This window comes from Vicugna pacos, chromosome 10 (genome assembly GCF_048564905.1).
Source record: "Vicugna pacos chromosome 10, VicPac4, whole genome shotgun sequence".
In the NCBI taxonomy this organism is placed as follows: domain Eukaryota; kingdom Metazoa; phylum Chordata; class Mammalia; order Artiodactyla; family Camelidae; genus Vicugna; species Vicugna pacos.
In genome coordinates this window covers 52970436-53992692 of record NC_132996.1, presented here as the reverse complement: position 1 = coordinate 53992692, position 1022257 = coordinate 52970436, and the positions used below count along the sequence as shown (strand labels likewise).

Here is a 1022257-nt window from a genome sequence, read left to right as displayed (position 1 = left end):
AAGCAATCTCCAGCCAACAGCCAGCAAAAACTTGGGCCCTCAGACACTCAACCACAACGGAATGAATTCTGCCAACAGTCTAAATCAGCTTGGAACTAGATCCTTTCCCAGTTGAGAGCACAGCCAGCCATCATCCTGACGGTATGCATGCGAGACAATGAGCTGAGAGCCCCAATGGGCCTGCCCAAACTCCTGACCCATTAAGAAGATATGTGTTGTTTTAGGTTAGCATGTTTGGATAATGCGTTATAAGGCAACAGAAAACTAGAAGAGTTATCATAGATAATTCCTATCAGTATCATACACCTAATCTCAAATCCCACCTTCTTCAACAGGAACCCCAAAATGATCCCTCCCACTATTTACGCCCCTAGTATTTTGTACCATAATATAGTATTTAGCACTTTTTAATCTAGGCAGCTGTTAATTTTTATGTGCTCTTTCTATCTTTTGCATTTCTGCTACCTGGGACAGTGCTTTTCATTTTTCCCAGTCCAAACACATTATTTTTAAATGAAATGTGCTCTAATTAAATAATTCAGTTAATTTAAAAGTATGTAAATATTTCAACAATCATAATTTTTGGCAGCCATTGATATTAAATAAATATAAATATTTAAAGAAAGGAAAATAAACCTTTAAGAAAAGATAATCCATATTCCTTTTCGTTATTTTAAACTAATCCCCCTTTAGGTTGAATGTGCAGTTTTCTTATAAATAAAAGAAAACTACTTTAAGTTCTTATTGCAATTGAGTAAATGATTAATTGTGTAGCTTCCTTAAGGTGATTATGTATCGACCTGGGAGGCTTTTCCACTTGGTTATAGTTTCTCATTAAACTTGCATGTCCTGGTTACTGTATATTTTCCACATTGTACAGGCCACTATGATTGAACACACCCCACATAACTGTGGAATAATAGGCCAGTCAGGAGCAGTGTAGAAACATATACTCATGGAATCTCTGTAGGCGCTGGCATAAGTAACCGATTCCCAGAATTAGTGAATCCTGCAGCACACCTGAGGGGAGATATGTGCCAAGGCACTGAAGTCCTTACAGGTGTGCTGACATCAGAGCTTTGGACTTGAAACTGATTCAAAAAAAAATATATTTAAGAATAGGCTAGAAGTATGGGAGTCATAAATATTTTGTGAAGTCCAGAGAGCATGAAAGTTCTGATAGAGTCCGTATATTTAAACATTAATTGGCTTATCATTCATCTCTCCTCACGAGAAACTAAGCTCCATGTGGGCAGGCAATTTCATTGCTCACTTATTCACTTAAAAAGTCTTAGTTGAAGTAATGAACAATTTCACATTGTCTTGGCAATGAAAAAAAACTTAGAGTAAATTACAGCAGATATGTCTTCTAGAAAAGATACCATAATATAATTTTGGTCCTCTTTTCCTTCACCATTTTACATACAGGGATTTTTTTTTTTAATCCACAGGTAGCACCGATCAATATAACCTGTATCAATGTGGACACCATGTAAATAAGCACACAACTGAACAGTTATTTTTTGCATAAGTTGATTGGGCATGTTTTTATGATTTTATATGATTTTCTGTTCTCAGGGTGTTATTGTTTGTGTGTGTGTGTGTGTGTTTCTCATGACAATCAGGGCAACTGAGGACTGAATGGACTCTTGCCTCTAAGGAAATTCAAATGATGAGTTCTTTTTCATGTGACCTTTCAGGCCAGGTCAAAGCAAGTCTTCCTCCATGAGGGAAGCAGAAGAGAAAATTCACTCAGATCCATGAAGCCCTGCCGTCATCACAGACAGGGAAGAACTTCAGCTGGACAAACACCTCTGCTTTTCTTATTAGTGAGTCTCTAAAGATTTGAGGGAGTAAGGGTGTCAGACCTACACTGGTTATCATAGTCTCCTGTTACATCAGTCTCTTAGGTCAAGGGCTCTGGTGTGGGAAATTACAACTCACTATCCTCAGATGTATATAATACCCTCTAAAGGAGTCATCGGTTTAAAGGAGCAAAAATGCCAGGAGTTTGTGACTTATAATCAACACAATGCCACTGCAGTTCCTGGCATGTTTGATAATGATAAACGGTATTTTTCCATAGTTTAACAAAATGCAAGGCAGACAGTTGCCGGATATGTAAATTACTCTCAGAATATGTTACTTCCCTCTTACAATAAATGGCTACTTTAGTAATGAGCCCGGGAGAGGAAGTGATGACTGTTCGTTTTTGCTTTCCCCATCTAGTAAACTCTTCTTGAACAAAAACATACCATCTACAGCTATTGAAGTAAGTACAATTGATGTCTGAGCTACAAAGAAGAGATAATCTATTTTTTTCTAACAAAACCAGAGCTCTCAGAAAAAAAATGGAAATACATAGGAATTACAATAGAAAACAGTAAGAAGAATAACATTTCTGAACTCCAACTTAAGATTCATCATTGAATATAGAGGAAGTCACCATGAGGAATATTTGTCTGTTGATACGACTTTTCTCTATTTATGTCAGCAAAGATAAGATTAAATATTAAAATCTTTTTTAAAGTACAGTAGCTATTCTAAGCAATTCTCGCCCAGGCTCCACCATTTCAATACTTACTGATGCTTAATTAACAAGAGCACCACAAAAACCATGCAAAGATCGTGTGAAAAGGTGACCACATTTGTTGGTGGACACTGACATTATTTCTCTCTCCTCAGCTTGGATAAGTAAAGAATTAACAAGGAAATGCAATGAGCTGGATGACTCTTAAGCACAACAGAGGGTGGTACACAGTATCTAGGGTTATCCAATGTCATATCCTTTGGGTTACGAACTGATGACGGATTACTGCATAGACTTCCTTGGAACCACCGAGCAGATTACAATTCTGAAAAGATGTGATGTTCCGTTAAGAGAAAACAGTAGATGAGTTTACTTATAAGGCAAAAACTCGAAGCTGGGTAGACATGTCTTAGATAGGAGTAAGAAAACACAATGCTCCCTCTTTGCCTGGGCAGAGCATGCTTCTTTTGACCAGATGCCCTAAGAGGAAAAGTGACCAAAAACCTCTCGTGTGCTTGTGTGTAGGAACGTGCCTGTGTGCACGTGCCTGGGGGCTGAGAGCTGATTGGTCTGTGGCTGTGGGGGTGTCGTGAAAGCATTTTCTTCACAGTTTTTCTTATTATATTCTTCAGTGTTCCATGGAAAAGAGGATTTGTAATACTCAACTTGGAGGCAGTTAAGGTGGAATTCTGACCTCTAGTCGGGACTAGAATGAAATGAGGACAACTGAGGAACTTCATGTGCTTTGCTGAATGAAGAAAAGCGTAAAAGTTTGAAGGCATGCTGAATCAATCACTGCAGAGCCATTCCTGGGTGCTGAGTGGCCCTAGAGTGCAAACCAGCTGCCTTTCCTACAAATGCCCTTGGCTAGCCATCCCTGTATGGGCTACATTATGCTATATTAGCATATATAGAGCATTCTATATATGCTAATATATATATTAGGCTATACTGAAACCTAAAGGCAAGAGAGTACAGACTACCAGAGCTACAAAGCACCTTAGAAATCATTTATTTTTAACCTGAGTTCACTGAACTGCTTTGAGCCCAAAAAGGTGTAAGGGGGATAGAGAAGCTACTTTCAGTCTTTCAGGAAGCTTAACGGAAATCATAAATTGGCGCGATCATAAGGCCTAACAGGATAAGTATACCCATTAGCGTCTTAGCAGGATGTTACGACTGGTTACTCCCTGGTTATCCAAAGCTCTGAATGTGTCAACAATGACTAAAATACATTTTTAAGAGATTCAAATGAAGAAAACGACAACAAACTGTTTCCTAATCGACGTAACGTGACAGCTGTATCTTTCAAATCAAAAGCACAATAATGAAGAAGAGATTGAACAATGTTGGCAACCGTTCATCTGCTTAAACCGCACCCTCCTTCCGCCTTGTTTTCCCCGCCATGTGACAGATCAGAAATCTCAGACTAGGAGTCTTTTGTCAACTTACCCGATGTAACAGATTCACTAATGTTAGAAGTGTGCGTCCCATTAATGTCAATATTTATTCTACAATACAATATAGGATATATGTACACATTTGAGTTGTGAAAATATAGTTTTCAGAAATAATACAAATTCTCATATTGTTACATGGTTTTATCTGTTCTCTCTCCATTAATTAAACATTTTGTTCTATGATACATGTCTTCTCTATTTTAAACAAAAGTCAAACATACTAACGAAAAAAACACAGACACACATTCCTGTGAATGGATGATGAAATGGATAAATGAGAAACTGGTGAGAAAGATACAAGTAAACATGAAAAAATAACTCATCAACTGAACACGCATATATGTGTGTATATATACTGAAGTATATACATATATATATACACATGTATACGGCTATAGAGCTACATGGCTTACACAGATATCTGTTGTTCATTGCAGTAGAACGTATTGTTTGATGCTGGATTTATGACAGTAATTAGCTTCAGGCTGTGCTGTTTTATATAGATATTTTATATAATATTTCTCTCTAACTTACTCATAGATCATATTTCTCCATTTGCTTTGTTTTACACGTCTTTATTAAAGTTTTTACATTTTAACATTGTCTGTAAATGTAAAAACATGTTGGAATACTTATACTGTTTTTCTATTATTGCATTTAATTCTCCTGAGAAAAACACTTTTTTTTCCTGCAATTTACATTCATCGTGTACTTACTCAATCACTGTTTTTCCTAAAGCGGAAGTCAATATCAACTTTTACTAGCAAAACACTTAACGTATGTGTTTACTAGGGGTTTTGAAAAGACTAAAGGGGGTTGGCTACTTTCACATTTTATGGCACAGATCGATGGTTCCTTAACGGTACTTCCACCAAGAAGTAAAGAACATGCCTAGAATGGCCAGCAAGTACATTGTCCTTGTTTACACGTTTCTATATGTTTTGCAATCAAGCAACTGCTTTTGTATCTTGTTCACAAACTGTTTAGAATAAAAATATGGAAGACTTCAGACTGGCCTTTTCTTAAGTGTCCAGGTCCTCTGTGAATCTGTTGGAGTTCTGTTTCTCACTACCTCCTTATCAAGAGTAGCCTTTTCCTACAGAGTAGGACCAGGTGGCCTTACGTGATCCTAGTCAAATCTGTATGACATCCTATTGGTTTATCCATTAAAAAAAAATTGAGTCTTTACTAAATGCTCAAGCAGAAAATTGACAAAACACCCAATCTTTACTAAAAGTTTAAGCAGAAAATGTACAGGGAGATCGGTTTCCAGCCTGGTTAGTCATATGTTCATTTCACCCATGTGAAATGCAGAAGCCACAGTCCTCTGTCTCGACATTAAATAGATGGGTTTCCAAAACTAGAGGTATTATGGCACTGAGGAAGAAAAGGATCTGGGAGGGGCAGACACAGACCCACGTGCTAAGTTGTAAATCACTCAGCACAGATTTAGGCACAGTTTTGTGTCTCGGTGAGTCATATGCCTATTGAAATCATTTGCTATACAGTTTATGTATATTTGCTATATAGTTAATGGTATATAGTTTACATACCACTTAGTTAACCAGGGTTCTATGAAGCTCTTTTTCAAACAAAAAACATATCTAATTTGGACTTGCCAAATTTTAAATCATTTTTATTTATTAAATAAATAATTACTTTAGCTACAAAATACGTAAAGATATAAGCAAGTAAAATTATACATTCAACAAAATTAAATTACAATCATTGAAGTGTTTGTAAAAGGGCTTATTCTTGTAAAATTATCATGCCAAATATTCAAAGGTTAGTTTTTCTTCCTCAACAATTTTTATAATTTTTAAAAAATTTAAATATTATCTTTCAGATAAATTTTTATTAAAGGTAACAAAAGAATTCCTAATAGTAAGAGCTACTTATCATTGTATAATTTTAAATAGTGCTTAGGACCACTCTTATCCTTAGTCATTTTTCTCTGGTGTTCACAGTTTGTCTGTGCTGATACATTTTTGATACAAATTATTTCATATTCAGGACCTAGATTCATAACTGTTAAAACATCTTTCTACACTTCAGCTGTCTGTGGGTTTTGTGATGAAGCCACTGGGTCACACAGAATATCAGTTCCCTCATCTTATAAAAACAGGAATGCTTGACATAATTTGGTATTTCAGGCACTTTCCAGATTAATAATTTGTTCAGCATTATTACAAGAGCTGCTCTATTTAGCAGGCACATATTGTGAAAAACAATTTTGTCCCTGAAGGAGAAGCTCAGCTTTCCTCAGTTGATAATGTATTACAAAGGTTATTAGTAAGAATGTGTGTATATTTTAAATTATATAGGAGCACAATCATGTCCCTGTACAAAGTTCTGTACACAGGACTTTGGCACAATATCTTTTTATACCAATATACTTTTGCACAATATCTGTCAACAAATGGATTCCATATTAGCATATGATGATATAGTGATATGGAGATAGCTACATAACTTCAAATTTAAAATGCCTTCACAGGCAGAAGGTACAGCTCTGTGGTAGAGTGCATGCATGAGGTCCTGGGTTCAATCCCCAGTGCCTCTGTTAAAAAAATAAATTAGCCTGAAATACGTACCCCCATCTAAAAATAAATTTTTAAAAATCGAAATTATTTTTAAAATGCCTTCACATTTGTATAAGTAAAGCTGGTCCAAAAATCCCATTAAATTAATAATTATATTTCAGAAAAAAAAAAAACTCTAAACAAATGTTTTTGGCCAAATCTATGCTTTAAGGGCAGATTTTTGGCTACAGAGAAAAGCCATGGAAACAAAACTGACACCTTGACCTTGCTGCTACTAATGAAGAAACATGGTCTATGACTCATGGGATCCTAGATTATAGGTGGTAATGAAGGTCACTTGATGGCAGCCCATAAAATCGATAAACAACAGGGATCTCAAAGAACAAGGGTATTGTTACATTGCTGGTCGTGCAGACAAAGTCTGTTAGAAGTGAATTGGATGGTTCTGGTTCCTGATCATTGTTTCACAGGGAGAAAAAGCCGTCCTGCCCCAGAAATACGCCAAACTTACAAGGTCTAATCTCGCCCTAGTTCAGGCTTCCTAAATAAATGAACCTGAAGAATTTACTTCAAGTTTGACGCTCTAGCAAAGTTCAGAAAGAATCCGTCCTCCTTATTAACAAATTGTATTTTGATAAACCAGGTTTTTAATTATTACGGTGCTAGAAATAGGTATCTATGAATGGGACAAAATCTCTACTTGCAAAAGAGTATGCTTTCCAGGAACTGAAAATTACAATGAAATATTTCTGGCCCATAAAGTAAAGGACACTCCTTGAACAGATCATGGTCTCTAAATAGCATTTCCCATTAAAAAATCGAAGGGCTCCTGGAAGAAACAGCTCATTTTGACTGTGGGGTAGGATAAAGTGGGATATGTACAAGCCCAGCCCTGTAATATCAGACAACAAGGACTTTTCAAAGACAATAAAGGTCAAATCAGGACGTTTCGGGTAAACTTACAGAAGCTACCATGGGGAAGACAATTTCCTACAGCTATGACAATTTGAATATCAATAAAAATAATAATTGCGATGGATTCATACAAATCACTGTAACATATACAGAACCCAGTTTAAATCACGGTATCAGTGCAGTCTGATCTGAATTGACTTATGAGTAGATTCGCACTTATTATCCAAATTGCGTGTTATTCAGCATCACTAAAAGCAAGTTTTGGCCTTTCTGTATGAATGTCCTCAAAGCAGTTTTAGAATCTCAGTTTTTTTTTTTTTTACGTTTTTTATGAGTAACCACTGTGCCCGATATATTTTGCCTCTAAACTATTTATTTTTACCATCCTGCTTGTTGGTGGGTGGGGCCTCTCTCTGAGATCAGTACTCTTACCGGAGGATGAGACAAAGAATAGAGAGAATAAGTCAAAATCTGTCATTTTAAAGTTTTCTCACTCTTAAAGAAAATACACTCGGAGTCTAATCTAAGGAATCAGAGCTAAACAAATTAATAAAATAATAAAAGCCAACCTTGAAACACCAATATATAGACAAATATTCATGATTGTAATAAAAAGAATTAACCTGAGGAAATAAATATGCCAATGTCTTTCCCAAATTGCTGTGACTGCCAGTGTATTTTCAATCATTCCTACAGCAGTTCATATTTTATCTGAAGTCTTTGCTCATGACATACCTTAGGAAAATAAAAGCTCCTCAAAAAGGAAATGAAATTATACTGAAATGCTGCTAGAGAAAAGGCTTTTAAAAGTACCAAAATGTAATCACATTTGACTAAGTCTTTATGAAATCTAAAAGTAGATACTTCAAAGAGAACATACATTTGAGAGAAAAACTTATCAAAATCTCCAAATGTCTTTTCATCCTACCATTTGTCAACAGATTTGGATTGTCAAAAATATCCCCAAACTTTAAATAAATTAAGTAAAATGGATTTGTCCTTGTCCCTTTGTTGGGTACTAGTGACTGTCATTGCCAATTTAGTTCCCTTCCTTTTCACCCTCAATTAAACCATTAATCCTGTTTTTTGTTATACTTCCTAAATTTTCTCTGAGGAGGAAGCCCTTCTTCATACACTACACACGGCCTGCTGATTTCCTATCAGGATACAGAAGTATAGCAACAAATGACCAGTGACGGGGTGCCACACACACCCTCTGCCAAAGTGGCGCACTGGGAAAGACAAAGACAGTCCACAAGCCAGGACAATCCTACCTGGTTCTGTGAATTTTGTTTGCTAGTCCAGTTTATTAGTTCCAACTCCCACTTGCAATCTTGGTCTACCCACTGCCTCAGCGAAAACAGGCAGCTTTGATATTTGGCTATTGAAGCATTATCAGATTTGCCAAAGGCCTAAAGTTCTTGCAAGCCAGAGGCTGAGCAGGAGAATGGAGCCAGTTCAGAGGAATGGAAGCTGAGAAATCTTGGTGTCGCCATTTGGGTTCATAAGTCAAGCTGTGTTTGAGGCCAGAAGCCCCGAGTACCTTAGAGATTACAGTCTGAGTGACATCACATTCTTCTCTTGTTGTTGGGACTGTGAGGGTTTGATGAATTGAATTGTGTCCACCCCCCAAATTCATAGGTTGAAGTCTTAACCCCTAGTAACTCAGAATGTGATTTTTTTTTTGTAATTAAAAAAAAATATATAGTCAATTTACAATGTTGTATTAGTTTATGGTGTACAGCATAGTGATTCAGTTATACACACATGCCGTGTATCTATCTACCTATCTATCTATCTATCTATCTATCTATCTATCTATCTATCTATCTATCTTCTTTTTCATTATAGGTTATTACAAGATACTGAACATAGTTCCCTGTGCTATACAGTGGGACCTTATTGTTTATCTATTTCATATATAGTGGTTAATATCTGAAAACTCCGGCTATCAGAATGTGACTTTATTTGTAGTAAGGCTTTTGCAGGGATAATCAGGTTGAGAGGAGATCATCAGCATGGGCACTAATGCAATATGACTGGGGCCCTCATAAGAAGAGAACATTTTGTAAACAGACACCATAGACGGAAGATGACATAGACATAGGGAGAACCCAGCCATCTACGAATCAAAGCAAGAGACCTGGAACAGATATCTTCCTCACAGTCCTCAGAAGCAGCCAACCCTGCCAACACCTTGATTTTGGATTTCTAACTTCCAGAACTGTGAGACAATACATTTCTTAGTTCAAGCCTCCGAATTTGTGGAATTTTGCTACAACAGACTTAGAATACAAAGCGAAAATGTGGAAAATCTCTCATCGACAGGTGTCACACCCTCAAATTAAGCACAAGGTATTTTTATGCAGAGGAGTCGAAATCAAGCATTAACAAACGATGCAGGCCTCCATCACCACTACAGAGCCCTGAAGACAGCACAGTCTCCTTCTTTCAATATGTTGTATTTACGAGTATATCCTTCAGAAAGGAAGCCAATCAATTATTTCGTTTACATAGGCATTTGAGATTGGACTTTCTGTCAATGAACAAAACGTTCTGACTGAGATACACAAGTTCTGAACGTGGTACTTCTGAAATCACTTTGACCTTCCAACTGTCTAGATTTTCTTTGTTTAGGGCAGCATAAAATAAATCAACATATTTCATGACCTAAGTAGGAGACACTTTATGAAAGTGTTTCTCTCTCGCTGTGATCACAAGAAAAATCCAAAGCAATGAAGGAAAGGCGCAATTTGGACAGTACAGATCTTGGCATCATCACACACAGTTGTGTCCTTAGCTGTCAATAACTCAGTGTGTCCCACGTCTCCCTTGACAGTCAAACCTGGTCGTTCCCTTGGCTAGAACCTTTATGGAGTGTGAGCACTTCGTGTCTGCCTGCTGAGACTTTCAACCCTCCACCTAAGGAGATAAAGTTCTAATCTCAACCCTTTGCTTAAATCCACTGCAGAGCAAAATCACTGCTGACTCTGGTGATAAATCACTATATTACAACCATCAGGGCATTTCATTTATGCCTAAAATCAATTGAGGACTTGCTGATGCCAAAAAGTAATATATCGTCAGTTAAAAAAAAATAACCCTGGATATTACACTTCAGTGCAAGGTGGACTGCCAGCCGCCTTGATGACCAAACAACAATTTATAGTTTATAAAAATCCAAACAGACAAACTGCAAGAAAAATGCACTTTGACTTTAACATCGCCATTTGTGGGATTTCGCTGGAGTTAAAAAACAAATGGCTTTGCGGAAAAAGGGAGGACTAGATGGTGGTGCTGAGGTTTGTTATAGAAGGAAGTGTGTTTGTTGGGGGTGGGGGAGGAAGGGGTATAATTTTTTGACTAAAGATTTTTAGTTAGAAAATAATGTTTTACTAATATTACCAAGTTATAGCTTATTAACTGATCATATATTCATTAATCAAATATCAGCACACTGAATACCACAAAGGAAGATGCACTTACTACTTCCAGAGGCTGTATGTTAGTAGATGCTGAAGTCCCTCAACTCCAGGTATCCTGGGAGGCTGTGGTAACTGGTAGAACATTGGAAGCATACTATGTGCTGTTGGCTAGAGAGATATTTGTCCAAAGGATGAAGGAAAGTTCTAGTTTCTGCCAGGATGTATATATAGAGTAGTAATCTTTTCCATCACAATTAAGACCAGAATTAGTGCAAAGAAGTGATTTAAATAATAAAAAGAGAGATTTATAGTAACCATGATGAAGAAGGCACCTGGCATTTAAATGCTTATTTTGTGGCTGGTGTCGTAGAAGGCAGATTATATTTTTATATTTCATCCTCCCTACCTTATGGAGAGAGATATTATTAAAACCACTTTTATTAATTGAGAAAAAATAAGGTTTGTAGTTGAAGAATCTGCCTAAGGTCACACAGCTATTAAGAGGAAAGCTGCTCTTTGAACCTGGGTCTCCTTTACTGAAAACGCTGCTCTTAACTTCTCTGATTTAGGAGAGCGCATAAAAAGGAAAAGAATGGATAGCGACTGCCAGTGAACAAAGCCAGCAAATGACCCTTCTGCCCATTAACAGTGGAACTGCCACTAACAATGGAAATGCTTTTCCTGTATAATGTTGTGATGTGTAAAAAGCTGGGACGTTTTTTGCAGCCAGACAGACATGCTTGGAATCATACTTACCATGTATGTGACTTTGGGCAAGTTACTTAAGTACTTTGAGCTCATGGATTTATTCTGAAAATATTTATTATGCAATATAACAATTTAATTTTATTTAAATATTTATTACCCACAAGCACAAAATACTATGGTAATCAAGACACATGTCTCCTGGCATTGGAAGCTAATACAACTGGGCAGGCGAGGGGAAAAACGAATGAATTAGTTCATTTCAAATTGTGTTAAGTGCTATAAAATTATCATTATTACTACTACTGTAAATAGGTAAGTAGTGAGTAAGAGAGGAAAAAGCTCATTTTAAATAGGGCAGCCAGGAAATGCCTTGCAATAGCACTGATAGTTGCTTGAGATCTGAATAATGAGAAGAAGCCAGCCAGATGATAATCCTAAGGAAATACATTACATAGACAGACTAAGAAAAATAAAAATCATAAGGTGGTATTAACCTTGGCACATTTGGGAAAGGTTATGAAAGTCAATGTTACCAGAGTAGAGTGAAGCCGAGGTTAAGTCAGAAAGGATATTTGAGGCCCAATCACATAGGGCCTTAGACGTCATGGTATGAAATTTGGAACTTCCTAGGAGTGCTATGAGAAAGCATAAGAAGACATTAAGATAATTATGACTTGAACTAATTTTTCCTTTACTTTAGCGTCCCTCTAAGTGCTGTATGAAGAGTGGACCAAACTCAGGGAAGTATAAAATCAAGGAAAGCAATTAGGAGTCTACTGTACTATTTTCAATGGGAGATGATGGTGCCTTGGTTCTGGGAAGTCAGTGAACTGTGATCGTAGAACTTGAAATATACTTTGGGGCAAAGCCAACAAGGATTGGGGGACAGACGGAATGTGGGTTGAAAGGCAAAGAAGAATTAAGGATTACTTGTAAGATTCTTTTAGCCAAAATAACTGTGTGGTTAGGAGAGGAAGATGTTGGAGTGGAGGGTGGGGGATATTAGCAAATACTTTTATTTTGATCAAATTATCTTTGTGAAACCCATGAGATATTCCAATGGAGATGTGAGAGAGCATGAGGATGTATTTCTGTGGAGGGCTGGGAAGAAAGTATGAGATGAGTAAGTAGGAAACATTTTTACAGACATAGAACTGGGCAAAATAAGTAGGAAAAAATGAAGACAGAGAACAGAAGGTCAATGTTTGAGCACTGGCATAGAAACATTTAAAGTGCAGATAGAAGAGGAAAAAACAGTCAGAGGAAACCAGAAGACAAAAGCCTGAAAGTGCAAAGAAAACTAGAAAAATGTAGTGTTATTGAAGACTGCAGAGGCAGAGAATGGACAGCTATTGAAAACAGTATGGAGAACTTAAATAAAATGAGGGCAGGAAACTGGCTACATGTCAAGAGAAATTGTTGGCGGTATCCATCAGTTGTGCCCACAATAACAACCTGAGGGACTCACGTTCAGATTAAATGAGCTGAAATATAGAATATGACTATTTTATGTATCTAATGCTACATAAGAAATTCCCCTGAAATCAGTGGCATAAAACAATCATTTATTACGCCCATGAAGCCTGTGGGTCAGAAATTCAAGAAAGGCTCAGCTGGGCAATTTTTGCTTGAGGTTTCTCATGTGGTTACATGAAGAATTCACTCAGAGTGTAGTCACCTAAAAACCTGATGAGGCTGAAGGATTCAACTCCAAGATGGATCAGTCACATTTAGAGCAGGGTGGTTTGGCAACTGGACCACAACTCTAGCTCCTTTCCATCCGGGTTTCTCTCCGAGGCTGCTTTAGTGTCTCTATGTCCTGACAGATGGCTGTGCTCAGAGTAAGTGATTTAGGAAATCAAAAGAGAAGCAGAAACCTTAGAAGTTACACATCTTCAGTTCTGCCATCCTCTATTGGACATAAAGGTCAGTTCTAAGGCAATATAAGAAGGGGCCACACAAGTGAGTAAGTACTAAAAGGTACTTTTAGTACCTTTTGGGAGCCATCTTGGTGACTGGCTACCACAGTAACGTTTATTTTAAATTATTAAATACATCGCCTGTTATATAGCAGACATGCAGTAAGTATTCATGCCCAAGTTAACTTGAGGTAAAGGGTATGATTCTTCAGACAACCAAGTCTGTCCAAGACTCCAGATGTTAGCCACAAGTTCAGGGACCCCTCAGGCAGCCTCACTTCCGACCACCTGACTACAAATTTGGGGGTTACCATGACCATCCTTAGGTTTGGTAATTTGTTAGAAAGATTTATAGAACTCAGGGAAGTATTATATGTATGGTTATAGTTTTATCATAGCAAAAGGATACAAATCAGAATGGGCCAAAGGAAGAGATTTGTAAAGAAGAATCTGGAACTGGAAGGGTTCCAAATCTGAAGCTTCTGTATCCTCTGGGAAGCATTATCCTCCAGGCATCAACATACAGCAATATGCATGTTATTGTCAACCCAAAAGGTTGAGCTTCAGTGTCTGGTTTTCATTAAGTCTTCATTATGTTGGTATGACTGGCTGAATCTTCCTTTGCCATCTGTGGAGGTCAAGCTGATTTCCTATGGTCCAAAGCCTCAACTCTCTAATCACATGGTTGGTCTTCCTGTCATGGCCAACTCCCATCTTGAGTCATCTCTGTTAGCATTCAGCTACAGTTGTGAACCAAGGAGCCCACCATGAATAATAAAGACACTCCTGGCACTCAGGAAATCCCAAGGGTCCAGAGGCTGTCACCCAAGAACATAGACAAAAGCCAGATCTGGGTAAGCTAATTCTTCACTGTACAGGTAGATATTTTTATTGCCTTTCCAGCTGAGTTCATAAATAGAATTACTGGAGGAAATGACTTAAGATTTCTGATTCCCTGAAATGACAGAGACTGGGATAGGAATTAAAATCTAACATCTGCTCTTTATGGTTTCTTACTGCTAATTTCTAGTTTTTAGATTTTACCCTATGTCAATAACCATTAAACACTGATACTGAGCGGCTTCCCCAAGTCAGGAAGCCAGAATATACGTGGGACCCGAGTTAGTTTCCTTGCATCTCTGTGCTTTAGTCAAGATGACTGTCATCCCGAGTTCAATGACGTTCATGTAATTATCACCAAAGCAAATGGGGGAGATCAGAACCGGTGAACGTGGAGGTGGAGGGTAAGAACGGAAGATTACAGATCTGACATTAACACTTAACACGTTTTCTATTTTCTGACCTCTGTGACACCCACTGTTCATAGTTGATCACTGTCCTCCCCTTTCCTCGTTGTATTCCCCTCTTCATGTCAGTCAACTGTTAAATTCTTTCATCTCTGATACTAGGTACACCTCCATTATGATGCCTCTGTCATGAGACCAGGGCCTTATTTTCAGAAAACATTCACCTCATTTTAGATCTAAACAGAATTTACTGGTATAGTAAATCCATTATATATGGTGCTGGAAGAATCACAGGAAAGTGGTAAATCACCACTTATAGCTCTTTACACCAATTTATTGTGACGGTATGGATGAGTTACTGAAAGTAAGGCAGGGAGCATGTAGGAGTCAGTAAAATGAAGGCAGCACCTTGAGTCATCTTTTTTGGTTGCCTTGTGGATTTAACATTCACATGTCACTTCTCACTCTTAATACATTCTGCAACTTCTCATCTCAGCCTCATTCATGCATGAAACTTTTATTTAGCACCAACTACATCTTTACAAAAGAATAAGCCACATCCTACAAAAGATCATTGTGTGTACAGCATGGATCTTGGCCAAGAAAGGACCTATGGTCTAAGTTGTGCATCTTCCTCGCTCTAGAATTTCCTCCTCTTCTCTGTATTTCTATGCTTCCTTCTAGAACCATGTGTCCTCATTCCTGTTATTGAGCTCTCATAAACTTAGACACACTAAGTTACTAAGCAATTACTGTACTCCAGCTCCCTGGATATTTGGATTTAAAGGAGAATACAAATTTCAGACATTTGGGAGAGATAATTTTGAACAAACCCTCCCCTTGATCATTTTCGAATTACAGTAACATAGATAGTCCGCTGAAATGCAAGGCAAATTTGACCAACTGAATCCCAAAGGCATGGAAATGACTTTGTAAACACATGTAATTAATAGTAATAATGTAGTAATAGAATTAGTCTAGTGATAGTAGTCTTCATCTTTAGCCATTCCTATGTTATCCCATGGTGAGGAGCTGGGGAGGTAGGGGAGAAGTTCTAAATTCTCAGAACTCAGTAGAAGATAATATAGAAAAATATAGAAGAAAAGAAAATTTAATGAAATCTTCAGATTTCTTTTTTTTTAAATTGAAGTACAGTCAGTTTACAATGTTGTGTCAGTTTCTGGTGTACAGCATAATGTTTCAGTCATACATATACATACATATATTCCTTTTCATATTCTTTTTCATTATAGGTTATGCAAGATATTGAATATAGTTCCCTGTGTTATACAGTAGAAACTTATTGTTTATCTATTTTTATATAGTAGTATCTGCAAATTTTGAACTCCCAATTTATCCCCTCCCACTTCCTTTCCCCCTGGTAACCATAAGTTTGTTTTCTATGTCTGTGAGTCTGTTTCTGTTTTGTAAATAAGTTCTTTTGGGTCTTTGTTTTCCCTCAGATTCCACATATGAATGACATCATAAAGTATTTTTCTTTCTCTTTCTGTCTTACTTCACTTAGAATGACCATCTCTGGGTCTCTCCATGTTGCTGCAAATGGGATTATTTTATTCTTTTTCATGGCTGAATAGTATTCCCTTGTACAAATAAACCACAGCTTCTTTATCCAGTCATCTGTTGATGGGCATTTGGGTTGCTTTCAATAGCTTCTTGGCCATTGTAAATAGTGCTGCTGTGAACATTGGGTGCATGTATCTTCCCCAGTTTCCTCTGGATATATGCCCAGGAGTGGGATTGCAGGATTATATGGTAAGTCTTTTACTAGTCTTTTGAGGAATCTCCAAACTGTTTTCCATAACAGCTGCAACAAACTCATTCCCACCAACAGTGTAGGAGGGTTCCCTTGTAACCATACCCTCTCCAGCATTTATCGTTTGTGGACTTTGTAATGATGGCCATTCTGACTCATCCACATTCCTTAATCTTGTGGATTTGGCCCAACCTTGCTTCAAGCTGAGCAGATGCTATGGTAAAACACTAGTTTCATATTTTCTTCAGTTATAGTAATTCTATTTAAACAATTATGGATATTTTAAGAAGTCACTTTAGTCTGAATAATAAGGCTAAAAAATCTCCATGTTAACTTATAAACATTATTCAGTAAAATACTGTAATTCTTCAACTCAGTTTCAGAGCTAATCCACTCAGAACAAATAAAATCTATATCTCACCAGTCATTTACTTTGCCTCTTGGTTATCTCCTTTTGAATTCGTATAACAAATAGATAAATGTTAAATTGTAGGAGGAAAGTGGACTTCTAGCCATGGAAATAAGAGATGCCTAAAATATATATTTTTTTCAGATTATATTGAGATTTATATGTTTTACTTTATATAAACTCAAATTCATATGCTTTTGTTCACTTGCTTCTCTGAAGCTTATAAAATGTGGATATAAATGCAATGTCAAAAGTAAAATATGCCTGCCATTATTTTATAATAACCTTGAACAGTTTTTGAATTCTAAAGGAAGAAAAATAAACTGGAAAAAAACTTTGGTAATGGTAACTATGTGGGAGTAAAGTTACCTTATTATAGCCCTGCATTCAGCTATAATTCTTACTTGGATGACATATTTGCACATATAGTTTATTATTTTTTGCCATCTAAGATACTTTACATATTAAAGATTTGTTTTATTTCTTTCTCTGTGAATTTTTGTGGTTGTGACAAATAATAGGTTCATGTGTTTTGAATCATGATTTCATTTTTTTTAATCTTCTTATCTAATTTAAAAAAGGTCCTTTCTGTCCTAGACAGGCAGCCTCCTCCAAACAGGATACATCACTACTTAATTTGTACTTCCGCTACAACACAATGCATTCCATTTTACTGGTTTTTGTATTTGCTTTCTGGACTATTCATAGCAACATGATGTCATAGAAAGGAATAAATGAGCATAATGGAAATATATGATTTTGGAGTTGAAGTGACTAGATAAATTCTGGCCACTCTGGTGACCAAGGACATGATTGTTCACATTCTTGTTGCTCAGAAATAAAATTAGGAACACTAGTCATTATGCTTCTGCAAAGGCACATTTGTTAATGTCAAGCATATTTGTAAAACATCTGTAATATTTTATTTATACCCAACTAACAATAGCTTCTATTATTTATAACCACAAATTCTTCTTGATATTCTTTAATTTTGCTTGATTATCTAGCAGAAAATTGACAAATAGAAAGCACTCAGATATACACGAAGCTGAACTGAGCTGTTGTAGTTGTTCATTAATGCCAATCTATCTGTTTCCTCCTACTATGGACAGATCCTCGATCTGCAAACCCTGAGCCCCAGGAGGGCTCATCTCACCCATAACAGGTATTCACAGTACCCTGGGATTCAGGCGCTGGTGCCTGACCCTGAGATGGGCTCATTATCCAAACACGTTTAGAGCCTTTACCTGTGATTTCATATACTGGAGGAGGGGTGAGGTGTGGATCTCTCCTCTCGGGTTTCTCAACTTGATTTAACTAAATTTAATGTTCCTTCCAGAACGAGATTTTTACTTATAAAATGTGTAACTGTGAGTGAAATAAAAAGAGGAAAAAATGAAAAATGACTAGGTTTTGTGCCTGTATATTTCATATGTGGAGAGGTAAAATTAGGGGAGGAGAGAGAGGAGGGGACGGAGAGGGACGGAGAGATACAGAGAGAGACAGAGACACAGAGAGAGAGATAAACAGTAAGCGGCAACATTGGTAACCAAGAGAATTAAGTGTCTAGATCTACTCATCTCAAATCCCCCTTACTGCTTGGACATCATTGCTTGAAATTTAAAGATTCCCGAAGAATAACTATAGGAAAGAATGGGCGTTTTCAAATTGAGTAAATCTGACTTCAATTATTTTTTAAAACCCTGAATACACCTAAGTCACCCACGATGGTAGGGTAATATATTTCTGATCAGCTTTTATTTGGGAATAAAGTAGGTAAGATATAGTCCATAGTCTGTTTTATATATTTATAAATGATTTTCTATACCTTTTATTTCACAATGCTTATCACGTTAAAAATACATGAAGAATTTGATGTTTATTACTTTCTAATAAGTTTCTAAATTTAAAGTAGGCAAAATTTCATGAGGCATGTAATAAAAATGTTATTCAAAGCAAAAATTGCATATTGGCCACCATCTTTATTTAAAGTACACTGATACATATTAACAGTGAAAGGGAAAACTATGCTACTTGACTTTTCCTATTACATATCATGAAAGATTTCAAGTTACATGAATTATTTTTCTAATATTTTGTGAAGTATTTCACATCTAGTTTATTTTTCAGTTATTTTAATTTTTCTATTTACTCAGCACTGATGTATTTTTAAAAATTCTGCACATGGCAAAATAAAAATCTGGCAACCACACAACCATATCCTCTCTCTCTCTCACTCACATGTGGGAGTGTGTGCGCGCGCACACACACACACACACACACATACACTTTATAAATACTCATCTAGCTACCTACCAACCTACATAACCTGTCTATTTGTGGTATCTAAATATCATAAAATTACCTCCCACATATATTAGAAGACCACTACGAGTCGATTTCAGAGACTGGTAAGACATACACTCAAAGATGCTTGTGAATTTCTGTATTCTAAATATTAAATCTGAAATTACCAAGGGTATACAAAAGATTTATTTTTATTATATTTATATTTATTTTTATTTTTAAGTTAATGTTCAGTACCTCTTATTTGTTTATAAAAGCATATATCAATATATAATCCAGAATTTTATTGAACTATGAAATCAGATGTCAAAATATATAATGAGCAAAACTGTCCCAAATGCCTAAATTTTCAGATTTAGAACTGTAAGAGGCCTCCTATGTTAACTAAGACAGTTAAGAGCTGGTTATCATTGAAGAAGTGAGTGGAACAAATTCCTTCGGACATGTATATTTCGTTTACATTTAGAATAATTTCATTCTTTTTTCAAAGTATTCCTGTTTGCACTTAACATTTAATTTTAGCTGGACAGTTGTATTCAATAGAAACAATTTAAAAAATCCTTTTTATTTCCTTTAAGGCAATGTAATTGCTCCAACTATGCAGACATCATAGAATTAACTAAACAGTGACCTTATGGGAAGAAAAGCTCTTACTCAGAAAATATTTCTCTGTTATGCAAATGCTCTACCAAGTAGTAATAACGATATCTCTATGCTATCCAAGTGATCATATTCATTGGTGTTGACTTGACAGCCTCACCAAATGTAATCTGTACCCCACAGTACCCTTCCCCAAGCAATGCTTCCGTGAGGATGGACGAATGAATGAAATAATCCGTCCTTTAAATCAAGAGGCTAAATGATTTAGCAAGATTGGGAAACTTCATGTTTTCCATTCTAAAAAATGCAAAAACAGGAATGGAGACTCCATGCTCGAGCAGAGCAAGAAAGCGGGGCTTTTGAAATATGTATTGTTGTTTTTTTCCTGAAATGTGGTTTCCAGAGTTTACCCTCTTCATTTCTCACTTCTTAAACAGGACCACTTCCTGAATCACCGCCCGAATACTGTCTCCGTGCATTTTGAAATATTTCATTGATTTTCCTCAGTTCTCTAGAAACTTCTTTCCTGACTTCCAAGGTAAATGTCACTACAATATAAACATGTGTTTTCCTGTTAGAAATTCCACTAAAATCGAAGGCAGCTGTTCATCCTCCTTCTTGAAAGAACTTTTCATATACTCTGAGGCGTCTCATATCCACACGAAACAAATGAACTGTTTTCACCTTTCTTACAGACGCTGCTTCCAACTCTGTCCTTATTCATACCTCCTCTCCGACCGATCTTCAATTTCCTCTGCGTAGTTCTCTCTGAAAATGAAGAGTCCCAGCCTGCGCAAATGAATCTAATATGATTATTAATCATTTTGAAAATAACTTGCTTTTTCTTCTCAGGTTGATCCATTCTCAGAACATGCTTGGATAGTGTATAAACACTCCATCTTAACTACTGTTCTTTTACAGAATGAGGTCAATTGCTTCACTCCAATGAACAACATACAAAAATCTCCTTTTTTCCCCTAACAGTTGGACAAAGCTGTTAACATTGTTCGTCTCACAAGAAGCAGCACCTGGTTGGGCGAGGCATATCACAATAAATGCCAAAGGAGGGAGATGAGATTATGTTGAAAGCAAATTGAATGTGTGATTATTTTTCTCTTCACCTTGGGTGGAGTTTGGCAGAAAAATTATAGGAGTTACTGAAAACAGAATATTATTTTCTTCCATTTTAAAAAATGACACAAATGAATTTGTTTACAAAATAAAACAAACTCAGACACAGAAAACAAACTTACGGTTACCAAAGGGGAAAGTGGGGGAAGGATAAATTAGGAGTTTGCGGTTTGCAGATACAAACTACTATGTATAAAGTAGATAAACAACAAAGTCCTACTGTATAGCACAGGGAACTATATTCAGTATCTTGTAATAACCTGGAATGAAAAAGAGTATACACACACACACACACACACAGACACACACACACACACACACACACAAGTGTAAAATTGAATCACTCTGTTGTTCACCAGAACCTAACACAACATTGTAAATCAATAATACTTCAATAAAAATTTTGCAAATGAAATATAGAAATAAAATTTTCCTTACAGCCTTAGTAAGATTAAAATATCATTGAGTCAAAATCCTCATTATTTGCCTTTGAATTTATGTTTTTTCTATTTTATGTGTTTTTCTCCATCCCAAGATTATGAGAAAAATGCCCTCTTCTGTTTTCACCTAATAATTTTAGAATTTTCTTTACATTTAGAACTTTAATTCATTACAAAGTTTATATCATTGTAATAAAAGTCTACTTTTTTCAAAATGGATAATCAATTTGACTGATTTTTAAGACCATCTCGGTTTCCCAGCTTACTGAAATCACTACTTTCCATAATTGTGATAGCTTTTTATTGTGGTAATTTAGCTAAACTGAAACTATGCTCCCCAGAATCCCCTCTCCTGTAGGGCTGCAAGGTAGAGCTGGGTAAAAGAAAAAAATGGGCAGGAACTGAAAAGAAGACATGAAATACTGATAGTTATGTTCTGAAGGTCTCTGTAGCTAGAGACATTAAGACGTAGAGGCAGAGACGCCTGCAAGTTTCCAAATGTCCTTATTTCTCTTCCTTACTCACTTTTTCTTTCTGATTTTAGCCCATCAAAATGTAGTTAATACTCCAAAACAGGAACCGATGCATTTTCTTATTTTTCCGATGCTCCACATTAACGGTCCAAGAATCAAGGTGCAAAAGAAATTGGAGTGGCTCCTGTATTAATCCCAGTGCTCCAGCAGTGAAATGTTTTCTTCCTTTTTGCACAACCTGGGGAGCTGCTCCTCTAGAGCTCTTAATTCCAAAGGAGCAATGTTTCCACCAGGGGACACAACGTTCAGCTAGCAGTTAAGTCTGCTATTTTGCTATGCTGGGCTCCTCAGCAAGTGAACCACTAGGAAAAGGAGGGACTACTGTACTGGCTGGTTTATTTAATCGCATCAGTCGTGGGGAGTTAGGTTGCTAGTAGACAATGGAGGTAAGGAGGATTAGGTGTGGAATACGGGAAATCCTCTGCAGCATCTCCTAACGCTTCCACGCCCTGTCATAAACGTCACTGAAAAACTCCAATGATTCATTACAGATAGGACTCCTAATGGCCCAGAATCTTCAGGAATGTAGGTTTGGGTCACCCTTTCACTCAGGAAAGGGGCCAGCTGAAGAGCTTGGGGCAAAGGGAATATAAAAGGATGTTATAAATGCCACCTGTGACCACATGACCAGGGACAGAAATCAAGACTGTAGTAGTTATGAGTATTTCTTTCTTAGATTGATATGAGTAAAATTAGTAAGTATATTAAATAATTAGGTTTCTCTTCTTTCTTTGCCATTCTCCTGTGATCTAACATAGAAATCTGTTAATATGGATTAATTTTATATTTCACTACTGAAGTTACAGGAAAACACAATCACAGTGTGGTTCAACCACAAGTAGAAGGAAGCATGATTTTGCTATTATCTTTATTTGGAAGGGAACTGTGGGCCAAAGAGGTGTGCATGGATGGCACGTGGATATGGAACAGACCAGAGTGACTGCGACTGACATCTGGCTAGCCAACGCGGTGCTAGGTCCACCATCACCAGCAGTATCTACAAAGAGACAACAGGTTTCTATTGATTGCTATACCAACCCTACTTTGGAGTCTCACTCCACTGGCTGGATACAAATAGCTTCAAGATTTGCTCAACATTTCTAGATTATTAATCCACGCCAACACTTCAGGAGACTTGGAGGTGGGGGGATGCAGTATGAAGAAGAGGCAGAGATTGGAGTGATGTGGCTTTAAAGCCAAGGAGTGCCCAGGATGGTCCACAACTGTCAGAAGCTAGGAGAAAAACGGTGAAACAATTCCCTGTCAGACTTTCAGTGCGAACAACCTGCTGACACTTTGATTTTGATATTCTAGCCTCCAGAACTGCAAGAGGCTACATTTCTGTTGTTCAAAATCACCCAGTTTGTGGTAGTTTTGTCCAGCAGCTCTGAGAATCCAGTATACTAATTCATACCAACTGTGTGATTTACGATCATAAGGGTTTATTTCGTTTGTCTTTTCTATAGATATTTGTGGCTTCTAAAAGTTATAATTAAGTGGAAACTATAGATTTCCTCCTGGAACCTCAGATTAAAATTAAACAAGATCATCTATCAAAACATTTCCTTGCAAGCAGTCATCAAAATAATCATATCTTCTATTTTAAAACTTGACAATGAAATACTAGTTCTGTGTGCTTTGAATGAAAGGTATACTTTAAACAGAGACAATATTCTAAAACCAGAGTTTAGCTCCATGTGAGGACAAATGATTCAAATGTCCCTGAATTCAGTGCTGATTAGAATCCTACTCATAAGGTGATACTCTAACATGCATAAACTATTGGGATATTGTGCAAGGACAGTGTAACCTGCCAATCCATGCATCTACAATATCATTCATTTTGCCCATGTATTGTCTTTTTTTAAAAAAATAAATTACTTTCATTGAAGCACCAGCTATTAACAGAGTGAGTTTCCAGTTAAAGTCTTTATAAAGTGTATATTCTTCATTAGGGGATATCCTGGAAAAAAGGGATATCCTGGAAATTAACTAAGTCTCTCTGGCATAAAGACAAAGTTAACAGATACACTAGTCTGTTTGGAGCAAAATAATTTAAATTAAATATAATAAAATCACTTGTCCTAGAGCCTTGATAATGTTTGTTTTAAGAATTGCTCTTATTCACAATAATTGGGCACCAATCCTAGACCTCGAGATGCACCAGGCTAACCAGTCAGGGTATGTCACTCCCGGGCCACAATGGTGACTTACAGGAAAAGTTATATATATTAGTTTCCTATTATTGCTCTACCAATGGTCACACTTAGGGGGTTACAATAACATTGTTTTATTATCTTACAGTTCTGGAGATCATACATGGGTTTCACTTGGTTAAAACCAAAGTGTCCTTAGGAGGCATTACTTTCTGAAGTCTCTAGAAGAGAATCTGCCTTCTTATCTTTTGAGCCCCTCGTGGCTGCCCACATTCCCTGGCTCCTGGCTCTGCCTGTCTTCAAAGTGAGCTATGGAGTCTAGTACACATTGCATTGCCCTGACACTGAGTCTTCTGACTCCCACTTCCACATTTAAGGATCCTGGTGATGACATTGGGCACATCGCTATAACCAGGATACCATCCCTATTTTAAGGTCAGATGCTTGGCTCCCTTAATTCCATCTATTACCTTTATCTCTTCACAGTGTAATGTCACAGAGTCACAGATTTCAGGCATGAGGAGGTGGACATCTTTGGGACGTCACTATTCTGCCTACTAAATTGGTCCAGTTAGACCTTTGATAGGAATGCTGAGAAAAAGACATTCATCTTTTTTTCTGGACAGAATGGGGAAGCATTTAGCCCCAGAATTTGTTGACATCCATCTAGGTGGCAAAAGAGGAAGTAGTGTTAGGATCAAGATGATATAAAGAAAATAAAGGATAGAGAAGCATAAACAAACACTTTGTTAAGGTAATAGCACCACTGGGTTAAGCTTCATCTGAAGTTCATCTTAACTCCAGTGTTTTCAATTATTTTAAACAATACTTTGTCCTTCACAAATAAGGCACTTGGGTCAGGTTTCTGTAATCTTCAGGCAAAACTGTCCTATCAGACATATTTGCTATTTTTATAGCTTAATATTGATGGCTGCTGAGATGTGTGTGTTCTGAAATTATTCTTCCTGTTTGCTCACTGCTGACATATGGGAAATTAGTAATTTCTGACTGATTATTCTACTTAATTCTTCTTTTAATTCTAAATAATGTATAATTTTATTTCTTTGAAATTTTTTCTTTTTTATAAGCTTTAAGCAATAATTCTGCCTCTTTCTTCTCAATATTTTTATCTCGTTTTTCTTGTATGACCTAAGACTTTCAAGTCTATATTTTAAAAATAGCATTTCACATTTAGTTCTGAGTCCACAAGTTGAACCTGTGCATTGTGTCTAAGTACAAATAAAAATCCCAACTTTCAAAAAATGTCTTTTTTGAAAACTAAAGGAAATTAACCACATCTATTCTGTCATATAGAATAAAATGTTTGTTAACATTTGGTAACATTCCAAAATCTAGAAACTTTGGACCTTATACATAAATCATCAAATTATCCAACCTGAAAACAAATTATTTCATGACTATATGGGTCAACATTCAGGTTGGAAGAACTACAAGTTCTATATTGAGTGCTGAATGAGGCAGTCAGAAAGTGCACTAGGATTTCTGTGGATGAACTGGGGCTTATGACAATAAATAATTACTGGGATGGTGTCCATGACAATTAACTCACCATTATTCAATCTTTTAATTATGAAGGAAAAGCCTATTATTGACTGCTTTCTAAACTTGGTGTGAAATTTGAAACCAGGAGAAACTTGTTTGTACCAGAGGAACAGAAGGCATTTATTTTTGCCTTAGAGCTTTACTCACTTCAGAATCGTATTTTTGGCTGATTTTATTCTTAAACCACAAACTCTCAGGTCCTTTATTCCTCACTTGTGTTTATTTAAAATTTTTAAATAAGCCCTTGTCCCATGACAGTTTAAAGCAATCTGCCTTATTTTTTAAAAATAACAATATAAAACACAGATTCTAAATGGGAGATTTTATGCTATTTATTTTGTTTTTTTCTGAGTCAAACAAAGAGAATGACTTTTTCCTGGGATACTGTAAAAGCTCTCAGATGAGTTTTTCTCTCAATTCAGATTTCTTTCAGCTTAGTAGTTCACACACAGACTCACGGAGAACTCTACTTAACGTCTTGTTCTGATTCCCCTGGTGAAGTGAAGCCGAACACCAAAGACCAGAAGACATTTTCCCAGTGAACAGCCAATCATGCCTGCCTGACTTCCGGTTGCTTCTTCGATTTCTCAGACAGATATTTCATTCCAGCACTGCTATGTATTCCATAAGTCTGACCTAGCCACATTCTGATTTTCCGTCTGCTCTCCTGAAGGGCAATGTAGAACATCTTTCAAAATTACTCTGTAGAATGCCAGAAGCACCGTTATTTCAAAGGCAACTCTGCCTTCCTGCCACAGCCCTGAAAATCAGTTTTGCTTGTTAGGAAACTTTCATTGTCAGAGCTTCAGAAAGAAGCGTCCAAGTGGTGTAATGGGAAGTTACATTGATTTTTATTAGTAACTAAAAATGCTTAAGTCCCCAGACATCCTTCTATTCCCCATTATTTTAAATATGTCTGTTTACAAAAGTAAACCAATTCACTGTGAACAGCTATCGAATTTGAGATTGGAATCAGCTATGAGGGAGTCGGTATAGATCTGTTTAGGTCTATGCAAAATTTTTAATAATCTTATTTCAAAGAAATAGGATCATTGATTAATCCTTAAGCTCACTGTCCAGTGAAAGCTTGCTGAGTCACTCAAGAGAGGGTAGAACAAAATCTTGCTCTATGGAGACCACTTTTTGTGCTATATTTTTAGAGGTTTCATCTTGATTGCTAAACATGGCCATTTGGAAATGCCCACTTTGGATCTGGGAGGGGAGTAAAGGCATGAGAGCTATGTATTTGCCATCTTTGGTAAGAAAAAGGAAATAAACACTGGGAGTCAGGGTAATAAATTAACTAGATTTGTGCCCATGGATAAATGGATTTCCCTCTCTTCCTTCATCTGTAAAATAAGGATACTGAGTGAGGCAGTGGCTTAATCTTTCTTGCTGCTTAATCCTCTGGCTTTCAACATTTGGAGAAAAACATTTACTAAACCTCGAGTACTATGACACAGCTTTGTGCATTCATCTGTGTCATTTCATGCTTAGTTCAAATACTTGTTGCTATGTGATTAGAGGTAACATATTTATTTACTTAATTCATTTAGTAAAATTTAACTATTAGTCATGAAGAACCCTCTATACTAATGGAACTCCTTTGGCCCTCCATTTTGTGATGCTCACAGCCTCTAATTTTAGGTCAGCTGCGAATGTGCACACACAGTATTATCATTTCATTCTGTTTTCAAATGGCACAATCCATTCAAACGTTTTAAAAGTGTAATGTGAGTGTGTGTGTACATGAGTGTGTGTTTACGTAAGTGCGTGTGTCCATGTGCACATGCCAACTATTAGTGCTAGAAAGAACATGCCTGACTAATGATCAAGTTTTTTTTTTTCTTTTCTTTTTGGTGTCATGGTGTCACAGGGTCCACTTTCATAGGAACAGGCATGATTACTATCCTCTGCCAAGTTTAGTACTAAGTTTATTTTCCTAAGTTTCTCCCAGAACCATTAATAGAACATTAAACAACAGCTCTGATCACACCTGAGCACAACTGGCTTGAATTTGCATTTACAACGTTTAAATAAATACATCACTGAATGTTTCCTGAGACTCCACCTGTCCCCTCTCCTGTTTTTCTACAGAATTATTAGATGACTACAAATCATTCTACTATGCATTGCCCTTTAGTGTTTCATGTTGCTTCATAATCATCCTTACAGATGCCTTTCTCAATGAGAGATGTATTCTTGTTTTCCAAAGTGATATAGAAAACAGTGAAATACTCAGAAGATAATTTCAAGACAGGTCTAACACAAAAAGCAAAATTGGAGCTAATACTTTTTCCCATTTGGTACTCATAAGGGTAAAAAATATCTAATTCAAAATCCTTAAAAGTATAGATTCAGTTTTAATGCTAATTTAGTATGCTTACTAGCAGTCTTAAAACACTAAATTGATAATGAAACATGGTTTAGTTTTTTATTTTTAATTTGAAATTACTATATTAAAATAACCACAGTTAGTTTTGTTCATAATTAGTTTTAGAGGTAAAGGCAAGAAAATATCGGTTTATTGAGTACATTTATTTAGACCGTAGCCTTGGTGAAATATGATGTTCTTATAGTGGCAACTTTAATACTCAACTTATAACAACAATGAACTAAATATGGTTTTAAAAATAAATTAAAAAATTTAAAGCCACATGTTCTATTTAAGTTCTATTATTTTAATAATCCATTTTAATTTAAAAAAAAGTGGGCCTGGAGGATTTTCTAGATATTGCACTATAGCACCACTAAGACTTTTCAGGGTTACTAACCCATCTATCCAAATAATTCATTGCCCACTTTGCAGTGCCATGACTCCGAGCTTATGTTATCAACATTTATGGCATGGAAGGCCAATGATTTTCTCATTTTTCTGTCAACTTGTAGTTTTTCTGGCAATTTCATTCATTTTGCACCTTGACAAAAGCAGAATTCTGATATTACATTCTGTTTAAAAACAACCACCCTACCATCAAAAACTTGCAGCGAAATGTGAATTTACTCCAGCAGTAAATCCACATCTTTTGGGGGAAGCTTACACTGTTTGGAGGGTCCTCTTCAAGAAAAAGAATATAAATTTAGAAATAAAAAATCAGATACAAATGTAAATACATCATTTTTTTAAAAGAAGCAGGAAGTCACAATTATTGATTCAAAAGAACTTGAAAAATATCACAAATTTCACAAAATATATGTATTTATTCATAAACTGACACAAAGCTATGGTATTGATTTTCCAACATTCATGGACTAGATACTCTTCGTTTGCTCTTTCACTTGACAAAGATTTCATTATATCAATTTCCATAGAGAGATTAGAAAGATATTTAATCCTTTAGTGTAAATTTTCAGCAGGATTTTGCAGAGGGAGGACAACACACATCTGGTAGGGTCAGAGGCCATCCGGCTATGTAAAGACGTCATCATGCCCAGCAATAGCAGTAGACAGGCAACGGAAGTGATACACACTTAACAGCGTATCAGGATTACACACACACACACACACACACACGCACATGCATGTGCACGTGAACATACAGAATTTAAAATAAATATATCCCCAACTCGATTTCCTTTCATTTCGATCTCAGAAGTCCCTATGGCAACTCCACCAACACAGAACATAACAGGAACTGTGACAGAGGGGAAATCAGAGTGGAAAGAGTTTACTCTTTTAACCAACTGCTATTAAAGGTCTTACCTTTGTAAATTGATAACAACAACCACCCACACAATTTTGTGAACATATTACTAGGGTCCCTTCCAGGCCTTGGCAGGCATCAGGGTGGCTGAGGTGTCCTGAGTCTAAACCTTCATTCTCCATTATGGAAAATCCATCTCTGAATGTCTGTGTATTGTCAACAGTTTCAACTCTTTTATCATCTTCTCTGTTTACAATAGGGCCTCCCACAAAACTTTCCAGACTCTTCCAATATTCCACTTCATACGTTAATATTCCTTCCCCCTCTCCCCACACAAAAAACATGTACTGATCTTTAAATGTGCTAACTACTCTCAAATATCTCTCTGATTGTCAATGCTGTTTCCTTTAACTGATTCTGCCCTAGTCTTCAAGGACTGTTTCCATAAAATCTATTTTATTCATTATAGTATGAAGTAATGTCTTTATCCCTTTGACACAGAGATTAAACCCTTATCAAATATTATATTGTTATTTAGACCACATTTATTAGAGTGACTGTCATACATATATTATTTAAACTCTCCCAGACTGGTTTTGAAACTGATTATTCTTTAAATTCCTCTAAAAGACTTAGGAGACAGTGAACAAAGTTTTGATTCAATGAACATGATAAATTTGCCAGTCTAGTTAATTCAGAGTGAAAAATATTTTATGTCCTGCAAATTCTGGTTTGTGTGTATTGTCTTTAACAAAAAAAGAAAGAAAGAAAGAAAAATAGATAAATGGACATTATCTGTCTACATCTGGAACTAATAGTCAAAAACGTATTTTATTTCTGTGCACCTTCTCCTAGTTGTCCCAAATTGGAAATAAGGTCTTTTGAAAATCAAATGGGAAGAAGCATTTGTGCACTTCTGGGGTTTCTAATGTATTTCACATATCTGGGCAATTACTAGTCATTCAAATAGAAAATAAAATGCACACAGATGAGAGGAGAATTGGTTTCTGTGTGTTTCTAATGCTTTACAGAGCATGACATATCAGAGAGACCACAGTTAGATTTTATTTCCATACTTTTCTGCACAATTTCTTCAGATCCCAAGAAAGTGAGCTGTAGGGTGGAAAAGCAGATGGAAGGGGAGGACTGTGCTGCCAGGTGTGGTGGAGAGGTGCGGCCAGCACAGCAGAATCCACTCTCCCCAGGGCCTTTTCTCCTAACATTTTCATTTTCACTTGAAGGACAGCAAAGCTGAACAGCGACTTTAGTCTAGGATGCCTTCAACCAAGATGTGGGAGCCTTTATTAGCATTTTTATAGCTACCCACTAGATGTTTGCATGAATATAAAGTTAAAGGATGTTGAAGTCAAATTTTCTCCCAAGAAACCAGACACGTACTTTGAACCAGTACCCTAACGGCTTAGCTAGGAACATTTGACGTTGTAAAGAATGCGTATTTACTTCTAGCTGAGTATCTGAATTGCATGGTTACTTTTTGTTCTTATTTGAAAGAAACAATTTTATAAGGGCACAGCACAATTTAAAGGTGCTTACCTTTATCAAAATAGAGCCAATACACAGTCTGAGAACCCCATAGAATAACATGCCCTCATATGTATCTTTTTTATAAAAAATAAGAGCTCCATCTGAAATAGTGTATATTAAATGATCTGTGCCTTCCAAGCTGTGCTGGATCAGCTTAAAATACTTCCACACATTACTTTTCCTCTCCACTACTTAGGTTAGACCTTTTGCTTCACCACAGAACTAGCGGTCTGTAACAAATGACAAACAGAGAAGAGGAAAAGGCCCAGAATGTCTCAGATATAAAGGAGAATGATTGGTTTCACTGCCCTTCTCCCAGCTTTGGTAGAGAGAGTCTGTCTCCAATACAAATTTCATTGTCTAAGCTAGTTTCTGTTTCCCCTTCCCTATTCACTGACAAATCTATGCTCTTTGAATCTTGTTACTTAGGGCTACCAATTATGGCTTTTCACATAGGTCTTTTATCTTTAAAGAGTCTTATTGTCTAATAATTTCCTATTTCTATCTCTATATTTTTAGCAAGAATCAGGCTGGTACAGGCAATTTAAGCACTTACCTGGATGTGGCTGATTCAGCCTTCTAGTCCACTGAGATGGGAAGGAATTTCAGCCAACTTCGGTCAACCTGGATTAGGATTTAGGGATTTGGGTGGTGATGGTGGTGGAGGGGGGACATGATGGGAGTGACTCCAGCATGTTTTTAGTGAAAAAAGTGCAGAACCAAGGATAATTCACGTATCTTGTTATTGGCAAACCTTAGTCTACATAAAGCTCACCACATATGAGAATATGTTGAAATGTTTTAAAAATAGGCACCTCCTATTACTGAAGCATAATTACTGAAATGTAATAGGAGGTGCACATTTTTCTGAAGATTTCAAGGTAGAGCATAAATAAGGAAATAATATTTTATAGGGAACAAATTAATTTTATAAAATATCTGCTTTATTGTCTTATCATCACCTAAGAAAAAGTTATGCTTTGTGGAAAACTAATTATATAGGATGCTGAGAGTGGCTGAGTTAAAGAACAAACAAACAAACAAAAACCAAAATGAAGATGTTGCTGCATTCAGGAAATGATAGCAAGAAGAGGTGAGTAAATCCTTTCCCCCCTCATACAAGTATAAAACAGGACAAAATTCTCAAAGACAGCAAATGTAGGGCTCTGGAAATCAGCCAAAAGAAAGCAGCCAATGGAGGAGCATTTATTAATGGAAAACTTCTAGAAATGTGAGTAAGAACAATGAGAATTTATAGCTTTCTTGCCTAGGTATGATCCAAACCCCACCCCTTAGCTTGTTGGCAGAAATGGTGGTTTTGCCAGAGCAAGTCTGGCTATGAAAACCAAAACATCTGCTGCCAGAGTGGGCAGTGTAGACTGGGTGTAGTAAGAGAAAAAACGGAAGAAAAATATTTGAAGAAATAATGACCTAAGGCTTCCCAATTATGATAAAAAAATAGCAATCCAAGATAAACAGGCAGAAGGAATTCCAAGAAGGATAAACACAAAGAGACACCCACCTAGACACATCATCATCAAAGTACTGAACGCTGAAGACCAAGAAGTCCTGAAAGTAATGAGTCAAAAACAAGCCGTCACTACAGGAGATTAACAACGTGGTTAGCAACTGACTTCTCAACACAAACAAGGGTGGCTAGATGGCAGTAGAACGACATATTCAAACTGCTGAAAGGAAAAACAAAACTTGTCAATAAACTATTCTATGTTTATCAAAACTATCCATCAAAATCAAAGGCCGAATTAAGACATTCCCAGAAATACAAAAGCTGAGAGAATTTATTGCCAGTACACGTGCTCTACAAGTAATACTGAAGAAGGGCTTCAGGTTAAAAGAAATTGATACCACAGAATAAATTAAATGTATAGGAAGAAATGAAGAGTGGAAATAATTGTAAAGATATGGGCTTTAATAAGTCTGCATTAATATATATGTATCTTTTCTTCTCTTAGTTTCTTTAAAAACATAGGAATGTATAAAATAACAAAATGAATATAAAACTATAGTATTTAGTTTTACCATAAGTGTTCTATATATGGCAATCATAAACAGTGGGGGGGGGGAATGGACTTATTTAGGAGAAAAATTCCTATTTTTTATAAAATTTAAGTCAGTAGAAACATGAAGTAGATTATGATAAATTAAAATGTATTTTATAGGTACTGGAATGACCAGAAGAAAAATAACTAAAACATTTAAATATCAAAAAAAAAAAAAAAGAATAGCAAAATGGTATTACGTAAATAATAACTTTTTGTGTGACTGGACCAGACTCTCCAATCAAAATGTAGAGACTGTCAGACTGGATGAAAAACAAAATCCAGCAACATGATGGCTATAAGGAAAACTCTAGATCCAAAGGCATAAACAGGTAGAAAGTAACAGTACTGAAAGAAAAACACCAAGCAAACAATATCCATAAAGAGCATGGATGGGTCAGCTAACTCAAATCTGTGGTTGAGCCTGTCCAGTGAATTTTTAATCTCCCATTCAAGTAATTGTAATTTTCAACCTCAGAATTTCCACTTCGTTCTTGATTCGTCTGTCTCTTTATTAATGCTTCCGATTTGCTGTCATACTTCTCCTTAATTTCTTAAACACAGTTTATTTTTGTTCTTTGAACATGTTTATAATAGATACTTTGAAATACTTCTCTGCCAAATCATGCTTTAACACTTGCTCAATGGGTAGATTTAATGAAACTCAGTTCCCTTCACTGTAAAATGGAGAAAAAGCAGACACTTTCTTATGAAGTTGCCATGTCATGAAGTCACTGAATGAATGTAAAATGTTTGGCACATAATATCCTCAGTAAAATATTAACTATTAGCTATTACCACTCATCACTAACACCTACACACTAATACCACTTACCGCACGTGTTTGTTAATAACATTTAAGACTCTCAAGAGTCTTTATATTGTAAATGGAAATTTTAAGATGGATGAAATAAAATGCAGTCCTGCTTCTTCTCACATAACTTCCAGCATATGTGTTTGTACCGCTCTACTTACTGAAAAAAGCACACCGACAAAATTACACCCAAAACCCTTTTATATTAAGCATTCAAGAAAGAAATTACTGAGTGGGAAGCCTGTAATTATCTCTACTAAGAAAGCCACTTGAAATTTCTCTAACTGAAATTTTCTCTCCCAGCGTCAGCTTTAAAAATGTCGATGAAGAATTTTCATTTGTTGGCAATATAACCCAATTAAGATACAACATTAATAATTACGAAAAATTGTCACAATTGGAAAACTTTCTCGCCTGAATTACAAATACCTTCCTGAAATGTGTCATTTCATTTCCAGTATATAATACAGTGAAAGGCGAAAGCTTTTTCATTTTTGTGCTTTGCATGAAATAATAAGCATTAACAAATGAGAGAGATCTTGAAAACTAGTGAGCTCACAAAAAGCAACATTTGAGGTTTAGATAACAGAAAATTTTGTGTTTGATCCAGCCTGGTATCTATTTCCAACAGACTTAAAGAAAAGCAAGGGCATCAAAGGTCGAAGTGGTCTCCCTCAAGGAGCCTATGACTCATGCATCTGAAAGCACATAGTGGGACCTTTCCACCCACCAAAGGATATTCTGTTTCCAAAAGGGATGCCACATTTTGCTGCCCTTCCCATACAAAGCAAAGTGTAAAGATGGTAAGATAATGGAAAGGAAACTAAACTCAAGAGGCATCTTACTCCTCATCTCTTCTATGACCAGTATCATAATTATCAGAGCATCACTTCAACTCTCTATAAAATATACCAGGGGGGCTGCTTTAGAGCAAGTTTTGTGTTTATTTTGTCTGTCTTTTGCTGTTATTGTTTTAAAGCTATACATTGAAATTATAAATGGAATATTTTAATATAATATTTTAGGAACACAGGCATAGCCTTGGCAGGGGAGAAGGAGGGATGAATAGGTGGGGCACACAGGGTTTTTAGGGCAGTGAAGCTCTTGTATATGATACTATAATGGTGAGTACATGTCATTATAAATCCATCAAAACCTATAGAATGTAAAACACCAAGAGTGAACCCTAAGGTGAACTATGGACATTGGATAATAACGATATGTTAATGTAGTTCATCCATGGTAACAAATGTACCACTCTGGTGCAGGATGCTGATAGAGGAGAAGGCTGTGCCTGTTTAGGAACAAGGAATTTACGGAAACTCTCTGTACTTTCTGCTCAATGTTGCTGTGAACCTAAAACTGCTCTAGAAAATAAAGTTCATTTAAAAGGCAGAAACATCTTAAACTTTAAAATGTGATCAGAGGTTTCAGCAAGTAAGTGCCAATAAAAGGGACTGTTGAGTTTCTTGGGCTTTTTGCAAAATACCTCACAAGCAGGCAAATATAGCAAATGTGTTAGGTATAAAAAGACTAAAGCATAAAGAAGAAAACAAACTGACATAATGAAACTTGAAAGAAAGGCTGCTATAAACAACCCGTATTCCCCTGAGTTGTGTCCCATGTTATAATTAAAGCAACATAAAAATTCTCTGTGAATATGGACGAGGACCAGGAAAACGGAGGGATGTTACAGGACTGGCATGTTTAGATGTGGTGAACTTGAAGCACGCCACTCTTAATTCCTACTTGGCTACTAAAACGCTGTACGCTCTCACACAGGACTCTGCACTTCTTTGGGGCTCAATTTCCTTATCTGCAAAAATGAGGGAGTTGAAAGCTTGAATAAAATTAATGTTCCTTCCAAGGCTCCAATAAAACAGTAAATACATGTGTCCCCACGCTCAGAGCTGGGTAGCCTGAAGCACCCATTATAAATCCAAAACTTTTTGAAGTCTCAAATTTTTGTCATAAAGTTCCATGTCCTCGTATATGAATTCTGTATCAATAAAGCTGTTTAGAGAAAAACAGCCCTGGTAGCACCAACCAGAAGCGTGTTTTTTTTTTACCCTGCTCTGCCACTAAAAAGTAGGTTACAAGATGCTCAGTGCCTTAGCTTCCCCATTAGTAAAAGGATGATAAATAATAGTACCTACCTCATGAGTGACTCTTGACAATACAGAGGAAGCACTAAAACCGACAGCCATTGTTATTCATTGTTACCCTTTTATGACAGATCATGATTTTGCAGCTTTTTATGAACTGCCTTATTTTCTCCTTGTTGTCAAGACCCCTTATCAAAAGTGTTCACCACTCTTGTTTGCTCAAACAATATTTTAAAAAATTCTAACAATAAATATTTGAAGACTATTGTGCATGTTTATATTACTCACATACAGTACACACAAAAGATTTGCACACTATAAATATGTATTTGCTTCCAAAATAGCATTTTTGTGTTGGAGACAAGGTTAAATTTGTTCTTCATTAAAAAAAAAAAGTAATTACAAAACATCTGGAAAAAGGAATCCATGCAGTATTGTTAAAAGACAGGAAAAATCAACCTTTTTAGTAGAAGCTCAGATTTCCTAACCTATATACCAGTTTGTCAAATGTTTTGTATCAGTTAACACTACCAATAATAAGCATTAAACATATAACATTAATTTTTCTGGGTTTTTGTATTGCATATATCTAGCAAATTAAACAATTGTGTATTTACTATGTATACACTAGGAGATAGGATTAGAATGCATCTAGCATATAATACTGGAATTGTAGACAGAAATTATGATAAACTTCATGACTTTTAAAATGCTGCCTTTGCTGTGGCTTTTTTCTTTTTCTTTTCTTCTTTATAAAGCTCATTTCACCTTATGGCTCGACTAGTCTCTTTGGAAATATAGACTCAACATCTAAAAGAAAAACAATTAAGAGTATTTATTCTAGAAAGCAGAGTCTAGAAAGGGAAACATTTTTTCTGCTCTAACTTTTAGCTCTTAGGGTTTTCTTATGATTGATTTACACCTGAATATTTGAAAAATTGATTGTGTGGATAATTTAAGAGGATGAAAAGCATGAAATTTCTAGTAAGGTGAGGTCAATCCATCTTGAGCGCTTTTTAAAGAAGAAGTAGAAATATTTGCAGCAAAATTTTAAAATGACAGCCTTTTGTGTTTTTTTTTCTTTTTAAAGAATAGAGATGAAACTAAAAATTAAAATTGAGTTTCGTATCATAATTCAGGCAAATGGAAAAAGAGATTATAGTTACATGTTTAAATTATTTATTTTTTTTAAATGAACCACTATTTTTATGAACTATCCCTCTGTATGCCTAATAAACAAATTTTATCTGAGAACGGCCACGGAAGTCCAAGTTGGAGTGCAGGAAAATATAATACAGTGAAGCTTCAGGGAGGGAAAGCAAAGTCAATGAGCCTTGCAATCATCTCAGGTGATTCCAGGCTACAGTGTGTGGTGGGAGAAGCCAGACAAAGCCTGGTGATCTCCAGAAGTCAAAGGTGGATCTGGGAATTTGGAGAACCAGGATATCTACTAGCGACAGCTTGCAGAGCATGGTGCAAATGGGGAGAGCGCTGCAGAAAGAGAGAACACTGGGCATTGGCAGAGAAATCTTGTTGCTTTTTCAGATGAGTACATGCTGTCACGGGCATGAGAGAAAATCATCTACAAAGTTCACACACCAGCCCTGTTTCCACTAGCCACAGCAAATCACCTTGTAATTCTTGGGGCACAAAACAAGAGTAGTGGGGAAAAATCAGTCCTAGACTAAAAGTCTATGACTAAAAGTCATTCAGATCTTGTCTAAGAAAGTACAAGAATAAGCCTTGAAAGAATCAAACTATTTCTACTTCACTATGTCCCACAATACAGTTTAAGATATTTATAGGAATGTAAAAAAGTCCAGCACCTAACAAGATAAAATCATGTCTTACATTTAATTAAAACTTTCCAGGTATGCAAAAAAGAAGGTACTACGGATCATTTGTAGGAGAAAATTCAGTAAATAGAATGACACAGATGACAGAATTTGTGGACGAAGATTTTGAAAAAGTTATTATAACTACCTTTTAGATAGAGACACAGTGCCTTCTGATGGAGCAAAAGATGGGCATGCTTACTGCTCATGAGAAGAGACCCAAGCTCCCTTAGATCAGTGCCTCCTCTATGATGCATCTTACTGCATGCACGCATCCATTTGGCCCCATCTGCATCACTCTTATGGGACTGAGGGGCGAGGAGAACTGACACAAATATGCCAACATTCATGCTGCCTCTATCTTTGACCCGGCAGTCTCTATCTATTGCCAGCCTTCATGAAAACTTGGACATCCTGACTTGCTAGCTTGTAAGTGAGGTAAAGTCTCAGACTCTTTCATCGGTCTCCATATAATTTTCTATATTCTAAAAAAAAAAAAATCATAGCAATGAGTCTATAAATCTTCTGTGTTTTAGCTTGTGGGCTTTGTCAGTCTGGGGGTGTTCATCTTTTTTATACTGGAAAATATACCTCCATTAACTTTGTAAACACTTCCTTCTATCCGTATTTATTTTCCTATATGCTACAACTATTATTATTCAGATATTTGCAATCCTATCTCTCTCCTTCCTATCTGTTACATTTTCTTTTATATTTTATATTTTACCCTTAAGTGCTACTTTATAGAACTTTTCAAAATAGTCTCCTAATCTACTAATTCACCCTTTCGTCACATCTTTTTACTCTGCATTCCATGTTTTGTGTTCTTTATATCAACTTGTATGTTCCATGCATAATATTTTTATTTGGTTTCATCATAATGGCATCTTGCTTTTGTTTTCTATTACAAATAGCTTCCTTTACTTTTGTACTGGAGTTCTCCAAATATTCTGACTGGATCTGGAAATTCCAAAATACATACGGCAGGACAGCAGGCTGGAAATTTTCCTAAGAGTTGATGCTGCACTGTTGAGTCCAAAGGTGGTCTGGAGGCAGAATCCTCTCCCCTTGAGGAACCTTGGTCATTTCTCTTAAGACCTTCAACTGACTGAGATCCACTCAATTGTAAAGGGTAATATGGTTAATTCAAAGTCTACTGATCAAAATATTAATGACAGCTAAAACCAATACCATTACATGTAGACTGCTTATGACCAAACAACTGGGCACCACAGCCTAGCCATACTGATGCATGAAATTAACCATCATAATTCCTTTTGATACATTATTCATGCTTATCCATATGTCCTGTTGAAGTGATTGACAGTTATTGACATGTTTTATATTTTAAAACTTTTTGAACTGCTGTAGTAACACAAATAAAGAAATCAGTCTAAGAGATATGCGCAACTGAATGAGTTTTAAGGGAAACACTCTTGTAACCTTCAAAACTGAAAGTTGAATGGTCCTTGTTGGTCACCCTACAAGTTCTCCACATGCCCCCTCTCAAATATCACTTATCTCACTCTTCCAAAGTGAGGGTAAACCCATAATCACTCTTATTTTTATTGTAATAATCTCCCTACTTTCCTATATAGTTTTAAAATTCAAGGTTGCATTTCTAAACACTATAGTTTAGCTTTCCCTACTTTTAAATGACATTATTACCTTGAAATGTCTCCTTTCTCTCTCTAGCTTAGTAAATTATTTTAAGTCAGGGACCTATGTAAACATTTCCAAGTCAGGAAATAGAACTTCTCCAGGCCAACTAGAAGCCCTTCATTTACCTGATCTCAATGACAGTCACTTCCTTTCCTGCAAAATAACTCAACATTGACTTTTAATCATTTATTTGCATTTCCTTATTATTTCTTCTTTCAAGTGGTGTGACACAGGGCATTAATCTAAACACTATAATATAGTCAAATCTGATTTATAAATTTTATGTGATGTATCTTTTAAATCACAAAAAGTCCCTAGATTTCTCCTTCATCTTTTTGTGTTCTTTAAGATATATTTGTTTAGGGATCTAGACCACTTATCTATAGCACTTGCCACAGCCTGAATTTAGTTGATTGCATCCTTGTTTTGCAGTAAATTCCTCTGTGTTTCCTGAAAATTGGCATTCATCAATAAGCTTATTGAAAATCAGGTTTTATAACTTTGGCAGAACCATAGACGGCATATTAAAGGACACATAAATTGTGGTCATTTCTTGACACATGACGTTAGCAGCTCTTGGTGAGCATCAGCAACTTTGATCTGCATGTTGCTAACTCTCTAGTCATTTTAATTGAGGTTAATTCTCTGCTAGATTTTTCAAGCAGCACTAAGAGGAAGAACATTCTTGGAGTTCTAACTTGTTAATTACTGGTTTGTGACCTTTATAACCAAATATCAGTTTTGATGAATATACAATCTTTGGTTCATATTTCTTTCCCTTGGCTCATTAAGTACATTTCTCCATTTTTCATCTGGCATAAAGCATTTCTGTTAAAATGTCTTATAATATTGTCACTTATTTTCTTACAATTCCCTAGATTTTTTTTTTTTGTCAAGATGCCCAAGGAATTTTTCCTTAAAGTCCAGTCATTTCACCCAAATATATCTTCATAAGTGTTCTGGGTTGACAATCTCCCTCTCTCTCTCTCTCTCTCTCTCTCTATCTTGCACGTGGTATACTTCTTCACTATGTAGTTTCAAAGTTTAAATTTTTAAATTAGTTTCACAAAAATATTTCTGAATTACAGTCTTTTCCATTTGTTCTGTTCTCTTGCCTCTGTTTTCTTCCATAAGGAGGCCAGTTATTCACGTTTGGTCTCTGCTCTCTCTTTGTTGTCTGTCTTCAGTATCTTTCAGTTGCTCTTGTTTCTTCACTTCCCTTTCATTTCCAAAATACTCCTCCATTAATCTTCTGCTTCTCATAGGACATTATTTATTCTATGCATTTGCCCTTGTGTCTCTCTTAGTTCTTTTCTTTGTGTTTTACTTTTTTTCTTATTATGCCTAATTCTTTCCTGAGTTCCATCATCTCATTTTGGAGTTTTCTTTCTTTTTTTTAATATTTTTATTGAAGTATAGTTTACGATGTGTGAATTTCTGGTGTACAGCACAATGCTTCAGTCATATAGGAACATACATATATTCATTTTCATATTCTTTTTCACCAGAAGTTACTGCAAGATATTGGATATAGTCCCCTGTGCTATACAGTATGAACTTGTTGCTTACCTATTTTAGATATAGTAGTTAGTATCTATAAATCTTGAACTCCCAATTTATCCCTTCCCATCTCCTTCCCACCCTGGTAACTATAAGTTTGTTTTGTATGTCTGTGAGTCTGTTTTTGTTCTGTAAATAAGTTTGTCTTTTTTTTTTTTAAGATATAAGTGATATCATATGGTATTTTTATTTCTTTCTTATTTACTTCACTTAGAATGACAATCTCCAGGACCATCCATGTTGCTGCAAATGGCAGAGTTTTCATTTTAAATTCTCAGTCATTACTTTTCTTTTATATTTTGTCATCTTGTTTTAAAATAGTTTTTTTTTTTAAATTGTTTAGTCTTTTCCTAGTGTGCTTTTATTGTCTCCAGGGATATTTTCAACACTTTAGTCTCTCTTTTTTCTTATGATAATTTTGTGTGAGATTTGACCTTGATCTTTTGCTTTTACTTTGGTTTATGTGAACTTGTTTTCCCGAAATTTTAAAATGAGTTGTTCAATTAGAATCCATAGTTCAAAAGTTAGAAAACATAACTTCACAAAGCTTTTAAATTTTCTGGTGTTCATGTAGCATTAAAAAATACAGTATCTTCATTTCTGGAACTCCCTGGTTCTCTTTCCTTCCCTCACTTACTTAAGACCCTTCTCTGTCTTTTCCTCTCAATTTTGATTCTACTCCCTTCAATTTTTCCGTAGTGTGAGGTACTGTCCTGGAAGGGAGCCCTGGATGGTAAATTTTGAGAATTCACATTTTGCATTTACCTGGTATTGGATTGGGCAAAGTCTTTCCAAAGTTCAACTGATGCTCTCAAATTGGCCTGTGATACTTTCCCATGAATTCTTTTTGTCTGGTACAGAATTTTTCTTCTGTCAGGTCCGATACAATTTCCCCCTTTGGGTTCTTCTCACAAAGATGCTGATAAAATGCAGGTGTTTGGGTTCTTGGTGGTTAATCCCTACCCATTTGTATTTTGAATTTTGTGAGGATACTTGGTCACATAGTTTTATTATACACATTGTGGTGAGTATCTGTGTGTTTTGCCACCTAGTTAAGCTGCATGATTTTTCAAGATCAATCTAGGAAAATGTCCTTACGGGGTATTTGAGGAACAAAGTCAGAAACAGAAAGCAGGACAGGGAGATCTCCACCTTAAAGTCTGAATTACATGAGCTGTGGGAAGAAAAATGTTTCCCACTTAATGGTGCTGCAAGGAAGTCTGTATACGCAGGAAAAAACAAAGTATTATTTTCATGAAGATGAAAGGAAAGTTCAGATCACTGATTTTGTAGGAGAACTTCTGTGATTCTGAGTTCCTAACAGCAGACCATTTATGAAAGCAGGAGAGATTGGGAAAGGAGTGAGAATATAGAATGTACAGAATAATATGAAGGTAAGCATTGATGCAATGATAGATTTTTTGAAATAACTGGACGTCTTCTATTGACTAAAACTGATGAACATACACGGTCATATAGATTTCTTTCTGGATCTCAAAACACAAGGCTACTAAAGGTTTCATCTTGTGGTACTATGACAGCTGTGAGGTTCAAAATGAAGACTCTGGGTCTATTGTTATTAATTACCATTAGTTAGATGCATCTGCAAATATCAGAATCCTTGCTATTCATTCAGTCTAGCATAGTCAGAGGAATTCTTAAACTCTACAGGTGTGAGAAATGCAGGCGTTCATCTTCTACACAGTTTCCATGAGTGTCCACTTTCTTATGTAATGAATAATTCAAACCTTTTACAATTACTCATTATACAGAATAGGCTTCTGATATAAATAGTTCACATTTTTAATACTGAATTTAAATTCATGTTAAGTACTGATATGTTATAGATTAATTTCCACATAAGCTTTGTTTGCTTCCAATTCATTCTATAACCATCGAGACAATACTTAATTTATTAAAAAAATTTTTTTTGGTCTATTTTCTTGGATCTAATTCTCTTCTCCAGAAACCTGAGTTCTAGGTCCTGCATACATTTTTGTTTTCATGAACCACGTTTTCAACTTCAGGACTAGAATGGGGGAAATTACACACCCTATTCCTTTTGGTGAGAATAGAACCTTCCTGATTGGAACCAGAATTAGACTTTACAATGACATGACTGTTCCTTTATAATGTCATCAGATCACACCAGCAGACTCTGCTCGTGTACATGTTGGTTTTATTGTTTAGTCTTGTCTCACTCAATAGCATGTAAGCTACAAACAAGCGTTTCAAACACTACCAGTGATCCCTATATATTGTTCAGAGTTTAATGGTTCCTCAAACCCAAGATTTCTTTTAGAGTGCAAGTTTTTAAAGCACCTTCCTGAAGATTAACTCTGAACACTATTTTCAACAGTGAAGAAACACTTTTTTTGTCAATAAGACTGATTAGTGGAGATGACCTATATACCTCATAGGAGGAACAGTTTTGTGGCTGTCTTTTCCTGGTATGAATCAGAGTCTTATGTGTATATTTTTCTGTTTTGTTGTTGTCATGGTCAATACTGTTGTTTGTAACCCCCTCCCTTGATTATTTGAAGAACAGAAAATACACTCACATACCAGTGCTCTTGGTCCGTAACTGATTTACTGGCGTTCATTTATCACTGCATTGCAACCGAGTGCTGGTAGCACAAGACAAATAGAGCTATTCAGTCTTTTTCTTTTCTGTACTTGCTTGTCAGCCACTCCAAGGGGAAGGAGTGGTGGTGGCAAAATTAAGCAGTGGGAACTCAATACAGAAAGGCCTTCCAGGTCAAGTTCAAGTTACAATAACTTAATCATCAGGGAACTCTCCCATATTCTGTTCTGTTGAAACTTTAAATCCAAGTCAAATAGCTAATGGTAAATTCTGAAAGCATAGCGCAGAACTGAGTGAACTTTGGAATGCGTGTACCTGGACTGAATTTAAGATCCTTTTTTTTCCTTTTTTTTTTTTTCGCTCTCCTGAAATGACTGTAACGTATACAATATGGAAAATTTTTCTGCATAAGAAGAAAGTTTTCTACCTCTGATAGCTTGCTTGCCTAATGCTGTATTGAAGGCTTATTAAAAAAAATTATATTAAGATGCCCACAATTTGCATTAGAAACATCAGATGCCTAAGGAAAGGAAGTCTTTTTGAAAAATGAGTGAACTCTGATGAAATCTAGTTACTTGCAGTTGAAGAAATTTTAATGACTCTTCATTGTCTAGTTTTAAGAGAAAAAGAGACTAGAAATGGATGAGTGTGAAACCCTTCTTGCTTTATTTCAGACAATCCTATCATGAAATCAGATCATGTGATCCCCAATTTGAATTTAAATAAGTGAAAAATTAAGTTCCTTACATTATACAGTTGACATTTGAACAATGCAGGGGGGTGGGCACCAACCCTCTGAACAGTTAGAAATCCATGTGTAAATTATAGCCCCCTCTTTGTAGACTTGGTTCCTCAGTATCCCTGGTTCTGCATCCACAGATTCACCAGTTGGGATCATATAGTACTGTAGGAGATTTTTACTGAAAAAAATCCGTGTATAACTGGACCCACGCAATTCAAACCCAGTTAATCAAGGATCAATAGCATTCTAATTTTTCACTTTGCCTATGGTTGCCCTGCATCTTATTTTTCTTCCTTTTACCCAATGAAATCACAATGAAGAGTGCATTTTTAGGGAAATATTTTGAGACTAATAGCTTCATATCAAATCATAAAAACTAAAACTTTGAATGGAAACTTAGGGACAAAAATTTAAATATATTTGCTTCCCTTTCTTCTTCTGTCTCAATTACTTTTATTTATTAAATAGGCTAAGACTATGATATTTCCCTGATAATAATGAAATATAGGACATCTTGCTGTCATTCAGAATAATTCAATCATCTCTGATACCAGTAATCTGCCAAAAGATAATTCCTGAGAAATCATAGAGAAATCTTTCTGCTTTGTTTTCTTTTTGAAAGTGACAACATTTATTTGGTAGATCATAAGAAGCACCAGCCCACAAGCACTCATCTGTGTTTGAACCACATTAGACATGAGTACAAAAACTAAAACTTTCATGATGAGAAATAAAATGATTTTTGATAAATTGAGGGCTCTCTCAACATTTATATTGAGTGCCTACTACGTTCTAGGCACTCATCTAAGTGCTAGATACATAAAAGTATACATAATAGACAAAAGTCCCTGGCTTCATGGAGCTGATGTTCTAGAAAAATACGAAGTATTTTATATGTAAATCTTGTAGATGAAGTCTGATGCCAATACCTAACAGCAATAACTTTCTGTATTTTTGGTAATATCTGAAGTATTATAAATAAGACTATGGACCTTATGTTTCATTCAGTTATTCAGTTATTCAGCTTACATTTATGGTGGTGACATGTGGCAAGCACAATACTAGAAAGAAAGAGGGTGTGAAAATGAACAAGTTTGGCCTGGTGCTCACCCTCCATCCACCACAGAAAATACATACTAAATAAATAGTTAGAATATGAAGCATCAAGAGAAATGTGGAGGGTGCTCCAGGAGACGTAACAGGTGGACTTATCTTAGAAGAAAGTTCAGAAAATCTCCATCAACTTAATTACCTTTAATCAGAGATCTGTTGGACAGGGTAGAGATATCCCAGTAAAGAAAGGAGGTTACTAAGGGCATGGACAATGAGGTATGTCTGGCATGGAAATTTGTGAAGAAAGAGGAGTTATTCAAGGTATGTAACTTTTCAATAATAATAAAGCGATATAAAATCATTTTCGGTTGCATAATTGTAGATTATTCCCACACTAGCATCCCAAACTGTTAACACTTAGTCCTTTTCCTATGTTCAAAGATATGAAGCATGGCTTGCAAGATATGTAAGGAAAGCTTGGATCATAAAGGAAAATGACAAGGTAAAAATATCTACTAACTCACCTCAGTGGAAACAGAAAACTAAAATGAAAAAAAAAAAAACAGAAAAAAATTTAAAAAAAATTCTAACAATTCGTTCTCTTAAATATTCACAAGGTTATTTTATCTGTAAAATAAGGCCATATAATAAAAAGGAAAATCAAAGAATAAGAAAAAAATTTCTGGAAGATTAACTACAGAATTTTAAAGTTTAAAGTTTAAAGTTTTAAACTTTAAAATTCTGTAGTTCAATGAAAAAATGCACGAAAACGCAGTGTACAGATTTTAACACCAAGCTAGTGATCTAGAAGTTAAAGATAATTTTAAGGTTCTTTCTCATAGTACAGATAAGATTGAGGATAAATTCAAGTGGTCCGTCTGTCCATTTGTATGATATAAACTGTAAACTCAAAGAACATGAATAAGAATATATTATAAAATATATAGTAGAAGATATAATAGAAGAAACTTTACTCAAACTGAAGAATTCATATTGAATAGCACCACTACATTCTAAGAACATGAATTAAAAATAATTCATACACTCTAGTGGAATTTAAAGACAATTACGATGATGCCAAAAATCACAAGAACTTCCTGAAAAAAAAAAAGGATTCTTACTAGGAATAAATAGGCAAGAGGTACATGATTTATTACCTTGTCAAGCTCAACTGTTTCATTATATGTATGAATCAAATGAGGCCCAGAGTCACAAAGGCTGTTCTGGCAGATCTGAAATGTACCAGTAGTGCCTTTGCATATTGAAAAGCTTTATGTATCCAGGGAGGTATCAGACCATTTTTATTACCATCACCAAATACCACATTGAATTCAACTGATGACACCAACAAACAAATTTAATTCATGGACAAATTTAGTAAATAAACACTAAGGAGTCAAAGAGTTTTCATGATTCCAAAGACTCTCTACTCTTTAACACAAACACTGTGTTCAAATAAGTAGTACTTCATGCAGACACTTAATTCACCAAAATTACATAAGCTATTTATTACTGCATAAAAAGAAAGTATACCTTTTACCTTTGTTTGCAAATAGTTATTTCATGTCAAATAATGGTAGCCCTCAGAGAATAAACTGTATCTTAGTACAACGTGGATTTTAAAATAGTACACACATTGTTAATACACCATTATGCACATTTAGAATAAAACCAGGTATTATCTTAGAGAAAGAATGATACTGTAACTTTGTTATAATTTAATATGACATTAGCCAAATAACTATATATGGAGATAACATGAGCTTGCCTCAAGCATTTAATGAGCAAATATATATAATGATGAACAGGGTATTCATACTGTGAGCCTCTGAGATACGCTAAACAAAATTAGTTAAAAGATGTCTGAAATCAAGAAATCATTATTTGAGGGAGAAAATATTCATTAGGAATTTGATTCTGATTGAAACTTACCAAATGACAAATATAATTTCTTTCTCTCCCATGCGAGAATTCAAGGCTACTGAAGTGTTGCTTCTTACATATACTAAAAGGTGAAATTAATCAAATCCATTATCTGCCTCACTGTCACTGCTCACAACAAAATCTGAGCTATATTGAGAAGCTTACCGTGGAGTATGGTTTTAATTAACATTTTATTTTCAAAAGAAGCAATTTTTGATGTAAAGCATTCTTTTTTATTGAAGAATAGACTTACAATATTACATCAGTTTCAGGCAGAAAACATAGTGATTTGATATGTTTATAGATTAGACACCATACAAAGCTACTGTAACATTATTGACTATGTACCTATGCTGTACATTATATCTTCGTGAAATTTATTTTTTATAACTGGTAATTTGTTCTTTTTGACCTATAATTGGTGAGATATTTTATTTAAAAAAAAGAAAATAGAAAATATTCTTCCTTAAGTATGAATGAATAATACATAACTCACTAATGTCTTCCTTATCATATACCATCCTCTAGTGCACAGTTTTTTCTGAACGGAGTTTTCCTTATTATTAGAGAGGTTATTTTTATTAAAGGGAGTAAAAAAAGTTAAAAGAGCTGCTTGAATCAAATTAGATCCTCTATTTTCTATTGTGTTTCTAATGATGAGTATATACTGACTGTGTTCTTTAAATATCCTCAAGGAATTTCAAAAATAATCCATAATGTGTTTGATATCTCACACCTTGCCTCTTCATTTGTTCATATATATGGCTATTTCAATTTTTTTCCTTTACAGATCTCTAGTATTCTTAGGAAAAAAATAAAGAAGAGAAAATTACAGGTCTGTGGAAAGTTTTCATAGTTCTGTCTCTTCTAATTCTTTCACAACATTATGGGCTTTATGTCTGAGCCTGGGTGTTCAGTTAATGGATTCAAATCCATTTACTCCTTTATATATTTTTCAGTTTTTACAATCTGAGAAATCTAGGAAAGAGTCTCATTTTTTTCCTTATCTAAATGATAAAAGACATAGTGGGCATCTTTCTTTGAATAGTCTTAGTTTGTTCAGAAGAAGTGGATAGAAAAATGTAGAGAAGTAGGCTGCTTCACACTTCTAATACCAGTTCCTCAAAGGAAATAGAATTGCCTCGATGTCTGTGCTTCTGTATAATGAAAATGTGCATTCTCCAACTTAATGAAATGGAGGAAACATATATTAAATGAATGTGACAAATCTGCTACTTATAGAGAGGGGAATTAAAAAAATCTGTCTTCCCACGAGTAATTCAGATTTTGTAGATTTATTACGCTTCTTATCCTTATGAAAATCCCTACTTAAATAGGGAAGGCAAATTCACTGTATCTACACATTGATTACCACAGCTTGACTGGTTACTGCACATCAAAAACAGACTAACATTAGAAAACATCCATAAATGGGTAATTTAAAGCCCAAGGGAACAGCATGATTCCCAGGCAGTAGAAACTTAGTTTTACTGGAAAATTAACAGTTACATACCTCGGTCGAAGTTTATGAGATCAACCGTGAAAGAAGAATCTACCCGTATTTATCCACCACCTGGAAACACCAGGTATCACATATTCCTGCTTTAAATAGGTTGCTTAGCAGCATAATTAATATTTATTATTATTTTTTATTAATGTTTAGTATTATTAAATGTGTAGTTGAATATACCAAACGATATACAACTACAGTACATAGCAGTAAAACGTATTTTGTCCTCTAAATTCATGTACTCATAGTGGCTACTACAGGGACGACACAAATTTTAGAGTCTCCTCTAAAGTTTTGAGGTTAGCTTTCTAAAATGAAGTTTGCCTAGCTCTCTCTCTCCCAAAATATCTTTAATGGCATTATCCGAAAGAACACTGGAATATTGGGTTACTGTCTTACTTGGCTGAATATATCTTCTGCTCTTATTTGTGGTCCAGTCAGCTGTTTCTTTTTTTTTTTTTTTACCTCTCCTATACAGAAGAGATTGGAAGTGACAAAGATGTCAGGTGACCAAATCGTCTTATCTTCAGCTATACTAGCACGCTTAATAATGTGCTTAGAGATCTTAAGCACTGTCCATATCTAAGTTCATGTAAAACTCTTTTAACCTGAAAGACTTTGATGTTTCATGAAAATGGACGTCTGTCTATTTTGGAAAATTGATGAAAGGGTGTGAGGACGTGCAGTGTGTCTTAAAGACCTAGCTCCCTTATTATATTAAGAAAAGAATTTCTCTACAGTCCAAGATTTGATTTGGGGATAATTTGATTCATTTATCCTTCTTCTCTTCCTCTTCCTTTACTCCCTTTATCAGTTCTATATTTCAAGTATGTGATTGTTTTAACTTTTTACTGTTTGGTAATGTCCCCTCCCTTAATTTCTGTTATTTAAGAGTCATTTGGCAAATAATTTTTCACAAGAGTTTTCACAAGTTTTCAAAGAGAGACTAAACAATTCATTGGAAGGTTCTAAATAAAAACAGGCACATTTTCTAAAAGTAGGTCATGTGATTTCCAATACAAATGCTTTCTTATCGAAACTGGGAAATCTTAGCCAAGGATAGAAATTTAGGATTTGAAGACAAATGTGTAGAGCATTCTGCATCATGATACTAACACTGAGGACTTAATTTTTTTTTTCTTTATCTGAAACAAATGGAAATTGTAGCTCAGGCTTAACAATTTGTTAGAAAACCTCACAGAACTCACTGAAAACCATTATACTCACAATATGGTTTACAGAGAAAAAGGATATATTAAAATTACCCAAGACAAGAGATATGAAAGGCAGAGTCCAGGAAGGCTGCAAGAAGCTTCTACAGTCCTCAGGATGTATTACTCTCTGGGCACTGATGTCTGACAATAGTAAGGCGCACTGACAACTAGTGAAGCTCACACAAACGTCAGTGTCTAACAGAGTTTTTGCTGGGGCTTTACCTCACAATCATGACGGACTGATTGATTTTCCTTGTGCTTGAACTCAGTCTCCAGCATCCCTTTCTCCAGAAATCTGGCTGATATCTCCTGGCTCAAAGGGCCCACCCTGAGTCACCTCATCCACATAAACTCACAGGTGTGGTGCAAGGGGTCCACGATGAGTAACAAAGGTACTCCTGGCACTTAGGAAATTCCAAGTATTTAGAAAAAATGTCCCAGGAGTCAGTGATAAAAGACAGACCTCACTTCAGGCACACCATCCCTAAAAATATCAACTGATTTCAACTAAATGAGGATTTATTGTTAACTTATTAAGAGTATAGGGCCCTCATTGCTCTTTTCTCTCTCTTTTATTGTTGGAGGGGGAGGGTAATGAGGCAGGTGATTATAATCTGAACTAGAAGCTGACATATTTTTATGCTGGACGGTATTTGTCAATGATGCTTTTCTGTGTGTTGAATGAAGAGAGTGGAATGAGGACTGTATCTCTCTCCCATAAATTGGATGTTCCAGTCTCAGATCTCTGCTAATATCACTTCTCCAATATATGCCTAGAGAAAATAATACAGTACTTAAGAATACACTTCAATAACTCTAAGGAGGTTTTGTGTCCTGCAAAGAACCTAATTTTGGAGACACTAATGTGAAGATGTACCCCAAATTTCTGGTTCTTGGCAATACTGAACCTAAGGAGGAAAGAAAAGCAGTAATGGGGTAGACTATGAGACAGGAAGGAATGGGGCAGAGCACAACTATTAAAGGAATGACACAGCAATTAAGGACAGGACAAACTGGTTACAACCAAGATGGCAGAAGGTTTGACTTCTAGACCTTGAGCCTCATGGCACACCCACGGGTACCATGACAGTTCCCAGGGTGTCCTTAAAAGTTCAAAAAAGTGGGTGGGGGGCCCAAATCCTAGAAATCTCCACGCCTTTCTCCAAAATAGTTGGAATAATTTTCTTATTCATTAACATATGAAATTACCGAGCCCATAAAAACGAACAACTCTGAACCTCGTGGTTGCTCTCTCTCTCTCTCGCCTTCTGAGACGGCTGGCACTCTGTCTATGGAATGTGTATCTACTTTTAGTTTAAACGAACCATCTCTACACCTCTCAGTCTCTCTCCTTCTCATCTTTCTGTGATGGCCCCAATTCCGCCTATGGAGTGCATATCTCCCTAGCCACTCTCCCTTCTGAGTGTGTAAAGATGAGTGGGGAGAAAATGTTTCAGAGTAGCTGAAGATAGAGATTTTGGAAACTGAGTGAAAGACAGATTCTGCTTCCTTTCAAATGTTCATTCAGTGCTAGCATTGGTTTTGCCAACTGAACTTAAGTAACATGGCCTTGTTTTACCTGTTTTGGGTTGTAATTTAGAAGAAATGGAAAATTCAAAGATTTTGAAACATCATTTACACTCTTTTCTGCAGTTGACAATCAGTTGGGAGACCATTGTGATAATTCAGCTCTGGAGCCGTATCAGGTCATTTGCAAATATATACAGTGTAAAAATACATTAAGAAGGGAAAGGAGAAGAAAGGGTGGAAGGAAGGGAGGAAGATAGTAAGGAAGGGGGAAAAGAAGGAAGGAAGGAAGGAAGGAAGGATCATTTAAGTAGATGATGTGTTGGTGAAAAAAATGGTCCAAAAAGAAGGGTGTCAGCTTGAGAGAAAATATTCACTAGGGAAGAAAGTACATGCATGTTTCTTGTCTGGCTTCTTCTTAAAAAAATAAGTGATGTCATTCATTTAGAGACCAATAGGGAATGAGCAGAATTTTGATGTGTCAAACCCATCCATCTCCTTCTTCCTGATCTCTCTCTGTTTGAAGTTCACTTTTATTTTCTAAAATAATAGATTTCAAATATCACATTTTGTTGCCAGTGCTCTCAGGCTTCACTTCCAACTATTGACTGATCACTGTCATTTGTCACTTTTTGTACAAAACATGTTTTTTGAGAATCTGCAGAACTGTTTTTTCTACTTATGATACACTCTGTTTTCTAAGGAAAGCCCCATTTCTCATATAACTGTGATATTTTGGTGTTTCATTCCCTAGTTAACATAAATTATAATATCATAAAAATAGGAGACAAAATATCATTGGAGATCAGCTAATTCTACCTTGTTCTACAAATGGGAAAAATATCCCAAGATGTTAGCCGACTTGTTAGGGTCATGCAGCTCATTAATGGAAATTCAACATTCCTTTTTTTTTAATTCATAAAAAAAAAGCTTAGTTTATTTTTGTTTTGTTTTCAGCCCTGATTTTTCGTTGTTTATGTACATATGCAATCTCCACTTATTTCATTTATTTATTTATTCATTTATTTAATATTTTTATTGAAGTATAGTCAATTTACAATGTTGTATCAATTTCTGGTGTATAGCACAATGCTTCAGTCATATAGGAACATATGTATATTCATTTTCATATTATTTTTCACCATAAGTTATTACAAGATATTGAATATAGTTCCCTGTGCTGTACAATATGCACTTGTTGTTTTCCATTTATTTTAATGTGGATTTCAAATCGTAGAGTTTAGTTTTCAGTCCCTGTAAAGAAATACTGGCTGAAAAGTCAACACACAGTCAGACTATTAGGTAATCAAAACTTTTCATTTTCAATTGACTCCATTTCTCACTATAACCTGAAATTTCAAAACGTAGTCAAGCAGTGATCTTTGCCACTCACATCTGAGATCCAAATGGCCCTGCAGATGTGAAACTGTCTGTTGCTATGGAATAACGGCTGGAATCAGTTAATGAGTCAAGTCAGTATGAGCTCAAGTACTAGAGACGAGAAAGCTTCATCTCTTGTTGTAGGGAACTCTAGGAAAGGAAGCAGGGAGCCAGACTGCTGCAGGAGTGGTCCCACGAGTAACACAGCTGTGAGCATAATTAGGCTTATCTCCTACAGACAAATGGAAGTGTTGTTTACCCTTGTTCATATGAAACTTAGCCATCAGCAGACCAGTTTTTAATCCTGTCCCCTCTGTGACAGAGCACCAAACTGTTCACGTCGGGTATCCAGATAGATTAAAAAAATGTGGCCTTTGTCTAGAGAATGCAAGAAACACTTAAGGCAGTCCTGAGACTTGAGAGAAACAAAGGAATTTTCTTGGTGATCTTTTCTTTTCTTTTCTTATATGATCAGTAATTTGTCTGTATTTTGAGAGATGAAGAACGGGAGGCATTTCTCACCTTACACTAGTTTCCCATAAAAGGGAAGAATTAGGCTAAGTTGGCGAGCGTGATGTCATGGTTTAGTAACATGACACAAATGAGATAAGACATTTAATCAAACTGGAGCACCAGTTTAATATTAGTTTATGGGTTTAAAATCTTGATCTTAAACACAGAAGTGTTGCTCTAACTATTATAAAATAGAGGAGTTAGAAAATAAAATTCATTCTTAGAATTGTTTCAAAATGTCATAAATTAAACATACTAGGATTCATTATTCAAGGGTGGAATTTATACTTCTCAGAATTGTTCATTTGGCCAGGTTCTCACTACTACCCGGGAGATAAGTAAAAAGTGATAATATAGTTGGTGATAAAATGGGAAAATTAGGAACACAAAGCAGTGGCATGAGGAATTAAACATACACATACCAAGTAAAGGAGATAATGGTGCATTTATTCATTTGACAATTATTTACTGAACACCTCTTCTGTTCCAGGCACTCTTTTTGGTGCTGAGAGATGTAAAGATGGATAGCACCATCCAGGTGTCCCTGCCCTCTCTGCCCCCAACCTTCTCTCTCTCTTCTCCCTCTCTCATCTACATATACCAATATACACACATAGGATTATGGACGCACAGGAAAAAACTGTATATAATAACACGGCTGTCATCAGAGGAAATAAACATTCCTTGAGGAATACAAATATCTTTGCATTTTGAATACAGAGCCTGACACGGTAACATCGTTACCATCACTGCTGCTCCTCTCACCACTGTTATTGCTACGGCTCCAGCTGTGAACAGGCTCTTTCCATCTGTGCCAGGCCTTGTGCCCAGCAACTAAAGTGCACTGAATCCAAACCATAGCACGAAAATATTACTATTGACATCACTATTTTATAGATGGAAAATAAAGGCACCGAGAAATTAAGCCACTTATCAAAAGTGACATATCTAAGATGTGTAGCTATAAAGAAAACACAAACAGTCCAATTCCAGAGTCTATGTTCTGACTCACTCTATTCTCTTGGGTCAACAGATTTGTGCTGATATTTCAATGAAAGAAAGAAAGAAAGAAAGAAAGAAAGAAAGAAAGAAAGAAAGAAAGAAAGAAAGAAAGAAAGGAAGGAAGGAAGGAAGGAAGGAAGGAAGGAAGGAAGGAAGGAAGGAAGGAAGGAAGGAAGAAAGAAAGAAAGAAAGAAAGAAAGAAAGAAAGAAAAGGGAGGAAGGAAGAAAGAAAGGGAGGAAGGAAGGAAGGAAGGAAGGAAGGAAGGAAGGAAGAAAGAAAGAAAGAAAGAAAGAAAGAAAGAAAGAAAGAAAGAAAAGAAAAGAAAAGAAAAAAGAAAGAAAGAAAGAAAGAAAGAAAGAAAGAAAGAAAGAAAGAAAGAAAGAAAGAAAGAAAGAAAAGGGAGGAAGGAAGGAAGAAAAGGGAGGAAGGAAAGAAGGAATGAACGTAGGGGAGAAAGGAAATGTCCCAACTAAACATCTAACTCTCTAAATGTGAATCGATTGCTCCTTTTCATATGTTAGAAAATATTATTATGTTTAGACCTCTTAAAATCTCTAGATACAAATCTCAATTTGCAACCATCATTTGATCAGGCTGAAGATGCATAACTCTAGGGTATTTAAGCCTGTGAAGACAGATTTTAATATTGGAATAAGACTAAGAACAAATGGAATTAACATTTGGTTCAAAGAAGCTGTCAAAGATACTTTTCCATAGAGACTCTCCAAATATATGTAAGGGTGCTCTCACTGTCTCTCACTCCTCGTGGGTGGGAATTTTGTAAATCTAGGAATAGTTCTCTAGAGGACAGACTAATAGGGTTGCAGATTAACTGCACTGGGTAAATAACAATACAAAGTGGAATTCATTGACTTTACTGGAATTACAGCTCATTTTGCTCAACGAATTCGATAAACTTATCACTTGGTGTTAATTCCCTCATCTTAAGTGAAGATAAGACCAAAGCTGATATTGAGTGGATGTGTGAACATCCACCTGGGCTCACTTTCAACCAGATTCACACCCACTGCAGAAAGGACAAAGGAACTATGCACTTGAACGGGTATGTTGACATGTCTGAACTGACAGAAGGCAGCAGTTAAAAAGCATATTTTACAAAAAGCAATAGAAAAATTTCCAACTGTCAAAATATTTCAAGAAACGATCACTAGCAAAATTTGGCTAAAGTTTGGTTCCATTTATTTGCTTCACCCAGCATGTACTCGCTCTTCACATGAAGCATACTTTAAAAAAAAAAAAAAAAGACGATTTAACCTTCTTTCACTACTATGGCCCCTTTGGCTTTCTGGGTATTTCAAGGCTTCTCTCCATGATGCTTTGAAACTCTACAGAGAATAAAAGTTGGAGATGGGACCTCCTGCTTATCAGGAGTTCTCTTATGAGGTGTACAACCATTCTATCCATAATTTCAGCTACCGTTCATGAATTATGAGTAGATTGTGGTTACACGTCTCCTCTGATCTGTGTTCTCTTTTATCTGCATCAAAATTGTGTACGTCTTATCAGAAGCTTGGTTTGCCTTTGTTCTGTAAAGGACCACACATACTTTAGGAAATGTTGTGTCTTACACAATGATATTTAGTTATAGAGCATTATTTCTAAAATAAAATGCTTCATTGAGTGACTGGAATAAAGAAGATAACTGAAAATTATATTGCACATCCAAGGACTGACCAGACAATAATAGTGCAGTTTGTTTCAAAAGGACACTAGGAGAAAACAGAATAATTCTGAGTCTATCTGAATCTAGAATCTTTGCCTATATATTAAGTGACCTCCAATTTTTCCCATTTTGTTTTCAACTCGTGTATGTTATTTTAGTGAAAAGAAGTAAAATATCTTATATTTCCATAATGATTAGCACCTTCGTATCTTAACAAATATCAGTTCATCACTTACAAGCATAAAATAAGCAACTTTTAACCTGGTAAAGTATTTTTATTTTAGTCAACTAGCAGGAAAGGCAACATGCCTTTATATGGGAGGAGGTTTGTATAGGAGGAAAAAAAAATACATAAACCATGCACATGAATCCAAATGCACTAAGACAGGTTGCCAGTACATAAATAACATTTTTTTTCTTAAGGACTGAAAAATATTAAGAACAAGTATTTTAAAATTGGTATCTGAGTGCTGCTTTACTTGGCAAATGTACATACAGAGTTCAAAGCAGAAAGAATATGTGCTCTCCAAACTTAGCCAGTCATGGAAATTAAGATGTAAGACATAATATTTCTATGTCTTAAAGAAGATATAAAAGGATGTTTCTTTAAATTAACATTTTTTTTATATGTACAAGATCATCCCACATGCATTTGCTTATCTGATGCTAAGAACAGGAGTGTGAAGTAGCCCATCAAATCACTACTCCGTGTTACCAGTGAGAAACATGCAGCTATGGAGGTTGTGACTTGCCAAACGTGATGTAAGTAGTGGTGACGTGAAAATTTGAATTTGGATTTTCTGATCCGTGTCCAGTGCCCTCCCAGGTTTGTTTCAACTGCCAACTCTGATTGGCAGGAATGTTTGGGATGCTATGTACAAAGGAGTTTGAGACCCCACATGTACTGAGTGAGAAAGGGTGCTGTGATGAACACAGATGTGAGTATGGACTCAGGGTTTCAATGGCAGCATAAGTGTCATGACTTTTCTATGGCTTTTCTACACATCTCATTTCTTCACTTCAGCTTGCAAACCACTGCAGGGAAATCTCTCTGTAACACTGCTGCCTGTCAACACATATGCATTTCTCACACTCTTTTCTTTCATTTGCATTAGTACTAATGAGACTGAGCATCTTGATTTGCCATCAGTACAACACAGTTCTGTTTGGGTTTTGGATTTTATATATTTTCTTCTCACCAAGGTTGCCTCCTTGTCCTTTCTGGTTATAACACATTTGTCCGTTTCTCAAAACCCAGATTGAAGCCTACCTCCCCGTCAAGCACTTTCCTTTTTTTCCTCCAAAACGTGTAGTTCTCTCTCCCCCTCCCTCTCTTTGTCTCTTCCTCTCTCTGATAATCTTAGCGTTATCATCCTTTATTACTGACTGTTCGGTGTACACGTAACTCCTGACTTTCCAGTTAGGTTCAAACATGTTAAAGTCAATTTTGTATTTCTATATTGTCTGCAACTGCCAGAACAGTGGTGAGATAATCAGTCACTGCTATAAGTAATCAACTAGTCAAAATTATTCAAGAGATACTGATTTCTTTTTAAACATCAAATAAAAAACCAGACAGTTGACTTTGGAAATATGGGAGAATTATAAAATCATGGAAATTTATCCTATGTCACTACAGATATTCTTAGAAATATTTAAAGACCACATTTGCTCATGAATAAAAATTTAAAATTCAGAGTCAAGAAGAAATTATTGTGAAAATTAAAATGATATATAGGGTGCCAACCATATGTGAAGATGGACAAAACCCATATGGTGAGAATTACAAATGGCCAAACTCTACAGAAGCTTGGAGATTGGTGGTAGTAAAACAGAAGTAGCAATAAAAGGTTTCTGGGGAAAATATATTTATTCACTTTATCCAGAAGACTAGCTCTGGTTATTTTCATGTCGCAGAATACAGATGAAATAGAAAGGTCTGTTTAGATCAGGAGTTCTATGAATTAGCTGTTCTCCCTAAGTATGAATAAAGCATATGAAGAATCAGCTAATTGTCATGCTCATTCATTTAAATTATCAAAAAAGATGACCATCAGTGATTCAGTAATTATTTATTGACTTAATGAATGAACATATACATGAATGAATAAAATGAATATGCATGCTGCTTAGTGAAATGTTTTTGATAATCTTATTTTGTAAATTATAAATGTTATTACACTTGTTTCCCCCAGAGAAAACAAAGTTTATATACTTATTTAACAAACATGACAAATTTCTTTGAGTCTGAAATGTACATTTTGTCATATTAAATTCAGGATGTGATTGTAATCAATGACATGTTATAGTTAATTTACAGTCTTTTTTAAAATTTCTTAATTGCATGTTAAAGGGTTGTTTTTCTTACAAATAATAATCACTTCAATACATAGTGGTTATCTTACCATAAGCTAGGCACAGAGTATTTTATATAATATATTAATTATATATAATATTATACATGTGTTATATTTTAATATACTATGTAACACTGCTTATATTATATTATATTATATTATATTATATTATATTATATTATGTTATTATTATAGTAATCCTTATAAGTTTCATGTGGCAGAAACTATTAGTGTTCCCACTGTGCAGATTAGGAGTTGAAGCACAGAAAGATTAGGTAACTTGTCCATATTTACATAGCTAGTAAGATGATTTGGCCAGAATTCAAATCCGGACATCCTGGCTCCCGGGTTTACATACGTAATCATTAGGTATTGCTGAGTTTCTACTACATTTCCACTGAATGTCTCAATCTTTTGCCAAGGGTGTCTCTTTGACTTACTTTCCTCTAATGAGGCATTTAAACTTTTTTTTTTTCATTCTAGATTTCTTTCCAACATATTTTTCAGATTTGGTTAAGTCCAGAGAACAATATACATATATTAACTATTGCAAATCAAATCTAAAATTTCCAGTGGTGCAATTTTAAAGATATCCAAGGTAGCTAATGAAAAACGAGTAATCCTCAGATACTAAAAATAAATTTTCATCCTAAAACATCCTGGAAAATAACTCTAAGAAACCTTTGAACAATGGAAATTGCTTTTTAAAAACTATCTCAATGTAAGAAGCATTTGTTTTCATAACAACAGAAATTACACCTGAATCTGAAGAAACTAGAAAAAGTATTATAAAGTGTAGCAGAAAATGCATATTTCAAAGTGATTACAGCAGTCACGGATTCACTCACACATTTAAATATAAAACCATACAACACAGAGCAAAAAGGGACCTGGGAGGCTTTGAATCATTCATTTTGCTCTTAAGGAAACTGAAGCTCTAAAGAGGAGATTCAGCAAATATCACATGCCTTTTTCTTTATAAGTTATCAAGTCATGAACTATGTAGGGGAGCTCCAAGTTAAAATCCACGTAATATCAGAATTTTAATATTAGGGATCCACATGTGAGGAAATGCAAACCCCAAGCTCTAAGCCTTGGGATTTGAGATCTAGAAAGTAAAACAGGGCCCTAGGCCATTCATCAGCTTGGTTAAATCAGCATTGCATTGAAAACACTGAAGGCAGTTTATTTCTCTAATGTTTGCCCAGAAGCTATATCACTGAGAAATTTCAAGGTGTCAGGTTCATAGCAGTTCCTGGAGAAGAGGGCTGAGAAAACCTTACTCAGCCAGACAGAACTATGAGACATAAAGAAAAGAAACCAAACAACCTCACAGACTAAACATTAATAAAAATAACATTTTAGTAGGATATCATAAAGTTAAAAAAGAAACAGGGAGAAAATATTTGTAACAGGTGGTATTCGTCTGGGCAGACTCTTTCCCATTACAATCTCAATAACTCGGTGTTTAACCCAATGACATTTCCCTTCTTGCTCGTGTAAGCACCCAACCACGTCCAATTAGGAGAGCACCACTCCATGCAGCCATTCAGAAAGGACGTTCTTTCCAACAAGTGCCTTGGGCATCTTTCAGTGCCCTTGAGTCCTATGCTAGATTCTCTGCCTGTATTTGCTACTGCTTCTCAAGCATATCATCTGTCCCTCTATTTCTTTATTTTTTAAATTGAATCTTATATTCTGGGGACTTATTCTCATGCTACTAATTTCAGGTAGGATTTTGATCACAGTAGCTGGGATTTTATCTGAGCCCTGAGTGGTAATGATCCCCTTGGAAGTCCCTGGCCTTTGGCCAAAATGATTAGTGTAGACAGGTCAGATTTATCCCCAGGAATTTGTTGTGTTTTGTTTTTCCCCCAGAGTTACTGGGAAAGACTGTCACTTCTTCTCCTCTACCTAGCCCAGGGCCCCAAAGCAGAGCTGAAAAAATTTCAAGTCAAAAATTCTTGACATCCATATGACTTAACTGCATGATCAACTTGCCTTCAGCAGGAGATGGAGAATCCAAGCGCAAAAACAAGAGAGGCTATCAGATACAAAAGATGGAGAAAAGAAAGGATTCCTGACAGCTCAGAAAGATTTCTGACAACACAGCCTGAGCTGCTGAATTCAGCCTGCTTCTCCTCTGGCTTTTTATCCAGATAAGCCCATTGATTCAATTCTTTTCTTCCCCCCTTAAGTTATTTTAAATTAGGCCTCAACAGCAACTACATAGACCTTCCTAAACTGTCTGCTTCTGTATTATGGTAGTTCTTCCGTGACCTCCCTTAACTTGGTAGACTTCTACTAATAACCTAATTCTGGTAGATGAACCCAAATCCTAACACAGCTAGAACAGTCAGAATATACATCTGATAATTCAAAGTCATCTATTCAAATTTTTTACCAACTTTAAAGAGTCTTGAAGGAATCTTTTATGTTAAAAAACACTTCTTTAAAAGACCAATTATTTAATGCCCTCATTAGCCACAAGTTTCCATCTACTCTGAAATATGTCAGAATCAATTGTTACGCAAATGCTTTCTGTCTTAATTACTTAATGTGACTTGTGTGCATACGAAAAGTTATGTGTACATGAAAAGTAGAAACATTATGTTGTCTGTTTCTGATTTAGACAGAGAGAGAGGTATTGAGAAGAGAGACTGAGTAAAACTAGTGGAAGGTCTAGATTTCAAAGACAGTATCATTTCCTTCCATTCACACACAACATGAATTCTAGTACCCTGGAAGCAGGTAACTTACCTGGTTTCATATGCTGACAGCTGAAGCAGACCTTTGCCTCAGGCAGGATGAATCACACCTCAGGTCTCACCAATACCTGATTTCTAGATGATAGTTAAATGTTTTAGACTTAGAGTTGATGCTGGAATGGGTTAAAAATGTTAGGCCTGTTGGGATGGGGTAAATTTGTTTCATATATAAGAAAGACATAATTTGGGGGAGACCAGAAGGAAAGTTAAATTGTATCCTCCTCAAAATTCACATTGAAATTACAATTCCCAGGAATTTAGAATGCAACCAGTTTTGGACATGGGCCTTTCCTGAGATAATTAAATTAAAATAAGGTTACTAAGGTGAGCCCTACTACTTATAAGAGGAAATTTGGACACAGACATGGGTGAGGGAAGACATTATAGAGTGCCATCAGTATTTGCAAGGAACGATGCAATCAGACCTGGCCCCTTCCTTTATAGAACATATGGTCTAGGTTGAAAGAAAAAAAATGGTCTTATTGAGCGGAAAGACAGGGAAGAAAGCAAGGTGGCAGGAAGGGATATAGATGAGATGCCCAATCAGCTCTAGAAAAACAGGCATGACTGCTACCACTCAAAGGAGGGGTGTGATTTGAGTCACCTGGAAAACAGAAAATTATGCTGAAGTTCTTACAGCAGATTGCAAAAACTTTCACCATATTCCTCTGATGAAAAATGGAATTTATCCATCCCTTGAATTGTGGCTGGCTTTCTAGCTCGTTCTGACAAATCAATGTGGAGAAGGAAGTTCTCAGCCAAGCCCCATAAGGCCTTGCAGCTTCACTTGGAACATGCCACGTGACCAGACCTGGAAGGGGGTAACCAACTGAAGGACCAGAGACCCCACAGAAAAGAGCAGAGGTGTCCCAGCCAAACCCCAGAAACTCTATCCCCTCCCAGACTGAGAACTGAATCCCAGACTCACGAGTGAGCTCAACCCAGAGAGCTGCTAGGAGGATGAGTCCAGCCCAAACTGCTGGTCCACCAAATCATGAGCTAAGTAAGTAATTGTTTCTTTAAGCCTCAAATTTTGAGGTGGTCTATTATGCTGCAAAATTAACTGATAACAGTTCCCCAGGATGAAAGAAAAATCTTAATTGAAGATAGCAGGATTTTTAATATTTTTAACAAATATACTTGACGTACAGCATTGTGTAAATTTAAGGTGTATGTGTTGATTTGACACATTTATATATTTTAATATGATGGCTGCTGTTATGAGAGTTAGTATTCTAACTAACATAATCATCTTTTCTTTTTGTGGTGGAAATAATTGAGATTTAGTCTTTTAGCAAGTTTGATGATTCTATACAATATTCTTTTCTGCATTCCCTATACTGTGCATTAGATCTCCAGGACTTATTTACCAACTAGTTACAAGTTTGTACCTTTAAACAACATCTCTCCTATTGCCCACCCTTCAGTCCTTGGAACCACCATTTGCTTTTTTCAGATTCCACATATAAGTGATATCATACATTTTTTTGTCTTTCTCTAACTTATCTCACTTAGTATAATGTCCTCAAGATCCATCCATGTTGTCACAAAGCACAGGATTTCCTTATAACTCTTGGCACCATAACATATAAATTCATTCAGCCACTATGGAAAGCAATACAGAGGGTTCACAAAAAAATTAAAAATAGAACTACCATATGATCCAGCAATTCCACTGCTACATGTGTGCCCAAAGGAAATGAAAACAGGATATCAGATACACACTCCCATGGCTTTTGCAGCATTGATCACAAGAGCCAAGATATGGAAACAACCTAAGGGCCTGTCAATCAATGACTGGATAAAGAAGATGTTCCTACACACAGACACACACACACACACACACACACACACACACACACACACACGGTGGAATATTATTCACCTATGAGAAAGAAGAACTTCTGATTACAGAGGATAAGGAAGATAATGATGGAAGATGAAGGTGGAGGGGTCCAGATGATGCAGGGCTTAAAAAGACATGTGAACATTAGCATGTTATCCTGAGTGCAATGTGAAACCATTGAGAAGATTAAAAAAAAATTCTGATTTGGTGCTGATACAGACTAGAGGAACATAAAAGCAGGTATAAAGTGATGGTTAGAAGGCATCTGTGGTAGTCTGAACAAGACTGCACTGACAATGGAGGTGTCAGGCAAAGGAACCAACTATGACGTCCAGGTGTTGATACCCATTACTGTGACAATGATCACAGGATGGTAAAGAAGCTTGCATATATATGGAGGAGAGGGGTTCTGTTTTCAGGATATTGAACTTAATGGGCCTCCAAAACAGCCTAGTGCCATCAGGTAACTGGACATACGTCAAACTCAGGAGAGAGTGATCAGGGCTAGAGAAAGATGCTCACCAATTAGAATATAATTATGGTGGTGGAAATTAATAATAATATAATATCATTAACAAGCATATATATATACACACACACACATATATAAATGGGTTTCTCAACTTTCTAAAATTTATTTTTAAACTGCATAGATTTTTGCCAGTTTCGTACTGCCTAAAGACTCTTATCATATGAATGCTTTAAATACAATAAATATAATACATTGGATTATAAAGCAAGCCAACTGCATTGATATATGTACTATCAATATGACTAATGTATGTACTTCTTTATTAAAACATTAAATATCAAGATTTATTTGAAATCTAATAACAAGATTTCAAATTGGATAAACAAATAATATTCCTGCAACAACTATAAGGTGCTATGAAATGATCAGTTTTCTCTGCTTTCTGCTCAAGACAAAGTTTGGGATATTGCTCATGATAATGTATTCTGTAGTCTACATTTAGAACTAAAGGAAAAGATGCATTTCAGTTGAAGGCTAGTAAAAATAAAAATGTCATCCCCCCGCCCCCCCACCACATCCATCCAAGGTGACGGTAAAGAAGGAGGTCTACAGCAGACTGCTGAGATGATCTGTACCTAGTCTAATGATTAAGGGCTAGGGGCAGGTGAGAGAATCAGCAGAGGACGCACGCCTAATCACTAGTGGGTTCACAGTAGGAGCCAAGGAAGTTGTGTTATGGAAGACAAGGGGAGAGAGACTTTTTAATGGAAAGAAAAGTCCAAATGTATCATTGGCTTGCAGCTCTGGAATCTGACAATCCTTGGTTTGAATTCTGGCTCTGCACTGCACTAGGTGTATGAACTTGGGACAATTTATTTAAATCCTTTGAGCCTCAGTTTCTTCTTAGGAGGAGGTGAATCAATTTTATTGACATTTTCAATTTTTCACTCTCCCTCTAAGCATGATCTTTGACATCTGATTTCGTAGTTCTCACCACAAAAGAGGTAAGGCCTATCCTCCCCAAACCGTGAATCTGAGCTTGGCCGTGTTGTTTTGGCTAAAAAAAGAAGACATTATGCCTGAAGAGGCGTAACATGGATCATTTACTCTCTTGCACCACTGTCATCATCATGAAAATATGCCTGGATTAATGTGCTGGAGGATGAAAGATTTATGGGCAGAACCATGTTCTTTTGGTTGCCCCAGCCAGCGTGAGTCTAGATGTTCCAATAGCCAGTGGACCTCTTAGACATGAAGAAGTCCAGACACGATCAGTCCAACTGTGCTTCAGTTTACCCCAGGTGCTTGAGCAATGAATGCTTACTGGTGAGCAATGAATGAAGTTTTGTATTGTTTTATAGAATTATCATAGTGATAGATAACTGATACAACCTAAAAAAAAAAAACCAGGAATAGTTGCATTTTATTGCTTTGCAGGGAGTTGTGAAGAAAAGAGAAAACAATTATGTATAACATTTTAGTGGCCACTGAGAAATCATCCACTTTACAAAAACAGGTAGATGGGTCATTGTAATAAATGCTGTTTAGATTACAAGTAAAAGAACAATCAGTATATCAATCTGATCAATTCTACCTCTCTTAGAACAGTATCAATGGAGCAGTGATATCAAACAAGAAAATCAAAAGCAAACTGGAAGGTTGAAGAATAAATAGAAAGAGAATAAAGGCAGAAGGCTAATAATGATCACAGCTAATGTTTACCTAGCACTTACTGGTATTCTGGGCACAGTATTAAGTGTATATATTTTTTCCTTATTTCAGTCTTAAAAACTACATGAGGTTATGTGGTTACCAACCTACTTTATACGGAGTATGAGGAAAGCAGAGATTATGATTATGATTTGTAAGGGCCACTTTCTCTAACTTTCAAACTGAAAAGCCTGTTTGGACTCAATATATTTTTTCAAGAGGCATCGTTTATGTAGACATGACCTAATCTGATGGATTTTGTTATATTGCCTTGAAGGTTTTCTCAAGAAAATTCTGTGGAGCATTGCATTTGTGCAACCCTGACATACAGCAGCATATATTTTTCTAATGTTTTTATAGGAACTTGAATTCATAGCTTGAACTACTTGGCAGAGAATCTAGAGAATGACATTTGAAATAAAGCAGGTAAAAAGCCAAAGGGGTAAACTGCAGGCATAAGAAGGTGTGTTAGAATCTCTGTACCAATTCTAGACATGTGGTTTCAGAAACTTTTTTTACCTTTTCCCTGAACTTTAGTTTCTCCATCTTTAAACTCAAATATTAGTAGTATTTCTGAATAAAGTTTTTGTGAGGATGAAATGAAATGGTACACACGAAGGCTTAACAAAGTGTCTTGTCCACTGATAATTATTTTTTGAAGAATAATCATGGCAGTGATGATGAATGTCATTGTAAATGAGTGGTAAAATAGGATTAATACTCCATTTACTGTTTACTATTTAATGGTGTGTGTTTAGGCAATGTTGCCAGAAAAATAATATGAGGAGTGGATGTACATGCATTAGTTCCATATTAAAGCCTAACTTCTTAATAATAGTGAGGTAATAATGCAGACGCATGAATACAGTATTAGGACTCAAGGGTAAATTGTCAGGTTTGCTACTATCTTTGTGACCTTGAGGATGTCTTAATATTTTTATGACCAAGACTCAACTTCCTCTTCTATAGTATGAAGCAGTTAGGTAGCTCTTAGAACTCTAAGGGTTTTTTTTTTAAGAGCTAACATTCTGTGAATGTGGTCAAATTTTAATTTAGTTCTCAGAAAGAATACCAGTCATTCTCCTCTGTACCCAGCAGAGAGGAATAAACAAGAATGCATGACTTAAAGGAGCCAAGGTGCCTCCCTTTGACATTGTCAGCCCATTGGCTCTGGTTTGGTTCACATGCTGCCTGATGTATAGCCAAGGCGATACAGGAACTCCATGAAAGAAACTGCAGATTTTCCAAGGATTGTTGCTGAGTGCCCCAGTTATTTCCAAATCTATTATAGGAAGAGAAATAAAGCATGAAAATGGGCAACTTCTTCTCCAATAGTTCTCAAACAGAAAAACGTAGAAACTTTAGAAAGGCCCCAGGCTCTTGTGTTCCACAGATTAAATTCTGCAAATTAATGTAGTGCCAACACAATGAGGGGGTGGTGGTGGCGTGGAGGCTTAAGGGCAGTGCCAGCAGCAGTCCTGTAATCTGCTGCCAAGAGATCTTCTGCACAAGGCGATCTTCTTCTAGCCCTGGGCACTTTCTGCACTGAAATCCTGCCTAACTGGCAGTAAGGACTTCGATGGACATGGACTAAGAGGCAAGAATTCCAGCAGTAACCCTCTGTGGTCTCGTCTGCTCTGGACAAGTTCACAGTGCTCTCATATAGGGTCCGTAGGTGGCTAGCAGGATGCTGGTGTCTTCTTGATGGGCTCAGAACGGATCAAGACATCTGTGGATTAAAACATCTGTGGATCAAAACATCTGCCATTATGTGTGTGTGAGTGTGTGTCTAAAACTTGTATACTCTACACATTTCCAGGCATATTAGTGGTGACTTATACACACACACACACACATATATATAAATATGTAAAGTTGGTAAGACAATGTTACTCCATTGTGAAAATTTACTAAAGCTTACCATTGAGGGTCTATCACAAATTCTAAATTCTTAGCTAAAGAAAGCCACACTGTAAAGACCAAATGGCACACGTGTGTACAGATGCTTGGAAATCACATCATGTTCAAGAGGGATGCTTTAAGATCAGTGATGTTTCATAGTCATAGGTTTTGGATGTGGTTCCCCTTCATTTAATTGATATATTTAAAAAAAATACTATTAGGTTTGTCAGTCATTTGCTCTTTTGCCACTTGTATAGTTACCATTTTTGTTACTTTGTTCCTCCATATCCCTCTATGATTTCCCTTAAGTGGATCTAAATCTCAGTTTTCAGAACCACTGTGTTAGCCGTATACTTCTGCCCCATTCCCTTCTCCAGGCTTACATGTCTTTCCGATTGTCACTGGGAGAAAAACGGAAGTCTTTCTGAAACTTCACGGGAGTCATTCTTGAAAGAACTATTGTTTGGTTGCACTGCATTACTGAATTCTTTGGGTTGGTTGGTTGTTTCTGTCACCACTGCTGCATAACAAAGTACCCTAAACTTATTAGCATAAACAACAATCATTTTGCTATGCTCAGAGATGATCCTGGATCCCAGACTTCAGAAAGGATGCAGCAGGGATGCTGTCTCCCTTCAGGATTTCTGGAGCCATGGCTGAGAAAACCTGAAAGTTGAGGATGACAACACATGGGGCCACTGAAATCATCTGAAGCCTCCTTGATTCACACCTCTATAGATTGTTCTGGGTGTTTTCACCTCTAGATTTCAGTTTTCTCTTCAGTGATATGGGGGTCATTTTAGTATCTAATTCATAGGTTTGTTGTAGATGTTATATTTTGTTGGTCAGTAGGTAGGTGTATTACAAAATTATTTAAACACGTAGTCAAGAATTTATTTTATTCACTTATATAACCATTAAGTATCTTGACAGAACTAAATATTTTCAAATATTTTATGTGAAAGAATGCAGAAAAAGTTCTTATCAAAGCTTCCAATATAAAATAAAAGCACAAAAATAGATTTTGTATAAAAAAATTATTTCTCAGGCTCTATTCATTAGGGCATAATGGTTTTAAGCACTGTCACTGAAAAGAATCTAAATTCTAATCCCAGCTCCACAACTTGTGGCCTCAGTTTCTTTATTTGTAAAATAGTAATGATGAAAAAAAATTGCCATTTCATGGGGTTATTGTGAGGTGTAAACACATCCAGGAAGTTGACAATGTATAAACCACTAGACTAGATTTGGAACCATCTCTAAATCTCTTCTTGGGTGTTCTTATAGTGCAGATCAGGGATCAGGACAAGGGATTCTGTGTGAAAAGGAGTAAATTCTGGGAACTCCAGAGAGCAAGGAAGTTTGTATCAGTACCTAGAAGATTATAAATCAGATGTTTAAAATATTCGTTTCTCTACTCTGCACATACTGCTCTTAAATTTTTCCACTGTATTATTAAGGGACTCTTTATAAAGACCTGTCTCTCTCAACTCTGCTCTTGGAAATGAAAGAGACTGAATTTCAAGTGTTTAAAGGGGAAACGCCCTCTACACGTTTTCTCTTTTACTCCATTTACACTAAGCATGTTGGGATAAGAAGAGAACCCCAGAAAGTGACAGCTCACACGGAACAGAACCGGAAGTAAACAGATCAACTACTAATTCCCATTTGAAAATTCATTTTCAAGGGTTAACTTTGAGAATTCTGAATTCTTTTAAGCTAGATAAAATTTCTTTCTCCATCTGCACATTGAAGTTGCAATCCACGATCCCTATAAAAACTCTGCTTTCCATATTGTAGTAGATGTTGGAGGTTGAGTTTAGATAGAGGCATAAAGTAATCTAATTAAACTAATTTGAAAACATAAAAATCTTAACCTTCCCAGAGACATTTAAATTTTAAATGAGGTGGTTTATTAATAGCAATGAACCTCTAGTTGATGAAATTTCAGGCTGTGTGATAAAAGAAAAATGGAGAATCTAATATTTATTGAAAGTCCACTATGTACTTATGAATATATATATTTATATATATACATGCAAATATATATATATTTGTTGTTTGAAAGATTTTTTAAAGGCTCAGAGCAGTTAAAATATTTGTGTTAAGTCACACAGATAATATAGCAAAGAACTTAGAAAAAAACCCTCATTTGAGCAAATGATTTCTCTGGTACCATGTGCCAACAGTCATAGCACCAGCTACTGGTTCCTTATCCTGAGTCCCGGGATGAGGAACTGGAATGACGCCAAGTAAAAAGTACATCTAAACTAATTGAGAATATATTTTAATTGACAAAGGCATAATATTGTTTTAGCAAATACAGAGATATGTAGAATTTTTAATGATAATGAGTATGCTAAATGATAGAAAATTGAATCATTTTCATTGGTTCATAGAATAAGTTCCATGTTGTTGGTCTTCTTGTCCTGAATAGGTCTCTTCCTATTTTTTAGGGAGGGAGGGGACAATTTGCTAACATTCCTTCAAAGACAGTAACTAGTAGATATATCTTCTTATCTCTGGAAACCTGTTGTCATCTCATATTCTATAATTACAGGGCAGAACATATGTGGCAATATTCTTTCTCAGGATTTTCAAAGATATCTTTGCATTACTGCCTTTGTTGCTATGGAAATAATTTCTTGAGTGATCAACATTGCTTTTTGTGCTTCTTGGAATCCATGTATATTTCCCCTGACAGCCTCCTTCAGCATCAAAATGTGATTTCTGTAACCACAAAGCATTTCCACATTTCCAGTATGTAACAATCAAATACCTGAATATGCAGCTGTACATAGACACTATGGAATGTTTAGCTTCATGTCATCTGATAGACATTTATTTCTTGGTTGTCAAAAGCTTTCATTTTCATTTCAAACATTGTGGTATTCAGTGGTAGGAGCCAAGAGAAAAATAAAGTTCTTTCCTCAAGAATGTTTCGTCATTAAGAAGAAGGTCTTTCTAATGATGGTCATCTGACTGGTGTGAGGTGATACCTCAATGTAGTTTTGATTTGCGTTTGTCTGATAATTAGCAATATTGAGCATTTTTTCACATGCCTATTGGCCACTGGATGGGCTTCAACAGAGAATTACTTGTTTAGGGCTTCTGCGCATTTTTGGATTGGGTTGTTTGGTTTTCTCTTATTAAGTTGTACAAGCTGCTAATATATTCTGGAAGTTAAGACCTTGTCAGTTGCATCATTTGCAAATATTTTCTCCCATTCTGTAGGATGTCTTTTTTTTTGCTTAGTTTCCTTTGCTGTGCAAAAGCTTATAAGCTTAATCAGGTCCCATTTGTTTACTTTTGCTTTTATTTCTATTGCCTGGGTAGACTGCCAATATTCTAGGAGAATATTGCTAAAATTTATGTTAGAAAATGTTTTGCCTATGTTTTCTTCTAAGAGGTTTATAGTGTCTTGTCTTATGTTTAAGTCTTTAAGCCATTTGAGTTTATTTTTGTGTATGGTGTGAGGGAGTGTTCTAACTTCATTGATTTACATGTCACTCTCCAGTTTTCCCAACACCACTTGTTGAAGAGACTATCTTTTCTTCATTGTATATTCTTGGCTCCTTTGTCAAAGATTAGTTGATCATAGGTGTGTGGGTTTATTTCTGGGCTCTCTATTCTGTTCCATTGATCCGTATATCTGTTTTTGTACCAATACTACACTGTTTTGATTACTGTAGCTCTGTAGTATTGTCTGAAGTCTGGGAAGGTTATTCCTCCAGCTTTGTTCTTTTTCTTCAGTACTGCTTTGGCAATTCTGGTCTTTTGTGATTCCATATAAATTTCAGGATTATTTGTTCTAGTTCTGTGAAAAATGTCCTGGGTAATTTGATAGGGATTGTATTAAATCTGCAGATTGCTTTGGTTAGTATGGCCATTTTAACAATATTAATTCTGCCAATCCAAGAGTTTGGAATATCTTTCCATTTCTGTAAATCATCTTTAATTTCTTTAATCAGTGTTTTGTAATTCTCCATGTATAAGTCTTTCATCTCCTTAGTCAGGTTTATTCCTAGGTATTTTATTATTTTTTATGTGATTTGAAAAGGGATTATTTCTTTACTTTCTTTTTCTGAAATTTCATTGTCAGTGTAAAGAAATGTAAATGATTACTGTATATTAACCTTGTATCCTGCTACCTTGCTGAATTCTTTGATCAGCTCTAGTAGTTGTTATGTGGCACCTATAGGGTTTTCTATATATAGTATCATGTCATCTGCATGTGGTGACAATTTTATCTCTTCTCTTCCAATGTGGATCCCTTTTATTCCTTCTTGTTTTCTGATTGCTGTGGCTAAAACTTCCAATACTATGTTGAAGTGGTGAGAGTGGGCATCCTTGTCTTGTATCAGATTTAGTGGGGAGGCTTTCAACTTTTCACTGTTGAATATTACGTTGGCTGTGGGTTTATCATAAATAGCTTTTATTATATTGAGATATGTTCCTTCTATAACCACTTTGGTAAGAGATTTTATCATAAATGGGTGTTGAATTTTGTCAAATGCTTTTTCTGCACCTATTGAGATGATCATGTGATTTTTGTCCTGTCTTTTGTTGATGTGGTGTATCACCTTGATTGATTTGTGGATGTTGAACCATCCCTGTGTCCCTGGGATAAATCCAACTTGATCATACTGTACAGTCTTTTTTTGTTTTCTTGAAGTCTGTTTGCTAATATTTTGTTCAGGATTTTTGCATCTATGTTCATCAATGATACTGGCCTGTAATTTTCTTTTTTGATAGTGTCTTTGTCTGGTTTTGGTATCAGGGTGATGGAAGCTTCACAGAATGAGTTTGGGAATGTTCTCTCCTCTTCAACCTTTTGGAAGAGTTTGAGAATGATCAGTATGAGTTCTTTGTATGTTTGGTAGAATTCCCCAGTGAAGCCATCTGGTCCTGGACTTCTGTTTGCAGCAAGGCTTTTTACTGTTGATTCTGTTTCACTTCTAGTGATCGGTCTGTTCAAATGATCTGTTTCTTCTTGATTCAGTTTTGGTGGACTGTATGTTTCTAGAAACTGGTCCATTTCTTCTAAGTTGCCCAATTTTGTCATATGGTTGTTTACAGTATTCTCTTATTTTTTATTTTATTTTTTTTGGCATTTCTGTGGTGTTGACACAACATTGTAAACTGACTGTACTTCAATTAAAAAGAAGAAGAAGGAGGAGAAGAAGAAGTTCTTTCAGAAAACTTCTCAGACTAGGAGAAGCCAAGAAAGTCTAGTAGTATATTGAATAATTACAGGGATTTCTGTCAAAGAAGACACTGCATAATAACTATCATTTTAAAAATACCAAACTGAAACTTTTCCTTCATCTTTCAATCAAAACAATGTGAAATTTTCTTGAAAATGCTATGTTCTCTTGTTTTCAGGGTTTTTAAGAAGGGACAGAGACGTTGGTAGAGCACAAGATCCACAGGTAACATTTTCTGCTTCTGGTGTTTGGTATTTCCCTAAAAGGAACGTTCATTGACATTTACCAAATCTATGGTGATGTTCTACCTACCTCGTTCACTTTCCTATGGACTTGTTTACTTTGGGCTTACAGCTGTAAAATTACAACATTGATTTATTGATCTTCCACATCGATATGCTGAAATTCCATATGGGGCAGTTTCACTGAGAAAAATTTAGAGTATCTGAACTCAGTTTCAGCTGTGGTACTTCCCACCAATTTACAGAAAACAGAGGAAAATAGACTTTGTTCCTTTGGGAGGTTTCTCTTCCTCATTTGGTGTATAGTGTTTAACATTATTTCAACGTTCAATTGAATAATTTATTTTGCCTCTAGAATAAGTTATTTTATTGTATTTATTATTATTTCTAGTTGGGGAAAGGCCTTGGCTCTTTTATGAATCTGAGGCCACACTGGTACATTTTCCAGGCCCCAAAGCTTAAACATAACAGCATCCACGTTTTAGCATCTGTGTTTGTCACCTGGAATCTGTGCTTACTGTGCCATCTACCCTCAAAGAGAGTTTCTCAAACATCTGTCTCATTTTTATTGATTTTATGGAACTCAAGGGAGAAATCAACTATTGCTTTGTGTGGCCTTTACCAGAAATGGATTTATGGTATTGCTCACAGCAAAGAGACTCAGACAGCTGAATGTTCGAATTTAGTTTTATTTTTTCTGGGTTTTATAATTTTTTGTATTTCATAAGGAAGCAAGGATTGTTTTGTTTTGTTTTTTCTTTTTCAGTAGAGCTACCAGACCTGCCTGAAGACACAACAAATTCCAAAGTACAGTTATTCTCTGACTCATTGTCAATAGATTGGGGCCATTTTACCTGTTTTGACAGTGGAATGAACTCAGACAAAAAGATTTATCTCCTTGGACTAACTTGTCATATTGATTAATTTATCTGATCACTTCTATCAAAATAATCCAACCAGCCAAGTGTCTAAACATATAAAGGCATGGGATAATTCTAAAACTCTGACACCTGTAATAACAGTTGATTGAATTTAAAAGCTAAACTCTATAGACACAAAAGAAAGACATCTTCTAAAGATAAGAATATTATCTAATAAATTACTTTTATTAAAGAAGGTATTTCTGGATTGTTCATTGTACAGTGACTAATAAATTACTACAAAGGTCATCACACATGATGATAGCTATCTAACCAGTAACCTGAGATGGTATTGAAATATTAAGTCAGAGAGGGGACTGGTATCTGTCTGGTGTAAGTGCCATTAATTCTGGATATTATCTTTAACTAAGAGTGCTGAAAGTCTTATAGTTTCTGGTCTTCTTGAACATTCACTGAAAACATTATGTTATAATATGATTACTAAAATCTTTAGAATATAGATGATTTAATATTTTAAATTGTCATTACTTTGAATGGTTGATTAGAAGGTAAATATATATAATAATGAACAATACTGCACAGAAATTACACTTCTAACTTTTCATTGTATTAAATTGTATTTTTGACATAGAATGATATCAAAAAAAAAAAAAGAGCAGAGCAAGGAAAAATTAAAGTTTTGGAAAGCAGTATAATTTTACCTCTAAGATTCTAAGATTATTTTTTCTATTATATGCCCTTAAATCTATTCTGACTGTGGTTTAATAAAAACTGTATATCATTTGAACTGACTTTCATTACAAGGCCATTTAAATATACAATTATATGCCAATGAAAATACCACATAATGCATGTCTATTCAACTCAAATATTTTTTTCAGCTTATTCTTTCATATTTTTATTTAATGACTTTTGTAAATACAATGTATAACAAACAAAGTGACCTAAGTAGATCATGTTTATTGCAAGTGATCTGAGTGCTTGTGTCTCCTTAAAACTCATATGTTGAAGCCCTAGCTTTTAGTATGATTGCATGAGAAGATTCGGTCTCTAGGAGGTAATAAAGGTTAAATGAGGTCATAAGGGAGGGGCCCTTATCAGACAGGATTAGTGTCCTTAAAAGAAAAGGCACTAGAGAACTAGAATCCCCCCTGCCCTCTGCCTCTCTTGTCCCTGTCTCTGCCTCCCTGTCTCTCTCCAGGGTTTTATACTGTGGAGAGCCCATGTGAGTACACAGCAGAAGGTGGCTGCCTACAAGCAAGGAAGAGTCCTCTAGCTGGAAACCAAAACCTGCTGGACCTTGATCTTGAAATTTCCAGCCTCCAAATCTGTGAAAAAGTAAATTGCTTATGTCATTCAATCTGTGTTATTTTGTTATAGCAATCTGAGCAGACTAAGATGGCATATTTACAAGTAGCATAGTTCATGACATATAGCAGGGAAATAAGAAACACTACAAATGCTATTTTGATTAGTGAATGAAACAACAATAATTATGAATTAAATATTCAAAATGGAGAACCAGCATGTTGATATTTCTGGAACTGATGTTAAACTTCCCTATACATCACAAAGAGTATATAATACTTGATATCTGAATTACCTTTTTCTTGACTAGTACATCCCGTAAAGAAACATTTGTATCTTTGTTTTTTCTAATATAAAAACATTGCATTATTTCTGAAATGCAGCAATCTTGCTTTGTTGTTTCAGAATAAGGAATGGCACCATCTGTTTCAAGAGATCTGTAGCTTATTTTATTTGAATGAACAGACTGAATCAAAATTTTGTGCTGGGGGCTGGGGAAATGGATGTTACAATGGTTTCACAGTGTTGTTGTAATGAAAGTTGTAAGTCCCCATTATTATGAAATAAATGGTGCCCAAATTGTCTAAATATTTAAGATAAACGAAGAAGAGGCATTTTCTCTGGGGTTATTTCTCTATCTATGGAATTAGCTGTACAGAAACACAGTAGATTCCTAGTTACATATGGAAAGTTGATTCTTCCATCAGCAGATATAAGCACATTTTAATACTAACTCAAGTGGAAATTTCAGGAAAGTCTGTCCAGTAAAAAATAAACATCATTAAACGCATTATAAAATTAAATGAAAACAGTATTTCAAATTTGTAAACTCTTCCTTCTGTCTAACTATTGTGCAACTACTCTTGGGACCAAGACTTAAGAGTTGACTGTTTATAACTTTGTGCATACACACAAGTCTGCCTGAATATTCATGTTTAGTTTTTAGGCACATAGACTGAATTAGATGGCTTGTCGCTGTAGTGCAAACACCAGCAGTGACAATATTGTCCTTAAATCAAGTTCTAATGGAGGGATGCTTCTTTTCTTAAAATAGGAGAAAGGTAAACTTAAAAAAGAGTGCAGAAAGAATTTAGTGGCAAGCAAGTCTTCTCTTATAATACAGGTGGAAGAAAAACAATAATAAGAAGCCTGGTAAAATATTTAGATATTCACATTTTAAATAAAAATTCATCTAGAAATTAGAAATAAAAATAAATGGAATAAAATCTACCTAAATGAATCAAGAAATTACATTTTTGCCTAACTTACAAAGAGGAAAATGTATTTAATATATAGTTTGGTGATTTAAGAAAAGGTAGAAAAAACTGAGTAAGAAAATTTTAAAAGGACTAAAAAGAAAATATATGTGGCTTTGTTTGCTAGAGATTCTGATGATAGTTTCCTGTGAAAGACTGATAATTAATTCATAAAGTACTGTCTAAGACCCAGAATTAATTCAGATAATGCTTGGAAAGCGATACTGAACTAATAATTATAGTATCTTTAAAATGCCTCTTACCCGGAGTTACTGGGTAATATACTGCCTCTAGTACATATTCTAGTTACATGTAATTAGAATATGTCATATATTCACATACAATTAAATATAAGCTAGATATAAACAATAAATCTCTCATATTAATAATTTTTAAAATAAGAAAGTTAAAAATATTCATGTGCTCAATTATATGCAAAATATAACAATGACAAGTTTTATTACTGTAATTTATAAAGCAGCATTATGTTGCAAATATTACATATATCAGCTCTAATCCTTACAACAATTCCACTTGAAATTATGTAATTATCTTCATTTTAAGACAAGAATACATCTCGGAATATTTAAGAAATCTACTTAAAATTAAATGCTTCCTAAGTGGCAGACCTTCATTTTAGACTATATGTATCCAAACTCCAACTCCAACTTATTTCCTGTCCCTTTAAATAAATTCTTTCTAAATAAATTTGACTTGTGAACTTGTAACTTCAGATACTTGTGCATAGAGAATATAACTAGTGATCATGCCCCCAGGAATGTTTCTTAAGCACGGTATTTCAGACAAGACTACTATCTAAAGGAAATAGCTGTGAAATTGTTCCTGTTTGGAAATAATATTTGTTTTACTTTTCCTCTAGGAACTGCTTTGAAAAGCAAGAAGAGTCACATTGATGAGAGAACTGAAATTTGGCTTTCTTGTCAAGTGTGGGTGATGGTTGGAGGATGCTGGAACTTAATTTCATAAAGGTCACAATACATGGGTAAAGAGATGGTCTTTTTTTTTTTTTAATTCCTCTGGAATGAAAATAAAATGTCTATAAATAAGAACTATAATAAGGAGCTATTATTTGAGAAAATAACGTTGCTATACAGAGATCTATTTCTTATTTTCTATGCTCTCATGTAAGTATGTGGGTACACACACACACATACACACATAGACAGGCACACACCCCCAAACTGCATGTCTTTTGATATCTCCAATTCTTTTTTTCCCATTTGCATTTTTGTAGAGATATATGAATCTCTCATCTGCCTTCATATAGAGTTCTTTGGCATATATGTTAATTTATTCTGTTTCTGTCTCCAGAATTCTCGTTCCCTACTTTAACTCTCATAGTATTAAAAAAACACATTTTAGAGATTATATACTTTCTGTGTATAAATAATCATTCCATTTGCTTTTCTTTAATTTAGAAGAGGAGAAATGGATTGCTTGTAAGCTATGTTATATACTTGTGCAGCTTTCCATTGATTTATTTATTGATCTGTGGATCAATGGGTCCTTAATAGGAAACGGTCCCCTGCGGAGTAACACAGATTGTGCTTTTATAACATCAAGTTGACAGATCAATTCTGATAATCAATTTTTTAAAACAACTATTTCAGTGGCAAAAGATAATCATTGTCATCATCAAACTGGTTGGGTAATATTGTAGAAATACTGTCACCTAATTACATTGTATGGACCTCTGCTGGGGCCCGAGCCTGGCTGCCCTGCCTCAGGGTTAAAGGGTTTTCATTCAGGGTCATGCAACTGGAAAAAAAAAAAAAAAAATTGAGATCTCAGTGAAGGGCAAGCTTTATTCAATGTTCATTGGCCAAAGAATGGAAAACCTAGTTTACAGATCAACTTCTCACCCATGCGGTGTGAGATGTGAGAGATCTGATTTTAGAGTAAGAACAATGGGGGGAGCAGTGAGGAAGGATGGGGAGGCACATGCATTAGTCTACGGGGAAAGGGCAGGGCTTTCCGAGGGAATGGGGTACCATCCTTTTTGTCCTTTTTTGGTCTATGACTTCCGGTCATCGGGTGGGTAGGTGTGTCATTAACATGCTAATGTAATAAATCGGTGTATAATGAGGTTCAGGGTCTGTGGGAAGTCAGGTTCCTTGCCATCCTGGTTCTCGCTGGTTCTATCTGGTTTTTGCTTTTCTTTTCCTTGAGCTTCCTTTCTTTGTCTCTGGACTTTTAGCTTCAAGTTATATGTTACTTCCTGTTCAAGGTGGGGGTTGGCAGGTTTTGAGCAAGGATCTGGGGTCCGCTTTGACAACAAAGTAAATAACTCATTGCTTTTAACACTTTCAAAGTTGTTATTTTTTAAGACTCAGAAATAATTATTTTATGCACATTATATTCTCTATTCTCTTCTTAGTTATATAAGATAACCTCAAGTATTAAATGCTGCCAGTCAGTTATCAGAGATTAAAGAATACAAGTTTTCTAATTATGTTTGAAGGTAAGCAGTATCAAATTGATTGAAGAATTAAATCTGTAACCATTTGGGATAGATTTTAGTGACAAGACTTGAAATGATGAAATGGTTTATAGCAACAATTGCAGGAGAGGGCTTTTCATGAGTGCATTGGTGTACAAACTGGAATTCTCTGAAGTAGGAAACTTCATTTTATGTAGGAAGCTCAGAGTGGTTAAGAAAGCTGCCTAAATCATTGGCAGCTGGGTGACAGAGCTGAGAATAGAGCCTGAATTTTTACACGCTGAAGAGAGAGCTGTTACAGACATACTGGCTCTTCCGAGAAACGTCATATGCATGTGATTTCATGTTTAAATACACAAGGTTTCACAAGACACCCTTGACATCCAACCAAATCCTCTTCTATATTTGTCGAATACAGTGACATCGAATGGGATATTTGCAACCTTTTTTTAGAAAATACTTTATAAACAGGTACTTCCTCATGAAAACCAGGATTGAGCTATACAAATAGGATAGGAACTTTACAGAGCAATTTGGGAGCATATATGATTATACCCATTCATACAGATGTCCCTACTTTGCAATAAACAAAGTGTCTTCATTTTGACACATTTACATAAATCATAGTCTGGATTTGATTTGCCTACCTGTCTATAATTCATCATTATTAAAAGGAATCATATTATCTACAAATGGGAGCAGAAATAATCCAGCACTCTTAACGTAATCTCATGTGGCATTGATCAGGCACAGAAGATTCAGTGGAGATATAACTGACTTGGCAGGTGCAATCAAAAAGAAATCTTATTTTTTCTTATAACTTCCCTAGATGAAATCCCAGGCAGTTCTCATAGCTTTTCTTGTCACTTCTGAGTCATTCAGTAATTAAAAACCACCCCCAGTATAAAATGAAATCTGTCTCTCTATCCAATATAGTTTTTTTTTCCCCCTCCAACAGTTTGTCCCTTCTTCATGGTGGAAAACCAACAGGGAGGCAGAGGAAATGATCAGCCTCTACTTCTCTGTATCCCCTCCCACCTACTTCCCAGTTGCTGTTTGTGACTTATCAGAGTTTAAGTTGATCAGAAAGGAGTTTATATATATATATATATACACACACACACACACACACACACATATATATATATAGAAGTATAATGAGTTTACAATGTCAAAATTGAAGTATAATGAATTTACAACATCAATTTCTGGTATACAGCACAATACTTCAGTCAATATAGGAAGGTACATATATTCGTTTTCCTTTTCTTTTTCACCTAAGTTGCTACAATATATTGAATATGGTTCCCTGTGCTATACAGTGTAAACTTGTTGTTTATCTATTTTATATATAGTAGTTAGGATTTGCAAATCTGAAACTCCCAATTTCTCTCTTCCCACCCCACCCCCCCATCTCTGGTTACCATAAGTTTGTTTACTGTGTCTATGATTCTGTTTCTGTTTTGTAAATAAGTTCATTTGTGTCTTTTTTTAAGATATATGGTATTTTCTTTCTCTTTCGGGCTTACTTCACTTAGAATGACATTCTCCAGGTTCATCCATGTTGCTGCAAATGACATTATTTTGTTATTTTTTATGACTGAGTAGTATTCCATTGTATATTAAAAAAAATACCAAAGGAAAGAAAAGAGGGGAGAAGGAAGGGGATTTCGTTGACTTCACATGAACTGTAGTCTAGTTTGGGTGCTGTCTAGATTTGGTTGATGCACAAGAGCTGGCCCTTTCTGAGTTCCCCCAAGACCCTCAGGAGTAGCATCAATAGTAATCCCTTTAATGAAGACAATGTCTTCCCTGGTAGGCTGCTTTTCAACACCCCCTACCCCGCCAACCCCCTTACATTTGCAATGGTTGCCTCTTTCAGTGCTGTGCTGGATCTAGCTCATACTGGCTAGAGAGAGCTGACTACTATTCATAGCCTGAAATTGGCTATGGTGGGATCATTTATACCACAGAAACTGGAAAATGCCACAAATTAGTGTTTTTCTTTCTCAAATTATCAGTTTACCAGCACATCGCTACAAGTAGTCTTTGGTAGTAGATTTCTTTTTAAAATGATTTCAGGCTGATCCCCTTTTTTAAAACCCAGGTATGGTTGCAAAAAATCATACTCTTGTTTCACCTACTGTGAAAACGTAGATTCCTCTCCCATCATATCTCTTTCTGTTCTCTCTTTCTGTTTTCTGTCTCTCTCTCCCCGCCCCCCATCCTTCTCCCTCCCTTCCTCACCTCTTCTCATTCATTTTCTCTTCTGCCTTTGCCAGGTAGAACCAGCCTTTTATATTTTTTCCAACGTATGCTTGCAGCAGGAGTGGGCAGACCTCTTCCACTGGGAAAGAAGACTCATCAGAATTTAAGGGCTCAGTGTCATCAGAATCAGAATCTTCCTACACATCCTCACCCCAGTTTATAGAATCCCATTCTTTCCCAACCAGTAACCTCACTTTAAGAGCGGATACCCTGCGAGGCTAGGAGTTAAACTTGCATTGTAATTCAGCCAGTCACTGGATCAGGTTCTGCATTTGATTTCCAGCAATTTCAGCCCTGAGGCTGCAGGAGGGAACTCTTTCCTTCAGGGCACGCATAGGAGCTCTTAGGTCATTTATGGGTGCTTGAGCTGGGAACTGGAATTCCTGAGCTCATCCTTTCCTTTCACCATTTTATGCAGCAACATTAGGAGCAACCAACCAATGTCACTATATTCATTAGTTTTCCAAAACTGAAAGTATAAGATAAAAAGTCACCTAGCTCGTACGTGGGATTGAGGCAGATATTTTGCGTATCACTGTAAACAGATCATAACATGCACGCTAAGTGCCCTCTTCACTACTGGAAATGGAATCATTAGATTCCTTAATCAGACTAGAGAGCCAATTCCAGAAACTCCAAAACCAGTTCAGAAAACTCATCTTTAATATCCTGTTCCTCCATAAACACTCTAAGTATCAAAATCTGTATGAGGACCTGACTTAATGGACAATGGAGGCTGAGGCATCCCACCATCTGCTGTATGTAAGCTGGAGGCTCAGGAAAGCCAGTGCTATAATTCAGTTCAAGTTCAAAGGCCTGAGAACCAGGGAAGCTGATGGTGCAAATCCCAGTCCAAAGGCAGGAAAAGAGATGAGGTGTCATAGCACAGCAGTGAGGTAGAGAAAAGGGGTAACTTCCTCCTCCCTCTGCCTTTTATTCTAGTGAAGCCTTCAATGAATTGGATGATGCTCACCCACATTTTACTGAGTCCACTGATTCAGCTGCTGATCTCATCTGGAAACACCCTCAGGGCCACATCCAGAAATAATGTTAAATCTGGGTGCCCCCTGGCCAGTCCAGGAGACACATAAAATTACCCATCACAGCCAGCAAATATTAGATACAAGTCACTGCATGACTCAGACCCCAGGGGATACAGGTATAGCTCACAGATAATTCTTTAAAGAAGTCCTCATTAATAGACTCATAAACTACCCTCACACTGACCCAGAGAGGCTAACGGCATAAGTCATCAGTGGTAGCAAAATCAGTTTTACATACTCTCTGCATGTCTTGTACAAACAGTCGAGAAACTTTTCATACAATATGGCAGTACTAGGTACTTAGAATTGCTCCCAGATCCCCACCCACCCTCACCGCCCCCACAACATATTTAGAGTAGAAGTATTAAAAAGCTGCATAATCAAGCAGTTAAAAGTATTGCTTGCGGTATTACACAGAGCATAATGATAGCTAACACCTATACTACGTACTGCTTACTGTATCCCAGACGCAACCGTCTGAAGAAGGTAATACTAATCTTGCACTTTTAATGATGAGGCATCGGACGTATGGAGAAGTCAAGTCACTCACTCCAAATTCTGATTAGGAAAAGTCACACGTAGTGGCTAAGAGCAGAACACAGATAACTTCAGCTACTCTACGTGGCTTCAAATCCCAGTTCTGAGATTTACTAGCTATATGCTTTGGGGAAGTGACTTGACTTTAAAATCCAGGATATGAAATAGTACTTCCCTTATCCTGTGGGTTTTAAAGAGAAATAGAGGGTGTCTACAACATTGTAAGTATACAAGAAATGCTTGCTCATCTAATGAAGGTTAAGAAGAGAAAGGTGATCATATGCTAAACATATTTCTGGTCAGTTCAACTAAAAGTCACCATTTGGTGTTTTGTAATAGGACGCATGGGTTATAGATTCCAAAGAGATCAGGTGTTGATTTTTGTCTTTGGCTTGAATTCTTCCCTAGAAAATCCACATATATGAAAACCAAGTGTGCTTTGGAAGGGATTTAAGAAGGCCCATTAATCCTTAGTAAGATTATCAAAATAATTTGTAGCCAAATACATAAAGAACGTTCTACTTAATTTATAGTTGTTTTTTTAAAGGTCAGTTCAAGTATATTTTGTTTTTTCTTAAAATATGCTTTATTGCTCACAAAAAAATGGACTCTAATCCCACTATAAGTCCAAGGTTAAATGTAAATTAAAACATAGGTAAAATAATTCTCAATCATTATAGCTTTTTCCTAATATTTAGAAAAGAGTTTTCTGATTAATTACATGTGTTATCTCAGGCTTCATGGCCAACGATGGGGCCTTTTATTTAGGCTGTATTTATCCCTATTGTATTGCTAAGAGTTCAGCTGTGGAAATAAACTACATGACTCATGAAAAACAAATATCATATAATTTTAAATTAACATTTAGCTGGCCTATGGCTAAAAAAAATAGCCAGAGTCTCATTAAAAAAATATAGGCAAACTATTTTTTCTTTTTGTAACTTATCTTCTTGCACAGGGAGTAATACAAGCCTAAATATACTTCTGTCTATCCCTTCCAAATTTTGCAGTGAGCTATTTTTAAAATAATAATTTTGTTTTATTTATTTGTATCCAGAAATACAAATACAAATAAAAAGCTGTTTGGTCTTAAAATGCATACCAGCTGTGGGCACAGTTTGGGGGCTTGTAACTAGATCCCACATGGCAAGTCTCCAAGGAAGGAAGTTTGCAACTTTCACAATGGTAATTTAGAAGCTGGCTCACTCTTTGTGCCTGTGCTGCATTGATGCTAGATTCTGATTTACATTACTTGATTCTCCTCTCCAGTGACTGAGTTTTTAAGGACATAGAATGTCTCCATGTTTAAAATTCAGTGACAAATACAAATTAGTTACCATTATCAAACATCTTTACACCCAAAAGATTTAAATCTCACACAGTCTTGTGAAAGAAGTTATTTCAAACAAAAGAACTAAAATTAAGAAAATTTAATATGACAGGTTAAAGGTTACAGAGCTAAATAATTGCAGAACAAGCCGTAAAACTCAGATCCATTATATTACAGACTTCATGGTCCTTCTCTTACCTTTTACTGACCTACATATAGATTCACTCAACACACACATATTAAATAGATTGATATGTTCCTAAGGAAATAATAATCAAAACCATGACTAACAACATCCTGATGAAATAAGCTCAATTTCTTTTAATACAGAGCAGAGAGCCAAGAAAAAAAACCCCACAAACTCAATTAAGTATAAATTAATACCTTTCTAATCAATCAAAACCTATAACCATAGAACTAGCCTATGAATTTAAATACATTATGCATCACTTTGTTGTTTATACCTCTTATTTATACTGAAGAAGAAGAGTCGAAAACAGAGATTCTTAACATGCAGTGCACATTACAATGGCATGCAGAGGTGGACACTCTATAACAATGGCTGGATTGATTTTTCTGACATCAAATAATTATTTTGTGTGAGTCATTATTTACACAATTCATAAAATGTTAACATTCTTTTCTAAATCTCGATGAATCGTTTCTTGTTTTGCATTTTCCCCCAGAATCTGTAGTTGGTCTCTTTACAGGGAATTTTGCCAAAATGGACGCTAGGTTGAAAAAAATGTAGACACTAGTATCCGGAAGGGTCCAAATAACTTGTAATTCTCTCATGATGTCTTTAACATCGTTCTTTGATGAAACGTCAAGTGGCCCATAACTGTGATATTAAAACATTGGCTGGATATCAAAATTGCTCGTGATGAATCAAGTGATTATCTAGCGTCTCTTAATCTCATTTTTTCTCATCTGAAAAATGAAACTGGCTCACATGAACTCTAAGTACTCTGTAAATCCATATTTTCATGATGGTCATGGCCCTTAAAATATACTCCTGAATTTAAATAATATTAATTGGCATTTAAATATGTGCTGATTGTCCCACAGTCGTTGGTGGAGAATAACAAACTAATTTCATCATTACCATGTTTCTGATCCTTCTAAATTTTGTTTTGTTTTGTTTTGGTGGTACATTTGAAAGCTGAAAATACTCTTAGTTCCATGTTTTAAAGACTTTACCCTAAAAAGAGTTTTTTTAAAAAGTTGAAAAAAATTGTATCTACATAGTAATTACCTACCATTCTTGCATTAATCTATTTTTCCAACAGCTTATCTCTGCCTACTACCCTCACCCCTGCATCAGACAACTTAAGAAGAGTGGGCTTCTGCAGTATTTTCTCTTTCAGACTGCAAAATCATGAAATCCTGCATCAAAAGCCGACATCCTTTTTTCTCCTTCTTTTTTGTTTCTTTTTATAAATTAGAAGTTATTCACTTCTGTTTTATTTCTCTTTTAGCTGGAGCTAGTGAGACATTATTTATATTGAAGAATTAATCATCATCAAATTTGCTTAATGTCCTTGAGCTACTCCATCCCTCTTAGTAATGTGACCTTGAGGAAAACTTCAGTCTTTTGGTGTCAGATTCCTCATCTGTAAAATACTCAGGTTAGACTAAATAATCTACTTTGTTTCCAAAATGGAATACAATGAAAACAAACTGATAGCACAAGTATAAAAAGATATTTAGTAAATATTTATTGAATATCTATTATGCACTGGATACATAGGAGGCTAGGTATTTCCTGAGATAACACATGATATCTGTCCTTTAAGGGTTCAAAGTGCATTGAAGGCGATAAGAGCACACAAAAATACTTGAGTATTTTATTTCTTCTTTCAGCTGGAGCTAGTGAGACATTATATTGAATAATTAATCATCATCAAATATGGAATAGTATTCTTATGGAAGTGTGTAATTAATCTTAGAGACCATTATAGTGAAGTGGCTAATAGATGCTAGGGATGTAATGGTAAATGGGGTGTCTCAGCTGTGTCTGGAAAGAAGAGAACCAAACAGAGAAGACATGGAGCAGCATTTCAGGAAAAGATTAGGGAGCTAAAAAAGTAAAATGCATACTGAAGAAGGCTCACATTGCCACAGAGAAGACAGAAAGAAAATAGCAGATGTGACTAAAAAGTACGTAAAGCTAATATTGAGAAGGGCTTTGTAAATCCTTCTAAGGTATATGGACTTCCTAGGGAGTGAGAATTCCTGACGCTTTTAAAGCAGGGGGATGACGTCATTCTTTTAGATTGCTTTTAGAAAGACAGCTCTTTCAGTGCTGTGAATGATTTTGGAGCATGGAAACACCAAAGGAAGTAGTTGTCAATGTCAGACACCTATAAAAATTATTATCCTATGCATGTTACTTTGCAGATGGCTAAGGTGGAAGCACTGACCTTTAGTGGACAATGAGTATGACATTCAGAGCTTAGATTTCATCAGCATGTCGAATTACTGCATGTGAAATCTGATGATTAGATGTGTTCTCTGCAGAGCAATAAATCTCAGCTCTGGACATGATGGAAAATTCTCTAGAAATTAGCCTCAGGGAATTTTTTTTGCAGAAAATTGATTGCATTGGCAGTCATTATGCAGCCATTTCTTAAAACTAAATTAATTTTTTTTTCACCTTTGGAGCATGTTTGTTTTCCCTGCAAATGTTTTTCTTTTCTTTTTCCTTTTTGCTCTTTCCAATGGAATTTCCATGCTGATAGAATGTTACAAACATGCTATCCAATGTGGTAGCTACTAGTAATATGTTATTGAGCACTTAAAATGTGGCTATTGTGGCTGAGGATTTGAAACTTCAATGTTATTTAATTTTAGCCTAATATAAATATTCACATATGGCCAGTGGCTAACAAATTGGATGGCCTGCTCCAACTAACATGTATATAAACATGGCTACTTTTGAGACGGGAGAAACTTTTATTATAAATAATTACTTGGTACAATGTTATCTTTTATATGTGCTTCCATCAAAGTTGATTAACTCAAAACACTGGAATTTCGGAGGGTAAAAACTGCAAGAAAATATGTCAGTAGCAGGAAGAAGATAAAATACTTCAGCTTTTTATCAAAAGAAGATAGAATATGAGAAGCTATTAATTGATAACTATTTTTGACTATATATTAAGCCATATCTTGGCACTTATACAATCTCAAATAATATTCATAAAAACCCTCAGTGATTAATTCTCCATTAAAGCCCATTTGATGAATTAGAAAACTATAGAAACAAAAATGCATTATTTTCCAGGACACATATAGTTTGTTACAGTCCAATTTCTAATAATAGTAATGATAATAACAGTAATAATAATAACAACAAAAAATTAATACTATGTAACAGATCAAATCTATCTGAATAGGCTGAACTACAATGAACACATTATATTGCTTCTTTTTTGCTCAAATAAACATCCTAAGAATTTTCAGTTGTGTTCATTTTCATTCAGTATTAGTTTTCATTGGTTGCACATGTCAGAAAACTAGATCCAAAATAGCTTAAGCAAGAAAGTGATTTTTAAAAACCAGTTCTCCCTTTAAATTATAAGAAATTTACATTCAATGCTTGCAGAAGATGCTGTCCTGATTGATATGAAGTCTGTTCCTCTAAATTTACATCGCACTAAATTACCAAGCATGTTCACGTAAATTAATTAGGTATTTTTTATTAACATATCTCTCAAATGTAACGTACTGACAACTAAACTGTAGTGCTTCCCAACAAAACAAAGTGCTGTCTTCAGATTCCTTTATCCCAGTTAATTGGCTACTCTAATCTTCTAACTGCTTAGGTTCAAAATTGGCTTCATTACTTCATTTCTCTCTCACCACACAATGAATTTGTTAGGCAATTACAAATGTATGTTCCATCTTCAAAACTTTGCCCAGAATCTGATGACTTTTTTTAACCATCTTCACCACTTCCACACACTCACTGCTCAAGCTACCACTGGTTCTTGCATGGATTATTATTATCAGAGCCTCCTAATAGGTTTTCCTGGTTCCAGCTTTTTCACCTTCAGCTGAAGTTCAACACCTTTGCTAGAGAGCTCCTTCTTAAACATAAGTTAGATCATGGCAGTCCTGTGCTTTATGGCTCACTCTGAATAAAAAAGAAAGTTCTTACAAAGGCCTACTTGCCCATAAAGGTCTTTTTCAGTACCTACCATATCTTCCCCACTCACTGCGACAAAAACTCTGATCTCCTTGTTACTCCTGCCATGTGCTGGGCACACACCGTGGAGCTTATGCTCCCGCTGGTCTTCTGCTAGCTCTTCTACCATAAATCCCCATGGTTTGTTCTTTCACCTCCTTCCAGCCACCATTTGATGTCACTCTTTTAGTGAAGTCCCTGGTGATCCTACCTCATGACTTAAGTCCACTTCCTACCACTCTCTATTCCTCTCTCTGATTGATGTGTCTTCTTGGTGTTTATCTCCATCTGGCAGAAGAAGCACTTACGATGGTTAATTTTAATGTATCAACTTGGCGAGGCCAGGATACCCAGATATTTGATCAAACATCATTCTAGATGTTTTGTGAACTTTTTAAAAAATAATGTTAATATATATATTTTAAAGAAATGATCGCAATAGGGGAAGAGAGGCTCTATATAGAATTGGGCTCAATCCTGAACGTAACCAGAACAAGTGTGGATTTTCATATAGCCCAGGAGCAGATTTGGGGGAAGGGGAAATGATGGATGGAAAATTACTAAGAGAGGGCACTGAGTCTGGGGAATTCTGGCTGAACCAACCCGAAAGGAGTCTTGCTGAAGACAGACCAGGGTGTTCGAATATCTCCTGGAGGAATTCAGGGATGAAGAGTTTCACTGGATATCAAGGGTGGGGAATTCTCACTCAACTGACACAGTAGGATTCTTGCCCAAACTGGATTCCACAAGGAAGTACACAGATAAGCCTTGTTGATGGGAGAGTTCAGGGAAGCTTAACTAAAGCCTGGTCAACGTGAGAGGGTAACAGCTTGGTGGTAGAGCACATGCTTAGCATGCACGAGGTCTTGGTTCAATCCCCAATATTTCCATTTTAAAAAAGCAAATAAATTTTATTAAAAAAATATAAAGCTTGATCAAGCAAAGGATCTTTGCCACCTCCCAGAGAAAGAAAAAATTCTGTTGGCAGCCTGCCCTTGGACCCAAACTGCAATTCTTCTGGGATCCAGTCTGCTCACCTACTCTGTAGATTTTGAACTTGTCAGCCTCCACAGTCACAAGCGCTAATTCCTTAAAATAAATCCCTCTCTCTACACACACACACACACACACACCCCACACCACCACCACCACTGGCTGCTTCTCTGGAGAACCCTGACTAATACAACATCACATTTGTTTACTTTATTTATTGCCTAACTGGGTCTGCCCTGTATGTGTGCAGATGTGGAGAAATGCTAAGCAGGGTAGAATGTAAACTCCATGTGGGTCAGGGCTTTTGTCTTTTTCATTCCAGAGCAAATATTTATTAGGTGAAAGAACAAACAAAAAAGTTGATTCCTTTCTTGACAAAGTCTCTTGAGTCAGACAGACCAGGTATTCTCATTCCCATTTTAAATTTGAGGAGACAGGTCCCGGCATGGTGAGTAGCTGCACTCACTCATTCACATAATTTAGGAGAGAGCCAGCACAGCAGTTGTGCTGTTAATTCTTAGCTTTTTTGTTGCACATATAAAACCTTGGTAACATATAGCAGGAGGTGACAAAGCACATATCACTTCTGGCAGGGAGTGAATTAAATACTTCTAGATCTGTCCCCTAGTAACTGGTCATCCAGCCATGATCCCAAACTGGCGTGATTTTGCTTATCCGAACACATTCTTCCTGAATGTGATGCCCTATTCCATTTTCTCTGAAATGAGCTCAAGCCACCTCACACCTAATCTCTTTTGTAAAGCCTTTCCTCAACTGCAGTTGGGTAAAAAACTCCGGAATTGAGAAAAGAGGTTAATGCTGGAAGTATCAATTGAGGGTTATAGGAAGCAGATACCATTTAAAGCTTTGCAACTGAGATGATCTGAAAGTGAGTGCAGGAATAAAGGTGTCCAAGGACTAAGCTCTGGGGTACTCTAATGTTTAGAAGTCAGAAAGAAGATGCAGTGTTGTGCTGGTAAATGTTTAACAACCAGGTCTCAGGAGTCAGTTCTAGTGTTTTATTTTCACGGTGTAAATACTCTTGGTGGCTGATTCTAAGTTTCAACGTGACATCAGCCAGCTTGCAAAAGTCAGGAAAATTTGACAACCATCTCTTGCCAATTGGTAGGATCATTTCTGGGTCACCACTCAAAGAGGAGAATCTGGCTATAAAAACAAACAAAAAGAGCCCCTGGTGAGGTATGAGAAATGTGTGACATGTCAGAAGTTAAGGCAATAAAGTGTTTTAGGAGGGTAGGAGTGATCAAAGGCTGCTGAGAGTTCAAGTCCAATGAAGACAGAGAATTGGTCAATGGAACTGCCAATTTGGAGACTGGCCTTTATAGAGGGGACTTCCATGGAGTGGTGGCTCCCAAAATATGACAAGTATAGGTTCAAGAGACACTGTGGTGAGGAATTGCGGTACGAAGTACAGACGATTCTTTTCTCTAAAGGGGAACAGAGAAGGGTTCAGAATGCCTTGGATTAATTTTATCCATTTTCTGGGGAAGCACGGCAGCAGGGTCCACTTTGATATTCAGCTTCTTTCAGCTGCAAACAGTGGAAAAAATTGGCCCAAATAAGGTCTCACTCTCTCTCTCTCTTTTTTTAATTCATGCTTATCAAATTGTTCCAATAATTCAGCCAAGTCCGGGGAATTATTTGGGGTGAGTAGTGTCAGCATTGAAAATAAACTAACTCAAAAATATTAATGGCTGAACGGCAGTTAGAGGGGTGGAGATTTGAGGGAGGTTTGTGGTTCTACTCCACGCAAAAATTCAGTGAACCAAAAGATGGAAGCTTGGCGTCTTTAATATATATTGTCACCATATCCTAGGGCCTTGAATTTCTGGATCCTCTGCAGTGAGAAATATAGTCTGTCTGTGTGCCACAGAGAAAGAAAATGGTTTATTAGACAATTAGCTAGTCAGTCTATGCCATATTTTAAATCACTGGACTCATGGCATTATAGATTGTTAATAATAAAAAAATCAACTTCTGATATATACGGGAGAAGTGAAGTTGTCTGATCTTTGCCCAGACATTGCCTAGCTCTGGCAATAACCAATTATGTGATTTGGAGCAATTAACTTTTCTAAGATTCAATCTCCTTATTTCTAAAATGGTGGGGGCCCAATAAATCAGACAGTCCATATGAATTAGGTATACTAAAATAAGATATGCAATACCCTATTTTATTTCTTTAATTCATCTCTGAAATTAATAATGTTAGTGGACATTTGGTAGATCCAGTAAATCCACTTTAGCCAGCGGTTCATTAATAAGTAGTCATTGAAAGTTTCGGTCACCTTTTGTCAGACTGTCCCTTCACCAACACCAGGTCAAAGAGAATACCACATGGCTTTAGAATGTTAGAATCACTGTGACTCAATGAAAACTTGGCCATTTTTAGACTTACTGATTAAGACTTGCTTACTAAACACTGAGCTGTATAAAATTATTCTGGATTCTGAAAGGGTCTAGTATTTCAGGAAATACAATCATAAATTCCATGTATGGTAGCAGTTGTCTCCAATGAATGACCCCGTGTACTGATGTCATCTAGCAGTTTCCAGAAGTGCCACAACCCAGCTCCCTCAATCTTAATGCAAGGCTGTGTCCAGCCCACGGTTTCACCAGCTAGAGCCAGATGATTTTTCTCCCCAAACTGTTTATCAGTAGACATAAGCATTAATCAGATGAAAAATTACAACTTAAAAATGATTTATTTATCCTCTTCTCAGCCAGAGATACTGATTGGGCCATCAAGATTATGCCAAGTGCAAATACATCACGGGCTACGCTGTCAACAGTATAGCGAGTTAACTTGGCGGCCAGGTGCCAACGTGATTATGCAAATACCAGTGCTACTGGCTTATCGGTCAAACCCACTGCCAGGACGCCTGGGAGATACATTTCAGTAAATGGAGACAGAATGTATCTCTGTCCCACTGACATTAATAATTTATGATTAATCAGTTTATGAAGGCTTGCTAACAGCAGAAGGAAACAGAGAGGAAGATGGATTCTCTGTCTTTGGATTTAACCTTACTTTTCTCTCAGGCTAAATCTAATCATTTCCTTTCTGAAGACTAGATAATTGACTAACCATTTACTTAAACTTTCTTAAAGGGCATCAATAATCCTCCTCAGGGTCCATCTTTGATCAGGGGAGGTTAAGTTAAGTTGACTCCTGATCAGGCAATTTAGGGAGCAGCAACCAGGAGGCAGCCACCCGGAACTGAGCTGGCCTCATTCTGAGAGAGCCCTGGCAGCTTTGTGAAGGGAGTTCAGGGCAGACTGATGTGGCCCCATTATTTTGCACAGTCATAAACTTGATGAAATAGGAATGGCAGAAAATAGAAGAAATAGCTGTGACAGTACTTTGATTTGCAGCAATGATAAACTACACATTTTTTTATCTTCAAAGTCTTAACGTTTTATTCTAAATCTTTCATGATTTAAGTCATGAATTCTATTTTCATTTTCAAATATAGGAAAAATGTAGGAAAGAGTCTGCATAGTTGGAAACATTTTAATTTTTACTATGCCTTTCTGCGGCAGTGATAAATGACAGTGAAAAATTTTAAAGGAACAGAAATTAGTATCCAAAAATTTTACTTTTTTTCATCAATCATTATTTTCATTTAGTGCATTTCTTGTCATATTTTTTTGAGAATTATTTTTGGTGGGGGAATTACTTACAAGCTCTAGCCATAAGAAAAATGTTTGTCTTCTTTGACCTCAGTTTTCTCCTCTGTTAAATGGAGATTGCATGGGTGTTTATAAAATAGTTGACCAAATTAAGTAAAAACACATTAATCAATGCTTTTTATGTGGCTCACTTCAATGAATTTATTTTCAGTGACTTCCTCTGTCCATTTTAATGAACTATGCATTTAAGTGTTATTCCAAACATTTCTAATGTGATAATGTAGCTCTCAGAGTCTAATGCTGCATGGCATTCAATCCATTGGCTTAATTATCAGTGTCCTACCAGAGGGCTTTTATCAGTCTTGAGGTGTGTCTTCATTTGTCTGAGGAAAGGTCAGACATTCCTAAATCTCCACTTTTAAAAGAACTCTTGAAGACAACTAAACACGAATCAGATTGTTTAATTCCATTCCAGTAGGATAATTAAAATCTTCACAGTAAAGACACATATACGAAATAGAATCTGCCTGATGACACCTTCAACCAACCTAAATGACTCTGATATAAAATGAAAACGTACTGGAAAAATCCAAGAACGTCTCACTGAACTCGGCAGGAAGTGCATGGGGACCATATTAGAGACTGAAATAAATAAATAAATGACTCAGGGAGAGATTCTCTCCATCTCATTCTCTCTCAGAGACACGTGGTCTCTCACCATGTCCTCGATTCCCCTGATTCTTTATGGAAGAGCTTTGTCTGCATCATTTTCAGAGGGGCCAAGACAGACCACCCCAGTAACAGTATTTCTGAGCTCAAGAGCTTGACAGAGATGCACTGCAGCCTTCTTTCTCTAAGGAGAAAACCTGGTTGGCTTAGCCAGGGAATGGTAATAACTTGCATTCAACCATATTGGACCAGAGAAGCCCAGTCCCACAATTCAGTGTTCATATTGAAGGGACCATGAGAGCAGCCTCTCTGAAAAGGGATGAGAGAAGGAAGCAAAACATTATTTAATGCTTCGTACATAACTCTACCACTGATTGTCTTAGACTGTTCTCCTGAACACTGGCATTTCAAAAGGCATAGGAAGGAAACCAAAATGTGATGTCTAAATAATGCTTTGACTCTATTTTTGGGTAAACGGCAGTGTCCAAATTATGAACTGACAATGCATTTTAGTTCTGTTAAAGAAAAGAACAGACCCACCTTGACCATCCATTAGAGAAAAATTATATATCTAGGGAAAAGAACTCTTTTTTGCTGAGCTATTTTAGACTTCTAATACTAAAGTGCAAAGAAAGTGGGTTGATATTCCAGGGTCAACTTTCTTAAACCTCAGAGATCCAACATAGTACCAGAAGAGTCTAAACTTTTCATTCATGATTTTGTGCATTAGGTAGAGGTCCCACTGATGTGTGTGTGTGTGTGTGTGTGTGTGTGTGTGTGTGTGTGTGTGTGTGCATGCTTAAATAAAATGGTCAGCCAAAACTGCCCTAATATTTTTATACTTTAAGAAGAAAACAAATTATGTGAGTCAGAGAAGCATGAATTTGTAAACACATTTTTGGTGTGTTTCCTTTGTCAGCCCAGTTCCAAAACAGTTCATCCCTATTAATTATCAAGATGAATGGGGCTCAGATAAACAAGTTCAGACTGTATAGCACAGGGAACTGTATTCAATATCTTGTAGTAACTTACAGTGGAAAAGAATATGAAAACAAATATATGTATGTTCCTATATGGCTGAAGCATTATGCTGTATACCAGAAATTGATACAACATTGTAAACTGACTATACTTCAATTAAAAATATATATATTGTATATATTAAAAAAAGGTGAATGAGGCTCATTTTTCCTACTGTGTTAGAGGATGCTTCTGGGAAATATTATAAAATCTGAATGTAGTTGATTGTAAAAGATAGTACAGCTTGCAGTCCTAACCATCCAGGCTTGATTTTTCACATCAAAAGACACTCTTCTCTAATACAGAATATGAAGACAAAGAATCTGTTATCTTCGGTGCTTAAGGGAGGGGGACAACAAAGTGGTGAGTTCAGCTGATCTCTTCTGCAAGATCCAGGTTAAATGCAAATGAGTTAGTTCAGACACGCTCTCTTGTGCCTCATCCAGTTGTCCTTTGCTTTGGGTTCCTATGGATTTTCAGGTGCCTCAGTTCACCTGTGTTCCTTGATTCTCTGTTGCTTATCTAACTGGTTCTCAATCCTGCATAAGCACTGAAATCCTGATGCCTGAGTCCCACCCCTGAACTTCTGTTTAACTGTTAAGGTGGACCTGGGCATCAAGATGTTTAAAAGCTCCCCAGATGTTTCCAGTAGCAGCACTGTTTAACAAGACCGACTTAGACCATCTTCACTGATAACTCGTTTTGGATCCATTGATCTGGCTTTGACTCTAATAACACCTCTAGGCTTGACCTTTAGTATTATCCATCTGGGTTCCTGCTCATTACTCATTCAATCACATATTCAGTCTTTCAGCAAATACGTACAAGTGTTGAGGAGACGGTAAGTACACAGCAAACAGTGCATCTTCCCTCAGAGAACTTGTAAGCTACTGTTAGTAACAGGCATTAAAAACTACATAAACGATAGTTGAAACTGTTAGATTCTCTTCTTACCCAGGTCTTTAAGTTGCCTATTACTTGGCCTCATCACTGTTACATGTTCTCCTCATGATATAGTCCTCAGTCACACTAATCTTGCAGTTCTAACAAAAAATGCGTCATTTCTGCCTTCAGTCAGGGTTTGCACAAATTCCATTTTCTCTGCAGAGGACACTTTCTTCTCCCACTTCTGTAAACTCATGTAGTTTGTATTCATGCTACTGCAATTAATGCAGCTGTAACACACTCACAAAGGTCTCCACTAACGTCTCTTAGCTCACACTGCCACCCCATAACACAGTCATAAACTACCCTGTGATTGACTTTTAAGCCTGCATCTCCAAACAGATTCTAATACAGGAAGGATCTACCTTCTACAAGCTGACCCATAGTAATTGGATCCCCAATTTGTTCTGTGAATAGAATGGACATTTTACAGCATCTCTCTCTTCACAGATCTGGAGATGAGAAGGTATGACATATATCCATTAATTCATAAGATAAAGTATAAAATAAGTCTATAAATTCCATGTGTCTTAGTCAGCTCAGGCTGTCCTAACAAAATGTCATCGACTGGGTGGTTTAAACAACAGATATCTTGTAGCTCACAGTTCTGGGAGTGGGAAGTCTGAAACTGGGGTGCCAACACAGCCAAGCTCTGGTGAAGACATGCTCTCCCTGGTGCACTTGGCCTTCTTGCCGTGTCCTCACATGGTGGAGAGACAGAGCTCAGGTCTCTTCCTTTTCTTATAAGGACACTAATTCCATCATGAGGCCTCACCCTCACGGGCTCATCTAAACCTACTTACTTCCAAAGGCTCCACCTTGAAATACTATCCCATTGTGGGTCAGGCCTTCAACATATGGCTTTTAGGGGAACACAAACACTCAGGCCATGACACCAGTATGTGGACCAGTGATACACGATTGGTATAACTACAAGATTCTGGAGGGGAGACTCTTTGTGTACCAGGATATCAAGAAAGACACTGCAGTGAACCTAAGTCCTAAGAAAGACCTGGAAGGCCAGGTAGGTATTCCCCCAACATCTCTCTTTGTAGGCTGTACTAAGATTTTCCTTGATGTAAACTGCGATGAACCCTCTCATTTAGTATAAATTTCTGAAGGCAGAGTTTTTAATCTTATTAACCCAACAAATGCTAGAAAGAAATGAGCTAGGAGATACACAGTAGAATAAGCAAAAGATGACATTTGGTTCGGGGGGGTGGTTTAAGCAAGAATGAAGGCGCAAAACTGGTATCAAGCAACATTTTAGGAATAAAATTAACAAGACTCAATAACCAATTAAATATGGGGAATAAAAACAGGAAGAGATAAGAGGACTGTAAAATGCTCTGCCCATTTACAATTCCATTTACAATGGGCAGACATCAAAGTTTCAGCCCCTTTATAGAGACGAGACCAGTGCATCTTTTTTAATGTCCTGAAGCTATAGTTTTAAAGGTATGATGGGCAGACAACATAAAATAACGATTTCAGCCAATCCCTCATTCCTGAGTTTCTCAGCCTTTATCAGAGATTCTCGTTACAGCCATCTATTCACAATGCCTCCACGTAACTGGAGCCCTGTGTCTGTAGAAATCAAGCTGGGCCGTCCTGCCATGTTGGCTAGATCCAATTTGAAACTTTTTGAGGAAAGTCTTAAAAGGAAGTGACCATGACTAAGCAGTCTGATGAAACAATTTGGTCTTCTAAAGTCAATCTTACCTTGATTTACAATGCTTTACAATTTGTACACTCCTAACCCAAAGAGAAGTATTATGCCAAGTGTATCATTTGATAAGAAGCATAAAGACCAGCCTCAGCCTTATGGAAATCATCTTTACAACTTTTTTTTCAAAAAAAATTTTTGTCATAGAATAGCTTTTTCAGGTGTTGGAGGTACAAACAATCACTCAAAACTCTGCATGGAGAAAGTGTCTTTGGTCTACACATTCTCTGTTTTTATCACCAGAAGCAACCCAACAATGCCACAGGAATTTGAAGGTAAAAAATGATTGCAGAAGAGGTAGGAGGTGATTTCCATCGATAGGACCATTCTTCCTATAAATATGAACAATTTTTCTGCCTTGCCACTATTAAATTAATGCTCCAGGCTTCATAATAGTTAAATATCAACATACTTTACTGTTATTTAACCCTCTAGCATTTTAAAAATGCTTTTAATAGCCTGTGCTGTAATTAAATTCTGCCACATTGCAATGCATGGTGATTCCAGAACTATCAGTTGTACTGCTAATTTATAAATCAGACCCTAATTGAGATAATGAAGCGGGTCTTGGCCATCATTGAGATGGTCACCTCATTAGCTTCTTAATGTCTGTTTCCTAGTTGAGTGGACAGTAGACCCAGGGTGAGGACAGTGCAGTAAAATTAATACGAGAGGAAATACCAGCGGTGAAATGGATCAGAGTGTGGACAGGGCTGCCTACTAATAAGCCACTGTAGTGGTTGAGAGCTTAAAAAGAAATAGCCCATATTCCCTTCCCTCTTTCTACCCTAAACAAGGTGCAGTGTGAGAGTCCATCCCGTAATACATGATCCATAAATGCTGGCTGCTCTCAATTAGCAGTTATAGGATGAAGGGAACTGCCATTACTAAGCTTTATGTGGCGGAGGTGAGGGATTTAGACTTTATGTTCACACAGCAATCCTGTGCTATATTACTGCACAATGTCGACACCGGGCTTTGCATGTATGAAAAAAAAGACTGCTTTTACTGCCTTCATTGAAGATTCCAATAATGATTAATATAATCACAATGAGAGCAGTTAGCTGACTTTTAGGAAGAATCTTCTTTGTGTCAAACACTGAGCTAAGTGCTTTGTATACAGTACCATTAAATTCTTACAACAACCAAATTAGGTGGCACTGTTAATGTGTAAATGAGGTTTACAAAGAGGTTAAATGAGTTGTCTAGGTTCACCGAGCTAGAAAGTAAGAGAGCTTGCATGGAAACCAAATCCTTTAAGCTAAATATGATAAATCCACCACAGCCCTCTAGTGCCTCTGTTTATTGAGATGGACCACAAGCAAAGCTCTGACTTAACCAGCTTACTACGTGAAGGAAATTTAGTGCAGTCAACTAAATTGTTCCAACAGGATACAGCTTGTTTATCACAGTTCTATTTGAACTCAGGCCTGTTACACCATATGGTCCTGTTCTTTCTTCTACACCAGATTTCTATGCAGAACACAAAATACTTTTTTATGACAGAATACAAATGATATTAAGAGCATTACTGTAGCCATTTCTCACCTTGCCTTCCCAAATCTTTGGGCTCCATTATAACTCAGAGTATCTGGGGATTACAAAACATCAGGTTTTAATGCAGGGCTTGCTAAATTGCTACTAGTATTTTAGTAGGTCTAATCCAAACCAGGGAGACCAGAATCTTCCTTTTGGAGAACCAACAAATTGGTGGCTCTAACTTCATACAGGTCTTTAGGGCTGACTGACAATCTTTCCTTTATTCTTGGCTGGACACTTCATTCATCTACCTCAACAATTCTTGCAAATGTTCCTCATACCTTTGAGCTTTCCTTCCAATCCACGTTCTATCTATTATCTGCAAACTTGACTTCCCTTATTAGATACTTCTCCTCTTGCCAACGTATATCTACATTACACTCATCCTTTCATTGACTTTCTGGCCATCTCAGAGGATGACCTGTTGCTCTTCCTTTTCACCATAAAACATTAATTTGATACCATCCCCTGTCCCTCTGTTAGGGTATCAGTCTCCTCTTCTCTCTCTTTCTGCCTCCCTCTCTCATGCTAATTCCTAAAAATATTAGCTTATATTTGTTTCAAAAAGTTCAGTCTGTCCATCCCTCAAACAATTGCATTACACCCTCTGCTTTCACTGCTGGACCACAACCTTCTCATCAAGGTAATTAATGGCCTCTATTTTCCATAATCAATTGACCCCTCTGAAGCCAATCTTTCTGAATCTCTCTTCTGTGTTTTACAAGTCATTCTCCATGAAGCTCTCATTTCTTTGATTTTCAAGGTGCCATCTTCTGTTGGTCACCTCTTTTTCATCTAGAGCTGTCCCACTGTGAGCTCTCTTACTCTTCCTTCTCATAGATGGAGGTGTACTGAGCTCAGCCCGCAGTGATTCTTACTCTACACAATCTCCCTTGATGACACCATATTATTTCACCCTTTTACTCCTTCAATCAATCACCCATTCAACAAATACTTGTGGAGCTCTCACTATGTATTTCGCAGTATTCCAGACTCTGGTTATAGAATGGAGAGTTGAACAAAATTTCTGTTCACCAATGTGTTTGGATGATACGCAAATAAACAATTAAAAACACTTGGTCAGGTGGTAACAATTCCTATATCAAAGAAAAAAGCAGGGCAGGGAACCAACGGTGATAGAGCATGCCCTCTGCTAAGGTGACATTTCCACAATAACATGAGTAAAATGAAGAACACTTCAGACAAATGAAACAGCAGCTTTAAAAGCTCAAGATGGAAGTATGCTTGGCACATTCTAGAAACTGGAAGGAGAGCAGTGTGGTTGAGGTGGAGTAAGCAAGGAGGAGGACAGTAAGAGCTGAGTTCAGAGATGTGGAGACATAAAGATCATGTCAGCTTTGCAGGATGTATGAGTTAGGGTGGAATGCCCAGCTGCTGTAACAAGAACCAAATTTTAACAGTGGCTTGAATAAAATAGAAGTGCACTTGTCCCTCCCTTGAAAGTCTAACTTTAAACCCTGGAGAAACAGTTAGCTGGCTCCATGATGCAAGGTTACTGGATCATCTGACCTTGCTGTGCTGTATTCTTAAACACAGGGCTTTCAAAAATGCAACTACGATGGCTACTTCATCATCCTGCAGCACATCCCTACTGCAGCTAGTGATAAATAGAAAGTAGAAGGTGACGGCAAATGTCTTTTATTTTGAAAACATGGTGAAGAGGCTAAACATATCATTTTTATTAGTGTTGTTTCCAACAGGACGGAATCACACCACCAACATTAAACCCAAGAGAGCTGGGAAATGTACTGTTAACTGCACGTCTGTGTCACCAGCTACATTTTCTATTGTTGTAGAAGAAACAGGGGCTAAACTATCCTTTCTCCACCAAATTACCTTTTTTTCCTTTGTAAGAGATTAACCATAGTCTAATTCTGGGCTCTATTCTGTTCCATTGATCTATGTGTATATTCACTGACCACTACTGCCCTGTTTTGATGGCTGTAGTTTTATGGTTAGTCTTTTAGTCGAGTAGTGTCAATCCTTCAGTTTTGTTCTTCTTCAGTATTGCGTGGGCTCTTCTGGGTCTTCTGCCTCTCCATACAAACTTTAAAATAATCGCATCAATATCTATAAAATAGCTTGCTGGGGTTTGGACTTGGACTGCACTGAATCTATCATCGAGCTGTTTATCTCTTGTTGTATCCTAATCTGATTTCTCTCAATATTTACTGCTATTACTGCTGCCACTCTGGCTGCTGCCCTAATGTGGCCTTTTATTATGTCTTTCTTGGAATAACAAAAGTTTCCTGAAGAATCTCCGGTCTCCAGTCCTGCCCTCTTCAATTACATTCTTCATAGAAGGTTCTAATGGAAACAAACTTGGCTCATTTAAATCTTTGTAATGACATTTCACACATAGGATAAATTCTCTATCCCTAAACATGTGCTACAATGTCCCCTATAGGTTAGCTTCTCCCTCTAAGTTAATGTGTTAATTAATCCCTCTCCGCCTCACTCTCGATGTTCTAACAACTATGAACTTTTCAAAGTTCTCCACAATCCATGTTGCTACTCTTACGTCTGTATAATAATACTGCTTCCCTTTCATGAAACTCCGTTCTCTTCTCCTTTAGCTTAGAGAAATTCAGTCTTCACTTTCTCCAGGACTTACTTTTTTCTGAACACATACACACTCACTCATACATTTCCTACTTTCTTAACTGTCTGCACATTTTTGTATCCTTGTGTCTAACTAGTACATCACAATTTTCTATTTATGTCTCGATATACTCCTTGAGAATAAAGACTGAATTTTTTTACTTTGGGGTTTTTTTTTTGGATTAAAAGATTTTTTTAAATTGAAGTACAGTTGATTTATAATGTTGTGTCAGTTTCTGGTGTACAATGTTGTGTTAGTTTCTGGTGTACAGCATAGCGATTTCGTTGTATATATATATTGCTTTTCATATTCTTCTTCATTATAGGCTATTACAAGGTATTGAATATAGTTCTCTGTGCGATACAGTAAAGACTGGCTTTTATTCAACATTATTCCTGGTGCACTTAGCACAATGATTGGCACATTTTGAGTACTCAGTGTATGTTTGTTGAGTGAATAATGGAACAAATAAATGCATAAAGGTATGAGCTCTCTATTCAAGGATCAGTAGAATTTCTATTACACGTTATTTTTCTCGATTATAAGTCACTGCTCTGTAAACAGCTGTTCTCTTATGTGGAGTCCTCAGGTTTGTGGCCAACCATCTTCCTTCCTCTGTGTTAATCATGGGATCTGTTCCTCTTCCCAGGCCAACTGTTTCCTGCCACATTCAGTCTAATCCATTTAATCTCTATGAGCACATTCCCAAACTACACTTTCAAACATTTTAGTTAACAAGTTATATATTTCTTTTTAACTTCAATTTGACTCCTATCTAAAAATCTACCATCTCCCTTCTTCTGGCTTTTATCCTGCATTTCTGACTAGGACTATGCAAAGGTAAAAATCTGTTTCAGAGTAGTAGATAAAATGGCTTAGAATAGATATAAAAATAACTCATTATTTCACACCCAAACAAGTCATATTTCTCCCCTCCTTTGATTGTGGGTTCCTTTGGGAATTTAGCTGAAGAGGTTTGTCTCTATGAAATTTAGAACACACTGGAAAGAGACTAAAATAAATGTTGAAAATAGTTTATTTCAGCATTCCCAAACTTCTCATCTTAAACGATTCCTTTCTATTCTGAGTAAGCTGCATGGAGGAGTTTGTATCTCATATTTCTCCTTGCTTTTATCTTCCAAAGTGAACGTTTGTTTTCTGTCAGTAGTTTATATTGATACAGATAGATATGTGAACATTAATCCCACAATATTTACCTTATTGGGATGAGAGGAAATTGACATAGCTTTTTGTTCCTTAAGATAAATCTCACAGCTGCTAACCTTTGTTTAAATTTCAGAATTATTGATATGATAGAATCATCTGGATTATGATCAATGTAGAGTTCTGGTTCCTAGACCCAGACAGCCTTATCAGAGAGACCGTATCCTGAGAATGAGTGATTCAACTTTCTAGCACTCAGAAGCCAGTAAAAGCTACAGATCTGAATCACTCTTAAAGCTCTTGTCAGAAATGAGCCAAAGAGAAAACTCCAAGATGGTTTTCTGTGTTCAGGAACATAATGACAGATATATAGGCACAGATATAATTACAGATATTGTTATGCATATATGTTACTGTATATAGTATCACTATATACAAAATATAACATAATATTACTATATTGATACAGTAATAATTTGTCAATGCTCAGGTAGATCATTTTGATATATATATATATACAATTGCATGTGTGTATATACACACAAATTTCTAAATTTATAATTAAACTGTCTGATGTTAATTAAGTTTTTGCTCAGCCCTATATTTTATATAAAGGAGCACTTTAACAGTATCATTCACTTAGAAACCAATTAACTTCTATGTCATTCAATATGGCTTTTTTCCCAAGAGAAAGACTGTTCTAATTAGAGTTATGAGATATGAACATGTGCACAGTAGTAAAATATAGACATATCATTATTACATTTAATGCATAAAATACTTGAGGGAAAAGCATTTTAGACACATAACAATTTAAAGTCAATGAAATAGTTTTCTACATAGAATTCTTCAGAGGGAGAGTGTTTTCAAAGATGCTCAAAAAGTATTGCATCAGAATAGATAAACAAGATTATACTGTATAGCACAGGGAAATTTATACAAGATCTTATGGTAGCTCACAGAGAAAAAAATGTGACAATGAATATATATATATGTTCATGTATAACTGAAAAATTGTGCTCTACACTGGAATTTGACACAACATTGTAAAATGATTATAAATCAATAAAAAATGTTTTAAAAAAATAACACTGTAATAAAATCTTTCAGAATATCTGCTCATAAAACTTGTTAAGTTTTCTTTTCAAAAATAAGTTGTTTAATACACAGTGGGGAGAACTGTAGACCTTTTAAGTGGGGGCACAGATGATATCCAGAAGTCATTTATAATCTCATGTCCCAGAGGAGCCAAAACCTCTAGTTATGTTTTATATTAGATTTAACGAATACAGTCCAGTTAATTTAAGTCATTTACTCAGAAGCTGTGAAAGGCCCTCATTAGGCAACTGAGTGGGTTGTTTTATTCTAACACTTGGATAGAAAGAATCGGTCTGCCACTAGGTATAACTGATACAGATGGTTTTGTGACTTATATGTATATCATGAATAAACAATATGTTGTTAAGACGGCTTCTTATTGATTTGAAGGCAAGAGAATGAGATGGATTTTCTCATTTTAAGAGTATATACAAACGAAATTCAGAGAAACCACTGACAGATAAGAAGGGTCACCCAGAGGAACTGCTGATGACAAATTGTATTAAACCTCAGGTTGCTGACCCAGTTAGGAAGGACTTCACCCTAAACGTGGAATTCGCATGGTAATTCTGGGAGGGTGGCAGAGCAGGGAGCACAAGACGTGTCTTTCTACCTAGATGAAACGTTACATGCCACAATATGTCTCACCTATTTCAGAACTCTGCTGTCTTCTGAAGGCTCCCAACTTCCAGGGAAATAATTGGATGATAAGATGTGGTTAATTTCACTCAATTTCAGCTCTCAGTCAACTTCAGCTCTTAGAAAAGTTGTAGCTACCCACCCTCACCTCTCAGCCCCACGGCAGGCAGCTGTGTACAGGTTCCTGAAGCAGCTGAAACACAACTTGCAGAAGCTTCTTGGGTGGGCAAAAAAGACCCTGCATTCCAAATTTCAGGGACTTGCATCCTGATAGCGTATTGTTACTTCTGATCAAAGAGGTGTGGTTCCTCAAAAAATTAAAAATAAAAGTACCATATCATCCAGCAGACCCACTTCTGGGTCTAGTCAGCCCTTCTTGTCTGTGGGTTGTGTATTCATAGATTCAACCAACCATGGATTGAAAATATTAAGAAAAAAAAATTCCAGAAAGTTCCAGAAAACAAAATTTGAATTTGCAGCAAGCCAGCAACTATATACATAGCATTTACATTGTATTTACAACGATTTACATAGCATTTACATTGTAAGTAATCTAGAGTTGATTTAAAGTATACAGAATGATGTGTGTAGGTTATATGCAAATACTATATCATCTTATATAAGGGAATTAAGCTTCTGAGGATTTTGGCAGCCACAGGGGGTCCTGGAACTAATGTCCCACTGATACTGAGGGACAACTGCATATACACCAAATAATTGAAAGCAAGTTCTCAAAGAGATATTTATTTGTGCATCATGTTCCTAACGGCATTATTCACAAAAGCTAAAATGTGGAAGCCACCCAAGTGTCCATCATTTGATGAATGGATAAGCAAAATGTGGTGTGTGTGTATATATATACACATATATGTACATATATGTATGCAAAATGTGGTGGGTGTATATATAAACACACCCATACACACACACCCCTACCCACACACACATACATACACACAATGGAGTATTATTCAGCCTTAAGAAGAGAGAAGATTCTGACATATCCTACAACATGGATGAACTTTGCGGGCAAAAACTCTGATTCCACTTACACGAGGAACTTGGAGAACAAAGCCATACAGACAGAAAGTAGAATGGTGCTTGTCAGGAGCTGGGGGAGGGGAGAGTGGCCAGTTACTGTTTAATGGGTATGGAGTTTCAGGTCTGCACTGTAAGAAGCGTTCTGGAGATGGCTGGTGGTAATGGTTGCACAACAATATGAGCATCCTCCATGCCACCTGACAATCGACCATTTCCAGGCTTGGCGACTAAGAACTGCACTGTTTCGTTACGGCCTGCCCACCTTGGTCATCGCAAACGTCAGCGGAAAACAATGGGGGGGGCATAATGACTGAAAGGGATTGTACTTTTGCCTGGACCTTCCATACTCCGGCTAGTCAGCTTAGTGTGAACAGGTGATCATCAAATGTAACTCCTAACAGAATCCTCTGGGGAGAAATCTTCAGGGTTAATTCACAGAGTATTTATACTGTCATTCTAGAGGGACCGGTTCTCACGTCTAGGAGAGACGTTTTAGAGGTTCCTGAAGTAGTAGAAGCCACTGAATAAGATACCAAATACCTTACAGATATTTTTGAGTGGGGCAAGACTCTCATATAAATATATTTGCTTCCATTCTAAACATGAAAGCAAGTAGAACCATATAAATGTCAGTCAGAGAAAGTTGAACACAGTCTACTGGTTTAAGAAATACTGCAAGATTACCTAATTCTTTATGACATCTATATGAACTGAATGGTTCATCTTGGTGCATAGCAAAGTATAGCTTCTTGAAAAATAAATACTTATTAATAAAAAAACCACAATCAAAGGGGCAATGAGAATGGGGGGATTTGTTTCTGAAACATTCAGTTAAAGTTTCCCAAGGATTTATAATGACATCTACAAAGCATTCCAGAAGTTTACTTCCAACCCAGTTCAACCGGAACAACTTGAAATGGGTTCCCTATGTTGATACTATTTTCATTAATTTAGAACAAAAAAGATGTATTTTTGTACCATAAAAATTTCAACTGTGGTCTGCAAAAAAAGCTGTCCATCATAAATATGTAAAAAGTATGTGTCCATTTAGGAGAAAATCACTTATGTTAAACTAAAATAACCTTAAAACATTTTTGACCAATTCAAATTTTGTATTATTTCAGGAATTCTGAGTTTTCTCCATCAACAAGGCTGAAGTGCCCCAGATCATATATGTAGCTACTTTTCCCTATAGCTCTCACATCTGTTCTGTTAGCAAAAGCTAATAAATCTGTTGGAATATCTCATCTCCTCTCTGCATTTGCATCCTCTCTCCACCTAGCTCAGCCTGCTTCTCATTTATAATATTACAGATTTCAACACAATATGAAACAATATCTAAGTCACCACTGTGTGCCAAACACTGGTCATGTGACAGGCAGGTCTTCTAAATGGTCTCCTTACATACATCAATTTTTTTCCTTTCAACAAATTCTGCCAAGTTCTAATCACGTAACTCCATTTATAAAAGCCTTCAACATATAACAAATTAAACAAAAACTCCTTATTTGGGCTTTTAAGGCTTTGAGCAAAATAGCTCTAAAATATTGTACAACCCCTCATTCCTCACTTCTCCATTTTATTGCTTGCTTTATTCAAACAATAAATTTCTCATTGTCACTAGAATGTTCTAGATAGATAGATAGATAGGTAAAACTTTATTTTTTTTCTCACAGGGATATACTCTCTTCTATTCTTCCTTGGTCTCATCTTTATGGGAAATCTCTCAATATCCATCCTTATGCAGTATCTCCTAGGAACACTTAATGGATATCTCTTTTATGGTATTAATATTTCCCTGTTCTGTGGTTTTCCTTGAAAGTTCTGGGGATGCTTCTTATTAGTGGTAAGCAACAGAAGCCTAACTCAAAGTTACTTAAGTCAAGACGGCAAGTTATTGATTTGCAGTAATAGAATAGCCAAAGGAGACTAGATCCAGGGGTTCAGATAAAGTCAGCAGGATATGATTTTTTTCCTCCATTTCTTTCTGTCTCTTGAGTGTTTTCTTCAGTGTTGGTTGGTTTCATCCTCAGGCTTGCATCATCGATATGTTATCCCCAGCAATCACAGGATTATATAATCCTTAGAGCTAGGAAACCTAGTGGGAGGAGAGTTTATTTTGTCCTAATAATTACAAAATGTCACTGAATTGATTTGAAAGATCTGGGAATGCTGATTAGCTTATTTAGAAATTAATCACCAAATTGAAGAGAACTGAATACACTGAGAGAACAAATTTAGATCAGATGATCAATGTTGGAACTTATGGTTATTATAGTTCTATCCTAATCAGGTGGACAGAAAGTGGATGAGAATATAAATCATTCTTACTGCCCTGACTCCGTAACTCAATGGCATAACTGTAAACATTAATCCTTCATCATCTACAGGGTTCAGCTGATCTTGACAAGGTTGATCCTGGTTCTCCAAATCAGTGCTGCTGCACATATTTCTCATTTCCTCTTGGGACCAGTGGACTAATCAAGCAATGTCCAAGGTCCAAGAAACCAAGCCTTCCTGGGCAAGACCACGCCAAGCTACTATCTGAATCACGTCTGCTAATATCAATCAGCCAAGCAAATGAAATGGCAGAATCAAGGAACACGAAGATTACCGTGCTTACAGTACTAGGTATGCCACAAGCATGCTACAGGAAAAGATGAAGAATTACAGCTAGAAATTCAATCTACCACAGGGAGAGATGTTCTCAGAGGAAAGTACAAGATTCTCATTAAAACTGAAGCAAATGGATTCAGGGAAGCAAAAATAACAGTAGCAGAAACCATCAATTTTTATCTTACTCCTTAGTATGTTATAAGGATCTTAATGGCACAGATTATATTTAATTTGATTTTGAAAACATTGTAGTTCCTCAAAGAATATATTCATTCATTCAGTTAATATTTATCAAGTGTAAAATTTCCAATTCCTTTTTGCAACAAATACTGTAATATTTCCTACAGGGAGGCATAGAATTTTCATTTCTTGTTATATCAATTAGGAACATTTTCAGCTTCAATGAACAGTTTACTTGATTAACAGTGGATTTAATCAAACAAGAGTTTTGGGGGTTTTTTAATTTAAGAATGAGGAGCTATGCAGCTGTTTTTTCAACAGTTCATTATTATCTGAGACTGCATCCTTGTGATTTTCTTTCCTTTACCATATGGGTGTAAGATGGCTACCACAGCTCCAAGCATCACATCAGCATTCATGGTAAGAAGACAAAGCGAAAGACTGGTGCCAGCTATATCTATACCTACAGCAGAAAAAAATTTTTTTTTCCAAATTGCCCAGGATTCCTCTACCTATATTTAATGGCTAGAAGTGTGTCACCTGCTCACATTTTTGTTGCAGGAGGTACTACCCATCTTCCCACCTGCACAAAAAGCTACATTAGACAACACTGAACATTAAATGTTATTATTATTCAACAGGATTCATTAGTCATCAAATATGCAAGTGAATAGTGATTTTAGAGTAAAAACCGAGGTGTGAAAAATGGCTAATTAATAGTCCTGTGGGCTTGGAAAAGTCATTTAACTTCTCTGAGCCTCTGTTTCCTGATCACTACAATAGGAAAGATGATACACACTTTGAAGGGTTATGGTGAAAATTCAGAAAATTGGTGGGCATCACATGGCATTCAATACAACAGTGATCATCTAAAACTTATATCATTAGTATATAGCATATATATTGATAAAGATTAGTAAGTGCAGACTATTCCATTTCACACAGAACAAGATGCTAGAGAAACAGGATTCCAATTGCAAGGATTTTTCTTCTTCTTTTGCAGAAATGATTTTAAAATTTTACCAGGATGGGAGAAAAGAAAGAGACAACCTACATCTTTTTTCTTTTTTTTTTCCTGAAAATCTTATATTAATATTTAAATGGTGTCTAGAATCACTTTGGCCTCCACTTTTTTAGGATTCTGTTAATGATGGTGGGTTCTACAGTATTTTTAAGCTGAATATATTCAGTCTAGTTCTATTATGCAAGACAGATTAATGTAACCAAAAAGAGAGTATTATCATAGTAAAGAAAATCTTTTTTAAAAAGGTGTTTTATGCCTATTCTGAAAAATTATATGTTGTATGCTGCTTGGAAAAAAATTTCCAACATATAAAAGTATTATAATTTTTCCTTGGGAAATGACTGGAAGTAATGGGCCTCACCCTCCTACAGAAAGCTGTGGGTGGTTCAAGGGATTTTGATGTGGCATTACTGGTAACACCATGAGTCTGCACAGTGCTTTACAGTTTACATAGCCATTTCATGTCAGATCTCATTTGATGCTTATGGAAGAGTTGGGGGATACATAATATGCTTTTAACTTTTTTCCAATGAGAAATACAAAGTTCGGGAAGTTTAAACAACTTGTTAAAACTCACAAAAAGAGTCAGGGTAGATGAAGGCAGTCAAAAGGTACCAGCTTCCAGTTTTAAGGTAAATAACTACTAGGGATATAATGTACAACATGGCAAATATAATTAACACTGCTGTATGTTATATATAAAAGATTGTTAAGAGAGTAAATCCTAAGAGTTACCATCACAAGGAAAATTTTTTTTCTATTCTTTAATTTTGTATCTACGTGAAATGATGCATGTTCGCTAAACTTATCGTGATCATCATTTCGTCAAATCATTATGCTGTACACCTTAAACTCCCACAGTGTTTTATGCCAATTATATCTCAATAAAAATGGGAGAAAGATAAACAATCAGGATACAAACGAGACTAAAATCCAGGATTTTGGACCCTAACTTCAGAACCCGGAGCACCAGAGATTGCGTTATTCAATCCACGATTAACCAGCTGTGTGACTTAACAGCACTGCGCCTCAGTCTCCTCCCTGATAAAATGAGGGTTGCATCAGCACCTACTTCGTAAGGTTGCCATGAGGATTACGTGAGACCACACCTTAGAGAGATGACTGGCATTTAATAAGCTGGCTTAAAAACACTAGATACTATGTTTACCAGCATCCTCAGTGTGTTTCACTTTCTAGTATCATCTAAGTAGCACAGAGAGTTAAAGTAGAAACGATCTGAAGGTTTCCAATAAGCTAGATACATATGGTGTCAAACTAACTCACTGGTAGTAGGTTGGATATCCTGGGAGTCATCAAATCCTGTGGACTCACTGGAGAGTTGCTGCTCTCAAGGTCAAAGCGTATACTGGGAAACTCAAGTGTAAGGCCACATTGCTAGTATCTAAGTCTCAGGTAGCAGATGGCTTTCTTCCTGGTAGATTTCCTCCCAGTTTGCCTCCAGTAACAGAGAAATCTGAAATCTCCCTTAACGTTCCTCCTTTATTCTATCAGGGCTGATTCTGCTTAAGGGTCCTACTTGTTCTGGTGTTTAGCTCAAGCAAATGATTTTGCATAACATAATCTCAAAATTGGAACCACATTTCTTATTAAACAAAGAGGAAAATCTATTTACTTGAATAATTTGTTGAGCCAAGGATGGCATTAGGTACTCATTCTACAAAGATGAACCCGGAGAGTTCCATTTCTTAGGAAATTGTATAGAGTAAGTGGAGGCACGCATGAAAAGAAGGATGTTCCATGCAATTTCATGAGCGCTATAATGAAATGTGTGGAAATGTTGGTGACTACAGATGGAGTGACCAGCAGCCTGGAGAGAGTGGGTCGAGTGTTCAGGTTACAGGAGTCACAGATTGGCAGCTGCTGGCTAAGTCAAGCCACAGGCAGATCAGATGGAATCTGAATAACTTTAACAGGCATAAACTCTCCATGTAAGTTTCTGCAAATTTGACTTTTACTTTCAACAAAATGTGATAACAAATGTGCATACACCTAACAGTCCTTATCATGGAGCAGACAAGCAGTACACATAGCTTAAATATAAGATAGGAAGTTCCCAAAAGCTATCGAAGTGCAAAGATAATTGCTCAGTGGGAGATATATACGAAAGCATAGATGAATTCCATTTGAAGTTAGAAATGACGTCTTCATAAACAAGCGATCACCAGATGCAATACATGTCTTAATATTTCTTGTAGATATGCAATGTAAAGATAACAGGCATGAAGGATTCTCCCTAAACAGTTCAAAGCATGATCATTTCTATGAGAATCACCCTTACCGTATGCGGGGCCCTGGACGAAAAAGGTTTTTCCAGGGCCCCATTGCTCTATGTACAATTTGATTTTTAAAATTATTCCAAAATATATTGGCCCATGTGAGGTTAAGCATCTGTCAACGAATATTTGGAAAAACTGGTAGAGAAGATGTGCTAACATATCTGTTTATCACCTTACTAAGTGCTTGAGAAGATTCTTTACAGATTCTCCGCACCATCTCTTTTTTTTCAGAGCCAGGAACCATCTTTTGTGCTCTTTATCATCATGTGCATTATTATTCCCAGATAATTTTAAATCTGTCACTATAAAAATGTAAATTTAAAAAATCTACAATAAAGATACTAAACATTGGGTTAAACAAAGTTAGGAATGCTTCTTTAAGGGTGGGATTCCCTATGCGCGTTTCATTCAGCATCCTTGGAGTTCTCTAGAAGGCAGTATATCCTCAGAAGTTATCTGCTACATGGCAGATTACTCAATAATGTGTTTAAATAAACACAAAGTAAAGCAATAAAGGAATGAAAAAGCATCCAGACTGTTGGTATAGTGGGTGATGAAGAGCTCGAGCCTGGGGATTATAGTATCTGGGCACAATTCCAGCTCCAGTCTTACCAGACATGTGCCAATGAAACAGGTACTAAACTTCTCTGTGCCTCAGTTTCCTCATTTTAAAAATGAAGGTAATAATCCAAGTGTCACGGGTGCTGTGATGAAATTATGGATAATCGAGCACATGCCTGGTCCATGGTAGAGAGTCAATATATTTTCCTGACATCATTCCCCTTATGAGAATGTTGTATGGACAAAGATTGTATGAAATGGGTAAGCACTTTGTAAAAGGCTGGTACACATAAAGTGCTCAAAGATGTGAGTGATTATTGCCACCTCTTCTTCTGTCCCTCCATTCAATGTGGACATGTTTTCAACAAAGAATGATACAAGTTCAGTCTGAACATCTCTGTTTATTAGAAATTTCACTCCCTTTATTGTTTCTTGTATCAGTTTTTGAAATCTAGCCTTTTTCTAGTTTTATTTGTCATTGTTTCTAAATACAGATTTTTGGAGGAACAGTAGTCTCTCGGACAAGCTGATGATCACTATTTCTATTTTTTTTTTCTGCTAGAGTTCAAAATACCTGGCATGCACACCAGTGTATGTAGCAGTATATGCACTCTCAGGAAGCCCACAAGAAATTAAGAGGGCAGATTTCCCGAGTTAACTAAAGAACACACCACCCCGCCCCTGAAAGCTGGAGCGTTATATAGATGGCTTTAGGTGACTAAAACATTCTCCCATATTTGGCTAATATCTATAGAGCAAAAAATGTTCTTATGAAAAAATAAACTGGAAAACTTCTGTAAGGTCTCTTTCTTTTTAAGGTCCTCCACATTTTTTAAAGGAAGTCATCCTAACCTTACCTCTAACATTCACATATCTCCTTACAATGACTGAGTTAATACAAAACTGAACCAAATTGAGAGTTTATCCCCTATCTCTTCGATGATTCTTCATATCTTGTTTCTTATGGTCAAAATTTTAGAAACTTGTGATAAAATTCAAAAAATTAAATTTCATTCCAATTCACAAAGTTTCACACATGTGTATGATGTTATTCACATGGTTCTATGGGAGAAGATGTGTACAGGTTCTTATTTTATGCACTGGAGGTTCAAAGCTGAAGAATTATTTTATGGATTAATCACTTGTTTGAGACAAATCCTCATACTGAATTCCAACTCATGGTCCTACCAGACAGATGGTTCTCATTGTTATCACTTCATCAAATGATTTTCAAACCATCTTATTTCTTTTTCCGGTAACTCTCAAGATTGAGAGACAACCTGGTTGACAGTTTCCTTAGTGGTGAATTCTTATTATTTCTATTAGAAATCATTTGAGGGCAGGAAGAGGGGAATCATTTAGTATATTGTGGGATGGAATTTCACACGCATTTAAAAAGAACTGTTTTCATCAACCACAAAAATAAATCTATACAGGTATGTAAATGTGTCAAAGGCATGCCTCATTCCATGTACACACCGTACAAAATGAAGGTACTATTGTTAAAAGGGCCAGAAGGTTACCTGCCCTTCTGCACTCGGTGTGATATGGAGCAATAAGGGCCCAGACTTCATGCAAGGCCAGAATCACCCCGTGCCATTGAAAGTGACTAAGGTTCCCCATAGTTTGACAACTTTAGATAGGTTTCTCACTGATGACGGGTCCCTGACTTCTCTTGTCTTAGAACATTTACTTGAGAAAACTTGAGATTATAGGTTCTTTCTCTGCCTCTAAAAGTGGGCAGAAAACAAAAACAGAATCCAAGAAAGAACTGAGAAAAGCATTTTCTCCCCAGCTTTCTAGAACTGAGTTGCAGTAAAGAGGATGCCTCCCTCAGAGATATCTTTCTTTGGTGATACATTTTTCAAGTTAGTGTAATTGGTCATCTTTTGCAGTGCAATTATATAGTATGAGAACATCTATCTAATCAAGCCCCGGAAATTAAGTGTAAATATTGATATTATGAATATTTCTTTTCATATATGATCCATATCTTTCACAAAATGTTTAAAGGCGTTCATTAAAGAACCACTGATTCAAAGCAGACCTGCTTGTTAGTATAGCAAATACATGTTTACAGCATCTCCATGTACATAATCACATTTGATGATTCTGCAAAATTTGTGAAACAGTACAGATAGAGCAACTGCATTTTAAGGAAAGATAATAACAAACTATAAAACAAATAAAATTAAAGGTGACTTATTTACAGACAGAAGCTAGTTTGTGGCAGAATCAAATAAACATCAAAGTTCTATTCCCAAATTATTTATACTGTTCTGTATTATTGTTTATCATTAAGGATTTCAAATACCTGCAGAACACATAGTGGTATGGGGTTGAAAATCTACATTTTTATCAGAGTACAAATCAGATGAAATTCTAACTACATTTGCTGTGGGCAAATGGCAAAGTCTTTCAATGATTTCAGAGGCTGCCAATTTGGAACAATTAGATTGCTGCTCATTTAATCTTCTATGATACCTTTAAAATAGATAAGAGTGTGTCTTTCACATGAAGTAACCACACCTTGGCCAACATCTTGGATACATGGAAAGGTGCCTAGGGCACAAATCCATCTAAGGATTTCCTTCTCCTGTGTTGATAAATTAGGCAGCACTGTTTTTTAGGGACAGTGAACACAGTAGGAGGAATTCCAAACAGCAGAACTGGAGGCTCAGATCATAGTTCTGCCCATTGTTCCCTTTAAAAAGTCTCTTCAATCACTCCTATTTTTAGCTTTATAAACCCCTTTGTAATGTTGTAGTTTCCTATTCTATAGTAAGAGGAATTTCATGAGAATTAATGAAAAGATCAATGTGGCTCTAGGCTTTGGAACATACCCAGGAATGGTGTTCATTCTCATCCCAGAATCAGAGCATGTGCCCTTTACAGGATGGGATCTCCAACTGAGCCCTTACAAACACATTGAGGCAAGAACAAGAACTTCAAAACCAATGCTGTACTTAATTTTAGATAGTGCAATATTAGCTAAAACATATTTATTAATAGAGTTGTATGCTAAAATGCTGCACTAGGTTTAATGGGAATCATTTCAAGAGGATAAAGTAGTGGTAACAATCTAAACTGACTGCTTACCATTGATCACTTCAATCAAAGGTTAATGTCACTGTCAGTTTGACTAAAGCAAAAGGAAGAAAGGTGGGGTGGAGAGAAAATCAACAGGAAGACAGGATGGCGAAAAGTGAACATTTCCCATCAGTGTTGGAAATCAAAGATCATCAGTTGATCTGTTTGAGAAAATCAGAGACAAAACCGACTATGACTTTATTTGCACTCTTACTTGTCCCCCCTGCTCATGTCTCAACCTCCAAGACACACATTTGAGGAGAGGATGAGATCCAGGGTTACGTGATGGGGAGAAGGTACGGCTCAGGTATCAGAGGTAATGGCAGATGAAAATAGTTTTGGTTTTGAAAGGACAGCTTCAGAAAAATGAGTTAACAGTGACTATAATTAACACTGACCAAGGGTTTTGGTAAGCGGCAGGCTGATTACACTCATCAGGTTGTTTCTTTCTCACAATTGCCCTATGAGATAGATATGGCCATGGACCCCTTTTTCCGTGTGAATGTACAAAGTTCAACAAATATCACTCGTTTATTTCATAAAATTTATTAAACGGATAGGAGAAAAATCCAAACGAGGCCTTTTCAAATCTAGAGCTTGGAATAGTAAGCCCAATGCTGTTAACAATACATTTTGGGTATGACTGAAGTCTATGAAGAAGATAGTGCTTTTAAAGAGTTTAATATGATTGTCCAATGGTGGCTGTTTTCTAAGAATGAATATATGTTTAGAAGCTTTAATTCTCTTTGATCTTCAAACTTTCATTACTTTTTTCCTGATTACATAAGTAATACAGGCTTATCATAGCAGACATCCCAGAAATGTCTTCTATTGAAAATAGACGTTTTCAGTAATCCTTAATCACTGAAAATATTCACCTCTACCTGAAGGCTAAGTATTTCTCCTGAAACTTTTGGAAGCAGATGTACCTACAGAGTCTGGGGGGCTAATTTAGAGTTCAGAAAAGTAAGATGATAAGACATCATACTTGATGAAATATTAGTGTGGACTCGGGCACCACCCTATTATCTATTATAGCAATATTTTTTCAGCAAATCATGTGTACATTTGCAATAATTAGAAAAAAACAGCAACTCAACTCACCTCATGTCAATTTAGGTCAAAATTTGCTGCCAGCTAAGGTCAAAATCGATTAGGTTTTGTCACCAAATATATTACGAAAAAGATTTAGAGCTCTGTATTTTTCAGAATTGCAGATAAGTGATTATAGACATGCATTGTACATGTTTTTTCCCCTATAACTTGATCTTTTTCACTTAATCACCTTTATTAAGATACATTTTTGTGTGATTACATAGAGGCCCACATTACTTATTTTAATAGCTGCATATTATTCTATTTTATGGATGTACCATAGTTTATTGCTGGTGATAAAAATTAATTTTGGTTATTTGTCAAACTAATTTTGACCTCTTTCCTCTTTCACATGGCTGTCATCACCTGTCATGAACTGAATGGCCCGTGATTCAAATTCCTTTTATTAGGCCACTTTTCCGGACATGCTTCTTGTATAATAATTCAAAAATGAATATTCATCCTAAAGTGCTACATGATTTCACATCTTTGTGGCCAAAATGCAAGCCATTTTATTAAAGAGTGCAATATACTACAAAAACTTAAAAACAGGGGATCTTGGATATTGACTGATTTTCTTTCTAGCCTAAAATAGGCGTGTGTCTTTGGGCAACTTCTTAGTCTATCTGGGAATAAATGAATTCATCTTTGAAATGGCACAGGTTGAAATAAATGGTTTCTGAAAGTGTCTGACCATAATGCAATGCTTTCCAAACATTTTCATAATATAGGGCACAGAGAAAACAATATTTTATCTTTGAGGCATTTTGGGATAAAAAGTAGCCAACCAGCTTGATTGCTCTACCTGCCCCAGGACCCATATGGACACCCTAAAGATTTACAGATGCCTGTATTAATTATGTAATACTTATAAAGTATTGATGAAATCTAAGGACTGTCATGCAAATGATCTCACTATTGGAGCCAAGTTATAGGCTTCTAGAATCAAACAGCTTTTTACTTTCCCAGGAGTATGTGATCTTTGAAAGCTGATTTTTCAAACTAGGGCATTTGGACCTGAAGTAGGTAGAACAAAAGTCTATGGTGGTTCAACAAACTTGTTTGGTATCTAGGCTTTTCCTGTCATCTTGCTGTATCATCCTCAATTTATCACTTTACCGTGTTGTCTAAGATGTTCCACTTTTAGCTACTTTGCCCAAACTCCAGCCAGAAGAAGGCAAAGAGTGGAGAAAGGGTATATCTATTTCCTTTAAAGGGTACATTTCAGAATTCACAAATGAAAGTTCTTCTTACATTTCATTAGTTAGAAGTTATCTATGACCATACTTTACAAGAAAGGCAAGGAAATGCAGTCTTTATTCCACATGGCCATGTGCCCAGATGAAGTTTACAGATTCTATTTTTAAGAAAACTGGGAGAGCAGGTAATATAGAATAAGTAAATGTCTCATTATTATGTATATCATTAGCACATGTGGCCCCAAAAGAAAAAGAATGGGGTCTTGACTATTCTTCAATACCAATTGACTTATAGATTTTACTACACTCATTATAAATTGAGCCAGGAGTCTATGCACTGGACATAATCAGGAGATTTATATTTAATCCATCATTCTTGCACCTAAGTGCTGGGTGAACTTCATCAAGTCACCTTGTCTGAATTTCTATTCTATCATTTGTAAAGGGACTGGATTAAACTAAATGAACTTTATTGACTCCTCTCACTCTAGAATACTGGAGTTCGGGCAATAGAATGTAGACGTCACCAACTAAAATAAAATACCCGTAGATTACTTTTTAGGATTTTTTTTCTCTAATTGTAATTTACCATGCAGAGTTGGTTAGAAAAACTTTCTTGAACAGGTAATGGCATTTGAAAGAAAGACATTATTTTGAGTGTTCTATATATAAGTAGACGAATAGCTTTTTCATCTTCTATAAGCCACTTGAATATACAATGTCAAAAGCCTGAAATTTGTTAAAAGGCAATGTGAATAAAAAATGCCAAAAACAGCAATTCTCTTAGTTTCCAAAATATGTTTCCCACCTCAAATATTCAGCACTAGGCACATTTAATAGAAGTTACATAAGAAAACAAAGCTAAAATCTATATAAAAACAAAATGTTTCATGCTACGTTCAAAGTGATTCAGATCTAACACCCATCATAAAAATCAACCCCAAGTGGATCATAGACCAAAATGTAAAACATAAAACTACAAAATTCCTAGAATATAACATAGGAGGCAAACTAAATGACTAGTAAATGGTGATGACTTTTCAGATACAATACGAAAAGCACAATCTATGAAATAAGTAATTGATAAGCTGGATTTCATTACCATGAAAAATTCTGCTCTGCAAAAGACAACGTCCAGAGAATGAGAAGACAAGCCACTGACCGAGAGAAAACATTTTCAAAAGACATACCTGATAAAGAACTGTTATTGACACCATACAAATAATTCTTAAAACTCAACAAAAAGAAAATGAACAATCCAATTAAAAAATGAGCCAAATACCTTAAGAGACATCCCATAAAAGATGACACGGAGATGACAAATAAGCACGTGAAAAGATGCTCCATAGCATATCTCATCAGGGAAATGCAAATGAAATGAGATGCCGCTGCTCAGTATTTAGAATCGTCAAACCCAGAACACTGACAACACCAAATGCTGACCAGGACGTGGAGCAACAGGAACTCTCATTCATTGCTTCTGGGAATGCAAAATGGTACACTTTGGAAGCAGATTGGCGGTTTCTTACAAAATGAAACACACTTTTACAATACAATCCAGGAAACACAGTCCTTGGTATTTACTCAAAGGAATTAAAGACTTATGCCCATACAAGGACCTGCACACAGATGTTTATAAAGATTTACTCATAATTGCCAAAATCTGGAAGCAACCAAGATGTCATTTCACAGGTGAATACATAAATAAATTGTGGTAGATTGAAACAGTAGACTATTATTCACTGCTAAAAAGAAGTAACATAATAAGCCTTGAAAATACATTAAGGAATCTTAAATGCATGTTACTAAGTGAAAAAAGCCAATCTGAAAAGGCTTAATACTGTATGATTCCAAATATACGACATTCCAGAAAAGGCAAAACTATGGAGACAGTAAAAAGATCAGGGATTAGAAGGGGGTGGGGGATGAACAGGCAGAACACGGAGGAGTTTTAGGGGAATGAAACTCTTGCATATGAAACCGTAATGATGGGTTCATGTTTTTATACAACTGTTCAAACACGCAGAATGTACCTCGCCAAGTGTGAACGCTAATGGAAACTAAGGACTTTGGGTGATGATAATGTGTCAGTGTAGGTTCATCTACTGTAACAAAAGTACCATACTGGTGATGGATGCTGATAGCTGGGGAGGCTATGAGGACAGGAAGTATATGGTATATCTTTTGTACTTTGGCTTTAATTTTGCTTTGAACCTAATACTATTCTAAAAATGAAGTCTTTTGGAAAAGAAAAAAATCAAGCATAAGTTACATAACATGCTGATATTAGGGAACACTGGGTTATGAATGTACAGAAATTCTTTGTATTATCCTTGCAAATCGTGTTTAAAATTACTATTTCAAAATGAAAGTTAAAAAATTTGAACAGATGCTGACCATATGATCCCTAGTTATTTGCACATGAAATGTAAATGAATATATTCCTACAAAGACTAGTCAGTGCACAAATACTCTTGGCAGCTTTATTTGTAAAAGTTAATGCCTGGAAATAACCCAAATGTCCATTACAGGTGAATAAAACAATTCTGGTGTATACATTCAATACAACTATTCAGCAGTGAGAAGGAATGGACTATTGATACCCACAAAAATATGGATGAATCTCAAAATAATTATGAGTACAAGAACGAGTATACATTCTATGATTTTATTCATATAATTTCTAGTAAATACAATCTAATCTATAGTGACAGAAAGCGTTTGCCTTGAGAGGTACAAGGAGCCTGATAGAGAAGGTGGGAGGGAAGGATTACAAAAGGGCAGGAGAAAACCTTTTCATGGATGGATATGTTCATTATATTGATTTGAAAATGAATTCAAATATATATATATTTATAGTCATAAATATATATGATCAGTTATACATATTTTTATATATTTAATGTTACATACATATTTTTATACATTTGATAAGCTATATATAAATATACATTTGATAATCTGATGGTTTTATACATATATACATCAAATCTACATGAAAACTTACCAAGTTGCACATTTCATATACATGCAATTTTCTATATATCAATTATATCTCAATTAAGCTGTTCAAAATAAATTGAGAAAATGTTCACTTAACTGCCGTTTTGAAAGAGTTCATTCCTACATTTTCAAATTTGGTAAATCTAGTTCTAATTTTGTATATCTTGAGATGAGTATGGACAGTGTATTACTCACATGAATCAGCCATTATACTTTAAAAATAGAGTAGTTTGTGAGTACAGAAAGGGTTGTTTCTTTATTTCAGTTTCCCCAAATGAATTTGGAGCTGGCCTTAGAGGTTTTAGCTATTTTCACGATTTAGCAAATTGCTTTCAAACTCTGTTATTTTTATACAAGATCTTCCTGAGGATCATCCGGATATAAAATTTATAGATGTTTTGTCTCTTATCAGCCACCAGCCATGCATCGATCTAATTAGCTTTTGGAAAGTGTTAAAAGGGGTCCAATGAGCATTTCAAGTATAATTTTGTTTTAACAAAGTGCTATTTGCATATCCTTAATCTTTAGAGAAGTGATTTTTTACTGTAACCTACACTTTCCCAGGTCTTTGCAAAACCATCTGTTAGCCCAAATCAAAGCATCAGGTAAAGCGGTTTCACAAATTAATTTTTTTTGGTTATGCAAAATGCAAATAGTGACATTAGCTGGCTAAATGGGTATGTGTGAGTGTTTACTGTGATCTTTTATTCTAATTTCTTTCTGATAAATTTAAAATGAGAGAGGCACACTGAAAAAGTCCCTCAGAATTTGATTTTGATATGTCAAGGAGATTATTCATCAACCAATAAGTTAACATTTGTAAAGTGTTCAGAAAATTGCCTGGCATATAGAAGACTACATAAAAGTGTCTGTTAAAAATGAATAAATAAATAAATACTTTTTTAAAAGCATAATGATTAATCATGTTTCCCCTGTTTCATAAAAATTATATAAAATTTTGGTCCTCTAAATATAGCAAATCTTCATGCTCTGCTCTTTATGGATGTAAGTGGATTACTGGATTTCAAGATCTGAATTTTATCCTCCTCACCACTGGCTTCTTCACCTCAGTGGTCTGTTTCTCCTCTCCCACTCACTAGGCTGTCCTGGGCTCTGACTCCTTCAAAGGGAGGGTGACATAGAAGATGCAAAAAAAACGACTGACTTGGTAGATACATTTAACCTGCTGTTGGCACCGTTTGGTACTGAAAGATGCCCATGGGCTGATCCTTTCTCTCAGGGGTTGTATTTTGGGGTTACCCTTCCCCGTCTCCTTCAGCCACCATTCCCTCTCAAGCACCTGGACGGAGTCCCTCACACCTTCATTTCTGGTGTGGATTCTACAGTTTTCTGGGGTGTAGAGGATATGATCTCTGGGTAGAAGAAAAGTTGATCCAAACCCAAATCTCTCCTGGGAGAGATTCATTTCTCCACCTCTTTTTGGGATACATTACCAGCATGTGATAAAATGCTTTAGTGATTTTTCTGCTGAACTTTATTTGAATTAATGCTTATTCTAGGAAACTAGTCACTTATCTGCCCCTATGAACATCAGTGGATATTAGCTGATTACCATTCAAGTCTAGCGGCTTTAGCCAGATATTCTTTCCTTTTGTTTTTAATAACTACTGTCTTATAATTCTCTTTTTTTCATTAAATGATTCCACCAAGACTAAGTCTTCAAAGTAGCCTGGTAGAGGTCTTTCCCATTGATTTGTCACTTTGAAATGGGCCCATAACTCAATTATTTAAAATGTTTTCTTTAGCATACCATATGATTCCCCAACTCCATGTGTGTTCCTGGCCCTACATTCCATGCAGATTCTTTCCGGTGCGGTCCCCAGACAGAACCCCTGAGCAGAGTCCCTTCATGGAGATGCACACTTGGTCACCTTTGGCCACCTTTGGCAGAGTCCACTCTGGACAAGGAAATATTTGCTTTGCCTCATGACTATCAGTGGACAGGCAGTTCAGTCTCAGTCTCACCTTTGGACTCTTCCAGGCAAAGGGCATATACTTGTTTCTCCCCGCTTCTTATTCCAGATAACGCATGAGAAGTTTTGTAAAGGAATATACTGAAGGCCCATTCCTTGGCTTAAGATGGACACTACCTGTTCCCAACCTGACAGAGAAAGGAGGACTTGACAGTCATTCAATATTGCTCTCCCAAGAAATCCTCAACTTGGGTCTCTCTCATAATCAGTCTTGCCTCAGCCAGATCATCATGTTTGGCTTAAGTCTGGGTGATGAGCTAGAGGTCCAAAAAGTCAAGAGTCACCCTGTTGGCAAGTTTAGCATCGATAGTCAAACATATCTACTTTAAAAGAAAGCATATTGACACTTAATTGTACTTAATTTGGGGACTTCAGCCCAAACCAAGATATCAAAACCAATTCTTTTAAACATTCAATTAAACTTTCAAATAATCTAATATCATCAGTGTTACCCAACGATGCTTCTTTTAGGCATCCCAGAAGTAAGTTCAATGGATTCTTTGATAATCGGCTTCAATGGATTCTTATAAATGATTTTGAAATAAAAGTCCCTGACAAAGATTGCTCATCAAAGAAGAAAACATCTTGCTATTTATCATCAAAAAAGCAAAAGAATGAAAATTTGTTATTTACATATGACATGCTAAGATGAAACCATTCTTTACTGTGGAAAGATGAAAGTTTGGGGCCAGATTTTATAAACAAGAAGAGTCTGAAAGACAAATGTTTAGAACTGAAAATTCATCTGTTTTTGTCATAAGAAATGGAAAATCATTGCATTTGTACTGAATCCTCCTTAGCTCATTACTTCTGAGCATTTTTCTTATGACTAGCTCTGGAACTCCTTTTTGGGAAATAACTTATAGGTAAGGAAACATGCATCTCTTATTCTTGAGAGTCCTTTTGTTGTCCTAATAAACTGCCCCAAATTTCCAAATATGGAAATTTAAAATATCTTCATATTTGAGCTACAGCTCCTACCTGAATCTTGTACTAAAATCCTTTGTCAGATGGCCTCTGATTGTTTATTTGTAATATACAGTCCCTGTATTAATAATTCACTCTTACTTTGAGTGGTACCAGTAGAGCAAACCTTTAATTTTCTGCTGTGTCTAAATAATCAGCATAATTATTGCATTAGACATGAACACAGATCTTTCTGGTCTATTTTCTGAAAGGTTTTGTGTCATTTTATCCGTTTTAAGCGTTCACAGTGTTTCATGCCCAAGCATCTAGTAACAGTGTGCAAGTTTTAAATCATTTCTTATCACTTTTGCAAAGAAATGAGGAGATACTTACTTTAACTCAGCATTAATCTTTTCATACTTTTCCCCGTGAACTTATTTAATTTGATTACTGAAATCCATGTTTAGTCTAACTTAGGCCTTCCCACCATATTTTGGAAAAAAACACTGTCATTAGTATTGCCTTGAGTAGCAAATCAATGAAAGCATGAAATCATATTTACACACTCCAAATGAAGTCTGTAAGACATGCAAGTTCTAAGTCCTGTTGAACATGCTTTCGTGCCAGTGGCATTAGTTCTAAATTACACAACTTTCTTATCAAACATTTTTACTCATTGAATGAAGCTGAAAATTTCTCAGTTTTTCTAGTCATGTTATATAAGCCCCAGATTAATCTCTTGAAGACATCCAAAAAATGCTGAGAGCACTTATATCAGACTTAACAAAGCTTACTGCATTTAAAAAAACATAAAATGAAGATTCTTGCACAGGCTTTGGTCAGACATTTCTGGATTCAAATTCTGGCACATTCTTTCCCACATTTCATCCTAATTTACTTGCTGTATGACCTTGAGAAAGTTTAAATTAAAATTTTCTGAGCCAGATTTCCCATCCTTAGAGCGGGATTAATAATACTTATTTACATGGAAATACCGTGTAGGGGATTATATACAACAAGGTAGCTAAAGTCCACTATGGTTTTCAGAACAGTATTCCTCAAACTTTAACATGCTACTCATCCATCAAAAATGATAAAATAACACCATTTGCAGCCACATGGATGGACCTGGAGATTGTCATTCTAAGTGAAGTAAGCCAAAAAGAGAAAGAAAAATACCATATAATATTACTTATATGTGGAATCTAAAAAAAAAAAAAATACAAACGAACTTATTTGCAAAACAGAAACAGACTCTCAGACACAGAGAACAAACTTGTGGTTACCTGGTGGAGAGGAGGGTGGGAGGGAATAAACTGGGAGTCAGAAATTTGCATATACTAATGGACATATATAGAATAGATAAACAATAAGTTCATGCTGTCTAGCGCGGGGAACTATATTTGATATCTTGTAGTAACTTACGGTGAAAAAGAATATGAAAACAAACATATGTATGTTCCTATATGACTGAAGCATTATGCTGTACACCAGGAATTGACATGACATTGTAAACTGACTATACTCCAGTAAAATATATATACACAAAAAAGTAGTAATAATAAAAATTAGAAAAGTATATGAAAGACTATAATCCAAGAACAAAAGTATAGTGACTAAAGCAAAAAAAAAAATCATCCAAATCACCTGGGAATTTTGGTTAAATGTAGATTCTGATTCAGTGGGTCTAAGGTAGGACTCACTTTCTGCATTCCTTAAAAGCTCCCTGGTGGTCCTCAGAATGCCCACTGAGTAGCAAGGTCCTAGAAGTTTCCCATGAAGTAGTATCCATTCTATCTTTATAATAATTGCTTTCTAGACAGGCCAAAATATTCTCATTCTACACAGAAAATAACAAACCCCTCCATTTTTATATCAGTAATCCATTACTCTCAGTAGTGTAGTTTAGATCTCACAAAGAAGTTGACATGTGCCAAGAATCAAACATGGAGAAGAAATACAAATGTTAGGAAGAACTTTTGCTACCTGTGACTCAAGTTCTAAACAAAAGAGAAAACTTTTTTTTTTTTTCAAAGAGCTTAAATAAGGTTGACAAAAGTATGAGACACAAACACAGAGATCTGATTTTGGTTTAATGTCGTCAGTCGCTGGAAGGCTTTACAGACCTTAGGAGATTCTGCGAAGAGGCAAAGACAGATTGACATTGTTTCTGTTGTTCAAATCTTTCCTGTTTATTTTAAGATACTGTCTGCATAAAACAGTGTCCTAAACAATGGGGAAACTGACAGAACATCAAATCTCCTTTAGAAGAAAAGTGATGAGCTACAGGCAGAGGAATGCTGAGAGACAGACGAGAGGGACTTTAGGCAATCAGAGTAAAAATTGCTGCCTGATGGAATCCAAGCAGCAAGAACCTCATTTTGCAAAATACTTGATGACTTTTTATAGCGTTATAGCATTTGAGCTTGATGCTGTATGATATTCACCCAGTGACAACCTGACCCTCTTCTTCCCTGAGAAGTTATCAGTCCTCTGTACAAAAGTAATTCTGTGGCTGTCTTGCCAAAGATGAACTCATGAATCAGTGATGTGGGCAGAGGTGGCATCCCAGATAGCATTCTGAAAAATCCATAAATTCTTTAAGAAAGGCTGTTTCTCTACTGCTGTCAGGTGCTATTATGCCTAAATCATGCAATTCTATTTGGAAACTCGAGGTGGTCTGGAAAAGTGCCCCAAGGAGCTAAAAGAAGAGAAAACTATGAAAGTAAAAATGCCAGGGAGACAAGATGTTTTATTATTGCACAAAGGTCAAGAAGAAGAATGTAGGGCATGTCATTGTTCAGTAACAGCTTAAAACGCTGCAATTTAATTTAGACCTGGTCTGTATTACGCTGTCAATGAGATATGAAATTTTAGGATCAATAAGCAATATGTTCTCAGTCAAATTTTAAGAACCAACAAACAAAGGGCCTCACACTGGGAAAATTGATGTCTAAGAGTTCCAATATTCTGGAAAACTGAACAGCGTGCATATGTAAGTTATCTCATCAGGTAACTTGCTCTATATTACTTAATCAGACTCACTCCGTAAGTCTTTTATATCTGATATACACTAAAGGCAAGAATTTACCCATAAACTAACCATGCTTGGTACTTAGTCTAGTCCACAAGCACATGACAGTTGGTCAGTAGTTGGAATATATACCAATTATATTAGAAAGAAAGAATCAATGATTTTTAAGCATAGGGTGGAGTTTGGGAAGATGAATCATAAGGAGAATTAAAAAGAAATACTATTTTGTGGAAGCTTTCGTTTTCTTTCATGTTTACCTTTCTCACGTATAATTTTTTTTCTTTTTTAGTCTGTGGTGGCTCATACCTAGTTGTCCTCTTTCAACTTCTTTTTCAAATGCTGAACCAAACACTATAGTCTTGGCCATAAAGAAAGGAAAACTAAGGATATCAGCATAGAATTACCAATCTCTTGGATGTTTTACCCTAATTACTACACATACAGGCTGTAAATCCAGTTAAGGTCAATCATTTGCAAGAGCAACATGAACAAATTAATTATATCTCATTTACTACTTTTTTCTTTAGGAATTCTGTCAGTCAACAAATATAACCAAATGCTAAGTTGGTGATAAAATTATGATGAGCTGAGGTGATACAGATTCTGTTCTCATAGAACTCAAAGACAGAAAGAAAATCAGAGAATGACAGTTAAAAAAGAGAACACTGGCGGTATTGGAAGAGACTCTGGGAGCTACCAGGATGTCATAAGAACGCAAAAATGTCAAAAGCTAACCTAAATAGTTTTCTGAACAAACAACTAAATAAACACATTAAGTACAATATTTAACAGTGAAATTAACTAGAAGCACCTGCACTGATATGAAGAAAAGAAGAATGTATAACATAATCACAGTGTCACAAATCTGGGGGGAATTCTGGACATTTCACAAAGGTTAAAAAAAAATAAAGATTTAAATACTGTAAAGTATGTCATTATTTGTCAATACTTATTATCCAAACTGAAAATTTAAAGAAAATGGATTGAAAATTTTAAATCTATTAAGAGTCCTCAGCAATATTAGTGACAAAATAAATTACAAAAGCTATCATTGTGAATGTGACACAAAATATCAAATAAAAATATACCCTTTTTGTTACAATGGAGTAATAGAAACCCTAGGAAAAAACTTCACAGCTATACACACACACACACACACACACAAATTATATAAAGAAAACTGCACCATTTTAATGAGTGACATAAAAAAATAAGACATACAGAATGAATCATTATTTGGCAAAGAGAGGCAGGAGTGAGAAAGTGAAGGGAGAGGAAACCAGAATTCTTCCTGATGGTTCTACTCAATCCCTATTTAAGCAACAGGTGACATTTAAAAGCTTTTCCCAGTTTTTGCACCTCAAAAAGGTATCTACTTTTTGGCATTTGCTGATGACAGAAGTACTTTCCCACTCCTTTACTTTAGCTACAATAGCTAAAAACACTTTGTCAATGAAACACTAATATTCAAAATAGTTGAAATTTCCAGGGTGCCTTTTGCAGGAGATGGGACAATGGCAAACATCTGCCGTTCTCCCTGGATTCCCAGAGACAAGTTGAATATAATATTATGCTGATGACTATCAATAGCATTTTGAGTTTGCTTTTCCTGGTCCTTCCTCTACCCCTCCCCAGACATTTTTATTCAGAGACAATCAATGCTGCCTGGAACTGGATGTCTCCTTTCCAAACATTAGAGACTAACTGACACAAAGCCACTGGACTAATGTGCCTACTAAAGCTGAAATGGGATGAAGGGGTTAGACTAAAGGATGAAGCTGGTAGGGAGAGTGATTTAGTAACTCATAGTTGATATGGTCAGTTGGACCATCTTCTCTGACCATATCAGTCATGAGAAACTAGTTTTCTGGTTTTATGTTGCCTCAATCGGATGAAAGTATGAGCAATACCTACAGCGTCTAAGAGACCAGAGACAAGAGTCGGACAAGTGGATGATTTCACGCTCATGCTAACAGTAAAGAGATTAAAAAAAAAATTCTGGCTAGGACCAATCTAAGCACAGGGAAATTCATAGCTGAGGTCCAGGAGTCAAAAACACACCCCTCCTTTGTATGAGAATTTATATAGGAAATGCTTAATTTCATTTCATTCAAGAGAGCTGTAGAGCCTAAAAGCATTTTATAACACAAATTCAGCAATTCAGCACAAATTCTTAGACTGCCAATTTGAGTTTTAGGTAACATAGTCTACTCTTTTAGAAGGCCTTGGGCATGATTAATTTAATTTGGGGATGATAAACATAGTAGAAGAATGGCAGTTCCCATGACCAAGTGACTGAAGAGCAGCATTTATACATGGTTCAGAGAGGCTGCGCTCTGGCATCCAGGGGCAACAAATGTGGTTTGGCCATCAACCCTGTTGACAGTGGTCTACTTTTTACTACAAATGTGGCTGTAGTTCCTACATTTACATTGATCTTTTAATGACCAAAAGTATTCCCAACACGTTTTTTTCCTGTTTAATATATTCAAAGTTAGTTTCTATTTCTGGCAGCCAAGAAACCAGGCTGCACAATAAAAATACAATTATGTTCAAATCCTACATTTGTTCTAGTTACAAATCACAAATAAAGCAACACTATGGTTGTCAATATTATTAACTATTATTCTGGACATGTGGGCCCATGTAAGAAGATTTAATATGAAAGGACAATTTTTGAGGAAATGCATACCAACTATCATTATTTCTATATGATATGATTATAAAATTAGAAAGTCCAGAGAATCACTTAAAAATTTCTATAATGAAAAATTCAGAAGTATGATTGGATAGGTATCAATAAATATGTAAAAAAAATCAAATAATGAATAAGCCAATCAGAGGACAAAATAGAAAGAAATATCCCACATACGAAAAAGAAACAAATATTTTAACATACAATAAAACACATACAGATTTTCCCAGTCATAAATATAGAAGCCTAAACAAATTAAATACAGTGAAAGAAAACAAATCAAAACATAAACTACTAAACTTTGCTGATACACATTTAAGATCTGGCAAAACAATGACAGATGTAACATGGCTGTTATAAAGGTTACTGGTCATATGTTCCGCAGTATGTCTTTTGATTTGGATTCGTATGATGTTTCTCTCATGAATGATCTGTGGTTATAGGATTTGGAGAGGAAGACCTCAGTGGTGAAGTGCCATTTTCACCATGTCATGAAAAGGGTATAGAAACTCTTGATGTTAACATTGATTATCTGTCTAAGGCAGCGCCTGCCAAGATTCTCCACTGCAGTTACTCTCTTCCTGACCCTTTCACATCATGCTGTTTCGAAGCGAATTGATATGAGCAGCTCACACTTGAGGAGTGGAATTACACTCCACCCCACTGAGGGCAAGGTATCTTCACATGTTAGTTGAATTGATTTAACATAGGAGATGTGTCTAGTTTCCCCTGCTTATTTATTCAATCACTTATTTACATCAAGTATGGACTCACAGGTATTTATTTGATATTTTGGGTTACAATCCAATACTATCTTACTTGTCGCTCAATTTTTCCCAGTTTGGGGCACTGGGAGTTCTTTCACTGGGCTTCTGGGTCCCTCGAGCATGTCCCTATCACTGTGAAACATTCTGAACACTTTTCTACTTTCTGGCACGACAAGATGCTACCTATCATTTTGTTTATTTGTTGCTTCAGATCTAGATTCAGTCATTTACCTAAGTAGTCCTGGACTCTTTTTTTGGAGAATAGTATTGGAAACCAAAATCTGACTGCTAGGCCATTTTCTACATAAGAAAATGTAACAATAACACAGAGCTCCTGCGGACCTCTCATAAAACCTCCCCCAGTAGTAACATACTAGAAAACTATGGAATGATACTACATCCAGAAAGCTATATTGTTAGTACTTTTTATTTTAATTACATAGAAAAATTAATTCCATTTGGTTTATTCAAGATTCTATTTATATTCACTTGATCAAGTATGAGCTGAAATGTGAACATACCTAGAATCATCTCTTGGCACCCAGGTCAGATAAAGCTTGATCACCTATAAAATAGATGAGTTTCAGTCCCCAGAATGCTGTGAGGAACAAAGGATGCTACCAAATGAGAAATCCTGCATTCTCTATGCAGGTTCATAGGAATTATCCTCTCCACTTTATCTCTGTATTTGTTTCATTTCTTTACCTCTCTGTAGATAGATAGATAGATAGATAGATAGATAGATAGATAGATAGACAGACAGACAGACACATACATACATACATACATACATACATACATACATAGATTGATTTTATATAAATTTCCCCTGGATGATTGACTGAATTCATAGTTCTCATTAAACTGCCTTGTTATTCACCAATATTCCTTGATATTGATGACATTGATTATCCTATTCCTCTCTGATAAATTTTCTGAACTGTCAATATCAAGGAAGTGCTGGAGATTGTAAGAACCTTCCCTTCCAGCACTCCTTATGATTCTTTTATTAATTGACCTACCGTTTGCCTAGAACCTTTAAATATCTTCATATGAACAATTTTCTCTATAAGGAAAAATAAAACAAGCAAATCAAAAACATTTTAAAACCATAAAACTGTGTCTGTATGTGCCCTATGTGTACCTATGAGACGATGCCAGCCTTACCCTTGTGGCCATTGCTTTACTCAGTTCTAATTTTCTATCTGAGGAACACTCTTCTTCCTCAAGTAAATAGCAAGGTTGTGACAGCATCTTTCAGGTTCTCCTTGCATACAGGTCCTTGGCTTAGTCTCAAGCTGATGAGACTGCATTAATCACATAGTTTCACCCAGATAATAAAAACTGCACATGAACTTTGATAAAGAACCGACTACAATGGTAAAGGGACAGTAAATTTCACTAGCTTTAAAACCTACACAAACAGGTTGTAGTCTATCTCTAAAGCAATCAAATACTTCACTCAAATTATCTTAGTGAATAGAAATATCCATAATAATTACTGTTAAATAATATGTATTAAAATAATTATTCATACTAGTGTTTTTACTTTCCAAATTTATTCAAGGGGACAGAATAAAAATCATTCTTGTATAAATTTAGATGCATTTTTCTTTCAAGACAGTGTGGCATTTGACAGATTTGAAATCAACTCTTTATCACTGCCTAGAGTAACTAAGTTATAAATAGCTAATGATGGAGTTAGAAAAGATAATGGAACTCCCATATTTCCATTTTAATTAGATTTTAACTTAGTCACTCCTTGTCTTCCTTATCCACAACACTTAGGGTTTGAAGAGCAGCCCTGCTAAATAAATGAAGAGCAAAATCAAATGAGAACTCCAAAGCCTTGTGTTTCCATTCCTGGCTGTGATATGTCATCATGCATTACAGCCATAATTTATGAGTCAATATTAAATTAAACGCTAGAGAATGAAATCATGATGGTTTATTAATGATTTACAATATCCATCAGATAGACTCAAAAGCTTCAAAAACAAGGTAAAAATCTCTCTCCTTTTGCTGACAAGAAGAATGAACTGAAATCAACTGCAGAAGGAAAAACACGAATAAGCGCATATCCCTTTTATTTGTGATACAGTCAGTTCTGCAGCCACACTGAAACAGAGATAAGACATGACAGGTAATGACAAAATCAGTAACGCTTCTCTAAAGGGGGACGTTTACCTATGATCTGAATCTCATGAAAAATAAAATGGTGTATTTGAGGATGATTTTGCAACTGAAAAAAATAAACACACAGTTGCTTGGTTTCTTTTTTTAAACGTGACTGTGAAATACTTCTACCAACTAGTTTTGCACTTTTTTTCTTTTCCTTTTTTAGTTGAAGTATAGTCAGTTTATAATGATGTGTCGATTTCTGGTGTACAGCAAACTGTTTCGGTCACACATATACATACACATATTCCTCTTCATATTATTTTTCATTACAGGTTACTAAAAGAATTGATCTACAAAAATGTCACAAGTAAATTTATTTATAAAAAGAAATAGACTCACAGACAGAAAACACACGTATGGTTACCAGGGAGTCAAGGGGGTGGGAAGGGATAAATGGAGAATTTGAGATTTGCAGATACTAAGTACTACACACAAAATAGATAAAACTAGTTTATACTTTCATCACCTCTAGTCTATCCCTAAAGGTATGCAAAGCAAACAGCTTCCATTGCTCGATAGCCTCCATTTGCTCTTCTGAAACACAAGTTACTAAAACAGCTGCCCAGGGTGGGAAAATGTCACGATTCAATTAAAACAACACCACCAACAAGACTCCTGACTTTTATACCACAACAGACTGACTCTCTTTCCTTTTCTTTTGCCCTTGAATCTGTGTATGTGAAATTCTGTGTTCATGTTTCATGGAAATCTCAGTAGAATGGAAATCTGAAGACTTACGTTTTAGACTCCTAATACTCTCTGGCATTTCTACTGGGGCAGTCTTCTCTTGCTTAAGCTTTTCTCCTTGTCAAATTACTTTGAGTTTCTAAATTTCTGATTCTATCCATGAAAAATACAAACAATTCATCTAGCCATTAACTATAACTTCTCCAAAAGAATAACCACTCTTCCAAGCACATGCAAGAGCAGGTGGGAGATGGTGGGTGATTCTTTTTTTCCCGTTGGTGGTACAAAGTGCACAATTGAAACACTGTTTGGAAGAAGGTGTAGAAATTGCGTATCTCCAACTATGAGCATGACTTAACTGAATTTCAATCAGAGGAATAAAGGTAACAAACTCAAAAGTACAGTAATAGGAAACTTCAAATTCTCTTCCTCAATATACTAACTCTACTTCTCTATTTCTACATTTTATTTCCTCCTATAAAAATGGAAGTTGTTCTCAACATACAACTTTAGGTTCATCAATTGAAACACCAAAAGCATTCTGTTTCTCCACAAAACACTGAACCCTGAATCTGCAGTTTGGACAGTGTTGCCACCAATTGACAATACAATCTAAAGTCACATGGTCCATTTATATAGCATTCTTGACATGGCAAAAATTATAGAAATGGAGAATGGACTGGTCTTTGCCTGAGTCTAAGGAGGAGGTAGGATCGAATAGGAAGGAGGTGGGAGTGGGCACAAAAGGACAGCACAAGGGACCCTTGTGGAGAAGGAGCTGTTCTGCATTTTCCTGTGTCAATGTCAATATGCTGATTGTGATATTGTACTGGAGTTTCGTAAGATGTTACCCTTGGAGGAAATTGAGAGAAGACTATATGGATGTTTCTGTACCATTTCTCGCAACTGTGTGTAAATCTACAGTTACCTTATAATAAAAATGGATTTAAAACACCAAAAAATAAAAAATAAATAAAGTCACATGGTTCAAATGAGAAGGCACCAATATGGCCAAATATCTAAATGGAATTATAATTTATATAATTATAAATTATCCATAAAATATAATATGAATTACCAAAAATAAAATGAAAATATCAAAATGAAATATAATATAAATGAGCAAAGCACAGAGAATGTTACACACTCGTTACAGAGTAGCTCTGACACTGAGAGGGATGTGGTAGTTCCCCAATTTCCCCAGTATCATGTGGACTTCATCTTCTCAGTTGGCTGAGTGTGTCCCTCTCTCCCAGGGATGAAGTCACACCTTTCCTGTTCACAGGGGCCTGCTGCGCAAAGTCTTGACCCAACAAGCCTGACAGCCACATTTGCTCCAAGCAGGCAAAGCTCTATGGATTACAGAGAAACGATTTCTTAGTCAAAGTATGAACATATTAATGAGAGCTAGCTGATCACAGTGAGAGCCCTATCACAGAAAGGATAAACATAAGCCAGTCTTTTAAGTGACACCAAGAAGGGATGACAACCTATGACCACCCAGAGGTTATAAAAAATAAATCCAAAATGAGTCGAGAGCTTTCAAAGTTATCTGAGCCTGACATGAAATCTTATTGTGGCTTCTTTCTTCATCACTATGATTATTTTAAAAAAATAGCATTAAAACAAGAGATACAATGAGTGAATTCCCGCAAAGCACTTGGAAGAACGTCTGGGCTACAGTACACCCTTACTAAGTGCTACCTATGACTCTCCAACTCCCCTTATGCCAGAGCAACGTGTATAGACAACAAACCCTACGGCTGTCTTCAGGTTTCAACTCATGAAAAAGTGCGTCCCTGTACTCAACATTGTATAGGACATGAAAAGACTAACTGCAGGTACCCTCTGCGGAATCACTGCCCCACAGTTACTTCGACAACATCGATGACTTTGGAAGGAAGGCGCGATTAGGCATAACTCCGCCAAAATAACATGCAGCGAAACTGATTATCTGGAAGTTCTGATTCCAGTAGTGGGAGTCAGACACTGACAGAAACAGTATTCATTCTGACAGCACGATGCGTTTTGCTAAGGAGACGAGCACATCATAAACCCATTTCCTTAATGCACACAAATTCCATTTTGAGCTAAATGTGCTTTTATGTGCCCTGCTTTATTCACAAATACAAAGAAGACTTCTTGTTTAGACACTGAATGTCTCTCTTTTTCTTTTTTACTTTTTTTTAAATGATTTTGTTCCACATTGCCAATAGAAAAGTTATGCACAAATGCCTTCAAAAAGACCTGAGTGACTTAAAAAAAAAACAACAAAAAACAAACCTCTTTCTTTTAGGAAAAAAGATATCTTTCAAGTGAAATGAATGGATATAGAACTTTAGCATTCAGCTGATGCAAGACAGAGTGAAGGAGCCCTGCTTTGCTCAGGGAAGAGAACAGAGACCCAGGAGACAGCCTCAGAAGCCACAGCAGATGGCCCTGTTAAACCAGAGCAGGCCAATTAGGTTGTATCTGGAGCACTCTGTTCCCCCCCGGAGGACAGAGAGAAAAAAGAAAGTAGGAGGCCCTGCATTTAGTGGCTGTTCAGACGGCAAAGTGCTGAGAAGCGTGTCCCTGGGAACGAGAGGCTTTTCGGTTGGCCCGTGCCTTTTATTTTATGCATTGTGAACTGCAGTCAGGGATTCCTGACTCTGCTGGGTGTTATTTTTACGTTTCAAAGGAGCACAAATGAAGCCTGGTTCCCTGTTGCTGTGTTTTTATTTAGTTCACATTTACTCCCCAGGACACATGTCTTTTTAGCAGCCCTGATACTAGGGCTCCTGTAAATCAACTCCACAAGAAAGGGACAGAGCAAGTCACCGAAGAGTTTTAAGATTCTTCTTAGGGTTGGGTTGAATTGATCTTGGGGAAAAAACACCGTTTTCAAATAGCAAATGCTTCTTTAAGCTACCCAGGTGGCTCTACCTGTTTCCTAAAAGTAGTTGTATATGAGGAAAAGGAAATAATCCAACAATATGCTTGGAAGTTATTCTGAATGTGCCTTATATACAATTATGGACAGATGTAAATAGACTGACTTTATTCTGTGGGGGAGGCAAGGTACAATTTTGCAAATATTGCTAGTGTCCACTGAAATAAATGTGCAGCCTAAAAGTTGAGAGTTATGCTTTATTTGGCGGGAGGACTCGAGCTGGGATGACAGCCTCTCAGATGGCTCTGAGGGACTGCTCCCAAGAGGTAGGGCAGGAGCTAGGATATACAGGAGCTTTACAACAGGGACCACGTAGTTGGAACAACAAAAGATTACTTGTTAACTAAAGAAAACCAGGCATCTCAAGTTGAAGAATTTAGCCCTTTTCTGTGTATGGGAGGAAGCAAACATTTGGGCTCATTGAATTCATTCCTTTGACAAGCACCTCGCTTTCCAGGGCCAGTATCCTGTCCTTTCTTTCTTATCCTGAGTCCCCTCAGGGTGCACCATTGCGAGTGGCTGCAGAGGCTGGGCTGCAGGCCTGTCCTCACTGGGGAGTGGCGGCAGCCGCTGATGACTTGGTTTCAGCATTCTTTGTTTACTGATATGGTTGCAGTATTTTCATTCACACTGCAGTATTTTTGTTCACAATAGTCGAAGTTAACGCCCTGCTCAGGTACAATTTCAGAGAAAACAAGTTGCTCGTTTAACTTCTCCAATCTAATTCTTTGGAAGTGACTAAAATTCTCATACACTTAGTCCTGTGACTTAAGGCACTAATGGCGATTACTAAAATTCAACTGTCATTTGAGAGGGATGTTTCAAATTGATTAGCTCAGGGAGAAGGGATGGTATTTGTTTACCTCTGTTTGTCAGCATATTAGATACCTTCAAAGTTACCTCCTTTGATTCTAATGATTCATATATGAAGCAGATAGTGAGACAGGAAGCAGGCAGGGCACAGCTATTCAAGGAATGCTACAGCAAGTAACACCAAAATGGTGGAGGATTCAACCCCCAGTAGGCCTCAAGGCTCAAGATGGTGGGAGATTTGACTTCTAGTCGACCTTGAGCTTCAATATACACCCATTGTAATATATTAACATGGTGCCCACAGGCACCATGGCAGTCCCAAAGCTAGCCACAAGAGGTCAAAGAGAGGGAAATGACCCTTTTCCTGGGAATCCCAGCCCCTTCCCCTTAGACTGGTCCTTCCACTTATTAGCATATGAAGCCACTAAGCCCATAAAAACCAGCAACACGGCACCTCTTGGCCGCCCCTCTCTCTCCCTCTTTGGAGACGGTCCCACACTCTGTCTATGGAATGCGTACCTACTTTTAATCTGAGCACCCAACCCCCACACCTTGTGGCCTTTCTCTTGCCTTTCAATGTATCTCTCTGAATATATCTACCTTTATTCAACTGTGGCTCGCTCTTGAATTCTTTCCTGCATGAAGCCAAGGACCCACACTTGGCGGGACACGTCCCAGGGGCTCAACTGAAGCCTGGGACACGGCCCTCCTCACACCCCACATCCGTTTCTCCTGCATCAATAGTATCATTTCCATTTTGAGTATGAGGAAGCTGAGGCTTGGTGAAGTTAAACAATGGGCTTAAATCTGCACTGCTAGTGGATTAATCCAAGAACTAGTCATTTTAAGTCCACACATATCTCCTTTTTACCACATCGCCTCCTTAACAGGGTACTTGGGAAAAAATGATTGAGGCTACTATGTTTCAATAGCGGTGGGGCTGCAGGTGTTAAGAAATGCTGGCAATCACTGTTATGGGGAACTGTTTCAGTAGTTTTTAATTAATGAGGAAACCATTAATAGTCTTCATGGAAGGGGCAGAAGAATGTTCGGCAGAGACACTGATGTGCACATGTGTGCATGGGGTGGGGTGTGGTTTCACAGACTTTCCCCCACCCCCTCAAATGTTGCTACTCTTCAATGAGTTTAGGGTACAGCAATGTAATTAAGGCTTCATGCTTCCAACCGAGAACCATTAACACATCAGCCCAAGCTCCTGAAGTCTGGCTGGAGGATATCGTCTCAGAAAATATGTTCTAAATATATGTCAAAAGTTCTTGTTCCTAGATTTCTGGTTATAGGACAGAATCCAATCCCTCTAAACAAATTCCTTATAAACCAGATGACAGGGCAGATATCTTTACTTTTTTTGGCCTGTGTTTGCTCCTCTACAAAGCAAACTGATTATGTTTAAAACAGTCCCTAAAATTATTTTCTTTTTTCCGAGAGTGAAATCTTTAAGATACGTGCATCCTCACCACACAGAAACCACACGTATAGTTGGACTTGTTCTGACTGATGAATGGGTTTAGGCAGAGTGACAGAGCCATGTCCGTAAATACCAAGGATTCTCTGGACCAGACTTTACACATCACTGGATACCTGACGCCACATTCAGTTCTAGAAAACACACTACACAACCACAGAATGTCTCGTTGAAGTCTAGTAACCCTTCAGTATTCTCCAAAACAGAAATGAGCTCAGTCTAGCCTGACATGTTCTTTTGTAATTAAAATAGTTCACAAGGGATCAGCCTCTGATTTAAGATTCAAAATTGGTCTGAGCACATGAGGGAAGAAGGCGAATGAAGAGACGTCTCTTCAGCTCTAGCGTGTTGGTGCTTGGCAGTAACGGGGACTGAGCTTTGTAATTTTTCCAGGTGTTTCTAGAAAGTCTCCTTAGTTTTAAATACTGATTAACTCACTAATTATCTTTCACATTCTATCTGGAGCAAACAAAACATGTCTGAAACCTAGACGCAATCCCGGGGTTTCCAATTTGTGACTGTCGCGTGTCAAGCTTGTTTCAAACAATGAGAGTATGGTACAAAATAGGAGCGATTCGGATGACTATTTTCGTAGGTTGTAATATATAATTTCCACTTAGGCACTGGGTGGCAGGCAGAACAGACCTTCGTCTGATTGCAAGTAAGTATGACTGCCATACAGTTTTTAGATGGCGACTGGGGATGGGTGACTCCTCCGGTGACTGGACTCTTAAGTTTTAATGGGGTCCCGAGAGACCTCCAGTCCTTTCACCTGGAGATGGCTGCTCTAACCTAAGTCAATCGTGCAGCCTAAGTCCGCGGCAGCTGCTGCTGCTGCAGGAAGTGTCATGAGAAAACATGTTCTCTCCCCTCCTCTGCTCCCTCCCCTCTTTGCTAGTTCTGCAAATCCACTCTATGCTGTGCCAAGAAAATGCCATCTGCCTCCTACGCCAAAAGGCAACGGGTTCCAACAGAAGTAAGCAGTTTTACAACTCTGCGCTAGGCATTTGCGGAAGTGAAGCTGCAGTGAGAGGGGAAGAATCCATAGCTTATGTCCTGACACACCTTTTTAATGGATGCTTTGGTGTATCCCTGCTTTCTTAAAACCATTTCCTACTAAGCAAATGGGAAATTAAGGATCATCATCTCTCCATGAGAGAGAAAATGAGGGCTGAAAATTAAATGGGTCACAAGCACTGATATTTACTCTAAATGACCAGGGCAAAACAAGTGGGCTCATGAAACAACAAATGTCTTCAAATTTCAGGTTCTTAATTACTTTCTTACATGTTAAAAAAAAAAAAAGGGTATTTTTGTAACAAGAGTTAACCTCTTAGAGAAGCTTGCAAGGAATTTTTCCGAACTGTGGCAAGTCATTCGTAAGTGGGCTAAAGCTTTCACGGAGTTTGAAAAGCAGATGGTGCCAAAGGTAAAATCTATCAGTCAGCAATGCTGTGATCGTATGTGAATTATATGACCTCTGTGAGCCTCTTCTATAAAATGAGTGGTTTCACCAATTAGATGATGTAACTCATACCGCAGGGTGGGTCTTCCATGTGGTAGTTTTGCAGATTAGATGACATAACTCAAGTACAGTTCTATGTACATAATAAACACCCAAATCTCTGTATTTTACCACTTCACTCAGGTGCCACTGAACTGATCTGTGGTCCCAGACCGAATAATGTATTTGTCCTACTTTGCTCACCTGTAAAATGATGGCTGTGATGATATACAGTTTTCCCATGGAATGGGTTTCTTTAAGAATCTTATAGTAAGGTCACAGATGTGAAAACAACATGAAAGTTGCAAAACAATCTTTAATTGTAGGGTATTAGTTCTTATCTGTCATAATCAAATAAATGAGAGTTGGAAGTGGAAGATGATGATGGAGGTGTCAAGCAGAGGCCATATCATAAAGGGTTTGATAAACCATGATAAAAAAATTAGAAGGTGGGTGGATGGTATCAATACCAATTTCCTAATTGTGCTGATGTGCTTATTGTTATACAATAAGTTGCCAACGGGGGGAATCTGGAGTAAAGATACACAGGCTCTCTGTTATTTCTTGTGACTGTATGTAGATATACAATTATCTTAAATTTTTTAAAATGGACATAGAGAATTATATTCTTTATGCTGAGGTAAATGGATAGCCATTGGAGGATTTTATACAGGTGACTGAAAAGATCAGGTTGTTTTTAGAAAGAGTCTTTTGGAGGCAAAGGGAAAGGGAGGAAGGAAAAAAGAATGGGGGACACAAAGGAAGGAAATTTGAATTTCCAAGGAGGGCTTTCAAGTGTTTTCCACTAAATATTAAAATGTAAAAGGGAAATGATAGAGTGTAGAAAAAAATTGGTGTTTGAGACACATGTAGGGTGAGGAATGCATATGAATTTATAGCTAATTAGACTTGACTATAAGGCAGAGGGAGTGGTCAAGAAAAATGTTCACATTTCTAACTTGAACAGTTAGATGATGGTGGCTTCTTTTACTCCAGTGGATAACAGTGAAGGACAAAAAGGTAGGGAGGGGAAGGTAAAGGATACTGGACTAGGAAGCACTGGGTTTAAATATTTGGGAGATAAAAAGAGGTGTTCAGCAGGCAGCTGGGTATATATTTCAGAATTCCAGGAGAAAGGTCTAGGTCAGTTTCAGGTGCATATACACAGTGAACAAAGCCTTGAGAGTAAACAAACTCCCCAAGAAGTGCACATAGAGTAATTAAGAGCATCCAGGACAGAATGATGCATTTGTGCCCCCTTATTTCGGTCAAGTAAGGAACGAACTTGTCCTAATAGACGTTTACAATATCTCAGTCACCACATAAACGTAATGATTCCAGAGAGGCCACAAATACCAAAAGAGTGTACGATATATGCTCTACAACGTCTCCACCAGTAACATAAATTGTACACAACATGGTTGAAAGAATTAAACAGGATCCACTTAATGCAGCTTAGAGAATAGTTTCTCCCAGTTGCTCTTAGTAACTGTTATGATTTTTATTCCTGTTTTGCTGAGTTCTCGCCTCCTTCCTTCGTTTCAAAAAGTTTAAGTTCTAGTACAAGTCAACAGATGAGGGAAATTTGACTGTGAAGTGTTGAATTCATAATGTGCTACGTTTAATGCTGATTACTAATTTTTTTCTCACAGTTCCTTTCTTGTCATTAATTTTCCTTTTCCATCTAACTCACATTTTTCTTTATCATTACCTTGAAACTCATTAACAACTTGTCTTCTGAAAACATCTCAGGTGTTATTTTTTTTCTTTACATCCCTGATTTGCTACAAATAATTTTATCATTATTTACTCAAACGCAGTTTTTAAGAATTTACTTTTCAGAGCAATTTAAAGTTCCCAGAAATATTGAAAGGAAGGTGCAGAGATTTCCCTGCCCCCACACTTGCATAGCATCCCCCATTCTCAAAATCCCCCAACTATATGGGTGCATTTGTTACAATCGTTGAACCTACATTGACATATTATAATCATCCCAAATCCATAATTTACTTTAGAGTTAACTCTTCCTATTGTACATTCCATGAATTTGGACAAATGTATAATGGCACATATCCATCATTATAGTATCATACAGAGTATTTTCACTGCTGTAAAATCTTCTGCACTCTGTGTATTCATTCTTCAACATCTATTCTCCAAAACCCCTGGCAACCACTGATCTTTCTACTGTCTCCATAGTTTTGCCTTTTCTAGAACATCATATAGTTAGAATCCTGCAATACATAGTCTTCTCCAACTGGCTTCTTTCCCTTAGTAATATGAATTTAAGTTTCCTCCCTGTCTTTTGACAGCTTTGTAGCTCATCTCTTTTTAGCACTGAGTAATATTCCATTACATGGATATACCACAGTTTATCTGTCCATCCACCTACTGATGGACATGTTAGTTGCTTTCAAGTTTTGGCAAGGAAGACTAAAGCTGTTATAGACATCCATGTGCAGGTTTTTGCTTGAAGTTTTCAATTCCTTTGGGTAAATACACGGAGAATGATTGTTGGATTGTAAGGTAAGAGTCTGCTTAGTTTTGTAAGAAACAGCCAAACTATTCCAAAGTTGCTGTACCATTTTGCATTCTCACCAGGAATGAATGAGAGTTCCCATTGTTCTATATTCTCAAAAACATTTAGTGTTGTTAGTGCTGTGGATTTTGGCCATTCTTACAGATGTGTAGTAATATCTCGTTTTAATTTGCACTTCCTGATGATGTATGACAGAAAGTATCATTTTCTCTACTTATTTTCCATCTGTATGTATTCTTTGGTGAGATGTATGTTAAAGCCCATTTTTAAATTAGGTTGTTTGATTTCTTATTTTCTTGAGGTGTAATTGACAAACATTGTATTTGATCCCCAGAAGTCTAGTTAACATCCATCACCATTCACAGTGACAGGATTCTTTTCTTGCTGTGAGAACTTTTTAGAGTTCCTCTCTTAGCAGCTTTCAAATATGCAAAACAGATTTTGGTCCTCAACTTACTATGGTTCAACTTTATGACAGCACAAAAGTGATATGCACTCAGCAGAAACTATACTTTGAATTTTGAATTTTAATCTTTCCTGAGCTAGTGATATACGGCACAACACTCTGGTGATGCTGGGCAGTGGCAATAAGCAGTAGCACCCAGTTAGCCATGCAATCGGGAGGGTGAACAGCTGATACACTTACAACCATCCTGTATCTGCACAACTATTCTGTTTTGCACTTCCAGTAACAAGAGTCGATAAACTAGACTAGAGACTCAAAATTTTCTTATAAAACAGGCTTTGTGTTAGATGACTTTGCCCTGATACGAGCTAACATAAGTGTTCTGAGCATGTTTAAAGTAGGCTGGCCTAAGCTTCGATGTTTTATAGGTCTGGTGTATTAAATGCATTTTTGACTTAACTATATTTTCACCTTTCACTGGGTTTATCAGGACATAACCCCAATGTAAATGGAGGAAAATGTGTACAGTATTATTAACTATAGCCACCATGCTGTACATTACATTCTTGTGATTTATTCATTTTATCACTGGAAGTTTGTACCTTTTGACTCTCTTTACCCATTCTGCCCACCCCAACCCTTGCCTCTGGCAATCACCGATCTATTTTCTTTACCTATGAGGTTTTTCTAAATCTTAGTTTTAGATTCCACATGTACACTATTTCTGGGTGCTTTATTCTGTTCCATTGATCTATTTGTCTATTTTTGCCTCTAATACCATGCAGTCTTGATTGCTTTAGCTTTATAGTACTCAAAGGCATTAAAAATTGTTTCATAGAATTCCCAAGCCACTATGTTTATCAATTAATGCCAAACTGTAATTCCTTTATGAAAATATATTCTATGATACACCAATGACGGATGTAAGGTAAGGTATATAGAAGCAATTCTGTAGAAGGCCCATCTGTTCTTTATGCCCCATGGAATCCCACTGCATTAGATACAGTCACTCCTGACCATCCTCCTCACATACATAGCTGACCTGGTGAGTGGTCCATTAGTTCTGCCATTTAGATGATGGGAGTGATAAAGCCAAGATAATAAGTATATTTATGCCCAAAGAATGTCTTAAAGCTGTTTTAAGTGTCTGCATCCTAAACCTTAAAGACATCTTCTATCACACAACTTCATTCACTCATTCAAGAAACTTTGCTGAACTAGGCACAATTAAATAGAAATAGAAAGCTCAATTTTTCCCCAGAGTAACATCTAACTTAGTCAATAAAACTTCAGTATCAAGTTAGAGGACCAAAGTCGGATAAAGCTCAAGTAAAGATGTTCAGATTCCAATGAAGTGCCTTTAAAAAGTATCGGTATATTTGCAATCAAGGACTAACTGCAGGTGAATGACTTTGAGGTTTGTCTTTGTGAGAACACAGGGCTTGGTGCTTCTTAATATACATTCTTTATAACCACTGTCACTCAGTTTAGTAGCAAGAGAGTTGAGATTGACCACCTGGGTTCCTGACTCCGGAGACAATGTCTCTGAGACATAGGAAGATGACAAAGAACACTTTTAAAACAAATAGCAGCAAGAAAAAAAATCCGGTATTACGTGATAAGGTGGGAAAGTGATGACCACTGAAAAGTTTATCACCAGCAATGATATGAAGGTGGAATGCTGTGTGTGGAAGTTACCTTACACAAAGCACAAAGGATATATGTGAAGCTGATGAGACAAAAAGAGGGTTTTTTGGTATATGACTATTCCCATCAAAGGTAATCTATTGCAACAGATAAACTCCTGATTGGGTCCCAAGTCACTGGTTAAAGTTTAGAAGAGAGCTGTGTTGTTGAGCCAAATCCAATCAAAAGCCTATGAGGACAAGTCAGAAATGGAATCAGAATCATGAAAAATGATCTGAGACTGTTTCTGGAACAGCTGCTTCTCCTCTAAGGGAAATTGCCCGGGCTGAGCATTGGAAGCTATCTCATGCCATGTACAAGGGAGAGGTGTGGGGCAAAGAATGCCAAGTTGACCCAGTTGTGAGTACGGATATTCTAGTGTATTGAGCAAAAAGACAGCAGAATGAAAACCACTAATTAAAAAGACACTGATGGCTTTAGGAAGTGTGATCTGTGCTAGTTTAGAGATCACGGTCAGGCAGAAAAAAGAATCATACGTGCCTGTTCACACATTTGTTTATGCAGTAAGCTGCTACTCTGTCCCAGGAACTGTGCTTCCTTCCCATTGGGTACAACGTAGTGAACGCACTGATAGAGTCCTTGGTTGCATGGAACTTCTATTTTGTGGAGAAAGAGATAATAAATAAATATGTAAATAGCATTCAGTTGATAACCTATGATAAAGAGAAAAATAGCAGAATAAGAGGGATAAATAGTTTTGGAGCCAAGTGGGTGGAGGTACTACTTTTATAAGAGTAATCAAGAAAGCTCTTTCTTAAGAGTTGATATTTGAGCATAGCATCTAGGTAACCCTTGAGTAGGCCTCATAGAAGAAGCCACTGTCAGCTCTATGAATCCATAAGAATACACCAGATGAAAAAAAATATATATCTTATGGATAGAATCCAAAAGATTAAAAAAAAATCTATTTTGGATTCATAGACATAGAATACAAACTTGCGGTCGCCAGGGGAAAGGGCGGGTGGGAAGGGACAGACTGGGAGTTCGAAATTTGTAGATACTGACAGGCATATGTAGAGTAGATAAACAAGATTACACTGTGTAGCACAGGGAAATATATACAAGTTCTGGTGGTAGCTCACAGGGAAAAAGAATGCGATAATGAATATATGTATTTTCATGTATAACTGAAAAATTGTGTTCTACGCTGGAAATTCACACAACATTGTACACTGATTATAACTCAATAAAATACAATAAACTTTTCTGAAACAGGAACAAAAACAAAAATCTGTTTTGAAGGCTAAACTTTTCACTTCCACACAGTGATGTGAAAATTTCTCCCTTGGGTCCTTATAAATGTGATACTAAATGGTATTGCAAAAAATGTCTTTCCATGAGATCATTTTAATAAAAATGTTTCTTGCAACACATCTTATTGTAAGGCAGCAGTACAACACCATTGTTTCTAACATCCTTAAGTTCAAAACAATGAGGTTCAAATACATACTGTGTATTATTTTAACTTGATCCAAGGTGAAATTGAAAAACGTGAAGCTTACAGATAATAATCGTTACCCATAATCATGACACTAGCACAGCCTGTGAACCGTTATCCTAATGAGAGAAGTAGAGAAAACGTGTGACCATTTTCTCAGTCCAGATGGCATCTCCACTCGGTAGGATATTTTGTCTGAATTAGACAACAACTCATGGGCAGTCAGGATTAGGCGAGAAATTATTTTTTTTAAAAAAAGGAAAAAAAAAAAAAGAAAAAGCATTTTCGATTTCACTCCTGCCATGGAACGAAGTAAATTATAAATCTACTTCAACCAAAAAGAGCGTTGTTCTTTCCATTGATATCTGCTATTTTAGATTTCTTTATTTAAGAAAGCTTGGATTCCCATCAATGAGTAGAAAATATTGTAGCTGACACTAGAAAAATGTCTGAAGTGAACTCCCTCTGATGTGACTAAACTAATCTCTCACAATAATTATCCTCTGACCTAAAGATACTGTCAGTTTTTAACATTTTCACCCTAGAACTTTTGTCAAACAAATTGGTTTGAATAAGAACTCAATGTTATTATTCTTGCCATTCTGGCTATTATATGAAAACACACACACACACACACACACACACACACACAGTCCCTAAGAGAGAGGGCAGTGGTCTGTGGTACCAGTGTGTATTCAGGAAAGGACATGCAAGATGCGTCTTGCAAATTGCCACCATTTCACCTGGTTAATGAAAAGATCACAGAGCAATTTGCAGAATCAGGCTGAACTGGGTTAAAGCCCTGGACCTGCCACTTAACAATCTATGTGAACTTGGGCAAATGATTCATCTTCTCTAAACCTATTTCTTCATCTGTTAAATAAGATTATTAATGACATATTTCTCTTAGGATATTGATAATCAAACTGATGCAACGCTCCTGGCTTATATAGGCAATATGTGCTGATCTCCCTTCTCTCATCTAAATCACTTCAGTAGGCACGTGAATGAACATTGGGCCAAAAAATGCATGAAAATATAATAAAACTGGGGAAGTATTTGCATGAGAAATTAAAATCCAGATGACTGTGCTTTCGATATTCTAAAACTTAACATTATTTCTACATTTAGCATTTTCTGAAATCATTGTGCTTCTTTATTAAATACACTTAATGTGAACTGCTTCTTTTTGTAAACTGTTGTTAAATGTATGATGAATTGTGAAACAAGGACATCTTAGAATAAAGGAAACACTGCAGTTAGAATGCAGTGAAATCTCCACGGTAGCAGCCTAATTATAATTATATATGTTATAGCATAAGCATGTTACATTATACTGTATGTTGATTTCATATCAGAACTGTGTAAGACAGAACTTCCTAACTTCCCATTCTTCTATCTTTTGCTTATTTTTGGTTTCCAGGCCTAAGTGTGTATAGAAGCTTTTCATATTAAGTTCCTAATTATTGAATGCCACACACTATTAGCCAATAAAAAATAAATGTCAGAATTGACCCAGTCACAGGGGGCAGGTGACTCATTCTCATCTCAAAGCACATACGTCCAAGCAAAAGGGAAGAATCCAGATGCTGCTAAGTGTCAGGGCCAGGAGAAAAACACAGACTGGCAGCTATTTCAGACTATCCCTAATACAGTCCTATGCTGTGAACAGAAAAAAGAAAAATCAAACATATTTATTAAAATTCAGACATTTTTGTTTGCAAAACATCAAGACTGGTACCAGATCAAATTTGGATCTGGTCTTTGTCTTCTGAATGTGACAATTTGAAAGACACTGTTAGATAACAGTTAATCATCAAAATACCACATATGATACCACCGCTATCCGATCTCCTCTACTTCTTGGAAACATGGAAGAACATACTTCCTACATCCTTTGAGGGGAGGAAAGCCTCCATGGCTTGTTCTGCCAAATGGTCTGAGAGTGGAAGAGACAGGTGTCACTTGCAGGACTAGCACTTAACTGTAGCAGTGTCACCTCCCCTCTCTCTTCCCCTTCCATAGGAATTGTGGGAAAGTCCCCATGTTGCCTTAGCAACGCCTTAATTACCAAGCCAGCCCAGAGAACCACGTACCTTGGAGAGCTCCTCAGACTCAACAGAATCCTGGGCTTGAAACAGAAATGTTGGCACTCATTGTTACGGTGGCCTGACCTGTCCTATCGAGACCAACACCTCATATGATGAGTGGAAGTACTAACTCTGCCAACAGTGTCCCTAGGGTTGCACAGGCAACGGGCTCAGCTACCTGGTTATCACAAAACAGCACTTCACAGTCTGTGCTTCCTCTATCATTAATGACATAGAATGCTCAGGGAACAAATTATTTAATGGTCATAGAGGGTGAGACACAATGCAGCCAAGGCACCATGCTAGAAATTCATAGCACCAAGGAGCACATTACAGCTGCTGAGGTTCCTACCTACAGGGACGCACATGCACTGGAGGGCTGGGGAAAGTGTCCTTGAGGAAGCAGCACAGAACTCAGCTCCAAGACACAAGCAGACTGGCGGTAAATCTGCACTGAAATAAACTTTTGATTTCTACTGAGTCCTTTACAAAATCCAACCAATGGGAGAAAAAGGACCATGTCTATATTGTGACTACACATGATCCAGTACTTTTAAAACTCTCCTCCCTCTTTTGTGGAGGAAGATTTGCTTTCTTGTAGGCAGAGAAGGGGTCCCTTAGGTCAAAAGTCCTTGTCATATTATCCATTGCCTCTATTTTTCAAAAGTAAAATTTTTTGGTTCTGCCTGGAGACATTATCTATTTAACTTGGTTTCAAACACTGGGGAGGAAACAGAAGGCACATGTGTGTCTGAGAGCCAGAAGAAACAGTATGTATGTATACCGTAACCCGAAAAGAAACATGTATCTTCAAACAGCCAAGAGAAGGCCACTGAGTCTGGGGAGGGAATTAAGCTTGGATCTGGTCTTTGTCTTCTGAATTTGATAGTTTAAAGGACACTGCTGGATAACAGCTAATCATTCAAATAACATATATGACACCACTACTATCCAGTCTCATCGACTTCTTGGAGACATGGAAGAGCATACTTCCCACATCCCCTTGAGGAGAGGAAAGACGAATCTATTGAAGTCGGCAGGGGAAGTATGAAGTGGGGATGTGAAGTGAATAGAAGCATGTGAGTGTGAAGGACTTGGGGGCCATGTGATGCATTTTGTAATGTTTTCCAAACAAAATGGCTAGTTATTAAAATATTTAAATAAGAGAATGGCATTTTTAAATTTACATTTGAAATATAAATGATGGAAGAGAGCAGGCGCTGGGAGAGCATTTGAAGATCCCAATTATGCTTGTTCAGGGAACAAAAATAAAATGCAGACTAGGATGATGGCAACACGCATAAGGAGAGGAGGACAGATTCTGTGATCTCTGGATGAGGGTGGGTCCTTCCTAGAATGGGCTTTGATAGCTAAGTTGAAGGAGGTGTATCCACTAATCTGTTCTTGAGGTGTTTCCATTAAAATAGTCATTTAACCTGCCTATCTGATGTATACAGACATCCTACATTGAAAATAATACCTTCCTGCCCTGTTTTACACAACTTACCACTTACGCACAAGGCATTAAGGTACGTTAAGTGCACTGTACCATTAAGTGGCTTGCCTAACTCCACCCATCAAATTAGACTGAGATGTGTGCTACACCCTAGAACTCCTGAATGCCAGTCTTCGGCTCCTTGTCATATACACAAAGCACATCTTTGACTATGTCCACTTTTTCTTCTTAAAAAACTTCAAGGACTGACATTTCCTTCCCAATTAGAATCCAAAGTCTTTAGAAAAGAATTTTAGGCTCATTTTAATCTCTCTTTAACCTCCTTTTCTGCCCTTAATACTAATGATTTTATTATATTTCAATAATAATTTCTTGACTTTGCTTTCTTTACCTTACTGGGATTTCTAATTTATGTTATCCACCTTAAAATGCTTTCTGCCTTTATTTTTAATTTGTAAAATATCCAGTCCACATATTATAGTTATTTCTTCCCATGAATTTCTTTTATGAAATTACCCAACAAGATGAAGTCTCTTCTTTCTAAGTTCAGTAGTATTTCCTTTGTTCATCCCAACAGCTCTCCTCAAATAGAGTCTGGTTACTGATGACTTAATGGCCACATCTTATTTCCATTATTAGATTGGATGAATAATAACTTGCTTATAATTAATCCATCTTACATGTATTACATGTCTTAGAAAGTTTGTAAATGTTCTTAATCAAATACAAATAAGAATTAATTCTTGAACACAAGCTTCCAGAAAGCGTTGTGCTGTGGAAAGCAGAAGTGAAAACCTTTTAGGCAAGATAATTTAACCAAAGATTGAAGAAACAGGAAGTCTCTGAGATTATAGTAAGAGAGGTTACTTATTTATTATTACCTCACTCTCAAACATATACCAGGTTTTTCCCCTATTTGTCCTCACCTTTTTCAAGATATTAAATTCTTTGCCATTGTTATCTCTTATGGTAATGAGAGTACAAAGTTTATGAGTAGTTTGAGATCTGGGGAGAAGAAAATGACTTATCCAGTCAATCCTGAGTATCAATTCAATGGTCCAATGATGGGCTAACTCCATATCAATCACTAAGGTTATCAATTCTGCACGTATCACAAGCAATGCATGAATTTCTTTAACGGCATAGAAAGACAGTTACTGAGAAATCTGAGAAGAAATGTGCAAAATTCTATCACAGTATTAGCTGGCGATGACTACCGGCTGACAGTATTAATAGCTGTATATTCTAATACATTGGCAACATGTAATTAACAGTTTTGCATATTAGTTTAAAGGAGTACAATGCCTTTGTGTCAAAATAAAATATAACTGAGAGTTAACCTGCAAAAAAGGAACAAAACTTGTAATTAACACATTTCATATCTTCTATATATTTGATATCTTTAGCAATTATCTGCTAAAGGGAAAGCATGGTAGGGGGAAAAAAGCCCTTTTATTATTGTGAATTTATCAGTTTGACAGATGAAGATTTTTACATAGTTCTGAATACAAAGTAGGGTTTTGTGATTCTGACAGGAAATAGCTTTGACTATGATATTGGGTAGTAAATAAGGGGATACGTGGAAAAGATGAAATGATGGCTAATGGAAGGAAAGTAATGTAGCTAAATAAAGCGGTATCTTAAAAATCAAAGTTTCTGAACCAGGAAAAAAAAACTTGCAGACAGATAAATATTCAGTAGAGTTTTCCTTATTCTGCTTTATAAATAGAAATCATGCAGTTAAACTAGATGTGTCAGTAGTATCTTCTCACGAAGATCTTAAATCACCTTATAGAAGCATATTGCATTTTCTGCTCTATTAGAAGCATGATGGTAAGGAGAGGCATTTGCTATTTTATTCTCAAATAGTTTAATTTGCATTTTTGAAAAAAGTTAGAGCCATAGCAAAGGATTAAAGCATGTTTGTCCTATGTCTTTATTGATGTGAGACAGCCTGATAATGTGGAAAAACACTGAATACAGGTGGTTCCAAGACCTTGGTCACTCTCTGACTCTTTAACAAATTCAAGCAGGGACTTTGGACAAAATTACTTTATCCCTCAGAGCTCAGTTTCCAAAGTTGTATAATGGATTCAATAAAATGTAATGTCTGTTTATTTCTAAAATCGTAAGTCATGACACAGAATGATTAAATATATAACTAAGCAACCACTCTTTGAGCATATATTTAAAATCTCTTTCCAAGCACCAACCTCAAGCATTTTACAATTTAGTGGGAGATAAAGAATGTGAACATTTAATTATATTACATGGTTATTAGTTAAACAACAGAGTAAGTAGAGAGTGTTATGAGGGTGACCAGAAACTACAGGTGAGTGTTTCATAGAACCGCAAAGAAGGTGTCTTGGGGGCTGCAGTTTTTCAACTGAGACCAGATGGACAAGTAGAAAATAACCAGATGAAGGGAAGAGAGCACCCCAGCCGAGGTAACAGCACTGGAAAGGCCAGATGTGGAAGTAAGCATGTGACATTCATAATGAAAACTGGAATCATTGTCCCAGTTCACCAGATTGCCCTAGGCGTATTATAAGTAGCAACAGTTCACACAGGTTTTTAACATCCTGGGGTCAGAAGTTAAATGACCCTAGCGGAACCTGGCACCTGTGTGAATCAATGCAATGGGGCTGCCTAGAAGCTGACTGGGTGTGATCCATCACCCTGCCCTGCCCTGGCTATGCTACGGCAACCAGTGCTCATCTGTGGCAGGCAACCGCAAACTATACTGCCGTGGTGCCTTCTGTTTCTCTGTTTTCCTGATGGACAAATTACTTGTTTCCACTTCGAAATGACCCAAGTAGCTAAATGTAACCATCGCTTCCCAGACTACACGATCTCCTTGTTTAAGCAGTCTTCAGGATACCGAGCCGAAATCCACTAAGCATGCTCCCAGCTCAGAGCTCCTGTGTTCGTCCTTCTATCAGTTAACTACGTGGTTTATAGCATCACTTTTTTCAGGTCTCTGCTCAGCTGTCACCTCATCTGCATCCTCCTCCTGAGTCACCAGACATAAAATATCCCTCTGCCACCATCATTCACTAGCCCTTTTTCCAGCTACGTACAATTTCACAACTATCACTAGTTTTTATACATTCTGTACTCTACCTATATGTGTGTGCGTATTATCCACTTTTGGTGTCCCTCACTAGAATGCAGGTTCAAAGAGGTCATGGAATTTGTGTATTTTATTATCTTCTGTTTCTCCAGGATAGAGAACAGTGTCTAGCTCATAGGAATCATTCAACGCAAATTTGTTGAATAAGTTCACTTCTCTATCCTATGGGAAGGAATTATTAGATAGCTGCAAGTTTTTATTAAAGAGCTTATTACATTTTTTTATCCAAGAATATGTCACAAGGATACTTCTTAGCTGAAAGTAACATCAAAATATATTTTTGGAAGTGAGGTTTGGCGATAACCCTTCCTCTGATATTTTCCATTCACTGATTTTCATTATGGGTACTTAATGGAAAAACAACGCAAATCAGAAGATAGAAGTACTTTTGGAAGCCTGTGGAAAAGATCCCAGAAGTGGAAAGTCTGCCGAGAGGACTAGGAATGAAGGAGTCTGGTATCATGACTCTAAGAGAACCTCCACAGCAGTGCTTCTCAAACTTCTTCATCTCAGGACTGTTTGAGACTCTTAAAAATTACTGAAGACATGGAAGACCCTCCGTTTCTGAGGTTTTCAGTCAGCACTATGTTGGACCTGACCTATATCAAGCAAAAAGGGTCAGTCATTCATTGGGTGCCTCTCTTCTCAAATTTTCAGTTCACTTTCGTTACTTGGGAGCTTGAAATCAGCCATGCGGGAATATTCACATAATGGAATTGAATTGAAAATGCTAAAAATTGGGACTTTCTTTGAGAGCCAGTTTATAAACCTATCACTGGTGTCTTTCCCTATATTTAATAAAGAATTTAAACAGGAATTTAAAAGCAAAAAAACATATATTGTGTACACAATAGGAAGAAAAAGGTTAGCAACTTCTTAGTGTTATTATGAAAACAGTTTTAACCATGTGGACCCCGGAAGGGTTTGGGGGACTCCCTGTGGTCCCCAGTCTACATATTTGGAACCACTGTTCAATATCATGGTAGCTGGAATCTGAGTCGACCCCAAACATTCCATCTGAAGCCTGTGCACACAGAACAAAGTATGTAAACATAAGCTAAAACATGCCATCATTTCTTGCAACTTAATACCCAAGGGAGTTAGCTTGTGGGACTTCCTCACCTGACTATAACAACACAGAGTCATCTTGCTTCATATGTAATGAGAGATTGCTTGTTTCTTACACCTCAAGTTAGAAAACATGCATCAGAAAGGAGCTGTAGTCCTCAGTGATCTTCACGTTGAAACAGCAAAGACCACTGGTTATAGTCCCAGCATCGCTCAGATTAGTAAAGACCAGCTGAGATGACCGAAGTGTTTGAACTGAAGAATGCTTTAACGGCAGGAAAAGTCATAGAACTTCAGGCAACAGGGATCAGTGAAAAGGAACAGCCAGGATTGTTGATACATGGACTATTGGAAGACAATCATGAGGGATGCCAAGAAATACTTAGATACACATGGTTTTGTGAACTGCTGAAGTGTTTACATAATCAGTAGATAAAGACTGAACATTAGTGAAACTGACTTTGCTCTACAGAAGATTTCACTGCTATTGAGGAACACGGTTTGCCAATGGGCAACTAGGATCTATCTACAGACATTCCTTCCAGTTATTCACAACATGACTATATTAGTTTTCTATTGCTATGTAGAAAAATTACCACAGACTTATTTTAATACACCAGGCATTTATCATCTCACAGTCAGCCTAGCCAGGTCCTCTGCTTGGGTTCTCATACACTGTATTCTCATCTGTAGTCTCAAGTGAAGAAGAATCTGCTTCCAGTGTTGTTAGCAGAATTTCCTTCTGTCTGCAGTATGGAAGGCCTGGATTCTTAATGCTCGTCAGCTGGAAGCCACCCTCAGCTCCTAGACATTTCCTAGAAGACACCTCAGCTCTCAGAGACTGTTCGCAGTTCCCAGGGGCTACTTAGGATTACTTGCCTCACGGGCCTCTGCAACATGTCTGCTTACCTCATCAAGCCAGAAAAGAAATCTCTAGCTCGAGCCCACTAGCAAGATGGATTCAACTATCACATCACAGAATTGCAAGAGTGGCATCCCATCACTTTTGCCAAATGATGCAACAGAACTATGAAAGTGGTATATTTTGACATGGTCTGTTGGTTAGAAGCAACCCACAGGTCCTGCCTCCATTCAAGGGGAGAGGATTTATCAAAAATGTGAATACCAGAAGTGGGAGTTATTACAGAGGTCACCTCATGGTGTGTCTGCGAATTCGCTGCAATGATACTTGGAGAAAATGATAATGTTTGTAAAGATCCCGGAGAAAATGCAAGAAAATGTGGGGCTTTCACGTGGGATTTGCAGAAAGTTCTTATCAACTATAATAAGAAAATAATCATGAACTATTTGGAATATTAAAAATATTTGTATCAAACTTACAAATAAAATACTTAAATGAGAAATTGAAAGCATGCTTCAGTTCACATAAAATTTTAATGGAAGGTTTTATATTTGAAATGTTCACAGGAATTTCTAAATCAAGATTTTTAATGACAATCCCTTCTGATTCTTGAAAGTTACCATCAAGGAGAAAATCTGCTCAAACAGAAAAGTGATAAAATATTTAACACCCTTTTCATAGCCACTGAAAAATTTAGATCATTAGAAATTATTTTTAAAGAATCTAACAGCTCTGCCTTTTCTTTCATGATACATATAATGTGAAAGTTCTTGTGATAATGCAAATTGATTTAAAATTCAATGGAAAATTGTATATCAAATACATCAAACCCATTAATAAAGTTCCAATTTGCAGAACTTTTGTGTATGTTATTAGAGAGCCACCCGGAAGCTGGCTTCCATGCCAATAGGATGTCACATCAAACAGAATGGATAGATGTACTTGATGCATGAGAAGACACCCATTTGGGTCAGTCTCTGAATTTACCCACCAGGAGCCCCTGCCCAGAGGTGTGTGAAATGGAAATGATCTGGTATCTCCACAGATCCCTTTTCCACCAAGGTGTGTTCCACAGTCCACCACTGGGGGGAGAAAAAAGCTTATAACACATTAAACTCTTCCCTAGTTATCTTTCAAACACAATATTTGAGCATCACGTGCTGATATTTCCTTCCTGAAAAGACCTCAGTGGGTAGCATTAGACCTTATGTTGTCTGGCCTGCACTCCGAGAGCTTCTGATGAAGGTTGGCCTCATAGGACCACGTCAGTGGCTCTAGCCAGCCTGGGACAAGTCAGTCCTCCCGCAGCTGACCCCCAAACTGGAGGAATCTGCATATTTGAGCATAATTCAGTATTTGTGACCCAATACTGTTCTGGTCTATTCTAATGTATGCAAATGCCATTTAAATGAGCAAAGCAACAGCATAGATCGATACATATTATCTTTGGACAAGTGATGCGTATATCAGCAAAACTTTGAACACGGCAGAGAAGTCATTCCAAAGAAACATCAGTGGACGTGACCACGAAATCTTGGCGATAACCCCTAGGATACTTTAAGTGACTGTAATCGTAGGTATTTCACTCCGGGTAAAAGCAGAAGTGGGCAGGTACATAGATAGATATGGTGAGAGCAAATATTTACACTGATGGAATCATGCCAGACACGCTCTTGCAATGGGGCTTTCCACCCATGAGTATGTTGTAAGCGGTCTGTCCATTTCTTTAAATGGGCATTTCAATCACCACGTCAAAAAGATTAGAGAATTTATACATGTATCATAAATTGACTGCTCAGCTCTCAATTGAAGAACACTTCACTATTCTACCTTCTCAGGGTAAAAATTCTCTGAAGTTGTTCAGAGACTGGATGTGCTGCTGTAAATTTTGACATATACTGCCAGACTGCTCACCAGAGGAGTTGTATTAACACTTCTACCAAGAGAGTGTGAAAGTTCCTGTTTTAGCTTACCTGCTCAAATACCAGGTTTTATCTATCGTTTTAATCTTGGTCAGTCAGACATGTCTCCTTCTAAGCCCTACTGAAGTGTTAATAGTAATAGTAAATGGTAATCACTTTAAATAATGTATCAGATCTTTCAACATTGTTTATGGAACCGCTTATGTTTCTCACATAATTTGAAATATTATTTTGGCCAAGATTGGTAAATATCCTCCAAAAGTAATGGTCTTCAGTTCATACTGAGCACATAACACAGCTACCCTAGGAAACGTATACTTGTCTCCCAAGCAGTTGGATGACATCACGTAACTCAGTTCTAGCCAATGGCATGTAAGTGGAAGTGATGTCTACCGTGTCAGGGCGAGAGTTTTTAATAGCTATGTTCATTGACTAGGGGTCTGTAACAAATTACCATAAATGTGGTGGCTTAAAACAAGAGAAATGTATCCACTCACAGTTCTGGGAGCTGGACATCTGAAATCAAGACATCAGCAGGGCCATGCTTCTTCTGAGGCTACGGGCTCTTCCTGCTCCGGTGGCTCCTAGCAAACCTTGGTTTGTGTGGCTCGCAACCTTATCCCTCCAATCTCCACTTTACTTTCCACAAGTCAGTCTTCTCAGTGTGTCTCTTTTGTCCTCTTCTCTTCTCATAAAGACACCAGTCATTGGATTTAGGGCTCACTCTAAAGCCAGAGTAGTTCATCTTAATATCCTTAACTAATTGCATCTGCCAAGACCTTTTCCAAATGAGGTCATATTCTGAGGCTCCAGGTGGACTTGAATTTGTGGGGACACTATTCAACCCACTATAAAATAGCCATGTCCCCTTCTACAGCCAGTGTAGTTGATAACAAGTCCCTGGGGTAGATCTCAGACATCATCATGCATCAGAATTACCTGGAGAGTTTGCTAAAACAAACAGAATGCTGATCCCTACCGCCCCATTCCTGATTCAGTAAGACTGAGAGGGGACCAATATTTGCTTTTCTAATAAGGTCCACTGGTGCCACTGATGCTGCCATTCTGATACCAGACTTTGAGAACTAGAGACCCAAAATAAAAGGAAGTGACAACACAGAAGTGCCTGAAGGAAAGCCCTCTCTCTGTTGACACACAAAAAATCCTTCTTTGGATTTTTACATTAGAAAGAAGTAAATATCTTTGAGCTGTTCCTTTTTTAACCAAAATAAACCACCTTTTCTTTCATGTAATACTGAATTTTTATAAATGCCTGGTATGTTTCTTAACTGCCAACTCTACCTCATTAAACTGTCCCTTCATGCATAATTACAGCATATTCTAAATTGCTCCAGCTTCATAAAATGTTTTAATTCTGGTAGAGGGAATAATCTTTCATTATTCTTAGGTTTTTCTAAGTTTTCTATTCTTCTTTTATACTTAGGCTTACAGATACCATTCAAATGCTTTTATCAGATCCAAATGTTTTAAAAATCCATTAGGTTTTCAAATGGGCTTGCAATACAATTAAACGGCAATTTGGGGGAATATTGGTCTCGGCTACAGTATTGAGTCTTCTAACAACAAACATACTTCTACATTTAAGTGGAATTCTCAGATATGTCAGTAGATTTCTGTTTTCTTTACACTGGTAACATGCATTTCTTAAGTTCGTCCCTGGTGATTTTACATACTTGTTGTCTTATGAATGGAGCTTTTTCAAAGCATTTTCTTTTCCAAATGGTTTTTGTTGTTATAGAGCAAAATTATTGCATTATCTTTGCATTATATTTTCTTTTACAAGCAACCTTCAGATGCTTTTTACATGCTCTCAAGCTTTCAGCTGATTCTGACGTTCAAATATATGACTTTATCAGTAAATAATGATAATTTTGTTTCATTTTTGCCAATATTTATATCCCCTATTTATTCTTACCCATTTGCTCAGTACTTCTAGGATAATGTCAAGTAACTGTGGTGATTATTGATTAAACTGCCTCGCCTTTGCAAGACTGAGATGACTTAGTAAAACGTGAATTTCCCCCCCGCCATGTATTTTAGGACCACAAAGTCCTAGTGTGAAGTTCTATCCTTACTAAATCCACATCGAACAGTAGCTTTCACACTGAGGTACATATATCCAAGGGTTCCTAAATGATTCATGGCTTATAGGAAGAAAACTCATAATTGAATTTTGCTGTATATATTTTATGTTACATTTTAAACTTTCGTTCCGAATGCTTTATAGTAACAAAATACCTAGCATTTATTGGGCACTCATTATGTTATCAATATTATTCCAGGAGATTTACCTATATTTTCACACCAAGTGTTCAAGTGAGGCATATTTTTATCTCCATTTTAAAAGCAGTGAAACCAAAGCATAGAAAATTTATTTAATTTTCCCAAGAGAGGATGAACCTCTCCAGACTGGGTCTAGAGATTACACTCTGAACTTTTGCACCATTTGTCTCTTTGCATGAAATCTTAGTATACAAAACCCCCTATAAATAAACACATTTCTGCATATTGGATGCATGCTCAAAATCTGTCTCAATCCTTTGACACCTCTTCCAGATCTCTGCTCCCACAGTCATTGACTGTTGACTGTCGGTCGTGTGCATCAGAGCACACCTGCTCCCCTTTCAGGTTACAAGATGGTAAGGACACCATCACTGACATAATAGAGTCTTGACCCTTCTTCCTACTTCTCTGTCTGGTGAACTTGAATTGCCAGTGTCTTCCCTCTTGAGAATCTTAATCTAAAAATGACCCCTATATACTTAAATTTCTACCGATTGCTTACAGTAATAAGTAATAAAGTAGTAATAAAATATTTAACACTCTCTATGTAAAGGCCCTCTCTTTTATTGTCATTGGTGCTATTAACAGCCCACCTTGGATGCTAATCTCATCCTCTTTCCAGTATGTTCTATATGAATTATTTTGCATGGATGCTAATTTTGAATATTATGCACACCACAGTAATTCTTTACTCATCAAAGGTCCCAATAATTGAAGACCATTTGTTCTTTTTTTTTTCTTTCCGACTTTCTTCAGTCAAGGCTAGGTTTTTCAATCACAGAGTTTATATTTTTTACATCCAACTTGAAGCTCACTTTAAATACATACACACATACACACAGCATTGATATCTAGTTCTCAAAATTATTGCCAGAGTTAAGAGAAAGTGTTTAATGTATCTAGTCTAATCCTTGGAATATGGAATGTATTCAGTAAATGTGTTGGCTTCCATCTATATTCTCCTTGTTATAAATATTAGGGTATTGGAGTGAGGTCCATGTACAATGTTAAGCACAGTATCTGGCACACATGAAGGACATAAATATCACCTGTCATCCTCCCCACCATTACATATGCCAGTAGGGTGGCTGACATTCAGAGGAAAATATTTAAATCCTTCCTTCTTTCTCTCCAACTTCTGATTTTTCATCCTTTAACTTAGGGTCCCACTCAGCTCAAATACATAAGTAACTCATTCACTAATTCTGGATCATTTTGAGACATAGCAGCAAAATCTAAAGCAAATCTCAAAGGAAGCATTTGGGAAGACTCCATTGTAAGAGAGAAAGGAAGTAAAACCACGAAGCTCTGCGAGTCAAAGTTAGTGTCTGTTTTCTCTTTTTGAGCTTCTGGGAACGTGTTTTGCTAATGCAGGTGAACTTCAATCTTTCTGTAACTTTAGACAACTCCTGAAGGCCCTCTACATCCCTGCCTTTTATACAACATAATATAAAACACCTTTCATTGAATATGTGGAAATATTTTATTTTTAACCTGCGCAAACCAGTTTACTTCTGCAAGCCAGTGTGAATCAGCTCCAGGCACCACCAGATACCTACTCAGCCCTTGTCGACAGTCCCAGAGTTGTGCCGGGCCGCCCAGAAAGCGCTCCCTGGAAATGATCGTAATGAAAGGCGTAATGGAAGGCGTGTTCAGCAGGGGGCTGATTAAGTGGATTCTATTTTATTTCTGAGATTTACATTTCTCATGCCTTTCTCTTCTGAAAAATAATCCTTTCTTTAAGCACTTGTTTATGATATATAATGAGTAACTACCAGTTTTGTAATATTGGAAGAGAGCAGAGCCAACTTTATTCTTTGAAATTCCTTCACTCTGAGATAGCTTTGATTTGTAGATATAAAACTGTTTGAGTGTGTCATTGGGGAGGGGGGGTAATACTGACTCCCTGATAAAACAGAGTAGTCTCGAAAACTGTGCCCTGATAAGTCCTGATCAAAATATACTAGAATAGGCCTCAGGAAGTGCTTCATTATGACTTTTAGGAGAGTATCAGTGAGTTACTTCTGCATAACAAGCATGCAAAAAAAAAAAAAATCTCAGTACCATACAATAAAAGGCATTTATTTGGTTTAGAGTGAGCTCAGCTGGGCAGTTCTAAGCTGACTGCTTCTGTGTCTACTTCATTTGTTTTTCATCCTCCTTTGATAAACAGGCTCCCTGAGGCATGCTCATCTCACAGTATGGGCAGGGGCAAAAGAGGGCAAGTAAAAAATTGTGTTGCCTGTTCATGCCTGGGCTCGCAGTGTACATTATCACTTCCACTGGGAAAGCAGCGCACCTCACTGGGCACAGTCTAAAGCCACAAAGAAGTACACAGAGCTTCTAGAAGGAGAGACAAAAAGTAACACGGCAAAGGGTACAGGTACAAGAGAAAGGTTAAAAAAAAAAACAAAACACAGGCCAATAATCCAATCTACTTCAGAGAACAACTGCCAACTAGTTGGAATCTCTTTTATTTTTACCATGTTCTATTTTCTTAAGAATCTGTTCTGAGTTCTGAGATGAAATTCAAATTCCCTGTTGTGGTTTATGCTGAGTATAACTGAATGTCTGATCACCCATTTCAGATTTACTTCGCCCAGGAAGTGTGACTTGACAAACCAACCTGTGATGTGGCCGTCATCTGTGTACTTAGAGTTCTCTGCCCTTCTCTAATCTAATACTTACATTAATGAAGGTAATAAGAAATAATTATGGATAAAATTGCATTGAGCCCTTAATATTAACTGGAAATTTTGCTATACTTCCTTGGCACAATTTCATTTTATTCTCTGAACAAAACTGTGAGGTAGGTGTTATTAATATTCCTATCTTATACATGAAGAATCAAAGGCAGAGAGGTTAAGGAAGTTTCCCAACCTCTCACAGTTAGAAAAAAATAAAGCTCAGATTCAAGTCTATGTCTATCAAAACACTGAACTTACATCTTGCATCACCCGTACGCATAAGTGCACTTCATTATAATGGTCCACTGACTTCCCTTTTATTAAAACTCAAGCACCAAACACCTCAGGAAATGGGACTAACTGTGTGGTTGGGTGAATAATGGCTGTCCACATCCTAACCCTCATCTAGAATGTCTGAATACTTGATCTTACATGCTATAAAGATGTGAATAAGCAAAGGACCTTGAGATGGAGATTATCATGGATTATCTGGGTGATCCATGATGTTGCCATGGCCCTTATAAGAGGGTAAGGGGAGCATAAGAGTTAGGAGCAGCAGATGTGATGACGGAAGAAAGAGGTTCCATCCTCTAAGTGATGTGAGGAAGCAGCCATGGACCAAGGAAGGCAAGCCGTCTCTAGGAACTGAAAAAGGTAAGGAAAAGGACTAGCCTCTGAAGCTTCTAGAAGAAATGGAGCCCTCTCAACGCTTTGGTCTTCTGACCTCCAGAGCCGTAATAAATGTGTGGTGTAAAGCCACTACCCTTGTGGTAATTTGTCACAGCAGCAATAAAAAACTAATACAAACGAAATGATAGTAGAGATTTTGTGTATTTTATTCACTGTTATATTATGAGTGGGGCAATCCTTCTAAATCTGTTGAACAGATAAATGAATGAAAAAAAACAAATGTTAGTGATGACACAGAGAACAGAATCATCAGGTTCCCAGTTGGAAAAGAAACCTAAAATGGTGTTGATGAGAATTTAGTATGTGCCAGTTTTTTTTGAGAGAAAGTCTCTTCATATTCAAAACTGTCAAAAATCTTCTGTGAAGTTGTACTATAGTTTATAACTCTATAATAAAAGTTCAATTCTTACACACCCCCTAAAAACTTCCATTTCTTGCAGAGCTTTGCAATAGTTTTTCACTAAGTGGGCCCAGATGGGTTAAGTTATGTGACAGGACTTTTAGTTTTAATGTTTAGATTGCTCTAATTTGGAATGAAGGGGGAAACACATTTGCATAAAAAAGAAAATAATGTGTTGTTTTGAGGAATTCTGGCCAAGTAAATCAACACTCAGATTGCATTAAAAAAACAAACAAACAAACAAGATTCAGATTCAGAGAAAGAAAATATGGTATAGGTTCCTGGGCTTTTTTTGTTTCATCTTGTGGGATTTTAAAAAACCTTTTACAGGTTAACACTGGAAACAGCTACACAGAAAACACCCATCACACTGCTACAAGAAGCAAATCAATGACTGCAAATATATTGAATTTTGGAAAACACAAATTCACATTCACTATTAATTTCGTTATTTGGGTTAGAAATCTACTGATGTTCCTGTTCTACATCATATGTTTGTTTACACATTTTTCCAAAAGTTGTTTTTACATTACCCACAATAGACATGAAATTCTGTGCCAAGTCCAGGACTTTCTTTGAATAATTTAATCTCCTCTCTTCCCCTTTGCTGCCTTCCCCTCTTCTCTTCCTATCTCCGTCTCTGTCTCTCTCTCCCTCTTCCACACTTCCATACACAAACACACACACACACAAAGACATGAATGTTGGAGCAGTTACCTAATGTGCCAAGGACATATAATAACACATGGTTAGTATGCCTCTATATGTTGACTTCGCGTCATTTTCTTGCAGTTAGCACTGCCCCCCTCTCTACTTTGTACAAATTGGAGAGACAAGAACCAGCTACGTAACTAAAAACAAAAACAAAAAACAAAAAGCAAAAAACCCCATAGCATTATTATCCCAATTTGCATGAAATGATCTCTTATAAGACTGAGTTGGTCTCTAAAGGTCATGTCTAGAGGGTTCAGTGCAGATTCAGTCATGATGTAAATGTCACAAATTCCTGTTTTCCAACCTGACATATATAAAAGCAGAATGGAATGAAATTTAAGTCTGAGAAACTCTTACATTTCATTTACTATCAGCCAAATTAGGCATTAAACCCCATGACCATAAAGATTATGGCACATCTGTTTCTATCTCCCTCCCACATTTTTACATAGGCAGTCATGTCACTTCCGTGCTACATTCTGCTTTGCGCTTAACATATCACAAGCTCTTAAAACTATGGATGTCTTCATCACTATTTTTAATGGTCCTGTAATCCGTTACGTAATTGTGCTAGACTAAACACTTCCCTTATTATAAGACCACAGATATCTTCCAATCCATTACTCCTAATGAACACTGCATGCATTCAGACTGCTTTTATCTGTAGCTGGTTGTGCTATCTTGCGTTCTTTGGAGATGGAGGACTGCCTGCTAAAAGTTGTTATCTGGGGCCAAAGGACATGAAATTTTGATGGTGCTTTGCTCTTGTTGCCAAACTGTTTTCTCTTTTAATTGGTCCAATTGATACAGTCACTAGCAATAAGTGAACATTGCATTTTTCAGCACTTTTTATAGCTGGGGATATTAATCTTTGCTAATTTGATAGGTGAAAAACAGCACCTCCTAATTTATTTGATTGCTTGCAAGGGCAACTGTTTGCCTATAGTCTACTTTTATTATAAATTCAATACACATCAATGAGAGAAAAACTTGAAGGTGTAGAGAATTAAGGCAGAGATAATTAAACATCCCATAATCCTATCACACACAAGTTACTACTGTTAATATTTTAGGTTGTATCCTTCCCCTTAACTCACCACCTATTATGTATATCTAGACTTACCTATATTTAGATTTATATATTTAAAAATATAAACACATATAATTTTAAAATATACTACTGGAATTGCACTTTACATATTTACATAAATACTGGAAACTACTCACGTAGTTTCTCTAAAACTTTTCTCCTATGAAATGCATACAGCTGATTGGGGTTTCTATGAGCATAAGCAGAGTATTTCAACAGACTGTCTTTCCTCAATAACACAGTAGTGAGTGGTAGGTAATTGTGACCAGTTTAAACAGTATGCAGAATATTCACCATATGTGCATACTCGCTCACCCTCTCTCTCTTAAACATAGATACTGAGAGCGAGCGATATAAGTAGCTATTAAAAAGAGAAGGATATATTCTATCGCAGGGTTTTAATTTTTATATTATTCAAGTATTCTCTGAAACTGGTAAAATATAATATGATATGATATGTATGACGTGATGTGATATGATATGACATGACATGATGTAGCATGGCATGTATGTTTATGCCTTGGACATTTCGGGAAGGATAGTTAGTAGTGAAGTATCTCCAGAAAATGCGGCCAGGCAGATAAGTAACTGTTACATACTGTTTTCACAGCACTTATTGGAAAACATGCTATAATCTCCTTTGAGCCTCAAATTAGTTTTATCACACTAGTTGATCCAATACACTCTATTACAACTGGCCCATAATGAGGTATGTTATTTATTAATCTGTTTTAAAATATAGTGAATACAGAGCCCCTGACACTTAGTAAAGGAACAGACTGTTACTCAACAATCATATCCACCTGTGTGCTTTTCCCGAACAGAAAATCATCCTTAACCTCAGCCTCCCGAACCCAGGCCACCATTCTTTTGAATTTTATATTACATATTCCATTGATTTTATAAGAGTAAAATTGCTTTTGTTTGCGTGTTTCTGAATTTTTTGAATTGAATTAAGGGGTATCATACTAGGGGTAGTTTCCTGAATTCTTTCACAATATTATGTTATTTATGATTCACCCTGCTATTGCGTGTTTTCATTGCACTACAATAATCTGGGGGTTTTTGCTGAAATACTGTTTACTTGCCCATCCTTCTAAAAATCAGCTTTTTAATGCCTTTAATTTTTCTAATTGAAAATGATGCTGCTTTGAACATTCACAGTTATGTCTTCTGGGAAACATGGCCATGAGTTTTTCTTAGGGATATGCTGGGAGTACAATTACTGTTTCTTAAGGTATTCAAATGTTCACCTTTACAAGATACTAACATATTCTCCAGGGCAGCTGCACAAATACACGTGGCCAGTATCAATGTATAAGAGATACTATTAATCCATATTTGAGCCAACTCTTGGTAATGTAAAAATTCTTAACTTGTGCCAACTATATCAATGTTAAATAGCATCTCTTTGAATTGTTTTGAATTATCCTGATTTTTAAGAAGCATAAATAAGCAGAGGGCAGATACGATTTAAACAACAACAACAAAAAATAAGGACACTAAAAACGTAAGAAAAAAACTAATAAATTCAGTTACCTTATAGCTTAGGTTTAATTTAGGGTTTAGGTTGATGAAAAAAAAATACTCTGGTGAAAAAGTGAGAACACAAGTCACAAATGGATAAAACATCTGTAAAACCTAATAAAACCCAAATTAATGTAATTCAATATGAATCAATTAGAAAAAGATAAACAACCTACTAGAAAATATGGGCATAAATATATGAGCAAAGATTTTACAGAAGAAACACAAGTGTCCAATAAACAATGAAATTTATTTTAGAATGATCAAAAATTACAAACTGTCAATTAACATACAAAGAAGACAATGAAACAATTGAGAAGAAAAAGATGTGCTGTCTATGCAACTTTAAGGAGAATGGTCTCAAGCTTCAGTCAATGCTCCAAAAAGATTTTGCCTTACGAAATATAGACACCTACTGAGGAAGGATAAACACGCAGTTCCTAATTCCAAAACTTCTCAGGGCCTAACCCTCTTCCCTCCTCACACTTCTTACCCTCCTCCATTTGAATTTTTGAAATATGCAGGTCACTCCTAACAACCGTGGGCCTCTTCATTGAAGTAAACACTCCTAACTGGCTTGATTTCAATGAGCCAAGTTTTCAAAGCTTTGCATCAAAGACCTCTGGCATTCAGCACTGGTGAAAGCAGAAGAAAGCCTGCATGACCGTCTTCCCCAAAGCTCTGTGGATAAGCAGGCCCACACTTTGAGTGAAGCAAGAGCTTGTGAACATGTCACTTTGAGGCAGGCAAAGAGGCCACCATCAGGAGAAAACCAAAGGACAAAGAAAGAACTGGATACCGGCCTTGCTTTTTGATCATTAATGCTACTGCCTTTTTTCTCCCTTTTAAATAATGATCTTTGTGGAAACAGGATTTGATGGTATACCATATTCTTTGAGACTGTATTTATACCATTTTGTCATTGACACTTTCTGTTCTGCTTAAGAAAGGTAAATGTTACCCAGGGGAGAATTATTCTAAATTGAGGTTCTTTTCTATCTGAGGAAGAAACCTATTATTGAAGTTCTAAGAGCCTGAAAAATACCATTTAACTAGTGAATTTCAGAGTAATTCACTTTTTTCTTTTTTGCACTGCAGTTACCCCTAGTATGAATAACTTTAGGTGAAATTTTCTCACTAACTTTAAAGTGATTATTTTTCTTAAATACTTTGGAGGAGACAGGTGTCATTTATTAAATATGATGATAAATATATAAAACAAATAATTTCCTAAGTGCTTTGTTAAGTCCTAGCTCAGTGAATGTTCCTGATTTTTGTGGAGCAATCCCCTTTCTATATATTCTCATAGCAAAATATAACTTGTAACTGTAGTCTATATTAGGGTGAAAATTTCATAATTTTATTAAAATTTTTCTATTTGTCCTATTAAAAATTCAAGCTTCTTTAGATAAATAGATAAATTTAAAATTCTGAGTGAAGTAAGCCAGGAAGAGAAAGAAAAATACTATATGATATTACTTATATGTGGAATCTAAAAAAAAAAATTAAAAAAAAAACTTATTTACAAAACAGAAACAGACTCACAGACATAGAAAACAAACTTATGGTTACCTGGGGGGAGCGGTGGGAAGGGATAAACTGGAAGTTTGAGATTTGCAGATACTACTATATATAAAACAGGTAAGTTTATACTGTATAGCACAGGGAACTATATTCAGTATCTTATAACTTATGGTGAAAAAGAATATGAGAATGAATATATGTATGTTCCTATGTGACTGAAGTATTGTTCTGTACACCAGAAACTGATGCATTGTAAACTGACTATACTTCAATAAAAATATATTTTAAAAAATATGTCTGCAACTGCACCAGCTTCTCTTGAGAGTGTACTCATTTCTATCAGGCACTTAGTACATAATTAGCCATTCAGTAAACATTCATTCAATGAATATATAAAGTAAATACAATTATTTTAATCCCTCTTCAAAATGTCAGGTCTTGAACATTTTCATAGGGCCTTTGTGTTTTCTCAAAATTCTCTTAGCCAGTGAAACAGTTCTACTGCCTTCAAACCTTACATACACAGTATTTTTCAAGTCTCTACCCTACACTGGCATTTATTGAAGGATATGAATGAAACAACTGGAGCCCAGTTATTTTCGAGTAATATCCTGCCTACACTTCTCAGTTTGATGTTGGCCACCTATGTGATTACCATGCCCTTAATGTCTTTCTACCATGCCCTTAATGTCTTTCTGGAAACCATTGAAAAGTGAAATGAGGTCATACCCGCTGCCCAATTAGGCATACAATTTAATCTGTATTTGTGTTATGAGAAGTCTTTTAACTGATTACATTACACCTAAGTATATTGTGACACACATAACATTTATCAAACACTTTACTGAAACTCTATAGCTTTTTCCCAATGGACCCATTTGATGACATTGTGCAAGACGGAAGAAAAAAAAAAACTGTTGGAATCAGTTTTCACTGATTCATTCTGAGTTCTAGAGATCTCTGTTTCTCTTTTTATTTTAACAACTTAATCTTTAAAAATTGTTTCTGTTAACCAAATTCATCAAACCATGATCAGAAAAGCCCACAATTTCTCTCTCTTAAGGAGTCAGGAGATCTTATCGTATACACTATTTTATTCTTATTCTATCACCGAATGGTTTTTAGATTATTAAATGACTAAACTCAGCCTTTAGTCTCTTTCATGTGTTATAAGCAACACAGTACTCGCGACCCTAAGTTATATTACTATAACCAACCTCTTTATATACCATTGTCTTAAATTTCTCCCTTTCAATATCTTCCTACCTTTCAAAGTTAGAAAATAATTCTACTTAACGATAATCTGGAAGCATAATAGGAAAAAAAGAAAGAAGTTGTGCTCTAAGATGAATTATATCCAGAGGTTGCCTCATACCTGTTTAGGTTTCTTAGATGATGAAATGTGGAACTTTTGGGCTTGTAAGATTTAGATAATATTTTGTATAATTCATTGAGATTCCGGAGGGGTTCTCGGAACAAAGTAAATGTACTTTGTAAGTGGGCTGGATAGGAATCCTTGGGAGGCAAGTGTTGTAATGTTAAGTACAACAATAACCCCCCTCCCCAAAGACGACCACATCCTAATTCCTGGAACATGTAAATAGGTATAGAGCAGAGGGAAATCAAGGTTGCAGATAGAATTAAGGCTGCTCACCAGCTGACCTTGGAATGGGATATTGTCTTAGATTATCCAAGTAGGGTCCATGCAATCACAAGGGTCCTTACAAATAGAAGCGGGAGACAAAGGATAGAGAACCAGAAAGAATGCAGTGTGAGAAAGATCCGGCCAGATGTTGCTGGCTCTGAAACTGGAGGAGCTGGACCTTAAACCAAGGGATGGGAGCCATCTCTAGAAGCTGGAAAAGATAAGGAAACAGATTCTCCCCTAGGGCCTTCAGAGGAACTCAGCCCTCACGGCGTGATGACTTCAGTCCAGTGAGACCAATTTTGAACTTCTGATCCCCAGAACTGTACAATAATAAATTTGTGTTGTTTTATGACATCAAGTCTCTGGGAATTTTTTACAGCAGTAGTAGAAATTAATACATCCATTATTTTCCAACATTTAAAACCTTTTCTTTAACTTTGCCCCTTTAAACTCACTCCTGATTTTTTGTCATGCCGATACTATTCTCAGGGACTTCTTAGAAGCCTGTTATACTATTTTCTACAGATTCCGTATTATTTGACAAATTTTAATTTCCTAGCCCTTCCTCTTGTCTTAAATCAGGTTATAAAAATAACAAAATGAACAAGAAGAACAAAATGTGGAAGAGTAGAAAGAGAAATGAGGACAGTATAATTTATTTTTCAGGTCTGAAATATATTTTCTATCAAGCATGTTTTTAAAGACATCTATAGAAAATGCTTCACTTATAATAAGTGTATAGGATATTTCACATAATTGAGAACTATTTTATTTTAAATTATAATAAGTTCATCTAATGCAATTTCAGGGGAAAATGTACAGGGGAAAGGGGAACTCTTCATACTTTCTGCTCAATTTTTCTGCAAAACCTAAAACAGCAGTAAAAATAAAATTGATTTAAAATAAATTAAAATTTAAAAAAAGTTACTTGTGCAGTAGGTTTTCATGAATCCAGTTTTTATCTATCACACTCTTGAGCACGTGTCTTACCAAGACCTCCTATATACCAGCCACTCCCCCAATTCAAGTAGCATGATATCATCAAGTATAATGAACCAGTATGATAGTCTGTAAAATGCCCGGCTGTCCCAAAGGTCTTTAAATAATCTCACATCTCAGCAAGAATATAAATAGAGACCTGGAATTAGATAGATGGTCAGTTTATATTTTTGTCTTTTCCAACTAAGTACAAACAGTTTTGGATTCTTTATTCTGAGAGGGATGGATAAGAATACATTTGCCAGATTAACAGCTACATACCATTCACCTGAGGCCGTCTTAACCTGCTCTATCAAAAAGACCACATCTGGCAGAGCAGCTGCAATTAGAAGTGTTCCTTAGTTAGATTTGCATCAATCCTCTGATATCCTTTAATATCTGTACTGTTTGCGAAGCCCCAGATTGGTGAACTAGTTAGAAATAAGATGTGGACCAACACACATGCATCCTTTAGTTCTTGACGGGCAGCACTAATTATGCCAGTTTCCCAGGGAAGGGAGCAGTTTCATAGTCTTCCTTTGTCCTTTTCCACTATGACGGCTCTTACTCCGTAGGCTAAAAACCAATATAAGGGTTGTGCCAGCTACAAAGTATGTCTATTCCAACTCTACATTCAGATCATACGGAAATTGACACTTTAAGACATTGGGAACTGTCCCTAGACCAGGACTCCCTCTTTCCCTACTTCTAAGGGCACATACAAATGATTCCTCAGGCCCCTGATTACCACACCTACACAGACCCAAGTCCAGGCGTTTGGATATTCCCGTGTCCACAGCGTATGGACAATCACAGACCTCTTCAGGGTTCCAAACTATCTTAAAATTGGAAACTGGGCAGGGGATTGTGACATTTTATTGGGGCAGCTCTTCTCACTCTCCTGATTGCACGTATTAGTTAACTGTGATTGCATTAATTGAGCAGTACTCCTAATGTCTGCCTGTCTTTTGTTTTGCCCTAGGAGTACAGTGTTTTATGAACCATCTCTGTAACTCTCTCAAGGTCAGCCCACTCCACCTCAGATGGCATTCTGACCTTGACACTCATTCGAAAACTACCTCCACTTACTTTTTAATTGCAGAGAACTACACAGCCACTGGCCTACCTTCTTTCAGAGTCCTATCATGTCCATATTGGGAGCATTAATACAGATGTCCCCACCCTGTATGTGCTGCATTCTTGCTTCCAATTAAACTTCTAAGTAGTCTAAGCGACCTCATTATCTCTCAACCAGACTGTTCTGTCTTCTTTAAAGTTCTTATACCTTCCCAACCACTCTAGCCTCTTCTGTTTTATTCAGAACGTAATATCTAGGATGGTCTTTTGAAGATCCAAATCAGTGTTGTTTATGTTTAAAAACTTCAAAGCTTTTTCAGTGTTCTTAGAGAGGAAACCCTTAATATGAACTCAAAAGTCTGAGTGGTTGGAACATATTCTATATCTTTCCAGCCTCATCTCTTGTCACTTATCACTTTCCTCTCTGGCCTTCAGCAAAATTAGCTTATTTTTATTCCTTCTCCATTCCTCCAGTTTGCAGGTTTTTGAAAATGCTGTTTACATTGCATAATGTTCTCCATCCATTTGTAGTCAAATTCTACTCATTTGTCAGATCTCAGTTCAAATACCTACAATGCAGTGGGATTATTCCCTGAGATCTCAGACTATGACAAATCCTCTTGCTGCATATTCTCAAAGAGTTCTAACTGTATCTGTCCAATTGGGGTAGGGGAGAGTAATTACATTGTTAAATGTGTCTACCTTGTTACACTTTAAGATCCAAGAAGGTAAATGCTGCATCAGTCATCTCTAATACTCTTACTCAGAGTGACTAACAGTAAATAGTCAATAAAGCACCTGTTGATTGAAAGGTATTCTTTTTGGTTATTAAATAACTCTCTGTCTCTCTGTCTCTTCCATCACTATCCTCCCCACCACAGCCCTCCCAGTAGGGTATGTGTGTGTGTGCGCATAGGGGAAAAGAGAGAGAGACAGAAATAGAGAAACAGAGAGACAAAGATGGAGGGAGGTGACTAAAAAGTGATTTTCATCATATTCAAGATTCTTATTTATTCTAAAGTTCTGAGCCTGTCATTTGATTATCAATGATTTCATTCAACATTTTCCATACTTCATTTAATTTAAAAATATTGCAGGAAAAAAGTATTAGTATCTTTTCCTTCTTTGGGGAGTCCCACAATACTTAATTACTTTCACATATTTGAACTTTACTCTCAGAGTAAAACCTTGTGAAATCAGAGCTTATAAATAGTAGCCCCCATGAAAATGGCCTTTATCTAGCTCTACAATATACTCTTCTCAACATTAAAAATCTGTCTTGCAGTTAAGGAAAATATCTCCAAAAATACCACTGCGATGAAACAACGATGCAGTGCTACCAAGATGCATTATACCATGAAAAGCAGCTCCTTAATTTGTATTTATGAGGTTCTGAAATTATTCCTCCACTGAAGATAACGTTTCAGCAAATTACAAGGTCGCTTGTTATTTATGTTTTCAGGCGTGGAATTGCTCTCTCACTAGAAATGGCAGTCTGCAGACCCCAAAGTTATACTTTCATCACATTTGTTAAAACTAATTTTGATAGACTCCAACTTTTTGACCCTAGGAATGTATTATTGTTCTTCCTGTAAATGAATTCTGTCAAGCTAGAAAGTTCAAATTACACCCAAATCTGAGGGTTGGGGCACAACAGGAGGAAAAAAAGAAGTGAAATTATGGGGCCACATGCAGCAGAGCACAACCTGGAATATCGGGGGCCTTCAGTTAGTCCAGCCAGAATCTCCTACCTGCTGGGCTGTTCATGGGTGCAACAGTTCTCAGGTCAGCTGCTCACAACTGGGTTACTCCCCTCTTTCCTAACTGCTCTTCTAGGAGTGTGATGCAGATAAGATCAGAAATATTCTAATTTAGAATACAGTTTGGTTTAGAAAGCATAGCTCTAACTCTCAGTCCCCATTACAAATTAAATTCATTTACCACTTTGACTTTCTTTTTATAGAAGTTGCTGAGTTCTTGGGATCACAAGCCAAAGCTTTGAGTGTATTTCCCAAACATTCGTTTTATCAAAATATATTTTTTAAAAATATGCTCTCTCGATATGTAGCTAATTGGTTAAAAAAAAACTCACCTAACTTACCTCCACTCCCTGATATACTTATATATCAAAGTAAGTGTTTCTGCGGTTGATTGACACTGCTACTGGGTCTACTATTATTCCTATTTTTATCACTACTATTACTTTTTATTACCACAACTGTTATTGTTGCTCTTATTGTGTATTTCCATCTTCTGATTATTTTATAGTGAATAACTGTTATTCCCAACTCTAAAACAATGCTTTAAAAAATACTAATTTTCTGTTTTACTGATGAGAATACTGACTTAGAGTTGCTAAGTTTGCTGATCAAAGTTATTCAACTAATTAATGCTGGAACAGGGAGTAGAACTCATACAATTCAAATTCCTAAACCTGAGTTGTTCTAACTAGCATTCTATACTGTTTGCCTGATTTGGACATGCACATAGTATCCCGCATAGACTAAAGTTCATTTAGAAACAAAAACAAGAAAATCATTCGACGGCAGTATTTTATTTCTTATGGGGATGGACAAGATGTTTCCTTTAACTCCTGTGATTTGAATTGTTCCAGCCCAAGACTGATGTTATAAAATCTCAGGTAAGAAAAAGGGCCTTTATTTCATTTCTCTGATACGTTCTCGGGGAGGCAACTCTATATGTGCTTGACCTTTTCAAGGTTCTGCAGTTTGATTGGATGGCTGCCTCCGTTATCACCTTTTACAACCTCTGCTTCATGTGAGAAATCAGAGTGGACTGGGGAGCCAATCAAATATGGAATATTGAAAAGGTTACAGCAGTGCTGCAGACTACAAGCTCTCCTGGACCACAATGGTTATTAACATTCCGGAGCCTCATTCCAATGACAAAGATTGTAATAAGAACAGATGAGGCCGAGGAGTGAATTTTATCCTTTTGACAATGATCAGATGGGAGATGGTTGAATCTGGAGGTCTGCCGGAGCCATTCTTCCATTACCGCACTGCCTGTTTATAATCCTGTGCATCGACTTCAGTGTCGTGAACGGGGGGTCATGTTGACATAAATCAGGACCAGGGGTGCATCTTCTTGCACATTGCTCTGGGCCCTGCTTTACTATTATAATTGCCTTTTTCTGTGCTTTCTCTCCCTTGTCCTATTTCTACGTGGCATTTAAAAGTGAAATTGGCTTTTGAAATATTGGCTCCTTTATTTTTCATTAGGACACAGACTCCCTAAAAGAGTCAACCAGAAATGCCATGAAGTGTTTAGTAGAAGAGTATCTTAAAGTTTTATTAAATACATAATCAACTTTACTATTGAAAGTAATATATGGTATTCAATTCAAATGGCAGGGCTAGGACCTGAACTGTTACATGAAGTCTAACTTTATTACTGGTAAATTTACTGCATTTATTTATTTTGGACAAAGCCTATCACTGGGGCTATTTTTATATTATAGATTTCCTAATAAACTTTGTTAAAGGAGTCTTCTGTTTGCTTGCTTTCACTTTTTAGCTCCTTTTATATTTCCAAATACTTTAGAAAATGCCAGGGGACCAGCATTTCATGAACATATGGAATTATATTGGCATTGTTGTATATTTGTTAAATGGAGATGACAAAATACATATATTTTTAGACATTAAATAAAACTCTAACACAATATATTAGGGTTACCTACATATTCCAATGGATGTGGATATTTAGATGTTTGATTAAAAGGAGAAGAACCAAAGATTTCACAACGTTCAGGAAAACAACAGGGCTTGGAAATAAGCAACTGTGCACAGGAGTGTTTTTTCTCCATATAACAAAACAATTTACTGCATCCCTAGGAAAGAAAACATGTTTTTCTGATTAAATTCTTGATGCAATAAATCTTGCATCTGTCATCTATTCACAGCAGCTTTGAAAAAGAAGAAAAATAAAAAGGTACTTTCTTTCCTTCCCTTACAGCTTTAATTAAAGGTCAGTTCAGATTTTTCACAAGCAACTCTCTCTGATGTTTTCTCATCTTGGTGGATATATGAATGTCCCACCGCTATGCCACAAAACCTGCTGCCTGGGGCTTGGATCTGCCCTGTTGTCATCTTCACATCACTGGGAATCTCCTTTTAAATCGATGGCATCCTAGTGTGTGGATGGTACACAGAACTATGCAAGGCAGAGCAAGAGCTAAGCCATCTGGCTGTGAGAGCTGCTTTCATAAAATAAGAAGGAAAAAATAACTGACCATTAAATAGGAATATTTCACCTTCAGAAGTCCTAATAAGAAAAGAAAAAAGTTTTATGCTTGTCTCTACTTACACTATTAATCCCGATTAATTCACTGAACTCTTCACAATAAATTCAGTGATAGGGTTGACTCAATCATTCCTCTTTCAGTTGGTTTGTATTCCTCCCTAAAACATGTTTCACGCTACTCTAGACATTTTAATTTAATTCTATCTGATAGAAGTTTATCCACAATATTTAGTAAGGGTCTACTGAACCATATATATGCATAGCATCTCTGTTGGGCAGCTTGACACAGCTGCTAAACTACTACACCCAGCCCTGCCACACCAAGAGGCCATCCCATAAAAGAACATCCAGGGTTATGCACAGAATGTCCGAAAGCTCACAATCACTGGCCCTTGTGTAGTGTTAATAATTCTCTTGATCACCAGTTTTTCCACATTTGTTTCCACCCACTGAGGCAAAACTTTGTTTTCTCAACTTGATCTGTTTTTTCCTTTTACCTATGATTCAGATAATCCACCAGAATTGTATATACACTGTATGATTTAAGTGGCTAAAAACAGCTCAAATTGACAGGAAAAAAAAAAAAAAGGAAATTGGGGTTATTAGTTTCTTTGTTGAGCTCTGAAAAATGACACCAGAATTTTTTTTTTCCCTGTCTCCACCTCTCACCAGAGTTTTCCTCTGTTTCACTTTGTTCTCTAGTAAGAGCCTTCCATACGGGGGAAAATATGGCTATCAATTACTCAAGCATCATATCTCATAAACTTAGTAAGTCCAGGAGTAAGAGCGTCTAAAACATTGTTCTGACAAAAGCAATGAGAATTTATCCTACTTGTTTAGTTTGGTCACAGATTCCCTCCAGGACTTACTACTATGGTCAGCAAGCCGGATATCTCTAACTTCTCAGTCTGTGTTACACGTTTGATCCACAGATTAGGGTTATAAGCATAGAGCCAGCCACACTACATGACTAAACTGGGAAAGGATGACGTGACAGACTGAAGAGCGACCTCCCCCTTTACAGAGATGTCCACGTTCTAATCTCCCCAAATCTGTGAATGTTTCTTACCTTACATGAGAAAGGGGACTTTGCAGATGTGATCAAGCTAAGGCTCTTGGAATGGAGACATTATCCTGGATCATCTGGATGGGTCCAACATAACCAGTCCGTGTCCAGTATAAAAGGGAAGTAGGAGGGTCAGATTCACAGAAGGAAACCTGATCATGGACGCAGTAGTCAGAGTGATGCCATGGCTGGAAAGGGTCTGGGAGTCAAGGAAGGGATGGCGCCTCTATGACTGAAGAAGCAAGGAATGAATTTTCCCCTCGAGTCTTCAGAAGGAACTCAGCCCAATGCAGACTTGGATTTTAGCCCACTGAAACTTACATTGCACTCTAGAAGTGCAAGATAACATTCGTTTTAAGCTATTAGGTTTGTTGTAATTGCTTACAACGGCAATAAAAACCTAAAGATGCTGGGCAGAAACAAACATGCATTCATTAAGTTGGGGGAGTATCTCTTGTGCTGACTGTTTGACAAAATGATTCTAACTTTAAATTGTCCTTAATACCAGATAAATTATAAACCCTTTAAGAGTTGGCACTATATCCAGATCATGACTGTATCTCTCCCAGCAACTTAGCCCCTGGTCCAGCACATAAAATGCTCATTGAATATCTACTGAAATGAATTTATTTGACATCACATAATCGCATCTGCAGTAAAAATGACAGTAATACTTCTTGAGTTTGTTTTCAGCATAGTGGGGAACAGGTGTCAAACACCGAGTTTGAAAGATATGTCTGACAAAGAAACCAGCAGAGCGTGAGACAAACAAAAGTTAGGTAGTATAAAAGATCATGCCCTGAAAGCAAATCGGACCAGGATTCAAGACAGAGTCTGGTACCCAGCGCCATGTAAGCATCCCTGAGCATCCTTGGGTTGGCTTCTTCACAGTTAAGAGTAAGACAGAATTACATTTAGACAGACAGCCAAGAAGCACACACAACGTCGTGGTGGAGTGCAAGGAAGGCTGTATGAAGCTGGTTCTCAGTGTGGGTGGCTATTTCAGAGCACACATTTCAGATGACAGAGAACCACCTACAGACATTACACTTCAGAGGAGTCCCTGGAATCTGCATTTTAACAAGGATCTCAGCAGCTTTTGATCCAAGTGATCGCTGGATGACTTCTATGAAACAGTGCCATGAGGCCATGGCAGGGAGTGAGAGGAAGATCACACAAGGAGGTTTGTCCCAAACACGGAAACCGATCCAAGTGATCGATTCAGTGATCTAGATGAGAACTCCAAGCTGGTGGGGCAACTGGGGCTGTGAAAACGAGGTCATGATGCTGAGGCCACTAACCTTCTGCCCAACCCCCAAATTTGAGATTCTCTTTCCACCCCAATAGGACAGACCCAAGGACAGAAGTTAAACTTCTAATCAGGAATTCATGACAGTAAAAACTTTGCTGATGGCGTAATCCACGGATCGGTTTCATGAGTATCATTTGGGAGCTTATTAGAAATGCAGAATCTCAAGCCACACCCCAGCCATACGAAACGGAATTTACACTTTAACCAGCAGTATAAGTGATCCATATGCACATAAAAATTTGAGAGACACAGATTAGTAAGCTGCTCAGCTCCTTCCATTATTCAGGCAGCACAGTTCATCAGCCACTCTCCTGATTGTTGACAGGGTGAGTGAACGAGATCTCTAATACAAAAAGGGAATTGACAAGGCTTATTAACTATTTATTAGGATTATGAATATTAAATATTAAATAGAATGAAATACACAACTCAGGAAAGCATAGTAATTGTAGGATCCTGCTCCCCACGCCCAATCATGTTTAGCACGTATCAGAATGAATAGGTTGAAGGTCCATACATCTAAAGGAGTCTCTTCCTACATTAATGCCATAAGTCTGGCTAATTGCTTTAGGACAACCCAGCTCTTTCTCCGTATCTTCCTTGCAAATATTAATCTTTTACTCCTCAGAGGAATTCACATTCTCCTCTTGTCTGTAAAAGTTTGATAACCTGAAATTTCCAATAACTAGATCTTGCAGCCCCTCTCCAAGTGTGAAATGTTAAAAAGACCTCCAGGGATGTCATTTGGTCTGAATGTCGTAAAGAATATATATACTTTAGAAAGACAGATATCAAAACACCTGCTGTACACTGGGAAGAAAAGGCTTCTGTGATCTATCTACCCATCTGTCTATCTCTATACCTGGGTCAAATTATAGTCCTTTGAAGAATCTGAGATATTGCCTTGCTCTGTCTGAGAATCATGCCTTCAGGATGATAATAAAAATTCATTAGCTACTGTGAATTGACTTTGTTTCTGCCTTTTCTAGGTAGCTTTGGACCCGTGGGAATGGACAACTACTACGACGAAACATCCCAAACTATAACAACTCTTTAGTTTAATTTCATAAAACGGCTCAGTGAGTTCTAAGGAAAATGTCCTGAAAAGTCTTGATAATGAGATAAAGGTAAATGTGAGGTGAAATATTGCTGCAAGAAAGATGTTTCATTTTGACTCATGAAGTGAACACTGGGATGGGGAAAACTGGGGAGAGGATCAACACGTGAAGATAAAAATAATAGTCTTGGCCTCAAGACAGCAGCAATGTAAAAACAAACAAACAAAAAACCCTAAATATTTAAATACAACAGAAGGCAGAATCAGAATGAACTTGATACTACAGAGAGTATTCTTTTAAAGAATTACTCTGGCAAAATAATGAAGGGAAAGATTAGTTTGTAAAAGACATCTTATAAGGCTTCACAGACATAGAATTTATAACCCAATATAAATTCAAACAGGTAGAAAATGGAAGAACAAACAACACAAGAGAAAACTCCAAGACATGAATGTCCCTGCCTGTTTGGAAAATGTATGGAGAATGTATGTATCTATAACTGTATACAGAAGCTAAATATAATGAGAAGTTACATGAAAGAACTTCTGTTAATCAATTATATGATGTATTATTAGTAATGAGATGTAATAATTATATTTATTCAATGAAATTAATGTTTGGACTCTTAAATGGTACAAATGTCTTGAAAAGCTGTTTGGTTATATCTTGAAGTTAAACTTTCACCTGTCACAGGACCCAGACATTATATTTCTAGATATTCTCCCAAGAGAAATAAAGGCATTTGTACATAGGAAGACTTTTATGTGTATGTTCATATCCAGAGTAAGTAGAGAGACACCTGTTATATGCTGAATTGTATCCATTAAAAATTCATATGTAGAAGTCCTAGCTCCCAGTACCTCAAAATGTGACTGTTTTATTGAAGATAGGGTTTTGCTTTGGTTTTTTTTTAAGATATAATAAGGTTTAGTGAGGTCACTGGAGTGAGCCTTAATCCAGTATTACTAGTGCCCTTATAAGAGGAGATTTGGACACACAGGCACAGAGGGAAGACCATGTGAAGGCACAGAGAGAAAACGGCTACACACAAGCCAAGGAGAGAAACCTCGTTTGACACCAAGCCGAGTGATACCTTGCTCTCTGACCTCTAGACTCCAGAACTGCGAGAGAACAAATTTCCATTGTTCAATACACTCAGTCTCTGGTACTTTTGTTACGGCCACCTTAACAAACTAAAACAAACCTATTAACAGGCGAATGGCTAAACACATTTTGACGTGCCACTGCACTGGAATACTACTCAGCAATAAAATGGAATAAGCCGTTGATACATGCAACACCATAGATGGATGTAGCTGTAAGTAATTCTCTTGAGGGAAAGAAGCCAACAGTTTGTCCAAAAAAATAAAAGATTACGTTGCTTATGATTCTATTCATATCAAATTCTAGAAAGTACAAACTACCTTACATTGACAATAAACTGGTAACTGTGGGGACTGAGAAAGGCAAAGAAAGACAGGGTGAAGCAGTAACAAAGATGTACAAGTTTTATAGATGCATATATATGTCAAAGTATCAAACTGCACACTTCTAACATTTGTAGTATTATTACAATAAAGTTCTTTAAAATAAAAAAAAAAACAATGTTGCATGGTAAGTGGTACATTAAATATAGTTTTTAAAGTTTCCAGGTTGTTTTCAGAGTGTTACATTAAAATCAATAGCACTGTTCCATGCACTGTTTATAAAAAGATGGGTTATTTCCAATCTCAGAGATGATTTGTTATGATTTACCCAATATACCTGTTTAACTACATGTTGATATTTCTTTTTCCACAAATAGGCCCAAATTGATCTGCTTGGGAAAGACCAAAAAAAAAAGAGAGAGAGAGAGAGAAAAGAAAACTATTGTCTGTTTGTCCATACGCAACTAGAAAACCCTTGTCCGTTTTGAGATCAAGCAGAAAGTTTGTTAACTTTGAAAAAGATAGTTGACCTCATTTCCTCTTTCTGTTCATTTTTTTCCAACCAGCCCTACGTGGTATAAGAGGCAATGTATTTTAATATGGAAAAACGACGGTTACCAAGTAGGACAAAATGAAGAGAACTATTCCTAAATTGTCAGAACTAGTTAGAGAGAAAATTTTTTTTAAACAATATGAAAGTTAGAAAAGTAAATCCAGCTTTATCCCTCCAGAGAGCTCATGTTCCTTTGCAAACATTATATGAGTGCCTTGAAATTAGCTGATTTAAATGAATCTTCTTCTAGAAGGTTATTACAAAGAACTGTACCACCCTGCTTACCTGCTTTCTTATCCATATGCACTGAGATTCTGCACTGTATTTTAAACTGTCTTGCTACTAGATTTTGATATGGCCACACAAGTCAACAGAAAGTACCAAATTAAGATGCAAACAATTATATTAAGGATATTTTAAGTACAGTAAAATTCATATACTTAAACTACTCAGCCCTGCAATTTATGTTTGATCAAATCAGAAGATCTGTATCATTAGATAATCAAGATGGCTGGAATATGCTGATTTAATGAAATCTTCGTATGTACTCTGGGTGAAATTATGCTTAGTTACCAGAAGGGTGAAAAGAAGGAATTTATAACACTGAAGAAAATTGAGATTTGGGGGGGAAAAAAAAACCTTCAATATCTGTTCCCACCTAACTTTTTATTGTGACTTTTCTGTTTCCACTTTTTATACACAGCATCAGCATCGAATGTCCCTGGACAAGTTATGTTTTGTACTTTAGAAAAAGTTCTTCTGTCTTTTTGGCTTCCTCCTCCCATTAATTCCTTTCTACTTAATATTGCCTTATCTTTCAAATTAAAGTTCAAATACCAAATATTCCTTTTCTAGGGAATCCGAAATCTCCCACACCATCCCACCTTGAGAGAATTAATCACTCATCTATACGTATGCCCATGACTGTATGAAAGCATTTAAATGCAGTATGTATCATTTAATGAGAATTTATTTTGTATCTGGAATTTTTTTTGTTTTCTCTATGCATATACATTTTCTCAGTACAAGATTGAAAGCTTGTGAAAGCTAAGGAGGATCCCATCCTTTTCTGTATTCATGACACTTAGCACAGGGCCTGGAATTTAGTGCCAATAAACACTTGCTGAATTAATCCATTTACATGACCTTTGAAATATTGCCATCCTGGAGTGCGAACATCATCCTACACAGATAACTTATGGGTCCAATCACCAGGCTTCTTTGTAACATTTCTTAGTTACAATCATTAGCTTTCATTGTAACAAGTTATCACATAACAATCTCTAAAAGGATGTATTTTCCTCAAGGGGAGAAAGGATGAGTAAATCATATTTCCTGTATATCATAAGAAATTTGACCTCTACTTATGGATGGTTTCACAAGCTTTCCATTATCTTTTAGGAAACACTCATCTTACAAGGAATCATTACAGCATATTGGCTTAGAATACAAAGTTCAAGTCAGAGAAAGATGTGTCCAAACTCCAGTTCTGTGACTTGTGCTCTGTCTTTGTTGTGTAAACATGTTTATGAATTATTTCAGCTGTCTCGACTTAAGTTCACTTGTCAGGAAAAAAGGGATAATACAGCTTGTTTATAATGTGTATTGACACATACATACACTAGTAGAGAAGTTCCCTGTAGTAAGTACTCAAAATACTTTAAAAGATCTAATCACAGCCACTACCTGCCCAGCACAAAGCTGAGAGTATTCATGAGATCTAATAAGATAAAAATTACAGTTATACGTGTTATTTTTCCTCAAGAAATTTATAGTCTAGCTAGAGAACTAAAATTTGCCCAAAGGAAACCATTAAATAAAAATATGACACAGGATTTAATTACAAAATATGCTTGTTGATTCAGAATGTGGTATTACAGTAATTCAGAGGAAGCAAAGAAAATTGTGAGTTACAGAAATCCTTCTGTCTTTCTATAGAAGGTAATGTGAAAGAATGGAAGATGAGCGTTGATGCACCCCAGAGATTTGGCAGGAAGATGGAAACATAGGTTGGATCTACTGAAATACGACTTGAAAATAAAATAACTCATACAACCCTTCTTTTTTCGTCCTTCTCTGAATTTACTAGAGATACTGTGATTTTAAGCACATTAGACCAACCACACTTGGAAAGTGCCTTTGTTGTGTTGGCTCAAGTCCTGACAGTCAATGTAGGTAAATATCACTACAACCAACTTCAGAAGTATTTACTAGCTACAGTCTCAGAGAGTCATTTATTACTTTTTGATTTAGGGTCACTGATTTTGAGCCATGTTCTGAAAGACTTTCTAAAGGAAACCCAAAACACTATTTACTATAAAAGAAGATGAACAGATCACAGTCATTTTCATATGTTCTCAAATTGTGACTTGTTGATCGAAAAGGAATTGAGGTTGATGACACATATACAATTGAAGTTGCCTGTTTATTGTTAGATAGTCAATGTAATATTCAAAGTACATGGAATATCCTGCAGGTGTTTCTCAGAATGCTTATGAAGTGCATGGCTGTGCAAAAGAAAATCACACTGGGATGCAGGGGAGAGTGCTGATGCAATGTGTGACTGACGTTACGTGTGAATTTTAATTTTACTGATTTCCACTAATTACGAATACTCCTGGAGATATCACCACCCAGATTTGGCCTCACAAAGTTTGGAACATCAATCTGCATGTTTCTCTTTGTATTTTATCGTTTCCCTTCCGTCTTTAGGTGGCTTGCTATCTATCTACTTGCTAGCTTGCTTCAGGAGACTGATGGGAAAAGTGACATTAAATACATGACCTATTCCTGCCTGGTTGTTGTTTCTAAACGCCAAGCCCATTATGAAGAGCACGCCCCCACCCCACGCACTGAGACGTTTAAGGATAAACACAGGCATGTAGAGGAGCAGAGAAGAAAACAATAAATATTATTCCAGGACAGTGCCCTCAAGAGGAGGCCAACCCTGGCCTGGAGGGCTGGGTGATGAATGTAGAGAGAACAAATCTTGGGCACTGGGATTCACAACCTCACGTGGACCATGAGCAGTACAAAAGCAGTAGATCCAGTGGACATCAAGAAGACCAGTCCAAATTAGGGCAATAAAAGGGTCTCTCCAATGCTTCAAAAAAATTTTTTTTTTTTACTTTCAGGATGCTGGAGCTCCAAGAATGGCTGAGGTTGAATCCTCCATAAGTCCAGGATTATGAAGACTCGGAGTCAAAATTAACCAATGAAAGATTTAAACATACATATTTTTGTGAACTGAGCTGCAAAGTGTTACACGTGGACTGCCTCCAGGGATGGTCATTGTGCACCCTCACAATAAAGGTTTTCAGCATCCTCAAAGTTTCCTCATGGAAATGCCCAAGGACACTGAAGTTCTGTTGCTCTACGTGGAAAACTGAGAAAGAAGTGGTGCCTACCTGCCACCTACAGAGTTAATGTCTAACTTCCCATTTAGAGAAATCAAAAGGGACTTTTCCACAGATATGTGGTAGATTGAGTCGAATAGTAGGCTAGAAGATTCAGGCATTTTTCAAGGATAAATAGTGGGCCCTGCAGTTAATGAGCGTGGAACAGTTGATCCTTGGACAAATCAGGGGTTAGGAGTGGCGAGCCTCCAAGTCGTCAAACACCCAAGTATAATTTACAGCCAGCACCCCGAATCCGTGCTTCCTCTCCATCTGTAGTCCCTCCCAATCCACAGGTTCACCCCACAGCAGATCATGCAGTACTATGATATTTACTATTGAAAAAAATTTCACGTCCAAGTGGACCCAGGCAGTTGAAACCCATGTTGTTCAAAAGTCAACTGTAGTTTGAAAGTAACAAACGCCAGCGTGGGGAAAAAAAAAAAAAAACGTGCATGAGGCAGTTACACATGCTTCCTGAGAACTTCTATGTGCCTGAACTGTGCAGATCATTTCAGCAAACGCATCTCTACAACTCTCCCAACCCCTGCCAGGGATGCTCGTCTCTGAGTTGTTGGCCTGTCCTGCTGTTGCACCTTCTACATGTTATCACAGAAATGTCGCCCTGCAGGGAGGCCTTTCCTTGCTACCTTCTCTAAAATTGCAACCTCCCAGTTCTTCCTATGCCTCCTCTGCAGTCATTTTTTTCTCCTTATCACTTATCACTACCTCACATACTGCACAGTTCATCCATCTGGTTTACTAAATGCTCTCTGCTTCCGGAGGCAGGGAGCTTGACTCTTTTGTGAATCCCTGTCTCCCCGACCCCAGAGTCACGTCTCACATGTGACACAAGCTACCTTAAGTATTTGCTGAGAAATGGCTTAATATTTGAATGCCTCCCTGAAGGAAGAGCAGCTCTTTATCCTCATTTTGCCAGAGGAGGAAATCAAGGCTCCTGCAGATTCCGTCATTTACTCAAAGTCACTGAAATTAGAATATAGATTTATCTGGCTCGAATGCTTCTGCTCTTTTCACTATGGCATCCTTTCATTCACCTAAAATAAAGTCATTTGTGCATGCACTTACACACCAAGCTAGCTGAAAAACAGGAGACAGACAGATGACTAAGTCACCACTTCCTACACTCAGCTTGCACTCCAGTGAAGGGGACAGGGTCACACCGAGCACATTTCAATAAAGAGACAAGCGTCTCTTAGCCTGCTGAATGCTTGCTGAAGTAAGTGGAGAAACCCTTAGGCTAGTTTCAGGTGGTTATAGAGAGCTCCTCAGAATAAGTGGTTGTTGAAGCTGACAAGTGAAGAACGGATCAGAGAGTGAAGATGTTAATGAGAAAGTAAACAAGTCGCAAAGCAGGTGCAAGAGGAAGGAAGGCTAGTCCACCGATGTCCCCGTGACCAGAAGAACTCCATGAGAGTTTAGTAAAGCTCAAAGATAGAGTTTGGTATAAAGTGGAGAAAAAGGGGAAAAAAATGACCGTAATCAGGCTGTGAAATAAACAGAAACCAGGTTATTAAGTTTTGCTAGAAGGAACTCATCTAATAGGACAACACGTTTTTTAAAAAGTATGGCAACTCCTTTGGTTTATTGCTGCTTTAGTAATTATTCAAACCTCCCATGTTTTGAAAAGAGGAAGCTGACTTACCAAATGTCTTTAACTTTCCAGCCCCTTCATTAATTATCCAGTAATTAATGGGACTCAGTTACTCACAGAGAATGAACTCCTTGTCAAAGATCTCTGTTGAGGAATCAACTTTCTACACAAATCAGTGATTCACCGAGGTGTATTAATTATATATTGCTACGTAACAAAATTACCACTCACTTAGTAGCTTAAAACAACACGCATTTAGTATCTCATAGGGGAGGTTGCAGTCCAGAAATGATTTACCCAAGTCCTCAGCTTAGGGTGTCCTAAGGCTGCAATTAAGCTGCTGTCCATGACTGCAATTTCAGCTAAGCCTCCACTGGGAGGAACCTGCTGGTCATTCACTCACTGGGGGCAGAATTCAGTCCCTTGCAAGCTGCTGAATGGAAGGCTTCAGGTTCCTGGACATAGGTTGGGGTAGCCCTCAGCCCCTGGCCATGTGGCTGTCCCCACACACGGAAGCCCACATCAGATCACATCACATCACATCACATCACAGAAGCTTGTTTGTCAAGCTTTCCCTGTAGGACGAACATTATGATTTTATGTACTGTAATCACATACGTGTAATCTTGTGCATCTCATCACCTTTGTCGTATGTGGCTGCTTAGAAGCAGGTTACAGGTCTAGCACACACTTACCTAGAGGACAATACACAAGGCGGGACTACAAGGGGATGGCACTCCTGGGGACCACCAAAGAGTCTGTCTGCCTTGTGACGTCTTTCTGCTAGCCTGCAACGCAGAGATTTTCCAATCATTCTCCTTCACTGAAATGAGCCCACGAAAGGCTTCTGCCTGAAACAGCTCAGGCTGCGATAACAGATTCCCATAGACTGAGTGGCTTTGGCAACATTTATTTCTCACAGTTGAGGGGGCTGAAACATCCAAGATCAAGGCACCAGCAGGTCTGGTGTCAAATGATGGCACTCTTCCTGGTTGGCAGATGGCCCTCTTACTGCATCCTTTCATGACAAAGAGAAGGGAGAGGAAGGAAGCTCTTTCAAATCTCCTCTTTAAAGGGCACTAATTCCGTTCATTGGGGCCCCACCCACATGACTAATTACCTCCCAAAGGCCCCACCTCCTAATATCATCATATTGGCGGGGGAGATTAAGAGCTCAACATACCAGTTTGAGGGAGGGTGATGGGAGAACACAGCATGCAGTCCAAACACCATCATATAGTGGACTTGCTGTTTCAGAAAGTCTGTAGTAAATCTCTGGACAAAATTTCACAACGCCTTCTCCCCACATACAGCTGAGGCTGGTATGTCTGAACAATCTCTAGAGAAGAGGTTAGTCCCCTTTCACAATTGATTAGGATCACCCATGCTCAGCAGGGGTTGTTAATTGCAGCAGGGTTAATAAACGACACCAGCCTTCATGCTTTTTCTGGCTCCTCCATTTGAAGCTTTTCTTCCTGGATAATTAGACTTTCTTTAGGCAGACAAGAGTTTGGCAGATCTGGAGACCAACTGTTCTATGTAGCTATGTAAAAAAAAAAAAATCTAGGGAGAGGGGGTCAGAATGGAGGGCAGGCAGCCAGATTCCCCCCAATTTACGTGAAAACTTAAATCCACGCAGACCTCATAGGCACTTGTTTGGAGAATGACATCCAAACAGCTTTAACTGCCCACAGCTATTTTATTCTTGACATCAATTTCTGAAAGCATCACCTGTGAAAAGTTCAACATTTAGCATTTCCTGTTGTTTTCTTTCTCCCTGGGGTAGACATCAAGTTCACGTGAAAAGAGCCATTTGGGGAAGAGAACAAATACTAATGACCCCCAGATGAGTAAAAGGGACACAGGGGACATAGCAGGCAAGAGTGGCTACTGGAGTCAGAAGACCTTTGCAGTACCTTGGGCAAACTGTGATTCCCAGAAGAGCAATTAACCTCTCTGGGCTGCTGTTTCTGATGTGTAACATGAGAGAAATAGGTACTCCTACCTAGTCCTTTAGATAGTTTATGACGAGAAATTAGGCAGTAGTTAAAAGTAAGAGTTTTACCACAATCCCTAGATCTAATTCTTTTTGATTGTCTTGGAGGAAGAAAGAGAAAGGACTGGATGTTTCCAGAATGGAATCTCATCATAATGCTTGACACTGTGTGTCATTTCTTCAATCAGATACAGTAAAAAATTTGGAAAATAAATTGGTTTAATTTAGCAAATCGCAAACTACTTGTATTGTCTGTAAGAACCACCTGGCTGTTTGCTTAGAAGGTGGTTGCCAGATTCCACTTCCAGATGCTCTCAATCAGGAGGTCATGAGTGGATCTCAGTAATCTTCATTTTTAGCTAATGCAGTCTGATGCAGCTTTTCGCTAGACCTAATTTTGCAATGACACCCTTTTTAAATTATAATAATTCTGCTCATTACCTCCTTGTTTTCCTGCCTGCCCAGGTATTCTCCAAAAGGGCCTGTACGCAGGCTACTTCATCTACCCTGAACACTCTCCCCTCTTTCTCTTGGTTCACTTAGATCACCTTTCAGGTTTCACTTTAACATCACTTTCTGCAATGAAGTCCATCCTACTGCCACAGACTAATTTAATTAGGTTTCTCTTATGCATTTTGTAACACTAGGCACTTCCCCTTCATAGCAATTACCATAATTATATTTAATTAAATCTGTATAATTATTTATGTACTGTTTCTCTCCTCACCAGGATACGAGATTCCTGAGGCTAGAGACTGGTTAATTTGCTTCACTAGGGCCTGGAAGATGCCTTTAACATAGTAGGTGTATAATAAGTATTTGCTGAACGAAGGACGGGGTGGGGAGGGGGGAGGGAAAGAGAAGATACCATAACCAACTAACCAACCCTCTCTGTAAGAGTTTGAATAGGAGAAGCCCAGGGAGAAATGAAAGGGCAAATTATTTAAATTGTAACTGAGCAGGACGCTATGGGACCTTCCTGGGACAGACCCCTCCCCATATCCTGTGTTGTGGCTCCTCTGTTAAGTACCCAGATAACAGTGTCTCACGAATAGTTCCTGAGTTTTTCAGATGCTCATTTCTTCCATCAAATGGAAGAAATTAACTACTTGATGATCATGATGATCATGAGCATGTATTTCCCAGAACTTCTGGCGGCTAGAGATTGAGCACCATCGACCCATCAGAGAATTGTTCACAGCGGATCACTGACCCTGGGATGCCCCTCCCTCAGCCAGCTTTTAAAAACAATCAGCTGAAGCCCTTCAGGACGTTCGGGACTTTTTGGACATAAGCCACCTTCTTCGTGAGTTCTCCTTGCGGGCCCTGCAATAAACCTTTCTCAGCTCCGAACTCTGACATTTCGGTATTGTTTGACCTCACTGTGAGTCAAGCACACGAACTTGTGGTCAGTAACAAAACTAACGTGCTGGGTTCAAGCCTATACAAACACACCGCAGAACAATCTTTGACCGCAAAGACTGAAAACATCTCCTCTGCCCTCTGAAAGTTTCAGCTCAAACCATTTTTGCAAAAAGAATAGATTCCATCAGGATTCTTCCATATAATAGCTTGGGCGTTTTTCATACTGCCAGCATAAAGGTACCTTTAGACTTACATTGTTTTATTTTTGTTATTAGTAATAATGATAGTTATTGTTATTTATTATTACTTAGGGGTCACAAAGCATAGGAAAACATTTCTGAGTATCAACATAAACTCTTTGGGAATGGTTACTTCCTAAACTGGAATGGCAAACAAGCATCATAGAAAAATGGACAAAATGCTCAGTATTGACCCAGTTAAAATCCATTTCCAGTGACTGGGCATTTGCACCTCTGTACAGTAGGAGATTTTTCACCTGACAAGATCAGAACCAATAGTACGTAAGTTATTAGAAAAATCAGTTGATGCCAAGAGTCATAAAAAATTATATATGTACCTAAATGTTTTTTTAGCCTAAAACATAAAAAAGTATATTCATTATGTAATCTGTTGATGCAGATCCTTGAATGAATCAGCTAGTGGAAGTGTGTACAGCTTTTATTGCCAAAACTCCACCTCATTAGCATATCTTCCACTATTTCCAGTGTGGGTCCTCTTAAGGTGAAGTTGAAATTTTAAAACACCTGTAAACAAATCTCAGTACAAAATGTTTCTAGACTTTTATGACTTCTGTTCCTCAATCTTTTATACTCACCTCTTCCACATTTATTTGGATAGTAATTTTATTTTAGTGGCTTACTTTCATGAAGTCAAAGCTTTTATCTAAGTTTGCATAGAAACCAAAGCTCTTTTTCTTTATGCATTCATATTTAATCAGAGTAAGTACTGTATCGATTACAATATTGAGTGCAACACATCTGGGGACACAAGGGACTCTGAGTTAGCGCACAACTTAACTGGTGATCCTGAAATTGTCCATGTGGATTTGAAGGCAGCCTTCTAGGCTCTGACTCCATTGGGAAAGGAGAATGAATTCACTGAACTGGTGAATTAAATAGATGTCAGCTAAGAAAATCCCTAATTTTTGTAGCTTAGACTTCTACTGCAGTGACTGTTGGGATGTAAATAATGAGAATACCCCTAAATGCAAAATATTTCTCTCATCTTTACCAAACCACAGTGTCTCTAAATAAAAATCTAGAATCTTCTCTATGTCATATGACTATGTTTGGCTCAAAACCAGGTCACCTAATATTTATTCATTCAAAAGTAACAGTTTTGAGACACCCTTGAGAGGCACCCTTGAGAGACATGGCCATTTTGGGTAGGTAAGAAGTGGGGTTTTTAATTTGATAGACATGGATTTATAGCTCTGATCTGCCGCTAAGAAAATTTTCACATATACTGAGTATCTCCTGAGCTTCTGCTGGACAGGTGATATTCATACTATGCTGATTCAGAGCTAGTCAACCCAAACTAGCATGCTTTCTAGGGAATCCTGAGTAGTTTTCTTACTTCTTTCAAGCCTCAATTGGGGCATCCGTGAAATCATTGAAATAAATGACAGGATTCTATGTGAAGAGCTTTGTAATGGTTGGATGATTGTTTCAAAAGTTACCTTTGATCCCATGAAATTCCTTCCTCTGAATCAAGAAACAAAAGATTTGCATTGAAAAATGCTATTACATTTTTGGTCTTTAAGCCAAACAGACAAACAAAAACCATCTAGAGTCAGTGGACAAGTCAAAATGATACTGGTGTGGGGTAATAAAAATGTTCCGGAATTAGAAGTGATGGCTGCACAACACTGTTAATACACCAAAGGCCCCTGAGTTGTACACTTGGCAATGGCTAAAATGGTAAGTTTTATGTTATGTATATTTGTTGGAGGAGGTCACGGAGGGGACGTGGCTGCTGCTCGACTTGCGAGCGGGACCCAGGCAATCAGAAGCTCCTCACCCACTCCCAGTCCTTGGAATGTGCATTTTGCACTAGCCTTCCCCACAGCAGGAGCTGCTCAAGGTCACAGCCTTGAGATAGCAATGTGTTCTTGAGACCACCTAGACGATATACGTGACTGAGCCCAGTTAAGGGCTCTATCTAAACTTTTAAGAGTCTGGCAGGTGGGTTGGATCTGTTTGCCTCGCCGCCACCTAAGACAAGCCTCATAAATAAGTTAGTTCCTTTGCTTATTAAAACTGCCATCTACCAACCTGGAGTGTCCACCTCTTTCTTCGGTCTCTGCTTGCCCTCCAAGTACAAATGACCAGGGTGTGACCCAACAGTATTCATCACACACACATGATATGAGAAGATGATAATGCTATGGGGAAAATACTTGCTGGGTTATATAATGAGTTTAAGCCTAAAAAGAGTATAATTGAGGTGTCCAGTGGAAAGAGAGATGAATGGTGCATTTAAGTTTTAGAAAGGTAAAGACAATTATATTTTTGGGTATCTGAGCATGGGATCTATGAAAATACTAATAACACTATATCAGAATTAAATAACATGATATATGTGAAGCATATGCAGTATTTTCAACGTAAGCTTCTCTGCCATTAACATCTTTGCTGTGTACGTAACTAATTGTCCGCAAGGCAATTTTGGAGTAAAAGATAAACTTACTGGTTGATGGTTTGGTTTGACAGCTTGGTTTCACCTGGATGAATTTGGCTTTATGGAGCTGACAGATGACAGTCTGCCTCAAGTCGGTTGCTTATTTTGAAACACAGTACATTGGAGGAGAAAAAGGCTGAGGGCCTCAAAGGTACAGAGCTAAACTCACATTTCCCACAGAATTTTGGAATGTCTATCAAAGGACATGCGACGACATGCAGTTAACAAACAACAGTGCAGATACTTTCATGATGCAGAACAAAGCTCATTTACAAATGTAGGCACCCCAGTATTTGGAAACTGATACCTCTCTTAATGAAGGAAAACATCCTAGCAACAAAGAGAAGAGCACGGTGCTGGATGAGGAGATGGCTGAACAAGCCCAAAAATGTATAATTCTACGAATGAAGGACTTCAACAAAGAGTCCTTAGTTCAGCCCACAAAGTGAAGTCAGCTATTTGGGCTGTATTGCCATGAACCTACACAATTTTAAATGTAATCAGGTATTTTATACGTTGCAATAAATTCTTCATTTTGCTCTTCATTTTTCAAGTTTCATTATGTCCTTTTTAATGTTCTTCCTTTAATTTTTTTTTCAATTTTATCTTTTACGGCAAAATTGCCTTAGGGCCAATTAGTTACGTGGCAAAAATGTGTGCAGCAAAAGTGCTTGCAGCAAAGAAACTTATGGTAAAAATACCAAGAACCTTGTGTGAAGGGTCTGGAACAAGGATCACCTCTAAGTGGTATTTTCTCCCCTTTATAACCACTAATTGACCGTGGACAACTAGCAGGTCATTTAACTGCTCCGAGTTTCATACTCACTTTACCAGCACTTACAATAAGGGGTTTAAACTTGACGACCTTTAACCAACTTCCTACCTCTTTCATATTAGCTTCTTCATATGACAAACACTGTCCCTCCCAGGATAATAAATCTATGGCCCCTGATACAGAGCCAGTAACTACACATGAAGCTAATTAATGGTGAATCTATTACTAAATTATTACTATTACTATAAATAGAAATGTGTGCATAAGTGAAATAACTTCTCAAATTAGTAATCTGGTTTTTAAGTTTAACAGATGATGCACTGTTGATCAGACATAGACAATTAGAGAGCTCAGCATTCTTCACAGAATGATATTTAATGACCAAACACTGTGTATGATTTTCCAATTATAACTATTACCATAAAGTCCTCCAAAATAAGGAAACTGAAATCTCCAAAACAGGTAGTGAGAAGAGACTTTAAAATCGTGGGGCGAGATCTTTGTTTTGGGCACCAGAAAACTGAGGCACTAACAATTGAAGAAACATTCCAAAGGTTATCCAGAGACTAAGGAAGAACCTTGACAACATTTCAGTATTTATTCCACCACACCATTAATTTAGAACCCAAATAACTAAGTGTTGTTTGGATGAGTGGATGGCACTACTTTGGGAGATTCATAATGTGCCATGGATATCTTTGGCAAAGGGGAGTCAAAGATGCATGAAGCAAAGCACTTTCATTCAAAAAGTGGCCAAACCAGTTAAGGGGCCAAAGAAGTAAACAGGGGAGAAAATACACTGCAGGAAATGCTTTGGGAGGTAAGTATAGACTTTTACGAGAGCCTGAAGAGAGACAGTTAACTCATAATGGTAAGGTGTGGGAGCTGCTAATGATGGTTTCCTACTAAAAGGACATTTGAGTTGAGTTTTGAAAGTTTTACTGAAATTTGTGTGTGTGTGAAAGTTTTATAGGCATCACCAAGATTAGGGATTATTGATGTGATTGTAGAAGCAGGGGCTAGAGACATGCTGCATCGCTGGGCTTGAAGACGAATGGAGGAGGGGGGCCACAAGCCAAGAAATGCGAGTGGCCTCTAGAAGCTGGAAAAGGAAGGAAAAGGATTCCACCTAGAGCCTCTGGAAGGAACCCGCCCTCTGCCAACACCCTACTTAGCCCAGCGAGACCCATGTCAGACTTGTAACCTACAGAACTGTAAAAGGGTCCACTTGTGTGGTTTAAGCCTATATATTTGTATATATGTGCGTGCGTGTGTGTGTGTGTGTGTGTACTTGTGTGCTTTTAAGCCTCTCTCTCTATATATATATATGTGTGTGTGTGAGTGTGTATGTAAAATAGATTACTAAGTGAGGAAATGAAGGAATAAAAGGGATAAAGGAGTGACAGATGGATGAATGGCCTGATGGATAAAGAGAATGGAAATAAAGCATTAATGAAAAAAAATCCTACCTTTTTACATGTTATTAATTCTAGGATCTACTTTTCCCCTAACCGCTCCTAGCTCTTGATTTATGTTTGTTGATTTCCTAAAAAGAGGTGAATAACTAAAAAACACCTAATATAAGAATACTCTTTCAAAATATAAACATAAAATTTAAAAGTCGAGCCTTTTTTGGGTCCCGTTACATTAAAAGAAACATGAATGAACTGATGGTGGACAACAAGCTAGTCATTTAACTACTCTTGAGTCTCATGTTCACGTTACCAGTACTTACAATAGGGGGTTTAAACTAGATGACCTTTAACTTACTTCCTATTCTTTGATATTATCTTTTTTATATTAAAAATACTGAAGAAAAGGAAAGTGTGCTGGTAATTCTCCCTCAGCCACCCCTCAGGTCAACCCCTTGGCCTCGTGTGCATTGCTCTATATTCAGGGACTCTGAACCCCACAGACTGCACCACACAGGCTCCCTGGCTTCATGTCTTCCAAGAATTCAGGGACACCCCATTGTATTGCACTTTGCTTTAGTGCACTTCACAGATACTGAGTTTTTTTTTTGTTTGTTTGTTTTTTTTAACAAATTGAAGGTTTATGGCAATCCTATATTGAGCAAGTCTATCAGAGCCATTTTTCCAACAGCATCTGCTCATTTCCTGTCTCTGCATCACATTTTGATAATTCTTGCAATATTTCAAACTGTTTCATTAATTTTATATTTGTTATGATGATCTGTGATCAGTGACCTTTGATATTTCTACTATGACTTGTGGAACATCCCGAGGATGATTTGCATTTTTAGCAATAATTTTTACTTAAGATATGTACATTGTTTTCTTAGACATAATGCCATTGCATACTTAATAGAATACAGTATAGCATAAACACACCTTTTATATGTACTGGGAAACCAAAACATTTGTGTGACTCATTTTATTGCCATATTCACTGCACTGCAGAGGTCTGGAACTGAGCCCACGACATCTCCGAGGTGTGCCTGCACAGATACTGGGAGGCTCAGGCAGGAGATCAGACGATATGGGGAGAAAAGAGAAAACCTCTTGCCCTTTCTCCCTTTGGCTGTGGTTCCCTCACATCTGTATCTACCCCAGAGCAGCCTCTTCTCCTTAGCTTCAGCTCTCACTGGCCTTTGGTAATATTCTCTCCTGGTCCCTTCAGCCTCAGATTTGGCTACGGTTATTGCTGGAACTTGTCTCACTACCCCACACTTGTCTGCTTAACCCTGTCCACACCTCTTCCACATTACATTCCCTTTATTTGCCCCATGTGTTTCCTGATAGGACCCTGACAAAGAGCATAAATATATTAGAATATGCATTCATGAAAGAGTTTAGAAGCCACTGACAGCATCCAGTGGAGTGATTATGACATTAATGTACAACCACTTGTACATTAACATCCTCCAAATTTTCCACTGTGGGGGATCCATGTGTTCAAAGTGTTGGTCAGGATGCCCCAGGCTTGGCCCTCTCTTTGATCGTGGTGACACTGCCATTCATTGTTCTGACCATATTAACAAAAGAGTGATCTTTTCCAAAGTAACAGGTTACTTTTGTATTTAAAATGATGGTTAGAGCCTTTCACTCTTGCCTATCCTGGGAGCCTGTATTTGTGATTTGTTGGCAGTTGCAGCCATTTTTTTTTTTCTGAAGGTGTGAAAACAAAAGCAAAAACAACAAAAATACTTAAACTCCAAACATACAATCTTATACTCTGTAGACTAGGGTGCTAGAAGGAAATTATTTTGCATCAGGATGTGAACTGTGTCCATTAGAATGTTTACCAGAAAGCACTCCTGATACACACCACTACTTAATACCAAAACCTTTTGCACACAGTAGGTCAAATTTGTTACTCTGAAATTAGTATGTATGGACATTTTAAGAAGACTTAAGTTTTCCATTTTTTCCCCAAAACAACAGTCAGTTATTTTTAAAATGATATACAATGTATTAGTCTCTTAGGGCCGCCACTGCAAATTACCATGACCTAGGTGGCTTAAAACAAAAGGTACTTATTCTCCAATAAATGTGAGGGCCAGGAATCCGAAAATTAAGGTGTTAACAGGATTGGTTCCTTCTGGGAGGCTCTAAAGGAGAAACCATTCACGCCTCTCTCCTAGCATCAGGTGACTGCCAGCAACCTCTGGCTTTTATCTCCACAGCTCTAACCTTTGCCTCTCTTTTCACATGGCTTTCCCCACTGGATGCTTCTGTGTCTCAAGTCTCACTCTCCTTTCCCTTGTAATGACGCCAATAATCACATTCAGAACTAATCCTAAATCCAGGATGATCTAACCTCAAGATCCTTAACTTCATTTATCCACAAAGACCCCATTCTCAAATAAGATCACATTCACAGGAATGGGGGTTAGTACTGGATATACCACTTGGTGGTGGGGTAGGGGGACATTGTTCAACCCACTATATATTCTGCTGTACATGGTTGTATGTTGTAGCATCCTCCGGGATCTCACTGTTATAAAGAATTGAGCCTATGAAATGATAATCAGATTTGATTATGCTAGGAGACTAATTTCTGAAAATTCTAAAAGCTTTCTCTTAGTGGAACAGATTTTTGCCTTGATGCACGAACATCTGCTCATGTCTCATAAAATAATTTGTACTCTTACAAATGGAAAATGATCATGAACTCAGACAGGTGGCTCTTCTTGTGGGAAAAGATCCAGAACTCCCTAAATTTCCCTTTAAAACCCAAGTGATGTTGAAGGATATCACAGTCTGTCTTTAGATTGACACACTGTCTCAGAAAAACAATGTGTGTGCCAGCTATGGGTTTTAAGGTCGTTCATTCTTATATGTTTTCTTCCCTTTGTGTTTCCAGGTTATCAATCTTCTAGATTCAGGAGCCATCTATTTCTATTATAGCACAACTCAATTTCTTCTGACCTCCTGGTTACAGTTAAAATTCTCTGATCTGTATCTCAGGAAATGAGTTTATCAATGACTATATACCTAACACCTTTCCATTCCTTGTGTCTCTCAGTGACATTAAAAGTAAAATTTCTTAAAAAATGGATATTTACTCTTAACTCTTCTTCTGTCAAGACCAGAAGGTGATGGAAATTGAGACTGACTGAAAAATATTTACTTATTTTAAACCCAGAGTTGATATTTAAGTGAATAAGTGACTGACTGAATGAAGAGAATAAATGAATACAAGGAAACAAAATAAAAGAAAATTTAACATAATAAATATTTATTGTGTGCATAGGATATGTGATACTTGTGGGAAAAGTAATAAAATTTAGCATCTGTGGAAAATTAACTACACATTGATCTAGAGTTACAAGGACTATGGTTTAATATTTCATCATTAATTTCAGCGTGACCTTGAGCAAACCTCTCTACCTCATTAAATCACAACACTTCTTAATTATAAAATGATGGGTTTGTACTAGATCACTTCGAGACCCTTTTAGCTTTTGAAAGCTTATGGTCAGATATTAACAAATATGTTAGAAATAGAACACACAGAAAATGTTCATCTGAGGCTTCTGACGCTATCACCGGAAATGAATATTTTCTAGGTTATGATTTTCATAGTATTACTCTATCCTCAATGATATGCAAGTCTACCTGAGCCTAGCTTATCCCTTCAAAGCGTTATATTACTAGAGAGACTGGATTTGGTTCTACTGACATAAAGAATAATTGCTGGCTCCTCTGGCTGTACTGAGTGACTTACGTGACAAGAGAGAAGAGCTGTTGCAGATACTCCATATTGTTCCCCACTGTAAACATCAGGTACATAAGACAGTCAACATTTTCATGTGTATTTGTGCAGATTCTTCCCACTTAAATGAATTGTAATCTACATATTAAGTAAATATTTTGTTTGTTTTAGAATTTGCTATAATTCCTGATTACACATTTGAATAAATCCAGAGGCAATTTTTTTTTAAATTTGCTTACAACAAGCAGTTCAGGATTAAGTGATTTATACCATTGGAAGGAATCAAGAGTGACAAAAAACTGGAAATATACACCTTCTTTCAAAACTGAAGCCCTGACTCTCTCCCTCCAGATCGCCCTTAAATGACTATTTGGCACCAACTCTTAGCATCTTTTTGCAGCTAGAGATGTTTTGGGGGAAATGTCATTGTTTTCCTCACTTTAAACAAATACTCAGCATCTAGACAATTAAATTATTGGCACTGAATTTAACAAAACATTTTTGTGCACAGTGTTCTCCTAGCTTCTATAAGGTATACAAACATAGCAGATTTCTGACCTCCCATGATTTATAGATAGCAGCTTGAATAAAAGATTAACGTAATACAAGCAATAATCATACAAATATTATCTACAGAGGAGGAACAGATAAAGTTTCGAGGGCCTTAAAGAAAGAAGAGATGACTATTGAGAAATATTCAGAAAAGAATAATGGGAAAGGTGTCAGATTTTCTACGCCTTGAAAAATGAGTGGATTCCAACAGACAGCAGTGAGAAGAGGTACAACCTTGATGTGACTGAAGTATGACAGATGGAACGTGTATTGAAAAATAAGACTAAAATGATAGATTGGGATGAACAAGTAGATGGCCTTGAACGTCATGCTAAGCCTGAGAAAATGACTTTGGTAGCATGTTGGAAGGTGAGTTAATATAGATGCTCAAAGACTAAGGGTTTGTGGAATTAGAAATGGAAAGGGGGAAAATTCAAGAAGAAACTACTGCAGAAGCAAAATTAAAATTTGCAGTCATATATCTTGTCACATACATTTGCATAACAATATAACAATACTTTGCACTCTATTATTACCCCAAATAATGTTTTTCATCACTAAGTGCTTAATAAGCACTCATTAGGATTATTAAGTCAGACAGAGACGATATGCCAATTGCAAGTTTTCAGGTGCTTTGCATAAATATAATTTGCCCTGCTGCGTAAATGTTCTAGACACTCTCTGCACTTTCTGTATTTAGAAGAGGCTTGTCATTTCTTGTCATTGTTATTTAATCTCTCTGTTGTCTGACAGTTTTCCAAGATGACTTATCTGCCATGTTTCAAGGCATCTGTGCCTGACAGATCAAGAACTGGGGAGTGTTTATAGTAATATCCCTTTTTTTCCCCCATCATAACATGTCCTACATCTTGGGTCATCATCCAGGATATCAATAGCATCGCTTTTGTGTATTTGCTTATTTTCTCTTGACAGTGTTCCCAGACTTGATAAATGGTCCCACCTTGGGTGTGGAAGGAAAGTACGTATTTTTAAGCTTGTATGGACGTTTATAAAACGTTCACTTGCTACAACGACTTAAATAGGAAACAAGGGTTACTGGTCTCAAATTTGCGATTTGAGACCAAGACTTTTAAGATTTCCTTCTCAGACTCTCTTTTATTCTTTTGCAATCCTTTGTTGCTGCTGGTTAGCTTAGCTTTACCCCTGGGAATTTCTTGTTGTTGATGTATCAGAAATAACTCACACAGAATTATTAATGTGTCAAATATTCTCAGACCTAAGATTTACCCCTTTTCTCTTTCAGGGTTCTGTTTGATAGAATACCCATCTCCCCAAAATAATACCTAAAACAAGACCATTTATTAATACTCTAACAATTGCCTAATAAGTTTAAAATGCATGTTTTGATAAAAATTCACTTACAAAGCATGGATTAAGGTTTATGGTGAAAGTAGGATCTCTTATTTTCCTGCCCTGAAATTAAAAACAATCTACAGTTTAAGGCTGACCTGCCTTATTCAGTTGTAGGCAGAAGAGCCTGTAAATAGTCAAAGTATATGAAGTTTCCCTCTGTGGGGACGTCCCGTCTGGTCTTCTCAATATAAAAACACAGGAAGTTCAAGGACATTCAAAAGGGCAAGAACAGAACACCTGCTGTCCCAGTGCACAGATCAAAGAGACAGGAGTTGACTTCTTGGTCTGAGAAGCATAAGCTTATACCCCAATGAAACGAGAACCCATACATACTTGTCATGCTCAAAACAAGGAGGTTGGCTATTTCCCCACAGAGTTAGAATATGAAGTGAAGATTCAGTAGTTCCCCTCCTAGCCGCTTCTTCCAAAAGAAGAGAGGATGCAAGTCTCATCTTCCATGAGCTAACATACGGCATATAATGTGTTTCTTCTTACAAAATTAAGTACCAATTGACAAATTTAAACTTTTGTTTAAGAATTAAATAGAAGGAGGCATACCTAACTGATAACACGTTTGCTGTTGGAGGATAATTTTCCCTAAGTCTCTCATGTTTCTACATACACAGATATTAACAGTTAATTTGTTTCAGACTATCTTTTAAAAAATGATTGCGTGAGCAAATCACTTTGGAAAGAGGGAGACAGTGATCCCCTCTGGATCACATTTACTTAAATTCCAGGCTAATAAAGATAGATGTCTCCCTCCCTTGGAAGCATTACAGACAGTAAAGATAGAGACATCTCTCTCTCCTCTCCAGAGCCGATTCGCTTGCATTCCAGGTGAGCAAGGTAATATCTCCCTCCCAGCAGACTGGCCAGCAGCTCCTGCGTGAGACCGGAGCTTTCTAATCTCAGGGTTCTTCTTCAATAATGCACCCTCACTGCAGGCGCAGACAAGATCTTGCTTTCACTGCATTGCCCTGTGGGAACTGGGGCTCGAGGAACAAGCACCACGATGATACTCTGGCTAGGGCTATGGCTTGAGTAATAATCTGTCTTTGTCTTTCTGCCAGTAACTATGAACCTGCAACAGGCTAACTGGTTGGCTTTGGCGCAGTGTCAACTCAGACCGTTTAGAGTTCCCGGCACAACAGTTTAACGGATTTCTCTTTAATAATGTAAGGAAGAACACAAAATATTAATTTGAAGATAAAAAAATCGAAGTTGATGTTTACTGAAGTCACATACATTCTATTTCTTAATCTTCACAATGACTTAAACATTTTGTCTGTAAAAGCAGGGAATTTCTCTTTTATTCTGCCCATTTCCTCCAGTATCGAGAGCAGAGTCTGGTACAAAACAGATGCTCAGTAAGTACCTGTTCCATGAAAAAAAAGTGAATGGATAAACATGAGGGATAAAGCACTTTTTTTTAAAGATGGTAGATAACTGTTCAGAGAGGAGAAATGATTTTTCTTGAGCCACACAGCTAATAATTAGCAGATCTGGAATTGGTGACCAAATCAATTAAACTGCATAGTTAGATCTGAATCATGTAGTTGATGCTGCTAGCCCCTCATTTCATGCAAGTTTCTTCAACTAAACTGAATCAAGTAACTGTATACTGAACTACTGGAATAACAAAATACAAAATGAAATAAATTATTTTCACCATACACATGTATTTACACCCTACATGCAGAAATCATAGTTAACTTTCACACCTGTACCTTGAAATTGTACTTAATGTACCTAATTACATGTAAACATTTTAGGTAATATATCTCTGTATTAGACTAGTCAACATACACAAAAAAGAACATTCCCTTAACCCATGCAGAATATTTCTTTTAAAAAAAATTGTACATAGATTAACCAGGAATTTCCCTGTGGCACTCATTTATATGGTAATAAGCTCTTTTTCAGAAAGACTCGGAGCTTACTTGTAACATTATTTAAACAACCCTCAAATCACAGTTGAATAGAAAACGCATCTACAAATTTTTCATGAAAGAAGGGTCACATTAATCAGGTGTACTCATAATTTCATGATAAAAGACTGAAAGTCCTCATAAATTTAGCTTGGGAAAAAGAATTTAAAGTAGTCTGTCTACCATCCATTTTTCTCGCAATTACTGGGGACCCTCTAGGGACAGAAACAAGGTAGACAATCTAGTCTAATCTCCTTGTGAACATTCTGCCAACTGAACCTTCTAGTAAATAAAACAGAGAGAATACGTCTTTATGGAGTGTTCTTCGAGGCATCACAAATTTAGGATTGCTTATGGTGAAGAAACCTGGAAGCTATGATACAAAGAGTCATGGCTACCTGGAGAGTGTTGAGTAAGCGCTACAATTATAGCTTATGTTAATAACCGAAGTGCTTCCCACTGTGTGAGGCATATGTCTGAAGTTAACGAAGAACGAAAGGACATGGATCTGCCCTGAATGTCTGAGACCTCTCTCTGTTTTGCCTGTGCTTTAAAAAAAAAAAAGAAAAAGAAAAAACTTTTCTTTAAGTTGAAGTATAGTTGGTTTACAATATTTCATGAGTTTCAGGTGTACAGCAATGCCTGTGCCTCTTGACTGTTTTCGTCTTTACAATGATTCATAAAGCTTGTCCTGAGTAAGAACTCTAGTTTGTGTGATTCTTATTCAACTGTCTGGTCTTTTGCGGTAGCTACATTTATTTTTCTTTATTTTTAAGTTAGAGTAAAAAAGAACTCAATGATACATACATTATTTAGCAAAACGCATTATATGAATGTGATTTCATCCCTGGAACCTACAGGGAATGCTGCCAAGTCTCAACCCACCAATGGGTTTAACCCGTAATTGCTTATGTCATATACTTAGAGCATTCCAGATAAACAGTGTCCTGAATGTTCTGCTGGCTGTTTACACTATTTTTTTTTGGCTATTGATCCAGAAGCATCTCTGAAACATTTTTGTACCACAGTGACTCTCCTGACCCTCTGTTTACAGAGATCAACCAAGCTGTTGTAGACTGACAGTGCTCCTTGGTGGGCAGGAACACAATTCTGTCTTAACCCAGCATCACTTTTCACTTACACCTGTTTTCTCCCTTGTGTTCTTCTTTGGGCAGATTTTATTTATCACCTCAGATTTCTTCTTCTCAAAAATAAGCACAGGACTTCTTGTTATTAAATTGAAATTAATGTCATCATGCATAGGAAAGCACAATTTGTAAACAAGTGTGGGTGGTTTTTGAACTCTCAGAAGTATGAACTGTTTCCCAGCTATGGGCTCTGGGAGGACAGAGTTTCCCTTTTGCCTGGCTACACCTGCAGTAATGTCAGATTGCTTCATTTCCTCTCTCTCTCATCCGTCTATCTGATAAACGTTTAAAACAGAATGAAAGAGTGATGTAGATTTTCTTAAATGATTACATACCTATAGAAATATGTTAAAATATTAATGACATTAACATTTCAGAATTTTCCTTACCACATTCGTACCCCTTATATTTGTTATGTAAATAGTGGCTTGGAGCACATTTCCAAACTATTGCAAAACTGAGTGCATCAGTTCAAATGGAGATTTATTTTTATTTGTGCATCACTTTAATATATTCAATTAGTGTGGTTCCATACCATATGGATACCCAGGGAGATGTTATAAGTATAAGAAACTATGTGGTGTTAAGTCCCTTTAACGAAGTAAATAAATCGAAATAACACTGGTAAATAAATGGCTATCATTTGACAAGTCACATAAATTGCTTTACCCAGGAAGAACAAGTTTGACCGAGATTAAGTGTCACAAAATAGTGAGACCGTTGCCTTGCAAAAGTCCCCTAAGAGAAATACAAGTATTTCAATTATGTCTGAACCCTCAATTACTTGAGAAATATTTAGAGGCTCTACCATACTAAGGGTGATGGGATAATACTCTGATTAAGTTCTAGCCAATTATCAAGAGTAAGTCAGAATCATTTTAGAACCCAAACTAGTTGGTTGGATAATTCATTTCCAACAGCCCACCGTGGCATAATCCTGCTGCAGCCATCTGTATCATAAGATAACTTGATTCCCAGGTTTATTACTGAAACACCATAGCAATGTGAGTAAATTTGCCAGAGTGATTTCCCTGCGGTCACGCGTTTATTTAGCCAAACAAATGGCTCTGCTTGCAGTAGGCAGCAGATGTCGCTGGTGGCAGGGTACAACATCGTCTGAAGCATCTTTTCTCTGATTGCAACTGAGAGGGAGTGGCAATGTGAAAGGAGCTGAGTAATTTAAACTTTACAAGGACTATCCGTTTGTTCCTTAAATTCTCCTGTGATTCCCGTTAAATTGTGTCCCCAGATTTCCCCTGAATAGGGATACAGTCCTGTTGTTATCCATTTGGAACGGTGCCTAGTAGCACTGAATAATTCAAACAAATATAATACTGGGGTTTTGCTGAGGGCTTCTCTCAACATGACTACCCGTGTGTGCCCGGGGTGGCCCTCACACCCTCACTGATTCTTCCCTGTCCCTATGGTACGAAGCACATTCCATATGTTAAATATGTGTCTCTGAAGAATAGTTTTCTGAGCTAGCCGAAAGTTCTCAGTTATATCTAGTGTCAAGAGCTTCTTCCTATATTTGAATTTATTTCTCTATGCACCATCACCACCTCCAGCTTGTGATATTCTTGCTTCCCAAGGAAGAAACTTAAGGCTGATACTGTACTTTAGTTCATACAATGCCCCCAAAACAACTCTTTTTGTTTGAGAGTTACAGTATGAAGGCTAGAAAGCTTATCTTGCAGCCAGGAGTGGCTAAGTGATGTAGTTCTGTCCAAGCAAATATAATTAGAGATATGCTGGAGTCACCCTACCCCTGCCTCTTTCTTTTTGCCTGGAATCTCGTACATGGTCACACCGCAGCGGCCATTTGTGACCATGAGGGAAAGGAAAAGAGAAATCCAGAGTCTCAAACCGGTATCAGCGGACATTTGCCTTCAGGTTTCTTGCTATTTGAAGAATGAGGTCCCCATTTTCAAATGAATGTAAATTTATCTGTTATTTGCAGTAAAAGCATTCTTAAATAAAACAAAATCCTTCTTGAACAAGGGGAACAATTAGGACTGGAAGTGATTCTCCCCCAATCTGGAGAAACGTTTCTCCAAGCTGATTGAGAGGACTGGGAAAAGCACCTGGAGTTCCTTAGAGCCCAGTCACTGAGAATAGGGAGGACTCTGGAAAGGCTGGCAGGAGGGCTGACAGTGCAGGTGCCTAAAGTGTTTAAATTTGTAACCATCTCTTCTCCAGTGCCCTGGCTGTTTGCAATAATAGCAGAAACTAGAAGGCTTTTGGATTTGTTTAGGAGCCTTCATTTGCTGGAGTTGTAGATGAACGATTTGGGTGGTCTTCCTCCTACGTGACTCATCTTCAGTGCGCAAGAGCTGGTTTTTGCCACACTAAGTCTGGAGTGGATGTAGTTTCCCATCCCATCCTGGTCCTTTTTCCTAGAAGGGAAAGGTTCCAGTTCAGCCCATTAATAAACAGAGTTCAAAACTACCTGGCGGAAACATCTGAAGGAAAGCCAGTATTTTCTTTAAAAACAATATGAGGTTGGTTGTAACAGTCATGAACAGGTTCACCAGATTTTTGTGTGCAAGCTTGAATTGCGTTCCAATCAACAAGATTTGGAAAAACCTTAGGAATTACTCTATAAACTCACCAAGCAATTGCCCGAGCCTGATTACATAATAAGTTAGTGGGCTGGTTTCTCAGGTGTCATTCTAGAGACCTTTCAGAATTTTCCTAATTAGCAGTCTTCATCCAGTACTGGGCCTGGCCGTCACCAATAAAGACATGACTAGCTGATACAATTCAGAGAATCTGGGTGGATAAGTTTGAATGACTCTATTACATTCCTCAGCAAATCTGTGAGGATCTTGAGTTACCTGGGAAAAATCCTTGACCATGGCTCATTGTCTAGCTTTAGTCCAGGGAATATATGAAATTAAGAGAAACAATCCCTTTTAAAATCATATCCAAAAATCAATAAAATACTTAGGAATAAATCTGACCAAAGAGGTGAAAGACTAACACACGGAGAACTACAAAGCACTGATTAAGGAAATTAAGGATGGCTTAAAAAAATAGAAAGATAGCCCATGCTCTTGGATTAGAAGAATCAATATTGTTAAAATGGCCATACTGCCCAAGGCAATCTACAGATTTAATGCGATCCCTATCAAATTACCCAGGACATTTTTCACAGAACTAGAACAAATAACCCTAAAATTTAAATGGAATCACAGAAGACCCAGAATTGCCAAAGCAATGTTGAAGAAAAAGAACGAAGCTGGAGATTTCAAGATGTAGAATAGATAAACAAGATTATCCTGTATAGCACAAGGAACTATATACAAGATCTTATGGTAGCTCACAGTGAAAAAAAAATGTGACAATGAATATATGTAAGTTCATGTATAACTGAAAAATTGTGCCCTACACTGGAATTTGACACAACATTGTAAAATGACTATAACTCAATAAAAAAAATGTTAAAAAAAAAAAAAAAGAACGAAGCTGGGGGAATAACCCTCCCAGCAGAGCTACGGTAATCAAAACAGCATGGTATTGACATAAAAACAGACATATGGACCAATGGACCAGAATAGAGAGCCCAGAAATAAAACCCACAGACCTATGGTCAATTATTCTTCAACAAAGGAGGCAAGAATACACAGTGGAGAAAAGACAGTCTCTTCAGCAAATGGTGTTGGGAAAACTGGACAGCAGCACGTAAGTCAATGAAATTATGACATTCCCTCACACTATACACAAAAATAAACTCAAAATGGCTTAAGGACTTAAATATAAGACAAGACATGATAAACTTCCTAGAAGAAAACATAGGCAAAACACTCTCTGACATCAATCTTAGCAAGGTTCTCATAGGGCAGTCTACTCAGGCAATAGAAATAAAGGCAAAAATTAACAAACGAGACCTAATTAGCTGTGTAGATAAGGAAACGAAAGTCAATGCAAATAATGAGATCTGTCCAATCCTTTTACTTATCCAACTTTCTCATAAGATTAAACCAGGAAGCTCAAGAGGTGCTCTTGTTCCTTAAAAAAAAAAAGAAGAAGTATTTGAGTAAGAAATACGAGAATAAGAGAGAAGGAACGAAAACTTGAATCTGGGATTTTAAGATTAAATTATCAGGCTTTTGCCATTGAAAGCTACAATTGCTACTTTGTTATAAACATTATTTATAATAGGTGATTGAAAACTAGAGTGCACAAGATGTAAAAGGAAAGATGTATTATACAAATTCATCTTGAGTTGCTTTTCTATACTCTCTTGTTATATTAACATTAATAGAAATACACTCTAATGATATCTTAGTAAAGTGGATTTTACTGCCCAGTACTTCTTTCATCTCTGCAAACTGAAGATGGCATAACTTTTCTCAAAGGGTTTTTATAACAAACACTTGCAGTAATTATGCAACACTTTAAGGAGTGTCTCTCAATTAGTAGATACTCATTAAACATTTGATGAATAACAGCAACTTTGCCCGCTCAGTCCTTTCTTCTTTTCCTTTTAACAGTGCAGTTTTTGTGTGTTTTGTTGTTATTTTGTTGCTTTTGTTGCTTTTAATTCTGAATATAGTTTTACTCTTGCAGTCAAAAAGTCTAACATTGCTCTCGCACCTCCACACCCACCTTCTCTGAAATCACTATCTGCAATCTGTAGTGTGACAATGTAGATGGGCCAGCAAATACTGCTAGAAAGGTCTGTCGTGGGAAATTAGGCTTTAAGCTCTTAGGCTGCAGCTGTGAAATGTGAATTTAAGAGTTTTCTAAACGAATTTTCATTTTGTCATTGAGAATGGACATTTATTATCTTTTTTTTTTCCAACAGAGGACTTAAATGCTGCCTCAAAAATTAAACACAGCACTTGAAAACATTTTTTCAAAATCCAATGTGTCAGGAAAAATTCTACTGATCAAATTTATGGACAGTTTTACTTCCCTCACTGGCTTCCTTTGCTCAGAACAGCAGGGTCTCTCTTTATCCAGGTCTTCATCTGTGCTTGGGTTTTGGTTTGGATATGACAGGAGTTTTTTTTTTTTCTTCTTCTTCTTTAATTATACTTAATCTTTAGGGTGTCTGTTTATATGTCAAAATTTACATATATTCTATACCTTTTATAGCAGCTCATCGTGTACTTGATATGGATAAGATGATCTTAATCACTAGAAAACAGGTACTTCGCATTTTTCATTACATATCCACATTATTTTCCTTCTAAACAGTCATTATGGTGCTACAGATTTCTCTCTGGATTCATTTATCATGGGCAGATCTTGAAAAAGTTTTCAATTTGCACATTTCTCTCTCTTTATTTTCTTTATAAACCAGTGGATTACATATTCCATCATATTTTATTGTCTGGAATAGCTGCTGAACAAGAAAATATATAATTTGCACTCCTGCACCTACAGATGAAATTGATTACTTTAGTACAGTTTCATCTGAGGTAAAACCCAGAAAGTTTTTTTTCCTTATAGACATACTCATTTTATTTTCTGCAAAGCAGATACATTTAATATGGTAATTAAAACACTACATTAGGACTCCATTCAATTCCATCTCTGACTATGCTGAATACTGACTGGCTCTAGTTCTGTTTCACAAATAATCTGTAACTATCTCTCATCTGTTACAAACTGTTTTCTTTCATTGTTAACATGAAACTGACCCTGGTTATTTATTCAATCCTATGTGAGTGGTTAGAGGATGGCTGTGAATGTGACTGTTCTTTTTAGAAAATATACTTGGTATTGACAGCCTGCAAACATTAGCTGCCATTTTTCTCCAGAAAAAACAAGGAAAAAATTAGCAATTCTCCAGATACTACAAAGAACCATGCCTTGATGTAATCTACATAAATAAGAACATTTTAAACAAATTCTCATAATGTGATTTCTTCTACATATATGTCAATAATAGGTATGCTAGACAGTAAAATTTTTAAAAAGACACTATGGTAATAATGGAAAGCTACAGTGGTTAAATGCGGTACATAGAACCAAACTGAGTCTGAACTGACTTTGCCACTTATGAAGTATGTAACCATGATCAAATTACTTACTTGATATCTCTATGACTCAGTTTCTTCATCTGCAAAATAGGCATAACAGTAAAACCTATATCACTGAGTTGTCACGAGGGTTAAAGGAGTTAATATAAAGTGCTCAGAGGCACACCTTGTATGCACTAGTGATACATACTATTATGAGCGATCACTGTTAACCAACATCATGGGGATGACCTCATTTACTTCTCAGAATACAACTATAAAATTGATTCTGGTTTTGTTCTTATTTCACTGAGAGTGGCCAAATCCTTTGCCTGAGGTCACATGGACAGTGAGGGTCGAACTGAGACTTTCATCCAGACCACTGGGCTCTCAGGACCACTCCCTCATCTGTCACAACACCCCCTCCCACCTCTTACAAGTGGATTAAGTTGATGAAAATCAGAATAACTGAATGGATTCGGGATGAAGTCATAAACTGATTCCATAAAATATTTGGTGGGATTTTATTTTCAGCTGTCGTATTGAATAGTAAGCTAGTAATACTAAGAAATTACAGTTTTCTGGAGGCCTCTTCTGAGAACTCAGTCAAAAAGTCGACATTGTAGACATTTATTAACTTGCTTAATATTTAAACTTGTTTGTATTTAATAATTTCGAGAGTCAAGAACCTTAATGTTTCAGAGCCAAGGACCTTAGAAGAACCTGTCGAAAGGTAGCAACACTCCCCCTAGAATGGCACACATACACGTATGATTTAGAAAATAATTTTAGGTGTTTCTGGGCCCCGTGAGACCTGTCCATGCACTCCAGGTAAGAAGCCCTGACTATGGGAAGGACCGTCTCACATCCTTGCTGTATCTTATCTGAGAACTCAAAGTATCAAGACCGACACAAAGATTTATCTACTTGCAAATTTAAGATAGCACCCATCTTTCAGAAATTAAGCCTGAAAAAATGATTTAAGCATTTACCAGCTGATTTAAACCAACCAACCAACCAACCAGCTTTCCTTTAACTATAGCCTTATCATACAACTTTTAGAATTTTGAAATCAAAATATGCTCACTTGGGGACAGTGTTCTTTTTTTTTAAATAAATTTTTAAAAGAATAACCAAGGGAAGCAACTTATTTTCTATGATTTTTGAAAAACTGGCAGGTTTCCTACTTCCATTTGGGTTTATTTTCGGAGCTTAGTGTATAACTCCCTGAAGAAGTAAGCTACATTAGCCTCTGCATTACCCCTCTCAGGGTCCAGTGTCTTCAGATGCAGATCCTTATTTCATTTTAATGATGACTAAGGCTCTGTAAATTCCAAAGGGTCTTACAACCACCAGCATTTCAGAAATAAAGCCTGGCATCTCTCTTCAGCAGAACAAGCAATGTTTTTCACATATACTAGGCAAAGAATATCACCCTAGAAATTTTAAGACAGAAAATTAGTTTCTCCTAGTAAAAAATATGTAAGTGATTGCCATAGTTTGTGGAAAATATATATTTATCCAATAGGGGGCCCTATTCTAAACTTTGGGATATTTTACATAAAAACAAAGATTTAGGGATTTTGATTTTTTTTTTTATAAAGGATAATGTAGGTCTAAGTTGCCGATAATTTGTTGCTGGCTAACTCTATGCTTACCCATTAGAAAAGCAATAACAATTCAATGTTTCTGAGCTTCAATATTAAATATACATACACATATATGCATATATTACATATTTATTTATTTGCATTTAGTGTAGTATTTGTACCCTCGAAAGTTAATTATGAAGATTTAATTGTTTCTCTTGCTTTCATTTTTTCCCCAACCATTCATTGTGAACATTTCAAACTTAAAGCAAAAGCAAAAGAATCATCTATTTTTTAATTAACAGTTTTTACTGTGTTCCCATTAAATTCAAGGCAAAATATTTACTTTGAATCTGCTTGAACAGATGTGACATTTTCACAGGAAATGATAACTATAAATAGAATCAGAAAATGTACCTCGCCTAACGCCTAACACTAAGCTTTATAAAGGGATCCCCAGCGGAAGGTGGCCAGAATTCTGTTAATATGATCCGTATCAGTTACAGCTGTGAAACAGATTCAAGTGAATCGTTTTGGACCATTTCAGAGATGCGATTTCATAGTACTGGCACATGTAGGAAAAGCCATTAGTACGCACGCACACTCACATGGCAACACACACACACACACACATGCACACCCTGGATTTGATAGTACACTCTGTTCTTACACACACACACAAAAAAATAATAATAATAAAAAAATAAGGAACATAGCAAAGTTTTTCTTCCACTGTATAGGGGTAAATTACTCTAAATAAATATTATTCTCACTATGCCAAAACACGTTTATTTTTAAAATGCCATTGATTAGGAAAGCAAATTTGGAATTCTATAACTACTAAAAAATTAAGTGTATAAGGAAAAGAATAAGATCGCCAGCTATCTGAATTGGAGTCGCCTCAAACAAAAATGTGGACTGGCATTGTTATATACAGAATGCTGAAAGAGATGTTCACTTGAAGGCAATGCATTAAATTGAGAACTCTGTTATTATGTTTTCTGTGAAGCAGCCGGCTGAATTTGGAGGCTCTGACATAGTATTCTTTAGTTTTAGCACTGATTCAATATAAAGACTACTGTTTTTAAAAATCTTTTCTGATAGAAAATTAAGAGAGCCTAGTAAGCATGAGTGAATTTAGTCTCACTCCCTTTAGTGAAACAATTACTAAAATAACATAATCAAATTCTGAGTTCTTTTTTGTTATTTTCACCAGACATAAGAGTTGCAGACTTAGCTATTTTCCTTCTATGGTGTTTATTATATTATTTCTGAGGGAACAGGGACATATAAAAGCAGCGGGACCAATTATAGTGGCATCTCGATGAAAATCTTACCTGACCCTTCAGCTGACCACTGTTAAAAGCATACAGCAACGTTGAACCATGATATGTTGTACTTATTTTTACACAGCTTTAAGGAATACACTTTATTCCTAAGGAAAACTACCTAATAATGGTAGGACAATTGATTAGTCAAAGGTCTCATTATTGACAATTCACAAAAACTGAATGTGCCTTGTATCGTCACACAGGCTCTGGAGTATGAGACTGGGTTTAAGCTCACCCTCGCACCTACAAACTAGATGGCTCTGGGCAAATTAACCTCTCAAAGAATCATGTCATTTGTGGATTAGACACACAGACCGAGAACAGCATTTATTTCAAAAGTTTGTGATAGGGAATAAATGAGAAACTATAAAAACGTGCTAGTGCAGTAGCTGTCATGCAGTAACTACTCAGTAAATACTGCATTATTGCTATTAGGCACGTCTAACTTGGGACTTTTCCCATTTAACGATAACCAGCGATTTCCAGGTCTTTCCTGGCCACTGTAATTTATTTAACCATAAGAATGAATAATGAAGTCACTAGGCTGGAATGTACTCAGTGCCATTCCCTAGAAAGAGATTAGCACAGCAACTGTATCTAGAGACACAAACTCTGTAACCAGACTCTGTATTTAAGTCCCAGCTCTGCTGCACATAAACTGTGTGACTCGGGATAAGTTAACAACTGACATCTCAGTTTCCTTACCTTCGTAACAGTGATAACAGTGCAACCAACCGTTTATACGCGTTATAAAGGTTAGAGGCATTATTATTTGAACAACCCTTAGGATAGTGCCTGACATTTGGGAAACATAACAAATGTTTGGTAAATAAATGTAAGCAACTGTAGTATTTTGTGGGTCTTTTCCTATATTAAATATTTTTATGTCTAGGTTTCAAATATATTCAATACAAATATATTATATGTGCATGGAGGGAGGGTATAGCTCAGTGGTAGAGTGCATGCCTCACGTGCATGAGGTCCTGGGTTCAACCCCCAGTACCTCCACTAAAAATAAGTAATTAAATCTAATTATCCCCCACCCCAAACAAAACAAAATAAATCTATTACAAGTACATGAATCAGACTAGAAATTCAACGTGTAGCCAGCCTGAATCATACCCTTTGGGGCACCCAAGGAGAGATCTGAAGCTCCAGTGCAGAAAGACTAGGACTGACCCAATTCTATAGATGGCTTCGTTTGACACTGACTCTGTGATGCCTTAGGACCATATTCATCATGATGAACTACCCTACTATGCTTCTCTGGCTCAAAGAGTATCACTGTTTATTTAAACAATAAATGAAAGAAGTTAAAGAGAGAAAGCTCGTATTCTTTCTTTCAATACACCCTCAACAAAAAGCCAACTAAATCAGCCTCTACATAGTTATCAAATGTACTCTGAGTATTATTCAGACCTGTAAGTGAGGACTACATCTTCAGAACACCCTCTCCTGTAATGGGAGAATTTGCTTCAGGGTACTGGGTCTCTGCTACTGACAGATCTCCCTGCGTCTGTTTTGTAGTTTATAATTAGATCTTAGATCTTACATAGCAACTGTTTTGTCTGTAGGTGATGTAACTTCAGGCCCTGTATCGTTCATGTTCACTAAATTCCTCTCCAAATCACATAAAACATTACCATTTAAAAATACATTGATAAAATGCTAGGGAAGGAAAAGATATAGGTTTCAAAATTTTTGAAAAACTCATCACTATTTCCATGTCTATGATAGTTTTCCAATAAATGGTCCTGATATAATCACGTAAGATGGATTAGCTAAGTTAAAGCCTTTCAGGAAAACGTGTGTGTGTGTGTGTGTGTGTGTGTGTTTCATGACACATGATTGTCTACCATATTTCAGTGCAAGAAATTAGTTTTCTAGGATCCTTCATATTTTATTTTCTCTTCTTCCAAAGCACTGGAGAATTCTTTAAGTCTCTGAAGATGTTGAGGGATCATTACTTTTATGAAAGATAAATTGCTGATTGAAGTTTAAGAGCTACTTTGGTCTAAAACAATACCTAAAGCGGTCAATGCCTGTCATTACCCTGATTAAAGAAACTCATGAACTGGCCACTACAGAGGTTTCTTTCTTGTCCATACACTTGTTCATAATATTTTTAAATGGAAAAATTGATAAAACTACTCTTGGGAACAGTTGATAGCCAGGCAAAATTACAATTTCTCAAGATAGTTGAACATTCTCAAAAGAGCCATCCAATAAAATTGGAAAGTTCAATCAAAGGTTGTTAACTCTATTTGCAACTGATAAAAAAAAACACTCTCATACACATATATAATTAGTAGTTATCACATAATCTACTGAATAATTTACTGTGAATATTTATTGAACACAAAATACATGACAAGTGTTGGAGTTTGAAAAAGAAATAGGGACCATCTCTTCTCAAGAAATTGAGTTGGATGTTAATTCCTGACACTGAGTTTCTAATTACGTGGGGAAAAAAGTTACTTCAAATTTTAACCAAGTACTTGAAAGTTGAAGAACTTTTCACATCATGTCCTTGGCTATGACCCCTGCGCACTTAAAAGGGGTTGAACCGTTCATATAACAGCACGTTCAGGGCTTCACAAAATGTCCTGTTAACATAGGATGTATTTGCCAGCTTTGCACCTATCTGGATTTTCTGTTCCCTTCTACTCTAAGCTCCATGGAGTCAGGGATGTTTGCTGTATGTCAGTATACTCTAATGCTTGAAGACTGCGTGGTACGTGCAGGCACTCAGAGAAACGTGAGTGATAAAATGAAACCCTCTCTCTTTTTTCAGTATCTGTGCAGCTTCACCGCTTTCCAGACTTGCCTTTAATTCTTTAGTGGCGATAGAGCACAGTGACTGGGAGTGCCTATCTGGAGTCAGCCTACTGAGCTGCAATCCCAGATCTGCCAGCCACTGACTGACTGTGATATTGTGTTCAGTTTCCCTATCGATAAAAGGCAGATAATATTACCTCTTCCCAGGGCTCCTTGTGAGGATTAAATAGACAGTGCATATAATTTTTTTTTATATAGAAACTGGCACATTGTAAGTTCCCAATAAATGTAACCTGTTGTTTTTATTACTTTTCCAGTCTAATATTTGATCTGTAACATTATACTACAAGATACAACTTATACTCACAGTCTGGCTTTTCCTGTAACTTGATCACCCTCTGTCCCTGGAACACCACTAGAAACAGGGTAGACAAGCCTATTTCGATGCCTTCAAATGAAGACAGAATTAGATATTTTAAGGTTGTGAATCGAAGCATGTAAAAAGCTGCTCAACTGATCTGATTTAAGTGGAGGGGCTATGCTGAGGCAGAAGCAGATACATATCTGCAGAAGTTCAACAGAACTGGATTATAAAATGTACATGATACTAGTATATCATGACTCACGGAAAGGTACAGAAAAGGGATGACATATGAGTGCAGATATGTAAGGAAGCTTACTGTAGCTTCTTCTCCAGGGTGCATTAGTATGAAATGTCTGCGGCTAAGAGTGCAGAGGAGTGAGTCTGTGAAACAAGATATTTTGGGAAGGTAGCTTTCACAAGTTTAAGATGATTTAGCCAGTAAGGCTTCACAAATTCAACTGCCTCAACAGGTCTCACTTATACACAACCACACAGGGATAACAAAGAACTTAATGAGGGAGCTAACTCTCCTACTTAAAAACATTTACATTCAATTAAAGGCACAGTTTCGGTCTCAGAAAATCAACATTCATATAGTCTAAGACAGGAAGATGGTGACTGTAAAATGAAGAGGAAGAAATAGATACAAAGGATATTTATAGAGGATAAATAAATGTGAACTGATGTCTGGCCATATAAGGAGGAATGAGGATGAGGTAACTGTCAATGATAATAGCAACATTCCAAACATGGATTGCAGGAAAATGATGGATTTGGAGGATGAAGCCTTAAAAGGAAGTCTACTTTAAGAGTTTTTGTTTGGTTTCTTGTTTCCTTCCAGTTCACCAGTTCACCACCAGGACATACACTCCAGCCAAGGTTTCTAATTGAGATGGTGCTTCATTATTCAGCCAAGGTTTTTAATTGAGATGGTGCTTCATTATTATAGTTAACATCCCAAATAGGAACTATTTTTTACTAAATAGAAGCTTCTCTAAACGAGACATATTGCCAGCATATATACATATTTTTTTAAAATTTTTAAAATCTATGCAACTCATTCCAGTGTTAGCACCCTCTTTCATCCGGGAGTTATCACTGAGTCAACATCATATTTTTCCTTTTCTAAGGCAGTTTTACTGAGGCTTCACATTTGATGTCACTAAATGAAAATGATACACGACTCATACCAAAATGGAAAAAAAAAAAATCTCCAAACTCCATTTTAAATAAATAGAACTTACAAACCCCTGGCGAGATGAATAAGCCTTTTCACTTTGTTGGCTTCTGACAAAGTTGTAGATACAAACGAGGATTGGCTGATGCAGCAGAAATTCTGCAGTTTAGAACTTCTAAGATTATTATATGGCACTTGCTAAAATACACACACAACATCTAACATTCTTTGATGAAATTAAATGCGCCCTGTAATTTTCAATGAAATGCTAAAAGATGCATTTCTCTATGCAGATTCTCTTTCAGAGAAATTTTACCTGGCTAAACATCCATGAAGAAGTTTTATTCTCTCATGATTCCTCATTATGAAGACATTTCTTGTATAAATAGATACTACCTTTTCCCAACCTAAATCATCCAATAAAATGTAACTTGATATTTGCATCTACAGTGAAAAATTCGGCTAGGAGAGCTAGATCATCCCAAATAGGTGTTTAAATGATTTTTATAAGAGAGGCATTTTATGTCTAGAGTATAATGGTAAATGGAAAAGCAGAACACAAAATAGTATACACAGGGTATGATTTTAGAACACAGCTTCAAATTCTTTAATATTTTTGCCACCAGGAGGGAAGGTCTAAGTACCCATCCTCTTAAGTCTGGATAAGCTTGTAAGTGCTTCAACCAATAGAATGTGGAGGAAGTAATGCCATCTGAGTTCCGAAAAGCCACGCTCCTGAGCCGCCAGCTCAGAAGTCAGATTAACCTGTGTCAGGATGGAGACGCCACAGGAAGGCACTCTGACTGACAGCCCCAGCTGGGTCCAGCCCCCCTGACAGACAGGAGAGGGAAGAAGCCATCTTAGAATTGGACCCTTCACCCAAGCTGTTCTGGTTTTCTGCTGTTTGAGGTCCCTCACTGAGGACCTAGAAAAAGTCCAACACAGAAAAGCTGACCCACCCCTGTCCTTCTGAATTTCTGAACAAGATGCTTTTGCACAATAAAATGGCTGTTGTACATGTTGCTGGTGTGCTGAAAACTGACCACGTCAGCTTTGGAGAAATGACTGTTACATTTTCAGGAACTGTGCAAGCAAACTGTGGGACAGCCATTTAAAAACATAACAGTTTAACAAATTATATTTTTAAAGAGTTAATGCTCAAAACTCACTACATCTTATTTATTTTACTACTTCAAAGTAGAGATTATGTCTTGAACTTTCTGTTTTTGGTAATCCCTACCAAATGTATCATATTTCCATATAACTTACTCTGTTTTTATGGTTATAATCTATTAGAAAAGAACTCCTGATTATTACTCAATCATAATGAGACATAATAATTTGCCAATCTATTATCAAAAGATGAAATACTTTTAGGTATATGTGCAGTGTTAGAATATGGAAGGAGGAATAAAGTGGTAGTGGTAGAGAAAAATACAATTTTTTTCTACTTCATAAGACTTTAGACCAGCTGGTACTCATTTAAATCAGTAATGTCTGTCAGATGGAATACTATTTGGCCATAAAAAAGAACAAATTAATGCCATCTGCAGCAACATAGATGCACCTGGAGATTGTCAAACTAAGCCAGAATACCATTTCACTTTTATGAGGAATCTAAATAAAGGCCACAAATGAACTTATTTACAAAACAAAAACAGACTTATAGACATGTAAAAAAAACTTATGGTTACCAAGGGGAAAAGAGGGTGGAGAAGGTTAAATTGGGAGTTCAGGATTTGCAGATACTAACTACTATGTATAAAATAAACAACAAGGTCCTACTATATAGCACAGAGAACTATATTAAATATCTTATAATAGCCTATAATAAATATCTCATAATGAAAAAGAATATGAAGATATATGTATAAATATATATATATAAATAACTGAATCACTATGCTGTACACCACAAATTAACACAATATTGCAACTCAACTATACATCAATAAAAATTAGTAATATCTGTTAATATCTAGTGAGTGTTTTCATGAACACATGCAAATAAATTTTTATTTAAAATTCTTCATACTATACATTAGTTACATTCATTTAAAAATCCATACATTTCTTGTAAATGACCTGATAGCCCTGATGAAAAAGACTTTGCTAAACTAGACCCATGTGAAATTTAATTTCATTTGAGCTTCTTATGAAATTAATTTTAATGCCTAATCATACAGCCTTCATACTGACAAAATCCATACTGAAGTTAATGAGACAGGTGTCTCCAAGGAATATCTGAAATTTTTATTCTATTCAAACAGCAGAAGTTCAAAGATCTTGATGTTAATACTTTCTCCTCCAACAACCTTCATAAAAAAATTTTAAAACCCTCAAATATGTTAAAACTAAATCTATATTAAAGATTAGGTGAAGAGTTACGGTTAGATTTCCAAATATTAAAAAGAATTCCCTAACAAAATGCACATATTTCATTTTTTTATAAATAATTATCATTAATTCAAATATTTCTAAAAACATATTTTATCTGTTTTCTCATCTCAAAAATGTTGGAGTCCCTCATCCTAATGTAGGACAAACTCTGTTTACTAACAGTGGATTTAAGATATTTACTATAATTTTCTGGCCAGTCATCTCATAGTTGATTTTAAATACCAAGGTCAGTGATTTTATTATCTATTGTCTGTGGAATCATAGGATCTCACCAAGATAGTTCAAAGAGTACTCAAAACTTATCATTCAAATTTTATTTTTAAGTGCATAAAAATAAACTTTTAATTGCTTAATTGATGAAAAGTTTGTGTCTTTACTTCTGGACTCTCTATTCTGTTCCATTGATCCATGTCTATTTTTGTACCAATACCACACTGTTTTGATTACTGTAGCTCGGTAGTATTGTCAGAAGTCTGGGAGGGTTATTCCTCCAGCTTTGTTCTTTATCTTCCATATTGCTTTGGCAGTTCTGGGTCCTTTGGTAATTCCATATAAATTTTAGGATTATTTATTCTAGTTCTGTGAAAAATGTCCTGGGTGGAGGAAAGAACACACAATGGAGTAGACAGTCTCTTCAGGAAATGATGTTGGGAAAATTGGTCAGCTGCATATAAATCAATGAAGTTAGAATATTCCCTCACACCATGCATAAAAATAAACTCAAAATGGCTGAAAGACTTAAACATAAGACAAGACACTATAAACCTCTTAGAAAAAAAACACAGGCAAAACATTATCCGACATAAATCTCAGCAATGTTCTCCTCTGGCAGTCTACCCAGGCAATAGAAATAAAAGCAAAAATAAACAAATGGGACCTAATTAAACTTATAAGCTTTTGCACAACAAATGAAACCATAAGCAAAACAAAGACAACCTACAGAATGGGAGAAAATATTTGCAAAAGATGAGACTGACAAGGGCTTAATTTCCAGAATATATAAACAGCTCATACAACTTAAGAACAACAACAACAAAACCCAATCCAAAAATGGGCAGAAGACCTAAACAAGCAGTTCTCCAATGAAGACACAGAAATGGCCAACAGGCACATGAGAAAATGCTCAATATTGCTAATTATCAGAGAAATACAAATCAAAACTACAATGAGATATCACCTCACACGTGTCAGAATGGCCATCATTCAAAAGTCCACAGGCAATAAGTGCTGGAGAGGATGTGGAGAAAAGGGAACCCTCCTACACTGCTGGGAATGTAGTTTGGTGCAGCCATTATGGAAAACAGTTTGGAGATTCCTCAAAAGACTGAAAATAGACTTACCATGTGATCCAGCAATCCCACTCCTGCACATATATCCAGTGGCAATCTTAATTCAAAAAGATACATGCCCCTCAACATTCATAGCTACACTATCCACAATAGCCAAGACATGGAAACAACCTGGATGTCCATCAACAGATGACTGGATAAAGAAGTTGTGGTATATTTTTATAATGGAATACACTACTCAGCCATAAAAAATAATAAAATCATGCCAGAAAGAGAAAGAAAAATACCATATCATATCACTTATATGTGGAATATAAAAAAAAAGACAAATGAACTTATTTACAAAACAGAAACAGACTCACAGACATAGAAAACAAACTTATGGTTACTAGCGGGGAAGGGAGTGGGAAGGGATAAATTGGGAATTTGAGATTTGCAGAAACCAACTAATATATATAAAATAGATAAGCAACAAGTCCATACTGTATAGCACAGGTGACTATAATCAATATGTTATAGTGATTTACGGTGAAAAAGAATATGAAAGCAAATATATGTACGTTCATGTATGATTGAAAATTATGCTGTACACCAGAAATTGACATAACATTGTAAACTGACTAGACTTCTATCTATACACACACACACAAAATAAAATTAATTGAAAAAATGCACACATGTCTCTGCAAACACTGGATGAAATATTTCATTTCATTTAATAATCAAGCTTAAGAATTAACCTTCTCATGCTATGTCTGTGTTTACATTTAAACTTGGTATAAATATCTGTTAGTCTAAGATGTCCTTTTAAAATGAATGATCGTATGTAACAATTATGGTAAAAAATGTTTAGGAGATGCTATATTATTGCAGGATTCAGATATATCTTTTCAGTGCTTGTGAAGCCTTAGTAGTTGTGCTGCTATCACACAAGGGATACTGAGGACTTTTTTAAATAATCTGAGGGTGCAAAGAGTATTAGAGTTTGAATTTACATTTATGAAAAAGTTATAAATGTGTGGCCTTTAATTATTTTAATATTTTACTTGTAAAATCATACTACAGAAGAAATGACTAATCAGAAAATACCATCTGCAATCACCATCTGAACTCATCTTTAAATCAGAAACAGTATTGAAATATTAAGTCAAAAATGCTCACAAAATGTCCAAAAGATGGTGCTAGGACTTAACATGGTTTTGTACATAGTTCTGCAAAAACAGTTCTATATTTCCTACAAATCAAGGAATCATCTTGAAATAAAACACAGTTAACTAAAAGATAAGACTTTTTATATCTTCAGCAAAAAGTTATACCTGAATGTGTAGTTGAAATTCTTCTCATAAAGAGAACTCTAGACTCAAATGGCTTTCCTGATCAACCCTAACCATCATTAGGTAAGAAATAACATTAACTCTATTCAAACTCTTCCAGAAAATTCAAAGGGAGAGAATATTTCCCCCCTTGTTTTATCAGTCCTACATTGTCCTAAAACAAAAGACAGAGACTGGAAAACTACATTTCTTTTTTTAATTTTTAAAATCTTTTAAAAAAAAATTGAAGTGTAGTTGACTTACAATATTAGTTTCAGGTGTACGACACAGTAATTTGATATTTTTACTGAATATATTCCATATACAGTTATTATAAAATATTGGCTAAATACCATGTATTGTAGGCAAATATCTCTTATGAATATAGATGCAAAAATCCTCAACAAAATATTAGTAAACTGAATTCATTAATACATTAAAAGGATCATACATCATAATCAAGTGAGATTTATTCCATGGATGCAAAGATGCTTCAATATCTGCAAATCAATCATCCTGATACACCATACTAACAAAAGGAAGAATAAAAATCAAATGCTCATCTCAATATATGCAGAAAAAGTATCTGACAAAATTCAACATCCATTTATGATAAAAACTCTCAACAAAGTTGGTATAGAGGGACCATACCTCAACCTAATAAAGGCCTTTTACGAGAAACCCATAGTTAATATCATACTCAATGGTGAAAAGCTGAAAAATCACACCTGGGTAGAGTTATAGTTCTACACAGACCAAGTGGAAATTAACATTTTTCAAGTCACTGAATTCATCCTTCGTAAGTCTATATTAAGGTGGGTACACGTGTAGTCATAACAAATCACTGCAAATTTAGTGACTTACAGCAATTCGAATTTCTTCTTTTATAGTTCTGAAGGCCAAAAGCCAATTCAAGGTGTCACCAGAATGGCATTCCCTCCAGGAGATTCAGGGGAGAACACATTTGCTTGCCTTTTCCAGCATATAGAAATGACCTGAATCCCTTGGCTTTGGCCACTTCCTCTGTCCTCAAAGCCAGCAGCATAGCATTTTCCAAACTCTCTCTCTTCCTGCTTCCATCATCACTTTGCCTTTTCTCTGTTTCTGACCCTCCTGCCTCCCTCTTACAAAGAGCCTTATGATTACCCTGGGCCCACCTGGATAATCCAGGCTCCTCTCCTTTGTCTGGAGCCAAAATTTAATTACATCTGCAGAATCCCTGTTACCTTTTAAGGGAACATTCACAGGTTCCAAGGATTAGAAGGTGGGTATCTTTTGGGGGTTAGGCATTACTTAGCAGGTAAGGAAAAATAAGTTCCTTGCTAGGTATCTTTGTAAGGAAACCTGGAAAATTTTTAGTTGTTGACTTTTCTGGACAGATACTTCTAATTATGTTTTAGATCACAGCATCTTCAGCACTGAAAGGGCACTAGAGCTGAAGCATCCCATTTTAAAGACAAAAGACTGAAGCTTTTAGAAATTGCATCCTTTCAAATACTGCACTGCTATCTTGCATCATAGATCCGATTTTTGGTCTCCTTACTCTCAGCTGTTCCCCTGGTCGTGCTTATAACTCTAAAGGAAAATGGTATTTTGACCAATATATTTTCCCTTTCTTCTTCTTCTTCTTCATCATCATCATCATCATCATCATTTACTCACAAATGGACAATAGGCATACTTTGGAGAAATTTAGAAATATTGTTAGAATGAAACATCTGCAGGCATCTGGATAAGAAGCTGATCATGTCTGATTTTTGGCAAAGTAACTCGTGCACAGGTCGCCTTGAAATGGAAAATAGTAAGATCAACCTGGTCACTTTCATCTTTCTATCATTCTGGCTCTATCGGCTCCTGGGAAATGTTCAGTCCTTCCCTAGGTCTTTGAAGTTTCTAATTGCTATGGAAACTGCAAAGGTTTTTCTTATCATTGAAAACAAAAACTACAATGTGTGATTCATAAATAAGAATTTTAAAATGACTGTAATGATTAAATATGCTTTGCAGAAATTCCTAAAGAACTTCTAGAGAAATACCTAAATTATTATGCAGGAAGAGTCAAGGATTTTACAAATAATTAGCATAAAATTTTAATAAGCAATCATAGCATAACATAAGTGATACACTTTGAACCTTAGGTTCTTTACTGAAAGATGTGAAATCAATTAATATTCTTTTATTGAAAGCAGGAAGAGCTTTTGATTCTTCCACATTCATATTATTATTCATACTCATGATTTATGTGTATCGTATAATTTTACTTTCAAGATAACATATTTACTGTAGAAAATGTAATTAGACAACATCATTAGAACAAAAGTATTTTTAATTCTAATTATGTGCATCTTTTCTTGGAACCAGAAGTTTTGAAATCAGACATGGATTATGAGTAAGACTGACCTAAAAATCAGTAACTTACATATCTCTTAAGACACTAGTTTTGGTGGAATTTTTATAAATTACAGTATGAAATAGTAATTTTCCTTGCAATACCATCAGTTGGATAACGAGTATTGTCCTTTTCAACCTATGGACACAGAAACTGAGGTTCAACAAAAAGAATTTTTTCTGAGCTCAAGTCACAGGTTTTCAAGACGTATGAGGCAATCTAAAACAGTAGTTGAAAAAAACAGCATTGTTAGCAATCAAAGATGAAATTCAGAGTCCTTTTCAATCTTAGGTGACTCTCTTGGTCTCAGTTTTCTCATCCATAAACTAGGATTAAAATATTTCCTATCTCACCTGCCAATCTTTAATAGGTGAGAGAAAGATTAGAAATAAAGGATCACTTTAAAATGTCCATGAAACTGTTACTTTCTCCTGAGATGGATGCATGCACAGTTTTATAATATTTGAGAATGTGTATTTTGGCTTATAACATATATATTAATTATGTACATTGTACTTTTTAATTTATTGAATTGTTCAATTAATAAATCATGACTGAGGTAATTACCACATATTGCAACTATATGAGATTCCAGCTCTTTCTACAGGCACCTGTTTTTTTCTTTACGTGCTGATCAACAAGACGTTTTAAAACATAGATTCCTGATTAATGATCTTGTTAACAAACTCATCTAAATGCACGCTTCTGGGCATCTCATAAGGAAAAGAAGGTTTTGAGAAAGCCAGCAGAAGAGAAAAACAGTTTATGAATAATTCATGTATTTGTTCACTTCTATCTCCCTGCCTTTTGCTTGTAATGATATGTTTTGATAGCTGTAAATAGCAGGGATTTGTGGATGAAAGATACTGCCTACATGCAGGTATTTTACCATTCCAGAGATTTGACAAACCATTAAATCACCCCAATAGCAAAATCAGTAAATGCTGCTTAACCTTAAGCTGTGAAATGGTAATAATTATACAGTAGTTTTATTAGCAATGATAAACATTTTGCAAAATTATGATTGTATTAATAATTTTCAGTGGTAATATGTTCCAATGAGATACATGGAATTTGTGGAAAGTAGATGTTAGAAAAGCATTACTTCTTTATGAGGGACGGAGCATTGGTCAAAATATATATGCTTGATGTTGTGAGCCTTACAAGGATTCAGACAAAATTTTCATGTTGGAGCCTGCTCAACAGTCTTCAGAGTCTGATTGACTCTTTCCCCTTGGAACTAATATTGATAGCTATCATCACAGGAGACCCAGGCAATGGGCTAGGCATTTTGTAAGTATTAGGTCTGTGACTACACAAAAACCATGCTGTTTCCAGAAATATACTACAGGATCATGGTGATGATAGTGACCAATAGTACACTTAATATTGTACATTAATTTAGATTTCTTAAAGCTGTTCAGAAGCCAGTCCAAATCGTGAAATCATTTTTACCTAAAAACAATATTTTTAATGCCATGAATTCACAATTGTGTTTAACAGAGTGGTGAGGAACCAAAGTCTAAAGAAGTTAAGTCATTTTTTCCAAGGTCAAAAAACATGTTAGTGCCATGGCTATGACTACACTTACCCTTCTTGGATTTATCATCCCCTTCTTACCCTCTACGTTGTCTATGCTGTATAATAAATTATCATACAATCAGCAGCTTAAGACAACACATAGTTTTGTTTCACTGTTTCTCTGGGTCACAATTCCAGGCACAGCTGAGCTGGGTCTTCAGGATTTTGCACATGCCTACAATCAAGATGTCAGCTGCCTCATCTCAAGTCATGACGGGGAAGAGTTGACTTCCAAGATTACGTGGTTGTTGGCAAAATTCAGTTCCTTACTGACCACAGACCAAAGGTCTTAGTTTCTTGCTGGTTGCTGGCCAGAGACCACTCTCACTTCCTTGCCACATGAACCTCTCTATACAGCAGCTCAAAGGGAGGCAGTTTGCATCAACAAAGCCAGCCCATGAGATGCTAGCAAAAGCATGTGATAAGCTTGTGTCACTTAATCATGGAAGAGACATCCCATCACCTTTGTTGTATTCTCTTGGTTAGAAACAAGTCACAGGTTGTACCAACACTCAAGGTAAAGGGAATGCACAAGGGTGTGAGTGAGGTGGAGATAACTGGGGGTCACCTTTAGAGTTTATGTACCACATCTTCCTTACTGAAGTCTTTGGAAAAAGGTACATCTTCACCCTAGTTACTGCCATTATCCTGGGTTTTCATGGCCCCCATGAATCAACCATCCAAAGACCTGCCCTTCCGCTCATTTCATCCACTTCTCAGATCATAGCCTAGATTGTGCCATTGCTTATAATTGAAATACCTTCCAGTCCCCCTTCGACTTAGGGACTCCATTCTCATCAATCAAATTTCAGCTCTTAGGTGATATTTTCACAGATTTATATGCCCATCTCACAGGAGTATAGGACCTATGTCAAATCCTTTCACACAAAGATTGTGAACCTGGTCCACAACCTTTTTTGTCATTTTTGTCATTTTTTTGGTCATTTTGTCATTTTTTTTGTCATTTGTCATACTTGAAATCCTTATTTGAATTAAAAAAATAATAATATCTACTATTTTTAGGTTCTAACGTCCATGATACAGTTTCCCCCACTGTTAGCCTAAGACTTGCCAGGCACTGAGATGCAGTTGATATTGGTGGCTAAATGGTTGAGAGATTTATGGTTAGAACTAAAATTCACCATTGATCTTCCACTTCATCTCCTTCATTTGTATTCACCTCTGAGCTCTTGAAATAAATCTTACAAACTCAATATGTGAAATTCCTTATGATCACCAATTCTGCCTTCTGTTTGTTTCCATATACCTGTTTTTCACTAGCTAACATTATTTTCCAAAGCCTAAATGAAAAAAGATGCTCCTTAAAAGAAATACTCTAAACTTTATGAAAAATTTTTTGTTATTAAGGAAACCATTTTCTGTATTTTAAAGATACCATGTTTCTTATGATAATTTATACTTAAATGATTTTATAAGAAAAAATAGAAGTTTTTTCTTAAAATAAGCAGTACAGAAAAAAATAAAACAATGTTCAATGTTATTCCAATGATATTTAGTAAAAATCAGAGTTTATTATGTGCTAATTTACATCTATTAGAGATAGGAGATTTAGGCAAAATCATTGACATAGAAACAAGAAAAAAACAGAGGAATCCTAACTTAAAGCTATGCTAGTTACCTGGTAACCACATGTTGACTAGAATTCAAAGGCCATAGGGCTGATAGGGGAAGAAAGCAGAATTTATCAGATACTAACACTTTCTCTCAATTATGTTAAATGGAAAGCAACTTCATATTAAACCACTCTGCTGAACCCACCCTTTCTAAGCATAGTCAAAGACAATAGATTAGAAAATAATGAAATGAAGAAAAGTTAAGTCAGTGAGGGACAAAGAATTTAAGCTTCTCACTGACAAGTAATGGTTGGCAAATACTGTAAAGGAGCTCAGACTTCTTGTAAATGTTGAGATTCTTAAGGTAAAGTTTAGGGTCCAAAGAGACTTTAAAAGTTCAACCCCCTTCCGAAATTTTATGCCAGGAGATGCTTATTATTATTATTTTGTTGTTGTTACTCATGCAGTGTTTCAGACTCAGGTGCTGGAGTCAGTAGGATTTAAATCCATACTATAACACTTAGACACTGATCCTGATATGTTATTAAACTCTCTGTAGCTCTTTTTTATTTTTTAACTTTTTTTATGGAGTTATAGTCATTTTACAATGTTGTGTCGAATTCCAGTGTACAGCACAACTTTTCAGTTATACATGAACAAACATATATTCATTGTCACATTTTTTTTTTTGCTGTGAGCTACCACAAGATCTTGTATATGTTTCCCTGTGCTCTACAGTATAATCTTGGAGACGCTTATTTATTTCAGGACAGGACCTACTTTTAAAAAAAAAATTTATCAGATCCATAAATGAATCCTTGACCAAAGTAACCCACGACTGAAAAACGTTAAGAACTCTGTATTAAATGCTGAAATCACACCACCCGACTCTACCTATTCAGCAGGACTACAGTGCAGTCAGACCTAGCCACACATCTAAGAGGGACGCATTGCAATCTGAATCACAGATGCCACTGACCTGCCCTCAGTCCTGGTTACACTTGCCTCATGCTCTAAGCAGGAGAAGGGGGGAATAGCCATATTAGAAATTCATCAGGAATAGTTATACTTCAGAAAAAATTTCCTGGAGACCTCAACCAGAACCCTGCCCTAGGCCCTTCACCTCAGTAACCCCACACTTTGGACAGCCTTGCTCAAAATTTTCTGCCTCCTTTCAGCGCCTGATTTGAGTTGAGGCTGGGCCTGCCATTTAAACTGGATGATCCAAACACAGACCAGCACCACATGGACCCTAGTCACCATTTCAGTCCTTGAGAACTCTCTCCAAGCCTCTTCATCCCCCAATGCCACATGTGAAGTTGACCAGATGCTCTAACAAGCTCTGGGACTCATGCCTACGAGGTCATCCTGGGACCCCAGGCCATGCTCTGTTCTAAGAGGGCAGCCTGGCAAGTGAATAATTTCCACTGGCTTATCGAGCACTTCTTTTATACGGCTGCACAGAACTGGCCTGCCAGAATGGTGCGTCATGCTGGTTTTGGTTGACTCTCACTGATACTGGACACCAGCTGAGTTTCAGGCTCTGGGCTACCAACTGTCCACTGTATCTCGGGCTTGAGCTGGAGTATGAGCCCGTGCATTAAGTTCTGAGTTCTGCTGGTCTGTCGATGCTCAGCTGTCAGTCACCACTGCAGTACCCACTTTGAACGACAGCACTCAAGGGCTGCAGAATTGGTGGTAAGAGGCCTCTAGCTTCCGTGTCCTCTGGCTCCGGACAGAGGCCTGTCACCACATCCCGAAAGGCTCTAGAGCACGTGGTAGGCAGCCCTCCGGGGTGGCTGTGCCCACCTCTTTGGAGGGTGTAGAGGGTTCCAAGTGACGGCGACTCTCATCCCCAGCGGATACGGAGGCATCACACCCTGCCGGGTCAAATACAGGTCCGGCCAGATGAGAGAGGGATGTCCTCTGTCTAAATGTAACTATTCTTCTCAGTTGGCCAACAGTCCCTCCTTGGCCTTCTATCAGATGATAGTGTTTGGAAGACTAGAGAATGGTTAATATTGGGAAACGTTCACATTCTCTGATGCAGAGCTTAGGGTCTAAAGTGTTCTGTACAAGACACAGGCGGAACACGTGTTGTTTTGTATTTATGGTGTGAAATTCCAAATGGTAAATATAATGTGACCAGAAAACAAATCACTGCTTACATGTTCCTGCATGCTTTGAGTGAGATGTATACTTTTGGTCATCACCAGAAGAGCCAAGTCACAACCTCAAACAGAATGACTTGAAGTCCATACCTGCAGGTGGCAGCAGGGATGATTCAGCACCACAAATAATGATGTGAAGGGCGTGAAATAAATGGTATTAAGGAACAGCAGAGAGAGAAAATCAGAATTGCTGCAATAAAAACAGGTTCCTAAGAGACATGACCTTGCGAGAAATAAGAGAATTGCTACCTTTTTTCTCATCTCCTGAGAGATATGAAATAAGCCAGGAATAGTACATTTGACAATAAAGAACTTAAAGAGATGAATACTAGACCCAAGAGGGAAAGATATGACCTAATACTATAAAAAATCTTCATGTACACTGATTAAATAACACATAAATAGGTAACACTTATCTACCAATTATGCTAAATTTTCGTTAATTAATCACTACACCTCATATGGGGCCATGGATCCTAGATTTAAAAAAAAAACAGCTTTCATTCAATAAATAATTGAATAAATAATTCTTCAGGCTCATGTATTTTTTCAATATTAAATATAATGTGTACCTTATAAAAATAATAATTGCATTCATTTATTTTAACTAGCATACTTAGAATATCTAAGTTAGAGCATACTATCCCAACTTAGAACTAACAACAACCTTCTTGTGCATCAAGGTTGATAATGCATTTCCTAATCAGTCACCTTTATTTAATTGTGCACTCTTATCTTTTAAGCAACTGTACGTAATTCAGTTCCTACTTAATCAATGTGAAATGGACCATTGAGCTGTCTCATTTCTCTTGATAAATGTTGCTCTATTTTATTTTCCTTCTAAATAAACAACTATTGAGCTGGTCTGAAAACCCTTCTCTTCTTCTAGGATCTAATGTGTAAGACCTGACACTTACATTCTGTTCTGTGTAAATTCAAAGTAAAAGCATCTTTCTTACAAGAGAATGAATACTTAATTTTCTTATATTCTTAAATTATCAATAAACACTTTTTAAACATTCTATATGCTTTTTAAAAGTTGTTTGTTTCATGAAAAATTATTACCAAACGTGCACAATTCAGTTATTTTCATAAACAAAACAAATTCATGTAACCAGCACCAATACTGAGAATAGTTAACACTAGCACAGAGCACCCCTTTCTGTACTATCTTCCACTGATACTACTCCAACCAAGGGAAGCCACATTTCTGGCTTCCAAATTCATCAACAGGTTACTCCTGGTTCTGTAATTTATTTGGATGAATTATATTATATGTACATGTTTGAGTCTGGTTTCTTTCACTCAACATATTAGTGAGAATCATCCATGTAGTATATTTATCCTTATCGCTGTATAGAATTCCACTTGTGAACATGCTACAGTCTATCCATTCTACTGCTGATGGGCACATGGTTATTGTATTTTGTTAACAGTTGAGCTTAAGAATATCCTAGAGTATAGCTTTTGGTTAACATAGGTATGCAGTTATTTTTTAATGTACAAAACAAGGATTTTAAAGAATATTATATGTCATTTCAAGAAGTATAAGTGCCATTAATAGTTAAAAGGATTTAACAGCCAGTGATGCTGAATTAGTTATCCATTTGACTAAACCCATTTGGCATTTCACTTTTATGGGTTTACATCATTCAGAACACATTCATATTCTCTTCTCACTAATGAAGAATTACATTGAAACAGATTTTACATCGTTTTCTGCAAGTTATTTTACCTTGTTTAATAGACAAGAGTTCACATGCATAGAGTAGAGATGACCAGACTAAGGAGAATTAAAGAACAAGGCAAAAGACCTGGTTATCTAAAGAGATGCTGGCCACTAGATGGATGGAAAATGTTACGCATCACAGAGAAGAAAGTTAAACTTATAACTAATAAGACCATTAAACATGCAAACTTAATATGTTATATTGTGAGAGTATTTCACTAGTATTGACCACCGGGCATACTCATACCCCAAATTCTTTATTTTTTAAAATGCTGATTTTGCCAACCTGAACTGCTGTCTTGCCATGTCTTATCACATTATCATCTACTATCGAGGGAGGGGCTAGGCTAGCTCACGATCTAGGTGTGACTACTCTTCTGTCCCTCTCTCCTTATTAACTGCCCCGCCAGCACCACACCTAAGTAAATTGGAGAATTATGCGTGAATTTGTTCATTTAAGTGATTTTACTTATGAGAAATCATACTTCCTAGTGATAACCATAATCATGTATTTTAAATAAGCAAATACTTAAGATTAAAAAAAGTTCAAATTCAGTTTAGAGTTATATTAGGCATATCCTTCCAAAATTTCACGGAAATCATCCTCTACCAGATGGCTGGGACCGGCGTCCTGAACAACCACACTCTGATGCTCTTTCACCAGACAATGGGCTTTCATTCTTCCATTCCTTATGAGCTACTCTTCTCTTCATCTAAAATAATTATGATTCTTTTCTTCAGTAAAGTTCTACCCATTCTCCAAGACCAAGGTCAAATGATCCCTTTTGGGTGAAGTACTTGCTCAGTTACTGTATTAATTAGGATAGGCTATGTTGCAGTAGCAGAGGAAATTCCCAAAATTACATTTTCAAGTTCAGTAGTTCCAATCTGACAGTGGAAGCCACCTTGTAACTACATTATCTGGAGCACACAGCCCCCAGGATCACCTTGACAAGGAAATACAGAGATACAGGAGATACGACAACACTTGGCCATCTCTGCCTGACGGTGACACTTGCCACTTCTACTAACAATCCTCTGGCAGAACTCATCAGATGCCCACAACCCGTCTGCAAGAGAGTGGAATACCAAAGCTAAAATTTAAGACTTCCCCTAACCCCATCAATTAATCAATCAATAAGAAAAGCCTTTGAGGGTAGTAGTCTTCGGTTCTGACTTGCCCCAAATAATACTTCTTGTTAGTGGATATCTTACATTAAATCTTTTGATTCATTATTTTATTTATTTAAATGTCTGACATGCCCTAGCTAATGGGGACATAACCTTAAAAGAAGATGCAGACTCGTCCTCCAAAGGTCTCAGAGCCAAGAAAAGGTGACATAAATATAACCGGCAATTTTAACTCAGTGTTTTAAGGACAAGCAACTTCAATCCAACTCCCTAGCTCCCAGAAATCTAAAACAATATATTTTTAAGAAAGCTGCATTCTATGCATCAATACAACACTTCCTAGAGAGAAAGAGAGCAGGAGGCACAAGGCGACAAAGGCCAGGCCAGGCCAGGACTCGGGCTGTCTGGGTCCCATTATAAGACTTGTTTACCTAGCACCTTCTCCATCAAAACACTTGTAGCACTTCTCTCCACCGGCAGCATTACAAACACTTTCCTATAATGAACATTTCCTTCCCATCTCACACTCTCTTTTCAGAGAATTTATTTCCGTGCCTTTACAAGAAAAAAATAAAATCCTGCTCTGTGCTCATTGGATTAAATGTGGAAATGATGAAGCCTTAGCCAATCAGACTTTCTCTTCTTTCATCCAGAAACCTGGATGTAGAATTAATCGATCTCCACCGGCCTCCTGAACAAAAGTATCAAGTAAGGCTGGAGGTAGGGCTCTTCTGGTTGGACTGTGGATGTGTGAAATCCACTCTATAAAGATAAGAGGAGTGTACAAAGAACAGAGCAGACTTACAGAGAAGAGCATGTGTCCTGGGGTGAAAACTATGAAAAAGATAACTACACTGGCTCCTCAACGGTTTCCAGAGCTTTCGTTCCAGCCTGTGTGAGCCCCAAATACACCCCTAGGCTGAAAGTTTTGTATCCTTTCTAACATTTCTCCTTTGACTACAGACTGATCAAAGCAATCTTTCTCTGGCAACCAAATACTCCCTGAGAATGTGTCCAATGGTAACACAAATTCGACTCCCTCGATCAGGGAGCCCCAAAAGCCTTTTGACTCAATCTGATAACATTTCACTCCATTCTGGTTCTTTGGAAGCCGTCAGCAGCCTGGGCCATCTCTTGCTCCTCCTTGACACAGTCATCAAGTGCTTTCACCTGGAAGTGTCCAGTCTCCATCAAGCGCCTACGGCCTTCAGCTGGGGAAACCACAGCTGTCTTTCCGCAGAAGGCAGAGTGTCTGCACACAGAAGCCTGAGAGCGAGGAAGCGCACCCACAGAGTGAGGGCTTCCTCTTACTCTGCATAGTCGTAGCCTAGTCTAGCTGGGCATTTCCAGCGGCCTCCACTGGCCATGCTGCCTAGGTCCCGAAGTCAGATCTCTTACTTCCCGAACACTTCTCTGAGCTCCCCCTGTGAAACGCACTGATAATAACAGAAAACAGAACAAGGACTGATGCAAATGTCTCTCATAGATTAACTCACCTCGTACTTATAAAATGCCTAAAAAACACAGAAATGTTAGTGATGTGCTTAGTCATACAGCTATCCGGGGTAGGATGCAAACCCCAAACTGTCCAGGGAGTTCCCTCAGCCACCCCATGTCAGTAACTGGGACCTGGGAAGCTCCTGTCGCTCTGACTTTGAACTACACTCTGCCAGGGCTCTGGCCGTAGCCCGGTGTTTGAAGCAATGCAGTTCTCCAGATCTTCCTGTCTGTGCTGAAACCACGCTCACCACCAGCTCCTGGGGAAATGAGTCCTGAAGGCCAGGGCCCCCACGGCGGAGGCCGCGAAGCTTCAGTTAGGCAGCTCTCCGTTTCTATCCCTTCGCTAACAAGCAGCAGGATGTGCACGTTCTGATTCTTGCACTTGCTACTGCTACGTCCTTACACAAGGTCCTTTGCCTCTCCACCACTCACAATTCATCAGAGAAAACCAACCAGCTAATCAGAGTTTCAGGACAAATTAAATGACATGGTGTAAATAAAACATGGCTCTCGAAAACCTGTCGGCTCTTTTTCCCACCCATGTCCTGCGCTCTTTACTAGGAAATATCAAACACTTGTTCCATGCTGCCTCTCATCCATGGTCTCCTGCTCAGTTTGGTTGGTCATTATTTGTTTCGATGTTTTCAAGAAACTTTGCCAATTAATTAGCAGACTGCTGCATTGGAAATTCCATTTTTCTTCTCATTTTTCTTCTGAATGTTTTTCTCTCCCACTTGAGAGTGAAACTAGATCATTAAATTCTATCACTGTCTGATTACTCCTCACCTTAGAAGCTGGCATCTGAGGTTTCTTCTGGAGACACGGATTCTGCAAAGGGCAGTTTTATTACTCGTCTTGGGTAAGCAAGGATTAGGGAGATAATCAAAGGTCACAGTGAAAGCTGTGCTGAATTACTTTACCGACTCCGAGAACACGAGCAAGCAAGTTCTTACCAACGTGCCTGTGGAATCAGACTTCCTGCGAAAGAAACTGCCTCGCCTGCTTTATGACTTTGTATCCCAGCCCCTTTCACAACTGACAGTCTGCTCCTGACAGAGTGAGAATTGTTTGCTGTTTTTAAAGGGCCACTGCCCTTCCTCTGGCTCTCTCACGAGACGAGCCACACTGCCCCTTGAATTCCATGAACTAGTTTGGGATGTTGAAGCAGCAGTTCTGGGCAGCACTGGGTCAGCAGCTGTATCTCCCCACACTGGGCCATGACTCACCCCTTCTGCTGTCTTCGGATCACTGATTCGGACTAAGCAACAGCTTGGCAGGAACCCTCGGAGACACTTTCTGCTTATTTTCCAAAGCCCCTCAAGATATTTACTCTCTTCAGGACCCAAATGAGTATCATAAATTAATTAAACATGACTCTGAGATCCATATATATTTTGGCACTGCAGTGTTTAAAAACATCACAGAACTTATCTACAAAACAGCAGCAGACTCACAGACATAGAGAATCAACGCATGGTTACCAGGGAGTAAAGGGGGTGGGAAGGGATAAATCGGGAACTTGAAAATTGCACCTCCTGGGGAGTGATGGAAATGTTAGCTATCTTGATTGTGGTGGTGGTTTCATACATCTATATATCAAAATTCATCAAATTGTACATCTGAAATACGTGTAGTTTACTGTAAAGGAAGCATATCCCAATAAGGGTGTTAAAAAAAGTTTTTTTTAATCATGGAAAATCACCATCAACAGCCTAGTGTTTCCGTCTTCCTCTCTCACGGTTTCCCCTCCCAGCCAGGATGCCTGTACACGGAGCCCAGGCTGGAGCGCAGTTACTGCAGTGGGACAGAAGCCAGCTGTGAGAGAGACTCTCCGGCAGGCATCTCCGCACCGCTCGGGGGAGGCTGCCTCGGAGGGAGGCGTCCCCAGCTGCGAGCTGTCACGTAAAAGGCTTTCATGGGTTAAGTAACTTTGACGAAGCAGAATTCTGTTGTCCAGTTTTACTGGTCTCTGAGTCTGATTGCAAGGACTGCTCTTCATTACAGACCTGCCTACTGGTGCTTACAAAGTCACCGCCCTTTGGATTAATCTAGACCACGGGCCATTATGAACTTTAGTTCTGGAGGAAGATACAATGTACTTGGTGGCAGGAAAGAGATGTTCTCATGGTTTCCTTTCTTCTAGCTTTTAAACTTGAGCTCTTTTCATAACCTCTGAGGCTTGGGGGTGATGTAGGGAAGGTGTCTGGCAACCATCAGAATTAATACCTTATACGTTTAAGTTGAAGGAAGTAGGACTGAACGTTAACATAAAAGTATATGCAGACGTTTTTTCTATAAAGTAAATAATTTAATATATGCAGTGCTGGATAAGGAAACACTGTATTTTGCACCTCTGATGCTAATACACATGTGTATAAAACCTGAACACATAATTCCATTTTCTATCATTCCCTCAATGAAAATTTCTTAGAACTACTTTTGAATTTTAAAATTTAATTTACAGGTTTGTAGTTTGTGTTACACATCTGGAAAGAGGATGAGATAAGGGGGAAAGTGTCACAAATGTACATCTTACCCTCAACAAAATAAACCACTTGGCTTTGTGCCCCAGGTCACAAGTGAGTCTGAGTACTACAAACTGTCTTAGAGCATAATCTTTAAAAGTTAAAGTCCTTCCCGGATATCATACAAAATCTATGATACCATTCTATAATACTAATATGAGGCTGTTAAAATCCTATGCCTAGATTGATAAACTCCAGCAAAAATATAAGTATTGCATCACCTACTCTTGAGGCTTATAGAACAGAGAAAGGAATCAGCAAGATGAATTTGCATTTTAACTGTCACCTCCTACTAAGTGACTCTTGCCAAGTTACTTAACAATTTTGCTCTTTATTTTGTCACTTCTTAAACCAATCATACTGCCACCACATCATGATATTGTTAAGAAGGTTAAATGAGAAAATATAATTAAAGCCACTAGAAACATCTACCTTATAATCGTATTCAACAATATTGACATCAACATTCTTCTGTTAGCATATACAGTCCTATGTGAAATATTCACTGCCTTTATGAAATTTGACAATACAAGGGGTGCAGAATTCTCCACTAACCTTTCATCTTATGGTTTAAGAACCACTTGATCACTCTTGAGTCAATATTTCAAAATGATGAGTTTCACAATGTATCATTTCTTCAATTCATTTAAGCTGGCATTCTTCAGTAGAGTTTCTAGTCATCAACTAAGATCAATTGGCTACCCAATAATTTCATTCTTCGATGAAGTTAGATAGTATATGGTAACTCTCTTCTATTAATAACCAATTTTGAAAACAAGTGTTTGGTTTATTAACCACCAAGAATAATGGCAAGTATAATTCTTCTGGCTTTCTCTTTTTGTTGTTATTATTATAGACTCATGAGATTTCCTTTGATATGTTTCTATACTCTACAATAATTTTTCTCCATGACACACTAAGAGTCGACATTTGGCCAATGTGAATTTCTTCAAGCTGAGTCCTGCCCTTTTGAATTGATCTCTTATTTATTGGAAGCTTTCCTGCTTTCTGTCATAACAAAATATCTGAACTCAACAATATTTTCTAATCTTCTCCACAACAATGACCTAGAAACAATGTCATTCTATGAACAATGAATATTCCTAGTAACCAGATTTGACTTCTAATGTAATTCCCTATATTTGCTACTTAAGAGGAATGAGGTTGAAGAAATGGTTGATTCTATGTCTCAGATAGGGACATTCCAAGATCAGCTAAACAGTTTTTGAAATACCCAATTATTAATCATACACAGACAGCCAAGGGTTATCAGACTTACGAGAAAAGATAGAAGTAAAATACTAAAAAAAAATCAATTTATGAAAAATATTTAAGTTTAAATATATATTTTTAACACATATATATATATATACATATGAAGTATACTTAGAGAACTAAAAAGGTAAGGCATATATGCATATGTGAAGCAAGAATAGAATACTAAAATAGAGGTATATTTGACAACAGAAATCAATTCTTGGGAATTAAGTGTATGATAGGAATTTAAATCTCCATAAAAACTAATTAAAGGAATTTCACTTAAAGAGTAAAATTAAAGACAGAGAGAGAGATTAAAATGAGCATAGAAAATGTAAGTAAATTGGAGCACCACTCCAGTACCAAATTGGTTATCTGAATTGAAAATAACAGAATTCCAGAGAGATGGAATAAAGACAATGGATAAAAATCATTAAAATCTTTTGTAGAAGTCCCAGAACATAAAAACCAATGTTACCAAACTGAACAGGCCTGTAGAGCTCACAAAACAGTGGCTGTGAACCAACACCCTTGCCCATCATTAAGAAATTATATATCACTCAAGTGCTAAGGGTAGAGAGCCACACACAGAGAATCAAGAGCAGAAAAGGGTCTTCATACTTCGAAACAATAAAGCTGGAAGCAAAACCTTCATTATGCTGAAGGAGAATCAGTTCCCACCCAGTGAAATTATCTGCCAGAAAAGACAGCAGAGTAGGTGGGTCTCAAAATTTGCCTCCCAGAGTCTTTCTCAAGATGCTCTAGGAGACCAAGTTCTAAGAGCAGGAGTTAATAAACTAAGAAAGAGGAAGTCATGTGGAGGGACTCAAGAGAAACACACATGGAAAGCTACCATTAAATCATTTTTAGCCTGAACTGAGAATATCCTGGTTAGCTGGGTCCAGAATCTTACCTACATTTGGTTTGTTTTGACCACGTGCAAATGAAGTTCTCCTCTTCCCTCTGTGACCTGTTTTCTAGAAGAGCTGAAAACACTCATTTTACTTATTCCCCAGGGGTGTTTTGCTTTGACTTTCTTCTGGAAGGTACAGATGCACTATACCTGAGCAGGCGATCAGAAGGTAATGAAGCATTTGTGTATTAGGCTGGACTCCTGTCCTTGCACACTGGTTTCTCCAAGAAAGGCTTCTGTATACTTTCAAGGTAGTGTCATCATGACACAGAGGCTCTGCTCATCTACCTTATCTTTTCCTGCTTCCCTTCATTGAATGCTACTGCCACTGCCCTTCTCAACCCACTCAGATTTGTGTTAGCACCTGTCTTTTCAAAACTAACAATATATTGTTTATTGGCATATGCATAGATAGTGAACTTACAAAGATGTACAGGGTGTAATCAGCACAAAAATTAGGATAATGGCTACTCTGGTGGAATGAGATAGATGTGACTAAAAGTGAAATATTTAGAGACCTCTAAACTATGGAAAGTGATTTCTTCCTATAACTAGATGGCATTTATAAAAATGTTATTACTTTTACTATTATTTTTCTCTAAATTACACATATAGCCTTTTTTCTAGAGGTAGGATACATTTGTTACACACACACACACACACACACACAATTTCTTTCCTGACTTAATTTCTGGATTAGAAATTTGGATCAAGTCCCTCACACGATGAACAGTAATTTACTCAAGGTACTTCATCACAAAGAAATAAAGACCTCAGCATGTCTATAAAGCAGAAGAAAAACAAACGATCAGGACTCCAAATGGCATCAGACTTCTTATCAGCAAGTTTGGAATATTTCAGATAAAAAGGAAATGGCTTCAAAATTCTAAAGAAAAAGTACTTTGAATTTGGTCGAGGAGTCCAACCATCAGTCAGGTGTGACAGTAGGAACATACAGTTTTTTAAAAGTTGAAATGAACTCTTTTTTTCATTTCATTCTTAGGAGCTATTGAGGATTCGCTCAAGAAAAATTATCACGCAACAAAAAACATAATATGGAACCAAGGGAAAAGGAGATTCAATACAGAAAAGAAGTGTAAATGAAGAAAATTTCCAGTTCAGAAAGTGGGCGATAGGTTCAGAGAGTTGTTTACCTTGGAGCAGGTTCACAGAGTACTCTGGATCCAATCCAATCAAGAAAATCAATCAATTAATTGATTTTCCTATTTATTCAAGAATTTGGAAAATCACATTGCAATATGTTCAACAGGTTGAATATAGTGTTTGGTAATGTAGATAGAAAAAAAACCCAAGGTGATTGTTAAGTCTGAGAAAAAGAAAAAATTATTGTGTGCTACCTACTTTGCAGTGAGCAATACACACATAACATAATAAACTAAACAAAAATATTTAACTGACCTCAACTTTATGATATAACTTATCTGCAGGTTTGGAGGAGGGAAAGTAGAGATGGAATATAAAGAGAAATCTCATTTATGAAAATACAAAGTCAATAGAAATTATATATAATCATATATATCTTTTGTTTTTATTAAGGCAACTTTGGACCAAGCATACTACTATTATTTAGAATTAGAAAGCTTAATCTAGTAGAAACAACTGAAAGAGATGGTTTGAAAACTCCATTTCTTCCCTTTGGTTATATATCGGTAGAATTTCTGTATTTTGGGGCAATTTCATTTTTAATGATTGGTGCACACTACTTTGATTAAAATAAAACTTACAATAAATAATTATATATACCACCAAAATGAAAACTTTTAATCTCTCTAAATTACGAAAACCAAGAACACAAAACTCAAATTAATGCATTTTTTGATGATGACTCATTGTGGAACATAATTAAATGGGGAGTTTTTCCTGACTTCCACTGACTCTGAATGAATATCCATTATTCCACAGCAGAAAACTGATTCTTACAATTAAGATTCTTGATAATCATGTGGAATATATATATATTTTTAAAGCAGACAAAATTTATAACCTGAACATCAGATTGTTCTTCTGCTATGGAAACTCTTGAACCAGTCTGTTAAAGATTCAGAAATGGATTAAAGTCCTTTATTTCCTGGGAAAACTAAACGACTTCACATCTCTTCTCTACTTTCAAGCGCTAACTATGCTTTATTACTCCATAGGGTCTATTTCACCAGGAAAGGCTAACCCTTTTGAAGAAGCAGTTCCCTCTGTATTTAGAATTTATTAATGATTAGGCAATGTGTGGTATTCGAGGTAAAATCCGGTCAATTACACCCATTGCTTTATTTTCATCACCTGTGTAAACTGATGAACTTAGAACTAAATAAAACATCATTCGTATCTACCATTTCATAGCACTGAACGAACGTGCTTGCCCTGGTGGAGGGGGAGATTACGTACACACTCAGCTGCAGTCCCAACAGCTATTTAGAGCACGTAATGTGACAGTCAACGTAGGTGATCCCCCAAACAAGTAAGGGAACGGCCCTGTGCTCTCAGGGCTGGCATTGTTCTCCAGGATACATAGGTACGATAACCACAACCCAAGACAGACTTGACAGGTGCTCTGGCAAAACTATAAACAAGTGCTGGGGCAATGCTAAAGAAAGAGAGAGTACCTACTGTGAGGAATGAAAAATTAAGAAATTATACTGAAGGCTTCAGGCAAGGAGTCCTAGAGATGGCACCTGGAATGAGCCTTAAATGACAGAGCTGTCTTCTCAGCGGAACACTGAGTACATTTCAGATTTCTACGACCTTGTTTGCCTTTGTCATAGACACGTGGATTATGTGTTTAAGGGAGCTTTTCATGATGTTACATGTAACAAGAGCTTACTTCACTGTTGCTGTGTCAGGCAAAAGTGTTAATTTCTTACTCCTTTCCTATCTCTGCATCTGCAGAGCATCGCATGACACCTCTCTTTTATCCTCTTTTACTCTGACTTTCTATTTTGTATATGGCTCTCATTTTAGGTGGTTCACAACTGCTAGTATGGTCTAAAGGTGGTATGTTTTTCTTTGACTCTATGTCATTAAATAAATGCAACTGTTTATTTTGTACACAAATAGTATCTGTTTTGATAGATACCTAATAAGCCCTTTATAGACAACAGGAAATGCTTCCAAAGCCCTACTTGAATGTAATTTCTGAAGTTAAATACTTTCTTAGCTGGTTAACACTGGCCTTTTCTCATTTCTCTTTTAGAAATGTCAATACATGGCTGGTGATGCCTCTGACAGTAATGAACGTATCGTGTTTCTGGTAGCACCAATTTTGGGGGGTGGGGTGGGGAGCGACAAACAAGCAGCATTGTACAGAAGTTCCTCTCACCCTTACTACAAGCATTAGGATAGATTAATTGCTACTGGACTAAGTACAGACCACAGTGACTCATGGGAGCTGGAAGCTGCATGTGACCTTCTTTAAGCTTAATCTAACCAATCATAACAAAACCTGTAACATAATCAATACTCAATAAACGTGCTGGCTTGCTAATTGATCAGGAGTAGCCCATTTTCTAATTATTTAATGGACAACCTAAGAGTAATTGAGTTCTTACCCAAATATGTATGTATATCTTTGCCCCTTCTCTGTACAAGAAATCCCTTCCCCTGGTTTTTTTTTTTTTTTTTTTCAGCTAGGAAATGCTGTGTGTCTAGTTTGGTAGTTTGGACCCAGTAAATTCCAGATCACTTAACTGAGGAGGAAGGTCCTCTCCAGCTCTCTCTCTCCCTGTGACGGTGACCAGCAATGCTTGAGATGGTCAAATATTTGATATTCGGGGGACATCTTCAAGTCACTTGGTTTCTACAAAATTCAGTTTTTGTTTCAAATCAAAATAAAATATAAATATGTATCATACACCTGTATCTGAGAAATAGGATGAAAATAAATGACTTTCTTGTGTTCGTCTCACAAATATGGCGACATAATCCCGGACACAGGGTGCAGCCGACCAACCACAGACAAGTGACTTAATGAAAAATACGCCTTTGTTGTGTCAATTTCAGATTGTTTCCTTGCCGCAGACTAGCCCATCATTACAGACACTGAGATGAAGAGGAAGATACTTGACTTTTCAACACCCTGGGGGCTGTGTCATTAGTCAGGGTCTCACGGCAGAAGAGAAAGCAGGTGCATTCATTCACTTCAACTTCAAGTGCCCTGGTGTGTGTGCCCCCAAGTTCACTGCCTTGATTCCACTCTTGCATTGACATGGTCCAGACGGTGAAGCTGAGCTTGCAGACAGGTTCACATTGGTTCGCCGGGTATTGATCATAACAGTGGGTTTACTGTCGCTTCTGTTTGTTCTCTTAAGTTGTGGCTCAAAAAAGAGAAATCAAGATTCAAGATGCATATCTGTGTTGTGAGTGTCTATGTGTTGTGTGTGTGTGTGTGTGTGTGTGTGTGTGTGTATGTCATCTCTGTCTCCTCTTTGAGAACTCGGGAAAGCTACATCTGGGCCGCAGCTGCCCAATCTGCAGTCTGGATGCCTCTGTCACTCTCTCTTCTCCCGGGCTGCCATCCAGCGTCACACCTGAGCTGCTGTTTTCTTGTAGAATCAAGAGGACAGTGAAATATTTCTTACACTCATTTCTCTGCATGAAGTGGGAACATAAAGGAGAGACAAGGAAGGCCACAAGCTTCAAGAAAAACGAGAGGGAAATGAAGATGCTTTTTCTGTACCTGAACTACGCCACTCATTTTTGTTACTTGTCTGGCCCAGTGCACATTAAAGACATCAACTTGGCTCCACCTGATTCCTAACTTTTATTTGAAGGTACGTGGGGGGGTTATCTTCAAGTCACTTGGTTTATACATAACTTGAAATTTTGATTTCAAATCAAAATAAGATATAAATATATATCATATATCTATAACTGAGAAATATAATGAAAATAAATGACTTTCTTGGGTTCATCTGACAAATACTTAGGTCTAACACAGAGTAGTGGTTAGGGGTAAGGAGGATGGAACCAAACAGGCTGAGTTTGAATCCTGCCTCTGATACTTGTTGACTTTGTGACTTGGGCACGTTTCTTTGTCTCTCTGTACTTTGAAACCCTAACCTCAAAGGGAGATACAGATAGTGCCCACTTGAGAGAACGTTAAGAGAACTAAAGGAGTTAATATTAGTAAAATGCTTCAAACAATGCTTGGCAAATGGAAGCACTGCCTACAAATTTATCAAATACAAACTCTGTGTTCATGGTTTGGAAAGAATCATTCTGTTGCCAAAATTCCTAGTGATTTTTGATGCCAGATGCACTTGTCTCTGTTACCCAGTTCACCATCTTTAACAGTAGTTCCTTGTGAATTTGTATCCCTAGAAAGAAATGGCTACTCTGGGCTTTAAATTTTTGTCCTCTCTCCCTTGAGCAATGCCAGAAACCGAATAGGGAATTAAAAAGTATCTGTTTAAGAAAAATCCTAAAAAAGGCATGCCAGTCATAGTATGACACTGCCAAGGAGAAGGACAGCCATAGGTGACACTTAACTAGGGAACATCTTCCCCCAAGAACTGAAGGACCGGATGAAATGGGAATGCCCCCAAATGTTGAATATGTGCAAAAATTATCATTGAGTGTTCCAGCAATATATTTTATTGAAATTTCACGTTGTTTACTGATCAAATCACTATCATTTCAACTGAATTACCATGAAAGCCACAGTGATTTGAGGAGACAGAAAGTCTTATTTATAACATTAGTTTCAACAGGAATGTGCAGTGTCCTTAAAACTCACAAGAAACACACACACACACACACACACAAATAGATATATCACAAGTAGATTTAGTTTTTGTTTGTTAGCTCTCCCAACACATAGAATGATGAAAATAATAGCAGCAATTATCCCAGGTAAACAGCTAACTGCTGCTTGTAAAGTATTTGCAAATGCAAAGTACCACACACATTCTTAATAATAGTAATTAGTAAAGCCTACAGATTTTAAAAGGAAAATCCATTCAGCTCAGTTTATTTCTGCCACTTAAAATATATAAAAAATGACTTTACCTAAAGTTTCTATTTGCTAACCAGATGACAACGTATAAAACACACACACTTAGGCAATTTAAGACTGTATCACTCATTTGCACACTGAAAGAGCTTTTTAAAACCATTACCTACCACATGTAAATATCAACGTATACAGCTGTTAACCTGTAAAATATTTACTGAAAATTTTATGGGCTTCACTTAAATTGGATCTCTTAGATACCCAGTTTGCTGTTAGGACAAATAAGGGTATTTTACTTAGCCGAGAAATATTATTCCACAAACATGGCAAACCACCAGAAAAGTCACACATCACAAAAGCTATGACAGAACTTTACACAAAATAGCCACAGAAGTCACTGGAGACCTTCTGCGTAGGAGTCCCGGGAGCCTGGTGGGCAGAGTTATAATGGAAAAGGGGAGCTAGTATGGTTGGTTCAACCTAAAACCCCTTCTGTCCTGGAGGAGCTAATTCCATAGTCTTGGACTAGAATGAGGAATAGGAAAGAATCTGACGTCCACTGGTTCTAACTACCTCTCCTAACACTCTGACATCTGCCAACGTCGTGAGTACTGGCTTCAAACAAACGGGCTTTCAGACCCAAAGCCTGTTACTGCCATTTCCTCACACGTGGCTTTAGACAAAACACATGTCTATCTGTGCCTCAGTTCCCTCAACTATACAATGAGGAGGGCATTAAACCCTAGTACAGGGCTATCGTATCAAATGAAATAAATTTTGCTAAGTGCTTAAAAGCATTCCTGCTGAAGAGTAACTCCTCCACGTGTGTGTATATGCATATGCCTAGCTGATAAATGTGCTGAACAGAAGAGGACTAAATGCGGATTATTTAGTAAACCCGAGAGACAGACTTCTGGCTTGACATAGACGGTGCAGCAGAAGTATCATTCAAACTAGTTTAGATACTTTTCTTGGCCTTTGTTCTTCTACAAATTCCTCTTTCCAAAACAGAAAAAGGAAAAAAAAAAAAAGCTCACTGCATAAAAAGTAACAAATTTGTTATATGGCTTAGGGAATATAAAAAGAAATGTAAAGTTATTTGGATAAAGTATACACTTTTCACCTGCTCCATCAGTTTCAATATTGAAACTGCCGGAAATGTTCTTTTCTTTAGCCAACTTCGTCGGGCGCCCAAGAATCATAGCTTTAGACTTTCAACATAAAAGAGGGGTTAAAAGAATGGAATTTGGGGTCAAAAGGCCTTGCTTTAAATCCCATTTGCAACACTTTTTGGTGTGTGGCTTTAAGAAAATTTCTTCAATGCAACAAGCCTCTGTTTATTCACATAAAATGTAAATCATAATACTTGCTTGATTGAGATATTGTGAGAAATAAATCAAAATTGTGAGAATTAAATTAAATCAAACAATGTATGTAAAAGCACTGTCCTTGTTCCTATGAAACTTAATCATTTGAAGCTTATTATGTCATTATATTTATCTTAAATATTCCAATCTTTCAACACAAATTTATTATTTTGTAAAACAATAATTTTTCCAACTGAGCAAACACCGCAGAACAACAGTGATAATGATTTTCTAGGGCAGTGGTCCTCAAAGTGTGGATTCCAGACCAGCAGTGTCAGCCCCACCCGGACCCTGGTCAGAAATGCAAATCCCTGGGCACCGGCCATGCCAGGCTGAGTCGGAGTGTCTGGGAATGGAGCCCAGGAATCTGTTTGAACCTTGACCCTTACGCAGGTTTCACTTGGAGAAGCACTGATCCGCAGTTGCAGAGTCACAGGCATCCTCACAAGGCTGCCTCCGATAATTGTGAAATCTAGAGCAAGGCTTGGTGTGACTCAACTCAGGTCCAGCTGCTTGTCACTCAACAATCAATACCCAAGAGGCAGGTGGGGACAGAAAGAAAAGCTGCCTTGAATCAGAAAGCCGACAATCTCAGACAAGGTGGACTCATGTCCCCCCAAAACCCAATTCTGAAGATTCTGCTCAGCCACGAAAGTTTTCAAGTGAAAAGGGGAAGGAATCTCGGTTAATCGCTGAGATAGGGGATCAGATTGACAGCCATCCCCCACTGCGTGCAGGCTGGCTGACTCCTTGTGAAAGAGATCTTTCTTTGGATGCTATCTTGCTCACACAGTCTATTCGGGAGATTACTGAAGGGGAAGCTAGGGGAGAGATCTGGTCACCTGTTAATCACTTGTTCTTCATTTCTACTTCTCTCATCTATAGAAGGAGTCAACAGGTTAGGCAAGGTATTGCGTGATCAGAAGATGTGAAAGGTATGGCAGCAGTGAGTAGACGGGCGTGCCTGGTTGAAGGTTAGTGAAAACATACTATGTAAAAGTGACAGGCAAAAGTGGTTTCCTGCAGAGAGCTGCTTACATGGGCTCAGTTTTCTTCAAAGGGCCACAAAGTGACTCTTTTAGGCTTTGTGGACCACAGAGTTTCTGTCGTAAGTATTCCTCTCTGCCACTGCTATATAAGACCAGCCAAAGATCATCCGTTAACAAATAAATATGGCTGTGTTCCAATACAACAGGTGGCAGGCTGTGGTCTGCTGACTCCTATACCTTGTTAGGCTTGTGTACTGCCCAGTCTACACAACAAGTGGACTGAATGATTGTAACCCTCCCAAAATTCTCACGTTGAAGCACTAACCCCTAGTGTGATGGAATTTGGAAGTGGGCCTTTGGGAGGTATTTAGGTTTTGATGGGATCCTAAGGGTGGGACCTTCATGATGGGATTAGGGTCCTGGTAAGAAGAGCACGCATCCAGGAACAGAGCACAGGGAGTCTAGGAGCGCAGGTAAAGGCAGCTGCCTGCAAACCAGGATCTCAGAGAATCCTCACCAGGAGCAGACTCCGCCAGCACCTAGATACTTGATCATGGACTTCCCAGCCTCTAGAACTGTGATGAAGCCACAGCTAAGACAATAACCATTGCACTGGTGCCTTTCCTGTGTTCAAAGAAACTCTGCAGCATACAGATGCTAACAGATGAATTCCGAGAAGTATTTTTATTTTACCTGGGCATTAGTCCTTTGGCTGTTACGTGATTCCTTGATTTGTGACGTGATCTGTTAGCGCATCATTAAGTGGCTGTTCATTCCACCTTACGATGAGCTGTGCACAGTGAACGGAGAGATGACTCGAAGTCATAGTCGGGTGGGTGGCTGCAGTACGGGGTGTGCAAAAATAGCCCCAGCAGAGGCTTTGGTGGTCTCAGTGATTGTTATCTGTAAAATGCAATAAATGTTTCCTGATCCCCGGAAAATGATAACTTCTTGAATTATTTCTCTCCTTTTCTCAAGAAGACTACCATGCAACAGAAGCAGTTCCAATTACAATTTTTAAAAAGTCAAGCTTTTCCTACTACCTTTTCACTCTGCAAAGGTAGCTGACAAGGAGAGGGCAGAGGGCTTTTGCACTGGAACAGTAACTCAGCTTCAAGTGCTACTGCTGACATTTCAGAGGAGAAAAATGCCAGTATTAATTTATCAAACTAAAATTCTCAGAGAAATTTTGAAATATATTCCAGTTTCCCAGGATTCAATTTGTTCCTGGAAACAAGTAACTCACTAGAAAAGGATGCTCCTCTGCTCACCAATGATGTGGCCTCCAAACTGGGCCGAGTGAGCGGGCCATGCCAGATCCCGGGCCTACAGGTGGCCTGCACAGAGTAGGTACTCCGAAGTATTTGCTAAATAAAATTAACTTCTCGACTCAAAATACCATAAACCAACCTAGAGTTTCCTAACGGTAAATACAGAGACCCATTTGGAAGATGTTTTTTTCTGAGAAAGTTTTGTTGGTGATTAAGTATCTTACAATTCAAGGAGCCATAAGGTACAGCAAATTAATTCTTACTTTTGATTTGGAAGCCGATTAATTCAGCGCATCAAGATTTCATTTATTCATTTACTCTTTCTCTCAGCAAACATTTGTTTAGAAACAAAGATTAATGAAAAGAAGTCTTGTTTTCAAAAACTGCATGATATACTGAGAATGTCAAAATACAAACAAATACTTACAATACAGCATAATAAATATGTTTTGAGAACAGAGATTTTCACTCTTTCCTATTAAGGAGGATAAAAAAAGTTTCAGCAAAGAGGTTTATTGAACAATATACACTCAGTGCCTGACATATGTCAGGCATTATTTTAATCACTGGGGATACTTTAGTGAACAAAAAAAAGAGAGAAAAAGAAGCAAACAAACAAAAATAACACCTGATAAAAATTCTCATCCTCACCCATGTTAAAATCTGGTGGCTGGGAAGCAGGGTGTAGACAATGAATATAATAAAGAAGTAAATCATATCGTATGTTAGAAGGGGTCTGAATTATTGAAAAGCAGCACAAGGCAAAGGAGAACAGAAATACCTTTCTCCCAAGGTTGAAATACATCCTATTAAGAGTAAGATGCCATGAGTCATGCTGATAAGGGTAGAAAGGGTGAATGACCACCCATTAGTATAACTGATAATAAAACCACTGCTAGTGTGACTTTCTATGAAACTGTTTGTACTACCTCTTAGAGGACCTCCATTAAAGTGTGCTTTGAATTTGAGGCTTATTCTGATCATAAAACGTTATTAGCAGCTTGAGTTAATCTAAATAGAAGGAAAAACCATCCTGCTTTTGTCTATCAAATGATGGCATGCTGGGATTGGTGTTCAAACTGTTAATGCTGAAGTAAGACATGGAACAGGTGCAATTCATGACTAAAGGTTCTAACGAAGGCAGGGGTCAAAGTAGTTCATTAACGTATAATTTGATGAATTCTGCAACTGGGCTGCAGGAGTTTGTATGGACCTACGATACCTGGTTCTTTTCATGGTTGTGTACAGCCTAAAATAAGGATCAGCAAACACCTTCACTGAAGGAATAGACAGTAAATATTTTAGACTTCGCTGCTCACAGTCTCTATGACAACTACTCAACTCTGCCACGGTAGCACAACGAAACCACTGAAAACATGGAAACAAGTACGCACGGTGGTCTTCCAGTAAAACTTCCCATGGATACCAAAATTTGAATTTCGCATAATTTTTCACTAAGAAAGTATTTATTTCGATTTTGTTCACCATTTGAAAGTGGAAAAACAAAGACATTCTTAGCTCACAGGCTGTACGAAAACGGATGGATGGAGAGATTTGGCCTGCTGGTTGAAGTCTGCCAACCCCAGGCCTGTAACTTTCCAATCAATCAGCGTTAGAAAAGTGATGGAAAATATGATTGGGACAATAAGTAGTAGAAGGCTGAGTGAAATCCTTCTTAAGATGTCGCGCTGGAGTTGAAGCTCTGGGGATCAACATCTGACTTCTATGCAATTCCCTGGCTGCCACCTTAATGAGCTCTGTTCTTGGGCAGGACTTTGCATTCATTTACCAAATGTAGATGAGACCATCTATTCAGCCTTGGTGTCTTTGTAAAGTGGGCCTTAGGTCTATTTTTTTTTTCATACTTGAATGACTATGGTGTAAGTTGAAACCACGAGCTCCAGTCTGAACACAGATCTCATACGACTTACTCTGTAACAACAAATCTTAAATAGCTGTTAGAATTAGAATGTCTGGAGATTCAACACCGAGGTCATAACCCTACTGTCAATATAAACTACGGAATAGGATTGTGCTGCTCCCTAGAACACCTTGTTCCACGGATGAAAGTTTTGTGTTAATTAATGACTTTATATTCTGGGTCTAAGCATGGTCATTCAGAGATTTTTCTATGCTTTGAAGTCACCCTAAACAAAATTATTAGTTTAGATAATGATTTTTCAGTCCCTTAGGGTAACTGATTTTCATATTGAACAAATAGATTAAGCTTCACATCCTGTATATTTATCACTTACTTTTCACGGGAAGGGCAATGTCACTGATTGGAAATAACAATCAGTGAAAATCTGGTGTGCCCATCCATTCAATTTCTTATTTAGAGGACAAGTGATTATGCCTTCTTTGATACATAGATGCTACAAAGATAGAGGGGGTAGTTTATGATTAAAAATTGTGATTATAAATTGAGCTTTGGAGGTGACATTTGAACAAAGTTTTGCAGGATGTGAGGCAGCCAAGCAATACCTGGGAGCAGTGCATTCTGTGCAACAGGAGCAGGTCTGGCATATTCAAGAGTAAAACATCAGGGTGGCTGGAGTGAGATGAGTTGTGGACATAGGTGACAAGATCAGGAGGACTTTTTTGATCTTTGAGCTAAGTTTGTGGAATGAAAAACAAGGAAAGCATAAGGTGCTGTAACAAGAGTGGTTATTTACACTTGGACTTGAGCCAGAAGCTTTAATACATTGTCTTTGGTCTTTATAACAGCCTGCCCAGGTAGATATTCTCATGTTCATATTACGCTGGAAGAGACTGAAGCTAAGGAAGTAAGTTATTTAGACTTGCAGAGCCATGCAAGGAGGAAAAGACAGAACAAAGATCAGAACTCAAGGTCATCTCTTACTCATCTATACATCATCCTTCGTCTTTAAAATACCAGTTCTTTCAATAAGTGCATCTTAGAAAGTTTAAGAATTGAGGTCTTTTTATTCAGTCTGTACTTATTATGAGCACTGCTGAATTAAAAGACAATTCAACAAGGCCAACACATTTTTAAAAAACTTTAAAAAGTAAACATAAACTTGAGTCAGAAGGGATTAAGGCATTATCAGAGAGGTATACAGAATATATGGAGCAACTGAATTTTTTAAGCACCAAAACATACACACAAAAAATAATGTGTACAGAAATACATGGTTTGTTTTACCAATTTATTTACACTCATTTGTTCAAATGAGAACACATACAGGCTTCTTATAAACTGTAAAATATTACAAACATTTAGAAATATCATTAAAGAAATATATACATAAACTTGGAAGCGTACATTTGAAGACATACTTCTTTGAGATGTCTTTAATCTTTCTGCAGATATTATTGAACAGTAAAATGTTTTTGTCCCCTGCTCTTTCTTATCTTATGATTTAAATTCTGTTTTACTGATAATAAGTATATTATTTGTTGATGGTAATTTCTTACTAAATCTCCTAGATATGTAGAACAGAGCTCTAGAGAAAGGATTTATTGAAGTTGCCTGAAGCAAGAATTTGCTGATACCAGTATATTGCCAAACTCCTCATGCCGATAAAACAATGAAGAATATTATCACATTAAATTAGTTTTTGGAAAGTTAACTTTATAAAATCTCTTTCTGGAAGCTAATTGGTTTCAACCTCAGTGTTTAACATTTCAAGATACCCGAAAAATTTTATTCACATGCCACTGCACTGGAATAATCTCATCATCGTTGTCACTGATCTATTTATGCCTCATGGATGTATTAAAAAAACATTATTAGAAAATACGGAGTAATATGTGCTAATTTGATTTTAAGTAGCCATTTTGATATTATGGGAATTTTACCATTTTCACAGTTACCACAAAGATGGATACAAGTGGATAATTGTTTACTTGTATCAAAAATGAAAGATATTTAGCAAAAAATTAGAACTTCCAATTCCATCTATAACTCATCTTTATTACATAATGTTGACCTATTTTTCCTCATAACAGAGAAAATGACCTTATACAAACTTTACTAATAATCAACATACAATAAACGATATATCTAAGTGTATCATTTGGTAAGTTTGACATATGACTATAATTATTGAAAGCAGTACCACAATCAAGATAATGAAACTGTTTAATCACCACCCAAAGTTTTTTTTCATGTACTTTTCATAGTCTGTCTGGCTCCTTTTCATACTGCCCCTCTCTACTTCCTGTCCAAGGGAATCACTGCTATGCTGTCACTCTAGATTGGATAGCATTTTCTAGAACTTCGTATACATGGAGTCATACTGAATATACTGGTTTTTGGTCAAGCTTCATTCAATCAGCATAAGCACTCTGAGATTCACCTATGTTCTTGCAAATAACAATAGTAAGTTTCATGTTTGTTACTAAGTAGTATTCCATTGAATGCATGTATCACAACTGGTTTATGCATTCATTTGCTGATAGGCAGGTGCTGGGGAGGGTTTTTTGTGTTTTTTTATTTGTTTTGGTGTTTTAGATTTTAGTTATTACAAGTAGAGCTGATATAAATATTTATGTACAAAAGCTTTGTGTGGATATATATTTTCATGCATCTGCTGAGTACAATGCAATTGAATATTCAAATGGAGGTCCTATGAAAATGTCTAGGACTCTCTCTGCTCTGCCTCATCACTATATTCTGTTCTCAGCTGCCTCTCCTCAACACAGGGATTCTACCGGGTTCACGTCAGTTCTCCCTTTCTGTGCCACAGCCTGGAAACTACAAAGGAAGTAAGCCAGGGCCATCATAGGACTCACCTCTCTTAACTCCTAGAGATCTCTGTCCTTTCATTAACTGACATCCAATTTTGTTATTTTATTATATAATTTGTTTCATAAATCTCTGGGACCAAAGTAGTATTTGGTATTAGGGGCTTAAAATAGTGTTACGAAAATCAAATGAATGAATCCATTATATATAAAAATTCACTAGTACAAGGTCAAGGTATTCATCTATTCACATGTAGTATATTTGATTTTTTCACATTTTATGAATTTTGAGCAAGATTTTCACAGGCAGCAAGTGGAAATTGAAAATATTGCTACATTTTTGAATAGGTCATTTTTTCCCTGGGATTGTTTTATAAATCCCCTGACATCTTTAATGGCATTAATTTTCCTCATATGTATGTACAGGCTACAAGATGATGTCACTATCCATGATATCATCAGAAAGACAATCTAGTACATATTTGCCAAAGGATCCATGTCAGATTTAAGTTTTGTTACTATATATTTGTGAAATTATTTTAAAAAGGCATATTGTTTACAAGGGGGTATATTGTGAAAAACACAATTTTTTGTAGTTAGAGATATCAGAATTCAAATCTCAGCTCTTTAATTTGCCCATAGATTTTAGAGAAATTCCCTAACCTCTCCGTAATTCAATTTTCTTACCTGTGAATTTCAGCTAAGAGTAACACCACTGTCTCAGAGTTTCTAAGATTGGGTGAGAAAAGCAGACACACAGCAGATATTCAAAGAGTGGTAGAATTTTATATATCGATTAGCTTGAACAAAGGGTTTACGATGTTAACGCTACTGGTTCACTCTTATAGGCTGTGAATTTCAGTGCTGTTTGGATTTTTCTTCTGGCTTGATTTTTTATTTGGGTTGAACTCTTTGCAAATTATCTGTGAATGTTAAAGTAAAAAAATGTAGGATAATTCCTATTTATAATCCACTACTTTTAATCTCTCTTGTGTATAAATAAAGAAAACACTACTACTCTTTCCTTTGTTATGATCAAGAATTGTGATGAATTTTCTTTTGAGTAAAAATATTGTATAATAACATCAAAGTATATTAGATCAGAACGTTCTGATTCTATTGTCATTACACTGCTGATGTTTAACTTTAAGAAAAGTGATGAATTTTAATAAATGCTGCTTTTGTGATTCCACAGTGATTACATCTGAAAAGAAATAGAGTTGAATTACAAGCATCTTCAGGTAGTATCTCCTGCTATTACTACATTTTTGTATATAAAATTAGAAGTCTGAATTTTCAGTAAATGGCACAGAATAGCCTGCTAAAGTAGTCAACTAGGAAAATCACATTTTAACATTTTTGACATTATATGATTTAAGTGACAAGGTAATTAAACTTTCTTCACTTTAAAAACATTTAGATAAGTTTTCTAAGTATCATAGATAACATAAACACAACTGGCAAGAGAGGGTGACCTACTTGAAAGAGAAACACTACTGATTGGTTGAGTTTGAGTTATTTGGATTATTATCACAATTATAATTTAGGGCATAACAGTCCAAATATTTTTTGTAGTTTCACGTTTATGGACAATGACGCAATCAACGAGTACCCAATAAGCCTGCTGTTTGAATGAATTAACATTTCACTGAAAATAATCAAAATATTTGTCATTGTATACCACGTTAATTAGAAAATACACATCTTATAAATCATAATATGTATTCCAATGAAAATACAGTCTTTAATTTAATTAAATGTAGTACGGTTAAGATAAGGAAAGATCAGAGATATAAATATCTTTATATTAACTCCACAATCCAGCAAGCAGAAATATACTAGGGGGAAGTTCACTAGTATTAAAACAGAGCATGGTGGCAATTCCAAATCACTAATTAAGAAATTTCCTATTAGATATAATGCAGATAGGAACATATTAAAGGATATCCCGAGAGGCTTATACTTCTATTTCTAAGAAAGTTGCACAGCATTCCATGGAATAATTAATTATAGGAGAACTCAGCAAAACTCACTAACAACCTATAAGTAGGCTGAGGGTTCAAGTTGAAGTTTGTAATTCCTAAAAAGACTCCTCGTGGACTCAGGACAATTTACTTATGTAATTTTGCCTGGTCATATCTTTTGCCTATTTCCTTGTTGGATTATTTGCATTTTTCTTTATAGTATTTTAAGAATTCATTATATTTGTCACATATACTACAAATATTTTATAGAATATCATTTATCTTTTTAATTTGGATATACAGGTAGTATACAGGCATTTAAATTTTTTTTTTCATTTGTCACAATCAACACATTTATTTGTGCAATTTTAAAAATAAAGAAAAATAAATCTGGAAGGAAATCAAATCCACTTTAATCAAATGATTCACCATGTGAAATCCATCAATGGCTCCCAACCACAGAATTAAATTGGAGCATTCACAAGATGTCATGCAAGATCCTTTGCATCTGGTTTCTAGCTGCCTCACCAGCCACATCTCCAACAGCTCAAAACAACCACTGCAGCCACACTGCTGACCCCTCTCCTACCCAGGGTCCCCCCCCCCACATCTTTGCTCACTCCACCCCGTTTACTTGGCATAACTGTCCTCTTCTCTCACTCACTTTCCATAAGCCTCGTTTAACATACTGTCCTGATTTCCGCCTCCTTGGAAAACTTACAGGAATTTTTATCCATGTGCTTCATTTGGCAAATAATCCCAGACTACATTATGTCATTTGTCTGTCTAGTTTTTTAATTACATACTTAACTAACTCATTAATATTCAGTACTCATTACATAACACATTGCCATTCCAAGTATTACTTTACTTCATGCAGCATACTTTAACTACTTTGTAGCAGTTGTTACTGTTTTGGAATCCGAAATACTTTTAAAAGACTTTTAAGATTTATTTTTATAACTTATACTATAATTACAATTTGGTAGTGGCCATGATCTGATTAATATCAATTCCTTGATATTTGGTGAGGCTTTTTTTTATAGACCAATCTGTGGTTAATTTTGGCATATATTGCTTGTGAACTTGAATTTTTTTCCCTCTCCCTGTTCACTGAAGACTATTCTGATTCCCTCTTTTAGTATTTTAAAAAAATTTTTAAAACTCCAACATATGAATACCTTGTAAGCCATCACTTCCACTCTTACAAAAAGGAAAAACAGCTAAACAAAAGGGAAATTGGTGACTGTTGTTGGATACATCAGAGACCTGAGACTGCAGGGCCAACTACTAGCCCCAAATCTGGAGAGAAGGGTGGAGAGAGTCAGGGCTTTAATCTGCTGATCTGGAGCAGCACCTGCAGGAGCCAGAAGCCGGGAGAACACCTGAGTAGTAACTTTGAAGAGCTGCTGGAGGCCGAGTATGGACTAGTGTAAATTTTTTTAAAATTCCTGGTGATGAAAACATAGGAGGCTCCCACACTTTTGTGGTTTTGTCTTATGGAACCCAATCAAGTTCTCAGAGTGAAGAGGCAAGAAAGATCATCTCACAGAGAACAGAACGCAGCACCTCTGAGGGTGGCGGAGGGAGCATGGATAGTTGCCCCGTTCTCTGTCCTACTGAGCTGGGAGTTTAGGTCAGGACTCTCTGAGGCACGCACCTCAGATTATCTTCATGTAATAATTTTCAAAGTTGTCTGCGTGGTGGAGCTGTTAGCTAACACTCCAGAGGTAATCATGTCACAGTATATAAATGTATCAAGTCAACACATCCTACACCTTAAACGTACACCATGTGATGTGTCAGCTGTATCTCAATTCAAAAAAAAAGAACATTTCCTAGTTAAGAGAAGTGCACAGAAAAGTTCAGTGTCTGAAACATTCAGAAAAACTGAACAATCATTACAAAATGAATTACTAACAATTCCAATCCACCAAAATCGGTGCAATGCATATGCTTCAAATTCAAATACACTCTAGTGTCCTTCAGCTGTCCGAAAATGGCCACTCCAAATGATTGCTTTGTGGATAATTCCAGTTTTATTATCTAGACATATTAAAGAGTTTACAGATTTACATATTGAAGCTTCAGCCTCGGGCTGCAGTGACTTATTGCTATGTCATGGCTCATATCCTTTCTTTAATACTGTGTTTCCTAGAGATACAACCGATCAAATCACAAGCTGTATGTCACTGCTGTCACTAGTCAAGGGACTCAGAATCCAGGGGTCAGATTTGTTCTTCAAGGACTTCTGCTACCAGTGGAGGCTCATGCCTTCATCAATCACTTTTCTTTTTTATAGGGTTTTTTCTTATTGTAATTTTAACATCACTAACATAATTTTTCTTAATCATAGGTTTATTATTCACGTCACCCTCATTTAGCAGAAACTAAAAGTTAGTGGGAGAAATTCAGAGCTTAGATACTGGAAAAACAGCAAATAAGAGTCTTTTGAAAATTTAGATTACACATACACACACACACAATTAACAATGACACCTTACAATTTCCTTAAACTATAATTGAATTTTCCATTGAGTCATCATTCTTTTCCTCTGGGAAGCAAGGTGGCCTGCCTGTTTGTTTTTGTGCTTGCATTTGTGTGTTAGGCGTATTGTGTGCCTGGAAGGGAAAAATAGAGGATTCTTAAAAAACTGAGTACACAGGACAGAATAAACCCTGAGGATGAATATTCAGGAAAAATTGTAAGTTTACAAATACAAAATTGAAAATAATTTATAGAAATGGAACAATAACCTTAATATAGAAAACCTATTTGGGAGTAAAGGCACGCGGGAGGAATGGCCATGTTCACAGGCAGGGACTAGAGGTGCAAGAAGGAAAGCTACTCCTCACAGATAAAGGGATTTGTCGCAGGAGGATTCTGCCTGTACCCATTTAGGAAAAAAAAAATCAAAAAACTGTATTTCTAACCATATGATGACCCCTCTCCCCATACCTCCATCCCTGAGATGCACAGAGGACTGGACTTCAAATGGGGAGAGACGGCAGCAGGACCAAGTCAGACATGCAGCAACACGAGTTAGATTGTTTTCTGTCAGGGATTTGAACTTAGAAGCCGTAACTGGGGGAGCTACTTTCTGTTCTGCCATACTACATACTCAGGAAGAGAAAGTGGGTCAACAGAGCAGAGCATGAAAACGTAACAGACAGAAGCAGAGAAAAGGAAAAAAAAAATGTACCAGATAAAAGATGAAGGGAGTCCCTTATGTCAGCTCAGTTCTGCATTTTCTACAATTGTTTCTGTGAGAAGTTCTCGTATTTTTATAATAAAGGATCATGTAATAAAGAAGAGGATGTTTAGTGTTACTATTTGGATAGCTAAGGAATGAATAAATATGTCCCTCTGCATTTTTTTCCTGAAACACAAGAAACATGTTTCTGTGTTTGAACACCTTTCTGTTAAAATATGTTTACTGTTGAAAAAAAGAATTAACTTGGGGGATAGACCTTCCCTTTTGTTTTTCTATTTTTCTATGTTGCATTTTTTTATATCTACGGGATTATCTTTGAATTGGTGTTATAGACCATCGATGCATTTTAAATACCAATAAAAGCTTCCTTTTTAAATGTGAAGTTGATCTGTCTCATAACAATTAATTAATCTGTAATTAGGAAAGGCAGATAAGTGCACATTGGTTCTATGCTTTTATCTACTGGGTCTACCTAACGTTACTGAAATGCTAACATTCTGATATGAGAAAAAAATTAATTTGCAAATCAAGTGTGAGTAAACTAAGTTTCTAACCCTGGTAAATCTTTCCCATTCGACTGGGCTGGGGTATAGAGATGCTGGAACAATGGTCAATGTATTTTCTCAGCATTTCTGCAAGTTGATTACTCAAGGTATGTTAAAGCAATTTTGATCGAACAATCATTTAAAATGTTTCTCAAACTGAAAATTGCAGGCTTGGCTTACACCACATACAGCAGTCATGTGAAATATATTTCCCTGAAATTGAAAGAGTCAGACCCGATACTGGTGACTTGGCAATTATCAGAGAGATGACAGAACATGAATACCACACGGAGCCAGTTTTCAAGCTGTTTTCATTCCAGCAAGACAGCTGTGTTTGCCGAGGTCCAGCACAGAGACTGGGTGGCCTGTCTTCCTTCACGTCCCATTCTTGCCCCATGGCAGACATCACTACGAATTATGACAAATGGTTTTGACGAGTCTAGGTGCCGCCTCGGATTCCCTTTCAACACTTTGCAAGAAAAAACTAATTTGCCATCCCTACTTAGGCTACAGTTTTTATCTAACTACGGTTTGGGGGTCTAAGCAGAAGGTCACGTGTGTTTGACGTTAGCTATAAATAGTGAAGTATGTTTTGATCATTTTTGTCTTAAGCACTTATTTCATGAGCATATTACCATTTCCATTATTACATCAAGGAAAGGCTAATAATAACAATGTTGAAAATAAGTGCTACTACTTAATAAGTGCCCAGTATGTCCCAAGCACTGTACTAAGTCCTTTACCATGTCTACCTCGTTTAATCCTAACAGGAATTCTATGGGAGAGGAACTGGTACAACCACCTGTACAGAGGAGGAAACCCAGACGTGAAGTGACATGCTCAAGATGATTGACAAATTCTCTGACGGCCAGTATTTCATAGCAAGTTGCTCTGACTCCAAAGGTTACCTTCTTAACGGTTCTGCTAAACCGGTTCTCGCTCTTGGACACAAAGCCTGGCGTTCACAGGCTGACTGTCCTCTGCTGAGAAAGTAGCATGGCGATGACCTCATTGCGTAGCACTTGAGAGGAGTACTTTCTCATTAATTAAGGAAAATTCCCTTCTGGCAAGTACAGTCCCCATTGTAATGAAAGCACAGCACTGTTCTGCAATTTAATCGGGATGCTTTCAGCTCTAATGGCGAAGAAGGCGGCAGCTCTGAGTCATTACTTACTGCCACGCTCAGTTATTGGAATAATCATCAACCATGGAGGGCCACATTCTTTACTTCAGGTGCCAGAGCAAAAATAGTACTTCCTTCCCTTTTAACCTGAACTGATCTGCTTATTAATCAGTGACTATTGATTTTAGAACAGTGGTTATAGCTTGGGGTCTATCAAAGAGGGAACAGTGGTCCATGTTATACTAATCACTTCCAGAGCCGAATGGAAATGGTTCAAATAGCTGTAACTAAAGCTTCGTAGATGAATGAAGATATCAGATGCCCTTAATTTTGATAAGGACTATATCAAATCAGTGTGGTCATTGTAAACTGTAACCCCAAAGCTGGATGTATTTCCTCCAAACAAATAAGGGGTATAGGCACCTTCTGACAGCACTCACATTTCTGCTTACAAATGTCTCCATCCCATATGACACCATCACTTTTCACTTGTGCTGAAGATGTCAAAAGGAAATGAACCATAAAGTCTTACCCTAATGGCTTTCATGTGAAGGTCAATTTATGAATGCATTAGAGCGACAATATATGGCAGAATTACCCAGTGAAACCCAAGATGCTGGGCTCCCGATCTCCTAGTCTGAAAGTCAACATTTAGATAGAAATGACACTGCCTGCTTCTCCCTCCATTCCCACTTGTGGGGCAGAAGGCACCAGGATTTAATGAGGATATATTATGTGGAAAGAATTATGTAAGACTTGAAGTTACTCTCTCATTTATCCCCTACAACAACCTAGTAAAGCAGGTACCATCATTATCCTTGGATGAGGGAAATAAATAACTGGGACACAGGTTCACAGTCAATAAATGGCTGAGTTGGTATTTACACCAGTTGAATGTGCTGCCCGGAATGTCACAGTGTGGGGCATTTCCAGTGGTTCCAGATGCACTTCCCCTTCATTTACTTGTCTCCCTATGTCACGCTGGTTAAGATACTAATTCCTAGCATCTTCATTTTGTCAGTGCATAGACTGTCTCTTGAATTTGGACTGTGACTTTCCATACAAGAACATTTCCCCTTGTTGCAAATAAAGCAACACTGTTATCTTACTCCAATGAAGCCCCAATACTTTACTGATACTCTATTCCACCCTATAAAGAAGGATCATTTGGGTACATTAAACTTGCAAAAATCCAGAGCATTATCTGGGATTTACATCTTTCAATAGAAATTTGATTATTAAAAAAACAAAAACAAAAACAAAAACAAGACCAAGGTAAAGGCTCTTGACAGGAAGAAATAAGAAAAGCAAGTTTCTGTGCTACCAGACACTACAGGACTCTGAGTTATGTAGTTTACTTCTTCCCACGATTACTTTGTAGTACAGCACGTGAGATTTTAGCTGAATACTCTAAGCTGGTTCCGTCACTCCCTTGATAGTGTGGTGTAAGGAATGAAGTTTGAGATCAGAAAGAGATCTGAATCCTAACTCCATTACTTAAAAGGTGTGTGCTCGAGGAACTCATCACTCCCTGGATTGAGTGGTAACTGTCTCCTTCCAAAAAACAAACAAAAAAATCAATTCCGAAAAATTACCAAAAATGTGATATCAAAAAAGATGAATCAGTAACTACTGGTAATTTTCTAATATATCTTCAACAACGCCCAACAGGCAGACACACAACAATCACTTCACTTCATAATTTTCCCCTCTTCTCTCATTCTTCATATACTTTCTCTCACAAACTATTAGACTTACTTATGCCACCTGTACCTAATTTTCTTCTTTGAAACTCTTTTGCATCTGTCTTTAGACCATGGCCTCTGCTCTTATCTCTTAAAAACCCTTAGTAGATTAAAAACAATTATGTTTATTAAAAAAATATTTTCCAAGCTACGAAAAAAAACACAAAAGCAATATCAAAATATGATAAGGAAAATCCTCACAAACACTACAACTGGATAACTTACTTCCGAATTGCAATTTGAGCAAAATCTGAAAGTCACATTTCCTTTAGAGTCATACCTGCAGCAATAAATATATTAATAGAACAACTGCTTAAAACTGAAAACTCAATCTCGGTTTTATGAAATCCTAGGGACAATCATATTGAATATAGAGAAATAAGCTTTTTAATCATTCTGTCCCAAATGGAAATTATCCCCAGGGTACAATGGAAAAATGTTAAGAAATTAAGTCTTCACATAAACGGAGGTGGGAGTCAGGGAGGTGATGATTCAGTTGGACAAGAGTTTCTTATGTTGTTGAAAAATAAAATGACATGTTAACAAAATTTATAAAACTGACTTTACTTACTATTATATTCCAGGGTTCCTCCGCATGGTGAGAGTTAATTTATGACATAACCTATCACTCAATAATAGTAAATGTTGTTTTTCTGTTGACATAATAGGGAAGAGGAACCTAATTGCATTACTATACCCATAACTCCCACCCCCACTACACCCCGGCAGAGTGTCTTTAACATTTCTCTCAGGAAATTCTTATTTTTCTGTGTTTTTTTTTTCTTTCTGTTTTATTTGTGAAATTCATGGGTATTTTTCTAAGACTACTGGGCATCATTATCACAATGTGAGTCAAATAACCAATGAAAAACCTCTGGCGTAATTGTCAATATACAATGTTTGAAGTGGGCAACAGTACCCTCTTCATATAGCTGTAGTAAATATTATGTATTTTATTCCAATACAAATGCTTAGATTATCTTGCACCTCATATCCATGCAAAACTTTTCAATATTAGTATTTTAATTTTACACAGTAAAATAACTCTATTAGTAAAGGTGAAACCAGAAAAGCTCAGTTAAAATAATTTTGTAGACATATCAAAATGTCATGGACCTCCCTAAAAGGTGATGGAAAGAGACCAACTGGCAGGATTAGGGGATGTTTCTGACCAACTCAGAGGTAGCTCAGTTGTCTTTTGTATGCTTAGTTCCCACAGCTAGAGTTAGGGTCCAAGTGTGATGTGCACTGAAACACTGCTCTACTTTTGTCAAAAGTCACTGCATTTTTCTCATGAGAGGACACACCGATCAGATTCTTTGTTCTCAATGCATTACCAAAAGCACATTATGGACTTTCCCTTAGAATGTAAATATGGTCTTACCTTTAGTCTCAATAGCTTTATCAAGTGTTATTTTCATGAGGTCTTACCTTTAGTCTCAATAGCTTTACCAAGTGTTATTTAATTGGTAAGTTCTGATATTCTGCTGTCATGATAATATGACAGGAATATATTCAAAAGTTTAAGGCTCTGCCCTGCCAGGTCTCTTTAAATGCATTTTCAACTGGTGTTATACTGATGACACAACAAATTGTTAGGGGAAAAAAAAAAAACCTCAGCAGCTTAAAACAATACAAAGCTCTGATTTTATAGGTCTGAAGACATAAATCTCACTGGGATAAGATCAAGATGGCAGCTTGGCTAAATTCCTGTGTGGAGGCTCCAGCTGACAATCTGACCCTTGCTCATTCAGGTCATTGGCGGAATTCAGCTTCTGCTGGTTGCAGAACTGAGATCCCTATTTTCTTGCTGGCTGTCAGCTGAAGTCAATATCTAGATTTTAGCGGTCTAGTCCACAATCCTTGACTGGGGGCTCCTTCTTCTGTCTTCAGAACTAACAGTGCTGACCGAGTCTCTTTCATGCTTTGAATCTCACCGGCCTTTACCTCTATCTTCCAATTTTAAGGGCACGTGTAACTGTATTGGGCCCACCCAAGTAACTTTGGAAAAGTCCAAAGATAATCTCTCAGTTTTAAAGTCTGTAACCTTAATTCCCTCTGCATAGTTTCTTTTGCCTCATAATGTAACATAGTCACAGACTCCTTGAACTATAACATGGATATCTTCGTGGAACCCATTATTCTGCCTGCCACACTGATTAAATATCTTCTAGTTTCTCTAGACAGAAAGAATGTGTTGTCCAAGTACTAGAAGCAGACAGTTTCATCCATAAAAGCTAACCAAAATGATGCACCATGAGAATCTAAGAGAAGGGAACTGTGGATTCTGTCAAGCTTTTAAGTCTATATTTAGAGCTGAGTTTGTCAACATTCTAAAAGCAGTTAAGCAATGTGCTGAATGTTTGCTTCACTTACCAAAGGGTTATGTGTGCAATGTAATCAGAGACAAGACTGTCTAATCCATCTAACAACTATTTCAAGGGATGGCTCATACCAAAGAAACACTATTTATCGAGTATTCACATCAGACAAGGTACCGTTCTAAGTACTTTATATGTAATCCTCACTGCCACCAGGGGTAAGCTCTGTACTTTTTAATACCACTTAAAAGATGAGGAAACTGAAGGGCAGAAAATTTGTACACTCAATAATGAGCTGAGCTAATATTTAAAAACAGGAAGACCACCTCCAGATCAGCGATGACCAGCACAGCTTTCAGTGATGATGGAAATGTTCCTGTCAGCGCTGTCCCGTAAGGGAACCACTATCCACATGTGGCAACTGAACACTTGTAACGTGGTTAGTGTGACTGAGGAACTGAACTTGCAACTGTATTTAATTGTAATTAGCTGTAATTTAAAGAGCCTCATGCGGCCAGTGGCCACCATACTGGCTAGTGTTAACTCCAGGGCTCCCCCCCGCCTTACAGAACAGCCTTAAGAAAGCACTTGCCTGCTTCTTGGTTCATCTTTCACAAACATATGCACTGCAGTTCACGCTATCCTTCGCATATCTGAGTTTAGAAACAGAACAATTCCAGCATTGTAAACAGCTTAATTTAACAGTTTATCTCTTGTAATGATTTGTGGAAGCAAAAGAGAAATCTGCTTGACAGACCATTTTATCCTGTCTTCCACCTCCGTGTAGGTGAGAGAAATCACTTGTGGTTAATACACAGTGTTCTGTAATGTAACACCATGATATAAATTAGCACTGGTTTTCTCTGCAAATGTAAATTGCCTTTTCTTTCCTTTCTTTCTTTTTTTTTTTTGCTTTATTGTGGAAAATTTCAAACATAATACAGAAGTCGAGATAACAGTATATTGAAACATCATGTCCCCATTACCCAGCTTTAAAAATTATCAGCTCATGGCTACCTTTATGTCTTCTTTACTCCTGCTCATGAGACAAAGCATATGATACGTTTTCATTGATTAAAATTATTATCTTAATTGATGCTCAAATGGTCCCACTTTTGGTTAGTGAGAGACTATTCAATTAGACAATGAATTCTTTTATGATCTCTATTTTACTGTAATAAAACATAATTTTATTCATATTTAGATTCACTTATTTCATCTAACTTTTAGTGTTAGTGATTTTTTAATGTAAGTTACTTTTATAATAATATAAAAAATCCACAGGGTTGTGAAATGAAATAGGAAAAGAAGGTATGTTAAAAACAACCTGTATCCCCGTCCCCTCTGCCCTATTTTTATTTCCCCTTTGGGTAACTGAGTAGGGTTTTTATTGCAGGGTGTACCTTCCCACTAAAAATATATAAACTACATACATGCATTCATTTTTTTTCCAGTCTTGGATAAAACTATAGGTTAGCAGACACACTTTCCTCCTCCTTTCTTTACTTAATATTTCCTGGCAATCATTCTGCAGTGACATACAGATTCCTTCATTCCTTTTGTTAGAGATGCACAGCACTTCATGGTCTGGATGGACTATACTTTATTCAAAAAGGTCTCTATGGATGGATATTTGGTTTTTTCACAGACTTTTACTATTTCAAATAGTTCTGCAATTAACAGTGTTGTTCATAAATCTTTTCATATTTCCCATACATAGACTCTTTCTTACACATATAAATAATAGGACCAAATAGAAGAACTCTAATACACAATTCTTTGGAAAAAATGTCTTTTGAAGAAGGTCATTATGTGAGAATCTGGTTATAGGCAGTTTGTGGAAATACAAATGCTCCGTTCATTAATATGAACACACTACACATGCATAAATATACATAAAAATATAAAGGCAGTGAGTGATCTATGCAAATCACTTTTCACGTCCCTTACATTCTTTCTCCATTGAAAAGCTAGAAATTCATACCAAAAGATGGTCAATATACCTTTTATTTGAAAAGTTCCAGGACTATATTACTGTTACGTTACTTTACATGTTGGTAATGCAAAGATAAGGAAGCAATTTCTATCAGTGTCTCCACCTTTCTCTAAATCACCACCAGAAGGAGAGAATGCCAGCATCTACTGTTCAACCCAGATCCTCACTGGGCCATGTTTGCTTGAGGATAGGGCCATCATCCTTCAAAGGGTCTCATCCATGAAGGAGGCGCTCTCTGCTCTACTCGCCCATCGTGGGGAATTAAGCACACCCTGCATACAGTGCTGAGTGTTTTTCTTGGTATCTTTATCTTTCTCTCTGTACCATCTCTCTATTATTGGTTTCCTCCATATATTGAAAAGCCAAGTTCATTCACCGGGAAGGAAGCCTCTCTTCTGCCACTCGGCAGCCAGTATGTACCCTTGGGGACAAATGTGACCTCTTTTACACTGTACTTTTCTGATTACATACCCTCTTATGTTAGCAGATGTTAAGAATCGCTCTTTTATCTGAAGCCTTTGGGGCTAAATAGCTTAGGAAAATGGATGCTTCCCAAAGTTTTATAAACCTACCAGATTTGTCTGAATTATACTGTTAGGGGCCCGAGACTATCTAACAACGTATTACTACTTTACAGTTTTGAGCTCTAATCTTCATGCATTTATCTTCCTCACAGATATAAATAAGTTAATTTTTCATGCTTCAGTAGTATAAACATTTACACAAAGACCAGAGATCACAGGGGAATCTGATGCTTAACCATCTGAATAGTAGTATTACTGCTTTTACTGCCTTCTGCAAAATGCCCTGCAAAGAATTTAGCTGTTAGATACAAGAAAGTCTCTCTGCTGATTAGTAAAGAACAAATGATTGATGTCTCTTATGCAATTCAATTCCACTGCAAAGTATGGCTATCACGAATAGATATAAGGAGACAGAAGTTCATTTTATAGGAGAAGGTTGAAGTGTCTACTTGGCATTTGAGTTATAAATTAGCTTCCTTTTACCTCAACTGTGTAACATATTCTTAAAATCATACAATTCATAACAGAAATAGATACCAGAGGATGCACTAGTATTTTATAATGATTGATAACGAGCAAAAAACATCCTCTGGGCTCTGAAAATTTGTGACTTTGTAACTCCTACTTCATTGAAGTATCTGCATATTAAAATAAAATGTGATAGTTATAATGGCGTCCTAGAAAAACTGTATCAACATCACTCATCAGTTATGTGTTATGGGTAACAAACTAAAAAAGACAGAGCATGCCTAGAATCCCTGATGGGGGTATCGAGATTTGCCTTAGTTTATGCTTCTAGAAAGGAGGAAACCAAAAACAGTAGCATTAACCACATTGTAAGACACAGCCTTAAAAATCAGAGATTTTATTAAATCCAGTTTCTTTATCTATTAAACAAGGAAGTTAATACCCACCTCAAAAGTATGAAATATTAAATCAGATGAGTTGATACATGTGGAAATTCTTTATAAACAACATTTTCATAGAAGGGAAGTCTGGCAAAGGTAGTTTCCCATTAGTGGAATGATGGCTTTTTCTAACTCCCCTGCAGTCTACTAGTCTAAGAAAACCAGAGACTTTTGGGTTGACAGTAAGACAAATCTGGGTTAAAAAATAGTGACCACCCATTAGCTATTTGTCCTGAAGGATGCATCAGCTCAAGTGAGAAGCAGCAAGGAAATCTCTGTTCCACCACCTTGATTACGTTATGTGTATAGTTTCCTGTACTAGTTAAAGATTCCTTTCTTGTGACAAGCACAGACAACTACAAGAAATAATAATTAATTGAGCACTGAGCATGTTACATCCATGTACCAAGACTATCACCGAATATGGCATTGCCTAACATACTTCCTGTCTTTGTCAGTGACTCTTTCTCTCCAATATCCCTGTAGGTAGACATATTTTATACCATATCATACATAACTCTGTTCTGTCCATCCCTTCAGTAGACAGGTAAAGTATGGTCACCTCCCCCCATGCAGCCAGCTCATAAGGTATATACCTAATCTACAGCCCTTCTAGGGAACAGGAAGCTATCCCAACCAGAATCTCTCTTTTGTGAAACAGAGCACAGACTTAGTAGGAGAAAGGCAATTAGCAGGAGCCTTGATGCTGAAAATCCGTGATGAGGAATGATGATGGAGATGAAAGACTGGACACGATAGACCGTGTTTAAATGTAGGTTTTGAGGGAGCAGAAATAAGCACACAAAAGCTGTGAGAAGACTTGGAATACACGGTGAGGACGTTAATTAGCAAACAGATGGAAACTGAAGTCTGTAAGTAATAAGACTTATCAGTCAACCAGATGAGAGCTTATCAGTAAGGACGCTCACCTGCAAGTGACACCAACCCCATTTAAAACGGGTGATACAGTGCAGAAGTCAGCAGGGGAATTCTCGTGCACACAGAGCTGAGTCCAGGTACTAAAATGCTTGTGTCAGGAAGTTTAACTGTACCTCCTCTTTTTTGCATGTTGCCTTCACATTCTCAGGCTGGTTCTCCTCTCCTGGTGGCCCATAGTAGTTTTATTTTAATGGACCCAATTTAGGTGGAAAGGGCAATTTCACTTTGTGGGTTTCAACAAATGTCCCAAACTCTGTGATGCTCTGGCCACATCTCAGTCAAGTGCTCATCTCATTAGAGTCTGGGTAAGGCAGACCCGATGAAAATAACTAAACTGCGAGTTTAAGATGTTATTATCCAAGGGAAAACATGGTGATATTACCATAAGAAAGTTAAACAGCTGCTGGTCAGGCAAAAAAGCAGAGGTAGCCCATAACCCTGAATCAGGTGTAGCTCTATTTCTTTAAAGGTTATGAAAACCATGTTGCTGAACCAGTGGTAGTAATTTTAAATATTACTACCCATATTTAAAGGAAACACATTTACATATCACCATCATTCAGTTAATCTGCAAATATTAGTTGAAAATTATCATTTGCCTACTACTGACCCAAGCTCTGGGAATACAGTAGCAAACACTGAGAAATATACATAATAAGTAAATAAATAAATCAGCAAGAAAGCCATGCAGAGAAGTAAAAAACAGTTGAGGAATAAAATGACTAGGTGATAACATTTTTCACAGGGAAGATCTCACCTGAAAAGTTGATATTGAAGCTAAAACCTGTCAAAAAGGAACCATCCGGCTGCAGTGTTTATCCCAATAAACACCTTCCTGAGTGAAAAAGAAAACGCCCACAGGAACAATGTGATTAACAGAAAATCCACCGCATGAAGTAAGTGAGTGTTGAAAATGTAGCAACCTGGAAAGTGCTGAACTGGGATCAAGGAAGAAGCAACAGCTGAGCTCTGTCTGATCCTTGGCTTGGTGAAACGCAACTCCAGGGTTACTATATCCCCACTTTGAATGGTATTCAGTGAGATAATGCATGCGAAGAAGTCCTAACATGACACTGGCCCCTACAAGAGCAATTACAAAACAGATGTACGTTTTTACATTTATTATCTGATAGAGGTACAGATGCATGTTTAAAAATTATTAGCACTGGCTTGTACTCATCATTGGACGGTGGTTGCTTCTGACGCACAAGCCTAACATGTCCATGCAAAGCAACATTTGTGGTAGTTTTTACAGGAGCAGAATGAACTTTGTTGCATCAGATCTGTTGTATTGTTTGAACTGACAGTGGTTTGTCTACTTGTGTCTAAATACAAGAACCTACCTTCTTGCTCTGTGCTAGAACATGTGCAAATGTTTGGAACAAAGCTTTTAGTTTAACCAAAAAGCATGCAACTCCATAATAGCAGTTATATCAGTAGATGCGTTTGAGACTGGGCTCCGAAGCCCAGCCACAGGATGGGCTACTCAGCTCAACCCAACCCAACACGTATTTATAGAGGACTTGCTCTATGAAAGACAGATTATGCATTTTGGATGTCTTACAACTTAGTAAGAGGAAATATAACAAACAAGCAAATAATTGGAGCTTGAATCAGCTTTCTCTCCTACAAAGGCCCTTCTCTTCAGCTGGGAGGAGTTCGAAGATAACTTAAAGACCATGTGAAATAGGATTTTCATATCTCTCCACCATCTTTAATGCTGGTGCCCTATTGGTAACTTTAAAACTGCCCTTTTCCAAGTAACTTTCCTCTCATCATTTTTTCTATTTTTAGGTGACATGGTCTCTGAAAATAAAAATAGAGTCTCATATACTGTTTTTTGTCTTAGGTACTTTGGTAAAGAGAATTAATATTAGAGGTTGTAAATGGTTTATTCAAGAGCTGAACAAGATCAGTTATGATCAGATAACAATATTAATATTTTCCATCTCTGCAATCAAATGTATTTTGCCAGATGTCCTTTGCCTTTTTCTGGACAATGACTCAGATAGGGTTGTTAGCTTGCTAGCGACAAAAATCCCATAATTTAAAGGTATTATAATTTTCAGCTTAAATTATTAAAATGAGATGATTTTTACTCTTTCCATTCAAAGATTTTCCTGCCCCACAAGCTCACATCTGACCAACAGCGGGGAAGGTGGGTTTGGTCTATGCTTTCTCTAACTTCCTTTTGTTCTGATAGCTCTTCCAATTCACGAGCAGGGAAAGGGGGTTAAAGGTAAAGTTTAATTTAATTAGCAAAATGTTTAATTAGCAAGTGTTCATTCTAGGTCTTTCTTGGCTGTCCAATGCCCTCTGTTACGCTAAATAAGTCACTTTTGGAGAATTCCTGGGACCTTCCCCACTGAGGGGTGTGCTCTTTGCATCATCACTCTCTGATGCAGGCAATGGAAATCCCCACATTATTTCTTACAACTTCCCCTTGGCTGCTGCCTCCCAGCTGTGCCTTGCAGTGAACACAGCCAAAGCCAACCTTGTGTGGGGTCCTTTCCAGATGATCCAAGTTTAGCTACTTTCCAAGTAACCACTTTGCCAGTGGGAACACTGATGCACCCTGGCGTTGCCAATCAGTGCAAGGGTGGCTGGTCCTACTGCAGCCTCCTGTCTGTCGTCTACCATCAGAAGAGCTCCAGATGCCCACAGGGCAGAGTGAGGCACCAGCCAGCATCCCCCAACCCCAAATCAATATCCACACCAAATTCTATCAAGAACTATCTTTTTTTTATTTATTTATTATCAAGAACTATTTTAATCTGTGTTCAGAGAACAACCCTGGGGAGCCTCTGAGTCCCTGTAATTCAGGAAACTTCTCTCACTGTAGTAAGATGTCAAAGTCCTCTCTTGTGAAAAACTCCCTCCTGGTCTCTCCAAGTGAGGCCGGGAGGGAGGGGGCAGGGCACAACCACCGAAGGAATGACACAGCGATTGAGGACAGACATAAACTGGTTGGAACCACAATAGCAGGAGACTCGCCTTCCAGTAGACCTCGAGCCTCACGGTGCACCTACAGGCACCATGACAGTTCCCAGGCTGACCATAAAAGGTCAAAAAGTGGGCAGGGGCCCAATTCCTGGAAATCTCCGCCCCTTCCCCCGAATAGTTGGAATCATCCTCCCACTTGTTAGCATATGAAATTACTGGTAAATTACCCATAAAAACTAACAACTCCACACCTCGAGGTCACTCTTTATCTTGCCGTCTGAGAACGGCCCGCACTGTCTGTGGAGTGTGTACTGCTTTTACTTTAAACTAAACACCCCACACTTCTCAGTCTCTCCCTCTCACTTTTCTGAGACGCCCCACATTCTGTCTATGAAGTGCGTATCTCCTAAGCTGCTCTCCCTTGAGTCAGGACTGCACTCTTGTCTGTGGAGTGTGTCTCTCTCTAAATAAACTTGCTTTCCCTTTACAATACCTCTCTTGAATTTTTTCCTGAGCGAGGCAAGAGCCTATTCTCCGGTAACACAAGTTCTTTTGCTGCCCTTTCCCTGCCTATGTTCATCTCCTGCCTCGTGGACAAAGGAGGGAAATTCCATAGTGTGTTTTATTTCTATGAATTCACTTCAAAGAAATCTCACATTCAATGAATTTCAGCCTTTCCCATGGGCTGCTGAGGCAATAATGGCTAGCTAGCCCAAAATGGCTATGTCTTAACAAACTGTGAAAAGATGTATTACTTCTCTTTAGAATACCTGGGCAATTTTTACCTTTTTTTTTTTCCCAGAGTTGAGGCCTCAGGTAAAACCCCTGGAAAGCAGGAATTATTCTACTTGACATCCTGTTATAGCTGTTTCATATCTTGCTGAATTTCAAAGTCTTGTAAAGATACAATTCTTCCTTCATAAACCAGCATAACTTGGAACGTCGGGCATTACAAGAGATACGCAGGGGCTAGGGATACTACTACCGAGAAGTCTGGTGTGCCCACAATGTCTAGGAACTAGATTTGGGGGGTCAGATATCAGAAAGGGAATACTGCAGCCTAGTTTCCCCAGAGCAGACAGTGAGATAAACGATGTAGTAAAGAGTAAGTAGGGATCACCAGGGCAGTGAAACAGACACCAAGCAAGGGAGCCATTTCAAGCACGTCCCTGGGAATACAGCTCCAGCCTAATTCTATAATGGACCAACAGGGTTCTAGGGGACAAATTGTCACAGACCTACCTAACTGAACATTATATTATCAGGCTGGTCAATTACCGGCTAATATTCTCTACAGAGGGATGGACCAATCCTTCGGGCATTTCTAGCTCTCTGATTACTAAAGGATTTTAAGGGATCTAGTAAAAGCACCAATTGTTCTACTGGATTTGATCCTGGAAGAAAAAATAACAGAAAATCCTATCTTTCTTTTGTTCTCCTTGCTATCTGATTTGCACTGAGTATGTATATGGGGGGAATAAAATAGAAAAGAGACTGGATATAACACTGTAATATTGGGAGTAGAATATAGATACTATATTGCAATACTGGCAAGTCTAAACATTTTTCATGGAAGCTTTCCTCTGTGATTAGTGCCAAATAGGGACACCATGTTGAGGGAACAAACAGTCTCAAAACATCCCCTGTGATGACCCCAAATCTACATTATTCAAAAGCTTCATCAGCTACAGCCATTAGAAGGTGAATCTCAGTACTAATATCACATTGAGCAAATTCTGGATAAATTATTATTTTGGGCTTTAAAGGGGCAAAGAGCTAGGAGAGATCATAGGTGGCTGATCAGACAAGAAAAGTTTCACTGCTGAGTGATACAAAATGTGTAGAGAAGAGACTGAGAAGAATGATGGAAATGGGGAAATCAGCTTGAACAAAGCTAGAAAAAGATAAGTGAGAAGGCGTTGGTTGGGGAGAGGGATAGAGGTGGAAAAAACGGGAAAGGTAGGTCAGAGTGTTTTATGAATCTTATAAGTATAGATTCATTTCTGTAGCCAACTAGAGGCTGCCAACCAGGCTAGGGATAAAAGATCCTTGTGTGTATTTGATTTAGGCTATAGGCTCAATTTTCAATGAAATGCCTAGACATGAACTGTTTCATCAGAGTCAAAATATTGATACTATAAATGTGAGTAATGTCTATCCCATACCTAATTTATCTAATGATAGAGAGTAGTGATTTAGAGATGAAGGGCATAGTATCTGATTTCTAAAGTTGGGATGGTAATGTTTTGGTCGGGGCGGGGTGAGGAGGAAAAGAGAGAATATCGAATACTATTAAGATTAAATTAAAGTAGGTTAATTTGGTAAAAAATAAATAAATTATAAAATTAAGAAAGACATTAACACTGCTAGGAAATCTAATTGGCATGCTGGAGCAGCGCACATCCAAGTTCAGAACATCCTTCAAAGAAAGAAGAGCAAAGAAATGTGTTAAAGTGTAAAGAGTACTCAGTTAGAACTCCATTAATTTGAGCTCTGCTGTTAACTAGCTATGTGACCACCTCTTGGTCCTTCAGTTTCCCTCTCTGCAAAATGAAGGTGTGGAATGAACCGATCTTTAAAGTCCTTTTCTAGCTCTATCACTCCGTGTGGAGAGGAGACTTTTACATGATGGCAAGATCAATGGTAAGGGGTGAAATTCTTATAACATTCATATTAATTAGTGGTGATTTAGCAGCACGAAAGATACGTGGCTCATTAATGATCACAAGACTGGAAACCATGCAGTCTATTAAATTTTTTTTTCTTTTTCATCTTTTTTTTTTTTGAAATGAGTTTAATTCTTTTCTAGAGAACTCATATGAGAATAATTTATATTAAGATGTTGTCATCACAGGTAATAGATGTAATGAAGTATAACCAGGCTCCAGACTTCAATTTTGATGTGGATAACTGATCTTATGACATGTTTAAACATATGAATGACAAATGTTTAGAAGTCACTCCTTGATCTCATTTTGTATCTTTACAATGCCCACAATTTGAAAGCCCCTGAAGGTGATTTCGCCTATTTATTTTTAATAAAGAGACCTAATGACCTCCCCATCTTTTTAGCCCTAACAGCACATCACTGATTTTCCCGAGGCAATGGGCAAAACTGATGGGTGGCATCTTACATTTTCTAGAAGCAGCACAGAGGGTGCTTCACAGTTTCTCCTGCAATTAACTGAGACTCCGACATGAACATATGCATGTGTGGCATTCAGTGGGGAGGTATTCAGGGAACTAGATTCATTCCCACTTGTAGCCAAGGATGAGTGAATGAAAGCAGAATCTCACCTACAACGCTGAGCAAAAGAAAATTACGAAGTGAATCCAGTTCAAATTCAGTCTGTTTGGCAAATGCATAATTAACTGGTGTTTCAGGGCAGATTCATTACATGGTACTAACCATGCAATTACAGGTAAATTCATTTTCTATTCCTTGGCATTCTAAGCAAGTGGAGCTCACCATACATGCTAATTACTTTTGGATCCACTAAATGTAATTTCCCTATCAAAGGTGGAACCTGCAATTACTAAGTACTTAGTAGTGAACAAGTATACGCTCCCTCAGACTAAAAGAAGCAAGCTGTAGTGCAAATAACAGGATTCTGAAGTTCAGCCTATGTTTGAATCTTTGAATCCTGATTTCTCCACTTAAAAATAAACTTCTGTCTCATCAGTAAGAACAGAACTGTTGTACTGATTAAATAGGGCAATCTATTAATTTATTCTCCACCTATATAACATGGGAATGAACATCCAAAAAAATTTTTTTTGCCATTCCCAGAACACATCACACATAGCTCTGTGCTTTGACTATCCTATATCCTCTCCCTGACATGGTATTTATATTCTTCTCTAGCTATTTAATTCCACCTGATTCTTCAAGATCTAGATCAGGGGTCAGCAAAGTATGGCCAGTGAGTCAAACCACACTTGGAGCCCAATTTTGTAAATAAAGATTTATTGAAACATAGTTATGCCCATTCGGTTTTGTACTGTTGATGGCTGTATGCAAACTACAACAGCAGAGTTGCTTAGCTGTGATCAAAACCTCATGACCCACAAAGACCCTTTACAGAAAAAGTTGACCTGCCCTTAACTAAATTATTTATATGAGCACAGGGAATTGGAGACTGCATTTTAGTCTTCAAGTTTCATTTTTTTTTCCCTTCTGCTTAACATAACACCGGGTATTTTGGTGTCAGTGCTCAAACAGTTTTTGTTTGGATTTAAAAATAAATTACTGAATATAAAATCTCCTAAAAGTAACATATGGGTAGGATGCCATTGAAGTTAGAATACAATTTGTTTTTTTTAAGTTTTTGAAGTTTATGGGAAAATACACACACACATTCACATAATCCAATACTGAAAGAGAAGTTCAGGAAGCTAAAGTTTGTGCTTATTTCTCAGAACAAGAGGATGGACCTCTGTTCATAGGAGAAGGGAGCCAACAAGTGTTTATCCCTGAAGACTCCAACGGCTTCGTGTTTGTGGTGACCTATTCCAGGTTTGTTACACAGTGGTGCGTGCTTATGCCTGTGGCCAGCGTGAACAACACATATTCAGTTGGCCTCAAATTTGATTCAGAACAAATGTTTTCCAAACTAGAAATCCTCCCCACCCCATGCTTTCTGATCTCTTAACTCTCATCTCCCCTGCATACAAAAGTGCCAGTATTCCAAACATGACTGATTATTAATTCTCTGATACTATTCTGAATACATACCACATCTATTTAAATTGTTTCTCATCTGTGGGGTTTTTATCTTTGAAGAGAATACGTGTGAAATAAAATCTATGGTTATAAAATTGAGACTTTTTCATTTCTCATGCAAAACAGCATGTATTTTCCTTATTACTAAAACAAGATCCTGCATGTTGGCAATTACAAGTGCTAAATTACCGTGTGGTGTGAAAGATGAACATATTACCCGGCTTAATTACCAGCTGCATTGTTATCAGAGTGTTTCTGTGTCTGTCAGGTAACCACAGCGTGACATGTGTGAAAGAGATTCCCAAACTGATTTCGCAGATTTAATCAGCTTTACCTCTTTTGATTAAATAATGCCAAGGTCAGGAAACTTTCTGCAGACATTTAGAGTTTCTTTTTGCTTTAATTTTACTTTTATCTCTAAGGGTATCATGACTTCATTCTTTATCAAGACCTTAAAAATAGTGGCTACCACTGTTTTTATCTTTTAAGAATTTGCAAACTTATTTAAAGTCTGCCCCGTTTTATGTATGTGGATAAATCAGGCCACCACCATTATTGTCTTTTTTTTTCTTTCACTCCTATGTATCTGCTGCAAGAATTTTATATCATGGCTACTGAGGCTTTGGTTCATTTGCTATAGCTTGCGTGCCTTCCCCTTATAAAATGCTGCCCTTTCAAGATTCCTAAAGCATCCTCCTAATACCATATTGTATTAATGCCTCAGGATACAGAGTCTACCAGAAGTGGATCATGGATGTCTAAACTCAACTGCCGCAGAAATTGCCATAGAAATTATAATCCAGATTGTCTACCATTTATGCACTGAGAATAGCAAAAATCAGAGCAGAGAATCCATGTGGTTATGAGGTCCTCTATGACATTCACTGCTTTATTTATTAGCATCTATTTATAACACAATACCATTTCTTAGACTCTACCTGGACCACTCCCAAGAGCTGTGAACCATTAACCAGTAAAATGCAGATGCACAGTTACAGAATCCAAAAGTCTTAAGAGAAAAGGAAAGTTGTTACGTCAGTGATAAAGGTGTTGTGTGTAGTGTGTATGCATGTACTGACTGACTGATTGGCTGATTTAACTATTTTGACTGCCTAGCATCCAATTCTCATTTTCTTCTTGTAACAGTACTTCCCAGTCTCTTTTAAGGAATTACCTTGCCATTACTGTGCTTTGTGTTTTTTGAGTCTATCAATCAAAGTGTTCTTTTTCCTAGCCCAGGAGAAAGCACACAGCCCAAGCCAGTTCAGTTATGCTCTCTACCATCTCTCAAGTTTGGGAACTTGAACACTGAAATTCAATAATATTTAAAAAAAAAAATACCCCAGGGCTGACATTCTCTGAAGAGACGGTCATTAAGCTAATGCACCTGGATCAAGTGATCTACCCAAAGGGTGTCCTCTATAATTTACCATTTTATTTCAACTGTCAGCCATATTATATCCTTCCAATGAATTTCCTTACAGACCTACAGATCCTGAGGACCTAATTTACGGTATTCCTAATTTAGTTGTTCTTATACTTGGTACTTGGCTACCGATGAAAATCACTTGGAGAGTTTTAACACTTCCATCCTCCAGGCTGCATCCCAGACGAATTACAAAATAGTATCTGAAGGCGTGGACCCAAGCATTAAAATTTTACAACCTCCCCAGATGATTCTAATCTGCAGCCAAGGTTGAGAACCACTGGCCAAATTTATACAGATAACTACCATGTGCAGAAGCCCTGCTGAGTGCCAAGCCTGTCATCTCACTATTGCCTTACGACAACTTTAGGAGGCAGGTATTGTTCTTGTTTATGATGGGAAAACCAGATCACACAAATGTTAACTAAATTGTCAGAGACTAAGGCTGAAGATATAATTTATATACTGAACTAGAATGTACTACTTCTAACCATTACCTGAACCAAAAACTAAAGAAAATGGAGTTAATCAACTTGGAGCTAAATTTACTGTCAGTGGTTCTAATGCTTTAACAGAAGCAAAAATTGGTTTAAAAAATTTTCATGTGAAAAATTAATTTCCACAGATAAAATGATAGATGGAGCAGAGGATAATCATCTGCATGGTGTCCTCTTGCCTCTTGCTGATCTAGGCTGAGGACCCCAGGGTCCCCAGAGATCACAACAGGAAAGACTCTAATCCAAAGCATCTTCAAAAGAGAGGGAGAAAGAGAATCAAAATGGATGACATAGTTCTTATTTGGTAAGAAAGAGCATATCAATTTTCAGAGAGAGAAATGGATCCTATGGTTTCCAAAATCTAAAAGAAATGATATAAAGGTAACAAAAACGTCATTGGGCAATATGACAGGTATTCTTCTGGAGTGACTGTTCACAATACACAGGGCTGCTTTCGATGGGTTTCTCTTAAGTAACAAGCCTGCACTACTGTGGAGGTGAATCCATGGTGAATTTAACACAATCTACATATTAGCCATGCAAACTCCGGAGAGTCTATTCTATAGAGTTTTGGGGTTTTTTTGGTACTCAAGGGCTCTTCAGGATGCTGAACAAATCATGCAGCAATTCAGTTCTACCAGTGTTTTCAGAAGAAAAAAAAAAAGTCAACCCAAGGGAGCGCATCCAAAACTCTCTTGAGCTTGCTCTATACACGGTTCCTTTCTCTCCTTTATTCTGCTCTGCAAATGCTAGCTGTGTCTTGGTCTCCCCAGATTTCTATTCCTGTCTCCTCAATTACACAATACAACTGAGCTCTACCTGGGACCCTACACCTGCAGCCTGGAAATGACTCCAGGAAGTAAACCTTATAATCATAGGGGTCATCAAGTTTGTCTCTTTTCTTTTCAAGAATTAAACCCTGCATTGTTGCCTCATGTCAGGAAACATATACTGCATACATGTGCGACAATGACACAGAGTTTTTAGTTTATTTGTTTTATTTTGGTGAGACTGCAGTTAGAATCATAAGTTCTGTTTTAGTTTTTTTTTACTTAAATCAAACTATATATTAATTAAGAACATCTTCAATTACCATATAGAGAGGATAAAGTCTACATTACTTCTCTTATAATATTCTTACATAATTATAATCACTGAGGAAACTTATTCTAAGTATAGATATGTTGTCAAATATTTTCCTCACATGTAAATTAACTCATGTATCTTAAACACAACAACAATAAATCCATGCTTCTCCAGGAGGAGAATTTGTGTTAAATAAATATTTCAGAGTGCTACTGGTGTACAAAAAGATTGAGTTGACCAAGTTTATAAAACCTACATAGATCATTTGATTAGGTGATTTTGTTTATTTTTCCTAGGTAGAACCCAAAAAGCCCAAAGTCAGAGAATCTGTTTTGAGAAAAGGTCATTTAAAGCCAATTGTTCTTTTCAGTGCAACTTTCAAGAACTCCTGAATGAAGAAATTCTGATTTCTGCAAGAAGGGAGACTGGTCCACATTTTGGAGTGTCAACTAGAGGTTGAACACAAATGTGCTCACAAGTATTTAATTTCCTCTCATTACAATATATACAGAAAAATAAAATCATTTTTTAAAAGCTTACGGCTTGAAAACAAAAAAGATATTTTGCAACTCACAAATGAGATTACTGGGAGCTAAACGTATTTGTAAACGTAGTGAAGAGCACCAATGATGACAACTAAAAATGACACCCTCCACCTCGTGGAATTACATGTCCCGGTAGCTTCACCCTCTACATGCATTTACTTGTGACCTCGTATTTCTCTCCCTAGCCTCAGTCTGCTTCACTGCTGTGCTTTCCCTGACTTTATCATCAAACTTCTAGCGATCGTAATACGGAGGTGCATTCTACAGAGACAAGAATTTTCTCAACTCTTCCTATGTTGAAGAATTTAGCTGGGCACTTTAAAAATACTGCCAGAAAAGTACTCATAATATCTTTATAAAATAGGTATTAGAACACGTTAAAGATGAGGAAACTGAGGTATAGGAAGTTGAGGTCACTTGTATATCACACAGCCTTGAAAGGTGGGAACTGGAACTGTAATTTTACTACTGAATGACGTCTAAGCTCATGCACTATCCACTGCATGAATACTTCTGTAAATACATAATTCTTTATTTGACACATTTATAGAGAAAAACTTACGTATCCTGTGCCTAATTCAGAGGTTCTCAACCAAAGGTGATTCTGCCCCTTGGGGGTTCTTTGGCCATGTCTGGGGATATTTTTGGTTGTCACAATTGTGATTCGGGGGTCCAGCGGCATCTGGTGGGTAGAGACAAGGGATGCTAATAAACACATGATATTACATAAGACAGCACACCACAGCAAAGCATACATTAGACGCAAAATGCTGAGTCTGAGAATCCTTGGTCTAATACTAAAAGTTGGTTAATGGGATTTCAACCCCCTGTAATATGAAAGTAGTCACAAGAGAAGAAGCCTGATAAGATACATCGTAGTTCTTTAAAACAATCAGAGAGCAGACGATACAGAGAATCTTAACAAACTAAGTTCTTCAAAATGATCGGCCCTTCCTAAACACAGGGCTGATGTTAGCACTGGGGACAGAGGAGGCAAAAGGAACAGAAATCTACTACCAGGGGAGAAACACTGGACTTTCCAGAAAATTTTAATGACTACAAGGGGTCCAGAATGATGGATTAGATTCCCAAAGCCTTGCACACTGTGAATCCACACCCAGGGCTCAACTGTTTCACACAGGTCTTCACCATGTATGTGTGGGGAATATGCTTCAGTTTGAAGAGAGAACAGAAGAGGTAAGAGAAATCCCCCCAGAGCCCTCCAGGGCTTCATGAGAGCAAGGAAGTGGCTGCCAAAGCCATGGGTGTGGCAGGAAATCTGAGAGCAAACCCCCTGAGGAAGTCCAGTCTTCACGATGTACACTGGAGGGGCACGCAGGGCTGGAGACATGAAGAGATACAAAGATACCATCAAGCTCAGAACGCCAGAGTCTGGATTGAAGGGGCTGGACGCTGCCCTTGTAACATCTCAAGCCTGTGATAAATCAAACCTAAATAAAGCTGTAACATGCACAACCCAGACCCAACCAGAGCACAAATTAGTGGTCCGACAGAGAAGGAATGTGTCCTTTTCCAGAGATAAATACCTTTTACTTTTGTCTCTACCAACACTTACGTACAAAACAGGGGGCAACAATGAACAATTTGAGGCATGTGAAAGCCAGAGAATGTGATTTGTGTTCAAGAAAGGAGAGAGTAATTAGAGTAGAACGAATATTTGAAAGATCATGACTGAAAATTTTCCTAAATTAATGAAAGATCACAGTCCATATATCTAATCAGAATAAAGACACAAACTACTGAGAAAAATTAAAAATGAAGAAAAACCTAGAGTATACAGTGGCAAAAGACATGTTATACACAGGAAAATAGCAAAAGGAAGGTATGTCAACAAACAGATGACGGCCATGGTCCCTGTGTTATTCACACACTAACCCCCTCCCCTTGAGTGTGGGCAGGGTCTGTACTGCACTTTTAACCAGCAGACCATGAAGAGGACAACAGGATATATGTGAATACGTGGGTGTGATTAGGTTACAATCTTTGTACTGCTAGGAGCTGTTTAGAGAAAGAGGCAGGCATGTTGAGATCACACATTAAGAAACTGAGGGCAGCATCCAGGCAGCAGCCAGCAAAAGTCTGACTGAGACCCTCAGTCTCACAGTGAACAAGGAACTGAACACTTCCCACAGCCTCATAAGCTTGGACGTGGCTCCGTCCCCCGCTGAACCTCAGATGAGACCTCAGTCACGGCAGATACCTTGCTGGTGGTTTTGAGAGAGACACTCAAGCACAGGATCCCAACCAAGCCCTGCCTGGACTCCTAACCCACAGACAGTGCAAGACAACAATCTGCGTTGTTCTAAGCCGCTAAGTGTGCAGTGATGTTGTTAACGCAGCAGGAGATTACTAATACAGAAAGATAACTTGATTCTCCTAGGAAAAAATGAAGGAAAGACCATAATGGAACAATATCATTAAAGTGCTTAAAAACAAACAAACAAACAACACTTGTCAACCTAGATTGCTAAAACTATCATTTATACCTTCAAATAGGAGAAAAATGACATTTTCAGACAACCAAAAATCGATTGAATTATCTTAAACAAAACTATAGTATGAGAAATCCTAGTTGTTCAGACAACAGGAAATAACACGACACAATACTGTCCCTCAAGGAAGAAATGACGAGCACGAGAAAGAGACTATATGGGTGGATATGAAAGATTTCTTTTAACTGTACATAGATGCTTGTGTGTGTGTGTGTGTGTGTGTGTGTGTGTGTATGAGTACTGACAACACAAAGTAAAGAGAATCATAAAATCTCACTGTGGGATTCATAATATATGAGAATAAAAGTCAAATGGTAGGAGGTAGTATATGGAATCAAAAAGTTCTAAGATGCAGAATGTTTACGAAACACTACAATATTATTTGAGGGCAAACTATGATAACTAGAAGATGTTTACTGTAATGTCTGGAGGTGCACAGACAAACATGGTAGCTAGTAGCCATATGGGCTATTTAAAGGTAAATTTAAATTAATTAAAACTTAAAATAATTAAGAATTTATCCATACTACTGAAAAATAAAAAGAAACAAAAAATGAATACATATAAAACCATATATGAATATGTACATAAATATAAAAATATATAAATCTTTATCAAATTATATAAACAATGAAATTATATTGAGTAAAAGAAACCTGGCATAAAAGATAAAATGTTGCATGTCATTTATATGAGGTTCCAAGATAGGAAAAATTCATATACAGTCATAGAAATCTAAAAGTATCTGCCTTTAAAACAAAATCTCTATTTTGTTGTATGTAAATTGTGTACTACTTTCAAAAAAAGAAAAAAATTATCAATAAAAATTTATTAGCAGAAAAATGTCTCAAACATTTTTCCTTTAATTCCCTGAAACTTTCTGCAATTCAATATATTCAAAAACAGCACAAGACTCATTCTTTGTCCTAAAAATAACTAGAAATAGGAATATTTTTGCAACTGAATTTAGAACTCCTCCACATTCTTCAAGGGTGACAACTTGTGATGTTCTTGTTACAGGTATCCTAAAATATTCTTGTGATAGGGAAAAACTGAACAGATGATTTCTAACCCTATGTAAGATTTTGTACGTGCTTTGTATCTGCTGTATTTCAGCTTTGTTTTGGTGATTTGATAATTTTAATCCAAGGTGGGGGAAAGATAATAATAATCATACTGGGATTAAAACAAACCAAACATAGTTAATGTTTACCTGTATAATAACACGGTGTGCAAATATCCAAATGTGATTGCCCTGAAAGTACTATCATTCACTTTTTGCACTATGATGGCTTCAAAATGCTTAATACTTGGAACACCTTGAAAGAATGTTTTGAAATGTGTTAAAGTGAAATATGAATTGTTCTTAAAATTACTGTGTGCTTCTTTGCATAGCTGCAAAGGCATAAAATATATTGATACCATATTACAAATAAGCATTCAATATGGGTAACGAATGACGTTAGGTTCCATGTCACTTTAATAAAATAACAATGAAAATATTGGGTTTTTTTTATCTTCTGGAAAACTGATCCATATAAGTGAGAACACAGCATGCTCTCAACTCATTCAAATATGTGCCTTCCAATTACTATTCACCAATCTCCATCCAAGTTCAATGCATTAGACCATCACAATTAAAAACCTCACCCTAAAACTTAATGCCTTCCACCAAGCCCTCAAACTAAAACCAAAACCAAAACCAAAATGGCAGGTTTCGGCAGTTTCCTGTGAAGAAAAGAAAGAATACGTGTTTGAGAAAGAAGCCAGGCACAAAAGAGCACATCTTGTATGATTCCATTTTTGGAGACTGTAAAAGGTAAATCCATGGAGACAGAAAATAGATTAGCAGCTGGGGGCAGGGGTAAAGAGGGGTAAGGATTACCTTAAACAGATATGAGCAATCTTAGTAGGATTATGAAAATATTCTAAAACTGGATTATGGTAACGATTTTGCAACTTGGTAACTTTTTAAAAAAGATCACTTAACTATACACTTAAAATGGGTAAATTGTATGAAATGTAATCACACTTCAATAAAATATAATTTTTTAAAAAAACTATGTTTAAGTAGTGAAATTAACCAGCATTTCTCTAAATTGGGCTCTAGTTCCTCACACATCCAGATGTTGACACAAATGAGGGAGAGAGAAAAAAAAAAAAAACAGTTACCACCATAAAAGAACACATATTATTTCTGGCTGTTAAGAGATTAACACATTTTGACAATTAAGTTAAAATAGATATTTACAGAGAGTTAAATATGAAACCCTGTCTCTCTCACTAAAAGCACTTCAAACTGGATGTTCAGAATGCTCTCTGAGATCTAAATGGGGAGGCGCTCATCAGTAATGTTTCCATGTACTGTTTTTCCTTCACAAGTTAGACACACTGTGTTTCTCAACTTGAGAGAAGCAAGATGATGTGAAATGCCTGCTTTCCCTCACTAACTATACATAGTTAGGATTTCAAGTCAATAAATACAACACAATAAAATAAAAATACTTAGTTCAGCTAATCAGGATTTCTTGATTCAGCAGCATGTTGAGAGATTTCAGCCCCAATTAATTTTTTTTTGTTGGGGGAGGTAATTAAGGTTTACCTATTTATGTATTACTTTTGGTAGAGGTACCAGGGATTGAGCTCGGGACCTCGTGCATGCTAGGTATGCACTCTACCACTGAGCTATACCCTCCCGCCACCCAATTACTCTTCATTGTAGGGGCTGTCCTGTGAAGTGCAGCATGTTCAGTAACATCCTTGGGTTCTACCCACTAAATGATAATAATTAGAAGGATGCATCCAGAAAGATAATCTTAATGAAAAAAAATTTAATTATAGTGCATATGTTGCATGTAGGTGTTGAGTAATTCATAACACTTTCAGGATGTGGTCTATATTTAGATAAGGCGGGGAATAAGATATATAAGGAGTTAAAGGGAGGGTTTAACTGTATTAGCAGGGTTGTAATAAAGAAAAATAAGAGACCTACAACAAATAAAATACAAATGTTTACAAACTGGGTGATGGGGACATTTGTTTGGGTTCAGTTAAATTCCAGTAATTTCCCATACATTCGATTATCTATCTACTTATCTGTATCTGTTTATGTATATTAGCATATAAAGATTAATAAATTGAGATTCACAGTATCAGCTGCCATATGACAGAGTCCTGGAAGATTCTGAGGTATTTCTATTCTCCACCTCTGCTTCAGAATCAGGAAGAGGAGCAGTCACAAAATGAAACTGCATCCCTAGAAACTGTAAGGGTCCTGTGTATAACAATTTTGGTATTTCACTAGCATCTCAACATAGCTTAGTTTCTAAAATAATAGCAATGACTCACAACATAACTACCATGGAGGACTGTTTAAAAATGCATGTTTAAAACATAATTCATTTCAAAAATTAGGGACTAATGATTCTTACTGTTGACACAGACTTACATGACAGTCAAGGTACAAGCAAATAATTATCTTCATTTTCTGCAAAAAGGGCACAAAACTCCTAGAGGATATTGTGATAATCCATCGTTTTTACTATTATGTAGTTTGGTGCCATAGAAATGGAAAAAGTTAGGTTACCAAATTACATTCCTTCCAACAAAAATAACTCCATATGGTAAAACAGTTTTCTATTGGTAGTTACTCCTGCCCCCAGAAATTAGCACAACAAAGGGTTTATATTAAAATAGAGATAATGGAATCCCAGATTTTTTTCCTTTTAATTTTATAGTTGAAAAACACCTTAGAGGTTGTTTGGCTCTTTTTTAATAGATGTGGAAAATGAGATTCAGAAAGTTCAAGTTATTTCCTTCTCCAGGGTCACCCTGTGAGTTGGTCGCATAGTTAAGTCTAGCACTCATATCTTCACACTTCTGTGTTCTTTCCACACTGCCAAAGTGAATCCCTGCCATATTAGCTTTCTATTTTATAAAAGGGAATATTTTACCACACAAAATGATAGCTTAGTCATTAACTACATGTCTAATGTACATTTCAGAATGCATTTAGAATATCAATGTCATTATTAAAAAAAGGCCTTCATTGCAGCTTAAGCTTTCATATTTTTTCCCCATTTAGTTCATAATCATAATTCTTAAGAGGAAAAAAATCAAGTTTAGTCAGCAACTTGTAACCAATGCAAACTCCATGACATTATCAATATGACAGCCTCAAGGTCAAAAGACTAGATCATCTCTACATCAGTCAATTCCCGGTAACTCAAAGATGTCAATCACTGGAACGAATCAGCTAACCTATCTCCCAAGAAGAACTCTGACTGATTTAATGTTCCCAACATCTGCTGTCAACAAAGGAAAATAAAGGGAGAGGAGATTCGATTTGTATCCTTCCATTCTAAGGCGTTCAAAACAAACACGAGAATAAATACACTGTTTATTCTCTGTAAACTGATGGCATTTCTCTGTTTGCTTTTATCTGGTGTTTCATTTAGCTCAACAAATTTAACTTTCTTCTTTATCTCTTTCTTTGAGGCTTGGTTCTATCCCCAGTAATTCCATTGAAAAAATGAAAATAAAAAAAAAAACCTACCATCTTAATTATTTTTTAAGTTCAGTTTAACCATATTAACACTGTTGAGAAATCATTTGTACAGATATCTCTTTAGGATAGAAGTGAGATTGCTGGTTCAACACAGCCACTTTTAGAGTGTTAATTTTTACTCTATTTGGGGGGGGGGGGAATTCTTGTCCATAAATACAGCCTCCATAAAGATCATCTATGTCTTCTCACAGAACGCTAAATGGATTCTTTCAGGTTGAATATTCTTGGTTCTCATTCTTTCTCTCTCGCTCTCTCTCTATTTTTTAAATTAAAAGCTACTGAGCAAATTTTCAAGTTGCACCAACCAAATCATAAAAACAAATTGACTTTTCCTTCACTCACTCTCATGGGATTAACAAAGAACTTGATGCTGAAAGACTGTATAAGCAGCTCTTCTGTGCCCTTCTTATTTGTCTTTTTCTGTTCCCCTTATACTTTAATTTTTAAAATGAGACCACTAGGTTTTTTTTTTAATTTTAAAAAAATTTTTGATTGAAGTATAGTCAGTTTACAATGTTGTGTCAATTCCTGGTGTACAGTATAATGTTTCAGTCATACATATACATATATTTGTTTTTGGATTCTTTTTCATTATAGGTTACTACAAGACACTGAATATAGTTCCTTGTGCCATACAATATAAACTTGTTATTTATTTATTTTATATGTAGTAGTTATATCTGCAAATCTCGAACTCCCAAATTTATCCCTTCCCGCCCCTTTCCCCCATAACCATGTTTGTTTTCTATGTCTGTGAGCCTGTTTCCATCTTGTAAATAAGTTCATTTTTGTTTTTTGGGTTTTTTTTAGATTTCACATGTAAGTTCTATCATATGGTATTTTCCTTTCTCTTTCTGGGTTAGTTCACTTAGAATGATGATCTCTAAGTCAATCCATGTTGCAGCAAATGGCATCATTCTTTTTATGGCTGAGTAGTACTCCATTGTTTAGTATTCCATTGTATATATATACAATATACATAGTGGACTTCTTTATCCAATCATTTGTTGATGGACATTTAGGTTGCTTCCATGTCTTGGCTGTTGTAAACAGTACTGCTGTGAACACTGGAGTGCATGTATCTTTTTGAACACTAGTTCCCTCCAGATATATGCCCAGGAGTGGGACTGCTGGATCATATGGTAAGTCTATTTTCAGTCTCTTGAGGAATCTCCATACTGTTTTCCATAATGGCTGCACCAAACTACATTCCCAACAAACAGTACAGGAGGGCTCTATTTTCTCTGCAACCTCTGCAGACTTTTTAATGATGACCATTCTGACTGGTGTATGGTGATATCTCATTGTAGTTTTGATTTGCATTTCTCTGATAATTAAAGATATTGAGAATTTTTTTTTATGTGTCTATTGGCCATTTGTATGTCTTCACTGGAGAACTGCTTGTTTAGGTCTTCTGCCCATTTTTGGATGGGTTGTTTGTGCTTTTTTGTTGTCATTGTTATTAAGTTGTATGAGCTGTCTGTATATTCCGGAAATTAAACCCTTGTCAGTCACATCATTTGAAAATATTTTTTTTCCACTCCACGGGTTATCTTTTTGTTTTGTTTATAGTTTCCTTCGCTTTGCAAAAGCTTATAAGTTTAATTAGGTCCCATTTGTTAATTTTTGCTTTTATTTCTGTTGCCTGGGAAGATTGCCCTAGGAGAACATTGCTAAAATTTATGTAGAGAATGTTTTGCCTATGTTTTCCTCTAGGCTTACAGTGTCTTGTCTGATATTTAAGTCTTTAAGCTATTTTGAGTTTATTTTTGTATATGGTGTGAGAGGGGGTTCTAACTTCATTGACTTACACGTAGCTGTCCAACCTTCCCAACCCCACTTGCTGAAGAGGCTGTCTTTTCTCCATTGTACATCTGTGCCTCCTTTATGGAAGAGTAATTGACCATAAATGGGTGGGTTTATTTCTAGGCACTCTATTCTGTTCCATTGATCCATATGTCTGTTTTTGTGCCAATACCACACTGTTTTGATTACTGTTGCTCTGAATATACACAATGCTTTGCCTAACCATTTGATTCCCTTCCTGCATTAAAAGGAATAATAATGAAAAATTAAGTAGTTAAAGAATGACTGACTTTCTGTCCCTAGCTTCCCCCTTAGCAAATCTGCAGGTGGACCATGTAGGCAAGAGATCATCCAAAGGAAGATCATAGGTCAGCAGGCCAGCATGCATTGAAAAAATGACGGGGAATCATCTGATCACCTATCTTAGTAACTAACTGAGGTTGTTTCTACTTTTCCCATTTAAAAACTGTCATGACCGAGCAGGATCTTCAGAGTTGGTCTTCGGACATTAATCCACCTTCTCCCTAGATTGCTGGGCTTGCTAATTAAAGCAACTTTCCTTTCTACCAACAATTACCTCTCGAATATTGGCTTTGAGTGGTGAGGAACCAAACCTAAGTTTGGCGACAAGATTCCATCAGGCTTTGGCAAAGAGGAATGAGAAGAGGTGAAATAGCAAAGCTTCATCTCAATGCCCAAACATTGTCGTAAGGGAGAACAACCCTATCCATATGCACCTAGCCAAACAGGATTTAGTTGCCTTCAATTATTTTGTCAAGGTTTTTAATTTAGGGTTGCATTCTGACTGTTTTCTTGTCACAATTTTCTAGTTAAGAAATACTACTTTCTTACTTTTAATTGCTGTTCCTAGATTTAAAAGTCTTTTACTGCCTAAAGGTGTCCTTCCCTAACTTCTCAGAAAGGCAACTGTCTGTGTAATACACAATAATCTGGCATTTATTAATCATAATTGCTCATTTGCCCCAGACTATCAACGGAAGAACATCTCCCTGGGGCTACTTTGCAAAGCCATCAATGTGTTAAATAAGGAGAAAAAAAATACAAGGAACTTTGATGAACTGCAATGTTCCCCTAATGTGAGGGACCGGTATAGGCAATTAGATAGGAAATCACTTTATTGTTCTTACTTGAAAGTCAATCAATCTACTCCTATTTCATTTTTAGCCTTAGGTTTACTATAAATTATCATTTTTCTGCCTTTTCTAGCTATCTCTTAGTTACATTCTCTGCCCATAACATAGTTAAGAAAAATAATTACTAAAATTTTTGTCATAGTTCCCCATCAACTACCCTATTTGAAATATTTTAATATTAACTTAGTTGATTCACACTTTAGAAACTTATAAAATGTACTTGTAACTATGCTAATGAGAAGGGGAAACCATAGTTTTTCAGGCCACAATGTTGGAAGCTGTACAATTTATATAGTTGTGGAAACATTCCAATTCTGACACAAAACAGAAGCAGATGTATCTGCAAGGAGACCCACGTGAAGGAAACATCGCAAAAATTTTTTAAATATGAAAAGATAAAATCTTTCTTAAAGAAATAATACTGTCTAGATTACATATGTATTTTCCTTTAGATGACTTTGTAAGTACCCATAATGGATATTTCTAAAGTATCCTAAATGTCCAACTGACATTACCTGTAGAGCCAGGACATGTATCTATTAGATACTGGGTGATATACTGCCTAAAACTATGCACTAAGCCACTGTCATTGAAATTAAAGAGTGTTAAAATAATATGAATTTGTCTTCCCTTTGAAACTTCATGAATAAATACCAATATAAAAATAAAATCTACACAGTATTCCATATTTTTTAAAAAGTCATACATATCCCACTTCACTTTTCTTAGTCAACTATTCCCTTCGAGGTAGGCAAGTTTTGTATACATATCTATGTATGTCTATCTATTTATATAAATGTGGTTATCTTTCCCTTGGGTTGCTACAATAGCCTGACAAATATACCTGTGCATGACATTCAGCATAAAACCTGGAGCATAAAAAAGCTACCACTTTAATGAAAATAAAAGAACTAAACATGGGCCTACTCACCCATGTATGTACTGAGCAAGACTGCCAGTTACCAATAGGAAAGGAAACATGTACTCCATAGGAAGATGAAACCATAATATACTAGACTGCATTACACAATCCCCAGAATCACATATCTGCCTTTTCATCAAACTGGCTCTATGATTATTTGCATTCTTCCTAAGGCCCAGAATCCAGGCTATCAGGAGAATCTTAAAAGCCAACATGATCAAGGCATTTGTACTCCTGGTAGCTCCTGACCACCAGGGCAGAACTTAGCTGGGCCTCACCTCTAGACCACACAATACTTCTCTCACCTGCCTGCATGCTGCACACTTCCTGTATCTGTCCTAGGTCTTCTTTGTTAAACATGATGAAAGGGCACTGTAGACTCCTTCTGGGCACTCATGCATATGCAACCTCAAAGTACAGGGAAGTTCATATCCATGGGTTGAGCTTTTCAACCAATGGGAGATAGGATCCAGTGGATCCAGCAGACAAGTCCTTTTTTCTTTCTAACCCTCTCCCTCCTGGACCTGCCTTAGGCACACTTACTACAATACCACTGAGAGGCAAATCATATAAGGCTGCTCATAGGCATGATCCCCAGGATGAAGATACTGTCACACTTGGCAGGGATCAGACAGATAGAACATCTTTCACATTGACTCTGTTCTTCCCTGAGTCATTCCCCTTGTCCCACATTCATTACTGTTTTCTCTAATTATACTCCCTTTAAAGTAACAGCATGTTGGCCCTCTTCCACAAGCTTTCCTTTTCCTAGACCTCACTCAGGTAAAAACACAAAGCTAATGTCACATGAGGATGTGAAGTACAAATTCACACTAGAAGTAAGAGAGCACAGTGCTGAGAAATTGACAAAATCTGGTATCAAACTGTCGAAACTTCCATTGGTCGGACTGAAATCAGAAGCTGTTTCTATAGAAACATTTCCATAGCTGAAGGTTCATGGAACTCCCAGAAAGGATAATACCCTTAGCAGCTATGAGCTCAAAAGAAATTGATTACAAACCACATGAATAAATGAACTTTCATAAGTTAAGGTAATTAATGTAAACATTCAGGAAAAGTACTTAAAATAATAGAGCACCTTGAACAAATCCACTTAAAAATCTGTTTAAAATAACTAAAGACATAAAATAAGGGGTTGAAAACAAAATCAACAACCAAATAGTATTAACTAGAACAGGTACATTTTTAGAGGGGAACCAGATAAAATTTCCATAAATGTGAAACAGAGTAATTGGCAATAAAAGCTCAATATATAACATTAAAGAACAGATTACACAAAGCTAAAGAATTATTACACTGAATCTGGTGTCTCAAGAAATCACTAAAAATGGAGTACAGAAATTAAAAATAAGGATAGCATTTTAAAAATGGTTATTTTTCAAGGGCAACAATCTAAAGGTCCAATACATGTCTACTAGGAATTTCAGAAGGAGAGAAAAAGAGAGAGTTTTGTGTGGGACACACAATGGTTGATGTGCCAACGGCTGAACGATTTTCCACAATCAGATCACAGCAACTGCAAAATTATTTGGCTCCCTTCCATTTTAGAGCTCAAAAATAATGTCACTTGAAAAACTAAACTCATTTTTAACATTTTTAACAGTTTCTTTTGGTATTCACATTTAAAACTGTTAGAGTTGTATTTCTCTGGTGGTTTTTTTTTTTTTTTTTTATTGACAAGGCATGGCTTTCAGGTAATAGCCAAATATTCCTAACATCAGATTTTTGTTTTTAACTCTCCGGGAAAGAACAATCCTTAATAGACTTGGAGTCACCTGGACCTCCTGATGTAGGACCTATGAAAGTGTAGTTTACAGAGGTATGTTGTCTCCTTAAACGGAGTGAAGTGCTTCCCACAGACACCTCTGCACAATGAGCAGACTCAAGGATGTTTATGTAGTTCCACTGAAATTAGAATAAAAAGGAAAATATTAAAATATTTTGACAGAATTGAAAATTTCGAAGTACTTTATTATTATATATTTCACCTAGGTGTGTTCGTCTCTTTTTCGCATTTCTCCTGCTTGGGATTTTTCTGATACTTTTAGCTCTGAGGGTTGCTATTGTGAACAACTTTGGGATACTTGGGGGCTTCACTTGATTTTGTTTTCTGCCCCCTCTTTCTCTATTCTAGTATTTCAATGACATGTACGTTAGATAATACTATATTGTTCCACACAGCACTGTTCATTTATTTTTCCAAAATTTCTGCTCTCTATTCTACAGGTTGGGTAACTTCTATTGATTTACCTTTAACCCAGAACCAAATAGTTCTTTTCAATAGTTTCTATTTCTCAGCTAGAAATTTTCCTATCTATTCACTTATTGTATACCTCTCTTTCTGCAAGTCACTGAACATATAATATCTGTTTTAAAGTTCCCATCTGATAATTCAAAGACCTGGGTCATCTCAGGTCCTGTTTATATTGAACACTTTTTTTTTTTGACAATACATGAAACTTTCTAAGTTCTTTACATGTCTTGAAAAACAACATTTTTTTATGCTGAAATTGTGGACGATATAGGACAGGGAGTCCAGATTATGTTGTTTTCCTTTGGAGTATATTGACTTTTGATCTTCTTGTCAGAACAAAATTACTGGCAGATGGTCTTGGTTTTATGTTTTGTCAGTGCTGGTCTATTTTCTTTTTGTTCTTGGCGTTTACTCAGTAGTTTGGTCTCTGCTGATAAGGAGTATCCATTCTGGGGTCTTAACTGATGTCTGTGGTGCTCAGTTGGCAGGGCTTCCACAAGTGGCTGGGATGGACCTCCAGTGGCCCCCAGCACATCTCCACCACCAACTTCACTGCTGAGCCCTCAGCTCCACAGCAGCCAGTCTCTGCTAGGCCTCTTGGGGGTACGCCCTGTGTCTGCTAGCCCTGCACTTGGTCAGTGACCCTCTGAGAACCCATCAGACATCTAAGCCCTGCTTCCTCGCACAGCTTCTTCCTGGAAACTTCCCTTTCTTCCAAATTCCAGCTGCTTCTGCAACCCAGAATTTCTTAATTCAGCAAGGCCTCCTTGCTCTTCTGGGATTTAGCCCACTACACAGTATTCCGGAAAGTGCCCGCAGGCATCAAGTCTGGGAACACACAGGGATCATCTCCCAGGGATCATCGTCTTGTATTGCCTACAGTCCGATGCCTGAACAGAATTGTCTCATAGACTTTATGCAATTTTATAGCTGTTTACGGTGACAGGGTAAGTTTGAAACCAGTTCTCCATCCACGGTCAGAAGTGAAGTGTTTATAGCATTATGTTTAAGAACAAAAGCATGAACAAAAAAATTTAAAACAAATTAAATATTCATTAACATGTAATTGGTTAAATAAATTATACTGTATACTTATCTTGAAACTCCATCTGCCTTTTAAAAGAATGACATGGAAAGATGTCTAAGACACACTGTTAAATTAAAAAAAAAACTGTTCAGAAAACTGCCATCTTCTGTATGTGGTATGCATAGGCATGGATATGCAAAATGTGGGAAAGAAAACCTCAAGGATAAACTCAAACCTGCAAATACATAGTTACTTTGAAGAGTATGACTGACAATAGTGTGCGTATGCTCTGCACATTAGTCTACACGCCTTTGCGGTATTAGGGTCATTCGCAAGGTGAAAATGCAACAGTACTTTTTTAAAATGAAATCATTAAGAGGACTTCGTCCTGGCAAATTGTTTGTGAATCACTGTCTACACTTTACTCCTGTTTTGTGAAATGCCTGCTGTAATTTCAAGTTGAAAGTATCTGCAGTAAGGACAGTGGAAACTGGACAAATTCACAAAAATATGATCTTTTTTTTGGCACTGCCTTGCTATCTTTTAGTCCTGACACCAACCGGTGCGGCGGTCTCTCTTCTGGCTTTCTGTGTTTTCAAGTGCTGCGTATCTGAAACGCTCCTTCCTTCCTATTACTGGAAACTGACATGAAGGATCTACCCTCTCCTGCATATCTGACATGCCAATTTAGAGGGAGGATTTGAGGGGTAAACACTTGACACAATTTATTTCTTTTCAAATTGCAAGACTCAGAGTCTCCCGCAGGCCCGGGGTTTGAATATTTGAAAACTACTTTGATGTCTTTCAACATCTTGACAGGCATGAGGATTCGGAACATGCCAGCAATATGTCAAACGGCATCAGTCCCTCTGTCTCCGGGAATGATGGACACTATCTTTTAGGATCAGTTCCCAAAGAGTGGCTCGCTCAAAATCAGCTAGTTTAAACAAGAATTCTTTTCCTAAGAGTTCAAAAATTCTTGGGAACTGGAAATGACACAGGTCAGCCAATCATTTCTCCACCTTCTACCTTGCTCCTCATCAACACGATTCTCTATAAAATCAGTAGCACTCATAATTAAGAGTTCCCCTCATTAAACTGTGGAGAACACATAACACAGTCATGGGTAAATATTTCTATTAAAAATGTATGTTGTATGTGCCAATTTCACTTAACTTCATAAATGTATTGTCAATTTGGTAATCCAGAATAAATCTCACTGTCAGAATTTCTCGAATCTGGAGAGAGATTTCCTTAATTCCCAGATCTGGCTCTGTCCATCCTTTGCTGTGCAATTTTGATCAAGTTATTTAACTTCTCTGTGCTTCTTTGTTTCTCATCAGTAAAATGGGGACCATGATGATACCTATATCATAGAACTGTTTGAAAATTAAGTAATTTGTGTTTAAAAGTACACAGGATGTAGTAAATACTTAATATGTGTTAATTATCATTACTACCATCTTTATAGTCATTGTAATTAACATCATTCTCCCAAAGATGGAAGTTATTTTACTCTCTCTGGTAAATTAATACTGGTTTACAGACCAGAAATGAACTTACTGCTTTTCGTTGGTCATTAAGGATTTTACCTTCTCTGAGCTGTGCTAATCCAATAGTAATTGCTTATTTTTGACACGTGAATAATGGCCGCAATGTCAAAAGAATGAACCCCAAACTCAAAGCAAGCACTCAGTGCATTTGATTTCGGTTCACCGCAACTCGTGTGGACTCAATAGTTTACCAACACTTAAGATACCACAGTGGATGCTTATCAAGTATTAATTCAATGAATGATGATTTTATGAGGAAAAAATACATATATCTTTTCCATTTCATATTACTGAGGTGCTAAGATTCACTGAACAGATGTAGACCTTATGTCTGTCTCTCTCTCTATATATGTATGTATGTATATATATTTATATATTAAACTTTTCCCTTTACAAGTGGGTCACTAGGCAGGGCCTTGAGGTTTTACATCTTATTTCCTAGAAAGCTTTCTTCACTAGGAGAAGGAGCTTCAAACTCTAATGCCAAGAAAGAACTGAATTAGATGCCCACACCCACCCCATTATACCCATACTACGTGTACCTCCAGAGCGGCAGAACTAACCAATCCCACAAAAACCTTTTCTTCTACTATCTTCTGTGACTTCTTTTCTGCTAGACTGACTCCATTAATTCGGGATGAAGAAAAGCATCGGAGGCACGAGACAATGTGATCTTGTCCGGCCCACACAACCCCTCTCCAAGGATAAGAATGCAGAGATTTGAATTAAGAGAGTATGTTGCTGTGGGGAAACCTGAGGGAAATGGATTAAAGGCTGAGGCAAAACTATGGCTGAAGGTGCAGCAAGAACCCGGTATAACTGAAGAGGAGAGGAGGAGGTCCCTGAAATGAGGTCCCAAGTACAGCCGAGGCCAGATTACACAGGATGCCAAAGGTTCTGTCAAATGTGGGCTTTACTCTGAAGAGGGTCTCCACAGGAGGAGACATTATCTTTTTTGCTATAAGATCTTTCTGGCTGTCGTGTGCAGAACAGACTGAAGTGACCCGAGAGTAGAAGATTAGAAGGCTGTGGAGGATGTTCACTCTCCTGTTTCCTTGTTTTATGGGTTTTTTAAATTATTATTATTTTAATTGAAGTATAGTTGACTTACAAGGTTGTGTTTAGCACCCATCATGTTTCCTATTCTATGTTAAAATAGCCTTGAGGTCGGGGGCAATGTCAGCTTGGTTTTTTATCCACTGAAGTACTTACTGTAGTCTCTCACTTGTCAAACTATTTCTTGAAAGAATAATAGTTATAAAAACAACTGGATTCCCATAGATTTTAGTGCATTTTAATGAGGCAATTTTAATTAATCTTATTTTTAATTATAACAATTTTTCCATCGTTTTGAATAAAAAGTCTTCCAAATTACAGATATGGTATAGTCAAAAGACTCGGCAAAGCAACATAAATTATCACCAATACATTATAGTAGGATAAAGAAGAATATTTATTAAATGGCCACTTGGTTCAGTAGAAAAATACTTTAATTATCTATGTTGGCAATCTTTCATCAGCACTATATTTACAACACACTAACAGGGTTTTGTAAAGCTTCCAATGAACTAAATTTGCATATTTGACATGCATATGCTTTGTAAAATCTGCATAGTATTGAAACCATTACATAATCTTGCTCAAAAGAGATGAGTGATAAGAAACACAAGCAACCTCTCAACTTTCTTTCTTCTGATCAAAAATGTACTTCATTCCTTTGTGAAAAGGAAGAGACCCAGCCTCATCTATCATTTCTGCATTCATATGCGTAACTCTGGCTGATCTTACCTTCTGCTTGTAAATCTCCAAGCGCGAGAAAGGGACACAACAGAAGCCTGATGATTACAGACAGTATCAGTGACCAGAAGCTGCAGACCTCACAGTGTCATGGAAGGGTGGCACATTTGAGTATTAGATGGTCCAAAGAGCCCCACAGGGAAGATGATGCAGTTTGGATTGTTCAAATTACATGAGCGTCTGCTTTCCTTGCTTCTGATTAAGTCTCAACACAACACACACATAATTGTGGACCTCTAAAATCTAGACATAAAAAAAAGAGATGAGAAATTAACCAACTGCATTTTATAATGAAAAATTCAGGGAGTTTCTCAGATCCCAGAAGTTATTTACTCTTTATCTTTCACAGCATCATAAAACTATCCATTGGTTATCTAGTGTTTGATCATTTTTTTCTCTCTTTGATGCAGTTTGGCAAAAGCAAATTTTAAAAGCTGAAGATTAATTGTGGCCTTATAGAGAAGTTCAAGGAAGTAGGGAGTTTTTCCTGGGTCTTTGAAAAGGCTAAATTCAAATAAATTTAGTGCCAATACTATCTCTCTCTCCTATATTTCTAATTTCATATTGACCCAATTACATAAATAGGAAAACCAGTGGACTTGATACTCCTCATCATTGTATTTTTTAAAATTAAACCTGAGTTGCCATAAGACAGCGATTTCCATTTTAATACTACTGGTACATATGAACTCTCCTCTGTAAACACAGTGTTTTGAGAACATTAACTGTTCTAGTTACTACTGCTGTTGTAACAAAGCACCACGAAACAATGACGTTCTTAAAAAATTAAGCTCATGGATTCTGCATATCTGTAATGTACAGAAAGTATAGCAGGAACAACCTGTATCTGTCTCGTCTCTGCAGCCTCAGTTGGAAAGGTGCAAACGCTAATGTAACTTGAACACAGGGGTCTGAAATTATGGAAAGATTTCTGATGGTGGATGCTGGCTGTTAGCTGGGACCAAAGCTGGAGCAGTCAACCAAAACATTTCCCGTGGCCTCTTCATGAAGCCTGCATTTCATCACAGCATGGTACCCTCAAGTCAGTCCTTACATCATGGCTCCAGGCTCCAAACATCAGCTTCCCATCTAACAGGTTAGAAATTGTATTGCTCTGTATGACCAGGTCTTGGGAGTCACATTGCATCATTTCTACCAAATTCACCTGGTTACAAACTAATTGTAAGCCAGTCTAGATTCAAGATGAGGGCAATTGGGGACCACTTGACAGAGAGGTAAAGTTTGAAAGAGCATATAAGGGATGGGAAATACTGTACAGCCACATTTGTGACATATAACCCATATCATCTACTTTTCCATTCCTGATGTCATCTGGAAGGTACTTAGATGACGGTCTCGCACAAGCAGGCAACCTGTGCTTATTACGTTAAAGTGAGAGTTTTTCTACTTCATTTATGGCTGAGTACTCAAATGTGGGAACTAAAAATACTTTGGACCCATACATTCTGAAGAACCTTGGGAGAATATCTACAGAAGACTTGCTAAGTAGTGAATACAAACTAGTGTTACCACTTTAAGCTCATAAACCACCTCCAAAAGGAGGACTCCAGACATTTATAAGTTTCTCAGATTAGCAGAGGAGGGCATACTAGACCTCCACACCACTGATTCCTATTTAGTCTAAGGCCCCCCTCTCTCTCTTGGACCACTTTGCAGTCTCCTAACTCATGTCCTCATGTCTCCACTTGCCTCATTCCAACCCTTCCATCACAGCATAGAGCTTATTTTTTAAGAAATATAATCAACTCTCCTGCTTACAGTCCTTCGATGGCTACCCTGTTGTAAGCCCACCTCTATCTGGGACCCACCTTTCTTTCACACTTTCACCTGCTTGCAAGTGATTTCTCAGTCTCCAGCACCATCTCTAAAACTTCCGCTAGACTTTCCATCACCCTCTGGAACAATTTTTCTTACGCCTCACAACTTTGGATGTGTTTCCCTTTCTACCCAATATCCCCCGATCTTCTCACCTTGATAGAATGGCTGATTGCTCTACCATTGCTGAGTTCCCTGTGTGCCCTGTACGTTTCTTGTCCTCACACTCATCAGACCTCACGGAAACTCCGTTTTCTATTTCTTTCTCCAGAATGAAAATGCCATGGAAATACTATGTCTACCTTGATGGCCACCTAGAACAGTGCCTAGCATGAAATGAGATCTCACTAAGTAGTTGCTGAAAGAATAAATTAAAAAACAAAAAACAATTTTCAACTTGTTTTTCAATTTCTTGATAGTGTACTGGTAGAATTTCCAACCTACGTTTCTACATCATTATATGCTTTTAGGCTTTTTCGCTCCTCTTTATAAGCTTTATATAAATAGAAAAATAAAAATAAAGTACTAAAGCAAATCCCGTTGTGTAATCAGTTGTGTAATCAGTATCAAGATAAATGTTATCACTTGCTCAGGCATATAGTTTTCTTATCCATTCTGTCCTAGAGTCTTATCAGCCCTGTGCTTTGGAAATGCTCCATCTCCATTGTACCTTTCCTTGTTTAGATTAACTTTCTGATTTCTTTTTTTGTACAATCATGTACAATCATACATTTAGGCTACTGCTTCTCTCATGCACCTACATACTTCCTGCTCCTTCTTCCCTTCCCCCACCCCCTTTCTTGATGTGCAATCATTGGAATTCTGAGTGTGAGCCTGTATGAGGATTGCAAAGGGAACAAGCTGGAACATGAAGGCAATTTTATGTTGCTCCAGGGAAAGGAAAACTAAACCTTGAAAATTTCTTAAAGCAGAAAGGTAAGTGATAGGCATACAATAGGAGTAAATATCAAACTATGCAACTCTGAATGCATGTGTGGATGGGCATTACATTCTAGAGTTTAGCAGAAAGTCGTGCTTCATTTGGTCTAGTTCATGGCATAATCCTTCAGACTCTATGATTCTATCAAAGGTGTGGGAATCACTCTAGTGGAAGGGAAGGTCAGGAAGAGCATGTGTATCTGGCACTTCACCAGGAACCTAGATTATGGCATCTGGTAGTGGAAAGGCAAGTGGGTCTTTCTATCACCTGAGGAAAACCATTTATAACCAAATAAGTGAGCACCTGCAGGTTCAGAATGCGTGAGGAAGAGACTTGACTTCATCAAATTCTTTTAAGACAGAGGTTTCATAATAAGAGCATGTCATGTGGATTCAAAGTAGAATCCTTCAGTCAAATGTTCTCCCACAATCAGAAGACAAAAAAATCTATAATAAAAGCATTACAGTACTCCATTTGAAGTAACCAAAGCACTCTCCATTTATTAAAAAGATTTCCAATTCTTAACAACACCCTTGTGTACTGTTGAGTGATTAGTTCCTTGGGGTATGGTGGGGAAGGCTAGTTGTTAATAAGATTCCATGTTAAGCTATTTGTTTACGAATTATGTGAGAAACTCTAGTTAATTCCCTTTATTTGTTTTGGACATCACAGTTAATGTATACTTGGTAAAAGAAAGTGAGGAAAATGCTTATAAAAACAATTCTTCGGTACAAATTAAAGGATTCATTACTTCATACTGTAGACACAAAAGCACTTCTAATTGAACTTTTCTATAATTCTAATCATGCATAAGCTATAGAACACAGAAATGTATGTTTTTTATACAAAGGAACAGAAAAATGGCTTTTGTTTTTGAACTTGTGGGTATTCTTCTAGGACCTTTTCTCAACACTTTTTAAAACTGTACTTACACATGTGTGCATGGAGATGATTTTTTTTTTAATTTGTAGATTTCTTAGTAACACCCCTTTCCCCAAGAGTCTGACCCAAGATGTCTAGTATACAACCTATGATCTGTGTTTTTAAAATATCTGCTGGGTGACTCTGGAAATCCTTAGGACTGATAATCACTGCTCAACAGTGTAACCTCTCTCTTTTATGCCAATCACTTCCATGGTTGTACTATCATCTCTGTGCAGACGATTTTGTTACCGACTCCATCCTTGGACTCCTTAATCAATAGAAATGGGTAAGAGGCCAGACGAGAATTTCAGGCAAGGCTTTATTGGGGATTCATGCCATAGCACCAGGGAGCAAAAACAAGGAACAGGTTCCCTTGCCTGCGCTCCAGGGTGGGCGGGCTGGCTCCTTAAAGGGGGTGAGAGTAGGGGTGGACGAGTGGGCCTGGCAGGAGGGGTTGCTTAGGTGGTCTGCCCACCCCTTGGTGGCACTGCGTGCAGGGATCACGCACACTGCCCTGCTTTTGCTCCTGGCACCTCACAAGTAGCCAACTGGTTTGCAACCTTTTTGTATCTCATTGTTCATCTTTTTCCCCACCTGAGCATGCATGCAATTATTTTTAGTCCCTTATAGTTTCTTTGTATTGAGACATTTGTCCAGGTATAAGGACTCTGGTAAAGGGTCCCAGGTCCCAGCCTATCTCAATCTCATATCTGCATTTCTAGTTTTGATTTCTCAGCAGAGACTCAGACCAGCAGTTCTAATTCCATGTTGGATTATTCCACGTGGGTGGCCTGCTGAACCCAACTTCCTATCCAACAACACATCAGTGAGGAAGCATTAAAGGGACACACAGCTAAAAGAGCAGAAGTCTGTGGTCAATGGATATTTCAATGTTGTTTCACCCTTCATTTCACATTAGTTTGTTTCATTTGTGTTTATAGCATTCTCTAAGACCTGGCTTTCATCCTGTCTTTGGTGATAACTCACACAATTTTTTTTTTCAGTCTAAAGGTGGTTTCAAGTCTTTTCATTCTATTTTGTTTATATTCATAGAGTTAGATTATTTTATTTCCCTGTATTTTCTAGGAAGGCTTTAAGTTTTGATACCGGATATTGGAAATTATGTAATTAATCAAAATACTGTTGACAAAATGTTAGAGTTTTCCAACACTGAAGAGGGCTTTTAAGTAATCATCAGTTTGTGGAAAAGATCTTAAATAAAAATCTTTGTAAAAATGTATCATTTGAGCTTCCCTCAAAATGTCACCTTGTCTATGACATTTAGACATGAATGCAGTAGATTTTCCAATGATCCTGAAAGCCAGCCTTTACAATTTCCACCCCAAGAAAGCCACAAATACCAAGGAAGGAGCTCAGTATTTTCTCTCCCAATCTGTCTAGACTGCATCATTCTTCAAGACCTCTCTCCAACACATCTTCTCATAATGTCTCACATGATTCCATAAGTCAGACATGATATTTGACCCTTTGAACCACACCACAAAGAACTTTTTTTGACACTTATTTTATGGTACTCCATTATTATCATTATGTAACATCTTGTTCTGCTGTCTTTGAGGCACTATTTCCTTCAATATTTCAAGATCTGGTTCATCTAATAGGTCCTAAGTCATATCATAGATACTCAAATACCCAAGTGACGTGATAGGTGCCCAACTACACAAGTTAACTGAGCCATTTTCACCACCAATCTGTTTCTCCAGTCTCTTCAGTTTAGAAGCACTTGGACCTTTGTCAGTTTCAGTAGCAGAATCAATCTCATTTGTGAAAAAACTAAGTGGTGAAAGCAAAGTTAGGTAAGAGAGCAGTAGTGTGGGAAATCCCTGCTGCTCCTGACCTACAGACCATGGGTCAAGACCACATTTCAGCATGCTGTCTCTTTTTCACTGCTGCCTCTGCTGTTGTCATTGCTGCACCAGGAAATCTTTAGGTCAGTTTCTGAATGCTGGTTGCTAGGGCCCTCTCAGCTGCAGAGCCGAGCTCTCAGAGACACCATTCAGTTTGCAGCAAGATCAGTCCTCATGGCAATCTCTGTCAGCCCTGATCAAGAAATGAGGTGAAACAAGTCTGAATGATAGAGAAACAGGTAGAATCGATAGCTCATTCTACAAATTTGTTTCTTTCTTATCCCTACCTCTTAATACACACTCTTCCAAATGATTCTGCTGTGGAGATGCTGCCTACACAGCAGTACTTCTCTCCTTCTTTATTTTAACTTTGGTGGTTGGAGGTATTCTTCTGGTGTAAGGTACTTAGAGAGGCATTTCAGAACAGAGAGATTATGATTACAGAATCTGGTACCAAGGACGCTAATCATAATAATAATAGCACAGGATTAAGTGATCTAAGCATTTGTGTGTGTGTGTGTGTAAATTCAGTTATCCTTACAACATCTCCATGTGCTAGATTCTAGTATTTTCTGCATTTTGCAGATGAGGAAATCAAAGCACACATTAGTTAAGGAACTTGCCCGATGTCACAAAACTACCAAATGGAAGGGCTGAGATAAAAATTGAAGCTCTCAGGCTCCCAAGTCTGTGTTCTTTAATAGTGTGTTATAATTTCTTTTATAAAAGTCTTCCCAGTAAATCTCTTTTATTTATTTTTTTGGGAAATAGGATTTACTGACAAAGAACCTATGTCACCCTTGCTATGCAGCCCAGGCCCTGGGGGCAGAAACTGTTTTTAACCATGCAGGCTAATTGTGTTTTAACAGGATGCCACAAAGGCCCGCAATAAAACCAGACTGAACGAAGGGGCTAGATCCAAGATAGAGGGGAAAGTAGGCTAAAGGTCACCCCTTTCCTCGCCTTGATTTATCTTAGTGTTTCCATACCAACCCCTGACAGCTGAAAGACACTTGCCCTGATTTATCTGTGTTTGTTTCAAAAGTACCTGGTGTTTGTCAGAGATGCTTTGCAACTATACTTTGAGAGATATATGCCTCTAGAGATAGACAGTGCTCAACATCCCTGAACCAGCTCTGACTTAACCACAGGAACATGCCTGTGCAGATGAAACCTAGAGGTGTCTGGCAGTTACCTTTGCTTCATTACTATGCTAAGATCTCCACTCAAAGGGGGGATTTGTACTATGCTAGCCACAACTTGTGCCCAGGGCAAGGGAGCCTGAGAGACTGCAGATATACCAGTTACTCCTGGAAATTTCTGCCCTCTTCCCCAGTTTCTGATGATGCATTTGCCTCCTGCTCCCTAAAAGTCCCCCACTCTCCTTCCTTCTAGGAGAAGATGCCTTTAGTGTATGAACCCTCCACTCCCATTTTCTGGCCATTAAATAGAAGCCTGACTTGCTTGCACCAAGCTCAGTTTCGTTGTTGGCAACACAAAACTGAGCAGAAGAGAACTGCCTGACCGAGCCAGGGAGGCTTCAGTTCAACCAGGACCCCAAGAGAAGGGCCTTATAGCTAATTTCTTAACAGCTAGATCTTTGCTCCACACTTCCTAGTTGCTCAGTGACTTGGAACAAGATTTGTAACCTTTCCAGTCTCATTGCCCATGCAAAATGAACACACTTCAAAGCTAGCTACCACTTCTAAACTATTACATTAGATAATTCGTATGAAAACACTCAGCCCAATTAGACAAAAATATTCAATAAAATTGAGCTTGCTTTCTTCTTTCATTTGAAAATCTTCATAAAGAAAACCTGTTTCCACTTTAAGAGTGTTTTCTAACTTTATGTTGTAAGACACATACCTATGTAAATACCTAACCTTTATACCAGATGCCTCCATGCTTAACTAATCTCCAGCCCAAGCACAACTTTCAAGTCTTTTAATCACACAATGCCTACCTTGATTCTTTTTCATAGTTTAAAGAAGTAGAAATGAAGAGTAAGTAATGAACAGAAAACTAGTCCTTTCTCCCAGCTTCCCATTCAGCTATGTCTCAAGCAGACTGTGTGAACAAGATAGCATCTAAAAAGGTCACAAAGAGTCAACAAGCCTGCACGCAGTGGGAGGTGGCAAAGAATGATTAGCTGAGATTGCTTCCCCTTTTTCCCTTTAAAATCTTTCAAGGCCAAGCAGTCTTTGGAGTTGGTTCTGGGATGTGAGTCCACCTTCTTCCCAGGTTGCCAGTCTCCTGAATAAGGCCACCTTTCCTTTTCCAGTGAACACTTGCTTCTTGAATATTGGCTTTTGAGTGGCAAGCAGCTGAACCCAAGTTCAGTAACAGTCTGGAATCGTTCGTTATTTATTTCTTTTACTCTCACATCTCATCCATTAGCAAGCTGTGCCACCTCTTCAGGAAAGTTTTCAGAAACCAAATCATTTAATTGTAACAATACTCCCAGCCCTGGGGTTCCTCCCTTCTTTTAAAATTTTCTACCTAGAATACATCATCACCTAATATGCTATATGACCAACTTACGTATTTGGTTTGTGTGCTCCATCTTCAATTCAACAAGCCCCTTCACAGTCCTAATGGAAGATAAGCTGCATGAACAATTTTGTTTTGACACTATTTGTTTTTTTTAACTGATTTTACTCTATATTCAGGCTATGGAACACTGCCTGGCACACAGGAGGTAATCAATAAATATTTGTTGAATTAACAAATTAATTAACCATGTCATTTAATTATTGAATAAGTAACAGAATAATCTTTATTTCAAATTTATGTGGATAAAGCCTGTTTTAGGATTAAAGCACAAATAAAGTACACCGAGAACTTTTCTCTCATACATTTGCAAAATTCTGCCTTTTCCTCCCCTTTAATGGCAAAATAATAATAGTATTTTCTTACTTTGGAAACAGAGTAAGAGCATGTCTCTGAGTCTTTTGCTCTTTTCTTTCATATTGAAACAACCCCACCTTGTGGAGTGAAAGGTAAACTTGCTGAAGGCTCAAATACAGTGGCAGCGTTTTTGCAACTACAGATACAAACGGCATTGTGTACCTTTGGCCCTTTGAAGTCTCCATTGATTTCTAAATGTGTCATAATTGCAGTGGGTAGAGGTGCTGGGGACACAGGCTGTTTACTGTCCCAATAGAGCCACTCCCTAAGGTGATGTTTAAACAGCAGACTTAAGTGATTTTCTTTTTTGGATTAAAATATATATAATTCCTTTGCCTCACAGTTGTGCCAGAATATTGGTATTTGTTCTATTTTGTTTCCCTAGAGGAAAACCACAGTTTCTCATAAAATGTCTGTGCTTTTTAAGAGGTGTAACTATACAATTACAGAGCAAACCCCAGACTGGTACTGCTAACCAAGATGGAAAGTTCTGGATTGACTAGGGAAATCACTGACTATATCCTGGGGCAATACGGACTAACCAGAAACTCTTACTAAGAAATAAGATTTTCTGGGTTATATTGTACCTTCAGCAGTACAAGTTCCAATTTAAGTTAAAAGTGTTCTAAGGAAATAGCCACTATTCACACAATGCTAACCACCTTGGAAGCTACTTTTTTTGATAAATGGACTATAGCAAGTAACACACTAAAACTGCAACTTTAGATTTAAATAAATAATATCCCTAAGTATTATTCACTGAAAATTATGTTTGGGTTAGAAACCATTTGCTTTATTTTTAAGAAACATAGAAATGAGAAAATTCATGCACAGAATGCTATTTTTTAAAATAATTTTTGAAGTAATAATTTTGAAATAATTCTTCCTTCAAATTTTTACATTGATATTTGCAAGTAATTTCTCATAGAAACAAATTTACTCAAAGTTCCAGTATCTTAAAAAATATATTCTAATTTTCCATGTCACTCCCGATTCATGTCATACAAAAGTAATTTTATATAGTTAAATGTTCATATGTAGTTTACATTTTGGTCTTCACCATTAACATTTATAGTAAATATGTTTGGCACTGTAAGCAGTCTTTATTTCTAAGTAATATTTCTTTACTTTAAAATATTGTATACAATAACTCCTCCATTTAAAAATCATTTCTGATTTCTTACTACCATAATAAAAGTATAAGTTATTACCATTTTTATGATTGTATTTTTCTTTATGAAAGTTATTGAATAAAACCAAAAAAAAAAAAAGAGTGGAATAAGCACACATAATATTTAAACCTAGCGTCCATGCATAAGAATGTTTCAGTTACTAGAGAGCAAGCTTTTCTCACTAATAACCCAGTCCAGTGCTTGTGGATCAAACTAAGATCATAAGGGCCATTGTAGTTGATCTAGTCTCTTCCTTCAGGATGGTAAATACAAGCAAAATCTCAAGAGTAAGGGGTCTAGCATAGATTTCCAATACTCATAAACACTAAGGTGGGTAGTTGAACAGTTAGATCCAACAGTGTATGTGAAGCATTTTGAACTATGTCTGGCACACAAGCATTCAATAAATGTTAGCTGTTATTACTACATTTCTTTAGATCTACATCTATTCAAAGGTAGAACTATTCTCTTTGGATGCCTTATTCATTTTCAAAAGTTCTATATTATTATTATCTAATTGGAGCAATAAGAGATTTTGCAAAGAACATCTCCAACAAAGGTATACATAGCTGGGGCTAGAATTTAATCATGGAAAACACTGTTCTTCTTTCCACCACAGTTGATGAAAATGTGAAATAAATTCATTATTCCTGAATTATAATAAATTCTAAATTGTAGAATCAAAAATACTACAAGTGGATTTTTACATTTCAGGTAAAATTATGAGACAATCTTACAGTCTAGAGGCCAAAAAAAAGAAAAAGAAAAAAAATTTTAATATTCGTATCAAAAGATTGCTTAAATAAACATAAATTTGAGATTACTATAATTTTGAAGGAAATGAATTACAAGGCTTTAGACATAAAATGGTATTATGGTAACCTTCAGAATCCATAACTCTCTAAACTTCATTTTATTAAACATTATTAATTCCATGGTGATGGCAGGCTCTTCCCCTGTGGTGAGTGAGCAAACAAAGATGATAAAAGTCAACCAAGAGTCCAGGAACACTGTATGAGTTCTATTAATTTACTTTCATGGTACATTTTAGTTATTTTTAAAGTTCTCTTAACATTTGACAGTAAGTACACATTACTAGACATGACTGTGAGATACCAACTGTACCATGGCTATGAATTATTTGAAGAAAAGAAGAATAAGTGGTATAAATTTTATATAAACGTAACTGATTAACAGGTTCATATCTAGTATTTCCAGGAAAGTTTAGGCCTGCAAACACAAATTATGTAATCACTAAATCAGCCCCACCCTTGCCACTCATTTCTTAGCAATCCTCCTTTCCACAGCAGTTTTTGGTGTGATTTTTAACAACTAAAATAGTGCTCTTTCATTTTCAGATTCCAATTTAAGTAGCAATGTAATCACATCAGAGATTTAATGAAAAATGTCTCTCTAATTTTCTCATACACAGCATGACTGTAACATGAGACTGCTGTGTTCTCTATGAGCTCAGAGGTCATCACAAGGCCTTCTCAAAGGCATTTCAGATGCAGACAAATAAAGCCCTTTAACATTTTCAGGCAACCTTGCTGAAAGCCAGTACAGTGTCGTACTTAAGAGTGTGAACCGTGGAGCCTGACCACAGGAGTTCTTGCCCAGTTCTATTATGATCCAGTTGTTTTTCTTCCAGCTTTATTGAGGTATAATTGACATATAAATACTGTGTGGTATAACATGATCTATATATACTGTGAAACGATTACTACACTCAAGCTAAGTAACATACCCACCACCTCACACAGCTTCCTTCTTGTGTGTGAGTGGGTGTGTGTGGTGAGAAAACTTAAGATCTCTTCCAGCAAATTTCAGTAGATTCTGGAAGTGGAGAAAGAAGCTTCAGCTCCCGAGGGGAGGAGCCGGTGAAGAACGTGTGGCCATTTGGAACCCATCCTGCTGCTGTCCAGTGACAGGTTCTATTGCCATGTCTCTTCTTGGGCACCACCTTTACGATTTTTAAATGTGGGATCACAGCTAGGGGCTTGTAGGACAACCTCATTTTCTTTGGACTCATTCTTCAACGAGTCTGACTAGAGATTGGCTTGAGACCCCTCTTCTAGGTCGGGGCCCTGGGAAAAGGCACAGGTGTCAAGCTCCTAAGCCTTGCTCTAGGCCTGAGAGAAAACTGAAGGGAGGCTCTCCTTTCCAGAGTCGAGAAACTGAGTTTTCCAAGTCTTGCGATTAACACAGGAAAGGGAAATGCATGGGAAACAGAAATATCTAAGATGGGAAATAGTCACTGCCCCTTGCTCCTCTCTCCATGGACACTGTCCAGGGAAGACAATCTCTGCCTTGCTCTGCCAGTTCCTGTATTACAAGGAACAAAAGCCTAAGTTTCATCTCCTCAAGCTGATCAATGGAGATTCAGGACAGTTCCTGTTAGTTTTATTCACGAGTGACACCACACAGGAGTAGACAAAAGGTAAAATGAAAAACAAAAGTAAAAAGAAATGGATGCAAAAAGCATTTATGTAAATAGCCCAAGAGTCATAGTAGATATGCATTTATCTAATACATTTACTTATTAATGCTGATGATTTACCTTGGTCAAGTACCACTTGAGTATCAATCCTTTCATTAGACACCAAGGAAAAGGTTGTTTGTTATCTCCTGGGATAGAGGGTCTCTTAAAAGTGTTTATTGAATGGCTGTACCTAAATTCACAATTTCTAATAGCAGATATGGAGATAAAAAATGAACTTAAGTCCACAGCGAAGATTCCACAAACAAGCCTATAAAGCATTTTACAAAGGGCAACACGAGGTGTGCACTTGAGCTATCTGTGATGAATTCCTCCTTATAATATTTTTAAAAAGGCCATCTTTGCTTTCTTGTAAAGTTTGCTTCTTTAGATTTAATTTTCAAAGGGCACTCACTCAGCATGTTGACCTTCAGTTAGGCTTCCTTTTTCCTGAACTTCTTTGCTATCAAAATTATGTCCCCAAAGCCCAGTTTTCATTTCCCCCAACCACGCAAGTTTCCCAACGCAACTGTTAAAGAGTAGATGAAATTCCTCATAAAAAAGAAGAAACATGTGTATGTGTACATGTGTATTTCTCTCACTTGAACCATTCCATAAATGAGTATCTCATGATATTCTTTCTTTGCAATATAATTTTATTACAATTTGGCAAACAACCCCCAAGACCTTCACCACGGACAAGAAAACCACTCCAGGCTTGTCAGCTCAAACTCAGTGAGACAAATGACCATTTTTAAATACCTGCAACACTTTCATGCCAAGAGAGAAATATGCCTTTCATGTCTAGTATAAATAGCACAGAAACGATGGAAAGAGTCCTTCAGGTCAGTACGAGCCAGCTCCAACACACAACTGAACCTAATCCACATCTTAAAAGTATGGCAACATACCTTCACTAGGGGAACATAAAAATTAATAATCAAAGCTTAGAGAAACTCTTTTTTTTTTGAAGAATACTCAAAATGCAACAGGCTTCATTTACTTAAAGCTCTGTGTTAGCTTTATATCAGGGTGTCAACAAATTTCTTACACTAAATTACCTAAGGCTTATACTGTGAATCTGGATGAAATTCCAAATATCCTTCTGAATTATATGTTAAAAGAAAGGAATTGAGAGTCATTTTTAATGAAAAAAAAAATCAACCTTATCTTTAAAGCTAGCGGCATAATTATTCTTCCTCTTCACTTCTCCTGTAACAGTAAGAGAAAAGTACCGATTTCAAACTTTATTTCTTTCTTCTTCCCCCATTTAGGTACCCTGTAGTGTTTCCTCTGTACCTACTGTTATTAATTTATCAGGCACTTATGATTTATCACCTGAATTAAGACATATTCTTCTAACTGGTCCTCCTACCTCCAAGCCATATTTTTTATAATCTCTACACATGTTGTAGAAAAATTTTTTTCTGGAACAAAAAAGTATCATAATGATCCTCTGCTTAAAATTCTTCACTATTTTCTCATTCCCTTCACTGCATATAAAGATTTTCTAGCCCAGAAGAGAAGAACCTCAATGATATGATCTGGGCTTCTTTGTCTCTTCCCTTATCCAAAACCAAGCTCACCACATGCTCTCTGTGGTAGGTCAACTGCCTGATATACCCAATTTCCACACCTTCTTGTACACATGCATTTGTAAATGATCTCCCACACTGACTTTGGACTTAATTAGCCATGTGACTTGTTTTGGCCAACAGGACAAAGCAAACTTGGTGCAAGTACATGCTTGAAAAAATGTTTGCATATTTCTACCTCCATCCTTGGATCCCTGGGAATATGCCCAGGTGTACTTACTGGGGGCTGAAAGACACAGACTAGGGACATTGTCCCCGACATCTTAGTCAATAACAAGGAAACCACAAAACACTCACATGTGTCCCAAGTTGAGACCAAAAGAAATGGTCAAATTATACCAATATCATTTCTAGACTCGTGAATATTAGTAAATCACTATCATTTATGGATCTGCGTAATGAAACATTATTGCAATAGGAGCTAAGTGACATAGAAATTGGCATCGGATATAGAGTGCTACCATTAAAAACCCCAATAATATGTTTCATTTGCTTTTGGGATGGGCATTGGACAAAGTAGAAAAATACTGAGAATGCTCCTGAAAATTTTGATATAGTTGCAAAACAAAACAATTGGCATAACTGTCACTTGCAATAAGTTGGAAGACATAAAATGTATCCAATAAACTTTTGGAATTGAGCAACAAGGTTTCCAGGCAGAAAGTGAAAAGAGGGATCTGGTTCTTAAGAGTTGTATATGTATATGAGACAGGAGAGCCAGTAGCTTCTGTACTGATGATAAAATGGTTTCTCAACTCCAAATTCTCCATTGGAAAAACAACTCTCAGAGTAAAATACCTGGGGACAAAAATCAAATTAAGAATGACTCACCTAACTAGTTAAACAGACTTCTTGAAGTCTTAAAGGCATTATGCTATTGTAGCCAGTGATAATCCAAAATATTACTAATAAGTCTGGGGAGTCAGGTATGTCTCAATAAAAAATTCTTGGTGTGACACTTTCAGCATGGAATAGCATTATATCTGATTCTAAAACTATATTTCAGTTCATGAGGAATCATTGCTGCTAGACTATGTTTACTCATGCAATGAACATTTCTACTGAAGCAACATTTTAAAAAAGACAGCAAAGCAAAGCAATGGAATATACAGCATCTCATTAAGTGCTATAGAAGCATTCATCCATCACTTGCTAAAGGAAAGACATTCATAGTTGGGTTGCCTTTAACAGATGTAATCAATACAATTGGTAATGAAAGTAGCAATCCAGTGGCAATATCCTGGGATGAAAACCAAGTGCTTTGCTTAACAATAACAACAAAATGTCAGAAAAATTCCATCAATGAAAGACACTTTACTGAAAAATAAAAGCAAGAAATTCAAGCCCAGGTACTTTACTACACATCGTCTCTGGATTTTCCTTCCTTTTTTATTACTGCCTTTACCTACACTGATGACTAGCAGCACTGGCTCTCACTTCTGGAATCTCACTGTGCTTTTTCTGCATTCCACAATCAGCATTCAGGACTGCAGTTATGGTTGGATGTGTGTTATCGTACAACAGTCTGTGCCCTTCAAAGGAGAGGCATATCTTTAAACCACTGTATTTTCCATTGTTCCTATGCCTGGCACACTTGAGGTGAGTGAATGTCAGTTGAATTAAACAACTATTTATGTATACATAGTATTAGCTTTTTCATATTATTATAGCCAATTAGACTCTGTAAAAACAGGATAACATAATGATTAGGAACAAACTCTAGTCTCAGTGTTAAAATATTCATTCTTTCAGTTTTTAGGTTGGGCAAAACATTCAACTTCTCTAAATTTCATTTTTTCGTTTTCAAAATAAAATTAGTAATTATTTTAGGACTGTGAAGAATAAATGAAATAATACTTGAGTATTATTTAAACTAAGGAATTTTAAGGTATTATTATCATTAATTAGGTCCAACTCACAGTTAACTTCTAACAACTTCTCTAAGGGTAAAATTATATGGTAGAGACGAAAATGGTTAAGGATACTAACTATAATTGGCAATTTTCTTCATTTATTTAAAATCTGGGGATATGAAATCTTATTCATCTTCTGCATTAAAACACACTGAGAAAAAAAATGACCAATATGTAGACTTTGACAACTTGTTAACATAAAGACAGTGCTTTGGATTTCAAAGCAGTTTCTCTTCACTGTAACCTGACACCTGGCTAAGATGAGTTATTAATTCCATTTCAATTATGAGAGATTATCTACTACTGGCAAAAGTATCTTCTATGGTTGCAGAGTCAGCTTCACCAGCCTGATGCTCGTCCCAGAAAAGCCAAATGAATAGCAGATTTTCTGAGGCACTTTTGAAACTTCTTACAATAAGCCCTGTATTTGCTTAAAGGTGTAATGTGCCACCAATAATTGGACCAGTCTGAACTCTGCTAGTGTATGCAGCCTCTGCTCATATCATTCCTTCCCCCTAATTACAATTATTAGAGCTCCTTTGACTTTTTCAATTTACAATTCCAATGCACTGGTTTTTCAAAGCTGAGTAATTTTGATTGTCGTTCTCCAATCACAGATTAATTCTCTCAAGAATGAACTGGGAGATACCTGGGAGAGTCTTCACAACAAAAACTGAGAGATGTTGAAGACAGAAAGTTAACCTATGGATAACCCACACACATGTAACATATATTTAACTTTAAAAAGCATAGAGAGATACGTATGTATATATACCCACGTAAAAAATGTATTTAACTCATTGAAAACCCTGATTTACAATGTTTATGAACTATATCAGCTTCTTCCTATGAAATAGGAACAAAACTAACCCAAACACTATATCTAACTTTATTTCCCAAAACACTATAGTAATTTAATTAATCGCTTATACTTAATGCTGAGGGTATCCCGTCCCTTTGTTCCATGTTGTTATATGCTTGTTTAAGATGGTAGCATCGGTGCTAAGTTAATTGAGCAGTTATTAAAGCAAAAGACCAAATTATTTTGGGCTCAGTCTAGTCCCTTGCTTGTATAGCCACAACCTGGCCTCAAACCCCTGCAACGTGCCATGATGGACACATATCAATCACCATGACACTAATTATCACTAATGAGAATGTGACAGAGTCAGTATGTTGAACTGTAAATAAAAGTTAAAGTGCCATGCTTCAAAATGATTTTCCATGAGGACCACAGGTATACCAGTCTGTATTAATGAGTGACTACCTGGGCAGGACTGTCTCTTTGGAAGAACTCTAGTTTGAAATCCGCTGTAGTGCATGCAAAGTTTTAAGCCAAAACCGAATCAATCAATCTGAAATCCTTTTCTAACTATGCGTTACTGACTTTCACAACTCTGAAATTCAGCTCCCTCATCTGTCACATGGAGGCTGATAAAAGCTCTCTTGTAAAGCTGTTATAAGACACACAGCTGGCACTTATTGGGGGCCTAGCAGAGAGGAGATGCTGAAGAAATGATCATTTTCAGATGCTGAGCTGAGACCTAGAAAACAGGACAGAACTTCACTACCAGAACGTCACATTTTGCAGGAAAAACAAGGCCTTTGAGAAAATTAGTTACATGAAGACTGGGAAGTTGGCTTCACAGGCTTCGTTCATAAACTATCCCAACAGCTGAATACAAAAATAAGTTGTAGAAAGTATACTTTACCATATACACTTGCAGTCATCTACCTCGAGTCTAAGGGTGAGACTGATATTTCTGAAATGCAGCTGATTATAAAACCAAAAGACAGATAAGTCCTCTGACTGTTGCCTTCGGGAAGTAAAAGATCTGAAAACCCAAGTTCAAATTCTGGTTCTGCCACTAATTATTTGTATAACCTTGGGAAGACTGCTGTGCCTTTCTGGACTCCAGCTTTCTCATCTGTAAACTACTGCCAGCATACTCACTCTGTAAGGATCTGTTACGATTAAATAAGGAAGTATATTTGAAATACCTGTGCAGTGCCCAGCACATGAGTGGACCTTGATAAACACTCAGATCTACTACAGAAGTGCACCTCCTCATCCACAAATGCTAACAGGATTGGGCCTAGAATTTGATATGGAATGAGGAGAAAACTGAATTTCAAGTGACTCCTCCACTGTGGGCATATTATGTCGAGGGAAAGTGGTAAACTATGGATAATTGGATTCAGAAGCCATTTAAGGGCTTATTCCTCAAATAAACATTGGTTTGATTCTGGGAGCAGCTCAGTCCAACAAAAGAAAGGATAAAAATAAATATGATCATTAATAACTTTAACAGAAGGAAGAATGATACGACAACTTGTTTTCTTTTCCCCCCGTGAGGAATTGCCCCCAAATAAAAACAAAGAAGCTGATTGCTTTTCCTTCTGCAAGGGCAAAGGACAAATTCAGCTTGAGTGAAACTTCCTGAACTAACTTCCCCCTCAACCATATGCAGCAGACGAAGCCCATCGATGGTGTGTGGAAGGGGCCATGAGAGGACAGGCTCCTACACACGGCTCAGTCTTAGCACCGTCATTCCTTCCTGCAACCATTTCCACAAGATTAAAGTCGGGAAGGGCTTGTCTGGGAAAGATGTAAATGAGAGAGGCTGGAGCTCAGCTGCGGGAAAGTAGAGGTAACATGCGAAATCGGCTTGCTGCATGTCATTTCATATGCATTTAATGTTTTGATATGCTATTGAGAAGAACTGCCAATGAAGTACTTCCCTGCTGCCACCGATAAGAATTTTAAAAAATTCCTCTTGAATTAGGTTACAGTGCATTTGCCTCCCTTACTGGAAAACTGTGTAGGTAGATTTTAAATTCTGGTCTCTTTCTGTCTCTAGATAGACAGACAGATCTAAATTGACAGCTAGCTAGCTAGCTAGCTAGCTGGCATATATATATATATATATATATATATATATATATATATATATATATATATACACATACATACATACATATACACACACAGACACACACACACACACACACACATATATATATACACACATACATATGTATCAGAGATGGTTAAGAAACTCATAGCCAGATGTATGGCATGTGTTACATGTATCATGTATGTGTTATACAATATGTCTATTATATAAAGCATATATATGTAGCTTTCTAAATATTATATGATAATTTGGGAACTCTTTCTCATATGAGTATCAATGAAAGTCACATAAAAAATAAGTCTTCAACCAGATGGTTCTTCATCATTGCAATAAATGTGAGCACCCACAATGCAGAACAGGATCTCAAACAGTGAAAAGCTCTACATTTGAACCTTTGGATGCCACTACCGCAGGCTTAAATCCATACAATTATTTATTTCAATACATTTATTCTAGGTCATAACTCTTTCTGTTTTCAAAATATGTTACATAGAAGGCAGCAGAGAGAAGAAAATGTTATCTCTTAGATGGTTAAGAAACTCAGAAAAAATTATTTTTCTCTACAATAACCACTCACATAACTCATATAGTGATGATTTCTCTTCAATTTAGGAATTCTAAAACTGATAAATATGAGTGCGCTCCTGGATTCCCCATAAACTCTGTATAATGTATGCTAAATTCTTATATGTACATAATGCATATTTTTCTAAGAAGATCCACAACTTATAAAAATTCTTGGATATGTGGTTCCCCCTAAATATAAAAATAAACTGCTACTCCATTTGAGTTTGAGTTGCATCTCAAACCAAAAAATGCATTTGTATGAAAAGTGATGATTCTTGGAGGTACAGTGGAGGATGGTGTAGGGATGCAACCCCTTAATTTTCTACTTCCGATTTCAGTAATAGTGGTGGTGAAAAAATGTACTCAAATGTACAAATATGTTTTCTGGGGCTTATAACAACCAGCCATGGAATACTAATTTAAGCGAGGGTTTCTAAAGACTTGTTGCAAACACATTTTTTTATGCTGATTAAAAATGTCGTGGGTACAAGAGTATTACCTTTTATGGCTCAAAATCAACACAGTTAGCTCAGATATACTACCCAATATTATGGATTTTACTTTTAGACAAGGATAGCATACCTTCATTTTAAATCATGTCATCTCAAACTCATCCTTACTTTTGTCTATGTTAAGTTCTATACCAGGTCTTATCTATATGTAAATAGACTCAACACAGCAAAGAAATTCCCCTGAAAAATTCAGGATATGTCCTCTTATTTCCTATAGAGTGAATCTTAGGGCGAAAAATCTTGGTCTCTTTATCTGTTCTTTTTTGTGGCTCTTCCTCATTGGAGGAAGAATGGCTAGTCCAACAGATCTGTATCCCCAGTGCACAGAGCTCTGTTAGGGTCAGTCTTGATGTTCAGTCCAGCCTGTTTTCTCTGGCCTCTCAGACACGTCTGTGCAATGTTCTGTAATATACTCTTAACAGCTAGTACTATGAAACAGAAGAAGGCTGAATGGAACCCAAAGCCAAAGTTCCAGCCAAAAGCAAGGACTTAATATTTGTAGAATACTGAGAATCTAAAAAAAGGAGAAAAGAATAAAAGCAGGACTTTTAACAAAAAAAAAAAAGGGACTTCCTGCCCATGATCTCGATAAGCTAGGTAATAGATCCTGGGTACAATGCATGCGGGAATAACTGCAAATATTTTTGCCAAGGTCTCTAGAAAATTTAGATTTGAAGTAACCACTGACCAAAATCCAACTACAATATGAATGTAAGGTCAGGGCACAGAAGCATGCTTAGTGTACTGGTGAGACAACAGGTCTGCCAACTTTACACAATTAACTGCTGCTAAAAACAGTTAACAATATAATCTGCAGCCCACAACTCTCATCTTAAACTGGCCAGGCAGAGCTTTCTCTCAAATGACCACAGAAGCTAGGTTATGCAGTTACAACCTTCAGGGCAAGGATGTGAGCCAAAGGTTACTCAAGTTTTACACTATCTAGACTCAGTGCCGGAGAAAAACATTTAAATCACATTTCCCCCTGTTTTAGGAGGGCAAAAAGAAAAAGAATCCTGAGTTGTTGAGGGTTTTTTAAAATTAACTAACGAGAGATTTTTAAAAACCCTGCAAACCAGGAGAAGGTCCCACCTCCTAAGTGGAATATAACTATATAAACCATCTATTTTGGAAAAATTAACGATTCATTCCACAAAAGTTTATTATGTAACTGATGCATGTAAATGTTTTAGAGCCCAATCACCAGCCTCTGTTATGTGGTATTTAACATGAAATATAAAGGAATATGGCTAGCAAGAGCCCCACAAACTGATGTTTTGAAACAGTTCAGTTGATTTCAATAGATGAAACATTTCTACTAATGTAGGTCACAGTATACCCTCAGAGCTCTTTACGACAATTATTTTTGTCCAGATTATGTTCATTTTTTGTTTGCCACTTGGAAAAAAATAACAAGCTCTAAATTTTACAAAGGAATAATACTTAAATATTGTTGAACTAAATAATGGCTAGATATCACAGGTAATTAATATGTGTAAATTGAAGGTTCTTGATATTGGTTAAAGTGACTATGGTGAATCAGAATGGAAAGGAACTGATGTCTCAAATGGGCTCTTTCTTTGGGAGCTGGGAACAGAGGTCGTGGAAGGAGCTCCCAAGAAAAATGATCAAGCTGTGAATAGATATCAAATGGTAATGTTGGTGACAGCATGGGGCATTGGCTGTGGCCTTAGCTGACATCCGAAAAACATAATCAACTGAATCAAATCCATCAGGCAAATAATATATTTACTGGGAGTTCAGGGAATTGAAGAGTGGAAAAAAAATATTTGAACTGAGGTTATGTGAGGGATGGCTACCTAAATATTGCCTCAGACCCTGGGACAGAAGAGAAGTTTATGTCTGATTCAGCTGCTTCTCAGTAGGTCCTGACTTGCAGCTTCTAAAAGATGAATCAGAATGTGCCAGGGCAATTTCATGGTAGTCTGCTCCACACCTTACTGACCTTCTATTTCCTTCTCTTCCCTAGATTCCTGGCCTCCCTGATTTCACCTTGAATTTTATCACGACTACTTATATCTCTGGATCTTGATCTGAGTAGATGTTCTTTTTCAAGCTGTGGCTGTTGAGAGACCCCTGCTGCATGCTTCTTGCTCACTTTTCACATTATCGTCCTCAGGAGGAGTTTAACTCCTCGTAGCTGCTATAAACAACGACACCCCTCCTGGTATATTCCCCACATCCCCATTCCTCAGACTAGGCTAGCACTGCCTCTTCTATGACAGATCTATTAGCCATGACACACCATTTATTTCCACGCTTGTTAACACAGGTCTTTCTGGTCATCTGCAGTTATTTAGGACCTAGTACAAAGTAAGTTTCATATGAAGATCTAAATCAGTTTGTAGAGATGTGTGGAAGTCTACAAGAAACAGACTCTAAGGCCATATCAAACTCAGTAAGATAGATTCCAGGGCCACATCTAGACTCAGCAAGAAACAGCACATTTATTAATGTTAGTTAACATGATATAGGATGCAGAATCTCCCTTTGTCTCCAAGCTGAACCCATAATGCACATGTAGCATGTTTGCTGCCCAGTTTCCTTTCACTTAAGTGAACTACCTCTCCCTCATTCATCTGGCTGCAGCTTCAGTCTTCGCACTACTAACCACACCTGTTCACCTCCCTCTGCCAACCTCAGTGACGGGAGTGTGTTCCAGGCCTTCAGTCCTATTAACTGTCCTCCCACTTCAGTAATTCTTACAAAGTGTGAGCAGATGACCCAAAGCATATTCCTTTCTGAGGACAGACATAAGATATCTAGTAGGAAAAAGTACGCTTTTTCTCTCTGAAATTGCAATGAGATGATATCTTTCCTACTTGCATGGAGGAGGACCATCCACAGTAGAAGTTAAGGCCAACACGCGCACACCTGTGCACACGTGCACACACACATACACACACGACAAAGAAGCAGAGATATGCAGCATTGGAAAGTGGACAAAGGGGGTATTCGAGAGGCATTAATAATTCTCTTGTCCCTCCCACTGAGGAATTTATTTCTTTGATTAGGTGAACTGCAACCTTTCTAGCTAAACATGTAAGCAATTTCCTTTTTGTTCAATCTACTTATTCTTTTTTCCCCCATATTTATTCAGTGCTTATTATGATTTGCAGGACCACATTTTTAGATAATGGCAATATTAGTACAAACAAAACAGAAAAAGCCCTGACTTCACAGAGCTCACGTTCAAATGGAGAGAGAGACAATGAACAGAATATGTAAAATATTTATTTACAGTGTGTTAGGTAGTGATATATGCTAAGGAAAAGAAAAGAAAAATAAAGCAGAGTCAGAATACGGGTGCTATTGAGGGACAAGAGAATTTCAAATTTCACATTGTATCACCAGGAAAAGTCCTGTTAATTAGGCATGTGTCACATATCTCTAAAAACATTTTTTATTACAAAGCCCAATATAATGCAGGTTCATCATCTTATTCATTTTATTTATAAACTTTATAACATTCATCTTCTACTTTACCATGATATGGCACTGAAAGAGTCTACCCCACAAGATTATAGCATGATCTTATTTTGCAGCATTTACTCCACCTTTTAAATGTTCTCATTTTATTTGGGTTTTAATCCTGTAAGTACACTTAAATATTTATAGTATTATTTAGGTTGCTTCAAAAACTCAAATCCATAATTTTCATCTGAAGCAACAATAATCAGTTTGCTGCGGTTTTTAACAATGGGCACAGTTGCTTTACTAGCTTTTGCTGCAACTCCGCTGCATCAAAAAACAACTCTGAAGTCACAGTGGTGTACAACAAACATTTTATTTCATGTGCATGGAGTTGCAGATTTTTGATCCCCTAATAGGTCAGAAAAGCCTGAGCAGTAACCTTCTTCATAAGGGAATGGCTTAGGAATGGCACTCTTATCATTTCCTTCAAAATTCCATTGGTCAGTTCAAGCCACAGGTCAAGCCCAACATATGGGATGGAGAAGGATATTCCACTATTGGTGAACCATTGCAAGGGCAGAGAGCAAAGGAAGGATTTTTAATACAAAATGCAATCTATCATAGTAACTAAGTGTAATTCTACAAACTGAGCGCTATAATAGGGAGTGATCTAAACATGGCTACAGAGTGAAAATTCTAGAAATCCGGTCTTATTCAGGGCATATGGGAAGATCTGCCGTCCACCTGAAATTCTCGGTCCTTTACAGTTGATATGTTTTTTGGCCTGCTTGGCATTCTAGCCTCTCAAATTTAATTTTGCTTCCTGTATCAGCCCTTTATAACACAATGTGTATATGACTGTAAACACATTTACTGTAACTTATCAGAAATGTGCTACGATCCAATAGTTTATCAGCATCCTGGGTTTTCTGAAGGTGAGCACAGTATGTTCATCTCTGTACACCAAAGCTTAGTTCAGTTCCTGGCTGTAGGGATATTCAAATATCACACAATGTACTTGGTCTAAATGATCTTAACATTTCTCCCTAATCTAATATTAAGCACAAAGCATTGTGTTCTCACAAGAGTTTGGAATGTTGTTCTAATAAAGTATCAATGATACTCTGGTCTTAATGCTAAAAATCCTTAACAATAGTCAAGAAAGTGACTTTGCTTGCTGTGTTTAAGCAGCATTTGCTCCAATCTTTAGCTTCCAACCTTGGATTCCTTATCCTCGGGGTCCTCTTTTCATTCAGTGCTCACTTGTGCTCGGTCTTTGGATTGCTGCTCATCCTGCCAATCATTTCACAGCAACGATCCTGGCAGACAAAGCAACTCGCCTGCACAGCCAGGTGTTCGCTTTGGCACCCTCACCACTGGCAAGGGTTGACTCAGATGTTTCCCACACCTGTGAGTTGGCTGCCCAATCTTAGCCAGCTCCCATGAACTTAATTATCATGCTCAATTTCAAAATAAAAAAAAAATGGTTAAGAGAACATGCACAAAAATTCAGATGCTGCTACTTCCTGCCACCCCCTGCTGAGTCCTTCCCAACAGAACACCACCGTAAGCAAATTAGTGTTTCTTCATCATTTTATTTTGATTTGTGGGATGTGGAAATGGAATACAACTCATTATATCTCAAGAGCTGATTAATTTTAATGGTGAAAGCATCTCTGTGCTTTGCCCATCAGACCGTGACTACCTATAATCTTAACATATAAACCTATAAACCTGTAATCCACAGGTAAGTGCAAGGTCCATGAAGGACCCTGACATTTAACATGTCTGTTTTTGAAGCATGTTATAATTTTAGATATCAAAAGGTGGAATTTTATAACAAAAGAAAATTGTAAACAGAATTAGATTTCAAATACTATCATAACTTTCTCTTTTCTCTCAGCCAATGATTTGCTGTATTTCCTTAAGGAAGAATGTTCCCGTACACTCTGAATTGCCCATTCATTTGCTCAACATCTTTCCTGTTACTCCACTCATTTTGCCTAATGTACCAATCAACTGGCCATAACTCCATGTTTATTCTCCATAATCAGAACTAGGATACTGGAATAAGAACAGGCATATAGATCAAGGGAATAGACCTGAGATTCCAGAAATAAACCCATACATTTATAGTTAAGTCATGTTTGACAAGGATGCCAAGACAAATTAACGGAGAAAGAACAGTCTTTTCAACAAACGGTGCTAGGACAACTAGATTTCCTCCTACAAATGAACTGAGTTGGACATTCTCCTCCCAACATGTCCAAAATTAATTCAAAATTAATCAAAACCCTAATTTTGAGAGATAAAACTTTGAAACTCTTAAATGAAAATGGGTATGAATGCTTGGGACCAAGAATTAAGCAATGGTTTCTTAGATATGTTACCTAAAGCACAAACAACCAAGGGAAAAAAAAGATAAATTGGTCTTCATCAACTTTAAAAACCTTTTTGCTGCAAAGGACAATGTCACAAACGTGAAAGGACAAATCAAATATCTTTTTTTAAATTGGAGTATAGTTGATTTACAATGTCGTATTTTAGTTTCAGGTGTGCAAAGTGATTCAGTTATATACGTAAGTGTATATATTTATTTTTCATATTTTTTCCATTATGGTTTATTACAAGATATTGAATATAGTTCCTTGTGCTGTACAATAGGATCTTGTTGTTTATCTATTTTGCACATAGTAATTGTATCTGCTAATCCCAAACTCTTAATTTATCCCTCCCCTATCCTCTTGCTGCTTTGGTGACCATAAGTTTGTTTTCTATGTCTGTGAGTCTGTTTTGTAGATAACTTAATTTGTGTCATATTCTAGGAGCCACATATAAGTATTTTCATATGGTATTTGTGTTTCTCTGTCTGACTTATTTCACTTAGTGTGATGATCTCTAGGTCCTTCCATTGCTGTTAATGGCATTATTTCATTCTTGCAAATCATATATCTGATAAGAGTCTTATATCCAAAATATATAAATAATGTCAAAATTTAAAAAAAAAACTCAATTAAAAATGGACAAAGGATTTAAATGTTCATTTTCCAAAGAATACATAAATGGCCAATAAGCATATGGAAAGATGCTCAACATCACTTGACATCAGGGAAATAAAGTAAAATTAATAGGACACCACTTCATACACACTAAGGATGGCTATAATAAAAAAGACAGACAACAAGTTTTGGCAAGGATGTGGAGAAACTGAAACCCTTATGCATTGTTGATGGAAATGTGAAATGGTGCAGTCACCTGGAAAACAGTTCCTCAAAAGTTAAGCACAGGGTTACTATACAACCCAGCAATTCCACCCCCAGGTATGGACCCAGGAGAACTGAAACATATTTTCACCCAAAAACCTGTACAGACATGTTCACAGCAGCATTATCCATAATAGCCCCAAAGTGAGAAAAACCCTAGTGCCCAGCAACTGAAGAACAGATAAACAAAATGTAATCTATCCATGCCATGGAACTTAGCCATCAAAAGGAATGAAACACTGATACATGCTACAAGGATGAAGCTTGAAAACATTAGGCTAAGTGAAAGAAGTCACACACAAAGGGCCATGTATTGTGTGATTCATTTATATGAAATGTCCACAACAGGCAAATCCATAGAAACAGTTCATTAGTGGTTGCCAGCGGCTTGGAGAAAGAGAAAATGTGAGTGACTGCTAAAGAGGATGGGATTTCTCTCTGGGGAGATGAAACTGTTCTGGAATTAGATAGTTGTGTTGATTGCATAATCTTTTATCATTTGTGGATTGTATTTCAGTAATAAAAATGAACAATCTATTGATACATTAAACAACACTGAGGTATCGCAAAAATAATTATGTTGAGTGAAAGAAGTCAAACCAAAAAGAGAGGGTAACACTGTAAGATTCCATTTATATATTCTAGAAAATGCAAACTAATCGTAAGGGAAACAGATCAGTAGTTGCCTGATAGCAAGTGTGACAGGAGGAAGAGATCACAAAGGGGCATCAATAAACTTTGGTGGATAATAAATATATTCATTATCATGACTGTGGTGACAGTTCTACATTTGTATACATATGATAGAAATTACCAGGCTGCACACTTTATGTATGTGTGATTTATTATATGTCAATTATTTCTTAATAAAATAGTTAAAGCAAACTACATACTGAATCTATTGGTGGTTAGTGAACCATCAACTGGGAGGAGACACTCAAATCTAGAAAACTGCTATTAATATTTCATTTTATACACTTTTTATGATGATAAATTGGACTGGATGAGCAGCAATCACACTGAGAAATTTATGTCTATAGCACACAAGCCTCAAACTCAGATGTGTTCAATCATAAAATTCCCACGTGCTGACTAGCCTCTTCTTCATGCATCGCCACCATTTTCACACTAGATAGAGAAAGAAGTACAATAAAAACTCAATGTCATCCCAAAGAGATCCTCCCCAAGATCTACAATGCCCACTTCATGTCTGGTTAGGAGGAGAAATAACACGTATCCGGAGGAAGTTCTCAAGTTTCCATCAGTAAGAGCTGCCGGCCTCTGTCTTTGCCTATGAACAGGACAGAGTTGCAGACTTTTCTACCTCGTTCTCAAAGCAAGGCTGCTGCCCCCTACTGTGGAAATGGGGGAACTTCACCCAAACCATCAGCTCCCAGGCTCCTCGGAGTTAACAGACTATCATTTTCCTCTGTGCTGGGGTGAAGCTTCAACTAGCACGTGTGCCAGGATATGTGACTACAGGCAAAGTAAAAAAGACGAATTTCATGAAACCCATTTGGGAGTCACTAGCTGGTGGCCAGATGCAAGAATCCATGCTGAACTTGTTTCTGCTTAGAGGGATGAAAAGTCAGCATTGTTTACTTTAGCAAATTCAAGGAGTGAGTGTAACTCAGCTCTTAATTTGAATACCAAAATTTATAGAGATCAGTACAACCTGGCAATGTAACTGCTCCAAGTTAGAAGAACATACGTTTATCTATTTCAGAGGCGATCACATGGACACAGTAGAAGGTGCCTGGCAGTGGGTAATTACAAGAATGTCTGGCCCAAAAAGCAGTGGCAGCAGAAAACAAATTCACAGGCATCCGTGAAGCCACCTAAAGATTACCACCTAGGCAAAACTCCATGAGAAGTAGGTCTTTGTGTTTAACCCCAGTACCTAACACAACGTGGCATTCAGTAAACGACTAAGTATTCTGAGCTTCCAATGACAAAATGATCTGTTTTCACTGAAGTTCAGAATTTTTTAAAAACAGAAGGGGCAAGGGTGTGGGTGTGGGGGTGTGTGTGTGTTATGGATAGAGAAAAGAATCATATATTTAATTAGGGTCTCAAGTGGTTTTGTGGACTAAATACAGTGAAGAATTATTTGTTTCAACCTAGAAACTATGGTTTTAAAGGTTCCTAATTGAAACTGAGGAAAGAGAGGAATTTTTTGGCTCACAGCTGACCCCAGTTTGAAGGAGTGAGGCAAAGTCAAGATTTTACACTCCCCGACTTTTGTTCCCAGATGCAAAATTCTTTCTATGCTTAAGTCCTTTTCACCTGGAATGCTCTTTCTCTGACCTTTTGCGTGGCACGGTCTATCTCATCCTCCAGCAGGGAGGAACCACCAATCGTGCTATGCAAGTGCCTCTCCCAACCCAAATTATGCTGTATTCTGTCTCTGTGCATTTCCCTCAGAGCACTAGCACATTCCACTAACATTCGTTTAACGTGCTTTTAAAATCTGACTCCTCCAACTAGAATCTAAGCTCCATGAAGGAAGGAATCTTACCTATCTTGTTCTCTGCTAAATGTCCAACACTCTAAAACAAAGACTGGCACATTGTAAGCACCTAATAAACATTTTGTGAATGAATGAATGAGTTTAAGTATAACAACTTTAAAAGGAAAGCCAGTTGTAGTCAGTGAGTACTGTAAAAGTCTGTCTGGTCTTGCTGGCAAAAATAAGTAAGGTGCATACCTAGTTCCCAGTTCAGGAATAACAGAGATCTTTTCCCTCCCTTTCATTCCATTCTAACAGAAGGAACACAGAAAGAGATGAAACCTGCATCAAAAGACATCATCTCTAGGTGGTGCTTCCAGAGTGCTTGGTGCCAGAGGAGCAGGATGTAAACGATGAAACTTAAGTTTGAAGACAGACTGTGAATTTTAATTATCTCTACTATCCCTGTCTCCCATTGCCATGGATAATTGAAAGTTGGCCATATTGCTAGGTAACGCTTCATTCGCTGAATAACTTGGCACTTAGGAAAACGTTCTGCAGGAGAAGCAATTACAGCAATTGTCTCATCGGGGGCAGCTGGAGGATGGATACAAACTGACTTCTGATGTTTTTGCTCTTTCGACATATTTATTAGATTCTTCAACCTAGTTTTGAATATCTTCGAATATAGATGCTCAGTTGTTGTACCTGTGTGGGGACAGAGAGGGGGACTGCAAGAAATTCATGTCATTCCAGGGGCAGTTACTCTGTCCATTCCTTATACAAGGGCTCTCTGAGCACAGACCACTACGGCCCCTCATCCCCCCCAACATATGTCTAACTGGGGAAGTTACATCCACACTATGGTTAAACAAAGATTTGATGACAAAAATAAACACAGCAAAATGTGGCTCTGGGAGAATGTTTGAGAAGGTGCTGGAGTAATTCTTTTCGCCCTGCAGATTTATTCGTGCTATGGTGGAGAGGACTTAAGAGATTTTTCAAATAGCTGAAGCACCTCCTTTGTTCATTTCACTGCCTTTCTCCAACTGCCTCACTTCCTAAGTCAATGCTTTGTCACTTTGAAATGGTCAGTTTAGACTTTCCAAAGCACGGGGCTTGAGACAATCAGCCTAAAGCTTGTATGCTGTGTTCACCATTTCTACTCTAACAGCCGTTCCTAGACAGTCTCCTAGGAAGGTAGGTGTACCACCTCTCAAACACTGTTCTGACACTCTATGGCTCACGCAGAGTGGAGATGTTTTTCTTGCAAGGGAGATAAGCAGGCATTTTAGCCTGGGCTGAGCAGGGTCCACTTAGTGTTATCAATACAACTGTCAGTGTTCCCTAATATGTCAGTGGTCTCTGTAATATATATGGTGTAGTTCCCAAAGTATATCAAATGCAGGTGTCTGAGCCAGAACAATTAAACTCAATGACATCTGAAGAGCCAACAGGATTTGTATTTTTAAATGCTGACATTTTCAGCTATGTGTGGTGGTGTTTTTGTTTGTCTGTTTTTTCGTGATTTTTTTCCTTTGGGTAGTGAATTGTACTTTTCAAGGTATATTTCTGTTCTCTTTCACATTCCTTCACTTCCTGTTAATTTTTTTTAAAGGTGAAAATACTTTTTAGCCTGAAGTTATCATAAGTTATGAAAGTGAGTGAGTTATGAAGTGAGTAAGATTTCTTGACCTCTCATTATCTAATGAGCTGTTCTCCCTATAGATTTCCATGACGTCTCCTGGCTTTTTTAAAAAATAAGAACAGAAAACTGATCTCTAATTATTGAAATTATTATTCCTCACCATCATCAGAATCTCACAGAGGTCTCCTATAACTCTAGACAGTCTGTGGAAATGCTGGTGTGGGTGGAAGATTCAGAGTCCTGGAAACATGGCTAACCCTCTGGATTGGGTGTGGACTTTCTGCTATGTGCTCCCACAGCATCCTGGACATTGCTCTGCAGAACTTAGGACAACGGCAATTGATTATTTGTATGGCTTTTGCTGATTAAGCTCTATATGTGTGTCATTATGCTAAGTGCTTTGCAAATGTTTTATAATGTAATCTTGACAAGAACCCTGAGAGCTCAATACTTTCACTAAGTCGATATTATAGAAATGAAAAATGTGTCTGAGATGTTAGGTAGCTTGCTCAAGGTCACAAACTTTGTAATTGGCAGTGCCCTGACTAAGGATTATGTGACCTCAATGGACATGATCCTAACTACTATGCAAAACTGACTTCCCAGTTGATAAGAGCTAATGCTGAATTTTTTTTAAAGGCATTTTTCAGTTGCTCAGGGGTAGTTCATTAAAGAATGAGATGTAAGACAGTTGTCCACATTCTGGTATGAAATCTTCAAGATTGGTTAAGGAATAACTGCAAAATGCAGCTACAGCCAGCAGAGTTCAAAAAAAGTATAGCCACACAAGATAAAAGCAAATTGCAAAAAGCATGGTGGGGTGTGTGGGTAATGGATAGGATTTAGTTAGGTATGTGCCTGTACAAACTTTTACTTAATTTTATTGTCATTTCTAGATTTAAAAACAGACGTGCTTAGTTTACTTTAAAATAACAAAGGAGCAAAGAAGACATAAAACACCAATTCCTGCCACTGAGAACTAACTGCCAACATTTGGTGCCCTTCATTCAGTATATTGAGATAATAAACGTAACTTATGATCTTGTGAGTCATTCTATCAGTGTAGATAGATAGATAGAATGACTCACAAAATTGTTATTTATAAAGACTTTATTAAGCATGGATTTGTGTTCTCACACTTCAAAAAAATAAAATATTCAGATTATTTCAATTTAAACTAACATATTTAACAAAAATGTTGGCTTTACGCTAAACTAAAAGTTATTAAACTTTAAAGAAGTGTTTCTTAACAATAAAAGGTATTACTAAAATATTTCAATACAGAACTTAATTAAAAACCAGGAGAAATATTGAGGTTGAAATATTGAGTAATTCATTTTTAACTACACTTTACAAGTTTAATCAAGCTTAAACTGTATCAATTGACTCTGCTATGAAAGATGTAAAGAACTTCATCCTCTTTCCAATTTTCTTAATTATCTCGGGGTTTTAAACTGCCAGTATTTTATATATATATATATATATATATATATATATATATAATCTTCTGTAATCAACATTTTAAACTTATTTAAAATTGACTTTATACTTACTACCAGTCCTTTTCACATATATTCAGTACTAATATTGTTATCATGAATTCATTACTCTGTGGGCTAGATTTTATTATCAACATTTTTTGTTTCCTCTCCAAGAAAAATGGACAGTTGCTTTAATTGCTGAATTCTCGCCTTTTGACAATATCTGTCTCTTGGCTTTATTATTTAAATGATAAGGACAACTTGGCTGGGTCTAAATTATCTATGATACTTTTTTCATTCAAAAGACAATGTATATTGCCACATAGTTTTCTGATATATATTGTTGTAAAAGAAAACTTAGCTTAAATTTTACTCTTCATTGGTAACTTGCTGTTTCTGCCTAGGCACTGAATATCCTTATTTGTCTTTGAAGATCAGCAAAATATACCTTGATTTTTGATCTCTCAGTTTTATTTCCACACCACTCACCCATGGATTATTTATTCTTTTGAAATGGATACTAAACTTTCACTTCAAGAGTATAATTCTGGCATTAGTAAACAAATGTTGTGATCACTTTCACTTTGATGCACTTCTTTAGGTGCATTTTTCTTAAAAGCTGAAAGAATTTCAGTATCTCTAAGTATCTGTGATACTGTAAAATGACATCCCACATTTAGCTTTTTTCTAGATTTTATCTAATACTCGAGGTGATTTGATCAAGACAATGACACCATCAATTAAAAGCAGCATCATATTTTAAGTACAACTGAAAATGAAAACATCCTGTCACTTATAAACTGTTGTTTATTGTTAGATGTGCCCCAATTTACAAAAGATCAAAACTTGGGGGATAAAAGTAGGTCTTGGGGAAAAGAAGGTAGGTATTGGAACTAATGAAATATGATACTATCCTCACCTTTCAGGTAAAGAAACCCAACTATGTTTCATAAAAAGACTCAGCTATTTCACTGAAGTGACTAAGCTAGTTAATGGTCAATACAGAAGCTTCCATTTCCATTTCTTCTAACTCCTATTCTTATTTTTTATGCACCAAAACAGCTCCTTCTATTCAAAAGTACATGGAGGTAGAGGTCAGAGTTAGGAACATGAGTTCACAGCAACAAAAATAATAAAACTGTTAAATTAATTTCAAATAAAAATGTCTACTTTCATATTGATCCCTGATACTGGATCATTTTAAATGAGCCACATATAACCTAAAGTCAACATCATTTCCCTTTCATGTGCGGCTAAAGCTGCTTAACTAACATTCTACTGATTCTATTACACGGCCAGCATTTTAAATGGCCTATTATACTGAAGTTGTACCTTCGCTGTCTGGTATTTTATCTTATGATTAATGGAAATTCTATGACCTTTTGAATAGTAAGTCCTCTTTGGCCATTTGTAGATTCTTATTATTACAGCATCTGAACATGATTAGTTTAAATGCACATGAATAAATTTCACTGAAAATAGTTTTTACTTTGTTCATAAACATCTAAAAGAAAAAAGATCTTGACATGAATAATATGATTGGTGGCTGTTAAGAATGAAATCCATATTAAAAGGAAACTGTGGCTAATTTTGAGTAAACCTATCTCCAAAGGTTGGAATTATTTTGGCACCAAAAGTTTTTATTAGAGGTTGAACATATGGTTTCATGACCCATCTCCAGAAGAATGTGCTTTGTGAGATCTGGCATGTCAATTAAACTCTCTGAGGCTCAGTTTATGATCTCTCCTACATGCAGTGTAGAGTAGACAGGAAAATGCAGCCTATAACTGAGCAGGTATAAACCCAGGTAAAACTGAGGTGATACTATTATTGAAAGAAGAGTGATAAAAATTCATATTGGGGCATAAGTATCAGTCTCTGTCATAGAAAACTACAAAAATTGACTTTCCTACTTAAAAATAAAACACATACAAGAAAATACTTTAAAAATATAATGCCTTATTGGTAATACTTTAAGTTTTTCTATAAATTTTCAGACAAAGTAATAACTTGTTTTTTGTTATTGTCTCACAATCATAATACTCTAGTAGAAAGAGGAAGGTTTGCCAAGTTTAGTGAAATGCTTGAGTTGAACAGAATCATAGCAATCACTTCATTTAAGCAACTTACAAGGCAATTAGTGACACAGGTGAGGGCATTTAAAATGCATGTTACTCTTTATCTTGCCCCATTAAAATAAAGAGGCATTTTGTTGAGGCAAGATGATTATCTCTAAGATATTGTTCCTTCATCAAATTTCCCAATTTAACCTACTTGTGAGTTCTCGTAGGGTTTGAGTAAAGAGTATGATAATTGAATTGCTTTAGCTAATGATATCCCCTGATGGGGAGGCAGGAAAGCACAGCAAAGTTTTGAGCAGCTGAAGGTACAATTTGGCCTGGCATGAACCTCCTTTCTTGCAAAAGACGGAAAGGCAAACAAAACAAAACAAAAACCAGTAAATAACTTTTTGAACTAAATAACTTTTTGTGCTTTAAAGATAAATTTTAAAATCTCCTTACTAGCAAATTTTCTCAGAATCTATGCTTCCACAGTACATGGTGCAAGCTTTGACTTTTTGATATTTTGAACAAGTTTTGCATTGTATCTGAACAAAGAATTGAGAGAGAAGGCAACTTTTCATCTCGAAATGACCTAATTAATAGCCCCTCCACATCAGAAAGCAGTGTGTCATGCAGTCAGTTTGGAGGCAAATTCTTTGAGCCACAGGCCCAAATCCTAAACCAGTTCATTTATCAGTCAAAGTTGTTGTTGAAGATTGGTAGGGATTATGGCTATGGCTAATTGAAGGGAATGGCAAATCCTCCCCTCAAAAAGCAACTATAAGCCAAACAAATAGACCACAAACATAACAAAATAAAAACTGAGAAAACAATTTCAGGGCTCTAAAAATTACCCAAAGGCAGAATACAATCTGAAAAGTATTTATGGTTTAAAACCTGCTGGACACCAAATAAGAAAAGTGGAGACCTACGGCATTCTGAACTGGCCTCACATTTTCCCCAACCCCACCCCAGTTCAGCATGGCAGTTCTGCCTGGATGGGTCAAGCCACAAGGGCTATAAGATTCTCTGCAGCAGGCAAAATGGGCTTACTTTATTTGGGGGGGTCAGGTGTCACTCATGCCCAGCAACACAGCAGTGGATGTGACTTCTAAGAGGCAGGCAAATGGGAGAGATCAAATTCATGTGTCTGCTATCTTGACATTGTGTGGTTAGAAGACAAGCATATTTCTGATTGAGACTGGTCACTGAAACAGGATAAAAAGCAGCAACGGACAAAATATTTCATAAAATAATGACTAAAAACTTTCAAATTTGATGAAAACAATAATTCATACAACCAAAAAGCTCCACAAACCTAAGACAGATAAATACAAAAAGATCCATATTTAGATACACTACTTTCAGACTACTGAAAGACAAAGACAAAAATCTTGAAATCAACAAGAGAAAACAATTCATTGCATACAGGGGAACATCAATATTATCGTTTCTCATCAGAAGCAATGGAGATCAGAAAGTAGAGAGACAGCATATTCAAAGTGGTGAAAAAATGTAAATGGTCAACAAAGAGTTCTATACACTGCAAAACAGTTATACAAAAATGAAGTGAAATAGAAACAGAAAATTTATTGCTAGCAGAAATGCCTTACCAGAGATAATAAAGGAATTTCTTCAGGCTGACAAAATATGACACCAGATTTTAAATGAAATCCACAGGAACAAATTAAGATCATGGAAAGTGGCAAATATATGAGTTAATAAAGAATAATATAAATCCAAATCTATTTTACATACATTTATGTAAGTACACAAATACATATTTTCCCTTAACTTTTATGTAAGACAAAAGGTTATATAAAGTAAGTATAACTATTTTTTGGTCTCATGATACATATAAACATAACATATTTTAGCAAAAAGAAAGGAAGAGACAATAAAGTATACTGGAACAAAGTTTGATAATTTAACCAAAATTGAGTCAGTATTAATATGAAGCAGTTTGTGATAAATTAACATGCATATTATAATACTTAAAACAACCATTCAGAAAACCACCAAAAAAATTCATTTAAAAATCAACACAGGAGTGGAAATGCTACATTAAAAAATGTATTCAGCACAAAATAATACAGTCAAGGAGAAACACTGAGATACAACTAAGTGATAGGACATCTAGAAAACAAATTACAAAGATAAATCCAATGACATCAATTACTTTGAACATGAACAGTCTAAATATTCCAAACAAGCAAAGACTATTAGATCATATATGAATAAAAAAGCAAAACCAGCTATAAGCTCTTTGTAAGACATCCAACTTAAGACTAAGAGACAAAAGTAGATTGAAAGTAAAATGAAAATGTTTATCATGCAAATAGTAAGCTTAAGAGAGTGGAATGTTATATTAACGTAAGACAAAAGAGACTTTAAGGCAAAAAATATAATGAGAGAAAATTTCATAATGATAACAGGGTCAATGCATCAGGAAGATATAACAATTATAAACATATGTGTACCTAAGAAAACAGGCCCAAAACATATGAAACAAACCAAAAAAAAAAAAAAAAAAGAATTGAACACAGAAGTCAGTGCTATAATAATAGTGAGAAAGTTTGATACTTTACTCTCAGTAAGTGATAAAGCTAATCACAAAAATCATACGCTATATAGAAGACTTGAACAACAGTATGAACCTAACAGATAGCTATATGTAAATTCTACCCAACAACAGAATCCACATTTTTTAATGCATCATTTTCCAGGATAGACCATAAGCTTGGCAGTAAAACAAGCCATAATACATTCTAAAGTATTGAAATCATAAATAGCATGTGATCTGACCACAATGGAAATACATTAGAGATCAACAACAGAAAGAAATACGAAAAATCCCCTAATGTTATTTTAAAAACACCATTTCAAATAACTTATGTATCATAGAAGAAATCACAGGCAAAATAGAAAATATTCTGAAATGAACAGAAGACACAATATATCATAATTTATGTGATACAGCTAAAACAGTGCTTAGACCTGAGTTTACACCTTAAGAAACTAGATAGCCAGGAGCAAACTAAACCTAAACAACTAGAAGCAAGGAAATAAAAAAATGTTAGTAGAGACATCAATGAAATAAAAAGCAGATAAACAACTGAGAAAAATCAGTGAAATTCATAAGCTTTTTGTTTTAAAAATTCAAGAAATGCAAATTACCAAAAAACAAGAAGAAAAAAAGGAGACAACGGTAATGACCCTAGAGAAATAAAAATAGGTTATAAGGCCTTATTATGAAAAGCTTTATGCCAACAAAATATACAACTGAGATGAAACAAAAAAAAAAATCCAAAAAATAAATGCTCAAAACTGGCTTAGAAAGAAATAGAAAATCTGAATATAGTTATAAAACATAAATAAATTAAATTGGTAATGAAAAAAAGAGACCCACAAAGAGAACCCCAAGACTGGGTGAATTCTATCAACAAAGGAAAGAATTATTATAAATTCTTTACAAATTCTTTTTTAAAAAATTTAAGAGAAGGAATCACCAACTCATTTTCTGAGACTCGTATTATTCTGTTAACTCAATCCAGACAAAGATAACCCAAGAAAAGAGAACTACAGACAAACATCCCCCTTGAACATACACATAAAATCCTTGACAAAATATTAGTAACCTAAATAAATTATTATATACCACAATTGTCTTAGTTGGTTCAGGCTGCTCTAACAAGCTATCATAGACTCAGTGGCTTAAACAACACAAATTTACTACTTACAGTTCTGTAGGTTGGGAAGTCCAAAATCAAGGTGGTGGTTGATGTGGTTTCTGGTTAGAGCCCTTTTCTTGGTTTGTAGATGGCATTCTTCTCATTGTAGCCTGACATGATGGAAAACAGAGAGAAACAAGCTTTCTCATATCTCTTCTTATAAGGACACTAATCCCATAATGAGGGCTACACCATTACGAAATATTCACATCTAACATAACCCTTAGTGGTGAAAATAAATGCTTTCCTCCAAAGATGAGAAATGACTCAAATTTATGCATTCTTGCCATGTCTTTTTAACCTCGTACTGGATGCTCTTGCCATGGCTATCTGACAAAAAATATAATAAAGTAAAATTACCTTATTTGTAGGTGACATGATTTTGTGTGTAGAAAATCCTACGGAAGCCACTAAAATACTGTTAGAATTAATTAAAGAGTTCATCAAGATCACAAGATACAAGATAAATACATTAAAACCAACTGTATTTCCATATACTAGAAGTGAAAACACAAAAATGAAATTAAAAATTCCATTTACAATAAGATCAAAGAATAAAATGCCTAGGAATATATTTAATACTCAAGTAAGTGAATAACTTATACTGAAAACTACAAAGCATTGTTGAAAAAAATTTAAAAAGTTCTAAATCAACTAACTTTATTCTTACTACTGAATAATATATACTAATTTTTTAGCTGCTTGTAATTTTTGTTCCTTCTAGAATATAAACATGAAGGAAGGTCTTTTGTATCTTTACTGTACTGCTGTAATTGGGGGACCTACAAAAGTGTCAGGCACCTAGTAGGCTAAATAAATATTTGTCTAATAAATTATAAAGAGTAACTCCTGAATACAATTAAATATTATAATTGAACAAGACTTCAACTGATTTGACTAAACATTAGCTAAAACACAGACAACATCAATTTCCTAGTCGTAGCTAAGGGACTGTATTAAAATCCTCGCATGTCTGGTCATTAAAAAATCAAAACAAATGAAACAAATAACAAACACTTTCCATTTCAACTGGATAACATGTTCACAGATCATACAAGCACTTATATGAAAATCAGATGGAAAATAAATTCAACATTTTTCTATATAAATTTATTACTGGTTTACCACTATCTTTTTATTTATATTTCAGTATTAAACTTAATATAATTTATCTCCCTTAGGGAGCCTCACAGATATTTTAACAGCTGTACACATAATACTACTCTCTCAAGAGAACAGGGATTTATACCCACAGACAATTCATCATGGCTTTCTGGAAATGCTTTACAGACCAGTCTTCCCAGGGCTATTAATCTCCTTCCTTATAAATGGCCTTATTACACAGTTTAACTGTTTGTAACCTGAGTTTTCTTTTATACTTCATATTTATTCTGTAACTATAGTAAAAGCCTCCAATAAAATACTCTGTAGGATCCAAAAATTCAATCTCATAAAATGCTATGAGAACAAGAAACAAGCCGCTGGTTGAGAGTGATCCTCATTTTGGCTACAGGACTTAAATCCTTTTTGGATCCAGTTGCTTTGGTAAGGGTTGAAAACTTAAATACTCCAAGTGATACTTCTATATTCCATGCTTAGATAAATTCTCCTAGAAAGTTAGTCTTTTTTATTGGTCCAAAGAGAATTTACTGGGAAACAGGGGGCATGAGGATCCATGACTGTGTGCCCCTGGATGCATTATTTTGTGCTTCCACTTGGCCTCGCCATCCTCCCTCCTTTCTCTTCCCACTGTCCTCACCCATCCTTAAGAACCTGTTTCAGGAGGGCGATGGGAGACAATAGCCAACTGAACCAGGCCTAAATTTATAATACAGTTTTGTTTGAATCTTCTGTAATCAAATTTTGGGGAAGGTGGGATTAGAGTTGGTGGAAAAGTTAAATAAGTTACTTTTGCCTATATAGTTGTCATTTTAGCTCCCACTAGCAAATGCATCATCACCAAACTGAGATAAAATGACACCAATTGGGGGGAGGGTATAGCTCAGTGACAGAGTGCATGCTTAGCATGCAGGAAGTCCTGGGTTCAATCTCCAGTACCTCCATTAAAAATAAAAAAACCAACAAACCTAACTATTCCCCCCCCCCCGAATTTTTTTAACTTAAAAAAAAAGTGAAAAAAATTAATTCACAAAAGTTTAAAAATACTTACTAGTGGTCTTGGAAGCCTCCAATCACGACTTAGATCTCGGCATAGGTCAGGCTTCAGCTCCTTTACCCGCTGCTTTTACCCTGGGGGCCTGGTGGGCTGTATGCGCTTGACCACCTTCAGGTACAAGCGTCAGGCTCCTTGCCCACCACCTGAGGGAAATACCGGGCTTTATCTTCCCCCTCCTCCTGCTGTCTGGCCCCGTCTGCTTTCTGGGGCCCCGGGGGTTCCTCGGCATCACAGTCTCCACTGGCCTCTGCTGGTGCCTTCTTCATGACCCCCAGGCTCTTCTTCTAGCGGGCTTCTCAATGCTCCCACTTGCGCGGGAAGCTGTGGGCCTGCTGGCTCGCTCTCTGGGCCTTTAGCTGTAGCTTTTCCTTCTTGGCTCCCAGGATGCCCTGGAGCTCCTCCAAAGTTTTGTGCAGGAAGCACGTTCCCCTCCAATACACTTCTGAATCTTGAAGAGCTGTAGGTTAACCGAAGCCCAGACTTGGCAGCGCCAGGCAACCGCCCGGGGCTGTTTGGTAACTGGGTTCCAAATCTGGCTTTGCCTAGAAAGCCCAAGGCCATGGCCAGCAGCTAACCTGAGTCCTGAAGGCGGCTCATGTTGGGGCGCTTCTCCTGGAGAAGCTTCATCATTGTGAACCCCAGAGGGTCCAGGCAGTACCACGCAATCCTTCAAAGACTGTTTTGGGGTTTTTTTTTTCCGTCTCTGCAGGCGGGTAGCAGTGGTATGCGGCTGCAAGAGCTAAGGCAGGTTCAGGCTAAGAGTCTTCCCCTGGCCCTGAAGGACGCAACCAAGTGCGGCTGCGCAACGTGGTTCCCGTGGTTTCCGCGTTGCGTCTCCCTGGGCGCATGCGCGCGCACGCGCGCTTACTCCTTGCTGCCGCAACCATCTTAATTGCACCTTAATGTAGTCTCCTCCGCAAAGCTGCCTCTGCCCGCCGCGTGAAGCGCTGCCCTGCTCCCTTCAGCACCCGAGCGCAGCCTAACAGGTAAACCTCTTTGTTATATATGCATAGGGCTTTTAAAAGCTGACTAAAGTTAAGATTTGTGTTTTGTGACTGCGGTGCGAGACGGGCTATGTCAAGGAGGACAGGTAAGAGTGAAATAAAGCTCTTGTTAAATAGGCATTGCAGTCGGGAGGCTTGAAATCCCTTCGCCTTGTTAAATGCTCAGCGCATGTGCTTTCCTCCCTGCCCGCTTTTGTGTGCTTTTCAGAACCGACATACCCCTGTTTTGCCCTAAACAGCTAATGATATGTGTTCCTGAATGTGAAAAAGTATTTCCTTGGAATTTTTCACTCCTCCTTCAAACCCTGGCCTTCGGTTGTTTATTCCGCCGTGGAGTTTCTGTTTGGTGTGGGCCTCACCCCTCCAGGTGTTCTTGGTTAGTGTTTAAAATGGCTTTCTTACGGAGCCAAACTTGCGTCTGCTCACCTGTTGGAGGTGAAGCCAATTTACTGACACTGGGTTGTGGTGAGGGGAAGGGGAGTGTTTATTGCAGGGCACCAAGCAAGTAGCCCAGGCAGCTGGTGCTTAAATGGTCCAAAACCCTGGATGGCTCTCAGGAAAGGATTGTTAAAGATAGAGTGAGGGAGGAGGGTTGTGGTGAGCTTGATCAGCTCCTGGACATTCTTATGATTGGTTGGTGATTAGGTAATTGGGAGTTAGCATTATCAACCTTCTGTTTCGGACTGGTCTGGTATCAAAGTGCTTGTGGGGAATATAGAGTTAACTTCTTCCACCTGGTGGAGATTTCAGTGTCTGCAAAACAGCTCAAAGGATATGGCTCAGAACATTATCGCCTTTTGAGGAGGTCCTCCACTTTGTTAAATGTCTAAACTAGTACTGTTTTTGTCTTGTTTGACTGTTTTCCTTTGTTTCTGCATTTTCTCACTTCTCTTACTAAATTTATTCTTTGGAATTCAGGAAAGGCCTAAGAGGCTAAAGTTTTTCTACAAACAAGAGGCAGGTGGAGGACATAGGGGTGGGGAAGTCTTGGGGGGGGAGGGGTCTATCCCAGAAAGCCCCCATGGGGTCCTGCTTGGTTACAGCTTCAGACTGGCTCTTTCTCTGAGTCACACACATGTGGTAGTGGAAATATTTCCACCTCCTTGTTCCTGGCATTACTGTAAGTGTATCTATGGCTCAGTGTACAACTAGATATCTTTCTCTCCCCTGCCCCTCACTCCCCTTCCTCCTGTCCCCACCCTGTTGGTTCAAGCTGATATGATAGCTGTAGCCTTTATATTCCTCAAAAGAGTCCACTGTGTTACTCCCCTACAGTTATAGAAAACACCACGTTTTCCAAGGGATCGCATAGTAGCCCTTCTCATTAGAATTGGGTTGGCCGTAGGCACCCTCATTCCTCTGCTTTGGGGAAGAAGAGATTCACAGCACACCCGTAACTCTCTCCAAAGCTAGAGCCCTCACATATCCTCTCTCTGATGTCTGTCTGTCCTTGAGGGCTAACCAGAATCTCAAACTTGTTTTCCAATTCTTCCTTTGCCAATTTCGTATAGCTCTGGCATATCACTTGGAATTTTATGTTTGGTTTGCTCTTGTTTTAAAATTACTATTATGTTTCCACCGCTGGAGAGTGGTGGGTCTAGGATATAAACATACGTCAACCTGACTCCAAAGCGCCTGCTCTGTAAGATGTCCCCAGTCTCAAGTCCACAGTCTCCCACCTCTCTCCATCGCGATCAGTATCTCCTTGCCTCCTGACCTCTTTAAATGCTCTAAGAAAGCGTCATTCCCGCCACACTCTTGGGAACCTTTACTTTGGTTTCTGAAGGAGAATCTATTCCAGCTCTTACATGTTAACTTTAAAGAACCCACTAACATTAACCTCTTCTTCCTTTTCTTGTTCTTTATCCAGGAAGTTTCTTTGTGGGAACATCTGTATGGCAACTGATCTTCCCACACAGCGTCTTAGAATGTGACAGCAGCTATTTTCCTTCTCAGACAGACCTTGTATAATCAGCAACTATGTTAGTATCAAGAATGTTCACCTGAGCATTCTAAAGATCCTGTTTTTTTTTTTTTCAGTAAATAGATTTGGCTGCTGAGCGGCATAATTTATTCTGTTTTCCCTTTGAAATATATTTAATCACAAACTAGAAGGTCAGATGGGCCTATATTTACAGACTGATAATTTCAGTCATTTCTAATTTATTTGGTTGTATTTTTAAAAAACAAAAGAATGGTAGTCTAATGTATGCAAGAAATATTAACTGGGATTGAGAAGACTGATAATACCTGATCAGACACCCACATAAGATTGTTGATAAATGTATATAATAGAACTTTGTAAAACGTAGTGGGATTTTAATACTGTTACCCATCCCCACACCTCGCTTCATAATGCACAGAAAAGTATTGGTTACATTCATCAAGAAAATATACATAATCCAAAGACACATAGTTGAAAAAACACTTTATTATTAAAAGTTCTACATTTGTCAACATTGAAATTTCATTTTATGAGGTTAGCGAGAATACGTTGAGGGGGACATTGCTTTAATTCTGATCCACTAAATTGTAAACTAGTGAATACTTTGAATATATTCTTCAAACCATTTGTAATATATCAGAATCATGATAGGTTTTGACAAAGCAAAAGATGCAGACATCATCTTTGTTTTTTACCTTTGTGTTTGCCAATTATTTATCTTGCCTTTCCCCAGATTTTATTTGATTCATTCTGTTCAAATAATGTACAATGAGATCAAGCCACAGGAACTCCAAACGCTCAGACTATGATTGCCAGCCAGTAAATAGGTTCTCTTTCAACTTCATTTAAATAACAGCTCCTGAATCTTCTTATAATGAAAGGAGCCTGAAATAAAAAGATTGCTCTCTTTTACATGAAACACTCCTCCACACACATTTTAGTAAAACCAGCATCTCTAAATCATCCCTTTGATAATTATGGAATTAAACACAATTTCCAATTACACAAAAGAGAAATTATCTAGCATAAGTGTAGGTTAAGTCAGTAATAGAGTTAATTAAAATGAGCACAGGTAGAAATAGCCTTGGGGGAGGGGCAGAGCGGTCATTTCTCAAAGTGAAGAAATGAAAAGCCGAAGGGGAAGCACGGTAATAAAAAGAAAACCCAAGTAAGCTACAAATAGATATGTATCTAATTTAAGTCAGTTTAAAAGCTAAATATTTTTTCCTGCCATCTCATTACATTAGTCAGATTTTCCGAAGATCAGTTAATTCTGTGTCCTCTGAATGCATGAGCACTGTAGTCCTTCTCAGAAGTTACACTGATGAAATGATAGGGGAACACTTAGCATTAACCTAAAACTGTGCAGTTTATGTGCTTGATGTGAACTCTGTTAGCTGCATGTTGATGTTAATTTTTACCATAGCAGAACAGTTTGTTTTATGGTCTGTAGGTCTTTTAGAAAGTACTTAAAACTTCCTCTTGGTTGTGATCCATAGTATCTAGAGATATGAACCTACTGCTGTCCGCATGTGTACTGTGTAGGATAGATGTACTTATGTACATATACTGATTTTGGTTTGGGTTTTACTCCCGTTTTCTCTATTTGACTGTAAACTTTGAGGACCAAGAGAGTGAGTTACCAAGTTATCATTTCATGTATGCTGAGGGATATATTTATCTGTGTAACCAAGCGGGAGCCTATTGCCATCATCGGTGACCACCTGATCTCTGTAATGGTGTTTGTAACTGCTTAGCTGTGTAGTGCTTTAAAGGGCTTTTCTCATGCTCTTGCTGGCCAGGGTTGGGTTGGAAAGGAGGGAGGCTTGGGTCGTCTGTCCAGCCCCGTCGTGGTGCTGTGTGTGGGGATCATGCTCAGTGCCCTGCTCTTGAACCTGACACCTCAGAAATGGCAGTTGGGTGTTTTGTGCATCTTACTGTTCATAACTCACTCCAACTGCCCCACGTCTGCAGTTTCTTTTGCCCCCTTGTGGTTTGCCTATATCCTGTTGTTCGAGCTGCAGGCCTCAGCCTACAGCAGGAGATCCTAGGCCTCAGCCTGCTTAAAAGGCTAGAAGCGTTTATCAGCCTGAGTTTAAACTGTACATGCTTTTCTCTAGAGCACTTTTCCACAAACTCCCTTCCTACGCATCCTTTGTTCTAGGTACATGAATGTTAAGAGGGTCCCAAAGCCAGAGGTGAACTGCATACCCAGCAGAGAGGAGGGGACCACTGAATCCGCAAAAATAAGAACCTTGCAACAATTTGTTACCCTGTATGTGATCTCAATGGAAAATAGCTCCACCCCTTGAACTCAAGCCTTTACTATAAAACCCCCTGCCTTCTCTCCCTAGCAGGCCCACAGTCTTAGAGGCATTAGCCCACTGTGACCGGCTTTGCTTGGCAAAGAAGTAAAGCTGCCTTTTTTACTTCATCCAAAATAACTGTCCTCCACTTTCAATTCGGTAAGAAGGGTATGGAGGCTAAGTTTTGGCAACATATATATATGGGGGGGGAGGTGTTTTTATTTTAATTCAAAATATGTAGTTTTAGGATATATGTTGCCAATTATGTATCTAATTACTTCTTGCTGCTATAAGGAATCCATAATATGTTCAATGTATGCATCTAATATTTGTATATTTATGTGTATGTATATATAGTATGTGCATATAAATAATAGAGAAATCTACATAAATAGAAAGATATCAATATCTGTGTGTGTGCATGTTCAGATTGTATGGTCAGGCCATTCAAGATGGCTGTCCTCTTGCTCTCTGTACATCCCCTGCTCGACCAGGCCCTGCTTCACTCACATGACTCCACTTAATTATAGGGCTTAATTAAACTGCCTGCCTGCCCCAGATGTTGGTTTCTCTGGTAACTGAGAGCCAATCTGACATCAATTACCCCTTAGACGGTAGCCGCCTCCTTCCCCAGGTGGCAAAGATAGCTGCCATGTCCTGCCTTCTGCTGTCTATGGTGGGGTGTTGGTCCAGGACCTTTGGTTCAGACGTGTAAAATCCCCTGTCCTTTAAACTGTTGATGTCTCTCTCACTGAGCTCTTTTCTTCTGTCTCAAGGCTGGGTAACTACCGGGCTTGCAGGCTTGTGGGATGCAGCCCAATAATCAATGAGCCGACCAGGAGGCCAGGGAAGCTCCCATGAGTGCCAAGAGGTTGGGACATAAGGACACAAAATGGAAAGTTGCCGGAGTAATCCCAAGGTGGCCGTCCACTAGTATGTGGGACCCTGTGGGACCTGTGGCAGCTAACATTTCTCTTCTATTGTATCAGTAATATTCTTTAACCTCAGAGCGTCTTTCCATTTTAAAAGCTTGTGGCTCGTCTGATTGCATGGGGGTGACTGGGGAATACAGACAAAAACACAAGGCCTGGATTATCTATGAAATGCAAGCATGCCCCTAACCCACCACCTTTAAACAGTTAAAGACATAGGTTTTATTTTCAGAACAGGCTTGTGAACCAGTTAACCAGAAGGGTTTGGTTGGGGCTTGTGGCAACAGCAAAATAATAAGAGTACCATTGGGCTTCTGGTCCCAGCTATGGCAGGGGACAGAGCAATGATACAGTGTGATGGAACAACAGCTGTATGCGATCTACAGGGCGTTATAACAGGTGGAAGACATTACAAAAGGCCTATCCAAGTCATCAGGCAACACAACACAAAAAGACCCACTTTACCCATCCTGTGGTTTAGTAATGGGCCAATAAAATGACATACACTGGCGTTTCCACCTGCCCTACAGCCCCCCTGCTGCCAGGCTAATGAACAGAATGAACGGACTACTTAACAACCACTAAGACAGGAAATCTTCTCTCACAACATGTGTACCAGCAGGCTAACTCAAGCCCTAGGAACTATAACTGAACATCCCAGGAGCATCATCCCAGTGCTTACACCGTGTCCGCCCAGAAGCAACTGGTCAACACAATCCGAGTTCAACTGTTGACCACCAAAGGATGGACGGACTATTGCCAACCATCAGTCAGGACAATGACTCACTTTTGCCCTTGCCACAGGGTCTACCCCCCCGCCCAGGGGAACACGTTATAAAATGGCCCTGGGACTGGCAGGCAAGTCCCCAGTTTTGCGTTTACCACCCTGTGGCGAATAGGGTTAGAAAGGGATTTACAGAGTTTACCTGTCTTCGACCCGTCCCCACCTAAAACTACAAGGTAGTTAGTCCAGGTAGCCTGCTGGAGAAAGGCACCACGATGTTAACCTTGCGGTCGGCTGTTACACCGCCTCGCCAGTGTTCAGCACCAGCTGCGGGGACTCAGGGTGGGCAGGCAGTGTGTTACTGCAGATCAGGACAAACCACAGGCAGGGGCGCTGTTACCTCAGAATGCTGTTACTGCTTGTGTTGTATTTAATGGCCATGATCTTCCCTGTGTTGTGTCTGCTAAACATCTTACATTTTGTCCTCAGTCTGAGCGAAGGGAATCTGTTTTGGGCCACGAACAGTGGTGGCCTCACTGAGAAAGGAGTTTGATTGCTGGGTCTACAGTGAGATGCTGTTGTCCTCCTCTGGAACTACCCGATAAGCACCTGGCTCAAAGTTTGCCCACCTCTTGGACTCTTGATACTCTTTAGCTGTCTATATTGCCTTTGTGGTATTTGGTTGCAGTGCACCTGTACACCCCTGACCCCAGGGATATCAGCGAAGAAGGGCAGATCAAGATTGTAAGTGTCATGCGGGGTGTGTAGGGATGGAGTTCTAGTCAGGCCATTCAGGATGACCTCTTGCTCTCCGTACGTCCCCTGCTTGACAAGGCCCATACTCACATGACTATCCAGGCCCCTTAAATACAGGGCTTAATTAGCAACTGCCTGCCTGCCCCAGCTGCTGGTTTCCCTGGTAACTAATGAGCCAACCTGAAGTCAATTCCCCCTAAATGGTAGCCGCCTCCCCAGAGTAGTGAAGATTGTTGCCTGCTGTCTTCCATCTATGGTGGGGTGTTGGTCCAGGACCTTTGTTTCAGACCTGTCAGACCCCCTGTCCAGTAGGCTGTTGATGTGGCAGTCACTGGGTTTTTCTGTCCCATAGGCTGTTGATGTGGCAGTCACTGGGTTTTTCTGTCCCATAGGCTGTTGATGTGGCGGTCGCAGGGTTTTTCTCCTGTCTTGAGGCTGAGCAGCCACAAGGCTTGCAGGCCTGTGGGGTGCAGCCCAGCACAGATAGTCAAGAGGATGAGGAACATAAAAAAACAGTAAACCAAAAGATACTTGGCAGTTTAAGGAGTGCAATTTATTTTAAATAGAGGATTAATTAAAACATTTTTTCATCATAGATGAATGGGTACTTATGGCTTGTAATAAAATGCAAAAAAGTGCTGGGTCTAAAGCGACTTCAAGGAAAATAAAATTAGTGTGCCCTAAAAACTGTTAGAGGGAACAAAGCCTTCTGTGTTGACAACGACCTGATGTTGTAGAGAGTTAGAATAAAATTGGTTTATAAATTATGAGACTGGAGATCATAGAGGTTTTCCTACATTTTTCTATTGTCATACGGTTGTAACTTTCACACTTAGGCCTTTAACTAAAAGTAGATTCTATTTTTGTAAGTAATATAAGATGGTAAGTCATTTTTTTGACATCAGCTTAAAGGAACATTTTTGTAACAGCATGTGTGTAATTCAGTTTACCCAGATAATACATTATATACCATATATGTTTATATCTACTATGTGTGTATGTAAAATTTAAAAAGCAAACTTTAAAATTATATACAATTATTTAATATGTTTGCTTGGTTAAATTAATTCCAGGTTAAATTCTTTCACTTGTGTCTGAAACAAGCTTGAACAACTGAGGTTATATGAAATATTTCTCAGGTGAGACCATATTAAAATATATTTTGTCTGCCATTGTGTCACCAGACCTGTCAGAAAAAAGATACTGAGAAAATAATTAGAAGTCTATGGTAATAGTCTTAGTCTTGAGATGAAATAAGCTTTATAGACGGAGTTGACTATTCGTATTTCTAATTTACAGATAATAAAACTAAGGCTTATTAGTGCTAAGTAACTTTTGCTGAAATTTCATTTAGTGAGGAGAATATCTAAGATTTATATGTCGCACCATCGGTCTACTCTTAAACTCAGGCTTCATCCACTAAACCAGGAGTCTGTAGACTTTTTCTCAAAAGGACCATATATAAATATTTAAAGCTTTGCAGCCCATATTGTGTGTCTGTTGCAACTGCTGTAGACAACATGTAAACAAATAAGCATGGCTGTGTTCCAATACAATGGTATTTATAGACATAATTCTTGTTGCATAAAGTTTTCACACCATGAAATATTATTCTTCCCTCAGTTTTTTTCAGCTATTTGAAATATTTGAAAATTCTTTGCTTATATGCTCTACAGAAACAGGAGGCAGACTGGGTTTTGCCCACAGTCTGATTTTTCAGCCTCTGCACTAAACCATTTTAAACTTAGGCCGTCAGACAAGGGTTGAAGTTTGTATTTCCACTGTGAAATGCTGCAATGAGGTCATTTTACCTTAAGAGTGTAGATGAAGTGGTTTTTTTATGGCATCTAAAATAGATACCTAGTAGCCAGACAAAAATGCAAAACCGAAGTTTAAGATAAATGTTAGCAATGGTAAATATTTAAGAGTCATTCCCATGAGGTTATATATAACTCAAGCTGAAATAGTATTTGAAAGGGTGACTTTGGAAATAGCCACGGCCATGCAGTGGAAGGGGAGAAAGGAGCAAGAGAACCTGGCATATGTATGGAGATACCCGTGAAAAGGGTAGAATTAAGATGAACAAATTCATGGAAAACAGGGAAGGAGATAGTTTCATGAAAGAGGAGCAGGGCTAACAACAAATCCATGAGGACAAGGAAAAGTTCATGGCTCCATGTGGCAGCTGAGTCGGTTGACCATGATCTCTGATAGAAGAGTCACTATAGAAAAGTTAGCATGGAAGGCAGGGTACAGGTGCTTAAGTAGGAGGCGGAAAGAAATCCAACTTTCTATTAGAAATGGACTTTTCAAAAGGAGACTGTATTCAAGTTATCTAAAAATTCAATGCTTAATAAATGCTTACTTTACAGAAATCTTTGTATTTCATACGTAAGCATGGACAGCAATAAATGGAGGCAGTGGTGTTTACACACAAACCTGTAATGTCTGAGATTTAGGAACTGCTGTGGTTTGGTTGTCATATTCTAGGGCTTCCATGAGCATTTACCTATTTGTTGTAATTTTTCCCATGTAATTGCAACTTTTATTTCAGTGTGTGTTAACATATGTGGCATATCTCTAATTTGGAACTTGTGGTGAATCTGCCACACTTCCAACTTTAAATGACATGCTGACTCTAATTTTGGACCTTAGATCTCTGCATAGGGGATGAAATTGGCTTAAAAGTAGCTCCCAGATTGATATTTTCAGGGCAAGAAAAGTTGGACAGAATGAAAATAATGAAATGTGGAAATCTATCACCTCCAGAGCATAGAAAGTTTTTCAACAGAAAGTATAATCTATAAAGGTGGGGTAAATTGTTTCTAATTTAGAGTCTTAGAAGATAACATATGGCATATATTAAAATGAAATTCATTTAAAGAATTATGACAGAGGTGTAGGGAAGATTAGGAGAACACACAAGGCATGTTAGCGGAAGAAGCTGCTTTTATGCTGAGGACTGAAGGGTCAAGTGGACAAAATAGTTCCCAGAATTCAGTGAGACCTGAGGCTAAGAAGGAGGGTCTGCCGTAGAGTCAGCCTTCCAGAAAAAGTATTGCGATTGGAGGAGAAGACTTTTTTTTTTAAATTGTAGTTTTTATTTATTTATTTATTTGTTTATTTTGGTGGGAGGAGGTAATTAGGTTTATTTATTTTTAGAGGAGGTACTGGGGATTGAACCCAGGACCTCACGCATGCACTCTACTGCTTGGGCTATACCCTTCCCCTTGGAGGAGAAGACTTACTGGTTCTTAGGCATTTAACAAAATGGCTATGGACAAGATCTTTGCCTGTAAAATATTGGCTGATGTTGCATTTCAGATATCTGGAAACATTTTAACCAACTGACTTTACTTCATTTAGAGTACATCTGAGCATATTGTGATGCATACATACTGTGTGCTGTTTTCTGAAATGAAACATACTGGATTTCTTACTTCACAAAATACGAATTTCTCCTACAGTCTTGAGTAACCAAAATTCTCTGCCACCTGTTTCACATATTTCTAATCAACTTTAATATCTTAGCTCCATTTGAAAATATTAACAGCAACATTTTTGACATATTGTTTGAAAAGAAGTACTATGAAACTGTACTCTATTACACTAATATATATCTTTCTTTTACTATATTTCTATTTAATGACCTTGAATAAGATTAATCCATTGAGTCACTAAGTGTCTCTTTATATGTATGTAGTATTTTCCTGGGCACCAGGGAGGATACTAATTAGAAAACAGCATTCTAGCATATGATGCCTACAGTCAGTTTGTAGGGAATAAAGTTACCTACCAACAAATATATTGGAGTTGAGAAGAGATAAAAACTAGAGGAAAAGAGTAAAGCAACAGCTTCATAAAGGATGCAATGTCTGAGCTCAGAATTTAGGACTGGGATATGCAGAGTGACAGGTTATTTTCCAATTACAGGGAGCAGAGATGATACCTCCCTCCAACTGTGATAATTGCACATAAACAGGTCCTGGGTGCCACCAACACCACTGTAAATGGAAATAAATAAGCAGTGGTGCAGTGTTAGCGATCATTTGCTCTCTGGAGGAATACCATTCTATCTATCAGATTGTATAACAATGGGCAAGGTGACAATATCAAACTTTAAAAAACGCTGAGTAAGCACTTTGCCCTAATATGCTGTGACCACAGAATTTGTATCAAATCATAAAACATTCTAAGTGATCACCTCCCCAATAAATTTCCAACTTTTGAACTCGAAACATTTTTATCTAGTTTGGAACAGCAACTGTAAGTTTTATTCTCGTGGAATTTGAGAAACTAGAATCATTTACATTGAAAATCAAGATGCAGGTCCTTTAAAACAGCTGCAAGCTTAGTTGTCTCTAGTCAGTTCTTAAACTACTAAAAGGAGAATTGATGTCTGAAAAAAACCAGAAAGAAGAAATAAGGGGTTTGAAAAAGATATGCATCACAAACCTGGCTAAATGATGATTATTCCTTAACGGTCAGCTAGCTTACCAGTGTGGAAGTTAAAAAGTTTAAAAATATCTGTAGTTACAAATATCTGCTCAGTGTTAACTCTAATTTGTTTTATTTTCTTTTGTATTTATTTTCCTGACAACTTTGTCAATGTTTGTTTGGTAACAGTGTGGACTTAGTATGATATGGTGACTATCACAAGCAAATTCTGCACATGTGTTCCCATTCCAGAGCTCCAAAAGCAATTGACTGAGGCCTTTGTTAGAGATGTATCATGGGTCAACCTGTTCTTTTACCCAGACTTGCTTCTCTGCCCCTGAAAAATTGTTCTCAAGAGCACTCACCAATAAATCTCATAGGTGCAAACATCAGTGTATCAGAGCCCATATCACAGAAAACCCAGCCTAAGTTGGATGTCCATTTTCTCCAAGTTGATCTCTCAGTGCAGTTCTAATAAAACTCAAATAGATTTCTGATGAAAATGACAAGTTGATTTTTAAAATGTTATAAAAATGCATAGGATCTAAAATAGCCTTTATTCTTTGGGAAGAAAAAAATTGGAGAACTTATACTACTAGATTTCAAGTTTTACTTTATAAGCTGCAGTAATCGAGATGGGGGATGTTAGTGTAAGGTTCAACACGTGGTCAGTCAAATGGAATTGAGAGACTAGAAATAGAACCAAACACAGAGTCAGCTGGTTTTGGACCAAAGCAATTCAGAGGAAAACGACATTGCAACAGAGAATCTGGACCTATACAGTCTAGATTCATGGAAACATGAAGTACAGATTCCCCAAGCAGATTGCTGGGAGTGATGACAAGTGAGGCTTCTAGTACTTCTACACCTTGGTTACTGAACCCAGCTATTCTACTTGTTTGGGAAACAGCATTATACAAGGCCTTTGGATTAAGGTTTATACTGCATCCTGGTTATCAGATAGAGCACCATTCTTGTAGTGTAAGATCCCAAAGTGGTAATCTCTTCTTTGCCTTCAGAAGGCCATTCCATCACTCTCCATCAGTGTGGATCTATACTTCTGTAGAGTACCGTGAGTGATAAGACCAGTGAATCTCATGGCCTTGTACTTTACTTTATGCAGTTTGCTTTTATTTTTAGAAAAGGAGGTGCCTGTGTTACTTATCTTAATCAAAATTTTGTGAATTTCACTGGTCTACCTCACATTTTGTTCATGATTCTAAATTGTCTTAAGTTGTGTTTAAAATATTTGACTACAGTTCTTGTCCTTTTATTTAATTTGGTAAATGTGTTGAAATTCTCTCCCCTCCACCAAAAAAAAAAAAAAAAAGTAGAGTCATGTGCCTGCTGCCTGACCATACTGGTTCTTATGAAGGTCAGTCGCCAGGATGGTACCCATTGATTTTTATTTCTATATATTCACCTTGTTCTGGAGTCTTCTCACACTGGATAGAGCTAATCTGTGTAACCAGTAGGATATTGTGGAGATGATACTATGTGATTTCCAGAGATATTCCACATAACATGCTCCTTCCGCCTTGCTCCCTAATAGATCATTTGCTCAGGGGGAAGCACTTGTCAGCTTTTAAAGAAGCTCAACACCCTCATACAGGGTTCACATCATGAGGAATTGGGAGCCCTCCAAAGAACCAGCACTTACTTGCGAGGTACATGAGTGAGACACCTTGGAAATAGATCTCCACGTGCAATTAATCCTTCAGATGACTAAAGCCTCAGCTGGTATGATGAGTACAACTTTATCTGGCATAACCATCTAGCTAAGAAACTTCTAGACTCCTGACCCAAAGAAACTGCGTAATAAATACATGTTTATTGTTTTAAGCCACTAAATTTGGGGACATTTTTATGCAGCAGTAGGTAACTAATGTAACTATAAAGTGAATCCCTTAGTGTAATGCAGTTTTATATGTAATCCAGTGTATGAACCAAACACTGTAAATCCTCAGAAAATGGTGCTGGGTAAAAAACTCTGTCAGGAGGAAAGAAAAACTCAACCTCAGAATTTGTGTTAAATTCCAGTCGAGATGAATCACTGTCCTTTCTGCAGCAATGAAATGATCATCCCGTAAAGGATGGTTCCATACTGGGAAACCAGTGTAAGTTTCTGTTGATGGCAGTTGGACATATGGCAGCAGCAATAGCCAACTCAGTCTTGGAGCCCATGCTATTGGCTATGTATCCAGTCCTGCCATCATGGCTTCTCCATCCATCTGCCCAGTATCTCAACACTGAGGTGACCAATGAAGAATCTAGTTAATGTCAACTGGCCAGGTCATTTTGTTTGTAAATCTGGCCCTTACACTGTAGGCAGGTGAAAGGTGTCCCTTTATTTTGGAGGAGATATCCTAGAATGCCCCATACCACTGGGCATTTAGAAAAAGTCACTGATGTGGTAAGCCCCTGAATCTTCATAGAGTTTATCTCTAATGGCTATACATGTCCAAGACTCCAGCACACTTGCCACTTTTTGCTCAGTCTGATTGACTTGATATATTTATATAGTGGACTAATGTGATGCTTATGGAAAGATCCAGGCAGGCCAGATACCTTTGGACTATATTTTGGCTCATGTTAAGGCCCATACATGGTCCACCCTAGTGTACACTACACATACATTTGAAAGGAGCATACATTTTACAATTAGGCTTAATATTTTATAAATAAATTATTACCAAGTTATATAATTGCATGTTCAGTTCTTTTATATCACTATATATCACTTCACTGCATTTTTTATATCTATGTATCACTGTCATATACTGTTGTCTAGGTTGTCTATTCACTACTGAAAATAAGGTGTTAAAATCTCCAGCTATGAATGTGCACTTGTCTATTTTTCTGTCTAGTTCTTTGTTTCCTTAATGTGGCTTGTAGTTGTGCTATTAGAGTCATAGACATTTAGGATTTATATATATTCTTGAAGAATTAACTATTGTAGATTGTGAGTGGTTCCTATTTATCTTTTTTATATTTTTAAGACAACTTTGTCTGATGTTAATATAACATTTCTGAGGCCTTCTATGTAGTTTTATCCTTTTGCATTCAGTCAAGTCATATCTTTGTATTTCAGTGCTAATTCTTGAGATCACAAAATAGTTGGATCTTGCTTTTTTATCCAGTCTGGCCATCTCTGCCTTTTAATTAGAATGCTTAGTGCATTTATATTTAATACCATTATTTATATAGTTTGGTTTAATTCAGCTATTTGCAATGTGTTCTGTAGTGAAACTATCTGGTTTTGGCTTTCTCTTTCTTTTCTGACTTTCCTTGGGTTCATCAGTATGTTTTATTATTCTCTCTTCTTTATGGACTTTTTAGCTGTATTTCTTTATATTGTAATTTTGTTAGTTTTCCTGGGGGTCATGATACACATCTTAATTTTTGCCAAGTTTTCCTAGATTTAATATTGTAAAATTGCAAGTGAAGTGTTAAAACAGTAATGAAATTCCATTTTCCCCATCCTTAGTTCTATTGTTTTCCTGTATTTTATATCTGCTTCTGAAATAAATCTGGCAATATAATGTTGTACTTTTTACTTCAGTCATTTGTCTTTAGAAAAATTAAAATAAAAATTATTTTATATTTATCCACATATTTACCATTTCCTGTGTTTTTCATTACTTCTGGAAGATCTAAGTTTCTATCTACTATAATTTCTCTCATCTCAAAACGTCTTCCTTTCCTGAAAGGCAGGTGTGCTAGTGACAATTTTTCTCAGCTGTTATTTTTCTTAATTGTCTTTATTTCTCTATTTTAAGGAATAATTTCATTGCTTATAGAATTTTAGGTTGACCGTTCAGCACTGCTTTATATGCAGCACTTTAAAGATGTTGGTCCATTGTCTTCTGCATCCCTTGTTTCCAGTGAGAAGTCAGCAATCCTTCATAATATTGTTTTTCTATAACTAGTGTTTCTTTTTCTCTGCTTGATTTTAAGATTTTCTCTTTATTTTCACTTTTCAGCATACTTAGGTATGGTGTGCTAGGTCATCATTTTCTTTATATTTATCCTTATTTGTAGTGGAAATCAGCACGTCTTGGTATATAAATTGATGTTTCTTATGAATTTAGGAAAGTTTCAACAATTATATTTTTAAATATTTTCATTTACCATTCCCTCTGATCTACTTCTGAGATTTAAATTACACAAGGTTACATTGTTTGAGATTAACTACAGGTCACTGATGTTTGTTCATTTTTCCAACCTTTTCCCTAGTATTCTTCAGATTGAATATTTTCTATTGAATGTGTCTCCAGTTTAATGTCCTTTTCTTTTCCTGACTGGTTCTAATAAGTTCATCCTATAATTTGTTTCAGGTACTGTATTTTTTCAGTTCTAGAATTTCTATTTGGTTCTTTATATAGCTTCTATTACTATTCTGAGATTTACCATCTGTTTGCTCTTTGTCAACAATTACTTTTTTCCTTTAAGTTTTAAAATACATTATTAGTAATAACTGCTTTAAAGTCTTTGTATGCTAACTCCAACATTTGTGTTTATTACCTTTTTAAAATATGGTCAGTGAGTCACATTTTCATAATTTGTAGGTTATTAACTGTTATTTTAAAATGTAAACTGCACATTGTGTCATATATTGAAGGGAGCCTAAGATGCCACCTGCTAAGAAGTATTTTGACTCTTTTGGAGAATTGCTGACAGGTTTTTTGGTCCTTTCAGGCTTAGTCATATTCTTTGCTAGGCAGGTCTGTTGCCTTTCAGAACTTGGCCTTAGAGCAGTTCCTTCCTGTAGTAAGGCATCCTCACCACTGCAGTGTGACCTGTCTAGGGCATAACATTGTGCTCAGTGTGGTCTTGCCATTCGGATTAGATTGGAACGCCAGTGTCTCTCAGAACTACGCAACCTACAGACCCAGCACTGCACAACCGCTGGTATCATTCAATTCAGCTCAGCCTCACTGCAGAGGATCTCCTCTCACCCCGTGCACATGCACGGCTCTCTCTTTGTCATTGTATGCCCTGCAAATTCTAGTTGCGTAAGCAGTCCAAAAACTCTCATTTTTGTATCCTCAACTTGGATAACATGGTTGCTTAACCTTCACCTCACTGTTCCATGGTAGGAAAATGTTATTCGTTGATCCCCCACTTTTAAGGAATTAAAATATGCTTCCAGGCTTATTTTAAATGCTACTCAACGTTTCCACATCTCTGCTACCAAGAATCACCAACAGTTCTCCAGACATTCCCTTTGTACAGATCTCAGTAACCTTTAGTTAGTACTTAGCCTTGAGGACAAATGTCTTCTTGCTTAGTATTCCTTGTTTAGAGCAAGTTCTTTAACGGCAGATGTATTTGTGATGGTGAAAGGGGGTGAGCGTGGGATTCAGTTTTAGGAGCTCATAAGATTTATTATTAGAAATGGCTCTGCCATTTCCTAATTCTAACTTACATAGTCTTACAAAGTTATCTAACCGCTCAGTGTCAAATCTCAAATTTGTAAAAGGTATATGACCAGCTACATCTATATATCAAGTTGTCATGAGGATACAGTGAGATACACAAGTGAATTTAACTAATAAAGAGTCCATTAAAGTATTGTAAGTGGGTCAACATCCCTTTCATAATCATAATCATTCTAATACCTCATAAGGTAATGTTTTTTTAAAAAATGGTGGTGATAAAATGTCTCTCCTTGTAATATTTAAGTGCACACAAAATTCATGACATTGAAGGGTAATGTTTACTGCTAAAATAAATTCTGTTTTGCTTTTTACATTTAAAAATTTGAACCTCAAAGAATATAGAACACCAAAATGTTGAATAACTGGATGTCCTTGAATGAATGAAGGATCAGATATATCAACTAACAACAGGCTCCATTTCTTTAGTGCTGCTCACATCCAAGAGCAAGAAACAGTAGTAAATGACATTTTTTGGAATCTTTGTCATGAAATTGTCTTTGCTAATATACCCCCTTTCTACGCAACCTTCTATGCATAGTAAAACTACCCTGTGGTGTGCTTGTAACATCTGGTGGTGCACAGCAATGTAATTCTAGTGAAATGACAAACTTTGCACCAGCCAGGATGAGAGGTAAGGGAGTGAAACTTGGTGTCACCAGCAAATTTAGTTATTTTTAATGTACTAGAGAACAAGGGTACTTCTTCAGTGCCTTTGCAGAGGGCTTTTTAGATGATTTGCTTCACACAGTGTTTTACACTTTAAAAGTTCATGCATTTTACTTTCAATTTACTATTGAAACTATTGAACTTTTGCATCTCTTATATGACTGTATTTATATAAGAATTTTCCTCATGACAGCATAACAGAACATAGCTCCACTGGAGAAGAAAACTGGACACAATTGAATAAAAAACATTTTATAAAAGCAAATAAGGATGTCTAACAGGTTTAGTAAACACACTGAACTTGGTAGGATACAGTCAGAAAATAATTTTGTTTTTCTGCCACCAGGGCCTCCAGATATAGTCTGTGAGATCTCCGTTCCCTCTGCCTGGGTGTCTTTGACAGATAAATTGCTTTTCTGATAACTTCTAGGTTTTAGAAGAGTGTCATTTTCAGGATTAAAACGTCTAGTATAATCTGAGTCAAAACTCACCTCTCACACAATTCAGGCATTTTCTTTGTACCCCAATTCAGGATTGACCAAATGTTTGGGAACAAACAAGGGGAAAAGGGTTTTTGGTGTGGATCCTCTGCACCCAACAAACTTGGTGAGGTAAGGGAGAGGCAAGAAAGGGAAGGGAAGAAAACTAGCCAAGTATTTTTATTAGTTCACACTGGTTATAGTCCCCAGGTGATTGCTGAGTCAGAGACCCAAATGTAGGCTTTTTTACAGATGCATATTGGAAGAATTTTGGAGACCGTTCACAGGAGCCCTCACTCTGCACCGTTCTGACATGGTGATGCACTATATGGGTGACCTCATTTGAACTCCTCCATCTCTTCCCGCACGTTACTCTCACATCAACACCCGGAATCCTTTCAATATGACAGTGCATCCACTGAGCCTGCAGGAGAATCTCTCTCTTCCTGTCTCATCCTGTCTCTCTGAGTGTTTTCCATGTGCCCCTAATCACTTGGCTTGAGGCAAGGAAAAGCACAGCCCTTCACTAATTGGAAGGGGAGGGAAGTGAACAAAAAAACCTGTCGTTGACGTTTGCTCTTCAAGGAAGTCTCTTTGGAATACTCTTCTATTTTATGCATATATGTAGAAGATGCTTATTTTCTGCAAGGTGAATTTGGTCTCCTCTTTAATTAGCCCAACAGAGATGTGTCTAGCCACTCTTGTTAAAATGTAGGAAGGTTCTGCATAGTTTACACAATTTGGAGGGGTGGTAGTCAAACCCCAGGACAACTAGAAAGTCCCACCTCTCATTCTATTACACATATTTATGCAAATTACTATTTTGTTTCTAGTTTCTTTCTAGTTGACTAGAATCAGAGACAGATTTACCATGAAGTTAATGCTGCTTAAGTTTCAGGTCTCTTTACTTGCATGTGCCCCTTCCAAGGCTGTATACGTAATGGTGAATTTGTATATTTTTGTTCTTTTTCTTAGAGATGGCCCTCAAATTATATAAAATTGAAGTTCCAAGGTCTTGGTTTTGTCTAAAGGGATATACTTGCAACGTGTTTAGAGCAAAAGGAAATATGATTTAATGTGCTCAACTGTTGATACCAGTCTTTGTCTTTCTCTTGCCAGCTCCCTCCTCCAAACTTCTACCCATATGTGCACATTTAACACAACCTAGACTCTAGAGCATGATTTAATGTAGTGATCAGTTGTGAGAGTTGATTTGAATACACAATAATTTACTCTGGTACAGATTTACGTAGATGCACCAACATGTTAAGATCTCAGCAACTTGAGAGGTTGGGTATGGCATCCCCAACAGGAAACCAGTGCCATGAAATAATTCAATGCAGAAATAAACTTAATATGGAGGTTTTGAAGGAGAGGTTTGCAGGGCAGGTATTTGACTGACACATCTAATATTTATAACAGTAAAGTTGTTTACTAAATTAGGTGACGCACAGGAGAACCACTGAGAGATGGATCACAGTAGGACAGAATGAGGAGATACCGGTATTACTTCACTGAGGAAATTACAAATGTGGTCACACTGTTGCTGTCTGACCCTCAGCCAGACTTGCAGGCTCCTGCATTCCTCCACATCCTCCAACTCTGTGGGTCAGTTACAGCAAAGAAGTTTAACTCTGCCATCAACACTTGGTAGGGACTGCCTGGGCACGTGTTAAGATGGCATCTTTTTCTGTTCCAGCTACCTGTGGATTCAATCTAAAAGCATTTCGTGATCAATTAGTGATGCAGCCATAGGTACTGCAGTGAAAAGTGATGACGTTGATGCTACGTATCTGCCATTCATGTACAAGGATAAGCAGATGTGCTCCCTGGTAACTGTTCTCATCATCACGTTACCCTACATTCATGCACCAAAATACACCCTCCAGTCTATCCTGGAATTCTTATGATTACCTTTTGTACAATATTCAAAGAAATATAGAATTTCCTACATTTTGTATATTCATTTTAAAACATGTGCAACACTCAGCAGCACATCATAGCAAGCAATGATTGGAAAAACCAAATAGGGTGTTTTCTTTCCCCATTTCCACTTCCTCTTCCTCAGTGTATGAAATGTAATAACATGTATTATTTATCAACAGCAGTGCAGTGCTGCCGTGCAAATGTCACTCAACCAGATTGCCATACACGTGTGGCTGGACATCAAAATGTTTTTATGTGGCGTGTGATTATCTAACATTATGGAAATGTGAGTATCAAGAGTTAAGGCAAGTAAGAAACCTTTCATCCAGTAGTGGAAAGGGAGGAGAATTTTTCTCCGTAGCAGATGTGTTGAAAAAGCCCAGGTGAGAAGAAAAGGCTTCTTGGAGCTGCCACACCAGTGTTGACAGACACCTTGGCAATCCAAGTTGGCAGACATGGATTAGAGCCAAGCTCCACAGACGCCACTCTCTTATTCTGACATCAGCCATGCACACTGCATAGCTGCTTCATGGTGTCAAGTCAGGGACATGATAGACTCCTGAGATCAGAGAGAGATCAGTGTTTTCCCTCCTCCAGTTAATGAGATTTTCTTTGCCTTTATTTAATATTTGAGCGTCTAAGGCCCTGGGAGGGATGAAGGAAAGTAATGTATTTAAGACCTGCTATGTTTCAGGCAGTGGGCTCAATGCTTTATACATATTAATCCATGTAATCATGTGTCTACTCTGAATGCATGTGTATATATACTGAAATCCACATTTTATAGGTGCAGAAACTGCAGATGAGAAAACTGAGGTCATTTAAGTAAGGTTACCCAACATTTGAACCTAGAGCTATCTCACTTCAATTTTTTTTTCCTACTACATTACTCCATCTCATGATGAAAAACTCCATTTTTCCCAATTACTTGCTATACTTTGTTTTATCTGTACCTCCTTAGATATCTACTTCCCACCACCTCGTAGAAGGTGAGATCATTTTTCTTACCATGTTTTGGAAATGTGACCACTTTCAAAAGGAAGATAAATTAAGTCATTTTCTATCATTTGACTATATTTCACATTCAATATTTTACAAAGAGTAGTCCCCTCCTCTTGCTTTTAAGGTAATTAGAAATAATGGTATTTAGAGATTAGTTGAACTGTCTGCTCACCTGAGGCTTTGTTCTTTGTGTTCCAGAAAGGCAGTAGAGCATCAGGGCAGGGGTCGTTCTCTGTGATTATCTGAGGAATACCAGCCCGAGAGAGCCCACTTACTCTTGCAGAATTTAACATCAGTGACAGCTCTTAATGTACTAGGCATCAACTTCTACTCAAAGATCTTCGTCTGCTTGCCGCTTTCCATTTCCAAGGGCTGACCTACATGCATTCTCTTAGTTCTTTATCCTTTCAAACCCTCCCCGTCTTCACTCCCGTACTCCTGCTTAGTGACTCACTATGTCAAGAGAGGTCACCATTCTGTAGGCTACAGAATGGCACTCTATATATATCTAACTTCATCTGCAGTGGAGTTTGCAAATACATTGCTTTAATAAAAATATCCTTTATCTATTGAGTACTTGCTATGTGCTTGTCATTATTTTAAGTGCCCTGCATCAATGGAATCAGTTAATCCTCAAAACAACACTACAATGGAGGTTTTAAGATTAGCTATATTTCACAGAATCAAGGTTTCATAACTTGCAAGGTTACACAGTTTGCTCATGCTCTCATGTTTTATTAAGTAGCAGGGCTACGATTTGAATCCAGTCATTCTGGCTGCAAGCCCTGGACGCTTAATCATTACATCACACAGCATGCGTTGAATAGCAAGTACTTTATCTGAATTATCAAGTAAGCCATTGATATCTGTGACGTAAGAACAATGCCTAGTTGTGTTTCTTCAGTATTGTACGGATTAAAAACTGAGCCCCACATTCTTTATTTAAATTCAGTTACTGAGTAGTAGAATGAAGATTTAGGCTAGACTCTGTTATTTCTGATCTCCTGTTCTCGCCTGATCATGTTAACACCCTAGCAGTGTGTGTTATGCATTATATTTAAACTCCAGAGAATAAGCAATATGTTCTCACAGGAAAATGTTCATTACTATTATATGGTAGTAAATATTTTGAATTAACCTATAATTCCAGAGTGCTAAATAGCTTATTTTAAAGATACGTCTTCTGAATTAAATACACACACAACAACAACAACAACAACATGAAAACAAAAACTAGGTAGTGTTTTGTAATTATTTATCTTTTGAAATTAAACAAAAAAGTAAAGGACTTTTAAGTTCCCAAAATGCTTAATTACGTCTTCAGATTTTCATACTGTCACAGGAAAACAGGCAAAACAAAACTTTGCTGTATGTTTGTTGGGAACAACATGGAGACCAGGATTTTTTATTCTAAATTTCTAAACTGTCTTTATATACTTGTTAAATGGTTTTATTTATATTTTTAGACTTTTTCTTTATTATTTATTGTCTAATATACTTATTATACCATTCCTACATACAGTAAGCTTTACCTGCTCTGTTACCCAGATGACCTTGAATTAAAGATTTTAGCACATCATTGTTTATTTGGTACAATCATTTTTTTTGTGTATAGTAAGGTGATGATGAAAATGGGATATGGTGTCACAAAGACTTTAATTTGAAAAGATACATGCACCCCAGTGTTCATAGTAGCACTGTTTACAATAGCCAAGACATGGGAGCACCTAATTGTCCATCAACAGATGACTGGATAAAGTTGTGGTATATTTATATAATAGAATACTACTCAGCCATAAAAAATAATGCCATGTGCAGCAACACGGATGGGCCTAGATATTGCCATTCTAAGTGAAACAAGCCAGAAGGAGAGAGAGAAATACCATATGATATCATTTATATGTGGAATCTAAAAGAAGACGAATGTATTTACAAAACAGAAACAGACCCACATAGAAAACAAACTTATGGTTACCAGGGCATTGGTGGGGGAAGAGGGCGGGAACAGAGAAATTAAGAATTTGAGATTTGCAGGTGCTAACTACTATATGTAAAATAGATGAACAAGTTTCTACTGTATAGCACAGGGAACTATATTCAATATCTTGTAGTAACTTGTAATGAAAAAGTCTGAAAATGAATGTATGTATATGTATGACTGAACTATTATGCTGTGCACTGTAAACTGATGCAACACTGTAGACTGACTATACTTCAATTAAAAAAAGACTTATGTTTCTGTCATATGTAAAAATTTAATCTTCATCAAGGTCGATGTTCTCAATCCCAATTTCTTTGCCATTAAAATGTAGATAGTATTGCCTGTATTTTTAGCTGTTTTAGGGTTAAATGAAGTGCTTAATAGGCATCAGTTTCTTCCTCTTCCTATCTCGGTATCTTAGTCAAGGTTATTTTGTGTCAAAGTACAGAAACTCATTAAAATTAGTTTAAGCATAAAATGAAAGTTATTGAAAAGACATTTTCAACTCAGATAGTTTAAGTTAAAGACAATCAGCTAGGTCTCCAGAAAGGTGGAAAGAGCAAACAGCAAGCTCTTAGGAACCTAAGCAGTTTTTTTAAAATAGTCTCTTTCTACTGCCAAGTGGGTTCTCAGCCTGCTTCTGGCTACTTCATTTTTCTTATTCAAGTGTAGTTGATTTACAGTATTGTTTTAGTTTCACGTATATAGCAAAGTGATTCCGTTATACACACATACACACACATATATATATACACACATACATATATTTCAGATTATTTTCCATTATAGGTTATTACAAGATACTGAATATTGTTCCCTATGTTACACAGTAAATCCTTGTTGCTTATCTATTTTATATATAATAATGTGTACCTGTTAATCCCATACTCCTAATTTATCTCTTCTCTCCTCTCTTTTCCCTTTGGTAACCACAAGTTTGTTTTCTGGTATGTGAGTCTGTTTGCATTTTATAAATAGATTCCATTGTATTATTTTTAGATTCCATATATACGTGATATCATATAATATTTGTCTTTCTCTGTCTGACTTACTGCAGTTAGTATGGTATTCTCTAGGTCCATCCATGTTTCAAATGCCAGCATTTCGTTCTTTTTTATGGCAGAGTAATCTATCATGTATTTATACCCCATCTATTGTACACCATTAATACCATTGATTGGCACTTGTGTTGCTTCCATGTCTTGGCTATTGTAAATAGTGCTGCTATAATACTGGGGTGCATCTGTCTTTTCAATTTAGAGTTTTTGTCCTTACCAGATGTATGCCCAGGAATAGGATTGCTGGATCATATGATAGCTTTACTTCTAGATTTTTAAGGAACCTTCATACTGTTTCCATTGTGTTTGCACCAGTTTACTTGTAGGGGAGTTCCCCTTTCTCCACACTCTCTCTAGGATTTATTATTTGTAGATTTTTTTTTGATAATAGCCATTTTGACCAGTATAAGGTGATACCTCATTACAGTTTAGATTTGCATTTCTCTAATAATTAGCTATGTTGAGCATCCTTCCATGTGTCTGTTGGCCATCTGTATATATTCTTTGGAAAAATGTCTCTTTGGGTCTTCTGCCCATTTTTTGACTGGGTTCTTTGGTTTTTTGATATTGAGTTGCATGAGCTGTTTGTGTATTTTGGAGATTAACCCCTTGTCAGTCAAGTCATTTGCAAATATTTTCTCCCATTTTGTAGGTTGTATTTTCATTTTGTTGATGATTTTCCTTTGCTATGAAAATCTTTCAAGTTTTATTAGGTCTCATTTGTTTATTTTTCCTTTTCTTTTGCTTTGGGAGACTGATCTAAGAAAATACTGCTACAATTTATGTCAGAATGTTTTGCCTATGTTCTCATCTAAGAGTTTTATGACATCATGTCTTATGGTACCTTTGAACCATTTTAAGTTTATTTTTGTATATTGTGTGAGGGAGTGTTCTAATTTCATTGATCTACATGAGGCTGTCCAACTTTCCCAACACCACTTGCTAAAAGACTGTCCTTCCTCCATTGTATATTCCTGCCTCCTTTGTCAAAGATTAACTATAAGTGTGTGGGTTTACTTCTGGGCTCTCTATTCTATTCCATTGATCCATATGTCTGTTTTTGTGCCAGTAACAATCTGTTTTGTTTATTATAGCTTTGTAGAATTGTCTGAAGTCTGAAGGGTGATGTCTCCAGCTTTGTTTTTTTCCTCAAGATTGCTTCGCCAATTCTGGTTTTTTTATGGTTCCATATAAATTTTAGGATTATTCTAGCTCTGTGAAAAATGTCATAGGTAATTTTATAGGGATCTCATTAAATCTGTAGATTGTTTTGGGTAGTATGGCCATTTTTAACAATACTAATTCTTCCAATCTAAGAGCGTGGGATACCTTTCCATTTCTTAAATCATCTTCAATTTCCTTTACCAATGTTCTGTAGTTTTCAGTGTATAAGATTTATTCCTAAGTATTTTTAATGTAATTTAAAATGGGATATTTTTACTATCTTTTTCTGATATGTCATTGTTAGTGTAATTAAAAGCAACAGATTTCTGTATGTTAGTCTTATATCCTGCTAACTTGCTAAGTTTATCAGTTTTAACAGTTTTTCTGGGTAGTCTGTAGGGTTTTCTATGTATTCTATCATGTCATCCACATATGATGATAATTTTACATCCTCTCCAATTTGAATACCTTTTTTCTTTCTTGTCTGATTGCTGTCTCTAGGACTTTCAATACTATGTTGAATAGAAGTGGTGAAAGTGGGTGTCCTTGTCTTATTCCAGAATCTAGCGGGAAAGCTTTCAGCTTTCCACCATTGAATATTATGTTGGCTGTGGGTTTGTCATAAATGGCTTTTGTTATGTTGAGATATATTCCCTCTATACCCACTTTAGTAAGAGTTTTTATCACAAATAGATGCTGAATTTTACCAAACACTTTTTATTCATCTGTTGAGATGATCATGTGTTTTTTGTCTTTTCCTTCATTAATGTGTATCATGTTGATTGATTTGTTTATGTTGAGTAATCCTTGTGACCCTGGAATGAATCCAACCTGATCATGGTTTATAATCCTTTTTAAGTATAGCTGGATTCTGTTGCTTAAAATTTTGTTGAGGATTTTTGCATCGATATTCATCAAAGATATTGGCTTATAATTTACTTTTTTGTAGTATCTTTGTCTGGTTTTGTATTATGGTAATGGTGGCTTCATAGAATGACTTCAGGAGTATTCTCTCCTCTTCATTCTTTTGAAATAGTTTGAGAAGAATAGGTGTAAGTTCTTCTTTGTATGCGTGATAGAATTCCCCAGTGAAGCCATCCAGTCCTGAACTTTTGTTTGCAGGGTGTTTTTTCAATTACAGATTCTATTTCACTTTTAGTGATCAGTTTGCTCAGCATATCTGTTTCTTCTTGACTCAGTTTTGGCAGTCTGTTTCTAGAAATTTCTCATTTTCTTCTAGATTGCCAATTTGTTGGTATATAACTGTTCATAATATTTTCTTATGATATTTTTTGTATTCCTACCATATCAGTTATTCTTTCATTTCTTATTTTGTTCATTCAGGTCCTGTCCCTTTTGTTGACAAGCCTGGATAGAGGTTTGTCTGTTTTGTTTATCCTTTCAAAAACCCAGCTCTTGGGTTTTTTTGATCTCTTCAATTATTTTTTTTATTTTATTTCCTCTCTAATCTTTATTATTTCCTTTCCTCTGCTGACTTTGGATTTTGTTTGTTCTTTTTCTAATTGTTTTATGTGGTAGCTTAGGTTGTTTTGAGATTTTTCTTGGTTCTTGAGGAAGGCTGTATCACTATGAAATTCCCTCTTAAAACTCCTTTTGCTGCATTCCATAGATTTTGTAAGGTTTTCATTGTCATTTGTCTCAGAGTATTTTCTGTTTTCCTCTAATTTCATTGCTGACCCACTGGTTTTTTTAGTGGTATGTTGTTTAGTCTCTATGTGATCATTTTTCCCATTTTTCTTTCTGTGATTGATTTCTAGTTTCATACTGTTGTGGTGAGAAAAGATGCTTGAAATAATTTCTGTCCTTTTAAATTTGTTGAGGCTTGTTTTTTGTCCTAGCATGTGGTCTGTCTAGAGAATGTTCTGGGCATACTTGAAGAGAATGTGTTGTTGTTGTTGTTGTTTTTGGATGTAGTGTCCTGTAGATATCAATTAAGTCCAACTGTTCTAGTGTGTAACATTTAGAGTCTTTGTTGCCTAAAAAAATCAATAATACTTTTTTGTCTGGAATATCTGTCCATTGATGTCAGTCTGGGGTTAAAGCCTCCTACCATAACTGTAGTCCTGTCAGTCTATCTTTCTTCTCCTTTTGGAACACCCATTATACGTAGATTGGCACACTTTATATTATCCCATAGATCTCATATGTTGTTTTTTTTTTTTTTCCTTTTGTCTTTCTGTTCTGATTGGGTGTTTTCCATTATTCTCGCATCCAGATCACTTATTCATTCTGCATCATTTAATCTGCTTCATTACTTTTAGCTTGGTTTTAATCTCGGCAATTGAATTGTCTGATTTTGTTTGGTTCCTCTTTATAGTTTCTAGTTCCTTGTTAAAGTGATTTGTATTTCTATCAAAGTTTTTAAATCCTTTAGCAATTTTATTACCTCTGTTTTGAACTTGGGGTCTAGTAGACTGAAAAGGCCTATTTCATTGTTGTTTCAGGAGATTTCTCTTGTTCTTTTAATTGGGAGTAGTTCCTCTGCTTTTTCATTTTACTTTAGTTTCTCTGTCATTATGAATTTAGGAGAAACTATTACATTTTGTTGTCTTGAGGCCTGTTTTTATGTGGAAGCATCATTGTGTAGACTGTGAGAGTTCAGTATTTTTGGTGTAAAGGCTGCTTTTAGAATGGATGTCAGCCACATCTTCCTTTCCTCTGTGCTGGCTGTTATCCCCTTGGTAGGGGGTGTGGTTGATGTGACCAGCGGGTGCTGGATGTTGGCTAGGACCTCATCTTTGCTCTGTGGCTGTCACAGTCCTGTCAGGGGTCGGATCTGCTCCAGTTGTTGGTTGGAAGCCTTGAGAATCAGGTTCAGTAAGGCTCCATTGCCCTTAAATGTGTGCTCTGTCCCCAAGGAAGTGTGAGGGCTAAAGTGAGTGAGGCCATTGTGGTCACAGTGAACCTGTGTGCCACCTGTGCATACATCCTCAGTTTTGCCCAGGAGCAGCCAAAGGTCGCATCCCTTTCTCTGTTATGTTTGTCCCAGACCTAGCATTGGGCTGGCACTGGGGCCGGGACGTTATGACTGCAGGACACAAGTGGTTTTGCTGCCACCTAGAACCTGGGCTGCCTCTGTGGTAGGACTCTCCTAGGGCCTATCCACCCCAGAACCAGCTCCAAGCTGCAGGGTGAAGTATGCAGGATTGTAGCACTCCCACTGGGAGATGAATCACTGTGTACTCTACCGGGCTGGCTGCTGGGAACAGAAATGTGTGATTCTGTGATGCCACCTGCCACCAATGTGCCACTGCTGCTGGACCTACCTACAAACCCGTACCCACTGTAGGAGTGGTGATAATGGGCTCCAGTAATGTCAGCCCTGCCCCCGCCATACGTTTGCTCAGAAAGCCTGTCACCACCAAAGCCATGCCCTACCATGAGCATGCTGGCAGTGTGGCTTCTGTAGTGGACCTGTGCCCTGCCCACAATAACAGTATTGACCCAGACCACACTCCGGGCTGGGTCCTCTGGGCTGTCTCTACACAACTAAACCAAATCCTCTCCCAAGGTATGTCTGCTGAAGCCCGAGTCTTGGTGCCTTGCTGCTGTACTTTGTGCATGTTTTTGGCTGTGAAGGGCAATGACCTGGCAGCCATCAGCACTGGTATCTCTCTGCCCTGATTGCTAGCAAACCAGCAAGTGCACACAGGGGAGACCAGGACCCTCTGCTCCTTACCTGTATGAAGGAGCTCCCAGCTGGCAAAGGGAGTTTCCAGGGCAAGGGAAGCTTTCTTCTTTCATAGCTCCCTCCCAGGGGCACAGATCCCATCCCAATGCCTTTTATTTTTTTTCATCCTACCCAGTTACTTGGGGATATTTGCTTTGGTTATATTAGTGATCTTATGCCAGTTTTCAGTTGGTTATCTATGAGAATTGTTCCACACACAGACACATGTAGATGTATTTTTGATACGTTTGTGGAATAGGTGAGCTCCATGTCCTACTCCACCATCTTGATCTCTTCTACCTCATTTTTCTTGTATCAGTAGATCTGATGTATTTGTTTTTCTGCAGATATGGCTGACCCAAATTTTGTAATTAATATCCCCTCAAAGTTGTATCTTTAATCTGATTCTAAATTCTAGGAGAGAATCTGATTGGCTCCAGTTGTGTCAGTTGCCTGACACTGATCCAGCTGTCCATCGTGGGGACATGGTTTCATGTGAAGTATTGGAGATACCAGGAGTCTATCCCTGTGGTTATTGATGCAAAATGATGAATTTAAAGCAGCAACTGTGTTTTATAAATGTGTTCATCATCTTTTATTTTTATATTATCTGCTTAACCTAGTGTAGAACTATGTATATAATAAATATTTTCTCCTAATCCTGCCAGACAGGATTAGAAGTCCACCAATATTTGAGTACTTACTAATAAATTAAACACAATGTCATTTAACCCACAGGAAATACTCTTGGAGCAAATATTACCATCATAATATTTTTGATATTTATATACTGAGACGCCAAAGTACTAAGTGACTTGACTGTAGTCACACTACAAGAAGATAATAGAGGCGCTTCCTCTGTCTTACCCCAAAATCACATGCAGTCACCTTCTACTGGCAACTGTTGCCCACACTGCAAGTCACCTGTCGAAGGACCTTGAGAAAAATGATGTACAATAGATTTTTTAGAAATCCTGTAATTCTTTACAGCACTGTTTAGCCTAGTGGCTAAGTGTATGGAACTCGTATTGTGATTCTGAATTGGTGACCTAATCTCTGTGTTTTAATTTCCTCATCTGTATGAGGGAGATAGTAATAATTTCCATATTATTTTTTTCTTTTTATTGAAGTATAGTTGGTGTACAATATTTTTTATATATATATACACACATACATATATATAAAACAAGTGTATGATACAGTGATTCACAATTTTTAAAGTTTACACTCCATTTAAGGTTATTATAAAATACTGGCTATATTCCCTGTGTTGTACAGTATATCCTTATAGTTTACTTTCTACACAGTAGTTTGTACTTTTTAATCCCTTACCCCTGTATTGCCCCTTCCACCTTTCCTCTTCTTACTGGTATCTTAGTTTGTTCTCTATATCTGTGAGTCTACTTCTTTTCTGTTATATTCATTTGTTGTATTTTTTAGATTCTGAATATAAGTGATAGCATACAATATTTGACTTATTTCACTTAGCATATATACCCTCCAAGTCCATCCATTCTTTATCCATTTATCTGTTGATGGACACTTCTGTTACTTGTGTATCTTGCCAATGGTAAATAATGCTACTGTGAACATCAGGGTGCCTGTCTCTGTTTTTGTTTTTTCCAGGAGTGTAATTGCTCAGTCATATGGTATTTCTACTTTTAGGGGTCTTTTTTTTTCTTTTCTTTTCTTTTTCTTTTTTTCTTTTTTCTTTCCCTTTCTTTTTCATTTTTCCACTGAGGTACTTTTTGTTTTTTGAGAAAACTCCATACTATTTTCCACAGTGACTGTACTAATTTACATTCCCACCAAAGGTGTGTGAGGGTCCCCTTTTCTCCTCATCCTCACTAGTGTTTTTTATGTTCTTTTAATAATAGCATTTCTGACAAGTGTGAAGGGATGTTTCGTTGTGGTCTTGATTTCCATGTCCTTGATGATTAGTGATGCTGAGCGTGTTTTTTATTCTCTTGGCCACCTGCATGTCCTTTTTGGAAAAAAAAAAAAGCCTATCCAGGTCTTCTTCCCATTTTTAATTGGGTGGTTGTTGTTGTTGTTTGATGTTGACATGTATGAGCTGTCTATATATTTCGGATATTAACCTATTTTTATCATATTTTTTTTACCTCCCATTCAGTAGGTTGTCTTTTTGTTTTGTCGATGGTTTCCTTTGCCGTGTCAAAGCTTTTAAGTTTAATTAGGTCCCACTTGTTCATTTTTGCTCTTCTTTCCTTTGCTTTGGGAGGCAAAGCCCAAAAATTATTGCTACGATTTATGTCAAAGAGTGTTCTGCCTGTGTTTTCCTCTAGGAGTATTATGGTTTCCAGTCTTTAGGTCTTTAATCCATTTTGAGTTTATTTTTGTATATGGTGTTAGAGAATGTTTGAATTTCATTCTTTTACATATAGTTGTCCAGTTTTCCCAGCACCACTAATTGAAGAGACTGTCTTTTCTGCATTGTTTATTCTTGCCTCTTTTGTTGGAAATTAATTGACCATAAGTGCATGACTTTATTTCTGGGCTTTGTATGCTTTCTGTTCTGTTCAGTTGATCTATATGTCTGCCTTTGTGCCAGTATCATACTGTTTTGGTTACTGTACCTTTGTAGTATAATATTAAGTCAAGGAGCATGATTCCTTCAGCTCTGTTTTTCATAAGATGGTTTTGGGTATTTGAGGTCATGTGTGTTTCTATACAAATTTTAAAATTATTTGTTCTACTTATGCTAAAAACAAAAAAGCAAAAGGTATTTTGATAGAGCTTGCATTGAATCTATAGATTGCTTTGGGTAGTATGATCATTTTAACAATATTCTTCCGATCTGACAGCCTGGCATATCTCCATTTGTGCCATCTTCAGTTGCTTTCATTGGTGTCTTATAGTTTCCTGAGTAGAGGTGTTTTGCCTCCTTAGGTAGGTTTATACCTAGATATTTTGTTCTTTTTAATTTGATGGTAAATGGAATTGCTTCCTTAATTTCTCTTTCTGATAGTTTGTTGTTAGTGTATAGAAATACAACAGGTTTCTGTATATTAATTTTGCATCCTGCAACTTTACTGAATTAATTAAGCTCTAGTAGTTTTCCGGTGGTGTCTTTAGGATTTTCTGTATATAGTATCTTGTCATCTGCAAAAAGTAACAGTTTTAATTCAACCTTTCTAATTTGGATTCCTTTTATTTCATTTCTCTGTCTGATTGCTGTGGATGGGGCTTCCAGTACTATGTCAAGTAAAAGTGATGAGAGTGGGCATCCTTGTCTTGTTCCTAATCTTAGAGAAAATGATTTTCACCATTAAGTATGATGTTAGCTGTAGTTTTGTCATATATGGCCTTTATTATGTTGAGGTATGTTTCCTCTAAGCCCACTTTCTGAAGAATTTTTGTCAAAGTGTATGCTGAATTTCATCAACAGCTTTTTCTACATCTGTTGAGATGATCATATGGTTTTTACTCTGCAACTTGTGAATGTGGTCTATAACATTAATTGATTTGCCAGTATCAAAAAATCCTTGCATCACTGGGATTAATCTCACTTGATTATGGTGTATGATCCTTTTACTGCATTGTTGCATTTGGTTTGCTAATATTTTGCTCAGGATTTTTGCATCTATGTTCATCAGTGATTTGGGCCTGAAATTTTCTTCTTTTGTAATATCTTTGACTGGTTTTGGTATCATCGTGATGCTGGCCTCACAGAATGAGTTCAGAAGTTGTCCTTCCTCAGCAATTTTTCTCTAAATGTTTATCAGAATTCACCTGTGAAGCCATCTGGTCCTGGATTTTTATTTATTGAGAGTTTTTTGTTTGGTTGTTTGTAGGTTTTTCCAATTACTGATTCAATTTCAGTACTGGTAATTGGTCTGTTCATGTTTTCCATTTCTTCCTGCTTTCTTCTTGGAAGATTTCTACAAATCTGTCCATTTCTCTAAGTTGTCCATTTTATTGTTCATAGTCTCTTATGATCTTTTATATTTTTGTATGTGTCAGCTGTAGCTTCTCTTTCATTTCTGATTTTATGGATTTGGACCCTCTCCCTTTTTTCTTGATAAGTCTGGCTAAAGGTTTATCAATTTTGTTGATCTTTCAGAGAGCTGCCTTTTATTGTTATTGGTCTTTTCTGTTGTTTTTGTCTTAGTCTGCATTTATTTCTCATCTTTATGATCACTTCTCTTCTACTAACTTTGGGCTTTGTTCTTCTTTCTGTAGTTCCTGTAGGGGCAAAATTAGGTTAACCTGTTTGAGATTTTTCTTGTCCTGAGGTAAGCTTCTATCACTATAAACATCCCTCTTAGAACTGCTTTTGCTGTGTCCCATAGGTTTTGGATTGTCACATTTTCATTTTCATTTGTCTACATATTTTTTTTATTTCCTCTGATTTCCTCAGTGATCCATTGGTTGTTTAGTATCATATGGCTTAGCCTCCCCATGTTTGTGGTTTTTGCAGTTTTGTCTTGTAGTTGAATTCTAGTCTCATGGTGTTGTGGTCAGAAAAGATGCTTGATATGATTTCATTTTTCTTAAATTTACCAAGGCTTGTTTTATAGCCCAGCGTAATCTGTTCTGGAGACTGCAACGTGTGCATTTGAAAACAAGGTGTATTCTACTGCTTTTGGATGGAATCCACTCTCTCACTTACTTGCACTCGTGTTTTCTCCCTCTCTTCCCTCCCCAGTCTCTCTATATGTATCAGTTAAGTCCATTTGTTCCAAAGTGTCATTTAAGACCAGTATTTTCTTATTGATTTTCTGTCTGGTTGATTTGTCCACTGTTGTAAGGGGGGTGTTAAAATTCCCTACTCTTACTGTGCTACTGTGTGTTTCTCCTTTTATGTCTGTTAACAGTTGCCTTATATATTTAATGTTCCTATGTTTGGTGCATATTTATTTACAACTGTTATATCTTCGTGGATTGATCCCTTGATCATTACATAGTATTCTTTTTTGTCTCATACCATTTTTATTTTAAAGTCTATTTTATCTGATGTAAGTATTGCTGTTCTGGGTTTATTTCCATTGGCATGGAATACCTCTTTCCACCTCCACTTTCAGTCTCTGTGAGTCTTTAGATCTGAAGTGAGTCTCTCATAGGCAGCATATGAATGGGTCTTGTTCTTGTATCCATTCAGCCATTCTGTTTTTTGATTGGAGCAATTAGTCTATTTACATTTAAGGAAATTATTGACATATATTCTTATTGCCATTTTCTTAATTGTTTTGGGGTTGTTTTTGTAGGTCTTTTTTTCCTTTTCTTTTGCTTTCATTGGTAACTTTTGATTACTATCTTAAGTGTTATGTTTGGACTTTTTTCTTTTTTGTGTATCATAAATGTTTGGTTTGTCATTAACTGTGAGGTTTTTACGTAGCAATCTGTATATATCATATGATATTTAAGTTGCTGATTTCTTAATTTCAAATGCATTCTTAAAACCCTGCATTCATACTCTCCTCCCTTCATGATTATTGTTTTTGCCATCATATTTTACATCTGATTGTTCTGTCTATCCTTTATTTATTGTGGATATAGATGAATTTACTGCTTTTGTTTTTTAACCTTCCTAATAGCGTTGTGCATGTATATTTTTTGACATTTAGTGTATGTTTGCCTGTACCAGTGAGCTTTTTCATTTCATGGTTTTGTTTCTAGTTGTGGCCTTTTGTTTTTCACCTAGAGAAGTTCCTTTTAACATTTGTTGCAAAACTGCTCTGGTGGTGTTGAACTCTTTCAGTTTTTGCTTGTCCATAAAGCTTTTGATCTCCATCAAATCTGAATGATAGCCTTGGTTGGTAGAGTATTCTGGTTGTAGGTTTTTTCCCTTATATCCCTTTAATTCAACGGATAGCCTTATGGGAGTTCCCTTGTATGTTACTTGTTGCTTTTCACGTGATACTTTTAGTATTTTCTCTTTATTTTTTGTCATTTTCATTACAGTATATCTTTGTGTGTTCCTCTTTGGGTTAATTCTGTATGAGACTCTGCACTTCCTGAACTTGAGTGACTGTTTCCTTTCCCATGCTGGGGAAATTTTCAGCAATTATGTCTTCAAATATTTTCTCAGCCCCTTTGTCTCTTTTTCTGAGACAACTGTGATGCAAATTATTAGTATACTTCATGATGTTCCAGAGGTCTCTTAAACAGTTCTCATTTCTTTTTTTTTTCCTTTCAGCATCAGTGATTTCCACTGCTCTGTCTCCCAGCTCACTGATCCATCTCTCAGTATCTGTTGAGTATACTGTTGATTCCTGCTAGTATATTCTTCATTTCAGTTATTGTATTCTTCATCTCTGTTTGGGTGGTTCTTTTGTATTTTATAAATCTTCATTAAAACTTCTAACTTCTCGCTCTGTGTGTCCATTCTTATCCTGAGTTCTTTGATCATCTTAACAATCATTGCTCTGAACACTTTCTGAGGGAGATTGCCTATCTCCATTTCACTCAGCTCTTCTGTGGTTTTGTCTTGTTCTGCATCCGAAACATACTCATTTTCCACCTCACTCCGCCTAATATGCCAGTTGTATTTTTATATATGTGGTAGGTTAGTTATGTTTCTCAACCCTAGGAAAGTCGTCTTCTCTAGAAGATGCCCTATGCATCCCAGCAGTGCACTCCCTTCTCATCACCCAGGCCATATGCTCTAGGGGTTCCCCCATGAGAGCTATGTGGGTCCTTCTGATGTGACAGGCTGAGTATGTGGGCAGTATGGTGTCTCACTGACCCCTGGTATAGTTGGTTGCTGGACCCTATCTTGGGCATGGGCTGCCGTTTTGTAGGACCTGATCGTGAGGTGGCTGGCTGTAGAGTCCCAGGGCTCCAGGGCTAGTGCTGGCTCACTGGTGTGTGGAATCAGGGTCCAGGAGACTCTGGGGCTGCTTCCCACTCTTTAGTGGGTAAAGCCAGGTCCTGGGGTTACTGCTGGGCTGCTGGCAGGCAGAGCTGGGACCTGGAGTCTGGCTGCAGGGCCCCGGGATCTCAGAGCTGTGTCAGATCTGCAGCGGGGAGGGGAGGTCCTGACACAGTTAGGTATGGGGCCTGGGATGTTCCATAGCGTACGTTGGCCTGCTAGTGGGCAGGGCTGTGGCCCAGGGCAGTGTCTGGCCTGCTTTGGGGAGGCTGAGTCCTCAGGCTGTGGGCTTGTGGTTTTCCTGTGTCTGGTGTCCTCCCCCAGGGATGAGTCTAGTCCAGAGGCTATAGGAGGCTTCTTAAGAGGGCAGGGCCAGCATCTGTCCACTAGTGGATGGAGCTGGGTCCTAGCCCTCTGAGGAAGGCCACGTCTAAAGGCATGTTGAGAGACAGCTGTGGGCTCAGGAAGCCTTTCAGCAGCCTGTCTGATGGGCCAGGGGCTCAGTCCCCACCCAATTAGGTGCTTGGCCTGAGGAGTCCCAACACTGGTGCCTTTGGGCTATTGGGTGGGGCCAGGTCTTGGTGCTAAGGAGCTGGAGGGAGAATTCCACAAGGGCAGCCACGAGCACCAGTGCCCACATGGTAGAGTAATCTCCCCAAAATGGCTGCCGCCCGTGTCTATGTCCCCAGGGGAAGCTGCAGCCATCCTCTGCCTCCCCAGGAGACTTGCCAAGACTAAGGTCTAGGCCAAGGCTCCTATCAAATTATTGCTTTTGGGTCCCAGACAATGTGAGATTCTGTGTACACCCTTTAAGAGTGACGTCTCTGTTTCCCCCAGTCCTTTTGGGGCTCCTGCAGTTAAACCCCACTGGCCTTGAAAGCCAAATGACCTCAGGACTCATCTTCCTGCTGCAGGATATGTGGACTAGGGAGCCCGATGTGGGGTTCAGAACTCTCACTCCTGTGGGAGAGACCCTCTGCAATATTATTCTCCAGGGGGTATGGGACTTGATTATGTGGCTAGTTCACCCTTCCTGCCCATCTCTTTGTGGTTTCCTCTTTATGTCTTTAGTTGTAGAAGATCTTTTCTAGTAGATTCCAGTCTTTTTCATAGATGGTTGTTCTTCAAATAATTGTGATTTTGGTGTGCTCATGGGAGGAGGTGAGTTCAGGGTCTTTCTACTCTGCCATCTTGGCCAATCTCCAGTTCCTTCATTATTAAAAGATTAAGAATTCAGTGACACAATCAAGTGTCTGGCATGTAGTAACACCAACAGCTAAGAATTACTGAATGTCTGCTCTGTGATAGATACATTCTAATTGCTGTTCTTGGTTGACGCTCTTAATACAATGACTCTGTTACCCATTTTATCCATTAGAAAAGAAAAGATGTTTCCTGCTCAGTTTCACATATCTAGAAAATAATAGGGCCAGCATTTGAACCCAGGCATTCTGGTTCCCTAAAACTAGAGTTCTGAATTATGGCGCTGTACTGCCAACCCAGAAACAGACAGGTAGCAAAGCCTCGACAATCCTAGCCTGTCTCCTGATTCATTCTGTGATGATTCGTATCACTTAACCCATCCATTTACAGAGTCTTCAAGAAGTAATTACATAACTTGGTTCTATAATACAGTCTGTAACCATCCCTTGTAAAAGTGTGCATCAGAATCATCTTGGCTTTTTTTTAAACACAGATGCCTATACCCACTGAGTCTTGTGACCTTCTAAGGGTGGAGCCAAAACAGGTATAATTTTCGTAAGCTTCCTACTTGATTTCCCACTCAAGAGCCAATAAATCTGTTTGAGGGGCCTTGTTCATCACAGAAGAGTTCACTTACTTTCTCCGTGAGACTCAACTTTAGTGCCTATGAATCAGAATGCTCAAGGTTAGGGCCTGGAAAATTTAACAAATTCCCCAGAATAGTATTTTGCACAACAGAATTTGAGATTCGTTGTCCTAGGGTTAAGACTTAACTGGCAGAAAAGTTTCTTTCCTCACAAGGCAACAGGAAAGTCACAGACAGAAATGTTGGTGTCGTCTCCCCAGTCACTGACCCACTGATGGGGAACTACCTGGTCTTCATCTTACCCCCAGAGCAGCTGCTTCAGCTTCTTCCAGGTTAGATGTGCTGCTCTGGCACTATCCATTGTTAAGCATTTCGATTGTCTTTGGGCAAGTCAGCCCTTTGGTGTTTCCTCAGTTAGCTAACAGTGAGAAAGCTCAGGCTAGGGCATGTTAATGAAGCTTCTAAGTCAGCCACAAGGTTTGACGCTTTAATTTGATGTGATTTATAAATTGCCGCGGTTAATTCTGTTGTTGCTCCTGAACCCTGCTGTTATGTAAGGCAGCTGCCTTCTGTAGTTGAGGTGTGCCTGTATCCATTAATGGATGTCTTGGTCGCAGACACAATTTTATAACAGATGTCATTTACCTAGACTGACACTGCATATGGAAATCCCTGCTGTTTCCCTTTTGCACACCAGTGAGAGGAAGCTGTTTCCTTGCTGCACTCAAAGTTGTATTGCTGTCAGCTAATGATTCAGAACGCAATAGCTAACTTAAAAAAAAAAAAACCCACCAGGAGACATTTCTCAGTATGGCAAAAAATAACCATTTTTGCATTATATTTCTTGTGAAGCAAAGAAACTTAGTTATACATCTGAAGTCCAAATCCTATCTGGGCTTATTTTTTTTCATAAAAAGGACTGTGGTGAAAGCTACTTCATTTCTTTTGATATTAACACTCATTTTTTTCAACTTTTTTCTTAGTTCAAGAATATGCAAAATTTTAAGATAGACTGATCATTTATTAGCAGCTTTTCAGAACCAAACGTTTATGGAAAGAGATGCATCATGTTTACATTCAATTGATTATAAAATATAACACAGGATAAAAAGTACTTAAAGTAAATATGGTACATTTATTATGATTTTCTTTAGGGCTTTTAAAAAACCTTTGTCCCCAATGGCCAAGAGTCAATTTATGAATTGTGTTAATAGGCCTTGGGATAATACTTCCAATCACAAGTAAATTTGATCTGCCTGGGCTCCAATTTGACATGCTGTGTATAATGTATTCTATTTTATTTTTCCTCTTTAAGGAAAAAAAATTATGAGAAAATAGGGCTGCTTATTACTACCATTAAGAGCTAACACTTGCTCTGTGACTGGGACTCGCTAAGCATGATCTCATTAAACACAGACAAAACCCCCTGGGCCCAGAGACGATCATCATCCCCCGGAGTAGTAATTAGTGCTATTTGCCAAATGTTTCTTGCTATCCACCTCCTAGGCAACTGATCTGATTCCACTCCCCTAAATTCCCTGCCCCTCTTTGAAATTAGGCATGCCTATCAGCCTGAATCCTGAGTGACCATAATGAGCAGAGCACTGTGTCTACCCAACTTGGACATGAGAGGCAGATAAACCCCCATATTTTGGTGTCGTTTGTTACCAGCACCTACACTACAATGTCCTGATTGATGTATCCTCATTTTCTGTTAAGAACCTAGCACTCTCTATTCTTCATTTCCCCCTGAAAATACAGTTCCATACTGCTCCCTTTGTACAGTTCGTTAAAATTCCTGCTCACCTCTTTAACTTTGGGGTGTAATTTTCTCAGCTCTTCTGAGTACCACCTTTGTGCTTCTCACAAGTGTTCACTGGTAATCATCCCCCTAAAATGGGGATGGGGTGGGAAGGAGTTTAAAGTTCTAAAGAAAGTCTATTCTGTCACTTACCTACTGAAAGGTGAATGGCACCAGTCTTCAAAGAGAAACATCTCCATTTCACTCCGTGGCTTGGGAGGTAGGTTCATGGTCTCTCAGATACCATGGTCAGTTTTTACTGTGTAGTGAGTGTTTAGCTGTGAGTAACCTCTTTAAATGTTATTACAGGACTCTAGCTAACAGCTCTGTCATCATAGTCATTGAGGGTCAAGGTAGAATTCAGCAAGTTGACTCTAGTGTTTACTTAGATTTAAAAACCTAAACTGTGCCATTTTCTTGCTTCTCAACCATAAGCAATTTATATAATCATAGTGTCTCAGTTTCTTCGTATATTCCTGTAACATGGGGATTATACTGGAACGTACCTTTTGAGGTCAATGGAAATATTAAATAGGGTCATATATTAAAAATTTTGTGGAGTAAAAGTTATCACTAATCCCCCTGAATGTGGTAGCCTGTGCAGAAGATGAATAAAGCGCAGACTGTTGCAATGCAGTGTGATGGTTTTTATAATGGCTACAGGTAGAAAGGTATGTGAGCGTGGAGGAAGGAGAATTTAATTTTGGCCGAGGGAACCAGAGGAGGCAAGATTTGAATGAAAATCTGAAAATTAAATTTTAATAGGTAGACAAGGAGAATCCTGGCAAGAGGAATATCAAAACTGTGGTATAATGAGAGCCTGGGCTTAAAGTACAAGGAGAAAGGATCATAAACAGAACTTGGAAAATTAACCAGCAGTAGTTTGACGTGTGTGTGTGTGTGTGTGTGTTTTGTGCTTTAGCTGTTTGTCTTGTGTTTTGGTTTTTATCGTAAGCTACTCTAAATCCTTTTTTCAAGAACGTGAAGTATCAAAACAGACGCTTTTGGACAGTAGTGCTTAGCCCTTAACACCTTTCGTGGGAGTTGTTAGACAGCCTGCTGAAAGTCAGGACAAGAGATGCCTAAAGGGAGGTGGTCCTCGTGGTGGAGGAGGGACACAGGCACAGACAAAGCATACATTCCGAACAAGGATGGGATCAAAGGTTGAGGGGCTTTTTCTACGTTTAAGTGATTCCTTATAACACTTCCACGTATTGCGCAATGTCTCTCTGCACCATTGAGACACATACCACTTAAGCATTTTTCTTTGTTTACATTAAATAATACTTCCTCTCATCTTCAGTAATAATGCTGGTGAACTCACAAGCTCTGTATATAATTTTCTAATACACATTAAGAGAAATATGAACATAAAATGACTCCATTGTCACAAAAATCACGTCATTTATCCCACCTGGTTCATTTAACACATTTTGGAGAAAAGTGTTCTTAACCAGTCCCAAGACAAGATCCTGGCTGGAAGATAATGACATTCGTACCAGCCCGGCTATTTCTAGTCATAGTGCTTTTCAGAATCAGCAGATTTCTAAAAAGGAGTTAAGCATACTGAGGGAGCAGAAAGAAAGAGAGAAGTAAAGACTTAAAAGGCAAAACCCATCAGATCTCTGCACAACTGTGAGATACTACAGCACAGAGGATAGGACTGTAAAATCTAGCAGCCACTGCCTGGGTTCAGATTCTCTCTGCTCCTTGCTAACTGGGATCTGAGCAAAATTCCTTACATTCTTTTTACTCAGTTTTCCCATCTTTAAAAGAAGACTACCCCTCTACCAAAAAGGCACTTGTGAGGAGTAAAAGCTGATGATTGCAGGGTACTCACTAAGGGAAGAATAAATTACTCAAATCACTTTTTAAGGAAAGACTCAAAAATATTACCGTACCTTCTCAAAATGAATACTTCTCTTTTTTTGTTAACTTAAGGGGGAAACCCCACACTACATAATGTCTGACAGTTGCTACATACTTCTAGCTTTTTTCAGTCATGTTTCTGTCACTTTCTTGGGTCCATATCCAACAGCTCTGTGTCCCATTTCTGCTCCTCATCTATCCCCTCTTCAGTCTGCCACAGACTCGGGGACTGACAGTTTTGATGAGGTTCTTACTGCCCAGAAGTGTCTTTGCACCATTATTTTCAATGGCTTTTATAACTGAAACCATCTGCTCCTTTCCCCCCTCTTTTCCTGTTGTGTAAAACATTTCTGCAATACAGAGCAGAGAAGAAATGCGGTCCTGGACCACTGTCCTGCGCTGTGCTGTGCGTTAATTTTCAAGCAGCTTGGCTCTGCAGTGCTCATTTCTCCAGGAAAATGGCAAAGTGTTGATGCCTGGAGGGCCTGACTTTGCTTTTTTCTTAATCATAAGTAATTAGAGAAACTGCCACATGTTGTTTTGGATAGTGTTTAAGTTCCGAAATGCTTTGAAAGGGGGATATCTACAGCCAGATTAAAGATATCCAAAGGCAAATTAGTATCTTCAAAAGCTCAAATGGGTTGATTTGTTACTTCAACCCACTCTACAACACCTGGCTCTGCATAAAATTGAAACTCAGCCTAAGAGAAAAATATGTAATGAGGCACCAAAAAAAAAAAAAATGAGTCATGGTTCAGTCTCTCTGCTGTGCAATTAACCTTGTAGGCAGGAAGGCAGCAACATGTGGGATGAGGCAGGCCATTAAAGCCCCTCAAAATCTCTCTCTCTCTTCCACAGTAACCAAAGTGCCCTTTAAGGAATTATTTCTTCCAGTCTTAAAAGCATCTTAATTACTAAAACTCTACTTTTAAACTGAAGGTATCTTCCTTAGATGATACTTCTGCAGGTCCAAGTTTCATTTACTTGTCTCAACATGTCTGCTAGCCAGGAGGGAAACTGTGTTGAAAAATAGGCTTAAAGAGGTTTCTAGGTTGGGGGAGCAGGAGGATAAAGGACAGGCGAGTGGAACAGCTAATAGTGAGTCACCAAAACCCCGAGGTAGACAGGATCTCAGTGAGGGATGGAAATGAAAGATGCTCTAATAGCTACGCACATGCCTTATCCGTGCAGCAGGTAGATGCCTACCTGACAGTTTTTCCTAATGCAGTTACTTACCGTGAACCTGTTGAGACTTTTTTCCTACCCAGCAGTAACCACTGTTAAATTCAATGTATCTAATAAGAGAAACCCTTTAAGATGTTCATGGCATGGAGAATACTTCCAACTCCCCTCCCACTTCAGCACCAGAACACTCCCCGGGAGTTCTGGTCCTAGTCCCATCTGGGCAACATGGCTAGAGGGAGGAGAATCAAAGAGTGAATAGGCAGTTGGGGTTCAGGACATACAGCCCTCAAATAGGACACGTTGGCAAACTGACTGTCTCAAGCTGAAGGAGTCTGGGGAAGTGGTAGAAGCAGAAAAGTCAAAGATCACTTTGATCTCCTAGCTCCTCTTTCCTTCTTCCTTGAAACAGATCATACATCCCCATGTGAGAGGGGCCCTCCCTGCACCCAGAGGAAGGGAGCAAGAATACTAACCAGCAGGTCTTGCTAAGCTTCCCGCAGTTTATTACAATTACCTCACACTTCTCCCACGACCACCCACTCTTCATCAAACCCAGCATGAATATACGAAGTGTTTCTTTGTCACGGAAGTGTCTCCCATGTCACGGAAAACTAATTTAAATGTGTATGCTTTTCTCCTGGTAGTGTCTCTGTCAGTTTAATTTTCTCACCCAGTCATGGACCCTAATAGGATCAAGGAAAGATCTTCTCCCCTACAAGGCTGAAGCAACAACCAGAAAATGCAGAGATCTTTCCAGTTGTATCAGCTTCTCCCATAAATTTCTGACCTAACTCAAAGCAGGTTCCTGTAGCTTCATTGCCAGGGACTGTAGACATTACTAGCCATGGATTCTCTCTCAGCTAAGTGTACAGAAAGAAACGACTTGCTCACCTGATCTTTAAGAGAATTCAGCATGCTTACAGAGCTACGTCATAGTGTAATTTTGTACTTACCTTGGATACAAGTAGGATGTTACCACATACTTCATTCTAAAAGGAGCTGGTAAAATCCAGATGTCTCCTCAGCCATGCACTTTCAACCTCTGGATCTTAAAAAGCGATGTCAAGACTCTTTATGACTCTGAATACACACAGCCTCCATCCCCACATAAAGCAATGACAATAAATAATGATGATCAAGAATGTTTAGCATTGCAACAACCAGTAGTATGCCAGTGTCCTTGTCCATGAACTCTGACCTAAAGGACTGGCATTTTCATGGAAAGCAGCTTTCTAGGAAAAGCAGATCATTAAGGTGTAAAGTGAACCAGAAAATTGTCTTGAAGAGATGTCCAGCCACCAGTCTATAGCTGAGGATGGGGGAGCAGAAAGCCCCCACTCAATTATTATGTGATCTTGTGCAAATCATTCATGAACTCCAATCCTCAAGTTTCATTGTTGTGAAAAGTGGGAGGTGGACTCAACAAAAGGCTTTCAGTCATCTATGGGGAGCCCTCTACTTTCTGGGAAGTCACCTCAGGGGTTCCTGCAGGGTTGTGGGGGAGAAAGAAGGTGAGTGAGGCTCCAGTCACAGGCCCTGCTCCTTCTCCTACTGCCCTACCCTTACTAGGGAAAGGGCGTCGCAAGTATTAAAACGGCCTCCACAATGCAGAGCTTCCATCATCAATATCCTTCTCGAAATGGACTCACACTATCCGTAAAGTAAAAGCAACTTCAGTTCTGTAATATTGCACCCTTCTCAGAGCAGTCTGTAAACTAAGGTGAAATTTTAGTTCTGTAATATGGCATCCCCAATTTATTTCCCCCAAATTTCTTTTATTTTTAAGCTGTGCCTTTGTTCATCTATCTTTGTGCCATGAATAACTTATCTGATGATTTCTGCCTTTGAAAATTTTCCCCATTCCTCAAACCCAGGTCAAGAAATACTGATTCCCATGAAACCTCCTCTTTTCCTGTTTTCCCACTTGTTCCCCATTCTTTCCCACCCTTGCCTTTCTGCCCATTGTATCACTCCTTCAGATTTATAAATCTGTGGAAAAGAGTGTGTGTGTGTTTAAGTATGTAAAAGGAGAAAGATTCCTCTAGGAAATAAAAATTTGAGAGAGGTATTTATCTTGTGTTTATATTTACACATGCTTGTGTGCTCAATAAATGTATACTGAATAGAAGACATTTTTAATAAACATTTCTACAGCTCACGTGTGTATGTGAAAAATCATCGGGACTGAATTAGCTGGAGGTCCTCTCCAGTTCTCAAGCTGCGGCGTTCATGTAAAACATTAATCACATATGAACCTGCACGTTTATGCAGATGTGCCCTCAGTGACGCATCAGAATGCAGCGTTCTTGTGGAGACCGCCTCACACCACCCTGTTGGTAATGCTCTGGGGATGGCCGTTGGGAAAAATAAGTAACAGAAATGCAGTTATCGTCACTGAATTGTTCTCAGGGGTCGGATAGCTAGAAGGGCGTCCCAGATTGCCCTGGTTCAGCTCTGGACCTCCTCTCACCCGAGTGCCTGGCTCTGCAGTATCTCTGCTCTCAAGCAGTCCCTAGAGTCTCCAGGGGATGTTGCACATGTGGTCAGGGTGCACCTCGCCATCTGGGTATTAGGTTGTGTTGCCAGGTCTCCCCTGGAGATCTGCTGTGCCCACCGGGCATTTCAGTGCTCCTTGAGTAGCTGCACTTTCCTGCCAGGGTTCTGTTGAGTCAGCCACCCCAGCTAAGTGCCTGGAAAAACACTGCTCTGCCTGGGGCGGTGACTCCTGGTGCTTCCCAGGGTGCCAAACCAGCACTGTTTTTCTTTCAGTTCTCACAAGTCTTTATGAGACCAATTTGTTTAGTTTCTGACTCTATTCTTTTTGGAAGCACTGAAGAATAATTCCTGGGTCCAGGGAAGGGGGAACAAAGCATGCCTTTCTCCTGTCCTGCTCTCTTCTGTCTTGTGTATAATTCCCTGTCCAAAATATAGTATTTGCTCTTGGTCAGAAAAAAAAAACATGAACAACTATAAAATAACAACCACAACTACAACACAGCCAGAATAAGAGAATAAATAAAATGCATGCTTATCTATCCATGCTAATAGACATACAGATACCCGAAAAGATCAACAGCAGAAAACCCAAATTCTGAATTCCAGGTTTGACTTAGCAGGTTTCCTGTCTACAGAACCTACCTGTCACCAAAGAACTCTTCACTTTACGAACATCTCCCAGTTTCACGGTTCGATTTGTTGGTTTAACTGCCATCTGTTGAACATCATTCTGCCTTCATATCTTACGTTTAACACCCCAAATCACCCTGTGAGGTTGAGGTTCTTGTCCTCACGCGTCTCTTTCAAAGTTAACTCAGAGTAACTTTAGTTTGATTTTGCCTATTTTAGCAGCAAACAAGAAGTAGATCTCCAAAAGTTCATTTGCAGGCGTCAGATACTTCCACATTAAGTACATTTTCATGTGCTTTTTATACCCTCTCTGCACTATAACCTTTAAATCCAAAATAAGAATGGAGACATACATTGTGATTTCTTTCCATACCTGTCCATATGGCTCAGCCTGACCTGATTTTGGCTTTGACAGGAGTCGGGAAAAAATATCTGTGTGTGGGATGACGAACAGAATTAGAAACAGAGTGACTGATTAAACTATTGATTACCTCCACTGCTTAAACTAACACATTAGACAGTTTAAACCACAGAAACCACACTCAGATAATTAAGTAGAGAACCTGATCCATACCCAGAGGAACACACATAATAGAAAAGTACTTGAATCCATTGCAGCAGCCTACACAGAGAAGTTCACCCAATCTGATAAAGTTCTCCCAGGAGGTAGCTGAAGAATGGGGCGCAAACCAGGCCAAGTATATTCATATTATGAGATTGTCCTTTTCTGAGTTAATTCCCGAGTTTGCATGAGTAGGTTTTATTAGAATAAATTATGGAGATAGAAGAGTTCTATTAAAACCACTTCAGAAACTATAGAAATCTGGGCCAGACAAAAGATGATTTAAAAAAACTAGATTCCATCCCAAGGAGCGATAATAAAGAATCTGCTGAGGACAGAAGTAGTTAAGCTGGAATGAAGAACGGAAAAAGTCTTCACCTTGGAATAGGGCAGAACTTGAAAAGGAAAAGAGGATTCCGGAGGAGAAAACGTATGAATAGGTTCAGCTGACTTGCGTATGTGACTGCCAACGTAGGAATTTTTCTCTAGACACTTAAAAGGCGAAAATCCCAGTTCTTTATGCTCATTGTCCCCCATGTTATTTGCTGCTCAGTATTCTGTCTCCAGTTTCCCCTGAACTTATCACGCTACTCATTCATTTCTTTAAAAAAAAAAAATACCCTTTCCCCCATTTCTCCCCCTTACATATCCAGCTAATCCTAACCTCTCTTCATCTCCCCTGTGATTTCTCTGTTGGAAAATTCCCTTTTCAAAGTTAAACGTCAAATCAAACAGCTTTTGAGCACTCCCAGCCTTTCTTGCTTCTAACTAATAAATAATGAGAGACCCCATCTGACAGCCCACAACCACCACTTAGATCTCTCTTCTGTCATGCCTGTGTCATGTTAAAGATAAATCCATACCTTACTCCTTATTTATCAAAGCAGAGCATTTTTCCTTCCATTGGCTGATAGAAATTTGTCCCAATCTCTCTAGTTTAAAAGTAAGTACAATAAAAGCACAACCAGAAGTTCTGATTCCACCTCCATTCTTGAAAATTTCTGCTGTTAATTCCAGTTTATGAAAAAAAGAGGGTATGTAATAATATACTGTATCATCTTTTCTCAGAAATGCTCACTCCTTATTTAAGATACACCATAAGACAAATTCTTCCTAATAGTCCTGTCATCTTACATTTAAATTCTAAAGCAAACATTACATACTTAAACACTTCATAGTATTATGACGGTTTTATTCCTTCATTCAACAAATACTGAGCACCTACTAAGTGTCAGGTACCATTCTTAGTGATGCTGCAGTGCCCAAAACAAAGACCCTGCCTAAAGGAACTGAAATTCTTCTATTACCCACAATTGTGATTAAAGAATGGAGTCCAGAGGAATAGGTGACCCTCGCAAGTTTAATAAATAGCAAATCAACTTTGGATAATCCAGAAGCCTTAATGCAATGTCTCTGGTAACAAATGTTGAGAGGAGGCATTTATAGCATTCGTTTAAGTTTTCTCTTGATAATTTCCTGCCACAAGTTCTTTATCAGGAAAGAATTGAATACTATATGGAAATATTTAATTCAAAGGTACTCAATCTGTCTACATGCCTAAAACAACCCAATTATCCAAGACAGACTGCAGTCCCACTAGTAGTGGTGGCCAGGATGCCAGCCATGTAGAGAAACTTATTTACTGGATAATTAGGTAAAATTGAATCAAGCAACTAGTAAGAATGTTTATCATGGAATGTGTTTTCAGGCAGAGCCTACTGTAAAAAAGTGGTTTTTCAGGTAATTGCTAACAATGTGAACAGGGAATTATAGGCCTGAATGTGACTCACTGATTGATAGCTGCCACTTGGCCAGCATATCCCTCCTTCTGCCATCAAACAGCCTCATCGAAGGGAAAAAAAATTCACATGTCACTGTACCCTGCGCTACCCCCATGTTTCCCCATTAATATTGTAGCAGCAAGATTTTCTTACCTGTATCAAGAGGGATACAAGCTTTTAGAGTTCTTCAGTGTACATCGTCTTCCTCCTCCTGCTCTGTATCTTCTTCTGCTTGTTCCTCTCCGGCCCAATAGCTCTTGAAGTCTTATTGCTTCTATCACCTACATGCCACTAGAATTCATCCTTTGGTCTCCATCACCACTCTCATGATACAAGTTTTCATAATACTGAACTGATACAGGTATTTCCCAAGTAGTCTCTCACTATATCCTTATGTATCACCTATCCTGAAACTAGAACTTTTTTTTTAGTGACAAAACCAGTTTTGCTCATCCTCACTGCTTAAAATTCTTAAGGACTGTATGATAAAGTCTGAGGATAATATAATATATAATGTGATAATAATCCTGGCCTATTTTTCAAAGCTTTGTGTGTATGTGTGTATGTGTGTATGTGTGCAGTCAACTTCAAACATGCCGAAGTATTTGCAATTGCTCACAATTACCACTGTTTTTCTTGCCTCTCGTTAAGAGGCACTCTGTACCTGAAATTCCAGGCCTACATGATGAGTACCTTACACATCAGATCTCATCTAAAATGTAAATCTATTTCTAAAGTTTCTTGTATCAGTCAGCTTAGGCTGTGTATTCCATGGGTAACAAATGACCCTAAATCGTAGAGGCTTATAACAAAACGTTTACATTTTGTATTCACGTTTGTGGTCTGTCATAGGTCAGTTGCAGATGAGGCGTGACTCAGCTTCAGCATCTAAGAGCATCCCTGAAGGCACACGTACCTCTCCTGTCTGGTCCGTGCCGGTCTCGTCAAAGAGTTAAAATAGGGATGGTGGAACCAGAGGATGGCGGCCCAAGGCTTCTGCTAAGAAGTGGTGCATGTGAGTTCCACTCATATTTCTCTGTACAAAGTAAGTCATGTGGTCAAATGTAGCATCAATGGAAAAGGAAATATAATCCTCCTTTCAGGGAGAGGCTGGTAGGGAAGAACCTGGTAAGAAGAAAGAGTAAATATTTTAGAAAATGGCCTGCCATATCTCCCTATGGAATGCTACCTTTTTTTTTCACTCACGCATTTCCACAGTATGTATTATATATGGTCTGTTTTTTTCCATAGCATAGATATGTGTGTGTAGAGATACATACGTAAGCGCAGTAACTACCACGTGATTATAGATATTTACCTACCAGTTCTAGAGAATAGTGATGGCGATCATCAAAGTGTGTATGTGATCTTCCACACTTAGGATGCTTGCTGTTGAAATGAAGGAACACAGAGCAGGCACAGGGGTCACCATTTTATAGAATCAGGGTTCCATATACATTTCTGCAACTGATCTGAAGCTAAAGAACCTGAGGTTTAGAGATATTTAGTGATTTGCAAACAGTCACAGGGCTTCATAAATTCAGAATTTAGGATTAGAATTCAAATTTCTTACCACCTAGTCCATTTCTGTGTATGGGATGGGAAAAAATATATTTTTTTTTAGAAGTTCACCAAAAATGTGTTATCATACTGATATTACACTATTAGAAGTTTGAAAGGTTATTACAGGTTTTCTTATTATGTAATAGTAAAATTATGTAATTTAAATAGTAAAATTACTCATAGCAAAATAGTAAAACACACAGACTCAAATATTTGAGAAACAGCTTGTATTACTGGGCCTTTGCATCTGCGATTGTATTGCTGTGCATCCTTGGTTTTAATAGTGGGAAGTAAAATATAATTTCAGTAAGAACAGGGACTTTGTTCCCCCTGTATTCTCAGTGCCTAGAATAATGCCAGCAGTAGGTGTTTAATGCATAGTGTTCAATAACCAAATGAGTCAGATAGGCAGGAGAATGATTTCTGACATCACTGACTGGTCATTTTATACCTCACTTACTTCCAGAAAACACTGAGATAGAATGTTTGCTAATGAAACCGTATCAGCTGTGTCAGTCTATTCAATGAAATTCCATACATACAGCTTTGTGAAAAAAGGATTATATATTCAAACAAATTTGGAAATCAATATGTAAGTTGTTCCTTTTTAAGGTTTGTAATAAAAATTTTAGTTTTAGGAATTTTAAAAGTCTGGCCATGGGGAAACCAATTTAAATGTCTGTGATACAGGTTTTGTCACGCTTGTGCACTGTAGAATCCCTCTCGTAGCTAATGCTTGGAAAAAAGCTCCTGTTACATTTTCAGGTGAAATACTTTTGGGGAAACACTGCTGCTTGTCCAGAACTAGTTTGTTAGAACTTTTTTCTTTGGTCATTTCTATGCTGTTAAAGCACAGCTCCATCAAACTGTGACACTCAGGTCACTTTCTTCATAACATTAGCAAGAGAGAGACTATTTCTCTTCTGACTGTCTTTTTCTACTCCTGCTTCTCAGTATCTCTACTGCCACTGACAGTTCCAGACAGGAATTTTGAACTGACTGATACCATATTTTGTGTGTTGCATTAATATTAAATAAATATTTTATTCAACTCCTGTTATATATCAGGCATTGTTAGGTACTGGGAATATAACAATTAAAAAAAAGAGAATGATACATGAATTATAAATTCTAATAGAAGGGAGACCAGCAATTTTTAAAAATTAAAATATAAGGTTTGCCAGATAGTTAACTGATGAAGTACAATAAATTAAATAAGAAAAGGGATGGAAAGTGACATGGCAGGGGGATTGCAATTTTAAATATGATATTCAAGAAATGCTTCACTGAAGGAGGAGAGAGATAAAGCCCTGAAATTATATGGGGGAAAAAGCATTTCAGGCCAAGAGAATAGTAGGTGCAAAGGCCCTGAGGTATGAACCTACTTTCCCGTTTGAAGACTATCAGGGATTTCATTGTGACTGGCATGGACTGATCAAGGAGCGTGGAACAAGTCAAGAGGGAGCATAGGGCCAGGTCCTGTTGGGCTCAGTATGCTATGTAAGAACTTTACCAACTGAAGGAGATAAGAAAGCAAGAGAGTTTTGAGCAGACAGATGAAATGAGCTGACTTAAATTTTACAAACATGATGCTGGCTGCTCAACTGACTAGAGAAGAGAAATAGCAGAATCAGAAAAGCCAGTTGGAGCTATTGCACTAATTCAGTTGAGAGATGGTGGTGGCGGAGACAAAAATATTAGTGGTGGAGAAGGTACAGGAGATATTCTCATTGTGGGATACTGAAGGTAAACCCATGGCACTTGCTTTTAATGTAAAGTGTAGCGTATTTAGAGATTTCAAATGCCACTTCAAAGATTTTGGCTGGAATAACAAGACAGTTAGCAGTGCCATTTACTGAGATGGGTGGGGGGTCAGAAATGTGGTTTTGAACATGCTAAGTATGAGACGGCAATTAGATGAAGCCATCAACTGGGAATTCAATTATTCAAATCTAGGGTTTAATTTAGGTGCGCAAAGTGAAAACACTGATTTCAGAAATGAAAGCAAGCAGATGACATTTAAAGCCACAGCACTGTAAGAGATGGCACAATTCAACTTTGAGAGCACAGAATCATGAGGACCTGGCAGTGGAGACCAAAAGCATGGTCAGTGAGGTGGAAGGAAGGCAGGGGCTTGGGGCAGCCCTGAACCTCTGTGAAGGTTTGTCAAGGGGAAAGAGGGAGTGGTCAACTGTGCTAAATACTGAGGATAGATCATCAGATTCAGTAACTGAGGATTTGCTGGTTATACTGACGAGCTGTTTGAGTAGAATAGTAATAGCAAAAGCCAGACGGAAGTAGGTTCCAGAGACAGGGGATAGGACTTAGACCATAATTATGTTCAACTCTGTGTTGTTTTGTTCTGAACGAGCACAGTGAAGTAGAGTGGTTGCTGGAATGCAATGTATAAGCAAGGTTCTTTAGGTTATTTTTGTTTCTGGATTTATACTATATATATATATTTTTTTTTTGGTAGTAGAAATTATAGTGTGTAGAAGCTATGCTCCTGTTTTTCCAGTTGAAAGAGAAAATTGAGCACATAAGGGACAGATTTATTGTTGGATCTATGGCCTTGAATAGTTGAAAAAGGAAAGAAAAAAGTGTTTAAGTAAAGAGGCTGCCTTAGGAATACAGAGAGTCCATTTCTGGTAATGAGGGAAAGGTAAGGTTGGTTATGGGTGCAGGGAGGTACATAGATATGCTAGTGGGGACAGAAAAAAATGGCTTTTTAAAAATTTTTAAAGAAGTATAAAAGCAAATCATAAGTTTAGAAGGAGGGGCATGTAGGAAGTTTTTTGTAGGTTTGAGGAGAGGGGAGAAAGTATCAAATAGTTATCTGGGATAACAGAGGAATGAATGGAGCAGGGAAATATAACAGGATTATGTCCCTACACTAAGGAATAATTCCTGGTTGGCGTCATGAAATTAAAATGAAACTTACCAATACATTTGTGGGGTTTTCAGTAATCAGCTGTTTCATTGATGCAACAATCAGGTGCCTGTAAGTAGGGATTTTCTTAGGGTTGGAATTTTCCAGGTAAGAATGATGAAAGATGAGAAGGGCAAGGATGTGATGGTGATGAAGGAGTAGGCATCTCAGCTGGTTTAAAAATAAGAATGCTGTGGAAGGAGAAGTGAAAAGTAGGTAAGCAGTAATAGATTGTACACCCTGGTTCAGTTAAAGACAAGATGGGATGTGGGTTCTTGAAGGAGTACCAGAGAGGAGAGAGGGTGAGCCCGTCCAGGAACACACACAGCTCTGGAGCTTTAGCCACAAGAAATGAACTTTAGTTCTCCTCCCTGGCACTTCCAGCCTCATCCCCACCATCTGCCTTGATGATACAAGGATGAATCCCATCCTGCCCTTCATCCCTGTCTACATCAGTCTAAGATGCCACTGTCACCCCACACCCCAGACTAACTGTCCTATACATCTCCTGTATGGATGTACAAACTTACATCCCTGGGTTACGTGCAGAGCAATAGTTAGGTTGCATCTTTCATAGTTTTCTTTTTCCTTCCATATTTCAAAAAATATATATATTCCAGCCTGACAATCCAGAGCAAAGATTTTGATATCTGACTCGGGAATATTTTTCCTCTCATACTCATGTTCCTACTTTCTACCTTCTTCTAAAAAGGTATTTCATCATTTCACATCATGACCAATTTTTAGAATACAAAGAACAGCAGTAACTGGTTAGACAGTAGTTACAAAAATGTTTGCCTTTAAAAATTTTTCATTTTTATTTTTTCTTAAAAGCCATGGCTCAAAGTATGTTAAAGACAGGCCTGATTTGAATCTAGGCTAGGACATGTACCATCTCTGTGACCTTGGATGTGCTTCCCTCAGTTCTCTAATCTGTATAATGGGGACATTGGAAATGCTGAATGAGGCAATGATTATAAAGCACTGAGACAGTACTTGGTACGTATTGAACAGAACTATCTGACATACTAGTAGAGCTAAGTTTTAGTATTTATTTTTGTCATTACTTCTAACCACTATTAAAAATGCATAGTATCTTGAATAGAGATAAATTACTAAAAGCAAGTTTTCCTTAAAAATTAAGTTGTTAAAACTGCTGTTAATTTAGTACACCTATATGACATGCATATTTTACAAAATATCAAGGGTGTAAATCACCACAAGATAGAGGATCTTATTCTATTTCTGCAATAAGCTAACTGCACGATTTCTGAACAAAATTAAAATTTAGTCTGCAGAACAGTGAACTTCCCTAGGAGGCATGTAAAATATATTTAAAACTTTACTGAAATGTATCATCCTTTCAATATTATAAACATAAAAAGTATCTAGAAAGCAGCACTTTTGTTGACTTTCTAAAATCAACTACAGTAAAACACGATGTCTTGGAAATAAATGTAAAGGAAGAGGAATTGTTCTCCCAATCAAATGCAAAAACTGCCTAGTATTTATAGGCATATTTTCTATAAAGTATATTGAAAATACAAAAAAAACAGTTTTAGCTTGCACTTTTCCTCTTTCACTTAGAGCTTTAAAGCCTTCTTACATACCTTTATTCTTTCTTAACTTCTGGCCACATCGCTAATTTGGTTGCCACCCCTACACTATTGTTCCTTTAGACATGCTGCTGTCATGAGATGTATCTCATTAAATGACACAAAGGTTTGGTCTTCTGTGACATGATGCTAATTAGCTGGGCCCCAACGGCAGGTAGAAACCTTCTACATGAGAATGATCCTCACCTCATTGAATAGACTTTTTAATTAATGTTCCATTAGCTGGCTGACAATAATTACATTCCTATCTGATCGTTAGCCCAGGAGTTAAACATTTATTAGATACCCTCTATCCCTGTTACAACTCTGGCCCATCTCCCCTTCACATAGGTCATGGCAGGAACAGGAGAGGGAAAAAGGACAGAAAGCCAGTTACCTCCATCATCCACCTCTCATTTCCCTCCAATGGCGCTTACTTTAATTAACAGAGTTAAAATAGTGCAGCCGAAGTCAGCTTATTGGATTTTTAAAGCACAGCATCCAGAGACTGATTGTTCATTATAAAGGCACTTATTAAACTCTCTTAACCACTTCACTTTTGGTAGCAAAGAGTCAGCAGAAGACTAAATCAGGGACAGCATCAGTGAACCAAGGAGCAGCTCTTCACATCAGAGACAGAAAATCAGGCCAGGAAATCAACCTGATAAGAGTTAAGTGTCCTATTAAGATGCTCCCGTTTTTTTCATTATATTATTTTAAAATGACAGCAATTCTCCTGATTTTTCACTTTACTATTTAAGATTTATTCTGGAATAATTATCATACCTTATAGATAACAGATCTCTGGCATTTGAAGCACTACACTGTCATGGAATATTTTAATAGTTCGAATAAAAAAATTTTATTCAACTATATGGAACCAGATGTATTTCCCCCCTTACATACTAGTGTTTCTGTTCTGGTATAAACCTTCATTTTCTGATTCTTCATGCTGTCTTTTTCCTTTTGAGGGAAGGCTACTAAAAGTGTCAAATATACTTATAGGTAAATACAGAATTCTCCATCATTTTGCCTTATACCTAGATAATACAACTGCAGTAGTAATGATGGAATTCAAAACCAGACATTTCACACATTCTGAAATTTCTTCTTCTAGAGTTATGAACATACTCTATTTTAAAAATATTGCTATGAAAACTGATGAACAATTTTATTAGATGAATTTTAGCAGTTTTCACTAATGATGATCTGAATATAAGGAGATACAGAATAATGTATCTTATTTTAAGGATTTATTGATTCTCTCCAGAATCAATAAACGAAGTTTTAGTTTTATTCATTTTCACAAATTAAATCATTGATCACATCCTAGAGAATATAGCTTTATATTTATGATGAATCTGATTTCTGAAAAAGCCTTAAATTATGAAAAAAGGGTTTATATAAACTTTGGCTTTCTATTTAAAAGAAAAATATGCATGTGAAATGATAACTCAAGTGTGTTAGAAGACATAGCAAATCAGACAAAAATTCTAGCCTAATATTTATCTGGATAGCCTGCTCTGCTCTGTCCCATACATACCATTTCTTCATAAGTCAACCAGTGTTCACTGGATTTAGTTATGGGACATTCTTATGTCCTTTCCATTTAAATGTTAAGAATTGGCTGAGTAAGAGAAAGCTCTGGAATCGTGTGAAACGGAGGAGGTGATTGTAAGACCTGTGTGCAAAAAGGTTGGGAGCTTAGTTAGCAGGGTCAGAATTAGTACACACATGACTCACTCCAAAAACTCAATCTAATGGGCTAGAGCAAAAAACATCAACTGGAGAATATGGTTTTTAGTACCATTTATATGCTGACAACTCCCAACTTTTTCTTTAGTCCAGGTTTTTCTACTGAGTCTCTCGTATCCAACAACCTGTATAGGTCCACTTCTGTGTCCCACAAACATTTTATCTCAACATACTCAAAAGTCAGGTCTGAATTTTAGCCCCCAAAAGCAAAGTTTCTCTTCCAGTTTCTTCCACTTCAGTAATGAAGCTGAATCTATCTGGTTGCTCAAAAAGAAAACAGATAATTTTACAACTCCTAGGTACCTCACCACTCACAATCAAAAAATTTTATAAAATTTGATGCCAAATTGAGACAGTTCTGGCCACTGCCATCACTTTAGTCTAAGCCATCGTCATCTCTAGTCTGGATTACTGCTCCAAGTCCAGACAGTAGAAACCAAGTTAGAAATGCCAGTTAGGTAAGAATTGTATGCTGTAAGATACCCTCTTCTCCAAAAACAAAGATAGATAAATGATTAATAAAATACAAAAATTGTAAAAGACATAGATGAGGACAGAAACATCATAAATATTTACATGCATCAAAGGGCAAAAGAAACACCAAATGTGAGCGAGGCTCACGCTATACACATACTGGCCCTCTGCGTTCAGAATCAGATGAAGGAACCAGGGAATTCAGGGCCGTTGGGTGACAGGAAAGTAAGGAATCCGCATGAGATAGCCAGCCAGAGGCAAGCTCAGTGTTGGAAACCAGGGGCTGTAGCAGGCCTTGCGCTCACATGAAAGGAGCGCCACAGAAACTGCTGCAGACCACTTCCCGGGGCCACAGACGGCTTAGGGTAGCAGGCTAGGATTACTGTAGTAACCACTAGAAACATGCTATGAATCCAAATTAAACTAGAAATAAAAAGAAAACAAAGAACAGGGAGGATAAATAAATATCACAAATATTTACTAAAATGTCCGATGTAAGTTAAGCATAAGTAAGAAATTGCATGGCATGGACTTAATGGTCCATTCATTAACTTAACTTAGTTAATACTATATAGTCTTATGGCATTAATGGACTTAATGATATATAGTCAAAAGATAAAGCATGTAAGAATGGGTTTTTTTAAATATGTGAACTACTTTCCGTCAATATGAGTTATATCTAGGAATAAAAGTGAACTTCCCAATGTGAACCTGATAAAGATACTTACAAACAACTGTGGCAGACAACACATTTAATGGTAAAATACTACCTTCCTCCAGAGATCAGTAACAGACAGGGTGTTTGCTGTCCACATTTCAGCATTACTTTTAGCTACAGCAGTGATACAAGAAAGAAGAAAACAAAATACAAGGCATAAGGTTGGAAAGAAAGACCTAAAACATCCACCGGTATAGATGACATGAACATGTACATAGAAAAATAAAACCAAACAAAGCCAAAAAATCTAGAGAAAACATTGGAACCAATAAATTTAGCAAACTTACTGAATATAAGGTCAATATGCATATATCCATTTTGTTTCCATATAGTAGTTATAATTAGGTAAATTAAATTGATCTATGATACAATTAAAATATCACAGATAATATCAAATTCCTAGGGAGAAAAATCTAAAGCAAGGCAGCATCACAAAAACAAAACATTACTAAAACTAATTTTACAAGATGAGACTAAATGAAGTAATGTACAACATTCATGAATTAAAAGACTAAGGGGGCAGTCATAGTTTAAGTGGTAGAGCACCTGCTTAACATGCATGAGGTTCTGGGTTCAATCCCCAGTACCTCCTCTAAAAATTAAAAAAAAAAGAAAAAAACTAATTACCGCCACCCTCTCCCCACTGTTAAATAAAATAAAAAAATAAAAAATAGTTAAAAAATAAATAAAAGACTAAATAAATTAAAGATGCCAATTTACCCAAATTGATTAGTAGAATCAAAGCAATTTCAATCATAATATGACCACGCTTTGTATGGAAATTGCCAAACTGATGCTAAAGTTTATATGAAAATGCAAAGGCCCACAAATAGTCAGGACAGTACTGAAGTGAGAGAACGTGTTACCAGGTAAGAACACATTATTTTAAGCTAAAATAAGTAAAACAGTGTGACATTGATGCAAAAATAGAACAAGCCAACAGAACAAATTATAGAGATTGCATAAACAGACCTATTTATCTAAAAATAAGATTATGAAAAAAAAATTATGTACCTGTAATGGAATACTCTTGATCAATGGAAATATAGGAACAATATGTATAAAATATTGATCAAAAGAAGCAATACATTAAAAAGCTATGACATTTTATATAATGTACGAGTTTTAAAAATTATGTAGGGGTACAAAAATAGATTTATGTATTATGTAGGTGTAGATTTTAAATATATACTTAAAAAAAAAAAAGCAGGGATATAAATTCCACAACAGCCAGTGGTTACCTCTAAAAAGGATGGAGAGGGTTGTGATCAAAAAGAGGTATATTGTGATGGAAAGGATACAAAAAATATTGAACATAAAGGGAAAGAGAAACTTACTTGCTTTTAAACCAATTATTCTATCAGTAGTAAAAAGTCAGTCCACAGATGGGATAAGGTATTGAAACATATATAACTAAAAACAGTTTATTTCCAAAGAATATACAGTGTGCTTTCAAATCAATTACAAAAAACAAACCCAATTTTATAAGGTCAAAGGACTTGAACAGAAATTTGATAAAGTAGGATTTCCAAATGGCTTTAAAATATAAGAAAAGATGCTCAGACACATAAGTTATCAGGGGAAAGAAATAAATCCAAAATGAGATTAATACACACAGTGAACAATTCAACTAAAAATAAAAACTCTGCTAATACTAAGTGCTGGTAAGAATGTAGGCCAACTGGAACTTTCATGCATTCCAGGTGAGCATGTAAGTTGAAACTACTGCTTTGGAATATGGTAGTTTTCTGCTAGTATTGAACATAAACCTTATGAGCAAGCAATTTCACTGCTAGGTGTATACACTTCAGGCCTGTGACACATATACACCAAGAGTCATGTAGAATAACATCCATAATGCTATTAATTGTAACAGCCCCAAACTAGAAACAGTACAAATGTCATGTAATTATTAATAGAAGAGTAAAGTGTGGTCATAGAACATGACACAGTAAGAATAATGAATGCGCTGTAGCTACATGCAAGATCAAAGATGGATCTTATAAAAATAATGAGCAAAAGAAAACATGAAAGAATATATATCAATATTTTCAAAGGTAAAATCTAATATAGTAATTAGATACTTAAGTAGCAACAAATAAAAATAAAGCAAGAAAAGGATAAAAGCAGGACAGCACTTTGGAGAGAATGGAGGAGGTACTGACTGACCGTGCAGGAATGGCTTCTAAGAAATCATCTCGGTGTTACCACTTCTTATCCTTGGTGGTATAATTATGGTATTATCATCCTTGGCACAGGTATTATCATGACAACTCATTAAATTCTTCATTTAATACAATTCTATAAATACGTACTATTTCAGATTTTAAAATATAAAGGTTCAAAACCCCTTTCTGGGAAGATCTTACTGGAACAGACCAAGCCCCATATTCACAATCTAGTGGCCAAAATAAGGGGTGAGGATTTTCTAGCCATTGCTGACACAGTGGCAGTTTGTTATTATAAAGGTTCCTGAGATGCTGGTCATAGGTAATGCAATGAATCACAAATGACATCATTTTTTAAAATGTTATAGACAAAAATAGGATGCAGCACATAAAAGTCTGTTTCATGAAACGTTTAATTTTTATGTGTGTGTTTATACAGATTCATATACTTAGTAACAAGGGAATGTATACTTCAACATAGCATGGGGAGATTTTTGGATAAACATTGCTAATATTGGCAGAGGAGAGTACTGCCAATTGAGCTCATTCTTTTTGGGTAGTACCTTATAATTCATTTTTTTGAGACATAAAGACTATAAATCATTTGTTTCCCTACCAATACATTTTATTTTAAGAAACATACTATTTTAATTTGAAATTCTTCAGATGTGGAAAGGTAAAATTAAATACTGTTGGGGGAAGAACATGAAACTTGGGAGGATGTTTGCTTATTAATAATTATCCTCTCTGTAACTGTCTAAGCTTGAAAATTTCCAAAAGCCATATGCATGGGAGTAGACAATTTTAACATGTAAAGATGGGCAAGAATCTCCAGGATGGTGTAGATATAGCTTACAACAGTATTTCTGGCATTTAATTTAAAATCAGCAAAAGCATGCAAACTTGAAAATAATGAGTTCACAAGTCATCAGAAACCATCACTTCCAACAGGAATTTTTAAAACATTCTACATGAAACTGAATTCTGGTGTTGGGTTGTGAATAAAGAATCAAAGACAACTTGTTTCTCTTATAATGATGATTTTTGGTGTTACATGATGGCTCATAAAATTACAGAGCATATAAAATCTGTTTAGTGCTTTTTGATAACTAGAAATCATGACAGTTAACTAGAAAAAAATTTAAGTGAAGGCTGGAAACTTTTCCCTACCTGTTTCCCACTCAAGCAAAAGGGAACTGAGTACAAGGTACTCTTCTTACTCATTCTGCTCATTTAAATAGTGAGCTCTTTTCCTTAGAGGCTAAGCTACCTTAACTTGTAAACAAAGGGGACTCCCCCCTTCTCATTTTATAGGGAGAGTTATCTATGCCAGATCCATAGAAGAATGTTGCCAAAAATGACACAGTTAGGTTCAGGAGACCATCAAGAAGCAGAAGGGAGTGGAGCCTTTCCACAATTTTCATTATAGCAGTCAATCACTCACAAGTGAATATCCAGAGTTATTGTGTTGAATGGCATTGATTAAAGACCAGGCTGTACCATTTGTGAGCTCTGTGCAGTTGTACAAACCACCACCCAAATTCACCCATCCAAAGCCTAACAAATTTGATAAATACCAATGAAACAGAATATACATGACAGTTTCTTATTGAACTCTACAAAGCTCCTGAGAGGATCATGTTTCTTTTTAATCTGTTTTTTTTTTCCTTCCTTTAAAAAAATGGGCTAACTGGAGCATTGTGCCCAAATAATTAATCAGTTGTTTATAATTCTAAATACTGTCATATACATTGTATTTTAGATTTATTCTCTAATAAGACATTTTTTATATACATTGTATTCAAGGGGAGACAAGGAATTTTTAAGTTGCAAAAAGGGCTCAAAAAAACCACCTAGGCATAAACAAAAGAGAGTAGACTGAGAATATCTCTTTATGTCTATCCTTGTTAAATTCTTACAGAATGAAAAGTAAGAAAAAATAATAGTCAATCTACAGTAGAATTCAGAATGAGTGAGGGGACTTAAGCAGACAAAAGATTCCTAGAAGACACAAAGGAGACAGTGGAGGAATCAGGGCCTTTTAACAAATGAGAACTTTTCACCGGACTTGGGAGCCATTCATTCTGGCGATAGAAAATGAGTTTCTAAACTCAGAGGTTTGCCGAGTAGGATTGGTGATTGGGTAGAAATCAAGAGGAATACCTGAATTACTATTTTACAGGATCGCTCCCACCTCTTCTGAAATTTTGAGTTGGCAGCAGAGTGTGTATCCTCAGGCCAAACCATGAGGAATGCTCCCTAAAGAGACGGAGAAAAGCTGCCTTGGAAGAACTAGAACTGCTGGCCCTGATCTCGTCACAGAATAGCGCCCTCCTTAATTACAGTGAGTGTCAGGAATGGTCCTATTTCCAGATTTCACTTTGATACCATCAGGGAATTGCAGCCATTACACTCAAAAGACTCATTGGACGAACAGGTAAGAACCCCCAAACATTTATAAAGAATCTGTTGTTTTTAATCTGAGCCTGACATTAAAAATAAAAATGAAACAAAAAAGGATAAAGATGAAAAAAGAGCCACTGAGCATAAAAGCTCTGATAATTTGGAGATTGCAAAGGAATATAAAGTTTGTATTTTAAGAAAGTTTGAAAAAAGGTTAGATACATTTTATATAAATAAGTAGCTTATAGAATTCTACTTCTGGAAACAAAGGAATAACTAATGGGGATTTGACCTGTCACCACAAAATAACTAGAACACTGAATAAAATATACAAAATGACAGGTTGCAGGCGTTTGGACATCAGGTAGAGCAGAACTGTGATCCCCGCAAGAACAAAACCAACGGAGAACTCAGATTGCCTGCACTTGCTACCTGAAGACAGTTTCTTGACAAAGGCATGAGCAGGTTGTACCAAGCAAAGCATGGCGGTCTCACTGAGTTGAGGAGACAAAGTCCAAAGTTCAGGATGAGTAAGATGGCTAGAATTTGAAGAAGAGGGTAGCAGAGGAAATGGAGATACATTTTTCAATTTAAAGAACATTTTTTGAGTAAATAACATGTCTTTTGCTTCCATTACTGTACATTTGAGGGTGACTGATGACTGAAGCCGGTTTGCATTCAGCAGCCCACAGAGCAAAATGCACCTGTTCTGCAGTGATTGGCCTCGGGGGCAGAACTCATCTCACTCGACAATAGTGAGTGACCAGCTGTCCTGTAACTTTTCTCATGACACCTCTCACCTAATGTCTCATCTCTAAACTGCTTTGTATCTTACTTGCCCTGTGCACAATCAGCCACTCTGATTAGTTTCCTAAGGCGGCCGTAACAAAGAACCACTAACTGGGAAAGCTTAAAACAACAGAAACTTACTATCTCACAGTTCTGGAGGCTAGAAGTCAAGACCAGGGTATCAGCAGGGCTGTATTCTCTCTGAAGGGTCTAGGGTGGAAGCTGTTCCATGCTTTTCTCCTAGGTTTTGATGTTGGTAGAAATCCTTGATGTTCCTTGGCACGTAGATACATCGCTCCATTATTGCCCCATCATCTATGGCCATCTTCTCCCTGTGTCTTCTCTTTGTGCCTCTCCTCCTTTAAGAGCACCAGTCACTTGGGTGAAAGGGCCACCACATACCCGTATGACAGCATATTAACTACATCTGCGACAACCCTGTTTCCAAATAGGCTCACGTTCTGAGACAGTGGGAGTAAGAACTTTAACACATCTTTTTGGGATGTACACTTCAACCCAGAACACATGCCCAGGAGGACCATATATGAGAATTTCCTAGCAGGACGCCTGAATTATTGAACACATTTTCTACCAGGTAATAAACTAAGAGGCTCTCAGTTGCAGCAAACAGTATATTCATGTTCAGGATTTCTCATAGCAGCATTCTCAAACTTGTCAAACAGATAGTTGCAACATAAATACTTTGACTTAAAGTGGAGAAAAAGAACTCTGCTTTTCTGTCATGTGAACACTTTTGGGGGAGATATAATTTTTAAAAATTCAGTTTTCTCTTCTCTGCTATTTTAATCAGAGTGGTAGTTTTCATATCCAGCATAAACACCTCTTTTGGATGCAACTCCTCATTTCAGAAAGACATTGCAAAGGTAGATTTATCATAAAAGGTTTACTGTCTCAGTCCTCATCCTTCTCAGATTTGTATTGCTAAGAAATTTCTTTTCTTGACATGCCTACAGAAGGAGCCATAATATATCTCCCAGGCAACCAGCCATTTATATAGCTGAGATGATGAAAATAAACCTAAGGTTTATCCCGTGTTTTAAAAAGTGGGTTCAAATTACCCTGCAGATTGATATAATCTCATGGATAGATAGGTCTTTATTCCTATAATGATTTTACCTACCTGCTTATTCTGGCTTGAATTTCTTGGGGCTAAGGATCCATTTATTTGGCAAAAGGAAACGAGGCTAAAAATGCTTCAGTTATTCAACTCTCTGACATTATCAAGATGAACCCAGGATTTATCCTGTGTTAAAAAAAAGGTCTAGATTATCAGTTGATCAGTATAATATGCATAACAGGCACTATTCCTGCAGTGATCTTGCCTACCTGCTTTTTCTTGCTTGATGTCTCTTTGAGTGGGGACAGGGGTGGAGACTTGTATTACAGTCAGAAATGAGGTTGACTTCATAATAATGCTTCATGAATTCAGTTTCACACTGCAGTGTGAGTGACTTGTTTTAGACACTTGCTCATTTTTCAAGTTCTTTTTTGTTTTGTGAGGAGATAATTAGGTTTCTTTATTTAATGGTGGTACTCTACTGGACTAGAACCCAGGACTTCATGCATGCTAAGCACATGCGCTACCACTGAGCTATACCCTCCCCCTGTTTTAGATACTTTCTTGCAGCAGACTTAGAGGTGACAAGAAGTATCATCTTCCTTACCCCCCTCCCAGGAACGATATCTCTAGTAATTATGTGTATTTTCATCAAGAACCCTAGAAATCAGCAGCATAAATAGTTTCTTCATTGTAAGTGTTTTGAGATTAATCTAGAGACCTGAATTATTCAGGTAATTGTTCCTCACATAAAGGTTGGGTCTGGATGCACATAGTTAAACATTCAAAACTGAATTCGTGATATTTTTTCCCTTAGAATCAGTTTCTCTCCTGTTCCTTCTTTCAGAGAATAGATCATCACTAATCTAGTTGCATAAACAAGAAATCTAGGTGGCATCCTTAACACTGAACTCTTCCTCGCCACCTACATTTAATTGATCACCAAATGCTGTCCGTTGAAAGCAGGAGCTGCCCTCCCTCCCCTATCATTGCAGCCACCACCCCAGTCCAAGCTTCTGTCATGCATCAGTAACTTCCCATCCTAAGTTGTAACCGCTCTGGAATCTCTCCAACCCATTTTTTCATACTGCATTCATCCATCCATTCATTCAGCAGGTTTGTGGTGAGCACCTACTCAGGGTCAGACACTAGTCACTGGGAAATGTCAGTGAGTAAAACAGAGTGCCTGCTCTCACGAAGCTAAACGTTTTAGTGGCAGGAGACAAGCCATAAATATACAGGGTTAAATAAACAAAGAGTTATACAGACAAAGGAGAGGAGTGCTTTAAAAAAAAAAGTAGCTCAGGGGAGGAAACAGAACAAATGTAGAAAAGCTTTTTTGATGCAATTGTCAGGAAAAGCTTCTTTAATAAGGTGGTTTTGAGGAGATACCTAGAGAAAGGAGATACCTGGGGGGAAGAGCATTCCCAGGGAAGGGAGTAACACATGAAAAAGCACTGAAAATGCTTATTATGCTGAAGACCAGCGAGAAAGTAGTGTGCTGGAGTATCATGAGTCAGAGTTACTGGTAAGACATTAAATCAGAGAATGCTGGCAGAGGGACAGAAGATGCAGGGCTTTCTAGGCAACAATCTTAAGAACTTATTTTGAGTGAGACAGGAATCCTTTAAAGGAATTTAGTCAGAAGAGTTGCTTAACTTCTTCAAATTTTTGGAAAGTTATTCCGGCTGCTGTGTGGCAAAGACTCTGTAGGACATATTAAAGGTGAAGGAAGAAAGCCAGTTATGCATCTGCTGAAATAGTCCAGGAAAAAAAGATGCTTTTGACTAGAGTAGTCACGGTAGAGAAGTTAGAGGGGCAGACACTTAAATCTGCCCTGAAGATGGAGCAGACAGGGTGTCCTGCTGTATGACACATACAGTGTTAGGGAAATAGAGGGACTGGAAATAACGACCAGATACATGGCCTCAACAACTGGGAGATGATACCACCAGTCATTAAGTTATTATTGCTGCTCGGTTTTGGAGGTAGTGGGGGAGAGAGGAAGAATCAAGAGATCTGTTTCGGTATATGCTAAGTTTTAAGTACTAATCAGTCCATCATGAGAAATGTTCGTGGAGCTGATTAGATGTAGAAGTTTGGAGTTTGGCAGAGGGTTTGGAACTGAAAATGTCTACACATCACATCATGAGACTGGAGAGGATACCCCTGCAAATACACAAGAATAGAGCTCTCAGGTCTGAGCCTCGGGCACTACAGTATTTGGAGGTCAGGACGATGAGAAGAAACCAACGAAGAGAACTAAGGAGAAGCAGTCAATGAAGCAGGAGGAACACTGAGAGTGGCGATCTCCATTAAGCTGAAATGGGATCACAGTACCTTCGTGCCCAGGAGTGCCCGCTGGCTTGCAGTTCCCCATTCTCCATCTGTATGCTTTTGCACCACCAGGGCTAAATACCTACAACTGCAGACCAGATTCCAGTAACCATCGGGATTTTTGTTGAATTCTTCTAATGAGATGCACTGAAAAGAGATGAAAAGGTGATAGAAAAGGAAGGAGGAGCGATTTTATTCAAATTCTTGGGGCAATTAAAATGGCAGCTGCAGTGTCAGCGGGGAAATTGTGTACAAAGGCACAGAACAGGCTCCAGCTGTGTCAGTGGAAGTGTCAGGAAATTCAGCAGGAGGACAGAGCCCTATTCCTGCTCGGCAGCAGTAGCATGTTTCCGAGGAGCATCACTGGTAGTAATTTTTCTAAAGTGTCCCCTCGTGGTTTCCCCTCTAGGGCAGTCACAGCTTCCTGGTCTTTGGCCAACAATATTCTTCTCTCATTTGTTACTCCAGCTCTTTCCGTAACTTTCTGATCATTTCTTTCACTTTATTGCTTTCTGCCTGGAGAGTGGTTCACCCTTTCCTGACAGAGCCATGACCAGTCTGGCACTTGGTTTGATGAGAGGTCCCTCAGAGGTGGAAATCTGGGGTTGACTGTGCTTAAACGCAGTGGTCACCCCAATGCCACTGTAAATGCAATGCTGGTTGTCCACAGATAGTGATTTATGGTATGACTGTAAGGTTAGGCATTTGAAAAAGACAATAGAAAACTGGAGGGCTAGGGAATAAGTATATAAATGAACTTCCCATAATAGGCACTATGTGAGGGTACTCACATCCAATATGAATAGTCTTCTGAGAGCACACACTGCAGAGAAAGAGTTCAATCATCAGGGGGAACTATGTCAAATAAATTTTGTGGATATCTTTTCTGTTGCCTGGGACTATTCAGTGAACTTATACACAAACTGTCCAGAGCATCAGGTATAGAGGTGATGCAAAAACTTGACTTCATTGAGGATGAGCTGGCTAACAATATGGCAGTGATAATAGTAATTACCCTATCAGAAATTCTTGAATAGTTTTCCATTTCTCTTAAGATAAAAGAAATTAATATTGATTACAAAGTTCTACATAGTGTAGCCCTGTATCAGTCAGGATAATCTAGCAAATCCTGCAGTAATAAACAGCCCACCAGTCTTCTCTCAGGCTTAAATTATTTTTGAAAAATGGTTTCTTTCTGCTCCCTGTTACATGTCCATTGTGCACTAGCTGTGGCTTCACATAATCCTTTTTGAAGGATCAACAACCATTGGAAACTGTGCTGGTTGCTTCAAAGGAAGAGTAATGTGAAATCACTCTCATTTCATGAACCAATGCACATCACACACAAGGTCAGGCCTAAATTAATGAAGTGAGAAAATATAATCACACCATGTGATCAGGAGAACTGGGAACACATGACAGATGGACTGACGGCTACTGCAGTCCACTCCTTTAATCATCAGATATCCAGTTCACTCTCTTTCCTATATCCTTCTTCCCCAGAGAAGGCAACTCAAGAGTCCCATATGATCACTGCATTCAGCTCAAACATCAGTATCTTTGACTCTTGTCCAATAGTCTCTCATGGTGTTTGGTCCTGCATCCTTTTGGTCTAAAGACCTATGAACTAAAAGATAAGTTATCTGACCCAAAATGCAAGGGCTGGGATCGTAAATCACAGTAAGTAATCCCATTCAGAAGGTGGGGGAATGTGAGCTCTACAAAAATGACTGGTTCACGGCAATTCTGAAATCTGGTCAGCTCCTGTGGGGACGTTTACCCTGATGATAGAAACGATCCTTGCTTAAGCACAAGCGTTGTTATTTGGGAGAAGCTGTCCAGGCTGCAGTTCCCCGTCGTCCTTGACCCTGCCTCTGGGAACTCTATTTTCCATTCAGTTTCACACCTGAAGGACTCAGAGAGTGTAAGCTCGCCGTGGCCGCTGAGCTGCTTTGCCAGTCTGCTCCTTCCCATGAAAGTGAGGACCAACCGTAACAGGCCTTCTGCGTTTGTGTTGTTCCTGTTGCTGGTGCTATTCTTGTCCTTGCTCGGACTCGTGATGTCTTTGGTAGTCCAGCGCTCTTAAAACTTTCTCTTTGATTCCAATAAATTCCATACCTTTCTCCATAAACCTGTTAGGTTTTTCAAAGGTTCTCTCTCTCTCCTTCCTCTACATCCTCTTCCCCTTCTCCCTCTTTCTCTCTCACACACACTTTTAATCTAACTGAAATCCTGCTTTCATTTAGCTGGAAGAACACCTGTGATTCCTTTTTTCTGAGCTACTTTTCTCAGATTGGAAGGATTTTCTAGGGGTCACACTCTCAGTTGAACCTCTACTCAGAGGAATGCTAATCCATTTGGAAGTTTTCACCATGGATGTAATGACTTAACTTGATCCCTGCAACAAAGCTGCCTTTTCACCTCGCTTTCTCCCAAAGCATTTTTAATGTCATCTTGTGCTCCTTTGACTTACGAAGCGGTTACCCCATCTCACTTCAGGAAAGCAGGAAGATGTGTTAAGTTGCCGAGTATTAATGCTGCCAGGAGCCTCCACCTATTTTAAACTCAGTACTTTCCCACCTCTGCCTGTTTCCTTCTGTTGTCTTCTACACTGGCCTCTCGGTTCCTCATCCATGTCATCCTCTCTCCTGATACAGGGGCCTCTCCCAGCCTAACACAGTCTTCTTCCCCGTGTTTACTCAGTTAAGCCTGTCTCATGTTTAAGACCTCAGCTCAGTTATTACTTAGAGCAGCAGGCCTTCCTTTACTTGCATGACTCAGTCAAATGTCTCCATCTTAGACTCTTAGTCCTGGGCACTCTGGGTACCTCTACCTAGATTACCCTCATCATGTGGACAAGGGTCTTATGTTGTCACCATTGTATCCTCAGCATTGCCCTGTGCCTGAGACTTAATAGGTGCTAAATACCTACTTCTTAAATAAGTGAATGCATGCAGCCGAAAAAGACCAACTCTTTTTCCTCCACCGCCTCTTATGCCCTATCAGTCAAGCCCTATCAGTATGAGATGTGATTGCTCTCCCATCTGACATCTCCTCTCATTACCACTGTTACCACCTGTGTCCTTATGGCCACATCATCACAGTGACCTCAGTGTTCTCTGCCACGTGTAACGCACTGTGCACCTACAGCCGTATGAACGTCATGGCTCCTGTTCGAATACCTCCAAGGGCAACTAAAAACTAGCTTAAAATAATGTTTTAGTTCTTAAAATCACCCCCTATTGTCTGTTTTAACTTACCAGCATAAGTGCCCAAAATTCTAATGTTAGAATCCCAGGAGCTATCCTTCACTAGAGCAGAGGATCTTCAGCCTGGGAACTCAGACTCCCAAACAAAATTATCTGCACAGCCCATCAGGCCTTACTTGATATTCATAAAACATCTGCATTCTCAGCTCCCTGCTCAGAAGGCAGTTGTCCTTCTCATGCAACAGGAATGAAGGACTTCTCAATATCTCCCGGTAGTGGGTTAGCCCAAACCAATCCGGAACAAACTTTTTCTTTGTGAAGGCTTACATTACTTCTTAATCACTCGATTCCACGGAGAGGCTGCTGATTTTTCTCTCCCAAATAAATTGCTCTCTTTAGTTATCCTCTGTGGTATGTACAGCAGGCTCGAATGTCAAACACAAAGCCGACTGAAGGAGTCGGGGAGCGAGCATGCCGATCACCTCCCCAGAATTCCCTGATGCAGAGAGATGATTTCACTGCTTTGTTAGTTATACTAACAGAGTGCATTTCTAATGCCTCTTCTCTTCATTCATGAGTGTTTAAACATTTTAATGAATATGTTATTTACAGTAATAAAGTCAGAGTCTGCTATTAAATTAATAGAGCAGTGTAACCAAGAATCCCATAACAGCAGTTTATCCCTTCTCAGTCTTACTGAGTTCTAAACACAAGATTCCTGGCCATTTGAATCCTCTGCTAGTCTATAGATGTTGCCTAAATGCTCTTTGGCTGCAAATGATCATCAAATTCAAATTAGCGTGTGTAGGTGTACGTGTGCTTATGTTTGTGTGCATATTTCTGTATCTTACGCTTAGGTAAGTTACATTCTCTATAAGCCACAGTTTTCTCATCTATAAAATGGGAATAATAAGTGTTTCCCTCAGTGGGTTGTTCAGATAAAATAAATGAAATATTATGTGCAAAGCACAATACCTGACCCAAGTAAAGGCTATAAATATTAGTCATCAGTATCATCAGATGTAAGAGCTGGTCATGGTCACCACTAACCCACTCTGAACTTTTTGAAAATAAGAAAAAGGCACCCATTCTTGCAAGGGAAGCAAAGTGGGCCAAAGCATAGCACTCCGTCAGTGGAGCGTGGACTGGATTTCAGTCCACAGTCACTCTCTTAGTTGAACATGCTTGTGTAGAGTAAAACTTGTCAAGCCAAGAGCACTGGCCCTAACGTTCATCTTGCTTCCTTCCTCCCTACTTCAACCACGCACATTTTCTCTTTTTTCCTTTATTGATTTTTTTTTTTAATTTTTGGAATGAGTTGGATTTCACACAATTAGTTGAAAATCATCGCCAGAAGAAAAGAACTTCTACTACTTTCTTGGAGTCAGTCACATTAAAGAGAAGGATTTTGTCTTATCTCTGATTCCTGACCACCAAACCCTGAATTTACCCGAGAATGGAAATTCAATGACTGATTGTTGTTAATTCATATATTCACTCATTCAACAAAGTGTGCCACTTACTGACTTAAAATTCAAGCTAGGCTTAAATTGATAAATCCTGTTAGCCAGAACTTCACTTTAAATACCTCTAATACCATGACAACACAATAATTAGAATAGATCTGTAGACCCATTCCGTATTTTAAAAATCATAATAAGCACGTGAAATTGGGAAGGAGGAACCAAATGATATGGAAAATTAAGTTCTTAACCAGACACTGTCTTCAAGATAGGAACTGATCCAAATTTAGGAAACGATTTTCTAGCTTAAAGTTTAAGCTTAAGAGCAGTCTTACTGTTTCTTAATCAGGCTTGAATTCATGACTACACAGCCAGTCTAGGGTAATAGAAGATACCGAAATGTCCAAACAATTGACTTCCCTCCTGCTGCTGTTTCCCTGAATTAGCCAGTTTTTTGAGATCTAGTTGTCTGTTTACTCAGGTAACTCACTGAGTATAAAACCAAAGCTTTTTACAAAGCCTATGAAAGCATATGTTTCAAAATTGTATATTCAAGCAGTGTGGTAAGAACCCAACACAAACGTGTAAGCATAACACTGGCTCAGTCAGTGAAACTCGGTGATGCCAAATCCAGCGGGATGCTGACTGTCAAGTAATGGTCACAGTTACAGACAACCACACTAATGCAAAATCTTGATACAAAGACAGTTTGTATCGTGTCAGAGACAGCAAAATGTGTTTCTATTAGTTCAGTGTCACAGCCTTAAAAAAAATTCAGATATCTGAAGAGAAGTAATCTTCTAAAATCATAATCTTATCAACAAAGCCTGCCCTAACGGATTTATTTAAAATCGTACGTTATTTCTACATCTCCTTGCTCCTGTATTCCTGACATTCCTTACGTGACTGAAATTATTTTATTGCTAGAATTCATCCTTTCTAATACATCATAAAATTTAATTATTTACTATGCCTGCTGTTGGTTGTCTGTTTCTACCCCCACATCCACAAACTAGGATAGAAGCTCATGTCCAACACAGAGCTAGAATGTGTGTGTGTTTTATCTCACCAGTGTTTGCCAAGGACCTAGAACCTGTACAGGTGTACATCAAGGCTTTCAATAAATATTTGCTGAATGAATGAATGTCTCTCCTTTGAAGTATTTTATCTTCTATTACATATACATAAAAATCTATTCCCTGGATCAAGGCTCTGTAGCCCTCCTCTCTCTCCACTTCATTTTCTCTCTCTTTTTTTTTTTTTTTTGCCTACATCCCTCCAGACCTATCAGCTGCTGTTAAGTGATGCATACGCCACATTCTTTCCATAACAGGACCTTCTCATATGTTGTTCCCTCTATGTGGAATATTGTCTTATCCACTTTCTCCTACTAGTCCCCTGGTCTTTTATTTGCCAAGTTCTTAACCATTAAGTATCTTGCTAAAGGTTGTATTTCTAGAGGGTCTTCCCACCTTATTCTAAGCAAGCATCTTCCCACCCCCTGCATACACACATCTTTCTTTTTCTCCCTTTTAGTACTAAACACAATTTACAACTGCATACTTACTTGTTTTTCCCCCTCTGCTCCTCCATTAGACTCTGTCGTGAGAATAAGAATTTCACGTTTCCCTACTGGTTTCCTACACTTAGCACACAACACACTCCACAAATGGCTGATGAGTGGACAACTCAGTTCTCTTAGAACAAAGCTCTAAATTTCTTTTTCAAGGGATTTTCTTGAGAGGATATACAGTAAGTATCCTCGCTCTGCTTGACCCTCTATTTCCAAGATTTAAACTTGTGGTTCTAATTTGAAGTCAAAATTAAGTAAAATGTTCAGTCTTCATTACGTTTAGCATGGCCATGCAATGCTACGCCTGCAGCTTTTCAGAAGTTTCCAGATGTCTAGTGTCATGACTGAAACTACTAAGATGTTTGGGCAGCTTTTCCCTATTATTTTTTTGTGTGACTATGTATTTGAGAGAGAAGACTTGTGAAATGATTTATACTAGTTAATTACTGATGTGTGCATACACATACATTTTACTATCATCTGATCAATATGCAATTCAGACTGGCCTTAAATTTTCTCCACTTTTATTTCATATAAATTTATTCCTCCTCACTCAGTGCTGTAAAGTTTAACTAAAGTCAGTGACTGCATCTTGATTACTCTAATTACTTGACACATAGCTTGTGATCACTTACAGTGCTAAGTACTAAGCAAGGATCAGTTCTTCCTGTATTTCATTTTTTTCTGAACAGCATCTATAGAAAAGACAGTTTGCTGGTCACTGGAGAGTGAGTGACCTACAGCCTGTCCTCAGTGATGTAACTGGACACACTCAGACTCACAATTTAGTAGTTGTGTTTGTTGTGGTTTTGTTTGCTTTTCCATGTTTAAGGAAACTCAGAATACCCCTGCCAACATACACTTGTTATTAAATGTACACTATGAAACTGTGCCTTTAAAAAAAGTCACTATTCTACTAGCCCATCATACCCATTTCCATCCTTGTACCTTACTCATATAACCTGCTGATCTGGACTTTGCTCCCAAGCTATTGACTCTTCAAGGCATCTCTTAAATCTCACATCTCCCTGAAGGGAGCCCTAATTATCACTAATTCCTTACAGCTCAACACTTTAACTTCTACAGTACTTACATCTGTTACTACCTCATTTTCGTTCACATATTAACTAACATTTTCCAGAAGTTTCATGGATGAGTATCTTGTTTTAATGGAATGTCATCATCATGACAAAAAATATAATTATTTTCCTCAAAGGGGTTGCTATAGTGCTAGAAAGATTTCTTTTACATTTGAAAAACAATGTAACTAACAAATAACTATAAATTTGCTCTTTCACATGCATTTAAAATTAAAAATTGAAGTTACTTTCTCTAATCCCAAACTTCTCTTCATCCATCCCCACTACTATAAAGCATTCGGTGCCAGGATTTCTTTACTTTTTCCCTGCTCTGAAAGTTTTTAAGTCCTTTAGCACTCAGTAACCTCTATTCCCAGTCCTCCTCAAAGTGAAGAACAAAGGCTCATATCAGGACAGCCACTCACCGTGGTCCCCTCAGTGTTATCAGAGGGACTCCGCTTTCCTCAACTTAACTTCTGTCATAGCAGCCATTTGTCTGGGCCTCAAACTCATCAATCACAAAGGATCTCAGGTATAGACTTCTGAATTTTTTTCCAAATTAAGACCTCTCTGTCTCTTTTTCTTTCTGTACACGCAGTCCCAGAAACAGATGGACACAGAGACAGACAGAAGAGGAGTTGAATCACTGGAAGGACTCTCCTAAAAAGAGAAGAGAGGCCCTTATCTTCATCGTCTTCACAAGTTTGCCTCACAGTCCCTAACTCTAAAGAAATATTAAAGAATTACAGTGGCAATAAAATCCTCACCTGAAGTTCATATTTATGAAGTTTACCCATTTGGTACATTAAATATTTTAAGTTCTTTTTATATGTCCATATTTTTCTATTTCCCTGGTAAGAATGCCTTCATATGAAGGTTTTTTGTTGGGGGGGGGGTGGCCCACTGTAGACTTACACTTGGGGAAAGGGAAATACTAAACTCTACACCACTCTAGCCAGCCTGTCCTAACTGGGGAAAAGGAGAGAGAGAGAGAGAAGCATTTGTGATCTTCACAGTCGAGAGGCACAGGCTTACTAAAATATTCTCACCCTGTGTGTGTGTGTGTGTTTGTGTGTGTGTGTGTGTGTGTGTAAATATATATATATATATATAATGCCAGTTGAAACCACAAAAGCAAAAACAAAGGAGTGGAAGATAAAAAACAGGAACAAAGAACAAGGGTAATGAATAAAAGGTACTAGCAAGTTTGGTAGATAATCCAATTGTATCAGTAACCTTTTAAAACTCCAATGGTCTAAATACACAGATTTAAAAACAGATTGTCAAGTTGATCAAAAAACAAGACCCAACCATAGATTATGTGTAGGAAACCTACTCAAAATAATATATATATATATATATATATATATATATATATAAGATAAAAATAGAAGATGGAAAAATATATACTGTGCTAACACTAATCAAAAGAAAGTAGGAGTATATATTAATTTCAAGCAGAGTGGGCTTAAAAAAAAACAAAGGTCAAGGATAAAGAGGAATACTCCATAGTAGTGAAGGGATAAGTTCTCCAAGAAAACATAATACGGTCCCTATTGTGTATGTGCCTAAAAAAGAGCTCCAAAATTCACAAAGCAAAAACTGACAGAACTGCAAGGAGAAAAACAGACAATTCCACTGTCATAGTTGGAGACGTCATATCCCTTTATCAGAAATAGATTCAACAGGCAGAAAATCTCTAAGAACATAGCTGAACTCAACAATACCATCAATTCCTGGATACAGTTGACATCTATCAATTGTCCAACAACAGCAGAATACATTCCTCTCAAACTCATAATGTACAGACACCAAGAGAGACCACATTCTAGGCCATAAAACATGCTTTAAATTTTTTATAAGAATATAAATTCTGTAGTGTCTTCTTTTAGACTACAGTGGAATTAAGCTAGAAATCAAGAACAGGAAAGATAGCTGGAAAATCCCCACGTACTCAAAAAACACTTCTGAATAACACAGTAGTCAAAGAAGAAATCTCAGGAGAAATTGTAAAATATTTTGAACAAATTGAAAATATTACTTATTAAATTTTGGAACATGTAGCAAAAGTGAAATGCTTAGAAATGTATAGACTTGGATGCATATGTTGGAAAGGAAGTTCTAAAATCAATAACCTAGGTGCTCATGTTAGAAAACTAGAAAAAGAAAATCCAAAGAAGAGAACTAATAAAAATTACAGCAGGAATCAGTTAAATTTAAAACAGGAACTGAAAAAAAAAATCAAAGAAACTAAAAGCTGGTTCTTTGAAAAGTTTAATAAAACCGATAAGCCTCTCGTCAGACCAAAAAAAAGAGAGAGAAGGAGGAGGACGACCAAATTACTCATATCAGAAATGAAGAAAGGGGCATCTCTACAGATCCTGTGGTAATCAAAAGGGTAATAAAGAAATATGATGAACAATTCTGTGCCAACAAATTTGAAAACCTTTATGAAGTGGACCAATTCCTTGAGAAACACCATCTGACAAAAGTCACAAGAAGTTACAGAAAATCTGAACAGGACTATATCTACTAAAGAAATTGAATCAATAATTAAAAAGTCCAAAAAAACTAGAAAGCACCAGGCCCAGGTAGGTTCACTGGTGAATGTCACTGTGCTTTAGGGAAGAAATTATACTAATTTTCTGTCTATCTCTTTTGGAGGATAGAAGCAGAGGGTATACTTCCTAATTCATTCCATGAGGCCAGCATTACTCTAATAAAAAAACCAGACAAAAAACATTATAAGAAAAGAGAATTATAGACTAATATCTCCCATGAACATACATGTAAAAATCCTCTGCAAAATATAAGCAAATCAATTCTAACAGTGTATAAAAAGAATTATATCTTGACTAAAGTGGGAGTTATCCCAGGTATGCAAAGCTAGCTCTGTATTTTAAAAAATCAATTAATGTACACCAACCACATCAACAGGCTAAAGAAGAAAAATCTCATGATCATATCAACAGATGCAGAGAAAGCATTTGACAAAATTCAACACTCATTCATGACAAAAAATCGCAGCAATTAGGAATAGAAATGGAACTTCCTCAACTTGAAAGATTATCTACCCAAAAAAAAAAAAACCTGCAGCTAGCATCATTTAATGGTGAGAAACTCAGGCTTTTTCACTGAGATCAGGAAAAAAAACAAGCATGTTCACTTTCACCACATCTTTTCAACATGAAGTCCTAATTATTGCAACATGACAAGAAAAGGAAATAAAATGCATACCGTTTGGGGAGGGAGAAATACAATTCTTTGTTCACAAATGTAAGATTATCTATGTAGAAAATTCAAAAGAATAAACAATTTTCTTCAACTAATCAGAAATTACAGGAAGTTTACAGGAAACAGATTCATATACAAAATTAATACAAAAGTCTGTTTTTTATATATCAGCAACGAACAAGTGGAATTTTGACATTAAAAAAATAGCACAAACTTAGTGGCTTAGAGCAACCTACATTTATTACCTCATGTTTTCTATGGGTCAGGAGTTCAGGGATGGCTTAACCGAGTCCTCTGTTTTCAGTTTGCAGCAAGACTGCAATCAAGGCATCAGCTAGGACTAGGGCCTCATCTGAAAGGACTACTAGGGGAGGGGTTTCTTCCAAGACCATGTGGTTGCTGTCAGAATTCCAGTCAAATCAGGACTGTTGGACTGAGGGCCTAAATTCTTTATGGGCCAGCAACCAGAGGCTACCCTCATGTGTACTTCTTCACAGAGCATCTCACAATATGACAGTTTGTCTCATCAGACTGAGCAGTTGAGAGACAGCTAGAGAGTCCGCTAGTAAGACAGAAGTTACAGCCTTGCACAATGTGATCACAGGGGTGAGATCTCGTCACTTTTCCATATTCTGTGGGTTAGAAGCAGTCACAAAGATCCCACCCACACTCACAGGGAGATGACACAAGCCATTAAGAGTGGATGTAGAGGAAACGGGGGGCCATCTTGCACCTGTTGATAAATATTAAATATATTTTCATGAGAAAAATGTTTTACTTTTTAACTTTAGAAAAGAGTGTGATGAGGTTTACCTTTTTGATAAATCTAACTCAGGTGTTTCGCACCCTCACTCTGTCTCCCATCCACTCATACCTGAGCCTCCTTTCCCATGTAAGCATCTCCCTAGACAACCCTTCCTGGCTGACTAACGTTGTCAAGGTCAGGAATGCTTTTCTTCTTAAAGAGAAGAAGAACTGACTGTGGGACTAGATCCCATTGATTTGTTCCAACGAAGATACAATCTTCTTTATTAAATCTCTCACGGTCAGACTGCTGCCTACCTGGCAGGAGCTGACTCCCAATTCTTGTATAGATGGAGAGAAGATTACCCGAAATCCTAGGTCACTTACTTAGCTGCAATTCCAGTATCGCAGCTTTACTGAAATAGGAATGTTAGAGTCGCCCTCTTATGAAATGACTGATTTTACCAGCCTCCTGCTGAACAGCTAAAACAGTCAGGGATAAAAATCACGATTGTTCTCTTTTCCTTCCATGCGAAGTTAAGCGGTGAGTGGTTACAGCATCCTTACCCGTTTGGTACACTTGGTGGGACAGCTATGATGGATTCTGGGATGCACTACCTGATCCCTCTTCTTTGGGACCAAGAAGTCACTCCCAGATGCTGGGAGTGTTGGCTACTGACCACACCCAAAGCTAAATGCCTTCCCAGGATTTTCTCTTAATTGAAGAAAGCTCTCTCACCCAAGTTTTCATTCCCTCAGCCCTGGAGTAGCCCCCATGCAGTGACTGCTCAATGAAAAATCACCAATTTCACTTCTCTCAGTTGGAGTCAACTGTGAAGGGCCATCTCAGCTCCAGAGATCCCCAGGGGTTCAACGGAAGCAAAAGGCACCTGCATCTCAGTTCACATCCTCCCTTTGTTCATTTGAGCTTTTTTTCACTGTCTCAGAGGTGCTGTTACCGAAATCACTCCCCAGTAAACTTCCTCCATTCAAATTTCCACTTCACAGTCTCTTGCCTGGGAAAGCAAACCTCTGACATCTTAGCTGCGCTTCAATGGACTTGGATATTGGAAGACTTTAAGGAGTCCTCATCAGGTAGTTTATAGAATTGATGATGGAAATGATAAAAGCAATAATCATAGGAAATATTTTTAGCATTCACTGAACTAGCACCATAGTATTTATTCCTTACCTCAGCCGTGTGGGATGTTACTATAATCTCCATTTTTCAGAAGAAGAAACTAAGACTCAAAGTTTAAATAAACTTGCACAAGGACCTACAGCAGGAAAGTGGCTAGAGGTCAGATGTGAACCCTTAATGAACACACAATGATGATTTCACTAGTGTAACTGTTAAACACACTCCACCATCAAACTTTTGGGGAGAGCTTCACCTCTCCTTCGAAGTTGCTAATGTGTTAAGAAACAAACTCTGCCGTGAGAAACCAGCTTTGAGGGGATTCCTATCTTAGGAGAAGAGAAATTACAGAAAAGTTTGAATCCACACAGTAGTGCAGATGACGCTTACTGATATGGGCTAAGTACAGGTAACATTCCTCTGGTCCCCCAGTTTTTCAGAAGACTCATATGATTTGGAAAAACATTTCAGAGTCATAGCTAAAGTAACACAGCTTCAGGTTTCTAGTAATACAGTATTGACCAGTAACAGAGATTCTGGTTTCAAAGACAAAAGCCTAGGCATTTCTGAAGAAATTGGATTCCTTTCCAGTAATTAGTATCTGTTTCCTAAAATGGGGGCAGGAGTGGAGGTAGGGAAACAGAAAGTGAGGGACAGGAAGCAAAGAAGAGAATAGAACAGGACAGGAAAGCAGGGGAGATTTTTAGGGAGATGAGATACGTAGCAATCATTTAATTATAAGGTTGGTCATGTATTAGTAACACTGATCAATCTCTGTAATGAATTCACTCTGTCAGTGCTTATGGAACTTGGTTTGAAGCTTTGTTTCTACTGATCTAGTAAAAGCCATTTGTTATCAGGACTACAAAAATTGCCTTGTCTGGCTGTTTTAATTCTTCCCTCACATTTAGTATTCTGGGAAGAAATGCTTTAAAACAATGAGGAAATCTGCCAACATGTTTTCTGGAGCGTAATTTTTCCCAAGTTGAATCAGCAAGAAGGTCTTTCAAAGATCCTTAAATTACAATCGAGGTCACACACTAGCAGGTAAAGGGTAGGTACAGGGCACCTCTCCCTCACATGTTAACTCAGAACTACACGTTTTGTTACCAGAAACAGCCTATTTATGTGACTTGCAACACTTGAAAATCTCACTGTACCTGTGATTTTTGAGAATAGAGTCAAAAGAGAAAAAGATTAATGTTTGAGGATCTTTGACTCTGGTTTTGGAGCTCAGAAAGAGTAATTCTTTGTCACAGAGGATGATGAGAGACTAAAAGAAAGCTGATTAGTCCCCACGCAAATGAAATTATATTTTAGAGCTGGAAATACGTTCATGAACTCTTGAAGGAACACAGCCAAACTTGTAACCATGCTGAAGGGTAAACAAAATATTTTGTTTGTCCATTAGAACTGGGAGCATTTTCTTCAGTCATTGTCATATATCTAAAGGAAAGAAGGTTCATGCAGTTACAAAGCGTATCAGGATATTAATAATGAGCAAACCCTGACTTCCCATTCAATAAACAAACCAATCATATTAGAAATTGATGAGGAGAAAGAGAAATGCACTACCTACTAATGGCCCCCTCTGCCTAATCACTGCTTGGTTATAGAGTCTGGAAAGGTCATACCTCAAGGCAGAAATACTATACTCCATCAAGTATTCTTCCGACAGACAGAAATATCAAGGTAGATTTTGCTGGGCTCTCTTTAAACACTGGCGATTGTATAAAGAATCTAACTGTGATTTTATGACCATGACAAAGCATGGTCATTATTTTATAAGTTATTTTTATTTCTTTGGCATGAGTCAAGGACACTTGTCTCAATTCAATCATTAATGAAGCATTACTGAATACTACATGAAATGCTCTGTACTAAGTATTATAAAAATGCAAAGATGAATAAAATTTCATTTTGCATTTAATAAGCTTAGAGTATAGTTCAGTGATTGATGAAAATGTATTCAGCTGAACTCCTAAGTTTTCGTAAATGGGGGAACATCTCCTGGGTTGTGACAGGAGGAGGACTGGAGTGGGGTCAGAGGGGGCAAGTTGAAAGAGCTCATACTTTCTCAAAATTATCTTTCTTTTATCCATATTTATATTCCCCATTCTAACTTAAAAGTTTCTGAGGAAGTTTGCTATCTAATCAAAAGTTTTGGGTGGGTTTTTTTTGTTGTTGTTTTGTTTTGTTTTTTTGCTTTGAAGGAAGTTTGAAAGTTAGTGGTTGAGTTGGAAAAGAGTTGGGTAAATTTCTATGGTTTATTCATTTATTCAACTTGCAACAAATATTTATTGTTTACTGATCCTACAGACAATTAAAAAATATAAGAGAATACTGTGAACTTCATGCCAATTAATTTGACAACATCAATAGAAAAGTACAAATTCTCTGAAAAAACACAAGTTACCAAAACTGACACGAGAAGAAATAGAAAAATCCAAGAGTTCCTATATTTCTTAGAGAATTTGAATCTGTTATTTAAAATTTCACACACAAGAAATCTTCAGGCTTAAGTTTAGCAGTGAATTCTGTTTAATATTTAAGGAAGATATAAAAAAATCCCCCAAAATAGAGGGCAGTTTTCCCCTAAATCTCTGAAATGAATTATAAGTGTAGAAAATTACATACCAATATCCCTCACAAACATGCATACAAGAATGTGAAAATGAATATATGTATCTTCATGTATGACTGAAAATTGTGCTTTACACCAGAAATTGGCACATTGTAAAACGGACTATAACTCAATAAAAATACATATATAGCAAATGTGTCCAGCAGTTTGTACAAAGAATAATACATTGTGACCACGTAGAGCTTATTGCAGCAATACAAGGTTTACCTATCAACTGAAAACAAGTGTCTTTTCCATATTAATAGAATAAGGCAGAAAAGCCATATAATCATTTCAATAGATACCGAAAAAGCATTTGAAATCATTCAATTACTATTTGTGAAGACAACTCTTAAAGTAGTAATAGAAGGGAATATCCTTAAAGTGACAAAGGATAACTATGAAAAGCCTAAAGCTAACTTTTTCTTAAAGGTGAATCACTGAAAGCATTTGTTAAAAGACTAAAAACAAGGCAAATATTTCTGCTCTCTCCATTATTCAAAATTGTACTAGATATTGTGAAAACAGCAGTAAAAAGCTCTAAGCAAAATGAATAAACACACACTCTCAAAAACGTTATGTGCTTTGATATAATGAATAATAGAATATGCCTTTTAATAAAAGTACTAGAACTTACCCAGTTATTTTAGTTAAGGCACCACATGAATAGATTATTTATTAGCATTGGACTTAAGTGCAAATATGCCACAGAGTAATACAACATGCTGATTTCCCGGCCACATCATTACAGGCAGGAACTGAAAAATACTCAGTAGTTAGGATCTATGCTATGATCACAAGCTTTCTAGATCTCCAACTTGTCCTCCCCATGCAACTGAATTTTTTTTTAAAGCCTCTTTTTCTGAACCTGCTGGTTTTTGAAGTCACATATTTCATATCTGAGAGTAATGAAGTGCATGTCCAAGCCAACTCTAAAAAGAGTGGGAGGTCTATTCAGAATGCAAGCTTTCAGACAAGACGCACATCCAGGACGAGGCCTGGGTGAGGTACCGGGCTCCAGTTTGGGTTTACCTCTCCCGGGCTGCACACAAAGCAGTTTTGGAATCTAATTGGCACAGAAGGCAGAAGAAGCGATGCACAACAAATTGAGTGTGAAACGATATTCATTTAGATCATCCCATTCCACAGAAGGGCTGTTTTGGGAGGTTTTTTTGAAAACTCCTAGGGGTTTGAAGGCTTTCTTTAATTGACTCGGTGCAGTCTCTTGCCTGCCTTCTCTGGAAGTTGTTTGGTTATGATTTGATGCTTTTACTTAAAATGCTACTCTGTGGACTATGCCTCTTTCACATCCCGAGAGCATGGCCTTACAGTCAAGGCGGCACAGGAAGGTGATAAATTAGTCTTTTGCAAACTGAGGTCATTCAAAGCAGATTATCTCATTAGGCTTGGATGCAAATTACAATGGGAGATCAGCAGATGCTTTGAAGCAAAACGTATATTAGCTATGTTCCATTTATCCAGAAACACTGCAGAAAGAAATCTGGCTTGATAGATGATCAATAGTAATTCCCATCTAGTGTTAAAAATTATTGTTTAAAAAGTAATGTCCTCTAGGAAGAAATTCTATAGTCCTTGTACTCTGAATGGACTTGTTTTTCCTCCTCTGGCTTTCAGACCACCAATCACTTATTTCAAATGTTTGTTTGCTTGGTTCTTATTAAAGAACTTCAAGCACCTTAAAGAAATGGCATAGTCATTACTTTATGCACCAGTTCCTACTAAAGGTCCTGCCTCATAGTATGCACTCAAAACATTATTACGGAAAGAAAGAGGGATCGAAGGGAAGGAGGGAGGAAGGCAGGCAGGATGGAAATGGGGGGGAAATTAATGTTTAAGTAACTCAATTTGATAATAAAAATGTTTAGTTTGAAAAAGTCTAATAATTTTTTTTTCTAAACTTGTTTACTCATGGCAGTCACTTTGGGGCAATCACTTAATTCCTAGCTTCTATGTGGTGAGGTTTTCTTTTTAATTCAACTACTATGCATCTCTAAAGGGAGAGGCCAGCCTTTGCCTCGGCCAGGATGTGTCCAGTGTGCTGATTTGGGGGTCAGAGGTCTTGGCTCTCCATGACAAGAGAACAGAGCACTGTTCCTGAGCTTGCCATTGGAGGGTCCTCTCAGGCAGGTACCAAGCTAGAGCTCTTCTTCAGCCCCCAAACCAATGCCTTGAACCTGCCCTTTCTTACAGAGACAGCTGCCTCACTGACTCATCTATTTATACACCATCTCCAGGCCCCTGTCCTTACTGTCCTGACACTAGCACATATCCATAACAGTCTCCTCCAACTCTACAGGGATCTAAAGGGGGCTCACGCTGCCATTCCCAATACTGTCCTGCCCCTCATCTTCTCTAAGCTCTGAGGGACTGTACACCCAAGGAGCCCTCAGTGGTCACGGATACACCTCCAACTTGAGCTTCACTTGCAAAGGGGTAGGGTGTCTCAGGAGGAATGAGGGTTTCCACATGGCTCTTCTTATTCCTGAAAGCATCTGGCCCAGAGGCCTTTGCGTAATTCATCACTTATCCTTCTGTACATTCACCAAGCATTACTGAGGGCAGCCATACGCTACAAATGCCTCCTTATAACCCTACCACCTCGTTTCTTTTCACCGCGGTCAACACCCTCAAATAAGTTAGCATCTCCCTCTCCCCCTTCCCTCCCTTCTCCCACCTCTTTTCTCCCATTCTTTTTAAAAACCCATTTATTATGGCTTCAACCACCACTTGACATTGTTTTGTTAGAGTCCCTAATGATGTTCATGTTGTAAAATCCCACGCTTTTTCCAATTTTTGACCTGTCAGCATCATGTGATGCAGCTGACAACTCAATATATTTTATTCACTTTGCTTCTGAGACACCATAATCTTTTCCTGGTTTCCCTCCTGTGTCACTGATCATTCCTGCCTGGATTCATTTGATGTCCCTTCTCTTCTGCCTGGTCCCTTAATGGTGGGACAGCTCCTATACCAGTCCTTGTCCTTACGTCAATTTTTAGGCCTTATTTCATGGGTCTAAGTGCAGTCTCATAGCATTTAATGCTTTCTAATTGCTGAAAGCTCCCAGATTTATTTCCTCTCTGAAGATAATGTTGTCTGAAGCGCAACCATACCCACTCAGGTCTTACTATTTTAGGATATTTCAAGAACTTTAGGTGCCTGTATCTGCATCTTTTCACCAAAGACAGAAATTCTCAGGACTCTGACCCTGCTCAGTCTGCACATACAGCAGGCCAGAACTGCCTCAACCAATTACAGACAGGAGTTGGCACAGAAAGACCCAACCTTCCCAACTTTATGGTTGAGTATCTGAAATACACATTTTACAGGGTCTCCCACTATTGCCTAGTGGCATTTAATCTTAATGGCCCAAAATACTTTTTTCTGACTTGTTTAATGGCGGTACTAGGGAATTGAACCCAGGACCTTGTACATGCTAAGCATGCGTTCTTTCTCTGTGCTATATACCCCACCCTGCACACAGTATGAATCTGCCTGATAACTCACACTTTATTGGCCATCTTCCCTTCCCACTCTCACTTCCTCACTTCCTTTCCAGTGTTCCCTGAGTTCACCTCCCCAGATAAATCCTGTGCACTTGCATTCTTGTCTTGAGGTTTGTTTCTGGGATGAAAATAGAGAGGCACTCTCAACTGCAATCTCATAACCAAGTGTGACTTCACATCCCCATTTGCATGGGCACTTCAAAGGGTACCTGTCCAAAACTGAGCTTTTGGTCTTCTCTCCTCTGGAAAATGTATTATATTTGTACCTCCCATCATATCGTTGATAAAAATCCCATCTTTGCAGTCACGCAGCCTCCTGTCTCTAAATCACTGTGGGCTTATTTCTATTTCTCACAGCTCAAAAGCTCTGTACCTTGTCTTGCTCTCCCCTTTTCAGTAGTACTTACCAAATATTACATAATCTGCACGTAGATTGTGTAATTGTGTTGTTTTCTGTTCCACTCTGCTGGAATGTAAACTCTCTGAAAGACTGGATCTTTGCTGTGTTCACTGGAAATGACCTTGCCTTTTACATGCTCTTAATCGAGCTTATATCGAATTGTTCTTATTTGTGGCATCTCAGATTTATTTTTAGGAAGCATGTTGTCTATGTAATTATTTCAACACAGAGAATTGTGAACTTAGATTGAAAGTGAAAACAAATGAAACTAATAATCTTGGTGGCCAGGATCTGAAATGGTCACATAGAAGAAAGTATTTTTATGTTTAGTTGAGTATGTGTGTATACATACATTTAATTAGATACTCTTGAAATATGTATACTCCCTGTATTAATTGGAATGATGAATAGTGGACTCTGTAAAAAGCCTAAGGTCCAATTTGAAATATTAACAAAGTCATTTTCTAAATTTTCAAAAGAAAAATTCTGGACAATTATCACTATCAGTTCAAAGAAAGAGTAAAAGCAAATCTCCCTTTTAATTTTTACTAACAAGAAAAGCCAAAGAAAAGTCTTTGGCATAAATCTCAGAAATTTTGTTTATTTCTTATGGACACATAGGTCCATTTCCCTGTTTAAATACTGGAAATATTCAAAATGCTAAATTGGTATCTAGTGTTTGATGTTGTTTGCTTGTTTATTTCGCTTGTTGATGATTTTGTTTTTAGGGCATAGTACAGGGCATAAAAGCAGATTTTATAATGAATTGTGGATTAATAAAAGCTTATTTTATTAAGATCAGTTAAGGTATTGCCGTTGTGTGTTATAGAGACAAAAATGGTATGATCACTTCAAATAAGACCCAGCTTTAAGATAAATACACTGACCAATTAGGTGTAACTTATGACATTGTGTTTTGAGTGGCATCCAATGGCCCATTTACCCTCATAACGCTCTCTTGGTTGAGGTCCCTCCCCCCAACGTAATCAGTGCCTCATCTGTAGAAGTCACTTGGAATCATCTTTTCCAAACTCTCATTCAATCTCTGATCCTTCTCCACGGGACCCCCAACAGTTGCCACCCCAGCCCTGAGAGCATATCTAGCGACTCAAGGATACACTTAAAGAAGCAACTTGAGCTTTGTTTTCACCATACCTGTGTTTAATTACCCACATGGATTGTCGTGAACCTTGGGTGACCGTGGTAAACATAGACACAAACTTCACTAGTTACAAAGCCAATTTCTGTGAACCTCACTCTCCTCAACCATAAAGGCAAAATATTTCCGTGTGGATGCCAGGAAGGATGCAACATGCTACTGGTGCTTCATCCACAGAAGTTGCCCAGTAAGTGGCAGGTAGCAGTATTACTCATTCTCTCTCTCACAGCTCTGCTTGTTGCACAGCTGAGAACGTTTTCCTTTGTCCTCCTTAAACTCTCGCCCACAGTGCTCCTTGTTCGAAATCTGCTTCCTACTTTAGAAAACTACTTGCTAAACTGTGTTTCTGCTTCCCAATTACTACGTAACAGTTTCTGAATCTCCTTAAATTACCAAAAACTATAAAGGGTTTAAGGTCAATCAGTGGCAATTATGTGGTTCCTATGGTTACTACATTTGTTTCTCTGTACTTAAACTGAAATGCTAGCAAAAACTCTTTCTCCTCATTTTTAGTCAACCATTTCAAACCTGTGGACCCAAAAGGACAATTCAGGACTTGCTTTAGACGAGTTTATCTTGCATTCTCCTTACCAAAGGCTTTTACTGAGCGGAATGAAAGGGTGAAGGTGATCACGAGATAGGTTACTTATCTTACTAGTTCTCTTTTCCTTTGTGAGCATTTCACACTCTAGCTACAAATGCTTCCTTTGATTAAAGCAGGATCTCTAAAAAGACACATACTTGGAAATATTCTGTTAGTCTATTCTAAGGTGTAGTGATAGTAGAAACACTACAAGATTGTTGAAGTCTCATACCAATCAGCTTGATTTTAACAAATTCACTGCCTCCTTGGTGCAAATTTCTGAGATATTATGTTAGATATAATGATTGAATCAAGAGAATGTTTCCAGGAAAATACTAGCTCTTTACATATGCCAACTGTTATTTTCCCAGTTCTATCTAACTGAATTTTAGCTTGTGAAGCACTTATTAAGAGTCTGAAGACTTGCTCCCAGCGTTGGATAAAAACGAAATTCCCTTCATCCAGCATTAAAGATTGTTTATCAAGATGCTGCAGAGGAATTAGTGTAAGCCTTATCATCCAACGTAGCCTAGCTGGATACCTTAACTGGAATGAGTTCTTGACATTAAGAAGCTTAGTGATAAGGAAAGAAATGTTCATTTTTCCCCCTTAGATTCCAGAACAGAAAATCCAACAACAACAACAACAAAGTCCAGAGAATCAAATATCCAAGAAGGAAAGTCTTATACTGCAACTGGTTTAGCAATTGTCAATCATGAGATCAGTAACTATCACATGGGAGAGAAAGAGATGCAAACCAAAAAATCAAAAGCAGGTCTGCTTAGTATTAAAATGAGGAAAAACCTTGAATTTAGAGAATACCAAGAGGATACCCAAATGGTCAACAAACATAAAAAGGTTCTCAACAACAGTACTTAAAGTGCAAATTAAAACCACCATGAGATATCACTAAACTGCCACTAGATTGGCTAAAACTCTAAAATGAAATACTAGTTAGTGTTGACAAAGATGGTGAATAACGACTCATATGCTGAGAAGCTACAGCCACGTGGGTAGGCACAGCAGGAAAGACTAGCAGAAGAATTGCCCTCATCAGGTTGCTGATTCAAAGAATCATTAGCAATTAAACAGTTGTTCAGCACAGCTGTTTTTAACCTATTTTTGACAGTTTATTTATACAAAAGAATTTAATTTGTACAGGATATGTGAATCAGTCTCTTACTTTACAAGTAACAGTGCAGTTATCACAAAACCTAAAATAAGCTAGGACTGTTAAATAATGTATCTAAACATCTCTCTTGATCCAGCCCTCAAAGCTCATTTGTACTACAAGGGTCTTGTCCTGTGCTATAAAACATTCAGTTTGGGGTTACAGTTACTGATTGAAAGAACCTAATATTTAAAAAGAACACACTGAATAGGTTAATTTGTAAGCTACTCCTTTCATTATGAAGTGAACAAGAAATGCATTCAGCTCCTGCAAGTTTCACTGTCATGAAAGAATGACAATTCCACGCTGAGTCTGAAAACCAACCAAGACCTATCTGTCCAGCCAAATCAGAATTTAAAGTCAGGTTGCATTTAATTTCAACACAGACACTGACACAGGTATTCAGTGTTTCTTTACAAAAGGTAGTACCTTTTACCGTCCAAAAAAAACGCACCGAGAAGATCAAGAAAATCAAAGGGCAGATTATTTGAGGTGACGTGTTCTCAGCGAATGTCACAGCAGCTGCTGGAGCACTCTGGAACTGCCAGACCTCAACTCTGACAGCATTTCACTCCTGTACGTTTCCAAGGATCCAAGATGCACTTGGATGAGTACATTAATGTGGAAAGCCACTTCTTCAATAAAATGAACAGAAGCCAACGGAAGAGAGAATTCCTAGAAATGAAAGTTACATACCTGGGCAAAATTCTGCCCACAACCAGTTGTTCAGCTCTACCTTTTGAGCATATTTAAATGTGGAGTTAAACATTAGATCACTAGACAATGAGACATTTCTTCTCTCTCCCTCCACCCTGGCTGCCTCTTTTTGACCCAGAATATACTTGGTTTTGTCTAGAGCATAGAGCTCTACCATATTACCTCCGTTGTATGAGATTCACATTCCATTGTGACAGTGACACTTCAGGAAGTTTAAAGCATTTCCATTTGCTTGCTTTATTGTATTTATTATGGTATTGCTCCTAGGTTTCTCTGTTTGACTAAGCAGAAGATATTGTGATTTTCCTACAAAATGTCTAGGATTGACCTTTAAATATCACTGTAGGATTAACAGCCAATTGTAATATTTGTTCAGATTTTTTTTTAAACATCAGAGACATCAAGAATCAGGCTTATTTAAATAACCAAAATAATAAAACATTTAGCAAAGTGGAAGAGGCTATCGTTCTTAGGTAAACTCTTACTTTCTACCAAATCAGTTATAGTTGGGGTCATGTTGTTACCACCACCATTCATGAGTTCATTTTGGGAAATCTAAAAGACAACATCACCCTGAAACAACACTTCGCAGTTTAAGGTATTTCTGAATACCAGGACCCAGAAATAACCTCATAACCTTTACTGGAAGTACACGTATTTTTACTGATTGTGGAGTTATTGTGATTGCTGGTCTGTTTGTCTAACCAGAGAGCCAGTTTTTGTTTAATATTATATTATTTTAATAACATTAAATGTAAAAATTATAATTGAAAATTTCACTAAAAATTTAAAACAACCAAGAACAAGAATTTTTTTTTAAGAACTTTTACCTAGGAATTTTGTTAGGAAGGTTTTTTTTTGGGGGGGGGTCAAGATTCAGCCTGTCATTCGATTTCTTTTAATTTTATTTTTTATTGAAGTGTAGTTGATTTACAACATTAGTTTCAGCAGAACGATTCAGTTATAAATATAGTTTTTTTCTGATTTTTTTCTATTATATGTTATTATAGGAAGTTGAATATAGTTCCCTGTGCTATACAGTAAGTCTTTATTGTTTATTTTAAATATAGTAAGGTGTATATGTTAATCCCAAACTTACTAGGAAGGATTTAGAACCATCCTGAAGATTACCAGATCACACGATATTGCCAAACCTTCTTGAGTGAGCTTCTGGACATTTGGCTATCAGAAGAGCATTCAGCTCAATTTGTTCAAAACTAAGCTTATTATATTTATCCATCACTTCTCAGATGCCCATATACTTCCACTGCCCTCATATGAGTAAGCTGCATCACCATCTACCCAGTTGATCATGTTAGAAGCCTGGGAGCCATTCCTGAATTCTGCCTTTCTTTCCCTCTACCCGCTGCATAAAATCACTAGGTCATGCTCATTTTGTCTCCTGAAGGTCTCTCTGATCCACTCATTACCTGTAGCTGCTACCCCAGACCAGGGTCATCATTCTTCTCCTGGACTATTGTCTTTCAACCGATCTCACTTCCTCCACTCTTCTCCACCAAGTCCAGAGTGTTTCCAAAACACGAATCTGATTGCATAATCCTCCTCCTTCACCACTTTCCAGTGACTTTCAGAGCCATTGCCTTTTGGATTTAAGCTCAAATGACCCTAAAATACATTTGTGATCCTGCCTGTCTCTGTTCCCATCTTGCAATCCTCCTCTCACAGTCTACAATATTCACGCAATTTCTCTGTTTTTGACCAGGTCATACTTGTATCATGCATCAAGGTCTCGCATTTTTCGTTGTAGATAATTTCCTCTCCCCTCTCACTAACTTGCCTGCTTATATACGTTCCATGGCTACCCCTCACACATCTGCACACACATACATACACGTACCCACGTCCTGTTCTCCATGAAGAAGCTTCCCTGCTCTGAGCGTCTGCAGCAGCTTCTACTACCTCTAGCATGCCGCTTTCTCTGCTATATTATAAATGTTTATTTCCTCCAATAGACAGAAAGTTCCCAAAAGTTAGGAACTGATATTTCCCATTGCCTACTGAATGCCTGTGAAAGTGCCTGCTCTGGGGTAGATATTCAAAAGATACACAATAAAAGAAAAACAGAGAAAGTACATTAATACATCCCACAGACGGCCTACTTCAAATTACAGATGGCTTAGGTAAGGTCTCAAACAACAAACTGAATCATGCAAAGATGTATTTGCACACAGACCCCTAAACATCTGGCATTCTGTATTTCTGATTTCCTAAAGAGATAGGATTCTCTATTGCTAATCAAAAAGCACATCATTTGCTTTAGATGCCACATTTAGTATTGGAAGACTTGTATCCAGTGGTGCAGTTCTGCCCGATGTAAAACAGTCCTGCTTGTTCTTGGCTGTGGGCTGCACAGTTGCCTATGAATAATGCTAAGAGTCTATTTTCTCATGCATGACCTCTGAATTTGCTCTCGTATCTTGGAAAATATTCATCTGAGATGATATATTCATATACCATAAAGTGTGGAAAACACAATTTGTGCCTAACTAAAAAAAATTTTAAGACAGGCTATCAAAAAGCCAATTTGTGTATGGTTGAAACTGAACATGATTTCTCTAGGATGTGTGATTTTAAGAACTGTGTTTATTTATGGACCTAATTGGTATTCAAAGATTATTGTAAGCTCCTTGAAGAAAAGGATAATGCTTTAATTATGGTCTCTTGGCAAACAGTAGGAAATCAATCAACATTTAGATAATGAAGGAGGAATAATAGCAAAGCAGAAAAACAGATATATAATGACAACTAAATCAGACACTGATCTTAAACCAAAGATACCAAATTAAGAGTTGGCAGTACTAACATTTGTGTTCTTGGCCATCTGAACTACTGGTATCCATCTCAGTTAAAATACTTTAAACTTACTTCTAAAACAAAACAAAACAGAATTTTCTTTGATAAACAGCTTTTTATTGTATGGAAATGTGATAGAGATTTAGGGTTTACTTCTTCTGAACACAGAGGATTATACTTCCCTGAGCTCATGTGTTCAGTCTGGGCCATATAACTATTTCTAGTCAATGGCTTTTAAAGCAAACAACGGGTATCACTTTCATCCCAAATAATTTCAGAAAGAGACTCTCAAGTGCTTTCCCTGCCTCTGCTAAACCAAGGAATTCCCACGATTTAGAGGGTGCAGCTACATGATGGATAGAGATTGCTAATCTGTACTGCTGAGTGTTGTTATACAGGACACCCATTCATACCTACAGGGGACTTTTAACATTTTTGTCATTTTAAGTCTGAGATTCGGGGATTCTTTGTTATCACAGACATAGCCTGAACTATCTCGGTTAATACTGCCCAAGTTTTCATTATCAAAGGCATTAAAATTGTACAAATGTACTAAAACTTAACAAGGAAGAAAGTATTCAGAAATCAAAGTATTTTAGTTTCACCTTTCTGAGACTACGCTCTCTGAAGTTTCTTGGTCAAAAAAAAAAGTCTCTTCTTGAATAAAGTGACTGAGTGTCTAGGTAAGTCTTTAATTGCCTTGATATTTAACAGATGCAATAGAGAAGTTAATATAGACAGTGAATGTAGTGTTAAGCAGCTACCCTAGGGAGGTACAAAAACTGGTTGCTAGTAGAGGTGACCTTTAACACAAGAGCAGAACAGTACTGGTCACCTTAGGGATTTAACATGGTTGTTTAAGAGAGGAGATTGCCTTTTGAAGGTGGCCTTTGGCATCTGTTGCTGTATTTATGCTGTCAGTGATTCAGCCAACACTGTGACTTTCTGTTCCAAAAAAGCAGACCACAATAAATGAACTACTGTATTTTTAATTTAAAAATTAGAAAATGCTATTGTCAGTACTTTAAAGCTTCAGACTGAAAGGAACCTTAAGTATTTTTTTTTCCCAGATTAGGAAGCTTTGATCCAAAGAATATCTTGTCAGAGACAACCCAAGAACCCAGGCCTCCAAATTCCCAGGCCAGTGTACTCCCATAAATATTTAAGAATGACTGGGGATTATTTACAACTTTTGATTTTTTAAAATCATGAGTCAAAAATCTGGCCTTAATTTTTTGCTTTTTGATTCATATGGGAGATGAAGATGACTGCGCAAGAGATAACTTCACCCCTCTAACACCAGCAGCCTAACCAAGACTAAAAGAGCTGCACCATCTCTTGGTATTAACATATGAGGCTGATGGCTCTTGAGAAAATAACAGTACATCAAGCCCAAAAGGGAAAAGCAAATGAAAATGCAAGTCTGAAAATGTCTACCTTGCACATACTCTTCCTTCCTGTCGCCAGTGAAATTAACTCTGCCTCAAGAGATCCTTCCTTGGCCCTCCATAGTACACAGAGCTTGTTTCATGGGCATGCAACCTGTGTAGCTGTAAAGAGTTCTATGCTTGCTCTGTCACTATCCTCAAAGTCTCCTTCAGTTTTGAACAAGGTGCCCTGCATTTTCATTTTACATAGGACTCTGCAAATTCTATAGCCAGTCTTGATACTATGCTAATTCTCTCTGGTGTTTGCACTCATAACATCCTGTACTTCTTTCGTGGCAAATACTGACATAATTAAATACAGACACGCTATCTCTTTTCAGTCTTAGTGGTGTTAATCCCCGCATAACATGAATTGGTCTTATCTTTTCCACTATTTTTATCCATATCACTTAGTGGAGTTCCTGGATTAAAACAGAGGCTTTGATCAGTAGATGGATGAATAAGTCAATGAATTAGTAATTTTGAGTAAATGAATGAATAAAAGAAACTTGAGGAAAACTTTTGGTTTGAACAGAATGGTAGACAACTGGAGTCTTTCTGGGTACTGGAAAAATTAAAGTCGATACATAGAGTAGGAGTAAATTACAGTGAGTTCTGAAAGCCAAGTCAAGAATTTGATACTTGTCACATGAGGAAATATAGTTGTTATTAGCTTTTGATAATCATGGTAACATGTTCATTGCTTGTGTTTACAGACTGAAATTTTATATCCTTAAACACTGTATTCCCTCTGTTTTCTTAGAGGAATAAACCCTGGCATATTTTAATACAGAGTAACATATTCATTTACTTTCAAACATATCACATACTTTATTTGATTTAATCCTCATAAAACTCTGCAGTGCTGGTTCTCATTTTTCACATAAAGAAACTGAGGCTCCAAAAAGATAAAATAATTTTCCCAAGGTAACATCAGAAAAGAAAGGTATGGGATTTGAAAACATGTTTCCTTGAGAAAATTTCTCAAAATCTTCCTACAGTTTAGAGATGCTTCCCTAGTCTAAGCATTTGCTTTTTATGTGACTGTCTAGCTACTTTGTACGCACTAACACTGTATGTGGAGGGAAATCAGACTGGCAGAACGTGGTACCACCAGCTACAAATTCTACTGAGGACATTTTCTAGATGAACTAAGTCTTAAAAGAGCCTGACGCATGTCTTTGGAAATACGTTGTCAGTCTTGGAAAAAAGGTAAGAAATTGAGACTAATTCTCATCACCCAAAGATATTCCAATTACAAATACAGTCACTTTTTTTTTTTAAGAGAAAACTGAAGGAAAGAAAAGATTTATGGCCAGAGCAAAAGATTATGGCCAGATAAGCAAAAGAACTTATCTTTCCTAAGCACTGCAATATTTAAAGAAAATTGACCTCCAATTAAGTAAAGAAAACAAGACATAGCAGTTTAATTTGACCATAATTTCATCTAATTGAATCGTATAATTAGTAATAAAATGTGTAGATCCCATCACATTGAGATAGCTCTTAGGAACAGAAAAAAAGACTCTGTAAATGTGCATCATTACCTGTACCCCAAAGCCTGTTATTGATAGTTTTATAACATTATTACTATAATCAACCTTTAATTAAATTTTTTATTATGTTGTCTTTGCTCAGTGTAGAGACGAGTTGCAGTCCTGCTACCTACATGGCAAAGAAAGAAGGAAGTTACCTAGGGTCCTCGATGGGTAGAAAATCAATGTGATGTGAGAGTTGGATGAATAAACTAGTTCTCCTGCATAACTATAAAGTCTTCACTTCATTCCATACACCAAAGTAAATCCAACTGTATTAAAGGGATACACATACAAAATGAAAACATGAAGTTACTAGGTTAAGATTATGGGATCAGAAAATTGCGGATCTCATCCAGCTCCATTGCTTATTAGCTGTGTGATGTTGAGCATCATAATTTTAACATCTCTACCGCAGTCTCCTCATCTGCAAGATGAACATGTATTTTATAAAATCGTGAGGAACTAGTGAGACAGTGCATGTAATATTAGGACGTTCCACAGGCACACGATCAGGGTACAGTAACGTCAGACACCACTGTTACAAACCTCCTTGCACAGATTACTTTGTCAGTTATAATGTAGCACATCTAAGTAGAAATATTAGGTGAGAAAACCACTGAGTTTGAATTTGAATGTTGAAAACAATATCTAAATAAATCCAGAAAAAGTCAGTTTTTCTACTTGACATTTTTAGTGCATACATGGATAGGTGTGTTTTACTTTGTGACAGAATTTACATCCAGTGACAATCACAGGTGTTAAGTGCACAATTTGATGGGTGTTGACAAATGTATAAACCTACACAACCAATAATTCTATGAGGAGCATGCAGAATATTTCGATCATCCCAGAAAGTTTCCTTATAGCCTTTCCTGTCAATCTCCACCCGCCAAACAGAAACCTTGCCTTGATGCCTATCACAGTGGCTTGGTTTGCCTGTTCACGAGTTTACTGTAAATGAATTCACACGTTATGTACTCCTTTCTGAAAGCCCTATTCCCCTCAATATAACACAACCCTGTGGGTAAATCTCAAGAACACCTATCAGTAGTTTATCCTTTTTCTGGATGTAGTGTTACTCCGTTATATGAATATACCACAATTTGTATATTCATTGCTCTACTGATAGAGATTTTTTCCAGTTTCTTTTCCTTGAATTCCTTAAACACATTTACAATGGGTGTTGTAAATTCCTAGTCTTCTAATTCCATCAGATGGTCCTTTTATATTGATGACTGTTTTTCTGTCGTACTTTCCTCCTGCTTCACATACTTAGTGTTTATTGTATGCTTGGATAATATGGATAATACATTGGGGAACATCTGGACCATAAGTGTCTTGGTTCAATTCATATTGTGTTTCAGACAGGCAGTTACATTCCCAGCAAATCATCATCCTTTCATGCTTTTGTTTTCCCTCGTCATTTCATTATGGAAACTTCCAAACATACTGAAAGTTTAAGAATTGTACAATAAAAACCAACAAACCACCATCTAGATTCTACAGTTGTTAACACTGTACTATATTTGTTTGATTATATATATTCATTTGATCACACATACCCATCTATTCATCCATTCATCTCAACATTTTGATGCCTTTCAAAGTGAGCTGCAAACATCACTATCCTTCACACCTAAAGAGTTTTTAGCATGTCAAGCTTTTTTATTCTTTATTTATATGGATCTATATTATAGATTGTGTCCTTAGTCCTAACACTAGGCTGTGGTCCTTACTCTCAAAGTGAGCATTTTCTGTAGCCTCCGTTAATGCCTGAGTTTCTCACCAAGATGACTCCTGCTGGGGTATCACTCCCAGGTCCCAGCACTGCCTGACCCCTGGTGTCTCTGTTCAGGTCTCAGCCGCACAGCAGCCATTCTTCATGGAGTCTGGCTCCATGTACGTGCAGCACAGCCCAGCCGTCAAGCCATTCTCCCTCAGGCAGACAGCTGGCGGTCCTTCTATAGGCAGGTCTCTTTCTGTGCAGGGTGCTCGACAAGCACCAGCTGGTTTACCGCCCCAGAACTTACCACCCTTGTACTTTACAGTGAATCTGTGTCCTGCTGAGAGTTCTCCTTGTAACAATGGCTAGAATAACACTGCCCGAAAGAGCTCTCTGCTGATGAAAATGTTCTGTATCTGCACTGTCCAATATGGAAACCGCTAGCCACCTATGGTTATTCAGCACTGAAAACGTGACCTGTTTGACTGAGGAACTGGATCTATAATTTTAATAATTAACTTTAACTTTCTTAGTAAGTACCACATTGATCAGTGCAGATCTAGAAAATGACCAAGGAGAGAGCAAGCAAGTGCCCCATCCGGTATTTGCCTTCTCCCCAGGATCACATTTCTGTGGCCTGTTGGTCCATGCCTGAGAAAATTCCCTTGTATTTTGTCCAGTTTTGTAGCTCTGTTTTTCCTGGAGAAAGGCAGTTATGCTTGGGACCATAATGGCTTTTGTTTACCTGAAAAATATGAATTCAGCTAAATATGCAATTCTGATTGCCTATTAGTAAAATAGCAAAAAATAATAGAATGATTCCATCAGAACCGTGCCAGATCAGATAGCGTCATACACATTCCTGTGCCTTGTATTGTCTGACTCCTCAGATAATGCATTTTATCTTTTGCATAAGGTATGGGCAATCTTAAAATTCTGAGTAACTCAAACTTAACCTTAAAGAGTTATTTCACAAAAATGGGGATAAAGCTGTATTCAAGGAATAAACAAAGGCAAAGTAAATCAAATCAAATTGCTGCATCATCATTTGGCCTTGACAAAGGAGCCCAGAACAGCAGTCCAGGTAGAAGCCAGTTCCATGAGCTTCCTTTATGTCCTCAGGTCCTGTGTTCGCCTTTATCACAGCATATGCAATTCAGAATTTAGTTACCCTTGTTAGACAGTGAGCAGCCTGAGGCAAGCCTTTCATACATCCCTAGTTCCCAGCAGTGTGTCCTACGTAGTACATCAAACATATGCTAAATAACAAGTAAGAGAAATACTTATTCCATCTGTGTCTTTAAGAAAGTAGACTGGTTAAGAAGGCACAAAAGATACATGCACCCCCAACGTTCATAGCAGCAATATATTCAATAGCAAAGACATGGAAGCAACCTAAATGTCCATCGACAGATGACTGGATAAAGAAGTTGTGGTATATTTATACAATGGAATACTACTCATCCATAAAAAGGAATAAAATAATGCCATTTGCAGCGACATGGGTGGACATAAGGATCATCATTCTAAGTGCAGTAAGCCAGAAAGAGAAAGAAAAATACCATATATCACTCATATGTGGAATCTTAAAAAAAAAAAAAAGAGGACACTAATGAACTCATCTACAAAACAGAAACAGACTCAGTTTTATGGTTACTGGGGGAAAGGGAGGTGGGAAGGGATAAATTTGAGTTTTAAATTTGCAAATGTTAGCCACTATATATAAAAATAGGTTTTAAAAAATTTCTTCTATAGCACAGGGAGCTGTGTTTAATATCTTGTAATAACCTTTAATGAAAATGAATATATGCACGTATATGCATGACTGGGACATTGTGCTGTGCACTATAAATTGATACACTGTAACTGACTATACTTCAAAAAATAAAAAGGCACAGAAGTATTAAAGCCCTATTTTCCTCTCAGGTTGGTGAGAATGGAAGAAAGTTGCAGAACACCTTACCACTGAAGGCCGATCACAGGAATCACAAGAAAGAGGAATTGTTGTCAAGACTGATTGCTCAAACAGGCCCACAGAGTTCCCCTTCAACAGACACAATTTCACACACAGAATGCAACCTCCCCTTGTTGGATGATAAAGATGTTGCTTTCACTTCAAAATGCAGCCTTCCTTAGAAACTTTCACTTTCTAAGCCCAAAGTGTGGGTGTGTACCAGAGGAAGCTGTGTTCAAGCAGCCAGTCATGCCTCCCCCATACATTTATGGGGTCTCTCATTAAGTTTGTCATTTGTACAATGACCTAAACCCAGAGTGCTTGCACAGAATTAATACGATGTTCTATCCATTTTCTGTTTAACGTTACTACTTAATTTTTTTGCCATTGCACATTTTGCTTAATTCAGTTAGATGCGTGGTTTCTTCTTTAGGTCTCAAAAAAATGACCAACTCCCTCTGCAGTTATAGGTAACCTTACAGAGAAATGAATAAAGACTCAATTATGCAGTGTGTTAAGTGTGAGCTACACTGTAACTGGGAATACATCTCTCTACCAGCTCAGGGCCACGTGAAGGAAGATGAGGACTTGAAAAGAATTAGATTTCAACAGGCTCACGTAGAGAAGCATCTTCCCCATTTCACTCTACTTCCAAACATAGTAAGCTATCTTAAAATATATATATCTTAAAATATGCTTCTGATGCTGAAATTCTTTGCCAAAAAAGTCACTGCTGTATTTGACTGCTTTATTATTTATAATTTGTTTTGTCATTTTTGTATTTAATGCACTAATACCTGAAGTAGTGAACATGCACATAATTTTGAGCCATTTGCCATTCTTCTTACCAAAAATTTTTGGAATTAGTTCTATTATAATTATTCAGGATAAGTTAAAATGTCAGTTTTCAAATTGCAAGTACATAGAGCGCCCTCTAGGATAAAGAGGAAGAAATTTCACGAACACCACACATTAATTTTTAGATTTAGCTTTAGTTTCCAACTCTAGGTTCATATATTTCTTTCTTTACTGTCACTTATAACTGCCTCTTGCACGTCGATGTCTACTGATGGAGACAGTTGCTAAAATTTGACTATAGCTGGACGTTAGATTTTTCAAACATTCCTGGTAAGTAAGGTTTAGTATTTGAATTGCTGATTCAGGTGTTTTACAGTTATCTGACTATCTCTGTAAATGTAGTAAATTCCACAGCGCCTAAATATTTGGCAAAGGCGATTTCTAAGATGACTTAGAAAAATAACAGAAAATAGATTATGTGGACAGTCAGTGAGGTCTCAGGGAGAGGAAAGGAAAAGCGATCACATCGAATCAGCAGCACTAATCACACTGGCGCTAACAGCCTAGAGAAGCAAGCTGACTCGATTGTAGAAAAAGCGAATAATTGCATTTGATTTCTCTGTGAGTCTGAACTATATTCAGTATCTTGTAATAGCCTATAATGAAAAAGAATATGAAAAGGAGTATGTGTATGTATAACAGAATGACTACGCTATACACCAGAAGTTAACACTGTAAATCGACTATGCTTCAATTAAAAAAAGAATTCCGTTTGTAGTTAACTTTATGAAGAGGGGTTCAAGTGGATTATGAATGGTTATTAGTAATCCAAACACACTTCTTGACATGCCTGCTCCCTCAAGAATACAAGTAGATAATTAATGCGATAGCAAGATGTTTTCTTTAGATGAGCGCGAGGAAGCATGGTTTTACATCTTGTCTTATTATCCAGCAGACACGCTAACTTGATAACTCCTTGCAAAAGAGTGTTCATGTTTTCCTGCTTGATTGCCCTAAGATTGCTCCTGCTATTGCCTTGATGAACTTTTCTTCTGCTTGGAGAGAAACAAATACAGCTTGGTCTTTGAAGGAAGTAGGCCAACTGGTCATTAGCAGAAGTAGTATTAGGTGTGTGGGATCCAATCAGGTTTTTTCTTTTTTGTGTAATCCCCTGCTCACGTTTGCTACTAAAATTTTAGAAAATGTCTTGACAATCCTTCCTCCCCAGGATGTAAGTTTTGACTTTCTCACATATACAACTCTCAAAATCTTTCTTCGTGTATCATAAGGTGGATCTTCCCTCGTAGCAGCAGTGATGTTAGACAGTTCGGGAACGATCCTTGATGATAATTCTCTGTCCTGCCTGAGATTCTGCTCTCCACTCCTAGCCTGTTCAAGCCCACTTATTTCTTGTCCCATGTCTGTTATGCCATTTGAAACTGGGATATTTGACAAGGTTTTTAAAACATATGTTTTATCATAAACTGCCTATTTTAATATGATACATATTTTTAAAACACAGAAAATAGAAGCAAACAAAACATCAAAGTACCAAAAGTCTTATAAGAGAAGCCTCCACCCCATTTTTCTGCACATCCTGCTTTTAAAAACACAAATTTAATGAGAATCTCCATCTGTGGAGACCCCTTCCGTGGGTTTCCATAGCCCACAGGACAAGCTGAACGTTTCTTACTGTGGCAAACTAAGCTCTTCATACTCAGGCTCCTTCCAGATTATTCTGTACAATCTCAGAATTCTAATGCAGTGGTTCTCAAACTTGAGCATCTATAACACCTCCTCTCATCTGAATCTCCTTTGTTTTTATGCAAAATCCTAGGCAGTGTGCTTTGCTACTATGATCAAGGAGGTCTAAAATAGGGCCCTCAAATTTGCATTTTTAATATGCACTCTGGGAGACGCTGGTGCAAGTGGCTGCCAAGCCAGCCTGAGAGTCTTTCTCTTAGCATCAGTGTTCATGATTGGCCCTCTCACTACTGACTTCACACATGCTATTTCCTCTGTAAGGGAAGCATTACTTCTTTTTTTTTCATGTAACATATTCCTAATAATCTTTCAAGACTAAAACATCAGCATCGATAAAATTTGCTTAAAGGTAGAGACAAAAATAAGGTTTCTCTTATACAAACCCACTCCTTTAAACTCTACAGTGTTTTTTTTTTTTCTGTCTTTCAGTTTTTAACTAAAACTCTAGAATAAAAACAAAGGGAATACTTCTCCTAAGGAGAATTTTTTGAAAGCAAGTTCTGAAATTATAGATCTTTTTTCTTAGGAGCCCCAATGCTATGCCAGGCACTGCAGAAGTTAAAACAGTAGAAAATAGAGTCTTAAGGAACTCACTAACAAAGATCAAGACAAAGTATCCTAGAGAACAGAAATGTAGTTAGTTAATGTCTAAGCTTTATATTATACACCTGTCTGAAGTCAAGGTTCTCTGGAAAAATACAATAGGAAATACATAGTCTCTCTCAAAGAAAGAGGGAGACCCAGTGCAAGCACATTTAATGGACCAAAGACAAACTGATCCTAAAAAAAGGTAAAATGTAATCATGGTAAATTTACCCCAGTGATATCAGGGAATATTGAAGATCTGAAGATGTCCACAGTAAAGCTTGATGAGAAGATACATGACAATCATACAAACATACTAGACTTGGATACAGAGATGAAAAATGGAGTTTGGTTGCAGTTGGTGAGGGAAGGAGGAGAAAAAATGAGGTCATCTGCCCACTTTTTAATTGGGTTATTTGTTTTCTTGGTATTGAGTTGTGTAAACTATATATTTTGGGTTTTAACTCCTTATCAGACACATCACTCACAGACATCTTCTCCCACCCAGAAAGCTGTCATCTAGTTTTGCTGATGGTTTCCTTCATGGTGTAAAACCTTTAATTAGGTCCAATTTGTTTATTTTTGTTCCTTTTCTTTGCCTGAGGAAACAGACAAAAAATTGCTAATACTTAAGTCAGAGTGTACTGCCTATGTTTACTTCATGTTTACTACAATGCGATATCATCTCACAACTGTCAGAAAGGGTAATATCAAAAAGACAAGAAAAAATGAGTATTGACAAGGAGATGAAGGGAACCCTGGTACACTGTTGGTAGGAATGTAAATTGGCGCAGCCACTCTGAAAAATAGTATGGAGGTTCCCCACGAAACTGGAAATAGAACTACCATATGATCCAGCAATTCTACTCCTGGGCTTATATTGGAAGAAAATGAAAACACTAATTCAAAAAGTCACATGCACCCCAACATTCATAACAGCATTATTTACAATAGTCATGATATGGAAGCAACCTAAGTGTCCATTAACAGATGAATGGATAAAGAAGATATGGTACAGGTATAGTGGAATATTACTCAGTCATTAAAAAGAATGAAATTTTGCCTCATGCAACAACATGGATGGACCTGGAGGGTATCATGCTTAGTGAGGTAAGTCAGACAGAGAAATGAAATATTCAGTGTTTTTACATGTATGTGGAATCTAAAAAAAAGAAAGAAAAATGAATACAACAGAGATTAAGATTCAGAGACTAAACTAGTAGTTACTGATGGAGAAAGGAGTGGAGGAAGGGGCAAGATAAGGGAAGGAGATTGAGAGGTACAAACTACTAGGTATAAAATAAGATACAAAGATGTAATGTACAGCACAGGGAATATAATGAATAATAACTTTAAATGGAGTATAACCTATAAAATTATAAAATTCACTATGTTGTACACCTAAAACAATAAAACACTGTAAATCAACTATTAAAAAAACCCCAAAAAACTCAAGAAAAAAAGATAAAAATGAAGGGAATTGGGAGAAAGAAGAGTCAGAAGGAAGAAGGAAGGAAAGGAGAAAGAGAAATAATGTGCAAAATACAGTGGAAGACAGCTTGGTGGAAAAACACAGCCCAAGGAAGGAAGTACATTCAAGAAAAGGCTTAAAATTTTAGACGAGCTTTAAGAGAATGAGACCTTTTTTTATATAAAGTTTAAAAAGGCATTAAAGATGACTTGACTAACAGATTTACACAGAAAGTGAGACTGCAAAGCTAAGGAGATGTTCAAAGTAACCCCACCACAGAAAAAATAAGAAAAAAATTTAGAGACTGGCATGTCTGAAAATGTAACCAGTGTGATAGATAAAAGGCTCAGGTAAACATATGCAAAGAAAAATGACAGATTACAGCAATTAGAAAAAAGAAATATAAACAGGGGACAAAGACCTATGTGTGTATAATTTGCAGGGAATTTTCCCTAAAGAATTTAGTGAGCACATCAAAGGGGCATGTGATACAACAACAAAATGTTGGCAGTGAGGGACACTGGGAAATACACCATGTAAGTTATCAAACTTCATGAATAAAGGACACAAGTTGCAAAGTACACAGGCAAGGAAAGCAAATCATTAGCAAGAAGAGAAGTCAGACTGGCCTCGGGCTTCTCTACAACTACATTCAATGATACAACATTGCTAAGGACACACATTTTTGAAAGGAGAAGGAAGTCTCACCCAGGAATATTCTGCCCATTCAAGTTGTCATTCGAACATAAAGACAGCAGACAGACATCTCAAACATGCTGGAACGCTAGAAATATAGTACCCATGCATTCCAGGGAAGAAAGATGGAATCCAGCAAACAGGAGTTCAATAAAAATAATGAAAAAGCATAATAAAAGGAGTGGTGCTGAACATTAAATCTAGTCAATGTTTGGCTATGACTGAACATCTGGGGAATTGTGGCTGCAGAACAGATGGTAAATTTTACAAACTCTAACAGTTTAAATATTATAACTAACAAACACTGGATGATGTGAGGTGGAAAAGGAGGAGAAAGTATAAAAATGCTAATCACTCTTCCTTCAAAGTAGAGAATACACCGATGCTACCTAAAATTGAAAGATGTACTTAAAAGATCAGAGACCCCAACCAGTTAATATTTTCTTATTCATATAGAAAACTTAAAGGAATAAATCCTTTTGATGGGAAAACCTACATGGGGAAAAAAAGCAAAGCTTTAGTGACTTACCTATTTGTAGTTTGGTGGAAATATTTCTAGTTTTTTTTCCCCCAAGTACTGTAGAAAGATTGACAGAAAAGGACAGCTTTTGTTCCACCACGGGAAATGTTTGTGTGTGTTGTAACGTTCTCACTAGAACAAACGACTGAAAGCAGTGTGCAATGGAGCAAAGAGTATTGAAATGACAGCTTTGAGAAAGAGATCCCTGGTCCAGACTGTCCAATAGTAAACTACTTGGCTACTCTTAACGGCTCCATTCACACTTTGGGGCCTGAAGATCATGGCTTTGGACATACAGTTGATTGATAAATACCCATCAACTTGTTCTGCATGATAAATTCTAAGCCTTTTTCTTACAGACAGCTTATTGGGCAACAGTCAACTAAATTCAATAAACATTTATTAAGAGCTCAACTCCACTCTATGTGCTGTTCCTTCCTGAAAATACGCACATACCATAAGTGCAAATGTCCGAAGAAACCGCATGAGTAGAGGCAATAGGAAGGGCTGTCATGGGGAAGAAAGAGCAGCGCGCAATCCTGCCTATTTTTTGTTCATGATATAGTTTCATGACACATATCCAGCATTTCAAATGACTTCTTTAATTTTAATTTTCATAACTGAGTCAGACGGAGGCTAAAACCTACCGCAATCATGCCAAAAGGTTTTTTTTCTTTATTTCTATCATTCTACCATTAATATTGGCTATTTGATTTTTTTCCATTTCCCTCACATTTTAATAAGACAAAGACACGATGCAATAAACACAAAGTTTCACCAACACAGCTGAAACTGAACAATCGATTCCACAGTTGGTGCCACCTTGCACGAGCCACTATATGTCAAATAAGAACCAGAAGTTTCAATAAAGAATATGAATGTGCTAAGTGTACAGAAGTCACGCTTACAACATTCAAGGACCAACTCTAACCCAAAGAGCACCATTAGGCTTTAAACATCCTTTAAATTTGTTGAAATAAGGACTTGGGAAATGACTACGAAAGGCCGAAGAAAAGTGAAACTGTCTATGAATCATTCCAGCTACAGAAAGGAGACTGCTGGCCAGAGACACAAACACAGCCAACAAGCCCGAAGGTCATGGAACAGTTTGAGGAAGCACTTACTCTAAACTCACTGTGAAGTGACGGGAATGACAGGACCCTACCTATGACAAACACAGGAAAATTTGAATGATTTAGACCCTGTTAAACAATCCTATAGAAGTTGTAATAGCACATTAGCTACAAAATTTGACAAACATCTCCTCCACTGTGTAACCAAGGCTGTTGCCCCAGAACCTCACCCCTGACCCTCCCTCCAGGCCAGTCTGCAGAAGACCACAACTAACCATGTCCTCCAGCTGTGTTCACAGCTCAGGAATCAGTCTACCCAAGGGAAACTGGTGCGAGCTGGTTCAGCTCCAGATGCAGAACAAAGGTTGCCCTGCAGTGCATGATCACCATTGCCCTTACAATGTTGCCCTAATAGTCCCCAGGGCAAGAAGCTGACTTGCAAACTAAATTCCTGATTCTCCACGCCCTGTCACTGAATGAAGCTTGTGCCACTTCAATCTCAGCATCAGGTTTGCTATTGGCTGTGCAAATTCAAATAGCAAAAGAATTTTTTCCCACCAAGGCAGGGAGCCTGGGCCGGGATAAAAGTAGGGGTCTGCAGGACCAGTTTGGTAACAACTCCACACAACTATCCTCTTTAAATATTAGGATGAACATTTGCAGAGAAACTTCACTGCAGATGTTTTTTGTATTGTTATCAACTTGAAGAAAAATCTTCCTGTTTGGAAACTCACAGCCGTAGAAATCATTATGTCCCCAAAACAGAAAGGTAACAAAAATATGCAGTTTATATGAAATTTTATTTTCATGCAGTTACCTCTAATAATGTAACAGAAGGAAAAGAAAGCGTTGGAAATATGATGAGTACATATAGTCAATTGTCTGGAAATAAAATGTTTGTCAAAAGCCAATAGTATCCTGAAAATTCTTATTTCATGGCAAGAACTATAAGGGAAATGAAGTGTTTATACACAGATTCGGTAATTATCTGCACAATCAGGAGCTGTTTTGGTAGTAAATCATTTATGTTGTTGCATTTGAAATACTGAACTGTCTAGTACTTACCAGAATACATTTTATTTTGTAATTTGATTTATGGCTTTTACTGTGAAATCAGACTACCTGAGATTTAACCTTTGAGAAATCCTTGGGAATTTCAGGCCTTGGGAAAATTACTGAGAGCTCATGAATTTCCACCAATTCTTAGGATGTCAGCCTTAAGCTGGCAAATATTTCCTCTAGCTTACTCTAATTTTAGACTCTTATAAAAGAGAACAAACAGGTTGCCAAGTGGCCTCCTGTCAGATCAACAGTTACTTTACTCCACTTACATTCCATGCACGTTTAAATGAATGCTATAAAATCTTAAATCTGTAGCCTGGGTGTACTTTCATCTAAGTTCTCCTACTGAGAACTCTTCATTAACTTATTGGCAGCCCAACCTTAATCTGCTTGTTAAATAATCTGTTGGTCTGAGATATCAGGAATGTCTCGTGATGTTTACCATTTATACCTTTGCTATTAAACAAAAACGGTCATTTTGCATACAGTTCACTCCTACTTAGTTTAGTCCATATTTCATACTTCTGAGAGCATACCCAGATGCTGTGTTCTCTGTTTAAAACACTAGTATCCAATCAGAAGTGTGTGGCTCTTCATTTATGGCTATTGAGTAAATGCAGCGCAGTGCTAGCCCAATGTTTTCAATAAAGGAATTTCTGCGTTCAAAAATTTTTTCCTGTGTCCTAATTTCCTCATTTGTATAAAGGGAATAAGCTCCCTCATATGGTGGGAAAGGTTAAATGAAACAATAATTAAAACACTTAGAATGATGCACAGCACGTATGTTTAGTAAGTATTAGCTATTATAACAACTGATTTGTTATCTACCAAACAATACCATCAATATTTACCTAGCACTTAAGTGCTCCACGTAGATCTAAGCGCTTTACATACATATTAGCTCACTTAATCCTCTCCTAGCCTATGAGACGGGCTGTATTCTTTTCCCCATTTTACAGAAGAGAAAATTGGGGACAGAACAGTTAAGGGGACTGCCTAGAGGCTGTGTTCTTAACCATCTATTTGATTCTTAACTTTGGCCACACCATCAGTGTCACCTGAGGAGCTCTAACGGTCCTGCCTGATTCTCAGGCTAATTGGTACCCCAAGCCAATTAAGTCAGAATCTCTAAAACGGGCCTTAGTTTAAAAACACTCCCTGAATCGTAGCATTAGGCTATACCATCATCCCTCAGTATCCACAAGGGATTGATTCCAGCCCCCTCACCCCACCTGCTGCAGATACCAAACTGTAGATGCTCAAGTCCCGTATATAAATGGCACAGTATATGCATATAGCCTACACACATCCTCCTGTATTTTTATTGCACTGCAACTGATTTACAATATTATAGTCTTCCCTCAGTATCTGCTAGGGACTGGTTTCAAGAGTCCCCTGTATCCCCAAATTCTCAGATGCTCAAGGAAATTTCCATCCTTGGCTGGCTGAATCTCAGGATGAAGAAATCCATAAATACAGGCCATACATTTATTGAAAAAACTTTATAAGTGGACTTGTACAGCTCAAAACCATGTTGCCCAAGGTCAACTGTATATTGGTGTCAGCTATAAACAGTGATTTGGTATTTTTATACACTACAAGATGATCATTATACTAAGTCTAATTACCGTCTGTCGCCAAAGTTATAACAATAGTATGACTAGTTCCCCGTGTTGTACATTAGATCCCTGTGACTTACCGTAACACTTAATACCCTATAAAGCTATGTAAATAGCTGTAAATTCAATGTAAATGACAGAGTTAAACAAAATCTAACTCTAAAGAGGCATCATACCCGAAAAGTAGTGTAAATCTAGGGAAAAAAAAAACCTTGGCTCAATAAAATACTAAGAAAATCTGATAAAATTTGGGGTGTGGAGTTTAATGAGAACAAATTACCCGGGTAAAAATCCCACTTGCAGGATTATATTACTATAAGACCAAACCCAAAGCAAATAATACATGTATGTAAGTAGCCCTTAGGACTAGAACACACTCTACTGTCAAGAGAAAACATCATAATACATGATCCAAAATACTGTCAGTAATCGGACAGGTTTCCAATGATTTACAATTCAAATTTTAACCTTCTCGTAATTTTTTTTTAACAAAGTATTTCCCATCTAGTCTATTTGTCCCACTTAAATTTGACTTTTGCAAAGTGAAGATCAAAACAGCCTAGGATACTGCAGTCACATAGTAGGAGTGGAGAAAGGCAGAGTCCCTTTCCCTGTACTCCTTCCAAGGTGGATGATAAGCTTAAAGTCAACTTCTACGGTTCCCCCAGGTCATCCTTACCTGTGTATCTCCGCCCTTTATTGTCTGTGTACTTCTACAAATATGCTAAACATTATTGTGTATGCTGCTGGGGAAGAGAGCATTTATGTGAAAATACTAGCTTATATTGTAAACAAAACCTTTTTTTTTTTAATACAGATGTCTGGGTAGAATATGTATTGTTTTGTAATTACTGCCCAAGCTCCTCCTATGAGTTTAGTGCAAGGCAATAAAGGGATGAATAAACCACATTTTAAAAGAAACATTTCTTTCAAGTTAAATTTTATATCCAAATGTTTCTTCTTACTCCTTTTTGCCTCAGACCTTCCTTAATACCCAAGGACTCTTGTAATTAGTAGGAATCTTCATACAAACTTAAATTATAGTTGCCATAATTCTGTGTTAGATCTACTTAATTTCATAAATTCTACCTGCTGAAAGCCATGGATGGTTGGTGATAGAAATGAAATAGGGTACAGCTGCAAGGGTCCATTTAGTACCATCTGGTTTTCATTCAAAAGAGGTTGATTATCTAGTCCCTCACACCTGCTACACATCCTTAAACCTTCATGAATCTACCCTGAAAGTTAAAGGAGAAAATGTCATTTTCTGCCACCCTTTTCTATGTGCCTTACTTCTTCCCTAAAGTTACCTCCCATATAGTGTTTTTGACACTACATGATATCCAGCTTCTGGAATTCTTTTTTATGAAGACCTGTTACCTGAAATATAGTCACCCTAAGAGAGTCTGCCTCTAGAACTTGCTCATAATGTTAGGCCACTTAAGGGATCAGCAGAAAGTTCACCTGAACTTCATCAGACTGAAGCAGAGAACCCTGAAACTACAGCTGCCATTACCACCACCCACTCCTGCCCCCGACCCCAGAGTTTCCCATTTGGAAAACTGACTAGAAGTATAGAATTAACTGCCTGAAACCCCCTCCACTCCAGGAAAGCTTCCAGCCAGGAAGGAGGCTGCTCATTCGCATCAGGATGAAAAGGCCTTCCATACTTTCCCTGTCAAGTCCTCATTACCACCACCCCTTTTGTTAAGCTGATACATAAACTCTTACTTCTGTCTATTCTGAATTACTCACTAATGAGGGCTCCCACGGGAGGAACAGGACAAAAGCTTGCTCATCTGTCTATTGTCAGTTCTCAGGGCTCCAACCACATGACCTAAATTGATGTATCTTCCCAACATGGCAATCCCACAAATTCTCGATATCTATAGATGCTTCTGGAGGAAAGAATTCAGGGGCAAGTAGATGATTTTTTAAGATTTTTCAAAACACTATTTTAAGGAGCTTAGGAGTTCCCCCAAATACCTGAATTCTCTGCATTTGGGAAACGTGGGCCACAGCTCAGGCTACGACATTTAGACATAACAAATCTTTGTAGGATTTTCTATTTTTTCACTGCCTCAACTGACAATTGGTTTCAGCTGCAAATCAATTAAGTTGCAAAGAGCTAGAGGAGAGGTAGAAGAAATTACTGTCAAACCCACTTGCCCTGAGAAGGTGGAAACGTGCTCCTTAAAAGTGTAGGATTCACACATGACAGTCAAGTGACAACATGTGTAAAATAGCCCAGATTCTAGCTTTGGCTACAGATTGTTTAGAACGAATTCACTAAAAATTTTTAGCCGGTTAATACAATCCATTCATTTCAACTGTTACCAACATTATACAGTATGTTCCAAATACTGCAGAGGACACCCTGATACTGAAATACTTCATTGTTTATCTGAAACACATTATTGTTTATCTGAAATTCAAAGTAAACTGGGCATCCTGTATTTTACCTAGAAGCTCTATTTTTTTAGTTCTCTGGAGCATTACAATGTGGAGATAGATTTGAAAGTTACTATATAGCACAGTAAGTGTCTACACCCATTTAGAATATCCTTTTTTCTTACTGTGCTGTTCAGTTGATTCTTCTTTGGGGACAAGAGAAAATAGCAAACATTAACAAACCTTAAGCAACAGACCTTTACTAGGGCAAAAATAAAAAATTTACCTGCATCATAAACCACTGCTGAATGTAAATAAAGCAATTTTCAAGGACTCAAAGCATGAATTGAAGAAAAGCACAGCCCCACCTCTAATGCATTCATAACAGTCACTTTGCAAGGCTCTGAGGAACGGGATACGGATATTTCATAAGGTTTCTTCTTTTTTTCAATATGAAAAAGGAGGGGTAAGGACATGCCAGATCTTGCCAAAGTGTGGCTCATCAAACAGCATGATCAGCATCACCTGGGAGCTTATTAGAAATGCAAGCTCTCAGGTCAGGACACACCCAGACCTGCTGAATTAAAATGGTTGTTTTAACACTGTCTCCCCAAGTGCTTCATACACACATTAAAATTTGGGAAGAACTGCTGTAGACAGTGGGGTTCTCAAAGGGGTAAATATGGGCCTCCAGGGTTGCTGAAAAAAAGGAAGGAGACATAAAATAAAGCAGTAAAGCCTTTCAAATGCGGGTATTTTTCCCTTGGCCAATTTCTACCAGCAACAGGTAGCCCCTAGTTCCTGTGAACAGATGAGCCGCTCAGGTTAAAGGATTTAGTCTGTTTGAGCCGGCATCACAAAAGTACCACGGACTGGCCACCTTAAACAACAAACATTTAGTTCTCACAGTTCCGGATGCTCGGCAGCTCCAAGATCAAGGTGCCTGGTGAGATCCCGCTTCCTGGTTCAAAGACGGCTCGCTGTCTTCTCACCGCTTCCTCGCACCGCAGAAAGAGCTAGAAACCAGGCTGTGTCTCTTTATAAGGACACTAATCCCGCCTACAAAGTCTCCACCCACATGACCTAATCACCTCCTATTGGTCTCACCTGCAAACACCCATTTTCCAGTCATTGGGAATTGGGCTGACATGTAAGTTTTGGAGGACAAAAACATTCAGTCAATAGCAACGTCCCTTGACTGTCCAGATTCAACAGGGGTCTAACTAGGTGAATTAACTAAGGCCAGCTCACTGCCGTTTGTACAGTACTCCGAAAGAACCTGGCATGTAACCCAGCACGTTTGAAAGAGGAACGCTGGGCACTTTCTAATCAAATTTAAACCTTGTATAAACAAGCAGATATGATTATTTCAGGTACCTCAGCAAAATGTGCAGCCAGAATGTCAGGTCAATCTCGTCTGAAGTGCATACATATTGATATAGATCTGATCTTCACTACATTTATTTGAGAAATATCTCTACTGTAATATATGATAGCCATTAGAATGCCAAGGACAAGTATATATTTAATAGGGTTTGTAATCCCATCATTTGAAAATTACTTTGGGGAATGTTGCCGGTCTTCCTACCAAGGACAAGAAATATCAGTATGTACAGTAGAATTGTATCATGTTTTATTTAGATATCTTCGTGTTCAGTGTTTTCCACGTGTTAGCATGGTCTTTCCAAAGCAATTCTGACAACTTTCTAAAATATATCTCATCATGAGTCCTGTCAAGCAAAGGAGGTACAGTAATTCAGAAAAAAAAAAAAAACAACAAAAAGGTTAATTAAGTGAATATATTCAAATAACTATACAATTTATCAGAGAGAGAGGGGGAAGATGAGAGAATTGGTTAGGTCAGTTGCAAAGTGAAATTTACTAATTAATTGATTTATGGTAATTAATATGCCTGAACCTCTCGCCTTATTGCTGCCAAGCCAGGCAAAAGGGATAGTTTGAGTGTGATTCGATTAAAACAATACATGCTCTGGAAAGATTGCTCTCCTGTGTTTTCTGGGACAAGTGTGTAACAAAACTGTCACGAGAAGCATGCTTCTTTTCAATTTCAGCAGAAAGTGATAGGCATTTATCAAAGAAAATTGAACTGAGGCTATTGCCGCAGAATCAGAGAAATTAGATTCAGATGATCTTTACCAAGCAGGCCACAACCCTCTGATAAAAAACAAATCTATTATTTCTACCTCCCCTTGTTCCCTGCAGGCAGAACCGGGTCTTAAAAGAGCAGTTCCTTTCCTTATGGCCACTGAGAGAAGAAGCGTCTCCCTAGCGTGCGGAGTAAATGTCCATGTGTCTATGCTAGTCAAGATGATTTATTGCCCCTTGCCAGTGATTGGCTTAGAAATATGGTATGTGACACCATTTTGAACAATGAATGTGATTCTGCTGAGAAGCTATAGTTTCCTTTACTTTTAAATAGAGATACATAAAGAGAGACGTCTACTCCTATCTCTGGATGAAACCATCTGCACAAGATACTTGGAATTGCAACCAGCCCTCTCAGGGCCATGAGAAAAGCTAACCTAAGAAAACAAACCAACATTCTAAAGTTGGCAGAAAATAAAAATGAAAAGTATCTGGCTCCCTAATCATATAACCAAGTCTATGAATAAATTCAATTTGGATTCACCTAATTTGTTATATAGCAAATCTATTTTGAGTTTGATTTCTTTTCCTTGCAGCCAAACTTTCTTAAGCACTAAAAAACCATTAGCCAGAAATTCTATTATTCATATCCCATCTATTTTGAAGCGACACATCAGGTTTTTAATACAGACTCATGATTACTCACAAAATGTCTATACTCAAATGGAAGAACGTCTTGCAAACTTACGGCATTATGTCATTTCATTCAATACCAGAGCAGACTAGCATTTCCTTCTGTAACACACAGGCATTTACACACCATGCTACTTCAAATTATATACCTGTGAGTTAACAATCATTTTTTTTTGTTATTTTGGGTTTTTCTGGGGGGAGGGAAGGGGAGGTGATTAGCTTTATTTATTCATTTTTTAAAAATGGAGGTACTGGGGCTTGAACCCAGGACCTTGTGCATGCTAAGCATGTGCTCTACCACTGAGCTATACCCTCCCCTCTAGAATTTAAAATATCAAGATGATTTTCACCTAGTACATAACCTCTGCTGAGGTTGGCTCTCCCTATTACCTGGTTTTCTGTTCACTGTAAATGATACTTCCTCAGATTGCCCATAACTATCACGAAGGATTCTATGTTGCAAGTAAAAGTCTCAACTCAAATTTGCTGGAAAAATAAAGAGAATTCATTGGCTCATAAACTCTAGGTGCTCTAATTACATCAGCTGTGAGCCTGGTTGCTCTCTGATTCTCTCCTCTGCCTTCTAAGAGCATTGGCTTCATCCTCAAGCTCTACAAACCTTCCCCTCCAACCAAACCAGTGTCAGCACAGCTGTCCACCCTTCAGCTTCGTGGTAGAAAATGACTGTAGCAGTTCTCAACCTCAAATCCACACCCCACAGCATCTACGGGAAGAGAGGAAGCTCCTCTTTCTCGGAGGACTCAACAAACACCTCACAACCCAGCTGTGACTGCTATGTAACAACTGGTTAGGTTAAAAGGCTGGAGTACATCAAATGATGTAGGCTAATCACTGTCAGCTGGAACTGAAGTGAGGTTAATACCATCTAAACAAGTGGATTGATGAAGAAAGGGAGGCATCCAAAAGGAAAACCCTGTCCTCTTGGTGAGATAAACAGAGAGGGATGAATACTGTGGAGACAAAAATAAATATCCATTACAGCATGGAGAAATTAGCATGGATTATTTAAAGGGATCATTTTATTTCAATTTATTATTCTTAAATTTCACTATTTTTTTAGATCTAATTACTACCTTATCAGTTTAGGCATTAAAGTCACAGATTTGACGTATGGAAAATGGACAAATAACTCTAGAAAAACCTCATACACTATGGTACAACTCTTGAGTTCCAACGCTTGTGTTTGGCAGATTGATTATTCACTGCGTATTTTTTACTTCTTTTCTAACATTAAATTCCTTCTCCACAACCCCCACAATATCTGTCACTTGTTTTATTTTGAAAGCACCAAGAAAATAACACACCAAAGAAATTTCAAAAAAAGTTTCAATGTATTTCTGTGTATGATTAAGCCTTGTGCACGAACCTGCCCCACCCCTTTTGGTTTCTTTCTAATACCTCTACTTGGCTGATTACTAGTTGCCTGGGGGTAGAAAAAGAAGAGGAAACTTTAAATAGAAATATTAGTTTTTAATGCCCCCAATTTCCATGTAATGAATTTTCCTCTAACTTTAAATACTTGCACAGTGTATTCAGTTATGCCCCATTTAGCACCACGTTACACAGTTGTGAGCTAATTGTACATTGCTTCCTGTATAAGATTACCACTATGTTATGTCATTCATCTTACTGTAAGCTTTCTGCTCTTTTGAACCATGCAGAGTACAAAACAGCATAGAAATGCAGGACACGACTCTCATTATCATTACTATACTTTAGTAGTTTTAATGAGGTAGGGCTTAGTGATTCATAATAAAGATTATGCAATTTTCAACTCTGCAATTTTAAAAGTGGCTTAGTATCTGCTTGATTTACCAAAAGTTATTTCAAATACGCATCACGTTATAAACTTCAGGTAAAAATTCTGAATAGTCATACCAGTATCATGAGAAAATCATCATCTGAAACATTTATTAAATATAAAATTCGGTCAATATATTGTATTGGAATGGAACTGTATTTCACTAATTGACCCTTCATAATACATTATTCATGAAAGCATTCAGGCATATTCTAAGTTAAGCACGGTATATACACAACATAATAAGACACACACCTTGCTGCTAAAGAATTCACTATTTAACTTGTCCATGGGCTTAGGCAATTCATTAATTTAAAGTGAGTTTCTCAACTTCTCTGTATCTCAATTTCTTCATTTATCTAGTGCAGATGATAACAGCACCTACCCTGTAGGCCTACTGTGACACTGAGATAACAAAATACACACAAAATGCTAAGAACAGCTCTGGCAACCTAATATGCACTCATTAAATGTTAGTTATTATTTTTAGTATAAGAGAAGAAAGATTACAAACTAATTACAAGTTTGATTAATCTGCTCAATATATTCTGAGTTCTCACTACGTTCAGTCTATGCAGGCCTCTGAGAATACTGCAAAGAATAAGACAGATATGTTTTCTGCCCTCATAGGCATCCGATCTAACTCAGGTATGAAAGCCATCATACTAATAGTCAAAGGAAAGTATACATACATGGAAGAGACAATATAAAATGTGTTGACTATCTAACACATGCCATACCTCGTGCCAGAAAGTTAAGAGAAATAATCTCATTTTATTATTTTATGAGGCACAGTTCAAAGAATGGCCCAATGTTATTAAATGTCACATTTCCTAAAGAGTAAAGCCGATATCCAAATACAAATCTATTTCCTAAACTCTGTTCTATAATGACCTCCTAACTCATTGAGAGTAATTAGAGTAGTTGGGGAAATCCTCACCAAGAAAATAAAGAGCTTTGAAAGATCACTTTGAAAAACAAGCTTGAAGTAACTAACCTACATTATTACTGACCAACATATGTTCTGTGGAACTCTATCTGCATAAGCTATTGATAAAGTCATCAACACTAAGCTAGCAGTAGTGGTGTAGGTTTCTAATCTCCTTGAATCTCACCGTAAAATCAAAGCAACTAAGAAAACAGAACCAAAAGCCCATTACAAATTATAGTAAAAACAAGAGGCAAAGTATCCCCATGACTCAATAATATGAAGGGGCAAAAAACATCACCAACTGTAACACCTGCATGGTACCAGCATCCATGTGGGAGGAAACAGGGGAAAAACTGTGTCTGATGCAACAGATAATCCGAGAACCATAAGCTACCAATAGATTCTCAACAGTGGGCCAATCTTGTGGACGAAGGCGTGGTTTTACACATTCACATGTGAGGGGAAGGAGTCTGTGGTAAAGTCTGAAGGGCTGAAGCAATCTGAGCCTTACACACTCTCTAAGCCAATGTGCCAAAGCCCCAGGACAAACAGCAGCCACAGAGAAACTTGGAAATGGATTTGAAATTGGACAAGAGAGAGGCAACAGAAGAAGAAAAAGAGACTGTCCAGATAAAAATGGGGAGTGGAGGAAAGAATAGGAAATCTCTCAAGTACGCGAACATGACTTAAGACTTCACAAAATAACAGAAGAGGTATTTATAGACAGAAGTTGTTAAAAACAGATTTTGCGACCAACTACTCCCTTCTAAAAGAAATCAGGGTAAAAATATAATTAAAAAATAATCAACAGAAACATTTGCAGTGAAATATTACAAAAAGATATTATAATAAAAGAGAATAAGGATTAGAATAATATCCCCACAATTAGGTCATCTGCCTAGAAGTTGACGAAAAATGCACACAATATTTCCAAATATATAGAAATGTATGAAGAAAAACTATATAAAACATGGAAGTACAACATAAATGATAAATAGTAAGAAAAGTAAAAAAAAATTTAAAATGGGTTTTAGAAGTCAGTAACAAATAGATACTTAAAAAAAAAAGATGTCTAAACCAAAGGAACACAAGAGCAGATGAACACAACACACACACAAATGCTTCAAGGGAAACAGATGTTGAAAATAATGTTTAGGTAAAAATACGAAATAAATTAAAAAATTAAATAATTTGAAAAGAATACCAAATATAATGGATATAAAGAGAAGGTTCAATATATACATAATTGGTGTTTCCAAAGGTGAAAACCCAAACAATGCATAAGAACAAGTATTCAAAAACTGTAGTTCCAGAAAACTTACCTGAAATATATACGTATGAAAATGCATATTGAAAAATATACATTTATGAAACTACATATTGAAATACATTTGTATCTTATATATTTATAGTCATAGATAATTTTAGTTATATAAACATGACTATATTTTATATGAATAAAATATATACTCATATATATAACTACATACTTTCACATATATATGAAATTTCATATTGAAAATAATGAATTATGGAATCTGCCATAGTTTCACATTGTTTAAAAAGTCAAATGGGCTCATTAATTCCTCTGCCTTTGAACTAAGGAAACTAAAAAAAGTTGTCTCTCTGCATTATATGTTGATGAAAACCATGTAACTAATTACTGATAGTTTTTTAAAGTTGAAGTATACATTAAAGTAAGATTAGGTTCCCACGGTGCCCCCTCTGACATGGCACACAACCCTTGCAACCTACCAATTTTACAACACTGGCACCCAAAATACTTCAGTTCCAGAACTCTCCAGCCCTTTCAAATCAGTCTATGCATTGCAGCCTAGCCATCCTGAGTATTACTTCCCTCAATCTCAACTTCTCTGGAAAGTATTTCCTGTTGTTTGGCCTAACCCCCCACCTCACCCCCGCCGCCTAGATAAAGCTTCTTTGAGCTGCTCACCCCGACTCTCTTGCTCAAGCATCCTTGTCCTCTAGCTTCCTCCACTTCTGGGAGTTCTAGATAACAACATTGCTTGTCCCATTCCTAGAGCCCATGGAATCTTGATCATCAATAGTTCCCTGAACAGGTTCTCTCTTGAGTAGGAGATTCCATCAGGCCCAAGCAGGTCACCCAAGTAGGCAGACTGACTAGGAGTTGATGATGTTTCAAATTGCCTCTTCTTTGCAAAAGGTCTAGGAGTGATACAATTAACAATTTGTCTTGCACATGAAATGTGTTATTCTGTGATTACCCGGCTATTTACTGTAGCTACTCATAACCCATGAAAAATCACCTAATTTTTCCTTTAATTTCATTCAAGGGGTAATTTTAAGCTTGGAACTACTCACTCATCCTGAAGACCTTATCCATATATGTAAACCATTATCCACAGAATATATACCACTGGGCAATATTATTTTTTCCTTTCATGTCAAATCTACTCACTAACAAAGTCTTTATTATACAAAGGTTCTGATAATTTTTTTTTATTAAAATGATTTAGATCTTGCCATGCTAAAAGTACAGTAAAAATGGTGAATCTGACTTGCTAATATGGTGGTGCAGACACCTAATGAGAAGCTGTGGAATGTTTCTAAGGAAATGCTGGTATCAAATCTTTTGGAAAAATAGTCACTTTCATCATTCTTTACCAAACAGCTAATAATATAGAGAAGTATAGCATAATGATGAAAAGAGCTCAGGATTAAGCTTTCCAACAATTAATTCCTTATTTTTAGCTGCTGCTTTAGAAATAGATGTTTGTTTAGGTGATTTGATTAGCCAGACAGGTTACTGAACATTGCTTTCAAAAAGCTCAAATTACAAGATCAACAATTTCCAATGGTTGTTTTCGCTCTTGTTGTTCTGATTCAACTTAAATGAGAAATACAGAGATATAATTGTTATCTACATTTTTCCAAGGTAATTGCCAAGAGTGTTAAGACTTAATCATCACTTTGCCCAATTATCTTACTTTTTCATATTTTCATTTGAGTGCAATCATATTTTTAAAGAAAACAAGACTTTTAGCCTTTTTGGAGAGCTAAATGCAAGACTGCAAGAGATGTGGCAAGTGAGAGAGAGAACTAAATTCGAATTACACCTAAAACCCTTTGAATAGAGTTGTTAGTAGCAGAAAGACAGGACGGAAACCCCAAAGTCTGATTTATCCTGGTCAGTCTGCTACAACTGCAGGATCATTCTATGCAAGTGTGAACTATCTCTAGTCTATGAGTTCAAGGGGTTTAACAGTTCTAATTAAAGTTACATCTTTTGGTTCTGATTCTTCTCATAGTCCTGTGTAGAGTCTGAGACAAAACTGCTGTCAAATGAAGCTCTTTTGTGACCTAAAATAATGGCCACCACTTTATGAGCATTTATTATGTGTCAGACACACTGTTAAGTAGTTCTTTACAAGTGCATGATGGTTAATTTCTGTGTCCACTTGGCCACAGTGCCCAAACTATTTGGTCAAATATTATTCTGGATGTATCTGTGAAAGCATTTTTAAGATGAAATTTAACATTCAAGTCAGTAGACTTCTGGTAAAAAAGATTACCCTCCGTAAAGTGAGTGTGGAGGCCTCATCTAATTAGTTGAAGAATTTAATAGAATTAAGAGTGACCTCTCCTGGGGATGAAGAAGTTCTGCCAGCAAGCTGCCTTTAGTCTCAAATGATACCTCTTTCTGGGGTCTCCAGCCTGTGAGCCTACCCTGTAGATTTGGTTCTTGCCAAGACTCCGCAATCACATGAGCTAATTCCTTAAAATTAATCAGTCTTTCACTCTCTCTCTCTCTCTCTCTCATCATACACACACACATCTTGTCGGTTCTGTTTCTCTAGAGAAACCTAATTTCTAGAGAAACAATGTATTATCTTGCATAGCACTCCGATAACTCTATGAGGTAAAAACTATTGCTATTCTGTATTTACCAAGAGGCTAACAAAATCAAGGGCATAAAGTTTCGATTTAAGTCTGTCTACTTCCAAAGCCTGGCTTTGGCTGTGATTCAGTGATGCAAATTAAGCCAGTATAGACATAAACATACATGTCCATGTGCATGCATGTGTATGCATGTTCACATGTGTTTGAGCTCATGTGTGGCGTGTATGTGTGTGTGTGTGGAAGAGTGGGAACCACAGAGCAACTTAGATGAAGGCAATTTCTTCTGCACGTCTCTAGTGTAAACTCCTCATCTGAAACAAACAGATTTTCCCTGTGGCATTTCTTATGTGATTGCCATATATTTTTAAAGTTAATACAAATCTATCAGAAGCTCTATCTCCTTATGAGAAAGTCCTGTCTTTCTGGATCTGGTGAGAAATTCTAGGTCACTCTCATGCTAGTGAAAAAAAATATGTATTTTTAGAGGACACACATAGGGTGCGTGTCAACGTATTTTGCTTTATACCCCACAGAGTAGGACTTGGTATCTAATTCCTTCAGTATGCTGTTGACGTGGAGCTGGTCTAATATCTACCGTTTTGTCCAGTTCCGTACTTAAAATTCCTCATAGACACACAAACACACACACTTATGTTTGTATGTTTCAGGGACACAGTTTGATCTTGGTATCTCCCATACTTACGTGGCAGACAGTGATTCATACACCTCATGAAAGGAAGAACATATTTCTTTCCCATGTCCATGTATTCCCACAAAGCAAACCTGATCTTGGTTCAGAGGCATTAATGAGCTAATTTACCTCCCCAAGTGCGCAACTCATGATTAACACAGTCAGGTCACAAAGGTGCCACTTAGCAGCTCTGGAAGAAGCCTGAACTTAACGCCAGTCACTGGTTCAGAGGCCCCAGGAATTTGGCTGAACATCTTTTGCAGGAGCTCTGAGAAGCACACTAAATCATACCCATTGCGATTTCTGCCAACAGTGATGCTGAATGGGTTCCACAATCGAACTAAAGCCTTTCCAGTGATTCGTCCTGAGGTAACACAGCCACATCGGTGTGTTTTAGAAAAGAATCAAGGGATATCAGAGCAGTAAGAGTTGAGAGGTCATAAATCAGCACCTACTTTTACAGGGATAGAGACTCAGCCTCGAAGAAGGGAAGCGACCTGTTGTTTCAAGCTCACCAAGTTGCTACTTGCATGGTCTGTTTTCCTTTAAATGTTCAGTTATGTGTTATTTCCACTCCTCTTAATAAGGTGTGCTTGCCAGCAAATTCAGGCTATTATAATTCCATCAAAATTGGAGATTTTGTCTTCTGTTTATTCCTTTATTACTTTTCTTGGTACTGTTCCCCAAGAAATCGTGATTTTTCTTGCATTTAAGGATGCTGGGAGCTGCCTTCTCTGTGCGATCTTGAGTTTATTATCAGGGGTGGAAACACTCTTTTTCCTGGCAGAGGAGGCAGAAAGGCTGCAGTCCCCATACAAAGCCCGGGGCCTGGCACCTCTACCTGGACTGGCAGCTGCTTTCACCTTTTGATGCCCTTGCTACAAACCCTACTGCTAATATTTTCCAAACAGCAGGGGGTTCTGCAATGTTTCCGGCACCAAGGGCAAAAGCCAAGACAAGCCAGGAGAGGGAAACTCAGCAGCCTGGAGCAAGGCCAGGCAGGCCAAGGGGATTCAAACGAATCCCAGAAAGACATAGTTCTGGGTGAGGTCAAAGTGAATGTCTCTTCCTTCCTGAGTTCCTATCTATTTTGCAGCCCTTGTAGGATGAAAATAGGAGAGATCGCTAGAATTTAGTGTGTTTCCTCTCTACTAGACATAGTTCTCAGTACTTTGCACCTGTTACATTCCCTATGGCTCTGTGAGTGGATATTACTTAAGATTTACAGATGAAGAAACTGAGACTCAACAGCCAGAGACAGAGGGAAAGACTCAAAAGCCTGAATCTGAAGTTGTGTTCAACACAACAATGTGTCAAGTGCATTTCATGGGCCTGTAAGAATGCTAGTTAGAGAAAGCAATGAATTTCTAACAGTAAATAAAACCCACCTAAGCTCCTCATGATGACTCCTACCTAGGCTTTTCTGATTATTACTGATAAAATGGCAAACCAGAGACTTTTTAATTCCTAAACCAAAGACAAAATAGTCAATTAATCCAGACAAACAACTAGTAATTCAATTAATTCATTTTTTAGAATGAGCAAAATCTATTCATTTCACTGAAAGGAATGAAAGTTTACCTTGAAGAATTGATCAGTTCCATCAAAACAGACAATCTAGTGGTTCAATGTGGGCACCAGCACCCTCTCAGGAAACATAAGCGAATTATCTGATACAATCAGCAGGAATTTTCATAGCTTCCATAGTAAGAAGGAGAGAGGCCACAAGGATGCTAACATATCAGAGTGAAAATTGTTAAATCAATAAGATAGTAAATGAACAGCTTAGGTCATGAATAAAAGCAAAAAAAAAAGATAGCAGAAACTGGTATGCACAAGACTCGAGAGCATTTCTCTGAAAGGCAGGAATCTTACAGTTTGAACTTGAAGGACCTACAGATCAAATTAACAGAAGTGAAATTTGGAAGGTCATCTGTGTAAATGAGATCTCGAGTCACAACACAAACTGAAATGACACCAACCAGGATTGCTATTAGTTATGCAAATGTGCGTGTCTACACTGACAGCCTGATGGATGTAGGTTCAGAAGGGCAAATAAGAAACAATTCAAACATTGCCAGCTCAGAAACAACAGCAGGCCTCCGTCAGGCAGCAAGAAGCCTGGGACAAAGATGAATTATCTTAGAAGAAATGGGGCTCAAGAAGTCCTGGTTTTGCTTGTAAGGTAACTTACCAGGAAATTAAGTTCCAGTAAGCAGTAGTCAAAACACGGTATTACGGAAGTCACTGTGAGAGCAAGCTAATACAACCTACAACCTCCTGACCTGGAAGGAGAAACAGCTATCTTAACACCAAGCTAAGTCCACTAGTAGTTTAAAATGGCTAGCAACCCTAATGCAGGCTTTCTCAACTTCTTAGCAAAATATCAGCAAAAAAATTAGAAAAAAATCACCACGCAAGAAACCAGACTTCTCAAGGGGAGAATACTGGGAAGAAATGTAGGTTCAGTTAGGCTATGAACAGAGAGAAGGGCAATTTAAACACCCTTTTCCAATATGCTCAATAGCTTCACCTACTCCTTTCCTAGCTTGGTAATAAACATAGAGAAATAAGTAACAACCCGGAACCACTTTAAAATGTACGTCAATACTTGAGAAACAGAGCATTGCTTGTGATAGAATGCAAAACAATTATCCATGCGCCGTGCAACATGACTTTGCCTGTCTGCCATGAGAGGTGGAGTCTCTTTCCCCTCCTCTCAAATCTAGCTGGCCTTGTACTTGCTTTGATCTATGGGACCAGTGGAAGCAATGCTGTGTAGTTCCAAAGCCAAGACTCAAGAGTCCTAGCCCATTTCAGCTTTCTCCTGGAAACTTGCTCTGCTGTCACGTGAACAAGCCCAAGCTAGCCCGAGGGTGACAAGAGGCCACGTGGAGCAGAGGTGAGCTGTCCATGTAAAACTGTGCTGAACCAGCCAACACTTAGTTAACCCGGCACTGACTGCAGCCTAATGCGTGAGCTCAGGCATGAAGATCAACCACTGAGTCCAGCTCAGATTTTTGATCTGCAGAAAAGTGAGCCCCATAAAGATTGTTGTTTTAAGCCATTAAGTTTTTCAGTGGTTTGATTCACAGCCTGTCTGATACATCACCCAAACGATTTCTTACTAGGAATACAGACCCCTAATAAGGATTTATTACTTTAATCAGAAAATGCTAGCAGATGTCTATCAGGGCACACTAAATAGAATACATCCAATCCACATCTTTGTTTATTTGGGAAGGCTGATGTTTTATAGTCTTTCTTCTTCATATGAAAATCACTCTTCCTTTATTTTCCTTAGTAGATATTTGTGTTTCTACGTCATAGAAGACATTTCTCCTTACAAGAAGATTACGGGATAAGATGACAAGGTGAGACTTAAAAAAACTGCAAGAAAATGAAAATTTCAATAGCTGAATTAAAGTATGTATTGGATGCTATATAAAGCAGAACTGACCTTTAGAAGACAGATTCAGGGAAATGAAAGGTAAAATTGAGACATTCTACCAGGATAAGGAGGAGAAAAAAAATTTCTTAAACATTAACATATCAAGAATTTGTGTTAAAATTCCAAAGCCATCATAACTAAAACTGTAAGAATAGAACAGGAAAAGACAAAGTGGCCCACAGCACACAGCTGAGTGTCAAGACCGCTCATCCCACAGCCGCTCACGTGAATAAACACTTGGATTCTGGCAGAGCTGGCTTTGCTAACCAGCAGATTAAGGCTAGATAGCTTATGTTTATTTAAGGATGAACGTACAATAGCATTGTAACAAAAGGCAAAAACTGCACACAAAGTTGAGAAAGCTACTGAGGTGTTAAAGGTAATGAATGACAAAGTTCTCTTTCATAAACTGGATAGTAAGTACAAAGTACCAAAGCAATTTTTAATGAATCATTTTTTAAAAAAGACACTCTAGAATGTAAAATATAATGAAAAATAAAGTATATGTTTAGCTTTTTTTCAGATTCCTGCTTTTAATTTAAAATTTTAACTCTTCAAAAAGGTCTATAAACCCACATAAAAATTAGAGATACTTTTAAATGTGTTAGCTCTTATTCTGGCCTAAAGTCAGTTATGTCAATTTTGTTTTAGTAAGTTTGTATTATGTCCTAATCTCTAGAGTCTGGTCTCAACAAGCTTTGGTACATTTAATAGTATGATTTAATGTGGTACATTTAACACTAGCATTGTGCCCAATTTGTAGTCTAGCAGTCATGAATTAGGTCAGAGTGACATGCATTTAGCTTAAGTGATAAATTGAAGTTTAAGGGAATGCGATTCAATTATCAAAATAAATACGACTACAATTTATTGAGCACTTTTTATAGGTTTGGTATCGCACCTAATGTGAACTGCTCAGCCAAGCAACACCTCTTACCCAGTGATGCTTGGACACAGCTTATGCCTTCTCGAGGGAGCTGTCAGCATCTCTGATAATTCTCAACAGAAAAATAAAGTTATCCATCTATTTATCAACCAACTGCATCCTGTCAGGCACTCTAGAAAGAAGAAATCTTTTGAGAATGTATGATAAATTCCACTGAGTAAAGCCTGAAATTGGTCAGACTTCCCGGCAGGGCTGGACCAGTGCAGGACTAGTCCCATCACACAGTGGAATACGTGACTGCTCCCAACAAAAGAGAGACGGAAGGCAGTCCACAGCTGTCTGTTTTCTCTTTCCAAGCTCGCCACTTCCATGTCATTCCAACTCCTCAGGAATAGATTAAATGGAAGGAAAGTGTTTTTTTCAAAATTTCTCTAAATGTGTTGAACTCACCCATTTAGCTTCGGTAGGGCATGATCATTCTCTGGAGCAGAGGAAGCAGCTGACTGAGACAGGCTTGTTCCCACAGCTCCTTTGGGTATCCTCACGGACAACGGAGATTTTGTCCCACAGGGCTGCGCTTGCTGAGTCAGCACAGCCAGAGTCTGCTAAATGACTCTAAACCCTCTGTCTTTGCTGAGCTTTGAATGGCCCTGAATCTCTCCTGAAGCTTAAGGTCCTTTATTCCTTCTCTGAAGCATGAGTTACTTCTCAGCTTTTCTAAAGTCGGCCTTGCATTTGCTTAATTCTGATTGGGCATCCATACAACTTTCTCTGCACGACAAGCCATTGGCTTGTGGAGAAAGCTTTTATTATATTATGTGGAATCTAAAAAATACAACAAACTAGTGAATACAACAAAAAAGAAAGAGATTCACAGATATAGAGAACAAATTAGTGGTTGCCAGTGGGAAGAGGGAAGGGGGGAGAGGCAAGATAGGGGTAGAGGATTAAGAGATACAGACTAAACTATTACATATTAAGAAAAGCTACAAGGACATACTATACAACACAGAGAATATAACAGTATTTTATAATAACTATAAATGAAGTATAACCTTTAAAAACTGTGAATATATACATATATTTTGTACACCTGTAACTTATATAATAATGTACATCAACTATACTTCAGTTAATTTTTTTAAGTTCTTATCTGATCAGCTATCAAGGTTAAAATCCCTTAAGACAAAAATCAGAGTGGGGCCTTGGCCCCACCCAAACCCTCTACAGTCTATATTTTGCTCCCCAAAATTCTTCCCCCCAATTATTTCTGAAAATGTATGGCCTAATACACCTTCTAATAATTGTAAATTCAATTAATCCTTTTAAAACTGCATCCCACTTCCCTGCCACTCAACCCCACCCTCAGCACAGAGACACGATCTGTCTCTGTAAACAAGACATGAAGAAAAATAAAGGAGGTTACGCCCTGCAGTTGACCTGGCTCCAAACCAAGAACAGAGAGAACAGAGCAGGACCATACATTTCTAATTTCTCTTTCCAAACCTAAAGAAATCACCCTCTACATCCCGAGAGGGACATCAGGTTGGTAGGAGGAAAACTGTGTTACGTTACTGAAGTTCCTCCACCTGGAAAGAACCACAGCCCTAGGACTGCCTCTTCTTAGGAAGGGTTCTTGCGTCCCTCCTTTTAAAATTTAAACTACTGAGCTGGGTATAATGCTAATTCCACATCCTGTGGTGTTTTGTCCCTTTGTGCCTTAGTCCACGCTGTTTTCTCTTCCTCGCACATCTTTCTGTCCCCCCTCCCATCCACCATTCCAGCTGTCATAGACCCACACTTCACTCTTCCGTGGGTAAATCTACTCACGATTCAAGGCGTGGCTTACATGCCCTCCTCTCTAAGAAGCCTCCACAGTCCTCCCACTGTCCTTGTTCCCTCAGAGCCCTCTCATAGTTCTCTGGGCTCTTCCGTCTCCAGGCAAGGACCACCCAAAAGTGTATGTTCGTCTGTCTGTTCCTCTCTTAAAGGAGAAATGCTGATGAATGAAATAAACCATAAGCAAGTAAAGTAAAAACATGAAAGTTTATCACTTTCTATATCACTAACCAGCCTCATGAGATAATTTTTAATGACACTGAAATGCTCAAAGTACAATGCAAACAAAAAGTAATAATAATTGTGCAGTAGACATGTACTATTTGTAATCGCCTTGATAAGAAGCTATAACGTTAGTGTGTGTTTTCCCCCTGACATCCTCTGATTTATCAGCTTATCTGGAGACAACAATAACAATAAAGCGTTCTTATGAGAATACCTGAATGGAATAAATTTTATACTCCCCCACGCAAAGAAGTTTGTGCAAAATGAAGAGTGAAGATTTTAACTCATTCTTTAAGTTAAAACAAACTCTTCTTTTCAAAATGTTATTGTTAAGCTAATTATTTTTACCTTGCTGTTTATTTTATTAATAGACCTGTTTTCTCACACTAATCATTCATACTCATTAACTATCTATTCTTTAAGAAAGAGTAAACCTTCTTTCTCAATGCGTAGACTAATTTGTTGGTGAATTTTTTTTAAATGTACCCAGTTAGTATTCCAGAAATGCTAGTCTTCACAGATGGTAAATCCTTAGCGTGTATGTATTTCATACACACCATGTATCTTACAGTGTTGAATGATTTACAGAAACCTACATATATACGTTATCTCCTTTGAAACTTACAAGAATTTTAGGTGGTCAGTATTCATGTTTTCCCCATTTTTCAGATGAGGAAACTAAAGCAAGAGGCATATCTGGCGTTCAACCCAAGAAAAATGTTTCCACTAGTTCCAATGATGTTTCCAGTATGCTGCAGCTACACTTCATACACTTCTAAAATAAACTCAGTTATAGTCCATACCATAGTGCGGGGCTTTAAGCATACACACAAAATTCATGATTTGTGATTGTTATTCATTTGTATAAAATAGCAACATCCATTTCATAAACATGAACAAATTTATCACAAAGCATAAAACAAATTTATGTCTGAAGAAGGTTGAAGAAAACCAACAAAGACAATAATACACAGTTTTAACTTACAACGTATTTTTTACCTGCTGAATAATTTTCAATAACCTGGAAGCTATACAACTATTTATCTGCTTCCTAAATTCTACTTTTTAAAAAGTCCTGGAGTAATTTAGCTCATTTGATTTGAGTCTGTTTACTAACGAATTTAATTTAATAGCTTAAACCATATGGAATTGCCAGCATTCAAGTATTTTTGACCTACAAAAACAGTAATTTCATCTGATTCAACTTAGTGGTTGTGTAAATTGGGATAGAACCGCAATATTTTCTGTCTCTCCAGTCAGCAAACAGATTACATCAAATGTGATGAGATTCCATCCAGCCTAAGACAGACTGGCAATTTCCCGAAATAGCGTTTTAGTCATGAATCATATTTAGCATTATTTAACGCAGTTTCAAGGAAAATTTCTGAGCCTTTTTGGCATGGCTTTACCTATATTTACTATCACAGGAACATGGATATTATGACAGACATAGAACCACAACTGTCTCAAATCTGCTACAAAAGAAGTGATATTTGGGGAGTGTTTTAAGTTATACTAGTCAATGGCAGTGACTCGGTAAGTAAATTGTTTTCAATTTTTTGTGTATTTTATAATCTCTGTGGTGGAAGATAAAAATAAACACTTGAGGAAATTTGGGTACTGTGAAAGGAAAATCAAAACTGAGTCGGAATTGCTAAGACAGCTCTCTACAATGCAGGTGGGAGGCCATGGAGGAAGTGTGACATGCATCTGTGAGCCCGGATGGAATTTGACCTTTTGACCACTATTGTCCTACTCAAGACACTTACTGACCCCCTTAAAAATGTGGGAGTTTGAGATTTGCAAATGTTAGTCACTATATGAGAAAGTAGGTTAAAAAAAGCAAATTTCTTCTGTATAGCACAGGGAACTATATTCAATATCTTGTAATAACTTTTAACAAAAAGAATATGAAAATTAATATATGTGTGTATATGCATGACTGGGACATTGTGCTGTGCACCAGAAACTGATACACTGCAATCGGCTATACTTCAATTAAGTTAAAAAAGTAAAAAAAAAAAAAAAAAAAAAAAAATTGAGGGGGAAAAAAAGACACTTACTGATCCCTTACCCTAAAACGAGTCATAGTTCCTTGAGGACAAATACCCCCGATCGCATCAGAGTCAGTCCCAGTTCTCACTGGGCAACTTCAACAGCCTGTGGCGTCTGCCTTTATAAGCCCCTGATTCTTTCTCTTCCCCGAATGCTTTTTCAGTTTTACCTAAATCCGTCTCCCGAATTATACTTCTTAAGACCCCAAATAAAGCTCTTTGTTCTTTGCAGCCTCGATAGCGATTACTGTTAGCCAGTACACCACATCAACAAGAAGTCTGGAGGCAGGAATCCCAGGGTTGGTGGTACAACCTAGTGACGCCTTTAAGGACCCAAGAACTTCCCATGCTTCCACACAACCATCCTCAGCACGCTGGTTCCTATCCTCAGCCTTATCACCTCATGGACACCAAATCACTGCCACAGGCATAGTCACTGAGCCTTAACACAATAGCACCAAGAGCAGGAATGTTGCTGGCAAAGGAATCCAGAGGGAAAATGACTTATCTTCCTGTGCCCCCCATTTTAGGAAAGAAACTCTTTGCTAGGAGTCACCAATAGACATCTGACATCCTGTTGGCCAGAAAGAGGTGAAAAGCTTTCTAAAGATGATTCACTAACAAAGGGGAAACAAATTGCTATGACTGCCTAGAAGAACATCTCATCTGGCTCAGCACATTGCTGTGTAAAGAGCCAAGAAGAGTTCTGTACTGAGAAAGAAACAAGAAGCATTGTTGGTCAGGACAAAACAAAGTGCCTGCCACCACCTCCACAGATAGGCCACAGAGGGCCACTTACCTGTCTCTTCTCACTCTGGGCCTCCACATGGACAGGTAGCCTTTGTTTATTACTCCAAGCAATTTATCTGAAAACTAGCCTCTTCCCCAATTTCTATATCTTTTAAAGGTTTTATACAGTATATATATATATGTATATATATATACTGTATATAGTATATATATAGTGTGTATGTATATATATATATATATATATATATATATATATATATAAAGCACTATGAGTGCTAAGACCTAAGCACATAATCTTTAGTGGCAGTTATGTTTATAAACTGTTTTCTTACACATAAAATATATATTATACAAAATAATCAATGGACATAGAGGAAGCTACTATAAGGTTTAAAAGATACAGGATATAGTAAACCCTAATTATTGGAGTTAACACATGACTTGGCCTGGGACAGTTCCACTGTGACCTGTTGCCCTGGGTAAGTATGAATAGTGTCCACTTTCACTTTCAAAAGTGTCCTGATTCACACAATAAATTAATCGATCACTTGACCTAGCACTTCCTTTAGAGCACAATGTACTGACATGTATACAGTACAAACAAGTAACAGAAACTCAGCTCAAACCAGCTTAGAAAGAAAAGGAGAATTCATTGACTTATGTTAACTGAAATTTCCAAAGTTAACTAGCTTCAGGAATTAAATCTTAGAGCCTTGTGTCTTTTTCTAATTCTCAAGGAATTCACCTGCAGGTAGCAAGAATAAATCACCTACGACAGCCCCTTCATCACACCCGACCAGCCTGGCAGCCCCAGTGAAAGACACCATCATTTTAAAGGTTCTGGCAGAAGACTCCCAGCAGTGACTGGCTGGCCTGAACTGAGCCATGTACCTATTTCTAAACCACCACAAGTTTCAGGAGGATCAAGAGTTTTTATAGTTCCAGCCTGATCTCTATGTTCACCCCTGTGACTGGGGCAGATTTTATGAAGTTAAAAGACTTCACTCTGTTGAAACCTACGGAATAGCTTCCTCAGAGGAAAAGCAGTTCTGTTATCAGAGAATTGGAGATAAAGCTAGATAAAACAGATGTTCACTCCCCACACGGACAATTCTTCGCCTACATCTTCCAGAAGATGCATGAGATGTTCTGCCTCTGCTACTGCAACACGGCATTTGTCTTCTAGCTCAGCAATAGGCCCTCTATTTTAATTCATTATATTCATAACAGTGGAAAATGGAAGGTGAAAGATGTGTAGGTGGTAGAGGTGGGAGGAAATCAGCCAATGAAAACCATTTAAACCATTTAAACCTCAAACCATTTAAACAGGTCTTTATTGCAATAAAGCTTACTTTGGTCACACTATTCCACATGACAGTTGATAATTGTGAGAACCAAAAGCACACGGAGAAGAAGATGAGCCCAAATTCAAACATACAGAACCAGTGCAAATTATGTTTAAACAGGTTCCATTTCAAATGAACTTTTTCCCTGACATTTCCCACCTGAGTATTATTTATGGCATGGGACGGGCGATGTGGCCAGAGCACCTGTGGCATCTTGGTCACTGCAGTGGGAAGTCGTCCTGTGTGAGCAGCCTAGGGAGGGAGGGGTCAACCCCACCCCCAAAACTGAATCAAATGTCAAGATTGATGACATCATACATCACCAAGAGGGTACAAAAAGGCTTACTCCTCACATAATAGGACTTCTTTTGCGTAGAGCAGGGCAGGTACTCAAACTGATTGGGAGCAGTTGGAAAAAAGGCAAGGGGCTTCGGTATTGATTGTGGTTAGGGGGTGGGACTAGGGGTGCCCTGCTTGTGGCCAGGGGTTTGTGTGATGTGATTCCCTTTATATTGACTTGCTCAGATGTGGGGCGACAGGGAAAAGTGGACGGGTGGGGCCACAAAGCTGCCAGTGGTCACACACCAAAAAGGAGGCAGTGGACTCTTTACCGCAGCCCTGTGTGAGCGTCCCAGCTCCACCACTTCCTCCCTGCGTGGCCTTGTTAAGTGGCATCAAGTGAACCATCTGTGGGTTTGCTTATATTTTAACTGAGCGCCATGATACTTACCCTATAGGATTGTCATAAAGTTTGAATAAGTAGCAGCAGAGAGCTTAAGGCCGTGCCTGATTCATGGTCAAAATGTGAAAATTATTATTTCCCTTTCCTCCTGTGCCCCTTTAATCTTATCCTTAGGCTCGAAGTGCTAGAGTCTAGGAGGTCATTCTTGATCTTCTTTCACAGAGGATACAAATAAAGCCTTTCATAAAGATGTACAATATACAATAAATACATATACACTACATGTACAATCAAATCTGTATCTGCATGTAAGAGAATGCCAAGGTGAGAGTGAAGATTAACCCGAGGGAATGAATGGCTAAAAGGGGGAATTTAAGGCATCAGCAAAAGGTCACAAAGGACAAGATGGTGGCAGGAGTGTCCCAGCAGCTTCAACCGAACTTTCACAGACATTGAGCTGTGTTAAGTGTTAAGTGCATCCTGTCACAGCCAGAACGCTGGCAAGGCAGGGGCCTTTCCTCCTGTGAAAAAGCTTACAATGGATGCAGGAGGTTCCCTCCAAGGATGTGACCACGGTGGCCCTCATCTTTCCTTCAGCTTGACCAAACTTTGGACAAGCTTCTTTCTGCCTCGAAGCCCTTGAGCTCCCTTTTCTTAGCGCATTTACTTTAGAAAACTTTAAATTCCTTCTCCGCCCCTTTGAAAGGTATGTAAATCTTCTCCAAGCCTCTCCCGAGTTTTACAGTTCTGAAAATGCATTTATCAAGGATGTAGAAATCACCGCTCTGATATACAATCATCGAAGCTAGCACGCCAGCCTCCCGGCCTCCGCAGGAGGGCGGGCCTCTTGTTTGCAGCTGTAGGACTACCTCCCGTCATGAAGATAAGAGAAAGTTTGGTTTTCGTATGGAGAAGGCCAATTAGCAAACACAGATGGTCTATGACCCCCTTCACCTCATCTCTTAAAAACTCTCCAGCATTTTGCCTCAGCAGAGTCGAGCTCGTATGGGTTCTGGCCTTTCTCTCCTGTTGCAATGCTCTTGAATAAAGTCTTCTTTACCTGTTCAATTTTGTCAGGACACCATTTTGCTTTGATGGGCACTTTCTTTACAGAACCTTGTTTTGCTTTGCAGGAGAAAGTTTCCTGCACGAGGCAGTGGGTTTCCTTTTCTCTGTCTCTGTCTGTGTGTGTGTGTGTGTGTGTGTGTGTGAACCCCATCCAGACAATAAGTACACTCTGAATGACACTTGGAGCCTACACTGCTCAGGCTTTCCTCAGTGACTTCCTGCATGACAAGAGATTCTCTCTCACCAGTGATACACAATGACCTGTCCCACCTATGGGTCAAAAGTCGCAGTGTTACTTACTTTGGTGTGAAGAGAAGAGCGTTGTGTTCCAAATTTAGCTGACTCCTCTAGATGACAGGAAAGGGCCAGAGCCTTCCTGGTGGCGCACTGAATTTCAGTGCTTCTATTACGGCTGAAATTCCAATCAGTGACAACAGACCCCAGGAAGAAAGCACCCCATTCCTGGTTCATTTTGACCTGCTGCTGGCGCGGCAGTGTGGAGGGACCAACGCGTGAGCCTAAGTAGGAGGCCCTGGAGCCTGAGAAATGCACGGCGGGGAAGGGAAAAATAGAGAGAGATGAGAATCAGGGAAACAGGTGGCTCGCTGACAGAAAGGATGATCAAAATAGCATAAGAGGCAATTTATTCCCAACAGTATACCCTATATTTGCACTGTGGTTTTGTGTATTTTACACAGTAGTTATGCTTCCATCCTCTGAAAATTGATACTGCAATTCCCCTTTACAGAGCATTTTCTACTTGCCAACTGAATCCTATTCTAAGAGGTTCAAAGCGTGGTGCACCCATAGAGATGACCACGCAGCACCAAAAAGAGACGTGGCCCTTTAAAATCCACGTAAGGTAATCCAGGTTACGTACATCAAGGCATATTATGGATGATTAAGTGGAGCAGGAGGAAATAATAGGAAAGAGAAGAGCCAGGCTAATGCCTCCACGCTGAGAGCAGGGGCAAGCCAGAAAGAAAAACTGAAGGAGGGTGTTCTCCACGATACCAAGGAACGGAGCTCCAGGGCAGAAGCTGCTTCAGAAAGATAAGAGCAACGAGCAGAGAGAGGCCTCTCCAAAAACGAGGAGGAAAATCTAAGTGAGTTCAAAACACGTCTTCTCAATAATAAAGGACGTACAGATTTAAATACTAACTTGAGTATGAAAATCACCTTCGTGTAAAACAGCAGGGGGAAGGGTGACAGGACGAATGCGCTTACTCCAGTTTCTAAAAGAAATTTTACCTTTAAATGTTTGCCTTTTAATTTTTCATCATCTTATTTTATTTACATTTTAATATATGTTAACTACGTTAATTTATCATCGTTAATGAATGTTTACCACTTCGAGTGCTTTTAGAATTATTTTTATATAATTACACAAGGTCATCATTTTTTAGGCCAAAAGATGTTGAGAATTAAAGCCACCTATTCCCACGTGCACCTTGGACACTGGGAAACAAAACTTCCTCCCCTCACAGAGCTAGCTGTCTGTGTCAACGTAATTGTATTATTCCGTTGCTTTCTTTAGCATAACTTAACTATTCTGTAAGTCCCTTGCCCAGGCAGATTAACTTGATTGCTCATTACAGAGACTTACCGAATTATCTATCAACTCTTCAGTAGAATCCCCCATAGACAATTATGCCCTAAGATTCTTCTGAACTTCCAGCCTTGAAATCCTTGCCTGAAGTTTCTACCAATTCTAGACTGTTCTGTCATTCTTATCTGATTCTCATTAAGCTCCCTCCATCCTCCCAGTGCTGACATTGAAAGATAAACCTTAGCTTCCAATTAACAATAAATTCCAACCCTTCATTCTCCCCTTGAAGGAACTGCCAAAGCTTTGGAAGTCGAGTTCTCTTTTATCAAGAAAAGCAGTAAACTCAGTTTTGCCTTATCAACAGGCTATGATGTTTGAGAAGATGATTGCACACTGTGCCCATGCTTACACGATTAGATACCCCATGCTACTTGTGAAAACTTGAACTCCAGAGTAGAGACAGCCTGCAAATCAAAAGACCAGTTTCCATCTGGCCACCAGATTGCCTAACCAAAGGAGACATAAGTAGTGTTCTGGCCACATCACTGTTTTTAATATGTCTTCCCAACATATTTTTTCCCCTTCTTGTAACAGAGCCTTGTTCTTGTGGGAAACCCATTCATATAGTTTCGTTGAAACCCACCCCCTACTATGCATATGGCATGCAAAGCCAACTGGCCTCATCAGATCACTGCATTCTAGACCAACAACAGTGAGACCCAAGATGACACAGTCAGAGGCTCTACGGTGATTTTACCTGTTTTGGAAAAGGGATATTGTCTCTCTGGAATCTCAAAATTACATGGCTGACTTAAGTTTAGAATTTCCAGTGATCATTTCTGCTACCATATGGTGAGAGCTTGTTTGAGAAGGAAACCAGCACAAAGATCAGAAGACCTGAGGGGAAAAACAGACATGATCTCTGATGACTTGTGAACTCCTGACTCTAGCCACTCCTGAAACATCACCCTTGAGTGTTTTGTGAAATGATGTCACCACTTAAAATTCCCATTAAATGGTCTATAAAGTCTTTTCGTTCAACTTAGTGAAAGTGTGTTGCTGACATCTGTAATCAAAGTTCCTTCTGTGATGAAAAGAACCACACTAATGGACTGGTCCCACTGAGCCAAAATGTGTAATCCCAGACCAGGGCTATCTGTGTTGCCCTGAGTCATCGTAAAGCTAACACAAGTTCTGGGAGCACACCCAAGTGTTTCTGCTAACTTTGGCCTGTCTTCAATCACACCTGAAGCTTCTTGGGACTGAGTGCCAATCAAGAGTCTAATGAATACGTTCCTGCTACTACGTGCAGGAAAACCTCGTCTCGAACCATACCACTGAAGCGTTATCCACAGTTTGCTGATATGCGTGCTGGGTGGTTGTTCCCTTTGTACATCTGGTAAGTATCTTTTTGTATTTAGGAATCTTGGTACCCATGCTCCTCAGCTTGTCTGAGGACACTAGACACACTCTGCTGAGGAACTACATTTTGCTTTTCTCCTCTCTACCATGTTCAAATAACTGTAACTTCTCTAGAGTAAGATGTCCACAGGCTTTAGAACAGAATAAAAAGGAATAACTGGAAAACCATAAAGCTTGGGGAAAGAAAAGCTAATCTTTGTCTGAATTTAGAAACCTGGGAAAGTAAAAGTATTTATTCTGGATCCCAAATACACTTCACTCTGATTTTGATTATACGTAGTACTTGAAGCACTGCCCCTTATGATAACTTTCGGAAATGGCTTCTGCAAGTTGCCTGGAATACAGGAGTCACTGTCAAATAACAACTTGCCTTTCCTTCTCCTCAAATCTCCACAAAGTACAGTGCGTTAGCATGAGCCAGGTTATGCTACGGTAACACATATCCCTAAATCTCAGTAGCTTACAACAACAGAAGTTCACTCCTTATTGAAACCTTAGGTCCCTCTTGGGGCATCTTAACTCTAGGACTGATACTGACAGAGCAGTCTCTTGCTGGAACATTACTGGTCATGTGGCAGACTTGACAATACACACATGGGTGATAAAAGCTGCCACTCACATTTTGTTAACCAAGCCGGACATCAGCGGGCTCAGGCAACACAATCCTTCCCCAGGAAAAGGCAGCAAATATTTTGTAATAATTATCTGGCCTACCCCACATATATTGCCAAATGGGAAGCTGAATTTTTTAAAAATCTGAGATATTGCTGGAAGTCCATGTATATATCACCTTGTCTGAAAGGCATTTTAAAAACTCAACAAAGAACATACTTTAAGTGAACACATATGTTATAGATCCAATAAAAGTCCATCAGAGATCTGTGACAAGCATGTTCATGCCTGTCCTAGGTGAGGAGATATTTGTCCCTGCCCTGGTATCAACTGAAGAATGAACAGCAGAACATGCCACCCCAAAATGTGCCACTTTGTTACTAGGATTACTTTGAGCTGAAGGTGATTGAGAAGAAGCAGATACAGGGAAAGCTCCCTGACTTCCCCCTGTTTGCCTGAAAGCAAAAGATACATTTTCAAAGGTGTCCCTCCTCCCTTCTCTACCAAGAAGAGCACAAGTTCATCACTAGAGACAACTTTAGCCCCTGTCCGCTTGCGCCAGAGGAATCTATGTAACAATCTTGACTGAGCCTTTATCCCGCATTAGTTTACCTTCCCACCATTTGTCACCCTTATGGGCCTAAAACTGCTTTCCTTTGTGATGTCCCTGCTCCACAAATGTCCTGGTGTTTGCTGGAGATGCTCTGTAAGACACAGTTCTAAGACACCTTGTTGAGTTACTCATTTTCCCCTGGATAGCTCCAAGGACAGGAGAGATATAGAGAGATATCCACATTAATAAACTTCTGTTTGTTTTCTCTTGTTAATCTGTCCTGTACTGCAGAGTTCTCAGCCAAGCACTCAGAAGGGCAGAGGGAAAATTCTCTTTCCTTCCCTTACACAATCAATGGAAGTCAAGGAGAAAAACAGGTCCAATGTTACGACTTCAGTGGCCCTGTTGCCTAACAGGGAGGACCTGACCTTCTGAAGAGTCCAGTAAACTCTTCCTACACCCATCCTTACTTTGGTAAAGCACAGAGCCGCAACCATTTATTGGTTAAAATGACACCATCAGTAAGGTATAGAGAAAACTGCTGAATTAAAACACCCCCACTGACAATCTCTTTAGCACTCTTTCCAGTACTTTCTAATGCTGAGAAGGTGATGATTGCTGATGATTAAAAGATTATTCCTTTTTTTCCAGCACATTACCAATATATGGCCGAAAAGACGATCGTCTTTTTCCTTAATATCCTATAATACTTTGATACCTGAAAGAAAAGGAGAAGGAAAGAATCTCTTCTGTTTGCTGGCAGATCTTTTGCAATAAGAAGAAATAACTAGTAAGAACAAAACAATTGCATTCACCTAGCTTTAACTGTTTTTTTTAATGTTAGTACTTACTTCTTTGTATTCTTTTGCCTTGGTAATTTAGAAGAGAGCTTCTAAAATACCAATGGGCTTCCTCCAGAAAGCAAATTAGTTCAATCATGAAGAGCAGTATGAATTTAATTTATAAAATTCAAAGGAGGGAAAAATTATGTAAACATTTGATCCAGTGTTTTTGATGCTCTTAATGGTTGGACTGATAACACTGTCAAACTAAATCCCTGGACAGAACCAGTCATTAAGATGCCAAAATCATTGGTCCAGCCGCCAAAATCATTGGTTCAGCCGCCATGAAAAAGTGACAGCACTGATGCGGGGTGTTACTGGGCTGCTTGGTGTATTTTGTAGCCAATCTGTTCACACACAGATTTATTTCTATATAGCCTTTTTCCATAAACCTCACATCAAAATTCTACTTGGCGTTTAGTCTATTCCACTTCTGAAACATGCCAGCTTCGCCTTAGGGAAATTTAAATAAAACGTTTTTGTGGGGAAAAAAAAATTAAAAGAACCTGCAATGACAGCCTAATACATTACTAGAGGAAAAGAGGCCAACGGTCTCTAAGACACATCCCAGGCCATCCGTTTTACTTAGTGCGGAAGTGCATTTTAGTTGTCCTTTTTGAAGGGACGGTAAATACAAGAATTTATTTGGAAAGGGTTAAAAGAACTGGGGCTAGATAAATAAAATTGATATGGTAATTAGCCTTACATGGCTTATCATGTGGACAAACATCATAAACACGGGTAGCATGATGAATTACAAGCATTCACTCACAGGGAAGCTGGCTAGATTAGCTTCACAGGCTTATTTAAATGTGTTGCTCTAATAAAGTGGTAAGGAACAAGTGAATAAAAATTCTCCCCAGAAGCCATCATAAATAATTCATGCAAAATATTTTAAAAATTTGTACAAATTTCAATTTAAGTTGGGTGTCATTTTTTTGTTCTCACTATAGCTTCTATTCCCTAAATTAGCCTGTACTCTGGGACCACTCTAGGTGTCCTGAGCTCTGGAAATCAGAAATATAGCGCTATTTCTATTAATGAAGGACGTATATTCCTTTTGGTTTCAAAACTTTATCATCAATGAGGATGGGAAGTTGCATTCTATGCCTTCCTTGTCAAAATGGAAACAGTGCTCTCCTGAGGAAGGCTCCTATTCCCGGTACATCTCTCTGCCCTACTCCCCAAATCGAAGTCTAATTTGATTGGCTGAGTTGAAACCATGATTATGCCTGTCTAAGATTCAGAAGAACTCAGTGTACCTTCCAACTTTTCTAACCCAGTCACGTATCATCAAGCAAATCACTTAAAACCATCAGGGTCTCATTTCTTTCACACAAGGAGAGAAATAATATCTTTCAACTCTGGCGATCTATAATTAATACCGTAAATAAGATTCAGCTATCTTGGCAGACATAGTGAAAATAATTTACTGTAGGCAGAATTACAATCTCACTGTTGCACTAACAGAGCCAAAGCACAGAGACAACTCTGCTGGGAGGAAAAATTTATTCCTCTCAACCTGAGGTCAGCAGTTGGGTCTGCAAGTTAACTGACAGTACACAGATTAAGGGGAGGAAAGATAAGGTTTATGTACACACGCACAGGGAGTCGCTCTGTAATGAGTAACTGGTAGACTAGCCCTAAGTAAAGGTTTATACGGATCAGCTTAACAAAAGAGGGTCTTCAGAGCTTCAGAGGGAGAACATAGAAGATATTATTGTTTTGGGGTGGGGGTTACTAATGGGAAGGGGCAGTTTATTTCCAAGGCAGGTGAATTCACAGGAAACTCCCCTGGAGGCGGGTTAATGGCAATTGTATTTTCTAGAGGTTCTCCTATAGTCAGATAAGATTTCTTTCTGAATCTTCTAAGCTCAAATGTTTCCACTTTAATCTTTATGCTAACTCTGAGGGTCTGAGTGTATTCCCACAGCTCTCCTTCTGCAGATTCCTAGAACCCAATCTTGTCTTTACTATCCTGTGCAGAAGGACAGTGACCATAAACATGTTCTACTGTTGGAAGGAAGGTTAAAAAAAAAAAAAAAAAGGCCCTTTGCCCAGACTTTCATTTGCATTTAAAAGAGAGACCAACTAGGCTGTGTGCAGGATTCAAAGATAATTACACAGCATGTGGCCACATTAAGTTTGGAAAATTTGGTTGAAGTCACTGTCAGAAAAAGAAAAGGAGGCCTAAGTTTTTTTTTCAAAGTTTTGTAGACCTTATGAAGGAGGATTAATAAAATGGCCACAATTAGGCTAACAGATTGCTTATTCTTATGCTTGCCCTTAAAATGGTCAACTGACCTGACTGATCAGTTGCTACTCACAGTTCCAGGCCCATTGTTAAAACTAAAGCTATCGATCTTACTGTTTCTACTTTATTCCAGTAATTGAAAGTAATAATCATGCTTGGTTTCTCAGTCCTTCTGCAAGGAGGTCACAGGACTGTAAAAGCCTTACAAAATAGCCTGAATTACCAAGACCACACCTTGAGCGCTTATGAGATAAAGAGATCAAAAAAGTGGCATCCGCTAGCCTCTATAGAACAGGTCGCCTGAAGGCACCATAATGCCATTCTAAGTCTTCTGATGATAAAATGATTCTGTTGATTGTTATCAATCCTTTACTGTTTGAGCTATGGCCATATAACCATCCCACCCCCTCCCCAAGGGGGGCTCACAGTTTTGAAGGCACTAGCCTGCTGGGAGTCCCCTTTGCCCAGCAAGTAATAAAGCTGCCTCTTTTCTTCTAAGCCCCAAGACCCTGTCTCTGGGTTATTTGGCTCGTCAGGGACGGGGGCTGATCTTTCAGCAACACTTACATAACTATCTGTCTAGGAAAAATTATATATAAATTGATTTTTACCCTTTTTATAATATTTAAGTTGCATCAAGTTCATTTTTGTCAGTTATATTTTAGGTTACATCCCTGTGTCTGCAAGGTTGGTGATTTTGCCAATTTAGGTCACTGTAAAACATACATTAAAGTTTTTTTTTTATTCCACTTTCTATTCCTCTAGGCCACAGATGAAGTTTTTACAACCTTTAATACATAGCTCACTTGTTTTTACACTGATCATGGTTACTGCTGTCTTTTTAATCAAACAGTGCATATATGAAATCACTTTCAACCTTGTGGAATGATGCAAAAATCAGGTAAATTGACAGATAAAATTTAGGTCTCACTTCAGGACACAACACAAAAAACGAACCAAAATGATGAGATTCTTAATTTTCGGGAATTTAGACTTTATGACCCTAGTATTTAAATTTTTCCTGAAATTATGTTAAAGGGCTGATATAGTCCTGAAGGGTAGCAGAATGTGACAAAATATGCCTCTTTGGCATAAAGATTATTTTGAAACTGCATATATGGGTGAAGCTCTGAAAACAGAGTAAAAGTTAATCATTTGTAAGAAAAATCTACATTTATAAAGGAAATCGTTTGAAAGGGTGTCTCCTTCTCTAGAAAAGAAGGATGACTCTAAATCTCCACAAAACTCTTACCAGTGGAAAAGAAATAGACTGAAATTTATGTAACAAATCTTACTCTTATGTACAGTGCTTTTCCTGGTAACCTCCCATAGCTGCCCTCCGACCTGACCCCAATATCTTTCTTTTATCTTTAGCAAGATGGTGCTTCAGGTGGTGGCTTGGGCCACTCTCAGTGAGTTTTACTCAGTTTTCCTGATACCGCTCATGTGTGCATGAAGTACACATGTTATTACATTTCTCTTTGTTTTTCTCTTGTTAATCTGTCTTTTATTATAGAGAGATTTCAGCCATAGAATCTAAAAGGGTAGAGGAAAAATTATTTCTCCTCCCTAGAGTCTTCGGTTGGTTTCTCAAAATCATGCCTAAGTTTTGAGCCTAAAGATCGAAAGGAATGTGGAATCCAATATTCTAAACAGTGAAGCATTCTCCTTGAGGTTAGTGGTTCTGGTTCTCAATCTGGGGCAATTTTGACTCCCCAAAACAATTAATATCTGGAGACCTTTTGGGGTGTCACAGCTGGGGAGGTGCTGCTAAGCATCCTACAGTGCACAGGATCACCCCCCACGACAAATAGTTATCTGGCACTAAATGACATGTCACGGATTCAGAAACACAAAACTACCTTGAGAACACACAGGCTTGGTCTGCAGACCCACACTGAACACGTGCTGTTTTGAACTCTACCAAAAAGATCTACTCTGACAGATTCAAGTTATGAAGGATTTGGTATGCAATTTTTTTCTTGGTTTTGGCTGTTTCTGCAAAAAAAAAATAAATAAATAAACAAAATTTTATTTGAGGGTTAATCATATGGTTCCAGCAGATCTGAGGCCATTGAGCCTAATGGCCTATTGCTCCTCAGCTGGTCATTTAAACCCTGGACCTCTCATCTGTGATAAAAAGGAAACGATTAAAGCCAGAGTCTTAATCATGAAAAGTGAATCTTGATAAGTGTGTTGATGATGTTACATAGTTTATGTCCATATAAAGCAAACTGATTCTTTAAGAGGGAAACGTGACTAAGAGTTCCAAATTTACACCAAAAAGGCACACTTGAAACGATGATTATGCTTCTGAAGTTTCCAAAATCGTATTTCTAAGTCAATAAATAATTCAGGGCATTAGCTGAATAACACCCCTGTCCAAAAACTACTTTAGAATTGATACATTCACCTTCACAACAAAAAGTATAATGTATTATCTATCTACAATACACACCTAAAAGTGTTTCTCCTCTAGTCTAAAAATCCATACCATCTCTCTGCCTAAAAGATCCTTTAAGAAATAATTTCAGACAACTTCTCCAGACTTAAATCTCTCTTTTTCCTCTTATCTCTGATCTAACCACAAATGTTTTTTGCTCTTCAGTTTGAACTGTTGGAGAGGTAAAACTTTAACTCTACCCACTTACAGTTCTCAGCTGGAGATTAGAGTTCAATTGACATAAGACAAATTAACAGGAGAAAAGCATACATTCTTAATTATTATAAGGTTTATGCAACACAGGAGCCCTCATAAGGAATGAAGACCTAAAGAAATGGCAAAACCTAGATGCTTTTATACTAGGTTGAGCAAAGAGAGACAATTGTGGTCAAGTGACTAAACTGGGAAGGGAGGCTAATGGAAGACAAAGGAATTATTTTGACCAGGTTTGCTTGCAGAACTTCCTCTGGGCTTCAACTCCCTGTCCTTGATGGTAAGAATGTTCCTTCCTGATATAAGGACGACCTCTTCAATATGGGAGTTCTGGCTCCTACTTTCAGGAAGAAGAAGGGAATGGTCAGAGTGCCCTTCTTATACCCGCTATTTTCTTGTGTTTTAGTGCTTTCAGTTCAAAATAATTTTATGTCACAGTAACATATTTTGGGGTGACATGCTCTGGTTTCTCTCATCATGACTTGTCACTTCCTTGCCTCATGCTCTGTCGAGATTGCCTGCCTTTATGGTTTTAATCTAAATCACCTTCTTGTCCTAAATGATTTTGAAGTCCACATTTCTGCTCACACAGCCTCAGTTTCAGAAAGTCTTCCAAAGCTAATTCTCTTGTTGAAACTGAGCACAACCCTGTGGGACCCTCTCAAGTACAAAAGCCTTTCCATGCCCCCCATTTCTTACTTGTAGGAAAAAGGTTTCAGCTTTCTAGTCTTTTCCTGAATTCCAAAGGGCAGATTCAGTTACCAATTAGAGGAGTGAGAGGAGGCAGAAACAAAGCAAAGGCAGTCAAGAGACAGCGGTGCAGCATGAAGCAGGGTCCTGGTTCCTCCTGAGTGGACTTACCTAAGAATATGACACAAATCTCTGAGCTCTTCTACAAGAGCTAAGGCTCCCACCCAGGCGGAGATGATAACCTCAGGTTGAGCAAGCACATGGACCCCAGACTGGCTGGGACCAGAGGCCTGATGATTGAGATTCCTGGGCCATCACCATGTGACCTCACCACCAGCCAATCAGAAGAAGGTCACACACTCTGCAGCCCTCCCCCCAGTTTTGCCTATAAAGGCTGTTTTAGAAAGCCATTGGGGAGTTTGGGTTTTGGAGTATTAGCTGCCCCGGACCCCTTGGCTGATACTTACGATAAACACTGCACTTTCCTTTCCCACAACCCCATGTCAGTAGGTTGGCTTTACTGGGCGCAGATGAGCAGACCCAAGTTTGGTTCCATTTCCATTCAAATCTACTGGGTCATACTTTGAATGTTTTAACCTGTCTCAGTCAACCACCATTACAAACAGGTATTATAACTATTGGTAACTACTTATGCACATATTCCTGACCGATTGCATTCACTGTTGTATCCCTAACATGTAACTACTACACATAGTAGATACCAAAGATACTATGTGAATACACGCACGTACAAAGCAATTGCTTTTATGACAAGAATTTCAATGACCATAACTTAACTTTCCTTAAGGCATTTAATAAAATTACTATGAATGAATGAGCTTATCACTGGGAAGGGGATCATAAATGTTTTCAATTAATAAATATCCATTAAATTAATATGAATATATGATCACTAATGACAACAGTAATACACAATTGAGAATATAAGACACGTTCGACAGGTAGTTATGAGAATGCAAAATATGATCCCTAACTTTGAAAATTCTAGGGTCAAGTTTAACTACAAGTGAGACCGGAGGGAGGGGGACAGGGCACAACCATTAAAAGAATGATCTAGCTTTGAGGATATGACATAAACTGGTTAGAACCAACCAGGCCCAAGATTGTGGAAGATTCTACTTCCAGTAGACCTTGAGCCTCATTATATGCTCATTGTAATACATTAGCTACTAAATGACACACCCACAGGTGCCATGACAGTTCCCAGGCTGACCATAAAAGGCCAAAAAGTAGGCAGGGGCCCAATTTTTAGATAGCCCCCGCTCCTTCCTCAAAGCAATTGGAGTACTCCTCCCACTTACTAGCATATGAAATTACCCAATCCATAGAAACTAACCACCCCCACACCTCGGGGCCAGCTCTCCTGGCTTCTGAGATGGCCTGCACTCTGTGTATGGAGTGTGTAACTCCCTGAATAAATCTACTGTCACTTTTCCATGGACTGTGTATCTCCTAGGGCTGCTCTCACTTTCCTAGACAACCCCATGCTCTGGGGCCACTCTCCTTTCTGAGACAGACAGTATTCTGTCTCTGGAAGGTGTATCTCCCTAAATAAACTTGTTTTCACTTTACTACAGCTCGCTCTTGAATTCTTTTCTGAGTAAGACAAGAATCTACTCTCCAGCAACACAAGGTAGGTCAAGGATGGGAAATACGATTACATGACATAGCCCAAAGTGTTTATCAGTTTCGGTCACAAATTAGTACTCAGTAAAAATTATCTTAATAATAAGATGATGGCGGTAATGATCCTATGTGTCAAATGGGTTGTAAAGACAGTAAAACTCTCACGTGCATTAAGAAAGAAAGATCATATAGGCAGGAGCTGTAGGACAAGACTTCAGAGCAAGAAAGATAGTAATTAGATCACTGTAAAATGGGGCAAAAAAAAAAATCATGTGTGGGTAGTGGGCACAGGAACAAAGGCACATAAATAAGAAATGCATTTGCATTAGTTGGGCAAGAAAAAGGCCATTGCCTAAGAAAGCAGTAATTTTAAAATGATAGAGAGAGATTGAAAAGGTCAAGGTTGTAGGATTTTTTACATGCCTGGCCTCAAAATTTGATGTTTACTCTGAATACTGTTGGGAGTCATCGGAAGTTTATAAATAGGAAGGATGTCATTGACAAAAATGGTGCTTAGAATAAGCCTTGAAACAATGCCCTGGGGAAAGGTGTTAGATTGAAGGGAGAACAGAAACAGGTAACTAGTTAGGAGATTATTTACACATGGATTAAATAACATAGTACTGTGTACATATATTATCACATATTTTTGGAAATCACTCTAGAGGAAAAATATGTCATTACATGGTCAGATTCCCAAGACAATCTATAATCTTTCTGAGGAGAGAGATTTAAGTATAAGCAATAGAACTCAAATGATAAAAAAAAAGATAAAATATAATGATGCCCTTAATTAAATGACACTCATAATAAGTGAAACAGATCAGAGAAAGAGAACATGGGAACCACTGGGGAAGACGTCATGAAAAAAATGACATTTAAAATTGTTCTGGAATGATGAGTAAGATTTAAGTAGCCAAAAAGGAGTGGGAGAAAAAGACATCTATATGGAGACACATCATAAACAAAAGTGTGGAGATATGAATGTGTATAGCACGTGCTTGGGACAACAAGTATAAAGAAGAGTCGCTGATGAATCTACGCAGGGGGTAAGAGAAGGGTGGCTAAATGAACAAGATCTAAAAGGATGTCCAAATGGGATCGCAGATCAACTGAGTGTTCACTAATTATCTACTTAGTTCCATGCATTGCTCTATTTTCAGATGTAGGTTTGTTTAGTGTGCACAACAACCCTATGAAGTTGGTATTATCCCCAACCTACAGATGCAGAAACTGAGGCTTGTAAAGCATACATTAGAAAATAGGACTGCGGTAAACATTTCTGAGCCCCTACTATGTGCCCAAAGCACCAGTTATTACGTGCCTATCTATCTACTATGTATTAGATACATATTTTTACAGATAAAGTCAGCATTCGAACTTAAATCCATTTCACTTGAAAAACCCTACACTCTCTCTACCCCATGTTGCCTGCCCACCTGACCTGAGGCCCAGAAAAGAATCTTGTACAAGTGAGTGGTAGGAGGACACACCACATCTCCAAGTTGCCTAATATATGTTTTCCAGGCTTTTGTTAACATAGTCACCTTTTTTTATTGCATCCTTTAAAAGTCTTTCTTAGTTGTAAAAAGCAGTTTCTAAAACTGGAGTTACAAATGGAGCCATAAGCCAGGGCTTTGAGACAAAATCATTAGAAGGCAGCACAAACATTCTATCTTTAAAACTCCTCCTGTGGAGGTTGGCTCAGACTCCGTGTGGCCAAATCGGAGCTGAGACACATCAGAAAAAGCAAGCTAGTGGGACTACGTTGTAGTGGTTACAGGAAAAAAACAAAATATAACCTCATCTCAGAGCTATCTGTAGAAAACCATGATGGGCGTAAATGAGATTTAAATTAACTGGCTACATGCTTGCAGTGACAATTTACAGGCTTTTAAGCTAACAAGAAAATTAGGCTGGAGAATAGCTATGTCTAAAACATCCTACCAAAACCCTGGCACATCCCAGTGGTTATAGATCATTAGACAGATAAATTGAGGGAGACAGAGAGAGAGATTGAAGGGAAGCAGAACATGCTACCCCAAAATATGCCACTTTGATGTATTGATTATTTGGAGCTGTAGGCACTTGAAAAAACAGCAAATCCAAGGAGAGGCTTTCTCTGAACTCCCCTGATCTACCTAAAGAGAGGTCCTTCAAAAGGCACTCAACTGTCTAATCCCCTCCCTGAGAGTTTCATCAACCAAGGAAGATTGATTCCCAGCACAGAAGAGGAGGCGAAAAATTGACACCACACCCAGAAAACACTTTGTCACAAACTATCATCTATTCTTCTAAGGGCTCATTCGGCTTTCCTAAAAATCATTTACTCTCCCCTAAAAGGCCTACATCACTCTCCTCTTTCCCTACTATGATGGTATTTAAGCCTGAATTCCAAGCCCCTTTAGGGAGTGATTCATTTTCCCTCGGGGTAACCCCTGTGTTATATGAGGTATCCATGTTAATCAACTTCTGTTGGCTTTTCTCTTGTTAATCTGTATTTTATTAATGCGGTCTCAGTAAAGAATTAAGAAGAATACAGGGAAAATTACCTTTCCTTCCTGACAATATCTATATCTACACACACACACACAACACATACAGAGTTACTTGCTGCTAATTCAGCTGCAGAAACTGAGACAGGCAGGAAGTGGGCAGAGCACAACTGCTAGGTAGTTAGGTAAGTGGGGGCACTGGGCAGATAGGTCAGGGAGAGGGAGCCTGGTCAGGAAGATGGCGTTGTGCCTGCCTCCAGCATAAAAGGGCTTTACTTCTTCTAAATGAGTGCCAGCAAGAAACTGGTTAAAACCTGATAGCCACAACTGATAGGCAGCAGAAAGGACTTAACCGGACATAACCCAGTGCTCACTGTATTATAATTAACGTTGCAGATTCACCCACCCCCTCCCATGGGTGTCCCTGTGCACCATGGGTAAGGACATGCACAAAGGGGCCAAACATGACTAGGCATTCCAGGGACAAGAGCCCTTAATCAATCAAGAGACCACCTCTAAGCGAGGGTATAAGAGAAAGGGGAGACCAAAACCGTGGCTCTTCCTCCCTTGGACCAGCCCGCCTCCCCTTCTTGGCGGTGTACTTTTCCTTTTCTAAAAATATATCTTTCGCTACACAACGCACTATCCCCTGTCGGTAAACCTGTCTTTTGGGTATGACATAAACTGAGGTCTTTACCTTTTGGGGTAACACAACCACTGAAGGAATGACACAGCAGCTGAGGACGGGACAAACCAGTTGGAACCAAGACAGCGGAAGATTTGGCTTCCAGCAGGACCTTGAGTCTCATGGCACATCCACAGGTGCCAGTTCCTAGGCTGACTTTAAAAGATCAAAAGTAGGTGGGGGGTGGTTCCTGAAAACCCTTGCTCCTCCCCTGACTTAGAATAATCCTCCTATTCATTAGCATATGAAATGACCGAGTCCATAAAAACTAACAACTCTGCACCTTGGGGTCTCTCCCTCTCCCTCAACCTCTCCCTCTCTCTCTCCTTCTGCCATAGCTGGCACTCTGTCTATGGAGTGTGTATCTCCTAAAGTTCTCCTAAAACTGTCTCCCTTCTGAGTGAGACAAGACTCTGTTACGGAAACGACAGGCCAGTCAAGAAACAAGCACCACTCGGAGGGTTGGAGTACTCAGATGTAGCACGCCCGCGGGCTCAGAGGGGCTTCTGCTCCGAAGCTCTGAGCACCTCCAAGACGTGCACATGAGGTTTTGTAGGGTAAAGTACAAGCTTGGGGTATTCGGCCAATAGGCATGGAACAGCTTTAGCAGCATCATCATCACAAAAATGGAGGCAGGGAGGCAGCAAACCAACATTCTAAAGCCAGATATGTATCTTTGAAAACCCAGCTGGCTAGCAAAGAACATGAACAGCAAACCAACACTAATTAACCTAGATTTACAAGTTAGTCCAGCAGAACTCAGATCAGTATTCCAATACTTAGATTTGTGAGTTATCTTGTTAGCCCAGCCTGGTTTTTCCTTAGATTTGTGAGTTATCTTGTTAGCCCAGCCTGGTTTTTCCTTCACAACTCTACTCTGTCTATGGGGTGTGTCTCTCTCTAAATAAACTTGCTTTCACTTTACTATGCCTTGCTCTTGACTTCTTTCCTGCACTGGGCAAGAACATATTCTCCAGCAACAAAATGATGCCTTACATAAGGATTATTTTTAAATGTGTATACTACTTGATTTCAGCCAAGCCAAATACAACCACAGAATCTTAAGCAAAAGGCTACCAGAGTCTAACACAAGTTAAGATTATTCATTTATTTAATTGACTCTTCGTAAGATTGTTAAAAAGAAAACCACAGGCCCAGAACGGTGTCTCTTGGGCTAAAGCCCATAATACAAAACCTAGGATTAATATCTGATCTAACTGCACTTTCAACTTCTTCCAAAAATGTAATCATAATCAATCAGTTTGGAAATTTCTGGTCTAGCACAAGTTAAATAATCTGTCCCGTGGGCCTTCTCCATCCCCTAGAGGAAGAAGAAGCAATCAGCATAATAAAACCTTTGCCAAGTTCCCTTCCCCTCCCCAAAAGATAAGGTCCTGGCTTAAAAAGAAAGCTTTCTTTTCTTATGTTGATACCTTCGTGCTCCACCCTCCTTCTTCCTATAAAAGCCTTTCATTTTGTGCAATCCCTCGGAGCACCCTTCTAATTGCTAGACCATCCATGAGTCTTTGAATAAAGCCAATCAGACCTTCACATTTACTTGGGTGAATTTTGTTTGTTAAGAGGATATTTGCTTTCAAAGTTCAAAGTTAAGTGACTTATTTACTGGCAAGAGTATGGGAACTAGAGTCTACATAAGGTTCCAACCACCATTCACCACTTACGAATAATAGTAATTTTAGCAAGTTACTTATTATCTCCACCTAACTTGTATAATATGCAAAATGATGTACAGTTACTGGGTCGCATGGTATTTATGAGACATAATTAAAATCAAGTGAAGTGACAAAGTGTCTCTCATAGAAGACAGTCAGTAAACACTACGTCCTCTGACCTTGTCATCGGTTGTTTTGTTGGGGATCCCTGAGAAGCAGACCCTGAGACAAGAATTCGAATGTAAGAAGTAAGGTGGGTAAGGTGGAAACCAAAGACACAGGAAGGGGAGGAGAGGGGCAGAGAAAGAGACCAGTAAAGAATGTGTTATCAAACCATCAGGCTTTGGATAAAGGAAGCTCAATTATACTGCAGAAACTTCGGAGGCAAAGTAGAACACATGTTATAGTTAAACCAAAGTGAGAGGCAAGGAGGCTGGCTTATTTATCCACTATTCCCCATCCCTCACAGATTAAATGATGTTTACTTGGGCATTAACTGTCCGGCATTTCTGGCTTGTCATTTGTGCTGGCCCAGGGAGCTCCTCTTGGTCATAAGGAAAAAATAAAAGAGTTCTGAGGCACAGAGAGTGACAGGTATTCATGGAGCTGAACTCCTTCAGAGTTGAGAGAGGTAGGAGCTGTGTCTATATGCAGGGCATCAACAGTATCTGCTAGAGAGACATACAGAACAGTATTTCTAAATGCCACCCTCTCCAAGAGTTTGCCAAGATCCAGTCCCCATCGTTTCAATCTGACTCCTTTAAGTTTCATATGTACAGCAACCATGACAGTCTTGTTTACTGACTTCTCCCAAGCTCCCAGGACATAATAGGCATTTAAAAGGTATTTTCCTTCATTTTATAATATGTAATATTTATTCTTCAACTTATTAGGAATGAAGCAATGCGATAAATGATGTAGATACATTATTGATACATTATTTTATTTGACCTTCAGTATTTTCCTGTTTCGCCATTTAACAGAGGCCAAAAAAGATGACGCGAGTTAGAATGTAGCTCAGAGACATACAAGACACTGGCTGCAAAGCACAAGTGCTGGATTAGCAGACACTACCTTCCTCCTGACTCTCACAGCCTTGCAGACCTTGTTCACTTTCATACCTTAGGCAGTCGCCCTTGGTGGGTGACAGACACCAAAATCATCATCTCTAGCCCTCCCTCTTTGGTTATCACACCATTCCCTCCAATTAAACCCCCCTAAAGTGAGGCCCTTCCTCCACTAATCTCTCTCGTGGACGAGCTGTGAAGGAGTATCAGGCTCAGACCCCCGGAGCCACTCCTGACGCTGCTCATCCTGCTCCGCACACCATTCGCGAGTGTCTCCGTTTACACGACCAGGCCATTCACTGATTTTCTGCTGTGTACTAACAACTTAAGTGATGTGGGCCTTAGGAGGGATCATTTTATGAAGATTTCTGTAAGTCCAGGTGCTAATCTGGACAAAAACATCATGAAGGAGATAATAGTGAAAAACCACACATGAGGTACACAAGTGACAATGTGTGAAAAGGTGAGATGTCAGGATTATAAAATTTTCTGTGGTCTTTTCTGTGACTCATTGTTCTCTGCCTGTAAAGGGCCCCACTATTCCAGGTAGGATTCCAATTAAAGAGCATAATCTGTTTTACTTACATATCATGGCTGTTAATGACCCCCCTTGGAATCACTGCTAGAAGAAACTCTTTTGCAATGAGTAGCGATGAGTGGCTGGAGGTTAGGTTATCCATTACTGCTCTCGGCCGGGCTAGAACTGCCCTAGTTCTCGGGAGAGTAGAGACAAGATCTGTACCTTCTGCCTGTCTCTTTTAAGGCTGAGATTCTGGAGGAATATAATGTTTCAAAGTTTGTGACAATTCAATAAGGAAGAACTTTAGATCTGAAAAGCCGTCTCTAAAACACCCTGATAGCTACAAAACAACCATTTCTCTGTCAAATGGGGAACCATGTCATCAAGATGAGCCAAGGGCAAGAATGCCATGTTGTATTAGTTAAGTACTTACACCCACAAATAACAGCTGTTTATTAGATCACCAGGAGACGAAAACAGTCTAGACCTGATGGGTGCAGAAGTGAACTAAATTTTCAGAGGCATGTCCCTGGGGGTGGAAGGGCAGGGTTTGCAGAATAACTGCATGTCCTTGATGGAATTTGAAGCTTAAATTTAAAATGACCAGGGTAACTGTTGTCTCTTTTATCCCTTCATTAGTCATAGAATCATAAGAGATCACTTGGACTCTGCTAAACAAAGGAGGCTGTGAATCTACTGACCATGATAAAAGACTGCCTAGAAATCTGTGCTTTTTTTCCCCAAAACAATGATTAAACAGTTTCAAATATAGGTAAGCATAGGATCTATTGAAAGAAGCATAAGTAGAACCATCTAATACCCAAATCCATCAGAGATTCCAGTCGGTCCTTAACATGCCTGTATTTTAGGGGGAAAAAAAAGAAATACAACACAACCCAGGCATTCCCTTAAATAAGACAGATGCCTGGCAAGCCTCAAGGCTCTACATTGCTTCAAATCACTCCCATTCATTCCACATGAAACCACCAGGTACTCACAGTTATAAAGCAGTAAATCCTATCGCAAAGCCTCTAGTACCAAGACAACTTCATTCACATTCCTCACCTTAGAACCTATTCCACACTTCACTTTCCTTTTCAAATAATAGAAATAATTACACACCAAATGAAAGCTAAAGGACAAAAATGACATACAGCCTTTTACCCACCAGTGGCCATTTTAAAAGACTGACATTCTGTTATATTGACTTCAGATATTTTAGGAAGATAAAATAGCAATCCAGTTGAAGTCATCCTCAAAGCTCCTCCTGGTACAATTCCCTCCTTCCCTGTCTGATGGCATCACTATTCTGAAGTTTGCATGCATCCCTCCCATTTTTTCTATGTATTTTTCTATCTATAGATAAGTGTAGTAAATTTGTCTTTTTTTAACATATTACTTAAAACAAACATATGAAACTGTCATTATGCAGCCTGCATTTTTTTCACCTTAGTTTTTATTTTGAGATCTGGTCATGTTGATACATTTGGATCTGGTTTTCATTTTACCAGCTGCATAGTTGTCCATTTTGTGCATTTACAGAATAAAAACTCTACTTGCACATCAATGTATATTACTAGTCAAGTGTAATTTTCTACTCAAGATGTCTACCTTTTTATTCTTATTGTCCTGAGGTGGGAATTCTGCCTCCATGTGCCATGTAGCGCAGGAAATATTGTCTGTTCACAGACACATATTACACAGGAACTAGAGGACAGACATTCAAGTCCTGGATCTCCCTGTGATGGCTTATGTTAACATGGATTTTCCATATTCCTCTTTGGATCACAGTTTTCTCATCTGCAAAAATTAAGTGGAGTAATCAAGTGCTGGGGAAGAAAACCACAACATATGAAACACTGACATTGCCCTTTGTTTTCTGTACTATCCTGCTGATTTGGTATGTATACAACTTCACAACCAATGAAGCAAAGGTGTATGAAAATGAACACTTTTAGGTAGAATTTATGGGCTCCATTTAGGGCTGGAAACCAAAGGCTTCTAGGGTTGCTGACATGTGCACTTAGCTGCTAATACAGATAACCAGTCTGTATCGTGCACATGCACGGGGGGAATGGTATGCAATTTGGAGAAAGTAAGACAACTCCACCCCATACAGACACACCACAGTACCATCGCCTCGTCCCATCAGCTCACCAGAGAGCTGAGTTTATCTTTCCCTGGGGATGGTCAGAGGAGTCCTGGTGGCAAAATAAAGTAATGGGACATTGATAGGGTTATAGGCAAAGACTCTACCATCTCAATAAAATATTCTTTGCTCTGGTATTTCCCCCACACATCTGTGTGATCTGCCTCTTTTCTCCTTCACCCTCCTGGGTATCATGTTCACTGTCAATCATTTAACCTTTTTTTTTTTTTTGCATTGGTTGTTTTATTTTTCAATATACCAAGCTCTTTTCAATCCACCCAGCTCCTTTGCTTGTGATGTTCTCTCAGTTTTAAACACTATCTCTGATCCTCACTGGGCCAACTCCTACTCATCTTTCAAATTTTAACCTAAGAACTCAAACCAGTTCTAGGAGCCCAAGTAACACAATTTCAAGACACCCATTCAGTAGCACTTGGTGCAATTTTCAGTAAATAGTTTTAGTGGAGTGGTTTGGCTTGATGCCTTTCTTCCCTAAGCAATTCTGAGCTGTGTCTGTGTCTCTCTTCCTCTCTGCCCGGCACGAGGCTTGGCATGCAATAGAAGCTCAATAAATATTTGCTGAGTCAATGAAAGAGACTGCCTTCAAAATGATGGTCCAGTAGTAAATACAGTGGAAAGTTTGTGTGATGTTGTGTATGAAAAGAAATTAACTGAACATTTTTTTATGATTCCAGATGCAACTTCTCTGACACAGTGTACTGAAAATTCACTTTCCCTCCCCTCTTCCCTCTCTACTACTTCTCTTTGGATTCATCATTGGGTGATACCCAAGATGCTTTTCTTCTCAAATAAAAATAGGCTTGTTTTATTATTTTTTCAATGTATTTTCTCAATCAAAAGGAGAGGAAAATGAACTAATGTGTCAAGTTCCATCCACAGTGTGTTTTGTCCTATGGTATTTCTAGGGCTTATGTTATGGTTGGGGCAGAGGGTGGAATATGCAGGTCATTCTACAGACTTGAGTTCAAACTCCAGTTCCCAGTTTATTAACTGTGTAACCAGAACGTGTGCTTGACTTTCTGAGTCAACTTACTCATCATCACAGTGATTCAGAGAAAACTTCTAATAAAATGACTTGCACGTAGTATGTGATCCATACTTTCCCCCTTTTTCCTGATGTTCTCAAAACTTGGAGGGGACTAACCTCACTTGTGAGATGAAATAATAGGAAAAATGCTCAGAGGTTCTCCACATATTCAAATAGTGTCCAGATCAAATTTTGTCTGTTTGCACTGAATATAAGGAAAATTTTCAAACTCCAGCTGAGATGAACATAAAATTGCATTTTCCCCATTTCTTTAGCAGTAAGTACTTTTCCAATATCACTACTTCCCTGAAAATAACTATCCTTCAGGAGAAGTAAAACAAAAATAGCATTTAAAAGCAATTAGGGATATTAGGAGAGAAGTGAAAAAAAAAGAATGGAAAATGAATAAGTCACTAATTATATCACATAGTGATTTGAAATTTCTTTAATTTTAATGAAGAAAGGTTCGAAGTAAATGAGAAGTTAAAATTTTATCTCTGCATCCTCTAGAGTGCTGGAAATGTGCCCATAAGTCCCCAATCAATATTCAATGGGAAAGAGTAAAAGCAAGTTATGTTTTTCTTTCATCTAAAGATTTAGACTGTGGCTCATTTCTGGACTTCCATTCATGCTCATATGACAAGTTTTTTTTTTCTTTTATGGAAGCTCAATGCATCATTCATCTTAATAGTCTTTTTTTCCTTTTTAATATTTGATAGTGAAGATTTAGGTGAAAAGGAAAAAAAGAGGCTGTCTAATCATTTATTACTGTCAAAATCAATCATTTTCCTTATGACCTAGACGACTTCCCCAACAGTAAGATCTCATAATGCAATCCTACCAGCCCATCCAAACACTTCAGTGAACTTCCACCAAACCTGAAAAATAAAATGCCCTTTATGAATAACTTAATAGTCAGAGATAAAGTGGTCTGGATTTCTCTCCTGAACTGCTGGGTCTAGCAGTTACCATCAGCTTCAACCTCCTTCGTATAATGAGAGAAGAACTGATTTAAACTTGAGAGCCTTGAGCCATTATAATGGTGAAGTCAGATTTCTCTATTTTTTATGCCATGCATCTCTAGTTCTGCTATATAACAGCAAGGGAACTCAGGAAAGGGACAGCTAATAAATGAAGGAATATTGTGAGATAATAACTACAATTCTCCTTAAAGGTCAGCTATAGATGAGGAAGTACAATGCTCCGTTAACACTGCTTGTCATTTTATGGCTGGACATCATTTCCTTATAGAAATGTAACCCCAGATGTCACTTTTCCTCTCTCTCACAGACACAAAAACCAGATTAACATCTGACAATGTACTAATCTTGAGAAATGCCTTGCCTTGTAATGGATTTTTTAAAAGGAAAAAAATATTCTGAATGAAGAAAAATGCTCCTTTTCAAGTTGCCAAAATTTATCTCACTTCTGTTTCCTTGGTTTTTCTCTGGTTGTCCAATCTCTGAAAAGCCTTTGTCATAAAACAGGGTTGAAACAATACCTGGCCCTGGCCTTTAGTATAAACAAAAGTCAAAGGGATATATTAAATGTCTCAATTTAACAATATATAGAGAGTATGATTAAATATCCTATAAATATCTTTGTTGTCTGAGTATTAATATATTGTTATTTATATTATTTAATAGAGCATATTAATACATTTGTACTTATATATGAATAAACTAATATAATTTATATCAAATGTATTTTATTATTATTAAACATTATGTTATTACTATTTCCTTTAGTATTGGGTAGTTAAATTATTTTCATTAAGTAAAACAATGCTCCTTGAATATTCTGGTATAGAATTTTGATGAATATCAATAATTATGTCTTGTTATGATTGTACTTTGACGATTACAGTCTGGCTTAGAGTAGATACCCAATAAATGTTTATATAGTCTTAATGACTTGTGGAAATAATACTTATTTTTAAGACAAGAGTAAAGAACGACTTGTGTCTTACTTGGTACAAAGACCACAAAGAACATAAGCCTTTACTTAGAATGCTTAGGCATACTTGAAATTTCCTAACCAATTGGTTTCTTTGGTGTACTTAGTCTGTGTTTTGGTCACAAACAGCTAGCCCCTCATTTTAAATATGTGGAAAAGAGAACCAGTAAAGTGAGGTGATCTGTTCAAAGCGCCTTAGTGAATTAAATGTCCTAGACAGGGCTGGAACCCAAGTTTCTTTCTCCCAGGCTAAGGGTCCTGACAGAATACCATACTGGCTCACTGGTAATTTTATGTGAATGTTAGAATACACTCTAGTCAGGTCCCAGGCATTTTGCCAAGTGACCACAATCCAAAGGTTTAGTTGACACCAGTGCCATTTCATTCCTCTATCTTTATCAGGTGCTATAAGAATGAAAGCAAAATATCAGTCTGCTATCACTGTGTAACAAACCAACCCAACATTAACAGCTAAAACAATAACTTACATTGAGCTCATGATTTTATGAGTTGGAAAGTTGAATGGGGTTCAAGTGAGTGGTTCCTCTGATCCCAGCTGCACTCACTTATGTTTCTATGAACTAGTTTTGCGTCAGCAGGGGTCTGGTTAGTTTCAGATGACTTCATCTGGGATGTCTTATCTCTATTCCACATGGTCTTCTATCCTTTACCAGGCTAGACAGGATCTGAAAACATAGTCACTTGGGCATAACTGGAAGAGAAAGAGCAGAGCATTCAGAGATGCTTCATAAATATTCATTAAAACCTCTAGTATTTTACAAAAATCTACTTACTGAAATTTCTAGAGCAAACTTTCTTGTATTGCACCCATCCCCCATTGACTCAATGGGAATTTAATTACGTAAGGCTGACTCTTTCTACTTTGTTTTGTTTTGCAGAACACTTTAAGGAATATTGACTCTCAAAGACCTATTTCCTTGGGCTCTGAGTAACTTAAGGATAAGCTTGAAGAATTTATGTCCTTCATTTATGCTCAGTGCTTAAGTCAAACTATATTTATATATTATTAATCCTCAGTACAAAGACTTTCCTGACAATATTTACAATAGCCAACACATGGAAGCAACCTAAATGTGCACCAACAGATGACAGGATAAAGAAATTGTGTGGGATGTATACACACATACCATGGAATACTACTAGGCCATAAAAAGAATGAAATAATGCCATTTGCAGTAACATGGATGGACCTAGAGATTTCATACTAAGTGAAGTAAGTCAGATGAAGAAAGACAAATATCCTATGGTATTTATACGTGGAATCTAAAAAATGACACAAATGAACTTCTTTACAAAACAGAACAGACACACACACATAGAAAACAAACTTACGGTTATCAAAGGGGAAAGAGGGAGGGAAAAATTAGGAGTTTGGGATCAGCAGATACAAACCACTATATATATAGATAAACAACAAGGTCCTATTGTATAGCACAGGGAACTATATTCAATAGCTTGTAATACATGTAACAAAAAAAGAATATACATATATTTGTATAACTGAATCACTATGCTGTATACCAGAAACTAAACCACTGTGAATCAACTATACTTCAATAAAAAAAAAAAAACGGCTTGCTTGAAATATCTGTTAAACTACTTTAGTGATTATCAAATCTCATAGTAAAAGGAGTAAATCTAGATGTGGAGAAAATATTGTCTTAAACTGTCAAAATTATCTATTCTGAAGTTTGCTATTGTTGTTTTCAAACTGAGGCAGAAATTAAAGTTTTCACATTTCTTGGAATCACCAGTCCTATCTCCCTTCATTCACTCCTTTTAAAATGACTATACATGTTACAAAGATATGGCTTATGAGTAAATATGCAGATATTTGGCAGAATGATTAGACAAATGCATGTGTCCAACTGAGTTAAATGGTCTTCTAAATTCATGTTACTTAGGTATTATGAATATCTTGTTTAAAATAACATTGATGTCAACTTTTCCAGGACCCTGGAAGCAAACCCAAATGCTCAGAAAACCAAACAGAAGGAATAAAAGTAAATAATCCACTGTGATGTCTTTTTTTAAACTCAAAATTTCCAAACACCCACACAGCAGCGTTGTTTTGGATTGAATGTCACACGTCATAAGTTTTTCAATTAATGTTAGCAAAATATTTCTATCTACTTTAAATGTCTTGGCCACTTGTTCTGAATATAAAATAAACCACTAAAGGTATTAGCTAATTGCTTCCTTGTTCAGTGTGGCATGAAAAATTTAAAACCCAAAATATTTTCTCCTCTATAAATTACTGAATAGAAAAGTTCAGACAGTGCTGTTATTTTGGTTCATTTGAAAGCTGATAGATAGGGACTGGGTTTGTTTTTTTCTTGTAAACAGCTAAAGAAAATAGCAGGTTTATAGTTGACAGCGCACGGATCTAAGTTTAAATATTTGTTATAGTCATAAAGACAAGAAGCAAGGGAATGCTTTCTGTCTTGTAACTTCTTTTTTCACTTGTGAGATTTACTGCAAAATCTATAAAACAGCTGATATTTCCTCAAGCTTTGCTTTCATTATGTGTGCAATATCATTACATTTTCCCCCTATTAGATACAAAACCATGCTACACCTCTCCAATACAATGAAAAAAGAAATATAGTAATACTGAACTTAGATTTTGGGTTCCCAAGATTAGCATATTTCAGAGAATTAACCAAATCTACTATCTCAATAAGATGCCAACGTCCTTAGCAATGTACATGGTGAGCATATTAAGAAGGATGAATCTGGAGAAAATGTGGCTCTAAAAATTTAGAGTTTGGGATACTGAAACAACTCTGAAGGAGAGAACAGGAAAGAGGCAACCCCTCATGAAAATATCTATATATCTCTTTATCTATCTTTTATAAAAGGGTGGGAGGGAATTCCACGTATGGCCACAATGTAATTACAGAAGACGGATTTACCCTACAACCTTAAACAACTAGAAAACTGGACAAAATATATTCATCAACTGTTCTCAGACACTGGACAATAAGCATAAGAGACTACGATACCCGGGAGAAGAAAAATAAGATGAGTTCTACAATTGCTGCAGGCTATTGTGTGGCCTGAATGCAGTTTCCAGGCTAATGCAGAGAGATAGAACCCAGTCAGAACCCTGCAATCCCATTTTATAGAAGAGCCAGAGATGAGTGTTTATAGAAGTTGAAGGAACTAGAATTAACAGGGCAGAGTACTGGAAAAGAGAGAACTTCCCAGAGAACTCTCTGTATACACAGACAGTCCCCGCAAGTCTTCAGCTGAGTACTGATCTCTGTATACTTGAGAAGAAACTAGCTGAGGCTAGAAATGAACCACTGGAAAGAAGGAAGCAGATCAATTTTCAGAGTTCACTGTGTAAATAACTTGTACTTCTCCCAAGTCAGACAGCAAAGGCTTCCTATCATAGGGGGCATGTCAGGAAGAGGCGTCAGAAGGTGGAGCCTTATTTTTGGAGCTCAGTTAGTCTCAGACTAAAACCTAACCTAGATCGTCCCTAAAAGATCTTTAAAGTCTCAAAAGGATCAAACTGAACACCAGTAACTTCAATGTCTGCCAAGACAAACGTTAAATACTATTGAAAAGAAAAAACACAATCCAACATGCAACATTGTGGAATTCACAATATCCAGCATCCAATGAAAAAAATTAGGAGGTATGCAGAAAAGCAGGTTATTACACCCCATACTAGGAAAAATATGAGTCAATAGACACACAGCCAGAAATGACAGAGAAAATGAAATTATTAGATAAGGATGCTAAAACTGCTTTTATCAAATGTGCTCCATGTGTTTTGTTCAGTGTGGAAGGTAGAGGGAAACATAAGTATGATGAGAAAAATGGGAAGTATTTTTAAGAGACCCACTTGCAATATCTAAAGATAAAAAATACAATATATGAAATAAAAAATATACTAGATGAGATTAATAACAGATTAGATACTGTAAAAGAGGGAAAAAATCAGCATACTTGAAAATACTGCAATAGAAACCCTTTTCTTAAAATTAAGCATAAAGATAAAATAGACTAGAAGAGCGTCAGTGACCAATAGGACAAAATCAAGCACTCCAACATACGTGCAATTGGAATGTCAGGAAGCAAAGAGATAAAGGAAAGACAGAAAAAAATGACCAAATATTTCAAACAACATCAGCAAAACCCAAAAAGAAAACACAAAGACAATCATGTCAAGAACAGCAAAATCAAATTGTCAAATACCATGATAAAGAGAAAAACTTTAAAAACATTAAGAAATAAAAGCCAGGGGAAATAAAATATTTTTTAATAAAAACCATAGATCTTGAGTATTTATCAGAAGATTTGGAAGAGTCATCACAGTTGTCTTTTCGTTTTCAAATAAATAAAAATAAATCAGTAAAAATTCTTGAAACAAACGAAGGGTAGCAGATTATGCCACTCCAGACTATGCCACTTTGGCATAAGGGTTATTCTGAGCTAAAGGCAATTGAGAACAAGCAAGTAAAGAAAAACTCTCTGTCCTCCCCTTTTTGCCCAAAAGCAGAATATAAATTTACAAGGTAGCCCTCCTTCTCTCTCCACCAAGAATAATAATGGTAAATCCTTGGAGACATCACTAGAGGAATCTACATAACACACTTTATTAGCTAGTGTTTATCTCTGCCTTTAGAAGCCTTAAATTGCTTTCCTCTGTCCTGTCATTTCTCCAAAAATTACCACTGTTTGTTAAAGACGCTTCATAAGCCGTAATTCTAAGCCAGCACACTGAGTTACTCATTTTTCTGTGGGTATCTCCCATGTATACATGAGATATACATATTAATAAACTTCTGTCTGTTTTTCTCATCTTAATCTGTCTTTTATTATAGGAATCTCAGCCAAGAACTCAGAAGGGTAAAGGGAAAATTATTTTTCCTCCCTTATATATATTTGGCAAGGTGAGGGAAATTATAGGGAAGACAGAGAAAACATTTGGAAAGTGATGAGTGGGATTAGGAGAAGGTAAATACTGTAGCGTTTATTTTCTAGTTCCCAGTATTACAGCATAGCTGTAAGATTTCAGAGGTCAAAATTTCCGTAAAGGTTACCTCTGCCCTTGATTTACAGAGAAAGAAAGGTGGTAACAAAGAAGGAAGCTCAGTTCCTTCTGAAGATAATTTTTCTTTTCATGGTCTCCTACTCTACAAGAATAATCTGAGTTTTCTCAATCGAGTATTTATACAAACAAATAAAAAGCCTTGATCTCACCTCACATACACTTAAAAACTGGTAGGAAGGGTACAGCCTAGGAAAGTGGTAGGTAAAATATACACTCACAAAGCACAACAGATCAGAATACATAGCAGAATGAACAAATATTAAAGATAAGATGCTGAACTTAATGAGGTCAATAACACAATTCCTTTTCTGTAAATTACACACAGTAAAACAAGAAAGCATTGTGTCAGGACACATACAAACAAATATAGGGTAAACATATAGAATGTTTGAGGAGAGGAGAACAGAACTGATCTAAGGTGTTAAATATGAATAATTGGGAAAAGAAAACAACAAACAGGCTTCGTACAGACAAATGATATTGTGATGATATTGTGCCTTGAGCTGAGGTGTGTGATTAACTCACTGCTCTCCACCTTTTGTGAACACAAAAGAAAGAAAGAAAAAGAGGGGGAGGGGGACCCTAATGCAGAGGGTAAAATCACAGAGGTGAAAAGTGTCAACAGCCTTATGAACATCAAATGCACAAGGCAGTGTGTTTTGTTTCATTTTTTAACATCCCTTTGCAAACTGGCTCTGCGATCCAGCAGTGAAAAATGAATGAGGAACTGTGAATAAAATGCCATGTTATAAAAATAAAGCTCAATTTTACCTCTACTTTGATCTCTGGGGCAGGGTCACGATGTGAAGAGAAACATAATTTTGTCATTTGTCCAGAGCAAGCCTTTGTGAAATACCCACATTTAAAATTGGAAGGGAACTCAGGTCATTTAGCTCAATCGTCTCAATTTAAAACCACAGAAAGAGCGGGCCGTAGTTCTTAAATGACTTGCCTAAGGCACACGGTAGATGAGTAGTTATTGCACTGGGACCCCCATTTTCTGCCCCAGGTCCATGAGGTTCCTGTATTTGCTCCCACTGGGATCACTGCCCCCTTGAAGAGTATATCAGACTTGGGGGAGAACCATGGTGGCAAAACACTCAGAGACCCAGGTAAAATTACATCTCCACGAACCTGAAGACTTTTAGCATGGGTTTTTCCAGGTGATTGACTTGGGTTGCTTTTATTAAAAACACACCTTCAATTTCAACATTTACTAATGAAATGTTGTTTCTCTGAAAGACTGCTAATATCTCTTTTTGGCCTGGATAAATAACTTGAAGAAAAAAATGCAGTTACACTCACTTGAATAAAATGGTTCTCATTTAGAACTCCAGGTTATTATCTGTGCCCAGAGATGAACATGGAAGTGTTCATGGAAGATTATGCCTCATCAGTTCTTATCCCAGAGCTGTAACCTGGAAATTGTGCTTTTTGATGGTTTTCTTATTATATGTCACTTTCCCCTAAAACTTCAATATTAACGATAATGATAATTATACTAATTCAGTCATTAAGGGTTCTGTTAATTTAGGTCTATATAGTGAAGATTTTAAAGTTACCATTTAAAAATGTTTATTATAACTAATAGAATATATTCATATATATATACACATATATATGTGAATATATATATGTACTTGTAGAAAGTGTATACATGGAAAGAGATGCTGTGTTGCCTCCACCAGCATCTGTTCCATCTCTTCCCCATTGTAGTAACCACAGAACTTACATGGGATTGACCTAATTTCTCCTCCACAGTTGCCTCTGAAGTAAACAGAGCACCATAATGCTTCTTTTGCCATCCTGACTAACCCTGGGATGGGCAGCAACATCCAATCAACCTGTTCCATTCAGTCCTGAGTGCTTCTCTGACCCATGTCTGCCTCTGGTTGGTCAAATCAGATGAAAAACAAAACTCTTTTTTTATGGTCAAGGCTAAGCTAAAATGCCTTGTTTGCTGTGCCTCATGCATGGCCAACAACCGCGGCTGGCATCAAGCTTCACGAAGCAAGCCATCCTAAGGATGAGGATACGTACAGGAGAGGAGGCAGAGCTGGGAAAATCTTAGAGGAAAAGAACTGGCGCCCTGATGTAACTATACCAGAAAGCCACTCTACTCTTGAGACTACTTTTTAAACTAATTTGAATTGGTTTTGTGGTTATGTCCAACTGAAAACACGTGAAGTGAGACAACTTGTAATTTTACTATTCAGACAGACTCGCTGTTAGCAATTTGGTTTAGAGATTCTCAGTCTTTCATGTGTGTGTTTGTGTGTTTGAGTTAAAATATCATAAAATAAAGTTGGGAATTAATAATACATACAGTTTTGTAGGCTGTTATTTTAAAGATGACATGAATATATTTACATGTTATTAAATTTCAACCACAGCACTTTTAATGACTTCACACTACTACATTATATGTTTGTGTCTTAATTTATTAAATCAAGACTTTATGTTTGGACACTTAAGTTGCTATCAATTTCTTGCTGTCTAAACAGCAGTACAATGAACAACTTCCCAGCTATATTCTCTGTCATATGTGTGCTTACTACACTTGAATAAATGCCAAGAAATGTGACAATTATAGGGTCAAATAAGTCTGAGGATTTCTATTTGTATTGCCTTGTCCTCTAAAAATGCAATTTCACCCTCAAAAAAATGTGTAACAGGGCTCATTTCAATATTCCCTCCATAATAGAATTCTTGGTAGTAAAATAATGATACTAACTTCTTCAAAGGCGTGAAAACAATCATTTCACACATATTACATATTATAATCAATATTATTGATATTAATAATAAAATAGCTAATAAAATAATCATTATTTAAGCGACTTATTTTGTGCTAGGCTCCTTTAAGACTTTCCCAATTTAATCCTCATAATGTTCCTGAGAGTTAGATATTATTAACCTCATTTTAAATAGGAAGAAACAGACTTAGGGTACACATAAGTTTCCTGAGATAGCATAGCTAATAAATTGCAAAACAACTCAATCTTACTATTGCTCAACGTAACAATATTTGGAGAGCAGTAGAATTCAAAAGATGCCTACAGAAGTCCAATCTGGATTAAAAAATATGATGACCATAAATTTTGTCATGGTTCACTTCTGATATATTCACATTGTCATAGTATCCCATTCCAGATTAACATTTATGTAGCAGTTTTCAATTCATTTAAATTTTATTAAAATACTTGCATTAAAGTAAACCAGAATAATTATAGGAAATCATAATTTTTATACCTGCAGCCATCTAGTAATGTGTGAGTCACATGTACAGTTTACACAGTTCTCACTTTAACACATAGCTAAAATATGAAAGAGACCACAGATAACACATCTCTCTTTCCCAAACCCCTTCCTGACAAAACACAACACTCCTTTCAAGGAAAGCATACTCAGCATTCTCTGATAAAACAAAGTGTGCTCAGACACAAGCAGTAAGAGTCAGATGGTGGTGATAAGTGTTCGACGTCCCTAATAGGAATTTGGTACGCCGGACGGTTGTTCTGCAGGTCTTGCTTGGACACCCCAGGAGGGTAGGTGGGAAACATGGTGACCATAGGTTAGGTGTACATGACGTGTGTGCTGGAAAGAGAGGCTGATCAGTCCAACTCTAGAAACCTGTGTTACAGTCGTTCTGTCATGCAATATTAAACATTATAAATCAAAGACTATTTTGTTTAGCAAGGCTTCCTGAGTTTAAAATAAGCCCTTTTGGAAGCAATGAGCTAAAAAAAAAAGAAAGAAAAAAATTTTTTAATGAAAAAGACTAAATTTCATTCTTCAAGGAAGTTGATGACAACTTGCTTAGCTTGCACAACGTTTCTCAACATTTTCTCTCCATCACAGGAAGAATGGTGATTTTCATCAACCCCATCTAAACATGAAGACATGAATCTGCAGAAGAAACAGCAGCAACTACTTCCAAAGTTAACAGTAACTTTAAGAAAAATGTGCTCCAGACAACAAGGTAAAGGAGGCAGCTGCAGAAGGTGATCATGTCACCTTGTGATGCATGGCTTTTCATTTAGGTCAAGTACCTCTTTGTTTGAATTCATTTTGCTAATTTTTAATTCCAAGATTGTTTATACACAAATGAAACGTGGATCAACTGCTGTAACTAGTTAGCTCCATTAGCAGTACATCCACTTTGTAAATAGTTCAATCATGTAAATTTTATTTCAGTGTCTCAGATGCTTCAGAAAGTAATCAGTTAAATCTGGTAAGAGTTTTTTAAATCCAATTTATGAATCCTACATAAAACTTTTCAAAATTCATCCTGTTGAAGGTGAAAGATCAGATGTTGATGATTTAAAAAATATAGTTAAAAAGCTCAACATTGAAGATAAAACTATCTTTGTAATATAAACACAAATCCTGCTGGAGCAGTCATGACAAAAACAGCGCTTTTACTAATTCAACTGTGGCCAATTATAGTTCCATAAAATAATAACTGAAAAAAAAATCTTTATCCCATACATGCTTTTCTTATGTGACTTTGACATTCCTCCCATGAAGTGGTTGGAGTCCATGTCCCTTGCCTTTTATTTGGGCAAACATTTGTGAATGTTCTATTGGTGTATGGCAGGTGTCATTATGTGACTTCCAAATCCTGGTGATCAAAATGCCATGCACTTCTTCCAGCTCCCAACTGACACCACCCTTGTCATCTAGCTGCCATGCAGGAGACAAATCCAAAGAAGATCATTCAAGAAGACCATTTAATGAGGTGACATGCAGATGTTCCAGACAACAGCTCAACTGAGGTCTTAGTTGACAGTCAGCTTCATGCACTGAATATGTGAGTGAAGACTCCTCCAGCTAATTCCACCCTCCAGCTGTTTGACCTAGATATTGTGGAGCAGAGACAAGCCATCCCTGCTATGCCCTGTCCAAATTCTTGACACAGAGAATCTGTGAGCATAGCAATGTTGTGCCTTTACGCTGTGAAGTGTCTGGGGGCTATGCAGTAGCAGCTATTCCGTACCTTAGGAAATTGACAAAAAAAGAAATATATTTGGAATTGATTATAGTGCATGTATAATTCAAGGTAGCTTTTGCACAAGTTGTGATATTGTACAAATTTAAACAGATGCTATAGTTGTCCAAAATTTACAGATATTTTATGCATAATATTTTAGATTAGATGAAATATAAAAGTTTGTGAGTGAGCAGAAATATATAAAAACTGTTTAATGTAGTGGTACATACTTTCTCTCTTGGCTACTCAGCAACAATTTATTTATTTATTTTTTTGGTAAGAGCAGAGATCTTTAACACGAGATCTACCCTTTTAACAGATTCTTAAGTATGCAAATTTTTAAGTTAAGTATTCTTAAGCACAGTGTGATAGCAGATCTCTAGAACTTAATCATTTTGCATAACTGAAACTTTATACCCACTGAACAGCAATTTTCTATTTCTTCCTCTCCCAGTCCTGGGCAGCTACCACTCTACTGTTTCTATGAGTCTGACTAGTCTGACTAGTTTCAGTATTTGTCCTTCTGTGACTGTCTAAGAATAATGCTCTCCAGGTTCATACACATTGTCATATTAGGCAAGATTTCCATTTTCTTTCCCCTAAGGCTGAAAAATATTCCTTATTATTTTCTTTATCTATTCATCCATTGATGGACACTTAGGTTGTTCCCAAATCTCAGCTAATGGTGAATAATGAATACCATGAATGAACATGAAGTGCTAATACCTCTTCAAGATCTTGATTTCAATTCTTTTGGATATATATTCAAAAGTGGGATTGCTGGATCATACAGTAGTTCTATTTTTAATTTTTTGAAGAATCTCCATACTGTTTTCTATAGTAGCTGCACCATTATACATGTCCACCAACAATGCATAAGGGTTTCAATTTCTCCACATCTGAGTCAGCACTTCTTTTCTTTGGGTTTTTTGTTTTGTTGTCTTTTGATAATAGCCATTCTAACAGATGTGAAGTGATACCTGATTGTGGCTTTGATTTGCATTTCCCTGATGATTAGTGACATTAAGCACCTCTTCAAGTAACAACTGGCCATTTTATGCCTTCTTTGGAGAAATGTCTGTTCAAGTCTTTTGCCTATTTTTAAAATCAAATTATTATTATTATTATTAGTGTTGTTGTTGTTTTTGTTGGTTATTATTACTGCTACTGAATTGTAGGAGTGCCTGATATAGTTTGAATATTAAGCCCTTATCAGATACATGGTTTCCAGATAGTTTCTCCCATTCTATAGTTTGGTTTTTCATTCTGTTGATTGTTTCTTTTGTTGTGTAGAAGCTTTTAGTTTAATGTAGTTCCACTTGTCCATTTTTGCTTTTGCTACTTGTACTTTCAGTGTCATATCCAAGAAATAACTGCCTTTATCAATGCTATAAAGATTTTTGTCCTGTTTTCTTCTAGAAGTCTTACAGTCCCAGGCCTTACTTTTATTTCTTTAAATACGTTTTGAGTCAATTTCTGTGTATGGTGTAAGGGTCCATTTTCATTTATTTATATGGGAATATCCAGTTTTCACAAAACCATTTGTTGCAGAGACTAGCTTCCTGTTCTATATTCTTGTCACCCTTATCAAAGATCAACTGATTATACATGCATGGATTCTCTATTCTGTTCTCCTTTTTAATGTGGGTTCCATGCTGTTTTAATTACTGTGGCTTTGTAATATACTTTGAAATTGGCAAGTGTGATGTCTCCAGTTTTGTTCTTTCTCAGGATTGCTTTGGCTATTTAGGGCTTACTGTGATTCCATATGAATTTTAGGGTTGTTTTTGCTATTTCTGCAAAATGCCATTGGGATTTTTATAGGGATTACATTGAATCTGGAGATTGCTTTGGGTAAGTATAGACATTTTTGCAATATTAAATTAGAAGGTTGAGATTCCAATCTATGAACATAGGATATATTTCCATTTATCTATGTCTTCTTTAATTTCTTTTTATCAACATTATATAGTTTTCAATGGACAAGTCTTCCACCTCCTTGGTTAAATTCATTCCTATGTATTAAATCTTTTTGATGCTAGTGTAAATGAGATTATTTTCTTAATTTCACTTGCAAACAAAGTAATTTTACATCCTCTTTTCTGGTTTAGATGCTTGTTATTTCTTTTTATTACCTAATTGCTCTGGCTGGAACTTCTAGTTCCCATTGACTGGAAGTGGTGAGAATGAGTTTCCTTGCATGGAAAACTGATCTCAGTGGAAAATCTTTCAGTTTTTCACTGTTGAGTATACTGTTAGCTGTGGGTTTCTCATACATGGCCTATTATGTTGAATTAAATTCCTTCTGACCTAAATTTTTTTTAGAGTTTTTATTGTGAAACAGTGTTGAATTTTGTCAAATGCTTTATCTGAATCTATAGAGATGATCATGTGATTTTTTTTATCCTTTGTCTTGTTAATGTGGTCTATTAGACCACATTGACTTCTGTATGTTGAACTGTCCAGGGATAAACCCCATTTGGTCATGGTGTATGATCCTATTAAGAACTACTTTTGAAGTGAGCCTAAGTGATATATAGAGTGAATTTTTTTATAAAAGAGTTTTCTAAATTTAGGTTGTCTTTTGTTGAGAATCACTTTTATATCTTTAATCAAAGTATTTAAGTGAAACACACACACAATAGTTTTTAAAGCTTTAACAAATTGTAAATACTGAAAATCAAGCTTGCTTCCAAACAGGAAGATATTGAAATCTATCTCAAAGCAAAAGATGAATCTTAAGATTAACAAGTTTGTAACTAGTAACTACAAATTAAATTTTTACAGATTTGTAACTACAAATTAAATTTTTAAATTCTTTTTTTTCTTTCTCACTCAGCCTTTTATTCTTTTTTTTTTTTTACATTTTTTATTGATTCATAATCATTTTACAGTGTTGTGTCAAATTCCAGTGTTCAACACAATTTTTCAGTTAATTTTTAAATTCTATAATTGAACTTTGGAATATTTTAAATTTGAGGAAAGTTTTGTATAGAGATTCTACTCTTGTTGAAAGCATTTATGTTCTGAATCAGCATGGAATCGAAATCGACAATTCTATATTTTACTTTAAAAATAATTCTCCAAGCAAAATACTTGAAATGGAGTAACAAAAGACAGCACTTGTAAAATATTTGTGTGGCCACATTTCTACATTTCAAAACAAAACAAAAGTTTAGTGATACTATTTTCCATTTAGCAGACTTTGATCTTATTTTACCAGGTATATTAGATGACAAATCAGTTAAAGACGTCAATATCAAATATATTAATGACAAAATGCAACCACGAGGATGACTGCAGTCAATTTAATTTTTAAAATAAGATTGCATTAAAAGAAACTTATTCCTTAGAAAAATACTAATATATATTAGAAATACACAATACTAAAAGTGTACTTAAATTGCCAGAACATTTACTATAAAAATTGTTTCTTATTTTAACGTTCATATTATTCACAATAAAACTTTTATTTTGCTTCAATATATATCAGTATGTTATTTTACTTTTTATAAATAATTTTGTTATAAAATAATTTATTTTGTTATAAATTAATTTTAATGACTTTTACATCTCCTAACATAAAAATATCAATTTGTTAGTCAATAAATATTCTATATATACATATAAAAAACAAAGAAGGTGCTAAACTTTTATACACATTTTATAGATGTATATATATGCATTTGTTTTTGTTTTAGATTCCACAGATAAGTTAGATCACACTATAATTGTCTTTCTCTGTCTGACTTTTTTCACTTAGCATAATGCCTTCAAGATCCATCTATGTTGTTGCAAATGGTAGGATTTCCTTGTTTTTTATAGTTAAATTATATTCCATTGTATATACAGACCAAAACTTCTTTATCCACTCATCCACTGATAGATACTTAGGTGGTTTCCATGTCTTGGCTACTGTAAATGCTGCTATGGAAACGGGGATGCAGATCTCTTTTAGAGTTAGTGTTTTCACTACCTTTCAGACTGTGGTTACCAGAGGTGGGGTCTGGAGGGAGGAGGAATTAGAGGGAGGTGATCAAATGGTACACACTTCCAGTTATAAGACAGATAAGGACTGGGAATGTAATGCAGAACATGAAGACTATAGCTTACACTGCCGTAAGACACATAAGAAAATTGCTAATAGAGTAAATCCTAAGAATTCTCACCGCAAGAAGAAAATTTTTGCCTTCACCCTTTTTTTTAATAGTATCTATATGAAAAAATGGATGCTAGCTGAAGCTACTGTGATAATCATTTCACAATATATGTAAATCAAACCACCATGCTATAAGCCTGAAACTTGTACAGTGATGTATACTGATTATTCTCAATAAAACTGTAAAAAATGAGTGATATGCAACATTCCTCTCTCTCTCTCTCTGTCCATATATATATATATACACACACATACACACACATACATATTTATAACTGTATTATTTTTAGTATTCCCTTGATTTCAGAAGCCTCCTACTTTGGTCAATAAGTTATTTGACCGCTCTAATAAAAAGAGATCATTTCCAGTAATTGTTCAAAACTAAACAGTCTGCTTTCATTGCTGATCTGTAAAGTGGGTATAATTCTCATAAGAGGGTAAGCCTTGGGAATCAAATCTACTTCTGGATCAGTAAACAGAGTTGAGAAAATAAACGGATCTACGGCAGTTCCCCAGCCCTGCAGACTGCAGGTCGAATCAGAAAGCTGACAGGGGAATTTGTTTTTTAAGCAGCAACATCGCACAGGGCAGGGAACGTGTTCAACTGCTCAGCGGCAGATACGTCTATAGTCGAATTGGTGGGTGGTGACTGCTCCTTCCCTACTCTCCTGCTCTTACCCTAATGACTCCCCCATCTGCTTCTTACCCATGGGCTTCCAAACAGCACTGCAAGTGTTCTAGAAACTCCATTATGCTGGCAGAATCAAATGACAGGAGCTGGGTATTTTCTGAAATAGGCCAAACATTTCAGCCGTGGTCAGCCCTCAAAATTTAGAAAGGACTTTTCATTTTTCTTCTACCTACTGTACCAAATTAGGGGCCTTGTAATTTAAATGATGCTCCTTACAAACTTCCTTATTTAAAACTTCACAAAGTCAGGCTGCCCATGGAGCAGAGCGACTGTAATGAGCTAGCATCTGCTAAAGTTAGGGCAATAATGATTTCAAGGTCATGGGCTGGCAGACTGCTGAAGGAGAAACGACTGGCAAGAATCAAAGGTGCAGAAGAAGAAAATGTATTCCAGGGATTTGTTGAAATTGTGCCACTACTAGGAGTTGCTCAAGTAGGTTTGAGAGTAAAATTAGCAGGGCTGTGATTCAGTGCTGCTTTGTGAATGACTATTTGTCTTTCCTTGTTACTTCCTTAGTCAGAGTCGCTAAAGAAATATCCACATCTCACTGGGTATATACTGACGAAGCCCTCATGCCATTAATCCAGGGGAGAGCAATCATATGTAACAATTTTCATGTTGTCATACATTTCTGAGTGCCTAGTTATGAGCCAGATGCCCTTTGAGGCGCTGGGGATGCAGCAGAGAACAAAACAAGCAAAACTCTACTCTCTAGGGTTCGTGTTACGGTTGACACTGGGCAGACACCTGAAACAAAGGGAATTTGGAAGGGAATCATCGGGAAAGAAATCTGACAAAGGGACCACACTGGTGTGCAGTAGCCATGGCCTGTGAGCAGTATTCGAGGAAGGCTGAGAGGCAGAAAGGCGTACCATTTGCCCTGGAGTGGACTTAAGGGAAACAAGAGAGGTAGAAAGTAACGGAGAGATTTACCAGGTACCAGACCATCACGAAACACAGAATTCTAGTATCTGTTGGGCTAATACTTAAAAATACGAAAGTTAATATATGAAAGTATTGCTAAAGCCCTCATTGCAAGGGTGAACTCAGTACTCCAGGTGTTCTGCACACTTTCAGTATGCATATGGCACCCAGCCTTTCCTGACTGTCTACTCTCCCTGGCCCTTAAACAGAGCTGCCTTCCAGCATCCTCAGAAGTCGGCCAGGACTTTCTACCTCCTAGCCATTCAGCTCCTGTTGTCCTAGCTCACATAGCAGGCCACCAGCTATGGGCTCCTTTCTCTCTGAAGAATCCCTATGGACCCCGATTTTAGCTTTACAAACACAACCTTACAACTGTTTTTGATTTCATCCTGCCCACCCTCATCTCAGTCCTAAAAACTTCTATACCTGCTCTTGTCTGTCTCCACCACCACCTCCCCCACAAACATACACTCACCCCAACACACATCAGTTTGCTCCAATAAAATGATGACTAAAACTGCTTATTGAAAGATTCAAATCATGAATCTTAATGGCCACATTGTAGACAGAATGCTACTGACATAAGTTCTTAATCGATCTTTCTTAATGACCTACAGCAACATCTGAAAAACTCAGTGAAATCAAACATCACCTGGACGAGGTTAGCATGTGTTCGTTTCCATTTGACTGTTCATAATTGAAAGAAGTTCTTCGAAGATATTCTTATTTCTATTCCCATGACAACAAAAGCATATTAAATGGTTTTGGGTGCTCGTGTTAGAGTAATGAAAAATAATCTTACACATCATCTCCACTCACCCTTTTTCCCCCTCAAAATATTTTCTGATTACAAAGCTCTCGCAAAAACCCTATCACAGGAAAGTAGCCAAAGTCCTGCACCTGAAAACAGATACAATATTTTTATATGATGTTTAAGTCCCCTCTGTATCAAAAATAAGTGGACAGCAATCCTCTAGAAGTGATAACAGTGCAGCAATTAAAATCAAGACAACTAGATGTGATTTAGGAAGCTTTCTATCCAAGCAGAGGAAAACATGAGTGAGCTGGCAAGTTCACACAGAAAATCATGGATTGAATTTCCAAAAGCCCAGGCCTCAGTTCTTTCCAGAAGCTGTTAAGAGTCCAGCATCTGCTTCTTTAAAGTTATTAATAAATACATCAAGTGACACTGTTCCTATCTCAACTCAGAGCATCTTGGCAATTAAACTTCCTCCACTCAAACAGAGCACATTCCTTTCTGGGAGTTTAATCAGTCTGAATTTTTGACAAGATGTTGCTTTTTCACTATCTGTTATTTATTTCCATAATAACTTATTTATGGGAGACCTAATCAAGAGCTGAACAAAACAACAAGAAAGGAAAAAGGAAATTAAGTTAAAATATTATTACCCACAATTTTATTAAACTATTCTTTCCTAAAAGTTTTCATAGGTTAGAAAAACCACAAGGTTCAGCAAATCCTATGTGGTTTAACTTTATCAGATTACTTATTTTGAGGATTATAGTGTTGGAATTTTAAATGATCATGCTAATGTTTCTTGATTAAATCTCCTCATCATTTTTAAAAGGCTTAAATGAAGAGCCTCGGTCTACAATGCCTAAAATCTTTTTAAAAAAGAAACGTTTTCATGGACAAGGCGGTAAATAAACAAGTAAGTAACTCTCAAATATTCCTATATTAACACAGTTTCTTCAAAAATCTAAAACACAAGTAGCTCTCTCAATTGGCCAGTATTTTTCAGAAGTTAATTGTTCAGAAGAACCAGCTAAAACTGCTGGGAGAGTCTGCATTAGAAATTTGGGTGGCAGCACCGCTTTTAATTTACAATTGAGATGAATGCATGTGAAGTCTCTCATACCATGTAAAACCAGGAGACTGGACAACCGAGTTAAATGGCCCTTAATTTTAAATCTCATCATTCCTCCTCTCCCCATCTTAGTCTGTCACTTTGACCACGCCTTCTCTGCTATTTCCAAATGACTACAGGACATTTTGACTCAGATGTTTCAGTAGTATCTTAAAACTCAATACTTCTCACATTGAACCCTTCTTTTCCCCACAGCCTGCTCTTTCTTGTATGCTCCCTATTTCTGCTGGTGGGGTTGTCAAATCATTTTCAATTTTGTCTCTGTAACATCTTATAGATTCCTTTTCTTTTATGTCATTCCACTCCTCTATCATTGCTTATATCTTTTTCAGTATTCCCAAAGTATTAGAATTGCCTTCTGCTAAGCATTTTCCTGTCTTTCCTGATCTATTTGGTCCATTTAACACCCAGAAGGATTGCTAATTATTCTACATCTTTTAATGAACTCTTCATTTTCCTAAGGACAAAATTCTAACTTTATTCAAAGTCTCTCTTACATTATGAAACAGGTGGATGGAGGCTCCATCATTGCAAACACTCAGGAACACGGGAGGGGAAAGAAAATACAACCTAGGCAACCTGGGCACTGCGTAAGGGCACATCTCACGGCCACGCCCAAGTTCAAGGGAGTGGGGGGTGCACCCAGCCATGTGCCTGGAAGGACGGTACTGAAGATGAGCACAGAGCTGCAGCTCACACACTTTGACGGCCAGAAATTGTCTCCAGAGCCACTACAGGAGACTCACAGTTTAACTTCGGGTAGTTCTTTACCACTATCGATAAGGATTTTGCTCCTGTTGCAAAGAGTATCATTTCTGCTATTCTGCTAATGTGGCTCTATTATAACAAATTGGGAGAGCCCTTAATAAACAAGAGACCTTATAACAGATCTGTAATTTGGAAGAAAAACAGCATCAACTAGCTAAGTACTTAATAGTTCACAATTATATGATGCTTAGTATGTGCAAGATACAAGACTGTGCATTTATTAACCTATTTAATTCCCCAAAGAGGACAAGTATTATTAACATTTTACAGAGAAGAAAATAAAGTCACAGATAAGCCAAATGACTCACCCAGGCTCACAGAGCAACTGTGTAACAGAGTAGGGATCAAAACCAGGAAGTCTGATTCCAGAGCCAGCCCTTTAAACTAAGGCAATGCACTGCTTCATTGGAAATGATTGAGCAAGTATATTTTCATGATTTATTAAGTTCATTATATGATCTGCTTCCAAGAAAGAAAAAAATGTATATGTAAAAATCAAAAGTGGAAATAAGGGCTCATTAGTCTCCTTCAAATGCAGAGATATTGAGTTCTAAATACCTTTATCCAAGAAATCTAATTATTCAATTCTTTGAGGCTGTGCTTTGCAGCTAACACATCCTGGCATGTGAACCAGGCTGAAGTCCTCATCAAACGCAGATAACACATGGAGTTTTTAGAGTCTTGGGAACCAAATGGTTAATGACTACCCTTAATATTTCATTCAGGTGAAAACCTTTTCTCCAAGCAAATGACATAGGTATCTAGGATCTCAGAGTCCTTAGCCAAATGCCTGAGTAAATTCAAAATTATTTCTTGGAAGAAAAAAAGTCTACCCACCGACACCCTGGCAGCCCTTCCTCCAGATCGGAGTTGAATGGTCCTTTGTTAAGATCAGAGCATGAGCCAGGTTTCTGAATCTTCCAATGAGAATGCTAGGCTTTCTGCCTGCAAGCCACAGACATAAAACCTATGGATGGCACCTTAATTAACAACACGGAATATCTGCACTGCAGGACTCCTGAGAGGATCCAGCCAAGAACTTACTACAGCCCAGCATTTGCAAAGAGCTCATTTGACACATTCTAAAGGACAGAGTGGCTGCCCACCCCTCTAGGTTCCTCACGTCCCATCCTTATGCTCGAGTGGCTCAAGAGATAATAATTTTTGTTGCATTTACTACCTTGAATTTTTTTCCCAAAAGCATTTTAAACACTGTTAAATTAAAGTCTAGATTTATGAATCTAGTTTTTATAGATGCCTCATAGAAAACACTCACTAATTCACGTCTCTCCAGCTCCTATTAATTTGTTGGCAAAGACTTCACATTGTACAGGAATCCTTGTATATAGATCCATAGGAAATGTTACTTTCAGAAAAAAATTAACTTTTCTATACATTATCCAGTGCTATATAACAAATCATCATAAAATTATCAAAATAACATATATTTATGATCTCTCAGTGTCTGCATTTCATGAATCCAGCTTTAGGTTAGCAGGGTCCTCTGCTTCACAGTCTCTTAAGAAGCTCTAATCAAGGTGCTGTCAGGGCTAAGTTCTTATCTGAAGTTCAATGGGGGAAGGAGTTTCAAAGTTTGCTTACATGGCTGTCTGGTGGGATGTGGTTCCTGAGGATTGCTGGACTCCCTTGCTGGATACTGGCTGGAAGCTGCCCTAAGGTTCTTGTGATGCGGCTCTCCCCACGTGATAGTTTACTTCACTGAAACCAGCAAGAAAGAGAGCCTGCTAGCCCACAAGTCAGCAGTCACAAATTTATGTACCGTAATTATGGAAGGGACATCCCATCACCTTTGCTGTAGTCTACCAGTTAGAAGCAAATTACCAGCCCAGGTCCCGCTCAAGCAGAGGCAATCTTAAGAGTCTGTGTGTCATACTTCACTAGATGAATTTTGACACATATCATTATTGTCCTTTAAATTTTGATAAATAAACTTCTGAGTTTCAGTTGTAATAATTAATTCATCCAAGTTTTCCAATTTATTTTTGTCTTACCACTAAATGTTTTCTAATCTTCCTTTAAATTTTAAATTTCCATTTGCTTTAACTGTTTTTAATACTTCGCTACTGCTAGGAAACAAATATTTTTTGGAGCAAGGTACAGTAAATACTAAGAAATTAATAATAGATGGTCACTTGGTATCTTAGTCTGAGCAGCTATAACAAAATACCACAGACTGCGTAGCTTATAAACAACAAAAATTCATTTCTCACAGTTTTGGAGACTGGACATCGGAGAAGAGGGTGCTGGTATGATAGAGTGGGGGCTTTCTTCCTGGCTGCAGACTTCTCGTTGTATCCTCCCATGGTGGGAGGGACTAGGGAGCTCTGTGGCATCTCATTTAAAATAGCGTTAATTCTAGTCATGAGGGTGGAGCCCTCCCAAAGGCTCCACCTTCTAACAGTATCACTTTGGGCATTAAGTGTTGGGTGTGAATTCTCACGGGACATAAACATTCAGACCACTGCACCTGCTACTTAGATCAAGGTGTTAATAATACATTAAGGTACTAGTACCTCACTTCAACAACATATTCAAGAAAGTGTAAACAAGCAAGATTTCTGAAGAACATATCCCCTTTTTATCCCCTCTAATCAGTGGGCAATGATCAAATATTCTCTCAAGGCTAGATGTGAAAAAAAAAAACTGACGGAGTTTGAGTGTTGAATATCATGTTAAAGAATATTATGGTAATCACGTTTTGGAGAAAAGGATAACCTATTCAATAACACGTAATCAGTACAAATCCTTCCCTGATGTTATAACACAGGTTTTGAAGTCATAAGTGAATTTAAATTTAACTTAATGATTTTGCCATTTCACTTGCCTTATTTACCTTTAATTGCAGTTGTAAAGTAATTCAGCGCTTACATCTTTATGCCTTGTAGTCTATGCTCAATTTTATGCATTACTGAAAGAACTCTGTTTACCAATCAAGACAACTAATGTAAAGCACGCCTCAGTTCCAACACGGGGTAACAGTCATAAACAATTTTAATGATAACAGCAGAAATGTTTAAAATATTTGAAGTTATTTGTCTTGCCTGAACAATATGCCGAATTAGTAAAAAAAAAGAAATAATTTACATTTTAGTAATTAGGCTTCTCTAATGTCTTTCATTCTTTAGTCCAGTTATAACCTGATGAATTGAAAATACATGATGTCAGTGCCTTTCAACACAACGAATATTTTCTGGCACAAACAAAACTTTAGTTTCCACGGATGGCAGTTATAAGCTTCTAGTTGTTCAGTATCTGAGCAACAAGAAAAAGGAAAAAAACCCCCCTTTTTCAGCTGCTGGCTTTTTAATATGAAACATAAAGGGAAACCAATGAACGCAGCACTGATGCGTGATTGCTTTCCCCGGGAGCCTGATGCGGCCTAACTGCTCTAGCACAAAGGAACATCCTTTCAAGATAATGCTACTGGCAGGTTCATGCAGAAAGGACAAGGAGGTTCAAATGGAAGTAATGCTCTCATGACTTTTATTTGTTTATATTTTTTAAATTGACGTCTAGTCAGTTTCAGTGTGTCCATTTCTGGCATCCAGCACAATGTCCCAGTCATGCATATACATACATATATTTGTTTTCATATTCTTTTTCAGTAAAGGTTACTACAAGATACTGAATATAGTTTCCTGTACTACACAGAAGATACCTGCTTTTTTAAATCTATTTTTATATATATAGTGGCTAACATTTGCAAATCTCAAACTCCAAAATTTACCCCTTTCCACTCCCTTTTCCCCAGTAGCCATAAGATTGTTTACTATGTCTGCGAGTCTGTTTCTGTTTTATAGATGAGTTCATTACAGTCCTCTTTTTTCTTCTTCTTCTTTTTTTTTTTTAATTCCACGTATGAGTGATACCATATGGCATTTTTCTTTCTCTTTCTGGCTTACTTCACTTAGAATGACAATCTCCAGGTCCATCCATGTTGCTGCAAATGACATTATTTTATTCTTTTCTATCACACTGGGTAGTATCCCACTGTATAACTATATCACAGCTTCTTTATCTAGTCATTTGTTGATGGATATTTAGGTTGCTTCCAGGTCTTGGCTATCGTAAATAGTGCTGCTATGAACATTGGAATGCATGCACCTTTTCAAATTAGAGTTCCCTCTGGATATATGCCCAGGAGTGGGATTGCTGGATCATATGGTAAGGCTATTTTTAGTTTTGGGGGGAATTTCCATACTGTTTTCCATACTGGCTGCACCAAACTACATTCCCAGCAACAGTGCAGGAGGGTTCCCTTTTCTCCATACCCTCTCCAGCGTTTACTGCTTGTGGACTTTTGAATGATGGCCATTCTGACTGGTGTGAGGTGATAACTCAATGTAGTTTTGATTTTCACGCCTTTTATTTAAATGGCTACAGCTTCATCTGGGAGTAAAGGGGCTCTGAACCCATCTTCTGGTTAATTCCTGGATACCTCTGTGAAATACTCAATAATTTCACTAACAGTCCTTTCTGTAGAAATAGAAAGACTTCCTGGGCCGGTCTCAACTTGGTCATAAACTCGGGAAAAAATAATTAAATTGATTTAACAGATCCCACAAAATAGATTGATTCTGCTGGAACAACACAGTCTGTGGAATTAACGAGCTCTGTGAGGGCAGAAACCAAGAGGCTTTTTTTCAGCTTTGTGTCTCCAACATTCAGCGGAACATGGAGCCCATTGTCAGTGATTTTTAGAAGTTTTCAGAAGTCAGTTAAATTTCTTCGCATCTACAAATTATGTAATGACTTCAACTTATTGTCATAAGTATACTGTTCCTGATATTCATGGGACTGGTAATTATCTACAAAGTGGCCACAAACACTGAATGAAAGCAAAGCTAAGTTATGGAGCATAAGAGTGCTTCAGAGAATGAGCGAAGTCAATAAACACCTCAGATGAACCTACTGTATGCTGGACAGATACTGTAGAATTCCATAGAAAAGGAATTTCACAAACTCAATTAACCACTAAAGTTTACAATCACATTATATTAATTACCCTAAGTGATGAAAAATCTCTTTCCAGAGATACACCATAAAACACTATATTACATTAATTTGAATGTATCTATAATTATGTCCATCCATTGTGTGTGTGTGTGTGTGTGTGTGTGTGATGTCTTAGGTCTAAGTTTTAAACCAGGATAGTAGCTAATTCGTAGGCAAAATTCGCATATCAGAGCCATCTCCTCCCACCCAAAATGGTTTTACTTTCAAACCTAAAGAGTAGTGCTAGGGAGACCTCTGCATGTGCCTAGTAATCTGCGTCTATAAGCAGCTTGGAATTCCAAATGACCGAGTTATTTCGGGGTTCCACTAAGTTCATTATCTGGCATGACAGACAACAATGTGTATCTCAGCCAGGCTTCAGTAAGTACAAAATGGCTAGCTAATTAATATTTTAAAAATGGATGAAGTATCTAGCAAACTCAATTAACATTATCAGAGAATCATTACTGAGGCATAGAACCAAACTTTGAAAACTCAGAAAGCAGATAATGACTCGATACATTCTACAACTAGAAATATATTTTTTTAAATACCTGGTTCTCAGTTTCTGAATCAGTAGCATGTGGTTAATTAGCATCCCAATTCAATTTTACATTAAATGTATTGGCCTTCCCCTCATTCCTCAGAAGCACAAAATATTTTATGAGCAGCTAACTGAGAACAGAGTTGCTCAGTTCAACTTCCCCTTTCCAGAGCTCTTAAAAGCTGACTAACCATTGTAGAAACCTAAGTTACCTCCAACATGACCCCAATATCTTTTCTGACAAAATAAATATTCCACTCCTTTCATTTAATTTGTGTTACTGAGTGCCAAGTCTGTCTAAGGCACTGCTCTGAGCATCAAAAGAATATCTATTACCACTGAGTTTAAAATCAAGTGAAGGGATACAGATAGATAGTAACAAAGGAACCAAGACAGTACCTTAGGAGTCCAGAGAAAAAAGAGAGTAAGTTCAACACAGTGAAAACTCTGGGAATTTCACAGAGAACTTCATAGTTGAGATTGACCTTGAAGAGTTGTAGGCTATATTCTGATGTTAAGCAGACCCAGTGAATGACTGAAATCTGTGTTATTTTCACTGATACTTCTACCCCAGAAGATCATGTTCAAGCATGCTGTCAATTGTTAGTATTCTTTTAGATGGGCTTCAAATACTTCCCACAAACCCACAGAAGACAATAAAATTGGTGTCTTTTACAGACAACTCCTTGCTGATTGATGGAGAGGATTCAAAACCCACTTGTATTTGCTACGAACACCCTATGCTACAAAATTTATTTCAGTTGGCTTCTTGGAAGAAGGTGTCAGCCATGCAGGCTTCTAGGTACCTAACCAATGGGCTTCCTCCACTTTCCCTTAAAATATTTACAATCCATGCAGGATCAGCCTCCACTGTGGACCATCCACTGTGTCCTCCAGTAAGCACATAAGACATAATCCCTCCATAATGTCAAAGGCGCAGAACTCTTCCTTGGAAGGAGATCCCCAACGTGTTAGAGACGGTAATATGAGAATGGAGGTCCAAGCTCTAATTCTTAATCAGCCATTAACCAGTTAACTGTCCAACTTAAAGATCTGCAACCAACAATTAGAGAATGTAACTTTAAAAAGAAATGCATTACAACATCAAAAAGTATATGAAATATCTAAGAATAAATCTCACAAATGCAGAATAGCTTTATGGAGAAAAATTGTAAAATTTGATATATAATGTCAGGAAAGATTGTCTAAGTATATGGAAAGCTATATCACATTCAGAGATGAATGCTAATTCTCTTAACATTATTATATATGCAATACAATTTTAATAAAAATCATAATTAAATGTTCAATAACAGCAAGACATAGTATAGCATAAAGCACAATTCACATGGAAGAAGAGGGAAAATTAACCAGTTTTTGACAACAACAATAATAATAACAAATAGGATTATAGACTGACTATAAATATACAGTGATACAACTAGAATTGCATCAACATAGGGAGAGACCATCTAACTAATGTAATAAAATAGAGAGCCATCTATATGGAAACTTGGTTAATGTGATGGCACTACCAAAAAAAATGATAAAGAAGGACAGGACATATAGCAAATGCAGCTGTAACAAATAGCTATCCATATGTTTACAAAAACAGACATTCCTTCGTATCATACACAAAACTAAACGGCAGGTAGATTAAAAACCTAAATACAAGAGGAAAACTATAAAACTTTTGGAATAAAGGAGACGATGCAAATCACAATGGAAAAAGCTAATCAACCATTAAAATTTAAAACCTCTGTATAACAAAAGATCCCAGTAAAAAATAAAAAGACAAGCCACAAACTTTGAGAAGATATCCAAAATGTATATTGCAGGTAAATCTTAGAAGTAAGAATATAGAAAATACTTCCTCAGAACAACAAAATAAAGACAAGAGCACAACAGAAAAATGCAAAAACATGAGGAAATACAAATATCCAATAAACCTGACAATACGTCTTAAATGCATTATTGACTCAGGAAATGCAAGTTAAAGATGAAATATCTTTCATAACTATCAAATTAATCAAAATGATTGATCAACTGGTCTGAAGATACCGAAAACTGATAAAGACATATAGCTAGTAGGAACTGGTACACCCCTTTGGAAGGCACTTCGGCAGTACTTAGTAAAAATGAAGATATATACCCTTGCAGACCAAGTGCTGCTAGATTTCTGTCCTAGAGAAACTGCTGCCCACGTACACAGAGCATCATGTCCTTAGATGCTTATTGCATGGTTAGTAATACGAGAAAATTGAAAACAACTTGTCTCTCAGAGAAGCAGAAAAATCTTGGGTATGCACGTGTGTGTGTGTTTGTCTTACATTATGGTTAAAAACAATGAACTTAATCTACATGTTAAAACATGGAAACTTAAAAGAACATAGTATTGAGTGTGTAAGGCAAGTTGCAAATGGACATATTCAAGAATTACTAAATATCTGCTATGTTCCACAGCACTTCTCTATGATTTAAATTATATGAATAAATAAACCACTGACTCCCTAGTGAATCTTACCTCCCTAGTGAACCTTACATTTTCTAGCAGAACAGTAAGAATTTTTAACTCTCGGAATGTTAGCATACAATAGTACTCACCAAGTACCTTCTTTTGAAGCAATCACATATGGATTTTAGTATTAATTCACTTTGTATTCTGTAAAGGCCTACCCCATCCCTGCATCCCTGGTCCAAAGAGGTAAGTGTGTGTAATACTCTTGAGTATGCAGTTGACGGAACAGTCCTGCAATGGCAGCATTTACTGGCTGAATTAATAGAGATTAGTATCAGTATTTGCAGTTCTAGATTTTGGTTTTAGATGCTTCAAACATTTCTCATTTATAATGAAGTTCTGCTTGAAAGTTAGAGTCCTCTGCCATCATACCATTTTTAGAGTACCAGGATAATCACTGTTTTACCCAAATTCAATCATGTAACTTTCTATCAATATCATCATTTAACCAGCGGGTATTTCTAACATTCTTTAGTTCAAGTGAAGCTTTATCTAGCCTTCTATCATTTTTCTATCAAATTATTATCACATTACTTTCCTGTGGTGTACAATGTAATATCATTAATATAAAATTGTAAGACATGAGGGCATATACTGATTATACACATCTACATATGTGTTGAGTTGAGATATGCATGGGAAAGATACATACCAAATTTGGGAAAGGTTTCCTCTGGACAGGAGGGAAAAGGCTAAGGTACATGGGACCCTAACAGCATCCAAAATAGTTTAGTTCTTTATAAAATAAGGGTGCTCTGAAGCAAATATAGTAAAATGTTGACATTTTTAAAAATCTGGATGCTGGGTGCATGAGTATCTGCTATAATATTTTCTGAATTGTTCTGCATATTTGAAATACATAACTCAAAATCAAAATAGATATGTTTTATTTCAAAATATTTTGCTTAAGGAGATAAATAACTATCATTATTTCCAACTTTTCACAGCACAAAACATACATCTGGAATGTCTGTAAACAGAGTAGTGTGGCATCAAACACATATTCTTTGTAAAAAAAATTATCATTTTACCATACTAAAGAAAGATTAATATTTCTAAGGATTTGACTATATATGAAAGTCACCTGGTAACAACTACATAAGAAACCTATCTCTCTCTGCTGATTCAGACGGTCTGATGATCTAGCAGGGGCTCCTGTTAGTAGACAGTTGCATTAATCATTACTGTACTGGTGAGTCTCTCATGGTAGTAACTCCAGATTTCTAATTGATTCAGTTTCCCAATATCAGCACTTCCACCCAATGATCTTTCTTTCTCTGGCTAAAGATATGACACCTTTATCATTAATGATTAATGGATGGCACGAAGACCAACAAAAACACAGGGACATGATCATCACCGGGGGTCCCATCTGGCACTAGCTACATCTCTGCTAGTTTTCTGAGCTTGCTCAGAGTCCAATTAAATTAGTCAAAAGCTGAGTTGATGAGGACGACTGCAGGGTTTAAGAACAGAGCACAGTATCTGTGGGGTGAGCGATGTTTTACCAGAAAATGGCCCATCCCTATAGATGTATTTCTACTAGCTTGAATATGCGAGCCAAGGGATGTTTTTGCATTTGGCTTCTATATTTAGATTAATGCTTTTGAAATTCATATATGTTTTAGCATGGATCAGTTCTTCATTCCCTTGTATTGCTGAATAGCATTCCATTGTATAGATATACCACAATTCACTTATATTTTTAGCAGTTAATGTACATTTGGATGTTTTCCCCTTTTCGGCCGTTATGACTAATGCTGTCACGCACTTCATACCCAAGTCTTCTTTGTGGACATGTGTTTTCACTTCTCTCGGGTAGATACCTAGGAGTGGAACTGCTGCCCTGTGCAATAATTTATGTTTAACTTGTTAAGAAACTTCTAAGCTGTTTTCCAAAATGACCGCATCATTTTACATTCTCTCTAGCGATAAATATGAGTGTTTAGATTTCTATCTACATCAACATGTATCTTTTTGAATGTCAAAGTTTTTAAGCCGCGACATTATTTTAGGTTTGTTGTTAGGTTTGTTGTTTAGCTTGTTACACAGTCATGTATTACAAAAGAAATTTTATGATTTATTTCCCCCCTCTTTACTAAAATGTTTCACAAAAGCATGAACCTTTATCGGCATCATTCAGTAATCTAACGCAAACACCTAGAAATTGGCGTATTAATTACACCACCATCATCTAATGACTGAATCCTCAAAACAACTACATTAAGTAGGCATGACTGCCCAACAGTACTAAGTAACCTCTGAGCTGACTTCCACCGCCTGCCATCTCTTAAAATTCAAAGTAGCAAATAAGTTCTGGGAGGTTGTATTCTGGTAATTTGGTCATCATCAAGCAAATTATACATACATGTAAAAATTTAGATAAATGTAGAATAAGAGAACAATGAGTCATAAATGTGTATGTATGTATTGTATATACACAAACATATACATATACACACAACTTTGCAGACATATATGTATATTAATTTCCAGACAATCCACTGCCTCTGAAGATCTTCAACACCCCAAGCATAATTCACAGGAAAGTAAGACACATTGAAATGTCAAGTACGAAAAGAAATTCACAATAACTAACGACTGTCTGCCTCTAACCCATTTGTTAGCACCCTGTGGAGCATAAGAAAAAACACTCAAGAAAAGTCCTGAGAAATTTCAGCTGATCGGGGCCCTGCTGACAGCTCAGTGGGTATACTCAACCAGAGGTCCACGGGGACATGTATTTAAAAGCATTTTAACCTGTGCTCCTTTGATACCTAGGAGTCTAGCCTAAGGAGCACTTCCCCTCATTGCAGAGGGGGAAAAGAGAAAAGGCAGGAAGCCCAGAGGCAGCTAGAAATCACTATGTAAAAGATTTTCCCAAGCAAATGTGTAAATAAGCTCATATTTTTGCTTGCATTACAAGCTCATATTTTTAGGAAAATGACAGCTATTCCATCTTTATTATTTTTTAATTGTTCTGTTTTTGAATTCAGAGGTAGAGAGAGGTAATTAGAGGCAATATTAAAATAATCAAAATGTAAAGAAAAAATTGAATGTCCCTACCTTGGGCTTACTGGAAAGGTCACTATGATAAATTTAGAAAAACAGAACAAGAGGAAGTAATAAAAGTTATTTTAGGTAAACCCCCTGCCTTTAAGGAGGACTTAATCTAAACTGCTCTTAACATCTTCCAGAGAATGTTATCAATATTCATTGGCAATATAATCTATAATTGTACAACTTTCTGCAAAACATCAAGTGAAGAGAAATAGCTCAGATAATTCATTTTTTTAGTGAAATTATCCAGAGGAGCAGTGTGCAAAATTCTAGTTTAACTGGATTACTATTGTAATGTATTTGTTGGGACAAGCTGAACATTTTCTTCATGTGTCCCTTAAAACAGAAGAATAGCAGGATATGCCACCTCAAAATATGACACTTTGGCATTAGGATTACTTTGAGCTGAAGGCAACCGACAAGCAGATACAAGAAAAGCTCCCTGCCTCCCCATGTTTGCCTAAAAGCAGAACATAAATTAACAAAGGTGTCCCTCCTCCCCTCTCTTGCAGGTAGAACAAGAGTTAATCACTGGAGACAACTTTAAACCCTATCAACCTAGAGATGGTACTAAAAGAATCTAAATAACAAACTTTTTTAACTTGCCTTCATCTCCATCCTTGGAAGCCTGAAACTAGTTTCTTTGGTCCTGTCATTATTTTTTCCTACAAATTTATTGTTCTTTATTAAAGATGTTATATAAGTTTGAGTTCTAAGCTACCACTTTGAGTTACTCATTTTTACCTGGCTATCTCCCATGTATACATGGGTTGCACAAGTTAATAAACTTGTTTGTTTTTCTCTTGTTAATCTTTTACTACAGGGTTCTCAGACAAGAGCTCCAAAGGGTAAAGGGAAAATTATTATTCTTCTACAAAGCACTAACTCATTAAACCTGACCTCAGGTACCCAGAAAAGTATCTACTAGCTAAATAAACTTTCCTTTGGTAGAAGGTCACTTAACACATTGGACAGAGAAGGAATTTCCATTATGGAATAGCAGCCTATCTGTAAGAATCTCATCAAAATGTGCATACAATAATCTACTGGGATACTAGACTGGAACTAAAATACAGTAGTAGTAAAAATAGTAAAACAACAAAACTGTTCAGTACTTATCACACGTCAGGTATTGCCCTAAGCTCTCATATTACTAAAATATGACAACCTTGAGAAATATCTCACATTTTAAGGAATTCAGAAAGTGTGCAAATTCATATTCGGCTCCATCTGACTTAAAACCTATATTCCTAACCACTGGCCATGTGGGACATAGCCACTGAGTTGAAGCAATAATTTAACAGCTACAGCTGTCTCAATTGCATGCTGATCAGCAAGAGGGCTCAGACCATCAGAGAGTCATTTGCACAGGAAACTATGCTCACTTATATGGTTCGCTATGGAAATCACTTTTCTAGCTTAAAAAGTATATACAATTGAGGTTTTTAGAACTTGAATCTCTAAACAGTGACTATACATAGAGGCAGAATGAAAACATAAGAAGAAACAAAAAAAACAACATGACTAAATCCAAGAATAATAATCATTAATATTTCTTTTCCCCTTTATATTCTGGCAGGCAACCTACACTGTTATCTCTAATTCACATCAGGAACTTTCAAAGACATCTGCTTAGATCAGTTTCCCAGAAGCAGATCTTGAGATGAGGATTTGTGTGCAAATGATTTATTAAGGAATTGCCCTCAGAATCCAGGAAGGGAGAAGGAAAAGCAGGCCAGGGAAATGAAAGAAACCAACCACAGGCATGATCTCAGGCAAAGCCCCCCAGAAGGTTGCTGCAGCTTGACCCACAGGGGAACGCGGGTAAATGGGTTACACTTTAGGTGCACGTCCCCAAGAACAAGGAAGCTGGCCTTCCACACACCTGCACCCAACAGTCATGAGTACAGGGATAGGGGAGATCTAGGTGAAGCTCTGAAAATACCCGTTATAGTACCTCACCCTTATTTTATAGAGAGAGGAAATGGAAACTCGTGTGGTTAGTAACTTGGACCAAGTTCCTAGGAGACTGACCCAGGTGTACTTGACTCCAACATCCAAGCTTTCCCCAGCACTCCATACTCTCATTCAACTGTTCATTCACCTGAGTTGTCTTCCATCCCTGTTCTCTGTTACTCAGGCATCATCTGGTAAATGGTAGCAAACAACAACATACTGATGGATTCCACAAAATCCTCCTGATAATTTCCTAGTTTTGCCTGTGCCAACCTTTGCTGAGATCAGCATTTTCTGCCATCCAGTGCTTCAGGAACAGAGTGTTGTATTAACCAGAAGAGCCAGGAGGCTCCAGTTGGCTCCATAAAGCAAGTATAATAGAATATTCCATTACCAACAGTCTTGGGTTTCATAAGCCTCAGAATATTATATGGAAAAGAGTGGCATGTGGAGAAAAGCTCAGTCTTAGAAGTTGGGTGTGTAAACTGCAGAGCTGAGTTTTGAAAAATACAAAACATTTGGGAAAATATGGCAAAATATCCAGATAAACAGATTTTTTTTCCCACTTTTAAGCTTGGGTTTTGGTTCTATTCAAACCAAGCCAAAAGCTGAGACTTGATCAAAGCTGATTTTGTTCTCTTGCCACCAGTGTTCACTGGGGTTGAGCAGGTTTCTCTGTTTCTACGTTTCGTATGGTTATGTCTCCATTTACATCCTTTTCTCTAGGCAGTTTGGACACATCGCTGCTCATTTATTAATATCTTCATAAATGTAAAACCTAGGGCCCTATTTATCTAGTCATTGGAAGTCTATAAAACAGTAATGTGGAATGTAAAATATTCAGTGATTCTAAAGGGAGGAAAATTCTATATTTGACCTTATTTCCATCAGTCCATTCATCAATGACTCAAAAATATAATCAGCTTGATCATTGTACATAAATAAGGACTGAATCTCAAATGAGGGATTAAACTAAAATTACTTCAAAAGCAGGCATATCCAAGTCAATGTTTTATAAAACCTTGACTTGGATCATAATTTTGCTTGTCATCTTTTTCATAAAAGAAGATTTACACATCCTATGATAGCACTAACCTTTTCAAAGTATGGCCAGTATACTTCATATATTTAAGTAATTATGAATTATAACCCTAAATTGTGATATCTAAAAAAATCAGAAAAAAATGTGGGAAAAGAGGAAAACTCAAATGATAGTAGAAAGTGACTTCATTCCATTTTCAAACCTTTTGTGTTTAACTCAGTAATATTAACACGTCTGGTACTTTTGGTTTAGCGGTTCTAATCTCCTTCTCCTTTGCAGATCATAAGTAGGTATATAAACAAATTAATTCATTAATTCAAAGTTATTTACTGAGTACCTACTGTCCGACAAATGTGAAATGTCTTTGGTGCATTAATGTTGTTTCAGAGATTAGGAGGGAAAGCACAGTGTGTCCCACAGTAATTCCCATTCATTCAATCATTCAACATACATTTATTAAGTATTATCTGATATTGTGACAGAGAGAAGAAATAGAATCATTGCCCTTCCTCTGAGAGCACAGGAGAGAGGGAGGGAGGGGAACCACATAGCTGTACAACAATACAACTGGAAGCATCATGATGGAAGAAGTACAGTCATGGCACAGAGGAAGAATGGAGCCATTCCGTGATCCAACAGCTGGGTCTTGAAGGACAGGGTGTGGCAGTGTGAAGGGCAGAGGTAGAACACAGTCATCTATACATTCAGGACAGAGGAAAAAGCATCTGCAAAAATAGGCAAGTACAAATAGGTAACTGCGAGTGCTTTAGCTGGGGCTTGGTGTTGAGCAAGGGGTCCAAGAGGGCATAGTTTGTCATGCTATAGAGTTTGGACTCCATCCCACAAGGAGTTGGGAACCATGATAGGTTTTAAGCAGTAGACTTCTTATATAGTTTGATCTGGAATTTTAAGAGATCATTCTGGAAGTATTATGGCAAATGGGGTGGGAGAGAGGAAGAAGAGATTGTGAGTCAGAGATAAGTGAAGAGCCAAATATAATGAAAACCTAAACCAACAATAAAAATTATAAAAATAGCAAGTATCTCCTGAGTACTCCTTATAAGCCAAACTCCACACAAAGCATTTGTTTATCTCACTGAATCTTTTTCATCAACCACACTCCCCTTCCCCTAAAGTTTACATCTTCAACGTGTGCATTTTGTAGATTAGGAAATGCAACCTAAGGTTAAGGAAACGGACCAAAGTCACACAGCTTGTACCTGACAGAGCCAAGAGTCAAGCCCAGGGAAATATCTGAGAGATTATTATGAAGCACAATCGAAGGAGATGAATAACCAATTAGATTAGGAGACAAGGAGGAGGAGCCACAGAAAGCAGTCCTCAACTGTTCACTCCCTTTTTCCTATTGTACCAAGAACACTGGAGCACTGGGGAGTGAGGGTGGCCAATATTATACATACGAAGGCAACCTACAACCTGACATAGTTATGACTTCCATCAGACACCCTGCATGAGCAGGAAGGAACACCTGTTACACTCAGGCTGTGAATTTCCAAGAGCCACAGACTCTGCGGGAAACCTGTGCCTGTCTTGGCACAGTGATAACTCCTGTCTACCTCAAAGAAGTATCCCCGCTCTGGAAGAAGCAAGGGGGTTGCATAAAAATTCTTCCACAAATGCACTGAATCTGTAGGCCCTGTGAGAGATTCCTACCATTATTTGAAAAACTGACAGATGAAAATGATTCTGGCAAATTGAGTGAGGATGCCCTACACCCGTGATTGGAATGGCTTGTATTTCACATCCTTCGTACAATTTGTATCATCACACTCTTTATAGATTTAAAAAGCTAAGTAAAGCAGGAACATGTGGTATAATTTGGGGAAAAGCAACGGTGTCATGACAGTGAGTGATTTAAAACCGCCAGCAGCAGCGTGTACCTTCTGTACGGTTTTTGTCCCCGTATACTAGGCGAGTGAGGGGGCTTTGATGTCTACGTATTTTTTGAGAAATAATTTCTTTAAGAGTTGAGAATGTCCCATCAATTAACAAATGCTACTGAAGTCAATTTATTCCACAGGATTATAAAAGGAAAATTAAAACACCAATGGACAGTTAGAACACTTTCCTCCATAAACCCACGTCACCATGTAGAAACTGCTACAGTTTCACTCATAAACCTAGCCTTAATTCACAAACATGTTCCTCTCCTGGCCTAATGAGAAATTATTTTTTTCCATATAAAAGGAATTTTTAAAAGCCAGACTCTTTCTAAACCACCACCAACATGTACCTTAAGGGCAATTACTTAGTTATAGACTTACAAAATATGAGAATTATAAGGGACCACAGGAAGCATCCTGACTACTATTTCCAAATTACGTTACATGAGAGGACTCAGCAAGATGTTTTTTTCCCCCATGAATAAAGGATGCACTTGTCAAATGTTTGGGAAATCGGGTTATACCAAAATCAACGTATTTCTTTACTAACACCATATTAAAATATATTTTAATATGATAATTGGCAAGGTGAATTTCCAAGATGATTCTAATACAGCCAGAGATTTTTACCTAAATTTGTTTTAATGTGGAACTTTTAATTCTAGGAATAATTATCAATATCAGTCTTCCCCGGAGCACAGTTTAGGTGATTCATTTAATTTTATTTCCTCATTTTACACATAACACTGAGGGATGGAAAGGATAAGTGAAGCTTCTTAGGGTCATAAAATTTAACACCGACAGAGCCCGGTCAAGAAAACTGTTTTATAAATCCTTCACCCAGCTCCGATTTTTCTGCTTTGCTTTCACCTTTCGCATGTTTGACATGTGCGTTATTTTCCCTTGGACACATTACATGGGCATTAAAGTGACAAGGGCTGAATCAATCACGATCACAGTGAGAAAATACTAATCACGGCTTCTGTTCCTGTGTCCCCACCACGTACCAGACAAAACCCAGGGACTCTGGCTTCCTGGCTTGCCTTCTCACAGTAACACTGAAGACTCTTGAGGGACATACTATTCTCTCCATTTCACAGTTGAGGAAGATGCTTCCAGGCACTTGTCACTGGTCACGCAGCTTCAAGGTCTGGCTGGCTCAAATCCCCTGCTTTCGGCACCTGACCACTCCACCCTTCATGTCAGAAAAAGCAATGCTCTTCAAAGAACTCACCATGAAGCTGTTTCCAGACTAAATGCTGCAGAAGTGAAAAGTGGGTGTGCTTCCTGAAATAGCCCTTCTCTCTTTCACTGCAGATCCCTGGAATCCATCAAACATTGACTTTTCCACAGTATGAAACCCCCCCTACATCGGACCACTTTTGTCCTCTATTAGATTTCTGGTTTTGAAACCTAATGGTCCAAGATATTTTTGCAATTGAAAATGTTAAAAATGATCACTGAAGCATATTCTAATCATTACATTCTATCAAAAGTAGCCAAGATATTCTAGGTAAAATTTAAGCCAAAGCTACTGAAAATGACTTTAGCTAAAGTGACTAAAGTAACTGAAATAGAGTCTAATCAACACAATAAAAGTATTTTAGAGTTTGAACAGAGAGGGCCAATTTGACGTGGTTCTACCTTAGACAAAGAATCCACTGATCCAACGTTTCCTAGTGGAGTAAAATTAATTCACCATGGTTCCTCCAAATAGTGTATATACCTATGAGAACCACAGATTTAGAATTAAATGCGTTCCAATCTGGGTCAAAACCAAACTCCCACTTAACTACCTACATTATAACAAAGTCACAAATTTAGACCACACGCTACAATCAACAACATAATATTAGTCACAGCAGCTTTCAAAAATGTGCTAGCACACCAAAACATATAAAATATCTATCCATCACTCTTCTTTGAAACCAGACAAAAATAAGGAGAAAAAAATTGCTTGTCTCTTACTTTCTTTACTGATGAACGTTAAAGAGAGGAATGCTAAGGTCTTGAAGCATCCATTAGACATTAAATGGAAATAATTTGCTGACACTTGCTATTTTGTTTCTGAGTTGCAGCTTTATGAATAATAAGCCTGATCCCAGCAGCAAGGGCAGGGATGTGACTGACACCAATAGTGATAAAAATATTGCCCACTGAGGTTTGTCGACGCTTCTTGCTTGTGGCAGCTTGAGAAGATCCCCTGACAATGATTCATGGCTTGAAGCTCAGAACCATCTGCTCTCTTGGAGAGTTCCTCAGCCAAGGTGAAGAGGGGAGTTTTCACAGCTGTATTCTTTTTCCTTCCGAAGTCTGTGCAAAAGCATCCAACAAACCACAAAAATCTGGCACTGATTGGAACATGGCACACATTATCCTCCATATGTTCTTGTTTCAATGGACTCTTTGTACAGTAACTATCGCCATTTCTTTCCTCTCTCCACATTGTGAAGTGTCAGTTTTTCTCACTCTATAAAGTTTCTAATATCCTTTGCATTCTGGGCAGTTCAGTTACTTGCCCATCTCTACTTTAATGCAAAGTATTTTTCCTATTGATAAAATTTCAAGAGTGTAACTGCATCTCAGGTTAAATTATTTATTTAATATTTAAGGAAGTCAAGGCAAAGTGTTTAGCTGATCACACTAAAGTCACATTACTCATCAATAAAAGAATTAGGACTTGACCACTTGTTACCCAAAATTCTGACCAGAGTTCATTATTCTACCCAAGAAAAACTCAGTGTCTCTGTTACTCTCACTTAGATTGCTTAATGAGGAATAGTTTTTGGTTAATTTGTTATTTAAAAATCACAGGAAATATGTCAGATGAACCAAATTAACTTCAATTTATATCAAACCAATATGAAAACAAATATATGTAATCAAAAAGGTCATTTTTCTTTCTTATGTAGAAAAAGACACTTTTAAAACTAAAGGTAAACATTAGCTTTACATATCTTCACCTCATATCTAAAATGTGATTCCAAATAAGGTCTACGTAAATCTAGCATATGTAAATTAGATGGTTATATTATAGAGACAAGTGTATTGTTATCTATAGATACCAAGTGAACTATTACAGAATTCAAATCCCTGCAACTAGACAGCGGGTATGGTTAAATCTCAGTCTTTCAGGGGTGAGTAGGTAGAGGATGCTCCACTTTGGGGAGAGTGGGTATGGAGTTACTGCTAGACGATACGGAGAAGAACAAGCAACTGAAAGACTCATTCTCATAAGCCATATACAAGAAGCTACAGCTACCACGGGTGTGCCTTCCTCATGATGCAGGTAAGAAGCTCAAAAGATCCGGTGGAAACTTGCCTTGGCTCAAAACTGATAAACTCTCTTCTTTCACATTCCATTGACCACAGTAAGCCCCCTAGCAAAGACCAACATCAACTGGGTGAACTGAGCCATGAAAATGGACTTGGAAAGAAGAAAGAACCAAGAGCTAATAATTCACCCCATCACTTGTGCAGGGACAACAGCTCCTTCAGTGAAATGGTGGAAGCAAAAGTCAGATTTGAGTGTATTTTAAAAAGAATGGGAGGAAAAGCAGTAGGAAACGTTTTCAAGGAGTTTGTCCTAAAAGACAGCAAGAGTGAGGGCAGGAGCAGGAACGGGTAGAAGTCTTGTTTGGAGGAGTGTCTTGTTTTAACAACAAGTGGAAAAAAGGTCAGCTGCTTCTGTGCTGATGAAAATGATCCAAAGATAGTGAAAAGTAATTATGTAGGAGAGAGGAGGCAGGAATTTCCTGTGCAATGTCCTTGACTAAGCAAGAATGTAAAAGGACTGGCAGAAAAGAGGATAGGTTAGCCATTGAAGAAAGGATGGGAACTTTATCTATGGTGGGAAAAACAAAATATGTCCCAATGCAGGCAGTTGGTCCAAAGTGGTGATGAAAGCTTGTGAAAGGTCTCTTCCAATAGAACTAGAAGCAAAGGTCATTAGCTGAGACTAAGGATCAGACATGAAATGTTGAAGGTTTGAGCAAGCAAGAAAAAATAGAAATTTTTTATCATAGAGAATTAGCAAATGAAGAAACAGAGAAATATAATAGGATTATCAATGTCTTTTGATAGTGAAGAATTATTAATAATCTAAATATGCATATAGAAGTTATTGTTGAAATAAAAATTACAAGGGGTTTTAGCTCTAACATGTGAAGAACTCAGAAGTCATCACTCCCATCCTTAAGACAAGAAATAACTGAACAGGCTGAAATTTAACAACTTCTCTTGGACTCATCAGAGACTTAAGGTCATAGAGAAAACAGAAACCCCAATATCTGGAGAGACAGGCAAATACAGAGAATCGCAGTGTTCTATAAACATTAAGTGTTCATAAACTTGACACCAAAGCTATATACTGACAGAACACTTAAATGGTAATTTTGACAAATTGCCTGAAATTGAGCATGGTCTACTTTGGGACTGAGAACTCTTAGGGGCTACTATTACAGATTCCCATATGTTCGGAGGTCTTATCTCTGGGGATCCCACAGTTCCTCACAGTAAAGTTTGAAGAAAAATTCTCTTGTGTTTATGGCATGAGAAAGAGATAAGTATTCATTTTGATACATATTCAGAGCACTCACTATAATAAAGGCCTGCTATCCAAGGTAAGAGACTTTACAAAATCCTTCTGTAATCTGGGGAAAGGGCAGTTATTCAATCCCAGTCTCCTCTAGCCTTCCTGTGTCACTTACAGGGGGAAAAAGTTAAGACACACTTATGAAGTTCACAGCCTAGGGATACATGCTCATTAAAAAACTGAGGTTTAATCATAATTTTGCATAATTCTTTCCCTCCTGCACACCTTACCACAATGCCAACAGATCTTCAGTATAATAATAGCAGAACACAGCTAACTGAGCTACAATACACAAACTTTACTTATGAAGGGGTTCTTAGGGAAACCCAAAGACAATAAATAAAGAAAATAATGACACTAGAGGAAATAGAAGTGTTTGGCACTTACAGCATCAAACATTAAGAGTCTCATGCTCTACAGACTGAGCTAGTAGGGCAACTACAGCATCAGTCATTAAACACAGCCCCACTTATATCCAGATTAATATAACCCAACAAAAGGCCTATTTACCAGAATTCCTATTACCCACTACATCATGTCCAGCTTTCAACAAAAAATTACAAGGCATGGTAAAAGACAAGGAAAAACACAGCCTGAGGAAACAAAGTATGCACTGGAAACAGTCTCAAATATGATACAGATTTTGGAATCATCAAATAGGGAATTTTAAATCACAATGATTCATACATTAAGAGCTCTAATGGAAAAAGTGGACAACATGCAAAATAGATGATAATAAATGCAAAGATGTGGAAACTCCAAGACAGACACAAAAGAAATGCTCAAAATCAAAAAGACTGAAAGGTAGATGAAGAATATTCTTGATGTGTCTACTCATCAGTAGACACATGGCCAAAGAATCAGTAAGCTTGAAGATACATCAATAGAAGCTTCTCAAACTGAAACACAAAGAGAAAAAAGAATGAAATAGAACATCAAAGAAAAACGAAAACATTTAAAATGCAGTAACATATGCCAGTTAGAATAATAGAAGCAAAAGAATTGATCTACTAGGTAATTGTTTCATTGAATAAATAATAATAAGGCACTGGGGGATTATAGAATATGTATAAGTTTAAAAATGGCATGTATCTGTATCTCATTTCTTTTGATGGCTCAGTAATATTCCACTATATGTATATACCACAATTTGTCCATTCATTAACTATTGAACACTTGAATTGTTCCTATCTTTTGGCTATTGTGAACAACGCTGCTGTGAACACATGTACATGTATTTATTTGAACAACTGTTTTCAATTCTTTGAGATATGTACCTGGATTATGAGAAAAAATATATATAAATAATGTGTTCCATGCTACTTGCACTACACTAGAAACAGTGTAGTGTTATTTGAAAGTGAACTTAGATTAGTTGTGAACGTATGTTGCAAACTCCGCTGCAATCATTAAAACAATTTTTTAATAATGTATAATTTATATGGTAAGAGGGGAGAGAAAATGGAATCCTATGAAATGCTCAATCCAAACTAGAGATGGCAGAGAAAGAAGGGAAGATTGTATAAACCAAAAGAAGAAGAGGGTGAAGTGAGGACAAAAGAAACAAAGAACAAGTGCAAAACATAGAAAACAATCACAAACATGGTAGATATTAATCCAGATATATCAATAATAACTTTAAATATAAATGGTCTAAATATACCTATTAAAAGACAGGGATTGTCAGAATGGGTTAAAAAAATAAGACTCAACTATATGCTGTCTTTAAATATACAGTCATAGATAGGTTAAAAGTAAAGGGAAGGGCTGACAGTTCCTCAGAAAGTTAAACACAGCATCACAATATGATCCACGAATTCCTCTCTGTCTTGGTCCCTGAGGGTAGCTATAACAGAATGCCACAGACTGTGTGACTTATAAACAGCAGAAATTTATTTTACACAGTTCTGGAGGCTGGGAAGTCCAAGATCAGGGTGTTTACAGGTTGTTGTCTTTTTGCTGTGTCCCCAAATGGTTGAAGAAACAAGAGAGCTCTCAGGGGCCTCTCTTCTAAGGGTAGTAATCCTATCCATTAGGGCTGTCCTTGTGATCTAATCACCTCCCAAAGGCCCCACCTCCAAATACCAACACATGGGAGACTGGATTTCAGTATGAATTTTGGGAGGACATAAACATTCAGTTTATAAAACACTCCTAAGTATACACCCCAAAGAGTTGAAATCAGGTACTCAAACAAATACATGTACATGCATGTTCATGGCAGCACTATTAACCATAGTCAAAAGGTAGAAACAACCCAAATGTTCATGAATAAACTGTGATATAGATATATATATATATAAAGTAGAATATCATTTAGTCATAGAAAGGAATGAAGAAATGATATGTGCTACAATGAGGAAGAATTTTTTAAAAAAACATGCAATGTAAAAGAAGCTGGAGACAAAAGTTTATAGATTTTATAATTCCATTTATTCCAAACAGGTAAATCTGTAAATAAACAGATTGGTGGTTGGCAGGGGATAGGGAAGTAGGGATAATGATGGAGTAACTGCTTAACAGATGGGGTGGTTTCCTTTGTGGTGGTGAAAACACTTTGGAATTAGATGGTGGATGGTGGTGGTTGCACAATATTGTGGATGTACTAAATGCCACTGAATTGTTCCCATTAAAATGGTTAGTGTATGTTATGTGAATTTCACTTCAATTTAAAAAAAAAAGACACATTTGAAAAAAAGAAGTAAAGGAATGGAGAAAGGTGTGCCTTGCTAAAACTAATCAATAGAAAGTTTGAGTAGCTAAATTAATTTCAAAGTAGACTTCAGACAAGGAAAGTTTTCAGGGTTAAAGAGGGGCATTGACATAATAATAAAGTTGTCAATTCTCCCGGAAGACTTAATCTTTAATGTGTATGCACCTAACAACAGAGCACAAAAACACATGTGGCAAAAACTGGTAGAATGTCAAGGAGAAATAGACAAATCAACAACTATAGTTGAACATGTCACACTACTTTTTTTTTTTTGTAATTAATAGATGCAGCAAGCAGAAAATCAGCAGGGATATAGTTGAATGAACAGCACCATCAATCAATCTGATCTAACTGATGTTTATAAAATACTTCATATTTTATAATATGAACAGTTTTACAATTTGAATACAACAGCTGAAGGAAGGAAGGGTGGGAGGAAGGAAGAAAAAAAATCATTTCAAGGCTCATGATACCATTTCTAGTATTTTTGGATTAACATTTAAAGTGTTAAATATTCCAGAGTTATCCCAAAGATCCACAATGTGGAACAGAGATAATAATACCTACATTAGAGAGAACTAATTTTTCCGGTCTTCTTGTTTACACTTCCATAAGGAAACTATTAATATAACACTTCCAGCCTCCTTCTCCACACCTTACTCTCCTCATCAAAGAGGACTGACTCACTGATTCCTGAGCTTGGGAGAAACTTGATCCAAGACCCTTTACAGTCTCAGCAATCTCCTCCTCCTCCCCCACATGGTGAGTGCCTGCCCCCTGGATGTAAGTACTTAAGTTGCTCTCTCCATGCCTGCTTTGGTAAGTCTAATTATTTAATGAAAGTATTAGGAAACTCATTTGACCACAGATCAATGTCATGAGGCCTGATTCAGCTCTGCTGACAATAAAAATTCTATTTTGACACCCTTCAATCTGGTAACTGCGTAGGTATCAATAGGTTCAGTACTTCTGGGGAAAAGGGCATGATTTACTGGCCCCTCAGACCTCCAACAGCTACCCAATAGGGCTGTAAGGAGAGTGCAATCAGATGACATTTATAACTGTCTTCAACGTCTGACCTCCAGATTAAGAGAATAAATGCTTGTCATTTTATGCTACCATGTTTGTGGTAATTTCTTATAGCAGCAATGGGGAAGAAGTACAGAGCCCACTGCTGGCAACAGGTGAGAACTGCAAATACGAAACACTTCCTTCACCAACCCAAGTCACGTGGCCAGCTCTTTCTCTTCCAGCCCACCTCACCTCCCTCCGCCTGATTTTCTATTCCCTCAGCTCAAAATGAAGACTTGAGAAGAGAAATGTAAAATATATGTGTGTGTAATCTCATAAGCCCCAGAGTTTGTTAAATGAGATAGTTTGTTAATACAAAAGAACTCAGTTAATTGACTGTCTTTCTGAAACGCGGTACACTAACAGAGCCAATGCCAGAGAACCCCTGGCCTGTTACCTTCAGGAGGGGAGGATGCAGTTAACTAGTCCTGTAAGGCTAATTCCCTGGGGCTAGTTTTAAACTTCCGCACCTGAATGGGACATCAGTTCATATACTAACCACCATTCAGGCAGTAATTTTTAGGGACAAATAAAATAAAGAATTTTTTTCAGAGTTTAAGCCTTACTAGGCCCAACTCTTGCTCCTTTTTTATAGTTTTTAAGTAACTCCTTTTCTCTCAGATCCATTTCAAGAAACATGGAAAAATTAAAAACAAATACCTTTTCCTTATATTCCTTACATTAAAAAGTTGAGATTTTCCTCTAGCAATCTTGAAAATCAATCCACTTAAAAATGTAATAAAACCATCTTTAACTCATACTTATGAGGTCAACAGCCAAATTTGGTGATGTGTTGGTAGTCCAGCTCTCTAGAAAAATGGAGGAGGAGGAGGATGACCTCTGATTTATAACAATTTCCAGTTTCCAAGCTGATATAAATACTCCCTCCATGGCCAATTTCAAGTTATTAATAGTTTAACACCCAGCTCATGAAATTTCTGAATTTTTTTCAGCCAGCCCTTATGGGCCAGTCAGTTCCAGCACACCACTGCAAAACATCAAATTGTATGTAATTATTAATAGCACTAAGATTGGTCTCTCTCAGTTGCCTTTGGATATCAAAAGACAAAGAAAAAAATAAGAAAAAAGTAGTGAAATATGAAATGCGTCTTTATTTTATTTTTGGTTTAGGATTTTCCAATACAAACAGAGAAGAAAAGAGCAGAGACGAGATACCAGATTAAGTTCCTGAATACAACTTCAGAATGAAAGAACAACTTTAATTACCCTAATTAGACTAACCTCTGTCTATGATCCAAGAACCTAATGCATCACCTATTCTAACAAGAAATTAAAGAACTAGAAGAGACAGTGAAATATGAATAATTGAGAGGAGCTGATGAAGTTGAGTCCTAATTCATCACAGAGAAAAAAAAGAGTCCTCTTAGGGTGTATTGAGAAGGAACTCAGATGGTACAAACTGCTATTTAATCTATTTCACTTTTAGTACTAAGAGTTTCTAATTCTCCTTGCAAAAACCTGTAGCTACCTTGGACAGAATCAAATCCCTGTCCTCCAAGGATGGCAGTTAAAAGAAAATCTTCAGATAGCAAGGGGCTGCTATGTTTTATAGACCCTACTCTATGGGACAAATTATTATGTCTGGTGTTCATGTTTCTGTGTGTTAACTGACCCTCTCCCTAAATCACAATGTCATAGTTGGCTGAGCTTCTGCATTTAAACCAAGCTTTACTAATGATTTGGGCTCACAGAGACAACTCCAGAAAGGCAAGTATTCCTAACTGATCTGACAACAAATGGTGCTTCTCCCAGGAGCCCACTCAGCCCAGCCCACTCTCATGGGGTCCAACTCACAGCAAACTCCATTTGGCAGAGACTCTCTTTCCCCTATCACCAGAGCTCATTCTTGGTCATATCATACATCCTTAGAGTCCAAATCCAAGAAAGGACTGCTTTTGAAATACTTCTCTCTCCTGTTTGAGACTTTTCTGTCCTAGGATCTGCCTCTACCCAAGACGACTGACATCAGAAATATCTCCTTCTCTCTGGCAATCCTTATCCACAGGGGTGTGGCTCAGACCTGGTTTCTACCATAACCACCACATCAGGAAGCTGTTAAGATGTCATTTCGCTGTGCATCTCAATGAGGTATCAATGATGTTGAGATCCTCTCTGTTCCTTGTGGCTACTTCCTTTTGGAGATTCCTGCCCTAGTTTTGGATCACCCTCCATTATTTTAAAACCCACTCGTTTAATGTGTTCTCTAAGAAGCCCCTCTCATCCAGCCGACTATTGGGGGTAAACAGCATAATACCTTGATCACATTACTATGGGAGTGGGGGTCTTGGCAGCTGCACGTGTGACTTTGGTTTAATTCAGAAGACTGAAACTCTAAACAGGAGTACTGACAGCCAGGAACAGAGATGGGATAGGCAGAGGGCTCCTGTAAAGATTCATAAAAGGCTCAGCATTCTCAACTTACATTTCAAAGAGAAAATGACTTGGACATTGGTTTAGGGTGGAGGAAGAGGATTACAGGTTCAGTTTGGTTTAAAAATATAAAGTACAAGCTCTTTGGAAATGCTCTTCTCCTAAAGTAATACTAAGTAAGTCAGTTTGATCCTATTTTTTCTCTGATTCTTTAATAGAAAGTAAAGTATCGATTCCGACTTCAGCTAAAGGAACAACATTAGAGTTATGGCATGAAGAAATTTATGGAAAGATGGAAGAAGCACAAGACCGTAAGAAAAAATTAAATCTTTTCAAAGATAACAGGGAAAAAGTAGTGCTCGGGCCAAGGAAGAGAACCATTACATAAACTCAGGAACTCCAATGGTATATTAAGGGATAAAATATAACTATTCCAATACAGGCATCATTTCTTATATTTACCTTGTAGGACAGAGTGGGGAAATAGCTCACCACACTGATATGAAACTGCTCAGAATCTCAGAAGCCACAGCCAAAAGTAATATTTTTATGGAATGTAAAAATCCTCACTGCCTACACTATCAAGACTACAACTGCACTTGACATCACCAACTGCCAATTTGCATGGAAATCTACTCCTCTGCTGTTGCAAAAGAAGCCCTGCTTATTTTCCATCTGTATCTGAGCTGCCTCCTTGCAGTCAATCAAATTAAAATAAGGACACTGGCCACAATCCAAAACAGAACACACAACTATTAAATGTTTTTGTAATATGGTGACATGCAATACTTGCTAAGCTCTTAGTGAGAGCACCCCCAAAGAACTCTGTTAGAGGATCTCGATGGTGCTGTTCATCCAACTATATCCCTACTGATTTTCTGCTTGCTGCATCTATTAATTACAAAAAAAAAGTGGTGTGACATGTTCAACTATAGTTGTTGATTTGTCTGTTTCTCCTTGACGTTCTACCAGTTTTTGCCTCATGCATTTTTGTGCCCTGTTGTTAGGTACATACACTATTATTTAAAACCAACATCCACTTTCACACAGATCCCTAAAATCTGCCTTTTTATTGTTAAAACCTCCTTCAGTCATTAAATGCATTGCCCTATGCCATGCATCCAGTATTGTACTGACACCATAGCAAGTGTTGACTAAACGCCAACACCTCTCGTGTGAACTTTGGGTGTAGATGCCAGGGTATCTTGGGATAAATGCTGTGCTGAGGAAGGAATCCTCAACTTTTCAAATAAAGATCATTTTACTCTAAAGCTTCTTACAAGGGAAGTTACAAGGGAAAGCATCTCAGCAGAATTGAGCAGTGATATACTTGCATTTCCTAATGGCAGTTCTAGAACATTAGGTACGTAGTCTCATCCTCATTATGAGCACAATCTCCTACAATCTTTCATCTGCCTAAGAAACCCGCATTAGTGTGATGGCTGAATAATGTAACACTAAATCCTTTTGGCCAGTGAAACTCATTCTCACTGCTCTTAAATACCCGTTTTACACTCTGTAGTGAAAAACCAAAGTTAAGGTTTTATTTGACTGTTAACAGAAGGTTCTGTGAGTGTATGTGCATGTGTTTTAGATGGACACACAGAGGCAGATAGATGATAGATAGATGACAGATAGGCAGGCAGGCAGGCGGGCGGGTAGGCAATTATCAGAATAACCTTACAAAGTTATCTGGTCAAGCACCATGCCTCTGAATTGTTAGATATTATCACCTGTTTTCTTGTAGACTTTAACTGTTTGCTCAAGGTAATAACGCTAGTAGAAAACAGTAGGAACCCAGATCTGCTTCTTGATACAAATTTGTTTTCATCACTAATATATTTTATTTTATATATTTTAAACATTTAAAAAATGTTTAAAATATTGTATGTATAGTAAAGTTGCAAAAATAGTTCAGAGTTCTCACATATCTTTCACCCAGCTTCCCCTAATTTTAACATCTTGTATAACCATCACACACTTATCAAAACTAAGAAGTTAGTATTGGAGCAATACCATGAAATAAGCTACAGATACCATCAGCTTTCCACTAACGTCTTTTTCTGCTCCAGGACCCAACCAAGATTCCACATTGTATTTGGTTTTCCCTTCTCCTAGGTCTTTTTTTTTTTTTAAATTTGACCAATATTTTATTTGATATAGATCTGTTTAGGTTTTTTTAATTGAAGTATAGTTGATTTATAATATTCTATTAGCTTCAGATGTACAGCTGAGTGATTCAATATTTTTATAGATTATATTCCATTTTAAGTTATTATGAAATATTGGCTATAGTCCCTCTCCTGGGTCTTTTCAATCTGTGCGATGCCAGAACCACTTAGTAAAAGAAATCTGGTATCTTGAGAGGACTGATTATCGAACATAGTGCCCCAAATAAGCTAAGTATCAATTAGTGATAATATCCTGGAGCCATCATATTCGTTCTCATTTTAGACTTCATAATGGCCATTGCATATCTTTTTTTCTTTCTATATTCTAAACTGGCACTATCTGAAATTTACATGTCCCTCTTCCTCCCATAATTTGCCCGTTTTTACAACTGTGAATGTAAGATTTGGAAATTCTGTCTCTAAGTCAAAAGAAGGATCAGGATGGACAACAGAGTAAGAAGAAAACTTGATCATTTACCATCTGTGTAACCATCGGGCAATCGCTGATGCTCTCTGGATGTCCATTTCTTTTTCTGTAAAATTGAAAACAGTGATGCCTACTTCTCAGTGTTACTGTAAGGACTGAACATAAAGCTCCAAGCCCAGGGTTTGGAATATGATTATGCTTACCTCCTACCCAGGGGACACCTGACAGTGTTTGGAGACATCGTCGGCTGTCACACCTCTAAGGAGGTACTACTGGCATCTGGTTGGATAGAGACCAGGGATGATGCTAAAGATCCTACAACGCATAGGTCAGTCCCCCCAGATCAAATGATTATCTGACCCCAAATGTCTACAGTGCCAAGGTTGAGAAACTGTGTTCTAAATGATGAGACCCATTTTTCTGATCCTGGCCCAGGGACACAGGTAAATTGAAGTTCATAGTGGAGCAAAACAGATTTCATAAAGTCCAATCCATTCAAACACCAACAACAAACCAAAGGTCTACCTTTCCATTTTAAAAGTGAAGTTAAGATTCGAAGCCAAAAGCTACAAACTCGAACCCTCTCTCTGTAAACTGAGGTCTTAATAGTCAATACTGCTGTGTCACACCTGTCTTCCCCCTCTGGCTTTACCTGACCTCACACCACAAGCCAAAGACGGAATGTATGAAAACCACACACACTAACCTTCCCTTAAATTAAGGGCAGGAAGTGCGAAATGTTTGCTTGCAAGCTCACTTACTTGCGTCAGAGAGCTGAGGGTAGAGGTTGTGGCCAAAACTCGCTTTCACTCTTCCATCATACTTGTCATTTGAGAAACTCTCAACACGATTATTGCCTTTCCCAGTTACCTTTCTTCAGGAGTATCTATTAGGAGCCCAGTTCATTTTCTCCTTGTTAGAAAGCCACATCCTTTCAACTCTCTGGAAAAGGAGTAACCAAGCAGGAGATTTAATAATCAGAAGAGAAAAGGCAGTTTCCTCAGAGGTTAACAAAAGTGAAAGATAAAATATTTTCTATTATTATTTTCGAGTATCAAAGAACATCATGGGGAAAGTGATCACGAGAAAGCTATTCACCTTATTTTCACTGCAGAATCACGTGGCAGCCCAAACACTGCAGTGAATATTAAACCTGACAAATTGGGTTGTCACCAGGATGCCAGGTACCTTAAAATAACTGAGATGTATAAAGGTATTTGTATTTGTATTGCCTGCATGGTCAGGGAAGCTTGTGACATTGTAATTTCCAAAAACAGATCATCTTGCGTCTTCATGGGAGCTGGCAAGAGAGGAGCTTGAATGCAAGTCAAAACCTCTGATAATACTACTAATAATGATAACAACAGCAATTAATAAAAATAATAACAGTGCTAAGGATTTTTGAGGATTCAGTATGTACCAGGCACGAGGCTCAGGCTTTTTGCACACCTTACCCCATCCTCATTATGCGGTACTTATAAGCTATCACCATCTGCAATTTAACAACAGGGAAACTGAGGCAAAACGTCACAGCGCTAATAAATGGTGGATTCAGGACTCAAAACCACAGCTGTAAGTCAGTACATCACACTGTACACAAAACGACTAAAACCTGGGTGCAATCAAACCACCTTTATCTTTATTTTATTAATTTGAACAAAGCAAGAAAAGAGATTGGGACTAAGATCATTTGTGCTTAGCAAACCACCTCCCCGTGAGGAGTGCAAGGTAATTTACTCACTCTTTCAAAAACCAATTTCAAGTACTTAATATGTGCAAGGCACTGTCTTGGAAATAGAGATACAAAGATAAATCAAGTAAGAGATTATGGTCTCCAAGAACTTAAAGTGTAGCATAAGAGATTTAAAAAAGAGATGTTTCAGGAAGTTGAAGAGAGGGAAGATCCCTTCTTTAGAGCAGTAGCCATACTGCTTAATTCATAGTAGGCAATGAATGAATGAGCAATCAAAGGCAGTGTTTAAAATGGTCCTCAATGCATAGCTAGGATTCATGTGAAAAAGGGAGAGATGAAAACATTCAGAGCTAATACAGGGAATTAACAGTATAAACACCACTGAGTTTATTAATCAATGGTGTACAAATGAAAAAAAAATGTTTTCCTTCATACAAAAATAGACCTTTTTTGCAGAAAATTCAAACAATAGAGTAAGATATGAAGAAGTGGAAAAAGTCACACAGGGGGCCATCTGTACGGAATAAGCGTACCACTAAGTCTGAGTTAATCAATTTTCTTCATCCAATGTCCATTTATTAAACATTGGGCACAGTTTTTTTATTTTAAATTCTTTTGTTTGTTTTTTGGGGGGAAGGTAATTTGTTTGTTTGTTTGTTTGTTTTAAATGGAGGTACTGGGGGATTGAACCCAGGACCTCATGCATGCTAAGCACATGCTCTACCACTGAGCTATACCCTCCCCCTAGGCACAGTTTCATGTCTGTTGTCACTATGTTTTTTCAGGGAGACACTCATGTTTATTATATAGATGAGAACAAAGATATTTACTCAATCTCAGACCATGCAATAAACCACTGAAACAAACAAAAAAATGAAAGAGCCAATGTTTGGAAAAACATTACATGGGGACTTGAATGAAAAAAAATTTAATTTTTCATCATTTTTCTTAGGAATAAAGACATGCCCTCAAAAACTAGACCTCTGGCTGTGGTTGCCCTGCACTCTGCCGTTTCTATTTTAAACAAAGGCTAATCAGAAAAAAAAATGTATCTCTCCTTCTTATGGAAATAGGAATGCTGAAAAAAAAGTCTGTCTTAAACCCTTAATACAGCACTTGCCCTAAAAAAACATGGATCTATTTTTCATCCTACTCATCCACACTCAATTCAACTTCAACAAGCTTTGATAGAGACACAAAGATTTAGGGCTTTAATAATAGGATTATGCTTCTTTAGGAGCCCTTACCTTCAAAATTAAACTCTCAATTCTGTGTAAATTTTTAAAGTAAAATTTATAGCATAAAATATTTTCAGACGAAACTGGAAGGGCGATGATATAGGCGGACATGACAGTTGGGCTGTCCAAAACACCATCTGGCTGACCCATTTGCAAGTGGCACATTTAATATCTTGACCACAACTGTTGAACTGGTTTGAGGGACTGGTTCATCCACAGGGTCTGCTTAGTGCTGTGCACTTCTTCAGCAAGTGTATGAAAAGCAACACCTTCTATTGTCCTTCTGGGGGCGTTCAAAAGGATCGACCAGCACTTTCAGTGTTTACAATGTCACCACAGTCAAGAAGCCAATGTGACACAGGAGACTTAAATAAGGTGATATTCCATCAGACCCACACTGCCCACAGTTGTCACCTTCCACTTGATGAAACCTACTGACAATGAGATGGAGAACACAGTGGTGTGTATACCTTTACAATGTATCTAAACCCATATCCAGGCAGAACATCCACGTGTAGCATCACTTGAACTCCACATCCTCTCACTGCCCTTTTTTTCCTAATGCCCTGAAGGCCTAAGAACAGATGCTGAACTTATATATACGCCAATTGGTAGCAGAAATCGTATTAAAATAAATAGAATTCATGGCTAAAATTAAACAGCCTATGGCAAGACTCCTGTGTAAATAAAACCATTGTTCCTTTGTATATTAAAATTGTATTTATCAAACACACAAAAGAGAATGAACACAAATTGCATGAAAACTCATTTAGGACAAAATGATGGTGTGTAATAAAAAGATTTATCGTGTGACTAAAATGAAAATTAAATTCCTGTTAAAATATTTATGTAGATGTGGCTGAAACATTCTGCTGAGAGATAAATCAGAGCGGCCTTTGGCATTTCACAGACATAATTCCTCTTTTCTTCTGCTGCAAATTTAGAGCTTACAAGATGCTAATGGCATCGTGGTTTCCAGGACAGTCTCTGCAGACTAGTTTTGCTCAGCAGGTGGTAAAAATTTGCATCCATATTTCAAATATACTTCTATCTCATTACTGGCTTCTTATTTCTTTGTGATTTATATCTCTATAAAATCCCAGCTAGTGCAATGGGGAATGGGATTTCAAAAAGGCAAATTCTGCATAATATGGGCATTTATCACTTTCTTCCTTCTTTATGTTTTTTCTTCATCTCCAGGGAGAAGGGGAGAATGACATGTAGCACTTAAAGTGGGGGTGTACTTTTCTCAAAATAATGCCATCTGAAAGCTTTCAAAATTAGGACTATTGGTCTAAATGACACTTTCTATGAAGTGGCCATATTATTTGCATTGTCGCCTACATTTAGCTGAACTGTGATCTTTAAATAATATAGGTGCTTTCAGAAAGTAAACTCACTCGGTAGCTATTAATTTGCAAGAGTCTTAATCATTTAAAATTCAGAAAGTACTTTTTGTAATAAGTCGGAACATAACGAATCTGTTTGGTATTCATGCAGGTGTCACAAGCAGTTTCAGAGCTGTTGCACTATAATCCTGTGCTACTTAATAGATATTAGGGTGGTAGCAGTTGTGTCACTGTGGATAAGACTCTTTTACCGTTTCCATGTCAAATTCACCTCTTATTGGTGTTTAGAATTTAGCTAAAGTAAAATTACACGCTTGTGAAACCTGACAGTTTCAGGGATTTAGAGGCGTTTTCTGGGGCAAGAAAGAGCGAGTGGTAGTGAAATAAGACTGCAGGGAGATGTGTAGGCAAGGGAGTTGAGTACTACTGAGATTAAACTTAGATATGCACATTTTTAATTTTTATGGTAAATTCAAGAATGTAAATTCACGTATTTCCTTCCCGGTCTTCCCTTTTTAGTATTCCATTCCAGAAGAGAAATTAAAATAGTTAATGAAATTTTACAGGCCATATGCTATCATATTTTAAAAATCCATTGATATTTTGAAAATTTTCTCAGTTAAATTCAAAACATTTTGCCATATGACTGAAAAATTAATTGTTACATTTAATGAGCAATTATGTATTTAGGAACTCAGAATTGTTTTATTATTGGATATAACAAAAAAACAGAAATCAATAAGGCCTAAACAATAAAGAGAATGTATTAGTTCACATAAATACATGTTCAGAGATGTTTGGTCCCATAATTCAATAGTATCTCCAAAGACTGAACTGTAGCCTTTCTCTCCCTTTGTTCCTCAGGACACCGGCTTCCTGGCAGGATGGCTGCCGGCAGTGACAATGTTTCGTCATTCACACCCAGCAGAGGTAAAGTCTCTCTTTGGGGAGTTCACGCAGATGAGTAAGAAATCATTCTTGAACCCCATGGAAGGTGCCCCCTGAGTCTCATTGTCCAAAACTGAGTTAAGTGTCATTTTTAAATCAATACCTTTATCTAGAAAAATGGGATGCTCTGAGTAACTTACACTAACCAGGGTCAAATTCTAACCCTGGAAATGGGTGTCAAATCTACTAAAACAGAGTGGTTGGGAAATCTATGGGAGCTTTGTTAGGCGTGGGAACACCGGAAATGGATGCCTGTGAGGCTAGGAACAATGTGTGCTCCGGGCACCAGGGCATTTTAAAACTACGATTTCTTTTATTTGTCAGAGCAATCCTTTGTGCTGGACATTGGAGACTCCAAACTTCTAAGGCATAAAGAAGCTGAAAAACATTTTGAAATTAACTGTGATTTTAAAATGGAAGAAGGCTCAAAACAGGTTGTTTAATATCCAGATACTCTGATTTAACCATCTTGTTAATTATGACCTTTCATGGGGCCTGATCATGTTTCTTACTGCCAGAAACTTTATAATTGAAGTTAGAAATATCACAGAAGACAGCGGGAGCAATTTATTTATCCAATTAGGAAGTAATTATCTAAGTTGAGGTGGGGAACCAGAAATAGGTTTTTGTTTCTAGTTTTTGTTTTTTCCCCTTTATTCTTTGTTTCTATGTAAGAGAGATTTTTCATATAGACAGAGAAGGTAAGCTCAAATGCAGGGGTGATAAAGTGAAGAGCCCGTGACTACAGTATAGGCTCCATCAAGCAGGAATTTTTGTCTGTATGTTTCCTCTCATCCATGTGCACCTAGTTCTAAGAACAGTGCCTGAGGCACTTGATAAATATGTGTTAAATGAATAAAAGAAAGAATGAATGAATAAATGAATGAATGAATGAAAAGAGAGCAGTTAAAAGACATGATCTCTCATGATTCTAGGTAAAGTGTGAATGATCACCAATGGTACAGGAAAGAGGTCATGGAACTGAAATTTTTCAATCAACTGCAAGGTCTTTTTTCATACAACGGGGAGGAACAAGACTTCAGTCAGTGGGTCTCAGCAGGTACAACCGAAGAAGCACAGACCAGCTGTGTGTTCTGTAGCCTTGAGCTGCCTCTGTCTCCCCACTATGAGCCAAAAGAGCACAGTCCCAACTCTGATCAGGAAGAGCCATATTCAGAAGCCAGACCTCCTGGGGACATTAAGGACAGCCACACACTAGGGGGCAGGGTCACCTAGGCATAACTTGTTATGTACATTAAAAAAATATTGTTAGTTAAAAGCTAATCGGAAACCAATGTTTTGAACAAAACATTTCCACTTAAATTTGACTGCATGAACCAAAGGCTCGAGCCTTTATTTCTTTAAGAGACAGTCTATGATGAAAGAAAAGTTAGTTCCAGGGTGGTTTATGCTTGGGTAATTCTCAAGATCCACTGATTTTCCTCGGGACACACATACCAGAATAGATGGGTTCCAGAAAAATCTCTTAAGGGTGTACAACCCAGTTAAATCTGGGTCTCACAGTCCTTCCTTACATAGAGCTATATTTCAAAAGTATGGTCCAACAGTCAAAGGCAGTCAGAAAGCAAACATCTATGTTAATACCACGTCAGTATAGAAATAGAAATATTCACTCTCCAGAAGCTCCCTGTGTGTTCTAAATTGATTATAAACCCTCTCCTCTAAAAATAACCACTGTCTTGACATTTATGCTAATCAGTTATTTTTCAATAAAGTCTTCAATATGTATCTTTAAGATAGCAGTTTATTTTTTGCCTGTGATGAATTGCATATATATATTATACATATACACACACATTTATATATATACCCATCTACCTACCCTACTGTATATGTTCTTCAGTGTGTTTGTTGCTTTTTTCCTTCAGATACAGATAGAGATATACAGATTTATACATGATTCATCCATGGTGTGGTAGATAAAACTATAGTTCATTCATTTTCATTTTTATTATTTATATATGCATATGATTGTCTTACTTCATCTTGATTTATTCATACATTCTACTGCTGATCGGTATTTAGATTCATTTAGATTTTTCCAATATGGGGCTCTTCAAATCACACTGCTATGCACATTCTCATACACGATCCCAAGGAAAACATATACAAGTTTCTCTAAGGAATATAATTAGTATTAGAATTGCTGAAACCTAAATATACTTCTCTCCCACTTTAGTGGATGTTGCACATCAGTTTCTCCATAAAACATATTCTACAACAGAGATTTACATTCAGGAAGATGACTGGGGGAGTACTCGCAAACTCAAAACCCATGGAAGACAAGAAGGAAGCAACATTGAGGAAAATAAAGGGAGTCAACTGCATGGAGATCCCTGAAGCTATGACCATGCTTCAGTGTTACTGTAACGCGAGCAGTGGGGCTCAGCCATTGTACACTCCCATGGACGACATTAGATTCAGGCTTCTCGCAGGAAGGAGGAGTGACCTTGGGTGAAAAGTCTCTCTTCATCTAATGGCAACTCCTAGTTTAAAGAATTGAGAGCCGAGGATCTACCCATCAACACCCCTCTAGCAACTGGGAAAAAAAGTCTTTTAGTCTGGAATAGGGGTCTGGGCCAGCAGCAGAGCGTCCACTATAAAATACCAAGCAGCTTTCCAAAGTGGCCATCGATTCAGATATTTACTACAGCTCTTGAAGAATATCAAAGTGAGGGAAAACAGAGTATTATGGCAAACATCTTAAATTTCCTCTTCGCCTTCCACTGTCACCAGCCCTATACAGAGTGAAGGTACTTCCCCCAAACTCCTTCTCCTCCACTTACCAAACCAAATGAGGTCTTCTGTGAAAGAACAAGAGGAGCAGAGTTTAAGAAGAGCGACCGAGCACTCCTGATACATGGAGAGATGTGGAGCAGTTTTCTCCAGCCACAGAGAGGTTTGGTGAGTAAGTAACAGTTTACCAGGGACGGACCCAAGAGGCAGAAGACGCAATGACAAAGACCTAGTGACAGATCACTGTCAGCAACGTTATTTTAGAACCTCTTATCTCTCTGTGCTCAGTCATTGCTTACCAAGCCCCTCCCTCCACCTTTCCTCAAGGCCAAACTTCCAACCACATGAGTCTAGAGCCCTGTTATAGAAATCTCCCCATTGGCTTTCAGCACCTCACTTGTTGATAACCCAGCTGGAGTGAGGTATGTTTGTACCAGTTTTTGTTCTGATTTCCCCTTCACACCTGTCATCCCAAGAAAATGATGTGGCACCTATACACCTTGTAGAGTAATTGTAGGAAAGCCATGGCATTTGGGAAGAGGAAACTGATCTTAAGAAGTTAAAAAATCCTTGAACTGTGAAAGTAATGAATGACACTCCTCTTTTACATCATTATTTTATACTCCTGGTGCCTTCTAAATTTTGGTTTCATGCCCTACCCCAAGCATTACTTTGATGTCAAAAGTAAACTTTATTTACCCCTTGCAAGGACAAAGAGAATTATGCAATTGTATCGTTGCTGCCATGCTGTAAAAGCGGAAAGCTCTGATTTTCAAGTTTGATATTTTCAAATGTATGTATCAAAGGGCCCCTTTCCAAGTAATCTGTTAATTAAGGGATTAGTGTACCTCTGACACTCCCATAAGTTATCCATGAGCCATGCAGGAAACTGATATTCGTTTACTCATTTTCTTTCCCAATGAAGAAAGAGCAAGTGGGTTCAGATGACTTGTCTAGGGTCACAGAGCAAGTCAGTGGCAAGAACCTGAGTCCATCAATTCCAGTTGCACAGGATGCACTGAGCGTTGCCAGGAAGCTCTGCTCACTCTGTGACCACAGAGAAGACAGAAGCCAGATATTTGCTACCGAAATGTTCTCAGGGTGAGACTTACTGATCCGTAGAGGATTGATTGAACCTTCAACATTGTCAAGCCCCATGCAGGTAGCTCACTAGTAAATTAAACCTTGGCTTTTGGTTTGTCCTTCAATTCTCAGTAATATTTTGGAATGAATCAGGAAGACAGCATGTTTCCAAATACAGTAAGTAACTAGCACAAATATTTTATTAGTCTGAATTTTGTCCAATTTCTATAACCAAGAAGTGGGCTGAAAGTTATGTCCATAATCTATTTTATGAATCACAGAAATGCCTGCAATCTACATTCATGTAACTCTGAAGGCTTTGCAGATCCTGTTTGAAATGGATTTATCCAAGAACTCCAGAAATAAGTGGGGTGTTCTTTTATCGATTGCAACTTAATGGATAAATGTAAGTGTGTTCTAAACAATTCTATCAAAATGGAAGGATACGGAATAAAATAATGAAGATCTACCCTCACCACTCCATAATTACACCCACTGGAGATAATTACTTCAATCAAGGTGATATATATCATTTTGCTATGTATTTTCGTCATATGTGTGTGTACATAAGTGTACATTATTTAAAAATAACACTATGCTATACTTCTCAGCAACTGCTTCCTGCAGGAATTCTCATGTTCATACAGTGGGGCTCTCTTTTCTGTGCTTAGATCAAACATTTTTAAAGTCAGCCTTGCCTCTTCTCACACCCACACTGATCTATCATCAAATCATATTGATTCTACCTTCAATATATGCCCAGAAAACATCCCCATGCCACCCCAATAATGTAAGCCACCCCTGTATCTTAACTGAAGTATTGCAATATCTTCTCAAACGTGGTCCAGCTTCCTGCCTCCAGTCAGTTTTCAGTATAGCAATACAAGAGATTCTATTATAACATAAAGCAGAGCCTGCCGCCCAATTTGCTCAAAATTCCCACATGACTTCACATCTCACTTAAAGTAAAAGCCAAAGAGTCCGACTCCTGAGCCACAAGACCCTATGTGACATGACTCCCTCCCCATCATTTCTGCCCCCTTATCTCCTGATCTCTCCTCGCTCCACTTTAGTCTCAAAGCCTCGTTTATGTCCCTCAGGCACACAAGGCACAAGCCCACCTGAGAGCCTCTGCCCTTCCTCCCTCCTCCCAGAACACCTCTGCGTTCACAAGTCACTCTCACAAGGAAGCCTTCTCTGGCTACCGTAGCCCACATCTCTGTGTCTGCTATGCGTCACATTCCACACTTAATTTTATTTCCCTTTATCATGTTTCACTATCGAATATATTGTAGTTTTATTTTAACTTAGTTTGTTTGTTTCCTTCAGGAGGATGTAAGCTATAAGAACAGAATTGTTTTTTCACTAGTGTGGCTTTAGTGCCTAAGAGCTACATTCAATTTGAATGAATAAACAATGACATTTTTAAAAAGAAACAAAAGAAAAAGAAAAAAAAGGAAAAAATATAAAGGAAAAAAATGAGATTAATAAATAAACCAGATTTTTGTTTCACTTAATTACTTTGTATCTGTCTTTCCATGACATTCTGTGTTGAATTTTCTTTGGCTGCATTATGTGGGCATAGCATTTTTATTTAACTCTTTCCTTATTTATGAAATTTTATTTCCAGTTTTTAACAACAGGAACAACTATAAGCATTTTTACACATATCCTTCTACCATGTCAATGTATACCCTTTATTCACGTTTTACAGAAAAAGAACTGAAACCCAAAAACACCCCGAGGACTGCTTACAATTAAGAAGGAAAGAAGTGGCAGGGTTTCTACCATGTTTTCAGACTCTGACATCACAGATGTGTGTTTCTTTTTTAATTTGGAGCTTCATTTCATCTCTTGTGTTTGTTCTGAGGGTTTCTAATTCCACACTCTTACAAATTTTATTTAAAAATTGGATCACTGCAGCCTTTACTGATGACTAGTGGCAAAGAACGTTAGAAGACTGGTCAGAAGCACAGAGAAAAAAAGAAGATCAACAAGGAAGCCAAAAAACAAACAAACAAACCAAAAGAATAAATAATGAAGCCAATAATGACAAACAAGAAGAGAGGAAGAAGACATAGGAAATAGGCTTCATTAATTTAGGAAAGAATGAGAAGGCTGAATACTCCCCGTGACTGTGGAAGTACAAGGGATGTGTATGGGGCACACAGAGGATGTGTGGCTATAAACATTTTTGAAGAAAACACATGTGAAAAATGATTGTTACTCTGAGAAGAGGAAAGTAGCCGGACACTATGGTAGGCTGAATTATGAGGCTTTGCATGCTTAACAAGAATATCGTTGTGAAAGTGCAAACATCTGTAGTTAATTAGGTGTCGCAAGGAAAGCCTGATGATTATACTACGCTTGTGTCTACAAAGATACACCGTGGTTAATATAGTAGCGTAAAAATGTAAATGGCCTGAATTTTCACTGTCATTTACCCCTGGGTATTGAAGAGGTAAAGAATAGGGCTCAGCCCTCATGTGGTCTGTAACTGAAAAGCCTACCTGTGGTAAATAAGATTGTTGCTCTCAATTCTTCATTCCTTCCCCATTCCTCCTTGAGAATTATATATCCATCTTTTGCCTTTTCTCTGCAGTTTGTCCCACTAGAGCAAGCACCATCCCCACTCCCCGTGATTAGGCTTGGCTCTAGGACTTGCTCTTGTGGGTGTAAAGTGTGAGGACATGACAGTGTCCTAGTTCTGGGTCAAGGTCGTAAGAGACACCATGCATACCTGCTCATTGCTTACATTCCTCTGATTACCATGAGAAAAGTAGGCCCCAGAGAGCTTCTGACCTTTCAACTTGAGACCCAGAATGAAACACGTGGAACACGCCTGAAACTGACTGAAGACTGAGGCCAAGCAGAGCATAGGTGCTGCACTGCAGACTAATTAGCAAGAAAAATGAATGTTCAGGGTTATAAACCATGAGTTTGGGGGTAGCTGTTATACAGCATTATTGCTGCAATAGCTAACAAACACCATGAGCTTGGGGATAGTTGTTATACAGCATAGCTGACACACACTATCCAAAGGACTGCTCTGGTTCTCACTTCCCGTACCTACAAACAGTGCAGCTACTGCTATCTAACTGGCTTGACTTCACAGCTCATTTCCATCACTTTCTGTCCATCTAACTATAAAAAGCCAGTTATTTAACCCTTCTGAGTTTCAGCCTCTTTATATACAAATTCAGAGGAATAATGCTATGAGGAGGACAAAAGAAATAATATAGGAAAAGCACATAGTAAATCTTCAATACACATTACCTGTTTGTTTGTTTTTTTTTTACTAGTCTCACTATTACTATTATTATACTCATCACTATTCAGACTTCTCTCAGCCAAAAATAGATTCTCTCCTTAGCCAACTATTACTAATTTTGGGCTTTCTGGGAAACTTCCCTCACAACAGCTCCTTTGCCCTGATCTGCCCCCGTCTCAAATGTTCTCCCAGATTCTAGGCTTAGAAGAAACATCTGAAAGAATCTCCTATCAGACTCTCGCTACCTTCAGTAGATAGAAAAGGAAGGGAGCCAGAAAGAGAGCAAGAATAGCTATATCTGTTTTTAAAATCTCTATGTCATGTATTCCCAGATAAGTAGCCCTACCTGCACTAAGCTCTCAGGTTTCCATTTACCCTCGGGACTCTGGCACCCAGTGATGCTCTTTTTGAGTCTCTAGATGTCTACAAAATCTATTGTCGATTGATCTCAGTTCACAAACACAAGTGGATGAAGCTTTATTCAAGATGAAGCATTCTCGGGGCGGTAGGGGGAGGGAGGTGAAAGTACTTTCTGAGGAAGTTTCTTTATCAATAACAGCAGACTTAAATGAGGGCATAACTATAACATGGAAGGCAAACCCCACATGGTAGAGAGTAAAATCCAGAGTCTTAGGAGGTCAGACTGCTAGATGATGGGGCTGTAAGTCTCCTCAACTTTGGTGAGTTGCATTTCATTTGGGAAGTTTTTAGCAGTAGTCTTTGTACTCCTTGAATTTCTTGACCTTGAAGGTTAGGTCTCCTAGGAGAAAGAGGGAAACCCACTGGAAGATATTTAGGGAATCCTTGAGTCCCAAAGTCATATAATTCCATTAAATTCTGAGGGACACATCTAGAGAAAAGATTCTTTACCTGCTTGACATCTCCAGCTGCAAAGAAAATGCCAGAGAAGACTAATTCACATAAATGTTTTAAGGGTCACAAATTGCTTTTGTGGAAACATGAAGAACACAGACAATCCTTAGAGAACAAAATAACAAGTAGGAAGGCCGTTCACTTTTGGATGCATTATTTTGCATTTAAAATTTGGTGCACATCTCAATTCCGAGATCTAAAATAGTGTTTCTCAATCCTTTCTTTCATTATCATCCTCTTATGGAACATTTTTCTACTTCTGATTCCATGAATGCTTCCTCTCTTCTGAAATGTTAACACTACAGATATACTGCATAAATACTGGATCTGTATTTGTGCTTTATACAAAAAATAGTAATTTTCCCTCCCCTCTCCCAAGAACAATTTTTTGTCCCATAAGGGACAATACCACTCCCATTGCAAATGCATGTTATAAACACAGCACAATATGTGACTCACATATTTAAACCAAATCAAGTGAAAATTGTGATCCAGTCTGGAACAGACTCCATATTCTTCTAGAATTCATTAAGAGCAATTTCTGAACTTTTGTTATATCTATTTATTTATGGAGTAACAACTTATAACCTCTCCATAATTAACTAATAATTTTCCAGTGGATTCTAAGCAAAAGAACTAAAATTCCCTCAACTCAAAAATGGGGTCAATGATCTTGGAATCAGGAGCAGTGATATTTATTAACTTAGTATAATTCAGTAATTTCCCAGAATGTTCAAAGGCAGGGGACTACTGAATGACTTCCTCAGTTAGATACTCTGATTCATCATGATGAAACTGTCTTACCCTCAAGATCTAGAGATTTTGTTGGTCTGAGAAGTACCAAGCATTTGTTTGTCTTCCTAGTAACATCACAATTTCCCTATGAGAAACTGTCTCTACTCCATTATGTGCAGAGTAAGTAGAATGGGAAATGCAGGTGCCTCATACAGGTGCCTTGTTTTCCTTGCAGAAGTAAGAAAAGCCAGATTTTTCTCCTTATCTCAAACAAAAAGCACATTCACTTAGCCAATGAAGCATGCTGTTCTGCACCTCTAAGCCTCAAGCAAATAAGCAAGAAAAAAAGGAAACTAGTAGTATCCATCCCAAGCCGACTGCTGCAGTTATAAGATGCCACTGAGGGAACTACTCTCTAGCTTTCTGGAACTACTCTGACCTTTCACCATTTTACAAGCCCAAGCACTCCCTCTTTTTAATGTAATTATCCCACTGTTTCTTTGTAGCACTCTTTTTTTGGGGGAGGGGGAGGCTTTTGTTTAAATTATGCTGTGTTAATTTCCACTTCTCAAATCCAAGAAGTTGTGAAAGCACCAGAAATTTGATAAAAGATGAGTTGACCAGTTACTTTGGTAAGTCTCAGAAGAAGATGTTAAATTGTGTGCCCAATATGGTATCCACTAACCACATGTGATTATTTAAATTTAAATTCAAATGTATCCCTTTTGGTAGGATGGACATTTTAACAATATTAATTCTTTCAATCTATGAACATAAGCTATCTTGCCATTTATTTGTGTCTTCTTCAGTATCTTTATAAATATTTTATAGTTTCCATGTACACGTTTTTCACCTCCTTGGTTAAACTTACTTCTATTTTATTGTTATTGTCATTATTATAAATGAGATCACTTAATTCCTCTTTCAGATCATTTGTAGGTAGCATATAGAAATGCTATTGATTTGAGTCTGTTGATTTTGTTTCCTTCAACTATACTGAATTTATTAGTTCTAACTGTTTTTTGATGGAGTCTTGGAGTCTTTAGGGAGATATATATATATATATATTCATATACAGAGACAATTCTACTTCTTCATTTCTGGTTTGAATTCCTTTTATTTATTTTTCTTGCATAATTGTTCCAGCTGAGATTTCCTGTATTATGTTGAACAGAAGTGACATAATTGTCTTGTTCCTGATGTTAGAAAGAAACCTATCTATAGATTCACTGAAATCCCTATCAAAATCCCAGTGAAATGTTTCACAGAAATAGAAAAACAATCCAAAAATCCATATAGAACTGCCTGAGACACCTAACAGCCAATGCAATCTTGAGAAAGGAGAACAAAACCGGAGGCAATACATTGCTAGATTTTAAAATATACCACAGAGCTGTAGTAATCAAAATGGCATGATACTAGCATTAAAAAACATGCATATACACCAATTAAATAGAATATAGAGTCTAGAAATAAATACATGCATATAGGTTCAACTGATTTTCAACAATGACACCAAGAACACACAATAGGGAAAGGATAATCACTTTAATAAACTGTGAGAAAACTAGATATCCATAAGCAGAAGAGTTCAAATTGGACCCTAATCTCATACCACATATAAAAATCAGGGGGTACCAGTTCAAGATGGCAACATAGGAAACTCTTGAACTCCCCTCCAACACAGATATATCAAATCTACAGATTCATACAGAACAATTCCCTCTGAAAGAAACCAAAAACTAGCTGAGCAATTCATACACATCAAGCAAATGAGGAAAAAAACCATACTGAAACAGGTAGGAGAGGCTGAGACACAGTCTTGCCATAAGTTTCACCCCAGCACAGTGCCACACAACCAGGAGGGAGAACTCACAACACCCAGCTTATCCCTGAGGAGTGAAGGGTTTGGACCCCACATATTGAGCCTTGACTTTTAAGACTTCTATATCTGAGAGATGAGCGCCTGACTTTTAAGACTTCTGTACGTGACAGATGGGCACCCAAAACATTGAGCTTTGAAAGTCAAAAAGGCTTGCACCCATGAGACCCACTAGGCCATAGCAAACTAAGAAATAGTTCACCTAGAAGCATACAACCCACTGAGACTTAGTCATGAAGAAACAGAAATTTTGAACAGACCAATTACTAGTAAAGAGGTTGAATCAGCACTCAGTCTCCCAATTAACAAAAGCTAAGACTAGATGGATTCACTGGTGTATTCTACCAAACATTCAAAGAAGAATTAATACCAATCTTTCTCAAACTCTTCCAAAAATAGAAGAGGAGGGAATACATCCAAACGCATTTTACAAGGCCAGCATTACCCTGATACTAAAACCAGACAAGGACAACACAAGAAAAGAAAATTACAGGCAAATATCTCTGATGAACATAGACGTGAAAATCCTCAACAAAATATTAGCAAATTAAGTTCATACATTAAAAGGATCACATGCCATGATCAAGTGAGATTTATTTCAGGGACGCAAAGATGGTTCAGCATCCTCAAATCAATCAATGTGATATAACATACTAACAAAATAAAGGGTAAAAATCATATGATCATCTAAATAAATGCAGAAAAGTCAGCTCACAAAACTTACATCCATTCATGATAAAAACTCGCAAGAGTCTGGGTATAGAGGGAATGTACCTCGGCATTATAAATGGTATATAAAACAAGCCCATAGCCAACATAATACTCAAAGATGAGACGTTGAAAGCTTTTCCTCTAAGATCAGGAAGAAGGCAGGATGCCCACTCTCACTGCTTTTATTCAACATAGTAGTGGAAGTCGTAGCCAGGGCAATAGGAAAAAAATAAATAAAAAGCATCCAAATCAGAAAGGAAAAAGAAAAACTATCTCTATTGCAGATGACATTGTATTACACATAGAGAACCCTGAAGACTCCACCAAAAAACTGTTAGAACTAATAAATGAATACAGTAAACTTGAAGGGTACAAAATCAATACTGAAATATCTAATGTCATTTTTCTCATAAATAGTACAAACTATCCTAAATTTAATATGGAGCCACAAAAGATCTCAAATAGTCAGAGAAATCTTGGGAAAGAAGAACACAGCTAGAGGCATTGTACTTTTTGATTTCAAACTATATTATAAATCTACAGTAATCAGCACAGTACAATATTGGATTAAAAACAGACACATAGTTCAATGGAAGAGAAATAAACCCACGTGTATATGGTCAATTTACATCAAAGTAGCTAAGAATATACAATGGGGAAAGCATAGTCTCTTCAATAAATGGTGTTGGGAAAGCTGGACAGGCACATGCAAAAGAACTGAAGTAGACAATACACAAAAATCAGCTAAAAATGGATTAATGATTTGATAGTAAGACCTGAAACCATAAAACTCCCAGAAGAAAATACAGGAGTCAAGGCCCTTGATGTTAGTGTTGACAATGATTTTCTGGGTATGACCCCAAAAGCAAAGGCAGTAAAAGCAAAAATAACAAGTGAGACCACATCAAACTGAAAATCTCTGTATAGCAAGGAAAACCACCACCAACAAAATGAAAAGGCAATCTACGGAATTAAAGAGAGTATTTGTAAATCATACATCTGATAAGGAGTTATATGCAAAACATATAAAGAACTCATAGAACTCACTAGGAAAAAAATTCAGTTTAAACAAGCAGACAGAGGTCCTGAACAGACACTTTTCCAAAGACTTGAAAATGGCCACGAGATACATGAAAGGTACTCGACATCAGAAGTCATCAGGGAAATGCAAATCAAAACCACCATAAGCTATTGTCTCACACCCGCTAGTATGGCTATTCTCAAACAGACAAGAAGTGTCAGTGAGGATATGGAGAAAACAGAACCCTTGCATACTGCCAGTGGAGACGTAAACGGGTACTGCCATTATGAAAAACAGTATGATTTTCTTCCTCAAGAAATTGAAGACATAACTACTCTATGATCCAGCAATCCCACTTCTGGGTATATAACAAAAGGAAATGAAATCAATACCTTGAGGAGATATCGGAACTCCCATATTCGTGGCAGCATTATTCACAATAACCAGGATGTGGACATAACATAAATGTTGGTCTATGGATAAATGGATAAAGAAAATGTGGTATCAATATCAATAGCTAAAGAAAATGTGATATAGATATAAGTCTATATATATATTATATGTATATACATATGCAAAGGAATATTATTCAGTCTTTAAAAAAAAGATGGCAATCTTTTCATCTGTAAATTTGCAACAACATGAATGTGGAGGACATTATGCTAAGAGAAATGAGCCAGTCACAGGAAGACAAATACTACATGATTTCACTTACATGTGGAATCTTCAAAGAGTAGAATTCACAGAAGCAGAGAGTAGATACTGGGTGCCATACGGCTGGGGAATGGGATGGAGAGATGTTGATAAAGCATTTAAGTTTCAGTTACGCAGGATGAAAAAGTTCCGGAAGCCTAATGGTCAGCATGGTGTCTGTATTAGTAATACTGTACAATAACTTGAAATTGGCTGAGAGAGTAGATCTTAAGTATTCACACACACACATACAAATGATAGCTATGGGAGGTGATATGTTAATTAGCTTGAATGTTGTAATCACTTCACAATGTATCAAAACAACAGGTACACTTTAAATATATACAACTTTTATTTGTCAATCATATTTCAATAAAGCTAGGGAAAATTTAAATTGAATTCAATTAAAATGAAATAAAGCCAAAAATTCAGCCCCTAAGCGGCCCTGGATACTTTTGAAGTGCTTAGCAGCCATACGTAACTAGTGGCTAATATAGTGGACAGCACAGACACAGAACACTTCCACCACCAGAAAGTTATACTGGATAGTGTGTCCTAAAATGCTCATGATCCACGAGGGAAAATGAGAAGTGGTATCAAGAAATCCTCAGAGAAAAATAAAATATTGGCTTGTGAGAATAGGATCTATCATTTTCAAGATTTACTAACTGCAATGAAATCTCTGGTATAAATGGGTATGTGTCTAGCATGGCACCTGGTACACGGTAATGCTTAATCAATGAGCATAGGATTAATTAGCAGCCATTGCATCAGAGCATCCTGAGCTGTGATGATTAATAAACCTTCTGGGGGGGAAGGGTATAACTCAGTGGCAGAGTGTGTGCTTGCATGCACGAGGTCCTGGCTTCAATCCCCAGCACCTCCGTTAAAATAAATTAAATAAATAAATAAATAAATAAATAACCAACCAACCAACCTAATTACCACCCCCACAAAAAAAAATTTAAAAATTAAAAGCATGACTTCAAAAAAAAAGGAAAAACCTTCCATTTTTGCTGTTTCTGACCCTTTTGCTGTTTACCTTCTCCACATCACCTGGAAGAAATTAAGGAAACAGATAATACCTCTGAGGTTTCCATTATAGGGAAAAAAAAAAAAAAACCCGAACTGAGATTATAAATATGAGTGCTCTGAAAAGCATAATGCTCTAAAGTAGCACAATTTATCATGTGCTCCACAGATGCTGGAAGGTGTTAATTTACTTTTAATAGGTTAAGGATACTGGTAGTAAGTTAGGGAAACAAAGTCAGGAGTAGGAGAGTAATAACAAACGTAGGAGGATAATATTTCAGCAACATGAACCGCAATCTTTTTCTCCAGACAGTGGGTTTTCTTCTCCCCGCCCTGCACTGCTCCAGTTAAAGCCACTGCTCTTTCCTCTGTGCAGTGCCTTGGGGAGGGAGGCGGAAAGCAGAGAATAGAGCTGCCACTCTATAGTTGGTTTCCAAAGTCAACGTCCTTAGGGGAAAGAGGACTGGAGGCAGAGACAAATGATTTGGGAGAAATAGTAGTAACAAAAGCAGTGACTACCCTCTTCGCTCCACTCATTCAAAAAGATGATTTTCTGGACTAAGGGGAAAAAAAATTGGTGAGGATATAGACATCGGTGGCTTCCAGAACGAGCAACTCTAAGCCTCACCCTGGCAGTAGCAATCCCTGTAGACAAAATGTGTAGTTTGCTTGGTAAGCCTGTCTCTGCTGAGAAGGGCTTAGGCAGTCTGAGCTCTCTGTCCCAGCCCAGAAGGGGGAGGGAACATGGGCCCCAAAGGGCCAAGCAGACAGGGTAAACATCCATCTGCCTTGACTGGAACATGCTGGGCTGGGCAGGGCGAAGGACACATCAAAGGACGTTTTGCACAGACAGATTTCTAGTAAGAGCGGCTAGTCCTACCCTTGGGGCAAAAGAACTCTCAAGCAAAGCAGAGCCCCACGCTGGGTGTCACTGTACAACAAAGGGCTTAGGAAGACATCACTTGCTGCAAACTGGAACTAACAGCTATTTTGTAGCTGCAGGAAGCAAATGATTTCCCATTTTCTCAGCACTGAACTGAGAATCATGCTTAGGCAAGCACAGCCGGACACATCACAATCCTGGAGAGGCTGCTGAGCCTTGCAACCTTGCAGTTTGGGTGCCAGTTGCTTAGGGAAGAACCATGACAGTGCTGGGAGCCCTGTTTCCTTGGGGCATCTTGGAACACACTCACAAAAATGCTTGTTTCATCAAATGGTTTTCTCTTATCAACCAGCTTAAATCAAGCTATCAATGGAACAAAGTTTTAAGTGGACTGGAGGCAAAAAGTAGAGAGAAATAATGTTGGAATAGGGGCCACTCCAGAGATATGAGCCACGCAGGCCAGTACATCAGTGCAGTATTGAGCAGTCAGAGCAGAGCCTAAAGCTTCTTAGATTCCATACATGTGCGAGTAAATTAGCCCAGAAGGAGGGCAGAACAGAAGACTAGGACAGAAAGGGGAAAAAAAGAAGGAAATAGGAAAGCACTATTCAAGGGAATGAGGTTCTAAAGCAACTTAGAACCATAGAGATTTTGACATAAACCTGTGCTCTGATCAACAAGCTGGAACATCGAGCTAAATTTTAATTTTTTAAAATAATTACATGCTTAATATAAATAAGGGAAACAAATCGGCCTAAAGAATTCATTACATAATAGAATGTCAATTAAAATAAAGGCCATCATTTATAATGATGTTTGAGAAAACCTTATAAATAACATGTAAACTGTTTATGTTATATTAAAAAAATAAATTAGATATATTACAGGCATAGTATGATCACAATTATATAAAATTATCATATGTGTACATATACATGAAGAATAAAAGAAAACATGTTGCAAAATTAATGTCTTATCTCTGAATAGGGCTAGTGTTTTAATCTTTCTACTCTTCCAAATGTTTCTAATTTTCTATATTAATTAGGCAGTATTTTTATAATACAAAAATGAACTTTACTTGAAATACTATCTGCACCTTTAACAGTTTTAGAATTAGGATATTAATTAAGTAAAATTAACCAGGTCTGATATGATTAAAGTTTAATTTTTGAATAACGATCCATTTACTATCCAGGTTATATAACATTAATTGCATTCAATTCATTCACTTTTTCACTTAGCCATTCATTTATGATTCATTCTTTAATTCAATTAGTTATTTTTAAGAATGCTTCATGACAGAGGTCAGCAAACTAGAGCCCAAGGGCCACACCCAACACACTCTCTGGTTTTGTATGGCTTGCTCGCTGAGAATGATTTGAAATTTTCTGGAGTTGAAAAAAATCAAACGACAAATAACATTTTGTGATATATTAAATTTACATGAAATTCATATTGCCTCACCAGGTCACAGTTTCCTCATCTCCAAAAGGAAGTGGCTGGTTGAAAATATTTCTTTGTATTTCTCTCTTGATCCCAGTTTAAGAGAACATGAAGGCACACATGCAGATAGCACACGGATGCAGGTAGCACAAGATAGCTCTGGGATGACCTGCACCACACAGAACAGCTTCCATGGCCCTCTCAGAGGAAATAAAATACTATCTCTTTAATTCTAAACTCCACCCCAAAATCATCTACTTAATGATCTGATACAACTGATAAAACGCCATCCCTGAACTGATGCCACTGAATTGATACAACTGAATTGATACAATTGAGACAACTTCACCCCTGAAATCATCTACTTGATGATTTGATACTATTGAAACATCCCTGGTTTGTTGTACCAAATCACATCATGTCAAATCAAATCAAAACAAGAACATAATTGAAGGTATATGTACAATTTTCAGACATAATGACCCCAAACCTTAATGAACCCATCTGGAATGTGTTTCTACCATATCTACATGTACATGTATTTCAGAGCTTTAAATATCTAGAAACAAACCAGGCCAATGATCTTCATGCAGATCCCTTACTCTCAGACATTCAGAAAAATGATTGAGAATAAATGCCTCCAGCTGCCTAAAATATTAAGAAGAGGTTTTTTGATGTGTTTTAGTGACTAAATTGAAGCTTTATACACAATAGTTTATGACAGTTTCTGCAGTTTCTTTCTGACTGTATTACCTGTAATAGAACATTGGGACAATGATAAAAGGAAGTCTTAGATGACAAAATTAAATGCTAAAAGGAATTTGATAGGTTGGTGGTGGATGCTAGCTAACACAATTGCATTTATTAGAGATATGTGTGGAAATAAACATTTAGGTCTAAACAATCAACCACATAGGTTAGGTAGAAAACACTTTAACAGTGGTTCTTAGTGAAAAAAAAGACACAGGTTTTATGAACAGTATGCCAATTATGCATCAACTTTAAGAGTTCCTTGCATTATACTAGAAGTGGGGATATACTGTGGTCATGGGGGACAGGGACAGCTTCTAGGATGTGCAACCAGGCGGTTACACAGGGCTGGCATTTGAAAGCCCAGAAAGGCCCTATATTTGATGAAGTGCCCTGCTGCTCCCTTTCTGAAGTGCTCAACAATTATTGATCCAGGAGCCTTGCACTGGGTCCTACTAATTATGTAACTGGTCCTGGTGCCTACCCTCATGAAACTGAAGTCCTAAGGCTGTACTGACAGAAGCCTAGTGTCTAGAATGTTGGAGTTTATAAGTTAATGTGCTGGTTATTCTCTATCTGCTCCACTTCCCACCTAAACCCATTCTTACCCACCTTAGAAAGCATGTGTGTGTAGGGGGAGAATATATATACATATGTATGTAAATATATATACACACATATGTATATATTTGAGAAGATACTGACTACACAGTTTGGTATTTCTTATTTAGCAGTATATCATGAACATTTTTATACATATTTAAGTGTTCTTTAAAACATGAATCTTTAACGAGTATAAAACTTTAAATGATGGAAGTAATTTATTTAATCATATCCCTAAAGTTGGGTGCTGAAGGTTTCAATAGTTTTCAACTATAAATATGAATGCACTTATTTATAAGCTTTCCCTCTGCTTTTTGAATTTAAAATTCCTAGAATCAAAACTACAGGGTCAAACAGTATGAAGTTTTTAAGACAATTATTAACACATATTGCCAAGTCCAGAAAATCCATAGTCATCTGTACTCCCATCAGCTGGAGGTCCACTTCACCAACCTTGTTTATCAATGATTATCTTTGTTAATAAGAAACCTACTTTTAATTCTCACTGATAATTGTTGATTAATGAAAATGGCATTTTTTTGTTTCAAATTGAATTTATTTGAATGATGTTAACACTAAACATTTTTATGTGTAAACTGGTTGTGTGGGTTTCATTCTCTATAAACTATCTGCCAATGCAATTTAAACTTATTTTTTCTATGTGGACATTAGCATTTTCTTTTGCTTTGTACAAGCTTTTATATGGAATAATGATTTATCTATCATATTTGTTTTAGGTTATCACTTTAAGGTAATAATCACTTTAGGTAATATGATGTGGCATGTAATCCAAAAGACAGTGATTTATTTATAGTAGAAACATAATTCTTTGAATAAATGGTATAGGAGAGGATTGTTTTAAAACCATTCCTTTTTAAACCTCCTCCCTTGCTTGGTCCCTTACTGACATTCTGAAAAAGCTGCATAAGGAGGACATGACATACCAAGAATATGGCCAGGAAGCAAAGAAACACTCATTTAAATGGAAAGTGCTGTTTGACAAGAGTATGGGTGGAGTCCACTCTCTCTTCATAAAGAGCAACTCAACTGCTGCACATCAACTGTTCACAGCAGACCATACTGATCTCGGAACTGCCCCTCTCTTAACCTTGCATCTTTGCCTTTCAGGAATGTTCAATAAAAATTGTTGAATAAATTGAAAACACTTACAAGTCAAGGTCTGACTTAAAGTCAAGGTCACAGAAATTGTACTTAAATCTATGTAATTTTCCACAATCTCTAACCCAAGCTGCCAACCTTTGTAAAATGAGAGCCTCCCAAGATGGGGGTGAGGCAGGGTCCTAAAGTCAGAGAAGGAAGGACTCCCCGGGTTCCCATCTGCCCATCAACCAACATCTTATTTTATGTATAGACTCACAGGGGATAATCTGGGAGATACTGCAAAATAAAAAAAGTAATAATGATTAGTCCCACAAGACAGTTATTCTAATTAATGAAATGGTCTACTGATCCAGTTTGAACAGCAGGAAGATTATATAAGCATATAAAAAACACCCTGAATGAAAGCAACTTTTTTTTTTTTTGGTCACTGAAAGAGAAATAATGATTTAAGGCATCCAACTAACTATGAAAAATAAAATAAAATTTCTGGTTGACATGGCCTCTAATCACAAATAAAACCAAGTCTTTTTTTTCAGGGTGGGGGTAAGGGCCTCAGGGGAAGGAGGGCCTGGACAAAGATGGCAGCGTTTTACTTTTCCTAAAAACCAGTCCCTGGTTTGCCAAAAGGGATCAGTCAAAGATTTAGCAATATGACCAACATTTGGCAGAAAACAGCATATGCTCTAAATCATTTCAAATACATCTACATCTCAGGGAAAATGTGCATGTGTAATCAATTATCCATTACACTATGAGAGCAAAGAGAAGACTATTTTATTAATAAGACACCTACTTTTAATTCTTAGAATTAAGATCTTTTAAAGCTGAATGCATAAACTGATATTCTTCAGTTAATGTAAAATTTCCTGCAGTTTTCAGTTTATGGTGGAAACGACAAGAGTTCATAGGCAATAGTGCCTTTCTTCTAATTAATATTGGTAGGTAGTTGCTTATGCGTTATCATGAGATAAAGCCACAGTACTATGCAAAGAGTTCACAAAAAGCTAGTAACTTTCTAATGCCAAGTAATTCAGACACTCCTGTGGTCTGGTGTAATATGAGGAAATCATAGGATAATAGTATCTAGCAGCTGGTTGTGACCTGAGCAATCATCTGGTGCAATTACCTCAGGAAAGAAATGAGAAAAAACTCTGACCCAAATATGTTAAGTGACTAAGTCATGGTTAGCAGCAAAGATTGAAATTGAACTTGGGTCTCCTAATAATACACCCAGTCTCCTCTTCATTGTACCTGTTGGCAAACCTCCAGAGACCAGAATAAGTCAAAATTTATCCATATATTCAAGATCTATTTTGATTGAATAAGAAAGTTATGCTAATGTTTAGTGAAAAAAGAATGGAACAAAAGTATGAATATACAGTATAATCTCAACAAAAAAGGAAATATGTAAAATGAAAATTGTAATCATCTGTTGATGGGAAGATTAGAGATGTTTTACTATCTTCTTTATAATTTTCTGTATATTCTATAATTTATACTCATAATGTCAATTATACACATAAACAATATCTCATTATTATATATTAGAAGAGAGGATTATATATTATATATTGAAGAGTGAATACTATACAACATACTAATGTATATTATAAGATATATATGTAATATGTGATAATCTTATAATATACATATATATCATAGTATATACATATAAGATACATAATTACATGTGTAATTAATTATAATATACTTCTTACATTATAGGAAATTTGTATCAGTGTTTCCCAAAACATTATTTGTTTAACACAAGTTCATTAGGATGACACTCACAAAAAGATCTTGGTGGAGAAATCAGCTTTGGAAATATTGCATACTCTATCTCTGATTTACTGATTCACATTTTACACTAGTACATTAATAGTTTTCCATGCTGCAGTAAAGAAAGTAACATAAGTTTGCGTAGCCACCACTTCCCTACCTGTCTGACCACAGCACTGCTAGGAGGTATATGGCACACTTACTAAATTAGGTTTCATAGAATGCACTTGGGGGAACGTCACATCTCTTTGACATTCCAAATCGTCCACTCACAGAAAGGTCAATAATTTGAGGCTCTTAACTAAACGTTACTTACAAATATTTTTATGGTACACATATAAAGTGAACTGTAGCTTTGAAATGTATGAACAATTAGACCTATGTGTAAAGGCCCCCTTTTTTTAACCTGTGAGTATGTAGTGCATTAGGCCAGGAGACGGTGATTTCTAGGAGTTATTACTGAGAGTTTTCACATGTTTTTGCTCATTGATTTTAATGTTTGAGGTGGTTAATTTTAATTTTGCTTCTGCCCCAAGGCTTTCATACAGAAGATCAATAATATCATAATTAAGAACATCACTTGAAGTTGGCTAGAGACATGCCACTTTCTCTATCTTGGTCTGGACCCCAGTACTTAAAAAGAAATGAGCTCAGATGAGTGTGTATATGTCCATGAATGACTGAAAAATTGTGCTGAACACTGGAATTTGACACAACATTGTAAAATGATTATAAATCAATAAAAAGTGTTAAAAAAAAAAAAAGAAATGATCTCAGTGACCTTCTTTGCACACCCAGGGCCTCAACCCAGCATGCCAACTTCAGAAATCTATACAAATAACTTGAAACACAACTTGGATATGTCTATCTCCTTCATTTCTCTTGCTTCCAAAAATTCATCCAATACTTACTATTTCCTCTCAAATGCTTCCATTGACCTCAAATATGTGTTTCTTGGCCCCTTTGTGCCTCAGGTTTTTTTTTCTTTTTTTTTTTCATCCTTTCATCTATAAATTAGGAAAGAAGAGTGGCTCCTACAATCAGATTTATGTACAAATTAAATAAGACACTACATAATATATGCTTAGAACAGTGCCTGACACACAGTTCACTTTCATAGTTGAGTGTTAGGTATTAATTTGAAATGAGATGTAATTTTTTTCTCTCCCTCTGTTCGTGTTACTGGAAATACTGTCATCTCTCAGTTATGCAACATAAAAAATAATAGTGTTATCTTTGCTTTCTCTTTTATCTTTTCAACTCTACAAACTACACACACACACACAAATATATAAACCTTACCTTCATTATTGCCATAATACACACACACACACACACACACACACCACAAAACATGCATACTATGCAATCTATTTAAAAGTCCTTTCATTTTGTTCTTTGAAATCATTGTTAAATACATCCTTTATTTCGGTCCAGTATTCTTACTACTGTATCAGGGTTCATTCCCTCACATCTGAAATAGTATATTAACAGAGCACCTCGTTTCTGTACTTGAAAATGATTTCTTCTCCAATCTACCCTGTAAGCAATATGCTGTAAAATTTTATGTTGATCCAGTCAGTTCCAGCTTCTAAGCTATCAGTAAACTTCCTCTTTCTTACAGGATAAAATCTAAATGCTGAAGAACATTCCAGGTATTCTCTAGCTGGGCCACAAGGTCTGTTCCGCACCCCTCAAATGAAGTCTGCACTCCAGCTTTCATTTATGCTATGAGACTGGTGTGAAATAATCAGATTCCTTTTCTCCGTCTTTCCAAATGGGACTAACTGATGTTAAAGACAGTTCAAACCACATTTCTTTATAAATTCTCCCTGAATACTTTCATTCTGATATAAACCTTCTGCCATCTTCCAAATCTCTGACAATTCCTTCAAATGACTTACTGAACATAAATATTGCATGCTTTGGGAAAGAAGTGTGTTCTACTCTGAATGTATATAATGAATTTCCATATGTTTGTCAGAAGTGTGCAGGGGAAACGGATCCATGTCCAGAATAAGTGCCCCTGCAGTAAGAACAAAGCACTGCCCCTTCCATGCTGGAAGCAGCCCAGTGTAATCAGTCTGCCGCCAGTTAGCTGGCTGATCTACTCCCAGAATGGTGCCATACTGGGGACGTAGGGTTGATATCTGCTGCTGGAAAATTAGGTACTCAGCAATGGCTGCAGCCACTTAATTTAGCAGGTGGAAGTTGCTGAGTCCATGCATAACCCTATCCCTGCCACCAGGGCCACTTTGTTCATGAGCTCACTGGACAATGAGAGGAGTCAAGAAAGAGACTAGTATCCATACACGTCATCCTACCCATTTGCTGTATAGCATTATCCTTTACTGAGGTCACTTACTGGTGAACATTCACACAGGACACAAATATTTCAAGGATCTTCACAACTGTTCCCAGTCAGGGCGGCCTAGTCACATACCTCTTCCTCAGACTCCCTTGTCACCAATTTTCCAACCATACTGTTTCCGAGTCCCTGACCATCCAGCCGAACCAGTGGCCACAGCTCATGAACTGGTATAGAGTCTACCTTCAGCTATTTCTCCTTCCAGGAAAAATAAACATCCCGGTGAACTGCTTGAAGTTAAGCCCAGCGGGAGGATTTCTCTTCGCCGCGGGCTTCAGTCATGTCCCAGGAAGGGGCTGCAGTCCTGCAGCTGTCCGCTTTCAGGGGCGCCTGTTTTTGATGTAGAACCATCCATAAACCAAGCCCGAATTTTCTCTTCCTCATTCAGTTGGTCATCGGGAATTCCTGCTGGGTCCAAAGGTGGAGGCCGGGAGAGAGAAGGCAACATAGCAGGGGTAGGAGCTGTGGGCATTTAAGCCGCTAATCCACCCAACTTAACTGTGCCTTCAGGGCCTGCTGGAACCCTATTTCACATGTATCATCTCCATCTGCTAATGCAGTATGGCTCTACATGCTCAGCTGCAGAGCGTGGTGAGTCGGCCAACACCTAGTGCATGATAAGCAGCTCAGATCACAAGCCAACTTGATAGGCGAGCAGGTCTTACACGATAAATCCGTTCTAATATTTCAGTCTCCCTTTGAATAATAATAAGCCTTTGGATACCTTCCTCGGCACTCTACCAAGGCAGTTAATCTTTCTCTTAGCCTTTCTCCCAGCCTTCCCAAAAGGACCTACAGTGGGAGCTGATACCACAGAACTAAGACCCCCAACCTCAAAGGGGATAATGAAATCCCGGAGTGGCAGGGAGGAGGCTGAGACACAGAATATCCAATGGTAATGGGGGGCACGGCTACTGTAAGGGAGACAGGATCAAAGCACTAATCAGCATAGTCTGACTCCCAGAGACCCATGATGTTGGCTAGTTATGATGATGTTCCAAGAAAAGAAATATACTACAGGTAGTCTACTCAATTCTCACTTGATCTGTGTAAGCAGAAGTGCCCTGGGTCTACTGAACTTGAATTCCCAAAATGAAGGGCTATGGCTTCTTAATTAATTCCCAGACTTGAACTAGTTTACAACCTACAACCCCTTGAAGGAAGGGGAGACTGGGTCCCCTTGAGGAAAGACCCTATTATACTGCCAAAAGGAGACACTGGGGCCAGGAGAAGCCCAGGTCATTCATACTCGACATCCCTGGCAGCGCTAAAGCACTGAATCCATAATCTCTGTTTAACGGGCCCATATCAAAAATGTTTGCCTGACACAACTTTATATTCCTTTCACCATAGCCCCGTACTGTTCAGATCCATTTTCACATATATCCCCCAGGTTTCTATCTATATAAACTGGAAAAATCGTGTAATTTTGGTGAACAGTGAACACCTTCATGGGTCACATCTTGTACTTCCCACTTTCAGGCTTGCTGAGCCCTGGGTCTAGTTACAGATCTAGAAGCAAAGAGACACGGCGAGTCTCAGCCCTGAGAGAACCAGCAGTGCTCTGTAAGGCAAACACTTAAGGGGGGACCATCACAGGTTGCTCAGTCATAGCAAGGCTAGCCTCCCTAGGGCAAATGTGGAGCACCTAGCCTATCCCACTAATCTCCTTAGTTTGACTAAAAAGTTCTAAGGCAGCTAATGTATGGCTACCCAGAACATCACCTTCTACGGGTATTCGGTTAGGAGTACCCAGTATCAATGGTCTGCACGTCTCAATTCCCACATCTGCCGTGGATCACCAAACTCTCTTTATCACTGGAAATAGAATCATAAGTGTCTCTAGATCTAATCAGATTTACATGAACACCTTCAGAAAACTCACCTCTAAGATTTTCTTCCTCTAAAATAACTCTAGTACCAAAATCTGTTTCTGTCATGGTTCAACCAGAGAAGCAGAACCAGCAGGAGATCCATTTTGAGATTGTTTGCAAGGAATTGGCTTCAAGGATTATAGGGGCAAGCCTGAAGTCTAAAGGGCAGACTACCAAGGAGGTCTGGCTGGATCTGTCAGGAGGAGACTGCTACCCACAGATAGAATTTCTTTATCAAGGAAGGCTCATTTTCACTTTTAAGGTTGTCCGACTGATTGGATCAGGCCCACTCAATTTATCTAGAACAACCTCCCTTACTTAACTTTAATTAGTTATGAACCTTAATCACATCTACAAAGTACCTTCACAGCAACACTAGATTAGTATTTATATTTGACTGAATAATAGGGGACTAGCAAAATTGAGGGAGGAATTGAATAGAAAAAAAATTTCAGAGATTTGTTTCTAGACATGCTAAGTTTGAGATGCCTATTGGAAGCCAACCTGAATCTATCAAGCAAGTAGTTGGATATGTACATCTTGATTTGAAGGAGCTGAAGAAATACATTTGAGACTCACCAGCTATTTAAAACCATGAGACTGGATGAGATCATTGAGGGAGTGAGCCCTGGGGCAATTTATTGCTCACAAGTTTGAGACATGAATGATGAATGAGTAAAGAAGAACTAAGAAAGGAAAACCAGTTGAAGCAAGGGAAGGAAAATGTAGGATCCTGGAATCTGAGTGAAGAAAGTTTTCTAAGAAGGAATAAATGCTTAACTGCATCAAAAACTGCAGATTGTTCAGATGAAAGGAGGAATGATGTCTGGAGATTGAATTTAAAAATGTAAATGCTGTTGGGTGATCTTGTAAGAGCTAATGTTACAGATGAGATGAGATTAGTTCTAACAGACTCATGATAGGCGGTCTCATCAAGGCTATGAATGTTAGGGCACTGGCAGTAGGTTAAGATGGGGAAATGCTGAGATCTGAGAGGCCGCTTCTGCCAGTGGTCGAGTAGAGGGAGGGAAAATCTTAATCATGAATACATGGAACTTGGGGACTCCTTTTGGATTCCAATGGAAGCATGGGGGCCAGGAAAAGCCAATGTAATTTATACTTGATATCCTCTAAAATGCTAAATGGCCTATATGTATTTGTAATAGAAAAATAACATTCACTTGAAATTGTTGTAGTAATTATTCATCGAAACTATTACTTTTAATGATTTCATTATCCATCCTACAACAATTACAGAAATTTGTGGGTACTACTACATCAAACATCAATTAGCAAATATGTTGTAGAATGCCTCAACATAATTTTCTCTTTTATTTAAAAACCTAACAACTCTCCAGTAGGAATTCTGTGTGTGTGTGTTTTCACACTGCCCCTGTGTTTGTTTTTTCTTCTTTAGAATCAGCTGTTAATTCAAGCTCAGATAATTTAAAGTATGAAAGACCTTGAAGTAATTCAGAGAAAATGCAAGATGTCCATTTTCTCCAATAAGAATTGTATATTATTTTTTTATTTTAAAGTAAACTTCTTGCAAAATGAAACTGCCTGTTCAATATAATTAAGAACAGTAAACACACCTGAGATAGGCCCCTAAAACTTCTATTGAGCTGAAAAGGTTATTTACATTCTACTTTTGACCAGATTACAGCCATCAGCTGAGCCAGCTGAGTGGTAAGTATACATGTTTCCTAAAGGAAACCTGGGTCTGCTTCCTTCCTACCTGAAATGACACAGAGGGACACAGCTGAAGCACCAGCAAGGCCATCACAGTCTCCAAAGACTAGACCTTGGAAGAGGAGACTAGCCAAATGATTAATAATGTTAGTAACCACAGAACAAGAAATCTGTCACTTTTTCTCTTGCTCATTTGCACACGAGGACATTTGCACCGTAGCATGCACATACACACAGGGATACATGAAGGTCCCTGTCACCCTTCCCCAGAAGCCTGTGAGGTAGCCTGAACTGGCAAGTTGACGTCCTTGTCCAGTTTCCACCTGATGACTAATCATTCTCCTCACCCATCTGCGTGCACTCCTCTGCCCTTCTCATTTCAGCATGAATTCTTGGCAAAGCAACAACCTTGTTAATCCCTGTCTACTCCCCAACAATGCCCACGTAGCTGAATGAGGCTATAGAAGTGAGTCTGGTGAAGCACTCCACCACACAGACCGGTCTCTCTTGAACTTAACGACAGTGAACCTCAGCAGGGCATCTGATGCTGCCTGGCAATTACAGCTGGTCCTGCGTTTCTGCAGGTTCTGCATCTTTGGATCCAACTAACTGCAGACCAAAGATACATGTGTTTAAAATTCCAGAAAGTTCCAAAAAACAAAGCTTGACTTTGCTGCTGGGCACTGGTAACTATTTATCTAGCATTCACATTGTATTTACAACTATTTGCATAATATTTATATCATATGAGGTATTATAAATAATCTAGAGATGATTTAAAGTATTCGGAAGGATGTATGTAGGTATGTGGAAACACACCAGGGACTTGAGCTTGAGCATCCTTGGATTTCCGCATCCATGGGAGTCCTGGAACTGATACCCCGCAGATACCCAGGGACCACTGTACGCTATTTTCCCTAGTCCAGTCACTCTCTCACTCTCTGATTTAATACATTCTCCTGTCTCCTCAAATCCTCAACACCTCCTCTCCCAGCATCATTCTCAGCTGATAACCTTGCTTCCCACTTGGCTGAAAAAAAAATGGAATCCATCAGAACACCAATTTCACATACTCCTGCCACTCCATCAAAGCACCTATGAATATCTGAACTCCCACAGTCTCTCCTCCCACCCAACCCGCAGATGAACCATCCATGCTCTTATTGCAAATTGATGCCTCCACTTATGTACAAGCTCCCACTAACTCACTCACTCCAGGACATCTGGCAATTTTCCCGGTCTCTCCTTTATCATCAAGTTTTCAGTCTACTGGAATATTCCCAGTCATATTTAAACATACAGTAATTTCTCCTGTTTTTAAGTTTTTTCTGTACCTCACAAGATACTGCATGATTTCTCAGCAACACTTCAGGAGGCGCTGAAGGGGAAATATCTCTTTGCTATTTGAAGGGGAATGTCTACACTCGCCCTCCCAGCTATTACTCTCCCATTCACTCTTAACGCACCGTTGATTTCAGCTTTCACCCCATCACGGCCCTGAACCTGAGGAGTCAAATCCCCAGGGGCCTCCACATGGATCGGGAGCACTTGACACAGGGCCTCATTCCCTCTCGTTTGATGGACATTCTTCCAAAACAAGACCTGGCACATACTACGTGTTGCTCAGTTATTAAATTAATAAGAGAGTAAGAAAAACAGCTTTCTTGATCTTTCCCTCTCTCCCAGCAGATCACCCTTTCCTCTGGACTGTCTCTGTAACCGCGTATGTTTCATGAACGCATTGCATCCATTCAGTGTCTTTATTATTTGTTTCACTGCCTTCTTTTCAGGCTGTGAGCCCCTCCAGGGCACGATCTGCATTCCAGTCCTCCCTGTACCTAGCACAGGCCCTGGCTGGCACCCATGCACATTCAGTTAACGTTTGTTAAATCAACATTTTTAAGAAGGAACTTCTTTTTTCTTTTAGAAATGTTGCAGGTACATAACAGAAAGTTTGCAAAATTCAAACGAGTAGAGGAAAGGACGAAAAACCCATATCCCCATTACCAAGAAAGGTCAGCATTTTGGTGTATATCCTTCCAATTTTTTTCATGCAAATTTTTGAATGTTTGTTTAAAAGATGTTTTATGTAAATTCATACATATATACACTTCTGTATCTGATCCTTAGACTTTTATTATAATGAGCATGAATGTGAAAGTTTAATATTACTTTAAATGGATACATCATATTTCAACAACTGAGTAAAACAGAATGTCATCCACTGGGCTGTGGCGGATGGTTTGGATTATTTCCATTTTCTAAAAAAGAATTTTTAAAGGGCTCCACTCAAGCTATTCAATAGAGATAGGCAACCTTCTCGACTCTGATGGGCTGAACTAGGGAGTTGCCAAATTTTCCAGCTAATTTAGTTGATGGCACTATCCCAGCCTCACAGCATGAAAATATGGATTTAATTTGATGCCAAATGAACCGAGGAAGAAGGTGCCCCTTCTCCCCCCTCAAAAAAGAAGTTTTAGTTTAAAACTACAGAGGCTGTTTTCAATAAAAATTTCCACATTTCTTTTAGTAAATTTCCATCTGCCATCCAAAAATACCTGATAATTGCAAAGGAACAGGTTGCTTTCCATGTTAAGAAAACATGCTTCCCCAAACCTCATCTCCCCTCCACCAGGTCTTTCTATGCCAGGAGGAGGAAGCAACTTGTGACCTTTACTTTTTGACACAAGGCTCATATTCATAACAGATTCAGACTCTTGGGGTAGCTGTTAACTGAAGTTTCTGCAGAAATACTGCTGACATCCCTCAGTGCCCGAGGCTGTTGCATCTGTAGGTCTGGACCAGAAGGAGTGAGCTGTAGTATTTCTTTTTTCTTCTTTGTTACCCTTGGGTTCTATCCTATTAATTCTGCAACGGGAAGTTCAATTTGAAGTGCAAATTCGATATTGTATTGTGGTACTTTTGTTTAACTTAACTTTCCTACAGAAATACGTAGTAAAAACTGAATATACAATTTCTCTTAACACAGCCAAAAATAACTGATCAAATTAGCTAATACAAATAAAAACGTGAATTACTGGATGGAAAACATACAGATCATACAGTTCGGGTTTTATACTAGACTGCCAGTTAAATGCATGAGTTAAACATGGGAAAGGTTGTTCTGATCTCCTGGAATTGAGACCTGCTTACTCTTATCCTCACTTTCAGGGTAACTGTTAAGAGCTGATCATCTAATTTATGCCTGGGATTGAAAGAAGGGTAACTTGAGTTTAAAAGACTTTTGACACAAAATTCAAAGCAGCTACAAAACTGAAGATGTCAGGCAGTGAAGGTTTCGTTTTCTTTCCAAACAACTTTATTTGTCTTTGTATGTGACTGTGTAACATACAAAGTACACATACAAAGTCATAGCTACCACTTGTTCAAAACTTTCTAGGTGCCTCGCACCATGATTGGCACCTTAAAAACATTAGGCATTTAATTTTCCTAATACCACCATGAGGTAGGTATTATTTTAACTATTCTACAGATAAAAAAAATAAGACAAAGAATTGAACCTGCTCCAAATGACGTTAATAGAAATGCTGGAATTATTACTCAAATGTCAGATCTTCTCCTTGATTCTCTTTGTCACCGTCTCTTGTGCTACCCTATGTGTTTTTTTTTTTCTGAACATGTATCTCTTCATAATATCTTGTATACTTCTTTCTTTCTTGTTCCTTAAACTGACATAATACAGAACAAAAATCAATTTCAATTGTAATTTTTATATATGTTAAGTTTTGTTTCATATTCTAAGGTTGAAATGTTTTAGAATACTTGAAAAAGTGAAACAACACAGCTCCCCCCAACACTCTCAGGTGAGATGAGAAGGCCTAGCAGGATGGAGGAGGAGCAACACTCTTACCCTAAAGGGAGAACGTTTGCGGTCACGTGTTTCCCTTGAGGACTAGGTCTTTGTTTTGTAAAATGCTCCAGGATGATTTCAGAACGGTTCATCTTCCCCCTCCCATTCCACAGCCATGAAGGGATCTTTCTCAGATTCACCATGAGATCCTGGTAGGGTTCCCTGAAGGAAAGTCCATGAAGGTGTGCCCCCCTTCCAGGATTGAGGCCCCAGGACTTTCTCCTTGTCACATGAGTGCACACTCAACCTTCAGCAGTTCCTTAAAATTATCACTTGTATGTTCCTCTCAGTTTAGGCTTGGCAGCTTCTGCCCTAGGGAATCAGATCTCAGATCTCAGTTATGGCTCTCTGGATTCATGTCTTTCTTTAGGTTTTGGGGTGATGGAATGCTCTGCAATCTCAGTCCTCTAACGGGTCCACAGAAGTTATTGACTTTCAGTTTGTCCAGCCTTTCCTTGTAGGAAGGACGAGAGCAATGGCTTTTAGTTCCTGACATGCTGGAACTAAAACCAAGCCCTTCACTTAAATTAAAAAAAAAATTTATTTTATTCAACTGAAATTTCTTATAATTGAGACAGTGATTAATAAAAGAAAAATTTATTTTGCATTCTTGCTCCATGTAGCTACTGTTTGAAATACTGATAACACTCAGAAATCTATCACAAATAAATGAAGCTTCCAGGGATGGTAGGATCTAAATCATCTGGAATCCACAGAGCCATTAAGTAATTTTCACATCTTCTATGAAGAAAATACATGTAAACCACTCACTGCATTCTCTCATATTCTCCTGGCTTTGTGTTCGTTGGCTGATAGAGGCATTTAGAGTCATTGTATTGGAAACCATAATACTAGTCTCTCTTAAATTATCCTCAATGTTATATATCCAAAATATGCCCTACCACCAACAATCCATTTTTAGCATATTTATTTTTTTCTCTTCACTGCTGATGAAAAATCCAAGTATCTGTTAATTTTCTGACGTTCCTTACAGACAATTTCTATTCGAGAACATAGTTACTAGGGAAACTGTAGTCCAGACTAAATTCTTGATCAACAGTGGCAACTTAACTGGAGAGCAGAAGTTAAGGGAATTTTATAGGAAAGTTGTAAGCTTACCACATTTTAAAGTCAGGATGGAGAAGGCTCTGCAGAAACAGATGGAACTAGAAGAAAATAAACTGTAAAAGGTTTAGAGAAGGAGTGGGCTGGATATATGGCATGTTACTCAGGAGCAGAGTTGATGGCTTAACGGAACTGAGGTGCTCTAAGAAGGCAAAATCATCAGTTAAAAAATAGCCACCAGGATTGTAAAAAGACCTGACTTCATTTTATGAAAATATTGAAGGAACAGAGATAGTTTAGTCTAGAGGAGAAATTCAAGCAGCAGAAGAGCTATCTTCAAGCATTAAAGAACTGAAAGATTGAGATGTGAAAAAGCTTCAACACACTTAGCCTGGCCCCAAGAGTAACAACAGTACCAATAATTAGAAGTCACAAGCAGAGGTGAAGAAGAACATCTTCATAATCACAAAAGTTCAAAGATGGAAGAGGTTATCTCTAGATTTAATGAAAGCCTTATCAAAGACATATTAAAGTCAAGGCAAATAATTATATGTTTCACTTGGTTTTGAGTCACTTTAAACCCTTCCTGAAAAAGTAAGGCAAAGTACTAACAAATGAATACAGTTTTGTCTTTATGTTCCTAATGACTAGCACATTGCCTAGAACATGGCGGGTGTTAAAAGTTACATTTGTTGAACCAATTCAATTAATAGACAAATGACCACATAGGGAAGGGAAGCAGAGCTGCAGAGTGGATTCAAGCTTTGGAAAGATGGCTGGACTGATGAACCTCCACGTCCCTCTGATAGAAATAATCCATGATTGTGTTCATTTAGGCAAATAGCCTTTAGTAGTAACATACAACGGCTCCTCTGTACTTTTGTATAGCAGGGTTAACCAAGCTCTTTTACATATCTATCCTACCTTAGGCGTCTAAGGCACAGAAGGTGAGGCAGCTGAGATCAGACTGAGTGTTTTGTCAATGTTACACCTGGGAAACAGCAGAGGCAGGATTCCAACCTGTGCTTCAGAAGATATTCAACTTCCTCTTTATTAGGTAAAATAATTCCAGTTTCATCAGCCCTTCCTCAAGGGTCCTGGTTTTAAGTCCTTTCCACATCTACCTTAAAGAGCACAATTAGCCCACTATGGAGAGTAGAAAGAATAAGATTTTTGAGGCTTCCCGTCTCAGTTGCACAGATTATTGATTTGGATGGACTGTGATGTTTGTCATGTAGTTACGTACTCTCCACAGACAAGGCATTCTGAATAATTAAAACAGTTGCTAAAACTTGTTCAAAAAGTATATGCATCTGATGTGGTTAGGCCTTTTGCATGCACTATCTGAGTTTAACCTCACACAGTTCTATGAAAAAGGTACTATTATTATACTAATTTTACAATTGAAGCCAAGAAAATAGAGAGGGTAGCTTGCACAAAATTCTACAATTGTCAGAGCAGGGATTCCAACTTGGGCAGTTACCCTAGAAACTATGTGGAAAAAAATTTTTCCAGCTTTATTGAGATATAATTGACATATCACCTTGTGTAAGCTTAAGGTATAGAAAATGTTAATTTTATATATGTATACATTGCAAAATGATTACCTCCATAGCTTTGGCTAACACCCGCACCACATCACATAATTGCCATTTCCTTTTTGTGTGAGAACATTTAAGATCTACTTTCTTGGCAACTTTCAAGTGTATAATATGGTATTAACTTTAAACCCTTTGCTGTACATTGAATCCCCAGAACTTATTCATCTTAAGTTTGTACTCTTCCACCAACACCTAGAAACTGCACTCTTAAAGCCTACATTATTTTAAGCTGCTGTGACAATCTCCCACCAAATAAATCAATGATTCACTGCAACACTAAGACTTCAGATCTTAAGTGTGGGCACAGTGTAATCACCACACATGTACTGGACGGGATGTGGATGGCACTGTTTATTCACTGGCAACAGCACTGGTTCCATTACTTGCTACTTTGACTTTGAATTATCTTCCCTGGCTTTTCAAAACATAGAACAGACAGCAAACACTGCAAAAGCAACCTGCAAATTCAATCTGTCTAGTTCACTTAGGTGTTGGGTATTATCCTGTGAGCCCTGCTGGTATTATCCTGCGGTCTTGGAACCAACTCTAGTTAATGGAGGCAGTGTCATTGGCCTATTATCACATCTTATGTATAAGAATGGCAACAAAAGAAACATGGATAAAACAGGAGATGTCCAATAACATCTTGCAAAACAGAGCTTTCTGACTTTCCCTTGTACCTGAACTAAAGAAATCCTTCTAAAGCTAAAACCCTAGAAGAACATTGTCAGCGTTTATCCTTTAATGAAAACAGTGTTGACACCACTTAGGCTTGACTTAAAGAGCATCCTCCCCCAACACATATTTCTAGGTAATGGCCTTGCCAGAGGCCTTTGAAGAAAGCATATGAACTGATAAAAAACAATGGTAAAGTTATGCACTAAAATTTTAGCAGCTGGTATTTCTGGCTTGTGAAATTGTGTTTTTTATTTTCTTCTTAGAATTCCTGTGTGTTTTAAGTTTGTCAGTGAATCTACATTACTCTTGTAGTCACACATATAAATGTTATTAAAGCGAAACAGGAAAGTGCTTACTCTAACTATGCATTGAATTGTGCAAACCTATAAAAGAATATTCTTTGAGACTGGAAATGATAGAATAGAATACATAATGAGAGCACAGCATGGGTTCAGGCACTACTAGGATCTAAAGATAAAAAGATGAAGACGGTCACTACTCTGAAAAAAAACTACTAATTCTCATTCAGTTTTCCTCCTACCATTCATTCTGTTGCTATTAATACAGGACCATTCACTAATCTGCCAATTTCTAAGCTACAGTCACTTCTGCTATTTCTTTCAACACTTTCTGCAAAACCCAGCAGGGATCATATATTTATTCTACCTTCATAATTTTCCAAATACCTCTTCTCTACGTTATTCTTAGGTCACTAGTGCCCCATTAATTATGGCTGTAATTTTCCAATCGTAGAATATTTTAACTAAAAATGCCTAGGGTAATTATAAATATCCATTTTAATGTCTTTCTGGAAAAAATTAAGCTCACCAAAATTATCCTTCTTGACTCCAACTAATAAGGGGTAAAACCACACTTCGAACAATTCCTCATGACTCCAGACTTACTGATCTCTTCACCACACCATGATATCCAGTGTATAGAATGACTATAGATTGCTTACAGTCTTGCTCTGTGTTACACTCAGATGATACTGTTTTTCAAAGCACACCCTGTGTTGTCCAGCTTCTATAACTTGCTCAGACTGTTCTCTCTAATCGGAGTATCATTACAGCCACCCTGTTATCGTCAATTGTTCAGATACAACTCAACCTTCAAGATTCAGACTAAGTAATACCTCATCCATGCAAAAGCTTTCATTGATTTTCCTAGCTGAAAAAAAGTTATTTTCTGAACTTCCATAACAATTTTCCTTACCTGTGTTACAGCACATTTAAGATCTTACCTGGGTTCAAGGTATTTTTGTGTCTCTTTATTTTTATCAATATTCTTTTAAGTATTTTGATGCTAGAACTGTATCCCTAACCTTGTATCTTCCATAAAAGGGGAAACATTATAAAACCAGACTATTCTGTTTTAAAGCTCAAAAGAGTGTGAACCACTTAGGTTAAGGGTCGTACAGTTTAAAACAATGATCAGAAACATCTTTATCCTGATTATTCTCAGTTGGGTGAAATAAATGCCAAACAAACACTTGGAGACATGACAAAAGTGAGGAAATCAAAAGAGACAAAGAAGTGCCTAGGGTGAGTAGGGGTGGCTTGTTAATGTGCACTGTCACTCAGTAATACCTGGGTCACACATGCTCTGAAATGTAACAGGCAGCACACCTGCCTTTATTGTCTCCTGCTGTAACTGACAGTTCTTTCAGTTCTCCAGCTTCCATCCATGTGAATCCAAATATGACTGATGCTACTGCTCCTCATCCCGTGGTTTAAAGCATTACTGATTATAACTTAGGATCACCTGGGCACAACTGCACTGCTCCTCAATAACAAATTCCATGAGTTACACAGGCGTTGGCTATCGTCTGCACGTTTCAGAGATGGAAACAGATCTGTCGTTCCACCACTGCAGCGGCACATACACTAATTTTACAGGTCAGCTTCCCCACTTCTTGAAACAAGCAAGTCGGAGTCATATCAATGTTTTCTATTTCATTGAAATTACCCAGAGAAAATGTTATGTAACATACAGTGAACTGAGCCCAGGTTATTCTTATCAAAACCCTCTAAAGGAAGCTACCTATACATACATCAGGAGCTGAAGAGTATCGACTGGAAACCCTGAGAACTAGGATGCTGGGACTTTTAAAATGTGTTGTAGATGTTACAGGGAGGTTCAGCAAGAAATGCAAATTCTGAATAAATTTTTAACATTATATTTATGTATGCTAAAATAGATTTTAACATAAGTACCTAGTTTGCAGCATTATATATCTGTCTGTCTGTCTGTCTATCTATCTACCTGCCTACCTACCTACCTATCTATCCATCTGTCTGTCTGTCTATATATAGAGAGAGACAGTGGGGGAATCTAACATAGGATTCATGAATCTGTCATTTTGCTGACATGGGAAATACTGACAGCGCTCAGACTTGGTTATTTTCAAGGGATTATATTTATAATCTAACACCTATCTACATATGGATTCTAGACATGAAGAATTTATCCAAGGGTTCTTAGCCCTTTAAAGAGCCATGAAGAATAAGATGCTTCTATTTCTCTCTGCACGTCTTCTCACTGATGTATGTTGAAGATATGACAAAGCAGAATTATTTAACTATTAAATTTCTTCCAGATAAACTATGTTTTATACACATGGGGATAAAAAAACATTAATTTTATATAGAAGAAATCTTGGCAGTTCAAAACAGTCCCCGATTCAAAATATACATGAAATAACAACTCCAAAATCTAAATTGACCCTTTCTTCTCATGCCAGAATGAATGTAGTCTTTGGCAAAGAAGAAATTTTAAGTTTGCATTTCATCTGTTTCTGTTTCTAAGTAGTACGACTGCCCCTTCGACCCCTTGGTCTTCATCTCTGCAAACAACTTCGCTATTGGAAGTTCCTACGGGTGGCTGCAAGTGGGGACGCAGAAAAACAGGCGCTAGAGGGTCTTAGTGGCAAACTCTGATTCCTTCGTAAAAGTCAGGCTCAGTAGCAGGAAACAAGAATCTAGCTTCATGGCAAGATCGCTCTGATGGTGCTGAAGACTTCAAGCCTTGTGGCACAGTTTAATTTAATACGGTAATGAGAAATATGAGAATTAAAAAGAAAAAAGAGCCAACTGTACATTGGAGGGAAGAAAACCCTTTACATATAGAAAGATGCTTGTTAAGTGTTCCTTTTGGTTAAACTCAAAGTACAGATTTGCCTAAAGAACAGAGAGTTATGGCTTTGGGGCCATTAAATTTTATTTGATACATTTTGATTAATAAATGCTACTTAAAGGCAGATTCAAAACTATCCTACCTTTGAGAAGTGCCCCCTCGGAAGAACAAAAGGCCTTCAAAGATTTAAATTCACTGGTGGGGATTTTGTACAGACTCACCCAAAGCACTGTTTTAATCTTGATTTTTTTTTCTTGGCTAATAAAATAAAAATCCTTCCTGTGATCAGAGGCACAGATCAAATCCCAAGGATTAAGATTTAAATGAGTGAACAATCAAAACAAGCATTCTGATAGCGGTTTAAACGGTAAAGGAGTTCGATACATTAGCACTGAAACAGACTGAAGATAAGCTTTTAGAAATATTAATACTTGATTTTCCTCCAAAATAATAATAATTCTGAACTTATAAGGCTATAAAAATCTCTGTGAGAATAAAATGCTCACTGAGACAGCTGAGCCCCCTACTTAAATTTCAGTGCCTGAACACAACGCAACATCACTCTTGGTTTAATTTCACACGTTGTATTGCAAGTAAAATTTTCAGAATACAGTAAAACTTCTATAAACTGGCATGCACGGGACACTGCTACTATTTAATTGAATTTCATGGCTAAGTGTAGGACTCACTGACTAAGGTGCTGAATTTTATTTTTTTACATTAAACACTGCAAATTTTTTTTTGAATTAGCTCATTTTCCAGCCTTAGTAGAAGAATACAATAATTCTAATGATAATAACGCAAGGCTAACTATTTTTGGATAGAGGCATATCATACCACCTTTACTTTTTGTGATAATTTTGGATATATAAACCATAGACTATCGGCCTTTTTCCATTTTATCTAAGGTATTCCTACAGATACCTATTGTAAACCAAACTTCTTATATCAGTTCATTTTCTTGTTACTTTCTAAAGTAGAACTCAGTAATTAAAAGTTCTGGTTAGTTGGCTTCCAATTAGTCAAAGGTTTATGATATGATCCCCTGGAATTGATAAAGACACAATGTAATCGGTGGCATAAACAAAGAAATTAAGGACTTTAGCAGAGAGTGTTTTTATCTTAAATGACCTAAGGCAAACCTTGAGTCAGGGATGGATTCAGAGTAGGTACAAAGTAGACCCTGAAAGTTTCATTCCATTGTTGCTAGGTTTTAAAAAGTGAGGAGGGAATATGGAATAAAAGTCAAATATTGGATAGCATCTATGAAAAATGATGTGCATAAAAGTCAGACAAAATCCAGTAAAAGGGGGAGTTTATGTTGGTGGTATTACAGTCCTAGAATACGTAAGACAATAGAGGTCTAAAATGTCATTTTATATTGCCAGCAATGCCAAATTGGAGCCAGGTCAGATGAGAAGGCAGAGGATGAATATTCTCTTAAGTTTCCTGACAGGGGCAATAGGGCAGCCTTGTCACAAGAGTGTGTCATGAAAGAGGCGTGAGAAGCTGAGACCCCAGCATCTGGAGGGGACCGCTCAAACCTGCCTATTTACCCTTGTTCAGGAACAGCTCCTTGGGTTTCCTTTGGGAAGCCACATCCCCCACCTTTTTAACCTACGTGGAGCTAACTTCACCTCGAGCCTCCAGGGATGAAATTATGACTAGGCTGTGCCAATGACAGCATCACAGTCTGTGCTGAAAGCAATGAATGACTTGAAGAAGGGTAACTGCGTATGACATGAGCTTGTGATTACTGAAGGGTTCCCAGGGGCTGCTCGTCCACCAGCTTTTGCAGAGTGGGTATTTAGTGATAGGTCATGTCGGTGTCTATCCATCTGATTTGTGTGGTCTTATTTAGCATAACTGCTAGAGAAGAAATCCTGAAGTCAGGAATGCTGGGCTGGGAAATAAAGATGTTCTCTCCTGATGCTCTAAGGAGAGGTTCAGAGAAACGCAGAGTCTTGGTGTTTAATGTGCCCCTGCCTTCACCCCAGGCAATGGGATCCTCCAAGAGGGAACAGTAGCACATGTAGCCCACATGGACAGCAAAGCATTCTAGCAAGGAATGGATAGCATCTTGAGAAGTTTTCACTTCTGCATCAGGAGCCATAAAAAATGTCTACTGTGTTAGCACTGTACCTGATGTACTGACCAATATAGTATCACAAGAAAAAGCAAAGAAAAGATATGTTTGGAAAGGAAGAAGCAACACTGACATTTATCCCAGGCCACAATTGTCTACAAAGAAAATCCAAACACATGAAGTATGTAAAATGTAAAAGAAGTCAGTAAGATTGCTGAATATAAATTCAGTGCACAAAAACCAACAGCATTCCTACACATCAATAATTACAAATGTGTAACTTTAAAATGTCATTCACTGTAACAATGAAAACTATAAAGTACCTAGCATCTAACAAAAGATCTGCTAAGACCTTTGCAAAAATAAATGTATAAGCTTTATTAAAAGACATAAATAACTCAAGAGATATGCCAAGTAGAGAGAGACTGAAAAAGGCAAAATCATAAAGATCTATTGATTCTTGACAAATTAACCTATGAATTAAAAGGAGATAAAATCAAAATGCCTGCATAATTCCTTATGGAAATGACAAAGGGTTTCTAAAATTCTCATGGAAAAGTAAATGATCAATTACAGACGAAATACTCCTAAAGAACATCAATGTGAACACATCCCTAAAGAAGACGTGTGGGTAGCTTGCCTTCTCAGCTACCAGGAGGCATTATGGAGCCACAGTGTTAAAGGTCAGTGTGCTGCTGGGCCGGGGCCAGGCAAACAGAGCAGGGGAACAGAGGAAACACATAATAGATGGTGTGGGAATGGGTGATTACTCAAAGGTACAAAAATAACATCATGTTCCTTACCTTTTGCCACACACAAAAGTAAATTCCACATTAGTTAAGAACCTAAATTTGAAATGCGACTTTTAGAAGAAAATTTAGATCTAGAGCAAAGGATCTCTTTAATAAACATACACAAAATTACAATTCTTAAGAAACAAACAACAAATGTACTACTTAAGAATTCAAAAATATCTATATAAAATCATCATAAAACCAAAGCAGGCAGGGAGATGTTTACAATGCTAATAATCATAAGCAAATAGTCTCTGGAATATACTAAATTTTTAAAATTCTATATAAAATTAAAATAATAGAATGATGGGTATAGGGTATGATTGGGTAAATTAACATAAAGGAAAGCTAAAATTGCCAAAGTTTAAAACGGTACTCCATCTGACTAATAAACAGGAAAACTCAAATTAAAAAAACAAAAAAAAAAGCACATGGTGATTAGCAAGCCAGGTTTGACCTGCTGTTATTTCCAGTCTGGGCCAGTTAATCCTTTTGTAGGCGAGCTGGTGGTCCCCCAGTCCAGGAGGTCATATACTGATCAGAACTTAGTGTGCATACCCAAGCCACATAGTGCATTACAGCCCAGGACTCCTGGGACTGCCAGCAGGTGTCACACAGGAAAGGAAAAATTATGGAGAAAGCACAAAAATCAGTGGTTTCCAAGCACTGAGTTGGAAGGAGGGATGAATAGGCAAATCAAAGGTTTTTAGGGCAGTGAAAATACTCTGTATGATACTATAATGATTGGTCAGTGTCATTATACATTTGCTCAAACCCATGGAATGGACTACACCAAGAGTGAGCCCTAATGTAAAGTATGGAATTTAGGTGATAATGATGTGTCAATTTAGGTTCATTAATGTAGCGAATGTGTCACTCTGGTTGGGGATGTTGATAACAGGAGAGGCTATGAACGTGTGAGGGAAGGGGCTATATGAGAAATAGCTGCCTTTCTCCCAATTTTACTGTGAGCCTGAAAGCACGCTAAAAAACTAGTCTTAAAAAAAAGATTAAAAATCATTATAGTGCAAACTAGTAAGCAAAGATACTAAATCTCATTACAAAATACTAGAAACATGCTGTAAATGTCTAAGTAGATGTTCTTATTAGATAAATCAACGATAATAGATCTTTAAAGCCTGTAACTTGATTTGTTTAATATTTTTAAAGAAACCACTAAATATTAAAAAAGACCCATGGTGATACCAATTCACACCCATTACATTGGCAAAAATTAATGTCTGTTAACACCGATGTTGACAAAGATGACGGAAAGCAAGAACTCATACATTTCTAATGGGAGTACAATTTTAGAACACAATTTGGAAATAGCCAGTAAACTTGAGGAGGAATTTAGTGTGTGACTCAGCATTTTACTTCCAGAAATTTACCCTAAAGAAACATTCACACATTTTCAGAAGGAAACACATACAGAAAAGATAGCTACAGATCTGTCTGCAATTGTGAAAAAAGTGAAGAAGTGGCCACACCACCCCACTGAGCAAAATCGAGTAGCTTAGTCACCACGAAGGAGAAAATAAAACGCTGGGTAGGCAAACAGCAACGTCTGATGCAAAATGTGTTCATAAAAATTATATTATAAATTTTTGTGTTTAAAACTTGACATAAATTACATCATTCTGAATGTATCTTTTGAAACATGCTTTTCCACTCCGTGTTATGTTTTTAAGATTTAACCTATGTTTATACATGGAAATGTAGCTCATTTATTTTAATTGGTGATTATAGTCCATAAAGTATTACAACAAATTTTGATTTCTGTTACAGGATTTGGCATTCTGTACCTTTAAAATCGCAGAATTGGAAAATAATAATGATGGTAATAATAATAACAACAATAGTGGCTGCCATTTATTAAGCCTTTACTTCATCCTGGCATCATGCTAAGCACTCTAATTATGTCATTTCATTCCATCCTCAGGGCCCCACTACACAATATTATCAATCTCATTTCACAGCTGACAATATGAATCTTGCAGTGGAAGGACACTTGGCAAAGGTCACACGTTTAACACATGAAAAGAGACAGAACTTGAACCTAGTCCTGCACTGGTAACTGCTATACTGCCCCAGGAGTGCACTTCCCTTCTAGACAGCAGGATATTTTCATATAAACTTCTAAGTTATTCTTAAAGACCTCCAGGAAACTGCAATCTCAAAAATAAACAAAATCTGTATTTTAAAACTATCATGATTTTTATACTGTGACGATTCATTAACTCCCCTCTCCTAGTTCTTCTTCGCAGCATATTTGAGATAATCTGTTGTGCTAAGCAGGCGACTTTTGCACTTCCTCTTTTTATCTCACCCCTGGAAAGCATTTTAGAGAGAAGTTTGATTAAAACTGCACCTATGTGCTGACCGTTAATTCTGTAGAGTGCATGTTAAGACTCTCAGTTGGCAAACCAAAGGCTCTCCCGTAGTCAGGAATGATTGCTGATGGAAGACGTGGCCTTTGCCCCCTTCCTGAAGGCTCTGCCATAACCTCTGTTTCCTGCTCTCTACTGCAGTGAATATCCTTGGGATTGTATCTGGTTTCAAACGATTCCCTCTATGCAAAGATGTTAGCTTTCAACAGCCGTGCTGAACTCCATCACCCTGTGATTCTCTGGCCATGCTGGATTGAACCAGGGTGACATTCGGTTTCAAGTTAATCAGACTCTGGCTCCCCTGAAGTTAGAAATTCTAAATAGAAGACAGAGTCAGAGACTGTTAGGTGTTAGTAGTTGAGTCACTTTAAACAACTTAGTTGAAACAATCTGGGGAGAAGGCCCAGAAACTCGTACTGTAAAGGTTAGAGATCCAACCTGGTTTTGGTCCTGTCTGAGACAGTGGGTCAGTTTTCCCCTATACATATTTAATCTAAGGGAAACAATCACTAATCCTTCCTTTCTATCCCTCACCTGTCTTCAAGCACCAAACAACTACTAAAACATTTATATATATTATCTTGATTGATCCTGACAACAAGCCAAGGAGGTTGGAACACTGGCTGCATTATGTAGATTACACAGAAGAGTAAACTGAGGTTGGAGAGGTACCCCTTTCACAGAGAGGGAGCAGAAATCGGGTTAAAAATTCACTATGGACAAGCTGCAAACAGGATATTAGTTATTCTTACAAATAATCAGGCTGAACTCTTCCTGAAATGATTAGTGATGTACTAGCAATGCTTCAGCAAAGATGCGTGTTTCTTTGGGTCCTTTGGAGATTCTTCTACCAAATATCAATGGATCTTGCTTTAACAATAAATACTTAGAAGTTAACAGGTTTTATTACCATTACACAATCTTCTCCTCTCTATTCTCTTCATATCAAAGTGAAGCCTCAATGCTTCTATCCAATCCCTTTCTGCCCAGTCTAGCATTTACCTTTCATGACTGTTCTTGGGAAACACGTTGGATATAGGAGAGAGAATGGACCTCTCTATTACCACTTACTACCATCCAGACTCCTTCAGCCCTAGAGTGAGAGGGGATGGCTGGGTCAACAGGAACCAGTTCTCTAGTAGGAGCTTCTAGATACCCACTGGAATCTAAATGTCAAAAAAGCAGAATTTTTTTCATTTTCATCCAAGACTCTCCTCTGAACCCCTAGAATGTTGCCTGGTGCACAAGGTGTCAATAAATACTCAATGACCGAATAAGTGAATTGTAATTATTGCTGAACTGAGCATAAGTAGAACAAAATTTGCAAGAAGGCCAGGATTAGAATATCCATTTGTAACTAATGTTTCTGTTGTCTTAAGCAAGTAATTAAACCTCACTGAGCCCCAATATCAAAATGGAAAAAAATGCCACCTAATTAATAGGAACATTGTGAGTGTTCTATAAAATATGGGTATGTGCCTACTGTACAGTGTGTGTTCAATAAATGTGTTGAATGAATGAATAAATGTATGCATACACAAATAAATGATTTACTTATTATCTCAATTTAATCACTCAGAACCAAAAATTTATTTCATAATAATAGAGATGTAAAATAGAAACGTGCCCTTAATTGCAAACTTTTATGCAGAGCTATTCACAATGTCCCACTGGCTGTCACAATAAAACTCAAAGTCCTTAGACTTTCATGATCTTGTACTTGTAGTCCCTGAGGCCCTACACTGAGCTGCATCCAACTACTTTCAGGTACCAAAATGTCCACTGTGCTGTCTCATGTTCCTCTGCTTAAAATACCCTCCTTACACCTCTTCAAGTATCTACTTTTTAAAGACTAAATGTGTGTGTCACTTCCTCTAGGAAGCCTTCTCAGATTGCCCCTTCTAGCCTGGATTGGGTCTCCTCTCTCCTACATATGGAACCATTACCTTCATCATTATATTTGCTAACTATAATGGGAAGTAGCAGAGGGAGAGAGAGGGAGGGAGGGAGAGAGAGATGGAGAGAAAGAGCTATTTACTCTTAGAATATTACAAGGAAATCAAGTATTATATTTTTTTGCTATTTCCCCTATGAGACTGTGACTTCTTTGAATCCAAAGACCATATGTTACTCAACTACTCAACCTTGAGTTCTAAGGCTTTATTTACTATGTATACAAAAAAATGGTATTTAGCTGCTACCTGAAATTTATAGAAAGGAGAAAAAAACTTCTATTTAATGAACAAAATTACAGACCAAATGATAGACTAGATGCTAGATATACAGAAATGAACAATGCAGACATCTATCCCTTAACCTCATGGAGTTATAATCTAATGGAGCACGTAAGTAATAACCATATACAGAAAGTGACAGTTATCTTGAAAGGGGAGGGATATGGTACTATAGCAACAAATAACCAAGGAAATTAACTTAGTCTATGGAAGTGATTCTCCAACTTCATAGTTCACAACAGCCATCAGGGATGTTTGCCTGGCCCCTAACTTCTTACTAAATAGGTCTGGAGAGAAGCCCTGAAAGCTAAATTTAATACACATCTCCAAGTGACACCAGTACAGATGATCTGAAAAACATACTTGAAAAAACACTAACATGGGGACCAGGGTTTCCTCGCTGAGGAAGGTAATTTTAATTTGAGATTTTAATGGTGAGTGTCATTTAGCCAAGCTGGCGAGGAGGATGAGGAATGAATTAGGAGTTCCTGGCAGAGGGAAACTATGTGAGGACCTAAAAGGCAAAGAGAAAAAAAATAATCCTAATGCCCTTCATGAGAAGCTAGAATGATAAGTGAGGGACTAGTGGAGAATGAATAGGTCACATGTAAGATCTGAGAGGCCAGGTTAAGAATATGGAACATTAACCTAAAGGTAGTAGAAAATCATAGAAAGGCTGGAGGCCTGACAGCCTCTCTGTGATGCAGCTACTTCACCTCTAATTATACCGCCACTGCAGACTCTTTGTAAGGATTAAACGGGAGCAAAGCTTGGCATACAGTAAGCATTTAATAAGTGTTACATATTATCATGATGATACCACTTACACCTGAATCATATTAAAATCTCAGATAGAGCTGAGGATGGGGTTCAAATAAAATGAAATGCGGAATAAATTTTACAGCCAGGCAACTTGGTGGGTCCAGGAAAAGTAGAGGCTAAGGCAGCAGCGTGAATGCCAAGAAAAAAAGCACTATTTAAAGAAACAGAAGGTCTCATAGGATGAGCAGAAGTTTCTCAGACCAGGAATTCTTGAGAGCAAGACATTAGGACCAGAGATGATTTACTGCTGAAACTGGCACGGTCAATTCGTAGGATTAGGAGAGTACTTAGAGCTGGCTTTGTGAGAAGACTGTAATTACTGTCTCTGAAACTACAACCCAGAAGTCGGTAAGAGGCAGCGCAGCAAGAATGTGGCTTTAAGTCTGGGCCTAATTCTCAGTTAGGTTGAGTTAAGCCACATGATGCTGGCTGATCCCTGACAATGTCCTATGATTTCTCACTATCAAGTTTCCTTGGGTGAATTCCAGAAGAATGCACCTTAGGATTGCCAGCTACTTGCATCTCCTCACTTGTCATCCCCATCTTTCTGTTTTCCAAGTGCTCAGCTTACAGACAAAGTGAGCAAAATCCAGTCCAAGTGAGCAGCACCCAGCCTTCAGCAGCTCTTACCTGAAAGCATCTTAAAACACACTTCCAGGTGTCAGCCAGAGATGCTTGGCTTGGAGAAGGCTGGCTGACGTGCATGTATTTTGTGCATCAGAAGAAAATGGGTTATAAGTTCCATGTTTTCTATCTTCAATTATATCCATGGTTATTACTCATGGCTATTACCTGGAGAGGTCTGGTTGGTTGTTTTGTTTGTTTGTTTTTCTTTTTCTTTTTTTTTTAAGATGATAATATTCCAGCCATAAAAGAACCCAGAGATTCCAGAAGAGAATGAAAATACAGACATTTTCATTTCATAATCATGGAGGCTGGTCCAAGATCTATGTTTGAAATTTGGCCAGATGATTGCTAGTATCAGCCAGAGTTATCACCACTGAATTATACAAAGTTTGCTGAAGGCTCTCTTGGTTGCAAGTACAGAAATGCACTCAAAGCAGGAAGCTGACGCAAACTTGGATTCTCAAAGTGCTCAAGCAGGTGACATTAATGAGTAAAGCAGATATAATCTGGGAGCTCTACAGAAAACTGGGTAGCGTGAAAAACCGGGGAGTGTACGACCCAGGCAGAGGGGCCAGCACTTAGTCAGCTACACCCAATTACTAGGATGTGGAAATGCTTGCCCAGTGTTGTAAGATCTTCTCATGTTTCGAGAGCAGCTACAATTCTGGAAGCTTGTGTTATGTAAAAATCCCAACACTTCAATGCTGACAAAGAATTTTTTAAATGTCTAATGAGATTGAGGCTATAGTGTAACACTCGACAAAGTCCCAATTCCAAAGTGACTCTGATAGCCCACCTAGCAGCAGGCACCCCAGCCCTGGTCTTACTGATTATGACCAATGGATCATGTCTCTTAATAAATGGCTACCACTCTTCATGGGGACCAAATGGGCAAGCGTTTTTCAGACAAATAGGAGAGGAATTAAATTACCCAAGGGGATACATTATAAACAGCCAGAAAAATTGAACGCAGAGACGAGTCTGGTGTATTTCCCAAGCCAGAAAGCTAGAATTCCGTGAGTAAAAGTTACAGAAAGGAAGATTTTGACTCTAAATTAGAGTTCTCCACAAGACAGTAGCGTTCCTGAGGAGGTGCTGAGTTTTCAGTCACCGTCGTATTCAAGCAGTGGGTGAGCGATCACCTAATGGAGGTGTCCCCATCTGTGCACATCCAATGACCAGTAAGGCCCCTCCCACTCTTATATTCTAGAGATGTACGTCCACCCTGCCTGATTAAACTATGAACTTCTCTGACTCCCAGTCTTGTGGAATTGAATGTTTCCAAAAAGAATGTACTAACTAATTTTTTCAATCACAAGATACCTTCAGTAGAGGTAAAGAACCTGTAGGAATATGTTCCAAAGTACGCATGCAGAAGAAAACTTGCTTTTAGCATAACAGGCTTCTCATTTCATCATGTGTTAATCTTCCCTGAACACTTCCTTTTAATTCCTGGCAATTCCCAACATCAGAGTTGGTCGCTAATCTCCCTTTTAACAGAAAGTCCATATCTCAATGCCAGGCCTTCCTACAGAATGCACAGGGAAGAGAAAGGATCACCCATGACCAGTCTGCCAGATTATAGGTCAGGATGGAAAGGGGCTCATTCTGCAAAGAAAAAGATGACCAAAAACTCTTTGCGATAAAAAAGAACGATTTCCAGACTCCATGAGGATTAAGTCAGCTGCAAAGTTTCCAAAACAGAGATACAACCTGTCAAATATGTCTGGACCTCTGAGGATAAAATCATAATTAAATTTATAATAGCACTAATGACTGAATGCCTCCATGCATTATTTTATTTAACGTCTGCTCCAAACCTTGAGAGTAAGCATTATCATTCCCTTTCTATACTTGAGTAAAATGAAGCTTAGAGAGACCCTAAGACAAGGGTAGTTTGGGGGCAGAAACCTGGGTCTGTGTCCTAACTGTCCTAGTTACTAGCTACATGATACGACATGATATGATATGAGATATGACATGATACATGATTTGACAGTTCTTAACCTCTCTAAACCTTTGTCCCTCATTAGTAAAGAGAAGGCAATAATGGTCTTTACTGAAAAGGAATTTTGTGGGCATTGAATTAAATAAGATTATCTTGGCACATAGAAAACTCTTGATAAATACTAGCTGCAGTTGTAACTGCCTGGAAATGGCAAAACTGAAATTTTAACTGATGTCCAAATCAGCTGTCTTGGCTACTAGTCTCCTTCACTGTGGTTTCCGACTTTGTCAGAATAACTTTTCTACAGGGAAATAGGCAACTTATTTTTTTGGTTTGATCTGAATTTCTTCAACTCAGTCAGTGGACCAGACACCACTATCTCTGGGACGGACTTACTATTTCTACTTATCTAGTGGACTTTGATACGAGTCTTGGCCCTTGACCCATAAGTGGTTTGATCTCATCTCTGCCCTACATGTACCTTCTAGGTGTATCAGCTATCTCTCACCATCATAATGCCATGCAACACAACCACAAAAGCTCAGTCAATAATCATAAACACTTGTAACGCTCACAAGTCTCTGAGTTAGCTGGATGGTTGTGCTGCTGTGGGACACATTTGTCTGGAATTCCCATGAGTCTGTGGTTAGTTGGCACGTCATCTGGGGCCTGGCTAATCCAGAATGGCTTTATCCCATATGTCCCTCCTCCAGAAGGACTCTAATCATTAAAAGGGTAGCCCGGACTTGACTTCATGTGGAGCCAGGGATCCAAAAGAGAACAGAAGCTCAACAGGCCTCCTGAGACCCAGACTCAGATCTGAAACACCATCATTTCACCTGCAATCTATTGACCAAATAAGCTAGACCTATTTTGGGAGTGGACAACTAGATTCTACCTTTTGATGAGAGGATCTGTTAAGTCACATTGCAAAAGACACTACAGGGATGGTGCCACTTACGAAATCTATCACATTCTCCATCAGTCATTGAGGTTTTAAGTTCCGTGGCCAGACCATTTCCCAAATGGAAGAGAAGGCCAGTGGATCCATTAGGACTTGGTAGAAGACACTGGAAATATTTTCTATCATGAATTTCAAATTCATATACACAATGGATTTTTTCATACTCTCATCTCAAAGGTATTTGCTCTTCCAAAAGAAATATCAAGGTATACTTTGATAGTTAATTAGTACCAGAAAAACTAGTTAGTACCAAAAAAAAAAAATCACTGTAAGGATCACCTTTAATATGGGGAAAATGAGAGGAAGTCATAATGGCTTCAGGCTTTTTTTTAATTCTCCCAGTATCAAGGAATTTTTCCCTGAAGCAGAGATCAATCTTTCCATTAATCTGGGAGTTTTATTCTCATTCAGTTACTTAGTCACCTGGTCCAGGAAGAATCAAAATGTTATTGGCCTATGATTTCCAGGTACAATTAGCACAAATCTATTGGTTTAGGATTTTTTTGGATCAAATACCAACCTCATGCCAACACAGTCAACATAAAATAACCCTGCTATATATCAATTCAAAATCTGAAATAAATTATGAAAATTAAATAGTGTAAACTTTGACTCCTGAAATATGGTGCCCACATGAAAATTCTCTACTTTCTTTGCTTCCCTGGCCAAAAACTTATAAAGCATATAATCTCGGCTGTAGAACAAAATCTGCCTTTACTAGGAGACATCATAAATTATTCAACCCCCTTAAAGACTTCCCTTACACCAGTATAAAGTTCAGTTCTACTTAGCAAGTATTAACAGTATACCTTTGTGCTGTGTAGAAGATGAAACATCTACCCCCAAGAAGTCAAAAGTCCTAAAGATTTTATTTTCTCCTAATTTATTGTATCTGTTCTTCTATCTCCATCTCCATTAGTTCATATTCTAGCTTTCTTTCAATGGACAATTAAAAGATTTCCCTAACTGTTTTTTCTGCCTCCAGTCATGTCTCTACCACCCACGCTCCACACTGCTGCCAGAGTGATCTTAGAAAACACAGATTCAATGTAGAAAACCACAACAGCCTCCTATTGCCCACAGATTACATCCAAGCTTCTCTCCATATTGAACAAAGCCTTCCATGGCTTACCCCGCAGTCCAGCCCTACACTCAGTTCACCTGACTCCTGTCCCACTTCACAATCCACAGATTTCTTCACTCAGAACTGCTTGTCCTTCCATGAACCCATGATGCACCTTAGCCTTTCTTACGTTTAAACCCTCTTCCTGGAATTCCTCTCCCTGTTATCACTCCCCTTCCTCCTGACTTCTCTCTATTCTCTACCACCCAATAAACACCTCCTTGTGTCTCCCTGGAGGCTCGCCTTTTAGGTCTTTCTTCTTCCCAGGTAGTATTGATTAGGTCCTCCTTTGCATATCCAGTGTGTCCTGTTTACACTTCTGTCACAGCATTTACATCTGATTGTGCTTATTCCCATGCCCTAGTCTATTACAACTAGGACGTCATTCATTCTTGCATCTCCAGCATCTGGCATGGTACCTGATATGGACTATGTACCCTAGGAACGTTTCTTCAATTAATGCATGGACAAATGAGTGAATAAATGAATATCTGTTGACAATGAGACATACAAAGATATCATCTTAAATGTGTTATACTTGTGCTATATACTAAATATCAAATAAGCAGTATGACCAGCAAGATGCGGAAGGCTTTCAATGAAGGGATGGTGGCTCTGTGTGACTGTCATAAAGGATGTAAGACTTGAACTAGGTCTTGAAAAGTGTATAGGCGTTTATATATAGGGAGAGAACTGGGAAGAGAACTCAGGTTGAAGAGAAAGAATAAGAGAAAAGATAGAGAAGTGAAATGCAACAGGTATTCTGTGGGTAGAAATGCTGGCATTCTACCTCTGGGCTTCCTGTGGGACACTAGCGACACACAATGGGAAGGTAAGTTAAAGTAAGGTTTTATATACTGAGCTTTTGTAAACTGAAAGTAATACATATAGGTGTGTATATACATCTCTATATGTGATTGTGTGTGTATATATATGTCTGTGTGTGTGTGTGTGTGTGTGTGTGTATACACACACATACATAAGCCACCCCATACTCAATTTTGGTTTAATTTTACTACTTTGTTCCTTTCTACATGCTATATCTCTTTCATACTGGCTGGCGTAAAAACCAAGGAGGCTGCTAGATTAAAGCCTTTGCAGTTTAATGAGAACGGAAGAAATTGATAACATTATTCCATTCTCGTTAAGATCCTTTACTTCTAGGGGATTAATGTGAAGGGAGGCCATTTGGTATTCCTCTAGGATTGTTAGCCACCAAATGAGATATCAGGCTGCTAATGGCTTTTACACTCTCCCTCCAATAGCCTGTACATCTCTGACCTTTCAAAGTTTGGCAACATAAGGTGTTTTTCCTTTCCCTCAGGGTTAGTGAATCTCTCAAAGGCAAGTAAGAGAAAGAGAAAGTTAAATATTTGCCCCCCAAAAGAAGCTAATCACAAAGGATCATGGATGCATCAGAACAGGAAAAATCCATCTTCATCACTGGAAAAGCAAGTATTTTCTCAAATGACTACAAGTCCACCTTATAATGTGCAGCCTTGGAAATATGATCTATGTATCACTTGATGGCTACCTATTAATGAATGATTTATTTCAGTAAAATATTAATGTAAGGACTGAGAGAATGGAGGATTTTGAGTAATAACATCTTCTGATTACTGTTTCACTCAGGGTAATCAAAGTCTCCTTTCCTTTCAATCATTTTGAAAAGTACTGTAAACTTCATTAGAATATAGAACACTCAATAACTCATTTATTGAATGAGTATTATTTTCTAATTTCTAGAGAAAAGAGAATAACCTTTTTATTTTGGTTGATGAGTCAAGATTTTATTGATATATTGGGGGATGATATTGTGAAGAATAAATATCATTCTCCATAATTATATATACAGAAAATAGAGATGGAAGCTGACAGAAAATAAAGAGATGAAGAAAGAGTCTTTCTGATTTGGAGGGAGGTGAGGGGACAACAAAGTTGTGAACTTAAAGCTACAAACAACCACTAAATCCATATCATTTAGAGCCAAATCCAAACTGTGAGGGTTGAGTTGGATTAGGTAAGTTTCAGGTATGTTAAGAGAAAGGAAGGAGGGGAACAGGATTGGTTGTGCAACTCCCCAAGGAAACATCAGTGTCCACCCAGTGTGGCTTCCACAAACAGCACAGCTAAAAGTGGATGGGAGTGCCCTACGGCCTTCTTTCAGAAGGAAATGCAACCATTCCCCCAGAGGGTAACATTCACTAATACTTACATAGAAATTTGATTTTCTTTTAATACAATCTTATACCACTTAGGAATGTAGGTACCCAGAGCCATCCATTCTGGGATGTTTATATTGGACAGTTAAGTTTTCTCCTTCAAATAAGACTTTTCCTAAACTATGTGTATAGGTCTGAGGTTCACAAGATGATGGGGCAGAAATAAGGACTCTCTCTAACTCAGACATTTGTCTCTTAAACTCTCATAAGAGATTAGGACCTGAATCAAGGTACATTTGCATCTGTGGAGGATTGTATTTACTAAAAATGGCTCTAATAACATCTCCCATCCCACAGTCTCTTCTTACAACGTGACCTTGACACTCAACATCTAGCAGCAGGGTCTGTAGCCCCTCCACTTGAAACTAAATAAACTGTTGCAACTGTCTCTTAGGCCCCAGCCAACAGCGCATTCCACTTGCCAGACATGTGAGTAATGATGTCTGTGAATGATTCCAGATCCCAGCCTTTGAGTCACTCCTAGTCTTTGAGTCGTGCCAACCGGATCCAAAGACTTCATGGAAGAAAAACCATCAGTCATCAACATACCCTATTTAAATTTCTGACCCATAGCATCTGTGGGCATAACAAAATGGCTGGTTTCCCCACAAAATTTGGGGTGGTTTTTTTAATTCATCAATTGATAACCAGAACAATTTCAAATTAAAATCTCACTTTTCATTTGCCCTTTTTATGAATATGTACTGAATAACTACCATGGCCCAGGCACTGTACGAGGCAATGGAGATGACGGAGATCGAAAGGACAGACGCGATCCATGCTGTCATCAAGATTACATGCTGACTGAGGGGACAGATGCAAACAAGATACTTACAGGCTGGAGAAGTGCAATTAAGGAAATAAAGTCTGAAGAGCTAGGGAATAACTTCATGGGAGGTGGGAAACTTAGACAGAGGTTTTTGAGGAGGTGATATTTCAGCTGGGACCCTGAATCTGTTTTAGGCTGGCCCTTGTTTTACAAGTACAGAATATGTGGCCTACAGTATGTGGGAGCAAGACAGCGTTCAGGTCTCTGATCCCTATCTCGATGTTCTCTGCAGGTCCAGCCCCTTCTACAGAAGGGACACTAACCTATAAAGATACCTTTTGTTTTTCCCATGAAAGAAAATATGGAAACATGTAGTCCATTCAAATTATTTTCTTTGTGGCAAGTCTTCAAAAGCTATTTGGGAGGGAAAAAGGTAGTCATGGTAGTTAACATTTACTGAATAACTCTGCTCCCACCACTGTGATAAGCACCTTCTACTGCTCAGTGACAGTACTTCAAAGAAATACTGTAGACACGAGTCAATGGAGACAAAAACTCAGTCATGCTGAGGGAGGTGTATGCAAAAAGGAGAAAAAAATCTGAAAGATCTGGACAGAGAACCAATGGAAACAACTACAATCCACCTCTTGCTAAGCTCAAATGGGCTCACACCTTATCATCTTCTTACAGTTTCTTCAAGATGGTAGCTTGTCATAGTTTCAAGAGAAAGACTGATAATAGGAGAGTTAGTGACATGAACTACAGTTTCTCCCGCTGCATTCAGTTCTGAAGCCTTAACTGATACCCAACATCTCCCTCTTCTACATCCATTTCAAAAGATTCTTTCCATTTTTGGCTAATGCGTATGCTGGTCTAGGTTGTTTGACTAGTGGAATAACCCAGACATTCATCCCTGGGAGGCAGGAGCCTCTGATTACTATGCATTCATTGATCAGGATGTGGCCGCAGGAATAACCCATTCACGGTGAAAACTGGGCAGGAAGAATGAGGAACGAAAACTACTGCAGTTCAGTATTTTCAAAATATTAACCTCATTACATTATGAAATCCCTAGCAATGAAATGAAGGTGGGGGAAAATTCAGAAGTGTTCCTGCTTTCCTTACAACGTTCATGATTAAGCTTCTATAACTTCACTATCCATTGTCACTATACAGAAGGGGATTAGAACTGTTCTGTTTATTGTCCAAGGGGCAGACCTAAAACCATAAAGTCGAAGATCCAGGGAGCAGGTTTCAGTACGATAAGTAGCAAGTACTTTCTAAAAGGCAAAGCTTTATAAAACTTGAAATAAATTAACACAGGAAGATATGAATTCTTTATCCCCTTATGTTAATGTGTCTCAGGAGAAATTACTGGGAGGAAATCCCCTAACACGTCTTTATTTATTTTTTTTTTTACATTTTTATTGATTCATAATCATTTTACAGTGTTGTGTCAAATTCCAGTCCTAACACGTCTTTAACCCATGAGTCTAAGATTTGAAGAATTTACTACTTCATTTAACTTCATGTTCAAAACCAGAAAAAGCGAGGTAAAGGGAAGCAAAATAAATGTGACATTTATATCCAAGGCCTGATTTCCCCAAAACCAAGGGGAAAAAAAAGATGAACTGATCAGAAAATGGATTTAAGGAAAAAGAGATTAAAAGCTTCTTAAATTTCTGACTCGTGTCTATTACCAACCCAGAAACCTTGCCATCTCAGGATAAATAAGTATGATATTATACAAGGTAAATAAGTAAATAAAATTTATAAGATATAAGACAAGCAACTTAAAATATACATACATTAAAGAATCAACAAACATCTACTTTTAACAACAGCAATCACACTGGATTTTGATGAAACCAGAAACAGCCCCTAAACACTCTGTCCAGGGTTTGACTAGCCCCATGCAAAACAAACACTTCTCACTGGATAGAGTGAAACATGGGTTCCTGGAAAATGAAAAAGACACCAACGCGTATGGCAGAAATTGACTGGAAGTCAAGAACGAAGTCTAAACACTACCACTGTGTAGTTATTTGAACTAACACAAACATCTGACCTTTTGGGATTTAGACAATATGATCTCCAGCTCCCCTGCAAGCTTTAACATTCTGTGCTTCTACGTACAACTTCAGATCGGTTTGTGACATTATATCATTCCAGAAGTCTATATCAAAGCTGTCAGTTCATGAAAGGAACATACATAATTATAAGATGAATAGTCTTAAGTTTCTAGGCTCCCTCATTCTGGAGAATTCTGCCCTACTTTCAGAATAGAAGGAGAAGTTTCATAAGAATTCTTAAGCCTTAACATTTTTTTTACACTTCTGTCATCATAATAAGCAGGCATTTTATATAGAACCTTCATTTAATGTAGCATGTGAGGAAATTCCAATTGTTTTAATTTTGGGGAAATCATAGTAATTCTCTCACCTCTTTTATTCTCCTCAATTCTTTAAACTCATCTTTTGTAAATATACCAAGTAGAAAAGATATTTGGTCCACATCAAGTTCAAATCTATTTAGCACAAAAAGACTAGGTAAGTTTTTGAATGCAGAACAGTTTTATGACCATTCAGACTCACCAGCTATCAAATGCAAAGGAAAAACAAGATAATTCCTAATGTTTTGACTTTTAGGATATTGCCTCTGGGATTCATGTATACACTCTCCCACTTACCTACCCTCTTCAACTGGCTAACTCCTGCTTCTCGGGGAGATCTCAGCTTAGACATCACTGCTTGCCGGAACTCAAGGCACCCTTCATTTAACCCAATGACTCTCAACTGGGTGCAATTTTGTTCTTAAACCCAGAGGACATTTGGCAATGCCTACAGGTGTTTCTGGTTGTCACAACCTGGGGGAAGGCTGCTACTGGCATCTAGTGGGTAGAAGCCAGGGATGCCGCTACACATCTCACAGTGTGCAGGAGAGCTCCCACAGCAAAGAACTGTCCGTCCCTAATGTCGGGAGGGCCGCTATTAAGAAACATTCTCTGACATAAATCTTAGCAACGTTCTCCTAGGGCAGTCTACTCAGGCAATAGAAATAAAAGCAAAAATAAACAAATGGGATCTAATTAAATTCGCAAGCTTTTGCATAGCAAAGGAAACCATAAGTAAAACAAAATGACAACCTAAAGGATAGGAGAAAATATTTCCAAATGATGCAACTGACAAAGGCTTAATTTCCAGAATATATAAACAGCTCATACAACTTAATAACAACAACAACAAAAAAAAACAAACAACTCAATCCAAAAATGGGCAGAAGACCTAAACAAGCAAATCTTCAATGAAGACATACAAATGGCCAATAGGCACGTGACAAAAATGCTCAATATCACTAATCATCAGAGAAATGCAAATCAAAACTACAATGAGATATCAGCTCACACCAGTTAGAATGGCCACCATTCAAAAGTCCACAAATGATAAATGCTGGAGAGGGTGTGGATAAAAGGGAACCCTCCTACACTGTTGGTGGGAATGTAGTTTGGTGCAGCCATTATGGAAAAAATTATGGAGATTCCTCAAAAAACTAAAAACAGACTTTCCCTATGATCCAGGAATTCCACTCCTGGGCATATATCCAGAGGGAACTCTAATTCAAAAGGATACTACTCAGGCATAAAAAATAATAAAATAATGCCATTTGCAGCAACATGGATGGATCTGTAAATCATCATTCTAAGTGAACTAAGCCAGAAAGAAAAAGAAAAATACCATATGATAGCACTCATATGTGGGATCTAAAGAAAAAAAAGAAAGAAAGAAGAACTAATGAACTTTTCTACAAAACAGAAACAGACTCAAAGACATAGTAAACAAACATGATTACAGGGGGAAAAGGGGGTAAGAAGGGATAAATTGGGAATTTGAGGTTTGCAAATATTAACTACTATTTATAAAATAGTCAAAAAGCAAATTTCTTCTGTATAGCACAGGGCACTATATTCAATATCTTGCAGTAACTTATAATGAAAAAGAATGTGAAAAGGAATATATGCATGTATATGTATGACTGAAGCATTATGCCATACAGAAGAAATTGACACACTGCAACTGACTATACTTCAATAAAAAATTAATAAATATATAAGAAACTCTAATTTAACTCATCATAGCACTTGTCACACTGTATTGTATTTGCAGGGTTTATGCACCTGAGAACGAGGGCATGGCTTGATTTCCACTGCATGTCCCTTGTGGACCTAGTACTCATTAGGTAGGTAAAAACGAAATTACTGGCAGGCTGAATTAATAAATGAAATTGCTAACAATATACAAGTAAAGGAAGCAAAAATAAGACCACAGCGTATTTACTGTTAGTAAAGTATTTTTTAGATTGTTTAGTTAAAATGTTTGCAGTTTACAGAGAGCTTTAAATCCATGATCCAACAACCCAGCTAAGCAAGTAGGGCATAAATTTTTAACCCCACTTTTAAAAAGAAGGCACCAATCCTCAGAGGAGTTAAGAGGCTTGAAAATGTAAATGATAAATAATCTAGCAGTGGAGGCATCTTACAAAACCTTTACTGATTTGTAAGAAAATTTTAGGCGCTGAGAAATAACCAGCTGGTTGTGGAGTGGATGTTACACTATCTCTTTTATACTGTCAAAGAAAAGTTTTAGCTTCCAGCAATCAGAACCCAATAAATACTCAACTTCAGCTAACAGAAGCAACCAAGTACCACTGACTCTTAGAAGGGTTGGCCTAATAACACAGTACAGTTATGGGATAGTATGTCACTTAGCAATTCCCTTACAGGTAGCTCAAGGGCATCAGGGACATGTCCTAGGTAATGATGAAAATAAACTGTTCCTTATTAATGTCTAATCAGCCAGACTGCCTGCACACTTAGAACACAGGACATCTAGGAGGCAGTTTTCCAGAGAAAATTTCCTGGGTTTGAAACTCAGCTCTGCATACTTATTTGCTGTATTTCTTATCTTAACATCAATCTATGTGCCTCAGTTTCATAAACTGTAAAGAAAGGATTATAACAACAACCATTTCATAGGACTGTTGAGGGGGTTAAATGTGTTCATACACATGAGGCACTAGAACAGTGCCTGAAATGGAGTAACTGTCTAATAATTTTTATCAGTCGATCATCTATCTATCTATCTATCCATCCATCCATCCATCAATTTTGATGCAAGTGCTGTCCTGTTAAAGTTTACCATAGAGTAAAAGATCTCATACTCTGAAGGAACTTCTCTATGGATGTGACATCCATTGATCCATCTGTCTGTCTGTCTATCTATCTTTTCATCTATCTAACCTATCTATCATCATTTCTGTATGCTTTCCTGTTTAAAGAATTTTTCCTGGAGATAAAGAAGCCACCTCTACATGCTATGAGTCTCAGATGTATCAAATGTCTATTTAAAAACCTGCATAGCTACTGTGACTAATAGAGTGAACATATGTATTTCTTGGTTCCCCAGCATCCTATTCAACTTAATTTCTTTGGTAACAAAGCACATTCTTTTGGGGAGAATTGCCTTACTTAGGAGTGCTACGGGAACTTTTCATATTTCAACTTATCTAGTTCTGTAACTTTTTTACAAGGCAAATGTATTACTTTGGCAGGCAAAAAAATCAGTATTGCTCATAGTGTAAAGAGCATTTTTAAAAGAAATTGTCATTGACTCTCTCCAGCCTTGACCTCTATTATGTTAGTTACAACGTTGTGTAAATGTGTACAAACATAAAGTAAAACTAGGTGTTAACTCATTAGGCTAAATAAATTAAATATAAAACTAAAAACAGGATAAAATTTTGGTTTAATAACAGCGAAAAGTTGGTACTGGAACTTCAACGTTGGGTTTAATAGCATGTGGCAAATGGTGAGCTGCACCACCCAGACTGCCCTTCAAGGAAGGACATGGTGACCAGCTGTGAGGACCGCAGGCTCCAGCTGTCACCTTCTTCAAGGTCTGCCTGGGCTCCAGCTTCCGGGCCCAAAGTCATGCCTTTCCTGGAGCAGCCTGCATCTGGCAACTGTGCAAGGTAGGGGTATAAAGGGCCCCCATTTCAGCTTGATGGGGGAGAGCTCTGACAAGCAACGCTCACCCCAGAGCTCCCTGCCAGGCTGGCTGAGGCACTTTATTCCACCCAGACCTGTTCTCTCCTTTCTTCCATAGATACCGATCTCAGATAAACATCTTGCACCCCAAGCTCTCTGCTTCCAGAGAATTTGATCTACAGCACAGTAAAATGGAAAGAGTCTCTGCTTCGATATTTTTAGTTTGATAACACAGATACCAGAAATGGACATTTAATGAACAGCACAAAACAGTATTAATAGCCTCAAGCCTGCATTCGCCCATCTTCAACAGGAGCCATGAGTGAGGGCAACTTGTGCACTTAAGAATACAATTTTCCCCCCATTATTCACTAAACTCTACAGCTATACCTAGTAATTAAAAGCTCCAGCAGCCCATCTTCCCATTATGCAGAACAGAAAATCTTTTTTTTTAACATTTTTATTGATTCATAATCATTTTACAGTGTTGTGTCAAATTCCAGTGTTCAGTACAATTTTTCAGTCATACATGGACATATACACACTCATTGTCACATTTTTTTCTCTGTGATTTATCATAACATTTTGTGTATATTTCCCTGTGCTATACAGTGTAATCTTGTTTATCTGTTCTACAATTTTGAAATCCCAGTCTATCCCTTCCCACCCTCTACCCCGCCCCCCACCCCAGTAACCACAAGTCTGTATTCTCTGTCCATGAGTCCATTTCTGTCCTGTATTTATGCTTTGTGTTTGTTTGTTTGTTTGTTTTTGTTTTTTAGATTCCACATATGAGCGATCTCATATGGTATTTTTCTTTCTCTTTCTGGCTTACTTCACTTAGAATGACATTCTCTACGAGCATCCATGTTGCTGCAAATGGCATTATGTTGTCGGTTTTTATGGCTGAGTAGTATTCCATTGTATAAATATACCACTACTTCTTTATCCAGTCACCTGTTGATGGACATTTAGGTTGTTTCCATGTTTTGGCTATTGTAAATAGTGCTGCTATGAACATTGGGGTGCAGGTGTCATCCTGAAGTAGATTTCCTTCTGGGTACAAGCCCAGGAGTGGGATTCCTGGGTCATATGGTAAGTCTATTCCTAGTCTTTTGAGGAATCTCCACACTGTTTTCCATAGTGGCTGCACCAAACTGCATTCCCACCAGCAGTGTAGGAGGGTTCCCCTTTCTCCACAGCCTCTCCAGCATTTGTCATTTTTGGATTTTTGAATGACGGCTATTCTGACTGGTGTGAGGTGATACCTCATTGTAGTTTTGATTTGCATTTCTCTGATAATTAGTGATATTGAACATTTTTTCATGTGTTTTTTGATCATTTGTATGTCTTCCTTGGCGAATTGCTTGTTTAGGTCTTCTGCCCATTTTTGGATTGGGTTGTTTATTTTTTTCTTATTGAGTCGTATGAGCTGCTTATATATTTTGGAGATCAAGCCTTTGTCGGTTTCACTTGCAAAAATTTTCTCCCATTCCGTAGGTTTTCTTCTTGTTTTATCTCTGGTTTCCTTTGCTCTGCAGAAGCTTGTAAGTTTCATTAGGTCCCATTTGTTTATTCTTGCTTTTATTTCTGCTAGGAGAAAATTTTTGAAATGTATGTCAGATAATGTTTTGCCTATGTTTTCCTCTAGGAGGTTTATTGTATCTTGTCTTATGTTTAAGTCTTTAATCCATTTTGAGTTGATTTTTGTATATGGTGTAAGGGTGTGTTCTAGCTTCATTGTTTTACATGCTGCTGTCCAGTTTTCCCAACACCATTTACTGAAGAGACTGTCTTTATTCCATTGTATATTCTTGCCTCCTTTGTCAAAGATGAGTTGACCAAAAGTTTGTGGGTTCATTTCTGGGCTCTCTATTCTGTTCCATTGGTCTATATGTCTGTTTTGGTACCAATACCATGCTGTCTTGATGACTGTAGCTCTATAGTATTGTCTGAAGTCTGGGAGAGTTATTCCTCCAGCCTCATTCTTTCTCTTCAGTAATGCTTTAGCAATTCTAGGTCTTTGATGGTTCCATATAAATTTTATTATGATTTGTTCTAGTTCTGTGAAATATGTCCTGGGTAATTGGATAGGGATTGCATTAAATCTGTAGATTGCCTTGGGCAGTGTGACCATTTTAACAATATTGATTCTTCCAATCCAAGAGCATGGAATATCTTTCCATTTTTTAAAGTCTTCTTTAATTTCCTTCATCAATGGTTTATAGTTTTCTGTGTATAATTCTTTCGCCTCCTTGGTTAGATTTATTCCCAGATATTTTATTACTTTGGGTGCTATTTTAAAGGGGATTGTTTCTTTACTTTCTTTTTCTGTTGATTTATCATTAGTGTAAAGAAAGGCAACTGATTTTTGAACATTAATTTTGTAACCTGCTATCTTGCTGAATTCTTCGATCAGCTCTAGTAGCTTTTTTGTGGACCTTTTAGGGTTTTCTATATATAGTAACATGTCGTCAGCATATAATGACACTTTTACCTCTTCTTTTCCAATTTGGATCCCTTTTATTTCTTTCTCTTGCCTGATTGCTGTGGCTAGCACTTCCAGGACTATATTGAATAGGAGTGGTGATAGTGGGCATCCTTGTCTTGTCCCAGATTTTAGTGGGAAGCTTTTGAGTTTTTCACCGTTGAGAACTATGCTGGCTATAGGTTTGTCATATATAGCTTTTATTATGTTGAGATATGTTCCCTCTATACCCACTTTGGCGAGAGTTTTTATCATAAATGGGTGTTGAATTTTATCAAATGCTTTTTCTGCATCGATTGAGATGATCATGTGGTTTTTGTCCTTTCTCTTGTTGATGTGATGTATTACATTGATTGGTTTGCGTATGTTGAACCAGCCTTGTGTCCCTGGGATGAACCCCACTTGGTCATGATGTATAATCTTTTTTATGTGTTGTTGGATTCTATTTGCTAAAATTTTGGTGAGGATTTTGGCGTCTATGTTCATCAGTGATATTGGCCTATAATTCTCTTTTTTTGTAGTGTCTTTGCCTGGTTTTGGTATCAGGGTGATGGTGGCTTCATAGAAAGAGTTTGGGAGTATTCCCTCCTTTTCAATCGTCTGGAAGAGTTTGAGAAGGACTGGTATGAGTTCTTCTTTGTATGTTTGGTAGAATTCCCCGGTGAAGCCGTCCGGTCCTGGACTTTTATTTGTAGGGAGGTTTTTAATTGCTATTTCTATTTCCTTTCTAGTGATCGGGTTGTTCAAGTGTTCAGTTTCTTCTTGATTCAGTTTTGGTGGACAGTATGTTTCCAGAAACTTGTCCATCTCCTCTAGGTTATCCAGTTTGGTTCCATATAGTTTTTCATAATATTCTCGTATGATATTCTGTATTTCTATTTTGTTTGTTGTAATTTCTCCATTTTCCTTTCTTATTTTGCTAATTTGTGCTCTCTGTTTTTTCTTCTTTGTGAGTTTGGCCAGAGGTTTGTCGATTTTATTTACTTTTTCAAAAAACCAACTTTTGGTTTGGTTGATTTTTTCTATGGTCTTGTTAATCTCTATTGTATTTAATTCCTCTCTGATCTTTATTATTTCCTTCCTTCTGCTGCTTTTTGGGGCTTTTTGTTCTTCTTTTTCTAATTGATTTAGGTGGTGGGTTAACTTGTTTATTTGAGATTGTTCTTCTTTTTTGAGAAAGGCCTGTATCGCTATAAACTTCCCTCTTAGCACTGCCTTTGCTGTGTCCCATAGGTTTTGAGTGGTTGTGCTTTCATTATCATTTGTCTCAAGGTATTTTTTAATTTCAGCTTTGATTTCCTCATTGATCCATTGTTTTTTCAATAACATATTGTTTAATCTCCATGCTTTTCTTTTTTTCTCCTTTGTTTCTCTGTTGTTGATTTCCAGTTTCATGGCATTGTGGTCAGTAAAGATGCTTGAGATAATTTCTATCTTCTTAAATTTGTTGAGTTTTTTTTGTGTCCAAGTACATATTGATCCTGGAAAATGTTCCATGTGCACTTGAAAAGAATGTATATTCTATTTTTTGGGGGTGTAAAGCTCTGAAAATATCCACCAAATCTAGTTTTTCTATTGTAGTATTTAATTTCTCTGTTGCCTTGTTTATTTTCTGTCTGGAAGATCTGTCTAGTGATGTTAATGCAGTGTTAAAATCTCCAACTATGATTGTATTCCCATCAATATCCCCCTTTATCTCTGTTAGTAATTCTTGTATGTACTTAGGTGCTCCTATATTGGGTGCATATATATTAACGAGTGTAATATCTTCATCTTGTATCACTCCTTTAATCATTATAAAATGTCCTTCTTTATCTTTCTTTATGGCCTTTGTTTTAAAGTCTATTTTGTCTGAAATCAGTACTGCAACACCTGCTTTTTTGGCTTTTCCATTTGCATGGAATATCCTTTTCCATCCTTTCACTCTCAATCTATATGTGTCCTTCTCCCTAAAGTGGGTCTCTTGTATGCAGCATATTGAAGGTTCTTGCTTTATTATCCACTCTGCCACTCTATGTCTTTTGACTGGAGCATTTAGTCCATTAACATTTACAGTAATTAATGATAGATGTGTGTTTATTGCCATTTTGAACTTATCTTTGCAGTTGAATTGGTATATCCTCTTTGTTCCTTTCTTCTTCCTTTTGTGGTTTGGTAATTTTCCTTTGTATTATCATGGATTTTATTTAATTTTTGTGACTCCCTTGTAAATTTTTGACTTGTGGTTACCCTTTTTTGTAAATCTATTAACCTATACCCGTTTTTAATAAACTGATAATAACATGATCTCAAACCCATCCTACTGTTAAAAAAATTTAAAAAAGAAAGAAAAAAAATTCTATATTTCCCTGCCTCCCTCTCCCACTCTCAGTGATTTGTATGTCTTCTTTTATAATTTCGTGTTTTCTTTATTTGTAATTCATGAGTTATCACCTTTCCAGTTGTACGTTTCTCATTTCTGTAGCATCCTGCTGCTTTTCTATTTAGAATAGCCCTTTCAATATTTCTTTTAGCATGGGTTTAGTGTTGCTAAACTCCTGCAGCTTTTTTTTGTCTGTGAAACTCTTTATTTCTCCTTCTATCCTAAAGGATAGCCTTGCTGGATAAAGTATCCTAGGCTGCATCTTCTTTTCATTCAGGGCTTTGAATATATCTTGCCACTCCCTTCTGGCCTGTAGTGTTTGTGTAGAGAAATCAGCTGAGAGCCTTATGGGGGTTCCCTTGTCGTTCACTCTTTGCTTTTCTCTTGCTGCCTTTAGAATCATTTCTTTATCCTTGACTCTGGCCATCTTGATTATGATATGTCTTGGTGTGGGTCTATTTGGGTTCTTCCTGTTTGGGACCCTCTGAGCTTCCTGTACTTGGATATCTGATTCCTTCTTTAAGTTTGGGAAGTTTTCAGTCATGATTTCTTCAAAAACCTTTTCAATCCCCTTTGATCCTTCTTCCCCTTCTGGGACCCCTATTATGCGAAGATTGGGACACTTTATATTATCCCATAGGTCCCTTATGCTATTATCATTATTTTTTATTTGCTTATCTTGTAGTTCTTCTGAATGGGTGCTTTCTGTTGCCCTGTCTTCTAGATCACTAATTCGTTCCTCTGCATTAACTAGTCGGCTTTGCACAGCTGTTGCATCATTCCTCATCTCTGTCATTGAGTTTTCCCATTTTGCTTGGCTCTTCTTTATAGCTTCAATTTCATTTTTGACATATTTTATTTCTCTAAGCATTATCTCTTTTAATTCCTTCAGCAATTTGATCACTCCTTTTTTGAAATCTTGATCTAGTAGGCTATCGATGTCTATTTCATTGAGCTTTCTTTCAGGGGATTCCTCTTGTTCTTTTAATTGGGAAAGGTTTCTCTGCTTCTTCATCTTGCTCATACCTCTCTGGCACTGTGGTTTATGAAGTATCAGTTGTCTATTTTGTATCTTAAGGATTTTATCTATCTAATGCCTATTTAGGAATAGAACTTAGGAAAAAAAAGAAAAAAGAAAAAAAAGAGAAAAGAATAAGAGAGAAAGATTTTTAAAAGAAGGGAGAAAGAGGGTTTGAAAACAATGTATAATGAATAATAGAAGAACGGGTTGAAGCAGAGTATTAATCGGGTGGAGAAGTCCTTTTAAAACCTTAAAAAAAAAAAAAGGGGGTGGGGAGATGAATATATGTGTTTGAAGCCTGTGTCTAATCAATAACAGGACATCAAAACCCAAGAGAAATAGAAATGAATTAAGAAGTAAAAATTAAAAGAGTAATTGAAAATAGAACAGGTAAAAACAGATTAAAACAAAACAAAACAGAAACAAAAACAGAAAACAAAAAAACAAAACAAAGCAAAACAAAAACCAAAAAAAAAAAAAAGGGGGGGTTGTCGGTGTTCTCCTAGAGTCTGTGTGCTTTTAATGTGAAGTCCTTCTGTCTTCGTCCTGTTTTGGAAGCTCAGCTTGTTTTCATAGGCCCTCCGTTGGAGCCCTCTTCTGTGCTGCTCCCAGCACCTGTCGGCAAGCAGATCGCGCCTCCTCCTAACACGGGGTCAGATTCAGCTCTCCTCTGCTGCGGGCGGGCGGGTCCCTGCCCCTCTGGATGCCGCAGACAGATGTTGCAGACTGGCCAGGCAGGAGGACGGGTCGTGCCCCTTCCCAGCACCTCGGTCAGGGGTTGTGTTCCTGCCCGACAGGCGGGGGGCCGCTCTCCCCCTGCCTGTGCTGCCGGTAGCTCCGCTGCTCTGTGCGGCTGCGCGCTCTGCGCCGGCGCTCCGCCCTGGTCGCGCTCCGCGGGTGGGCTCGGGGAAGACCCAGGGGCAGCCTCCTCCCTGCTCCGAGCCAAGACCCAGCTGCTTGTTTGTCTTTGTGGAGCAAGTTCACTGGGGTACCAGAATGGAAGGGTCCTATCTGCCCAGGGCTGTAGGCCCGTCTCAGTCTGGCCCTTGAGGCTGCTAAGCCCTTCGGTGCGGACGCAGGTTTCGTCTCTGCCCCCGCCTGGGTGTTAAGCGCCGGGGAATATGGCGGCTCTGCCTGGGCCCCGCCCCTCTTCCCCTGAAAAGTTTCCGCGTGCTTTCAGAGATGGGGGTATGCACCCTTCCCCCGAGAGCACATCAACCTTGCTGTTTTATGGAGGGCCCAGGTTGTTCCAGAACAGAAAATCTTTAACGAAACATTATACAAAAGAAGATTCAGGGCAACTGAAAACCCTGCAAAGCATAAACAATTGCTGGGTAAAAATACTGCACTAAACAGGCAGTTATTTCAATGAGGCATTGTACCAGCTACCAATTATTTCATAAAACATTGTACACAATATGGACAATAATTCGGAAACACACCTCACAGGGTAATTATTTAAGGCTGTTCAATAAATGTTTACTCCAAACTGGCAATTATTTCTTTAACAAGGATGATATATTCAGAACGAGTCTGCAAAACCTGGTGTGAACAGATAGGCTGAAAGAAGCCTATGCATGCACCGGAGTCTAAGGTTCAAAGGCTTTTAAGAGGGTAAACACAAATTGGAAAAAAAAATTTTGTTGTTAAACAAGCCATTTCTCCTGTATTTATTCATTTCTTCATTTATTCATCAAATACCTATGTGTCACCTACTTTGTATCTTGAGCTGCGGGGATCAAAAGAAAGAATCCTGTCCTCAAGGGGGCGCTACAACCTGGTAGAGTCCTATGCAATGCAAAGAACTCAGTGTGATTGGGGACTGCTGCAAGGAAGGTATGAAAAGCTGCCCCTCTCTCCCCAACTCATTCCCACCACCCTTCCATTTTCTCCAGCCACTCTGGACTGTTTTCTTTTTCTCAACTCTCCGAAGCTGTCCCTAATACCAGCCCTCTGCCCCTGCTGTTTTCTCTGTCCACACTGGCACTACCCAGGCGGGTACCCCAGCCACAGAGGGCTACTGAGTAGTTGAGATGTGGTCGCTCAAATTGAAATGTGCTGTACATGTGAAATAAGCCCCAGATTTTGAAGACTTTGTACCAAAAATAATTAATAATAATAATAATAATAATAATAATAATAATAATAGCATAAAATGGGTCACCAATAATTTGTTAGTATAGTTATGTGATGAAATAATATTATAGAAATATTGGGTTCTAGAAAATACATTATTAAAATTAATTTATGTTTCTTTTTTAAATGTGGCTATGACAAAAATTACTTAAGTGGCTCACACTTTGTTTCTGTAGGACAGCTCTGGTCTGGAATATCCTGACATGTTCCTGCTTTCTTCCTGGCATTCCCGTGTCAGCTCATTGTCTTCTCCTCAAAGAGGTTTCTCCTGACCACCACTCTAAAGGAGACACACCACCCTCACCCCAGTCACTCTCACATTACCCCACTCAAGTTTTTTAATGTAGTAAGAAATACATAACATGAAATCTACCCTGCTAACAAATTTTTAAGCATAGAGTACTGTGTAGTTACTAAGGCACATTATTGTATGGTAGTTCTCCAGAACTTTTTTTTTTATCTGGCATGACTGAAACTATGTATCTATTCAACAACTCCCCATTTCTCCCTACCCTCAGACCTTGGCAACCAATATTGTACTCTCTGCTTCTTTGAGTTTGACTAAGTTAGTTAGCTCATATAAGTGGAATCATGTAGTACTTGTCTTTCTGTGGCTGGCTTATTTCACTTAGTATAACACCCTCAAGGTTCATGTTGGAGCGTATGATAGGATGTCCTTCTTCTTAAAAGCTGAATAGTATTCCATTGTATGTATAGACCACATTCTCTTTATCAATTCATTTGTCAGTGAGAATTAGGGAATCTCCATCTCCTGACTATTATGAATAATGCTGCACTAAACAGCCACTATGGAAAAAAGCCCAGAGCATCTTCAAAAAATGGAAAATAGAACTACTGTATAATCCAGCAATCCCACTTCTAGGTATTTATACAAAAGAACTGAAACTGGGATCTTGAAGAGATATTTGCACTCTTGTGTCCATTTAATATTCTTTCTAGCATTCATTACTATCTGAAATTATCTTATTGACTTGTTTACTTTTTTATCATCTCTATCAGAATACAAGCCCCATAAGAGCTCAAAACTTACACATCTTCTTTACCATTGAATCTACAGCTATAATACAATGCCTGCCACTTAGTTAAGTGTTCAACAAAAAATTGCTGAACAAGTGATTGAAGATGCAATCCACACCTACGTAAGGGAGCATCCAAGTTTTCCTGGGAAGACAGAGGACAGAGCACTCAAGACTGAGGGTATTTGGCTAGTTCTCTAGAAAGAATAGATTCCATCCATCCTTCTGTCCAGCCAACCATCTTTTTATCCATCTTTCCACCATTGATCCATTTGTTCAAAAGGCATTTCTTTAGCACTTCTATGTTTCAGGCACTGTGCTAGTTGCAGAGAGGTACAGTAGTGAACAACACTAACCATGGTCCTGCCATTATGTAGCTTACAATCTAGAGGGAATACTAGCTAGCATGAATAATTATTTAGTTACATAAACAATTACTTAATTATAGCTTTGTTGAGTGCCAGGGAAGGCGCTGTGTCTAGGGAATCAGAAAAGATTTACATTAGTGAGCAATATTTATGCTAAGACCCGAAGGATAAAAAGAAGTTAGCCTGAGTAAAGCCCTAGAGAGATAAGGAAGAAAGGGAAGCTTAGAGAAATACAAGTAATTCAGTTTTTCTAGGGCATAATGTATGTATTTGAGACAGATACAGGGGCCAGTAGGAATGTGGGTAATTCTACAGGAAGCATATTTATCAGCTAAATAAATAAATATTGATGTAGAATGAATAATTCGGCAATGGTTCAAAACTTTGAAGTCAACGGCACATAACACTTGAAATGGAATTTTAATCAATTTTTAAATCTGATTAAATAATGTAATCAAATTTTACTTTCAGAAAGTTTGAAAAATGTCACTGAAAGAAAATTAAAATTATCCCTGATCCTACCTTTCAAAGATAAGTACCATTAATATTTTGGTTCACCTACCTTGACTATTTTTTCTACATGTTTATATACATATTTTTTACAAAATGGGCTGATTAAGTGTAACAATTCTTATGTTAGGTACCTTTAAAAGAATAGTAGGACCAAGATTCTATAAGACTTGTAACTAACTCTCATTTTTCTAGTAACATAAAGAAATTTTAGAATGTGTTTTTAAGTATCAACTCTCCCCTAAAATTCAGAAAGTAAAATTAGTAGTTTTCATCATGTTCCCATATAACCAGTAATATCACAGGAAGTCTTTGATTTAAAACCAAGGAAAGATGCTGTTCTTTATCAAATATATGGCCAGACACCTATTAGAATATTCTGAAGTCTTATTATAAATAATTAAACATAAGCTGCCAATGCCCCTAGTAAAATACATGAACCAAATATATTTATGGGATGCAGTACTTAAACTGATTATCATGTGCTTATTCCCTTACCTAATCAAGACTGGTTTGTAATTCAAAACAAATGTCACAATCTTCAGAGCAAAGGAAAATTAATGAGCATAAACAGTCCATAACTAACTTGAAAAAAATTATCCCAGGCCAATCAAACCATTTGCAGTCAAATCATAAACCTCTATAAACTGAACACTTGGGAACCAAAATAGTAAGGCTGTCAATAATTTTCCATATTTTTCTATATTTTATTCCACCCAAGTGTGCAAAGATATAGATTAATAGCCCCCATTTTTCACTCATCCTTGTATTCATACACCTTGCCACATAACTTAGCAGTGCTCTCCTACTTTGGGTGAGATATTCTGCCCCAGCCCTTGACTCTGGCTCAGCCATGTCAACAAGCAAATGTGAATCAAACAGAGGCTCAGACAAATGCTTGTGTTTTGGCTTGTTCTGTTGCTTCTCTGTGACTGCCATGAACACATGCTTGAGCTAGCTTGCTCTAGTCATGAATAGTTCCAGTCATCCCCTCCAAGACTATCCTAGATCAGCCAATAGCCAGTTGATGCCAGATGGGCAAGTAAACTCAGCCTAGACTCAAAGAACTACCAAGTCAATCCCAGACTAAACTGCCAACCTCCAGACTTGTGAGCAAAATAAATGGTTTGGGGGTGATCATGCAGAACACACCGTTATTGAGGCAACAGATGATTGACATAGCAACCACTCCCTGAAATAGCAGATATCTTCATTAGTAGCATTATTTTCACTTCTGAAAATAAGTTAGAGCATATTGGAAAAGGCAATAAACCAATAACTAAGCAAAAATGCAAGAAAATATTTAGATTATTATGATTCTCAGGCAGCACATTTCTTCCCTGCTAAACCCTTAAGTTCTCAAAAGCAGGCACAGTGCATTATTTTTTATTACTATCTACAAGAAGGCAGGAGAAAATATATGTATTTTTTGGTTTTTAACTCCACTGTCTCTATTTTCAGATGACATGAAATAATTTTCCAAGGGCATTTTCCACAGAATTAGGGGGAAAAAAGTCCCTAAAATTTGTATGGAACCACAAAAGACAAACATCAACAGCCAAAGCCATCTTGAGAAAGAAAAACAAAGCTGGAGGCATCATGTCTTGATTTCAAATTATATCACAAAGCTATAGTAATCAAAACAGCATGGTACTGGCATTAAAAAAAGAGACACATAGATCAATGGAACAGAATAGACAGCCCAGAAATAAATCCATGCATATCTGGTCACTTAATTTATGACAAAGGAGCCAAGAATATACACTGGGAAAAGAATAGTGTCTTCAATAAATGAGGCTGACATTGGTCTTGGCAATGATTTTTTGAATTTGGCACCAACAAAGGCAACAAAAGAAAAAAAATCAACAAGTGGAACTACATCTATCTATGAAAAGTTTCTGTACAGCAAAAGAAACCATCAACAAAGTGAAAAAAGAATGGAATGGGAGAAAATATTATCTAATCATATATCTAAGGGATTAACATCCAAAGGATATGTAAAGAAGTCACAGAACTCAATAACAAAAATCAAATGATTCAATTTAAAAAATGAGCAAAGGAACTGAATAAACATTTTTCCAAAGAAGACATACAAATGGTCAACAGGTATGCTCAACATCAGTAACCATCAGGGAAACACAAATCAAAACCATGATATCACCTCACACCTGTTAGAATGGCTATGATCAAAAAATATAAGAGATTCGTGTCGATGAGGATGTGGACAGAAGGGAACCCTTGCCCACTGTTGGTGAGAATGTAAACTGGTGCAGCAACAATGCAAAACAGTATGGAGATTCTTCCAAAAATTAAAAATAGAACTACCATATGATCCAGTAGCTCCACTTTTGGGTATTCATCTGAAGGAAACAAAATCACTTTCTTGAAAAGATGTCTGCACCTCCATGTTTACTGTAGCATTACTTACAATAGCCAAGACATGGAAACAATCCAAGTGTCCACTCATGAACGAATGGATAAAGAAAATGTGATTGATATAAATATATATATATATATACACACACATACATACACACACACACTTACTTTTATATATATATCTCACATACATAATATATCACATACATATATACATATATATACATGATGAGATATTATTCAGCATAAAAATGAAGGAAATCCTGCCATCTGCAACAATATGGATGGACCTTGACGGTATTATGCTAAGTGAAATAAGTTAGATAAAGAAAGACAAATACTGTATGATCTGATGTATATGTTTAGTCTAAAAAAAAAAAACAAACTCAAAGGTTATAGAGAACAACAGATTGGTATTTACCAGAGCAGGGGTAGGGGGTCGTGAAATAGATAAAGGTGGTCAAAAGGTACAGACTTCCAGATATAAGATAAATAAATCCTAGGGATGTGACATCCAGTATAGTGACTACAGTTAACAACGCTGTAGTGTATATTTAAATGTTGATAAGGGAGTAGATCTTCAAAGTACTCAACATTATAAAAATTATAACTATGCGTGGTGGTGGATGTTAACTAAACTTATTGTGGTAACTGCTTTTGAACATGCACATGTATCAAATCACTTTGTTGTACACCTAAAACTAATACAATGTTAGTATCTCAATTAGATCCATTTAAAAAATAAATATTAAAAAATCACTTAAAAACTTCCAACTAGATGTAGACTAAACCTCATCTTTTCTCAATGGGCATAACATAGAATGGACACTAATACTAGCTCAGTAAGTTCTTACTCACACAGACTCTGGTTCAGCTCACTCACGTTTAAAGTCTCAATAAGCAAAGCAATATGCTGTGGGAAGTAGCCACTTGATAATTTGGTGGCTAGAAGAAACTGGACTGGGAAGTCAAGACGAAGCAGATAATGTCACAAAAAATTCTTTTAGTTGATAATAATTTTTAATATACGTTCAACAAATACTTATTTCACATGAGAATAGTGTGCACCCATTCATTTATCGCCATCTCCCATCTGTCTGTCACAGCCCATGGTACAGCATTTATACTTAACCAACAGTTCTTAAATAATAAATGTTTCCTTTTGTACATCTACACTTTTATGTTAATTTCTAACATTGTGTATCACTGCATTCATGATAATGACTTAGTTTGAAAATGATGGATTGGAATATTTTAGTAGTTGCATCTCTGGTACTTCTTACTCCTGTATGCAAAAATACACATCTGTCCCTCGAAGGGTACTTAAGAAACTCGTGAATCTATTAAACAATTAAATTAGCTGGGAAGGAAATGAGACTGTATTCTGAGGCCACATCCACATCCAGGATCCAACCATATAAAAATATGGCATTCATGGAGGTAGTGAGACTTTCAAGCAAAGCTAAAAATAAATTTGGATAAACTTATTTTTAATAAAATTTCAAAGACTATATGACTAATGTATACCTTTAGTGAAACATTTTGCCAATCACTGTAAGCCAAAGTAATAATACAGTGATGAAATTACTTTTTAAATAAATACATGAGCTTAACTTTTGCTCCCAGAAAGAAAAATTGTAACACAACTTTACCTTTCTAAGGGAAATCTATGATAAAACATTTAATATATCCTGTACGTATTTATATATTATATATACATATATATATGGAGAGAGAGAGAGAGAGAGAGGGATATAGCTCCAGATATAGAAATATATTTGCCTTAAGCAAAGCTAATATATGGACAAAAATTAAAATTAACTTATAAAACAAGTTGGGGGCTGACTGTGTATGTTTCTAAGATTTACTACAAGGTCCACCTAAGTAAGAGGTAACCCCGGGTCACTTAAATATGACACATTTGCTCATTTGCTTCGGGGTCAGCGTTTCAGAATTACTCTTCCATCGCCAGCGATGTGCAAGTACTTATCAGTTATCAGTATTGTTTTGAGTAAGTGAAAAAGCAATCCCTCTAAGGTTCTTGGCCCCTATTATTATTTTATATTTCCTGAATCTCATAAATTGAAGATTCTTTCACATGCTTGACACACAGTAGGACCTTAAAAATTACCTGTCAGAATCAGGGAATTGTATGTCTGTGTGAACTGCCTTGTAGTTACGCTGTGAAATAATGATTTAAATCTGCCAGTGTGCTGTTCTTTTTTTTTGTACAACCTGCAATTCAGCAGAGACATCCATTGCCTCGGGAAGAATTAGGATTGTTAGAAGGGAAAAGCATAGAGAGAAAAAGTGTCACTCTTCAGTATCTGACTTCCAACACAGTCACTTGAAGCCTGTTTCAAAGACAATACTCTTGAAAGCCAAAGCATTTAAGTGAGAACTGAAATGTTAAAGAGGTTAAAAAAAAAAAAAAAAGAAGTTGGAAAGGGATTTTCTGTCCAAAAGGAAAGCCCTAAAGAAGCAGAGCATAGAATTTATTCACAAGGAGCAGATCAGAAGAAACAGAGACAAAAAGCTAAAAGGACTCCACCCAAATGGGAAAATGAAGATTGCTCTGTCCAGGAGCCTAGGGAAAGAACGGGACTGGGAGGACGGCTAGAGAAGCGAGAGGACGGATTCCGTGGAGAGGAGAAGTGTGAGTCTTGAGACGACCAAGGCAGCACTCACGATCCACTCTTTGTCACGCCAGTGAGCGCCCGCTTAGCCTGGGTTAGTCTGCCCTGTAACGTTAGCGTTCCTTCTCTTTGCAGAACAGTAAGAGCATCTCATCCACAGCTCCCTGAACGGTGGGTGCACACCAGCAGCAGACGTGGTGGTCAGCTGCCATTGGTCTGAAACCTCAGGAGTCTCCCCAGGTGAAAGGTGGCAGATTTAACAGGTAGGGGAACTTACATATGAGGCTTGCTTTGGGCAGCCACAAGACAAACTGATCTCTGCACTGGCCTGAAAGAATTTTAAAAGTTTATATAGAGGCCTTAACAGGGTTCAGCCACATACACAGTCCACATGGTCTCAACAACACGTGACTCTTAAGGTTGCTTCCTTGAAACGGCTTCTCTAGTGTGGGAACAGTGGGCAGAGCATACATTCCAAGGACAGAGGAAGGGATAAGGAGCCTCCATCATCTGGGTCCAGCTCAGTGGTCAACAGGAGGTCACATGCTCTAAATGACCTCCTCCAACTACGATGCAAAGTTTGGCTCAGCCTGCCAAATACCCTCTATTTGTAATGCCTCTGCCATGGTCCACGCTGTCCTAGGTCTGTAGCACAGAAGAGGCAGTGAAAGAAAGCACCCAGCACCTGTGCTCGGTTGGGACTGACCAGAACCAGTTTGAGATTCTTCCTTGCTCCAAACCAGGACAGGGTGAAGCCTCCCCACACCACACTATTATTTGAATACAGACATCACCAAGTCTAGAAACCTGTAATTCCTGAAGATCTACAACTCAATCATTTTATATAAAGTTATAATATAAGAGCAGTAAAATCTCTTTTTTTCCTTTAAATGTAAGTAAAAAAGAAAAATTCAAACAATACCATGGACCAAGATGGGGAAATTTTAAATAACATAAAGGTGTCTGAGGTTAAGAGGATTTCTGTCAAAACTGGTCAGATTATCAGAGATCATCTCATGCACCAACGTTACAAAGAATGAAATGGAAGCTTGGAGAGGTCTATCAATTTGCTTAACATCTCCTGGAAAAAGCAAGACAAATCCGAGAATCCACTCACCCCTCCCTGCCCCTTGTTACCTGGATTCTGGAAACTCCGCTCTGTTTCTCTGCATCTTGCTCTACTCTCAGCTATGTCAACAGTCCGACAGCAGTCTCTGCATATCATGTCAAGCCTAATTTGCTACATAAAGATAAAGTCTAGTACCAGGTTCTTTTGAGTTTAGTTGGTGAGATTCTTCTTTTGCAAAACAGTCTCCATCTCTTTTCCCTTCTGGGGTGACATTTCCTTTATTTCCCATAAGTAACCTTCCTTTAACTCCAGTTCCCATTTGCTTTTTATTATGGTTCCATATGAGGTCACTCCATTACCCTGTCTGTCTCTAATTAACCTGGAGGCTATTTCCCTGGAAATTATTCAGAATGATTTAACAACTTTCATTTCTAATAGTGGCATACTAGGATTGAACTGATGTATCTTGAACATAACCAACTTGCCTCATGACATATAAATATGCATATGCCATTCTACAATTTATAAAGTCACTTTGTGTGCGTTTTTTCTTCACAAATATGTAGCTGTATTTGTTACTTTATTTTTTAAAATATAGCATCTAGAGCTCAAAATATGAGTCTGCAGAATACTAAGCTGGAGAGCAAGGTCTGGAATCTCTGATTTAGAATTTCACATTCTGCCTACTAAGTCATGCCTTCTTCAGAAAAATTGCTCGGTTTGTCCCGTCTGTCTCTGGAGAATGAAAACGTATGGAAGCTGAATAAATTCATGTGCAAACTTCTCACTTGGGGCAGTGAGCACCCAATCATAATGCCGACCTGCTACTTTTGATCAGGAACAGGACAGGTGGCCACATCTAATGGGAAACATTAAACTATCTCTGTCATTAACAGAAACAGCAATAGGCAAGTGGCTTAGGACGCACTGAGGTCAGGCAGGAAAGGGATGAACAAGCATCACAGACGAGTGGCCTGAGGGGCCGAGGACTGGAGAGGAAGCTTCCGGGCAGGTCCCTCACTGCGCAGGAAACTTGTCGGGGAGAACTGAAGCAGGCCACTGCGTACCTGGGGATGGGCCTTAGACAGGTATGGCTGTGATGTGCCTGTGATCTCTTACTCAGCTCCTCACATGGCTCAGAATGGATCTGAATATGAACTAGACCTTGCAGACTCACAGATATGGAGAACCAAAGAGCGGCTACCATTGGGGAGGGGGGAGGGGAAAAAAGGGTTATTATGGGATTATATGAAATCATGTGTGTGAGACTTTTGAAAATTGTAAAGCATGATAGAATTTAAAGAATCTTTCATTCAATAACAAAAATAAAAATAACAATAAATAGACCTTGCCCTTTAAGTCAGGAAATGATCCTGAGAACCTGAAGGAGCTGTATTTTCTGGCCTGACCAGGGACTTCAGAGAGATTTAGGAGGAATGGCTGAGTCGTGGGACGGCTCTCGTCTTGCATACGTCCTCTCTGATATACAGCAGGTTGTGACTTTACCCTCTGTGTGACAGGACAGAATTCAGAAAACCGATCCAGAAAAAGTAAGAGGACACTTTTTCCCTCCTCCCTCCTACCATCTCCCTCTGCTCTTTTCCAAAATCTAACTTTACTTGTCCTAGTACTCAAACCATGACAGGGAACTATAGTCAGTATCTTGCAATAACCTATAATGAAAAAAATATGAAAATGAATATATATATATATGCAGAATTGAATCACTATGCTATAAAGCAGAAACTAATACATTGTAAATCAACTATACTTCAATTAAAAAAAAACTGCTTTTAAATAGATGCATTCTAATTAAATGGTGTCTGCCACCATTAAGGTGGACAGGTTTCAGTTTCCCATTGGAACAGCCTGGAAAGGAAACCATACGTTTCCTAAGGCTGTGCCATACACAGTTCTCATTCTGGCTTTATGTTTTTCTTAGACTGTAAGATCAAAGTGGCGTTATTATACACCCTCAATGTATCATGCATATAAACAAATCAAAATGAGAAAATATTTTCTTTTCCTTCAAGAAATTTTAGGGAAATTTTGTAGTTAAAGCTAAAATCCATTACCTCCCGTCTTTGAATTAGTGACTGCACTCCCCCAACTGGAGCTTTACAGTATTTCAAGCATTCCTTGAAGGCTGTCATGATTTGAAGGAATGCTTACAGAGTTTTTTTCTCCTTTATAATTTTCATAAACAAAATTACCTCATTAGGAAACTTCAAAGCTCTACATTTTCCCACTCTTCTTCTTTTCTTTGATTTACTGTATCCCTGATCCATGTATCCTTTTATTTAATAAGTATTTTCTGAGCATCTCTATATACTTGGTCTTATGCTAAACTCAGTAAGAACACCTACACAAAACTTTGCAATTTTGAGCTTGTAATTATGAACAAGACTTTGAGAGATTAAAAGGAGTACCAAGGAGGGACTCTGGGGACTGCACCCTGAGAACAACAGTTAAGCTAATTACAAGTGTAATTGCAAACTAATTACCACATTTAAACTAATTACAAATGTGTAGTCTGAACAAGAAAAGGCTAAGACATTACATATAACTGTCTTCACATATCAAAATGTGTCTCATGCAAAAGACGGCTTAGACTTACCTTGCATTACTCTACAGCAGGGTTTTCAGCCTTGGCACTACTGATATTACAGGCTGGATAATTTCATGTTGTAGACGGCTGTCCTCTGCATTATAAGATGTTTAGCATTGTCCCTGACCTCTCCCCATTAGATGCCTCTGGCATCCCGCTGAGAAATTCAAAAATGTGTTTGGACTTTTCCAAAAGTCCTCAGGAGAGAAGTATCATCTGCATGGAAAGCCATTGCTCTGCAGTCTAGAGTGCTGGTTTCCAAAGGGATTTCCAGAGCAGGTATTAAATTAGAAGACTCTAGTTACCCTCTTAGCAAAGTGGCTCCACTCTTACGTGTTTTCATATGGGATGGGAGATGCTATAGAGAACTCGTACTCAGGCCAGTTTCAGAAAAAAGTTCAAAAACCAATGTCTGAGCAGAAGTGGAACTGTGAATCTGGTGTTACAACAAGTTTGCCTTCCCTGGAGGAGTCTGACAGAAGCCTGGTAACATCGGTACGAGAATCTGTAAAAAGATTCTAGGCAACGAGTAGGTGGTGAGAGGTGTCATTTCTAAGGTCTCCATAATTATGATTTCTTGCCATGATTACATATGGTTGTGTAATCCAGACTCAGAAATGGTGGCCACACAGAATATCATTAACTAATTAGGTACAAATTTGATCAGCTGTTCCCTTTAAGAATTCGAAGACATTTATGGCCATAATTTAAATTGTACCATTTATTTTCGTACCGATCATCCAAAATGCCTAATCCTTTTTAGAATCTATGATTAAAACCCATCTGCCTTCTTTTCATGCTATCCAAAATAGTGAAGACTATTTTACACTTTTTTTTTTTGGCTGCCTCAGAATTTGTACTGGAAGTACAGAAAGAACAAAACTGCTCACTGACCACTCCATGGCGACTGCTTTGGGTCATCAATGTGCGCCATGTCTAGGTTAGAGTGTATTTTAATATCTCATTATGCTGTTAATACTGCCATGTACTAATTCAGAACATTCAGTCAGATATGTTCACACACCTTCCAATGGAGAAATATCTTTCACGACACCCTGCCATTTACCCAGAGAATAAATTCTGTTTTTTTTTGAAAACTACCCTGATCCAAAGGGTATTTCCATGAGATGAGATGTTTCTCAACATTTCTCAGCATTTCTCCAGCAAAAAGAAGTCAGAAAGAAACAACTGTAGGGTCACCTCTAGGCTGTGTGTGATTTTGAATCATGAGCACAGTTTAAAGGGCTTTTCTGAACAGCCTAAAAATAAGCTATTTTAAACTGGTAATTAGAAGGCTGCCTGCATACCAGTATTTTTTAAATTAATGTTAAGCCCCAGAGGGCTTTTGAATGGTTGAGCAGCCCCATTACTGTGGGGCTTTTTTAATGCCTCGATTATTATGTAATTTTTTAAATTAAAAAGACAATGGAGAGCTCCATTGATCAGACCTATATTAGTTCCTCAGGCTGTTTCTAGTTTAGGTTGGCTTTCCTCAAGCCAAAAATGGCCCCTCCATGGAAAGTACAGATAAAGCCTACACGCCTCCTTTGTAGTCTGACCACTAATTCCCATTCCTAAGCCACAAGATACCTGTGGAAGTCACTGCCAAAAGTATTAACCCCATTGGTTCATTTAATAAGGGCTTATTCATTTCCAGGATGCTTCTTACACTGAGAATGCTTACATTAAATGTAATGCCTTGCAAAGTGGGTTTTGAACATTAAAAACACTAAATTGAAACTAAAGTCACGGCACCTTAATTTTCATTCCCTTTCAATCATCCGTGAGTTGCATGATTTTCAACAAGCCATGCCCTCCTCCTAGGATTCAGCCTCTCCACCTTAATATTACCAGATAGTTCTTATTTTTAGAGGTATAGAATTCCATATTCTATATGCAAACTAGGAGGTAGAATATCTTATGCTTTTAAAAAATAAGTACCATAATTATATCACCATTCTGAAAATATTTGCTATGGTCTGCTCATTCACTTAACGCACATGTCCTTCCATTGACTCGAGATGTAGAAGAAACATTCGGAACTTTAAAAAAAAAAAAAAAGTCAAGAAAAAAAATCTACCACTGTGTTCCAAGTTAGTTCATTGCTTTTTGGCTTAGGTTCCTGGATTACACTTTTAGATAAGAAGGCTGTGCTTACTGGATGCTTTCCACTTTAGCTGGGCTACATGGCTGGGCTCTCCTCAGTGGATTCAGATCAATCTCCTGCAGCCAAGCAGAACACCCTGCTCTTACTCCCAAGGACTTCCTGAGTCAGAGTGGGGGGTTCTACAAACTAATCTGTATCTTCTCTTATAAGAACAAACCTATGCATTTAGCATAATTTAAAATTTCAGGTATAGGTATCAAGAAGGGGAACTCACACACTCCTGCTTCTGTGTCCTTGTAAAAATGCTGCGGAATGCCTAAGGGAAAAACAAACTCCTCCTCAGATAAAAGTGAATGGAAGTTTGAATGAAGTGGAGTGACAAGTTCGTCAGAATAGATGCCGTAGCTGCTATAGAACGGCTTCAGCTTCACAAAAGGCTCACTAGCTTTTGCGTCTGTTCCCCAAACTCTGCTCAGCTTCTTCACAGGCATAGGAGAAAAAACTTCCGACTTAGCAAGATTTGATTTAAAAAAAAAAGGGGGGGCTTGAGTAGAAAAGACACTTGAACTGTTCTAACTCAACCTACAAGACTGCTGCTCATCCCACAGCCACATTCCTCCCACGGGACCCAAAGCTGAAGGTCCTCCTCAAAGCCTGACAGGGCATGGCATGATGACTAATACTGAGCATGCACTGCATGCATACGTCTAACCACTTTTCGTGTATTGTATCATTTAATGTTAACAGCAACTGTGAAGGCTAATTATATGTGTCAGCTTGATGGGCTGAGGGATTCCCAGATAGCTGGTAAAACATTATTTCTAGGTGTGTCTGTGGAAGTGCCTCCAGAAGGGATTCGCACTTGAATCACAGACAGGGTAGAGAAGAGCACTTTCACCCATGTGGGCATCAGGCAATCTACACAGCGCAGAAAGACGGAGGAAGAGAAAAAGTCCCCTCTCTGCCTGAGCTGAGACATCAGTTTCCCTCTGCTCTTGGACCCTGGCACACCTGCTCCTGGGCTTTCAGTCTCAGATCAAGACTTACACCACGAGCTCCCCAATTTTCAGGCCTTTGGACTTGGACTGAATTACACCATTGGCTTTCCTGGTTTTCCACCTGCAAATGGTAGATCTCAGATCATGGGACTTCTTGGCCTCCACAACCATGTGAGTCAATTGGAATAATAAACCTCCTCTTATATATATTAATATATATATACATATATGTATGTGTGTGTGTGTGTGTGTGTGTGTATGTATACATCCTCTTAATTTTGTTCCTCTGGAGAACTCTAATACAACAATCTTATGATTAAAATCGATTATTATCTCCAATTTATGAATGAAGTAACACAGGCACATATAGATTCAATAATGTGCCTTTGGTTATAAAGTAAGTGTCACAGAAAAACAAGGATTCAGTTCAGGCAGTCTCACTCCTTAATACTCATCCTTGACCAGTAACTATAATTACAAAACAATAACAACTAACATTCCTTTTAACTATTATTGCAGGTCTATGACATGGTATTCACTATGTTGTATCTTTTCTCACTTTCTCCTTATGACCTATGGGTTAGTATGCCCATTGTAAGATTCTGAGAGGTTAACTAAATTGCCTGATGTCACACAGCTTGTAAATGAGAGAGCAAGGGTCTAAGCCTCTGGCTTTAAAGTACAGTCTGTCCTGTGTTAGGAGGATATGAGGAGTGCCATAGTCTGTAGTTGTGAGAAAATCAAGGGGTGCTGAATTAAGTTCCAGGTGGCTAAGAGCTGCTTGACCAACAGAATATGGACAGACTCAGCATACACTAATACAAGGGAAAGAAACGTTAAAGAGGAGATATAAATTGAGCATCTTTATGATTGAGACAAATTCACTACTATTCTTAGACACAAGTATGACCCTTTTCCAGCCAAGTCTCACTCCACACGCCAAGTGGATCTGACTACCAAAAGCCCATGTCCTCTCTTCTAGACCATGTTTTAGTTCTCCAGGACTTTAGAATTCCATGTCCAAATGACCTTGAACCCTGGATTCAACCTCCACAGGACCAGCCATGCCAACAATGTGCACACTCAAAGATGTTTGCCTGGGGAAGCAGTTTATAGGGTGTAAATGGAGCTTGGATATGCAAGCTGGGGTATCTGACTTTGGATAGAAAGGAGCTGGAGATGTAAAGAAATATCAAGTAATGGGCTAGGGGCTGGGGGCACTTACACCATCAGCACAGGATTACCAAAAACCCAAGAATTTTAAACTTCAACCTGGCCTTCTATGATAATATAAAGTTATATTTGTCAAGAGACAACGATAGAGTCTATTTTACGTAAACCTTTTTTTTTTTTGAGTCTGATTTATAACTTCTTAAGACCTATGTCTTTTTTTTCCATTTTTTAATTGAAGCATAGTCAGTTTACAATATTGTGTCAATTTCTGGTGCACAGCACAATGGTTCAGTCATACATATACATACATATATTCCTTTTCATATTTTTTTTCATTATAGGTTACTACAACATATTGAATATAGTTCCCTGTGCTATACAGTAGAAACTTATTGTTTATCTATTTTTATGTACTAGTTAGTATCTGCAATTCTCGAACTCACTCCCAGTTTATCCCTTCCCACCCTCTTTATCCCCTGGTAACCATAAGTTTGTTCTCTATGTCTGTGAGTCTATTTCTGTTTTGTAAATATGTTTATTAGTGTCTTTTTTTAGATTCCATATATGAGCAATATCTTATAGTGTTTTTCTTTCTCTTTCTGGCTTACTTCACTTAGATGATGCTTTCCAGGTCCATCCATGTTGCTGCAAATAGCATTATTTTATTCTTTTTTATGGCTGAGCAGTATTCCATTACATAAATACAATGAACCACAACTTCTTTATCCAATCCTCTGTCAATGGACATTTAGGTTGTTTCCATGTCTTGGCTATTGTATATAGTGCTGTTATGAACACTGGGGTGCACATATCTTTTTGAACTAGAGTTCCCTCCAGATGTATGCCCAGGAGTGGGATTGCTGGATCATATGGTAAGGCTATTTTTAGTTTTTTGAGGAATCTCCATACTGTTTTCCATAATGGCTGTACCAAACTACATTCCCACCAGCAGTGTAGAAGGGTTCCCTTTTCTCCACAACCTCTCCAGCATTTATCACTTGTGGACGTTTTAATGAGGGCCATTCTGACTAGTATGAGCTGATACCACATTGCAGTTTTGATTTGCATTTCTCTGATAATTAATGATATTGAGCATTTTCTCATGTGCCTATTGGCCATTTGTATGTCTTCACTGAAGAATTGCTTTTTTAAGACCTATGCCCTTTAGATCTCCATTTGCACTCCTGTCCTGAGTCCCTAAATGCCAAGGGTAGGCCTGGGCCAGCTCATTTCTTTCTTATCCTTTCCCCTTGCACAGGAGACAAATATGCTGCTATGAGCTTACTGTAGTATTCAATTGGTTGCAGTTAACCAACCTACTATGTGGTTCCACTGAAACTTTCCGGAGAGACTGAGCTACAGATGACTTCCTATAATCTTACTCCTCAGTCCCTGCTGAGGACGAGGAAAAAAAAGATCACCTGGTGTTGTATAGGAATTTTCATTTTACATAACACGTTGGTGTTTACTTCATTGGAAACAGCTGTTTCATCGATTCATTTCAATGTTCATTAGCTTGACACATAAGATTATGGTGTGCTGTCGACATGATGCCAGAACCACCAGATGATTTAATCAAACTCAGTCCAACAAGCAGACAATTTACTTTGAAAGAGAAATTAGTCCAGTTTATTTGTTTGCTTGTTTTTTTAAATTGTTCGGTGTTTTGAAGCTATCAATTCTATTAAATCAGCAGGGAAGCCAGTCATCCTCACTACCATCCTCTCCACTCTAGCCAACACAATTCACGTAGCAATTAAAAAAAAAAAATCCAGGCACAAAGTCAGGCTATTAGTCAATCAGTGTTGGTTCCAGTGCTTATCTTCATCAAGGATCTAAGCTCTTTTCCATAATGATGAGACATCTGCATGGGAGGGCTACACAGCGTGGGTCAGAATGATAAAGACAATGGACACACAAAATGTACTAGAACAGACCCGCACTCTAAGGATCTTTGATGGAGGTGGCCAGGCTAGACTTAGCAAGTCAGTGACTGCAGTCACCTCTCGTTCTAACATGTGTAAGTTCACAAAATCGAAAATGCCTCTGTACCACATTCCTGCAAGCTTCCGCCACTAGTAAAGCATAGGTAGAGGGTAAATAAAGGTGACCTTATAACCATCTGTGCCATCATTTGGTGTCCAAGGATCAACTGCCTCAAACCATTTCTGGTTGAAAAGAAGGGGCAGGATTTCCGATAGCAAGAGATATAGAAACAGACTTTGAGACCCAGAATCCAACTGCTTAATACTGTGTGAGATTCCCATCACTGACAACCTCACCACAGCATATTTATAAATTGAGCATCTAATTGAAACCCATGTGAGAATATACCTGATTCATTTTCCGTGGGTGGCTGCCAGAAGCAATATAGAGAGATGGGAAGTCGTTAAAGAGGTAGCCCAGCAGCCCTGGAGGAAGTGTCTGATTCGGGAAGGGCCCCTTAGAGAAGCGATGCTCTTCCACTTACAGACAGAAACTCCTCTGGCCATAGAAAGCAAGTTATTTCCCTACCTAACCTACAAGTCACTTGGGTCCTAGTACAAATTTGGAAGGCCGGATGCAACGAGTGGATTTTACTGATCATTTCCCTTCCCAGGCAGCATGATCTCCCAGGACTGCTTTGTCAGAACGTAGTAGATCACAGCTTGTGGTAGTTGAGGCCGCAGCCCAAGCTAAACAATTTCATTAGGCACATGCTGACTTAGCCCAGATTGTTCCCTTCGGGTCCTGGATCCTACTTGGATTTGAATCATCCACCATCATAATTACCAGAAGCGTCGGAAGCAGCTGTTGCCTCCTCCCCACTGCTAGTACCGGACAGCAGGCAGCCTGAGGGTCCCATCATCCGACAAAGATTCGCTTCACTGCAGTGTGCAGACCCGTGCATTCCACTGCCTGGGCAAAGGGCCCTCACCTGCCCACTTGCTGCTGAATATGCTGTGGAAACACCTCTTCCACACCAACGGAGCATAGCGAAGGCAGGAATAGTACCCCACTAAACACAAAATAGTTACAAACACCAAGTTTCACAGAGACATGAACTGTGGAACACTACTGTGAACATTAGTCACACTGTGTTAGGCACCGATGCACACCTTCTATCATGATGTGGGTTCCTATGGAGGCACCCGAGTGCCAGTCCTTATTTACAAATATCTGAGGGAAAGGCTAAACCGGCAAGCTCTTTTACTGTACTCTCCATGTATAATATAGGAAGGAACGTAGACATCTCAGAGTCTGGGGGGCTGAGTCAGCTATGTACACCCTAAACATAACCCATCCGTGACTTTACACCGGAGGGTGCTGGCCAGGAGTACACAGCAAACACAAACCAATTTAGTCCTCAAGACAGCCCGAATGAGATGACCACCACAATCTGAACGATGAGGAGCTAGCCTGCCTAAAGCAATACCACTAGAAAAGGACGCGCTGGGTAAACCCAGGTCCCCATGTCTCCAGAACCTATCTTCACAATCACTGCACTCTGCTGTCTCCCAGGCAAGGGGCTCCAGGCGAGTGCAAAATGGCCTGGAAAAGGTGGGGCAAGAATCTCAGTCGGAGAACATCTGCTCTCTTCAGTCTTCGCTTCTCCGTGGAACGGACAAGCTGGGGGAGTTTTCTGTGCTCCAGTTACTCTCCACTGCACTGCCACCAAGCCGCCCCTGGGTAGTACGAATCGTGCTAGAATGCTGCCTCATCCTGGACTGCTTGTTGGTCCCTGCTGAATATTCTTTTCTTTACGAGGAATGCTTATCATTAATGCAGAAATTCAATTACTGTTTGAATTTATTTATTCATTGGTTTGATGCACGGCACACACCATTCAGCACTACACTCGGAATGAAACCCCCAGATCTGACAGAGGGAGACAGTTCACATGTTCAGCCCAGACATAAACTAAGCTGACTCAAGCCCAGCGATCTTGTACTGTCGCCTCCAGCACGCCCTGCTGATCACATGACCTGTTCTCTATGCATATGCAGGGATCAGGGGTGACAACAAATATTGTGGCTGCAGGAGCGGAGGAGGCTGGAGCAGGAAATAGCCTTCCCGAGGCTGCCTTTTTATTTGGCAAATGAACCAGAAACAGCCTTGCCCAGCACTCAACGGGGAGAGCCCCCAGAAGAAGTGAGCCTTTGCTCAGTGAGGCCTATGGGAAGTAGACTGTTTTATTTCCAACTAACGGGTTGACACAGCTATTATATCTTAAGTTAGGCCAGAAGTCAGAGAAGAATTCTGATTTTGTCTCAGTTGCCTTCACATTTATTTAGGGCCTTCCTTGTATGCCGGACTCTCTGCAGTTCTCACCAGAGCATACGGCGGATTTTTGTCTGAATTCCAGGCACAAACAGACTTGGGAACACAGCGAGTCACCAAGAGACTGCAATTAATTAGTATCAGATATAGCAGTCTGGGGCAGGCTGAGGTGGCCCCCGGGGTCACTTATGTGGAAGTAACACTGCAGGAGGGAGGAAAAACCCATAAGTCACAGAGTCAGATACATCTGGGTTCAAATGTCTGCCCTGCCACTTACCTGCTGGGAGACTTTAAGCAAGTCACTTAATACTTTTCTCCTAGAAACTGGTGATAAAATCTATCTGGATGGAGTGTGTGAGGCTTTGAGGTGGGCATGGGCAGGCGCTCGATTTTTCATTGCGATGATGGTGATCCCAAGGAACCCTCAAGACACAACAGAAAGGAGACATAAATCTGACGTCTAGGAGATGAACCAGAAATGTGAACCAGAGACCATAAATCAATGAGAAAAAAGTACTAACCCAACAACAATTCACAGAAAAAAGGGGAAGGGCAGCTCATGTGAGTCACCGTTCACAGGGCGGCTTATTTTAAAGGAGCCCGGGTGCCTTTCAGGGCCACTAGTGCTCCCTGTCTCTCCTAGGATGTCATCAATGAATTCTGCCTACTCTGAGTCCTGGCAGCTCTCTGGGGCCCTGGTGGTAGCTGTACAGTCCTCTTCCTTCTGGAGAGGGAGAAATCCTTTATCTTGATGAATTAGGAAGAGCAAAAAGGCACAGTAAAGATGTCACCCTTCTCATAGAATTTTTTTAGGGGGTGAGGGGTAGGAGGTAATCAAGTTTGTTTGTGTGTTTATTTTTAATGGAGGTACAGGGGATAGAACCCAGGACCTCCTGCATGCTAAGCATGCACTCTACCACTGAGCTATACCCTCCCCCTCCCCCATTCTCACAATTTTCCTGGTGAGTTTCTGAGGTTTTAGCCATAGTTTTAAATGTTGCCTGCTCTAATTGGATTTGATACTTTCCAAAATTCTTTCTGGGTCAAAATATATAATTTTATTCTCCTATGACATAACTCTTAGTTGTGTCTAAGTCAAAGGCTCTTCCCCCTCTTCCTACTTGTATCTGGACAGGAACTTGATTATAGCATAGCTCCTGGTACATGGCAATCTTTATTTGTACCTCTGTCCACCTGTATGACTATAAATTCCTTGAGGGTAGAGACTAGATTTTATTTCCCAAAGACCTAGTCTGCTTTTCAGGAAAAAATAGTTGTGCAATGATGTGAGTATTATTACATGAGTGGACGCTATGAACCAACACATGACAATGTTGTGACTAGAACAGTTTATGTACCAGTTTCCTTTTCAAGCAAAATAGCTAAAATTATCTTGAAGAAAAGGCTCTCTCCAATTATATTAGTGTTACCAACTTGGTCATTACTGCCAAGTTAAGCTCTGAGAATTAAAATTGTGCTTGCCAGAAGATAAATGCGGTTTTTACAAGCAGAGTTTTACAATATGTTTACAATGGAACAGTCCATATGAATTATTCAGAAATATGTGAACAATCAAGCATTCCCTTCTAAAATGATTTTTTTTTTTTGGTTAAAGTTTCCCTCACAAGTCCCACTGGTAAATATCATCTCCATCTCCAGATAAACCATGTAATCCCAATCTGCTGTTATACTATACATTATGACCCTAACCAAAGACGACCTCCTTACAATTATGTATCAATCGACCATAAGACAAATTAATAGTAGTAACAATAGCTATCATTTATTAAGTGAATATGATCTGTATATTCATTACTTGACATAGTATCTTGTTTTGTCTTCAGAACTACCCTCTGAACACACACTACTGATATCCCCATTTTTATAGCTAAAGAAACTGAAATTCAAAGAGGCTATGTCACTCATCCAGCAGGTACGTGGCTGTGTTCCGTCCACGTCATCCACCACAACCTGGGCTGAGGAGGAAACTTCGAGGGCACGCCTGAGAGACAGTAGGCTAGTGACCGCCATCTTTTATTTTGTAGAAATTCTTTCAGTTATGCTTTTGATATCACTTTGCTATGATGATCTATCTTGGAATTTGCATAGCCTGTAAGAAACAACCCTCAGAAGCAAAGAAATGATGCATTTTGATATGATGCAGTGGCACATCATTAGCTCTCATTGCATTTGTCTATGAACGCCATAAGGAACCAAGTTTCATAACTTCCAAATTTCCCAGAAAGACTGCAAAAGAAATACACCAGAGAGAAACACAGTGTAAAAACTGTGTAAAAACACATAAATCTCCACATCACTCTGCAGAGGCACTACAATTAGACAATCAGGGAAGGAAAGTTGTACTTGAAGTGGAAAGAAAATGATACTTTATACCTAGACCATCTATTTTTATGTGTATGAGTATCAACATTATTTCTGAGTTTGTGCTTTACAGTTCCAAAACCTTAAAGTGATCATCTTTGATACTGAGCAAAATTTGCTGTTGCTCTGAGAATGATGCAGGTGGACCTGGTTGCAGGAATCCTGTCTTTATATAGAAAGGTGACACTGTTGACCCACAATGAATTTCAATGATACTTTGCTTTCTTGGTTTTAAAAAAGGACTCTTTCTTTCTCAGTCTAATTTGAAAAGATACTTGCACCTCAATGTTCACAGCAGCACTATTAATAATACCCAAGACATGGAAGCAACCTAAGTGTCCTTCCACAGATGACTGGATGAAGAAGATATGGTATGTGTGTATATATATATATATACATTGGAATACTACTCAGCCATAAAAGAGAATGGAATGTTATCTGCAGCAACATGGATGGACCTAGGGATAATCATACTAAATAAGTCAGACAGAGAAAGACAAATACCATATGATATCACTTATGTGTGAAATCTAAAATATGATACAAATGAACTTCTGTACAAAACAGAAACAGACTCACAGACATAGAAAACAAATTTATGGTGACCTAAGGGAAAGGGAGTGGGAGAGGGATAAATTAGGAGTTTGGGATTAGTAGATACAAACTACTGTATATAAAAAGAGATAAACGATAAGGCCCTACTGTATAGCACAGGGAAATATATTCAATACCTTGTAATAAACCATAGTGGAAAAGAATATGAAAAAGTATACATATATAGGTACATATATGTAACTGAATCACTTTGCTGTACACTAGAAACTAACACAACATTGTAAATCAACTATACTTCAATAACGGAAAAAAAAAGGGCTCTTTCTTAATCTATCAACAATTCCTAAGAGACTGCCTGGCACCTACAACTAAGAGAAGAAAATTGGAGCTAATGGGATTGGACCTGAAAACATAGCTTAATTCACCGAAACTCTGATAATCTGGTTGTAAGAGATAAATGTGGCAGAGTGGTAGAGAAGGAGGGAGGGAAATCAAATCAGCGGCACAGAATAACTGCATTTCTTCGTATTATCACCCCAAGAAGCCCCTTATCCTACAGGCAGACCTTGTTTTACTGCACTTCGCTTAACTGTGCTTCACAGATGCTGTATTTTTCACAAACTAAATTGTTTGTGGCAACCCTGCATCTAGGAAGCCCATCAGCACTGGTTTTCCAGCAGCATTTGCTCACTTTGGTTTCTGTGTCACATTTTGGTAATTCTCACAGTATTTCAAACTTTTTCATTATCATTATATTTGTTACAATGATCTGTGATCAGTGATCTTTGATGTTACTATTGCAATTGTTTGGGGGCATCGCAAACCACATCCATATAAGACAGTGAACTTAAATTACTAAATGTTGTATGTGTTCTGACTGCTCCACTGACCAGCAGTTCCCCCTTCTCTCTCCCTCAGGGCTGCCATATTCCCAGAGACACGACATTGAAATTAGGCCAATTAATAACCCTACAATGGCCTCTAAGTGTTCAAGTGAAAGGAAGAGTCTCACATCTCTCACTTTAAACCAAAAGCGAGAGATTATTAAGCTTACTGAGGAAGGCATGACAAAAACTAAGACAGGCTGAAACCTAGCCTCTTGCACCAAACCATTAGCCAAGTTGTGAATGCTTCTTGAAAAAAATTAAAAGTGCTACACCAGTGAACACATGACATCCATTCTGCAGCCCATGGCTCAAGGAGTCATTTTGACCTTCAAGACTTATTACATGAGAAATACATTCTGTAAGGCTATAGCTGCCATAAACAGGGCTTCCTCTGATGGGTCTGGACAAAGTCCATGGAAAACCTCCTGGAAGGATTTATCATTAAGAACATTCATGATTCATGAAAAGAGGTCCAAATATTAATATTAACAGGAGTTCCGAAGAATTGAGTCCAATCCTCATGGATGACTTTTAGAGGCTCAAGACTTCCGTGGAGGAAGTAACTACAAGTGTGGTGGAAACAGCAAGAGAACTAGAATCAGAAGTGGAGCCTGGAGATGTGACTGTATGGCTGCAACCTCATGATAGAACTTGAACAGATGAGGCGCTGCCTCTTACGGATGAGCAAAGAAAGTGATTTCTTGAGATGGAATCTACTCCTGGTGAAGATGCTGTGAAAACTGTCGAAATGACCACAAAATATTTAGAGTATGACATAAACTTAGTTGATAAAACAGCAACAGTGTGTGAAGGACTGACTATAATTTTTTTTAAAGTTACTACTGGGGGTAAAATGCTATCAAACAGTATCGCATGCTACAGAGAAATCTTTTGTGAAAGGAAGAGTCAATGAAACGTCATTGCAGCAAACTTCACTGCTGTTTTATTTCAAGAAATTCTCACAAGCCAATCTTCAGTAACCACCATCCTGATCAATCAGCAGACATCAGTGCTAAGGCAAGGCCCCCCACCAACAAAAAGACTGCAACTCACTAAAGGCTCAGATGATGGTTAGAACATTTTAGCAATAAACTTTTTTTTTTTTGAGGCAGAATTTTTTCTTTTAATCTTTGTGAAATGAACCACTTCAAGTAAGTTTCCTCTAAATCCTTGGCATAGCCAACATGAATCGTGAACTATTATGTAATAAACTGTTTTAAAATTAAGGTACGTACACTGCTTTTCTTAGACAGAAATAATTATAGTACAGTGTAAACATAACTTTTATATGCACTAGGAAACCCCAAAATTCATGTGATTCACTTCACTGCAAGATCGGATTTATTGCAGTGGTCTGGAACTGAACCTGCAATGTCTTCGAGGTACGCCTGTATTTTTTTTCCCCAAATATTCAAGATCAAGTTGAAAAAAGTAGCAGAGAAAATGATCTGAGAAATCCCCAAATATAAAGTAACCCTAAATTCTGTCCCTAATTTTAGAGCCCACGTCTGGCTTACGCTAGTTCAAAGTATAAAACTGATGCAGAGGAACAATGTCAAAATCAGCCCAGGAGGTAATTAATGAGTTGTGTGATGTCACAGTCATTATCAGCTGGATCTCAGAGAGGCAGACTTAAAAGTTCTGTGGCATGCAGAGAACTGAAAGGCCAAACCAGGGCACATGAGACAACAGAAAATGTTAACCCAAGCAAGAGATTCTGGCAACACAAAATTTTGTCAGAAATTTGTGCTTTATTTTTCAAGCATTTGGTGCTTAATTAAGAACAACAATAACAGTGACACATGCCATTTATTAGGTGCATATTAGATGCCAGACACTGTTAAGCTTTTTACACAATTATGTGACCCAACTCTTTGTTAGTTCAGTGAGAGAGGAATTGTTATCTTAATTTTACAACTGAGGAAACTGAACCTCAGAGAGATGGAGAAGCTTTTCCAGGGTCACACAGCCAATAAATGAGAATGAGAGAAATAATCCTGGTTCTGTCAGACTCAAAAGCCCATCATTCTTAACACCATGCAAAATCCCTTATATATTATGCCACTAAGCATAAACTGCATCCTTTTAAAGCTACATCAGTGAATTTTTCGGGCAATGTTACAGTCCATCTTAAAGATTCAAACTCTTTGGCTTAGCTGGACTCTCAGTCCAGCTCCCTCCAAACCAGCCTAGTCCCTTTAGCAAGTGTATTTATTTGGCCTTCAGTTCCTTATTCAGAGGCTAAACCCAAATCCATATCCACATCAGCCAATGCCATTTGCTCAGTGCAGTGGGTTGTTCCCCTTTCTCATTTCCTGGCTCCCTTCAGAATCTTTATGGTGTGTTATTTCTGGACCAGTTGCTTACTATGACAGTGTGTAAAGACTCAGAGCATCTGCCAGCTTCCTGCCAGATGGCTGAACTCGACTGAATGGCCAGTGACCTATAGACTACTGAGCCATGGCTGGATGTTTCTCTGCTTAATGCAGAAACTCGTGCAGAATGTCACATGGTACAAGCCTGGGATTCAACTAATCTCTACGAGGTGCTAAAATCTCAATAATAATGATGATGATGACAATGACAATAATATATAAGATTTACCACATACTCTGAGTGCTTTCTAAAAGTGTCCAGCACAGCTTTAAGCACGTTAGATATGCACCATTCAATAATGTTCATAACAAGTGAAGGAAGCAGACATTATCACTAGCTTCTTTTTACAAGTGAAGAAACCGAGGCCCAGAGAAGTTAAGTTATCCAAGTTCACAATTTGGAAAATAACAGAGCAGAGTTCCTGACTGTTTCCTACACTGTGTTCTGGTCAGGCAAAAGTTTGGGCTATATGTGTTCCACAAAAGGGAGCTAAGATCCAAAGCATCAATCAGGAGGAGCCAAAGGTCTCTCACGGAAGCCTTGCTGACAACACTTCATTCATTATGGAAAACAAAATCATAGCAACTAGTTTATGCTGAGCTCCTTCCTTGTGTCATTTACACATATCCTGTCACTTAATCTCACAATAACCCTGTAAGATTGGTCTTAATATTAACTCCAATTAAAAGAAGAAGAAACCTAGATTTTGAGATTAGTTCTGCAAAGACACAATTATTAAAAGACCAAGGCTGTAGCAGTTAGTTACTATCATAGCAGTGCTGCATAACAAACCACACCAAAACTTAACCTGCTTAAAAAAAACCATTATTTATTTAGCTCACATTCTTCAAATTGACACCTTGGCTTGGTTTGATTGGGCAACTCCTCTGTTCTTCCTGAGATTCCTCATGCATCTGAGGTCAGCTGTGGGCCAAGCAGGCTGCTTTGCTGATCTTGGCTCCCAAGCTCCTTACATGCCTGTCAGACCAGAAACTGGAAGTCCTGGATCAGAAACTCGAACTTATCCTTTCCTTACATGTTTATCATGTTCCTGGTATATACAAGTACCTAGTGAGCTGGATTTATCTTTCAGCTGACTTGTTAGAGGACCCAAAGGAAAGAGTGAAGGGTATGAAGATGATCGCAGCTTCAAGGAGGAAAGATTACAAGTTTGCAGGAATGAATCTGAAAGTGTTTCCTATGGACTCTTCATGCATTCTGGTGTAATCAACTGGTTCTAGAGAGAGCGTTATGAGACAAAAGGCAACTTTTCCTAATGGGGACCTATTTCGGGTCATAGTGGCACTAAAATAGCACATTTAGCAGGGACTCAAGAAAGCCAAAATTCCTTGAGGACTACACGAAGAAGTAGCAAACGTCACATGAGGTTTCCAGTTTCCTGTCCCTCTCTCATCCTCTGGGTGTGCCAAGCATTGCGCTAGATTTTTCACATTGCACTCAGCATTTTAACTTATTGTTCATGTTCATAAAGAGCCACATTTCAACAAGAGGCAGCCCAAGAACCCAACTAACTGACTGATATTTGGGTTTCAACATGGTTAAATCCTCCAATCTCCTTATGGCTTCAGCTCCTTCAAATGGACCATCCTTGCTCGAGCATCACTCAGAAACATTGCCTCAGCTCAGCCTTCTCATAAAAAATGAGAAGGAAAGCAGCAAGCCAATTTTGTTTGGTTTATTTCCATTTTACTCTTTTTTATTATTATTATTAGTTACAGTTTAACTGCAAAATTCTTCAAAGGAGAAGTCAGGCTATGAGAAAACAATCTCTTGAAATTCAAATAATAAAAAAGTAACCAATGAAGGAGATGCAAAAAGCAGCTAGCCAAGGAAATAGCTTACTTTACATCGAAGTTTGCTTTTCTCTTAAGTTTGTGCAAAGTCTCCTTTAGCTGATAAATATTTTCATTCAAGGAAAGGCACATTTGTTTCAGGTCATGTTCTTATTCCTGAAGGAAAAGGAAAAGTAAATTCTGAAGTGAAGGATATCCTGAGGAGAGAGTTTGGCAAACAATATGACACCTTCCTGTTCTTGTTTAATAACATAACGGAATAAATATGGGTGACATGGAGCCAAGTAAAAGAAAAGAAAAGTAGAATAAAAGAATGTGAAATCAGAATGGTTCCTCAGAGATCACCAAATGTCTTACTTTTCTGATGAGATGAGATCCAGAGATCTCACTGCCCAAAGTAACCCAGATGGTTGGTGGCAGAACTGAAGCTAGAACCCAAACTTAAAACTCCCTCTTCATTGTCCTTTCTAATCAGGACTCAAAAGAATCTTCTTCCAAAGTCGGCCTCTATCTGTCTATGATCTTATTTTCTCTTCTGCCAAGCCATGTGAGGGCCTCCATCCATCCTCTAGCAAAAAGATGATATGTGAGGCGTTGGTACATGCTGTCACCTCAGGAGGACCATGATAAAATTCAGGGTATGTTGAACTTCAGTGGAAGAGATATTTTCTTCCCATCTTCAGTAACCTTCAGTAACCCATCTTCAGCAAGGGAGACTGAGCTTTTCTTCCATGACAAATGTAGGCAAAAAAACCACAGTACTAGTGGTTCCTGTGACTTAGCCACCAGAGCAATCAGACGTTTTCATATCCTTCTGCAGTTTTTGTACATTTTGAAACATCATTTATGTTCATAATGATTTTAAAATTATGATACTTATCAGACTTGCTCCTAGATATTAATATTTAATGTCTTCATAAAAAGGCACATACATTGCCATTTCACAAATGTGCTTTTTATTATTTGGTCATTGGTTTCCTTAGCAACCGTGTACAATTTATTTTATGGCAGGCCTTGAACAGGCAATTATATGAAGTTGTACAATCCTTCCCCAAAGGTCTTCTGTATCACAAGATACCTACAGACACTTCTAGGTCTAGCTCCGTCTCTGATTTAAAGGGGGCCCCATACCCCCATGGCAGGGGAAAACACCTTAAAATAAATACATCTACAACCGGGGAATAGACTAAGGTGTGATCTCCTGAGACAAAGTCAGTACAAGTAATTAAGAAGTCTGCTTGAATTAATTAACCAGATTCAGCAACAAGGCTTGCATGTTAAGGTGAAGGGCTGGGCATCCAGGTGCAAATTAGGATTGTGCTTGTCAACTCCTCTTGTGCAACCCTTCCTGCTACCCCTCCCCATCCACCCTACTCTGTGATGCAATACATCGGTGACGCTACTGAATCTCTGGGGACCAAGCAGCTCTGCTGGGGAACACCAGTGTAAAAGCTGGATCCAGGAGGGAAAAAAGGGTTTCCCTACGGTTAAAGGAGATGTTGGCAGCAGTGTGAGCCTTGAGCAACTCAGAGATGGGCTAGCCAAACGAGAAAAGAGGCAGTATGGACTGTGGACCATCATTAGCAGACCATCCAATTAACAAGTAGGCAGGAAAAAAAAGTAGCAGTACCAGCCATCACAGCAGGCACCATGTCACACAGCGCAGAGTGCCCTGGTTAGGAACTCACATGCAGGTCCCAGAGTGTCTAGGTTTGAACTGACTCAGCCTCTTCCAAGATACGTGATCTAGGCAAGTTACTTCACCTCCCCATGCTGGAAACTGAGTAACGGCTGCACCGGCTTCACAGGGCTTTGTGAGAACGAAGTGAATACAGTTGAGGGAAGCGCACAGAATAGGGCCAGGCACACTGTAAGCGCTCCACACACACTCCATGTTAGCGGTGGCAATCGCTCTGAATACATGCATAGGACAACTGTGCTCTCCACTGCATTGCGGAGCTGACTCTTTCTGAATGCAGAAGCTGCTGTTGACATGAGAAGGATATGCGGAAGTGTATATTTAAGACCCCTTGGAATCCTTGGGGAGTTTTGAAGGATGTATTGCCTGGAAATACTTTGACTCTTTCGAAATATCAAAACTGAGGGTGTTATTAGAAAGGTGAAACATGAGACACAGCAATTAATCCTTCATAATAATTCTGTTTATTTTCGTAACCCTTTAAGATAAAAAATGATGGCAGTTATGTGTACAATAAGATAAACTTTTAGCGAGTTCCTGAATTACCTTCAACTTTAAAGACTAAATTGTAGTATCCTGAGTCATATGTTAGATCTCAGTCACTCATGCCTACAAGAAAGGACCTAGTACCATGTCTCATCCACTGTAAGAAAGCAGTATATGCCCTTGAGTAAATAAAGGGCGAGCTCATGAAAGGGCTCTCTGCTGTGAAAGGCAAGTCTTGCAGAATTCACAATACCTGTGAAATCTACATTATATTTCATTTTTAATGCTATTAATGTCCTGGTATAATACACATTCCAATATGTTGAAAATATATGCATTTGTTTGAGGTGTAAACAAAAGTGTCATTAATTTGCTAATTCTTCATCCCTGCCACAGATGTTACTGACGGCACAGTGATGGGAGCCAGGTTATCATTTCTTGATTTTTATTCTAAGCCGGCACTGTCACATAACTTTGGTCACAATATTTTATGGGTCAATTTCTCTAGAAATAATAGCCTACTTATGATGCACAGGAGGGACATGTGCTCACACTCCTTTTTCCCCCCAATTCCCACGGTAACTTCCGTTTCTTGTCCATGCAAGAGTGACAGCAGCAAGTCTAAACCAATTTGTTATTCAATACTTCTTAATTAGATATCCAGGGGGACCCCAGTGCTTACAAAGGTCCAGGACTGTAAATGGGATGCTTAATCTCCTCTGCTGCTGGGATGCCTGATCGACTGGATGATTAGTGGCTTTTATTTCTAAAGTGTTTGTGTGGTCACAGCAAAGTTGTGGCAAACCTTGGAGAGTAATCATCTCTAATGTGCAGTCTGCCATGGTCCTCTGGTCTACCCCATGGCACTGTCTGTCCACAAGAACCCTCTCCCTTGTCCACTGGCTCCAGCATCTTACAGGCTGCTAAAGATCTTCATGCATAGATTCTAATGGGCCCGGGCATTCGATCACTTACAAACTCAGAGTTGGAACACTCTTCTTGTCTCCTCTTACAGTTCTGCAATACTTTCTTTTAAGCTTAGAAACACAAAATTCTAACCCCTAATAAGTGACAAAATTTGGAAAAAAATTTAATATCCTCAAAGCCAGTGGGGAACCACCATCCTTCTGGCTAAAGCAGACAGAAAAATACAAATTTCAATTTTGATAACATATTTGGCTACAAATGGGATATTAGGAAATAGTCTAAAATTAATTCAAGAAAATATTAAGGATCAGTTCTTGAACTGGATTAAGGTCAAGGCTACAGTGAATGCATCTGACACCTCTGAGGGCCTTACTCTGAGTGATAAAACCAAAACAAATGAGGCACTTAGATGTCCACAGTTAAGGGTAAGTTTGTTGCTACTGGTACAAAGCCAAGAAAGATATATTATTTGGACTGGATGTAGATCAGTGAGCGTCATGGAGATGAACTCAGATTGAATCTTTAAATGTGTCATCAAACTTCAATCTGCATAAAATGTGGAGAAATAAAGAATGTGGAACCCTCAGTCACAACACACACACACAGACAGCTGTATCTTAATAAGCCTTACACAGCATGTTCCCTTAATTGCTGATCTGTTCTTGGATAATCTATTAGGCTGCCTTAGTGTTCCTGACAAATCTGGTGGTCTGGGGGTACGGCAGTTAGCATATATTTAGTCAGCTATCTTTCTGTATAGAGAGGCACCCCTCTACAAATCCCCCATTTCCCCACCGTACTCATCATTCCGGTGGGGCAGCCTTGACTACATTGCGATCACAGTCTCTCATACTGAAAAGTGTGCTGTCAGGAATGTAAGTAAATAATAATAACTATTTAGCTAGCTTGGTGGTATTTTTCTTCTAATTTTCCTTTTAGGATTCCACCTGCCTAGTATTTTAAGCACAAATATCCTTACTAGCTTCTTACAGTAGAAAACAATAGTAATACTCTTTTGAGTCCTTACTATGTATTAGACCCAGTAAGTTAAAAAATGCTGTTACTAGACCCATTTTACAGATGAGAAAACTGAGGCTTGGAGAGGTTAAGTCACTTGCCAAAGGACAGGTTCCTATCAAGTTGCCACGTCAGGATTCAGAACAAATTCTGCCTGAATAGCTACTCCTAATTCCTACTGAGTGGGAAAAGGGAATACCATTTAACACAGTCGTCTGGTTTTCACGAGAAGGAGTTGTCCCTAAATACTACTATACGCATAGAACACTCTTATTTCTTTGTACAAGTGTGGAGTGAATCACTTGATTGGTGATGATAGTCATTGGTCTGGGTTTCTCTAATAAGTGAATCTGATCTAATAAATGGCTTGAGGACTTTCTCCTCCCTTCTTCACCTGGGCTGGTGGGAGGCAGTCACTTGTGTCCTAAAAATTCAACTTTGTTTCACATGGGCAATTTCAGGGAATGCAGGCCAAGGCTCAGCAAACTAACTTTGGCTCAAACTAAGACAAATCCTTCAATCTAACCATTAACGAAAGTCAGAAAATAGAGTGGTTTTCCATTCTCCTGACTCCTTTGTCTTATTTTTCTATTCATTGAGAAATCAGTCCAGGAGATACATGCTACTTTGTAATCTATTGCTGTCTAACAAATCACTCCAGAATTTGGTCGCTTAAAATAAAAACAATCATGGTTTTGGCTCATAAATTTACCATTTGGGCTGAGTCTGGCCGGGTGGGCTCATCACCATCCCTGAAGCATCAGCAGCCCAACTGGCCTGAGGGACAAGTTTCCAAGATGGCTCACTCACATGGCTGTGTTGGTGGGGATGTCCGCTGGGAGTTCATCTGGGGCTGTTGGCCAGGGCCCACTCCCTGCGGGTGGTTGGGCTTCCTCACAGCATGATGGCTGAGTTTCAAAAGCAAGTATTCCAAGGGGCCCAGATCGAAGCTGCAAGACTTCTTATCAACCAGCCTGAGAAGTCCCAGAATATTCCCCTACAATATCCTATGATCAAGTAAATCTCTAAGGAGAACTCAGATTCAAGAGGAGAATTGCCATCTTTCAACAGAAGAAGTTAAAAAAAAATTGGCACCCACTGTTAATCTATGATACAGACTATAAGCTATTGATTGAGCTTCCTCTAGGGGCCCAGCGTCCTGAAAGGTAAAACTATATAAAGGATGAAACATGAAATATGTAAGAAAACAGAAATAATACTCTAGCTTGCTATTTTTTCTGAAAAGTTTAAAAATAGGCCAAAAATATAAAGTCTATTTCTAAATCCCTATAGTCTTTAGCCTTATGGATAATAGCTAATTCAAAAAAGAATCCAGCAACTAAGGATTAAAGGGTCTCATAAGACATCAATATAAAACTGATTTTCTGTCATTAAACTATTTATTGACTGATTTCCAATGTCGAAGTTATTCCTGAGCAGAACTGTAACCAGAATGATTTAAAAGTTGTTTCTCATCTGCTTAGTATTTTTCCATTCATTTACTATTCTTTCCAAAATCCATTAGGTAAGAAAAAAAATGACACTCTGAACCTGAAGATGCCATTTCAATTGCCTAAACTGAAGAGACTGAACCAAGTCATCAAGTTTCTCTGAACTCCTGCTTTCTTATGACTTCAATTAACTCCAGAAGTATTATCAAAAATTTTCACCAGACAGAAACAGAATTAGAAGGAATACGTCATGCCCTCCCAGTGTATGATAGGTGGATGTTACTACTACTGTTTGTCTATATTGTTGTCAAAAACATTCACTGCCATTGGCCATAAAATTAGAGGTGCATATGTGCAGTTTACAAAGGTTATAAGTAGTTCAATATCTATTGGGTCTTCTGTTAATAGGTTTGTGACAGATTCAAAGTGAGGTCATTAACTCAAAGATTTCTTGTGATAATGGGAAAGAAAAAAATGTGGGTGCTTATTCTTTAACTTTGTAAAGTGCTGGAACAGAAAACTTGGCCATGTGAAGTTTCTGTAGTCATCAGAGAAAGATTCTGTTCAATGTCAGCTTTTTAATAGCAGAAGGGAAATATTTTTCCATGGGGAAATCACGAGATCTGTTTGGGAGATCTGAAGCCATCTGGGAGACATTTCCCAAGTTCTTTACTACCTAAAAATGTTCGGACTCAAAGGTCACAGCCCTTTTCTCACTTTTATTATGGATGCAATTTTTCATATAAAAGAACTTGAAAATTCATCAACTTCCAGTTATACCAACTAAGAACCAAGATAAAGAAAAACACTGTAACATTTTACTGTTTATTTCATTTCAAAAGCAGAATTAGCAACATAGAAAATAAAGAGATCTAATAAATAGCTAATCCAAGTCTTCCTCACTTCAAGAAAATATGATACAATGGAATACAGCCACAAATATAGAAAGAATAATATTTACTTGGTCACAGCTTTATCCCACTGCCTATCTGCAGGAAATACAGAAAAGAGAGAAACATGAATGTGCAATTAGCATATTGCAACAGAGTATGTATTAGCAAAATCTTGACTGTGATAAATGAGCCATGCTATGAAACAGATGAAATGCGGAAAAGAGAAAAGGAAGGAAGAGGGAGCTTTGTATTAAGAAACTTAAAAGATTGTAAATAAAAATAACTGAATGGGCAGGATTAAGGTCTAAAATGAAAACTGGGTTGCTTAAACTATAAAGAAGTAAAAGGGAATAACTATTTTAAAATTTATGATAATGGATTTTCACAATATTTTGGAAGGATAAAAGCTTATTTATGATCGAGACAGGACACAGGGAGGGACTTCTCGGGTGACTGACAAAGTACCCTTCATCAATCTGGATGGTGATTTCAAGTGTGTTTGCCTTACAGTATTTTATAAGCTACATATATGTTTGTGTAATTTTTTGAATCTTTGTCTTATTTTATTAAAAAAGGCCTTAAAAATGTTGAAGAATTAAACATTTATATTTAAAAAGAATACACCTACAAGTAGCTCATAGATTTTTTAAAAAATTAGTAAAGAAACAATATATAGAACCGAATGATAATAAAAATAACTTATATCATAAATTCTAAGAAGCAAATAATGTGGCAAACTTAAAGGAAAATGTGTATCTTTGAACAATCAATTAGAAAAGAGGAAAAGCTAAACAATCATAAGTTAAATATTCATATCAAAAGTTAAAAAAAAGAAAAACTTGAAGAATGGAGAAAACTAGTGATAAAATGAGACATTTAAGTAGAAAAATATTATACAGTATAGAAGAAACACAAACTGGTAAGAGCAATTCAGATTAAAAGAGAAAATTAAAAAAACTAAGCAACAGTGAAAATTAACAGGGGATCTAATTACACATGCAGCAGATTTAGGAGATAAATAAAATAATATTATAAACACCTTTATGTAAAGACTTTGAAAGCATATAAAAGTGGCAAATTCCTAGAAAACAATATAACATACTAAAATTGAGCCAAGAAGAAATAAAATATTTGAATAGTCCTATAAAGATGAAAGAAACATTATAATTTTTTAAAAATCTTTCCTCAAAGGTAACACCAGGTCTAGAGCTTTGTATAAAACAGTTCTACAAAACATTCAAAGATGATTCTAATTTTATACAAACTTCCAGAAAAGGAAGAGAGAAGTAACAACACCTGAATTATTTTATAAAGTGTATATAATCTTACATTAAAACCAATAATACATAAGGAGAGTCAATCTCATTCATAAATGTAGATGCAAACGTCTTAAAATATCAACAGGCTAAACAGCACAATTTAAGAAAAAGATAAAACATTATGACCAATATGACTGTATTCTAGAAATGTAAGGTTGATACAATGCTGGGAATATTTTCAAATGCTTTACCACAATAAGCAGTTGAGGAAAAAAATTCATGTAACCCTCTAAATGTACTTGTTGAAAAGTTACTACAGAAAAATTAAAAATCTATTCATTCACAAAAAGAGAAAAATTCTTAAGGACCTAGAAACAAGTTCTACAAAAGCCAAATATTTAATGGTAAAATATAATAAAGCAGTCTCTATTTTTGTAAGACAAGGATATCTACGATTACATCATCTATGTACCCTTGTAATGAAGAGATTCACCAAGACAATTAGGGAAAATGGAGGAAAAAAAAGATGTAAAGATCAAAAATAAAGAAACAAACCTGCATTATCCTCAGCTGAAATATACATACACACAAAGAACTTCCATTCACCAGACAACACCAGAAAGGGAGTGAGAAGACAAGCCACACTTTAAAAGAAAGTATTTGCCACATATATAAAAACTGCCATACATAGTTTAATACAAGATTAGTTTCATGCATATCTAAAGAACTCCAATAAATCAATGAGAAAAAAAATTAATGGGAAAACAGGGAAAAGACAGAAACAGGCATATTCTAGATGAGAAAACAAGCATGACAAATAAATTGTATGAAAAATGTGTAAGTTCATTAGCAACTGAGAAAATATATATTAAAACCAACAAAAAAAAAAAAGGAATTCCATACTCTCTAGATTGGCAAAAATTAAGCAGTCTAACAATACCAATGCTGTGAAGAATGTGGAGCAATGGTTGTTTTCCCACATACCTGGTGGGAATACAAATTGATATAATCATCACAAAAATAATTTGCCACTGTCTAATATACTTAAAGATGCTAATTCTTGACTTTTCCATGCCTCACTTTTCTATCTGGTAAAAGGGGGATAATAACATCTTCCTCACGAGATGATTTTAAAGATTTAAGTGAAATAATACATGTCAACTGCTATAACTCCATCTAACACATATAAGTGCTCAATGAATGTTAACTGAAGGTGCTATTATCAATATTACTGAATTGACGTTCATCTCTTTAGTTGATATAGTATAATCCAGATATCATGGGTGCTAGAGTAAAAAACACACCTTTTTGAAACATATAAACACGCCTAAAAGAAAGGAGAGGACTTCCGGGCAAGATGGCGGAGTAGAAGGACGCTTGTAAGCCACCCTCTCCCACAAATACACCAAGACCCACATCTACAGACCCACTCAGCCAACCAGAGCACCTGCGGAACTCCAACAGATCATCGCCCTCTTCAAAAGATAAAGACGCCAAAAATCTGGTAGGAGAAAAGGAAAAAAGAAAGAACAAAAGGCAAAGCAGCGCGGGACGGGTCCCGCGGGGAGGGAGCGGCAAAGGAGGACTGGCGCTTGCTCGCTGGGTCTCCCCTCTCCAACTGAGAGGCCAGCGGGACGGAGGGGGAGCCTCCGAGGCTCGGATCTGTACAGAGCAGCCCTTGTCTGACAGAACTAAGTTAAACGGGCACAGAGCGTCCCCCCGACACCCAGCCTGAGACGCGGGCCGGCAGCGGTGGGCAGGGCCAGGCTGCATAATCTGGGCGGAGGACGGGGGCGGCTGCACGGAGGAATCTCCGGGGGACTTCAAGGGGCTGAGCGCCGGGGCTGTGGGTGTACAGGACAGAACAACCTGGGCCCTCCATAAAACAGCAAGGTTGATGTGCTCTCGGGGGAAGGGTGCATACCCCCATCTCTGAAAACCCGCGGAAACTTTTCAGGGGAAGAGGGGCGGGGCCCAGGCAGAGCCGCCATATTCTCCGGCGCTTAACACCCAGGCGGGGGCAGAGACGAAACCTGCGTCCCCACCGAAGGGCTTCGCAGCCTCAAGGGCCAGACTGAGACGGGCCTATAGCCCTGGGCAGATAGGAACCTTCCATTCTGGTACCCCAGAGAACTTGCTCCACAAAGACAAACAAGCAGCTGGGTCTTGGCTCGGAGCAGGGACGAGGCTGAACCTGGGTCTTCCCCGAGCCCACACGCGGAGCGCGACCAGGGCGGAGTGCGACCCGGGCGGAGCGCCGACCGGGGCGGAGCACCGACCGGGGCGGAGCGCGACCAGGGCGGAGCGCCGGCCAGGGCGGAGCACCGGCGCAGAGCGCGCAGCCGCACAGAGCAGCGGAGCTGCCGGCGGCGCAAGCAGGGGGAGAGCGGCCCCCTGCCTGTCGGGCAGGAACACAACCCCTGACCGAGGTGCTGGGAAGGGGCACGACCCGTCCTCCTGCCTGGCCAGTCTGCAACATCTGTCTGCGGCATCCAGAGGGGCAGTGACCTGCCCGCCCGCAGCAGAAGAGAGCTGCATCTGACCCCGTGTTAGGAGGAGGCGCGATCTGCTTACCGACAGGTGCTGGGAGCAGCACAGAAGAGGGCGCCAACGGAGGGCCTATGAAAACAAGCTGAGCTTCCAAAACAGGACGAAGACAGGAGAACATCACATTAAAAGCACACACACTCCAGGAGAACACCGACAACCCCCTTTTTTTTTTTTTTTTTTTTTGGTTTTTGTTTTGCTTTGTTTTGTTTTTTTGTTTTCTGTTTCTGTTTCTGTTTTGTTCTGTTTTAATCTGTTTTTACCTGTTTTATTTTCAATTACTCTTTTAATTTTTACTTCTTAATTCATTTCTATATCTCTTCGGTTTTGATGTCCTGTTATTGATTAGACACAGGCTTCAAACACATATATTCATCTCCCCACCCCCCCTTTTTTTTTTAAGGTTTTAAAAGGACTTCTCCACCCGATTAATACTCGGCTTCAACCCGCTCTTCTATTATTCATTATACATTGTTTTCAAACCCTCTTTCTCCCTTCTTTTAAAAATCTTTCTCTCTCTCTTATTCTTTTCTTTTTTTTTCTTTTTTCTTTTTTTTCCTAAGTTCTATTCCTAAATAGGCATTAGATAGATAAAATCCTTAAGATCCAAAATAGACAACTGATACTTCATAAACCACAGTGCCAGAGAGGTATGAGCAAGATGAAGAAGCAGAGAAACCTTTCCCAATTAAAAGAACAAGAGGAATCCCCTGAAAGAAAGCTCAATGAAATAGACATCGATAGCCTACTAGATCAAGATTTCAAAAAAGGAGTGATCAAATTGCTGAAGGAATTAAAAGAGATAATGCTTAGAGAAATAAAATATGTCAAAAATGAAATTGAAGCTATAAAGAAGAGCCAAGCAAAATGGGAAAACTCAATGACAGAGATGAGGAATGATCTAACAGCTGTGCAAAGCCGACTAGTTAATGCAGAGGAACGAATTAGTGATCTAGAAGACAGGGCAATAGAAAGCACCCATTCAGAAGAACTACAAGATAAGCAAATAAAAAATAATGATAATAGCATAAGGGACCTATGGGATAATATAAAGCGTCCCAATCTTCGCATAATAGGGGTCCCAGAAGGGGAAGAAGGATCAAAGGGGATTGAAAAGATTTTTGAAGAAATCATGACTGAAAACTTCCCAAACTTAAAGAAGGAATCAGATATCCAAGTACAGGAAGCTCAGAGGGTCCCAAACAGGAAGAACCCAAATAGACCCACACCAAGACATATCATAATCAAGATGGCCAGAGTCAAAGATAAAGAAATGATTCTAAAGGCAGCAAGAGAAAAGCAAAGAGTGAACTACAAGGGAACCCCCATAAGGCTCTCAGCGGATTTCTCTACACAAACACTACAGGCCAGAAGGGAGTGGCAAGATATATTCAAAGCCCTGAATGAAAAAAAGATGCAGCCTAGGATACTTTATCCAGCAAGGCTATCCTTTAGGATAGAAGGAGAAATAAAGAGTTTCACAGACAAAAAAAAGCTGCAGGAGTTTAGCAACACTAAACCCATGCTAAAAGAAACATTGAAAGGGCTATTCTAAATAGAAAAGCAGCAGGATGCTACAGAAATGAGAAACGTACAACTGGAAAGGTGATAACTCATGAATTACAAATAAAGAAAACACGAAATTATAAAAGAAGACATACAAATCACTGAGAGTGGGAGAGGGAGGCAGGGAAATATAGAATTTTTTTTCTTTCTTTTTTTAAATTTTTTTAACAGTAGGATGGGTTTGAGATCATGTTATTATCAGTTTATTAAAAACGGGTATAGGTTAATAGATTTACAAAAAAGGGTAACCACAAGTCAAAAATTTACAAGGGAGTCACAAAAATTAAATAAAATCCATGATAATACAAAGGAAAATTACCAAACCACAAAAGGAAGAAGAAAGGAACAAAGAGGATATACCAATTCAACTGCAAAGATAAGTTCAAAATGGCAATAAACACACATCTATCATTAATTACTGTAAATGTTAATGGACTAAATGCTCCAGTCAAAAGACACAGAGTGGCAGAGTGGATTATAAAGCAAGAACCTTCAATATGCTGCATACAAGAGACCCACTTTAGGGAGAAGGACACATATAGATTGAGAGTGAAAGGATGGAAAAGGATATTCCATGCAAATGGAAAAGCCAAAAAAGCAGGTGTTGCAGTACTGATTTCAGACAAAATAGACTTTAAAACAAAGGCCATAAAGAAAGATAAAGAAGGACATTTTATAATGATTAAAGGAGTGATACAAGATGAAGATATTACACTCGTTAATATATATGCACCCAATATAGGAGCACCTAAGTACATACAAGAATTACTAACAGAGATAAAGGGGGATATTGATGGGAATACAATCATAGTTGGAGATTTTAACACTGCATTAACATCACTAGACAGATCTTCCAGACAGAAAATAAACAAGGCAACAGAGAAATTAAATACTACAATAGAAAAACTAGATTTGGTGGATATTTTCAGAGCTTTACACCCCCAAAAAATAGAATATACATTCTTTTCAAGTGCACATGGAACATTTTCCAGGATCGATCATGTACTTGGACACAAAAGAAACCTCAACAAATTTAAGAAGATAGAAATTATCTCAAGCATCTTTACTGACCACAATGCCATGAAACTGGAAATCAACAACAGAGAAACAAAGGAGAAAAAAAGAAAAGCATGGAGATTAAACAATATGTTATTGAAAAAACAATGGATCAATGAGGAAATCAAAGCTGAAATTAAAAAATACCTTGAGACAAATGATAATGAAAGCACAACCACTCAAAACCTATGGGACACAGCAAAGGCAGTGCTAAGAGGGAAGTTTATAGCGATACAGGCCTTTCTCAAAAAAGAAGAACAATCTCAAATAAACAAGTTAACCCACCACCTAAATCAATTAGAAAAAGAAGAACAAAAAGCCCCAAAAAGCAGCAGAAGGAAGGAAATAATAAAGATCAGAGAGGAATTAAATACAATAGAGATTAACAAGACCATAGAAAAAATCAACCAAACCAAAAGTTGGTTTTTTGAAAAAGTAAATAAAATCGACAAACCTCTGGCCAAACTCACAAAGAAGAAAAAAGAGAGAGCACAAATAAGCAAAATAAGAAAGGAAAATGGAGAAATTACAACAAACAAAATAGAAATACAGAATATCATACGAGAATATTATGAAAAACTATATGGAACCAAACTGGATAACCTAGAGGAGATGGACAAGTTTCTGGAAACATACTGTCCACCAAAACTGAATCAAGAAGAAACTGAACACTTGAACAACCCGATCACTAGAAAGGAAATAGAAATAGCAATTAAAAACCTCCCCACAAATAAAAGTCCAGGACCGGACGGCTTCACCGGGGAATTCTACCAAACATACAAAGAAGAACTCATACCAGTCCTTCTCAAACTCTTCCAGACGATTGAAAAGGAGGGAATACTCCCAAACTCTTTCTATGAAGCCACCATCACCCTGATACCAAAACCAGGCAAAGACACTACAAAAAAAGAGAATTATAGGCCAATATCACTGATGAACATAGACGCCAAAATCCTCACCAAAATTTTAGCAAATAGAATCCAACAACACATAAAAAAGATTATACATCATGACCAAGTGGGGTTCATCCCAGGGACACAAGGCTGGTTCAACATACGCAAATCAATCAGTGTAATACATCACATCAACAAGAAAAAGGACAAAAACCACATGATCATCTCAATCGATGCAGAAAAAGCATTTGATAAAATTCAACACCCATTTATGATAAAAACTCTCGCCAAAGTGGGTATAGAAGGAACATATCTCAACATAATAAAAGCTATATATGACAAACCTATAGCCAGCATAGTTCTCAACGGTGAAAAACTCAAAAGCTTCCCACTAAAATCTGGGACAAGACAAGGATGCCCACTATCACCACTCCTATTCAATATAGTCCTGGAAGTCCTAGCCACAGCAATCAGGCAAGAGAAAGAAATAAAAGGGATCCAAATTGGAAAAGAAGAGGTAAAAGTGTCATTATATGCTGATGACATGTTACTATATATAGAAAACCCTAAAAGGTCCACAAAAAAGCTACTAGAGCTGATCGAAGAATTCAGCAAGGTAGCAGGTTACAAAATTAATGTTCAAAAATCAGTTGCCTTTCTTTACACTAATGATAAATCAACAGAAAAAGAAAGTAAAGAAACAATCCCCTTTAAAATAGCACCCAAAGTAATAAAATATCTGGGAATAAATCTAACCAAGGAGGTGAAAGAATTATACACAGAAAACTATAAACCATTGATGAAGGAAATTAAAGAAGACTTTAAAAAATGGAAAGATATTCCATGCTCTTGGATTGGAAGAATCAATATTGTTAAAATGGTCACACTGCCCAAGGCAATCTACAGATTTAATGCATTCCCTATCCAATTACCCAGGACATATTTCACAGAACTAGAACAAATCATAATAAAATTTATATGGAACCATCAAAGACCTAGAATTGCTAAAGCATTACTGAAGAGAAAGAATGAGGCTGGAGGAATAACTCTCCCAGACTTCAGACAATACTATAGAGCTACAGTCATCAAGACAGCATGGTATTGGTACCAAAACAGACATATAGACCAATGGAACAGAATAGAGAGCCCAGAAATGAACCCACAAACTTTTGGTCAACTCATCTTCGACAAAGGAGGCAAGAATATACAATGGAATAAAGACAGTCTCTTCAGCAAATGGTGTTGGGAAAACTGGACAGCAGCATGTAAAACAATGAAGCTAGAACACTCCCTTACACCATATACAAAAATCAACTCAAAATGGATTAAAGACTTAAACATAAGACAAGATACAATAAACCTCCTAGAGGAAAACATAGGCAAAACATTATCTGACATACATTTCAAAAATTTTCTCCTAGAAGAAATAAAAGCAAGAATAAACAAATGGGACCTAATGAAACTTACAAGCTTCTGCAGAGCAAAGGAAACCAGAGATAAAACAAGAAGAAAACCTACGGAATGGGAGAAAATTTTTGCAAGTGAAACTGACAAAGGCTTGATCTCCAAAATGTATAAGCAGCTCATACGACTCAATAAGAAAAAAATAAACAACCCAATCCAAAAATGGGCAGAAGACCTAAACAAGCAATTCGCCAAGGAAGACATACAAATGATCAAAAAACACATGAAAAAATGTTCAATATCACTAATTATCAGAGAAATGCAAATCAAAACTACAATGAGGTATCACCTCACACCAGTCAGAATGGCCGTCATTCAAAAATCCAAAAATGACAAATGCTGGAGAGGCTGTGGAGAAAGGGGAACCCTCCTACACTGCTGGTGGGAATGCAGTTTGGTGCAGCCACTATGGAAAACAGTGTGGCGATTCCTCAAAAGACTAGGAATAGACTTACCATATGACCCAGGAATCCCACTCCTGGGCTTGTACCCAGAAGGAAATCTACTTCAGGATGACACCTGCACCCCAATGTTCATAGCAGCACTATTTACAATAGCCAAAACATGGAAACAACCTAAATGTCCATCAACAGGTGACTGGATAAAGAAGATGTGGTATATTTATACAATGGAATACTACTCAGCCATAAAAACCGACAACATAATGCCATTTGCAGCAACATGGATGCTCCTAGAGAATGTCATTCTAAGTGAAGTAAGCCAGAAAGAGAAAGAAAAATACCATATGAGATCGCTCATATGTGGAATCTAAAAAACAAAAACAAACAAACAAACAAAAACAAAGCATAAATACAGGACAGAAATGGACTCATGGACAGAGAATACAGACTTGTGGTTACCGGGGGGGGGCGGGGTAGAGGGTGGGAAGGGATAGACTGGGATTTCAAAATTGTAGAACAGATAAACAAGATTACACTGTATAGCACAGGGAAATATACACAAAATGTTATGATAAATCTCAGAGAAAAAAATGTGACAATGAGTGTGTATATGTCCATGTATGACTGAAAAATTGTACTGAACACTGGAATTTGACACAACACTGTAAAATGATTATGAATCAATAAAAATGTAAAAAAAAAAAAAAAAAAGAAAGGAGAAAAGTCACTGTACTGGCGTGTAGGGAAGTAGACCATAGGGAGGTAGGGAGGCGGGGAGATGAAATACTAGTCTGTAGAATGGAGGAGACTCCTATTAATGAAAAATGGGTACAATTGGGAAAGAGGGGAGGAGGGGGAGGGAGGGGGTTCAACTGAAAAATTTCTCTGACAGGAATATATACAATGGTAAGTAGCAAAGTAAGCCAACTTAACGAATTTGTCCTCCAGCAAAGAAGAGAAGAAAATAAGCAAGGGAGAGGAAGGAAGGAGGGAGGGAAGGAAGGGAGAGAGGGAGGGAGGGAGGAAAGAAGGAAGCAAAACTTATCAGATGAGACCAAACTCAGTGAAAGGTACGGCAGATTAAAGATGGCTTCAAAATTTTTGAACTTCTCCTCCATAAAGACGTAAGGGCCACATCCCTTTCCTTGAATGTGGACTGGCCTGCAAGTACTATAAGCAACTGAGTATGCTAGAGGTGATCTTCAGCCAGTTCTAGAACTATTCTTTGAAAGAATTGGCAGCCTCCCCTTTTTTCCAAGAGTAGAGTCCTGAGGCGCCATGAAGGAAGCCCAGGCTAGACTTCTGGAGAGAGGTCGTGCAGAGGGGCCCTGAGGTACCCAATATATGAGTGAAGAAGCCGTCTTGGATGTCCAGCCCAGTCAGCCTGCAGAAGGTTCCAGCCCCAGCTGTCCTCTGACTGTAATCCCATGAGAGATAATAAGAAGGAATTGCAGCTTCATCTACTCAACCCACAGAACCGAGAGAGATAATAACAAATAATTGTTGGAACCACTAAAATTTAGGGTAGTCTGTTACAGGGCAACAGATAAGCAGAACAAGGCATACTATGGGGAAAGAGAGGACATTGTGTGAAGAGAAAACAGAAGGTGAAGGTGCAGCCTAGCCTTGCCAAAACATGGTGTCAAGGTCATTGGGAGCCTTTAACTCTTAGAGCTTCCTTCCAACTAGCATTCCAGTCTGAGATGCTTTGAGTAGAGTTTCTTTATTGCATAATGCAGGGAGAGGACCAGTCAACCAACCAACCAACCCTCCACAAGAGACTATGACCACCAACAGTGAATCGCTTCTTCCTGGTCTCATTTGGTGAAGCCAGAATGGTTTGGAGGTGTCGTTCCCCTGTTATTTCCCTATAGAAGTCTACTGCGCTCCTGCAGATACACTCATTAAAGTCTCAGGATTCAATTTACATAATTGAGGCAGTCCAGCTAATTTTAGGAAAATTACGACTTTGTGAAAAATAACTGCTATACAGTAATTATGGCCAAGATGTTCTGCTTTGTGTCAGACACAATGAAATCAGTAGGTTTAAAAATTAAGAACAAGCACCTCTAAGCTCTCAATGTCATTTTAAAAGTGAGAGAGAGCTGTTAAGAAACAGCTTTTGCATGTTAATCACAGAGCCTGGGAACATTCTGTGTTAAGATATATGATTTTCAACCTTGTTAAAAGAAATATTGAAAGAAGGAAATTGATTTTTTTCCCTAGAAAATTTGCCTGTCACACTCCAAGATAAGTTACTGTTATGTGTGTCCATTAAATAAGTTTATTATATGAAAAGTCACACTCCAGGAAAAAAAAAAGTTCAGTCAGCATTGACTTCAGCAAGGATTTATACAATCTCTTAATTCAAGGAATCAAGGTTAACTGAGTTGATTCTCATTAGCGTGCAATTGAACTAGTTACGAAATGAACAGCGTATGGAGTAGTAACAAGTTATAACCGCATTTGGGAAATCGTGTGGGTCACCTTAGAGAGGAATTCTTGGAAATACCAGATTTACAGAAAGGGTAAATAAATGTGCTGCTATTGTATGTGCTGAATGCCTGGTAAATTAGAATGCAATATATGGTGGAAGATATCAGTGAGTGAATGAGAGAATTTTTTAAAGGAAGAGAAAACATTTATCCTAAAGGTTTTCAAGCTTCTCCGAAGAAGCACTGAGATACTGGGGGATGGAGGAAGAGGGGGAGGAAGGCTGAGCATATGGGCTCTACTCTCCAAGCAGCTCCACATCCACCCATCATCCCCTTTCAACCACAGCTCTGGTTCCATGTGTTTTCTGTGCTGAAATGATTATTACGATTGCATCTGAAAAACTAACTCAAGGCCGAAATAAAGTACCTTAGGTGAGTTCTCTCAGCAGCTGACCCAGAAGTGATACCTAAAAAGCACCAGCAAGACAGTGGCAAAGTCAGAGGGTGACAAAGAAGAAATATTAATGTCTGGAAGAACTTAGCCTCAACTGATAAGCTTTCAAAAGCAAAACCTTGAGTGTAGAGGAAACCCTTGATTCAAGTTTTCAGGCCATTTTTCCCTTAAAGATAGCAAATATACTGATTTTGGGGGGGTTGGCATCCTCATGAAGTTTCTGGGGTGTCTTCCTGAACACTAGGCTCATAAAGTACCTATTTGGTTAATTCACTCCAAGTTGAGTTTACTACTAGCTAGAGCCAAATATAATCCCAAATTATATATAATACCTCTTTCACTTGATAACAATGAATTTTAGTTCAATGATGTGCTTATTTAGAGCTATAATTAATTAGAGAAGCCAAACTTCAATAGAAACTGAAGATATATATATATATTTAAAATACATCTATACATTTCCAACTTCTTTGAGCCTCTATTCTCATTTTTAAAACAGTAACAACAGTACCTATCTCATAGAATCACCGCAAGGATTAGACAAGATAATGCATGCAAAACATTTAGCACAATGCTTAGATGTAAATGTTCAGTGTGGTAGGCTTTATCACATCATCATTATTATTAATCACCATTGTTACAAAAGAATAGAGAAATTGGAGAAATGGAGCATTAAATGATGATATACTTTATCCATAAATAGTACCCCTCAGTAGTAAAGAAGTAATACTATTCTTGATGTAAAAAATAGTTCATAAAATACTATCTTACAGAAATGTACACATTTAGTTTCCTTTTTACATTAGATTCACATTTTCCTTACTCTTTGACATTTTGCTTAGCCCCAGACTGCCATTATCTCTTATCCTTAAGAGGAGCACCTAAGAAGGTAAACAGTCTAAGCCAGCAGTCCTCATCAAAGAATGACAGAAAGACTACCTAGCACAGAGATGCTTTCTTAGCCCCACCCAAATTTCAGGAAGTCCCTAGGAATGTGAAACTACAGAAAAAATTTTTTGTGAAAGCTCATTTACCTGAGAAGAGAGGGTCATTATTGGAAGATCTATGACTCTCAAAAATAACTGAGAACAATTGATCCCATCCCACTCTGGTTCTACACTTGAAAAAATAGGACAAAAGAGTTGGAGTGACTTACTCACGGTCACACACTTAGCTAGTGATAGAATTGTGAGTAGAACTAAAGATGTTCTTGTTCCTGGTCCTTGATCTGGGCAGAGATTTTGATGACACAAGATAGAAGATAGTCAAGAAAAGCATGGCAGATCCCAACAGAGATGGACCTTGTCGAAGTTGCTGGACAGCATGTGACTCACTGCTTATGTCCGACAGTGGTCAACCCCAGACCAGATTTTAATTCCATCACTTTGTTGACTGAATATAGGCCTGTTCCTTAATTTATATGAGCCTCTATTGCCTCATCTATCGTATGGTTATAAAAATTGCTTATAGTCAGGATTTGGTGAGGATTAAATGAAATAATATGTATAAAGCAATCAGAACAGCTCTTGGTAAATAGTAAGTGGAAGTCATTATTGTGGTTGTCTTACCCATCTTCCTTTTCTATAAGGTCTCCTTTGCCCCAGCCAACTCAGTTCCTCCATATTCCTTCCATTCTTTCTTCCTAACTAACACCTAATTTGGGGATATAATTCAATGAACATTTGCACAATGTTTCAAAGACTGATAGCTTCTTTCGAAGATCCCCTTTGAACTCATAAGCAACGTCCCAAACCAAGGCATACGGCCAGTGATGGAACTTCAGCTTCAACAATCTGATGGGAGGGAAATTCATTACTTTATTTCTCAATGGACGAGGGGAATTCCTAAGCTTCCCTTCCAGAAATCACACCTATAGGAGGATACCTTCTCCCACTACTGTTATGGGACCATGTGCCCAGTGACAAGTAAAAAGCAGCAGCATATCCCTGGCCGAAAGCGTTTTCCTGAAATCCCCCTAAAAGACAAGCATCTGAGCCAGGCTGATGAAGTCCACGCCACCGCAGATCTGACTCACGTACAAGAATCCTCCTCAGCCTAAATAACCCATTTCCGCAGTAAAACAACTCCCTCAGTCGATGCTGAAGACCACAGCTATTTGCTCACTGCAAAGTATTGCCATCTCCAAGAAACAGCAGATGATTTGTCCTCCGTATGCTTGACATCCCTGCCCAGTTTGTCGACAAACCGAAATCTCTACTGGTTTGATGATTCCAACCACATTCATTTTCATCTTTTTTGCAAATTAATTTTATCTGTCTTTTATAATTCAAATATAGCTGCTGGTATTGGGACAAAAACTGAAAGATTCATTTTTTTATACCCTCTCCTTGGTGTCAGTGTGTATCTGATGTACGGTATTCTTGACTCTGTAATTCAATGAACAATATGCAAAAGCCACATGAATTACACAACGGTTCCTAAAAAATGAGTTAGTAGCAGAGTATTAGCTCCTTTTTACAAAAATTCCTGTTACGTATGCGGTATGTTCTTACTCACTAATCCTTCTCAATTCACAGGGCACGAGTTAGTACAACCTTGTTTCATGTGTTTTTAGGCCTTTATACACAGCTTATCTCTTGCTGATGCTTGTTGAATAAAACTAGAGCCAGGAGATAAGGGGCGGAGGGAGGAGATGGGAGATGCTAAGTAGTCTTTCTGGATGAAGTATGAACGGAACTAAAGTGCTGTTAGCTGGATACAAATCCTCTTGTTTACCCCTCAGGCATTAAACTGTTTGATTTCCTGTCTAGCCAGGGTTGATGGGTGTTAGGAGGCTTATTCAGGGATAATTTAATTGCCCGCTTCCAACGCCTAGGTTATCTAAGCTAGTATTGCACTAGCACCGTTGCCCTCATGAAAAAGAAAAAAAAAAAAAAAGAAATGAGCCTTCTCCTCCTCCTCAGGGGAGAGAAGCTAGAAACGTACTGGGAAGAAGAGGCAGGACTGGCATTATTCATGGTGTTTTCTACCTTTAAAAGAGAGACTGCGGACTGCACCGCTTAATGGCCTCCAAAATGAGTATCTGCTACTTATCACTTTTTTATGCATCTGATATATTGGGTATTTTAAATAACAGGCACATTCGCATAACGATCCATCAAACAGCGAGTACACGAGCGAACTAATTTTCTCATTAAAGTACAATCACAGGAAAAGTAAAACGTGACCTATTGGAACAAACATAAATGCTCTGTTTTCTGGCAATGTCTTCACCAGACATGACAGGCAATATTCACAGCCCACAACTTGGAACCACCGCAAGATTCCACTACTTTTTTAAGTCTAAAAGGTGGCCAGTATTTTATGAGGTTTAAAAAGAAAATAAAGTACCTCTGATGGGCATGTCCTCAACTTCTCTGTAACAGACCTCAAGTGGGTCAAAACTCGGAATAGATCAATAACCTTTGAAATTTTATTATCCCATAAATTCATCAAATGTATAGAGACTTTCAAATTTACTAACAAATAGTAAGCATGTGTTTACATAAAATCAGTTGCAGCAATTTTTAATGTCCTGGCTATTTATACTTACAGTCCACAATGAGGCTTAATGTGGCTATTTGTGTTTCCTCATTATTTTACCTCCTTTCCATCCTGGCCACGTGATAACCTTTCAGCCCAGGGCCTTTGTACTGGCTACCCCAGCTGCCCCTTTACGTGGTGAGTTCTTCCACTCCCTTCACAGTTCGGCTCAGTAATCCCTTTCTCACAGAGGTTTCATGAACTCTGTCATCAGTTCAGTTCTGCTGTCTGGCACTATATCACATATCAGTTAAAATATTACTTTTAGTTGTCATTATTTGCTTATGTCTTCTCTATAGAGAAGACATATCATACTTATGTGTGTGTATATGTCAATATTGGGTATCTATATGTACATTGGGTGTGTGTGTGTGTGTGTGTGTGTAAATAGAGAGAGAGAGACATTATATTTAGCTTCTCTACTCTATCCCAAATGCCCAGACTGCTTTTGTTCCTTTCTAGATAACTTTTTTTTTTCTGGATGGATGCTTATAGCAATAGTTTTATAACTATAGATTTAAAATTTTAGTAATATATATTTAAAGGTTAATTTCTTTTCACAACTTTGGGAAGATGGTGAGCCATTTTACATTGAGAAGCACAGTTATTTTTTTCTTTAAATTCAAAAAATTTATTATTGTATCTTTAAATATATTCCCATTCATTTGTTCTTTTCTCTGTACGTGGAACATCAAATTATTAAAGCACTTTTATTCTCTACCTATCACAGCTATTATATTCTCTTTCACTGATTTCCACATGTGGGAGTGCTTCTCAGTTTTATCAACTGAGTCAATAATGCAGTTTTCCATAGTATCATTTCTGCTTTTTCCTGCCTCAGGGTGGATTCTAACTCTGCCATTTTATTACTTCTTCTTTTTATAATCTTTACTTATATAATACAGCTTTTATCAGCTCACATTATTCCCTTTTATCTTTCTATAGATTGTTCACTTTATCAGGATGACCATTCTGTCTTATCCTCAAGTCATCAGCTTATAAAGATTTTTTCCAGATCTTAGATAATGTACAGAGGTATATGATTTTATTCTGAGTCTTCGGAAAAATACATTTTCTTGTTTCTCAACGGCTGTGCAACATAACCTAACTCATTCTTTGTAATAGCCTCATAATATTCCACAGTACAAATGCGTTATATTGTAATCTCTCCTTTAAATTCTCTTACTAACGCACTTCTGGTTATCCATAAGGCTTGTTTAGTGTTGGTTTGGTTTGGGTTGGGTTTTGTTTACCTTTCAAACAATGCTGCATTAAAAATCCTTGTGGATTTATTCTTACCCTCACTACTTTTCCTAACGACAGATTCCCCGCAGCAGGAACAACCACTACCAATGTACAGTACCACCTGCTGCCCTACACCCGTGCCAGGTCTCAGGCCCGACCAGCCTTCTCATCTGCATATTTAGATTGTTTAGAAATGGCTTCTCATTGTTTGGTTCCGGTTTGCAACATGTATAAACATCTTTTCATATGCTTACTTGGCATTTTTCATTTCCTTTATCACGAATTATTTGTTCATATTATTTTCTTTATTTTTTTCCTTAGATATTTGTAGGAATTATCTGGACATGGGACATATTAACTCTTTGCCTGTTACAAATATTGCAGATATTTTATCCAGCCTGTAAATAGTCTCAATTCTTTTTTATTATGTTATTTTCCATTAAGAAAAAATTTATTAACATGTAATCACATCTGTCAATCCTTTTCTGAGTAGTTCTGGGTTTCCCAACTTGTCCAAAACATCTCTCCCACCCTAAGCTTATATAAACATTTTCCTAAAGTTTTTAATGTTTCTATTGTTTTGCTTTTTACAATTGGTTCTTTAATCAGTCTGGAAGATACTTAAAATAAGCTTTGAAGTAGAAATCCAACATTATTCCAACATTAAATGAATAACCAATTATGCCAGTACCACTTTTTATGTCAACTATCATTTTAGGACTGAATTCAAAAGGTATCCTTGTCATATATTAAGGCCCCATCCTGTTTAGATCTATTCCCAGATTCCCTTCTCTGATCCAATGATCTATTCTTCTGTTCTTATCCAACCATTATATTATTTTGATTTTACGGAATTATGCAAAGAATTAACATACTGTATTTTGCAGATTTATTCTTTCATATGAACTTTAAAATGGTGTTTTCCAGTTTGCAAAAAAAAATGAGATTCTGAATGAAATTGCATAAACTAGTGTAATTTGACAATAATTTACAAGTTTATGAGATTTTGTTTTCCCACCTGGAAATGGCTCCCTAAGACTGTTTTTTGTAGAGTCAAATATATTTTTAAATATATGATTACATCAAATATTTTGCTTTGTAACTTTTTTTTCATTAAATGATAATTATAAGCATTCTTCATGTCACTGAGTATTTTAAAACAATTATACAGTCCTCAGTGTATTAAAATACCAGGAATATGCTCTCACTGATATAATATAAAAGGCTTTATTGAGTCTCCAGATTTTCATTTTGTTAGTATAACTAGCATTATATTTTCTTATTATTACAGCTAACATTGCACATTGAACTAACCTACAGCTAAATCTCTGCTCATATCTATGATTTATTTTCATAACCAAAAGCAATTCATGTTCAACACAGAAACCATGAAAAGCACAGAAAATCCCAATGGAAAAAAAAATCTCCAAGGTTTAGTTGTGAATCCATCTTCTAAAGGTAATTGCATAATGAAGATTTGTTACCTGTCTTTTTACCGTTCTCTTCTTTCTCTCTCCATGGATGTGTGTGTAGAGTTACAAAAACAGTACTGAATTACATACATAGTAGCTTCTTTTTTTTTTTACCATTATATTGTGAATGTGTCCATCTGTTGTCCATTTGGTTTTTATGTCTGTTTTAATGTTCACGTCTTATGTGCCCCCCAAATTCTGTCAGCCCCAACTGTCCCCTGACACTCGATGCCCTGGCTCAGTCTCAGCCACTGCATTTGGTAAATGGCTCTATGGGGACAAACCAGCCACATACCCAGACTCTCTGGCTCCTCTCACCATTTCCAAACTTGGATACAGCACACCCAGTACACGGAACCTAGCTTCCCTACTGGCTGAAGAAACAGCCATGGACACAACCCAGAGGTTTGGGAAAGAAAACTCCCTGAGCAATGAACTTTGACCAGGGGCAAATGAGAGACTGACTGGGGCCAAGAAGTAAATTCTTTCTCAAGTCTAAGGGCAAACCACGGCTAGTGTAGTTAGGTCACTTCGCGTTTGCTTCTTACCCTTCTTTGCCTCGTTCCTTTTTGCTTCATGCTTGCTGCCCTGGAAGTACACCTTCCAATAAGGATTAGCACTTGAACTTGGTCTCAGGATCTCTTTTCTATGGACCCCAGGCAAAGCACCCAGCATAATATTGCATCATAAGGATATGATAGCTTAGTAATTAATGTTTCATTGATAAACATTCAGGTGTTTTCAAATACTGCTTATTACAAAAAATGTTATTATAATATACCTACATAAGTATAGTGACACACAACTCTGATTATCTTCTAAGGATAAATTCATAGACACAGAATTTCTGGAAACTGGTATAAAGATTTTAAGGGTAAAGAAACTTAAAAAATTACATTTAAGTTCTTGAACTCCAGACTGAATGAGTCAGCAAAGACATTAGTTGGGAATTGCTGTATACACAATTTGAAATGGGGATCCTTTTCAGTTTAATATGTTGAAATTTAGAAACTATACAGGATAAGTAGTCAGTTCTGAGATCAGGCTCCAGCTCCTGCCTCATTAAGAAACGGGTAATGAGTAGTAATATCTGTAAGTCTCCAATATGTTCAGTGGGGTTTCTTCAATTTCCACACAGCCCATATCCTATTTGCACAAGTATACTTTCTTCTTCCGTCAGGAATCTTGTTTCTTTTTAAGCACATAGTTTTTGCTTATGCTACTTGTTTCATTTATACTTCTGAATCTTTTTTGGAATACTTTCAGAAAACAACAACAGCAAATAGGTTTTGCTTCCTGCCAATATACTCAGAAAAATTCTAGATGCTACACTTCTTAGTTCATGGGAATATTGGTGCAATATTGCAGCTCGTTATGTCTCCATAACTCCATTTTAAGAGGGCACAAAGTGATTACACAAGTCCAAGAATTTACATGTGGTTCCAGCATTGACTGAATAAATAATACACATGTGCTATTTGGTGCCATTCTGTTATGTATTTTCTCAGATGATGGTTACTAAAAGTATCATTATGCTAGGAGAATATATGAAGTTTGAGAAGTTTGAGTATTCTCGTATTTGAAAATAAGAAACCACTATTCTAACTTTAGCCCTGAGCTCTGTGTTTGCAAGATTTCAAGTTCTACCTGTGACCAGCATCCTGCATGTTGTAGCTATGGGGGAGAACTTCCAAACTTTTTTGATCCGAATATTTGCTTTCTCCTTGAATTCAAAGCTGAAAAGCACATGCCCAAAGCTTTGTTTCAGTGCATATCTATCCTATTTACTCCAAGCATCATTTAGTGGTTATAAGCTGAGCTCCAAAGTCAAAATCCTTGTATTCAAATTCTGGATCCAGCTCCTTCTTTCTTGTGATGGGAAGGACACCTGAATGAGCCTCACTTGACTCACATCACCTTGGACAACTGCACCTGAAACTCATAAGTGAATCTCCATAGTCACGACCCTTTAGGGCTAAACTTGAGAGCTCTCATGGAAATGTGGGTTAGATCCACTTGAGTGGCTGGACATCACCATATGTTCACCATTTTATGCTGACCACAGTGAGTGGATCTATGAGTGAGTTATTCAATATTCTTTATTTTAAGGTGTATTATATCACACTCTGTCCCACCCTTTTTGTGGCCAGCTCACCAGATGTCTTCTCCAGGGTGTCCAGCCCTATCTCACTGGCAAGGGGCAAAGCTTCTTCCTCTGTGGCTTCATCCTTTTATCTGTCAGAGGCTTTCTCCCAGCTACGTATCCTTTCTGTCAGTTCTGCTCTAAGAATGAACCTAATCCTCCCCTAGAAGCCTTACCATTCCCTCTTGTGTCTTCTGCTTCTAAACAGACATTTGCCTCAGGTCTTGAACTTCTACCTCTTCTTATCCACTCTGACATTTCTTGAAGGTCTCCCTTGCATTACTCTGGTAAGAATCTCTTACCCTGCCCCCTCTGGTCTCCTCTCTCCATTAATTTCTCTTGATAAAACTTGTCAAGCGTCAGTCTGTGGTCAACACAAGTCTGTTTGTTCCCCTACACTTCCTAGCCTCCCCAGCAGTTAGGCTGTGGCAATGTGATTAGATCTGGTCAATGAACTATGGAAAGACGGGACATGTGTTACTTCTGGGCTAAGCCACGTAAGAGTTGATGCGTTTCTCTCCCTTTTTCCCCATCTCTCACTCTCCTGCTCTTGTTTTACCTTTAGCTCCAGCTCTACCTCTCTGTCCCAGCCCCAGAAATCTTGGGGACCAAGAATTCCAGACTATGTACTTACAAGATGGAGAAGGACCCCCAAAATTATATAAAATTTTGAGTGAAAAAAAATCTACATTGTGTTCAGTCAATGAGATTTTTGTGTTTTTCTGTTGCATTAAGAATTATTAGTTACATTGTCTAGAATCACCTTCTTCCCCTTTTTTACCCTAGAAAAATTGTGACAAAGATTTGTTCCTATGAATCTACCCTATCTCATTTTTTTCTCAAAAGGAACTACCTTCCCCCATGCACTTTTTCGTATACCTCTATTCACCCTGAACTACTCTCTTTACTATTTTTTTTAATCTTTAGTGTTTACCACCACTATAACTGATAATCTGAGAAGACAGTCCTTCTTACCATGCTGTCTGGGACACGGTCTCTAGAAAACAAGAAAACGATAGCCTATGCTATATATTAATACTTTATCAGGAGGAAAAATCCCAAAGCAGCAAGTCTGAGGGAGAGGAGAAGTGAGGCAGAAAGGTAGGAAATCAACCACAAGGCTGCACGCGGCTAAGCGGGCCTTCCCCAGGAGAGCGCCGCCAGCTGCTCCGTCATGCCGGGCATCTCTGGAGAGGCTGCATGGAGCCTCTGTGCGTGGAAACTACCTGAAGGGGCACGAAGGGCACAGGATCTATCTGCCAGCTTGTTCCTGTCATGATTTGCCCCATATTTTCAGATTGTGTAAACTGACTGCTCCAAGCAGTCCCTATAAATCCCATTCTCATACTTCAACGTTTTGTGTTTTATCTCAGAGAAGAAGTGGCAGAAGAGGCACCACGTCTTCCGGGGCTGGTCATTTCATCCAAAGTGTTGTGTCGATGACGATGTGATCCCTGCCATGGAAAAGACTGTGCTGGAGCCTGGTTCTCGCCCTCTAAGATGTCTAGTGACGCTAGAAGAGGAGAAAAGAACAGTAGTGGTGGCCAGGGATCTCCATCCAGTAAGGAGCCAAGACCCAAGTGTCAGGTGGGGCTCAGCAAATGTGCAGAGGAAAATAAACTGGGTCCAGTACACACGGCACAACTCTAGCCCCGACAGATGCATCGTATATTTTCTCAACTTTTTATTCGTTTCTACACCTAAAGGCTGCTAAAACCTCAGCTACAGAGGGCTTTACTATATATGAAAATCCAAATACCAATTGACAACAAGGTCAAGTTGAAAAATTATAAATGACCAGTGTAAAAAAAAAAAGTGCCACTAAGTAACTAAAACCCTTTAAAGCACATTTATTCCAGATACACAATCATCCTCTACTCAAAACAAAACACAAGAGCCACAAAGCCTGCTAGAAAAGCTCTTTTCAAAATATATATCCTCAATGATATGTAGTTCAGCAAACTTTTGCATAAACACAAAATCTCCAATGCAAATATAGGGTCATTTCCATTACCTCCTAGGGATGACTAACAGTTATCAACAACTGAGACATGACATTTCATTCAGAACTAGTGCTGGTCATGAGCGCTGAGGAGTAGAAAAGAAGCAGCCAGAGATTCAGGAAGCTCACAGTTATGCCAACCACTCCAGCCCTGCAACTGAAGTGCCCGTAATGACAGTATATTTTTAAACCATCTCTACCCAAGTGGCAGAAACAGACAGAGGAAGGGACAGTCAGCCTGAGCAATTCACTCAGCGGCCACTGTAGGCCATGTCAGTCACATGCTTCTCTGTGGATTGAAGGAGACGTGGGGTTTATTGCTCAGACTTCTGATTTAAAAATAGAAGAAAAGGCCTGGGCCCCTGCTGGCCTCCTGCTCTCACCCAGCAGGACAGTGATTAGCTGTGCTTTCTCTGAGCCATTTCCTTTTAATATCTTTATTGGCCATTTTCCATATCTGAGTCTGGAGCCTGACGATGAGATAATGTTTGTATGGGGTATGTGAGCTGTTGCAAAATCTGCAGGCATAGTGAGCCCAGGACTGGACAAGCCATAGGGTGTGATTTTAGCTGTGAAAAGCATCTCAGGGACATAACAGACAGCAGACGCTGTTATCCATTTGGATTTGGTGTTGTTCCACTCCAGCTTTGGGACCTCTAACAATACAAGATGTCTGTGTTCTCAGGGCATTTTTGGATGCCCCCAAGGAAAACAGGTGCTAATCGGTCCACACCAAGCTTGGGCAGCAGAAGCAGATGCTGAGGTCCATGGGGTCTTCCTTTTCCTGGGAATTCTGATTCAATTATCAACAGTCTGCATAAAACTAGAATGTGGTCACCACTGTACGAGTTCATTTTGGTTGTTGGGGGCAGGGAAAAAGCACGTGTGAGCTGTGTGATTTTGAACAAGTTACTCAATGTCTCTGGGGATCAGTTTCCTTATCTGTGAAATAGATTTAATAATAATTCCTATCTCACAAGATTGTTATTACGATAAGTGAGTTATCATTTATAAAGTGTTTGCATATAAAAAGTGCCATACAAAATTTCAATAAGCGAATGAATGAGTAAAGGAACAGAGAGGAGTCTGTGCCTCCTCCCCCATTCCAGGGAAAATACATACCTCCACCTCCACCATAAGCCCTCAGTTCTTCTCACCCTCCACATTGGTCCTCTGCTAATGAGGGCTCTTCGGTTTACCTATATGAAAGAAGCTTCTCTGCCCCAAACGTGAGTATAGAGGGATCTACCAGGCAGCCTATCCCTCGAAACACCTGTCTTTTACTTAAGACAAGGGCCACATGATTCTGTCCTATAGGTTCAAACCTAGAGAGTTTCTAGAAACACTTATTTCCTTAATAGGTAAGTATTTAGATAACCCTAATTTCAAAGCAAACTGCAGAACCAGTATAGAATTGGTAATCAACAAATCATGATTGAATGAATGAAAGCATGCTCTGACTCTGTGTTCCGATTCTCCGGACTGGGGTTCTGCTGCACCATGGAGTCTAAATGCCCACTTTACACAACTTTGTGAAGATCAACCATCCCCCTCACCATCTCCCACCATCACCTGGTACCCCCACTACCATCCCAGGTTTTACAGGCTTCATCTGCTTGTGAATTTGTCCACGATCATACTTTGCAGAGGGAGGCCAACAGAACAAGACTTCCTGCTCAACCTCACCAACTTTTGTCATACTTCCAAAAAGCCATCTTTAATGTTTTACAGGAGGGTGAAGTGGTAACAGAAAGAAGACAAATTATTTTTTCTTAAAAGAACAGTTGTGAATGATTCTGTATCTTATTGCAAGAGGTCTCTCTTCTGTGGAGCAAACTAAATCACTTTCTCCTTTGTGGTAACATAGTCTTTGGTTTACACATTTATCACGATATTTAAATTTCCTATGGGAGGTATGATTGTAGTTTATTCAATGTTGCATCCAAAACACCTAGCACGTTGTTTTATACTCAGATACTAACTTGATGTATCATTGAATAATGAGAGAAAATTATCTAATGTATTTTCAAAAATTTATATTTCTCTTTAGGTTTGATTTGCTAGAAACAATACACATCATAACCCCTAGGCTTAAAATGGCTGTGTTCATTTGTTAAACTGTGATGACATATTAATTCAAGAATCTTGCTTCCTAGACAAGCTCACACAAAAAAACATTTTATTGAAGGGCAGCAGAGGAGGGGTTTGGAGTAAGAAATACCTGGGTTCCCACCCCAACTCCACTATTCATTAGCTCTGTGAACCTGGAGAAGTTATTTTATCCTTCTGTGCCTTGCTTTAGCTGTCTTTAATATGGAGGTAAAGGTGAACTCTTGCATGGGTTTGTGGGGAACATTAAAGTACATAACAGATTCACCAACATGCAAAAGAATGAATCTAGACACAGATCTTAAATATTGACAAAAATTAACTCAAAATGGATCACAGACCTAGGCATATAAGAAGATAACGAAAGAAAAATCAGAGATGACTTTGAGTACGGCAATGACTTTTTAGATATAATACCAAAGACACAATACATGAAAGAAGTAGTTGACAAGCTGGACTTCACTAAAATTAAAAATTTCTGCTCTGTGAAAGACAATGTTAAGAGAATGAGAAGATAAGCCAGGCTGCTAAAGGACTGTTATCCAAAATATTAAAACACAGTGAGAAAACAAATAAGCTGAGTAAAAAGTGTGTTCAAAAGGCCTGAACAGACATTTCACCAAAAAAGATACACAGATGAGAAATAAGCATATGAAAAGATGCTCCACATCATATGTCATTAGGGAAATGCAAATGAAAATCATGAGATGCCACTACATGCCTACTAAAATGGCCAAAATCCAGAACACTGATGCCACCAAATGTTGGCAAAGGTGTGAAGCCACAGGAATGCCCATTCACTGCCGGTGGGAATGCAAACTGGTACAGCCACTTTTGGAAGACAGTTTGGTGGTTCCTTACAAAGCCAAACATACTCTTAACCACACAGCCCAGTAATTGCACTCTGAGGTATTTACCCAAGGAATTGAAAGCTTATGTCCACACAAAAAACTACACGTGGATGTTTATAGCAGCTTTATTCATAATTGCCAAAACTTGGAAGCAACAAAGATGGAATTCAGTAGGTGAACAGATAAACTGTGATACATCAAACAATGCAATATTATTCAGATCTAAGAAGAAATGAGCTATCAAGCCATGAAAAGACACAGTGGAACCTTAAATGCATATTACTAAGCCAATCTAAAAGGCTACCTACTGTAAGATTCCAACTTTACAACATTCTTGAAAAAGGCAGAACTATGGAGATGGTAAAAAAGATCAGTAGTTGTCAGGAGTCAGGGAAGAGGATGTACAGGCAGAGCACGGAGGGTTTTTACAGCAGTGGAACTATTCTGTATGATACTACAGTGGCGGACACATGTCATTATACATTAGTTCTAACCCACAGAATGTACAACACCAAGAGCGAATCCTAATGTAAACGACGGACTTTGGGTGATAATGATGGGTCAATGCAGGTTCATAGATTGCAACCAACGTGCCGCTGCTATGAGGAAAGTCAATAATGGGGGAGGTTGTTCGTGTCTGGGAGCAGAGAGGGTATGTGGGAACCCTCTGTATTTTCTGCTCAATTTTGCTATGAACTTAAACTGCTATAAAAAAAATAGTTTATTAACTAAAATAAAAAGAGACAACACAGGTAAAATAGCTTGAGACTGTGTCAGGTACATGGCAGACAATAAAGAGCAGCTGCTAGTATTTTATTTATTAATAACATTATTTTACAAAAGTCTCAAAACTATTAAGCACTTTTAAACACTTTTTAAAAAAAATAAGTATTGGTCACTGCAAAGACTTCAGAATTTTCCAGACCAACATACTCACATTTTTCCTTGCTAATCTGACAATGGTACCATGCAGCTGAATCCTAATATTATATATCAGGCACCAAAATTTAATTGGCATGCAAAAGCCACTGGCAGAATTAATCATTATGATCAAAAAAACACGAACAACCAATTTTAATGATCAGATAAGGATTATTTCCAGCCACCCACTGTGAGAATCTAATCTCCCTCCATGCCCTAATCTACTGACACACACAGTCCGGGTTGAAATAAACTCTTAATAATGAATAATCTCGCTATGAACATAATTCTGCTGAGCAGAAAATAGAGGATTACAGAACATTTCAGAAAGAATTCATTTTCTCTTTTTCCCACTTCCCCACCCATTCAGTTAATTTTCTTTAAATACTGTTTTGATTGTTGCTGCCACCTTAAGGTATAAGAGGATGTGTACATAAATGCGAAAGAGTAGTCCATATACTGCCCCAAAGAAAATGCACGTGGGAACGTGGGACAGGCATTAGAGTAGAGAAACAAAAACACACAGGGCTGACTGACATTTGTATTAACAATTCTTAAAGGAAATCATCTGCTAATGCTGGACTCATCCATTCTGGAGTCTTAGCGTAAAGCAGTAAACATAGACCATGCATTCATGACTTACACAAATGAACCTATGCACACTTACACGCCCCCCAGCACACACACATGACACTCTTCAGGCTCAGTAATAAATGTTCTAATAATTCTGAGTATTCCATGTCACAGTGCAAAGAGTAAAAGCACAGATTTCACTGTGCTGTTAAGGGATATCTCAGCTAGATTAAGCAATTCAATCGAGAACTTCGAGACAAAGTCTAGGAAATTATGACTGTGGGGCCATAATACTGCCCTTCAGCTAACTGACTTGCTACTGAAGAAGAAAAGAAGGGAAGAGGGAAGAAAAGGGAAAAAAGGAAAAAAGACATGAGTGAACTACTTACTATAACTTACATGACTGATTTCTTAAATACGTGTAAGCGCATTTGACTGTTCTTTATGATTGGATTACTGCATTCTGTTGATTCTTACTTTGTGGTTGGCTTTATTCCTTTGGTAACTATGTAGGTTTAAAAAGCTAAAGCTCTAATCTGTTCTTAGAAACAATGATCAGCAGTATATGTAAACAAAAAAAATAGGTGCAGTATATTGTATATATGTATTTACATGCAATATAATGTATATGTGCAGTCAAACTGTAATAATTCTACCTAATAAAACTTAAAAAGGGAAAAAAAGACTAAAAAAGAAAAAAAGAAGGGAAGAGAAGGAAAGGAGGAGGGATTAAAAAGAAAAGGAATGACAGAAAGTAATTGATTAACTTGTTCATTCATTACTATTATTGGCACCTACCATGTGTCAGTTACTGTGCGAGTAGCTAGGTACACAAAGGTGACAGTCTCTGCCACTGAGAAGCTCAAAATCTCATGAGACTGGCAGCCAGGCAGTAAGGAAGACTCAGAGGGAGCTCCCGCATCTCCTTCTGGTTCTTTAACCTCCTGGTTCCTACGACAGAGCCCCTAAGGGTATGATAATGGCAAGAACTCAGGCTGGGGATTTGGAAAGTCCTGCGATTAAAATCCTCTGCCTATCCTTACTGCCTCCTCTTGGCCAAGTGTTTTAACTCATCTGAGCTGTAGTTTCAGCTTCTGTAAAATGGGAAGAATAATCTACTTAGTAGCACCGTCCTGAGTATGAATGCTAATGAGAAAGCGCCTGGCAGGCCTCTGGGACAAGCTCCCCGGTCTTCGCTGCCCTCTCTGTCTGTGTCCTGAGTGGCCTGCCCCTGTCTGTACCCGCAGCTCCACAAGCACCACCCTGGAACCCACCACACCACCAGGAAGGGAGTCTGAAGTCTCAGAGGCAGGCTCCACGCCAGACCTCCCCGAGGAGAACGCCAGGGCCGACCCACCAGGCTTGCACTCCGTTAACCCAGTCCTTCCCAGAGGCACAAGGCTGGAAGAGCCTCCATTGTCAGCAGACCCTCCTCCCCTGTTCTGCCCTGCACTTTCCCTCATGAGGCTCAGCCTCCCACCCTCTTCTCCTCACTCCCCCCCCCCCACAGCCCATCTGTGATCAACAAAGACCCACTAGTTCTTCTCTGTTTGCTCTCTTCATCTCCGTGTTCGACTGAGCTTCCCCCATGAACACTGCTTCCCAAGCATCCTTCTCAGTTTTTCTCTCATCCCCTCGGGGTTAAAAGGGAGAGGCTGTCTGTGCCTTCCAATTACCCGCTGCTGCTTCCAGATCACTACACCTGGCTTTCTCTCCATCCTGCAAGATGTCCTGCCCCTTTTAGGCATCCTGCCCACTTATCTGACTTTCTTCTACCTCAGTCTTGCTGAGTTACCTGACCCCATCCCTGTGTCACTGATGTCAGCTCCCTGCTTAGACCCACCTTCTCCACAGACAACTTCACACATGAGCTCTCAATTCATTCACTTCCTCGTCCACCCTTGAAGCTACCCTATCCTACTTTCATCTCCAGAAGCTGCACCACCTCTCACATCTTGATTTTAGAAACACCTCTTATTGGCCCTACAGTCCAATCCTTGTCAGCTCACTTGCTCAAATACCCACACCGAACAATTCCTCAATCTTACGGATCCTGTACATTCTCATAATCAAACAGCCTCTTCTTACTTTAACTTTCCTCCTTATCCAGTTTTGAATACATGCTTTATCATTATGATCACTCTATTGCAGGGACCCTCAGCTTCTTTTTGTCCCTTTCCTTTCATCACATTTCCAGGCAAAATTCTAGACTTGCATCCTATGCTCCACAACCCCTATGTCTGTACCTGAACAGACTGACTCTTGTTGGAGAAACGCATACATTTGGATTGATTCCTGCCACCACCAAGAAAGTGATTCTGTTTCTCAAATAACCTGACTTTCCTCTTCTGTGAGATGTCCACCTCTTCTCACCATCATCATTTTGCACAACTGCCTCCCAAATGATCCTCCTCTTCACCACAGTGATCTTTAAAAAATATAAACTAAATGAAATCATTCTCTCATTTACCCTTTGATAACTTCCTATTATACTTGGAATAAAACTCAAACTCACTGCTTCTAAATCCCCTCTACCTCTTCATCCTCATACCCCGCCACTCTTTCTCATTCATCTTGCATTATACTATCCATCTTTCAGTTCCTTAAATATGCCACGTGATTCCCTGCATCAGGCCCAAGCCCAAGATCTCCTCCCTGGGTTTTCACAGGGCCACATCCTCTGCACTGTTTTGTGTCTGACTCCCAGGTCACCTGCTCAGGACCTGTCCAGGTCATCCTCTCCAGTGCTGCTCCCGCCACTGTTATTCTCTGCCCAGCACCCTGATTTCTTCATAGAAGTTTTCTCACTTCATCAAGCATTCTTCACTGATTTGTTAACATGATTCTTTTTAGTCTCCCTCACCTCTCTGTAAACTCCATAATGGCAGGTCCTTATGGTGGTCTTGTTATTATTGGCAGATAGTAGTTACTCAATACATATTTAGCTTATTGAATGAATGAATGAATGAATGAATGCTGAAAAAGTAAGGAGAGTCTTCAAAGAGAAACTGAATCAATTTCACAAATTTGCTAATGTGATTGTTGAAAACAAAGTTCATTTCCATCTCAAATCTCTTTTAGAAAAAGAAAAAAAGTATAAGCATGCACTCAGTGCTTCTTAAAAATTTCAATTGAAACATCCAGAAGGGAGAAAATATATACACCTGAGACATTACGGTCATAAACAGCTAGATTTTATGTTCCCTATGCTAATTCTTCAAATGATATTCTCAATTACCCATATTTAAAGCTGATGATCTGGAAAGAGGAAGCATGGCATATTGTTTATAGAGTTCCCTCCTGCCCAGTGCCGTAAACCCCAACTAGAGAAGCACAGACAAATATGCACTGTATATGTTCACACCTCTTTTTTATTGAATTTGACTCATTTTCTCTAAATTCATGTATAATGCATAATATATGTCCTGCCCATAGTTTCTTTTTGGAAATTTCAGTTCATGCTCAGCCCCTGCTGAAGGGGCCCCTGAGTGGATGTGTTCCCTAACATGAGATCTCGCTCCCTCTAGCCAAGCTGACTGGTCAGGACAGGGACCTCTGACACATAAAGAACCATCTCTAACCTAGGCTAACCAATCAGATCCACTCTCTCGTAGTGGTGGATACATGGCTCTGAGAAATCGTGGAGGATCAAGGCTGAGTCTGTGGTGGAAGTTCATGGCCACTTCCACATCCCGTTATATGCTGAGCAGAAAAGCAGACAAAGCCAGGCGGCCGAGAGAAGCAGGAGATGAACAGGTGCATAAAGCAAAAGCAGCCGTGAGACAAACAGGCTCTTGAGAGACAGGAGAAGCCTAGCTTTCCAGGTTAGTCCCCATGGATCCCAGCTGTTCTTCATCCCTAAATTCTCTGAGTTCCCTAATACTGTTTCTGCATTGTTTCCTTTCATTAAACCACCTCTTAAATTTAACTCATCTGAGTGCATTTCTGTTTCTTGATATTTAAAAATCCCACCAGGCTACTAAAATCTCTAGCAAAAATTGAAAAAATAGAGGTAACTTCCTTTTCCAAAACTTTGTGCTAAATAAATAAATAAATAAATAAATAAATAAATAAATAAATAAATAAATATCTCTTATTTTGAGTTCACGTAGACATAGCCTTTGTTCTTTGAAACTAAATGTTTCTCTGCTTCTTCAGGGAGCTACTAGGACCCATGGTCCATGGCCAAGTCAACTAATCCCAAGACCAGTGGATTAGGGAAGTGCATGAACTGAATGACTGTGTCTCCCAAAATGCATACACTGAAATCCTAACCCCTAATGTGATGGTATTGTGAGGTAAGACCTTTGGGAGGTATTTAAGTCATGGGGGGTGGAGCCCTTATGAATGGGATTAGTGCCCTCTAAGAAGAGACTAGTGCGCTATCTAGCTTTCTTTCCTCCACATGAGGAGATGAGTGGAAATGAGGAGTCAGAAGTCTGCATTTCAGAAGAGAGTTCTTGCCAGAACCCGACGATGCTGGCACCCAGATCTCAGACTGCCAGCCTCCAGAACTGTGAGAGATAAATGTCTGTAGTTTATAAGCCACCCAGTCTATGGTACCTTGTTATAACAGCCTGAACAGACGAAGGCAGGGAGGAACCAGTGGTGGCAAAGCAGACCAGCCTCTGGTCCAATTTCCCCAGCTGCTGGGTATGGCCTTCCAGAAGCCCAGCAGAATCTAAGGGTTGGATTTACCCTAGAAGGTGCCATAGGGTGAGAAGCACCACCAGTGAGAGGAATGCAGGCATCTGATATTAGCAGAAGTGAATTGTGAAACTTAAACAAGAACTTCTAAAGTATCAGTATATTTTCTTTAATTTGACAAACATGCTATAAGAAAGATGTGATATTTTTCTATTCTCACTATAGAAAATATTATAAAATAGCTGTCATACAAAGAAGTAACCAAATTATGCAGCCAAAATGTAGGCAAAAAAACTATTAGAGAGTTTTCTATTAGGCAGATGCATACTATTAATAGTAGTAAGATCATAAATTTTTGGATTTCATGATATGGATGATATTTGTCAGCTTTTAAAAATGTTTTAAATGTTAAGTTATGATTTCTCATTTTAAATAAATGTTCACCTTTGCACCTCATTTTATATGCCTAATTTGATGTTATTTTTCTTAATGATAATTTCCAAAGCTGCTTGTGTTTCAGACCCCATAACTTCTGAATCCACCCATGTTCGTATGTTACACAGTAGGCAACTGAGGCACAGAGAAGTCAGGAAAGTTGCTTCAGGTAGGAGAGCTGAAAGAGAAGCCAAGATTTGAACTGAGAAAATTTGGACCTCTGTGTGTTACATCCTCTTCTGATCTGCCATAAAACTTGACTCCAACTCTACTTACTGATATAGATTTTAAATGAGTGTAAAGGTTTTACACACCTTTTTCCCTGACCAGAATCTGAGCCCCTTAGAATAGGGACTACAACATATCCTTAGTTACATACCCAGCAATCATGGCAATAACATGCAGTAAACTGCTTGTTAAAAGTTTGGCTAAAGGATGAATGCATAGGTGAATGAATGATTGAATGAATGAATGAATTAACCTTTTTATTCTTGTTTTCCAGCTGTCACACTGATTCAGAGGAAGGTCAGACAATAACTGGCCATCTGAAGAAACTCTTAGAGCTTTGGAGCTGTGACTTCCAATCCTTAGCTTGAGGGCCAAGGAGTCAAGACATTATTGCAGAAGCCTCCTAATAGGTGCCACACCATTTGTAACCAAATAAGTGCGTTGTGCCCCTTCCAGGGAGATGGGCACATTTTCTGAAAATAAAAAGAGTTCCTGATATATGAGAGCTACTATTTCCCACTAAGAGTCAACACTTTTTTCTGTCATGCCAAACTGGAGAGTCGGAGTGAGACAGTCATTTTGGAGCCCAGCTAAAGGAGACTGACACACAAGGTCAAGGATTAACCGCAGTAGTAAACAAAGTAGACAGTCTGGGACCAGGAGTAGAAGCTGGTTCCTCAAAGAGAAGAGAAAAGAGGTATCAAGAAGTGAGGAGGCAGAGGCACAGCAGAAGCCAGGGGACAAGACAGAAGGCACAGAACAGGAGCTGACAGCTAGAAATGTGTTTTTAAATGGTTCAAAGTGCTATCAAATTTTGTATACCTCGCCTGGCCCCTCCAAGTCCTAACTCTTAAAAGACTGCTGTATTCAGAATTACATGTGATATGAACAGGGAGCCAATGGTACCACTCCCTTTCCAACTACAGTTGGCTCTCTGTATTCATGGGATCTATATCCGGGAACTTAACCAACCATGGATGGATCCTCGCATGTGGAATTCGTGTCTACGGAGGCCCTACTGTACTCCGCCCATTTACATACATGGGACTCGAGTATCCTCCTATTTTGGTATCTGTGGGAGGGGTCCTGGAACCAACACCCTACGGGTACCAAGGGATGATTGAAGCCACGACTCACCAAGACCAGACCCTTCTTTCAACCTACAGGAAGACACATGAGACCAGGAGCTTGAATCAGCCAAATCTAGGGCAGGAAGACCAAGTCTGGCAGCACAGTGAAGAGGAAAGGAGCACACAGGAATGCAGACCAGGTTTCTGGTCCCCAGGGCCCAGTCTACCTTCTTGCATCAACCAGCATGAAAATCGATTGGTGCGGGCAAACATCAGCCCAGCATGGCATTTCAGCTTAATTCCCCGATGCTTTTGTGTGTGTGCTTATGTGGGGAAAATAGATAGAAATATGGTTAACTTGTGGTTCTTTTTGATTTGGAGTTTGAGGGATTTTCCAAGTAATGAAAAAGCCGGGCCACCTGGGGCAAAGATGTTCACTCAGTGAGCAGAAAAACATATTGTTCAGAGAAAAATGAATTGAGGGCTCCCAGAGAAAGCACCTACTACTGAAGACAGTTTCTCTCCTGGAATTACACAAAGCCCAGAGGACAAAGCCTCAGAGGAGCTGTGGGCCTGGGGAGCCCAGGAGATGCAGACATGAACATTTGAGGACTATGTGAACAGAATGCCCAAGACTGTCAGGTTCCCTCTTAAGTCTGGGCCCCAGCTAGGTGTTACAGGTTGAACTGTGTCCCCTATCCCCCCAAAAATATGTATGTTGAAGTTCTAAGCCTCTACCTACGATTATTACCCTATTTGGAAAGATCCTTGCAGATGTAGTTAAGATGAGGTCATCCTGGATCCACTGAGCCCCCTTACTGGTGTCCCGTTAAGAAGGCGGCTCCAGGAAGACACAGAGACACACAGGGCGAACATCACATGACAAAAAAGACAGAGACTATGGTAACACACCTGCAAGCCAAGGAACGCCAAAGAGTGCCAGCAAACCCCCAGAAACTAGGAAGAGGCAAGGGCACCTTTTCCCTCTAAGGCCCCACCAGCACCTTAATTTTGACTTTCAGCCTCCAGAGCTGTGAGACCATTTCTGTGGTTTCAAGTCACTCAGTTTGTGGTGCTTTGTTCTGGCAGCCTCAGGAAACTAACACACCTGGGCGAAGACAAAGTGAGCCTAAATGTCCTGGGCCAGATGAAGGGGTTAGGGAAGGGGGTGTCAGGCTGGAGAAACGCTGCACCCTCACTCTAGATTAGGGGGAAGTGAAGAAGTATCGTGTGTGTGTGTGTGTGTGTGTGTGTGTGTGTGTGTGTGTGTTTGTACGTGTATTATATATGTGAGCGTGTGTGTGTGTGTGTGTAATTTTAAGAAGAAAGACCAAAACCCATCACAAGTCAAAAATATTTTCTACCAGTCAAAATGGTGTACATAACCATACAGCAATCACCAGTTTCAAAGAATCAGAAGTTAAATAAAATGAAAGAACAATGAAATGCTCCCAAGGGCAATTTCTACCTTTTTAGCAAGCTGTAAACTCCCTATACATCAGTTACCTATTGTCAAAATGATAATGTGTAAACTGTCATTTATCCTCGCTCATGCCTCTGATGGTTCCCTAGGCATTGCGGATCCAGACCAGGTGAAACTGGGCTCAGCGTGAAGCTGCAAGTGGGAATCACATTGTCTCCAGGTGTCTCTTATCTTCTGGGGACCAGGAGGCTAGTAGAAGGCTATTCTTAAGGGAATGGCAGAAGTGCCCACATGCCAGACCATCTTTTGGCCTTGGCTCACAACTGGCATGCTGTCACTTTTGCTAACGTGCTGGGCCACAGCAAATCAAACGGCCAAGACCAACACCAGTGGGTCAGGGAAACTTACACTGTCTCTACTGGAGAGTGGAGGCTGAACATTTGCTGCATAATTTAAATTATCTCACTCCCCGAATATATTTCTTTACCTGCAAACTGGAGATAACAATAATACCTAATTGACAGAGCTGTTGAACTGTTTGTCTCCATTTAGAAACTGGACGATTTCACATAATGACCCAGATTGTCTCTTAAAAAACAAACAAAAAAAAAAGCCAAAAAAAAAAAAAAAAGAAGAAAAGAAATTCAGAATACTGGATACCTAGTTCCACCTGTTTAGTCCAACTTTGGAAGAATTTGGTAGATTCCCCATCTGGCCCAGCAATTCGTACATTTCAGTTGCCTATTTAGCACCTGTAAACCTGTAAGTCTATGGCCCCTGCTGTACACCAACCTGGGGGTGCACGGAGGGTGGCTGTGTTAAAGCCCGCCTCAAGCATGCTTCCCTAAAGAACCTCAGGATGAACTTAACTCTGTGAGGCCAGAGCAAAGGACAGGAACCAACTTCAACAGCCACTTCTTCACAGACTCCTTCCTCCCACTGGGCTCCTAACTCACATGGTTGGGAAGAATATTTTGTAGCCTGGGTAAAAGGGAGCCTTTTAGTCCAATAAATCTTTTGCGTCCAATTGTCAAAATTACATTAGAAGTTTTTAAATCTATTGCTTGTAGGGAATCTACAGTTAATTACGGTCTACCTTGGCTTTCTCTTCCCAGACAGGATTTCTGGTACCGTGACCTGAAAGGGCAATACAATCTGAAGCTTGAATTCCAGTCACCAAATTTAGCTGCACATTAGAAAAAAAAAAATAAACAAACAAAAGAATTGTCAAGGCTCTACCCCTGCTGAATCTCCTAGGATGACATATTGAAAATCTGGCTTTTGTTTTCCTGGTAATTGTGATGAGCAGGTAAATTTAATAACTACAGATGAAGGTCATCCCAGGGAAAAGAGCGATGCAGAAAAGGGCTCAGAGACAAAAACAGAGAGTCTCAGTCTCTGCATCACAGACAGGCACTGCTTGGTCTGCCGTACAGCACAGGACCCCTTATCAAATTTTTTTATCTTGGAAAGAACAGGTGAACAGCATGTTTTCTCATTTACACAGGACTCTGGGTCAAATGCACTCCTCTGTGACAGCCTGGATTTGATTTCTTAAAGAGTAAATGAAAGCTAAGTAATTAATTCTCAAACTGTTTTTGTTTTTTTTTTTTCTGCTGGGAGCTTGATCCCAGCTATGTTGTAAGATCTTCTGTCACCCAAATATTAGTGAATTATCCATGATAAGATCACAGGCCACAGCAGTGTATGCTCTTTGTATGCAGTAAAGCTTTCTGCCTGGGTAGTCATCATTTGATAGTCAAATCCATGAAACTATGATTGCCCTGGTGTCTGAATGGTCCAGGATTTGCATTTCTCACTGGGAAGCCAGCATTCAAATTGTATTTTCATAAACTAACACCTATGACCAACTTGCATGGCAAAGACTTCAACTCTGAAAAGTCAGTATAACTTCATAAAAGTAATATCAAAAGTTATCTTAATAATACAGATCCTCAGTCCCTCATCTGCAATTCCCAAACTTTTCCAAAAAGTTTCAAAAATCAAATTTTTTTCATCACTCATTTGACAGCAAAACCTGACCTATGCTGAACTTCTTTTGTGGGAGAACCTGACCCAAACTGATGTGAGACGATTTACAGTCCCTGCATATTCCACTTAATATAAATATTCACATTTCTCACTGAAGAATCATTAATGTATTTGATTATGGGGTGTTTTTCCAGATCCCACTGAGGGTAGTATGTGCAATGTATATAATGAGTTACCTTTATAACATCTGAAAATTCCTAAGTCCCTAAAAAACCTCTGGCTTCAAGGGTTCAGATAAGATTGAGGTCCTGGGTTACTGAAATACCTTTTATTTACTTCTATAAAGTAATCTTACCTTTTCAGAATTGAAGGCCAGCATGTCAATTTGGCCACACATATAGTCTTGAACATTATCTGCCACTTGCTCGTCCGTGATGAAGAAGTAAACAAAATTAATTTTCAAAGTCATAAACCTCAGATGAGTACCTACTATGTGCAAGGAACTTGGGTCCTTAAACTACATTATTAGAAATGAGAAAACTGAGGTTCAGTGACAGTCTGTGACTTGTCCAAGGTCATGCAGCTGGTAAGGGAGAGAGGCTAGATTTCAAAACTAGGTCACCTAATGATAATTTTTGAGATCATTAAGTTTGTAGACCCATAATCAGATAATCTTCACAGCACCCAGACATGCTAGAGGCAGGGGAGTGTGAATTTCCTTGTTCTGCCTTCACTTACTCCCTCTGTAATCATGTACCCCATATCTGTACATAGTATACGGAGTCATCCTCCATCTAAATACTGTCATTTTATTTCCAGCTCTCCTCTCTCCACACTCCTGGGCAGACACTGTGTAAGAGAATAACAATACACTGACTTTGATGAAAGCCATAGAACTTCCCTGCACTTGTGCACCTGGCCATCAGCCTCTCTTGTCTTCTTCTCACTTTGATGGAAGGAAATTGAAAATTCAAATGACTAACCTACAGATGTATTTGGAGGTGGCAATCAAACCAGATTACAGCCCACTGAGCTGAAAAGCCCTTCCCCAAACCCACTGTTTCCAATTCAGATTAACCCATTCCTAAAAAGAAACACTTTCACATCAATCAGTTTTGACCTCTTTGGGGGTACTATGGATTGAACGGTGTCCCCTAAAATTCACATGTTGAAGACTAACCCCCAGATGTAACAGCATTTGGGAACGGGGCCTTTGGGAGATAATTAGCTTTAGAGAGGCCACAAGAGTAGGACCCTCATGACAGTACCAGTGTCCTTATGAGATAACAAAGAGCTCTCTCCCTCTCTCTCTCCCCCCACCCTCTCTCTCTACAGTGTGAGAACACATGAGAAGGCACCCATCTGTAAGCCAGGAAGAGAGCTCTCACCACAACCAGACCATGCTGGTACTGTACTCTGAGGGTTCCAGCCTCCACAACCCTGAGAAAACAAATTCCTACTGTTTGCGCCACCTACTCTGTAGTATTTTGTTATGGCAGCCCATGTAGACTAAGACACTTGGGATGTCAAAAGACAGAAACATGTTGGTTTCATTAGCATCCCTTAGATATCCACAGATGTTAGGAACTATTGCACGGGTGCGTGGCTCTCTAAAATGAAAACAATTAATAAAATAGAAATAGTCATTGCATGACTACAACATACCATGTAAGTCATACTATCACTAGTGTTCACTGTAGCCGTTTTGTTCTTGTAATGCTAGGAGTCCAGATGCTTAAAAGGCTGTCCCGTAGTGACAAGCAAGTCAGTGGTAGAGTGGGGTTTCAAACCCAGGTGTGTCTGACTCAGAAGCCCACGTGCTCTACCCATATCAACTCTGCCTTTCTATGAAAGAAGAAACACACACAATAGGCTTTAATAGAAGTCCCCGAGGCAAACTTTACTGTAAGCACACACACAAAAAAGCTAATTAACTAGCATGATAAAGGATTCTACTCAGCCCCAAACAACTCCATTACTCATGCCTGACATTCCACCATCATTCGTTCACTTCACATTGAATGCTGTCAGCTCTTAACATCTCTTTTAACTTGCAAAAACTCACCTAGCTCCAAATACTTTGGGTCCAATGTGTTTATCTGTTCTGTTCAATTAACACATATTAAACCCCTGTTATACACAAGAGGTCAACTTGCCAGGAATGCAAAGATACTTAAGACTTTCTTCTACAATACCTCCCGGTGTAGAGTTGTCAGCACTTGTCATGTTGAATGTACAAAGCATGTTCAGGTAAACTACACTTAATAAAGGCAGTACTGACAAATGGTTAAGACAATGTCCCCATAGGTCAGGACCCCACACAAACGTGACCAAGAAATATCTTCATTTCTCTCATTTTATTTTATTATTACATGCATGTTCTACTTTTGAAAAAATTAAGAGGGAAAAAACTAGTTGAAAAACTAGTTAATTGAACCTGAATCTGAATTGAATCTGAATGTCTCCAAATTGATATTGCTGATTTCAACACAAAATCTTGCTAATTTGCTTTGTCCAGAACTTTCTATTTCCCCTCATGCATTTATTCACTGAATTCATATTCAGGCACAGACCTTTCTGAGCCGCCAGGGTGTGCAGGGACCTGTATCAGGCACTTAGTCATATTCAAGGGTTATTCAAATAAGTAATATTAACAGATTCACAAACAGGTGCTCTGAGGCTGCTCAACAGAGGGAGGGATGGCAGCTGGTTAGAACGTGATCAGGCCATTCTCCCTGCCTGCCCGTGATGGACCCCAGGCCCAGCTGGCCTCTGGGGACCCCACCCCACAGCATGTCAGCACACAGCTACCAGGAGTCACAGCCAAAACACCTGCAGAACACACATATCACACAGCACTCTGGCTCTCATCTTCCAGTCATCGAGGGAAAACAGGCTTAGGAATGTGATCAGTTAAGTCAAGATGACAAAGGAAGAGGTGTCCTGGGTGCACTGTGAAGACCATGTTCTTTCTGGAGCTGCAGGAGGTGGCGGCGGTTGCAGGCTGATGCAGGCAGGGAAAGATTTTCCCAACACAAAGCAGATACTCAGCTTATCCAGACATTCGCCTGCACGACAGGAGCAGTACTGCTGAGATTAGATGTTCATTTTCCTCAGTGCTGTTCTCCTGACGCTTACTACAAGTCAAGTGGCAATATAGCACTGTCCTTAAGGAGAAATATTCACTCATTTTGACTGTCATGTCAGAGAGAAAGCAGAGGAAGGAAGCTATTTGTTGTTCATGGTGTAAATTTCTTCTCACTCCCTCCATGGCCAAGTCAAAAACGGCCACAGAATTTTCAAGTGCTGGGCACAGCTGGTGAAGGGAGACAGTGTTTTCTGGACAAGCAGTCCACTATCCAGCAATTAATTTCTAAATCCATCATTTAATTATTAACCCAAAAGGACAATGAAAATGAACACCACTGCTCCATTTACATATTTAATCGGATTAGACTGCTGACTTTCAGATCGTGGCAATTAACTGGTCTCCAAGTCCCTTTTCAACACTAAAATGATTAATCTCTTATATTCGAGTGTCTGTGTTCACTCCCTGATATTTTATGATGGAAAACTAATTGTTCTAATCAGCATCATTATATGGGCAGGCTCATACAAACAACTTACCTCTTTCTGTCCTAAATAATAATGACTTTATGAAGAAGCTGTGTAAGATTCTAGCTAATGAGATATATGTTTATACACCCTACTTTCTTCTTAAATATGAAATCAATTAAGTGAAATAAAATGAGCCTGTTCCCTTTACATAACGTCAACAAAGAAGGTATTCTTCAAACTGAATCTAATATTTGCTAATTTGTTAGCTAATTAAAACCAGCATTTCCCACAATCCCCAGATGAGGCTATTTCCCAGTACTGTCTAAAAAGAGGTACAAGTTTGAGATGCAAAATAATGCTGGAAACACAGCAGAGCAAGCCTAATGCAATCTTACTGTAAAATATCCCCTACTGCTAACAAAGACCTCCCCAAATCCTCCCAGCCTTCCTGGAATGATCCCGAACCAGTCCACCCTGACAAACACCACATAAGGTCACCCAACCACCAGGAGGGACCAGGAGTGCACAGTTAGGTGGTTTGCTTAATGGTGTGATGGAAGAATTATAAGAGAGATAGTCTAGAATTGTGGTTTCTGAGAACACTCTTCAGAATAGTAGGCAGCAAAGTTGTGTGTCCCAGCTGTGTCATTTAATGTCCACATGTGTGACATCAAGCAGGGACAAACCTTCCCTAAATCACAAGTACACCATTCTCTAAAATGGAGCTAATAGTGGCCCCCATTTCAGAAGGTACAGCCGCAAGGACCAAATAAAGTTAATGCAGCAAGGAACTTAGCCCAGTGTCTGGTACACAGAAAGAGCAAAGTTCATGTCAGTGGTTATTTGAATATCTCATTGTTAAGCTACAAACCCTAATGCCTTGAGGCCTGAAATGAGTGTGGCCTTTATTTAGATTTTTAAATTTCCAAATCTTACTGAAACTCAGAAGGCAAAGTGGGTAGCAATGGTTTTAGTACCAGCTCAACACTCAAAAACTGTGTCATCTGTCATATGAACTCAGTCTAATACCATTGTGAAATACATTAGCTGGTTCCCACATTCAAAAGAATCAGTTTTGCTGACCAGGTCATTCTCAGTCAGGGGTACCCAACCCAGAAGCCGAGGGCTTTGAACACACACATTTGATGAGATAAGAAAGACCTTGAACTTGGGGGAACTGTCGTGATTCTCCAGAGCACCAAAGATCAAATCCCTTGACCTGGAGCCAACAGGCACTACTTCAGCAGAGAACAAGCCACGTCCAAGTTTCCAAATTTAGTCATTCCACTTAGCAGGCATGTGCTGAGGGCCTACTTTATGCCAGAAGCTGGAATTTTTCTTCTTTTCCTTCTGACGTTTACTAATCAGGCAGAAGAAATTATCTGGATCTTTCTCAAAATCTCAAGTGCCAAGCTTCTGTTTGCCCTCAGCAGCTGGAACAAATTAGAGCTGGGACCTAGGCTTTGACAGTTTTGGAAGCTCAAAAAAAATCTATTTTTAAAGAAAATTCTCTATACTTCTCTGATTTTTAAAGCAACTTGTGCTTCTATTTAAATTATTCAGACAATACAAAAAGGCAAAGTAAGAAATAAAAACTTCTCCCCACCTGGAAATTATCACTGATACATGTTCTACAGATTTTTTTAAGCAAATACATCCATATAACAACACATATATATGCATAATTGTAAACATACGTATACAACAAAGACACATACACAAAACTGCTTTGCAACCTGATTATGTTCACTAAATAATGGATGTCTTTCTAGGTTAATAAATAAGGATTTAAATCTGTCTTACCACTTTCAATGGCTCCATTGTTTTCTACTGTATAGAGGTGCCGTATTACATATTTCCCAAAATCTCTCACTGGACAGTTAAGTGGTTTTCTTTCTTTTTTTAAATGTATTCATTTATTTACTCAACACCTAAGTACAGAGCACCTGCAGTGTGCCTGGACTGTTTCAGAAACTGGAGCTCCAGCCATGAGCAAGGGAAGCAAAGTTTCTGTCCCCTGCCAACCCTACAGCCTAGAGGGGATGTGAGCTAACAAAATAAAGCAGGATCGGGGTAGAGAAGGGCAAAAGGCTGACTGTGTTTGACAATCAGGAGATTACGCATAGTTTGTACACACTTCCTTGTGCCTGTGTCCAGTAACAAAAATTTGATGAACTTATTTTTCAAATTAAATTGTGATTAATTTCCTACTCTGTAATTGATAGTCTGGACTGACAGTCCTGATACTTATAAAATCCCTTCCAGGTGGATTCTCACTGCCGATGCCCTAGAAACCACTCTGGATCTGGTAAAAAGAAGAAAAAAGGAGTTTTCCTCGCCCCCCTAGCTCCTTGCTGCCCACACAGAATGTCAATCTTTGACCATCCATCAGCCAGAGGCATCCCCACTCATTTGAGAGGAGTTTTTGCTATTTTAGTTTTCACAGGCATTTTTCTCCTGAAAGTAATAGATTACATCAACAGTTAACATATTGCATTTTACCAAATGCATGCTACTATTAACGAGCTGTGGTGGTGGTGGCTATGGTTAATATCTCAGAGCCACCCACCTAGTGTCCTTGTGAAATATTTGTTTTTCTTTTCTTCCTAGTGGAGCGTGGTGGAGGGCTGCCCCTATTCTTCATCAGCCTGGACAGGTTTCTGAAAAACTAAGCAGCTCAGGGTTTTGTGTGTTGTCAGAATCTACGGCAAATTCAAAGATGAGCAGTGAGGCTGGAGATCAGTGAGGACATGGAGAAGAAACAGACTGTTAGCCTGGATCTAACAGTTCTATAATAAACTGTCATTGCTTGCTGCTTCCAAAGGACCGTCAACCAGCAGAAACGGCAGAGAGACCTTTAACCTGAGGATTTGTGATGGGAGCAAACAACAGCTAATATTTGTTGAGTGTCATCTGTGTGCTAGGCAATGTTCCTAGTGTCTCGAGGGGAGTAATTCACACCACTTGGGGGTAGGCACTCTTTTTACTCTCTTTTTAGAGATAAGGAAACTAAAGCACAAAGAAGTTGAGTAATTTGCCCTTGGGGTGGAACTAGTCATCAGTTTAGGCAGTTTGGCTCCAGAGCTGGGCTCTTAAATACTACAGCACAAGTACACATGTGCGCACGTGCACACACACAAGCCCCATTCACATGTACCACATGTCATCCGTGCTGATACCAGACACTGACCACAACATTCACACAAGTATCTATCTCACCCCACATTCACACACACCACACCACACCCACTGCACTCATCATGCACACACCTCACAAATCTCACACCCCACGCACTCACTCCATGCCACATAATACACACCCTGTATACACATACATGTACCCCACAAACTCCACGTATTGTGCGTGTATACAGTAGGAACACACTACATCACACACACACACCCACACGTATTTTTTATACATATATATCACACAAGCATATCACACATCACACACACACACTACACACATGCCCTACTTTATGTATACATGCACACCACACATACATCTCACACATGCACACACCACACACATACTCATACACACATTCTCGTCCCTTCCCCAAACTGAGCCAATACCTAAATAGTGAGTACCAAAAGGAAACTGCTCATAAGAGAATCTCAAGATATGCAAAGGCCTATTTCTTCTCCGATGTGGAGGAGGTGGTAGCGTGTATGCTTCAAGGGGTTGGTCTGGGAAGTGTCTGTGACATACGGGCAAAGGTCTGATGACATGTCAAGGGTGCTCTCCAAGTTGCCATCTGCTGCCATAGAGCTCAGGTAAGCTTTGGGATAAGGATAAGCTGTGGCCACACCCCTCCATTCAGTGGCCAACAGCCCACAGCACATCCACGGAGCCGTTTCCCCAGGATAGAAATGGGGTCCTAACTCTTCAGCCTGCCATTCAAAGCCTTAGCCATTCCATTTCCCGAGGACTGTTCCCCATCAGGCCAATGGAAGGACTCCTGCTCCGTCATGCGCTCCTGCCCCTGCCTGATCTTCATTTCTTCTTGCTTGGCCCAAAACGTCCACTCTGGCCTTGCTCAGTCCTTTCAGCACCAGTATGAAATTTCCTTTGCCACTGCATCCCCCACCAACATCTCCACCTCGAAACAACAGCTTGTATTATCTGTACCACCCACTTGGCATTTTGATACACATCCTACCACACTGTTGGCTATGTCAAAAGATAAAAAATGCTGTATTATATTCTACTTGCCTGCAGACCCTCTACCCATTCATTATTCAGTGGCTGTCATTGCTTTAGAGGGATGGCAAAACAGCATTTATTGGCTTTGAGGTTCAAAATAGGGCTTTGAAACTTGGAAATAAATGGAATCTTAAAGGAAAGGTGTTTTTGATTTGTGAGCAACTGGCTTTTTGAGAGAGAAAAGGTTTGTTAAATTCTAAAAGCTTGCCTTCAGCTATTAAGAACTAAGGCCCAATATATAAAAAGTTTATTTGATAAGCATGGTTTTAGGATGAATGTATAACGACATGAAAGCAGGTTTGACAGAATGACCAGAGAAGCTAAGGGACCAGACCGTAGTTGTGGTCCACTTTCCAGAGGCAGAAACCTTACAAGTGCTCCTCCAGAGCAGAAGGTATGGGAGCATTAACATCAGCATGGCAGTGCAGCATGCCCACCACGAGAAGGACGAGGGTCTTTCCCCGACAGTATCCGAAGGGGTCACAGGGAGTGCGTGTGCTGGGAAATATCTAACAACTAGCCCTCCAGGAGAAAATCCCTGATTTTAGGGTGTGGTAGCCCTCCAAAGGTGAAGTCCGAATCTCCAGAATCTGTGAGCATGTAACCTTAGATGGCAAAAGACTCCCACACATGTGATTAATTCAAGGTCCTTGAGACGATCTAGGATTATTCAGGGGAAAGAAAGACAGAGATTGAGAGGTCAGGGAAAAGAAGAAATCTGTGTTATTTTATGCCACTACATCTGGCTGTTACAGAATAGAGAACTAACAGAGTTTTCAAATAGTGTAAAGATTTCTCAAGGCTAATTTCAGGCTACCAAGGTGATGTCACTGAACACAAGAGGGAAGAGATTCATACAACCAGCCCTTGTGAGCTGGATGCAGACTGACTCCAGCACACCACCTGCCCAAGAGAACCTTTGGAATTTCCCATGTGTCAGAGTTCAGAAGAGGATGAGAGGAACCACCAGACTGATGAGATGCTATAGTCATGATGAGACAGAACACCAGCAAGTATCGTATGGAGCCCCAGAGATGGGGCCGGGCACAGGACTGGACTCCAACACCCAAAGATCAGGTAGCTAAACCCCCGCTAGCGCTGATGGAGGACAGAGGATGACCACGGGCTAGGTACTTCCTGCTTCCTCTCCCACACCCGGAGGCTGCGCCAGCCCACCAGAATCTGGGAGGGAAAGAAGAGGGTGAGCAGGAGCACTGAAAGAACTGAATTCAAATCTTAAACTGACCAAAGTTAAATCCTGACTTGAGTGACATGACTTGATTCCCTAGAAGTGACTCGATTATTTCCTGATGCCAAAGAGAATGGGAGTGGGGCTCAAAACAGAAATGAGATTCAGTTTTGTGAGCTGAAAAACTGATACCAACTGTTGGAATAATTTCTACAAACACTTCACGAAAATGCAGCAGGTCCCTCTATCCATACACCACTGAATGTTAAAGGGCACTGCGACTCCAGCTGATAGGAGGCATATTAGCATCAGCTGCATGTGCAGCATGGCTAACCTCCTCAGATGCACACTGGAATCCCATGGAGAACTTTCCAATGTAATGATGCCTCGGTCCTATCCCCAGAAGATTCTGATTTAACTGGTCTGGAGTGTAGCCTGGGCATTGGGATTTTTTGAAGTTCCCTATGGAAGATTCCAGTGTGCCGCCAAAGTGGAAATCTACTGCTCAAACACACTACTCCTCCTGGAGACAGTTTTGGAATTAAATTAATCCAGGTTCAGATTCGGACTTTCTATGCTTCCAGTATGACCCTGGAGAAATGACTTCATTTTTCTGCATCTCAGTTTCCTCACTTGCTAATAGGCTAATGATATTTAAGAGAGATAATGTGCATACAGAGCCTTGCATGTGGTACATGTTCATTTTTGCTAGTGAATGGCTGCCATTCTATGATATTTTGTTAGAAACTGCTTGTGAATCTTCCTTTCTGCAGCCATTGGCTGATACTGTTTATATAGAGTCACAGAGACTTCCCACGCCCCTAGAATGAAAATATTAAACACAAATCTTTCTTCTTATATAATTATCCCAAATGGAAAATAAAAAGTACAAATGGAACTCCACAGCTCACTCATGAATCAAAGAGGAAAGCACCTTCTGCATAGAAAACCATGTCAAAAAGCCCCTAAGCCTCACTCTCATTATGGACCAAATGAGGTTTTTTCCAGGATAGAGATGATAATGTGTTCTCAGGTTTCTGAATAGCAAACATATGAGGGCACTGCGGGACCTCCCAAACATATATTTCAAGAATAAAAATCTTTTCACCTTCAAAGAATCCACTTACTATTCAACAAAGATGATTACAAAATAAGACAAATGGAATTATTCTGCCTCAGAGGTGCTGTATTTAAAAAAAACAACACCACACATGTATATATACAAAAGTAGTTGAGAAAGATTAGAAGTTTGTATAACTGAAAGAAGATACAGGACAGAGGTATAAATGAAGTCTCCAGAGATGATCTTTGCTTTGTTTCTCATTAATAAAAGGTATGAATAATGGGGGAGGGGGATAAAATTAAAGAGGCATGTTTACAAAAAAGAGTGCAATGGTTAAAAGCAAAGGTTCTAGAGTCAAATCCTCTAAGTTCTATTCTATCTGTCTCTTACTTAACTTCTCTGCGCCTTGGTTTTCTCATGGGTAAAATCAAGTGGCTGTTGGGAGGATCTTAAAGATATCAGAAGGAAAGTTCTTGGTGCCATATTTGGTACCTAGCGAACTATCAGTAAGCATTAGCTACTATTGTTGTTACAACGAATACAGTAACTACTATACAACAATACAGCATTGTCCAATAAAGCACCCCCATAGCCACAGGTGGCTATTTAAACTTAAATGTAGATTAATAAAAACTAAATGGAATAAAAAATTCAGTTCCTCACTTACCCTAGCCATATTTCAAGTACTCAATGGACACGTGTGGCTACTAGCAGTTACCATAATGACAGAGGAACATCTGCATCATCGCAGACATTAAAGGGACTTCAAGTGACAAAGAGCAAGCTCTGGGGCCACTCTCATTTAGTTAAAAGTCCAAGACAAAGCCTCTTCCCTCTTGCACTGAGTAGGAAAAGGCACAAGGCAGTGACATCCCTCTCCCAAGATATACTCTCTCTCGAGGTCCTGTCCCCTTCAAATCTGAGATCTCTCCCATGGATGCTGGGCTACTGAATGAACTTGTTTTACAACCATCTAGCAAGGCCTGCTGGGTGGCCCTGCACTTGAACTAGAATATGATATTTAGCAACTACGATATTTCTGGCAGGATTTATAGCCTCTGCCAGAATTTCTATTTTATCAGCTTGTCCCTTCGTGCTGAATCAGTCTGTCCCCCGTCCAGTCTCCCTAAAACTTCTAACTTACTTTTATGTGAACTAGAAAACCAGATAACCAAACTTATTACATAAGAGTAAGGCTCTAGACAGGGCTTTTACTCCTTTGCAAGAATGTCAGTGCACAAACACTTAAAGACACCTTGTTTTACTTCCTTCCTGGCCCAGCCTGTCCTCTGGAGAGTAGAGAGGGCCACATCCCCAGCTTATGAGAAAGGCTTCATCTGCAATAGCAGAAAACAATAAGGATGGATGAAGTGACTCTCTGAAAAAGAGTATAAGAAATAGAACAACAATAAAAGTGGTACAAATAAGAATTTCCGACTAGCAAATCTGTTTAGAGTGCAAATTTAAACAGATGGCCAATTCTATTCAGTCACGAGCAAATGATACCAAATCACTCATGGATCAGCAAATTCCATTCTTCAACTATAAAGCACCAAAAATTCACTTTGTATACTTAGTTCTGTATATTTAATCATGCATGTGTTTTTAATGTCTAACCAAATACTTTTTAGGCTGTATCCATACACATCTGTCAGCTTGAGGAAGAGATTATATCACCTAAACAGGTGTTACTCGTGTGAACTTAAATGATGTATTTCTTTCTAAGCTGACTTAACTATAGGAGTGCAAGAGGAATCAACTAATTCAGGCCCTGTCAGATAAGTCAGCTCATTTTGCACCGCTAAGTATGCCGCATCACTCAGCAAACATACTCCAGTGGCTCAAAAGAACCACGACTCCATTAGAGCAGTAATAATGCCCAGGACTGTCCGTAAAGCAGGAATAAAGCCAAGTTTAAGATGAACGACCTGTAGTCAGATTACCTGGACTCAAATCCTGGCCTCACCATTCACTGTCAATGTGACTTTTTGCCTAAATTTTCTAATCTATGAAATGAAGTTACTAATGGTCCTTGCCTGATAGAAGTTTCTTTTATAACACCTTTATTGAGCTATAATTCACATACCCTTTTAAAGTAAAAACTTCAGTGGTTGTTAGCATATTGACAGATTGTACACTTATCTCTAGTATCTAATTTAAGCCCGTTTCATAGCATCACAGAAACCTCTTATCTACTCACAGTCACTTTGCTTATCCTCCTCACCTGTCATTGGTAACTAATAATCTACTTTTTGTCTATATGAATTTGCCTATCCTGCACATTTCATATAAATAGAATCATACAATATATAGTCATTTGTGACTGATTCCTCTCACTTAGCATAATGCTCTCAAAACCAGTCTACGCTGTAGCATGTATCAATTTTTCATTCCCTTTTATTACCAAAAAAAAATTCCCTGCATGGATATATTATATTTTACTCATCCATTTATCAGTTGATGGACATTTGGGTTGTTTCTACATTTGAGATATTGTGCATAATAGTACGATGAACATCTTGATACAAGCTTTTGTGTAGACATAGATTTTTATTTCTCTTGAGCATTTATCAATGAGTGGAATTTATGGGGTACACAGTTTTGATTTGTATTTCCCTAATAATTAAGGGTGTTGAGGATCTTTTCATGGGGTTATTTTGTCACTCATATATATTTTCTGGAGAAATGCCTATTCAAATCCTTTGTTCATTTTGTAATTAGGTCATTTTTCTTTTAATTTTTGACAAGTAAGATTCTTTATATATACTGAATAAAAGTCTTATGTCAGATATATAATTTTCAAACATTTTCTCCCATTCTGCGGATTGTCTTTTCACTTTTCTGATGGTGACCTTTGAAACACAATGTTTTTTATTTTGATGATGTCTGTTTTACCTATTTTTTCTTTTGTTGCTTGTGTTTTTGGTTTCATATCTGAAAAATCATTGCCTAACCCAAGGTCATGAGGATTTACACTTCCATGTTCTAAGAGTTTCACAATTTTGGCTCTTAACTTAGGTCTATTATCCATTTTGAGTTAATTTTTGTATATGGTGTGAGGTAGGAATCCAGATTCTTTAGTATGTGGATATGCAGCTGTTTCAGAACAAATTAAGCTAAGAAGACTATGATTTCCCCTTTGAGCTGTCTTGGCAATCTTGAAAATCAACTGACCATAAATGCAAGAGTTCATTTCTGGGTTCTCAGTTCTATTCCACTAATATTTACATCTGTCTTCCTGCTAGTACCATCCTGTCTTAATTACTCAGCTTTGTAGTAAGCTCTGAGATTAGAAAGTATGGGTCCTCTTTGTTCTTCTCTAACAAGATTGTTTTGGGTATTTGGGTCCCTTGCATTTCCATATGAATTTTGGGATCAGTCCGTCAGTGTCTGCAAAATAGGCAGGTAGGATTTCGGTCAGTACTATGTTGAAGCTGTGTGTCAAATGCTTTGGAAGAAGCTGAGTGACATGGGGATAGGAGCAATGGGCTGGAACTTAAAAACATAAGTTCCTACCCCTTTTAAAAAGTCACTTCCATTCCTAGGACTTCAATTTCTTCATTGTAAAAGATGGAAATTAGGCCATGTTATCTGGAAGATCCTTTCAAATTCAAGATTCTAAGATTCCATATTTACTTCACGTATAACAATAATCTCAGAAGTTTGGTAGAAATAACTCAGACTTTTAAACAAATCAAGTGTTTTGACCTAACAACATTCCTGGACACCTGGCAAATACAATAACTCTGGGGGATAGAGAAGATCCTAGTTTGGCAGGATCCCTTTTTCTGCTGGATTAAACATAAGCCAATTTCAACAAAACAGCCTCTCAAAAACTGCAGTTATTAATGGGCTCATGCTGTTGTTTGCATGAATGCAGGTGTTTTTAAAACTATATTTGGTGTAGAGCCATTTAAAATAAAAGGCTGGCTCTATGTAAAATATCTATAATTATCTATAATTTAATCAAGCAGAACACAAAAGCCAAAGGGAATATACATCAATTACCATTTTAATGAATATAGATGATTTCAATCATTAAATATTAAATATATAGGTATTTAATATATTATATAATCCATTTTCCCCTAAGTTGTAAGGTGACATTCATAATAATGAACATCTGGTAAGTACTCCTATTTTTCACTTTTTTACTCTCCAAATAAACTCTCCAGCACAAGCTGGGTAAATATATTGGATGCTCATGTTCAAGTTTGCAAGAGGTCTAAATATCTATTAAGCACGTACCGTGTACCATATACCAGGCACAAAAGACACAAAGATAAATAATATATAGTCCTTATTCTCAGAGTTCACCATCTAATATAATTGATGAGTCAGATATATAAGAAGAGAATCACAGCACAATGTGAAAAGTGCTATAAAAGAGGTGTAAAAACTGTTCTGGGGATACAGAGGAGATATAGAGGCTATTAACTTCTGTAGGAGGGTAAGGTGGATATGGGAAACACTGATAAATGAGGCAATACTTCAGAGCTGAAGACGTATCTGTACTGATGTGGGACATGGGAAAAAAAGAATGTGAATGATTCCTAGATGTCTAGCTTGGGTAACTTGCTGGATGGTGATGAAACTTTAGACATGTTTTCTCATCTACAAACAAGTTCTCATGATGTCAACAAAACTGAACTCCAGATGAAGAAATACCCAAACTATACTGCCTCTTCCCTCAACCCAAAACTGAAAGTGAAATTCCAAAGTACAACTTTGAAAGTTTTTTGTATTTCATCTCAACAACCGATGCCTCACACAACTATCCAAATATTGTACCCTCACCAACATTCAAATAAGAATCAAGTGATTCCTAATGATACAACGTTCATTTCTCAAATATAAATTGATCTCTCTGCCTCCTCCCACCATGATTAAAATTTCGATATGTAAGTAAAAATGTTATTGCACTTTATGCAATATCAAACCAACAATTGTCACTTTCTCTGGAGAGTATCTGAGCTGGAGTGACTACACTAGTAACAGAATAAATAGATTTTAAAACAAAAAAGTTATTGAAAACAAAGAGAAATTTTATAATCATAAAAGGATAATTCCATTAGGAAAATACATTGTCTTTTTGCACTCTGACCTCTTTTTTGTCACATTCGCTCTCATGTTGGGTGGCCATGGAGTAACTAGATTTGGGGAATCTAAAGAAGAGTTAAATCTGAGATATATCTACTTTGAGTGGAACATATTTATGTGGCTTACAGCTATCACTAGCTTCCCGGGGTTGGAATGGCTTTCAAGAATATTCCCACTGCCCACTGTGCCAACACACCCAATATCATAAACACGAAGGTACGGGGCAGAGGTTATATTGAAAAATGAATCTGGCGCCAGAACTATGTAAGTACTGGATGAGAAATCAGTTTAGAAATGGGAAAGCCAGAATCTAGTCTGTCGAAAATTCTTCAAATCATCAAAAACATAAAATTACAAGCAGACAAAACAGGGAAATCCTCTCCTTTCAGGGAAACATTTAATAATGTGGTATTTGTGATTATAAAAGTACCATACATTATTTTTTTTCCCTTTTGGTGGGAAACATGGAAACTAGAATTTATCAGAATTCCTTTCATTTTAGGGCACAAAACTATAAATGGTGAGAGTATCTGTGAGGTAAGTCATATAAATGCATCACTAACACTAATAATAAAATACAAAAGTCAATCAACCATGTTAAGGCAAAGTATTACAAAAATCATACGTTTTCACATGAAGACATGTTCAACGTATGTAGCAAAAAAAATATACATGAAAAATCATAGTCTGCTCACTGCCCCAACAAAACACCATAGGCTAGGTGGCCTAACAGAAATTCATTTATCACAATTCTGGAGTCTAAGAATTCCAAGATCAAGATGCTGGCAAGATAAATCTCATTCTGATGGCTTTTTTTCTTGGTTTGTGGGTGGTTGCCATCTCACTGTGTGCTCACATGATCTATTCTTTGTGCACAAGCTGGGAAGAGCGCATGAGCTCTCAGGTGCCTTTTCTTACAAGGGCACTAATTCCACTATGAGGACTCCACCCTCATGACCTCCTCACTTAACCCTAATTACCTCCCAAAGGCTCCGTCTCCAAATACCATAACATTGGAGGCATTAAGGCTTCAACATATGAATTTTGGAAGGACACAAATATTCAGTCCATAACAAATGTGTGTACAATAGTTAAAGTATTATGTATTTAATGACATTTGACAGCTCTTTAATATCTGCAATTTACTGTGATTTATTTTCTCTTTACAAATGTGCATTCGCTTTCACATCTAATTTTGTTTTTGTAATTTTATATTCTTTCTCTCAAAGAGGACCCCAACCCCACAAAATCTGGACCCTCTCTTGCCCTTAGCATCACCTTTCCATACACCATATCCTCCAGTTCTTTCATATCAAAAGCTGCCCTTCTTACACACAACCATCAACTTGCCACATCAGTCTCCTGAAGTTCCAGCCAACCATGCATTTCTATCTATCCTCATGATTCTAAATCACAAGTCTCAAGAAGAAATCTGGTAAAAGCAGAAAAAAGTTGAATAAGCAAATACTATCACTCCTGGGGAATAACCATGAGGATAAAATTAGGAGCACTTTGCTATTTTCTGTATATTCAACATATACAACTTACTTTACCAAAAGTTTGCAAAACGACTGTGTTACAGGCACTGTATTTTACCCAGAATCACTGTCTTCCTCCAGCCTCCAGGCCCTGTGGCTGAGTTTAGCTTATTTTCACTCACAGTTGATTCCTTCCCACTGGCCCTACAGTCCACCATGGCAACCTGGCTTCCTCAGGTGCCCTGTAGTCAGCCAGTCACACATGTGTCAGTCTGCATTCCAGGTGTGGACCCTGTTTGAATTACTACTTTCCAAAAAGACTCCTTATCTACAAAACAAATCAGTCAATATCAATGAGTTCAAAGAGGGGTGGGAACCAGATTCACACTCCCAAGTTACAAACACAACACGTGTACAGAACACTGCCCACTTGGGCTTTGCCAGGGCTCACTACTGTCGGTGGAGAGAACTGCCACATAAACACAAAGTGTGAAGCTTTATTCTCTCCCCGGGAGTCAGACGCAGAGCGATTTCTTAATAAATGCTCCCGCTGTGCTGAACAAATGATACTGATCTCTACAGTTGGCACTGGAAGCTGGAGCTGGCATATTGCATGTTTTTAAACTTTCATCTCTAAATCCAAGCTGGCAGTTTGGTGTCAAATACCACTGAAGCCTTTTCCATAGATATCTCACCTAACAGATGGAGGAAAATCCTGATTTACAGGAATCCAGGTAACCATGGTGTTCAGTGCACTAGAAGATTTTGCCTTCTCTGCTTGCAAAGAAAGGCTAATCACACACACACACACACACAAACCCCAAAGCTTGGATGTACGACTAGCAGCCCCCAAAAAGTGTTCTTAAAATGTCCTAGAGTTATTAATTGTCCATTTTAATGTTCTATCCTTTTGGCAACTCCACATCTTATATCATCTTGCCATCAGAGTCCACGATTTTTACCAGTGTGCTACTGCTTAGAGCAGGAAAATGAATGTGAATATTTTAAAAGGAATTTCAGCAAGGTCTGAAGCAGAAATGCTTATTTAACTTAACCCTCCATGGACCAGATAATCCAATTAGCACCTCATTGCCTAAACAGTTTGACTAATTAAGCTTTTATTGTGTAAGAATCAATAGTTTAAATTATTTCCTTGGCTTAGATAACTGTTTGGAAGATATAGTAATTCAAACTGTTTAAATGGAATTGTGTTCAATATCCTCAAAAAGTCCACTTTGGGACAATCTTCTTTTTCCCTGTGAGTCATTATTATTAATGCTACTGATAACAGTGATGACCATTTATAGCATGTAAACTTCACTAGATTATATGTCACCCTTTTATAGTGTGTCTCATATTGACATTTAAATATTATACTATTCAATTTTACTTATTTATTTACTGTATCTTCAACTAAAGTTTAAGTAACTTTAGAAAAGATAATGAACCTTATTCATTTTGTATTCCACCATTTGAGAGTCACAGATTTTTTTAAAAGCCCCATGTTACAAATCTAGCATGTTCTGGACCAGTAATACAAAATTACAGCCAAAACCCATTTCCCTACCTTGAAATAGTGGCTCCTGTCATAAAAGACATCTTCTGAGCTTTCTACCAATTCACTTGGAGTTTCTATGCTTCATTAGGAGAAGGCAGCATTTCTCCCAAGAAAGTTCCACTGAAGATGTTCAAAGCCTAGAGCAGCCACTGATGTTGAACCAATAAAAACCTGATGGAGGGGATATATATTTTAGTGCATGATAGGAAGGTGCACAAATTATCAAATTTCTTTTTTACATATCATATTTAATCTGCTTATTGTCTCTTCCCTACCACACTGGTGAGAAACTAATGCTTAAATACCACGGTGTCTATCTTTCCCACTCCATGGGATAATTCAAAAATCTGAAGAATACAGAGCAGAGAACCAAGAGAGGGTCTGCATTCCTGGACTAAGGACATAACCTCTTTGCTGTCTACCCTTTGTAGCCTGTAGTTACTTCTGGGTGCCAGTCCTAGGACCAACTGGACACTCAGCTCTGGGCGGGTTCAAGGATAATCACAGTGGCTCAACCTCAGAGTTCCTCTGAGTCCCATCAAGATACTTACCACTGCTTTTCACACTCCTCCGTATGATGCATGGTAGGTACAATGCCCAAAGCGGCTCATAGCATCTGCTGCATGCTTGTGGGACAGATTGACTCCACAGGTAGAGAACTTTTCTCAAATTATGTTTCTACTCTTGGTCTCACCCTGTAAGATCTAACCAGTTTCTGCCTCCTCACGCCAAATATGTGTGTTGTGTGTTCATCCTGTTCCCTTGAGAGCCACCCGGATATAATATTCTCAATGGGTGCAAAGCAAAACCTCTTGAGAAACACATACAGAGCTCTTTTACCTGGGGAAATGACGGAAAGACTTTTACCATAAGATTGGCTTTATTTTTATGACTGTAATTATATAATTAGAAGTTTACGCATTTTTTTCCCGGATATACTACTATGGTAGAGTTGAGAATAATTTTTCGTACAGCTGAGTTTTAAATTTTTTATGGGAAGAATAATGGCCCCAAAGATGTCCATATCCTAATTCCCAGAAACCATGAATATGTTACTTTACATGGCAAAAAGAATTTTACAGACTGATTAAATTAACTGATCTTGAGATAGGGGATTATCCTGAATTATCCATGTGGATCCAATCTAATTACGTTAAGCCCTTCAAAATCAAGAGAATTTTCCACTGTGGTCAATGAAAGAGAGAAAGACAGAGAGACAGAGAGAGACAAAGAGAATGTCATAATGGGAAAAAGGTCAGATAGATTTGATATTGATTGCTTTCAAGACGAATTAATGGGTCCATGGGCCAAGGAATGTGAATAGCCTCAAGAAGCTGGTAAAGTCAAAGAAATGGATTCTCCCAGAAGGCTACTACCTTGATTCGAGCCCAGTGAGATCAGTGGCAGACTTCTAAAGCACAAAACTGCAAGATAATAAAGTTGTGGTTTTTTAAACCACTAAGTTTATGGTAATTAGTTATGCCAATAATAAAAAACTGATACATTTTTACACAGATGTAATCTTGACAAACTGTAAACAAAATTTCATAAATAGAAACATTGACATGGAGGAGCCATTGAAATTTACTTAATTTTCTTCAGGATAATACATGCATTTCATTCCAAAAGCCAAACAGCATAGCAGGGGTTGCAAGGAAACTAAGTAGTCCCCAATCTGCTAGCCACCTCCCACTCCTACTTTCCAGAAGTAAACACTTCTAACTGTTAATTGCTTTCACTTACTTCTCGATGAGACCTTTGCATGTCTTAATGATCTTCTCACTCTGCTGTGTCTTTATTCATTAATGTCTGACATTATTATTTGACTTATATTATGGTAGATGAAGATTTAGCTCAGTTTAGCCCATTTTCCCATTCCCCTCCTGATATAGATTACTGTTCTTAGTCTTTTACTGGTTATATTTTCTGGCTTTGAATAATGCAGTCCAACATTTCAATCTTAACCAATCTACCAAGGCCAGCATCTTTTGTCACTACACTTCTGCCTCTAAGTGTCTGTCACTGTAATTTTATTTTTACATTCCAAAGTTGCTAATATTTGAAGTCTGCTCTGAAACCAAATTTAAGTCTTGGGATTTGGACAATAATAAACAGGGTTTATATTATGATGACTGTGTACATATTGCTCATGGTAGAGCCAAGAAATGTTCTCTGGTTATATTTTCTTTCTTATGCTGCCTCTTGTTTATCTTGATATTTCTTTGGCCTTTCTTATTTTCTTGCATTGCCTGCCTTTATTGAATTCTTAAGTTCTTCCATTTCTCTGGGATAATATCAAATCTCTTAAATACCCTGCTGGAGTTTTTTGTCTTTTTAACTCTACATAGGACTCACAAATTTGCTCCATGATTATAAGGCTGAACTTCCCTTTATTATTCTCCCAAACCACTTTCTTCCTAGATCCTAAATCTGCATGATTCTTGGTTTACATCTTCATTTTACTAGGACTGTATAAACAAGTGGTTTCCTTTAAAATGCTGTGTGTGTTGATAAGAATGTAAACAGGTACAGTTACTACGGAAAACAGTATGGAGGTGCCTCAAAAAAACACAGAACTATGGTGTGGTCCAGCAATCCCATTTCTGGATACATACCCAAAGGAAATGAAATCAGTATTTCAAAGAGATATCTTCACTCCTATGCTCATTGCAGCATTATTCACAATAGCCAAGAGAAAGAAGGAGATCCTGCCATTTGCAGAAATATAGGTGAACCCTGAGGGCTTTATGAAAGTGAAATAAGTCAGACAGAAAAATATAAGTACTGTATGCTCTCACTTATGTGCACTTTTTTATGTTTCTACTCTGACAGAAGCAGAGAAAGAATGGTGGTTGCCAGGGGCTATGGGATGGGGAAAATGGGGAGATGTTAGTCAAAGAGTGTAAACTTGCAGCTATAAGTAAGTTCTACGGATCTAATGGGCTATAGTTAGCAATACTGCGTTATATACTTGGAAGTTACCAAGAGAGTAGATCCTAAGTGTTCTCACCACACACACAGAAAAAGAATAGTAATTATATGAAGTGGTGGAGGTGTTAACTAACCATATGTGGTAATCATTTCACAATATATACACGTACATCTTCAATTATACAATATTATATGTCAATTATCTCAATAAAATTTGAATAAATGCTGTGTGTGACTTTTGCAAAGGGTCTTTACTCTCACATTTGATGGGTGCTTTGGTTGATTCTCGATCGGAAATCATTTTTATTTTAACATTTTTCTTAAATATAATATATACATACAGAAACGTGGCCAAATAATAATTGTACAGTTCAATGAATTATCACAAAGTTAACAAGCCTGTGTTAACATTACCAGCTAGAGCGAGAAATAAAACATTACCAGCCCCCCAGAAGCTCCCTGTGGCCCTTCCCCAACATTAACCCTTCCCTCTGCACCAAAAGTAATTACTTTCTGGCTTCTATCATCATAGTCAAGTATTTTTGTCTCCTTTTGAATATAAAGAACTCATTCGTGACTTTTTGTATCTAGTTTCTTTTACTCAATATTACATTTGTGATAGTCATCAAGTTGTAGCACATAGCGACATTATTCACCATTATCATGCATCATTATACATTATATATTATTATTAGCATAATTTATGAACCCATTCTACTGTCAATGAACATGCAGGTTTCTAGTCTGGTGCTATTAATGATAATGTTAATATGAATATTCATATATATATATTTTTTGGTGTACATATGTAGGCATTTCTGTAAGATATATCCCTAGAAATGGAAATGCTTGGTTACAGAGTATCAGAATGTTAAACTTGATTAAATACTGGCAGACAGCAGTATACGAGAGTGCCAAGTTTTAGTGTAATGAGTCTTTTGAAATTTAGTCTTTTTGGTAAGATTTCTTAAAGTGAAGCCCACCATATAAGCTTCTCGCCTATTTGTACATAAAAACATACTTATGCTTATAAAAGCATAAAAATGTGAGGGTTCTTGAAAATGGAATTTTAATGCATGTTTATGAGTTGTATGGCCCTGCATTCTTCATTAAATCCCATCTATTTTCATTTTAGAGAACTGGGGTAGCAGAGTAAAACTGGAGACTAGCTGACTCAAGGGAACCTGAGATTTTAGAGGCCATGTGATGCTCAGGGGAACCCCATGGAAATAGACTATATTACTTACAAGTTTATTGCCAAGTCAACTCACATCCCATAATGAGCAGCTTTAGAGGAGTAACCTGATGTTAGCTTTCTTAGAACTTGTTTTCTTTCAAACACTACTATATCAAAGCAAGATTTTAGGAGTCTCTAACCATTCTTTACTTTTCAATACTCACACAATTTGTATTCAAGACTGTATGTTTGACGATCTTAGGTCACTTAAATTTTACATCCCAGAAAGTAAAACCTAAAGTACTATCAAAGGGTGATAAAACACTCTTGATCAAACAACTCAAGGTGTGGCAAAAGAAGTACAAATAAATTAGCTAGGAAAAGAGAAATTTTTAAAAAACTATCAGATAAACATGGAGTCAGGATCTTTTCCTATTGATAAATATCAACTCTAACTGAAACACTAAAGAAAAGAATAGCGCTGTTAATAAAAATGTCTGTTTCTGAATAGTTCACTCTATATCTACTTGAATTTTAGGATCTCCCGTGTTTAATAACAAACCTACAATAAGAACGTGTACAATGCATTAAAGGATTGTAAGTCTTAAAAGAATCATTTCACCAGTAGACAAAATAATGGGCTGTACTTGGTAAGAAAGACAAAACAGAATTTTTCTTTCTACATTATTAAGTTAATATTGATGCTTATTTATTTCCATACTGGGCAATATCAACTTTAAAATCTAAAATGACAAAACCAGCGCAAAACCAACATTATGGGAACTTATCTCCATGGTCATTATTTTCATTTTCACAGTACTATACAAATATACAAAGTACTTTGACACAATTTATATCATTGGACTCTCAAGGCAATCTATATGGAACATGTTCACATTATTGATGCTGTTTCATAAAACGAAAAGGTTCAGAAAGTTCAAATAAAAAGTCAAAGCTATACATATTACAACTATACTAGCTGAAATAAAGGCAAGTTTCTTTTCCCCAGTTCAAGTTTTCTTTTTATTGAGCAATGCTGGCTTTCTATTGACAGACGAAAGCCAGCGACTATTTGGGAAAGGCATTAGCCTATGAATATAGATATTAGTTGCTACATTTACAAAGAGATTTGATATGATTTACAAAATATTTTATCCATTTTTCTCTGTTTTCTATATTCAAGACAGTAATAGAAATAAAATGGCAAATGAGTGAGAAGGTAATTCCATGCCACTTGTGTTTCTCCAACGACTAAAACTAGAAAAGGTGAATTTAATGGTAAGCAAATACGAGTAAGAGGTAGAGGCTTGGGTATGACCATGACTTGAGAAACCACCCTGGGAGGAAGTAAACAATACAGCCAACCAATGGTTGGGATTCAACGGTCATCAAGAGACAGCTGGAGCCTTGCTTGAACTACCCCAAAGTTCTGAGTGGACCAGTGTTAGGTTTTATATAAGCAGGCTAAATTGAATATATTAGGCAATGCTTCTATAACCTGTCACACCAGCCATGGTTGAAATTTAAACTCTACAGGGAACAGTAGATTCTGTAATATGACAGGCCAATGGACGTGAAATATTTTCCTCCTGAATTCTCCATTACGTCCCCACTGCTAATGTGTAGTCTGGTGCATTAGTTTGTGTAACCTCAATAGGGACTGCTGTCCCTTCCAACTCACTGCACACACTGAATAGTTCCCCTGTGCCAAAACCTTTCAGAAAGATAAAGAAATTATTGCAAATAATTTAATTCCCTTTACCTGTCAAATACACACACACAGGCTTTTGCTTCATGAACACCTGTCAGGTGGAAAGAAGGTAGCAAGAGACATGGTACGTGCTGAAATATATTTATCGATATTCAACTAAACAGAAGAAAACTAGATGCAGTGTAGCTGAGCATAGTATTTTAAAAGACTGACTTCTCTCCAAAGTTTGGCCCACAAAAATTGTCAAGCTTGTTAGATACAATCAACTTTCCAATTTCAATAAAAGTAAACACAGCTGATTCTGTTTTGACAACTTATCAATAAATAATGTTCTTATAAAAACTTCTGCAGTTGGTAAAATAGATACAGGACTTCAAACTCCTGAAATATTTGGCCCTTTCTTAATCCTGTCATCATTTTTTCACTACTGTGATGGCAGAGACCACATCTTATTCAAAATTATATCCCTGTGGCTAGTACACTGTAATTATTTACAAAGAAAGAATAAAGGCAGCGCATGTAGGTCTATAAGGGGTGTGTGTGTGTGAGAGAGAGACATATATCAAGGGTTTTCCATAATTTCTAATATTTTTCATATCTCCCTATACCATTTATATTCAAATATAGAACCCAATCAGTAATACAGTATCTCTAAGAAAGCAACTTCTCATAACAGTTCATGAAAAAAAACAGTGTAACAAATTAATTATGTGTCAAATTATTGGTGACCATTTTCCTATGGTATGAAAGTGATGTTAACCATTTAATGCCAATTTCCTCAACTCTGCTTCTCCCCACATCCACATGTCTCTGTTTCTCCAGTATTATCCTTTTCTCTTTCTTGAGCATCAGAGGAAACAACAATGTAACTTTTATTGAAGGTAAATCCTTCCCCTTCACCTCCTAGAGGTTCCTCTGAGGCTTCATCAATAGGCCCCTCTTTTGCAGAATTTCAGTCTTTTATCCTCCTCTCTGGATTTTTCTTTTGCATATTATTTTACTGCTACTGGTTAAAATTCTGAGTTAGAAGTGGATCCAAAAATGCAGTCTCAATAGTCAATCAACCTCTCTCTCTGTGTCTATTTCTGTGTCTCAATCTCTCCCTCTCCTCTTCTCCTCATCTCTTCCTCTCCTTCTCTCTCCCTCTCTGTCCTCTATATGTGATTTTTGTGTTCTGACTGCCTCTGGATCTTTCCTTTTCGGACATTCTCATTGTCCTTGTACTATGAATACCCGAGGGAAAACTGCCTCTTCCCTAATGGCTGCAGAAAAAGTCCCAGGGAGAGCTCTTAATCTCCTGGGTGGAGTCATGTGCTTCTCTCAGAACCAGATCTCTTGGCCGAAAGATTAAATGCCCTTATGAACTAGGTCTGAGTCACATGGAGATTCTGGAGCAGAAGAAAAGAGAGAAGAGGGAATTATCTGCGGCCACACCACATGGACAGAGGCTAAAAGAGAGGTGATTCTGCAAAAGAAAATTATGCAGTGCAGAAAAAAAGTGCAAAATTAATTAACTCTCTCCAATCATAAACCTTTTTTTTCTTCAGCAGCGTTTTCCTTTTAGGATAATGGCCTCTCTTTATGACTCCAAGTTGCCAAATGACAAATATAAACTCCACTTCCTATGCATCATCCACTCCCTTCTTGCCCTTTAAAAGTGGCCTCCAAACTTCTCTAACATTAATGTTGTCCTCTCAAAAGTCACCAGCGGGGCTTCCTTCCTGCTTTCTCTTCACTCACCACCTCTCTACAGCCCTTGGCACAGTTTATCACTCCCTTTGTATAATTCTTTCCTCCTAAAACTTCCCAGACACTCAAATATTTCCCTCCATTTGTCCCTATTCTTCTCTCCCTCTTCCTCATCGCAGACACGTCTGAGGCCACGTCTTCATCCTTCCTCTCTTCACTCTTCTTCATTTCATGATCTCACACTCACGTGCCTTCAATTATTCTCTCTGCTGAATGACCTTAAACATCTACATCCCCAGCTCAGAACTCCTGCACACTTCTTCATGGTTCCAGCTGGACAGTCCACCAACAATGTAAACTTGGATGGCTTCCACCTGACTCCTAACGGTACCATCACTTTCCAGTAACCTATTTTGAATCTCAAGTGCCTCGGACGTTTCTCTCCGTGTACAGTCCTGTACCACTTCCTCCCGATCAGTCCTCCTTTTGTCATCTCATATAGTGTCTTTCTGTTCACAGTGACATCACCAAGCAAAAATTCTTATTACCTTCCAACAATGACTGCAGTGTTTTCCCTGCTCTAGGACCTCCTCCATTTCAATCTACTTTAAATTTTCACATTGAGCATATTACTCTATTGCCCAAAAACTTTTCATGGTATGTGCTTGCTGATGGTCCACATTTCTCTATTAGGTAGAACTATCTTTTAAAGGTTTGCATGCTTTAGAGATCCTTTTCTTTTCTTTTTTTCATTCTCAAACCTTGACTAATATGAAGCAACCACCCAGGACAATTATGCCTGCTCTGTAGACCTAAACTTTTCCTTATTTGGGATACCCCAGGTTAGGGACTGCAGGATGGGTGGGGGTGTAAACTATAGGAAGTTCCAGCAAGATTTTTTTAGGCACAGGTCTGGAGTCCCATTTTATAATTAGCTCATCTCTTAACTGCTTTTGAACTCAGCACAGAAATGAGGATTACTTATTTTCCTCCTGAAAAATGCCCACGTGTAGGCTCAGATACTTAAAATTTTTTCACAATAGCACCTATACATCAACGACCAAAGTAAAAGATCTGAACATCTCTTAGAAACGGATGGGACACAAGAGTTGCCTGCCTATAATTAGAACTATTCAAGCTAAAAGGGACCGAAAATCATTCAATTCCACTCCATCCTTTTACAGATGAAGTGGCTTACCCAACTTTAACCACCTGTTCAGAGACTAAATGGTATCTAGAACCTAGATTTGTCTATTTGAAATCCAGAGCTTCTTCAATTTACACCACACAGCTTTCCAAACAGTGGTGACTCTGCCTTAAGGACCGTGTCCCCCATGAAAGGAATCAATAATGTGGCAAGATGAATCCTCTATAAACAGAACTAGGTTACAGCATTCAAGAAATTGCAAGTGAACATAAAATATATCTCTGAGTCTTTCACAAAGACTCTATTGCCAAATTATCCTTTCTTGCTTATAAGGAAAATGTTTAAGAATTAGTTTCTAACAGAGGAATTTATCATTTTGGCAGCCCAAACCACCATGTAAGAGAAAGCTGTAATTATTAAAATTATGTGTTTAAGTTATTAATATGTAATTAATAATTAAAAGCATTAAGTCTTTTAATGATTAAAATTATTGAAGCCTTCCCAAAATGTTTTAACCCAGAACTACATTGTATGACATCTAGAGCACATGTAAATAGTCCAATCCACGTCATGTTCAAGTCTGTAATATTTAAGTAGTGTTTCTCTTGGTGTTGACCATAATCTGGTAATTGATTGGCCCACCCAAAACCACCACCTACAGTATTCGAAGGAATGAGGTAAAAATGGAGAAGTCAGTTATATCCAGATGAAATACTTCTTGTAAAATGACAATTTGTTGAAAATTTAATCAAGCTGAAAATGAACCTAATATTGGGCTGGCATTTGTTCCTGCAGAAATTGGCTGAGGAATGGTCACTGAAAGGTTTTCCATTAAATGTGGCTCTGCCTGTGCATTCAGGCTCACTGAGGTGTGAGAAGCAGATAACGGCTGGCTGAGAATAAGAGAAAGGTAATGGAATCAGCAGGTGTTTCCTCTGAAGGGACACACAAAGTTCGAACTTAAAAAGGTGTCATTGAATAGTTTCAGGCACAACTGGATGATCCGACCACAACCAAAGTTCAGCAAGTAGCACACACTACTGATTTACCAGCTGGGCTTTGGAGTTCACTGGACCTAGATTCAGGTCCCAGCCCTGCAACTTCGGGTCACATCATTGTACAATTCAAGCTGTCAGAGCCTTTTGGCTTCCTCTTCTGTCAAACAGTGTTAATAATATTGCCTACTTCTAAGAGTTATTGAAAGGTTCATTGATTAAGCCCTCAGTGAAGGCTGGTGCTGATTACTCCATAACATAACAAAACATTTTTTTCTGTGCCCCTAGAATGATTATATATCCAGTCCCAGTTGGTACGTATTGTTCCTTTCATGTCCCCCTTTTCTGATATTCTCTTAATGGGAGTTTGTGTCAGGCCTAGGGATGGATAAGCAGTGTCACCAATGCTGTTAAGATGCCTGACACCTGATACACTACATAATCCTCAACCATCCCTGAATCCTTGACAGTTGACTCTACATGCCGAGTCCATCTGAGCTTAAAAAAAAATCAGAATATGTTCAAACTGGAAGAGACTTTGGCCATTTAAGGAAAAGTCCTCATTTTATGTGTAGGAAGTAGTAGACATGCAGAAAATGCAGAGAACAGCAGAAAAAAAGAATCATGTCTCTGATGTTCTAGTTATCTCCTGCAACCTCTAGAAAGTGCGCCGACTGTGGCCGAGAGTGATTACAACAACAGCGGTAACAGCAACAGAACACACAACATCTACTGAGCATTTTCTCCGCTCTGGGCACTAGTCTAAGCGTTTTGCTTATATTAACACATTTAATTGTCACAACGACCCAACACTAGGTACTACTCTTATGTCAGTGTACTTCAGCTTTTAAAACTACGGAGAAGTAACTGGCCCAAGGCCACGTGTCTAGTAAGTGACGTGGAAGGAAGAGTATTTGCACTTGCTCCCTATTGTACACCAAGCATATGCCAAGTTCTTTAAGAAATTTAAAGGGAACTAACAATTATTGAGCACTTACTATTAACCAGGCAGCCAGAAGTTTTCTATCGGCCACTTCTGAAGAGTAAGGATGGCCTTCTTTCCAGAGGCAGGGCCTCAATAAGCACCTCAGTTTCACAAGGGACAATTCTTATCTCTTAAAACATCTCTAAGATGAGTAGGTTGGGATCTTCCTCGCTGTCCCTTCTATTGTGCAAAATAGATCTCAAATTGAAAACTCATTAGATGGGTGTGATGGTGTCAACTTGACTGGCCATGGGTGCCCAGATACTTGGTCAAATGTTATTCTGGTTGTGTCAGGGAGGGTGTTTCTGGAAGAAATTAACATTTGAATCAGAAGACTAAGTAAAGCAGATGCCCTCCCTAGTGTGAGCAACCTAATCAGTTGAAGGTCTGGATAGAACAAAAAGGTTAACCCGCAGGCGGGTAAGAGGAAACTGCTTGAACTAGGACATCACCTTTTCCCTGCCTTTGGACTCGAATTGAAATACTGGCAGATATCACGCCTGCGAGCACTGGGACTGGACCTGCACCATCAGCTTTCCTGGGTCTCCAGTCTGCCAAGTGCAGACCTTGGGACTTATCAGCCTCCATAATGGTGTAAGCCAGTTTCTTATAATAAATACATACCTCTCTGTCTCCCTTCTCCCTCCCTCCCTCTCTCTCTCATGTCTCTCTCCGCTCCCCAATTCATATATATCTAGAGAGAGAACTGTGCAGGTCCACTTATACACAGACTTTTTCCGTAGTAAATACCACAGCATACACATCTGCAGTTAGTTGAAACCAGGGATGCAGAGATGTGTAACCGTGGATACAGAGAAATAGCAGATAGCGGAAACACGAATGCAGAGAGTCAACTATAAGTTACATGCACATTTTTGACTGAGGGGAGGGTCAGCACCCCTAACCTCCATGGTGTTCAAGGGTCAACTTTATATAGAAAAAGAATATATATTCTTTTCTCTGGAGAATCATAACTAATACATACAGGGTTAGCACAGGCTAGATGAGACACAGTGAAAGACAGCATTAATAATCCACACTAAAGCACAAGAATAAAAAAATTAATAGGAAAAAACCCCATAAAGACATGTGATTAACTCAGAGATGAAGAAGTTCAGCGAATCTGCAGCGGGATGAATCACACCTGGGCACATAAGAGGCCAACAGCTGAAAACAGAATGAAGAGAAAAATCTTAAAATCTGCCAGAAGGGAGTAAAGAAACATTTTCCTCTGGGAAGCAACAACTAAAATGACAGCCGACTTCTCAGTAGAAACTGTCTGCCATGAGAACTTGTAAGTGTTTTTAAGTACTAAAACTGAATAAAAAAAAAAAAAAAAGCTCCAAAACAAAACAAACCTAACAAACCTACTAACACAAAGATCTCTATACTTGGGGAAAATATTATTTAATACAGTCAAGAGAAAAATATTCTCAGACAGATATTAGCGAATTTATTGGAAAAGACTTTTACTGTAGGAAATAACTAAAGGAAATTCCTCAAGCTAAAAAAAAAAAAAAAACCCACAGGGAAATATACACAAAATGTTATGATAAATCACAGAGAAAAAAATGTGACAATGTGTGTATGTCCATGAATGACTGAAAAATTGTGCTGAACACTGGAATTTGACACAACACTGTAAAATGATTATAAATCAATAAAAAATGTTAAAAAAAAAACAGATGAAATCACAGCAGTCCAAGAAAGGATACATAGCAGCAGAAAGGTAAATACAGGGGAATATAAAAGATTATTGACTCTTGTAACACAATATATGCATAGGGTTTAAATCAGTCCATTTTTAAGTTACTCATACTTTAATGAGCAATACATTCCATACAGGAGTTATGTTTGATAAACTCAGTTACCCAGTTAACCTCAGACACACACTGATGCAGCCACACATCTTTTTGAGAGCAAGTTCCTAATAGTTCAGAATCATTTCAGTTTGTTTCAGACACAGATGTCTCTCTAACCTCTGGGATAATATACGCCCTGCATTTAAACAGTAGCTTCTAAATAAACACTGACAGCAAGCACAGTGATTGTAAGAATGAAGAAAGAACTTGAGTTACTTCAGTGCTGTTATCTTTAGTACAAATCATCTCTCAACTTTGCAGAGTTTACTTATTGGAACCCAATTTTTCCTGTGTTTTCTTTTCCCCGTGTTAAAAAATAAAGTCCTGTAACTAAAAATATGAACCTATTACTTTTGTCCTTTCTGCAGTGTAATGGATATTGTGATTATTATTTTATTTTTTGTCATGGGTATGTAAAGTCTAATAAAAGAAAATTTCAGTGAATAAATAAATAATTAAATAAAAGATTATTGGCTGTTTAAAGTAATAAAAAATGACATTTTGTGGCATTTGTAACTTATGTAGAAGTAAAATATATGAGAAAAATTGCAAATAAAAAGTGAGTTATTAAAAACCACTTTCAATCATAATCATTGTAATTGAGATGAAGTAAGCAAATTTCTCTCTCCAAAAATCCTACTCCAAAATATCCCTATTTATAACCTCTGCAGATCAGGTTTTCTGATTGGCCATCAATTTGGTAATTCCTTTTGTCTTTGACTTCTTCTTATATAGCCTTTCTAAAATGAAATCGAAGTATAGATTAAATTCATCCTAGAAATAAGTATTACCATCAGAAATCTGTTTTAGATGGCAGGTTTTCAATGCTCTCTTTCCAATGAGGAAGCAATTTTTCTGGATCTCACGTTGACAGGCCCCGTAAGAAACAGTGTGCTGAGGTCTGGCACAGCACACTGAGACTAGCTCACAACAAACCTCTCTTCTTTTTCCCTCAGGACCAGTCCTCTGAAGTGGTGTTTTGTTTTTATTTGGCTAACAATGGAAATTATGTATCTTATGTTAATGTCTTTGCTTTATTTACTAGAAAGCTCTGAATCAAACTAGTGGTTCTTTTCTAGACAATGCAGAAATATGTGTATCCTCTGCTATGTATGCACTACATTCACTCTTAATTATATTTAAGTTTTCCCTATGTTTAATTTCCCTTCACTAGTATTTTCTCCCCTACTTTTATATGTAATCCTAGTAACTGGGATGTTTCTGTATGTCACCTCAAATCCTTTTCAGAACAAGGAAGGAAATAAACACATACATATGTACTTATATATATTCATATATACATGCATATATAAACATTTACTTATTCTGGGTTCTTTTCAAACATTTTATTAAAGCATCACAAGCCAAAAAGGAAATGCTTATTCCATCCCTTTCGCATATGAGAAAACAGAATCAATGACTAGCCCAAGTTCACACAGTAAATTGTGAAGCCAGAATTCTCCCCTTTGCTCTAAAGCCTGTGATTTTTCTTTCATGTCACGCTGTCTGTGTCTCTCATTTGCCTGCTGTACCACCCATATATTCTTTCATTAAATGCCCATGTATTGACTACACACTGTGTGCCACACTGGGGATAAGGAAGTGAATAAAGCATTCAAAGTGCCACCTCTCATGCGGCTTACAGGCTCTGTCCTGTGACATCAAGGTTTTTACTCACAGGAATGTCTGTTTGGCAAGAGACACTGTTGCATACGGCTCTGTATGACCCCCCTACACCCATCCCGCAGTATCACACACCCTCCGTGGAGCTACGGTGCTCATCTGCAATGCCCCAGCCAAATTCAGAGTAAACACACTCACAAGAACAACGAGGAATCAGCATGGCGATTAGTGGGAGGTTTTTCTAAGTAATCCAAAAAGTTATTAGAATAATAGCAGGATGCTATGAAGCAATACTGAGTTTTAGTTTTATACAGTGAGAGGGAAACAAGGAAAAAAGGAAAAAAAAAAGACACAAAGCCTAATTATGTAGAATTCTACTGAACAAAAGGTAATTTTAGAACGAACTTGTCAAGTATGTCAATCCGCTGTGGCTTTTAGGAGCCCAGATCCCCTTCATAACTCAATGTCTTGTAATCACCCCTTGGGAAGGACTGTGAATGTGCCCTGAACAATGGCTGAGTATGGGTTTGAGTGCTTAATGGGATGCTGTCAGCAAAGAGAAATGGTCTCATTTCAGCCCATTACTCAAACTCTGCATACCAAACTCTTAACACGCGGCTAAGGGACACACAACAATTTACTAAACAAAGGGCCTTCTGAGGTTGTATAAGAGAAACTGGACGTTTTTCTCAGGGATCAAGGAACAATACCCAGAACTCACAGCTCTGTGCTTTGCCGTGAAGAATCCACAGCCAGTGGAGACGAGCCCTTCAACACAGGAGCCCTCACCCATGTCACCCTCTGGAGAACCCTTTTTATCACCCTGCAAAAATTTCAGGGAGAGAGGTGAGCTCTTTGTGCATTCCAAGAAGTGTCTATTCCTGAATGGAAAGAGATAATTTTCTTGTGCTCACAGGCATTAAGGGTACACAGATTCTCCACTGTCCCACTTTGGATTCACCTTTTTATCCCTCAAAACATAGGAAGAGAGCTGGTGTCATTAAAAGAGCACGGGCTTTCATGTCAGACACCTCGGCTTAAACATCCCAGCCTCCATGATCATCTGTCCCAAATGGGGGTCTCAGTAAAACCGTCCCCAGAGGGGCATCGTGAGCATCAAATAAGATCTCACCAGTAGACTGTCTGCCAAGAACAAGTGTTCAAAAATATTCATTCTAAGTTCTTTCTCTTCTTATTAAAATCCCTGTTAGTGAGGAAATATGGAAACAGGGGGCCATGTAGTTATATAAGGCAGGTTTCACTGGGGTAGACAGTTTGAGGGACAAAACTCTAAGTTAACCAAGAAAGAAAAAAAAATCCTTCTACTTTAAAGGACAAATCTGAGGATAAAATGATACGTTATATGGTAAAGCACAGGATTAATCCTTGAAGTCCTAAGTAAATGGAAACAGTGGTGCTCTCTTAGCTACTGGTATAATCCACCAAAGACACGGTTTGGACGGGGGCGGTTTCTGGCCGCGCTTTTTTGAAAGATTATTATACACCAGGAACTGGGGTGACGTTCTTCCTACATTATCTCACCCACTTAATAGTAAAGGAACTGCAGCCTGACGCGATGTTGTGCTGATGTCCCCACAACCAATACATGGCAGAGCCTGAATTCTGTCCTAACCTTCTCTGAGTTTCTACCATCTGCACGTGACCCACCCAGTCTCCCAGGTACACAGAAGAGTAGCAGTGAAATTTGGGGAGAGTTTCCAGTAAAGTCTTGACCCAAAGGAAAGCTTCCTGTACTCACAAATCTAATCACTCTGACCAAGGACAGTAACTCAAACTGTGATTCCCCAGGAGGAAAACGTCGTGTGTGCCTTCCACAGTGAAAGGGAAGATTCTGTCTGAATGTCCCCAACATTAGAATTCTGATTTCAGAGCTAACGGGCCCTTGTTGATCCAGAAGGTCATCCCGTTCACTCTGCAGAGGCTTAGGGAGACCAGGAGATTCAGAGCCCTGCCGTCTCCCCAGCCTTTACCTCTCCCAGGTCCACCTGCAGAAGCTCCCCGGGCTCCCCTACTTACTGCAGAGAATCTCATGGGAGTGAGGAAATCCTGTCCAAGAATGCACCCAAGAAAAATGTGAGGAGGGAGGGAACTTGGGCATCTGAGGAAAACCCTGGAGGCCCACTGGCCACAAAACACGCAATAAGCAGAAATGAATGACTGGGGTCACAAACAATTCAATTACATTTTTTGCTGCATTAAGTGACTAGTGACCAGGAAAGCTATACCAAAAGCATTCTTACAGTACTTTTGATTTTGCTAGTCCAAGATAACTGAAGTAACTCCGCCTCTTCTTTTAATTTCCCTTCCTACCTTACTCCTGTTCCTCCTGCAAATATCTCCCAGGTCCAAGTCTGCAAGATGACTGTGGCCTCACTCCTCAGTGCTCCTGTCAAGATGACATAGCCAATATAAGGTGGAAAGGGGAAAAAAATCTCCATTGTTTTGCAGGAAAACAAGCCAGTGCTTAATCTAATGCAAACATAATTACTTTTACTTAAACAAAAGGAGGGAAACAAATAAAAAGGAAAAAAAACCTGATGTTTACAGCAGAGGCTGATGCTGTCTGCTCTGAAATGACCAATCATGTGAGCATCAGCTAATCATCACATTCCTCCTCTCCGCTGCCGCTCTTTGGATACAAGTCTGAAAAGCATTTGAAGAGACAGAAACAGGAGCTCTGAGTCACAGCCGTTCTCTTATCTTCAACAGTTCCCATTTTAGGTCCCCATCATTGTCCAGAAGGTTGGCACTTGGAGAAATGGCATTAAAGTTGGATGTCAGGCAGAGGAACATTAAAATTTTTTTTCCATTGACCTTGACATGGGATTGATCCCTCTGATATTTCCAAACAGAGAAGGAGTCAAAAGGAACATTCATTTACTCATTCAACAGACACTTAAAGCCAACCTGTTCTGTGACAGGTGCCGCACTGGGGTGAGCAGTACAGAAATGAGGACGGTCCTAAAGTAGACAGTCTGGTGGAAAGGAAAAAACATAGAACAAATGATTGTACAAGTAAGTACAGAAAAGTACATGTAACAAAGAAGCCGCAGCTCTTAGCAGGGTAGCAAAGGAGGGTGGTCAGGAAGAGCCTTACTCAGGGGCTTTCAACTAAGCCGAGACCTTAAGGATGAGAAGAAATCAGCCAAGCAAATGGATGGAAAGAGCTGAGGAGAGAACTACAGGCAGAGACAAGCAAATACCAAAATACTGAGAGAGAAGGAAGGACTGTGACTCCCAGGAACTGACAAGTCAGGGTGTTAGTCAGTTTCCTAGGACTGCTATAACAAACTGCTACAATGCTAGTGGCTGAAAACAACAGAAATTTATTGTCTTGCAATTCTGGAAACCAGAAGTCCTAAGTCACGGTGTTGGCAGGGCTATGTTCCCTTGGGGGGCTGGAGGGGAGAATCCTTCCTTGCTTATTCCTGTTTCCTGTTTCTAGAGGCTCCTTAGCTTGGGACTGTAACTTCAGTCTTTGCTCCCACCTTCACACGGCTTTCTCTTCTTCTGTCTCTTAGAAGGACATCTGTCATTGGATTGGGGGCCTATATGGTTGATCGAGTATGGTCTCACCTTGAGATACTTAATTACACCTGAAAATACCATTTTTCCAATAAAGATCCCGTTCTCGGGTCCTGGTGGCTAGGACATGGGCGTATCTCTTGGAGACCACTACACGACATCAGTGCTGTTGGAAGGCAGTGGGTGTAGCAGTGCGGAGGGCGGGGTGAGGCGGACCTGGAGAGACAGGCAAGGACCACGTTGTGGAAGCCACTGGGGCTCTGAGGGGTGTATCAGTTTTCTAAGCCTGCACTAACAAACCACCACACAATTAGTGGCTTAAAATAATTTCTACTTATTATCTCAGAGTTCTACAGGCCAGAAGTCTGGACACAGTGTGGTTCAGCAGGGTCGCCAGTGCAGGACCTCACAAAACTGAAAACAAGGTGTCCACTCGGCTGGGCTCTTATCTGGAGGCTCCAAGGAAGATTCTACTTTCAAGCTCATCCAGGTTTTGAAGAGAATTCAGTGCCTTGCGGAGCCTTGACACATGGGTCCCTTTCAGATTCAAGGCAACAGCAGCATATGGGGTCCTCATATTTCACATCTCTGAATCCCCCTTTCACTGTTATCCTGAGAAAGATCTCTGCTTCAAAAGTCTCCTGTGATTACATTTGGCTCCCTAGGATAATCCAAGGTCAATTGTTATTTTCAGGTCAGCTGACCAGTAATCTGAATTCCAGCTACAAAGTCCCCTGTGCCATGTAACATAACACATTCACAGAAGTAACACTCAGGGGCGGAGTTCAACTGGACGAAAATTCTGCCAGTCACGTGGAGTATCTGTAATGCTATGTGATGAAAGCTCTGAAACACCCTCAAACAGATTTCTGCTGCTTTGCCCAAGGAAAGGGCTTATGTGAACCAAAGGTTTGTCCTTTGAAGTTGCAACCTCATGATTGTAATTTCTCCCCTCCCTCCCACTCTCCTCCTTGAACCCTGGCTCAGCCGCTTTATAGCTGTGTGACTTCAGATAGGTTACTTGAATCCTCTGAGCCTCAGCCTTCCTATCTGTAAAATGGGGATGATGATAAAGCACAAACTCAAAGGGTTGTTTTGAAGGCTAAATATAAGAACTTAGGATAACATCTGGCAGATACTAAAGTTTTAACTAATACCCACAGAATTAGAATTAGAAGCAGTAGTGTCGAGAGCTTGCAGATTTAACCCTGGTTGCTGCTAATTGGCAGAACCATCTGCCCGTCCACGCTTCCATTCTCCAACAGGCATTTAGCTAGACCCTTACCCACCTTGCTTTTTATTACTCTGGTTTGTTTCCCATTTCACAGAATGTCTTCCTCTCTGTGTCCATGTTCTTAAAATCCTATTCCCAGTGACTCTGTCACTACTCAACACACTGACTCCACTCCCCACAAACTATTTTCCAGGTTCCAAACTCTGGATTGAAAGCAGACCCTGATCTTGGTTGGTACATGTTGGATGTGGCCTTGATTCCTCTTCCAGCAAACGCCAACCTTCCCCTCATTTGGTAGGAAATAGTGGAAAAGAGTAATAAAAAGAAGTGGAACCTTCATCTCCAAAGAGCCTCAAAACCAGTCCAAACCAGGAGCAATCCCAGCAAGGAGATCAGAAGCTAAACATCTTTAGGAAATCTCTGGAGAATTTATCTAACCAGCTAAGCTTAGGTAAACAGCCTGTACAAACTAGGAATAATCACTGGTCGCCCAGAAACAACCACCTATAAAACAGTTTTTTCTTGTTAGGGTCATCGAAAGAATGAAAAGTTAGCCTGCATCTGGCTTGTCTGCAATAACATGACCCAACAGAATGTTTTCCTGGCTCAAACCAACACATGATTGCTCTCCAGTGGCCTGGGAACTATATGGCAATTGCAGTCATTGATTCTCTCTGTGTTTAAAATGCAAGCCATCCTGCAGAGGACTGGGCTTAAAATGCATTGTCACTACATAAATTCAGCCCAGGATTAATCTGCTTGAGTGCAAGTTGATTTGAATATTTCTCTCCAGATGAGTTAGACACAAGATCTCCATCCAACCATGTGCAAGTCATTGAGATAAAGGCATAATCCTACACCACTTTCTTTTGTGAAGTTAACAGTTAATGATTGTCAGGTAAGAAAATAGCCTCTTTAGACAGGTTCAGTGCTTTTGCAAGACAGACCTACATCCAGCCATTTCCAGTTTGAGCCCTTCCAAAGTCGGGACTCAAGACAAAAAATTCTCTTGGACTTTGTGACCCATTTTACTTTGGTTAATCTTAGTTGAATGACTAAGTGCATCAATGGTGTGTCTGCTTTCAATTTTACAACACTCTTGCTTCTTCTGCGAGTTCATTGATAACAAAAATGTAAAATTCTCCTCCCTCTTCCCCCTCCCAAACCATCAAAGTAATTGGTGAGTTTCCATGGCAAACTGAACTCTTATGGGACTCAGACACTCCTAATCTCCTAGGACTATTTTATCAGTTCATGCTGGATACTTTAGTTCAGAGCAACAATTTTGTGGAAGTCTTCATGAAATCCAGACCATGTAGCCACTCTGCTCAACAATTTTCTCCGCGAGGTGCCTCTCCAGTGTTGCAGATTTGGTGCACAGAAAGGAGGATCCTGGTTTCCAAATGCATTCATGCATCATTGTTAATTAGCGAAGGTTCATGCAAAGTAGTCAGACGGCATTAGGGGAAAAAGGACCAGAAATCCAGTTTATGCCCATTGCTTTGAAGGTACCAGACTTTGGTTTTACTGCAGATTTTAATTTGAGCAATGAATAAAGAGATGATAGGGCTTCTACAGAGGTAAGAACTGAGAAAGTTAGAATTCTTTGTTCTGCAAAAGATAATGGCTAAAGAGAAAGGAATATTTTTTAAAATCTTGGATATCTCAGATAGGGGGGTCAGCAAAACCAGAAAAATAAAATACAGGGACACAGGATTTTTATATTGTTTTTGTTAATGTGGCAAAATTTATTTCATTTATAATGTGAAATCTTAAGAGTAGTTAGTAATGTTCTGCTGAACTAAAAGGGGCATTTACCTTATAATGATTAATTTTTTCCTTCTTCCTTTCTAAAATAGATGTGATTCCTGATGAAAACCAGTGTTTCATTTTATATTGAAATTATGCTCCATTGAACATTTTATTAGTAATAATTCACTATTTAAAAATGTGTATTTCAGTGATAAGAAAGAATCACTAGGCTTGAAAGAAAACCAACTTATTTAAAGTGGAAGAAATCGCTCTTTTAATTGTGCTGGAGTTTCTCTATCAAGACATGTTAAACACTTTCCAAAGAGTCCTGGAATTTTTTTTAATATAGAACTGTTTCAAATTCACAAAATTACAGTGAATTTAGTAAGAGAGTGCCCATATACCCCATACCCAGTTTCCCATATTTTTAACACCTTATATTAGTATGGTAGATGTGTCACCACTAATGAACAAATACTGATAACATGATTATTAAATAAAGTATATATTTTATTAACATTTCTTCAACCTCTTTTTCCTAATCTCCCTTTTCTGTTCCAGGACCCATGTAGGAAATCACATTACATTCAGTTGTCATGTCATTAGGCTTCTCTTTGCTGTGATAATTTCTCATTTTCCTTATTTTTGATGCTGACAGTTTTGAGGAGTACAATCAGGTATTTTACAGACAGTGCCTCAATTGGGAATTTTCTAACGTTCTTCTCATGATCAGAGTGGGTTAGTACATCTGGGGAAGAAGACCACAGAGGTCAAGTGCTGTTCTCATCACATCATATTAAGGGGATATATTATCAATATGACTTTTTTCTCTATTACCTGACTCAAGGTAGTGTTTTTCTGTGTCCTCCACCCTAATTCTTTCCCCCTTTGCACACTGCACTGTTTGGAAGAACGTCACTATGCACACAGCCCATACAGACTCATGCTCCACCTCCTTCATGGCAGAATACCTATGTAAACTATTTGGAATTCTTCTATACAGGAGATTTGTCTATCTTCTCCCCCATTTATTTATTTATTCAATCATTTATTCATCTTACTGTGGACTCAGGACATTTATTACTTTGAGTTGGAATCCATCACTGAGATGTTTATGTCTTGGGTCGTATTGCTCCAGCTTTGGCCCTTGGTGCTCTTCGAGTGGGTTCCTGTGTCTCTGTGACATACTCCCATCACTGTGGGATTGTTTCTGTTTGCTTCTTTGAGCACTTCTTTACTTTCTAGCACCACAAGATGCTCCAGGCAGATCCTGTGTATCTCCTACTCTGGTCCTAAAATCGGCCATTTCGCCAAGGAGCTCTGGTTCTTTTTATTGGAGAGGGAGACATTTTTAAATCTGAGGATGGGCCCCAAAGGAAGAATAAATGAAGGTACAACTCAAGTCAGTGGAGACTGATATGTAATAAAAATATTTTAGATTTAAAGAAATACTTCAGAATTTTCAAGAGATATGAATCTGATCCTCACAGTTGCTCTAAGTAGAAAACATTATCCTACTCTGCCAATGAAGAAACTGAAGCCTTGAGACTTTCTGTGATTTCCGGAGGCCACAGAGTAAGTAAGTGGCAAGTAAATTCAGAACAAGTATCTAGATTTTGCTAGCTTATAACAGTGCTTTGGTGTCATTCCAGTATACACAGGTGAATAAATATAGGTTCCTAAGGGACATGGTCAAAATTCCATTTTGGAATTAAGTTTTAAGGAACTTGGAAATACTCAGAGAATGATGCTAACCTTTGATGTCACAGAAACAGAGAAGACTTTCCTGAATATACACGTTAGTCAGACAAAATACTAGACTGTCTGGAACCTGGGGCTGATTTACTGTGTCATTTCAATGAACAGTTTTGAAAGAAGACCACTTCTAATAAAGCAATGGAACCCTTCCCTACCCTAGTTTGAACTAAACATCCCAAGTTTTCACCTTCCAATAACCAAGGGAATTCAGATTCTAAGTCAACTCAAATATCAGTCAATTTTCAGCCTTTACTATTTATCAATGCTAGAAACATCCACATGAAAAACAGATAGGAGAATTAATGCAAAAGTGAATTTGAAATTCTGAATACACTATGTTTTAGCCAAGTTGAAATTTATAAAATCAACTGCCCTGAAACCTGGAAAATGAAATAGATTGTTTGTATCCAATATCAGAGTAAATGTAAGAGCTTATGTAGGAGAAACATTAGAAATGTAAGCTCTTTCAGGTCTTAGTGAATTCTATGACGTGAACGAAACTACCACCAGAAGAGAAGACAAATGTATCACCTGCCCAAATAAGCCACGGAGTCTCAAGGTGCTGTGTTCAACACTTCGTATTTATTAAATTTCCTCTTTGATTTAAAATCCATACCAAGTCACATAGTCACTCTCTCCTTAATGCTTCCATTTATATATCAGTCCCTACCCTCAGACTATGAATTCTTTAAAAAGTATCATGGTGGGCACTCCAGAAATGCTTATAGAATGAGTGAATCCTCACCTCCACCCCACCACAGTTATCAAAGATTTTCCGAATTAGCCCATCCCAAATCAATGACCTCTCTTTTCAACAATGGTGGTAGTTGTGTTAGAAATCCTCATTTGATATTCCTTAGATAGTGCTTTATATTGCTATCTTACTATGTGCATGTACCCTATTTGCCTACTGGATTGTAAGTTCCTTGAGGGCTAAAATTAGAACCTACAGCCTCCTTACCTATAAGATGAGGATGATCATAGTTATCCTGCAAGGCTGTTACGAGCTAATGCATGTGAACATCCACAGCACTAGTAACTAACATGGGGAAAATGGTTATTAGCTTTCATTTCCTCTCTATGTTTACTTTTTTGTATTCCTACTGTTGCTGTTATAGCGTCTTGCAGATAGTAGGGACTGAATAAATCTATGCTGATGCACTGTGACTGCTGCAAGTTCAAGGAAAAGTTCATGCTGGCCAGAGATCAAAGGGCAAGGTCTAGGAATCGGTGGCTAACTTGAGGAAGCAGGAGTTCTATTCTAGACATGCACTTCAGCAAATGCATTTAATGCTGTGCTATTGTCATTGCTCAAAATGTTTTAAAACAAATTGTCAATGCACAATAGTAACATGGTACCTTAAAGGTCACTAGTAAGATAGACAGCATTTTCAATAATAGATGTTAAGCGGGGGAAAGCTGGAATTCTGTCCAAATAGAAATGAAAATGCTGCTTCTACACAAGATTAGAATGGTCGGGGTCATTAAGTAGAGTCTGGATTTTATTTAACAAGCAAGGATGGTAAGAGATACTTTCAACACCATCCACCAATCAATAAGCTGCAAAGGGCTGCAAGTATATAACAGAGCTGGCTTTCCCCACTCCCCTCCACAGTGTCTGCCTCACTGGGTAAAGGCTTCTTGCTCAGTGGTTTCTGATGAGTGGTTCTACCACTGGAGAAAGTAGTGGGCCTGGATGGACAATTAAGATTTCACAACAATAACTAAGGAATCACAATCAAATCTACTCCATCAATATATTGCCAATTTCGTATTCCCTGACACCTACTATAAATGAATAATATGATAAAGGAATCCTCATAAACATACAAATGACATTCTCAGAAAAACCATGCTGTTTGTTTCTAAAAGAACCTTTCTTTGGCAAAGTCATTGCTGAAGCTTAAGATAAAAAGGCTGAGGGCCGCTATTCCGGAAGACACCAAGAGAGGAGAAATAATGAAGAGGAAAGGTGGTGTCAGGCGGAGAAAAGTTAAAATGAAAGCCAACACACAGAATCTGTGAGATGTATTTAAATCTCAGAACCAAACTAGCTCTCCAGGGGGAGCCGCTTTTCATCTTCTGAGTTGACATGAGCTTTTTGAAAGCTCTGTGGCTTTGACCTTCCATTATCGCTGAACACAACCACCTGCCTTCACCCGTCACCAGAGCCTCTCAGCTGAGGTGCCGGAGACGACGCCCTCGGCCACTCTGCGATCACATGAGGCTTTTACGGCTCTCACTTCAAAACCGGCCAGATTGTGAGATGTGAGTCTTGCAAGAAAAGGTTTTTCTCTTGGCGCCAGCGTTTTTGGTGAGCGAAGTGATACATCAAAGCGGGGAGGAGATGCAATCATGCAGGGGATGATTTCAAAACCTTTAATGAACCGTTTAAAATAAACTCATTTGAAGGTAATTTAACAACACCACTTTTACAATTAAAAGTACTATTTCAACATGCAAATGCAGAACATTAGTCCCATGTCAGGATGGAAAATGAAGTGAAACTGAGAGATTTTTGAAACATTGAATGCCATCTTGGTAATTTCTCATCACTCCATGGTGCTCTTAGGCAGCCTAATGAAAGAATGAATTGATTTAAACAACATTTTGTTGGAGCAATGGGGTTTGAGGAATTAAATTAGCTTGATGGTTAGTTGTGAGAGCCAGGCTTGGAACTGGCATTATACTGTTACTAAAATTAATTTCTATCCTCTCCTAAGTTTTATTTGGGTATTTTTTTCTGTTTATTCCTAAAATATCAACCAAGAGCTTCTGCAATTAGCAGAATACTTCATCAGTCTTCTTCAATGTATTAACATTTGCTCAAAGATATACATGTGAAGGCAAAATTATACTTTCTGGAAAACAAATTGGACTCCAACAGCTGCCCCCAGGAATTGCAGTAGCAGCTGAGTCTTCCTTTGAAGGGCAATAAGAACGACAAGCCAGCATGTGGACTAAGCCAAGACAGCAATTCTCAGCCTTTTCCTTCACCGTGAAACAGCTGACAAATCACACGCACGTAACACATCCATGGCTGGACCAGGTAACAGATCTCAGCACTGCTAAGTAAAACAAGCTGCAGGTTACGGGCAATTCTCAACGCACAGGCGTACAAGTTTCTCTCCCACTCAAGAAAGTATATCAGGATGCTAATAAGTGAAAGTGACATTATTATAGAAGTAACCTTATATAAGCTCAAATTTTTTAAAAGTAGGTCATAAAATCTGTACCCTAACTGTTACAGAAAAAGAAAATAGGTAAAAAGTAATAGACATTAACATGTCAGGTAATACCTCAAAGACACGCACATTTTCTGCTGCAAAGTACTGCTCTTTTTATAAGTTTAACTCTAGGTTTTTAATAGGAGCCTCAGAAGAGAATACTAAAAGTAGATGCTCTTTTAATAAAGACAGTATTACTGGTAACACTTTTTACCCTGATTCACCCAGTATTGAATAGCTTGTTCCTGACACAGAATTTGCATCCTACACAAACTCTCCAAGATCACAGCCCCCATTTTAATGAGAAACAAACTAGGGCTCAGACTCGCTCAAGATTCTATAGCTGGAAAATGGTAACTAGGATTTGACCAAAGGTCTATGCCCACTGTGACTTGGTAATCAAATGTCACCAAGGTCATGGTCCCGCGAAAGAAAAAAAAATTGAGACATGAATATGGTGTTTTCATTTTTTTTCTCTGATGCAAGACTTCATGATCCAAAGCACTGTTCTCTTTCAAAGAACTCTCTTGGGAGGCTACCCACAGGTTCCTACCAGAATGCACTTGCTCAATGCTTGCTTCTATAAAGAAGACCTTTCAGTCCAATTTGTGAGTCATGTGAGATGCCTCACTCCTTCCAATCTTTCTATGATTATACAAATGTAATTTTTTTCACAAATGTCATTTTTAAATGGTATCTCCATCTTGCGCACCCACCTAATCTCTGTAGAAGTGTTTCAACGAGGACTTACAACATGTTTTTAGCAAAGACAGTATCTTTACAACACGCACATCACATCTGAGAAGACGATTTTGAAGGGCACAACAGAGGTTCAAAACTTTAAATTCTAATGTATCTATTTTTTATAGTCTTTGCTTTTAGAACAGTTTTAGGTTTGCAGAAATATTGAGCAGACAGTACAGACAATTCCCATATACCACGTTTCCCCAACACCCGGCTTCCTTATCATTAACAGCTGTATTAGTGCTGAGTATTTGTCATAATGAGGAACCAATACTGATACATTATTATTAAATAAAGTGCACAGTTTATCTTAGGGTTCACTCTTTATATTGTACAGTACACGTGCTTGTTGGAATATGGTACCGAGTGATTTCCCTACCCTAAAAACCCACTGTGTTCCAGCTATTCATCTCTCCCTCTCCGCGCCTAAACTCCTGGCAGCTACTGATCACTTTACCATCTCCACAGTTTTGCCTTTTCTAGTGTATCATATAATTGATAGCACGCAGAAGCCTTTTCCGACTGGTTTCCTTCTCTTAGCAAAATTCATGTAAGTTTACTCCATGTCTTTTCACGGCTTTAGTGTATCTATTTTTAATTTAACAACATGTTAAAAGAAAAAGTACAAAGATGTCTGTCCTCCATTTTACATCTATCTACATTTCAAACAAAAAGGGGGTGCATAGAGAAAAAGACTGGAGAGGGGTCGTTGGCCAAAGGGTATTAGGAGGGTGGGACTGGGGTATGGGGTTTCTTTTGCCTATTTCTGGATTTTGGTTTTTGAAATTTTATAAAGAGATATTTCTTAAAACGTTCAAAAAAGCAGAGAAGAAAATCAATTATACCTCTTTATTGTTCTTTTCCACTTGTTTGGCATTACAGTTAAATGCCTTTTTCTCTCACCCCTTTCCCTATACCTGGGTTTTTTGTTTTGCTCTGTTTTTGTTTTGTTTTCGAGCTGAGACTTAAAACTCTGTACCTCTTCTGACTGAGACAGAGAAGAATACAAAAAGGCAAAGGAAAGCAGCATATCTGGGCAGAATTGACAATATTTCAGATAAGCCCTTGTGGATTTAAAAACACTTACAGCCGAGCAACACAAACTTCACGGTAATGAATTAAATGTAACTTAGTCCTGCTGTGTAGGACTCCTGTTCCAGGAAAATCACACGTCTCAGCCCAAACCAGATAAAGAGCGGTTCTCATGACAGCTGTGGGGCACTGAGCCCTTTCTTCACTTCGGACATCATGCTAAGCACTTTGCATCCAATCCTCACAGCAGTCTAATGAGACAGACATTTGACAGATGAGGCTGAACTAGAAAAGCTCCATTCAAACCCAGATCTGACTCAAGAGCCTGCTCGCATCCACTAAATACTGCCACTGGTTACAGTATATAAAATCCATGCACATTCTTGTCCACAATTTTATCTTCTCCATAGCCAAGAGTTATCATGCAGGAAAGCTGGAGAGTGTCCAAGCTGAAGACCAGCATTTTGATCCCACCCAGAGTTGTCCCTTGCTAACTGGGAGAATGAAGTAATTCATGTATTTTGAGGAGCCTCTGGATGGGTATACTTTAGACTCAAGGTTTCCCTGCCTGGTACAGCCTGCAGGGGTTTGAGGACAACTAAAATCTCAGGCACAGCTCTCTAATTCCCATGTGACTGCTCTTATCTTCAACTGGGGATCATCTATAAATTGGGGAATTGAACGGACTACTGAATAAGAACCCACTCAACCAGTCCTCTGATTTGAAAATGGGATGAAGCCCTTTCTTGAGCAGAGAAAGAAACGTGAGGCTCAAAACATCTGGCACTGAGGGGTATTCCTGCCTTGGTTCCTGACTCCACCACCTGCCGGAATAATCTTGGGCAAATTTCTCTGTTAAAACCTCTACGCCTCTATTGCATTTTATACAAAACATGGATAATAATAGTTCCTGGGCCTGGAGGTTGTTATGAGGACTAAGATGGGTAACTGTATGATAAGAGTGATGAGTTATTATTCCTTAGGTTGGTTTTAATGTGGCCGTTTCTGCAAGCATTTGGGGGAGAGGGATTTAACAATCAACATAAGAAATAGTAATTTAGAGGCTGTTCCAATGACATGGGTGAAGACCATTCTATTAAAATGCTGTCACAGCTGAAAGGACAGGAGAGTTGCAGGCAATAACCAGGTATTCTAGAGTGAGGAAGACCAAGGTCATAGTGAGGAGGAGAGTATTACCCATAGTGCATTTAGAGTAGCTCTTCTAAGCTGCACAGTTTAGGAGTGGCAGATTGCTAAAAAGGACCCTGGTTTTGGCATAAGACAACCCCTGAATCAAATCCTGGTCTCACCACTTAGCTGTGAACTCTTTGAGAGGTTTACTGAAAGTTTCTGAGCCTGTGATTCCTCATCTATAAGATAGGAATAACAGCACACACCTGGTGGAGTTGTTGCACAGATCAAATTAAAAGAACATTTGTAAATCACCTAGAAAATGAGTGGCTGGCCAAAAATAGTCATTTATTAGTTTTTTGCCTCTTTGTGGGGGCTAATTGTGCCAAGAGGAGAAGATAAAAGACTTACAAAAAATCTACAAATCATCCTTGACAGGAAAAATTATGCCCCCATATTCTATTTTCTCTGCTCAAATCCTTCTTAACAAGCTAGAACATCGGGAGTAACTTCAAGTCATGTTTTAAGAAAGATTCAGCAAGAAATTGGCCAGCCATTTACTTGGACCCTCCGTGATCTTTCTTATACCATCATATCAATCAGTCCTCTTGGCCTTTCTTTTCTAATTGGAATATGCTTTTTCTCAACAGATTTTCATCACCCTACTTTTCCTGCACCTTTTAGATCAGGGGACCTGGAGAACCGGGAAATTCTGAATTTTGGTTTTCATATATGGAATCAACACCCCAGCAACTCTCCTTTCCACTCCAGGGGAAAATTTCCCCTTGGCTGGAGACACTCACCTCTGTTCCTATTGAACTGACATTTTAATTGAACTCAGTTTTTTTGATACTGAACTTGAAGCTGAAGGTGAAAGCAATCCTGCTATCTGTGAGAATCACCTGGTGGCAGCCTTCCTGCCACGGCCCCCACCCATCTCCTTGGATTTCTGCTGGGGTCCCAGGGTGTGGGCAACGAGGTTCAGTTGTGAACTGTAACCAGGGGTCAGGTGGGAACGACACTTTCACAGGTTTTTCTCAGTCTCTCCTTTCAATATTGTGTCAGAATCATTTGATCCAAGACCCGTTCTCCTTCCTATTGCCAAGAACTGCCTTCTTTCCTCCTTCAGATGAACACCTTGGAGGGCAATCCTTGCAACAGACTAAACCTGAATTTCTCCCGACCTCCTTAAGTAAATTATTCAAACTCATACCCATTATGATGGTGAAAGGAAGGGAGGAATGGAGGAAGGAAGAAAGGAAGGAAGAGACAGACAGACAGACAGAAAGAAAGAAAGAGAGAGAGAGAAAAGAAAGGAAGAAAATAGCAAGTATCTGTGAGAATGTACAGCCACTATAGAAAACACTATGTAGGCTCCTCAAAAAATTAAAAATAGAATTATCATATGATTCCCTTTCAGAGTAGATACCTAAAAGATCTTGAAAAGATGTTTGCACACTCATGGTCATAGCAGCATTATTCACAACAGCCAAAAGATAGAAGCAATCCAAGCATCCATCGATGGATGCATGAGTTTTTAAAATGTGGTACATGCATACAATGGAATAGTATTTGGTCTTAAAAGGAAAGAAATTCCAACACATGCTGCAACATGGGTGAAACCTGAGAACATTATAAGTTAAATAAGCCAGTCATAAAAAGACAAATACTACATGACTTCACTTACATGAGGTACCTAGAATAGTCAAATTCATAGAGACAGAAGGTGGTTTCCAGGGACCAAGGAGAGGAAGGAACGAGGGCTTGCTGTTTAATGGGGAGTTTTAGTTTTGCAAGATGAAAAGAGTTCCAGAGACTGTACAACAATGTTAATGTACTTAATACTACTGAGCTGTACACTCAAAAATGGTTAAGGTGGTAAATCTCATGTATGTGTATTTTAGCACAATTTGATTTCTAATTTTTTTTTTTAAGTCATGTATTGAACTTGCCAGCTGATCACTTTTCCCCTGTGCTGACCTAGGTACTGCTGCCCCACCAAAGTGCAGCTTGGTCTGCCGCTCACCCTGGGGGCATTCCCACCTGGCCAGGCAGCTAGAACCACAGTGAGTGTGACCCCCAAGCCCCTGCAAGAAAAATAAAGTGCCACTGAAGATAGAATAAAAATTGTGGGGGCAAAACACACAGGGAACTAAATTCAGTATCTCATAATAATCTTTAATAAAAAGAACATGAAAACAAATATATGTAGGTATATGCATGCCTGGGACATTGTGCTGTGCACCAGAAATTGACACACTGTAACTAACAAGAAAGAAAGAAAGAAAGAAAGAAAGAAAGAAAGAAAGAAAGAAAGAAAGAAAGAAAGAAAGAAAGAAAGAAAGAAAGAAAGAAAGAAAGAAAGAAAGGAAGAAAGAAAGGAAGGAAGGAAAGAAGGAAGGAAGGAAGAAAGGAAAGGAAAAGAAACAGTGAGTCAGTGCTCACCAAAGGAATTAAGGGAGAATGAAGAAGGGCTTTGCAGACAGACCGAGAAAGAGAGAGGCTCAAGGGAAAATGAGCTTCCTAATGAAGAAGGAGGCAAGCTCAATTAATTATGCCTTTGAAATATTGACCTCATTCCTTAAAGCTATCACAACCCTGAAAAGAAAGAGAAGACATTTGTACAAGTGAGAAGTAATGGAGCCTGTGAGGAACTAGCCGTCTATCAACACCAATAAAGGGGCTGTTTAGTGAACTGGAATCAATGCGCATCAACAGGTCCCAGGACCTCATTCACAGGCAGTGTATTGAATTAGTGCTTAGAATTTCTCTTCTGAAAAGAAATATAAGCCCCTTCTGAAAGATCAGGGGGAAAGTAATGCAAACGGCACCACCTAAATTAGAAACTGCAGGTTTCTAAGTGCGATGGCTCTAATAATGGAGACAAAACATTTATGTACCAAAGCCCTTATTAAAATAAACACTACCCTGAGCTTCAGGGTTTTTGAAAATCAAATTGCTGAAGTAAGAATGTTTACTGCTGGTTAAATCCCCTTTTATTTATTGTATATATTAACTAAACAACTTGGGCAAGACACTCGCTAATTTTTTTTGAGTTCAATTTTTTTCTCTTCATGTTTTAAAGCTTTTTTCTTTTTTTCTTTTTGGAAGATTGAATGCACATAAAGTATGGAAAGTGCTGAACACAGTACCTGGTGCTCCAGACACAGGACTCACTATTGGTCATCATTATTATTATTCTGTCTAGAATTGATAGATTGTCCCCATCTCCTCCTTGAGTCCGCACTTCCTGTTGCCACCCTTGCTCTCTGAATCTGCTTCCCTGGACTGTTTCTCTGCTCACCTGGCATGGTGGCTGAGTGTAGGCACAGGCTGAGTGGCATCCGAAGGCACAGGTTCAAATCCCAGTTTCTCTACTTACTCATTGTGTGGCCTGGGGCAAGTCACTTGACTTCTCTGTGCTCTGCTTCCTCGACCACAAAATGGGAAAAATCAGACCTATCTTTCAAGGTAACTACCTGCGAGGACTAAGTGAGACTAAGCACATAAAGGAGTTAGCATGGTGGACTTTTACAAGCGCTAGTGAAAGGGTAGTTATTATTGTTATTATAATAATGTTATTTCTCGATCTGATACAAGAAAAGCTCTTCTTTGGTGAAAGGAGGCTGACTCAGGTGAACTCAAAGTAAGGGGGATATTTGAAAGAGCAAAGCTACATCCTCAGGCCTAATATCTTTGTTGAAATCTCACCTAAGAATGTATGCCTTCTTTTTCAAACCAAGAGTAGAAACAAAAATTATTTTTAAAAATAGGGAACGTGTGGGTGGTGAGTCATTCATAATTTAGAATGAAATCATTTACATTCAAATGTTTTGCTCCTAACAGCTATTAAAATCAGTACAGAGAAAAAGTAGATTTTAATGAGGGAGGAAAAAGTCATCATGAATGATGAGGTGGCCGCCTTTGAAAGCAGGCTTGGGTCTGAGAATGCAGTGGAGGATTCCAGACGGCACAGAGCAGAATGGGGTCAGAATATGTGAGAAAGGGGATCCCAGAGGAAAACAACAGGGGCCCCCACTCATTTATCCATCCACACATCCAATTTTACAACTGTATATTATTTAGCAGCTACTATGTGCAAAGTCTAAGTGCCTAGCAACAGACATAAAGAGACACCATTCCTACGGGCAAGGAGTCCACGGTGTAGTGGGGTAATGAGCCGGTAATCAGCACAGTGCAATGCCTAACGGCTCTAATCTCAAAGCAAATTCAGTGTTTTGTCAACACAGAATGACCGAGTGAACACGAGGGGAAAGGTGGAAGGGAAAGAATAAAGTCACTGCTTGGGTCCTGGGAAAAGCGTCATACGAGATGTCTCCCTTGGTTCTCAATACGGGAGAAGTGTACCAACGGGGAAAGGCTGGGGAGGGATAAATTAGGGGCTGGGGATGAACAGACACACATTACTATAAATAAAATAGATAAACAAGACCTACTGTATAGCACAGGGAACTACATTCAATTTCTTGTAATAACATGTAATGGAAAAGAATCTGAAAAGAAAAATATATATATATGTATATATCTGTATAACTGAATCGCTTTGCTGTACACCTGAAACTAGCATTGCAAATCAACTACACTTCAATAAAAAAAATTAAAAAATAAAAATACAGGATAAACGGGAAGGGGCATATTTCAGGTGGCGGGAATGAATGCATGAAAAAGCACGGCCTGAAGGTAATTCTGTATGATTCTACCACAGGCCCATTCAGAGGGAGAGGGCAGCATGCCAAACAGACAGGAGCCAAGCTGCGATGCAGGAAAACAGATGTGGGGCATGAGAAGGGCCGGGTCCCAGATCTTGTCTGAGCCCCTGTGGGTCCTTGGCTTCATGCAGGAAGAATTCAAGAGTGAGCCACAGTTGAGTGAAGGTAGATTTATTCAGAGAGATACATTAAAAGGCAAGAGAAAGGCCATGAGGTGTGGGGATTGGGTGCTCAGATTAAAAGTAGGTACACACTCCATAGACAGAATGCGGGTCGTCTCCAAAGAGGGAGAGAGAGGGGCGGCCACAAGGCGCCATGTTGCTGGTTTTTTTACGGGTTTGGTGGAAGGACCCCTAATAAGTGAAAGGACCAGTCTAAGGGGAAAGGGCTGGGATTCCCAGGAAGTTGGCCATTTCCCACTCTTTGACCTTTTGTGGCTAGCCTTGGGACTGCCATGGTGCCTGTGGGCATGTTATTCACCATGTTAATACATTACAATGAGTGTACAATGAAGCTCAAGATCTGTTAGAAGTTAAATCTCTCATTATCCTGAACTTCAAGGCCTACTAGGAGTTGAATCTTTCACCATTTTGATGCTAATTGCTGTGTTATTCTTTGAATGGCTGTGCCCTGCCCCCTCCCATCCTGTCTCAGCTGGATTTACTGAATGATTTTTAAGCCAAGAAGTGGCACCGTCGTATTTATTTGCCTGTTAGAAAGAAGATTCTAAATGTCTGGTAAATTACTGACGACAGGGAGTAATCAAGAATGTCAAATCAAGATGTTAAAGAGCATCAAGAAATGCTGACACCCTGAACTAAGGCACTGGTAGTGATCACGGGAAACAGACACATTTCAGGAACTAGAACTGATCAAATTTGCTGATCGCTTGTTTGCGGAAAGAGCGCAGAATGAAGCTGAGGATTCTGAGTTGGGAAAATGAATAAATGATAGTGACTCTGAAGTCAGAAAGACTCGAAGTAAGAAGGTAGTCGGCGCGCAAGCCTCACAGTTGTGCAAAGAGCCAGCTTTCTAGAGGAAAAGCCACTGAACGCAGTTCATTTGAAAGAACGGTGGAGAAAAAAAGGGCTATAATAACTGCAAAGGATTATTTTTATTATTCTCATCTGACACATTAATAATCTGAATATTATTCAGTATTTCAATATTTCAGCTGCTTCCTTTAACTGAAGATTGACGGTGCCGCACAGAACCAGAATCAAGAGCTCTATAAACTTTAATGAGCTTAAAACAATAGTGAAATACGTGTTAATTCCTCTCAACAGCTGGGACATTTCCTCCTAGGGTTGATAACCATTAATAATACATTTTTGCCAGTAAACCTGTGAAGGAAAAGCCGGAGTGGTCTAACAAGATAACTCACAAGTCTAGGAATGTGAAGGAGAGGCTGGGCTGGTCTAACAAGATAATTCACAAATCTAAGTATTGGAATACTCATCTGAGTTCTGCTAGACTAACTTGTAAATCTAAGTTAATTAGTGTTGGTTTGCTGTTCATGTGTTTTTCTAGCCAGCTGGGTTTTCAAAGATACATATCTGGCTTTGGAATGTTGGTTTGCTGCGACCCTGCCTCCACTTTTGTGATGATAATGCTGTTAAAGCTGTTCCATGCCTATTGGCTGAATACCCCAAGCTTGTACTTTACCCTATAAAACCTCATGTGCACATCTTGAAGGTGCTCAGAACTTCGGAGCAGAAGCCCCTCTGAGCCCGCCGATGTAATACATCTGAGTACTCCAACCCTCCGAGTGGTGCTTGTTTCTTGACTGGCCTGTCGTTTCTGTAACAAACCCAGGTAAGTTGAGCTGGGAGAAGGCCCTTGTCAGGTTATCCCAGTGAATACTTCACCACCTAAAACCGGCCAGAATCTAAAAAAAAGTCAGAAGGCATGAACACCATACCTCAGACCAAGAAACCGTGTATACTGGGCAACAAGCAATCAAGAAGACCATGAGAAGAGCCCTAAAATCTGTGGGGATTTGTAGAAAGAGACCAGAATCCCACCATAAGCACTAACCTAGAGTCCCAAGGCTGTGGGTTGACAAGCCATCCAGGCTAACTTCCTACTACTTCCCACACATCTACCCGCCCTCCGTGTAATTATCTAGAAAAAAGAAAAAAAAAAAGCAGAGTAAGAAGCTGCCCTTATTGAACATTTAATAGGTACACAGACCTATGCTGAATGCTTAATATCTAATATCACAACTGTGAATGAAAAATACTGCAAACCCTATTAGTAAACAAAGAATGCTGAAGCCATCAAGTCATCAGCGGCTGCGCCACCCCCCAGTGAAGACAAGCCTGCAGCCCAGCCTCTGCAGCCATGCACCATGGTGCACCCTGAGGGGACTCAGAATAAGAAAGGACAGGATACTGGCCCTAGATAGCTAGGTGCTTGTCAAAGGAATGAATTCAATGAGCCCAAATTGCTTCCTCTCATACATAGAAAAGCACTAAATTCCTTAACTTGAGATGCCTGGTTTTCTTTAGTTACAAGTAATCTTTTAATGTTCCAACTACCTGATTTCTGTTGTAAAGCTCCTGTATATCCTAGCTCCTCCCCTACCTCTTTGGAGCAGTCCCTCAGAGCCATCTGAGAGGCTGTCATCCCGGGCTCGAAGGGGTTCAAGTCCTCAGAAGTGCATTTCTGTGCATTTTCTTTTCAGGCTGTGCATTTATTTCAGTCAACACAATTAATCCTCATAACCACCGTCCTGTGAAGTGAACACATTATTTCCACTCCTATTTTAGAGATGAGAAAACCAAGGCTCCTTCATAGAAAAGAAGAGATTTCCCCAAGGTTTTGATGCAGGAAAACAGATGTGGGCCATGAGAAGGGCTGTGTCCCAGGCTTCAGTTGAGCCCCTGGGATGTGCCCTGCCAAGTGTGGGTCCTTGGCTTCGTGCGGGAAAGAATTCAAGGGCAAGCCACAGTTGAGTAAAGGTAGATTTATTCTGAGGGATACATTGAAAGGCAAGAGAAAGGCCACAAGGCGTGGGGGTTGGGTGCTCAGATTAAAAGTAGGTACACATTCCATAGACAGAGTGTGGGCTGTCTCCGAACGGGAGGGAGGGAGGGGGAGGGGAGGAGAAGGGGGGGCAGTGGCCTCGAGGCGCCGTGTTGCCAGTTTTTATGGGCTTGGTGGCCTCATATGCTAATAAGTGGAAGGACCAGTCTAAGGGGAAGGGGCTGGGATTCCCAGGAAGTTGGCCATTTCCCACTCTGACGTTCTGTGGCCAGCCTTGGGACTGCCATGGTGCCTGTGGGTGTGCTATTCACCATGCTCATGTTACAATGGGTGTATAATGAAGATCAAGATCTGCTAGAAGTTAAATCTCCCACTATCTTGAGCCTCAAGGCCTACTGGGGGTTGAATCTTTCACCATTTTGATGTTACTCACTGTAGCATTCCTTGAATGGCTGTGCCCTGCCCCCTTCCTGTCTCAGTTTCACTGTGGCAAAGCGAAGATTCAAGCGGGATCTCTTTGCTGCCAAAGCTAGTTCTCTTAACCACCATGTTAGAAAGTCCTAACACCTACACTGTCCCAGGTCTAATTTTTAGGTTTGTCGGGAAAACCCTAAAATATGTGCCAATGTTGCTCAGAACCTGTAGTAAATTCGGTTCCACTTTCCTTTTGGGTCCAAACACTTGACCATTCAGTAAGGCCACCCAGAGACGACCTGCCGATAAACGTGTAATCCCAGGTACAGGTTTAGGCTTTGGTACTGAAATTATAAAGACAGCAGACAAATGTTATTACTTGGAGTCCTACAACTCCTTCATCTTAAATATTTCTGTAATATTTCCTCTGGGCTTCTCTCAGCAGGGATGTGGTTTTGGGTTTTTGTTTTTGTTTTTTAGCATTCCTCCAATTTTTTGCCACTTTAATCTGTTCTGAATAGAACAATATTCTCAATTGGTCAAAAGTGCCATTTCCTTTTAGAGCCAAGGCTTTGAACAATGATACTAAATAATATTAATGATGTTATGTTTGATGACTGTTTTATGCTTTCTGCAGCCTCTGGTGGGCTGAGACACTCGGGCTTCCATCGTAAATCTTGCCAGCTCCCCGATCTGCTGCCACTATCAAGTTCTCCCCTGGAAAATTTAAATCTCTGCTTAAAACATTAACTTCTTCTTCATTTAATTTTTATTGCTAAGGGTTTACAGCTGACTTTATGGCCCTGGGATGATTAATTTTTAATGCTTTTCTTTCTTCTTTGATCAGCTCCCTCCATTTTCAATTTGAATGCAATTGTACCTTTCTCAAAAGCATTTGTCACTTGCTGGTTTGCATATTTTGGGGAACCAGAGGTGGCTGGTGCAGAGCGGAAGGCAGGTATTCCTGCAGAGAATGACTGAGAGAGAGACAGTAACTCTGTGCCTTTTGTGTGGCTCCCGTTGACAGTGAACTTGAGCATCAGTAAATCTTCCGGTTCTAGGTCTTGGCAGGCAGTGAATGCCCTGAGAGGTATTCCTACTAAATCCTGTCATCGTCATGCACAAGGTACGGACTGAGTCACATCTTTCAAACTACTGAACCCTCACTGGGGGAAATAAATGTACCTTACAAAACATAACTTAAAAACAGCTCAGACCTTCTCCCACTCACCTACTCAGAAAACAAAACCAAAAGAAAACTGAGGATTTGTTTTCCGAGTCAGAGAGTACCTGTTTTTTTACATTCGCATGGTATACAGCCGTGTATATGTTATAGAACACTAAATGGCCTGGAAAAAATATTCGCTATATATTCGGTGGAAGAAGGCAGGTTACAAAACAGAGCATAGCATAATTTTTTAAATTACATTTATGCATAAAAAGACTAGGAAAATTAATAATGGTTCTCCCTGGGTGATAGAAATAAATGTTATTTTTTTTTGTTCTTCTTTGTTTCTCTGTGCTTTCTAAGTTTTCTCTATAACTACATATTGCTTTTGTAATTTTTTAAAAAAAGCTATAATTTGAAATAGAAGTTCCTTGCATTTAGGGTAATAATTGAAATTAAATAAGGAACCAACTTCAATTTTTTAAAAAAGGTAGAAAGAAAGAAAAGAACAAACGGATGAACGAACTAGAAACAAATTCTTGAGGGTGTAAAGGAGAAATGGAAGATGTTGAAAATAAATTAATAATAATATTTATCAACATATCAAGGTAACTGAGAGAAGCATCGTATTCCTAACTCTCCAGATTATCAAAGTTTTAACCACATTTACAAGAATGAAAACTGGGGCTCAGGAAGGTTACGCAGAGTGCCCAAGTTTGCACAGGTTAGGCTCAAGGTAGAAAAATCCCAGCTGCCCATGACTTCAAAATACACGCTATTGTCACTGTGCTAATAACGCCTGCATGGCAGTCCATCTCTACACGCAATTCAGCTGCTCGAGAGACTCCATTTTTTTTATATACAGGAGACGTATGGACTCCCAGCCCAAGTGCTAAATCAAGAGCATATTTCCAAACCATTTTAATCCTTGCTTGTTAAAAATATATGTGCATGTGTAAAATAATATATTAATTCTTTCCATTACAATTTACGAGCGTGTCACAGTTCATGATGCATTTTTCACATCCATTAGTCTCCCTAACTATTTGATTTATTCACTATGTAACTATAATACCATCAAACTATGTTTAAAATATTTAACAACCTGTGTAGAAAAATAAATGTATTAATCAAAAATGAAAACCTCTGCTCCTACTTTATCTTTACATAAACTGAACTATGTGTATTTATAGAACTGCATACCGAGTGACATAAACTATAACAAAAGTTGTTGACCTGACTAGTAATTCCCCTACTATTATAAATTACTGGCATTACCCTTCGTTGAATGAGGCCGTCACTAGCTGTCCTGTAGTCCCTGTCTTAGCCAGAATTTGACCAAAAAAACCGCAATCTAACTCTTCTCAATTGCACTCATAAGTTAGGAACTTCCCTTACCATCAGCAATGCGTTGTTTATGGTGCCAAATCCTCTCTTAGCTTCTGCTGAAGTAATAGCGATTACATTCAAATTTTTTGCTGGTGCTTACAACAATGTCTAAATGTTTTCTGTATTCAGTGGCTCTACAACCACATTTGGTGACTTGCATATTTCCTCTGGTCAAATGTAAGCCTTTCAGCTTCCATGCTTGAATCCTGACTATGCTACACTTGTTTTAAATAACCTCAGTTTCCACATCTGTAAGATGGGGATTACGAGGGTTAGTACAGTACTCAAATAAGTCACTATACATGATACCTGGCATAGAAGTCCCATTAAACATTAGCTCTCATTTTTATTAAACTGAATATAGCTGGTACCCATGGTAGATGGGCATTTCATGGATTTTCAAAGATTGAGCTACTTAACAGAAATGCAAGTTATTCCTCACAGCTTCCTCCATCCCCACAGCCTCATTCTTATCTCAGAAGTGCCCAGAGGGCAGGGAACCCCCTCCCCACCCCACCCCCATTCTTCCTATCTCTCCAAGGCTCCCACACCCAAAGTCCTATAGATGTTGCCATTCCTACAAGAAAAAACACTAAGGTGACTGCAGGATAGGACACCTTCTGCCACAGCGGACCTCAGCTTCGCCTGCGAGACAGCACAGGTGGCACTGGCTTGTCAAGGTGTAAGCACCCCTGCCAAGGGTTCTGTCTCCCCAGCCGAGATCTAAGCTTGCTCTAGCATGGAGAAAATGTAGGAACAGAAGCCGGGGGACAGGAGCCATAAGTAACAGTAAATGAATGGGTGTGGCTGTGTTCCAAAAAGACTTCATTTAGTTTGCCAACCTCCAAGCCCTAACAGAAAGTCCAGCACACAATAGCTACAGGTGGATGCCTAGTGAAGCAGGATTCTTCTTTCCTTAATTTTGAAGGAAGAGCAAAATCCATCTCTGTTGAGAGAGCTTTTACCCTTCCCCCATACTAACTGAAATACAAAGCTTGAAGTAGAGGGGATATAAATTTGCAACAGCCAAAGGCCTTCTATGAAGTACAGTGTCGAGACCCTTTGAACTGTCTTCAAGGTTCAAAGTTACTGAAACATCTAAATGTTTTGTGGGAGGATAGAGAGTATCTTTGATCAAGGCCTACTGGCAGGAAAGCTCTAGCAAGCTCTGAGATAAAACTAACCATAAGTGAGGGGGAAGATATTGTTGCTGACTTTGCCAAAAAGCTAATCCCAAACCATGTATTCTAGCAACGTATGTACTTTTAACCCTTAGGCAATGTACTGAGCTAATTGAAAAATCTGGCTAGAGAAAGTGCTGCGCTACTGGGCTGGTGTTGGCATGAGGCAGCTGGATCTAAGCATGACTCAGGACAGATTGTCTTCTCTGCATCGCAAGTCAGCTTCCCCTCATCCCTATGGACTGGATCCTGCAGGAGGCAGCCTTTTTACGAAGCACCGGGTATCAGGCCTTTGGAGAGGAAGACAGAGCTTGGACTGGAATCAGTTACCATCCCACTTCTTGGACTCACCATGAGAAGAGCATCCTCAGAGGAAAAGACTGCATTTCTTGCTACTCTGAGCAGATGGGGTACTGAATATTGCAGATTGATGCATCCCCGTCAAATGACATTTATTTGTCCTAACAAACTAATAATGCAGTTTCCCTCTAATTACAGACTTATCAGTAAATTTTTGCATGAAAAGGCTGAATAAATAAATGAAAGATGGAGCTCATGCACTGCACAAAGAATTCCACATCTTTGGCTCCCAAAGGCTCACCACCAAATGTTCCTGAGAACTTCTGGCCTGACTTCCAACACATGCCTTGTATGATTTTGTGCACTGTGATGTGAAGTACATGGCAATCTGGTTACATGAGAGTTGACACAAGCTAACAGCTTTTAAAGATTTCTTTTTCATCCTTGATGAGCATAAGTTCATGGTCCACAGGTCCCTGCAATCCAAATATCCCCATGGACATACTTTTGGCACAGCACTCAGTCTCTTCCTCCAAAGTTGTCAGGAACAAAGCAGTGACAGCGGGTGTTTCATTCCGTTCAGGGTCTGTCGGGTATAACCCCACTGTTTTGCTCGGTGGCCACTAAATCTGTCACTCAGTCCTTCTTCACAAGTTTCTCTGAGCTCCCCCAACCCATCCCTCCTCCAGCCTCCAACACCCAGAAAAAACTTCACCAAGCTTTGTCAAAAGAAATCATATAAATATGAAAGACTGAAGGACTGATCAGAACAGACATTTGATATTATGGGATTTGTAAATCGATTTATGAACTGTGTGATATATGGAACAGGAATCAAGAAGCAATAAGCATTTTATGGGGGAAGATCATAAACCCGTCAAACGCTCTACCCCACGTGCGTAAGACTATGCTGGTGCCAAAAAGTCACAGACTTCACCCAACAGAACTAATGTATTTCTAATCTAACTGTTAGTCTTGTTTTTTTATCACCCCAGTTCCACCGAAAAAGAATTTCATTTTTTCTGACATTTCCAATATGGTCATTTACACTGCTAGATAGAAGTAACTTCTCTCAGCAAACAGTTGTGCTATAATTTTGACATTCTGCTCACCAGAATTCCTAAAGCCAGCATTTCCAGGGGCCTCAGCACGTTTTTAATCACTGGTCTTCATATCCCTACTGGATGCCTTTTGCCATTTGAACACTCCTCAATTTTTGCAATAAGATCACATGCAATGCCATTGTGTGACACAGCAGTACCAGCGCTCCAGAAAGGGAACCAAAACGTACAGGACGAATGTGCCATTACACAAGGAGCGCTGGCTGGACCGGGGTCTCTGGGGCGTGCAGAATAGTGCCTTCTTGGCAGAATGTTGCCAGCTCTCAGCAGTATTTCCTGCTTTGGTATGTTGACAGTTTCAGTACCTATCTGGGCAAATGCATACATGAGACTCAGATATTCACATAAGCCATTTGACCCTGGGCAAGTCACTGTATCACTCAGAGGATCCGTCTACGTAATAAGAATACCGAGAGCTGCCACTCCACCTAATAGGGTGTGGGTAGCATTGAATGAACAAGCAGATTTAAATACATTTCGTAAACTGTACAAAGAAAGCAGAATAACAGAGTAGCAAGAGTGGGGGCTCTGGAGTCAAACCATCTGGGTGAGAATCCTGACGTCTACAGACTGTTTACTTTATCTCTCTGAGCCTCAGTCTCCTCACCTGCACAAGGGGACAGTAAGGATTATCTTACAGGGTTCTTGTAAGCAAGTATGCTGTGTGGTATATATTCGGTACATAACACATGAATATACATAGAAATATATATTTTAAGCAGATTTAATGGAGAAAGTAGATACAAACATGTGTATTCATACCTCCATATTTAACCCAAAGTCTTTTGCATCCTTTTTCTAAGCTTTCTTTCACACCATTTACCCATTTCTGGCTGGTATAAATTGGGTGACAATGTTTCCTCCTTCAGTGAAGATACGGTCTCCCAGGGGCACCACTATGCCATAAGACGCTTTTGTGTGAAACTGAAAAAGCAGCCCCCTCTGGGGAGACTTGGCGCTATAGGGGAAGAGCTTAGATTTCAGCTCCCCCTAGCCACCTCGACCAGGGGTCCTGTGCAAGAGACAACCAAGGCAGTGATAAGAAATGATTCTGGTGACCATTACATTGTATGATACCCTATGAAATCTCAGGGAAAGAGCCCAGGCAGGACCTTCAAAAAGATTAGAAAAATAATGTGCTTCTCACATCCAGAGAGTAACCCATGGGTTAGCCTAGTTAATTTATCAAAAAGTCACCCAAGGGGATGTAAGTTGGTGCAGCCACTATGGAAAGGAGTTTCCTTAAAAACTAAAAATAGAGCTACTATATGATCCACCAATTCCACTCTCAGGAATATATACAGGAAAAAAAATCACTAATTTGAAAAGATGCATGCACCCCAATATTTATAGCAGCACTATTCACAAGAGCCAAGACATGGAAGCAACCCAAGTGCCCATCAACAGACAACTGGATTAAGAAGATGTGGTGTGTGTATGGCTGAATTATTGTCAGCCATAAAAAAGAATGAAATACTGCCATTTGCAGTAACGTAGATGGACCTAGAGAACATTATGCTTAGTAGAATAAGCCAGACAGAGAAAGACAACTATTATATGATATCACTTATATGTGGAATCTAAAAATAATACAAATGAATGTATACACAAAACAGAAACAGACTCACAGATATTCAAAACAAACTTGTTACCAAAGGGGAGAGGGGAGGAGGGAGGGACAAATTAGGGGCATGGGATCAACAGGTACAAACTACTACATAGAAAAAAGATAAGCAACCAGGATAGTATAGCAAAGGGGATTATACCCATTATCTTATAAAAACCCATAACGGAGTATAATCTTCAAAAAATACTAAATCACTACATTGTACACCTGAAACTAACACAGTGCTGTAAATCAATCATAACTTCAACTTAAAAAAAGGAAAGGAACCTTTTTTTAAAAGTCACCCAAAAAGGCATTAAAAGTGAGCTTCCACTTTGATCATTTCCCATGAAGAACACTTGGGCTCTCATCTGACCTTCTAGAGAGCTCCTTCATTTCCTGACCAAACTTGTTGGAGTGCCTTAAAATAAATAACACCTTATTTCTTAAAGGTATGAATTCACTGCTTCTCTAGTGAAGGCACAAAAATTAAGCCACATTTAGGGCCAAAAGGAGAGAAAAGATACACAGAGCCTAGACAGCATGGTCCTCAACATATCAGAACAACTCATTTTTCCTGCTGAGCTCAAAAAGAATATGTCCCAACCTCAAGAACTTGGTTACAAGTGTGGTTCTAGGCTCTCCCTTAAGGTATAAATGATAAACGTATGTTCAACTATTAATAGTAGTAAGAAGAATAAAAGTCATTTCTTTCTACATAGGGATTGCCATTAACAGATATTTTCAGATCCATTTCTCATGTAATTCTTCCAATAACCCTACGAAAAGAAAGAGCAGAAATATTATCCCCCTTGGTGATAAAAGACCAAGACTGAGAGGAAGAATGACTTGCCTATCACTACACATTTGTCTTTAGTGGATTTAACTAAAGACTTATCATTCTAAATCCTGTGCTCTTTGGGCCATACCATGACAGTTCTGTCATATTCTAGATTCTTTCAATTTTATTAGCAAGTCTCCTAAGTGCCCATTTGCATTTGTTTAATGAATAGTAAGTGAGCTCGGAGTTCCCATCCAGAACACACTCATTATTCTCCTCCTGCCCGTAGACATTTGCTACAGCCCTCTTCTTCAAACATCCATCAAAAAGAAGTAAAGTCCACATCAGAGATCAAATAAGGGCTTTGCACACCTTCTTTCATGTACTACACACATGTGTCAAAGCAATGACTCCACCACTGAATTGAGAAGATGTTCCTCAGAGGGAAGCAGGGTTGAACCAGATGCCCTTTCTTTTGAAAATGGCCAAGGAGTCAGTCACATCAGGTCAGATGCACAAACAAGAACATCCTTTGAAGATGTCAAACAGATCTGAAGTGCTGCAAACAGCATCACTTAAAGGCTCTTCAAAGCCTCCAAACTGCTAGCCATTTTGCATCACCATCTGAAATGGGAAACATCTCATTAGGGGACCCTACTGTGAACTTGATAACACAACATGGTGTATAATGCATCTTTGGACCCAATCATACTGATGGCTTTTTGATTTAGCTTTTTTGAATCAACTTTCCTATCACATCTGCAGTGAATTACACCAAATCACTCACAGTGTCCTGGCAAAGTCCATGTACACCATTTAATGACACGAGATGGTATTTACTCAGCAGCTGGCATCTGCATATGGTGGAAGGCTACCTCAATGTCACTGTGAGGAGGGGCTACTGTGACTGTTTCCATTTTGCAGATGGACAGTTTTACAGCAAGCAATTAGTTATGATTACTTAACCAGGCTGAATATCTCTTCTAGCTAACTTTGTCCAAGATCTAGCCAGGTGACCTTGGTCAGTCACCTAATCTCTCTGAACCTGTTCACTCATCAATTACACAAAGAGATTGGGTTAGATAATCTCCAAAGAAATCTCCAAAAACACTATTTTCAACCTTCTGACTCTCCTCAAATCATAATTTGGAAAAGTGCTAGATACAATCCAAATAGGTAAATGCCACAGAAACACAATATAGACCAGCACTGTTCAACAGAAACTTCCTACAATGATAAAACGCTCTATAACTCCAACAGAGGTCCAAAATAATGGTCAACCGCCACCCAGAGCTAGTAATACTTGAAATGTTGCTAGTGAGACAGATAAAACTCAATTTTTATTTGATTTGAGTATTAATTTAAATTAAAATTTTAAAAAGCCACATGCTGCCACTGTCCACAATATTGGATAGCACAGGGCAAGACAACATGCATTTCCATGGTAGGTCTCAGAGGACTGCAACGAGGAGGAAGAAGGAATAAGAATCCCCAAAATATACAGGGTTGCATTTTACAGTTTGGATCTAGTTCAAGAATTTTCACAGGAGAAGCCCTGGGCCAAGTGGTAGATTTCCACTGCGTCCCTTTTATATAGGACTCTCCTTTTATCAGCAAGAAGAATGCTATGCATAACTGTTTCCTGGCTGAGATACCATCCAAACAGAGTCACCATATAATACATCATCCAAATTGTGACACTTCTGACAGTGAAAGCTGTCACTATGAATGATGACAGGAAAATGGGTCTATATCAGGACTACCCAAGGCAAACCTGGACATAGAGTCACCTAAAGTCAGGAGATTCTGCACCTGCAGATTCTCTGGTACCCAGGACCTGAAGAGTCAAGGTCAGGGCTTATCCTATCAGGCTGTGCTCCTACAAAGTACTCTACAAAATGCAGAACCTGAGATGCTTCTTTAAAATGCAGACTCCTAGGTCTCAGATTATCTTAGTAATCAAAATCTCTAGAGGCATAATTATGGAATTACTGGGTAATTCTGAATTCTTGCAAACAGTTTCAGAAAAATATGGATGACTTTGTAATTTTCATATACCAAAAAAAAAAGAATCTTGAGAAAAATACTGTCCAGGGATGCTAGCCAATAAAGCAAAACTTAACACCATTAAGGGATAATGGGATGTGGGCAGTGCTGTTATTAACAACTACAAACTGTCTTTGAAAAGTATCACTCTTGAAATCTGTTGGAGTGTCCATGCTCAAAAATGTTCTAAACACAGGAGTGCCCTCTCTGATCTCTGATGTCTTCAGATCTTTCTAACTTCAGCTTCCCTGAGACTGATCACCTTGGAGATGCTGAAAAAACAAAAACGATTTATCCTTCCCTGCATTTTTAGATTGTTGTCGAGAGAGGAGTACTAAAGCAAACCAATTAGTTATTCAGAGAGAGGTAAGTGCTATGAAGAAAATTAAACAGCTGAATGTGACACTAGACTGTAAGACACACGACGGCAGGAACTGCTCTTTGTCTAGTTCACTACTTTCTTCTTAGCGCCTAGGACACTGAAATAGAGCAGACACTCCATAAATATTTGTTGCATGAACAGACATATGGAGGGGCAGGAGGAGTAAATAGGCCTCTCAGAGGAAGGAACCTTTCAACTAAGATTTTTATGAAAAGGAGCCAGGCTGGGAAAATCACAGCAAAGAAACTGGCAGAGAAAATAGCAAGTACAAAGGCCCTGAGGTTACAACAAGCTTGTCACTGTCAATAAGAAGAACAAAATCCTATGTTCTTCTACGTGAGGTCAGAGAGACAGGCTGGGATCAGGCCATATGGAGCCTGTGGGAAGCCACTGGTTTCCAAGCAAGGGGGTCATCTGATAATGGTTTATGAGTTACAAGTTCATTTAACCACTCTGTAGGGGATGACCTGTGGGAGCTCAAGAGTAGAACGAGGCACACTGCTTATTAGGTGATCACATGACTGCAGGTGCAAGAGTGTGGAGACTCAGACTGGGTGGCAGGAGAGGAGACGGAGAAAGTGGGAAGATGGTGGATATATTTTGGAGGTGAAGCAGCCAGCAGAAGCGGCTGGTGGCTTGGATGTGGGTAATAAGGCAAAGAGAGAAATACAGGTAGATGGCATCTAGATGCCTGGCCTGAACAGTGAATATCTTCCATGCACCGTCTCAATGAGATCTGGTCTTTCCTAAGTTTACGTGTTCTGAAGACCAGACTCTACACAAGTACTGGATGAAAGATGCCCCCTCTCAATCTCACCTCCTAAGAAAAGACTGAACCTTTATCTTGAGTACAGAAGGATCCACACTGTCAAAACCACAGGAGCACTTCCCAGGTTTGGAAATCTGTCATCTCAGCTGAGCAGCCGTAATGTGAGTTACAGTAAGAAAGTCTAACCAGCCTCACCATCGGGCTGCTCTCCATTCCTCAGCCAACTGGGGGAATGGAGTTTTCATTATTAAAGTACCAGTCACGAGGTAAGTACCAGAAAGGAGCAAGCAGGGAGCTGGTCATCATAGACAGGACAGAGTAATCAGGATGGTACAGATGGAATCCAGTGCTGAGATCAAATGGAGGAAGTGTCCAAAGCCACAGTAAAGACTGAGAACCAAAACTCTGTAACGAAGGAAATGGCCAAAGTGGAAGGATTCCAAAATAGGAGGAGAAACCGCCAGGGTGATTCGGTGCATTTTACCAGATGGCTTAAATGCTACCTGGAAGCTCATCACAGCGTTTGGTCCAGGTCTCAAAGGCACTCAAAACAGCTGGCTGACCACCACCTTAGCAACAAAGAGAGTGGCGAATAACGAGTGTTTTCCATCAATATCAAATTAATTACAGGAAACTTTTCACACTGCTCATTTCATCACGTAATAGTATTTAAAGCAACACTTCTTCCAACAGAAATGAATAAAATTGGCTACTGCCAATATGTCACCTTTGTGTATGAAAAAGACTTGGCTGGTATTTGAAGGATGTTCCTCCCGATTGCCTATTGTTGCAGCCTGAGATTAGAGGGGAGAGAAAGGATGGCTTCTGATTGTTTCAGCCCTGACAAGAAAGGCCTCCAGTCACATCTTATTAATTTACTGTGGAACAGAATGTCACATTGACATTTCAAATTATCCTGTTGCTTTTTTCCACAGGATCATTTTGAGCTTAAATTCATTGGGTCTCTAGCTTGGCTATTTATGTGAGCTAACAACTCTCATCTCCTAAGGTCTTGACCTGTACACAAGACTAAACTTTACTATTTATAAAATGATTAACCACCCAATCTTGGGATCAAACAGGCCTCGATCACCTTGGGTAAGTGATTTACACTCTCAGTGCCTTGGTTTCCTCATTTCTGATACAGAAAATAATACCTCCCTTATCCATTTCTTGTGAGGACCACATGCAACAACATACCAAAGGCATTAACAACTATACCAACAAAAGGCAACTCATAGTAAAATAATTACAACAATAGTAAGTAATATTTTTAGCACTCCCTAGTTGTCAGGCCTTTATCCATGTAATAAAGTATATTTACTAACTTAATTCTCACAGCAACTCTGTAAATTACACACCATAATTATTATCTCCGTTTTACAGACAAGGAAACGGAGAGCCTGAAGGTTAGATGGTCTGCCAGGAGGCCAGCCGGGTGATCTGGCCTCATGGTCTCTACTCATGCACTCTGCTGCTTTGCATCTACCTGGGTCTCGTGACACAGCTACCTTTCCCACATTAAGTAAGATCTCCAGCCCAAACTTCACTCTGAAATCCAAGCTCACATGCGCAATATCCAGTGGCTGTCTCCTCACTTCCCCCTCAAAGTCTAACAGACTCAGATGTAACACGCTCAAAATCAGTACAGTGTTAAACGAGTTCCTCACACCCTCCCTGAGCCCTGCGCCAGCTCCTGGATTCCTCCTGTCGATATGTACCAGTTTCATCCTTCCAGAAGCTACCGATCATTCTTCATGCCTCTCTTTTCTCTCAAACCACACATCTACTTCATCAGTAAGAAATCATTGGATCAACCTTCAAAATATATGCAGAATTCACCACTTCTCACCATCTCCTCCACATCACCCTGGCCCAAGCCACCATCATCTCTTGTCAGGATCACTGCTATAGTCCCCTGACAGGTCACACCACCTCTGCCCCTGTGCCCCTTCATTCAGGACTTAACTCAGCAGACAGTCATCTCAATACCTTCAAACGACGTTTTGTCCCACTCCAAACTTGTCCCCCAAAACTTGTATGAGGCCCCACATAATCCTGTCCCTGCTGTCATCTCTGACATCATCCACTACTACTTTCTCTCTTTCTTATTTTGCTCCAGCCACACTGGCACCTGCTGTTTCTAGACACACCAGGAACACCACGACCTAATCACAGTTCTTGGGGTGATCAATGGCTAGCATATTTGCATCCCTTTCTGAAGCTTTTTCTGTGGTCATATGTATACATACATGTATCACAAATATTTATGTAGGCATATATTACATTACAAAAATGGGATCACACTATATACATTGTTCTGAAATCCTTTTAAAGAGTTTGAGTGTCAATTTTAATAGGACATGTGTATGTGTCTAGATGGTATTCTATGCCTTTGCTAAATTAACAATCATCTATTTTTGGCTAACAAAAGCTATGAAATAAATCTATAAAAATATTCACTCTTTTCAAAAACACTTTGTTTCATAGCCAGCAAATGAGATGTCCAGAAATGAGTATTCAACATTGCCCAGAAATATGTAGAAATAACAGCTTCTACCCCAGTAACTGGAAGTAAAATCAATAGCAAAACCCTACATGCGATTATAGAATATGGAATCACCTCCATGTGGCCCTCCAGCATTTGTCTTCTGAGATCAGTATAGACAAAAGCAACCAGACTCCTTTAACTTAAAACCATGTTAGAACAGGTGCTGGTGAACAGCTGATACATCACCCACTGTCTCTCTTGATTGTTCATCCGCCTTATTTATAGGTATTTTCAGACTTTTCTTACCAAAAGTGATGAATGCAGAGCTCCTGTGTGATAAACGGTTTCAATTGTTGTCTCAAAAGGTAGCATTTGCCCTGGAACTCTTAGAATGATGTCACATTATCGATGACATCTCTGAGTTTAAGAGATGGTACCATCTTCCAGTTTGTGAAGGTCAAATCTGTTTTTGTTCATTCACTCATACATTTTTCTCTAATTTCACCATAGCTCAGAATTCTCAGATTGTCCTTCACATACGTCTTCACTGACCAGTCCCTCTCACCCTCCTGTGCGCTGGCCTGAGTGGAATGTTCCCCTCAGTGTTCCCATAGCATTCTGCACATGCCACTATCCAGTAAAGCCAGTTCATTACTGTCCTTGTCATCACATTTATGGAGAGCCTATGTGCTATATACATGATGTCACTCAAATCTACTATTCTTTTTATAATGAGGAAACTGAGACGCAGTTTAGTGTCTCAATAAAGAGCTCATGTAGGAGCCAAGGTTCAAAGCCAGGCAATCAAATCCAGGAAACCGTATTCCAAAGAGTTAGTAATACTAGTTGGTTTTATTGCCTTTTTCTTGTCTCTTCTTCAACAACTGCTTATTGATCACCTATTATAAGCCAGGCTCACTTTCACAGGACATGAGCATCCTAAAGCAAGGGACTATGTTTTTCCATCTCAGAATTTCCAGTGCTTAGGACCATGCCTGAAAGATAGTTGCTGCTCCATGAACTTGTGACGCATCAGAAAGACATACACATTCTCTGTCCTGCTTCTGTATAGTTTAACAGGAAGACAGGAAAACAAGAAAAAACATTCTGAAACCAAAGGGAATGGGCTGACATTTCCCTGCTACTAGAAATATATTAAACAGAGGTTGGACCTCTGCAGGTTAGTAGTCCTGATCCTTTTAAAGCAGAACTAGAAGCACAACTGCAAAGACTGTAACTTAGCATGTTCTCGAGTCTTCAATGGTCTAATGGTTTGGTCTGTTCTAATTCTATGCTCCATGTTTTTCAATTTCTTTAATGGTCCAGAAAATATAGAGATCATGTTAGGTTCAAATGGAGAGGGGAAAATTTATGGAGCAGCTGGGGATTGAGATGGATTTTTGGAGAATAAGGAGAATTTCAATCCAAGCCAAAAACTTGGTATTTTCCAGGCTAGGGAAACAGCAGTGGGTCCAGGGAAACAGGAATGGTTATGGTGTCATGGATGTTAGTATGGAGACTAGCCTAACTAAAATAAAGACTATAAATCTATAATGACAGGAACTCAGTGAGATGATGGGGGTTAGACAGATGATAATGACAACAAACAGACAGATAGACAAAGTAGGTTATGATCCTTAGAGGGACTTACAAAAGAGCAAAGTTGGAATTAAGGAGTCATTTTCGGTCTGTTAACAGAAAAATGACGTTACAGAAGTGGTATATTAAGCTCATTGGCCTGGCACCTGAAGTTCTGAAGTTCTAAGAACAACTCTCATCTTACTCTTTCCTGTCTTCTCTCTCTTGCGATGGGGTTGGCAACCTCAAGATAATTGCAATTCAGGAAAAAGAGCCAGTGGAGAAACTGGCCACACAAGTTAGTTTTCAACCACAAGAGCACTCGTCACACAACTGAGCCTTTGGGGTTTGCCCCTTGGCAAAGAACTAACGTCGTCGCTCAGGGAGGTTCCTCCTTACCTTACGCAGACCCTGGCTTGTGGGTAAACCACCTTCCCAGCTCTCTTTTGCCAATCTCCACCATCCCCACTCCTAGGCCTACAAGAGCATTTCCCAGAAACTTAACCCAGAACTGTCCCCTACAGCCAGGCACCCCACCGCTTGTTTCTTAGTGGAGATCTTGCACAGCACTGCTCACACAGGCTCGCCCCTACACGTCCCCACACCATGGCGGCTATCAGCTTGGCTACTGGCTTTCTCCAGTGGTTCACACCAGCCTACAGAAGGAAGCTAAACCCCTTGGTTCAGTGTCCATAACCTTGCTAAGTTGATCATGACCCTCTGGCTCAGTCTGACCTCCCATCAGAACCGGCCCCATAGACTCTTCACCAGCCAAGCTAACCAGCCCTTTGTCTGCTCCCTGCCTCTGACATCTCACCCCTGCTCTGAGCTGAATCCATGTGTCCTAACCTCTACTCACTTGACCATTCTTCACAACCCAGTTTCCTTCAATTTCCTAAACCCACAGAAAATTGGAACTCTGAAAATTATTATTTCTACCAACTTCTTAAACGTTTAATTTTAACCTCTTATGTCATTCCCTAACTGTTCTTGTGAGAATGTCATTTCCTATCAATCACACTCCAGGAGGTAAAGACTTTGCTGAAAGCTTCTGTAACCCTGACAGTCCCAAGCGCCTATAGGTGCTCAGTAAATACTCTGTAAGGTGAATTAATGATTGCTAATTATTCATCTAGATATTTGATGAAATGGTAGCAGGGGAACAGATGAGAAATGGGTAACTGATCGTTTCTCTCATTGTGTCATGTTGCAGAATTTTAATTTTAATTTTAATTAATTATGGCTGCTCAGAAAATCAAGATGCAGTTTCAGTTTAAGGGTTTGACTGGCCTGAAACTGACTGTTGATGACTGCATTATTCTAAAGCAACCATACACTGTACCTCAGAATGATTATCTTCTGCATGCTGCTCATGACCACTTAGCAGAGCTAGCTGGGAAGACACATCGGACCAGCTTCAAACTGACAGTTCATTTCTCAGTACCATTTTCTTCATCTATTGCAAAACAAACAATGATTTGCTAAACTGAGTTTTCTCTCTCAGTGAAATAAGCCTGGTAATAGCAGAGTTTCTCTAAAAACACCTATGCCTCCTCCAACCCCTATGGAACATGGCACATCCTTGCTAATTGCACCCAGGAAACGCAAAAGGAAGACAGGTGCCCTTTTTTCTCCTCTTAAGGAAACTGAAATGCAATAACCTTTTTAAACCACAAAAATTTTAAAGTCAGAAATTGCCTGTTAAAATTACAGAAGAATTGCTTGCTTTACAAAAGAATGTGCTGCAGGGTCCTATAAATACATGAGATTCCTGGCATTCATGAACTTAACAATCATTGTTTCAATCACTGCACTCAATCCAATAATAGGCGGTAATCTGTTGTTATGGAGGTGTAAGTTTGAGTCACACATGCTGAAGTGACTCTTATGTACAGTATGATTTCACTCAATGTCAGAAACAACTTTGTCCACCAGGTATTACAACACCCCCACTTAACAGATGAGAATTACACACGGAGTATATACTTTCATGGCACTGACAAATCCGGGCATTCCTGAGGCTGCCTGCTCTGTTTCAATGCCAGTCTAACTCCCAGGAACAAAACATCTCACAAACTTGCTTTAATGATCTTTTTCTTTTGTTGGGCTTTGGATCTGTGACAATTTTTGAAGTTTGCTTCTCTACCCAAGCTGAGGTTGATGCCAACACAGTAGGGGCTTCATTTTATTTTGTCCATCAACAAAATTCATTCATCTCTGTAAAGCTGCCATCTGATTCTCTAAGATTCACAAGCAAAATGTGCATGTGGTGATGGGGAGACAGTGTCAGAGAAGCCGACCAAAGAATGCAAAAAAAAAAAAGGGAGTCAAGTACCACATTTCTAGACTGCTCCCACCCTGAGTCCTGACAAAGGTCAATGCCTACCATCCCGAAGCTAAAGATACCTCCGAGTGCCCCTCAGAGCTGGCTGATAAATGCAACAGGGAGAGTCCAGTCCTTCCACTGCCCAAAGCCTGGGCAAATAGTCTAAACTGGGTCTTAAACTGAAACAGAAGAAAGAGGAGGAGGGGAAGGGGAAAAAGGGGAGCGGAAGGGAGGGGAGAACAAGTAAGGGAAGGGGATAAGGAGGAAAAGAAAGGAAAGGAAAGGATTAAAGAATTAAAGTGTTAAAGTTAAGGTCAAAGAATTCATCTTTCTGAATCCCCAAAAGTCTTTCCATAAATACAAAGTTCAAGTTTTTTATTTCTTCATGTTCTTGACCAAGACATTAGTGTGCTGGGATTATCTTGAGAGGCACCCTTCTTTCTAATTCCACTTACCAATCCAGGAGCTACTGCTTAAAAAATACAACAAAAGGGTAAAGATAAATATTGGCTTTCATAATAGTACAGATACATCAAAAAACGGCTCCTGTTGTGAGAGCCAAATGGGCCCGATAACTCCTGACCCAGACCTTGTCCAGACTTGAGGCCGCACACACGAGAGAAGCGTGAGACTGCAAAGCAGACCCACCTGCCTGAGACCCTGCTTCTGGGAAGGAGAACAGGGACCCCACTTGGGACCTTGGACAGATTCTCTCCAAACAATACAGAAACCTGCTGCCTTCCAACCAGGTACCTCTCGCTCCATCTCTGCTAGGAGGAGAGGAAGGGGCAGGGAAAGAGCCACAGAAGTCAGCTTTGGAAAAATCACTTTTCATGGAAATCAAGGGTGGAGAAGAGCATTCTCCCCAGCAGATGGGACCTGCCACATATCGACACATTCGTCAGGCTGAGAGCAGCCCTGCCAGCCACCCCACAGCTATCACCCCATGGAAGGGGCATGTATAACTTGGCCCCATGGCTTCACAAGCACTACCTTCTCTCAAGGCCACATAAGCCTAATCACCCGAGTAGCTTCTGGGAAGAGTGAAATAGAGGAGATGTGAAAATAAGAAAAAAATGAGGACCTCAAAATCTACCTTTATTTAATGGGGCTACTAATTTTTTCTTTTTTGGATTAGACTAAATAAATTCCTTTTATTCCAACCAAAATGTGGGCCTTGTATGGGATATTAGTCAATAAAATCAGAAAAGAAATGCATTTGCTCTGCACATCTGAGTGTGGAGAGAGGAAATTTACATCTACTAGATCAGATACAGCTTATAAAACCACATACACTATATTAAACAGGGCAATAAAAATTAAAGTAGGCCAGCGAAATTAAAATGAACAAAGAATTAGCTATAACTAACCTCCTAAGACAGTTAACACCAAAACTGATCACAAAACTTTGCTTCGAAACTGAGTCAAGGAATTCCTAGGATCTGGGGAAAAAAGAGTATGCAATTCAGTCAGTCGATTCATGGTCAACCCCTCCCACCTCCTCCATCTATTAATTTGCAGTTTCATTTTGAAAGCTGCGATTGCCTAATCTAGATGTTTAAAGGAAATAAAATTTGTAGACCAGGATTTCATAGTGTAAAACCTACTCCTTGGCGTTGAACTAGAAATCTCTGAAAGCTGAATTAACATTTAGACCACTAGGGCACAATTTAGGAGATTATCGCTTCACAGGCTGAAATGGTACCCTGATGGAATAAAAGATTACACCAGGTCTACACTTTATTAAATTGCACCTTGGAGTTCCTTACTATTGGAGGGTAGCCTTCTGGTACCAGAATTTGGCTGCTTGTTGTTGCTCTCTGTAGAACCACTGGCAATTACCTACAGCATAAGCTTAGAAGCCAAACATTTTTTAACCAATCTCGAGGAGAAAAAGAAAGAGGTTAATTCTATTTGAATGAGCACAAACACTGCTTCCCTACTGGATAATATTTAATGGCACTAAGCATAACAGATTAATTTCTAAAAGTGAGTGAACAGTTCATAGAAATAAAAATGACTGATTGGTAACTTCAGTTGGATTTTGTTTTGTGTTTCAGGGGCCACAAGTTGATGATAACAATTTACTTCCTGAATCAAAGGACTCCTTAAAATAAGCTTTCAACCTACACATGAACTCGGAGAACGTCTCACTAAGTACTATAGAGCTTCACTGTCCAATATGGCAGGCAAGAGCCACATCCGGTTATTCAAATTTAAATTTAAATTCATTAAAATTTAACTAAATAAGGTGAAAAGCCCCACTCTTCAATCACTCTAGCCACTTCCAGTGCTCCACAGCCACATGTGACTAATGGCTACTATACTGAACGGTACAGACACCTCCATCATTGCATAAAGTTCTCTTGACGGTCCTGCTAAAGTCTATAAGATACTTTTTAAAGTAACTGCTAAAGTATTTATTTAATGATAAGGTAAAAGTGAATTAGATCTATTTATTATCTGCTAAAGACAGAAGAAGTTGTTGCTTCTTGTTGTTTTAATATCAACATTATATTCATCTTTTTATGCTTATATACATGCTCATTACAATATTCGGCAAAAATATGTCCTGGCGTCCTACCCTGTTCCTGGCTGTGTTAGGTACTGCAGGTACACCTGAGCTCAATCCAGTGGAGGAGAAACTCCAGTAACAAATCTATAGGAGCCATAGTAAAGGTACAGAAATAAGAGCCCCTAGGGGACGAGCATTGTGGGAAGACAGTGACATTTTAGCTGTGTCTCAAGCACTGACTGTCCAAGGAGCTGTGTTACCCTTCTTAGAGCGGATGCAAGATTTTATCTAAAAATTCAGTTGCTTACTTGCCATCAGCCAGGATGGTGGGAAGAAGTCAACCTCACCCTCCATCCCGCCTGTGCTGCCGCCCGCTTACTTCACACAACACCTCGCACTCCTACTGCCCTGGGGCTCTGGGTGCGAGGCCACAGTCTGACTCCTCTGTGCCCACACATCATCCATGACCCCAAGGGAGAACAGACAAATGAGCACAGTTTAATTGTCCTCCGGGACAAAAAGTCCTTAGCTTTTGCTTCAAATGAAAAGCAGAGCTAATAAATGATAAAATTTGAAAGAAAATTTTGAAACAATATACTATTGTTTTTTTTTTTCTCTCTCTCCCCCATGTACACACACACACATAACTAGAATAATCCTTTTACCAACAGAAGGAGAAGTCTTGGTACTGGGTTTGGAAATATAAACACCAATTAACTGTGTATCTTTGGCAGGGGAGTGACTTATTGATCAAATAGCAATGATTTAAAAAAAAAAAAGATTGTCACCAGTGAGAGAGGATAAGAACTCGTAAGTTCAACCATCTTTGTTTTAAAGTTAAAATAAAACGGAATCACACAAGTAAATCCTATTTTATATAAGCATAATTAGTCACTTTGCTTTAGATCAGGGTTGGTTTGTTTATAGAATGAGACACTTGCAGCCAGTTGGCCGCTAAAGCCCATTAGAGACTGACCCACCCCACGCAGGGAGCGCTTGGTCATCAAGGCAGGAAGCTGGCCGTTCAATCTTTATTTCTTGCCTCCAGTATAGGGTGTCATTACCTAATAGAGGAACCAACTTGTTCTAGGGTGACCAGTCATCTGGGTTTGCTTAAAAGAGGGGTTTTCCAGGATTCAAACAGTCAGTGCTAAAACAGGGACAGTCCCAGGTGAAGCACTGTACCATTCCACCTACAGCACGTTGCCCCTGCCCGGACCCCGTTCCTTCCCCTCTAGTACTGCCTAGAAGGGGAGGAACTAGGGTGGAGCCCTGTATGCAATCAGACCCAACGACTAAAATTTAGAATTTCCAGTTATTCACACGTTCAAAGTTTTCACTACTGCTTATCACGTGACATCTGTTTCTGAAGGGAAAATTTAGGAATGTAGCTCGAAAGATGCATTTGCTTAAAATTTTCTTTAGACTTTACTGCCTGTGATAAAGCAACAAGCTGCATTTAGACAGGCTCTGTCCCCACGTTTCATGGTTGTACCCAGTTGCCACGAGACAGATGTATCCAACGTGTTTGATTTGTTTTGGCATTTTGGGCACACACTTAATTATGATAAACCAGTCCAGTTATTTCTCACCCACCCTCCTCCTCAGAGTGGATCACACTGAAAAAGTGTGATTTAAGTATATTTTTCAGTAATTCTAATAATTGACCCAGGGAAATTAAAATAATATTTTCCTGTTCTACTTGTCATAACCTGTTGAGATATCTTTCATAATGTGCTACTGCAGGGAAAAAACAAATTTTACACACATATTATTGCTGAAATTTCCTGGCTCTCTGCCTCCCGGAAGAGCAATGCATGAAATATTTATTCAAAAATGGAAATGTTAAGAATTAAGTGAATTTAAGCCATTCTAATTACTTTATGGGCATTTCTCCACTGCTTAAAGAACCTCCAACTTTATCTTCAGTTCTGCAATAGGCTGTGTCAACCAGAACATCTTGTTGAAAAAGTGAAAAAGTCCTCTCAGAGAGCCACCCTGACTGATTTAATTCTATTTAAATAATTGTTCTCAGGATAAAGTAAGTGGGTTAGTGCTACAGGAACAAAGTCAGAGAGGTGAAAATCTTTCAACTCCATAGGACCTGAGAGATCACTCATTCTTTCACTGAGCAAATATTTATTTATTGAGCATCTGCTACATGCTCGGCACTGTTCTAAATGCTGTGAAAAAAGAGAGAGTTTCTGCCCTCACTGAACTTGCATTCTGGCCAAAGAGCTAGACAACTACCCCGGTGATGGTCATGAAAGTTAGTATGAAGAAAAACAGCAGGGTATAAATGACAAATTTTCTTCTATCTTAAAGGAGGAATGTCTGAGAAAATGACATCTGAATTGTGACCTAAAATAATCTGGGGGAGGGAGAAGACTCTCCCACCATCATCATCTTTGCACGTCTAGAACAGTGGCTCTCAAAGCACAGTCGCCAGTCCAGCAGTCCCAGTTCACCTGGGAACTTACTAAAAATGCACATTCTCAGGCCCCACTCAGGATCTACTATACATAGAACTCAAGGTTTTCATAAGCAATCTGTGTTTAAATAAGTCTTCCAAGTGATTCTTTCTAATGTATGCTCAAGTTTGAGATCAACTGCTCTGACAATCTTATCCATTCAAGTGCTCCCTCCTCCAGGAAGCCTTCCAAGGTCTTCACAATTGACAGTAATTCTTCCTTCCTCTACAATCCTGCAACACATTACAGATATCCATCATGAGGCACTGGGGCTCTCCTTTTTGTATTATAACTCGTCATGGGCCTACCGACTCTCCACTTGTTACCAGTCGACTCCTTTAAGACAGGGACTATGTGATGGTTGATTTTATGTGTCAGCTTGACTGGGCCATGGGGTACCCAGATACTGGCTAACCATTATGTCTAGGTGTGTCTGTGAGGGTATGTCTGAGTGAGATTAGAATTTGAATCAGTGGACTCAAAGTAGATCGCCCTCCTCAGCATGGGTGGGCAACATCCAGTTGCTGAGATACTGGTCTTCTCCAGCTCTTAGACTTGGACCAGGATTCATACCATCAATCCCCCTAGTTCTTAGGCCTTCGGACTTGGACCGGGACTACAATGCTGCTTTCCTGGGTCTCCAGCTCACAGATGACAGATTGTGGTGTTTCACAGCCTCATAAACCAATTCTTTTTTTAGAGAGAGAGAGGAAAATATATATATACATATATATTCTGTATTATTTAGGTGGGCCCTAAATGTAACCAAAATGTCCTTACAAGAGAGAGGCAGAGGGAGATTTAATGCACACAGAGGAGGAAAAAGCAAATGTGACCACAGAGACAGAAATTGACTGATGTGGCCACAAACCAAGGAACGCCAGCAATCACCAACAGCCGAATAAGGCAAGGAACAGATTCTCCCCTAGAGCCTCTGGAGGGAGCATGGTCCTCCTGACATCTTGATTCCTTCCCAGTGAATACTGGTTTCAGATTTCTGGTCTTCAGAACTAGGAGAGAATAAATTCTGTTGTTTTAAACCACTAGGTTTGTCATAATTTGTGGCAACAGCCACGGGAAACTAATACAGATAAATAACAGCTAACAGGTGGTGATGGCTTTTTAATACGACACGTTGGCTAGGCTGCAGATCTCAATTATTCAATCAGACTGAACCCAGATGCTGCTGTGTAGGGATTTTGCAGGTGTAATTAAAGTCCCTAATCAGTTAACTTTACATAAGGGAGAGTATCCAGAGGGAGCCTGGCTATGTCAGTTGATAGGATTTAAAAGCAGGACTGAGGCTTTTTCTAGGGAGAGAAGAAATTCTGCCTGTAGGCAATGGTTCCAGACCATGCCTGTGAAGTCCCAGCCTGTTGGTCATCTTTCCTTCCTTAGCCCATGCCCATGGGATCAAACCTGCCCCTGACCTCTGCCTGCCCTGGGTAAATCCTGGCTGATGGAGGTTTTGAGCATTTACTCTGTAGCAGACAGTATACATACAGTATATAATTAAATCTTCACTACAATCCTATGAAGTAGGGACAATTACTATCCCATTTTATAGATGAGATCTTTCACACCTAGAGGAATGAAGTGAATTACTCAAGGTCACACAGCTCATAGCAGGGCAGAGCTGTCAATCAAATGCAGGCAGCCTGATTCCAGATTCTCAATCACTATACCAAGTGTCTCCCACCAAACCTTGAATGAGTGAGAGACAGTGAAGGAGGCATTGCAAGGAACTTCCCAGTGCTCTTAAATGTCTCAGGCAAATAAGGGGAAATGGCAAAGGGATTTTCTTTAGAATGAACATGAGTCCTATTAATTTGGAACATTCAAGGCAGACCTGGACTGTATAGAAGACAGTTGTTTAAGGATATAATTTGAGAGCGCCAGCCCGGCTGGGCACAAAGCCACCTCACCCCTCTCCCCATGGGCCAACCCTCCTCATTGCACTTTCTCTCTGAGGCAGCAACTGGACCTGGACAGATGCTCCAGACAGCAGGGGATGGACAGCCCGGGTGATAAAACAGGAATTTAGAAGCCCTCCACTGGGTTTCCATACACTCGCTCATATTCATGAGAAACAGAAGAACTTTATCAGCATTTGCCCCGGGGGTGCTAATTAAATATGCTAAGAATAAGATTTTCCTATCTGGCATCTTGTAGCTGAAAAGAAATTTGCTCCCTGTAAAAGAGACTACTCAGCCCAGGAGAGACGCAGATGATGTCCTTCTAACATTTTTCATTACAGAGAATTCAGTGTAAGATGGTTCAAAGTCAGTGGGGATGAGGATGGAGACATCCTAAAGAACCAGAAGGACCTTATAATAAGGGAGTTGCTTCTGTAAGCCAGTCTTGCCTGCGTAAAGAGCACGGGCTTGGGAATTCATCAGAGCAGGGTTCCAGACGCAGCTCATTAAACACATGACTTTGGTAAATTACTTACTTTTCCACAAGGAAAATAGGCTTATTGGGGTTTTCATTATTATTACATAATGCATGTTCATTTTAAAAATTCAGACAATATAGAGAGCAGAGAAAGACAGTAAAGTTCACTCAAAGTCTCACCACCCAAGGATAACTGATCTGAACCTTTTGTTGGGCAAGTTAGCTAACCTCTTTTTACCTGGCTAGTCTCATTGATAAAATGAAAACAAATGCAAATTGAGTCTGTCTCAGATGCGAGAGAGGAGACACATGAAATAAATCAGGTAAAACGCTTAGCACAGGGCGTAGCTAATAAGGCTCTCCCAGGCTGTTGTGAGCAATGGCCCGTCTGCCAGGGTCTCTCTTAGTTTTAGCACTGAATTTCCCACAGCCTGGGAAACCCCTCAGTCTCAAGCAATCCAGGGTGGGTAGCACCATGCCCATGGTATAACCCCAAAGGATGGGGGATGGCACTGAGGTATCCTATTCACTGGAGTCCAGACAGTGCTGAGGGAGCACGCGACAGCTGTCTTTAACCAGGAGACGTCATGGTACAGTTTCTCTTACACTCATTTTTATTACCTAACACAGGGTCAGCTTGGACTGCATGGAAATCTCAAAGCCAGTGGTCCAGTATCAGAAAGGTATTTTCCTAGGAGAGGACTGTCATTCATCCAGAAGCAGTTTTGATTTCTGGCAAATTGCATTTCCTTCCTGCCTGCCAACACCTTCAAGTTGAAGGAAGGAACGAGCAAGAGAAATCTTCCGAACTCCCTGAGCTATAAGCTGCTCTTGACAAGCAGAAGTGAAGCCCAGCACTTAGCAAAGAGGACCCCCGTGGACCACTGCTCCCCAGTCCCCTAGCCTGGCCAAAGCACATCCATTTTCAGGCTCTGCTTCCCTTCAGTCTTTCAACTGCTCACGTCTCAGGTGGCCCTGGCGCAGCAGGACGCAAGTCTCTTCATGGTGGTATCAGTTTTACCTTCCAGAAGTCAGCTGTGTTCCTACTTGGTCAGGAACAGAAGCAGCAGAGACTAGAAAGGTATTTTCTTAACCAGACCCTCGGCCTGCTGATCTCTGCTCACCACCAGGAGAATGTCTATCCCTAATTAAGTTGTTAGATGACTCACTTTCTGTGCCTCCAGTTTAATAAATCACTCACGTTGGACATGCTGACAAATGTTCAAATGGTATTTCCTTTGGCTACAACTCATCCCATCCTTTCTAGGTACCAACTCAGCTCTTCTATCATCTAAGCAAGGACCAGCCAGTTTCCTGTGAGTTATGACCCTTCATTCCCTCCCTTCCTCCGTTATTTTTCACTTGGCTTCTCTGGATTCTTCTTCTCTGTGCTCGCCTGGACATCCTTAATTACCTTGCCTCTAGTGCGTTCAAACCTTTGGACTAACAGTGCTCTGATTTGTTTTTCTCCTTCGAGGAAACCAACTGGAAAGTCACCCAGACCTGCTGCCCCAGCTATATTTCAAATAAGCACCAGAGAAGCTAAGAGCCCCCAACTTTCAAGGATATCTGGAGTGCCAGCTGAGTATCCTTGAGTTTGAGTAACAGACACACACTTCCACAGCCTGTGGGTCCAAGTGACATTACATTAACAGTAATGATAAATTTCTCTGTATTTGTCCTTGATGACGTCTGATCATGCAGAACCTCAGCCTCTTAACAAAGACCCCCAAGCCCCATGAGCATTTCCAGGGGTCCATTTATAGGTACACATGCAAATCCAGTCAGTAGCACATGGCTTTTTCTGGGCACACTACCACCCCACTGCTGCTTCTGCCCCCTCTTAGGTACTACAGTCCCCCAGCTGACAGCATTAGTCACTCTCCGGAACAGCCAGAGCTGAGAAGTGGTCCGGGCATAGGAGGGTGGGATAATCAGCATGGCCAGGACCCCACAACTGAACGTAACCTAAAGTGGAGAGAGTATGAATGAAACATCTTACAGTCCTTCTTCTCTCTTCCTCCAGCTCAGCTACAAGTCCATGGGACTGAGTTGGGCATAGATCGGAGGGAACTGCACCACATCCCACTCACCATCACAGCCCCCGTACACACCAATGACCAAGATCATACAAATGAGTCAAATTCATCTACGCACAGGTGTTTCTCCCCTTAAGATAAGTTCTCACCCTGGATGTTCCCCATGCAAATAGACCTCCATCAGCTGCCCTCGTGTTCTACTCCCTCACCCCCACCCCCACACAGCCCAGATCCCAGACTCTCAGCCATGCTTAAGCCCCAGATGGGTAGAGCATAGATTCCCCTGCATCTCCACAAGTGTATACTATTTTTAAATGATTCATCTCAAACCCTGAGCACAGGTCTAGACACTGGGGCTTCAAAAATGAAAGCGAAGCAGTGCTACTCCTGAAAGGATGCATATTCTTGGATTGTTTTGCATCATCTCAGATTTGTGAATCCCCAAAGGGGAGCACAGGACATACAATGACAGACGCGACAAGCCCAGGAGGTGGCATGTTGTGTTACATGGGCCCACGTGGTTACTTCTGTAAGTTTCCCCTGGAAAATGTTCAGTCATAAGACCCACTGAAACTATTAAAACAAATTGATCCTAATAATATGCAGAATTAACACAAGAAGGAAAATGGCTGAAACAAATGGATCTTGACAGCACAGTAATGGCTTCTTCATGGGAGAAAATGAATTCAGGAGCAAATAATGGAAATTAATGAAGATACCTTAGACAAAGTCCTCCCTCCTCCTCCTCCTCCTCCTAAGTGACGGTTTCCATAGAGGCCGTCCTGCCTTCGAGATGACCAAGGGTTCTACAGAGAATCCTGGGAGAAGACGCAGTTTGAACGGGAGGAACAGCCTCAGAAGGCTCCACAGGCGATGTCACTTCTCAAGGGATGTGGTAAATTTCCACAGCCTTCATAGATCATCCGGCTGATATTTCAATACCAACAGTCTATGTCTTTAAAGGGTATTTATAGCTCTAATGGCATTAAGGTGCCTGAACTCCCTGGGACTCCTGAACTTTCATCTATTAATGAAAAGTATAAATCACCCTGACACCAGGTCAGCCCGTGGGAGTGTCTTCCCTAGAAAGCAGTAGCTCATCCCCAGTTGTCTCCAGCTCCGGAGACAGTCCCCGCAAAGCAGGAGCAGCCCAAGCAGAAGTGAACGCCTTTCAAGGGAACAGCAAAGGTCACGCAGGAGGAGCAGGGAAGGTGTGATGACAAGGATTTTTATCTTTCCCTGGTCTGGATTGTGCCTAAGACAGAATCTGGGTCACTTACCCGAGGTTTTCCATCTAAGACTTGCAGACACCTAATGCTATAGAACTAAAACACCTAGTTCTCCCAGAACCCCCACTCCCCTGCCACACACTTTACTTCCGTGTCACACGCCACTATCCAATTTATGTGACTACATATTGTCCACGTCCCCCTATTTGAATGTAAGCTAAGTAAGGCAAGGGGTTGGGGTTATATCTGTTTTGTTCACCAATGTACCCCCAGTGCCTAGGGTAGTGCCCAGAAAGTGGAAGATTTTCAATAAATATTTGTTGAATGAATGAAGGATGAAGAATGAATGAATGACGAGAATCACAGAATTTCATGGTCAGAAGGGAGCTGCAAAGCCATCTGATGACCAACCCCCTTTCCTTCCCTTACTGACTCTGATAATGAAGATCAAGGAGGGAGGCATCGGAAACAACGCAGGGACCCAACTGGGAATGGCCCTGAGCAAACTGGACCTTCATGCCCCGAGGAGAAGGGGAGAGGAGAACTGCTGGGGCCTGAGGACGTAAACACTCAGCCCCCGTCCTGGTCTTACTGGTGGGTCTGGCTAGAGAAGATGCGAGAAGACTTTCAATGCAGGGGATACTCCTCAGTTGGTCAGTCAGCTACTTACCACATTCTCAGAGACATTCCTGACCACTTTCCATATGCCACGAGCTATATTAGGAACAAGGGATAAAGAGTCAACAGGACAGGACAGACCCAATCTTTGCACTCATGCAGCTTAAAGTCTTTTGAGGAACACAGTCATCCAACAGATCCTTGCACTTGGGTGAGTGCTGTTCAGAGGAAGTGAGCATGTCACAGGAACATGTAAAAGGCTACCTGGGCTACCTGCCTAGGTAATAATCAGGAAAAGACACCTGAGGAAGCAGCATGTAAGCTCCTCCGTAGCCCTCTAATGCTTAAAAGGCCAAAGCAGTCTGAAGATAAGACACAAAGGAGCAGGGAAGAGTCTGGACTAAAAGGCCTTGGACCTGGATTTTAGACCCTCAGCTTCCTCTGTGACCTTGAGCAAGTCACTCCACATCTCCAGTTTCTTCATGTTGTCTGTACTTTCAAATTCTGATATTTTGTCATTTCTGGAAGAAGTAAGACTCCAGCTAACGAGTGTCCAGAATAGACCTGACATCAGAGGGAATCTGTGTCCTGGGGGTGAATTACTTCAATGGCTGGTGAGAGAAGGAAACTGGGACAATGCAAGTGGCACTACAGAGAGTGAGTGGGACAGAGGGTTTTGCCTGGGATGACACTGGAAAGGAACTGAAAGACAACAAAGCAAACCATCCTGACAGTAAGTAATACTTGTTGGTGTTTAGAACTTTGACACCTACATTATCAGTTAAGTCTCTAGACAGCCTGTCATTTATGATTGCTTCTGTCCTACAATTAAGAAACTGAGATTCAAAAGAATAGAATCAGAAAATGCAAAGTAGAATGTATACCCAGGCCTCCCAGCTCTAGAATCTCAGTAGGGGACTCAGCAGAGATGCTGATAAGCTACTCTCTGGAGGGGGCTCTGGGCAGGTTCTGATCTAAGATGGGGCGGAGGGCATCTGGGGAGGAAAAGGTCACTGGCAGAGCCTTAGCCAAAACAGGCCAACAGGACACTGCCAATATGGACAAGGGAGCGGTAACTGTACTGACTGCTGCTACCCCTCCTCCTCACCTCCCGAGTAAGGATGGGAGGCTCCTCCTCCTTCACTTAACGTTATGGGACTAGGACTGGAGGAAAGCGATTCTTAATGTTTGTTCATTCATTCAACAAACATTCACTGATGGTCTGCTAGGTGCCGCCCTAGTGCATCACTAAAAGAAAGCCCCTTCCCTCAAGGCGTGCACGGGATGCGTTAGCATAATGGATCAGGGCATACTCTACCCCCACGAGTCCTGACTCCACTATTTGCCAATTTTGTGACTTTGAGTAAGGCTTCTTAAGCCCTCTGCTTCTACTTTCTCATCAGCAAAGTGGGAATGACGACAGTATCTACTCCACCAATGCCGGGGGGTTAAGTGTGTAATACACAAAAGGGACTCAGCACTGTCCCTAGCACAGCAGAAAGGCTCAGTGAGTGTGAAAGGTCATCATTGTAACGTAACAGGTGTCTTGACAGAAAGACAGAAGGTTGTCAAAGAAACAAGGAAGGCAAGAGGGGCCATGTATAAAATGCATAAAGCCTGGGCATGAGAATGCTTGGGATCTTCAAGGCACCACAGAGTGCAAGTGTGGCAGCAACGGGAGAAGGAGCTGAGAACTGGAGACAGGCCCTGGTCATAAAAGACGTTTAAACCTCACTAAAGTCCCTTTAGCCCTGGGGCACGTTAAGCAGGAAAGTAACGTTATCTGATTGGCATTTTATACTGCTGTCTTCTATCGCAGGTCGGGTTTCCCAGGAAAGGACTGTGAGCTGGAGATGAGCTTGCAGATGTTTGGTAAGGAGTGCCCGTGGGGTCAACACCTGTAAAGAGGGGAGGATGGAAGCTGGACTGGGCAGAGGAAGAAGTCAGGCTGTAATGCCATCCCTCCGATGTATTCCTGACCCTCCGGGTGCGGAGGAGCCAGAGTGCCCTTCAGAGTTGTCCCAAGTTGAGGTGAGAGAGCCAGGTCATTATACCCTGTGTCATTCATTCACTGGATGTGGGCCGCCCTGGGTAGGGAGACTGACCTTGAGCGAGGGGTCTGACCTTGGGTACCCCCTGTAGCGAGGCACCAAAGTGCTGACTGCTGAAGGTTGCTGAAGACACCACTCCCAACAGCTGGGGCGATAAGGCCCTCTTTCAAAGGGGACCTAGGTGGTGCGACTCCATGTCCATCACACCTTTCCTACTAAAGACAAAGAATAATAATAACTCACCAGGAAACCAGGAAATTGATGCCTCAGATGCCCTGCCAGGGGTGTACCAGCTTGTATGTGAGTTCACCCCACACGCACACACACACACCAGTGTCTAAACATAAAGGAATCCTAGGAGAGAGCCTCATCCTTTTATTCTGACTGGGCATACCCAGCAGCTCTGCCTTTCTCCCCAGGCCCTCAGAGCCTTTCCAGCAGAGACAATTTTATTTATGATACTGAACGATACCTGAAAAGAAAGCGAGCCCCGCCAGGGGAAAATGAGAAGCGTGGCTAGGGATCTTCAAGGCTTCTCGATATATTTCCTACTCTTTTTCCAGGCAAAAATTTTCACTTACAAAATTCCTACAGCTCAATTTGTCTTATGTTAGTTTTTCATTATTCCCTTTTTTTTTTTTTGAGCACACACATATTTGGGACAAATCATCCTCTTTTCTGATTCATGTGTTCGTTGAGTGTGGATATTAACTGGAGCTGCCTGACCCATGGCAGTGAGTGAATGAGTACCTCCAATTCTGAAGTCACCTAAACTTTCCAGTATTAAATTAGCCTTTCACCAGCGTCAAATGGCTGGCATAGGGGATGACTTCTTAATGTTTCTGTTTGTGCAAGAGTTGCTGCTCTCCTTCAAGTCTGTAAACTTTCTGGGATGAGCTCAATCACCAGTGACGGTTCAGGAGTCAGACGAGCATCAGCATCAGGTCGCAAATGCCAAAGACGGGAGTAAAGCCGGACTAATAAGGCGAAGGACCCCAGAATGGGTCTGTAGGCACTAGAAGGTATTTGGGACAATGTATCTTATTCCCTTGGTTTTCAAAAGAGAAAAAAAAATAAAGCCTAGAAAGGTTGAGGTGAATTGTTCAGATTGCTCAAGGCGCTAGTGGCAGAGCTGAGACACACATTTCTTGGCACCCAGCACAGGGGCCTTTCTCTACTCCACCTCCGGGAGAACAGGAATGAAGTATCGGGACACTTGCTGGAATTGCAAATATTTCAAATATTCCAAGGCACATCTGGGCAGGAAGGTATCAGAAAGATAGTATAGTCATAGTTTCTCATTCTCGTTTCATGACTCACCAATGAAATGCGGGATTGTTTTAAAGGCACAATGAGAAGCTCCACGAAGATTCATGAGGTGGGGGGAGAAATCAATCATCACCCTGGACAAAGATCAAAGAGGCCACTGGGGAGCCTGGTCCCCTCTGGGTCTTTGGAGAACACAGCCGTATATCCTGTGGAACCAGAATCAATTCTAAAAATCCTCCATCACTTCACTCAGTTCATTCTTTTCATTTTTCACATCTTGTCATCACTGGTTTATTAGCTTATTTCCTTATTTATTTTCTATTTCCCCACCCTCACAGTCAGAGGTCCAAGAAGGCAGGAAACTTGTTTGTTTTATTCATCCTTTCATCCCCAGCACTCAATAAACACACACAAAAAAATCACTGAATGAATGAATGCACAAGTGAATGAACAAATTGGGCAAAATGATGATCATTAGCGACTCGATATTGTTTCCCTTTGTTATCATCAAGTACCTTTTCCTACCCGTCCCGTCCCTTCTCCTCATCCTCCCCTCCATTGCCCTGTACCATCCTTCATTTTTAAATAGAAAAACTAAGATACAGAATGTCTATTTTTCTATCCATTATTGCACAGCTAATTCGATACAGAAATAGAATAAAATTCTAAAACTTCTAAATTTCCATCTCTTTCCAGTGGACCACATTGCCTTATGAGCTATTTGAGTTCTCTTCTCCCTTACACAACATACATGGTTAGACAGTGATTCTCTACATAAATAGATTTATTTCTACAATGTAGGAAGAAGAACATCTCCAAAAGTGTGTTTGTCCTGTGGGCTTCCGTCTAATAAACTTCTCTAGCAGGGAAAGAAGCCATCAGTAAGTTTGAGAAATTCTACCTACTTTAACATCCCTTATGGACCTTCACAAAGTACTCTGGAACCCTGAGCACTGTGTCATGAAATGAATATACTTCAGTTAGACCCAATTTCCCCAAATTTATTTGACTAAGGCAACTCTTCTGTGAACCCAACACCCATTCACATCTCTTATAACTAATGCTCCAAGACATAGTTTGGAAGAAGCAAAAGTCAAAGAACAGAAACACAATGTGAAGTTGCAGGCGAGGATGTGACACTCACACAAATACTGAGGTCGCACTAACCAGGAGCTTTGACCTCGTGAACAAATTCACCTGTCCTTCTTACGTAAGCTAGACTCCAACCGAGCATCTTTAGAAAAGTGACAGAACCGAGGGAGGAAGTAACTACACAGAGCGCAGAAGGCAATGAAGGGATTGTAAAAACAATTGCTTCCTGGTTTTCACCACATTTATATTGGGCTGAATTTGATGCTTGTTTGAATGTCTAAACTCTTTTCTTTTTTTCTCTCCCAAGGACACTAAGCTTTTAATTCTAATTTTGAAAACAAATCATGAAAATCCTATAACCAAGTAGACCGTCTTCTTGAAGTTCAGACAACTTGTAGAACCTTGCATTTTTTTAACAAGTAAGTTTTTTTGAAATAATAACTCCCCATCTCCAAATCCCTGGTTCCTCTACCCGGAAATGCAACACAATTAAGTCTTCTCATTCGTAGCATATGCTTAAGTTTTTGCAGCATCTGAATCTCTATTTCTTTACCTACTAGTTCTGTATGTGACCATGGGCAAGTTAATTAACCACTCTGCCTCCTTTTCCTCATCTATAACACCGGCTCTGCGAAGACTAAATTTGTTACTACATGTAAAAAGTTTATAATGGTGTCAGATACATATTTATCTCTCAACAAAATAGCTATCATTTTTACAGTCATCATAATGCTCAATCTCCCTAGATGATTAGTTTCAAATTTATTATTTCAGCATTCTACGAGCCATCTGAGTGAAATGGAGTCATTAACAGTCCCATCTTAAAGACTTAGATCCCAGAAACCACAAAATTAAAGAAATGTGGAACCCACATATACATTATTATTTGTTAACAAGCATTCAAAACTAATTGATAAGAAAAGAACCAAACCATTGTTTCGAATGACAGTAGAAATGTGATGATCCTAATTGATAAATTAATTTACTTACTGTTCTCGTAGATTGCCAATTTCAGACCACAAGTAAACATTTATCCAGATTAATGGCATAGAAAATTTTAAAAGAGAACCATTATGGCAGCAAGACGATTCTAATGAAAAATTTTGTTTCAACAGCCATCCTCTGTCAGCAACTCTTCAAAAACACCAGAGACCAATAAAATCCAAGGGTCTACTAAGTACCATCCAACAGTTTTACCCACAGAGAGCCCTCCTGGGAGTGCTAATCCTCTAAGAACACACTCATGCATGCATTTTGTATCTGTACTGGTCACCCACTATGAACCAGCACAGATAAGACATGCAGGTGGACCATGAACCTCGTAAGCACTGCATTGCCTTCATGAAGCTTGGAGTCTAGTGCAGAAGAGAGTCAACTAATACAAGATATTTCAACAGGTGCAGTGAATTTCATAGGGCCATAGCAGCCATAATGAAGTACTCTTCTCTGCCCATTCAGTTAATAAGAATAATTCTTCTGTCTCCTAGGACCACAGAAAGCAATACAAAGAGCTTTTAAGACATAAAATTACGTTTTCATGTCTTTAGAATGGTATAACACTCCTAAATCCAGCTTCTACCTCCCAACCAGTCCTCACTGGGGTGGGGTTGGGAGGTCAACTGGCTCCATGGGACTTATGTCCATGTTCCACACTCTCCTTCAATGAAGACTCCATAGGGAGTGCTGATCCCCAGAAATAAGTATCCCAAGGGAGCATGAACATAATAAATTTTAACATGTCTTATTGCATATAATATGGTCTACAATGCTGGAGGCTGCGTGGGACGTCCTTGCTCAAGGACAGCTAGAGACAACTTGCAAATGTTAAGACCTGACCTGAAAGACGAGTGGAATAAGACCATCAAGGCCTTATTTTCCAAACCAAAAATCAAGACACAAGGTCTAACAAAGGACTTTTCCACTTCTGGGAATTAGGCTCTCTGAGAGATACAGTTTAAATGCCAAAATATTGGCATATCTGGGACATTGATAGTATATGGAAACAACAGGACAGAATACTTGAAAACAAGACAGCCCTAAAAAAAGTCAAGAAATATCAACCTAAAAGAATTTGCATAAAATACAGTCTTGAGATTCATGGATACTAAAAGCAGAGGAGGGGGTGGACAAATGGAGCAGTTTCTAAGAGTTCAAGGAGGAAACAAACGAATCATGAATATCTTTAGGTGCGGGGGAGGGGTGAATTCTTTTCACCTTATAATACCATTAACCCAAATCAATTGATTCTTTTTATCCTTCCGGCTAAAGAAAAAATGTCAGAATACTGAGGTGAAGAAACCAAAATATCTCCTTCATCAACTATTCAAATAGAAAATGAATCCACATACACATTTTCTGTTCTGCTACTTTAGTTATAAGCAGCAGAGACCCACTCTTACCCTAAAAATGGAGGGTGTTCATTTACTGGAAAATGAATATACCTGGATTACTGGGCCTCTCCTGCCACTTCAGTTTTAATCCTGGGAGAACCAACTTAAATGAGCAGGTTTTCCCAGTTTCAAGTTTAAATTCTCAGTAGAGGGTCTGATCGCCCCTCTTATCTTTTCACACCAGTTCATGTCATGGGTGGCTGACTCAACTGTGGATTTTTGCCCACCTTGGGCTCATAAATCATGTCTTAAGCAATACTCTGGGCTTGCTGCTTTCACTAAAGGAGACTATGAGCACCCTAGCAACATGAAAGTGTCCTGCACCAATCTTAGACAAAGTTAAGGATTCTCCTAACCTTCAAGGAGAATTTTGCAACTCTTGTTCCATTCCACGTTCACCCAGCTGTTCCAGATGCAACCACAGGTGTCTCCAGAGAGCACCATCCATTCAAAACCTCACAGACAGTAGCTGGTTGTACCTCCCTCCAACCTCAGGGGGCGCTGCAGTGCTTTTTCTGTCCCCAACAGATAGGCTATTGCATCTCCTCTCTTTTTCCCTCTCAGATCAGCAAAAACTCCCATTGAGCCTATGGGTTTGTCCACTCTTCTCCAAAGAGGATGCTACCTGTAGGACACCACCTCTTTGTTGGTGTCCAGCTCACGTTCTCTCAGCCCATCCCAGATCCCACCTGTGGTCAGTTCGCACACTTGCCAATGACATGCTATGACTCGCTGCCAGACTGAATTCCCTGGCTATGGAACCATGCTCAGCCCCACATTGCAAGACAGGCCACAAGTACCAAGGAGATAATGCTTGTAGGATTGGCCCCCACCAATCAAAGATGGAAATTTGTGTATAAATATTCAATTTCCTCACCTCACTGGTAAAACCATTCTGGGGTGTGTTCAACTCAGTCTCTCAGGGGATCCACAGTGGGGCTGAGCTTCAATTGCCCACATGAGTGAATACATCCTTTACTAGCTTTTCCCCCATCCTTCTCACTTCTTCTCCAGTTTCCCTGATACCACTTCCCAAAGAAACTATCTGCACCCAAATCCCTGTCTCAGGATCTGTTTTTGTGAAAATAAAACAAAGGTAATAGTCAAGGGAATATTTCACCCACTATCTCCAATCTGCCGACACCTCCCACTCCAACATCTTGCTCCTACATCTTGCTTTGAATGATTCTGAACACGATCCAAGCTCCCAAACTCAGACCAATCTTATGACTTCACAGTTCTCTCAGAACCAGTCCCTCCCCTCAAATCTTGCATTCCCTAACCTGGACACCTCAGCAGCATCTTCCTTCACTTAGTCTTAACACTCCTGAGCCTCCCCCTGAAAGGATGAAGTTTGCTGCAGGTTCTACTCCCAGCAGCTCACTGGTTTCTCCTGCCAGGTGCCTCTTTCCATTAGCTCTTCCCCAAGGTGTCATGATGTCAGCAGTTCTAATTTATGTCAACTCCATGCTAAGGACACTGTCATTTAGCTCCCCAACTGCCACTGCCAGCACTCTTACTCCTTACCTCTACCCTCTTTAGAAACTGAAAAGAACAGGCACTTGTATTTCCAGCCTCTCTTGCAGCTAAAGGTCCCATGAAGCCCATTTTTGCCAATAGACATAAAGAGATCTCTGACATAGCTTTTTCTCCACTCTGAAAAAGGAAAGGAGAATGACCTTCAATGAGTCTTTATTCTCTTTCTCTCTGCCCGCCCTGTGTGTGTATATGTATGTATGTGTGTGCATTTGAGAGATATGCACATGCAGGCACCCTCCTGCCTTGTCCTCTGGACACAGCTGCATACGGAACAGGTTTCTAGGGCTGCAGAAGAAATCTTGTAAGCACGAGAAGTATAAGCCAAGAGAATCGTGAGATGCAAACTCACCACACTGACATCACGCAGCTAAGGAAGGAACACCAGGACTGCCTCCCTCCAGGCTGCTTCTTTGGTAAACATGTGTCCTTTGGGCTAATCCACTGTTGGTGATTTTATACTTGCAGCCCAACCTGTTCCCAACAGACACAGGGCAAAACAAGGCAGAAGGTGTGCAGGATTCTCCCTCAAGCAACAGCTATGTATTAATGACCTACTCTTTGCAAAGCATGGTAGGAATGGAGAACATGCATAAAGCAAAGCCCTTTCACAGGATTAGAGGGAAGTGGGAGATTGTGATAAAGAGCCTGCCAAGTGCGGGATCAGCTGGACATGCGGCCGCAGGAGCTCCCAGGAGGAGAGGTTGCTCTGGACTGTGGCAGCAGGGAGAGGCTTCCCAAGGCAAACTTAGAGGCACAAAGGATTTAAGTAGATGGAGAAGAGAATTCCAAGCCAGGGAAGTAAGGTAAGCAATAATGCTTGACATAATTAAAAAACAAGTTGGAAAGAGCAAGTCAACCAATGTGGCTGCAAAAAGGGGCTGGTGTCTGAATATTCCTGTGCCTCCAGCACTATTCTTGTGAATGCCGAGGCCACAGGCGTAAACATCTGCTAGCAGGGAAAGGAGGTGGGGGCATCATTTCAGAAGGCAGAGATCACAGGTGTGACCAGTCTAAGGGAATAATAACTACTGACCACTGGAAGCAGTCACTACAGTAAACATTTTGGACAAATTACCTCGTGAAATGCTCAATACAATCTTACAGATGGGAATCACATTTCTGGTTCTTGTGCATAAGAAAACTGAGGTTCAAAAATGTTTAAAAAATTACATTGCTAATAAAGGACAGAATCCAATTTCAAACTCGGGTCACGCTGAGTCTGATGCTTGGTTGGACCCAGGCTGGATGCCCTGGCTGTGGGCTTCCCCGGTGCTCTGTGCTTCCCTCTGTCACAGCACCTGCCTCACTGATTTGCTGACCTATCTCCTCCACTAGACTTCAGCCCACCTAGGACATGGATGGGGCTCATTCACCTTGCGACCTCTACTCAGTCCCCAGTGCCTCCAGATTCACGGACCATAGCCACATAAATGACAAGTGTTTGCTGAATGAATGGGAAGTCTTCACTCCTAAGTGCTGGGCTGACTCATAAATCGAGACACTCTCATTAGGTGTAAGGTATAACATCCTGGCAGGAGGCATGTAAAACTAAGGCATGGGTGGCTGGCTCCCACCAGGTGAGCTGAGAAGGCTCCTTATCACCACACAGACCTCGACCCCCACCACCTACAGGAAAGGAAGCTTTTATACAGATGGCAGACTGCAAGGCTGGTGAGCACCGGCAGGACTCTTCCCAGAGCACCGCTTGCTGCTCCAAAATTCACGCGGGAGCAAAAGTGAAAAGGGCAAAAGTTAGCCCGAGAGAATCAGTGGGGAGATGGTTCTTACTGAAGGGCTGTTCTTCATCACCAGAAGCCAGCTTTAAACATAGTCAGCTTAAATTTCAGCCAGGTGGACTGAAGTCAGAGCAAAGGAAAACCATTTAGCCACAATACTCATCCAACAGAAATCCGTATCATCCAGGTTTGCACTGAGCATGTTCTATGTCCCCAGACAACAGGGACAGAGAAAGCTACTCACTGTCACTGCCCTCCTGTAGCCCAGTCTCATCAGGCAGACCACTCAACCAACAACCACCATTCAGGGGAAGGGTTGCTTTATTAGAGGTGTGCCACGGAAGTGCTGGAAAAGGGCAACCCACCTATACTTTTTCTACCAAGCTTTACTCAGCACTTCCTCTGTACAGAGCACGGGGCTAGACACAGGGGTACAAAAATGAGTCACAAACCCACCATTTAAGACTTTCTACAGGAGGAGGCTGATATATAAACTATAACTTTCTGTGATGTGATGTGTAGGCACTGAACGCGATGAGAACAAAGAGGGGGCTCACGAAACCCAGTGCTGTCCAATAAAGACAGATAACCACGTAAGTGATTTTACGTATCCCCAGTCAGGTTAAGAAAGATAAATGGAAACAAGTGAAATTAAATATTAATATTAAAATAATCATATCAACATGGAATCGACATTTTAAAAAATTTCTAGTGCTTCTGTTTTTAAGGTTAAGTGCAATTAAAAATTCCGTTCCTCCATCCCACAAGCCACATTTCAAGCACTCAGTTATCATGTGTGACAAGGGGCTACCGTGTCAGACATCGTGGAGCTGGAGGAAATGACACCCGAGCTGGGTTTTGATGAATAACCAAGAATCATCAACATAAGCAGGAATGGTATTTCAGGCAGAAGGCTCAGCATGTGGGAACACAGATTCAGAATGACTGGAGCAAAGAATGTGGCAGAAAAAGAAGCCAGAGATACAGGCAAGGATAAAATCAACTACATAATACTTGGTATGCTGAGCTAAGGGAAGGCCAAGCCAGGTGGTGAGAGCCTCTAGGTTGCTTTCCCTAGAGCAATGCCTTGAAATGCTCAGGCTGCTTTTTGTCAATCCCACAGAATCACGTCAGCTTTCTGTACATGCTTACTAGTTGTCCGAACATCTCACACTCGCCAACCACGGGGGTCCACAGAGGGAACTGGCCATGGGGTGATACGTGGGTGAGGTGTGCAGAGCATTCAGTGTGCTCCTGGGCGAGGGGATGGCGGGGACTGTGTACAGAGGTGAGGCATTCCTGGTGGCTCAAGATCAGTTCAAAAAAACTGAGAAACTGGAAAGAAATTGATAGCTGGAAAGGGCAGTAAGGTCAAGATGGAAAAATTAAAGTATTTTTTTAACAATGATGGGAATTACCCACTAAAAAAGAGACATTTGACGATGTAATGATATCCTTGGGTAGGCTAAAGGGAATGGGATCTGAAATACAAATAAAAGTATTTATTTTAGAAAGGAATATGGATCAACAATAGAAGTGTCAGAGCAGAGAATATGGAAAGATACTAGTAAAGGCTAAATGAGGTTGTGATTATCTCTGAGTTTCCACTTCCTCATTTGTAAAATGGCAGTACTAGTAAGACCGTGAGTAGGCTTACATGAAATAATTTTGTAAAGTGCTTAGAATAAATCATGTAGTAGGTGTTCAATAAATGAGTGTGAGTGGGTGTGAATCAGTTAAGGCTCAGTCAGGAAAACGAGGCCCCTCACTCTATAAAAGGATGTATGTACAGGGTTTAGAAGCTTACCCCATCACTGGAAGAGTTTGCTGAGTGAAGGAGAAGTACCACTGATGAAACTCACTTTGGGCACTGAAGTGGGGAAAACTGCTTTAAACATTACACAGGACCACCTATCATGGCTGCAACTGCCTCAGAATACTAGCCTCTCTTACTCTGCCCCCCAGATCTGACATGAGGTACCACTCACTGCAGACTCTGTAATTTTACTGGCAGAATTATAAAGGGAAAGGAGCCTGGGGGTGTCCTTCTTGGATTCTCTACAATGCAGCAGAGACTGTAGCAGGAGGTAGTGGTGATGGTGAATTAGCACCAGACAACCCTACACAATACTTACAGCCACGTGTACAGTGAGCACACCATTCACTCTCCAGTCCCTCTGCAGCAAGGAGAAGTCTTAGAGCTTCTCAAGCAATACGCATGCCTCCAACTTCTAACTTGGAGCTTACAGATATTTAAAATTTTTTTAACTACTCAACTATAAACATTTGTCAATTTAGTCCTCTTTAGTAATGAATAAGCCCAAGTGTTATCCTCAGAGTATGACACTTGGCAATAGCTCAGACAGAGCAAATATTTTTATTTCTGTAAAGTGCTGAAATAAGTATACAAAGCAAAGCTACTGTTGACACTAAAACTAAAACAGCCAGTTATTTTACCAGCAAAATGAATTTACTCAAAGGAGTAGAGAATTGCAACCTGGGACAAGCATGCTATAGCAAAAACTCGATGCAAGTCCAAACAAACAAGGGGGAGGAGTATTCTTTTGTAGAAGAAAATGGGAAGTTAAGGGGAGATTTATAAAAAGCAGTCCATTGGAGGAAACTGGAAGTTCAAACTATAGTGGCTTTTCATTGGCTGAGCTATGACAGTCTCTCAGTGGCTAAGCTGTTACAGGGCAAAGAGAAAATCTCCCTCCCTCTTGCTGGACAAGCAAAGCAATAACTTTCCTGTTGGAGATGCAAGGTAAGTCTCTTCCTGTCTAGGGTCTGCAAATGGCAATGAGTGTTACACTGTTAGAGCTCCCCCTTCCAGCCACCTGACTCCAATTTAAATGAGGTCTCCTTTATTCATTTTCATACCAGCAACAGTTATCATGAGTCCTGAATACCCACTTTGGATTCATCTTACCTTTACAAAAATTCAGGAAGGAAAAGAATTACCCTTTTTGTGTCTATGAAGTTATCGTTGTTTTAAATAAATACTCTGGCTTTTCCTATATTTCCCTCAACTAGTATCTCACATGCAGGAGAATTTTCTGGTTTGGATGGTCCCCTACATACTCACATTTGTATTATACAAACCATAAAAGACTTTAAAGATAATGGAAACCGTAAGTTAAAGAATGGAAGTAGGGATCAACATTTTTATTATACAGATCAAGCAATAACATATTTATAAAACATACAGCACAGGTTGTAACATTTAAGAGGTTTTTATGTGATAAGTAACATGGCATTCATATTTAAAATAAATGCTCAATATCTTGATATGAGTGGCAATTTCACTGATATATATACATGTTTAAAAATTAGTGCATATTATGTACTTAAAATTAATAAAATAATCCTTCAATTAAAGAGAACACACATGGAAAAAAAGTTGTGGACTTTTGACTAAGTTAATAAGCAGTTACTATGTGGCACGGACTACTTAGGCACTTTATACACATTTTCTAAGTTGAACTTTTCAGCCATCTTAAGGAATAGGTATTGCTGTGTTCATTTTTCTGATGAAAACACTGCAGCTTAGAAAGCTAAAATCATTAACCCAGGGATCCACACTAGTAAGTGAGAGAGCGAGAACTCAAAACTACTTCTACTGAGTCCAAAGCCCACAATTTTACCACTACGCTATGCAATCTCAATGTCAGGGGCAGTAAGTCTGACTGAATGCTTCCATCACAGACAGCAGTACTTTCCTTTCTTGACTGGACAGCCAGGAAGCTCATGCACAAATTTAGTGTGCGATATCATTAACTCTAGCCTTTCTTAAATGGTATATGACTTCTCTTTTAATTTCAATGATCTCCCCATGTATAAATGTATATATTTCTGATAATTATTATATATCATAAAATAATACAAAAGAAGTTGTAGATGTGTCTTCATTTCTGTTATTACTGATCTATTTTAAGTCATCATGTACAACAGTAAGAGTATCATAAGTGAGAAAAAGAGGTTCTCTTCAAGTCAAATTTAATATTTAATAAATTACTAATTTTCTGATTACTATGCATATTATCTATATGCATATCTAGGGTATTGCCTTTTAAAAACATTTCAAGAAGAAAACACGCAACAGGCAATTCTGTGATAAATAATGCAATTGATCATCAGTATCCGTTCTGAAAACCCAATAAATATATTGACCTACTACTTTTGAAAGAGAATCTGCTGTTGATGGAGCAAATTGGTTTGCTACTTGCAAGAACAATGAAAATAGATGCAAACTAAATCAGTCTCCAGGCATCCCAAAGACCAATGGAAAAGATTAAAGAGTAAATGGTAAAGTAAAAATCAGATTATTTCTCTCATATTGACGAGTGGGTGACTTAAGGACCACTAAATGAGCTATTCTGATGGAATTTGCTGGTTGCTAGGACAGCCTGCTGCAATCAGTGGCAAGTATAACTATGGCAACTTTGCTCAAAGGCTACTTGAGTACGTAAAAAAATATACTCCTGATGATTTTAGAAGTGATTATATCCACACCCATCACAGTTTGTCTTCTATCTGGATCCCAGCCTCATAGTCTGGAATAGTGTCTCAATTTTCAAAATATGTGTAGTTCTCCAAGACTTCTTCCATAACTGGGACTTCGAGGTGCATTTATTTGTCTTCTTCAATATTTTGGAATTTTGTGAAGCCTTGCCTTGTAACATGAGCCCTGAACAGCTTTCTTACTGCAACGGCCTTTCAACTAACACAAACCCAACCTTTAATTCACTATCTCTAGGACCCACCCTCCTGTTAATGCCTCATTAAATTTCCGTGGACTCCTGCTATCTCTTCCTGCCATGGTTCACTACTTGCCTAGATTACAAACTATTATTATTATGCTCCCTCTGGACATGGCACTTTGCTCCCAGCTAAAACTTCTACTGTTTGCCCTTGAAACTGGTCCAGATCCTCCAGCTCTGATTCTGCCTGGGAATCAGCTCTAGTAACAGACCACACCTTTCCTTGTCTCCTTTGGTCAGCCATGGCGTGGATTCCTAAGTGGAATAACCAGATCTGTCTGTCCCGTTTTAGGTATGCCTATGACGCATTCCTTGAACTATTTTATTTAATTTGTATTACGTTCAGTTTCTAGATGAACGTTTAACATTTTTTAACTGCTACGCTCTCATGAGTCTTTTCACTCTAAATGGGAATGCGCCTTTCCCATTGATGAAACATCCATCCATCTGTGCTCGGGTCTAACAGTCTATATTAGTCACAGTGTGCAGATTTGAACTGACATGTCAAACCCTCCAAAGGTATGAAACCATCTCTTGTTCTGAGAGCCATAGGGATGACTCAGGTTTGCTTGGGTCCTGTGTACTTGGAATTTGATTGTATTCTTTTCTCTTCACAAACCTCTCTTGTACCTCTATCTCTCAAATCTGATCTCAATTAGATCCAGTTACCCATTTCAAAACAAATATTTCATCTGTCCTCTCAAAAGATGCAAATGTTTGTGTCTCTGTGCGTGAACTTTCCCCAAAATGTAAAAAAGGCAACATACCAATTTAAAGCAAAATTGGAAAAGAAACAATGCCCTAAGTGTTTTAGAGATATTTCACTGATCCTTCCTTTTTATTTGGGTGGCTTAATCTAGAATCACAGTCGTATATCTGCTTCCACATAGAGGAGGTGTCATACTTCAGCCTAGCAGGCAGAGTTCAGTCTTCACTCACTAGGTGAGGGTATTTGCATCTGGCTTGGAACACCACCCATTAAGTTCTATAGTTTAGTTTGTGCTTTCAATTTCTTCACATATTTAATTCTTAGGCCAAGCCAGTGAGACTCTATGACTCTCTACTGTTAGAGGTCCATCGAAGTGTTCCCTTTTGAGGTCTGGGCCCCCAGAAAAATACCACCACAAAGAAGACTTTGTCACAGTAAACCCCACACTGACTCCCAATTTAGTTGCAGCTGTAGGCCTTAAATTTTTAAAACTGGATGATACAACTTGAACATTGAATCTGATGCAGAAGCTGGAATTTGGGCACAGGTGCCATGTTGGAAATATCACAGTACGACCAGCTTTTAGCCATATGAGAAAGCATTACTGAGTCACTTGCCCATGAATGGAGACTGCCCTGAAAGTCTGGCAGATCTTCATCAAAGCCATAAATACAATCAAGTTAGCACCATTAAATGGAGAGCCCCTGGCTTGCACTCTAAAGCATGCAGTGTGGCCAGTGCCACTGCTGTTACACCTGCTGCGACCAGCTGACAAAACTGAAGTATGTCCCCTAACTGGGCAATGTCAACCCAATGCCCCAAACATCTGCAAGCTACCAAAGCACTGATACTTCTTCAGGTAGAATTTGCTGACAGAGCTGTGTTTTCTCTTAGCCACAACAGTATATGCCAAACATAACTCTTCTAAAGCAGTGTTAAAATAGAGTAAAAGCCTTAATGAGTCACATCAGGCCCTGAGGCAGCAGCACTACTGTCTTGTGCATCATTCTGGGGGGCATATCTGCCTAAGGAGCTCTAAGCACACATTAACACTAAAAAATCTGGCACCAACTCAGGGATTCACTGTGCAGGGTACAAAATGGAGCTTTACTGCCTATGTACTGGTTAATTGGAATATCTAATTCTATAATAAAAATTCCAAATCAAATTGGTCTTTAGAATGACAATTCTTCTGTGGAAACCTGCTATGGCCTGAATGTTGTGTCCCCCTAAGATTCATATGTTGAAATTCTAGTGCCTAATATGATGGTATTGGGAGGTGGGACCTTTGGGAGATGCTGAGGTCATGAGGGGGGCCCCAAGAATGGGATTAGTGCCCTTACAAAAGAGACCCCACAGAGCTCCCTACCCCCTTCCACCATGTTAGGAAACAGAGAGAAGGTGTCATCTTCAGGAAGTCCTCACTGAACATCACATCTGCTGATGCCATGATCCTGGACTTCCCAACCTCCAGAACTGGGAGAAGTAAATGTTTGTTGTTTATAAGCTATCCAGTCTATGCTCTTTTATTACAACCACCTGAGTGGACTAAGTCAGACCATTAACACTATAAAACCTGGCACAAAGTCCAGGACTCACTGTGCAGCATACAAAATAAAGCTGTTTGCCTACGCTCTGGCTACTGGGACTACATAATTCTGCAATAAAAATTCCAAGTCAAATTGGTCTTTGGAATGTTAGTCCTTCGGTGGGAACCTGACCACTGTGAAGCTAAAGCACAGCTCTCCTTTATCTGGGAAAGTGGTCCTCTCTGATGGAGAATGTAGCTTTGGTGGAACACACGCATCAGTCAGGGAGGAAAGGGGATGTCTATGACCAATCCGGCCGTCCAAATCTACCCTGGAAATTAAAATAGTGACCTCTGTGAAAATTATATCACCCTAAATCCAGGTCCTTTTGAGTCACTTTTCAAGTGCTACTGCTCATTTCAATAAATTTTTAATGAGCATCCCAACAGTCAGTTGAAAGGTTTATTAAAAAGTAACATTTGACCCCAAATGCTGCCCATAAGATTTCTTTGGAAACAGACTACGGGGTAGAGATCTGCATGCAGGAAGTCTGCTGGAACATACCAATGAGATCAACACCTTGGAGAATGTAGGGGAAGCAAAACGATGCAGGGGGAAAAGTCAAACTGTGTGCAGCCACAGCAAAGGCTTCAGCTGATCCCACAGGGAGCCAAGGAGCTGGGATGACCCCTTCAAACTGTCTCAAGTTGAGACAAAGACTTGGACGTCTTTAAATACCATATTGATCAGTTATTGGCTATGAAGGAGGTGGCAATTCCAAAAGGAAGTCATTAAAAGATGTCAATTACCAACACTTCAATAGCTGGGGAAATAGGGATCTCCATCCTAAAAGAGGGGCAGGAGAGATCTGGGCGGCACACCACAGCACCCACTACACCAAACAACAATACAGGCCAGTTTTTATTTCTGAATTAAATGAAGGGCCCTGTAATTTTTAAGCCACACAATTCAATCACTGAACATTAAAGCAGCTATGAGATCCTAAAACGAATTGCTTAACTTACTCCTGGATAATAGAAGTTTTGCTGTAATTGTGACTATTTTTTTTGCTGGAAGATAGTTTCTCAAAATCATCCTCTAAAAAATATGGAAGCAGATTTACAACATAAGCAAAGTTAACTAAATGTGAAATCAATGGTACTATAGGGTAGAGTTTAACCAGCTCCCCTCCTCACATTCAGGATTCCCCTAGCAAGGCGTACTCCTAAATACTGAGAGCAAATGCTTTTTCACAGAATTCTGAAGTCACAGCCCCTGCTGTCTATCCTGTGGGAGAACAAGTGACTAGGAAAATCAACCACTAACCTTTGCCGAGAACATACTCTGTGCCTAGTAATGTTATGAGTGCTTTAGATGCACCATTGCCCCAGTCTTCAAAATAACCACATGAGATAGATACTACTATTATTACCAAAGTACAGAAGAGGAAATTACTTTACAGGAAAGTTAAGTAACCTGCTCAAGGTCACACATATTATGTGTGGCAGTGCCCAAATTCCAAGTTATCAAACCCAAAGATAATCCATAAACATAGCTATTTTGGATGTTCTTCACTTATCCCTGAAGAGCCCCTGTCTACCCTGCTCTGTGCCCCAGGAGGCTGACCTCTATGGACTCCATCGACAAAACTCTTCTGCCTTCTGGTTTCCAACTAAGTTGATTAAAAGGAGTTGCCAGCAAGACACCGGAAGGTAGGAGGAGATCAAGATCCAGGTGTGTAATCCCTGGTTTCCTCCCTGCTGGGCCACAGGTTGGCAGCGACTCCTTCCTCTACCAAAGGTTCTTCCTACAGCTAGAGACATGACTGGGTTCCAATAAGCACACCCTCCTTTTCCCCCTTCAGATCACCACTGCCATCTTCAAGACACTTCTCCATCTCTAGTTCATTTCTGTTAGCCCTGCCCACAGCTTTGTAAACAGGTCCTTTATCAAAGCTGTCTCATACGGCATTTGAGAGCTGTGCATGTTTCCTGCTGGGATCCTGGTGGGTTCAGGAATGTAGCTAGATTGCCTATGCAGTGATGTGTGCTCCATCAGAGAGGATGTGAGTCTAAGGAACAGTGTCTTATGACATACAAAACATATTATATCTCCTCCTTCCTTCCAAGTATCCCATGGCCTCTTCTCTTTTCCAATAAGCATCAGTGTAGACAGAGTTTCTCAATCTCAAGTCTATTGACATTTTGGATCAGAAAATCTTTCATTGTGGCTGGAGCTCGGGGAATCCTATGCTTTGCAGCATCTCTGATCTGTACCCAACAGATACCAATAGCAACTTCCCCAGCTGTGACAACAGAAAATGTCTTCAGATATTGGCAAGTATGCTCTGGGGGGAAAACTACCTTTAGTTGAAAAACCATGACCTAAAATTACTGGGAAAAGAGCTGCAAGGAATAAATATAAGAGTAACAAAAGAAAGGAGGAAGGGAGGAAGGGAGGGAGAAATAAATCAAAAGATTTAAAAAAAAATATTATCCTGCTACATTTCTGCTACTGGTGATTATGACCCCTCACTAAAGGGACATAGTTTCACTTATTTTGTTATTCCCTTCCAAGAAGCCAGGTGCTCGGTTCTCATGGAGGATCTGTTTCTCTGTCGACTTCCTCCCCCTCAAAATCACAACCTTCCCAGACAAGTCACACTGTTTTCTAAGCCACACTGCCCTGGGCTGATATTGGAGCTCCAGCCAGGACGGCAGGGTTACGGTAGGACCACGACCTTGCCTCTCCTCACAACTACAACGAAACCACTACTGAATGCTAAACAGCCATCATAAAAAGACTGGGACCTAGTAAAAAAGATCTTCTGCAACTGGAAATATAAAGAGGGCACCACAGCAGGACGGTAGGAGGGGTGTGCTCGCGATATAATTGGGCCCCATACCCCCCGGTGGGCAACCCACAAGCTGAAGATTTGGTAAGTCACAGAGGCCCTCCCATAGAAGTGAGAGCTCTAAGCCTCATGTCAGGCTCCCCAGCTGGGGTCCCAGCATTGGAAAGAGAAGGAGACCCCAGGACATCTGGTTTTGAAGGCTCTGGGAGCCTCATGGGACTGGGGGAAATGGAGACTCCATTTGCTTGGTAAGCATACACGGACACTCACATGCACCAGGTCCAAGGGCAGAGGCAGCGATTTCATAGGAACCTGGGCCAGACCTGCCTGCTGGGTTTGGAGGGTCTCCTGGGGACGTAGGGGATGGCTGCGGCTAACTCGGGGGACATAAAAGCTGGTGGTGGACATTCTGGGAGTGTTAATCCACATGAGCTTTCCTGGAGGCTGACATCTTGATTGGATCATTAGCACCAAGACCCAGCCCCACCCAATAGTCTTAGGGAAGCCTCAGGCCAAACAACATACAGGGTGGGAACACAGCCCCACCCATCAGCAGACTTCCTGAGCCACAAAGGCCTCCAGACACAGCCCTCCCCACCAGAGGTCCAGGACCAGGCTTCACACTGCCCTGCCTGCAAATCAAGAGGACTGGACAAGATCAGCTCTAATCGTTCTCCCAACTCTGCTAATCTGTGGCTCCAAATCAACACTCTCCCTGTTCAAAAATGGTACCTTAGATGGTCATCTGTCCCCCCTGTGTCTGTAGGAGCTAAAAAAAAAAATCAACCACTTAAGATTAACATGACTTTCTTATACACACAGCTGTTATCATCTCATTTTATTTCCACACTCTTATTTTTTCTTCTTTTTTTTTTTGCCTTTTCTCAAAGATTTCATGACTTACATCTAGAACAAATACATCTTTGTCATCCTGAAAAAGAAAGGAGGCCTGACTTGAGTTGAAGGGTAAAGCAATACCAAGAAATCGGAACAGTTTATGCCCGACGATGACTATTTGGACCACATACAAGGGCCCGCGGTAGAAATCCTTCATTAGCACCACGACATTTCCATTATTGCCATTGTCAGGAGGGAAAGTGTGGCAAGTGTCTGGGAGCTGTGGTTTCAACATTTGTCAAGTGCAATTACCCAGACTTTTTAGCTCCCAAGTTGACTGGAATGCTCTCTTCCACTTCTCATTCACCCAATATGTGGAAAGGGAAGCCGAGGCGTAGTTTATAAAATAGATGCAGTAATAACAACAACACCGTGTTTAAATTAGAGCGACACGAATGAGTCTGTAATACTTTGAAACCATATAACCCTGAGAGCGCTAAAAGGTCCATTAGAGCTAATGAGGCCGGGAGATGTGGTTTTCCTACGAGAAGGAACGAGGCAATGTGCAAATGAATCATGACACAGAATGCAATCCAAATACAGTTTTCAAACCACGGATAAAATGTTGGCTTAAAGCACTGTGTCTCTCTTGATGGAACACAGAGAAGACTATTAGGTGCTGAATTTCAAATCTTTAAAGGACTAAAGCTAACCAGCTCTTGAGAACAAAGATGAAACAGAGAAGGAGCTTCTCCCAGCACCATCCCAGACACCTGCCACTCTGAAAACTAGCTGCCAGACCCCCGGCTCATCACTCTTACGGATGGAACTTTCAGGCACATCACTTGCAACAGAAATCCCGCTTCTGCCATCTCCTAGGATTGGAAACGTTAGCTAGGTTTCCAGGTGTGTGGTTGTTTTAAAAGAAGTTGCAAGTCAGGAACTACGGGAGACATTAAAATCCACTTATAACAGGGTTTTACTGGAAGCCCATTCTCTGTGACATGGGGACAAGGATTTGCAGAGAAAAGTGCTGCTGCAGTTGGCCAACAATGTCAGAGATGAATCTTTTCCTCTTTCTTGGGATCGTGACTGGCGTCACCATATGGAAAATCAGTACAAGCTAATCTAGTAGAAACTCCAGAGCACCCACAGAGCCACAGGTCATGTTGCTAAGATGGCAAAATATAAAGGTAGAAAATGCAAACTTAAAAAAAAAAGCAAAGAAATATATAAATCCAGTCAAAAAACTTTTTAAGTAACTCAATTCCATTAAATTTGAGTGTCAAAAGTCACACACCGGTAGCCTCACAAGCCAAATTCAGAGAGCAGATGCCACGATTAGCTTTGGTGAAGAGGACGGTGGAAAAGCTGAGTCAGATGGCCCCCGAGGAGGGGCTGCCCTCTCCTCCTCCCCTCTGCTGCACTGCTCCCTGCTCACGCTGACCCCCATCAGGCATTCTTGTTATTTGCCCAGCCCCTAGGGCAAGTGTGTTTATAAACCTGTGTTGGTCAGGTTTCTTAGTTAAACAAAATAAAATCTGTTGTGATAGGTTTAAGCAGGGGGAAAAAATGTGTTAAAAGAATTTTTTCAAAAGAACAGAAAGCATCTGCTAAAGGATACCAGGTAGCTCATGGACTAGCAGAGAGGGTGAGAGGAACGGAATGAGGCGGCACTCGAGCAGGAACGGTGGCGGCCACAGGACCACAGCGGTGAAAACACCACTGGTTCCCACGCGGCAGCAAGAGCGCTCAGAACCACACACAGAGCCGGGGGGGGGGGGGAGGCAGCGGACAGGAGGGGCTCCAGCACGCTTTCCTCCAGAAAGGACTGCTCTGTGTGCCAGGTTGATTCCCTCGTGCTGCCCCAGCCTCGCTTTGCTCATTTCCAACTGCAGTTCTGCTCGGCAGAACCAGGATCCCACACTCCTGCCTCGGCAGCAACATTTGATTCAACATGGATGGAAACAAACAAGGAAAATCTACCTATTAAATTATAAAGTTACCAGCAGAAAACGTGTCAGTCTCTGCGACTAGGCTTTCCCCACGCAAGTGAAAAAAGTGAAATAAGTATTACATTTCTAATTTCATAAAATATTATTTCAAACACTAAAGAAAGAGCATTTCACCACCTACTTCTAAAAGTGTCACAGATTAAAATATGAAGGCACCAAAACAATAAAACCACCAAAAATGATTAAAAGAAAATTAATTAAACAAGTGTCAAGTAACAGAATTTGGAGCCAAAAAGAATATAGCAGTAAAGTTAGGCTAAGGCTAGCCACTATAACTGATCATAAAATAGCTGTGTCTTCTTGCAGGCAGAGCAATGTTACACACTTCTTATTGTTTATTAAAAGGACATGCACCCAATTCACTCAGGGAATATACCAATTCCCTCACTTTGAACTGAAAAGAATTCATCACAATGAAAGAGCATTGAACAGTAACAACTGATGGGGTAATCGATAATGATTTTATAAAAGCTTACAGATATAGTTCTACCCATGATCATTCTTTATTTCAAAGTTTAGGGAATCATTCTAAATTGCAATTTTGTCATGGCATTTCCACAGAGAATCAGAGTAATAAATTCCAGTAGGTGACTAACTCCTGATGTGCTCTGAAACTAATAAGTCCTAGAGAATCTGGTAAAATAAATGGTTCAACTGTCTCTAATATTGGAATGAAGATTTTCTCAGCAGGGCTTGTACCGAGCAGAGTGTGACAGTCAAATTCAGACTGAGGTCCTTCCATGTAATAGCCTGGTGCTGCTGACTGAAAGGTGTCAGAAGTTCCAAAACATAGACAGGTCAGTCGTAATTCATTGAGGAGATTAAAACTCTTAGCTTGTCTGACATTCAGGCAGTACACTGCTGGAGGAAAAAGGGCAAAGTTTGTTTTGTTTTGTTTTGTTTTTTCCAGCCAGTAGCTTTGAATTAATTCAAATACTTGAATGAAGGTTTGATGAAACTATCAGAGTTCTGCTTGGAAATAATGGGAGAAAGAAGCAAACCTAGATTTAGAATGACGAAGACTGAGTTTTAGTCTTAGCTCTCTCAGCTAAGCTGTGCAACCCCTGGTGACTGGTCCATCACCCAGGCTGAAAGATAAGGAAACAAGGTCCTGGTTGAAGCTGACCTTGTGGATGGGACACTGTATTAGCTATCTGTTGCTGTGTAACAAATTACTCCAAAGCTCAGTGGCTTGAAACAAGCCCATTTTAATCTGATAGTTTCTAGAAGGTAGGCATCTGGGCACAGCCTTGGTGGCTCTGTTGCCCCTGGGTTTCTCACACAGCTGCAGTCAGTCATCTCAAGCCTTCAGTGGGGAAGAGAGGGTCCACTTCCATGCTCACTTATATTCTTGTTGGCAGGAACCAGTCCCTTGAGTGAGCTGAGCACTTCAATTCCTCGAGTTGCTGGCCTCCACATAGGTAGCTCACAACACAGGAGCTGACTTCATCAGGAGAGCCAGCAAGATGGAAAGAAAGTGCTAGCAAGATGAAAGCAAAGGTCTTTCATAACCTAATCTCGGAAGTGATGTCCTGTCACCTTTGCTGCACTGTTCTATGTGTTAAATGCAAGCAACTAGACCCAGGCCACACTCAAGGGGGAGGGAATACATAAGACTGGGGATACCAGCAGGCAGGGATCACTAGAAGCCATTCCAGAAGCTGCCAATCACAGACACGGATATGGAATCCTGGGACCTGAACCCAGAGGAAGTCAGTTGCTGAGATTCAGCTTAAGAGTCATGGTTTTCAAGCACACTTAATGGGAAAGAAATCTTTTCAAACAAAATATTTAGAACAGGTGAAAGCAGAATTACGTTCACCCAAGAACTGAGCACAGCCCAGGACATGATGGACACTTATCCTTGCACCCTGATCCAACTGCAGCACAGGCCCAGGGCTGGGCTCCTTTCCTCCGGACACTCAGGAGTCGGGGAACAGGGTGGCAGCAGGGCAGTGGCCGTTCATCGACTGCCTAACAGGGAGCCCTACCAGAAGAGGAAGCAAACAGCTGCTCTGATTGAAGATGAAAACAAGCCAGGGAATCACAGGCCCTTTCCCACCCTCTGTGACAGCCAAATAAGCAAGAGTTTAGGATATATTTTCAAAAACTGAAACACAAACCAAGCATTTATCAAACACCTAAAATCCAGAATTACACCAAAAATAGTTTGAAAATCACTGGGGTCAGAAAGCATGTAACAAGTGGAAGAAGCAAGCCGTGTGCAGCCAAGAAGTGGGCATCTAAGGAAGCAAATGTCCTTCCAGTAGGAAAGGTGAGGCACATAGGAAGACAGACGTATAGAGTCTGGGTTGAAGGGGAGCGTTAGGACCAGGCTGGAGTGGGAGGAGGGTGAAAGCTAGATCTGAAGCTCATCGGACAGTCTCAGCCCAACGGCTGGGCCGGGCTCGGCTGGGGAGAGTATTCCTGAAGCAACGCAACCACAGAAGGATGGAGGCGAGCTTTACTTGGGTAATCGTATGTCCTGATTTTGCCAGGGCCATCTGGTTTATGCTTGCGTCACTATTAATGGTCCTCTTTTTCATTCTCCCAAGTGGCCGAGTTTCGGGTGATAAATTATATCTAACTTTAATGGACGCCAGGCTGAAGTGACACCTACCCTGAAGGATGGGGTTTCTCAGACTTGCCATGCCCATCACTCTCCTTCCCCTTTAATTTCCATTTGAGCTGTGCCTTTATAATGATTAATTCTCTGCTCGATGACATCCTGAATTCCCTTCTATGAAAACGTTTTACAATTTTCCTTGTCTTACAAAATTGGAAGCAAATTTAGATCTCCAAGGAGAAGTACAAATAGTTAGAGTTAGAATCCTTGAGTCTGATGTAACCTTGAGCTTACCTGGTAATCAATATCGGGAGGGTATTGATTCAGAGGAAGGCTCTCAAGTGACAACTGGTTACATATCACAAGGACTCAAGCCTCCATAAGGAGAGAAGATGGTCACCGGATGAGGCCCTGAAGTGTCTCTCAGTAACAGCCCGTGAAGGTCGCTGTGCACTGTGGGCAGAAGGATGCTTACACGAAGATAACTGAAGAAAAGGTTTACTGACTAGGCTTTATCCTATGTTCATTTTTGAAATCTGAGCTGGGGTAGTAACATTCCAACACCCACTCTCATGATGCCAGCTTTTGTCTCTTTTCAATAAATAAAATTTCCTGTGAATTTGTAAGCCAGGTGCTCTTGATTTGGGGGATCCCAGGGAGGGAGGCTAATGCCAAGACCCAGCAGGGCAAATCGTAGCTTCCAGTGCTGGTAACAGACATTTGGCAAAGTTGTAAACTGCTCTGGGCCTCCTGTTTCTTCCTTCACACGTAAAATGAAGGCCCTGAGCTAGGCGGTCTGGGTGTTTCCTGTCATATTCAGTTCTAAATTTCTTTGCTTGCAACAATCCTTTTGATGAAATAGTTTTGAACTGCTTCCCCATGCTGGAAACTGTGCAAGTACTGGAGCAACCATAAATAAGGTTCTACCCTTTTCTGCAAGGAACTGACAGTTTAGTGAAGGGGGTAAGTGATGGAGTATTACAAAATTGGAAGTAAAGTTGGATCTCCAAGGAGAACACAGAAGAAGCACCTTGCTTGACCTGGGAAAATCAGGTAAGGCTCCCTGAAGGAGAACGCAGCAGAACCAAGTCTTTAAGGACACGAAGGAGTTAACCTGCTGGGGGCAAAGGTGAAAAGAGAGAGATGGAGAACATTCTAGACAGAAGAAGCAATAGTGAGCAAAGTCTCAGAGGCATAAAGCAGTGCTTTAGATTGGGAGGAAACAAGCCAGTTCAGTAACAGAAGTGCATAGAGTCACGCTGGGGTGCTCTGTGGAGGCCTGATGACGGATGAATTTAGATGCACACTAAGGAATGTGGGTGATGCCTATATTTAAGGGTTAGCTCTCAAAGGACCTTAAGCAAGGGAGTCAGTAACATGCTCTGATATGGGTATAAGTCAAACTAAATGAAACCTGGATTTCTCCTCCAGACAGGTGTCTCTTGCATGTTTAACAAGAGACCAGGATGGAAATCAAACTAACATTCTAGGGCCAATACAATGCTCAAAGACAGAGAGATGACAGAAGTACAGGGAACGACAGAGCCATCCCACAGGCACAGTTTTAAACATTTAATTTTGCCAATATGAAATGAAAAAATATAAAAAATGAGAATTAGAAAAAAAGGTAGAGGTTTGTTCAGTCCAAAGCTTTCATTTTAAAGAAAAAGAAACTGAAGTCCTGGGGAAGAACAACACACACCTCTCTTTGTCCTATTTCCCCCTTTAATCCCATTAGGACTGTGATCAGAGTAAAAGTGCTCTTAACCTGGCTTAGTGTGTACCTGAATATAGTCAATTATTTGGAAAGGGAGGGTAACGTGAACTCTCCCAAATATACATTTGTAATTCTGACATTAAATTTTAACTTAAAACGTATAAATGTCCATTCATTCTCCAATCTTTCTATTTCAGGCCAAGGTGCCCTTTAGAATATATGCAGGCACAGATTACTTTGTCTTCTTTCTTAACTAACACATAACTATAATGCATCACCTAATATGCACACTTGATTCCTTTAAAGTAAAGCAAGAGGTTGAAGACACTTGCAAAGAAATCAAAGCATGGAATCCTTTTCTTTTCATCAATTCACCTTTATCAACGATTTTCAAGTCACTCAGCTTGTTTTTCACAGAAACAATAACTCCTTTTTTAAAAAACCGTATCTTACTGGTTTACATGATCTTAAATTACATAATACAGTACAACTACAATGGCATAAACAAGTTTGGAACAAAGCACAGCTGAGTCATGGTAATCCCTCCACTCTACTTCTGGAAGCATAGGTCTGTGGGGGACCGGAGGGTGGCCTTGTACCTAGGAATGAGTAGCACCTTCTGAGAAGACCAAGTGTGGATGTGTTCCAGTTTACCTCACACCACTGTTCACGTTTTTTAAAACTTGATTACCGAACATCATTTTTCTGATACATTCTATCATCCAGCTGAAAAGAGAAGCTATCTTCCCACATAGCCTGTGACCATCCAGGAAAAGAACTCTACACCTCATAGCAACCAGACATGACTGACACACAGAACAAGGTGAAAACCAGAGGGATTTTTACTACAGAGAACTCACAGCTGATTCATCTGTTTCCCATACTTTTTTGTGTTTTTTCTAGATGAACATCTTAAACAGAAAAGTCATACTTTGCAGGGAGGGTATAGCTCAGTGGTAGAGTGTGTGCTTAGCATGTACAAGGTCCTGGGTTCAATCCTCAGTACCTCCACTAAAAATAATAAATAAATCAATCTAATTACCTCCACCTCTCAAAAAAAAAGATAAATAAAATAATTTTTTAAAAGTCATACTTTGTTTTGACAAGATTAGCACCATCTCAGTTTCTCTGCTTTATTCAAACACAATACTGAAAATGATGGCTTGAAAAATATAGATCCCCTATCTGTGTGAACAGCATATGCCCATGAAATGGTAACTCCATTCCTCTGTAAAGACTCCCCAGTCCCTTCCGTTATAATTGGCAAACAGAAAACGTGCTGGGCTTCCCCTTCAGCAGCAACAAACCCGAAAGAAGGCAGCAGATGGCAAATACCCTCCTGATTCTTAAAATCCATGTGTCCCTTTGAGCGTCTCAGCTTAAAGGCAATATTGAAAAATTGTATTTTCCATTAACTAGGGCAACAAGATAACGGAGCATGCTAGGATTAAGAGGTAGATCCTCCAGAGAGAGACTAATCCTGGGTCATTTAGCCTGAGAAAAAAGGCCAGCTTTGGGGAGTAATGTCCTCACAACCCCATAAATAAAAATTGACAATTCAGAATCTAAGACGAAGGCAGAGGCTCTTGTTAACACTTTTTCGTGTCAACAATAATTTAACTTGAAAGAATTCATGTTTTTGGAAATTCTGTCAAATATCTCTAGGGCAGAAATTGAGTTTAGTTAGGTAATGCATGACTCATGTTAGGGGACACGATAGGTACGATTCTTGACTCTGAGGAAACTGATGAGAGGGATAAACCTATTTGTCAGAGATCCAAAGGATAACATGGCCCCTGGACTAATTTAATCAACATTTTAGATGTCTACTAAATGCTACGTTCTGTGCTTATGTACTAGAAATACAAAGATGAAAAATAATAGCTAACTGTTTTCAATACTCACTACGTATGGCACACTGGACTAGGGGCCTATCATGCACTATACTGTTTAATTCTTCTACCAGTCCTAGGGAATATATACTATTATTATATCCATTTAACAGATGAGAAAAATGAGGCTTAATGATTTTTCCAGGGTCAGAAAACTAGCAAGCAACAGAGTTTGAATTTGAATTCAAACAATGCTAAGCCAAAGAGTGGCTGGATAATCTCTATTAAATATCACTACACTACCAAGACAAGGTCTTGCACTCACAAAGCTTGCTATCTACTGAGTAAAGGATAATCAGGATTTGGCTGGGTAAAGAGAACCAGAGAAGAGAATACCAGGCAAAGACAACAGTAAATGTTTCAAAATGACATGTCCAACCTTTTCCAACATTTTCCACTAGGACGTTAATGGAGCTCACCCTAAAGCCGTGTAAACAATCAGGAAATCAAGGAACTCTATGAAAAGTATGTTGATTACAAGCTGGGGGAAAAAAATCATTCAATTCCTAACACCTAACTAAATATACTCCTTCCCATAGGTTCCTGTGGAAGGCAGTAGGCACCACCTTAGATGTTGCACCATCCAAATTTTTCTTCCAGAGTTTCTTACTAAGGAAACTTCCACGCAGAAAGCAACAAGTTAGGACAATAGCTAGGGCCCAAGTGACTAAAGGCATGTGTTTGAGACCCAACTGTGCCATTTATAACTTTGTAATGTTGGACAAGGTCATGTGGCTTCCATGAACTGTGAGGTTTCCTTACCTGTAAAATGAGATTTATGCATTCTTTCAACAAACACGTATTATGGATCTGCTAAAAGGCCCCAAAGACACAACAGTTAAGACTCCAACCTCTAGAAAGAAGCAATAACAGTGTCTACCCAGAGGGTTGTTAGGAGGACCAAATGAGGTCAATGAGGGTTATCCAGACATTCACAAATACTCAATATTTACTCAGCCAGGAGATACGACACTGAGTAACAAAGAGAAGGTTGCACTGATGAAGCTCACATTGTAGTCTGCAAATAAATGAATATGAGATTATTTTAGAGGTGATAAATACTAAGAAGAGAATTCAACTGAAAACTAAGACTGGGTAGTGCTCTTAGAGTGACAGGGGATGGAGCTGGTTTCAAACATTGGACAGGAAAGGTCTCTGAGGAAGTGATATTTGAGCTGAGACCTGAGTGATGGAAAGAACCTGCCACGGAAAGATTCAGAAGCTTCCAGTCTAGGCAAAGCAAAGAGTAAGTGCAAAGTCCCCAGGGCAAAAACCAGACTCCCGGAAACAGATAAAGCCATGAGGGCTGAAGTCCAGGGAAGAGGAGGGGAGGGGCAGGGAGAGAGGATAAGAGAGGGAGGCAAGAAACCTCCTTGCAGCCAGGAAAGGAGGCGGTGTATTATATTCAAGCATAATGGACATCAGCGGAGGGCTCTGAGCAAGCATGCAACATGATCTGACTTACACTCTTAAAAATTCACTCTGGCTGCTGGGGGAAAATGGGAGGGGATGGGCATGCAAAAGTACAAGCCAGGGTATAATCCAAGAGAGAAAAAAGGGTATCTTAGGCAGAGTAATAACAATGGAGATGGAGAGATGTGGACAAATTCTGTCCATGTTCTGCAGAGAAAGCTAAGAGAATTGCTGATGATTTAGATGTGGCGCAGGTGAGGGGAAAAATCCGAAACTAGTATCTGACTTGGGACTCTGGTAACTGGGTAGGTTGTGGTATCACTTACTGAAATGGAGAACAGAGTTCTGCTTTTGCCATGTTAAGTTCAAGATACTTCTTAAACATCGTAAAGTTATTTAAGTGAAATATGCTACTCTGGGCCTCAAGAGAAAGTAACAACTGATTATACAAATTTGGGAACTGTATACAAATAGAAATAGTATAGCTACCTTCTTGGATAATTTTAATGACAAAGAGAAGAAAATGTGGAGAAAAGGAAAGCAAACAGGTCAATTTTAGTGAGGCTCTTAGATGATTAATTCAGTCATATATATCCTAGGCATACACCATTCTGAAAAAACTATCACATGCTAAGAATTTTCTGCCGATTATAACAGTATTTTGCCTATTTTATATCTCGTCCATAAAACAAAGTAATAATTAGTCACTTAGTAATGGTTACACAGTTGTGGTTTGGTCTTAAGCTTAGTCAAATAATTATTGAGGAATTCATCAGTTTAAATTGAATTAGCCAATTTAATTTTAAAAATTAACTTTGTGATTGAAACAATCTAACATAAGACTATGTCAGGCAAAAATATGTCAGGAGGGATAAAGTGGCAGTTTGGGATTTGCAGATACGAACTTCTATATACAAAATAAATAAACAGCAAAGCCCTAGTGTATAGCACAGGGAACTATATTCAATACCTTGTAATAGCCTATAATGAAAAAGAATATGAAAAGGTATACATATATTCCTACAGAATCACTATGCTGTACACCAGAAATTATCGCAACATTGTAAACTGACTACACTTCAATTTAAAAGAAAATAAAAATGAACAAATAAAGAAACCACTGCTACTTTCTGATACTGCCTAACTCTATACTTTTCAGACTGAGGCATGAATACCTCTGGGGATATGTTGTGAAGTGTTCCACAGATTCCAGAAGTCATAGGATAAACATCTTCCAGAAGCTTTGTTTTTCCTTGACAATTTGAGCAAGAAAAAGTTTCCTTCTATTAAAATGAACACAGACATATTACTGAGTGGAAGCTCAACTTTGCATTTTGCTTTCAAAACCTACCGAACTGGCAGCAGGCCGTTCTGGACCACGCTGCCAGCCCCCTGGGGGAACGGGGGCTCTGAGCTTTGCTGCTAAGGGAGCTCCAGCAGGAAAGGCTGAGGAGCACTGGCTTCATTTTCCCCTGTGCCCTCTGGAGGGGAGCTTTCTCTCAACATTGCAGGGGTGGGGAATGCATTCATATTTCTCCACATCAGACTTGAAGGAAGAAGTTTTGCAGGTTAGAAAATTCCAAGTCAAAACATCAGAAACGGCTCCTGGCTCTAAGCTAATCTCACAAGCTTGTCTTTATTGTCATCAGAAGAGATGAAGGGAAAAAGAGAGAAAGCAGGCTGAGCTCCAGCCGTTTCCTACAAGCCCACCCTTGCCCTTTACGACATGCACGTTTGCCTGTTACTTGAAAGCCATTCGACTTGAAAGTCAAGGAATGCCAGGCACTGATGGAGAAGAGAAACCCAGACACACTTCAGACGCCGTGCTGCTCTCAGGTGGCTCGTAGGCTGAGCTGTGCATCTCCCCTGGGCCTAGCCTTGCTCTAGGACGCATCCCCTCCTTACGCACCGGGGTAACAAAGCACACAGCAGCGATGAAGGAGGAGCGAGTGGTGGAAGAAAGGATTAGATTGTCTTTTTCCCGTCTATTTGAAAGATGAGCCCTCAGAATCTGTTGCCATGTTTCCACTCTGGGCTTCAGCAGGACTGGAGGGAAAATGGAAATGTGCCTGAGTTTTCTCTCTTTTAAACAAAGTCCTACAAAGGCTATCTCATAGCTTTACCCCATGGACTCAAATACAAATAGCAATGCCTTGGCCAGAAATCACAGAGTGAAAAAGGCTACAGAGGACAGATGTTATCAAATAAAACAAACAAACAAACCATAACATTTAAGGACTTCTAAATAAGTTTCCCATCCCCAAATCACACTCTGTGGTTTTTGCTCAGTACACGCTGCACGCTGAAGTCTTTATTTCCTGCAAAACAATGGCTCTATGAGAGCATTCGTTTTGGAAGTTTTTTTTTCTTGCTTTGGACCTCAGGTGTATAAACTTGGATTAATCACAATAAATACTGTCATTGGGCAATGCATGATCTTCTTTTATTTTATTTATTTATGTATTTATTACCAAGAAATGAATATATAAATGTGTATTTGCATAGGGAGAGTTTCATCATATATATAATTCTTAAATAATACATTGTTTAGTTTCATTCTTAAACATTATAAGAATGTCACACTATCCATCATCTTCTAGAATTTGTGGTTTTACTCATCATGACATACCACCATTCATTTAAATTGCTGCATATTGCTATAGTTCATTCATTTTTACTGCTGTGTAACATTCTGCTGCAAATAAACTGCAATTTGTTTTTCCATTTTTTTTTCTCAATAATCATTAGGTTGTTTCCAGGTTTTGTGATTATTAACAGAGCTACTACAAACATTGTCTTACTAGATTTTTTTTTGCAGGACCATGAGTTGAAGTTCTTTAGAACAAAGTGAGACCAATGTAAACCATCAGGCTTTCTCTTTATTTCATCCCATCTTTGAGTTCACTATGGCAGGGGGACACTGAATCAGCAAACTTAATGGATCTACTCAACCAGTTTCAACTCTTCCCATGAAAAAACATTCAGAGAGTAACTAGTATGTAAGCGTATATTTCATACCTACAAAACACATAGACAAAAGGAAAATTCCATCTGTTTTATCATTCAGCTTACTGAAAAAAAGAGGAAGTGGCATCGCCCAGACATGTCCCAACAATATATATCATGAAGTCCACCCAACAAGGTCACACGCAAATTCAAAATGGATTATTGATGCACGCAAATCAGCAACTTAAGAGTGATGAAATGTGACTCAGTTCCTACTTAGTTCAGGGACAAAGTGGATGATCTTTCATAGTTTTACACAAATGATATACAAACAATAGATTTAAAGACCTGCTACATATTACTTACACACGCACACACCATACTCACATGTTTTGTTCAGGTGCAAATGCTTAACTGAATATGCTTCTTCTCTTTAAGTTTTTTTTTTTTTAATTTGCTCACGGATCACATTGGGTTGCGGAAGTCAGCCAAGTCACAGTGGAAGTAGCAGGGGTAGGGGTACTGGTATTAGCAGGGTGGAAGTGACAGGGGTAGTAATGACAGCACCAGCTAACATTTCATGAGTGCTCACGACTTCCCAGGCATGGCTCTAAGTGGTTCATGCATATTTACTAACTCAGTAAACAAGCCAGCCTCGTGAAGCAGCGCCCTTACTGCATTTGCAGATGAGGACCCCGAGACACAGGAAGTTCAATGCACTCTTCACGGCTATACAGCTGGTAAATTACAGAGGTGGGCAATCTGGCTCCAAAGCAAATGTTTCTAACTATTAAATCCAGATAGCACATGAGCAGTGTCATCTATTATACTCTGCAGGTCCTAGTCCCCATACCGGCCTAGACCATCCCTGTGCCCATGCACAGATCCAGCATCTAGAGGCCTTAGTTTCATCACCTAAAAAGTTACAGAGATGTTCTAGGTGGTCTTTTAAAACACTTTCAAGCTGTGTTAGTCTGTGCATTTAAGTCCCTGTTACAATTAATCTCTGATCATCAATCTTTCATTAAGACCTAACAAAATTAACCTTTTAACATTAGGAGTCATGTCAACACAAGGCTGTGTAATTGAATGTTGTCTTAGTCCACCTGGGCTGGTATACCCACATACCACAGACTAGGTATCCCGGACCATCACACAGGGCACTAGGAGTTCAACATATGGATTCTGGGGGAGACCCAGTCAGACCATAGCAAATGTCCATGAGCACACTGCATTCTCTGTTATCACCACTCCTAACAGCTAACAAACTCGCCAGGAGACATCTATCACCAAAAAAAAAAAAAAAAAATACACAGTTGAGAGCCAGAAGAAAGGAGATTGGAGAGAAACTTAAATTGGATAGCCCCCTCCTTAGTGACAGAGTTGTAGTTTAAATTCTGCAGCTTCCAAAGAGATCAAGAAAATGAGGCCCACGGTTGCAATATGTGTCTGGAGAACACCTTTTTAACCCGTCCATAGATCCCAGAAGCCATGTGAATCCTGTATGTAGCACAGTCGGCGTTTAGAACTCAATTCCATAGGCATGTTTACACAGACTGGCTATTGAAAGCTCCCAGCTATGGAATCCCAAAGCTGCAAACTGTATTTATGTGCAGGGCTGCTAATCCCTGGTCCCAGCTCTGCTCAAGTCAGTAGAAACACTTCGTCTCTGTAGACAAGGCCCTGTAAATCTCTCCTTGTCGAAGGATTTAGTTCACTGATTGTCAGCCATGAGCTACTTCATAAAACAACCCACAGAGGAATAGAACCTTCTGCTCTGCCTTTGGCAGGGAGCTTGTTACACTAGATAACCTTTTAATGACTGTATTCCATTTTAACTCGGCTCCAGAGAGGGAAACTAAAAAGAAAGAAAAGATCCTCCCTTAATGCTATGCTTTCTTCATATTGCATCTACTGAAGCAAATTAGAAAAGATGGATAGAGGCTACTTCTGCCTCTGGAAACCCAGGGCCTTACAGTATAAAAATGGGCCAGTTGCTCATTGAAGTGGTGACGTTTCAGGGCTAAAGGACCCATTGAAATTATGCAAAGACAAAATTTCTAAACTGAAAGTGATACCAAATCCACATCAATGCTATTTTTAACACTTGTGTCAGGCTGAGATGTTACTTTTTAATTCTGTTACGTTTTGCAATGATTACCTTCATTTTAATAAATTGCAATTAATAGTCAGGAAAAAGAATACTGGTTTAAGGGAGCACAGAAGTATACGCCTGAGACTTTTTTTTTTTAATTTAAGGAGACTTTATGTCTACTTTATACTAAATGAAGAGATTTAAAGGGGAGTGTTCCCCCTGAGGAGAGCACTGAGACTGAATTCTACAGAGAGTGGCAGTAAAGTATTTCAGTGTGATATTGGTTAGAAGACAGAGCTTCTATGAAAGTTAGATCAGAGTCCTGAGAATTTTTGCAACAAAGTCTCTGAGATACAGATTTGGGGCTCTGTAACGAAATAGTTCCCCACATTAATAATGCTAAAAATTCAAAAATTTTGATGCAAGTTACCTTGCGTGAAAGATATCTACATTATATCTACAAATGCTTGGTTCTAATTGTAGCGTGCAAATTTATGTTTAACTTGGACCAAATTTTATATGCAGGAGAAGCCATCATTACTGACCTCCACTTGACGTGCTTACTGTATTAAACAGACCTGCCCATGACTCCATAAATGCAGGGGCAGGTGACCTACTATGTCTATAACTGAAGGCTAGGGGGCTCCTCCCCAGGACAATGCTCACTGCTGTACCCACCTTTAGAGATGGACACTCACCAGGGGTCAGCTGTGTTCATCTCCAAACCGATTTCTTTTTATTCTCAGTTTTATTTCTTTATTTCAGCTTTACTGGGGTACAACTGGCATGTAAAACTGTAAGATATGTGAAGCATACGTCGTGGTAATTTGGTAAATGTGTACATCTCCAAACCAATTTATGGCAATTTGCATCTCCTAGCATTTTTGTGTATTTTAATTAAGGACAGTGTAAATTGATGACATTATAATTAAACAAGAGAAATGCTCCTGTTAAAAATAAACTGAATGTTTGGAAAGATTTGATTAAGTGGAGTCACAAAGAAATTACTGAGAGTTAAGATGTCATATACCAAGTAGCCTACTGGCCCCCACGGTCACCCCTCCCCGTACACACACACCACCAAGAAAATAACGGGGAGGAATCCACTAGGTTTCTGCACTCAATTTACTTCTAAAGTACCTGGAGCAGGGCTCAGCAAACTTGTTCTCTGAAGGGTCAAACAGTAAATATTTTAGGCTTTGCAGGCCAGAGGGTCTCCCTTACAACTATTCAACTGTCACCAGAGCCACAGACAATACCTAAACATTGAGTATGACCAATAAAAGTTGATTTATGAACACTGAAATTTGCATTTCACATCATTTTTACATATTAGAAAATTTTCTTCTTTTTAGGTTTTTTTTTCCCGACCATTTAAAAAACGTAAAACCCATTCCTACCTCAGGGCCGTATGAAAACAGATGGCAAGCCAGATACAGCTCAGGCTGGTCTGCCAACCCCTGATCTGCAGTCCTCACTCCATTTAAGAGAAGCAAAAACTCAAATCATAGAAGATGCATTCGGGGTACGTTTATATAAGAAAGAAGATGCAGAACTTCATTCAGCCAATCCTACTCAAAGAAAATGTCTTGACTCTACGTCCAAACAGTGGTGGACAATTGTACCCATTAAGTTAAAACAGAATGGTTAAGAGGTACGTGTGTACCACTTTGAAGATTTCCTGTTTTACCCACATTTATAATTAATCATTTGTAAAGCTATGTGTTTAATGTCTGTAGAAGATCAGGCAGGCAGGCACCACGTCTATCAGCTCCGCTGTGGGCCTCTCCAGCCCGGCCAAGTGTTCTCACAGTATTGCCAGAGAAGGATTTCATTCAACAAATCTGTATCAAGCAGTTACTGAGCAACTCCACGTGCGGCCCTCTTCCTGCTTCTACAGACACAACTGTGAAGGAGACAGGCAGTGCCCTTGTTTTCATGGACTTGCATTCCACTGGCAAGAGGCAGACAACATACAATTAAACATTCCTTCAACAAGTAAATGTTCAATCACGATACAAGCCAATATTTTAAAATCAACAGCTTACTGTCAGACACTCCCTCCCCAACATACTAACCAGTTACTTAACAGAAATTCTCTTTTCTCTGCCTATCATGTCATCTTGATATACCCTAAATGTCCAAGCAGTCTGTTGTCCTTCTTTTTCCGATGGAGCCAGTCAATACCCCGAAGAGACAAAAATTACTATGAGGTCACTACCACTTCTGAGAAGAAGTGATGTTCTGACTGGAACACATAATAGTAATGGCCCCCCCACACTGGGATGCCCGTGCCCGAATCCCTGGAACCAGCATCTGTGTTACCTTATACGGCAAAGGAGATTAGCACATGTGATTACGGTTAAGGAATTGGGACCAGAGATCTTCGCCTGATTATGCAGCTGGGCCCAATCTAATCACATGGAGCCTTAAAACAGGAGAACATGCCTCAGCTGAAGTCAGAGAGATGCTACAGAGGAAAAGGCAGGAGAGATCTGAAGGATGAGATGAATTCCACCCGACCTTGGGGTTGAAGATGGAAGGAGCACGCGCCAAGGCACCAGGGCGGCATCTAAAATCCGGGAATGGACCTCAGCCAACAGCCCACGAGGAAACACACGGGTGCTCGGTCCTCTGACAGAACGGAGCTGAATTCTGTCAACCACCTGAAGGAGCAAGGATCACCTCCCAGCACCTTCAGAAAGGAAGGCAGCCCTGCTGACACCTTGATTTTGGCCTTTCGGGTCTCTAAACAGGCACCCAGTCAGGTCTGCCAGACTTTTGTCCTACTGAAACTGTACGAGAAGAAATTTGTGATCATCTGTTCCAGTGGTGATTTCAAACTTATCCGGGCTCCAAGAATGCCTCTGAACATCACTGCCCCTTCTGTGGAGAAAAGTATTTACGCCAAGAAAATCCAGTCTGCAGTGCCAGATAATTCATTTAGCAATCCCTGTCATGATAGTATTTTTAAAAGAAATGTGTAATGCTGATTACCAACTCATTATTTGGAACAGGTTGTAATCACGGGCAATATTTCCAGAACATGCAATAATACAATTAAAGTTATAAAGTCATTTGGATTATGTGAACAACGCAATTGGGTGATAACTATCATCTTGTTGAAGATTCTCACTTAGGCTAATAATGGATTCATCTGTATGGAAATCACACAGCCAATTACGACTTGCGTTGAAGTCTGTCTGCTTTCAGGGTGGATAAAAAGCACAATTTTCCTGACAGTAAAAACTGCCGGTCTTCTGCAACTGAAAAACCACTCTAATTCCCCACGCTTCTGCTTATGTCCTGTCCTGTATATGACTCTCCATTTGTTGTTGTGTCTGCTTGTTTGATTTAAAATTGTTTCAAGAAGAGGTTCAAAAAGAAGAGCTGCTTGGTTCAGCAGAGGATCTAAAGGGTTTCTGTTTACTTCTTACCTGAGGATACTTTTTGAGGAGGGCTGTATGTCTACTGGACCTCTTGATTTTGTTTTTCATTCTCACCATCATGGAGTAGATTGAGGGAGAACTAACACACTCATTACTCCAAGTGTCAAGAGCTTGCAGGAACTGGGGAGCAGACAAACAGCAAGCCTGGATTTAGCAGGTGGAAGATAAGATATGCAGGATGCTAGATGTGACAGAACCAAAAAGGAAATGAAAAACCATGGAGTGCCACTTTGAAATCTGACGTCTGGAGGGGGTAAAAGCCATCTTAAGGAAAAGACCGGTTTGCTTTTCTCTGTTTGTTCATTGGTAGTGTTTACAGGGAGAGAAGACTACCTCGGTGGATGCTTTAACTCTGTCCAGGAAACACTCAAAGCCTGGTCCCAAAGGGAGAGACTGAGCTCAATCGATGCTGAACTACCCAGCAAACAGCGGCAGTGCCGGGGCCTCTGCGTGGCCTGTGTTCTCTCCCTAGGCTGTGTGGCCAGTGATACGCTAGTGTCGATGCTCACAGGCTCATGCAAACCACCTGTCGGCATCTGTCTCCAACTCTGTTCAGCACTATCAATGTTGGTTATTTAAAACTGGCCATGGAGGGAGTATTTACATCATGAAACCTGCGATCCCTACCAATCAGTGCTCCTGCTCTAGGAGAGCCAGGGGCTAAACATTAATCAGAACTCCGCTGTTATCCCAAAAATCTTCCTTTGGCCCCGTTGCTTGCTTTATGTAAGTGTCACCTCAGAAGCCCTCCCCCAACTACCTGGTAAAAAACAGCACATACACCATCTTCTCTATCTCGTGGTTCTCAAAACCAGCTGCACACCAGAAACACCTGGGAAGCTTCAGAATCAAGTTAAGCCCCACTTTAGGCCAGTCAGAGCAGAAACTCGAGGGGCAGTGCTAAGCATGGGGCTCTGTGAAGCTCCCCAGGAGACGCGAATGTGAAGCAGGGGTTGAGACTCATTGTTCTAGGCCCTTAGTCAGCGGTTATTCACAAGGACTACAGCTACCTGCAAGGGTGTATTTATGGGCTGCTCTCCTACTAGTATAACGCAGGTTGCATGGGGGCAGCGCTATTGTCTGACTGTTCAACATCGAATCTCTTGAACCTAGAATCATGTCTGACATATAGGAGTCAGTAGGTAAGTATTTGAGAAAGGAAGAGGGATGAGAAAGGAGGGGAAGGAAAGCTATATTTTTGTACAGCTAGCATCTCTGGGAGGGTGTTAAGTTGCTAACTGATCTGTTTCTTCAGGAAATTGAAGGAAAGGGAGATTCTGATCTAATAGAGAAACTGGCCTCATAACACAGGGGCAGGCTGGGAGACCTGTAGAAAACATGACTAGTCAGACACACCACCGAAAGAGAAAAAAACTAATAATCGATGTGTGAAGTGATACCTGACAACCAATTTTAAGATCTCTTGTTCTGTTACTGCACAAACCAGCTTTGTGATGGGGTTCCTTGGGGACTAAAGAGACAGGATCCACCCACACTTGGGATAAAGCACAGCAGGGAGAAGCGGGAATGCCAGGTTGTTCACCTCTAGAGGGCGCCATTCACACCACAGTTGACATGAAAAGTGCCCCATGGAGTTGTGCAGTGTGCAAAACGCACAGGTGTCCCAGCAGCCTAGGGGGAAGAGAGCAGCCTGGAAGCTGCACTGTGGGATGGGCAGAGTGCCCAGAGAGGGGCTCAGGGAAAGAGCCCAGAGTAAGAGGCTATACATAGCAAGGGCAGATGAATGTGCCTCCCCAGAATCTTCGAAAACAGTTGTGAAAGAATGCAGACTTCTCGCAGTCACATGAAATGGGGTGATTTCACTTAGATGGTAAGGGAAAGAGTGTCTCCAAAAAGATGAAGGCCTTGGGTAACATCTGCCTGTTGTGATCAAAGTTGGGCAAGCACACACACACACAGGATGGGGAAGGCTGCACACAGGTGTGCACTGGGTATGACTGCAGCACAATTCCTGCGAAGAGAGAATGTGCCCAAACAACGGGAGGAGTTTAGAAAGACCTTAAAGGACTAGAGGGAAGCCAGCTGGAAGCAACAATGGGCTCTTTGAATGGAAAAACATGAAATTTTACATTGAGCCACCACCTAGCAAAAAGAAAGGGCTCCACTGCTATGCTGGGAAGAAAATGCCAAATGGTTTTGATGGTTCCCAGGTTCTCAATAAATCTGTTCACATGCCCTATTAGCCAGAGCCCCAGGCCAGTGTCCGTGGGCATCTGGTCAGTTTCAGAGAGCAGGCTGTTATGAAGATCTCAGAACCATGAGTCTAGACTTGTTCTCAGATAGAGAACATATCACTGAACATTTCTGTGTCAGTTTTCGCATTTCACGAGACTGCGAGACTTCAAGCAAATCTCAGTTCTGACTGGGAGATGCCCACTGGGATTAAACCGGCTTGGCCACTAGGGGGAGGCAAAGGCAGGCCTTTCAGGGGGCGCTGCACCTGCTGCTTGCAGACCCAGTGTTAAGAAGTGAGAAGAAGCCGGCCACAGCCTGCAGGAGCAAGAAAACATTCACAGCGACAACACATAAAGCAGAAAAGTAGGATCTTGGATTTCCTGAGCCCTGATTTTGTTTGTTTGTACCTCCCTCCTTTTTAATGGAATCCTATTTTGGCCCTTTCCCCAGACAACCCTCGAAGGGAGAGCAATTTTATCACACACTTGAATTGACCATCCAACAAACAGCTAGTGGTGTGAAGGTGCTCCCTGCTGCTGGGGGCAGAGGGCTGGCGCCTGACGCATGCCTGAGAAAGCCAAGCAGCCTGCAGTGATACGAGTAGGGGACTGGATGGCTGGCCTTACCAGATGGGGCCACTAATGAAAAACACCAGCTTGAGGGTCCTGTCCACTAGGGCTGCCTAAAAAGGCAGCGGGACCCCTACAGAAAGTGGGATGTAAATACTGGATTTCCGGGGACTACACAATGACCCACCAGTGGAGTAGGAAATGTATGCTCCTCAGTCAAAAAAACTATGGAACAAGGTGGCCGGGATAAGGACCTCTGAAATAAACTTCACTGTCACCCTAGACAGAAAGACAGCTTTAAGTAGCCACCACCCCAATAAGGGAGAAACCAGCCTCAGACAGACTAGTCTCAGGAAGAGCTTTCTTCCCCCTTTCCCACCATTGTCTCTCACCACTGAACTCGGGAGGAGTCCGAAACTAGCTAGCAAGCTGGGAGAAAGGAGTGGAAGAGAAAGACACAGAAAAGCAGCCAGCCAGCCCCCTGTAGCCCTGCCAGCCCCCAAGGAAGAAAGAGAGAGAACTGGACAGAAAGACTTCATCACTTAACATCTTAGAGCTGCTGTTCTTGTTCCTGTGTTCGAGCCTTGCTCTCAACGTGCAACCTGAGAACTTTCTATCACCCAAGAGGAATAAAAGTCATGGGCATAAGGAGGCTGGGGCAGGGGGAGGTTCCCCCACTGAACTTTCAAAAAGATTATGCAAGATGAAAAAATCATAAAAAAAATTGCAGTTGTGTTACATTATCATTTGTCTTGTTCAAAAGGCCAATTACATAAAATTTGGGAAAGCCTGTGCCTTCCCCCTCCTCAGTTTTCTTCTGCAAAATGGGAAGAAAATGAGATATAGTCAAGGAATAATACCTTCCCTACTGACAAGAACTGTGGTTTAGGGAAGAGATTATTACTAAACCTAAGTGCAAAGTGACAGGGCTAGGAGTGATCCAGAAGTGATCTTGGAAAGCCAAATATTTAGAATCCTTGGCTAGCACCCCAGAATCAGAGACGGCAATCCTAAGTGTACTTACCAAAGAAGAATATCACTCTTTAGCATCACTAAGATTTGTGTGCAAGAAAGAAGTAGTCAAATGTAAAGTGAAAGAAAAGCCCCTGTCAGATCACACTAAAAAAACAGCATGAAGTAACTGCTCCAGAGCTGGACAATCTGGCATCAGTGTACACACAATAAGAAAGTTCTCCCGTTGGATTAGAAAGAGATTTTCAAATAAGATTAAAACCAATGATCAGAACAGGAATGAGAAGGCCTCCCCCTCTTTCAAGGGGTAGAGAACGGCAGGGCATGTTTTTCAAAATAACACAGAGGAAGCTCTCAAGGGAAGACTAAAGCCAGAGGCTTCAAAGAGAAAAAATCTATATCCCCTGCTGTAATATACTTAGTGAAGAGAAGAACCAGAAGAGACAAAAATGGCAAAATTGGAGCTGGAATAGTGAAAATCAAAGATCAAGTGAGAAGTCTGTGTAGACAGAGTGATAACAGGAGAAGGACGACTCAGAAGCTGCCTACAGGGTCTTCAAATCAGCAGGACAGAAGGGAGAAAGGATGGATGGGGAGCCAGCGGTGGGGACAGCACTCAGCAGGGACTATTGGCAAGTTCTGAAAACAAGAAAAGGTGACCTCCAAGGAGCTCAAAAGGACACAGAGATAAATGAGGCATGTTCTTGCCATCAGGATGCTTTTAATCTGGAGGTGAAGAGCTACATACAATTAATTACCTTTAATAAAAGTTGTGACCTGACAGTTAATTCAGGAACACAACATGAGAAAATGTGAATTGAAAAAAACAGGCTTTGAAATGAACCTTAAGATACAGATGGTTTGGGCTGGAGCAGAGTTCAGGAAGGAACATTTAGGTGAAAGGGATTCTGGAAATGGGGAGCAACATGGACAAGGCAGGAAACTGCAAGGGAACTGTGAGGGGTCTAATGTGGCTTGAGCTATTTCCACACACGAAAGAAAAAATGTTTCCCAGCCAGTTAATAATTCACAAGTAGATGATAAATTGAGAAAAGTAATCCCATTGTTCAATGGGGGCAGAGCTCCTGAGTTTAGTGGACCAATTAAGAAAATCAACAGTGCATGGAAATCATGTACCAAGATCATAAAAAACACAAATTCCTGAATTCCAGGAAGACTCTAATTCAATAATTTTAAGGGTAAGTTCTAATGCAAACAGTTAATGAGCCTGAGTGTGTGGGAACCGTGGAAGATTTCTGAGGGAAGCCAGGTAATTTTTCACCATACTTTGGAGCAGATAAAATATGAAAGGACACATGCAACAAAAGAAGAATATGTTACTGTGGTAAATTAGGTCATTGTTCTCAATTCTTCACAGCCTCTTAGAATATAAGACCTTGCAGTGCCCACGAGTGGGCGGACGATACTCCTCCACTCCACTGAAACTGGGTTTGGCCAAAGGAATGTGCATGGAATAAGTGTCTAGCTCCGAGCCAAGGCAAAGAGGGTGTTCTACTTTCTCTTAAGCACCTGCCATCAACCTTGAGAAGAACATGGCAGCGGCTTCATTCAAGAAGAATATGGAGACACATGGTACAGACCTAAATGCCACCTGGAGCCAAACCAGCCAACTGGCATCCTGAGACAAAGATGCCCCAGCTGACCTGCAGGCCTATCAATAAGAAAAATAAGTATTTGTTGTTATAAGTCACAAAGTTTTGGAAGAGTTTGTTTGTTATACCACATTATTACAGCAATAGCTGACTAATATTCTAATTAAATTAAATCCAAGGCTATGCTGCAGCCTGAGAGAAATTCTCATCCCAAATTACACAGTTAACTCTATTCAAAATAGCTAACTCCCCATGCGTCCTACAGAAATCAAAAGGCAGTGTAAAGACACTCCAAAATTGCAATACCAGAAAACAAAAGGTTAAAATATGACCTCTGACCATTATCGAATCCATAGGAAGAAACTTAAGTCCAAAACTCAAATTCTCCATTTCTTGTCAGTGAAAGTCCACAGAATTCCCAAGGGCCAGAAGCTTTAAAGCATAAACCTTCTTCTGTTTAATCCCATCCAGAGTGTCCTGATATAGTTGTAACTCCTTCAGCAAATGTGGCCTGAGATGTCTTCCACCGGAACGCTGTACCTTCATGACAACTTTAGAAGTTGAATTTCCTCCATCTCAAGTTTTCCTGAGTCCAAACTGCATTCCGCGATAAACAGAACACAAGGCAATCTCAGCCCCTACCACAGTTGTAAAACGACATTTCCAGACCCATACTTGAAGCAATCTAACCCCATGCTACTGCTGACTAAGACCAGAGCAGGGTCTCGGGGGTCTAAGGGAAGGAAGGAAGGCAGAGATGATCTCTTGGTTTCAACCTCAGCAGATGCCAGGCAGTCAATCATGTACGTAGATTCCTACGTTTGACCCTACACTCAAGTATGAGAAACTGTCATTAAGATGTTAATCACTGGATGTTGATTATAACTCTAAGGTCACAGGTCATGGTGTTCTCCTCTCAGAGAATAACATTTCAGATATTCATGTCTTCTTGCAAAATTCAAGAAATTGCAGAGAAGTCAATCCCAATCACCAGATTTTCCATTCCAGATTTCCATTACAGATTTTATTCAGTAGGTTATTTATTCTTTGAGACCTGTGTCCTAACCACATCACTGCTGTCAAGTGAGCTAGCCTTCACAACAGACTCTTTTAGTCCTGCGCCAAAGGCTTTGGAATCGAGCCAATAAAACCTGCCTCCTTACATCCACATTATTTTACTGCTTGCGAATCACCTTTAACAGATTCCTGAATTAACATCAGCATAGATGGTCTAGAAGCCGGTTCCCCTAAGGGCTCAGTGAGAACCAAGCCTCTGCCATCTTTCTTTTCAAAAGCCTAGCCTTCACTCGTCTTTTTAATGCCTAGGCTTTGAATAACCATTTCAATGGCAGCAGAAATATCTTCATACGTCACATCTTTCCTTGCAGCAGTGGGATGTGCCTCTGGCATTCTACTTCCCTGTTATTTCCCTATTCCTTTAAGAAATTTGAGCTCTCTCAGAAAGTTTCCATGATGCCAGCGCTTCTGTCCACATCCCTCCATGAATACAGTCTTCTCTTGCTCCTTTTCTTGCTCCTTAGATTGCTCCCGTTCCTTCTCTACCAAGCATGGGGCAACAACTCTTTTGAAACAGAAATACTTTCCAAATCTAAGGTTCAACCCAGTTCATTTCAACTGGTTTAGAAGGTTTGGGACTTTTCTGCATTCATTTTTTACCTTGCTTCAAATGCCTTTAAATTGTTAGGATGTTTAAATCATTTGGGGTTCTACATAATGTTTGATTCATAAACAGGCAACCAAAGGGTTGAAACCCCGCAGATGAGAGGAAAATGAAAAAGGCAAGAGGAAAGTGATGAAAACTTAGGACTTCGGAGGCACTGATATGCTGCGTGTGTGGAAGCGTTCTGGACTTCAATGGTGAGAACAGAATATTTAACAACTGTAAATTATTTAAAACATCTAAGAACCCAATACCGTATTATACGTCACAGTGCTTTGGAAAGTATTATGTCAGAATGAGGGACTCTTGTTAGTAGTCATCACGATTGTGTAAGATGCCAGTAATGACTGTATTTATGGAGAGAGGTGGACAGAAGCGCTGGCATCACGGAAACTTTCTGAATGAGAGAGGCTGTCCTTCCCGTCAAGGTTGGTGTGAGTTAATTAGCGGTCATTTTCACGTTTTGGCAACATAGGTACTTTGTCAAAGTTAACACAAGGCTTTTCCACCCTGAAAGGGAAATGTCACCTGGCCCCTGTTGCTGGCCTGAATTTAGCCAACAAAGAGCTGCCTCCTGAGTCCAGGATAGAAAAGAACAACAGTGGGCCTCAGGGCTGTCAGAGCTCAAGGCCAAGTCAGATTCACCAGCTGCATCTACACAAGGACCCTCCTAGGTGCTGCCAGGAATAAATCAGACCCTCTGACTCCACAGCTTCCAGGACACACGGGCGGGGGCGGAGATGAATATGATATGGGAGAGATCCATCATCATCCTCTCAGGCATGAGCAGACTTGGGTTTGGATCATCCTCACTAACCTACACAGCCAAACCACAGCGTGCGCCTGGCAAAGGCCCACACAGACACTGTCAGAGCAAATCCTCAGGGTGCTCTGCTGTCCCCGCTGCTTTTGATGGATGAAGTGACTGCTTGCCAAGGGATGAGAGGTCCAGGACGAGCACCGGAAGGCCCTGGAGTACTTGGAGATGATCCAGGGAGGACAAGCGTCCATCTTCAACACTCCAGAGCTACAGTCTGGTAGACAGGCATGGTTAGCCTCCAGCCACCGTGATGGGAGGAAAGCACAAAGGGTGTCACAAAATGGTAATGTGACTGCCTAAGGACCAGCAGATCCATTAGTCAGAACTGCTGTCCAGGTATCAGCTGCTCTGGTATTAAGGACCTTGATTCTCCTTGTGACTAGGGGAAAGTGACCGCACCGTGCCCAGACCGCGCCATACCTCAGCTGCCCAGCGAGACAGCCTGTGTTCCCCAACAAGGAGCCCTGTCACACGCTGGGGCGTCTCCCCAGGGCAGAGCAGTGTCAGGACCCCTCTATGACAAGGAGCCCTGTGGCACGCTGGGGCGTTGCGCCGGGGCAGAGCAGTGTCAGGACCCCTCGATGACAAGGAGCCCTGTGGTGTGCTGGGGCATCGCGCCGGGGCAGAGCAGTGTCAGGACCCCTCGATGACAAGGAGCCCTGTGGTGTGCTAGGGCGTCTCCCCGGGGCAGAGCAGTGTCAGAACCCCATTACGACAGGGCTCTCCCTCTCTGTTCCACTTTCCCAGGGCTGTACGCCTGTCGTCCAGGGCCCGCCCACCTGGCAGACACTGGTTCAGCTTCACAGAATTCTGTCCTAGAGGTATACATGGAAGCTCCCACATGCATTTGGGAAGCTGAGGAAGAGGGATTTTTCTAGCATTCACTAAGAAATCATGGCAGGGGCTTTGTCCATGCTCTGACCTTGTGCTACAGGACATGATCGATGAAGACAAAATGGATTTTTCTGGCAATCCAAAGGCAATATAACGTAGTAGATTAGAAAACCCAGAATTCCAGTCCTGGCTCCAACACTAACTAGATGAGCAACCTTAGCTAAATGTTTTAACTTTCTAAGTGCCTGGAAAATGAGGGTACTCACATTTTCCCTGCCCATTTCCTGCCTCAAAAGTCTGCAGTAAAGACTGAAAGGAAAATTCGGTGGGCAAGAAATTTGTCTGTTTTAAAAGACAAACGAACTTACAAAACAGTAACAGACTCAAACATAGAAAGGTTACCAGAGAGGGAAGGGAGTGGGAACGGATAAATCAGGAGTTCGAGATTTGCAGATACTAACTAATATATATAAAATAGTTAAACAACAAGTTCATACTGTATAGCACAGGGAACACTATTCAATATCTTGTAGTAACTTATGGTGAAAAAGAACATGAAAACGAATATATGTATGTTCCTGTATGACTGAAGCATTATGCTCTACACCTGAAATTGATACAACGTTGCAAACTGACTATACTTCAATAAATATATATACACAAAAAAAGAAATCTGCGTTTTTTAACTTTGAAAAACACACAGATATTAATATTAGCAGCACTATGTGTCTTCTTACACTGCACGCAATTAGAACAACTTAAAAAGAGTATAAAATGTTAAGAACCAAATTAGACAAGACCCTCCCTCAAAACTCATGGCTCTGAAAGTAGCTGCTATCACTAATTAATGGAATACGTGCCCACAGAATCATTGACATTTATCGTGGGGAAGGAGCTGAGAAATTCTTTGGTAGAAACAGTATAGCACAGCAGAGGAGAGTGTGGATTTGGAGTCAGACCACCTGGCTCCGATCCTCACCACCTTGAGCAAATATTCAGTCTTGCTAAATCTCAGCTCCTTGTCTCTAAAATTGCAGTGATGATGGGACCTAGCTCATGGGTTATTTTGGAGACGGACCAAGGTAATGTGCATAAAATGCTCAGAATGCTGGGCTTAGCACTTAATGAATGCTCCATAAATGAAAGCCATCATTGTCTTACGGAGGCCAAATCTGCAGAGTAGGGAAACTAAGCAGTTTGTGCAAACAAGAACCTGAACTCAGAGGCAATTCTTTCTCCAGGAGCCCACCCAGAATTTTGTGGTTTCTCCATGACTTGGGAAACCTAGAACAACTTTATCTGGGTATCTGGATGTCCTCACCTATTACTGGGAAGAGAATGTTCATAACTTTCATGTTCAGTTATGTTTCAACTCAGGCTCAGTGCTGAAAAAAAATTAAAGTGAATTAAACTAAAGGGAAAAAAAAAAAAACAGTCCAAGGCAAATTCGCAAGAGAGGTCAGCTCATGACAGCATTACGGACTTTCCTTGCCATCAAAGAGGCATTTTCTGATGCCAATTTTATACCAATTTTAAGCAGTACTGAAATGTCAGGAAATATCTTATCTTGAATTTGATCTGTTGCATAGGTGTCTCCATAGATTAATTAGAGGTTTCTTATGAATGTCTTGTCACCGTCCCTGTCAGTGCAGCTGGAACAGCTGAAGGAACATTTCATGCAAGGGCACATAATACCTCCAAAGAGACCAGCTTCCTTCCCTCCCCTGGCATCACAGAACTTATTTCACTCTGGGAGCACCTCTGCTTTTATCCATCTGACCTAATGGAAGGTCTTCTCCTTGGCCAGGACTGTCTTTGAAGTAAGCGAGGGGAGAGGCCAAAGCTAAGCCAAAAAGTTGAACGAGGAACAGTCTTGCATCTAATCCCTGTAGTTAGCCTGGCTTCTCCTCTTCTCCATCTGCCAAAAGAATACTTCTCCAATCTTCTTTCTCTTCCCATGATTCTCCATCAGCCCTGTCAGTCTACAGCCAATGCTCTCTCACTGGGTTTTAAAGCATCACTACACTGGGAATTCAGTAATTCTGACTCAGGGCTCCAATTTATCAGTACAACATTGCTTCACTTATGAGGTGTCCCTTCATCCTGGATTCCTGAAGAAGGACATACTTGTATTAAAATCCCCCCAACCGGGGTATTTCTCTCCGATGAACAAGTGCACTCAGTATCTGCATGTGTTTAGCAACACAACTGTTTCCAGGTATCTCCATTCTATTGTTATCTCACCCTCTTATTTAATTATTTTGTAACTTGTCTTGTGCTTGTCTCACTGCACCAATGGATTTCAAATTCCCTGAAATCAAATCATACCATGTTGTTATCTGCACTGAGGGTCCTGGCAGTGGTGTTCAGCCAAAGTACCTAGCATATCTTTGCCTTTATCAGTCACTCAACTAAAACACACACACACACACACCACTGTAATTATCTACATACAGTTTTTGCCCTAATGAGTTTCCTATACTGTAGAAGGGGTTAGCATGAAAAAGAACTGTAACAGAGTTGTAAATAGGTTTCTGTTACCTGTACCAACACCCAGTAGATATAACACCTGAAAGTCTCAGAGGGTAACAGTGAATGGTCAGTGCAAAAAAGTTGGGAAATTGTGTTAACCTCATCATTCTCGCCCATAGGGAAAGATAAATAGTGCCCAAGCCTACTGTGAAAAAGAACTCCCACGAAACTTCTCTCTCTTCTCCATCTTCTCCCAACTCTAACCCTTCCCATCACCTGGACGACCTTCACCACAAAGGAACAAGAGAGGTTTCCTGTTTGCACTACCCACGAGTCTCCTCTCATCATGAGGCGGTCAATTGTTTAAAACATCCCCAAATAGTCCTTGGCCAGACTCTTTAGAAACCAATCGTCTTTGAAGAAATCAGTTTGCCTAAATTTTATACTACCAGCAAGCTCGTGGAAACACCTAAGGGAAAATGGAGAAAATAGCAAAGCTATTGGAAAACAATTACTTAGGGTATCAGAAGGAAGAAAAAGAAAGATACTATGCAAATATATGACCCCTCACTCTTGAGAGCTATTCTCTCTTGATAGCAGCGATGTTGGATCCCTCCCTGAGAATTTGGCTTGAAAGGAAATCTTCACATGGTTAATATTAGACCTCTGGGGCATCCGGCCTATCAGTGCACTTCAACATTTCAAACCACGGCTCTACTCGGATCCTTCGGTGGGTGCTGTCAGGAGTGCTGTCCTGAGGATTCTCATAAAAAGAGCAGGTTCAACAGGAGAGTCTTAATGATAGATTAGCCACGTCCACCAGTGTCAGCATGGACGCCAGGGCTCTGTTAGCCCGAAAATAGACATTCCAAACCAGAGCTATCATACAGTGCGTGGAAGGTCTGAGGAGAGGAATTAAAAAGTATTCCCAAAGGGGATTGTATGTGGGTTAAGCCTTAAAGAGGGACAGGATTTCAGTGCACCGGTAAGAGGGGCCATTGGGGCAGGTGAAATGCGACAGCATGGGCAAAGGTGCAGAGGCAGGGAAGCTGGGGGCTCTGGCACCTTTGAGAAGCAGTGTGTGGCCTGTGGCAGGTGGTGGGTCCAACAGGAGCTGCTGATTCAGGGTCCCCACCAGCGACGTCCAACAGAAATACAATGTGAGCCATGTGTGTAACTTACATATTTCTAGTTGTTACATTTTTAAAAAGTAAAACATTAAAAATCAGTTTCTTTTTCTTCCAAAAGCATTCCATTGTGGACAAACCATTAGAGAACTTGCAACAGAATTCAAAAGGTGTTAGACTAGCAAGAGTGGTCTAGCGGCTGAACTACGCCAGCTTCCATGGCAGATACAAGGATAACCATAAACCATGTGATAAAGATAGGATCATAAAATGAAAAGAAATAAAAGGAGATCCTGAGCGCTCTGGTTCTGATAGGACTTGCCGATAACAGGAGAGGAGATAAAAAGGCAACGGGAGGGTATCGGAGCCATAAACATGCTCATGAGGAACGTCAGCAGTTGCCTGCTCGGCCCCTTTTCACAGGCAGAAGAAATGTGGAATTCATTTTTTTCTGGGAGAATCTGAGTTGTTCCTCGTAAGATAATAACACTGAGGAGATCTGATAGTTGTTCAGCTGGATTAAATCTTCATTATCTTCATTTAGGGTCCGTCTTTTTTTAAGTAAATCTCTTCCCATTACGATGGGACTTTACAACGATGATGACTGCTTCCTAGTCCCTCCTCCCCAAAGCGTCTCCCTGCTACCACCTCTCAGACAAAAATGCATGCACCAGATTTGAAACCCCACGAGGACGTCAGCTAGATTTTAGTTTAGAGATTGTCAGGGGTGAAAATGCTAAATTAGACAGCGCTACACTGCAGAAGAAGCGCACTCTGGGGAGTCAGTCCACACTGAGTCTAAATCCCGGTTCTGCCAGTTGTTAGCTGTGAAAACTTGGGCCATTTCCTGAGCTTCGCTTAGTCCCGGTTTCACGATCGCTAAAGTGGGTACGATAACGCCTGTCTTCTGGAGTTTTTGTGAAGATTAAATGAGATAATACACGTAAAGCCCCAACACAGGATAACACTGAAGGTTCTCAGTAATGAGTACTTCACGCTAACAATCCATGAATATTTATTAAGCACTTACCATATGCTAGGCAGTGTTCCGGGTGCTGCTGAAACAACAGTGAAAAAGGCAGACTAACTAATGTTGTTGTCTAACAACATCAACAAAAATAACTCCCATTAGTACAGACTCTCAGTATGCCAAAAAGATACTGTGACAGTTCCTGTCCTGAAACTGACATCGGACCTCTGAAGTTAGATGCCTTCCTTAGAGATTATCCAGTCCTGTTTCCTGATGAGAGCGAGGAGAAAACAGTCCAGGATATAAAAAGACACTGAAGTCTGGGGACACAAGATGAGCAAGACTAAGTGCTATCCCCACTAGCTGATGATTTCCGCAGAGGATGGAGGCATATAAAACACAGCAGCAGGTGTCTGACAGTGTAATACCAACCTCTCACTGAAGACATACTGGTTATGATTAAATACGAAAATACACGTAAAGGTCTCAGCCCAGAGATGGTGGAAGTGGTGAAAGAAAATGTAAGAGAGGAGCACATACTGGAGCAGAAGTGATAACACTGGTATAGATGACTTGAAATGGGATCCAAGTCTGTCACAATTATCAACTTCCTTGGTTGGAAAGGTTCAGGCAAAAGTGGGTCTTTGCTGCTGGATGTGAGTTAGAAAACATGGAATCCTGGACAGAGATAGAAACTACCTTGGGACAGCAAAGGAAGCCAGCCTGAGGACGAGGTGACCCACACGAGTCAGAGTAGCAAGACCTAATGAAACTCAATTCTTGGTGACAATCAGTGAAGTACTGGATCTGGCCTCACCTGAAGCAGGTATACTTTTGTAGTTTTCAATTATGGGGACCTGGAATGTCTCTTTATGGTTTAATAAATTTGAGTCAGGTTTTCTGGTACTTTTTACTGAAAACATTCTAATTGGTATAGCACAACCAAGCTATAGCAAGTAAATATCCTAAACAGTACAGCAAGCCTTTAGTATTTCTTGTGTTGTGCTTATCCAACATTCATTCCCTTTCTAGAGCTTTAATCTCCTTATAGGAAATTATACCACCACCACCATTCTGCGTATCTTTGGTAAATCCAGGTGCCTGCCTCCCACTGCCTAACCCATTCTTTCCTTGGCCAAGATGAAAGCATGCTACCTAAACCCAGAAAATCAGATACTCCTGGGACTCTGAATCCTGAAAGACTTTAGCAAGAGAAAAATAAATGCTTAGAGAGCATTCATTATAGTAGTAGCTGTAACCTAGTCAATTCTAGATAAAAAAATAAACTTTCTATTTCTTGTTCTCCAGATATCCCTTAGTTCTTGCTCATTCCAAACCAAATCCTCAAGTCCCTTATCAATTTTGAAAACTCCTGTGTCCTTCTAATAAATTCCCTATTGCTTCAATCATCCAGAATTTGTTTCTGTTACTTGCAACCGAGAGCCCTACTTGGACAAGGCCTACTAAGTGCGTAACCTTGGTCAATCCTCAATTGCCCTTTGAAATAAACATTATTGTCTCACTTTCACCAGTGAGGACACTGAAAACCAAATGGATTAAGTAATTTTCCCTGGAGAGTCAGGATTTGAACCACAGTTTTTTATTCCAGAGTCCACACACTTTCCATTACACCTCTGCCAACATGTGGGAAGAGAAGTGTCCAACAGTGGGATGCAGGGGTAGGAGAACTAGATTTTCCTTCCAGCTCCATGAATCTGTCATGCAGAATTATTTTTCTCAGTATTTTCAAGAGTCTCATGCCATCTGAAATCCTCTGATTCTGTATTAAGGGCTTTGACCATGTCACCCCTCTTGTGCAAACTAAGAAAGCTGCATTATACAAACAGAAGAAAGGTCAGGAAAGATTCACATTCAGTGATAAAGTCTCTGAGGACAAAGAGGTGACCATCAGCGGTCCAACCATATTCATTTACAGAAAATAAACCAACCAACAAACAGACTCTGATTAGTAGACACGTTCAGGAAAGGAATGGGATGGTGAGGGGTGGAGAGTTCATCGTATTTGAATTTTCTGGTCAACTGACTGTCAGCGAGAATTACTCTTTATTTCAGTGCTCGGTGTTTTTATATCAAGATTTTTTCTTTCCTTTTTTTTTACTTTGCAGAAATACAGTTGAATTCTTCTCTATATTGAATCCTGTAATACCATACCAGCATCACAACAAAGAGTAATTCTTATTTTACACTATTGTGGATTTTTTATTCATTCATTCATTCACTGAGCATCCACTAAAAGACACTGTGGAGCTGTGGAACTGACACAGACAATTTGTTACAGCCCTTGAACTCACCAAGTTTATGGTAAAAAGGGACAAAGGGACTATGGACAGGAAAGGTAGCGATCACAATACAACAGGACACACATTATGACAAGGGAAGTAGAGTGCTCATGGAAACACAAAGGACCAGCACTCCACCCAGGATTTAGGGACCAGGGAAGGTAAACATGGCCTTGAATAATAAGAATGCTCAATGCAAAAGGAATAGCATGTGCAGAGATATGAAGCTGAAAGAAAACATGGAATTTCCGAAGAATTAAGTTTAATTTGTTTGGTGTGTTGGGTGCAAGGAGACAAGTGGTAAGAAATTAGTCCTGAAAAATAAGCAGGGGTAAGATGATAAAGGACCCTGCAGACTTTGGAAAGTTTAGATTTGATCCTAAGAAGACGTGAAAGATGTGGAAGGAAATGATGGTGGTGGTGGTGGTGATGAAGATGGGACGCCATGGTGATGCCCTGTGTCATTATAGGACAAACAAGTTGTAGTAGATGTGGCTGCAGCAACAGAATGAACATCTCTTGAGCCTCTACAATGAGCCAGACTCTGTAATAGGCAATTTCTTAGTTGATACACACAATCCCACAAGAGGAAGTATACAACTTCACTCTGGCTGCTATGTTAAGTATGGATTAGAAGAAGACAAAATTGGAAGAAAGAAAACCAATGAGTAGGCTACCACAGAATTCAAATTCAAGATCACGGTGGTTTGGACTGAACTCAGTAGCGTAACGGTGATGGGAATGGGAGACTTCTGACAAGCACTATGTCTAATACTCCCAACCCTGTAGTACTCCGTGGTTATTACTGAGAATATCGATTCTTACTGTCTGATGTAACCTAGAAAATGCAGGTGACTGTGCTTCATCTGTTTCAACCCACTTTACATGTCCTTGTTGATCAAACCTTTATAAAGAATATTATAAATTGTTTCCTTCTTACAACAAATTCAGAAATAAATGTGTTCTGTCTTTTCAGAGTTCTAGTTTGCAGGATTATGATTTTTGTCCGTTTTACCATCAACAGAGAGTGAACAGAGAAATTAGAAGGTCCCATAGAGACCCACAGACCACAATGAGATTGACCTAAATCCTTTTTTAAGAATTCCAGCAAATATCTGGCCTCCAGAGCATTGCTATAAAGAGCAATATTGAATTTGCCAATGTGACCACTGTACTGAGTGGGCCATATGGGATGGAGTGCAATCATAAAACACAAAACAGCTTTCTTTCCTTCTCCTGTGCCTGTGTCCAGCTGAGACAGCAGTCAAGCAGGCCCCATGGCTTCCCTGTCCATTCAGGTCAAGAATGATCTCACTTTAGTAATTTAAACAGCTTTTCCAGTATAATCACCAAAACTCAAAAAAAAAAAAAAGAACTTCATTCAATATAGAATTTCTCCCCTCTCCATGCCCCCTGCTTCAAGCTTGGAGCCTGCAGTGGGGCCAGGGGCATGGTTGGCCACTGCTGTCCCACAGACTCCCCCATTGTTCCCTACACAGTGTGTTTCTAGAAATGGTTTCTGTTTTTCTGGGCAAGGGCTCAGAGGGATGGAGGGGGAGGGGAAGGGCACCGCCGGCTCAGTCTTCATGGCAGGGTCTGCTGTAATTTGGTGTCGGGTTCCCCTGGGGTGTGGAGGTGGTTCTTCCAGGGATCAGTTTGACAGGTTTTCCAGAAATCCTCCATCTGGAACCTTTGCACCCCTGTCCTCCATCTGCCCACTCCACATGGACTCAGGGTCTGTTTGTCCCTCCAAGCAGTCCCTTTCAGAGGAAGCCCTCAGAACACATGTGCAAGTACGCACAGACACAGAGGCTGGCTCCTTACATCAAGCCCCAGGAAAACAGGTGTCTGTGCTCACGCAGCTCAATCCCAATGCAGCCAAGCTAGCAGCTCCATCCAAAGCTCCCCTCTGACCTTTACTCATTAGGAGTCTTATGCTTTCTAAAGTCTAGAGATCGCGTGTCAAGCTTTCCAAGAGTTCCCTTGAAGCCTCTGTCACTGGGTCTAAGGTGAAGAGAAGCGACAGGCAGTCTTCTGCCACCACCCTCACTGTGTGATGGGGAAAGACATAACCCTGACAACCCTCTCCAACCACCTTCTTGACAAGGAAACTGAGCCCGACCTTTACTGAGGGACCTGTCCAAGGTCCTAAAATGGAGCAAGAGTGCAGTTCATTTTGTCACACCTTCTTACTGCATGCAGTGGGGACCTGCACCTTTTTATACTAGTACAAGAGCTCTAGCCTATATGGGACTTCCAGCCACAGCAACGGCAATGCAGAATAAGGAAATTGAGGGAGGGGTACTTTTAGAAATGCTGCTTCATTTGAATTAAAAATGACTGTATTACATTGTCAGCAGCCTTAATATAACCTTAATAATATAGCCTTAATAATATGGGCAAGAACCAAATCAGTATCCACATAAAGGAACCCTACACAAAGTTTTTATGGCTAAGCCTCCTTTTTTAATCCACTGCCACTGTATAGAAATATTTTTTCTATACAGAATATTTTAGAAATATTTTCTAAATAGAAATATTTTATTACACATACAGATATACACACATACACATGCACACAATTCGTAAAGTAAATGCTGAACTGGTTTAAGTAGAAAAGGAAATGCATTAGCTCACAAAACTTAAAATTCTAGGGTATTACTTCAGAGGCTCAAAGAGAGATGCCAGTATCTGGTATCTCACCATCTCCCAGCTCTGATCCCCGACCCATGGGCTTCAGTCTCAGACTCCATGTGGTAATATGGTAACTGCCTTTTTCTTTCCAGACCAAAACCTCTGAGCATCAACACCAATACAAAGGGGAGTGTGCTTTTCTACCAACACTCTCAGAATTGCCTCCTGGAGTCCCATTGGCTCTGACAGGGCAACTTGTCCATCTCTGAAGGAGTCACAGAATACAGATCTCTGGTTGGCCACGCTGGAGTTAAATGCCTACCCACAGGACCACCCAAAGCACACAGATGAAACAGTGAAGGAGAAGTGGTTACCAGAGGAGAAACAGAGTCCTCTTTAAGAAAAAGGGTAATGAGATGATGAGAGACAAAAATTAACATAGCTACTACATTCATGAGCAAAAAGAAGAACTTATTCAACATTATGACGAACTATCTAAATTGTACCACTGACTAAGTAATAATGTCTTTTCTCAAGTCTTTAAAAAAACTGAATTATCCATCTTCATCATTCCCTTTTGGGCAACATTCGCACAGGCAATCTGACCCAGGAACAATAAGGCACAAACCCTGAAGTTTGAGGTTATATTTATATTCAAAGAAACACTCATATATCCTGTGATTCTTTAGCTGATGGCTTAAGAATAATTGGCTGGAGGAGATAAAGAGAGGAAAGGATAAAGCCTCATGCTTCTTAAAGGTTATCAGTGTGAAGCAGAGAAGGGTCCTGGTTCACGAGGGTCAGAAGCATTTGTCTCTGAAGCTGAAATGATCTCACTTGACAGGTATAAAATCTGATCATGGGGAGTCTGTAGAAAACCTTGACCACAAAGGAAAATCAAAAGCTGTGAAAATCAAACCCAAAAAAACAAAACACGTTCAGAGCTGGTTATTACTTAAGAGCTGTTCTCAAAGCTGCTTTATCCTCTTAGAAGAACTAACCAGCTCCATATTAAAAGACATGGTCACAATCTCACAGGTACCCATCATGTCTGGAACTTTGCAAACAGTAGTCACCGTGGAGATGTTTCAAGTACCCTCACGTGAGCCTGTATCATTTCAGTCCATTTTCCAAACGGCTCTAGATTTTTATCTTGCCAGGTAAATTACTTTCTAGCTCTCCTCTATGTCTCTCCCTCACCTCCCTTCACCTTTACTTTCTGCCACAATATTTAAAAAAAAAAAGGAAGAGTGAATCCCTACCATCTGAGGTTTCAGGCTCTGGACTAGAGACTGAACCAAGAGAAAGAAAATAAAATTCCCAAGCAGACACTATTTACAATGATATAAAAAGAATCAAATAGCAAAGACTATATCTAACAAAAGATATGCAAGACTTCTACACAGAAAACTACCAAATATTAAGAGAAATTTAATAAGACCTAAATAAATTGAGTGATATTCCAGGCTCATAGACAGTATCACCCAATGTTGTAAATCTGGCAATTCTCCACAAATTGAAGATAAATGTAAAGCCATCTATATCAAAATCTAAATCTCAGCAACTTTATTTTTAAGAATTTTCCAATCTAGTTTTTAAATTTACACAGTAAACAAAAGGCCGAGAATTGCCAAGATAATGATGAAAAAGAGTAACAAAGTTGGAAAACCTATACTACGAGATGTTAAGACTTCTAATACCAAGACACTATAAAACTACAGTAATTAACAGTATAGGTATAGATAAAAGCATAGAAAAATAGAACAATGGAACAGAATATGGAAACAGATCCTATGTCTCCAATCACTCAGTTTATGACAAAGATGACATTAAATGCAGTAGAGAAAGAGCGGTCTTTTCAATAAATTATTTTAGGTCAATCGGGTATCCATAAAGAAAAAGAGTGAAGTTAGAGTTATAACTCACACCATACACTAAAGTCAACTGCAGACAAACTGTAAGTGTAAATGTGAAAGATGAAATACACATCTTTTAAAATAAAATAAAGGACAATATCTTCATGATGTTAAGGTAAGCAAAATCTTTTAAACAGAACAAAAATGCACTAAATATAAGGAAGAAATTAATAAACCCAATGTTGTTCACAATAAAAAATTCTGCTCATCAAAAGATACCATTAAGATAGTGACAAGGCAAGGCACAGAAAGAGAAGGAGTGGGAATAAATATCTGAAATACACACACACACATATATATACATATACATATACATATACATATATATATATATATATATAATATATCTTACAAAGGACTCACATACAGAATGTTTGCAAGAAAAAGGCAGATAACCAACAGAAAAATGGGCAAAACAATTCAACAGGCACTTCACAAAAGAGGATGTCCAAACAGCCACTATACCTTTGAAGAGATAGATGCTCAACTTCATTAGGCATCCAAAAAATGAGAATTAAAACCACAATGTGGCTAAAACTTAAAAAAAAAAAAACATTGAAAATGCCAAATGTTGATAAGGGTGCGCTGTATCCAACTCACTGCTAGTGAAATGACACATTGATATAATCACTTTCAAAAATCTAAATATGTACCTATCCTGTGATCCAGCAATTTTATCCACAGGTAGATAGTCAACAAAAGTGAACGTACATATTCACCAAAAGGCCTGGACAAGAGCATGATTCATAACTGCCAAAGACTGGAAGACCCCCAAACACCCATCAGCAGCAGGATTCATATAGAGGAAAATTGTATTACGGTATTACCTATTAGGATAGCTATTATGGTCGTGGGGTGGTGATGACTAGGGGTCTAAGGAAGGTGGAATTGGAGTGAAATGTATACTTTTGATGTGGGTGCTGATTACACTTACATTATAATTACAAACATATAACTATATGTTCACTAGGTAAAATTCATTTATAACCTATATAGTTTTCCATATACTTACATTTCATAAAGAAGTTTCAAATACTGGAGATAAAGAGGGAAAGAATGAAAAGGGAGAAGTGCTTGCAAATGCTCAGGAAATAAATGAACTGAAACAAGTCCACTGTTGGTCACTATTTTCTGCCAGTTGGACATGACTTCCTGTGACATGCCCAGCAGAGAGCAGCCCCATCCTGAGGCAGTTCAAACATCAATACCAAACTATGATGTTGGCCACAGTTGCAATAGTCCAGTCTCTTTCAGGGCTTGAGGAAGACGGAAGATGCAAGAAAATGTTTCCTGGTCTGGCAAAGAGGGCCATTCTGCTAACATACTGTTTTCGGTTTAGCAGGCGGGCCCTATCTACTCAGTGACTTCATCCAGGCTCATAGTTTCAAATGACATCTAAATGCTGATGACTCCAAAATGTATAAATCCAACTCAGAACTCTCCACTGAATGTCAGAATTATATAGCTTAAAGCATACAAAGTTGCCATTTTTTCTGGGTAAAAATGGTAACTTACAAATCAACTGCCTAATTTATATATCTAATAAGCATCTCTAATATAACTTACCCCAAACCAAATCTTCCCCTCCAGCACCTGCCCATCTCGAAACATGGTGATCCTATCTATGCTTCTTTGGCTCTGGCTAAAAACCCAGAGTCATCGCTGACTCCTCTCTCTCTGAAATCATACACTGAATCCATCACCAAATCAGCCCTGCCAAGCCTACCTTCAAATTATATCCAGAATCAGACAACTCCTCCCCACCTTCACCACATCACCTGCATCTAAACCACCATCACTGACTCCATGACTTTTTGTAATAATTGGCTCTGCGTGCTCCCTTGTCCCTCAACCCCCAACTTAGTTCATCCCAGAAGCCAGAGTCACCTTCAAACTGTTAAGTCAGATTGTACCACTCCTCTGCTGAAAACCCTCCAGTGGTTTCCCATATCATTCACAGTAAAGGCCAAAGCCCTACAAATGTCATTGGACCACCCATCACCTCTTCCGCTCGGACTGCCCCCCCCCTCCCCTGTTCATCCCACTCCACGCCCTGGCTACTTGCTATTCCTCCAACATACCACGCACACTCCCACCCCAGGGCTATCTGCTGTTCCTTCTGCCTGGAAACGCCACCATATATCCACACTTCTTACTCCTTCCTCTCCTTCAACTCTCAGCTTTTCAAGGAGACATTTCCTAATAACCATATTTAAAATTCAGAACCTTCCCTAATAGGCACTTTTTAATGACATCCCTGTTCAATTTTCCTGCATAGCATGTATCACCACCTAACATACTATATATTTTACTTCTCCATTGTTTTATTATAAACAATTAGAACATGAGTTTCATAAGCACATGTATTTTTTTGTTTTCTGCTGTTTCCAGTATATGGATTAGTGCCTGGCACATAGCAGACATGAAATAAATATTTCGTAAATGAATGAATAAAGAAAAGAGGAAAGAATACATCAGGGACCCAAACTCCTTCTAGCTTCCCACTCCACTTAGGATGTGACCCTCATCCTCAAGGCCCAAGATGGCTGCTCAATCCTTGACATCACATCTACAATCTAAGCAGCAGGACTGAGGAAGGAGGAAGAAAGGCATGCCCCCTTTATTTTAAGGAATCTTTCAGAAGTCCACACTTTATTTCTGTTTATATTCTATCATCTGTAACTTAAGCCATGCTTTCCCAGCCTTGGTATCATTGACATTTTGGGCCAGATAATTCTTTGCTATGGGGAGACTGTCCTGTCTCTTAGCTGGATGTTTAGCAGCATCTCTGCTAGCGTTCCACCAGATGCCAGCAGAGCATACCCTTCACCCCATCTCCAAGCTGTAACAATGAAAATGTCTCCAAACATCGCCAATTTCCCAGGAAAGGAGGGATACCCTTGGTTGAGAACCACTAACTTAAACTCAAAGAAGGTGGTACATATCACAGTGCACTTTGAGATACAAGAGGAGAATGGATGTCTGGCAAGTAACCACCAGTCTCTGTTGAGAAAAAAATATTCCTCCCTAGAGGCAAGCACTGTTGTCTCAGTGTTTGGAGATAATTTCAGAAATATTCAATTCATAAAAAATTATTTTATTTATATAAAGTATAGCTTCTGTCATACTACGCTGTGCCTTGCTTTTTTTTCCCTACTTAGCAAGGCCATTTTTTTCTGAGATATGATATAACCCTTCTATCTGTAGACTCAAGTTTTGCTTTATTTCTAAAAAGTTCTCTTAAACTTTAAAATTTTAATTTAAAAAATTACATTTTTAAATATTAGTTCAGTTTCCTTATTTACCTTCATCATTAACACCAAATATGGGGTTTTTTTTTACTTTTTTTATTGAAGTATAGTCAGTTTATGATGTTGTGTCAATTTCTGGTATACAGCACAATGCTTCAGTCATACATGTTTATATATATATATTCGTTTTCAAAATATGGGTATTTTAGACTTCCTGTGTCTTTGATATCTGTTATTTTTGTCCTAATCTTTAAAAAAATGTCCGTGGTCATTTACATCTCACTTTCCTGTGCCTCACATTCACCAGTGTCTATCCTTTATAGTGTTGCATTAGAGCCGTTGTTGAACTTTTCTTTCTTCTCCATCACCTCCCAGAGCTCTGTCAGCTCATGGAGCAGCTCTCTCTGGAATCCTACCTTTTTGTTCCTTGTTTTCTGGGGGCAATTACTTCATTATATTATTTTTAACTAGTGGTGATAGGTTTGATCATCATTGTTGTTTCCTAAAGGCAATATTTTTCTGGTGAATATTCTTTATCTGCCATTAGTTGTTTCCATTCTTTGTCTCCCTTCTTTCTTCTAGCGTCTTTCATAGATCCTATGGCCACTCTCTTTTCATTGTTACTCAGGAGTGAGATGAGTCTTAACTAAATTAAACATTTACAAAATATATCTCAAGGACTCACCAAGGACTATAAGCCAAACCAGAAAGAACTCTCTTTGTTACATGAAGCTGTGAGTGGAACTGAATTGTTTAAGACTTCTCTTTTCCCTAGTCATCAGGGACCCACAGCTGCTCCAACTTTTCACAATACAGGTTCTCTCTCTCCAACCCCACCTCATCCCCAGTTTGCTTCCTTGTCTGTGTAATTTTTCATTCAGTCCTGCCTGCCATCCTCTTTACCAGCGAGGCCTGGCAAAGTCCCTGTAACATAGTCTCTCTGCTCGAAATGAGAATAAGACCAAGACCACCAGTTGCTACTAACATGTGTTCTCTTTTTACTGAACCAGACTTGGGGCCGCTCACCCAACATGCAGCAAAGCCAGTCTACTGACACCACAACTTGTGGTGTGAAGGAAAAAGTACAGTGTTTATTGCAAGGCACCCAATGTGAGGCCAAGCAAAGAGAATGGGTAGCTCATGTTCAGAAAGACCCAAATTTGCCTATGGCTTTCAGGGAAGGGTTTTTAAAGACAATATTAGGGGTGAGGGTTGAAGGGTGCCTGATCAGCTCGTGGACATTCTTCTGACTGGTAATGGTGACATAACCAGATGGCATTTCAGGAGTCAACGTCACCAACCTTCTGGTTCCAACCAATCTGGGGTCTATGTGCTGGTGGTCAGCATGTGGTTAATTTCTTCCACCTCATAGGGAGTTTAGAATCTGCAAAACAACTCAAGAATATGACTCAGGATATTACCTATAGCCTGTGCGGGGGAACTAAAGGTCTTTGACTTGTTTTATGGCTAAACTATTATTATTTTGTTTTGCTTCACTGTTTGCCCTTGTTTCTGCATTTTCTCACTTCTCAATTTAAATCTGCTCTTTGGACCGTGGGGAAGGCCTGGGAGGCTAAAGCTTTTCTATAAATAAGAGGTGGGGCACATGACAGGTCTATCCCCAGGATGGCCCCACAGGGTCTTGCTCAGTTTCATTATATCAGAACTGCCATATCACTGGAGACAGCAATATAAACTGCTAGAAAATTACTTTTTCTGGACTTCCTTGCAGCTTTATGTCACCATATAATCAGGTTCTAGTGGATATCTTTGGGAAGGAATTCTGTAAAGTCTCTATTAAAAAAATATGGAATGCTGGAGAAAGTTCTTGTTACCCTCCCTACTACTGCATGGAGCATGGGTGTGATGGCCGATGCTCCAGCAAACTCTTGGGTCAAGAGGTTACCATAAAGACGGAAGCCACACACCAGGATGGTGGGGCCAAAAAGCAGAAAATCTGATATTTTTATAACGATGAAGCCACTACACCAGCTCTGGATGGCAAACCTCTCTAGACTTCTTTTATGTGAGAGAAACAAATTTCTATCTGTTATTTTGAATGTTCTGTTAGGTGCACTTGAACTTAATCCTAACTAAAACAACACAGCTTTGTCCCTGAGGGTATTTTACTGACTTTCAAGAACCGGTCTGCAGGCCTTGTCTGAGATCAGCAGCCAAAGAAGTCCTCTCCTGATGGAAGAACCACTATTTGACTTACTGCTTTTGATATCTCTTCCTCAAATGTTACAGTCTGGAGTTATAATTGTCTCTTAGTGTTCTTTAAGATGGAACTTGAATTTCCTCAATTTTGAATACCCTCCTTTTTTTCTTAAATGCAAGAGTAGATGGGGGAATGTTTCCCTATCCTACTACTTTGAAACTGCAAGGAGGAGAGTTTTTTTTAAGATAGAGAAGAAATAGTTTGAAAACAGCAAAAGGAAATATGAAGGGCGCATTCTCTACTTCCAGGCGCCAATCTATGAGAGATACGAGCTTCACACAGGACGTCTGCAGAGTAAGTGGTATCATCAGGAGACAGCTTGTTTTTTTCAGGGTAAAAATACAGCACTAGAAGTAGATGCTGAGGATACAGAGGTATCAGCTAAATGATAACCCGAGAGTTACACAGACAGAGTAAGAGGGAGGGGTTGAAAGAGCAAGGTAGTACACTGGGTGGTCAGAATCCTACGGTCATTAAGGGTCAAAGTGATAAAGGGTAACCTGGGAGACTGGGCTTTCTTTCTTCGTGACTGAGGAAAACCAGCAAATATCCTGAAAGCTCCAGAGGAAGGCAGATTCACCCTTCTATATTACATTTGAGGAGATATATATCTATACCTATACTTACATAGATATAAAACTTGGATCTAAGTTGTCATATACATGAAGAGCTACTGTCTTCTGAGGTCTTACTATCTCTTTAGCCTTGATATTCAACACCTTCAGTCTTCCATCTCTTAAAGTTTATAGAAATCTTCCCTCTACTCCCTTCCATGGTATTCAGATACTCAACATAATTATATCAATCAGATCAATTAGATGAGAGATAACAGAAAACAAAAGCCTAGAAGGAAAGTGCACTGTAGACAGCTTCTGCTATCCACCTCAATACTATCTCTCCTGAGGTAAGGAAACTTAGCACCTAGAGGAATGGGGGGGCAGCGAAAGGAGGAAATAGAGAGAAAAACATGAATTATTATGTCAAATATTATCCTGCTCCCAAAGCCCTCCCTTGCTCTGATTCTGCAGACAGGTTATTGTGAATGAAAAATACTGCCTGCCATATCAGGAAACAAAGGATGCTGCGGCCATCAAGTCATCAGTCACTACCACCCCGACAGTGAGCCGAAGGGAACTCAGGATGGAGAGGAGCAGGCAGCCCAGCCTCTGCAGCCACCCCCACTGTGTACCCTGAGGTGACTCAGGATGAGAAAGCAGGGGTTCTAGCCCCAGGTAGCTCAGGTGCATATCAAAGGAATGATTTCAAAGAGCCCAGACATTTGCATCTTTCTCATACTTAGAAAAGCACTAAATTCCTTAGCCTGAGGTCTCTGGTTTTGTTTTTTAGTTATTGGTTGTTTTCGTATTTTTTTCCATTAAAGGTTAGAACAAGATATTGAACATAGTTCCATATGTACAAAAGAAACTTTTTAAAATCTATTTTTATATACAGTGGCTAACATTTATAAATCTCAAACTCCCAAATTTATCCCCTCCCACCCCCTTTTCCCAGTAACCATAAGATTGCTTACTAAGTCTGCAAATCTACTTTGTAGATGAGTTCATAGTGTCTTTTTTTAAGATTCCACATATGAATGATACATGGTATTTTTCTCTTCCTGACTTACTTCACTTTGACGTCTAAGGTCCATCCTTAGATGACCTCTAGGTCAATCCATGTTGCTGCAAATGGTATTATTTTATTCTTCTTTATGGCAGAGTAGTATTCCATTGTACAAATATACCAGCTTCTTTATCCAGCCATCTGTTGATGGACATTTAGTTGGTTCCATGTCTTGGCTATTGTATACACTAATTAACAGTAATTTTTTGATGTTCCAACTACCTGGCCTTTGTTGTAAAAACTCCCATATATCCCAACTCCTCCCCTGCCTCTTTGGAGCAGTCTCTCAGAGCTGTCTGAGAGGCCACATTCCAGGCTTAAGTCCCAAAAATGTCCGCCAAATAAAACATAACTCTCAACTTTTAGGCTGTGCATCTCTTTCCAGCCAACAGTAACCACTGCCTTTCTCTACGGTGACTACAGCCAAAACCTGCTTTTCAGGTCAGCAGAGTAGCAATGCCCCCCTGGAGAACAGCAGGGGACCTCAGAGCCTCTCTGCCCCCAGACCTCTCCCCCTGCTCTTGTTCCTTGTGGACTCCTTTTGACCCCCATGCTTTGAGAGCAAGGGTTTTAAAATGCATTTCAAGGAAAAGCTTATCCACAACTTCAAAATGTGAAACATACAGAGTGTCAGCATTCTGGCTGAAGCAGAGGCAGGGACCTGAGCTCTTTGCACTCAGCCTCCTCTTGTCACCGCCATCCTGGCCTGACCCTCCCCCTGCCACACACTCACCTTCCTAAAAACTCTAGATCAGAATGACCAGCTCATCCCAGTTTGCCCAGGACTTTCTGGGTTTTTAAGAACTGAAAGTCTCACATCCTGGGAATACCCTCAGTTCCATGCAAACCAGGATGACTGGTCACCTAACACTAAACACACCTCCATGGTGGTTTGAAAATCACTGATTTAAAAAAATCCATTGCCCTTGTCAAAACATAAGCATTTCTAACAAAGGTAACATGGTTGGTCATTGTTGGCTTAATATGAATTAGTTCATCAGCGACTTTCCAAACAGAAGCCAGGTGAAGAATGGGATTTGATGCCAAAAAGGACGGAACGGACGCATCTTTCACATGCCCTGTTGGTGTTCTTGTCAAAGTCAAATTCATTCACCCAGTTTCCTGCACTGTCACCCTAGCAGAGCACCTCTGTCATTCAAATGCACATGGGGCCACACCTGCCCCAGCTGGGGGAAATGAGATAGATGTTTGGGACTTGAGTACCCACCCCAAAGCAGCACCCACCCCATGCCCAAGTGTGTAGTCGGGAAATACGTAGTCAGCGCTGCAGAACAGGCTAAAACTAAGGGCCCACGTGGGACTCAAGCCTTGACTTCATTAGAACAGCTCTCTAACCGAACTAATCAGCCATAGAGAAGCCTGGATAATTGACTTGGAAAAGCTTTCAGGCTCAAGAGTCTCTCACAGCAGCTGGAACCAAGGCCCAAACCAGAGAATGAGTGCCCAGCGGAGAAAGGGACCATTCAAAGACACCCAGATGATCCCCTTTGTTGGCAAAGTTGTCCAGATGCTCATGTAGTTTTAATTAAGCCCAGTCCTATTAATCTGTGACCTTATTCAAACCAACTGTTGCCCTGAGCCTCTAAGGCCTCTCCAGATTCAGTTGCCCTTTCCCTCCAAGTTGAATTCAAAGGTCTGTTTTTCTTATTAAGTTTAATTGAAAGATGACTGAACCATGACCTTTCATAAACAGGGAATTCCCTCCACCGATAGCACTTGTAAAGCAGAGGGCTGGCAAAGAGGTAGCAGAGACATAATACAGTTTCTACACAATCTGCACAATGATGAAAGGCTGGGTCCAGCCTGGACCACTTCAAAGATAGCCCAGCAGACCTCAGACACTTGACAAACTGAAAGCAGCACATTGCGTTTAGAATAGCCGCACTCAGCGTGGCAGCAATGAGACCATGGACAGACGGACTGGGAGCAGGAAGCGATGAGAGAGAAGCAGTGCAGACAAGGGAGAACACCCATCCCCTGCCCTCGAACCCAGGGCTTCCCACTCCCATGCCAGGGCACGCTGTGCGCTACAAATGACTCCCAGGTGTTTCCAGATGGTGAGCCCCTCTGCGCTGGGGCTTGAGGGAGGTGGAGACGCCAGGCCAGCTGCCTCCAGCTGTGAGCAGCCTTCCTCATTTCCCCATATGCTGTAGGAATACAGTCATCGTCACTTGTGCCACGTTAAACAATGTTGAAACAGTGCTAAAAATGTTGGGGAGCACTGATAAAAATCCATTCACTACCCCCATCAAACCCTGAAACTGCATCCGGGCTTCTTCTCTACCAGAACCAATACCCCACCAACCACGACGAGCCTCCGTGGTATAGAAAACACGGCTGCTCTTTGCAACAGCACACTTACGTTATCGGTCTAGGATATATTAGGATGGTCTGTTTTTCGAGGACCTGTTTCCGAAACTTGAAAGCACCTGGGTGGATCTAAGTTAGGTCACTCTCCCCTAAAGCTTCTAATTAAATCATTTCTATAGTTTTCTATTGTCTTTAGAGTAAACATCAAAGTTGTTACCAGGACCTGCAGGTCCTCCCAGGGTCTGGCTTCTATGGGGCATTGAGGAGTCTTAGTTGCCCGTGACAGACCCTCTTCAACTGGACTCAAAGCACCTCGAGGAAAGACAGTCAGAAGGCTCCCACGTCAGGAACAACAGCCCACCTCACCCAGACTGCTCCGCGAAGCCCTCTTTGACACTGTCCCGCACACAGACTGCCCAGTGCCCCCACCCTCGCCCTAGCTGAGCACTGACCACTAGAACTGCTCCTGAAAGCCACTGCCACTGCTACCACACTCCCTGAGGACGGATTCTGCACGGCTCCCGCTGCCTCACCTTGCTCTCCCTTGGAAAGAAATTGCACTGGGGTGGGGCTTCTAAATGCCAGAGCTTACAACAGGGCTGCGTCCTGTCTGTAAGGGAAGCTGGGGAAGAGACTACTCTGGTGTCTGCTAATTAGGAAGGCAGAGGACACAGCGTGAGAAAGAGGAAAGATGACCAAAGATGGTAGGCAGTTACAAACTTGACAAATGCCCATCTGTTCCACTGCCTAACACTCCACCTCCCTTGGTCCTTATCACCCCAGCCACATGGGCTCCTCTCAGTTACTCAAAACATCATCACACCTCCTTAGAGTAGAATAACCCCCCACCCAAGGATGTTCACACCCTAATCCCTGAAATTTGTGCTTATGTTGTCTCACATGCTGGAAGGAGCTCGGTAGACGTAACTGAGGACCTGGAGATGGAGAGAGTACCCTGGGTTGTCCAGGGGGCCCCAATGTAATCACAAGGGAAGCAGGAGGATCAGAATCAGAGGAGATGTAACAGGATGTGATAACAGAAGCAGAGCGTGGAGGGGTGCAAGATGGGCCATGAGCTAAGAAATGCCGGCAGCCTCCGGGAGCTGGAAAAGACAAGGCACAGACTCTCCACTAGAACCTCCAGAAGGAACGCAGCCATGCAGACACCTTCATGTTAGCCCCGTGAGAACCATTTCTGACGCTCACCTCTAGAACTGTAGGAGAATGAACCTGTGTTGCTTTGAGCCACTAAGTTTGTGGAAATCTGTTACAACAGCCAGAAGAAATGAGTACACTCCTGCCTTAGCAGGTGCTGTTCCTTCTGCCTGGAGCACATCCCCTCAGCTCCCCCTATTCCTTCACATCTCAGCTCATTCGTCCCTTTCTCAGAAACTGCCTCCAACCGCCCAGACTAGGGCAGTTCCCCCCGTGTCTTTTCTTACAGCCCTGTGAACTTGCGCTTTATGGCACTTACGACAATTATAACTTTATGTTGGAGGTATTATTTAGTTCTACTCTTACCAGACTGTAAGATACCTGAGAACAGGGGCATGTCCAGTTTTGCTCACCACTGTATCTCCATCACCTGGCACACAGCAGGTGCTCAGGTAGTATATGTTGGAAGGATGGATGGATCTCACACACACACTATCCACCCAAAAGCAAATCATACTTGGCTGCTTATTCAAAAAAAAATATCTAGACATAGCTTCTAAAAGTAACATGGCAAAGAGCAAGCACCCAATAAACACTGGATGGATGGACCGACACACGGATGCATGGAAGCGTGGATGTGTGGATGCTTACATGGACCAACAAGAGAAGGCACAGAATGCCCTAATAACCATACACATATTTTCAAATCTTGCTGGAGGATTAATTTTACAAGAATAATATTTTGATCAATAGAACTGTCTGGATTACAAAATAAATAAGTCGAGGGGATATAATGCACAGCATGGTGACTATAGTTGATATAAAATGAATGTATTGCATAGTTGAAAGCAGCTAGCAGAGTGCATCTTGAAAGTTCTCACCATAAGGAAAACAGTTTGCAGCTATGTAAGGTGACGGATGTTAACTGGAGTTATTGTGGTGATTATCTTGCAATATAGATAAATATTGAAACATACAGCAGAAGCGAATTTAATGCACCTTAATAAAATACACCTCAATAAAAAAAAAAAGACACTACCCTGAGACCATGACCCTTGAATACTGAATGATACTCCCCTCCTTAACTGCATTCCCTGCCTGTCATTTGCTCACTGTCTCCAGAAAACCTTTACTGAACTCTTACTATGCCCAAGCATTTCAGAGACACCAACAAGACAAGGTCAAGGATCTCCGGCTCTTCTAGAGCTCCATGACTCATCCTTCACTTCGTTTAATCCTCACACACCCTGTAAAAGAGCTCGTTTCCTGCCTGCGGCACCAGGGTGACAGCCGGCCCAGCCTGTGTGGACCCTGCCCTGGGCTCCGTTCACATGGAGTAAGGGGCACAAAGAAGACGTTATCAGTTGGCATTTTCCAAATGCTATTCTGACGGGGATATGAAAGCCTGACCTTGCTTGTAGAGAAGCATTGCCTTTTCCTGACAAAAGGGCTATTTTGCCGTATAGTCCTTCAGAGTCTGTATCACAGGATCCTTAACCCTTCTGGAACTTTCCTCTATCTACTGGCAGCCACCTCTCTACAAAATGGAGATACGGACATCATCTTTCGTGCCCTTTCACTCCTTCGTTCTCCCTCCTGATGCCTGTCTGTGCCTTTCTCAGTCCCAGGTGCCAGATGTACGTCCCATTCCCAGGGGCCAATAGTTACAACACAGTTCCTTAGGTGTGCGTCCTCTCGGGATTATTTAAATTGTGCAAGATTTCCCAGAATATTAAAGTTCTTCAGAGTTAAATGGCAAAGGATGAACATTTGGGTATGATGCTTGATGAAGAGAAAAAAAATTTTTAGAGCGGAAAGTTTTGATCAGAGCCTCACAGTATCTCCTGGAAGTGGACCACCGTGACTACGCCTACGCACACCACTGCACTGCCCCTTCCTTGGAGGCCCAAAGCTGAGTTTAGCCCTTAGTGAAGAGAAGAGAGACACACAATGGTGGCACATGCTGGGAGCTAATTACTAAATGGTGATCTGCTAGAGATGGAGACATATGCATGCAAGGGACGAGGCACTTCAGACCAGCTGCCCAAGCCACACCTGGCACTGGGCGATGCTGAGAGCAGCTGCTGCCGAGAGCTCTGCTGTCTCAGCCTGGCTCAGTGCTGCGGCAGGACAGAAAGCCCGGCTCTGAAGGCCGTCCTCCAAATACCCGGAATGGCTTATTTTTTTTAAGGGTTTTTATATGTAGATAGTGAAGATACGGGGTGAAAATGAGACTCCATCATTTTTAACAAGGCCCTTTTAAACCCGGAAAGAACAGCCCCATCGATCAAGAAATTATTCTCATTAGTCACTTTCTAGCCTGTTGCCTCTGGATTGCACTAGGCTGCCGGCAGAGACACAGGACCACACTTAGTAACGTATCAGCACAGATGCAGGCTGCAGCCGCGGTCCGCAGTGGTAAGAGTCACACAGGAGCCCGCGCACCCACCCTGCCCCAAGGCGTCTCCGGGCTCCTGTCTTAGGGGCCCTTCATTTCTCAAAACTAATCCAAATGAGACGGTAAACCCACCATTCATTCGTATGTGTGTGAGAGCAGCCTTTTCATGAAAGACCCAACACACCAGCTGAACAGGATGAACCAGAAACAGCCCAATGTGTAAAGAGTTTGGGCCCTGAAACCTGACAGAACCACGTCTGAGCTGGGTTCTCCATTCACTAGCTGTGACCTCAGGCCAACTACTCAGCTCCTCAGGGCCCCGGTTTTCTAATCACTGGGACAGGGATAATGATATTGTTTTGCACAGCTGCAGTGAAGGCTAGAGAAAATATATTTAAAACACACATCCCAGCACCTGTCAGTTAATAAATAGCAGAAGTTATTACTGGTAATAATATTGAGCACTGGTAACCAATGAGCGCGAACGTGCACCAGGCTCTTTCACCCGCTCCCTCACTCTCCACCCCCCAGCCCACCCCCAGCCCTCCTCCTCTCCCTCATCCTCCCTGCACTTGCACCTACCACAGTCCTACAGCTGTTTTTCCCTTCGGGTGCCTACATGACCAGTCAGTCCCTCAGAAAGAATTTGTCAGCTCAGACCAGGTGCTGAGCAATAACCTAGGTCTTGCTGGAGACACTATTATTACTGCTATCAGCAATAGCTGATTTCAGCTTTCTGACATAAATTTGGCTGTTACGTATTCTGCTGCCATCAGGGAGCAATCTTACAGTGAGGACCCTTCCCCCCCTAATGGAAACATTCGGGGGGAAGTGGGAGGAAATGGCTATCAAGTGGGCACAGAACAGAACAGCTGGAAGTGGCCTCCCTAACTGGCAGCTTCCCGTATTATGACAGGTTTGAGGCAGATTCTGACGGCAAGAAGGGCGCACGCAGGGACAGAGTGGCAGACGGCACTTCCTCAGATGGAAGCCTCCACAGGCTTCCAGATGCAGCCACTCCCTTTAACCTGCACGTTCAGAGCGGCTCCAAAGTGCCTCTCCCAGGACTCCCAGGGCCATGTATCATTGTCAGCTTGGCTGCCAAGTCCAGCTTTACGGAAGCACCTGGGAAAGGCAAGTCAGCTAATGGGAGCAGGGCAATCAAGGGGAAAAGACAGCTGGGCTGGGGGCCCAGGGCCCAGGGACCCCGGGTCTGGCTCCTGTCCTGCCACCACATGAACTTCTGGCAAGTCCTTGTCCCCCTGCGGGTCGCAGTTTCCTGTTGGTGAAAAGGCTGACCTGAGCCCAGCTCCCTCCTGTAGGAGGACCCCTCCGCCGGGTGCTCACTTTGCTTCTCTGTAGTTTCTACTGTGTCTACACTATACACATACGTTATACGTGTGATTTCTGAGGTTTCTTCCAACTGTACTGCTCAGGTCTTGTCCACCCCTGAGCCAGTGGAGTCAGTGGGGCCAGTTTCCAGGCTCAGCTCCTCCACCACCAACTCACTATGTGGCATGTGCTCATCTGAAAACTAGGAACAACAAAATTCATGTCTAATAACTTCCCAGCTTATCTCACATAGTTCTTTCGAGTGTCCAACATGATAATATGTTACAAGTCAAGACACCCAATAGCCCTGATGTCACTCAGGCGCTAGGAGGAAGCGTGCCACCTCCCACCTCCTCACTAAGCCAGAGGACCAGGTGCACTTCAACAGTCACCGTCCAGGTGGCCGCGCAGAGCAGTCCCCAGCAGAGACTCGTCATGGCATCAGAGAGAAAGGACTGGCCCAGACAAAATGCCCTTTAATATCCCTCTCAACCCATGAACTGGAAGTAGCCTACTAAAGGAACAGAAGAGTAAAACAGCAACGGTGGGCCACAGGAAGGAAATTTGTGATCTCCCCTGGATCCATCTCCTTGTGAAACCAGCTCTCAAGCTTAATCCCTCTGACACCAAACCACATGCTCCAGCCTCCATGCCAGGATGTAATTCTGTTTCAGACCGGAGGGGTAAGGGGAGGAGGCCGGCCTCGGACCAGGGCCTCCTGACTCTCACTCCTGGTCCGGACAAGCAGACCTGCCACTTGACTTTGTTCCTCTGTCTTCTCTCTTCTGCCTCAGGCTTAATAAGAAACCATTTTCTAGTTACACTAGAAGGCAAACTAGAGTTACATAAAATACAGTGGCCACTAGCCACAGGGGCTATTTAAACTTAAATTAATTTAAGTTGAATGAAATTAGATATTTACATGTTCTACTCAACGGCACTGGTTGACAACATCAAGGAGTGGTGAATGGACCACGTATACCATTCAACTGCTTTACAATGAGTTGTGTTATGTTTTTATTAGAAAAATCTGTGGAAAAGAAGAAAGGCTTTCCTATGGCAAAACAATAAATATTATATAAAGGGAAGTGAAAATTTAGGAGAAAATATTTACAAAACAGATTAGGAGAAAACTGTTAATACACTTCATAAATTAACCTAAGTGGTGAACAAAGCGTAACAATAGGTAAGTCAAGGTAAAGAAATTAAAATGACAACAAAAAGCATGAGACGTCTCTCAGCACATCAATAATTTAAAAAATGAAAACGAAAGCAATGAGATAAATGAAATCAGCAAGTTACAGAAGTTCTTTTATCAGGTGGTATTTTTGTAAAAATACATATTTGTATGTGATCATGCATATAAAACTGTGACACAGATTTAGAAATCAAAAACAAAGGATGCTTCAGCAATATTGAGAGAGTGTGGGGAGTGTGTGTGGGAGGGGGTGGGGGGTGTTCCAGGAAAAGACCTATAAGAAAGATACATCCTCATCTTCCTACGGGAGTTGTCTTAGTTCGCATTTCCCCAGAGGCAGACCCTGAGACAAGGATTTGCCAGCAAGTAGTTTATTTGGGAAGTGCAAGGGACACTCTTAGAAAAGTGGGAAGGTGACCTAGGGAAGGGAAAACAACCAACAAGAATGTATTATTAAGCCAGATTTTTTAAAAAAGAAATCCAAAACAAAGGGTTAAAGTGTTATACAAATTTCCTTACATTCTTATAATTAAATGACATCATACTTTCAAATGATCAGCCTTTAGTTTCCTCTATTTATCATCAATATTATTTCTGTATTAAACCTCTTATCTGCAGCCAAAAAAAAAAATCAAAATGAACAAGTCCGCCCAAAATGAGAAGCTTTTTAGAAAGAATGTGAGATAAACATGCATGATGTTTTGAGTTTTTTGGGGTTTTTTTCTTTTTTCTCTAGACATCCACATCCCATCCAAATTGCATATATACACTTCTCTATGAGGACTTATTATTAATCAGCACTTGAACCTGCTTGAGAAAAATAGTAAATTTATTGACTCATGGAATTGATGAGTCCAAAAATGGGTCTCACTTCAGGCTGAATTGGATCCAGGGGCTCAAACTATGTCATTGAGGTTTTTTTCTCTCTCCCAGTCTTTCATTTCTGTTTCCTGTTGTGTGTTGGCACCATTTTCTCCAACAACGATGCTCCTGTACACAGTCAGGAGGATGAATACCAAAGCCCCGTATCCCAGCATCCCTGGTTACAGTTGACGTGGAAAGGGAGATTCTTCTCTCCTAACTTCCACTGAATAATTCTGGGAATCGAGTCTGATTGTTCCTGCTACTTCATGCCCACTCCACGGACCACTAGTTCCTAGGGGAAGGCTGTCCTGTCACAGAACACCAAGCGGCAACGTTCACCTTGAAATCTACGTCAGTGGTGGCATCTGGCATTACTAGAGTTGTGCTCCACGGTGGCCCTGCTCCCAAGGGTGGGATATTATGAATGGGCAGGCCTGTGTCACATGGTACCCTGTGTCCAGAAGGGCAGGGTCTGTTTTCAGAGAAAGGAAAACATTCTAGAGTGCCAAAATAAACCCATAATCCACCTCAATGTAACATACCAGAGTGAGAAGAAATGAAAAGAAAATTCCACACCAACCAACCCTCCCTAAGACTTTCCTGTGTACAAGGGCAGGGAGGGACAAGGGTAAACACAGCCCTCTCTAAACCCTCAGAAGAAATCAATATGTGTCTGTAAGGTATGGCAGTGAGGAGGGCTCTCCTCTCCTTGAAGGAAGCAAGAACATCAACACACACACACACACACACACACACAGACACACACACACACACACGTTCTGTGGTTTGCTATGCAAATGACAAAGTCCAGCCAACCTCTGGAAACACAGCCAGCCTCAGCTTCAGAAGCCATTTTCAGTCCTGAGAACATTTTCTAAAAAGCTTAAACTCTAGAAAGAAGGCACAAGGCCTGGCTCGTGTTTGCAGCATCTCATCTTTTCCAATTCTCAACTCTGGTGGGCTCCTGACTTTCAGGATGTGCCCTGAGAACCTGTGAATGAACTCGTGCCATCAGCTCAAGGGGTCATGCTGGCAGGCCATCAGAGAGGCAGCCAGGTGAGCAGGGCCACCAGGGAGCACACAACTCCCCCTGAAGCAACCAACCAGCCTCTCACACGCCCAGCTGCCCCGTCCAGCTGCCAGAGAAGGGGCAGCAGCCAGGCGGGAGGCACCTCCCTTGCTATTCATCACCAACGCCCATCTCCGTAGTAACCGATATCTGTTCTTTGCTCTTCTTTGCATGTTGTGCAAAAAAACACCTGAAGCGCTCTTTTAACATTACAGATTGCTGGATCTCCTCTCAGACTTTATGATACAAACAACTAGGGACAGAGGCCTGAGACTATGTATTTATTCCTAGCCCCCTCCGCTGACCGTTCTGTCAAGGTTGAGAACCACTGTAGTCACATCTCCACTTGGCCTCTGTCTGAGGCTCACGCATTATGAACAGAAAACATATAAAACCCTCAAGCAACGCTAAGCCAAGTGTCTGTAAACACTTCGCTGACTGATCTTACTGTTTTCTTCTCACGACCATCTATACTGTTAAAGATACTGAGGACAACAAAGAGCTTTTATGTGAGTTACATCTACTGATGTTGAACATATTAGCAATTAAAATGGAGAGATTTTAGAATATTTTATAAACTTTTTACATGTTAACATAAATAACATAGGTTTATTTAAAAAAAAAAACCTGTATTTTCCAGAATCAAAAAAATTGAAGAGTGGCATTGTTTGGCATTTTAATAAATCTCTCTAAAGTGTGCTGTAATAAAAGACAGCTGGGTTCCCGTGTCTGCGTTTATTACCACGTATCATGCTGTCTCTGGAAAACTCCATCGGACACTCATGAGAGAATTATAGCAAGAAAAGCAAATAACAGCTTAGCATTATTAGGAAAATCATTTTGACTGTGAGGAGACCTCCTTTAAAGGGGCTTCAAGGTCCCCAGTGATCCTCAGACCACACCTTGTCCATCCATCATACTACAGTCCCTCCACCTTCCCAGACATGCGCGTTTCTCTCCTTTCACTGTTGGTGTATGCTGACGCCTTTTTTATTTTTACAAATGTTCGACTTGTTTCTCTGATCGTGTGTTTGTGGGTGAAAACCATTAGCTTTAAGAAACAGAATCTATTCAAGCTAGGTTAAGCCAAGGGAGATTTATGGTAAAAATACACGGAAATCTCACAAAACTCCATGTGGGAGGTGCAGCTGGCTCCCCACCGTGTTTCTCCCCAGACTCCACGGCTCTGCACATGGGCCCACTCTGCCCTCTGCATACTGGTGTCCTTTTGCAAGGCTCTTACTCTCCCAGCAAAGCTCTGGGATACCACAAGGCTGTCACTGCTGCATCAACTTAAAGTTCCATGTAAACAACTTCTTACAAACAAGTCTTGATTCTAAAATCCTAGGTAAGAAAATTTGGTTGGCCCAGCATGAAGAAGTCATCAGGAGGGGTGGTGGAGCATTTTGGGGATGTTTTATTTATATCTATAGACACAGCCCGCATCAGGGACCACACGTAATCAAATACTAAAACACTGGTTCTCAACCCTGGTTTTTCAACCCCTGTCTAATTAGATGAGATCATAAGCCAGGGCTATTGGTGTGGTGGGCTGTCCTGTTCAGGCTGTGTGGTTTCACACAGAATAGAAGATGTGTGATAAAGAGGTAAGAGGTACCCCTAGTACAGACTGCCAGTGCTGTTCAGGAGAAATATAATGTGAACCATGTATGTATAATTTTGACATTTTTAATTGACATGTTTAAGAAGTAAAAATAAATCGGTGAAATTAACTTCACATATTTAATTCTAACATGTCATCAGTATAAAAAAGCAATAATGAGAAATTTTACATCCTTTTGTACTAATGTCTTCAAGATCAGTGTGTATAAAATACACTTTAATTGGTACATTACATTTTCATCAGACATACTTGATCTATATTTAGGGTTCATAAAATTCATAGCTGCAAAAGCAAATCCATGTACCCAAGTTGTTCTAAACATACTTAGATCTTTTCCAGTAGCTGAATCAAGTATCAGTGTTTTACATTTAAATTAATTATAATTAATTCAATTTAAAACTCCATTTTTCAGCTGCATTAGCCACATTTCAAGCGCTCAATAGCCACATATGACCAGGGGCTCCATTTCAGACACAGCAGGACTGGACTGAGAGCAGGAATCTGGTCCTGTCTACTCTTTGGTGCCTCCCACAGCTCCAGCAAGGACCTGCCCACTAGGGATGCCAGTAACTACTGATGATGGAAACTACCCAAGTTAGAACTGCTCAAATCTAATTGCTGCAAGACTCTCAGAAGTTGCATGTAAATGTTTTTCTTTAACAAACCACGTCATTTTAAGTGCACTAAAGAATCCTGTTAGTTAAAGGAATCCTATCATGAGTTAACTCATCAAATAAATCACCTTTCAGTCATTCGTACTAAAAAAAAAAAAGATTTTCTTATTATCAGATTTATTTTAAGCGAGGCACAAACAGAAAAACAACTGAAGGCCATTCAACAAAAGAGGAATCTGAGAAGCCATAAGTCACACCCTCCACCCTCATGAAGTTGAATTGAGTTTTGTAGAAGTCCTTGAAAAACAGAAACAAAAAGGTATGATTTCTGGTTCTGTTTGGCTGATACTGGCTGCATTTAAGCGCGCCATAAGTGGTGGTGGAAATTATGCGCGAAGGTTGGTAAGGAAGCTAACAGCCTTGAGCTCTTTCCAACAGATGGCACTGTAATCAAAAGGACTGCTCCGTGACTCCACAAATCTGGTTTCCACAACCATTTCTGAAATCTCTGCTCACTGTATTCTAAAGCTGGCCTATGCGGCCATTTTGACTGAACAGAATTATTTAAAGCCTCCCTTTGTTCAATCAAATAAGCATTTGAACGTTTTGTGTTAGCCAAACAAGCTGTTCATTTGTTCATTTATTCATTCATCAAACCCTTCTCAAGTGCTGTTAAGTACCAGGCGCCACGACAGGGAATTAGAAACACAAGGGAAAACAAGAATAGGTCCTTCCTGTAAGGAGCTCACAGCCGGTCAGGAAAGTTAGATATACACACAAATAACTGGAAAATAGTGAGATTCAGTCCTGAGAAAGAGGGTACAATTCTGTGCCAGGAGCATCAAGAAGAGAACTGAGGGAGTTTTTTGCATAGGGGTAAGTAGCCCTGAGACAGGTGTAGAAAGCTGGATAGTTGTCACTAGACAAAAGTGGAGAGGGAGCTGGGGAATGAACACTCCTGAATTGGGAACTAGACACACAAGAGCCTCCTATTTCTCCCTGCTCCCACTCTGGCCCCATGATGGGCTGTCCAGCCGTCACACAGCTGTCGTCATGATCCTTTTAAAATGTCAATCAGATTCCATCACTCCCTGACCTTCAACATCCGACTGCCTCCTATCATATCTGGAATAAAATCCAAAGTCCTCGCCACAGTCCAGGGACCTCACACAACGGACTCACACTGTACCAGAGACCTGCCTTCCTTCTGTGTCCACCAGCACAGCCACACTGGCCTCCCTGATGCTCTTCAAATGTTCCAGGCAAGCTCCTTCTTGGGGCATTTGCAAAATGCCCTCTGTGATAATCCCACACTGATTAGGACCCTCCTTTCACTCTCTCTCCCCTTGCCCTGCTTTACTTCTCCATCTGGCACTCAGGATTATAAAACGACACATGTGTACAGCGATTCCCATGTATGGTCTAACCACAAGGGCAGGGGTTTGATCTGTTTTGTTCACAGATACATCACCAGTGCCTAGAAGAGGCTGGCCCGATGTTTGCTCCCCGAAGTATTTGCAGAATGAATGAAGAACTTAATGAGGCTAGGGAAACTATGCATGTTTCAAGAGACTGCAAGTACCCTGGTGCATGGGTGAGGAAGGCAGGTGGGAGCAGCTAGAAATGGACGGGCGCTCAGTGACCATGTCATGCGGGGCCCTTCCTGACTAAGGATCTGGGCTGTATTCTGAGGACACTGGCAAGCCTGTGAGGCTTGTTAAGGAAGAAAAGGACAGAATCAGATCCAGATGTTTAAAGGATGAGCCAGGCTGCCATGTGGCAGACAGGCTGGAGAGGGCCTGGAGGCAAAGAGCCGTGATAGGATACTCCTGCAATCACCTCGGTTTCCTCATCTGTAAAATGGAGACAACACCATCCCAGTCTGACTGATGACTGAGGGAGTTAATGCACATGAAACACCTCACACGGTACCTGGCAACAGGAAGCTACCCATAGTTATCATCCGTTACCATGGATACTAGGGAAGCTTGGAGGATGATACCCACACTTCTGCTAGGGTGACCGACTGCTGGAGGGTGGAGCCTTTGATCTTGATAGGGTCTAGAGAAAGAAGAACTCATCTCACGAAAGAGAAAATAAATTCTATTTTGGGCAAGTGCAGTTTGACATGGCTGTGGGATATCCAGTGAGATCTAAGGTAGGCGGTCTGGTATGAAGGTCTAAAGCTCTGACGGGAAGTTTAAACCAAAGATAAAGACTCTGAGGAATCCTTTACTTTACAAGCAATTGCCCTGGTCCCTTGTCAGCAAACTCTGAATCCAAAGTACGCAAAGTAAACTCACCAGGGTGAAAAGCCTCAACGAGAGGCCATCATGCTGACTGAGCTGGAATACAAAACAAGACAGCAGGAACTGACTGTAACTGAGCCTCTCAGTAAGCCCTGCAGTGTTCACACAGCCCCTCTGCACTTCCTCTGGGCACAGAGAAGAGTTTCTTGCTTGTGCGGCTCTCTCCGCATCCTTCTCCAAGGCCTTCTCCAACCTATTTTCCCAACGTGCCCACAAAAGGAGAGAATGAATAGGTTCCAGAAATCTAAGTATCACAGCTGGGAAACCTCTTAGCTTTGAAGACATTTTTTTCTGACCTGAATGAATTCTAAAACACACAATGTTGTACTCCTGTTTCAAGAGTCTGTGAATTCAGGTGTACATGGTGCTGGGGGGTTGGGGAGTGACTCTATTGAGTTCCATGGAGACAGAGGTTTAAGACAAGGAAGGGTAGAGATGGAGGTGGCTCTGCAGCTGATGCAGAAAAAAAGGCTTGAGGTTCACATGCAAACCACCAATGTGGGTGCCACTGAAAGGGCCGTGGAGCTAGGCTCCTGGATGCACTCACACATTCATTCAACAAACAGCCGTGTAGTACCTAAAATACTCTTCTGCCACCTGAAGAGGAAGCAACAGTGAATGAGACACTCGTGGTCCTTCACTGAGCTTCATGTCATTTCCTGTTTTCCAGAACCCTTGGGGTTATCTAAAATATATGGCAAACCTTCTTAATTTTCATTCATTCAACAAAAAACTTTGGGGCATTCAGGGATGGCCTCTAGGGTTACAACGTTGACTAGGACCGAGCAATTACTGCTAGGTTTGAATGTCACGGTGAGGCAGACAATGTGCTGCAGAGAGGCTGCGGGAAGGGAGGGCCCTGTGCGAATACACTTGTCCACAAATTATTGGACGCTGCCCCCCCACTGAGAGATGTCTATGTCCTCTTCCCTTGAATCCTGCCTAGTTCCGAGGCTGTGCTGACCAGCAGAAGATGACAGAGGGATGCAGCACCCAGCCCTCAAAGAGCAGCAGTACCCCCTCCTGGAAGGCCTGCACTGGCAGAAGCCGGCTGCCGGGGGCTGGGTCTGACCGTCCTGACACTGGTGCGCCGTGAGGAAGCCCATGTCAGCTGTGCGGAGAGGCCGTGGGGAGAGGGGCCCAGGGAGCTGTAGCTATGCAGCTGTTCCGGCCAGACGACCACATTTGAGTAAAGAAGCTGCCCTGGATATTTCAGGTTGGACGGTGCTATGGTCTGAATGTCTGCGTCTCCCCACGGTACACATGCTGAAGTCTGGTGCCCAATATGACGGTATTATGAAGCGGGGCTTTGGCTCAGGTCATGAGGGTGGAGCCTTCAAGCCTGGGACTGGCGCTCGTATAAAAGAGACCCCACAGAGATCTCTTTCCTTCCATCATGTCAGGGCAAAAGGAGCCAGCTATGAACCAGGAAGAGGATCCTCTCCAGACCATATGTACCCAGATCTCAGACTTCCCGCCTCCAGAATTTTGAGGAATAAATTTCTGTTGTTTATAAGCGTCCCGGTCCAGGTATTTTATTGCAACAGCCCAAGTGAACTGAGACAGACAGGATGGTAAAGGCCTCTGTAAAGAGGGAGCATTTAATTTAAGACCTAAGTGGTGAGAAGAATTTTGACCAGCAAGGACTAAGAAGAAGAGCATTTCAGGCAGTGGAAAGGGATGTTCAAAGATCCAGACTTCGACGAGTTCTCGGAGTGCTCAAGGAGCTGAGGCTCAACTAGAGTGGCTGGAGCATGAGCGAGGGGGAAGCAGAGGATGAGACCAGGGAGGGGACAGGGGCGCAGGGGAAGGCCTGGGAGGCCATGGCAAGGCATCTGAATTGTGTTCTGAGCACCAGCAGAAGGCCTTACACAGTTTTAAACACAAAGGCAATATGATCTATATTAAAATTTTAAGAGAATCCCTGTTGCTGCTCTGCCAGGTCTGTGAGTACCAGCTCCACAACTTTGATCACTGCTGTAACTCACCACTGAGAAGAGTACCTGGCATACAGAAGGTGTTTCCCCCAAAAATGTTAAATGGATGACTTAATAAGAATGGACTGGAGCAGGGACACGAGCAAGGAAGCCACTGGAGTAATTCAAATAAAAGACACTGGGCAGGGCTGGAGGCGGAGAGAAGAGGGAAGTGGTGAGGAACAGTCAGAAGCAGAAGAAACAAGACTCAAGTTCCAGCTTAGAGATGCATCAGTTGCATGACCTTGAGAAAATCGAACTCCCCAAGCCTCTAATTCTTCACCTGTAAAATCTTCTCAATAAAATAATCTCTAAGTCACACTGTTGCTGTGAGAACCTCACGAGAAGACATAAGGAAAGCACTTTATCAAACTGCACTGCGGGCTGATATGAGGAGGGATTACTGTGATTGTTGCATTTTTTTTTCCCTATGACCTGATGGATTAGTCAGAAACACTCACTGGTTTTTAATAGCATCTCCTGGTTTTCAAGAGTAGTGGGTACAGGAGTCCAATCCCTCTGGTCTCTGAAGCTGACAACACAACTTCATCAGCCATTCTAACTCCTGAAGCACTTAAGCAAGGTCATAAGAAGCCAGACGTCGTCTGTACCAGAAGCCCCATTCCCTTTGGATCAGGAGTTCTCAAACTTGAGCACGCATCAGAAGCTCCTGGAAGGCCTGTTAAAATGCCAACTGCTGAGCCCCAGGCCCAGAGCTTCTGATGCAGTAGACCCGAGAAGAGGATAAATCTGCAGTTCTCACAAGTGCCCAGGTGAGGCTGATGCTGCCCATCTGGGCTCAGCTTTGAGAACTGAGCTGAGCATGCAGTCAATTTCCATTTCTGATTAGAAGGTCTCCTATATTTCTCAGATGAGATTCCCACAAAAATTCAAGGACCAGCAAAAAAATTTCTTCCGGATTCTTAACATGAGATCTTGTTTTAAACAGCTGATATTTTTTAAGAGCATGGAGCCAAAGTGTCTGGTTTCAAAACTGTATCAGCTGCATGACCCAGGCCAAGTGCCTACCTTCTAGGGTCAACGTGAGGATTAAGAGTTAATCTACACAAAGCACTTGAGACGCAGCTGGTACCAAGTAAGCACTTAATAAATGCTAGCTGTTGGCATTATTATTGCAAAGTGTGACTCATGTAATTGGTTGTTTTACAGTTTTCACATGAAAACTAGTAGAAAGCTCAGCTTCGAATTTGTAACCCACCTCTAGAAAATGTATGGGACAGCAATGCAGGCGTTTTGGCACTCCCAGCCTCCCCTAGCTTTTCACCTACGATTTTCTAGGACTCAGTTCCCTCACTGCACTTTATTTTACCTTACTGAATTATTATATGGTTCCCTGCATGCCACTCTAAATCTTTTCTTAGAGGAAGTGCAACCCATGTATAAATAAATAGATCTCCATTTATGCAGCCTCTCCATGAATGATCAAGGCATTTCAGGGCCAAGGTCCCTACACCCCAGCTTCTTCAGGAAGCCCCTCATTACTGTTTTACATTTTCAAAGACTATAAGCATACAGCAATAACGGTGAACCATACATGCAAACCAGACATAAGAATACGGCTGTCTCATATGTATCTGGCCAATCAACTTTCTGTTCTTCTGATTCTTGGGATGACAGAGTATGTTCTACAAAATCAAGCTGCTGTCCGACTTCTGCTGCCTTTCTCTTATGAGGATATCACGGACCTCCTACCGAGAGAACACTGTCTTTGCAGTGTTTTTGTGGCATTCACTCATTCAAGTAGCGGTTACTGAATGCCTGAGTCTGTCACACATCGTGCAGGGCAGGGGAAGCGACAGTGCTCAGGACACTGTGTACTCAGGAATTTAGAATCCAGTGAGCAGGCCCGTAAACACCCAGGCTACCGCATTCCGTAAGCAGCACTACAAAATGTACATACTGTAAAATGTATATTATGAATAATAAAGTTCAGCGACATTTATTGGGCATCTGCTGCATGCAGGCGCTGTTCTGTGCCTTTTACATGAATGAGGTCTTTTATCCTCACACTGACCCTGTGAGGCAGGCACTACCCTTTCCCTCACCTTGTAGCAGAGGAAACAGAAGCACAGAAACCACAAGGTCACACTGCAAGAGGCAGAATCAGACTTCAGCCCCAGGCTGTCTAACCCCTGGGCCTGCATCCTGAATTTCTCTCCATTATGCTGCTTTTCTGCAACATCACATGAAGGAGAGTTGGAGGGATAAAGGTTCCAGCAATCTTTGGACTCAATATTGCAAAAAAGTAACTTTGGACAGAGAAAAATAATTAGCCAGAAGAGAGAAGGGCAGGACCTCCAGCAAAGCAGATTAGGTAGCAGAATTAGGCAGCAGTCCACGGCACGGACCCACGGGTGGGGGAAAGGCTGAATAAGCATCCCGCAGTACTGACCCGTGGAGCCGCGGGAGGGTGGCCACTGTAGCAAATTGCAGTACCAGCCCCCAGGGGACCAGCGGGCCGCACACAGGTAGCGCTTTTATGTAAGGATCAAAATCAGCACTTTCCGTGGAGTTCACCAACAGAGCAAGGACTACATGTAGGACCTGAGGCCTGAAGAGGCACTCCCAGCCTTCACACACGGAAGGAGACAATGGATTTTGCAGATAGGCGTTGTCTGAGAATTCTGTAACTACATGTGTTCTGTGCTTTAATGTTGGACTTGTGATAGGACGGATTTCTTTTTTTTTTTTTTGAGGTATAGTCAGTTTACAATGTTGTGTCAATTTCTGGTGTACAGCACAATGCTTCAGTCATACATGAACATACATATATTCATTTTCATATTCTTTTTCACCATAAGCTACTACAAGATATTGAATACATTTCTCTGTGCTATACAGTATAAACTTGTTTATCTATTTTATATATTCCAGTCAGTATCTGCAAATCTCAAACTCCCAGTTTATCCCTTCCCACCCCCCTCCCCCCGGCAACCACAAGTCTGTATTCTATGTCTGTGAGTCTGTTTCTGTTTTATATATAAGTTCATCTGTCTTTTTTTTTTTTAGATTCCACATATGAGTGATATCATATGGTATTTTTCCTTCTCTTTCTGGCTTACTTCACTTAGAATGATGTTCTCCAGGGCCAACCATGTTGTTGCATTTTTTATGGCTGAGTAGTATTCCACTGTGTAAATAAACCACAACTCCTTTATCTAGTCATCTGTCAATGGACATTTAGGCTGTTTCCATGTCTTGGCTATTACAGATAGTGCTGCTATGAACATTGGGATACAGGTGTCTTTTTGAATTAAGGAGGAAGGATTTCTTAATTATCTTCCAAGTCTAGTTTAGGGTCCTGTTCCAGTTACCTATTCTGTGTAACATACCATCCCAAAACTGAGTAGTGAAACAACCACCATCTTCCATTCTGCAAGTCAGGACCTTTGCAAGGAGCAGGGATGGCTATAGGATGGCTTGGACAAACGGAGATGACTACACAACTTGCCTGGGGCCACGAGTCTGAGGCCTGGGTTCTGGATTCCACCTGAACTCCTAGGCCAGCCCTGCAAAGGCCATTTTCAAGGCTTCTTGGGATGCCCACCTTGAGTTACACCCAACAGACATGTTTTTCTGTTTGCATGTATGTTTAGCTGAGCACAAAATGCTAATTTTCCTAATGATATGCTTATTTATGCTGGCAGGTGGGCTCAAGAATGCACCCAGAGTGCATGTTCTTCCAACAGGCCAAATATACTCAGGTTTGCAAAGAACTGCAACTTCTCCCTCATACAGAGGTGTGAATCCTCTCCACAGTACTCCTGAGATACACAGAAACTCAAGAGGAGTAAACGGCCAGCACTCAGATTAGGTGTGTCAAAAAGAGGAACTTGAGGGAGAAATGAGGTCCTTCCTCTCACTCAGGTCAGAGTGGGCAGACGTGGAGACAGATGCAGATGTGACTGGCAGGCTCCAGCCTGCAGCTCCTCTTTCTAACAAGGGCCCCACCAAACAAGAGCAGCCTTACGCCCACCTCCAGGGGCAGCGGTTCCCCCAGATTTCTCTACCAGCCCCTACTGCAGGTCCACAGACTGTGGGAGATCCTCCAAGCCATGAACTGCCGCCTGGCCTGGTGCTTCGGGCTACCACATTTAGTGACTGTTTCTCTGGTTCTCCAGTCTCCCCTCCCAGACTTTCGCTTCCTCAGCTCCTCCCATGCTTGCTGTGTAAGTTCAAGTTGCTGTGGTCAACCCCTCGTTCTACAATACTTTTTCTGATGCACAATTCAGATTGTAAATTCATGAACCAAGAAGTATTTCTCAAAGTTTAATCCAAGACCCTCCAACATCAGAAATACCCAAAGAACCTTTTGAAAATAGAAATTCCTAAGATCCACTTCAGACCTATGACACAGTATCTCTAGTAATGAAGCCCAGGAGTCTGCATTTTGACAAGCAGGCCAAGTGGCTCCTGTACATATACAGATTAAAACAATTATAGTATCACTAAGATTAAGAGCACTGGAGATCACAGAACAGTAGTTCAACATAGTGCACTAGTAGTATATGCTAAGAAATATTATATTGTACTAAAGAGTTACGTTTCATTTTCACAACTTACATGACATTTTGTAATGTATGTTATTGTCATTGAAGAGGGGCCCCAAATCTCCAACTTTTAGGAGAGAGCTGAGAGACAGGTGTGGCCTGAAGTGGTCCTGGTAATTCCAAGAGCTTATTTCATCATTATTTGAACTATCACTGGTTACTTGTCATGTGTGACAGACTGTGTGATGACCTGGTGATAAAGAACATCTCTTGTCCTCATGGAGCGTAAGCTCCAGTATGCGCAACGTGAATGTGGTAACAGTCCATGTTTACTGGATGCTTACTGTGTGGCCACTTACACACGTGATTTCACTAACAACCTGTAAGAGACAGACTCATTCTCCAGGCAGGAAAGTTGAGGCTTAAAGAGCTTAAGCCCAAATGTCACAAACCAAGGACTTCTAACCTCTGTGTCATCCTGCTTCCTGCAGAATAACGTAAGCTGGTCATCACTGACAGGCACCTTGGGCAGGAGGGCTGAAGAGTCAATCAGAATGGCAGAAACCGTAAAGGGAGAGGAACAGTTTAAACCATAAAGCAATTTGGGAACAATCTTGAAATCACATCCACATCCCTTCCACTGCTTGGGATTTGGTAATTATGAGGCAGAAATATTTTGTTGTCCTCTAAGTCTGCAGATAAATGCTTTACTCTTTCTGTCAGTATAGATAGCTCTGTTAAGACATCCTGACACCCTCCCACAGCCCCCACGGCATGTACAGGTTACGCAATTTGGATATTCAGAAGCATGACACAGGTCTGGATTGCAGTAGGAGTCTGGAGGTACTATCTGCTGTGGTTGTCATAAGTTTTGACATTAAAAGTCTTCCCTCCAGTAGAGGAGAGAGGCCCCCCTGGGGAGAAGAGACTCCTGTGGTTGCTAGACCTGGGTCCAAAGCTTGAGACCTTGCACTGCTCACTCTCCTGGAGGCTCCTGACTTTCTGATAATAATAAAATAGCAAGTAATTATGAAATGCCTTTTCCTTCGTATTTTTATTCTAGGTTACTCTGGGAACTCCAGCAGGCTATGATTATGAGGCTATCGGGACTACAGAGATAATCATGAGGAGGTAAGTAAGGTTTCCATTCCTGGGATGCAGTGTTCAGCCATAGCTGCCTGGCTCCCTTGATGCCCCTGTACTGTGAGAGTCCCAGGAGTGTCCTCAAAACTCAGGGCACACAGCATCCCGGACCCTTCCTGGCTGAGCTTCTCCTCTGATTCCCCATTACCATACCAAGTACCCTTGGAACAAAGTGTTTGGTACAAGAGCCTCAGATTCCCTGTTACCCTGCCAAACCCCTTAGTGTAAGGCTGGTTACAGAGCCCTGAGCCCCACCAGTTCTAGGCACTGGGAGCTAGATCTGGCCTCTCATTGTGGATCTCCAGTGCTGATGGACCCCCTGGTCTTGTGTATTTGATCATTTTTTAATTGATGGCATCCTGGAATATCACTGCTCTAGACTGGACTTCTTGATATCAAATGCTGTCTGTTGCATGCCACCTGGTGCCTTCTCCTCACTCAGTGTCACCTTGGTGAGGAGTCCTGTAAGTTCCCAGCATCCCAGACAGAGCCTCCTCTTCTCCTCTGGGTTCCTGATTCCTCGGCTTCATCTTTCTGTCCCATTTCATTCTCATATTACTCCTGCCAGAAATACTCATGTTAGTCCCTATTTGGTAGATGTCTGACATTTTAACTAACAAATTCAAAGCAGGGTAGGTGCTATGGACTGAACTGCATCTCCCACACGACCCTCAAAGTTTGTATGTTGAATCCCTAACGCCTAATATAACTGTATTTCGAGCTAAGGCTTTTAGGAGATAATTATAGTTAAATGACGTTAAAAGGGTAGGGTCCTAATCCAATAGGATCAGTGGCCTTGTAAGATCTCTCTCTCTTTCTCACACTCACACACACACACAACCATGCACATACACACTGAGGAAAAGCATGTGAGCACATAGAGAGAAGGCAGCTACCTACAAGCCAGGAAAGAGCTCTCACCAGAACCCAACTATGCTGACACTTGATCTGATGCTTACGGCCATGTGAGAAATAAATTTCTATGGTTTAAACCACCCAGTCTACAGTATTTCTTATGGTAGCCCTAGTGGACTAAGAGAGACTTATGTTAAATTATAATAAACTAGGCCATCAAAATACACCTTGATGGGTTCTATGATGAAGGTAAACACCAGACAATAATGGACTAACTCAGCCTTAAGGGCAGGAAGTCTTCCCAGGAGAAATGATATCTAAAGCTGAATCATAAAAGATGAACGAGGTGAAAAGTACCTTCAAAGGAGAAGCAGCCATGTTAAACTCAGAGGATAAAAGAGACCATGGCTCCACCGGTTCTGCAGATTTTTCAATACAGCAGGAGAGTCGAGTAGAAAGAACTGAATGGAAGGAGGCGGACCTGGAGATATTAGCAGGGATGGGTTTAGAAGACCTTGCAGACCATGTTAAGAAGTCTGAAGTTTATTTTGAAAGCAAATAGAAAACATACCTGAAGAGTTTTAACAAGAAACTGACAAAACAGGAGATATATTTTAGAAGAGCCATGGGAATGAGCAGCATGTACACATCAAGGGTGCCTTCAACAATTGACTCATATAATATTTATTAAGTACTTATTATGGACTAGGGACCATTCTGGGTACTAGGAATATAGAAGTGAACAAAATAGGTGGAAAAAAAAAAAAACCTCTGCTATCACATCACCTATATTCTCTCATGGAGATACAGCCTATAAATAAACAAACAAGCAAACAAAAAAAAATATATATATATAGTATGTCAGATGACAATTAAGAGCCTAGGATGAGTGAGTAGGCAGAGGTAGGAGGTTATAAGGAGTGACATAAGAAGTACCTGTTAGCAAAATAACATTTGAGCAGAGACCTGAAGGAAGTGAGGAATAAACTGGTGGAATCTGAGGTCACACTGTCCCAGGCAGAGTGCAAGTGCAAAGGTCCTGAGGTAGGAGCAGGCCTGTCCCAGAAATGGCTGGGAGACCAGTGTAGTTACAGCAGTGAACGAGGGGGAGACAGGGAAAAACTGAGGCCAGAGAGGCCAGCTCACGTGCCTTTAGGGGATGTAGTCAAAACCCTAAATTCTTGGGTTGCCAGAGCATTGCCCAGGTCCATGAAGATGTGACTCTCACCCATCTCTATGCCACACTTTGTCACCTGGACCCCAAAGCAGCTCTTTTTGGACCTAGTTTCTCCTGAACGACTTTGTCAACTACTGATCACACTCCCTCAACCAGATTTCTCACAAGAATCACATCAGTTTTCACCGCTACTCCTCTAACCAGAGGAATTTACACCCAATTCAAGCATCTCAAAGGAAACTGGTACAAAACAAAACTATCACTTCATCTTGTTCCTGCCCCCAACCAAAATCCGTCCTTCTAGTCCCAACACCCACACTCATCCCCACGATTTTGTGACCATCCGAGAATAGAAACAAATACTTGGAGGAAAGGGTGGCGTTATCAGAGTAACAGTACATGGCAAAGTAACAGCTTACTTGCCCTGAAAACCCCAGGGCTTCCACACACCTCCCCATGAACAGATCAGGAGGTGAATTTTCACCAAATCCTTAATGAAATAAGAAAAAAAAAGAAAGAAAGAAAAATGTAGTGGGGTTTTGTGAAATAAAGTTCCTTTAACTTAAATTTAGTTTGGGGGTATGTTTTGATTAGCTACTGTCACAAATACCAAATATCCTGGTGGTTTAATGCAATAAAAGTGTATTTCTTACTGTGCTAGTAATTAAGCTATTGTATCTCTTCTCAAAACCCACCTGTCCATATTCAGCTTTATGATGCTGGAGGTGGAATTCAGTGAACCACACTGTGCTTTGAAGGCTGTTTCCTGAAGGTTCTGTCAGTAGTGGGATGGGCTAAAACGGGATTGCAAGGGTGGCGGAGGAATAAGGGGCGTGCTCCTTCATGGCTTGTTTGGGGGTTTTGCTTGTTTGTTCATGTTTCTGTGGGTTGTATTGTTCTGTTACACCCATCGGTGTCACCTGAACACCACTTACCTGACAAGCAGCAGCTAGTTCTAGAAGCAATCCATTCGGACTTCCAGTTTTCTTCCTCCTTCCCAGAATGCGCCTCATCACGCTCCCAGACGTATCAGCACCGCACTTCTGGCCACCGACCCCTCCTCAGAAGTCAGAGGTTCAGCTCTCGCTCACTCGGAGTCCAGCGAGAAGGTTCCAGGTCGGCAGCGGCCTGTCCCAAAGCCGTTTGGGCACCCGGGCGACGCAGCCAGCTCTAAAGCCTCTGCGGGATATTCGGCATCCGCCCCCCACGTGGGGGAGGAGAGAGGAGGATTGTGGGAGCTTTGGGGGGCCAGGACCGCGCAAGTCAAGAAGCTCACTTCCGGCCCCCCCTTGCCCGTCTAAGTGCAAGGGATACTGGGAACTGTAGTCCACCCGCCTGTGGCTTTCTCTGAATGCACGGCCTTCACTGCCGCAATGTCCTTCCAACGCTTCGGCGTTAAAACGTCCTCTCATAAATTAGAGTTACAGTAGATGATTGGCTTTGTATTGGCAAAATAAAAGGTTACTTGCCCCCAGAACCCCAGCGCTCAGTAGGTCAGTGAAATTCAAAAGGCTGAGAACCACTGTTTCTTGTTAACACATCTGGCCTCAGATGCCTTCTTCATGGTCACATCAAATGATGTCCTGGATATATTTATGCTCATTTCTAAGTTACATTCTTTCCTCTTGAACACCGTATGCATAAAATTTCTCCCCCACTTATGTATGGAAAACCTACAATCATAGGTCATCCTTGATTCCCAAATGTCAGGGTCATAATTGTTCTCTGGTGAACTAGCATATTACAGGCTTCAGATGAGTATTCAAACTGGAACAGCACTGGCCACATTCTTTGAGCTCCCTAGAAAATATTCTCTATTAGAAAGAAGGAAAGAAAGAAGGAAAGAAGGAAGGAAGGGAGGGAGGAAGGGAAGAAAGAAAGAAAGAAAGAAAGAAAGAAAGAAAGAAAGAAAGAAAGAAAGAAAGAGAAAGGAACAAAGAGAAAGAAAGAAAGAAAGAAAGAAAGAAAGAAAGAAAGAAAGAAAGAAAGAAAGAAAGAAAGAAAGAAAGAAAAAGAAAGAAAGAAAGAAAGAAAGAAAGAAAGAAAGAAAGAAAGAAAGAAAGAAAGAAAAGAAAGAAAAGAAAGAATGAATTACATAGTTTAGTCTCTAAGGTAGTTTTGGTATTACACTCTTTTCTAGCTTTTGTTAAACTTTCCAGATAGTTGGTTAAGTTAATGTAATTATACTTGGCTCCTTCATGAATATTTGCAAAGCATGAACTGTTTTGCATGAATCTCTACCTACCTACAAATTACTGTTGAACTCTTATCAGATATAGGCCACTGTAAAAGAATAAGTCATCTGACCTTTAGAAAGCAATTCTGATTATGAGACCCTCTTAGGATATCATCCTCTTTCCTACAAAATAAAAACAAGTTTAGCCTTCAGTGCTATTTCCATTTAAAAAAATAATAATAATTGAACTAGAAGTTTTCAGGATGAGTAGACAGAACCCTTGTAATTAGTGTAGGAAGAATTTTTTAAACCCAAGTCAGGGCTGTGGGAGGTAAAGAGGCAATTAATAGTCTTTCGCTCTCTTTATATTCATAATAAAAACATTTAAAAGGAGCAGCATCATGCCAGCAGGGCCTTTTAAAAACAGCTATTTTTTTCTTTTTTCTGTAACTCTTGCAAATCCAGGGTGAGCTAGACTGTGCCTGACTATAGCTGGAATATCTTAAGTTCCAACTGCCGCATGAACATCAAAACCGATGCATTAAAGACCTCCAGAAATCTATTCCTCTGCCACCTTTTCTCTCCTGTTCAAAGACACATCAACATGCGTCAAGTCACAGAAGCTAGAAAACTTAGAAACATCCTTGTCAATCTCTCATGTACTACTTCTGTACGCATGTCTATCACTGAATGCATGACGTTAGCTTGTATGTATTTATTATCATACTTGCCTCTCCTTCCAGCTACTTACACACAGGAACCATCCCTTAATTGTTTTTGTATCTCTGGTTCTTAGTACAGTACTAGCAAAGAGTAAGCACAGAGTAAATGGATTTGAACTATTCCACTTCCCAAGCTCTTTATTTCTGGTCACTACATCCTGCTCATTTTTACCCTGAAATGTCTCTTGAATCCATCCTCTTCCTCAACATCAGACCCTTGTCACTCTCACTTGAACTATCCAGATCTTCCATTAACTGTTTCCTCTGACTCCAGGCTCACCTCTCCTCTGTCTGCCCTCCATACAATTGCCCATTTACCTTTCTAAAACACCAGTCTGATTGAATTACCTGGTTGTCCCACACCTTCAGTAGTTCCCTAGCATCCAGAGGAGGGTCCAGATTTCTTAGCATGTTTCTCAGCACAGCCCACCTGCCCAAGCCCATCTCCAGAAACTTGCCCCTGTGTGTCCTGAGCTCTAGCCATTCCAAACGACTGATCATTTCATCAAGAAGTAATCCTTTAGGACCCCATGGTCTGTTCTTTTCCTTCTTCCATTTAAAATGCCTTTCCCACTCTCCTCAGAAAACTCTTATCCATCTATCAAAACCTAGATTAGGTGTCACTTCTCTGAAGCCTAATTTTCCAAACATTTGCTGATAGATCCTCCTCTTCCACTAAATTTGTGCCACTGAAGAATCGGAACTCTGTCTAAATTCTTATGGTATGCCTCATGCCCGATTCAGTTTCTGACACCATCAGCATCAACAAATCTTTATTAAGAATAATAGCCAACCTTTATTCCTTTGATAACTATGTAAGTTTAAAAAGTTAAAGCTCTAATCTTTTCTTAGAAACAATGACCAGTATATATACGTAAACTGAAAAAAAAAAGTGCAGTATATTGTATATATGTATTTACATGCAACATAATGTATATGTGAAGTCAAACTGTAATAACTCTACCTAATAAACTGAAAAAAGAAAAAAAGAGTAATTGCCAACCAGCGCCTGGAATTTGGTATTCTGAAATCCTAATTGGTATCTTCACTTCTACAAAGGCTGGGTGCCTGCTCTTCAGGAACGACTCCCCCAAATGTGTTATCATAGTACAAACTGGAAACCCTCCAGGACCAAAGTCACAGACATGGTAACATCCCTTTTTAAGTAGCTAAAGAAAGTGAATTTACTTCTTTCCAAAAAAAACAGAAAAACAAAAAAAAAAAACCAAAACCTGCTGGTGTATAAATCAGAGGTAAAATTAACACATAGTCCTTTTCGTTGGTGATGATTGTGGCACTCTCACCTTGATGGAGTAATTTTTAAACCACTTCCTCATGTGTTATCTCACCTACTGACGTGGCTGCAAATAGTCAAATGCATTAGCGAGGAATGATTTGGAGCTTGGTATCAGCGTGGCAAAGGTTCCAGCCTCAGCTCCCCCATTTCCCCATTTGCTAATTACTAGGCTTTGGAAGCACTACTTAACCTCCTTAAGCCTCCTTAAGCCCATGTTTCCTCACCAGTAAAATTGGAACAATGACAGTAAGAATAATTATTGAGTGTTTTATATGTAAACACAATTCTAAGCGGTTTCCATAGAATCCATTTAGTCTTATGACAAGTAAACACCATGAACTGCCTTTAATCTGGAGACTGAGGTACAGCTAGTAAATGGAAGGGCCAGGATGGGGACCTGGACTCCTACCCACTCTGGAAACCGCCTCAGAGATTTTCTTAAGAACTAAATCAGAGCCCTTAGCGCAAAGCCTGAGCTTAGTAAATCCTTGATAAACACTGGCTATTACTATTATCTAGAAGGACAGCAGCCATCATTCAGCTGAACTCCAGTGTAACGTAATCACTGCCTCTGCTAGCACCAAAACAGAATTGGCCACCTTCCTACCGCCTCAGAGGCAGGAATTTCTCGAAGGGTGCACGTCACTTGCATTTAGTCACCCTGTTCCCAGAAGGGGGACCGCTCATTTTCACCCTTAACAATCAGCCCAATCGTATAGCAGAGTGAAAGGGGCCCTAGAATGGGTTTCCTGAGGACACAAGTCTCGTGATAATCCTGTCTGTATCCATGTGGGAGCCAGCATAACAGAGAAAAAACCACCCAAACCCAGCCCCCCTCACTCCAGCCCCCTGACACGCTCACACAGGGTTCCCTCTTCAAATTTAGCTGCCTTCCATGTCTTACCATTGGACCTAGTTCCTCCTTTCCAGACCACATGGATTTACTCTCCTTCCTTATGGTTTTACTGAAAACAAAAGAATAGCAACTACCCTTTAAAATAAAATGGGATTGATTATTTTTAATTACAATAAAACCTGTTACTTTAGGTGCCTCATATGTGTCAAGCAAAGATTCCCTCTGTGGGAAGCTCTATAGCAGTGAGTCCAGTGAAACTTTCTGTGATGATTTTCTGTTATCTTCACTGTCCAATATGGTAGCCACTCGCCACATGTCCATGGTGGGTTTTTGAAATATGCCTCCAGCAACTGAGGAACTAAATTTTTTTTTCATCTAATTTTAATAAATGTAAATAGCCACACATAGCAAGTGGCTACCATGCTGGACAGTGTAAACTATCATCCACTTCTATTAATCAGTGCAGAATGGCTACTCAGGGCTCAGAATGTGACCTCATAAGGCAACCAAAAAAGTAAACTCAGGGGAAGCCAGTCCACTGAGAATAAGACAACTTATATAGATGACCATAACCAGTTATTTCTAAAATTTGCTTCTAGAAGGACTAAAAGGCTGATTCTCAAGTTGGCTGTAGGCCACTTAATCACTATTCAATTCAAGCATGTGAGACAATGAGTCTTCCATCAGTTTTAAGTAAGGATGGGCTAAGGACACTTAAACTGCAGGAAGCGTCTGGAGTTGACTGCTGCAATCACCACAAGTACTGAAAGAAGAAACTAAAAATCAAGTATGGCCCAGAGAGAAGCAGAAAAATTTGTCTCTAGTCTTTATCCCTTACAGGAGCATGTCCCTAGTCATCGTTGGGCTGGGAACTGGGCTGATTTGCTTTCCTATAAAGATGGATTTGCTACGGTACAAAGGAAGGTGACAAGCTCCATGAGGCACGTCACAAGCCAATGCCAAGACTTTGTGGGGATGCAAGTGTGTGCAAAGAAGTGGGGCTCATGTCTTGAGAACAGCAGGAAGCCTCTGGACTATTTGAAGCAGGGAGGGGACATGATCAACTTGGAGTTTTGTAGAGATGGCTGTGGTGGCCGTGTGAAGAAACATTTCAAGTGAGGTGATTCTATTAATTAAAAAAGAATAAACAAATAAACTTTTAGTTTGATGAATTATCTCACTTTTCAGCCCATAAAAAGTGATGCCCAGAAGCAGCAGAATGACAAGGAGGATGTCTCTAGAATTCAGCTTTCCCCAGTCACAGCTCCATCCTTGTAGAACTCCAGGCTGCCATCCCCTCTGGAAAAGAATGCATTCCTCACTTAGTTTGGAAACTCCATGGGGTACGTTCCCACACTCTGCTAAATGACCGTCTGTCTTTGCCACACTTACCTGCCCTTTTGTCTGCTCCTTAGGCTGGGATGGGCTTAAGTTTCAATCTTTTCTGACTTGCAGCGCCGTCTACCGGCCATTTCCTCGCTCTGCAGTCACATGGTCCTTGAGCCCGGAGAAGGCGGTAGTCACGCACCCAGGCATCCACAGGGGTCATGTTTGAACTCAGCCGCTACCCAGCTCCAGCCTGTTATCATGTGGAAATAACCAATATTGCTGAAGTTAAAGAGTTTTTAAGAGAAGCTGAAACTGTGAGGTTTATTTTTCTAATGAAATCTCTACTTTTAAATGTCAAGATCAGATTTTTTTTTTTTTTTTTAATTTCAGAAGACCCTCGGGGCAAAGCAAAATCTTTTACAGTCCCCATTCGTCCCATGGGCCGTCAACTTGTGACTTTTGGTCTCATGGGTGCCTCATGGACAGTATTCACGTATTCATTCATGATTTATCCCTAACTGATATCCTTTCCCCCTGAATCTGAATGCATCCTCGGAATCTATCTCAACACAATCCTCCAGGCAGATAATGTTCCAAATATTCGGAGTGCATGTGAGTTGAAATTTATATTCCATGTGTATTCTAGTGGTGACCACAGAATATGCTATTCCACAGAAACATGAGAACATCACAAAATGCCCCCGAAGTCTCTCTCCTCTCCTTCCTTCAAGAGAAACTGCCTTGAAGCACACACACAAATGCCAGGATTCTTTCGGCACCTGTGTCTATTAGCACATACTGTGTTCTCTGAGTCTACAAACTATTCCCATTTCCTTTGCACCTTGTCTCTGCTCAGTGACCTTTTAAACAGCATGGTAGTTCAATTGAATCAACATCTTTTTCTTTTTCTGTTCACTCTTGGCCTTCACCTCTCCTCTCAACTTTTCTTTTTTTTTTTTTTTTTTGAAATCTCAACAGCATTTGAAACCTCGACAGCGTTTCCCTAAACACCTCATCATGATTAAAAGCAAGACCGGGACACTGTTTTCTACATAATTCTCTAATGTGATAATTGATGGAAAAGCCTTTCCATACCCTGACCTCAGACCTCAAGGGCACTGGGAATTATCTACAAGCCCTTGTACTTCCTGCAAAGTGACCTGCTTGGTTTTTCACCTGAGTTTAAATGAATTGAAGAAAGAGTTCCCATTCACTCCAATTAGTGAAAAACCAATCATTTTCCCATGTAAAACTTAAAGCTTAGCAGGCACGTTTCCCTGGGAAGACATGAAGCTGAACAATTTTAATTTAAGCCAAACAGGAGCATTAAGGAGATATATTCCTCCAGAGCTACACTCTTTCAGGGCCCTTGAATGCCAGTTATTGGCTTACTTTTTAGCCAAAGTAAAAGCTCTTTTTTCTGCTGCAAACCAGCTTCTCTCTCTCCTCACACCTCCTTCCTCTTCTCCTCCTCATTCCACTGGCTGCCAAGCTTCCAAAGGACAGGCCCTGCCATTACCTCCAGGCAGACTGGCTAGAAAAACCTCAGTGCCCATTTCCGGGGGAGAGAATCTGATGGTCCCAGCTGAGGTCCGCTGTTTCCTGTGGTCCACTTGGTTATAATCCAAGTGATGTGGTCACCGATTTCACACATGACTCTTCTGGGCTCAACCCTTCCAACTGGGGTGATTCCTATAGGAAATGGGTGGGGGGTGGAGATACCTGTTCACTGGCCTGTGAGTAGGGTGGATTTCTAAAATTTGCCACTGGTGGGTAAAGATCTTTTTTCTGCCTGTCCCACTCTTTTTGTCAGACCTTAGCACCAGTTTCTGTCCTGCTAACTAGCCTAGCGAGCTCTTTCTCCTCCTGAAGTGTGGACAGTAGGTAACTATAGCAACTGATTGCACAGGTAATTGCTATAAAACATTGCCCAGGAAGCCATGGAGACAGTGATCCCTATATTCAACTGGGGCATTAGTTCACAGCTAAGGTGAGTTTCTTGTCTCCAGAACAATCAATGTTTTGCCTTTTCAAAATAAAGAAAAGTGCGTATGCCACAATTCTGTCTGAAAGCTCAGGCATCGAAGTGGGCCCAGGAGAAGCAATTTCAAACAAGGCTCACCTTTTCATCCTCCAGGTTCGTGGCTTGGTTAGGTCTCAGCAGCCTCTGATCTTCTCCTTCGTTGTCTTGGCTTTGGCTGCCCGCCATTTCCAGGAGCGGGCTGACGGGAAAGACACGTTTGGTAACATCACCTTTAGATCTGAGAGGACGGCATTCCCTCAGGTATGATCAGTTCATCCCCCAGAGGTCCAGCCAGCATGGTAGGCACCCCGGACACCTCGGGCTCCTAGTGACCTCTCTCTTCACTTGTTCACTCTCACGGAATTCACGGACACAAGGCCAATATCCTTCCCTCTCTCTAAAGAACGTGTAGAATTGGAACCACTGGGATAAAGACACAAACATAATCCAGGGTGTTATGGACCCGTGTCCTCTCTTACCAGCCATGTGGGAGACAGCAGAGTGATATAAGCACATGGATCCTGGAGCCAGGCCGCCTCCGTTCAAAGCTCTGCTACTTCCCAGCTCTACCTCGGACAAGTCACTGGCCTCTGTGAGCCTCAGTTTCCTTAGAGAGTTGTTACGATTATTAAATGAGCTAATATACGTAAAGTGCTCAGAGCTACGTAGTTTATTGTTATTATTACTACCGTCTGTGACAAGATGTAGAGGCATTCCTCTCCGGTCTTCATTCAGCACATTCTGCTTTCCTGCCTCCTTTTCCTGCATCCTCCCCAGCACCCAAGCACCTGGGAGCCTCATGCAAACATCCTCCATCAGGCCCCACGCAGAACTCACTCCCAAGGCGTCTGTACTGTCTGAAAGTGCTGACTGTCTGAGAGAAAGGTAGTTCCTCTCTCCTGTAAAAAAAAAAAAAAAAAACGCCTTCAATATCTTCTGTTTCCTCTTTTTAAGAGTTTTTTTCTGCTGTTTCTCCCATAACACCCATGCATCTGTAGCTAATTGGGTTACACCAATTTCCTAGTCATCTCCTAAAGCTGTCCCCTGCCCGCCATCCTCACTGCAACTGGCTGAGTTTGGACCCCTTCGTCTCTCACCGGGGCCATTATATCAGCCTCCCTGTTTGGTCATGCTACAGATTTCGTCTCCAGTCTGCTGTCCATAGTGTGAGCATGGGGTTTTTTCTAAAACTTTTAGTTGGTCACAGATTAAATATTTTTCTAGATAAAACAATATGAAGGTTCCCTGTTGCCTAAGAGGTATATTCTAAAGTTCTGTATATGGCCCAGCAGCCCCCTCCAGATCCCTACCTACTTTTTCAGCCTAATCTCCTACCACTCCGCTTAGCCCACACCTTTAGCCACAGAAAGCCACAAGCTGTTGCCATTCTGCTCTAAGTATTTCTATGCAGGGTGTGGTTACTTCCAGCTGGAGTATCCCAGACTTCCACGCATCTTCCTGGCTGACTCTTATCCATGTATCAAGATCCGACTCAGCAGATATCTCTTCTAAAAGCCTTCTATGGTTCCCCCCAGAATAACCAATTACACCCTCCTCCTTGTTGACTTAATACAACATATATGACAAAGCACTCTACATACTAGTTTTCTAGACTCCTTCCTACTTTTATGAAGCCACCTTATTGAGGTATGGTTGACATGTAAAATGTATTGGAGAGTCCTACAACTCAACACCCACATTAAAAAGTGGGCAAATGACTCACATAGACATTTCTTCAAAGATGACATAAGCATGGCCAAAGGTATATGAAAAGGGGCTCATCATTAATCATCAGGGAGACAGAAATCAAATACCTCAGTGGGCTATCACCTGATACCTGTTAGGATAGTTATTAAAAAAAAAAGAGAAACAGGGAATCTTGGTATCCTGTTGAGGGGAATGGAAATTGGTACTGCCATTATGGAAAACAGTATGGCAGTTTCTCCTCTACTCTAAGCTCTTTGAGGTCAGAAATCATGTACCAATCTTATTACTTCCCTCTGCACTGAACCCAGAAAAGGTATGAGCGATAATAAACATGGGACAAGAGAAGGAACAAGGGAGAAAGGAGGAAAGCGCTATTCTTTACCTACAGCAATAACAATACTATAGCCCGATCAACACACTTCGCCTTTGGATATGTTTCCCAACATTGGGATGTGTCATGTAGATGCATCCATATTCCCTCATCCTTGTTACCCTGGAACTAATGATTACAGTAGGGCCGTGTGAGAGATTCATCCATCTCTGACTAGGGACGAAGCCAACTGGCTCCACCCTTGAAGGAAATTCTGATCTTGGCTCCCTCATCATCACTTGCTCTCCAGCTGAGCCCAGACCCTTGTGTGAGGTCAGCTCGCAGCATAGCCCGGCAGTGGGATTGAGAAATGTAAGCACAGTTTGCTTCACCCTGCAATGAAACTGACAAAGCACACGCATTGCATGTCAGTGGATGGAAACCTTCCTTCCTTCATACTTTCCTTCCTTCCCTTCTTTTCTTCCTTCTTTCACGGCACAATAGCAAATGTGGTGCAAGAGCACACTTGAACCTAACAACTTTGATGGTTGATTGAGCTCTTCAGTTCTACTTCCCTGCTAATCAACCACAAAAGCCTTCTATACGCACACCAACCTCAGAGAGGTTTTATCACTTAATTGCTATAAAACAACCCCACAGGTTAATGCATGCTTGATCTCAAAGGAGTGGCAGTAACCATCATGCTATTTATATCAATTTGCACAGTAAGAAAATTCAGGCCTAGAAATATGACACAAAACCTGACTTAAGGGGATGTGCTTTCTTGAAAGCACATTGTTGACTGAAAAAATACGCACAACCTAAAAGCTGAGAGCTATGTTTTATTCGTCAGACTTTCTGAGACTGGAGCCCTGGAGGCGGCCTCTCAAATGGCTCTGAGACTGCTTGGAAGAGGCAAGGGAAGAGCCAGGCTATAAATGAGTTTTTGCAACAAAGACCAGGTGGCTGGAACATCAAAAGATTACTATTAATTAAAGAAAGTAAGATAGAACAAGTTAAATAATTTAGAGTAGAGCTTTTCTATGTATGGGAAGGCGCAGGAGTCTGGGCTCGTTGAAATCATTCCTTTGATATGCACCTGAGCTGTCTAGGGCCCGTGTCCTGTCCTTTCCCATCCTGAGTCCACTCAGGAGGCACCACTGTGGGCGGCTGCAGACGCCAGGCTGCCTGCCCGTCTCCATCCTGAGTTCCTTCCTCTCACTGTCGGGGGCGGTGATAGTGGCTGATGACTTGATCTATGGCAGGCAGTATTTGTCAATTACAGCATCCTTGGCCCCCACTGACACTCATCAAATCTTGATCTTCCATTGTGCTAGAGTCTGAAATTTTACAACCAGAAATATATTTTGGGGGGGATTTTTTTTTTCTGTTAAAAAGCAAATATCATATAGGATGGATCGCATATCAAACCACGGTCCATCATTTGTGCCTTTGATAAGTCTAAATCGTTTTAGCCATTTTCTAGGGCACTGGTGTTTATAGAGAACTGAGAAAGGGTAGCTGGAGGCGATGGCCCGAGGAGCTGGGGCAAGTCCACCATCAAGGGTGGAAAACAAGGCAAAAGAGGAGTGAGGGTCTAAGAAAGCAAGCCACGCCTATTTCATATCTTAGGATTGACCAGATTTAAAGTGATGGCTACTCACTAAGTCAATGCACATGAGACTGATAGATAAACTAGGCTGCCGATGTGATTATTTACAACAAAAGGGAACTCCTACCTGTGCTTTGCACAGGTGAGAGATTCATACCCCCTTGCTTTGCATTGAGGAAACTGTGGACAACTGCATGGAAATAGGAGGTCGAGGGGTCTGACCGGAGCCCGCAATCCTAATCTGCAGGATTGAGTTACTGAGATTTTCTGCCTCTGATTTTGCATCGCTGGCATCCCAAGAATGAGGCAACGTGAATTCCAACGCAGTGTTTCCCTGTAGGCAGCGTATGTGCTTCTGACAAGCCCTGGGTAACTAATTTTTCCCTAAGGCATTCCAGGAGAGAACTGGTGAGGAGATCACCTTGAACAGTGAAAATGTCTCGACTATTTTGTATAAATGCTAGCTTTCTTACAGCAGGCTTGCTGGCTAAGAAGTACCCTGACTATGTGTTTGCCTCTCTCTGGAAGGCAGAATATTTTGAACTCTATGACACCACTGATTTCATTTACAAAATGCCCGCTCAGGTAGGCGAGGTTCTGCAGGAGTACCCTGCTGACCTCTCTCTGCCTACATGGGATGCCTAGAGTAAATACGACCATGCCCAAAGTGCCGAGAGGTTTGTTCTTCTGCAAGTTAGTAGAGGAATGAGCAGTCAGTCTCCTCTCTTGGGAAACAGAGAGGATGCCAGGAGCTAGATAAGAGACTTCTTTTAGCTATTGGCTCTTATAGCGAGAAAAACTGATAAAAAGTGTCTTTGAACAAAAGCCTCAGTTTCATTGAAATTGTTCATAGAAACTCAAGAAGAATGATGTGTATCATATGAGGTTAGACACTCCGCTTGCATCCAATATGCACGGGTCAGCAATCGAAAGGATGCTGTGAATAGAAAAGCACACTCTGTATCTCATCAACTCAACTGGGTTTGCACAAGATGGTCCTTGCATTCAACAGCGAAAATAATTGGCTTTTTAGGCAGTACCTTGGGGACAAAATGAAGCATGCCCCCGAAGAACGTGGGAACAAGGGTGCACACCAAGTAAATCAACACTAAATAGGAGAAACCAAAAAGTCTCCCAGGTTCTTTCTGAAACACAACACATGATACCGGTGCCTTGGGAGCTTACCCTGACCCAAAAGAAATTTTCCTCAAAGCTATCTGCATCCTTCTGCTTTGAATCCTTACTCAACAATCTGTTGATTGACAGCACGGCTCAATGTCTAGTAAAGGGGCCATCCGGGCACAGGTAGGAGTTCCCTTTTGTTGTAAATAATCACATCGGCAGCCTAGTTTATCTATCAGTCTCATGTGCATTGACTTAGTGAGTAGCCATCACTTTAAATCTGGTCAATCCTAAATCGGCTGACAAAGCCCAGCTTCTGCAGCCCCACAGGCGGCAAGCAGCACATGTTCAAAGCCGCTGCTGCCTACCACCCAAAAGCCTTTCTGTGGCTTATTCCTCTCCTTTGCCACTGTTCTTCCTCCATTCTTTCACCGTTGAGTGAAAGGTTAACTTCCTTTACTGGTTTGACTCATAAGCAGTATCCATGCAATACGAAAAGAGCGAGTTGATCTCTTTGACTTGTTCAGTGGAAGTCGAAATGGTTGTTTAGCAAAACAGGCAGAGACGCAAGGCTAGACTCAAGGTTAACAGTAACACCTGTGGCTAAACTTTTTAAAGCCACAGACCCCTTTAAGAATCTGATAAAAGCTATGGGTCCCCTTTCCCTTAAAATGCACAATCACAAGATTTGGAGTTTGGGGTGGTCCATGAATCCCTGCTATAGACTGCTGTTTAAGAACCCTGACCTCATACCAACCCATGGTACTGTAGACGGGGAAACTGAGGCTCTGTGACTGGCAATGACTAACCCAAGGTTACACAGCTAGTTACAGGCAGAAGCAGAATTAGCTCTTTAACATCTTCAAACCAACATTCATATGACCAATTTTTTTTCACTGTGTAACAAGTCATATTGACATCAAGTACACACAGCAATAATGTGGAAACCAGTCAGTTCATTCTGCTTGGGTACCAGCCTCTCCTGAGGCATAGAAAGGCTCAGAAAAGATCTCCTCGCCCAGCTGACCCCGATACTCTAAGCCACACTGCATCGAGTCACCCAGCTCTTCAGCCTTTGTTCATAGCTTTTAAAATGTGAGCTGAAAGAGGGAAACAGAGCTGACCAACCCAACACGGAGAAGATTCCAGAAGTTACCAGTGCTTCCTCCTGCCATCTGAACTACATTATGCAAACTTTGGGTTTGTTCAGTGATTTCAGTCAAACAAGTATGAGATTGTGGAAAGAAAATGGCCAATTTTTCTGAACCAACTAGGCTGGTCAATGAAAACAGACCATCTAAGGGAACCAGGAAGGCTTCACCTAAAGCAATTTTTCTGCAAAATATTAATTAACAATTCCATGATGTTTTATATTCCATAAAGTGCTTTCAGGTACATAAATTAACTGAGGAAAGAAAAATAAAAGGGAAGGAGGGAGTAGCAAATCCTTTACATTAAATGGTTTATTTCCAAAACAACTCTGAAATAAAGACCTCTCTTTTTAACGGATGAAGAATCAGACTCAGAGTGGCTAATTACTTCACACAAAGTCACAGAGTAATTAGCAGAGCCAGGATTCAAATCCTGAAATCTGAGTACAATCTTACTTTTCTAGATGACAAATTAAGGTTCTAAGAGCTTAAGTCACTGCTTTTATTCATCCAGCTCCTAAGTGATGGTGCTTATATTTGAATTCGCATCTTTAGATCCTAAAGCAATCCTTTCATTCCACTGAGTCAGTGTTTCTCAATATTCTCTGCAAAGCACCTAAATGAGAACCACCCAATCGCCCATTCTTTGAGAAAAATAGGTCTTGAGTAAGGATTCTCAAAGTGTGGCACTTGGACCGTCAGCTGAGAACACTGGGTAGAAATGCAAGTTCTCAGATGTCACCCAGGACCTAATGAATCAGAAACTCTGGGGGTAGGGGCCAGGAGTTTGTGTTTTAAGTGCTCCAGGTGATTCTGATGCCTGCTAAGATTTGAGACCAGTCATGAATCTAGTGGCGTTCTTTTCCCTTAACCCCCTCCCTGAGACAACTCACTTACACCTGAATCTTTTCTAGACAGAACAATTCTAACCCATGTAACCTCACCTTAAAATCATTGAAAGCTATTCACTGTTTAATCTCAGTGCATCAACTTTGCAAGGCTCCAAACCCTGTGACATTTGATTATACCACATACTTTCACTAAAATGAACTAAGTAGCTTATTCTCTTAGAAAAACCCCCTCCTCTGCCTTCAGAGGGTCAGCCCAAATGTCTCGTTTTACATGAAGTACAAACCCATTTCCAGGGATGAAGAGAAAAGCCACCCTGAATTTATCTTTTTCATCGAGGAAAACACCAAAGCTGTCAGTCATACCGTGGGAGCAAGAGAGGTTCTTCGTCTCCTGCTGCAAATAATGAGGTTTCCAGACAAGAAGTGTGTGTGTGTGTGTGTGTGTGTGTGTGTTTAGTTCTGAAAGCAGTGTTTTATTCTAGTATTTTAAAATAGTCTCTTTCCCTCAATGAGAAATCAGAGGACCCAAGAATCAGCTGAAAGAACTGAACCCTGAACACGGCCTCAGGACTGTTTCCTAATGCAGAGGAAAAAGCCTCGCAGCTGTATCATTTCCTGAGGAATATCTCACAACTCTAAAAAGAATTTTTAATGGAGATGCTTAGATTATAAGACAGTTTCCTCCAAGACAACCCACCAGGGTAGGTTGTAAGGCTTTGTTTTGAGCTGAGCTTGGCAACACGACGTTGATGTGTGGGACTTTCACAGTTTACTTATTTCTTGGTGGGTGGTTTGTCTTACGACACTAAATATTCTTCTCAAGCAGGTGTCGGCTGGATAGAGTAAAACTAATTAGGTTGATTTTGGGAAAAACCGAGCTGATAAAACGAATTCAGACTGTGTCCACCTTCATTATTTCCTTGAATTACACAGCGTTCTAACAAGGGGTGAAAATGTATGACTTTTCCCGTTGTACGCTGTATTTTATCATGGAAAACACAATCAGTGGTACCAAATGCAAGTATAATGTTCACTGGTTAAACCAACACCATCTTGCATCTCCCAATTTATTGCTTAGCAATTGAATTTACCTGGAATCCGGCTGTGGGCGAAGCTTTCACGAGGAATGATGCAACACTGCCACCATGTGGTTCCCAGATGAAAGTGGCAGAGGCAGAAATAATAACCATCTCCATTAAATAGGCGCACGGCTTCCAGGGCCTCCCTACACGCTTAACCTTTGCGTTTTCAGCTCAGAATTCAGCTGGAAGAGGAAAGACGAGGCCTTTTTCCAGACGGATGTGGTGCATTAGTCAGACAGTGCAGTAGCATCTGGGTAATCAGGTACCCTTAGGAGCCCCCATTTTCACCTCTCGTTCGATTCATTCTATTCTCTCTCTTTACCCTGTTCCTTTCTTGTTAGTAGCTATTATTTGACTGCAGATTAATCAGTTTCCATGCCTGTCCTGAATCTCAGCTTCTGGCCGTTTCAGGGTGCCCCCAAGGTCCCACTTCCATTATGTTTCCCTAGGTAACACTGAGCCCAAGTCCAACCATTAGGAACCCAATCATACTGGTCTGTAAGAATGAAAACAGCTGGGGGCCTGAGTAGAACTCTTTTTTTTTTTTTTTTGAAGTATAGTCGCTTTACAATGTTGTGTTGATTTCTGGTACACAGCATAGTGATTTAGTTATATATATATTTATATATATAACTGTGATTTATATATATATATATATACACACATATTCCTTATATTTTTTTCAGTATAGGGTATTGCAAGGTATTTGTTTTGTTTTTTTGTTATCTTTTAACAAGGTATGGTACATAGTTCCCTGTGCTGTACAGTGGGACCTTGCTGTTTATTTTATAAACAGTAGTTAGTATCTGCAAATCCTGGACTCTTCAAGCCTCAGTTTTCTCATCAATAGACTCAATACATAAATCTCTACCTCGTGGGGATATTAAGAGGATTAAATGAGATAGTGCATGAAAAGATGTGCAAGTTCGTGGCACAGAATAGCAAATGGAAGCCCTCCACTGCCTTCAACCAGCACACTTCTGACGAAGAAAAATCTGGTTGCCCTTTATTTTTAAAGGTTTCCCCATATTATTAGTGGCCCAACTGCATGCCTGAGCCAGGCTACATCCTCCATGTCCATGCTATTTCTAATTCTGAGGTGAGAATGAGAGAACTTTGCTTTTATAAAATACTGCTTTCAAAACTAAACACACACATACTTCTTGCCTGGAAATCTCATTATTTGCAGCAAGAGATGAAGAACCTGTCTTGCTCCCACGGTATGACTGACAGCTTTGGTGTTTTCCTCGATGAAAAAGATAAATTCAGAGTGGCTTTTCTCTTCATCCCTGGAGATGAGTTTGCACTTCAAGTAAAACGAGACATTTGGGCTGACCCTCTGAAGGCAGAGGAGGGGGTTTTTCTAACAGAATACTCTCATTTGCTTGTCTGCTGGGATCTGCTTGCCTGCAGCTTCAGTCAAACCATCATGCTGGCCCTCCCAGCTCGAGCAGACCTCGCCTGAAGCAATCACCCAGAAGCTTTTCCCCTACATTCCTTCCACCTTGGGAGGCACTGCCTCCTGCTGACACCTGTATAAATGGAGGTCTAACTTTGGAACTTATGGAGAAAGCTGGGAAATGTTCATTCCCAGAGAATTTAAAGAAACATAAAACACACCCACGCTGTAGCAGGATCAATATTCACTTACTCTATACTCAGATGTGCGAAAACAAATAGCCTTTTTATTCCTCTGTAATTGATCTGACTTCCCTCGCAGGCCTTCACCCAGCTGCTGGCAGGAGAAAAAAATGAAATGTTTGTCCAGCCTAGTGATTTAGTCTTGGTGGTATCCCGTCTCGGCTCGGAGGACTTGGATACACGCTCACTGTTTCAGAGTTGGCCCCCACTCTTCCCCTGATCCTCCTAAGGTGGCATCTTAGAGTCTGGAAGGAAGAATGTGGCTGTGTGACCTCGCGGTGGCAGAGGGGAGATGGCCGGGGTCCTTGAGATGTTGGCTGGCATCTGCCCTGAGGACCCCGGGGACATGAGCATGCGCCCTGGACATTCTGCCCATGCCTCTGAGTCAGTGGCTGGCATCACTCAGAGTCAGTGGGTTGAGCCTGATCTCTGCTCTTGCTGGCACAGTGGACATCCCCGTGAGGCCTGGCCAGGAACCCCTGCCCTGCTGTCCTCAGCCACCCCAGCTCCTCTGCCCACCGAAGACACCCCTTTCTGCCAGACTTCCCAGGCAGGCTCCACAAAATTCAGTGGCCGGCCTGGGGGCACGAGGAAATCCTAAGTCCCTTTCATCAGTGGTTCAGAAGAGCCAGGCCCTCATCTGCCTAACCAGGCTGTGCAGACCGGTGACCTCTGGTGAAGCTGCCCACAGGTTGCTGCAGAGGCAGCCTGTGAAAGACATCTACGCCCAGGATCCCAGCTCGCTGCTGGTGTCTTACACACACACACACACACACGCACACAACACACACGTGCGCGCTTCCCACCTCCAGGGCTCAGGCCCAGAAGAAAGATCTCACCCCCTCCTTCACTTCCTTTCTCCCCCTCCTCTGTTCCCAATCCCCTCACGCCAAAGGGGTAGACCAGGGGTTTTCCATTTCCTCTACAAATCACCCTTTTTCTGGACGTCAGGCCTTGTGCCCTGCCTGTCCTAGGCAGCAGGAGGAGCGTCTGCACTTGGAAACCCTTGATGCGGCCTCCTCTCAGTGTGCTAGGAAGGAGAGGGAGCAATAAAAAGGAGTCCGAGGTCTCTTCCTCTCGGGAAAAATATCTTCTCTTACTGCAGAGTCAAAAATATCACTCTAAATATCGAACCTGGAGTATTAAATCCTCTCTCTTTGCAGCCCTCTTGTCACCATTCTAAGAGGGAGAAGGATGCCTCAGGTGAACTCGGGGGAAGATTATGTGTAGGAAAATGTAAAATTAAAAAAAAAATTCAAAATATCACCTCGTGGTACTACCCCAGCTCTTTAGTTAATTTCTCCAGATCCTTCCTGAGTCCCTGCCACACCCTCAACATTGGAGAAAGCAACACGGGAAGAGCCATTGGACGGGGTCACAACCTCAGAGACCCTTCAGTCTAATGGTAAGACAGACTCCTGAATAATCAAAGGGAAGACCTGACTTGCACAAGTGGATGGTGAGGACAAGAAAGTGCTCCAGCTGGCCGTTCAGAAGGCACTCTCTCCACCCCGGATTTCCCTTCCTCCTCTCTTATCTTAAGGTTTTTTGTTGTTTTTTTTTTAATCACTGCTTGAAAGAAAAGCACTGAAGCAGAGAGAAAACAAGCAAGCCACTGCAGGTTGGTGTCTGCAGACAACCCTATTGTCAGGAAAAAGTGATTCCACAGGGGACCAGGGGAGTGGATGAGGACACCTCCTGGGTCTCAATTTTGCAGATGCAATTTGTGCCCATAATTATTTTGATTATTTCACGGGTCACGTAAGGCTTTACCAAGCCAACAGCCACTAATTAAATGCTATGCAAAATGTCTCATTCCTGTGCAGGCTTCTATATGCGAAATACAGTCCACTGGAAAATAAATCTCACAGCAAGAGACTTTTACCTGTCTGCTCTATCTTTGGTAAGAGCTCTTATGTGAATGGTAGATGTTGATTCTTTTTTTTTTAAAGTCAGCCTTCGTAGAGAGAAGATTTAAAAGGACAGAACTAAGTATTGCCAGTAATTACTCTGGATGGTGTGTCCGCGTTTGCATGTGTTTCTTTGTGCTTTGAAGATTAGCATCAACATTGAATAAGCCAAATAGAGGCACGAAAAAGTGTGACATTCAGAAGCCAAAAATCTCAGGTGATGCTGTTGCTGGCAGTGTAAGGGTAAATACAAATTAGAAATAAGGAAAAAAAAATTAATTCTCCCTGAGGCAAAGAAAATGGAAAGACGCCTTCTTACAACTCCCTTTTTCATTGAGGATTTATCTTAAAAAACCTCATCGTTTGTCAGCGCTGTCTCTGCCTCCTCGAAATGTATGTAAATCTTTCCAGAAGCTAAATAAGCCTCTTGCCAATTTTACAATCCAGGAAGGTTTCCTCAAGGACCAGGGAGCCATCTCTTTGAAAAGAGAATCATCAAGAAAGATAAGGGCCCCTGTCTCCTGGTTTCCTGGGAGGACAGGAGCCTAAGCTCCTGGATTCGTGTTGCAGACTTACCTCCTGTCCTGAAGATAGGAGAAACTGACTTTTCCCTTGCATAAAGGCAACTCGCGAACACAGATGGTTATCCCAGTTATAAGGTGAATGTAGGATGAGCTATGTGTGGCCAATAGGGCTGTCAAGTCCTCTTACCTGAAGACTCATTATCCTTTATCTTGAGACCTGTATGGAATGGGTTGTCTGCTTGGTTACACAAAAGCATGGGATTTCTTCCTGTCTCTGTAATCTCTAAATGGATCACCTGTGAGGTGCCTCACAGTCTGGTTTAATACTCACTCAGTAATAGAACTGCTTCTTTCTAACCTTGTGGAGAGGTTTTCTGGGTTGGCAGGAGGTTTTGTTTCTCCAATGTGATTTTTCCTTGCTACTCCAAACTTTCTGTATTCAATATTTATTACATTTGTGATTTAAAATATTTTAATATTATGCCATGGAATTAATGTGAGAGTTGAACCCATCTGAATGGTATTTAGTTGGTTTGAATTGAAAAACAAAAAAGAAATTAAATACCAGGAAGCAGGGATAATTCTGGAATATTCTGGATAATTTTTTTAAACATGATTGAGTAACTATTACAGACCTTGATTTCTCTCTCTGAAAAAAATGAGAATTATGTAACTCATATATTAATCAACTACAGATTTGGGGGGGATGTTTAAACATCTTTTCAGTATGTCCCAAAGTGCAGTGAACATCCGGCTTCATCCCATACCTCTAACTCCAGGGCCACCTGTCATCTATAAAAGCTTTCCGGGGGTGGAGTAAGTCTTCTTTTGAAACCTATTGCTCTCCTGTTAAGGAAAAAACAAAAACAGTTCAGGACTTTCCCAGTGATTTCCAAAGTAAAGATACACAAAGTTGAAAAAAAAAAAAAGGAGTGTCCTTGACATTGGTATAAAATCACCACCCTACCTTATCTGCATTATTCTATTTCTATCAGCAAAATATTCAGAGAATTGATCATTGGGCATGTTTGGGTTTTTTTTTTAATTACACATATATTTTAAGTCCTAGATATAAACACTGTTGCTTACATTTAAAGAATGCCACAGCAATGAATAATGGCCTTATAACAAAGATCAATAATACCTTCTATTGCATTAAATCTTAGGCCACCCTAAATTCAAAACCAGTCATGCTAAAATAACAATGAATAAGAGAAACAAAAGGCTATCAGCTGTCTAAATCTCTACATGAAAGCTCACAGGAAGACCTAATGAGGTGGGAAGCCCCATGAAAAGAGCAGTAGGATCCACAGGCAGGGCCACTACTTTCCCGCCGGTGCTATCTGGTTCCCTGGCCCAGTGGCATTATCTCGCTTTTGTGTTTCTGTAAGACGGCTTGCTTCTAGGAAAACGAAACTTACCCCTAAGATTCTGTTGGTTCCCAAAGCTCACTCCTGATGGGTCCATTTCTAACACCTCATTTGCATATGGTATGAAAATGGAAACCTAAAATTCTATAAACCTATAGGTGTAAACCTATAGACGGGGTCCAAAGCTTGGAGTGTTAACTCCTCCGCTGGCATAATAAACCTGAGTTCTTCAACCCTCCGAGTGTTGCTTGGTCTCTTGCCAGGATTCAGGTTGCTGTAACACTTTGCTGTAACACTATAGACTAAACATCATATATATCTTAAAAAGTATATTTTGTTATTTACACTATTTAAATTAAGATTAATTTTAGCAGTTTAGCACTTAACCACTAATCATACAAGAAGCCCCCAGATTCCTCAGATCCCATGACCTGAACATTTAAGAGCATAGATTTTGAATCAAATAGATGTGGCTGAACAGTTAACTAACAGTGTGACCTGGGTCAAGTATTTAACCTCGCTACAAAGTTTCCTCAGCTGAAAGTTGAGTTAGAATTAAATGAGACAATACCCTTAATAAAGCGTAGCCGTTAGAAATTGTTACATAATTGCTCTATCCAGCCCTGTTGCTCAAAGTTCTTGTCTTCGTGGTTGCCAGTACCTCAGTTTATGACCTTGGTAATTTGTTGTCGTTGTTGTTGTTTTTAAAAAGAAAACAGGAGAAGTTTGCAAAATGCTCTCACAAATTATCATGTAACCGAAAGCCAATAAAACTCAGCCTGACTTTCAAGTAAGGGACAGATTTTTTTGGTTTGCCCCTTTAAGAAGGCAGAGCTCCGAGTCCACCACTCAGCCAAAAATAAAATAAAAACCCAACTGCAGCTCACTCCTATCAGAGAGACTTATAGCTTTCAACCCAATTTAGCATTCTATGGTACAAATCAGCATCATTACAGACATGTTTCAAATTAATTAAAAGAGATTCCTTTCCATCCAAGGTATAATCAAGGCAATTTACTTCCAAACATAATCAAGAAATTATATAAAGGAAGATTAACCATATGAAGAATTTTTTCATGTGTGAAGTTAATTGATTTTCATATCTTTTTTAATGTTTCAAATAAGGAGTCTAAAAGACTGGGTTTTCCAAAATATCTCAACCTGGCAGAGTTTTGAAAAACTCTTCAAAGGAGATCACACTTTCCACCAAAAAGAGTTCCCAGGCTATGGGGGGCAAGGCGGCACTTGGTGAATTTGTTACGGGCCTGCAGCAGCTACATTCAGAGCTTCCTGGAACTCTTGGCCAGAATTTCTTTGAATACTCAGAAGAGAGCAAAAAGAATGATGGAAACAGGTTCTTCCAGTAAAGCTTGGAGCTATGTATTTTAACAGTCCAGGTAGGGACAAGACCATTAGCAGCACTTAGACTGGGAGAGCAAGAGAGAGGAAAGACTGCTGGCCATGTTTGCTCATCTTCAATTCTCTGGGAAAACAAAACAAAACAAAACTGCTCACCTGCAATATTCACTTCCATAAAGAGGATTGGTTCTCTCTATTGAAAACCCAGTAAGAGGCTTATTAAGACAAGTACACACAGCTGCCCCCAATGCAAATAGGGATTCTAAAAGGTTTCCCCAGTCCCAAATCTCTATGCTAACACTTCCATGGCCCCTTAAATTTACTCCCGAGTCACCCTAGTGAACGCCCCTCTGACATAAGAATGTTGCAGGAGGGCAACATTATGGTCCCATGAGCAGCCATCACCCTGACTGCCCAATGTCTTCCCCATTAAGAAGAAGTATCACTTTATCATACCCTTCCCCTCACTCCACTGAAAGATCTTGTTAATAACTAATAAAAAGCTAACAGTATTTGTTAACAATCTTTTGTTCCCTGTTTTTGTTTTTTGTTTTTTTTAACAAAGGAACTGAAAATGACCATTTAAGCTCTGGTCAGCACAGGGCTACCAACATCACTACAGTGAGTTGACATGATCTCAATTGACATCTTGTTAAGACTGGTTCAGCGCCCAGACTCTGGAGTCAGAGCACCCAGGTTAGAATCCCAGCTCTGCCACTTGCCAGCTGTGTGACTTTGGATGAGTTACACAAATTCTCTGTGCTTCAACTGTCTCCTCTATGAGCTGCTAGTAATAGTAGTACCTATCCATAGGGTTGTTGGAGAGACTGAATGAGTTCATATGTTTAAAGAAGTTATAATAGTGCCTGAAATAAAGTAAATGCTAATTTGTGCTAGCTCTAATTTTAAAAACTGCTTTATTTGTAGAAATAACTCCAGGAAATACCTCTAGAAACATGTGTCCCCTGGATGGCTGCATCTAAGAGAAGGGCTTTACATTAAGGCTTTTTAAAATTTCATCTGGTTTTTATGTGGCCCACAATTCAGCTCTCACCACTGTAATTAATCACAGCTTGAATACCATCATTCTATAGCAGGTGAGGTGAAAATAAATAAATAAAAATTATCTGTAATATACTAAATGTGTCAGTAACACTAATGTTAATCATCTAAATTCTAGACTTTTAAAATATCCATTTCTTCATTCATAAAGCATCACTAGGACATACATATCATTTCCATTTCCTTCATTTTATTTGGAACGTCAAGATATGAATGTTTGAGAAAAGCTAAGCACTTTAGAGGGGCAGAGGAGAGGTAATAGGTAATAGAAGGGCAGGAGAAGTCAACTGGTACTATCAGATTTCTGGGGGAAATAGGTGCCCCAAAAGCCCTAAATTACAAACTCTATTACTATGCCTAGAAAAAAAAAAGAACACAGTCATCTCATCATAAGGAAATAACTCTGAAAATGTCAAGTGCTGAAATGGGTAACTATCCAGGCGGTGAGAGTCGGGCTGGACAGACCCCCCCTCCCTGCCATCCTCAGAGCCACCAGCACTTGGGACGCTTTTCCCAAGTGCTTCTCTGTAGACAGACATTCCCTCCACCACCACCACCACCACTGCCACCCCATCAGTTTCTAATATGAGCTCTGTGAACTGAAGAAGTTACTCTGTGGTTTGATTTCCTCATTTGTACCCTAGAGATAATTCCTGTACCCACCTGCACAGGGTTTTATAAGGATTAAATGAGTTAATGTATGTAAAGCTTCTAGAATAGTGCCTGGCACAAATTAAGTGTTATCTAGGTCTACACTATTGCCTTTATGTAAAAAAAATATATATACACATATACATATACATATATATATACACATAGGTTCCTAGTGAGTTGGAATCTGCAAATCTTCCCCTAGGTGATTCTGATGTGGAACAGCTTTAGGAACTCTGGATGGGCAACTTGATTATTATCTTAAGTGAGAATATCACTTAGTTATCTCATTTAAAGTCTCTCCAAATGAGATTGCTTAAAATACTAAAAATAGACTTACCATATGATCCAGCAATCCCACTCCTGGGTATACATCTGGAAGGAACTCTAATTTGAAAAGATACATGCACCCCAATGTTCATAGCAGCACTGTATACAATAGCCAAGACACGGAAACAACCTAAATGTCCATTGGCAGATGACTGGATAAAGAAGTTGTGGTATATTTACATAATGGAATACCACCCAGCCATCAAAAAGAATGAAATGCCATTTTCTACAACATGGATGGACCTGGAGATCATCATTCTAAGTGAAGTAACACAGAAAGAGAAAGAAAAATACCATATGATATCACATATATGTGGAATCTTTTTTTAAAAGGCACAAATGAACATATTTACAAAACAGAAACAGACTCAGACATTGAAAACAAACTTATGGTTACCAGGGGGAAAGGGAGTGGGAAGGGATAAATTGGGAGTTCAAGATTTTCAGATTCTAACTACTATATATAAAATAGATAAACAACAAAGTCCTACTGTATAACACAGGGAACTATATTCAATGTTTTGTAGTAATCTATAACAAAAACGAAATCTGAAAATGAATGTATAGTATGTAAATGTATGACTGAAACATGCTGTGCACCAAAAATTGACACAACATTATAAACTGATTATACTTCAATTAAAAAATGAAAATGAAAATGAAAAATAAACCTCTCCAAATGGGTCAAAAAATACAAACTTCCAGTTATAGAATAAATAAGTCCTGAGGATGTAATGTGCAGCATGGTGACTATAGTTAACAATACTGTATTGTAAATCTGAAAGTTGCTAAGACAGTAGATCTTAAAAGTTCTCATCACACACACACACAGAAAATCCTAGCGGTATATGGTGATGGAGGTTAACGTGTGGTGATTATTTCACAGAAGATTAAAATATTAAATTATTATACTGTACTCTTGAAACTAATATAATGTTATATGTCAATTACACCTCAATAAAAAAAATTTTTTAAACCAAAAGAATGAGGCACTTAACAGGAAGAATGAAAAAAATCTCCAAATGGCCCAGGAACAGAAATATGAGATAACTTGATGGATCTACACCAGCAGCTCTCAACTGGGGTAAGTTTTGCCCACCAGAGCACGTACATCAATTCCTGGAGAAATGTTTGCTTGTCATGATTGGAAGGGGAGTGCTCCTGGTGTCTAGTGGGCAGAAGCCAAAGATGATGTAAGCATCCTACAGTGCACAGAACAGCCCCTCAATAGAGAACCGTCAGCCCAGAATGTCGATAGAGCTAAGATTTGAGAAACTCTGAGAAGCCTATGCTTCTCAAACTTTTATGTGCATATGAATCACCTGGAAATACTGTGAAATAATCATCAGTAAATCTAGGGTGAGGCCTGAGACTCTGCTTTTCCAACAAGCATCACCAAGGAGCTTGTTAGAATCATTTCAGGCCCCAACCCAGAACTATTGGTCCATAATCCATATTTTAACAAGTTCCCTGGGAGATGTGCATGTGCATTAGTGTTTGAGAAACATTGCTCCAGAAAATCCAATCAGAGTCACACTAATCCACCAAAGAGAAAGCTATTTTTCAGATGTATTAACCAAGAATCAGACTGGACATTCTTGTCTAGACAATTTTTTTCCATTTAAATAACTGATGATGGAAAACTGTAGGGATGTTATTAGATGAGTCCCTGTGTTGGATTATTCAGCCATTCAATGTAGGTCTTAGTGTTCCTTAGTCAAAACCCCCCAAATCTTAGGGGTATTCCAGGAGGCAGGAAAGGGAGAAGAAAAGTGGGGAGGGACGGGATGGGGAAAGGAGATATTTTCAACATTTGATCATAGAAGCTTTTTATTACAGAGCATCTCAAGGCCTTGATAGTCTAAGGAACTCACCTCTGGAAAGGTTGGTCTAAGTAAACCATTTTCTTTCCTGGGGCTTTGAAAGGACTGTCATGCGCACATCTTTCCAGACCACTCAACTTCTAGGGCCTTTGTATCCCGTAGGAACCAGAACAGGCACTGTAAAAGTTGCAGGTACTATTTCAACCATCTGGCACATACCAGGCACCGGGCTAGACACTTGATGTGTATTTTCTCTGGTCCTCACAACAAGCCAGCAAGACAAGAATGAGCTCAATTTATGCCTTAAGAAAATGAGACACGGAGAGGCTGAAAAATTTGCCCCAAACCATGCATGCTGGTGAAGGCTGGCGTGCTTATTGAGTGCTACTTGACGAAACATTGTCTTCTGGGACATGAGGGTAAAAAATCAAGAGCCTCCCACCACATTCAAATCCTGGCCATAGATATCTGTCCTCCTTGGAGACCCAGCTTCCTTTTTGTCAGTAAATGGCCTGGCCTCTGTCTCGATTTCTAAGCCACATCTCCATCATCCTCACCTGCTTGCATTTAACATTTCTACTTGGCTCAGTGTCCTCTGCTGTGATCGACTTTCACAGACACACCCACATCCTACTTTCCCACAAATGAGCCCCTGGGATGGAGACCCATGCCTGGGAGTTCGGGCTCACTCTCAGATTTCCGAGATGCGTTGCCATCACTTCTAATCCCTGCTTGGGAGGAAGCCCACCCAGCAGATGAAGGCATTTGCAGACCAACAGCTCCTGTCTAGGGTCCCCCTTCCACATTCAGTATCTAGTAAGCTCTGGAGATTTGGTGTCTGTTGTCACATTGGAGTAACCAATCGTCCTCACACTGGACTTGACTGGGCAGCCTAGCTCACCACCTGATGCTCTGCATTCTTTACCCCCTCCCCTCACCAGATACAACATCTGCCTACAACAACTCACAATGGAGTCATTATTTGGTGACTTGGCACCCTGCTAAGTGCTTACTCGTATCATCCCTTTTCAACCTCACAACACTGCAAAGTAAATAATATCACCCCATGTGAAGAAGAGCAAATCAACCCAACAGAAGGTCCACTATCCATACTATCACCCAGCTAAGACTTGCTGAACTCAAACCCTGGTCCTCCTGACCCCAGAACTCATCCTCTTCCCCACTGCGCCCTGACGACCCTCAGCAAAACAAGTAAAGGCTCGTAAAATTCTATTGGAAATGGATAAGGAGTGGGCGCTGACAAATCACGCACGTTGCTTGGTTTCCTCGGGAAAGGCACCTCGTGAAGTTTTCTTGGCAAATATTTCCAACCACAGATGTGCAGACTGAGGAAGCATGCCATGGTATTTTTCCAGGCCAACTTCACAGCTCAACGGATCTTCGGTTCATGTCAAAGCAAGGGGCTAAAAACAGGTTTCCAAGCTCCAGTTTCACAGAGATGTGGGTTTGTGAAGAAAGCTGATCAAAATCACCACACTGAAAAATGAGCCTCATGCAAAGCTGCCCACCATTCCTGGCTTGGTTTTTGGTGGACAGGATCAGCCAGCGCCCTTTACCCTTGGCGTCTGGGCCCGACGAGAATTTTCCCTCTCGGAAGCTATCCTTAGGATATGAGTTACTTCATCTGAAAACGAGGGAATGGAACCAAACAGTCTCAGGAAGTGCCTTCCAACTCCAAATTTTATGGCTTTCTGAAATGCAAAACCAATTTCAAGTCACCCCTTAGGAGTGGCTTCTAGAGGAGAAATAGATCAAATTGGTCCTCTCTACACATGGGTTTTCAATCACTTATCCAACCGGTTTCATCTTCTCCACCATGTACATTCCTGGAATTCCTCCACTGGCTTCTCGTCTCAGCTTTTCAGATCCCCACAGAGGTTACACACATCAGGAGAGCCCTGGACACCCCAGAACCCACTTGTGATTGGAACAAGCCAAGCAGGAAAGAGCAAGAACCAGCTCTGTTCCCCTCCAGTACCTGACCTGCCATGTGATGTGACCACATCCACTTCCCTCACTTGGAAAGGCAATGACATAGTCTGTTGTCCTAATCAGTGCTTCTTAAACTGTTTGGGGGTGGAAAACCAATAGGTCTTTTTTTTTTTTGTTTTTGTCAGTTTAATTTCCAGTCCATCTTAAATGGATGTTTTATAAAATAGAATAAAAGTAAACTACTGGAAAAATGAAATGCTACTTGGATGTCACAGCAATTTCAATTTGCTGTAAGTCTCTACATGTTTATTCTCTATTTCCAAACTTATCTTACCGTGGACCTGTCACAGACAATTCACAGAACCACACAGGACTGCAGACCACACGGAGCGCCATGGCCCTAAATCCCTTTTCAATTCCAGACATTTATTAGGCGATTTCTATGTCTGTGATAGGTGCTGTGAGCACCACCACTATTTGGATGACTGGCTTAAAACCTCTTTCAGATGCTGAGATGAATGAGAAGGAGGCTGGCCTATTGCAAAGTGATAGTATTATTAAATGATCCATAGGTCTTAACTTGAAAAGGGGGAAGACAGCACGCGGCTTGAGAAGTGTCATAAATCAGAGAAGATGTATTTAATAAAGAATGAAAATTCCTACATTATCATATTATGTTAGGAAGTTCCACACACATCTCAACAGCCTGTCCACATGTTTTTCTCTATACAGCTTTACCCTCAGAGGGTGGAAGAGAAGACTGTGAAGTGAAAACTTAGGAGTCAGCCTCAACTCTTATCAACTCACCTTGCCCGTATCTAACCCCTTACGGAACGCCATCAGCTCCATCTCCAGAGCAAGTCCTGAAACCATCCACGTCTCTCCACCTCCACCATTGACACCCAGGCCCCCATCACCTCCCACCTGGATGACTGCAATTCCAGCTGCGTAGCCGGCCACCCGGCGTCTCCTCTTGACCCCGTCTCAACCCTGTCAAGCAGAGTTGATCTATGAAAATACAAAGCACATCAGAGAATTGAAGAAAAACAACCCGATGGCTTCCCATAACACTGAGATTAGAACCCAATTCCCTGCCATGACCTATAACATCCTACGGTCTCTGGATCCCCCTTCCTTCCTGACTCATCTCCAGCGACCTTTGCTTTCCCTCCTTACACTCCGGCCACACGGGCTTCCCTTATTTTCCCTCTGGTCACCAAGCTTCTTCCCACTGGAGCTATTGACTCAACCAGGAACACACTTCCTCCCGGTCACTGCAAGCCTGGCTCCATCTTGTCATGACAGTCTCAGCTCGCCTGTAAGCTCCTCGATGAGGTTTTCCCTTCCACCCCAACGCTCTCTTTCACTTCATCCAGATTGGTGTCCATCACAGCACCTACCAGCAAGATGTGTTCGGTCTTCACTGCTGTACCTCTGGCTCACCGGTGCCTTGCGTCATAAGCACTCAATAAAAATTTGTTTTCCGTAGGAAACTTTCAGCACCATCCAGGAGTTTGTGCTTAGTTGCTACTTGGTATGAAAAATAATGAATTCCCTTTAAAAAAAAAAGTACAATAAAAGAAGCTGAGGGATTTGTTTGCTGACTCACTTGGAATTTAATTACATGGAAGATTTTGATGAAAAGAAGGAAAAATATTGTAGTACTTTATGGTGCTAATGTGTGGGAGTTTTCATTGTTTACCCCTGTCTCCTTCCTAGGGTTTTATTAATGAGCCAACTATCTTGTGTGTGATAATGTATTACAATGAGTTCCCTTTGGTTGTGGGTCAAGATAAAATAGCACAGTGTAATTTAAACAAAATGATGTTTGCTTGGTGAATGACTCATTTAATGCTTGTTTCTCTTCTGCTGCCCTTGCGCTGGGCACACCCCGGGTGGAACAGACCCAGACTCCCTCCTCTCTAACTGATGGGAGCAGGTGGTTGAGATCTAATTTGACCTCCGAAACCATGAGCATCAAGGTGGCCCCTCCAACGGCCACTTGTTGCAAAGGCTGACCACCTTGCCTGATGGTCTCTGAACAATCATGGGTCTTTGGACCCTCTGATTTTCTGAAAAGCTGGGCAGACATGCACCACCTGGTTACTTCTCAGAGCAGCTCCTGAGCCAAAGCAGGGCACTGATCCCAGAGAAGTGGTGTGCCACTTCAACAGACAACCTTCAAAAGACAGGCAGCGCCTTACACCCACCTGTGTTAACTGCCAGCTGCCCACAAGAGAGCACAGTGGTGGGAATGCCCCTCTTATCTACGGCTTTCATCGCTGTGGTGGTGAGAAGCTGCTCTTGTGGGCTGAGAGGGATGGGTTTCAAGGGTTTCTTCACTTTTGATGTCAACCCCTCACCACCGCAAGATGTGCACGTGCCAGCTGTGGTGTAGTGCCTGATAGGGGGAGCAGGACAGGCAGGGGAGCGCATACAGATACGGGTAGTTGCCATTGACGCCACATAATGGAGGTGAGCCATCTCTCCCCAAAAGAACATGGAGCTCCTAGAAAGTAAGGTCTGTTCACCTCTCTTAGCTGTAAAATGTCAATGATTTATCTGAAGCAATGAGTCCAGCTGGTGTAGTACTAGTCACCACTGGGTTCCCAGGATATTGCATTGACGTCCCTTTCCTGTGTCAAATGGCCTTGCTGTGATGTTATAAAATATTTAGCCACTCTTTCTCCTCCATCTCACCAAATATGATGGTGAATGTGTAGTAAACACGCAATTGACACAGTATTTTCTTAATAATTTCTCTTTTGATAAATTGCTACTTCAAATGTAGTGACTGCCAAATTGGGGGGAAATGAACATTAGAGCACATTTTTTGCAAACTGTATCTCATTTCTCATTCTAAACTCTGGCGATGGCATTGGATGATTGTGTATTTGATACGTAACATATTAGAGGTTAATGTCATTACAATGAGAAGTGATCACTGTGGGTACCATCTGTGTAAAACCTTCTCTGATCCTTGCAAATTGAGGACAATAACTGAATAGAATTTAACAGACTCATTTAGGCTGACAAATACAGAAGCCATTCATTATGTAAGTGAAGAAATTTTCCAGAAATACTATGACCAGCACTTTCACAGTCCCCGGCATGTAAGGGACCCACGTGTCCTTACTGTTTTGGACACAGAAGCATCTCAAGTCCAACACCCAAGCCCTCATCTGCAACTTGCAAATATTCTTTTTGTTTTAAATGAAACTCCTTCTGCATAGTTCTGTGCACCTGCACACTAGCAGCCAGGTGTTCAGTTGTTCAAACCCCAAACAGCCACCAACACGTACCTCCCTCTGTTACACTTACACTCAGTGCATTGGGGGGAGCAGAAACAGATGCTATAGGCAAAGCCCATGGGACAGAACAATAAAAAGGAAGAGAGATGAAGAAAGAAAAATGCTGCATTTTTTTTCCCCAGACAAAGGTTAGCAAACTAAATTTCAGCAAAACAAAAAGGCAACACAGACAAACTAATCTGTGGATTTTAGTCACATTTGAAAATAAGTTGGATTCACTGCAAAATAATATAAATATATATATGAAAATACATATCATGCATATACAGAGAGAGATATAAAACACTGAGTCACCATAAGTCATTGGGGTCAATAACAGGACAATACTATAACCAAAGCATTTAAAGAACAGCAGAAACTATTCTCCAGAAACTAAAGTCTCTTCAGGAATTAACTGACCTTTAAGTCTTCCTCTATAAGTTCAAGACACCGACCTTCGTAAACACAAAAGATTTAGGGGATCATTTTTGCAAAGAAATCTGATACCATGTTTTTGTTTTTATTTAATGCCCCAATATGTCTATGATTCAAATACTTTCCAGGTTTTTCCCATCCTTGTCGGGGGGGCGGAGGGGAACAAGATGAGAATAATTAGTGTTTTTTTCTGCCTAGTAGTTAAACACTCTAATTACTTCAAGCGCCATTACCGCCACTTGCACAGAAGCCATCCTTTGAAAATACTTTTCAATCTAAACTAAAATTGATGCTTATTTCTACTGAGAATATAGCCAATATTAACACAATTTGGAGAGTTATTGGATTTACTTTTTTAATCTTAACAGGGATGTCAATATTCTAAGTGCACACAATGGAGATAATCTGCTACTGTCTGAAGTGGAACCAACAACAACAAAAAACTCTTTAAAAGACTGCCTGTTTTTATAGATGTGAAAATTATTATAATTATATATCATATACCATAACCTTTATTACCGATGGGCCACTATTTTGGTACTAAAATGTCTTCCTGTATTCCTTCATGCAAAATTTACTTACATTAGAATCATATTATTGGGTCTTTTTTCCCTCCCACTTTCATACCAGATGGAATTACTTTTTCTGACTGTTCGGTCAATAAATCAACACTCAGGTGCAGCATGTGCAAACATTTTGCATTCATTTCTTTACCATAAATTCAATGGGTTAACAGATTATGACATTAACTATTTGTTTCCATAACAAAATATAACAGACACCATACAGTAGATAAACAGTCAAATGAATAAATCTTATTGCGATCCATTTTTGTGGCACTCATCCTGGATTTTTGTCAGTTAAATGAAGCCAGTGATGAGGACCATAATATGCAAGAGACAGTGCTTACTAACGATGCAAGAATAAATGAGATTTGATGCTTGCCCTCAGAGTTGGCGGGAAACGTGTGCACAAATAATATGAGGCAGAATGTGACAAGTACCAACAGTGTTACAAAATGATGTTAAGGTTCTGGGAAAGATGAAATTACACCTGGTTGGGAGAAGCAGAAAGGTTTTATGAAGGAGGTGACCCCTGGAGCACATCTTACAGGATGAGCAGAAATTCGCTGGGCAGAAATGGAGGGTGGCCATCCAGAAAGAAAGAACAATAAAAAGAAAAGCATGAAGGTGGAAGACAACGTTCGGGAGCCACTCATAGTCAGTTTTATCTGTATCGTGGGGGTATGTGGGAACAGGGCCTTGAATGGCAAATCGAGACGTTTTTAATAATTCAGTAGACAATGAGCTGCTAGCGGTAGTTTTGAAACAAGACAGCAACATGAAGATTACTGTGAAAGCAACGTGTACAACAAGCTAGAACTGGAAGAATAGAGGCATTTAGAGACTATTTGGAAAGTAGAAAGGCTTCCAGGGAGAAATAAGGAAAATTGAAGGCTTGAATCATGGCAAGTGGTGTACAGAGGAGGGACTGGAACCAAAAGGCAGTGCAGAGGCAAAAAATAACAGACTGGCAACCAGTGTGGTGCCATAAACAAAAATAGGATTATCAGGAAGAGAAAAAGAAGCCACTTTTAGAGGATGGAGTACCTAACACATGAATGCCTTGTATATATCAAAAGCAACACAGCACCCTAAGGCATCTCTCCCCTCTTTCACTGTCAGGGACCTAGAACTCACCTAGCCTCCACCTGGTCACACCTGAGGCTTTCTGCAACATGTTAGGAATATCCAAGGCCCTCCTGACACCTCCATTGCCTATTGCTCATTCATTCAGCGTAATAAACACAAGTGCTTCCCATCAGAGGCACCTCGTTCAGCCTTATCAAGGATGAGACACCATCTCTTCCTTCACAATTCTGCTGGTCTAGTTCTGACGCAACTCTGCATGCTGCCCTGATCGCTCTGGATGTGGTTTCTCGATGTTTGCCCTTACTTTTTCATCTCATGGTAATGCCTTTACTAATTAGTGGATATAAGAATAATATAAAATTCAAAAAAGAAAGTAATATACACATTGCAATTTAAAAATGGGGAAGATAAAGTTGAGAAAAATCTCAGAAAACAGAGCAAAAAGAAAAAAACAAGGAAGAGAGGACGAAAGCATTAGAGTAGCTAACTAAGAAGTTCAACATCTGAAAAGTGGACATTCTAGGAAGAAATGAAAGTAAGAAAATCATCAAAAAAAAGAATTCAAGACAATTTCCCAGAACTAAGGAGGCAGCTTTCCAGACTAAAAGGATACTGAGTGCATAGCACGAAAGATGAAAATCGACCTGTGTCAACACAGATCATCGTAAATTTTCAGAATACTGGGATAACAAAATCGTATAAACTTCCAGAGAGAAAACAATAAAAAAAAAGCCCTTTTACAATCCAGCCCAGCACACTCCCCCAGTGTTACTTCCTCCCAGCCCAGCCCCTTTACCACCTATCTCCCCACAAATGTAAATCAGGTCACGTCCCTCCTGTTTAAAATCTTCTTGTAGCTTACACTGCACTCAGAATAGATAAAAATGTAAGGAAAACGGGAGAATTAGGCTTCAAGGCTGCCTCTAAAATTTGACGACTCATGAGCATTAGCCCTTCTGAATGAATGGATAAAGGATTCTGCTTTATCACCAAAATGGAATTTTTCTTCTCCCTACCTCACTCGTTAAATCTTGTTTTCTTTTCCCTTTCCAGTTTTCATTTAGTCATCAACCCACACTATTTAATGCAGAATGTTGGTGATGTCAGTACTGTATCACACGAATGACTCCTAATAGGGTTTTGATGTAAGAAGTCATAACAAAGTTTCAAAACAGCAGTTGACAAGTGGGTCAAGTTCCCATGTGAACTAAGATTCTCTCAATTCTCCATGGGGTTAGGGCGAGGAAAAGAGGAAACAGGTTAAATGGAGCAGTGCTAGCCAGTCAAGTGAGGCTTCCCAAATTTGCACTGACCACCGGATTATCATGCAATTAGGAAGTAAGAACTTGTCTATGCCTTAAATGCAAAGTGGTCGATATCGGTCTAACCAGACGGAATTGATGAAATGGGCTTGGGTTCTTTCAAACTAATAAGCTTGCACTTTAGGTTTGATTCATTACATGAATATTTATTGAACATCTACTTTATGGCAGGCCCTTTTCAAGTGTTGGGGCCACAGCAATGAGAAGGCAGAGGAGGTCTGTGCCCTCTTGCAGTTTATGATCTCATGGGAGTCAGATAGGACCCAAGACAAGGTAGGGTGATGGATGCACAGGGATGAGGTGGACGTTGTGAAAATGAGAGTAGATGGCGTCGTCAGAGAGAGACTCTGGGGAGACACATTTCACAGGGACCTGAGTAATGAGGAGGACCCCGCCACACCAAGACCAGGGAAGGCCAGGCAGAAAGAAGAACAAGAGCAAAGGCTCTAAGGTGGAAACAAAGTGGAGTGTTTGGAAAACAAAAAGAATACAAACTGGTCAGAACGTACTAAGAGATGAGGAAGAAGCACTTCCCCGTCAATCCTAGAAGCCCATCCTCTCAGCACTCTCATTCATACTACCATCTCTGGAGGGCTGGGACCAGTGACCTGCCCACATAATCAATTCTCTGGCCTCTGCATGTTCAATCGTCCTTCCCTCTCAAGGGGGTAGGGCAATGCTTCCAATCTTTGTTACAATACCCAATGTTACCCAGTTGCAGTGCTCTCATCAAATGGACCCTTCTGCAGGTGTTGCGTCCTGTCGCCATCTGCCACCTCCATCTCTTCCCCGCCACACGAGCCATGGGATGCAGCCACGTGACAGAAGAGAGCTCTGTAAGGGCAGAGATCCCTTTGGTCTTGTTGGTTGCATCTCCCTACCGACAAATAACTGATAAATCAGTGCACACCTGAATTTCCACAAAGGGGATTACAGTAGGCTTATCTTTTATTCTAATGTTGCTTGAATAAGAACAAAACAAAAACAAACACAAAGATGTGCTGGTGGATCAGTCACAGGGTTCCTCTAAGTCTGGATTGGTGCTCTTTCTCTTTTGCTTGGAAAGCTCTTTGACGGCGTCTATCTCTGCAGGAGTGAACTTGGGGGTTAGCACCACAGCGTCATAATCAAACTCTTCATCAAGTGAGAAGGGCTGAACTTCATCTCTGATTATCTATAAAAGACAACAAAGGAGGAAAATCATGTATAATCACAGTAAAGGAAGATGGAGTTGAAAACACAAACTTCCTATTAGTATTTAATTAAAAATTTTTTAAAGACTTCAGCCCTCTCAGCTGATTTAGCTGTTTTTAATTAAAATAATAAATTCAGTTATTCAATATGACCTAATTTAAGCCTCTTAATATGCCCCATTTGTACCATCCTGCATCTGAATGAATATCATTAAATAATTCTGCCCACAGCAAGAATCGGAAAGTCTCTCTTGAACACATTCATTACATTTTTACCATTTGTATTTTTAGGGCTATAGACATATGGAAAAACTAAGAGCTATATTCAAATGTGAGAAAATATATCTTAAGATTTTGGTCAAACTTAAAGACATTTTTACCACTTACCAAAAAAAAAAAAAAAAAACAAAACTTGTATCAATAAAACATAATTTTCAAAGATAAAAATACTCCATACTGAACGCACTCCTTCAGATTATACCTGGGCCAATAACAGTAGGAATTTAAACACATAGTAGCACCATAAATTTAAAAGTCCAGGATCCCTTTTTCCTACCAAGAATTTAAAAAATATTACAGGCTTTACCTGCTACTCAGAGTAGCTGCAAAGAGATGTAGTAATTTTGTATCTATTTATTCACAATCTGTGACTTTTAAAGACTTCCTAAAAGAAGGAAGATTTTAAAAAGCATATTTTCCAATAAACTGAAGAGAACACCTTAAATCTCACTGTATCACCTCTTAAAAAGCCTCTCCAAAAGCAAATGGTGTGTGATACAATGAAATCACCCAGCACTTCAGGTAGCTCTATATTACGTATGGTGATGCTGAAATAATTGAAAACTATGGCTTATGCAAGAATGAAAAAAAATGCCCCGAGCTATAATCAGCTTTAAATATTCTTGCATGGTAAAATGATCTCATTGAATGGCTTTTGTAATGTTCTTGAAAATGGAGCATCTAGCTCAGAAACTGTGTGCTGTTATCAAAGGTGGAAAAAAAAAAACAAAAAACAAAAAAACAAAACCCACAAAAACATGAGAAGCAGATACCTCCTGTTGGTTTAGCAAGTTGCATCTTGCAGTTGGATATGCAGTGATAATAGGAAACACCTAGTCATCTATCATCCTTTCTTGGTAAAACCAGCAAGAGACCAAATTTCAGAGACCTCGTTTACTTCCTCTTAATTAGAAAGGGTCTGTGTGCCCTCCTGACAAAGGTAGTCATGGGAGCTGCCATTGAGTGAGTTCCCACCACATGCCAGCCCCAGGACTGGGGACCATGTGGGCATTAGCAGGCTCTGAAAGGTTAAGTACCTGGCCAAGGCTGCACAGTTAGTAAGGGAGAGAAGCCAGACGTGAATCCAGGAGAATCTGCTTCAGATAAAGCTTTGCCTTCTCAACAAGAAACACCAGCAAAAATTAACCTTGAAGTTTTCACTAAGCCAAGTCATAGCTCTTTGGGAGAAAAGATCTTTTCCAAATAAGCTTAAAAAAAAATCTCCAGAGCCTCTCATAAAAAATGCATTCAAGGCTGCACATAATAATATGACTATCTTTAAAAGAACAGCCGTACACAGGAAGCGAATCCGTCTTCAGAATGATGGATCTGTCTGTTTTGGTCACTTCCTGAGATAAAATTTACTATTGCCACAGCCAAAGTGACAGTGGGGTAGTATAGCTAAGACCAGCTCCAGTGAAGAAACCCAGACGCAAAGACACAATATGTTCATTTCCTGAACACAAGTATCCTTGCCGTCTCCAACTCTCTCCAGCAGGAAGTGCTGAGGCTTGCCGGCTGGCCACAACCCCACCCTCAGCTGACTCTAACAGGAGCCCCATCTCTACCAGTGCGTTCCGTCTGATGGGATCCTTGCTGCCCTTACACGCCTGGCTGAAGGCCTGCCATCCGCAGGTCCCCCAAGTTTCAGGCTACCCATGGTACTAGGACTTTGAACCCCATCTGGAAGTCCCCAAAGCCTGCCCCAGCCTTACTAGCCACTCTCACAGATGCAGCCACTTTGCCTTCACCTACGCTCCTCCGGGGCTGGAAAGCAGTGTCAAACTAGACACGTCCTTTAGCTGAGCTAAAATCCCAGCCACACCACACCATCCTCCTGACACCCCCTCACACAGCACAGACAGCCCTCACGTCCCCACCTCCCTCCCCTCTACTTGCTCACTCCATAAACACTTACTGAGGGTTGCATGTGTGTTAGATCCTAGGAACATGAGGATGAAAGAAACCACTATCTGTGTCCATGAGGTTTTATAACTTCGGGGAGAAGACAGAAGTGAATGAGTGATTTCATTAACACGCTCCCTGCTCCCTGACAAAGGAATGCAGAAAGGGATATGGAAGCAGAGAGGAGAAAGTACTGAGGCTTAACTTACCCTCAGCTGAGTATTGCCACGGCCAGAAAATCGTACCTGCCTCCCCACTCGTCACCCAACTCAACATCCACCTGGTTTCAGCAACGCAGACAGAGGCAGGCTTGTATGCTGGACTTCTGGACTCTCTGACGAGGGCTTACTGCCGTGGTCAAGTTAGTTCTTTCTCCCAGATACGGCCCAATCCATCACCTCCTCACTCCTTTCCCCTCCCCGAGGTCTCAACACAACTTCTGGCCATGATAGCCAACACTACGCAACTATAGATGTAGATACTTATCCTGAATTGGAAGCTTTTTTATTTTCCTGCAAGTTCTTCTTCACGTATTTGAGTTCTGTGTATGGAGTGTGATTTCCTTCATCAGTCATTCGGTGCTCGCCAAAACAGTAGCAAGGAATTAGTTTTTAACCAGCCAATAAATATATGATGCCAACCCAAGAATTATTCATTTATAATAGACTTAAAAATATAAATTTCTACAGTTAGAAACTGAGTTATTAACAGCAGCTATTGTTAGAGTAATTCCTTACGCAATGCCAAAATACAAAAGCAAGAAACCAAGAATAATAATTCTTTCATATTTGCAATGCCAAAATATGATATTCAGAACACTGTAAAACCAGTTGGGAGTATCACTGTCACTCTGTACTGCAAGGTAGCCAGTACAGCTCTGCGTCAAAATGTCAGAGGAATGGCCTTCTGCAGTCATTCAGTTATATTCCACTCTTCCCCCAGATGTTCCTATTAAAATCTGGCTTTGCTGACAAACGTGGGTCTCATGAGCAGGCCAAGGAAGTAAGACACAGAATTTCACATACGTGGATTTGCAAGTATTCGGTGTTGTCAGGGCATGAAGTGGCCAGCAGAGACTGGCCAGAGACGAAGATAAAGATCGTGACAGCTCTTACATGCTGTTCATCTTCGAGATGATGAAAAGTCACTGAAGATGTTTTGAAAGCAGGGTAAATCCCTGGTCATTGATACATTTCAAATAAATTCCTTCCTTCAGTCCAACGTTAACTGAGCAACTACAATGAGACAGGTGCCTGGGACACAGGTGTGCAGAAAACAGAAGGATATCCTGCCCTTTTGGGGGTTACATCTTGAAGGTCACTTTGAAGACTGCACAGAGGGTAGATCTGGAGTCAGAAGACCAGTCGGGAGTCTGCAGAAGCAGGCCAGGCATGGGATAAGGAGAACAGGGTACTGGGAGGAGAGATCTGAAAATATCAGAAAGTAAAACTGGCAGTATGTGATGACGGATGTGGCTAGAGGGCGGGAAGAGCAAGCAGGCCGGAAGGGAAGCAGGTAGAGACAGGCTCAGTTTTTACCACGCTGATCTAAATGTACCTAAAGGAGTCTAGATAGAATTGTCAACAGGCAATTGAATACACAAACCTGAAGCTCAGAAAAAGGTCTGGAGCTGGAGATACAGATTTGGAGAAAAAGGCACAAAAGGTAGTAGAAAATGGATCCAAGTACATAAGTGGGAAGAGCCGTAGGTTTAGCATGGAACCCTGAGGAACATCAACTCATGTAAGGGGAGCTTGGAGGGAAAACCCCCACAGGAGGCAGGGGAAACACTCAGGGAAACACACAAAGAATCAGAGGAGGGCAGGGAAGAGAGAACCGGTGGACTACGAGCATCAGGGAAAATCAATGGAGAAAAACACAGTAGACAGAGCCATGAAAATAAAGACTGAAAAGTGTCCATGAGGATTTGGCAGTTATAAGGTACTTGGTACGTTTATTCTGAATATGTTCATGCAGATGATTAGACCAAGGACGTTTCACAGTATTTTGAATGAGGAATGAGGGGAAAGGAAGCAGAGCCCATGAGTAAGGTCGAGTCTAATGGCTTCTGAAGTCTAGATGAAAAGAAAGGAAAAAGAATAGACTAGCCAAGAAACATCCAAGGTAAAGGGAACGTTGTTTTTTCTTTAGTTTTGTTTCATTTTGTTAAGGATGGGAGAGACTTAAACATGTTTCCACGTTGAGGAGACTGAACCAATAGAGGAGAAAGACAGAACGACCCTAATCATGTTATTATACCAGAAAATCACTCCCAGTAGCTAGTGAGTTTTTTGGATTATTTACTTGTTCATTCAGTATTTATTGCATGTCTCCTATATGCATAGCACTGAACTCAGCACTCGTTCTGACTGTTTTTTTGCAGTTTAATTAAGTAACCTTATAGAGACACACACGAGTGAATTGAGAGTCTTCCCAGGGGCACATATGTAACTCAAAGTGAACCCTGATGTACACTGTAGCTCAGAAGATACCACTATGATCTTCAAAATGACAGCTTTTAAAATACAGCAAAGCTGCCGTTCTGTTTATGCATTTCAGCTGTTGGCTACTGTGGACCACTTTGGAATTCTCTTCTTTCCAGTCAGGTTCATTTTAGGGTTCTAAGCTATAAGGCTCCAAGGTTTTTAGATTACAAACTGAACTCCTGATTTATTTCAAAGAGGAGAATTTGTGCAATGGAACACCAAATCCCCTGCTACTAAACAGAAAACAACTGTGAATTAAGTTATTAACTTGTTATTTTTGCCTAAGGAGCTGAGAGAAATATGTGGATTTCAGGTGTCTAATTTCAAATCTAATTGAAATCTTTTTGTGGCCTCTCAGGGAAGAGCATTTATACACAATTAGAGAACTGCTGGTCTTCTTGAGATTGCTCGAGTGACTTATTCTGAGAGGGACACTGTTACAGGAGGAACCATTTCCATTCACAGTACCGCATCGGCTAATTAAAGGAAATAGAACTAATGCTCAAATCAGTAAGAGCAGCATTTAGCTGGAGGCTAATCTTGCCCAGTAATGTGGTAAATAAACTGTCTTTATAGGTAAAAAAATTTTTAAGCCCCATTATGAGTTGGAAAAAACAGATCTCCCATCAAAACACTAGGAAAGTTTCTTCTATGATCTCTTCTACAGTTTAGGGGATATGGAAGGAACTCACAATTTTTCGCCTTCTTAATGTGAATTCTTTTCATTCTCTAAAGCTGTTCAAAACTTCCAAAATTCATCAAGGTAGAGTAACTAAACCAAGAAGTTATTCACCAAGGGAAAGTGGAAGGTTCTTGGAAAATGTTCAACTGTAAGGGGGAAATGTGCATGTATAAAAGCAGTGATAAAATCAGAGGGAAAAATTAAACTGGTCCAGTCCCTTTCAAGAAGTTATGGATTCTTATTAGGTAATTAAGAGGAAGACAGGACATCCAGTATACATTTCATCTTTTGAGACTGAAGTCACAGAAACCAATTACCATCTCTAGCCCAAAATAGCCCCTTGGTAGGTCTTTATAGGACACAGGTGCCCGAAATTGTTGATTATGTTCTTTTATTTGCACTGGGTGCCTTAAAATAAGGTTAATACTTATTAAACCAAGGCAGAGTTGGTGCAGTACTGTGATTCTGAAAAGTTTCTCCAACATATAGTGATTAGAAGTAAAAATCCCAACCAAAATATTACTCCGGGTATTCAAAATGCGGCAAGAATTATCTACCTAAGTCTCATGAGTTTGCCAACGCAAAGACTGTTCAGATCATTTTGATTCCAACATTTTAAAATGTTCACATTTTCTGGGAAGAAATTTATATTCCTCTTAAAGATACAATCACATACAGGGTTTTAACTTATATTTTACTGGTTATATGATAGATTCCAGAGATCATTCAGGTTTTTTTTTTTTTAATCTATCAACTAAAACCATTTCGTAACAATTTCTATAATGGCATTAGGTGCCACTGACCACTGGCTCATCCAATAATTTGTATGGTCACAACTGAACTTAAGAACATGAACATGTCTTTAAAAGGAACTGATTCCTGCTAGAAATCACCTTGCAATTTCACTTTCTTACAAGTCAGAGAAAGCAATCTATAATTCAAAAAGCATATTGAATGGTGGCTGTCCCTACCAATTCATCTGGTAACCAATTTGAGGGTTTAATACAAACCTGCAAGTATCCTAGGTAGACTTTTGTGATGGCAGTAACAAAAGTCCTATGAGAAAGAAGCAGTTTAAAATTGAAATGTGTGGATTATTTCTAATTGAACAACTGCTTCCATAACAGAATATCTTCAAGTGAATGACTGAATAATCAAGAAACACCCTAGGAGTTTTATTAGGAAGCAATAATAAAGAGCCCTTAACAACTTATATCTGAAGCCCTTTATGCTAGAGTCAAAAAGGTGACAAAGGTCCCTACCGGGCACCACCAGCAGCCTCGGTTGGTGCATGTTTGTTTAGTGTACACAGAAGAGTTGCAAATGACCGCAAAAGATGACTTTCAAGTTGTGCATTTGGGAGAGTTAATATGTGAAAGATCCCACTCTCTGGCGCTTGTGAAGCACATGGCTAGAGGACCTCTCCCAGCCTCCTCGGTGACTGGACAGGAACACGGAAGAAGTGGTTGCCAGTGGAACGTGAGCAGAAATGAAGAGCCCTGCGCCCTCAGCCTTGGGCGAATCGCGCTGCGCCCCCCGCCCCCACGCACCCTCATCTGCTGCCCCTCCAGGTAGGACAGTGGCCTGACTCTGAACGTGCCCTTGAGGACAATGTCCTGGGGCACAGTGGAGACCCAGAGAGAAGGAACCTGGGCCCTGATGACCCCAGGGAACAGAGCCACCCACTCACTTTAAAGGCTCTCCACCGACTGTTAACATGACAGAAATAAACTTCGCTCTCCTTTCAGCCACTGCATTATTGTTGAGATTCCCTACTATAGCAGCCTGGCCTGACCTTAAGTGATGCAAAACGTTTATGGGACCTTGGAAACAATAATAAAAAGAAAAATGGCCAGTGCAGACTGAAAGAGATAAGAAAACTGTCCATCCTTTCTACCTCGTAGTCCCCAGGGAACATTGTCCTGTAGCATGGCGTACATCATGACACAAACATAGTTTCCACATAAAAACATAATTGCTCTCCATGTGTTTAAAAGGAATTATACACATTAAAGAGTTAGCAGTGAGAGGGTCCCAATTAAGCAACCTGAATTCTAAATTTTCCCAAATCTGAGAAAAATACAGAAGCACACAGGTACACTGCCATTTCTCTGAAAGGACACACTGCAAAATCGAGGCAATTCAGGAAAATTGAATTCCTTGTGGAGTACCTCTTCCCTTTGTCTGTCTGTTCCTTTTATGGTGGCGGCGGCGGCAGCGGCGGCGGTGGTAGCAGTGGCGGCGGCAGTGGCCGTGGCGGCGGCCCTTGGCTTCACTCCAGGGGTAAGAGGCTGGGCCGCAGAAGAAATGTAAGAAGGGACACTGATGCTCACATCCTGCTCCACCTCTCCTGGAAGCAGCAAATCTGTTGAATACAAAATATTTCACTTGAGCTTTTCACCAAGGTCACAATTGATCTAAATCATCTAAAAGCCTATAACAGTCAAAAGGATGAAGCAAATATGCTCAAGTAAAGTAGGTCCATTTCACAATGCCTGTCCTCGTTCTGGAACTTGGCTCAAGGGACTGATGCATTTGCTTTTATCTTATTGTTGCAGAGTTACAATCCATCCAAAAGGTCTGGGAGAAATGTTTGGGGAGTAACTTGATCATCCCTCTCATCCTCAACCCAATTCCTACTTCTGTAGGAAAATAAGTCAAGAAAGTCACACTTTCCCGAGGGGTGAAGACAAAGAAAATGGAGGGCTGATTTCATCCTGTAACAACTTGGCAATATTTCAAATATATATATATATATATATATATATATATATATATATATAAAAACAATGATGCCAGAAGGAAGGAACTTTAATTTTCAGCAGAAAAAATGAAACACTCTGTCATACTCAGAATGCATGGCCTAATTCTCAACACTTGCAAACAACAATGTGTTTTTTTACGGCCTGTTTAGAACAATCCCAAGAATTCAAAAGCCGATCTTGGCTTTCTGATCAGTCCAGTAGCAGTGGATGTGTTCCCTTATTTTCGCACGTGTGACAACAAGGATGGACCACACACAACCGGTGATCTTCCACAGCTCTCCCTGAAGACAGAAAAACAAACAGAAGCGCAGCGGGATTCCTCCCCGGCCTAAGTTTTCGCAGGACCGGAAGGGCTGCCGGAGCCAGCCGATAACTTGCAGCTGGCGCAGGCTGCCGCTGCCTGCTACTCGATGATGATCCTAATTAAGACACTAATTAAGTTCTCAGTGGAAGTCATTAATTAACAACAGGCTTGCCTTGGCTGTTGCCAACAGCAGCATATTTGGGGAGATAACTGAGCAGGTACTGACATTCAAAACCTGCAACTTACTTGAAATACATCTCTCAACCACCGCAGATATAACCTTCACAAGAGACACGACTAGCAAATGCTTCAGACTCCAGCAACAGAGAACATAAACCTAGAAACTGAGTACGTGGGTAGCGGGATGGGGAAGAAGGGCGTTCTACTATGATTAATTACTGAAATCATAGAATATGACCTAATTAATGAGGAGAAATAGAAACAATAATAATAGCCAGCATTGTAAATGCATTAACTCAGCTAATCCTCTCAGCAACTCTCATTTCCCATTTTACAGGCAGTGAGCTCGAACACAGTTACCCGCACGCAGGGCGCCAAGCTGCAGTCTGTCTGCAGAGCCCCCGCTCTCAGCCCACGACGTCACATCATGAACTTCTTTTAACTAAGCACTTTCATCACATGTATGATTCAGATCTATCAGATGACACCTCCCAACTCAGGGCCAAGAAATGTCACTACGGTAGCACATTGACATGATTATTCAGCGTTAAGTGCATTTACACATTTTATAACCAGAGAAGTAATATTTTTAAACTCAATGAGGTTGGTGTAGAGACTGGCTTTCTAAGGTGTCCTTTTATGAGTCCAAAGTCCCTCCTTCACTGGCGGGGATGAAGGCAAGAGGAGAGAGGTTCAAGCCTCTTAATGTGAAAACCAGTATCTACCAGACCCCTTGGCCGCCAGTGCAAACATCAGTTCAAATGTGAAATCAAAACCAATTCTGCTTTCAGAACTATTTAAAATCTGACTGGCAATATTGAGCACCAGGAAGGACAACTCTTCAATTGCTTTGCTGAAACTTTTCACTTTCCTAGTATGTTTGCAAAGAAGGTAGGGTTTTCAGCAAAAATGGTTTCTTTCATAAAAACTCCACTGCTGTGGGAAGAAGTCTTTCAAAACCATATGACTCAGTATCCACCACGTTTCAAATTCTTGTCACTTGTTTCTTCAGTGTGAAAAGAAAATGCACAAATGCATAGCTGTTGGAGCCTAACACAGCACCTTATGCACAGTAAATTCTCAACGCATACTGGCAGAAAGGAAATGAATTTCCTGCATCTCGACTTTTAAACTGAACAGCAAGTACAAAGAAACTACTGACCCACAGGACTTTGTGAATGATGTCTAGTCCTCAGCCTCAAAAACTAAATTTTGTTACAGGATTAAGATTTCTCACACATAAAATCAGAGATTAATCAACAACAAAACTGAACTGCTTTAACTCTATAAAGAGGACAGATTTATGAAACAGTGAAACCAATATGGACAGGAATAGTCTGATAAAACATAACATATAAAGAAAGCTACCTTATCTTTTAGCCATTTTACAATTACTGGTGGGTAATTTTTATATTCATTCTCTCAGGGGGAAAATGAGTGTGTTCATTGATGGTGGGGAATGAAGTTCTCTGTAAAACTTTCAGAAACTGAAATCTGATTTTTAAGATACAATCTGATCTATTGTTTCTAAAACAATTAGTTTTCATCTTAACTAAATACCATCATCTTGACTAACGTGCTTTGTAGAGTCAAGGCAATTCTCAAAAATGAGTGTTGATGTTGGATGGTAAGCCTGGTTGAAAGTATTTCAGTCTCTTTCTCAACTACATGATAAGAATTTTCTTTGTTTATAAACTATGTGTTTGTGCCATTTGTCTTTCTGTATTTATTCAATGACCAACAAGTCAAAGGTTATAATCATGTAATTAAATACAACATTAAAAAGAAAGAAATCTACCTGACATCTGATAATCTAGACAACCATAAATTTGATCTGCCTATCATATTTATAAAGTTAACGAATCCATTCCTTTGTTGCCATGTAGAAATGGCCAAAATTTCCTGAAATTTTCAGTATGCCTCAAAACCAAAGAGGATATAGATAAGAAATGCACTCAGACCTCTTCTGCACATAGCTTCCAGATAGGATAGTTTATCTCCGTGGTTCTTGTTTTGGGGTTTTTCAAGACCCCAAAGAAGTTTTGTTTATGGGGGTTATATCTATCAATATTTACCACATTAGAAATTAAAAAAGACAACTTTTAAAATATTTGATTATTGAATCATTAAAATAATACCATCATGTATTAAAATAAATATGTTTATTAAAAATCTATTTTCCAAAAATAAAGTAGAAGAGAAGCATTGGTTTACATTTTTTCAAGCTTTCAAATATCTGCCTTAAATGGAAGAAAGCTAGATTCTGTATTTGCTTCTGCATTCAGTTTTTGGAATATGCTGTTTCAGTTGATGAAAAAAAGCAACTTCTAGGCTCACACACATATGTAGTTGGAAAAAGGATGAGTATTTTAATAGTCTTTTTATATAATTGTGGGTATTTTTCTTTGATACCACACTAGATCAAGACAAATGATAAAGATTTTAAAAAATAGTTTCATTGTGCAATACAAAACCATTTCAGTGAACTTTTCATACTCATGTTAAAATCCATTGGTCTATCTTACATGTTGAATGGCTTTGTCCTGTGCATGATTTTGTAACATCATCAATTGGTTATTTGGAAAATGTTGGTTCACTGTGTTACACAGATCTTCCAAATGTTGACATATTTCATTATGCAATATAAAAATCACATACGTTAACATTACCAATTTTATCAGAAAAGGCTTTAAATATTGGGAAGTTGTCAAGCTCACAGTACTGGATGTAATTTTTCCAAAAATCCAATTTTCACTTGATCCATTGCCAATTTTATCTTTGGCAATGAACACAATCAGTTGTTTGTCTCAAAGACACAGGCTCACTTCATCCATTCTTGTATACTACACTTCGTCAGTCATTCATTCAAATAAAGTGTTGATCCATGAAAGAAAAAAAAAAACAAAACTAGTTCACACTATTCAGTTGCACAAATGTTTTTTCATGAAAAAGTGTTCTTTATTTTTTCTATGAAAAAATTTTCAGGTATTTCATGTGTATGTGAAATATAACTATTGTATTTCAGCATGCAGTGGAAGTGCTTTATATACACAAAACATTAAAAAGAGGTATACTCAAGGATCAAGATGTAATAAAATTAGTAATTTTTACCATTTCATCAAGGACATTTTCAATGGAAACTGGCATTTGTTTTAACTACAAATTCATGACAGTAAAGATTACAATGACTGCTAGTATAGATTGGTGCCTCTACCTTGACTCACACTAAGTTACTAGCACCTTTACCCATCACTGCGTTTGCAATATCAGTGCAAACATCGACACACTTGACCTTCAGACCTTGGGGTTTCCCCAAGGAGCTCTCAGACCACATCTAATATCAATCCAACCCTCCCACCAAGAACACTAGAAAGTCTGGGTAAATCACAAAAATCAACTACTTGAAAGGCATTGGAGAGCCACCAGGGAAGCCCACGACCTGAGGGGCCAAGATCCCAGAGAGAAGGGAAACACTGAAAGTGAGTCTAAGAGTCTAAGCTGTCCTTCAATTTATGGCATTTACTGATTTGTAGGCAGAGGCTGGCAAACTGAGAAGTGAAGAAGAAATAGGCTAAGAGGCTGAGAAGCTTAGCAGAATTACCAACAGATTCACAGTGCTGTGAAGACAGAAAACAGAGCTCAGGACCTTCAAGGAGGAGGGGCCGCGGTTTACCTTGAAGAGCCACACCCTAGGAGTACGCAAAAACTAGAGGCAGAACAGCCCTTTTAAAGCCTGAAACCCAGGCACCAAATCAGCTCAATCCTAGGTTGGATCAGGATGATCTATTACTACTGTCTCTGCTGGCAAAACGTTGAAGAAAAGCTTCTCTAGAACAAGACTAAGATAACATCACCCACCTTCCAAACAGCATGAACCCGAAAGAAGAAACGAAGGGGCTCATCCATACGCATAAAGGTTTTTTCCCCCAAATCTCTCCAACTAGATAAAGCCTTCCTTTTCCTTTGAGGAGAAATAAGGAAAGTAGGTGTTTGAAAGAGCAGAATTATCTTCCCAATTCTGTTCTCTTCTCAGGAATGGAGTGGAAGCAGCTTTGCCTTTGGGGTTGACGTGGCTTTCAAGCTGGACTTTCACAAATTGGTAAGTTAGCATATTAAAAAAAAATTGGAGGAACAGGGATAGAGGAACATTTTGAAGCAAGGAATTTTTCCCTCTCAATGTTTTTAGTAATCTTCCAAGCAATGAAAGAATGATTTTTAACAGTCCTAAATGTAAAATAAATGAAGTGCCTGAAACATGCCATCTTCTAGCTCAGGACCTTTGCACATGCTATTCTTTATGCTGTACCTGTACTCTCCTACCCACCCCTCACCCTCACCACTCCCTTCACCTAGTTAATAGGTTATCCTTTAGATCTCAGGCTCTCAGCACTTTCTCTGATCCCACAGACAAATCAAATTCCCCTGCCATATGCTCTTTAGATCTAGAACAATTTGTAATTATATATTTGTGATTATCTGGTTAATGTCTGATTCTTGCAATAAACTATGACTTTCCATGAGGACAAGGACCAGATCTGTTTTATTCTTCATTATATTTCAGGTCCAGTCACAGTTGTTAAATATCTGTTGAATAAGAGTCCAGGTCATTCACAGGCTACATAAAGCTGCTTAAAATTGCAGATAAGGAAAAAATTTTAGAAAGAAAGAAAGGAAGAAAGGAAGAAAGGAAGAAAGGAAGAAAGGAAGAAAGGAAGAAAGGAAGAAAGAAAGAAAGAAAGAAAGAAAGAAAGAAAGAAAGAAAGAAAGAAAAAGAAAGAAAGAAAGAAAGAAAGAAAGAAAGAAGTGACTGATGCCTTCAATTAGAATTAGGAGTACTGGAAAGCTTGAAAATGAAAATCAAATAAGGCTGCCAATATCTGAGCAGGAATCAGCTGCCCATTTTCATCTAATATAATCAACCACAGCATAAGTACACCCACTGGTCAAGAGACTTGTATAAGACAGTATAATTCTGAAAACCAGACCTCAAAAAAAGTCTCTTCGACCTATTGCACTCAGCGAGAAAAACAGGCTGGGCCAACCAAAGTGGGGTAAAAATAAAGACGACCAGAAGATTCTTCCTACCCTAATGACCAGAGCATAATAACTAATTCATATGCCAAATAATAATCTTTCTGGATAACAGTCTGGAGCACGACAGTAACTAACCATCAGATTACCTCTCTTATCTCAAATTCAAAGGAGGGAGGAAAAGGTGTGTAATTTGATGTCAAATAAACACCAGGCACCAGACCTTGTGGCCAGTGTTCCCTCCGACAACTGCTCAACAGCTCTGCACTGAGTTGGCTGCTTGGAAAAACTGTCTCCACTTGGGCTGCCAAAACGATAAGCCAAGTACAGAATCAAGCTCCTGAATCTTGGAGAATATTTATGAAAATGAAAAAAGGTGAACAACTAAAGTCAGTGGTAGAAAAACAATATGCAACTCACTTCCTTGTTGCCCCAGGCAAATCTGTTGCTTAAACAATAACAACAGAATCTAATCAGTAAACCTCTCAGCTGCCAAAATTATACAAGCAACTTGCCTATTTAAAATGTCACATTTCCCATCTGATGTAAATATCTGCCTTCTGCTCACATTCCTGGAGTTTAATACAAATTAGACCCAAACTAAAATTCACCTTGGCACAAACTATTTCCTTTTTTTTTTTTTCCTTTCAAATGACCCAGATTGTGCATTATGGAAATTGCAAAGCTTGGTGGTCTTTTTGGTAATTGGACTAGATCATTAAAGCCTAGGTTGCTTTCCAGCCTTAGTTTTTCACATGATTTTACACAAAGGAAGGTTTGAGTAGCTCATTCAAGTCCCCTGAGACTTGGTTCAGTCTCAGTAACTTTTTATACACGAACGCAAGGAGGCTGTTATCTGATTTCTGGAAAAATCATACTAATGAGACATTTTGATGCTATTTTTTAAATTACAAAAATAGATCTGGTAATTAAAAAAAATACTTAAAAAATGTTTAAAGAAAACAATGTAAAAATAATGGAAAAGGTAAAAAGACGAATTTAAAAGATTGATATAGCCCAAATCAGATTTGCTGGTTATGTAGGTTTATGTCAGTATACAGACCTCCTCATTACTGGCAGGAAGCAAGAAATTTAAACCATCACAAAAATGTCCAACTCTTGCATTTTTGTGCCCTCCTCTGAAATTAATTTTATACTGCAAATGTACTACATGCAGACTAGAACCATTTCTCTCTAAGTGTCATCCACAGATGAACTATATCAGAATACCCTGGGGTGGTGGTTAAAAATGCAAATCACTAGATGCCACAACAGACCTTCTGAATTAGACTCTTTCTTGGGAGCATGACCCATGAATCTGCTTCCTCTCCCCAGATCACCCAAAACCCAGAAACGATGTGTTTGCTCTACAAACTTGGCTTCCTCGTAAGTCCTTAGCTACCCCTTCTAATCCAATCAAAGCCCCTAAACTGCTCCTATAAAGAAATTCCAAGCTGCCTTAAGCATTAAAGTTAAGAGAACCTCTCCCAGGAGTATGTGATTCAGTGAGATCACTGATCTCACTTGAACCAGTGAGCAAGGAAAAAAATCTGCAGTCTACTGGTTAATCCTGGGCTTGAGAACAGTCCTTTCAGTTGAGTAGCGTGATGTTTGGAAGCAGAATAAAAATGTTAATTGCTTCCAATTACCAAAGCCTCTCAAATTCAGGCAACCAGAGAAGCCAAAGCAGAGGTTTACACAGCCAATTTACAGACAGTGGCCACCCCCAAACTAACCACCCTTCACTTTACCTCCTGTGTGACTAAAAGAAGGCCCCGACCAAACATAATGACAAGATTCCTGTTTATGACTATCCAACAACTGTCAGCAATTAAACACCAGCAACCAAACCCCACGGATAACTGCGCCTTCCCTAACATTCAACAGTCATTTTGAGAGATTCTTGCATATTCAATTAGGAATGAGAGTTTTCAAAACAAATAACTCTAATTTTGAACATATTTCAAAGCTCCTTTGAGCAACAAAGGATGTCAATGCTTACACAGAAATGTTAACCAGGAAAGGAAAAAGCTCTCATCTACATAAACATCAAAGGACCAGCACTGTCTCTCTCAGCTCGGCCCACGCGGGAAGACGCCCCAGAAGAAACATTTACAATAGATCTTTAGTCTTAAGTGTTCGGCTTACATGTTAATAAATATTTATAACAGCAAAGATTTGGATTTTATTTTCTTTTTGTTTATTTTATGATCAATTCTGATACTTTCATAATTTTTATGATCAACCTATATTTTATGTAGTACTTAAAAATAATTTCAATGTATAACATGGTGCTACCAAGAAATTAGGGTTTGCCTTAAGTGGCTCTGAGACAATTATCCAAAAATCAGTCATGTGGTAAATGGGGGTGGGGAGACACCTTTATTTCATTTAAGGCCAAAGGCTTTACAACCTTTGACAAGCTTTGTTTGGCCTTTCAGCTGAAATCTTTGTTATCAACAGAGATTGCAGGACTCGAGTTTTCCCTCTCTCGGGGCAGGCAGAGGTAAGGACTGCCAGAAAACAGGAAAAAAAATGAAAGAAAAGGAAAAGCTATCTAAAGTCTTATTTGTAGTTTCTAGAAAGAGGTTAAGCAGCATAGAAAGGCAACAGAAAGCATACCCTGGCTCACTTGGGGCTTGATCTCTTCATCCACGTCCAAATCTTCCAAATCTAGGAAACTGTCTACCTAGGAAAGGATTAACATCACTTTTATGCATATTAGACCTAGAGAAAAAAATGCGATTAAGAATCAATGAATGCACTTCCACAATACACAAGTAAGTAACTGGATCCACTTTTCCATTAACTTTTGAGTCCCAGCTAGAGATCTTTGTGTTCACTGTGCTCTCGCAGAGACATCTGAAAGAAGCAGTAAATTTGGAAGTTGGCCTGGATTTTGAAGGCACCATATCAAGATCTCTACACTGAAAGCGAAAACACGGTCTGGGGAGATTTGGAAAAGGGACTTTGTTCCTGATTCTATCCCAGAACATACACCACCATCAAGACAGTCCAAAACAGTGTCTCCGTGTTTTGCTTTTCTTTTATTGCTTTTGCTTCTCAAGCAAATGATGGTGGTGGGTCAGCTGTTATCATAACAGTGTGCTTTAAACGCCAAAGAGTCAGAGAGGAGAAACTAAAGAAAGCAGGAGAGAAGGTTCATTCAAAACAAAACCATTCAGCTGCACGTAAATCACAAGAAAGGTGAGCAGGGCAAAAAAATCAAGTGTTCTCTCTTTCGAGCAAATAAAACCGAAAATTACTTAAAAGGTAAAAAGCAGAGTAAATGACCTTTACGGACACAATAGCAGCATTTCAATGAAAAACTATTCCACGTGGAATACTGCTTCCCACTGCACACTGACAATGAGATGGTTTAAATGAACAAAATGGTAACATTTCAAACATGAACTAATTTATCTCAGGTGACTATCAAAGAGTGTAAATAAGAAAATGATTTCACCATTTACTAGTAAAGGTATAATGTCACAATACCTTTTATGCTTATGACCTCAAACATGTGCATAACAAAATACCATAAAGTTACAAATTTAGATCTCATTACTGGAATTTAAAAACACATCTTGGGTCTTTCTTCCCAACTCTCTACTAGCCAGACCACGGCTCTTTCATGCGAATTAAAAATGGTAGGTTCCATTGCTTATAAGTACATAACTGCAGCTATTTCTTGAAATCCAAGTGACAGTAAAAATTTATTGTGCACATGATGATTTCAGCACTGAAACCTGTGGATCTGTTATATTGTCATTTCTCTTAATGGTATATATTCAGGGGGACGAGAGTCGTGTGTCTCTATGGAAGCTGCCCTTCCATTTGTTAAGCTTTGAGGAGAAAAAGATCCAGAACCCAGTCAATCAAGGATAGTTCAAGACACTCAAAAATCTATTTTTTTAAAAAACCATAAGGACAAAGTCTGCTGAGTTCTCCAACTTTGTATGAGAGACAGCAAATGAATCTTGTGAGGTTTTTGTTGTTGTGGTTTTGTTTTGTTTTATTTTTATGGGTTTTGTTTTGTTTTGTTTTTGGCCATGGAAGAAACTTGAATCCTACCTTACCTTCACCTTCCCTGCCCGATTCAGATCACCTCGAAAGAAACTGCCAACTTTTTGGCCTTCATCCATCACTATCTGAAACAAACAAACAAACAAGCAAACCAAAAAACAGTGAGGACATATTGATGGGAAAAGGAAACAACCAAAAATAAAGGAGCTGATTTTGTAGCCCTTGAGGCGGTAAAACTCCCCTTCTAGTTTTTTCCTAGTTAGCTATGCTCGATGGACTGGATACACTAAGCCATAGCAGAGGTCAGGGAACAGGTTTTAGGAGGTCTGGCTTCTACTTCTGTCCTCTAGACTCATCCACAGTGTAACCAAAAGCAAATTACTTAACCTCAGTTTTCTTACGTGTAAAACAGGAACACTCCCCACTTTACTATCCTTACTCCCACCCCATCCCCATGAACCTCTGAAGGACAGATTAGAGAATGCTAATACAACATTTTCAGGTTATTAGGAAAAAAATATCACGGAACAAGTCTTTGCCTCTCACATGCTGGTTAAAAACTCAACAGAAATGTAATTCCAATTGCCAATGATTGCCAGTAGAGAGTGAGTCTTCTAGGGGAAAAAAAAAAGATTCTTGTTCCATAATCATCTCCCTGGAAACAAGTTATGGAATTAAAGAATTATAGCCCTTTGCTGTATAGAAACACATTTCTAATGTGGAGATTTTTTTTCCCCTTGCATAAAACCACAATCTCAGATGCAATTCTGTCCACAATATCACGGGGAAGACACAATGAGACAGAAGGTAGAAACTCAAATGGTTTAAAAAAGTAGAAGAATTTCCACTAGGATTCCTTGATAGTTAAAAACCACAGCTAAGGAGAATGTCAATAGTCTACAAAGATTTGAAGATTAGGAAAAGGGCATCTAACATGTATTTATTGACCATTCTTGGAAAAATCAAGGTAACAGATTCCACGGTAAGCCCACAGACATGAATCCAGGACAGGAAAAACAAACTCCCATTTTACACAGAAAATTATGAAAAGGAACTCTTTTGTCCCAAACAGAGGACAAGCTAAAATACAGAAATAATTTTTTTTTAAAAATCTGCAGATGGCAGATCCTTAAGAGGTTTTTAACAAAAATTGAGGATAACCACGTTACCATCATAAACGCTGGCTGCTGAAATCAGGAAATGTGATGGTGCTTCTCAATAAAGTGTCTCAAGGGTGCTCCTTCTAGACTCAGGAGTCTGAGTTACTGATCTAATAACTGTCCAATGTTTCTTATGTTCTTACGGCCTCTTTTTTATTTAATCCATGATGAATTTTTTTTCTCTGTTTCTGTAAATGTGCTGTGGTATTACCTGTTCTTCTTCTGAACACTGTGATGAAGAACGAAGAAAGATGGCTTTATTTCTAAGATGATGATCATCTGGCTCATTTCTGGGAGTAAATTTTATTGAAGTAAATGCGTTTTCTAAAGAATTGGTTCCAAAGGCTCCTCTTTTGGTCACATTATCTGCAATGAAAAATTACATAATATTAGAAAAGACTCACCATACCGAGGCTAGTTTATTTTGTGTTTATTGAGAATCTTTCTTCCAAACAAAAAGATACCTTTCCGTGAAATCCACAAACTGAATGCCTGAGGCTAATTTAGCACTCTTAACTTATAAAGTTATTCTTAAATGCATAGAAAGATAACACCATTTCATTCACTATTCCACGAATATTTATAAGTGCTTACTATTTAAACAGTGCTCTCCTCAGTCATTGTTAAAAGGTCAGTGAAGTTCAGTATTTGCAAGACTCTTAGACATTACTTATCTCATTTTTTCCCTAAATTTGAGGTTTTTTCCCCTTCTATGGAAGCAACGTATGGATAACTTTAGAAAATTTGTGAGAGAAGAAAATTAGAGTTAGAAAATCACTCATAATCCTACAAGACAGAAAATCTGCAACAGAATGTTTTCAGTGGCTATTTTTCTCATCTTTTATCTATGCATCCATAAACTTCTAAAAAGCAAATGGAATTATACTGTACGTACTATAAGTCAGCTGGAGAGCAATATTTCTTTCCATGTTATTGCACATTTTTCTACATAATTTTAATGATTACAGAGAATTATACTGTATATATTTAACGTAATTTATTTAACCAATTCCTATTCTCAACTATTTTAAACTATAAACAATTAATTTAAATTAATTTAATTTAGTACCTTTGTACTAAATTTTTGCACATTCATGATTATCTTCTTAGGGTAAGGAAAGAATCTAAGATTCATCCTAAATTAAGAGAAAATTATGATACCATGATGCCATTAACAGAAATGTGGGGGATAAAATCAGATGAGAGAGAATGAATTTAACCTTTGTCCATGCTGCATTTGAGGTGCCAGTGGAAACTGTGAGGGAAATATCCCAGAGGCAGCTGCAAATATAGGCTAAAATGTGGTAGAAAGCTCACAGCTATAGGTTAAGAGCCGGTAGTCGACTACACTGGGATAATGGTATAAGCCAAAAAATTATTTTTAATATTATCAGTAATAGTAAAATAGATAATAAGGGTTAACATTTATTTGAGTGTGAGACTGTCTTTTATGAGCATCTCAGAAATCTCATTTAAGCCTCACAACAAACCTAGAGGTAGGTACTGTTAGTATCTCCATTTTACAGATGAGGAAACCAAGGCCTATAGAGAGAGTAAGTACCTAGTTCAAAATTACACAGCTGTAAGTGGCAGAGTGGGGATTTGAACCCAGTCCTTCCTAACCACTGTGCTGTGCAACTCAGAATAATAGAGCCAATAAAGGGAAAGGGTCCTAGAGAAGAGAAGACTAAAGCAGGAAAAAAAAATTTTAAATCCCAGAAAGAAGATAAAGAAGAAAAGTTAACAATAGTACAAGAAGAACCAAGGGTGCACGGCATATACCAAACTTGCACTCGCTTGCTGCAAATGACAGTAGCAAACACAGGGACCTGCATCTGGGGTCACTAGAAGAGTGATAAAGAAATTCAAAAGAGGCCCACCAGTGGCAGAAATCAAGCTACTGTCAGGTTGGCGGAACCTGTTCCATTCCCTTAAAATACTCCACCAGGAAGAGATCCCAGAGACATGGGTTTGTTTTATCTGTGAGCAACTTAAGCAGGTATCTAACTGAACAGGTTACGAGACAGCCTAACCCAGCAAAGTGGTCAGGTTTGTCTCTCTTGAGCTGTTGGCTGCATGAATCAAAATCAGCAAGATGTTTGCTGTTCTGATGATCAGAGCCTGGTGCAAGGCAGCCAGAATCTTTACTTGCTTCTGAATACCATCACTGGTAGAAGTAAGACCTGTGGGGATGTCTACAGGACATTAACACAGAAATACTGTAGGGACGCAGAGATAAGGTAACTTAGTCTGTACTGCAGTCCTAGCTCAATAAGCCAGAGAGGGAAAACACAAATGCTGAAAGCACCACTTTTTCTCTAAAGGGTTTTATTAGCACATGATACCAGTTCAGGTCAGCTCTCTCTACTTCCTCCTGCACCAGCACCCGTAACTCCTAACCAGCTACTATCCGGAGAGGCGACTTCTGCCTTGTGCCTCAACAAATCCCTAGAAATTCTGATAGGAAGCACTAGCCTTGGCTGCTGGGGGCGGATGGGCTGAGGGACCGAGTGGGTAAGGAAATGGGAGGGTTAGAAGAATGGAGTGACCAGCGCTATGGAAGACCAGAGAAGTGAGGATGAAATGGTCTTCAGACTTACCCTCCCTGACTTCTTCCTGTTTCACAGCCACAAAGATGTCCTTACCAGAAAGATGTCGTAAATCATCAGTCCTAGGGCAAAGGTAAGCACTGCAGCCAGGTGGAGCAAGGTAGGCATGGACATGCTTGCAAACAGGAGGAGTGAGGAGGAATGAAAGGGTTCCTCAAACTTCACCCAAGCCAGAGGCAAGAAGACGGCCTGTGGCTACCTGCCATGCCTCCATGCCCTGTTCTAATAAGAGGTGGAATAGTTTCCATTCTCCCTGCTTATCCTTTAAGTCTGGCACAGCCTCAATCTAGTATTTCCTGAAAAAAAAAGATACGACGCACCCAGTACAACACTACTGTCATAATCCATTGACTTAAGTACTTGAAAATCACAGTGATGTCTGGGAAGAACAGCTGTTCCTTAAGGACCAGTTCTGTTTGTCCGCATGATCGCTCAGTGTGCTCCTCTGCCATCTCCAGCACAATGTCAGGTTGGCTGACAGGCAACCAGATGAAACGCCTTCGACATAGAGAGAAAAACATCACCAAGTCCCAGCTTCTGATGCTGATGTGGAACTACTGTTGAGGTCTCAGATCTAAGAAAACTTCTTGCTCACTCTTTGGAAACTTCTTTCTGGCGTAAATATAAAGCTTTCATGTTTAAAATACCAAAAGGTGCAGAAAAGAAGCTGTTTGCTCTCTGACTTAACCTACAGTTTAAGCCTCCTTCCTAACCCTTGAAAACAGTCCCACGAGAGTGCACACTGTTTCACTCCAAAGACCGAGAAGCACACAAGTGCTTCTTGGACTTTCACTCTCATTTAAAAAAATAAATACATAAAAATAAAACAAAACAACAACAAAAAAAAACCAGCAAATAATAAACCTCTTGGCAGAATGAGATGAAAAATAGTTCTTTTTCAATATGATAGTGTGAGAATGGCCGATGCTGGCACAGCCCAGAATCCGAAGTGGCCAATAAGCCTGATGAGAGAGCCGGACGCTGCCGCCCAGAGTGGTCCTGGTGGCAAGCCAAACACGCCACCCAAGTGCGCGTCTCTTCTTCTTCTGTTTCTGTTTTCCATCAGAGTCCTTTTCCACCCTTTCATCTTGTCCCTAATGTTTCTTGCTTTGAAGTAAGTGTCAGACATAATACACTTTTGAAATCTCACAGCAATATTTCAGAGAACAAGTAGGTTACTGAGACCTGAAAGAGCATTTCTTTGGGCATTTCTGAGTCAAAACTTCCATACAGATGAAACAAAGGTTTTTTAGTTTTTGTTTTTTCCCCCCTAAAGGTTTTTAAAGGTTTCATTATTTGGAAGCAATGGAATTTCAATTTTCTTTTGATACCAAATAGACAAGCTTCCAACAGATCTCCCTTACAATGTAGGCCATCAACTGTACCTATAACGTCTAATTTCAGGTCAAAGGAAAAGGTCACACTCCTTGAAAAGGTTGAAACTACTGATGCCTTGATAAATTAATCATATATTGATTACATAGCTTACAGATGAAAGCAATCAGTTTCAGAGAATTCAATTTTGAAAGAAACTTTTTAAAAGTCCAGATTCATCCATTCAAAGGCCAGACTAGTGTCCACGAGCTGAGAAATCTCACCACACGTACAGGAAAGTTTTCACAGATCAACACAACCAACATCAGAATTCACAACCAAATCTTGTCAGCAGCCCCTGGGTGTCTGTTCTCCTGCACTGCGGTCAATAGCAATATAAATCAGGAGCATATTCTCAGTCGTGAAGAGATACTGAATATGTGGCTAGAAGAAAAGAAAAATTCATGGAGGGAAAAATTCTGTGCAACACGGGATAGTTGCAAAAAGCCTTCTGCCAAGAGCATGGGGACTAAGCAATCATGCTTATAACAAGGTTGGGTACTTTGAAAGTCAGAGGGGTGATTTTCACATCATACTCCTAGCCTAGAGCAGTGTTTCTCTGGACAGTAATATTTGCCCTTGACTTGCCCAGCCAAGTGACTTCACTCTACTGCTTCTTCATCACATGCTCCTTGGTATCTGGTGTCCCCTGGAGCAATACTCATTAGGACTAAATAAGCAATTTTAAAATCAATCAATCATAAATCAGAATAAATCCAAAGAAGCTAAATTCAGCAGACAAATGTTTTGTCTAAATTCCCTTTGTAGTGCTCTGAATTCCAACTGTTTTATGTTCTTCATTTGAAAGGGCAGAGGGAGGAGAGGATTACCTCAGCCTGGCCAGTCAGGAATAATTGTGCTTTCCCTGAGGCTGGATGATAATTGACTCATTATTCACAGTCATAGTTCTCAAGCTGCCAAGACACAAATGCACAACCCTGGCCCGGAAAAACGTGTGTCGGAAGTCCAGGATGAGGGACACAAGAGCAGTAAGCTGAAACTTTTGAAAGGTCCACTGTTAGGCACTTACAGAGAGAAGAAATGTGAAGAGAGAATAAGGCAGCTGCAAGTTTATTTTCAGGAAGAAAAGCTGAGTCGTAGTTGAGTTATGCAACTCGTTCAGCCCAAAAGCTCTATTCTGGCTATCAACTATGTGCATGGTGACCAAGATGGGTAAGACCCAGTCCCTGCCTTTACAGAGTTTACAAACGAAGAAGTTAAGCCAAGTATGCAAACCACCCAAGTAGGACACAACTAAGGCAGAGGCTAAGGGAATGCAAAGTTAGAGAATGGTGAAATCACAGTTGGTTAGGGAGACTCACAAAAGGCTTCACACGGGAATGGGGAGTCTGAGCTGGGCTCTAAAAGGCAGCTATGATTTCCACAGGTGAGCAAGAGAGGAGGTCTCCCATGAAGGGAAAGGTGCATGACCGAAGCCCTAAGGTGGGAACACATGGGGCCTGAGGAAGAACCACAACGCATTCCAAGAAGACGGGAATACATATTTAGTGATGCATACAGGGGATGCTATTTGCAGCGCCTGACAAAAATTCTATACTATACCAAGGCCCTTGGGAGTCACAACGGGAGCTGTGCTCTAAGAAGATGAAATGGATGGAATGGGGCAGAGTGGTTCAGATACTGGAGGTAGAAATACTGAAGCTATTGGAGTAATCCAGATGAGAAGTATAGAGGGCCTCAAAGATGGATTTAAGAAAGGAAAAAAGAAGTCACTCAGTGAATTCTTTTTGTGTTTCCAGAACAGAAATAAAGATACTGTCTCCAAGTGGTTGTATTTCCTCCCTCTCTATATCTCAGAATGTTCACCTTATCTTTCCACTGCCATCTGTACTTTTCTTTTAATTTGGCATGCCCTAGATAACCTTTAAAACAATCTCTGTGATGGTGGCAGTAGGTAATATGGCATGCTTGCAATCTGTCAAATGGATTCCACTTTGATGCAAAGAGGCCACACATATCAAATCATCCCATAAGAAAGCTCACCTTCCCAACTGATTTAGTCAAGGCCATGGGAGGGAGGGGCTCCCGAGTGGGAGCAGATACAGCACAGTAGAGCTTGGCCTCGCTTGGCTCCCAGAATCCCTAACAGGGTGACACCTGTCTTCTTGGAATACGTTGTGGTTCTTGCTCAGGCCCCATGCATTCCCACCTTGGGTCATGCAGTTTTCCCTTCGTGGGAGACCTCTCGTACTGACCTGGTGGCACTGTCTACACAAGGTAGGATCTTGTTGCATCCAAGAAGTTTGTTTCTTTTCGTATCACAGTCCTTATCTACTTAAAACTGTCAAGTCTATGCACAAATGATTTATTTTCTTAACAGAAAATATTTACAACAAGCAGGAACTTCCTAAGTTCTTCAGTCAAATTCAGAGTCACAAGGCCACATGCTCACCCAGTGAAGAACTCAGGTACAGATCTAAGTATCCACAAACAGTAGCTCCACCTCTCCGCAGCTTTATTGAGGAATATTCACAAAATTCACTTAAAGCATACAATTCAATGATTTTTAATAACTTATACAGAAAGTTGTGCAACCATCAGTACAATTAAATTTTTAGATCATTTCCATCACCCTAAAAAGTCCCAGGTACTCATCTACAGTCACTCCTCCTTCCTACTGCCAGAAGCAGGCAACCACTAATCTACTTTTTAAAGCTACAGATTTGCCTTTCCTAGACATTCCATATACATACAGTCATACGATATGTGGTCTTTTGTACCTGACTTCTTAGCGTGACATCTTTGAGGTTCATCCATGCTGTAGCATGTATTAGCATTTCATTCCTTTTTATTGTCAAGAACTATTCCATTATATGGATAGATCACATTTTGTTTTTCCATTCACCAGTTAAAGGACATTTGGATTGTTTCCACATTGGATATCCCCTGATTCTAACGCTGAGTTTGATCCAAAGACCACCATCACCAATCCAATTCCATGCGGTGCCACCTGTTGAAATCAAAACAAAGGACAACTACAGAGTTCCAGCTTCCCTCCGCATCCAGGCAAGGGGAGAAACGCAGGCATTAACTGAAGCTACAACTGTCTGACCATCTTATCTCCTCATACGGTCACAGCCTGAGAAACAGGGTCCTGTTTTCTTCAAATGTATCTGAAATCATCTGCAACTACCTTTCTTAATTGTTCATTGTCTATCTCTTCCCACTAAAATGTAAGCCTAAGAAGAATGGGGATCTCGGTCAGAAACGGGAAGGGGGAATGTTCATTCTCCGTTCCCAAGGGCACATAGCAGTTAAGACTGGAAGGTAGACTGATACTCAACACTTCAACCAGCAAGCTCACTGTGTGTGTAACACAGTGCTAGGCTGGAAGACTGGAAGAGGAGTTAAGAAAGTTCCAAGACATGACCTCTGCCTATGAGAAATAGGATCTATTCCCTTAAAAGTTTTACTCACTCAAAGGCATAACATTTTGCATATCTTTCAGCCAGCATTTCCATGTCTAAGAATTTATCCAAAAGAAATAATTATATGGGCAAGGATTTCACTACAAAGCCAAAAAATGTCTGATCTATTCCCTTGAAAATTTTTACTTAATCAAGGCCTTAAATTTTTGCATATCTTTGAACCAGCATTTCCATGTGTAAAAGCTTATCCAAAGACCATAAATAAGAAGGGTACAAAAATGTAGCTACCAATAATAATAATGAGGCCAAAGTCATTACAAGGACCTACAAGGCTATCCATGCCTTGTCTGCCCTGACCTCACACCCCAGCTCCTACTTCCCTCACCCCTGCTCCAGCCACCCTGGCATACTGGCCTCCTCATTGTTCCCCAACCAGGCCGGAAGCTACTGTCGCTGGGCCTCTGCACTGATTGTTCCCTTGGCCTCAAATGCTTTTCCCTCAAGTCTCTACAGGCTTAACTCCCTCACTTCCTTCCAATCCTCGTTCAAATTTTACCTTCCCAAGGAGGCTTAACCAGATCACCCCAAGTGAAATTGCAACCCTACACTGCTACCAGCACTCATGATCCTCCACACTCTGTTCCAGACTTTTCTTCTTTCCCAGAGCAATTACTATTTTCCTACACAGAAATTTTTCTTCTTTATTATGTTTATTGTTTGCTATCTATCTCCCCCTTACAAGATGCAAATTCCCTGAAGGTAATGATCTTTATCTCTTTTGTTCATTTATGTGAGCAGTACTCAGCACATACTAGGTGTTCAATAAGCATGAACTGAATGAACGAGCATGTGCAATATAGCATCTCTTACAGAAGCCAAAAATTGGAAATAACTTATGTCCAACAAAAAGGTTGGTTGCCAAGGGGGCGGCGGGTGGGAAGGGATAGACTGGGATTTCAAAATTGTAGAATAGATAAACAAGATTATACTGTATAGCACAGGGAAATATATACAAGATCTTATGGTAGCTCACAGAGAAAAAAATGTGACAATGAATATATATATGTTCATGTATAACTGAAAAATTGTGCTCTACACTGGAATTTGAGACAACATTGTAAAATGATTATAAATCAATAATAAATGTTAAAAAAAGATTGGTTAAGTAAATAATGGCATAGCCATATGATTAAATACAATGCAGCCATGAAAAATATTGTTAAATAACCATATTTATTGACATGGAAAGATGTACATAATACAATGTTATATGAAAAAGCTAGTTACAAAAAGAGTATATATAGTGTGATCACACTTTTACAAAATAATTATAATAAACTTGCTGAATATATGAATGAATGAAACTATCAGGTTGAGCCCTTACTATAATTCAGGTGCTGTTAATATAAATAAACATATATGTGTATGTATATGTTTTTATATAAATATATATAATTATTTAACCCTAAGAACAAGCCTATGAGGTAGAGGTTATTATATCTCTTACAAATGACAAAACTGAAGCTCAGAGATATTAAATAACTTTCCTAAGAACACCTAGTTGAGAAGTAGCAGAGCTCAGGTTAAAATCCTAGTTGTCACCAAGTCTCATGTTCTTAACTAATAATTGTATACATGTAAATAAATTAATCAATGGGAAAATTCAGGAAGGATGTATACACCTACAGTTTATCTCTAAGATACAGGATTATGGATTTATTAATTAGTTAATTGGGTATAGGTTCGCCTACATGAAACAGATACCCAAAAGTAACAGTTGGTTAAACAAGATGGAAGTTTACTTCTCGCTCATGCAACAGTACGGATATAGTTAATCCAGGGCTAATATGGTTGTTCTGCTCCACAAAGTCATCCTAGAACCCACCTCCATCTTTCCGCTCTGCCATTCCTAAGGTACCACCCTTCTCCACATAGTCCAGGATGATGCACTACCACACCCTTGCTCCCAGCAAGAGAATGAAGAAAGAGAAGGAGAAAGCCAGTCTGTCTTCTCCCCACTGTTATTAGGGAAGGCATGGTTTAAGCTACTACATCAAGGAGGCACCAAAATAGAGCAGCTGAAACAAGAATTTTATTTCTCTCTTAAGCAACAGGTTAGAGCAGGTGGGCGGGCTCTGCCCTATGAGACAACTCAGGGATCCAAGCTGGTGGGGTGCTCGGCCACCCTCAGCACATGGCTTCCACCTCTGGGTCTAAGGAGTTACTCCCATGATTGCCCATTTCCAGCCAGGGGAAGAAGAATAAAAAGTCCAGGGCACGTTTCTTAAGGCCATGAGTCAGAAGTTACACATATCAGTTCCTCTTACTTCTTATTGGCACCTACTTAGTCAGATGGTTATACCCAACTGCAAGGGAGAACGGGAAACATAATCTTCATTCTGAGTGGCCCCAGAGTAGCTAAACATTTTATTGCTGAGAAAGAGTACAGTTTTTGTTTTGCTGTGTGTGTATATGTACGCGTGTTGGTGCCACTCTGTATCTTCTAACTTTCCCATCATGAACAAAAAAATTAAACATTTATTTGGAGAGGTAAAACGCATTTCCTTCTGACCCTCAATCTAAGGAAAATACCTACATAAATCTTCCTTTTTAAGAAGTCATTCTTAGAAATACTGAAGAAAAAAATACATACATATATATAATATTTTACATTTATATTTTTATGTTTGGGACTCAAGATTCATTTAATATTTAACTTTGAGGTGCCTCTTTTTTTTCCATTTTTTTTAAACTGAAGTATAGTCAGTTTACAATGCTGTGTCAATTTCTGGTGTACAGCATGATGTTTCAGTCATACATATATGCACATATGTTCATTTTCATATTCTTTTTCATTATAGGTTACTATAAGATATTGAATATAGTTCCCTATACTATACAGTAGAACCTTGTTGTTTATCTATTTTATATATGTAGTTAGTATCTACAAGTTCTGAACTGCCAGTTTATCCTTCCCCACCCCCTTTCCCCTCTGGTAACCATCAGTTTGTTTTCTATGTCTGCAAGTCGGCTTCTGTTTTGTAAATAAGCTCATTTGTGTCTTTTTCTTAGATGCCACATATAAGTGATATTATATGGTATTTTTCTTTCTCTTTCTGGCTTACTTTACTTTGAATGACAATCTCCATGTTGCTGCAAATGGCATTATTTTATTATTTTTATGGCTGAGTAGTATTCCATTGTATAAATATACCACAACTTCTTTGTCCAGTCATCTGTCGATGGACATTTATGTTGTTTTCATGTCTTGGCTATTGTAAATAGTGCTGTTATGAACACTGGGGTGCATGTATCTTTTCAAATTAGAGTACCCTCCGGATATATGCCCAGGAGTGGGATTGCTGGATCATATGATAAGTCTATTTTTAGTTTTCTGAGGAATCTCCACACTATTTTCCATACTGGCTGCAGCAAACTACATTCCTATGTGGTCCCTCTTTTAAATCATAGTTACCCTAATCATAAAATTTTATGCTTCAGTAAACTTTTTAAACGTACCAAGTACCTTCATGTATGAATTATATAGCATATATATAATGCAAATTATATAAAATATATAATAATAAAAAATTATTGGAGGGTCATTTCCTAGCAGTACATGCAGTAAGATGCCCTCATAGCCCAGGTGGTCTCCCAAGTCTCTTCCCTGTGTACTTGCTAATGGCAGTTCTTCTGGCAAGAATAGAAGTAGACATACTTCCCTGTGATTGGGTAACTTTGGTTTATAAACACATGTGCTATAATCCTTCAGACTTGAGATATACAGTGAACCGAAGCCCACCCTAAAATTCTGTAAGCTATTATATCCTAGCCTCTGTATCAGAGATTAGCAAGATCACAGTAAAATTATTCCTAGAACCTGTCACGCTTTTTCACTGTCAAAGCACCTTTGATAATATAAAATGGCGAAATTAAACAAAAAGTTATATTTAAACTAAAATAATTGTTCTTACCCTTTGGGTGAAAAGTATGGACTATTTCATGAAAGCTATGGAATTTATTTCTAGAGAAATGCAGTATATAGAAAAGCATAGAATTTTGAGGAATTCATCCATCTTCCTATACCCTTCCCTAATCTCGGTTAGGGTGTGTCTCTCAAAACTGGTCTTAAAGTCAAGGCTCCCGGGCTGCTTACTAGAACTACTAAATCAGAGTTTGGGGATTATTTCCCCAGGAACCTGCATTTTAATAAGCATCTCCCAGCTGATCTTTACATATACTTAAGGTAGGAGTCCCAAGCAAAGATCCATGGAGTAGAATCTAAAAATTTAGAATTAAAAAGAAGTTTCTGATATTTTATCTTTGTCAAAGCACATTAACACCTTTGCCTGAAGGCTATGTGTAGACATACTATTTAGTCCATCCACCAGAGGCCAGTGTAGGATTACTGCCTGCATTGTATAGTCTTACAATGTACAATACACATTGCACACAGACGCTACACAATACCTACCACACATAGTTGGTTTTAATGACACCAAGGATTAGAGTATGGATGACTAACACTGTGGACAGTATTTTACAGTTTTCATATTGTATAATCAAGATTTCTTTAATATTTAACCTTGATGTTCCTCTTTTAAATCATAAATAGTCCCCATAGTCATAAAACATCGCACTTCAGTAAATCTTTAAAACCTACTAAGTACCTTCATGTATATTTTATCTGATTCTCATCATAACCATATAAGACACACCAAGCAGACAGAAGTACCTCTGATTTACAGATTCAGAGAGAGTCAGTGGCAGGTCTGCAGTCTCAAAGAATTAATAAATGCCTGGACCAGGTCTTCTGACTCCAAGGCTAGAACTGCATTGTTTCCATCACACTGGCCCTGCCCACAACAACATAAGAAATCTAAGGGCAATATGCCAAATTCTTCATAAAACTAAATCCCAGCAACCTAAGTAACTTCTCCGTGCCCTCAGATCATGCCTGGCTGCCTGCTACACAAGGATTTATCTACTTAAGACAACGTCTTTTGCGCACGTAGGTTGGAGAAAGTTGGAGTCTTCTTTTTTTTCTTCCCCCTTTATAAATAAATGCTTCTTAGGAGTTTTCAAACTTTATGAGACAGAATAACCTCTTCTGCACAAATTTGTAATAATACAGGACTCGGACTTTGGCGTCTGAGAGCAATGCAAGAACAGACTTAAATTATACATGTCTTTCACACGCCCTCCATTTTTCCAGAGGACTTCTACGACACCCTTTGAATAGAAAACAAGCTTTGAAGTAAAACAAGAAAAAGTCTAAAAATTCACTGTTCTAATCATTCTTACTGCTCTTTTCTTAACTCATGTAGTGTTTATTCAATCTAAAATTGAGACCCCCAAGACCAAAGGCGCTGTTCTGGATACTGTTTTATCAGCACTGTGTAAAGGGTACTTAGCACAGCCTTCCTGACAACCTGTAACTGTACGATGAACAAGCACAGAGACCACTCTGTGCCTTCACACGTCTGGAGCGTGTGGGACACCCAGCACGCAGAAATAAACAAGAACAACACATCGTTCATCGTGCATTCCCAGATTCTAGTTCAATGCCTGAATTACAGCAGGAACGACCTCAACGTGAGCAAGAAGAACTGGATTGACACCACAATACCCAGGACTAGATGACTGGCTACAAGTCACACGACGCATAATTTGGAGAAGGTGGAAAACAAGAAAAAGTGGTACTTGATTCACAGTCCCTTTTTTAAAACAAGCGATTCGCACACTACACACACGAACGCAACAGCAGGCTAAGTCTGGAAAGCACGTGAACACGGAATAATGGTCCTAGCTGTGCTCGAGGGGCTGCGAGAAGAGCGAGCCATCTGGTGTCACGTCACTCTATCCCACCTGGAACGAAGCCAGATAGGAAGGCAAACACACACACACAAATCTCATACTAGACAGACTGTGGTTTGATTTTCATACAAGGGAGATACGAGTTTGGTTAACATAGTTTCCTGTTTGTGTCCCTTTGGGTTTAGCTGACCATTTCAAAGAAAATATTATTGTTCCATGGCTGAAAGAACATTTTGCTAAAACCATCCAGATGTGAATACGTGCCCATTCACTGAATCAGAGGACACAGTTTTATGACCACCTAAGTCTAGTACTTAACTCTTTCCATTAAGTATAACAACACATTGACAACAACGAGTATAAATAATGTCACACGTTAGAGAGGAATGCATACAAAACAAATGTGCATGCTCTTCGTATTGTTTAAATTAGCTACTTGAAGGTTGACAGTGATCAACCTGAAAGTTTCTTTGGCTATGAGTAATTCTTTGCTGGGGTTTTGTAAAAGTTCAAAATTCCATTTGCCAAAGAAAGTTCACCTCTCTAATTTATATACACATATAAAATATACTATATAACAAATATGTGTGTGTTGAGAAGCTATAAAGAAAGAAAATGATTCATTTATTTGGACATAAACCTAATTTAAAAACTTCTCATAATATCTTGCTTTACTGAGAAAACATACTAGAAAAATATTTATTGTAACAAAATACTAGGCATTAAAAACACTGTGGAAAATTAATTTAATGATTATAATTCAAAATGTTGTAAATACTTACATACATTTTCTTTCCTTATCCAATTACACCTAAAACACAGCAGACACAGAAAACAAATAACTCTTTATGGCCCAGATATTCATGAGTAGAATAAATACGAATTGTAACAACTGCAGCTAAAGATTTATGCTAGCAAATCTAAAACAAAATGGCTCGATCAGCTCAAAAATCCATTATAACTTGAGGAGGGGGAACTCCTTCTGCAACTGAACCAGCGGTTTTCTGTGTTTCATAATTTGTCAATGTGTCCCCTAAGTGCAGTGATTTAGTGATGACAAAAGAAATAGATAAACAAATGAAAACGGCTTAATTACAGTTTGCAGATGTTCCCCCAAAGAGAAAGAACAGGTTAAACCACTGAGGCTGTTTCTTCCATAGAACTCTGCTATAAATTAGTTCACTTCATTCAATACTTTTTTCCCTCCCTCAGTGTTCTATGTGATATTTGATGTTATGTAGGGATAAAGAAGTCACATTTAGATAGCTACTAAATTTATGATCAGTATAAAACTGAACTTTTTTCCTTCTCCTTTTATTCTTTTCATCCCAATCAATAATCAATCAATCAATATTACTGCTTCTTTATTCTCTCTCTTGGGATGTCAGATTAATTAAGTGGGGCTTGTCTCCATTGCCTAGTTACTTTTATTAGCAAGTCCTCATATGACGCCTTCTACAGATTTCTCTTGAAGTTAACATCCCAGGGGCTTACGTCTTAAGTTAAAGCAAGTTTACTGCTACTTGCTGTGTTATTTTCAATAGTGCACTTTACTGTTAAACTCACATTTGCCAAAGTGCTTCCCGAGTTGCCTTTTTTTCTTAATGTGGCTAACATAAAAAAGGAAACAGAAAGAAGCAGCAAATGGCGTGTGAACTAAAAACACCACTCAATATTCAGTAGGGAATTAAATGACTGATAACAACAACGCAGAAAATGCAGCTTAAGTGCCACCTGGAAGCACAGAGCTGGTCAATTCGTTTCCAACTTCCGCAAGCAGGCAAGCTGCCAGTTGCAAGGGTATCAAAACAATGCTAGCCTGCTGGTCTCCATCTAACACTCAACAAAAAACAACTGCAAAAGGCCACACAGCAAGGATTCTTTTTTGCTGTTGTGTTTTCTTTTATGAGAGAAGGCTGTCTTTATGCTCGACTAAAATTCCTTTCCTGCTCTGAAATTGGTAAGAAGGCCAGCTGCTTTCTATATTTGTCTACAGATTTTTAAATTCCTTCTTCAGATGGGGAAAAGACTCTTTGTCCCCTGTGCAAGTTTAAAGGTGCATTCTAACGTTCACATTTAAGATAGCTTTGGGGACCAAAATGATATGTCAACTTCCGAAGCGTGTTGTTTTATGTGCTGTCACTTGTTTCACTTTTAATCATATATTTTAGAAGTTGTCATGTGTGAGTGGTTATTCCTTTGGCTGAACTGACAACTCAAAATTTATCAGTCCAGAAGTGTAAACCAAATCCCAACCTAAGATTCTAAGCTCTTCACAGAACATACGCTCAATAAGGAAAAAAACAAAAGGCTCCTCAAACGAGAGATCTGAACAAGTCACTCGGCCTCGGTGGGCCTCTCCCAGGCAAGAGACTTGTGACTCATCTTTCTCCCTAATCCTCTGCCAGTCACCTGTTACCAAGTGCTGTCAATCCCTCACTTACACTGCAGTGTCCCATTGGCCCTGTTTCTTTTCCACTTGTTCCTCCACTGCCCCACTGGAGACCATACCACCATATATGTATTTCTGCCTGGCCTCCCAGCCAGTCTCCCTGACTCTAGTTGCTTCTCTTCTTCTTCGCCTCTACCTTTCAAAATCACTTGCAGCGTGTATGTGTGTGTGTGTGTGTGTGTGCGCACGCGCGGGCATGTGCTGAAATTCTACTGTGGCTCCCAATTAGCTAGTATATCAAGTCCAAACTTGGGGCATCACGTGGGCTCTTCTTGCTGTGCTTATCCACTAAACATGGATGCCTCTTTGGGGTTGGTCTCTATTTCTGCTGGTCTGTATGCTCTTATCTTCTCTTTGTTTCATTTATTCAACAAATATGTGTTAACCGTCTACTTATTCTACATTATCAGGCATTGCTTTAGACACTAGAATAACAATGGTGGACAAAACCCACAAACCCACAAGCCACCAGCTTTCGTGCAGCTCATAGTCTGGAGAAGGCTGAAGAACTACATTTGGAGGTGGCACACCCATTCCTAAGGCTTATATTATCCACGTGCCAGTGACTCCCAGATCTCCAGACCTGCCCGATGCTGTAAGGAAGGCAGAAAAGCAAAATGGTTCAGGGTGTGGGATTTGCAGTCACGGTGACTAGGCCCACAATCCAGTTCTGTCACTAAGTAGTTACATGACCTTGGGCAAGTCTGTTAGGGCTGCCGTAACAAAACGCCACAAGCTGAGTGGCTGCAACAACACAGATTTATCTTCTCACACTCCTGGAAGCTAGAAGTCAGGGATGAAGCAAGGTGTTGGCAGGTTTGGTTTCTCCTGAGACCTCTTTGGCTGCCTTCTTGCCATGGCCTCCGTGGTCTTTCCTCTGTGTGCGTGCATCCCCCGTGTGTCTCTTTCTTCTCATGAGGACACCAGTCACACTGAGTTAGGACCCCACCCTCATGACCTCATTTAATCTTCATTACCTCTCAAAAGGCCCTGACTCCAAATACAGTTGCTTTGTGGGTTGGGGCCACAACAGATAAATTCTGAAGGGACACAATTTAGTCCATAACAGCAAGTTATTTAAACTTAAGCCTTGGTTTCCTCATCTGTAAGTTGAGAATAATAAATATAAAAATTAAAATGTAAAAAAGGAATTCACTAGGTTATTATAAAGATTAATTGAGATGATCAATTAATTATGAACATCTCAATCATTAGCATAATCATTAGCATAATTAATTATCCTAAACATAATACCTATTACTTAATAAATGTTAGCTGCTTATCAATAAGAGGAGATCAAACTCTCTCACGATTACTAAGATTATTAAAACCTAAGAAAAACTGAAACCTCTTTAGAGGTTTCGAAACTAAGACTTTGGGACAAAGACCAGACCACCACCAGATCATAAAGCCACAGGCATGGCCATCTGTCCAGAACATTCAGATATACAATGTTCTACCCAAGGGGGGATTTAATTCTAATATTAACAAGTATGAAGGGAGAAAGGGAGGTTGAATTGTCGGGAACTGTTTTTTCAAAGATATGCTGAAAGAACAATAAAATGCTAAAAGCACAATGTATTGCAAGTGAAATGAGAATGGCATAAAGAAAACGAGGAGCGAAATTACAGATCAAAATCAGAAACAAAATCTTTGATCCAGACACACGAAAATAGGCCGAGGCAGACAACAAGCATGGCAGGGAAGAGAGAGAGAGAGAGCTGTTGTTACTGGTGGTACAGACGCGGGCAGAGTCCCTTGGGAAACCGGATCCTAGGTATTTTAAGAACAAAATGAGGGAACGAAAAACAAAGCCTTATTTAAGAGTTAATCGTGAAATCACAGTAGCTTCAGTTCAATTTCCAAACTATTTTAAGCAGAAGTTAGGCAACCTTAATGGAAATTAATCATTTAGCCTAAAGCACAAAATCAGAACAATAATGGTGGGGGGGCGGGTGAGAGAGAGAGACTAGAGTACTTGAGAACATAAACCATATCTTAATTATTCTTGAACCCTCAGCATCTAAAACAAGAAAGTCTGACCATAACAAGACACTCAGTGAATTACTGAATGAATAAATGGATGAATGCATTCACAGAAAACCGGATAAAAGTATTTACATCTGTGCTTTTGTAACCTAAAAAAAAAGACAGAAATATGAGACACGAAGGAAGAGGCATTTACTTCCTTTAGGCAGATAATCTAAAAAGGACTATAAATTAATCATATTCACAAAGAAACTGAAATACCAAAGATTGAAAGTCAGCCTCTTATCTTTACCCACAATAATGTTAAAAATATAATAATGTCTTCACCAATAATGAATAAAACCAAAATCTGCATGCTGATTTTCTAATACAAGCCTTACAACTTGGTCTTAACTTTCTTGAATTAAGATACTATTGAGAATTCAATTATAACTGTCTGTTTAAAACTAATAATTAATATGTTCTTTAAACATTTTGATAAAACATTGGATTTATCATCAAATATACACCGTGATTTTAAAAACCAAAGCTACTTAAAAAAAAAAACAACTGCAAAATAAGTTCAACACAAAGGTACTGAAGTGAGAATTACACTATAATATTAAGTTTCCAACTGGTTTCTAAGAGTCTGAAGCAGTAATGTGAATTTCTTCAATAAGGCTATAGTTTAATTTTTTCCAGGGAAATATTTTTAATAGGATTACTGACCCTTTTAATGCTCTTGGAAAGAAAATGAATCCCATAAGCATTCTGGCAGGTAACTAATATAAAAATAAATAGAACAGTCAATCAGTGGAAATGGAAATGTACTTGAGAAACTAAACTCTCTAAAGAAATGTACATAAGTATATGTGGTGATAACCACCTTAACAGAGAAAAGATTCCACTTCGTATCAGCAAGACAACCAAACACACTGTGAAATGAAGGGCTAGAAAGAAGGAGAAAACTAAAGAAATGGCTTTCACGTCTTCCTTAAAACAGAATTAACCACATTCACTTTGATTGATTCTGTCAACTATCATTAGACTCTTAGGCTGACCCTCAGTCCTGCTTGGATTCTCAGAAGGCATTTAAATGTTTCAGGGGGGCAAAAAGGACACATACTGATTTAAGACATATTTTTGCACTCGCATTTCATTGTGCTTTAGGAGGAATTTTTTCAGGTCATTAGTTTATAATGTGAACTGGCGCCTAGGGATATTTTGAAAGGAAAAAAAAACAGTGTGCTTGGAGATGCAGTTTATGTGACTTGCGTCATCATTTACTTCAGCTCAATTTGGGGCCCAAAACTGAACTCAAAATGAAGTCATCACATCTGCAACAGTTTCTTTATTGGCATGCAACGGTCATACAGAAATCTGAAAACAGTACAGACTCCCTATCCCAAAAACAAAAACAGAGTAATAACCTCCTTAAAATACCCAAGCCCCTGCGAGAAGTTCTTAACTCTTTCAGAGTACAAAAATAAAGCCAGCCTTGAAAATAATTTCCAAAATAATCTGGGCTATCAAAATGCCCTGGGCATACCAAAATGCATTAATCCTGTTGGTTTTACCCTTATTTCCACACCCTACGGCAGCCATTCATACCACCATATCTGGGTCCAGAAAACAAGGAACTAAATCATTAGGCTCAGAGAAAGCAAACATCTTCCTAAACTCAGGATCACAGACCAAAAGATGATTTGGCCATTATCAAAATTAATTTGATCCATGTATCATGCCAGAATAGATCATTCACAGCCCCAGATTAACTAGATACTTCCTAAATTCTCTATTTCCCTTAAGTGCAAACAAAACACATAACAATATCCCCACTACCCCGCACAATAAAAGAAACAGGTTAGAATCACTACCCTTCAGTATAACTGCCCTTCTTTTATTTTTGTTAAGGACACGTGAACTAGGGCTTCAAATCATGAAGTCGAGTATCCTGAAATTGTCATGACCTCAAAGATTATGAAACTCCCTGTTCTCAGTCTTCAGTACACATTAGAATCACCAGAGGAAGTTTTATAAAACCCCGATTCCCAGGCCACAGTTGGGCCCTGGTCTTAAGATGCTCTGAAAGCTCCTCAGCTGAGTCCAGTGTGCAGCCAGGTCAACAGTCTCCCAAATGCGGATCAATGACCCAGAAAGGACCAAGGTTGAGAGCAAGCCAGTGGCAATCTGAAGCACAACTCAGTGCCTCCAGGAGCCACTTAAGTGAAGGAAGCAGGCAAGGCACACACACGTTTTTAGAGTGTGGCAGAGACAGAGAGTGTGTCAAATTAGGGAGGTCACAGGGCAAGGGCTCCCAGCTCTAGCTGATACTGACAGCAGGGAAATAAGAGGCAACAGATCTGCTCACTTAATTAGGAAAAAAAAAAACCCCACAAATCAAGATTTTTATGTAATATATCCCAACGTTTAAATGCTGGCTCAATGAAACAACAATACTGTATGAATTCTTCGATCAGCTCTGGTAGTTTTTGTGTGGACCTTTCAGGGTTTTCTATATGTAGTATCATGTCATCTGCATATAGTGACACTTTTACCTCTTCTTTCCCAATTTGGATCCCTTTTATTTCTCTCTCTTGCCTGATTGCTGTGGCTAGGACTTCCAAGACGATGTTGAATAGGAGTGGTGATAGTGGGCAGCCTTGTCTTGTCCCAGATTTTAGTGGGAAGCTTTTGAGTTTTTCACTGTTGAGTACTATGTAGGTTTGCCATATATAGCTTTTATTATATTGAGATATGTTCCCTCTATACTCACTTTGGTGAGAGTTTTTATCATCAATGGGTGTTGAATTTGATCAAATGCTTTTTCTGCATCCATTGAGATGATCATGTGGTTTTTGTCCTTTCTCTTGTTGATGTGATGTATTATATTGATTGATTTGTGTCTGTTGAACCACCCTTGTGTCCCTGGGATGAACCCCACTTGATCATGATGTATAATCTTTTTTATGTGCTGTTGGATTATATTTGCTTGTATTTTGGTGAGGATTTTTGCATCTATGTTCATCAGTGATATTGGCAACCAAACACATTACGAAACACACAACACAGGTTTGAGCTTTATGCTAAGAGTTTTATATGGATTATGTCAATTAACCCTCATCAACTTTTAAGACACTATTATTATTCCCCATTTACTCAATGACTGCCGCCCACGCCAGAAAGTGGCAATGCCAGAATCCAAATGTGTATATGTGAATCCCTACCCTGTACTAGGTTATATTTCTTAAACATTTAAAATATGTTTTGAAAAACCTCCACTCTCTGCACTTGTGTTTCTTCAAAAATATAATGACGGGACTGTTCTAAATGATTTCTCACATTCTTTTTAGTTATCAAATTCAGTGGCTCTGTCTCCGTAATATAGCTGTTGGTTGGATAAAAATGCTGGTGTTTACGTGCATCAGCTGCGAATGCCCTGGTGAGAATTACCTGATCAAACAAATGGAATGAATGAATGCTTATAAAATAGTCTCTCTGAAAAGACAGCAAAGACATAAAGTTATAACAAAATCCTTGATCTCTACCACTACAGAAAGTTTATTCTCCATTTACCTTTTGAAAGATGAGGGAAAGTGCTCAGAAATTCTTCATATGTTTGTTCATGACAGTTAACAAATTTGTCCATGGCTTCTTCAATTAACCGATCTTCATCCATCATCTCCAATTCTGGTATCTGCACAGGCATTCCTATTCACAAGGCCACTTCATCTATGAGACAAAGAAAAACATGGGCTCCAGAGAGCTGTGCAGTACCAACCTCTCTTGAAAATACCCTAGATGGGTAGGTGGAAGGATTCCAAAGCCCCAAAAGGACAGATCAAGACAGTTACTAGAGCAATAAGCCCTAGTTCAAGAGACCAGACTTTCACTCATACCTCAACTGCTGAATTGTTAACTCTCACTTCATTTTTGCTTCAGTTTCCTTAATACCATCTTCTTAATTCACAGGAATTTTATCACAGTTACACAATTAGAAATTCAAAATCTTTCAAGGTGAGGTGAACTTCAAAGAGTAAATCAACCAACCACGCATCCAAAGACGACAACTTATTTGGCACTTACTGGGTACCAGATACTATTCTGAGCACTTTAATGTTAATTTCATAACAATTCTAGCCCAGATACAGAATAGGTAGAAGTGCTGTTTCTAGACATCTGATCCTAGAACCCATGCCCTTAAGCACCTCACTGTTTCTCTATACATTGCATGACACACCCCTCCTTCCACACTGTTGTAGACTTGTGTGTGCTTCAACACATCCAGGGTCTGGGGACTCTGGAAGAAGCCTTTGGAGCCTTTGTTAAAGCCTCCTCCTAAAATTGGGTCTAAATCCATTTCCCTGTACCCTATCCCAACTGGTCCCTGAGCCTTGAGATGGGACTGTATAATTTTGATCTTTTCTATACATCATATCCTTCCAACTATTTGAACAAGCCTATTCTGTCCTTTCTCAATCTTCTCACTTCATTCACTTAAACAAAATTCCTTTTCAAAACGCAGTTCAGAATTCAGTTTCTCTCTGAAGGCTTTAGTTTTCCATCTCCCATCACCCCAGAAAAAGCAAATCATAGTTTCTCTCTGCTGCCCCTCTATTCTGTGTCTACTGTTATGCTTATTATGTTGGGTTGGAAATGGCTGTGTACACTTCTGTGTCCTCTATTAGATTCAAAGCCTGAGAAAGGAAGTCTCCATACCTTTTTGTAGCTCAGGGTGTGGCACAGAGCTGGCCGTCCATCAGTTGTAAGCTTAAATTACCCATTTGAGCAGGTACTATATTCAAATATTGCTGGAAGTTGACAAAACACTCAACTAAACCTGCCCAACCCCCTGTACCTGTACCTAATATGACATGGCTTCAAATCTTTTCACCCTCCTGATCCATCTACCTGGAAGCAACTTCACACTGCCTGCATCCCTTTAAAATATGCCATCCGGAAATGAAGACAAGACTCCAGAGGAGGTCTGGATACAATGAGACTTGACTAACTCACATTCTAAATATGGCACTCTTGCACCTCATGATCATATTCACATAGTGGCCCATTCACACTGTCAGTCCATTGAATACTCCACTAACTAAATGCTGGTCAGCTAAGACACAGTGCTTCAATCCTTGCACAGTTTGAACTTTGCTTTTAGTTGTGATATTTCATCTTGTTAAATTCCATTCATTCTGTGTGAAATATGATTCTTACATAGCTTTCAGAAAAATGACTATCTACAGAAAGCTGGAGAATAATTACAGCCTAAGTGGCCAGTGTAATTCATGGAGGATAATAGAAAGGAGGGTTTCTCCAATACCATATAGCAAGAAGAGAAAGCACCATGGTTCTTCTGTATTTCCAAAATAAGGGTGAAAATCTGGTATCCGTTATTAACTTTATTTATTTGGTATTTACCAAAAAGCTCAGGAAAAGTAATGTATTCATAAGATGATACCCAAATTCATTTAGTGGCAAGACCTGACCTGAATTAACATGAAAGTATTTATGGCTTTCATTTATTCAGTATGAATAGTGTAACTATGCATGTTTTCCTGAAAAAAATAATGGGTGCTTTCCCAGACCCCACTGGAGATTTCCTGTAACATGTGGCATTTGCCCTGATTACATTTCTAAACTCCAAAAAATTCTGAAATCTGATACACATCTGACCCCAAGGGTTTTAAATAGGAACTGTGAAGCTACAAGTACCTCCTAAGATTGTTACGAGGATGAAATGAGTACACATGGGGCCTCAAGAACTGCTGATGGTGGTTGGTGGTCATGAGGATGAGGATGAGGACAAGGATGGATCAGTCTTAGTGCTCTGTCTTTTGTCTACACAAAGACCTGTTTTGACTGTGACCCCTTTGACTCTGAAGGTACCAACGTTACCTAAAGGTCAATCAAGAGAATTTATGATGCATCACAACCCTAGATAAAACATGATGTTGTAAAAGTCCAAGTGAAATAAAAGGCACAGCTATGCACCAACTCAAAATGAAAGAAAATGTTTCAAGCTACTGGTACCTGAAAATTAGACATAGGAAGAGGCACCAGCTATAGTTTATGCAAATTTACCTGTAACACTGCCAGGCTTCAGCAATCCAAAGTTTAATATATTACGCCCGGAGTTGCTAGATCATAAATAAGGATAAATTCAAAGGTGGCTATTATTTAACCATCAGTAGGACATGTTCTTAATTACAAGAATGTCAAATCAATCTGCTTTTCCAGAGGTACCCCAACTAAATTCCAACACTGTATTATAGCAGTCTCTTCCTCAAACCATCTCAGGTAATCTACTTCAGCAAGCAAATACCAAACAGAAGCTGCCAGGCTGTATTTTATATTGCTGTAAATGTCTTCTCATGAATGCTTTAACAGCGATAATAGAAATTCCTTGAAACTTTCTTTGCAGTTCTCAAACTGGTAACATTTTGAGTAGTTAGCCTTAACACATCTCAGTTTTACTAAAGGGAAATAATTAATAGGCTGTGCACAGCACAAACTCAAAATCTTTCAATGCCTTTCATTTCATTCACGTGGTTATCAAAATACAGAAGGGGTTACGTTTTTTACTGACTTTTTAAAAGACTTCTGGAGAATCCAGTTTTACAAACTGTCATTAAAGAGTTTAACAAATATCCACCTTCAAATTTAGAACTTTCCTTATCAGCAAAAATACAAATAACCTCTCATTAAAAGTCCCCAGAGACTGACAGGGCAGATAATCATTTACCAGACAGTCAAGTGGTTTATGCAAATCCTAGTGGTTTTCTAGAAGGAAGCAATGCTTTTTCAGTTACCATTCACAGTAGTTTGTGTTTTTATCATGAAGTATTTTTCTAAAAGAGAAAAAGGAAGAGAGAGAGAGAGAAACTTGCCTGGATAACAGGATTTTTTTTTTTTTTGGTTTAGTTTTTGTGTTAAGGCTTAATGCTCCACATAAAAGAGTCAGAATATATTGTGCTGATAAGTAAGTGTGTATAAATATCTACTAGTAGATCATAAGTAACACTTTCACAATCACAGCCTCCAGTAGGAAACACTGGGAGGATGCACTGCCCTGCTTGGACCATAAACTTCACAGGAAGACCACAGGCTTGGTTAGGAACAGGGTTCTTTTCTTACCAGGTCACTAAGAGCAAGAAAATCACATAACCTCCCTGAAGTCCCATTCTCTACTATCAAATAATAAATAACTAACAACTGCCCAAGCCAGTTAGTGTCATGTGCCCTCTGAAAGGATATATAACCAAACGAGGCCAGAACCAAATCCAAGTTCAGCTGCTTACCACTCAAAAGGCCAATACTAGAGAGGCAAGTGTTGGTAGAAAAGGGAAAGTTGCTTTATTCAGGAGGCCAGCAACCTGGGAAGATGGTGGACTAACGTCCTAAGACCATCTTCAAGTCGCTGGTTAGGAGACAAAGGTTTTAAAGGGGAGTTTCAGGGGTGTACAGGTAGGGGCCCATGTGCAGAACAGCGCAGTCAGCGCTGATAAGCGTCTCGAAGCTGGCCATGTGGTGGTGTAGGTAATCTTCAATTCAGGGTCGTTCTGTTACCGTGTCCTTGAGGTTAGTTTCTGGGATTCTTAAGCAAGCAAGGTTAGCTCTCTCCTAGTCAACTAGTCATTATCAAAATAGCTCTAAGACATGCCAGGGTTCGCAGGAAAGGAAAATGCATGTAAGTTTGAAAATCTGTGCTGCTCAAGATGGAGCAGCTTACGCTATGGCTATAACCCCCCACTGTCAATCCTTCTATGGAAAAGGGGCAAATGTTTGTCTTTTGTAATTTTTTTTCTAGGAGTGGGCAAAAGCAATGGATGAGACATTTTATTATTTACTTAGAGCCTTCATGATGGTTTAGGAGTTTCAGTTTTTAACTGACCCTTCCCATGTCATCAGTCTCAGATCTGCTTGGGGCCAGCTGGTTGAAGCCACAGGACATTATCTCGACAGATTGGGGTCATAAAGCAAGACATCAGTTCAAGCTAACAGTCATGGAAAAGATTATGTCAGGTTTGTTTTTCCTTTGTTTCTGAGTTCCCTCACTTCCTTAGTTAGATGCTTAAATCTGCTCTTTGGAACTAAGGGAAGGTCTCGGAGACTAAAGCCTTTTTACAGAAAAGAGGCAGGTGGAGGACATGGTGGGGTAGGGGTGTGGGGGGTTTGTCCCGGAAGGCCCCACAGAGTCCTGCTCCGTTACAGACACCATCATGAAACATGATAGGTGGAATTACCACCACTGATTTAGCACATCTTTGATGCTTTTGATGCTTATCTTCAGAGCCCTGCTTAATGTGACTTACCTGACCTGAACACAACTTTCAGAGACTCAGTGGTAACCCTTAAGACACAAGTCGCCCTGAGCTAGTCTCTTCTCAAAGTACACAACCTGCTTTTTAACAGCACAGAGTTGTATGTCTGCAAAAAAAAAAAAAAGGTTTTTTTTTAAACTGTGATGTTTACCACTGATACTTGAAAGTAATAAATAATAACATATTTTTAAAGAGTTTTGCAGGGTCTATCAAAACTCACTTTCTCAAATTCTCATAGTTCTGCCCAATTAGAAGCTCTGCTGTGGTGAAAGGTAAAATGGGATAGTTTAAAAATAATTCACCTCGCCTGAGGAATGAAACCATCAACCTTGGCACTTCACAGGCTAGGTTTCCTTTTTGTACTTTGGAAAATCGGCAAATCTCAAAAGACCAAATTACATTGTAAACGTACAGATTTATTTATATGATAAAAGAGACTCGACTTCTCATGTCATGACTGAACAATGATTTTGCATCATATAATATTTTTATGTCATTTAGAAAATATTAAGAAGAGAGAAAGAAATCCAATGACAGAAACTGCCAGAGTCTCAGAGCTGAGAGAAATCTAAAGGTCATCTAATCCAACCATAGAAAACAAATGAATGAATCTGGGAAAGAAAATTTCAATGAGGTTTTTGTCTACTGATGAGCAGTATCTTGTGGTTCCCATATCATAAAGAGTAATGAAATGCTCATGCTTATGATTTTTAAGGCATACATGAAGTTATTAGGAATTTAGCAAAAAAGCAGCAATCTCACCCCGGTTGGGTGTATCCGTATCTTTGACTACAATTACATCCTGTACCCCAATAACATACAAAATACCTTGAGGCAGAGCATACACACACACACACATACACATACACACACACACATACACACACACATACACACACACGCACACACACATATACACACACACATACACACACACACACATACACACAAACACACATATACGCACCACTGTTTCAGACACCTACCAATACAAACAAGAAAACAAAGGAAAAGAGAAAGGCATAAATACAAAGCTTCTGAGGAAACAGAAAAGGATCTAAATTCCTTTACCATTTTTCATCAGGATGAGATAAAAACAATTCTAGCATCAAAGAATATACTGCACTTCAAGTTATGAGCTTCTCCCAACAAGCTTTTTCTAACACTTAAAAGGCATGGGATTCTCCATTATCACCAAAAAAGTTGACAGCACGAGCATCTAGACTTCTATATAATTCCCCCAGGTACGCCCTCTGCAGAGAGTAGTAAAGGAAGCATTTGCTAGGCGGGAGGAGAGGCACAGAGATGACCCCTGACTATGAAGTTTTGGAAGAGAGAAGTTATATATTGTTATCTGTGCAGAGGCCTTGGAAGCAGGCAAGTTTGTTATACCTTTTCCTTGATAAAAATCTCACCTTAAAGAAAAGAGAAAGAGAAGATACCCACACCCACAGTAACAAACCACATCTAATAAAAAAAAAAAGTGGGTTCAGTCCATGCTTACTATGAACATAGATATCCCAAAGGTTGCCATAACAGAAACAGAGCTAGTCTCTTCCCCAAAGAGGATTATAATCTATGTATTCTACTCAAGACTCCACTTTTGCAACAGGAATGACTCTGATAACCTGTTTCATGATTATTTGTTAAAATTAGAACAACATGAAACTTAGTGAAATTATCTTAAAATGAAGGATGTACTAGGAATAAGAACATTAAAATCATATAAAGGCAAGACTGGATTTTATGAAGGAAGCAGGAAAAGTTTTTTAGGACATTAGACAAGGCAAAGAGTTATTAGACTTGATACTCAAAGCATGAGTTATAAAAGAAAAATTGATAAATAAGCCTCATCAAGATTTAAAACTTTGCTCTGTGAAACATCCTATTAAGATGATGAAAGAAACATTGTATTTATAAATCAGATACCCAATAAAGGGCTAGCATATAGAATATATAAGGAACTCTCAAAACTCTAAGTTAAAGAAAAAGGTGCCATTCAAAAAAGATAAAAGACATTCACAGACATTTCACAAAAGAGGATATATAAATGGCAAACAATCACATGAAAAGACATTCAGTATCATGAACCATCAGAGAAATGCAAATTAAAACCACACTGAGATACCACTACACACTTACCAGAATGGCTAAAATGAAAAATGTTGATAACACCAAATGCTGGCAAGCATACAGAGAAACATATTTTTAAAGAGTGATCCAGCTGGCAAGCATACAGAGAAACTGGATCACTCATAATGGCTGGTGGCAATGTAAAATGATATAGCCACTTGGAAAATAGTTTGGCAGTTACTTTCAAAATTAAAAATGGACTTACCATACACACTAACAATCGCACTATTGGGCATTTATCCCAGAGAATGAAGACTTACTTCTATGTAAGAACATGTACACCAATGTTTGTAGCAGCTTTATTTGTAATAGCCCAAAACTAGAAAATACTGAAATGTCCCTTCATGGCTAAATGGTTAAACAGCTGTACATCCATACCATGGAATTCATACTCAGCAATAAAAAGGAAGAAACTATTGATTCACGCAATAACTTGGATGAGCCATGAAGAAATTATACTAAGTGAAAAAAGCCAGTCTCAAAAGACTACATACATACTGCATGAGTCCATTTGTTTAACATGAAATAACATAATTAGGAAGATGGAGAACAGATTAATGGTTGCTAGAGTCAGGGAAGGGGCAGGGGATGGGTGTAGTTATAAAGGGGTAACACATCTTGTAATGGTGGTACAGCTGAGTGCTGTGATTGTGGCGGTGGTTATGCAAGGTTATACACGTGATACAGTTGAGCTACACACACACACACACACACACACACACACACACACACACACACACACAAGAGTGTACATATAACTTGTGAAATCTGAGTATGTTCTGTGGATTGTACCAATATCAATTCCCCAGAATGTCTGTTATCCTACATTCATACAAGATGTAAACATTGCAAAAGGCTGGAGCAAAGTGGCATGGAATCTCCCTGGACATTTCTTTGCAACTTCATGCAAGTCTAGCCTGTGGATCTATATTTCAAAATTAAAAGTTTTAAAAGGAGCTGAAGGAGCAGGAGAAGAAAGGTAAGCCAGTTAAGGCAAAAGAAATTTAGGAACAGAAAATTATCACTAAAAGTTTACCAAGAATGTTGGAATTTGGGCGTGTTCATTGTTTTCCTGTTGCCAAAAGCTCTGGGGATGGGAATAGTACTAATCTATGAAATTAATGTTTAAGCAGAAACTTTCCTTTTGAAAAATCTGCTTCCCTTTCCTGCTCATCCATCCAAGCCACTGTAATGAGGTTTCTTAAGGCCATCATTCATTAAGCTTTGCTGTTCATCAACAGACTGTATAAAATCAATTTTATTTCCTCAAAATATAGTCTTCCTCCAAGCTATTTAATTCAATCCAGAAATGTCTATGTTGACGCACTGAGGCAGGTCAACTGACTATTAGACTGTTTTCAATTACACAGTTATTAATTCCATTAAACAGAAATGCAAACACTTAAGCATTCGAACTTCCTATTGTTTTTTTTTTTAAAGCAAATTACCTGTGGATATGGAAGCTGAAGGATAAACCCATAAGACAAATTTCAGGAAAACAGGAAGATCACCTTTCCACTACCATCTTTGTTTACTTTTTTGAAAACTGTAAGAGTTTGTGTAATCACAACAACTAAATACTCTTCCTTTACCCCCTAACAAAACTCCTACAAGCATATTAATTGACCTCTACACTACTACATTTTATCAAGACAAACACACAATACACATATTTCAACCATATTCAAAATTGATCTCCTATCCTTAGAAATGTGATTAAGTACATCCATGAGTTATGGGCAGTATCAGTGAGTGTTTCAGTGAACATTGTTTTCAGGGTCCATGATAAAGCTGTGAATCCATAAGGTAGTAGAGTTTCTAAGTCAACTTTATAGCTCTATAATCATGTGATGAGATTTCAATCATAAAAGATTCATTAGCTCAATTGTAATCCCACTTTCACATGGGATGCCATGTCCCATCAATGCTCATTTTATCTGTGTTGCAGAACAACTGTGCCACAAAGGCATCCACCCTTAAACTTATCCCCTTCTTGAACCCTCCTACACTGCTGGTGGGAATGCAGTTTGGTGCAGCCACTGTGGAAAACAGTATAGAGATTCCTCAAAAGACTAGGAATAGACTTACCATGTGACCCAGGAATCCCGCTCCTGGGCATATATCCAGAAGGAACCCTACTTCAAAATGACACCTGCACCCCAATGTTCATAGCAGCATTATTTACAATAGCCAAGACATGGAAAAGCCTAAATGTCCATCAATGGATAACTGGATAAAGAAGATGTGGTATAGTTATACGATGGAATACTATTCAGCCATAAAAACGGACAACATAACGCCATTTGCAGCAACATGGATGCTCCTGGAGAATGTCATTCTAAGTGAAGTAAGCCAGAAAGAGAAAGAAAAATACCATATGAGATCGCTCATATGTGGAAGCTAAAATCAAACAAATAAACAAACAAAGCATAAATACAAAACAGAAATAGACTCATAGACATAGAATACAAACTTGTGGTTGCCAAGGGGGCAGGGGGTGGGAAGTGATAGACCAGGATTCAAAATTGTAGAATAGATGAACAAGATTATACTGTACAGCACAGGGAAATATATACAAGATCTTATGGTAGCTCACAAAGAAAAAAATGTGACAGTGAATATATGTATGTTTATGTATAACTGAAAAATTGTGCTCTACACTGGAATTTGACACAACATTGTAAAATGACTATAAATCTATTAAAAATGTTAAAAAAAATAAAGAATATACCAAAAAAAAAAAAACTTATCCACTTATCCCCTTCTCTCCAGTGTCCCAGCTGCTGACCACGTGCACAGGGCACGGTACTTTCACAATACCAGGAAGCCTACTTTAAAGCAACATCTGCACAGCTAGTTAGGAGCAGGTGTAAACCAACCAAACTAAATCAACCCTGCTTTTAGGAGTTCATTTGTAAATGTTTCGAAATGCCAGATCTTGCAAATAAAATCAACCTTTTCATCTGACATTCTCTTAAAAGAAGATTTTAAAGCTGGATTTCTCAGCGATTTTTGATTCTAAATTCCAATGACTGTGGAATAATAAATGGCCTTTAAGAAGTAATATAGTGCTTCCCTAGCCTCCAATTTCTCAGCACTTTATTTGCAATTTTATCTCAATGTACACATTATTACACACACACCTAGATATAACCAATTTCTTTTTGCTAACATGGTTTCTATACTCAAATGTAGAAATTAAAAAATTAAACACAAATTCCTTTCTCTAAAAATAAAAATTTCAAGTGCATTTTCTTTCTAGTACGACACTGTAAAACAACTCTGAAACTCTTCTCCATTTTTTTTTAATAGCTAAGAGTCTACTTTAAATCAGAGAGGTCTGGTCAGGTGGCTGTATTTAATTAATCGCTTTAAATAAAAAGCGACAAGTCACTTGTCATGTTCCTCTCTTGCCAATCCATCATACTAACTGGAGATTGCTTCCTTCTATGTGCTTCCTTTTCCTTCCTCTTTTCTCCTCACTAGTTTCAGTCGTGGCTCCCACGGTGGGATTCATTCAACTAGCCAAACATCTCCCTTTCCTACACTATTTACATTATTTCCTTAGAAATCAGCCACTTATTTAAAAAGTAAAAATTGTCTATGCCTCCCTGAATGCATGAACAGCTGCCACCGACCTTATTTCAAACACTTGATAACTCATTGAGCAACAATGTCATTTAGGTTGTTTCTCCATTTATAAAACAGGGATGGAAATGCTTGAGAAGTCACTGCATTTCCTGAGAAACACTGTCATGAGTTCACAAAACTGTGCTCCCCCCCCCCGCCCTCCTCAACTCACCACGTACACACACCCCTGCAGCGGGTGACCCTCGTCAAGTTACTTAACGTTTCTAGTCTTAAGCAGTTTGAATGTAAATACAGACGCACTGGACTTGAAGTTATCTTCCATCTCTAACGTTCTAATTTTCTCCAATTATGCTTCCTTTTCATTCAATTACCATGTCAGTATATTCCATTACTAAGTTTTTTTTATTTCCGCTGTGGAGTAAAAATTATTTTACTCTGTAATGACACTCACTTGTATTCTTTCATTGCCCACTGTCTTTGGATTTAAGGTAGAAGATACCAATACATTTCAGTAGAAGCTTGAATTTGACTCTGCCCCAAGGTTTAAGAATGGGTTGAGTAACCTATAATTGTGATTTCTTGGTGAACTTTCAAGAACTTTTAAGAAAGGGTAAATATAGGAAGAAGGTAAAACATGTTTATCTACAATCAAAAGCTGCTTTGTCCTGCTATCATGCATGTTCCTTAAGGGCAAGATCTGTGTGTGATTTTTTTTTCCAAATTCTCCACATGACTCTGTACATAGCAGATGCTTAAAAAATATTGTTCACTATTTCACATTTAGTTTCTATGCTGAGGACTTTGGCAGGCTGGGAACCTTGACTGAGATCACTATCAGTGCACGTCTAATGCTCTCCTAATGTGTGGCAAGGGCTTAAGATTTTAAAACCCATTTCCAAATGTGTTGCTAATTTCCAGTTTCTTCAGGAGACAGCTAAACCATTCAGTAACAAACTGCCTATTTTCTGGTGTTAGTAAAATGCGAAGGTTAAAACAGTCCCCTAAACCTACCCCTGGTTTCTATGTTGTATTTCTTATTTTGTATTTACTGTGGAGATACTCAATATGTCAATTTTATGAGAGCTGTCACTGACGCTGGAATTTCAAGTGCCATAATCATTATATGACACCATAAGTAGGTTAGGGAAATAACCCAATACTCCTTTGCAGGCAAAGAAAAAACCATAACTAGAAGAGATGGTGATGCTCTTTTAAAGAATGGACCAACATTTCAAATGATAAGAAACAGCCAAACAACTGAGCTACATGTCCGTTTTTAAAAACTCTGAAAATATATCCTAAAATTTTGCAAAAAATGAAAATATTCACTTATACAAATAATTTATGGCACCATCACACAAGATTTCTTGAGTACACTCTTTATACCAGACAGTTTATATCAATTCCTCCTCACGATAAGGCAGGTATTGTCCTTGCTTCAGAGATAAGGAAACTGAAGCTCTAAAAGACCATTCGCCTAGTAAGTGACAGAGCAGACTCAAATCCAGATCTCTCTACTGCTGCTCACTGCGTCTAAGCTACAGAGAAACCGATTAAATGACAAACAGTAGTGAATGGTCTGATAAATTATGTTACATTTACTGAATGGAATTTTAGGAAACTATTAAAAATGGTAAAAGTGGAAATAAAATATACATTTCACAGCATAAATGAAATAATGGTACACTAGAAAGGAAAAAACAATTTAAATACATTCTTATTATAACTAAGTAAACACGTATATATGTTTGGATAAAAATTAGGATAGAGTACGAAGAAATGAAAAATGTTATAGTCAGGTAATGACTAGGCTTAAAGAGTGGTATGTATTTTTATTGATGTAACTGTTTTTAATGAACTGTTTTAAAATCAAGTCAACTACAATAATCAAGACAGTATGGTATTGGTGAAAAAATATATATACAAATAGACTAATGGAATAGAACAGAGAGTCCACAAACAGGCTCACATAAGTATAGTTAACTCATCTTTGACCAAGGCGCACAGATAAAACAATGGAGCGAAGACAGCCTTTTCAACAAAGGGTGCCGGAACAACTGGACATCCACATGCAAAAAAAAATTATACAAAATAAAAAGAATCTAGACACAGACCTTACACCCTTCACAAGAATTAATTCAAAATGGATCACAGATCTAAGTGAAAACCACAAAATTACAAAATTCCCAGAAAATAACACAGAAGAAAACCTAGATGGCCTTGGATATGGTGATGACTTTTCAGATACAACACTAAAGGCACAACCCATGAAAGAAATAACTGATAAGCTGAACTTCATTAAAATTAAAACCTTATGCTCTCCAAAAGACACCGACAAGAGAATGAAAAGAAAAGCCACAGAATGGGAGAAAACACTTGCAAAAGATACATCTGGTAAAGGACTATTACCCAAAATATACAAAGAACTCTTTAAATTCAAACCCAATTTTAAAATGTGCCAAACACCTTAGTAGACACCCCACTAAAGACATACAGATGACAAATAAGCAAGTGAAAAGACTCAACGTCATATGCCAGTAGGGAAATGCAAGTTAAAATTAGGTGACACTACACACCAATAAGAATGGCCAAAATCCAGAACACTGACACCACCAACTGCTGGAGAGGACATACGGCAACAGGGACTCTCACTCATTTCTGGGGGTATGCAAAATCATGCGGCTACTTTGGAAGGCAGTTTGGAGGTTTCTTACAGAACTAAACATACTTCTCCCCGTAAGATCCATCAATAGTGCCCCTTGGCATTTACCCAAAGGAGCTGAAAACTTACAACCAAACAAAAACCTGCACATGGATGTTTATAGTAGCTTCAGTCATAACTCCCAAAACCTGAAAGCAACCAAGATATCCCTCAGTAGGAAAACACATAAACTGGAATATCCAGACAATGTAATATTATTCAGAGCTAAAAAGAAACGATCTATCAAGTCATAAAAAGACATGGAGGAAACTTAAGTGAAAGAAGTCAATCTGAAAACTATAGGACATTCTGGGGTTTGCAGAACGATGGAACAGTAAAAAGATCAGTGTTTGCCAGGGGTTGCGGGGAGGGAGGGGTGCATAGATGGAGCACGGAGTATTTCTAGGGCAGTGAGATTATGCTGCGTGATATTGTAACAGTAGATACATGTCATCACACATTTGTCCAAACCCACAGAATGTACAACACCAAGAGTGAATGCTAATGTAAACTACGGACTCTGAGTGATAATGATGTGTCAGCGTAGGTTCACCAGTTGTAACAAATGCACCTCTGGTGAGAGATACTGATGATGAGGGAGGCTGTGAACAAGTCGGGTCAGGAAATACATGGGAAATCTCTGTACCTTCCACACAATTTTGCTGCAAACCTAAAACTATTCTAAAAGATATGGTCAATTTAAAAAAATTTAGTCAGCTCTTGCCACATCTGTTCTCAATCCTTTGGTTTATTCTTCCTTTGACTGTGAAACTTTGGAGTGGGAGTGAGAGAAGCTAACACAGTTTTGAAGACCACTGTGGAATATTGTCCTTGGCTGAGCACTTAAAGACATTATCTCATTTAATCTTTTTGCAGCAATCTTTTGAGGTAAATATTTCTATTATCCCCATTTTAGAGATGGGGAAACAGAGGCTTAAGGATTAAGATGACCCCTCCTGAAAAAAATGGCAAAGCTGGCAGTGAAAACCAGGCCAGCTCGACTCTGAGGCCAATTTTCTTCATTATTCCACTGTACAATATTACACAGAAGTTCCCTGATATAAAATTGGTAGCAGGCCTCTAATGATTAGAACTCCTTCTGAATCCTGTTACAAAGAAAATGAGATCACTGAAGAGCAATTCAAAGTCAACATTACAGACATTGGTATTAGTAGCCTCTGCTTTAGGAAAAATAATTTCCCATTTGAATCATGGTAGTATTTATTTAAATCATATTAATTACATTCATTTTTCTAAAATGTTTTTTAATAATCAGGTTTTGACCAGATTTGGGTTTTTTTGTTTTGTTTTGTTTCTGTCTTTACAAATAGTGGATTATGTCTCCATTGTTTGCCAGTTAGGAAATAGTTAAATCTTGAGGGTACACCCTAGTGGATATCTCCCTCAAACATCTAAAGGAAAAAAAAAAAAAGGTCACAGTCAGTTACTCCTGTTAGATCAGTGTTCACTGGAACATCTGTAGGCACACACACACTCTCTTTACCGTCACCTTCTGCAGGCCACGGTCAGAGTGAGCAGTGAATCTTCCCCAAGTGCTGACATTTAATACCTGGTCTAGCGGCAAAGATTCAGAGAGGGGTGAGTAGCCTCTCTGGCCTTCAGGTAGGTCCAATAACTTCATTTCTACCAGAGTTAAACCACAGGAGCCTACGATGGCCCCCTTCGGCAGGGTGTCAGTTACAGTTGGACTCGGTGTCCAGAGGGGGAAGGGATGACGCAGGGTTTGGAAAGAGAGGGGCTTTCTGGTCTCAGGCTGCTGTGGCATCAGAGCCTATGTGTTAATCTTAATGTGTAAATACTTCTCTGGCATAAGTGTTCAGAAGGAAGACTTAATCCTAGTTTTACACCCAGAAAAAAAAAATCAAATAATGCATGCCTTGAACCTGATTAACCGTGCAAGACAGTGTCAATTCATACCCAAAAAGGCACTACAGTCACATGAGGTTACCTGCTACTTTGGAGCAATCAGGAAAACACGGGCAACACTGATCAGTAAGATTTAATGCTTCAGAGTATAGCAACTCTCTTTGAAAGGAAAAAAAGAGTCAGTTCAGACACAGGAAACTACAAACCCGGACCTCATACCATTAGTCCTCTTTTGATTCTCAGCTATGCACTAGCTTCAGTGAATAAATGAAAATCTCCCTGCTGAGGAATGTTAGCATGGGGCTGGGAAACTTGTATAAATTTATCGGTCCTATATTTCTGTCTTTTTAAAAAGAATCTTTTAATGTGTTGACTTTGAAACTTCCTTCAGTTGAGGAATAGTGTCTTCTTCAAAATCTGCCTGTTTTTATCTGGCCTATTTAAAGAAAACCACTTCAGTAGATTATTTTAGTTCTAGTATACCCTTTGAAAAATTCATTTAAAAACCAAGATGTGACAAATAAGAGTCACATTAAAACCATGGAGAATATACCATAGTCGACTCCCGTAAAGACATATGTAAGTTAGCAGAGCAAAATTTCAAAAACTAAACAAATATGGGAAAATAATGTGAAAATACTTTCAATGTTCCTCTTTATTCTTTAAATACATAAGTCATCTGGTCATAGTTTAAAACAGGTAATCTAAAAATTCAATACAAAAATACCTAAACTATGTTCAAGAGGAGGTAATTCATCTTAACAGTAATCAACCTGACCACTATTTTTAGGGCCCTAAAGTTGTGAGGTAAGTCAACAGCAGGGCACCAAAAGGGAAACAGGTCAGAAATCTTTGGGGATCTGCAATAAGCTATAGAAAGGGGTAGTACTCCTTATGTCTTGCCCAAGGAAATGTTCCTGTTTAATCTACAATAATCATGTTTTCCCTTGTGAGAAGGCAAAATCCCTGTGAATATTAAAATGAAGCCAATAGGTTACAATGAAGACTTAAAACAAAAACAAAAACTCGCTGTTTAAAAACAAGTGTTCTTGATGTTTGTTCACCCCTTGGGATCTAGGATCCGTTACCTCTGCAGAACTTGTTTTCTAGCCTAATAACTTTCTTCACAGGTGTTTAAAACAAGCAGGCTTTGGTGCTCCCTCAGCCCAAAAGTGGGCAACTCTGAAAATCACACATTCCACTAAGTGTAATCACTTAACGGTTTTCATTTACAGAATTGAGTGTCAACAATATTTCCTCTGAGTTCCTAGAGAGAGCATTTTCTTAGTGGCACAAATGCCTTCTCTTAAGTATACTCGGATAGGCCTTGAGTAAATAAAACACTTGCCCAGGTTATTTCATAAGCAAGGCAAGTTGCTGAAGCTATGAACCACCACAGTCTGAGGAAGAAAGAGGCTGGCTTTCATAACCTTAGTAATAATTCTTCTCATTCCCCATGTCTTCACTTGGTTTAATAACCCACAAGATGATTATTAAAATATCACACCTTGAGGACTCCCCCAAGTAAGCTAAACATGGTAAGTAGAAGAGAATCATGTGCCAGGCTCTGTGCTATGTGGTTTGTGTTATCCCATTTATTCTTCAAAACCACCTGCTAAATAGGTACTAATATCCTCCCCACTTTGCAGACAAGAAAGAACAGAGAGAAAAGAACTTGCTCAAGATGATTACACAGCAACTAACTTTAAGAGCCCAAATTTGGACTCAACCCTACTTCAGGGTCTGCATGTTTAATGAGGGGTTAGAGAAAGGGTAACAAGAAGAATGAAATACTTCCTGTTATTTAAATTGAACTCACCACCAGCACCTCCACTGTATATGCTTCTCCAATTCTAACTAGTCTAAAAAAGTATTGACCTACACCCACTGAACAGATTTCCAGATCGTAAAGCCCTCCTAATCACCTCCATTATACACATCTGCCACAACTGGCAGGTGACTGTGCACTAAAAACTTCATTTTTTATAAGGTCAAGCATAATCATTTAAACTATGACTTACAGTGTGCAAAGCCCTGTTCTAAGTGTTTTTCATGTATTAACTTATTAATTATAACTTACATTAACTTGTGAGAAGGCAAAATTGTTATTTCACTTTACAAACGAGGAAGCTAAGACAAAGAGAGATTAAATTACTTGCCCAAAGTCATATAGTAAATGATAGAGCCAGGATTTGAATCCAGCCAGTCAGCCTTTAGAGACCATACTCTTAGCCACTGTTTTATACTGTTTTTGAAACATATTAGTAACTTATTCTTAAAATCAAGGAATCTGTGCTATTTTGTTTCCTTTAATCTTTAGTGCCCAGGACTTCTCTCTGCAAACAGGGAGTGTATTTCGCCTTAAGGCTTGTGACATCTCTCCAAGGCAGGTAATAATTTTTTAAAAAATTAAAATTTATCAAACTTACTTCACCTAGTAAGTATCTTTTTTAAAAAATCATAAAAGTATTACATTCTGAATAATTCTGGCACCTCTTTGCTTAGTGCCTGCTTACTACAGAGTTACTAAAGAATTACTTCAAGGGTTCTTGAACTGAAAAGAGAGATCTGAAGTAACAGCCACTAACTCTTATTTTCTTATCCGAAAAGAGGGAAGAAGGAGAGAGGGAGGGAGGGGGAGAAGGGAAGGAAGAGAGGCGGGGAGGGATGTACGGAGGGAGGAGGGCAGAGAGAGAGGGAGGGAGGAGGGTTGAGAGAGGTGTTTCGGAAACTTCTCTGCTTCCCAAAAAGAACTCTAAAAACCGGAGCAAGAGCAGCTGAGAAAACAAAGGGCCTTTGTCGCGGTACTCCCTAAAGTCTAATTACTGTATTCCCATGACTAAATACAGGAGTGGTAAAAATCATTGTCAGGTAATTTCTCTCCTGCACTCCAGGTATTCAGCGACCGAGCTTTTCTGCAAAATACTCACAGCTTTTGTACCCTCGAAGCCCCCCTCAAATCCCAACCCTAGCAACGTAAGGATACCCAGGGGTGCAATTCAGAGTCGAGCTCCAAAGCGTCCCGGCAGGAGTCCGTGAGGACACCTCGGCCGGGCGTCCCTCCAGCCTGGGGTTTCCAGGCAACCCCACTCCGGCCTGAAGCAGCTGTGCTTCCTACCGGGTCACCTAAGAGTTGCGAGAAGAGGCTCCAGCAACACCCGGGCGGGGGCAGCCGGACGCCCCTCCCGGTGCCGCCGCTTTCCTGTAACCCGGATGTTGGGTCTGCGTCAGCATTCTCACCTCCCATTCCCTAGTTTTCCGCCTTGGCTCCCAACTAGTCACTTCGCACCTTAGGCGTCTTTATTCAGAGAGACTCAGAGACTCCTCTCCCGGTGCGACGAACTCTCCCAGCTACACATCCCATGGAGAACAGATTCCTGGGAAATGTAGTTCTTTCTGTTGACAAGTGGTGAATCTTTACGGGAAAAGGACTACAATTCCCAGAAATCCAAGGGAGGATAGTGCATGTCTAAACCATGTCCCCGCTGCTTGGATTGGATTAGGCGGGAAGGTTCTGTGTCTCTTTGCATACCTAGCTGCCTGGATTTTTGCCCACTACAAGCTTGTGGGACAACTTTCTTTTGTTAACATGCTTTTTATGTGTGAGAGGATCTAAACACAGTTTTATTTATATGAAGAGATATGGTAAGTAAAAATAATGTTTTTTAATTCTTTCAGATAAGAGATCTACCCATCATCAGAAAATATGTCACTACAGATGGTGACAGTTGGTAATAACATAGCCTTAATTCAACCAGGCTTCTCATTAATGAATTTTGATGGGCAAATTTTCTTCTTTGGCCAAAAAGGCTGGCCCAAGAGGTCCTGCCCCACTGGAGTTTTCCATTTTGATGTAAAGCATAATCATCTCAAACTGAAGCCTGCAGTTTTCTCTAAGGATTCCTGCTACCTTCCTCCTCTTCGCTACCCAGCTACTTGCACATTCAAAGGCAGCCTAGAGTCTGAAAAGCATCAGTACATCATCCATGGAGGGAAAACACCAAACAATGAGCTTTCAGATAAGATTTATGTCATGTCTGTTGTTTGCAAGAATAACAAAAAAGTTACTTTTCGCTGCATAGAGAAAGACTTGGTAGGTGATGTTCCTGAAGGCAGATATGGTCATTCCATTGATGTGGTGTATAGTAGAGGGAAAAGTATGGGTGTTCTCTTTGGAGGACGTTCATACATACCTTCTGCCCAAAGAACCACAGAAAAATGGAATAGTGTAGCTGACTGCCTGCCCCATGTTTTCTTGGTGGATTTTGAATTTGGGTGCTCTACATCATACATTCTTCCAGAACTTCAGGATGGGCTATCTTTTCATGTCTCCATTGCCAGAAATGATACCATTTATATTTTAGGAGGACATTCACTTGCCAATAACATCCGCCCTGCCAATCTATACAGAATAAGGGTTGATCTCCCCCTGGGTAGTCCAGCTGTGAATTGCACAGTCTTGCCAGGAGGAATCTCTGTATCCAGTGCAATCCTGACGCAAACAAGCAATGATGAGTTTGTTATTGTTGGTGGCTATCAGCTTGAAAATCAAAAAAGAATGATCTGCAACATCATCTCTTTTGAGGACAACAAGATAGAAATCCGTGAGATGGAAACCCCAGATTGGACTCCAGATATTAAACACAGCAAGATATGGTTTGGAAGCAACATGGGAAATGGAACTATTTTCCTTGGCATACCGGGAGACAACAAACAGGCTGTTTCAGAAGCATTCTATTTCTATATGTTGAAATGTGCTGAAGACGATGTGAATGAAGATCAGAAAACATTCACAAATAGTCAGATGTCAACAGAAGACCCAGGGGACTCTACTCCCTTTGAAGACTCGGAAGAATTTTGTTTCAGTGCGGAAGCAAATAGTTTTGATGGCGATGATGAATTTGACACCTATAATGAAGATGATGAGGAAGATGAGTCTGAGACAGGCTACTGGATTACATGCTGCCCTACATGTGATGTGGATATCAATACTTGGGTACCATTTTATTCAACTGAGCTCAACAAACCTGCCATGATCTACTGCTCTCATGGAGATGGGCACTGGGTCCATGCCCAGTGCATGGATCTGGCAGAACGCACACTCATCCATCTGTCAGAAGGAAGCAACAAGTATTACTGCAATGAGCATGTGGAGATAGCAAGAGCACTGCAAACCCCCAAAAGAGTCCCACCCTTAAAAAAGCCTCCACTGAAATCCCTCCATAAAAAAGGTTCCGGGAAAATTCTTACTCCCACCAAGAAATCCTTTCTTAGAAGGTTGTTTGATTAGTTTCACAAAAGCCTTTCAGATTCAAGTGCATCAGATTTTTAAATCTATTTTAAAGAATCATAACAATGATAAAAATTATATTCCTATTTTTGTTTACTGAAAATGCTTAACGTTTTCTTTTAGTTATACAAATTAAATACCAGGGAAAAGTGCTTGTAATACAGAACTAAATATAGTCATTGTATTTAAGCCTATATAGAACCTGTAACCTGTATTTTGAAAATATTTTACTCAAATGTATCTTGAGTGAGAATTTATGATCTGAATTTTTTATTCAAGGACTCAAACACAGAAGCAGTAATAATAATTAAGTTATGCTTATTATCCCTTATACAGCTTTTGGATAACAAATAACCTAGAGGGTCATTAAGGCAAATTTAACCAGTAAAGAAACTAACACCCAAAGAAAGTAAATGAATTTTTTGTGCAATATAAAAATTTGGTGGTTGGCCAAAAATTAAAACTGAGATCATCTGTATTCCACAGGAATGTTCTTTATAATTCTCTAAGATGGTTACCTGACTATGCCCATGGTCAGAAAAAGCTGTAAGAAGATAGGTAGGTAGGTAGGAAGGAAAGAAGGAAGGAAGGAAGGAAGGAAGGAAGGAAGGAAGGAAGGAAGGAAGGAAAGAAAGAAAGAAAGAAAGAAAGAAAGAAAGAAAGAAAGAAAGAAAGAAAGAAAGAAAGAAAGAAAGAAAGAAAGAAAAAGGAAGGAAGGAAGGAAGGAAGAAAAATAGATAATCTCCACTGACATGAAGAAAGAGAAAAGGAATGGACATCAAGTCTGTTACATTTTATCAAGCTATTCATATGCACTTTCTTCAGAGGACTCCCCCTCCCCCACCATAAGGTCCATGTGTGATGAACCACAGCTAGTCACTTAAACCAATCCTTTGAGAGACTTAATGAAAACGGAAGTCCACTGCTACTCAGCACTCTGAAACAGGGAGATGAGTGACAGCACACTAGGAAAGAACCACCAAACAAATCTCATGGAGAGATTATTTCACCAATTAATATTGACTACTTGCCCAAATAAAGTTTAAAGAATTTGATAAAGTTAACAAGTAGATTTTAAAAGGGGAGAAAGAAATTCATGTGTATGTTTATAAGTCTAGTTATATGTGGAGTTTGCTTCCAATGAAAATTATAAAGTCAGTGAGCTTGCTAAGGTTCAATTAGATACTTGCTAAAATTAAAATTAAAAGGACTGTTAATTTTGAGGCTTCACTACATCAGTTGATAATTGGATGACCTTAGATATAAATGTTTTCCCTCCTGCAGTATTTTTCTAGAGAAGCATTTCACTTTAGACTAAGAGCTTAAACCATCACTTCTAATTTATCAGCCTTCATTAAGGGTCCTCAGTGTGTAAGGTACTATTGCCAAATTTAGGGGAAATATAAACCATACTGGAGATGAAATCCTGGAACAAAAGTTCTTCTGCTAACAGTTCCATGTCTCAGATACTGAAACTAATTTGAAAAAAATTAAACCATGCTTAACTTTGTTTCAGCGATGTTGCTTGATGAATTTTCCTTTTAAATAATTTGCTGTACTGTTGTTTCAATTTTTTGTTGTTTCCATCACCTATATAAAGCTAATAAAATATGAAAACACCTTCTGTTTATATTGATTTACTCCAATTTTACTCCAATTATTAACATTTGTAGTTACTTGGTTACAGGCAAAATTATACTATTTAATTTTCTCAGGATCACTCTATTTGAATTTCTTTTTTATCTCTTAATAGAAAGTGGCATCACTTGGAGCTGAAATATCCTCCACAAGGTTCAGAAGGGTTATTCCCTCAAGTAGTATATGCATTCTCTTATCTTGATTTATCTACAGTGAGAAAATGGCTAAAAAATAATTACCCATATTTGTTTTGTAGTCAGTGAGATCATGTGATAATCGAAGTGATTCAATTAAGAACTCACGGGGTTCTACAAACTCAGGTCTCGTGAGCATAGCTGCTTTTAGGGTGTGTGTTGTGTGTGTGAATAGCAAGTTCTTTGGTTTTCCTTACCATATATTTGAGTCAAAATAGGTCTTTTTAAGTCATCTCACCAGTGAGTCCACCATATGTGACTTTAAAATAATAAACCTTCTTTTCTAATAAGTATATGCAGACTTTCAAATGAATCACATTAGAAGAGTCGTCATTTATTCCAATGATATAATGCTTTTGCCTAAAATATTTCTAGGACTTACTTTACAATCATCTTCAGAGCCTATGGTTCATTCCTTTGAAGATACTCAACAGTTGTGCCTCTTCCTCCATTAGAGATGGATTTGTTTTCTGGAAACAGACCAAGGTTATTCAAAGCCTAGTAGGGTGTAACCCTCAGTATTAAATTGCCACTTTAGGTAAATAATGAAGCCTAAGTCCAAGCTAACAAAATAGATTTCTGATATACCTCACAAATTGGTTCTGAAAGTTAAGTCCCAAAACTGTTTACCCAAGAATATTATCAATAAATAAGTACATGGCTTTCCAAAGTGACCATTTTAAGGAATACTCATCAAAAGTACAAATGAGTTCAGTGTGTTAGGAGAAGGCAAAGCATAGTTAGTCTAAACCCCGGAGGGTGAGATGATTGTCCCATTTGAGGAACAGGAAGAACATCAGTCTGGTGAAACCATAGTAAACAAGGGTAGTGTGGACTGACACAAGCCTGGAGAGGTGAGCAGGGCCAGGGCCATCAGTGTTCCATCAGTACAGTAAAATCACATACAACTTCATGCATGTCATGTTGACCTGTCCCTTCCTGCCTACCTCTCTGTTTTACTACTCTCTTCACACTTTGTGCTCAATTTCCAAAAATGCTGAACTGATAAGATTTCTGATGAGTACCTCTGTTTCAGGGATACTGAGGGCTTTGGGGAAATCAATTCCTTCTGTAGCGCATACCTTCCCTCTTGTACTTTATAACTCCTGCTAATACCCTGGTCTCTCTGGCCCATTCCCCTCCACTCTTTCTATCCCAGTTCAGACACCTGCCCCCTACCAGGAAGCCTTCTCTGAACCCCATAACCTCCTTGATAGCTGTAATGCTTACAAATCTCTGTGTATAGACTCAGAAGTAAAAGAAATAATCCTTTTTTTACTGTGGGTTGCAAATTTAATTTTAATAAGTTTAGAGTTCTCTGTTTTCATCTAACTTTTTCTCCAAGTTCTAGGTAGACATATAACGCTGAGCTGTTGAGAGCAGGAGGGAGTGAGTGTGAAGCATCTGGTACTTAGGGTCATCATCCCTCCTCACTAGCTGCTTCTACAACATCCACGCTCCCACCTGGCCTGAAGTTAGCTCAGAAGATGACTCCTGAGTTGCACCAGGTACCTTGTGGACTCGCATGATGAGGAGGAGAGCTATCTGCCCCTTCCTGTCCCAGCACGGCCACAGTTCTCTCTGCAGGACCATCTAGGACTTGCCCATTTTCTGTGCCACTCCTGTGCACATCCTGCTCATGCACCTTACTGGGTCACAGAACCTCTTCCCAACTGTCTCTGGCTAAACCCACTTTACCACCATTTCACCTCTGGAAGTCACTGGCTTTGTCTACTCTGTCAGGAAGGTAAGTAGCATCTTCTCTCTGCTCCTGAGTTCCTGAAGCTTATCTGAGGTTTCACTTGTTCTCCCAACTCCACTGCTTAACACAAAATATAGGATAACTTATAATTTCTATATGCCTACTACTTAGCATGATGCCTGGCATATTGTAGGCACTTAAATTGTCTTTGAAATGAATTAAATTCTTTGGTGAGTTGCATCTATATTTCAGTATGGGAAGCCAAAGTGATTTACTCATTGTCTAGATTAACAATAAAATAAATATTTTGAGTAAAATAGAGTGAATAAATTATATTAACTGAATATATAAGAGTTGTAAGAATAAATGGAACCAACAAACCTCTGAATAACTACATAGATGAGATAACAAAATAAGTACTAGTCAGGATAATTGACACTAGCTGTGGTAACAAAAAGTCCCAAACACCAGTAAATTGTCACAATTAAAGTTTACCTCTCACTGAAGCAGAGTCCAATGCAGGTTTCTTTTATTAAGTGATTCACCTGAATGGCTTTCCTCTAAGATGTGTCTCAGGGAATCAGGCTTTTTCAGCTTGGCAACTCTGCCATCTTTATCTTTGCCTTGCATCCTCAAGACTTCAGATACAAGGAAAAGGTACAAGGAAAAGAAGGAACATGGAGAAGGAACACCGTCTTGTAAATGTTTCAGCCTGCAAGGGATACATCATTTCCTCCACTATTCCATTGGTTAAACGATAGTCATATGGCCCCAGCTAGATGTAAAGGGGCTGGGAAATAGAGTTTAGCTGTGTGCCCAGAAAAGGGGAACAGATGCAGTAAGCGTGAAGCCAATATCTGCTATAGTACACACTTAAACATCTGGATGAAATAGCCCCGTGTACCTTGAAGTAATAATAAAGGGTACTTACATAGTTCTGTTAAACTAGAAACAAAACGACATGCTCTACACACTGCCCCACCCATATTATCTTGTGCTTAGTGTTGAAACAACCTCCTTGAACAACCTCCCTGCCTCCACCGTGCTCCACTTCAGTCATCTGACTGTTCTGAGACCACAGCAATCACTCTAAAATAAAAATATGATATTATGTAGGTGAAAACGCTCCAGTGATTCCCTATCTCCCCTGGGGAAAAAAATCCAAATGCTTCCGTACTATATGAGATGATTCTCTAGACACATCCTCCGGTCCCCTTCCCCCTTTTGTACTTGATTCTTCGTGAAAGCTGAACTTTCTCCATCTGGAAAATCGCTCCCCCTAGTGAATAACTATCATCCTTCAAGATTTAATTCAAGCTTGATGTTGTCTATGTACATTTCAGCCCAAACAGAGTAGAACACTAACCTCTGAGGCCAAGCCATCTATCTTCACCCACTGTCTCTCTTTATAGCATTTATCAACTTATATAACATTTATATGCCTTCCTCCCCTATTTGGCAATGAGGTCCTTGGAAACAAGAACAGTTTCTTTTTCAACTTTTATCCTTAATATGAAGCATGGTTTCTGTTACAATATAGTGGCTCTGAAAATGTTTATTGAATTGAATTAAGTGTACTGTATATGAACTCAAATGTACTAAATTCTGCAGTTGTCTTACTATCTTTCCAATTCTTTAATAAATGAAGGATTAGATATGGAAGTAAATCCCTTGTGTTCTAAATATCCTGACCCAGTCAAACCATCTCATCTCACAGAACCTGGAAACCAAAAGTACAGTGAAATTCACAGAAAGATATGAGGTGAAGTCTTTGGTTAAATTTATTCTCTTTCTATTGAAAAGAGTTTAGAATGGATACCATGATAAATTTAGATAGAACAGGCAGTCGTTCTAATCCACAGTGACAAGAAATCCAAATTATTTTTATGCCACCAAATTCCATTCCAGCGTAGAATACTGCTTTTTGACTTGGAATTTACCATAGATGATATCATATTTTCCCAAACCTAATTCTGCCAGGAAACATCTAGTAGAGCCCACTTATTTCTAAGAGAACTAAGATCTCATTCTGTCTCTAGATATTAATCTATAAATATGTATTCATTTAAACCATCATTTGTGAAAATGGGAAGGAAAGGTTATCAGTAACACTCCTTTTAAAAAGCTGATTAGTACGTATAGCTTGAGGATAAAGATCCCTTGAATCTATGGCTTAATTCCTCTTTCAGTAGTCCTCTTCTGATACCCATCATTAAACCTTTATTAGAAACCCAAGATCCACAAAAAATATCATGGGACCTGAAACAGAAACATAAAAGTTGAGTCTCATCTTCAGGGAAATTAAAAACATTTTTTTCTTCTTTTTGTGGGGGAGGGATGGGGGGAAATTAGGGTTTTATTTAGTTACTTATTTACTTATTTACTTTAATGGAGGTACTGGAGATTGAACCCAGGACTCATGCGTGCTAAGCGTGCACTCTACCACTGAGCTATACCCTCCTCCACTTCAGGGAACTGTTAGAACTGGAAAAGGGCACAGGGCAGGAGAGTTATAGAAAATAAAATAATACACTTGGAGCTGTTTGGTGACAAATTTGAAATTGTGTAGTGAAAGCTATCCATGTAATAGCAGTTCACTTAAAAAAAAAACCTGGGATGCAGCAACATGGATGCTCCTGGAGAATGTCATTCTAAGTGAAGTAAGCCAGAAAGAGAAAGAAAAATACCATATGAGGTCCCTCATATGTGGAATCTAAAAAAAAGAACAAAAACAAAAAAAAGCATAAATACAAAACAGAAATAGACTCACAGACATAGAATACAAACTTGTGGTTGCCAAGGGGGCGGGGGGTGGGAAGAGATAGACTGGGATTTCAAAACTGTAGAATAGATAAACAAGATTATACTGTATAGCACAGGGAAATATATACAAGATCTTATGGTGGCTCACAGAGAAAAAAATGTGATAATGAATATACATATGTTCATGTATAACTGAAAAATTGTGCTCTACATTGGAATTTGACACAACATTGTAAAATGATTATAAATCAATAAAAAATGTTTAAAAAAGCTATTAAAAGATTTAAAATAAAATATCACTAGTCATAAAAAAATGTTTTCTTAAGAAAATATTTTTTCTGTTTCTCCTGTTACAATGGTGGAGTAAAGAGACATTACATCCTGAGTTTTTGCTGGTGATTATCATAGTTACAGGAAAGTAGGTAAACGATAAAAATAAATAGTAGTAAATATTTGTTTAATCAGTCTATGTGTAAGTAAATAGTGTTGTCTAGATGTAATAAAAAGTCAATAGTTTAAAAAAAACCTGGTATATATTGGTAAAATTTAAAAATTGGGCAAATTACTCCTGAACTTCCATTGTCACATTGACCTTTGCTAAAGAGACATTGTCTCCAAGATAACTGTGAAATGTAGAAAAGACTGACATTCTATGAAAAATGTACAATGATAACTCAAAAGCAGAGGGTATATGTGTGTGTATGGGAAAGATGGCTGGATCATCAGTTTTGATTCATGTAAAAGTATGAATGTGGTATTGTAGAAAGATATTTGTTCTTTGCCCCTGGTTCCTGGCCTAGAGTTCCTAGAACCCTTGGAATTTCCCGAGTGATAAGAGTGGCAGGAACATCTTTTGTTCTAATGAGGTGACTCTTGAGGGGCCTCTAGATAGCTCCAGGATGGGGGCTGGTCACCCCTAGAAAGACCAAGCCTCGATTTGAAGCTTGGAACTTTCAGCCCCACCCCCAACCTCCAACCCTCAACCTCCTAGGAGAGAGAAGGGTAGAGACTGAGTTCAGTCATCAGTGGTCAATAAATCATGTCTACTTACTGAACCCTCCATAAAACCCCTAAACAATGAGGTTCAGAGAGCTTCTGGGCTGGGAGGGTGGCACACCCCAATGCCATGAGGACAGAAGCTCCTGCACTCAGAACACTTTCAGATCTTACCCCAAGTTCCTTTTCATCAGGCTGTTCATTTGTGTCCTTTGTAATAAAGCAGTAAATGTAAATTACGTGGCTTCTTGAGTTCTATGCAACAGAGCTGGGAGGGGCGGTAGAAACCCCCAAATGTATAGTCAACCAGGCAAAAATGTAGGAAGCCTGGAAACCCCATCTGTGGCGATTGTCTTAAGTAGGGAGCTGTCTTGTGGGCATGAGGCCTTAACCTGTGCGATCTGGGCTAACTTTGGATAGTCAGTGTCAGAACTGAGTTGAATTGTGATATGTCCAGTTGGTATTGGAGAATTGGAGAATTGGTTACTGTAGGGAAAATAAAACCTCTCAATGAAGTTTTGGAAGATAAAAATAGAAAGATGGCTGTGTGAGCACTAGGTATTTATTTAGACCTTGATCTGACCTCAGTATAAAACAAAGATCCCAGCCTCTCTGTGTACGTATTCTGTGCAGGCAGAAATATATTGTCATCATCAAGAAAAAATTGCATAAAAGCCAAAGGGAAAAGGAAATTTCCATGAGAAATAAGGAAAAAGGTCAATAGAAGGAATGCTAATCTATGAGTAGGTAAGGCTGCCAAGAACCTTCCTTCATCCCTCCTTGGGGCTGCACAAACTCTCTTCATCTCCTTTTTGGACACAGTCATCTGACGGAGTGAGATGTGAATCAGCAGACAGTGCATAACTGATGTCAAAAATGTTTGAAATTGCTACTCCACCATTTAAATTTACACGCACAGTCCTTCTCAATCTTGGATAAATCCTCTCATATTTAATACCTTCCAAAGGCATTTCGCTGGTGTCCCTCTCCTGGCTTGGTGTGGATTGCATTGGTTACCTGCCTCAAATTCTTCAATGGTTTCCATTTGCACTTAGGGTAGGAGTCAAGGTCTTGACTCAGTCCACCGGGGTATGCATGAGAGGGCCTCAGCCTGACTCTCCAGACCCACGCATTCCCTCCCTCATCTTCTCTCTGTCTGCTCCTGCCACAGGGACCTTCCTTTAGTTCCTAACCACCGCCAGCCAACCGCTCTCCCACCTCAGAGTCCCACCCTCACCCCACATTCCACTAGTCCCCGCTTAAACATTTCTTCTTCCTAGATGCTTTCTCTGATTCCCCAATTTCAATTCCATTGTCTTATTTTATTTTGATTGCACCTCGCACTTTTCCTTCATCACACCTACTAGAGTGGAGTCAGGTACTTATCAGATCTGTTGTTGATTTAATGTCTACCTCCAGCTGGCTCTTTGTGAGCAGAAACAATGTTGTTCACCACTGTCTCTCCAGTGCCGAGCACACGTTGCCTGCTCACAGAAGGTAAAGGTTTGTTTAAGAAATAGGCTGACATAGTTACAAAGGGTATCAGGAACCATAGAGAACTTAGCTGGCCTTAAAGGATAAGGAGATGCTTCATTCTCAAATGCAGGCATAATATTCAAAAACTTGGTCAAAGGGCCCAAACTTTCAGTAATGCGATGAGTGAGTTCTGGGAATATAATATACAGTGTGGTGACTAGACTAATGATACTGTACTGTCTTGTACACTTGAAATTTGTTAAGAGAGTAGATCTTAAGTGTTCTTACCACACACACACACACACACACACACAAATACACACACACAAAGGTAACTATGGAGGTGCTGGATGAGTTAATTAACTTGATTGTGCTAAATATTTTACAATATATTCTTATATCAAATCATCATGTGATGTACCTTAAATATGTACAATTTTATTTGTCATTCATTCCTCAATAAAGCTGGGGAAAAAATAAAACAAGGCAAGGATAGTATGATTTAAAATAAAATCAGAGAAGATGGTGCTGGAGCAGTCTCCAAGGCCCCCTGCTGGGCCAAGAGTTAACCTCTTACTTGCTGGATCTGAGTTCCTGCGGGATGGGGCTGGAGCCGGTGGCAGGAATAGGAAGGGTACTGGGGACTTTGGGCCACACACTATTTACCTACAAGTACAAACTTATTTTAATGCTTTTAAAACTGGTATAGTGGCATGGACATAGCCACGCTAAAATTCTGCTCTGAGGAGGAGAAGGCTGGGACGCCTCCCAAAAAGGTAACTTGAAAGTTCATGAATGATGTGGAGATGACGGACCAGCATGAGGACGAGATGGACAGAGCTTGAGGGGGACTTGTGACGGCGTGGTTCTGCCATTTCCAGTGACCTCGTGTGTAACATGAAGAAAATAACAGTATGGACTCCAAAAGGATCCAATGAGGAAACCGAATGCAAAGCTCTCTACACACTGCTTGGTCAGTGGTAGTTATTATTACTGTTGTTGCTGCTTCTGTTGCTGTTGTTGTCATTAGGAAAAGCACTGGTCAAAAGTGGGCTCTAGCTGGGCTCTAGCTCGCTTCCGCCACCATCTGTGTGGCCCCGGACAAGCTAACCACGCTGACCAAAACTTTGCGTACATATGAATGTGTGAATTTTCTGGGAAACAGGTTCATATTTTTATCAGGCTCTTAAGAGTTTAAACACTACTCATTTTCAAATCCTACCTTTTCAAATCCCACATTTACCACAAGTGTCAGGAATCAAACTGTCTCTTTTTACATTAGTGTAAATTATACTCATTATTACTACTCCATTGTTTTTAATTGTAAGATCACCAAATTTATTTTGTATTTCTTCAAGAAAAAAACGTTACTTCATTTTTAAATGTTGCCTTCAATATTATCATTTGAATACAAATCACAATACCCACTATTTCCAAATTTTAAACTTTTATTTCAAATACTTAAACATAAAGCTGTTAACAATAACCATAATATTAGTGAGTAGAAATAATAAAATATAAAAATAAGCATTGAAACACATATTTTAATTTGAAAACATTTGACACAGAAATACAGGTCCCCTGTATCAAATAAATCTATTTCATCCTGGTACCTGAACTTCTCCTAAAACAAACAAACAAACAAAAAAAAATGAAAAGAAGATGACTCTGAAAAGTCATTAAACAAACTTTACAATGATTTGTATGAAGGTAAAGTGAAATATAATTCCACAAAAAGAAAAATTTTGCCAAAAATTATTGAGGTATATTTATGTAAATTACTGTAGTTAAATGAAAAAATAAGGACAAAAATATCTACTCTTATTTAAAATCTCTTAAGATTGAAAGAATAGATCACCTCTTATACAACAACTGAAGTCACATACATATCTGCCATCAAAAAACACTTGCATCTAAATGATGATTCATTCTCCGACCACCACTGGTGCTCACAAACCCTGCTTCCTAGCTGTGTGTAATTTGAATTCTGTTTGATGTAATGAGAGACCCACAAGCTTAACCCAAAAAAATCTTTATCTTCATCTATATTTTGTGAAAACAAATTGAGGCAAAACTAAGTTCCAAATTACCTGGAAGGAAAAGACATCTTTTCCTCCTGGTCTTGCTTCTTGGTACATGTTTATTAATCCCAAAGCACTTTTTGACCTCATACCGACCATTCATCAGTTTTCATCAGCCATTATCACTGGTCCCTGCAGTGCACCCCAGTGGGTTGGCAGGAAAACTTGTTGAATCAGGTTTCATGGGAGAAAAATGCATTGCACTTCTGAAGTCCCAGTCTATACTTAGAAAAAAAAAAAGCTCCATTCAGTGTGGTGAATTTCCCTAGAGTATGTGGCTACATTTACAATGGGCATTACCAAAACTAAAACTCAAGTATAAAACTAGAGTCTAGGATATTACAATCTCAACAATAAAGGCAAAAACAACCATAGGCAGCATTTCTACATATTGAAATTCCTGCAGCCGGATGTTCTTGGGGTTTATCAAAATGTGATCTGATTAAGGGACTATTGGGACAGTTGTGCTGTAAGTCATGCTGTTAGTCACATGCCTTCAAAATAGTTTCTGCAATGCTAGAAACGCTGAATTTAATATTGGAAAGTACTTACATTGCCACCAATCAAATAACAGAGTGAAAATGAGGGGGGGGGGGCGAAATCTACGAACCAGCGCCACCATGCTTCAGGGAGTGGGATGATTACATGATTTAGCTGTTTATGAGTGCAGACACATGCTGTAAGGATTAAACTGGATGAAGGAAAGGGGTGGCTTCGAAGCCCATTAGTTTACAAAATGCAAAACTTAAATGTTTTCAAAAAAAATAAAATTAAAATATACGTATCTTTTTGACAACTAAATTACAAATGTCTTTGTAATTTATATATTCTATATATAAAAAGCAAGGAAAACTGCTGTGTTTTTTTTTTAAATGGAAAATGCTGGGTTCAATCCCTGTAAAAGCACCAAATGCGTACCATTTAGGATAATATCACTGATGCACGGATGTTTGACAACTCAATTACAAAGCTCTTTGATATACTGGGTATGAAGAGTGGCAATTAGGGCCAATAAAATCAAAGAAAGAAAAAAAAACTAATTAACACCAACATATCATTATGACTCACTAGCACATAAAATCCCATGCCTGCTGTAAATTGCCAGCAATTGGCAATTCTCAAATTCCTGAGGATACAGACAGTGGTTTCCAAAAACTGAAGCCACCAGAGGTTTAGGGGGCTCTTGGGAACTTTAGGGTTCTTTCTTCTATGAAAAGGCTCAAAGCGCATCAAGGGCTTAAAAACCCACCCATCCCTGCCCCCAAGAAATGTAATCTTAAGATTATGAACTGTAGTGATGAGTTGCGGATTCTAAACAAATTATGTTACTATCTTATAAAACAAAACAAAAAAAAGGTTAATTTTTGCGTTAAAAACAACATGGAATTTGGAAAAAAGGCCTGAGTTCAAATTCCAGATCAGATTAATTACCGTCCTTGTAACTTTGTGCATATCATTTAATTCTCCATCAAATGGGAATAATAATAAAGTCTACCCAACAGAGTTGTTGTGAGGGAAAATGTGGCAAAATACACATGAAAATATTCTAAAATTGAAAAAAAAAGAAAAAAAGAAAACCCTCCACAAATGTTAATTCTTCCACTGTACCATGAGCAGGCTCCGTCTAAACTTAGCAGATGAGAAAAGTACAAAGATTTCCTGCTACAAAAATCTGAATACACTGAAAGTAAACTGATCATAATAGAAAAAATAGCACACTGCAGAGGGAAAGACTCCATGAAAACTGGATTTAGCAAAATTGACCCAGGCTTCAAATGGAGAAAACTTGGCAGAAATTTTCAGCAAGATATTAAATCTGTTTTTATACAGTGAACAAATCCAGATTTTTAAACGCCTCTATGGCTTTGGGATTGTGTGGAAAAGCATTTGGAGAATCTGAATTAATTAAAATTGAAAAGTAAAAATAAAAATCATACTTGGCTACTGATAGCTAAGTAAACACGTATTGTCAAAAAAATTTAATAACTAACTGCAGCTAACAGTTTTATTCCTCTAACTTCATTATTGAAAAACCCATGGTAGCAAATGATCTCCTAAACGCTGACAGCTACAGTGGACACATCATTTAAATCCAGAAAAGAACTGATTTTCCAAAAATATTCTGGATGTTTCTGCATAAGCATACCAAATAATAAAATGCATCCAGAACACTTTGTAAAGGGCATTGTGTCACATAAATGTAAGGTATTATTATTATTAGAGAAATCTGAAAAGCTTTTTTTTTTAATCTTGTAGAATAAGACAAAAATATATGAAATCTATAAAACAAAGAATTCTACAAAAGTGACACAGAAAACACTTGTATCTCAGTATAAACCAGAATAACTTGAGTGGGGAGAAATGGAAACCACAAGCCAAATTCCTTTCCTGGCTTCACTGGCCGTTCTTCTCTGACAACCTTGGCTTTGATTTTCACGTCACTCCGTCACATACACAGATCTTTGTTCATCTCTGGCACCCTGCAGCTACTCCTGTTCTGAGCTATTGAGCTTCTACATAACTGATTTCTCCTGTTGCTTTCCCGAACTCCCTAAACAACTCAAGCAATCAGCTCACCAGTTCTCCATTGCTGACATGGGTTGAGCATATGTGGCCTCCCCAACCTGCCACCTCTTGGGTGCTGAAGCCCCACAAAACACAGGAGTGAAGGGTGCCAAGAGCAGGTATCCGTGCAACCCAGAGGAAAACTCATTTGCAAAACCAACTCATAAGCGTTTGCCCTGCTTAAAATTCCATTACATCTTGAGAGTCTGGAGAGTCCTCTAGGTCTAACAAGTCCCCTAAGCTTCCCTGTGAGTTTAGGGTGAACCCCGAGTTTTTTAACGCATTATGAGCATTCATAAACTTCTGCAGGTATTTGGAGGTGTACAACCAATGATGCTTCAAGACGTCTTCCATTTCGTAGTACTTGGACTGCCTGGCATTCATCTTCCGGAAACGCCTGAACAATTTGTTGCCAGACTCATTTCCCTCGCTTGCCCAGGCCCCAATAGAGCCATCCCTCTCAATAATTTCAGGGACGTGGGCCAGGGTCTTGTGAAAATAATTGGTGATCTTGCCCTCATATCTATACTTGAACTTGGTGGAGAGGAGCTCAGCAAAACGCTGTGAATTGAAACTGTACTGGCAGAGGGATTCTGGGCACTCCTTAGCAGGGCATGACGATCGCCAGACGGGTTTCATCTTCAAATAAAGGTCCATCAGTTCCCTCAGAGCTTCGTGCCTCTCCTCGGAGGGAACTAATTCACAGACTGCTTCAACCGTCTCTTTGGTCATGAGCTTCCTGGCGAAGTTGCCGTTCATCCTCATGATGGGCTTCAGGTTCATCTTCTTCCGGAGGTGCTTGTCCAGGGTCGCCTGCCATCTTTTCCTTTCCTCCCTGGAGGCGTTGGGATTCTTATACACCTCCCCTATCTCTAGCTGGAAGATCTTGTAAAACTCAGCCGCGTTGCCAATGTCGCAGTGGAGCGCGTCGATGGACGGGACCGTCTCGATGAAGGGTTTGGCCGAGACCCCCTTCACCCGATCCCGCAGCTCTTCCACCGTCTCGTGGTAAGGGTTGGACCGCCAGACCTCGTAGCGCTCCAGGTTCTCGGCGTGGCTCCTGGTTATGGAGTGGAGGACAAGATTCTGAGAGGCTTCCAGGCGGGTAGCATCACACAGAGTACAAATGTAGACTGAGCCAGAAGCCTCGAGGCCTTCCACTTCCCGGACAAGTTTCTCGTCGTATCCGGTGCCCCTGAAGATGAACTTGAAGGTCCGGAGGATGCCTCCCATCTCCAGCATTAATTCGCTGCTCTTCATGGCCTCCCTCTCGGCGATGAGGGGGCTCAGGATGGCCGTCAGGGTCTCGTGGTCAGACTCATCAGCCAGCATCAGGCACAACGGCTTGCAACACAGCTCAGAGTTCGGCTTGGCTTCCTCGAACACCTTCACGTTCTGTGACCCATGCGCGATGGTAATCTTCATGATCGTGAAGGAAAACCGAACCGCCTTCTCCGGAACTGCCGGCCCGCTCCCATGCTTCTCGCTCACGTCTCCCATCCCATCACAAGACTCCTTCACCACCACGGTGAAGGGGCCATTCAGGTAGTCATCAAGGTCCTGGCCTCTCATGCCTTCCAGGATGTCTTCTTCCATGTCCATCAGAGCAGACACCAAAGCTGAATCATAGCGGAAGCGCTTGGCAATGGTGTCCACCGGGTAATCGTCCACAGAGGAGGACAGTCCGGACAGCCCATCAATAATGCCCACGTCGGTGCTGGAAGCCACGTTCTTCAGAGGTGGCTGCCACTCGAAGGGGTGGTAGCCCGGCAGGAGGACCTTCTCAGCGTTCCGAAGGGCGTGCAAAGGCTGGAAAATCTGCCTCCCCGTGATGGCTTTCACAGTCCTGTACATCTTGTGGTACTGACTGCAGCTGAGGAAGGTGTTGACGCGGATGGCCAAGCAAACAGCTGGCTGTAGACCAGAGCCCCGTCCCTGCATGATGGCCTCCAGCTCGTCTGCTTGTCTGTGCTCATTCCTCGCCCTCAGTGCCAGCAGAAACAAGGTCAGGCACACCGACTTCACATCCCCACCTTCTTCTTTGTCAGCAAAAGCCTTGACTTGCAGCTTGAGCTCCCTCAGACGGTGCTTCTGAGCCCTCCGGGTCAGGGACAGGAGGTGCTGGCGGGGCCGGCCTCCTTTATTGATATGTACGAAAGTCTCTTTTGATTCCTTATGGCTTGAGACATGGTGATTGTATTTTTCCAAGCTGACCTCCTCATTGCACTCTTGTGCTGGACATTTCACAGTCAGGGAATTCAGGATGCTCAGAAAAGACCTCACCGGACTCTCCAGGTCAGTAGGGAAGCAGGGATACTGGCAAGAGGGACAGTAGCTGCCCATGACTTTGAGGCACCTCAGGATGCAGATCCTGCAAAATACATGCTTACAGCTGGTCTCCACAGGGTCAGCCAGAATGTGCTCACAAATCTGGCAGGAGATAGATTTCACAAAGTGTGCCGGGAAGTCCACTGCCAGGAGCTTGGTGCTAAGATGTATCTTACTGCAGCTGGCAATCTTCTTCATCAGTTCCTTGCTGCTGATCCTTGCCTGAGCTCTCCTCTTGTGCCGACGGGCTTGTTTTGCTCGGTCAATCACAGTTTTGAGTTTTTTGCTGAGCTGCAGGTTTGGCTGCGGACTCTTCCTCTTGAGTCCACGACGGGCAGCATGGCAGATGTCGCAGGAGGGTGTGTGGGGATGCCACTCCATGGTTACACTCTTTGGGCAATAAACCTCACATGGGGCACTGCTAAACTTCCTGTGCATGAAGCTCCAGCAATTATGACAGAACTCAGTGGGGTGGATCGAGTCCACATCTGCCTTCACATCGATCCGGAAAACCTTGGCGATGAGGTCTGGCCAGGAAGTGGCTCTCTTTTCTTTCTTTCGCAAAAGGACTTGGGTTTTCCCGTCCACAGGCCCGTGGACCGGATATCTCCTGTTGTGCCCATCGCTGTTGAAAGAATTCCCACAGATGCGGCAGAGGTGTCTCAGGTTGGCTTGGTGGATGGCTTTGTCTCTCGCTTTCCCATCATCAGGGGGTTTCTTCAAAAACTTTGGGTGAGGCTTTAATGCTGGTTGAGTCAGGGCTGGCTTCTGACCACCACCCTTGTCCAGGACTGCTGGAGATTGCTCGAGGAAGGGCTTCCCCTCGGAGGAATCTTGCTTTTCCTTTTGAGCATTTTCAGGGGCCTTTTCAAAGGATCTCACCCTGAATAGCTTAAATTTCCACTCTGAAAATTTAATATGTGGATGCTGGATTTCATCGGGGGCGGAACTGAGTCCCAGGGTCGGGGGCAAAGAGACAGCCATGCTGGCTGAAGTACCTGGGAACAATAAAAACAAGTCAGATTAGGAAAAAATTTCAGTATCCCACTGATGCATCTTGGAAGGACTACAAATGTACACATTTGATTATTCATTTATTAAATCATCCAACAAGCTAGTTATTAAACCTCCTATTTTAATATACTAGGTTAGGTGCTGATCATATAGCAAAGAACAGAGTCATTTCTTGTTCTGACAGTGCTGGGGTGATCATTTATACCATGTATCTAAGTACATTCACCACCATGGTTTGTTTTACATATATATGTACAATCCTATTTCTTTTTGTAATTTATTATTTTTTACTGAGGCATAGTTGATGTACAGTATTATGTATATACAATATTATTTCCTTTCTACCAAAACCCTAAGGTCTTTGAGGACAGATTCTTTGAGTGATTTATCTCTGTCTCCCCAAGGTTCCCAGCACACATCAGGTGCTCAATTGTTATTCACTGAATAAATGCAAGGAAAAAACTGGCTACTATAAACAAAGAAAAGTCATATTTTCTGCATTCTATCAGCTTCATTGCACTAGCTAGACGATATATTTCCAGCTTTTTAAAGCTGTCTCCTGGGAGGTTGGTTGTTTATTTCTTCCAAATGGGACGTTAAGGGATGACAAAGCTACAAATCCAAAGAAACTAATTACTCACTACTTGAAAGGATGAAGTGAATTTTGAGCTTTATGAAAGCACACTAATAATAAGTATCATGGATAGTAATTATGCTTACAATTTTAATTAGTGAACGCCGCTGTAAATTATAAGGCTGTGTCTACATTAGGAACAAAAGCCACAGAGATCTAAAACCTGCAACAAACCACAACGTGCACAAATGAAGATTCCCAAAGATGAAAAATTCAGGTAGTTTCAGATAAAATTCACACAGGCCATCCTGAAAGCCATTAGTGTGCAACGGTCATTAGCTCTATAGTTTGTAATAAGAAGAGGTAGCAGTAATATTTTTTCTTCTACTGAAAAACATTAGCAATTATATATTCCAGGAAACCCTAGCAATCTGGGTTGTGGTATAGACATCAATAGCACTGTTGAAAAAAAAAAAAGCCTAAAAATGCCACTTGAGTGTCTCTAGACCCAATTAGTCCAATTATCTCAAAATTCTCTAGTACCTATAACTGGAAAAACAGCAACTGTATTTTCAAACTATCATCTCTATTTCCCAAATTTGTCTGGGTTAATGCTCTTGACCTGACAATTATATCAAACAAAATTCCACCCTCAATTAACTAACTAACCAAACTGATAATATTTTCATAGTCGTGTGGTCATAGAGACTAATTCTCTGAGGAACACACTTGGCCCAGGGGTGGGGACTAGGGGAGCGAGAAAGGAAGCCACAAGCGTTATCCTCACTACTGCTAACAAAGTTTCCTGTTAGGTCGTCCCTTTAAACTACGGAAGCTTTGTTCTGTCTTGCATGCATTATGCTTCAGAGATTCATGTTTTTCTTAAGAACTGAAAGCCAGCTTCCAAGTCTTGGTTGCAAAGGAAATCCTGTTACACTGTTCTATAGGCAGCACTAGGTGAGAACTAAACAGTTCCAAACCATTTCAAAGGTCTCATTAACCTCAAATGTCTTTCAACTTCAGCCCAACCAACAGCTCAAAGCTGCTTACAGTTCAGTTATGTTCCTAAATTCTGTCCTGGGCTCAGGGGTGTGCTCTTTCCATGTCTTCCCGGCCCCATTGGTTTGAACTCATTCCCAAGTGTCTTTTTCATTTTTTCAGCCTTTCCCTTCCCAGTCTTTTTCTAACATACTAGTTCTCTGGAATTCCAAGGTAATACTTTGATTTCTTATTAAGAAACTTCATGGCCATCTCTAGTGCTAATCAAGTTGAACTTTGACAATGAGTAAGTCAGTTACAAGGCCTGTTGGAAGGCTCCCTAGAACTGTCTCCTCTCCCTACCCACTCCTCTCCTGACTCCCACTGGCCTGAAATGTTACGTCAAAATCTGCCAAAATACATTTGTATAAATGCTCCCTTGGAAAGAGTACCATCGCCAAGCAGCTATTAGCCATTGACATCCAAATTCATTTGTTAGATTGTTGTTCTACTCAACTGCTAAAATTTTACCTAAACTAGAAGCAAGAAGGGAATAGAAGAAATGTGGTATTCTTCTTGTTTTTAAGAGAACACACACCAAGATGCTAACAGTGGTGATCTGTGAAAGCTACAAATGTTTTATATTTTTTACCCTTACCTATGATTTTTACTTCCTGTGACATAAACATCTATTACTTTTAGAAGATAGAAATTTTAATGACCAGTTCTAATGAGATATCTTTTATCTATCTGATTGGCAAAGACTAAAAATATTGATATTAATCAGCATTAATGAAGCTGTGGGGAAATGTAGGTATCTTCATATGTTCTTGGGAGAGATGTAAATTGGTACAATATTTCTAGTGGACAATGTAGCAATGTCTTTTGAAAGTTTAAATGTATATTTGTTGCAATAAATCTGCTTTTACAAAGTTATTCCATAGAAACATTCCCACACGTTATTCCCACAGTAATATTTCTATGAAGAGAGACAGAAAGAAAGAAAGAAAAAATAATTTAAATCTGTTTAAAAAATTGTTACTTTGAAAAATAGAAAACAGCATAAATAATCACCAATAGGACACTTTTTAAATAAACTGTGGCCCATGTACACAATGGAAAGCAGTGCAGAAATTTAAACTTTGTATTTGCATTAATGCATAGGTGCAATTTATTTATGTATCAAGATACAGAAAGATGCCCACACAACAAAGCAGAGAACAGAACAACAATATCAAGTATAGTAAGACCTTATTTATGCATATTTGTTCATATTTGTATACACCTAAAAATACAGAAAATCTGGAAGGACATGCACCAAAATCTTAATCATGTTAACTCTCTAGAAAATAGAATTGGTGCTGGGAAGAAAGTCTCTTTAATTTTTTATTTAATTCATTTTTATATTACTTGAATTCTTCCCAACAAATGCATGTATTTCTTTAAATTTTTGTGATCTATTCACTTTTGGGAAAAATGTTCTAACGACTAGATTTCTATGTACCCATAGTCATTTTTCTATTTTTCTTTCTAAATTTTCCCCAGAAAAGTTTAAGATTTGGCTAAGCCTCAAATTTGACCACTGTTCTTAGATTATCTTTCTTTTCTGGTGTACATGTAGAAAGGGGACTAAAATACGGACCTACAGACAGCATGAACTGAGGATTATGAAAGAGTTATCTTGTGCTTTTTTTTTTTTTTTTTGACACTCAGGAATCCTGCAAATGCTTGGCCTCCTCTGGTCTAACAAGAGATCTCAGCAAGGGACCAGCCTCAGACCCTAAAAAGCAGAGGTAGCTCAGCCTTGTTTCCATCAGGCTCTGTCATTGTAGCACCACCATCACCTGCCATCACAGCTACAGAAGTCCTTCTCTCCACGGGGCATGGATTCATTTTGACAAGCCAGTCTGGGTGGCTTGGCTGGGGCAGAAGCTGTCATTCATGCAAATGCATCATTAGTTACTTCGGGAGGCTGAGTCCCAGCAGTTCCATCACCCACTCTGAACCCAGCCCCCCACCCTACACACACACATACGTGCTGGTACTTGGTCCACAATCTCTCTTAAGACCTTCAACTTGGTCCATACACATGTTCAAGTGACTACCGGGTGCCCAAGCATGATCCTTATTGGCACACCTGTTTCATTCATTTATTCATTCACTCCACAAATACTATTGTCTACCATTTGCCAAACATCATCAATCAAAGAGTTGACAGCATCAAAGCCTTTTGGGAAGTCGCAGCCATCCACAAAATGACCTCAAGATTCTTGCCCTTCCTCCAGGCAACTTCTTGCTTGAAGCACTTCAGGTAGAGAAGTGCACTGTCATACCCCCTGTTCAAGGATCCTGTTCAAGAACATAACCTCTGTGTAGGGTCTCCACAGTGGCAATTCTCAAAATTGTACCAGAATCACTAGGGAGCTTTTGTTTTTAAAAAATAATAATGCAGATCATTAGGTCCCAAAGAGTCTGATTCAGTTTACCTGGGATGGAGTCCAGAAATCGTAATTTTTAACAAACATTGCATGAATTCTGCTACTGGCCTCGCAACAGTCACTCTTTGAGAATTATTGGTCTCCTATCTAGTCTAATCTAGTTCAGGAAATTCCTGGCAATACTTGGCAAATACCTGGACAAGTATACATTTCCTCCCATCCCGGAATTTGTTCACTCCTGATTATTTTTCTTGCCTGCACCAGCACAGTATCTCTTCTAAGAGTCTCACACCTTTCCTTCTGCTGATTCATTTTACAAATCCATTGAAGAGGCACTCCTTAAACCCTTCCTCTACCTGCCGCCTTCATTTACAGGAATTCGGATATTTTGCATCTCCTTTATGAACTTACAGTGTCTTCCTAAACTTGCTTTCATGTTCCTTTCCTATTTTTTGTACATTAGTGAGAAAAACCAAATGTACGTCAGTTCCCTCCTCTCATTCCCCGTAAGGCAAAAAGCCCCAGTGCTTCTAATTAGAAACATAAAAATGTAATTAAATATTGTGACTTAAGATGTGAAAAGTATGTGTTACCTTGCTCAGCCGGCTGCCTGGTCCAACTGTTGGGATGTCTGCAATTCAGCTGATATTACTTGATACCAAAGAGAAGGCAAAGTGCGCTCTCCCATCCCTCAGGGCAGACCGCTGCATTATTTATCAGCCTCCACTGTCCTTCCCAGCCTGCCCCACCGCAGAGGGCTAACCACAGATGATGGCAGCCAATCACAGGCCAGGAGCCCCCAGCTCCAACTGGCACCTGGCTCTTCAGGAAGCTGAGCTGGGGGGAACCTGAGTGCAGAACCACACATGGGTGGGTGCTGGAGCACTGCCAAGGCTGCCAGTTCACTCCCCAGGACTGGTTGGTTGGAAATGGTCTTGTCAATAGAAGCTCTGGCTTCTGCCAAGATTCTTTGGCTCTGTGCCTCAGTCTCCCCGTCTGTAAGATGGAAACACTAATAGTGGATATCTCAAAGAGTCAATGAGGTTATGCAATGAGATTATTATAGGACAGTACTTGGGAGATGGTCTGCCCTTAGTAGATACTCGCCAAATGCCAACTACATGATAATTTTTTTTTTTATTATTTTGAAATGGTCTCCAAACCACCCCAGAATCCCCCTGCCTGATCAATTCTCAGAGAGGAAAGTTTGTGCTCTTTACAAAACCACGACATTTACATTACTAGAGTTTTGAAGTCAACAGACCTGGATTTAAATCTTGCCTCGGGTCTTGGTGGTATTACCTAAATTTATGAGCTGCAATCGCCCCATCCGCAACCTAGGGTTGATAGTATTAGCCCCTAGTTATCCACAGCAATAGGCCAGGCTTCTAAGTGCTTTACATGCCACTAACTTGTCACAACCCATCTTATGCATTCGATATTATTTTCTCTAAAGAGAAGCCACAGAAGTTTAGAGCAATGGAGAAACTTGCTCATGGACACAGGCCACTAAATAGTGAAGTGGGATCCAAAGTGCATGTCTTTAACCACTTCGCTATTCTGGACAAGGAGATTACTGAAAGCCATTGGCAGTAATCGTGTGAAAATGACTCAGTGTGAACTTCAGTATAACTAGCACTGTCTCTCTTTCAGATCCCCTTCATAACTAAGACCAGATTTATCCCCAAAGTACCTCTGTGCTCAGCTAATATGTAAGAGGTTGCTTTACTGTCATTTCATCTTCATCAATAACTGTCGAAGAGGCAGGTGCAAGGACTTCTCTGTGCTGTGCTGCCCTCTTTAGATACTCTTCTTATATCCCCACTATTTTGTGCTCAGGCCTGTCCAACCATAAGACAGCCCCGGGGGACACAGCTTCTTGCTCACTAAAGTAAAGACTAGGGAGAAGACCCTGCAATAGTATTGGGAGAGGGGGCCTGTGGCTTCTGGGAGCTTCAGTGTGTGTATGCCCAAGGTTTGTGTGACATTGTGAGGCTGGGCAGGTGGAAGCTGAGTATTTCCTGAAGGTGGAGCCCATATTCAAACCAGCAGGAGTCAGGGCCGCCAGGATGTGGCTTCATGGTCTTGATGTCTTCTTTATACAATGGGGTCAAGTGGAGAAGGGTGTCACGACATACTGACATAGAAGAAGATGCCCTTCCCATCCGTCCTCCCACACCCCCAAACCCTGAGTTTCCACTGAACTCACAGAAAGAGAAAGGGCCTGAGGTTCTTGACTCACCTTGGAGGAAAACAGTAATATCACACAGAATTGGAACAAAGCAGCAAGTCCCAGCTTCCAAGGGTCAGGCTCCACTACCCTAGACTCACTTAGGAGTTAAGTGACTCCAGAGTGACCAACTGTCCCACTTTGCCGGGAACTTCCCTGAATTTAACCCTGAAAGTCCAGGGCAAACAGGGTCAGTGGGTCATCCTTCAACCCCAAGCCAGAGTGCGAACATTTCTTTGAGCTCCAAAATTTATAAATGGAGTTCTTTTCAGTTTTTCTTAGGAAAGTTAGATGCTCAAAGAGACTTATCAGAGAATATGTCCCCCCTAGGGGACAGGGACATGAGGGTTGGACCAGATTACAGAAGAGCTTTGTCTTTTTTTTTTTAATCATATTTATCAAAGATTTCTGCATTATTTAATTTTCTTTTGTCATATGTTCTTTTTAAAACAGAAAAATATATCTACAAATAAAAGTATTAATGAATTTAAAATGAAGTAAAATAAAATATTTGGTGCCTATGAAGAGACACTTTTTATAAACATGAAAGTCTAAATTTTTACACATCAGATTCTTCAAAGGCAGGATTTCCAATATTTTCAGATTCTTCCCCATTGCACCTAGGGACCTCTTTCTCCCACCCATGTTGAAACCATGTGGCTGTCACCTGTTCCCTGCTGAGAAATGACACCTCCATCGGGATCACCAGGAAAAATTGCTGAGCCATGAATCCTTGTCCCTTTTTCTGGCCACTAAAATTCCACCCACTATTCTTGTTTCACACCTTTTCCACGTGACAGATCCCACCTGAAGCAATCCTTGACTTCCATCGTGAAACAGCAAAGCCAGAGCTGTCAAGGATTCCACTTTGCTCCAAGCAAATTAAAAATAAAACATGGCCGACAGACCTTAGCCAATTTAGCAGGAGGAAAAGAACAAAAAAGGCAAACTAGAGTTTGGACGATTCAATGCCAGTTTCCAGCATTGAGCAGAGCCCTCCTGGCTGAGTGACCAGCTAGGGTTAATCCCACACTGGCCCTGATTGGCTCTGGGCACAAGCCCCCCACTCTCCCTCCCTTCACCAGCCTCTCCTTCCAAACCCCAAGCCCTCCTTAGCAGGTTGCCTACACTTTTTTCCCCCTGGGCTCCCTGCAGGCCTTTTCAAAAGAACTTTTCAAATTCAATTTCCTCCCAGACAGCCTGGAACTCCAGTTGCTGATCTCAATCAGAATCTACTCCTGCAGCTGAGGTCTGAGTGTGTGAACACTGCATTTTGTGACCTTTTCATAATTGGGCAGATGTCGTTTACTGACACTGTGATTACACATATAAGCATGTATCTATATATCTCCAGCTCACAAAACTCTTCTCTTCTAACATCACTGAACTGAATGCCAGAGCTAGGAGGGGACTTAGAGGTTATGTGACCCAGTGGATGCATCTTATAGGTGAGAAACAGTCCCTGAAGGGCGAAGTGCCTGTTCAATGTCACATGAGGGAATTAGTAGCCGAAATAGCATGACAACCTTGTCTCTGGAGTCCCAGGGCAAGATTCTTTCCACTACACTGAAAAGTCAGCAGCCCTCCCTCGCCCACCCCAGTGCCTTCTTGCTTCCCTTAGCCTGGAGAGGAACTCCACTTGGCAATGAAGCAGAACGGTAACAGGTTATTGCTAGGTTAGAGCCTTCAGTGACTGTGCAAACTTGCCACAGCACTGGTGGTAGGCAGCCAGCAGTCCCCACATGCTCATTTCTCCCCCACCTCCCCAGCCTTGAGATTGCTTTACAATTAACTCAATGTGGGTTATGCCTGTTAGTAAATTTTCTAATGTGTTATTAATTGCTCTAAACGTCAGCTGCAGCTCATTCTCCGAAAATTCCGGAGTGCCTGGGCAGGACTTCTGACACCAGCTAGGCTGTTTTCTAAACAACTAGTGCCATCGTGTGGGCAAATACGTCTCCATCATTGCATTAAAGGGATAAAACGGGAGCTTGAGATTTGCAGATACTAACTACTATATATAAAATAGATAAACAACAAGTTTCTACTGTATAGCACAGGGAACTATATTCAATATTTTGCAGTAACCTGTAATGAAAAGGAATATGAAAATGAATGTATGTATGTGTATGTATGACTGAAACATTATGCTATACACCAGAAATTGACACAACATTGTAAACTGACTACACTTCAATTTTTAAAGACTGCTAATGGAAAGAAAAAAGGAAAGGAAAGGAAAAGAAAGAAAAGAAAAGAAATAAAAGAAAAAAGAAAAAAAAAGCATTGGAAAAAGTCTTAGCCAGTCCATGAACCGGTTCAGAAGGAGTCAGTAACTTTAGTTCTCTTCCCTCTTCCTTCTATCCCAACTTCTGTCTTCCCTACTCATCTCCTCCACCATCACCTACCTCTGCAAGAGTATTTTCACCAAGAAACATTCTCACTATAAATTGACTTTCTCCTAAGAAAATTGATATCAGTTACTTTTCCAACTGTCCAATGGAGGCCAGCCCCTTCTCCATTTTTAGTGACTCCTACATGGCTGTCAATCTCATGGGCCTGCCTCCCCCACTGAGCCAAGGCCAGCCAATCAAAGTCTCCCAACCCCTTAGACACAGTAATTGGCCAGGGTTATCTCATGACCCTAGTAGGCAGGTCCTTCTAGATGACTGATATAAACAATGGAGAGAAGGGTCCTCTCCTCTCCACAACTGTACATCCAAAGGATTTCGTAAATCTGTAGCTGCCAAAGGCCACAATGCTACCTTATGACAAAGCCCATATGAGAATGAAGTCCAACTAGACAAGAGAAAGAGAGAGGTAGTGGGAAAGAACTGATGGCATCATTTAAACTCCTGGATCCAACTATGCCTGAAATGAGTGAGATTCAACCCTCAGATGTCTCAGTTAAAAAAGACAAGAAATTCCATTCTCTGCTTAAGTTAGGTTGAATCTGGGTTTCTGTACCACAAAATTTTAAGTTCCAACTACCATATGCACAGATCTTTCCTCCTGCCAGTGTAGATCTTCCTTAGAAACCATGGCTTCCTGGAAATTTGGGGTAACATTATAAGTAAAAGTTTAATTCAACCAGTGGAATGTTTTGTACTTTAGAGCCTCTCTTGGTGCTGGAGGCAACATGAAGGCTGCAAAGTTTCCTGTTATAACAGCCAATAGTTTCCCTTTTCTTTTTCTCTTTTCTTTTTTTGTTTGTTTGTTTAAGCTAGCTCGAATTTGGGTTTTTGGCTAAAGCAAGTATCTAGCCATCTTTTGATCAGATGGACAGCTAATAATTGGAAAGCCATATCATTTATTTTTTAAAGTCTATTTTAAAAAACTATTTTAAAGATTGTCCATTGTAACACTGTTATGAACAGCTGAAAATAACATAGATGTCCATCAGGAGAAGAAGAGAGGCTGGAAGAATTACAAATCATTCCAATCTGTGTGGGTGGCAATTTGGCAACACCTGTCAAAATTGCTTATGCATTGTATTAGCCTTCTCAGGTTGCCACAACAAAATGCCATAGACTGGGTGGCAAAAACAACAAAAAATTTATCTTCGCACAGTTCTGGAGGCTGGAAGTCCAAGATCACAGTACCAGCAGGCTTGGTTTCTGGTGAGACCTTTCTCCTTGGTTCGCAGACCATGGCCTTCCCCCTGTGTCCTCACATGGTCTTTGTGTGCATGTGCTCCTGGTGTGTCTTCCTCTTCTTATGAGGATATCAGTCCTACTGGATCAGGGCCTCATCCTTAAAATCTCATTTAACCTTAATAACCTCATTAAAGGTCCTTCCTCCAAATACAGTCTCATCGGGAATGAGAGCATCGACACATGAATTTGGGGAAAACACAAATTCAGTGCATAACATGCCCTGGTACTTTGACCTAGAAATTCCATATCCACTAACTTATCCCAGGGATATTCAGCTGTACTTGAATGCAAACAAAATGATATACATACAGAATTATTCACTGAAGTTCTGTTTGCAAGAACGAAATATTGAAAACAACTAAAGTTGTCACTAGCTGTATAAATTCAAATCTGTATTTTCAAAGGAATGAATGCAAACAGAAAAAGGAAACGATGTATTTGTATGAAATATTCTTCAAGAGTTATTGTTAGTGGGGAAAACGCAGGGTACAGAACAATGTACGTACTATTGTTTAAGTAAAAAAGAGAGAAAATATATAAATACATATTTTCAACCAAATATTTCTGGAAAGATGAGCAAGAATCTAGTAACACTGGCTTCCTTCAGAAAGGGGAACTGAAACTTTTAGATTCCTCTAGTACCTTTTGAGATTTGGAAGGTTCTGGGGACAAATTAGTTGCTTGCTTCTTCCCTTCCACCCTCTAGAGCTGCATGCCTTGTGTTCCATCAGATTGGCCACAGGGTTTTTTTTCCAACCACTGCTTCAGGGGTCACATTGCCTTCTTCTCTCCTGTCTGTGTCAAACAATCCTCTGCCTCTCTAAGGACACTTGATTGCATTTAGGGCCCATCTGGATAATCCAGGGTAAGGCCCCACTTCAAAATCTTTAACTTAATTACCTTTGCAGTATCCTTACCATCTAAGTAACATTTGGAGGTTTCAGAGATTAGAACCTGACGTCTGTGGGGACCACTATACAACCTATTGTAACTACCCTAAAAGAATGGCTAAAGGAAGTTTACTGACTCACTAGTTGTGGCAAACGTATCATACTAACGTCATAGAGGAAACTAGGTGAGGGATATATATATAAGACTTCTCTGTACTGGCTTCTCTGTTTTACTGTAAATTTGAAATGATTCTAAAAAAAAAAAAGTCTATTAAAAAAAACCTAAACATGCAGGTTCTGTATGACCCAAGAATTTTGCACTCCTGGGTATTTATCCCAGAGAAATGAAAGCTTCGTTTACATCAAAACATGTATTTGAATGTTTACAGCAGCTTAATTTGTCATAGCTGAAAACTAGAAATAATCCAGATGCTCTTTAATGGGTGAATGGATAAACAGACTGTGGTGCATCCATACAGTGGACTACTATTAAGCAATGAAAAGGAACAAATCAATGATACACACAAAAATTTGGATGAATCTCCAGAGATTATGCTGAGTAAATGCTAATGCCCAAAGTTTATATATTGTATGATTTCATTTACATAATATTCCTGAAATGGCAAAGTTACAGAAATGGAGAACAGATCACTGGTTGCCAGGGGTTAAGGAGGAAGTGGGGGTGAGGAGGAAGGAAGTGCAGCTAGAAAGGGGCAATGTGAGAGATCTTAGTAGCATTGGAAACCTTCTGCATCGTGACTGTGTCAGGATCAAGGTCCTGATTGTGATATTGTACTATAGTTTTACAAGAGGTTACCCTTTGGGGAAACAGTCAAAGGTGAGTGGAATCTCTCTGTATTACTTCTTAAAATTCTGTGTAAATCCATAGTCTCAAAATATAAAGTTTCATTTTTTAAAGTGATTTTGAGTAAGAAATATTTATACATCTTAAGTGAAGAAAGTAAAGTATTTTATTTACGTGCAAAAGTATATGAGAAAAGTTTTTCAAAACTTAGGATATACATCTAAATCCTAATGGTAATTATCTCTAGATATACAGGGGTTTTTTTTCCTAGTATTTTTTTTCTACTATTGCATGCACTGCTAGATAAATTTTGAATCATTAACCAGTGTGTTCCTGTTACCATCTGGGGGTCTTCTCTTAACTCAGGCAGGTTGGCCACTTCCCCAGTCTTGGGAGGGAGAACAAAGACAATTCTTAACTTTGACTTCAATTAGCCTGTTGAAATGCATTATCCAGAAAATAACCCCGAAAGAAACAAAATGTTTTGATTTGCCTTAGCCTGGGCCTTCCGAATGTGGTGTATTGCATAAATAACTGATTTGGACCAAGCACTAGACCAACCCATTCTCAGATGCTTTCAATATCCCCCGGGGGGAGAAAGAGGTTGGAAGGGGAAAGAAAGAGAAGGTAGGAGGCCAAGCAAGAGAGAGATGCTGATGAGAGCCTCCAAGAAATGATGCTGCCTTTCTTGGCCCAAACTCGGACCAAGCTGAGAGGAGGGGAGGTGATGAAAACCACATCCCAATAAGTTTTGGGATCTGAGAGCACAGAGTAACTTCCAGAGTTGAGCCTGGGAAAATGAGCAGAATGCCACAGCTGCACTATGGCATGCCTGCACGAGGCCCAGCAGCAGAGTTGATAACCCCGTGTGGGGTGCAGGGGATTAGAGATCAGAGACAAGCCACGGGTTCTCTGATGCTGAAATGGTGGGAACGACACAGGCAGGACTTCACCCCCAGGAGGAGGAGGCTGAGCTAGCGTCCGATCATCAGTGATGGAAAAATAGTTACATCTGGAGACACTGGGATGTGATCAAGACCACATCCAACACCCTGAGTGGATGTCAGCTGGGCCCTCGCCCTCCATCTCCAAGCCATGATGTCAGACATGGGGGAGCCACCAAGGAAGGAGAGAGGACAAGAGAGAAAATCACAAGGGCTGACTAGTTTCATCTGAAATGACAGGGAAAACTAGGCATTGTTTAGACTAATTTTCCTGCCTTTGGATTGGATGGAGGTTCCGAATGGATCGTCCGTGGATTCTGAAAATAAAGACATACACTTATTTGCACAACTGAGACTTGTAAGCGCTCTGCACATGAATTTTATATAGAGTTTCTACTTTTTCATATTTTTCTACATTGAAGGTATATGACATACATAACAATAATTATTTGGTTGATTGATTAAAAGGGAAAAATCAAAAATATGATTTAAGGCTCCAAGTTCAACTACTGACACCAAGATTTATTGCACTTCACACACCACTACCAGCTCAAATGCCCCTTTGATATGACTGAAAGTCCCGGGTTTCTCATGCCTTTTGATGCCACAGAGACCACCCTCCCAAACGCTAACATTCTTTCTTCTAGCAAAGAGAGGAGTGGAAGTGTGGCTAGTCGGAGACCTTCTCCATGTGTCAGACATCACCATCATGAAGGTCCAAGCAGATGCCAATGCCAGGCCCTGGTTATTTCTGGGGCAGTCTCTTGAGGGCATCCTGGTCATAACAGATGCGACCAGTCAATGATCCCAACTCTCCCAACTCAGCCTCTCAGTGAAACATTACAAAAGAGGCTTCAGTTTCTTCATTTGTAGAGGCAAAGGGGGAAGGGATGTCAATATCTCTATAATTTCACTCTGTACCACCTTCACAATGTTTGCCTTATCCAAACACCACCAGTACTATTATTTGTTTAATATTTATCTTTAAAGGAAGTAATCTTGTTTACTTAAATTACATAGATAAGGACTTTTACATGTTATCAAATGTTTGTAGCAGAAATACAGTGTAGGAAGGAAAATGCTGTCTCTATTAAAAAGGTTAGTGAGTATAAGGTCTAGAGCTTCCAAAAAAAAAAAATTGAAAGAAAATTGTAAAAGCAATTCAGTGTTAACGTGCACCCTATATTAATATGTCCCCACCTGAAGTCATCTTGTGTGCTACCTAAACTCATTTCGTGCACCTCAATGAGACTTTGTGATGTCTGAGAGTCCTCCCAATGCTAAGAAGCTATAACTTGTGTCTGTTACAAATTGCCGCACACCTGTCACCAAGCAGCTGACTGTGGAGAGTCAGTTCAGGAGTGTGGCCAGTGCGTGGCAGGATCGAGAGAGTGCCACAGACGGAGACTTTCTTAATATAGCTCCCCTTGTTTACAGCTCTCAGCCTGCTCTGCACAGCTCTTCCTCCTCACCTGCTGTTTGTCTACATCTGTGTCTGGGTCCCCGAGGAAAACAACAGACCAGCACATCACTTCATGTGGAAACCAGACTCGGGGCTACAAAATACTCACATTCGTTGGAAGGAGTCCCCAGCTCCCTTACTCCTCATGGAATCTGAATTTGCCATCTAAGCGCAGGAAACAGAAAGGATCAAGAAGATCCCTGTGCCCTGGACCCATTTTTAAGTTTTAAGACAATCAACCAATTTTAAACAACCTCCACCATTTTAAAGGATTGTGGAACTTAATAACCTGCTGCTTGCAAGCTGAGTTAATTGGGCAGATGATATTCAAGCTGCTGCTATTAATGAATGGAACAGATAGGGCATAACTGGTAAATTACATGCTAAAGACCATGAGAAATGTAAAATTTCAGAGGAGATGAAGGGAGAGCCAAGGGGACTCTTCTTCCCCAATGTCCCACGAAAATGTCCATAGAAACATCCAAAATGAGAGAAAATTTCAGCGATACCAGATATGTGATGAAAATTAGACATATGCCAAGATCCCCAGAAGAAGCATCTATAAATCAGCAGAATGATGGGTACACAGGTCTGTGTCAGTCTGCTGGGGCTGTCATAACAAAATACAGACTGGGTGACTTAACCAGTGGAAGTTTATTTCTGACAGTTCTGGAGGCTGGAAGTCCAAGATCAAAGCATTATCAGGTCTGGTTTCCCACAGAGACTCTCTCCTTAGCTTGCAGGCTGCCTTCTTGCTATGTCCTCCCATGATCATTGCTGCTGTCTCTTCTACTTCTTAAAGGGACACCAGTCCTATTGGATTAGGGCCCATTCATATGGCCCCACTTAACCTTAATTATCTCTTTAAAGATCCTCTTACCCAAATATAGTCACATTAGTGGTTAGGGCTTCAACATGAATTTGGTGGGGGATACAACTCAGTCTATAACAAGATCCCAATCCACTCTTCAATTTTTGCAGAGAAATAGCCTGAAAGGAAAACAGGCAAGAAAGAGGAGATAGGGGAGGGACGAGGAGGGGAGGGAGAAAAGAGAAATCCTACTGAGGACAGAATTAAAACCCCCTTCTTGATAGCCTCAGGAACACTGACCAGCGTGGAGATGCGGAGGGAAGTGGCCCAAAGCAGAAAGATTTTGGAGAGTAGAGTAGAAGAGAGAATCCGCCTCAGAGAAGCAGCTGCTCCAAGTATCTGGAAGCCAACTCCAAAGGCAAGAATAAAAATCCATTTCAGGCAAGCCGCAATGCACTAACCAGGAAATCAGGCAGAGGAGGAGATGGGTTAAAGAGCTCCTCAAAAAGCCTCTCCCTAAAACCCCTTCTGCCAAACCGCAGCTTTCGAGGCACATAAAATTCATTCTCAGCTCAGAGTCAGTGAATTTGTTTTATTATGTTAAAAATACATTATGACGTGGAAAGGGGCCAACAGAATATACAATAAGCCAGCAACCTACCCCTAGTTGCCTTCTTATTCTGTCAAATAAGAACCCGTTGAATCAAGTACGAACCATTTCACTGTGCTTCTTTTTGCATTTGCATTGAAGTGTTTAACATTTGGAAAGAAAGGTGCCGTTGTTTTTTCTTATACAGGGACCTCATTTTTACTGCTCTTTACTTTATTGTGCTTCACAGAGACTGTGCTTTTTTTTTTTTTCTTAAACAAATTAAAGGTTTGTGGCAACCCTGCATTGAGCAAGTCTGCCAGCACCATTTTTCCAACAGCATTGGTTCACTACATGTCTCTGTGTCACAATTTGGTCATTCTCACAAAATTTCAAGCTTTTTTGTTATTATCATATTTTGTTATGGTGATCTGTGATCTTTGATGTTACTATTGTAATTGTTTTGGGAGCACCACGAGCTGCACCCAAATTAGACTGTGAATGTCATCAATAGATGTTGTGTGTGTATGTTCTGACGGCTTGACCATCCAGCTGATCCCCATCTCTCTTTTTCTCTTCGAGGCTCCTTATTCCCTGAGACGCAACACTATCAAAATTAGGCCAATCAATAATCCTGTAATGGCCTCTAAGTGTTCAAGTGAAAGGAAGAGATGCATATTTCTCACTTTACATCAAAAGCTAGAAGTGATTAAGCTTAGTGAGGAAGGCATAGAAAGCCGACACAGGACAAATGCCAGGCCTCCGGTGCCAAACAGTTGGCCACATTATGAATGAATACAAAGGAAAAGTTCTGGAAGGAAATTAAAAGTGCTCCTCCAGTGAACAGATGAATGATAAGAAAGTGAGGCAGCCTTATCACTGACATGCAGAAAGTTGTAATGGTCTGGATAGAAGATCAAACCAGCCACGACATTCCCTTAAGCCAAAGCCTAATCCAGAGCAAGGCCCTAACTCTATTCAATCCTCTGAAGGCTGAGAGAGGTGAGGAAGCTACAGAAGGAAAATCTGAAGCTAGCGGAGGTTGGTTCATGAGGTTTAAGGAGAGAAGCCGTCTCCTTGACATGTAAGTGCAAAGTGAAGCAGCAAGTGTGGTTGTAACAGCTGCAGCAAGTTCTCCAGAGGCCCCAGCGCAGACAGTTTATGAAGGTGATTACACTAGTCAACAGATTTTTGTGCTGATGACATCAACATCAAACATCAGCCTTCTATTGGAAGAAGATGCCATCTAGGACATTCACGGCTAGAGAGGAAAGTCAGTGCCTGGCTTCAAAGCTTCAAAGGACAGGCTGACTCTCTTGTTAGGAGCTGATGCAGCTGGTGACTGTAAGTTGAAGCCAATGCTCAATTTCAGTTCCAAAAATCCTAGGGCTCTTAAGAATTATGCTAAATCTGTCTGCCCATGCTCTATAAGTCGAATAACAAAGCCTAGATGACAGCACATCTCTTTACAGCATGATTTACTGTGTATTTTCAGCCCATTGTTGAGAACTACTGCTCAGGAAAAAAAAAAAAAAACCTTTAAAAATATGACTGCTCATTGACAATGCACTTGGTTACCCAGGAGCTCTGATGGAGATGGACAATAAGATTAATGTTGTTTTCATGCTGCTGACACAATATCCATTCTGTACCCCATGGATCAAGGAGCCATTTTGACTTTCTAAACTTATTATGTAAGAAATACATTCTGTAAAGGCTATAGCTGCCATAGACAGTGATTTCTCTGGTGGGTCTGGGCAAAGTCAATTGAAAGTCTTCTGGAAACGATTCACCATTCCAGATGTCATTAAGAATATTGGTGATTCATGGGAAGAAATTCAAATACCAAGATTAACAGGAGTTTTGAAGAAGTTGAGTCCAACCCTCGTGGATGGCTTTGAGGGGTTCAAGACTTCCATGGAGGAAGTCCCTGCAGATGTGGTGGAAATAGCAAGGGAACTAGAATTAGAAGTGGAGCCTGAAGATGCGACTGAATTACTGCAACCTCATGACAAAACCTGAACAGATGAGGAGTTGCTTCCTATGGGTGAACAGAGAAAGTGGTTTCTTGAGATGGAATCTATTCTTGGTGGAGATGCTGTGAAGGCTGTTAAAATGACAACAAAAGATTTAGAATGTGACATAAACTTAGTTGATAAGGCAGTGGCAAAGTTTGATAGGATTGATTCCGATTTTGAAAGAAGTTCTAACGTGGGTAAAATGCTATCAAATAGCATCACATGCTACAGAGAAATTATTTGTGAAAGGGAGAGTCAGCTAACATGACAAACTTCATTGTTGTCTTCTTTTAAGAAATTGCCACAGCCACCCCAGCCTTCAGTAACCACCACCCTGAGCAGTCAGCAGTCATCAACATCAAAGCAAGACCCTCCACCAGCAAAATATTACAGCTTACTGAAGGCTCAGATGATGGTCAGCATTTTTTGCAATAAAATTTAATTAAGGTATGTACATTGGATTTTTTAGACATAATGCTATTGCACACTTAATAGACTACAGCATAGTATAAACATAACTTTTATATGCACTGGGAAACCAAAAAAAATGTGTGACTCACTTTATTGCAATATTTGCTTCATTGTCATGGTCTGGAATAAAGCCTGCAATATCTCCAAAGTATGCCTGTACATGGAAGGTAGGTCAAGCCTTAAACTCAAGCAGATACTACAGGCAGCCCCTGGAAGGAAAGATGTGGGGGTTCTGATGGAAATAGAAATATTCTCTATACAGAATTCTCCTCTTTCTAGGAAGAATAATAGAAGACAATCAACATGGTATTTATAAAGGAATTCTACAGCACAGAGAAAAACCTTTTTAAATGACCAAATAATTCAGTGGGAAATGCCTTTTCTGAAACAGAAGAAAAATGGGAAAATATCTATTTACTCATGTTCCTATAAGGAATTGCCTCTGTTAAACAAGCAGGGGCCTTGAGGAGAAGATAAACCAAGATAAGAAGGGAGGGCAATGAAACTAACACCCAGGGAGAAGACATTAAATAAATACATTGGATGCTATAAAAGACACATTTGCTGCTTACTGATACAGCAGACAAACTGGAGGAAAAACTCTCAGATCACATAGGAAGTGAATGAAGAGGCAAAACTAATGAAAGAAAAAGATAGAAATAGGTACTGTAGAATACATGAAATGGTGAAATGAAACCCAAAGAATGGCAGGTGGTCCACCAAAGATAATGGAATCCAGTCAAATCACATGGAAGAAAAGCATTACTCAAGATCCTTGGAGTCAATTTCCCAGCACTAAACAAAGCTTTGGCTCTAGGAGAGCTCATATTCCGGAAAAGATACTGAACAGAGAGAGATCTCTTCCAAGGCATAGGCTATTAAAACATTCAAGTTTAAAGAATAATAAAGAATCGTGACAATATTCACTCATGGAAAAAAATTATGTTTGAAAAGCAAAAATTAAGTATGATCAATATCAAATGACCTTTACTATGCTATCTGATACTCTTTCTTTGATGTCTACTATGATTGGGATAACTCTTGTAGCCCTGCATTGGTTTGCTTTGGTTTTTATTTTTAATTTACTATAGATGATGATGATGATGATGATGATGAGAGACTCCATCCTTTTATCTATCTATACTACCTTTCTCTTGAACTTATTTGCTTTTTGAATGCACTGTAAAGTGTATTACACATACAGAAGAGTGCATAAAAACATTCATGTAGGAATTTCTTCCACTTGAATTCAGAGAGAATCTGTGACTCAGTCTAAGCAAGGGAATATGGCAAAGGTGATAATCAGGCCTTTGACTACTCTACATCATACAAGAACCTTAGTAGTCTGGAGAGAGATTTTTCTGTCTTTTTGGGTGGAAGAAGTAAACTTCCACATTGTGAGAGGGCCTACAGAGAATGTCACCGACAGGGAAAGGTTGGCAGACTCTCTTAATTGAGAGCAAGCTACTAGGCAATAGTAAGAAAACAGAGACCTCAATCCCATAACCTCAAGGATGTGAATTATGCCAACAGCCTGAGCTTGAAGTAGATTTTTCCCCAGTCAGGTCTCTGATGAAACTGCAGCCCAGGGAAGCTCTGGGTACAGCTAAGCCTTGCTTGGATTCCTGACGTGCAGAAACAGTAAGATAATGAAATAGCCAAGGGGCGCAAGCAACCTGTGTCCATCAAAGATTGACTGGTTTTTAAAAATGTGATATTACATACAATGGAATATTATTATTCAGCCTTAAAATGGGAGAACATTCTAACATACACTATAACGTGGATGAATCCTAAAGACAGTTTGCTAAATCTAAGTCAGACCCAAAAAACAAATACAGTTTGATTCTACTTATATGAGGTACTTAGATTAGTTAAATTCAGAAAGACAGAAAGTATAATGGTGGTTGCCAGGGGCTGGAAGGAGGGGGAAAATGGAAATTTATTGTTTAATGGGACAGACTTTCAGTTTGGGAAGATGAAAAAGTTCTAGGGGCGAATGGTGGTTGATGGCTGCACAACAGCATGAATGTAATTAGTGCTGCTGAACTGTACGCCTAAAAATCATTAAGATGGTAACTTTTTGTTAAAAAATTTTGTGGCCAGTTGGAAGTGTTAACTAATGCTATGATGGTAATCATTTTGTAATGTATAAATGGATCTAATCAACACATTGTACATTTTAAATTTACACAATGTTAGGTATCAATTATATCTCAATAAAGCTGGAAAAGCCAAAAATAATTCAAAAAAGAAACTGTGAGACAATAAATAGATGTTATTTTAAGCTGTTAAGTATGTGATAATTTACTAAGCACCATAGGAAACTAATGAAACGCTCGATTCATTTGTTTAAAGAAGTGTATACAGTCCGATGAATGCTTTAAAGTGAATACTGATAGAACTACTACTCAGATCAAGAAATCGTATATTGCCAGTCAGCACTGTAAACGTTCTTGTGTGTCCCTTCCTGTTCACACCTTAGAGGAGACACTTTCTCGTTTTATTTTACACTTTTACTATCTGGTAATACATTCTTAAGCACAAGTTTTTGAAGTTCATTTAAATAAAATAGTGATAACTAATTTTTTTCTGTCTGACTTTTTTTTATTCAACATGATGTGTGAAGATTTGGTCAGTTTATTGTGTCTAGCTCTACCTCAGTCAATTTCGTTGCCATAAAGTTTTCTACGGCATGAATCTACCCTAACTGACTTAAGCATTCTACTCTTTGTGGCCATTCAAGTTGTTTCTACTTTCGACTAATAGTATTTCATTTGAACTGGGGTTTTTGTCAGTAATATATAATTGGATTTAGTGGGTTTTTTTCCAGCTTTTTTTTTCCCTTCACAGTAATTTCTTCAGGAAAGTAGAAATGAGTTTCAAAAAATATAAGGGGAAATTTTTTGCCTTTTATTTTTTACTTTCTGTAATGATTATTTTATCTTATATGTATATTTTAATTTCTTCTTGAAGTCATTGGGGTATGTGGTGTGATGGTGTGTGTGCATTCATTTGGTTTTTTTAAAATAATACTCTATTATTTAAATCCTAGGGAGGATGAGTAAGATAGATACATACCAAGAACTCAATGAACAAAAATTGACAGTGTTTCTGGTAAGTCATTTGAAACAGAAGTCATAAGTATCCACACCTTGGACCTACCAACTTCCATTGAAGGAACTCATCTTAAAGTCATAATTAAAAATTATGACAAAGATTCATGCATAACGTTCGCTGATACATTATAAAAGCAAATACTATACTAGAAATAACCTGATGTTCAAGCTTAGAGGACTAGTTAATTTATTACAAGTGTAGGCATTTAGATAGGAAACTGTGCATTCTTTAATATTATCTTAAGGTATTTTTAATTATATAGGAAATGCTTGATATAAGAAGTGAAATAAATATAAACTATTTCAAGAGCAACGGCACTAAAGCTGATGAATCATTTCCAATTTCCAACTGTGTTCCAATTTCTAAAACTTAGTTCTGAGGAATTTGCTATCAGAAAACAATGCCTCTCTGGTCATGGTAAAATTATCTCGTTTATTGATTTCTAGGATTGACCCTTCATATCCCTAGTTCACTGGTACAGAAAACAAAAAAGTGTTACTGACCCTTAATAAAATGCCTTGAGAAGAAATTACCACCACTAGGCTAAAAAAACCATCTTGGTTGTACATCTGAAATATGTGTAGTTTACTGTACGGGAACCATACCACAATAAAGCTGTTAAAGAACATTTTGGAAACCTTCCAGTATGCATATGCAGAATCTTCAAAGATTATTATTAGTTTAACACAATTCTTAAATGTTGTATCCCCCACAGAATCTCCTTCAAGAAAGCCTAGAGTATTAGCTACATTCAGAACAAGAAAATTACTTTATTATGAGAAAGTGGTCAGTCCCATGTTATTCATCAAAGCAGTATTTTACTTAGAAAATCCAGAAAGAAATATATTCTGTTCTGGCAGGAACAAAGATGAAAGCATGCTCTTTTTGGTGGATGAAATACTGTAAGTTCAATTGAAATGGAAGATTATGTTGTTTTAACAATCTCAAGGCATTAACAACAGCACCATATGAAGAAGGCAAAAGGGCAAAGGCTTCCGGAATGGAACTGTCCAACTGTATATGATGAAAAACCAAAAGGTGTGACAGCATTAACAGCACACACACACACACACACACACACACACACACACACACACACACATCCCTTCCTTTTCCTTTTATAGTAAAGCAGCTTTTAATTTATTTAATTTTCTTATTATAATAATCTTCATTGTAGGCTGTTCCCAATATAAAAAGAATTATATATCCTCCCCCAAAGCATTTTTACTGAGTTGTTTGGGACAAAAATACATACTTTCTAAAAAAACAATGTTATAAATTGGGACTCAATTCCCCATCTTCCCCACAAAAGACTATTTGACTCATATTGTATCTGAAATACGTTTGCAATGAAGAGATCCAATTATGGAAAATAATACTGGTGCTTGAAAGACACGTTATTTCAACTTCAACTGGGGGCAATTCAAGGAAACTAAACATTATTTAACTGCCTTTTTGAGAAATTATATTATAAAATCTAATGAGGAACACGGGAAACATAGCTCCTGTTCTTCCCACCAAGCAAGCTCAAACCACAGTTCGGGACACTTCCTCTTTCGTGCCTCAGATTTTCTCTGCTTTCCTCTGCTGCTGTGAGAATCCGCACACCCAGGAGCCAGCAGGAACTCGCACAAAAGAGGCTTTTGAACTCAGAGCCTTCCTAAGTGATAAGCCCTTATTTATTTCAGAACATAGACAAGTCAAACGCTTAGCTATACATTTTTGGGTTTGTGTTTCAGTTTGTGATTCAGGTTGTTTTTTGGGAGGGAGGAGGGGTTTGTTTTTGTTTTTGTTTTTTTTAGGGATCCCAATGTCCTGAAAGGTTCAACATTGTCCCATTTAAGAAGTCAAACATTAATCATGCAAATCTCTGACTGAGCAATTCATTCAATATGCAAATGTTGGACAGAAGCAGAGTTAAGCAGGAATATTGTAATGTTAAAGCATAATTTTCAAAAACGTCAACACAAGACTGCCATAGACATAGAGAATAAACACATTCTAAGATTTTATTCAGTTCTTTTATTAATAGAGCTAGTAAGATGATAAAGCTGGTTCAAAGGAAAGTTGGAGAAACAGAGTTTATACAGTCTGTCAAAGGAATGCTGAATGCTGATTTACTAGCTTAGCAGTAGACACAGACTGGTTAATATCCCAGAGTGCATTAACCTCTTGAGCTGTATTTTTTTACTGGACAGAAATCTATGAGTTAATGTGTAACTTCAGTGTCTGGTCTCTAATCAAATAGTAAATAGCAAAGTCAAAAATGTGAATTCTCAGACACAGACAATTAAATAATTAATAGGCGAACATGTTCAACAATGACACTGAAAGGACCTTCTTCTAACTTTATTTCAAGCTTTGGAAGATTTTTCTTAATAGTAATTGTTTAAAAAGTGTTCAGAAGAGAATGTACCAAGGAAAATCAAGAGGTATTATTTACCTTGAGGAAATAATCTGATCCTTAGCTCTATCAGTTCAAAAACAGATTTTTTTTCCACCCAGTGTGCCTGTACACTAACTCAGCTCACAGGAAACAAATATACAAATTAGACAAAAACAGTTCGTTTATGTTAGGAATATAACTCATGAATAGATCGGATACTTACATGCTATTTGCTGGTGCATTCTTTCCCCCAGGAAAGCAGTAAATTTGATCAAATTATCACCTCAATGTTGCTTGATGAGCAGTGGTGAACAAGGAAAATCTGGCAGCAATGCTGCAGAAATGCCCCACCCTCCCGTTTTTCCAAATGAAGCAGGGGAAGAGAAGATTTTCTCCTTTGTCTGAGAGCAGGAGAAATGAATGTGGCTACAAAAAAGTCCAGGTTCTTGATTGGGGTTTGGAAAGATGGCAGAGGGTTAAGGCAAGTATTTTTACTCTTTGCTATGGATGAATTTTACTAAAGAAAACTTATTGCCAAAGACAATATTGAAGGAGCTTCCATAGATTCCAAGGTTGAGTTTCAAAACTAAGCTTTTGCTTCCTGGTAGCTCAGAGTCTGCTCTCAACTTGGACAGTGAAATGAACCAAGGGCATAGCCCCAAAGTCTTATTACTGTCGGCAGTCTTCCTAGGAGCCATCCCATACACACCCATATGTCCGCACACCTCGCTCGTCTTCCTTCATTGCCCACTCCCACTTCGTTCCTCATTACCCATGCTTCCCTCTGCTCTGAGAACTTCCCCTTATTTTGGTGGAATGGGGTGGGAGGAGAGAGGACAAAATGGCGGAGGCTACCCTGAGAATTACTGTACTTGGAGTATACATATTCCAAGGTGAGACCCCTCTTTTGGGTAACATTCCTTTGTGTGCTTGTCTGGCTTCATTGAGACACTGTTAGTGATCATGAAATCATTCGATAGGTAATAGCTTTTGCAACTCAAAGATTAGTGACATCAGGCCACCTCCAAAACTCCTGCCTTTGAAAATGTCTAGCTAGGAGGAGATTTTGATCCAGGGCAATACCTCCTCCAAACACAATGGACATGGGAGATGCCACACTGGATCTCTTTGGCCTCTCTCTAGGTTCCATCATATCTAATCTCTCCTCTAATTGACTCAATCTTTCTTTGCAATTTTATCCAAGGTTCACATATTTACATTCTTGCTCATCCTGCTTCTGGTGTGAGAAAGATTCTGACTTTAAAGAGCTTTTGGAAGATGATATATTCCATTGCATACTCTTAGGTTGGCATATGTCAAAAAAATTTTATGTTAAGTTCAAATAATTGTGAAAGATATAATTCTACCTGCTGTATATTTTACAATGCCTTACATATTTTTTGACAAAACTTTGCAGTTTATTCAAGTCAGATTCAATTTATGGAGGGAAAATTCACTATACAACCTAGTTAACAAAGTCAGTCCTTATTGACAAACCAAGTCAACCAATCAGATTCACTTTCTGTCAGTCACCAATCAAAATAAATATAATGATGTGCATCATTAAAACCATTGCATTTATGAATTTTAACTGTCAAATAGACATAGAGATCCTAGATAGGTAGATAGACAAATGGATGGATGAAGAAAGAAAGAAAGAAAGAAAGAAAGAAAGAAAGAAAGAAAGAAAGAAAGAAAGAAAGAAAGAAAGAAAGAGAGAAAGAAAGAAAGAGAGAAAGAAAGAAAGAAAGAAAGGAAGGAAGGAAGAGAAAGAGAAAGAAAGGAAGGAAGGAAGGAAGTAGAAAAGAAAGGAAGAAAGGAAGAGAAAGAAAAGGTAGGGCACTGAGGCTTGTCTAGAGTTTGTTTTCTAAATGAAATAAGATGGAATCACTCAGAATATTTCTTAATGAATCTGTCCTTGTTCACCAAGAAATTCTCCATTAGAAGCTACAAAAATTCTTTAATTAGTTCCTTTGGAACCTTGGAGACAATGTAGCCCAAGAAGTCACATTCTATCATTTTCACAATATTCTATTGGTTACACCCTATTCAATGTGGAGGGGGATCACACAAGGGCATAAATGTCATCTTCAAGGCTGACTGTCACATATACATAATGGTTGTTCAATAAACACGTTTCGAATTAATGAATTGTGTTTTATGTTTATAATTTAACTCTTAGTCATCTTATTTTTAAATGTTTAGGGGGGAAAATCTCTCACCCCCCCACCCTCACCTGGGACAGTCTACAAGGTGAATCCTACTTCAGTTTTCACGTAGAATGTGAAAAACAGCAATTCAGAAATAATATAGTGATGATATTTTTGTACATTTTGAATTACTTATATAGGACAACTAGAAAAATATTTTAAATTAGCAGCATTTCAGAAAACCTAGGCACTGTGGTTACTGTACATATCAGGTAAATCTACTAATCAAAATATTCAGTTCCTTCCAAGTATACCACTTCCTCGCTTACAAAGAATTTTCACAAATATGATTTCATTTGAACTCATAAAAGCTCTGAGGAAAAGGCAGGATAGATTTCATTCCAACTTTACAGATGCAAACACTTGACCAGGTCCCAATTTTAAGAAGCGGCAGAACGAGGAGTAAAACTTTGCTTTTCTGATTTCTTGTCCAAAAGGGGTATGAACTATCAGAAAAGACATTTTTGCATAGGATAGGCTGGGTTATGCTGCAGAAAAGACAACCCCAACATCTCAGTGGCTTAAAATAACAGAGGTTTGTTCCCTGCTCATATAAGTCCAATGCAGGTGGGTTGACTTTCCAAGGCAACTGCCCTCCATTTAGTGACCCATCCTCTTACAGCTGCCCCATGGTTGCCATATGAGGAAGAGGGTCTTTCAATGAAAATCAAATAGTTTGGTCTTGAAAGGACGTACATCCCTTCCCCTCACAGCCTGTTGACTGAACTATTCATATGGTGCTGCCTGACTGCAGGGGACATGGAAGTGTAAGTTTCCTGTGTGCCCAGGGCATGGGTCAGCACTAATCCTCTCCACCATGTATAGATAGGGAGGAATAAATAGGATTTGTAGAAGCAGGAGGAGGCCCCTGGAGACTTACGAAAATGGTAAAATACACAGAACATCTAAACTTTCTGAAAGCCCAGTGCTGAGTTCTCTGACATACATGTTTTTAGTTGATCCCGACAACAGCCTGGAAGGTAAATATTATCCCCTATTTTACGGTTTAGGAAACTGAAGTTCATGGAAGTTGCATAACTTGCCCTAGTGCTCATATTAATAAATGGAGGAGAGTCTGACCCCCTTGCTCTTCCTTTTTTTCCATCTCTCAATTCATATAATGATCTCTTTGCCATGGCACAGGGGATTAATTTAAAGGACCAGGGGGACCACTGGGGAGGGATATGCAAGAGCTGGTAATTCTACTGGCAATGTTTTATTTATTGAGCAGGGTGATGAGCACACAGATGTGTGTATAATTCTTTTTATATCTTAAATGTTTCAAAATATTTTTTTAAAAGAGAGAGGGGGCCAGATGGAGTCTCAGAACTAGTGACAAGTTCTAATCTTAAAAACATAAGCATTTTTATCAATACTGGCAGTCAGAAAGCAGGAAATAACAGTATTAATATTTACTGAGAACATACTATATCCTAGATAGTTTTAAATAATTTGTTTCCAAGTACTAACTTATGTCACCCTTCCAACTACACTACCAGTGAAGTAGGTACTATCATTTTCCTGATTTTAATATTGAAGATGAAAAAATTGAAGAAAGACAGATTAAGTAAAATATATAAGGTCATATAATTTATAAAGGGAAAAAACTACACTGGAACGAAGCTCTCTGGTTTCAGGATATTCATATACAAAAACCACCATCCTGTAATACCTCGCCTAAGAGGTGAAGGATGAGTCAGATTTGCAGAGGGGCTTGAAAGTCTTTCATGCATATCCTGACAAGTGCCTGTTCCATTCCTTAGAGGCTTGCGTGCAATTAAACAGGAAATTCAAAATAGCTTTCTCATGACATTGACAGAAAAAGGGATGGGGTGGTTGACTGCACTTTCAAAGAAATGTTTAATGTATGGGTTTGACTCCCTTGGACTGGTTCAGGGAGAAAGACCAAGTGATAATGAAGGGTTCTAACTATCATGAAACTTCCTTGGCAAGTAGGGTGGAGTTGGGGAGGGATTTATGAATTCCCGAAAGTCAAGTGATCTCGCCAACTTGGGGTTTTTCTCCTGCTTGGATACGGTAGCTATAAAAACACAGTTTGTGATTAGTGCTGTTGCAGCTGCTCCCCATATCACAGTTACTCCGGGACAGATCTTCTCATCGCCACAGCTCTTATTTCAATACACACAAGGACACAGACAAACACACACACACACACACACACACACACCTGTTCAGGATAGCGCACACACAGACACCGACACACACAGACACACACAGACAGACAGACACACACACACACCCAGTTCAGGATAGCGGTGTAAGGAATTCCCAGGTGGGATTCCCAAGAGAAATGGAAGCCCCGCGGGAAAGCTGAGTTGACAGCGGACTCATTCAGCCCCTGCGCAGCAGCGCGCGCCCGTGGAGGACTGCCGCCAGGGGGCGTCCACACCGGGCTCCGCCGCTCTGTCTCCTCCCCTGCCCGCTCCCCGCCCCTCGCTGTCCCGGGGCGAGCAGAGAAGGCGGAAGTAAGGGCGTCCGCGGTCTGGGCTCGGGCTCCCGAAGAGCCGGGGACGCAGCAGCGGCGGCCTTCGGGTGAGGTGATTGGCGTTCCGGCCGCCGCGGTGCCCGTCGTCTCCGGGCGCCTTGGCCGAGTGGAGTCGTGCCGCCGGGTGGAGCCGGCGGCCCAGGGGACCGGAGCGGTGAGTCTCCTTCGGACGTCTCCCAGCGGTCGCGGCCTCCCTCCCCACAGGCTAGTGACGTCTCCTCCTCTCCTCTCCTTTCTCACAGGCTGGGAACGCAGCCTCCTCTCCCCCCAGGTCCCCCCAGGTTGGGGACGCCACCCTCTGACCCCTCACCTCTGCCCCCCCGGCCCGTGGGCACCTCCTCCCTGGCTCCCTTGATCCCCCCGCAGGAGTCCCGCGCCCGCTTTCTCGGGGCCCCACCTTCCACAGCCCCGCGCATTCCGCTTCCCAGAAAAGGAAATTGCCTCCTGGATTTTCCCGTCGCTCGGAGTTGATATCAGCCTTAAGAAAAAATCCCTGTGAGTTCCCACCGACTCCCTCTGTCACTGTCATGCGAAAGCTATTTTTGGGTTCCCTACTGAACTCGATAGACGTCCCAGGCAGCAAGTTAAAAAAAAAAAAGGTTCAGCTGACACTAGTTTCCTCCCCCACCCCTGCACTCGGTAATTCTGGCGATTGTTCCAGACGCCGCGCTGATAAAGCTGTTCCTAGTATTTGGCTTCAGGGGAACTCCAGCTGAGAGTTAGGACTGTCTTGAATGTGAACAGAAAGCACCTCCGAGTTTTAGCAGCTTGAGTGTATAGTATGTGCGTGTTTTCTCTTGTTTCTCGGGAGAGTAAATTACTAAATGTCTTGCTACACAGGCATAGAAACGAGAAGAACTTGAAAAAAATTTTTTTGAGTGTTGGCCTTGGAAACCTGGCCGCTGGCATGTTATCCATTCCCCTGTGGTAGACGGGGCTTTTCTGATTTTGAGGTTGCAGGTGGAGTGAGGACGCTGTGGCCACTTTTGTGACTCCAGCAAGGAATGTGTCTCAGGCACTTGCCCATGTGACGACCTGCAGGCGTTAGGTACTTCACGGTATTCCAGAATTGTTACTTGAGGTCTTTGCTGTGATACATTTGAGGCCCCTAAGATTTTGAAAGAAGTTCAAATCCTTGCTTCCTGAAGGAGAACAAATAGTGCCTAGGAAAGAGAATGCCCCTCGAGTTTGTATTCAGACGTAAAGCCCAACGGTTGACTGTTTTGCAGCCCTTCGTGGCCATTGCAGCACTTTTGCAGGTCTTTGTATTTTACGACTAGATTTTAAGGACTTAGTAAATAGTTGTAGTTTCTAAAGGTAGTAACAAATATAGGATAATTTCTTTGTATTTCGTATTACACAGTTTTACTTTATACGAGTTACATGTTTGGCGGTGAACAAGTATGCATTGACTTAAAGATTGAGCGGTTGAAGACACAACTTACTGATTTCTTGGGAATGTTTCTCTCATTAGCGTCTGTTGATCTTACAGGAACACATTTTTGTGCATCACCCTACACCCTCCTCCCCCAAGGTAATTTAACACTCTGCTCTTTGGATTATAATGTATAACCCAGATACTAATAGGTGGATTTAAGCCATGATTTATTACAAGGCTATTTTCAATATTTATTCATTTTGCAGTCAAAATAAGTTGATAGTGGTTACATCCCAATTAAGGTAGTGCTTACTATACTAGATTCACAACTGCAAATATGGAATTTCAGTCTTGAAGCTCTTAACCTACAGGGTAAGGAATAGTTTAAACTTTGTTCTATCCCTTGAATTAATTCATGTGGAAGCCACATGAATTCTTAATGTTAGAGTGGAAAAGAGGCCATACGAAATCTTTATTTGCAAGTAAGAATATATGTTTACTCCTACTTATTCTAGTTGTAAAGTGAAGACTACCTCTATAGCATCTCATGAAGTTAATACTTAAGGCACCATATTAGGTTAAAAAAATTCTTAAAAAAAATTAAACATTAAGAAAAATATAATTGTGTAAGATGAAAAAAAAAATTCGGATAGAGCATATTTTCTGCATGGTTGCCGGATCATTTCTGTTCACTTCTATAACTAACTCAAAGCACTTTTTGTTCTTTTCTTGGTGTCAATTAAAATAATTATTCATTGTAGTTAGGAGAGTGATTTTCACTTAAACCATCACAGTCCCTAAAAAGTAAAGGGGAAAAATGTTTTAACTTGCCAGAAAGAAAGACTAAACCTAAAAATACTGAATGACACTCAAACTACTGCTTTAGCTTACTTTTCCCTTTGCAGTGTAGTTACGTGGGACTATATACCGTAGACACAGAGAGTGACTACCTAAAAAAGTTTATTTGGAAGATGTAAAGCTTCTGTATTACTTCTTAAAGCATGAAAAGTAATGGCATCTCGATTTTTAAGAGTGCTGACTTTCATGTCTGAACACTGCATTCCTCTAATGGGATTCCTCTTGTGGAATTGTGACTGGGCAGCAACATATGTGCTATAGAAGGTTTCTTTAAATCCAAATATCTTCAAGTCTTTTGAGCTGGACTGCAAGAGGGCAATATGTAGACTCTCCAATAAGCTGAATTTTAACTGGACATTTGGGCAGAAAAGGTAGACTTAGCTCAGTGACTTTTGCTTTTGTCTTCTGGCTAGCACTTTAATATATGCTGTACAACCAAATAACGGATATCAATTTCTCAAAAGTGATTTTACTTAAAAAAAATTGAATGGTTAAAGTTTCGTAAGGTGAATATACCTGGAATTGTCAAAGATATTTTGGGAGTGGGAATTAAAAAGCCTTTGATATTGGATAACCAACATCATCTATCAGAAACCATAAAAAGTTAAATACCTTTTGACCTAATAATTCTACTTGTAACAAATTTACCTAAGGTAGTAAGTGAACACACAAGTGTGTATAGGAAGAGAAGTGTAGCATCACAGTGTCATCTGGCCTCAGATTTGGAGGGTGTAACAGAGGCCTTATACCCCATCCTGGAGCACTAATGACTAGTTTTGCCATTTGCCATTATCTTGCTGTCCCTTCCTTCTTACCAGAGTCTTCCCTAGGAATCTGCATTAGCTATAACAAGACTTTGCAAACTGTTTTTAACTCTTCCAAAATATTATATCAAAACTAAAAAAGTAAAATCACAACACCAGTTTTTCTATATTGATTCTTTGGAATTCTGTCAACCCAACCTAATAACACTGGGCAGCTCATGTTTAGTAGAAGCTGTGGTCAGCATCTTAGTCTAGTGTAATAAAAATAAATGGAAAGAAAATTTCAATACAGCTTTCTAGACAAAGTTGTCCAAACACAGAGAGACAAACATAGGGTAGGACAAATTGCACAGGCTCTCGGGTCCGGTATAGACCTGGATTCTGATCCTAACTCTTTTTGTTATTAGTAGGGCAGTCCTCAGCGAGTTACTTAGCCTTTTAAAGCTCCATAGTTTCCACTTTGATAAAGGGGTATGGGGGGTGACAATAAAATTATTAAATAAAGTAACTTTATAGAGCTGCACATAACAACTATTTTTTATTTCCAGGCACAGTTCTATATATTAACACATTTAATCCTCTCAGTAATTCTGAGGTGGATTGTTTTGTTATCCCCATTTACAAATGAGAAAACTGAAGTACTGAAAGGTTATATAACTTGCCTAAGTCATACTCCAGGTGATGGAGAAAAGACTTAAACCCAGATCATCTGATTCCAGCACCTAAGCTCTTTACCATTTCATGGTAGTGCCTCTCCAGCCAGAACAGTGCTTCATCCTTTGTAGGCACATATCAAGTGGTTCTCAAAATCCTTTTGAGAAGAAGAAAAAGGTATATATAGTGGTAAAAGAGAGAAGATTACTATTTTCACCCACTGTTTGGCTTGGTGGCAGCCAGGATTTCTACATAAAAATGAGACAGGCAGGGAGGAGATACATTGTACCATATTGCCTGGAGGCTCACGTTCTGTTTCTAGAACTAGAGTTGACGGTTGAACAACATGGGTTTGAAGTGCATGAGTCCACGGGGATTTTTTTTGGTAAATGCTACAGCACTACATCATCAGAGGCTGGTTGACCCTGTGGATGCAGAACCACAGATACACAGGGCACACTCTAAAGTTATACATGGGTTTTTGACTGCCCAGGGTCAAAAACCCCTGTGTTGTTCAAGGGTCAACTGTATATCTGGCACATACTGGGAATTTTCCTCGGGTGTAATTATCTACAACAGAGACCTGGTTACAGAGGCTGTGAATTGCTTTTAGATATTAGCTTTTCACTCGTAAATTCCATAATGGTCTAGAATTTGAAAGCATCTCACTTACCCATGAGGGCAATAGTTTTCCACAGGCAAACAGAACCTCACTTGTTTTTCCAGTCACTAATAATGAAACATAGTCACTTGACTTGACTGAAGGCACAAGGACATACAAATACACTTTTTCAATTCCATTCTTTGAGCATGATAGAAATTGCCACACTGAACATTTGAAAGTACAGTTGACCCCTTGAAAAACACAGGTTTGAATTGCACAGACTTTTTTCAGTGAATGTTGCAGTACTATAAGATCTGTGGTGGTTGAATCTGCAGATGAGGAACTTTGGGAACAGAGGGCCAGCTAGGATTTTCTGTTGTGTAGGGGTCAGCACGCCTAACACCCACGTTGTTCAGGGGTCAGCTGTACTCAGTAGAATTTTAGATCTGGAAGAAGAGACCAAGATCCAAGTGGTTACATAGTCCAGAATCACATGTCTCATAGTTTCTCATGATCATCTGATCCCTTGTGGTTTACTCTTCCTTGCACTGCCTGCTGGTCGCACTGTTCTCTCCAGCTCAGGATACTTGAAGGAACTTCAGCAGCCTAATTCAGTTCTTCAGCAGGTTCTTAATGAACACCTGTTACGTGAAAGATCTTGTGCCAAGTACTGAGGATATGAAAATTCTTGAAACTTCAGTTATAGAAGATAGACGTTTAAGCACGTTAATTATGCTATAGCTAAGTATTACAATTGAGGTACTTTTCCTCTTTTAACCTTGTTTTCCATCTTTCTATTAGATCATGAACTCCTTAACTTACAGTAGTCATGAAGCAAACTCAGAAAACTTTGAAAGTGTTTTGTAAATCATATTAACACAGCTAATGCATATCAACTAAAAGGTAGCTTGCACAGATAGCTATGATATGTGTGTGTGTGTGTATGTGCACGTTAGGACATTTCTTCCTTGCTGTCTCTGCAGAGCAGTTGTTCATTGCGTTACTATGAGTCTGCTGCACTGTGAAAACAGCTGTGGGTCCAGCCAGTCTGAGAGCGACTGCTGTGCAGCCATGGCGGCCGGCTCCTGCAGTGCTGCGGCCAAGGAGGACAGTGTGAGCGGAACCGCCAGCACCGGGAATCTCTCCAGCTCTTTTATGGAGGAGATCCAGGGATATGACGTGGAATTTGACCCGCCCCTGGAAAGCAAGTATGAATGCCCCATCTGTTTGATGGCGTTACGAGAAGCAGTGCAAACACCATGTGGCCACAGGTTCTGCAAAGCCTGCATCATCAAATCAATAAGGTACGTGAGCATCAAAAAGACCCGGCCTAGAACAGCCAGGTTCAAAGAACATTATTATGTAAAACACAGGACATCCCAAGACTAGTCTTAAACGTAAAAAGCTACTTCGGGAAAAAGAATACTGGACAGAAAACTGAGAAATTTACATTCTTATTCCAGTTCCTACTATAGTATGAAAGGTAATTACTATCTCCTTCCCTCCTCTGACCTTCAGATAAATAAACAATAAGTCGCTACTTTAACTACTTAAAGCAGTTCTGTTGTAGACAAGGGTGTGTCTTTAAGCTTTAAGAAAACAATATAAAATAATGTACTTTAAATGATGATGCTGTTCGAATATGATCATGTCAGCTGTACAAAGAATGCTGACTCTAAATAATCATAATCATTATTCTGAATTTTAGCCACATTAAATTTTGTCTGTTACCTGATGTCTATGGACAACTATAAAATAACCAGTATTTTTAAGGAAAATATTAATTGATGGCTCCACCTTCATAGTATATCCAAAATTCAGTCCCTCCTCACTGCCTCCACTGCTGCCACCCTGTTCTGAGTCACCATCACTCTCTCACAGCCTCCTGCTTCTACCCTTGCCTTCTCCATGCTGTTCTCAATGTTGCAGCCAGAATGAACTTGGTAAAATAAGTAAGATGATGTCATTTCTGCTCAGAACATTGCAGCCGGTCATCTGAGAGTAAAATCCAAAGTCCTTGTAAGGCCCTATATGATAGGTCCATAAATTTTTTCACCTCCTCTTTACTAAACTCTCCTTCCTTCCATCAATTCACCTTTTGCTGTTCCTTGAAAATGTCAAGTAGCCCTTGGGGGATTGGCTATAGCTGTTCCCTCTGCTAGGAACAATCTTACGTCAGCTAATTGCCTAGTCAATGCTCTTTACTCCCTCCAATGTAACTCAGTTCTCACCTTCTCAAAGGTACCCTGGCTACCATATTTATACCACAGCATGCCTAGCCCTGCTACTCCCCGCAGTCCTAATCTCTCTTACCTACTTTTCTTTTTTTCTTTAGCACTTTTCGCCTTTAAAAATGTGTTTATGGTCTTCTTGCCCACCTGGAAGATACACTCCTTGAGAACAGGGATAGATCTGTTTTATTTCTTGATATTTCCTAAGTGCTGGGAACAGCTCCTGATACACAGTAGGTGCTCAGTAAATTATGATTGCTTTAGCTGAATAAAAGTATGTGGGATTCCCACAAATGTTTCAAATTCATCTCCTAAGTTAGAGATACATTTTACTATAATTCAGAAGTAGATGGGAATATTTTTAGGTGACTAAGGAGTTCTATACACAACAAAATAACGGAAGAAGTGGGGGAATTTTATGTTCTTCAATGAATAAACACCTAGTTATATTGGTAAGATCAATGTAGAGCTGGAGGAGTATTGGTGTTAATTCTTCTTTAAATGTTTGATAGAATTCACCAGTGAAGCCATCTGGTCCTGGACTTTTATTTGCTGGGAGATTTTTGATTACTGATTCACTCTCCTTACTAGTAATCAGTCTGTTCAGATTTTCTGTTTCTTTATGATTCAGTCTTGGTTGGTTGTATGTTTCTGGTAATTTATCTTACATGTTATCAAATATGTTGGCATATAATTTTTCATAGTAGTCCTTTATGATCTTTTGTATCTGCGATATCAGTTGCAGTGTCTCCTTCATTTTTTATTTTATTTGAGTCCTCTCTCTCTTTTTTTTTTTTTGTTTGTTTCTTTTTCTCTTTTGAGTCTGGCTAAACTTTTTTATAAAGTTTAAATTTGCATTTAACTGTATCCATACTTGAGAATTGGCTTAAGTTACAAGGGAGCATGTGTCTTGTTTCGATTTGAGGGAAAAAATGTGTTACCCAGTGGTGAACTGGCAGTATCTATTTAGGGTTGGTTTTCTCAGACTCCACACTGTTAGCATTTTGAGCCAGATACCTCTTTGTTGTGGAAGAATGCCCTGTGTTTTGAAGGATGATTAACAGCATCCCTGGCCTCTGCTCACTGGATTAGGTTAACATCCCCACTTCTCCAGTTGTGAGACTCACAGTGTCTCCAGACATTGCCAGATGTCCCCTAGGGGCAAAATTGCCCCAGTCGAGACCACTACCTTAGGGTATACATGAGAGCGGTGGTAAAGGTTCACCTTTTTTTCTATTTATAATGATTTTTACTTACATTGTATTTAGATAGAAATAGGACTATATTATGGATCATTGATTTTCCTGTAGGTAGAGGTATGTAGTGTTTTACCAAGTGTCACCCATGCCCAGGAAGGTAGCTAATCTTTAGCAGTTTTTTAATAGCGAAATACTCATGCAGGTAGTGGGACAGTGGTCTGAAAAGAAAGTAAAACCCACAAAAGGAAGTCTGAGGCTTTTTTTTTCCTGTCTCCCTCTAAGCTAGAAGTGATCATTGACTTTGACTTTAATGTTCTTAAAAGAACAGTTTGGAAATTTCTCATTGGTTATAGTCATTCAGAGAATAAAACTGCATCTCAATCCCATTCCATTTTCTTTTGAAGTGATCTCTAATCTGTGGATAATGGCTTCCAGCTTACTTTGTAAGGTTCTTCTTTCTTTCTCTTAGACATCCGTCACTTAGGTTTTGGGACGACATTTCAGTAAGTTTGTTTATGGCTTTCTTTGCTTCTCAAAAAATACCTGACAGTGTAATAATAACATACAGTCTGAAGAGGCCTCATAAAGACTGACTGTGTTTCTCACCTTTGTATTTCATTTGATGGCAGACCCCCTTTTTTAGCACCTTTCCTGACCACCACAACTACCACTGTTGCTTAACACATAGGAGGTGCGCCACAAATGTTTGAGTGACTAACACTCTGCAGGCTCCCTGACCTGCCACATTTTGTGAGCAAAGATTGAGGCATCACAAAAATTTAAAGGGGAATGACAGACACCCAGGCTCCCTGGGGATAGTTTTTCTCATCATGAGGCGGAATAAACCGTTGGGAAGCAGGACACAGATGTCCTTCAACTCCCGACTGCATTGTCCCCGAGCTATAAAAATAAAGGAAGCCTTTGTTGCCCCGAGCCTGTGATGGTGACTTCTCAGAGTAAACTTACAAAGTAAACTGGGTTTACTAATAACTACAGACATTAGTATATTCCGAGCAGCATATATTTAGTTACATCTCACTAGTATGTAGAATAGCTGCTGACAGAACAGAGGCCCTGTCCTTGACTGTCACTTCATCTTATGCCAATCAAAATATGATTTTTAGTCAATCAGTTTTTCTCATTTTTTGGTTGGAATCTATCCCAGAATCTAAAATTCCTTAGTTTTTAATAGGTAGTCAATATAGTGCCAGTCGTATCCATTTCATAAAAGAACAGTTCATAGCCGTACATTAAAAGGACAGTTTATTTTAGTAATATTATACAATATAATGTGTTAATTTATTTTCCATGGGAAGTAATAAATGGAGGATTATTATTGCTGAATTGAAAGTTATCTGTATTTTCTAATGTGAACATTTGTTTAAATCTACTAAATGTATGTGTTTTATTTGTTTTTTTAGGGACGCAGGTCACAAATGTCCAGTAGACAATGAAATACTGCTGGAAAATCAACTGTTCCCTGACAATTTTGCGAAACGAGAGATTCTTTCTCTGACGGTGAAGTGTCCAAATGAAGGTTGTTTGCACAAGATGGAACTGAGGCATCTTGAGGTATTAAAGTTAACTTTCTAGCCGTAGCATATGTGCAAGGAAGTTCCTAGAGAATAGGGACTTCACTGGGTCCATCAGGGTATTGCCAATGCCTAGCATGGAGTGGTTGGTTAATGATAACAACTCTTTCATTGTTGACTATAAATGTAAGTAGAAACCAGAAATTTCTTACTCCATTTACTCTGGCTTTGCCCCAGTGATAGTAAATAAGAAATCAGTATTCTTCTATAAGTATTTTGGGTGGAAAATTATCTGCAGTAAAAGTGAAGAGCATTTTAAATAGAAGTGTCACATTTTAATCCCATAACTTCCTTTATTTTATTTTGAAATAAGCAGCAAATAAGCATCATCTTGGTACCCTCATCATCATACTTTTTTCCCTGGTTTTCTAAATTAATTCATTTTATTATGAACTCAATGGAATTCTCCTATATCTTGAGATTAACTGAAACCACCCGATAAAAGAATTTGCTTTTAAATTAAACAAATCATTTTTCTTAGTGTGGTGATTTTATAAGAAGTTAAGTATTGTTTATGTTCCATTTGAAATTAAGCATTTAAAATATATTTGTAACTTACCCCCTTAGCTCCTTTTGAAGGAGTAGCCTTTTTGACACAGGACTAAATAGGTAATCAGAAAATGTGACTTCTTTCCAACTCTCTTGCTTAACTGGATACACGAACTTGAGAAGTCATGTTCTTCATATAAACTTTGAATTCACAACCATTATTTGAAAAAAAATGAATTAAGGCCTTCATATGTGGTTCTGTGGTATATATGAGACAAAGTAGGTTCAGTAGCCAATTATGTAGAAAAGAACAGTATATTCTTTGAAAAGATTTTATGTAGGAGATTTCTTACGGATTGGCAAATACTAATTGATTATTTTCTCCTTATCATAGGATCATCAAGCACATTGTGAGTTTGCTCTTATGAATTGTCCCCAGTGCCAGTGTTCCTTCCAAAAATGCCAACTTAATTTTCATATTCTCGAGGAGTGTCCAAGGAGACAGGTTTCCTGTGTAAACTGTGCTGTATCGATGGCATATGAAGATAAGGAGGCATGTACTGACTTGAATTTGTTAATTACATTACTTTTTTTTTTTTAATGTACATTGGGGGGGGTTGGCAGTAGATGAGGATGTTAACCCAATTCTGAGTTTAATTTATGTTACCAGTTGTGAGAAGATTGATTTTTTAAGAAAGTAAGTTTAATAAACCATTTTAGTAAATGAGTGTAGGGTTTATATTTGCATCTCTTTATTAGAAAGCATTGTGTATACTATTCACCACTGTAGTAGATCTGCAGGTAACAAAAGCTTCCAGGAAAGACATAAGCTGATCCATTTTCCTATGTGATGTTTTAATGACCAGTCTTGGATTAGACACAAACATAAAATGATACTGCATAAAGACTTACACTTTTCTCTTTGAGAAGGAGAATGAGTTATTAAAACTTTTATGGAGATTAAGTTAAATCCCACAAAGTGTGTTCCTTGGGTGATAATTCATCAAGTTATACACATACAATGAATTCACTTTTCTGTTTGTATATTATACTTTAATTAAAACATTTATTTTTAAAAAGAAACTTCTTGGTACCTGACAGACTCATGATGATAGGACATTTTTTCCACTTAGAAACTGAGATGCAAGAAGTCAAGTAATTTTATATTAGTAATGTCAGTGGCAAAGCTAGCACTGAGATCCCAGACTCTGGATCCCCATCCTATGTCTTCTTTACTAAAATAGTATATATGTAATTTATGTCCTTTATAACTATTAAGATACTTCCTTAGCTTTATTTCTTATAAATTCACCTCAGTAATTTTCCCTACTTTCTAATGAGATCCAGCATATTATACTCATTAAGTTGATGAATTTTAAAAAAAAAAGCTAGCTTGCTAAAAATGAAGAGAAGTTTGAGGCATAATTAGAGCAAATTGGCATCTTCCTAAACTTCAGTAAATTAAATGGACCCAATCAGAAAGGTTAATTATGTCTTAAATTCATTGTATTCTAGAAAACAAGGCTAACCTTCCTGGGGCCTGTGAGAACCTGGGCACCAAGGCCTCCTGCCCTAATCATGCTTCTGTTGTTTAACCCTCCTGAAAAGAGTTTCAATTAAATCATCATTGCTGCTGCTGGAAATTTTTGGAAAGTGCCTTTGGAGAATGACACTGCAGATGACTGTTGCCTCAGCTAGTCACAGTCTCCGCCTTTAAAAAAAAAATCTCTTTTGCATACTACTGTATTCTTTTAAAGAGCTAGAAGGCGGGATGAATCTTATAACTACACTGGCAAAAGGGCAGAAAATAACTACAGATTATGCTCACATTTTTGTTTTACACACACCAATATCCTTAATTTGTTCATAGTGAAAAAAATTACTTTTTATACAAATAGTATAAATAGGTTGTTTTTAACCTTTGCAGGTTTTCTCACGTTTTTCTTATATTTTTCTCATAAAATTTAGATTCATGACCAGAACTGTCCTTTGGCAAATGTCATCTGTGAATACTGCAATACCATGCTCATCAGAGAACAGGTATGATGATTCCCTTTCATAGATTGGTGTTCCATAATAGATTAAAGAAGTGAATTAGGTTTTTAATTGGAAATTTAAGTCAATAAGGCAAAACAAATACAGGTTGAAGAAAAGTTAAAACTATGTGAACTTTAAATGCAAATCAAAATCACTATGTGGTGTCACCTCACACTGGTTAGAATGGCTTTCATCAAAAGTCTACAGATAATAAATGCTGAAGAGGATGTGGGGAAAAAGGGAACACTCCTATACTGTTGGTAGAAATGTAAATTGGTGCAGCCACTGTGGAAAACAGTATGGTGATTCCTTAGAAAACCAAAAATAGAACTACATACATGATCCAACAATCCCACTCCTGGGCATGTATTCCGAAAAGATGAAAACTCTAATTCAAAAAGATGAACATGCACCCCAGTGTACCGCATAACAATACTATTTGTAATAGCTAAGACATGGAAACAACACAGGTGCCCATCAACAGAAGACTGGTTTAAGAAGATATATATTCAATAGAATATTACTCAGACATAAAACAGAGTGAAGTACTGCCAGGTACAGCAGCATGGATAGACCTAGAGATTATCATACCAAGTGAAGTAAGCCAGAGAAAGACAAATATGATATGTTAATCACTTACATGTGGAATCTGAAAAATAGTACAAATGGATCTATATACAAAGCAAATAGACTCACAAATAGAAAACAAATTTAGGGTCACCAAAGGGGAAGGTGGGGGAAGGGATTAAATAGGGGTATGGGACTAACAGATACAAACTACTGTACCTAAAATAGATAAGCAACAAGGAAATACTATATAACACAGGGAACTATATTCAATATCTTATAAGAACCTATAATGGAAAATAGCCTGAAAAATATTTATACGTATATAACTGAATCACTTTGCTGGACACCTGAAACTAACACAATATTGTAAATCAGGTATAGTTCAATTTTTTTAAAACTATATCAATTTTTTCAAATAAATTAATGTAACAGATACTTTCAGAAAGAACAACATACTCAGCCCTAAGTACTTAAAATTCTTAAGCCATTAACAGTGCCCGTGTTTATATATATTCATAAAAGTTCCAAACAAAGCCAGGTAATTTTAAGATAAAAATAATTTAATGTGAGAAATGCATATTTACATTCTGTGAAATAAGGATCTTAGATACCCAGAAGCCAGTTAAAAGAGTAAGATAGAATACTGAAATAGAAGGAAGCAATTCTGTTCAGTAGCAGAATGTTATTTGTAGCTATGGCCCCTGAGACATACTGGGAGATGTTGAGATTCCCAGGATCTGTAGCCACCTCTGTTCAGTTGTCTGTAGACCGGTGATGGGCATCATCAAAACTAGTGGTTCTAATAGAGAACTATTCATTTTTATTATTAGTAGAGAAAGGAAAATTCCATCTGATTGCTATCTTCTGACATTTGGAGAGTTTACCCACAAAATATGAATATTAGTCACTAAATATTTATACACCCATGAAATCTGCAAACCCAGAGATCATAATTGATTACCTTACTAAGTGGGAACAAGCAAAACCTGTCGCTCGAGTAAACTTTTCCATTCATCTGATAACAGAGTCCTTTAGTTTGTTTCCAACAAAACCTTAATTTGAAGGTGTTAAACTTCTTTTTGCTTATGAAGTCTCACCTCCCTGGTTTTTCTTTTTGATCTGTTTTAATATTTAAAGGAAATCATTCAGCACATCTAAAATCCAGCAAAAGCGGAACTTAATGTAGGAAAAAAAAAAAACAACCCTAGGTTAAAAGTCAGAAAACCTAGATTTTGACTCTGATTGTGCCACTAACTTGCCCACTGATTTCTGGCAAGAAAGTTGACATTCTGGATCAGGGATCAGCAAACCAGCCCACCAACCAAATCTGGCTGCTGCCTGTTTTTTGTAAATAAGTTTTATTGGAACCCAGCCATGCCCATGTGTCTGTATGTTGTATGGATAGAGTTGAGTTCTTGGAACAGAGACCATAGGGCCTATAAGGCTGAAAATATTTACTATATGACCCTTTACAAGAAATTTTGCTGACCACTGTTCTAGATGATATGAAATGAAGGATTGGATTAAATGGTCTCTGATGTTGTTTCTGCTTGAAATATCTATAACTAGCTGAACTAAATTTCTAAAGGAAATGTAGTACCACTTTCAAAGAACATGATTCTGTACAAAGATCTCACCTTAAAGAGTATTTTTTTTAAGAGTCCCCAAATGCTGAGATTTTCTTTAAAATTTTATTATAGTGCTTAAAATACCTTCTGACATCTGAGTCTTCCCATTATAGTCAAACTAGGTTAACAAAAATAAGATTTATGAAATGTGGCCATGAGGGAAGTACTAGGTACAGTTGGTGGCTCTAATGTATGCAGTTTACTGGTCCCCGTTAAGTGTCCTGGACCACAGGGAGGTTTCCCTGGGTGCGTTTACAGTCATGGTTGACACCAGAAGGTGATTTTTGTTTAAAATGCCACTAGAGGGTGCCAGTTCCCCAGCACTAGGAATAAATTTATTTTCTTAAAATGAATTTTGAGTGATTTCGGGGAAGGTATGAAATGATGATATTTTCTTTCTCTGTGACTTTCAGAAGTAATTATCATTTTAATCTTTGTGGACTAACTAGTTTTTGTTGCAGCTATTCAACTCAGCCATTGTAATGATAGCAGCTGTAGACAGTACATGATTTTGTGTAGATGAAATGTGATTCTTGATTTCAAATGTGGTCTCATCAAACTAGGACATGATAGCAGGGGAAAACATTTTTCAACCTCTGTTTTGGTTTTCAGATTCCTAATCATTATGATCTAGATTGTCCTACAGCCCCAGTTCCATGCACATTCAGTACTTTTGGTTGCCATGAAAAGGTAAGGTGTGTTTTTGGGTTTTTTTGTTCTTAATTCTTAAATATAGATCAAGAAAATTAAGTTCTGTAGTGTAGTGGAGAATACTGGTGGGGATGGAGCTGGCTGACATGCATTGTACATGTGGTCTTAAGCTCTGAAGAGAAATTGGGACTCAGAATATTGCTTTGGGAGAGTGGTTCATGGTGATGATGGGAAGTGTCGTTAAGATCATACTGAGACAGTGTGTACAGGAAAGAGAGGTAAACCAGGAAAGGAGCCATGAATGAACAGTCTTAGAAGGTGATGAAACAGGCAAGGAGAAAGTATTGTTACGATCTCCAAAATTAGTCTCAAATCCCAGCCATCAGTTGTGTCAAAAATCTAAGAAAGATCATTGTTTACAATATGTCGTTCTTTCTGGAGAGTGCAGTTACACTTTGCTTTTCCATTGTGCTTTTTTATGTGACTTTTTTTTACAATAAGTACGCATTTGATTATAAAAAATAAAATGAGCAAATAGGGAAATGTGGGGAAATTCTGTGTTGTCTGTGTACACAGAGAAAAAGACTTAAAGGAAATATATCAAAATGTTAATGATTGTTAGGTTGGATAATAGGTAAATTATCTTCTTTTTGATTATCTGTGTTTATCTATTTCTCTATAATACACATGAATTACCCTTACAGTAAAAATTGTTATATCATGAAATTTTTTTTCATATAACAGTTAGGATATTCTTGATGCCCTTAGCAGAGTATGAAGACAGACAGGAGTCCATTTTGCCACAGAGCTACAGAAATAAGTGAGGGATTGGGGGCAGTGCAGGTGGACTGCTCTTGGTTATAAAAGGAAGAGGGAGGAAGAGGTATCAGCTAGAGGGAGATAGAAGATCAGTAGAGAGGTTTGCCCTTTTCTTAAATGGGGAAGACTTTAATTCTGAGAGAAAGAGGGAGAGAATGCTTGAAGATAAAGGGAAAAGGCTGGATAAGCAAAACCTCTGAGGTGTTGGAAAGGGTGGGTCAGAGCCCAGGTGAAGCGTTAATTTAGGACAAGAGGAGAGTCATCTCTGATCAGAAGAGAAGGAGGAGTACAGATCCTGACACTCTTACAGGTGAGAGGGAGGGAGGTTTATCTGAGTGACAGCTGGAGCGTTCAGCAGGTGGCCTCGGGTTTTCAGGGAACTAAGAGGCAAAATCATCTCACTGGATCAAGAATCTGATGAAGACAAAGAAGGTTGAAGGAGATCGAGGGAAGTGATGACGTGACTTAAAAACCTCTTCTTTGGCTTGGCTAGGTCCCTTTCCTCGTCCTCCCAGTATCTGTTCCTAACCTGAAGCTCGTGCTTGAATTTTAGATGCAGAGAAATCACTTGGCACGCCACTTGCAGGAGAACACTCAGTCGCACATGAGAATGTTGGCCCAGGCTGTTCAGAAATTAAGCCTTGCAGAAGCTCCCGTACCTCCGCGTGAAATGCTTCCATATGAGTCTCCCTTTGTGTCCCGGGTTTCCTCTGGGTGTCACTCGGAGGTCCAGAATTTCCAAGAAACTATTCAACAGTTAGAGGGTCGCCTTGTAAGACAAGATCATCAAATCCGGGAGCTGACTGCGAAAATGGAAACCCAGAGCATGTATGTAAATGAGCTCAAACGAACCATCCGAACCCTTGAGGACAAAGTTGCTGAAATAGAAGCACAGCAGTGCAATGGGATTTACATCTGGAAGATTGGCAACTTTGGGATGCACTTGAAATCTCAAGAAGAGGAGAAACCTGTTGTCATTCACAGCCCTGGATTCTACACCGGCAAACCCGGGTACAAACTCTGCATGCGCCTGCACCTGCAGCTGCCAACTGCTCAGCGCTGTGCCAACTACATATCCCTCTTTGTCCACACGATGCAGGGGGAGTATGACAGCCACCTCCCTTGGCCCTTCCAGGGGACGATACGGCTCACGATTCTTGATCAGTCCGAAGCTCCTATAAGGCAGAACCATGAAGAGATCATGGATGCCAAACCAGAGTTGCTTGCCTTCCAGAGACCCACAATCCCACGGAACCCAAAAGGTTTTGGCTATGTGACTTTCATGCATCTGGAAGCCCTGAGACAAAGAACCTTCATCAAGGATGACACTTTATTAGTACGCTGTGAGGTCTCTACCCGCTTCGACATGGGTAGTCTTCGGAGGGAGGGTTTTCAGCCACGAAGCACTGACTCGGGGATGTAGCATCCCCTCATTTGTTTAAAAAAAAAAAAAAGACCCATTTGGAGAAAATGGTGCCTTTCCTTGCTCTGTTTGCAGCAATGATGTACAAACAAAAAATGCAGTGGGAAAGATATAACTACCAGTGAATGTGGTTTAACTTCTTCCTGTTAAAAATATCTGAAGCAGTTTTTTCTCGGGAATCTCCGTATTCTCTGCTTTTTCAAAACTGTTACAACCAGAGTGCCTGTGGCCTATTGCAGCGGCTGTTCATCAGTTAGGATACCTCTTTGTTGTACTTCCATGGGCTTTTGCTCCAGGGTTTTTTATCGTCAAATCCAGGGTTGGAGTAGTAAAGCTCAAATCTTTTAATAATAGTGGACGTTCCTTAAAACTTCAGTGTATTTTTATAGTATTAGATGTAATATATTAAACTTGGAAATCACTACCGTCTCGTGCTGGTGCCAGCAAGAAGAATTATTACTCTTGAATTCAGTTCTCATTTTATTTGACCTCCTGTAGATTTCAGAGGATTTGAACCATAATCCTTGGAAAGCTTAACAAGTTCTCATTCACCCTGGTTTCCTCCTCCTCCCAGGGTGTTATTAAAGGTATTTAGGGACTAGTTTAAACCCTAAATATAACCTTGCCTATTTAGTGTGAATATGTTGTCTGTCAAATAATTCTTATTTAAGTGTTTCATTCTACCTTGCTTTCTTATTTCCTAGAGGCAACAAAGTAGCATCTTCTCCAGAGTATAGAACTCTGAAAACATGTGGAAACCAGCTACTGGGTGTTATGCTGTGAATCCTTTTTTGTCTGTTCAAGCAGAGTGAATTCCACAGCCCTGTGTATGCTCTCTGCTGCTTAATGCTTATAGCACAAGGAGATGCACACACGTAATCACCAACATAAAAACTAAAAATGACTCAACTAGTCAACCAATATGGCAGCTCATTGGTGGTGGCAAAAGCTATTTGAGCCAGAAGTTTTCAGCTCTTTTGAACACCTTCTAGTTTAGTTCAATTAAAAGGAAGAAAATTGCTTTCTTAAAAGCAGGAGATTATTGGCATACCTGAGAGGCCACCAGATTAAGGTTGGAAGTCATTGTGGTTTTATCAGGACTCGCCAGGAGTGGGCGGCATCAGTCTAACACTTCATACTGAGGAGGATCATATGGAATGTTATTGAAGTGACCAAATGTTCCAAATAGGGAAAGATGTATTTTGTGCCATTATATATTTATTAAAAGCCTATAGATATTAAAGATTATGGTGACGTTCAGTGCTCAGGTGTCCCACAGCGAGTGTAGGCTCTCACGAAGAATCTCCGAGGACCCACCCACCATGCAGTTTATATGGGATCATTTCCAGTTATCTGAGATGGTGCTGCACCTCCAGAGAGGCCAAGTCAGAGCCCCCTGACCAGGGTTCAAGATCAGCCTTCATTTCAAGAGGAAGCCAGGGGACTTTGTGCAGAAGAATGGTTTCAGTTCCAGAGACCCAGCCAGCGTCACTGTGACTTTCCCTTTGCTTTTCTCTCTCCTCTCCTCCCCACCCCACATTGCGGCTCCTGCTCTGGGCTTAGGTTATAAAGTGGAAAGAAAGGTCATACAGAGATCCTGTTCCCAGAGCCACCATCAGTGGCACCTGCCCAACACTGGTTTCGCAGTTCGCTTGCTGGTAGTTTGTGTTCCGCAGCTACGGAGCTTTCCAGCCAGCTCCTGAGCATCCCTGCAGCGTGACCCTGTAGGTGGGGAACCCTGCATCACTGCTGTTTGCTATGATTGTTTTTCAGTCTTGTTGAATTCTATGTAAAAAACAAATGGCAGTTACTCTTTTTGCATAGAAAAAACCTGAAGGAAATATATACTAAGCTATTTTTGATGACTTATTTTCTTTGTGCTTTCTTGTATGTTTTACCTTTTTTACAATAAACATGTCCTTTTCTCAGAGAAAAAAAAAATACTGCCACAACACATTCAACCCTACCAAAAAAGGAAATAATATTTGAAAGCTTCCTGGTCAAATTTCTATTAAAAGCATAGTTGTGCATTAGGTACTGAGGTGAGTCATTTCCTGCTTTGGTTTTATTATTTTTTTTCTATTAACTTGGGAGCCTTAATCCAAACAAAAACAGTTTTTTGCCTACCTTCAAACTCGTCTAGCTTCAGGTTTCCCATCTGTAAAGTAAGGAGTTGGATTAGATATTTCTCAGGTCCGTGCCAACCATAAATTTCTGTTTCAAGAAATGAAGTTCTAACTAGCAAAATGTTGACCATACTTAGAATTTTGCCAGTAGAAAAAAAACTTGCTTTTACTTTTTTTTTTTTTGCTGATGTAATCATTTACTTCAATTTAGGGTCTCCTCTTAATTTCAACGAGCAATTTTTTTAACCCCCAACATTTGGCATTTTCGTAATAAACCTGCCACTTACTTTATGCTGGTCGTTCATTGTGAATATAGAATAAAAGTAATGGTCAGACTGTCTTTCCAAATAAAACCTTGTTGACTTCAACTCAGAATCAGGTCTTCGCTGGAAAACGGGTCTCTCCCTTACATTTTTCAAGTCTCCTTCCCCGACTCCGAAACATGCTGATTTCATCCAGTTGGCCTGCAAGTATTTGGGCTGCATATTTATATTTTATTAACCCGTTCACACGTATCTTTTGATATCACTCTTGGACATGGCTAAATTAAAAGTTGTTTCCTCTTTTCCCAGGGGTGTCCAACCCAACGTTGGATGAAACTTAATGCAGGTCACACCCTTTGCTATTGGAACACAAGTCAGGATGCTGGTTTGCGGCTGAGTTGTTTTCTTACTATCCTTTGGTTGTTGCAGCAATGTCAGTTTCTGGCTCTACTACAGAATGATTCAGCTTTTATTTAAGGGAATAAAAATAGAAAAGAGTAAACTAGAGTGAAAATTGAGGTTGGTTGGTTTGTTTTTTTCCCCTAATGGACTATTAGAGGGGTGTTGGATGATCTCTAGCAATTAGTTTTTGTGGCAGGTATAAAATTATAAACCTGTCCTCCATTACTGTTTTTATCCCGTAAGGCTTAGATAAGCTAAGAGCGTGTTTGTGAATTATGCATGCAGTTGGAGTGCATTCTCGTTTAAGAGGAGCAGCTGCTTGTCATTCCTGTTTCCAGGGAATCATCAAGTCTCTAGTGACCAGAAAACATCTTTAATTATTACAGAGGTTTTTCTAATTTAAGACTGTGAAATACTGCTCCTTTATTCAGTTACTGCTGCTTTTTCTTGTTTTGCCCCAGTTGAATGCTACTTACTGTATTATGTGAAATACCACTAGGTGTTTTTGTGATGTCCAGTTCCTTAGAACCCTTGCAGTGCAATGCCTTAAGGAAGTGAACAAGGGACAATAAATAGTCGTTTGTGTTTTTCCTTTGAAATGCATTTTAAAAAAAATTCCCGGGTGCATGTGATAAACTGTAGTTAGTTTCAGTTACTGTCCTTGAGTCTGTAGAGTGGAGTTGGCACTTCCACATTCCAGCGCCCAGAAATGCGATCTGATGAAAGCAAACCAGATTCGTCTCTGCACACTGGAACATTCAGGCACAGCCTTCACTTTTGGTCAGACACTTGCAAGGAGATGCCTAGTTGTTTCACTAAATGTCACCAAAGCCTTTAATGTTTAAAGCTTTATCCTCCCTGAAAATTTTGAGTTGTCATTATAAAATTATAAAATAGTGAAAAATAATTCCTAGATGGGGAAAACACTTTGAGGAATGAGGAGATGCGGTTCTCCTTTCTCTCAGGTCTCTGTCAGCAGGACGCTGGCCCTCCCTTTAGGACAGGAAGGAAGCGGGGCAGAGACAGCTCTCACTGCTCTGCTCTTTCAGGGCTGGAGGCTCTGAGGTCGGTGCAGTCCCGCTTCCCGGGAATCTTCGGGAATCCACAGAGCACAGTTGGGGTGCTGCAGTGCTGTCTCCGAAAGGGAGATGCTCCTCTTGTCAGAGCTCCGCGCCTCTGCTGACTGATTGCATTTATCCCAAGGTCCCAGACCGATTTCAGGATAAGAGCTAAACAGCACGCCAGTGCTGGAAGGGCAAGTGGATTTCTGTATTCCAGGAGAGCAATGCTGTCAGTGGTCCTGGAAGCACGTAACAGTTCTAATGTGCAGAAATGTTGAAAGAATTGTACAGTACCTAGAATCCACAAGTAGCATTGTTACATTTGCCTTATCACTTAAGAGATGTGCTGCTTTTAATGAGACTTCTTCAAGTTTGATTTCTCTTTAAAAATTGTGTTGCTAAGATAATGGAACAGCTTTAATCGAGTGGTTTTAAACTCTTTGGGGAAACTTGTGATATTTGCATTATAGCTGGAATTGTATTCCTTACTTTAAGCTAGTTTTAAATTTGTTAATCTGTCATGCTGAATTTCAATCCTATTTATTTTGCCGGAAGGGATATTTCTTACAATAGAATTATTTGAAAGCCCTTAATCAATTGTGCAGAATATTCTAATGTTATTTTCACGCTTGACAAATTATCCAATTAATTCCTCTGGTGAGAATGTAATTTTGGGCCCATTTTGCTTATACAAGGTTCCAGGATTATGTTCCCAGAGGGTTTGAAGAGTCAGGGTAATTTAGCATGTAAACCGCTAAATTAGGAGCTAAGAGATTGAGATTTTATTCCTGTCTGACCATGGGCAAATCACTTCTCTTTGTCTTTGTGTCCATTTATCTACTTGTGGGGGCTAGAATCTGAAATGTAGACATTATTAAGTAATGGGTAACATTTATTAGTGCTTGGATCTATTAAAAAAGACACTATTTTAAAAAGAAAAAAATACACTCTGGATCCAGGGAGGCTCTCAGAATTCTCTATTTGACAAGCTATGAAATGCACTTGACTTTTGAAAAGTAGAAGCACAGGCCATGGTTAGAGTGTCATCAAGAAGCCTGCTATTGCTTAGAACTTACTATTGCCATGAAATTTGTGAGTGGTTTTCCTAATCCATCTGGACTCAAAATAACTTGTTTTGTGAGGGGGGTGGTGAATGCAAAGATGGAAAGAGGGGGACATTAATCATAGAATGAACATCTGTGATCAGTTTAAGAACAGATTGTGTGGAATGGCGGGGCTTTAAGGAGTTACCCTGATTCACTGCCACACACCCTCCACTGCTCCCCCAACCGTCACCACACACAACCCGGAGCACCAGTCCTGTCCTGCCAGCTCAGCCTCAGGTGGTCTCCGTCAGGGGATACAGTTGAATTGCAGAGTCGACCAAGGGCTAAGCAGGGTCTCTCTGCTCCGTTTAGTAGATGAGTGTGCCATGTTCTTTCTAAATTCTAGATTCACATTTGTCTCACAGAGGCTCTGGACTTTTTACTTTAGATCACATCTTGCAAGGTTATGAGCAAAACAGTTCCTTAAATGGCCCTTGTTGGCTATTAATTTAGAAGAAAACAAATGCAAGACTGGCACACCTGTCCCTCCTGTCGGTTGTTGATAGTCCCTTAGCCTCTGCATTCCACCAGTATATCCAAAAAGGTACTCTTAATTCAAGTGAAATACAGGCATTAAAATGTAAGCACTATTACAAGTGTTTTCTAATAAAACAACTAGAGTGCTTTGATTTTTTTGCCTTATCTTTGTTCTATTTTGGAAACTGTGTAACTCACTATTTGGGGAGGAAAGAATGGTCCTAGGCACTAGTTTTCACTTGAGATAAAATTAGTATTTTTCTCCTTCTGAAAAGAGTAAATGAGGATTCATTCTAGTCCTTGGTTTAGGCTCTGGTTTCTGCTCTGGGGCCTGTAAGACTGCATTTTGCAAAACAAAATTAGGCCCAGAATAAGGAACTAAACAAGTAAAAGTGTGAAACCACATAACAGGTTGATCTTATTCCCAAAGCAATAAATGGAGAGTCTCGGTTCTCCCCAGTTCCTGGGCTGTGGCTGTCCCCACCTCTCCTTAGTTAGCATTCTCCCTGGATCAGTTCTTAAATAACGGCTGCCTCTGCTGTGGGGCAATTAAAATCATTTTTAGTAGGCTTTCTGTGGGTCAACCCCTATCTCTTCTAAAATAGACTCAATTTCCCTAAGGTGAATATAAAAGCTGGTAAGACATGTAATTAATTACTTTACAAAATTCCACCTTAATTTTTAAAGTTCCAAAAGTGAAATACTGCTATTAATCCCAGAATAAGCCATCAATTTTTTTTTTAAAACATTCCACTTCTATTTTGGGTTACCTTCTTGACACTGTCAGAAGTTCAGGAAAAAAAGCAGAAGTAAAACCAGTGAATCACTGAAGTAGTTCATTGGTCAAAGTTTATCTTGCTTACACAAAAACTTGGCAGACCAGGAGCATTCAAACCAAAACCTGAGAGGCTCAAAGAGACATTGTTACAGTGCAGCTTGTCTAGTGTGGAGCAGTGTTTATTCTTCACAGTTATTAGTTACAATATTAGAATTTTCTTAAATGAAAGGGAATCGGTTAGTAGTTACTTCATATCAATTTTGGGGAACACTTTAAGTTTCACTTACAATTTTCAGAGGCATAAGCAAGAAATGACTCAGGCCAAGTTAGCCTCGCTTGTCTTGCAAAATAAGCTAAATTAAGCTTTGCTTGTATGACTAAACTGGTTTTGTCTGCTCAGGGAGTTTTTCAAGTGCGATCTCCACTTGTGTTTGATTTTAACACTTACCTTCTAGTCTGTTCTTATGAATGTCTGTTACACTGTTGTCACATTTAAGAAATTAACTTTTGTATAGGACCAGCAGGGGCTGGATTACTTTAAAAAATGACAATTGTAGCCTTGGCAGAAGATGATGCAATACTCACAGAATTTTTGTTTGGTCTGGGTAGGGAGTTGTACATTTTAATAAAAAGGTGAGTCAGCGAGTCTGAGCTTCACAGTATTTATACTGTTGAAAGTGAAATAATAAAACTGCACTGAAAAGTAGATCCCCAAATCCTGAAGAATATTTCTTCCCCTCCTTAACCCCGCCTTCCCACTGACTGCTCTGTCCTGACTGGCAGAGGTTGATTTAAAAATAAAGAGTGAGTCCCTGTCTGAGGAGGGCTGGCCTCTTTGTCTTAACCCCAGGTTCCTTTTCCTGACCGGTCATTTCACTTGAGGTGCCTAGATACAGTACACAAAGCCCCGCCAAACGTGCTTAAAGACTGTAACTAGTCATTCCCTTTAGAGCACTTAGGAGACTGAAAGGAAAATTTATTTTCAACCTAATCTGACATTCCTTTGGAGCCACCATGAAAGAAGAAAAGGAAAGAACTCAGGTTTTCTGAATACTAATCTAATAGAACTGAAATAGTTTTTTCATGCTTTTAGGGTCA

General features: G+C 38.8%; 4 protein-coding genes, 6 long non-coding RNA genes and 1 other non-coding gene across 29 annotated transcripts; 6 read left to right on the top strand and 5 right to left on the bottom strand.

The window, feature by feature from the left end:
* Positions 1-211768: 211768 nt before the first annotated feature.
* TRNAV-CAC (transfer RNA valine (anticodon CAC)) lies at positions 211769-211841 on the top strand. Its single transcript has one exon. It is a non-coding gene; the product is annotated as a tRNA-Val (tRNA).
* An 83337-nt stretch (positions 211842-295178) lies between these two features.
* Positions 295179-335973, bottom strand: LOC140699014 (uncharacterized). Its single transcript, XR_012077042.1, has 4 exons — positions 335212-335973; positions 333051-333151; positions 303450-303499; positions 295179-295580 (listed from the first exon to the last, which is right to left on the bottom strand). It is a non-coding gene; the product is annotated as an uncharacterized lncRNA (long non-coding RNA).
* Positions 335974-336084: 111 nt separating this feature from the next.
* On the top strand, positions 336085-409640 carry LOC140698765 (uncharacterized). Of its 9 annotated transcripts, XR_012076676.1 has the most exons (8): positions 336085-336203; positions 384530-384692; positions 385707-385832; positions 389004-389168; positions 390331-390434; positions 397062-397316; positions 397932-398037; positions 409409-409640. It is a non-coding gene; the product is annotated as an uncharacterized lncRNA (long non-coding RNA). The 9 variants fall into 9 exon arrangements; XR_012076675.1 differs by lacking the exon at positions 389004-389168; XR_012076679.1 differs by lacking the exons at positions 385707-385832; positions 389004-389168; positions 390331-390434 and adding an exon at positions 398524-398666.
* LOC140698766 (uncharacterized) lies at positions 384474-857282 on the bottom strand. Of its 3 annotated transcripts, none has more exons than XR_012076682.1 (7): positions 857031-857282; positions 700411-700572; positions 557659-557739; positions 492274-492497; positions 388182-388360; positions 385000-385066; positions 384474-384802 (listed from the first exon to the last, which is right to left on the bottom strand). It is a non-coding gene; the product is annotated as an uncharacterized lncRNA (long non-coding RNA). The 3 variants fall into 3 exon arrangements; XR_012076681.1 differs by lacking the exon at positions 857031-857282 and adding an exon at positions 812612-812830; XR_012076683.1 differs by lacking the exons at positions 557659-557739; positions 857031-857282 and adding an exon at positions 812612-812830.
* On the top strand, positions 429427-435142 carry LOC140698768 (uncharacterized). The gene is made up of 2 exons (XR_012076685.1): positions 429427-429559; positions 433535-435142. It is a non-coding gene; the product is annotated as an uncharacterized lncRNA (long non-coding RNA).
* LOC140698767 (uncharacterized) lies at positions 809906-812599 on the bottom strand. Its single transcript, XR_012076684.1, has 2 exons — positions 812189-812599; positions 809906-810287 (listed from the first exon to the last, which is right to left on the bottom strand). It is a non-coding gene; the product is annotated as an uncharacterized lncRNA (long non-coding RNA).
* LOC140699013 (uncharacterized) lies at positions 812979-817163 on the top strand. The gene is made up of 2 exons (XR_012077041.1): positions 812979-813170; positions 816746-817163. It is a non-coding gene; the product is annotated as an uncharacterized lncRNA (long non-coding RNA).
* A 35303-nt stretch (positions 857283-892585) lies between the features above and the next one.
* On the bottom strand, positions 892586-951287 carry IFTAP (intraflagellar transport associated protein). 7 transcript variants are annotated; one of them, XM_072969805.1, is made up of 9 exons: positions 950901-951088; positions 947997-948073; positions 937594-937708; positions 932852-933007; positions 911878-912032; positions 910560-910631; positions 909103-909169; positions 900372-900565; positions 892586-892829 (listed from the first exon to the last, which is right to left on the bottom strand). In XM_072969805.1, exons 4-9 carry the CDS (start codon positions 932982-932984, stop codon positions 892665-892667), a joined length of 786 nt encoding a protein of 261 aa, XP_072825906.1. In that variant the 5' UTR covers positions 932985-933007; positions 937594-937708; positions 947997-948073; positions 950901-951088; the 3' UTR covers positions 892586-892664. The 7 variants fall into 7 exon arrangements, with proteins under 7 accessions (XP_072825906.1, XP_072825907.1, XP_031536885.1 ...); XM_072969806.1 differs by lacking the exons at positions 947997-948073; positions 950901-951088 and adding an exon at positions 951204-951273; XM_031681025.2 differs by lacking the exons at positions 947997-948073; positions 950901-951088 and adding an exon at positions 951155-951264.
* Positions 947530-953770, top strand: RAG2 (recombination activating 2). The gene is made up of 2 exons (XM_031681026.2): positions 947530-947650; positions 951593-953770. The coding sequence occupies exon 2, from the start codon at positions 951621-951623 to the stop codon at positions 953202-953204; it is 1584 nt and encodes a 527-aa protein (XP_031536886.2). The 5' UTR covers positions 947530-947650; positions 951593-951620; the 3' UTR covers positions 953205-953770.
* A 13029-nt stretch (positions 953771-966799) lies between these two features.
* On the bottom strand, positions 966800-969931 carry RAG1 (recombination activating 1). Its single transcript, XM_006216856.2, has one exon. The coding sequence runs from the start codon at positions 969929-969931 to the stop codon at positions 966800-966802; it is 3132 nt and encodes a 1043-aa protein (XP_006216918.2).
* A 28082-nt stretch (positions 969932-998013) lies between these two features.
* TRAF6 (TNF receptor associated factor 6) lies at positions 998014-1021804 on the top strand. 3 transcript variants are annotated; one of them, XM_072969803.1, is made up of 8 exons: positions 998014-998203; positions 999542-999583; positions 1003291-1003611; positions 1007159-1007309; positions 1008213-1008371; positions 1009787-1009858; positions 1012666-1012743; positions 1014077-1021804. In XM_072969803.1, the coding sequence occupies exons 3-8, from the start codon at positions 1003313-1003315 to the stop codon at positions 1014944-1014946; spliced, it is 1629 nt and encodes a 542-aa protein (XP_072825904.1). In that variant the 5' UTR covers positions 998014-998203; positions 999542-999583; positions 1003291-1003312; the 3' UTR covers positions 1014947-1021804. The 3 variants fall into 3 exon arrangements, with proteins under 3 accessions (XP_072825904.1, XP_006216917.1, XP_015105499.1); XM_006216855.4 differs by lacking the exon at positions 999542-999583 and having other exon boundaries at positions 1003296-1003611; XM_015250013.3 differs by lacking the exon at positions 999542-999583.
* Positions 1021805-1022257: the final 453 nt, after the last annotated feature.

Coding starts and splice junctions, on each gene's coding strand:
- IFTAP (XM_015250015.3), bottom strand. CDS start 932,984: ATGCCTGTGCAGATACCAGAATTGGAGATGATGGATGAAGATCGGTTA. Junction 910,632..911,877: donor AGTGTTCAGAAGAAGAACAG/GTAATACCACAG, acceptor TGTTTGTTTCAG/ATAGTGATGGATGAAGGCCA. Junction 909,170..910,559: donor ATCGGGCAGGGAAGGTGAAG/GTAAGGTAGGAT, acceptor ATCCTTTCCTAG/GTAGACAGTTTCCTAGATTT.
- RAG2 (XM_031681026.2), top strand. CDS start 951,621: ATGTCACTACAGATGGTGACAGTTGGTAATAACATAGCCTTAATTCAA.
- RAG1 (XM_006216856.2), bottom strand. CDS start 969,931: ATGGCTGTCTCTTTGCCCCCGACCCTGGGACTCAGTTCCGCCCCCGAT.
- TRAF6 (XM_006216855.4), top strand. CDS start 1,003,313: ATGAGTCTGCTGCACTGTGAAAACAGCTGTGGGTCCAGCCAGTCTGAG. Junction 1,007,310..1,008,212: donor TGGAACTGAGGCATCTTGAG/GTATTAAAGTTA, acceptor TCCTTATCATAG/GATCATCAAGCACATTGTGA. Junction 1,008,372..1,009,786: donor TGGCATATGAAGATAAGGAG/GCATGTACTGAC, acceptor CATAAAATTTAG/ATTCATGACCAGAACTGTCC.